At 44.0% G+C, this 929,212-nt stretch overlaps 232 protein-coding genes and 3 non-coding genes across 235 annotated transcripts; 122 read left to right on the top strand and 113 right to left on the bottom strand.

The window, feature by feature from the left end:
• Positions 1-98,500: 98,500 nt before the first annotated feature.
• GGS25DRAFT_490433 (uncharacterized protein) lies at positions 98,501-100,190 on the bottom strand. The gene has a single exon (XM_049260990.1). It carries the CDS (start codon positions 99,712-99,714, stop codon positions 98,545-98,547), a length of 1,170 nt encoding a protein of 389 aa, XP_049116610.1. The 5' UTR covers positions 99,715-100,190; the 3' UTR covers positions 98,501-98,544.
• Positions 100,191-100,293: 103 nt separating this feature from the next.
• Positions 100,294-101,393, bottom strand: GGS25DRAFT_490432 (uncharacterized protein). The gene is made up of 3 exons (XM_049260989.1): positions 100,950-101,393; positions 100,800-100,875; positions 100,294-100,735 (listed from the first exon to the last, which is right to left on the bottom strand). The coding sequence occupies exons 1-3, from the start codon at positions 100,993-100,995 to the stop codon at positions 100,579-100,581; spliced, it is 279 nt and encodes a 92-aa protein (XP_049116609.1). The 5' UTR covers positions 100,996-101,393; the 3' UTR covers positions 100,294-100,578.
• A 1,040-nt stretch (positions 101,394-102,433) lies between these two features.
• GGS25DRAFT_521630 (uncharacterized protein) lies at positions 102,434-104,695 on the top strand (the record flags this gene model as incomplete). Its single annotated transcript, XM_049264087.1, has 4 exons — positions 102,434-102,589; positions 102,683-102,740; positions 102,976-103,682; positions 103,760-104,695. 4 exons carry the CDS (start codon positions 102,434-102,436, stop codon positions 104,693-104,695), a joined length of 1,857 nt encoding a protein of 618 aa, XP_049116608.1.
• A 1,053-nt stretch (positions 104,696-105,748) lies between these two features.
• GGS25DRAFT_277969 (exoribonuclease 1) lies at positions 105,749-111,166 on the bottom strand. The gene is made up of 4 exons (XM_049257440.1): positions 110,650-111,166; positions 110,497-110,590; positions 108,855-110,442; positions 105,749-108,795 (listed from the first exon to the last, which is right to left on the bottom strand). The coding sequence occupies exons 1-4, from the start codon at positions 110,652-110,654 to the stop codon at positions 106,229-106,231; spliced, it is 4,254 nt and encodes a 1,417-aa protein (XP_049116607.1). The 5' UTR covers positions 110,655-111,166; the 3' UTR covers positions 105,749-106,228.
• A 268-nt stretch (positions 111,167-111,434) lies between these two features.
• GGS25DRAFT_490408 (WD40 repeat-like protein) lies at positions 111,435-113,760 on the top strand. The gene is made up of 6 exons (XM_049260988.1): positions 111,435-111,643; positions 111,701-111,757; positions 111,838-111,889; positions 111,953-112,471; positions 112,546-113,031; positions 113,082-113,760. Exons 1-6 carry the CDS (start codon positions 111,610-111,612, stop codon positions 113,254-113,256), a joined length of 1,323 nt encoding a protein of 440 aa, XP_049116606.1. The 5' UTR covers positions 111,435-111,609; the 3' UTR covers positions 113,257-113,760.
• A 334-nt stretch (positions 113,761-114,094) lies between these two features.
• GGS25DRAFT_490405 (phospholipid-translocating P-type ATPase) lies at positions 114,095-118,606 on the top strand. The gene is made up of 3 exons (XM_049260987.1): positions 114,095-117,944; positions 117,997-118,406; positions 118,472-118,606. Exons 1-3 carry the CDS (start codon positions 114,516-114,518, stop codon positions 118,587-118,589), a joined length of 3,957 nt encoding a protein of 1,318 aa, XP_049116605.1. The 5' UTR covers positions 114,095-114,515; the 3' UTR covers positions 118,590-118,606.
• Positions 118,607-119,702: 1,096 nt separating this feature from the next.
• On the top strand, positions 119,703-123,147 carry GGS25DRAFT_490401 (glycogen synthase). Its single transcript, XM_049260986.1, has 6 exons — positions 119,703-120,118; positions 120,320-120,486; positions 120,540-120,637; positions 120,694-120,969; positions 121,036-122,591; positions 122,646-123,147. Exons 2-6 carry the CDS (start codon positions 120,402-120,404, stop codon positions 122,758-122,760), a joined length of 2,130 nt encoding a protein of 709 aa, XP_049116604.1. The 5' UTR covers positions 119,703-120,118; positions 120,320-120,401; the 3' UTR covers positions 122,761-123,147.
• A 231-nt stretch (positions 123,148-123,378) lies between these two features.
• Positions 123,379-125,884, top strand: GGS25DRAFT_490399 (uncharacterized protein). Its single transcript, XM_049260985.1, has 2 exons — positions 123,379-125,232; positions 125,323-125,884. The coding sequence occupies exons 1-2, from the start codon at positions 123,615-123,617 to the stop codon at positions 125,649-125,651; spliced, it is 1,947 nt and encodes a 648-aa protein (XP_049116603.1). The 5' UTR covers positions 123,379-123,614; the 3' UTR covers positions 125,652-125,884.
• Positions 125,885-127,323, bottom strand: GGS25DRAFT_490397 (cobW-domain-containing protein). The gene has a single exon (XM_049260984.1). The coding sequence runs from the start codon at positions 127,113-127,115 to the stop codon at positions 125,997-125,999; it is 1,119 nt and encodes a 372-aa protein (XP_049116602.1). The 5' UTR covers positions 127,116-127,323; the 3' UTR covers positions 125,885-125,996.
• On the bottom strand, positions 127,324-130,457 carry GGS25DRAFT_490389 (Metallo-dependent phosphatase-like protein). Its single transcript, XM_049260983.1, has 9 exons — positions 130,159-130,457; positions 130,039-130,065; positions 129,768-129,906; positions 129,398-129,706; positions 129,061-129,267; positions 128,939-129,001; positions 128,569-128,876; positions 127,914-128,488; positions 127,324-127,845 (listed from the first exon to the last, which is right to left on the bottom strand). Exons 1-9 carry the CDS (start codon positions 130,315-130,317, stop codon positions 127,686-127,688), a joined length of 1,947 nt encoding a protein of 648 aa, XP_049116601.1. The 5' UTR covers positions 130,318-130,457; the 3' UTR covers positions 127,324-127,685.
• A 563-nt stretch (positions 130,458-131,020) lies between these two features.
• On the bottom strand, positions 131,021-132,528 carry GGS25DRAFT_277463 (uncharacterized protein). The gene has a single exon (XM_049257439.1). It carries the CDS (start codon positions 132,370-132,372, stop codon positions 131,338-131,340), a length of 1,035 nt encoding a protein of 344 aa, XP_049116600.1. The 5' UTR covers positions 132,373-132,528; the 3' UTR covers positions 131,021-131,337.
• Positions 132,529-133,767: 1,239 nt separating this feature from the next.
• On the top strand, positions 133,768-134,255 carry GGS25DRAFT_521621 (DUF1754-domain-containing protein; the record flags this gene model as incomplete). Its single annotated transcript, XM_049264086.1, has 2 exons — positions 133,768-134,043; positions 134,121-134,255. The coding sequence occupies 2 exons, from the start codon at positions 133,768-133,770 to the stop codon at positions 134,253-134,255; spliced, it is 411 nt and encodes a 136-aa protein (XP_049116599.1).
• A 635-nt stretch (positions 134,256-134,890) lies between these two features.
• GGS25DRAFT_490382 (uncharacterized protein) lies at positions 134,891-136,783 on the bottom strand. Its single transcript, XM_049260982.1, has 2 exons — positions 135,414-136,783; positions 134,891-135,180 (listed from the first exon to the last, which is right to left on the bottom strand). The coding sequence occupies exons 1-2, from the start codon at positions 136,084-136,086 to the stop codon at positions 134,975-134,977; spliced, it is 879 nt and encodes a 292-aa protein (XP_049116598.1). The 5' UTR covers positions 136,087-136,783; the 3' UTR covers positions 134,891-134,974.
• A 1,420-nt stretch (positions 136,784-138,203) lies between these two features.
• GGS25DRAFT_490373 (uncharacterized protein) lies at positions 138,204-141,606 on the top strand. Its single transcript, XM_049260981.1, has 2 exons — positions 138,204-139,142; positions 139,200-141,606. The coding sequence occupies exons 1-2, from the start codon at positions 138,608-138,610 to the stop codon at positions 141,374-141,376; spliced, it is 2,712 nt and encodes a 903-aa protein (XP_049116597.1). The 5' UTR covers positions 138,204-138,607; the 3' UTR covers positions 141,377-141,606.
• Positions 141,607-144,443, bottom strand: GGS25DRAFT_490368 (uncharacterized protein). The gene is made up of 2 exons (XM_049260980.1): positions 144,209-144,443; positions 141,607-144,124 (listed from the first exon to the last, which is right to left on the bottom strand). The coding sequence occupies exons 1-2, from the start codon at positions 144,221-144,223 to the stop codon at positions 141,800-141,802; spliced, it is 2,340 nt and encodes a 779-aa protein (XP_049116596.1). The 5' UTR covers positions 144,224-144,443; the 3' UTR covers positions 141,607-141,799.
• Positions 144,444-145,637: 1,194 nt separating this feature from the next.
• GGS25DRAFT_277254 (fungal-specific transcription factor domain-containing protein) lies at positions 145,638-148,383 on the top strand. Its single transcript, XM_049257438.1, has 6 exons — positions 145,638-145,788; positions 145,859-145,921; positions 146,056-146,304; positions 146,422-146,892; positions 146,955-147,663; positions 147,732-148,383. The coding sequence occupies exons 1-6, from the start codon at positions 145,741-145,743 to the stop codon at positions 148,223-148,225; spliced, it is 2,034 nt and encodes a 677-aa protein (XP_049116595.1). The 5' UTR covers positions 145,638-145,740; the 3' UTR covers positions 148,226-148,383.
• Positions 148,384-148,857: 474 nt separating this feature from the next.
• Positions 148,858-149,536, top strand: GGS25DRAFT_277210 (uncharacterized protein). The gene has a single exon (XM_049257436.1). The coding sequence runs from the start codon at positions 148,978-148,980 to the stop codon at positions 149,371-149,373; it is 396 nt and encodes a 131-aa protein (XP_049116594.1). The 5' UTR covers positions 148,858-148,977; the 3' UTR covers positions 149,374-149,536.
• Positions 149,537-150,011: 475 nt separating this feature from the next.
• Positions 150,012-151,065, bottom strand: GGS25DRAFT_277217 (uncharacterized protein). Its single transcript, XM_049257437.1, has 2 exons — positions 150,893-151,065; positions 150,012-150,830 (listed from the first exon to the last, which is right to left on the bottom strand). Exon 2 carries the CDS (start codon positions 150,637-150,639, stop codon positions 150,169-150,171), a length of 471 nt encoding a protein of 156 aa, XP_049116593.1. The 5' UTR covers positions 150,640-150,830; positions 150,893-151,065; the 3' UTR covers positions 150,012-150,168.
• A 2,457-nt stretch (positions 151,066-153,522) lies between these two features.
• On the top strand, positions 153,523-155,028 carry GGS25DRAFT_490362 (uncharacterized protein). The gene is made up of 2 exons (XM_049260979.1): positions 153,523-154,416; positions 154,485-155,028. The coding sequence occupies exons 1-2, from the start codon at positions 154,267-154,269 to the stop codon at positions 154,782-154,784; spliced, it is 450 nt and encodes a 149-aa protein (XP_049116592.1). The 5' UTR covers positions 153,523-154,266; the 3' UTR covers positions 154,785-155,028.
• A 3,049-nt stretch (positions 155,029-158,077) lies between these two features.
• Positions 158,078-158,875, top strand: GGS25DRAFT_490358 (Apc13p-domain-containing protein). The gene is made up of 2 exons (XM_049260978.1): positions 158,078-158,347; positions 158,427-158,875. The coding sequence occupies exons 1-2, from the start codon at positions 158,345-158,347 to the stop codon at positions 158,757-158,759; spliced, it is 336 nt and encodes a 111-aa protein (XP_049116591.1). The 5' UTR covers positions 158,078-158,344; the 3' UTR covers positions 158,760-158,875.
• Positions 158,876-159,155: 280 nt separating this feature from the next.
• Positions 159,156-160,071, bottom strand: GGS25DRAFT_490352 (putative SPP30 protein). The gene is made up of 2 exons (XM_049260977.1): positions 159,728-160,071; positions 159,156-159,650 (listed from the first exon to the last, which is right to left on the bottom strand). The coding sequence occupies exons 1-2, from the start codon at positions 159,928-159,930 to the stop codon at positions 159,200-159,202; spliced, it is 654 nt and encodes a 217-aa protein (XP_049116590.1). The 5' UTR covers positions 159,931-160,071; the 3' UTR covers positions 159,156-159,199.
• A 350-nt stretch (positions 160,072-160,421) lies between these two features.
• GGS25DRAFT_490351 (CRAL/TRIO domain-containing protein) lies at positions 160,422-161,897 on the bottom strand. The gene is made up of 2 exons (XM_049260976.1): positions 161,068-161,897; positions 160,422-161,011 (listed from the first exon to the last, which is right to left on the bottom strand). Exons 1-2 carry the CDS (start codon positions 161,759-161,761, stop codon positions 160,680-160,682), a joined length of 1,026 nt encoding a protein of 341 aa, XP_049116589.1. The 5' UTR covers positions 161,762-161,897; the 3' UTR covers positions 160,422-160,679.
• Positions 161,898-162,182: 285 nt separating this feature from the next.
• On the top strand, positions 162,183-164,702 carry GGS25DRAFT_277101 (DNA polymerase alpha, subunit B). Its single transcript, XM_049257434.1, has 4 exons — positions 162,183-162,746; positions 162,814-162,996; positions 163,048-164,374; positions 164,445-164,702. The coding sequence occupies exons 1-4, from the start codon at positions 162,418-162,420 to the stop codon at positions 164,619-164,621; spliced, it is 2,016 nt and encodes a 671-aa protein (XP_049116588.1). The 5' UTR covers positions 162,183-162,417; the 3' UTR covers positions 164,622-164,702.
• Positions 164,609-166,412, bottom strand: GGS25DRAFT_277106 (splicing factor, Prp19-binding domain-containing protein). The gene has a single exon (XM_049257435.1). The coding sequence runs from the start codon at positions 166,217-166,219 to the stop codon at positions 164,783-164,785; it is 1,437 nt and encodes a 478-aa protein (XP_049116587.1). The 5' UTR covers positions 166,220-166,412; the 3' UTR covers positions 164,609-164,782.
• A 181-nt stretch (positions 166,413-166,593) lies between these two features.
• Positions 166,594-167,522, bottom strand: GGS25DRAFT_490347 (Alb1-domain-containing protein). The gene is made up of 2 exons (XM_049260975.1): positions 167,364-167,522; positions 166,594-167,291 (listed from the first exon to the last, which is right to left on the bottom strand). Exons 1-2 carry the CDS (start codon positions 167,395-167,397, stop codon positions 166,741-166,743), a joined length of 585 nt encoding a protein of 194 aa, XP_049116586.1. The 5' UTR covers positions 167,398-167,522; the 3' UTR covers positions 166,594-166,740.
• Positions 167,523-167,760: 238 nt separating this feature from the next.
• GGS25DRAFT_277081 (cysteine proteinase) lies at positions 167,761-170,833 on the top strand. Its single transcript, XM_049257433.1, has one exon. It carries the CDS (start codon positions 168,238-168,240, stop codon positions 170,368-170,370), a length of 2,133 nt encoding a protein of 710 aa, XP_049116585.1. The 5' UTR covers positions 167,761-168,237; the 3' UTR covers positions 170,371-170,833.
• On the bottom strand, positions 170,674-172,096 carry GGS25DRAFT_277079 (alpha/beta-hydrolase). Its single transcript, XM_049257432.1, has one exon. It carries the CDS (start codon positions 171,768-171,770, stop codon positions 170,976-170,978), a length of 795 nt encoding a protein of 264 aa, XP_049116584.1. The 5' UTR covers positions 171,771-172,096; the 3' UTR covers positions 170,674-170,975.
• A 58-nt stretch (positions 172,097-172,154) lies between these two features.
• Positions 172,155-174,467, top strand: GGS25DRAFT_490341 (histidine acid phosphatase). The gene is made up of 4 exons (XM_049260974.1): positions 172,155-172,800; positions 172,860-172,993; positions 173,047-173,195; positions 173,256-174,467. Exons 1-4 carry the CDS (start codon positions 172,641-172,643, stop codon positions 174,295-174,297), a joined length of 1,485 nt encoding a protein of 494 aa, XP_049116583.1. The 5' UTR covers positions 172,155-172,640; the 3' UTR covers positions 174,298-174,467.
• Positions 174,468-174,722: 255 nt separating this feature from the next.
• Positions 174,723-178,735, top strand: GGS25DRAFT_490338 (Sec8 exocyst complex component-specific domain-containing protein). The gene is made up of 2 exons (XM_049260973.1): positions 174,723-177,640; positions 177,702-178,735. The coding sequence occupies exons 1-2, from the start codon at positions 175,092-175,094 to the stop codon at positions 178,363-178,365; spliced, it is 3,213 nt and encodes a 1,070-aa protein (XP_049116582.1). The 5' UTR covers positions 174,723-175,091; the 3' UTR covers positions 178,366-178,735.
• Positions 178,736-183,814: 5,079 nt separating this feature from the next.
• Positions 183,815-185,682, top strand: GGS25DRAFT_490335 (cell wall assembly and cell proliferation coordinating protein). The gene is made up of 2 exons (XM_049260972.1): positions 183,815-183,954; positions 184,008-185,682. The coding sequence occupies exons 1-2, from the start codon at positions 183,936-183,938 to the stop codon at positions 185,522-185,524; spliced, it is 1,536 nt and encodes a 511-aa protein (XP_049116581.1). The 5' UTR covers positions 183,815-183,935; the 3' UTR covers positions 185,525-185,682.
• Positions 185,683-187,080: 1,398 nt separating this feature from the next.
• On the top strand, positions 187,081-188,387 carry GGS25DRAFT_490317 (vacuolar protein sorting-associated protein). Its single transcript, XM_049260971.1, has 2 exons — positions 187,081-187,359; positions 187,498-188,387. The coding sequence occupies exons 1-2, from the start codon at positions 187,267-187,269 to the stop codon at positions 187,918-187,920; spliced, it is 516 nt and encodes a 171-aa protein (XP_049116580.1). The 5' UTR covers positions 187,081-187,266; the 3' UTR covers positions 187,921-188,387.
• A 70-nt stretch (positions 188,388-188,457) lies between these two features.
• GGS25DRAFT_490311 (TOM7 family-domain-containing protein) lies at positions 188,458-189,607 on the bottom strand. Its single transcript, XM_049260970.1, has 4 exons — positions 189,109-189,607; positions 189,005-189,033; positions 188,903-188,939; positions 188,458-188,835 (listed from the first exon to the last, which is right to left on the bottom strand). The coding sequence occupies exons 1-4, from the start codon at positions 189,525-189,527 to the stop codon at positions 188,814-188,816; spliced, it is 507 nt and encodes a 168-aa protein (XP_049116579.1). The 5' UTR covers positions 189,528-189,607; the 3' UTR covers positions 188,458-188,813.
• Positions 189,608-189,781: 174 nt separating this feature from the next.
• On the top strand, positions 189,782-190,883 carry GGS25DRAFT_521601 (uncharacterized protein; the record flags this gene model as incomplete). Its single annotated transcript, XM_049264085.1, has 2 exons — positions 189,782-189,801; positions 189,869-190,883. The coding sequence occupies 2 exons, from the start codon at positions 189,782-189,784 to the stop codon at positions 190,881-190,883; spliced, it is 1,035 nt and encodes a 344-aa protein (XP_049116578.1).
• A 13,337-nt stretch (positions 190,884-204,220) lies between these two features.
• Positions 204,221-206,590, top strand: GGS25DRAFT_276707 (uncharacterized protein). Its single transcript, XM_049257431.1, has 4 exons — positions 204,221-205,135; positions 205,200-205,253; positions 205,616-206,208; positions 206,352-206,590. The coding sequence occupies exons 1-3, from the start codon at positions 204,407-204,409 to the stop codon at positions 206,123-206,125; spliced, it is 1,293 nt and encodes a 430-aa protein (XP_049116577.1). The 5' UTR covers positions 204,221-204,406; the 3' UTR covers positions 206,126-206,208; positions 206,352-206,590.
• Positions 206,591-209,549: 2,959 nt separating this feature from the next.
• GGS25DRAFT_276546 (ubiquitin related modifier 1) lies at positions 209,550-210,725 on the bottom strand. The gene is made up of 3 exons (XM_049257430.1): positions 210,371-210,725; positions 210,053-210,217; positions 209,550-209,832 (listed from the first exon to the last, which is right to left on the bottom strand). The coding sequence occupies exons 1-3, from the start codon at positions 210,463-210,465 to the stop codon at positions 209,715-209,717; spliced, it is 378 nt and encodes a 125-aa protein (XP_049116576.1). The 5' UTR covers positions 210,466-210,725; the 3' UTR covers positions 209,550-209,714.
• A 161-nt stretch (positions 210,726-210,886) lies between these two features.
• On the top strand, positions 210,887-212,512 carry GGS25DRAFT_276508 (mitochondrial carrier). Its single transcript, XM_049257428.1, has 2 exons — positions 210,887-211,162; positions 211,237-212,512. The coding sequence occupies exons 1-2, from the start codon at positions 211,042-211,044 to the stop codon at positions 212,121-212,123; spliced, it is 1,008 nt and encodes a 335-aa protein (XP_049116575.1). The 5' UTR covers positions 210,887-211,041; the 3' UTR covers positions 212,124-212,512.
• GGS25DRAFT_276517 (MIF4G like-domain-containing protein) lies at positions 212,289-215,373 on the bottom strand. The gene is made up of 4 exons (XM_049257429.1): positions 214,957-215,373; positions 214,392-214,861; positions 213,237-214,317; positions 212,289-213,184 (listed from the first exon to the last, which is right to left on the bottom strand). The coding sequence occupies exons 1-4, from the start codon at positions 215,018-215,020 to the stop codon at positions 212,454-212,456; spliced, it is 2,346 nt and encodes a 781-aa protein (XP_049116574.1). The 5' UTR covers positions 215,021-215,373; the 3' UTR covers positions 212,289-212,453.
• A 1,205-nt stretch (positions 215,374-216,578) lies between these two features.
• Positions 216,579-218,074, bottom strand: GGS25DRAFT_521596 (kinase-like domain-containing protein; the record flags this gene model as incomplete). Its single annotated transcript, XM_049264084.1, has 6 exons — positions 216,579-216,712; positions 216,778-217,176; positions 217,233-217,581; positions 217,643-217,726; positions 217,788-217,960; positions 218,026-218,074. 6 exons carry the CDS (start codon positions 218,072-218,074, stop codon positions 216,579-216,581), a joined length of 1,188 nt encoding a protein of 395 aa, XP_049116573.1.
• Positions 218,075-221,851: 3,777 nt separating this feature from the next.
• Positions 221,852-222,444, top strand: GGS25DRAFT_275848 (uncharacterized protein). Its single transcript, XM_049257425.1, has one exon. The coding sequence runs from the start codon at positions 222,016-222,018 to the stop codon at positions 222,328-222,330; it is 315 nt and encodes a 104-aa protein (XP_049116572.1). The 5' UTR covers positions 221,852-222,015; the 3' UTR covers positions 222,331-222,444.
• Positions 222,445-223,040, top strand: GGS25DRAFT_275855 (uncharacterized protein). The gene is made up of 3 exons (XM_049257426.1): positions 222,445-222,563; positions 222,617-222,763; positions 222,818-223,040. Exons 1-3 carry the CDS (start codon positions 222,558-222,560, stop codon positions 222,947-222,949), a joined length of 285 nt encoding a protein of 94 aa, XP_049116571.1. The 5' UTR covers positions 222,445-222,557; the 3' UTR covers positions 222,950-223,040.
• Positions 223,041-232,897: 9,857 nt separating this feature from the next.
• GGS25DRAFT_275494 (RNA polymerase II Elongator subunit) lies at positions 232,898-236,030 on the top strand. Its single transcript, XM_049257424.1, has 3 exons — positions 232,898-233,269; positions 233,385-235,657; positions 235,776-236,030. The coding sequence occupies exons 1-3, from the start codon at positions 233,135-233,137 to the stop codon at positions 235,897-235,899; spliced, it is 2,532 nt and encodes an 843-aa protein (XP_049116570.1). The 5' UTR covers positions 232,898-233,134; the 3' UTR covers positions 235,900-236,030.
• Positions 236,031-236,222: 192 nt separating this feature from the next.
• On the bottom strand, positions 236,223-237,134 carry GGS25DRAFT_275454 (uncharacterized protein). Its single transcript, XM_049257423.1, has 2 exons — positions 236,815-237,134; positions 236,223-236,559 (listed from the first exon to the last, which is right to left on the bottom strand). The coding sequence occupies exons 1-2, from the start codon at positions 236,948-236,950 to the stop codon at positions 236,321-236,323; spliced, it is 375 nt and encodes a 124-aa protein (XP_049116569.1). The 5' UTR covers positions 236,951-237,134; the 3' UTR covers positions 236,223-236,320.
• Positions 237,135-237,782: 648 nt separating this feature from the next.
• Positions 237,783-239,351, top strand: GGS25DRAFT_275426 (RF-1 domain-containing protein). The gene is made up of 2 exons (XM_049257422.1): positions 237,783-238,388; positions 238,559-239,351. Exons 1-2 carry the CDS (start codon positions 238,185-238,187, stop codon positions 238,991-238,993), a joined length of 639 nt encoding a protein of 212 aa, XP_049116568.1. The 5' UTR covers positions 237,783-238,184; the 3' UTR covers positions 238,994-239,351.
• Positions 239,138-241,908, bottom strand: GGS25DRAFT_490237 (actin). The gene is made up of 6 exons (XM_049260969.1): positions 241,171-241,908; positions 241,047-241,077; positions 240,822-240,877; positions 240,701-240,731; positions 239,862-240,633; positions 239,138-239,798 (listed from the first exon to the last, which is right to left on the bottom strand). Exons 1-6 carry the CDS (start codon positions 241,175-241,177, stop codon positions 239,568-239,570), a joined length of 1,128 nt encoding a protein of 375 aa, XP_049116567.1. The 5' UTR covers positions 241,178-241,908; the 3' UTR covers positions 239,138-239,567.
• A 1,428-nt stretch (positions 241,909-243,336) lies between these two features.
• Positions 243,337-244,722, top strand: GGS25DRAFT_490232 (Fes1-domain-containing protein). Its single transcript, XM_049260968.1, has one exon. It carries the CDS (start codon positions 243,741-243,743, stop codon positions 244,509-244,511), a length of 771 nt encoding a protein of 256 aa, XP_049116566.1. The 5' UTR covers positions 243,337-243,740; the 3' UTR covers positions 244,512-244,722.
• Positions 244,723-246,340, bottom strand: GGS25DRAFT_490228 (54S ribosomal protein L7). The gene is made up of 4 exons (XM_049260967.1): positions 245,911-246,340; positions 245,217-245,812; positions 245,063-245,151; positions 244,723-244,995 (listed from the first exon to the last, which is right to left on the bottom strand). The coding sequence occupies exons 1-4, from the start codon at positions 246,168-246,170 to the stop codon at positions 244,870-244,872; spliced, it is 1,071 nt and encodes a 356-aa protein (XP_049116565.1). The 5' UTR covers positions 246,171-246,340; the 3' UTR covers positions 244,723-244,869.
• A 2,750-nt stretch (positions 246,341-249,090) lies between these two features.
• GGS25DRAFT_514263 (cysteine proteinase) lies at positions 249,091-251,819 on the top strand (the record flags this gene model as incomplete). Its single annotated transcript, XM_049262974.1, has 5 exons — positions 249,091-249,180; positions 249,281-249,382; positions 249,452-249,826; positions 249,881-250,589; positions 250,645-251,819. The coding sequence occupies 5 exons, from the start codon at positions 249,091-249,093 to the stop codon at positions 251,817-251,819; spliced, it is 2,451 nt and encodes an 816-aa protein (XP_049116564.1).
• A 1,772-nt stretch (positions 251,820-253,591) lies between these two features.
• GGS25DRAFT_275127 (bifunctional 6-phosphofructo-2-kinase/fructose-2,6-bisphosphate 2-phosphatase) lies at positions 253,592-255,732 on the bottom strand. The gene is made up of 5 exons (XM_049257421.1): positions 255,273-255,732; positions 255,183-255,218; positions 254,866-255,133; positions 254,722-254,802; positions 253,592-254,665 (listed from the first exon to the last, which is right to left on the bottom strand). The coding sequence occupies exons 1-5, from the start codon at positions 255,341-255,343 to the stop codon at positions 253,634-253,636; spliced, it is 1,488 nt and encodes a 495-aa protein (XP_049116563.1). The 5' UTR covers positions 255,344-255,732; the 3' UTR covers positions 253,592-253,633.
• Positions 255,733-256,711: 979 nt separating this feature from the next.
• GGS25DRAFT_275039 (eukaryotic porin-domain-containing protein) lies at positions 256,712-258,493 on the top strand. Its single transcript, XM_049257418.1, has 3 exons — positions 256,712-257,553; positions 257,639-258,277; positions 258,339-258,493. Exons 1-3 carry the CDS (start codon positions 257,227-257,229, stop codon positions 258,444-258,446), a joined length of 1,074 nt encoding a protein of 357 aa, XP_049116562.1. The 5' UTR covers positions 256,712-257,226; the 3' UTR covers positions 258,447-258,493.
• Positions 258,494-259,700: 1,207 nt separating this feature from the next.
• On the top strand, positions 259,701-260,492 carry GGS25DRAFT_275112 (uncharacterized protein). Its single transcript, XM_049257420.1, has 3 exons — positions 259,701-259,888; positions 259,958-260,215; positions 260,269-260,492. The coding sequence occupies exons 2-3, from the start codon at positions 259,971-259,973 to the stop codon at positions 260,399-260,401; spliced, it is 378 nt and encodes a 125-aa protein (XP_049116561.1). The 5' UTR covers positions 259,701-259,888; positions 259,958-259,970; the 3' UTR covers positions 260,402-260,492.
• On the top strand, positions 260,478-261,146 carry GGS25DRAFT_275070 (uncharacterized protein). The gene is made up of 3 exons (XM_049257419.1): positions 260,478-260,800; positions 260,866-260,972; positions 261,059-261,146. Exons 1-3 carry the CDS (start codon positions 260,583-260,585, stop codon positions 261,079-261,081), a joined length of 348 nt encoding a protein of 115 aa, XP_049116560.1. The 5' UTR covers positions 260,478-260,582; the 3' UTR covers positions 261,082-261,146.
• Positions 261,147-262,772: 1,626 nt separating this feature from the next.
• GGS25DRAFT_490201 (signal peptidase subunit-domain-containing protein) lies at positions 262,773-264,150 on the top strand. The gene is made up of 3 exons (XM_049260966.1): positions 262,773-263,105; positions 263,185-263,805; positions 263,864-264,150. Exons 1-2 carry the CDS (start codon positions 262,963-262,965, stop codon positions 263,732-263,734), a joined length of 693 nt encoding a protein of 230 aa, XP_049116559.1. The 5' UTR covers positions 262,773-262,962; the 3' UTR covers positions 263,735-263,805; positions 263,864-264,150.
• GGS25DRAFT_490197 (cysteine proteinase) lies at positions 264,146-268,728 on the bottom strand. Its single transcript, XM_049260965.1, has 5 exons — positions 268,273-268,728; positions 268,063-268,213; positions 266,801-268,002; positions 265,830-266,749; positions 264,146-265,775 (listed from the first exon to the last, which is right to left on the bottom strand). Exons 2-5 carry the CDS (start codon positions 268,075-268,077, stop codon positions 264,484-264,486), a joined length of 3,429 nt encoding a protein of 1,142 aa, XP_049116558.1. The 5' UTR covers positions 268,078-268,213; positions 268,273-268,728; the 3' UTR covers positions 264,146-264,483.
• Positions 268,729-269,371: 643 nt separating this feature from the next.
• On the bottom strand, positions 269,372-272,485 carry GGS25DRAFT_274876 (heme peroxidase). Its single transcript, XM_049257416.1, has 4 exons — positions 271,130-272,485; positions 270,883-271,071; positions 270,206-270,818; positions 269,372-270,142 (listed from the first exon to the last, which is right to left on the bottom strand). The coding sequence occupies exons 1-4, from the start codon at positions 272,270-272,272 to the stop codon at positions 269,628-269,630; spliced, it is 2,460 nt and encodes an 819-aa protein (XP_049116557.1). The 5' UTR covers positions 272,273-272,485; the 3' UTR covers positions 269,372-269,627.
• A 112-nt stretch (positions 272,486-272,597) lies between these two features.
• On the bottom strand, positions 272,598-273,714 carry GGS25DRAFT_274911 (uncharacterized protein). Its single transcript, XM_049257417.1, has 4 exons — positions 273,622-273,714; positions 273,218-273,482; positions 272,774-273,155; positions 272,598-272,668 (listed from the first exon to the last, which is right to left on the bottom strand). Exons 2-3 carry the CDS (start codon positions 273,327-273,329, stop codon positions 272,788-272,790), a joined length of 480 nt encoding a protein of 159 aa, XP_049116556.1. The 5' UTR covers positions 273,330-273,482; positions 273,622-273,714; the 3' UTR covers positions 272,598-272,668; positions 272,774-272,787.
• Positions 273,715-273,982: 268 nt separating this feature from the next.
• Positions 273,983-277,043, bottom strand: GGS25DRAFT_490170 (S-adenosyl-L-methionine-dependent methyltransferase). Its single transcript, XM_049260964.1, has 12 exons — positions 276,910-277,043; positions 276,332-276,802; positions 276,183-276,223; positions 275,969-276,106; positions 275,845-275,911; positions 275,763-275,790; positions 275,679-275,691; positions 275,209-275,539; positions 274,953-275,057; positions 274,779-274,863; positions 274,250-274,649; positions 273,983-274,106 (listed from the first exon to the last, which is right to left on the bottom strand). Exons 2-11 carry the CDS (start codon positions 276,464-276,466, stop codon positions 274,495-274,497), a joined length of 1,098 nt encoding a protein of 365 aa, XP_049116555.1. The 5' UTR covers positions 276,467-276,802; positions 276,910-277,043; the 3' UTR covers positions 273,983-274,106; positions 274,250-274,494.
• Positions 277,044-277,308: 265 nt separating this feature from the next.
• GGS25DRAFT_t63 lies at positions 277,309-277,401 on the top strand. Its single transcript has one exon. It is a non-coding gene; the product is annotated as a tRNA-Glu (tRNA).
• GGS25DRAFT_490156 (60S ribosomal protein L4-A) lies at positions 277,325-279,811 on the top strand. Its single transcript, XM_049260963.1, has 4 exons — positions 277,325-277,870; positions 277,936-278,156; positions 278,299-278,449; positions 278,510-279,811. The coding sequence occupies exons 2-4, from the start codon at positions 277,952-277,954 to the stop codon at positions 279,267-279,269; spliced, it is 1,116 nt and encodes a 371-aa protein (XP_049116554.1). The 5' UTR covers positions 277,325-277,870; positions 277,936-277,951; the 3' UTR covers positions 279,270-279,811.
• A 165-nt stretch (positions 279,812-279,976) lies between these two features.
• GGS25DRAFT_490151 (aromatic amino acid aminotransferase) lies at positions 279,977-282,760 on the bottom strand. The gene is made up of 3 exons (XM_049260962.1): positions 282,240-282,760; positions 281,504-282,116; positions 279,977-281,376 (listed from the first exon to the last, which is right to left on the bottom strand). The coding sequence occupies exons 1-3, from the start codon at positions 282,394-282,396 to the stop codon at positions 280,287-280,289; spliced, it is 1,860 nt and encodes a 619-aa protein (XP_049116553.1). The 5' UTR covers positions 282,397-282,760; the 3' UTR covers positions 279,977-280,286.
• A 645-nt stretch (positions 282,761-283,405) lies between these two features.
• GGS25DRAFT_274566 (MTHFR-domain-containing protein) lies at positions 283,406-285,703 on the top strand. Its single transcript, XM_049257415.1, has one exon. It carries the CDS (start codon positions 283,492-283,494, stop codon positions 285,517-285,519), a length of 2,028 nt encoding a protein of 675 aa, XP_049116552.1. The 5' UTR covers positions 283,406-283,491; the 3' UTR covers positions 285,520-285,703.
• Positions 285,704-286,355: 652 nt separating this feature from the next.
• On the bottom strand, positions 286,356-288,792 carry GGS25DRAFT_274501 (uncharacterized protein). The gene is made up of 5 exons (XM_049257414.1): positions 288,780-288,792; positions 288,304-288,349; positions 287,938-288,077; positions 287,403-287,543; positions 286,356-287,288 (listed from the first exon to the last, which is right to left on the bottom strand). The coding sequence occupies exons 3-5, from the start codon at positions 288,041-288,043 to the stop codon at positions 286,492-286,494; spliced, it is 1,044 nt and encodes a 347-aa protein (XP_049116551.1). The 5' UTR covers positions 288,044-288,077; positions 288,304-288,349; positions 288,780-288,792; the 3' UTR covers positions 286,356-286,491.
• A 775-nt stretch (positions 288,793-289,567) lies between these two features.
• GGS25DRAFT_490142 (uncharacterized protein) lies at positions 289,568-290,310 on the top strand (the record flags this gene model as incomplete). The annotated part of the gene is made up of 1 exon (XM_049260961.1): positions 289,568-290,310. A coding segment is annotated over one exon (213 nt), but the record flags the coding sequence as incomplete, so codon positions are not given.
• Positions 290,311-290,373: 63 nt separating this feature from the next.
• On the bottom strand, positions 290,374-292,268 carry GGS25DRAFT_490139 (uncharacterized protein). The gene is made up of 3 exons (XM_049260960.1): positions 291,706-292,268; positions 291,393-291,611; positions 290,374-291,319 (listed from the first exon to the last, which is right to left on the bottom strand). Exons 1-3 carry the CDS (start codon positions 291,867-291,869, stop codon positions 290,836-290,838), a joined length of 867 nt encoding a protein of 288 aa, XP_049116549.1. The 5' UTR covers positions 291,870-292,268; the 3' UTR covers positions 290,374-290,835.
• Positions 292,269-292,985: 717 nt separating this feature from the next.
• GGS25DRAFT_514258 (phosphoribosylformylglycinamidin) lies at positions 292,986-297,873 on the top strand (the record flags this gene model as incomplete). Its single annotated transcript, XM_049262973.1, has 8 exons — positions 292,986-293,662; positions 293,825-294,075; positions 294,146-294,184; positions 294,322-294,884; positions 294,994-295,129; positions 295,198-295,272; positions 295,326-296,004; positions 296,208-297,873. 8 exons carry the CDS (start codon positions 292,986-292,988, stop codon positions 297,871-297,873), a joined length of 4,086 nt encoding a protein of 1,361 aa, XP_049116548.1.
• A 12,656-nt stretch (positions 297,874-310,529) lies between these two features.
• GGS25DRAFT_274276 (uncharacterized protein) lies at positions 310,530-312,770 on the top strand. The gene is made up of 2 exons (XM_049257413.1): positions 310,530-312,268; positions 312,338-312,770. Exons 1-2 carry the CDS (start codon positions 311,166-311,168, stop codon positions 312,720-312,722), a joined length of 1,488 nt encoding a protein of 495 aa, XP_049116547.1. The 5' UTR covers positions 310,530-311,165; the 3' UTR covers positions 312,723-312,770.
• Positions 312,771-319,024: 6,254 nt separating this feature from the next.
• Positions 319,025-322,523, bottom strand: GGS25DRAFT_274157 (cohesin loading factor-domain-containing protein). The gene is made up of 5 exons (XM_049257412.1): positions 321,168-322,523; positions 320,988-321,106; positions 320,369-320,929; positions 320,218-320,315; positions 319,025-320,167 (listed from the first exon to the last, which is right to left on the bottom strand). Exons 1-5 carry the CDS (start codon positions 322,335-322,337, stop codon positions 319,320-319,322), a joined length of 2,796 nt encoding a protein of 931 aa, XP_049116546.1. The 5' UTR covers positions 322,338-322,523; the 3' UTR covers positions 319,025-319,319.
• A 550-nt stretch (positions 322,524-323,073) lies between these two features.
• On the top strand, positions 323,074-325,094 carry GGS25DRAFT_521571 (AB-hydrolase YheT; the record flags this gene model as incomplete). Its single annotated transcript, XM_049264083.1, has 5 exons — positions 323,074-323,640; positions 324,145-324,228; positions 324,311-324,446; positions 324,519-324,877; positions 324,945-325,094. 5 exons carry the CDS (start codon positions 323,074-323,076, stop codon positions 325,092-325,094), a joined length of 1,296 nt encoding a protein of 431 aa, XP_049116545.1.
• GGS25DRAFT_490056 (RAI1-domain-containing protein) lies at positions 324,861-327,157 on the bottom strand. Its single transcript, XM_049260959.1, has 9 exons — positions 326,872-327,157; positions 326,539-326,781; positions 326,451-326,482; positions 326,363-326,390; positions 326,299-326,306; positions 326,125-326,240; positions 325,892-326,062; positions 325,531-325,830; positions 324,861-325,474 (listed from the first exon to the last, which is right to left on the bottom strand). Exons 1-9 carry the CDS (start codon positions 326,941-326,943, stop codon positions 325,302-325,304), a joined length of 1,143 nt encoding a protein of 380 aa, XP_049116544.1. The 5' UTR covers positions 326,944-327,157; the 3' UTR covers positions 324,861-325,301.
• A 102-nt stretch (positions 327,158-327,259) lies between these two features.
• On the top strand, positions 327,260-328,123 carry GGS25DRAFT_273961 (uncharacterized protein). The gene is made up of 3 exons (XM_049257410.1): positions 327,260-327,770; positions 327,871-327,945; positions 327,993-328,123. The coding sequence occupies exons 1-3, from the start codon at positions 327,464-327,466 to the stop codon at positions 328,094-328,096; spliced, it is 486 nt and encodes a 161-aa protein (XP_049116543.1). The 5' UTR covers positions 327,260-327,463; the 3' UTR covers positions 328,097-328,123.
• GGS25DRAFT_273965 (DUF410-domain-containing protein) lies at positions 327,979-329,498 on the bottom strand. The gene is made up of 2 exons (XM_049257411.1): positions 328,930-329,498; positions 327,979-328,863 (listed from the first exon to the last, which is right to left on the bottom strand). The coding sequence occupies exons 1-2, from the start codon at positions 329,274-329,276 to the stop codon at positions 328,197-328,199; spliced, it is 1,014 nt and encodes a 337-aa protein (XP_049116542.1). The 5' UTR covers positions 329,277-329,498; the 3' UTR covers positions 327,979-328,196.
• A 256-nt stretch (positions 329,499-329,754) lies between these two features.
• On the bottom strand, positions 329,755-329,839 carry GGS25DRAFT_t59. The gene has a single exon. It is a non-coding gene; the product is annotated as a tRNA-Gly (tRNA).
• A 95-nt stretch (positions 329,840-329,934) lies between these two features.
• GGS25DRAFT_273923 (uncharacterized protein) lies at positions 329,935-331,184 on the top strand. Its single transcript, XM_049257409.1, has 3 exons — positions 329,935-330,197; positions 330,275-330,790; positions 330,960-331,184. Exon 2 carries the CDS (start codon positions 330,312-330,314, stop codon positions 330,699-330,701), a length of 390 nt encoding a protein of 129 aa, XP_049116541.1. The 5' UTR covers positions 329,935-330,197; positions 330,275-330,311; the 3' UTR covers positions 330,702-330,790; positions 330,960-331,184.
• An 823-nt stretch (positions 331,185-332,007) lies between these two features.
• GGS25DRAFT_273875 (alpha/beta-hydrolase) lies at positions 332,008-334,588 on the top strand. The gene is made up of 3 exons (XM_049257408.1): positions 332,008-332,319; positions 332,412-332,542; positions 332,653-334,588. The coding sequence occupies exons 1-3, from the start codon at positions 332,221-332,223 to the stop codon at positions 334,088-334,090; spliced, it is 1,668 nt and encodes a 555-aa protein (XP_049116540.1). The 5' UTR covers positions 332,008-332,220; the 3' UTR covers positions 334,091-334,588.
• Positions 334,589-334,641: 53 nt separating this feature from the next.
• Positions 334,642-338,404, top strand: GGS25DRAFT_490045 (high-temperature-induced dauer-formation protein-domain-containing protein). Its single transcript, XM_049260958.1, has 5 exons — positions 334,642-335,210; positions 335,333-336,037; positions 336,100-336,696; positions 336,751-336,994; positions 337,049-338,404. Exons 1-5 carry the CDS (start codon positions 335,115-335,117, stop codon positions 338,038-338,040), a joined length of 2,634 nt encoding a protein of 877 aa, XP_049116539.1. The 5' UTR covers positions 334,642-335,114; the 3' UTR covers positions 338,041-338,404.
• Positions 338,405-338,754: 350 nt separating this feature from the next.
• Positions 338,755-339,226, bottom strand: GGS25DRAFT_273872 (uncharacterized protein). Its single transcript, XM_049257407.1, has one exon. The coding sequence runs from the start codon at positions 339,170-339,172 to the stop codon at positions 338,801-338,803; it is 372 nt and encodes a 123-aa protein (XP_049116538.1). The 5' UTR covers positions 339,173-339,226; the 3' UTR covers positions 338,755-338,800.
• A 179-nt stretch (positions 339,227-339,405) lies between these two features.
• On the bottom strand, positions 339,406-343,276 carry GGS25DRAFT_521564 (Las1-domain-containing protein; the record flags this gene model as incomplete). The annotated part of the gene is made up of 10 exons (XM_049264082.1): positions 339,406-339,430; positions 339,512-339,594; positions 339,855-339,989; positions 340,081-340,172; positions 340,279-340,492; positions 340,572-340,605; positions 340,686-340,757; positions 340,882-340,969; positions 341,842-342,479; positions 342,912-343,276. The coding sequence occupies 10 exons, from the start codon at positions 343,274-343,276 to the stop codon at positions 339,406-339,408; spliced, it is 1,746 nt and encodes a 581-aa protein (XP_049116537.1).
• Positions 343,277-344,949: 1,673 nt separating this feature from the next.
• On the bottom strand, positions 344,950-345,282 carry GGS25DRAFT_490026 (uncharacterized protein). The gene has a single exon (XM_049260957.1). It carries the CDS (start codon positions 345,225-345,227, stop codon positions 344,979-344,981), a length of 249 nt encoding a protein of 82 aa, XP_049116536.1. The 5' UTR covers positions 345,228-345,282; the 3' UTR covers positions 344,950-344,978.
• A 627-nt stretch (positions 345,283-345,909) lies between these two features.
• GGS25DRAFT_490025 (uncharacterized protein) lies at positions 345,910-348,134 on the bottom strand. The gene has a single exon (XM_049260956.1). The coding sequence runs from the start codon at positions 347,526-347,528 to the stop codon at positions 346,386-346,388; it is 1,143 nt and encodes a 380-aa protein (XP_049116535.1). The 5' UTR covers positions 347,529-348,134; the 3' UTR covers positions 345,910-346,385.
• A 12,126-nt stretch (positions 348,135-360,260) lies between these two features.
• GGS25DRAFT_273547 (Ribokinase-like protein) lies at positions 360,261-362,626 on the bottom strand. The gene is made up of 7 exons (XM_049257406.1): positions 362,449-362,626; positions 362,185-362,387; positions 361,629-362,049; positions 361,302-361,460; positions 361,083-361,144; positions 360,888-361,007; positions 360,261-360,665 (listed from the first exon to the last, which is right to left on the bottom strand). Exons 2-7 carry the CDS (start codon positions 362,244-362,246, stop codon positions 360,479-360,481), a joined length of 1,011 nt encoding a protein of 336 aa, XP_049116534.1. The 5' UTR covers positions 362,247-362,387; positions 362,449-362,626; the 3' UTR covers positions 360,261-360,478.
• Positions 362,627-364,755: 2,129 nt separating this feature from the next.
• Positions 364,756-366,893, top strand: GGS25DRAFT_531536 (uncharacterized protein). Its single transcript, XM_049265507.1, has one exon. The coding sequence runs from the start codon at positions 365,129-365,131 to the stop codon at positions 366,488-366,490; it is 1,362 nt and encodes a 453-aa protein (XP_049116533.1). The 5' UTR covers positions 364,756-365,128; the 3' UTR covers positions 366,491-366,893.
• An 892-nt stretch (positions 366,894-367,785) lies between these two features.
• Positions 367,786-370,361, bottom strand: GGS25DRAFT_490000 (cation efflux family-domain-containing protein). Its single transcript, XM_049260955.1, has one exon. The coding sequence runs from the start codon at positions 369,876-369,878 to the stop codon at positions 368,319-368,321; it is 1,560 nt and encodes a 519-aa protein (XP_049116532.1). The 5' UTR covers positions 369,879-370,361; the 3' UTR covers positions 367,786-368,318.
• A 322-nt stretch (positions 370,362-370,683) lies between these two features.
• On the top strand, positions 370,684-372,183 carry GGS25DRAFT_273480 (uncharacterized protein). Its single transcript, XM_049257405.1, has one exon. The coding sequence runs from the start codon at positions 370,934-370,936 to the stop codon at positions 371,975-371,977; it is 1,044 nt and encodes a 347-aa protein (XP_049116531.1). The 5' UTR covers positions 370,684-370,933; the 3' UTR covers positions 371,978-372,183.
• A 1,153-nt stretch (positions 372,184-373,336) lies between these two features.
• Positions 373,337-374,648, top strand: GGS25DRAFT_489997 (uncharacterized protein). Its single transcript, XM_049260954.1, has one exon. The coding sequence runs from the start codon at positions 374,213-374,215 to the stop codon at positions 374,444-374,446; it is 234 nt and encodes a 77-aa protein (XP_049116530.1). The 5' UTR covers positions 373,337-374,212; the 3' UTR covers positions 374,447-374,648.
• A 1,554-nt stretch (positions 374,649-376,202) lies between these two features.
• Positions 376,203-377,094, top strand: GGS25DRAFT_489994 (uncharacterized protein). The gene has a single exon (XM_049260953.1). It carries the CDS (start codon positions 376,650-376,652, stop codon positions 376,878-376,880), a length of 231 nt encoding a protein of 76 aa, XP_049116529.1. The 5' UTR covers positions 376,203-376,649; the 3' UTR covers positions 376,881-377,094.
• Positions 377,095-378,865: 1,771 nt separating this feature from the next.
• Positions 378,866-381,543, top strand: GGS25DRAFT_273436 (MYND finger protein). Its single transcript, XM_049257404.1, has one exon. The coding sequence runs from the start codon at positions 379,362-379,364 to the stop codon at positions 381,246-381,248; it is 1,887 nt and encodes a 628-aa protein (XP_049116528.1). The 5' UTR covers positions 378,866-379,361; the 3' UTR covers positions 381,249-381,543.
• A 2,470-nt stretch (positions 381,544-384,013) lies between these two features.
• On the top strand, positions 384,014-385,405 carry GGS25DRAFT_489991 (translation initiation factor eIF4e). The gene is made up of 2 exons (XM_049260952.1): positions 384,014-384,326; positions 384,394-385,405. The coding sequence occupies exons 1-2, from the start codon at positions 384,151-384,153 to the stop codon at positions 384,998-385,000; spliced, it is 783 nt and encodes a 260-aa protein (XP_049116527.1). The 5' UTR covers positions 384,014-384,150; the 3' UTR covers positions 385,001-385,405.
• An 855-nt stretch (positions 385,406-386,260) lies between these two features.
• On the bottom strand, positions 386,261-386,984 carry GGS25DRAFT_521555 (calmodulin; the record flags this gene model as incomplete). The annotated part of the gene is made up of 2 exons (XM_049264081.1): positions 386,261-386,672; positions 386,788-386,984. 2 exons carry the CDS (start codon positions 386,982-386,984, stop codon positions 386,261-386,263), a joined length of 609 nt encoding a protein of 202 aa, XP_049116526.1.
• Positions 386,985-387,594: 610 nt separating this feature from the next.
• On the bottom strand, positions 387,595-389,523 carry GGS25DRAFT_273384 (uncharacterized protein). The gene is made up of 2 exons (XM_049257403.1): positions 389,147-389,523; positions 387,595-389,054 (listed from the first exon to the last, which is right to left on the bottom strand). Exons 1-2 carry the CDS (start codon positions 389,267-389,269, stop codon positions 387,774-387,776), a joined length of 1,404 nt encoding a protein of 467 aa, XP_049116525.1. The 5' UTR covers positions 389,270-389,523; the 3' UTR covers positions 387,595-387,773.
• Positions 389,524-391,093: 1,570 nt separating this feature from the next.
• GGS25DRAFT_514254 (stretch-activated Ca2+-permeable channel component-domain-containing protein) lies at positions 391,094-393,094 on the top strand (the record flags this gene model as incomplete). The annotated part of the gene is made up of 2 exons (XM_049262972.1): positions 391,094-392,327; positions 392,391-393,094. The coding sequence occupies 2 exons, from the start codon at positions 391,094-391,096 to the stop codon at positions 393,092-393,094; spliced, it is 1,938 nt and encodes a 645-aa protein (XP_049116524.1).
• A 472-nt stretch (positions 393,095-393,566) lies between these two features.
• GGS25DRAFT_273348 (uncharacterized protein) lies at positions 393,567-394,654 on the bottom strand. The gene is made up of 3 exons (XM_049257402.1): positions 394,179-394,654; positions 393,936-394,062; positions 393,567-393,854 (listed from the first exon to the last, which is right to left on the bottom strand). Exons 1-3 carry the CDS (start codon positions 394,386-394,388, stop codon positions 393,796-393,798), a joined length of 396 nt encoding a protein of 131 aa, XP_049116523.1. The 5' UTR covers positions 394,389-394,654; the 3' UTR covers positions 393,567-393,795.
• GGS25DRAFT_521551 (uncharacterized protein) lies at positions 394,430-395,677 on the top strand (the record flags this gene model as incomplete). The annotated part of the gene is made up of 3 exons (XM_049264080.1): positions 394,430-394,435; positions 395,371-395,506; positions 395,610-395,677. The coding sequence occupies 3 exons, from the start codon at positions 394,430-394,432 to the stop codon at positions 395,675-395,677; spliced, it is 210 nt and encodes a 69-aa protein (XP_049116522.1).
• A 539-nt stretch (positions 395,678-396,216) lies between these two features.
• On the bottom strand, positions 396,217-397,471 carry GGS25DRAFT_273318 (small acidic protein family-domain-containing protein). Its single transcript, XM_049257401.1, has 2 exons — positions 397,231-397,471; positions 396,217-397,166 (listed from the first exon to the last, which is right to left on the bottom strand). The coding sequence occupies exon 2, from the start codon at positions 397,123-397,125 to the stop codon at positions 396,322-396,324; it is 804 nt and encodes a 267-aa protein (XP_049116521.1). The 5' UTR covers positions 397,126-397,166; positions 397,231-397,471; the 3' UTR covers positions 396,217-396,321.
• Positions 397,472-398,502: 1,031 nt separating this feature from the next.
• GGS25DRAFT_521549 (exocyst complex component Sec10-like protein) lies at positions 398,503-401,278 on the top strand (the record flags this gene model as incomplete). Its single annotated transcript, XM_049264079.1, has 2 exons — positions 398,503-398,611; positions 398,673-401,278. The coding sequence occupies 2 exons, from the start codon at positions 398,503-398,505 to the stop codon at positions 401,276-401,278; spliced, it is 2,715 nt and encodes a 904-aa protein (XP_049116520.1).
• A 4,189-nt stretch (positions 401,279-405,467) lies between these two features.
• GGS25DRAFT_273146 (uncharacterized protein) lies at positions 405,468-406,600 on the top strand. Its single transcript, XM_049257400.1, has 2 exons — positions 405,468-405,788; positions 405,863-406,600. Exons 1-2 carry the CDS (start codon positions 405,629-405,631, stop codon positions 406,348-406,350), a joined length of 648 nt encoding a protein of 215 aa, XP_049116519.1. The 5' UTR covers positions 405,468-405,628; the 3' UTR covers positions 406,351-406,600.
• A 2,779-nt stretch (positions 406,601-409,379) lies between these two features.
• Positions 409,380-414,489, bottom strand: GGS25DRAFT_489967 (SNF2 family N-terminal domain-containing protein). Its single transcript, XM_049260951.1, has 3 exons — positions 414,140-414,489; positions 410,815-414,039; positions 409,380-410,762 (listed from the first exon to the last, which is right to left on the bottom strand). The coding sequence occupies exons 1-3, from the start codon at positions 414,216-414,218 to the stop codon at positions 409,657-409,659; spliced, it is 4,410 nt and encodes a 1,469-aa protein (XP_049116518.1). The 5' UTR covers positions 414,219-414,489; the 3' UTR covers positions 409,380-409,656.
• Positions 414,490-414,596: 107 nt separating this feature from the next.
• On the top strand, positions 414,597-415,805 carry GGS25DRAFT_489965 (IGR protein motif-domain-containing protein). Its single transcript, XM_049260950.1, has 2 exons — positions 414,597-414,858; positions 414,967-415,805. The coding sequence occupies exons 1-2, from the start codon at positions 414,844-414,846 to the stop codon at positions 415,687-415,689; spliced, it is 738 nt and encodes a 245-aa protein (XP_049116517.1). The 5' UTR covers positions 414,597-414,843; the 3' UTR covers positions 415,690-415,805.
• Positions 415,806-415,812: 7 nt separating this feature from the next.
• GGS25DRAFT_531532 (Pkinase-domain-containing protein) lies at positions 415,813-417,765 on the bottom strand. Its single transcript, XM_049265506.1, has 2 exons — positions 417,027-417,765; positions 415,813-416,955 (listed from the first exon to the last, which is right to left on the bottom strand). Exons 1-2 carry the CDS (start codon positions 417,232-417,234, stop codon positions 415,937-415,939), a joined length of 1,227 nt encoding a protein of 408 aa, XP_049116516.1. The 5' UTR covers positions 417,235-417,765; the 3' UTR covers positions 415,813-415,936.
• Positions 417,766-419,049: 1,284 nt separating this feature from the next.
• GGS25DRAFT_489961 (Frag1/DRAM/Sfk1 family-domain-containing protein) lies at positions 419,050-420,919 on the top strand. The gene is made up of 3 exons (XM_049260949.1): positions 419,050-419,455; positions 419,552-419,999; positions 420,070-420,919. The coding sequence occupies exons 1-3, from the start codon at positions 419,435-419,437 to the stop codon at positions 420,474-420,476; spliced, it is 876 nt and encodes a 291-aa protein (XP_049116515.1). The 5' UTR covers positions 419,050-419,434; the 3' UTR covers positions 420,477-420,919.
• A 70-nt stretch (positions 420,920-420,989) lies between these two features.
• GGS25DRAFT_489958 (uncharacterized protein) lies at positions 420,990-424,905 on the bottom strand. Its single transcript, XM_049260948.1, has 3 exons — positions 424,148-424,905; positions 422,363-423,838; positions 420,990-422,307 (listed from the first exon to the last, which is right to left on the bottom strand). Exons 1-3 carry the CDS (start codon positions 424,227-424,229, stop codon positions 421,598-421,600), a joined length of 2,268 nt encoding a protein of 755 aa, XP_049116514.1. The 5' UTR covers positions 424,230-424,905; the 3' UTR covers positions 420,990-421,597.
• A 237-nt stretch (positions 424,906-425,142) lies between these two features.
• GGS25DRAFT_272876 (uncharacterized protein) lies at positions 425,143-427,328 on the bottom strand. Its single transcript, XM_049257399.1, has 3 exons — positions 426,843-427,328; positions 425,758-426,787; positions 425,143-425,691 (listed from the first exon to the last, which is right to left on the bottom strand). Exons 1-3 carry the CDS (start codon positions 427,224-427,226, stop codon positions 425,315-425,317), a joined length of 1,791 nt encoding a protein of 596 aa, XP_049116513.1. The 5' UTR covers positions 427,227-427,328; the 3' UTR covers positions 425,143-425,314.
• A 1,216-nt stretch (positions 427,329-428,544) lies between these two features.
• On the top strand, positions 428,545-432,367 carry GGS25DRAFT_521541 (heme peroxidase; the record flags this gene model as incomplete). The annotated part of the gene is made up of 6 exons (XM_049264078.1): positions 428,545-428,750; positions 428,805-430,534; positions 430,600-431,498; positions 431,616-431,834; positions 431,902-432,178; positions 432,240-432,367. 6 exons carry the CDS (start codon positions 428,545-428,547, stop codon positions 432,365-432,367), a joined length of 3,459 nt encoding a protein of 1,152 aa, XP_049116512.1.
• Positions 432,368-434,156: 1,789 nt separating this feature from the next.
• Positions 434,157-436,189, top strand: GGS25DRAFT_489932 (tyrosine/serine protein phosphatase). The gene is made up of 6 exons (XM_049260947.1): positions 434,157-434,771; positions 434,830-434,870; positions 434,957-435,032; positions 435,107-435,262; positions 435,356-435,491; positions 435,668-436,189. Exons 1-6 carry the CDS (start codon positions 434,698-434,700, stop codon positions 436,025-436,027), a joined length of 843 nt encoding a protein of 280 aa, XP_049116511.1. The 5' UTR covers positions 434,157-434,697; the 3' UTR covers positions 436,028-436,189.
• Positions 436,176-437,672, bottom strand: GGS25DRAFT_489927 (methyltransferase). The gene is made up of 2 exons (XM_049260946.1): positions 437,170-437,672; positions 436,176-436,978 (listed from the first exon to the last, which is right to left on the bottom strand). Exons 1-2 carry the CDS (start codon positions 437,474-437,476, stop codon positions 436,191-436,193), a joined length of 1,095 nt encoding a protein of 364 aa, XP_049116510.1. The 5' UTR covers positions 437,477-437,672; the 3' UTR covers positions 436,176-436,190.
• Positions 437,673-437,756: 84 nt separating this feature from the next.
• On the top strand, positions 437,757-438,846 carry GGS25DRAFT_489923 (uncharacterized protein). The gene has a single exon (XM_049260945.1). The coding sequence runs from the start codon at positions 438,009-438,011 to the stop codon at positions 438,690-438,692; it is 684 nt and encodes a 227-aa protein (XP_049116509.1). The 5' UTR covers positions 437,757-438,008; the 3' UTR covers positions 438,693-438,846.
• Positions 438,847-439,883: 1,037 nt separating this feature from the next.
• Positions 439,884-442,332, bottom strand: GGS25DRAFT_521537 (uncharacterized protein; the record flags this gene model as incomplete). Its single annotated transcript, XM_049264077.1, has 3 exons — positions 439,884-440,456; positions 440,514-442,263; positions 442,328-442,332. The coding sequence occupies 3 exons, from the start codon at positions 442,330-442,332 to the stop codon at positions 439,884-439,886; spliced, it is 2,328 nt and encodes a 775-aa protein (XP_049116508.1).
• A 3,826-nt stretch (positions 442,333-446,158) lies between these two features.
• On the bottom strand, positions 446,159-447,586 carry GGS25DRAFT_272366 (tetratricopeptide). The gene is made up of 4 exons (XM_049257398.1): positions 447,130-447,586; positions 446,868-447,074; positions 446,666-446,809; positions 446,159-446,608 (listed from the first exon to the last, which is right to left on the bottom strand). Exons 1-4 carry the CDS (start codon positions 447,505-447,507, stop codon positions 446,369-446,371), a joined length of 969 nt encoding a protein of 322 aa, XP_049116507.1. The 5' UTR covers positions 447,508-447,586; the 3' UTR covers positions 446,159-446,368.
• A 507-nt stretch (positions 447,587-448,093) lies between these two features.
• Positions 448,094-452,363, top strand: GGS25DRAFT_489906 (Adaptor protein complex AP-3 delta subunit). Its single transcript, XM_049260944.1, has 6 exons — positions 448,094-448,476; positions 448,539-448,657; positions 448,721-448,917; positions 448,976-449,359; positions 449,416-449,644; positions 449,703-452,363. Coding segments are annotated over exons 1-6 (3,108 nt in total). The 5' UTR covers positions 448,094-448,474; the 3' UTR covers positions 451,880-452,363.
• Positions 452,364-452,447: 84 nt separating this feature from the next.
• Positions 452,448-455,976, bottom strand: GGS25DRAFT_272264 (uncharacterized protein). Its single transcript, XM_049257397.1, has 4 exons — positions 455,761-455,976; positions 455,500-455,681; positions 453,995-455,429; positions 452,448-453,935 (listed from the first exon to the last, which is right to left on the bottom strand). The coding sequence occupies exons 1-4, from the start codon at positions 455,804-455,806 to the stop codon at positions 453,016-453,018; spliced, it is 2,583 nt and encodes an 860-aa protein (XP_049116505.1). The 5' UTR covers positions 455,807-455,976; the 3' UTR covers positions 452,448-453,015.
• A 1,060-nt stretch (positions 455,977-457,036) lies between these two features.
• GGS25DRAFT_489902 (putative dipeptidase) lies at positions 457,037-459,501 on the top strand. The gene is given in 5 exon segments (XM_049260943.1): positions 457,037-457,483; positions 457,495-457,976; positions 458,046-458,258; positions 458,334-458,873; positions 458,932-459,501. 4 exon segments carry the CDS (start codon positions 457,733-457,735, stop codon positions 459,327-459,329), a joined length of 1,395 nt encoding a protein of 464 aa, XP_049116504.1. The 5' UTR covers positions 457,037-457,483; positions 457,495-457,732; the 3' UTR covers positions 459,330-459,501.
• On the bottom strand, positions 459,502-460,650 carry GGS25DRAFT_489899 (ribosomal protein S13). The gene is made up of 5 exons (XM_049260942.1): positions 460,557-460,650; positions 460,461-460,507; positions 460,283-460,398; positions 460,190-460,234; positions 459,502-460,087 (listed from the first exon to the last, which is right to left on the bottom strand). Exons 3-5 carry the CDS (start codon positions 460,283-460,285, stop codon positions 459,761-459,763), a joined length of 375 nt encoding a protein of 124 aa, XP_049116503.1. The 5' UTR covers positions 460,286-460,398; positions 460,461-460,507; positions 460,557-460,650; the 3' UTR covers positions 459,502-459,760.
• Positions 460,651-460,889: 239 nt separating this feature from the next.
• GGS25DRAFT_489894 (peptidyl-prolyl cis-trans isomerase B) lies at positions 460,890-462,150 on the top strand. The gene is made up of 4 exons (XM_049260941.1): positions 460,890-461,245; positions 461,317-461,443; positions 461,534-461,685; positions 461,761-462,150. Exons 1-4 carry the CDS (start codon positions 460,918-460,920, stop codon positions 461,976-461,978), a joined length of 825 nt encoding a protein of 274 aa, XP_049116502.1. The 5' UTR covers positions 460,890-460,917; the 3' UTR covers positions 461,979-462,150.
• GGS25DRAFT_489891 (trm112p-like protein) lies at positions 462,127-462,982 on the top strand. Its single transcript, XM_049260940.1, has 2 exons — positions 462,127-462,540; positions 462,765-462,982. The coding sequence occupies exons 1-2, from the start codon at positions 462,355-462,357 to the stop codon at positions 462,960-462,962; spliced, it is 384 nt and encodes a 127-aa protein (XP_049116501.1). The 5' UTR covers positions 462,127-462,354; the 3' UTR covers positions 462,963-462,982.
• A 321-nt stretch (positions 462,983-463,303) lies between these two features.
• On the bottom strand, positions 463,304-464,793 carry GGS25DRAFT_489890 (BIG1-domain-containing protein). The gene is made up of 4 exons (XM_049260939.1): positions 464,407-464,793; positions 463,975-464,330; positions 463,700-463,918; positions 463,304-463,639 (listed from the first exon to the last, which is right to left on the bottom strand). The coding sequence occupies exons 1-4, from the start codon at positions 464,502-464,504 to the stop codon at positions 463,500-463,502; spliced, it is 813 nt and encodes a 270-aa protein (XP_049116500.1). The 5' UTR covers positions 464,505-464,793; the 3' UTR covers positions 463,304-463,499.
• Positions 464,794-464,805: 12 nt separating this feature from the next.
• On the top strand, positions 464,806-466,025 carry GGS25DRAFT_271984 (nucleolar protein 12-domain-containing protein). Its single transcript, XM_049257395.1, has 2 exons — positions 464,806-465,195; positions 465,279-466,025. The coding sequence occupies exons 1-2, from the start codon at positions 464,983-464,985 to the stop codon at positions 465,729-465,731; spliced, it is 666 nt and encodes a 221-aa protein (XP_049116499.1). The 5' UTR covers positions 464,806-464,982; the 3' UTR covers positions 465,732-466,025.
• GGS25DRAFT_272014 (tropomyosin-1) lies at positions 465,901-466,861 on the bottom strand. The gene is made up of 3 exons (XM_049257396.1): positions 466,318-466,861; positions 466,039-466,214; positions 465,901-465,991 (listed from the first exon to the last, which is right to left on the bottom strand). Exons 1-2 carry the CDS (start codon positions 466,617-466,619, stop codon positions 466,052-466,054), a joined length of 465 nt encoding a protein of 154 aa, XP_049116498.1. The 5' UTR covers positions 466,620-466,861; the 3' UTR covers positions 465,901-465,991; positions 466,039-466,051.
• An 850-nt stretch (positions 466,862-467,711) lies between these two features.
• On the top strand, positions 467,712-469,820 carry GGS25DRAFT_489884 (uncharacterized protein). Its single transcript, XM_049260938.1, has 2 exons — positions 467,712-468,296; positions 468,396-469,820. Exons 1-2 carry the CDS (start codon positions 468,017-468,019, stop codon positions 469,487-469,489), a joined length of 1,374 nt encoding a protein of 457 aa, XP_049116497.1. The 5' UTR covers positions 467,712-468,016; the 3' UTR covers positions 469,490-469,820.
• Positions 469,821-471,330: 1,510 nt separating this feature from the next.
• Positions 471,331-475,561, top strand: GGS25DRAFT_271772 (histone H3-K4 methyltransferase Set1). The gene is made up of 3 exons (XM_049257394.1): positions 471,331-472,085; positions 472,190-475,226; positions 475,278-475,561. The coding sequence occupies exons 1-3, from the start codon at positions 471,465-471,467 to the stop codon at positions 475,379-475,381; spliced, it is 3,762 nt and encodes a 1,253-aa protein (XP_049116496.1). The 5' UTR covers positions 471,331-471,464; the 3' UTR covers positions 475,382-475,561.
• A 562-nt stretch (positions 475,562-476,123) lies between these two features.
• Positions 476,124-477,259, bottom strand: GGS25DRAFT_271765 (Fcf1-domain-containing protein). The gene is made up of 3 exons (XM_049257393.1): positions 477,041-477,259; positions 476,504-476,952; positions 476,124-476,382 (listed from the first exon to the last, which is right to left on the bottom strand). The coding sequence occupies exons 1-3, from the start codon at positions 477,074-477,076 to the stop codon at positions 476,247-476,249; spliced, it is 621 nt and encodes a 206-aa protein (XP_049116495.1). The 5' UTR covers positions 477,077-477,259; the 3' UTR covers positions 476,124-476,246.
• Positions 477,260-478,928: 1,669 nt separating this feature from the next.
• On the top strand, positions 478,929-480,014 carry GGS25DRAFT_521523 (uncharacterized protein; the record flags this gene model as incomplete). Its single annotated transcript, XM_049264076.1, has 1 exon — positions 478,929-480,014. The coding sequence occupies one exon, from the start codon at positions 478,929-478,931 to the stop codon at positions 480,012-480,014; it is 1,086 nt and encodes a 361-aa protein (XP_049116494.1).
• A 2,384-nt stretch (positions 480,015-482,398) lies between these two features.
• On the bottom strand, positions 482,399-487,890 carry GGS25DRAFT_489869 (P-loop containing nucleoside triphosphate hydrolase protein). Its single transcript, XM_049260937.1, has 3 exons — positions 486,872-487,890; positions 485,090-486,813; positions 482,399-485,033 (listed from the first exon to the last, which is right to left on the bottom strand). Exons 1-3 carry the CDS (start codon positions 487,253-487,255, stop codon positions 482,657-482,659), a joined length of 4,485 nt encoding a protein of 1,494 aa, XP_049116493.1. The 5' UTR covers positions 487,256-487,890; the 3' UTR covers positions 482,399-482,656.
• A 1,773-nt stretch (positions 487,891-489,663) lies between these two features.
• GGS25DRAFT_521521 (uncharacterized protein) lies at positions 489,664-491,762 on the bottom strand (the record flags this gene model as incomplete). The annotated part of the gene is made up of 2 exons (XM_049264075.1): positions 489,664-491,213; positions 491,276-491,762. 2 exons carry the CDS (start codon positions 491,760-491,762, stop codon positions 489,664-489,666), a joined length of 2,037 nt encoding a protein of 678 aa, XP_049116492.1.
• A 1,781-nt stretch (positions 491,763-493,543) lies between these two features.
• On the bottom strand, positions 493,544-496,078 carry GGS25DRAFT_271608 (DEAD-domain-containing protein). Its single transcript, XM_049257392.1, has 2 exons — positions 495,690-496,078; positions 493,544-495,537 (listed from the first exon to the last, which is right to left on the bottom strand). The coding sequence occupies exons 1-2, from the start codon at positions 495,878-495,880 to the stop codon at positions 493,614-493,616; spliced, it is 2,115 nt and encodes a 704-aa protein (XP_049116491.1). The 5' UTR covers positions 495,881-496,078; the 3' UTR covers positions 493,544-493,613.
• Positions 496,079-498,280: 2,202 nt separating this feature from the next.
• Positions 498,281-499,769, bottom strand: GGS25DRAFT_489859 (nucleophile aminohydrolase). The gene is made up of 3 exons (XM_049260936.1): positions 499,552-499,769; positions 499,318-499,475; positions 498,281-499,255 (listed from the first exon to the last, which is right to left on the bottom strand). Coding segments are annotated over exons 1-3 (612 nt in total). The 5' UTR covers positions 499,554-499,769; the 3' UTR covers positions 498,281-498,803.
• A 144-nt stretch (positions 499,770-499,913) lies between these two features.
• On the top strand, positions 499,914-501,931 carry GGS25DRAFT_489858 (WD40 repeat-like protein). Its single transcript, XM_049260935.1, has one exon. It carries the CDS (start codon positions 500,061-500,063, stop codon positions 501,858-501,860), a length of 1,800 nt encoding a protein of 599 aa, XP_049116489.1. The 5' UTR covers positions 499,914-500,060; the 3' UTR covers positions 501,861-501,931.
• A 977-nt stretch (positions 501,932-502,908) lies between these two features.
• Positions 502,909-507,845, bottom strand: GGS25DRAFT_531521 (uncharacterized protein; the record flags this gene model as incomplete). The annotated part of the gene is made up of 16 exons (XM_049265505.1): positions 502,909-503,192; positions 503,257-503,405; positions 503,463-503,613; positions 503,671-503,716; positions 503,770-503,893; positions 503,955-504,187; positions 504,281-504,415; positions 504,475-504,557; positions 504,659-504,991; positions 505,046-505,199; positions 505,250-506,316; positions 506,371-506,437; positions 506,495-506,629; positions 506,678-507,028; positions 507,090-507,662; positions 507,726-507,845. 16 exons carry the CDS (start codon positions 507,843-507,845, stop codon positions 502,909-502,911), a joined length of 4,005 nt encoding a protein of 1,334 aa, XP_049116488.1.
• A 1,814-nt stretch (positions 507,846-509,659) lies between these two features.
• On the top strand, positions 509,660-511,712 carry GGS25DRAFT_271426 (nucleosome assembly protein). Its single transcript, XM_049257391.1, has 5 exons — positions 509,660-509,903; positions 509,988-510,067; positions 510,143-510,871; positions 510,924-511,240; positions 511,307-511,712. The coding sequence occupies exons 1-5, from the start codon at positions 509,860-509,862 to the stop codon at positions 511,355-511,357; spliced, it is 1,221 nt and encodes a 406-aa protein (XP_049116487.1). The 5' UTR covers positions 509,660-509,859; the 3' UTR covers positions 511,358-511,712.
• Positions 511,713-513,043: 1,331 nt separating this feature from the next.
• On the top strand, positions 513,044-515,164 carry GGS25DRAFT_271357 (uncharacterized protein). The gene is made up of 8 exons (XM_049257390.1): positions 513,044-513,433; positions 513,551-513,858; positions 513,934-514,413; positions 514,476-514,585; positions 514,635-514,677; positions 514,731-514,789; positions 514,846-514,927; positions 514,984-515,164. Exons 1-8 carry the CDS (start codon positions 513,138-513,140, stop codon positions 515,010-515,012), a joined length of 1,407 nt encoding a protein of 468 aa, XP_049116486.1. The 5' UTR covers positions 513,044-513,137; the 3' UTR covers positions 515,013-515,164.
• A 2,125-nt stretch (positions 515,165-517,289) lies between these two features.
• Positions 517,290-523,527, top strand: GGS25DRAFT_489849 (putative myosin MYO2). The gene is made up of 7 exons (XM_049260934.1): positions 517,290-518,002; positions 518,089-518,221; positions 518,290-518,479; positions 518,545-522,379; positions 522,449-522,522; positions 522,590-522,804; positions 522,869-523,527. The coding sequence occupies exons 1-7, from the start codon at positions 517,868-517,870 to the stop codon at positions 523,009-523,011; spliced, it is 4,725 nt and encodes a 1,574-aa protein (XP_049116485.1). The 5' UTR covers positions 517,290-517,867; the 3' UTR covers positions 523,012-523,527.
• Positions 523,528-523,920: 393 nt separating this feature from the next.
• On the top strand, positions 523,921-525,607 carry GGS25DRAFT_489846 (P-loop containing nucleoside triphosphate hydrolase protein). The gene is made up of 3 exons (XM_049260933.1): positions 523,921-524,597; positions 524,823-524,971; positions 525,140-525,607. The coding sequence occupies exons 1-3, from the start codon at positions 524,415-524,417 to the stop codon at positions 525,360-525,362; spliced, it is 555 nt and encodes a 184-aa protein (XP_049116484.1). The 5' UTR covers positions 523,921-524,414; the 3' UTR covers positions 525,363-525,607.
• On the top strand, positions 525,608-527,471 carry GGS25DRAFT_489844 (inosine triphosphatase). Its single transcript, XM_049260932.1, has 5 exons — positions 525,608-526,080; positions 526,330-526,474; positions 526,674-526,710; positions 526,852-526,885; positions 527,030-527,471. The coding sequence occupies exons 1-5, from the start codon at positions 525,833-525,835 to the stop codon at positions 527,130-527,132; spliced, it is 567 nt and encodes a 188-aa protein (XP_049116483.1). The 5' UTR covers positions 525,608-525,832; the 3' UTR covers positions 527,133-527,471.
• A 373-nt stretch (positions 527,472-527,844) lies between these two features.
• GGS25DRAFT_521511 (DUF1671-domain-containing protein) lies at positions 527,845-530,058 on the bottom strand (the record flags this gene model as incomplete). The annotated part of the gene is made up of 8 exons (XM_049264074.1): positions 527,845-528,050; positions 528,158-528,324; positions 528,429-528,460; positions 528,640-528,851; positions 528,968-529,072; positions 529,167-529,257; positions 529,414-529,863; positions 529,990-530,058. 8 exons carry the CDS (start codon positions 530,056-530,058, stop codon positions 527,845-527,847), a joined length of 1,332 nt encoding a protein of 443 aa, XP_049116482.1.
• Positions 530,059-532,002: 1,944 nt separating this feature from the next.
• On the bottom strand, positions 532,003-534,484 carry GGS25DRAFT_489838 (seryl-tRNA synthetase). The gene is made up of 5 exons (XM_049260931.1): positions 533,973-534,484; positions 533,837-533,907; positions 532,734-533,774; positions 532,266-532,677; positions 532,003-532,213 (listed from the first exon to the last, which is right to left on the bottom strand). Exons 1-4 carry the CDS (start codon positions 534,103-534,105, stop codon positions 532,480-532,482), a joined length of 1,443 nt encoding a protein of 480 aa, XP_049116481.1. The 5' UTR covers positions 534,106-534,484; the 3' UTR covers positions 532,003-532,213; positions 532,266-532,479.
• A 247-nt stretch (positions 534,485-534,731) lies between these two features.
• GGS25DRAFT_271099 (rheb small monomeric GTPase RhbA) lies at positions 534,732-536,430 on the bottom strand. Its single transcript, XM_049257389.1, has 5 exons — positions 536,355-536,430; positions 535,902-535,994; positions 535,621-535,760; positions 535,418-535,546; positions 534,732-535,306 (listed from the first exon to the last, which is right to left on the bottom strand). The coding sequence occupies exons 2-5, from the start codon at positions 535,954-535,956 to the stop codon at positions 535,067-535,069; spliced, it is 564 nt and encodes a 187-aa protein (XP_049116480.1). The 5' UTR covers positions 535,957-535,994; positions 536,355-536,430; the 3' UTR covers positions 534,732-535,066.
• Positions 536,431-537,750: 1,320 nt separating this feature from the next.
• GGS25DRAFT_271067 (uncharacterized protein) lies at positions 537,751-540,880 on the bottom strand. Its single transcript, XM_049257388.1, has 2 exons — positions 538,214-540,880; positions 537,751-538,159 (listed from the first exon to the last, which is right to left on the bottom strand). Exons 1-2 carry the CDS (start codon positions 540,569-540,571, stop codon positions 537,881-537,883), a joined length of 2,637 nt encoding a protein of 878 aa, XP_049116479.1. The 5' UTR covers positions 540,572-540,880; the 3' UTR covers positions 537,751-537,880.
• Positions 540,881-542,176: 1,296 nt separating this feature from the next.
• Positions 542,177-543,178, top strand: GGS25DRAFT_521507 (uracil phosphoribosyltransferase; the record flags this gene model as incomplete). Its single annotated transcript, XM_049264073.1, has 5 exons — positions 542,177-542,340; positions 542,416-542,774; positions 542,840-542,994; positions 543,060-543,076; positions 543,127-543,178. 5 exons carry the CDS (start codon positions 542,177-542,179, stop codon positions 543,176-543,178), a joined length of 747 nt encoding a protein of 248 aa, XP_049116478.1.
• Positions 543,179-543,284: 106 nt separating this feature from the next.
• Positions 543,285-544,351, bottom strand: GGS25DRAFT_270970 (Elf1-domain-containing protein). The gene is made up of 5 exons (XM_049257386.1): positions 544,256-544,351; positions 544,130-544,174; positions 543,889-544,027; positions 543,783-543,830; positions 543,285-543,696 (listed from the first exon to the last, which is right to left on the bottom strand). Exons 1-5 carry the CDS (start codon positions 544,256-544,258, stop codon positions 543,527-543,529), a joined length of 405 nt encoding a protein of 134 aa, XP_049116477.1. The 5' UTR covers positions 544,259-544,351; the 3' UTR covers positions 543,285-543,526.
• A 1,060-nt stretch (positions 544,352-545,411) lies between these two features.
• Positions 545,412-548,770, top strand: GGS25DRAFT_489802 (putative GTP cyclohydrolase II). Its single transcript, XM_049260930.1, has 17 exons — positions 545,412-546,246; positions 546,304-546,422; positions 546,540-546,609; positions 546,671-546,810; positions 546,874-546,917; positions 546,967-547,004; positions 547,053-547,122; positions 547,170-547,209; positions 547,274-547,329; positions 547,385-547,427; positions 547,487-547,569; positions 547,627-547,786; positions 547,905-548,067; positions 548,130-548,159; positions 548,214-548,299; positions 548,366-548,435; positions 548,491-548,770. The coding sequence occupies exons 1-17, from the start codon at positions 545,927-545,929 to the stop codon at positions 548,501-548,503; spliced, it is 1,545 nt and encodes a 514-aa protein (XP_049116476.1). The 5' UTR covers positions 545,412-545,926; the 3' UTR covers positions 548,504-548,770.
• Positions 548,771-549,459: 689 nt separating this feature from the next.
• GGS25DRAFT_270581 (uncharacterized protein) lies at positions 549,460-550,924 on the top strand. The gene is made up of 4 exons (XM_049257385.1): positions 549,460-549,571; positions 549,629-550,150; positions 550,209-550,523; positions 550,632-550,924. The coding sequence occupies exons 2-4, from the start codon at positions 549,856-549,858 to the stop codon at positions 550,718-550,720; spliced, it is 699 nt and encodes a 232-aa protein (XP_049116475.1). The 5' UTR covers positions 549,460-549,571; positions 549,629-549,855; the 3' UTR covers positions 550,721-550,924.
• Positions 550,925-552,107: 1,183 nt separating this feature from the next.
• Positions 552,108-553,930, top strand: GGS25DRAFT_489796 (40S ribosomal protein S3aE). Its single transcript, XM_049260929.1, has 5 exons — positions 552,108-552,233; positions 552,404-552,488; positions 552,563-552,588; positions 552,661-553,162; positions 553,248-553,930. Exons 1-5 carry the CDS (start codon positions 552,220-552,222, stop codon positions 553,389-553,391), a joined length of 771 nt encoding a protein of 256 aa, XP_049116474.1. The 5' UTR covers positions 552,108-552,219; the 3' UTR covers positions 553,392-553,930.
• A 566-nt stretch (positions 553,931-554,496) lies between these two features.
• Positions 554,497-556,219, top strand: GGS25DRAFT_270328 (ras-domain-containing protein). The gene is made up of 6 exons (XM_049257383.1): positions 554,497-554,836; positions 554,996-555,007; positions 555,193-555,251; positions 555,311-555,364; positions 555,430-555,591; positions 555,816-556,219. Exons 1-6 carry the CDS (start codon positions 554,764-554,766, stop codon positions 556,083-556,085), a joined length of 630 nt encoding a protein of 209 aa, XP_049116473.1. The 5' UTR covers positions 554,497-554,763; the 3' UTR covers positions 556,086-556,219.
• A 76-nt stretch (positions 556,220-556,295) lies between these two features.
• Positions 556,296-558,065, bottom strand: GGS25DRAFT_270373 (alpha/beta-hydrolase). The gene is made up of 6 exons (XM_049257384.1): positions 558,030-558,065; positions 557,499-557,761; positions 557,352-557,391; positions 557,158-557,282; positions 556,590-557,092; positions 556,296-556,479 (listed from the first exon to the last, which is right to left on the bottom strand). The coding sequence occupies exons 2-6, from the start codon at positions 557,723-557,725 to the stop codon at positions 556,427-556,429; spliced, it is 948 nt and encodes a 315-aa protein (XP_049116472.1). The 5' UTR covers positions 557,726-557,761; positions 558,030-558,065; the 3' UTR covers positions 556,296-556,426.
• A 682-nt stretch (positions 558,066-558,747) lies between these two features.
• On the bottom strand, positions 558,748-570,258 carry GGS25DRAFT_489775 (uncharacterized protein; the record flags this gene model as incomplete). The annotated part of the gene is made up of 2 exons (XM_049260928.1): positions 558,748-570,138; positions 570,196-570,258. The coding sequence occupies 2 exons, from the start codon at positions 570,256-570,258 to the stop codon at positions 558,748-558,750; spliced, it is 11,454 nt and encodes a 3,817-aa protein (XP_049116471.1).
• Positions 570,259-571,658: 1,400 nt separating this feature from the next.
• GGS25DRAFT_270305 (AIG2-like family-domain-containing protein) lies at positions 571,659-572,805 on the top strand. Its single transcript, XM_049257382.1, has 4 exons — positions 571,659-571,790; positions 571,848-572,021; positions 572,168-572,550; positions 572,618-572,805. Coding segments are annotated over exons 2-4 (510 nt in total). The 5' UTR covers positions 571,659-571,790; positions 571,848-571,896; the 3' UTR covers positions 572,620-572,805.
• A 4,014-nt stretch (positions 572,806-576,819) lies between these two features.
• GGS25DRAFT_270263 (uncharacterized protein) lies at positions 576,820-579,123 on the top strand. Its single transcript, XM_049257381.1, has 2 exons — positions 576,820-576,898; positions 577,121-579,123. Exon 2 carries the CDS (start codon positions 577,242-577,244, stop codon positions 578,484-578,486), a length of 1,245 nt encoding a protein of 414 aa, XP_049116469.1. The 5' UTR covers positions 576,820-576,898; positions 577,121-577,241; the 3' UTR covers positions 578,487-579,123.
• Positions 579,124-579,359: 236 nt separating this feature from the next.
• GGS25DRAFT_270259 (nuclear protein DGCR14) lies at positions 579,360-580,935 on the top strand. Its single transcript, XM_049257380.1, has one exon. It carries the CDS (start codon positions 579,424-579,426, stop codon positions 580,777-580,779), a length of 1,356 nt encoding a protein of 451 aa, XP_049116468.1. The 5' UTR covers positions 579,360-579,423; the 3' UTR covers positions 580,780-580,935.
• A 319-nt stretch (positions 580,936-581,254) lies between these two features.
• Positions 581,255-583,284, top strand: GGS25DRAFT_489766 (uncharacterized protein). The gene has a single exon (XM_049260927.1). The coding sequence runs from the start codon at positions 581,417-581,419 to the stop codon at positions 583,007-583,009; it is 1,593 nt and encodes a 530-aa protein (XP_049116467.1). The 5' UTR covers positions 581,255-581,416; the 3' UTR covers positions 583,010-583,284.
• A 174-nt stretch (positions 583,285-583,458) lies between these two features.
• GGS25DRAFT_489760 (S-adenosyl-L-methionine-dependent methyltransferase) lies at positions 583,459-585,382 on the top strand. Its single transcript, XM_049260926.1, has 6 exons — positions 583,459-583,730; positions 584,007-584,370; positions 584,496-584,700; positions 584,802-584,961; positions 585,034-585,128; positions 585,181-585,382. Exons 1-6 carry the CDS (start codon positions 583,721-583,723, stop codon positions 585,376-585,378), a joined length of 1,032 nt encoding a protein of 343 aa, XP_049116466.1. The 5' UTR covers positions 583,459-583,720; the 3' UTR covers positions 585,379-585,382.
• GGS25DRAFT_489755 (uncharacterized protein) lies at positions 585,383-586,132 on the bottom strand. Its single transcript, XM_049260925.1, has 3 exons — positions 585,901-586,132; positions 585,784-585,808; positions 585,383-585,709 (listed from the first exon to the last, which is right to left on the bottom strand). The coding sequence occupies exons 1-3, from the start codon at positions 585,988-585,990 to the stop codon at positions 585,669-585,671; spliced, it is 156 nt and encodes a 51-aa protein (XP_049116465.1). The 5' UTR covers positions 585,991-586,132; the 3' UTR covers positions 585,383-585,668.
• Positions 586,133-586,340: 208 nt separating this feature from the next.
• GGS25DRAFT_489753 (Pkinase-domain-containing protein) lies at positions 586,341-589,046 on the top strand. The gene is made up of 4 exons (XM_049260924.1): positions 586,341-586,851; positions 586,930-587,114; positions 587,165-587,561; positions 587,618-589,046. Exons 1-4 carry the CDS (start codon positions 586,712-586,714, stop codon positions 588,582-588,584), a joined length of 1,689 nt encoding a protein of 562 aa, XP_049116464.1. The 5' UTR covers positions 586,341-586,711; the 3' UTR covers positions 588,585-589,046.
• Positions 589,047-589,914: 868 nt separating this feature from the next.
• Positions 589,915-591,455, bottom strand: GGS25DRAFT_489751 (uncharacterized protein). Its single transcript, XM_049260923.1, has 3 exons — positions 590,680-591,455; positions 590,512-590,526; positions 589,915-590,430 (listed from the first exon to the last, which is right to left on the bottom strand). The coding sequence occupies exons 1-3, from the start codon at positions 590,914-590,916 to the stop codon at positions 590,041-590,043; spliced, it is 642 nt and encodes a 213-aa protein (XP_049116463.1). The 5' UTR covers positions 590,917-591,455; the 3' UTR covers positions 589,915-590,040.
• A 1,021-nt stretch (positions 591,456-592,476) lies between these two features.
• GGS25DRAFT_489747 (carbohydrate-binding module family 48 protein) lies at positions 592,477-594,928 on the top strand. Its single transcript, XM_049260922.1, has 3 exons — positions 592,477-593,701; positions 593,844-594,417; positions 594,473-594,928. The coding sequence occupies exons 1-3, from the start codon at positions 592,947-592,949 to the stop codon at positions 594,512-594,514; spliced, it is 1,371 nt and encodes a 456-aa protein (XP_049116462.1). The 5' UTR covers positions 592,477-592,946; the 3' UTR covers positions 594,515-594,928.
• On the bottom strand, positions 594,929-596,539 carry GGS25DRAFT_489744 (O-sialoglycoprotein endopeptidase). Its single transcript, XM_049260921.1, has one exon. The coding sequence runs from the start codon at positions 596,041-596,043 to the stop codon at positions 594,961-594,963; it is 1,083 nt and encodes a 360-aa protein (XP_049116461.1). The 5' UTR covers positions 596,044-596,539; the 3' UTR covers positions 594,929-594,960.
• Positions 596,540-598,749: 2,210 nt separating this feature from the next.
• On the bottom strand, positions 598,750-600,856 carry GGS25DRAFT_269944 (enhancer of polycomb-like-domain-containing protein). Its single transcript, XM_049257378.1, has 2 exons — positions 600,570-600,856; positions 598,750-600,360 (listed from the first exon to the last, which is right to left on the bottom strand). Exons 1-2 carry the CDS (start codon positions 600,714-600,716, stop codon positions 598,780-598,782), a joined length of 1,728 nt encoding a protein of 575 aa, XP_049116460.1. The 5' UTR covers positions 600,717-600,856; the 3' UTR covers positions 598,750-598,779.
• A 1,213-nt stretch (positions 600,857-602,069) lies between these two features.
• GGS25DRAFT_489738 (calcineurin subunit B) lies at positions 602,070-603,584 on the top strand. Its single transcript, XM_049260920.1, has 5 exons — positions 602,070-602,503; positions 602,570-602,622; positions 602,711-602,784; positions 602,892-603,226; positions 603,318-603,584. Exons 1-5 carry the CDS (start codon positions 602,452-602,454, stop codon positions 603,326-603,328), a joined length of 525 nt encoding a protein of 174 aa, XP_049116459.1. The 5' UTR covers positions 602,070-602,451; the 3' UTR covers positions 603,329-603,584.
• A 6,445-nt stretch (positions 603,585-610,029) lies between these two features.
• Positions 610,030-611,863, bottom strand: GGS25DRAFT_269689 (uncharacterized protein). The gene is made up of 3 exons (XM_049257377.1): positions 610,882-611,863; positions 610,568-610,825; positions 610,030-610,504 (listed from the first exon to the last, which is right to left on the bottom strand). Exons 1-3 carry the CDS (start codon positions 611,675-611,677, stop codon positions 610,392-610,394), a joined length of 1,167 nt encoding a protein of 388 aa, XP_049116458.1. The 5' UTR covers positions 611,678-611,863; the 3' UTR covers positions 610,030-610,391.
• A 7,321-nt stretch (positions 611,864-619,184) lies between these two features.
• On the bottom strand, positions 619,185-620,909 carry GGS25DRAFT_489700 (37S ribosomal protein S9). Its single transcript, XM_049260919.1, has 3 exons — positions 620,698-620,909; positions 619,590-620,638; positions 619,185-619,525 (listed from the first exon to the last, which is right to left on the bottom strand). The coding sequence occupies exons 2-3, from the start codon at positions 620,449-620,451 to the stop codon at positions 619,434-619,436; spliced, it is 954 nt and encodes a 317-aa protein (XP_049116457.1). The 5' UTR covers positions 620,452-620,638; positions 620,698-620,909; the 3' UTR covers positions 619,185-619,433.
• Positions 620,910-620,968: 59 nt separating this feature from the next.
• GGS25DRAFT_514223 (eEF1-gamma domain-containing protein) lies at positions 620,969-622,568 on the top strand (the record flags this gene model as incomplete). The annotated part of the gene is made up of 4 exons (XM_049262971.1): positions 620,969-621,001; positions 621,082-621,268; positions 621,499-621,547; positions 621,605-622,568. The coding sequence occupies 4 exons, from the start codon at positions 620,969-620,971 to the stop codon at positions 622,566-622,568; spliced, it is 1,233 nt and encodes a 410-aa protein (XP_049116456.1).
• A 4,702-nt stretch (positions 622,569-627,270) lies between these two features.
• On the bottom strand, positions 627,271-631,360 carry GGS25DRAFT_489696 (putative mportin-alpha export receptor). The gene is made up of 7 exons (XM_049260918.1): positions 631,023-631,360; positions 630,684-630,826; positions 630,272-630,610; positions 628,900-630,212; positions 628,760-628,842; positions 628,398-628,701; positions 627,271-628,343 (listed from the first exon to the last, which is right to left on the bottom strand). The coding sequence occupies exons 1-7, from the start codon at positions 631,090-631,092 to the stop codon at positions 627,719-627,721; spliced, it is 2,877 nt and encodes a 958-aa protein (XP_049116455.1). The 5' UTR covers positions 631,093-631,360; the 3' UTR covers positions 627,271-627,718.
• Positions 631,361-632,357: 997 nt separating this feature from the next.
• Positions 632,358-638,225, top strand: GGS25DRAFT_489692 (uncharacterized protein). Its single transcript, XM_049260917.1, has one exon. It carries the CDS (start codon positions 632,566-632,568, stop codon positions 637,489-637,491), a length of 4,926 nt encoding a protein of 1,641 aa, XP_049116454.1. The 5' UTR covers positions 632,358-632,565; the 3' UTR covers positions 637,492-638,225.
• Positions 638,226-643,705: 5,480 nt separating this feature from the next.
• Positions 643,706-646,219, bottom strand: GGS25DRAFT_269269 (uncharacterized protein). Its single transcript, XM_049257376.1, has 6 exons — positions 646,216-646,219; positions 645,770-645,999; positions 645,506-645,647; positions 644,049-645,366; positions 643,843-643,986; positions 643,706-643,781 (listed from the first exon to the last, which is right to left on the bottom strand). The coding sequence occupies exons 3-6, from the start codon at positions 645,587-645,589 to the stop codon at positions 643,729-643,731; spliced, it is 1,599 nt and encodes a 532-aa protein (XP_049116453.1). The 5' UTR covers positions 645,590-645,647; positions 645,770-645,999; positions 646,216-646,219; the 3' UTR covers positions 643,706-643,728.
• A 3,370-nt stretch (positions 646,220-649,589) lies between these two features.
• Positions 649,590-652,465, top strand: GGS25DRAFT_269106 (Mis6-domain-containing protein). Its single transcript, XM_049257373.1, has 8 exons — positions 649,590-649,965; positions 650,037-650,412; positions 650,460-650,531; positions 650,599-650,722; positions 650,780-650,950; positions 651,005-651,265; positions 651,320-651,437; positions 651,486-652,465. Exons 1-8 carry the CDS (start codon positions 649,887-649,889, stop codon positions 652,412-652,414), a joined length of 2,130 nt encoding a protein of 709 aa, XP_049116452.1. The 5' UTR covers positions 649,590-649,886; the 3' UTR covers positions 652,415-652,465.
• Positions 652,466-652,614: 149 nt separating this feature from the next.
• On the bottom strand, positions 652,615-653,923 carry GGS25DRAFT_269172 (P-loop containing nucleoside triphosphate hydrolase protein). The gene is made up of 2 exons (XM_049257375.1): positions 652,849-653,923; positions 652,615-652,826 (listed from the first exon to the last, which is right to left on the bottom strand). The coding sequence occupies exon 1, from the start codon at positions 653,783-653,785 to the stop codon at positions 652,931-652,933; it is 855 nt and encodes a 284-aa protein (XP_049116451.1). The 5' UTR covers positions 653,786-653,923; the 3' UTR covers positions 652,615-652,826; positions 652,849-652,930.
• A 620-nt stretch (positions 653,924-654,543) lies between these two features.
• GGS25DRAFT_269110 (uncharacterized protein) lies at positions 654,544-655,841 on the top strand. Its single transcript, XM_049257374.1, has 2 exons — positions 654,544-654,687; positions 654,841-655,841. Exon 2 carries the CDS (start codon positions 654,888-654,890, stop codon positions 655,776-655,778), a length of 891 nt encoding a protein of 296 aa, XP_049116450.1. The 5' UTR covers positions 654,544-654,687; positions 654,841-654,887; the 3' UTR covers positions 655,779-655,841.
• Positions 655,842-656,283: 442 nt separating this feature from the next.
• Positions 656,284-657,521, top strand: GGS25DRAFT_489655 (uncharacterized protein; the record flags this gene model as incomplete). Its single annotated transcript, XM_049260916.1, has 1 exon — positions 656,284-657,521. A coding segment is annotated over exon 1 (659 nt), but the record flags the coding sequence as incomplete, so codon positions are not given.
• A 5,696-nt stretch (positions 657,522-663,217) lies between these two features.
• GGS25DRAFT_489651 (uncharacterized protein) lies at positions 663,218-664,779 on the top strand. The gene has a single exon (XM_049260915.1). The coding sequence runs from the start codon at positions 663,919-663,921 to the stop codon at positions 664,243-664,245; it is 327 nt and encodes a 108-aa protein (XP_049116448.1). The 5' UTR covers positions 663,218-663,918; the 3' UTR covers positions 664,246-664,779.
• A 2,381-nt stretch (positions 664,780-667,160) lies between these two features.
• GGS25DRAFT_531511 (DUF572-domain-containing protein) lies at positions 667,161-668,785 on the bottom strand (the record flags this gene model as incomplete). The annotated part of the gene is made up of 6 exons (XM_049265504.1): positions 667,161-667,937; positions 668,041-668,111; positions 668,356-668,378; positions 668,438-668,526; positions 668,589-668,692; positions 668,764-668,785. The coding sequence occupies 6 exons, from the start codon at positions 668,783-668,785 to the stop codon at positions 667,272-667,274; spliced, it is 975 nt and encodes a 324-aa protein (XP_049116447.1). The 3' UTR covers positions 667,161-667,271.
• Positions 668,786-669,219: 434 nt separating this feature from the next.
• Positions 669,220-672,773, bottom strand: GGS25DRAFT_489646 (Spc98 family-domain-containing protein). The gene is made up of 2 exons (XM_049260914.1): positions 672,500-672,773; positions 669,220-672,421 (listed from the first exon to the last, which is right to left on the bottom strand). Exons 1-2 carry the CDS (start codon positions 672,569-672,571, stop codon positions 669,830-669,832), a joined length of 2,664 nt encoding a protein of 887 aa, XP_049116446.1. The 5' UTR covers positions 672,572-672,773; the 3' UTR covers positions 669,220-669,829.
• Positions 672,774-673,253: 480 nt separating this feature from the next.
• GGS25DRAFT_268981 (glycosyltransferase family 15 protein) lies at positions 673,254-674,899 on the top strand. The gene is made up of 4 exons (XM_049257371.1): positions 673,254-673,511; positions 673,571-673,831; positions 673,887-674,505; positions 674,566-674,899. The coding sequence occupies exons 1-4, from the start codon at positions 673,355-673,357 to the stop codon at positions 674,720-674,722; spliced, it is 1,194 nt and encodes a 397-aa protein (XP_049116445.1). The 5' UTR covers positions 673,254-673,354; the 3' UTR covers positions 674,723-674,899.
• A 68-nt stretch (positions 674,900-674,967) lies between these two features.
• Positions 674,968-676,684, bottom strand: GGS25DRAFT_489642 (WD40 repeat-like protein). The gene is made up of 2 exons (XM_049260913.1): positions 676,238-676,684; positions 674,968-676,151 (listed from the first exon to the last, which is right to left on the bottom strand). Exons 1-2 carry the CDS (start codon positions 676,281-676,283, stop codon positions 675,073-675,075), a joined length of 1,125 nt encoding a protein of 374 aa, XP_049116444.1. The 5' UTR covers positions 676,284-676,684; the 3' UTR covers positions 674,968-675,072.
• A 147-nt stretch (positions 676,685-676,831) lies between these two features.
• GGS25DRAFT_268916 (Pet127-domain-containing protein) lies at positions 676,832-682,115 on the top strand. The gene is made up of 2 exons (XM_049257370.1): positions 676,832-681,256; positions 681,339-682,115. Exons 1-2 carry the CDS (start codon positions 676,970-676,972, stop codon positions 681,366-681,368), a joined length of 4,317 nt encoding a protein of 1,438 aa, XP_049116443.1. The 5' UTR covers positions 676,832-676,969; the 3' UTR covers positions 681,369-682,115.
• Positions 682,116-682,254: 139 nt separating this feature from the next.
• On the bottom strand, positions 682,255-687,845 carry GGS25DRAFT_489637 (serine/threonine-protein kinase gcn2). The gene is made up of 5 exons (XM_049260912.1): positions 685,256-687,845; positions 684,848-685,186; positions 683,768-684,764; positions 683,300-683,709; positions 682,255-683,239 (listed from the first exon to the last, which is right to left on the bottom strand). Exons 1-5 carry the CDS (start codon positions 687,563-687,565, stop codon positions 682,514-682,516), a joined length of 4,782 nt encoding a protein of 1,593 aa, XP_049116442.1. The 5' UTR covers positions 687,566-687,845; the 3' UTR covers positions 682,255-682,513.
• A 262-nt stretch (positions 687,846-688,107) lies between these two features.
• GGS25DRAFT_489636 (spindle pole body formation-associated protein-domain-containing protein) lies at positions 688,108-690,970 on the top strand. Its single transcript, XM_049260911.1, has 2 exons — positions 688,108-688,391; positions 688,452-690,970. Exons 1-2 carry the CDS (start codon positions 688,322-688,324, stop codon positions 690,587-690,589), a joined length of 2,208 nt encoding a protein of 735 aa, XP_049116441.1. The 5' UTR covers positions 688,108-688,321; the 3' UTR covers positions 690,590-690,970.
• Positions 690,853-692,182, top strand: GGS25DRAFT_268905 (uncharacterized protein). Its single transcript, XM_049257369.1, has 2 exons — positions 690,853-691,103; positions 691,212-692,182. Exon 2 carries the CDS (start codon positions 691,224-691,226, stop codon positions 692,169-692,171), a length of 948 nt encoding a protein of 315 aa, XP_049116440.1. The 5' UTR covers positions 690,853-691,103; positions 691,212-691,223; the 3' UTR covers positions 692,172-692,182.
• Positions 692,183-692,222: 40 nt separating this feature from the next.
• GGS25DRAFT_489632 (uncharacterized protein) lies at positions 692,223-693,862 on the bottom strand. Its single transcript, XM_049260910.1, has one exon. The coding sequence runs from the start codon at positions 693,663-693,665 to the stop codon at positions 692,496-692,498; it is 1,170 nt and encodes a 389-aa protein (XP_049116439.1). The 5' UTR covers positions 693,666-693,862; the 3' UTR covers positions 692,223-692,495.
• Positions 693,863-693,973: 111 nt separating this feature from the next.
• GGS25DRAFT_489629 (acyl-CoA dehydrogenase NM domain-like protein) lies at positions 693,974-696,212 on the top strand. Its single transcript, XM_049260909.1, has 4 exons — positions 693,974-694,208; positions 694,284-694,360; positions 694,451-694,877; positions 694,938-696,212. The coding sequence occupies exons 1-4, from the start codon at positions 694,185-694,187 to the stop codon at positions 695,760-695,762; spliced, it is 1,353 nt and encodes a 450-aa protein (XP_049116438.1). The 5' UTR covers positions 693,974-694,184; the 3' UTR covers positions 695,763-696,212.
• A 666-nt stretch (positions 696,213-696,878) lies between these two features.
• On the bottom strand, positions 696,879-698,096 carry GGS25DRAFT_531509 (uncharacterized protein; the record flags this gene model as incomplete). The annotated part of the gene is made up of 2 exons (XM_049265503.1): positions 697,902-698,096; positions 696,879-697,850 (listed from the first exon to the last, which is right to left on the bottom strand). Exons 1-2 carry the CDS (start codon positions 697,968-697,970, stop codon positions 696,879-696,881), a joined length of 1,041 nt encoding a protein of 346 aa, XP_049116437.1. The 5' UTR covers positions 697,971-698,096.
• A 1,697-nt stretch (positions 698,097-699,793) lies between these two features.
• Positions 699,794-703,130, bottom strand: GGS25DRAFT_521467 (uncharacterized protein; the record flags this gene model as incomplete). Its single annotated transcript, XM_049264072.1, has 5 exons — positions 699,794-699,914; positions 700,085-700,251; positions 701,821-701,879; positions 702,158-702,610; positions 702,962-703,130. The coding sequence occupies 5 exons, from the start codon at positions 703,128-703,130 to the stop codon at positions 699,794-699,796; spliced, it is 969 nt and encodes a 322-aa protein (XP_049116436.1).
• Positions 703,131-704,238: 1,108 nt separating this feature from the next.
• Positions 704,239-705,572, top strand: GGS25DRAFT_268824 (uncharacterized protein). Its single transcript, XM_049257368.1, has 2 exons — positions 704,239-705,056; positions 705,148-705,572. Exons 1-2 carry the CDS (start codon positions 704,614-704,616, stop codon positions 705,305-705,307), a joined length of 603 nt encoding a protein of 200 aa, XP_049116435.1. The 5' UTR covers positions 704,239-704,613; the 3' UTR covers positions 705,308-705,572.
• A 265-nt stretch (positions 705,573-705,837) lies between these two features.
• GGS25DRAFT_521465 (P-loop containing nucleoside triphosphate hydrolase protein) lies at positions 705,838-707,255 on the bottom strand (the record flags this gene model as incomplete). The annotated part of the gene is made up of 6 exons (XM_049264071.1): positions 705,838-706,423; positions 706,487-706,918; positions 706,984-707,008; positions 707,064-707,078; positions 707,140-707,168; positions 707,227-707,255. 6 exons carry the CDS (start codon positions 707,253-707,255, stop codon positions 705,838-705,840), a joined length of 1,116 nt encoding a protein of 371 aa, XP_049116434.1.
• Positions 707,256-708,236: 981 nt separating this feature from the next.
• Positions 708,237-709,692, top strand: GGS25DRAFT_268742 (uncharacterized protein). Its single transcript, XM_049257367.1, has 3 exons — positions 708,237-708,768; positions 708,836-709,504; positions 709,565-709,692. The coding sequence occupies exon 2, from the start codon at positions 708,863-708,865 to the stop codon at positions 709,496-709,498; it is 636 nt and encodes a 211-aa protein (XP_049116433.1). The 5' UTR covers positions 708,237-708,768; positions 708,836-708,862; the 3' UTR covers positions 709,499-709,504; positions 709,565-709,692.
• Positions 709,693-710,054: 362 nt separating this feature from the next.
• Positions 710,055-713,046, bottom strand: GGS25DRAFT_268609 (mitochondrial carrier). The gene is made up of 3 exons (XM_049257366.1): positions 712,550-713,046; positions 711,296-712,486; positions 710,055-711,230 (listed from the first exon to the last, which is right to left on the bottom strand). Exons 1-3 carry the CDS (start codon positions 712,736-712,738, stop codon positions 710,499-710,501), a joined length of 2,112 nt encoding a protein of 703 aa, XP_049116432.1. The 5' UTR covers positions 712,739-713,046; the 3' UTR covers positions 710,055-710,498.
• Positions 713,047-714,123: 1,077 nt separating this feature from the next.
• On the bottom strand, positions 714,124-716,529 carry GGS25DRAFT_489608 (uncharacterized protein). Its single transcript, XM_049260908.1, has 3 exons — positions 716,136-716,529; positions 715,816-716,052; positions 714,124-715,729 (listed from the first exon to the last, which is right to left on the bottom strand). Coding segments are annotated over exons 1-3 (1,188 nt in total). The 5' UTR covers positions 716,137-716,529; the 3' UTR covers positions 714,124-714,779.
• Positions 716,530-719,090: 2,561 nt separating this feature from the next.
• Positions 719,091-721,108, top strand: GGS25DRAFT_531500 (uncharacterized protein; the record flags this gene model as incomplete). Its single annotated transcript, XM_049265502.1, has 7 exons — positions 719,091-719,281; positions 719,383-719,548; positions 719,642-720,077; positions 720,144-720,238; positions 720,317-720,430; positions 720,519-720,749; positions 720,866-721,108. The coding sequence occupies 7 exons, from the start codon at positions 719,091-719,093 to the stop codon at positions 721,106-721,108; spliced, it is 1,476 nt and encodes a 491-aa protein (XP_049116430.1).
• Positions 721,109-721,582: 474 nt separating this feature from the next.
• Positions 721,583-722,739, bottom strand: GGS25DRAFT_531496 (uncharacterized protein; the record flags this gene model as incomplete). The annotated part of the gene is made up of 2 exons (XM_049265501.1): positions 722,564-722,739; positions 721,583-722,388 (listed from the first exon to the last, which is right to left on the bottom strand). Exons 1-2 carry the CDS (start codon positions 722,580-722,582, stop codon positions 721,583-721,585), a joined length of 825 nt encoding a protein of 274 aa, XP_049116429.1. The 5' UTR covers positions 722,583-722,739.
• Positions 722,740-723,064: 325 nt separating this feature from the next.
• On the bottom strand, positions 723,065-724,987 carry GGS25DRAFT_521459 (N-terminal nucleophile aminohydrolase; the record flags this gene model as incomplete). Its single annotated transcript, XM_049264070.1, has 5 exons — positions 723,065-723,144; positions 723,310-723,882; positions 723,944-724,688; positions 724,797-724,892; positions 724,973-724,987. 5 exons carry the CDS (start codon positions 724,985-724,987, stop codon positions 723,065-723,067), a joined length of 1,509 nt encoding a protein of 502 aa, XP_049116428.1.
• Positions 724,988-726,298: 1,311 nt separating this feature from the next.
• On the bottom strand, positions 726,299-728,254 carry GGS25DRAFT_489580 (PQ loop repeat-domain-containing protein). The gene is made up of 3 exons (XM_049260907.1): positions 727,979-728,254; positions 727,759-727,921; positions 726,299-727,670 (listed from the first exon to the last, which is right to left on the bottom strand). Exons 2-3 carry the CDS (start codon positions 727,904-727,906, stop codon positions 726,985-726,987), a joined length of 834 nt encoding a protein of 277 aa, XP_049116427.1. The 5' UTR covers positions 727,907-727,921; positions 727,979-728,254; the 3' UTR covers positions 726,299-726,984.
• A 4,673-nt stretch (positions 728,255-732,927) lies between these two features.
• On the top strand, positions 732,928-737,343 carry GGS25DRAFT_531494 (uncharacterized protein; the record flags this gene model as incomplete). The annotated part of the gene is made up of 8 exons (XM_049265500.1): positions 732,928-733,063; positions 733,116-733,172; positions 733,254-733,643; positions 733,708-733,922; positions 734,006-734,301; positions 735,901-736,128; positions 736,233-736,349; positions 736,678-737,343. The coding sequence occupies 8 exons, from the start codon at positions 732,928-732,930 to the stop codon at positions 736,958-736,960; spliced, it is 1,722 nt and encodes a 573-aa protein (XP_049116426.1). The 3' UTR covers positions 736,961-737,343.
• A 240-nt stretch (positions 737,344-737,583) lies between these two features.
• On the bottom strand, positions 737,584-739,483 carry GGS25DRAFT_521455 (MFS general substrate transporter; the record flags this gene model as incomplete). The annotated part of the gene is made up of 4 exons (XM_049264069.1): positions 737,584-738,108; positions 738,152-738,263; positions 738,325-738,414; positions 738,516-739,483. The coding sequence occupies 4 exons, from the start codon at positions 739,481-739,483 to the stop codon at positions 737,584-737,586; spliced, it is 1,695 nt and encodes a 564-aa protein (XP_049116425.1).
• A 1,239-nt stretch (positions 739,484-740,722) lies between these two features.
• Positions 740,723-742,734, top strand: GGS25DRAFT_268417 (uncharacterized protein). Its single transcript, XM_049257365.1, has 3 exons — positions 740,723-741,435; positions 741,514-741,734; positions 741,814-742,734. Exons 1-3 carry the CDS (start codon positions 741,265-741,267, stop codon positions 742,298-742,300), a joined length of 879 nt encoding a protein of 292 aa, XP_049116424.1. The 5' UTR covers positions 740,723-741,264; the 3' UTR covers positions 742,301-742,734.
• GGS25DRAFT_531492 (ribosome biogenesis protein Nop16) lies at positions 742,735-744,086 on the bottom strand (the record flags this gene model as incomplete). The annotated part of the gene is made up of 2 exons (XM_049265499.1): positions 742,735-743,838; positions 743,962-744,086. 2 exons carry the CDS (start codon positions 744,084-744,086, stop codon positions 743,277-743,279), a joined length of 687 nt encoding a protein of 228 aa, XP_049116423.1. The 3' UTR covers positions 742,735-743,276.
• Positions 744,087-750,943: 6,857 nt separating this feature from the next.
• Positions 750,944-751,554, top strand: GGS25DRAFT_268354 (uncharacterized protein). Its single transcript, XM_049257364.1, has one exon. It carries the CDS (start codon positions 751,013-751,015, stop codon positions 751,325-751,327), a length of 315 nt encoding a protein of 104 aa, XP_049116422.1. The 5' UTR covers positions 750,944-751,012; the 3' UTR covers positions 751,328-751,554.
• Positions 751,555-751,780: 226 nt separating this feature from the next.
• Positions 751,781-754,389, bottom strand: GGS25DRAFT_514209 (fungal-specific transcription factor domain-containing protein; the record flags this gene model as incomplete). The annotated part of the gene is made up of 2 exons (XM_049262970.1): positions 751,781-753,417; positions 753,474-754,389. The coding sequence occupies 2 exons, from the start codon at positions 754,387-754,389 to the stop codon at positions 751,781-751,783; spliced, it is 2,553 nt and encodes an 850-aa protein (XP_049116421.1).
• Positions 754,390-773,238: 18,849 nt separating this feature from the next.
• Positions 773,239-773,818, bottom strand: GGS25DRAFT_521450 (glutathione peroxidase; the record flags this gene model as incomplete). The annotated part of the gene is made up of 2 exons (XM_049264068.1): positions 773,239-773,702; positions 773,776-773,818. 2 exons carry the CDS (start codon positions 773,816-773,818, stop codon positions 773,239-773,241), a joined length of 507 nt encoding a protein of 168 aa, XP_049116420.1.
• An 836-nt stretch (positions 773,819-774,654) lies between these two features.
• On the top strand, positions 774,655-776,525 carry GGS25DRAFT_489501 (FAD dependent oxidoreductase). Its single transcript, XM_049260906.1, has 3 exons — positions 774,655-774,746; positions 774,794-774,860; positions 775,084-776,525. Exons 2-3 carry the CDS (start codon positions 774,818-774,820, stop codon positions 776,421-776,423), a joined length of 1,383 nt encoding a protein of 460 aa, XP_049116419.1. The 5' UTR covers positions 774,655-774,746; positions 774,794-774,817; the 3' UTR covers positions 776,424-776,525.
• A 1,901-nt stretch (positions 776,526-778,426) lies between these two features.
• GGS25DRAFT_268135 (aldolase) lies at positions 778,427-780,297 on the bottom strand. Its single transcript, XM_049257362.1, has one exon. It carries the CDS (start codon positions 779,576-779,578, stop codon positions 778,592-778,594), a length of 987 nt encoding a protein of 328 aa, XP_049116418.1. The 5' UTR covers positions 779,579-780,297; the 3' UTR covers positions 778,427-778,591.
• Positions 780,298-782,400: 2,103 nt separating this feature from the next.
• Positions 782,401-784,134, top strand: GGS25DRAFT_268000 (NAD(P)-binding protein). Its single transcript, XM_049257361.1, has 3 exons — positions 782,401-782,595; positions 782,671-782,833; positions 782,905-784,134. Exons 1-3 carry the CDS (start codon positions 782,563-782,565, stop codon positions 783,966-783,968), a joined length of 1,260 nt encoding a protein of 419 aa, XP_049116417.1. The 5' UTR covers positions 782,401-782,562; the 3' UTR covers positions 783,969-784,134.
• Positions 784,135-784,243: 109 nt separating this feature from the next.
• Positions 784,244-788,489, bottom strand: GGS25DRAFT_521446 (P-loop containing nucleoside triphosphate hydrolase protein; the record flags this gene model as incomplete). Its single annotated transcript, XM_049264067.1, has 5 exons — positions 784,244-784,379; positions 784,483-784,905; positions 784,985-785,561; positions 785,627-786,759; positions 788,191-788,489. The coding sequence occupies 5 exons, from the start codon at positions 788,487-788,489 to the stop codon at positions 784,244-784,246; spliced, it is 2,568 nt and encodes an 855-aa protein (XP_049116416.1).
• Positions 788,490-789,254: 765 nt separating this feature from the next.
• GGS25DRAFT_267992 (dynamin family protein) lies at positions 789,255-792,832 on the bottom strand. The gene is made up of 3 exons (XM_049257360.1): positions 792,213-792,832; positions 790,123-792,156; positions 789,255-790,070 (listed from the first exon to the last, which is right to left on the bottom strand). Exons 1-3 carry the CDS (start codon positions 792,511-792,513, stop codon positions 789,631-789,633), a joined length of 2,775 nt encoding a protein of 924 aa, XP_049116415.1. The 5' UTR covers positions 792,514-792,832; the 3' UTR covers positions 789,255-789,630.
• Positions 792,833-794,827: 1,995 nt separating this feature from the next.
• Positions 794,828-795,310, top strand: GGS25DRAFT_521444 (uncharacterized protein; the record flags this gene model as incomplete). The annotated part of the gene is made up of 3 exons (XM_049264066.1): positions 794,828-794,976; positions 795,047-795,110; positions 795,233-795,310. The coding sequence occupies 3 exons, from the start codon at positions 794,828-794,830 to the stop codon at positions 795,308-795,310; spliced, it is 291 nt and encodes a 96-aa protein (XP_049116414.1).
• An 810-nt stretch (positions 795,311-796,120) lies between these two features.
• GGS25DRAFT_489474 (uncharacterized protein) lies at positions 796,121-796,719 on the bottom strand. The gene is made up of 2 exons (XM_049260905.1): positions 796,455-796,719; positions 796,121-796,257 (listed from the first exon to the last, which is right to left on the bottom strand). Exon 1 carries the CDS (start codon positions 796,682-796,684, stop codon positions 796,466-796,468), a length of 219 nt encoding a protein of 72 aa, XP_049116413.1. The 5' UTR covers positions 796,685-796,719; the 3' UTR covers positions 796,121-796,257; positions 796,455-796,465.
• On the top strand, positions 796,720-798,189 carry GGS25DRAFT_489472 (uncharacterized protein). The gene has a single exon (XM_049260904.1). It carries the CDS (start codon positions 796,824-796,826, stop codon positions 797,724-797,726), a length of 903 nt encoding a protein of 300 aa, XP_049116412.1. The 5' UTR covers positions 796,720-796,823; the 3' UTR covers positions 797,727-798,189.
• Positions 798,190-798,427: 238 nt separating this feature from the next.
• Positions 798,428-800,175, top strand: GGS25DRAFT_267950 (initiator tRNA phosphoribosyl transferase). Its single transcript, XM_049257359.1, has one exon. It carries the CDS (start codon positions 798,567-798,569, stop codon positions 799,986-799,988), a length of 1,422 nt encoding a protein of 473 aa, XP_049116411.1. The 5' UTR covers positions 798,428-798,566; the 3' UTR covers positions 799,989-800,175.
• A 3,000-nt stretch (positions 800,176-803,175) lies between these two features.
• Positions 803,176-805,999, bottom strand: GGS25DRAFT_267940 (uncharacterized protein). The gene is made up of 2 exons (XM_049257358.1): positions 805,171-805,999; positions 803,176-805,114 (listed from the first exon to the last, which is right to left on the bottom strand). Exons 1-2 carry the CDS (start codon positions 805,606-805,608, stop codon positions 803,375-803,377), a joined length of 2,178 nt encoding a protein of 725 aa, XP_049116410.1. The 5' UTR covers positions 805,609-805,999; the 3' UTR covers positions 803,176-803,374.
• A 1,343-nt stretch (positions 806,000-807,342) lies between these two features.
• On the bottom strand, positions 807,343-809,260 carry GGS25DRAFT_267880 (Rox3-domain-containing protein). Its single transcript, XM_049257357.1, has 4 exons — positions 808,877-809,260; positions 808,537-808,741; positions 807,763-808,406; positions 807,343-807,711 (listed from the first exon to the last, which is right to left on the bottom strand). Exons 1-4 carry the CDS (start codon positions 808,997-808,999, stop codon positions 807,640-807,642), a joined length of 1,044 nt encoding a protein of 347 aa, XP_049116409.1. The 5' UTR covers positions 809,000-809,260; the 3' UTR covers positions 807,343-807,639.
• A 2,754-nt stretch (positions 809,261-812,014) lies between these two features.
• GGS25DRAFT_514205 (ubiquitin-conjugating enzyme/RWD-like protein) lies at positions 812,015-812,875 on the top strand (the record flags this gene model as incomplete). Its single annotated transcript, XM_049262969.1, has 3 exons — positions 812,015-812,104; positions 812,166-812,249; positions 812,315-812,875. The coding sequence occupies 3 exons, from the start codon at positions 812,015-812,017 to the stop codon at positions 812,873-812,875; spliced, it is 735 nt and encodes a 244-aa protein (XP_049116408.1).
• Positions 812,876-814,217: 1,342 nt separating this feature from the next.
• Positions 814,218-818,485, top strand: GGS25DRAFT_489457 (uncharacterized protein). The gene is made up of 8 exons (XM_049260903.1): positions 814,218-814,862; positions 814,965-815,027; positions 815,084-815,147; positions 815,201-815,302; positions 815,389-816,801; positions 816,863-817,167; positions 817,220-817,339; positions 817,392-818,485. The coding sequence occupies exons 1-8, from the start codon at positions 814,770-814,772 to the stop codon at positions 817,998-818,000; spliced, it is 2,769 nt and encodes a 922-aa protein (XP_049116407.1). The 5' UTR covers positions 814,218-814,769; the 3' UTR covers positions 818,001-818,485.
• A 14,002-nt stretch (positions 818,486-832,487) lies between these two features.
• On the top strand, positions 832,488-833,858 carry GGS25DRAFT_521436 (DnaJ-domain-containing protein; the record flags this gene model as incomplete). The annotated part of the gene is made up of 3 exons (XM_049264065.1): positions 832,488-832,567; positions 832,724-833,489; positions 833,562-833,858. The coding sequence occupies 3 exons, from the start codon at positions 832,488-832,490 to the stop codon at positions 833,856-833,858; spliced, it is 1,143 nt and encodes a 380-aa protein (XP_049116406.1).
• A 1,577-nt stretch (positions 833,859-835,435) lies between these two features.
• Positions 835,436-836,563, top strand: GGS25DRAFT_521435 (uncharacterized protein; the record flags this gene model as incomplete). Its single annotated transcript, XM_049264064.1, has 1 exon — positions 835,436-836,563. The coding sequence occupies one exon, from the start codon at positions 835,436-835,438 to the stop codon at positions 836,561-836,563; it is 1,128 nt and encodes a 375-aa protein (XP_049116405.1).
• Positions 836,564-837,431: 868 nt separating this feature from the next.
• GGS25DRAFT_489448 (Emopamil-binding protein) lies at positions 837,432-839,012 on the bottom strand. The gene is made up of 2 exons (XM_049260902.1): positions 838,174-839,012; positions 837,432-838,095 (listed from the first exon to the last, which is right to left on the bottom strand). Exons 1-2 carry the CDS (start codon positions 838,566-838,568, stop codon positions 837,732-837,734), a joined length of 759 nt encoding a protein of 252 aa, XP_049116404.1. The 5' UTR covers positions 838,569-839,012; the 3' UTR covers positions 837,432-837,731.
• Positions 839,013-839,478: 466 nt separating this feature from the next.
• On the top strand, positions 839,479-840,442 carry GGS25DRAFT_521433 (proline-specific peptidase; the record flags this gene model as incomplete). Its single annotated transcript, XM_049264063.1, has 2 exons — positions 839,479-840,140; positions 840,190-840,442. The coding sequence occupies 2 exons, from the start codon at positions 839,479-839,481 to the stop codon at positions 840,440-840,442; spliced, it is 915 nt and encodes a 304-aa protein (XP_049116403.1).
• Positions 840,443-840,601: 159 nt separating this feature from the next.
• On the bottom strand, positions 840,602-841,362 carry GGS25DRAFT_521432 (uncharacterized protein; the record flags this gene model as incomplete). The annotated part of the gene is made up of 2 exons (XM_049264062.1): positions 840,602-841,079; positions 841,133-841,362. The coding sequence occupies 2 exons, from the start codon at positions 841,360-841,362 to the stop codon at positions 840,602-840,604; spliced, it is 708 nt and encodes a 235-aa protein (XP_049116402.1).
• A 754-nt stretch (positions 841,363-842,116) lies between these two features.
• On the top strand, positions 842,117-842,710 carry GGS25DRAFT_489445 (uncharacterized protein). Its single transcript, XM_049260901.1, has one exon. The coding sequence runs from the start codon at positions 842,206-842,208 to the stop codon at positions 842,458-842,460; it is 255 nt and encodes an 84-aa protein (XP_049116401.1). The 5' UTR covers positions 842,117-842,205; the 3' UTR covers positions 842,461-842,710.
• Positions 842,711-842,888: 178 nt separating this feature from the next.
• On the bottom strand, positions 842,889-843,896 carry GGS25DRAFT_489442 (glucose-repressible gene protein). The gene is made up of 2 exons (XM_049260900.1): positions 843,291-843,896; positions 842,889-843,227 (listed from the first exon to the last, which is right to left on the bottom strand). Exons 1-2 carry the CDS (start codon positions 843,410-843,412, stop codon positions 843,134-843,136), a joined length of 216 nt encoding a protein of 71 aa, XP_049116400.1. The 5' UTR covers positions 843,413-843,896; the 3' UTR covers positions 842,889-843,133.
• Positions 843,897-847,520: 3,624 nt separating this feature from the next.
• GGS25DRAFT_267397 (uncharacterized protein) lies at positions 847,521-848,746 on the bottom strand. Its single transcript, XM_049257355.1, has 3 exons — positions 848,478-848,746; positions 847,944-848,395; positions 847,521-847,880 (listed from the first exon to the last, which is right to left on the bottom strand). The coding sequence occupies exons 1-3, from the start codon at positions 848,553-848,555 to the stop codon at positions 847,583-847,585; spliced, it is 828 nt and encodes a 275-aa protein (XP_049116399.1). The 5' UTR covers positions 848,556-848,746; the 3' UTR covers positions 847,521-847,582.
• A 330-nt stretch (positions 848,747-849,076) lies between these two features.
• GGS25DRAFT_514202 (Arylsulphatase) lies at positions 849,077-851,376 on the bottom strand (the record flags this gene model as incomplete). Its single annotated transcript, XM_049262968.1, has 6 exons — positions 849,077-849,463; positions 849,566-849,675; positions 849,778-850,624; positions 850,754-850,911; positions 851,022-851,261; positions 851,325-851,376. 6 exons carry the CDS (start codon positions 851,374-851,376, stop codon positions 849,077-849,079), a joined length of 1,794 nt encoding a protein of 597 aa, XP_049116398.1.
• A 407-nt stretch (positions 851,377-851,783) lies between these two features.
• Positions 851,784-855,739, bottom strand: GGS25DRAFT_489433 (Med5-domain-containing protein). The gene is made up of 6 exons (XM_049260899.1): positions 854,766-855,739; positions 854,431-854,687; positions 854,313-854,375; positions 853,751-854,263; positions 853,159-853,696; positions 851,784-853,108 (listed from the first exon to the last, which is right to left on the bottom strand). The coding sequence occupies exons 1-6, from the start codon at positions 855,466-855,468 to the stop codon at positions 852,036-852,038; spliced, it is 3,147 nt and encodes a 1,048-aa protein (XP_049116397.1). The 5' UTR covers positions 855,469-855,739; the 3' UTR covers positions 851,784-852,035.
• Positions 855,740-856,415: 676 nt separating this feature from the next.
• Positions 856,416-857,560, bottom strand: GGS25DRAFT_267295 (uncharacterized protein). Its single transcript, XM_049257354.1, has one exon. The coding sequence runs from the start codon at positions 857,416-857,418 to the stop codon at positions 856,660-856,662; it is 759 nt and encodes a 252-aa protein (XP_049116396.1). The 5' UTR covers positions 857,419-857,560; the 3' UTR covers positions 856,416-856,659.
• A 10,077-nt stretch (positions 857,561-867,637) lies between these two features.
• GGS25DRAFT_t58 lies at positions 867,638-867,725 on the bottom strand. The gene has a single exon. It is a non-coding gene; the product is annotated as a tRNA-Arg (tRNA).
• Positions 867,726-868,267: 542 nt separating this feature from the next.
• GGS25DRAFT_266757 (uncharacterized protein) lies at positions 868,268-871,126 on the top strand. Its single transcript, XM_049257352.1, has 6 exons — positions 868,268-869,191; positions 869,244-869,329; positions 869,386-869,979; positions 870,031-870,305; positions 870,401-870,823; positions 870,892-871,126. Exons 1-6 carry the CDS (start codon positions 868,913-868,915, stop codon positions 870,957-870,959), a joined length of 1,725 nt encoding a protein of 574 aa, XP_049116395.1. The 5' UTR covers positions 868,268-868,912; the 3' UTR covers positions 870,960-871,126.
• A 2,157-nt stretch (positions 871,127-873,283) lies between these two features.
• GGS25DRAFT_521424 (uncharacterized protein) lies at positions 873,284-873,614 on the top strand (the record flags this gene model as incomplete). Its single annotated transcript, XM_049264061.1, has 2 exons — positions 873,284-873,471; positions 873,590-873,614. 2 exons carry the CDS (start codon positions 873,284-873,286, stop codon positions 873,612-873,614), a joined length of 213 nt encoding a protein of 70 aa, XP_049116394.1.
• A 4,901-nt stretch (positions 873,615-878,515) lies between these two features.
• Positions 878,516-880,182, top strand: GGS25DRAFT_489407 (uncharacterized protein). Its single transcript, XM_049260898.1, has one exon. The coding sequence runs from the start codon at positions 878,547-878,549 to the stop codon at positions 879,573-879,575; it is 1,029 nt and encodes a 342-aa protein (XP_049116393.1). The 5' UTR covers positions 878,516-878,546; the 3' UTR covers positions 879,576-880,182.
• A 532-nt stretch (positions 880,183-880,714) lies between these two features.
• On the top strand, positions 880,715-882,377 carry GGS25DRAFT_521422 (FMN-dependent dehydrogenase-domain-containing protein; the record flags this gene model as incomplete). The annotated part of the gene is made up of 2 exons (XM_049264060.1): positions 880,715-882,113; positions 882,211-882,377. 2 exons carry the CDS (start codon positions 880,715-880,717, stop codon positions 882,375-882,377), a joined length of 1,566 nt encoding a protein of 521 aa, XP_049116392.1.
• A 637-nt stretch (positions 882,378-883,014) lies between these two features.
• Positions 883,015-885,106, top strand: GGS25DRAFT_531446 (uncharacterized protein; the record flags this gene model as incomplete). Its single annotated transcript, XM_049265498.1, has 2 exons — positions 883,015-883,532; positions 883,722-885,106. The coding sequence occupies 2 exons, from the start codon at positions 883,015-883,017 to the stop codon at positions 884,719-884,721; spliced, it is 1,518 nt and encodes a 505-aa protein (XP_049116391.1). The 3' UTR covers positions 884,722-885,106.
• Positions 885,107-885,711: 605 nt separating this feature from the next.
• Positions 885,712-887,517, top strand: GGS25DRAFT_489399 (Ebp2-domain-containing protein). The gene is made up of 2 exons (XM_049260897.1): positions 885,712-886,813; positions 886,905-887,517. The coding sequence occupies exons 1-2, from the start codon at positions 885,802-885,804 to the stop codon at positions 887,333-887,335; spliced, it is 1,443 nt and encodes a 480-aa protein (XP_049116390.1). The 5' UTR covers positions 885,712-885,801; the 3' UTR covers positions 887,336-887,517.
• A 523-nt stretch (positions 887,518-888,040) lies between these two features.
• GGS25DRAFT_489398 (AdoMet-dependent rRNA methyltransferase spb-1) lies at positions 888,041-890,944 on the bottom strand. Its single transcript, XM_049260896.1, has 3 exons — positions 890,628-890,944; positions 888,766-890,545; positions 888,041-888,709 (listed from the first exon to the last, which is right to left on the bottom strand). The coding sequence occupies exons 1-3, from the start codon at positions 890,793-890,795 to the stop codon at positions 888,159-888,161; spliced, it is 2,499 nt and encodes an 832-aa protein (XP_049116389.1). The 5' UTR covers positions 890,796-890,944; the 3' UTR covers positions 888,041-888,158.
• A 615-nt stretch (positions 890,945-891,559) lies between these two features.
• On the top strand, positions 891,560-894,871 carry GGS25DRAFT_489397 (WD40 repeat-like protein). The gene has a single exon (XM_049260895.1). The coding sequence runs from the start codon at positions 892,037-892,039 to the stop codon at positions 894,224-894,226; it is 2,190 nt and encodes a 729-aa protein (XP_049116388.1). The 5' UTR covers positions 891,560-892,036; the 3' UTR covers positions 894,227-894,871.
• A 7,699-nt stretch (positions 894,872-902,570) lies between these two features.
• Positions 902,571-904,675, top strand: GGS25DRAFT_266448 (14-3-3 protein). Its single transcript, XM_049257351.1, has 2 exons — positions 902,571-902,986; positions 903,231-904,675. The coding sequence occupies exon 2, from the start codon at positions 903,253-903,255 to the stop codon at positions 904,267-904,269; it is 1,017 nt and encodes a 338-aa protein (XP_049116387.1). The 5' UTR covers positions 902,571-902,986; positions 903,231-903,252; the 3' UTR covers positions 904,270-904,675.
• A 1,269-nt stretch (positions 904,676-905,944) lies between these two features.
• Positions 905,945-907,631, bottom strand: GGS25DRAFT_266423 (heme oxygenase-like protein). The gene has a single exon (XM_049257350.1). The coding sequence runs from the start codon at positions 907,195-907,197 to the stop codon at positions 906,073-906,075; it is 1,125 nt and encodes a 374-aa protein (XP_049116386.1). The 5' UTR covers positions 907,198-907,631; the 3' UTR covers positions 905,945-906,072.
• Positions 907,632-909,200: 1,569 nt separating this feature from the next.
• Positions 909,201-911,860, bottom strand: GGS25DRAFT_489374 (uncharacterized protein). The gene is made up of 4 exons (XM_049260894.1): positions 911,217-911,860; positions 910,345-911,121; positions 910,227-910,268; positions 909,201-910,162 (listed from the first exon to the last, which is right to left on the bottom strand). Exons 1-4 carry the CDS (start codon positions 911,457-911,459, stop codon positions 909,884-909,886), a joined length of 1,341 nt encoding a protein of 446 aa, XP_049116385.1. The 5' UTR covers positions 911,460-911,860; the 3' UTR covers positions 909,201-909,883.
• Positions 911,861-912,242: 382 nt separating this feature from the next.
• Positions 912,243-914,069, bottom strand: GGS25DRAFT_489371 (small GTPase superfamily). The gene is made up of 7 exons (XM_049260893.1): positions 913,765-914,069; positions 913,616-913,669; positions 913,431-913,526; positions 913,193-913,372; positions 913,092-913,136; positions 912,937-913,039; positions 912,243-912,866 (listed from the first exon to the last, which is right to left on the bottom strand). Exons 1-7 carry the CDS (start codon positions 913,795-913,797, stop codon positions 912,757-912,759), a joined length of 621 nt encoding a protein of 206 aa, XP_049116384.1. The 5' UTR covers positions 913,798-914,069; the 3' UTR covers positions 912,243-912,756.
• Positions 914,070-914,645: 576 nt separating this feature from the next.
• GGS25DRAFT_266307 (uncharacterized protein) lies at positions 914,646-915,619 on the top strand. Its single transcript, XM_049257348.1, has one exon. It carries the CDS (start codon positions 914,949-914,951, stop codon positions 915,570-915,572), a length of 624 nt encoding a protein of 207 aa, XP_049116383.1. The 5' UTR covers positions 914,646-914,948; the 3' UTR covers positions 915,573-915,619.
• Positions 915,620-915,996: 377 nt separating this feature from the next.
• GGS25DRAFT_266309 (uncharacterized protein) lies at positions 915,997-917,652 on the top strand. The gene is made up of 2 exons (XM_049257349.1): positions 915,997-916,109; positions 916,163-917,652. The coding sequence occupies exon 2, from the start codon at positions 916,221-916,223 to the stop codon at positions 917,502-917,504; it is 1,284 nt and encodes a 427-aa protein (XP_049116382.1). The 5' UTR covers positions 915,997-916,109; positions 916,163-916,220; the 3' UTR covers positions 917,505-917,652.
• A 472-nt stretch (positions 917,653-918,124) lies between these two features.
• On the bottom strand, positions 918,125-920,991 carry GGS25DRAFT_489365 (guanosine-diphosphatase). The gene is made up of 3 exons (XM_049260892.1): positions 920,207-920,991; positions 918,795-920,145; positions 918,125-918,724 (listed from the first exon to the last, which is right to left on the bottom strand). Exons 1-3 carry the CDS (start codon positions 920,436-920,438, stop codon positions 918,667-918,669), a joined length of 1,641 nt encoding a protein of 546 aa, XP_049116381.1. The 5' UTR covers positions 920,439-920,991; the 3' UTR covers positions 918,125-918,666.
• A 556-nt stretch (positions 920,992-921,547) lies between these two features.
• Positions 921,548-927,271, top strand: GGS25DRAFT_514197 (uncharacterized protein; the record flags this gene model as incomplete). The annotated part of the gene is made up of 5 exons (XM_049262967.1): positions 921,548-921,820; positions 921,870-923,300; positions 924,329-924,836; positions 925,111-926,740; positions 927,238-927,271. 5 exons carry the CDS (start codon positions 921,548-921,550, stop codon positions 927,269-927,271), a joined length of 3,876 nt encoding a protein of 1,291 aa, XP_049116380.1.
• A 133-nt stretch (positions 927,272-927,404) lies between these two features.
• On the bottom strand, positions 927,405-928,304 carry GGS25DRAFT_521408 (putative pla2g4b; the record flags this gene model as incomplete). Its single annotated transcript, XM_049264059.1, has 1 exon — positions 927,405-928,304. The coding sequence occupies one exon, from the start codon at positions 928,302-928,304 to the stop codon at positions 927,405-927,407; it is 900 nt and encodes a 299-aa protein (XP_049116379.1).
• Between the last annotated feature and the right edge of the window lie 908 nt (positions 928,305-929,212).

Below are 929,212 nucleotides of genomic sequence, written 5' to 3'. Positions count from 1 at the left end.
TTTTTAAAAAATTTGGATTATATTATCGTTAATATAATTATATAAATGCCTTAAAAAGATATATTTAAATATTATTACAATATTATTTATTATATTTAAATAAAAAATAATTTTAACGATATTTACATTAACAAATACGTTAATTATTTTATTATATATCCTTATAAAAATATAGTTTCAAATAAAATTAAAACTATTTAAAAATAATAATTTAATATATAACATGGAAATTTATATAAATATTTTAAACGGGATAACCATTTTTACAACGCTTAATATTTTCTTATATATAAAATTTTATTTATAAGATATTATAATAAATATTATAATATTAGCATAAAAAGCAAAAGTTATAATAAATCTAAAATAATTTATATTAACTTTATAAAGATATAAAAAGGATATTCTTAAAAAAAGGTTTAATTTTAATAAATTAAAATTAACTTATATATTAATAATAAAAATCTCTTATTTATTTTTACTATTATATAAATTATTAATTATAAAATTAAAAATGGCTTTTTTTATTATTTTAATTATATTATTAATTCTTTTAATATTAATTAATAATATTATAATAATTTATATATTAAATATATAAATGATAAATTAATCTTTAAATATTATTATACTTAAATAATTAATATTAATATATATTATCGTTTCTTTAAAATCTTTAAAAGTTATAAAAAACTATATATATATATATAATATCAACTTATTACTAACACTTAAATACCCTTCTAATAACTAAACTATAATTATATCAAAAAAATTATCTACCATAAATATATCTTTATTATTAATATAAATTTAAGAATTAATAGCTTATAAAATTAGACAGTTCTTACAAACATAATTAATAATATATATAAAAAAGTTAATAACGTTTTAAAATATTTTAAAACAAATATCACATATGTAAAAAACTATATCTTCAATAAAAAAATCACTTTTATAACTTAAATAAACGTTAATAATCTCTTTAATTTCGTTATTAAATTCTATATATACCTCTTTACAACCTTTTTCTTATTTTTTTCCAAATATAATATATCTAACTTCTTATAACTTATATTTAATTACCTCTATATTTAAATTGTTAACTTTAATTTAAACCTTATCCTAAATCTTAATATATCCACTAATATATCTAATAAGACAAACCTAACGTTAAAAATATTAAATCTATAATCTTTAATTATGGTAAAAACCATATCCAAAATAAGAATTAAATCCTTAATCATAACCGTAAAAGCCTTTTCAAATATTAACTAGTTAGTTATTATAACCTTAAAATCTAGCCAAATAGTTAAGACCTAAAAAATAACTTAAACGATAATAATCACCTTGTAAAACAAAATTATTACAATAATTTCAACTAATATAACCTTATATAACATAACCATATTTATAACTAACACATCCGCATTAATTATCTAAAAAGCAACATCTTATGTTTTAATTAACGTCCTCCTCGCTAAAAGTAATGTTAATAATAATTAATTTTTAACTAATTTTAATAATAGAAATTATAAAGATAATAAAGAAATTAAAAGTTTAACGGTATAATTTAACTAATATAACCTTATTTTAATAAAAATATTATTTTTCTTAAATATATTATAAATAATTATTTAAAATAACCTTATCCTTCAACTTATCAATAAATTTATAGAAATTAACTATTAAAAAATTATATATCTAAGTAGTTTATTAGTTAATAGTAATAAACCCGCAACTCTTAACATATTTTATAAACTTTATAACTTAAGACATTATATCCACATTTTAAATAAACTTTATTTCATTATATATCATTATTTACATTCTCTTAAAAATATTAATAAAATTAAGCCTATAAACCTAGATAATCTTAATTAAAGCAAACTTAAAACTATTACGGCAAAAAGCCTACTTATCTAACATAAAATAAACCTAAAACCAAATAAATATATCACCCTAAAATAATTAAATAAAATTAATAAAAATAATACCAACCTTAATCAAATAAAAAAAATAATTACGGCACATATTATAGAATAAACTAACGTTACATTAATACACATTAAATCCAATAATCACATAATCCCTAACACCAACAAATATAAAAACATTAAGGTGGAAATATCTTATATATTATAACTTCTAGTTATAAAAATTTTTATTTCTTTTAAAAATAACGTTTATAACAATATTAATACTCTTTAAGATTTCTTAAATAATACTATCTTAAAAAATGATTTTAATTACGATAATTAATTTTATAACACACCTTTACTAATTTTTATCCATTATAAATTTAAAAAATTTCCACATATTAACATAAATAATGTCCGCTCTTAATAAAGAAAAATAAAATAACCTTTTAAGCAATAATAAAAATAATAAACATAAGGATTAATAAGATAATAAAAGAGGTTTTATAAATAAAAATAACGTTATTAAAAAAGCTATTAATTATGGTTATAATTATAGTATAAAAAGGGTTATTAATGGTGATAATGATTAAGATGATATTAAAGGGGCTATTAAAGGTGATTATGGCAGTTATATTATTGGTAATGCTGGTAATAATAACTATAATAATAATATTACTAATAATGTTATTAATGGTAATAATAATAATAATAGTAATAAACAAGATAAAAATAATAAATAAGTGTATAATAATAAAGGCAAGAATAATAATTATAATTTGGGGGAGTTTAAAGGTAATAATTTAGTATCTTATAAAATTCCATAAATAATTATCGCAAAGCTAAATATAAGTGGCCTTAAAAGCTTATCAAAAAATCTAACAAAAAAAAAAAAATTAAATTAAAAAATTAAAAAAGTAATAAATTTAATAAACTTCACCACAAATAGCTTAACTTCTTAAAAAAATAAACGTACCTCTCATCCTCCCTCTTAAAATTAAAATTTATATCAAAAAAATTAAAAATGTTAATATTCATCTTAACAAAAGCATCATTTAAATCTAATAAATTACTAAAAAAATCTTACAAATCATAATTATTAAAAAAAAAAAGTATAATTACCCAATTATCTCCCAAATTATACTAAAAAATATATTAAAACAATTATAACTCGATAAATTAAAAAATTACCCCTAACTATAATGCAAGGATTTTAATATTAAAAAATGATACGCCTTCTAAAATCTACAACACAATTTTTAAAATTTGCAAAATTCCTACCGTTACCAAAAATATAAACTTTATAAATTTATATCTAAAACACTTAAATCTAAGAAATAAAAAGATTTCCCAAAAAGGTTTTTACCATATTAACATTAAAAATCTTAAACAATTAAATCGGATAATATTAAAAACCAACCTATTAGCGTAAATAATTACCTATTTAACCTTAAACTAATCAACACACCATTCATTAAAAAATGGTAACACCTTTATACTCTAACTCCAAATAATACGACATTAAAAAAATAGAAACGCTTAAAACTCCTATTTAATATAAAACGGCAAATTAATAACTTTAAAAAATATTTAATTCATAATATTAAAATCCAACCAACACACTTATAATAAATCCCCATTCTCAATAATAAAAGTTATTACTTAACAAAAATTTTAATAATCCAAGATCGTTATAAAATAAAATAATAATAATAAAATAAATAATAATAATAATAAACCAAAAGACCCCTTTTTAACATATAACTAATAAAACAAAATCTTAATAAGAGAAAAATAAATAAACAAAAAAAATAATAAAATAAAAAAAAATTACAAACTCTTTAAAAAATTTATTAACCCTTTTACAACAACTAAAATCACCAATAAAATAAAAACAAATTTAAAAAAAATAAAACAAAACTACTAAATATTAATCTTAATATAAATATCGTAAAATCAAATTAAAAAAATTTATATTAGAAAAATTAATTAAGATCCAAAAATCTTAATTATCTACTTATATATTTAGCTACTTCTAATAGAAAAAACATTTAAAAACATATAACAAATAACCTTATTAACCTTATATATTAAACATTAATATTTATTATTATACTTATATTTTTTAATATTATTTAATATTATATTTTTTAATATTAAATAATAATAATATTAATTATAATTTAATTTATTATATTTATTATATCTTAATTAAAAATGATTAGTTTAAGGCTAATAAAAATTTATAACCTTTAAAAAAAAGGTTTTAATATTTTTATTTAAATATAAAATTAAATTTTATTACTTTGCAAATCTTATAACCTTTTAACGATATTTTTTCTAAAAAAAAGTATTATTTATTTATATCTTGTTATAATAAAAATTAATTATTATTTTATATAAATTGTTGGAATGGTTGTGATCACATGACCTGATACGTGGTCTGTGCGCCAGCACAGACATTATATATACATTACATTAATTAGCTATTCCTTTCACCTTTTTACATAACATAACAATAATAATAATAACCATTTTATAGATTAATGAGAAAAAAAAAATATAATAACTAGTATTAAATTTAGATTTAGTTTTAATTTAATTGACATTAATTAGTGATTACGGAGTTAATTATAAATAATTAAGCTTAACTAAAAAAGATAAAAACCCGTAACTTAAGACTTAATTAAAAATTCTTAAATTAAATTCTTAAATTGAAATTCCTAAATTAAAACTCCTAAATTAAAACTCCTAAATTAAAATTCCTGGAAATTTATGGAAATTTGCAACCATTATAAATACGGATATTTTATATTAACTTGAAAATTTTAAGGCGCCGTATTATGTCCGCGTTTATAAATTTACGTTTATTACGTACGAAGAAACTTGAGAAAGTCTTTTATAATAAACGATTTAATTAACGATCTTTTTATTAAATTATAAAATAACGTTTATAATAAACGATCCGATTAACGATCCCTTTTTTTTAGGTTACGAGACGACGTTTATAACGATTTAATTAACGATTCCTTTACTGGGCTACGAGACGACGTTTATAACGATTCGATTAATAATCCCTTCTTTTTAAGCTACGAGACGACGTTTATAATAAACGATCCAATTAATAATCCTTTTTTTTAAGTTATAAGAAAACGTTTGTTTAACAACTTAAAGATTCCTATTACGATAATAGCTATTAATATTAAAAGCTTCCTTTAAATAAAAGCTAATAATAATTAATAATCCCTTAAGACGCCGCATTAAGTCCGCGTCCACATACTTTAAAACTGCTAAAGGCCTTTTTACAATAAAGGTGAATAATATTAAGAATTAAGGCATTACTACTATAAGCTTCTTTTAAATAAAAACTAATAATAATTAATAATCCCTCGAAGCCTTATTACCCACCCGTTTAAAGCAAATAATTAAAAAATCAATATACTTTAAAACTGTTAAAGATTCCTTTATAATAGAAATAAATGGCATTAAACCATTAAAAGAAAAGTCCGCCACACCATTTATATTTTAAGGCTTTTAATTAAATCACTAAATATATTATTAATTCAACCGATAATTAAGAGCTGGCCCGATATATCAGCTAGTTTAGCCGATAAGCAAATTAAAAACTTACCAGAAAAATCAAAAAAAAAAAAAAATTTTTTACTTATAACCTTAATCATTAAACCTTATTTCACAACCCTTCCATTTACTAAACCTTAACCGGTAAACCTTAAAACCTACCGGCTTATATATAAGAAAAGAAAGGTTTTTAGATAAGTTAAGCCGCTTGTTTGCTAACTAACTTATATACGAAAAAAAGAAGTTCTTAGTTTAATTAAGACTTAAGCTACCGATTAACTAGCCGATTTATAAGAAAGAGAATTGGTTAAATAAGCTAAAATTACCATACTTAAGCTTATTAACTAGCTGATAAAAGAATTAGCCGAGCTTATTAGTTTGTATATGAAAGAGTTTGTTATAAAAATGGATGACTTAGTTTTAAAGGATTATAAGAAGAGAAAGAAAGCTGCCGGATGGATTAATTGTTTGATTTATTTACTTATAGCTTAGCTTGAGCCAGCTTGAGCCAGCTATTAGCTGACTAAGCTATCGGCCTGCGTATAAAACAAGTTGTTTGCTAAAGCCATTGGATTATAATTATGTTATGGGAGGATTTAAAGGATTTGGGAATAGCAGAGAAAAGCTGCTGGTTTGAGATTAATTAATTGATTGATTTGAAGGTGGATTTGTACCATACGCAATTAAAGGAGAAAAGAGAAAAATTGCTAGTGTTAGAATGGTTGTGATTATATAACTTGATACGTGGTTTGTGTGCTAGCATAAACATTATATGTATATTATATTAGCTAGCTACTCCTTCTATTTTCTTATATAATATAACAATAATAATAATAACCATTTTGCAGATTGATGAGAGAGAGAGAGATATAATAACCAGTATTAGATTTGGACCTGGTTTTAATTTAACCGATAAAATTAATATTTAATTTATAAATTATTTTTATTTAAATATATATTTTATTATTATAAACTTTTATAATTAAATATTCCTTTATAATAATTTATCTTTTTTATAATAAATAATTATAATTTTTTTAATATTTATAATAATAATAATAAGTGTTGTTATTTGTATTCTTATTTTTTATTATTAGGGTTTTATTTATATTTTTATATATCTAGTTATGTCTTTATATGGCTTTTAAAGGCGGTGAAGTATAAAATTGGTAAAATTATTTTAAGTTTTTATATATGTAATAATAATTTTTTTTATATTTTATTTTTAGATATTTTTTTTAATTTATTTAATATATTATATATATATTTTTATTATAATGGATATTATCGATTTTATGATGGATATTAACGATTTTTTTTTATTATGGTATTTAATGTTTTACTTTTATTAAATCTATTTTTAATTTATCGGTTAATGGTAGGGCTTTATAAATTATTTTAAGAATTAAAAGTTAACTTATAAATGTTTGCGAAAGTAGTTAGTTTTATTATAATTAAGAAACGGACGGCTAATTATTGTGATGGAAAGTTTATTATTATAATTTTTATATGTTTTAAAGATGCGATCTGGCTTTTTAAAAGTAATAATATTTGTAAATTTATTATTAGAAAGGTTGGATGTGTGTGGGAAGGTTAAGTTTTTTTTTAAAAGATTAATAATTAGTTATAAGAATTTAAGATGTGTGATGGTTATAATTTTTATATTAATTACGAGGGTATTAAAGATTTATTAGCTTTAGCTAATTTATGTGGTTTAATCTTTAATATAAAGGTGTTAATGTAACGTATGTTTTTAAATTTAAGAATATGTTTATGCGATATTATTATTACATTTTTAAAATAGTTCTTAGATGTAAGTTTTATAAATAAAGATATTTATAATTATTATTAATAATTCCGTTTTTAAATGTTAGATAGTTATATTTTAATATAAGTATTAATTTGTTTATTTAAGTAAAATAATATTTTTTATTTTATTTATATGAATTTAAATAACGAGAATTAAGTTATTAATTATTTTTAGTTTAAGTTTTAAGGTATTAAGATGTGGCGAAAGTATTTTAGTGTTTTTTTTTTAATGTTATATATAAGACGAATAAATATAAAATGTTTTTATTTATAAGTATAATAGTCGTTTTAATTAAAATAGTTGCGAATATTATGTACGGTTATATGAATAACGAAATTATAAAAGGGTTTTAATAAATTATAGCTGATATTAAGCGAGTTTAAGTATAGTTTAAGATCTTTTTATTATATGTGATTATTATTAATTATAATAACGTTAAAAGAGGGGTTTTTTAGTTTTATATGTTTATTATTAAGTTGTAATTATATGTTTTTTATATTAATAAGAATATTGTTTTAAACGTTAAAAAGTAATGGAAAAAAACTCTAAAGGAATTGATTAAGCTTTTAATTAATAACGAATTTATTAATGTCTTTATTTTTATAAAGGACGTAGAAAAAAACGACGACGTTTAATAGTTTAATGCCTCGATAAGAATTTTTTAAACGATTTTTAATTATTTATTTAATAAGATATCAAATATTTGTATTAATTTATTTAAGTTATAAAAGCATATGATATTTGTGCGAATTAAGGATAAATTTAAAGTTATATGAGAGTTTTTATAAAAAAAGTTTAATAATTAATAAGGTATTTTTATGTATATTAAGAAAAAGTATATAATAGTTAAATATAAATGGGTTATTTGTTATATATTTATTAATAAAAATTATGGTTAAAAAATTATATCTTTTATTGAAATTATTTATTAAGATTTAAAAAGTTATTTTATATATAGCTGTGGTGATTTATTAAAAGTATAAGTAATAATTTAAAAATTAATGATTAAGTAATAACGTAAATTTAACATTATAGAAAATATGTAAATGAAATGTTTTTATCGGGAATATTTTAGGGTTAAATGGTTAAAAGAATTGTTTTATAAGGTTTTTTATTATTGCGTTAATTTTTTTATAAATGAGTATTAGAAAGTGTTAAGTGTATTAGTTAAGAATTTATTTATAAGGTTATGTATGGATTAAATAACGACGTAATATAATATTTTATATGTTTATAATATTATGTCTAAATTAATGGTTTATAAAGTTATTAAGTAAAAAGATATCGATAAGTATTAATGGTTAAATTGTGACTTAATAAATAAGTATTTTTATTTTTATATATAAGATTTTAATGTTATTATAAATATAAGGGGTAAGCCTTGTAATTATGGTTTATTTAATGAAGATTTATTTACGATAATATAATAATTATAAAGTATATAGGTATTTTAGGTTATACGGGGGATATGAGATAAAGAATTAAACCGTTTTAACGATTATATTATTTATAATATATGTTAATAGTTTTTATAGTGGGAGTATGGCGAGAGTTTTTAGTAATTTAATTTAATAAATGTGGTTTTAATTGTGGTTTTAGCTGTGGTTCTAGCCGTGGTTTTAATAGTGGTTTTAATATTTATTTAAGTAATGTTAATGTAATGTTAATAAGGTTGTTTCTTTGGCTTAAAAAATAAGTTAAAGTTTATGGTTTTAATTAAACAAGTGTTTAATAAGGAAAGCGGAGATAATTATCCGAAACGTCGCACGATAAACGGTTTATAAAATATAATAAAAAAGGAGGAGGAGTAAAAAACGTTATTATAATTAATTGTGAATAGTTTTATATAAAATAATTATGTTATATTTATGTATTATTTATTTTTTGTGAAATAATTAATTTTTAATTAGGTGTATTTTTTATGGTGTGGAGTTGTTAGTTTTTATCGTCTTTAAAAGTTGTGTAAGGATATAATTGGATGTATAAAAATATAAATAAGGTTTTAATAGTAAAAAATAGGAGTATAAATAGTAATATTTATAATAATTAATAATTTTTTTAATATTATTTATATAATTATTATAAATTATAATTATAAATATTAAATTATATAAGCTTATAATGATTTAAAATAAATATATATTATTTTTAAAACGTATGAAAATTAATTTAATATAAATAATATAAGCCGTTACTTATTTAATAAAAAAAGTAGTGTTAATCTTAGTATAGGTATCATAAGATTAAATCAAAGAAGCTTATATTAGAAAGGTTAACTAAGATCTAAAGATCTTAATTATCTATTTATATATTTAGCTATTTTAATGGAAAGAGCGTTTAAAGGCATATAATAAGTGGTCCTGTCATTACCCTTGCGCCTTTTTTTTTTTTATATGTCTGTAACTAAGGATCATTATAATCCAACCAAAATTATTGATCTAAGCATTTATCTAATTTGTTTGGCCTTTTTTAACTTCTTCTGCCCTTTTTTAACAACATAAACCATTTTTTAATCGGCTTATTAACCGTTTAGAAAGACTATAATAAAGATATTAATATTGTATGTAAAAATCGATTTGTCGATTAAATTTAATTCTTTAACTAGTTTTAGCTTGTTAAAAATAAATTAGTAACTTTTATCGAACTTTTCGATAAATTATATGGCGTTTTATATTAGAAATGGTTTTAAATATTATTTGTTGAATTTTAAACCGTAACCTTTTTAAAATATTAAATATTTTAATATAAAATGCTTTTTAGCGTGGTTGACTTGATATTTTTTAAATCTTTCGATTTTATATGAAATTAAATCGTCGTTGTTTCTATTGATAAAAACCTAGCCTGGTTTTAACCGACGTTTCGATTAAAAGTCTGTATTGGTAAATATAAGAGTAAGGTAAGCGATTAAAACGATACGATAAATCCGCTAATGCTATGGAAAATTTAGTTTGTAGGTTAAGTCTTTAATCTTTTTTACGATTGTAAAAAAACCTATACGTTATTTAAATTATTTCTATTCTGATTTTTCAAATAAATAATAACCTTTATAAAATTTAAAAAAAATCTTCTTCCTAACGTTAAATTATTGGAAATTTCGTTTGATATTATAATAGATTTTAGCGTTAGCTGTGGCATAATTAATAACGATTTAAATTTTTTATTAATATACGTCTTTTTAAATTTTGAAATTTATTGCGTTGGTATTTATCTTTAAAATAAATAATAAAATATAAAGCTTAAAACCTAATACGACTTTGTTTAGTAATCTTTTAAATATTAAGTAATAAAAATTATTAAAATTATGCTAAAAAATATTTAACATTTTATTTTAGGGAATGTTAGGAAAAATAATATATTAAAATCTTATTATAATCTCAATGTCATGGTGGATACGATCCTTGGAGCCTGAGGCTCCAAGATCGCACCTGCCTCTTGAGCCTCAGGCACCATTTGAGGTATCCACCATGGAAAACTATATAAAGGCAGGAACATCCTGACGGATGTTTCCTTCTTCTCTCTCTTCAACTTTCTTATAGTCAAATAAAATAACTTTTAGATGAAGAATATCAAATCCTTTATCCCAATTGTTATTTGACGTCACACTTAATATCCTAATTATATTTTTTACTTACGCCGTTTATTTGGGTATAATAACTTATTATTATAACGGTTTTAGTGTCGTTATAACGTTAAAATGTTTGTTATATTTTATTGGTAAATTTCTAATCTTAGTTTATAATTATTTTTACCGGAAGGCCTTAATTTGTTGCGATAAGTATTTTATGGAACATTTTAGTTTAAATTTTAGCGATATATGTCGAATATTTAGGAATTAGTAAAGTTCTTTTATTAAATTTATTAATAATTGTTATAAGGGAATTATAATAATTGTAATTTGATATATGTTATATAGTCTTTTTGGCGTTAACTTTAAATAAGTTAATTATAAAGTTTATATAAATTATATAATAAAGGATATTAAACTCTACGATCAATTTTAGTTTTTTTAAAGTCTTTTAATGGTTTATTTAATTAAATTAGCAATATAAATAATAGGTAAAATATTAGCATAATTTCTTTATTAAATATTGGACGTTAAAGCTATTTAAATCGTATGTTATACGACATAATCCAAAATAATACTTTTTATCATAAACCGTTTTAAAAAATGCCTATATTCAACTTTTAGGAATGTATAACTTTTAATAGCTGTTTTGCCTCTTTGTCTAAAAAAAGCCATCGTCTTTAAATATATATATAAAATTCTAGGCCAAACGTTACGCCTGTTTGTAGGCCCTTAGCTTGGCGATAATCTTAATAAGATAAGGGTTGTTAACATATTTAGCCATTATAACTTATTTTTTAACGTTATCCATTTAAACATATGTTTCTACCATATAGCTAAAATCTAACAGCAAAAATAAGAAATATTTATCACAATTATTATCCTCTACGTCAAAATTATAACCATATTATTTAACGTTATTAAATATTAAATAAGAAAATATAAAAAATTCCAAATTAAAAATAAGGAATATATAATATTAAAAAATGTAACTAAAATCGTCGATAATATTGTCTAAAACGTTTTCCATTTCCTTAATAACCTCCTTTTCGTCGTTAAGGTTAAATAATATTAGCAAATAAAATAAAACATCTAACACCAAATTTAACTAACCAAAAATATACCAGATATCTAAAAAAAATTAAAATAAATATATTAAAGCTAATATAAGCTATATATTTAATTTAATTAAATTAATAAAACGTAAAAAACTTTAATTCATTACGCCATAAATAAACTTATGGTCTATTAAAACTATTATAAAATATTCGCACGATTAAACTTACACCCAAAAATACCAGCAAATCCACACCAAATAAAACATTTTTAATTTTATGGCTTAATAATTAATCTCTACCCTAATAAATATCTTATTTAAAAACTAAATTAGATATATGCTATTTATGTTAAGTATATTACCATTCCATCCGTCCTCACAATAAAAAACCATAACGTTATAGTCCCATTCTAAAAAAGCATTTATTTTAAAAAATATAATTACGCCATAATTCCAATACACCAGATAAATCAGATCCATAAATTAAGCTTAAAAAAAAGCAAAAACTTTTCTTTTTACTACCATAAATTTAAATATAACATTTTTCGCCCATCATTTTCTAACTGTTAACATCTTCAAAACGCCCTTAACATTATTTCAATAATCAGTAATCAATTTCATCTTCCGCTTTTATAACAATTCGACCTTTTAATTATACCAAACAATATAACGCCTTAAAAACCCAATCATTCCAATATACGTTTCTAAATCATAAAAATTTATAAATTAAACGATTTTTCGTAAAACATCTATCCAGCCTTACGTCAGGTTTATGTTAATACTATCAATTATAAACCTAAATAATTAAATAGTTAAATATCCAATAAAAAACTTCGCCGCAATTAATTATAAGTTTAAATCCTAAAAACAAGTAAATAACTTATCTAAATATTCTAAATAAGCATCCACAAAAATAAAACCAACCGTAACATTATTTATATATACACAAACAAAGTTTTAAAACGTTTATAATTTCCAGTCTATAAATTTTTATACGAAAGATATATTATTGTAGAAACCTATAAAAGTAATTTTTGATATTTTTAACCCTTTTAATGATATAATTACTATTTAGTCCCGATATAAGGACTAAACTTAAAGTTGGTGAAAAAATTTCGATTCGTCAATAATAATAATATATTTCTTACCGCATATCTTATTTATTATCTTATCTTAGGAAGGTAATAAGTAGGAATCTGGTATTATGATTTTATTCAAAACCCTAAGATCCATTATCACACAATTTTTATATTATCCATTAATATTTTTTTATAAAACAAAAATAAAATAACTAAACGATATAAAATCCTTTATCTAATTGATTTTTTTGTCTTAATATATATTGTTAAAAACCTTATCGATTATTTTTCTATCTTCGATATTAAATAAATAAACTTTTATAATTAAACCGATTTGGTTTTGCCAGTTTTCGATAAAAGGAACTTTTATTATTTTATCCTTTTATATATTAATATAACCAGGTTAATCCCAAATATTATAACGTTTAATTAACTTTTTAACTTTTTTAATAAACCTAATATCTAGATCTCTTTCATATATAAAAGCCTTTTATCTAATTTTAACAAATAATAAATCAGGCTATTAGGCTTTAAAAGAAAGGGTTGTAAAAAGCTCCTTAACTTTAAATATAGCTTAAACGTTTTAAGGAGTGGTTTATTAAGCAGTAAAAACATATATTAATTTATTAAAAATAGTTATATTAATGTTAAACCATGAACCGATATAATAAACGTTATATTTATCTTTTTTAACTAATGCTATAACTATTTAAATAAAGGAGGCTTTTTCTTAAAAAATCTAAATTATGCTATCATTAATATAATCGTATAAATATCCTAAAAAAATATATTTAAATATTGTTACAATATTATTTATTATATTTAAATAAGGAATAACTTTAATAATACTTATATTAATAAATACGTTAATTATTCCGTTATATATCTTTATAAAAATATAATCCTAAATAAAGCTAAAACTATTTAAAAATAATAATTTAGCATATAATATGGAGATTTATATAAATGTTTTAAGCGGGATAACTATTTTCACGGCATTTAATACCTTTTTATGTATGGGGTTTTATTTATAAAATATTATAATAAGCATCATAATATTAGCGTAAGAGGCGAAGATTATAATAAGTCTAAAATAATCTATATTAACTTTATAAAAATATAAAAAAAATATTCTCAAAAAAAAATTTAGTTTTAGCAGATTAGGATTAATTTATATGTTAATAATAAAAATCTTTTATTTACTTTTGCCATTGTATAAATCATTAATTATGAAATTAAAAATAACTTTTTTTATTATTTTAATTATGCTGCTAATTTTTTTAACATTAATTAATAATACTATAATAATTTATACGTTAAGCATATAAGTAGTAAACTAATTTTTAAATATTATTATGTTTAAATAATCGATATTAGCATATATTATTATTTCCTTAAAATCCTTAAAAGTTATAAAAAATTATATATATATATACGATACCAACTTATTACTAATATTTAAATACCCTTCCAATAACTAGGTTATAATTATATTAAAAAAGTTATTTATTATAAATATATCTTTATTATTAATATAAGTTTAGGGATTAACGGTTTAAGGAATTGGACAATTTCTATAGATATAATCGATGGCGTGTATAAAGAAGTTAATAACGTTTTAAAATGTTTTAAAATAGGTATTATACGTATAGGAAGTTATATTTTTAGTAGGAAGGTTATTTTTATAACTTAAATAAACGTTAACAATCTCCTTAATTTCGTTATTAAATTTTATATATATTTTTTTGTAATTTTTTTTTATTTTTCTTTAAGCATAACATAACCGGCTTTTTATAACTTATATTCAATTATCTTTGCATCTAAATCGTTAATTTTAATTTAAACCTTATCCTAAATCTTGGTGTATCCGTTAATATATTTAGCAAAACAAACTTAACGTCAAAAACATTAAATCTATAATCTCTAACTATAATAAAAACCCTGTTTAAAATAAGAATTAAATCCTTAATTATAATTATAAAAACCTCCTTAAATATTAACTAATCGGTTACCGCAGCTTTAAAATCCAACCAAATAATTAAAACTTAAAAAATAACTTAAACGATAATAATTACCTTACAAAACAAAACCGCTACAATAGCCTTAACTAATATAACCTTATATAATATAACTATATTTGTAACCAACACGTTTGCGTTAATTATTTAAAAAGTATGGTTTTATGTTTTAATTAATATCCTCCTTATTAAAAATAGCGTTAATAGTGATTAACTTTTAGTTAATTTCGATAACAGGAATTATAAAGATAATAAATAAGTTAAAAACTTAACGATATAATTTAGCTGATATAACCTTATTTTAATAGGAACGTTATTTTTCTTAGATATATTGTAAATAATTATTTAAAATAATTTTGTCTTTTGGTTTATTAATAAATTCATAAAAATCAACTACTAAAAAATTATATATTTAAGCGGTTTATTAATTGGTAGTAATAAATTTGTAGTTTTTAGCATATTTTATAAGCTTTATAACCTAAGAAATTATGTTTGTGTTTTAGATAAGTTTTATCTTATTATATATTATTACTTATATTTTTTTAAAAACGTCGATAAAATTAAACCTATAGGTTTAAGTGATTTTAATTAAGGTAAATTTAAGATTATTGCGGCAAAAAACCTATTTGTTAGATGTAAAATAAATTTAAAACTAAATAAATATATCATTCCGAAATAATTAAATAAAATTAATAAAGATAATACTAGCTTTAACCAAATAAAAAAAATAATTACGATATATATTACAAAACAAACTAACGTTATATTAATATATATTAAATCCGATAATTACATAATCTTTAATATTAGTAAATACAAAAACGTTAAAATAAAAATACTTTATATATTATAACTTCCAGCTGTAAAAATTTTCGCTTCTCTTAAAAATAACGTTTGCAACGATATTAATATTCTTTAAGATCTCTTAAATAATATTATCCTAAAAAATAACTTTAATTGTAGTAACTAGTTTTATAATATATCTTTATTAATCTCCATCTATTATAAATTTAAAAAGTTTCTATATATTAATGTAAATAATATTTATTCTTAATAAAGAAAAATAAAATAACCTTTTAAACGATAATAAAGGTAGTAAATATAAAGGTTAATAAGATAATAAAAGAGATTCTATAAGTAAAAATAATATTATTAAAAAGGCTATTAATTGTGGTTATAATTATAATATAAAAGAAGTTATTAATAATAATGATAATTAAGATAATATTAAAAGAATTATTAAAAATAATTATAGTAGTAATATTATTAACAATATTAATAATAATGAGTTTTGTTATCCGCACCCCCCTTTTTTAATAAAAAGGCCTTATTCGCACCCCGGTACATGGGAAAAAAGCAAAAGAATGCCGGTCGTCCAAGCGCTCCAACTAACTTCAAACACATTACCTTGAATAACTTCCAATCCAGGAATGGGATTGAAATGTATCCAACTCCATTAGAACCGTCTTAATTAAACGATCCAAACGATATATGTTTTAAATTGATACAGCCGGTAGCTGCAAAGTTATTCAAAAAAAAGTAAAATAGACGATTTGCCGCTAGCCTAGCGCTAGGCAAAACGCATCACATGATGCACAAACCACTTCAATTTATACCATTTTCAAGGTAAAATGTAATCTTTAAACTCGAATAACTTTGCAACCAGCGATCGCATTGATTTGAAACATATATCGTTTGGATTATCTAATTAAGCTGATTCGAACAACATAAGATACACTTCAATCCGAATCTTAGATTGGAAGTTGTACTGGATCTTTTAATAGAAGCTAACTTTAAAGCTCGGACCTTTTACGCTGCAATCTCAATGTACCAAGGTGCAAATAAGGCCCTTTTATCAAAAAAAGGGGGTGCGGATAACAAAACTCATAATAATAATTAAGATAATATAAAAGGGATTATTAATAATGGCTATGGTAATAATATCGCTAATAATATTATTAGTAATAATAATTAAGGTAATATAAAAGGAGCTATTAATAATAGCTATGATAATAATATTATTGGCAATGCTATTAGTAATAATAATAATAACGATGGTAATAAACGGGATAAAAATAATAAATAAATATACGATAATAAAGGCAGAAATAATAATTATGGTTTAAGGGAGTTTAGAGGTAATAACCTAATATTTTATAAGATTCCGTAGATAATTATTGCAAAACTAAACGTAAAGGGCCCCAAAAACTTATCAAAAGGTTTGATAAAAAAAAAAAAAGATAAAATTAAATTATCAATAAAAGATTAAAAAAATAATAAATTTAATAAACTCCGCCACAAATAACTCAGCTCCTTAAAAAAATAAACATACCTCTTATCTTTTCTTTTAAGATTAAGGTTTATATCGGAAAAATTAAAAATATTAATATTCGTTTTAATAAAGGTATTATTTAGATTTAATAAATCACCAAAAAGATCTTATAAGTTATGGCTGTTAAAAAAAAAAAATATAATTACCCAATTATCTCCCAAATTATGCTAAAAGATACGTTAAAATAATCGCAACTTAATAAACCAAAAAATTACCCCTAGTTATGGTATAAGAATCTTAATATTAAAAAACGGCATACCTTCCAAAATCTACGGCGTAATTTTTAAAATCTATAAAATTCCTACCGTTACCAAAAATATAAACCTTATAAATTTATATTTAAAACGCTTAAATCTAAGAAATAAAAAGATTTCCCAAAAAAATTCTTATTGTATTAATATCAAAAGTCCTAAACAGGATTAGGTAACGCCAAAAACCAATTTATTAACGCAAATAATCGCCTATTTAACCTTAAACTAATTAATACATTATTCATCAAGGAATGATAAAACATCTATACTTTAATTTTAAATAATATAACATTAAAAAAATAAAAACGCTTAAAACTCCTATTTTATATAAAATAATAAATTAATAGTCTTAAGGAATATACGATTTATAATTTTTAGATCCAACCGGTATACCCATAATAAATCCCCATTTTCAATAATAAAAGCCGCTATCTAACAGAAATTTTAATAATCCAAGATTATTATAAAAAAAAATAATATAAAAAAAAATAATAATAATAAAATAAATAATAATAATAGTAATAATAGCGGTAATAATAACAATAAACCAAAAGACCCCTCTTTGGCATATAGCCAGCAAAGCAAAATCTTAATAAATAAAAAATAAGTAAACAGGAAAAATAACAGGAAAGGTTACAAACCCTCCAAAAAATTCAAAAACCCCTTTACAGCAATTAAAATCGCCGGTAAAATAAAAATAAATTTAAAAAAAATAGAGTAAAGCTATTAAATATTAATCTTAATACAAATATCGTAAAATTAGATTAAAAAAGCTTATATTAAAAAGATTAACTAAAATCCAAAGATCTCAACTGTTTATTTATATATCTAACTACTTTAATAGAAGGAGTGTTTAAGGGCATATAACAGGTGACCTTGTCAAATATATTAATTATTCTTAACTTTATTAACACTTTATTTTTTTAAAGTTTTATTATTTACATCTTATAAAATTGCTATTAAAAGCTTATTTACACCTTAATATATTTAAAACTAATGTTTAAATGTTATTAGTCCTAATAAGACTTAAAAGTTAGAAATAAATTAAAGATTAAAAGAAAATTATTTAATTATAGAATAGAGAAATAAAATATATATATGTTGTGGTATAAGGTTTGTAATGGTTATGGTTATTGTTTTTTTATATTAAAAAGATAAGATAAAAGTTATAGTTAATAAGGTAAAAAAGCTTATAATAATAAAATATATTTATAAAAAGAAGTTATAATTATGATATAATAAGAAGTTATAAAAATATTATAGGTAGTTTAATAATATTTTTTTTTTGGAAAAAAGGGTTATTATTTTTAATAACTTTATAACTTTTTTTAAGATTTATTTGATAAGATGATTTTAATATTAGTTTATGGTATATGGTTTATTAATTTCTAGTTTAAGTTTTTTATTGGTTTTAGCGTTAGTGGCGATGTATTAATGTTGTTATGTTTAAGGATGGATTTGAGTTACAGCTTATTTAGTGAAAAAGGATGGCTTTTATTATAATTATTTATTAGAGTAAATGCGTTTTATATTAATAGTTTTTATAAATATCATTAATTATATACTTATAAATATTTTTTCTATCAAATAAGGTATTTAAGTTTAAGTATTCTTTTAATTTTATTAATTCTTTTATTTATTAATATCTTTATTTCGTAAGATATTTATTTTTTATTATCTTTTTTTATTAAAATTTTTTTAAGTTGAGGTTAATGTTTTTTATAAGGGTTGGTTTTTTGTGATATTTGGTATAAATGTGTTATTAATATAACGTTATATATTTTTTAATGAGAGGGTATGTTAAGTTAATATGTTAAAGGGTTAATTTCTTTTAAAATAATTAAAGATTTTATTTTTTAAATAGATTATTTATATAATAATTTATTAAGAAGATTATAACTTTTATATAAACGTAGGTATATTGTTTTCTTAATTTTAAAGTTAATTAAGTGGTGTTTTATATTATATTTAATTTTTGCCTTAATTATAACAAAGTTAATTATTTTTTTTATTTTTTTTTGGTAAGTTTATTATAGGATATCAATGTTAACATTATTTGATAAGATTTTTAAAGTTAAGAATAGGGTTTTATAAGAGTGGGACCAGGTAGAGTTAGTATGTTGATAAGAGTGTATTTAGTTTAAAGCTTAAGGAATAAAAGAGAAGTTATTCCTATTTGCTAACGCCTAGCAATCTCATATCCTACAAAGGAAGATCACGTAACATCTGAGACATTAGGGCTCGTGAGGCCCACGAGGCCCAGAGGGCCTTATGAGGTCTTAAGGCCTTACAAGTTTTAGGTTAAAATTTATATATAATTTTGTTAAAAAAACGGCTTAATATGGAATGTTTAAAATTGTTTATGTTGTATTATAAAAGAATAAGAATTAGATTTTATTTTTTGGTTATTTTATTAAAAAAGTAAATAATAATTTTAATTTTTTGGTTATAATGTTTATCTAATTTATTTGTTTAAACGTAATAGGTAGTTAAGAATGTTAATAATGATTTAATATAATTAAATAATGTTTATTATATTTTTAATAAAAATTTTAGGTTTTTATTAGATATAATCTTAAATAATATATCTTAATTATAAAGCAAGAAAGTTTTTAATATTAATATAATTTATTTAGCGGTTATATATATAGTATTCTTAAGTATAAAAATGGTTTTTTTGTTGAATTTATAAATAATTATTAACAAAAAATTAAAATATAAATGTTTAAATATTGCTTAAGGAGAGTTTTTCGATAAGATTTTAAATAATCTAATAATAAAATCTTATGCGATAATATAAAAAAATTACGGAATAAAGTTAATAAGTATTAATTTATCGTATGGTTTTAATTTATTGGTTTTATTTTTTTAATATTATAGATATTATTATATATATATTTACACTTTCCTTATTAAATTTTATATCGAGATTTTATTAAGGTTGTGTAGCATTTTTTTAAGGCTAAAATGATGTTTGTTATTATATATTATCTTAAGTAGCTTTTATATATAAGAAGAAGGTATTATTAATTGTTTAATTTTAATAAGGGTAATATAATATAAAAGTTTGTTTTTTAATTTATGTTTATATTATTTTCCGATTTTTTTTGGGGTTTTATTTTATATGTTTTTATTAAAGATTTGTTTAAGTTATTTTAGGTGTTTATTATTATTATATTTATTAATAATTTATTGTTTATATTAAGGGTAAATAGTAATTTTTAAGGAATATAAATTATAGCTATAATTATTTATAATATTGTTAAGGGTGGATTTATATTCTTATTTCGCTTCGGTTATATCTTTTTATGAATTTTATATCAATAACCTAAACAATACATCCAGCACTAGATTTAATTGTCCAGGGATATGTTGAATATTTAAATAAAATTAGGAAAGATAAATAAAGGCTATTATAAGTTTAATATTTATTTTATTAATGTTTGAAGTTTTAAACGTGTCGACATAAGCGATATTAGTCGTTAATCCATAATTAATAAATATAATAACTAATTACTCATATAATTATAATTAAATTTAATTTTATTTATACGTTTATATCAAACATATTATTTCTAATTTTGTTATATAATATTAATATTTGGTTTTAATTAATATTTTAGATAAAAATAGGATTAGTAATATTTTTAAAATAAATATCTTTAATCCATCCTATAATCCGTTCATATGGAATATTATAATATTAAATTCTCTTTCTTTTAAAATATTTATCTTCATAAATATTTTACAAGAATAATCTTAATAAATAAGGTTAACAAAATTAATAAAATTTTTCTAAATTATTTTAAAAGATAAAAATTCTTTTTTTATTAAAATAAATATTGTTTTAAATATATATGTTTTTTTGGTAACGTTTTTTTTAAAAATCGCATTATTTTTTTTAGCTAATATCAATATTTCAATCTTTCGTTTTTAAAATGATAGAATTTTTTGTTAATATTATGGTATATGTTTTCTAAGAAAATCGATAAGTTTTATATATATTTTAAAATAACCCAATATACTAAACATTTTAATTTTCTTAATTATCTTGACTCTTTCGTCTAAAATTGAGATTCCGTTCCCATTTATAGTAAAACCTAAAAATTTAATTAAAAGATACCTTAAAAAACATTTCTTAGGATTAATTACCAACCTAATCTTCTAATATATTACAAATAATTAGCGGAAATAATCGATATAATCCTTTTTAGTTTTACTAAAAACATAAATATTATTAATAAATGTTTAATAAAAAGCTTTTATATATTATAACTTATGGTTTATAAAGCGTTATGTAAAAGCGGAAAAGTTCTAGAAATTTATAAAGGTTATATTAGATATTTTAAATTCTTTTAATAAAATTATAATTATTTTATCTTTATATTTATTAACAACAAATAATTAATAAAAAAAGGTAAAAGTATTGATAATACTAAAATATTTATTATTATTCATCTTCTATAAAATATCTTTTACTCGCGGCAACAAATAATTATCAAATAATATATATTTATTTAAATATTGGAAATCCACAACTACCCACCCTTTTTTCTTCCCATCTACCATTTTCCACACAACAAAATAAAGGCATTTAAACAAAATAAATCTTTTTACCCATTCCAATTTACTTTTTTCATACATAATATTAAAAATAATATCTAAAAATTTCCGGTCCTTAACTTCTAAAAGATAAAGATAACTAACCTTAAATTTTTATTATTAATTATCCACCATTTTAATCGTTATTTTCTCATCGTCTAAAAAATAAATAATGTTTATATCGTTTTAAATATAGAATTTGTTAACTATATCGGCTAAATATTAATTAAACGATCTACTTATAATGTAATAATATATTTTAACTTTTAATTTTAATTTAAATATTCCATCTATTTTAATTATATTAAATAATAATATCTTAAAAAATGTTTTTTTAGAAGGAATGGTGTCCCAAATATGCTATAAAACGGTCTCGTCTATCTTTAATATCTACTCCAAATCCTAATTAATCTAAAATTTAACAATAAAATCATCCCAATCAAACTTGGAAATAAAATAAGCAATACTTTATATTATATTAACCTGGTCCTATATAATAATAAAATATCTATTATTATTAACTTTAATGATAATATTTATCCTTTTATTTTTATAAAAAGTAATTAATTTAATAATATTATTATAATATATAACGGCTTTAATACCTGCCAATCCATATAAAAAGTTTAAAATTTTTAAAACTATACCCGTCATATTAAAGTTCTATTTTTTAAATAAGTTAATATAATTTATTAATATATATTATACCGCTTACGATAACACCTAGATTATAAATATAACGATAACCCTCCGCAACATTAACTTTAATACGCAATATTATATTAATATTAATAAATTCTTACATAAAACAAAGATAACTACTCACCTTAAATAATTTACCACCACGCCATACATAACACAAAAATTATTACCAAATAATAAATTTAATTTAAGGTTATGGTTGTGGATTTATGTTTTAATTCTAACTTATATTAACATTTTAATATCGCCTTTAAAATAAATGTTAAATTAAATACAGTTATAAAACCTTAACTTCCCAATTATGTTTCTAACAATTATAAACTTATCAATCTTAAATATATAAAGGTTTACTATAAATTGTCTAAACTAATTAACATCTACCATATAATAAAACGCGTTAATATCTAAATAAATGGTAAATTTGTTTTTAGTTTTGTTAATAATTAACAAGGTTAAATACATATTCTTTTTAAATCCCTCAAAATATATCTTCACCAAAATGGCTAGAATTATTTTCTAATATAATATTTTATTAATGATATACACAACATATACACTACCAACCAAATTTTTTAATTCTTAAACTAATTTAATAATTTATAAAGATTAAAAGCCTTTCGATATATAATTAGAAATGATAGTTTTATTTTTGGTATCTTTTATGATTAGCGATATATAATATACATATATATAAATATATTTTTCTTAATTAATAATCTAAAATAAAACAAACGTCGCGTTAATGATAATTCCTTAATAAAAAGATAAAAGGAATTTAAATTGTTGCATATATCGATTATAACAACATTTTGCACCAAATAATATTGGGTTTATACAACTATTAATAAAGATATGTTTAACGCATGCCGCGTGCGATAAGAATTACGCGTAACATTTACGGCATATTATATATAATAGATTATTATTATAAAAACTAAAAAAATAGTAGGAATTGGATTTAATTTTTTTGTCGGTAATTTTATAATTGTTTATTAAAAAAAATTTATTATTAAAGAGTTTGCGTTTTTTTTGTTTACGGTTTAAAATATTATATTATATTTTTATCTAATTTGTTAAAAAAATATTTTTAGTGTGTTGATTTGGTTTAATTTATTATTATTATTTAAAGCGGTGATGATTTCTATAATTAGATTTTTTTTTGTAATTGTTAGGACGGTATTCCCGTCCCTCATGATTTATGCGATACCCTTAACGTCGGCAGCTGTAACCACCAAAACGGTCATTATAAAAATAATTCCGTAACTCCTATTGTTAATTAACCCATCATTTACCCTTATCATTTTTATAATTATCTTAATTATGGTAATTGTTTTAATTGGTTTAAAAGGGGTAATTATTGTTATAATTACTCCAAAAAAGATAATAATTATCGCAATTAATGTAATAAAGGTGGTAGTTATCGTTTTAATGGCTATTTTTATATCGTTAGGTTTAATAGATATTTGCAGAAATTTTTAAGGCTTTTTTTATTAAAGAAAAATTAATAAATTAAAACTTATCAAAAGTAGTTAATAGGTTTTTTAACATTTTATTGCTAAGTGATTAAGGTGCATCTACATTATCGATAAAAGAAAAAATTAATAAAAAAGTTTGTTAAATATGGCGGCACTTTTTTAAATAAACGATCCAATTATATAAAGATATTTTAATCTTAAAGGTAATAATAGTTAATTTAAAATTAACGTTAAAGCGGTTATATATAATCGTTATATGTTATATTATATTATCCATACCTAAGATATAATAATAACCAATAATCTTTACAGCCTAAATTTATAATTATATGTTTTTTAGATATTTATCTTTAGTAAAATAGGCTTAATTAAGTTTTATTATCATTATTATTTTATTTAATTTAAATTTTATAAATAATTTTTATAGGGTATATTTATAATCTGCATATATAAGGTTCTAATTAACTAGGGATAAAATCAAATAATACCATCCTTATGCTCTACCTCAAAACAACTTATACAAATGTTTTATCACCTTATCCATATGAGTATTATTTGATATAATATTGTTTATTACATCGATAAATAAGTTAACATTCCTCCAATAGGTATCTTTGCTAATGGTAATATAATCTTTTAATTTAAATTTCTTAGATAAATCTAAATAAAAGTAACTAATATTTGTTACTTTCTATCCGTCTAGTTTAGTTTTTTTTTTGGCAATTTTTTTTTTTATTTTTAAGTTGTTTTTAAATTTGTTAATAAGTTAATTTATGGGTTTATTTGTTACGCTTCCGATGGTTAGTGTTATTGTTGTTATTATTTTATTAATGCAAATCCTTAATTTCTCATTTATATTATAAACATTATTTTAACCTAAGGGAAATAAATCTTGCAATAAAATGTATATAGGAGGAAGTGGGTTATGTGGAAGGAGTGGGTTTAACCTAAATCCAAAAAATGTTAGATTATATATGGTTAGAATTTCTATATTAGAAGAATTTAACGGATTAAGGCTAAAAAAACTCCAATTGTTCAAAAAATCACAGATTAATTTAAATAAGAGGTTTGATTTTTGTTAAAATAAAAAAGCTACTTCTTCCAATTACATAAAGAAAAAGGAAAAAAGATGGAAAATTAATACCAATTTATTCTAATTTTAATAATGAAAAAATTAAGATCCTACAATTTAAAATCTAAATAAAATTAAATTTATATTACTATTTAAAAAAGTTAAAATATAAGATAATACGCTTAAAATAAGTAATTTGATTGGTTAAAAGTTACAGGCAAATAATTTAAATAATTTGATTTTTTTTGGTTAATATGGAAGTAAATTTTATAAAGAGTATCTTTTGAATTTTATACTTAATAAACAAAAGAAGTTAGTAAAGAATGGTTAAAAAAGGGTTTGGAAATTTAAAAAAGTTATAAAAAAACTAACTATAATAACTACTAAAACGCCAACAATGTAAATATAAGGATAAGATTTGGAATGTTTTTACAGGTTATAACTGGTTATAATTAATATCAAAACAAGAGAATTATAAGCGGAAAAAGTAATAATATAATATCGTTCAAGCAAATAATCTAAAATAGTTGAAGTAAGAATAAAAAAAAAAAAGGGTTTAATATGGTTATAAAAGTTAAAAAAATTAAAGGTTTAAAGATATTTCTGTTAATATATTTTACTACGTTTTTAAAAACTTGCTTAAAAGCATACGTATCGACTACCCAAAAAAGGTTATATGTTATATTTATGGGTTTAAATAAATTTTTGGTTAGTTTACTTCCGGTTATATCCGGTATTATTATGTGTTAAAAAAAATAATTTAAAGTTTCTGCATATATTTATATGTAAGATAATTAAAAAAAATTTAGATTTTTTACAACAATTAGATAAAGAAAATTTTAAGCAAACAACATTACCTAAATATAATTATTATCTTAGCTAAAGATAAATACCACTTATATGATATTAATTAAGAATATAAAATAATATTATGATAATATTTTAAAAAAGAAAAAAAGAAAAATTAAATTAATAAAATATAGTTAATAAATAATAATAAATTAATAAAATACAGTCAATAAATAATAATATATTAAGAAAAAAAAGATAAAATTAAATTAATAAAATATAATTAATGAATAATAATATACTTAAAAAGTAGATATATAGTTAATAAGTAAAGTATAAAAAGTAAATAATAATATGGTTAATGGGTAAAGATGGGATTAATGAATAAAAATATAATAATTATTAATTAACCCTTTAATAACTAAAAGGTTTAATGATTTTCTAGGTATACTATTATTACCCATTAAATGAATCGATATAATATTAAGGTCTTTCAATTGTAGCATAAAGATGTTACTAAATAATAAAACTTAAAAATCAAAAACAAACTAAAAATTAAAAAAAAACTATTTAATTATAAAATAAAAAAATAAAATATATACACGCTATGGTATAAGGTTTGCAATGGTTATAGTTATTGCCTCCTTATACCAAAAAAATAAGATAAAAGTTATAATTAATAAAATAAAAAAGCTTATAATAATAAAACATATTTATAAAAAAAAGCCATAATCATGATATAATAAAAAGCCATAGAGGTATTATAGGTAGTTTAACAAGTCTAAACTTTCCACTTAACTTTAATTAAAAGATTTAACATAACTTCTAATTTAAGACTTTAATTAAAATGCATCTTATATTATTTAAATTAGTTTAATTAAATGGTTTAAATGATATATATTTTAAATTAATGCGATTAATGGTTACAAAGTTATTTAAATTTAAAAATTAAAAACTATTTTAAAAATAGCATAGCTTAAAATGGTCCGTGTATCACGTAATGCCAATTAACGCTACGTTAATAATAAAGCGTTTATTTTTTTTTTTAAAATAACTTCCTAATAACTTATCGCATTAATCTAAAATATATATCGTTTAAATTATTTAATTAAAACGGATTTAATAAATTTGAATATATTATGTTATGGTTTTTAAATGGAAAGTTATTTAAGGTTATATGTGGGAATTGTGGGGAACAGTCACGTGACCCACATGGCCCGTGCCTATCTTTATAGCTTACTTCAATTAAGAAAGGATCTTCGATCTTTTCCATCCTATTTAACAACTTTAACTACATTTATGATTCTGACCTTTTATTTACAACCCACCGTGATCACGGAACCACCTTATCTATTCCAACATTATATATTTAAGGTTAATTAAAAAGCTTAAATTAACGGCTTTTAAACGTTAATCTCTTATATATTAAGATGCGAATAAGCTTTAATAATAATTTTATAAGGTGCGAATAATAAAATTCTTTTTTTATATTAATATTTATTTTATATTAATATTTATTTTATATTTAATTTATATAAACTTTTTATTATTTTTAAATTATCGGATAAAAATAAATATAAGTTAAGTATATATATATTTTACATATAATTACATTTTATTATTAAATAATAAAAATTATATTATAATTAGTTATATTAAAAGCTATATAATATTCCTTATAAATTCCTTTTTACGCATTTTATTTAATTTATATTTAATAATTTTATTATATAAATATTAAAAATAAAAAATTCCCCTTTTAACATATATATATGTTAAAATTTCTCCGGCCTTCCTTCAAAAAAAAATATCCAAAAGTGATTCGAAGGCTTGTCCCGGAGCTTGCGGAGGGCCACGGGCCGATAAATCACTTTTGGATATTTTTTTTTTTAGGAACCGTTGCGTTAACTGTAGAAATTTTACTTGTCTAATTAAAAGATTATTTTAAAAAGTTAAAAAGGGGTTAAAAGTTGGGAATAGGTAATGGAAGGAAGGCGTAACTATCCGGAGGATAAGGTTTAACAAATTATGGCAGTAGCTATAAAAATGCCTATATGGCAGTAGCCATAAATAACCACGGGAGTTACTATCTACGTCCTGGCCAAGAGATATGTGGCTGGGATATTTAATTCTTGGTTTTTTTAACCGATGAGATCTTTTAATTTTTGGTTATCTTAGCCGATGAAACCCTTTAGCATAATTATTTAACATGGCTATCTTGGAACTATTATTCCCTTTATCCCCTTATATCTTTATCTTTATATATCAATAAAGCCGTAATAAAGCTTTAACGCATAGGCTATCGGCAGAGTTTTAGGGTAATTTAGCATTATTTTAATTACTTAAAGCTTAAGCATATATATCCTGTTAGGAAAACTATTTGAAGTTATTTTAATTATTAAAGTAGCATAGGTTAGCTTAAAGATTAGGATCAGGGATTAATATATATATGTGTATATATTAGATTTAAATAATGTAAACGTTATCTTTTCTATTAAAAGGGGGGTGATATTAAGACATGGTTTGGTGGGTGTTAGATTAGCGCCGGATATGCTAAAACAGATTGATATATTTATAAGAGTTGGTTGGATTAAAAAGTATAAGGTTAGTTAATAAATAAAGATATAATTAATGAATAAAAATAGGATATAAATAGGGATATAGTTAATAGATAAAGATAAGACGGTTATTAATTAATTTTTTAATAATTAAAAGCGTTAATAATTAAAAGCGTTAAAAGAAACGTATGGTTATAGTTAATAAAGTTTGGGATAGTTGGCATAAAGGGATGTAGCTAATAAAAAGCGTTTGTTTTAAAGGAATGCAATTAATAAAAAGTTTTTAAAAAGAACGTATGGTTATTAGGCAGTTGGCGTTAAAAACGATCTAATTAATCCTGATTTTCTTGCACGGGTTTTTAGGAATTATAGGGGTATTTAATGACGTAATTAATTTAATAATTTCCTATAGTAATTTCCTATAATAATTTCTTATAGTAATTTTCTAAAAAAGTTCTAGCATAAAAATATCCTTTGGATGGATAACGTTAATAAGGCCACCTATCACATGCCCTTAAACGCTCTTTTTATTGGAAATAATTAAATATATAAATAAACAATTAAGATCTTTAAATTTCAATTAACCTTTTTAATATAAGCTTCTTTAATTTGATTTTACGATATTTATATTAAGATTAACATTTGATAATTTTACTTTACTTCTTTTAAATTTATTTTTACTTTGCTAACGATTTTAATCGTTGTAAAGGGGTTAACGAATTCTTTAAAAGGTTTATAATCCTTTTTTATTTTATTATTTTTCCTGCTTATTTATCTTTTTCTTATCGAGATTTTATCCTGCCGGTTATATGCCGAAGAGGGGTTTTTTAATTTACTGTTATTATTACTTATTTTATTATTATTATTTTCTCTTATAATAACCCTGGATTATTAAAACCTTTATTAAACCGCAGCTTTTATCATTAAAAATAAAAACTTATTATAAATACGCCGGCTAAACTTAAAAATTATAAATCGCATACTCCTTAAAGCTATTAACTTACTACCTTATATTAAATAAAAGTTTTAAACGCCCCTACCCTTCTAACGCCATACTACTTAAAACCAAAATATAAACACGTCATTATTCCTTAATAAATAACGTATTAACTAATTTAAGGCTAAATAGGTAATTACTTATATTAATAGGCTAGCTTTTAACATTATCTAATTTAACTGCTTAAAACCTTTAACGCTAACATAATAAAAACCCCTTTAAGAAATTCCCCCGCCCCTTAAACCTAAACATTTTAAACATAAATTTATAAGGCCCATATCTTTGGTAACGGTAGGAACCCTATAAGCTTCGAAAGCCACGCTGCAAATTTCGAAAAACGCGCTGCTCCCTAACATTAAGATCCCTGCATTATAACCAAAGGCAATTTTTTGATTTATCGAATTATAATTGTTTTAATGTATCTTTTAACATAATTTAAAAAACAACTAGACAATTATACTTTCCCCCTTTAATAATTATAACTCATAAAACCCTTTTAATGATTTATTAAACTTAAATAATGCCTTTGTTAAAACAAACACTAACACTTTTAACTTTATTAACATAAACCTTAATCTTAAAAAAAAAACGAGAAGCACGTCCACTTTTTTAAAAAACTAAGCCATTTATAACAAAGCCCACTAAACCCATTACTTTTTTAATCTCTTAATTTAACCTTATTTTTTCTTTTTTTTATCAAACTTTTTAACAAACTTTTAAGGCTATTTACGTTTAACATAACTACTCGTAAAATCTTATAAAACATTAGGTTATTACTTTTAAACTTTTTTAAACTATAATTATCATTCCCGCCCTTATTATCGCATACTTATTTATCATTTTTATCTCGTTTATTACCACCGTTACTACTATCGCTATTAATAATATTATTAGCAATATTATTACCTTAATTATTATTAACAGCTCCTTTTACACTACCTTAATTATTATCATTAATAGCGCTACTAATAATATTATTGTCGCAACTATTATTAATAACCCTTTTTATATTATTTTAATTATTATTATTAACACTGCTAATAATACTATTACCGTAATCACCTTTAACAGCCCCTTTTATATCACAATTATAACCATAATTAATAACCCCCTTAATAACATCACCTTTACCCATAGAACTTTTCTTATTATTTTAGCAGCTTTTATATTTATTATTCTTATTATTGCCTAAAAGGCCACCTTATTTTTTTCCGTTAAAAGCAAATATTATTTACGTTAACGCGCAAAAACTTTCTAAATTTATAATAAATAGAAATTAATAAAAGCATGTTACGGAATTAATTACCGTAGTTAAAGTTATCTTTTAGGATAATACCATCTAAAAAATCTTAAGGAGTATTAGCATCGCCGCAAATATTATTTTTAAGAGAAATAAAAATCTCCACGACTAAAAGTTATAATATATGAGATATTTCCATCTTAACGTTTCCGTATTTACTAATATTAGAAATTATGTAACTATTAAATTTAATATGCATTAATATAACGTTAGTTTATTTTACGATGCATATCGTAACTACTTTTTTTATTTAGTTAAGGCTGGTATTATCCTTATTAATTTTACCTAATTATTCTAAGATAACGTATTTATTTAATTTTAAATTTATTTTATGCTAAACGAGTAAGCCTTTTACCGTAATAATTTCGAGTTTATTTTAACTAAGATTATCCGGGCCTATAGGTTTAATCTTATCGACGCCTTTAAAAAAATGTAAGTAATGATGTATAATAAAATAAAACTTGTTTAAAACGCGGATATAATGTTTTAAGTTATAGAACTCATAAAATACGTTAAAAATTATAGGTTTACTACCGCTAACTAATAGGCCACTTAAATATATAATTTTTTAATAGTTAACCTCCGTAAATTTGTTAATAAACCAAAAAACAAGGTTATTTTAAATAACTATTTATAACATATTTAAAAAAAATAGCATTCTTATTAAGATAAGGTTATATCGGTTAAATTATATTGTTAAATTCCTAACTTCCTTATTATCCTTATAACTTCCGTAACTAAAACCGGCTAAAAATTAATTATTATTAACATTGCCTTTAGCAAAAAAAACGTTAATTAAAACGTAAAACCTCGCTTTTTAAATAATTAACGCGAACGCATCAATTATAAATATAACTACGTTATATAAGGTTATACCAGCTAAAATTACCATAATAATTTTGTCCCGTAAAATAACTATTATTATTTAAATTACTTTTTAAGTCTCAACTATTTAACCAGATTTTAAAACTGTAATAACCGACCGGTTAACATTTGAGGAAACCCTCGCAATCGTAATTAAAAATTCGATTCTCGCTTTAAACATGGTTTTCGCCGTGGTTAAAGACTATAAACTTAACGTTTTCAACGTTAGGTTTGCCTTGCTAAATATGCTAACGGATATGCTAAAATTTAAAATAAAATTTAAGTCGAAATTAACGACTTAGATGTGGAGGCAGTTAAATATAAATTATAAAAAGCCAGATATGTTATACTCGAAGAAAAGTAGGAAAAAGGTTACGAGGAGGTATATATAAAATTTAACAACGAAATTAAAAAAACTGTTAACGCCTACCTAAACTACAAAAATAACCTTCTTATTAAAGACGTAACCTCTCATATATATAATATTTATTCTAAAACATTTTAAAACATTACTAGCTTTTTTATATATATTATCGGTTATATCTATAAAAACCATTTAATTTTATAAGCTATTAATTTTTAAACCCATATTAATAATAAAAATATATTTATAATAGATAACTTTTTTAACATAATTATAACCTAATTGTTAAAACGATATTTAAACGTTAATAATAAATTAGTATTATATACGTATATGTAATTTTCTATAACCCTTAAAAATTCCAAAGAAACGACAGTGTATACCGATACCGGTTACTTAAACGTGATAATGTTTAAAGATTAACTTATTATTTATGCGCTTAATGTATAAATTATCACAATATTACTAATTAACGTTAAGGGAATCGATAACATAATCGAAATAATAAAAAAAGCCATTTTTAATTTTATAGTTAATGATTTATATAATAGCAAAAATAAATAAAAGATTTTTACTATTAACGTATAAGTTAACTTTAATCTGTTAAAACCAAACCTCCTTTTAAAAATATCTTTTTTATATCTTTATAAAGTTAATATAAATTATTTTAAACCTATTATAACCTTTATTTTTTATGTTAATATTATAATGTCTATTATAATATCTTACAAGTAGAATCTTATATGTAGAAAGGTATTAAGCGTTGCGAAGATGGTTATTCTATTTAAGACGTTTGTATAAATTTCTATGTTATATATCGAATTATTATTTTTAGATAACTTTAATTTTATCTAAGATTATGCTTTTATAAGGATATATAATAGAATAATTAACGCATTTATTAATGTAAACACCGCTAAAATTATCTTTTATCTAAATATAATAGATAATATTATAACGATATTTAAACGTACTTTTTTAAGGCATTTATACGATTATATTAACGATAATATAATTTAAACTTTTTAGGAAAAAACCTCCTTTATTTAAATAGTTATAGCATTAGTTAAAAAAGACAAATATAACGCCTACCATGTCGATTTATAATTTAACGCCGATATAATTATTTCCGATGAATTAATATACGCTTTTACTACCTAGTAAATTATTTTTTAAAACGTTTAAGCTATGTTTAAAGCTAGGGAGGTCTTTACTACCCTTTTTTTTAAAGCTTAACGGCTCGATTTACTATTTATCAAGATTAAATAAAAAGTTTTCGTATACGAAAAAAACCTAGATACCAGGTTTATTAAAAAAGCTAAAAAACTTATTAAACGCTACAATATCTGGGACCAGCCCGGCTGTGTTAATATATAAAAAAATAAAATAATAAAAATTCCTTTTGTTAAAAGTTAATAAAACTAAATCAATCTAACCATAAAAGTCTATTTATTTAATATCGAGGATAGAAAAATGGTTAATAAGGTTTTTAACGATATATACTAGGACAAAAAGATTAACTAAATAAAAAATCTTATACTATTTAATTATCCTATTTTTATCTTATGGAAGAACATTAATAAATAATATAAAAACTATATAATAATGGATCTTAAAGTTTTAAATAAAATTATAATGCCAGATTCCTATCCATTATCTTTTTAAAACGAGATAATAAATAAGATATGCGGCAAAAAATATATTATTATTATTAACGGATTAAAATTCTTTTATTAACTTTAGGTTTAACCTTTGTATTAAGATTAAATAATGATCATATTATTAAAAAAATTAGAAATATTAAAGGTCGCTTTTATAGGTTTTCATAATAATATATTTTTTATGTAAAGGTTTATAAACTGGAAATTACAAGCGTTTTAAAACTTTATTTATATATATATAAACAATATCACAATTAATTTTATATTTGCAAACGCCTATTTAAAATATCTAAATAAATTATTTATCCGTTTTTAAGATTTGAATTTATAATTAACTATAGCAAAATCTTTTATTAAATACCTAACCATTTAATTATTTAAATTTATAGTTAATAATATTAGTATAAACTTAATATAAAGCTAGATAAACGTTTTATAAAAAATTGCCTAACCTATAAACCTTTATAATTTAGAAATATATATTGAAATAACCAGATTCTTAAAGCATTATATTATTTGATATAATTAAAAAGTTAAACCGTTATAGAAACAGAAGACAAAACTAATCGCCAATTATTAAAATAATATTAAAAACGTTTTAAAAATGTCGATAATTAAAAAACGATAAGCAAAAAACGTTATATTTAAACCTATAATAATAAAAAGAAAAACCTTTCGTTTTTTTTAAGCCTAACTTACAAATCTAATTTATTTGGTATATTAGAATTATAGCGTAACTACATTTTTCAAAATAAATATCTTCTTAAAATAAAACTATAACGTTATGGTTTTTTATTATAAGAATAGATAAAACGATAATATATTTAACGTAAATAATATATATTTAATTTAATTCTTAAATAAAATATTTATTAAAATAAAGACCAATTATTAAACTATAAAACTAAAAATATCTTACCTAATATAAATTTATTAATATTTTGAAATATAAGTTTAATCGTATAAATATCTCGTAATAATTTTAATAAATTATAAGTTTACCTATGGCGTAATGAATTAAAATCCTTTATGCTTTATTAACTTAATTAAATTAAATATATAACTTATATTAACTTTAATATATTTATTTTAATTTTTTTTAAATATTTAATATATCCCTAATCGGCTAAATTTAATGTCGGATATCTTATCCCATTTATTAATATTACCTAGCTTTAACGACAAAAAGAAGGCTGCCAAAGAAATAAAGAATGTTTTAAACAATATTATCGACAATTTTAATTATATTTTTTAATACTATATATCCTTTATCCTTAATCTAAAATTTTTTATATTTTCTCGTTTAATATTTAACAATATTAGATAATATAATTATAACTTTAACGTAAAAGATAATAATTATGACAAATATTTTTTATTTTTGCCGCCAAATTTTGGTTATACGGTAGAAATATACGTTTAAATAAATAACGTTAAAAAGCAAACCATAATAGCCAAATATATTAACGACTTTTATTTTATTAAGATTATTATCGAATTAAAGATTTGAAAACAAACGTAACGTTTAACCCAGAATTTTACATATATATTTAGGGATAACAGCTTCTTTTAAATAGAAGGATAAAATAGCCGTTAAAAACTATACATTTTTGAAAGCTAAGTATAAGCATTTTTCGAAACGGTTTATAATAAAAAACACCATTTTAAACCATATTATATAGCATATAACTTAAATAGCTTTAACATTTAACACTTGGCAAAAAAATTACATTAATATTTTACCTATTATCTATATTATTAACTTAATTAAACAAACCGTTAAAAAGCCTTAAAAAAATTAAAACTAATCGTAAAACCTAACATCTTTTACTATATAATTTATATAAATTTTATAGTTGGTTTATTTAAAATTAACGCCAAAAAAACCATATAACATATATTAGGCTATAATTATTACGATTCCCTTATAACAATTATTAATAAGTTTAATAAGAAAATTTTATTAATTTCCAAACATTCGATATATACCGCTAAAAATTAAGCTAAAATACTTTATAAAATATTTATCGCAGTAAATTAAGGCTTTTTAGCAAAAATAATTATAAATAAAAACCGGAAATTTACTAGTAAAATATGGCAAATGCTTTAACGTCGTAGCAGCATTAAAACCGTTATAATAATAAATTATTATATCTAAATAAATAACGTAAATAAAAAACATAATTAAAACGTTAAGATTATAATAAGGTTTTAATATATTGCTTTTTTTAATATTTTTTAAAATAAGATGTTAAATACGTTTTAATATAACCTTAATAACTTTTATTATTCGATATTTAAGAAATTACCAAACGAAATCGTATTAAACTTTAAACCCTATATCTTATTATTTATTTTAAAAATGAATACCGACGTAATAAACTTTAAAGTTTAAAAGGATATATATTAATAAAAAATTTAAGCCGTTATTAACTACGCCGCAATTAATATTAAAATCTACTATAATATTAAACAAAACTTCCGATAATTTAACGTCGAAAAGAAGGTTTTTCTTAGGTTTTATAAGGGCTATTATTTGCCTAAGAAATTAAAACGGAAATAATCTAAACAATACGTAAATCTTTTTATAGTTGTAAAAAAGATTAAAAATTTAGCTTATAAGTTAAATTTTCCATAACATTAATAAATTTATCGCGTCGTTTTAATTACCTATTTTACTCTTATACCTACCGATATAAACCTTTAATTAAAACGTCGGCTAAAACCAAACCAGATTTTCGTTAATAAAGATAATAACAACTTAATTTTGTATAAAATTAAAAAACTCAAAAAACATTAAATTAATCGCGCTAAAAAACGCCTCATATTAAAATATCTAATATCTTAAAAAAACTACGATTCGAAATTTAACAAATAATATCTAAAACTACTCCTAATATAAAACGTCGTATAATTTGTCGAAAAGTTCGATAAAAGTTACCAACTTATCCTTAACAAATTAAAACTGGCTAAAAAATCAGACCTAACTAACAAACCAACCCTTATATATAACATTAATACCTTTATCGTAATTTTTTTAAACAGTTAATAAGCTAACTAAAAAATAATCCACGTTATTAAAAAAAGACAGAAAAAGCTAAAAAAAAGCCAAATAAATTAGATAAATGCTTAGATCGATAGTTTTAATCGGATCGTAATAATTCTTAATTGCAAATATACACAAAAAAAAAAAAAAAAAAAAAAACCGCGAAAATAATAATAAGACCACTTATCACATACCCTTAAACGCTTTTTCTATTAAAAGTAACTAAATATATAAATAAACAATTAAGATCTTTAAATCTTAACTAACCTTTTTAATATAAACTTCTTTAATCTAATCTTATAATACTTATACCAAGATTAACAAACATAAAAATAAATAAACTAAATATTATTATGTAAATAATAAAAAACGTAACTATTTTTCGTAATTTACTTTAAGGTAATTATATTTTAAACCTTATTAAAAATTTGTAAAAACGTTAAAAAAAAAGAAAAATAAAATAAGGCTATATTATTTTTATAAAGTTTTACTATCCGCATCTTATAAAATTATTATCGAGGTTTATCTGTATTTTAATATATTTATGTAAGTTTTTTTATATTAATATCACATTAGTGTATATTAGTATGTATTAGTCTAAAAAGGTGGTAAGATTAGCATGCCTTATTTTTATTATATACCTAATTAATTAATTTATTTATAAAGTTTTATTTGATATATTGCGATAGTTGCCATAACAGTAATTAATATCTATTCATTTAATTTATTTTTCTTATCTTTTTATATAATTCTTTGTAATTTATTTATTATATAAAATTTTATATTATTATTTCCTTTTTTTTATTTGTGTGTTTGTTTAGTTGGAATGGTAGGTTTTAGCTTATTTTTCAAGTTAAGGAAACGTTTTTGTTAATGGCTTTAAATTAATTATAATGTTATTGCTATAATTGTAAAGGGTGGTGTTAAGATAGCAACATTTATAAAATTAAATTGTTAAAGATTATTATTATGTTTTTATTACAAAAGTTAGCGTTATATACTACTATTTATAAAATAATTATCTTAAATCTGATTTAATTATTTAGGCTATAACTTTTATATAATTTGTAACGCTTACATATTTTATAGTAATTATATTAATGTAGGAGTGTTTTTATTAAATAAGCTATGATTTTAAGGTTTGCCACATATATTAATGATTAAATAAAAATTTAAAATATGTAAATAAGGATATTTTTTTGTTAAATCTTATTTTAATTATTAATATTGGTTAATATTTGTTTTTTTAAGGGTTCTTTAGGCTATTAGTTTAAGGATTATATCGTGAGTATATAAAATGTTATATTACTTTTTTATATTATCGGTATAAGATTTTAGATTTTTTTATTTAATTAAGGAATTAAATGTTTTCTGGTGTTATGTAATAAAAAGGTTAATATAATAATAAAAAACTTAACGGGGTAATTTTTTAAGTTATTTGATTTTTATATATTTTTGACGAAGGCGTTTTATTTATATATTTTATATCGTGTTAAGTTTGTGTTATTGTTTTGCAATTATTTCTTTAATAGTTAACCATACTTTTAAAAAGTTATTATAGTTGTGAATAAGGTAAGTTTTTAAGTCTTAATGGGTTATTTTAATAGGAGATGTAGTTTTTTAGTTGTAATTTATATTAATAGATATATAATAGGTTGTTTATTTACGTTTAATTTTTATATATTCTTTGTTAATATATATAAAAATCTTTTTTTAATTATGAAATTTATTTTATAAATGTTTCTACGTAGTTTTAAATTAATCTTCAATTTAAATGAATATTATATATTTTTATAAATTAAATAAATCTATGTAAGAATAAGGAATATCGGTTAGTAATTGATTAAAAACCTTTTAAAGGGTTTTTATAAGGATATTTAATTGCTAAATATTGTTTTTGTTATCGTTCAATACATTATTTAAATCGGTTAATTCAAGCGGAGACTTCTAGTGTTTTTTAATGTTTAAAATGATATTTTGATTAATATAAAAAACGTATAATTACAATTTAACAAAAGGCATATGGATTTGAAATGTATTTTGTTTAGTGTTATTGTAATTAGTGATAATTATTTTTAATAAAAAAATTTTAAGTTATATATAAATCTATTTAATATTGGCGATAATTTAGTTAAATTTTTTGAAATGTTCGTTATTTATAAAGCTATATATAATATTTATAACTATTTTAATTAAGGTAATTATTATATTTATGAAAAGGGGTATTTTAAATTTATTTGTTTTATATATGATATTAAAAGAAAGTATTAAAGGATATTTTTGCTATATGTTGATGTAAGATAATTTAAACCATAAGTAATTAATTATATAATTTATTTTAATGGTATTTTTATATATAAAATATGTAATTTTTTTTTGCTTTAATTAACGGATTAATGTTTATATAAAAATGTAATTATTTAATTGTTGCGAGTATAATTATTAACGGTAATTATAGATGTTTTTATTTGTAAATTGTATGTTAGGGAATTGTTTTAAAAGGGTAGTAGCGATATCGCATGAACATATTTTAAAGGAGGATAAGTTTTTTATGACTTTTTTTATTTTGGTAATTAAGTTATAAAAGTAAATAAAGGTAGATAAGTTTTTAATAAGGTTGTGGTTAGTGTGTTAATTGTGGTTTTAAGGCATTTTAAATAATCAAAACTAATTATTTAATTTTAAAGAAATAGTATTAGTTTTCCATATATAGTTAACTTTATAAATAATCGATTTATAGATATTATTGTTTTTTAAGAATTAGATTATATTCTTAAAATATATTAATTTAATAAAAATAAATTTTTTATTATAATAATGTTTTAAGCGTTTTTTAATAATAGTAAATTTGGCTAATTTAATAAAAGTAAAGAGATTAGCTGTAAACTTTTTATAAAATTTATATAGAGGTTTAGAAATAAGCTGGTAATCTAGGGGTAGGTTTGATAAAAGTGGGGGGTTAAAGGTATTTATTATGTTAAGTGTTAAAATGATATATGAAAAAAAAAATTAAGTAAGTGAAAATTAATTATAATTTATTAAAGTAATTTATGATAGGGATAATTTTATTGGTTTTAAACTTATTATTTTTTAATATTAATGTAAATTAATATAGATTAATATAAGTTAATATAGGCTAATATGGACTAATATGCATTAATAGATAAAAAAACTTACACAGATGTATTAGGGTGCGGATAAGCCTCGATAGCAATTTTATGGGGTGCGGATAATAAGATTCTTTTTATAATAAAGATAAAATAGTAAATATTAATAAAAAATCAGATTAATATGAAAATAATTTTAAAAAATCTAACGATAAAAAGTTTAGGAGGTGTTAAAAATAGGAACGCCTTAATAAATTATTTATTTTATTTTTATTATTTTAATTTATTAATAATAATAATAATAATAATAATTTTAATAAGGAAAGGTTAATAAATTTAAAATAAAAATTATTGCTATTAATAAATAATTTTAAAATAAAAGCAATAATATCTATAAAGATTTAAAATAAATAAGGTATTAATAAATTGTTAATTTATAAATATATAAATTTTTATCCTTTAAATAATTATATCTTTTTTCCGTTACTTATTCCTAACTTTTAACCATTTTTTAACTTTTTAAAATAATCTTTTAATTAAATGAGCAAAATTTCTCCGGCTAATGCAACGATTCCTAAAAAAAGAATATCTAAAAATGATTTGAAAACTTGTTTTAGAATTTATAAAAGGCCATAAATTGATAAATCATTTTTAGATATTTGTTTTTAAAGAAAAGCCGGAGAAATTTTAACGTATTTTTTATATAAAGGTTTATAAATTAAAAATTATAAATATTTTAAAACTTCGTTTATATATATATAAATAATGTCATAATTAATTTTATTTTTATGAACGTTTATTTAAAATATTTAAATAAGTTATTTACTTATTTCTAAGATTTAAATTTATAATTAATTACGGTAAAATCTTTTATTAAAGTTTATAATTAACGGCGTTAATATAAGCTTAATATAAGGTTAAATAAACGTTTTATAAAAGATTACTTAACTTATAAACCTTTATAATTTGAAAATATATATTAAAATAATTAAGTTTTTAAGGCGTTATATTACCTGGTATAATTAAAAAGCCGAACCGTTATAAAAGTAAAAAATAAAATTAATTACTAATTATTAAAATAATATTAAAGGCGTTTTAAAGATGTTAATAATTAAAAAACGATGAGCGAAAAACGTTATATTTAAATTTACGATAATAAAAAAAAAGTTTTTTACTTTTTTAAGTTTAATTTATAAATTTAATTTATTTAATACATTAAAATTATAGTGTAATTATATTTTTTAAGATAAATGCTTTTTTAAAATAAGGTTATAAGGTAATAATTTTTTATTATAAGGATAAATGAAATTATAAAAATGAGACCAAGTAAAGTTAATATATTAATAAGAATGTATTTAATTTAAAGCTTAAGAAGTGAAAAAGAAGTTATTCTTATTTATTAATGCTTAATAATCTTATATTTTATAAACGAAAATCACGTAACATTTAAAACATTAAAACTCGTGAGGCTTATAAGGCTTAAAGGGCCTTATAAGGTCTTAAAGCCTTATAAAAATGGTAATATATTTAATATGGATAATATATGCTTAATATAATTCTTAAGTAAGATATTTATTAAGGTAAAAATTAATTATTAACTTATAAAATTAAAAGTATTTTATTTAATATGGATTTATTAGTATTTTTAAGTGTAAATTTAATCGTGTAAACATTTAATAATAATTTTAATAAATTATAAATTTATTTATAATGTGGTAAATTAAAGTTTTCTATATTTTATTAACTTAGTTAAATTAAATATACGGCTTATATTAACGTTAATATATTTATTTTCATTTTCTTTAAATATTTAATATCTTTTTAATTAGTTAAATTTAATTTTAAACGTTTTATTTTATTTATTAATATTATTTAATCCTAATGATAAAAAGGAGGTTATTAAAGAGATAAAAAATGTTTTAAACGATATTATTAATAAAGAGTTTTATTATATGTATTATTTATTTTTATTATCGAGCCCTTAAGTGCATTATTATTAGGTATTATATATCTTATAAATCCTTTAAAACTTTAAATTTGAAATTATTTTAAGCTTTTCAACCTTTTATTTTAAATAACTTTTTAAAATATATAATTATAAGTGTGTAATCGGATTTAATTAAAAAAGAATTTAATTATTAATTAATTAATATAAGTTTTAAATTAAGGCGATATATAGTTACGAAGTTATTTAAATAAATAAAATGATAAATTGTTGGAATAAATAAAATGGTTCTATAATTACGATAAGTTGTAAATAAAAGGTTAGAATTATAAATGTAGTTAAAGTTATTAAGTAAAATAGAAAGAATCAAAGATCTTTTCTTAATTGAAGTAAGTTATAAAAATAGGTACAGGCTATGTGGGTTACGTGACTGTTTTTTACAATTCTTATATTAGCTATCTTTTCTTTTCTTATGTTTATTGCTTCCGTTTATTATTTTATTCCTATTTTTATCTTAATGTATTAACCTTTTTTAACCTATCTTTGTAATCGTAGTGTAAGGCAGTTAATATTAACAAATGTTTTTAATGTTTTATTAGCTTTTGTTTTAATTATAACATTAATTAGGTTATTTTTTCTTTAGATCTATTAGATCTTTATAATTTCCTAGCGTTTATATAATTAGCGTAGTGATATGATATTAATTATTAACTTTTTTTTTTAGTAATATTTAGTTTGATTAAATATTTATATAAGGAGAAAAAGTTAATATAAATTATGACTGGAATCGTTAATGAGATGTCTCGTTAGTTTAAGATTATTATAAGGATTTTGCTAAAGGCAATTCTTATATTAACATTATGGATTATTGCATATATCTTATTGGTAAGGACATTTTTCATAACTTTTCGACATTTTATCAAGCTTTAATATATAAGGTTACCTTTTATTTTAAAGAATTTGTCGTTTATCGCATTGTCGTTATTTGTTAATTCGTTTTTAAAAGCAATTATATAATTTATTTACAAGTTTAAGTTTTTATTATTTACGAAGGATTTATTTATAAATAAGAATAATTTAATATTTAGGAAATTAAGGGGAATGTATCGAAGTTTTTTATTTAGGTTTTTAAATTGTTATTAAAGTTTATTATTTAGTCAAGCAATTTCATCTTTCTTAGGCTTTTTATATTATACTACTTTAAACATATTATAAATTATTTTTAGTTAGCATATAATGGCGATATAAACGCCACAAGCTTTTTATTAGATATATTATTAGGCAATATCATTAATAGATTTTTTAATAAAGATAATTTTCTTTCCTTACTCTTTCTAACGCAAATATAATAATTCGTTTATATTTTTAAATAAAATATAATTATTAAAGATTAAAGGTTTTTTATCGATAAAATAAGTTTTAAATTTGGCTAAAAATTTAGCTTTTTTTAATTTTTTATTTTTAAAGCAGTCAAATTATTTATTAAAGATATTAAAAATGTTATTAATTTATATATCGATTAAACCAAAACATTTATTTAATTTTATAACAAATAAATAAAAGTTATAAGTTAAGGTTTTTATATCAAATCGTTTTTAATAATATTTAAAATAAATAACTTATCAATATGTTCCGGTTTTAGCAATTTCATAAATCAATTTGAGAATTACTATAATAATATCCTCTGGGTATTTCAAAATAAGTTTAGTAGGTAGTTATGTTAAAAACTTACAATTAAAGGACGTGTTAAATTATATATATATTTACATAATATTACGCAACTAAATAATTATATCTTTTTGTAGTAGTGTAGGGGTAAGAACTGTAATAACTTATTAATTTACTTATTAAATCGTTGGTGATTGGGTTAGTATTACTCGTTTTCCCATATTATTATATCCTTAAATAATAAGTTTCGATTTTTTATATGGGTTGTCTATTACTTTGCTTTTGATTTCTTAGACGATTTGTGAATTAAATATTTGGATATTGTCGTGTTTAGTATGGTTATATTTTTTAAATAAAAATATACTTTATTTAATTAAGCTTTTAATTTTTTAGGTATTAAAGGCTTTAAATGGTTGTTCTAACGTGGTAATTTTACTTTTGTTATAAAGTTATATCGATAATTATTTATCAATGATTTTTTTTTAGGTTATATTGGCGACATTTTCCTTTGGTTTGTTTTTGTTATTGCGGGGACGTCCTTATTTTTTTTTAAATATGCGTAGCTTTGGATCTTGTTTTAGTATTTGCTTTAAAACGTATTTATTTAGATCGTTTTTATCTTTTAGTTCATTTTTAGATTTGGATTTAACCGGGATATGTATAGTTTTATCGTAATGATAGGGCTTTATGATAGTTATTTTAAATTTAACAAGTTTGTTGTTAATTTGGACGGTACATGTTTTACCATTTCATATTATTAATTTATAGGGTCTTTTTTAGCTTTTATTTTTCTGAAACATTTAAACTTCCGATTATAGAGGGAGGTTAAGGGTGCTTAACGTATTTAAGCCGTTTTACATACTAAATATCTTGTTTATTTGTTGTTATGTTTTTAATTTTTAGATTTTTATTATGGCTTTTTTAATAGCAGTAGTTTATTAATATAGTGATGGTATGGGTGATAAGCTTTTAATTAATTGTAGATATACCTTAAAGACGAATAATGTTAGAATTAGACTATTAAATTTTGCTATATTGTTAACAGTTTTTATAACTATTTATAAAATATAAGATAGTTTTATATAATATTTTTTTATATTTTTAAAAATAATTTTGTAAGCACATCTTAACGGTTTATAATATCGTTCTAATTTGCCGATAAAGTTATGTGTTTTTATAAGAACTTCCTTCATTAAAATGGCGAGGGTTTTTGCGTTTATTTTAAACTTATTTGCTATGAAGTTTATACTTATATTAAATATTAAATTGTTAAGCGGTTTTAAATAAATATCGATTTAAATCATTTTTAAAGTGTCTTAAGCTTGTTTTACGGATATGTTTTTTAAGAATTTAACAGCTTAAAATGAAGTTATTTTATTGATAATATAAAGTATTAGTTGGTTACCGATATATATAACATTAATATATATTATATGGTTGAAATCGATGTTATTTTTAACAGTAAATTTGAATCTTTTTAATGTATTATTATGCAGTTAATATTAGTGATAATATTTAATGATTTTTTTAATAATTTTAGGGTTAATATTATTATATTTGGCTTTTATAAAGATATTATAAAAGCATTTAATTACTAGATAATCAAATCGTTAGTATATTTAGCGTAGTTCCTTTTTTGTTAAGTAATAATAGGCGATAAAACGTTTTTGTTTTATTAAGAATTATAGATGGCCTTATTTGCAGATAATAAGGTAATTTTTATTTTTATAGGTAAGTATATTTTTTATATTGTTAAGGTATATCTTTAATTGGTTTATATCTTTTAAGTAAAGTAAGAAGGGGGTGTTTATGGGTATAATTTGGAATGGGATTGTTTTAAATGGTGTTAGGACTTATGTTATACCCAGGTTTTATTATTTTAGGTTATTTTTAAAGCGAATTATATGTTAACTAATAGTGGTGGTGTTGAGTTAGATATTTGGATGGGTTTGTTATAAAGTTTTTAATTAGGGTTTATTGTTTGATAATATCTTAGTTGTTTTTATATTAAGGAGTATACCTTAAAAGGCGTTAATATATTAGTTTTTTAAGTAAAATGTAATTAATATTTTAAAAGTTTTGTAAAGGGTTGTGATTATTGCTTTTTCTAGATTATTATTGTTAAATAAATTAATTCTAGTGAAAGTATATATTGTTATTTAATTTGTAAGGATATTAGTAATATTTTTATTATTAATAATATTATATTAGGTTAAGTATTATGTTAAAAAGGTCGGTTTTTATTTATTATTATTATAAATATTATTTTGGTTTTTATGGGTTATATATCATAAGTTAAAGTTAGCTTGGTCTTGCTTTTTATTATTGCTTATGGTAATATTAATTCCCTTATAGTTTAAGAGGAAGGTAGTAAAATCTTTATTTATATTTTTTTTTCTGATTTTTTAAATGTAGCAATGTCATTTATTTTTTTTGGTTTTACGTTTATTTATTAGATGTTTTATTAATTAATAATTAAATTTATTATAAATAAAGTATTTTTTGTTTTTTTTATTTTATTAGTTATTATAGCGGCGTTTAAATTAGGTATTTTTAGGACGGTAGTTTTTTTAAGGTTTATTATTATTCTTATATGTTTAATCGGTTTAATATTAATCGTTAAGTGTGTGGTATTATGAGTTATAAGTATTATAACAGTAGGTAATTCTAATTATACTACAAAAATTAAAGCAAATATTTTTAAATGTAGCGGATGGTTTTAAAATAATAATGTTAAAAGTTAGGTGACTTTAAACGGTATTAATTATGTTATCTTTTAGGTTGACATTTTTTATATAATCGATTAATAATCCTTTTTAAAGACGTTGGATATATTTAATTAATATATTAAGGTAAGTAGGTAAATTTTTATTAGGATTTTTTTTTATTATAGTATAAATCGTGGTTGTTTTTTATTTGTATATGTATATTTGTTAATTTTTAGTAGTATAGAAGAAATCTTTAGTTTTGGCGATTATTTATTTCCAAATAAGTTTTTTTTAGGTAATTTGGTTATAATAATATTATAAAACGCAATTTTTTAATATAGTTAAGTAAGTGGTAGCGTAACCTAAAAATAAGACTCCGACTTTATTACATATATCCTTAAAGATTTTTATCTTTTCGTTAAGGATATTATATTTATTATTATCAAATTTAATTTTATCGTTATTATACATCTTAACAAGGTTGGTAATTGCTTACAAGTTTTATGGCTTATATAACAATTATGGTTTATATAATAATCTTTATTTAAAAGAGATTATTGATTAGTTATTACCTTAATTCCCTTAATTATTCTATCTTTGGTTGTTTTAATTATCTTGGATTTAATTAATTATTCTTGACCGGAAATTTAGGTTTATGTTTGGAGGGTTAGGGGGTTGTAAATTGCGTTATAAAATCGAAGGACTTATAATTGGTTTTTATTAAAAAGCAATTATATTATTAAATGAAGGGTAATCATCGTTGTAACCGAAGAATCGGTTAAACATAGTAAATCTCTAGCCTCAGCCTAGACCTAAACCTGGTCCCGGACCTGGAGCTAGAGCTGGATTTTATCTAGCTTAGTTACTTAAGGTAAACAAATTATCTAATCTATTCAAGCCAGCCTATTTATTTATATTAGGGGTTAAAATAATAACAATCACTTTAATTTTTAAAATGTCTTAGTTTAATCCTATAAGTTATTATTTATAGATTTCCAAAATTTCATTTTAATTATCTTTTTCAAAAAATCGTTTTAAATTAGTATTATTTATATTCTTCACATCTTATTACAATTTCTTTTAATAATTAAGGTTTTTTATAAAGATAAATGTTATAAAATATTTCGTACTTATATTCGCAACCTCATTTTTTAATAGTGTAAAAAATTTTTTTACATTAATAACCCTCTTAAATTTTTTAGTAAAAACGCAACCGAAAATTTATATATTATGTTTAAAGAAATGGTTAATTATTTTTAATTTTAATGTTTAATTTAATTTCTTGAAATATTTTACTTTTTAACTGTTAAAGTTAATTTGATATTTCTTTTAAAAATCTTTATTATAAAAGTTATCATTATATATTAGGAATATCTTCACATAATATATATTTAATGCTAAGGTATCCAATTTGTTGATATTTTTTAAATCCATTTTTTTACTATTATATTTATCCTTAATATACGTATCCCATATCGGGCAGCCATATTTTCGTTCGAGATCCTACTTTAAAGTTGGGGTAATAATTTGTTCCTTTCCTTTTTTAAAAAAGCCCGTCATCTTAGCAATTACTTATGCAAATGTAAAATAATGAACGTATAAAGTTTATTATAATAAGTGGATATCAAATATAATAATAATAAAAAGTTAAGTATAAATGTTATAAAAGAATAGATAAACGTTAATATAATTTGGTTTATATTTATAAGTTTAAATTTTTAAGAAAAATTTTATAAGTAGTAAGAAAAAAAATATGACCTAAGATAATGGGTCCAAGTATAAAAAGTGCAGTTATAAGTTAACAAAAATTTTTTTAATAATGTAGTCGTGTATTAACGCAAGGTAACACGGGGCTAGGATCCATAAAATGGATAGCATACAAATATTATTTAATTATTAATATATAACATAATTATCTTAAAAATTTATTCCCAATTATATTTTCTAAACAAATCGGTTTAAATAAATATCAACTTGGGTAGGTTTTTAGTTTAAATAGAGGAATTAGCCAAATTTTATCGAAGTAAACGTCATCTTATAACCCAATAAAAGGATTATTAATTAGATTATTTATGTAAAGGATTTTTTTGTGATGTTCTCGGATATTATTAGTATAGATATATGTGGTGTTTTAAATATTTACCAATAAATTTTAGTCTAATCTTTTTATGCGTAATGGATGCAAACTTATGGACGTAGATATAATGTAACGTTTTAAAGTTTTCAAATTAATATAAAATTCTTGTATTTATAATGGTTATAAATTTTAAGAAGTTTTAGTTTAGAAATTTTAAATGAAATTTTTTATCCAGGAATTTCCAATTAAATCTAAAGTTACAAATCTCCATCTTTTCTTATCCTAATATTATCGACAATATTATTTGATATAAATCTCCTTATTATTTATAATTAACTTATTTTATTAACCATTAATTAGTGTTAAAATAAATAAGATAATTTTATAATTATAATAAATTATAAATAAAAGATTAAAATTATAAATATAATTAAAATTATTAAATAAGATGGAAAAGATTAAAAATCCTTTCTTAATTAAAATAAGTTATAAAAATAGGTATAAGCTATGTGAGTCATATGACTGTTCCCCACAATTCCCACATAAATTAAGGTTATATAATTATCTTTAAAAGTATATTAAAAGTTTTTAAGTTATGTTAAAAGCTTTTAAATTATTTAAAGTTAAACTTTATTTAATAGTTTTAATTTTAAATAACTCCTTAAAATATATAATTATTAACGTGTAATTAGTTTTAATTAAAAAAGAATTTAATTATTAATTAATTAATATTAACTATAATTTAAGGCGATTTATGGTTAAAAAGTTATTTATTTAAAGGATATTTTTATGTTAAAACTTTTTTAGAAAATTATTATAGGAAATTATTATAGGAAATTATTATAGGAAATTATTATAAGAAATTATTATGGGAAATTATTATGGGAAATTATTAAATTAATTACGTTATTAAATACTTTTATAATTCCTAAAAACTTGTATAAAAAAATTAAAATTAGTTAAATTATTTTTAATATTAGTTGCTTAATAATTATGCGTTTTTTTAAAAAGTTTTTCATTAGTTATATTCCTTTAAAGCAAATGTTTTTTATTGGTTATATTCTTTTATATTAGTTATCTTAAATTTTATTAATTATAATTATACGTTTCTTTTAATATTTTTAATTATTAATGCTTTTAATTATTAAAAAATTAATTAATAATTATCTTATCTTTATTTATTACTTATATCGTTATTTATTTATAAACCTTATTTTTATTCATTAATTAATTATAAATTTTATCTTTATTTATTAATTATATCCTTATTTATTTATTTTTATTTATTAATTATATCTTTATTTATTAACTATATTTAATATTTATTAAACGTAACGTTTTTCCTTAGTTAAAAAATACGTAATTAAGACTTTTAATTTTCGGTTTTTTTAATTAATAAAATCTTTTAATTTTTAGTTATTTTAACCGATAAGACCTTTTAATATAATTATTTAATATAATTATTTTAAAACTATTATATTTTTATCCTTATATATTAATAAAGTTATAAAAGCTTTAACGCATAAGTCATTAATAAAGCCTTAAAATAACTTAACACCACCTTAATAATTAAAACCATATATATCTCATTAAAAGAATTATTTAAAGTTACTTTAATTATTAAAGTAATATAAGTTTACTTAAAGATTTATATTAAGGATTAACATATATATATGTATATAAATTATTAAACTTAAATAACCACGGGAGTGGTTATTTATAATTATTATTATATAAGTATTTTTATAATTATTATTATTATAACTTATTAAACCTTATCCTTTAAATGGTTACGCTTTTTTTTTATTACTTATTTTTAATTTTTAACTTTTTTTAATTTTTTAAAATAATTTTTTAATTAAACGAGTAAAATTTCTTTAATTAACGTAACGATTCTTAAAAAAAAAATATTTAAAAGTAATTTAAAGGCTTATTTTAAGAGTCTTGCTATCCGCACCCCATAAAATTGCTATCGGAGGCTTATTCGCACCCCAGTACATCTGGAACTAGCGTTCAAACGCCGTTGGTCCAAGCTCTCCACCTAGCTTCAATCAAAAGATCCAACACAACTTCCAATCTAAGACTTTGATTGAAGTGCATCCTGTATCATTCGAATCAGCTTAATTAGACGGTCCAAATGATATATGTTTCAAATTGATGCGATCGGTGGTTGCGAAGTTATTTGAATTCAAAGATCAAAAAGCACCTTGAAAATGGTACAGGTTGAAGTGGTCCGTGCATCGCGTAGTGCCGGCTAGCGCTACACTAGCGGCAAAGCGTCTATTTCACTCTTTTCTGAATAACTTTACAATTACTCGTCGCGTCAATTTGAAACATATATCGTTTGGAAGCTCTAATTGAGACGGTTCTAATGGTGCTAGATGCACTTCAATCCGACTCTTCAGTTGGAAGTTATTGGAAGTTGTGCTATATTTTTTGATTGAAGCTAGCTGGAAAGCTCGGACCAACGGCCCTTAAACGCTAATTTCTTATGTACTGGGGTGCGGATAAGCTCCGATAGCAATTTTATGGGGTGCAGATAGCAAAACTCTATTTTAAAGCTTATAAAAAGTTATAAGCCGATAAATCACTTTTAAATTTTTTTTTTAAAAAAAGTGTAAAAGTGGAACTAGGTAAAGTTAATATGCTAATAAAAGTGTATTTAATTTAAAGCTTAAAAAGTGAAAAAAAAGTTATTCCCATTTATTAACGCTTAATAATTTTATATTTTATAAAAGGGGATTATATAACATTTATAACATTAAGGCTTATAAGGCTCACGAGGCTTAAAGGGCTTTATAAGGTTTTAAGGCCTTATAAAAAAGTTAAAGAAATTTTATTAACATTTATTTTAAAAATAATTATATAACACTTTTTAACGTAATTTTAAGCAATTTTAAAGCTTTTTAATAACTTTAAAAGCCTTTAATATAATATTAAAAAATTTTAATATAACTTTAATTATAATTATATACTTTTTAAGTTATTACTTATTTATTTAAATAATTTTATAACCATATATTACTTTAATTTAAAACTAATATTAATTAATTAAAAATTAAATACACTTTTAATTAAATTTAATTACACGTTTTTAACTTTTTATTTTAAAAAATTATTTAAATTAAATTAATATAAATAATTAAAAAGCGTTAAAAACGTTAAATTAAGCTTAGATTTAAAAATTTAAGGCATATATTAATACTTAATAATAATGCACTTAAAGCCTTAATAGTAAAAATAAATAATACATATAATAAAGAGTTTTACTATTCGCACCCTATAAAATTGCTATCGGAGCTTATCCGCACCCCAGTACATAAGAAATTAGCGTTTAAGGGTCGTTGATCCGAGCTTTCCAGCTAGCTTCAATCAAAAGATCCAACACAACTTCCAATCCAGGACTCGGATTGAAGTGCATCCAGGACCGTTAAAACCGTCTCAATTAGAGCTTCCAAAAGATATATGTTTCAGGTTGATGCGACCGGTGGCTGCAAAGTTATTCAGAAAAGAATGAAATAGACGCTTTGCCGCTAGCCCAGCACTAGCCTGACGCTAGCCAAGGGGCATCACGTGGTGCATGGACCACTTCAATTTAAACCTTTTTCAAGGTAGACTGCAATCTTTCAAGTTGAATCACTTTGCAGCCACCGGTCGCATGAACTTGAAACATATATCATTTGGACCGCCTAATTGAGCTGATTTGAATGATACTAGATGCACTTCAATCCAGTTCTTGGATTGGACGTTGTGTTGGATCTTTTGATTGAAGCTAGCTGGAAAGCTTGGACCAACGGTGTTTGAACGCTAAGCATATTGTCATGTACTGGGGTGCGGATAAGCTCCGATAGCAATTTTATGGGGTGCGAATAACAAAACTCATAATAAAACTCATAATTTTAATTATATTTTTTAATATTATATACCCTTTATTTTTAATTTGAAATTTTTTATATTTCTTTACTTAATATTTAATAACGTTAAATAATATAATTATAATTTTAACGTAAAAAATAATAATTATAATAATTATTTCTTATTTTTATCGTTTAATTTTAATTATATAACGAAAATATATACGTATATAAACGATGTTAAAAAATAAATTATTATAATTAAATATGTTAAAAATCTTTATTTTACTAAGATTATTAATAAGTTAAAAGTTTAAAAATAAGTTTAATATTTAATTTATAATTTTTAATACGTATTTAAAAACGACGGCTTTTTTTAAATAAAAGTTTTATTATATGCATTACTTATTTTTGCTATCGAGCCCTTAAATACATTATTATTAAATATTATATATCTTATAAGTTCATTAAATCTTAAAAGCTAAGGCTTATTTAAATTATCTATTTTATCCTTTTAAATAACTTTTCAATTACATATCGCATTATAATATAACTAGGTTTAATTAAAAAAACGTTTAATTATTAATTAATTAATATAAGTCTTAAATTAAGGTAATATATAATCGCAAAGTTATTTAAATAAATAAGTGGCGGAACGAGACGCACGTGATCACCCTTAAAGCCACATTATAAGCCCTTAACGCCTTTAAAACCCTTAAACTTAAACCTTATTTAACAATTTCAACCTTAAATAACTCCTTGAAATAAATAACTATAAACGTATAACCAGTTTTAATTAAAAAAGAATTTAATTAGTAATTAATTAATACCGGTCACACCTTAAGGCGATACATGGTTAAAAAGTTATATTAATATTTATCTTAAAAATAGTTATATATCACTTCTTAACGTAACCCTAAACGGCTTTAAGACCCTTAAGCGACTTAAAAAGTCCTTAACCTGGCCTTAAAAGCTCTTAATATAACTCTAAGGAAGATCACGTGCCTCTTAAGCTGCCACCTATTTACTTAAATAACTTTACGACCACATATCGCCTTAATTTAAGATTTAAATTAATTAATCGATAATTAAACACCCTTTCGATTAAATCTGGTTACATTATAATGTAATATATGGTTGAAAAATTGTTTAAATTATTTGGATTAAATTAAGGTGGGGCCGCTAAAGGCGCTAAATTAAGCCCGGATTTTAAAATTTAAGGCATATATTAATACTTAAAAATAATGCACCTAAGGCCTTAATAGTAAAAATAAGTAATGCACATAGCAAAACTCTATTTTAAATTTTAATATATCCGTTAATATATTTAACAAGATAAACTTAACGTTAAAAACGTTAAGTTTATAATTTTTAATTATAATAAAAACCTCGTTTAAAATAAAAATTAAATCTTTAATTACAACCGTGAAAACCTTTTTAAATATTAATTAATTAATCATTATAACCTCGAGATTTAATTAAATAATTAAAACTTAAAAAAAAACTTAAACGATAATAATTACCTCGTAAAATAAAATTGTTACGATAACCTTAACTAATATAGCCTTATATAATATAACTATATTTATAATTAACACGTTTATGCTAATTATTTAAAAAGCATAATCTCACGTTTTAATTAACGTTTTTCTTATTAAAAATAATGTTAATAATAATTAATTTCTAACCGGTTTTAATAATAAAAATTATAAAAATAATAAATAAATTAAAAGCTTAACGATATAGTTTAACCGATATAATTTTATCTTAATAAAAACGTTATTTTTTTTTAAATATATTATAAATAATTATTTAAAATAACCTTATCCTTCGACTTATTAATAAATTTATAAAAATTAATTATTAAAAAATTATATATTTAAGCGGCTTATTAATTAATAGTAATAAGCTTATAATTTGTGGGAATTGTGGGGAACAGTCACGTGACCCACATCGTCTGTGCCCATCTTTGTAGCTTACTTTGATTAAGAAAGGATTTTCGATCTTTTCCATCTTATTAAACAACTTTAATTATATTTATAATTCTAACCTTTTATTTGCAACCCACTGTGATCACGGAACCACCTTATTTATTCCAACATAATTTTTAATATATTTTATAAACTTTATAACTTAAGATATTATATTTATATTTTAAACAAATTTTATTTTATTATATATTATTATTTATATTTTTTTGAAAACGTTAATAAAATTAAGCTTATAAGCTTAAGTGATCTTAATTAAGGCAAATTTAAGATTATTATAATAAAAAACTTATTTATTTGATATAAAATAAACTTAAAATTAAATAAATGTGTTATTTTAAAATAATTAAGTAAAATTAATAAAGATAATATTAGCTTTAATTAAGTAAAAGAAATGGTTATAATACGTATCGTAAAATAAATTGATATTATATTAATGTATATTAGATCTAATAATTACGCAATTTTTAATATCGGCGGATACGAAAATATTAAAGTAAAAATACCTTACATATTATAACTTCTAGCCGTAAAGATTTTTACCTCTTTTAAAAATAGCATTTATAACAATGTTAATATTTTTTAAGGTCTTTTAAATAATATTATCTTAGAAAATAACTTTAATTATAACAGTTAATTCCGTAATATGTTTTTATTAGTTTTCGTTTATTATAGATTTAAAAAGTTTCCGTATATTAACGTAAATAATATTTATTCTTAACGAAAAGAAATAAAATAGTCTTTTAAGCGATAATAAAAATAGTAAATATAAGGGTTGTTAAAATAATAAGGAAGATTTTATAAGTAAAGGTAATGTTATTAAAGGGGTTATTAATTATAATTATAATTATAATATAAACAAAGTTATTAATGGTAATAATAATTAAAATAATATTAAAAAAGCTATTAAAAATAATTGCGGTAATAATATTATTAATAATGTTAATAATGGTAATTAAGGTGGTATAAAAGGGGTTATTAATGATGGTTATAATAATAATATTGCTAATAATGTTATTAATAACGATAATAGTAGCGGTAATAATAAATGGGGTAAAAATAATAAATAAGTATGCGATAATAAGAGCGGGAATAATAATTATAATTTAAAAAAGCTTGAAAGCAATAACCTGGTATTTTATAAGATTTCGTAAATAATTATTATAAAGTTAAATATAAAAAGCTTTAAAATTTTATTAAAGGATTTAATGGAAAAAGGAAAAGATAAAATTAAATTATCGATAAAAAATTAAGAAAGTGATAAGTTTAATAAGCTTTACCACAAATAGCTCGACTCCTTAAAAAAATAAACGTATCTTTTATCTTTTCTTTTAAGATTAAAGTTTATGTTAGAAAAATTAAAAATATTAATATTTGTTTTAACAAAAACATTATTTAGGTTTAATAAGTTATTAAAAAGATTTTATAAGTTACGGTTGTTAAAAAGAAAAAATATAGTTACTTAGTTATTTCTTAAATTATGTTAAAAAATATGTTAAAATAATCGTAATTTGATAAATTAGAAAATTACCCCTGGTTATAATATAAAAATCTTAATATTAAAAAGCGACGCGTTTTTTAAAATCTACGGCGTAACTTTTAAAATCTATAAAGTTTATGGGGTTTTTATCGTTATTAAGGATATAAACCTTATAAATTTATATGTAAAACGCTTAGATTTAAAAAGTAAGAAGGTTTCTTAAAAGGATTCTTACCGTATTAATATTAAAAATCTTAAATAATTAGATTAAACGACGTTAAAAACTAATTTATTAACGTAAATAATCGCCTATTTAACCTTAAACTAGTTAACGCGCCATTTGTTAAAAAATGATAACATGTTTATGTTTTAACTTTAAATAATACGGCGTTAAGAAAATGAAAACGTTTAAAACTCTTGTTTAATATAAAATAATAAATTAATAACTTTAAAAAATATGCGATTTATAATATTTAAGTTTAATCGGCGTATTTATAATAAGTCTTTATTCTTAGTAATAAAAGCCGTTACTTAATAAAAATTTTAATAATCTAAGGTCGTTATAAAAAAAGATAATAATAATAAAATAAATAATAATAATAATATAAATAAATAATAATAATAATAAACCAAAAAACCCTTTTTTGGCATAAAGCTAATAAAGCGAAATCTTAGTAAGTAAAAAATGGGTAAACGGGAATAACGGAAAAGGTTACGAGCCCTCCGAAAAATTCGAAAACCCCTTTACAACGACTAAAATTACCGGTAAAATAAAAACAAATTTAAAAGAAATAAAGTAAAACTATTAAATGTTAGTTTTAATATAAATATCGTAAAATTAAATCAAAAAAACTTATATTAAAAAAATTAGTTAAAATCTAAAAACCTTAACTATCTACTTATATATTTAATTACTTCCAATAGAAAAAGCGTTTAAGGGCATATAACAAATAGCCCTATTAAGCAGGAATATTTTAATAAATGTTTTTTTTCTTTTTTAATTTTTTTATAATTAAATAAAATAATTTTTAAATGAAGATTATTAAATCTTTTATTTTAATTATTATTTAATATTATAATAAAAAAGTTAAAAAAAGTATACCTAAAAAAGTTATACTTTTTAAAAAAGATATTATTATATAATTATAATAAGAAACTTAAAACAATTATATCGCAATTAAATAACTTATTAAAATAGTTTAAAACTAATTTTATAATTTAAAAAGTAAACATATTAATATCCGTTATTAAAAGTTAAATAAAATGTTTTATTATAAAATAAAATATTTAAATTAAAAAAATCGTTATATTAATTTATGGTTTTATTAATCTTGGTATAGGTATCATAAGATCAGATCAAAGAAGTTTATATTAGAAAAGTTAGCTAAGGTTTAAAGACCTCAGCTATCTACTTATATATCTAACTACTTCCAATAGAAAAAGCGTTCGAGGGTATGTGACAAATGGCCCTGTCACTACCCCTACGCCTTTTTTTTTTTTTTTTTTTTTTTTTTTTTTTTTTATGTATACCTGCAACCAAGAATTATCACGATCTAACCAAAACTGTCGATCCGGGTATTCATCCAATCTGCTTAGCCTTTCCCCAACCAAAACTGTCGATCCAGGTATTCATCTAATTTGCTTAGCCTTTTTTAACCTCCCCTGCCTTTTTTTAATAATATAAACTACCTTTTAATTAACTTATTAGCTGTTTAAAAAAATCATAATAGGGGTATTGGTATCGTACATAAAGATTAATTTATCGATTAAATCTAATTCCTTAACTAATTTTAATTTATTAAAAATAAATCGATAATTTTTATTAAACTTTTCGATAAGTTATACGACGTTTTATATTAAAAATAATCTTAGATATTATTTATTAAATTCTAAATTGTAGTTTTTTTAAAATATTAGATATTTTAATATAAAACACCTTTTAATATGGTTAATTTAACGTTTTTTAAATTTTTTAATCTTATATAAAACTAAATTATTATTGTTTCTGTTAATAAAAATTTAGCTTAGCTTTAATTAGCATTTTAATTAAAGGTTTGTATCGATAAATATAAAAATAAAATAAACGATTAAAACGACGTAATAAATTTATTAATGTTATAAAAAATTTAATTTATAAGTTAAATTTTTAATTTTTTTTATAATTATAAAAGGATTTGTACGTTATTTAAATTATTTTTGCTTTAATTTCCTAAATAAATAATAGCTTTTATAAAGTTTAAAAAAAATCTTTTTTTTAATATTAAATTATTAAAAATTCTATTTAATATCGTAATAAATTTTAACGTTAATTGCAATATAATTAATAATAATTTAAACTTTTTATTAATATATATCCCTTCAAATCTTAAAATTTATTATGCCAATATTTATTTTTAAAATAAATAATAAAATATAAGGCTTAAAACTTAATATAATTTTATTTAGTAATTTTTTAAATATTAAATAGTAAAAATTATTAAAATTATATTAAAAAACGTTTAATATTTTATTCTAAAAAATATTAAAAAAAACGATATATTAAAATTTTATTATAATTTTAATATTTTAGTTATGCCTTTTATTTATACTATTTGTTTAAGCATAATAACTTATTATTATAACAATCTTAATATTGTTATAACGTTAAAATGTTTGCCATATTTTATTAGTAAATTTTTAATCTTTATCTATAATTATTTTTATTAAAAAATCTTAATTTATTATTATAAATATTTTATAAAACATTTTTGCTTAATCCCTAGCAATATATGTTAAATATCTGGAAATTAATAAAATCTTCTTATTAAATTTATTAATAATTATTATAAAAAAATTATAATAATTATAACCTAATATATATTATATAATCTCCTTAATATTAACCTTAAATAAACCGATTATAAAATCTATACAAATTATATAATAAAAGATATTAAACTTTATAATTAGTTTTAATTCCTTTAAAACCTTTTAATAATTTATTTAATTAAATTAGTAATATAAATAATAAGTAAAATATTAGTATAATTTCTTTGCTAAATGTTAGACGTTAAAACTATTTAAATTATATGCCATATAATATAATTTAAAATGGTATTTTCTGTTATAAATTGTTTTAAAAAATGCTTATACTTAACCTTTAAAAATGTATAGCTTTTGGTAACTGTCCCACCCCTCCGTCTAAAAAAGGCCGTTATCTTTAAATATGTATATAAAATTTTAAACCAAATGTTACGCCTACTTTTAAATTTTTAACTCGGTAATAATCTTAATAAAATAAAAATTGTTAACATATTCAACCGTTATAACTTATTTTTTAATGTTGTTTATTTAAATATATATTTCTATTATATAGCTAAAATTTAACAGCAAAAATAAGAAATATTTATTGTAATTATTATCCTTTACGTTAAAGTTATAACTATATTATCTGGCGTTATTAGGTATTAAATAAGAAAATATAAAAAATTCCAGATTAAAGATAAAAAATATATAATGTTAAAAAATATAACCAAAATTGTCGATAATATCGTTTAAAACGTTTTTTATCTTTTTAATAACTTTTTTTTTGTTATTGAAGCTAGGTAATATTAATAAATAAAATAAGGCGTTTAGCATTAAATTTAGCTGATTAGGGATATATTAAATATTTAAAAAAAATTAAAATAAATATATTAAAATTAATATAAACTGCGTATTTAATTTAGTTAAGTTGATAAAGTGTAAAAAACTTTAATTTATTATGTTACGGATAGATTTATAATTTATTAAAATTATTATAAGATATTCGCACGATTAAACTTATATCTAAAAATGTCGGCAAATCTATACTAAATAAAACATTTCTAATTTTATAGCTTAATAATTAGTTTCTACCTTAATAAATGTTTTATTTAGGAATTAAATCAAATATATATTATTTACGTTGAATATATTATCGTTTTATTTATTTTTATAATAAAAAACCATAATGTTGTAACTTTATTTTAAAAAGGTATTTATTTTAAAAAATATAATTACGTTATAATTTTAATATATTAAATAAATTAAATCTGTAAATTAGGTTTGGAAAAGGTAAAAAGTTTTTAATTTTATTACTATAGATTTAAATATAACGTTTTTTATTTATCGTTTTTTAATTATCGATATTTTTAAAATATTTTTAATATTATTTTAGTAATTAACAATTAATTTTGTCTTTTGCTTTTATAATAGTTTAGCCTTTTAATTATACCAAATAATATAACGCCTTAAAAACCCGGTTATTTTGATATACGTTTTTAAATTGTAAAGATTTATAGGTTAGGTAATTTTTTGTAAGGCATTTATTTAGTCTTGTGTTAGGCTTATATTAATGCTATTAATTATAAACTTAAATAATTAAATAGTTAAATATTTAATAAAAGACTTTGCCGTAATTAATTATAAATTTAAATCCTAAAAATAAATAAATAACTTATTTAAATATTTTAAATAAATATTTACAAAAATAGAATCAACCGTAATATTATTTATATATGTATAGACAAAATCTTAGAACGTTTGTAATTTCTAGTCTATAAATTTTTATGTAAAAGATATATTATTATAAAAATTTATAAAGGTAATTTTTAATATTTTTAATTTTTTTAATAATATGATTATTATTTGATCTTAATATAAAAATTAAACCTAAAATTAGTAAAAAAATTTCGATTTATTAATAATAATAATATATTTTTTACCGCATATCCTATTTATTATCTTATTTTAAAAAAATAACAAATAAAAATCTGGTATAACGACCTTATTTAAAACCTTAAAATCCACCACCACACAACCTTTATATTATTTATTAATATTCTTCCATAAAATGAAGATAAGATAATTAAAAAATATAAGATTTTTTATTTAATTGATTTTTTTATCTTAATGTATATTATTAAAAACTTTATTAATTATTTTTTTATTTTTAATATTAAATAAATAAATTTTTATGGTTAAACCAATCTGATTTTATCAATTTTTGATAAAAGGGATTTTTATTATTTTGTTTTTTTATATGTTAACGTAATTAAATTAATCCTAAATATTATAACGTTTAATAAATTTTTTAATTTTTTTAATAAATTTAATATTTAAATCTTTTTTATATATAAAAACCTTTTATTTAATTTTAACAAATAATAAATTAAGCCGTTAGGCTTTAAAAGAAAAGATAATAAAAACTTTTTTAATTTTAAGCATAGTTTAAACGTCTTAAAAAATGGTTTATTAAGTAGTAAAAATATACGTTAATTTGTTGAAAATAGTTATATTAATATTAAATTATAAATTAATATAATAGGCATTATATTTGTTTTTTTTAATTAATGTTATAACTATTTAAGTAAAAAAGGCTTTTTCTTAAAAAGTTTAGATTACGTTATTATTAATATAATCGTATAAATATCTTAAAAAGATACATCTAAGTATCGTTATAATATTATTTATTATATTTAAATAAAAGATACTTTTAATAATATTTATATTAATAAATACGTTAATTGTTTTATTATATATATTTATAAAAATATAATCTTAAATAAAGCTAAAATTATTTAAAAATAATAATTTAACATATAACATAAAAATTTATACAAATGTTTTAAGCAGAATAATTATTTTTATAATGTTTAATATCTTTTTATATATAAGGTTTTATTTATAAAATATTATAATAAACATTATAATATTAACATAAAAAATAAAAATTATAATAAATCTGAAATAATCTATATTAATTTTGTAAAAATATAAAAAAGATATTTTTAAAAGAAGATTTAATCTTAATAAATTAAAGTTAATCCATACGTCGATAATAAAAATCTCTTGCTTATTTTTACTATCGCATAAACTATTAATTATAAAATTAAAAATAACTTTTTTTATTATTTCGATTATGTTATTAATTCTTTTAACATTAATTAATAATATTATAATAATTTATACGCTAAGTATATAAATAATAAACTAATTTTTAAACATTATTATGCTTAAACAATTAATATTAACACATACCGTCATTTTTTTAAAATCTTTAAAGGTTATAAAAAACTATATATATATATATAATATTAACTTATTATTAACATTTAAATATTTTTTAATAATTAGGTTATAATTATATCAAAAAAATTATTTATTATAAATATATTTTTATTATTAATATAAATCTAAAAATTAACAGCTTATAAAATTAGATAATTCTTGTAAATATAATTAATAATATACACAAAAAAACTAATAACGTTTTAAAATATTTTAAAATAAATATTATATACGTAAAAAACTATATTTTTAATAAAAAAATCACTTTTATAACTTAAATAAGCGTTAATAATTTCCTTAATTTTGTTATTAAGTTTTATATATATTTTTTTGTAACTTTTTTTTTATTTTTTTTCAAATATAATATATCTAGCCTTTTATAGTTTATATTTAACTGTTTTTGTATTTAAATCGTTAATTTTAATTTAGATCTTATCTTAAATCTTGGCATATCTGTTAGTATATTTGGCAAAACAAACTTAACGTTAAAAACGTTAAATCTATAGTTTTTAACCATAGTAAAAATCACGTTTAAAATAAAAATTAAATCTTTAATTGCAACCGTAAAAACCTTTTTAAATATTAATTAATTAATTATTATAATTTTAAAATTTAGCTAAATAATTAAAACTTAAAAAATAACTTAAACAATAATAATTATCTTGTAAAGTAAAACCACCACGATAACCTTAATTGGTATAACCTCATATAGCGTAACTACATCTATAATTGGCATGTTTATGTTAATTGTTTAAAAAATAAAATCTTACGTTTTAATTAATGTTTTTTTCGTTAAAAACGGCGTTAATAATAATTAATTTTTAATCGGTTTTAATGGCGGGAGTTATAAAAATAGTAAAAAAGTTAAAAATTTAGCGATATAATTTAGCCGATATAATCTTATTTTAATAGGAATATTATTTTTCTTAAATATATTGTAAATAGTTATTTAAAATAACTTTATTTTTTAATTTATTAATAAATTTGCAAAGGTTAATTATTAAAAAATTATATATTTAAACGGCTTGTTGGTTAATAGTAATAAGTTTGTAACTTTTGGTATATTTTATAAGTTTTATAGCTTAAAACATTATGTTTGCGTTTTAGATAAATTTCGTCTCATCATATATTATTATTTAAATTTTTTTAAAAATGTCGATAAGATTAAGCCTATAAGCCTAAATAATCCTAGTTAAGACAAACTTAAAACTATTGCGGTAAAAGGTTTGTTTATTTAGCATAAGGTAAATTTAAAATTAAATAAATACGTTATTTTAAAGTAATTAGATAAAATTAATAAAGATAATGTCAGCTTTAATTAAATAAAAAAAATAGTTACGACATATATTATAGAATAAGTTAATGTTATGCTAATATATATTAGATTTAATAATTACGTAATTTCTAACGTTAGCAGATATAAAAATATTAAAATAGAAATATTTTATGTATTATAATTTTTAGCCGTAAAAATTTTTGCTTTTTTTAGAAATGGCATTTGCGGTAATATTAATATTTTTTAAAATCTTTTAAATAATATTATCTTGGAAAATAACTTTAATTATAATAGTTAGTTTTGTAATATGTTTTTGTTGGTTTTTATTTATTATAAATTTAAAAAGTTTTTATATATTAATATAAATAATATTTGCTTTTAATAAAAAAAAATGAAATAGTCTTTTAAGCAATAATAAAAATGATAAACGTAAAGGCTAATAAAATAATAAAAGAAATTTTATAAGTAGAGATAATATTATTAAAAAAGCTATTAATTATGGTTATAATTATGGTATAAAAAGGGTTATTAATGGTGATTGTAATTGGGATAATATTGAAAAGGTTATTAAAAATAACTATAACAATAATATTATTAGCAATACTAGTAATAATAATTAGGGTGGTGTAAAAAAGGCTATTAATAATAGCTATAGTAATAATATTATTAGTAACGCTATTAGTAATAATAATTAAGATAATATAAAAAAGGTTATTAATCATGGCTACGGCAGTAATATTATTGGTAACGTTATTAATAATAATAGTAACAATAGTGGTAAATGGGGTAAAGGTAGTGGATGGGTGTGTGATAATAAGGGTAGGAATGATAATTATGGTTTGGGAAAGTTTGAAAGTAATAACTCTATATCTTATAGGATTTTGTAAGTAGTTATTGTAGAATTAAATATAAATAGCCTTAAAAATTTATTAAAGGGTTTAATAGAAAAAGGAGAAGATAAAATTAAATTAAAAGATTAAAAAAATGATAGGTTTAGTAAGCTTTGCCATAGATAACTTAGCTCCTTAGAAAAGTAGATATACCTCTTATCCCTCCTCTCAAAATTAGGGTTTATATCGGAAAAGTTAAAAATATTAAAGGCATTATTTGGGTTTAATAAATTATTAAGAAGGTTTTATAAATTATAACTGTTAAAAGGAGAAAGTATAATTGCCTAATTGTTTCTTAAATTATATTAGAAGATATATTAAAACAATTATAACTTAATAAACTAAGAAATTACCCCTAGTTATAATATAGGAATCTTAATATTAGAAAACGATACGCCTTCTAAAATTTATAATATACTTTCCAAAATCTGCAACATAACTTTTAAAATTTGTAAGGTTCCTGTTATTACCAAAAATATAAACCCCATAAATTTATATTTAAAACATTTAGATTTAAGGGATAAAAAGGTTTTTTAAAAGAATTCTTACCATACTAACATTAAAAATCTTAAATAATTAAATTAAACAACGCTAAAAACTAATTTATTAACATAAATAATTGCCTATTTAACCTTAAACTAATCAACACATTATTTATTAAGGAATAATAACGCTTTTATACTTTAACTCCAGATAATATAGCATTAGGAAGGTAGGAACGCCTAAAACTCCTATTTAATATAAAAAAATAAATTAATAATTTTAAAAAATATTTAATTCATAATATTGGAATCTAACTAACACACCCATAATAAATCCCTATTCTTAATAATAAAAATCGCTATTTAACAAAAATTCTAATAATCTAGGGTCGTTATAGGAAAAGATAATAATAATAAAATAAGTAATAATATTAAAATAGGTAATAATAATAGTAAATTAGGAGACCTTTTTTTAACATATAACTAGTAAAATAAAATCTTAATAAAAGAAAAATAGATAAATAGGAAAATAATAAAATAAAAAAAGATTATAAATTTTTTAAAAAATTTGTTAACCCCTTTATAACAACTAAAATTGTTGGTAGGATAAAAACGAATTTAAAAGAAATAAAGCAAAACTATTAAATGTTAGTCTTAATATAAATATTGTAAAATTAAATTAAAGAAACTTATATTAAAAAAATTAACTAAGGTTTAAAGATCTTAATTATTTACTTATATATTTAATTACTTCTAATAAAAGGAGCGTTTAAGGGTATATGATAAATAACCTTATTAGGTTTCTCTTTTTTAATTATTATATACCTTATAAATAAAAACTTATTTATATAAAACATAATTAAATTAGATAAATATCTTAAAAAATGGCTTACTTATATTTATTTTTTTAACAAATTTAAGAAATTTAAATAAGATAAATATTTAAACATCTTAGCTCTTATTAAATAAGAATATACCATTTAAAACATTTAAAGATAAATTAATTAATTAATGTAAGGCCTTAAGACCTTATAAGGCCTTTTAAGCCTTATAAGCTTTATAAGTTTTAATGTCTTAAATATTATATAATTTCTTTTTATAAGATATAAAATTATTAAACATTAGCAAATAAGAATAACTTTTTTTTCACTCCTTAAGCTTTAGATTAAATATATTCTTATTAATATATTAACTTTACTTGGTCTTATTTTTATAATTAGCTTTAAACGTTTATATAAAATAAACCCTTATTATATTAATTATTTTATTAACCTTAACTTTATAATTTATATAACTTAACATTTAAAAAAAACTTAAATTTATAAAAGATATTATAAAACTTAATTATATAATATTTTAAAAATTATTGTTTAAATATTTATTAAAGTTTTTTTAAAAACTAAAAACACAAATATTATTATTAATGGGATTTTTTTAATTAAATGATAATTTGTTTAAAATTATTAAAAATACCTTTAAAAACATTAAAAAACTCCATAAATAAATCTAATACTTTAGCACATAAAAACTCACAATTAATAATAATATCAATAAAATAAACTTAATTTATAAATAAATAAAAAAGATTACACATGCATTATAAGGTTAAATAACCAACTTAAATGTTATAATGGATATAATCCTTAAAGCTTAAAGCTTTAAAATTACACTTACCTTTTAAGCTTTAAGCATTATTTAAAGTATTTACCATAGAAAACTATATAAAAACAGGAATATCTTAATAGATATTTCTTTCTTCTCTTTTTTCAACTTTTTTATAATTAAATAAAATAATTTTTAAATAAAAAACATTAAATCCTTTATCTTAATTATTATTTAACGTCACATTAGAAAAGAAAATCGAGGTTTTTTAAGTTAAAATTAATTAAATAGTTAAGATAAATAATTAAAAACTTTAAAAATGAGATAATTAGATTAATTTACTTTTTAAATATATTGTAAAAATACTTAATACCTTAAATATTTATTAATTTATTAAATTTAAACTATTATAATTAATAAAAATTAAAAACTTATTTATATTTATAAATAATAAAGCGAGTATTAAAAAGTTTAAAATTAAATTCACTTAATAATATATATTATTAAAAAATAAATTAATAAATAACATTAATTATTTTATTAATGAAAAAAGTCATGTTATATATATCCTTAATTAAATAAAAGGATTTGTTATAAAAGCCATTATACTTTTTATATATAATAAAATAAATAATCTTTTATTATATATAACTTAAAATAAAATAATAATTTACCTTAAATTAGCTTTTAAAAATTATAATACTTATTTTAAAACTTATGTTAAATTTTAAAACTTATGTATAACGATAAATTAAAAATTTATTATTTTTAAATTAATATTAAGTCTTGTTATCCGCACCTTATAAAATTGCTATCGAAGCTTATCCGCACCTTAATACATTTGAAAACATAACGTAAAAGGTTTAAGCTTTAATAGTTTAATTATTATAAAACCACATATTCCCTTATTAGCTTAAATAATTGCTATAATATATCTTATATTAATTAAACCGTTTTAATTAAAGCTTTTAAACGATATATATTTTAAATTAATCCGATAAATAGTTATAAAATTATTTAAGTTAAAAGATTATAATTTACCTTAAAGATAGTATAAATTAAAGTGGTTTATGCATCACGTAATGCCCTTCGCCTAACGCTAGATTAACGGTAAAACATTTTTTTTTTTTTTAAATAACTTTGCAACCACCGGTCGTATTAACTTAAAACATATATCGTTTAAAAAACCTTAATTAAGATAATTTTAATAGTCTTAAATGCACTTTAATTTAAATCTTAAATTAAAAGTTATAATAAATCTTTTAATAAAAACTAGTTAAAAAGCTTAAATTAACGGCCTTTAAACGTTAATTTCTTATATATTAAGGTGTAAATAAGCTTTAATAGCAATTTTATAAGGTGTAAATAATAAAACTCTTAATATTTATTTAAATAATAAAATCTATATAAATCTTATAATTTAAATATAAGTGTTATAATGGATACGATCCTTAAATCGTATCTATTATAACAATAAGGAATAATTTAATAAAAAGCTGCCTTTATATTTAAATATAAAAATAATAAATAAACTTTATAATAAAAATATTAACTTTAAAAACTTTTATATCGCGTTATAACGTTATAACCACATTTATTATATTAATTAAATAATATAATAATAAGTTAAATTAATTAAAAATCGATTAAAAGAAAAATTAAAATTAAAGGTAATATTACCTTAAAATAAACTTAGTTAAAAGCTAAAACTTTTATAATTAAAGGTACCGCTTAAAATATATCGTAATTAATTATAACCCTTATAATTAAATCTTAATAAATAATATTTATAATAAGCGTTAAAAACTCTTAAATAATTAAAACTATTATAATAAGTTAAAAAATTTATATAAAACCTTATAATATAAATAATTATAAAAAACTCTTAAATATAAGATTTTATTTTATATATTATAAATTTAAATATTAAAGATTAAAATGTTTATATAAAAATGAAACTTAACATTTATATAAAGTTTAAATTAATATAATAATAATATAAATAGTAAAAAATTAATTCTAAAAAAAGTAAACTTTTATTTAAAAAATAAGTATAATTAAATTAAAAAATAATATTATAAAAAAATTAAAAAAAATTAAAAAATATAAACCACTTATTAAAAGGATTACTTATATTTATAAATGTGGGAATTGTGGGGAACAGTCACGTGACCCACATGGTCCGTGCCTATCTTTGTAGCTTACTTTAATTGGGAAAGGATTTTCGATCTTTTTCATTTTACTTAATAACTTTAATTACATTTATGATTTTAACCTTTTATTTGCAACCCACCGTGATCACGGAACCACCTTATCTGTTCCAACAATAAAAATTATATTTATAAAAATTATAATAATTTATAATAAAAAATCATTAATAATTTAAGCATTAATTAATATAAAAGTATTAATTAATGTGATAATAAATAAGGTAATTATTAAAAAATTAATAAAATATTTAAATGTAAAATTAAAAAAAAAAGTGTTAAAAAGTTTAATAAGTTTTAATAATAAGATTTCCTAAAAGATTAATTTAATAATAAAAATAAATTTATGTGTATAAAAAAAGGTAATTTTTAATATAAAAATAGTTATAATAAATATAAAATATAATATAATATTAAGACGTATATTTATGGAAAATTATTATTTATTTATAAATTATAAATAAGATTATTTATTTTTTTTATTAAAATAAGTTCTTAACTTGTTTTTAATAAGGGATATTTTTATAAATTAAGCTGGAAATTTTTTAACAAATTTATTTTATAACGAAAATGTGAAACGACGTAATAAACTTTTTAAAAAAAAGGATAAATAAAAAAGAAATAATTATATAAGTTAAGTTTATAAAATAATAAATTAATAAATAAGTGTATTTTTTTAAAAATAAGTATTAAATAAGGTTTTTATATAATAAAGGATTAAAGAGTTTAAATAAATATATTTAAAGGAAATATTTATTTATATTATAATTTTTAAAATATTATTATAATTTCTACGATAATTCCATAAATTAAAAAAATGGTATTATTAAGGAGCAACACTAAATCCGCAGTAGGAGTACTTAGCTTTTTATCCGCAGTATGGCGCTAGTAACGCAGCTCCGGCGGCTCTAGTACACACCAAGCTATCAATCAATTGCGACCCATCCAAACCATCTTCAAATCTTTAATTAAAGACGTCAATTTGAAGCTCTCGATTCAAGGAGCAAGTTGATCCCGGTTGCATACCTGTACGGCCCGGATTGCCCAAGTTATTCAAGATTGGAATTGCGACCGGTACCGTGCATGGACCACCTCCCTTACCACCTTGATTCAGGATACCATACAATAAGGCCTGATGAGATCAATCAAAGACTAATCAATAACTCGATCAATTGAATTTTCTGAGATCTGAAACATATATCAATCAATCCGTCTTGTCAAGGCGACAAAGATAAATGTCTTTGGGGATCTTGGAAAATTGTTTGGATAGGCTGGAGTAGGTTTGACGTGGCGTTAAATTGGCTGTGGCAATGGTACTTGTGCGCGCACCTAAATTTGTATGGGAGACCAGGTAGTACTGCGGACGAAATGCATGTACTCCTACTGCGGATTTAATGTTTCTCTTATTAAGGAGAATCCTATATAAATTAACGATTAAAAGAAAATTAACGTTTTTATAAAAGGAAACGGATTTAATTTTGCCTTATTATTTAATAAAGGAAAAGTTATAAATGAATAAATATTAGTTTTATAACGTATAAAGACTTTATATATTTTAAAAAAATAAAGTTAAATAATATAAATATAAATTATTTAACATAATTTATATTAACGTTATTAAATTTTTTCAAGCATTAAAAAAATTAGGCATATAAAAGCTTATTATTATCAATTTTTTATATTAAATAAATAAATAAAAGATTAATATATTAATAAATTATTCCTTAGAAATAAGAAAAAATTATATTAAAAAATTTAAAAGTTAATTTTAAAATAATATTATAAATATTTAAATATATTTAATAAAATAATATTAAATAAGTTTTTTAAATATAAATTTAAAATTAATTATAACATTAAATTAAAAAATAAGTTAAAAATCTTAAAATATAACTTTTTATATAAAATGTTATTAAAAAAATAAAAACTTATTAAAAATATATTTTTAAACATTTAAAAAAAGGATTTATTAAACCATTATTAACATTATAAACAATATTAATTTTTTTTTAAAAAAAGTAAGTAAAAAACTATAATTTTACATAAATTATAAAAAGTTTAATGTTATTATTTAAAAAAATAAATACTTATTACCATTAATAAAAAATATTAACACGTTTTATATAAATTAAAATCTTTATTAAAATTAACATTTAATAAAGTTTTTATAAAGTTAAATTAATCCTTAGTATGGAAAATTTAATTACGTTTTAAATATAATATAAGGCTTATAAATATTAAAAGTAACATTAAATTTATAATAAAAATACTTAGCTTTTTATTTATAATATAACGCTAATAACGCAGTTTTAACAGCTTTAATATATATTAAATTATTAATTAATTACAACTTATTTAAACCATTTTTAAATCTTTAATTAAAGGTATTAATTTAAAGAGCTTAATTTAAAGAATAAATTAATCTTAGTTATATAATCGCAGTTATTTTATTATAAGAATTATCCATGGTTAACGTTACGATTAATACCGCGTATAAACCACCTCTTTTACCACTTTAATTAAAAATAAAATATAATAAGGCCCGAAGAGATTAATTAAAAATCAATTAATATCTTAATTAATTAAATTATTTAAGATTTAAAACATATATTAATTAATTCGTCTCGTCGAGGTAATAAAGATAAATGTCTTTAAGGATTTTTGAAAAATTGTTTAAATAAGCTAAGGTAGGTTGGAAATGCCGTTGAATTAAGTGTGGCAAAGGTATTTATGCGCGCACCTAATTTATGTATAAGATTAAGTAATACTACAAACAAAATACATGTACTCTTATTACGGATTTAATGTTATTTAATATTAAATAATTTTGTTTAAATTAATAAATAAGTCTTACTATTTACACCCCATAAAATTGCTATTAGGGCTTATCTACACCCTAGTATATTTACGTAAGTTTTTTTATCTATTAATACACACTAATCTATATTAGTCTATATTAATTTATATTAGTTTATATTAGTTTATATTAATGTTAAAAGGTGGTAAGTTTAAAACTAGTAGAATTATCTTTATTATAAATTATTTTAATAGATTATAATTAATTTTTATTTATTTAATTTTTTTTTTATATATTATTTTAACGCTTAATATAATGGATATTTCCGGCCTTTCATTTTTATTAAATCTATTCCTGGATTACCAGCTTATTTCTAAATTTTTATATAAGTCTTATAAGGAATTTACAATTAATCTTTTTGTTTTTATTAAATTAACTGGATTTATTATCGTTAAAAAATGCTTAAAACATTATTATAATAAGAAATTTATTTTTATTAGATTAATATATTTTAAGGGTATAATTTGGTTTTTAAAAGGTAATAATATCTATAAATTAATTATTTATAAGGTTAATTATATATAGAAAGCTAATATTATTTTTTTAAAGTTAAATAATTAGTTTTAGCTATTTAAAATGCTTTAAGACTATGACTAATATATTAACCATAACTTTATTAAGAACTTATCTATTTCTACTTATTTTTATAGCTTAATTACTAAAATAAAAAAAATCATAAAAAGTTTATCTTTTTTTAAAGTATGTTTACGTAATATTGCTACTACCTTTCTAAAGTAGTTCCTTAATGTATAATTTATAGATAAAGATATTTATAATTATTGTTAATAATTATATTTATAATAGTTAAATGGTTATATTTTTATATAAATATTAGTTTATTAATTGAAGTAAGAAGAAATTATATATTTTATATATAAAAATGTTATTAAAATAAATTATATAATTGGTTACTTATGGTTTAAATTATCTTACATCGATATATGGTGAAAGTATCTTTTAATATTTTTTTTTAATATTATGTATAAGATAAATAAGTTTAAGATATTTTTTTTATAGGTATAATAGTTACCTTAATTAAAATAGTTACAAATATTATATATAACTTTATAAATAATAAACGTTTTGAAGGGTTTAATTGAATTATTGCCGATATTAAATAAATCTATATATAACTTAAAATTCCCTTATTAAAAGTGATTATTATTAATTATAATAACGCTAAACGAGGTGTATTTTAAGTTTATATATCTTTTGTTAAATTGTAGTTATGCGTTTTTTATATTAATTAAAATATTGTTTTAAATGTTAAAAAGCATTGGAAGTTTCCGCCCGAATTAACCAACTTAAATGATGTATTAAACGATAATAAAAATAATATTTAGTAATTAAATATTTTTATAAAAGCTTTTTAAAAGGTTTCTAATTAATTATTAATTAATATTTCTTATTTTTATATAAGTTTATTTAATTTATAGAAATATATAATATTTATTTAAATTAAGGATTAATTTAAGGTTATATGAAAACGTTTATAAAATAAATTTTATAATTAAGAAAAGATTTTTATATATATTAATAGGGAGTATATAAAGGTTAAATGTAAGTAGGCGATTTGTTATATATTTGTTAATATAAATTATAGTTAAAAGATTATATTTTTTATTAAAATAATTTATTAAAATTTAAAAATTTATCTTATTTATAGCTATGGTAATTTTTTAAAAATATAGTTAATTATTAAAGAAATGATTATGAAATAATAATGTAAGTTTAATACGGTATAAAGTATATAAATAAAGCGTTTTTGTTAAGAATATATAAGAATTAAATGGCTTGGAGAATTATTTTATTAGGTTTTTTATTATTATGTTAATTTTTTTATTATATAACATTGGAAAGCATTTGGTTTTTTAGTTAAATAAAAGAATTTAAAACCTTATATTAATAATATAAAGAAGTAATATGGTATTTTATATATTTACGATATAGTTTTTAAGCTAATGGCCTAAGAAATCTTTAAAAAAATAAATATTAATTAATATTAATAGCTAAAATAGGATTTAGTAAAAAAATATCTTTATCTATATATTTTAAATTTTTTTTTAATTATTAATATACGTGGTAAATTTTAAAATCATAGCTTATTTAGTAAAGATATTTTTGTATTAATATAATTATTGTGGAGTATGTAGGTGTCATAAATTATATAAGAGTTATAACTTAAATAATTAGGTTAGGCTTAAGATAATTACTTTATGAATAGTAATATATAACGTTAATTTTTGTAATAGGAGTATGGTAATAATCTTTAATAACTTGATTTTATGGATGTTATTATCTTAATATTATCTTTTATAATTATAGTAATAATATTATAATTAATTTAAGGCTGTTAACGAGAATGTTTTTTTGGCTTAAAGAATAAGTTAAAACCTATTATTCTAACTAAATAAATATGCGAATAAGAAAAAGGAAATAACAATGTAAGATCTCATATAATAAATGGATTATAAAAGATTATATAAAAAGACGAGAAGGATAAATTAAATAAATAGATATTAATTATTATTATAGCAATTATCGTAGTATATTAAATAAGGTTTTGTAAATAAATTAATTAATTAGGTATATAATGAAAGTGGGGCGTGTTAGTTTTATTGCTTTTCCAGATTAATATATATTAATATATATTAATGTAACATTAATATAAAAAAACTTACGCAAATATATTAGGGTGTAAATAAGTCTTAATAGTAATTTTATGGGGTGTGAATAGCAAGACTTTAATAAATAAATTATTTATTTTTTAAAAATTTATTAACTATATTTTTTGTAAATATTTAAATAAATTTTATACCGTATATATTAATAATATTTTAATTTATTTAAAAAATTAAAAAAATATAAAAAATATATAAATAAAGTTTTAAATAAATTATAAAAAGCTAGCTTATAAGTTAACTTTATTAAATATAAATTTTATATAATTAAAATGAAATTTCTTAATTATATAATTAAGTTGGAAAAAGTTAACATAAATTTTAATAAGGTAAAAATTATTTAAAATTAAAAAATATTAATTTAAAATAAAAAGGTTATAATAAAAAAAGTACACTTATTTTTAAGATTTTATAATTTTTATAAGAAATATATTAAAAAATATAATTAAATTATAAAACCCTTTTCCAAATTTATATATATACATATAAACTTAACTTAAATCTCTTAATATTAATAAATATTTAATAAGTTTAAATAAAAGTTAATTAAAGCATTAATTTTTAAATATTTTAATTATAACTTAAAAATAATAATAAAAATTAATATCTTAAATAATATAATAATTAAAACATTATCTTAAAAAATATTATTTAAAAATCTTTAATATTTAGTTATTTTTTACTTTAAAAACTTATATAAGGTAAAATTAAATTATAAAATTTATAATAAGGAGATATTAATTATAATAAAAGGATTATTATATTAATAATTAAAATTAATTAATTTATAAAATAAATATCTTTTTATTACTATTATAAATTATAAAGCGTTAAAATATTTTAATATTATCATAAGACGAAACTTATATTTTCGAATATTTTTAGATATCGCTTTATACGATATCTTTATAAAGTAAAAAAAAATATTATGCTTTTTATATGTTCTTTTTTTTTTTTTTATGTTTTAATAAATATTATATATAAATTATAACAGTTTAAAATATTTATTAAATTTTTAAATATTATTATTTCTAATTTTATCTTAAAAATTATTACTAGTTTATCCTAATAATATTATTTAAACCTTACGGTATCTAGTATATAAGTTATAAATATATTTTAAATAATGTAAAATAATTTTAAAAATTAATATCGATTTATCTTAATATTAATATAAGTGTTGCTATTCGTACTCCTATTTTTTGCTATTAAGGCTTTATTTGCATTCTTATATATTTTTTAAAACTTTAAATCCAAGCCTAATTTAATGCCTTTAGCGTCTTTAGCTGCTTATATCAATTAAATCTAAATAATTCTTTAAAATATATAACTATAAATATATAATTAAATTTAATTAAAAAGAAACTTAATTATTGATTAATTGATATAAATCTCGAATTAAAGCAATACATAATTGTAAAGTTATTTAAAAAAATAAGTGGCAAGCTAGGCAACACATGACTAACCTTAAAACTATATTAAAAGCTTTTAATACCACGTTAAAAGCCCTTAAAGCCGTTTAAAAGCCCTAAAGCCGCTTGGGCTATGCTAAGAAGTAATATGTGACTATTCTCGAGACAAATACCAATATAACTCTTTAACCATGTATCGCCTTAAGCTACAACTGATATTAATCAATCAATAATTAAATTCTCTTTCAAACAAATTTAATTACACGTTTATAGCTTTATATTTTAAAAAGTTATTCAAAATTAAAATTGTTAAATAAAGTTTAGGTTTAAGGGTTTTAAAAGCGCTAAAGGCCCTTAATATAGCTTTAGGAATTATCACATGTTTTTTAAGCTTCCATTTACTTTTTTAAATAATTTTGCAATTAAGTATTGCCTTAATTTAAGACTTATATTAATTAATTTAAAATTAAATGCGCTTTTGATTAAAGTTGGTTGCATTATAATACGACATATAGTTAAAAAGTTATTTGGATTGTTTAAATTAAATTAATGGGGGCAGTTAGGGACGTTAAAGGCGTTAAATAAGGTCTGGATTTAAGGTTTTAAGGTTTTAAGGGATATATAAAAATATAAATAAAGCCCTGATAACAAAAAATAGGAGTATGAATAATAACATTTATTAATATAAACTATAACGACATTTTATAAAAATTAAAGAAATAATCTTAAAACTTTAAAGTTAATAAATTTAATTATAAATATAATATTTCGATAAAACTTAATAACCACACGTACCAGCTACGATATATTAAGATATTTAAATAAAAAACCTTTATAATAAAAAAAATAACTTTTTTAAAAACCTTATAAGCTTATTATTTAACCCTTATCCCACCACACCATAATTTAACGACTTTATTTTAATTAGTTTTTTTTTAAAAATATTTACGTTTTAATTAAAACCCTTTAAAAACTTTAAACTATTAATTTTTACAAACTATACGCAACGCTTTAACCATATAATAAAGCTTAAGCTTTTTTTATAATAATTATATAATATATAGCCTAATATATCGTTATTAAATAAGAAAAGATTTAAACATATTAAAAAAAGTCTTTTACCACTAAAAATCGGATACTTAATTTATAAAAAAAAACTATAATAAACATAATAAGTATATTATTTATTAATTATATTAAATATTAGTTATCTTTATTAATTTTAATATTAAAGAATCCCTAACCTTAAAATCTTTATTAAAAACGAATAATTATTGGTAAAAAAAGAGGCGGTATACCTATAATAACGGTTTGCTATTCGTATAAAAATTATTATAAATAACCGTTTTTACCTAACACCATACAACCATATCCTATATATTTATTTTTAATTAAGCAATAACGCATTTTATAAGATTAAAATACGAATAAATAAGATAGTTTTTAACTTTTTTAATACGATAAAATGGCTTAAGGATTAATAAAATTACGTCTTAATCCTTAACACCTTAGATATTACATATTTAAGATAAAATTTAAATGCGAAAATTTAAAAATCTTTAAAAAATTATTATTAAAAAAACCATATCTTTTTTAAATTTATTTCAAAATTTATTAAACTTATTAATAAGAGTGTTGCTATTCGTATTCCTATTTTTTGCTATCGGGGCTTTATCTGTACTTTTATACATCCTTTAAAACCTTAAAACCTTAAATCTAAACCTTATTTAGCGCCTTTAACGTCCTTAGCTACCTTCATTAATTTAATCTAAACAATCCAGATAATTTTTCAACCATATGTCGCATTATAATGTAACTAACTTTAATCGAAAGCATATTTAATTTTGAATTAATTGATATAAGTCTTAAATTAAAGCGATATTTGGTTGTAAAGTTATTTAAAAAAGTAAGTAAGAGTCTGGAAGACATGTAACAATTCCTAAAGCCACATTAAAAGCCCTTAACGCCTTTAAAGCCCTTAAATCCAAATCTTATTTAATAGTTTTAATTTTAAATAACTTTTTAAAATATAAAGCTATAAATGTGTAATTAAATTTATTTAAAAGAAAATTCAATTATTAATTGATTAATATCAGCTGCAGCTTAAGGCAATACATGATTAAAAAGTTATATTGGTATTTATCTCGAGAACAATCACATATCACTCCTTAGCGTAACCTAAGCGGCTCTAGGGTTTTTAAACGGTTCTAAAGGCCCTTAACGTGGTACCAAAAGCTCTTAATATGGTTTTAAAGTTAATTACGTGCCGCCCAGCTTGCCACCTATTTTTTTAAATAACTTTACAACCACGTATCGCCTTAATTCAAGACTTATATTAATTAATCAATAATTAAATTTCCTTTCAATTAAATTTAATTATACGTTTATGGCTATATGTTTTAAAGAGTTATTTAGATTTGATTAATGTAAGTAACTAAAGGCGTTAGAAGCATTAAATTAAGCCTGGATTTAAAGTTTTAAAAGATATATAAAAGTGCGAATAAGGCTTTAATAGCAAAAAATAAGAGTACAAATAACAACACTCATTAATAAATATAACCTGCTTAATATTTAAAAAGTAAAATCTTTAAAAACACAAATAAATAAACCCATATAAAAAGTTTTAATTTTAATAGTTAATTAATTAAACCTTATTACATTTGTTAAATAAATTAAACTTTACCACGACATCGTAGAAAATATTATAAAACAAACATTTAAAAATAAATAAAACGCCTTTTTTACACCCACTAATTTATAAATAATTATCCTAATTTTACTTAAGGAAAAAAACTTTATAATTCTTAATAAAATTAACGTTTTAATAAAATAACAACCCTTAATTAACGCCAAGAAATTAACACGACAAAAAGCTAGGTTTTATTTATACTATAAAGAAAAAAGGCATATAATTAAAAATTATTCCATTATATTATTAAAAAACTATTTACGCTATATTAAAACTAACGATAAGGAAGGGTTAAAAAAGGATATAAAAGATAAAAATAATTTAAATACACTAAATTCCAAATAAAAGAAAAAATAGCTTTTAATATAAAACATAATTAAAGGCGTATAAATATTAATCCATAAATAAACAACCTATTTTTACATTTTATAAATTTTAATATAACCTTTACTTTTTCTATTACTACTTTTAATAAAGGTTATAAAACTAAAACTTAAATTTTAATAAACTTAAAATGTTTTTTTAAAAGATTTATAAATTAATTCTTTACGTAATGATATAAATTTATTATTACACCATTATTTAAACCTTATATACTATAATTAACTAATAACATTATCGTTAAAACTATTTAATATATATACAAATTTATCATTTCTTTAATAAAATTTAAAAAAACATTTAAATTATACCCTTAACCGCTAAACGGCCTTAACATCATTTTAAAACTACTATAATTATAATAAAATAATTTAACTATTAATTAAATTATTAGCACTATGAAAATAAGGCATTACACCGCTTGTAAAACGCCAGCCCTACGTTTAAAATCAGCAATAATAAATCATAAATTAACAGAAAAAAAAGACCACGTTAGCCAAATTAAACCACCAATAAAATCCTAATATACCAAAACGATAATAACCAAAAAACCCCCCGTTAAAAAAAACATCCATAATTTTTTAACAGCTAACTTTTTAATATTATGTAAAAAAGTTAATACATACATTAAAAAAATATTCTTAGCAAATTTCCTTCATAAAACCAACTAATTTAAGAACGTAAAAACATTAACCATTATTAACAAATAATCTTTAAACCAAATCATCCTTAACACACCAAACGAAATACTCTAAAAAATATTCACTAACTAACAACATCTTAATGGCACGCCATTTTTACTATAGCTAAAGAATTTCCAAAAATAAATAATAAAAACCCCTTGGCTCTAAAAAATATCGAAAAAAGATATCTAAAAATACTTAAACAAAAAGCTGCTGCCAACAATAAACAAGATTTTAAAGGTATTACTTAAAGAATATTACAATTTAATATAAACGTTTAAACCTAAAGAAACCAAAACCCTACCCCCCCACTAACGTTATAACCATAAAATAAACCTTATACCAAAACAAACCTTACTATATTATAAGCCTAAACTTATATCCCTAAAAAAATTATTAGCAGTATATAAATTTATAAATAAAAACTTAACTAAAAAGTTTATTCGCGTTAGCCAATCCTCCGCCGCAGCGCTAATCCTCTTAATTAAAAAACCAGACGGTAATATTTACTTATATATAAACTACCACAGCTTTAATAACGTTATCGTTAAAAACCGATATCTTATCCCACTTATTAAAAAGATTATCGACGCATTATAGAAAGTTAAGATATTTATTAAATTCGATATTATAATAATATTTAATTACTTATAGATCGCCTTTAAAAATAAATGAAAAATAACCTTTATTATTTAATTTAGCTTTTACAAATATTTAATAATTAATTTTAGTTTAATTAACATATTTAATATATTTTAACACTATATTAATAAGGTGTTATTTGATATTTTTAATAAATATATTATAATATATTTAAATGATATCCTAATATATAATAATTTATATATAAAATATTATTAACACATATATGATATATTAAGCCGACTTATTAAAGCAGGATTTACACTTAATATCCATAAATATAAGTTTTATACAATAAAAACGAAATATTTAAGGCTAATTATTTCGACGGAAAGAATTTAAATAAACTTTAAGAAAGTTATAATTATCTTAAAATAGGAACCTTTTAATATAATAAGAAATTTATAACGTTTTATTAGTTTTGCAAATTATTATTATCGATTTATTAAAGGTTTCTTCGATATTACACACCTTTTTACGTTTTTTATAAGAAAAGATAAATAGATAAGATAATTATTTAATAATATATTAAGGGCATTCCAATAATTTAAAAACGTTTTCATAAACGCATTAATCTTAAGATATTACAACCTTAACCTTAAAATAACGGTAAAAATTAATACATTAAATTAAACATTTAAAAACGTTTTATATTAAGATAATATATAAGGATTCTAGCGTTTAATTGTTTTTTTTTTATTTAAACATAGCCTTGTAAAATGTAATTATAAAATTTACGATAAGGAATTTTTAATTATTATTAAAGTTTTTAAGGAATGGTAACCAGAATTTTAAGGATGCAAAAATATTATTAAGGTAATTATTAATTATAAAAATTTTTAACATTTTATTATTATTAAATTATTAAATTAAAGGTAAGTACGATGGTTTAAATTCTTTAGTAACTTCCGTTTTTAAATTATATATTAGCTTAAAATTAAGGCTATAATCCTTAACACATTATCTTAATATTTTAACGATATTTTTAAAAATATAAAGGATATTTTAAACAAAAGGATAACATATCGTAATTACACCTTACTTTTTTTTTATCAATAAATTATTATAAACAGCCCATTAGTATTTTAAGCCTTAAATACGATAAAACTTATCGACAATTTTATCGACTAAGTTTATGCGATATTAAAGGAAGTATAGGTAATGATTAAGGTAATAAAAGATTTAAAGGTATAACGATTTTTAACATCGTTATAAAAGTTATGGAAATTTAATATAAGTAATTATACGACGTTATAAAAATAAATTTACATTAAAGAAAAATTCTTTATTCCTTTAAACGATAATTTTTATTTATAAATCTTATAACGAATATATGTTTTAGTATTAACGGGATACTTAGGAAAAATTAAAACGTATAACTTATTTTAAAGAATTTATTTTTAGCTTAAAATGTTTTAAGACGTTGTTATATTTATATGCGGTTATTATTTATGCCGACGTGTTAAAAATAGTAAGAAATTATTAACAAGCTTTTTAAAAATTTTATTTATTCTTTATAAATTATAAATCGATATATTAGTGGATTATATCGGATTTTTATTAAAATATAAACAAAATAAGATTATATATAAATATATTTTAGTAGTTATTAATTACCTTATGAAAATGCGATATTTTATGTTAATTAAGGATATAAGCGTTAAGATATTTATATATATTTTTGTTATAAACGTTTATTATTTATATAATACCCTTAAAAATATTATATTTAATAAAGGAACTTAGTTTATATTTATTTTTTAAAGAGTTTTATGTGATAGGTTAAGCGTTATATTAGTTTATTTATTTGTGTACCACTTAAAAATTAACGGATAAACTAAAATAATAAACGTAGCACTGGAATAATATTTACGGGTATATTGCGTTTTTTATTAAAATAATTAGGTTAATTAGTTACCTTTAACTAAATTTATAAGTAATAATTAAATATTAGAAATAATTAAGATAACTTCTTTTTTTATAAATTATGGATTTTATTTAAAAATAGGTATAGAATTAATCTTTTATATTATTATTTTTTACATATAACGGTAATAAAAAAAATTCCTATAAGTTAATGAGATAATAAATCGTATAAACTATATCATAAATAGAGTACAAGCGTTTATAATGGAAATATAAAAACGTTATATTTATTATATAAATATATATTATTAAAAAGCTAAAAAATTTAAAATTAATAATTTTATATAAGTAAATATTAAATATATTAAAACAAATAAACCCATAGATAAATTTAATGATAAGTAAATAAGGTTATTTAAGGTTATAAAGGTATATTATAAAACTATTATAATATAATTGCTATTTAAAATAAATTTAATATTTTTAATTTTTTATACCAGCCGTTTAGTTAAGGAGAATTTAAGTTATATAAATTAGGAATAAATAAACAAAAAATATAATAAACGGGTTATTAAAATAGTTTTAATAAATAAAAATAAGGACGATAATAAAAAAAACAAAAAGGAATGGTATTTTGAAAAGATTTTTAATTTTAAAAATATAATTTAAGGCTTATATTATAAAATAAAATGATTATATTTATATCGATTTATTTAAGAATTAGCAGATAATTTAAAAAGATACGATAGTAATATAATTACATTTTACATAGAATATCCATAAAAACTAAACCTTTTCGAATGGTAGAAATTTTTTAACTTATAATAATAACTACCTTAAAAAAATTTACTATCTTAGGAAGATTAGCTATTTACTTATACACTTAATAGCCTTAAATTACTTTAACTCATCCGTTAAAAAATATTTTATTTCTTTTTTAAAGGCTACTTTTATTATAACCTAATGGGAATACCCCGCATCGTTAAATAATAATCAACATTTAACAGTGGCTTTAAACTAAACTTAACCGACTTTATCTTATAAAACGATTAAACATATTATTACTAACATAAAAAACCTAAAAAAACTTATCGTAAGGAAAAAAAACCACAAATAATAAGCTAATAAATATACCCGCTAATAATACATTCACTTATAAATAATATTTTTATCTAAGCATATAACAGCTTCGCTTATCATATTAAAAATATTATAATAAATTTATTTAACTATTATAAAGTTATTAAAAAGATAATGAATATAACTAATAAAATCCTAATAAAACTTAAAAAAATAAACGTAATCTTTTTTTTTTATCGTTAAAGTTAATTAAACTAGAACAGGAAGCGAAAAAACAAATAATAATATCAAATAATTTATTTAAAATAACGATATTACCCTCCATCCTTACATATAACTATAAGAAAATCAACATTATTAAGTTATAAATTACTAACGCTTTAACGATAAAACTTATACCAAAACATTCCTTTTACTTATTAAAGCAATACTTGTAAAAAGCCTTTAAAACGTCGCTAAAAAGATAATTAAACTTAAATATAATATTAAAGTTAACACTATACGTCTTAGTTATATAACGAAAGCATAATATATAAAAAAGTCTTAAAAAACATTTAAAAATTATTTAAAAACACTTATAATAATAATAAATATATACATTAATATTTTAATAATAAAAAAGGGAAGTTTACTTAAAACTTATAAAAAACAAAACAAAACTATATATATTAACCAACCAACAAAGGTCCGAAAACTTAATAATACACGCAGCTATATTATTTTTCTCGACATATTAGAAAAAAACAAAAAAATAATAACAACACCCCGCACTATTACTACTTATAAAGCCATTTACAATCGTATAATAATAACTAGCCACAACAATTAACCGACTCACAAATTATCACTTTTATACTTATTTTTATAGCCATTTCAAATTAATAAAAAAAGATTTATCTCCTACGCTAATCATTATTTTCCTTATTTACTTACCTTTTTTTCCTTTTTTATTTTCTTTTATTTCCTTTTATTTCCTTTAATACCTTTTTACCTCTTATTATATAATTATATTTTTTTTTCTACAATTTTAAAATAATTACAAATAACTACTATTTAAAAACGGGATATTATTACGAAATAAAACCCATATCTTTAAACACCCTTAAATATCGCCCCATATAATATCCTTATAAAAAAAAAAAATATTATACCTTTTATATGTTTCTTCTTTTTTCTTTTATGCTTTAACAAATGTTATATATAAATTATAATAAATATAAAATATGTTTTAAATTTTTAATAAATAAAATAAATTAAATTAATATTTTAATATAATTTTATAATTATTTATTAATTAAGAGAAAAAAATATTATCTTAAATATTTTCTTATAATTTATAAAAGGTATTTATATGTAAAAAGAAAAACGTGATAAATAATATATTATAACATTATTTTACTTAATTATAATATTATTTAATATTAATAACAACCTTATTTTAATTTTTATGTTAAAAAAAGTGGATCATTTAAAGAAATTTAAAGTAACGTTTTTAAATAAACTTTTATAAGTAAATAAAACTAATTTAAAACTAGTTAATTATTAAGTTAAAAAGCAATTTATAAAAGAGTTTAATTAAGAAATAAAGGGAAAATTAATGTTATATTAAAAATAATTAATGGTTTTTAAATAAAATTTCTTTTAAATATAAATTATTAAAAAAATATACGTTTAATTTAAATTTATTTACTTAAAGAAAAAAGAATTAAAAAAATTATTATTTAGTTAATATTAGTAGTTAAAAATATATATATATATAAAATTTCTCCGGCCTTTTTTTAAAAAAAAATATTTAAAAGTGATTTATCGGTTTGTGGCCTTTTGCAAGCTCCGGGACAGGCTTTTAAATCATTTTTGGATATTTTTTTTTTCAGGAACCGCTGCGTTGGCTAAAGAAATTTTGCTTGTCCAATTAAAAGACTATTTTAGAAAGTTAAAAAGGGGTTAAAAGTTGGGAATGGGTGATGGGAAGGAAGGTGTGACTATTTGGAGGATAAGGTTTAGTAAGCTGTGGCAGCAGCAGCCATGGAGATGCCCATATGGCAGTAGCCATGGATAGCTACGGGAGTGGCTATCCACGTCTATGGCCACATCCATCCCTGATCCTAATCTCTAAGCTGACCCGTGCTGCTTCAATAATTGAAGTAACTCCAGACAGTCCTCCTAACGGGATATATGTGGTGTCGGGTTGCTTAAGGCTTTGCCGATGGCTTATGCGTTGAGGCTCTTACAGCTTTGTTGATATATAGGGATATGGTTAATGAGTAAGGATGGGGTTATAATTGGGTAATTAATAAGTATATGGGTAATGGATAAGAATAAGACGGTTGTTAATTAACTTTTTAATAACTAAAAAGTTTAAGGATTTTTTAGGTGAGTATATTATTTACTTCTTAGATGAATTAAGATAATATAAGGGTTAAAGGTCTTTTAATCGTAATAAAAGATAAGATTTAAAAGGTTAATTAATTAATTAATATATAGAAAAAAAAAAGAGAGCTAAACTTCCAACGTTTTAAACTAACTATATATATATCGATAAGGTTTAATAAGCTATGATAATAGCAATAAAAATATGCTTATACGGCAGTAATAATAGAAATATGCCCATACGACAATAATAATAGAAATATGCTTATACGATAACAGTTATAAATAGCCATAAAAATAACTATCCACTTATTTACATCCATAGCTATATCTTAACAAAAAGTGTTAAAAAAAACGCAGCTATGGTTGATAAAGTTTAGGACAGCTAGCATAAAAAGATGCAACTAATAAAAAACGTTTACTTTAAAAGAATATAACTAATAAAAAGCTTTTAAAAAAAACGCACGGCTATTAGGCAATTAGCGCTAAAAACGATCTAACCAATCCTAATTTTCCTACACAGGTTTTTAGGAATTACAAAGGTATTTAATAACGTAATTAATTTAATAATTTCCCATAGTAATTTTCTAAAAAAGTTCTAACATAAAAATATCCTTCAGATAAATAAAAATATCCTTCAAATGGATAAAACTTTTTTAATAACTTATTAAACTTAAATAATATTTTTGTTAAAATAAACATTAATATTTTTAATTTTTCTGATATAAATCTTAATTTTAAAAAAAAGGATAAAAGGTATATTCATTTTTCTAAGAAGTTAAGTTATTTATAACGAAACTTATTAAATTTATTATTTTTTTAATCTTTTAATTTAATTTTATCTTCTCTTTTTTCTATTAAATCTTTTAATAAACTTTTAAGGCTATTTATGTTTAACTTTGTAATAATTACTTATAAAATCTTATAAGACATTAAGTTATTATCTTTAAATTTTCTTAAACTATAATTATTATTTCCGCCCTTATTATTACATATTTATCCACCATTTTTATCTCATTTATTATTATTATTATTATTATTATTATTAATAATATTACTAATAATATTACTATTATAGTTATTATTAATAACTTCTTTTATATTACTTTAATTATTATTATTAATAATGTTATTAATAATATTATTATTATAGCTATTATTAATAACCCCCTTTACACCACCTTAATTACCATTATTAATATTATTAATAATATTATTATTGCAATTATTTTTAATAACCCCTTTAATATTATTTTAATTATTATTATTATTAATAGCTTTTTTTATATTATAATTATAACCACGATTAATAGCTTTTTTAATAATACCACCTTTACTTATAAAACCTTTTTTATTATTTTAATAGCTTTTATATTTATTATTTTTATTATTACTTAAAGGGTTACCTTATTTTTCTCCATTAAAAGCGGATATTATTCACATTAACGTGTGGAAATTTTCTAAATTTATAATAAACGGAGATTAATAAAGGTGTGTTATAAAGTTAATTATTATAATTAAAGTTATTTTTTAAGATAATATTATTTAGGAAATTTTAAGGAATATTAGCATTATTATAAACGTTATTTTTAAAAAAGGTAAAAATTTTTACGGTTAAAAGCTATAATATGTGGGGTATTTCCATTTTAACGCCCTTATATCCGCCGGCGTTAAAGATTATGTAACTATTAAATTTAATATATATTAATATAACATTAATTTATTTTATAATATATGTTATAATTATTTTTTTTACCTAGTTAAAGCTGGTATTATCTTTATTAATTTTACTTAATTACTTCAAAATAACGCATTTATTTAGTTTTAAGCTTACCTTATATTAAACGAGTAAGCTTTTTATTATAATAGTTTTAAGTTTATTTTAATTAAGATTATTTAGGCTTATAAGTTTAATTTTATTAATATTCTTAAAAAGATATAAGCAATGGTATATAATAAAATAAAGTTTATTTAAAACGTGGATATAATATCTTAAGTTATAAAGCTTATAAAATACATTAAAAATTATAAACTTATTACCGCTAATTAATAAACCACTTAAATATATAATTTTTTAATAATTAATTTTTATAAATTTATTAATAAATTAAAGGATAAGATTATCTTAAATAATTATTTATAACATATTTAAGAAAAGTAGCGTTTTTATTAAGATAAGGTTATATTAGCTGGATTATATTGTTAAGTTTTTAACTTATTTATTATTTTTGTAACCTTTACCATTAAAACCGGTTAAAAATTAATTATTATTAACGTTGTTTTCAACGAAGAAAACGTTAATTAAAACGTAAAATCTTATTTTTTAAATAATTAATATAAATATATTAATTATAAACATAGTTACGCCGTATAAGGATATATTAGCTAAGGATATAACGGCTATAACGGTTTTATCTTATAAGGTGATTATTATTATTTAAGTTACTTTTTAGGTTTTAATTATTTGGTTAAATCTTAAGGTTGCGGCAATTAATTGGTTAACATTTAAGGAAGCCTTTATAGTTACGGTTAAAAATTTAATTTTTATTTTAAATAAGGTTTTTATTATAATTGAAAATTATAGACTTAACGTTTTTAACGTTAGATTTACTTCGCTAAATATGTTAATAAATATGTTAAAATTTAAGATAAAGTTTAAATTAAAATTAACGATTTAAATGCGAAAATAGTTAAATATAAATTATAAAAAGTTAGATATATTATGTTTAAGGAAAAATAAGAAAAAAGTTATAAAAAAATATATATAAAATTTAATAACGAAATTAAAAAGATTATTAACGCTTACTTAAGTTATAAAAGTAATCTTTTTATTAAAAATATAACCTTTTATGCATATAATACTTATTTTAAAACATTTTAAAATATTATTAGTTTTTTTATACACATTATTAATTATATTTATAAAAATTATCTAATTTTATAAATTATTAATCCTTAAACTTATACTAATAATAAAGATATATTTATAGCAAATAACTTTTTTAATATAATTATAACTTAGTTATTAAAAAAATATTTAAATGTTAATAATAAATTAATATTATATATATATATATAATTCCTTATAACCCTTAAAGATTTTAAGGAAATAATAATATATATAAATATTTAAAAATTAATTTACTACTTATACGTTTAACGTATAAATTATTATAGTATTATTAATTAACATTAAAAGAATTAATGGCATAATTAAAATAATAAAAAAGGTTATTTTTAATTTTATAATTAATGGTTTATGCGATAGTAAAAGTAAATAAAAGATTTTTACCGTTAATATATAAGTTAATTTTAATTTATTAAAATTAAACCTCCTTTTAAAAATATCTTTTTTATATTTATATAAAACTAATATAAATTATTTTAAACTTATTATAACTTTTGTTTTTTATACTAATATTATAATGTTTATTATAATATCTTATAAGTAAAATCTTATATATAAAAAGGTATTAAATGTTATAAAAATAATTATCCTACTTAAAACGCTTATATAAATCTTTATATTATATATTAAATTATTATTTTTAGATAGCTTTAACTTTATCTAAGATTATATCTTTATAAAAATATATAACGGAATAATTAACGTATTTATTAATGTAAGTATTGTTAAAATTATCCCTTACTTAAATATAACGAATAATATTATAACAATACTTAAATATATCTTTTTAGGACATTTATATAATTATATTAACGATAATATAATCTAAATTTTTTAAGAGAAAACTTTTTTTGTTTAAATAGTTATAACATTAATTAAGAAAAACAAATATAACACCTATTATATTGGTTTATAATTTAACATCGATATAACCATTTTTAATAAATTAGCGTATACTTTTACTACTTAATAAACCACTTTTTAAGATATTTAAGTTATGTTTAAAGTTAGGAAAATCTTTATAACCCTTTTTTAAAAAGTTTAACAACTTAATTTACCATTTGTTAAAATTAAATAAAGGATTTTTATATGTAAAAGGGATTTAAATATTAGGTTTATTAAAAAGGCTAAAAAATTAACTAAACGTTATAATATTTAAAACCAACTTAACTACATTAATATATAAAAGGATAAAATAATAAAAATTCCTTTTATTAAAAGCTAGTAAAATTAAATTAGTCTAATTATAAAGGTTTATTTATTTAATATTAAAGATAAAAAAATAGTTAATAAAATCTTTAATAATATAGAGTTTTGTTATCCGCACCCCCCTTTTTTGATAAAAGGGCTTTATTCGCACCCCGGTACATGGAAAAAAAGTGAAAGAATGCCGGTCGTCCGAGCGCTCCAACTAGCTTCAAACACACAACCCTGAATAACTTCCAATCCAGGAGTCGGATTGAAGTGCATCTAGCACCATTAGAACCGTCTCAATTAGACGGTCTAAATGATATATGTTTCAGATTGATGCGACCGGTAGCTGTAAAGTTATTAAGAAAAGAATGAAATAGACGCTTTGCCGCTAGCCTGGCGCTAGGCGAAGGGCATCACGTGATGCACGGACCACTTCAATTTGTACCATTTTCAAGGTGGAATGTAATCTTCAAACTCGAATAACTTTTCAGCCAGAGGTCGCATTGATTTGAAACATATATCATTTGGACCGTCTAATTGAGACGGTTCTAATGGTGCTGGATGCATTTCAATCCGATTCTTGGATTGGAAGTTTTTTTGGATCTTTTGATGGAAGCTAGCCTTGAAGCTCGGACGTTTTGCGCTGCGATCTCAATGTACCGGGGTGCGAATAAGGCTTGTTTATCAAAAAGGGGGGGTGCGGATAACAAAACTCATAATATATATTAGGACGGAAAGGTTAATTAAATAAAAGATCTTATATCGTTTAATTATTTTATCTTTATTTTATAAAAAAATATTAACGAATAATATAAAAATTATATAATGGTGGATTTTAAGGTTTTAAATAAAGTTATAATATTAAATTCTTATTTATTATTTTCTTAAAATGAAATAATAAATAAGATATACGGTAAGAAATATATTATTATTATTGACGGATTAAAATTTTTTTATTAGCTTTAAGTTTAACCTTTATATTAAAATTAAATAATAATTATATTATTAAAAGGGTTAAAGGTGTTAAAGGTTGCTTTTATGGGTTTTTATAATAATATATCTTTTACGTAAAGGTTTATAAACTAGAAATTATAAGCGTTTTAAGACTTTATTTATATATATATAAATAATATTATAGTTGGTTTTATTTTTATAAATGTTTATTTGAAATATTTAAATAAGTTATTCATCTGTTTTTAGGATTTAAATTTATAATTAATTATGGCAAAATCTTTTATTAAATATTTAACCATTTAGCTATTTAAGTTTATAATTAATAATATTAGCATAAACTTAACGCAAAGCTAAATAAACGCTTTATTAAAAATTGCTTAACTTATAAACCTTTATAATTTAAAAACATATATCGGAATAATTAGATTCTTAAAATGCTATATTACCTAATATAATTAAAAGGTTGAATTGTTATAAAAGTGGAAAATAGAATTGATTATTAATTATTAAAATAATGCTAAAAATATCCTAAAAACACCGATAATTAGAAAATAATAGGTGAAAAATATTACATTTAAACCTATAATAATAAAAAGGGAAGCCTTTTACCTCTTTTAAGCCTAACTTATGGATTTGATTTATTTGGTATATTAGAATTATAATATAATTACATTTTTTTAGATAAATGCCTTTTTGGAATAAAGCTATAGCATTATAATTTTTTACTATAAGGACGGATGAAATAATAATACATTTAACGTGGATAGCATACATCCAATCCAATTCCTAAATAAGATATTTATTAAGGTGGAGATTAATTATTAAACCATAAAATTAAAAATGTTTTATTTAATATAAACTTGTTAGCATTTTTAGATATAAGTTTAATCATGTAAATATCTTATAATGGTTTTAATAAATTATAAGTCCACTTATAACATGGTAAATTAAAATTCTTTACGCTTTATTAACTTAATTAAATTAAATATGCGGCTTATAATAAAATTAGCTAAACGCTATAATATTTGAGATCAGTTTAACTGCATTAATATATAAAAAAATAAGATAATAAAAATTCCCCTTATTAAAAACTAATAAAACCAGATTAGTTTAGCTATAAAGGTTTATTTATTTGGTATTAAGGATAAAAAAATGGTTAATAAGGTTTTTAATAATATATATTAAAACGGAAAAATCGATTAAATAAAAAATCTTATACCGTTTAGTTATCTTATTTTTATCTTATGAAAGAATATTAACAAATAATATAAAAACTATATAATAATAGATTTTAAGGTTTTAAATAAAGTTATAATATTAGATTCTTATTTATTATTTTCTTAAAACGAAATAATAAATAAGATATATAATAAGAAATATATTATTATTATCGATAAATTAAATTTTTTTTATTAATTCCAAGTTTAGCCTTTACATTAAAACCAAATAATAATTATATTATTAAAAAAGTTGGAGATATTAAAAATCGCTTTTATAAATTTTTGTAATAATATATCTTTTACGTAAAGGTTTATAAACTAGAAATTATAAGCGTTTTAAGATTTTATTTATGCATATATAAATAATATTACGGTTAATTTTATTTTTATAAACGCTTATTTAAAATATTTAAATAAGTTATTTATTTATTTTTAAAACTTAAATTTATAATTAATTATAGCAAAATCTTTTATTAAATATTTGATTATTTAGTTATTTAAGTTTATAATTAATGGCATTAATATAAGCTTAACGTAAAACTAAATAAATATTTTATAAAAAATTGCTTAATTTATAAATTTTTATGATTTAAAAATATATATTAAAATAACTAAGTTTTTAAAACGTTATATTACCTAATATAATTAAAAGATTAAATTATTATAAAAATAAAAGATAAAATTAATTATTAATTATTAAAATAGTGTTAAAAATGTTTTAAAGATATTAATAACTAAAAAACGATGGGTAAAGAACGTTATATTTAAATTTATAATAATAAAAAGAGAAGTTTTTTATTTTTTTTAGGTTTAACTTATAAATTTAATTTATTTAATGTATTAAAATTATAGTGTAATTATATTTTTTAAAATAAATGCCTTTTTAAAACAAGGTTATAACGTTATGGTTTTTTATTATAAAAATAAATAAAATAATAATATATTTAATATAAATAACATATATTTAATCTAATTCTTAAATAAGATATTTATTAAGGCGGAGATTAATTATTAAGTTATAAAATTAAAAATGTTTTACTTAGTATAAACTTACTAATATTTTTAGGTATAAGTTTAATTATATAAACACCTCATAATAATTTTAATAAACTATAAGTCCACCTATAATATAATAAATTAAAATTTTTTACGCTTTATTAACTTAGTTAAATTAAATATGCAATTTATGCTAACCTTAATATACTTATTTTAATTTTTTTTAAATATTTGGTATATCTTTAATTAATTAAATTTAATGCCGGACGCTTTATCTTATTTACTAACACTACCTAATCTTAACAATAAAAAAGAGGTTATTAAGGAAATGGAAAATGTTTTAAACGATATTATTAACGATTTTAGTTATATTTCTTAACATTATATACCTTTTATCCTTAATTTGGAATTTTTTATATTTTCCCGCTTAATATTTAGCGACGTTAGATAATATAATTATAATTTTAACGTAAAGGATAATAATTGCAATAAATATTTCTTACCTTTGCCGTTAAATTTTAATTACACGGCAGAAATATACGTTTAAATAAATAATATTAAAAAGCAAGTTATAATAATTAAATATGTTAATAACCTTTATCTCGCTAAGATTATCGCTAAGTTAAAAGCTTGAAAATAAGCGTAACGTTTAACCTGGAATTTTATATATATACTTAAAAACGATAGTTTTTTCTAAATAAAGGGATAAAACGGTTGTTAAAAGTTATATATTCTTAAAGGCCAAATATAAGCATTTTTTAAGGCGGTTTATAATAAAAAGTACCATTTTAAACCACATTATATAATATATAACTTAAACGGCTTTAACGTTTAATATTTAATAAAAAAATTATGTTAATATTTTACTTATTATCCACATTATTAATTTAATTAAATAAATCGTTAAAAGGCTTTAAAGGAATTAAAACTAATTATAAAGTTTAACATTTTTTATTATATAATTTATATAAACTTTATAATTAACTTATTTAAAATTAATATTAAAAAAATTATATAACATATATTAAGTTATAACTATTATAATTCCTTTATAACAATTACTAATAAATTTAATAAGAAAAAACTTTGTTAATTTTTAGATATTTAATATATATTATTAAAAATTAGGTTAAAATGTTTTATAAGATATTTATCGCGGTAAATTAAAACCTTTTAATAAAAATAATTATAAATAAAAACCGAAAGTTTATCGATAAAATATGGCAAATATTTTAGCGTTATAACAATATTAAAACTGTTATAATAATGGGTTATTATATTTAAACGAACGGTATAAATAAAAAATATAATTAAAATGTTAAGATTATAATAAAATTTTAATGCGTTATTTTTCTTAACATTTCTTAAGATAAAATGTTAAACGCCTTTTAATATAACTTTAATAACTTTTATTATTTAAGAATTTTGTTATTTGCACCCCCTTTTTTTGATAAAAGGGCCTTATTCGCACCCCGGTATATTAAGATCGCAGCGCAAAAGGTCCAAGCTTTAAAGCTAGCTTCTATCAAAAGATCCAATACAACTTCCAATCCAAGATTTGGATTGAAATGCATCCTATGTCGTTCGAATCAGCTTAATTAAACAATCCAAACGATATATATTTTAGATTAATACGACCGTTGGCTACAAAGTTATTCGAGTTTGAAGATTATATTCCACCTTAAAAATGGTATAAATTGAAATGGTCCATACATCATATGATGCGCTTCGCCTAGCGCCAGGCTAGCGGCAAATCGTTTATTTCACTATTTTCTAAATAACTTTGCAGCCACCGGTTATATCAATTTAAAACATATATCGTTTAGATCGTCTAATTAAGACGGTTCTAATGGAATTAGATACACTTTAATCCGATTCTTAGATTAGAAATTATTCAAGATAATATGTTTAAAACTAGTTGAAGCACTTAGACGACTGGCATTCTTTTGCTTTTTTCCCATATACCGGGGTGCAAATAAGGCCCTTTTATCAAAAAAAGGAGGTACGGATAACAAAACTCTTATTTAATATTTAAGAAATTATTAAACAAAGTTATATTAAGCTTTAAGCCTTATACCTTATTATTTATCTTAAAAATGGATATTAATATAATAAACTTTAAAATTTAAAGGAACATATATTAATAAAAAGTTTAAACTGTTATTAATTACGCCGTAACTAATATTAAAATCTGCTATAATATTAAATAAAACCTTTAATAATTTAACGTTAAAAAAGAGATTTTCCTTAAACTTTATAAAAACTACCATTTATTTAAAAAACTAAAACAGAAATAATTTAAATAACGTGTGGATTTTTTTATAATTATAAAAAAGGTTAAAGATTTAACTTATAAATTAAATATTTTATAACATTAATAAATTTATCGTATCGTTTTATTTACTTATTTTATTTTTACACTTATTAATACGAACCTTTAATTAAAGCGTTAATTAAAATTAAGTTAAGTTTTTATTAATAAAGATAATAATAACTTAGTTTTATATAAAATTAAGAGATTTAAAAAACGTTAAATTAATTACGTTAAAAAACGTCTTATGTTAAAATATTTAATGTTTTAAAAGGGTTATTAGTGGTTGTATAATAAGGGTACGTATTAACGTGGTACGTATATGGCTGGAGGAGGTACTTATGTAATTTAAATTATATAAGGAGTTAAATCCCTTTTTTACTTTTAAATTTAAACCTCCTTTTTTAAACATTAATATTACATCAGTTTTACCTTTATTGTTTTTGCTTTATTTGTTATTTGTTTTATTATACGTATATACTTATTAATAGTTACGATTTAAAATTTAATAAGTGATATTTAAAACCATTTTTAATGTAAAATGCCGTATAACTTATTAAGGAGTTTAATAAAAGTTATTAATTTATTTTTAATAAATTAAAGTTAGTTAAAAAATTAAACTTAACCGATAAACTAACCTTTACACATAACATTAATACCCTTATTATAATCTTTTTAAATAGTTAATAAGTTAATTAAAAAATGGTTTATATCGTTAAAAAAAAGCGGAAAAGGCTAAAAAAGGTTAAATAGATCGGATAAATGCTTAAATTAACAGTTTTAGTTAAATTATAATAATTCTTAATTACGGGTATACATAAAAAAAAAAAAGGTGCAAGGGTAGTAATAAGGTTATTTATCACATACCTTTAAACGCTTTTTTTATTAAAAGTAATTAAATATATAAGTAAATAATTAAGATTTTTAAATCTTAATTAACCTTTCTAATATAAGCTTTTTTAATTTAATCTCACGATACCCGTATTAAAATTAACAACATATAAAAAAAATATATATATAAAAGTAATAATAAAATTATTTATTATATATTTTTAAACGTTTTTTTATTAAAATTAATTAAATATATAATTAAATTATTAAAATTTTTAAATCTTAATTAAGTTTTTTAATATAAGCTTTTTTAATTTACTTTTATAATATTTAATTAAAATTAATATAAATATTATTAAAAACATTAATAATTAATATTATATTATTACGTTAATTATATAAACGTTAAAAAATTATAAAAGTTTAATAAATTTAAAAAAAAATAACTTAATTAATATTATAATTAAAATAAAAACTAATAAAACATTAAAAACATTTATTAATATTAATTATTTTATATTATAATTATAAAAAAATTAAATAAAATTAATATATTAAGATAAAAATAAAAATAAAATAATAAATAAAAGTAATAATATTAAAATAAATAAGGTGGTTTCGTGATTATAAGTAAGTGTAAATAAAAAGTTAAAATTATAAATGTAATTAAAGTTATTAAATAAAATAAAAAAGATTAAAGATTTTTTCTTAATTAAAATAAGTTACAAAGATAAGCACGGACCATGTGGGTCACGTGACTATTTCCTATAATTCCCATAAATAAATATAAAAAGAAATAATTAATATAAAAATTATAAAAAATAATTACATAATTTATATAATTTATACTTATTTTTATAACTTATTTTAATTAAAAAAAAATCTTTAATTTTCTTATTTTATTTAATAACTTTAATTATATTTATAATTTTAACTTTTTATTTATATTTACTTATAATTATTATAATATTAAATAATAATTAAGATAAAAATTTTAATGTTTTTTATTTAAAAGTTATTTTATTTAATTATAAAAAAGTTAAAAAAAGAAAAAAAGAAATATTTATTAAAATATTCTTACTTTTATATAATTTTTTATAATAAATACTTTAAATAATGCTTAAAGCTTAAAAAATAAATGCGATTTTAAAGTTTTAAGCTTTAAAGATTATATTTATTATAATAATTATAAGTTTTATTATATGTATTATTTATTTTTATTATTAAGGTTTTAAGTGCATTATTATTAAGTATTAATACATGTTTTTAATCTTTAAATCCAGGTTTAATTTAATGTTTTTAACGTTTTTTAATTGTTTATATTAATTTAATTTAAATAACTTTTTAAAATAAAAAGTTAAAAACGTGTAACCGGATTTAATTAAAAGTATATTTAATTTTTAATTAATTAATACCGGTTTTAAATTAAAGCGATATATAATTATAAAGTTATTTAAGTAAAAAAGTAATAACTTAAAAAGTATATAATTATAATTAAGGTTATATTAAAACTTTTTAATGTTATATTAAAAGCTTTTAAAGTTATTAAAAAGCTTTAAAATTACTTAAAGTTATATTAAAAAATGTTATATAATTATTTTTAAAATAAATATTAATATAATTTTTTAATTATAAATCGCCTTAAATTATAACTAGTATTAATTAATTAATAATTAAATTTTTTTAATTAAAATTAATTATATATTAATAGTTATATATTTTAAGGAATTATTTAAAATTAAAATTATTAAATAAAGTTTAATTTTAAGTGATTTAAAGGTTTTTAACGTGGTTTAAAAGTTTTTAATATACTTTTAAAAATAATTATATAACCTTAATTTATTATTTTATTTAAATAATTTTATAATTATATATTGCTTTAATTTAAAACTTATATTAATTAATTAATAATTAAATTCTTTTTTAATTAAATCCGGTTACACGTTTATAATTATATATTTTAAAAAAATATTTAAAATAAAAAGTTAAAAAGTTTAAAATAATTTTAAATTTAAAGTTTTAAAAAACTTATAAAATATATAATACTTAATAATAATATATTTAAAGGTTTAATAATAAAAATAAGTAATATATATAATAAAATTTATAATTATAAAAAGTTTTATTATTTGCATTTTATAAAATTATTATCAAAGTTTATTTATATTTTAATATATTTAAAAATATAATATAAAAAGTTTAAGCTTTAATAATTTAATTATTATAAAATTATATATTTTTATATTAATTAAATCGTTTTAATTAAAGTTTTTAAATAATATATACTTTAAATTAATTTAACCGGTAATTATAAAGTTATTTAAGTTAAAAAATTATAATTTATTTTAAAAATGGTATAAATTAAAGTAATTTATGCATTATGTGATGCTTTTCGCTTAACGTTATATTAGCGATAAGGCGTTTATTTCACTTTTTTTTTTAAATAATTTTATAATTATTAATCGTATTAATTTAAAATATATATTATTTAAATCGTTTAATTAAAGCGGTTTTAATAATATTAAATATATTATAATTTAATAATTAAATTAAAAGTTATATTAAATCTTTTAATTAAAGTTAATTAAAAAGTTTAAATTAACGGTTTTTAAACGTTAATTTTTTATATATTAAAGTGCGGATAAATTTTAATAATAATTTTATAAGGTGTAAATAATAAAACTTATTATAAAATTATTTTATTTATTTTAACACCTTATATAAATATTTTAAATAATATTTAAAACTTAAAAAATAAATGCGATTTTAAAACTTTTATAAAACTTTAAAACTTTATAAGGCTTTTTAAGCCTTATAAACTTTATAAATTTTAATGTTTTAAATGTTATATAATCCCCTTTTATAAGATATAAAATTATTAAACGTTAATAAATAAAAATAGCTTTTTTTTTTACTTTTAAGCTTTAAATTAAATATATTTTTATTAATATATTAACTTTACTTAATTTTACTTTTATAATTTTAAGCTTTAAAAATTATATTTATTATAATATATATTAAAATGTAAATAAAGCTTATTTATTAAAAAAAAGAGGTGTAAATAATAAAACTTTTATTATAAAGTCATTATATGTAAATAATTATGTGATGTTTGTGGATGCGAAGGTGCACTCATTAAAGTTACTTTTCGCTCTTTGGTTGTATTAATATCATCCTGCATTTGACCGCGACAAGTGTTAATCATAGTTGTTACGAAAAGGGATGAGGTAGGTATGATTTGTCGTCCCTGGCCGTCTTGTTTGCTGTTGGCATGAGCTCCTGTGCTGGCAAGACTTGCATCATCGTCCTTAGCAATACTATCTTCACGTCCCCGTAGTTCGTCTACAATTTCAGCAGCTGATTTCTTTTTATCCCGGTCTTCGTCCGAGGAACGACTAGAACTCATTATTGTCTCCAGTGTGCCATAAGCAGCGCTCCTCTTCCGGGCTGTATTTCTCCGCGTTCTTTGCATAGAGCCCATGTGCTCTTCATCGCTTGATATTACCTGGAGGGTGGGCCCCAAGGAAACATCTTTCTTCGACAACGAGGAAGATGCTGGCCTGAAAGAACTTGCTCCCGAACACTGAGGCGCTATATGAACTTCGTATTGGTTGCTAAGAGAATACCTTGAGCCCGCGCATATCTCTGCTATCCGATCTAAATCTGTGCCAACATCCTGCTGTATCCCTCTCATAATGCTTTGGAAGGTGAATGATTCAAGAGGCGGGAACTTGGCATCGGTGGCCACATCGCGGGCCTTTTCGTTTCTTAAGTGGTGCTTCATACCTATTGTCATGACTTCTCGAGCAGGACGGCGAGAGGATGGGTTCGGGGTTGGAGAGACAGAGAGGGAGCCCCTGGTTGTTGGTGATGGATGTGCGCCTGAATATGTGCGGACTATGACTGGTTGGGAATAGGCTTTTGCCGTCGTGTTGGCACTCTGAGAGCCAGTCGTTCTGGCGCACCGATAATTGGAAGAGGGTTGAGAACGATTCAGCTCTCGTAAGGCAGTAGTGCGATGCGCAGCTGTAGAATCGTCGAGGGGGATTGGTCTTCCCTCAGCGGTACTGGATATCAAAGATGTGGATGATGTAGTTATCTTTGGGCAGAAAGGGGGAGAGGCAAAAGGCAAAGAATGTCGGCGGGAGTTGGAAGTTCTGGTAGTTCTACTAGCATTACCGTTTCGCGGAGGAGGGGAGTGATTGAGAGGCTCAGAAGATGGAAAAGCTAGAGTAGAGTTTGCCATGTCCTTGAAGGGGGGAGGGTGGTAGTCTAGTATATGTATATAGGAAAAACGCGCGCAGCGAGAGGCTTGGAGGACAAAAGCAATCTAGTCGTAGCCCTGATGGCTGGGCTGCTGCTAAGTGATGGGATGCCCAATACGGTAGCTTCACACTTTTGGGAGGTCAATGGATAGGATTCGTTGGGTTGGTTGGCTTAGCGGTGGGTATAGGTATAATGATTCGAGGGCGAGGGCACAAAGATGGAACGTATGCTTCAGACCGAGATGAGCTTGTTTAATGCCAAATGATTTTTCGGGGGGTTTATTATTATTATTTTTCCTTTTTGGATGAGAATCGGCTGTGATTTGGTTGCGAAGCTGTGAGGGAGGAGAAGGTGGAAAGGCGACCAGGGAAAGAGAGCTGCAATGAAGTCGTGGTGTTGTTTAAGTGGATAAAATTACCTGGGGCACCCCCACAGTTTACTTCAAGGTTTGTCGTTGGAGATAACAACTCCCGGGACGTTATGTACATACACTATCATTAATGATTGATACTATGTATATAATAGAAGGTTATGCTTGTACAAATAACTATTAGGTACATGTGTATATACTATGGTATGTACTACGTACTGTGTACCTACTCTACTGGCAGTACATACATATATCATGATATAATATCATTGGTGTAAAGCCATCTTCTGAAGGCAACATAATATCTTTATTAGTTTACTATGGGCAATGTCACTTCCTTTTTGTAACTGCGCATAGGCAAGATGCATGGCATGGTGATTTCTAAGCTTCTTAATGATTGTAGCATCCCACCACATCTCGTTAACTTAGCACGCGTCTTTTGCTCTCCGTACGCTGCTCAATGGGTGGGTTGAACTACTGTATAGTGTTGTGTCCGCGGCCTCCCGCCTGAACACGGTCGCTATACACTCCCGGGGCTCGACGGGCAGCGTAGCGGCCCTCCCTAGCCTGCTCTCGACGGTCATAGTAGACATATTCGATGTAGAAGGCGTGTATGTGACCTGGAATGTAGCTACCCAAATGTTAGTTAGACTGATTACCATTTATGCAGTGCCCTTCTAGGTCTCGTTACCTACCCTAAGACGGTGAGGCAGATGTTTATAAGTAGATCCGCGCCACAACCGGCAACTGCCCAGACGCCAATAGGAGGAACTATGTAGTGGGTGAGTTAATCAATATCGTTATGTTCTCAATGCTGTCAGCCCACCGAAGCTTGACTTGCTTACACAGGATGGTAATGAGGACGATGAATACAGCAGAAACGGCGCTCATTTTGGACACTCTCAAGGACTCTAGACTATACTACGCACAGAGTAGGTAGCTGCGTACAGTTATAGGTAATAACTTGAAGCAGTAAAGTCGTGTGGATCAATATGTAAGTATAAAGATAGTTAATTTTCGAATGTGATACGTAGGCAGACAAATGATGTTCAAGTTGTTACATACATAGTTAAGAGGAAAAAAATGATAATCGAAAGTATCAGGCGATATGTGTAGATATGTAATGTACTTATTATGTATGTATATAATAGGTATTAACTCCAACTTTTTGCTTTGTTGTTTCTTTCTAACTCCTCTCTTTGATGCGGGACTACTTATAGTGATCGCGGGACGGGCGGCCTTGATGACGTAGAAATGCACTTATTAGCTAAAACTAACCTTTACAAATGTATAATACACTTAACGAGGGTTGATAGCTTTATGCTAGAAAATGTTTTAATATTTAAAAGAAAATCAAAATAATATATTTATAAAGAAATATGTTTAAATAAATCGGAGTTAAATTTTTAAAGTTTTAATTTAAAAAAATAAAAAAAATAGTTTTAAGAAAAAAAAGATAAAAAGGGGTTATGCAAATATACATAATATTAAAAGGAAACGGTAAAAGGTAAAATGAAGAAGAAAAAAAAAACACAATCGTAACGAGATTAATCAACCATGCATATTACCCAAAACCAACAGCTTTTAACTGCTAAACACCCTATGCAATAGTAGTGTACTTCTGGGGTTGTTCATTCTTCTTCGTGACTCGTCTCGTTCTCTCTCTGAAGTTGTCTCTAGTCTTTAAACTCCCTCTCACCTACTTCTTCCATTCTCCCACGCACACACAGACATTCTCTCTTCTCTCTCTCATCCCACTCCACAACATCATTTCCCCCTATCCTCTTTTCTCTCTTCTATTTTTTTCTCTTTCCCTTTTCACTCTCCACGCTCTCCATCTTCTCCCCAATTTGTCTTTTCTTCATATCGGCTTTTGCGGTATTGCGAGGAGCTGTTAGGTTCGATCGACTTTGCAACTAAAATTGTTTTGAGTGATAGATACACCACCGACCGTTCTTCGCTGTTGGGGTCCCTCGCATTTGTGGCATTGTTATTTCTTTCTTATTAATCATCCTCAAGTCCGCACCCCCCCCCAAAAAAAAAGAAAAAAAGAAAAAAGGGGACCAACTAGAGCTCCAGTCGCTCGTTGTAGCTTCAGTTCGACCAACTATTCCTAGAACATCTTTTCTAGTCGATGCCAAAATTTTACGACTCGATTCCTTGACAACTTTTCGACCGTCCCGATTTTAGAACCCGCTCCATTGTCTTAATTTTCGAGCAACGCCAACACCGCCTCGAGTCCCGATCATAATATCTGTATCATACATTCAATAAATACATCAAGATTGCATAGCACCACCGTTCACTTCGGAATCCAAGTCTGCCCAATATGTCGAACCAGCAGACTCCACCTCCCCATATCGATCGTTATGTGGTCATCCATGTTGCAACCACCTGCGACGAGCACGGCGTCTATGTGACGAAGGACTCTGCTGAGGTGATTGAGCTTGGCTGGATCTTATTAGACGCCAAGTCACTTGAAGAGGTATGGATACGGGTAGTGGAGAGTCGAGAAAAATGTGTTGCTGTTGCAATATAGAAGTCCTGCTTGCTGACCGAGTCTTCTATTTGACGCTAGATTCATCGTGAAAGTGTGCTTGTGAAGCCTATCAACACCCCTATTACTCCCCTATGCAGTAAGTCGCAAATTACAGCCAGCACTGCATCTGCAGCTGCAGCAACATACCTTCGCCTACACATGCACCTACATCTGCATCTACATTTGCATTTGTACTTTATAACTACACCGGCACTCTCTCCTTTCTTGTTCCCCCTCCACCCCCCCCAAATCGACGTAACCCTTTTCCGCCTTGGATCTCTAGTTGCTGTGACATGGCAGGCTAATACATCTACCTCCTTTTGTGTCTACAGCTAGCTTGACGACCCTAACGTGGGAGCATGTCCGAAATGCGGGAACTTTTCGAGATGCTGTCAACCGCTTCGATGCCTTTGCATCTGAGCACCTAACCTCTCAGAACCTCGACTTCGTCTTTGTTACCCTTGATGCATGGGATCTGCGTGTTCAGCTTCCTCGCGAGGCTCGCGATAAGGCCGTCGTACTGCCCCCTTACCTCCAACACTCGAGGACTTTTGATCTGCGTACCGAGTACCAGCGCTGGCAACAGCATCATCCCGAATCTCTTCCCTTTGGCCCCTCAATGCTCTCCAACATATGCGCAGCTCTTGAAGTTGAGCCAGTGCAATCTAGCGCGCCTATCAAACACAATCTACCCTTCCACCTACAGGCTCTCGCTCCAGCTTCCCCTAGACGCGCCATGGAAGAAGCCGTTACTCTCGCCAGAGTCTTACGCGGTCTGATTAGGAAATCTCAGCCACCACAAGACCATCCTGACGTATTAACACGCCCCATGGATGCTCGTGCTGACGTTCGTGCCTTTTTGTCGGAGCGAAGTAAGGTCCTGCACATGTCTGGACTGCCCCACGATACAACACAGTCTGAACTTGAGAGTTGGTTTACTCAATTCGGTGGCCGCCCTATTGCTTTTTGGACCCTGCGCACCCCGGAACAGCATAAACCCACCGGTACTGGCTTTGCTGTATTTTCGTCTCATGAAGAGGTATGCTGGATTGCTCTCCTTATTAGCTCCATTTTGTCTACTCCCTTATCACTGCTTGTGCATTAACCATGATTCAGGCCGCCGAAAGCCTCTGCATGAACGGCCGTGCTCTGAATGAGAAGGCAATTGAAGTATCACCATCTTCTAGTCGAGTGCTTGATCGCGCAGCCGAGATCCTTACGCCGTTCCCTCCAAGCAAAAACCGACCCCGTCCCGGCGATTGGACATGTCCTTCCTGTGGCTTCTCCAACTTTCAAAGACGAACGGCCTGCTTTCGCTGCTCATTTCCTGCTGTCAGTGCTGGAGGACAAGGTGACATGGGTTATGGTTATGGCTACGGTCCGCCGGCCATGATGGGCCCCCCACCTCACCATGGTGGCCATCACGGAAACGTGGGCCATCACGGAGGCGGCCGCATGGGTGGTAGCGGCGTTGTTCCCTTCAGGGCCGGTGATTGGAAGTGTGGCAATGAAGTCTGTGGCTATCATAACTTCGCCAAGAACGTCTGCTGTCTTCGATGTGGCGCCAGTCGTGCAGGTGCTGCGGTAGTTGCTGACTCGGGCTATCCTTCTCCCATGGATAGTGGCTCTAGTTACGGTATGGGCTCTGGTTCTATGACCGGAACACCAGGCCCTGGGCCCTTTGCGTCTGCTGCTGGTCCCTTTGGAGCGTCTGGTGGCTATGGACATCATTTTGGAGGCCCACCGAGCACTTACGCCTTGCCCTCCGGTATTGGTGGGGGTGCGGCACCGTATCCATCTCTTAACACTCACTTTGGTCCTGCGCCTGGCTCCCATTCGGCTGGACCCTTTGATAGCCGTGCTGCCGAGGCAGCTTTCCAGTCTGCGAGCAACGGCCCAGCCTCCGCTGGTCCTTCTAACAATTTCTACTCGTCCCAGACAGAAAATGACCCGTTTGCGTTCCTCTCTTCCGGCATTGGTAGTTTATCTGTCAGTGGCGGAGACGCTCGCCAAAATGGTGCCGGCGCCCCCCCTAGCAAGTCGCCAGCCTAAACATCACACATTGCCCCTGTCCGCGGTATTCGTACTGGATTTTCAGTGTCCAATTTGATTGTAACCGATTTCAAACGTATTTGGAGCGTTAACGGTGGATGGTGATCCTTCGGCAGATATCAACCTTGGCGGTACTTCTCTGGACGTAAATGGCACTTTCAAAGGGTGGGCTCACTTTTGAAGATCGGTATAAGGGGGAGTCGAGGATACCTAAGGATTAAAGCAGGGTGTTGCGGGGAACGTTGTTATTTTATCTTATTTTATTTTTCTATCGTTGAGCAAAAAGAGAAAAAGTTACTGGAATGTTGGAGGGGAGCTGGGAAAGACAAAAGATCGGCCCAATTTCTAGAACGGATATCTAGGGCCTGGTTTGGCTGGTAGTGGTGGTGGGCTACTTTACTGTGTGAACCTTTCTCGACCTTGTTGCCCGATATACATTGAACGTTCTGGCCTCGATGGACGGACGAACTTGTACAAATGGAGGGATATCTGTAGTAGGGTGGAAACTGAATGGCGGTGCATAGCGCAGGGAGTGTAAATGGTAATACCTGGCCTCGTTTCTCACATGCCCCATACTTATTCCTCAGGGTTTATTGTATCTTTCCGTCTTTGCTCTTGCCACGCCGTTGCAAAATCTAGTTTTGTTGTCTCGTCCTGTTTTGTCTGTCTCGCCTCATAGTTCAGCTGCTTCTTTTCTTTTTCTTGTATCTTTGTTCATTCGTCTTTTATTGTTTCATTGTTAAAGAGAGGCCATCTATTTGACGGCAAGGCAAGGGGTGGCTGGCTGGATGAATGGTTGGCTGGTTGGCTGGTTGGCTGGTTGGTCGGTCCATCGTGGTTAAGAGAATGCATTGGGGAAGATTCTGATGTGGATGAGACATTTTGACACTTTCATCTGACACTTTTCAACAATACCTCTCTTTGTGGAGATGTATTGAGCGGAAATCGTAACCTAGTGTGTTCGTTCTAGCTCCTCTGACTGCTTGACATATACTTATACCGTACCTGCTTGTTGACATTTGGCCTCGAATTTGGAGAGGCTGTTATTAAAAGATTGACTTCGAAATCCGCAGGCCCCTAAAGTTGAGTTTGATTTAATAGGATATAATATGTACACTACTTATAGGTATGTGTAACTCCTATTTTCTGGCATCAACATTCTAACGTTTTGCCACCCACTTCCCTCACTCACGTGTGGTTGAACATGGCTTCATTTGCTATAGCTCTCCTATTTACTTCGCAAAACGATCAATTTTATGTGTGCCTTGCTTAAAAGGTCCGAGTGATCGGTTGCATGTAGATACCTATTTCCTATGTAAACATCCAGCTAGTCTTTAACATGAGCAATGGCCGCCACAACTTGTCCACAACCGAGGGCATTAATATGCTCAAGACCTAAACCTATTATAATGTGGCTATCTTCACACCGTTACATGTGTTGCCTACTTTCTAGATCCGTAACACGTCACCTGAAAGGCAATCTAGACGAGACTTAGTAGAGCTGTCTTAAAATGAACACATCCCTCTTCTAATCTAATTCCCAGTTGGTGTGCCGCGAACACCTCGTCCACGTACTCCTCCACGACCCCGTGAACGCCCCCGACCTCCACCACCACGAGCATTCAACCCAGCTGGTGGTGGCATAGCGTTATAAGACTGGTGATGAATGGGCCCTGTGGGTTCTGGCCCTCTTGAGCCATAAAAATCGTTGCCCGGAGATATTGAGGCGCCTCTGCCGCCCCGGTTTCCACGTCCATTCCAATGTGGACCACCACGGCCGCGGTAAGATTGACCACCAATTTGTTGTGTTGCTCCCGGATTGGATGTTTGCGGTTGATTGGGCATCGGGCGGTAAACCAAGCTACTGGGTTGTAAATGGGGAATATCATTGGATGTGTGTGAATTATGAGCACCTCGTCCCTGGGCTGATTGTCGGTTTGCGCCATTCGCTACGCCTCGCCAAGAACCCCTAAGAGGACCTGGCGTTGGGGCATCTCGTAGTTTGCCACCTCGGCCGCCCGGTGCACCGTAGCCAAGGGAAGATAAAGGTGCTTCCGTTGAGCTGGGTTGCTTTTCTTTACTCTTCTTTGAGCTCGTTATGACTTGCCTGTTTGACACGTTGAGAACCGAATTTGCCGAAACGGTCTGTCCTCGAAAGGGCTCGCACCTGCCAGCCAATGTTGTACCGTTCATGAATGCGTTGTCGCATAGTACGTCAAGCATATGGTGGTTGCCAACCGTGCTTATGCCGACAACAGTTCCTCTCGAAGCGATGGGCACCTTCCCAGAGGCTTGTACGTACACGACTCTATCACCTAAGGCGAACCGCTGGTTACTGAGCCGTTGCTCGGCATCCCTAGGGTTGAGCAATGCGGACCGAGGAACCCCTTTCAGTCTTTTTGGTTCAGTCTGCTCGGCCGATTCTCTTAGTGAGTCTACCGTTCTTTGAAGTTCCATGACTACGTTAGAGTCTAGCTGCTCTGCGTCAAGGGGAACTCGCTCGAATTTGCTTGTTTCCACGGTCTTGAGCCACGCACCGATCTCCTTGGTTCTGGTGCTGGCAGCTTGTGTATCCGGCCAAAGGTCTGTCTCGTGAAACTCGTTTCCCGAAGGGTTCCGCATGATTGCAGCGAAGAAATCTGGGAATCGGGTCATATACTCTACTAGCAATCGAACCGCGGCAGGACTGAATTCCCATCCGGAATTCGATTTTCTTGAATAACCCAATACTTTCTGTTTCCGTGCCTCAAACTTGAGATTTAATCCCAAGTTGACCTTCATGCTGCCCCCAATTGTGTGAACAAAGAAAGAAGAAGTAATTTTGCTTAGGACAAGCGGGTGAAGTCCCAACTCTTTCGCGATCACGTAAGATGGTTGGTAACCACTTTGCTGCTCAGCAATCCGAATGATTGACCGAGCGAAGTCTGGCTCTCTTGCCACAGGTACCGATAAAATGATTTCCGCTCGGTTATCATTGTGACTGCAAATCTCAAGAGGGCGTCCGTACCCATAATCTCCGAGAAAGAAAACATGGGACCCAACAGGGAACTCCTCTTCAAACGGCAACGCATCTCTTTCAATAAATCGTTCATCTTCGCTGACAACCCTGTCAACAATTACCTGCGCAGCGTAATCTATTTCCATGCCTGGGATCAGGCCATATTCTTTCACAGTAGCACCTTCGTCCGTTTTTGTGAGCCCCTTTAACATCTCCACGTGGACCAAAGATTCAACGGGGCCAATGATGATGCCAAGGCGCTTGCTGTAGAAATTTTCTATACGAGATGCCTTCTTGCTCCATTCTCCTATGTCTTTGCCAGAATGATGAGTCGGAATGACTTGGCCAGAGCCATCTGAAGCGAGAGAGTAGTCGAATAACTCGTCTGACACCCGTACGATTCTCGCCTCTTGTAAGAACGGATACCCAACATGGCATCTTTGCCCTATTTTGGCCTTGGCCAACCCTACTTTGCTTCGGAGTTCAACGTCGGCTAGAGTGACAACCATACTCTCGTTGCGACTCACTTGCTGGAAGACATTGACCTCATGAAAGCCAAGATTGGCATTGTAAGGCAACGTAGCGAGACTGGGAAATCCTGCGAGGGCGTCTACGCCGAGTTTCGCGTTATCAAGTAAACCAACATACAATTCGAGTCCCTCGGTTGTAGGTAAGTCGAATATGTTCTCAACGCAACGGCAATGAGGAATATCTGGAAAGATTCCGACCATGGATGATGGGTAGATGAAGTCAAGATTCGGATCGTATGTAAATTTCAAGGAAACTCCGAAGTCATTTCGGGCCTTTTCCTCTGGCGTAAGAAGCTCGTTCTTAGGTGCCATTGCGGACAGCAAACGCTTCTCGTCTATGAACGGGATCTTGACCACGGCTTCCCATTCCATCTTTTTACCATTCATGTCGAGTTTGAAGTCACGAGGGTAGAAGTCAATAATTGGCGATTTCGCCTCTGTCATGAGCTCATGGTACACTGCTGGAACGATTTTCTTGCTTCGGTCTGGGAGAACGCCCATGAGTTGCTCAAACGGTCGGAAGGGTTGACCGAGCTTGAAATCTAAGTTGGCATTCATTCCTTTCATAATGTCTACACGGACCTTGTTAGCTGATTCGGTTGCTTCGGTGTTATGTACCAGAATGAATTACCAGATGTCATGGGCGAGTAGTGGTAGCTGTAAAACCACGGCCAAGAAGCCACCCCCTTGTAGTAGTAGTATAGCACCCATTGCAGCCCTTGGACATAGTTCTCGCAAAGTTTTGTCAGTTCTCTCTCTTTGGTCTCCGCGGTCCACTCAAACTTGCTTGTATAGTACTTGTCTTTCCACTCATCAAATTTCTCTTGATACCTGGCTTGAACGGAGGCCTGAGCTTCTTCGGCGGAGAGATCAACGACGTGGGCATTGTCGTAGCGCTTCATGACGCGAAATAAGGCCATATGTCCTTCCTCCTCCTCCTCCTCATTATCATCACCACCCGGTTTTAGGGGCATTGCTAGCAACAGATTACGCTGCCCGTCGTCGTCTTCGACAGTACGCCAGTCAATGTGGAGGCTGTCAGCAGTATCCTGCACAAATTTTCGATCGGCAGCGATGAGCTCATGGCCGAGGTTAAGAGGAGTAGATGATCGATTATTGAGAAACTTCCGAATCTTCTTCCATAACTCTCTCTGGGTACTTGTCATGACAAGCTTCCCTTTGTGTTTGGTAGATTCCTCGCCGTTAGACCCTGACAGCTGCTTGCTCTTGAGCCATTTCAAGTCGGCGTGCTCGTGCTCGAAATACCGGTATTCTTCCTTGGATAGCTCTTTCAATAATAACCCTAAACGAGAGAGGTTGATTACTCCTCCTTCGTTGATATAACCATCACACTGGGGAAGCACCTGCTTATAAATGCGAAACATGGTTGCCAAAGCGCCTTCGTTGATGTGAAGGTTTGGCAAATTAGGAAGAAAGTCGTTGCCGACGAAGAATGCCATGAGAATGAAATCATCAATGATTCTCTCCATGTTGAAAGGCACTTTGATGGTACCTTCCTTTTTCAACTCCTGGAATTCCAATTCGAGGTATTCCCTAACTATACAGAGGTGCATTAGATAGAAGTTCTGATGCTCCAACTCCTTGGATTTAGTCTTCGAAGCGCGACCGAAAGTGACTTCTTCGCGGAGGAGACAAAAATGGGGATCGTGACTTAACAACCCCAGCATGATAAGATCGGCATCTAAGCCATACAGACAATGCCGAACATTGGGGTGGTAGTCGGGTTGAGCCTTCGCATTTCTAATGTACTCCATGATTTTATGTTCACCCTCACCCGGGACTTCGTGACCTGACAAGACAATGTCGCAGACCTGCCAATCGGAATCCTCGGATATCTTTTTGTTGATGAAGTACTTGAGCTGTTGGGTCAACTTTGCCATGAACCCGGTGCCTGGCGTGATGCAGTTGCTGTCGAAGGGATCCTCTTTCGGCAATTCCTGACCTTCTCGAATGGCCTTGTCGCGGGCTAATTCAGCATCCAGCGCCGTCCGGAAACGACGAGCCCTCTGCTGGTTCATTTTTGCCCTGGGCGCGACACCGTCAATTGCCATAAAGAACAGCTTCTTTGGCTTTATTTTACCAAACAAGTGCTCGATATAGTTGAAGATACGTATAAACATCTCATCTTCGCTAAGACGAAACGATGTATCATGTGAGTCTTTGTGGGTACAGTTATGTATAATACCATTCATATCCAACTAATATAGGTTAGCAAATGATGAATGACGGTTGCAGTTGACAGGGCTACACACGTAAAGATTGTCGAATTCGGGGATTCGATTCTCTGCAATGAGCTGTGATATTGCAGGATATCGCTCTGAGAGCCATCTGAAGAACTTGGGGACGCTGAGCCAGAGTTAGCAGATTCAGTGAGATATTATACCCATAAATGAGCTTAGACGTACCCCATGATAAATCGGTTCGGCGCCTTAGAGGATGTGATGAAATGTAGGACGAAGAGTCGCTTAAATAGTAAGACGGAATTCGAGGGATGAATTAGGTGAAACTATAGAAAGGGCCTTGTACTACGAAATCGAGGTATGGCAAGTGGCTAGTCTGATCAAGCTTGAAATCTTTTGGTGAAGTTGGTGAAAGAAACCACAAAGTATCGGTTGTGATTAGATCAATGATTGTGTGTATGTAGGCCTAGGTAGATAGGTAGAAAGGTATGTATGTGTGTATGCATATATGTCAAAAGAAAACACAAAACACTATATGGAACGAACAATATGATGCAAACCTTCCAAAGCACCACTGAGATGATACATTTAGGGCAAAAATAGACAGTTGCTCTCAAGCTGGAATCGGGGTTACGAGGTTGAATTCGGGATGGAGATAATAGTGTAAGGTAGAAAGTGATAAGTGGGTAGAGCGTACCAGGCTACTAGGTTATAAGGCTACCAAGGCTACCTACAACTTTTTGAACATTCAACGGTGATTGAATTTTAGCTTAGGTAGTTACCTATAACCTACATAACTATGCCCCCGGCACCAGCATCTACATAATACCCTTTATGTACATACGATGTACTACTCTAGGTTAGGCTCATACCTAGTATGTAGGTAATGAGTACATGTACCCACCTACACATCACATTGAAGGTACATCGTAATACTAACTAGATACTATGTAGACTGTACGGTCTGTACCTAGTAGTACCTTATGTACATAACTACTAGGTACTAGGTACCTACATAAGTATGTAGAATAATAATTAATAGTTGTTGAATTAATTGGGCTGGTGCTTTACGCGTATCGCGTTCTTTCGCACTAATTTCTTCCAAGCTCATCTTTTCCCTACTGCACTACAAACACACTCATTTCGATTTTCTTCATTCCATCCTGCGCGAAACGCCAATCCGAGATGGCTCCCGCGCCTGTTGCTGATGATGTTGACGGTTAGTTTTTCCAGGTAGCTTTCCCTTTTCGCATTGCATACTAATACACAATGTAAGTGGACATGGCGTTGCAGGAGGTTGACGAAGATGAGGAACAAAGACTCATTAATGAAGGTAACTCGCATAGTACTATTGATTCTCTAGCTGATATGCGTTCCCTTTCCTCTAACTTTTTTTCCTTCTTCCTTTGCTAGAATACAAAACATGGAAGAAGAACTCGCCCTTCCTTTACGATATGATCCTGAGGTGAGACTACCTACGAAGGCACGATCGATGATCTAGGCATACTCTGTACTAATGAAAAAGCAGTACTGCCTTGACATGGCCTACTCTAACTGTTCAGTGGTTTCCCGATGTCAAGGAACCCGAAGGAAGAAATTGTCGCATTCACCGAGTTCTTATCGGAACACATACTTCCGAGGGAAATCCGAATCACGTTCAAATCGCCGAGGTCGAAATCCCTAAATCGGCTCGCCCCAATGCCAATGACTTTGATGACGAGCATGGTGAGATAGGTGGCTATGGAAAGTCCTCAGCTGCCGCTTCGCCAGCGGCTATGAGGTGGAACATTGTCCAGAAGATTGACCACCCCAGTGAGGTCAACAAGGCCCGCTACTGCCCACAGAACCCGGATCTTATCGCAACATTGGCTGTCGACGGTCGTATTCTCATCTTCGACCGAACCAAACACAGCTTTGAGCCAAATGGCAAAGTTAATCCTCAAATTACTCTGGAGGGGCACAGGCAAGAAGGATTTGGTCTTAACTGGAGCCCACATTCCGAGGGCTCTTTGGCATCGGGGAGCGAAGATCAGACAGTTTGCCTTTGGTACGTTACTCGTCTATTATCTGGTCTCGATCTTGAGACTTAAGACATAACTAATATATATTGCCACCGCGAAGGGATCTCAAGTCATTACAGAGTGGTAGCCACATCCTTAGTCCCGCACGCCGCTTTACTCACCATACCAACATCGTCAATGATGTGCAGTATCATCCTATCTCCAAGAACTTCATCGGCAGTGTATCTGACGATCTAACCCTACAAATAATGGACCTCAGACAGCCATCCAACACACAATCCTCTTTAGTCGCCAAAGATGGGCACAGCGATGCTATTAATTCCCTTGCCTTTAACCCGTCCACTGAAGTCCTCGTGGCAACTGCTTCTGCCGACAAGACCATAGGCATTTGGGATCTACGTAATGTTAAAGAGAAGGTTCACACGCTAGAAGGCCACCAAGACGCTGTCACCTCGCTATCTTGGCACCCGCATGAGGCTGGTGTTCTTGGTAGCGCCAGCTACGATCGCCGCATTATCTTTTGGGATCTGAGCAGGGTTGGCGAGGAGCAGCAGCCTGATGAGCAGGAAGATGGACCTCCAGAATTGTGGGTTTTCTCTTTGACTTCCCAGAAACCTATGTGCTAATTCCTTGTAGATTGTTCATGCATGGTGGCCACACGAACCACCTCGCGGATTTCAGCTGGAATTTGAACGATCCTTGGCTTGTAGCGAGCGCAGCCGAAGACAACATGCTTCAGATCTGGAAAGTGGCTGACTCGATCGTTGGCAAAGATGAGGCAGATCTCCCATTAGATGAGCTTGGAAGATAAGATAGTGGACGAAGCTAAGGAGTAGGGATTTAAAGTTAAGCCTTGTTGATACGGAGAACAGGGGAAGGGAAAGGACGCAAATGTGGCCTTGCGTGCTTTTAGCACCAACAAGCTAAGCGTACACTGCCGACCTACTCTCAAAACTAACTGACTGGTTGGTGGCTGGTGGAAGACTGGTTGGTCACCGGTTAGAGGTAGTATGTCTAATGAATAACACCTAGGTTACTATCCACGGATGTACTATGTAGTAGATAGCCCTAGAGTCATCCTCAAGCCCCTTGTTATTACATCTGGTTGTCGGAATAGCTGAAGACATCACCAAGAGGTTTTGCATACGTATCCGATAATATAATTATCAGATGATGCAAGCACTCCTTCTAACAGAACTGGGCACCTGACCTGTCTGACCATTTAAATCTGGCCTAGGGCATATTTTAGGGTTATTCAACTGAGTCTTTTTCACGCATATCCATTTACTTGACCTTTATTCCTTCTTCTTTTTCCCTTTTTTTTAAAAAAAAAAAAAACATCTCGTACACCTTATTAAGTTATTCAAGTTATGATGAGGTACATTTTGTGTGCAAGTACTATACCTACTATGTACGGCGTAGTTCTATCGAACTTCTATGTAAGTATTGTCGTATAATGTAACTATTGGGTACCTACTATTATTTTTGTAGCCTGAACGCTGCACATGCATGTGTATACTTGCATATGTATGTACAATGTACATACCTATGTAGACACATATGTATTATGTAATGCATGGATGTGGATACATCATTGATTTAAGCCTTGAGGTTATGTACCCGGTACCCTTCAAATTCCTGACCGGTGGATCCGCTCTACATGACATGTACGGAAGTCGAATGTAACTAACTACTTGCTACTATTTCAATGTTAATATACGTATGTATGTAATGTAGCTCTTCATTTCCATTCAACGTTTTACTCTTTTGCCTCATGTTAAACCGAATAACTTATCAAATAACTTCCAAGTCGTTCATCCACATCTCGATTAGATCTATCATACATACCGGTCCCATCGAATCTCAAAAGTTACGCGCGTCCCAACTTGGGCTCGAAACAAGCTTAAACACGTAGCTACGCAGCTACGCAGCCACGTCTCACGACCAACTCTGATTTATCCAAATTTTGAGCTTTCACTGTCTACACTAGTTAGGTACCAGCAACATCTTGAACCACCTTCGCCTTTCTTAAGTAGCTCCTTATCTCGGGAGCATGAATCCAATACGGGAATGCCGCCATTAACTCCGTACCGCCCGACTAAGCATCCAGATTCTCCTTCTCCCCCAAACGACTCAGATTCAGATGTCGACCTCGACCTCGACCTTCACGAGCTAGATCCTACCACCTCATCTCACAACTACACATCGCCATCACTAAGCCACAATATAGGTCCCGAGCAACGAGCTCCCCGTATTGCCCTACGGAATATTCGCATGGGCGGCTTGAGGCGGCCGAGTAATCGAGGTCGCAGCTATGGCGAGCTTGGCCGGAGTAGAGATGGGAATGGCGATGTTGTAGGCTTACTTGACGATGATGTGCCTAGTCAACGATACTCTGACGGAAGTGGCCGCCACGACAGCGATGATGCACCTCTTTTGGATGGATATACTTCTCGCCCCCCGAAGCGGTCTTTCGCCAACGATAGGCTTCATAATCTAACTCACCTCGGATCATCCTTGAGATTGCCTAGCTTCATGTCGAGTGCTTCTATTAACGGGCGGGATGGTATGGGGAATGCTGATAACAAGGAAGACGATTCTTCGGCCTCAAGAATCATAGCCGTTGGCTCAACTCAATCTAGTCGTTACCCCCCGAACCTAGTCTCGAATGCGAAATACACAGCCTTTACTTTCCTCCCTATAACCTTATACAATGAGTTCTCGTTTTTCTTCAACATGTACTTCTTGCTCGTTGCTTTATCACAGGCTATCCCAGCTCTGAGGATAGGTTATTTGTCGACTTACATTGCCCCACTTGCCTTTGTTCTTATGATCACTATGGGGAAGGAAGCATATGATGATATTGAACGACGTCGAAGGGATAATGAGGCGAATTCTGAGGAGTACACCGTACTGCAGTTTGGGGAACTAGGACGACCGAACTCCACGTTACGCCCTCCCAAGAACCTCAAACCAACCTCCTTACGGAAAATACAGCGCCAACCATTAGCTCAGATGGACCGACTGTCAGATATTCAGGAGGAAGAGGAACAAGTAGAATGCCAAGGGAGGGGGTACCCGTCGTCTGTTGCACAACCTATGAGCAAGAAATCCCGAGATCTTAAAGTTGGTGATGTTCTAAAACTTAGTAAAGGTCAACGCGTACCTGCGGATGTTGTCATCTTAAAATGTTCGGCACCAGAAAGCACACACGCCCCAAATCAGCCATCTAGCAGCATGGAGCCAGAGACATTATTAGTTCACCCCTTGGACAACGATGCAGATCAGACATCTTGGAAGGGGAAGAGTCCCGAATTGCCTGGCTCGAGCGTTCCTGAAGGAATGTTCACCGGGGAGACATTTATTAGAACGGATCAGCTTGATGGTGAGACCGACTGGAAACTTCGACTAGCGTCTGCTTTGACCCAATCTCTTCCCGAGGAAGAGCTTGTTCGTATCAAAGTCACGGGCGGAAAGCCGGATAAAGCGGTAAACGAGTTCGTCGGCAAGGTTGAGCTGATGGCGACGAAAGAAGATGTCCTCAATAGCCACTCCGACGAAAGTAGTATTGATGAAAGAAGCCAGTCTGCCCCTTTGTCAATCGATAATACTGCATGGGCAAACACCATCATCGCATCGCAAGGTACCACTGTGGCTGTTATCGTTTATACTGGACCGCAAACCCGGTCTGCCCTTTCTACTTCGTTGTCACGGTCTAAGACGGGTTTGCTAGAATATGAGATCAATTCTCTAACCAAAATACTTTGTGCGCTTACCTTAGCATTATCTGTCATTTTGGTCGCCTTGGAGGGATTTAGTAATACTGAAGGTGATATATGGTATGTGAAGATCATGCGATTCCTCGTATTGTTCTCTACCATTGTGCCCATTAGTCTTCGAGTCAACCTTGACCTTGGAAAAAGTGTCTATTCAAGATTCATTCAACGAGACCCAGGCATTCCAGGTGCAGTGGTACGAACCAGCACGATCCCTGAGGACCTTGGACGCATTGAATACTTGTTAAGCGATAAGACAGGCACCTTGACTCAAAATGAGATGGAAATGAAGAAAATTCATGTAGGCACCGTCTCTTACGCCAACGAGGCGATGGATGAGGTGGCAGCATATGTTAGACACGGCTTCGTTGGAACGTTGAGTGACAACGCACTCGTCACGCCTTCTTCTTCATATAACACAACAGCCGGAGTCACAGCGACTAGAACACGGCGCGAAATTGGTTCAAGAGTTCGCGATGTGGTCTTGGCTTTGGCTCTTTGTCACAATGTGACGCCTACCACAGAGGAAGAAAATGGCCAGACGCTTACCTCATATCAGGCATCTTCTCCAGATGAGATAGCTATCGTACAATGGACTGAGTCGGTCGGTCTTCGTCTTGCGTATCGAGATCGGAAGAAGATGATTCTCGAGTCGACGGAAACGGGGAAATTTGTAGTACAGGTTCAGATTTTGGACATATTCCCTTTCACTTCCGACGGTAAACGTATGGGCATAATTGTTCGGTTCTACGAACAACCACAACCCTCCGGATCAGACAACGCAGAAATCTGGTTCTATCAGAAGGGTGCTGACACGGTGATGGGGTCCATCGTGGCTGCGAATGATTGGCTGGATGAAGAAACAGGAAACATGGCCCGAGAGGGCCTGAGAACTCTTGTTGTTGGCCGTAAGAGGCTGTCCTCCGAACAGTATGAAAACTTCGCGACCAATTACCAAGAGGCATCTATAGCCATTAACGGTCGTGATGTGGGAATGCAACGCGTCGTCGCCGAGTTCCTCGAGCACGACCTCGAACTCCTTGGGGTCACCGGTGTGGAGGATAAGTTACAGAGAGATGTAAAACCATCTTTAGAGCTACTACGGAACGCTGGCATTAAGATCTGGATGTTGACCGGTGACAAGGTCGAGACAGCCAGATGCGTTGCCGTTAGTTCAAAACTGGTTGCCCGAGGTCAATACATATATACAGTCGCGAGGCTCAAGCACAAGGATAATGCTCAAGACCATCTCGACTTTCTCCGAAGCAAAACCGACTCCTGCTTGCTGATTGATGGCGAAAGCTTAACACTTTACCTAACGCATTTCGGAGTCGAGTTTATATCTGTGGCTGTACGATTACCCACGGTGGTAGCTTGCAGATGCTCACCTACGCAGAAGGCTGACATTGCGAAGCTGATCAAGGAATTCACGAACAAGCGGGTTTGTTGCATCGGCGATGGTGGTAATGATGTCTCCATGATTCAGGCCGCGGATGTAGGTGTTGGCATCGTTGGCAAGGAAGGCCGGCAAGCCAGTCTCGCAGCGGATTTTTCCATAGAGCAATTCTGTCATCTTACCAAGTTGCTGGTGTGGCACGGCCGGAATAGCTATAAGCGAAGCGCCAAACTCGCCCAGTTCGTGATCCACCGTGGACTTATTATCGCCGTTTGTCAGACCATGTATAGCATTGCCATCAAATTCGAACCCGAAGGTTTGTATAAGGTATGTTAGTTTCATTATCCCAACTTGAAGGAGCGCCGCCTGATGTTAGTAGGATTGGCTTCTTGTCGGCTATGCCACCGTTTACACAGCAGCGCCTGTACTCTCCCTCGTTCTCGACAAAGACGTCGATGAAAATCTAGCGAATCTCTACCCCGAGCTATACAAGGAACTGACGTCTGGTCGGTCCCTGTCTTATCGCACTTTCTTCGTCTGGGTTCTTGTATCAATATACCAAGGTGGTATGATTCAAGGTCTGTCCCAGATTCTCACCGAAGTAGACGGACCGAGGATGGTAGCCGTTAGTTACACGGTGCTCGTTCTGAATGAGCTTTTGATGGTTGCCATCGAAATCACAACCTGGCATCCAGTGATGATTATGTGTATCGTCGGGACTTTCTTATTCTACGTGGGATCAATGCCGTTTCTGGGCGGATACTTTGATCTTGACTTCCTTCTTAGCTGGTAAGCAAATTTTGATCAGAGGGTATGGTTATTGTTTTTAGTTGATGTATTAACCTTTGTGGCAGGGGTTTCCTCTGGCGCGTGCTCGCCATCGGTTCGATCTCGTTGGTCCCGCCTTATGCTGGAAAGTTGATCAGGAGAACGATGAAACCGCCATCATATCGGAAAATTCAAGGCATATGATTGGCATGTTTAAGTACAAAAAAAAAAGGGGGGGGGGGGGGGGGCGATGTACATTGGCTAGGCGTATTCTTTTCCTTCCTTTCATTTCCCTTCCATGAGATGAGACGCATACCTCCCTACATATCTAACCTAGCAGATTGTAGCTAGGTCAGTATGTATATACTACATATGTATGTATATACTATGTATACCTTACATATGTAGGTCTGTACATAATTCGTCTATATGTGCGTACATAAGTGTATCCCCTAAGCTACAGTGTGGTGATTCTTTAAAAATTTAATGATCTACATGTAGCACTTGAACATGGAACCCCGCGCTCCATAAACTAGGTAGTCATCTTACATCATCCCCCACCCTGGCCTCGTCTAACCCCTCCTCTAACCCATGGAGCATATCTATTCATATCCCCATAGTTAACTATAGCCATTTCGTCATGATGACTAAGCTTTACTGATCTGTCTCCGACAGGGCTATTATACGGATCGTGTAAATATGCAGATAACAACATAGGATATCTAATACTACATATGTAGTAGATTAGGTATTAAGCGTTTGATGAGAGAAAGCAAATACCTACCTACTAGAGTCTAACTAGGTAGCTATATCTGGGTAATTAGGTAGATATGCCTAGGTACCTACGCTAGTAGGTAAGGTTGGGTGTCTATCGAACTTTATCTACAGACTGCCAGTACATACATACTATGTAGTAGTATGCCACTACATCCATGGATACATACATGCAGTAGCACTTTCCAGCCCAAGGCAATATATGTACCTAGTACACTGTCAGGTTGCATCTACATATCTACATACTAGGTACTATGTAGTACATAGTACGCACAGTACCCTAGGTATGGTACTACTACCGTTTACGTATATGTACACACTAGGTAGTATGTACTACCTGTTATTGCGTCATATATAGGGCCTTATAGGCTCTACATATGTAGTACCTATGTACTCTTTTCCATACATATGTAGCTTCGATCCATCCGCAGTTACCCAACTAGCCATTCCGATTGCGGTGCGACATGCAGATTGGAAGTGGGGATTGCTATTCTCTTAGGCTGTCTGGGGAACTTTGAAGCTTCCCTTTAGGTACCTACTTATGAATACTAGATGCTTGTGGGATTGTGGGATTAGAGGAGTCTAGCCTGAGGTCTTTAGAGCTAGCTAGGTACTGCCTAGTAAATAAAATTCCTTGTCGTCCCTTGTCACCCAGTTTGCCAGGCTGCCCAGTGCAAAACCCAACGAGCAATGGGCTCCAGCTTCCATTGAGATCCCAAGTCTCGTCCCAGCCCATCTCCACATCTCCACATCTACTACGGAAGTTGAGTATGCTAGGTACCTACTAACATTGAACCTTACATACCTACCTACCTGCATAGTACAATTTTTTTTTTTCAATTTCTTTTTCTTCTCCCCCCTCACTCTCTCCCAGTCTCCGTTTCTATCGTCTTCTTCCATCGAATCACCTCAGTTGTTAGGATTCCATCGACGCGGCTCTATTGTCTGGGCTTGAAAAGGTGAGGCCCATCTCTATCCATCCCATCCAATCCAAAGCACAAGGAGAGTCCAACCATATCCCTCACGAAGGCAAAACAAGGCAGGACAAGACAAAACAAAAAGCTGGTACCTCTTCGCAAACTTGGGCTCTCGGGGGATTTGATCATCTCACACACTTCTTTATTTTAGACTAACTCTGACCCTTTGGGTCTATGGTATAGTAACTTGCCACTTATTACTCACACGCTCTTGTTGATCTGGCCCTTCCTACGTCGCTAAACCCTTTCGCTGTCTACCATCGAGATGGCTAGCGAAAGCATTGATAGAGCTCCTCGGGAAGTAAAAAATCATATACTATTTGAAATCGCAACCGAGGTGGCCCATCGCGGTATGTCTTACATCCCTCCGGGGCTGGTTATCTCGAACTAATGGCCTCTCTAGTCGGTGGTATCTATTCAGTTATCAAATCCAAGGCACCCGTGACCACTGCCGAATATGGCGAACGATATATGCTTATTGGCCCTCTCAACCACCAGTCCGTATGTTGTATTGTCATGGAAGCTGTATCCTCTGTTCGTCTCGTTAACTAGAGTAGGCCGCAGTCGAGGTTGAAGAACTAGAGCCATCTACCCCAGAACTTGCCAAGAGTATAGAGGCCATGAAAAATCGGGGTATTGGCATACTCTATGGACGATGGCTTATTGAGGGCGCCCCTCGAGTATTGTTGATCGACACCAAGACTGCTTACAAGTACTTAGACGAATGGAAGGCCGATTTGTGGAACGTAGCCAGTATCCCGGCCCCCCCCGGCGACGAGGAGACAAACGAGGCTATCGTATTTGGATACTTGGTTGCTTGGTTCCTCGGAGAGGTATGTCCGAACTCCTGTGGAGTTTGTTTTAGGCTATAGCAACTGACTTGACTTGTCTTTTCATAGTTTGTTTCACACGAAAAGACAAAGGCTGTCATTGCTCATTTCCACGAGTGGCTTGCCGGCGTTGCTCTCCCGCTCACTAGGAAGCGTCGCCTGGATGTGACCACTGTCTTTACCACGCACGCAACTCTTTTGGGCCGCTACCTCTGTGCTGGTTCCGTTGATTTTTACAACAATCTACAATGGTTCGATGTCGATGCGGAAGCAGGGAAGCGTGGCATTTATCACCGGTATTGCATAGAGCGCGCTGCCGCTCACTCATGTGACGTTTTCACCACCGTTTCGCATATTACCGCCTATGAGAGTGAGCATTTGTTGAAACGCAAGCCCGATGGCGTGCTACCAAATGGACTCAATGTTACCAAATTCTCTGCGATGCATGAGTTCCAGAATTTGCACCAGCAGTCGAAGGAGAAGATTCATGACTTTGTTCGGGGTCACTTCTACGGGCACTACGATTTCGTGCCTGAGGATACTCTCTACTTCTTTACTGCCGGGCGGTACGAGTTTCGTAATAAGGGTGTGGACATGTTTATCGAGTCTCTTGCTCGACTCAACCATAGACTAAAAGCTGTCGGAAGCAAGACCACTGTAGTGGCATTTGTCATCATGCCAGCGCAAACCACCTCATTAACGGTGGAGGCCTTGAAAGGCCAGGCTGTCATCAAGTCCCTCCGCGATACTGTTGATGTCATCGAACGAGGCATTGGTCGCCGCATTTTCGAGCGCTCCTTGAAGTGGCACGATGGGGATCCGATGCCTGATCAAAAGGAGCTGATCACCAGCGCCGACAGGGTGGTTCTGCGTCGCCGTCTCTTTGCCATGAAAAGACACGGATTGCCTCCTATTGTCACACACAATATGATGAATGACCAAGATGATCCCATTCTGAACCAGATACGGCGGGTGCACCTTTTTAACCATCCTACGGATCGCGTCAAGGTTATTTTCCATCCGGAATTCCTAAACTCGTCGAACCCTATTCTCCCCTTGGACTATGATGACTTTGTGCGTGGCACAAATCTAGGCGTTTTCGCCTCATACTACGAACCATGGGGTTATACCCCTGCCGAATGTACAGTTATGGGTGTCCCGAGTATCACTACTAATCTATCAGGATTCGGCTGCTATATGGAAGAGCTAATCGAGAACTCTGCTGACTACGGTATCTACATTGTGGACCGGCGTAATAAAGGCGTCGATGACTCGGTCAATCAGCTCACGTCTCACATGTTTGACTTCTGCCAAAAGAGCCGACGCCAGCGAATAAACCAGCGAAACCGAACCGAGAGACTTAGCGATCTTTTGGACTGGAAGAGAATGGGTATGGAATACGTCAAGGCTCGACAATTGGCTCTACGACGAGCGTATCCGGGCTCATTCTCGGGTGACGAGGAAGATGATTTTATCCCAGGAGTCGAGCAGAAGATTTCGCGACCGTTCTCTGTTCCGGGGTCCCCTCGCGACCGCGCAGGCATGATGACCCCTGGAGATTTTGCAAGCCTACAAGAGGGGAGGGAGGGCTTGAGCACGGAAGACTATGTGGCATGGAAGCTGCCGTGAGTAACTTGACAACACGCAATTAGCAATAACGGCTAACATTAAGAACACAGTGAGGAGGAAGATCCTGATGAGTATCCGTTCCCGTTGACATTGCGAACAAAAAAGACGAACTTCTCAGGGCCGGCGTCTCCTCTTGATGGGGTCCAAATGAATGGCGGCCAGTAGGCAGAGGCACGATGTGATGACGGATAGGTTGACGTGACGGGTGAGCTGGTGGTTATGCATATACATATATCCCCGTTGGTTGGAGGTGGATTTGGTATTGGAATACGCAGCCAATAGGGAATTTGCTTTATGTTGATTGCATAGCAACGCATTGACAGGCAGTTTGTGGCAGTTTGTACCATATTCTTATATCCTTTTTTTCTAGGTATGTAAGTTGAGTTGAGAAAAAAGGAAAAGAAAAAGAGGGAGCAATGAAGCATTGAAGCATTTTACTACATACTACTATGTAGATACATAGTACATACATGATTGTAGTAAGTACATTGATTACCTAGGGCCACGGTATGTGTGTAGTCAAACGTTGATGTAATAATTCCAGGTTACTTACCAGGTTACATAATATTTTTGAATGCATACTATTACTCAGTACTGCCATACCTACATATGGTATGTACCTACTAGGTAGTATGTAGACTCATTGTGGAGTACCTAGTATTATGTAGGTACTACCTAATAGTACGTACAATACATCCAATAATGTATCCCTGAATGTATTTTTAGAACATTGAATTTCCCCGCCCTTTATTAGCCGCCCATTTGTTTTTATTTCATTACTAAAAAAGTAATTTGAACAAAGCCGAAAGCCTCGCGAAACATATTCATTATTGTAATCCGAACGCTCATCTTCTTCTTTCCCCATCCTCCTTTTCCTAATTCACTTATATCTTACATGAACCCTTGCAGCTCGGGGTATTCATACCCCAGCATGCGATATATAGGATATACATAGTAGACGAGTACTGACTAATCCTACTACCTGCTAGGTAGGATTTAGCTAAAGCCCGCCTGTCATCATGAAGTTTGCTGCCATGAAGTTCTTCAGGCGCAGCAAGAAGACATCCCAGTCCAAGTTTCCCAAGAAGTCTACCCAGGATGATTCGGAGCGAGACAAGTACCGTCTCTATAATCCGCACCAGAGCGATCACCATCAGTACGCGACCGACAGGAGCAGCATATTCGCGCCCTGGCTAGAGCTTCCGCCTCTCATACTAGAAAGGGTGTTCTCCTTTATATGTCCCCACTGCTGCGATGAATCCTACGAGACATGCGAGCAGAGCGCTCTGGAGGATGCTTGCATGCTCTGCGATCTACGTGACCTCTCCCATGCCGGTCAGGTCTGTAAGGTCTGGAGGAAGATGGCCGTCAAGTTGATGTACCATAGTATCCGCATTGATTCTGTGCACTACTGCGAGCGCGAGATAGATCTCTCCGAGATGCGAAAACGAAGGAGTCGCTTCGATCGCAATGGCCTTCCTGAAGACACGGCCAGTGCTCGCCTACAGCTCCTATGCCGGTCATTGCGCGAAGATCCTACGCGTCTCGGTACCCTCGTTCAATACTTCAAGACTCCCTACATGCTACGAGAATCTAATACCTCAGCCCTCGCGAGGACCATTGCCGTCTTGCCTAACCTCCGCTACGTCGACTTGCCTGAGGGCTTGTTTAGCGACGATCCGGCCTATCATACACTCAAACTCGAGGTACAAGCCCGCTGTCCCAACCTAAAGAAGATGACATACGTCGGCGGCAGCGAGCGCAGCTTGGAGGCCATAGGCAGGGGTAATATATGGCCTAACCTCGAAGTATTGGAGCTAACGAGAATCCACATGGATCCGACCGCGTTACGACACGTGTTAGCGATGCTTCCACGCCTACGAGCTCTGAAATTATCGGACTGCAGAATCATGGACGATGACGTGTTCAAGTACAACGACATGCTGCCAGCGTTCCCAGCTCTAGAAGAAGTAATACTAATAAATACCCCGAGAGTTACCTCGGACGGTCTGGTGGCATATTTGTCTAGAGAAGAGACGCAAGGACAACTCAAAGTCCTGTCTCTATCCAACACCGGCGTCCTGCCCTCCACTCTATACGATGTGTTGGCGCATGCGCCAAAACTTACCACTCTGTCCATCAGCGAGCAGGTAGACACGGCGTTTCCTTCCCACTCCGTACATATACCACCCTTGACAAATTGGTCTCTTCAGACTCTACGGTTCGAGATTACGGCCTCGCCCGCTACCTCTCCTTATGCGAGCATCACGGGGGGGTATTATAACTACTTGGCTTCTTCTCTCTTTGCCGGCGGTCTACCGTGTCTATCCGCCGTGTATGTTCGCGATCAGAACTTCCCGGACATGCTCCTCGGACTCCCACCACCTATGCCTGGCTTTGCGGGAGGCCAGCAACGACCTAGCAGCTCCAGTAGTGTTGGCATGTTTAATCTAGGAGGCAGCAATCTACCACCCTCCGGTGCCAGTGGCTTCGCCAATGCCCACCCTCGTTTCAGCTCTAATAACCCTTTCGCTGCGGCATTCAACCCGTCGGGCGGGCTAGGCGGGTTGTCCCTCAATCAGACGCTCGAGGTTTTTACGAAGGGGGAGGATGACCTTGACTGGGGTATCATTAGGAGTAAGCATAACCGATTTAATTGTTCTCGCGCAGCCCTGAACGTCCAGTATTCACACGAGACGTGTGATGTGCTAACCATCGTTTCCACAGTGGACCCCTTCGACGCCTACGGCGGCGCGGGCAACGGGAGGGGAAGCAGAGGTCACCGCGGCAGTGTGTCCGGTGGCCGCCCTCTGAGCAGCTACGGCCTCGCGGACATTGGTTCCGGGTGGCAGGCAGGTAGCGGAGGAGCTAGAAAGAGTGTCATAATGCAAGGGGCCAGTGGTGGTGGCTTTTTAGCTGTCCCGGGCGGGAACGACACGAGCGGACATGGCCGTAGCAGAAGTACCGTTAGCAAGAGCGATGCCAAGGAGGATCTATGGCCCCGGCCTAACAGTAGCTACGGAGCTAAGAAGGGAGATCGAGATTTATGGCGTTGAAGAGTCAAGGTGGCCCATACTGTACGCACACCGGACCTATATTTTATATGGCGAGATGGTGGTGGTGAATGACGACGACGATGATAATGAAGATACACAAGACTTTTAGAGGAGAGGAAGTGTGTATGTTTCCAAGTAAGTTAGTCACGGGGACATAACGATGCCTACCTATAGATAGCTGTCGTAGTTCGGAAGGGGGTGTTGTTTATTTACTGGGGTTAGTAATACGAATTGTTTGTTTGCTGTGTACGAGTTGTGCTTGGGTAGGTATCTATCTACTAAGTACCTAGAAGCATTACTAGGTAGGGTGTCTCCCAAAAAAGGGAAGACAGGCGATTGGACTCTTCAAGTAACCTTGGTGACAACTAGCTCGCCTTTCTCCGTGCCTTCTAACTCGAAAAAGCCGCCCATTTCCAACTTCCTTTTCCACTTGGCGCTCTCGTACCTTGCTAGGATAATGGTCATACGAAGCACGTTTTGGTAACTCGAATCATGCTCAGTCGCCTTGGTGTCGAGGCTGGTGAAAATCCATCTACCAAATGCCCAGTTCAGGATGTATCGGCCTGGGTGGTCGGTCGGCGCTGCGGGAGGTACGGCGGCGTCTTCTTGTCGGATGTCGGAACTCCGTACCATCGACGACGCTGTCAAGACCGATTTAATCCGATATACCTCGTCCTTGGGTGCTGATGTTAAAAGGGCCATCAGCTTTGTCGTATTAACGGCAGCGCTCGGTCCTCCGGTGAGGGTGACGGAGAGGACCTCTACTTCAGTTTGGTGACCATGACCGTGACCGGGGTCGTGGCCATGGTTGTGGTTATTCGCGGGCAATGGGTCTTCGGTCAAAGCTGCTGCCAAGCCACCGTCGATGCCAAAGATGACATGGACAGGTACCCGTCCTCTGTCGCTCTTGACCCAGGCTATGTCAGTCTCGAGATCGCCGACGCGATCGAGACAGTCGTCGAACCTACGCTCTTCGCAATTCTCCCACTTGTTGAATACGATTAGGTCGGTATAGCGGGCCTGTATGCGAGCAGTATAGCTCGTGTCCTCGTAGCCGCGCCAATTCTCGACATCGATGACACTAACGACACCGTCGAGGGTGTAGTGGCCGGTCTCGCGGGCCAGTCGGTTCACCTCGATGGCCAAGGTGGCCGGGAAAGCAGAGCCAGAGGTTTCGATCACGATGCGGTCGGGGCTGATGTTGGAGCGCAACTCGGCAAGAGCAGTACTCAGCTGGCCGACTAGATTGCAGCATATACAACCATTGAGGAGCTCCTGGACGCCAGAGACGGCGCTCGAGGAGGCAAGCTGCGAGTCGATGGCCACATCTCCAAACTCATTCTTGAGCAGGGCAAGACGATAAGAGGGATTAGCAGCCCGGAGTTGAGGGAGGAGACTAAGCAGGAGAGTCGTCTTTCCCGAGCCCAAGAAGCCGGTTATGATGGTTATAGGTATCGGGGCCATGCTTGTTCGTATATCATGTGTGTATGGGTGTGTTTGTAAAGTGTATATCTAATCTAGTTGGTATAATTATGAATGATAACTAAGACGAAAGAAATAAAACAAAATGTGTATACTTGCATGCTTATGGAGGCATTTTATAAATGTAAATGCCTCTACTATATCTAGGTATTGGTAGGAAAATGCATTGGAGAAAAGATGTATGTGCCATGTGGTGGTGATTGATCCATTCAATGACATACCTAATAAGTACTACTACAGTACCTATACTACCTAATAGCTGCGAACCTTGTGTACATATGTAGGCACCTAGTAGTTTCAAGTTTACATACCTAACCTAGTAATGTACTGCCTACTACCTAGAGGCTACCTACATGTACTACTACCTAGTAACCTAGGCTACTACTAGTACTACAGTCTACAGTACTACCAGGCTACTAGTAGGTACATAGACTAGGTACTATGTAAAATAATCTTCTTCAAGTCACAACATCAACGATTGAATATTACATACATTCAATGTTACATACACATAATCCAAATCTCTACAAATACCCGCTACGGCCTGTGCAACTACCCGGATGTGCAGTTCGATAACCCAGTCTGAAATATCTCGGAATCTCTGATATATATCGGCAAATAATCTCGAGTTGTGAAGTTGGCATCAATGTAATAAGACACATCGCTAGAGCTGTAGTTGGGCCCAAGAATAGCCAGGAGGTCATTTTCAATGCTACCGACCACGCCAAATTAGAAATGTTGCTACAATTCCTACTTACGTAGGCACGGTAAGTAACTCACAAGTCAACAAATACAACGTCGACCACGTCTGGCTGATTGCCCTGTTCGAACCCAGCTTGACCCTGAAAGAAATCAGGAATATCATAATGCGAGAGCCCAGAATGTGCAGTGTCGTCGCCGTCGGTACCAAAGTCGTCCTTGGTAGTATAGCCGGGGACTAGGTCGGCCACCTGCCGTCTGATAATGCCAGAGGTATCCTCGTTCTCTCCACGTCTGACTTCAGAGAAGTGTACAAGCGGTGGATCAACACAAATATCACGCTCGACAGGTATAGTCCCCACACTGCGCTTCTGGCTGGCACCCGCGTCGTTGAGCAGTGTTAGCAAACTGCTGGCCGTGTCAAAAGGTACACCCGAGATATACAGAAAAATATCCCGAAATGGCGAGACGATAAACTGATCGTCGTACGTAAAAGGTCCCTTATACATGTCAAATCGGACGCTTCCTGTATTGGCGATAATGTAGCGCGGGATATCCCTACGGGAATCGTTCACGACAGCCACAGATAACGCGTCTGATAGTAGAGGGAAGATGCTCCCGCTGCTGTTGAATGGCGCGCAGCTTAGACAATAATCCTACGTCGGTATGATCAAATTAGCCAATATCCACTAAGTAGATGAGCGCAAATCGCTCTTTGCTTTCCCTGGTTGCTGACCTGCGGGACACATCCGTATACTTCGCCGAGATTAAGCTGCTCCCTATACTGCGTGATCAGGGCCGTTGTGTTTAGACCATCATGGTAGTCAAAGCTGCGATCGCTTCTGGTGGCGGCATGGAACTCAAAAGTCCGCCGATTCCAGTCGAGATAGCGCCGAGAATACACCCACGGGAAAGTTGAGTTTGGCGTCGCTTTACGAGTCGGGTTAGGAACGCCAGCCGGGCCAGGAATAGCACCAGTAAACCCGCTGCTTTGGCTATCGAACCCAGACATAGATAGCCAACCCAAAGTTTCACAGTAACGACCTGTCACTATGTCAGAGCCTAGGCGCATCGGGCAGTCGCCCTAGACTTTACCCTTGACTTACCTGACTCTAGCGACGTACTGCTAGAATCGAATACTGCAAAGTCTCGAATATGTGAGTGGCCACCTAAGGTATCTTGTCAGTATAAATCTGATGGTTCCTTGGCTGGCAAGACGGATACGAACCCAGAAATTGAATAGGAGAATCTGGATGAACGGCACGAATCGCGTCAAACACAAGTGAAAAAGTGCTCTGAGTGTCACTTGGGCGTGCCGGGTTATGACCAATGACGATGAAAATATCTACGGGCTCTGTGGAATGAAGAACATCTAGGAACCATTGTTGGGTAACCATAGTCTTCGTTGGTATGACTTTGGTAACGTTTGTGTTGCCTAGAAAAAGGTTAATGCCCTCCCTGTAGCCTGTAAAGTGTTCTCCCCTCATCTACTCTACACCTGTCTATCTACTAGCAGACAGGCAGGCGGGCGGGCAGGCGGGCAGGCGGGCAGGCGGGCAGCTCACCAGTAAAGTCAAACAACACGCCAAAAGCCATGATCCGAAGGCCATGGGGGGTTATAAAGTATCGGTGTGTCTTGCCAATATATTGCCATTCTCCCGTGTCTCGGTCAAGTATCTGAACATTTGAAGTTAGATATTTGTCACCCCAGTAGGTTGAGATTTCGTTCAAAGCTTGATAAGCAACATCGGCAAGGTACAATTCGTGATTCCCAATAGCTAGTATATCATACTCCACCCTGTCGAAGACTTTGATTGAGACCTCGCCATCCGGGGTGGTAGCATCGCTCAGGCCGGCCCCGTCGTGCAGGTCGCCTAAAGGGAGACTTCGTGAGTTTGACGCACTCTAAAGGGATATAACATCAGGTTGACGAACCAGTATCTACCAGGAGAAGATCCACATCCATTTTACTAGCCTGACGCTTGAAATGAGCCGAGAAACTGACGAAGTCGCCCCAGTCAGCCCCATAGCTGCCTTCCTTTAGATGGCCTTCCAACCATCCGTGAGTATCGGTCTTAGCATCCCATGATGGTTAGCAAGCTGGGCTACTCGATTCCCTATACCTGTGGTACCTAATGGACATTAGGCAGTAGAGACTGTAGAGTAGGTATTAGGTATACGGGTAACTATGCTGAATCTCACCCACGGTGTGCAAGAAGTTCAATTGGCCCCACTGCAGCAACATCAAGTCAGTATATTTGTTATCTTTGGCAACGACAACGGCTATGACTATGACTATGGCTACTGAGTAGGGAGGTATACTGACTTCCAAGCTTCTAGTAGGTCCGTAGGTAGCATTAGCCGCACCTGGTTGCATGCGCTTCACGTGTCGAACATGTTCAATTTGGTTTGTTGGGCCATAGCAACTAGAGCAGGCAAATGCACTGCGAACCAGGAACAGAGAGGCCGAGATTAGGAATTTCATCTTCTTGTGAGTTTTTCTAAAAAGCCAATATAAGACCAAATTTTGACGACGATAGATTATGACTCCCTTTCTTTTTCTTCAACAAGAAAGCATCCTTGAATAAGCTTAAGAGGTGTTTTTTCTTTTTTTCTTTTTTTTTTGGGGGGGGGGGGGGGAGGGTTGGGTTTTTAAATGGGAGTAGGATGGCCGATACATATATGTAAGTACAACCTATATGTATTGATGTATGTAGGCATAAACAAGAGCATCTGACGTGATGGGCGTTGTAGAAGAAGCACCTGTGTGATTACACGTATATCCTGCTGATACGGTATACGGCCTCTTATCAGGTACCTACCGACTACATAGTACAATACATCAATATTAATGTAGTAGCAGTAGGTACTACATTCAAGTTACAGCTGGGAAGTAGGAACAGGGGTGCATAGTAAGTCGCTCACCAAAAGCAGAAGGTGCATACATGCATACCAGTGACATACCTAAGGTCCATCATTGATATATGTATGTACATATGTACTACAAAATAACATATGTACTACAAAATACAACGCAAGTATAATACCCAGTACATATGTAATACTGTTGATACATATGTCTGGTTAGGCAGAGATGGTATCAAGAATACAATCTAGTCGTATTAAGTGACAGAGGAACTACTGAAAATCTATATAACATCATGTCATATACATAGGTAAAGGCAAAGGCTCAATATCGACACATGATAATCTCACATCTACGATACTCAAAGAACGAGGCAGATATAATCATGTAGAGTAGGATTATCATAAATCAATTAAAACACCGCGTATACAACCTAAATCCACATGTGTACTCCAAACTTCCCGCCATTTAGAACTATATAACCAAAGATTCGTAGAGAAAGAAAACGCACAAGCCACCATGAAAAAGAAACCATATCCAGGAAGTATGAGGCATCGTCCCCAAGAAAAAAAAAAGTTCAGGTTCCACTCAAAAAGAAATGCCCGGGTCGATTTACTAACCCCCCCCCCCCCCCCATGTTTACAGAAGGAAGAAGTGTCCAGCGACGAAAGCCAGGCCTGAGAAAACGGCAAAGGCATTCTTGAGTGACGGCGCCCCAGCTGTGACAATCTGCGACGGAGTGCTGGTTGTGCCGGTGGTGCCGGTGGTGCCGTTAGAGCTAGGCCTAGCACATGCTGAGCCGGAGCATCCTGGACCACTGCTGGGCACGACACTGGGAATTGGGCGAAGCCCGGCGCTTGAGCCAGGGCAAGAACCCGAACCAGAGCATGGGCTGGGCTGCGAAGACGGAGTACTGGTTGGGTAGTTGCTGTTCACCATAGTGGCTGTGGGTGTACTGTAGTGGATGACTTCGGTTTCCTTGGTCTTGGTCTTGGTCTCCTTTTCCATAGTCTTGCTTTCCATTTCCGTGGCCTTGGTCTGTGATTCTTTGGGCTTGCTCTCAACTTCCTTAGTCTTACCCTCCGCATCTTTAGGCTTGCCCTCCATCTCCTTGGTTTTGGTTTCCATTTCGATGCTCTTGCTCTTGGTCATTGGAGGGTTAGTCGGGTATGCAGTGATCGTAGCAGTGACACCGTTGCCGGTGATGTGCACCGTAGGCTTTGGCTCCCCAGAAGCAGTGGGCTGAGCGCCGGGGCAAGTGATTTCAATCTCCGTAGGCTTGCAAGCAGGGCAAGACACAGTGGTGACGACAAATCCCGGGGGCTTGTCGTGAGTCTTGTACTCTTCCTTCTTACCAGTAACTGTCTCAGTAATCGTGTAAGTGGCCATCCATGAGCTAGTCTCACAAGCAGCCGGGAGCACTGTCTCATATATAGTAGTATACAGTGTCTCCGTGACCGCCGACATAGCCGTTGGCTTCACCGGGTCTGAGTGGTGATAGGTGGGGTGGGTCACTGGAGCCGAAGTGTGGTATAACGGGGTTGTCATGTGATGCGACGGGGTCAACGTGTGGTAGGTCGACGTGTGGTGAGCCGATGAGATGGATGTGTGAAAGGACGAAGCTGTGTGGTACGAGGGGAAAAGTGCCGACGATGATACGTTATAGTAAGGCATTTTGATGGCTTGCTTTCGTGATTCTTTCTCTAATGAATGTAATGGCTATATCGATCTATGATCGGTATAAGTGTACGGGCTGTGTTGTACTGTAAACGAGTGACTGCGCGGGATGGATCAAATGAATGTGGTAGCTGAAGGTAGCTAGAAACGAGTGACTATGGCTGTAAAGAGTGTGGGCTGAAAGAATGACTGATGATGCTTCTACACAAGAACTGAAAATACCCAAGAGTCCATGGCATTTTTATAATCGAGACCGAGAATAACCATCATGGTTGTGATCGCGTCAAGAGTTACTGTTTCTCTGATAGACTAGAAATCACAAACAGCACAAGATGATCTACACATCCAAAGAATGGCCTGTAATTGCGAATCATTCCTCATGGACAATGAGGCTCGACTGAGGAGATGCTGAGCTGAGTAGCGAGATGGGAATGAGTCTCGACGCGCTCCCATTTTATTTGAGACACGCAACTGAAACCTGCCATATTGATCTGCATCGACGATTTTAAACGCGAAGCAGTCCACTGGTGTTCTGCAACATAACATAGCATTCGTCTTTGAGTCTTGACACTACTTCGTACATAATGCTTAGCAGAACCACCTACACATAGTTGCTCATAAATATATAAACAACAAACAAATGCATTTTAATGAGACAATAGAGGTTCGGTGACCTCGTGGCTTACGCATTTCAACATTTCATGAATTCATAGGTATGTACCCTCGTTTTTCGACATCTCCCGCACATGGTCCAAAGACGTCCGGGAGACTTCCTAATAAGGAATTTAATCTCCAGAGTGATTCTCAGATGAGAATGGCAACACGTCACTGTGATAATATCGAGATGATATCGAGATGACGGTCGTGGCTACTCTGTGAATACTTTTTGATCTGAGGAGAAAAGAAGAAGAAAGGAAGAAAATTTGTGTTGCGCATGTCGTTTATTTATTCATTTTGGGAGCTTGCTCTAGTGGGGCTACTGCCTACCCTACCAACATTAAGGTTAGTTAATTAGCGTGAAGTTTTTTTTTTAGTACACCTCTTTTCTTACTATGACATATTAATAATTACATAACTACCTAACTTAGGTAAGTAGCACTATGTATGTAACTTATGTAACGCTGTTACTGTTATGCAGATACTAGGTTATCATTATTATAGACCATATATGCCCATAACTATACATATGTAACTATCATAGGGATGCAGTGTAGGTATGTGGGACCAACCTTATCACCAACCTTATCAGCTTAGTGTGTGCGTGTGCGTGTGCGCGCCGTACTAGTCTGCTAGTGTCACTTGAACCTTTAAATCTCCCAACTTCTTCTCTTCATTGTCAAATCACTCGTAGTCACTACATGCCTTCATGAGCATGCGCGTGCACGACACAGTATGCCAACAGACGAGTACGCGTCCGTGGCCGGAGGTGGTGCTCTCAAACTGAAGGGCGGAAAGGTGCAGAAGAATAAGAAGGATAAGAAAAAGAAAAAGAAGAGCAAGGAATTAACTATTGAACGCTCCCTCTCTACCGAAGACAACACCGCTATCAAGGAAGTCGAGCAAACACAACGAGATGATAGCAAGAATAAGACCGACCACAGTGTCGAGGGTCTAGTCGAGCACAAGACTGAGGCTGAGAGGCGTCACGAAGAAGCGAATAGAAAGAAGGTACATTGCCGTTTCTGCTCATACTCCAAAGCTCAACAAACGCACCGAACTTCCGCTAATTTCGGGTTGCTACTCAGATGATGAAAATGCTCGAGGATCCCAGGTTGGCCTCGGAATTTCGTAAAACCCACAAGGAGAGAGTTGAAGGCCTCAACACCTATTTATCCAAGCTGAGCGAGCACCACGACATGCCTAAGATTGGCCCCGGATAGTTCACGTACACACTTGGCCACCATCGTCATCATTCGATACATGCTACAAGGCACTGGGCATATTCATTGGCCATGACCGCTCCATCATCGACTCGCACTCAAGTATCAGTATACCCATACATCATAAAATTAAGTAGTCGACGATGCTTCTGTATGTGTACTATTATTTGCTATGAAACAAGTACATGTTATCCATGTGCACTCCTTTTTATGATTTCCTAGATTATTAAGACGATCCCAAAACCAAATTGCAAGATAATCTCGTAAGATCCGTATCTAAGTAGCTGTAAAGCTTTGCCAATTATGAGCCAAGCCTTTCTCTATCCCGAATTCCCATACGTGTCCAAAGGAATGTAAATGTCGCTAAAAAGAATACCGTGTATGCAATCCCGACCCCGACTTATCAAGTACGTTTACTTTGCCGGATGCTACAAACGCCCAATCCCTGACGGTGATGACATTAAAAAAATATCATTTATAGAAGTCTCTTATACAAAGAGTGCTCCGCCAACAACGGCGCCGATGACTACCTTCATCACCGGTTTCCTGGCAATAGGCATGGCCAAGCCAGACTGAAGGCTTCCTGATGATTCGGCTGTTGAGCTCGCTTCTTCGGGCGCCCCGGGAGTGACCACCTCAACTGACGTGATCGTAGTCTATTCCACTTGTGTCAGTAAGTTCATTCTATTATATGGTTTGCTGCCTTTCGTGATCAATGCTTAAGCGAATTCGGTCTCAAAGGCCCGAGTATCCAACGTTGTTGGGATGACGCGGAACTGGGGCGGAAGGCATCTGAAGGGAGGGAAAAGGAAATTAGTTTTGCGACATACCTGAGCGCCCCCGGGAAGCGTCGATGTGAATGTAGAGGTTCTAGGTGGCCTTGTAGTAGTAGGGCCAGAAGTAGTTGTGGTTGACAAAGTTGAAGCTTTTAACTAGTCAGTATAATGCATCTCAGGGTAGTGTACCTAATCATGCCAACAGTGAGGCAAACACACTTCGGTGAACTAAGGGCAAGGGCAATTCAATAATTTGACGGTAGTAGTGCCCTCGGGAAGGAGAATGATATGTAGCAAAGGCGGAGGAACAGAACACGATGGCGATGATGCAGTTAAGAGATAGAAGAACATGGATGCTAAGAGGAAGAACTGGTGGACTTACCAGGTGTGCTAATGACTTCGCTGGATTCCGAAGTTGATGTCATTGTATCCGAGCTGGACTGTTGTGTCGTGCTAGTGGTGGTAGCCGTGGAAGTCTCTGCCTGCGTAGTCGTCGTCTCTGTGGACGAAGTTGAGGCAGGGGGTGTCGTTTCCTCCGTTGTGCTAGTTTCACTTGTAGTACTCGAAATAGTCAAGCCACCAGAGTCTGTAGTAGTAGAAGAAACTATCGTAGACGCAGTGGTCTCGTTGCCAGACTGCCTTTTCGCCATCTGAACGATGGAAGTTGCCAACTCTGGATCATTCGCGTGGACAGCCTCCATGGCTGCGTGATCCGAGTCGTAAACGCCATGTTGATAAGTAGAGGGAAAGTACGTGTGTAAGAAGGAGTGTAGAGCCTGGGGAGAAGCCGAACTTAGCAGCCGAGAGAAAGTCGAGTCATCACGGTGTACGACATGATCATCCTCACTTTCAGCCGCGTCTTCGCCAATAGGCTCTTGCTTGAGGAAGGCATTTGCTAAGCCGGCGGTGACGAGCAGCCCGAACAGCAGAGTGATGAAAAAGCGTCGAGTGGAAGGCATTCTTTTTGGCACACGATGTTGAGGAGGGAGGGCTTGGGTAGATGTAAGAGCCGCCTTTTCATCCAGAAGATGGTCTTGGGAATAAGTCGGTAGCATGTTGAAGGGGAAAAGAATGAATGTTTTTGGCTGACACTGGCGTTTATGAGGCGAGCCCAATGGGTCAAGTTGAGGAGCGAGAGAGCTAACGCAAGCTACTGCAGAAGATGCTTAGGAGTGGGCGGCAAGATTTACGAATGATGGCTCCAGTACCGTACTTCGTACATCTGTAGGTAGATAGATCCGCAACGAGTTTTTACTGCACGATCACTGGGAGGGGAGTCCGTGTTGTAGTAGCACGAACGAAACGAAAGTTGGACTGGGCCGGGGAAGTGGGCTAATAACTAAGGTTGACGAGATTCCGACAAGCAATCTAGAAAGAACCAAAGACCGAAAGACGAGACAGTATGCAAAGTTCAGGTTCAGGATATCGAGGTACATACATGCATACATACATTGTACGTACGTACATACAACATACTACAATGTATGTAGTGTATACAACAATGAATGTGGCATACCACGCACAGTTTGAACCTGGATAGCTTAGATAGCTGGTAGCCTGGCTTCGTTCGTACCAATTTGTCGGATGTTGTGGAAACTTGGAATGATACTGCAAAAGAAGAAAAAAAAAATGGATTTATTTCTCTTATTTTAGTATTTTAATGGAGATAACTAGTTAGATAACTAGTGACAACATAAGATGTCGTGGCTGATGGGCTTGTGGGCTTAGTTTTGATGGAGCCCCCAATGATGCTCCATCGCTCTTACTCCAGATGTTCTACACTAAATCTACAGTACATATGTATGTGATGGGGCACATCAGATGTACATGTGTACTTAACTAATTATACCTAACTATATGTATGCAGTACGTAAATTCGTACATAGATAAATAACTATTTCAAGACCAGTCTCCTCCGACACTGCGTCGTCAAAGGATTGATAAATGTACACAAAAGCTGTCGTGTCCACTCATCTGTCCCGTATATAAGTCGTATCACCATTGATGGAGCATTCAATGTTTGGCATTTGCTACATACATGTACATATGTACATATAATCCGTACTGCGGTCATAATGACGTCTCCTCTTATTGCCTCTTGTTGCCTCTTGTTGGGAATACGAGGTGTCCGCAGTTTCATCAGCTCCACTCCTATGTATGTATGCCAATACTGTAGTGTAAGTACTTATGTAGATATGCCACAGTGCCACTGCCTAGTGAGAACTATGTACGTAGGTGTTAGGTAGGTACTAGGTAGGTTATTCAGCTTTGACTGGGCTAATTGGGTCGGCCACAGCCTCCTTTGAAACCAGGGGGATCCAAGCAGCTTTGAAATAATACTGTGTAACTAGATCTAGTTGAGGGCCGAGGCACTATCTCATGTATTGTCTACATAATGTACGTGTATCGCGGTGTATGTATCTACATGTAGGCAGACAGGTAGTCGTTTCACACAAGACTTTTGTAGGTAAGCATATGGATTATCTTTCATGTTAGTCACCGAAGCCGCGTATCATCACAAAGAACATCACAAGGAACATTTGAAGCTGATATTTCGTTTCATACTATGGTACATAACTATTTCGTCTTAGAGGTTGGCTTGCTATAAATATAATAAGGTTGTACATATGCATACCAGACATGCCTATGTATGTAGATACCTTTAAACAAAGCGTGTAGTTGTCACAAGCTTTCTTGACAGTTTGTTCCAGATGTCCCTTTGCTCTCGAGACACTAGCACGATGTCACTGTGGCTATAGGGCTGAATGCTCGGCATCGCATTACATAGTAGGTATGTACCAACTTAGCAATAATTAATAGCAATAGTTTTAAGGTTTGACTTTTCTTCCTGAGAGCATTTGCATATCGATGTCAACGGTATCTATTAACATTAAAGTCAGTTTAAATATGTACGTATATGTAAATCTAATATACATAGTTAATATACATATACCGTTGACATTAGCATTATCTACAGTTATAAACCTTACATACCTAGTAAAGTTTCATACTACTACAGGCACATATGTATACCTAATACCTTGCTTACAGCACCAAGCCCAAAACCTAAAAATAAAATGAAAAAAGACATGAAAATCAACATTGATAAGATCATAAGAGAGACTACCCCTGCCAGCGGAATTCTTCCGTGCTACATGTTACTCTGTCACATTATACATACGATACTTGTGCATATTACACATTGCATACTGCACATTACGCATTAACTTACACATTACGCATTACACATTACCTAGTACACATTACACATGTAACCGTACCTTAACATCAAAAAAGCTCAATTACATTCAAGTCTAACGTATTTACACATACGCACAGTACTGGACCTATTGTAGACCCCCACGATTGCCCGCCGCCGACGCCGCCGCAACCACCACCACCCATATCATCATTTCTGTCCGTCATCCGAAAAAAAAAAAGATTACAATTGACCCGCCGAATATGACGGAAGGAGACCGAGCAGGGATTGCATGAATTTCCTCGAGGTCCAGTTCGCGCTCGTTCGCGCCCCCTCAAGGTCTACGGGCGCCTTTTCTTTTCGGCCACCGGCTGTTGATGATGCCTGAGTACCTTGAATCCTCTGATCACACTGCTTTGAGATTGCTCTCACGATCCCCACATCCCTATCATCACCAAAACTCCGAGTTACTCGATCCATCCGATCACGTCGCCTATACTTCAGTCCAACATCCCCAACATTCCCAAGACACATCCTTGGCGCCCTTTAGATCCTCCAGAGAAATTTCCCCGACTGACGATAGCGGTACTGAGGCCGACGACGAACACTTCCTCAAAGGCTTACCAGCTCCTAGAAGGTTGCGCAAAGGATTGCGAGGACGCAATGAAGTACTCTCCGGCACTTCCACCCCAATACCTTCCCCATCCCTCCTCGAGGAGGAAGGTCGACGGCCATCTGGTAGCTTAAGGAGGGAAGCTTATTTAGGTAGAAAGCTACAGAGTCCCGCAGACAGATTGCGGAGAAGGAAGGAGCTTATTCGTCGGGTTGCCGAGCTGGCTATTATTGGCTTCCTCGGCGGCGTGCTTTATTCAAATAGCTCTGTTCGGCCAATTATTTGGAGGTGGAATCGAGGTGCGTATTTGTGACCGAACCGTTTGGTCAAGAGTGCTAACCAGCATGTAATAATAGAGCTCTATGTCTGGATAGGAATTGTGGTATCCCTAGCATTCCTTTATCCTCTACGGCTTATAATCTGGGCATACCGGCATCGAACACCTCTGAGAAAGATACCGATATCTCTACCTCCATCATTCGATCCAGCACCGCTCTTATATCCCCCATCTATTAGTATATGCGCTTCGCTACTCCTCGCCGTCGATAATGAAGGGGTAGTACTACCTAACATAATACTTGCCATTTGTTCTCTACCGCCAAGTTTAATTCCTACCACTTCTGGCAGTGATCAAGGTTGCGACGTGTTGCATTGGCTTCTTTCGTGTATGCCTTTACTTCTCAGAGGAGATTATTGGAAACACACCATAGCTCAAACTACTACAAGAGCAACCACCAGCTACCTTTTAGAGTCGATTCCACTCGAAACCGCGATTTTATTATACCCCTTACATCAGAACCTTTACGGAGTGCTACACACCCTAACCACGACTAGTCTCCTCCAAGCTGAACTGCAAATCTTATCCATTGCGCTCATCAACCTCCTGCTCCTCTCCTCTTCACCACAGACTATAATTCTCAAGTCGCTACTATGGGTCGGGGGTTTGGATATCCTTGTTTCATGCAGTCAGGCTATCAAGTGGGGGATTGCTTTGGCTCGCGTCCCTAAATGGCGCTTTAAGAGATCAAATGGTCCATCCAAGCCTGCTTCCGCCTTCTTTTATAATATGATGCCGTGGAGGAGAGTAAGACACGATCTGTTCCATGCGTCAGTGGATAGCTCGTCCTGTAGTTCGTGCGAAGCCTTCGATGATCCTGAAGATAGCGACATCATGGGATCTGCCCCTAGCGGCCCCCCTCGCGCGAAGACTATGTTAGATGAGAACGATTCTTTCCAGGCCGAGGGAAACCCAACCGGTACTATTCATGTAGGATATAAGGCTCCATCCAACTTGGCGGACACGAAGCTTGGATCAATAACCCTCCGTCGACACACGTTACCTAGCATAGATAATGCACCGCGCAAGTCTCACACGCACACTCCATCTGGCCGTAGGAAGCGAACTGCCTCTCAATCCGTCCGGGCCTTTTTCTCACTCACCCAGGAACAGGCTCTAATTCGAAAATGGGGTTACGCAATATATGTATATACATGCATATTCGGGGCCGTTTTCATCCCCCTCCCTTTCATTGGTGTGAAAAAGGTTGTAGGGGATGAAGCATTTGGTGGTTATGAACCGGTCGGGTGGGCTCTGGGTTATCTATTCGGAGATCTACCGCGGTTCAGGTGGGAGGTGGTTAGCCGCAACCTCGAACGGTGGATATGCCTCCCTCCCAGGCTACAGGATGCCGTTGATCAATTCCCCCCTGGTTCGATGGGCAAGGTCGATCATTTTCGTCAGTTACGTCTTGGCCAAGCGAACACCCGTCTTATCCTAAGTGGGTATTTTGTGACTGTCATCGCGATTGGGCTGATGGTTGTCTTTCGATTGTCGCCTATTTACGAGGTAGACACGAGACGAAAAGTCTTCCACTTTATGATGGTCGCCATGTTTTTACCGGCAACCTACGTAGATCCTACCTTCGCGGCTTTAGCACTCTCTATCGTCCTCGCCCTTTTCCTCCTTTTAGACCTCCTCCGAGCCAGTCAACTTCCGCCATTATCGAAACCACTAGCTTCTTTCCTCGCCCCTTATGTAGACGGGAGGGACCTTCGCGGCCCAGTTGTCATCTCACATATCTTCCTTCTCATCGGATGCGCTATTCCCTTATGGCTCTCGCTAGGTTCCCTGCCGCGCACTGGGTCAGGCTACCTCGAAGGCTGGGAAGTTCCCACGAGAGAAGTAAGCATGGTATCTGGTGTCGTGTGTGTGGGACTAGGTGATGCGGCCGCTTCTCTCATCGGAAGACGTTACGGCCAGAGAAAGTGGCTGTGGGGCGGCGGTAAGAGTCTCGAGGGTAGCGTGGCTTTTGCCTTTGCCGTTTTCCTCGGTCTCGCCATAGCCCGCTTATGGCTGCAGATAGGTGGATGGTCTGCAACGAACGGTAACTCTGATACTTGGGGGCTGGCAGTTCAGAAAATGGGAATATGTGCATCGACGGCTAGCCTTACGGAGGCCGTACTGACTGGAGGTAATGACAACGTCATCGTGCCTGTGGTCCTTTGGGCTTGTGTAAAAAGTCTCGGTATATAGAATCACGGCTGTAGGGGGTAATGAAAAATAAGGGTACTCCTGATAAAAGTACTAGGTAGGGCGTCTGGTGAGCGTCTCGGGATTTTAACGAGGCTTGGGTGGGACAGCCGGTGGCTCGGTATATATGCCTTGGATGGATATACCAGTTATGTAGGTACCTCGGCACATTCTTTTAGCCACCTGGACTTGGCCATGATGTGTGGGCTTGGTCATTATATAGATACCTAACAAGGTATGTAACCTTAGATTCAACTTCGAAAATGATATGTATAGGTACATATTACAACGTTTTTTTTCTTCTTTGTTCATCTTTAGGGCTGGTTTACCTACTACTAGGTAATTTGCCATGCCCCATGTACGTATGTACCTACCTACCCTACCTCATATGCCAGGCTTATAGTACATAAAGGCAGTCGTTAATATCTATGCCGACGAGATTTGGTGTTTCACCCATTTTTCAAGGCCACCGCGGGCAATAATCTCTTGTACGTTAGGCGGCAGCTCGCCGACCTTTTGGCTCCATGTTTGGCCATCTTCGCCTTCGGTGATCACGACCTTGCTCCTCCTAACATCCCAGAGTAGTTTCCAGCCGGTACGCCGGGTTAGCATCTTCCCCTCCTCACCTGCAGCTTTGAATGTCTCGCGTAGCCTTTGTACCAGTTTGGGGACTTCAACGCCCATCAATGCATTATTGATGCTGTTGCGACTGAAGATATTTCCGAAGCTTCCTGCAATCACGAGTGGGATTTTCTTGGCGAGAATGGCCGTGGCGGCTTGTTCTCGCGAGCTACCACATCCGAAGTTAAAGCCCGAGACAAGGATATCGCCTGGCTTAGCAATTTCTTGGAAGCTCTTGTCGTAGTTCTCCATGCAGACCTCGGCCATCTTCTCGACGGAAACGTTGTCTTGATAGGTATACTTTCCTGGGTATATGCCATCCGTATTTATGTTATCAGCGTCGCAAAACACAATCTCGCCCTCCACCTTCTCGGGAAAGCCGGGAAGAATGTCTGTAAGTACCTCCTCACCTTCAGGCGAGTCCGAAATTTCACTGCCGTTCACGTTTTGTTCCGCTCCAGATATTATACTGTCCGCCTGTGCGATAAGCTTCTCGAGTGCGTCTTCGATACTCATCGCTTTATCTTGCTCCATGTTGCCATTGCCCTCACCGATGATGACTTTCTCGACGCCTTCAGGTTTCTGGTACCAACCTGGTCCAGCGATTTTGCCCTGTAGGGCGCTAGCTGCGACAACTTCAGGGCTGGCCAGGTAAGCCTTGGCTTCGGTAGAGCCCATGCGTCCCTTGAAGTTACGGTTGCTCGCACTAATTCCCACCTCACCCGGCTCTAGTAAACCTGTGCCGAGACCGATACAAGGCCCACATCCTGATGGTAGAGGCTGTGCGCCAGCATCTAGGAGGACTTGCCAGTCACCGTTTTCCTCAGCGAATTTTTGCTCCGTGAGAGATGCAGCAGCAATGTAAAAGTCCACACCAGGGGCCACCTTGGGTTCATTGCCATTGAGGGCAGCCTCTTTGAAGACACTGGCTGCAGAGGCCAGATCAGAGGCTCTTGAGTTGGTGCACGAGACCAAATAGGCCTTGTTGAGTTTGATATTCCTTGCCTCCAAGTCGCGAAGAGGAGTGGCCACCTTGACGGAATTAGGCCCCGAAACAAAGGGCGACAGAGTCGACAGGTTCAAATACAACGACTTGGCGTACGTGGCACCGGGATCAGCCATCAGTTGGTTTTGGATAAGGTCATCGATCCTCGTGTGAGCGAATTGGTTTAGAGCAACGCCGTCACCGGTAATGGCTGATGTGGTAGCCTTGGCACGAAGCCACGTTTTTAAAACAGAGTCGATAGGGAAAAGACCAGTCAGAGCACCCCACTCGGTAGTCATATTAGCGATAGTAAGTCTGTGATCTACAGGAATACTCGACATAGTCTCTTCTGATCCAGTAAATTCGATTGCATGATTCAAAACGTCATCGCTGTTGAAAAGTCCACATAGGGCAACGATGACATCCTTTCCAGTCACGCCCGGGGGAAGAAGGCCGGTAAAGGTGACCTTTGCGATGGGAGGAATCTGCCACCACGTCTTTCCGGTAGCCCATATACTAGCAGCGTCCGTCCGGACTATGGGAGTACCCAAACATCCTACGCCCCCGTACATATTACTATGACTATCCGAGGCGACAGTCACGGTGCCAGGCCAGGCATAGCCCTCCTCCACCATAATCTGGTGACCAATTCCCCTTCCAGCAGGGTAGAAATCGATGCCATGCTGCTTAGCAAAGTTCTCAATCTGCTGGTACTTCTTCAGGTTGGTCTCGGTCTTGTTCTGTACGTCATGGTCTAGGGTCATGACAATTTGCTTGTTGTTATGAACCTTGGAGGCGCCAATGGACATGAATTTCAGGGCAACAGGCCAGGAATTGTCGTGCGTCATGCAGTGATGGGGGGAGAGGGTCACATAGTCGCCTGCCTTCACTTTCTTACCTGGCGCAAGACCAACCGAGTATCCCTGGACGATTTTCTCAGTCAAGGTCTGTGGCGTGGTAGAGGTTGCTTTGAAGGAAGGAAGTATGGTTGAGGAAGATTGGTCTTCCAATTGGGAGTGAAATGCGCTATGTCGTCGATAGGAGGCAGTAAACGAGCGTGCCAATAGTGACTGACATATTATAGGACGGGAGACAGCATGACGACAACGAGAAGCGAAGGCAGCTCTCGTCACTGTTGATGTTGCCTGCTGACAATAATTTTCATATAAGTTACTATTTAATTTAAAGAATTGGACTGGATACAGATTGTTCGAGGCAGCTTGACGTACCATGTGACGGCGCATTTTGTTTAGAGGACAACCAACTATGACATCCGGGTCATGGTATCTTGAGCTTACTAAGGTATATAAGGTGTATAAGATGTATGTATATTTATTGCGACGCGACGGTGTATAAAAAAAGGGAAAGGAAAAACGAAAAAGAAAAAGAAAAAGAAAAGAGAGCTTCAAATATTGTTAGCTAGACATTGAATATTATCTGTAGTTTTTGTTTCGGTCTTTTTTTTTCTTTTTTCTCTTTTCTTTTTTTTCTCTTTTTTTCTTAGTCGTTCTTTCTTTAAAAATTCTACCAATTTAATCATTAACTAACTACGTAACTACATGGTATCTTCTTTTTCACATAATTAAGTCGAAGCTGATTGGCTGGGATGGTTAACGAAATGTGAAAAAGAAAAGCTTGAAAAAACAAGTAGCATTGCTTACATAATCTATATTAATAAATGCCGTTGGCCGTTGGCCGTCAGTTGACGTGACTAGTACAACTGTTGTACATGTTGTTCCACACACGTAGCATGGCCGGATCAAACTATTCCGCGAATGTAATGTATACTATATGTATGCGTATATGTAATGATGCGTCAGACTAAAATGCTGCCAACCTAAGGTACCTTATACAAAGTAGGCATGGTAAGAGTCAATCGCTACAAGGTCCAGGAAGCCGGCAGGCCATTTTAACGCATTTGCTTAGAAAATCAATTGATATTGACAGAATCGATAAGAATCTTTCAGATGCCTACCTATACATAATACATAGCATAGTGCATATCCCATATCCCTGGATGTACGTACATACTAATTACCCTAGATAATGTATTCAATGTTCAATGTTCAATCATTTCAATGTTAGTAAAACTTAGTAACTACATATCAACATTAAACATTTGAAGTTCTCACCTTTTTACACACTGACTGCAATCAAAAGCATCAGGTATTTGGCATTTGGCAGGCATTTGGCATTTGGCATTTGGCATTTGGCACTCGGTGAGTAAATCATTTTGAATATCTATCTATCTACATCCTACATAGTACCTACTTTACTTATCTACTTACCTACGTCCCTATTTACCTACCTACTACACTGCTACTATCAAGTCCAAACCCCTCCGACACGAGTCTTACCCTAGCGTTTCGCTCGTTATGGCACGTGCTTAGACCAGCCCAGCTTGATCCAGTTTGATCCAGTTTGATCCAGTTGATCCAGTTGGTCCTGTTTGACGAGAAGATATTGACATTTCTAGGTTCACAAAAAAAAAAAAAAAGGGCATTCATATAGATATACATCCCATACATCACACACATCATACACATCATATACATCGCACCTCTCTTTCATTCTTTCGTAAGAGAATCCCCTAAATCTACTTGTCTAGTTATCCCCGAACCCCGAAAGATTCAGTGAGGGGAGTCTAGTATTCTTCATATCCAGCTCAGAATATCGGCTACGGGCTACGGGATACGGGATACGGGATACGGGATACGGGATACGGAATTCCAAAAAAGAAAGTAACAGCCAGTTGGCACCAATGATGTCGTCCAGCTCATCGGGAAAGCCACCCAGGGTGCTCGCTTGTGTGAGTAATTTATATTGCCAACTATATATTTTTGCAAAGCTCTCAGTTCTCATTTTTATCTGTTATATAGGTATTATGTCAGAATAGAAAGATCAAATGTGATCGCAAAACACCTTGTTCCAATTGTCTCAAGGTGAGTCTTGTGTGAGAGTCTCTTCTATGTTCACCCCCCCTTTCCCTCTCCCTTCCCTTCTCTTCTTTTATCATCTTTTCTCTTTTCATTTCTTCTCATAATATCCAAAATATCCCCTAACGTACTACGCGTAGGCCAACGTCACATGCACACCAAGCACGCCCGCGCCCGCTCGTAAGAGGAGAAGGCCCAATCAAGACTTACAACAAAGGCTTGCGCGGTGCGAGGAACTATTATCAGAGTATGCTACGGCGAAACCACCCGCTTCGTCTTCGGAGTCCCCAAGCCAAGAGGAGCCTTGGAGGACCCCCGGGAAGTTGATACTTGACGATGGCAATATCAAATTTTTGGATAGTTACTTATGGGTCACTATTCACGGTGAGGTGAGTTTCTGACCTCCTATCACATCTCCTCATTCCCACATGGTTATCTACCTATTCGTCGTTACGCCCATATACTTGACGACCTAGATTTTAACTCTACTCCCTCACCCTCACTAGCTCGCAGCGATGCGCGAAATCATCGAGGATGAAGAGATGATAGATGACCCTTGCACTCCTGCCGATTCTCAAGTTTCCGATCTGAACGCAGGCTTGGTACTAACTGACACCTCCACTACCAACTTGGAAGAACTACATCCCCAGCCAGCCCATGTCTTTCGCTTGTGGCAGATATTCCTCGAAAGAGTCAACCCCTTAACCAAAGTAATACACGTGCCCTCAGTTCAGCCCATGCTCGTTGAAGCAGCGTCAAGCAGAGCAAACATACCCAGAAACATCGAGGCTCTTTTATTTTCTATCTACTTGTTGGCTGCAGTAGCCTTGACCGAGGAGGAGTGCATAGAGCGATTTGGATACACCAAGGATGAGGCATATGGTCGCTTTTCCAAAGGTTGTCGCTCGGCTTTGATGCGCATCGGCATTCTAAAAAACTATGACCTAGTTGTCCTACAGGCCATGGTGCTATTCTTGGTACGCACGGGGGTTTTTACCTTAGCTACCTAGATACTTGTAAACTAACGGGATCCTCTCAGTTCTCTCTCCCTGGCCGATATGACCGGCATGCCGCGTGGATCCTGAATGGCGTGACCGTGAGAGTTGCGCAGAAGATGGGGCTTCATAGGGATGGTGATTATCTTGGGCTTCCGCCTTTCGAGACTGAAATGCGGCGACGCATCTGGTGGCGGATTATTCTGCTGGATGCCATGTATGCCTTGATGTCTGGCCTCGGCCATTCTCTGCTTCCACGCTCCTGGGACACCAAACCGCCACTAAATATCAGCGATTCTGACCTTTATCCTACCATGACAACCATCCAGCCCAAAGACAGCCCGACGGATATGATATTTTGTCTGATATGCTGCGAAATTGCGAAAGTATTGGTTGATACGCCCGAACTTCACAACGTTATCTTGCAGAACGAGGTGGGCTCCGAAACTCCGGAAAGAGAGAAGATTGAAAAGGCGTCTAGGCGTATCGAAGCGATGGACAAAGACGCCTCGGAGCTTCTAAGCAAGTACTGCGATGTCTCGATGGGCCCGATACATGTACTAGCGACTGAGACCAAGCATTTAATGATTGAGAAGCTACGCCAACTCATTTGTCCTATGAGGAGTCAACCGGAATGGGGGACGGAGATCCTGACGCCCCAAGATAATTTATTTAAAATATCACTCACGTCCGGAGAACAGAACTTGAGGATGTACCAGATACCTCAGACCCATGGTCAATTTTCATGGTTCAGTAAGTCTTTTTCTGGATGACCCAACTGCTTCATCTACCAATCGTCAGTTGCTAACATGGCAATATAGTGATGTCTCATTTTCAAATAGAAATATTTTTGTATATGGTTGGGCAGCTAAGCTGGCGCACATCAGGGCAGCTAGTAGAAAGAGCATGGGCCTCCGTTGAAATCATATACGGATTCCATACAGAACTCTACGACCTATCGGTGAAGGCACATGTAGCGGCCGCCTTGTGTACGATCCGCGCTTGGAAGGCTAGAGAAAAGATGCTACGAGAAACCACGAACTCGCCTCCCGAAACGCCAGGTTATATACGTAGGCTCCAAAGCCTCCTTCCACTAGACGAGAGTAAGAGCACACGCGTTGATGAGTCGCCTGGCTTGAATAGCCACAACGTTGGTCTACCAGGAAATACTCAGCCCCCCGTGGATGTGACGTGGGATCAGATGCTTGGAATAGGAGTCATCGACTGGGGCGATATGTTTGCGGTACCCAGTGGCGGACAGACACAGGGGGGTCATGGAGGCTTTGGGACGGCGTTTGGGGGTGACTGGATGTAGACTGGATATAGAGAGTAACTATTCCCTAGACGTGGAATTGCCGGGTTAGGAATCGCTACTCATCGTATTGGATGTTTGACGCCTACTGCTGTTCGAGCTTGGCTGTAATCGACATGGTTTTTATTGGCCTCGCTGGATCCCCAATCATTCGGAATAGACCGGGGATGATACCATACCATTACTGATGCATACGATACTTATAGACTTGGGTACTTATTTAGGTAGTGTATATACATATTACATATTATGTTCTGTGCCACTACGAGCATAAAAGGATAGCCGCCACTGACATGCGACTATACAGAGGGCTGCCTATCAGAACACAATCTTCCAAAGGCTTCCAAGCCGCACTGTACCTAAACAAAGACTAGGCAGCAGGCCTAAATGGAAGAGTACTACAACATGATTCAAGCTTAGGAACAAAGGCCCTATAGCTTCCTTAGACCGTGAGCCCGACAGAACAAGGCTTTTGTGCACCTCGAAGCTATTTAACGCCACCTCTCCCCAAGTCATAGCTATGCCTCTAGGTTGAACTTTTTCGACTCAAAGCAGAAGTGAACTTTTCGACGCCAAATTTACCAGAGAAACAGGCATCATCCCGCCCCCGCCCCCTTTCCCTACCTATTCCTCTCTCCCTAGCCTTATTGACAATAGATAGCAGTTTTCGTTATTGCTTCGGTTTTTAATTTCCTCGTAAGGGCACCCACCTTGTTTTCATACCGTTAACTTCAAAAGAAGACTAGGCTTGTGATATGGCTATAGAAAATCCCCAGCTCTACAACAATAGCAACTGGACATTCATGTATGTTGTGCTTAGCCTGATTCCAGTTGCTTTCGTGGCAGTTTCTCTGATTTCCATCAGGCGCGATAGAATGGCCAGGCGCCAGAGTGACATCGAGACGGCAGATCGTGGCCCGGTATTTGAGCGGGCATGGTTCCCATGGAGAGAAGCTATTGCAGCCTCTGAGGGGTCTGAAGGGCTGGGAGGCACCATAATGACGAGTTCCAGCACGGACAGAAAACGAACGGATTCTTTCACACAATTTGACACGGCTAAGCCGAAAACCAATATGCATACTGGTATAAAACGTAAGCCATTGGGCAACGAGGGAGGATACCTTTCAGACTTAGAAGAAGTGCCCCTTTAAAAAATGACGAGTTCATTCAACACGAACATGCTATGCTATCCGCTCCATATTTGGTAATTTTACTTGTTTTTTTTGGTAATAGAACTTGACAGATGGACATTGTTAATGGTGCTTGGCCTATGATATTTGTCTACTAGGTATATCACCTAGCAACTTTAATTTAAGTCAAACGACATGATATATTTATTCCCTTGGATTAAGAGAATAAGATGAAGACCCTGAATTTTGCGTAATGATGGTCGTTACATAGCCGACCATTCGTGTTGATCATTTTTATACGCGCCGCGAAGCACCTAGTATCGATCCCATGTCAAAGGCCCCTCTCTCTATACCGGCTTAAACGCCGTGCTCCTGAGCTCCAATAGCGATGTTTCACAAGAATAAGAAACCCCAGTGTCGTAATATGCGTTTTTTTTTCGTAGTTCATATGTACTCCTAACGCCCTTCCATATTATAGTCTTGATATGGTTCCGTTTTCCCATGACCTGTTATGAACCGCGAATTTATACATGAGTCGGGGTCCAGATGGGTATCGACCAGTTATTAACCCTAGCAATTGTGAAGCAAGGTAAGTGACGTTGTGGACGTCGGCGGTTTGCAAGGTTCCGGCTTCTTCACGTAGAACATCCCTCGAAGAGCGGCTGTAGCTAGCAGAGTAAACTCTGCTGTACCTCACGCAAGAATAGCCTCGTCTATTGGATTATTGGAATATCGTTTTTGGCACTGCGACAATCCAATTTATCCACGAGTGCGCAAGACCATGGTCTCGCCCTTTATAGTAACGGTACAGGTAAATTAGTGATCCTTGGGCTGCCAAATGCCTGCACCGAGCGGTTTGCTGATACCAAATCCCACGCCAACGGCAACGCCCACAATTAAAAATACAATGAGGATTTTGGCGATGATTCTATTTCGATGACTAAGGTGGGCCAGGCATTGGCAAGATCTGTTGTTCATCTTGGCAGCCCGTGCCTTTTGTCGCCAATGATCCTGGCCGGGCCAGACTTGACAATCCGATTTTAGTTTGGGATTGGAGGTGGTGGTTTTGTTGAGGTACTCGGAAGATTTTACGGGCATCATTGCCTCGACATCAGTATCAAATCCATTGGGGGCGGAGGCAGAATTAGGTGTTGATAGGCTTGAGTTTCGACGAAGTTCCATGCCCAACTCGGGGCTTTTGTTGTGGTCGGGTGCCAGCAGTTGCTGGGTACAGATGGCCAACGGATTGGGCTTGGAGGATTTCTCATCCACGGTGATGGAAGCCATTTTATGGAGGTGTGAATGGGAGACGGTCTGTGAGAGCAAAGTCGAAGTCGAGGTCGCTACTATATAAGCGTCGCGGTTTCAGGATCGGGCTTGTTGAGGAAGCCAGACACAAGGAGGGGTTGTTGAAAGTGAAATGATTTGGCGGTATTCCTATTCAGTCATTCCGGAAGTAGAGGCGGATGACTACTAAGCTGAAGGGTCAATACAAGAGTAAAACGATGCAAACATCGCAAATGGCAAGAGCTGAACTCACCAGAAAAACAGGAATGGGAGTGGGAGAGGTCACAACTCGGCCAAGTAGGCCTATGAGGGACTAGCTTCGAATTGGCGTGATGGATATGGTTATTTCTGTGCTCTTGCGACTTGCTTAAACCTTAGGTATTAGGTTCTTCCCGACTAATTGTTGGGGATGTTGTATATGACCAAGGACGCTCGTTCTTTCAATACATTGATGAATACCTAGGTATGTATGTTCGGGTGGTGGTATCAAAGTTTGAGATGAATTGATTGGGTTTGGGTAAGAATTCCGGTATTGGTGTGGGATGTGTTGTGTGCTCGTTTTGTTGTGTGTGTTCGTGTTCGTGTGTTTGTGTGTTTGTGTAAATGAATGATCTATCTACATGTATGTAATATGTAGGAACGAGCGAAAGGGTACGTATGTATGTATTATGTGTACTAGGTAGTATCAATGATCTCTTTGAGATGAACTACAACAACCAACTACGTACGACCCAAAAGAAAGGATTGAAAAATGAATGGACGTCGTCTTGTTGAGGGGGGTCGTACGTGATCATGCAAGGAACAAGCGACCTTGAAGTTTAAAAGAATGGCAAAATTGAATGAGGGAAAGGTCGAATGAATATGGTCTGGGCCTTACAGATAGAGCATTGAAGTCACGGTCTGGGGATGGTGCGTTTTTGGTGGCTGCATGGCCTGAGAGTTCTGGTTCAATCAAAAAGGGGGAACAGGGGGTTACCTGGCCAAATTAGGCATGTACCAGGGACCTAGTTAGTAGATGCAGTAGTGTTTCTACCGCTTACACCCGTGCTAAAAGCTGGAGATGTGGGTCTAAGCGCTCAGGGAATAGCGTTTGGACGTGACCTTTTTTCTTTTCTTGTCTTTTCACTCTCCCTTTTCCTTTCCGTCTTTTTAATATGTAGAGTGCAACCCACAACTAAGTTTCCAGGTCAGTTCATCAATGATCTAATTGATCACATGTTTTTTTTTTCTTTCACCAATCCATGTGGGAATCACATACTATTTATATACCTAGTAGGTGCATAATACATGATACATAATACATAGTACATATATGATATATCCAGTCATACTACGACGTATGTATAGGTGTCCACTATTATATACTTGAATAGAAATGATAAGTAGTTAACTAACCTACATGGATAAGGATAAATTCATTATTTCCTGTATGTAGCTGGTATGGATAGTCACCGGCCTAAATCCTTCAGTTGGTATTAGCGTTGCTCCCTTTCTTAAGCTTGGCCCTGCACTAACACAACACTACAACTAAGTGCATACATACTACTAACCTAGTATACTATCATAGTACTATGTATGTATATATGTGGCACTCACCCTAGTCTAGACCAATCTATCTATATACTGTAACATACATATGTAGGTACGTATTTACTAGGTGCGGACGAGAACATTGAATGTTAAATGCTACCTAGTACTATCATCTATGAAGATACTAGGTAGCGATGAGGACATATACCAAGGCACCTAAGGTATGCAGTGTTATGCGCTTGAAGTTGGTACAAACTTACTACAAAGTGCAGCTCATATTGTACTACACACCTTTAGATCAACATTGAATGCTACGACTTCAAAATTATTCTTACCAAATCACAAGATACACAGATTCAACGTTCTAGGTGGAAAATAGTATGTGTATACATATCAATTGATGCTTTGCGCTTCCTGCTCTGATCAGGTATACTATGTAGATCATGCAAATTGCAATACACTGCCTACATAGTAACATAGTAAACTACCTAGTAGTAATACAGATAATACGATTGAATTAGGATAAGTGATCTCGCATGAAGGATCCTCTTCCTAGTCCCAGATCTTTTAGCTTAACCTACACGTGTAGCACGTTGTACTAAGACACCATTATCGCACCATAACGGATAATTCCGACTCAGTTCAAAAATACAAATATAGAGCCGGTTCTTCCTATTCTTTTTCTCAGATAAGAAATCAATGTCCTATGTTTTAAGGGTTCGTAGGTAGGTAGTAGGTATAAGATACCCTTGAGTAGCAATGAGAGTTGCATGTGGTTGAACAATATTAAAAGTACATACCTACTACTATCAAGGGTATGTACTACATATGTACCTATGTAGATACCTACATAATGCCAAATCACGTCAACGTTTGATGTTTGTCAAATGCTAGGGTTCAAGTACATAGTTACGCGAAGAGATAATGATCGCTTTCAAGTTCAAACTCTGATTTTGATGTACCTAACGCTTTCAAGTTATCTACTCGAGGGGCTAATAGTTAGGTACATACGTAGTACATAGATGTACGACGTATCATTGATGGATATCAGAGATTTATCGTATTGTACCAAACTTCGAGCTACAGTGGTTCCAAGGTTTGAGCATAATCCTACATGCATATGTATGTATGTATGTACATACCTAGGTACATATGTACCCTAGGTAGGTTATGAACTTATCAGTTGATATGTAACTACATTGATGTGATACATACTAAATTACTAATGCACCTCAAGGCTAATTACATACGTACTAGTAATATTATGTAAGTACATAACTATATGTGATAGGCTTTCTAATGGCGATCCCTACATGGTACGTGCCTACCTAGGGTACTTATCTGTGGCTTAAGATCGTGTTGACGACATCTGTTTAAACAACATGGAAAATCACCAATATTCAACCTACCCTAGGTATTACGTACCAACTTAACCTACATATATACTTGCCACTTCCAAATTTGAAATTTTCATTTTCTACATCTAGGTGTTGTTATGGTGCTACGGTGACTTCAAATGAAATAGGTTCCACCTACACCCAAGTATAGACTACACATGTGTGCCCAAGAGATAAATCTAAGGTACCAAATCGAGCCATGAGTAGATAATTCTTGGTAGAGATTGGGGAAAAAACAAAAAAAGCTGCAGACAACCGTTGGTCTTCCGATAGGGTTTGGTTGTTTGCTACTAGGTACTTGGTGTCCTACTATCTAACTAATACTTGATATACATAGCATCTCACGTCCAACTCTTAATACATACATATGTATTGATGCGGGAGATACACTTGTACATGTACATAGTAGCAACATCAATGATCGAACATTGAAGTTCTTCACGTTGGGACATGTACAACCAGGCAGGACGTTCTTGCCTCCTTTCGCAACTCCCATCTAGCACCCACATTTCTTCAAATCAAGAATCTATCTACTTCTTATTTCATTATTCCTGCCACATTCACCACCTCAAGTTCTTCATTCATGCTTTCAATGTGATAAATACTAGAGCAACAGCATACATTCATTATTCAGTCGATACTGTGACTCGAGGAATATAACCACAAGGCTTTCTTTCCTACTTAAGACCAAGTTATCGTCATGAAGTGCAGCACTACCGTCCTTGTGTCGGCCTTTGGCTTCTGTCTGGGCAAGGGTGTAATGGCCAATGCTATCACGGTTGATCCTGACGTCGCATCTCCCATGCCACCACCTATTCTTGGGAAACGAGACGCCTTCACTTGTTATGGTGTAAGTAATGATAGTTCACCCAACCCACCTTATGGTATATGACCGTACACGCCCTAACTCTGACTTAGGTCACAAACACCTCCGTCGCGGACTGTCAGACAGCCATTGACTCCATACAGGCTGAGAGTCAGCAAGGAATCAAGCTCTACTCCAACATTTGTGCCGTGTGGGAAAAGGGAACTTGCAAGATTCGATTTTGTGCCCAACCCTACGTCACCAAGCCCGTGAACCGAACTGGAGCGTGGCTGGCCACTTATATAACCACCCCATTGCTAGATAGCTGCATCAGCCAGGGGAAGATGGGAGTCTTGGGTGACCACCCTAACATTAACAGTCATGCGGGTACCTACCGATTATGGGTATCTTAATGGTGGGTTTATGCGATGCGATGAGGAAACAGCCGAAACTGGTCTGGCAAGAGAGATGTAACCTGGGCGACATTCTACTAGCCTTGAAAGGCTCAAACAGGTTGGAGTTATATGTAAAACCATAGGGCACTGCTATTAGGAAGTGATCAATATGTACTTGTAGTCACTAAATACGCCAACTTAGTTAGTGCCTTCACTTCACCTAAGACTTGTGAATGATTAGATATAGGTCGTAGTGTTTTACAAAGTTGAGATATATATTTGTCTCGTCTGGATTCAGGAGAACGACAAACCACGCTGGTGAACACCGGACTAACCCCCTACAAGTATATATCTAGCATTGCATATGGATATTCTATAATGCAAATGCATTGTAACCTTTAGGTAAGTGATATGTTGCGTTTCTGTGACTATGTATGATATATAGTGTGGCATTTTCTTTCATTTGATATTTACCACGACTAACTAGGGCCTTGTAATGCAATCATATGCCCTCAATCGTCTTTGCGTCACTGACGGAACTGCCATCTACCATCTTATCAACGTCAACATCAAGTTACTTCGAAAATCAAGAGGAATTCCCAAGGTACATAGTACTGGGTACCTACCTAGTACTGAATCTTCTGGGTGGCTCCTTCCTTACATAGGCCATACACATAGGCCATACACATACTTATACGTACCTACTTATTCGCACTCGCACCTGCATATATAAATCGTAGCTGCCAGTTATTATTAATTTTCTACTTGTTTCCTCTTTCAAACTTTCCTCTGTCTCACGCGAACAATGTTAGTACCTAGTACCACATGGCAGTTACTACATACATAGGTAGTACATACCTCAGGTATTTCCCAGGAGCAATCTTAGAAAGCAAACACCGACATTGCAGGTCCAAGATCTGCCCTCAGGCATCACAATCCACAAAGACGAAACCATCTTACCTCACTTGCCCTGCGGACATTTTCTTTTCCTACTTTTTGAGACTGATATCGACATCGACATCGACACTGACACTGACACTGACACCAATACCAATACCACCGTGAACTTTACATGTCAACCCATCATGTTTTTCTCACAAATGGTCACATTGGCTGTCATCGCCACCGGCCTCCTGAATTCTGGGGCTACTGCAGCTACCATTCCCATGGAGCAAAGAAAGGATGTAAAGGCCTCCTCTGTCTCACCCGATATCATGCCAAATATTATGCTTGCCCACCTTAGTACTGAGTTGACCGAGCCAACCGTGGTGCACGCTAATAAGCGTCGAGATGCAGTCCACCGCTGTCATGAATCCACGCCCGAGTTTGTAAGTAATTTATTCATCTTTCACAGCATGGCTCTTTTATTAATACATCAGCAATTAAGGGCCCTGCCCCCTCGACAGAGGACTGCAGCAACGCAATCAAACAGCTCCAGGCTGTCCAAGGCGACATCACCGTCAAGCTAGTCGAGGGCTGCTACAGGGTTGTATCGGGCAACTGCACCGGCTCCGTCTGTCCGCAACGCGTTGGTTCATCTACCATCTCCCCTTCTATCGCTGCTCAGCACATGACCGAGACTATCATGACTGAGTGCATCGCCAATGGCTTGCGAGGATGGTATATGGACCGAGACTACGGCGTCGGTATCTATCTAACTTGAGCGCCGAGGGTCTTGTCGTATCTGGTATATCTGTTTCAGGGAACGTATATCAAAACAGGGCCTTGAATAGGGGGTTCATAGCTCGCTGATGGGATCAATGGATGCTATTGAAAAAGAAAGGAGAAACCATACCTATGTGACAGAATGACAAACCTCTCTCTATGCCACGAAGTTAAATCCAATTGCTACGATATAAACTATAACTCATGTCTTTATATTGACTTTTCGAATTTGGGCCCGGTAGTTGCCTACCCTAGGTAGGTAGGTAGGTATATGGGCCTTTATAAGGGGCTAGTTCATGAGTTGGATGCCGAACGTGGACATAGTAAAGTAACTCGGCCGTTTTGGGAAACCTGTGCTCCAAACCCATGTTCCACCAAAGACGTTAGAAACCAAATTCTTGAACAAGATAAGTTGTTCTGAAACCTGTCCTATGCGTCTCACTCCTAGTGAACGATGCCCATAATATCCGACCAGGTGACACTGCTGCCCACGAGCTCGCTAAGAGGAATGACATGTGCCATATCGTCAGTAGCACATCATGCGACTTGCCACTAACATTGAAGTTTGTCGTATGGATGGATGGACTAAATGATGTAAATGTCCAAATTAGGCTATATAGTGCTTAGTACTATGTGAAGGCTTCGAAGGCGTCAATTCAGTTCCAAGATATAATATATTAGGTATATATCCACATGGATATACATGATTACTTGATGGGGCAAGGGAATCCCATTGTAAAGAGGTTGAGTACCTATAAGAGGTAGGTTAGGTACCATGTAGGCTAGGAGCATGTGGTTAGGTTAAGGGGTTGCGGCTCTTGCAAGACACTATCTACATAAGTTATATTTACCTAACATATATATTTATGTAATAGGTAACTATTTAATAGTAAGCTCTGAGTCTTCTGATAGTTCTACACTGGATACGTACATACATACATTACGCCCCTGTAACTACATGGATCTACCCCACCAAGTGCAGCACTGAGGTAGGTACATAGTAGTAACTAACCTAACCTACTAGGGTAGGTACATTAGTATGTAGGTATGTAAGGCCCCGATCGGAATCCTTCTTAAACTGCCTCTTACTTAAATATCCCTACTATAAAGTGGGTTTTTGGTTATAAAAGTTATCAGCCATAACATAAAAACAACACCTTACTTAAAACAGCTAGGAAGTTATTTGTATAAATTCTGTAAGATCTTTGTAACGATTTTAAGAGTCTTTTGGCAGGTATCTTTTAAATTGGGTTAAAAACTAAACTATAACAGGTAAAGCGTCTTCATTTTTCTCAAAAATAAGGCCTTTTTTAAGAGGCGGTTGAAAGGTAGGGTCTTATGTTAAACTCGACCTTATAAAGTGGGTCAAATATGCCTTTTATTTTTAAGAATAAACACTTTTTTAAATATATAAAATCTATTTAAATAGGTAAAATTCTTGAAAAAAGAATCATTTATTATTTAATTTAATAGCGTTTTAATGAATATTTGTATATGAAGGTGGCTATGAAATTGAATTTTATTTGAATTATTTGGATTATTTGAATTTGAATATTGCGGTCGGTAACTTTAGAGGTTGAATTTTGATTCCAAAGGTTTAATTTTGAAAGAGAATTGCAAGGGATGAAAAGATATATTCTGGACCTATATATTCTTTATGCATTCGAATGTACCTCTCCACTTTCTAAGAGGCAGTTTAAGAAAGATTCCGATCGGGGCCTAAGTCAACAAACATTGAATACATCAATAACTATATATAGAACGTATTACAATACACAATTCACATCAATGTACACATACCTATGCACCTACATAAAAACAAATCATTGAGTAAACACCAAAATTGAAGCCGACACTGCCAACGAATTAATAAAAAAAAAAGGGTTGATCACTCCAATCACTGAATAGCAACAATGGTAAAGCCCTCCCCCCTAAGCTTGGCTTCTTCTTTCAATTCCTACCTAGACTCGTGGCACATCACTTACTCTGCCTTAGAACAAGGACGGCTGCTATACGTACGTGCATATGCAACAGCCTCGCGACGCCGACATGTTCGAGGACTTCTTCAAGGACAAGCTGCCCGACGACGAGATCTACGTACCGCCCTACAACCAACCCATCAACCCTGAGGATGAGGACGATGTGGTGCCCGATCAGCACGCCGCCTTTGGCATCCAGAAGGCTACCCAGCGCAGCAAAGAGCCCGTCTGGAAGGATTTAGGTCTGGCCGAACTCATGGGCAAAGGACCGTCCGTCACTGGCATCGGAGGCGCGAGTGGAGGTCCAAGTCGAACGCATGGCAAAGGATACAAAGGTCTGCCAAGATAATAAAAACCCCCCTCCAAAAAACAACCAACCTGAGGGATTGGATATCAATGATATGATATATATATATATATATATATATATATATATATATAGAGAGAGAGAGAGAGAGAGAGAGAGAGAGAGAGAGAGAGAGAGAACTTCGTTTACAATGGACTGGCGTTTAGGCTGGTAGGCGAATATGGTCATCAACATTGGCGAGCCGGCGTAATGGCAGTACTTTACGAGACCACCTATTATTGACTTAGGCTATCTTGACAATGCGCTCTTCTCTTCCATTCCATGATATCGTTGTATCCCTATGAATTTAAACCTACCTGAACACCAACAACCCATCAACCAACCCGAACGCCATGCAATACCGTAACGGTCAAGCCCACTAGTTCCATCCATGGAGCAATATATATGTAGGTATATATATATATATATATATATTGATGTTTTCATCCCTTCCCTAGGTAACTTTCTCGCTCCATAACCTCGGGCGCAAACTTGACCAAGAAGACGGTTCGACCAGGCCACATCTCACCCTCTTCTTGCTTCCCCACGCTATGCGCTGTGACTCTGGCTGGAAAGGCCGAGCCGTCGCAGACACCCTCGATGATGCCGGCCACGTAGGCAGCGCAATTTAGCTGGCTCATGTCTCGGGGCACGCTGATGTATCGGTTGACGAGGGGCTCGTTGTCGATGATCATATACTCGTCAGGTTTGCTGGGGTCCGAGGATTTTTCTAGCCCGTCCGCCACCCGGGCAAATAGGTGCTGCCAGACGTTGATCTTGATGAAGTGAAGGAGCGTGATGATGTTTAGGGAGCGCGTTTGCGAGCGCGGTGCTTCGCGGTACAGTAATAAATCGAGGAGCTTCAGACCGATCGGATGACCCTGTACATTGAGCCTGGGGTTAGGAAGAGAATGATCGCATTAGCATTTCCGAGCTGTTGGCAAAAAAGGAGCCGAGCCTCCCTCACTCACCGCTTCTCCAAATCCTGAATGCTCTCAATCTTTTTGGATGCGTATCCCACCATCTCAGAAAACAAGTAGGCGAAACTGGCGCCGCTGAGCTCTGATGCCTTGGAGCGGTTTAGCGGTCGGTGGTAGATGGTCTTTCCGCTTGTCGGGAGGCGTAATCCTGGGTGGTCTTTGCCACTACTCTTTGTGGATTGTAGATTTGACATGATTTTCTTTCTACTAGGACAAATATGTTTCCGTTATGTCGAGACATGCGATACGAGTTCCAAAACTAGGTAACTAAACCCCCTCGTTCTGAATCTGAGCTGTGTAGTGGGTGTAGTGGGTGTAGTGGGTGTAGTGGGCGTTGTAGTGGTTTCACTGCTTTGTGTGTTCTGGAATACTACTCCATACAGTACTACTAGGTAGTTAGGCAGGTACTACTAGTACCCACCTACGTAGTCAGCTAGCGTAAGTGCATAACTATTATGTAGTGTGTACCTATCCGAACTACATAGTAGTTATCTGCAAGTACATACATAACATTGAATTAACTATGGGGACCACGAATAAAAGTTAAAAACATTGAAGTATTGACTCCAAGTGCATACATATGTATTACATACTACATAGTTACATACTACCTAGTACTAGGTACTACACTACTACCCGTCACTTCTTTAGAATCAGATAGGGGCTGATAAATCAATACTATCAATGATGTACCACTTTTAGTGAATATTTATCTATTATATCTAGCTAGGTATACATCTGGCTGCCTGCTCAGCCATCTACCACTTGTAAAAAGTGGTAGTTATCATCATGCTATTGCTAATGCGTGTAGTTAATATGGATAGTTTTCTATCAATGAAGGGGTGCCTCCTCTATACGGTTCGATTCTTCGGCCGCTCAACCCGTCTAGGAATGGTCAAATCTTTGCTAGAGCCTTACCTCTTTTCCAAGTTGCGACATTGGCCTAGGCGGTTACTTCAGTCGAAGATCCAAACGATGACGATATCCCTTGGGTATCGTAACCCTTGAGATAGTCCTCCTTTTCGCCGATCTGCTTCCCTCCAGCTTCCCATCTCCGCACTTGCTCGGCACGTCTCTCAGCACAAAGGCTTTGCAATGCGGGCCAATAAGTGTCGTGATCATATTCGAACTGCAACTCGCCACCTGTAAATTCTTTCCATAACTGCTCCTTCGGTACGTACTGTGCCATGTCTTCGTTGAACTTTAGCTTTTCCCTGGTCAACGGATCGATAAAGGGTGTGATAAGCTTGAAGAAGCCCCAAACGACCCATGGAACTGCAATCTCGTGTAAGCTAGTTCTACCACGATGAGCCATTCTATTTGGAACCTACCGTTGATGATCATCGCCCGACCCAACCTCTCAGGGTAGTGGGTCTGGAGAATGTGCAAGACCTCGCGACCTTGGCCGATGCCAGGTGCTGTATTTGTGCGGTTCTTGCCCTGCTTGAAGTTAATAAGAAGGCTGAGGGTTTCTTGCTGAGCTGGCATGACTTCGATAACCCGTTCGAGCATAAAAACCAGGTGCTGAACCTGGCGAGGAGAGACGTCTGTATTCTGGCGTCCTGGGTTAAGGTATTGGCAGGGACGGCATTGCTTATCGTAGCCCAGGATGATTTGTTTCCCAGTCGCGTTTTCGGGGCCAATGTTTTCTGCAGTTAACTCCTCGACCCCGTACTCCCTCCGCCAAGCTAGAGTTTCTAGCAGTCGCTTTTCTGAATCCTTCTCGTGCCATTTGGTAGCCCTCAAGTATCTCAAGAGACATTCTCTGGTGAGCCACATCTTCTCGCTGTCGGTCAAAGGACCGCTCTTCCCGTCAGCACATTGGACTTCAGTCCAGGCGTTTACACGCTTCAAGAGCCAGTCATGTTTGCTTTGCTGGTCAGCGGTAAGGGCCGGCTTTGCCGGGACGGAACTGCTGGCGGTGGGAGCTAGAAGCGGTGTCTTGAGCACGCCATATTCATTTTTCTCCTCTAGGATAGAAGGGTCCGCACTCCCAGACGCTGTAGCCGTCTTCGAAGTGGCCATTTTTAAGTCGTATTGAATAATTTATGATTTACACAAAGCAAAAAAAAAAAAAAAAAAAAAGGGAGCAAGATTAACAAGAGCATACAAGAAAAGGATGGAGTTTAGAGAGAAAAGAGAGCTAGCTTAAATGTTGCGGTGACTGCTTTTAGTGATGAATGAATGCTTAAGATTGGCAGGCGGCAGTGCTTGCTGTATTATCCATGAATGTTAGGTGGATAAACCAATAATTTCAATTTGGTCTTCTTATTGGCTAATGGATGTCTGTGATTTATGTTAAAATAAATCTAGCCTATTACAATTGATGGCAGTTACAGGCAACTGCCAACTGCAAATGCGGGCACTGTATGTATGTATGTATGTATGTATGTATGTATGTACATAGTACTAACTAGTTAGGTACGAAACCACTTAACACGAACATTCTTAGAACGCGTCTAACTTACACATGTCACACCCTAGGTACATACAAGTACATAGGACGAAAAGCGCGTCTGAAAGTCTTCGCATACTCCCATTGAGGATAAAAACCAAGCCTGCTTTTTTGTTTCTACCCACAGCTGTCGAGTAAGAAGCAATACATATTAATTCTTGAGAAGAATAAGAAGAAAAGAAACAAAAGAAACAAAAGAAACAAAAAAACTGCAGGATCATACATCATGGCGGACGCAAATTTAGAAGAGTTAAATGCGCAGTTCGGCATGCCAAATAAGGAACTGGAGCCTGACATTATCTCCGAGTTGCAGTCTATCATGAGGATACATTCACTACCCGTCCAAGACTTGTACTTTAAGTGGGAATCCTACTGTATCAAAATGGATATGGATGGGAATAATTTGTCCCTGCAAAGCTTAAGAGCCTTTAAGCAAGATATCCAAGATGCCTTGGAACGAAGTAATCGAACACACCATTCTCATATCAAGACAGAGAAGCGCTCAGGTGCAACCCCCCGTGCTGCCGTCAAAAGTGGTACCGATGTATATGACATGTAAGTACTGTATTCGATGGCACTTCTATCATTGACACTACCTTGACACGAAACTGATCATCCCTAGGTTAGAAGGAATGGTTCCTGGCACACCTGCTACAGGAAAGTTGAACAAGAGCGCTTCCAAGAGACGAAGCCAACCAGAGACTCCCTCCTTAGCGCGAGTGAAGGGCAGTGCTCTTGGTAGCTCGCCTGACCAAAAGAGCCCCAAGCAAAAGGAGGATCGACTGGACTCTATGAATGCTGTCTCGTAAGTTGTAGTGAATACCTGCTGTTGGAAAAGTGCTAAGGAGTTATATAGAGCGACTTCTTTTAACGATCGTCAAAATCCAGGAGAAGTGACAGAAGTTTTGAATGATCATCTCAAGGCTTCTGAGCCTCCTATTGCGCCATATGGTGAGGCGCGAATCAAATTGAGTGCGGCTTCCGATTTGAAGAAATTAGGCTACAAAACGCTTGCTATGAAATCTTCAGAAGCTTCCGAAATTCTAGATGACCGGATAGATGATTTCCTAGGCTTTGTGAGAGACCATCATAACATAGACGAGAGCGAGTTCGGTAGTGCCGCTAGTCAGAGCACCACCAACATTATCGCCGTTGGCCGCATTGCGTCTGATTCTTTGCAAGGAAAACTGAATGACGCATCTCTTGTACTGGAGACTTCGAGGCGGACCGGAGGTGGTCGAAGGGTTTTGTTAAATTTACGGAAGCTCAACGGTCGCTACCAGTTTTTTCCCGGCCAGATTGTTGCGCTCAGGGGTATCAACTCATCTGGCAGCGAATTCGTCGTGGAGGAGGTGTTGGAAATCCCCTTGCTACCTAATGCTGCATCTGCGCCGTCGGCGATTGAGTCGCACCGGGAAAGACTTCGGGGCGGACCAGATGCAATGGACTCGGATGATGAGCCGGCCCCATTAAATATGATGATTGCCTCGGGCCCCTATTCAGCAGATGACAACCTCGATTTTGAGCCTCTCCACGCTCTTTGTAACCAAGCGGCAGATACGTACGCCGATGCCCTCATTTTAATAGGACCTTTTATCGACGTCGATCACCCCTTGATTGCTACCGGCGACTTTGATCTCCCCGAAGATGCCGATGTCAACCCAGACACAGCAAACATGTCTACCGCTTTCAAGTATATGATCTCCCCGATCTTAAACCGGCTTGTGGCACTGAATCCATCTATCACCATCCTCTTGGTTCCATCCGTGCGAGACATAATTGAGAAACACGTATCCTGGCCCCAAGACATCATCGCCCGGAAAGATCTGGGACTACATAAGAATGCGCGTATCATCGGTAACCCGATGATGCTGTTTATGAACGAGTCTATGTTTGGAATTTCATCTCAGGATGTTTTATGGGATTTGCGTCACCAGGAGCTAATTGGTCCCCGACCCACCAACCTAGACTTGTTCTCGAGACTTTCCAAATATCTAATCGAACAGCGACATTACTTTCCTATTTTTCCTCCAGCAGATCGGCAGAAGCTACCTCAAGTCGGCGCGGCAGATGGACTGCCTACAGGAGCTATGCTTGACCTGAGTTACCTCAAGCTCGGCGAGATGTTGAATGTGAGGCCCGACGTCATCATCACACCTAGTGCTTTGCCTCCTTTTGCAAAGGTAAGAATGAAATCCTCCGAGATATGTACTTTTTCAAGAGTACTTTCATTAGCATACTAAGTCGTACTAGGTTGTCGAAAGCGTCTTGGTTATTAACCCTGGCTACCTCTCGAAAAGGAGAGGCGCAGGCACATATGCTCGAATGACATTGTTTCCACCCAAAGTGACCGAGGAAGGGCTAGCTAGTGGAGGCATGGTTATCCATGAGGTGTTTAAGAGGGCTAGGGTAGAGATCACCAAGATATAGCTTAAGATGGGACTCAGCTTTACAGGATGTGGACGTACTTTGGGCTAAAATTTAAGACATCAACCAAAAAGGTGCCTTTCCTCTGTCAAAATTAACACTGGCATATCTATTTCCAGAGACTAGCATAAATGTACATGAAGTTGCCTAACGACTGAGATCCTTCATCTGGTATCTATCCTTCGTCTCTTGTCGCTTTCGTAATGGTCTACATCTTGTGATGAGTCTCTTTTCCTCCGGCTATTATTGCTATCTCGATCATGTCTCTTCGGGGACCTGGACCTGGACCTAGACCTATCTCGGTGACGTCTATGGTCATCACTTGGACGGTAGCTGTTTCGATTCTGGTCCCGGTTGCGGTATCTGTCTCTATCCGAACTTTTAGGACCTTCCGGCGCACCAGGAACGGATTTCCTCTCCCCAAGGGGCACCGCATTAGCCCCTCCGGGCCCTGATGCCTCTCTGGCGCGATCGGACTTGAACCTGTCGTCTACATTATATCGATCAAACTCCTTGCCCGGCCTCATATCGCGTATATCTCCCCATCGGCCCGTGTCCTCGGACTTGAGGTCTCTGTATTTGCTGGCACCCTTCTTTCCTAACTTGGTCATGTCGCGCATCTGTAGTGCCTTTGGAAGCAATTCCCGGTTTTTCACGTCGTCTGCGAATCTCGCGCCCATGATATCTCGGTTGGCTAAGCCTTCGGCCTCGGCCTCATCCCGGTAGAACGCGCCCTTGTGGAAGTACTTTTGCATGTATGACATCTTCCCTTTGGCGTCTTTCTCCTCCTTCTGCATGGCTAGGAAGGTTTCATCCTCCGCTTTTCGTTCCTCTTCTGTCAGATTTCTTCGCCGCTCGACTTCCGCTCTCTCCTTCTCGCGTACTTCGATAGCCTCGCGCTCCCGCTTGATGCGCTTCAGCTCACGCAACTTCCATGCTGCAAACTCAGCTTCGGGGTCGACATCATCCTCGGTGTCAACGTCGTCTTCGTCCTCCACGTTGTCATCCCAGTGTTTTTTCTTGGTTGCGCGCGCCGCAGCTGCTTTGCGCATTTGTTCCTCGACCATCTCATCCATGGCCTGCTTCTTTCTCATTTCCTCTTCGGCTAGCTTGGCGGCTTCGTCGTGCTCTTCGGTAGGCTCCTTGTTCCCGTTCCCGTTCCGTTGGCTCCTCGGTACAAATTTGGGTTTCAACATGAGTCGCCGTGGGGCTTCTTCTTCGCTGCTCTCTTCTTCCTCTTCCCCTTCATCTTCTCCGCTTTCCTCTTCGCTGTCCTCTTCTCCCTCGCTTTCTTCGGTAACAAACCCTTCCTCTGCTGCTAGGCGGGCTGCTTTTGCGGCCGCCACGCGTTGACTTTCTGCTTCATTCTCTTGCTTTCGGCGTCCATTGAGGTCTACTTTTCCAAGGTTGCTGATGATTTTGCCGGCACTAGGTACTTTTGGGGGCGGCGCAATCTTCCGTTGGGTTTGTTGCTGCTCGGCCTCGCCGCTGCCAGGTTCTGAATCGGAATCGGAATCTGAGTCTGAGGCCGCGCCTGTTGCTTTGCCGGCACGATAACGCGACGGACGCGTCGGGTTTGCTGTCATGCGTTTTGACTGCATTGTGGCTTAGGGTCGAAAAGATAAATCAAGTTAGGAAAATGTAAAAGTTGAAATGGAAGATGAGAATGTTTTCAAGAAAGAAAGTTTAGGTCGTTTAACTCAATAATTACATATTACCTTACATAGAGGCTTACATAGGTACATCCAATAACTACCTACCATACATGGTCATGTAATATGTAGTACCAAAAACATTTCAAGGTTTACAGGGGTGTACCAAGCTATCAGGGGGTATTTATTTCAAGTGGGTCATATCACACTACGACGTAGTTACATACCTAGGTTAATAGTTAAGTGTTATCGATAATCGATTACCATAGCCTCCCATAGCACTAGTACGTCGTAGACCAAGTCCGCCCTTTTTTAGTGGAGACGGCGCATTTGTCGCATTCGTCGCATTTGTGAAGTACTGTATGTAACTTAAAGTCTGGACATTAGAGAAGCTATCACAGTCTTAAGCCTTTACGCCAACAACGCCTAAAATAGGTATTTATGGAATTTCTTTCAAATTTCCCAGAAAATCATAAAATCCCGTCATATGCATCCATAGCTTCATTAGCAGGAGCCCCATCTATTGTTGCTGCTGCTGCTGCTGCTGCTGCCGCCACTGCTACACTATTGAAAGCTTTGGCTTTGGCTTTCTCAACATGTGCGTCGTCCATCTCTTCATCAAACTCGGAAACCTCTTCTTCTTGGTCTGAGTTGTCCTCGTCAGCCGCTGCGCTTTGGGGTATCTTCTTTGGCATAGGTATTTGGTTGTTGATATCATCCCAAGCCTTTCTGCGCGATTCAATTGTGCGGGCTTGTCCTTTACTTTTAGCCGTCTTCTTTTCTGTTCTCTCCGCAATGGCAGCAGCTCGGTCTTGGTCTTTCTCTTGTCTCCTCCGTGCTTTGGTACTTAGGTTCCTTCCTTTCTTTGTCTTCTTCGAAACGCCTGCTCCCTGATGTATGGAGAGTACGGAAGGGCGATGGTCGATCGATTCCACAGGAGGTTGAGCATTCTTCAGCGACTTGTCAGTATTGATGCTTGGGGACGTCGCACGCCTCGCAGCCCGAGAATGAAGAGACGGGCCTGTACGTAATAACGAATTGTTAGCTACCTAATAGATGATTTGATAGAACGAATTGAGTGTATATGTCGTACCCTTCTTCTTTTTTGCGATTACCCCTTTACCCATGGTTGCTATAGGTTCTGTAAATTTTTGGTTGTGTTAAATGTCTTTCTTCACTATTGTAGGAATTGTAACTTTGTAACTTGAATAATTTCTTAAAATTCCTCCCCGCAGGGTTGGGCGATAACGACATGCACTAAAACTGATAAGGCATGCCAAGAACGGACCTGCGTGGCAGCTTTGGCCAACAAAGTTAACTTATAAGAATTGCAGGAGATAGGGCTCCGCCATTGCCCTTCTCTAGTAAGTACAGATGTACACTAAAAGTATCACAAGTAGTAATCACAAGGCATATTTTGCGCTCAATCTTAACTTTTGAAACTTCCACTGTACTTACTTGGCCCCTTACCTTCTCGCTAAAAATAAACTATTGCATCCGCTCGCCCCAGGTGATGAGGCGCCTACCTTTGAAGTTTAGAGTACAGCAACTTTAATGACCTTTAAGGTTTCTTACATTGATTGATCGATCACTTTTTGATTTTTTTTATTCTTTATTTTTTGACTTCCGTCCAACATTCATCTACAAAGAAAACACATACCTTAGGTGTCATCGCAACAGATACAACTCTAGTAATCCGTAGGCACAACCTTACTACTACTTACGTATCGCGTCGCAATACGTGGAATTTATCAACTAGACTATCAGAGAAGAGAGTCATGTCGAAACCTTCTCTCTGCCATGGCTACGTTCGTCCACGATAAACTCGCATAACACACCTTACCTTGATGTTTCTGGTTTTCTTCAGTCGCTCACATACGCACTAGCATATATAAGTATATATAATATATACCTAATACATATGCGCTAGCAACATCCAACATCCAACATCCAATACAAATAACAGGATGCCCTCTCATCACGTAGAGCGACAAGTCGACCGCCTCGGCAGCTACTATTCTTCACACGCCCAAGCTCACGCTCAAAATACACTTTCAGAGCGATTGCAACAGCCTAGCGTGCTTATGTCCTTAGCTTTACTTCTATTCACTCTATTGTACCAGTCTTTACATTCTTCACCCTTCTCTCGCATACGACATCCCGGCGAGCTTCTCTGGAGTCTTATAGTAACCATCACTCCCGGGACTTTGCTCTATGCCCTCGACGACTGGATCCACCCACCGACCTTTCCGATCCCAGGGCCTGTGTTAGCGACACGATCCTGCTCTCGCGCTGCGAAATCCCAACTCCTCCGACGAATACTTGGAATGGATGGGTCAGCTGGTATCATGACAACTGTTGCGGATGCAAGTAGAAGAAGCCTTTCTACTTTGTCCAGCAATACCTTTGTCAAACCCAAGATCGATCGGCCACCCGGCTTAGGCAATTATGACAATTCATGCTTCCAGAATAGCATCCTCCAGGGACTCTCGTCACTGAAGCCATTCCCTGATTACCTGGCAAGGGTTTTGGAGCAAGATAAACTTAGGAGTGATGGCGAACCTGGCTCGGCTAGCACGTTACGGGACCTCATATCGAAATTGACGGACCCCAATTATAATGGAAAGACATTATGGACGCCCAAAAAGTTGAAGTCTTTAGACACATGGCAGCAGCAAGATGCGCAGGAGTACTACTCCAAGATACTCGATGAGGTTGAAAAAGAAATTACAAGTGCAACTGATCTTCAACATTGTTCATCCGGATTCGAACAAATTAACGCCAGAGACGAAACTGAGGATAGTCAGCATAGCGATGACAGCGGGTACCAGTCGTTGCCAGTGCTTGCCAAAGCCGGATCAGACGCCAGGGCTCTGAGAAATCCCTTGGAGGGTCTCATCGCACAACGAGTCGCATGTGTTCAATGTGGCTATTCCGATGGGCTCTCCATGATCCCCTTCAACTGTCTCACCCTCCATCTTGGACTCGACCAAACAGAGCATGATCTTTACGAGAGATTAGATTCATACACCGATTTAGAGACCATTCAAGGAGTTGAGTGCGCCAAGTGCACCTTATTAAAACTCCAGGGTCTGCTCAAAATCATCGTAGCTCGTGGCAAAGAGTTTGGCACAAATCCAACCAGCCCAGGAGGGCCTGTCTCTCGACTAGAGGCTACCGAACTCGCTCTTGAAGAAGATGATTTTGACGAGAAGACTCTGCAAGATAGATGCCAAGTCTCAAAGAAAATCAGTTCAACCAAGACCAAGCAGTTAGTCATTGCACGACCGCCTCAAAGCCTTGCCATTCATATGAACCGGTCAGTGTTCGACGAGAACACCGGCGCCATGTTCAAGAATTTCGCAGATGTTCGATTTCCAAAAACCCTTGACATTGGCCCATGGTGTCTAGGAAGCGCCGGCTCGCTTAGTTCTCTTAATAATAACAATAATAATCATACTGCTGCCGAGGACGAAGAGCAGTGGATCACGGACCCGAAATCGTCTATGGTATCTGGAGATCTAAAACCTTCCAAGATTAGCGGTCCAATTTACGAGTTACGCGCGGTCATAACCCATCAAGGCCGGCACGAAAATGGCCATTACATCTGCTACCGGAAGCATCCCTGCCGACCGTCCAAGCCTGACGATAACCTCATGGAGAAAGCGGAAGCAGAATTAGTTGATAATGGAGACGGTGGTGATGCCCAGGATACAAATAATACGCCAGTCGACGTGGATGATGATGATGATGATGCTGATGATGATGGAGAATCCGAGTCGGCCACAGGCATGAAATGGTGGAGGTTGAGTGACGAAACCGTATGGGACGTGTCCGAAGAATCGGTCTTAGCACAAGGCGGAGTGTTCATGCTTTTCTACGACCTGGTTGATCCCAATCAGATTCTCGTCTCCTCACTTCAACACGAAACGAAAATAAAAGACGGTATCACGGCATCTTCCCCTGAGCATGTTGTTATCGAGAAGACATCCACCGAAGACCCACAGGAAATCAAGTTCACCGGGTCAATTCTCATACCATTTCTAGCCGATGGTGAACGAGTGGATCCTAGTATTCCACTTGACCGACCTAATAGTTGATGACCACGATTGGGGCTAAAGACTTGTGTTCAACTAAGCTAGCTTCCTGTAGCAGCTAGGTCTTAGTTGGCGCAGAGCGTGTATTATGGTGGTTTGCTTTCTGCGCATAGCCATGGCGTTTTGGTGGAATGGACTATGGATGGATAGCCCTGGATTTATTATTTCATTTTCAGAGCCAGCTCAGCTAGCCTTAGCAGCGAGTGTGATTGTGCCAACTATATCTCCTCCTGTGTTCGTCGGATAGTGATGGTCTTGGGATGAATAATATCGGATGCAGCACGACCAAGTACCTGGTAGGTACCTATTGGCCTAGGCTAAATAAGTATGCCATAGAGCATAGATTGGTATCCGGTTTGCTCCGGAATGGGCAACATTGAGAATATAAATATATCTTAGAGACACATGTACATACTACGTGGTTGGACTACGCAGGAGTACTTGAGCATCAAAAGAGATGATAGTATAGATGGTCATCGAAAGGTTAAAGCCTACCTAGGTAGCCTCTAAGTATTGTGTTATAACTTTGTAAATGAGGGTATAATATAGCCCACGGAGCAGAGACTTAACATTCTTCTAGCAGTAAGCGATCGGTGCAACGGTTTGCTCTACCACCCGCGTAATCTTTCCGCAAAGAATTGCATGATTGGTAGCATCTCATCCCTATTCTTAGGCATGCTGTCATCGCTCTTCTTCCATTTGACTTCTCGCACGTCGACAAACTCTTTCTTTATACTATCCATTGCGTCCTCATCAAGCAACTCGGTGGACCTGCCATGACATACTAAGACTGGGGTTCGAGACTTCTCCCTAGCACCCAGCGTGGGTATCATGCTCACAGGCAAGGGGCCACCAATCGATATGGCCCCCTTGAACGCCGTTCCCGTAGCCACATCTCTCTCAGTGACATCGACAACCTTCTCACCTACGCAAATCCTTGACGACAAGCCGAGAGCCAGAGAGCCTCCCTGACCGAAGCCAAAGAGCAAGATGTCATTTGTCTCCCACTCGCATTTCTCTACGAGTGTCTCACGGATGAGTTTTCCTAGTACTAACTGTTCGGCCTTGGAGAAACCAGGATCGGGGTCCAAGTCCCCGGTCGACGGCGATAGAGTCAAGTCATCCCCCCAGTGAAAGTGGCTGGTTGGGCGAGAGAGATCAGAATCCGGAAGGCCGAGTAAGGTCGGTGGGAGTGGGGAGACACCGCGGACGGATATGGACAAGACACCAGGCAGGTTCAAGTTCTTAGCAAATGTAGCGAAAGATACATCTGAATCTCCGAGGCCGTGAAAGAGGATAAGAATGGCGGTTGTGGTTTCTGGGACTTCGGGAAATACCAGTGATATATGCAATGAGGCTGATAAATGGTTGAAGTCCTCCGGTTTAGGTATTCTGGTAGGCATCGTTTTGTTTCTCCTTTTTTTTTTTTTCCTCTCCTTTCTCCTTTCTCCCCCCCTTTTCCCTCCTTCTATTTTTCCTTTCCTTTGCTGAACTTGATGTACTTAATTCTGTCTGATTATCAAGGCCGTGTCTGGCCGATACAACAACGGGGATGGTTGACGTTGACTTCCGGGGCCGGGCTTTAGTTGGAGATGGGGAATTAATGAATGCACATGTGGTTTAGTCTTTTTGAGGATTAACTAATGTCAGGTACAATACGACCTTTAAGTTTTTTAGTACTAGGTATTTATCCATATGTCACATGCATCTAAGCCAGGTAAGTGGTAAGTGGTAACTGGTATGTAAGTAAAGAATCAAGATTCTATGAATTTACTTGATCTTTTCCAAATTATGTAACAACCCACTGCAACTGCAGTATTAACAGCCTTAGGAGGTACATAATGACTCCGAGGCTACTACTACGTGATATGGGCTTCTTGTCCGAATTGGCAGGTCAATCTCCGATGGGCTTCGTAGTTATCCTCTGGGAAGCTAGAACCTAAGTTACCTAACAGCCTGCGCAAACCAGAACGCCATCACTTGACACGTGCTGCCATGCCAACATCGACACCCTGTACCCCCCCCCTAGTGTCTTTGACTTAGTTAGTACGCACATGTTCAACAGCTTTGGCTTGGATTATAAGCCTACATCGATGTAAGTATGGGATGCATACATATATATCTATTAAGGTAGATATATAAATACAGACCACCATGTCCAGTTCCTAGTCCTAGTGTCTAGTCGAACAGAGCGCTCTTCTCTTCTCATATTGTCTGCCTACTTGCAAGTTCAATGATGATAATTCTGCTTGTCCACTTAACAACATAACACGATGTATTTCTCGTGGGCTATTGCTATATCCCTGGAAGTTGTAATAATCTCCGCTGCAGCTACTCCTTATCTCGCTCCACCACAAGACATACTCTTCCCTTCTAGCAAGACTGCGACAAATCCCCTTCAGTGGCTAGGTGCTAATGGCCCCTGGTACGCCGGTAAGCGGAAATATTGAAAATACTGGATGCCAAGTTGAGCTCATCATTTACCTATCTAGGCCCGGACGTCTTTAAGATCTCATCTGAGGTTCCTGAAAATTGTCATGTTGATCGAGCTGCGTACGTTTTGAGACATGGCTCGAGGTATCCGGACCAGGGAGCTTACAACGGCTGGGTATCCATGTACGAACGGGTTAGTGCTTGAAATGCCGATATAGAAACCTAATGCCAGCTAAATGCTCGTAGTTTCAATCTGCCAACTACACACCAAGTGGGAGTCTGTCCTTCTTACGTACCTGGCAACCTGTTCTTACGAATCCCGAGTTGCAAATCGCTTTCGAGAACCCTACTGGTGCGAAGGAGTCCTTTGATTTAGGATACACGCTACGAACAAGGTTGCTCTTCTCTTGTGTTGTGTTGGCTCAGTCTAAAAGGATGTCAACTAATTGCTGCAGATACCCTGACCTGTATCGTGAGGGAGATGGCTTCATGGTATGGGCTAATAACTATACTCGAGTACTTCAGACTGCGTCCATGTTTGTTCATGGCTTTTTAGGCGCTACTGCGTCCAAGAAAGGGAGCGTCATCTCGGTAACATCTCGAGGTTTCCCTGCCAGCGTTGGGGATTCACTTGCCCCTTCGGACATGTGTCCTAATTTCAAAGACTTGGAGGGAGGAGACTATAAGACATCATGGGATAACATATGGATCCCACCCGTCCAAAAACGGTTGCAGTACCTGATCGAGGGTAATTTGACTCTTACAACTAGCGATGTGAACCAGATTCCATATCTATGTGGCTTCGAGAGTCACATCACCGGCCGCCTTTCACCGTGGTGTAGCGTGTTCACCGACGAGGAATTGAAGCAGTACGAGTACTCGAACGATCTTCGATATTACTATGGGATTGGGCCAGGCACGGATCTTCCCAAAAAGATGATGACCCCGTTCTTAAACGAGCTCGTTGACATACTGCAAAACGGAACTGTCAATGGTACTAAGGCTGACGGATCACTGTTCGAATTGCCAAAACTCATCATGTCGTTCTTGAATGATGGTCAGTTGACAGAACTTGTCACCGCAAGTGGAGTTTTCGACGGACAGCCACCGTTATCCCCTAAAAAGAAGGACGACAATAGACTCTGGGTAGGCTCGAGATACGTGTCGATGAGGGGCACTGTCGCATTCGAGCGTCTCAACTGCCTTGGAGAGGGTCATCCGAGCTCTTCCAGGCTGGAAAAAGTTGTGACCAATACCACATACGTCCGCATCCTCTTGAACGATGCGGTTTATCCGATCCAATCCTGCAAAAATGGGCCAGGATCGTCCTGTAAGCTGAGCGACTATGCGAGGTATATCAAAGCCAAGTATGCTTCGGAAGGAAACTGGATTACCAACTGCAATGTTACGATTACCGACGACACGCCAACGACTGTGAAGGGTGCAAGCTTCTTTACGGATCTTGGTAAGTCCTGGGTTAAGCAGCTGGGGGTTTGAGGTGTAGCATATAGGAATATAACAAAAAGTAATAAACTTGGTTCTGAATAGGGAACATACTATGTACATATGTTATCCCCATGATATTATTATCAATACCTACCTATGTAGGTCCTAGGATAGGATATGTGTAGAATTCAATGTTGAAGTTCAAGGTTTCCAGGTTGCAAGGCCCCCATTACATACCTAGGTATTTTTGGCCTTCAATGGTACTTAACTAGGTACCTATAACTAGTAGTGAAGCTTTACATATGTCATACCTAGTAGCGTGGTACAGGGTACCTCTAGGTACCTGTTAGTGGGGTTCATTATACACTACTAGGTACCTAGTAGTAACCTTAACAAGCATTGGTTAACTACCTACTACTAGTAGTACATAGTTACCTAGGTTAGGTAGTTAGGTAGTAGTAACTAACTATTACCTCCAATTGCCAACTTCAACAAATCCACTTCCATTCACTTCCACTTCTATGTACATCCCATTCATCTCGGCCAGGACCCCGCGATCCATGTGATACGACACGAAACGATACGATATACGATACCATCTTGATTTACTATAATACACCGCGAACCGTATTTACCCCTGACACCTAACTATAGGTGTACTTCCATCCTTCACGAGGAGACATACCTGTATGAGGAAAACAGGAGGAATCCCTCGATCGAACCAAAGAACCTGCCCATATAGCTACGTCCCCACCAAATAAATGAAATAGGTGCAGAACTCGACATCATACTAGGTAGCTTCTACGTGCCGGCCAAGCTACCACGCCGAATGCATCACTGCCACCATGTCCAACCGATATGGCGGATCATTCCGCAATGGCAATGGCAATGGCTCTGCTGCTAGACCAGATGCCGATTACGATCCTTTTGGCGATGGCTACGGAAGTGATCGCTTTGCCGCTCCTGCTCGCCAACCGAATCCTCGAAGGACACCACTCGATTCTTCCCGAGGTGCCGGAAGTACTTCTCTAGCATCTAGAGCCCAACGTGTGGATGAGACAAACGCCGAGCGACAGATTAGCCAAGTCCTTGAACTCATCAAGGCCGAATGGCCTGCCATGGTCCAGAACGACTGCATACCCGTATCACTCGCTCTTCAGTTATTAGATAACAGCTCCGTCGGTCGAGCACACGAATATCGAGATTTCAAGAAAACACATCAATACTTGCAGGATTCACTCAAAAATATTGTACACGAGCATCATCAGGGTTTCAATAGTTCCATTGGTACCTTCCACAAGATCCAAGGGAGCATACAGTCCTCCCAGAAACGGGTTCGCCATTTGAAGGATTCCCTGACCGCCTCACGAACGAACCTCTGCATAACAGACCCCGAACTGAAAAAATTATATCGGACATCGCAGATGTATGACGATGTACTGCAGACGCTGAACGAGCTGGAAGATCTGCGAACAGTGCCAGATCAACTCGAGGCTCGCATATCGGAGAAGCGATTTTTGACTGCCGTTGAGGTCCTGCAAAATGCATTGCGAAAACTGCGAAGACCGGAACTAGATGGTATTGGGGCCCTGAGCGACCTGAGAAGCTATCTTGCCAACCAAGAGACCGCGTTGATGGATATCTTGATTGAAGAACTCCACGAGCACCTATACTTGAAGTCGCCATACTGCCAGGAGCGATGGCAGAATCTGGCCAAGAATCAGGGTGCTTATAACGAAAACTACAACTCAGGCGTGTTAACCCCCTTCCACCTGGTCCTGGATACGATGGACCTCGAACAACCAGTTACTGAAGACCCGGCAAAAAATCCCGAATCAGATACGTTCTACTATGTCAGCCTTGTTGTTGAGTCCCTCAATAAACTTGGACGGCTGGAAAGTGTGGTTGATACCTTGAAGCAACGGCTCCCGGTTGAGCTGTTCTCTATCGTGAATGAGACAATTAATGAAGTTGACCAGAGACATCCCAGCTCATTAAGAGGTGGCTCGGGCAACACGCAAGGCTTACAAATGTATGGCAGCAGAGAAACCCAAATGCGTGCAGATGTCATCTACGATCTTTTATGGACGTTGTTTGGCAAATTCGAAGCGATTGCTGAAGGACATCGAGTCTTTCACGAGGCAATCAAGGCGCTTATACGACGAGAGGGTGCTGGTAACAACAGCACCCTTCTTGGGAGCTTTAGGGAGCTGTGGAACCTTTACCAAAATGAAATACGTGCCCTTCTTCACAATTATGTCACGACAGACGCAGACCTCTATCAATTCCAGACGTCCGTGAGACAAGGAGGAATGCTTAACGGTGGCATGGATACATCCAGGGAGCATCTCTTCAAGTTCTCTGAAGCAGACCCCAAGTCTGTCGAGATGACAACCGAGTACGAAGCGCTTGACAGCATCATACGAGCTGCAGTGCCCGGCCTCACGTCTGCCTCTCGAAAAACAACGAATTTGGACAAAAGAGCAGCCGGTAGAGAGGCGAGGAAGAGCGCATACGCGGGAGCTTATGACCGCAGGAACGTACCCGGCTCCTATAAGTCGCTTGTGGAACCAAGCGTATTCAACATGAGTCTTCTACTACCCCCAACTCTGGTTTTCTTACAACGCCTGAAAGCAATTGTTCCCCCTGGCTCGGACTTGGCTGCGAGCACTCTGACATCGTTCTTGGATAATTTCCTGGTCAATGTTTTCCAGCCGCAGTTAGATGAAACCCTGAGTAAGCTGAGCGACTCTGTATTTGGAGAAACAGATTCGTTCCAACAAGATCCGGACTGGGCTTTGGTAGCCCGTCGTCCTATTTTTAAGGGGACGGCCGCCTTCTTTGCAGTTATTACCGCTTTCTGCCGCATGCTCGGGACAATTCCACATGATCAGGCGCTAAGTTCTCTGATTATTTCTCAGATGGTCAGGTACTACGATCGATGTTTTATATGGTTTAAGTCCCTGGTTGCTAAAGCTCAAGAGCCGTCTACGGCACCGCAGTCGTTGCGGTATTCCGCTGAGCTTGCCATTGGAGAAGGAGATCTTCAGGAGACGGTCAAAAGACTCTGGGCCTCGGACGAACTTGAAGATGATCTTATAGAGAAGGAAGTCGTATTGCTTATTAAGCATGCCAATGAACGGTCTCTTGAGCCAAACGATGTTATCCAAGACCGCGACGTTATTTCCTCCTTGTGTCTACTGTATACGAGTATGAAATGGCTATCGGTGAGGATTGTTAGTTTGCGACACATCACTCATTTCGACACCGATTCTTCTCGGCCTACGTTACCAAGGAACCAAAACCGCCGCTGGACTCTATTGAATGACCCTAGTAAGGCAAATAACGAGCAGCAAGGTCCTGTGTACCTGCCCATGACACAGGAAACTGTTCAGTAAGTATCTCTACTTCCACCTTGGCTAAATTATGATGGTCACCTAACCAGGCTGCCTTAGATCCTTTGACAACATAGTATCGGCTTTCGAGGAATTTGCTGGGACGGTGCTCCTAACGTTACATATGGAAATACGGTGCCGCATCCTCCAATCTCTGGGTGTGGCGCTTTCCCCGAAAACGGCGCCGTATGTCCTAGGCGAACAAGAGATAAAGGAGCCGGACCCGCAAATTCTTTCGCTGAATGCCGAGCTCATTGCCTACGATGAGACTGTCGTACGTTTCCTCCGCGACAGCGAAACGGCATTCGTGCGGACGGGCCTAGGCCTCCTCGTCAAGTCGTACCTGGTGACCAATGCATCTGCTACACAGCCCATGAATATGCGCGGATGTGAGCGCATGCAACTCAACATTCTTGTGTTGCAGCAAAACCTCAAAAATATCGAGGCAGGGGTAGACCTCGCGCGGGCAGCGAACTACTTCAGCCTATTCCAGGAAGGGCCAGATCGAATTGTCGAAAAGGCCAAGCGCGACAAGGAGCGCGAGACGTCAGGCGGCGCCACCTTACCGGAGTCGGAACGGTTTACCTACGACGAACTTAGAGCTCTCATTGAGCTATGTTTCAGCGAACAGCTGGCGGATCCCGAGCGGGGGGTTGCTTCAGCTGCTAAGAGACAAATGGGCGAGAAAATGCTGGCGTTGAGCGAATCCATGTGGCAGAGTTGAGGGGGTTCTATGTACATGAGCATTACGTACGATGGTAACTAGTCACTATCTCGTGTGATCTAGCCTACGTGTATAATTACGGTGGGTGGCGGACATGCCGGAACGAAGGCCTCCCACTTGTACGGAAAGTGTTTTGCCTCCACGGCCCCGATATTATAAGATTTTTAGGTACGGAATACTAGACAGCGACATATTTGATTGATAATTGCTATCATGCTGCTTTGTTTTTGTAGTTGACAAGTATATATATACATATATATATGTCCCTAAGCATGTTTGTGCAATATAACTATACCTAGGTATAAATGATTCCTTGGACAGGCTGACTGGTCCTTATGAGTGCCACTTGTCTGCTAAGCATGAGCCAACCCAGCCAAATTCAATGTTATGTTATGCTGAAAAAAGACGTGTACAAATTAACTAAAGTGGCTTTTTCGTTAACGTCACCAAGGCGTGCCTGGTACTTGCTGTGACATTGAGTGAGAGCGGTGAAGGCATAGGCGAGATAAGGGGCAGGAAAACGTCGGTGTATCGTTGACCTACCTACCTCCGTGCCTAGATGGGGAAATAGGGGCGAACCTAGACTTAAAAGGCTGTTCCTTGCCTGCTCGTCCCTCTCAGGTGCCTACATAGTACCTAGTACTATTATCTCGGTAGTCTTAACGGATTGAACGATCAAGCCCTGTGGCTACACTTGACGCATAAATTACCTTTACAATTGATAAAATCTTAGTAGGTATGCAGGTATACCTACATACATTACATACATTACATACATTATGACGATGGCTGTATCCGAGGGACAGGAAGGTTCAGAAAGGTCCCATGACTCTGGTTACATATCTACATATCCTCTGAAAGAAGATCTCGCATGGCGACTATAATACGATACGAAGAGATTGGGTATGGCGGCGGTATAATATCCAATTACGAATACATACAGATACATATCCTGTGAATCTCATGCACAAAATACCTACATATCTAGGTTAGTGTGCACACCTACCTAGGGGACAATACATAGTTATTATGTAGCGTATCACTTGGGCGGCTACTAGGTATTATGTATTATTCTCCTATACCGAAAGGTGCAGCTGGCCGGGAGCTCACCGTCGGTTGACTGGCTGCGGATAGCTTTAGATCGGCGGTGGGCGAAAGACAAAACCTTGGCACATCCTCTCGATGTGGCGGTGCGCGGAGTTATGCTACTGGCTAGTAACTATGTAGCATACCTACATATTCCTAAACTTCTACTGCAGGGTGGTGGGATGGGTGGCATTTGAGGAGGCGATTGTAGTATCAAGTGTTTGTCGGTAGAGCTTAATGTGCCAAAGCTCAGATGAGTGACATCCCAGGTTTTTGGCCGAAGACTTCGCTTCCTTTCTTAACTTTGGCGTAATACTTCCAAGGTTAACATTGAAAGTCCTTTACATGTGTAGTAGGAAGATGCGTCTTATATCAATAACTACCTAGGTACCCTAGGTACCCTAGGTAGTAAGATTTACGATGCATCCAACCGGCGCGTAAGGGGTTACTAAATTTACATTTCTCTTTTCTTTTCCCTTTCTTCCAGTTCTTTCTTCGTCTATTTTTCCTTGGTCCTCGGGGCAGGTTGCATGCCGATGTCCGAATCTTCAAGGGCTGGTGCCACTTTGCCATGAAAACTAAGCTACATACATTCAAGTTGTGTGTTATGTGCATGAGCGCTTCATAGGTAAATCACAAGGACGTCGGCAATGGTCAACACACTACACACGACACACACACGACACACGCACACATACATTTCTTCCATGTGGCGTTCCAAAGCGACGTCTGACGCGAAACAGTGACATGTAATTGGTCAGAACCGCAGGCGAGAGAAATGAGTTCCCTGGAAGACCCAATAGGAAGAGGATTGAAGGCGCAACGTTGCTACTAAATTGGAATGGTCCAATGCACGATGACAGCAGGCAATTGAATCCAGCTTGCTACGATGTTGACATAATACATACATAGTCATGAATATGGGAATATGGGAATATGGGAATATGTACCATTGAACAATGAAGTTATTGATAGGTAGGTACTAAGATTGAATCCCTTAGAGGCAGATACGTAGGGTAGTTATTAGGCAGTTATATGTAAGAGATAATATGCATAAGTACATAAAGTTCAAGTTACAAGATGAGAAATTAGCATTAGTTAATTAGAGGTTGATGCAGTTGATGCAGTTGATGCAGTTGATGCAGTTGATGCAGCTAATGCAGCTAATGCGACTAATATAGCTACTAACAGCAACACTATGATGTTCAATGACGTGGGTAACTGCTTACATAGTAGAATAGAACCGATATTACCTACCTAAAATGTATCTCGAATATCATTTATGCTTTGCTTGATACATAGTATTACATACTACCTAGGGTAGGCACATGTTCCCTATGTTGGTGAAACTCATGCAGAACAACAACGAAATGAGAAACCCCATACATAATAGAGGCCATCCATAATTAATTATTCTAGAACTACACAGAAGGCCCAAGCTGCTGACTTGACTAACACACTATCCTAGGTTAGATACATAGTGGGTAGTTATTAATATGTAGTAGCATTGGAAAGTTTCAGTATAGCAACATTGAAGAGCCTCAACTCCTATTTCTTTATTCTCCTTATTATTTAACTAGTTACATAGCACTCACCCAGGTAACCAGGTTATGTGTGTACTATGTAGGTGTACTGTAAATAGTTGCCTAACCTAGGCCCTACATACCTAACCTAGTACGTATGTTACCACGATATATGCGCAATACTATGTATGTCACAATGTGCAATACTATGTAAGTATTATCAAGGTAGTACCACTTATTCTCATCTACCGACGCGTTAATGTACCGGCATAATTAATAATAATAAATAATAGTAATAACAAAACGAACGTTAAAAGTCAAGCTGGAGCAGGATAATGGAACCAAATTGACCTAAAGCAGACTTAGATAAGGAAGTTAATTAAACACAAACTATCAGACGACGGACGGTAGGTACGCAGGTAAAATTCAGGATTGTGAGATTAATCCAAATCTGGTTAGAAGGGGTAACAAAGTCGGTACTGCTCAGTACGTCTAAAAACACTACAACTATTTTCTAAAAACACTACACTTTCCTATTTGAGTCTAGTAATTACATGCGACACTCCACCACCTAATTTCATAACGTTTTTATCCAACTACATAATTTAAGAGTTTTGCTATGTGCACTACCATTAAGTATTGTACATCCCATAAGTCCACTAAACCTTAAAAGCCAGGGCCCGTCCAACCCATCCATCCCATCCATCCAAATAACTCTTCAGCCATATGTCGCATCACGATGCAACCAGATTCAATTGAAAGAGAATCCGGTTGCCAATTGATTGATATAGGTCTCAGATTGAAGCGATGCGTGGTCGCAAAGTTATTCAAGTAAATAGGTGGCGGAACGGGAGGCACGTGATCACCCTTAGAGCCACACTATGGGCCCTTAGCGCCCTTGGAGCCCTTAGACCCAAACCTTATTGAATAGTTTCAACCCTGAATAACTTTCCAACCACATGTCGCACCAGGATGCACCCGGGTTCAATTGAATGGTAATTCAATTGCCAATTGATTGGTACAGGTCTCGAACTGAGGCAATATGTGGTTGAAAAGTTATTGTGGTAAATGTATCGTGTAAATGTATCGTGGGAGGTCACGTGATACTACTTAGCGTAACCCCAGGGGCTTTAGGCGGCTCTAAGGGCCTTAGCGTGGCTCTAACAGCTCTTAGTGTGGCTCTAAAGGTAGTCACGTGACGCCCGGACTGCCACCTTTTTGCTTGAATAGCTCAGCGACCACCCATCGCCTCAATTTGAGACCTACATCAATCAATCGGTAATTAAATGCGCTTTCAATTGATTCCGGTTGCATCGTGCTGCGATATATGGTTGAAAGGTTATATGGATTGAATTGATGTGGGCAGCTGGGGCCGTTAGAGGCGCTAGATTAGGCCCGGATTTGAAGATTTAGGGCATGTACCGTACCTGATGGTAGTGCATATAGCAAAACTCTTAAATTATATAGTTGGATAAAAACGTTATGAAATTAGGTGGTGGAGTGTCGCATGTAATTACTAGACTCAAATAGGAAAGTGTAGTGTTTTTAGAAAATAGTTGTAGTGTTTTTAGACGTACTGGGTACTGCTTCATACTGCCTCATACTGCTTCATACTGTGCACATGTGCTACAATTAGCCTACAATTAGGAGTCGAGAGGGATTCAAGGGGGAAGGAATTAGGGGAATTAGGGGGAGTGGTGGCTTATAGCACAAGTACAATACACACTACCCTAGGTAGCTATACACACAGTATCTACTAGGTAGGTGGTACTCCAGCGCTAGTAGGATTTACCTTCCCAGCTAAGTATCCTAGCGTTTAAACCGTTTGCCCGTTCCCCCTTTAGACGGGGCCGTCACTTACTTGACAATCCCCTTTGAATTTCAACATTGGACGAGGCCCCCTTCCCAGTTCCAACCTCCATCCCCGGCTCCATGTCCAGCTCCGTCGCAAAGTATTGAAGGGGAAGAAACAAAAAAACAAAGTCATCTTCTAGTCTCTTGTGACATCTACAAATACAATAATATTCTTTTTTTTTCATTCGCTTTTTATCTATTTATCTTCAAGATCTACATCGCTACCACGATACCTTAACTCTCTCGTAGCGATATTTCCAGAATCGCGAAAACCGCAAAAACCCACCCCAAGCAAACACGCCAAATTTACACTCGTTCTACAAAGTCCCCGTTACTAATCCACCTCCTGAATCGAACACACACCTGTCATTCAGGAACGGGAAGATTTTACAGGTCATCCAAGACACGATCGAATAATCGAACAATCACGTCAAATTTCGCGTCACTGCCAAAATCGAGCCAACGCCACTCCTGCCAATTTTTTCAATTTCCAGTTTTCTAAGGAAGAGGAAAAAAAAAACTGGAAATGAAATGACAAAGACATTGACGTCTCGACAAAAAAAGCCCAGTACCCGCTCGTTCTCCACATAGTCCCTAGTCCCATCTCGTCCCGTGAACCTCCTTTTTGCGATAAGGGGAAAACGACAGGAAAAAAAGGGAAAGAACTTATTATTCCTCCACCATACTCGCCAACATAAACAAGCGCTCCTTCAATTACAAAAAAAACTTCCGCATTATTAAGGGAACTGTTCTACCTTCACATCCAGCCCTACGCAACCACCCCTCCCGTGGGAGACGCGTCTTGGGCCCATCGTCGATCTTTCTTCTTTTTTCCTTTCTTACCTGCAGCCACAGAACGCCAAACCGGCTGTTGTACTGTATAATTAAACATTCAACGCCTCTGCCTAATATTTTCTTGCCTGGAACACCTCGCTCTTTGAGCACGTCGTAGGGGACGTCCAACCAGAATTGAAAAATAAACATAGCAGAAATAGTCTGCCCATCATGTAAGTCCTCCTCTAGCAAAACATTGGCGCTACATCATAGGGTTGCTAACATGCTGAATCTGTAAGGTTCGGGGGTACTTTTCGCTCATTCTGGCATACTATGACCAGTTATGATCGCCGTAAGTACCAAAGGTTAATTGTTGGCCGTTTAAATTGCTGACCTTTCCGCTAGACTCCTCGTACGATTCCCCTCATCGAACAGGTGGCCACGTACCTTTAAATAGACGAAACACCCTCACATCCGTCGCCACGGCCTCGGAATCTCGAGCAGATATCTCATCGCCTTATATCGATGAACTCGGTCGGTTATCTGCCGGCGTGGACGGTACTACTTATACTGGCGCCGGCATATCACCCATGTCCCCCGGTTCCAACGGCCCATACTCCCCCGGGTTACGATCCTTAAGCGCTCAACATCAAGGCTCCAGAGATGATGGATTCGAAACCGTCAGTAGTCCCGGAGAGATTCCGATGCAGTCGTTTGCGGATGGTGCCCCACCCGCGCCTCCCGTCGAGCATTCTTGGAGGCGCATCGATCGTTGGGCTGAAGAGAACTATCCAGAGTTGTATGATCAGTTATGCGAAGGATGCACAAACAATGATTTGAACGAATTAGAACACCAATTAGATTGTACACTGCCTCCGGATGTTAGAGACTCCCTGGCAATCCATGATGGACAGGAACGTGGTGGTAACCCTACCGGTATCATTTTCAGCTGTATGCTCCTAGATTGTGAGGAGATGGTTCAGGAGTGGGACCAGTGGCGGAAAGTGAATCAGCAGTATCTACTGGAAACGAGCACCCCGAAACCTGCTGTGCCTTCCAAGGCATTTGGCGGCAGCAGCCAGGCATCATCCTCCAAGTCTGCTCCTGGTTCTCCCAGTTCCCAGAAAGAATCGTGGAGACATGAACTTCAGGCTCGCCAGGATTCTGTGCCCCAAGGGGCTGTTCAGCGAGCCTATGCTCACCCAGCCTGGATTCCTCTTGTACGAGACTGGGGTGGCAACAACTTGGCGGTGGATCTTGCTCCCGGACCCGCCGGTACATGGGGTCAGATCATCCTGTTCGGTCGGGATTACGATACCAAATACGTTGTCGCAAGGTCTTGGGGAGCCTTCCTCGCTATCGTCGCTGATGATTTAAACAGCGGTAAATGGTTTGTGGACGAGGACACCAATGATCTGAAGCTACGCGAGTTTAAGACGACCCGCGTTGAGCCGCCCTACTTCGATATTTTGAGGTGGAGGATGGACCAGAAACATGGGCGCAGCGCAAAAGTGATCGCAAAGCGAAGGTCGGCAGTTATCGGCAGTACCACTTCTCCTGGAGGATCACCTTATACTAGCCCTGCTGACGGGGAGCCTCGCGGCCGCACGTTGCAACGGCTGAGCAGCCCTTCACCCCTGGGAAGCCCTAACCGACCCGGCTTTGGGAAGCCCAGCCCTCTCGCACGAGTCACTGAGGAAGCATCTCTCGCCGCAGAGTCCAAGCTCGGCGTTGACTTAATCAAGTCACCAAAGCTTGTGGAAGTTGAAACCCCTCGACCAAGCAATGAGGTGGTAACCACTCCCAAACTTCCGCCGGCTACGGAGGAGAAAGAGAAGGAGCCAGCACCAGCAAAGGCGACAACAGAAAATGGTATCAGCCAGCAAGAGCTGGAAGAAGGAATGAAGACCATTGAAATCTGATATGAAGGTTCAACGACCGGCGACGACAGGCATTGTACGACGACTACTTAATAGACAGCAAGAGGATGGCGGTCAAGGATCAGGCCTATTGCGAATCGACATTACAACTACTCAGCAAAGTTGTCTTGTTCCTTGCTTTCCTGGGGGCACAGTCGCTTCATTTCTGATTTTCACAAGGCCTCTTCGCCGTGGCTGTTTCTTTCGTCGATGAACCAGGGTTTAAAACGCTGGCTCTTCGTAGAGTTCGTACACTACCACCAACCTCGACATGTAGAGGATTCAAGTGCAGTCGATGATTGCTACTAATGTTGTTACTAATAAACTCCACGTACTTCTATTCACAATTCCCTTGACGATGGGTAGCCTGGGGGATTTTCGTCAGGGGCGATAGCCGATGGGCATGTTTGTTTCTATCCGCTGGTGGACACGATACGACGGTCGGGTCGGGCACATTTGTATAGTTGATTAGGAATGCCTGCGATGAATATGGTTGCAACTGCGAGCATTCACAGGGGGGAGAAGTCTAAAGTTGTACCAGGGATTCATGTCGCCGAAAAACATCATAATCGGCGTTTAGGAGGACTTAAGTTTTCGAGTCTCGCAGGCGTTGGTGGTAGCACATCGATCGCACTCGGTCGAGTTTCGAAACCCAATAGCATGACGATACATTACAAAGGACTGGCCTATCAGAAATAGTCAATGAAGGTTATAGATATTGGGGCCGTGCAGTTTTCAATAAAAAGAAATATGATTGAGAATCTCTAGATTTCCGAGTTTTATGTGAGCTGAGCTTAAGGTACGTGTGATATATATTATATATAGATTGCTCTGTAATTATACCTACTAGGTATGTACTATTATGCAGCTGCTGGCTCGGGTATGTACCTATGTACGGATAGTACCTAGTAGTTTTGGTGACGATAGAACGAAGAGGCCATTTAGCATTGGGCATTGCCAAATCATAATCAGGGGGTTAGCCACGTGATGCGCTTACCTTTTCATACATACTGTAGGACCAGTGTACGAAGGTTGTGGCCAAAAGTTTAGACCAAGATATACCTCAGCCCCACAGTTCCTCCACTTTTCTACCACTATAAGAAATATCATCGCCAACATACTTACCTACTTATAAAGCCTTATAAATTTATTTAATAAATATTAAATATTCTATTACGTTATTTAATTAGTGTATTTAATAATAGAAATTTTTGTAATTTCTTTCTTTATTAAATTAATGTAAATATTTATATAATAATCTAAGGTTGTTTAGGACTAAAGGCTTTAAGTTTATAGCACATTATAGCGCTTAAGTATGCTATAAGGTGCTATACTTTTAAGGGTTGTAGGGGATTTGACGTTAAATGTATACCTATTATTGATAGAGGCCCAAAAAAGAGTAGCGCACTGTGGGGCGGAGGTATATCTTGGTCTAAACTTTTGGCCACAACCTTCGTAGGTAACTTAGTATTGAAGTAACGTGCATATGTAACTATCCAGTAATGCCAAGCCTTTATCGGTCGTCATCAGCCTCACCCAGAAATCTCCCAAGCTTTCCAGCTTTCTAACTTTCCCAGCAACTTCGTCATTCGAGTTTCGATCCTTCAGCCATCGCACGCAAAAGCAGCTAGCCTTCTGATTGCAATTTTTGCCGACCTCGAATCTCCTATATCTGCGCCGAACAATTCATCCATCTACTTAGCAAATTTCTCCGAGTCTCCTGTCCGTCCCGCCCGCTCGAAGCGATGGAGGACGACCGTCTCTGGAAGTTCGGCAAGCCTGCTTGGCTCAACAGCGCCTGGGCGCGCAGTGCCGGTGTCTACTCCGCGGGTGCTTTGGTATGTCGCCGTCGTCCTTGACGTACTTACCTACCTAGCAATCTCGCTACCTGACTAGCTAGCTAGCTATTGACAGTCCCTTAATCTGCGTGTGGTGTCAGATCAGACTATAGCTAACCTTTTTGGGGCACAACTTAGTTCTCGCTCGCATTCTACATCCTCATGGACGCGGCCGTCTGGTCCGCGTCGCCGCTAAACGGGTCCGACGTGCACGTCACCTTCGTCGACTGGCTGCCGCTCATCTTCAGCTCGCTGGGCATGCTCATCATCAACTCGGTCGAGAAGGCGCGGCTGTCGGCCGACTCTTTTAGCTACAGCGGGTCCGGCGTCGCGTGGAAGGCCCGCGTCGTCCTGTTCCTCGGTTTCGCGGCGCTGGCTGGCGGAATGGCCGGCGGCGTCACTGTGTTCGTGCTCAAGTTCGTCGTCCCCGAGGTCGACTGGCCGATGATGGGCATGGGTGTCGAGAACGTCGTTGCGAATGGCCTGGTTATGCTGAGCTCGGTCGTCTTGTGGGTCAGCCAGAACATGGAGGACGAGTACAGCTACAACTTGTCTTTGTAAGCGAGGAGACATTACATAGGGTTAGTCGCGAGTGAAGGAAAGATCCTACTGGGCAGCGAGTTGCAATACGGTCGAGATTACGCGCGCCAAGGCCCAAAGGCTCCGGACTTTACGGGAACAGCCATAATATTAGGGATTTTTGTTAGACTAAGGGAGAAGATTGATACATTTGTACAGTACGGCAGATACATCATTATGGTGTCTATGGAGTGTAAAGCTAGGCTGGGCTGGGCTGGGCTAGGCGTAGCAGATTCGAATGCTTGCTTTATCGTCCTTGATTGATTGATTGATTGATTGCGAAGTTTTTGATAACTGAAAACAACGTTCCCGCATGTCTTCGTAATTCAACAGTGGAATTTCACGGGTGCTTGAAACACAATGTTGCCGATCTGTGATGTCGCTCGCTCATGAGAGAACCGACGTCCTTTTGTACATGAACTGTATCTAGCAGTGAAGGATCTATAACCATATTGTTTCTATTTCGTCCATACCTTACGCACTTTTCAATATGGAGCTGATACCTCGAATGTCTACTGTGAGTAACGAATGATGAGTGAGATTAACAGTCAAGTAATCTTAATTCTTAGATCAGGGCCAACTTGTGTCACAACTCCATATGCCAAACCCAGAGTTTGTATTCCGAGTGGTATTTGTGTATGCTTATTCATTATAATTTACACGGCCGGCTCACCGGCGGCACAATTCAAATGCTCATCATGAAATGTCATGTCGATTGAGTGCCCTTCTTCCCTCGATCCTCATAATGCTTCTGGGGCGTGTGTGCGTGGGGTTTTCCCCTCTGCTTTCTTTTTCCAGTTTCCAGTCCCCCATCTCCATGGCTTACTGAAGCAATCGTACACGAATTGTTGTAGCTGCTAGTTCGGCGGGATGAACTAAGAGAGGGGAGAGAGTAATCTGTAGGAACGTTAGAGATCTAGCGGGGGACATGGATTTGGATTCATCAGTATAGGAAGTGTCATACCGGATAATGGAAGGTCGCGGGTCGCTACGAGTGTAGCCTGTTGTGGTGTGTAATTAGTTAGAGATTGCTTCATAAGCGATGAAAGTGTTCATTGAGGCATACCGAGGTAGAGTATTAGAGGTAGATAGCCACTGTAGGATGATTAGTTTGTGAATCTCTCTGCACTGACTTGTAGTAAAGCAAAGAGAAGGGTAGGTGGTTCATACTAGTGCATCGCAACTCTTCCAATCTCAATGATCTTTCCAATGCGCTCTTTGGACTCTTCCGATAGGGCGAACATGTTGGGCAATGCGATGCGCCGAGAGGCTAAGCAAGTCTTTGAATAGAATTGGTATGGTTCGACAAGGTCGCAGAGTTTTTGTTGGTTTTTGTGGAGGAGATTTTGCCGTAGTCGTGCTTGGATATGGCGCAAGGCAAGAACCAATATCAGATTTAAATCGAGTTTTTGAAGTTGAAGATGTGAATGGAGAGAGAGGCAGGAGCTTCGATATGTATGTTCTTTCAAAAATTTAGACCGATAAGAATTTGATAAGTGACTTAAACGGACGTACCACCCATGCAGAGTCATTGCAGACATCAATAATTTAACGCTACAGGTGGAGTTTAGTAGGCTTCGGGAAAACATCGGTATCCAATCAAAAGGTTGGAATAAGGAACATTTGAACTTGAAGGCTCAATGTTCCATTCGTACTATGTCACTAGTACCTATGTCACTAGTACCTAGTAAATACATACTGCAATAATATCTAACTATCGCGACGTCGCGACTTTCCTTTCTTTCCTTCTAGAAAAAAGTCACAAAGTTCTCAGCCTCACAACCTCGACGACGTAAAACAGAGCAACAATCACAATCATTGACAGAGTAATAAACCATCCAAGATGTCAGGGGCAAAGCATTGGTATGTATTATACCTACAACAACAAAGCAAAGACAGGTACTTACAGTATATTTTTCTAAAATAACAGGGAGCAAGATAAAGAAGCTACCATCTATGTGGGTAACATCGACGAGCGCGCTACCGACGCTCTGATATGGGAGCTGATGGTTCAAGCTGGCCCTGTAGTCAACGTTCATTTACCCAAAGACCGCGTCACTCAGTCCCATCAGGGTTTCGGCTTCGTCGAGTTCAATGGCGAGGTCGACGCTGATTATGCCGCCAAGATTATGAACGGCATTCGATTATACGGCAAGGCCCTCCGAGTCAACAAGGCCTCGGCAGACAAGCAGAAACCCCTAGAGATTGGTGCAGAGCTCTTCATAGGCAACCTCGACCCCATGGTAGACGAAAAGGTCCTATACGATACCTTTGGCAGGTTCGGAACTCTCATCGCACCACCCAAGGTTGCGCGCGACGACAACGGACTCAGCAAAGGATATGGTTTCGTTAGCTATAGCAGCTTCGAGGCTAGCGATGATGCTATCAATAATATGAATGGCCAGTTCCTCATGAACAAGGATATCAGTGTCCAGTATGCCTACAAGAAGGACGGCAAAGGTGAACGACATGGAGACGAAGCCGAACGAATGCTCGCAGCACAAGCAAAGAAGCATAATGTCACAATCGAAAGTCAACCCATGCCGCCGGCATTACTTCAGAACTCTACACCCGCTCCCGCCGCCCCAGCAGCTGTTGCGCCACCGGCAATGGCTACAGGTGGATTCGACCCTTCCATGGCTGCCGGCATTCCTCCTACCAGACCACCTGTTGGCTTTGCTCCCCCATCGGTTGCGCATCGCGGTCCTCCACCTCCCTTTGCGGTCAATGGCACACCACCACCTCCTGGTGCGGGCAGACCCAACGTGTTGCCCCCGGCGCCATCAGGTCTGCCAGCTCGCCCTCCCCCTTCACAAGCCGGCTATGGAAGTCCTGCAGACTTTCACCCAGGTAGTTTCCGGATGCCACCTCCAGGTTTTGGTCCTCCTCCTGGCAATGTACCACCACCGCCGCCACCTGGGTTCACTCCTGGTTATGGTCGCTGAAGTTCAAGACGGACGCTTTTCTCTGGCTTTCTAGGACGTAGACTAGCCAAGTGCTACGACAGTAGCTTCCTCGATGGCATAGCCCTCTATCGAGAAAACGGGACCGGCTATTGCACAATAGCTTGAATAGCATTGCTGCAGAATGGGTAGGATTGGGAAACTACTTAAAACAGTATGATATTATACCCCTTAATTCCACGCATGATTAGGGAGCATAACTACGTTCTCCAACAAATGGTCTTTTTGATAAGTAGTGAGTGCTGGAGGAAATCTACAAAGAGGAATATGGATTCTAATAAGGCGACTTACATAGAAGATACCCGAGCCGGTTACCTCGACGGGAGAATGATATCGAGTTTGGGCGCAAGATTCTTCAGCTGTAGGCCAAGTTGTCTAAGTGTGATAGGTTCATGGCGTTTCGAGGATGTGACGTAAAGGGGGCAGGCACATTACTGCTTATTACATATCAAATCAAAGTTGCTGGACTGGCGTGGACGATCACTTGGAGTAGTGACTAGAATAATGAATTCGAGGTATAATGATAATTGTATTTGCTTCGGTTTGTCGTTAGTTCATTATCTATTTAGGTACCTAAATATCTGCCTAGGTACGTAGTCTTATGTGTTCCTACAGAAGCCCCTAATGCATCTGCCCTCTCCTTGCTACTTCCATGGCTACCCAGCTTGATGAATTTTAGTAAGGCTTCTTTCTAATACTACTTCTATAGGGTAGACAGATCACTGTCTATAAGCTACCAGGTACCAGATACCCGTGCCACCTAGGTAGTACATACTTGATGGCTCGAGGCTTAGAGTACAGAGTCCAAGGGCCCGCCACGTAGCATGATGGCCACGAGGCTGCATTGCCCGAAAGCTCGAGATCCAAAGAAAGGAGAAGAAAAAGAAAAAGAAAAAAAGAAGAATATTGTATAGTAGCAAACACCATGACAACGTGTTCGTCGCCTCATTCTACTACACATGATCCACAGATAGACAGACGATCAGTGACAGTCTAGGGCCAAGGGCCGGAAGCGTGCTCTACGGCCGTACGGATATCGGCCTGCGAAGACATCAGAGAAGTGCGAAGGGGGATGCTTGCTTTTCTTAGCTCAGGCCAATGGGGCATTGGTAAATAGCTGCCGTGGGGAGCCTAGGAAGATAACATGGCATATGCAACTACTGCTGTGGGCTACTGTAGACATGTGTTAGTTGGTCTTCTTCTTTACCCCTGGCCCATGAAATATAGATTCAAGGTCGTAAGAGTAATCGTATTTACGTAGAGGCCTTACTTTACCACGTGCTTGTATCGTAAGTTGGTAACTTCGTAGATCGATTAAAGTAAGAGTAACCATTAGAGGTGGTGGGGTTCAAGTGGTAACTGATGTGGTCACCTTCAACTAGTCTAGTCTCTCCTGGTCATCGTGCTGGGTGTGATGAAGTAACGGGGGTTTTTGAAAGAGAAGTTCTTCACAATGCTACCTACTAGGTATGATACGACTTGCCCGTTTATGACGTCGACTTTTGAACTTCTTATTTGTGTAAGAAGGGAGAGAGTGCTTGCTGTTGGTAAAACATATCACGGGTATCGTCTACGTCTCCAGTGTCATTGTCACTGGCTTACTTTGTGTTCTATGGGCATTGCTGTCGACCATGGGGGGGTGGGTAGATAGGGGACTTCGAAGACCTTCATGGTAGGCCTCCCAGGGGTTGACGGTGAGTTAGGAATGAAGGGTCTTAATGCTGTCTTGCATGGACCCTTAGTCGAGATCGAGAACAGCGGGGGCACTTTAGTTCTAGATGAGTCGATTACGTCCCTCATAGACATCAGTGAGGCCCTACTTCTTTGCCTTGTCTCAGTACCGACCCAGGCTTTTCCCAGCAAGTCTCGCTGGTGAATACCCACCTCCTCAACTAGAGACCCGTAGTCTCACGCGGGAGTCAGCCGGAGAGGTGGAGTGGCTACGATTAGGGTCTAAGATGATTGATTAGGTATCTATGATATGATATGGCTTAGGTGTAGCTAGGAGTCAAGAAAGGATCATCTTTCGAAAACTGGTCTAGGACTCATCTAGTGCTCGGCTCGACGGTGGCTCCTTGGGACTATCGAACGACTATTCCTCGAAGCCAAAAAGATAGACGTGGACAGCTGTCCACAGTTGGGCTAAACATGCGCCAGGGTTTCACTCCCCACGATTTCGCAAGCGTACTCTATTCCTGGAGCTTTTCATATGCCTTCTCACTCGACTGAACGTGGCCACCTCCCTTTTGCACCTTTCTTCTATGGGCGTGTGACCTATCTTGGACACATACTACTGGGTAGGTAGGGTTATGTAAGAAGAAAACTTCGTATTAACTCTTGGACTCTTCGTTTTTATTCCTTCGGGGTCGAACGAACGAGCGAGAATTCGACAGCCCGTCCTTGGCTTCTAGGATAGGGGCCACAATCATTCACTCTCATCATATTGGCTTTCAATTTACTATATCTAATACGTACCGCTTCTCAGCCATGAGGCGTGAACGGTGTGCCAAGAACCCGGTAGCAAAATACCCATCCAACGAACAGATGCTGGCAATGACCACCGTAGATACCGGTAAACAACACACGGAGTTAAGAAGCACGACGCGATCGCCAATACGGGTTTTCGAATCAACAGCGGATCGTCCAGGAAGCCAAAGATTGCGTATATACAGGATTTTAATATACGTACATCGGGCCAATTAACTTGTTGCGGTATGGTTTGATTTCTTTCACTCACGACCAGCTGAGGTTGGGTGACACAGCATTACGTGCTGGCCACATTTCAGAGAAAGGGGAGGGAGGGGGGGGGGGATATATTTTCAACCATTCACAGCGGACAGGGCGAAGATCGAAAAAAGGAGAAGAGGGAAATCAGGGAGCAGAAAATGTTATGTCATGGCGAAAATGACAAGTGAGCGATCCGAGGAACTCACATGCAAAGCCGCCATCTGTCAAGATCCTGCACTGCAAGATCAGGTTACTCCACATGAGCCTTGCTCGACTGAGAGTACTAGGCCAGGTCAGTAAGTGAATAAATGGACATGTACGTAAGTGAATATGGATGTATATATGTATGTAGGTGTGTAGGTTTGTAGGTGTGTGTGTGGATGTGTGGGTTAGGAACGAAATACTGGAACCCTTGACGGAATCGAACGAGACACTACACTGTGTTGCATGTTGTGAAGCCTACATACCTAGTATATAGTATATGTAGGTCATGCTTAATATGTACCTACCTACCTAACTATTACACATGTACTTTCCCGCCTGCCAGATTTGCATATGATACTATATTAACGCGTATGATGAGGCAGGCCTTAATGGCGAATTTGTCGTATAGGTACTGTATCTGCGGCGTAGTGCCGCATCCGACGAAAACTAACGCTGACGAGCACGAGAATGAGAATGGAGACGATAAAAAAGCGACGAGGCAACTCGCAACTCGCCCCTCCCCCACCCCTTGTGGCGTCACGGAACAGAACGTTGTCTGCAGGTGATACCGGGGAACTATCGTGGTGCTTCCGTTAATGCCGAGTCTGCGAATCTGCGAATCTGCGAGGTTGCGAAGGTTGCGAGGGCTGTATGTAGGTACATTGACTAGGTAGGTATCGTGTGTGATAAGGGAAGGTAGGCACTTGTGTTGTACCATGTGTATATGCTTACCTAGGCATGTATGTATTTATTCATGTATGTGTGTATGATATGTCATCGTCGAAGCCTAGCTAGCCTATTCATTATTCTGTGTAGCTCAGGGGTATATGGCATCGGGCTGAAGATTGCCACTAAAATCCGCCGAGAGGGGAAGACATTACAGGCAAGTACTTCGCGAAGAGGTTGGGGGTTCAATGTTCGTTATAACATCAATACATACCTACATACCTACATACCCTGGGTAGGTATACATGTACCTACATACCTACATACTTGCTTACATGGTAGCTACCTACTTGGGTATACTACATACACCTAATGCCTACATACCTGGATTGCCTCCAGGGCTACTATGCACTTAGCTAATAGCCGTGGCTCGGCAGTGTGTAAGGAGAGCCGAAAACTGGACCCTTCCAACCTGTCACAACCTGCGGGTGCTACGTAGTACGGTAGGAAGCATCGTCGGCTCCATGAACAGGTGTCTCGGGTCTTTTACGCCGTGGTTTAGACATCTGCTCTGCTGTCTCGTCTCGGGCATTATCTTAAACTTCCAAAGGGGCCATTTTTGATGCATCGCAATGCACGATTACAAAATCTTCTTGCATCGCCGACCAGACAACTCCAGCGAGGATCTGTAGGTCGCTTGTCGTAGACGTAGCTGTTACGAGTGATTACCTATCTAGGGAGGCATGTAGGCCTGGATGGTCTTGGCTGGTGACATTCGCCTATGGCAACTCGCCATCTCACGTCCGGAACTGTTTTGATTTGCTTTACTTTCAACATCTACGGCCAAAACCTTCCTGACCGACCTGCCTACCGACCTGCCTACCGACCTACCGACCGACCTACCGACCTACCGACCTACCTACCGGCGTACCTACACACGCATGGATTTCTTCAACGACGGTCGCTTTTGCTCGGCTCAACTCATAAGAAGAAACCCTGGTCTTTTCCAGCTGCCCCTGGAAACGGACGTCGCGATTGCTGCCCGATGAGGCACAACGAGAGTTAGCAAAGCTATGCTATGTTTTGTAAATTTGAAGAATATCCAAGGACTCGCATAATCATCCAAGGTTAGGTTAGCTTGCCTGCAACACCGTTTCGTATTAAAGACCTCCATGTTGAATTGCACGGCAGAGGCTCGAAGGATCACGTCCATGGTCGCCGCTTTGCTACTGCCTAGGTAGGACCTAGCAGTATGTGCACCTACTACATTTTGTATTGTGACAAAATTCGTGTGATAGGATGGTGAAATCCTTTGTAATTGCTACATAAGGTACCTGGGGATGCATACTCCATTGCTGATATGCCACACCTGTTGTCACGTACAGTACAATACCCCAGAAAAGGAAATGACAAGTGACGCACGCTTGTTCGGAAGAGGTAGCGTGTCCCGTATGATCGTGGTTCTCGTCTCTTTCACAGAGATCGGTCACAGAACCTAGAGAGTTCACTATCATGCGTAGAGGGGATGGTGGCATTGGGCAGGGCCCGTATAAAAGCGTGTCGACAGGGTTCAGCCTGTGGTTGGCGCCTAAGATGATATCTGATAGATCTCCGGAAACTCCTTCGGCCGGACCTATTTCGTGAAATTGGAAATATCAAACGGCCAATATTTTAGATAATTAAATTATCAAGGCGTATTTTATCATCTTCCAAGTTGGTAGAGTGTTGAGAGCATTCATCTATATTCTCCACCTATGTAGAACGGCATCACCTTGTTTCCGGGGGGTTTCTTGACTAGACCGGCGGAACCGGCGAGCCCGGCGGGTAATAAGGACAGTGTTTAGAAGTTTTTTTTTTGTTTCTTCCCCCTTCCATCTCCCAAAAGAGTATGGATAGATAGGAAAGGGATGATGGCTAGGTTTAGTATGGTATAGTACGGTAGTACTTAGTTCCATGATGAAGGCGCAGATCCTTGATAGACCGCCATGTATATTCCGGGGTATTAATTATAGACGTTAATAGGATACTAACATAATAGCGGCGCCAGCAATTTGGTTGACAGTTTGACAGCACCCAAGTAGAATCCTTGGATTTATGATATATCATCGAGTACAAGCATGTGAACACATGTAATGTACAGATGTGATGCACAGACGTGATGTACATATAGCATAGATGGATGTCATATAGGGTACTCACCTACCAACCTACATAACCTAGGTATGTATGTGAGTAAACTTGAAGTGGTGAAGTGGAGATTATTCAATGGTCTTTCTAGAATCCTTTTTGTGTTCCCGAATATTGAGTACGAGGCTTTTTTTTTCCTGCTCGTCGTCCCAACATCTTGGCGTCTCAGTGTTGTCATCCTGCCGATTTCAGCCAGTCATTACAAGCAGGATACTCGCATCATGTGATTTGATATGTGTGAAGATGTTTACATGCCCATGTACATGTATCTGTTGGATTGGTTTGACATGGATAAATGATATAAAATACACAAGATGATAACAAGATGAGAAATGGTTTAAAGGGTTCAAGTGTTGAAATAAAATGTTTGAATGTTTGAAGTAAATGACAAAGAGCAAGTTGATTAGTCACTCGTCGTTAGGTTTAAGTTGAGTAATGGTCTAAAATAGGACTAGCCGTAGGTACCTACATATCAGATAAATGTGGGTGGACCTGTATATTAAAAGGATAAGATCTAAGGATCAGACCTTGCTACTGAAATGTTCTTAAATACATGACCACAGTGCTTCGCACTTTCCTCTCTGGCGTACCTGCCACCATCTACTGGGGGGGGACAATAGTGCCTGTCCCAGGCACCTCCAGGCTTCGTTTCAACAGCGCCAACAAGCTCTGATATAGACGTTCCCGAACCACACAGCCATTCAATGAGTATCAGAGATAGGTGACGCTGTATTGGAACAGCGACAAGGTGCCAGAAGTGTGGTCTTTTAGAGTAAGGGGTTAATCGGATAAATAAGGTGTAGTGCATCCCATATGGGAGGTAACAAAATGAGCCATAATGGCTAGTAAACTGTGGGCTTTTTGAATTGAATAAACGGTTTTTGGACTTTTTGATTTGAATAAACTGACTGTGGACTTTTTGATTAAACGACTTTTGAATAAACGGCTTTTGGAACAAACGACTTTTGAATAAACGTTGACTTTCAGAACAGTTTCAATCAACAATAACGTTTCAATCAATAAAAGGATCAAAACAACTTTGAAAACAATAAAGGTCCCAATTATCAAAAAAAAACCAAAAACCAAAAATGAGGCTATCACCACAGCTCTTCCGGTGGGGGGTCACCAGATAAATGTGGGTGGACCTGTATATTAAAAGGATAAGATCTAAGGATCAGACCTTGCTACTGAAATGTTCTTAAATACATGACCACAGTGCTTCGCACTTTCCTCTCTGGCGTACCTGCCACCATCTATATCATTACCTAGTATGCTCATTGCTAGTGAGTACTAGGTACCTAGTACTCAGTAACTGTGAGTTAGACTCAGTTAGTACCTGGCGTAGTACGGTACTTACCTTCTTAGGTACATACTGAGTGGGTATGTAGTCCTGCTAATTCATCCGTGGATAAACTTCAAAGACTTACCAACGGCAAGGTAAGGTTTCTTTGCGCGCACGGACTGGAAATGTTTTAGCGGCTTCATACACGCATGGATACTAGATTAAGTACCCAGGTAACCTAGGTATTTGGGTATTTCCGAGGCTATTCATTCTACATATGTATCCTTGTCATTGTAAAATACGCGGAACTTTTAACCATTTCTTTCCTTTCTCATTTCTTAAAAGATAAAAATAAATATAAGATATTACACCCATTTCATTTTGACATTATCGTCTTCTACGCCTCCATCGTTATCAATCTAGAAGAAAAAAAAAGGCTATTATTGTATCAGTAATCATTTCATCTTTCAGGGGTTGGACAATGTTCAGTTCATACCATTTTAGGACTGTGGCTTTCGATTATTGCCCGTCATAGCAAAGAAAAATAGTATTATTGGATAGGTCATACACACATACAATTAAAGACCCGGGGATCTGGGAGCACTAGGGAGGACGCGCAATATTTTCCGCTCCTCGAGCTAATCTGGTACCGGCACCTTCAACGGCCCAGTACCACCAGTCACCTACTTACTACCTAGGTACTACTTATTTGTATAGGTAGGTATATACCAGGTATGGATGAATCAAATGCTACCTACCTAATGCTCACATGATAGCACTAGAAGACGTAGGTTTGTGTTTTATGTTCCTACATATATGCGAATACTGACCACCCTGATAAGATTTAGTCCTATCACGGCATGGGACTGAAAACCATGACGTAAGTAAATGGTGAAAAGGTTACAGCCTAATCCAATACGTAAGAAGCCTATGTACATACGAAAAAAAAAACCCCCAAATACACCATAAGCAATTAGGCATGTATTTAGTGACGCTGCGTACCTATGTAAGTAGGATGTACATGCGTAAAGCGCCACACGGAGAACGGTGAAGGTAAAGGTGAAAAGTCATCAAGTTGATAGCGGTCTAACATGAGCTAGAGTACACACACGCATTCTCCCATCCCTTGATTGATCCTATCCGATGGCTAGTCGCTTGCCATTTATCTCCTACACCAGAGTAAAAAGTTCCCACGAGTATCCTCAGAAGATGGAGCTTTCGGGACATTATAAGCCGCCGGACAAAAGTGTCAATCCCGCGGACCGTCCCCTAGCCCTTACCTATCTAGTCCAATCTAGTCCAATCTAGTCCTAGATAGTACTAGATAGTACTAGATAGGTCCTGATAGGGTACTGCTATGTAGATACTAGATACGACGTAGGTAGTCATCATCATCATGCTTGTATACTAGGTAGGTATCCAGATTCCAGAATATGTAATCATTCGAGATTTCAGGGTCTATCCAATCCCAGTCCCCTGATCAGATTGAAGAAAGCCAATCAACCGACCTGGACCGGGGGATCTTCCCTCAACCATCCAGCTGGGAACCAAGCCTAAACAAGGGTAGCCTTGTGTACCAGGATATTGCCCTAGCGGCTCACCTACCTAGCAGCATAATAGTGTAGTACTATGGTAGGTATTCCCGAATTTTCCTTCGATGGGTGAAATGTGGAACGTTCCCGCAACCTAACCAGATTTCTGACCTATTTGGCCTGCTTACCGCTCAGGGCTACCACCTCATCGATTCGAGATGTATCACAACAGACTAGTTAGCTTTATTCTCCTCAGCCTGTTCTTTTGCAACCTGCTATGTAAACATAGAAGACGAATACGCTACCTACCTAGTAAGCTGTGGGGTGAAGGGTATAAAACCGTACCGTTCGGCGCCTAAGAAAATAAAATATGATATATCACTTTTCTCCCTTTACTCAAACTGACACTGGGTGAGAACCGCCCCCCCCCCCCCCCCTCCTCCCTGCTAGGTTATGCCCATGACTTGAAACGTTAGGAATACATACAATTCGTCAGGCAAAGGAGTCCGATTGGGTGATATCGAATGGTCAAGCCATTGGGATCTTCGGGCGTTGCCCTACTTCCTGTTCCAAAAGCTGGGATTTCTGCACCAGCCCCGACAGATTCGGTTCTTCGTGCCTCCAGGTCTAGATCGTGGCTTGATCGAATCTGTCAACAATAGGCTGAGAAATTTTGCGCAAATGTGCACATCACTCAACGAAACGTAATCCGGGGTACCTACCTACCTACCTACCTACCTACCAATAGGTAGCCTGGCAAGCCTGGATACCAGGTAGATAGGTAGATAGGTAGGTAGATAGAGGTAGAAAACAGGGGGACTCTTCATGATCCCCAGGCCAGAGGCACACGTGGCTTGCAGTGACCCAGCTCCGCGGAATGAACAGTATCTGAGCTGAATATTAGATTAAAAACCCATAATACCAGTTCTCCGGTCACTGGGTTCATCAGTGAACATGACATATATGGGGCTCGCAATTAATGAATGACGAAGCTGACAAGACCAGAGGTGACCTTGGTACGTTATGGGCTATTTCGAAGACTGGCTGTGAAATTGATTGATTCTTGGCGTTTATTGTGAGACATTCTCTACCAACTCCCGGTCCCCGGGACAGTTGGTTTGAGAATCCCGGCAATCTGATCACATCGTACACCCAGGCGATTATCAAGGTAGAATTGTTCGGCTTCGATCGTCCTTCCAATCTCGTAACTAGACCCCCTTCTCAATAATGGGAGAAGAGGAGGGGGGGTATCGTCAAACCTTTCCCTCCGACACGCTGAAAGGGTCCGGGAGCTCACCTACCCCTGTGTCCTTACACTTACCCATCTACCTATTTACCAGGTACCTCGGGGTATTAGATAAGTTGCTGGTGAAGTTCTGACGATTAGCCAAGCCAGAATAAACCCAGAAGAGAGAATGGTAATGGCGATTTATTTTATTTGGAGACTGTCTGGTTCATCGGCAGCTTTAGTCCTGCTGAATGAATCATCGCACAGCCAATGAAGTTGTATCTTACATCTCTGGGGAAAAGGGCCTCAATGGCCTCCCCCTGGCCACTTTTAAGACAACACATATTTTCTAATGCCAAGCCATTACCTGGTAGTTGACGAGGTTCGGTACCTAGAACTACTTACAGTGGTACGGCTTAACTTGACGGTTTTTGTGCTGCCTACCCTACCTAGGTACTTACCCATGTACATACAAGCCTTCAATGTTCATGGTCGTCTACATGTATATACATAAACTGCATGTAATTGTTGCGAAAGTTACCTAAAATATGTAGAATCCTTGAATGCTTTCCTAGTCGTAAACATGGGAAGACTACTAAATAGGAAAAAGCCACCGAACTGTGAGGCATGCACTGCCTAGGAAAAAAACCAGAATGCATGGCCTTGACGACTTGAAAAAAAAAGAAAATAGAAAATAAATACATATGTATAAGCCAGGATGTAATTTTGGACATACGATGCCTAGTATGGCCGTTAAGGAATTTTTGACAAACGTTACCTCGGATCTTATCAGCACGATCCGGTGGCGTGAGTACACCCACGAAATCGTATGTGCTAGAGAGAGCTAGGTAGTAGTAGGTATAACCATGACTATACCTATTATAACACCAAACGTTATGTGAAGTCTTCCGTCAACGTTCTGATTTGACAAGTTTCCCACGAGATCTGCAACCCCTGTCGAGTTGGAGTACATCGATCTCCCAAGGAGGGTAGATCCTACTTGCACAGTACAAGCAATGGCTGTCAACTGGGAGCTTCTATTGGCATTTGTATCCTTGCTCTGCTATAGTTCAGCTGGATGGAGATTACCACGTCGGTCTCCCTGCCGCCACCATTGCCTCTTAGTTCGACTCGGTTCCTGGTGGCCTACATATATGTATACCCACCTGGCACGTCATGAACTAATGTAAAAATACGTATTAGGTATATATTACCTGCTGGTACACATGATATGTACAATATGTATGATATATACACTACGTACAGTAGGCCAAGGGCCAAGGGCTCAGGGCTGAGGCCCAGTGCCAAAGCAATGTGACCTGGGACGGCTACTCCCGCCTTAGAAACCTTCTAATGTTCGACGGCCAGATGCCGGCCAAACAATACATACATACATATGCCATACATACATAGGTAAGTAGGTAGGTAGTCAAAGATATGTACGTACCAACCATATGTGGGCAAGAGCCATGCCTAATACCTTGGCAGCATTCCTGATCGTTATCTCCTGTCGTACGTACTACATGTATGTAGTGAGCTGTGTTGGGTACTGGGTAAGTAGGTAGTGAGTGTCCTCGATAATAGTTGGTCAACCGCTTTGCTTATGATGATTATATGAACCAGTAAGTGAGTGAGGCTTATACATAGTAGGTAGGTAGATGAAGTAGGTAGACGAAGTCAGGCACAGATGACAAATAAAAGAAGAGGCTCTTGTTCAGATGGCTTGCGTGGATCTAATTCTGTCATATTTACAATATCAGATGGTGGCACTCTAGACAAGGGTTATCCACCGCGCTGGAACCGATCGTATTAGAACTATACACGGGAAAAGATGGTAATTTCTGTGTACGAATAAGTACTATACACCAAGTAGACATCAAGTAATCAAGTAGACACAGTAAGGGTGTATACTCTTAACGGGATTGCCCCGGCGGCCAGGAAAATTCCAGCTGCAGGGGGCAGTCCCGATCTCCGCTCCTTGGCCTTACAATTTCCATCTCTCTTCGCGGAATTCCATTGCTCTTTTCGATCCCGCCTTTCCACGCTATACATCCTAACCTCTCTACCTACATGTACGTAGTCTACTTATACATACATATAGCCTTAGTGCTGTGGTGTAATACTGCTAGTAGTAGACTAACCACCTAGTAGGAGTAGTACATGTATGTATGTGTGTGTAATATGTAGTACATACATCTCTAGTTACCCTTACAGTATCGTCCGGGCCCCCCTCCCTCTACACCAACCCCCTGGCCTTCACCAGCCCATGGATGCCACACTGGCTGGAGAACAACCAAACGAAACATTCTCTGGCTCTCTGTGCTGGCCGCGGAGTCTTGAGGCTTCAGATATGGTTAATTGCATGACCGACGTGTCATTCAGAAACATACACCCAATCTCTAGTGGTTTGAAGTGGATGCCGCGGCCGCCCCGATAGTAGAAGGCGTGCCTATTACCGGGGATATCCAGACTACTTGTATGTACCTGGTACCTATATAAGTATGTATACTTCGTACCTACCTAGAAGAAGTGCCTAATACCTAGTAGTATTCGTCATGCTACATGTAAGTTGTAAACGTATGTCCCCTGCGTTAAACGGGCAAGCGTCCTGCGGGTAAACTGGCTCGTACTACGTGATTTGGCCGGCACTAAAGGTGTACCTACTGTATGTATGTATCTGCTGCAAATCCCAGGGCCCAGGGCTGCTACTACATGTAGACTACCTAGACGCTACCTAGTACTAGGTATGGTACCTTATGTGCATTGTGGATGTCTTGTTGAGTGACCACTTATGTATTGTACAGAACTTCAGTGATCTGCCACTTTCCTCTGTGGCTATCTAGAAGGCAGGGCTCCCCCCTCCCCCCCCCCCCCTCTCCTCTCCCCTTTCTATACCCTCCTCCGCTTTACTAGTAGGTACTAGGTCGTTAGTCCGGGCATGTTTCTAAGTCTAGAAAGAGGGTCTTTCCAGGGGTTGGGTTTTGATATGAGGCAAATGATGATGTACTCGACCAGCCCGGTCCTGATACTGTCAAGGTTACCACTTACACACAGGTATACACACAGGTACTCGATATTCAGCTTCTAGTGTGAAAGAGACTAAACTCTTCTGCGTATATTCTTGGCGCCGCAAGATCTCCGAGTGGGTGTGCCCAACCCGTTGGCTCCCCAGATCGTACCCTAGCGCACATCACTAAACTCGCTTCCCCGAGGTATATACTTGAAGAGTGCCCCGAGTCTGAACTTCCTGATCTCGAGACTCGAGTACAAAATCCTACGACACACCCATTAGAGTCTAATGATTAGACTCTGTGATCATTATAGGTATCTAAGAAAGACCATCATTCGTATTTTCCTGTTTATTGGGCTGGCTATTTGTCTTATGTCTCACCACACGCTCGAGTTATAACCACAACAAACGCCTACCACTCCTTCGGGACCATTCTATTTAGTGTTTGCTGTAGTCGAGTCCACTTGACACCCTTGGAACTTCGACACACAGAAAACTAATCCTAATCTTAACTTATAACTTTCGTGGACCCCCCATAGTTTGTTTGACTGGTTTTGCCATAAGCAAAACTGGTCTCTTCAAACCGTCAAACTGGCTCTACCTACTCAAGCACCAAACCCCCAGAACTGGGGACGATGGGTTCCCCAGCAGTCTAACGCGGAGTATGCGATGGTAGACACCTCTGGCATTATGCAGTTTAACTCAAACCCATCAACCACGGCACCCATCCAACGACATGCCATGGCTAATCATTTCATGCCGGTACCAATGGGTAATGCGTATGCCATGACAACTCCCGTGACCAGTCCGCAAGCACCACAGTATTCAGCCAACAATCACTTCATATATGGACCCTATACACCTCAATCGCCTCCCATGTCCTTCAAGCAATACCAGGAGGAGTGCTCACCACCACGCTCGATGACTTCCGACACCGAAGGAGCACACGTTGAATTCCAAAGGGAGCTGGGCCAGGAAAATTCCATAGAGCAGGACGAGCCACCACGTATAAAGTACGAGCCCCTGGCGACTACCGAGCGATCACCCACCCCGCCCGTTACTTCCAAGACCATCACCCGGAACGTATCAGAAAACGCGGCCAATGAGATAATTTTCAACACCGAAGTCGATTCCCTGATGAGAGCGATCCAATTAAGAGATGGAGGAGCTGCTGACTTTGAAGTGGCCGCATACCCTTCTCCTCCACAGGTAGACGAAGAAAAGTTCGACTTGCGTAAGAAGTCGCGTAGCCCAGAAGAACCCAAACCTGCCAGCGGCCGCCGGAGAAAGGAGCGGCAGAAACGGTACATTTGTGACATCCAGGGGTGTGGGAAGCGATGTGCTCAGAAAACCCAACTGGAAACCCACAAGCGTGCACACACTGGAGAGAGGCCTTTTGTAGGGTTCCTTGCTTCGAAATTTTCAACAAGAGTTTTCTGACTAACCTACCCCTTTCTCTTAGATATGTACGGAGCCTGGGTGTGGTCAGGGATTCACTCAGAGAGGTAACCTAAAGGTAAGACTCCGCGCGGATAATACTATGCTATACTACATCAGTATACTGCTCAATCGTATACATGTATAAGCCCTAACCGAGAGAATAGACTCACATACGAAGTCACACTGGAGAAAAACCCTACCAATGTCCCATCTGTAAAAAGTCGTTTGGCCAACGAGGGAACGTGAAACCACACATGTTGACCCATTACAAAAACAAGCCATTCAAGTGCATTCTTGATGGCTGTCCGAAGACCTTTGGCACGAGGGGTAACTTAAAGGTTGGTAATTAGACTATATATCCCCTCCCCTCCCCCCTTTTTTCCAATCTTTTTATTTTTTAAAGGAGCAATTTTTAAACATATTAACACTCCTATGTAGCACCACCACAACATTTTCCACAAGGATACAATCCTGAATCTTACAACGAGATTCAGAAATCTGGCGCCCGGTGAAAGGCTTGTTCCCAAGGAGGAGAAACTGATGAAACACTTCGCGGAGCTCTACAAGAACAGCAACAAAGGTATCAAAGGGAGAGGCAAGCTTCGCAGGGGAATCTCCAAACCACAACAAAACCTAGACATCTCGAACATGGCGCATCACTACGCCGTCCAGCTGACACCGCCCATGCAACCTCAACTGTACCAATACCGCCATCCCATACAGCACGGTCTTCCATGTCCCGACAGTTTCGCTGACTCAGGTATGCCCCGAAATGTTCCGCTGGGAAATATGATGGTTCCTCGAGATCATCAAGTGGCATACGGAGTATACGAGATGGATCAAGCGAGCGTGACATCTGGTGATACTACCAATGCTTCCAACAGCCCAGGCGCTGTCTACGAGGGTGACCACGGTCGTCAGTATATTCCTCAGCACCACATGTATTAAAAAGCCTTGCCTTCCTTCGGCCTAGACATGGAAAGAGAGTAATAATACCGCGTTAATCCAACAATTTGAATATCAACTTTTATGACCATAACGACCCATCCAGCCACCAACCTCCCCCACATACCTACCTACCCAACCTACACATAAACCAAAAAGTTCCCGGGCGGTGTTCTTTTGCATTCGAGATACCACACGCACACACACACAAATGTTAATTCAGGGGAAGGGCCATCTGATTCATTCTTCTCTCGAGAGAAATAAAAGTCGAATTGCATACATTACATCTATCTACAATGGGCAGCCAACAGTACCGGCACATTTTTGAAGAACGCACACACACAAGATTTACCAAAAGAGAAAAAGCCAAAAAAAAAAAGACAGTCAGGACACACAAAAATAGTTCGCATACAAGTTCATCATCAAACTTTTTGTAATAAATCCCAAAGTTTATAAACCAATGATTCTTTCCACGAAGGGCGTCGTCTGATGCCAAGACAAGCAGAAGAAGAAGAAGAAGAAGACGATGAAAATTAAAAGAGAAATAAAAAAAGGGGACACGGAGAAGACAAGCTTTCGCTCGGCCGAGTCGTTGATATTGCCTGTTACGGTTTGGCAGATCCCCCTCCTTCTCCCCTTTTTTTTACTTTAATTCCTTCTTCTTTCTGTATGGCGGCTTGTTTCCTCGAACCCCCCCCCCCCCGTCTGGCCTCCCTCGCATCGACAAAAGCCGGCTTTTGTTTGGGATATATTTTTTATTTATTTATTTCTTATACCTACTTATATGATTGTTCTAATGGATTAGCGGGTTTCGGTTTTCTTCCCTCTCCCTTTTTTCATTTTTCCCCCTCTATTCCCTTAGACTCTACACGGTCCGGTTCAAATGTTTCAAAACCTCAGCTGTACCTTTTTTATTTTATCTATTTTTATTTATTTATTGATTCCTTCTTTTTTTTTTCTGTTCGGTTTATTTTGGTTTCATTGGGAGGAGGGTTACACTTGATCTCGGCTCGGCTATCTCCCATCTACCTCTACCGCACTATTCTCGTCATGGCACGCCCAGGCACTAGGATTGGACGGAGTAGATAGAGATTTGGGCTAGGTAAACAAGGGACTAGGTCAGGTAGGTAGGTACCTAGGTCTTAGGAAGGTAGGGGGAGGGAGAAGTACACTAGGTATGGGGGTTTTTTGGGTGGAGAGGGGAGGGGAGGGACGGCACGGGAACGGGATGCATGATCTGGTGGACAGCACAACATCGGCGGTGGGCGGCTTTTCACACACTTTGCTTTACTACCAATCAGGCATGAGATATCCTGGCGGCGCGAACAACACAAAAATACCCAAGGACCCGGGTTGGGTAAATCATATATTTTTGCATACATCACTTAACTGCCATGGGGGAGGAGATACCAGATTATTGCATCTAAAAGGTTACTAGACCTTTCTGCTGGACGGTGCATACCAAAGCGGGAGTTGTGGGCTCATGTTTTTTTTTTTTTTTATCTATTTGTCTATTTATTTTTTTGGATCTTTATCAAGTCAAGTTGCAATCAAGCCATCAAGCCAAGCCAAGTCAAGTCAAGTTAATTATATTGAGACAATAAACTGCCAGATTACTACCTACGTATTGTGAAATTGGAAAGCCAGGATCAATAGTATGATGTTCAGAAAATACCTAGGTACCTAAGCCTCAGCACCTCCTATGTATGTATGTAACATATAATCAAGTACGTAGTATCTAATTACTGAAAAACGTCTATTGATATTGGTGGAAGGGGGGGGGGGGGGGGGGGGGTTTAGCAGCGGTATGCCTGAAAACATCGCAATATAGAATCCCGTATCGTGCTTTGATGGCGGCACGGGATGTGTCAAAGTAATTGGCGTTTGTCGTCAGCAGCTATCCGCGTCTGATAGAGTCGGACTCTTAATATGTAGCGTATGTATGTACCAATCTCTTATAGATAGAATGGCGGTGGCTTTTCAATCTTCACGAACGGATGTATCTCCCGACGCCTGGTCAGCTAGGTAGACTGCAAGCCAACCTGCACGATATGCCAAATGTGATGCCTCATTTCTCTCGCCACGAGGCTCGTCTACCATGTGCTTGCATGTGTGTAGGTTAGTTAGTACATGTGTGTAAGTAGGTATGTATGTGTAGGTAGGTAGGTATGTATACAACATATGTATCTCCGTTCACGACCATTCCTAGGCTGCAGCGTTCTGATGACGATTCATGACGCGATATCTTCGACGACATAGACAAATGCCTCACCACTAGTCTGGAGTATAGGAACTATTCCTACTGGTCGACTACATAAGTATCCCACCCCCTTCGCGGCCAAGATATTGTATGTTCTGTATGGCACGTAAGTCACGTCAGTCACGTACAACTGGTACCAATGGATATACCTATTTCCTATCGAGGCACACATACGTAATTAATGTGAACAGCTGTGAAAACATCGGCTCTTCTTTTAGTCATCTATGTACATATATATGTATGCTTGTTTTCTGTGAAATACATAGTTCCCTATCGATTTCTGATGACCCCTTGCCCGTTTGTTGCTGCAAATCTGCAAATAGCTCATTTGGGATGTCCTGCTGCAGGTGGGCGAATAAAACGGTTGATTTTGGCTGGTCACCTGGTTCGACGCCTGGAAAGCCCTATGTATGGGCCAGTATGGCCCTCACCGCCAACCAGGTTCTTCCATACATAGATACGGTAGATATCTACACTACATGTAGGCTCGCTACCAGGTACCTATCTAGGTATTAACATAAGCTCGTGCTCGACCGAGGGTTTTCAAGGTTACATACATACTTACAATGTATGTACCATACCTACATGACATACCCTTTGTATACAGCCATGGATATACACTGTCACAAATATACAAGAAAATACTACGCAATGGTAAGGACATCCATGGACGAGCCTAGGCCCCTGGACCGTGAGTTTTTGTGAGTTTCGATATTGACGGGGATATGGCCTATATGTCCCGAAACAATGGGCGATCATCGTAAGCAGCTTCCAATGGACACTTTTGAGAGGCTTCTCAGAAAAATGACAGATCTGGCTTATCACATCTAAGCCACGGCACCGGGTTATTCACCAGGACACCGATCGTAGAGGCATTGCAGGAAGCTTGACAGGTCAACCGAGCTAGCCGCATACTGTATTGTCTGTATTGTACTCGTTCTGCCATTTCACAAAAACGGGGCATGACCTGGTTGGAGGCGATTGGCAAATGTTTCACATGCATAGTGGAGGGGTAAGGGCTGAGGAAGTGGTTGAGAAGCTAGTCGTGGGTGTTGAATCCCTTTGGAAGTTCAACCGGTCTGGTTGAGCTAACCTAGCCATGTAAGCTGTACTGTAGCCAGTCTGTACATAGTAGGTTAACCTAGATCATTCTACCCAAACATTCAAACATATGTACCAAGTCCGCTGTCGTTTGTGTCTCTGGGAATGATGCAGCTATGACGATAGTCACGGCCTTGTCAAGGCATTGTTTGAATAGCGGTGTACCTCGAGTACTTCGAGTACCTAGAGCACCAGGCGTAGAATAGATACCTAGGTAGTTGGAGTACGGCTTTATCCGCCATGTAGCGTAGAGACGAATAGGATATTGTCCCCTGCTTGGATTTCATACGCCTCTTCGCCCTCTAGTTCCCAGTCTGCATCGTTTATCAGAACTAGAATGCCAGGCCGCCTGGACCACACGCACACACACACACCATTAGCCCAGCTTACTATATGCCATATGCATCTTCATGTGCATCTTCGTATGCGTATTCTCATGCACCTTGATGGGAGGGGCTTGCATGATACGCGAGTTTCCCCGGACAATGCAAAAGGGACAGCGTCAAGAGGTTGATATCATCGGAAAGAATAGGACAACGAAAGGGGGGGGGGGTGAAGGAGTAACTTACAGATGATCTTCGAGGACGAACAGCTCCTTTCTAGCATCTTTCATGGTTCGTTCGCATAAATGATGGATCAGATCAGCGATAGTTGCCGGCTGACCCTCCTCGTTTGTAGCCGGGATAGATAAGGCAAGGCGACGCTGGTCTGAAAATAGCATCTCAAGGCCACCTCTAGAACACGGTCAGGAATCAGGAAGACGGCTAGGTACGTGAATATGGACCTCCATGTAGATTCGTGGCCCAACAGATGTATGTATGTAGGTAATGATAATGAAGCGTTGGGGTTACCAGGTAAGGTAGGTATTGGGCTGTGTATGTACTTACGTGAACTCTACCACGATGGAGAGCTTGGGCACTTCAGCTTCGACTTTAGACGAAGTCATTGCTGGCGTTTGGCTCGTTTCTGTCGTGATGGACATTGCTACAGATGGCTTTTCTGCGTGTGTACCTTGGCAAATCTGTGCATGGACATACAAACTTCTCAATTGGGATGACCTTGCCCTTGTCCTTGTCCTTGTTCAACAATAAGAACAGTACATATATCAATAGATAATAGATAATAGGTAATAGGTAATAATAACTTGATGACTGGATTATATGTAGAGATAGCTGAAAATACGTATAGCATGTTAACTAATACTATGCATATATATAAGATTTAGACTCTAGAGGCTTATTATCATGCTTATGACGGTAATATACTTGTATAAGCACTTATTCATTTAAAGTACTGTACTAGGTTAGTAAGGTAGTTCCCAAGGTCGGTTATTCTCGGGCCGAGCCGAGCTCTACTCTGAGGCAATGAGGTCAGTGATGGAAATAGCGATATTAAAAAATTAAAAAATTAAAAAAATAGATAAGAAAATGATTAAGTAAGCTCTGTACTCACGACTCAACTAAGACCTCTGTCCAGTGTCTACCGAATTAAATAAATTAAACAATAAGTCTCATAATGTAATCAACTCCTTTTTTTTTTTTACCCCAAACCCATCTCTATGACACAGAATCATGCGGGCCTTTCTCCCGCCTCCGTCGAGACCATCGCCGGTCTCTCCGCCGGATCCATAGCCACCCTCGTCGTCCACCCCCTTGACATTGTTAAGACGCGGATGCAAAGTACATACCCCCCCCCCCTTTTATCCAACCCTAACGCCCGTGCATAAAACTAACATACATACACTCCCCCCCAGTCCACCAGCGCACCACCACAGGCTCCCAACATGCCCCAACCACCACCTCCCTAATCCGCGCGCTAGCGCAGACGCCAAACCCGTGGGCCTCGCTCTACCGGGGCCTGACGCCGAACCTGCTGGGCAATGCCTCGAGCTGGGCGTCCTTCTTCTTCTTCAAAGCGCGCGCCGAGCGGTTCATCGCGGGGCTCAAGTCTCCTGCCCCTTCTTCATCTTCACCACCACAACTAACCCCACGTGACTACTTCGCCGCCTCCGCCGCCGCCGGCCTCGTCACCCAGGTCCTGACGAACCCGATCTGGGTGATGAAGACGCGGATGCTGTCGTCGGACCGCTCCGCCGCCGGCGCGTACCCGAGCATGTGGGCCGGCGCCGCGCGCCTGCTGCGGGACGAAGGGTGGCGCGGGTTCTACCGGGGGCTGGGCATCAGCCTTTTGGGGGTCGCCCACGGCGCCGTGCAGTTCGCCGTGTACGATCCCGTCAAGAGGCTTTACTTGGCTAAGCGCAACCAAAAACAACAACAACAACAACAACAGCAAATATCTCTTCCCGGGCGCCAAGAAGACCATCATGTGCAGGCACAGCAAACAACGAGGATGAGCAACGAGGCGACCGTCGTCATCTCCAGCATCGCCAAGCTGGTCGCCGGCGCCGTCACCTACCCTTACCAGGTGATCCGCAGCCGCCTGCAGAACTACGACGCCGACGCTCGGTTTGGGAGGGGCATCCAGGGGGTGGTGAGGAAGACGTGGAGGGAAGAGGGGTGGCATGGATTTTATCGTGGCATCGTACCCGGAGTCGTCAGGGTCTTGCCTGCGACGTGGGTTACGTTCCTGGTATACGAAAACATGAAATATCACTTGCCTCAGTGGTCGTCGACGAGCTAGCAAAACACCTTGCTGTTATAATTGGGATTATCTTTTCTTCGCATTTGTACACTAGGAGTTATACCCCCGAAATACCCATCTTCGCCAGGATAGATGCTTGGAAGTGGATGGCCATAAAACGATAACGATGACTGGCTTTATCCCAGGGCACACAATTACTACTGCTCTTGTTCATGCCAGAATCAATTAATCTATCTCGTACACTCCTAAACGTAGGGCGGAAATGCTTTCCTTTGCATTGAGCATATGCTATGACGCCCTTGTCCCAGATCAATCTGGGCTAACACCGGGTTTAGGTTGAATATATTGCAGAACCCCTACACTTGTTTCTCACTGAGAGACCAGTTTCTCCTGCAAAAACGCCTCCTCAATGGCTGATCGTCGCCGGAACACTCGGAGCCATCTTTCGCCCCAACGCTTCACGAGGTCCTCCCCGTCATCAGACACCACAGGATCCATCATCTGGTCCTTGGTTCCTTGAGCCCAGCTGATCAAGGCATCCTCCATGTTCTTGAAAAGCTCACGCATACCGGCCACTTCTTCATCGGTGGCTTCGGTGACACCACCGCTAACCACTTGCCTCAGGCGACTGGTCACCTTTACCACGGTACTGAATACTAGCTCGAAGACCCAGGCTTTGCTAAGGGCTTGACCAGATGGTCCTGCACGGTCACTTATTAGGGCCCAATCGATGACTGCACCGGGTGTGATGATCGAGTAGTTGAGCAACTTCTCGATGATGGTGATGGCGACGCCTGGGTGTGCAGACCAGTAGGCCATGACTGCGGTAATAATCTGTGCCCTCGCAGCCTCGGATGCCGCTCCAGCATCGAGAAGCCTGTCCTTCGTACGCTCGATACAAGCGAGAACATGTGATAGCGATTTGGACCCTACCCAGCAAACTGCAGTCATAAAGACATCCGTACTGGAAACGAGAGGATCAATGGATTGATCTAAGGCCGCGGAATGTATACGATCAACAATGGGCTGAATCTCCTCATCTGGAGCCTTGCGCTTGAGAAGAGCGGCAATTTCCTTGCCTTCCGTGGCAAATGGCGTATCTGGATATCTGTTTAGTATGCTTACTAGACCAATTTTGATGGTTCAACTTACGATCATCGTTGTACTTGAATTTTGGCATATCTTGCTCCTTCTCAGGACCAATAAGTGCCTGATAAGGCTCGGGAAGTGTTCCCTTGATACGTTGGGCAAAGCTATGACGTATCTCCTTATCCAAAGCACCTAGGATGAAAGCCTTGCGTGGGTGCATATCAGGGAGGTCGACATCCTCTACCCACTCAATCCACTTCCACATGAAGCCGAAGTTGCTGAGATGATGAGTGAACCAGTCTAAGAAACGGTAACAGAGCTCCATATCCAGACGGTGGATGTTTTGGTAAGAATATCTGATAGCCCGACCCAGACTAGGAGCGACGGCTCCAGGTGCAATCTTGCATGCCTCTGTAAGGACCGAGTGGTAGTAAACTAGCTTGTGCTCTGGCGTTGGAAGCGCAAATAACTGCGAAAAGACTGCGTCGACCGCGACATCCTCTGGCTTCCAAGTTGACCTGTCCTCTTCAACATCCCGAAGTCGGTCGAATGGCGTGGCACGTTTAATAAATGTGCCAGGAGCAAAATAACAGTCGACATCTATCAGGAAGCGCGCCGTGGCACCACGGTTAAAGTCTAGGACGTTGATGGTGTCGAGGAGCGCGTCCCGAATCAAACATGAGGCGATATTGCTAACAGGAGGAACTGATTCGATTTCCTGATTGACGTAGACCGAGAAGTAGATCTCGGGGAATAGGGGGCGAGGACCAGCGACAACCTTCTCTGGAATGGAAATGCTCGGCAAGGCATGCTTTTGTGCGTTGTCCAGTTTGTCTTGCTGTTCAGCTTCCTCGGGAGGCATCTGCCACGGTCTTGGCAGACAAGATAAACCCCAACCGTTCGCTGCCTCGTTTTGGAGCTGTTTTTGGAGGAGACCAATTACACTCATATTCGCGGTCGGACTCTCGGTGCCTTCCTCGGCATGGTAGGGATCGATGAGGACTTGTAAAGCATGCGGCTCGGAAGCAATAACGTCAGTTTTGTCCATGAGCTCAGCCGCCTTCTGCTGCCACCGGGCAGGCGCGGTCGACATTATATATGGTATCGTGAGAAGAATGATCTTGACGAGTTCGGTACCAATTGTCTGCAAGCATGTGTCAGCATAGGCAATTAGTCAAATGTACTGGCTCTGCCATAGCAATGTAGCGATATACTTACGTCATCGGAGCTGGCAGTCTGGAGGTCAACGGCTCGACTGAAAAGCTCTTCAAGTAGTGGGAATAAGCCGTCGCCCTCCAAGCAGCTCTGTAGGCATGCTAGGAACTTGAGATATAACTTCACGTCTCGCCATTCACCCACTCTCACCTTCTCCCCGGTCGAATTGACGACGGCACCAAGGAGTTCATCTACAATCTCAGGCTTTAGAGTGTTGATGACAAGTACTACAGCCGCAACGAACGGAGTCTTGAGCGGTTGCTCAACGAGCATCTGTGGGATCAATTCTAGGAAGTTGGTACGAAGCTCTTGATCCTCATAGTTATCGGCAACGACGTGGGCAATAGATTGAACCTCCTCATGCCAGCGTCGCACAGGTGATTCGGCAAGACCTAGAAGCTTTTTGCGTATACGCACGGGAAGCGGCGCATCAAAGCGTCGTCGCTGCGGTCGGCGGTCATGGTCATCGTCGTCTAAGAAACGCATTAGAAAAATATTAGGCGGCATGCGATGATGCCAATCCAAATTGCCGTAGGGTAAGGGTATATGTAAAGAACCGGGCTCCTACCTCTGTAACGCCGCTTGCGATTGTGGTGGCCGCCACCTGATCGTCCTCTGTCGTAGTCTGTCATTTCGTATGTTGATATTCAATCAATCTCATGAAAATGTGTATTCTATAAAAAAAGGAATCGGGGGGTTTGGATGATAATTGAAGATCGTTGACAGTAGGTAACGCTTGCTATGGTGAACCTGGAGGATTGCTGGACGAGTTTAATATTCCAAGGTTTGAAGTTGTACGTTGTGCTGCAACTAACAGAGCTTGGTCGTGACGGGAACACGCAACGCGCAAAAGTTCGAAGCACGGACCTTTCAAACTTCGAGCTTCTATCTTATCGTCCTAACCTACCTTCTAAGTAAATATATGCATATACACATACAACCATTACTCAAGGCTTGCATATGTCATATGACATATGTACCTTAGGTTACTACTACATGTACATAGTACGTATTTGACCTTTTACTCAAACCAATCAGTTCATCAAGAAAGAGCCTTGGGCTGACCCCATGGACAATAATCCCACCCCCATGACGTTACTACTTCAAGTTGGTATTGTATGTGCCACCATTGCCTTCCAGTAGCATCAACTTGGTGTGCCTACACGTACACAGTACACACTATGTAGCACTAGGTAAGTACATACCTATGTTAATGGTTTTACATAGAGATATAACATCATTGATAGGGCGTCACCATCAACAACTAAATTTCTTATACTTGAAGAAAATAATAAAAATCACGGGAAGCATCATCTTATTGGGCCCAAGTAGTTTGTCTTCGTCACTGTGTGCTGCAGTCGCGGCTGTCCTCTCTTCCTTGATGTCTGAGCAGAAAATCCGGTCCTCCCTTTTAGTTAGCCACCTTCCCGTTTCTTGACGCACGTAACGGTCCGCCTCTCGATGGAAGAAAGGAAAAAGAAATCTTTTAGATCATGCCGAGTTTCCATAAACTTTGTCCATTCCCCATGCCATTGCTGCTTGGTCCGCGAAGGCTTGCCGATGTTCACACCATGTTCCATCTCGTCGCCCAACTACAAAGCCAACTAGCACCCCACCGCATACACTGCTCAGAATAACATATACGCCATTGTGCCCCTTTAACATGTGTAGGGAATATCTCCGAAGGCCACGCCAGGGGGGATCCAGCCTCCTTGTGGTCGCCCACCACAAGGCTAAAGCGACTTATCGAACAGATAAACAAAAGCAAATGCCGTCTCAGTCATGCATAGGAGAAGTCTAAGAACGCCCGCTGCGCACGCCATATTCCAGTCAGTGCCACTAACTATTTGAAGCACTTATCCCCTGCCATCGAGATTTCAAAACCGAGCGGTGCGTGCTCAAAGGCCTCAGCAAACACCGTGGAACCTTCCACAGCACACCAAATTTTCCGGGGGACCCAGCCTCTCAAACTTTGCAATGGATTTTCCTTGGATCTCATCATGCATTGGGCCAAAAGAGCACACCGACGTCGTCGGGGAATCGCGATTTTCGGTTCCGCAGTTCTACTGAACGTCGATCCGATAGGTTTAAGCCATTTATAGGCTTAGCCAGTAAGTGAATGCTGAAGCGATTTCCCAAGAGATGATGCATACATACGTGAAACGAGAGCATAAGGGGAAAGTCCGATGTTCAGTCTAATTTCGCCATCATGTCTTGCTTCGCCATGGGGGTGAAATTATCTATATCGAGACCGCGCGATGCTAAGATCGGTTTCATGTGGGGAGGAACAAGCTTTTGGTTCAGCGGCGGCGCAATGGATAATTCTATCCGTGGAAAATAGACTATCAGTAACGACACAATAGAGGAACAAAGGGGTACTGTCACTCACCGTGCCTTGAGAAGTCAAATAGACTCGGCAAATCCTTTAATTGGCCACTCGAGTGCCGCGAATCCGGGAGCTTCGTGTTGGGATTCCGCAGCTCATCGAAGAACGGATGCACCATTGCGTCAATAGCCCCAAGACGTTCTGTCGGCGTGTATTCTAGCAACCTCGCTATCAAGTCTAGAGCGTTTGCGTCCGCCTTACGGAACACCTTACTGAACGGATGAGGCTTGATTTGCGGGAATTTGTGCTCCATGTAGTTCGGATTCATAGTACGAATCTGCTCGCGCGTTGGAGTTCCCAGTACCTTAATAATCTCTACCAATTGATCGATGCCAGATTCTCCTGGGAAAAGAGGCTGACCCAGCATTAATTCGGCCATCACACATCCAGTCGACCAGACATCTGGGAACCATGTAAGCTACTATCATTCGAACAAATATCAACGTAACACAACTTACCAATTTTGGTGGTGTAGTTGGTAGCACCAAAAATGAGTTCGGGTGCTCGGTAATATCTAGAGCAAATGTACGAAACGTTGGGTTCGTTCTCAACTAAAATCTTTGCACTTCCGAAGTCGCATAGCTTGAGCACACCCGTGTTTGGGTCCAGCAGTAAATTCTGCGGTTTGATGTCACGGTGGCAGATTCCTTGAGAATGAATGTAGGCCAATGCTCGGAAGAGCTGATAGATATAAAGTTTCACCTCAAGGATAGGCATAGTCGACTTCATCTTGTTGAAGAAGCGCGAAGCTCGATAGACAGTTTCGGGTACAAATTCTTGCACCAGATTTAGGTAGACTTCGTCCTTCTATTTGTTTGTTCAATTAGCGGTCCCAGCAGGTATATGTTAGACCGATTTGTCAACTCACTCGCTCGCCGTTGGAATAATAAAAGGCCTTCAACTGTACGATGTTGGGGTGTCTAACAATACGCATGATCTGAAGTTCACGGTTCTAAACACACAGTTATTAATGAACTTGGTACGCATCTTGCAATTGCGACAGGAGTACCAACCTTGAACCTCTTGTCTTGCAAGACACGCTTGATGGCTGCATCTTCGCCTGATGGAGAGAGCTTCGTCTGGAACACAACACCAAAGGAGCCATTGCCAACAATTTTGCACTGCGTATATTGAAGGTCTCTTGTTTCACCGGTAACTCCATCTTGTACCTTCTCACGGATGACCTCTATTTCCTGTTTTAGCACCGGCTCACCAGGAGCTTGAAGGAAAATGGAACATGGGATAGCTTACCTCCCATCCGGAGGGTATTGAAAGCCGCTGTTGGGCGGTTTTGCGCCATGTTGGAGGGCTTGGAGTATCGGTCGCAAAACAGTACGATGCAGAACGCCTCTTGAGCGTTAGCAAGAAAAGGCGGCAGGTATCAGACGCGCGGATCGAAACGCCGTGTTGGGCGACAAGATCAATAGGCAATTGGGTCGGAGCTATGTCTCGGTCGCAATTGACAGGTAACGAGATGGTGGGTCAATCTCTTAGATTGGCAGAGGAAGAGGAGGCGACACTGAAGTGAAGTGCCGGTCGGACCAGAACAAGTGTGGGCCGGGCTCGAAGAGGTGTTTGCTGAATTGGGAGAAGAAAAGAAGAATGTTTGGCTACCGACGTTGATAAGATGTCTTAATTTCCTAAGATGCAAGCGATTTAGGATCTATGTAAATTCACGAATACACGAGAACGGAAGGGGTCTTGGTTTTGGTCTGGTATCGCGAGAGGGCGGAGGTTATGTAGGTAGGGATTCTAGCGGGGTTGCAGGTGGTCGAATGACGGAACGTGACTTGAAAGAAACTTTTAGGTGTCCACTGCCATTCAAAAAGTAGGTCGAGCTACCTTTACAGGTAATACCTACTTTTAAATAAGGATAGGGCTAGACGAACGACTAGACAGGCTTGTGGTAGGTAAGGGAAAGGGGTTCAGACAGATGAAAATTTAAGATGTTTGTGCGTATGTGGGAAGATTGCTTGAGATAAAAGTATGAAAGTATGAAAATATGTATTTTGGGTAGGTGGACATGTATTGATCTGGGACGGTAAGAACGTGGCGGGGGGGGACTATGCAATAATAGATGGGTAGGTTGGACTTTAGGTAGGCATAGTTTTAGGTAGACAAGACTCCAAGTAGGCTGGTAAAATAGTAGGTACTATACCTACTACTTACTATACAGTCTATGCCTAGTACTGGGAATATTGGGAGTACTGAGAAGTACTGAGAGTACTGGGGACGTTATGTAGGAAGTGGACTCACCTTGTGGGATGATGGCACGGAAGGAACTCAAACTATCTTTCAGGTACGATTTTTGACGGCTTGCTGTGGCACTGCAATTAGCTAGACTGCGAGAAAGATCAAGAATAGAAATATACATGGGTGACGGCATCATCGAAATCGAAATGGCTGCAAGACGAGACCAGTTCCTAATCAAGGTAATGAAAGGCAGTTAGAAACATCCAGGGATAGAAATTTACATACTAAACGTGAGTGGCGATGAGTCGCGCAGGTAGGCGTTGGGGAAATGGGAAGAAATATGGTAGGTTAGAGGGTATGAGATATGTAAAGATGGTAAGAGGGTAAGAGGTTTGGTACTAGGTAGATAGAATGTAGGTTGGTAGGGCAGGTGGGAAGGTGGGAGATGGATGTGTTTGAATGGCCCAGCAAGAGTAAAGAGGAGGGGTCGCAGCTGGAGGGAAGGAAGGTACCAAAGTACCAAGCCACGGGTACGTCCAATGATGTATCTTTAAAAAAAAGACGGCCGCAGTCGGTTGTGGATTACAGACAGCCTGAGGTATATGTATGTACAATACCTTGGGAAAGTACATACATATGTATTACATATGTATGGTAGTATGGTACAGTGCTATATGTACCTAAGGCACAACCTTCAATGTTATAAGCACGGACTTGAAGATGCAATAATCATTGTAGTATTTCCATGTAGCTTCCATACCTACCTACATATTGCGAAGTAGGCGATGCGTGTGAAAAAAATAAATAAATAAATGAAAGGATAGAAGGGGAAAAGAATAGAGAATAATGAAAATGAAAATAAAATACAAAGGTTGCCAAAAGGGCCAAAAGGGCCAAAAGGGCCAAAAGGTTGTCACCAAGATTTGGGTCTCGCTCGAGATGACGGCTCAAAATACATACATGCCTACCTACATAACCCGACGAATGAAGAATCCCCAATCACCAGTCAGGCTCCCAGCAATACATACATAGTACTATATCTATGCAGAATTATAAACGTTAGTACAGGCCAGGTCCTAAGGTCGTGTGTAGGTACCCTACGATTATCAGTACGATAGCCTATGATTTGAAGACAGCATTGAATGTGGATGTCAGTGCTAACATTAAACTTGGTTCAAACTAAGACTACTTCCTGACCTCTCATCCCATCTACTATACGTTGAATGTTTTGTACCTTACAGGCCTGCGTACATACACATACGTGCCTTAGGTATTAAGGCTATTGAGATCCAAGATGGACCGGAACACATACCTAAAAGCAAGGGTACTAGGTAGTAAGTAGGGTACATACCTCAAGATACCAACTTGATCTTGATCTCCCAACTTCTACGTTCCTACTATGTCTATCGTATTCATGATGGCTTCACAAAACGTTGACATTTTCATATTCCAAGTTGTGATCGTGGAGTAATTTCTTATTATTTTTATTTTGGTTGAGGCCTCGACGAGTCTCTTGTTGAGTCACCTGTACACACACCTACCTATTCTTACCTTACAAGGGTACATTATGTATGCGCTGGGCTGCTGTTTTATGCAGACCACGGATTCTTTCGCAATGGCCTCTTGCGACGGAAGGGACATTGACTCGTCGAGGATATGCCTGCAGATAAGTCTCTCGAACGACCCTACATATAGAAACAATCAAAGCATTGGTCGATTTCTTTCGAGGGAAACTGGGTGCATTGTCTGTTTTCCATTTTCCATTTTCCATTTTCCATCCTTTATCTTTGATACTCTGTCTTGGATTCGAGATTACAATTGTCCAATCTTTCCTCCCACTCGCTAGGCATTGAGGCTCGACATGTACATATAACAATATCTGGCAAATAATAGCAGAGTGAGTACCTGCAAAATTCAAAAATTCAGAAATTAATAATGTTTATAATGTTTAACCCTTGGCAGACGTACACCAGTGTGCACGTACCTTAGTATGCAGAGGTGGCCAGGGATTAGAAAATTGGGGCGTGCTCATGTGGTCTGTTCAGATTCAAGACGGACGAACAGCTAGGGCGCTAAAGACTCGGCAACCGAAGTTTAAGTACTATGTAGCGTCAAGTAGGTAGAGTAGGTAGAGTACGTCGAGTACGTAGACACTGCATTCAAGTGGCAGAGAACATTGAATGATTGAACAAATGAGAACAGTGAACCTTGTAGTAGATGTCGAAATCTGCAGGGTCGGAGACTGGGCCCTTGGCTATCAACTTACTCGACCAGCCAGCTACGTCTTATTAGATATTTGACGGGCTTTAGATACATACATACTATGTACTTACATACATACATCCATACATACATACGATAGCATGGCCGTCAAGAGGAACCGGCGATCTGGATACCATGGAATCTAGCGGCACTTTCATCACATGATTTTCTTTTCTAGGCATTTTATTCAACGTTTCCTCTTTTCCCACAGATGGCTGTCCCAGGACTACATATGGAATACCAACATGAACACTAGTACGGAGCAGCACATACATATATGCTATGTATGCTATGTATGCTATGTATGTACCTAACAAAGGTTCTGTTGGCCTACTAGGCACTGCATATATGTGTATGTATGTACTAGGGATGTGATGTATGCGTGCTAAGTAGGTAGGTATCCATATAGGCATTGAGAAGGAGTGAGGTACTTCTCTCAAAATAGGCCAATACATCATAGTGTCGGGAAACTATAGGAGAACTATAGGAGATACACAAACCCTTGTCCATTAAAACAACCGCCGGCGTAGCACATGGGCGATTCATCTGTGTAACTCAGACGCGGGCCTACATACATATGTCTGAGCAACGAAGCGCATGCTCATCGTGACGAGAAAAGGCTTCCGAGTTAGCCTCTTAAGTAAGAGTTCGGAAATATCTACATGTATCTCATCAATCCATCAATGTTATCCATGGCAGGACAGGAAGACTAAGCAGGCGTCCGCAAACCAAATCCAGCTCTTGCATGTTTCTTCCGGGCATACGATCATCGATGGATGGAGATGAATGGATGACAATAGATGTACCTACGTTAGCACTTATAGTACTCTTCATACAATGGATGTTAACAACTTAACATATCCATGGATGATGGATGTATTAACCTTGAATGTAACCCCCTTGCCATTCATGGATACCATGGATACCATGGATACAATGGATGGATTGCAAAAGAGATCCCCCGCCTCGCAACCCCTCGTCCTTTTTTTTCTTTTCTGGATCTCCCACAAATTCCTTGGTTTCCCAGCTTTTTGTATACCCAATTGCCCCGCACTTGGACTATGTAGGTCGGGGTGCTCCCACACAGAACCCCTACCTTAACATTGAATACTACATTAGTACCCTTACCTCCCTGGGAAGATTTGGAAAAGAGAGAGAAAAAATGGGAATAACTAAGACTTAAGGACGATAAACGAACACGATCTCCACCAACTTTGCTGTCCCGATGGATATTGGAGAGAGTGCACGAGCGAATTGATCTTTATCTTATCAACGGTGAAATACATATATGTATACATACCTACCTACCCTAGGTATGATATGTACATATGTATGTACGTAGGTCATTACTTATTACATCCGCGAATATGTAATAACCAGGCCTTAGACGAACAGGCAAATCCCTGCTCACAGCCCGATACATCATGAGACTTTCTTGCTCCGAGACAACGTCAGAATCCAGGCGCTCTTTCTGCTTTTCTTAGTGCCGGCGAATAGATCCGTCTGCTCCACTTGCATCCATCTTTTTCAATATGTACGTACTACGTACTACCTAGTTAGTAGGTAACCTTTAAGCTTACCTACCTAGTACCTAGTAGTAATACCTACCTTAGGTACATACGCTCGGTACCTATGGTCCTATATAGTATATGTAACCTATCAGGTAGTACTTACCCTATGCAGCTATCTAGTATTAGCACTACTTCCAAGCTTCTTTTGAAGTTTTGTTTCTTTCAATCTGCTTTTTAACTTCAGAATGTTCTTGCTTCTAAATGCATACATCCATATCTACTCTTCCTTCTATTTCTGTTTTTGTTACTATGTCTGTGTCTGCTTCTACTTCTCTGTTTCTACTTTTGCTTCTGCTTTCGCTTAACTATCAGTACCTATAAGATTCGATCATGGTAGTTTGTAATTGGTCAGTCACTTATCGAATGCTCTCCATTTCTTTTCTTAATATGTGTACAATACCTATGCATACTGGAACCGGCATCTTCAACATTCAAAGTTGTAGCCCGTTTTGTCTGTCTAGTCTTGTCCTTCTGAACTATTGCCAACCAAGGTTGGACATTTGGACCCTGCGATGCCACCACCAAGCTAGCGAACATCGCCAGGAACAAGACCAACCAACCGGTCGAACAGGTCTGTCTGCAACGCACATGTCGCACTTAGCAGCAGTACATCCTAGTGGGGATACACACTACATACTCATAGTACTATCTATGTATGTGCATTCAACTGCATTGTGTGTAGGTTAGTAGGTATGTAGTGTGTATGTAATGCGTACTGTACGAAGTACATGCTGGGTATGCATGTATGTAGGCATGTATGTATGCAAGAAGACACACGACAACACGCGAATTTCGAATTAGGCCAAAGTGGACTCCTACTCTGGATACCCCTTACAAGAAGAGGTCATGAGACCTTCAATCTGCACTAACCACAAACTTTGAAGAGAGAAATTGCGCGCGGAATATTGGCCCGTCACCTGGTCCTACTATGGTACATCAATTGACAATTGACAATTGGCGTCATAGGTGCCCCCTATTCTAACCTTAGGCCCGTTTTAGTCCAAGTTCGTCCTAGACTCCCCCGTCCAGCACTTAAGCCAGCCCAGCCAAGCCAGCAAGCAGCACTTTTCACGGTCTGGTATTTACCAGGTAAGCCGTCCTTTTAGTGACCTTGCACTTATCCCTACCCCGTTTACACCCCGTACCCAGCTGCAAGTCACCCAAGTTGCTCTTCGCTTTTGGTCCGTCACAGGATGATTATGTGTATGTACTGTAGGTACATACATAACCTTTGCTGCTAACATTGAATGAGGAACATCTCTTGCCTCTTCGCCACGGCCCTTCTTGAATGGTTGTCGATGCCATTGACGATGGATTCAAGATGCACTGCTAAGCCTAAGCAAATTCAGGCATTTGCGTGCCTAACGCTCGTCTGGTATCAAAATCTTGAGGCGAATTGGGCCGTGATAGCTGCATGAGTTATTAACCCGAGGACCAGAACCCCGTTTACTCGACCACATCGTCATCATGATGAGCCGGGCTCGAAAGTTAAGTTTCTATACGGTATAGCTTAGTGCATTGTCACCGAGTATTCTACTTACCTACCTATCTACACCTTACATACAATCACATACCTATAGCACCTTCAGTTTCCCCTCCTTAGGTGCCTATACTTTATGCATCATGACTTGTGCCACAGCTATAGGAAGCAGATGCTAAATAGATTCCGCCTAAAATAAACTCGATGAGCCCCCCCAAGACCCATGTCCTCGTCCGCAGCAAGACAGGGCATAGGGCATAGGGCATAGGTAATGTATAGTACCTTGGTAGGTAACTTGTCAGCGGCTTCTACGCCACTACTGCTAGCTTGTTACGTTCCTTTTATGACTGATCACAGACGTCTGGCTGAGATCCAATAGGGTTGAAGGGTCTCGAGCCTCCGTCATTTTAAAAAAGCCGGCGTACGCAAAAAATGACACACCACGTGAACAAGACAACATCGTAAAACAGTAGCGCCAAGGCCGAACCCAAACTCGTCGTCTCTAGGTATGTATTTGTATGCACGGTATGTACATAGGTAGTCAGGGTTTTGCCAGTATGAACACATTGCCTCTGTGGCACTATGTGGTCCGGGTGGCTCCCCTTTGCCGCCGCATCGGGGCTTATTCAGAAAGAAGATCATGCAATCTTTGGTCTTGGGATCTACTACTCAAAGCGATCTAGGCAGCATGTGATCGATTTAAGGGGAAAAGCACGGCTCAACTGGAGCATTCCGAGGAACGGTACCGGAGTCCACGTCGTGTCTCGTGTCTCGTGACACAAAAGACATAGTAATCCCACCGACATAATTCGGAGCATATGACGGTCTCAGAAAGAGGAGCGTCGTCAATCAAACTTTCCCGCCATTTCGACTCTGTCAAGCAATGACGCTCTCAACCATCTCGTTATCAGAACCACCATATTCCAAACTACATATAAACGACATCCCTTTTTGACTTTCGACGGGTGTAATGAAGAAGTTGGCGAGGAAAATATACGATCCTAATTAATGTGATGCACTATCAGCCACAGGGTCCAGCTTTACCTACAATTCTGAGCAACCCATCAGGCGCCCTTTATAACCAGACACGATTACGCATATCAGTGCTTCTTGGGAGGCTAACGTAAAGGAGCGCTTAACTATCTACCCCGGTCTGTGAGGCGACTGATAGGCCTGCCTTCCCGAAGATAACAAAAATTATCCAAGCAATATTGTCTTTGTCTTGTCCACGCAGCTCGAGAAAACAGTTGCTAATGATTGTTCTCATTATAATACGGTCAAGGGATCTGTTGAAGACGTCCTGCAACACTTCATCAAGTGACTTCCCTTTTACTGCAAGATGCGGCGGTTGTCTCTAGCTTTCAGTCATACCAAGCTAGAACCCAAGCCTACCTACCTACCTACATAGTTAAATATTTCGGGTATGACACATCGGCAAATCAGGCTGGTACGACGAAATTTCTGAGCGGCTGTCCACATACTGCGGTATAACGCCCATACATTCGGGAACTGCGCAAACATGCTGGGCTGATTTTTTTTTGTCGGTCTCTTTTAATCCCGATTCGAGTCAAGCAATGTTGTCCGAGCTCCTGAGTCCTCGATAACGACACCATGTGGATGTGCCCTTGAAATTTGACCAAGATGAACACGGGTAGCACCGACCTGTCTCGACCAGACGGATACACCTAGGTAACCCAATTGCTTGGGCCGCAACCACGGTAAAGATGGCGCATCGGGAGAGCTATTCGGACAAGCAAGGTGTATACGGTATATTCCATCACCGATACTACCGCCACGACACTGCTAGCATTGGCAAATAGGGGCTTTCGTTCATAGGGCTACGTGCGCATGCAACATCGTTCCGCACGTTCTCTCCCCCTATCTAGACGGGACCCCAGGTGATCCGTGCTTGAAGAAAAATCGAATTTGCAGGTTCATATAACACGCGATAATTACTATCACATGCCCTTTACAATCCATCAATCACAGAGATGTATGAATTCGTTGTCCCTGCATCTTATCTCTCACGACGCCTGGGCTCTTGGTACACCGCAACTTCCAATTCGTCCCGTTGAGCTTATGCATCAATCGACTCTCCTAGACATGGCGCATGTCTTGTTTACTAGTCGAGGAGAGTCTTAGATATATGCCGACACCCATATAGCCATGGGTTCATTCTTTCACGGGCGTCTAGTCTTGCATACAAACTTCCAACGGAGCATCGATCTATAGATGCGCGCCCTGTCACGTCATGACCGGTCTTATGATTAAAGACGAGCTAAGACGCCTACGGTATGTTATATGTCTGTCTATTCATACCGTGATATCGAATATAGCCCTCCTATTTGGAACACAACTTTTCACGCTTTCGGGTTCTACGTTTCCGACATCAGATAATACACCTGGGCGCAGAGCAGAATTAAATGCATCTTTGACTTAAAGACTGCGTATGCCATAGCTATTCTTATACTTCAAGTATGTGCCATCGTGCTATAAACGGGAGATGGAGCAATTAGATCCCTTGTCGAAACCCCCCGTTGGAACGAAATCAGGGATCGGTCTTGCATGGGGAATGCCCTGGGATGGGCCGTCAAGGAGCAGCCTTACCCTTGGGGTCTTAAGTCGCCTACCTTTAGTCTTATATTTTCGGAAAAGGAATGAGACCAACGGCACACATTTTAGGACGATCGACGACAGCGACGCGACAGCTTCTATAAAATCGAAGCAAAACCAAAGTCGAAAAAAACAGAAAAAGAATTGGTAAGGTGAGTCCTGGTCTGCATTATGTCAGTCAATCATAGCTATGTACTATGGTGACTCAAACTCGAGATGGCTCGGATCCTGTGTGCCAGTCGTTTATGTGTGACTCAGATAAGACAGAAACACGCCTACTATTTCCAAGTGGAGGCGTCTGCTATATGTATGATCGAAAGCTCACGCCAAGCATATCAATCCATCATGAAGGCTTGGCATCCAGCAAAATGTCACTATTCTCAACTTCTCGTACCGGATCCTCCTCATGTTCGTTCTCATACATGGTAGAGCTAATACAGCTCATGTCAAGAATGGCTTTTTTTATTTCCTTTTTTTCTCCCTTTTTCAATGCGAGTCGAGAAAGCAGGACATTGAAAGCATCACCTAAGGTTAATCCGGTGAGGCTTCGCGATGAACTAGCTTTTCGATGCTAACACCATCAGCTCAGCTGACTCCAATTACATATCTACCTACATATCTAAGTACACATTCTAACCTGGCGGGAGCTCTGGACAGCTCACTGCGTCGCTGAGTCAATGGAAACATCCGGTGTCGATGTAAAGAGAGCCATATAAAGAGAGGTTGCAAAAAGCCAAGCCTTCATCTATCCCAGCAGCCCAGTAAAGCTATTCTTGGGAGGTCGTTGATATCCGGCTTAATGCCGCGCAACCCATTAAAAGCGACTCGAGTGTTAAGAGAGCCAATCATTGGTCATGGGGAGTTGGTGACTGCCAACCCGAAAGGCCTCTTGATCATCTGGACCAGCTGAGAAGCCTGGATCAGCCGCAAGATGGGTCGTCGAGGGTATCATATCCTACACGTCGTTGCTTTGGTGCTTGCTCGTTGCTCCCTACTCCCTGGTTCCGCATTCCCGTTTTGGGAATATGCCAATTTCATCCCGCCTTAACTATCTACGCATAGAGTCCAAAATCATTAAGGTACCTAATAATCATAATAATGTCCGAGGCGGGGTAGCTTAACGGTTGACAGCAAAGGACTGGCTAGTTAGAGAAGGGCAGAGCGAGGGGGCTGCATTGACGGCTTCTATCACAAATGACGATGGTACCACCTGTTCGGAGAATGCAGGAATCACCGTCATCTGACGGAAAAAGGAGGATATAATTGATGAAAAGACGGGGTTCCTCATAACGCTGCATGCAAGCTTCGATGAAGTCATCTCCTTCACCTTTCGATACGGCAAGATAGACAACGGATCTACCTGCTTCCATGCCTTATCTGATGTTCTCGCCCGCGCCACAGCATGGGTACGTCGGCACTGCGAGACCCAAGGAGCAGATTTATACATGCCCTTGCCGAAGAGAGGTCTAGGGGGGGTTGCTGCTGACTTGCAGGCGCGCGGGCTGCAAAGCTCCTATCATAAGACCTAGCTCTAGGTTTGTGAGCTTTGGTTCTTAAGACAAGATCTGTCGTCACCCCAGTACGACAGAAATGCCGATCATAACTACGTAGAAAGCTTGTATAGAATCAATGGGCAATCCTTCTGCCTATGTCGTGCGAAGCAGAAGCTGTAGGCACTAGAGAGCCAGGGCATGGTTTCCGGATCGAGCGACGTGCATTCTCCAATGCGGTTGTAGGGGCTGCAAGCAGGTTGGTGAACCCGACAAGCCGACTTCTAAATAATATCGACGAGGCAGACTTGTCGCTCAAATTACCAGGATATAGACCATCTTCCCGCCTAGCATTTGGTTCCTGACAAAAGGGCTGGCAGAAGATATGTCAGCGCTAGGGAGGGCGGAACGTCCCTCTTTGCTGCAACTATAGCCGGTCGAGACCTAATACACCTAATACTTACACCTTATACAGTACATGTTGCTCACGAACTGCACGCACGCCTTTACCGACCAAGTAGCTAGACGTAGCTGCAGATGGGTCAGCTTTGACACGACTCTTAGCAACGTCATTCCCCAATATGAGAATGTGTTATCCACAGCAACTTCGCCAGTGCTATTACGGCACGTGTGATTTTCCTGGCGGTTGATCCTGCTCGTTCCGGCGTCCTACATGCAGTTTGAGGACACAACAGGTGGACCGTCCAGTTCCACAACATCTTACCACAGTATACGATCATGGTATGCAGATGAACCAGTGATGCATAATTATTTTCCCCCTTTTCCCTTTACTACTATTATTCCCATCATTAACTGTGAGCGCTAAAAGGAAGGAGATAAAAGTGTCAATGTTTCACTCGATGAGATAGGCATCCTGCTCAAAAAAAAAAGAACATCTGATCTCATACGGTTTGATTGGCTGCCTCGGAGCGGGTTTTCATGAGCATGAGTCTGAACAGGATTCTGGTAGGTAGGTGCAAAAAACTCCAGATTGAAAACGAAGCCCCGTGACGCCTTATCCGACCGCCTTACAATGTGGTCGTATCATACCGGTCCGATATGAACCATTAAGTGCGGCTTCATAATCAAGCTGGCCAGTTGTTTTACAGCCGCTGGTTCCGGCCGAGATTCGTCCTTCGGAAGATCCAGCACGGTTCTTATGGATAAGAGTTACGCGGCTCCAGGGACCCAAGGTCTATGCCACACCAGCGTAGCATGTATTGTCCTTTGGGGTTGGAACTCCACTATAATGTGTGCGGTATGTCGTTGCGATGTGACTTCGGTTCACTTACCGACGTATTACTACGGGAATTGCCTATATTTGTCATACTGACTCGAAAGAAGGTATGGTCACCGGTAACGCTACTTACTACCTACTAAGGACGAATTTAGATCATCGAAGAGATATCTAACCTACAGCGTAGCAATGACATTTAACATCGCTCGCAGGCCGCCTTGAGATGTACTATACAAAGGAAGTATCGGGCGCGTAGTTTCTAAGAGAACGGAAAACAGAAAACAGAAAACACGACCCGGAAGAAGAGAAGCTCTGCGATAGAAGCCTACGTAACTGCGGATGCAAAGAGATCACAGAGGGGTCTACCAGTCGTGTGAGGCTCTTTGACTGAATTAGACCCATCAGGATGGAACACCTCAGTTGATCGGTTGGCACCACGTAGACGGTAGCACAGAGCTACACGAAGCTAAGCCCAACAAAAGCCTCCCAGGACCAATAGCTGGCATGGAAAACACCCTAGAAGAAATACTACAAGGTTATCAAACATTTTCCCGAGGGAGTCCGGCGCAAAGCAGCATTGAAGAGATATACAAGCCACTACCTGGGACCATCGAATAGTGACGAGGCCACGCTGAATTTTTCACCAGAAGGACCCCTTAACCGGGAGACGCAACCATAATATAGTCACATTTCCACAGAAGAAGGCCCTGAAGCCTGCCACTGGCAGATCTTTTGGTCGCGACCAGTTAATGAACCACATGCACGTCTCACTAAGCGAGAGGTCTAAGGATCAGATCATCTCCAATCTCCCTGGTAAGACGAGTCGTACAGGACCAATCTTCTACTCTAGGTAGGACATTACCTGTATGTACAGTAGATGTGCACGCACACACACTCTTACTATGTACATAGACACAGACACACACATCAAGGTTCTGACAATCTCTGACCATCTCACGTAATATTTAAGAGCGTGCATGAGTGCGTATGTGCGTTGTATTTAGTAGCTGCAGCCACAGAAGTACCTATGTAGGTAAGTAGTGGAAAAGGATTGTTCCTAAGCCAAACTCCTGCTGACAAAAACCGATGCTACAGAAATTACAGCACTACCTACGCTTTGCAAAATATGATGTAAAGTCAATAAGCTAAGTAGCTATATACTTATCTAAGAATACTACTACTAATAATAAATCTCGTGACAGAAGAAAAAGAACCAAGCTTACCTCCTATTGCCCATCCCCCTATCCACACATCGTCCTCGATGTAAGGATCATCTCCCAAACTTCACGATGTCCACCCACCCCTTTTTCTTTCTCTCTCTCTTTTTCTATACCTGTCGTTCGTCTTGTGTCGTCACGCTGGTAGTCGTCGACACGGACCGAACGGCATTGCGTGGCGGCCCTCAGGAAGCTTTTCAAGCCCGCAAGAGGGGGTGAAAAACGCCTCATTGTAGCCCCTCCTCCCCCTCCGGATCCCCCTTCTACTTCCCCCCCTTTACCCCAAACCTGGTGGCGTTTTAAGGCATCGGAATTCTAAAATGCCCATAGGTAGAAGGGGATAGGGTGGTATGGGATGAAATGGGATAGGGAAGCGAAGAGGGTAAGGATGTAAAGAAGGAAATAGCGTCTTTCTAGAAAAAGAGAAAGGAGAGAAAAAGAAAGAAGATGGAAAATGCGTATTGAGAATTCGAAGCTGCGTACGTAGCCGAGATGATGCGGTAGCGGGTAGACAGGTGATTGGTTGCATGTTAGCATAGCTACCTACCTACCTACCTAACCCAAGGCACATGCCTAACCTACCTGGTACCTAACTGACCTACAGTACAGTACATGCCTAACCTAGCACCTACTGCTGCTACTGCGGCTGCCCACTACTTACCTACCTAGTTAGCCAAGACAAGAGAGAAAATGGGAAAGGGGGGGGGGGGGGGGGGGGGGGCGAGAGATACATGTAGAGATAAAGCGAGAGAGCAGGGGAAGGGTGGAAGACGAGTGAGCGAGTGTGAGTACTAGGATGAATGGATCGTTCGTTTTGTTTCGCTTCGTTCGTTCGTTCGTTCGTTCGTACGTTCGTCCGTCTTTCGGTGGAAGCAAAATAAAAAACCTCATCATCCATTATCTTTCGGGTGGATCCTCCATCATTTGGTCGGCGCCCAAAGAAAAGAATGTACCTAAGTCTGATGATCAGGTGCCCGAGCTAGCTGTGGTGTGCACGTGGGTTGTTGTGGTGGCCGGTCGGGCACGCATCCATCATGCTTCCTCTTATTTTCTTTTCTCGCTCAACTCAACTTCTTGCTTGGCGGCAATGAAGGGAAGGGTGGAAGAAAAGGCGTTTGTCAGGTTTTTAGTTCTGGTGGTTAAGGGCGGCTATTTTGGAATATTGAAAATAGGATATGGTTTATGGGTAAGGGGGGAAAAGGAGGAAGAAAATGAACAGGGGTCTTTTTGTTCGTCATCCCAGCATGGATGATGGATGGATGGATGGATGGTTCCTCTCTTCTCGCTCGCTCGCTATATACTACTACTATATACTAGGTTTATCTAACATGTATCTAGGTTTCTATGTGTTTAAGGTATTACATACAGCTGTTGGTTTCTTTTTATACATGCCCAGCCATTTGATTCGTCCATCTGTCCCCCCCTTCCCCTTCCCCTTTCCTCTTACAGCATCTTCGTCGCCCTGTAGGAAGAAGAAGAAGAAGGAGAAGGAGACGAAAGGAGAAGACTACCTAAGGTGACAACATGCTTGTTGCTTGTGTCTAACATTGGATCTACGTTATTATTATTATTAATCGAAACGACCATCTAGATGTCCCATTACCTAAATCTCCGGTATTAATCCCCGAAATCTAAAATTTCCCCAATTTACAAACAACCACTATCACATATTATCCCATGAAACCAAGGGGAATGGATGTATTATAAAAAGGGGGTTTGCTACAAGGTTATTTCCCATTATGTGTTGCCAAAATGGAAACATAGGAAACAGTTTTCCTAACAGATATTTCTCTTGTCCTCAATCTTTTCAACCCAACATATGATATTTTCTTATTTTATACCTACTGACTAGATGAAGGTTTATATACCATCATTGGTGAGTGGCAAGCTTCAAGTGCTCACAGACATATATATAACTGTATGTGAGAAAGGAAGTACATATGTACCTATTATGTGTACATCAATAGTACTACTCTGTGCTATGTATGTGCTAGGTTACACAGGTAACTCGTGCTAGTATGGGGGATTTCGTTGGCTGGTAACACCTGATAAAAGGGTATTTGGCAGCTGTCGAAGACTTCTCTTACTAGTTACCATCCAATCACGAGCCTCTCTTTACCAAAAAGATCCCCCAAAAAGAAGAAAAAAAGAAGAAGAAAAAAAAGAAAAAAAAGAAAAAAAAGAGGTACATGGTTTGCTAAATACCCAAGATAATTAGAATTAGGTACTTAGTACTTACTTACTTACCTATAACATCTTCATCCAACAAAGACAAACATCCTACATCAGACTTGGATATGGATAATAATCATCGGGTTGGTATAGAATACCTCTCCGCCGGTGCTAATAGACATACTGCTGTCGCAGATTGGAGCAAAGATGGCATCGTAGCTTTCGGTGCCGACTCGAATATCGCTCTCTGGCGACCACATGTAGGTGTGACCTATTTCCTATTTCCTATTTCCTATTTTATTCTATTCTATTCTTGAATTCCAATTTAAATTTAAATTTATCTAACCAGTCATTTATTCTTTCTTCCCTTTCTAGTCCTCTCGGCCTAGGGGTGTAACCAGTTTTATCCCAGGACACAAGGATGTCGTCAAGGCCGTCAGCTTTCTTCCCAAGCTGGACGGGGAGTTCAAGACGTACCTGCTCACCGGCGCAGACGACCAGTGTCTCAAGGTCTGGGATCTGTTAGATGATGGTGGCGATGGTGATGACAGCAGTGTTGCCGAGTGCATCCAGACTGTGCACGAACACACGGCTGCCATCAACTGCATAGCCACTCTTCACCAGAGAAGACCACAGCAAGGCTCAACCCCTAGAGTATTTGCTACCGGAGCAGCAGACGCTACTGTAAAAGTATGGGAATTTAACGACGGCCAAGTCCGTTTGTTGCAAACGATAAAGACCACACCAAAATTCTTCCCCCTCTCGATAGCTCTGAGTACCCTCGGCGAGGATGACGACAGCAACGGGGCCTTGGTTCTAGCCGTAGCAGGAACAAAGGACATCGTCCAAGTCTTCCTCGCCAGGTCCCGCACCAACCCCGAGTTCCAACTCCAGGCGACCCTATCGGGCCACGAAGGCTGGATCCGGTCTCTGGATTTCGCATGGGAGAACAGCAACGACCACGGGAGCGACCTGATCCTGGCATCCGCGAGTCAGGACAAATACGTCCGCCTCTGGCGCTTCCACCAGGGCCAAGAACTGCCAGCCGCTAGTGCCAACGGGGGCGATGCGTCCCTGGGCGCCTTCATGCCGGGACGGTCCCCCTCGAACAAGGCCCATCGGCTGCACACCGCGAGCCAGGACTTTTCCATCACCTTCGAGGCACTCCTGCTCGGGCACGATGACTGGATCTACAGCGCCAAGTGGTACTCGGATCCCGCAACCGGAAAGCCGCAGCTCCTTTCAACGTCCGCGGACAACACGCTAGCGATATGGGAAGCCGACCCGTCCTCGGGCATCTGGGTCACCACGGTCCGGCTCGGCGAGATCAGCCGGGAGAAGGGCGCGACGACCGCGACGGGCAGCACGGGCGGGTTCTGGACGGGCCTCTGGTCTCCGGACGGAAGCTCGGTGGTGTGTCTGGGCCGCACCGGCAGCTGGCGGCTGTGGGACCACCACCAGGCGCAGGACCAGTGGCTCCCGCGCATCGGCATCAGCGGGCACACGCGGCCGGTGACGGGGATCGCGTGGTCGAAGAGCGGCGAGTACCTACTCTCGACGAGCGCGGACCAGACGACGCGGCTGCACGCGCGCTGGAGCGGACGTGGCCAGCGGACGTGGCACGAGATGGCGCGGCCGCAGATCCACGGGTACGACCTCAACTGTATCGACTCGCTCGGGGACTCGAGCTTCGTCTCCGGCGCCGACGAGAAGCTGATGCGCGTGTTCGACGAGCCGAAAGCGGTCGCGCGGCTGCTGAGCACGCTGTGCGGCATCGGCATCGGCGGCGGGCGGGACATCGAGGCGCTGCCGGACGCGGCCAACATGCCGGTGCTGGGGCTCTCGAACAAGGCGATCGATGCTGTCGACGATGATCACGAGGTGGTCCAGCCCGCCAATCCCGAGACAGACCGAGATGCGCTGGACCCAGGGTCGACGGTCCGCAAGTCCGCGCTCGAGATCGACCACCCGCCCCTCGAGGACAGCCTCTCGCGGCACACGCTCTGGCCCGAGGTCGAGAAGCTCTACGGGCACGGGTACGAGATCTCGTGCCTGGCCGTCAGCCACGACGGGACCCTCGTGGCTAGCGCATGCAAGGCGAGCTCGATCAACCACGCCGTGATCCGGCTGTTCGAGACGGAGAAATGGACCGAGGTGAAGCCGCCGCTGACGGCGCACTCGCTGACCACGACGCGCCTGCGCTTCTCCCCCGACGACAGGTACCTGCTCAGCGTCGGGCGCGACCGGCAGTGGGCGGTCTTCGAGCGGGACGGCGTCGCCGGGCAGAGCTACAAGCTGCTGCAGTCGAACCCCAAGGGCCACTCGCGGATGATCCTCGACGCGACCTGGGCGCCGCTAACCGACGATGCCATCGTCTTCGCGACCGCTGGCCGGGACAAGCAAGTCAAGATATGGCGGCGACCAGCACCATCAGCCGAATCTACGGACCCAGTCAGCATCTCTTGCATAACCACGATACCGGAGACACATCCCGTCACGGCCATCGACTTCCTGCCCCAAGAAGACAAGAACGAGAATGGTGGTGGCACACTGCTACTAGCGGTGGGCACCGAGGTGGGCAAGATCTCGATCTATTCGATCGACAAGACCTCCCTCGGTATATCTTCTACGCTTAACCTAGGACCAGAGTAAGCCTTCCTCCCTCCCCCCTCCCCCCTTCCCCTTACCCCCTACACCTCCGACTGGACGTAACGCCAATGAAAGAAGACATACAGCACTAACGTTTTCTCTTCTCTACCTTTCTAGGCTATGCCTCGCGAAAAGCGTCGTGCAACTCTCGTGGCGGCCACAGCACGCCGCTAAGGAATTAGCTATAGCCGGGGAGGATAGTTCTCTTAGGGTATATTCATTCATAGATGGAAATCCGTGAAGCCTTGTTATGTTTCCAGCTTATCAATCCCGTGGGTCACGCCAAAAACAAAAAAGGGGAAAGGGGGGGCTTATTCGTAGGCATCATGTGCGTTCATTGATGCTAATCTATCGATCGATCCAAACGCCAAACCCATATCGTACCTCTTCTTCTCTCCCCTATAAACAATATACTAACGCCAGATATCACCCACCACCACCAATCACCCCTACCAACTTCCTTTGATTAAGGCCATACCGAGTATATGCCCATTGATTAACATTACATCATTTTTACGTTTTTACGTTTTATACCATCCGCCCGATAAGTACGCACGTACGCACACACACACACATCCACGCCCACGCCCACGTAAGAAAAGAAAAGGTATCTTTTCAAGACGTGAATTTAAAAGAGAACCCCCCCAAATCCAAGTCACACATCACAACTCGCGGCTCATCCTCTCGGCAGTCTCGGTAGCGGCGGCAGCCAAAGTGGTAGTGGCGGACGACGTAGCCAAAGACAATGCGTCCTTGTTGCCGGCAACGACGTTCGAGGCAACGCTGCTGTCGCCGCCGTTGACGTAGAACCAGGCGCGGTTGATGATGAAGAGGACGTGCTGCGGGAGGTAGAGGATGGTGGCGATGAGGAGCAGGCCGCAGAGGAGGAACACGACGGACCCTGTGGAAATAATCATTAGCACATGTGCGCAAGAATTAGAAAAAAAGGAAAAGAAAAGAATAGGCCAATGATTGGATCTCGGCTTCTGCGCCGAGTATCGGCATCAGCAAACCGTGTCGACAGTTCCAAGCCCCCTTTTCCCGTAGCTTCTGTCTCGTAAATTGATAGAACCCTCCACAAACAATGCAAAGAGATAAAATCTCTTGTCACAAAATAACACGAAAAACAATAATAGGAATTGGGCCTGGGGCTTACAGAATAGAAACTTCTCGGTGGGCGTAAACATGTACACGCCGAAGGTGACCTCGATCTGGTACTGCTTCAGACGGAGCCAGCGGCCGAATCGCTGGAGCGAGGAGAGGTTCTCGGGTTGTTTTGTCCGGTACTCCATTGTGTATTGTATATATGATCTTTCTTCTTTTCTTTTTTTTCGTTTCTTTTTCTACCCGTCAATTTTTGTCCCAGTTCAATTCTTGACTAGGTAATAGGTAGTGTAGTGGTATGTATATGTTGGTGGTAGGCCGTATCGGTAGCGTGTTGTTCGAGAAGAAAGGGCGAGAAAGGTGGAAGGAACTAAAAACTCGGGCTAGCTTCTCTCTATTAATTAGTTAGTACCTAGTATTCGTAGTTCCCTCTTTTAAATCGTTGTGTTATCTTTCGATTTTATTTTTGTCGTGTTTCGAAAAGGTTCAACAAATTCAAGTTTAATAAAATAATTGGGGGCGGGCAAAATGTTGCAATTGAATGGGAAGGCTCACTCTTTCTTTCTATATTGCTCTCTCTCTCTTTTTTTCTTTGCTTTTCTCCTGAAAATAAAAAAAAATAGACGAAATCTAAATACCGAAGACAGTGGGAAGGAAGGAAGAGTTTAGTTAACTAGTTAATTCAATGCCAATGCCAATGCCGACTCTACATAGTACATGCACCTCCCCCAACTGAGCAAGACTCAAGGGGGGGCAGGCATTGTTGTAAATTCTAGTTCGACACCATTGGATTGGAGGAACAGGACCCCTGCTGCTTTTTTTCACACATCACCAATTAGATTTGGCAATTGTGGAGTTTTAGGGGTCCCCCTTTTCATTGCTGCATATGCACATACCTGCCATTGTAGTAACTACTGTAACTAATAGGAAGTATATCACTTTAGGCGATGCTTAGGTAAGGATTCCAGTATTAACCAAAAAAAAAAAAAAAAAAAAAAAAAAAAAAAAAAAAAGAAAAAAAGAAAAAGAAAGTCCGTCAGTGACGTCGCGCAATTCTGGTAGATAATGTAGATAGTATTGGTGGACTAGCTGTGCTAAAGCTACTCGTACCGTACCTCGTAACGCATACGAATCTCAACGGCTCAAGGTAGATACGCGCATTCTGTAATACATACAAACACGCATACCTACTACTTACCTACCTACATAGCTTCTTCGACTACCCGGGAAAGCCGTGCTTCGGACCAGTATACGAGAATATCAACCCTCCCCCTCCCCTCCCCAAAATCACAAGCAATGGCTTAACTAAAGAAACCCATCGGACAACAATATCCCTGCCCGGGTCGCCAAGCTAGCACAAATACTACCCTACAGCGGAACGGCCGGACGAAGCAACGACGACACCGACAACGACAACGAACCATGTTACCGCTGCTGCTGCGGCCCCTCCGCCTACCTTTCTCAGGTAGCACTCGAGCCCTCGTCCTTCCGCGGAGGCCCCTCAGCTTCTCCGCCACCCACCCCTTGCTCAAGCACGTAAACTACCCGCCGCGCCCCAAGCCGCCCCCGGACGAGGAGATCGACGAGTCCTTCCTGAAGGGTAGCGGGCCCGGCGGGCAAAAGATCGTACGTCCCGTCCCGTCCTCACCTGTCCCTTCCCTTCCCTTCCCTTCTTTTTCCCTTAGAACATATTAACATATTTCTATCACACCATATCACACTCCGCTCTTTCACACATAAAAAACAAAAACAGACAAGAAACATGGGTTAACTCTCAACCTGCCCTCAAACAACAGAACAAAACCAACTCAGCCGTCCAACTCAAGCACCTCCCCTCCGGCATCGTCGTCAAGTGCCAGGCCACCCGCTCCCGCACCCAGAACCGCGTCATCGCCCGCCAGCTGCTCGCCGACAAGCTCGACCAGCTCACCCGCGGCGACGACTGCCGCGCCGCCGTCGTCGGCCAGTTCAAGCGCAAGAAGAAGGCCTCCTCCGCCAAGAAGAGCAGGCGGAAGTACCGCAAGCTGGAGGAGGAGAAGGAGGGGCGGATGACAGCGGCGGAGCCGGGAGAGGATGGAGAGGAAGAGGACGTAGCCGAATACGAAGAAGATGGAGAGGAGGACGGGGCGGAGGACGGCCAAGATGCTGATTTGGGGGGGAACTCCGCCGACCTAGAGACGGCAGATAATCGTAAACTACCCGAAGAGGTTAAAAAGGTACCGGTAATCTAATCGATCTAAGAGACGACGATGCCGTAATTACTATCTACGAAACTACTCCATCTACATCATATTATATTCGAAATTGAGGCGTAGATACTACGATTTGCGGCCAAATTTCATGGCCAAGGGCTCACTAAAGTGCTGCCAAGGCAGATTTAAAAAGTCCTCGAAGAATTAGCTTTTTACTGGATCAATACGTAGCAGCCTTCTATAGGCCTATAATTCACATAGTTCACACCAGACGCATTAATATAAGGAAGAAACAAAGTAGTATATGGTCGACCTCGGCTGGAATTGTCTACTCCATCCCGCACAAGAATGGCCTCCTAAAAGTAAAGCACTTCGTCTTCTCTTCTCTCCCCGAGTAATACAGCCCCAATTTCTTGACCATCATCGGAATCTTTTGTAGATACGAGTCTCGACTGGAATACATTCGCAATGTTAAGAACTCTGTACGAGTCTTACGCTGCTTGGAAGCGTCGCGGGCTCGTGAGAAGTTATTGGGCACGCAGTGGTTCGGGAGCTGATCAGTGGGTTAGCCACCTTACATAACCATAACCGAGGGCGTTTATGGTAAAGTACCTTAGAAGCACTTGCGGTGCACGATTGAGGGACCACTCTCATCGTACTCCTGCTTGGAGATCCACATTTGCTGGAAGGTAGACAGAGAAGCCAAGATGGAACCACCGATCCAGACGGAGTATTTTCGCTCAGGAGGAGCAATGATCTTGACCTTCATGGATGACGGGGCCAAGGCAGTGATCTCCTTCTGCATACGGTCAGATAGACCAGGGTACATGGTAGTACCACCAGACTGTGAAAATTACGTTAGTACATTATCTCCATGTTAAAACCGCAGAATTAAACGTATACGTACCATGACGATGTTGCCGTAGAGATCCTTTCGGACATCGACATCACACTTCATGATGGAGTTGAAGGTGGTAACGTGGATACCATTGCTTTCGAGACCTAGGACGGAAGGCTGGAACAGAGCCTCGGGGGCACGGAATCGCTCATTACCGATAGTAATGACTTGTCCGTCAGGAAGCTCGTAGGACTTCTCCAAGCTGGAGCTCTGGGCGGCGGTCTGGATCTCTTGCTCGAAGTCAAGGGCGACGTAGCACAGCTTCTCCTTGATGTCTCGGACGATTTCTCGTTCGGCAGTGGTGGAGAAGGTGTAACCGCGCTCAGCCAAGATCTTCATGAGGTAGTCGGTCAAATCACGACCAGCCATATCCACACGAGCAATGGCGTGGGGAAGGGAGAAACCCTCGTAGATGGGGACAACGTGGGTAACACCGTCACCGGAATCGAGCACGATACCGGTGGTACGACCAGAGGCATACAGGGACAGGACAGCCTGGATGTTGACGTAGAAAGCGGGGGCGTTGAAGGTTTCGAAGACAATCTGGGTCATCTTCTCACGGTTGGACTTGGGGTTGATGGGAGCCTCAGTAAGCAGGACGGGGTGCTCCTCGGGGGCCACACGCAACTCGTTGTAGAAGGTGTGATGCCAGATCTTCTCCATATCGTCCCAGTTGGTAACGACACCGTGCTCGATGGGGTATCGCAGGGTTAGGATACCACGCTTCGACTGTGCCTCATCACCAACGTAGGAGTCCTTCTGACCCATACCAATCATGATACTAATGCCAAGTTAGACATCATGCGCGCGAGCATGCACATTTGTGGTGTGCTGAGATAGTAACTTACCCATGATGACGGGGTCGACCGACAATTGACGCTATTTTCATATGTTAGACAGTAGTTCCAAGTGGAGACCATCACCATGAGGCTCAAGCGGGGGCGGTAGTTGGGCGAGGATAAAACTTACGGAAAACAGCTCGGGGAGCATCATCACCGGCGAAACCGGCTTTGCACATACCCGAACTAGAGTCGAGTCAGCTTCAGATGTTCCAGTAACATATATAACATCACATTAAGATCAATCAGGCATGAAGATAGTCCATGGTGCAAGGTCTTAGGCCCCAGAACCTCTCTCCCCCTTTATGATAATTATGTGCGCGTTAGGATGCGGTGAGGCGAGGCTTCATCTTACCCATTGTCGATAACGAGGGCAGCAACTTCCTCTGTGATAAAGATACAGGTTAGCCATTGTGGTTTGATGAATGCGTCTGATGAACTGCATCAGGTTGAAAAAGGAGAATATTTGGTTGACGTACCCTCCATTTTGATGGATTATGTTAGGTTAGATTTGGAATGGATTAGGAAAAAAGAAGAGAATCAGAATGTTGCTTGTGAAAGGCCCAACGCGATTCCCTGACCTCGAGAACTAAGACGATGGTGTTGTTGGTGATCGAAGTCTGCTGGTAAACAGAGGACGACAGAGAAGGGGATGGTTATTTGACAAGTGGAAGTTGGATTTAAGGTCGAGAAGTCGGACAGTTAATTACTTCTGGGGCGAAAGAGTGTGGGAGAAAAGGGAGGAACGAAGTTGGTTTGATGCACCGATCCCACAGTCGATGGGAAGAACTTGTGGGCCGAACAAAAAAAGAGGCGGGGCATAGCCAAGTAGAAAATACGTATCTGTCGTATCAGCGGTGGCACAAGACAGCAAGTACCAAGGTACATCGGTACCTTTTAATCATTTAATGTTCTTTCTTACAACTAATGTTACTAGGGGGTCTAGGGGGTCTAGGGGGGGGAGAATAGCGGGCAGGAATGGCCTACGCACATAAACACGCACCTACTCACTTCATTTTAGGGGGCCAGTTACAACCAAGTACAACATTTGAACCCCTTCACCGCCGATAAAGTAGGAAACCCAGGTATAAGACGAATTGGCTCCTCTAGTCGGGCTAACTTATTTCAGGCAGTCGAATTTCAATAAATCATTCTTTTTGACGACCTTACTCTAATTGCTTGCTAATTCAACAATCTAACAATGTGACAAGGATTACATATCGGTAATTTTATAAGCTCATTATACATAATAGCACAATCTCTAATACCTAACCTACATACCTATGTATACATGTCTCATAATAGGCTCATAGGCTCATACCAGTCACATACATAACTGACTGGCCTTTTGCCAAGACTTGCCAAAGGTTGCTACCTAAATACCGTACGTAACCCACCTCATAAGCATAAGCACCTTGAAAAGAGACCAACTCACAGTAAATCCTGAAACGTGACGAGGACCCTGAAGCCTGAAGATGAAATGCATGTGAGGATGCATGAATCAATCAATCTACATCCAACTTGTGCAATACACATACCCAAAATACCATAATACTATGCCCTGTGGCTTAGCCGAACGATTACGTAGGAAAGCTTTCAACCTTTCAGTCTCGTCTGACTTTCGAAATTCACTAAAATGCCTATCTTCATTGGAGGAAAACTCCACGCCAAGTAAGGCATCGCCTATCCGGGTCAGACATGTCAGTCTCATGGGGCGAGTGGGTTGCGTATGCAGGGGCAAAGGAAACTTGTGTTGTGCTACTCTCTTGTTTCCCGCCTCGACTCTCTCTTGCCATACTATTAATAAATAAAGAGATCTCCCCAGTCACTTATTAAAGTCTTTGTCTTCATTTGCAGTCTGATGCATCTCGAGAGTCACAATTTGATTGTCACTTTACCAGTCTACCAGTCTTCTTCCACCTCCCTATTCTACATCGTCGATGCCTTATTCTTGTGAATACTAATATTAATCAATGATAGGTCTTAATAACTAAGGCGGTGAGCCACGTATGATTTATTACGTTCGACCATAATGATAATCCGATGAATATTCACCAAGTAGAATAAATATGTAGAATTGTATGATTATAGTCCAAGGCTCTGATAATTATTAGGTCATGATTATGGCAAAATTGGATTTCATATCGTGAATAGGACAATTTCAAAATATTGGGATTTTACATAGCATTATGTATAATCTCGAGCTTCCGAGGCTTACGGCGTATGTACTAGGTAGCATGGGCGGTCAGGAGAAGAAGAAAAAAAAGAACGTTAGAAGGCGGGGTGAGGGGCAATCGCGGCAGAGCGGGGCAGCTTCTGGAAGATTTTATGGCTGGCAATTAAAGAAATATTTTCCAATTATTAGATTTCTCATTTTTTTGATACACTATCATTTTTAACAGAATGATATGCGCAGTTGGTTCCAAGGTTACAAGCAGATGAATATGATAATTATCCCATGAAATACATAGTATATGTAGAAATATTTCATTTCTTGTTTCTTGTTTCTTGGTTGATTTAATGAGGCTACTTGGGTACATGCCTATCGTCAAATGTATCTCTTTATCAGCCCCACCTTTAAGCTTATCAGCCCCTGTCCCATGTGAAGCTTCGCGAATCTTGGAGATCTCTGCAGAAGATTCGAACGCTGTGTAAGGCTTAGGTTAACACTTAGCCAAAACTTTTTTATATTTCAAACATTTCAATTAAAGAGACGACTACCTGATTAAAGTAGTTGAAATTGTCATTTGAATTGAATGAAAACAAATACAATCAATATCTTCTGACTTGCTTCTATTCTATTAAAGACAGACTTGAGCAATTAATTATATACCTACATTTGACAACCCAAGATTCCATTTTATCTGGAAAAGAGAAATCAAAATCTAATCTCTTTAGGACCCTGTCTTGCATAAAACGACGTAATCAACCAAACCCCCAACATTTACAGTACTTTTCACTTCGCTTATTCAGTGAAAGCACCAACAACTACCAAACAAACCACAGAAAAGAAAAGCAAAAGCAAAATCAAATCAAATCAAATCAAAAAATGGCAATGGACCCAAGGTTAAACGACCTCCTAAGATGGGGCATCGAGAACACGGTCCCCTCTGACCCCTCCGCGGCCCCCTCCTCCACCGGCGACGCCGCCGGCGCGCCGCGCACGACCCTCAACGCCGAGGCCCTCGCAGCCATCATGGGCGCCCCCTCCGACGCCGACATGATGAAGGCCTCCATCGAGAACATCACCTCCACCGACCCCGACATCACCCTCGAGTCCAAGCTGATCGCCTTCGACAACCTCGAGCAGCTCGTCGAGTCCCTCGACAACGCCAACCTGCTCTCCAAGCTGGGGCTCTGGACCCCCTTGCTCGAGCTCCTTGCCCACGAGCACGACCAGCTGCGCCTCATGGCCGCCTGGTGCGTCGGCACCGCCGTTCAGAACAACGCCCCCAGCCAGGAGCGCCTCGTCGCCCTCGGCGGCGTCGAGAAGCTCGTCACCATGGCCCTCGGCGAGCGCCTACCCGTACCCGTGGAGAAGCGCGGCACTGTTAACGACGAAGCCACGACTGAGGAGAAGAAGGAAGAAGCCGCCGTCGAGACACCGGCCGCCCCCACAGCCGGCGAGACGAAGGATGTGCGCCGCAAGGCCGTGTATGCCCTCAGCTCCGCCGTGCGGAACTACCAACCAGCGTTGGACGTCGCCGCCAAGGAGCTGCGGAACCGGGGCGAGGAAGTCCAGGAGGGGATCGATGCGTCGGACATGGAGGCAGTGAACGAGTTGATCGACGGCCTCAAGCAGAGAGCGTTGAATGCGTAATTTTCATTACGTATACGGTCATGGGGATAACGAGGATATAGCAATCATGGCATTAATCGGCGTTGGTTGGGGGACATATCACACATATCTGGGTCAATAAAAAAAAGGGAGGGGGGAAAGGGGGTTCTAGGCAATCACGATATAAACTCGGAAAGTCAAGGGTTCTAAGTGAAGAAGAAAAAAACACAGCATTGCATCGTCCAAATGTGCCTCTTACGTGTGACCTGTCGCGCATTTGTACAACTAACTGTATTCGCTACAGTCTATGGTTGGTATCATCCCTTATTTGACATGTGATACATTTTTTTAATATGTACAAGACCGGAGGAAGGATAGAAGGGCATCCGCCTGTCAGTTCCTAATCTACCAGCTTGCCATAGAATGGGATCCCCAAACTCATGCAAAGTAGTCTGGCGTGTCTGTCAGACTTTGCGGTGGTTTCGAGGGTGAACCGGCAGCCCGTGATCATCTTGGCTGGGTATAGCTAGAATGCATGTGTGAGTAAAATGGACAGACAGATGGCTGCCTAACTGGCTTACGACACAACTTACCGAGTAATTGGCTTCAACTTCTGGGAAGTACATCATGGTCTGGGGGTCTAAACCCCAGCTTATGTTGCCGGTACTGTCACCGGTGGTGCCTAAAGATTTGTTAAATTCCGTAGGCTATTGAGAATGGTGGTGGAGGTGGTGGGAGGTTGCAGACCTTCGATACCGGCCCAGTCCTTGATCTTGGGGAAAACAAGGTGAATGATCTTGTCTACCAATTCGTAGGCCTGATCCCCATAAACCGAACACTTGGCACCTGATCTGTCGCCCTTGACAATACCCCACTGGGAAACGCTCGTCTTCGTCGTCGTAATGGTGGGACGGACGCCTGTGATGGTCTGCAACACTGACCTTGCAATGATGAGGTGGTCCGGGTTCTTCTTGGCCTTTGGCGTGTACATGGCTAGATGCACTGCCCGGATCTCGGGGATGTTTCGCCAATCGATGGGTTTCTCGAGCGGGAAGAGGACATCGTGGCCTCGTGGCCCACGCTTAGGCCGGTTTATCATGTAGGGGGATGAGTCGTCCCATTCTCGCAGCCGTATCCGCTCGGGCTTGTCCGGCGTTCCTGGTGGGGTATGTTGGTACATGAGGGTCATGATATCCGAGGCCGTCGTCGAGTGAAAAGTCTGCTTTAGCCGTGGAAGATTGAAAGGTCCCGGGGAGAAGTCTCGGGCGACTGGATCCGAAGAAGGCAGTCGTTGAACTGGATGTCGGGGACCTCGATCATACTTGGGAGGATGGAACCGATATCTAGATACTAAGCACTCAGTAACCCGTTTTCTTCATCTCCAAGCCTCCAAGCCCCCAAGCCCCACGCCGTCGCATTGCATTGCATTGTCCATGCTTACCGCTCGTGTGGAAGTTCGAAGTTTCTCCGGCTAGCCCTCCGTCGCGGGTCTGTAATTTTGACATCCTGCCTTGTCACAATTGGCGACGTTAGACCGGAGTCTTGTTCGATATCAGGAATATCGGGTATGGAGGAGGCCGACGCAGGAGGACTGGCGTCGGTGGATGCACATCTTCGGAGGCTTGATGGGCAAGGCTTCCAGTGCGATGCGGCGCTCAAAAGATGACGCCCGCCCCGAGGCATTTCTCGTAAAGCCGCCATGGTGTACTTGGGTGTGTCGACACCAAATTTTATGTTCAATGGCTACTCGGCGCATTCAATAGGTGCGCGGAGCTTTGAAGCTTAGATGGTGGGGACTTGGAAATTTCACAATTGGAAATGTTTCTCGGCCAAACAAATATCCGGGACCTAACTAATACCGTTGACGTAGGTATGTACCTAGGTATAGTTATGTATATTCAATATTCGATATTCGGGTTGTTAAACCTCTAACCTAGTTATTATGTACATATCCACAGCTACAACATAACTACATAGTTAAATCTAGTTTTCTTCCTAGCAATCGCTAACATACATATGTAGTTATTGCCAAGCCAACTTTCCGGTGTGCTACGATGAGCGTCCCTTTTTGATCTCCTTTCCCCAAATACACCACCCTACACACGTCAGATGTATGTATGCAGATATCGTCATCGCACACATCATATAAAGTGTTCCCGAGTGAGTGGATTTGGGACACTAAGGTGAATTACCTAGCTGCCTAGGTAGGTAACTGTACCAGCTGCAGGGTGGTATGTCGATCAGCTGACGAACTCTCCACCAAGCAGCAACGAGCGCCTCCTTTTGGCAATCCATTTTCATCACGATGAATTTGACGTATTAGTACCGCTTGCCATAACACGAGACCATTTAAAATGGAAGTCGTTCCGAAACTAAGAGTGTACTGTACATATATACATGTTATGTTACGTAGCATACGACCACATCATGGGACTTGAAAGCTGACAATGGTAAGGCTGAATAGAATAACGGTTATTTTACCATCCGGTACAAGCAGGCATCAATAACTTACCAATGTGGTCATGTACGGTATAGAGCTGAGCTAAAGGCTGAGACATTCGATATATGAAGCTGCATACATATGTAGTAGACAGTTCACTACATATAGGTTAGGTAATAGACTGATACTTATCCTTGTCACGATCATCTTCAATGTTCGCAACCTACAGGTAGTACAGCTCTCAAGTATATATTAGATGGGTAACATACAACACAACTTGAAGCATCATTCCGAAAACTTGTATTATATATACTACAAGTGTCGGTTAAATGCTGAAGGATTCAATGTTACCACTCGGAACTTGGAACTTGGAACTTTCAGTATGCTACTATGGTCAACGGTATATGTATATGTATGTATCGTTGATGTAAGTACGTACTATGCAAGTAGCAGACTATAAAACCAAAATCTGAGATCTTATTCGATCGCCCGCATGTGGGTGATCTGTAGGGGAAAACCCAAGCGATGGCTCGCACCGCTCGAACCGCTCGAGTCCTACCAATGGGACGAGAGAACAACGCTTCTTAACCTCTACCTAAGGAAAGTTAAGTAAACTCTTAGTTTCGTCCGTCCCGGGCAATCCCACGCTATTTTGGCAATGATTTTGCAGGGAGGAGAGCAGGATACCTTCCCATATCTTCCACATCATTACGATTTTACTTGAGAGGCACACATTAAAGTTACGCACGCAAGGTGCAGTGATGTCTACTACCAACCTAGTACCCTACTAGTCTCAGACTCTCAAGCTGTAGATATGTGTAGCCTATAATGTAGGTTAGGTGGTTACTACCTAGAGTCCCAGACAGCCAAGCAGTTTTGCAGTCAATGCCAGTCATCCATGATATTACAAGGAAGGAACACCTATAGTTCTTCATGTTTTACCAACAGTAGCGGCATATAGTTACATGTATATAGTTACATGTATCTTTTATTTTGATTTTATCCAGTTGCTGACCATGATTTTTATCGGCTTGCAACGGACAACATTGAACTCTCTCCTGACTTTTATTTAGTGCCACCTGCTAACCTAACCTGCTAGCTTGCTTTTTTACCTACATGGATAATACTACTAGTAGTAGATATATGTAATATGTAGCTAGTAATATGTAGGTACTAGGTATCAAAGCTAGGTATTGTACAACTTACCTGGCACCTAGCAGCTACTAACTAACTAACTTACAAGCCAAGGCTACCTACAATTCGAGAAGCATCTTCCACCGAATGTTTGACCCAAGCTCGTGCTTTGAAAAAAAAAATCCTCTATTTTGCATCACGCGAATGCAATTGATTAATAAGATAAAACTTGAAGAAAAAGAAAAAGATCATCGATAACAAAAACGACATAATCCCCGTCTTTGATCCGCTTAACATTGCCAAGTTCTCGTTTCTGGACCCTTGACGCAAAACGCTTCCGTCTCCCGGTCCATACTTCGTACATACCTACAGGCTACAGGTCCTACACATACCCGTGGACACATACACATACCTAAATACAGCACCAGCGCAGCGCAAAGCTGTATGTGCTGCTCTACCGCTTTACCGTGCTGTCTTCTTGGCTGCTGCTACTGTTAGCACAAGTCTGTTACATGCTGCTTGCTGTTGATGCATGCTGCCGCTATTCTTTCAACCTATTTCTTCTCTTGATTTGATTTGATTTTTTTTTTTAAAAACCCCATGAACTAGACTTTTGAAAAAGACAACTCAAGTCATGATTTAATTAATTCAAACCATGCAAGATTCCATTCCATGTCATCACCTTCTCCAACCTTAGCACCTAGTTGTTGCGATCCGTTCTCTTTAAACTGACACTCCTCGACACTCGTCAGCTCTCGTCAGTCCGTCACTTCGCAAGGAGACAACATAAAGTATCAACCACAATTTCTAAACGTAAAAAAAGAGAAGAGGACAAAACAGAAGACTGAACAGAAATCATTTTCCCTCACCTGCGTTGCACAATTTTTCTCTTCTTTTTTTTTATTTTATTCTACAAATATCAAACATGAATGAAGGGTTGCTGCGTCGCTGCACATTATAATACATTAACGGCTGTCGCCATTAATCCTCCCCCAAAAGAGAAATATGCCCCTCGGCGATTTTCTACGAGAAGAACAGAACCCCACCATGAAGACCACCAGCCTTCCTAGGAAATTTCTTAGTCGCCGCGAGAAGAATGGCCACCGTCGTGGTAGATCTTCTGACCCTGCTCATAAGGTAAGGTGACATTCGACCTACCTACCTACTTACCACTTAGCTATTCACCTACCTACCTATATACTTCTTGGTCTGCTAACCACTACACTTCTTTTTCCAGCACCGTCCACTATCATCCGAAGCTTTCTTTTCCCTGTTTAAGTCGGAATCCACCAAACAATCTTCGAGCCCCGACACCGAACGAGAAAAAGAAGTAGCTAAGGTGCGTCAATACGCCGTTAGCTTAGCATTTATTTGTCTTTAAATTGGCCTGACCCTTGACTCCGAACAGATCGACGACATACGACGTCGACTTGCCGACTTGGAATTCCCCATCCTCAGTGATGACCAGATTCGATATGCGCTCAACTCCAAATACGCCTCCGGCGATGTCGACAAAGGTATCGAGCTGCTGTCACTACAGCAGAAATCCCTCTCTGGCAAGATTATCAGCTATAACCCAGCTGTTCATATGCTTGGGGCCGAAAATCGAGGAAATGTAACCTGCTATCTCGACGCCCTTCTTTTCGCCATGTTCGCCAAGCTGGAATCTTTCGAGTGTATGCTCAAGAATGATTCTATGGAAGAACCACAGAGGAAATTGGCTGCTCTGCTTCGACTCTGGGTGAACATGCTGAGAAGCGGGAAGTTGATCGAAACCGACATGGTAGGGAATTTCTTCAAGCCTATAAGACAATTAGCAGTTACTGATCTTGGACAGACCCAACATATCCAGGACGCCTTAGCGGCGTGCGGTTGGCGAGACGCACAGTTTTTGGAACAGCAGGACACATCTGAAGCCTTTGCCTTTATTACAGAAACACTTCAGCTTCCTCTACTTACCCTACAAGTCGACCTATTCCACCAAGGCAAAAATGACGATGCAGACCATAAAGTCGTGTACGAAAGACTCTTGAATCTCGCCGTACCACCGGACAACGACGGCAAAGGGATTAGACTAGAGGACTGTCTCGAAGAATACTTCAACTCACAAGTCGATGTCTTAAGGGATAGTCTCGAGGAGAAAAAAACCGCGGAAAGATTAAGCAGGACTCCGAAATACCAACCCCCTCATAGTCCGAGCGCATCCAAAACTACCATTCGAGTGGTCACTGAAGATGATCATCAAGAAAGCACGACGCTCGAAAATGAGAGTAGCCCACATTTAGAACGAAGGTGGACAGTAGCCCTAAATTCACAGGTGCCCAACCTTCCATCGGAATCCGATGCAGAGTCTTCAGGATCTCCTCCAGTCACACGACCGCGTCGGAGCCGGACGGAAAGTATAATACAACGAGTGGTGCTTGATGAGCAAGGCACGCCCACGCCATTCGAATCCGACACGGCAAGCTTATTTCAGAGGGCAAAGAAGACGGCTTCGGTTGTCAAGGCCGTGACAATACCGGCGTGGCAGTTCTTTAAATTGATACGTAAGATGTCGTATTACTATCGTCCAATGATGACGAAGCTAACTTAAGTTCCCAGCTTGGCATTCGCCGGCCAATAAAGAGCCAGAAAGTGACCTCGAAGTCGCACGGCATTTCAACCAACGGCCGGTAGTCGGCATCTGCTTGAAACGGTACATGATGGATGAAAAGGGTGACATGAAACGGCAGAATACATACATCGACATTCCCGATAGCTTGAGGTTGCCTCATTTCATAGTCGACGAGAGACATGTGGAAGAATCCGGGTTTGCTGCCGACTATAAGCTTGTGCTTCAATCGGTTGTCTGTCACCGGGGAGATTCGTTGCATTCGGGGCACTATGTCTCGTTCTGTCGTGTTGCCCCAAAGCTTCTCACTGACAATCGCAGACATGACAGCGATCCACCTCCGGACTATGAAGAGGCACAATGGGTCAAATTTGACGATCTTGCGACCGAAAACCGGGTCACGCTTGTTGACGACATTAAGCAATCACTTAAAGAGGAGATGCCCTACTTGCTATTCTATCAAATAGTTCCTATAGTAGAAGTAGCGACCAGCTCAACCGAGGGCACGGACGCAGAGCCTCCATCGTATGATGACGCAGCACTTAACCTGACCAATTCAGAGACCTCAGCAGCACAGAGTCAGGATAGACTCTCAGTTTCCCGCCAACCTAGCAGTTACTTTGATCACGCAAGTGCGCACCCGTCGGCCAATGGCAGTGTGCGTTTCTCAGGTGACCTCGAGAGGCCAATACGCCGTAGCTTCGCAGACGACGACGGGTTTCTCAGTGTGTCTCGTCGAGGCAGCATATTCAACGACTCGAACATGCCAAGCCCCGCGGCAGGTTCGGATAGGACCTCGCCAGCTGTGACTCCCGGAGAAGAAACGGCGGCACAGAGAATTAGTCGGGCAGCCGCAAAGTTTAGAAGCAGTAACAAGAGCAGGCCACAAAGTCAAGCAGGGGAAAGTCGCAAGAGCCTAACCGTATCCAGATTTGGGGGTTTCATGATGAAATCGAGCAGGGAACCTTTACGAGACTCGAGTTCGACGGAGGCCGAGGATGACTTCGAATTTGTGGAGAACGTCAACAAAGACCCTTCCAAGGAAAATGAGTCGGATGCGACCCCTACACAGAAACGAGGGAAATCGAAATCAAGGTTGGAAAAGGGGAAGGTAAAAGACGGCAAGAAAATGGGCTTGCCGGACAGGGAATGCATTGGTAAGTAAACCTAGGTGCTGCTTTTGTCTATTTTCCTTGCTCTAAAACACGAGCCAACACTGCATGGTCCGAATACGTGGGACGTATTCGGAAGCGTAAGCTTAAGCTCACGGGGACGGTTGTCAGGGCACCAGGTCGCACGTCTCAAAACAGTCACATGTGCTAACTTAAGGTGTTACAGTGCAGTAATGCTACTATTTCACGTGGTCGGGTTGGTCTGATTGATTTAAGAAACTAGATACCCTTCAGGCGTTTGCGATACAAAAGATTTGCCGCAAGGAAGTTAAAAACAAGGAGCCGGGCTGGTTTAAGGTATACCTAGGGAACGAAAATGAACTTTACGTCCGGAGTATATTTGCATTTGCATGAAATGACTAGAGGATAGGTATCGTCATATCGCACTGGACAGCATTCAAACGGCGGACTCTTTTTGAGATTCGGATGTATCTCAAGGAGAGAATATTCACCCTGTTTGCGTAATGAGAACACTGGCTGGCGGCGGCAGTGAATATAATAATAATAATACTTGACCCCTTAACTCTCCCATAAGTGATTTCTTTGCCAATCTCGAGACATCGGCCTGCTGTCATGCTAATCATTATTGCGATGGCTGCGACGAAAACTAGTAGTAAATATCTTCGGCGTTCTTGGTAAAATAGAGCCGTTAAATCTAAAACCAGGGATTTAAGCAGCGGGAGTCAGGAGTTGATGACTTATACTTAGAGCAGAAGTATATGATATATTATTAAAAGGTAGAGGGGTGAGTTAAGAGGATAAAGCCTGTCTGTCTGTCTGTCTGTCTGTCTGTCTGTCCTGTCTATATTTGTGAGAGACGGAATGTGGGGGAGAGGGGGGGGCGGAGAGGAATCCGGAAAAGGGGGGACATTGAATGTCATTAGTTAGGTTAGGGCGGAGAGGGGCGGGGCGGGCGAATGAACGGGCGGAGAAGGGGGGTTACTCTGCTTATGTACTTCCCAGATGGAAGGGGTGGAAAGATGGGGGGGGGGGGGGGGGGGGGGATGTTATTGCATATATGTTGGGGCGTGATGCTTGAGTCTTGAGGGTGTGGGATAGGTATTAGGTAGGTACCTAGCTAATTAGTAAGGAAAGTAAGCAAGTAAAACAATTGAATGTCATGTCGCTTCTTAGAAATAGGGAGAGGTTAGCTACCTAGTAGCTATGTAGTTGCCTACTTAAGGGGAAAAGTTTACGAACCTCAGTAGTACCGGTAAGTACATATTATTATTTTTTTGTCGTGGACCCCATTGACATCAAGTTAACAAATACCTAAGGTTTGGTTAGTTTAAGTTGTGCTGGCCAGAGTACAGTACCATGATTTGGATGAATCAGTTTCGTAAGCAAGTAACTAACATGACGACCTAGCATTGTGTTGGCCATTAAGTCCCAAGCACATATATATACATATATACACATAGCTTCGCCAGGGCTTGCTTGGGGTTCATATACATAAGCACTGGTAGGTAGTAAAGAAGCTATTTCATGACCTGGCGGTGCCCGGAAACTATAGTAAGCATATTATCGTCGCTTGACAGATATGTAGGTTAGGCACCTTGTCAGGTACGATGTTTGTCAAGGATGAACATCTATTTCGATACATCTTCTATGCAAAACCTCGCGCCTGTCTACTTTCACATTCGCAAGCCGAGTTATTACGGCAAGGGTTGAAACTCGTATTCAGTAATGCGTCAATAATCAACGCAACTATCCCGACTGTCTAAAGAATTGCCGTGTTGCGCAACTGAATCAGCTAATTTATGCTCTTGCTAATAAAGCGGGCCATGCTTCATATACGTGGCACGACCTAATCTTCATCCGTGATCTTGTCTCTTACGGCTTCGGCTGCTGTATTGACCACTTTCTCAGGCGGCTTTTCAATAACAATAGGAGGTACAGTAGGGGGTGAGAGGCCCCCGCCCGGCAGGGGCGCTGGGGTTTCGGCACCACTATCCGGCACGGGAATCCGTATATCCTCGGGCGAACCAGGAACTGTTCTGGGATCCAGGCCTGGAATATGAATGCGCTTGGCCTCGTTTTGATATGCGCCCGGAATGACCTCGATAATCTCGTTGCGCGGGAACTTCAGAATAGGAATGTCCATAGTGCTACAATGCATCAGATAAGCGTAGAGAACGCGCAAGACGCTCTCATGGGCGATGATTAGTAAATCATTCTGCTCGCGTTCAAGCTCTAAGATGACTGGTTCTAGTCGTACAGCCAGATCGTGGTAGGACTCGGCGCGTGGATAGCGATGGTGATAAGGATCGAGTTCATGCTTCTCGACTTCCTCCGGGTAGAGACGACGAATGGCACGCTCACTAAGCCTTTCACACACGCCCGGGTTAATTTGAGCCATCTGGCTGCGCTGGCGAACCTTGTATCCAAGTTCCTTGAATACGTCGGCCGTTTGCAAGGTGCGCATTCGCGTTGAAGACCACACCGCGAGCGGGCGTAAAGGCACATCGGCCCCACCATCAGCAATACGAGAAGCCCGTTCTTGCTCACGATGCTTGATGACCGTCTCCGTCATCACTCTAGCATATTTAAGCCCTTCCTCAGACAGGGGCGCGTCAGCTTTGTAACTTTCCTCTTCCATTGCAGTGCCAGGTCGGACGAAGAATGTCGCTCGAGACTTGACATGTGTATTTGTCAAGTAGAAAACAATTCGGTGCGAAAGATAGTTAAAAGATACGTTGTTATAAAAAAACTTTTGGCCGGCGTTAATCATTTTGATATAGTTGAGCTCTTTTTCGTCCATAGTCTCAAACGTCGGTATTTTGGTCTCCATGCGCTCCAAATAGAGCTTTGCGGCCTCGTCAGGGTCCATGTTGGCGAACTACAAGCTATTAGCCACATACTAAGTAGGTATACAGGAAACGCTCAACAACATACATCGGGGGAACCAATCTTGACATTACGGGCGTTTTCTCGGAGGAGATTATCATCGTCAACGTAAGATTCTAGGAATAAAGTCTGAGGTGATATTAATATGACTTCGTAGCTCTGTTGCTTTTCTTTACCCAGTTGAAGTCTTACCTGAACATCATGCTTGGCGAACTCCTTAGCCAGTGAGCGACGACCGCTTGCGGTGGGATTTACGGCGTCGTATATAGCCACTTGGCCATTTTCATGGTTCAACCAACCGTAGATATCCTCACGACATTTCTTCAGGATCTTCTGGCGTAGAACGATAGAAGATGGGGAGGCATTCGGATAGAAGTAGTCCTCAGGCACGTGACCACCTTGACCAACAGTAGCTCGGCGATAGTCTCCAAGATGGAAGATCCGTGTCTTGACTCCTAGCCTAGTAGAAAGGTAAGACAATGTTGACAATCCAGGTGCCATTAACATACCATTGAAGATACCGTGCTAATGAAACAGCTATATGGCTAGAAGAAGGTTAGCGAGTACTTGACACAGAATAAAACCTGATAGGAGCTTACGTCTTGCCTCGAGCAGGAAGTCCCACCATAACAATGGCAATGCGGCCGGAATGGAAAAGCCTCCCAGACATAGTGCTATATAGTTGGGCTGGAGCCCTATCGCTATCTTCCGGGACATCGTGAATACCATCGATAAAAGTGCTGCTTTTGCGCCGGTACCTTGGTGCATTCGCAGCAATATCTGCAGTACTAATACAATTAGTTATAAGCCTATATTGGCGACATAAGCCACCAGAGTGGGCAAGTGAACAATAGGGATAGGGATATGGCTTGGGATATGCGAATGCAGAGGTGGTAAGGATTAAATTTAGACTTATCAGAATAAGGCATTTAAGGAACTATAGGAAGTGAAGAGAATATACTCTTATTCCCATAGACAAGATATAGTGATGAGCAAACCCTCATGAAGTTCCAAGCTCTGGCAAGAACTCCCGACACATTTGTGACCACGGCATTATACTTACAGTAATGTATCCATCGTGACGACGAATGAGGTTCTGCAGTTTCCTCTCTTAATTTGCCAGAACCCGGAGCTGTTCGGAACTGTAGTCTTAACTGAACTTGTTCAGGTGGGACGTGATCCAGGGCAGGTATATGTAGACACTTGAGGTAACTAGGTATTGATGTTTTGAACAGTAGGGGAGTCTCTTATAGTAGTCTTGGTTTAAATGCAAATACTGCAAAATCGACACCCTGTCACTCTTGAATCATGAACAGATTTAAGAGATGATCGCCGTGAGAGTAGAAAGTATGACGAAACTCGGCGTGTCCAAAGTCTGGCAGCCACAGAAACGATTTACGGGAGGGGTCAGGAGGTGACGGGTTGCCTTTTGCATGAGCTCAGGTATGGAGGCGCTGACAGGAGGGTCAACTTAGACGCCCGTGAACGCTTAAAGCGGTTAGATACAATTGCGCAACAGGACGTGCTGCTTTTGCAAAGCTAGAATATTTTCTTGGTTGTGAGTTTTGTTATCGCAGCAGGTCGTTATAGAACATGAACATGAAGATATTCTTTATGAAAGGCGAGCTGAGTTACCTAGGTTAGGAGGATTAGTAAGTAGTAACTATAGGGCAAGGCAAATAGTAAATTGTATAGGTAGTAGTTATCTACTATACCCTTAGGTAGGTAGGTATGTAAGGTTAGAAGAATTGATATTAGAAAGAAGAAGGCGAATGCTCCATGTACATGTGATCCTCTCTTTTGACTTTCTTGGTATTGAACTCAAGTTGAGCAAATAATGTTGTAGGCAAGTACTATTGAAGGGACTATGTACGTACCTAGTACTTATAAGTTATCACTACCAAGGTATGTATGTAGTAGGTATGAACCATGTAAGGATGAAAGTTCCAAGCTCGATTTTAAAAGGTCAGGGATCATTTATGACGAACGTCAGAAAGATACGTACATGCATCCAGCTATCTGCACTTGATCAGGGTTCAACAAAGTTACCTAACTGACTTTTAAGGGAGTTGCTACCTATATGTAGTACCTACCATTACCTAGTACCTAGTAGTACCTACTGTATTGTACCTAGAGATGGATACAATCGGTAAGAATGGTTGATCCGTCCGGCGCACAAAACTGCCAGGTGACAGATAAGTTAGGTGGGGACCTTTCTAAGGTTAGACCGGGATGTTGATCTCACTCCCGCAAAGAGCCCCATGATTGATTTTTTTTTTCGACACCTCTGCAAGCTAAATAATTAAAAAAAAAAACCGAAACACCGTCTCTCTAATTGTCGGGACCTCATACACTTGGAATCTAACCCAGATAATAATACTCTTCACAAGATCAAATCGGCTGGGGTAAATACTTACGAAAAAGAGTAAAATACCGAGCTTTCTCTTTTATTCAAGTCGCCATATTTCGCCAAGTTTCCTTTTCTCTTAATTTTTATTTTCTATTGTCGTCATTCCTTATCAACGACGTCAGCCCTCTCGACTGTCTTCCGACATGGAATACAACCTCTCATCCCAGCCTTTGGGCTCGTCGCCTTTAGGTTTCCTCACAGCCAATCCCATAGCCAATGCCATCGGTGATGCCTATAAGTCATTTTCAGAGCGACGAGCAAAGCTCGGCTTACCGAATCCCGGCACTGTCGAGACAATTGCGAAGGAGGTCCAACGAGATGTTTCCCTTGCCAACTACATGCACACTGGCATAAGAGCAGACCTTACAAAAGCTGTCAGCTTGTCACCACTGTTCCAAGTTTCCCATCAATTCGCAATGGGCGAGCACCAGAATCCTTATGCCTTTGCTGGCCTCTTTGGCACTAACAAGGTTCGTAAAACAATATCCCTCTTCTCAGCCATTGCCAATCCCCCTTTTCCCCTCGGTTTTGCTAATCTGTTATGGGCGTTACTAGGTCTTCCTTCAAGGCAACATGGATAACAACGGCCTCCTCTCAACGCGATTCAACTATCGATGGTCTCCTGCCCTTGTCTCGAAGACGCAGTTTCAGATAGGATCGCAAGATATGGCGTCAATTGAGCATGAATATGTCGGTAGCGACTTTACTTCCTCGGTCAAGATGCTTAACCCTTCGTATCTTGAGGGTGGTTTAACTGGCATCTTTATCCTGAGCCATCTTCAATCTCTCACCAGCAAGCTATCCTTGGGTCTTGAAGCGGTCTGGCAACGAGCCGCACTGAACCAACCACCCGAGTCTGCGGTATCTTACTGCGCAAAGTATAAGTCCGACGATTGGATCGCGACCGCGCAGCTACACGCCCAAGGTGCCTTAAATGCGACATACTGGCGAAGATTATCCGACAAGGTTCAGGCTGGCGTCGACATGACTCTTCAAGCAGCTCCTACTCCCGGCGGACTAATGGGAGGCGGCTTTCAAAAAGAAGGTGTCACGTCTGTCGGCGTGAAATACGACTTTCGCATGTCTACATTCCGAGCGCAAGTCGATTCCAAGGGCAAGTTGGCTTGCTACCTAGAGAAGCGCGTGGCACCCCCTGTCATGATGACTTTCTGCGCCGATGTCGATCACTTCACTGTAAGTTTCCCTTCTGGTTCAAAAAGCATATAGGACCGTTTCTGACTATTTTATTTCTTAGCAATCTGCCAAGGTTGGTCTAGGAATTAGCATCGAGGCTGGTGGTGAAGAGTTGCAGGAGCAGCAAGAGGTTCTTGGCGCTCAAGCATCTCCCAACATCCCCTTCTAAGCATCGACTTTGGTCACATTTGGATGACTCTCCTGAATAGAACCTCCCCTCTCCCAACACGACATATTTGATACACGACCTCAGCACTCGCCATCAGAACTGACCATACACCCATTGGACTGGCTTGCCGAAGAACCCGCGCAGCGTCGGCCTTTTTCTCATTGTCTTACCCAGCCCATTCCGTACGTCTGCATGTGGCGTAGGCGTTTTCGGAGGGTTAGGTTCTGCATAACAAAATCCATGTATAGATTTTCTTTTCGCACCGAACGCGGGTTGGCAAGTCCCAGTATGAAGCTCGGATGAAGCTGAGCTATCCATTTTACGAAGCACAAAGCAGAAAAGGATGGATCCATGTACAATAAGGACAGGATGGCCGCTAGGAAGGCATTATTAGGGAGGCACAGGGGCTGCGTAGTGATGCTTCACGTATGATGGGTTGGTTGGTAGTCGTAACCGGCACGACAGTTGATGATGCTCTGAGATACCGAAGAGACGCCTGTATTTCTAGTGGGGGTACTGTATATAGTAACCCATCCCATGCATGTATAAGACCGCAATCCCTCGAAAGTCGCAAGTCGCCCCTAGATATACAGCTAGTAGAGGGGACCTGTAGAAGTTGAGCCTCAGAAGCAAGTTAACATGCAATGTCTAGGGGGCCATCGTCTTTCACTTACAGGCAAGTATTCAATCTGTTAGAGATAAAACTCAGCAAAGGAGCAAGTAAAATTAGGATTCTGCAACGCTACAATCATCTGCTAATCAAGTCGTTCAGCCATCAGATTTCGACATTCCCAGGTCTTACCAACCCTATCGAACACGACAGATCCCAAAGAAAATACGCCCCTTTTGGGTATCGGAAACGAAGTTACGGTATGACAGCATTCAGCTGTATATTTCTAAAGAAAACCACGGGGCTAAAGAGTGTCACTTCAGGTCCTGCATTTTCAGGTCCTGGATGCTACATAGGTATGTACCTACATACTCATAGCCTCAGTTCGATAATAACTCGCCCCGGGGCTTTGCTCTTCATCGGTTGTCTGCCTATCATGTAATCACTCATATATAGCCTACCTAAGACCAAAACTCCGACACCTGCAGTTTCCTAGATCGCCTACGCCAATACTTCATCGGAACGGACCTTCTTTGGAGCCCGTCTTGCAGCCGCTTGATCGCGTGCTCTGAATATTGGCCTCAGCGCTAGATTAAGGGGGCTACAATACGATTACCTATTACCTAGGTAGGTGCTGGCTAAAACATGGTTGGCTGCCTACCTTAGGTGGTATATGCAGCTCTCGTGTAGCTGAATTTGTGATACTTCCCTTGCCCCCTTTGACAATCCCTTCAACTATCTCGACAATCCTGATACATCCTACCTTGTACCATTTCGGTGCTATCTTGCCATGTCACTTCTTTGATTATATTGCAGGAACATCCACCGGAGGGTTAGTTGGTCCATCTACAACCATAGCCATAACCATACCTAATGCTCTGCTAATCACGAGTCAAAACAGCCTAATAGCCATAATGCTGGGTCGTTTCAGGATGACTGTCGATGATTGTATCCACGAATACGAAACTCTCTCTGGTGCCGTGTTTGGTCATTCTCGTTGGATTCATGACATGAACACTGTGGGCGTTTATAAGCGTTGCAAATACAGCACCCAGAAGTTCCATGATGTGATCACCGAAGTTATCATGCGCCGAGTAGAAAGGGGTCAATACGATCGCCAAAATGCTCGATTTAACACAGAAAGTGGACTTTGCAGAGTGTCAGTACTAACCTGTATATTTTTTTACGCTGACTAGAGCTGACGGCCGATAGCTTGGTGATCGCAAACAAGAAAGAAGCAGAGGGCATAGTAACAGATGTTCGGTTTTTTCGTTCATACGAAATATACCCACATCCAGCATCTTTTCACATGACATTCATCCTTTCGGACAAACTTCAGAGATGAACACGGCGAAAGGCCAGGGGACATTTGTGTGTGGCATGTCGCACGAGCGACTACAGCTGCCCCATTATATTTCGAGCCCCTGAAGCTCACACCCGATGACAATACAAGGCGCCTGGGTACTGACCTACAGTCTATCGGAAGGGCCAGGCAGTCTAGTACTAAAAGACAGCTTCGTATCAACATGAGTATTGGAACTTTTGTGAGTATCGGGACAGCTCGGCCCAAGCCACAGCCAACTGGGTCTCGGTTCTCCCAAGTTATTAGAGGTGGTATAAATCGTCTCGGGGATCCAGGGCGTCATCGCCGCAGTTGTGCAACACCAGCTAGCCAGACAGTTATCCTTCATGCCTACCTACTTGATACATATTACCTCAGCCGAGGCATAATTACCAATCCATCGTAGTGCCCCCCCTCCCCATAAATAGCCACCAAACCCGATATCTGATACCAACCTTATTTTCAAGTACTAGATGTCAAACACCCCCCACCAATGGCGAGGGCACGACGCACCCTTCGAACGAGGATAGGCTCGTGGTTGCGGCGATGTTTTATCTGGGCAGTCTTGCCGTGGGTGGGTTCTGCTTTGTCGTACGTACTTACTTGCCGGGGTATAGTTCTCGTGATAAATAATAGTTGCTGACTATTTTTGTTGCTTAGTGGTGCTCTTTCTGGGCGTATAGGTCTGTGGATTTGGATGAGCCATGACCGGGCTGCTTAGAGTGGTAGAGGGTGTGAGGTTGAGCCTCTTTTATTGGAGCTGTTTCTTCACAGCCCTACCGTCTAATATGAATTATAGATACTCTCCTAGGTTAAGCTAGTGAGGGTAGATACGTCAACACGGCAAGCCTCACAGAACAGGTAGATACCAGGATCAAAGTGCGTTTCCAATTTTGTAATCTATGCTCAATAGTCAAAACAACGAAATACGGTCACATACCTGTTTAAGCTATGGTTGGTTTACTCGCGCTCCGTGCTTGAGGTCGCCTGTATAGTTGAATGATCGCCCCGTAGCCCTGGTATAGCCGGTGGGCAAGTATTTATCCTCGATGATCATCGCCTTAACGCTGTCTTCTGCCTCCAACATTTCCTTGGCCATGTAAGATACACCTTGATGACTTGAACACCTGGGGATTGTAATAGTCAATGGTTATTCATCTCAACGATACTTTTGAATAGGCATGAAGATTATAAGGAGGATTCACATCTAACACATTGTATATTTTGGTTTCTTATCAAAACGCTAGACTAGAGTATTTCCCTCCTAGATATAGTATAGGGCGGGAGAAATCTATAGACTAGGATCATATACCAAGGTAGAATCAACTACGTAAAGCCAATTCTGGTGTCATTTATCCGAGAGGGATCGTCGCTGCACGATCAATTATCCCTATTCCAAGACTTCAGTTTCACTTGGTAGTCTTAGTATGGGGAGATTTATACGTGGTATGCTTATCGTCGACTATAAATCATTGCATTACATAGGTATCAATAATAATGGGTTTCATTGTATCCGTATGGTACCATGTAGCACAACCATAAGAGGCAGCGCCATCGCCCTGCATGCTTTACCACGTAGTTAACGCCTGACTTTCTATATCCAAGCTATCCTTCATGGACGTCACGAGTTGATTCTAACTATCTTAGAATCTTTCCTGTATTTTCGGGGGATTTCGCCATTGCTGATCAACACAACCCTGGTAGTATTTTGTACCCATCTCGACTGTCATCAGGCCAGCTATAGTGACTAGCATCACGAAATGGCATACAACATCATACTGGTGACCCTTCTCCTCGTTTCGCTTTCGGTCGCCAGAGTTATCAGGCTCCCCGATGGCAGACTTCAGCTTGCCCCGCTGGATGCTCATGCTTCAGAATGGGTAAGCATGGTGATTTAGTGATTTTAAATATACCACTACTAACGATCAGCTTTTAGGGACCAGATCTCGCCAGTGCGTACCGTCGCGAGGAACCCCAGCCCAAGCCAGGAGGATCTCAGTGACAAGTGATGTCAGCTATGTAGAGAGGACACGTGAATGGCAGATTGTAGAGATGTGATAATCATATCCGACTACTTTAGAATATTTTGGCATTCAGATGAATATGGATATCTCACATAAACCAATTTTCTATGCACCTTGCAGAGATTCACGAAAAGAATTGTTCAGTAAAGTAAGAGGTGAAGTAAAAATAAGGTGTTGAAATAGGGGGACAAGCTAAAAAAGGGGTGCCAAGAAGTGAGATAAAGCTATTGTTTATCTTATCATTAGTTATCGACAATGAACTGATAAGGAATTGTATTATCGATAAGGAATTGTTACAACCTGTGAACAAAGGTACCTGGTACGTGGCCTGTCCATCTCTCTTACTTACATATAATTGAACCTCACAACTTCGATGTCTCTGGGCACAACGACGATTTCTCTCAGTCCCAGTCCCAGGTTGCCAATGCGAAACTTAGCGACTATATAATAGCCACGAATGCGATTGCTCACCACCTGAAAAAAAAAAAACCACCTCCATCACCCTACCCAGGGAACCAACCCTTCCCATCCTAGCCCAGCATGTACAACTCCCTCACCCGAATACAAAACGTCTTCGGCTTCTTCACCACCGTCGCCTTTGCCGTCGCCGCCCTCATCGCCGCCTCCGACTTCGCCAGCCCCCGAAACCCCAGCGGCTCCATAATACCCACCAATGTCCAAGTGTAAGCTCTTCACCTACCTTCCTACCTACCTACCTACCTGCCTACTCTTTCTTGTATACTAACCCAACCCCCCAAACAGCGTAAAAGGCCGGCCGCACTACTACAGCACCAAGAAAGAAGAATACGCCATCATCAAGTTCTCGCTCGACGCCGACCTCTCGTCCCTCTTCACCTGGAACACCAAGCAGGTCTTCGTCTACGTGACCGCCGACTGGCCCTCCCCCGCCTCCACCGCGAACCAGACCAACTCGGCCGTGATCTGGGACGCCATCATCACGTCCCCCAGCGCCGACCACCTCGCGAACATCGGGCCCGTCGCCCTGCGCAAGCTGCGCCGCAGCGCCGCCGGAAAGCCCGTCGACCCCTCCCGCGGCCTCCTCTCTCTCAAGAACCAGAAGCCCAAGTACCAGATCACCCACCCCACCGGCCGCATCGCCGACACCGAGGGGGTCGCCCTGCGCCTGCACTACAACGTCCAGCCGTGGGTGGGCCCGCTGGTGTGGAACCAGGCGGTCGATCTGGGCCCGTGGAAGAAGCTGGAGGGCGGCGAGAGCGAGGTCTTTGCGCTGCCCGCCTTGAAGGGGGCGAAGGGGGCGAGTGAGGGGAAGGCGAAGAGGAAGGCGAGTTAGTCAGACCCCAAGATAAAAAAATAAAAAAAAAGGGAGAGAGAAATAATTAGGAAATAGTTGGTTCTCTGTAGGTAGGCACCTACCTATCTATCTACGGGCTAGTTGATTAATTTTTTAACGAATGATGAGTTGAGTCATTTACGTCTTGATAATGCATCCATGATACATACATGCCTGCATACTGTAAAATGTGACTCCTGGTGGCCATTGCCAGGACTGATCTCTACCAAGAAGGTACCCAGGTCGGCAGGCATACAGAGAGAGGTAGGTTAGTCAAGTATAAAACCATAGTTACATTTCACACAAAAAAAACGACTTTCATACACGGTATCTATCACCCGATTCAAGAGTCTGGTTTGTTTTAATACCAGAGCACATAGTAGTATACCCACGCAAGTCAAGAGTAAAAAATGAAACCACATTATGTTTTTGGTATTAGCCGTCCTACATACTTAGGTAGGCACCTACTTAAACAGAACCTATGTAATGCCCTTGGCTACCTAGTATCCGATTCTAGGAAGCAAAGCAAACAGACTCCTTTGCCCGTCCATCGCCTCAATAGGGTATAAGGGCGATGGGAAATGCACCGCCAAACTCAACCATGTACGCCAGTTTTCATGCATATGTACAAAACCTCTCCCGTTGTTGACACCTCCCTCCTTCCCACCCTTCACGCCCCTGGGTAAACTCCAAGCAATCACTCCGTTTTCTTTCTCTCAGATCATACAGTTACCAAAAACCTCTGATGCTCAATCTGAGATGTCGACAATATCAGTCGGGGTAGGCTCATCACGTAGTTTGGCCGAGGCCATTCGGTCGCCAGGTTGTCGTCCTGCAAAATAATGACTTGTTGTCTGCGTCTTCTCTTGGTGGCAGGATTGAGTATCCTGCTTATCCTGCTTGTGAGGTTGCGCAATGTCTTCAGGTATCTCTACAGATGATACCATAGGCTTAGGATCGCCACGACCAAAAGTGCACTCCTGCGTCAATCCCTGAGAGGCCTCTGAATCGTCGACCACCATAGGCCTTGAAGGTGAAGACCCACGACTAGAATCGTAGAGCGGCGAAACAAACCTCACAGCTTCGCTTCTCTTGGCGCCATCCACACTGGCCATCATCGAACCCGTTCCCGTCGACTTCTCGACAGCCGGGGACTGAGGGAAAGAACCAGGAATAGGGCATGCCGCTTCCGAGTTGGAAGAGGAGGGCCTAACTCCTGAGTTGAAAAGCTTGCGCGCGGCCTCTCCGGCCTCTCCCTCCGGGGGGTTGGAGACATGCTGCTTAACGACCTTCTCCTTGGTTAGCGCCGCATGATCGGCGAGATTTTGTTCAGTTATATCATTTTTTGCCACCAACGGGAGCTTGAGGGTCATTCGATTGATGTCCTTCTCTTTAGCCAATGACGCCTCCTGCTGAGATGGTTGCTCATCCGTCACCGATGCTTTCCTCTTCTTCGACATTCGCAATTTGCGTTTCTCTTCTCTTTTCTCTTCTTTGTGCGCATTTTCTCGATCTTGCTGTTCTTTTTGGAGCGTAAAAATCAAGTCCCTAATGCTGTTTCGGAGTCCCGATGGCTCCAGATTCCAAGCAATCTCATCATCATGCCGAAGGAGACTACGAACAAACTTGTCGGGATCTTTAAGAAACTCCTGAATGTATCCTAGCAAATAGAGACCACAGTCGCAGTAGTTCGTTTGCTGCGGTATACCCTTGGCCGTCATACCCAAAGCTCCAGGGGTCGGGATCTCAATACCCTTCTTGTCCTTCAGCTCTGCAATCAAGTACTGCTTAAGACAACTGCAGGCCGGAGAATGAGAAATCCCTAGTGAGTCGAGCGTGATGATCTTGGTTTGGTCTGGGCTCAGCTTTCGAGGGCCCGAACTAAGTCTCTTTCCTATTTTTTTCGGGAGCATATTGTCATTGGCCGGTAGAGCCTCTGGTTCGTCCTCTTTGAGATCACTCTTGACAAGGTTTGCCTCCGTGTCTTGGTCGTGGCTCCTCATGCGCAAATCAGTCTTCTGCTCTCCTGGATTGGTTGCTGCTGCTGTCTGCTTAGCTTTTTTATCCAGATAGTCAGGGCTACTAATTGACATACGGCTTAACTGGTTTACCATATCGATTTGTATTGTAGGGACCACGGTCTCTGAACTTGCGGAGTCGTCCAATTTCTGATCGTCTGAAGAGGTACTAGACTCTCCTCCGTTGCCGTCCTCCTCGATGGTGACTGATTCTCTGGGCTTGGCCTCGGCTTTCTCGATCTTGTCCGGGCATGGGACAAGTTTTGGTGCGTTATATATGATTGCAACATACCAGTGAGAGTACTCGTTGATCGGGACAATGATGTAATCCTTGGAGAAGAGATCTACTTTGGAGGTCCATGCCTTCACACTATTGTAGTTGATGCCGTGATGCGTTCGTCCAGACTTCAGTTTCTCATAGAAGAAAGTATTTTGAAAATAAATCCTCTGAGCAAGATCTGGCCTGTTTGCCTCTAACGAATGTTGAAGGTAGCGTAGATAGAAGATGATCAGGTTGTCATTCAGATATTCGCCCTCGTTTAGCCGAACAATATCTTCCTTGTCAACAGTAGCTCGACTCTTGCCCTGGGAGGGGAAAATGAGGGAATTGCGCCATTTCGTCTCCCAGCCTTTATTTTGGGTCGTCCATCCGGGTGTAGGAGGTTCCTTTTCCAAAGGTGGGTTTTCCTGGGGCGCCAACTTGGAACGAGTCGCTCGAAGTTGTCGTTGAGCTTCATCATGTTGCTGGCGATCACCGGATTGCACTTTTATTGCTGGGTTTCGCTGAGACGTAGAGCCATACCGATTCATCATATCCTTTGTCTTTCCTTGACGAGACGGAACATGTGGTCGGTTAGCGGATTCTCCTTGTTTCGTACGAGTTGCCGCATTGTGCTCTATGAGCTTCATATCGTCTCCAAGCAAGTCATCATCTCTAACGACTCTGCTCTTAGTAGCTTTAGCCATCATATTCTCGAGCTCCTTTTCAAGCCTATCCCTATACATTGCATTAATGGCTGTTCATAGACAGGGAGGAGTATAGACGTACTGTTTGTCAATAGATAGTGGCGTTTCTCGGACGCCTTCTTTATGCATTACTACCCATTGCTTGAAGTGCTCAAGATCCTCAGGGGATAAAAACTCGATGAGTAGCTTTGGGCTAGCACTGATCGTACCATCTGTAGAACGACTAATTGAGACTATGCAGCAATTGGGCTTCATGGAAACCCTAATGTCCTGAACCTTCATCAAGTTGATCGTAATATATGAATATTGTTTCATAGAAGTGCCCTTTGAATCCGTTGGATGGAGTATGTGGCTCACTCTTCCCAACTTTAGGGAGCATTGTTCCACACCCCCTGTCTCGTACTTGAAATCGCCCGACACAGCTCGTCGTATACAAAGCCTTGGCCCAATAACGTTTGTGGCGTGGTCCACCTCTTTCAATGTTGAAGTGTCATGAAGCGAGTTTGAGAACTTAGTTCGCTGGATATTGCCTCTGTTGGATATGCTTGGAGAAGGGGGATGGACCTTCTTGTTGGGCACCTTGGTCTTACTGTATGCCTCCGACGACAGTTCATCTGGGCTGGATAATACACCCCGCGGCTGGCCTTCCTTCGATCCCTGCTTGTCAATGATGCTGTCTACCTCTAAGGCGGCGAGGGTTTGCTGGTTATGTCCTAGAGCCATCATTTTGCCCTGTTTAAAGCGCCCCGCCAAATCCGTAATAGGCTGCTGGACCTCTTTCTTCTGCTGTCTCGCGACAACTCTCTCTGTGCCTGGTCCTTGGACTACCTCCACCTCGCCATCACTATCATCATTATCAGGATCAGGGAGAGTAATCCAATTTTGATTCTCCCCTTTGGATTGCCTTGCGCGTGAGTCATGCCGTGGTCTCTTATTAGGTAGTTTCACGGAGCCCTGCGATTTACGATATTCTGCGAGACATGGTTGGGAGGATTGATGTCTTTTGGCCTGAGACGATCGTGACATATGGGTTTGTTGGGAATCGCTAATGCTATCGAAAGAGCGTTTACGAGGTATCGGGTGATGAGCAGAAGGATTAGTTGGTGAGGCGAGGGCAAATTGAGCAGTCGTGTGTGTACTCGGCTCCTGGACCTTTTGGCGTTTCGAAGGCGGTGGGCTCGAGTTTGGGCGTGCAGTCATGATTCGTGTAAGGCGTGAGGGAGTTTGGTTGCTGCCATTGAGCTTGTTGATGGGCATGAATCCAGTAAGACTCTTCAGTTTGTCCTTTTGACACAAGAGTTAGAAATAGGAAGCCCAAAGTAAATATGCATCGCTAGAACCTACGTAGTTACTGCTCATATTGTCGCAAGTGCCTTCTCCAAGGCCTGGGCCGACTTTATTCAACTTAAGGCAACGAGGTGTAAAGTTGGCCAAACCTCTCTGGCGATTTCGGAGAGGATGTTAGGTGAAGTTGGATCTTCCAAAGACGATGTCGCTTTGGTTCGAGAGCCAGGTTAATAAGTGCACGAATAGAAGTAGCTTGATATCGCTTACTTGTCGACATGCTTGGCCTTGCGCTCTTGTCTTGGTAGCATGTAGAGATGCTGATAGGGCTAGCCAGTGCGAATGCGCATTCGCTTTGTGACGTATAGGTAGGTGAAAGGAGGATGCAGGTGTTTCCCACAGAGAGGCAAATCAGGGAAACGGTGATGTAGAACAAAGTAAAATAAGGAACCACAGTCTGTAGCAACTTAAGTTCGCGACTGTATTGCCCGTTAGTACGGCCTAGTAAGAGCAAATATATCTAGTATATGCACTGTCGGCGAAGAAAATAAATTCTGCATGTAAAAAAATGTACCTAATGAGTTGAAATCTACCAGGCCGGAGGTTACCTAATAGCTTGGCTGGCAACCGTTGGTTTGGTAGGCTGGTTGGTACATAATAGGTTATTACTAGGTATTATTATTATTATGTAGTTGGTATTTCGGCTTGGGGAAACATGAACATTGATGAAGAAAGAAAAGAACGAAAAAAAGATTGAGTGGCGGGGCTAAATTGTCAGGGCTGCTAGCCTATTTAGTAGGTATTTGCGTGAACCGGGTTAAGGTAACCTTGGAAACGCTTGCAGGTAGTTACATACATACATATGTAAATGTACCTTGACTAATGTAAGTATTCAATGTTTTTAATGGGTACTGTATCTGTGTACTATCTGCAGGAAATGCGGCTGCTAGCGGCTGCAAACCAATCCAGCCAGTCACCTGGCCTCGTACCTACAAGCTTTAGTTGCGACTTTATTAGTCCCGATTTACGCGGTTAACGCGTTACCAAATGCCTTGGGATTTCACTATTATCACTAGGTATTAACTCATTAACCCAAATGGTTTTATGTGACAAGGGGTTTTCATATAGTTACACACGATGTACATATGTATCCCGACTGCTTGTTACTTGGGGTATGTACATTCAATGTTAACTATTTCATCATTGATGTATGTATTTATGTTATTTACACAAATGCAACTCAATCACACATATCGACTTAAATACTTACCTAGGGTATTCATTGGAACCTAGAGATTGATAGGAATGTTTCCAGGGTGATCACTGCGTTTGATTTGAGTATCAAATCTTATGAACCAACCCTATCACTGTCACAACTAACTTCCTTTAAAACCTCTTGCATTTCAACTAAACTTCCAGTATATCAATACACTTAGGCGCTGTACTACTAGTAGTATACAACATACATTCAATGTTCTGCCATATATCCATACATCCGTTCCTCGTCTAATCATCGTAAATCGTACTTTTATATCCGGATATAGATCATAGGCACACCACAATTATCCCTTCATAAATACCAAGGTTACCATAAGCGTCATCTCACTCCCCAACGTTTAGCATTACTACACATCCGGGCTCGCCGTCGCTGTCGCCGTAGCAAGCAGCGCCGAAGAAGCCGTCGCTAACTGGTATAGCTCCAGTCTGTTTCCAGCCCCGCAATACTCATACCGATTACCGGCACAGACCATGGTCTGGCAGTCGGTCTCAGGGGCAGGAGTGCTGAGGCTATCCAAGGTATCGCCACAGTAGCACTCGCGGCCGTACTCTGCCCCCCAGTACGTAAACCCGGCGCAGTTGGAAGCACACATCTCCAGTGTCATAGAGTCGTTAGCGTAGGATGCCCCTGTTAAAGCCCGGCCGCCCGAAACTTCGTTGTAGCAGCCGACCCGGACATAGGGCGAGACTGTCGGTTTGGGGGCCAGTGTGGCAGTTGGCATTGGTTGGCTGGCTGTAGTGCTGTACAATTCGATTCTATTGCTATCTCCGCAGTATTCCGTGGTATCCCCGCCGCACACCATTGTGCAGTCAGTCGAGGGCGCATTTTCGCTTGTTGGGTCAAGCGAGTCACCACAGTAGCCTAAAAGAAGTGTCAGTCGCTTCGATAACTACCTAATCATAACGGCTCGTGCGCGAAACTTACATTCCCGGCCATACTCTGTGCCCCAGTAGATATAGCCGGTACAATTACTCATACAACTTTCTAGGGTCATACTATCGTAAGCAAACGAAGCACCATTCAGAGCTCGTGCTCCCCCTGTTGTGGATTCCTTTTGGCATCCTACAAGCTCGTATCCCCCCAAGTCCTGTCTGTGATGTAATGTCTCTGTTGGTGCTGTAGAAGAAGTGCTTGTGCTAGTTGACGAGACAGTAACCGACACAGTCGATGACGAGGTAGTGTCAATGGACAAAGTAGCCGACGACGCAGAAGATGTCGACGCTCCTCCTGTGTTACATAGGGACGAGGGCGGGTTTTGGAAAGGTTGGCACGCTGCTCCCAAGTCACTTGCCGCATTAAAGTCGTCCCTAAGAGCTGATGATTCACTTCCACTAATAAGGTCAATTTTAGATGTATATGCAAGATCACCAAGGTTAGTGTAGTTCGCCGTATAAAAGGTATGCGAGCCCACACAAGTCCCTTCAGTCATAGTCACTGTCGCATTTCTCAATGTTGGTACAGGACGATTTGGATTTCCAGTCGGGGTCTTATACGAGATAAACATGTTAACGGGAAGGGTTTTGCGGTCATTGCGGACCTGTTGATATCTTAGTATTCAGATGAACAAGCTGTTTACAGTTGGAATCGCTAGGATGACCTACGGCTGCGGTTACTGTGAGAGTTCCAGCAAGGAGACAGCTTTGAGGGCTTTGAATTAGTATCGCGTCTTGCATAGGATACGAGTTGCCGTTGTTGTCAAAAGTCTGGCTTGTTCCGCTTGCCATGTTAAGGGTTACGGTGAAGGATGAAATGCCGGTAGAGGTTGAGATAGCAGCATCGATGGGAAACCACTAACGAGTGTCAGATTACTCTAGCGAGCCAACATCACACATTATTCTATATACTTACAACAAACTGGTCGTCAAACCCCTCAGTTGCACCTAAAAGAGTTGCTGTATATTCACAGCTCGTCCTATCACAGTCATCACCTCCATTCCGGTCCTTGTAATTGAGTGTGAGACTAGAGACAGAGTCAGTTCCCATATCTGTAGTTCGCACACGTATCAGTCCAGTCAACTGCATCGTAGTGGCCCCAGGATTAAGTGCCAACTGCATGTTAACTGGCTTCACAGAGTACGGTTGAATAGGATCTGAGAGAACCACGCCGGTTGGCACGGTATCAATCATTTTTCGGAGAAGGGTTGTGCATATGCTATTGAAATCCGCAGCACCTGCCATCGCACTAATAGTCACGTTCCCATCGTAGTTGAATACTTTGAAGTCCGAGTTCCTGGTTGCCCTAATCGATGGACCAACCACCAAAGGGTTTGTCGTGTTTCCAGCGAGGTACTCGGTAACGACATTGTTATCGAAGACTGCGACAGTTGAATCCAAGGCAACCTCGCCATTTGATGCAGACCCGACAGGAACGATTTCCGGGAATTCGTTGTCGTGTACGCCGCCGATCGAATGGCCACAGGCGGTGACTTGAATCATCTCCTCTCTATCAAACCCCATGCGTATGAATTGCTGCTCAAAAGTGAAGGCAGTGTTCTGTGGCAGCGGTACACCTATGGGACCAGCTGTCAGAGCATCAACTCTCCCACCGGAGACGGGCACTATAGGTCCACCACAAGACCTAACGGAATAGTATACGCCTAGAGCGATGAGATCCGCTACACTTGATCGACTAGTATAATAGTCGGCCATGAACCTGAGGGTTGTGTTAAACCCTGGGCCAAGATTGTCCGAGCTAGTTAGCTCATACTGTAAAGAGCCATCAAGCCCACCGGCTCGTACGTTATTCAGATTCGTAGTCGTGGCCATGTCATGGAAAGCTGCTCGCAGCCACTCCGCGGCATTCTGTCGACCAGGGCCCGATGCTTCGTTAGAACATGGAATGACAGTCCCACCGAAATTCCTACTCCTATAACCTTTGACCTGGTACATGATCTCTTCGAGTTCATCATTCTGAGACGGCCATGTTGGATCAGCCCTCGCAGAAAAAATCAACGATAAAATAGCCCCCCAACATAGAGAGATCCAGTGCATCGCTGTAGGTGATATTAGTCAAACCAAATACAAATATTAATAAGCAAGATATCTACCGCTAAAATATTAGACAAAAACACGCTCTAAACCTATAGAATGAACATAGGGGGGCAACGACGTAGATAAAGAGAGTAAGCACAATATTTGACTCGGAGAAGGACTCTGCCACCGGAGGATAGACTCAAGATTCAACAGGAGCAGAATATAGGGGATATCCAACGACCTACATAGCGATTCACGTACTGATATGCTTCCATTACTACCTCGTCTCGGGCAATGCTTTGACAATATCTGGGAGATAAGGGCGCGAGCCGCCCAAGTGTGGCAGCTGCAGACCCCCTGCAAAAAATTATAATACGAGACCTCGTAGCGATGCAATGCTACGCAGGGTGGCACCTAAAAGCGGATTGGTCAGTGGCCAACCTCTCGTGGGAGCTTCCAGCCGCACGGGTATAAAGATAACTAAAGAGGCCATCATAGCTAACGAGCATATGTACTTGCCTGGCGTGGTTCGTCTACCTCCATAGGCCACATTGGCCTTTGGAATTATATAGTTGAAGACTTTTGGTCATCATGTCTATGGAAAGAATCGAGTGTAGACATATGTAACTGGACTCTAGCGAACATGCAGAGTACAAGGTATGGATAAACAGGTCAGGAACGAAGTAGAGAGTGCTGATTGTTAGGACAGGCAGTCTAGAAAACATTAGGTATGTAAAGAATACCTCAGTTGCACCCAATGGGTTAACTATTGCAGTAGAGTTAGCAAGTGACTTTACTTTTGATAACTTACGCACAGGTAGGTCATTGACCAGCTCGTCGCCGAGCAATGCCTTTTCGTTGGCCCATCTTTGCGAACCACTTTCGGGATTGGCACTTCGTACTTAATACATATTGTCAACTACATGTACCCTGAAAGATGGCCTCTGGGACGGCTGGCTTAACCGACTTTGAGGTGGGGGGGCGCTTTCAGCCTCATGCAATCCACGCCGATACCACCTACATATACATAGTAGAACACAGAGAAAATCCCAACCCTAAGAAGGTATGAGCTCATTCAGACACACCCGATGTCGTATAGAATGACCTATAATGCTACATAGGTGGAATGTTCAATGTTGGTTTTCAGGTTGTCGGATAATTTAGATGAGATGAAATTCTTTCTCGAGCTTGGCAACTCGACGGTGTTAGAACTTGGCATAACAGTTCCCTTGAGGAGATGATCTGATGAGCATGAAGTGTAACCTGAGAGAAGTTTGCAAAAGTCCAACAGTCCAAAGCGTTTTCACGTTGAACAAGACAAGTGGTTAGTTAGCTGCGGCCACTAATAACGGGAGCTAAATGCTTACCAAATTAGCTTCCTTCTTAAGCGTGGTCCAAGAACCTAAGAGATCTGTATGGGGGATGTTTGTTTGTTAGCATGGAGCAAACTGCGCTACTACATCATTTGCATCATAATTGGATGTGTATAAGAGAGAAACCTCGAAATCTGTCACTGCGCCGCGAGTGCTAAATGAAAATTGAACCCCGGCACGTGCCACGAGCGAGGGGCATTGCCAGGGATCAGACCAGGATCAGGGATAACTCGGAAAGCTCCAAGCCCAACCCTTGCAGAGGACCCTGAAAAGGTCACGGGCCTAGAACTTTTTGACCACTGCAGGAGCTGCAACTCTTTGCGATTTCAACTTCACAACTTCCTCTCCCGTCCTAGTTTCTACCACACTCATTTGTAGGCGAGTGACCTCAATATCGATGTGGCGCTGTCAAAAGCCCAACATCGTTACGAAGGAGGCGTTTTTTATACGCGATAGGGAATACAGCTGAATTCTGATTGGTATGATTAGCTTTTCGATCAGCTCCGAGGTGGTCAGCCTCACTGAGCAGTTTTGTTGCAACCTGATGGGTTACCTTGGTGATCGGGAACATCTCGAAATCGTCCTATAATTACCTTAAGGCTTACCTATGGTTGTGTAACAGATGATTGCTTATTTTGGAGGCCAAAAGTCTCAATGTTCATATCTCCATGTATTTACAGGCCTTTCCCGGCCTAATGTTATTGGTTTATACGTAGGTAGATAAGTTTTAGACCTGGGGGACTCAGGTATAACTACGTCTTGAACTTAACGAAAGGTAATATTTTAGGGTTTGGAATAGAATAGCAATCAGAAGTTGAAATCGTCCATATAGTTCTCTCAACATCACCCCGTAGATTCAATCCCAACCTACGCACTCTCAGGCTTTCGACCATATACGAATCGAAGTGTCATGTATCCGTGGATAGCCTTTGACTTGAACTCCTTACGCAGATGCGCTAGGGTCTCGTGATATCCTGGAGTATCTTCTCCGTGCACCACATTCCACGGGAGCAGGGTGTAGCCTGTGTGATTGCCATGTTAATTGACTCTTTTACGTCCGGTCCTCAATACACGATTCTCAAAACAGATAAACGGCTCAGGAAGACAGTGGTGGCATATAGATAGGAACGGAGGGAGGCTGTGAGACTTACCTGAAAGATCGTTGAGTAGAGCAAGTAGTGTGTACTCGCCAACTTCCGCTAGCTTGGGATCCCGAGCCCATCCGCCGATAGGTACCTATAGTTAGATCAGCATACAGATATAACATGCCATTACAGAACCTAGCTCGAACTGAACGTGACCAAGAATGAAATATGTTTACTCACCTTGTAATTCACTTCTTCGATATCCACGAATCCAGCCTCTTCGAATCCCTTGTTCTGGGACCTGTCTTCCAGGACCTGGAAACTGACCCCCAGCTTCTTGGTCATCTATCTCATGTTCGAATTAGTTACTTCTTGTTTCATATGGTGCCCTCATGCTAGAGTGAGTGGGGAAAAGGATGGCAATAGGAAGGTATATTAGGGGTTAAATATGCAACTAGAAAGAAAATCATGTGGATTGAGAAAGAAATGGACATACCCCTCTCCAAAGAGGATTCCAAAACTTGATAATGGTGCTATCCTCCTTGAGGGTTCCATCGTCTGAGTTCAGAAAAACATCCATCTCGGCAGATTGGACCCAACCTCCAGGCTTGCAGCAACGATAAGCGTTGGCCAAGAGCTCGTTCCAGTCGGAGATGGCACCAAACAGGTAACGCATGTGAATGAAATCGAAGCTGTTGGGCGCCCATGTCCACTGCTTGGTGCAATCATCGATCTCAAACTTCACGTTCGGCGGAACCCACAGCGGCTGGGTTGGGGACAGGTCTGTTCCCGTGATTTCAGCGTTTGGGTATCGGTCACCCATGTCGCTATATTCAAGTAAGTACTATGGCTTATGATGGGTGTAATGGGATTCAATGATATCAAATGTATATTCATGAGAGCAGAAAAGGTGGGGCGAAAAGGGGTTGGGGGCTTCAAAATCAGGAGGTGAGAAGAGTCAATTACATGGCCCAAATTCCTATCATTTGCCCCGAGTCAGCATTTCATCTGTCCAAGATGATAGTCAGGTCTTTGCGAATGATCGCTTACCAGTTCCAGTTCCGACGTCTAACACTTTCTATGCCACATCAGCATTTAGCAGTCTAATACCCAAGATCGGTGTAAAAGTCACCTCGATGTCTTCCTTGATAGGTGCAAGAAAGAGTTTGTCATCTAGAAGAATAGATAGATAATGATGTCTATATCAGCAAATTAGAACTAGTAAGTTTTGAGCCAAGGATGAACGCCATCCTTACGTGATGTCCTGAGACTGCATCTGCTGCTCGTCGTTTGGCGTAAAGTACTTGGATTCGTGCTTCTCGCTGTGGTACGTCCGGCCTTTGATGGTGCGATACTCCATAATGCTTGAGGTGAGGGAGTTCGTACTGCTGGCACTGTGACAATTGTAATGTTATTAAGCTGTCCTATCCATTGCCATTTATGTAGGTATATAGAAAAACGAGTACTGACTTATCATTTCCTAATGCTGAATCAGCATCCTCGTCGAATTCCTACAATATAGAAACGGCGTCCGTCAGTAACTGAGACTAGATTGTCTTCCACATTCTCCTATGTTCACCACTTCCGGACTTAGCCAGTTCAGCTAACAGTATACATACCTCCTCTTCTTCAAGCTCGGGGTTTGCCTCCAGTAGATCATGTGACGCTTCTGCTGGCGGCGTCTCTGTCTCTGTCTGTGCTGTTTCTAGCTGCGGAGTGGCAGCAGGGCTTGGAGCGGACGGTTGGTCTGCCATCTCTAATCAAAGTTGTCGGTGAACTAGCTAAAGCTTGAGATATCAAGTTCCAAGAGTATACATCAAGAAATCCAACCAGAACAATCAAGACCTATATATCGTAAACCAAGAGCAAAGATGTTGGTTCTGAATGCTGTAACTGCATATGAAAATCACGTGGTTGGAGATAGCAGGCCTGGTATTTTTCCCAGTTAGGGATTATCGCCGCCCCCCTCTTTCCATGAGTTCTCTAAAGTTCCCTATTTATTTGATGGTTATATAGTAACATATACCACACGATGACCTAACTTGACTAGGGACCTACCTATCTTTATGCATATTCAATGCACGGATTTGCTAGTCTCACTTAGCTTTTCTAGATTGAGGCATATACAATCCTACATATGTACCCTTAGGAGTCGAGTACGGACTAGGTAGGTACTTGATAGGTGTGTAGCACGTACATATCTAGGTACGGTAGAAAGGAACGTCGTTCGTGGTTCTCGTTATGTAGCATCCAAATATATGAAGTTGTGGTGTTATGTGAGGTTTGACTGTATGCACAGTACATATGTACTACATAAGAGAAGAAGAAGATTGAAAAGGATGCAGAGAATCCACCACATTGATATATCAAAAAGTCTTCCATAAATAGGTACATACCACAGTGTGTCGCACTTTCCAATCTGACGTACATAACTACCTGCCACTAGTTATCTGGCAAGCCGTGAACTAAACATTGAATTCTGACCAACGGTGTGGATCTATGGTGTGACCAATCGCCATCTTCACAAGTGGAAATAGTTAGATATAGGGCAAACTAAGCACCAACGTTGATATCTTATCCGCTCCTGGATTATGAATCCGAATTGGTGTAGTGGCTAACATTTGACGCTCTCATGACATTAAAACCGTTACGATCCGTCAAGCCCGGGGTTCGATTCCCCGATTCGGAGGTTTCTTTTTGGGCTTCAATTGTCTTGATTTTTTTTTCCGAACCTTTTGTTCATTCAAATAATACATGTATTAAATAAATTATGCCTTCTCCTTGTTCAACTTCATTCTCATTCATGTATTGGAAAATGCTAATGAAACATTGAAGAAGTTTATTTTTTTAATATGCATGTGTAGGGTAACTAGATTATCATATGAGGCGTAAATGCATAATGCATTCTTTTAGAAGGGATTCTTTGAAAAAGTGGGATGAATAGAAGTGGGTCATCGGTTTTCTCAAAATTCGCTTAGCCCTCAACTCCACACTCCAACCCACAAGAAAAATAATTTGGTGGGAGGAACTTCTGAACTTTGCGAAATTTCGACAACCAAAACCTCCAATTCCTTTCTTGAGACCATCAACCACCAACGTCAAAGGTAAGTCAGCGCAAGTCGCATCTACTATATCATTTCTTATTTTTTTTATTAATTGTATGATTCCTACCATTATTCTTCTATGCTGTCAATCAATTAATATTAACTCTTTTCTCTCTTAGAATTCCGACATTCACGATGGCCTCGAGACCGACCGTCACCATCATCGGCAAAGATGGTACTCCCTCGGGAGCTACCCACACCATGCCTACCGTCTTCGCCTCCCCGATTCGACCTGATATCGTTCAGCAAGTCCACACCGGAATGGCCAAGAACAAGCGACAGCCCTATGCCGTGAGCGAGAAGGCAGGTCACCAAACCTCTGCCGAATCCTGGGGAACTGGTTAGTAGTTATTCAATATCTTCCTTTTGACCTCAGACTGTTCGATTGGGTAGCCTCGATCGACCTATTTCATATTTATTATGATTTACCACTAGTTTTATCTATAAAAACTTATTACAATTGCTGACAAATTTGTTTCAAGGTCGCGCTGTCGCCCGTATCCCCCGTGTTTCCGGTGGTGGTACCCACCGTGCTGGTCAGGCTGCCTTCGGTAACATGTGCCGTTCCGGTCGTATGTTCGCACCTACCAAGATCTGGCGCAAGTGGCACATCAAGATCAACCAAGGCCAGAAGTGAGTAGAACATCCGTGAAAACATTGGACCCCAATATGCTAGACTAACATCCCAAAAAGGCGATTCGCTACTGCCTCTGCTCTTGCTGCTTCCGCAGTTCCCCCTCTATTGCTCGCCCGTGGCCACCAGGTTTCTGCCGTTCCCGAGGTTCCCCTAGTTATCGACTCCGCGGTTTTCGAGGGAGGTGCTGCCGCCAAGACTGCCGACGCCCTTAAGATCCTGAAGGCTGTTGGTGCCGATGCCGATATCGAGAAGGCTAAGAAGTCCAAGAAGCTACGCGCTGGAAAGGGTAAGATGAGAGGCCGCCGTCACCGCCAGCGACGTGGTCCCCTAGTCATCTACGACCCCGAGGTTGACGGCAAGGAGATTGTCACCGGAACCCGCAACCTACCGGGCGTTGAGACTTGCTCCGTCTTCGCCCTGAACCTTCTCCAGCTTGCCCCCGGTGGTCATCTCGGCCGATTCATCGTCTGGACCTCGGCTGCATTCAAGGCTCTTGACTCCATCTATGGCACTACCACCACGCCCTCTGAGCTCAAGAAGGACTTCCTACTACCTTCCAACTTGGTCTCCCAGGCTGACTTGGGCCGTCTCATCAACAGCTCTGAAATCCAGAGTGTGCTCGAGGCTCCCAAGGGCGGTCCCCTAACCAAGCGTGCTTCCGTCCAGAAGAACCCTCTGCGCAACAAGCAGGTTATGCTCCGATTCAACCCTTACCACGCCACGTTCGTGAAGAACAAGGTTGGTCAGCAGAAGGCGAGCGAAGGCAAGCCCCCCAAGGCCCCTCAGGGTTTCTTGGAGGTCCTCCGCGAGAACTAAAAGACTAGCTTGGTGAGCAGCATAGTCTAGGGTTAGGGAATTGGTGCATCGTTTGCTATAGTCACGGCGTAATGGTTCATAGGGTCTCATGAATCAATGGACATTCTCATTCTGATCACCATAGTTGGCCCCCTCTGTGCGCTGTCAGTCTCCCCAAAAGGGAGTCGGCCGGTTAAATTGTCAAAAGCAACTATTATGAATTTCCGTGCTGTCAATGTATCCATACACTGCTTTCCGTGCAAGGAGCTTGTTCTCCTTATAGCCAAAAGGTAGACCCTAAGAAATGATTGTAATTGGTAACATGAAACTCCTCATGAAGTGCCATATGGGCCTGCAGTAAATCAAATTCCCTTTCTAACGATAAGATCATAATTATTTCTAGATATTATCCCATGTGGATGACTTACCTAAGAGCCGAGATATACACACCTACCCATCCAATGGCCTGCTCCTAATTATTTTGGCCTATCAAAGGATAATGATATTATATTTGAAACCTTTTGGTGTTGCAGTTGCAGCAGATGTTTTTCTGGCGCTGCGGGTGATGGATGATATTGGTTGGAATGTGTTGTTAATAATTACGCCACTTACTGTACTTCCCTCCGTCGTCTTTCGCTCCTGCTCCACTCTCACCTTACCTACTACTACTACTACTAAATATCTGGATCATATCATATGCATCTTGAGTAGGTAGGTAGGTAGGTAACTTGGCAAGATGTAAAAGATTTCTCATATATAAATAAATCTACCTCTAGGTAACTCGCTGGTATATCTAGTTTTGGAAAAAAAAAAGACAAGCCTGAAGATGAGCTTTAGCTGATGTCAGCTGATACCAAATAACTATTCCAAAAGTCTCAGGTAGGTACTGACTCTCCGAGACTCACTCATGTAGCCTTACTAGCCAACTGGCAAGAAGGGATGGGGTACCTTAGGTAAGTAAGTATAAAAACCCACCGAGCGTCCAAGTCCATCCACCCCTTACCAACTACTTATATCCGTGCACCCACCGCCTAACACCTAACACCCCATCCAACTTCCCAAATTCGTGAGCCCAGTCACCTGCTCCACCTCCGCATTCAAACTACTTGTCTCGTCCAGAATAGCCTCGAGCTCCTTGACATTCTTGATGCGCCAGAACTTCTGCACGCCCTGGGTGAACCGGAGAGAGCAGGAGTCGATGTTCTCCTCGGACTCAGCAGCGAAGCACATCCGGTAATAGGCCCAGCCCCGCTCGGTGCGGATCTTCGGTGTGGCACCGAACATGAGACCTGGGCTCACAAGCACTAGGTATGGCTTCTGGGTGAGAAAGATCATGAGCGCTGTAGACATGGCCGTCCCGTCGATGATGTTCCCCTTGGACCCGGGAGCCTTCCACAGCGGGTGCGTCTCGAAGCGCATGCGCACCCAAAGGAACATGCCACCTCGCGGCCACTGAAAGTCGTACAGCTTTGTCTTAGTGATGACGCCCCAATCCCAGTCCGACTCGCGCATCGGTGTCGACTGCTTCAACTGATACGCATTCTCTTCGAGGATCTTGCACATGCGGTTCATACGTCTCTCGTACTGGCCACGCAATCCCTCTAGCCACCGCACCCAGCCACCCATCTCCCAGCCGTTGAAGGTAGGCTGATCCTTCCGGGATTTAGCGGCGAACGCTGCGGATGCCTGAGGTTGCGGCCCTATGATCGTCTCGGCGATGATAACCTGGACAAACCCGGATGGATTTTGGGTACCCGATTCGCTGACCCGGAGTATACGCTCACAAATTTCAGGCGTGCTAGTGATCCATCCCAATCGGCACCCGGGAGCAACGGTTTTCGAGAAGGTGTCTAGCCTCACAACTCGACCGTCTACGTCTACATTGAGGAATGATGGTGCGAGAGAATCTATAAATGGATAACCTGACTTCTTTTCGAGGGTGTTGGCCTCCTTTGGCTCGGGAATAGGTAGGTTCCGGGCCTTCGCCTCCTCGACTGCTGCAGATGGAAACTGAAGATACCAATACGGGTCATCCTCGATGATGATAACATCATATTTGCTGCAGACCGAGTACAGATCTCTCCTCCTCTCTAGGGACAAGACACCGCTAGTTGGGTTATGCCCCATTCTTAAAGGATTTGTTAGCGAATTACACATCTTTTTCTACTAGTGCCCTGGATATGCTTGAACTGTAGAGCATGCCAACTCGCATACGGACCCCATGGTTGGAGAAGGAAGGGATATCAAGAACTCACGTGACGGTGTACAGTAAATGGGGTCGTTTCCCCTTACTATAATCCCAGTTCCCCAGCACATCCTCTAGACTACCAGGACCATAGGGCGCCATTCCCTCCTCATCCATCTCGATGGCCACTACTTGGATTCCTCGAGGCAAGACCTGGGTGAGCACGTTGGCATACATGAATATGTCCGTTACCAGGCCCGGTCGCTCGCGTATATCGTTTTTGCCTTCCACCCAAATATTGCTGAAAACCTCTAAAGATTTGGACATGCCATCCGTCGAGCCAACGGTGAAGACTACCTCGGGTCCTCCTCTATACGGCACGTTTGGATGCAAAAGGTCGCGTGAGAATTGTCGGATAAAGGATGTTAGCGGCAGATAACCGTTTGCCTGACCGTACTGAAGGGCAGTGGTGAGATCGATCTTCTTCACCAAATCCGAAGTAGGCGCATCATGAGGCACGACAACGTGAGATGCCGTAGTTGGATTCGAGATTGATGTTTCGGCCATTTGCGAAGCCAGCGCGCCGTTGGGGTCAGGGTAATTTGGCGAAGGGGTCCATCGTTCGGGCTTTGCGGTCTGCGCCTCGAGGGTATCGAAGGGGAAGAGACGGTCATTGGGAAGGCCTAAGACATGATTATATATCAGCGTTCATAATTCATATCGCGACGATCGATATACATTTATACATCGGTACATGGAATCAGATGGCAGAAAGGTAAAGTAAGTAATTGAGAAGGATTTCGTACCACCGGCAAGTTGACCAATGTTGGGGATCATGAAGTATTTATAGAATTCCTTCATTCTGCTAGGCTGTCTAGCCTTCGTCACATCGGAGAAGTGATGGGACATATCCTTAGGTAGCGGGCTCGCCATATCGGCGATATTATCTTGAGATGTCTCCATGACGAATTGAATCGGATCGACCACTCGTCCTACACAGAAAGTGACCTACCCTAGGTACCTAAGGAAGGAAGTATGTAGGGGTTATAGTTGTATGAAGATATTAGGAGGGTATCACACACAATGGGTTGCATGTGTTTTTGGAAGACTATTATGTAGATGGGTAGGTATACCTAGTAGTTTATAGTCAAGCTAGGACAGCCTATGTAGACTACAACTGCAGGCCTGGTACGTGTTCAATGTTTCTCCCTCTTAGGCAGGCAGACAGGTACACAAGACAGGCAGATACGTTTCTTCGCCTGTCGGTACCTTCTTATTACTACTGGGCACGCCCTATAAGCAACATTACAACCCTTGGGTACTTACATGGTAAAGTTTACAAGTACGAGAGGATGACAAATTCGATAAGAAATGCAGATAGACTTAGCAGTTTTAGGAACAATTCCGGAAGACGCAACCCAGGGGTCTCCTTGCCTTATCAGACCCAAGTCATGCCGACTCCGCCGTTTATTTGACAAGGATGTGGATTATTCATCCTATGCTACCTACCTACCTACATGTACTGTACTACCCAGATACCTAGAGTAACCTAGTACATGTGTATGTACCATCATTAAGGCAAATGCGGGGTTAATATGCAAGGTACCCCACAACCGATGTCAGACTTTCACTATCAAGAATTTACATGAATATTTATTTCTCAAGAGTCAAGTTCGGTTCTTATCCCTTTTTTTTTTGGCTGCACGGTTGTATCTACGCGAGGCGGTACCTTGCGTCCCCAGCGCATACAATACTTCTATCTACCTCGGTACTTCATAATCTGAGGACAGGGCTTGAATTGATTCAATTGCGATTTTACGATCCATCCATACAGTCCATCCATCGCCCACTTTCTTGTCGATACTGCTGCTTTATCAATATCTAACATTTTTGCGCCGATCTGGTCTCCGCTCTAGGCCAATCCCCTGTACATAGATCAGTATCGATCTGATCTCGCAGACGAAACATTCAAACAGGTGGAGAACGACCTGGAATAATCAAAACGAAAGAAAACCGGAGTCAATCGCGAATAAATCTCTACAAGAGAGCCTAGCAAAGATGGAAAAGATTACAGACAAGATAGCCGCTCTGCCGGTCGATTCAAACTATTTCTCGCTCGAATTCTTCCCTCCCAAAACCCCAATGGGATTTTCGAATCTACGCGACCGTCTTGATCGAATGGCAAGAGCCTTGCGACCATTATTCGTGAATGTGACGTATGGTGCCGGAGGCTCTACTGCCACCAAGTCACTCGAACTAGCCGAGATATGTCAGAGGGAACTAAATCTGACAACATGTCTTCACTTGACCTGCACGAACATGAGCCGGAAGCTGATCGATAGAACGTTGGAGGATGCGAAGGCATTGGGTATCAGGAATATCCTTGCGCTCAGAGGCGACCCCCCGAGAGCTGCTGAATACCAAGACCCCAATGAAGATCCTGAGGATGCCATAGATGAGAACTTCATATGGGCCATTGATTTGGTCCGATATATAAAGAAAACCCACGGCGACTACTTCTGTATTGGCGTTGCGGCATATCCCGAGGGTCATGCCGACGAGAGCCATCCTTCAGGACAGAGCTTGGAGCATGATCTTCCATACCTTGTTGAAAAGGCGCTTGCGGGAGCTGATTTCCTCATGACCCAATTGTTCTTCGACACAGACGCATACGACAGGTTTATACGGACCTTGAGGGAACACTCCAGCGGTGCCTTCAAAACGATTCCCATTATTCCTGGTCTGATGCCCATCCAGAGCTATCAAATGATCAAACGGACGACAAAGCTTAGCCATGCTAGGATACCCGATTCGATAATGTCTCGATTAGATGCAGTGAAGATGGACGACGAAAAGGTCAAGAACGTCGGTGTAGATATCCTGTGTGAGATTGTCGAAAGGGTCAAAGAGATCGCGAGTCGGACGCCAGGCCCCAGGGGTTTCCACTTTTATACCCTAAATCTGGAAAAGGCCGTATCTTTCATTGTCGAAAAGACAGAGCTCATACTGCCAAGCACTCTTATAGAGGAAGAAACCGTCATCGAAGACATCACAGCCAAGATCCCGGCGCTCAAGGTCAATGGTTCAGATCACGATCACACGTCCCACATCAGAGACAAGTCGCAAAGTCGAAGACAGTCCAATGTTAGTTCGGAGCACCGCAACCGGGTCATTGTATCCGATCGACCAGTATCGCATCCAGAATACGAGACCACGTCCGCAGAGGCAACCAGACCGACAGAGCCGATTAACAGCCGATCTAATACATTGGCCATATCGGAAGGGGAAGGTGTACTTGGCCGAGAAGCCACGTGGGACGACTTTCCCAACGGTAGATGGGGTGACGCTAGATCGCCGGCGTACGGTGAGATCGATGGGTACGGGCCTAGTTTGCACGTATCCCACGCTCAAGCCGTCAGCCTCTGGGGCTACCCCACGAAACGGGAGGATATTAACGACCTCATCGTACGACATCTGAAAGGGGAACTTAGCGCCATCCCCTGGAGCGAAGAGGAATTCAGAGAGGAGACCGGGACCATCACTAACCATTTGATACGGCTCAACTCGAAGGGTTGGTGGACGGTCGCATCGCAACCCGCGGTAAATGGTCTACGCTCGTCAGACCCCGTCTTCGGCTGGGGCCCGCAGCACGGGTTCGTATTCCAGAAGGCATTTGTCGAGTTTTTCATCCCGTCCGCGGAGTGGAAGGTGCTCCTCGAGAAACTCCAGAGCTCCGAGGTCCAGGACACGGTGTGCTTCTACGCAACTAACGCGGCCGGTGATTATACATCCTCAGACCAGACTGGCGACACAGCAGGCGAGGGCCAAGAGCCGAGCACGAACGCGGTCACGTGGGGCGTGTTCCCCGGCAAGGAGATCATCACCCCCACCATCATAGAAGAAGTCAGCTTCCGGGCCTGGAGCGAGGAGGCCTTCGGCATCTTTGGCGAGTGGGCACAGGTCTACGGAAAAGGGTCCGAAAGCGAAAAGTTGCTGGAGAATGCTAAGGCCGACTCGTGGTTGGTCAATATCATACACCATGATTACGTTGAGAAAGACGCCTTGTGGGATCTGCTGTTGAGCTAGGCTAGGTATATAGATAGATAGATATCTAGGTACTTGAGTAGGTCGATAGACTGGCCCAGGTGAATAAAAAGGATTGCTTAGATTAAACTGGACTGGACTGGATTGGATTGGCGTGTAAAAAGGAATGAGTGATGAAGGATGGTATTGATGTAGTTTAGTAGCTTTCTAGACTCTCCTCGTAATTATCTATCTACCTACTCCATCCATAGATAGATCATGTTCTATTCCTTCCCCCTCCCCCCCTAAATAGAGAATAAAAACCAAGAGATTTCCTCAATATCAGATCGTGAGATAGGGATATGTCCGTGGGCCCGGGGAATTTAAAAGGCAAGGCCACATATACCTAACCTAGCTAACCTAGTACCTGATGAATCGGGTAGAGGGAGGCAAGATACTAGCGATGAGCTATGAGGAAGGGTGTCCCGCCCACGTGTACCCATATACCCTCGGTAGTTCAGCTCGTCCTCCCATCTCTTCGTTCGTTCGTTCGCCTGAAATCTGTCCAAGATACTGTACGTCGTGGTATATAACCGTATTATATTGGGGAGGGGAGGGGAATAAGTAGGCAAATAAATGAAGCGAGGAACCTCAGAAACCTCCGTTTTTTTTCCTTCGGCGCTGTTGTTGTACATGATGTGTGCCGTGAGGTAGTGCATACTCCCTTCCCCCCCCTTTTTTTTTGGCCCTTTTTCTTTTTCCATCTCGCTTTCTTCGCCAGCTTATTCGCGCGTCCGGCAACGCAGGAGAGGAAAATGCAACGGCAAAAAAAGCCAATACCAATACCGGAACACCTCAAAGTTTCGTGGGCCTAAACCGCCGAGACCAACTTCTGAGTAGCACAGGGCATCCTCTCTCTCTCCATCTCCTATCATATCCCACCAAATCATCTACCATCTTGCCAGCCATGAACCCCAGCACAGCTAACCCACGATGTTGCCAGAGGTCTCGTGATCATGTAGTAGGGCGATACGATCAACACTCATCATCCGCAAGTCTATCCTCATGCTCGTAATACTCGCCGTCGCCGCCAAAGCTGCGCGAACCACGGCCACCAGCACTCGGCAGCTCGCCCTCGTCATGCCCGGTGCCGGGCTCGGGTTTCACTAGCCCTGGTTCCGGCTCGTCGAGGACGACGTATGCGGAGTTGCGGCTGCTGCCATTGCGAACCGTGCCGTTAGAAGAGGGCTGGTTGCCGTTGCCATTGCCATTGCCAGTGCTCTTGCTGCGGAAGAGGGAGCGGGCGACATTGTTGTTGTTGTCGCCCTCGGATTTGACAACGGTGTCCTTCCTACCGCGCTTAGTGGCGGTAGCCTTAGCGGCGGGGGCAGCTTTGGGTCGCTTGGGAGTAGGAGTCCAAGCGAGAAGATCGCTGCCGTCGTCGTCGTCATTGCCTTCCGCGACATCGTCATCATCATCGATGGTCTCGGGTTCGTTATTGCTGGTGGGTTGGCGGTCCTTCGCGGAGTAGTCCGTGTCTCCACCGTCGAGCTCGCTATCCTCGGACGAGATATGGAGCGGCACATTAGGGCGCTTGCGCTTGTTGCCGGCGCCGGCGGTGGGTGTCTTCTTGCTGGCCTTGCTGGTGCGGGAGCCGGGAGTGGCGCTGCCGTTAGCACGCGAGGAAGGCGTGTTGCAAGCGCTTGGCTTGCACGCCGCGGGATCTCCATCTTCGTCAACCGCCTTTTGCTGGGCGCGGCTTAGCGCTTTGATCTCGCGGAACTGCCACTCGATGCCGCTGGCAGTGGACTCCCCATAGAGCTTCTGGATAGCTGTGAGAAATAGTCAGCGAACCTCGATTCTAGTTGATGAATGCTAGTGTTAGGAAATCGTGTTGGTATTGGTGATATAGGCGATGTGGGAAGGTAGGGAGGTGTAGAGTATACCTGCTTTGTCGACGGGAAGCTCTCCCGGGTCCTTTCCCTGTTCTAGCCAAATGTGCTGCAGCCTGGAGAGCTGCTTGATAGGACGCAAGCGGTGGTCCACGGCAGGTGCGGTAGTGCCCCCTCCGATGAGTCTCGCGAGCTCTATGGCCACATCAGCCTTTGGAAGCTCATACGAAGTAGTTCATATGAAAAGGCGATGCGACACAGAGCTCATAATGATGACCAGTAGCAGGCAAAAGAAAAAATAAGGCTGATGAACTAATAGGGTTGAACAAGGAAATAAAAAGGGAGGGTGAGGAAAAGGTAGGGATGTGGTGAAGTTGCTTTGCAGTGATACAATAGCTATATGGATATGGTGATGTAGTGACTCGTTCTTTCATATAGAGTAGATGTAGCATCCAGCGGGTAACTTCGCCGTCATCTGCTAATAATCTGCAAAGAAGGGGTAGCCCATCCATGGCGAGATCATAAAAGAACTTGGGTGAAAAGGAGGCTCTTATGTAAATAGGGGCAAAAGAAAAAGGCGACTACATACCGGTGAAGTCAAGCTTAACCTTGCCTTGGAGGCTCCCCACCACGGCGGCGAGTAGACGAGTGCTGGACTCGTAGGTCTTAAAGTTGGCCTTGCTATGAGGCGGCATCTTGAATGACCTCCTAGGCAGGATTTGATGAAGCCTGTGGGACGGTTAGAGATGGTAATAAAAGCAAAAATAGCCAGGCGGAAGTGGGAGTGGGCGTGAGGAGAGAGAGAGAGAATGAGCAAGATTATATTCATGTTTGAGGAATGGGCGGAAGTAAAGTAAAGAATAAGTTGTGGATTGGGCAACGCCGAAGTATGTAGAGCATGAGAAACAGGAAGCTTCCGATATGGTAGCAGCTGTGGAGGAACAAAATAACTTACTATGGCTTCGCAGTTAATAGGATGAATTAAATTAAGAATCCTAAGACTGATGAGTTTATTAGCTTAAATCAATTGCTTTCGGCAAGTCTTGATGTTGTTGGAATAAGTATTATATAGGTACTAACCTAGGTATTAATGGGAGATGGTGTGGTGTTGAACACACTCACTTACAAGTGTTGTTGCGTTGCCCAGCTCACTAGCCGTGCGGTTGTCTGAGGAACGTCGTTGGGGATTAGATAAATTCAAACGACATTGTAAGAGCTGGCCTTGTTGGGAGCTTTTTGGAAAGAAGTCAAAATGAAAATATTAGGTAGTTGATATAGATAAGGAAGTGTAGATGCTCATTCATATCTCAAGATTGAATGTATACCTATATTCAACCTCGAGAATATTCTTGGTAGGGAACAGATGGAAATAGTAAATAGTAAATAGTAAATATCATGATAAGCCAATCATATTGTGTGAAATTGACTTACATCAATAACTTGACTTGCAACAACTAAAGAGTCTTGAAAAGACTTAATAGGTGTATAGACCTTGAAGATGTTCCTCAAGCCTAGTGGTAACTGATATGAAGACTACCTAGGGTAGGCAGTCCCGTCGTTTGTGGTAGGGATGAGTATAATTGGGTGAGAGTATAGAAAGTGAATGTTTAGACCAGAGAAAGAGGGCTTGGTGCTGTGAATTTGTTGCGTGCGTGGAAGTTGATGGTAATGGACACTCCTTCAACTTATATAGACATCTGCACATGTGTGATACAGCAGAAGAAGGGAGTGGCATACTAAGCCAGGAAGAGAGAATTGACGTTGAGGATGTTTCTACTAGTAGTAAACATTCAAGGTCAAGGTATTAGCTATGCAGTTAAACCGTACCTACATAGTAGCAATCTGGGTTTTAAGCATATATTTCCCTCGGTGCACAAGCGTGTATATCTGTTAAAAGTGACATGCTGCATCATTGTCTTATCAGTCACCATAGACGCAATACACCACCTGATCATGTAGTATTACTAAAAAAATGAATGAACAAGTTACTCTATCTTCCTGTGAACTCTTACCATCAGAGCTATCACTTGGTGTGGCTGATCATCAACTGGGGTCTCTTAAGGCTGCATGTAACTCTTTAGCACTAATTCACGATAACCCACATGCACCCCTTGCAGTAGCTTGCAGACCTCGAACTTGAAGACTCGGAGCCTGCCTACCAAGGCTAGGTAACACACAGATGGTGGCAGGTACGCCAGAGAGGAAAGTGCGAAGCATTGTGGTTATGTATTTAAGAACATTTTAGTAGCAAGGTCTGATCCTTAGATCTTATCTTTTTAATATACAGGTCCATCTACATTTATCTGGTGACCTCCTACCGGAAGAGCTGTGGTGATAGCCTCATTTTTGGTTTTTGGTTTTTTTTTGATAATTGGGACCTTTATTGTTTTCAAAGTTGTTTTGATCCTTTTATTGATTGAAACGTTATTGTTGATTGAAAGCTCTGTTTTGAAAGTTAACGTTTATTCAAAAAGTCGTTTGTTCTAAAAGCCGTTTATTCAAAAGTTGTTTAATTAAAAAGTCTACAGTCAGTTTATTTAAATCAAAAAGTCCAAAAACCGTTTATTCAATTCAAAAAGCCCACAGTTTACTAGCCATTATGGCTCATTTTGTTATTTCCCATATGGGATGTACTATACCTTATTTATCCGATTAACCTCTTACTTTAAAAGACCATACTTCTGGCACTTTGTCGCTGTTCTAATATAGCGTTACCTATTTCTGATACTTATTGAATGGCTGTGTGGTTTGGGAACGTTTATATTAGAGCTTGTTGGCGCTGTTGAAACGAAGCCTGGAGGTGTTTGGGATAGGCACTATTGTCCCTTCCTAGTAGATGGTGGCAGGTACGCCAGAGAGGAAAGTGCGAAGTATTGTGGTTATGTATTTAAGAATATTTTAGTAGCAAGGTTTGATCCTTAGATCTTATCCTTTTAATATATAGGTCCACCCACATTTATCTCACACCTATTATGTAGATACTAAATAGGTAATACGTAGGTGAGCTAATGTGACGTATCAGCCACATGTGTGCCGTAACATGGGTAGACTTGCAGTTATCAGTTATATGTAGAAGGACTGTCGTCTTTTTTCTTTTTCTATTCCCTCATCTCTCCTCTCTGTCAACGATAACTTAGGACTCTCATGCAACTTGAATGGGGCCGACTTTGATCTCATCATAAGACTGTGATAATGCTGTCACTATTTGTAAATATGATAGCCTCTCTCTGACCGAGCTCACCATCATGGTTTAGCGATCAAAAGCAAGCATCCGTGAACAGTTCTAGGCCCGCTGAAGACATTCAGACTTTGCTTTTGCTTTCACAACTACTGAGCTCTACATGTAGATCTGGACTGGACTCTGCCAGGTATGTATGTATGTACATCCACACATGGCTTATCATAGTCACAGTCACATTCACATTCAAGGAAAGGCTGTATTAGAATAGTGGCAGGGTGGGTTGCTAACTTGAAAGTCATCATCTACTCAAATTGTCTTTTCCCCCAACGCCGGAGTCCTTCTCCCAGTTGGTGATGGTGTAAGTCGTCCGCTGGTGTGTGATCCAGCACGATGTGGCTTGGTGCCTACATAAGGCCACGCCTGCTGTGCTTTTATCATTGGCTGTTTGTCGCCATACATTACGTACTGGACGCCTAGCATGAAGTCGCAAATAGCCTGGAAGATACCACAGACTTTGAAAGCCCACGGAATCGCAGTAGTAGAGGTAAAGAACCAAAACATCTTCATGGAATCTCCGATTAACCAACTCACCAACACAGAAAACCGAAACCCTTTGCAAGATCGCGAGCGCGCATTAGCGAGGAGCTGCGGGAGGGGCAATGTCGCTTCGATGGACAAGCCAATATATCCTATCAAATCCGAATATCCTGAATAAATTGAATCAAATGGGGCAAGGAGCAGTTCAAGGACGGTCAAGCTGATAAATAGTGCTATCAGGAATTGCCAATAACTAAGATGTATAATTAGTTATGAGAGCAACAAAAAGGGCGTCAATCATGGTGTATAGTAGAGGGAGAACCAACGGTTTTGGTGACCGCCACTGCCAAAAGTTATATGGCCGTTGAAATCCTGCAAGCCCATCTTGTGCGCCTGCAAAAGGAAGCGCAGCCTCTCCTCCTTTAGATGATGGTGGTGGTCGGTGATCGAGTGCAATCTTTAGAAGAATAAGTTGGATAAAAATGTTGCAGAATGACTGAATCAACAACGCTATATCGAATTTCGCGCCTGGGTAGTAGAAAATTCTAATGGGAAATCATATGTTAGTATGTCCAGTCTTCATTTATGTATATATACCTATACATCTATAAAGATACCATCCAAGAAGACGGGACAAACCTAAATATGGACGCAACAAGCATGATCAGAGGGATGTCCAGCGAGAAGCCGGCGCTCGACCTTGCTCTGTGCATAGATATTGCTTGATCGGAATAGGACAAGATCGGGGATAGAATGAGGAACATTGGGGCGGCATAACCGGCCAATACTGTGAGGAAATGCATATTGGGTGATATGTCTAGTAATATGCTGAATATAAATATCGTCAGGTAGAGAACGGCGTGTTCAACATGGATCGATTGCCCAAGTTAAGTTTATATGAAGAGATTCACAGATGGTTAACGCATTCATGGCCTCATGGTATGGCAGCGCAAAATCGAATTGGTATCTAATAAAGACGGAAATTCAAATTATTTCTTCAAAATGAAGCTATATGTCTGTAAATAGATGTGTAGGTATCTAAAGTTCGCGATGGTTCGGATGCTCTGGAAACTTTGGAAAGATTCGCGCGATGTGGGAACTTTTTTCTTTTTTTCGTTTTCGTTTTCAATTCAAACAGTTGGTCATAACTTGCCTAGTAGAATTAAGCACTAATTAACTAATTAACAAGCTCAACACTTGAATACCTAAGGGGCTAGGTTAGCCTAATTTGCCAATCTTAATGCACAACGTTCCCGTCGCAAATTCTAAGTTCCGTCACCGGCACGGTTGAATTGACTTCCGTGGGTGCTTATCATCTTATCTCATGTTTAATATGTTTAATCTTATGTATCCAAAATCGGGTTTAATTTTCATCAATGATTGGAGATTCAAATGTCCAATAACAATGTCCAATAGTTAACTATTCTCATTAATTATTCATTCCAGAGCATTGACTTAGGGTACCTAGTATGCATGCCAAGAAAACTCTATCCTCACCTTTACATAAAAAATGTTTCCTGACGTAAATGTGACAGGGTTTAACTACATGAATATCAGCATTTCTATCCTCTGATAGGCATTATATTCGCTTATCTAAAGCCTACTCTAAATTGGTAGTTATAAGTGGTCTGTGCCTTGCATGTATGTACTAGGTATGTAGATGTAGTTATTGTAGAATGAAAATTCAACCAGTCATGACTCGTTATGTACATGATTTTTGAGATGTACCCAAGTACAATACCCCTCCAAAAAGACCACATGCATGTTCAAATGTTTTCAACCCCACATTGCCATTAACTAAGCATTAAACATTTTCTTTCGAATAAGGTTGATCTCAAAGTGCACGACGAACTCTTTCAGGTTCTGTCGGAACCTCAAACCACGCGTCTTTTCAGACCATTTGGTTCACACCAAAAGCAATGGATTACATCGTTCTTACCGGAGAGTCCTGCTTCACGGTCTCTGAGGCCAAGAAGTTAAAGGACCGTATTAACCAGAGCTCTACTAAAGTTACCAACATCATAGGTTCTTGGATTTATTACGCGCATATCAAGGGGAACAAGACTGCGGTCCAGCCAAAACTTGAAGAGTTGCTCCCTTTACCTGATCGTTCAGGTCCTCCACCTTTAACGCACATCGGCTATACTCGTACGTATTATGTTGTGCCGAGGAACATCTCGCCATGGAGCTCCAAGGCGACCAAGGTCTGTGAAGTGTGCGGCCTCAAGGACCAAGTTCATCGAATAGAACGAGCCCGGTCCATCACTGTAGAATTCGAACAACCTTTCAACAGTGATGAAATCCCGTTCCGGGACATGCTTTCTGATCGCATGACGGAGATTATATCTCTAGATCAGCCAGACCTTGACTCCATGTTCATTGAACGCCAACCTCTAGCACTCGAGGTTGTCGATATCTTTTCCGGAGAACAGAGCCCTCTCGACATGCTCAAGACTTATAATCTTAAGCATGGACTAGCCCTAGATCAATCCGAGATGGAGTACCTAGTTCAAGAATTCACTCAGCTCGGACGACCGCCGAACGATATTGAACTTTTCATGTTTGCCCAAGTGAATTCGGAGCATTGTCGCCATAAGTAAGTTTGTATATAGATAATAGCCTCAAACACTTCGCTTGGTAAACAAAAGATTATCATCTGATTTAAATACTTGCCATCAGATCTTATAAAGCTTTTTAAAACGCAGCATTTCACCAAATATATATAAAGACTTCTGAATAAACTAATTATGTGTAATAGGCAATTCAATGCAAGATGGACCATAGATGGCATAACTAAGGATTTGAGTCTTTTCGACATGATCCGAAACACACACAGGACGACACCCGATTACACCGTCTCGGCTTATAGCGACAATGCTGCAGTAATGCAAGGTGAGGTGGGAAGTTATTGGGCCCCCGAGTATACGACCGGATCTTGGAAGCTTAATAAGGAGGTCGTCCATGTATTAGCTAAAGTTGAGACCCATAACCACCCTACTGCTATCTCTCGTAAGTCATCCCTCTTCCTCTCTACCTTCTGTATTCGGTGGTTTCGTACACTGACCTGTGTTATACATAGCCTTTCCGGGTGCTGCTACTGGATCAGGTGGCGAAATCCGTAAGTTAACCCTTAGCGAATACAATTACCACAGCCAGTCTTGAGATATTATCTACGACGGTGCGTCGTTAGAAGTTGATCTTATAGCGCCTTAATAGGGTAAGTAAATGTAGTGCCCAACTAACTTTAATTTCTAGGCGATGAAGCTGCTGTTGGAAGAGGGTCAGTTACAAAAGCAGGTCTCTCAGGATTTTGGGTCTCCGACCTTCTCATTCCGGACCACCGGGGCTGGGAGATTGATATTGGCCGCCCAGCGCATTATGCAAGCAGCCTGGATATTATGCTTGAAGCACCCATTGGCTCAGCTCGTTTCAACAATGAGTTTGGTCGTCCTGCTCTGGCCGGATGTTTCCGTACACTCTTGACAAATGGCACAAGCAAAAGCGATTCGAATTCCTCGGAAGAAACTGAATGGCGAGGCTATCACAAGCCAATCATGATCGCGGGTGGACTTGGTACGGTCAGACCAGGCCATGCACTCAAGAACAAGAGTGATGTACATGAAGGGGCTCATGTCATCGTACTTGGCGGCCCTGCTATGCTTATCGGACTCGGTGGTGGTGCTGCATCTAGCAACGCTTCAGGGGAGGGAACTGCCGATCTTGATTTCAACAGTGTGCAGAGGGGAAATCCCGAGATGCAACGCCGAGCCCAAATGGTTATCAACGCATGCGTTAGTCTAGGGGACGCGAGCCCTATCGTATGTCTGCCCTCGCAACCCCTATAGCATCTGGACATGGTGTATTAAGTTACGCCATGGCCTTCCTGCTCAGTGTTGGACCGGTCTTGATGCTAACTATATATCCTAGGCAATGATACATGACGTGGGAGCTGGTGGACTATCTAATGCCCTTCCAGAACTGGTCAAGGATGCCGGGTTTGGAGGCAAATTTGAACTCCGCCAAGTCGAAAGTGCAGATGGGAGCATGAGTCCTCTTCAAATATGTAAGCGTTAACCCTCGGCCTATTGTCAACTAACATTTTAAAGACGTTGCTGATTACTGTGGTTGCAGGGTGTAATGAAGCACAGGAACGCTACGTGTTGTTGGTCAATAGTGAAGGAATGAACCGGTTTGTTAGCATATGCAGTAAGTCTAATATACCACCAGGGCTCGTTGTGTAGGGCTAACTAAAGGGCAAGGACGTGAACGCTGCGGCTTCTCAGATGTCGGCACTGTAGTGTCCGAAGATGAAGGTGGCATACCGAAGCTTATCCTAACTGACAGAGACACAAAGGAGAAGGTATCATCACGACCGATTGATCTCCCCATGTCAACTCTGTTTCCCCCAGGCCGTCGACTACAGCGTATAGTCAGCTCTCACAAACCAAACCTACCAGTGTTTGAAGCAGTCCCTAGCCTTAAAGCCGCATTTGGAGACAAGCTATCTGATGCTGAGCTACTGAGAAACGCTGTACAGAAAGTTTTCTGGATGCCAGCCGTAGGGTCAAAGTCATTTCTCATAACCATTGGAGACCGAAGTGTCGGTGGTCTTACCGCGAGAGACCAGATGGTAGGGCCTTGGCAGACGCCTGTAGCAGATGTCGCAGTTACAGCTACGTCATTTAACATAGGAACGAAAACGAGACATGGTGAGGCTATGGCGATGGGCGAGAAGCCAACAATTGCCTTAATATCATCTGCCGCATCTGCTCGCATGGCAGTTGCAGAAAGCTTGTTGAACATCGGCGCCGCCGATATCATGGGCGATCTACGAAGGGTCAAGCTATCCGCTAACTGGATGGCAGCCGTGAATCATCCAGGAGAAGGAGCTGCTCTTTATGATGCCGTTGAGGCGATTGGACTTGACATGTGTCCTCGGTACGTACTACGATTTACCCCAATAGCCTTTCGCCCCTCTCTCAATTTCTCTATTCTCTTCCCTCTCCGTGGAAAATATTTTTCTTTTATACCCTACCTCTCCTATATTCCAGTAGATTACCCTCCCTTGCAAAAGGGAAAAGATGGAAGGGGAGATGAGGCCTAGTCAATGAGTGCTCCAGTGAATGCTAACAGATAGGCAGACTCGGCATCAGTATACCAGTGGGCAAAGATTCGACCTCTATGAAGGCAACTTGGAAAGATCGCGAGAGCGAGAAGACCAAGAGCGTGACTGCGCCAGTATCAGTCGTTATCTCAGCATTTACCATCGTTGATGATATCAGGAAGACTTGGACCCCGCAACTTCGGCAAGTTGAAGACGTAGGAGACTCAGTTCTTATGTTTGTCGACTTAGCCAAAGGCAAGAAAGCGATGGGAGGATCTGCTCTTGCCCAATCATTCGGCTACGTCGGCAATGAGGCACCAGACGTACGAGATGTGGACCTCATTGCAGATTATTTTGATGCCCTATCTCAGCTACATCAAAGTGGCATTGTCCTTGCCTATCACGATAGGTCCGATGGAGGGCTCCTTACCACTGTGGCCGAGATGATGTTCGCTGGAAGATGCGGAGTTGATCTGATGATGGACGGAATCTCTAACTCTGGTTCAATTGTCGACATGGTTGATGCATTGTTTAACGAAGAGTTAGGCGCCGTGTTCCAAGTGCGAGCATCGGATGAGACGAACTTCAAGAGATGCTTCGCAACCTGTGGACCGCCCCCAGGCTTGATCAAGAAATTTGGCAGTGTCCAGCCTAGGTCGAAGCAAACCTTGACAATCCGGTACGGCATAACACCCTTTGTCAGTCTCGATAGAAGAGAGATTCAACAATGGTGGGCCAAGACTTCGTTTGAGATGCAGAAACTTAGGGATAACCCTTCCTGCGCTGAGTCTGAGTATGCCAGTATTCTGGACCGAAATGATCCGGGCCTCTCTTACAAACTTACCTTCCAACCCTCTGATCCGATCCTACCTATTACAGCGTCTATCGCTGGTTTCTTCGGCAAGACCCCGCGAGTGGCCATTCTACGGGAACAAGGCGTCAATGGATACGCTGAAATGGCATTTGCATTCAAAGCAGCAGGATTTGATCCTGTCGATGTGATGATGACGGATATTATTTCCGGGCGCTCGTTGTCAGACTTTGTGGGATTGGCTGCTTGTGGTGGCTTCTCCTACGGTGATGTGCTAGGAGCCGGACAGGGCTGGGCCAAATCCATTCTCATGCACGAAAATGCTCGGAAGGAATTTGAAAGCTTCTTCAAGAGGCAGGATACATTTGCACTTGGTGTCTGCAATGGTTGCCAGATGCTCTCTCGCATCAGGGAGCTCATACCTGGCACAGAACACTGGCCAATTTTCGTAGAGAACACAAGTCAACAGTTTGAGGCACGGTTTAGCATGGTCAAAATTGAGGACAACCGAGCGAAGCCTTCAGTCTTCCTTCACGGCATGGATGGATCGTCCTTACCAATTGTGGTCTCCCACGGTGAAGGAAGGGCGTCATTCTCTTCGCCCAACTCAATTCGCGCGCTTGACGCGGCGGGTATGATTCCCATCCGATATGTTGACAACTACCTGGATGTAACGGAAACGTATCCAGTCAACCCGAACGGTAGTCCTGAGGGTATTGCTGGCGTAAGCAGCGAGGACGGTCGTGTGCTAGCTATGATGCCTCATCCCGAGCGTACAGCGCTAGCAGATACGGCATCATACGCACCACCTGCTCTTCTCGAGCAGTGGGGTGAATTTGGCCCCTGGATCAGGATGTTCAGAAGCGCTCGAAGATGGGTTGGATATGTTTAATTATTCCCCTTCCATCGAACGTAAGCTACCTAAGTAGACACAAACTTGATCTCACAAGGTCTTCTGTATACATCACAATACTAAAATGGGGCTTGATACTAGGGCAATGTATCTATCTACATATCTATAGTGAACACCGTAGCCATACTCGTAGATAAGGTAATGAGGCGTCCCGGAGGCTTGCTTTTATTGGTACTTGGGTGTTGTCTAGTTGCAGTTCTCACAACGGGAGAGCTTACAGAGAGAATACACGTGGCGGATGCAAACCAAGGAGACCATCGATGCACGTGGAAAGGCAATTAATAGCATAGCTACCTAGGTAGGTATCTACTTATCGAACAAGTATCGAACAAGTCTCTCTCAGCAGCAGCGGATTAGCTACACACCTCCTACCTAGGTACTTACCTATACATAGGTAGACTACGGCCAAAGAAGGGAGTGCTTGTAGAGGACAGTCTAATCGTGATCCCGGGACATTATAGGACATTATGCAATCCTTCGATGCAGAAGAAGCTTCCTCCTTGTCACCGAATGTCGCAGGTTGAAATCCATCCACGATCCCTCTGTGGCGCTTGTCACGGAATTGTATTATTAGGGGATCGCCTACGTTTCCAAGAACCCCCCCGCCCCTAAGAATAGCATGGAGGCTCCTCCGGACTCTCTTGCCCGGATCATGACGACGAAGACTAACCTTAGTAGAAAGAGGAGACAGACTCATAGACGATGAAGCTAGCTAGCGAGATGAATCATAAGTAATCTTTTTTTTTTCGTCTAGGAGTCACGACGGCGGCACTCGCGCCTACGAGAGCAAGTGCGAATGAGGGAGGGAGGGAGGGACGGAGACTTGCTTGTTTGCTTGCTGGTCTGACGATACCTTACCTAGGCGGTTGGACATGGCTCGAGTGATCCTATCCCCACGCGAGCGCAGGCCGCCGAAGGAAGGTAAGTGCTCAAATGCCGCACAGGATCTCCGGGCATTGCCTCACTTGCGAGATTGGGCCCATGTCAGTCACGAGGGAGAGTGAGACGGACACGGTACAGCAGGTAATGATCCATGGATATGTCTGCCTATCTGCCTAGGTTTAACTAGGTACTATGGGTGTAGGCATTGTACTGTATGTAGCCTTAGGTATGTAATAGGTAAGATAAGTCATAGCAACAGCAGCTATTTAGGCCCTTTCCCACTTTATTCAGTACACTCACTCATTCATCGTTGCCCGCTCGGTATCGCATTCTTTAGCCTTGCACACGACCCAGTTCAAACCCTGTGGCAAGTACGTAACTACCAACCCACCTGTGCTTAAACCCTGGGTAGGGGGTCTAGGTATGTATGACCCGGGCATAGTTTAAAAAATATATATATATATATATATGCCAGTAGACATGGGGAGGAGGCTGAGAATACTACAACGCAAGAACAGCGGTTTATGTCAAGGCTAATATAGGTAATAGTTCCAGTCCGGAAACGTTAAGGTTACGGCGTATCATTTAGGGGGGCAGGTAGGTAGGTTCTGCCGTAGGGCGTTACGCGTACTATGGATGTGTGTCATGTACATTAGCAGTAGCAACGGAGGCGCTTCCTCGGCAATGTGACGATGTGTCTGTACGTTTGGGTGTGTGTGTGTCTCCTCCGTCTCTCCCACTCTCTCTAACTATTAGCAGGTAGGTTAGGTGGTTTTCTTTCTTCCAGGTTTGCGGCACATAACATTTTGCCAAGTCCCTCTGCTTTGACCTTGCAGCCGGGTATCTCGTCTCGTTTCTCCGGATGGCACGACCACAGGCGTCTTCGATTCGGTTCAGATTTCAATTTTTTATTTTAATAGTTAGTTATTTATTTATGTTTTGGGGGGGTCCAGTGAACGATTCTGGTAACTACCTAATCTAAAAGCTGGGCTTCGCGAAGCCTTCTAAGGTATTTCCCCTTGTATCTAACTACGCTACATACATACAGTAGCATATGTATGCACAATCCCTCAAGCCAATGCCCAGGTACGTGCGTATGTATTGTACGGTAAGGCACGGTACCGCCAAAGAGAGGAAGAGAGGCATTACTATGTAGTTAGAGGCACACCCAAGCCTGTAGGGCTTCGCATACACATAATAGCAATGTAAATAGATGGCACTTCGGCTGGGGTACTATTGTATGAAGGTCAGTCCAGCCTAGACCTCCCAGACTTGTCATTTTCTTAATACCGACCTACCGAACCTGGAAATGATTTCGCGCCCTTGTTAATGTTAATCGTTTGACATACATGGCATTTTAACCAGATCGTCTATCTGGTAGGTACGGGTGTTTATTTTTATTCTTAGGTCCCCCCTTTTTCCCTTTATTCTTTTTTACCCTCTTGCTTAATTCTTCTTCGGTGTAGCGCCGGGCCTATGGGCGACTCGGTAGTAATAAACCCGTGCCGATTCATTAATGAGGAACAACACAATTAAAGAAATATGAAAAAAAGACTCTCACGATAGTTGCCTTATGCCTAGACCGACAACTGGAGTAGTCCCGGGTCAATCAAACCGGGGAGGGTAAGGAAGGGGGTGAACTAGCATAAAGGTAGGTTGTCTGACCTTCCTAGCAGGTACAATAGAAGTGTTGATCTGTAGTACTATGGTTATGTTGGATGGTTATGTGGACTGCTCAATGACGCCACGGTTGTAACGCGGGACGAGGCGACGTACTGCAAATTACAGCGAAGCTGAAAGCGCCCGCATGCGACGGCCGACGAATTACGTCTCATCTGTGGCCCCTTAAATGGGGTTTATTGCCTATGGGAGAGAAGAGAACCGTTGACGAGATCGTCACACGTGCTGATCGTCCGAACCCAGGCCTTATTACGAGTGTATTATGCCGGGCGCTGGGTTGTCTCAGGTAATTAACTTGTCGTTGCATGGTTTTTTTTGGACTTTGACTCCCGAACCCCGGCAGTACTTCCTGTACATACGCGTATTGTATTCTCTCCCCGGAGGTTCCAAGTATGGGAAGCGTCTTTTTTTTGTTAACCCACACATTCCTTATTTAGTCGCACCGTACGAATCCGTACCAATGCATAGAGGTACTTACTTACTTATATACCTACCTACACTACATATGGCCGACCGCCGGTATTTAAAAGTGAATGCCGAGCTTATGGATTAGCAACATGTAAGAAAACTTGACCTGTCTCCTTTTTTTATTACTCTTCCTGTCCGTCATGCGATGTCCTTTTAGAATCGTGGGGCGCCCCTTGAACCACATCCCATCCCATCCCCCCCAACGTCTCGTCTCGGCTGCGCTGGTTCTGGACCTGGCTGCAAGATGAAATTAACATCGGTATTGCTCCTGCAGCCTTTCAGAAGCTGAAAAGCGTTCCGTTCGGAACACAAGGTCTGCAAATTTATTAAGAGCTATGCACCAGAACGTCATGAGAACATAAATTCATCGTCGTTCAAAGTTGCTGGTTACCATCCCACGGCAGCCGAGTGCCGTATCTATTTAACGTGGGACGGATAACTATTGACGTGTATCACCTTTTTTTTTATTTTATCTTAGTGTCTCGTGTGCGGCATCTTCAAGCTTAATTTGACCGACCCAAACATATATACACCCTCCACTTGTGGCTTATGGTGTATGCAGATTTTCTCTCTAAGATAACAGGCTATTATGTTCGCTGAAAACTGCCGGTTTGAGGAGCAGCAAAGCGAGTGGTTTTGAACGGAGAGAGAGCAGAAGCACGTAATTGGCGGTTTTTGTTTGGTTGTATTCTAATAGAGCTAGGTCGAAGCAGAAGAGAGGGCTTCTCATCACTTGTCTTTATTTTTTGCAATTCTCATGTGAGGCCGAGGCATGCCCACTTACTTACATATATTAGGTACAAGTACAAGGACCGGCACTTCTCAAAGTGGACGCAACCCCCCCTATTTTTAAATTTAGAGCATCCAGGTTGTATCTGGCGTTCTAGTACTTGTGTACTTGGGGGTTCAGTAATCAATATTGATTAAGAAACCCCCCCTTCCTCTCTCCCCCCACCGAATAGCTGTAGCACTTAATTATTTTTATTTTTATTATTTTGCAAATTGAAAAAAAAAAGGCCTGGACTAGAACTGTTCGGTTGGGTTGTTTTTCTCTTTCTCGCCTCGGGTTATGCAAGCCCGGCACGGGAGTCCATTTCGTTCATAAAAGGTTCAAGGCAAAAAAAAAAAGAAAAAAAAGACAAAGATGCACAACATCCTGGCTTATAAAAAGATACATTACCCTTAAAAACCAAACCAAACCTAACCTACCTGACTTTAGGTCCTTCAATTAGTGCTAGGTAGATCAATGGGGCCGGGCCGAAGATGCAGAAAGATGCAGATAACGGGCTCTTGCGCCGCACTATTGCAACATCTTCCCGATCTTGCCCACTAACGGAAAAAAAAAATAAGGGGGTTTCTTTTACTACCTACCTACTCAATGTACTCATTCTCTGTTGTAGGAAATAAAAAAGAGAAAATATTTGGAAAAAAAAAGGCAAGTCTCTGATTTCGGTTATCGTGAGAAAAGAAAGGCCAAGACGGGTTAGAGTGAAGTTTTATGTAAGTTTCGAACGCAACACATGATCCGATGCGGCTGCGCGACACGCCAGATACGGCGAGCTGAAGCTTAGAAGAAAAAAAAAGGGGGGGAGGGTAGTACTGACTGTATGTATGGTCGTGTGAATGGCTTTTTTTTCGTACTTGCTGACATGGCGGGAAGCGGAGGTTGATCTAGAATGTCGTAAGAAACCCGAAGAAGCCCACCGGCGATGATGTTATTAAAACTCTTAATACCCTTTCCTAATTCCTATATTATGATGTTGTTATGATGTTCTGGCTATCCATTCCACCGGAGGACTAGATATGTACATGTCAAATGGGAAAATAACCTTGTAATATACCTACAATGACCTTGGATACATAACCTATAGAAGACCCTTGGAACTTTTTAGTTCGCACACACATACGTAAAGAATTAATAAATGTCCCGTATGTCGTATGTCGTATGTGGGAATGTAATGCATGTGTCTACCCGTTTGGGCGATTGGGGAAAGACAAGAGCCGTTGGCAAGTTGAATGATAATACCCGTCTTATTACATAGTAGGTTACAACACATCAATATACTCCTAAGACTAAAAATAGACCCAACCACCGCTTGACCCCGCGGGCGCCCGTCTCTTGACTTGTCATGCCCAGGCGGCATCCTTACCAGTTACATATATGTAAATGTACTATATGTAAGTTTGTATGTACATATTATTGCACATATTGTACATATTGCTATGTTATACCTGCAACGCGGAAATGGCCGCCCTGTAATATCGCGGAATGCGTCTCTGTTTGGATGAATGCGACCCGAAGCCAATACGATGCGTCGTAGAACGCCACAGAACGTGACCTGCATGAGAAGGATTTCTTAAGAAAGAAGGGGGAGGGAAATAACGTATGAGCACGGCACAGCGCAAAAAAGATGTTTCAACTGCCTTATACCTTGAATATTGCTGTATGTAACTTGTTGGTCACGTACCTGGTCCATACCAATTGTCGGTAATTAGTATACCTAGTAGGGGTTATGAGAGAGGTTACTAGGATACGATCAAGTGTAAGTGCTGGTGGACGGGAAGCAAGACAAGCAAAAAGCAAAAAAGCGAGCAAGCAAACCAAAGCAACGACTGCCGAGGTCGATCAACCTCTGTGCGTAATGCGGAATGCGTAAGTTGTTAATGCTCTGGATGTTATACGACAAAAGTCCGAAGGAGTGGTGCGTACGTACATGAGAGTACGATGTTAGCACTATGAGTAGTAACTTAGTACGGAGTATAATGTTACCTACTAGGTAGTTGTTTGTTTTGGGGCCTTGTTGATCCGGTTTATTGGGAAAGCTATTGGCAACGCATCGGGGTTGACACCTCGAACAGGAAAGTGAGAGACCGGAGATCCTTGTCGGTTCGGGTTGCACTTCCCGGGGCTGCTCCGGTCCGTTCAACAAGGGGGCCCTTACCCTTTTCTTCTTCTTCTTTAATACCGAAATGTCAGAAATGCAACAAAAAGAACAAAAAGAATTATTAACTAAGTGAAAATAAATTGTTCCATGGTTTCTAGAAGCCGGAGAAGTTAAAAAAAGTTATTCCATTGGTCTAAGCTTTAGCGATTACCGATCTCACCCACTCTTATCGGATTATAGGTTCGGCGCTAATCCCATATGGTTCATATGCCACTCGCTTATACTTAGCACACATTCAAGAATTTCAAGGATATACGTATGTATCGTATGTATTTCACGCGGAAAAGGAATTGTTCCTCGTATTTTTTTGGTCGCAAACTTGGGAAAAGGAAGAAAAGTTCCAAGTAGGTTAGCATCCTTAGGAGCAGGTTTGTTTCTGAGATTGGGGGTTACCTGAGAAGTATGTAGAATACAACTTGAATTCAGTATGGCATAACTAATATTAACTATGCCGGAAAGAAGATTGAATGACGGATACCAAGATGTAGGTACTTCTGTGGTATTCTCATTGGAACCAACATTGAAGCTGCAATGCTGCATACATATGTAGTAACACAATCATCTCATATATCGTCACCTAGGTAGTAGGTAGATACTAGATACACCGTCGGTAGGTATGTACTTAGCAGCCTTAGCTTCAATAGCTTGACTGATACATGGAAAAACTTCAATTGTCCAGTTCCGACGGTACATAGGAATGGATGGGTGCTGGGAACTTTTAATAAAGAACATTGAACATCAAACCCTCAACCTCGCGTAAATCTACGAAAATGCATATGTACATCGTACGTATGTACCTATAATAGAAGGTACATGTGTGTTCACTGTGTGTTATGTATAAGGCAATGTACTACGTAATACCGAACCCAGTATCGCTAGTATCGGATACTTTTCCGGTACTCGATAGAGTCGATACACGGGGCAACAGGGTACCGCTCGGCAAAGCATCTGCAGCCGCGAAAGGAGCTGAGTTGAGTGCGACCCAGCCACATGGCCCTGTCCGACAGCCGATCCTCACCTCACTGCAGTGGACAATAGCATACATTGTATTATACATACACTAATTACATGTAGTTTTATATCAACTTGGGATGTTTTATAAGCCCTAGAAACTACCCTAGGTATGCCAACTATTACTATGTAGGTAACTATGTAGGTACCTATGCAACTTTGAACCTTAAAGCTTCCTTCGTCCTTGCGCTTAGGCTAGGCACCAGCAATTGTACTCCCGCTAGTTTAACTTAGTGTCTGTGCAACGGCAACAAGATCCCATGCCGGGGTACGAAGGCAAGCACGGATCAGTTAGTACTTACAACTTGCAAGATCAGTTACAATCTTAATAGCTACAATCTAGGGGTCTACTAGTAGTAAAGTCTCTAAAGTTTAGTTAGTAGATGTAACTAGTAAGGAAAGAGAATAGTTAGACGAGAAAAAGAGAAAGTTGAATCTACATAGTAACATAGTTAACCTACCTAGTACTATCTAACTAAAGACCAAAAAAAGGCAAAGAAATAATTAACTATTAGTTGCGCAAGAGCCGACAACAAAAAGAAAATACATAGTAACCATCATCAAATGTCTTGGAAATCATCCTTTAACTTCCTTCAGCGCAAACACGTGCCATCATCTTTTTTTCTTTTCTTTTTTCAGCCCAACCTTATCCTTCGTCATAATATGACATGCGTTAAGAACTAACCCACTACAGTATCTGTCCTGGTGAAGGATCGCCTGTCATGCTTCGCCATCATCTACCGAAATGAGCTAGCTACTTGCTTATGGATTATTAATTCATGAACCCTCCTTGAGCCATGTGGGTTTGGTGCACTTGTGGGTTTGTAGCCTCCGCGGGTTCGTGGGTTCATGGATTCGGTACTATTTTCACCGGACCCGGGGTAGTAGTGCTCGCAGTATTATCTGTGCAGCCTGTGCTTACTTTCGGAAGGTCAAAGCTTGAGCCGCCTTCGCCTGCAGTATGCCTCCTTGACTACCAGGAATACTCTCTCCATGGGGAACATGGGAAAGCGAGCACATATTACTACAGTGCATATCACCCTCTATGTGAGACTGAAACACAAGATCGCAAATACCGGCCACAAACCTTGCTCGAGAACTGTCTTCCTTGACAGGTTCACCGGCAGGAACCTTGTTCTACCTGAAAGTTGACAGAAAACGATGGCTCTCACATCCCGGGATGTCGATCATGGTGTGTATACATCAGACGGGCCAAGGCCAGTAAACTCGGCACTGCGGGATCACTGAGCCACACAAGTATCATTTCGCTAATCTATGCGTGCTCCTTTTTATATGGGATGGCGGAGAGAGTGAACAAAAAAGGCAAAAAAGGAGCTATGCGGGATGTTGAGACGTGGCTTGCTCTTTAAGACCAGGTATGTAGATCACCTAAGGTGGCGTCCAAATCCTAGGGGAATCCTAGGCCGGTTTGACTACTTTGCAATTACTAGCACGATTTCAACACTCAGCTTTACGGGCGTATGGTCACGCTATCATGTATCCTGTGGCTTGTTCGGTCTCTCAAATCGCTATACTAGCTTTGTAAAACTAATGTCATCGTCAGTGGTGGAGCTAACCAGATGAGTGTTGAAGCCACGAGAAAGTAGTGTGGACATGAACATCATCGGCCTTGCTAGTCGGACGGATAAACTCGGGAGTAAATACACCATCGGAATCATGCTTCAGTCTCAAAGCTGAAGGAAATTCAGGCCCGCCCATATCAGTGCCCATATCAGTGAGTCCAGCTCGTGCTCCATTCAAGCTCCGCTGAGAATGGTTAAGTTAACTGGGAATACGAAAGGGTACGTTGACACTTCCATGGAGATTCCACTCAGCTCCGCCGCAAGATTATAAGATTAAACAATAGCGGTCTCGAACCATAAATGGAAGCTGGTTGATGAGGCTCCTAAACGCTTTGCACGAAGCACTGCAGCCAATATGCCGTATGCCGTTTACCGTATGCTGTATCAGGAGCGCCACAGCGCTGTGTTCGATTGCCACAAACCACAAACTCGATTCTTGACGAGTTGATGGGTAGACACCCTTGCATGATAATTTAAGTCTGCAAGTCAGCTGCCGGTGATAGATAACAATTGCCGGTTGTAGTTGGGCAGACTCCCGTTCCACGATACCTAAGCCAAGCCTATGCCATCCTCTCATCATTGGAGGGGCCCATGAGCTCTCCACAAGTTGTCGGCTTTTGTTTTCTTGCCTAGCTCGTAAGGCCCCGGGCTTTTCGGCCGGATTCGCTGCCGGCATGTTCGACGATCTTACGAATACAACCGAAGCTAGTTATTTCATCTCATCTCGTAGAGATCTAGTACGAGTGAATGTCTGCCAGCCATCTCCAAGGCCTAATGCACAGCGCCGCGGCAATCCGACAGGTAAGGCAAAGCAAGGCCAGGTAAGGCATAGGAAAAGGAAGAGAAAAAAAAAAGGTCATCCCTCCTTTCTGCACCGATTATTACCTGCGTGGCGGGGGCGAGACTGAACGCCCAGCTTCCTTTCCGTTTCTAGCTCCATCAGCCCATACCCTGAGAGGAGAATATTAGCGAATTGCGGATTCGGGGTCCAAAGGGATGAAGTGGGATTTTTGGGATAATTTGCCCAGAGCTCTGGTCCGTCAAGTAATAATCAGCCACTAACGCCAATGAAGCTAGGTAGGCAGGTAGTCGACGAACAGAGGACATGGGCGGCTCATCCCTCTCGGCCGACAAACATCCAGGCATACCCAGCAAGCCCGGCATGGTTTACTATCTTGGTATGTACCACAGTACTGCTAGTCTACTACCTTGTAAGTAGGTACGGTATGTACATATTATTAGCGTTATTAGACATGGATTTCTAATACTAGGTAATAATGAAATACATATTCGTCGTGTCCGCCATTCCTCCCCCCTCCCCAAGAGCTCAAGCGGAAATCCGCGACGGGGACTAGCCAAGTGGAAACCAGTGGAGAAATCAACATTAGCAATGTATGAAAAGCGACGTATGAGTTTCCCGAGCTGGCCTAGCAGCCCGGGCTATCCCAAGTCTTCTCGGTTGTCGATCGTACCATATTGTAGTAGTCTATATGAGGTTTTCGCCTTGAATAGATTCATACCAAGTTCACTAACAGTAGTCTCCGAGATTCTCGAACCCGAAGTCCTTGGCCTACCTTGACAGTTTTTAAAATCAAGGGGAGGTCGAGAACCCGGCCTTTAACTAACCTCAACATTAGGCTTATTCGAGCTTTAGTGCGCGGCTATAGTGTAGTCGTCCCGTCTGCAAAAGGTCCATGCAGTTACGCGACTCGCTAAGTAGTACAAAAGCTGCTAGTTGCTAGCGACAACGGTTTTTTGGCCCTTTCGCCGCGATACCAGGCCAGGCAGGCAGGTAGGCAGAAGTCTTTGTTAGTGCACCCAGAGGGCTGGAATCGCACTAAAGCGCTACAGGGCTACATGCTACGTGCCACAATGCCGGCGCATAAGCTCCTCGATCCATGGATAGATGGCAGCGTTATGTATGTGTGCGTGTGCATGTAGTGTATGTGTACTATGCCGTATGCCTGTCTGTCTGTCCGTCTGTTACCAATTAGCCGTTATTTTCGTACATGTAGCAGTAATTATACGATGCACTATCTTAAGCAGTTGGACCAACTTTGAGAAATTGTTCCTTGCTACTTGGAGTATCAGCCGTAAGTAGATACATGGTCTGGAACCTGCTTTCCTAAGCGTTTAATACTCCAGACTTACTATACGCGATCTTGGCCGGCTCTCTTCACATACGGCATAGTCCCAAGGTGTACTAATGTAATAACCGATCAGCGCCTAATAGCCAAGTACCGAGCGAAGCCCAGTCTTTACTAGTTATTAGTCAAGGCTTAGGTATACTGATATATCGATTACATATACCACGTAGTATGTAGTACATACTACATAGTTAGTGTAGGTATGTATGTGAAAGAGATAGACAGACTGGAGTTGTTGTTGTTGCAACTTACCAGTGACCTTACATACATGGATACATAGTACTTCGTACACACATAACTAACTACCTACATGTACATGTAGTACCACTAGGTATGTAGGTAGCACGCCTGTTTCCTGGTTGGAGCTAGCCCCCTTTAATTGTTTCTGAGAGTTACATGGTTACTTCAAGTTACGTATCAAGTGAATCCATGGGTAGGTATAGTACCACGGTACGGTAGCCCCTCGCCTAAGCTTCCTAATTACCCCATATACATATAGCACGTTTCACAGGCATGCAACTCTAATGATAGGTTGACAAACGCGCTTTGGGTATGTATTGTACTCTTGCATGTAAATGTCTATGGACGAGTACATACAGTTTGTAGTACATAACTCTAAATTGAACATCGAATGCTACAATGTACATAATTATGTATAACTTCGTTCATGTACACCACGATCCGAGTACTTACAAAGTCTTACATACATGTAGTACATGATACTTACCACCTACGCGGGTTGTTTTTACGGGGATGGCACCTGAGATGTCTTAGTCGAGTACATGAGGTACATCTACATTTGTCGATCAGCTCCGTTGACTAAAAAAGTACCGGTTCCACATGAAATCGACATCATTCTCAATTCATTCCCACATCCCACAAACAAACAAGAGACCCCCCCCCCCCCCCCCATGTTTTATTCCAAGATGCATTACCAAGACTTGCCGTTTTATTACCATATCTTTTATTCCTATTTCCCAATCCCATCGTCACTCTCGCGTGGAATTTACGGGGGTTTGCCTTATGATCTATGATCTCCACGCATCCCTCCTTAGCTTATCGGCGTAACCCCGTAAGAACCTTGGTCCCCGAGTCTACCCTTCACTCTCGTCTCCCTTCCCTTTACTGGCTACCCTTTAGTAGGGCCTTTACCATACATGGTACATGCCATACAAGTACCGTGCCTACTAAGTTCTTGTTCTTCCCCATGTCCAGATGTCGTTCCTTGTCAAATATGTACGAAGTACTTCGTACATGCTGCGTACCTGGGTAGGTAGTGTGTATCCTAACCGAGCCGCCGTACTTGACAGGTACTTCTCCGTATAGTATCCTATAGTATCCTATAGTGTACGATACTATCTATACTATGTTATACTAACTATACGATATCATCGAGGCCTACATAAGACTACTATAGGTACATACATACTACTGAATTAGTAGCTGAGCTACAGACGTATGCCATGCCATACCATGCCACGCTCGGCGGTTTTCGCGCACTAGACAAGGCTTGTAAGCGGGTGACTAGGTAATCTAAGGTAGATGTTTCCCGCAAACTGGGACCATCACCATGCCGTCGGAGCCGACACTCAAGAAGGTAATGCAGCAGCCAGCAGGAGTGGAAAGCGCCTGCCTTGGATTGTGACCAGGGGTAACAAGTAACCGGCCGTGTCTACCTACATAGTACTAACTTGCCGTAGTCCATACATACTTCTTACATCTACTACCTACATACCTACGGTCCATGAGAGTCTAGGTTAGTCACTTCAAGGTAACTTGTATTCCTACACCTACAATCTCATCTCTCTTCCCTTGACCAGGTATATTGACCCCGGAATTCAGCAACAAGCCCACTTGCATGATCGGCTTTGCTACTGGAAGATACCAAATATATACAATATAGCATCTCATCCTCCCATTCCATTTCCCTTGGTGTCTTTTCTCCCTTTCTCCTCGGATCATATTTCCTCGACGACAACGCTAGATTACTTACTGTATCGGTACATGCAACTCACGTGTGACCTTGAGACGCCGCTTAACTTACGAGGGCTCACTTACCTATTGTATATTGGCTCAACCTGACTTGACCATCACACGAGAGTCGGGATCCTATCGATCACTTTCGCCTCCGTCAGCTTTTAGATCTGACACTGTTCGCCGCCTTTTGCTACATATATACTGCCTTCCAGCAGTTTTCAGCAGTTTTTTTTCGCCGACTTATACTAAACATACCACGGATACAGTCTGTATTGGATAACAGCAGAAACATATTGGCCAATTACCCGGAAGTCTGGCCACCCTTAGCGACTCGGCTCCAAGACTTACAGCTCGGAGGGTGTGTTCGACTGCGACTACGAGTGTGTGTGTGTGTGTACTGCTTAGCTGCGCCGCCGAAGGTCCTTTACCCGGCAGATACCCAAAACACAGCTAACTAAGCGTCTCTTCTACGCCGTGTCCTTGTGGATCACATAAAGTTGACCTGAAATACTTCCAACCAACTGTCTAGCCCTAGTTTGATATGTTATAAGGGGAAAACAACTTCGCATTCGCTCTCAATGGGGGTACCACTTAAACTAGAATTTCAACGTCCGTTAGCTATCCCTGGTACGCCCCCCGGCCTAATGAGCCCCAGATCTTCAACCCTCAAACGCAGGATATCCGAAGAAGCGGCATACGCCTCTTCTATCCTCCCCATATCCCCTCCCATGTCTAGCTATGATCCGAGCACCAGGGCCGAGATGTATGGATTAAGGGATCCGGAAGATGACCAAAGCCGAAGGGATTACTCTAACAATGCACCCCGGCAGCAGCAGCTACCATCGCTGAGTAGCTTGTTTGGACCTCCTCATCACTCCCGCTCCGGACTCTCTCCTATCCTGGATCGGCCCAGCCCTGTTAATGGTACGCATTCTCCCTTGGATCGACCTCACTCGAGAAGCTCCTCCTACTTCCCAAACGCCTCTTCGCCACCGAACCAACCACGTAGTATCTATGAGCCAAGAACGGAAGTTGAAAGGCCAACACTACCGTCCGTGGCTTCTCAGTTCCCCGGCCCGCTCAGATCACCAACCCACGAGATCGAGCCCTCGCAACATTCAGCACGAAGCGAGCATGCTTCGGCTTCAAGATGGCCTGCTTTTGGTCAAGCGGATCCAAGGCGGGAGTACGTGTTCGAGTCGAGGCCACCAACTCCCCCCTTCAGGCCAGTTACTGCTGACCGCATGCCGCTTCCTCCCTTGAACCAACGACTGGGCTTCGAGCAAAGCCCAGTATTTAACAGGAAAGCTCGACTACATCTAGAGCCGCCAAACCGGTCACCAACTTTAGCCAGCACCATTGCGCCAGAAGGGACACCTGTGAAAGACGGACTAGGGCCCAAAATATGGACAGGGACGCATTTCCTGCCTCGTTTTGTGAAGCAGGCCGAAGTGCCTGGAGAGGGTTCGTGCTACTTTTATGATGATGGGACTCACTGCAAAACTGTTATTGATGGAGAGCCGGTAAATGCTCACTGGGGTGTGACAAAAGCTGGGAAGCCAAGGAAGCGTCTTGCGATAGCTTGTCTCACTTGTCGAGAGAAGAAGATTAAGTGCGACCCTGACTACCCCAGATGTGTCCAATGCGAGAAATTTGGACGAGTCTGCAAATTCAAGAATGCGTGAGTCTTGAAACCCCTACCGCTCTTACAAGGGGTAATCGGTTCCACTAGAATACTAACATTTAATAGCCCTCGTGGTGGCCACAACACTTCACCAGTGTCTTCACCTGCGGAGCATGAGATACCCAGGCAACTATCACAGCAAAATGGAATGGACTATGGGAGACAGAGGAGTAACTCTAGCACATCGGTTTCGCCACGAACCAAACATCGCCTGGAGTCTCCTGAATTATTACTTCCAGCCATATCGGCCAAGAGAATGAGATATTCGTACGAGGATTATCCACGGCACGCACCACCACCGCCGAGCAATCACCCTCCTCCGATGATTCCTATTCCAGAAATTAGGAGGGCAGCGAGTAGTGGCATGCCGGCCTGGCAACAACACCACGAATTGCCTCGAGACATCCTTTGCCGGCCATGGCAACCTGACTCGTACGTCTCTATTTTTTAAGCAATCACAACCACGATCATCCACTCGCATTATGGCCACGGCGTCAATTCGCTTGAATCCCGCCTTTCTCACATACCCTTAAATGATCAAGTCTTACTAGTCCTCATACTCATATCTAAACCTACAGAAGACCCCATGCTCGCGTATAGAACTTTGCAGTTGGATCACATTATTGCTGAGCTGAAGAAGCTCGCCAATGGATATCGTATTCAACTTGAAAATTAGAGCCGAGATGGTTCTATTTTCCCAGAATCGAAGCGCACCGTCAAGCATGGAATGCATGGTCATATTTACTGGGTGGAAGTCAATCACGAAGAGAAGAAAACCGGTGGGGCCCAGCGTCGAAAGCAACGGCGGTGAAAGACGAAGCATTCGATTGCCGGGGAGGATATTGATTACATGCTCGCCGATTTAACCGACGAGGTCCCTCGTTCAACGTCATATACTCTATACGGCCCTATAACAGGGATATGGATGACGGATACGGGGATCTACAAGTAAACGGAGACGAGCAAGGAAAAGAAGTATCAAGGGTCAAGCATACCTAGGGATGAGCATAAACATCCTGTGGAGCAAGTCCCTGAGATCACAGTCAGCATACGAGGAATATCAAGCAGGCTGGGAGTTGGGACTTGCATCTTGCATGAACAAACCCTTTGGGAAAGGCTACTAGGCCTGTTGCCAAGTACAGTTGGCTAAAGTTGCGGAGGCTTCGATTTTTTTTATACATTTTCTTGGTGAAAATCACACCCTAACGAAGTCCTTCGAGGTATAACGACGCTAAACAACGCTACACGACGATCCCAACACAACCATCTAGATTTCCATCTAAGTGTTTATTTTTAATCACGACGCATTCTACTTTTTGCATCTTCAACAGGCAGGCGTTTCTGGTTTCAATCTTACCTGCTTTTTTTTGTTGGTTTTGAAGCGGTCTGGAAGCATTTATGAGGGCAGACACGGGGATGGTTTATCATATATCCATTACTTGTTTTTTGCATTGGGTGGCTTTTTTACCATGCATTTCTATTTCTATTTTTTTTTTTATCATGCTTCCGCCTTGCAAGCGGTTTGCTGATTCCAGTTTCATGTATATTGTTTTACAAGAATACCCTGTACCATACCAATCTTCACCACGGGATTGTTTTGTATTTTAAGCATAGCATACGAGAGAGAGAGATGAGTGGAAACACTAGTAGAATAGTGAGATAGTGAAAGTGAGAAGGAGGCAAAATGGGGAAAACAAACAAACGAATGAAAGAGAGAATATCTACTTTAGCATGCAAACTACCGACAGGCAGCAGCCACTTACTGTCGTCCCGAGATCATGAGCCAACGTGCTAAGTTTAGGTACCTGTAAATAAAAAGGGTCCTTCTGCATCACCATCCCCATCCCCCAACCTGCTTGCCTTAGGGGGGATCTTTCCGTGCCGTTCTAACTAGCAATAGCAAATGCCTACTTGTACATACATAGGTAGGTAGGCCAAGTTATGTCTCTTCTCGCTTGACGGCCAAGGAAGGGGATGCACGTTGGTCAAGGTCGCATGATCCCAATTGCTGTCTCAAAGGGGAAGCAAGTCCTTCTCGTGCGACGGTTGGATAGATGAGGCATAGGCAGGCAGGCTATGTAGGAGGTTTATTTCTTTCCTGTGATTACTTTACCGTCAGATCATAACACGATTTAGATCCATGCCATGCAGACTTAGAGCTATGATAGTTCTCACGCTTGCTCCAATGTAGTGTTCTCTTTCTCTTATTTTCCGTGGGCCTCATTCATCACTCTCGGTAGGTTAGGCCATATATCGGCCGAAGGAAGAGAATCTCTATTACTTACCCCCTTTTCTGACAGGAACTTCGTGGTAATACGCGCCCAGTCAGTTACTTTTTCTTGCTTTTTTTCTTTGATCCTTTTTTTCTTTTCTTGTTCATCCGTTCGTGATATCAATAATTCTACGGACCAGACCCCTAAAACGGAACTCTGACCCGGCTGCTCCTCGGCACACTCGCCCCCATCCATTCCCCTCCTCCTCCTCGTAGGTAGGTAAGTAGGCAGCCTACCTACGAGACCCGTGCTTGGGCCACAGCATACACCAAATCGGGAGTTATACATACATAGCTTAACGGTAGGTAGGTAGGTAGGTAGGTAGCCAAGCAAGTAATGTAGGTAGTGTAGATAGGGTACATTAGATTCATCGGAGTTACGAAAGTTCTTCATTTCGCGCGCGAGCGCCGGCGACTAGGTAAGAATGCGTGTTACGGCCGGCTTGGGAAAAGCGCCAGAAATCAAGGAACGAAGCAGTACCTGATAGGTGAGTAAGTTGGCGCAGGCTAGGACCAGGTGCCCCAACTTAGCTTAGGGGGATGTTTTTTCTCCCACGTTCGTCATCCCCATGTAAGACCGGGACTTGTTATTGTTGTGTAGAATAATGTATGTATGTACGTATACGCACATACTATTATGTAGGCTGACCTTGCAGCTGAGAAGGGGTAGGTAGGGGAGGGCAGGAGAAATAAAAAACCACGTTGCACGAATGCTTGCTTGCCGCTGCCTGTCAGCTATTATACATACAACAATGTCTCGAAGCCACGCATGGTGGCGTAACACACCTACGGCAGATGGAGGAGGGAAAGGTTGTTTGTTGTTACTGTTGTTCCTTCTATGTAGTTAGGTATATACCTGACCTACCTACATATTACCTACAGCTACATACCTACTAACTACTGTATGTAACATACATGGTAAGATGGGTTCGCATAACTAACTATAACCCAACAAAAATAAAGAGATAAATAAAAACAACGACGCAAACGCGATGCAACAACACAACAAGCTCCGCGAATCTCACCCCACCCCCCTTTTTTTCTTTTTTTTTTTTTCTTTCAGGCCTCGCATTGTTTAGCCTTGCTTACCGGAGTGTTTACACACGACATACTTACATACATGCTACGCCCCATGACAGCGTGCAGAGAGCGGCAGCTTGAGACACGAGATCTCAGGTATATCTACCAACCTACCTAACCTACCAACTTAAAACATATAATCGGTATTACATACCTACCTACTTACCCACCGACTAGTAATTCAATTACCTAAGGTTAGTCACTGTCGAAAGATGACGCCAAATGTAGCCGGGCGGTAAACGAAACCGAGATGCAAAAAAAAAAGAGAGACCCCCCCCCCATATCGACCGACTGGTGACAGCAAAGCAGCGAGTAATCGTATAGTTACTATTATGTAGGTACCTACCTTAGGCATATAACCTGCCATAGTACCACCACCTTGGAAGGGATAATAGGGGAGGGGTCTTAACTCCGTCAGATGGGGCACTCTAGACCGTGCTAGATCTTGGTTTCTCCTCCCCTCCCCAATCGAAAAGGGGGTTGAAAGGGGGGTGGTGGTGGGGGGGGGGGGAGGTACCTAACCTAGATAAATTTCTCTCGTGCGAGACACAAGGCCGACCTGCCATTACCCACGACGCTGCGGGCTTACGTATTGGTGGAATCGGTAGGTGGGTGATGTAAGGTGAAATGTACATGTATGTATGTAGGGTATACCCATCTGTATTGCAACGCCGCCAGGGACGGTGGTATCTCGCCGAAAAAGCAGGCATTACCTGCTTTGGGTAGTATCGTGGATGGTTCCATAGTCCTTCCATCCACCACCACCACCACACCCGCCCGTCAGTAAACAACCACTACCATACCCTTCTTGGCTGTCGCCCCCACCAAAGCACTACCTACAGTACCGTCCTTTTGCCCCAGACCAGCAAAACGACCCAATAATACTTCCCATAATGAAAATTGTATTGAATGCAAAAATAGGTCACAAAGTTAGTAAGGGATTACATAGGTAATTAGACATGTAGGTACGATGTGTAAGTAGATCCGAAGGTACCTACCTACCTACCTAACCTCCCAGCTCGAGGCAAATGAGCAAAAAGAAAAAACAGCACACCCAAGTTACCCAGGTAAAAGCCCTACCTACCTCAACCACATATAGTACATACATAACATAAAATAGAAAAATAGGGTTGCACCGCGGGGACCCAGGGGACTGGTTGTTTAAACATCTCGACCTCCACCCCCCCCCCCCCCTTTTCCTTTTCCTTTCCCCAAATTTCTTCTTCTGTAGGCCTGAACTGCCACCACCACCAAACCCCAAAAAAGGCGGGATTTCGAGCCGGCGGAGCGGGCTGGCGCGCGCGTGTGGGGATGGAGAGAGAGAGAGAGAGAGAAAGCTGCGAATGCCTAACCGGGGAATCCGCTACGATACGACTCTTTGTTTTTGTTTATTTTCTCGCTGCGAATACTTGCTATACATAGTTACCGTAGTAGTACTCCATATCGCAGAACGTGGAGGTGAACTAAAGTATGTATTGTACAATACGTAGGTAGATAGGTAGGTACTAAGATAGGTAACACAGGTGAGGTAAGAAAGAGACATATAGGTACATTGTAGTATCGAAGCCCGTCATCCGCTACCCAGCTCTTCTTTACCGGATGATGAGCCAGCGTACCCGACCTCTCCACGGCTCAACCGAGAGCTCAACGTAACCTCAACAACTAAAGAAAAAAAAAACCTATACCAACAGACCCTTCACTCGACTCAGCTGAACTCATCAACAGCCTAGCGTTTTCCGTCTTCGTTACCTAGTAACCTATACCTATGACAAAGATCGGGATTTGACGAAAGCCTATTACTCTAACCTAGGCAATTACCTAGCTACCCGATACCTCAAAACCGCAAAAAGCCAGCCCCGATCCGCTCACAAACCGAACAAAAGCAAAAACCACCTAACCTACCTAACCTACCTGTACAAAACCCAAAAGGGCAAAGAAAAGGAAGCAGAAAACAAAAGGGGAGGCGGAAGTGTGGAAATGGTGGCTTAGAAGAAGGGCTTGCCTACCGCCCTGCTACACGTGTCTCGTGGCAGTTAGTTAGTTAGTTACTTCTAGAATTTTTCTCCTCGGGATTACTCTACATACCTATCTTACCTACATATGCTAGTGTAAGTATACATGCTTTTTTCTTCAAATATTCTTTTTTTTTTCGGCTGACATTCCGAGAACTTCGTTCTTCGTCGGCTTGTCTTTACTGTCGTCTTACACGCCAGAAAAAGAAAAAAAAGAGCCTAGACCCTGGATCCTAGAACCCCGTGTAACGTGAAGAAAAGACGATGGACGGCAGGCAGGAGAGCCGGTTCGTCGGTTCGTACATGTATCTATCTACTTGCTCATTCATATATCCAAGATTCCCAGTACATTAAGCAGGTCGGTATATACCTAGGTAGGCAAGGTAGGTAGACATGTAATGTAATGTAATGTAGTTCTCGGCAGGCAATATAAAACCCCCCAAAAAACAACAACAAAAAACCCAGGAAAACAGAGGCTAGACGTGTCTGTTCTAACCCACACCTACAAACCCAACCCCAACCCAACCCCCTCCGTCGGGGCTTTGGTTTGCTTGCTTACTTATTTACCTACATTACCGAACCTTCGCAGAGACAAAAAAAAATCCCCCGACCTATTCAGGAAGGCGGATGAACAAAAGGGGGGAGAGAGAATGAGTGGTTCGGTCGAAGCCGGTTTTCCCGTGAACACATGAACCTACCTACCTACCTATATTAGATAATGTTTGCTTAGAATACCTTATAGGCAGGCAAATAATGGACAGACAGACAGACAGACAGACAGACAAGAGGCCAGAAGGCGGAGCTGACGGGATGCTTTACCTATCCACCTGAGCCACCTGAAGGTCCTGAGCCACCTACCTAACCTAGTACAGTGTCTACCTAGTAGTACCTATCGTATAGGAAAAGCATACATCCATCCATCCATACAATACTCCTCGTGCGACCCGACTAGCTCCAACCCAACAACGACGACGACGACAACAACAAATCAAACAAATACGAGGGGTCCTCGGCATGCGCCGGCGAGTAAGCCAGCCAGCCAGCCAGCTACCTACGTAAACTCGCATGTTCTGTACTGTCATGTGCAAGTGCATATGTATCGTGTGACATACATCATGTACCTACCTACATGTAGGCTAAGCAAGTAGGTACCTGATGTAGATTGCCGGAGAACTTCGACTATCGATCCGTCGGAATAGGCTTTGCCTACCTACCTACCTAGGCAGGTGGGCAGGTAGGTAAGTAGGTAAGGGAGGAGCCAGCGGCTCTTTCCCATGCTGAGTAACGTTAACCTGGTCATACCCATCTCTGGTTCACCTCACATCATCACATCAGCACATCAACTATAGTAGGCATGTATCTCGTCGGCGCTAGATCCTGTGGATGCCGTGCGGTCTCGAGGTCAGGCCAGGTTAGGTTGGATTGGGTTAAGAACGAGAACAAGAACAAGAAGATAGGCAACCAAATAACGGCCCACGGCCTGTCAAGCGATGAGAGGGTATATTGTTAGCCTTTCTATACTGGCCAACAGGAATGACAATCGCTTCCCGTGTGTGACCTGCGCCCAGCTAGTTACCCTCCCGTAGAACCCGTAGAAATCCTACAATGCTGAAAGCCATTGGTGATGTACATAACGCCCTGTCTTCACTAGACCCGGATTCACTGCCTTCGTCGTCACGTCAAATCAACCAGGACTCCCGTTTCTCATCATTTCAAAGGCCCGACGAGAATACTCCGTAGCATCAGCCCATGCCTTCTGTGCCTCAAGACCCTGCCCCTGAACGTCGTAGCTCTGTGCAAGCATACCATCCGCCACGCTCATCCACAACGTGTTCCCACTCTTCTTCGCCTGGTTCGAGGCCGCTTTTGCGCTCTTGAGTGCCTGGTCACCTACGATGCTCTGGAAGAGCTTGGCCCGCATGAGGTTGAGTGCGATAGATAACGTTAGCACATTGCCTAGGAGTTGCGCGTTGGTGAGTGCCGTCGAGATGTGCATCTTGACCGCCGTCATAGGAATTGACGGATTAGTTTGTATTGCCGCCAGCACCAGGTTGTACGCTGTGCGGATCTCCATGTTAGTGTGATCTGTGCATAGCGGGCGGAGTTGCTCCAGGAGTTCTAGTGTCAGTCGGTCATCTCGATAATCCGGATGCTGCATGATCCATATTCGATTAAACGTCGCCAGTAACGACACCTCAAGCTCCGTTGCTTTGTGATTCCCACTTTTATCGCTGTTAGGATCCAGACTGAAGATCTCATTACGGAAGATCGAGCTGGCAGTTTTCAAGTCCCCAGTCCCTTGGTGGTATACTCCAGCAAGATATCTCGAGTATAGCACGACGATACCCTCGAGCGGGGGTCGAACCATACGCTCTAATTGCACAACACATTTCTTAACCTCAGACCATCTAGTATGCGTTGCAAAATGCAGCCCCTGAAGGATATAGAGATAGCACATCCACCCTCTGTGCCTATCCGCTCTCGAAATAGCATCTGGTAGAGAGTTTGGTACTCCTCGAAGTTTGATACCGGCTATGAGCAATGTTAGAACGTGTAATATACGATTGGGTTGAATTATTCACATTTTGATAACTGGCCTAGAGCCTCTTCCCAAAGTTTGAATATTCTCGTATCGTAGCGGGGAGTCTGGTGCATGAGCGCCAGGCCACTATAAGTGTATCTAGAGTGGCTGTCAGTACGAAACCCAAAACATGAGTAAATGGTGTCCCTTACGTTACAGTGTATGCCTCGATCTTGCTCCAAAACGACATGGCCAAATAGTCATGAGGGTCGTCGTCAGCCCCAGGTCTCAAAACGGCTGCCGTATCTTGGCTGATCACCATCGTGTTGCTCTTTCGGATTGGAAGCAGGAGTTCTGTGTCCACAGAATGCCATGACTTTTCAGCCATCGAAGAATCCATGCGGTCTTGGATATTTTTCAGTTTCTGCATGACTTCCAGTGTGGATTTCTGTTGTAAGCTGCAAGCGAGGTCAAGCATGAGTGCTAGAGCATCAAGTTGCGGAATCCGATTTGAGTCCTCAAGCTGATACTGGAACGTTTGCGCAATGCAAGCTTGTATACGAACTATAGCGTCATCCTTCAGATTCTTCAGTAGACTGAGGCCCTCTAGTAAACAAGCGACGACGAATATGGCACGTTCACCCCTTTGGTTTGCTAGATTGCCGATAGCCTTTAGATTCTCTAGGGCGTGTGTCTCTGCTGGATTACTAGACTGCAGATATATAGAAGTCTTCAGGAATCGAAAGGCGTACACCCAATGATGGTGTTTCATTCTAGAGCTCACGTTAGGAATAGAACGCGCTGTAGGGGTTGACTGAACTAAGTACGTACGCTTCAGCATCCCGTATCCGGCCATCTACTGCGATCATGGCCGCCTTGACTTTCTGTTGCGAAAATAGTAGTTTTATTTGAAGAAAGTGCATCATATACTTCAGGTCGGTAAATCGATTCTAGACTAGGAGTCAGCGTGTGGCCGAACGCACAGAGGGATATTGGGCATGGTAATAGTACTCTTTCACAAAGCGTGATGCCCTTGGTAAGAGCAGTTTCAGCCTCCATGACATTGTTCGTTTCTTCACATAGTATACTGGCATATCGAAATCGCACTCTGGCTTCCAACCGCGGAGCTAATTTGGTATTGTCTAACACCACTTGTAGGCAACGTAGTCCCGTCGCAATAAGTTTATGGTACTCGTGCAAGTTCTGGGGACAGGCATTATCCGACATATACGTAGACTCTTTTCGCGCCTTTGTAAAATACTCCTCGGCAAGACAAATCAGAAGGGAATTGGTATCCGCATGGTGCGGTACAAGTCCCGGTGTCGGAGCGGGCGATCTAACCGAACTTACACTCGGGCTTCTAGCAACACTATGGGTTGACAATCGAGGACTGGCAGATACGCGACTCGCATGATCCATTCGAGCCCCTGTGGCACTAGCATGTCTATTGTTCGGATTCGGGTTCGGCATGAACTGAGGTGCAAATTGGGGGGACTGGGCGGCGATGGGTGAATTAGTATGCTGTGGTATTGGCTGCGGGTGTTGCTGGTGCGGTTGTTGCTGGTGCGGTTGTTGCTGGTGCGGTTGTTGCTGGTGTGGGTGTTGAGGATGATGTTGGTGTTGATATGGATGTTGCGACTGCGGTGGTTGTTGAGAGATGACCTGGGGTGTCATATGCGACGGAGGGGTTTGGTACGAAGGCGACGGGGAGGACATGGCCATAGGTGGTGGCATTTGCTGCCATCCTGCCTGTTGCGCATACTGATGTTGCTGAGGCGACTGGAGAGGAGGCTGTTGCATGGGATGAACCATTTGTCGAGGCGCATTTGTTCCGTTCTGGGGTGAAGGTTGAATGGAAGGCCGCTGATCCATGGAGGGGTCGTAAGATTGGAATTGGTAGTTTATTTGTTGGTTCGGAACATTATGAGCATGTTGCATAGGATGCGGGTGTTGATGCTGATGCTGATGCTGTATTGGTTGCTGTTGAGGAGGAGGATAGGTGACAGATATGAAATTGTTTTGATGGTAAGCAGGTTGAGGTTGCTGAGGCTGTTGAAACTGCGGGTTGCCCCAGGCATCGTAACTATTGTTCACGTTCACGGCGTTCACAGCTTGGGGATACTGACTCTGACCATTGGACCCCGAGCCATGGCCATGTGGCGTCGAGCCGCGATATGTCATAATTTCATTGCACTGCGAATTCGCCTTTCCCAACCATCCCCTTATAGCCTTATAGATCAAGGACAGTAACCTGAGGTCGATTACTCTTTTTTGTATGTAGAAGGTGACGTCTGTTGCAGAGTTTAGGTTTAATGTTCAGTGTTGGTTGGAGACAGAAATCAGCTGAAGCGCGCGCCGCGACGTTGGTTGGTCCGTGAGTCCTTTCTCTTTCTCTCTTTCTTTTAAGATAAAGATAAAGTCACGTGAGTTGATTTGTCAAACACTTGCTGTTACTGTAAGTGCGACGGAACTACTTGTAACTTGAGGCTTAAAAGGTTAATCTACAAAGAACCACGGTTTTCATTTTATTACCTAGATACATAATATGTAACTACTGGGTGCATAAAAAACACCTTTTCAAATCAATTGATCTATCTAACTCGGTACGGGCCGAGGTAAGTGGGGATCCTGTTACAAGCGGCGAATTCCCCTGAATAGCATTGAACAGCTTGCAACTTTTATCGTAATAACGGGGCATCGTCGCTCATTTTTGTGATACCAACTTTATCGCCTCTCTTATATCCAGCGCCTTTTTCATTTTTATAGATATCTTTTCTCAAGTCAAGTGCATCAAATCTAAATATCTAGAGATATAGTCACTTTCGTTTTCATCTAAAGTCCTAAGACAATATAAAAATTAGAACTCATACCTACACAAAAACTAATTCTCATAATACACCGTTCACCAACGGCAAAGATGGAGTGGCTCGGACGAGCCATCATAGACTTCACAACCACGCCCAAGTCTCTCAATATAAAGAAGAAGGATGGTAAAGCGACAGACCTGCTCGAAATATGCAAGTCCGCCGTGCCGCCGTGCCAGCTGAACCCGCTGCTCTTCAACGGACACGCGCAGACCATGTGGACGGCCGCCAAGGCCCACGGCCCGCCGGTGCACTACAAGCGCAAGATCTTCGAGGCGGACCACGCCGAGTTCAACGGCAGCTATGCCGTGGACTTCGCCGTGACGGACCCTGCTGATGTGGAGAGGGAAGAGGAGGCAGACCCGTCCCTGCCGCCGCGGACGGTGAACTTCACCGAGGCGGAACTCGCGAAGATGGGCTCGGATGACTCTCGGCCTATGCTGGTTATTCTGCACGGCTTGTCGGGTGGCTCGCACGAAGTGTACCTCCGCTTTGCCATCGCTCCGCTCATCGAGAGCGGGAAGTGGGAGGCGTGTGTGGTCATCTCCAGGGGCTGCGCGCACAGCAAGATCACCACGGGGTTGCTCTACAACGCGCGTGCTACATGGGATGTTAGACAAGTAAGTCATCCAATGAATGATTTTATATAGTTATCCCCACTTCACCTTAGGCGGTGCTATGTACCAAGTGAAGAAATTAGACACCCTGATGCCTCAGGTTGCAAACGTGGCTCCCGCAAACCTCAACCTAGCCATAGCACCACCCTAGTGGTTGGGCGGCCTCCACAGCGAAGTTAAACTTATAGGTCCCCGGAAACCAATACCTTTCACTTCCTAGGTGAGAACCTAGATACCTGAGTTTTCAACCTATGTTGGCTCAGTGGTAAGGTGCGAAAACCACCAGGGCTCCCCGAAAAGTGCGGGTTCAGAACGAAAACCACTGTGGGACGCCCGAGGGTGCGGGTTCAATCCTACCACAAATCTTTTGCTTTTTTTCTTTTTTTTTCTTTTTTTTCTTTTTACCTACCTACACTTATAAAGTGAAGCCATTCATACTTAATGTCACCTATTCATTTGATTTTCCATTATTACATATCCTCTCCTACTAACTAACATCCGATATAGACCATCAAATGGCTTAAAAAGACATATCCCAACCGTCCATTGTTCGGCTTAGGCTTCTCACTAGGGGCTTGTATTCTCACAAACGTAAGCAACCCGCCAAAGCATCCACGTGGATCACCAACTCCCCTTTTTACGAAGATACTATATACTAAAATCCACGAATCAGTATCTCGGCGAGGAAGGTTCCGCCACTCCGCTCAAAGCCGCAGTCGTGGTCGCGAACCCATGGGCGCTTCACATCTCCTCCAAGATGCTGCAAAGTTCATTCATCGGCCATCACGTCTACCAGCGAGTTCTCGGCAGTAAGCCTCTCCCCTTCCCCTTTCCCCTTCCCCTTCACCTCCCCTAAACCAACTCTAACCCCCCCACCTCAGCATCCATGCGCGCCCTCGCCACGCGGCACAAAGCCGAGCTCGAACAGCACACCAACATCGACACCGCGCACCTCCTAAGCCGCAAATACCTGTACGAGTTCGACCGCGCGTACCAGTGCCCCACCTGGGGGTACCCGACCGAGGAAGCCTACTACCGGGACGCGTCGAGCTCCGACTCGCTGCTGGCGGTGCGGGTGCCGCTGCTGGCGCTGAACGCGGTCGACGACCCCATCGCGTCATGGCTCAGCCTGCCGTACGCCGAGGCCGCGACGAACCCGTACACGGTGCTGTGCACGACGTCGCTGGGCGGGCATCTGGGTTGGTTTGAGATTGGGGGGGGGCGGTGGCATGGGAAGCCTGTGAGTTGATTATTCCCTAGGTGTGAGTGAGCTGAGACCTTTTGCTAACACTGTTATGTTTTGGCAGGTATGTAACTTCCTCAACCACATGGCCTTCGAGGTCGATCTCGACAGCATCCACAACGAGGTCAACGGGAAGCGAACTTCCGGAAACCCCGAGAACGGGACGAATTTCGATCCCCTGCGACGAAAGATGCACGTGAACCTCAACCAATAAGATGGTTAGGTATGTCCCTAGGTATTCAGTACATGTGCTATATATACATGTATGTATAATGATAAGTAGACTTTATAGATATACAGAGATCGTAATCGGGTATCTAGATATAGAAAGGAGCCGGCGTTTCTAGCAAGAGGGCGGGCAAACGGCAAATCTCAAGTTCAATCAATGAAGCTATTCAAAAGGGGCGAATGAGCCTGTGCCTCAGGAGCTCCCATCGCCACTATTCAAACTCAATTTTATGCGCCAGTTGATAAACTCATCCGTGAGTATGTTTCCGTGACCGACTTCCTCCACTTTGAACACCTCAATGGTCCCTGAATGTGGTTTTCTCCTTATCCTCCAGACACCTTCATCGTTAATGGTACTTCTCAGCCCTAATTACAGATCAGCAAACTTGAAATCGGCAAGCACGTGGCACTTTGGTTCTTACATTCCAAGAAGGCACCAGAAAAGTTGATACACATGTTCGCATCCCAACTTCGAACACCCCGTTTGGCAGCCGTTTCGGGGATCTTGGCAGTCTGAATCTCTTCAAGCTTCGTGAGGATACCTTGCTGAGACCGAAAGCCAACGATGATCTTCGGCACACCGAGTAAAAAGGATTGGATCCAGAACTTCATGAGCTTGCGCTCGAAGTTCTGCATGCCCCTGTCGTCGCGGATCTCGGCACTGGTCTTGAGTTCAATCCAGTTGATCGGTGCTCCCTTTTGTGCCGGCTTAGAGTCCCAGACTAAATGATGTCAGCGTGAGCTCATAGTAGGTTCAGGGTTCAGGCATCGCGGTAAGCTTACTTGCGTCAACCTCACCCCCTAGACATAATGTCGTTTTGCCAATTCCGGTGCGGACCACTGAGCAGTACTGAGCTTTGTTGCTCACTATTTGCTTGTCCCTATTCTCGATGAAGTCTCTGGTGACCTCTGCCCAGGGGCGTGGCAAACAGCACAGCGTCTCGAATTTATAACCTATAATGAAATAAGCTTCGATGGCCAATGTGGGTGTGATTCATTGGATTTATCGTCTTTACCCCAATACGTCATAACCTCTGGCGGGAATTGGCCTCGTCGTCTTGTTTGTTTTGTTTGTTGACGCTCTTGTTCCTGTTTTGCCGCCAGTCCGTAGGCAAAATTTTCTTCGATGAAGCTTCCATCATAGTTAGATTAGTACGTTGAAAACTAATCGAGGATTCTCTGAAGCATACATGCAATCCTTAACCACACATATCAGCTAAAGCGGTAACGGAAAGGAGCATATGCGTGGCTCACTTGGTAAAGAGTAGCATTCATTTCGAAGCTAAGTTAATGTTGTGTTAGATTTTCACGGAGATATAATATGGGTAATTCTTTCACACACCCATCTCGATCCTCGAACGGAGCCGACATGATCTATGCATATTAGATTGAGATATGATCTTATAATCTATAGGGGCTTTTTTTAGTACCTTGGTCATCATGCCGCGCCAAGTGACGACCTGGGCATCAATCTTTTTACCCTCTTCCTGTTCATGGGCCATAATTGTCTTGAGAAGACTATCGATGTGCTCATCCTTCGAGTTATCATGCTTGTCGAATTGGTCAAACCCGTTAGATAGATCTACTCCGGTCTCAGGAGGATAGTACCATTGCATTGACCGATCGTCTAGATGAAACTCGTGTTTGTCGTCGTACGAGAAGAAAGCTATTTCCTACGAAGCATAAAGGTTAGACGTTAAGGTTGGTTAAGCCATAACAACAAAATAAGTAGATATCTAGGTTAGGTAGGTATATATAGGTACCTTGGGCCTCTTCACAGGCTCACTTTCACCGTTAAAACGGCCAATAGGCTGGATGTTGAAGGCGCCTGCCATACTGAGAAGAAAGCTATTTTGTGTTGTTCAACAAGTACTAGAAGAGCTCTGGGCGTCGATGATAAAGAAGGACCAAACGGTTGCGACCTTCATGTGAGTCGTAAGGGCCCAATGGTAAGACGTTTAATTGATATTGGAAAGGTAGAGTTCTATTGGTGAAGGTCTGGTAGAAGCGCTAAAAGACCTACCTACAGTCAGGTACATAACTTCAAAGTTAGCACCCATGTTATTTATACAGGGTTACCCCACAGCGGGCAAGAGCCGCTTTTCAACGGAACCTAATCCCGGTCGCTAGCTACAAATCTCCAAAGAACATCAACAATTAAATTTCAATCCATTAATACCACATGCATTAATGTGTTTACCTTTGTACTTTGTACATCAGGAATATCACCTGAAGTTGACACCAATATTATTATATGCCATTCAATATTCCATTTTCCTTTGCTTACTTGACACACTACAAGTAATAGCATAAGCCCCCTTTACCTCACCTCACCTTACCTTACCTTGCAATAACATGCCATCCATGGCCGACCGACCACCGCCGCACGTTCGCCCGGGCCCCAGCAAAACGACGCGCAACAACACGACGGGAGTGCGGCGCAACCTCTTCCAGAGCCAGCTCACGAAGCGACCGACCCCAACCTCCTCCTCCAACAACTCCGCCGAGACCCTGCGCCTTGCCGAAGTGGAAGTGCTGTCCGATACGTCTGAGATTGTGATCCGCGACAAGAATGGCGAGTTCGACATTGGCGATCCTCCGACCCCCACGCTAGACGACTCGGAAGAGGGCGTCGGGCTAGATGATGCGCAAGAGAGCGAACGTATGCATTCATGAAAATTTACTTGATTGAGGAGGGCCCCGGATGGGGGTGTCTCATAGTTGAAACGGAGTGTTTGTCTAATGATTTTTTTTCTAAACAGGCGAAAGGCAGAGACTAGCGGAAATAGTCAAGCACCACCAAATAAATCACAACCGGACCACTGCGCAGCCCGAAGGTAGGATTTAACCATGTCATATTACGAGTTATACTAACTTGAGGAAGAAGAGGTTATTGAAGCTCTCCGAGCCAGCATGAGAGCTAAGGTGGCAGCATTAGCCGAAGACAATTGGATGTACGAGCCCGAAGAACAGCAACGATCACAATGAGATTTGTTACGAACAGTCGTAGTCATAATTAATGTCGTCCGGAAAGGCCAATGCTATCTGCTACAAGGCCTAGCTAGAATCACGATATGACATGAACTCTTCAGTCCAACCCCTCCGCAGCCGGCATCGGTGAAGGCGCCTTTACAGCCGGCCTCCTTGCCCCTCCACTCGCCGAGCCACCACCGCCGCCGCCACCACCAAGGAAGCCACTCATCATGTCCATCAGAGGGTTGCTTTGTCGGGGTTTTTGGATGCCGAAATACATCTCGGCGATCATTTCCAAAGACTCGTGCCACGCGTCGACTTCTCCAATAAGTGCAGAGTATTTGTTGTGCAGCTGCTTGTACAAATCCGGACTGGCTCTTTGAACAGCGAGTAAAAGGAGGCCCAGGAAGTTGAGGAGGGGTATGCTGGGGTAAATTCGTATGTCGGCGCTGTTGCTGCTGACGTCTTGAATACCGAGCTGACTTTGCTTGTCCTGGTTTAAAGCGCTCGTAAATAGTCGATAACATGTGTTGGCGGCTCGGACGTTGCCAGTGAGAAGGTATGGCAGGATGCCTCGAGCAGCGTACAAGGCAGCCGTGTGTGCGTCATCCTCTTTGAACCACTCATACTCTAAGCGAGCCAGAACCTCAGCCGAGTCCTTGGTACCCAAAAGCAAGTGTCGTTCCGCATCGTATGGCTCGTGTTCTTCAGCGTACAGCGAGCCGGCAACATGGTGGAGCTCGGGATCGCCAGCGGGATATTCGCCGAACTTGGAGGACCATCTACATAGATAGTAATTAGTGGATAGTTTCAAACCAACTTAGCGATTGACGTAACGCGTAACATACGCTATCATCTCTCCAATGTACTTCTTGCGAGTAGGTTCCTCGCCGTCGAACAGGCGCAAACATGTTAACAGTTTGCCCTTGGTAGAAGAATCGGGCTTCAGCTCTGCCTGCTTATAAGTGTCGACCAGTAGCACACAAAGATCTCCGCCGCTGCCGCCTTGGCCTGCCTTTAGGAGGGATTGAGCGACATTGTAGAGGATGTCGATAGCGGCACTCCAGTTGGAGGCTTTGGTGTACCGCGCCGCTACGACGCGGGTTTGCTGTTGGGCTTCGTAGAACTGCCCCTCATTGATGCGTTGTTGCAACCGAGCGATGATTTTCTCGATCTTGTCGCCTTTGGTGCTCATCTTTAGATTATAACCTGAAATACAAGACTTATGTACAAACCGTTGTGAATACTAATATGCAGATAGGTCAACAATGCAAGCAGTGGGTGGGATTCATGTTATGTCAGGTAGCAGAGCAGGGCAGGTTAGGTATTGTACAGTAGCTTGAAAGTACAAAAATAGGTGGACATCAGAAATGACGAGTAAATTGATAGTTAAGTGGTCCAAGCTCTCAGATTAACCCCACGATTCGATTCCTCATCGTGGCTAAAGCATTTAAGCCACTCAATTAGAGACTCATCGAGCACTAAGACTTTGGAACATCTCTATAAGTGGTTTGCATAACTATCTACCTACGTAGTTTGCTATAGGGCAAACAGTGCTGAGAAAAAATAACCAAATACGTGTCTTTCAAGATATCTATTCAAATAATATAAAAAGGAAGAAGATTCTTGAGGAAAAAGGTCAAAAAGTGAATTTGGAGTGGTCTCCAATCGGTTGCACTAACCGTGAATCGAACACGGGGCCAAAGTAAGCAGTATTCCGCATGGGAAACTTTGAGGTTACCACTACCCCATTAGTGCCTTGTTAACAAAAGACGTTGACTTTTTGTTTTATATACCTCAGTCGAATTCCCTCAAACTTCCAAGCTACCTCTGAAGGCACCCAGCCATTGTAACTTGTAACATGGATTAGCCAACAACCTGGTCACAGCCATTGAGATGCACTGTCATTTATCAATTCATACATGTATCACTGTCTGGACACTACATACCTGGCTGCAGTTACATTTACCTAAGAGTGATTTTTCTTATATTGACCCAGGTAAAGTATTTGCATATACGCCGTATCTGTATCATGGTGCTCCAACATTTCGTTCCTGCGACTGGTGACTCACCTGACATCCAACTCCTTTCCGGCCTCATTTTTGCATATAAAATGGTAGGTATCACTTTTCTTTCTGGTCTTAGTAATTCACTGACATAATTTAAATGTATTAAATATTTCTTTCGTTCAAGTAAATAAATACGTTGATTGTTTGACTCTATTCTCCAAATGCCAGCTATGCGCCTAGCAATGGCAGTTCGCAGCGGTGCTGGTGCTGCAAATCGCGGACAACTCATTTTCCCTTGCAGACCAACCGGCACTCCGCATCCGCCCAAACCATCGTCCCATATCACCAACCTGAAATTCTCAACTTCTCGTTTCGGCCTCGCGGCGACGAATCCATCTACAAACAAGAAATCTCCCAAATCTCCCAACCAGCCCGAGGACCCCCCACCCTTGAGCTTCAGTTTTGATGGATTGGGCATGAGCCGGAACACCAAGCTTGCCGTGATTACGATCCTAAGCATATTCGGCACCATAGAGTCCTTCTTTTGGGCTAAGTGGATATGGCGTTGGTTTGCGGGACCCTCCAAAGACGAACCGGAAAATTCATCATGAAAAAGGAAAAAAAAAGAGTGTCATTGCCCTGCTTATTCTTCTCATTTCCAAAAATCTGGGTTACGGTTGACCTGAAATACGTCGCCTAGGTATGCAAATAGACCAAAGCAGCGCTATCTCCGCTCCAAGGGCAATCCATGGGATGAATAATGTTGTATTTAAATATAGATACCGGCGTTGTCGGGAGAGGGAATTCGCCACTTACATACCTAGGCCTATACATACCTCCCCAATTGAAATTAGCTTACACTCGCAAAGCACCTCATTTCAAGTTTCTTGGGCCTCAAATCCAGGCGTTGGCGTCGATAACTTGGTCACAAAGACCGCGCGTAAGGCGAGACGCCCTCGGAATTTGAAAGGCCAAACTGCAGGAATCAAAATAGTGCCAAACAACTTTTCCTACATCAATTGGCCTTGTTCGTGGTTGGGACTCAAGACAACTTTATTACCCAAGCTATGCACCTGACAAGTGAAAGGGCGTACAATACCTATCCAAGGAGATCTAGGCAAAATCTACGGACATGTGAGTGAGATTCGAGGCGAGTCCATCTTTAAAGAAAGAGAAAAGCCATTAATTAGTTAATACATGTCTCTCGAGAAACGGCTGTTTCTTAAAAGTTCCATATCAGCCGCTGCCTGCTGTCACACTCAGCTGGTTGCAATCCCACCTAACACCAACTATCTGGGGCCTCACTGCACCCTTTTTTTAAAGGATCTTTGAAACTGACTAGGGGGTAAACTTGAACATACTAGCGTTTGGCTGTAGGCGAGGCCAGTTATACCAAGTTTTCTTTTGTTTTTTTTAATTCCCCTGGTCCCTTGAAGCCTGTATAATAGTAATAGTATAGTTAGGCTTACCTGTCAAGTTATGTATAACTACTTTTCATCTCGTATAATCAACCGAACACTTCGCTGATACCTAAACGGAAAAAATACATGTTCACCATTTCCAAGGCAAGTAGTTACGTAGCATTTCACTCTTGTCCCTCTTCTACAGGCGATCATCTCCGGCTCCTCCAAAAGGTGTGTACGGCATAACTAATAGTAATGTAATGTAATGTACACGCGTGCACCGCCACTTGTTCCCCGACGGTCTCGACCTTTCTTCGAACCACCCTTGGCGCAATTCTCGATTCGGGGTCGACTTCTATCTCGATTGGCTGGTTCCTGGCATCATCCCTGTCGCCTCTGCCCTGTTTTCGGGAGTGCTACGAAAGAAAAGGGTTTTAGCCACATGAGGGTCAAGCCACCCCAGGTCCCTTAAAACGGGGGAATATAATTAAAAACAAGTTCCTCTCCCGGGGGGTTTTTAGGGTGGGCGGGAGAGAGAGAGAGAAAGAGAAGAAAGAAGAAAGAAGCATGAACGATGACATGAAAAAGTAATTTTGTTTATTTTTATTTTTTTGTTAATATACAGGGTTGTGACTTTGTTCATGCGTTCTCCGTTACTTGTCGTTTCCTTCTCTCGTTACCTCAGACCGATGCTGTGTTGCTTCCCGAGGTGATACCCGCGTGCTGGATGATCACTTGTGCTTGCGAAAAGATAGAGATGGCTGCTGAGGTTGAAGAGGTTGTTCCCGCTGGCGGTGCTCATGAGATCAAGCCATATAAAATACATGTGAGCTACTTGTCGATCCCTTGGACCCTTACTTGGCTTAGCTAGGAAGTACGTATACCTATGTGACTAACACAACGATCCTCTTATGTTAGGTCTCTTCGAAATATCTAGATCTTACCAAACAGAAGCTTGAGGTTACTAGATTGCCTCATGAGCTCTCAGAACCAAAGTCTAAAGATTGGTGGGAGCCAAAGTCTCGGGTAGAGGTACTCATTGACTATTGGTAAGTTATTTGGGATTTGTATTGCCCCAGGCTTTACTTCGTTTATACTTTCTCGGTCCACCATCGTGATATTTTACCGTAGATATGATCAGAGGCTAAACCTTGAACAGGCTTGAACAGCATTCGTGGCGGACACAAGAGACTTTTCTAAACGCTGAGCTACCTCAGTTCCGCACCGGATTCACCGTACCTTCTTCGGAGGCAACAGTTAGAATTCACTTTATCCACGCTCGCTCATCTCATGCCAATGCGGTACCCCTTCTTTTGATACCACCTTTTCCTTTCTCCAATCTTTCTTTTGGGAATCTCATCAAATTATTTACCGAGCCTGAGGATGCAGCAAATAACCAGCCGTTTCATCTAATAATACCGTCCCTGCCGGGACTGGGATTTAGCGATGCGCTTCCGAATAATACCCCGGTGATCTCATCTACTGCGGATATTCTGAACTCGTTAATGAGTCGCCTCGAGTATCCTCATTATCTAGTAACGAATGCAAGTTCAGGAGCTGCTTCACCTGCAGAAATCGACTTTAAGCTGGTTCATTATCTGGTATCCTGCTATCCGAACCATTGCCTAGGCGCCCACTTGATTTCACCCCCGATATCGAGTCCGGAGCTTCGGGAAGCGCCAATAGAGTGGGCAATATGGTCACTTGCTAATTTGTTCCATGTCCCTATGCTAGGCTATCGATCCGAGGATTTTTCAGCACTGGAACGAAATGGCTATGTTCATACCTCGAGTAGGGAGCCAACTGCGACCCCAATTGGGTTAAATCAACTAGGCTTTCGGGAGCCCAACACCCTAGCTTATGCATTATGCGACTCCCCGACGGGCTTGCTGGTTCTTATTCTGAAAATTCTCAGTCTCCTTAGCCCCAAAAAGCAGTTTTCGTCGGCGGAGGTGATCCAATTTTCCCAGCTTGCTTGGCTCCCTGGTCCGGAATCGGCTATGAGATTTTGGGCAAATTGTGTGCGACATCCAGAGACCGCACCGAGAAGGTCTAGCTTTAGACCGAGGGTCGGACTTACGGTATTTCTCGGTGATGAGCCGAGTGCGGATGAAAATGCAGGGGCGGAAGCGGAGGCGGAGGCAGGCCATCTAATACAAGAAGATGTAAAAGACGGTTATGCATGTCCTAGATGGGCCAAGGCCAAGTACAGAGTGGTCTACGTCAACCGTGCTCCGGGAACTTCGGGACTTTTAGCGTGGGAACGGCCTGAGCTCATCGCTGCGGGTATAAGAGCCGTTGCAACGTCCATCTTAAAATGGGACTCCCGACTACGACCGAAGCCGAAAGCTCAGGTGACCGTGGTGCCCCTCGAGCAAGTGATAATCCAAAGCGATATAAGTAGAACAATCCAACCGCTGTCACCACCAACAAAGCCAGATCCGACACTACTCACACTGCCCACTATAGACGAGCGAGGTCATCCCCACCGCGAAATTAGTGACGAGACGGCAGTGGCGAGTGATGAAAATGTTGGTGGGAAAGCATCCCCCCAGACACCCAGTCCGGTGCATCTTTCTCCGCTCAGTGATGAGTGAGCGCATCTATGGTGAGAGGCAAGTGATGACATGGCTGTGGAGCTGTCAGACAACGAGGGGATGTACACTCACCAATCAGCGATCTGATGGCGATTCTGAATTCAAAGCTATAGGTTATGTCCACGACATGATACAACCTGGCAGTGGCTGCAAAGCCTACTGGATCAAGAAGGAGGGAGAGCGATTGATGACTTAGTATATACCTACCTAGGTACTTACTTCCTTGGCGATTTTCTTAAATGTTTTATGATACCTCGTCAATGAGAATGAGAGATGATAGAAAGGGTTCGAGTTAGGTTATATTGGTTGAAAGGGACTTCGGATAGATGTGTATAAGTGCATATAGTAGCATTGTGATTTATCAATTGATACGAAAATAAAGGGGGCGATCCTCAGTGCTGTATGTAATAAAAGGGAACATTTTTATGTATTATGTACAAGTTGTACCTAGTACAAAAATGAACAAGGTTATCTCGATAAGAAAGACGATAAGCGACAAGCAAAGCAACATTAAGCAACAACGCCTTATCTGAATTAATGAACCTGTTTGAAGTTAACAGCGAATGATACTTTGCTGAACCTTGAAGTAGCAAGGCGAAGATCTAGAACTTCAATGTTGCCTACACACTAATTGTTTACTTACTCACATACTAAGGTACCTACTAGGTAGTAGTACCTTCCCACAGTAGTACTACAAGCATATCCATCACTGAAACATCAAACTCAGTGCTGGGTAACACAACTCAAGTTACAACACTGAACACTGAACTCTACTAGGTTAGGTACTGGGTATCCATCACTGCATCGGCATTTACTACATAGGTACATCCAATACATACCTTCAGGAACCCGGAACTTACAACTTACAACTTACAACTTACATATGTACCTACATACAACTTACAAGCACACGTACACGTATACACGCATACACGCATACAGTATTCTCACACACGACCATCATTTTCTCAATTCCCCGGTCCATCACGCTCGTTCAATGTAGATATGTTATGACTTCATCGTCATGGGTGCCAGCGACTCCAAGCTAGTCTTCAAGAAGGGCATCTTTAGGTTGTCAGAGGAGCGACACATACCTGCCGATGACCCCTATTGGACATCTGTTAGTACTACCCATATCATCTTTTCCTTGGTCTATTCCTTGTTCCCGTTGATCTAGTACGACTACTACTAGTAGTAGGTTATGTATATGCAAATCTAATCATAATATGGATCATTATATAGTTTTGGGAACTACCCGAGTCCACAGAAGACATATTCAGCCTCTTTGCGCCTGCCGATATCCGTCGAACACGCGACAGAGCCATTGAGAACCTAGAAACCCTCGTCCTCGCCGTAACTTCTCGCTTATTTATATTGCGACATCATCCCTCATTCCCCGATCCCGAGTTCGCACCAGAGCGCGATGCCCTGAACTGCATTCGCATCCTCACCCGCGTCCTCCCCTACCTATATGAAGTAGATCACTTGCAGGGATGGGAGAGCAAGTTCTTTTGGGGCACCAGGAGAAAGCGCACGAGGCGCTCTACCATCGCAAATGAAATACTTTTCGATGAAGGTCAAGAGGATGTAAAACCACCCACCGACGAATTTGAAGATGCAAAGCCCTTGGCCGAGGAGCTCATCGACACTCTCGTTGACTTATTATTCTTCTCCGACTTGACCGTCCCGAAGCAGCCTCATGGGAAACCCAAGGTTACTTATGCCATCTGGCAGAGCGGCGTGGGCTGTAATACTGCCGTGCCTACGACGAAGGAGTATGAAAACAACCGCTGCGAGATACTGCGCCTACTCCTGACTCTGGCCAGTCAGAGCATGTACACGTCCCCCAACATACTACCGACGAAAGGCACCCGGGCTTTAACATATCTATGCACTTGCCCGGATAAACAGGTGGTTTTATCGGTGCTGTGCTCTTTGCTGAACACCGTAAGTTCATACCAGCTACCACGAGATCTAAACTTCTATAATGCAGTCGCTAATACTAGCAGACCCTCAAATACAACCCGGCCAGCTGGCGTGTCCCCTACAATACATTAATGTTTAAGGATCCCAAGGAGATTCTCATTACCTATACGCTACAGTTTTTACTCATAGTCCTCCTTTACCCTATACCCGAGCCTGCTACGGGCTCTGCCCCGAAGAACTTCTACCGCCATTTCCTGGGAAGGTTACATCGTCCCCAAGATTTCCAATTCATTGTCGATGGTATGACACGAATACTCTACCAGCCTATTCAAGCCAATATCTCGTATATCCCTGGAACCCAAGCTACGGCTAGATTCTCCCCCGAGATCATCATGCTGTTCTGGGAGGTCACTCAGTGCAACAAACGGTTTAGATCTTTCATGATTGACACGCAACGAGCGCACGATTTTCTCATTCTCGTCCTTTTCTATGCTACCGAATACAAAGCAGATGCCTCGAAGCAAGGCGTGGTGCGGATGTGTGCCTTCTTGCTACAGACGTTGAGCGTGGAGAAGAACTTTGGCATCAATCTTAATAAACACTTTGAAGGACAGGATACCTTACCACCCGTGATTCGGATACCAGGATTCAAAGGCACCTACGCTGATTTCTTGGTCCAGGTAAGTTGATCTGCACAAACCCATTTATAAGACAATTGGCTAACTATGATCAAGTCTATTTACAACCTCATCACCAGAAGCCAGGGGAAGCTTTCTGCCATCTATCCGGCCTTACTGGCTGTGATCAACAATATATCTGCCTACTTGGAGGGCATTAACGGCACTACAGGTTCAAAGCTACTACAGCTGTATAATTCCATGTCGTCTCCTTCCTTCCTTCTCGCCAATGACACCAACCACGATCTTCTAAGTTCCCTCTTAGAATCCATAAACGCCATCATTGAACATCAATACAAGAGTAAGTCGTGATCTATCTAACCTCCAACATTGGTCTATACTAACAGTAAACTAGAAAATGCTCACTTTATCTACTTGATATTGAAGAACAGAAAAAAGTTTGAAGCTCTACGCACTTTTACGCTGGAAAGTGGCCAGGAGGAAATTGAACGACGGAATCGTCGGAGAAAGGAATCGGGACAACCCATAGACCCGTTCGACATAGGATCCAGGCGAAGTTCTGTGGAAAGTTTACGTAGCCCTACTACGACGCAACCCAGGACACCCACCCTGAGCAACGTACCAGAGGAGGACACTACATTCGCGATTGGCGATGCTGAGGATGAGAGTGACGAGGATGAGGATGACCGGCCCACACCTGCGCAGTCGACACCCAGCGAGAACCCTTCTCAGGCATCTTCGGTCGCTGACGTAGAAGATGCGGTGCCGACGCAACTGAGAGGCATGTCTGAGAAAGCTAGAGGCAAAATGCCTGCTGGGGTTCCTACCTTTTCTAGGCAAAATAGTACTACGAGCCTGGGTAGTTATTCGGCAGGTGGACAGTCAGTCCCCGGTGCATTCGAGCCCTCGGCGCATTGGATCGAGAGCTGGCTTCCGGAACTTCCCCTCCACACGATTCTGACAGTTATACAGCAACTGACAGCTTTGATCACTCGCCAGGGGCTGACCGCTGATGTGCCATCATCAGCGACACTGCAGGCCATCCAAGAGGCGGACTTGGTAGGTGTAGAGCCATCTCCCGTCAGAGTCCATTCCTTCGAATGGTCGCCCCTCGCGCTAGGGTGGTACGAGTCGTTGGTCTGGAGCTTTGTGTTCACGGGCGAAATGCAAGTCGCCAAGGGCACCGTCGGGGTATGGAACGGGACGGCGATCAAGTTATTCAAAGTTCAAGAAACGGCGGCTCAAGGCCCCACACTTACGTCTCCCCGAGGCGCGGTGGACGCCGTCGGTAGCAATATCGTATCGAGAATCGGATCCATCAACCTACGAGGAAATGCGCCTCCATCACCGGCCTCGCCTGGACTGCCGCCGCAGCGTAATACTTAGTAGCAATGCGGGGTTTGATCGATCGGGACGATTAGGAACCTTAGGCTAGGTAGTCAGATAAATCAATGTAATGTGCGAACGTGCGTCCTACAGAGAAGTAAAGGCTTCATCGTGTTTCCTAGGCAATGTTGGGGGTGTAGGTAACTCGTCTGGCAAGGGGTGGGAAGGCATGGGAAGGCAAAGGAAATTCGATGCATAGTTAGCCTGTCTAGTACGTATATAGTACTAAGCGATTTTATTGAACATCATGAAGCTACATATATATGGCGGGATTACCTTTTAATGAAGGGGAACGATGTTTGGTACGGGATTGGCATTCTTCATAGAAGTTGATAGAACAACTGCCAGCAGCTGCGCGGATAGATCCACTTTCCACCCTAGCACGTGCCTTAAAAATTGCCTAAAATTTTATTTTCATCTTTCACTCTCTTTACTTAATTCACCTTTCTTACTGCAACGCAGAAAGAACCATTCCCATCAGGATTAATTAAGATAGGCAACCTGCCATCCATCCTTACGCCAACTACTCAAGCTGTATCGTGCACGTTGTTCAAACTCGCGTACATACATGTATGCCATATTCATATTGTATGGTATATATGGACAGCCGCATTAGGGTTCCCACGCAGAAAGACGCCTTTGATGGTGATGGTGGGATGTGGTTGGTAGGTAGGTAGGTAAAGCTGATGTAGGTATGTCGCTTGCAGAAGAGAAGAGAAGAGCAGAGCAGAGCAGAGCAGAGCAGTATCCTATCCGGATCTCACGAACCTTGCCCCTTCCTCCCTCCCTCCCCTTGCCTTGCCTTGCCTTGCCTTGCCTTTCTCCATTCCATCCATACATCTACCACACCCGCACCCGCACCCGCACCCGCACCCGCTTCTACAAATGCTAGAGCTTGCCGCTCAGACATATATATATATATATATATATATATATATACAACAGCGCGCAAGTGTGGACAATGAAGCAATATTGAAAGAAACCCAGCAGCCTCGTTTTGTGCTCTTGCCATCTTGGTGGTGAGGGTCGCGGCGTTGCTTCCGCAAGTAACCTGTTTTGTGCTGCCGCCCCGTGTTCGAGATGGGGTGGGGGCTTGGTGCTTGGTGGAGATATTTGATTTGATTCGGTGCATGTCTGTCTAAGGTTAGGTGGCTATGTAGGGAGATGGGAGGACGGGAAGGGAGGGTGGGTTTAAGGGGGATGTCGGCAAGGTCATGTCATGTCATGTCACGGATGCTATATCGAACAACAGATATTTAGACTAGCATTCGTTTGAAAATGAAATTGTATCATTTTTTCATACGTCTAATACTACCTACATATCTATAGGTATAGACCTACATCTGACTGACTCCTTTTTTGCCTCTACATTTTGCTACCAGGTGGTGGTCTGATGATGATGATTAGCATCGGGAGTGGTCCAGGCTGGCAGTGACTACCTACCTACTCACTCACTCACTCACTCACTCACTTGAAGTTGTTCTTCATGGTTCGCAGCTGAGCCATCACCTCCACGGGTTCCGTCTTGCCAGTAGCCTTTTGGATCTCGGGGTCCTTGAGAGAAAAAAAGAAAAAAAAAGCGTTAGTTTGCCATACTACACATTACATACATATATACTTCTTCTAGGTTAGGGGTAGCCAAGACAACTTACCTCTACTCGCATGAACACGTTGTGCAACTTTTTATCGTACGAAAAAAAAAACCGTTAGCTCTCTCATCCCTTTTTTGTTTTGTTTTTTTCGTGAAATGGTTTTAACACATCATCATCATCTCATGTTGTAGGTAGGTAGGCAGGGAAGGTTGGTCAGGTTACCTTCTCGTCTCCAATGGTGAACTTCCCCTGCGTCTCCCTGTTGTTCTCCGCGAAGGCCTGCAGCTTCTTGACGGCTTCGCTCTGCAGGACCGAGACGCCGAACTTGACGTTGGCTTTGGTGTATTCGTGGCCGGGCTGTGTGTGTGTGTGTGCATGTGTGAGAATTTAGTCGAGACGGAATAAGTTGCAGGGTTGGCGTTGGAGGTAGTGAAGTGGGTGTACTTACGTAGACCTTGGTATCGTCCGGGAGGGAGGCCAGCGTCTTGTTCAGCGCCGTGTGCATCTCCTCCGCCGAGCCCTCGAAGAACCTTCCACAGCCTTGACCCCAAACATTAGTCGAACTCTTACTCTTACTCTTTCTTTCTCTCTCATCCCCAATATATCCCCTCAACCGGGAGTAAGGGGGGAATGAATAGGTACTTACCGCCATGGAACAGCGTATCCCCCGTAAACACAGCCTTGTCCTCGCCGTCCTGCACGAACCAGCAGATGCTGTCCTGCGTGTGGCACGGCGTGTAGAGGCCCTTGACGGCGAGGCCGCCGACGCGGAACCCCTCGCCGTTCGCGGGCGTCTGCGTCGCGCTCTGGCAGTCCTTGCCCCCGATGATGGGGAGGGTTGGCGTGCCTAGGTCGGTGCGCTATTTCGGGGAAAACTTAAAGTTGGTACCAAAAAAAAAAAAGGGGGGGGGGGGGGGGTGGGTAAGTAAGTAAACTCACGAGCTGATCATTACCACCCGCATGGTCCCAATGGCTGCAAGCAGTAACATCAGCATATCATGCTTATCATTTCTACGTACCCGTCACACCGAGTAAAAAGAGCATCGTGCTTACTGGTGCGTATTCACGATAGCCGTGAGGTTGATCTTGCCATCTTTAATAGCCTGCTTCAGGACAGGCGTGACCCTATACGTGGGTGCAATTGACAATGGTCAGTCACTGAGCCAAGAGTCGTGTAGGTGGGTAGAGAGATACACGTGATAAAAAGATAGGTAGATAGATAGATAGATAGATAGATAGACAAACTCACTCCTCGGGATGCGCGGGGTCAATGATGACGGCGTCTTTCGTCTTGTCGTCGACGAGCAGGTAGGCGTAGTTGTCGCTTGTGCCCGTCCCTATAAATCAATTCAGTAGATCAGTATACGCTCTCAGCTTAGCCAAATACCAGGCAGGCAGGGTATACACCCCCTTTTATATTTCAGGACAGATAGCATGAGAGTAAACCTACACATGGGAATTGATTGGATATGCATTGCGCGAGAGAAGGCGGGCTAGATATGTAGGTAAATAATGGAGTTTAGCGAGGAACCTTGATGAGGTATATCTATCTTCTCTACACTATCTCTCCTCTTTCTCACTGTTCCTGTGTCTTATTTCAAAACTTACAGCCGTTGTAAAAGCACCGATTCTGTTTCGAGTAGTAGCTACTACCAATGGCCTTGCTCGTGTGACAAAGCTCGTGCGATACATAAATAATATAAGCAGGTGGGTGCTATATTGTCAAAGAACGTGAGTAAAACCAGACCAGTCAAAGGAGTTGGAATATTAATCAGCCAAATGGGATTCGTGATATTGTATGTATGTAACGATCTCCAACGATTGTCGCTGGTGTCGCTGGTGTCGCTTACAAACCTTACAAACCTTGAAAACGCCGTAGAATATTCCATGACGTCGGTTTGCTTGCCTAAACGGCCCGGCAGAAGTACCGAATGTCTGAGGTGCCAGCTGCCAGTATAGGTCTAAGTATAGGTCTAGGTTACCTAGGTACCTAGGTAGGTATGGCCTCATATCTGCGCAGCCTATCACGTTGCTTGAATTTGTCATATGGAAGATATACCTTTAACCTTGACAATTCAACTTTATATACGGCCAAAGGTGTATTTGAGTATATTGGTATTATAAGTAGGTACCATAGGATGACGCTACATAGCACATAGCTGGGTAACATGCAACTATATAACTCCAATCGGCTTGGGTTTCCACGGACCTTCATACCTGGACCACCCCTTTACTTGACTCGGCTGCTCTCGACTTGGCTTCTCCGTGACTTCACGCGAGGGGCCGGTGACATCCATAGCGTCGAGCTCAGCATCCAACACCCTCACATCAGCTCTAGCAGCGTCTAGACTCTTCAGTGCGGGTGCGGCGGCATCTGTGTCACTTCCCATGACTAACGAGGCCGATAAATTACCATCCAGTATCGCCTCAGATAACCGCAGGGATCCGGATATGAGTTTAAGGTCCTCGGATGAATCTCCGATTTCTGCTAGATTTTGCAGCAGCGTGGCCTCATCCCACTGCTTCAGCTGCTTGTACAACCCCTTGGCCTCTGCGGTCGACTCTTCGCCTAGATACCGCAGCAATAGAGCTTGGCAGGGGTTTGGTGCATCGCTATTAGCGCCGGGGATGTCCTCGCCTGGGAGGTTCTTCCAGTAGAAATCCCATATCCACGCGAGCGCCTTCTTAGCCGCGGTCCTGAGCTTGGACAGCGAGGGCAGCTGTTCGTGCGTGGCCTGGTGCCGCAGCTCCACAAATGTCGCTGGCAAACCGATAGTTTTGGCTATCGAGTACATGCTCACCTTACGCTGTTTGTCCTGCTGGCTATCCAGAAGCCCGGTCACAAAACTATAATTATAGATTTCACTTGTTAGCTGAATAGTCCCAATCCTTCGGTAATATGGTATAAGCTTGGGAGCCAATGGCTTGGACCCTTTTTGCATTGTCCGGGGCCGTTGGCTCTAAGCGCTGGCCTCATTAGTCGCCAATGGAATGGTGCGAGCTAATAGGTAATCCATTTCGCCATAATGCCACGTGAGGCTAGCACCAGCCTAGGCCAACCATGCCAGAATCTCCGGTCTCTCCGAACAGCTACATATGTAGGTACGCGAGAGAGAGAGGCATCCAATGTCATCCATAGTAAGTGAATCTCCACCAACGAGGCTGAAATGGGATCAAGGATTATGGTGGGGTCCATAACGAGATGAGTAGCGAGAATAGGGATAGTCTGCCGGGGCTGCGGGAAAGCGAATGAGTAGCGCTGATAATAGATGTACATACCGACTAAAGGCAGCCGAGTAAGCTGCCCTAATAGCATACGAAGAAGAGTTGGCCCTAGTCCTCGTCTCATGGATGTCGCTGAGGATAGCGGCCATCAGGAGAGCTGTTGACTCGATCAAGTGGGGACAGCCGCCGCGCTGCATCCACATCGAGACACGCGACACGGCATGTTGCTTTGCGGCCTCCTCTTTGACTTTTATCTCATCGTCGTCCTCGTCCTCATCCTCGTCATCTTGGTTGTCCTGGAGATCGACTAAGCTGCCTGATGTGGCTGTGGCGGTGGTTGACGGCGAAGGGTAAAATTGCCGACGAACTTTTAATAACTCCCTACGATCTCTCCAAGGTGTATGAATATACTGAACCATAACTGAGGGCAGCGGGGTGATAGTTCAGAATGACTCAAATAGTTTACTGTATGATGAGATGTTGAAAATATTGGCGGTGAGATGATACGATTGGCGTTCGTGATAATTTGATTGGTGGTGCTAAATCGGAGTCAGGATGAAATAAAAATCCAGGTTTTTGTTGTTCAATTGAAGATATTAGATCCCACTTAGTTGGCCTCATTAGTTTAGCAACTTTAGCAACTTCAGCTACCTAGGGGTACCTAACGTTATACACTAACACCACTAACTTGACTACTATTGTGCTAGCCACGGATACTAAAGTGAAGCCTCCCTTAGTGTTACATAGTAGATAATCATATTGGCACGATTACTCACCAACTATGTATGTATGTACTTATTTGAAATGATTCTTGTAAGTTTAGCAGTAATATTTACCTGACACGTCGTAACTATTCATAACATCACGGACATGAATTTGGGTGCAAAGAAATTGAGAGTCAATAATCCTCAAGAATCCCGAAGGTAATTAAGAATGTCTTCAAGGGTTGTAATTGGATGGCTTTAGGTACATGGTAGATACTTAGTGGTAAATAATCTTTCGATATCGTGAAGTTTAATCTTTGGGAAGTGATATGTGTTATAACCGGAGGGGTAACGTACTACTAAGTAGTATGCGGGGTTCCATGTTCTCTTCATCTCATGTTATCGATAACCGCTGATAGCCCACCATGTATACGAGTGCTATAAGCCTCTAACCTACTACTATTTGGTATGCACCTACGCCGATAGCTCGCTTCAACATTACATACTACTAGTAGTATGAAGCTAAAGTCTTCAGCTCTTTGAACATGAGGTACATGATTATACGTATGGCTAAAGAGACATCTGGAGCTGCACACCGGTCACGGAACCATGGAGGAAAGGGAACGTGAGGGAAACTTGTTTTGCTTAATATATAACGCAAGCACTATATATGAATAGGTAGGTAGTCGTGATTTCGGTGCATGGGATAGAAGAGTCTCGGCTTTACTACGTATGCCTACTAGGTATGTAGGCATGTAGGCATGTAGGCATGTAGGCATGTAGGCATGCACATTACATTACACTAGGTTAACGGCTTTGCCAAGATGGTATGTAGGACCTAGGTAAGGTAGGGTCCTTGTGTAAAAATAAGTTAGGCCGCCTCTTTTGCAAATGTGCGCCTTGACACATGATCTGCAAATAAATGAAAACGAACTATCAAAGGGCAAAGAAGAGCAAAGGCCGAAACGAAATAGCCTGCTTGTGACTTATCTAGGTTAGGTTCCTACATGTAAGGCATTTGGCACCAGTGGTGTAGTGTGTACAGCTCGGGGAACTAGGAAGGGGAGCGGAGGGAAGGGAAGGGAGCGATGGAGAATGGGAGAAGAGATTTATTTATTGGGAGGGCTTTGATGCACCCGGATTGTCCGTGATGTCGTATTAAGCACATGATGAATATGTAACAAAAAGAAGGAGAAGATTGTCCATATTGACTATGGCTATGTAGGTCCATAGTAGTTAGTTAATGTGGACTTTTGTGTAGTTAATATGGGAAATCCCGTCTAACTTTTTTGCACCAGACGGTTTCGTCTTACCTACAAGGAGTTAGCACTTCGTTTAATTTTTGAGGCCCCTAACATTAGTTAGCTTGCTATATTCAACGTTGCTAGCAAAAGCTGGAATTTTGGATTTTATTAGGTTAGTTAAGCTGGTTAGGGAAGCCTTTAATAATAATAATAATAAAGTGTGTGTGGCCCAGCACACGCTGCTCTGCTGCTGCGGTCTTGGGACCCATCGTTGCCAATGATTCTAGCCCATCCATCCACTCGCATATTACCCAAGTACCTACTTTGGCCAACGAAAGATTCCACAACTTCCCAAACGTGCATGGAAGCAACAACGACCTTTTTATTCTTTTTCCTTTTGGGCTTAGGTTAGAAGCGGACATGTGACGCAACCATGGGCTGCATGGCAGCCAGATCCACTGCTCCGTTATAGCCCCACATGGATCTTCTAAGTTGGGGATCTCTGCGTGTTGGAGTGGGGAAGAGCCCACAATGGGACGTCTCGGGCCAAGGGCGTGGGTACGCGCTAGACAGGGGTTAGACGGTAGGTAAGGATGTGTGTACACTAGTGTAGGTAGGTACTAGGTACATATGTAATGTACCTAGTAGGTATGTACATATGTACATAGGCATGTACCTACACACTGCATTCTGCATGTGTGTGCATGGATGTCAGTGGGGTTTTTTTTATATTTTTCCCTTTTTCTTTTCTTTCTTTCTCTTCTCCCACTCCCACCTCACTCAATAAATACTCCTTGACGCAGAGCCCCAAATAGAACGTTGGAGATCCCTGTTTAGCCTGCCCGGTCTGAGCTTTGCCCCCTGCATATCGAACCAAACGTAAATTGGGCTAGCCTATCAGAAAACTGCCCTACTGCTTTTGCTTTAAAGATTGATCGTTTAAAGGTACTTGGGTACATACAATTCAATTCAATTCAATTCAATATCGCGGATGACCCCTCGATAGGGTTGATTTACTATAACTAGTACTATGTAGTACGTACATACATACATAGTAGATACATATGATAGTAGTTATACCTGACAACGCTAGTAATATATGGATTTTTATAGTAAGAAGAGACAAGAGTCAAAGCCCCCTTCTTCACGTATGTACAGTATCTATGTATCGTATATATGTAATGCAGACAGGCATCGGGTCTATAGCGTATCCCTAGAGTTTTGAACAAGTCAAGGTGAGATAAAAATTTAAACCAAAAAAAATAACACGACACATCACGATCGGCACACGTATTCACAGCTTAGGCTTGCAGTTTCGGAACGAATTTTTTTGGCTCGGAAGAAGTTATTTTCTTGATTTTTTTTAGAGTGGATCGAGGCTCCGCGCTTCTGTAGCACGACAAGCCTTTCGTCCTGATTTATCAAGTTCTTTTTTACTTATGGTTTGGTTTGCATGTCTAATGCAATTCCTTTCTCTCAGGTTAACAGGTAGTCTTCATGGGCTTTCCAAATATCCTTCCCCGTTCACTCTCGGATAACCGTAATAAACAGTTATCCTTGGAAAAATATCACCGGGCTTCTCATATCCAGTTTTCCTGGGCCGTGGTTGACTCCGTTGTCCCTTTCTTCTCCTTCTTGGTTTCCTCTTCTGCTTCCTCCTCATCCTCCTCTTCGGCGTCTTCCTCTGCCTCGCCGTCCTCGTCATCCGAAACCGGTGGTTCCCAAGCCTCCTCTAGTTTCCATCCTTGCCCCTTTGCTCGGTAGGTCGAAGTCAATAATTGTGACGTAGTGGTTCGGTAGTTGTCCAGTCCAGGATCTGTGTCTGTCTTGGTCGGTGGATCGTATAAACCCATGCCAACTAAAATCTCCCCCTCCTCTTCCTCCTCCTCCGGCTCTTCCAGTGGTTGATAGGGTATAGACTCCTCAGGTTGTACTGCTAGCTGCGGTTGTTGAGCAGCTTGGAATTCATCCGGAGTTGGTGGCGCTGTGCAAACATTGTACCCTTGCGTAGCATAACTATCCCAGTTGTAAGATTCCTGGCTGAACGATGGGAATGGCTCCGTTTCGGGGCTCTCATTAGCCATATAGTTAGGCATAAACTGGGGGGTGGAGTTCCACGTTTCCTGTGATATGTATGCTGGTGTGGCTTGCTGTTGACAGGCGGTATATGGTAGGCAAAGTGGCGACATAGAGGTCATGGGTGAGGTTTGTCCTGAATATGCCATGGGGGTGGGTGGTAAATTCTGGTATCCAGCGTAGATATCTGTTTGGTGGTATGGCATTGGTGCGGGCATGACATATTGTGAAAAGTCCGGCTGTGGCATAGGAATATGCATGTGTGGCTGCTCGATCTGTGAAGACGGATGCCAGCTGACTGGGCGGTTACTCCTCTTGATAGGGTCCTCTGGCGTGGAATAAGCTGCACACTCTTGCATTTGTTGCATGACAGCTTGGTCTAAAGCTTGCTGGCGCCGCCGAGCAATGGTGTTATCGTTCATCATAGTCCTTCGGCGTGCCATCATGGCCTGTGGGCTGTTACTAGCACTGCTTGGCTTTACAATGCGCATAGCTCCTGGTGTTCGTTGCCCAGTAGAACCCCGAGATATCCTCCGCATCGAGTCAGACATGGCGAACTGGCGTGATAGTTCATCGAAGGTTGGCTCTGATGGGAAGTTTTGGACCGGCAGATAAGACATATCTGCCCCTAAGAGTGAGGGCATCATGGTGAAAAGGTTGTGGTGGTGGATAGTTAGCAGTGTGAGGTAGGTTGTGAGAAGGTCACGAAGAGTTGAGAGGCTATGTGACAAGAGAGCTCATGGAGGTGGGAGGATGGCCAGATAAAATATGCGGCTGCTTCAAAGATGTACTTTAAGGCTACTCATCAGTGACTAAGAATGTGGACTGGTGAGAAGGCAAAGGGTTCATTTAAAAAAAGGATAAATCAAACTAAAAACGTGGGGAGAGTTGCTATGTGAGATGGCATACGGATGATTATATTGGGGCGGTAGGGCCGAGAAACAATAGCTACTTAGAGACATGGTCTGGTTTGGCATGTGTATGCATGTAAGTAAGTGCGTGTGTCTGCGCGTGTCTGCTTCACTTGTATGACGGTTCCCGCCTAGTTGTTTTATTTTTTTCTTCCTGCGTCATATGGTTCCGGCAGGGATCTGGTCGGTCTAAAAAGGGATCCTTCATTGTGGTGATAACCGGGGACGGGCGGATGGTGATGAGAACGTTGGCGTAGTGGACTAGGCTAGGTTGCAGCCTTTGACTTTCCTATTCCTTGCCCATGTACGTCCGTACTAGGTACTATCATACTACTATGTATGGTATATTCCATGTGGGCGGGCGGTCAAAGGAACGGGGTTTTTGACCATGAACATGAACGACGTCCAAAAAGGACAAAGGCCACTAGAGGGCCTGAAGCAGTAATCCTTGGCCCCCATCGCCTTGCCCCTTCCGTACCGTTGCTCTGCGGCGTAAACAAAAGGCGGGTTGAGTGTGGTAAGGGTTGTGGGGTGTGTGGTGTGAGAAGAAGGGGGGGTGTGTAGGTTTGTAGAACGTGAGCAGAATTTGACGGAAGGGTGCGTAGGGATGGGGAAAGGATGTGTGCTTATCCTAGCGTCGGCAAGGAGAGCTTTGCTTGACAACGGCTATTGATAGGCTCATTACATAGCATCTCAGGGGAGGGGTGTAGGCGTCAGAGGCGAAAAGGAGGCGTTGCCAGTTCATTAATCGGGTTTGCAGCAAGGCGACTGACCCTACCCAGGATGCAAATGACTGCAACGCATGTACATACCTACATACATTAGCACATACATTAGGTACTTACCTAGTTAATGTATTGTATTGTATTGTATTGTATTGTACATACATATAATATGCCTACATGCCTAGTTATAACAAGAACAAGTTAACCGTTCCGGTAAGATCCAGCAGATGCTTCTTCGAATCCGAGGCGGTTCCATCGGTAAGGTAACCCTGGACAGCATTGATATGACTGGCTCGATTATTGATACTAGACACACATACTGTGCCCTATTAAACAGACCCTTACTGAGGGATATGGTGCCGATAAGTTGGATACTATCCAGACCCGAGGGGTCTTTGGATAATTAACCACATCCGTAGCCGCTTTGTTACCACCATTGTAGGTATGTACAATACAGCTACTACAGTAGTATACATTAGTACCTACATTATATGTAGGCATGGACCGCGTAGTAGCCCAGGCTCTCCAGGCCTTAATAATGGGCTACCGCGCCAAGAGAAGGACACGCTTTCCCAAAGATGGAATAGGGGATAAAAGGGGTAAGATTTGGCGGAATGTGTGGGGAGTACGTGGAGGCGAATATGTACACGTTTGCGCCGTTAGCACCATTCTTAACTACTACACACTACATAGTTAATGTCTACATTACATACTACGGTGAATCTCACTCAAAGAAGTTAGATCTTCCTTTTTTTTTTTCTTTAGAGAATGTCAAATGTCATGGCTTCCTCTTCCTTCTTTCATAACGACTAATTATTAACCATGAGATCGTGTTAACCTAGATAGTTGCACTTTGCTTCGCCTAATCTTCATGTACTTCGCCCACGATCATATCATAGGTAATCTTGTATAGCACCAGGATCTGTGGGTTTAATGTACCACGTAACTATCGTACATACCACCACTGTCATGTAACTTGATGTAAGTGCTTAGACTTATTATTATAGTACTAATATAGTAATATGATGTTTCTGAAAGGAGGCTTCAAGATGCAGACAAGGGCTCTTTTTGTTTTGCATCACTTGTCACTGTTGTCAGCATGTTGAACATGAACATTGAATTTCAGATGTCCCACCATACATAGTAGATACATTGGTACATCAGTACCTGGTCCTATGTAGTATTCACTTGGCCGAGATCGTACCTGTGATAGTCGGGTTTTAAAGCCATCTGAAATGAACTATCTTCGGAACGATGATTGGATCTGAGTCAAAGCAGTTTCTTTTATGGGTTGGGTTGGGTAGGGTTCTATTTACATTTTGGAAGTGTGGGATAATCAGATTGACAGTACATACCATGTAACTGTGTATTGTACACTAATAGTACGTACTCATTTCAATACCTGAATACTTTGTAGTGTGTATGGATTATCAGATGTGAGACCCCACCGTTGCGCAGTAGGCTGCTTTTCCGGAAAGCTGCGCGTGCTCCTTGCCTTAAGTTCTTCAATGTCTGGCCCCTCTAAACAACCCAGGATGGATCTAATGGATCCAATGGATTCATTGGATTTGATGTTTAACTGTCGAGGCTTCACAGTCCCCCTAGAACAGCTAAAAACAGCTAGAACAGCTAGAACAGCTACCTGCAGGGATTAGACGGATCAATCCCTGCATAGGAACATTGAGCATCATTGAACCTAAATTCGTACCTAATAACATTGACTACCTAGTACCCTACATACATACCCTACATACCCTACGACGCCTACGTACCCTGGAATCCTGGATATTGTAGTTTGTACCTACATACTATGCCGTAGTACATAGGCTCCATGTTTGTTCCACCTTATCTTGAAACTACCATAGTAACTCTACGAGCCGTCTACTTCTTACACGTACAATATCCGGTATATCATGCAGCTAGGCGCTAAGACGATACTTTGCTCTACTTAGGTCTCGGAAATCCACCTCCTTATTTTTCGGCTTTACTGCGTAATTGCCCTGCACACTAGTCTTGCCAATGTATCCTTTTCACAACCGCTTGGACATCTCGCGTCGATTCGGGCTAGCTCCATCGACATGGCACGTATTCTTTAGTATTTCTCTAGTATCCTCAAGTATTGCATCTTATGACTGTCAATCTCATTGAAGCACTTGAGCTTCCAACATCCAATATCGAAACTGCAATACGTATGGCTGTGACAATATTGAAGTATCAATGTACATAGCATAGCATACCTACATGTAGTTACTATGTAGAGCTTGCGTTGCGTTGCGTTATTAGTGGCACCTAAAACTACTAGGTATTGTACAATACAAGTACCTACCTAGCCCAGCCCTTCCGGCCTTCAGCACCCAACCTAGCAGCTGCTTAATTAATACCTAGCAACGCTTATACATGCGCTATACGCTATGCGCTAAACTTGAGCGACAATCCCCAATCCTCAATCCCCAATCCCCAAACAACCAACTTTTTACAGCTTTCCAGTTTACCCAACTTACACGATGCATCGGTTACATCAACAAGTTTCATGGATCACAGCCGTTTATCCATCCCATTCCTACATACCATTGTAAGAAGCTAATAATGGATGGACATTTGTCAATCCTCAAACAACACACCGCAGACACATAATCCGCTCACTCCGCACGCACCTTTCTATGGGTTACCTTTATGGGCTACAAGAAAAAAAAACACTAAAGTAGCAAATGCAAATCACAAAAAGGGCCTCAGACAAGATTAGGCATTCCGCTTGCCTTGGTCTTGGTCAATAGACCGCTCACTAGGAGGCAGTTATTTGCGGGCATACAAACTCGTAACCTGACCACAACAGCAACAGCCGTGGCTGGTTGCATCTTTGCGTCTTTGCATCTTTGCATCTCTACATCTCTACATCTTCGCAACTTCGCAACTTCGCCTCTCCATTTGGTCTTGGTTTCGGTCTCAACTTACTTACCTACCTACATATTATCTCACCTAACATACATACATACAAAGTCAAGTATGTGTGTGTATGGTGGTAATATCCATGGTACAGTACGACAATAAAGTACTATAGTACGACTGGACGTACGAAGTGCGAAGTACTTATGTATCCAGCTCAGCCACCGATCAACGTAATTCATGGTCCTTATTAGCCTCTTGTCCGAAAGGCCTAAGGTTACTATACTACTATACTACTTATACACTAATTACTATCATTGATGTATGTATGTCGCTGTGCAAGGTAGGGCGCAGAATGAAACCCTCCATGCTTGGTGCCGTTAGTTCAAAGGCCCCAGACAGGTGGAAAAGATCCTGGTCTCAGCAGAAGGAGAAGCTAGTTTTGTTCTAGTTGTCCAAGTTGTCCATGACTCCATGTCCACCTGGGCAATCTCTTTCTCTCTTTTTATTCAACGGAGCTTCTGCCGGGCTTGTTATGAGTTATGAGTTACAACACAGCAAAATGTCTCGACCAACCAAATCCATTTTCCGGGATCCAACATGAACCTACCTAGCATTGCTGATGTTTGTTCTACCTAGTTCTACATACGCCAGTAGTACCTAAAACTCCCCAAACTCACAGGCTCTGATCGACCAATACTCATCCCTTCCCGGGATCGTTGAAGCACCCATCCAATACAATACTTGAACGTCGCACAAGCGTGCGTGATAAGCGGCTTGTCGAGCAGAATTTCCTTCCCTACACTACTATGGTACATGCCTACATACCTACATACCTAGTACCGTAGCCTTGCAATATATGTATGTGTAGTAGATGTCTGGGCTCTTGACGCTGGACGGGTCGGGCAGTGGGCTACAAATCTGATACTCTTATGATAGGTACTAAGTATACAAGTACACACATTGATACTCACACACATAGTTTGTAGTACATATATGTAGTTCATCTCGCATACGCCTCGGTCAGCGACGCTATTCCCATTGAAAGAAGACTCCGTCCAATGTGGTGGGCATGGATGACACCGAATAAGACTGATGCAAGCACACTGCGAGTCAGAGATCGGGATTACCATTTCTTCAAGTTCCACATCAATAACCTAAGCGTTCCAAAGCCCCCTCCCATTAACAAGTTCGACCAGTTACATAGGTATCCGTTTCGGCTAGCCACCCATAGCATTTACCTGCAGGCGACTTGTCTTATAGTGGGATCGAAAAGGTTTTGCATCCCGGGTTGCAAGTCACATTTCACTAGGACAGCCCACAAGGTCAAAAGAGCCTCGGTGAAACGAGACCCATACATACCTACCTAGTAGGTAGCAGGTAGCTATGTAGGACCATTGTAGGTAGGTAGGTATGTATGTGTGTATGTATGGCCTTATGCATGTCGGACCGGGCAGCTAAAACCAAAAAAAGATATTAATTTGTATGCGTGCCCAGGTGGTGTACGATTACTGTCCCTAACCTGGAGGAATACACTGCCAATACTACCTCCTGCTCCAGGGCAAACTCGGTACAACTCTGACATTCCTTTAAGCCAAGGGAACATTGAATATGAGGACGGCGATCCCTCAAGGCACTGGACTTACAGTACATGCCTACAGGCTACATAGCCTTGAACTGATGCCCGTCTTAGTGAGCACCGAGAAAGTGGGATGGACTCTACATAACATTGTACAAATTCCCATGTTCAAGTTGTATCTTCACAGGGGTACTCCGCAAAAGTCGGTGCGACCAGCTTAGCTTTTGCCAGGTGATGATCATAGCATTGCCGTTCGGCGTTCAGGTCGTCAGGGTCTTTAATAGCTAAAAGGACTCCACTCCATTCAAGCGTCGTCACGTTCAATGTTGCCAACCGAAGTCCAACCAACTACCTACCTAGACTGGCTAAGGTAAGCTCGGAGACGATCTGTGCGCTTGACCTTTGTTGCTGCCACTGCTGCCACTACTACTGTCGAAGCCTCGAACCACCATTCCTTCGTGCCGGTCTACCACATACATGGTAATAAAACAACTCATTACTCGTCAGCTTTGTGGGCTTGGACCAGGGACGGCGCTAATCCATTTTCCTTTTAAATTTTCTTGTTGAATAACTAATTATGTGGCGTCGCAGTCCAGCAGCCTAGAGGCGTTCAATGTTGGTCACGACTCAAGTTCGAGTTATTATGTATCTATGCAGCAAGTATGTACCTACGTACACGTCACATACTTCGTACATGTGGTGGTGAATGGTGATATGTACTACATAGGTAAGCAGGCATACATATGTACATCGTATGTACATAGTTATGTACTAGTTATATATAATTTTTCATTTTCAAGACCCTACTCCACCATCGTCATCGTCACGATGTAATAAGACGGTCGATGCCAATGCATTCAAATGTTCCTGCTACCCGTCCCACCACATACATACATACCTACATAGGTAGCAGGCAATCACTGATCCGCGTGCCACCCTTACAGTATTATGTAGGTACTGTAGGTCAGATGATTATTCCATTTTGCTGTTGTCTACTACAAAGTGTGTAGTAGCAGCGAAGTGCCAACCTACACTACATATACTAGGTAGGTACCTTAGTTAAGGGAACATCATGTCCAAATGGAGACATTGTCGGCGGTAGTATTGGAAAGGCAAAGCAATAATTATGTGATGATGGCATTTGGAAAAGGGAGGAAGGGATTCCGGATTCTCGTACAAACGACGACAAGGAATTCTCTGGAAGATTTCCATTTTCTTATTACATTACAGTAAACCCGATCCAAGTCCTGTCATGGCCTGCCAGGCTGGACCCTGCTTGAACTTGGATCTCATAAGGTTATCAATAAATCCCTGCTGTGACCCGTGTCTTGTCTCCCCCCATTCCCCCCTTCTCCCCTGTGGGGGGTTCGAGCAACGGGCTACCCAGAAGATCGTCCGTAGTATTAGTGTATGTATGTAGTTATGTACATAACTATTTACATATCTACCCAGAATCCCAGATGTATTCATTGTATTGTACCTATGTATGTTATGTACATACATTGCATTGTGCATACTATTGTTGAACCTAGCAAGCGGCCAGCCTAGGTACTAGGTATGTATTAGCAAATGACAGAAACAACATGTAACTACGATACATACTATGCTAAATAGTAAAGAGGGTTGCATCCCTACGAGGGAAAGGCCAGCATCCAACCCTAAAGGAATCCCAGGTAAACCCATGCACAGAACTAAAACGACCTCGGGTCCAGCCATGTCCCGTTGTGACGAGGTTTTGAAGGTCCGATCCTATTTCCTAGGCGCCGAACATTTTTGAGGTTTCCTGCGGCCTGCCTGCTTTCCCTCAACTTCCTTTCCTGTCCCCAATTTCAAAGGCCCGCCGCCAGGAATAAATCGCAGCTCCCGTTTCCAAATAAAAGGAAGAAAAACAGAAACCTTGTAACTAAGCTGTAAAAGGGTTGGTTAATTGGCCGCATGAACAAGAGCCTTGGGATCCTTGATCAACCCCCGGGCAATGCTATCCGGTGAGTTTAGTAAAAAAGAAAGAAAATAATTAATGTCTCCAGCTTTTAACTAACTATGTTGGTCTCTGCGTCTGTCCTGTTGTCTCGTGTCAATGCTTGCGCTTCCGAGATGGATGGATGGGCAAAACTAACTAAACTCATGCCTACCTACCTAATTGTGGGCAATCCGGACGGCTTTCCTGTGGCGCATATCACTTATTTTTTTTCAATGTTCTCAATTTTCTGACCCCACCGCCTCGTTTATGCAGAATCCAGATACCTCTAACCTAGGTACAAAAGCCCCGAGGGTGTTTTTTGGCTCTACTAACTAACTAATTCCCACCGAAGCGTAACTAATTACGTAGGACCACACTTGCTATATCGTGGATCTGACTACATAATTAGTACCGCACCGTACCGTACCGTACCTTCGTACATAGCAGGCGGCTAGGCTAGGTTGGGTATGTTCCAGAGTTGGCCCATATCATGCTGTCAGCATCGCAACTTCATGTTGCTACTACACTACTACCTACACATCTACATATGTATGTGTGTATGTATGTATGTAAGGCAATTCAAGGGTTTCATGGTTCGTTTTAGCGTGTGTAGCATTAGAAAAGGGCCATGCAAATGACCAAATCTCAACACATTGTCGTCACGGCTAGCTGGCTGGCTGGATGGATGATACTACATAACATGTAAATTGATGGATACGAAACGCCTAGGCTCTATTCGCAGGCTAATATCGCCAACGAGCAACATACGACGACACGAATCAATATTTTCTTGATATCTACTTATCTACTTATCTACTTACTCACCTTTTTCACGGAGCAAAAGCCCACGTACCCCATCCTGGCGCAGTGGGTTTTTGCCATGGCCAGTATTCAAGCCGAGTCAAGCCGAATATATATATATTTTTTCCTCCTGTGATGAACTGGCATGGACTATTGAATTTCTCCATGAGAGTCACGAAAGACTCACAGCATTAGACGGGGGATCAAGTAATGAAGTATAGATCACCAGCCAGGGTCTGAAGATTTCTCGCTGCTAGCCATGATCCATCTATCCTCCTAGCTCTTGACCATTCGTCAGGGAGTGCTGCGGAAACACTCCGTGATAATCATTGTCAGACTCACTGGCGAATATTCCCTGCCGTCTCTAGACCCTGAGAAAGGAATCTCTATTACATACATAGTAGCAGAGAGAAGCCCCGGCAGATGGACGAGGCAATAGGATAAGAGGCAAGGGTGCTCCTAGAGAGGAGAAGAGCCTAGTACAGGATCCAGTCAACTCTTCTATTTCAAGAATTGCCTTGAGACGATTCTTCGTTGTTGTTGATCTACAGTACATACATATGTAATACTAATAGTATACATACATGAGTATACAAAAGTTACATAGAACTAATACCTAGTATACATGCATGGAAGAAAAGACCAAAGTCACGTGTATAATAGTACAAGCAAGAAACACAGGGATTAAATAATGGATTCTTGATATCCACTTATATCTAGCTATATGTGGCTCATGCGGCGGTGTGAACCTTAAACACATCAATCATGGCAGTACTATAACGGTTAAGCCGATCGCCTAAATCTCGGGCTCCTAACTAGTGTATTTCCCTTATGTAAAAACCCCCTTTAATTCAATCAAGGTCCAGGACAGGGTAAAAACGGCGGGCATGTCTTGCAAAAAAATAACTAATATAAAAAAAATATAGTTATGGTATCTCAGGGGTTCGCATTCCCTTTACCAACCAAATAACTAGCCCTGGAGTATTTTATTAACTATTTCAATGCTGCAATTAATCACATATCAAATATAGCAGTTGTTCCAGTCCCAGTTCCAGTTCTAGTTTCCCAAGGGGTAGCACCCAAATAGTCGGAAGGGATCGGGCTCAAAGTCCGATCAGCAATAAACCAAGGTCAACTTACTATGGTAGTAGTAGTAGCACATTGAGTACTAAGTTAATATTTAAAGGGAAGCCGGACTTGCTTCCCAGGCTGGCCCAGGCATGGCAGTCAAACAGCCAAACGGAAGCTCCCTGGCGCAACGCTGTCAGCATTGGCGATGTAGGGGGGATTATGTAGCTTTAGCTTAGCCCTTTCATCCAAAACCAATATCGAGGCCTGCGTGGGTGAAAGGAATCTTATGTATGTATGTACCTACATAATCCTTTCTTATCGTATCTCCGAACACATCATCATCATCATCATCATCATCATCTTGGCCTTGCCGCACCGATCACGAAATAGATAGGCAGGCAGGGTCTCGAACAGGCAAGCCTATTACAATATCGTCCATGGTACACGTTTACTCGAGCAAATGGATACCTACCACGATATTGTCGCAGCCCGTAGCAGGTACAGTAACTATGTAGTGTAGTAGGAGCACTAGGCAGGCCAACTATCAACTGTCAAAATGACGATGCCATGTAATAATGATCATGATAATAATATGTACATACATTATCTAGCTACGTATATTGGTCTATTGAGATCTCGAAGGTGTCTTCTCTACCTACCTGACCGAGATGCTTTAGGCTTTTCTATCTAGACATAGCATAACTAACATTACATTACCTGTTCGCTTCGTATTTCCCAGTTGATAGACGAACTAATCGTCACATCAGCGACACATCCATCGTCCAAGGGCGCAGGCTGACTTTGCCCATCCCGACGGAGGCATATGGCCCTACCGTACCCTACCGTACCCTACCTAACCAGCTAACCTACGTTTGACCTACATTTGGTACATCGATTACACGTAATTTAGCGAATGGCTCGTAAACCGGGCGCTGGACACCCGTAGGGTAGCGAAAAAAAAGTTGCGTAAACAGGGTGGTTGCGTCATGACTGCCTATGTATATAAACGGTCCGCAAATTTGATGAGAAAAGCCTAGCCACATAACATAACATACATATGTATGATAACTATCTCCAGGGCTATATATAATCATCCTCCGGAGCAATCGACTACCATACATTACACTGCGCTAAAGAGTACCTTGCTTAGGTTCAAGTTGCCTGTAACCTGCTACTACCTAGTATGTGCATACATACACTCACACACACAGACACATCTTGGTTACATATCAGGGTATGGTATTGTACATCGATAAAAAGCTGCTGGAGGGGTAAGCCCTCAATCCCACTCGTCGGAAATCTTAATATGGGGGAGGGGGGATGTCACTTTGGGACGAGGTAGATTTTCGAACTAAAGGGGGTTCTTCGGTATGTACATACGAACCACGGTTAGGCTTGCAAGGTACATAACTAGTAACATTTGATAATATGTAATTCTGGAATTCTGGAATAGTTACATACTACATATATACATACATATCACCTGGGCAATTGATGTATGCAACTCCAGGCCAAGCCCTGGCAGGCGGACTGGGCTATGGTATGTAGCCTGTGCACCTATTTTTGATTTAAGGGGAGGCGGTTTTAACCTACATAGTATTACATGCCTACCTACCTAGCTAGTTACTTTAACCTAGGTACGTAGTAGGCAGGTAGAAGCAGAAGCATTGAAGGGAACAGCCAGCATTGAAATAGCTTACATAGTATGTAACTATATATCGTGGGCTTAGTGGCCCGTGTGCCGAGTACGAATACTTCAACAAGGTGCGGCTGGTGTCAGCTTCGCAAGCGACCAATCCTACGTTGAAGCCAGGTTTAGGTGGTTTTCTCGATAGTTACAACTAACTAACTTATCCTACGATCACAATGGCCGGCCTCCTCCCCCATTAGTGTAGTGAACGATTTACTTAGCTTACGGAGTACAGGAAAGCGGCTCCGGTTTCCACAAGAGAGAGCGCGCACGTACTTCAACGCACGCACAGATGCACGCATGAATGCCGGAAGTGGGATGGGATGCAATGCGACAGATAACTAACGGATATGATAATAATACATACCTAGCCTGAGGTTAGTTTAGTAGGGTAATATGTACGAATTGTAATCGATGATAAAATACGTAGGGTATATAACTGGTTGGTCCATCAATATAGATACCTTCGTAAAGTGCCGTATGGACAGTCAAGGTGGCAAACAGGATGGATCATGGAGGAGGAGGGAGGAGGAGGATTGATGCATGAATAAACATAAACCGAATAAAAGGAAATCCATACACTACACACCTAGGTTACATACATATGTACCTAAGAGAATGTAAAACAGCCTTAAACCTTGTAACTATTGCTGTTTACGGTATCCGTACCTACTTTACGGACTATTACCCGTCCCAGCCAGTCAGCTATTAACATTTTCATTTTCAACATCCTACTAGGTACTAGTAGTAACTAACATCCATAAATCTAAACCTTGGAACCCATTAAACCCCCCCATGTGCCCCTACTTAAAGCAAGGTACAATACAGTAGGTAACCACCACTAAAAGTAACGTACCTAATCTACCAATCCAAAGCAAACCATCTTTTACTACGTACAAATCTTACACACCATTTTTGATTATCATTGTCAACTTTGGTGGATTGTGATCCACAGTTTCACCGCTTATTATACCCTAGACTTTTCCTTCTACTGCTACCTACTAACTACATACCTATTACCTACCTACATAGTATTATGATAGTAGTACTAGTCAGTAGTTACACTATTAACTAGTTAACTATACTATGTAGGTAACAACTAACTATCACTTTTCCAACTAAAAAAACACAAAGAAAATCCTGTTAGCATTTAATTCGAGGACCCCTTTGCAGAACGATCGTCTCCAGTCTCGGCCGGTCTTTTCATTCACCTGCCTACATACATACATAATACATACATACATGCTCGCCTACCTAACGAACGAGAAACCAGAAACATCGGCTTTTGCTCTTTGTTACATACGTACCGCTTCTACCAATCCAAGGGATGGGGACCCCGGGATTTAATGCTCATTACGAGTCATCGATCCATGCAAGCCTTTCTCGATGGGATTGTCTGTATGTGTGTTAGGTCGTGGTGTGGTGTGTGGTGTGTGTGGTGTAGTGTATTAGCCATTATCCATTATTGTTTTTCCCCCTTCATTGCTTGCTTGCCCTTTTTGCGAACTGCCACAATTATGAATGTTTCAGTTGAGACTTAGTTTCCTGCAGCCTCTAACACCTACTTGCGTCCCTGCCGACAACCAGCCCTGCCTGCCTGCCTGCTGCTTGCCTGTCTACCTACCTTACCCATCTTAAGAGAAGATAGGCGCCCCGAAGTTAATGAAAAAAATGAATCCTCGTGTTCCAGGGCCGCGTACGTATCTACTAGGCAAGTATGTACGCAAATCCTAGACTTTGGGCTTAAGCTTAGGCTTGGGCTTGGGCTTGGGCTTAGGCATGGACTTGGATATGCTTGGGCTTACTTAGGAAGGGAACGAGATAAGAGAAGAGATGGAAGAGTTTCAAAAAATTAATTTGAAGAAAAAAAATAAGAACAAGAAAATAGGTCACCATGTCCCCGTCACACGACCACGGCTCGCTCGCTCGCTAGCTAGTCACATCTCATAACATGCCTACCTAGCCGATCGTCCAGTTTCACTGAGACGCCACTCCAAGGTGCTTCATCACGTCGGCCCCAACGCCGTCGAATCCGTCCCGTTGCACTTTGCACGTAGCAAGCTGCACAGCAAACTGGACTTTCTTCTCGGTGTCCCAGTCTTGCTGGTGGCACAGCAGCCCGAACAGCATCCCGGCAATGAAGGTGTCACCTGCTCCTACGGTGCTAACGCAGGGATATCATCGTTAGTCTGTGATCTTCTTAAGTTCTCTTTCCCCTTTCTCTCCTGTCTTCTTTCTTTTAATCTGCGAATGAATGCTTCTCTTCTACTGAAGTCGGCAAACTCTCCCCCCCCCCCCCCCCCCTCCCCCCTTGCCCCCCTTTTCCCACTCTGGGGTTGCCCTTCTCTTTGCAGGAACATCCATCGGCCGGGGCGGTCTGACATACTCCACCACGGAAATGTTTGGTTGTCCAGACAAGGCTGCTACCGGGCAAGACACGGCCCTCTGGCTGGGAAGGGATAGATACGACGCACCATCCGAACCCCACGTACACAAGAGGAGGGACCTGCAACCATATTATTATCTCAGCGCATCGCTTGGTGCTGCACCATTTTTAGTGACCAGGCCCAATGCAACTCACGCTTTCCGGGCCACGCCCGATTGGGCATTCAGGCATTGCTGAGCACTCTCGTACCGCTTATTCTATAGGAACGAAAGAAAAAAAAGACCGGGTTTGTCAACGCCATCCTCATCATAGTTGTACTCTTTTTTTGCGGCTATTCTACCGCCGTCCTTCTCGCATAAAGAGGAGAATTAAATGAATTAAAAAAGTAAAACAAGAAAAAAGGGGGTGACTCACTTCAGCCCAACTCCGCGAATAAAAGATCACGTCCGCTTCACCCGCCAAATCTTCTAAGCCCTCTCGGCCCGGTTTTTCGATCTCGACGCTTACTCTTGTATGGGGGAACGACTGCCTCAAATACCGAATGCATTGCAACGTCGTCTCAGGAATCCGTCCCTGTGCATATGTCTTGGGGTGAGTCTAGATCAATACATTCATACAAGCAAATACGTTCATACAGCATACAGCATACATCATACATCATACATAGGTAGCGCGCCTCCCCTACATAAAAATCACGATGGCCATCCTCCCGCTGCGGGGTGTATGTGGTGGTTGGCGTACCTCAAAGTGGAACCAGGCATCGTCGCCGGTCTCGTTGGCGACAGCGATGAACTCGTCGATCGTCATCTCAGGTAGGTCGTTGTAGTTGACGAGGGTGCGACTCCCGGTAGCCTTGCTACGTATGATGTAGCTGCTCGCCGGCTCCGTGTGATCTGTACGGTACACGCACCTCGTAAAATCCACCAGGCTCTCTGGCCCAAACGAGCCGACTATGGTTGCCGTCGCAGGCGCTTCGGCATTGGGCAGACACGACACCAGGTACGGATGGACTTCGCGATGGCGGGCGGGTCGTTGTTGTTCCCCTTCCTCCTCCCTCAGCAGCTGCTGAAGCACCTCGAGGGTGTTGGGGCAATTGCCGCCGCGCCGGACTTGTAGGCTGGTGGCACGTAATTTCGCGTCCTCGCCCGGGTAGTAAGGCACACTACATTGTGCAAGAAGCGACGATGGATCTGAGTCAGGCCATTGTGCTTATTTACGTACATTTGTAGGTACTGTATATCATGCAACCAGGGGGGGGGGGACGGAATGGATAGGGGTCCTCAAAAAAAAAACTCACTCGAGGATGGTATCGAGATAGCATGCCCCAACACAGACGAGTTTCTGCTGGTGCAGCTTCATTATTGCTGTGTTGATACGATGTGATGGGGTGTGGGTGGTGATGTTGTGCCACGTTGTATAATTAAATATATGGATGTGATGTGATGATGAATGAGATTGATGCAAATCATCGATAGTTAGCCGTTTTCTTAGGTAGGCTAACTGGCTGTGTGTTATCACTGTTATGTAGTTATGTGTTTGATAGCCAACAAATGGAGCTTACATAGGTATGTACTTTCTGCCCTGCGTGGAATATCAATGTATGCCGTCACCAAGTGCTCAGAAGCTTTCGATTTAATCGACGTTATGTAACTAACCTAGCTACATGCATACATACATAGTTATATGTATCTATCGTTTGCTGGTTTCCCTCGGTGAAGCTATATGTACATAACTATTAGTTATGTAGAGATCTCATTACAGCAATCCTCCCCCACGCCCACCCCCTTTATCCTTTTTTCCTTTTTTCCTTTTTAAAGCACTCAAGGACCATAAATTAATAGCTCGGGGTATCATTTGACCGCCACATAACTTTGTCTTGTGCAACTAGACTTAAAATAATACATACATAGGTATGTGTGTGATGGAGGGAAGGGGAGGGAAGGATCCAGGACATTCAGAACTCAGCCAGTGCCACCAATGTGAACCCTCCTGTCGCCCGTCCATAGCTCTGCTTATGTATGTATATTGGCACACATGCAATTTGCCTTCTTCCATCACTCGAATCGGTGGTTATTCGAGTTGTTACCTGGTGCGCGCATACACAGGTAGGGTACCTGCCTACACTACACATGTAGGTAGGGTAAGGTAGGTAGGGAAGGTATCTACATACGTACGTGGCTACAGTTTTTCATATCGGACATTCTGTGTAGGTAGGTATTTTGCATATTACTTCGGTACAGGTACCCGTGTGTGCCGTCTTTTCCTTTCCGGTGGGCTACCTCCCTCATACATAGACCTACGTACATACGTACAAAACCTATCCTGTCGCACGTTACAGACGCCATCGCATCACATCATATCATACCTAGGTAGACAGTCAGAAAGACAAGAAAGACAGACGAACGAAGGAACGAACTAGCAACGGTGTAACAAAAAAGCGAAACCTGGACGCTGTAACGTCGTCGATATAATAGTACCTACTTATGCTCAGCACCGCTCGTGGCTCGTCTAGATACCTACCTTACCAAGCGTATCACCCCCCCTTTTTTCCAAAATCTTTTTTCCAAAAGGGTCTCTCCAGGTGAAACAAACAGACAAAATCTCACCACTGGGGCGGAAAACCCTTGGGGTTGAAAGACATTTGAGCGATCATTTGTTCGCTCGTTCGGGATCTACAGATGGATGGGCGAGTTGGTGAGTGAGAGCACAGGAAGATACCTAGACAGAACACCGACCGAGACGACGAGGCTAGCCTCGAGATGGGCATGGTCGCCGAGGCATACTGCCCCCGTGAGTAAACAGCCACGATGACGCGACGCTCGACCGACGCGGTATTATTTTAATTACTCTTTGGTCCCCTCCCGAGCCTTCCTGGCGCAGTTCGATGCGGTCTGGACTAACCACAGTAGTGGTGGCGGTTTCGAAGAAGGCTATGGTATGTTATCTGAAGCGGGAAACTCGCTTCAACGAGTGGTTTGGCAGAACTCCGTGTTTGTCGATCTGATCTGATCTGTTTTATTCCGTTCGTGCTGACGTTTAAACGAGATTTGTCTATAGTGCTGCGCACGCAGTGTCTTTGCCGTCCAGTCTGGATTTTCCTCGCTCCTTATTTCGACTAAGCGGTTCGGGACTTTTATCGCATAGTATGTAGGTAACCTGAGTAACCTACAGCTGAGCTACCTCTGGTTCTGGACACATATGGGCTATGAGCACGACCGATAGCGAGGACTGCCTGAGCAGTGTCTGGTTCACTGAAAGATGTGGTTCGTTCGCATTGACTCAACGATCAGTAGTCCTGGCCCCTTTCTTTCGGTATTCGGAAACCCCCTATCACTACTACGATGGCGTACCTTCGCGAAGCAATCTACAGGTACTCTACGACTATGCATTCTTGGACCCCATATCGTAATGGCATACCTTTGCCTTTCTCCCAAGATAGGATATCTCTTTCCGAGCCCCGAAAGAAGAATGAAAGAATATGATGCTGGCTGTTAATAGCGGTGGCCGAGATACTCACCGCGTATTATTATCATGCTTGCCTTATAATAGGTTTGCGCTCCACCCCCTTTTCCCATGGTCAGAAATACAAGCCATCCGGGCCTGATGAATCTACATAGCTGATGGAGACCCGAGCGCGTGTTAAAGGGGAGAAGTTGCCATGTCTTTGGTTATCTACATACTGTTAGGTACCTTAGATAGGTAGGTTAACAGTAAAGTCACATTGAGTTGTTAATCAGTTGCGCAGTGAATATGTAGGAAGATAATTAGGTGGGAATAACAGAAACCAAAGGAAATGGTATGTGCCTGTTATTACACACCTGCTTAAGTAATGGTAGGAAGCATCAATCTACGCTTCTACCCACTTCATACATCAACTTCCTCTATATAAATATGCCAGGTAGGCAGGTAGAGAAGTAGGTTCAAAGCGATGAGAAGGCAAGACTCCAAACTCCAAGAGATACACCTGCCATCTAGGTATATGCACATGAACCTTTAAGCCATTAGGTGGCTCCTACTACTACTAGTACCTAGATAATAGTAAATATCAAAGCCATCCAACTCGACCACATACACACCAGACATGACAACTCCTCAGATTTATAACTACATAATACAAATTATACTACTTCTTCACCGTCGCCGAGATCATCCAACTCCCACTATCGTTAACCCCAATCCATCGATTTTCACTTACTTCCGCATATACCTTCCACATACTCAGAGCCAGAACATCATAAAAAATGTCGCGAATATCGCCCATGCCGCAAGAAGAAGACCTAGCAGCGGAACCAAAGAACGACCTGTGTAACAGGATCCCCCTGGTAATCCGAAACGGGACGGCATGTACCCTGAATCCTACCCGGCCGCCATGTCCGGTCCAGGGGGGGCCAGAAGACGAGTGCCCCCTCTGCCTGGGCCCGGTCGCCGACCCCTCCCAGCTCACCACCCTCCCCTGCGACCACGCCTTCCACGACGACTGCATCCGCACGTGGACGCAGGTCTACGACTGGGAAGACTACGACGTCGACTGCGCGCACTGCCCCGTGTGCTACCTCGACCTGACGTACCGGTGCGGGGACATGATATCCGCGGACCTCCTCCGCCCCGGCGTCAAGATCCTGCCCCAGGAGCTCGAGCTCACGTGCCCGAGCTACCACGCCCTCGACCGCGACGACGACGACGACGACGACCAGCACTTTCTCAAGTTCTCCGAGCGGCCGTGCTCCCCGCGAAACGTAGCCGACCTATGGTTCGTGCAGCACGCGCACTACACCGACCAGCTGGACGCCCTGAACCACCGCCAGCGCCACATCTGCCAGGACTTCTACCCGGACATCTGGCTGCCACCCCCGCCGCCCCCAACGCGTCCCGCACCACGGCTGCACTACCCATGCCCCCCGTCCTGGTACACGCAAGCGCCCCCCGCCCAACCACCCTCCAACCAAGCGCCGCTCCTCCCCGCAGTCTGGCGGCCCCTGCGCATAGACGACCAACCCCCCACGCCCCCCCCCTCCTCCGCGTCCTCCCCCCCCTCCTCCACCTACCCGCACGACACGACCTGCTGCGAAGCCAGCCTCAACCCCGCCGACCACAAGCACCAGCGCAAGCGACGACCCTCCCCCTTCGCCTTCCGCCTCGCGAACGCGTGCCTGCGGCCCCCCGGCGCCGGCTCCCTCTCTCTCCCGGGCGCCGCGCGCATCGCGCCGCACACGGCCGAGGGGTGGCGGTACAGCGCGGTGCGGCTGGCGCTGGCGCTGGACCGGGGGGACGCGCGCTTCGCGTGGGCCGCGCTCGCCGACCTCGAGGGCATGGGCTTCCGCTTCCTCGTGTTCTGGCCCGCCGCGCAGCCGAGCCTGGCCCCCCTCGACGCCGCGCGCGCGCGCCTGCGCGGCCTGCTGAGGGAGCTGCTGGCGCGTCTGGGGAGGTATAGGCGCGAGCACGAGGGGTGGGTTGAGCTGAATGGGGTGGCGCAGATGCACTGCGAGGGGGAGAGGGAGGCGCTGGAGAAGGCGTTTGCGGTGTTTTGGAGCTTGTACAGGTGGACGAGGGAGCAGACGGGGTTGTTGTTGAAGGAGTTTACGTACGCGAGGGGGGTGTGGTGATGTAGGTGTAGGTGTAGGTGTAGGTGTAGGTGTAGGTATGGGTATGGGCAAGGGGGTTCGGAGTTGGGGATGAATGAGGTTGATATAGATATAAGAAAACAGAGGAAAGTAGGGTCATAGATGTCGTGTCGGAAGCAAGCGAGTCGTATATCTTACCTGTTGGGTACATCCTGTTTCTCGATGGAGGTCTGTCTGCCTTGGTCAGGTAGGTAGTCATACTTACATAGGTATTCTTCTTACGATAGACACCGAGCGGATATGACTTTTTTTTGGATTCTTTGTTTGGGTTTAGATACTTGATATGGGTCGAGTTGGTTAGAAGATAGGCAAAGCGGGAATGCAGAACTCGACTTTCAATGCGAGTGGTACTTTCGAACTTCTTGTCCTGGAAAGGAGTCCCCAACCCCCCCTTTCTCCCTGTGTGTGTATAAATGACTACTCATTTCCACTCATATGTTCACGAGTGAATATGGATTTATGAAGGTAGATGCAGTATATTTGATACGTGAGGATTGATGACTCTGCTGGTTGGTGGGGATATAATATGCCGTTGGGTAGAGAAAAAGGGGGGTGAAGAGTGAATGAGTAAATACCTAACCTAGGTAAGTAGAGATGGATAGATACTACGTATGCAGACTTATAGGGGTGATTTTATATACACACAATACTTTACCTGCTTTACCTGGGTAGATAGGCATGCATGTATAAGAATAATTCCATCTCCCCCTTTATTACTGCCAGGTACCTTATATTTAGGAGCAAGGAGGTAGCAATCGGAGAGGTACGGATAGACTCAATGCTCGTCTTCACTCGTTGGGCAGATCTTGTGGAGCTAGTCTTTATATATAATACCAGCCTACTTACCTACCTAGTGCCTACATGTGTTGCCGAACATACATATTGTCGCCAATACTTCCATCCCATCAGAGAGCATCTACCTAGGTACCTAGTATATTTCCAGTGTCCAAGTTTAAACTTCATCGTATATCAACATACAGCAAAATGTAGGTAAAAATAGTTAAATAACCAATACTATCCCATAATATCAAGTTGACTGACGTTGAGTGTTTAACTTACCTAGGTAGGTAGGTAATAGATAATGAAGTAAGGAGGTATAGTGCCTAGGCATTCTAATAATAGCTACGAGGACTCTGGACCTATACACTAGATAGACCGGCTTGTTGGTTGTCGAGACAAGGGATAGGCACTCCATACGTGGAAGAATAACGTTCGTTGTTGACGACATCCGACTGCTAGGTACTTTGCTTATACTATTTGCAAATATCTAAAAATATCTTATACAAAGACTACTCGATATTCAACCTTACATGCCTCCTACGCACCCTCGTCTACCTAGTGTCACGGCACGCGCAAACCCCAAGACCTAGACAATATTGACTCTTATGTATGTATGGATATCCTCATTTACTCATCTATTTACCCATCTCCATCCCCATCTTAATTTTCCTTTCCCCGTTCAAAACAGTAGGCTGATTGGTAGCTAGGTAGGGAGGTATTGATATGTACAAAAAACTAAGCCTCGCTCTTCAAAATATATACAACCAAGATCCGACTTCAAGCATACTCGTTTTATTTTCTAGCCTCTCTTCTCGTCTTACTTTATTTTCTTATCTCGTGTCACGCCGTCTGACCTATGTACCAAAGACTACGCCTGGCTTCGACTCCGACCCCGACCCCTAACACCAAAACCGACACCCATATCGCAAGTGCTCCTGTAATGTACATATCATGACAACGGCTGGAGCGGTAGGTGGATCGGACGGATATATGTATACGTAAAGAAAAGAGACCCTCCAAAAAAAGACAATTAAAACCGGGCAGTCGTACCCATCTGTAGACTAACCTCCCAGCGCAAACTCCCTCCTTTCCCGTACCCTTCTCCAAGACGATTCTGTATTAGACTCGATATGCGAGCGCGAAGCCGGCTCGTCGCCGCATCATCACAGCTCTTTGCCACTGATAGCTTGAGGTTTGCCATGCAGAGTCCGTAGTGCACCTGCCAGAACCGCGCCTCTTCGACCTTCTCAACGCTAGGTTCGGCCTCTATTTCGCGTACCACATCGGCCACACCGAGGTCCTTATTCCTGTTGGGGGAGCTCGAGCTCGAATGTCCGCTGTAGCTCATCAGGAGCATCAGACCCTGGGCGATGGCAAGTCGAACGCCGAGCCCGAACATGGCAACAGCCATTAGCCCACATATGGCGCTATCGAGGAACATGTGGATCGGGATGGAGAATAAAGGAAGTAGGACCATAAGAGACGACGTGGATAATGTCAAGAAATGGAAGGGGTTCGATAGGACACTAGGTAGGCTAGATAGATAGCTCACACGCATGACCTTGCTGATCCTGGCGTGATTCCTCAAGCCATACGCACTAACAAGCGTTGCGACGATAGCAGCCAGACTCACCATATCCAGGCTACCCCCCGAGACTCTAGGTTCTCCTCCCTCGTGAGGGTCTGGGTGATGTGCCGTGTGGCCACCTTGCCCCTCCAGGACGTGCTTCAGATTATGGCTGACTAGATCAAAGCCACCAAAAATAAGAAAGACGCTCAGAGCAAAGCCGGCGAGAACTTCAGCGCGCTCTAGACCGAAAGGATGCCGGATGCTGCTGCGTTTCCACACCTCGAAGTTGCCCAAAACATCGACACCGACGCATATAAGTGCCGAACCGACGTCGAAGAAGATAAGGTGAGAGAGGGCAGTCATGGCAAGAGAACCATGAGCTGAGAGGAAGACAGAGAAGGCGACAAAGAGATGGCATATACACCAACACAAACGGCGGTGCTGATCTTTGGACATGGAATGCCATGCTTCCCTTACGGTAGGTATGGGTAGATCGCGCGGAAGGGCAAGCGGGGGTCTGGGCGGCGGCTCTTGGAAGATCTGATGCTGAGCGCTAATGCTCGAATGCTTGTATTTGTGGCCACGACGCTGGCCAACATTGGGTTTGACGGGTGAGGTAGATATTATCTGAGTTTGGAAGTTGAAAGGGTTCGGAGCAGCGGTGGAATTGGAATTTGGTATATCAATGGCCAATGAGTTCTCGGTTTGGAAGCCATTGAATATAGCAGAGCTTGAGGTCATATTGGGACTCAAGTGGATGTTGCTGGAGAAAGTGGGAGCGACAGGCGATAAGCGATTGGGATCGTAAAAGGTGTCTTGTGTGGGCGTAAGTAGTGGACTGTTAACCTCGTAGACAAAGTGATTTGGTTGATCTTGGCTATTATCGTCACCGCCCTCGAAGCCGTAATCGTGATCGAAATCGTGATCGTCTGGGGTGTGGATGATGGGGGTGACAGATATGGGAGGTGGAGGAAAGGTCCTGGTACCGGTACTGGGAGCCATTCCCATTACCGTTTCCATTCCCACGCGCAATACGATATTCCGCGCCTTTCCCAATTTAGAACGGTTTATTAGTCTTGTATTGTATGTACTTCGTATAGTTACCGTCTTACTATGCTCAAGGCTTTGTTACCTTTTAGTTGAGATAAGGTCCTTTCTTTTTTTTACTATTTGTTCAATGATAGCATGTCATCAAATATTCGAATCGGCTCTTTTTCTTGACAGGTTGTCTTAGAGCCAAACTTTTTTTTTTTTTTTGCTTCGGTGCATGCAGGAATAACAGATTTAACAGATTTGGAATGCGGAGGATCAGATGGATGGATTCAAGGTTCGTAGGTACTTGGGACTTATTAACAGGCTGAGTCTGGCTGACAGCACTGAGGCAGAATTGACTTTACGAACATTGAATTGATTCGATTACACTTTTTGGTTCCTGACCAAGTACTTGTACTTTTTATCTACCAAGGTCTATGCGATGCCAACCAGTAATTACTTATATCAAACCCATAGACTTTATAATATTGAAGTCCCTCTACATAGTGCACGTGCCACACTGTCTATGATACTTCTCTTGTTGGCGTGTTTTAGAGTTGTGCCAACCACAGCTTGAATCTTGAGCCCTGGAAAGTGCCCATGGGGGTGTTACAATACTGGAGCCGGGCCATGACCAAATGCGCCAAAAAGACCCGCCAGGTACCCTAGGTATGTTAGCTGGTACCTAGTAGTAGCTGGTAGTAGCTGGAGCCTCGAGGTATGTGCATTGTGCATATGGATAATGTTAAATGTACGCGTGTAACTATGTAGATTAATAGTTACGATGGTAGTACAACTTTAAATATGCGAAACTACGTGACTTTATTAAACTTTGACGCCGACGTCAATCGCTTCAATTACAAGACCGAAACCTATAATCTTACACCTCTTCTTTAGAAAACCTTTATGAACACATGTACATTATCATGATAAATTCTAATTTCTCAATTTCGATGTATTCTCAAGGTCGATGAGGTCATTATGGAAAACGTCATTCTCCCCCAGCTCGAAGGACACAGAAGCACAAACCACGATATATCACGATGGAGACCAAATTACCATCCCAGAAGCATTCGCAATCGCAATCGTATACACACGACAACAATGTACCGTCGCCGACAGAGATAACCACGGGAGGGCGCAAGAGGAGCGGATCTGGAGGTAGCATCCTTTCCAAGTTCCCCTTCTTGCGCACCTCGGAAAGCAAATCGAGCCTCAACGAATTGCGACATAGCGATGCCAACCAAGAACCTTCTAATAAACCGCCTCGCTCCCTCGCCGTCATATCCCAACAGCAACAACAAAAGACGCGCAGGCGTAAGGGCTCGCTCCGGAAAATTGCCCTGCTGGGCCGCGGCGCCGCGCGAGAGAGGCGGGAGATGAAGTCTCTATCCATCGACACCATAAACACCGCACCACCAGATGCCGAGCCAGAAGATATTACTCATCAATCAATGCCAATAGACGGTGGCCTCGGCTTAGGAATATCAGACCTAACGCCGCGCCCGTCTATGGATGGCTATGCGCCGAGAGACAGCGTTCCCATACCTTACCTACCACCGCCGGACAGCGATTCGCAGGTGACGAGTCCCTCGATATCGTACACTTCTACCACTGACGAGGAAGATGTCATCTCGATACCCCTCCGCGTTCCTTCTCCACCCCGCCCGGAGCTTTCTTCTGGCTCCGAATCCTACTATGTAAAAGGCACCTCTCCCTACCGACGCCGCTCAGTAAAGCACACCAAATCCCCGCTGTCCCTTTCCGGTCTGACGGCAAGCCCATTACCAGCAGCGCACGAGGACCACGACTACAGCGAGACGGAGTGGTGGGGGTGGGTAGTGCTTGTCGTGACATGGACCGTGTTCGTCATCGGCATGGGGTCCTGCCTCAATGTCTGGAGCTGGGCCTGGGACGTCGGGACGACACCGTACGCGCCTCCGGAGCTCGAGGACGACCCCACGCTGCCGATCGTAGGGTACTATCCCGCGCTAATTATATTAACGTGTATCATGGCTTGGGTCTGGGTGGTGGTGGCGTGGATCGGGATGAAGTACTTTAGGCACGCGAAGATTAGCGGTGATTGAAGTCTGTCTGACAGTCTGGGACTATAGGTACCTACATAGGGTAAGGGAGGCAGGCAGGCAGGTAGGGAGGTTAGATGTCTATACCCGGCGGTGTATCATATGTGGACTTGATAATGAGTGTAATGTAATCGAGAGACTATACGCTGGGTACAATGACTGTGTTTATATAGGTATATATATATACTTAAGAAGCTTGCTATGTAACAGTGACAGTTGAAAGTGAACTTCACCCATCCCTTATTTTCCATCATACTTACCTATACACCTAGGTACCTATTCTACCTGAGATAGGTAAGTGCCTAGGTGTATGTATATTCACTGGTTTAAACTCAGGCATCCGTCTTGAATGTACGCTGTACGCCTAGATACAGAGACCAACGGACCTTGAGGGTGCTTATACGAAGATGAACATGAACAGTGCCTACCTACCTTTAAACAGGTGCGTAACTACCTAGGTACCTAGGTTCCTATGGGAGAGGTCACCCACGAACCTTATCCTCCAGTCCAGACTACCTACCTACCTACCTACCTAGGCCTTCCAAGGGCCACCTCCCAATATACCTCCGACCACAGCTCATAGAGCGCCCCGGAAACACTCATGGGATCAAGGAGATGGGAAGATTATCATGGGATATCCACTAGAAAAAAGCCTTTTGTTGTTGCAGACCTTGCGGTAGCGCTGGGCGGGTTCTTGCTTATCTACAGTACTTCTCAACGATGGTTAAGGTATATAGATAGGCACTGTAGGTATGGTGTTTAGTGATTTTGATCAAGGAGACGAACTAGATCACCACCTACTACAGTAAGTGTTATGGTCTACAAGTAACTATGCCACGGAGCTTAAAGCTATTCCAAGGAGACGACTAAGATAGCTACCCACCCACCCTAAAGGCATTTTGGCTACCTATTCCAAATGTGATAACACACCATATATATATTATAGTATGACATAGATATCCAGTTATTACCAGGTAACCCAGGAACCTTCATGCCGAGCTTCTTAGTTCCAATGGAATCTTCGATCTGACAACCCAGTACCTAGTGGCTAGAGGTGTCAAGGGGTAGCTAGGTAATGCCAGGGTTTATCGATTTCCTTTAGAACACATCTTGGAGTAAACCCAGCCTAGGATAGGTTTCCAACCTAGTGCATAGCTAACTAGGTAGCTATGTAGGATTGTATGCATAAGATACCTATCTGCCAACCCGGGGCATGAATTTGCCGTGACGGAACGCCGATGCAGCGGTAGTACTCTAATATTATATTTCCTCGTGTCAGCGCCGCTGTTGTCGTGGAGTAGGAAAGGGGGGAGTGGCCGAAGAGGTTGCTGTCACTGGTGGTGGATAAAGGGGCAAGAGAGGCAAAGCAGAGAGTTGTATATATTCATCAAGGTTCTGGTTGCATAGGCATTTCTGTATACATTTCTCGCTACTTTGTCTAAAACAGGCATAGGGCTATTATAGGTAGGTAGCTCAATAATACTTGCCCAGGAACTTGGAAGCTATTATCAACTACCCTTGATAACCAAAACCAACACATATGTATCTCGGCTTTATTGGATAAGGCCACTTGAACGGTGTAGATCTCAGCCTCGACAGGGTCATTCCTAAACAGACCAGTAATCTAGTTGCATCTACGCGTTAATGCGTGAAGGGGGGACAGCAAGGTTTGCACCTATACTTTTATGTACCAAAAGCAAGAAATCTGTATGAAGTTCGTTGGCTGCTAGAACGCGTTGTAAGAAAGCTGGGGTAGGTGTAGCATCTGCTTCTCCTTAGCTTTGATGCGATTGTATTCTATGGCTATCTCGGCCTGTGGTAATAAGGAGAGATTCAAGTCGGAGTTTTGGGCGGAGAGGCATAAAATTTGGCTGAGCCTTGTTACAATTCCCACGAGGAATAGTAATCCCATCGAGACAAGCGGTGTTTCATCCCACTCACGTCAACCTAGCCTTGTCCTAGATCACATCAGCAAACAGCGGTTGGGAAAATCATGAGGCTGAATTTTTAAAATAAACCAATAACTACTATTAACTAGCCCCGTATTTTGAAGTAATGGTGTGGCTTGTGCTCGCTTCCCGAGCCTTGCGTTGCACGCACATGGTCGATCGGTTCATTGATCGTATTTTTGTAAATCTTCCATGGCTGGTTCGCTTGGTTTCGGGTCTGGTTTCGGTGGCTGACACGAGGCTCTCTCTACGATGCGACGTCAGATCTGGGATCATTAGGTAAAAGTTTATGGTTGCGAATGTCTTGGCTTCTTGTCTTTCTTTATTCCCCCTTTGGTCCTTTGGGGGCCCTTTTCTTTTTGTGTGTGTGTATTTTGCGGTCTGGCTTGAGCCAACCCTGCTTTTTCACTGCTATGACCATTCCCGAAATCCCGTCAGCTTGTCAGATCCAAGGGGTCCGAACGCCGCTAGACACATGATGAGGTTCGCGCCCAGGTGCCATGCATACAGATTTGTTGGATAGACATCTTAAACATACGACCGACGTCAGTGGAGACAATGTGGGAACATTGAATCTGTTGTCTTGGAATGGCTGGTAAAAAGGTGCCCAGTGTGGTTATAATTATGTAGCTAGGTACTGTAGGTATTGCAGGTATTGCGTGTGTGCATCTGTATTTAAAAGTGCGGCTGACCAAGATTGGGAAGATTGGGAAGATTGGGAGAGACGAATTAGTTTTAGTTTAACTTTATAAGCGCTTCGCTGGAGTAGAATGCACTGGTCGGAACCAATCATTTCTAAAATTCTACTAGGTAACTACCTAGATACCAAGTAAGCATGTACCTAGGTAGCAAGCACATAGTGCCATGTGCTTACCAGCCTACCAGCCTACCAGGTAATAATAACCTTGGAAGTTTACAAGTGCGCCTCTTCCCGCCTTACTTACGTCAAAGTTTAAACTCCTCCCCCTAAGCTTTTCGGTAGAGTCGGTACCTCTATTTCGCCCGTAGCGGCGCCTGGCTGTTTAACGGATTTAACTCGCCAACATTGAAATGGGCGTCAAATGAGCCACTGAGAGAGTGCACCAATCGCCAAACTCAATTGATTCCAAAGATAGCTACATACCTAGGTACACAAGTAGATGTATTATTACAATCTACAAGAGCAATGAAAGCAAATCTCAGAATCAGACTCAGATTCTCAGCAGCAGCATCTTATGTATGTACCGCAAAGTTACCAGGACTATGCATGTATACAAACTTATTTTACTCTGCGAGCCCCGATCTAAAGCCGACTTGGAATCGTTTGAAACACCGATGGAGAAAGGCAAACATTCTAGTGAAGCTCTATTGGCCCTAATGCCTTAATGCAAGACCTATGCAAGACTGATGAGGTTGCGATTCTTAATTCAAAGTTTCGGCAATTTTTATTACAGTAAAAGTGAAATTGGAGATGCCGCCTCGCCAGCTCCCGCCGTCTCCTACATGCATACTAAAATACATCAGGTTGAATAAATTACTTTATCCACAACTTACAAGGCCATCTCCGGCATGCAGGTACCGAATTCTATATGATTCCCCCCCTTGAAATATACATATGTATATTATGTAAGGGAGTCCTGAATCATGTGAATCATGGAGAAGGTTAACTAACCTTAGGCTACTAGGCAGAATGGCGAAGTTCGAGATCCAGTTCCTCCCAAGTAGATCAAAGAAAATTTGTGATTCTCCACGTCTTCGAAACGGAAGCTCCGATTCTTTGGGTCAATTGCTGGAATCAAATCAACCATTCAGTCCCAGCCAAGGACCAATTCGTGACGCGATTCAACGCGCATACAGTAGTGTGTGCATTGCAATGCAACCCTATGCGCTCTAGATTTTCTCTTCTTTTCGCCTTCCCGACCTCCACCGCTCAAGTGTACTGATTTAGTCTCCGACCCTTTGACCACTGGATTCACTCCTAAGTGAGAAATCTGACAGGTAAATTTATCTGCAACTGAGATGCGACTTGATATCTGAGAGGCAAAAACCGTTTGAACATTTAGATCTCACTGGCCATGACCACATCTCCGTTACCCTGATTGGAAGCGTACTTGAAAATCATGCCATGCAGACCATAGACAAAACGGTAAGAAAAGGGAAGATCCTTGGTTTGATGAGCCAGGCGCGGGGGGGGAAGCCAAGCCCTACTTTGAAGCTCACACACCTCGGCCCAACAGTGATCGGAACGCCGTCTACGGAGGATGTGATTATATTATGAAGTAAAGTCTTTCAAGATCAATATCACGGAAGACTAAATATTAATATATCAAACTACGGTATACTATATACTATAACTAATTCGAAGATCGCCGGTGGAAAAGAACCGACGGACCCGCCAGTACGGGCACGGATTCATAACAGAACACACAGACAGAGCAACTTAACGTGTATTCCTACCCAATATTGACTAGGGTGTCCACGATGTGAACCCAACGGAAGGATTGCCAACCTCCAGCTCCCTGCCTCCTTTCTCGGCCGTGTCTTGTCTTCCGGTCTAGTTCGTCAAGGGGTCCCCCGAAGCGGGGATAAGTTATCGGAGAGCGATAGGCCCAAGCTCCTTACGTCTCCTATTCACCAGTTCACCATATGCACCTTACCTACCTAGGGCTGCCAGGTAGGGAGCTAGATAGTGCATACATATAGTATATCTTGCAGGACGAGAGAGATCTTTCAATCCTAGATGGTGCATGTCGTTCAGATGTTTATTAATCGCAACTAAGCTTGTATGTCTCCGGATGAGCTACGAAGTACATAGCTTATTGCTACTCCCAGGGGCGAGTTGTGCACAACGTGACCATAGACGCTGGTGTAAGCTCTCAGAAACCATCGATATTCGAGTGCGAGACTCATGCCACGACAGCATGATTAGGGACAGACCACTTATCACGATATTCGATGCTCTAGTAAGAACGTTATAATAGATGTCTCGAAGGCCATTTGCCAAAGTAAAAAAAAAGCAAGAACTGACATGAGCTTTCTAAGCGGCGCTATTTTGATGGCGGTTTCCGACGACAATTACTAGAACTAGACATTCATCTGTGTTATTAAGTACATACCTATAGTTATATTAACAGTTAGGTATTATTTACCCTACGTAGCAACAGATCCACTGCCACGCGATCAATATTTAAGCAAATATCATACTTCAACGATCTCTGAATAGTCACAAAGAAAAGTGATAGAGTTTATACTATTAGTTCTCCCGTCTATCATTTCGTCTTCCGCTGTTCCATAACGTGGCCACCTAAAAATAACATGAAAATAAGAAGTTAGTCAAAGCAACATTAGTAGAGCTAACTACATATCACACGTGTGATGTGTAATATACCCTAGGGCCTAGGCAGGTAGGCAGGACCTGTAGGCAGGTAGACAGGTAGGCAAAGTCCCTACCATAATTTAATACAAAGGGTAGAGTTTACTAGTACTCCCGCTTTAGTGGATCTGGTTGCCTGAATTGAAATTCAATTTTGCATTTATGTACCTCACTTTAGTTACAGGGACCTGCACACGATACACATGTAGTAATAGGCTGAGAGGTAACTATCGTACACCGTAAAAAGTACAACAATATAATTCATACATGCAACCGTAAGGAAGTATCTAAGCAGTATTCAAAACAAAGGATTCTGAACTTCAATAGAAATTGGTACAGGTAACAGGACAATACTTGAAGTGAATCAGAAATCAGGTTAGTAACCAATCAAAAAATGTAGCTTGTTAATAACTATGGATTGGAATTTTTCGAAAGGTGTATGGCATTATGTCATTTGTCGGATCTGCCGCATTGTTCTTCGAGTCTGGGCCCAGCTCGTTGGTAAAGAAGAACATTGAACCAAAAAAAGAAAAGAAAAACTTGTTACATACATGCTCTCAATGTAGGTAGGCATCGCTAATACATATGTATATTCTGCTAAAGATTTGAATGTGTGAACATTGAATCTGATTATAGTAGGAACACATGCACATCAATGCAAGTCAAACAATAGGTACCTACTAAGCGCTATAATTAACTGCCTAGGTACAATACAATACATATCCAATGCTGTAATAATCCCCAGTTGCCCAGTCCATGTCAGTGGGCGATAGTGGACAACGGTGGGCAACAGTGGGCCAGGACAGGCTACCCTAACAAATCCTAATAGCGATTCGTAAGAGTACTGGAGTCTTAGCGTGCCCGCACAGTCGTGAGATCCCCTAGTTCAAAAAAAAAAAAAAGTTGACCATAGCTTGGCCCTAATTAACCCTGGCAGGCGCAAAGTAGCAGAGTGGCAGAAGTGAGAGAATCAGAGTGGGTGAACCCCTAACCCTCGGGTGGCCTATTCGCCTCTTTTCGTAACACACCTTGTACCCGGGACGGAACCACTTTCCTTTCTTCCCATCAACCCATCTAACTACCCATCTACCCATCTTACATAGTAAGGTCTGGTATTGCTGGTATTGTACAACACCTACCTATTGCTAATTGCTACCTACTACTCTGATTTTCTCCCACACCCCCCTAGTCGAGAATAAGTCATCTTTTTTCCCTCCGATACACCAACCATCTCACCACCCCCGAAACGACTCGAATACCTTCTCTTTCCTATCAGTGCAACGATTCCCTTCCCTTCTTCCATCATATTCTGCTTCTTCTTCTTCTAATCTATCAATCTGGATGGAGACGCCCTTCAATCCATAGAGTCCGTCGCGCTGGAGATTCGGGCCTCCATTTTACTTAGATTATTCCCATTCATCCTTCGAGGGAATCGATATACCCATTAAAGGGAAGCGGTCTGAGGCATTTGGGCAAATTCGCCAGCCGAGTCACGATCGAATGTTCGGATTCACACTCATATACAATTAATCCTATTCTCCCCCATCATTCCCTTCAAACCGCGACAACCTCTACCAAGATTTTCGACCGGTATACTATTTCAATAGTTGAACAATAGTTGAAGAGGCAGAAAATAACCATCCCATCCCACAAACTTCCAAAAGCTCTATCATTGTCAATTTAGTTGGCAAACTGCGCCGAGAATAGACCTGGGTTTCCTTACTTATTACACATTTTTCTTTTCAAGGACATCAGTTTCCGTTGCTGCAACTATAAAAAAACCGAGCACCCGCATCCTTGCATTGAGTTTCTGAATTAACTTCAACGCGTTTATTTTCAATTCATTGAACGAGTTTATCGGGTTATCTACATTTCGTCGACAGAGACCAGAGAATACATTACATTACATTAGGACGAAACAAGTCGCTCTAGTCCGCCCAACTATAGGTATCTCCTATAGCCGGTTCCGTATCATCCAAGTACTCCAACCCACACTCCTCGATTCTACCATCGACATCGACATCGACATCGACTTTCGACTTTCGGCATCGACATTGATCCCTTCTTGGCTTTTATACCAGCCAAGATGAGGGAAGTCAACTTTAGCATCCCTAATGTCAATAAGGCATCGGTGGGCATCACCACTGCCTTATATGATCGCCGGGCACTCGACTGTACATCAACTCTTCCTTTAATCAACTCTCTTAATCACCTCGCCTACCTCACCACCTCGTCAGCCCGCATTCGCGATATTTTGACGGTCGATGGCGGCATCGAGAGACTGGTCTGCATTTTGAAACAGGGACGAAGTAAGGATATGATGGACATGTGGAAATGGAATCTTGCTTTCCAATGTGTGGTGAACATAGGAGTTCGCGGGACCGAAAACGTGAGGACTCGAGTCGTCGAAGCTGATATGGTTCCTGTCATCGCAACCATCCTCGACAATTACATCAAAGTTATCGATAAATGCCGCGAAAAGGCAGAGGAGGCGAAGCTGAAACAAATTGCTGACCACCACCATCGTCATCGGAGTCACAGTCATAGAGATCCTCCATTCAAGTCATCATTTACCAATCGACCTAGTCGTATAGACCTAGAGCAGCGGGCTTTCCGCCGCCAGGCTCCGCCGCCCTCCATTGATGTCTCGGCTGCTTCCTTCGCAAGCACATCGGCAGCGGCTGAGCAAAGTAATACCGAACCTGTACCGGCTATCCCACCGTTCGCCGTTTCGTCACCACCTGATCGCCAAGCTTTCCCCAGTCATCGTCACCACCATCACCACCACCATCATCATCATCATCACCACAGGCATGAGAATCGTCAGAACATCGTCTCTCCATCGCGGCAGATCCAGCCCTTGGCGAGTGCGGTTCCTACCATGGAGGCAGTGGACGGCTTCATCCGCCCCGTTCGAGACATCGACCGACTCCCGTCCATGGTTCCGGTCTTCCATCCCGGCCTTCCGTCGCAACCCACATCGCCTACTACGCCTTTACCTCCGCCACAGCTACGCTCACCAACACTTCGGCCTACCTCGGTCTTGGCACCAAATAGTCGACCTAGACGGCGTCCTTCCATACGTCACCAGAACTCGACTACGGATACGGATGATTTGAACGCAACTGATAGCGTTCAATCTGATGAGTCCCAGGACGCTGAAATGTCTGGCACCACTGAGATTCCACCTACGGTTAACTTTCAGGATATCGCCATGGAGGAAGGTGACAGCACTCTAGCTGGCTCAGCGCTCGACCTGACAACACCGACTGTCTCCGAGATTCCCGATGCGGGGACATTCAATATAACACATCGAACCCCAATGGATGGCAGTCTGCCAAATAACGCTCCAGCCCCAGGACCAACTTTAGGCCTTTCTCCCAATCGCCCCATCGTGCCTACGCCTCAGCCATCTCTACCAAACCACGCCAGTGTTCCTCGCTACCTTCTGGACAGGCCACTGCCCCCCAACCCACAAATGTTGGCGGCAATGCCTAGAGAAGAGGACGTTCTGATGTCTCTTCAATTGCTGGCATATGTGTCCAAATACTGCAATCTCAGGTCATACTTCCAGAAGAGCCACGTGGTGCCACGGCTTCAGATAGGCAAGGAGCTGCAACTGCTTGACGGAGACCATGTGACACTGGAATCTTTAGGTCCGCAAGAGTATGAGGAAGAGTACCTTTTACCCAACGATTTCAACATTTTCCCTCTGGTTGAGAAGTTTACGGTGCGATATCACAGCAACGATATGCAATACTGGGCTGGGGTTGTGATGCGCAATCTCTGCCGCAAGGATGATACGCGGGGTGGCATTCGGCAATGCGCATACTACCAGTGTGGTAAATGGGAGGAGTTCACGCGACAATTCGCTAAGTGCCGCCGGTGCCGCCGAACGAAGTACTGCAGCAAAGAGTGTCAGAAAAGTGCGTGGGCATTCCATCGTCATTGGTGTGTCGCTGCTTCACAATGACCACGGTTATTGTCCGATATTCTCCCCCTCCGTCCTGTCTCCGTCATCTCATTTGGCCCGGCGTTTTCAGCATAATGTCTACTTGATCAACTTCATTCATGAGTTGCATTGCATGGCGAAAGCAAGCATAGCACGAACATGGCGTCCGCGCTTTGATACCATTGGTTTTACTCAGCATTACGGTTCTCCTTTGTTACTATCACCGCCCTCGATCGGATTCTTACGAAACGCGGTTCCCTTTTCTTTTCTTTTCTTTTTTTTACAATTCGCTCTCGAACGCCTCATCCCATATTTGGTCAACTGGGTGCGGTGAAACATCATGAAAACCGTTGGCGGTTCTCATGAGCACCTGTATAGTATTGGCCTGCATTGTGGTGGTTGTTCGCGGTGTCGAGGGTGCTGAATATCGACTTTGGCAAACCACACTCCCCTTTCTCCCTAGTAACCTACCTACCTATCCATGTCATCGAGTGAGTTGCTTCGGCAGTTTTCGAAAACTCGTACTTTCCATTTCTTTAGTCTGGGGAGTTCCGGAACTGGTTCATTGGGATGTGGGAGTGTAGCATTTAGGACACTAATTGGTATCCGTCATGGTCGTTCTCGGTTTCTTTGGGGTTCCTCTTTGGTTCCATCGATTCTATAAAGGGACCACTCGGTGGCCTGCGAGGGTGGGGGGAGGGAAAGAAGATAGTGGTGGACCATCATCTCGGCGAATCCGCCATAAGGTGCTCGACTACCTACTCGGTCCAGGTGATGAAAAAGGTCTCTTGTTGAGGTCACTCAAATGGAGCCGACCCCGAGAACAAACATGGCCTAGTGAAGATGACGAATAGTTACTGCAATGGCGGACTGATAGTCTGTCAAAAACAACCCAAACTCTACGCTTTGTATCTTTACCATAACTAAGAAGATCAACGAAACCAATTCAAAAAAATTCGAATAGCATGTAATATGAATGTGATATGTACCTAGTATGTTATATGTCTACCTAGGCATCTAAAACAACCAGGTTCCAAGTCTAAGATCTAACCTTAAGCCAACTACCGAATTCCCTTTATCGTAATGTATGTACAAGTAGATTTTCATTTCCGGTCCCCTCGTATTTAAGTGACCGAGGAAAGGAGGTGGAAATGGCCTGGGCTCATGGTATTGCCCTTTGCTATTAACATATACACCTCTACCAGGATGGTAAAGGTCAGTTTACCATTTTACATAAGATACTTAAACGGCGGGTAGGTTTGCGGCCTGTGTAAGATAGTGCATCTCGACATACTAGGGATTTGCTTCGGATACAGTCTGTAAGTGGGGAGTAGGTGGACTCTCTGCCTTCTCGATGTGAAGTTTACTTATGATCTTGTCCATAAGTAGGTACTTTCTTTGCTGAGTTTCTGAGCTTGGCTAAGTACTGACACTTTTGATACTTAGCCTCTGCATATATATATATAAATGCGTCTCTTGCTGACACGTTCGTGCCTCCCAGCACATGTAACGCCTTGCCTTGGATTAGTGAGGTTGCTGGAGCACCTGACGATGACTCCGGAGACCTTGAAGACCTCCGCATGTTGCTAGGTGAACACAATGTTCTTAAGGGGGTCCCCCCCAGGCCTGCCCACGAATATGGCAACTACGAAGTTCACTATTTATACCTAGGTAACATAGCTATATTGTTAGCTGCTTAGGTACATATGTACCTAACCTTGAACCTTACATAATGTAGCCGAGATGATGGGCGCTGTTGGTATATGCCACATTTTTCTACTCATACTAAGAGGCATCTGAAAAGTTGTACATATTGTACATAGGTATAGTCTAGTTGGGACGAGACGCATCGTATCCAGATGAACAAACAGCATTTCTACAACTTATAAAAAGCAGTATCGGATGACGTTGGGTTAGGACTGAAATGCTTGACGTTTCCAACTTAGACAAGTTGAGGCTGAGCCCCACTATAGAAACAGGAGAGAGTTAAGGTTGGGATTTTAGCACCTTTTAGCACCCGTTAGCGCTATAATTCAGCTGAATTAATTAACCGGGGGTACCTCGCCACCTACAGGTACCTGTTCAGCATTGACACGGAACCATTGGCCTTTTATCTTTGTGACAGCGGAAATGAATTATCGTGGAACTTGTCCACTTAGAATACTAGGTACCTATGTCGTATGTACATGCCCAAGAGGTACATGTATCTGGTAGGTGCTAACGAGGTCAGATAATAACAAGTATAGTATAGATGGATGGATGGATGGATGGATGGATGGATGGATGGATGGGTTAAGAAATATGTTGATACAGCGATTCTTGAAACTAAGCCGTGCCTGTTTCAGAGCCTCGCGTCAGCAACCTCCTGAACTTGAATTACTATCATAGCTAAGCCTCTTTGAAAGGGGTATTTATTAATTGTGTTGGTCTTGAGGAGAATAAGTAGTATGCTTCTTTGTCTTCTCTTGCGTTTCCTCAATATTATTTGTACATACATGTAGGACTACCTCATACCAGTACATATACCAGTACATACATTGAATACCACCTGGGTACATAGTATTTAAGGTCTCCAGCTGCATAAACTTACCCCAACCGTGCTGTAAGTTGACTAATGCAATTACCCCTTCGCCCCCCCTTTTTTTTACTTTTTCCCCTGTGAGAACGTGGGTTACACAGCTATCCAACATATCGTTGAATGCCAGGAACGCTGCAATGGTGTCTTGATTTCTTGGCAACCACGTTGAATTGAACCCCACCATTAAACCATTTCCAACCCCTCCTGCATCTATCTATCTATCTATCTATCTATCTATTTACCTATTTACTTATTACATATTACATCTTACTTGAGATATATACAATTTAGAAACTTACAAGCAGTTAACACGTCAAGACCAGGCAAATCGAATCTTATTTAAATATGGCTGCGCGACCGACCTTGTTCACCAGGGGGCTCTCCTCCCTTTCACAGACCACCGATCCCAACTCGCCAAATGTCAGCTCGCCCGCTGAACAACGTGACGATGCGAAACGCAACCTATTCAAGACCATGCGGCCCTTGCCCACTCAGCACTACTGGAACGTGTACTTTGACAGGTAAATTACCCAGCTACCTGTCTTCTAATTCGCGCTTCTCCTATTAACCTTTAACCTTTCACCATAGACAAGCCAAGGAGCCAAAGAAAGAGGACGATGACAGCTACCAAGTATCACTGGAGCAGCTAGGCACGCAAATCGAATCGGTCCAGGACTTTTGGCGATATAACAATAACACTCCCGTCGACCAAATCAAGATGCGCGAGTCTATTTATCTGTTCAAGAGTGGTTTCAAGCCCATCTGGGAGGACCGCCGTAACGTGTTGGGCGGAAGCTGGACGTTCCGAGTGCCTAAGAGCGCGGGCCCAGACTTCTGGACACGCGTACAGCTCATGGCCATCGGCGAGAAGCTACAGGATGTGCTCGAAGAAGGCGACACCATCTGCGGTGTCGGCCTCTCCGTCCGTTTCAACTCCCACCTCATCTCCGTCTGGCACCGCGATGCCTCCAAGTCCAAGTCCATCGATGCCATTCTCGAGGCCGTTCTCGAAGACCTCCCTGCCGAGCTCCGCCCCAAGCCCGACAACTACTTCTACAAGAAGCACTCCGACCACCCTGGCTTCAACCCGCCCCCGGAGCTCAAAGCCGTCATCGACTCCCGCAAGCGCGCCGAGGAAGCCATTGCTGCGGCAAACAAACAAAATGAGAATGCCAAGCCTGCACCGGCCGAGTAAGACAACCTAGGTTACTCGGCAAACACCACTATATTGGGAAAGCTCAGACTAGTTGGCATCTGATCGAATCCTGACCCAACATTTTCTCTGGCCATCTACTTCCCTACCGATCTACTTACCTTGAAATCGGACCCTATTCATGGCAAACATCTAGTGATGCATCATCGGATGAAAGTTTCGATGGATCTTGCTTTTAGCTTTCCGTATCGGCTGAATTTCGTCTCATTCCCCTTTACAAGGTTCGGTCGAATATAGAAACTAAACCAAACTCAACCGTACGAGGTGGGGAAGACTGCATTTTTCTGGCGTTTGCAAATGGATCATCAATATATTTACTACGCTCCTAGAGGACAATACATTTATTATATATGAGCAATGAACTTTTTGGAGATTGAAACTATGATGAGCCATTGACTATCAGGTGCTTGCCTACCTCGCAACGTGACTTTTTACGTAGGCATTGTCTATCGACGTAAATTTCGGAATGGTAATGTATCCAAGTATAAGACTATCTATAAATAACTAGGTGATCTGCATTTGCTATAAGTGTGTCTAGCTGAGTAGACACAAATGGAGGGTATGGATTTAAGGGGAAAGGTATATCGCTCTTAACTAAACGTCCACAACGCATTGGCGCTGGCATAAGTATGCAAGCATACATACCTAAATAGGTGCCCCCCAAAACCTCAACCCTTTGGCGATCCTAGAACCCGTAATCTCTATGATACCTAACTATTAAGTCCTGAGTCTCTAGGATGCTAGCTTCGGTATTAGACATTGTTCGTAAGAGAGGTATGCTCGTTGACCCAAAACGCTATAAGAGGTGATAGCGAGGGGGCGTGAGCGGAGGTGATGCTGACCTCTCGGGCCGCAAAGATCTGTAGGACATGTTGTATACTAAGGTTACCCATCGTGTCAGTCTGTCTGTAAGGCTTGTTAGACGGGAAATTCCTAGGGAGGGTACGAGGACGGGTATACTTACCTAGGATAGCCAGTACCTAGTATTGATATCACGTGGGTTGTTCAACTTGTGTGTCTGATATCCAACCTTTCCTCTCCTTCTTTCTGTTTTTTTCCTGATCTCCCTCCTGGAGCCAGCTCCCTGGAATCCCATATAAGGAGACACATTCCACATCAACCCACATCCGCCGAAACCTCAGCTCCCTACTTCAGCGAGGAAATTATTTGTAAGGCAGGTAGGCATGCATATACGCATATTCGTACAATAATCCAACCAGTTCCGCTTCCCTTCCTTTCCCATCACTTCCAAGCCCCCGCCCTCCGCATAACCTCCTCGAACTCCGCCCTACCGACCCCCTTCCCGACCCCAGCGCCACCATTCGCCTCGAGAATCATGTCCTTGAGCAGCTGCTCGTCAACATCCTGCTTGAGCGTCATGGCGACGCGTTTCAGATGCGCCAGCGTCAGCGTTGCACCACCACCACCACCACCACCACCACTCCCTCCACCAATACCGCCACCACCGCCCGTGAACAACCGAAACGCCTCGTCGACTTCGTCGGGCGCGGGCCCGCCGGTGTCCGGGCGCGCGTGCAGCTTCAGGGCGCAGATGGCGACGAAGGGCTCGTAGGACGCGTACCCCTCCTCGTCGGGGTCGAGGATCTCGAGGAATTCCTGGAGCTCGCGTTTGCTTGGGGGGAGGCCGAGGGCGCTGTTTGTCATCGAGTTAGCTGGTACGTATATAGGTAGGTAGGTAAAGGAAAAGCAAGTGAGTTCGGGAAGGAGGGGAGGGGATGGGAAGAAAGAGGAAGGAAGGAAAGACGCACACCATAGCCCTCCTCACATCCCTGGTCGGTATGACGCCCTCCTTCTCGCCCTCCATGGGCTCCGCGAACAGCGCGAACGACTCCTTGATCTCGCGCTCCTCGCGCGCCGAGATGTTGTGCTCCTTCGCCAGCTTCGACTGCCGCTCCTTCGGCGCCGTGGCGTCGGCGGCGGCTTTGCGTTTGGGTGCCTGCGTCATGTTAGCTATAGTGCCATAGCCGCCACCATTTCTCTTTTCATTTCCCGGCTGTTTCTAAAAAAATAAAAAATAAAAAAATAAAAAATAAAAAAATAAAAAAAATAAGAACCGATTGTATAAACTGACCATTTTCAAACGTTGTGCTGTCGAGAGAATGGCGATAATTGGGTGATTGGTTGGTTATGCGACAAGGAAGTGGTTTGCTCAAGGTTTGCTTAATACTAGGTAGGGAGCTATGTAAGCTCGAGGTCTTACGTACAACAGTTAACACAGGCCCAATAATATTTAAACTTTAGAGTTGCCCGCCTGTCGGTGGGGCTTAAAGCCGCTTTTTCAGTGCTGTTAGGTACGGCCCGTTCTGTCTCAAAGAACCTTAAAATCACCAATTTCTATATCAACCTACAACAGTATGTAACCTACAACCGTGAATAGTGTGCCCACGAGTATCACCAAGTATAAGACTAGATATCTACTGGGTAGATAGGTGTCCAACGTAGTATAAAAGAATTCCCTTATACCTAGGTGCGTTATATACATTGACCCTCTTAGAAGCAGTATGAGCAACCGTCTCCGGAGAGGTAGTCTCGTAATTACAAATAATGAACACCATAATAATAGAGAGAAAAAAAAAACACAATTGGAATCGTGTTCGAATCCAATGGCATGAGAGAATATATATATTGTGATATAATAGCTTTTTTTTATGTTCATGTATCGTTATGTGCTGGGGTAGGGAAGGGGTGTTTCTTTTTTTCAGACTGATTATCAACCACACAGTCGTATTAGGTATTACCTGCCGGCTTCTGGCTGTTTGAACTTCGAAAAGAGGCCATCAAGCTTGTAACTCCATTCTATAGGCAAAGCCTTATAGACTCCCCTGATTTGCCATTCTCCAGCTTTGCCGATTAGCCATATATGCTCGTAATCAATCCACAACGACATGAAATGCGCCAATACCACCATAGCTCTCGGTCTCCTCTCTTCTATGAATCGAGTAAACTCCCTCGGCATCACAATCGAGAACGCGGCCAATCTTCTAGCCACAGTAGCGTCCGTCTCGCCCATGTCTATCGATCTCTGCACATTACATATGTATGAAAGTGCTTTGTCGTACACCGACCTGGCTTCTTCGTCGTGCAATTCGTAGTCGTCTTGTGCTGCCATCGACATCGGGCTACCAGGATATTCCAGTAGCCAGTCCAACGAGCTATGGTCACAGCTGAGAAACTCTTGTGGGTTCCGAATGTTTGAGTTGCTCATAACGTTTAGATAAGAAGTCGGCTTGTTCTCGTTGCTTAGCAGCCCGCTCGCCGTCGCTATCACTTCACCGGCACCGCGACCCATATGTAACCACTGCACAGGCGCCTCCCACGGGTCCACCGATAGTGTCTGGACTAAAGCTATAGAATGGGCCAATATTCGGAGGCTAGTGAAACAGATATAGTCCGCGTTATGTATGATCCCCTGGGTTAACTCTTCAAGGTCGCGCCGTTGTCCTTTCATGCACATGACCTGATAGGTTTGTTGCAATTTCATGAGATCATCCCGCTCTCGCTTGTCCGTGGTCCGCGCCCAAAGATGTAGGGCTGAATTAGCTAACGTTATGTAGAGAAGACTACACCGATTGTGTTCGTGGGCCATACGCATGGCTAGATCTGGAATATCGTACTCCCATATGCGCGCGAGCTCCGGGTTGTTCTGACCAGGGAATGGCTGTGCCATGGTTTGGTAATTGTGTAGCAAGCGAAGTTCCCATATTCGACGCCACGGCCCTTCAGGTATATCGATCTCGGGATCTGCCCCATCATCTATAGGAGTGGGATGAGATGAACCAGGAGAGGGATAGAATTCTAAGCCGTGCGGTGAAGACCCTGACACTACTGGCTTGCTCTCGTTACCGGGCGAACCTCCTGTATTGATCGGACTTGTCGAAAACATTGATGGCCCGCCATCATTTCGAGTAGCCGAGGAGGCTCTTGCGACGCCAGTCGACAATTGGGTCGCAACCGGGTACACGCATTCGACGGCATGCCTCGAACATGAGCCGCAGCTAGGGCGAACTTCGTCACACTGGAGCGGGGTGTTAGAGCTTGAGGTTCTACGAAGGAGAATGATTGCGAATAGCCGAATTGGTCAGGCTGCTGCTAAGTAGATATATATACCTTTACTCGTCTCTGCTTACATCGCATACAACCGGTGCGAGACTTTTTGTGATACAAGCGCGGTCCCCGTGGTCGGTGTTCTTGCGAACCGGCGTCATTCATGCCTAGAGGAAAGGGTGACATGTGTGTGAAGACCGACGTCCGATGAGGACGGCTTACAAATCGTGCGACACAATGGCCGTACTATGGGATGTATCGCAAACAGGTACCTCGATCGATAAATGATAAGTGTGCACCCGGTTTTGGTTCCGCGTCTTTGATTACCCGCGGTGCTGGGTCTGACCTTACTTCGACTGGTGGTTCCCAACTGAAGGTTCCGACTGGGGGATGGATAAACCTGGAACTCCATTTTGGATTGAGTGGCTCGAGGAACCAGTGAGCCAGTGAGCCAGTGCGGCACAAGTAATGCTTGTCCATAAACAGCTATAGGTACTTCAAGCGCTTGGGGCTACATGTACCGTAGCATTGGCCTACCCTTTTTCTTTACCTTCATTATGTTCCATCTGGCTAGACTTCTAGACCCGGATTTTACTAAGCAACCTACGGTAGGTAAGCTTTACACGACAAGAAAAATCTGCAAGACAGAAAAGGATCGAGGGTCAAGCCGGTCTTTTATATCGATCTATTAAAACTCATGAGATTCGAGCTAGGACCGGAGCCCGACCAGAGCCAAGTTCTGGGGCATAGATTCGTTGATCTATGAGGTTTTTGGGTACAACCGCACTTATGTTCGACTTAGGTGCGAAAGCGAAAGCGAAACCAGATGGAATGTTATCTGAGTAAGCGAGTTTTGGGAAGGGTTGGTAGGCAAAATGGGTAGGTAGTGTATCATTGATCATGGAGGAGTGGAGGACATCGGAGTGGACTGTGGATTGTTTGAGTGCAAATGTCACTATGTGGGCTAACAACCCGATTTATTTTGTTAGTGCACAGCGTACCTACTAACGTTAATGTAATGTAATGTAAGGTAAGGTGCCTGAGACCTGAACTTGTTCCTGCATCATGTAGCCCTGAAGGTTATTGTTCTTAGTTAACCCATCTATCCTAGTAGGTATGTAGCTTGATAGGTGCAGTACATGTATGCACCTAGCTTTCAATGCTTTTTTCTTATATGGATGATTATTGATGACAAAAAAAGAACTATATACATCATTGATGTGATGTATGTAATACGATTAATGGTGTAGTAACTAGGTTAACCTACATAGTTATGTATGTTTGATAATATGTACGATAAGAAGGTTGGCGGCTGCAACCTGCGGCCTTGCTGCAGATACATAAAGTGTAAGTGGCTTCAAAAGTGGTGGTTTCTGATCTACTAAGATGTACATCAAGGCTACTTATGGACATGTCTAGGGTAGTACTGTTAAGTGTGGCTTATGTCCCAATTTCAATATATTGAATGTATATGTAAGTACTGCATAGTAATAGGTCCACGGCAGATTGCAGTTGTAGTCCCCACTCTGCTATCGTAATCCCGTTTCAGCATGTCAAGCTGCCAGTTGTTACTTTTACGACGTTCAGCTGTAAGCCATGTGTAGGTGCATATATCCACCGCCCAGTGGCCCAATGGTTTCTTCATCAATCAATTGTGAAACTCTCCTTCGACGACTTGACGTCGCTTTCCCAATTCCCAATTCCCAATTCCCAATTTTTGATAGGCGAATAGTACTACTATTAATTGTGCAATTGCTATAACGCCTACTACAGTACCTAGTACTACTAGAATACCATTGAATAAAATTTCGAAGTTCCTTCTGACGCAATTTACCTCATTCCCGTCTAATACGACCGACAAATACAATATTACCTTCCCGTGCCGGTGCTTAGCATAATCCTTTCCAGCTAACCTCAAAGTGTCATCCCACGAGTTTGCTTCGACAAAACCTGCCGATTTTAGGTCACGATCTTTTTTTGTGAGATGCCCCGCGGGGCTATGTTCTTAGTATGCAGCTGAGTCCATTACAGTCGCGGCTGGCTGCGTCCGTGATAGCCTCATGTCTGTTACTCGTTATATATCTATTTTTATTCTCCCCGCCATTCGCTCTCGCCGCCGAGCTCGCTGGCATATCTGTCGATAACGACGCGCGCGATTGGACTTACGATGATGCACAGGATGCTGCCGAACCTCTCGAAGTATCCGACCCCAGACGTCCAACTTACGAACCAGGATTCGCACTATTCGACCGAAGCATAATAGGAAGGCAAGCAGGTGTTGCGAGTCCCCTAGCCGACAACGAGCTTACAACCAGTAATCTTGCCCCTGGCATTACGAACATATATGTTTTCTCTGAGTCGTCAGTGACTAGTAGGGCGGCACAAAATCTGAACGAGCCATTGGAGCTTCGCAGGGGGTTAAATGAGTCAGGAGAGTCGGCTGCCGATATACCCAATGAAGCCATTGATCCCGATTCGGAACTTGTGCGTAGACAGTCATCGAAAACGTTGTGGATATCTGCAAATACTTGCCAGCAGCCATGGCCCCTTTCAACAGATCAACCCACGGTAGAGCCTCCGCAACTCGTTCTCTATGTGTCGACGTCCGCCGACAATACCTCCCCTGGACCGTTGCAGAGCAACGATACACAGCGGGTTATCCCCTTTAATGATGGCGCGGTTATGTTTAACATATCCCTAGACGGGGATGTTTACATGTCAATTACAGCTCCAACGGTTTCTGCCCAATTATTCGACATTACGAGAGAGTACAACTTCAATTTAGTCGCTTCTACCGAACAATATTACTATTCCTATGACAATCAAACAAAAGCAGATCTTGTGTGGACCGATAGCGATGCGGGGGCGGCTCTATTGCAGACAAACAACCTTACGAGTTCTCCGGACCAACAGATCACTACGATGCCGTATGTATTGTTCGCTCATAATCAAAACGATTCGGCCATCAGTGGAATGCGCAACTCTTACTGCGGACTGAGCTTGCACGCTCAAATTAGGAATCTGGACGACGGGAGCAGTGGCGCAGTGACCATGGGGTTAAAGCAAGGGGGGGATCGCAACCTAACCCGACAGCAGTTTTATGTTAGCGGCCTCAACGCCAGTTCTAAGTACGTTGGAATTCTTGCGCGTCCACCGGGAAAGGCGGTTCAAAAGCGACAGGATGATTCCTCTAGTGTGGGGGGTGGAGTTGTTTTTCAGCCGGTTCCGTTCGAAACTAAACCCAGTAAGCAAAACGCCAGTTCTTTACCATGATGGATGGAATCACTAACTTGGACGTACTACGTAGATGGCGCTTGTACGGTTATCTTCAATCTAACACTATGCGACCAAACGCAATACGCCGTACCTGGAAACCAAGATCTTTTCCCTAACGTTGCGGCGCTCGCTGCTTTCTACGAGAATTATACGCAGACCATGTGGGACAACTTTGATAAAGTCCTGCAGCAGGTTCCTTGCAATACCTCATCGACGGCTCAGTACTCTCTAGCTAGAAATTGCGATGATTGTAAAATCGCGTATAAGAATTGGCTCTGCTCGGTGGCCATCCCACGCTGCGAAGACTTTTCGACGCCTCCTCGCGAGGGAGTTTATCTACACGAGCGCAACATCGCGGCCCCGTTTCCGAACGGGTCGATGGTGGACCCGGAATTGTTGAAATTGAGGGGAGACGATAAGGCTTTTAGCTCGTCCCGGAACCCCGCCATTGACGAAACCGTTCAGCCGGGTCCGTACAAGGAGCTGTTGCCCTGCGACAACGTATGCTACGAACTGGTACGGAGCTGCCCAGCCTCCATGGGCTTCGCCTGTCCACGCGATAAAAGCATGTACGGCTACACTACGAGCTACGGCAGGCAGAATATCGATGGCTCTCTATCATGCAATTATCCCGGAGCTGCGCATTTCCCAGGCGCCGCCAGTACGCTCTCCATCTCGCGGTACGGCCTCGCCGGTGCATTAGGTATACTTCTGATAAGCACGATTCTGCTATAAGAGCTAGGTCTCCTTCCTGTGGTTTGGAAACTATTCTTTTTTTTTTTTTTTTGCTTCCCATTTTCTTTTGAATGAGGGCGCCGGCGGTTTAATACTGCGGTTTTACGAAGCAAGCATTTTGCATCGTTTTAATGATAAATCGGGTTCACGAATAGCAAGCAAATACGCAAGCGAGGCACCGAAATGGATGATGAGCATTGCAAAGGCGTTCTATGGGTTAGATATATATCGCATTTTCCTTTTACTTCTCCTTTTCTTTTTTTTATTTATTAAACTAAGTCAAGGCGATAAACCACAAACCCCCTTGAGTCGTTTGGCATAGGGGTTAGATACCTATATGTATACCTAGGTACATATATAGAAATCAACTAGGAACGCAGACCTAGGTATTCTTGTTTTTGCAGGTTGTTCTGTTCATCTTTTGGACGGTTAGATCATTGCGTGGCGAAGCTGTTGGGTAGTGTTGTAGGCATACCTGATATTATGATGCTTACCATATAGGGGCATATACCCACCACTAGGTATTAAGTACTAGGTGCCCGGGTGGGTAGTATGCAATCCTGGATATTAACGCGCCTATGTACTTTGCGCGAAGGGCACTTCCATAGAAATCGCGGATGTACTAGCTATCAGGCATAGTTTCTTCTCTGGGGCGTTATGCTCGTCTTGTTCTATTGACGAGGACTGAAGCTAAGCTGTGGCTACTTCTGTCGCGCTTGCTCGAGTTGCTCGATCCTGGCTTCGAGGTCGGCAATGGTGGCTGTTGGGTTTGGTTTGTTAGCTACATGGCCCTGTATACGCGCATAGAGAGAAGGGGGATAAGTGGGTAGTAGGCATGTACCTCGCATCTCGCTCTTGATCTCGTTGTACTCCAGTTTCACCCATAAGTAATACGCTACCTGGTATGTGAAGACGGCCACGAGCAGTACTTTGGCGATGGGTCGGCCGAAGGTCTTGTAGAATTGTCCCTGTAAAAAGTGTGAGTTCAGTGCCTTCTTTTCCTTTTTTTTTTGGGTAAGCCCCCCTCCCCATCCTTGGGCGCGGAAGCGGGGTGGGGGGGTCTATGAAGGGTGGGGTGACTGACATTTATGGATTTCTCTTCTGGAGAGGGGGGCGCCGGTGGTGTTTTTACTTGCTGTGATGACACTGAAGAGGAAAATAGGCGCGCGGGTGATTTTTGCATCTGAAGTTGGAGTTGGAGCTGGGCTGTGAGAGGATGTTGGGAGGTGGTAGATCGGCGCGCGGTGATGGTTCGGAGGGGCGCCAGGTGTCTGGCTGTTCGGGAGGAGAACATTGTAGTGGGCTGGGTTGGGTTGAGTTAGGGTTGGTCTGTGAATGTCGGTATTGGAGTTGAAGGGGAGGTATCAGCTAATTGCTAGTTCGAGGAGTCTTAAAGACGTTTATAGATCTAACGATCAACGTGAAGAGAAGAACGTTGTGCTAATTGTGTATGTATGTATGTAACTACCTCGAAGCCTTATCTCGAAGTCTATCTCGAAAAGTGGCTTGGTTGGGTTTCTTTCAAGTGGCTTGATCATAGCCCTGACTGGAGCTGCCTAGGTAGGTACATAGATCCCTGACCCCTGTCTTCTCGCGCAAGAATGTCCCAAGACTCCCAACATTGAAAGTTAATTCAGGCCAATTAACTTATTAAGAAGTAATAACGCTAACTAATTCAGGTAAGTTAACCACCATTTTCGTATCCGAACGGACGTAGATCAAGGAAACCCTGAACTCGGGCTACCTAGTACCTAGTACCTAGCATTCCATTATCGATAGGGGAGTACGTTATTATTGCTGTTGCAGACACATGTCCATTCGGGGAAATGTGAATTACATCTCCAACTCTCCAAAAAAAGAATTGGAACAATCTGTTCTCTGGTTTGCGACTGGAATATCTGTCGTTATTCTTTGTCTTTTTCTCTTTTTTGATGCGGCAGCCTGTTTATTAATATATAAAAGAAAGGCTTGCACCCTTCATTGAGCACCGGGAATCCAAAGGCGCGACTCCGGTCTCATCAGCAACCTACCTACCTACACATACCCCCTTATATTAATTTAATACTGCTAGGTATTAGCTTGCAATCAAGTTCAGTTCCAGATCCTGAACCCCATCGCGCATTATAAGCTTTCCGCTTTTCCTCACAAGCGCAACCTCCTTCCTCCAAGCTACATAAACACTCACTCACGTACATACAATCTACACACAATGGTATGCTTCTCCCAGCTTCTCATGCAATAGATTCAAGTGCTGATACTAAACCTTTCCTCCACAGGCCCAGACTCTCGAGCAGCGACGGCGGAACGCCAAGTTCACCAAGGAGCAGGATGCGCGCCGGGGCAAGTCGGAGAACGACATCAAGAAGCGCCACAAGGAGCAGACCAAGTCGCCCATCTCCCTCTTCTGGCTGGGTAAGCTGATTTTCCTTTTCCGTTGCCCACTCTACCTACTCCTTGCATCCATCCCCAGTCTCGTACCTGCCAATTTGTCTCTAACTTGGATTCTGCGTCCTAGGCATCCTCGCTTTCATCGTCTTCGGCGGTCTCGTGTTCGAAATCATCTCGCGCGTCTTCTTCCGGTAAACGAACACCCCGCCACGAGGCATAGCATCCCAAAAGTTAGTGCTGCGGTTGAGGAGCCCCAATGCGAAGTGCTCTCATTACCTTACCCAAGAGTTCAAGTCTATCCAAGAACAACGAGAGAGGAGAAAATACGGCGATGTGGACAATTCACTAGGATTATAGTCACGGTCGAGATACGGGCACCGGCTGGAAGGTTCAATTGGAGTGGGGGACAGCTAATGAAGGGCAGTTAAAATGTGTATATGTGTGTAGCTGTCCAGAGGAGCCATGATACCTGAGCACCGACTCTATGAGAACAGTTCATATTTCTGGGGGACAGACCTTGCCCTCCTTTCTCCAACCATCGTATGTTTTTCTTTGGGCCAAGTCATGCATCATTGGCCCCTGTCCGGACGTGAAATTCACACAATAGGTATCCTAAGAAGACCAGTCTGAATCCACCATCTAATCACATGAAGTCAAGTTCCATTCAACTAATCTCGTATAAAGAATACAATTGATTTCTTGACTGATACACGGAGAGGAAATACATTAGCATAGTGATCATCCTGCCAATAAGAGCAAGCAAATATCAGATGGTATAATTAATCCCCTGCCCTTTTAAAAACGCCATTTTTCATTTTTGAGAATACACACATAAGTCATCATGCCCCAAGGCCTCTCCTCTGACCAATACCTCCGTGCTTTATCTTCATCCCCATGTCGAATTGGCGTTCCAAGTCCTGCTGAACTTTAACGATGTTGGTGCTTGATGTCGTAGAGCCACTTGTAGCCGCCACTGCATTAGACTTCTTAGCTCCGAGGAGCCTCAGAAACTTCTCCTTTCTCTTCTCATCGCCCTCTAGAGCTTGGACGTTCCATGGCCCGCCGCCATTGGTATTCGTGCCGTCTCCATTTGCGTTAGAGGGTACCTGCTCCTCAGCTTCGGTCTTCTCCTTTCTCTTTTTCTTCTTCTCTTTCTTCTCCTTCGGTGCTTCGACCTGGTTTACTTCCTCTAGCTTCCTTTTCTTCTTATCCTTGGGTGCCTCAGAATCGGCATCCGTTATGCTATTCGCGGCTGCATGCGAGTCCTCCTCTTCACTGCGCTTGCGCTTCTCAGACTTCTTATTTTTCTTGTGCTTCTTTTCCTTCTTGACCTCAGCATCTGAACTTTCAAGGTCTTCCACCTTCACCTCAATCTTCTTGTGCTTCTTTGCCTTCTTGACCTCAGCATCTGAACTTTCAAGGTCTTCCACCTCCATTTCAATCTTCTTGTGTTTCTTTGCCTTCTTCGGCGGCTCAGGGGCCGAGTCGCTGGAGCTGGAGCTAGTGGAACTGGAACTGGAGGTGTCACTATCACTATCGCTGGAGCTGGTGTCACTATCTGCAGGTTTAGTCGAAGTAGGTGCAGCGGCAGGAGTAGTGTCGTCAAGAGCGATATAGTTATCGTTCTTAGGGTCCGCTGCCATCTGCGCAACCTCAAGAGACAGCTTGTTCTTCTCGGCTTCCTCTTTCTAAAACACAATCAGTTAACTAGATAGCCTCTGACAGTGGAGGATAGCCTGATAACTTACCTGTTTCAGCTCGTCCAGGTAGTCGGCACGAGCTCTAGCCTTTTGCGCCTCAACCATCATCTTGATAGCCTGGGCCTCTAACTTATCAGCACGCTGGCGCAAGCGTCTATGTCTCTTCTCCTGCTTGTGAGGACGGTTGGCTATCTTCTTTAGTTTGTCGGCTGCTTTGCGTTCGTCATTCCATTTGGCGGCACGACCGACATTGGCCTTTCGTGCTTGCTTGGCCTCGGATTTGGCATGGCGCTTTGCCTTACGGGCTTCGGCTCGTGCAAGTCGTTGTTCTTGCTGTTTCTTAAGCTTAGCCTCTGTGGAAGGTTAGCACTTGGAATCAAGATTAACTATAAGCTGAAGTAAGATCAGGATATCCATACCTTTGGCCTCAGCTTCGCGACGAAGCTTGACTGGGTCAAGCTTCTGCCAAGGACCCGAATCAACCTCCATCTTTGAGGGAAGTTATCAAAAGGCAATAAGCAATTAAGTATTAGGTGAAGACAGAGATAGTTTTAAGAGAAAGATTTAATTAAGGGTGTTATATGTTTTAACAAAAGCACCTTCACGATCAATGTAGGGTGACTACCTAGAAATTCACGATGCTAGATTTGCTGGTGAAGAATAATTATTATGGGGTAGTTATCCGGCGATTAACTTTTGGACCCCAATTAGAAAAAAAAAAAAAAAAGTTAACTACCTATCCAACGAATTCTGCCGCGGGGAGAATAAACGGGTACCTAAGTTAGGTACAAGTGTACCTACAGACGGCGGGCGGTGTGGATTTTATGGGGATATATGGGGATAGACCGACCTGATTTGACAGCTGTCAGCATGGGTAGGCAGCACTACGCACCTAATATACAAAGTAACTTGGCAACCCTTGGGGAAGTTGCATGATTTTAATGTTTGGAATTCAGATGGAAAGCGGGATCATTGATGACTTAAGAATTGTTTCTACCAAATTGAGAATTAACAATTTCAACAATTTTAAAGATCCTCTCTGACTGTCTGACGCCGCAAAAAGTACAAGTACTTTGCAATCCTGATGGCAGCCAAAGTGATTTCACCTTTATGTTCTTTTTGATTTGTATTCTTCTATGCCTTCTTATTCATCTTTCATCTTAATATTCATTTAGGTACATATATGTAGTGGTTTGATACCCAGTACATATGTAGCGGTCTACCCAAAGTACCTACCTTTGTCTACTTCTATATCTGTACCACATTGCGAATTCCCCGAGTACATATCATACCTCAGAATAGAATCGACACCTCGTAAACATGTCTACTTTCAAGCGTGCGTCGCAGCATGGTGCGCCGTCTAGGGCCAGTATTCTCGGCACGTTACGAGCCACTTCAATGGTTGAGACGAAAACCTTTTTACCAGCCGGTATGAATCAGCCTTCCTGGCCAGGAGAATAGATATGATTATTAACATCAACCAACTACAGAGATTCTGGTTTCTATCTTGGATTACTTACCAATTTCCGATCAGCTCCGTTTTGCGAGAACGTCATGGCGAATGCGTGAAATGGTTTATGACGATACGAGATGGGTAGCAAGACTGAAGAGCATCGGCTGCTGGAACGAGTTGGAGGCCAGGAAAAGGTTCGATGAAGCTATGAAACGCAAAAGGGATGCTGCAGGCCACACCAATGCCAACGGCGGCCCAAATCCAAATGCTGTAACTCAGCCCAGCACCACTTTATTCGATGCTGCCTTGGAGGAGGAACGGAAACAAGCCCTGGAATCATCCAAACTTGACGGCTTCGAGACCCTGACTTTGAACCCACCCCAGGCTAAATCACCTTACGAGGATCCAGCTGTACTACTCGACGTTCTCAAGAACGTCAAAAGTGTGCGTGGTCATGCTAGGGAAGAGTACGGAAAAGTATACGGGGCCTTAGCACCATTCTATTTTGACCTGGTGCAAGCCAAAACTCATACCGAGCCCATCGTGTTTAAAGTCTTTCGAGATCCAGAGAGGCAGGCACAAATGCTGTCTAATCTCCAGGTCTTTAGCAAAAGTGACTGGGCCTCTGATTACCTGCAGCGAGAGGCTAAACTCATCAACATGATCACCATCTTTGAAAGCGCCGTCCTCAGAGAGTTTGAGCAAGGATACGAATTTTGGGATGTGGATGGAAGAATGCAGAGGTACGCACACGTCCTACATACTCTGAACGGTGGCAATGCGGCCATGGAACTCTTTATCCAGAAGCACCCACTATTGAGCGACCGTGGAGTTTTGGGCAACCCCATGGACTGTATCAACCGAGGCTCCGATGAGAACGTTACGCTTGAGCCCTCGCGCGCGTTTTTCGATTTACTTGTCAAAAAAGTAAATGAACAGAGCGAATTGATCAGCCGTATATTCCCGCAACCGGCGACTGTCTTTTGGTTTTTCGTTGACAAAGTTCGAGAGGAAATCATCATGGAATATGTCACCCCCTTGTTGGATGAATGCCACGAGCGGCACATGCCTTCCTACCTAAAGGCCGTGTCTGGCCTATTCGAGCAGTGCATGCAATTTGTTCGGTCGATAGTCCCGCCGAAGGGCTCGGAAAACAGCTTGGAAGAGCATGCAAAAGAAATAGCTTTAAAAGTCTTCGAGCCACACCTAGATCTGTACTTGCAAGAGGAGCTCGACAGCTTTACAAAGTACGCTGAACACGAAGTTGACGATTGGGAACAGAAGCTTTCGGAACAGGATGCTACCGCTGAATCCCTTTACATGGGGAACTTCAACCGACAAGCTGACAAGAATGATTTCCTAAGTTCCTTTAAGAAGGTAGTAATGATGCCAGTTACGGTTTTACCCAGTGCGTTTGGAAGTACTCGGCCCATGTCAACACCATCTGCTATTAGCTCAACCCATCGAGCTTCGATCGCCAGCATACCTAGCAGCTCGTCTCGGCCTCAGACGCCAGGACTTGGGAGTGCTTCGGACCGGTCTCGAACCCCGCTGCCTCCAGAAGTTTTTAACGATGAACTTAAGGCGAAGGCTGCACTTATGGCCAACCGGCTAGAGGGGATTAGAAGTCTTTTCAGTATTGAGGTCGCGCTTAGCTTAGTGCGCGCTGCCAAAGAGAGCCTTGGGAGGGCAGCGAAGTTCATTACACTAGGTGGCCAGGCCGGCGAAGAGGCTCGAGAGCAATGTGAAGCCATGTTCGTGACGTTGCTGAAAATACTTGGACAGACCCATGTCAAGAATGGGTTTGCAAAAGCCGTGGATCACCTTTCTCGATACAATCCTCGGGAGATCAGTGACCATAGCCAAACTGGAGTTGCGCCGCTGGTTATGTTCATCGAACTGGTCAACGTAGGTGACATCATCTCGCAAATGATCGACGTATTCTACGAACAACAACTCGCGGCACCAAAAATTGCCGACCGTAACGATTTTCTTGATCCTTCAGGTCTAGCCAAGAAGAAATTCGAGCAGATGCTGGATGAGAGCGTGGCAGCGGGTCTTAACAAAGGTATCGATGTGCTCATGGATGAAGTCGAATTCCTTTGCGCTACCACACAGCTTCCTACCGACTTCAACCCCCTGCCGCCTTCGGAAGAGACTGGAATCACTAATGATCCTGATATTGGTCCAACGACAACAGCGATTCGAATCACAGAGCTTGTGGCTTCCCATACGAAGATGTTAGTCGGAAGCACGGAGAAGACTATGCTAGACGTGTTTAACAGCGAAGTCGGTCTCCGCTTATTCACAGCTGTATGCAAGCATATCAAACGACAACGTATCAGCACCGAGGGCGCAATTAAACTCATTGCAGATATGACCATGTATTTTGATTATATCCGGACACTTAAGAACCAAGATCTGCTGGCATATTTCAAGGCGTTGCGGGAATTAAGTCAGATTTACCTCATTGATCCTCGGCATGCTAAGGAGATGGCAACGATTATTGCGGACGGCGATCGATTCGGAGGCATATTCCGCGCCGAAGAAGTGTATGAGTTTGCCGAAAGAAGGGCTGACTGGTATCAGGTTAAGAAGGATGTCGAACGGGCAATGTACGGGCTAGAATGTCGGATCATGTAAAGGTCTACTTACCTAAGTAGGCAGGATAGCGTTTCGTTGTTGAAATGCACACCTCCCACTTCCCGTACTATAATACGATCGGGTCAGTCCGGTCCCATAGCCTTGCCCCTACTGGCCGTTAATTCTAAGAATCAGAAGTCCAAAATTTGACGCTAAGATGATGTGACCAGGGGCGAACTTGTCAATAAGATTGAAAACTCAAGTCACGTCAGCAATGAGCGATTTATTCTACAGGACCTCCTATAGAACCTCCTAAAGCAGCAATAGCTCCGAGCTCACAGCCATCTCTTCTACTATGTAGTCAAGTATGAGAGTCACAGACTCACAGCAAGCACCGACTAACAACTCGTTCCCATAGAAATATCCCGACGGTTCAAAGCGAACGATATCATTGGGACACGAAACTGCCCCTGGGTGTTACTATCTTGCAATAAGAGATGGCGGGGGATCGATAGTCTAAGCCTCAAAAATGACGAACAATGTCCTAGCGGTATGACTTATTTCGTCATAGTCATCGTCACTGGTCAGCAGCTTATACAATACTTGGACACCGAGATATATCAAGATGAGACAGCATTTTCAACCAGAGCCCTACGAGCTCACCATATCAACAAGGACTTGCCGCTATAATGCGGTGTAGTTTCTGTTAACGAGTAAAGAGTCACGATCGGAAGTGTACCTAATCGCGAATCGAAGAGCGTTGAATAACGAAGCAGGGAGTGTCCTCCAATCCAATGAACGTTTCAGACTTCACCATTGTATGACAAGGGCGCCCTTGTCGCTGTTTTCTCGTATACCAATTATCGTCCCTAAACATGCACTGCATCCTATTACAAGTTTACAACTACGGATACTCAGGAACTTCACTTGTACTGTGTAATGTACAGTACTGTAGTGCACGCCTACCTTGCCAGTTGACTCACGACGGAAGCAATCAGCAAAGCAAAGAATATCGTAGGCAGAAGTATACATACACCATTATGCCAGATCCCGTCTAGCACGTCCAACACGTCGAATGCATATGTAGGTGGTTGGCTTCCTGACGGGGACTCGGTGTTCCTTATTTCGCTTGTTTATGTAATGGGTCGAGTAACTGTTGGCCATGTCATATTGCAGAATAACTCGGGAATTCTGCAAGCAGACGACCGGGGCAGATCCAATCGGCTGGGTCGTAAGGTTGGCACGTAAAGCTTCTCGAAGCTTACGGGATTCGTTACGATAAACGTTGGATGATACCTACATACAGTACATCCGTATTGAATCGAGGATCAGACGTTTATGTACGGACTGTAGGCTGCTGACAAAGGAAAGATTTAGCGAGTTCACCGCCAGATAACGTAACAGTACGGGCTATATAGGTGCTCATAATGCAATGCAACGCCCTAGCTGATTCACGAATGCATACTTGAGCATGGGAGACGAAAGTTGCATACATACAGTATACTATCTACCTACTATACCTCTCTTAGGTAGGTATATAGGTAGGTAGGTATGTATGTATGTATGTATGTATGTATGTATGTAATTCCTGGGGTATCGGTACCTAATGGGGATGGATGTCTGGGTTCAAAATTGAAAGCCTTATTTTCATCGGATAATCAACCTGGCAAGGCGGAATTGCCGTCTTCGTAGAGCCACAAGTTGGCGGCATCGATCATAGTCGTCCCCCTTTTATTTGGAGTCTCTTTGGATATACCTAGGTACTATTCTACCATGCACTACTATGTAGTACAATACCTACATGCATAACTTACATAACCTAGTACGTTTATAAGACTGAAATACTAACTACATATGTAGAAGGATGAGACTGCCCACAAAGGTTAAGGTTAGGGCTGGAACGTTTTTAAGGTTCAGCCTTCAATCTCGCAGGAATGCAGTGTGACCCATACTTTCCCTACTACTAGTAGTAGTATGTAACCTCTTAGTAGCCATCCGAGGCTCGTGGCAATTCCTTCCTACTACTACTACTACTACTACTAGTATATCTTCCTACCCTACATCCTACTAGGTAGGGTATGCATTGTACATTGGCCATTTAACCATATTTATCTTACTGCATGCATATCTTAGTAATTACCTAACCTACATACACTAGTTCCATGAATAATCTATCAAGGCATACCGGAAACGCCCCTGTCGTGTATGTAAGTAGGATTCACCCCCCACTCACCTTAAAGTTGAGACGGGGAACGGGGAACGGGGAGCCCAAACGCGAATACACCAGTACCTATCTACTTGCCTAACCTTAGGTATGTACCTAAACCTTTTCAAACATTGAAATGGCTCTCTTTTTTGCTGTTTTCTGATCAAAAGATATGGCTATGGTCTTGTTTCCTTCGGTTATGTCTTTTATCTTGTCTTCATTTATCGCGAATGAATCATCTTAGCAAAGAGAGAGATCATCCATCAGCTTGTCTCAAAAGATTTCAGCCGCACGAGAGCTGATCTCCATAACGTCGATCCGGTAAGCCTCCTCATTTTCTAGTGCCTACCTAATTATGGCACTCATTCCATCTACAGGCACCTTACTCCCTACCCATCTACCGGGGGCTTGTTCTAGGCATTACGGCATTCACATGTAAGTAAGTATACTAGTAGGTGTGTATGTAGGTACATACATACCTACATAGTACCTATCCATGTGTCTACCGGCCGGGCCACCCCGAGACATGGCTTGAAGTAAAGTAAGATAAGCTAGCCTAATGGACTTTATAGTTACGTCGGAAAGATACTCATCTGTGTATGGAACGGTAGTCATGAGATCTTGGGGACTCAACTCATATTGCCGACAACAGGAAGCATCCAGAAGGAATATGAAGAAGAACGGAAACTTGACTATGTGTGGGGTGCCGTGATGGGCATCCCACGATTAACATGGGTCTTGGTGATATAGAACAGCGGTTCTTTCGATCCGCTAAGGCTGTCTCCAGTTTGAGCCGTTTCCTATTCGCCGAATTGCCCCTTACGTTGGTCCCCAAGGTATCGACCCCATGCTCTGAAGCTGATAACTGAAGATGCAATTCTTCACCCCGGCAGCTGCCCGGGAATCCTCATATATTCCTGCTTACACCTTCCAAGCTTCCTCACTACATCCTTCCTTCACGAACGGATAGGGCCGTGGCTGATCCTGTTTCGTCGATGATTGGCACAATTCACGTACTCGTCCAAGTGGATCCAAAGATGATTTATCAAAACCACTTGCCGTAGACTAATCCACACAACTTGCCCCTTGCCCCTTGCCCATGTGTCGATGTGTCGATGTGTTGATTAATGCCAAGGGAATCTAGCCCATGACTCGTCGTTTCTTATACGGGGGTCGTATATCGGCTTACCATATTTTCCCACGAGTATGGGGATAACTCTGAGAGTGGTCTTGCCCTGCCGATCATCTATACTCCAATCTCAACGGCTTCCGTCTGAAATAGGTTAGGATGTCAGCCATGCCTTGTAGTCTCGAGAAAGTGGCTCTCAGGGGTTGCTAGATCTAAATAGAAGACTCACCAACTGCTTGTTTCACAGAAAGCTTCAACTCTCCAGATTACTTGCAGAATACTCCATTGGGTTAGCAATATTATCATCGAGCCTCTCTCATTATTCCCCTTGCCGTAACATCGGTTATACGGGCAGGAGAGCCCTGTCTGACCATAGCTGCAAGCCAGTGCATCAACGTCATGTCACAATCGTGGCTTGAATCCAGATTACACTATTGTTACCTCCCTATAACTCACACACAACTCTAAAGTTACAACGCTTCTTATCGTGTCAAGTGTATATCACTTTGTCTCGGCGCTCACATGAATATAGAAAGACACCATACCTAAGCCTTGACCGTGACAATTCGATTCCAGCTTCGCCAAAGGTACCGAACTCGTCTTAGCAAACTTCCCATGTATGTAGATAGGACTATCATAAGATGGACCTATGTTATCAGCCCTATAGCTAGCACCCAAGTTACTTTCCGGACACGGACACGGCCCCCAAGCTCCACTCACATGCGTATAATAAATACTGCGAACGCTGCTCATTTAGGGTGCTTCTAGTCCTAACTGAATTCCCTCTACATATTGTTAGAAGAGATTTTACAAACTATATCCGGCTTGTGAGACTCGTGCTTTATTATCATCGTCTCTTTCGAATAAGAGCCTGCTTTGATATTCAAGGGGCCAGTCCTGGGCATAGATATCAACCTGTATCAAGCACAGGCAGCTCATTTCGAAATAGGAAATCCCGGTAATAAGATAAATAAGCTTATTTATCGACCCTTTCCGGACTTTCGGAGTACCAGGGGAGGAGTATTTCCTCGAAAACGAAGCTCCGAGCTCAAGCGTTCTGCCGAACTGAACTAAGATGTCTTCGAAATCATCTACGAAACAAGGATCTCATTCCACGAAACACTCCAAGTCACATTCCAAGTCGAGCTCAAAACACCTGACGGACGACTGGACGGACATTGCAGAGCCAGAGGAGAGGAGGCGGATCCAGAATCGGCTGGCACAGCGCAAGTTCAGTAGGCAACACCACACACTTATAATAGACTAGCCTCCTATGCGAGAAACTAGCTGCTAACGTCTCTTTGAACAGGGGAGAAAGCCAAAGAACAAAAAGAGAAAGCGGAGCGGGAGTCACGGAACCAAGAGAACGCCGGCAGCAGCTACCGGCTCCCCTCGTCGGACGAGATCGCCACTGATGACGGCGTAGATCTGTCCGGGTTGCCGTGGGGGAGCCTAAGCATGCGGCACGTACTGGCGCGGGGCTACGAGACCGAGAGCCGGCGCAGCGGCGGGAGCGGCGGTGATCACACGACGCAGGACGGGACGACGGCGCAGCATCATCACCATCGTCAGTACTACGCGGCTTCGTCGGCGACGTCGAGTCCCTACCAGCCACACCATCAGACGACGCCGGCGACCACCTACGGCGGCAGCAGCACCACGAACAGCAGCGGGGGCGACGACTTCTCATACCAGGATGCGGCGTCGTATTACTATGACTATGAGTACGACTATGATTACGACTATGATTACGACTACGATCAGAATAACAGCCACGGCTCTTCGTCTCATCACTAGGTAGATATGGGGTAGCAGCCAAAGGGGATAAGGGAATAGGCTAAGAAAAAAGGGGGGTGGGGGGAAGAGAAAAGCTGCAAGGACGGCATCTAAACCCACCCTCTATCTTCTCTTTTTCTTCTTCTTCTTCTATACATACGCCTAGCCTCTCAGCTCTAAGAGCTAAGAACCCACCATCGGGCCAGGGGTCCGAGAATAGCGCTCCAAGGGGAAGAAAAGGAAATAAAATAGGAGAAAACTAGTTGTTGGTCGGGGTACGAAAGGCAAATGATTGATGATGATGAAGGTTACTTCGGTGCCTATCTGGGTGGCTAACGAGGATCTTGACGGACGGGCGGACGGGCAGATAGGCGGGCATTTTTTTTTCTTCTCTTCTTCTTTTTTGCATTAAAATTTCCTTTCTATCAAAGGGGCGTTTTCATCCTTCAAGGCCTTTTGCAACCAATTAGTATGTATTTATCATGATTTAGCTCATTTCCTTCCCCTTCTCCCTCCTCTACATGCATACCTACCTACCTTCACATTTGCTATTACTAGAATACCCAACATCCAAACATCCAGCATATCATACCAGGTATCTGCCTATCTTGATTATGTATCATTATATCGTCATTGCCAGTCAGTCAGTCTCGTCGGATAGAAATGGATATTATCTACCTACTACTATATATTTCATCGATGTTGCTGCTGTGTATTGCGGATACTACCAGGTAGGTGCGCACTAGGTAGAGACTCAGGTAGACAACCCGACCAAACGCCAGGCTGTCTAACCTAGTACGAATGGGATGAAGGAATCCTAGTAGATAGGGAGGCTAGGGAGGCGAAACAAGGCAAGTGTCAATATGTACGATACACACCCAGTGGCTATTAAAAGAACAGAGGCTACCTAGGCACAGATTCACGGTGTTTACTATGCAGTATGGATATAGTGCCGCGCATACACATACACAACATACACAACATACGCCATAAACTCACACGCTCTCTATCCTCTGAGTAAATAGACGGCCCACTGTACCCCCCCTACGAGCCTCCTTCCCAGGTAGGCACAACAGTAAAACAATATAACTAACAGGATCCTGTACCATCATGCATCATATACACGTGGTATACATGCACATTTTCAATATAATATACCTACCTACCTACCCACATGCATGTAGGTAGCACACACACCTATCTACCTAAGTTAACACCTCGTACATACCTACCTACCTAGCTAACCCAAAAGTGGCCCCACGCTCGGTCAAAAGGGCTGGGGGGGGAACACACACTCACAGAAAGAAAGATAGATAGAAAAAAGGGGGAGGTTGAGGTTGCAGACAATACCGAATTAATATAAGTGGCGTCTGGCGTCCGGCGCGGCGTGTGGAAGAACTAGGGGTTAGGGATAGGGGTAGGCATGCAACGCAACGTAACACAACGTACGTCAGGTCGATGTGTTGTCTGGGAAGGAAGAAGCTATTTATATACTTACATACATACATGCAAGACACAGAAAATATGTAAACGTGGAAAGGTGGGAAAAGTGTAGGTAGGTAGGTTGTCCGGATGAAGACGCGGAGGCTCGCTCAGCTTCCCCCCCCCCCTCCCCTCCCCCCATATACCCCCTAATACCCCCTCCTCCAACCACTCCATCTAACAAGTAAGTGTGTAGGTGTATGTGCAATATCGAAAGCCAAAATCTACCACCCAACAACCAAGAAAGACGCGAGAAAGGAGCCCCGAAAGAAGAACAAGAAGATCGCCACGCCACACATAATTTATACAAGCTAGAGTACATAGTTACCTCCCTAACCTTAGTAATGATGATGGTGAAGGGCTAGGCTACATAGGCTAGGCTATCCAGACGCAAGGCTAATGCGTATGCAATGCTACCTATGTAGGCTACGTGCGATCCGAATAGGCAGGCTTCTAGAAGGAGATCTTTTGTTTTCTAGAAGAGAAAAAGCAAAAGAGGAAAAATTGAAGGAATAAGGGATGCGGAAAAGGGGGGGTTAGATACCTCGCTACCACCTAACCTAGGTAGGTGTGTAAGTATGTAAGTACTGTATGTAGTGAATGGCTGGCTGGATAGATAGGTATACTAGGTATGTACACAGACGGCTCAGCTGAGACATTTCCATTTTACCTAATTTTGGGCGTTGCCGTCATCAAGCTCAACGCTGTGCTGCAATCTTCTACACATGTACCTACATACACGGCAGCGCAGTGCCGTACCTACCAAGTACGTAGAAAACGGGCGACGATCGATGATGAAAAAACATTGAAGCTGTGTCTCGGAGTTTTCTCCATCTGCCCCCCCCCCCCCCCCCCCCCCCCCCTTTCAGCCATGTGTCTATCTATACATAACTAGTGCCTTACTATTTATTTACATAGTACTACCTACCAGGCTACCACTGTCATCCATGTAAACTGCCCAACTTAGAAACAAGGCCTGAGACTTTGGCTGCGGCGTAGAACATTCTATTCTTCTATATGTGCTGCCGCTAAAAATTAAAAAAAAAAAAAAGGGGGGCGGGTAACGGGAGGATCTTACTTTATTGAAAAGCAAAAAGAGAAAACAGAAAAAAAAAAAGAGAAAAAGAAAAAGGTAAGAAAACTCCCAGGTGCAGATTACATAGGTAGATCGGTAACACAGCACTAACCTAGGGTAAACGGGTATCTTGGCAACGTGTATGTGCCGAGGCAGACAGGATATGCCTAGGTTAGGTTCATATTTCAAGAAAAAAGGGGGGACTAGATAGGTACAGTTTTTATATACTACTAGGTAGGTATCTAGTATAGTTACCTATAGTATACCTTATTTTTGCTGCAAGGCGTATTTATCAGCCTACCCAACCTAGTAGTCAGCCCACCTGAACACACATACAAGCGACGTCCTCGGATGCCCCTATTTATGGACACACTAACGGGTCGGCGCAACACCATCATTAGGTATCATACTATGCATATACTTACCTAGCCACAAACAAGGGGGCGTACGCGTGCGATAAACACAAGCAATCATGAATTCCATAGCACAGAATGGCTCGACTACTACAAGTCCAAGGTTAGGTACCTGAACTGACAAAACTATTGTGGTATCATGTAGTTATCACCCTACAAACACAATAACGCCATCCTCTTCTTCTTCCCATCATGAATATCTCAGACGCCGCGTTTTTCCGACCTTCATATACATACAAGGCCTACTATACAATGTAACATGGGCACGAAGCCTCTAAAGCTTCTAGCCCGTATGTACACCTATTAAGAAACCGCCGGTGGCTACCTAGTCTGTATGCCCGTAGCCGTATTAGGACCCTATGTAGGTACTAAGTCATTACGCACTTGAACTGTCACCTGCTTGTGTTGAGTCTTGTCCTGTCCTCTCGCTTCTGTAGCGTCGTCTGCGAGAAAGCTGACCACAGAGGGATTGTTTTTCGAGACGTGACCGAATAGACACTGCCAAAGGTCGTTGTTGTCGACAACCTCCCCCAGAGACTGGTCCCTGTTCATGAGCTTAGACAGGGAAGCCTGTTGAAGTTCGAGCGAGTTTGCTACTTCAAGATTCATATCCGAGACCTCGGCTAAAGATTCCTCTTCATCCCCTGTCATGTTCCTTCCCAAATGCTCTAGGCGACGTTGGACTGACAGGTCGTAGATAGACTCCTCCACCGTGCCTTCAATTAGATAGAGCCACACTGTGGTCTCATGTTCTTGACCAATTCGGTCTACACGGGCAATGGCCTGTAGCTCCAGAGCGGTGTTCAGAAGTGGCTCGCACAAGAAAACGTGGTTGGCGTTGACCAGATTCAGACCACTAGCATGCGCTCTGGCATCCATCAAGAAGCACTCGATAGCAGGGTCTTCCTTGAACCTCGTAGTGCCATTATTCTTCTTAAAAGATGTGTATCCGATCAGGTACTGGTCAAAGGCCTGGGCCAGAATGTCGAGAAACCCACCGAATTGCGAGAAGATGATCGATTTGGCTCCTGGATCTTCGATACGTAGCCACATTAGATGCTTCGTAATGGTATCAATCTTTGTAGCAAACGAAGGCCCGTTTAGATCGATATTCTTGATCACCTCTAGCTTTTTGCTACTAAACTCCGAATAGATGCCAGACTTTCTAGATCTTGAAAATGGTACGACATCACCTGCCGCATGTGATTCAGGCTGTGATTGTTCCTGCAAGATGGGCTCTGGGTGGAGCTTCAGCTCCTGTCTTTTCAGTGTGATATTATGGAGCATCGATCTCCCGAGTTTCTTCTTGCAGACGGGACAGCTATGATGTGCCTCGAACCATTTTAGGATACAATCATTGCAAAATTGGTGGCCGCAGACTGTGAGAACCCCATCTGTGAACGGATCTTGACAAATGACACATATCTCTTCTGAGTTCTGGCCCCCCTTTTTGACATGGAGAACTATGAAAGTTAGCCTAAGTCTAGCAAGTATGGGTATGAGTATGAGACTCACGATAGCGATGCTTTGGTCGCGCCGAAGCAACTTTCTCTTGTTTAGCTTCTATGTTCCTCAGTAGAATTTGTGCCTTCTCTTCAAGATCTGGGATTTGCGATACGTCAAGCGGAGTAACCATATCAGAAACTACCTGCAGCTGTTTGTAGTATTCGACACGAGTGTTCATGGCTGTAACAAAGCTGTCCAACTCTCGCTCCAAGGCTATAGCCGCCTTACTCTGCAAAGCACTCTGCTCCTGTGCTGACTTCTGGTACTTTTCGACAATTCCTACTTCGATTGCGGCTCGGTTAGTTCCATGAGCCTTATGGCGGAGCCTCGTGGCCAACTCTCGCAAGTCCGTAACAATGCTTCGAAACGAGGCCGCGTGGCGTGACGGTTTGACTTGATCGCGTCGTCCAAGTAACTCGAGAGCCTTTTTGGGAGCATGACCTTCGCCGTTCAACGCCTGTTTCTGTGCATTTCCAGTGTCGTATCTGACTCTCTCGTTTTCTAAGCCGGTGATCGCATCCTGTCGGTCTGCGATGACGGCCCTCAGAGCGAGTGTGTACACCATCAAGTGGTCCTGAATCTGCGTTGAGTCTTCGTACTCTTCACCAGTGATTTCGTCTTTATCCTCTTCGTCTACGAGAGGTTTCATCAGAAACTGAACGATGATTTCCCGCCATTCGGTAACCAACTCTGCTTGCGCGTTAAGTGCATCACTGAGTAGCTCAAAACTATGTAGGGCTCGCTCGTTCTCTAACCCGTCAAGGAGAGGAACCTTGACTTCAGACAACTTCACGAATGAATGCGCGGCTGCATTGTCCCGAATCTTAGTCATGGAAGATAAGGCCTTAGTACGTGCCTCGTGCAGGATTTCCTTTCGGATATTCTTCGCGGTCTCGTATCCGGTCACTTCTTTCTCCTCGAGGTCTTGCAAATCTTTTGTTTGAGGGTTGGCCGTCTGTAAATTACTCTTCATCTGGTAGTAACCGCTAGCAATAAAGAAATGTGCTCTGTGGTGTATATAGAGCAGAGACCTGAGCTTGCGGCGACACTCATTAACTTTCTCCATTGCCTTTTCTTGATCAGTGTCGTCGCCATTCGGGGAATCATGGCCCTTCATCTGCTTCAAAGGATCATGGGAACCGTCATTAATAGCCTTCTCAAGCTCATCTTCTAGTTGTTTTCTGCATTCATCTTCAAAGACCTCAACCTCATCAACAACTTGTTTCCAAATATGTAGAGCATCCGTTGTTCTTCCCATGTGCATGAAAACTTGACCTCTTTCTATCTTCAGAGTCAAGTAATTCCTCTGTTCATTTCTTATTTCCGAGTCCGACTTCTCAATCATGACATCGAGTACCTCTTCAAGTGTTCGTGGGCCTTTCCTCTGTTCTGTACCACCACCACCGAATTTAGCAGGCCCAAGGGACGCGTGTAGGACTATTTGTCTGAGATGTGCGAGAGTGCGTTTCATCTGATCTATTATCACGGGATCTTCAGGGTCCCAATCTTCGTTTATTGGCGTTCCTACCTCATCGAGGCCGAGGCCCTGAACCAGTTGTTTCACATGAGTGCGGTAATGCTCTTCCTCTATCACCGAAAAGGGTGTAGTAATGACGTAGCGCTTCTGAGAGGGAAGCTTCAGCTCATCGCGGACAGCGCGCTTTGTGTGTCGAAGGGAAATACGGTTGAATAGAGTCTTAAACAAGTCTCCGTATGAAGTTATCAACGCGTTCCATATGGTCATAGAGGAGACAAAAGGTTCGTAGTGAAGGAAGGATAACAAGCCCCACAAGTCTTTGATATCCTCTTTAACCGGTGTGCCTGTAATGCCCCAGGCATTGATACGGGGGATCAGCCTTGCAACTTTCGCAGCACTGCTTACACCACTTTCAATCTGTTGAGCTTCATCGATACAAACTCTCCACCAAGAGATCTGGATTAGTGGCGACTTGGGTCGCTGGGGTTTCCTTCCATGTCGCATTGAACGATCGGGCGGGTCTTCTGTATAATGAATCTCAGCCTGGAGAACAGAATAAGTAGTGATCACGACATCTTGTCCGGCCAGCTCAGATATCAGTTCTTCTGCATCACCAACGAAGCCTTTCATGCCGTCGTACATCTTCACACTTAGTTGAGGTGCATGTTTGCTAAATTCAGAAATCCATTGGGTCTTCAGTGTGGCGGGCGTGATGATCAAGGTAGCACCACTGAAACGCAAATCTCGAGGAAGTTTGATGGCTGATGCTTGCGCACCTTCACGTTTATGCATACAAATGAGCGAGATGGTTTCGACAGTTTTTCCTAATCCCATTTCCTCTGCTAAAATGCCGCCTTTGACGGCAGTCTCACTCTCGTGAAAGGGTGTGAGATCTCTGACCACGATTTGATAGAGACTACTGACATAGATGGGTAGTCCATTGACATCCCTTGCTGCGCTGAAAGAGAATGGTAGGTCAGTAGCTAGCGGCGGCGACAATGGCTCAAGGACAGGCCCCCCATTCGGACTAGCATCACTCCACTTGACTCCTTCCCTGCTGAGAAGCCACTGTAGGGCCCTGTGTTGAAAAGGATATAGACTCGAGGCGAGTCCGGGAATTGTAATGGACGAGACATTAGCATAGTCCTTTTCGGGAGTAAACGCCGCATCATAAAAAGCCTGAGGCAATAGTCTTTCCTCGGTGGTGTTCCGTGTCTGAATCTGACCCTCAAAGAAGGTATCTAGAACAGGTTGGCTCAGAGCACGCTGGGAGGCATTACGAAGGGTGTAAGCTGATGCGTTCCAATTCAACTCGAAGGTGATTTTCAAAGAGTCTTGGCATTGTTGCCTGTCCAAGTCGATTGACATCCTTACCCAAAGCGCGCCCTCATCATCTTGCTTGTCTCGACTTCTGCTCAGCACTTCGAGGATCGTTAATAGCTTTTTGGCAAGCTTTGATGGAGCTACCTCAAATCTCGAGTTAAAACTGCCATTTGGAGATCGAGGATTTGAAGAAACATCGAGGATGCGATGCTGCTCATCGTAGTACAACTTCATGTGATTATTAACATTCTTACGCGAAATCGGCTCATTGAACACCACCATGGCCTGGATTGGTTGGCTGAGAGTTAGCGATTCCCTAGCAATGGGAATAGTGTCGACATGGCCAACACGAGCGCGCTTCCTAGGGCGCTCATCAGGCGAATCGGTGGATGGGATTGCATGTAAGAAGGCTAGAAACTCTTTAGGAAAAGGATCTAGGTAAAACATTAGTAAATCAGTATGTAAGTAAGGAATATACAATTATGTAATCCTATAATAGTGTGCTTGAATCCACAAAGATTCTCATAGACAAACCTGTTGATTCCACGGGCCGGGCTTTGACGGGACAGTTGGCCGACAGCTTGAGCGCCGGTGCCGAACGCGGGGGGCCCATGGTAAAGAGTAGATCGCCGGCAGTCAACGGAGATTAAGATGAAAGCTTCGAATTGATTAAGGAGATCTGGTTAAGGTGAATGTTACTAAATTACCAGGTAGCATGAAGATGAACATTACAAAAGAGAGACAAATCTGATGTTCAAAGGCGAAAAAAGTAAAAAGCGAGCACTGGCTAGTAATGGTTAAGTTATAAAGCTATAAGTCAACAACCTGCCCCAGTGGTAAGAAGAGAACATGAATGAAAAGAAAGCGGTTGAAGCTTTTGGGTTGCTAAGCGCAGAGTGGAACCTGAAAGGTGCGTTTAATTGATTTGATCCCTGCCATTCCCAAAGTCTAACTCGCACGCGCCACAGTTTCCACTAGCCACCGCAGTTGAAGGTACATACATACCTAACCTAGTACAGTACTAGGTACTAGGTATCAGGGCTCCATTGAATTTTTTGGTGCGGCTCAAGCTAGACGGATCTGATCTAAAGATTCATTCATTTGTTCCCCTTCCTTAATCAGGAGGACATGTTTACTACACGCCTAATATATTAAAAAAACAAAAAGGACAGTCCTAGACGAATTCAGGAAGGGATTGAGTGGTTGATTAATCAATTGGCTGGCGAACGACCCTCAAAATGGTGCGCGTAAAGGTATGTCTATCCATATACAACGCCCCAAGACTAGGATTTAAATATTGCTGGATGGATCAATGAATGAATTGAATGTCCCCATTGCTAAACGAACTCATAATCCCACAGCCTCTTCTCAGACCGCAGCAACTGCGCACCGCTCTAGCGCCTATGACCTGCCGCTCCGCATTCCTCCAGCCGTCCACACAACCGATCCGAGCAGCCTCCTCCGCAGCAGCCACCCCACCAGCGCCCGCATCCTCCCGGATCCCCGAGATACCGCGGCCCACACCCTTCATCCCCGATGTCCAGACCTTCCTCACCGTCATCGGCCGCGGCCTAAGCCAGCACGTCTCCAAGTTCCCCACGTGGGAGGCGCTGTTCTCCCTCTCGTCCGAGCAGCTGCGCGAGCTCGGCATCGAGCCGCCCCGGACACGGCGCTACCTCATACAATGGCGTCAGCGGTTCCGGCGGGGTCAGTTCGGTATCGGCGGCGACTTGCAGCACGTCGTGGACGGGAAGGCGGACCTCAAGGTCCTGGAGTCGTATAGGGACGTCGCCAAGCCGCACAAGTACGTGGTGAACGTGCCGCAGGGAAAGCGCCTCAAGGAGTGCGGCCTCGAGGAGATATCCAGGGTGAACGGGTACAAGGTCCAGGGCGCCAAGACAATAGTAGGCCCTTATGCGCTTCCGCTACAAGGAGGCGAGGGCGTCCGAGTCTCCATTACCGAGGGCATGTGGGAGGACCGCCGCGGCCACAAGATCGACGGTGGTGAGAGAAGGCAGACCGAGATTCGCTACAAGAAGCGTGTCGCCGAGCGCCGGGAGATGCGGGAACGGGGCGAGCTGTAGAAGAAGAAGCTGCCCAGGCAAGCCTTACTGTAACTCTACTTGTCCATATACCAGAAGCGCAGAGTTCTGCACATATCCTACATCAACTTAAAAAAAATTTAAAGTAAAATCCCTGTTACGAATTCTTCCTGCGGTGCCTAGATTCGTAAAGTAAACGTTGACCTATTATGCCTTGGTTGATATATAGACAAACTCCCAAACGCCAGACTGATATGCATCGTAATCTTTCTCATAGGATGAAAATATCCTAATTGCCTCCTCCAAAGTCTAACTTGCGGGCAACCTTAGAACCCTTGCCTTCGTCTTCTACCATCCCAGGCCTTCTCTTCAAGTCCGCACCGACCTTCTCCTGTCCACCAGACTTCTTGGGTAGGTCTTGCTTACGGGTAGGCTTGGGATCTTCTTGCCACCACTTATGGTTCAGCATCTCCCGAGCCGTGACTCGCTTCTTAGGGTCGAGTATCAACGTCTTCATCAAGAGCTCAACACCGTGAGTACCAACCGTACCAAACATAGACAAGAAGTAATCCCTTCCTCGCACTGGGTGGACTTCCTTCTCCGCGGTGTACTCGGGCAGCTTGGTAACCCCGGGCCAGTTCTCCTCCGTCGGCGTACCGATACCCTGACAAATAAGGCTGATTTGGTGCATCTCTGTGTTCCCTGCAAGAAACGGCATCCTTATTACCAGCTCTGCAAAGACCAAGCCGACAGACCAAATATCCACGGCGCCGGAGTAATGCTTGGCACCGAACAGTAACTCTGGGGGTCGGTACCAGCGCGTGATGACATTGGAAGTCATGGGCTTGTACGGATCCGAGAAACTCCTGGCTAAACCGAAATCTGCTAGTTTAACCTCTCCGTCGGCTGCAATGAGCAAATTGTTGGGTTTTATATCGCGATGCAGCACAAAGTTCTCGTGGCAGAACCATACCGCCCTGGTGAGCATACCCATCCAAGCCTTAATATCAGCCGCACCATATTTGACACCCTTTTCATCACGAATAAGCATTTCCAGGTCACCTAGGGGCAGATACTCTAGGACGAGGTTGAGATTCTGGTCTTTAGAGGAGAATATCGAGTGCAAGGTTATTATGTTGGGATGGGAGAGCTCCTGTAGGTGTCTGATTTCGCGAACGGCGTCAGGTGCCATTCCCTCTGTGTACTCCTTCTGTATCTTGATCTTCTTGATGGCAACCGGCTTCGATGGGTCGTCCCGAAGAAAACCGAGGTATACGTTGGCATAGGTACCCTCGCCGAGCTTCTTGCCTTGGAAGAGTCTTGTATTAGCATGTTCCTGTATAGCAGATGTCATCTTTAACATTATATCAAGAACCAACCTTTCACATATTTGCGCTTCTCCTCCTCGTTGAGCTGCTCGGCAACATCTAAAGAGGCGGGCTGAGCTCCAGACGGCGCGGTAGGCGCAACTAAAGGGGTGCCGTTTGACGATGTTTGTGCTGAATTTGCATTCTTGAGCGGTGACGATACAGATCTAGGGTTCGGTAAAGCATCTGTCGGATGCACGATCAGAGGAGACACCGCCATTGTGAATCACTTTGTCTGCCTTGGCCTCTACATTTACAGACAACTATGTAGTAGATGATTTGCTGAGTACCTAGTTGTAGAAGGCTGAGTAGGCTTTAGGAGGAGGCGACGAGGCTACGAGCATGAGATAGGGAATTGTTTGGGCTGATTGGTTGGAGGTTGAAGCTGCAGGTGGGTGGCAGGTTAAGGTACGGACGGCATCCTTTAGCTCCTTGAAATTCGAATCGCTCCCGAGTCCGTCTTAGCTTATGTACTGCAACGTCAATGCGCGCTTAAAAAGAACGGTTCTTTTGCTAAAAGACCGTTCTCTGTATAGTAAGCCTTCTATGGCAAAGAACATTTGAACGTTTGATTTTAAAGAACCGTTGTTGAAAAGCCAACGCTTGTTATGTAGTAAGGTAATAAGAGCTCTGATTGATTGGCTTAAAAGCTCTAAAGTGGGCCACATGTTAAATAGAAAGACCGTCAATTCTTTAAAACTCCCATTTGACGCTGCGGCAGGTACGTACTCAATACTGAGGTACCTAGTAGGTAGGTACCTAATGCTTCCAAAGTTCAATGTTGTTTCCGCTTTTGAGTCGATCAATGTGGTCCTGGCGCGCGTTTTTGCCAGGTTTAAGGTTTAAGGTTAATCGACGTTAGATGATCCTCCCGGTACGTACCGGCGGCGTTGAAATTAATTCCAAGTTCATCTCTCCGGAGTTTTCCATTGACGTCATGTATTTATTCTACAAATCAAGTCGCAAACGGCAATAAGAAGAATAAAAATAAGGACAACAAAAACATAACATTGCCAAGTCGGATACATAATAATATTATGTATAATATGCAAAGCACAGCCAGCCCTAAGCCATGCGTGTCCCTATGCCAATGACGAATCTATCAGATTCTATCGATGGATAGTACATAAGTTCAAAGGGGATAATATGGGCCGTCCCTGAATATGGGCCGTGGGGCCAAGTTGGCCAATAAAATTTAAGAAGGCCACATAAATTCTATGTATTTTTTGATATTTTCCATTTTATCTTTTAGCCAATGAAAGGTCTTATTCTTATCGGCTTACTAAGATGACTTTTATCGGATAATTTCAATTGGATGATTACTTTAAGAGTACAAAAACATTAGATGCATATGGCTCTAATGGCCCGTACGCGGTACCGCTACCAGTTTAAGTATCAAATAACTTCGGCAATAATAATGTTGAAGTCGTGCAACCTGGCAAATTCAAAATCTCTAATTAAGGGCTATTGATCTGTATTTTTGAATAGAGATTTGATCTTGAATTGAATTAATCGCACCAGGTTGAAGATTGGTGTGTACTAAAGGCTCCGGACTAGCGGCGCTTAGCGCACCAAGATTAGGTACGTAATTATGCAATATTATGAAACCTGTATAAATCTTGAGTGTCACGTGATGCGAGCATTTTATTACATAATAATTCTTGTAATTTTGAACTTATTTAATTGGCTGACTTATACAGTCTAGCACAGTATTAATATTACTGTTTCACACATGGCCCTTCAAAGAGTCTGCCAAAGCTCGGACCTTAAGGACGTTTTGATCCAAATTGAGAATTAGAACTGAGCTAAACCTAGGTTGTGCTAGCTCCTTGATTTCATTGGTTCACTGCGAAGCTATCCCAACCAATCACATTAACTAAAAAAGCTCGTTTCGCTTCCCAGAATGTACCGCTTCTTACTTAAAGTAGTAAGAGCCTTACTTAAAGCAGTAAGGGCCAGCCCCACGGCCCATATTCAGGGACGGCCCATATTATCCCCTTTGAACTTACAAACAGCCATCTTTAAATCCGATCGACCCATCCGATCACTCCGTGGATACGCGGAAATCTACACTATTATTATTATACCTTGTAGGATACGTACAGCCCAAAGTCCAGATGTCCCAGCCCAAAAAGAATCTTCTGTAAAATGAAATCATACGGTCGATCCCTTCAACTTAGTGAGACAATGCCTCATTGTCGTCATCATATTCCATAACGTGACTTTTCCTAAGATACCAACCTACCTAATACATAATTCTTCTTTACGCGCAAGCATCCTTACTAGCGTTATACTTGTCACCACTCGTGAAGATTCCTCTCTTATTTAATAAATTCCACTCGTTCAAACTTTCTCTTGTTTATTTCAGTACCCTTCAGAATAGAGTTTTAGTATAGACATACATATAACATCTACCTACGATGTGGCGTTTATCATACTGGGTAAGTCAAAGAGCCTTTAACTGTTTACTTATTTACCTACCTTCATTATCCTATTAATACTTTTTGCGCATTGTATGACTAACCTTATGGGTGAAGGTGTTTCCCATCATATCCGGCCTCATGTGGCTGGCGACGCTCTTGGGACTATTATTACACTGGATCATCGACACGCACAAAATAAAGTACTCGTCCATGCAGGGCGACCAAACAATCGCGTATATTTCAGATGTTGGCGCTGCCGAGCTCAAGCCCCTGTTTATCACAGGCTGCATCATCACCACTATATTCCTTGACCTATCCTTTGGGTCCGATCGATTATTACGGCACCGGGGCCGCTTAGTACCCAACACGTCCACTGGCGAGAAGGTCCTAAGCGCACTGACGATCGTTTTCGCTGTCATTGGCACCATTGGCTTGACATTCCTCTCTGGCTTCGATACCGCCCGGTACCCGAGACTACACGATGTTTTCCTATTATTCTTCATCGCCGGGTACTTAATATCGGCCATCTTCATATGCTGGGAGTACCAGCGTCTAGGCCATAGTAAGTATACTCCATGAGTTTTCTTGTTTCAACTACCTTCATAAAGCAATTGCTAACGTCCGACCCCCAGAAAACCGCCAACACCGCGTCCTCCGCATATCCTTCTGGATAAAGCTGATCTTCGTCATTGTCGAGCTGCTCCTCGCCATCGGCTTCGTCGTCACCAACTTCATGGGCTACTACAACTCCGCCGCCATCCTCGAGTGGATCATCGCCTTCATCTTCTCCTTCTACGTCTTCTCCTTCGTCGTCGACCTCTACCCCGCCATCGCCACCCGCAACAACCGCTCCTCCAACTCCGCCCACCAGATGGAGGAGACTTACTACGCTACCCACCCCAGCGTTCTCCCTCCCCATCAGCAGCCGCAAAATCCCCAAGATACGCGCGATAGCGAGCAGACTTTGACGGATGGCAGCCACCACCATTCTGGGCACCACGGGCAACAGAAGGTCAGAACAGATCAGAGAGATTTCTAGTTTTAAGCGGGAGGGAGGGTGACTTTTTCTTTTACGGGCTAAAATTGCATAGCCTTGTGTATAAAAGATTTTACGAGAAACGTAATACTAAACCATAAACAACGGTTTTTGGAATAATTCCACCGGTCACGGACGGCAGGGTAACGATGCTCTTTACTTTTACTGGCACGCTTTAATTTGCGATACCTATATGTACGCAAGCAGGCATACATACTATGAGAGACAAAAGAAACATGGAGGTTTCTTGCGGCGCCACGGCGTTTTCTTTTTGGGGGGGCTACGCGAGTTAAGTCAAGTTGGGGGGGATCGATAGATTCTGTCGGCTAGGTACGATGGTATACCTCACTGGTGTAAATTTATCACTTGTACAGTATCTATTATATTGGTACATACATAGATATATAATGATTATTCGGGAATGATTCCTGCAATTTACTCAGACATAACACACTGTCTATAGTACAAATATATGAGTGCCAAAAAGTTTCAATTCTATATCAATGCCGTATATAATTCAGACAGGTAAGTTCTTGAATTTGCGTAGAGTTGAATCTAAAATGCCTTGCTACTCAATTGAGGGCATGAATCCCTAAACTCTGCGTGCATAGATGGAGGCATATAACTATTGAAAGGACAAACTATTTTCAATGTTTTCATAAAAAGAGGTGGAGAGGGTACATAATTGCATTTGTTACATCCCATCCGTTACATTTAGTCATCACTCCCCCCTTTTTATGACACTGAATCACCAGTACCCACCACGCGCAACTACATACGACGTAAAACCCAACAACCCGAACTCTCGAACAAACAGCACAAAGCAACCAAACGGTAGGATATTCGTAAGTGGAAAAGTAGAGCAACCAAACCCATTGAAAAGCATCAAGCTAAAACAGTAAAAGAAAAGGAGCAAAATCTCAACAAAAACATCAATGTCAATATCGGTTCCTTGCGGCCGTACACTCTTCATCACATAAACCACCCACCCTTCCATCCGATGACCCTTAACGCCATAAGAAAGACAGGTGCCTATATAATCGTGTATCCGAATGTGATATGCTCGTCGTAGCATACACGAGAAACCACCTAGCCAAGATCCTTAACTAGGTGCGTAACTTCCATCACACCATTTCCCTAAACCTAGAATCCCGACTTGGTGTTAAGCTCACCGACGCCATAAGTTGTCTTGGTGGTGTAACAGCGGTGTCATGTGAGTCTCTTGCGTCGGTGTATGGGTACTCGTCATCGCTTAGAGTACTCAAGGAGGGCGCTGTGTTTACGCCTGCCTCCCTGTAAGTTGGTTCGAACCCGGAGGGTAGCGACCCCTGCTGTTCCCTGCCAGCTAACGCGACAGAACGTACACTGGCGCTGCGATTGTCTGCGCCCGCTGGGCTATCTACGCCTGTTAAGGCTGCGCCGCCAATGAAGCCTCTTCCACTCATCTTCTCCTTGCCCTTCTCTTCGTCTGCAGGCTTGCCAACTCTAGAAAACCGGTTCTTGAACCAGGTCTTGACCCCAGTTCGGGAGGACTCTCCGTCAGGTGAACTGGGCTGTCTGTGTCCCAGAGCATCGCCGACATCCTCGGTAGTAACACGTTCAAAGGCCGGCGCAGGCACGCTTACGGGTTGGCCGGCGTCATTTAGGACAACCATCTCCCTTGCCGACTCAAGTCCCTCCTGGTTGTCCTTGGAATGTTCTGTTGTGGATTTTCGCTTATCAGCCTTGGCAAGTCGCTTCTGTTCTGCCTTATTTGCACGGTCTTCTTCCCTTCGAAGCTTGGCCTCGTGCTTCTCCTCCGCCTTCTTCTCCTTTTGCTCTTGCTTGTCTTGCTCTGTCAAGATGTTAATAAGAGATACCCAGACAGCACATTGTGGAGGATAACTGACCCTTAAGCTTTTTGCTGATATCCTGGATTTCCTTCAGCCGGGCCTTTTCAATTTCCTCGGCCTCCTTCCTTTTCTCCATCTCTAAACGTAATTCCGTTTGTCTTGCGTGCTCTTCTTCGATCTTCCCGTTAATTTCATCTAGAACAGGTTTGACTCTGGCAGCTGCGATCGCGTCGATCTCTTCCTGGTCCATGAGTTTCCCAGCGCCAAGATCGACTCTTCCATGTCTTGTATCTACTCGTTGGTCGCTTCTGATTTGGGCTGCAGCGTGTGCCTTCGTCTCCCACTGGGTCATAGTAGATGGAGGGACCATACCAGTTTCAGCAGATATTTTCTCGTCGATTTCTCTCAATCTTTCATGCACATTCCTCTGTGCTGCAGCAAGTAATGTCTCCTGGTCATGCTGTCGTTTCTTATCGTCCATCTCACTTAATTTATTTGAGAATAATGACATCTGCTGCCTAATCTTCTGAGATCGCCTGCGGTCTTCTATGACATCCCCGTCGCTCGAGGCCCTCTTCCTGAGTTTACCTCTGATCGAGAAACGTCGATTGGGTTGTTTGGCTCCGTAATACTCCTGGTACTCCCGATTCTTAAAATGCTCTTCATGCATCCTGGCTAGGCGGGCTTGGGCTTGCTTGTAAGCTGCATCTTGCAGAGTAGTAAGCTGCGCAGGCTGTCCATCATCGCTAACACTACTTATGGCATCAAGCTGATCATGAGACAGGGTGGCGCTGTCGTGGGCCTTCTTCGCATCGATCATTTTTTGCTGTTGGGTATACATCTTTTTGGCCATAGCTAAAGCTGATGCATGGAGAACGTCTGCTCTCTTCTGCTCCTCAACTTCAGATTTGACTGGTGGCCGTGACGTATACATTTGCCTGTTCATGTTCGTGAAGGGAACGGAACCGAACCTCTCACTTGTTTCACTAACCGTGGGTGATCGCACAGGCTTATGCGCCCGGGTCGCGGCACTGAGAGCGTTGGCGGCCGCGTTAGCTTCATCTGGATATGATTCCTTTGGGATGGGTGATGATTCAGCCCTCCGGCGGTTAGCCATAGCACCCTTGGCAGCGAGTAGCGATTTCTGGCGTTCCAAGGAGTGTGCGTGGGTATCATGAGGTACGCTACGATCAATCCTAAAGGCTATATTTGCAGCTGAATGGCCGGGCTCCGAAGTGGTAGGCTTCTCGGTCTTCGGGGCACTCATGGCAGACTTGGACGCGAGTAAGGCGGCTTTCGCGCCATATTCGCTAGGCACGGGTTCCCAGACCGGACTTGATTTGTAGTCTTTGGCCATCATGGCGGCTGCTGAAGCCGGAGCGGACTTGTCCGGCCTCCACAGTTTCGGCGAGGTATTGCTAGTCCAGCCTAAAGCTGCAGCAGCACTTGCTGCCGATCCCTTTTCTGAGAGGCCAATAGACGGAAAGCTCGGAAGATCTTGAGGTTTGGCGTAAATGAGTCTTCCCGAGTGAACTGAAACTAGAAGGTAAGCTTTTAGGTAATGCCAGGTGGTTATTGTATAGGAAGTATTGATAGTAGACTTGAAGGAGAAAAATGGTATGAAACGCAAGATATCAAAAGTAAAATAAAATAAAAGTAAATAAAATAAAATAAAATAAAATAAACTGTAAAACATCAATAACAATAGCGTTTACTACAACACAACTCGTACCAGAATACTGGGTATAATAATTATAAGGATTTGAAAGTATAGGTATAGGCTTAGGTATAGGTATAGGTATTATGCAGGACTTGCCGCTATTCCGCAACAAAAGAGCTTACCTGCCAATTTAGTGTCGTCATCGGGTAGCTGTCGTCCCAAACCCCCCTGCGTCTGCAGTCCTGTCTTATTGGTTGTCGCCATTGGTTTGTGGCTTAGAACGGCGAACACCGAGCTGCCGTCTGTATGTAGCTGCGACTGTAGCTATCGATCGGGTCGGTAGTGTATGTAAATGGATTGAACGATCCTTGTTCTTAACAAATGATCGACATATACCAAATGCAACCTGAAGTCGAGATATGGGGAAAAGGTGAAGAAGCCGTGGATTGAGGTGAGTTTCTCGGTGAAAAACGAAACACACGGAAGAGATGGAGATAACTACGTCGTAATGTTATTCTCTTTCGAAAGGATGAAATCGAATGATGTAGTTATGATGGATGGAGATGTAATTGAAAGTATATTATTCACATACGCACACAACACACATGTGCATATATGTACATAGAGGTCAATGTACACTTCAATGTCGACGTTGAAGATTGATGTCAACGTCCGTCGCCTACATGTACTTCGTCAATGATGTATGTATGTACAATGATAGGTGATATATGTAGGTACCTGAGGTAACAAAGGGTGTAAGTTAATGTAGGTATAGTTGAGGGTCATTGAGCTTCCAGGTTGACGTAAGATGGATAAATAACTGAAAGGAATAGTACGGCGTAAGATAAGATGGGCATAATCGTAGGATTCATATTGTTATTACTAACTTAGTTGATTCCTCACTGTTTATTGTTGATCCTAATGACAGAGAAGGTACCTTCTCTTTCTCTCACCTTTGTTTCCGTCCTCGTCGCTAGTGAATTTAGTGATACAGGTATTGGCTCTTACGTCATTGTTCTGCTATGTACGACATGCATTCGTACCATGTACCAGACGGTCCAGACTACCTAGTACCTACTACCTACACTTTGACCTGCAAATTACATGTAACTACACGTACAACATTGAGCTTGAAGTAACATTGAATTTAATCACCGTTATATTATGTATCGATAAAGTCTCCCACACAACATTGAACTTTTGCTATTACTGCTACTAGTAACTGCTACAGCTACACACCGAAAATCAACCGGTTCATATCTTTCCACACCCATCCGTAGCTCATCCCATCACATCCATACTTACCTATTAGCTACCTACGTTACATTTCACACAAAAAAAACTTCATCTCACTTTTGTGAGTTGGATCCATTTTCGGCTTCTTGCACTGCTTCAGGGCTGCTCGATGTCGGAGCAGGGTTGCTAGCAGCCTGATTCGCAAACCTATAAGTTTTGTGATCTGGATTCATCTCTCCTCCGTCGATCTCAAATACAGGCTCAAAATTGCCAAGACGATCTTGATGCTTTAGGCACGGTGGTAGCCTATCGCCATGATTGTTCCTTGGCTGGTAGGTAGCATTGTTGCTCAAACGCCAGACCAGCGATTCGTGTAGGACAGCGTCTTGTGGGATATCACGCGTGGAACCCGCGTTGAGTGGGAAGCGGATATTCTCCCACTCGTTGCGTTTGTGATTAAGCTCCCAACGTGTGATGATCGGAAGCCATTCTACTCGAGTTAGCATTGATGAAAGTCAATCATAGGTTTGTAAAGATGTGTAAGATGTATGCTTACCCATAAATTTCCAGAGCAGTACGGTGAAAAATCCTGTTCCGTGGCCAAAAAGGAGCGAGTCGTGCATATATCCCTTCAATGCCTGCTCCTTTTTTTTGTTAAAGCGCTTCTTGAATCCTTTCACACTATCACTCCACTTGACTGCCGCCGACGTGTCTATTTGGCCTACAAGTTCGACTTCACGAATCATCCAGGCTAAGGGAATATCGCTCATCTGGAAGGGATCAGACTTAATGTCCGCGCTAGGATCCTTGGATTTTCGCGTCGTCCAGAAATTCTTGATACGCTCCCAGATGGTCATTTTTTGGCCATTATCAAGAGGGTGTTCTGCTGAGGCTGGCCAACCACCACCAACGTCGCCGTGGCAGCCCGGGAACCAGACCTCTTTAATATCCTCGTGGCCATGGCTTGTGTCCCGGATGTCCTGTGCGAGGAGTGCGGCCTTGAATTTGACACGGCGCTCATCGACTGCGACGGCGTGTCGGACGTAATGTGCAGTGCCTTTTACTGGCACTGGCATAGGCGCCTTGCTCTCCAAGATTGCGACCGAGTTCACGCAGTCCCAGATGCCGAGGAAATACACCTTAATGTTAACCTCTTCAGTCTTCCCGCATGGCAGCTCTATTCTCTCCTTCCGGCAAAAGGTATTGCTGAAAGCGGTAACCTCATCCCGTGCTCGCTTGTACTTATGGCCGTGGTGTTCGTCGTGATCATCATGGTCATCATGATGCTCTTCATCTTGATTGTTGAGCACCGGCTCCGCCTCACCTATGTCTGTGCCTGTACTGGCCTTGGCAATCTTATTCTTCTTCTTTTCCTTCTTATCTTTCTTATCCTTCTTGCCATGCTTGGGGTGCGCAAGATTGAAATTATCAGTCTCTCCGGCTAAATAGCGCTGGTAGAGGCGGTATGCGAAGGATACCATTTCCTCATTCCCCTTGCAGAGCAGTCCTACGGTATTGACCATGCGTGCTAGGAACTTCGCCGTGAATGCGCCACGACTAAATCCAAACATGTAGATCTTGTCCCCCTGAGCATCATAGGTAAGCAATAATTGCCATCCGGTCTTGGAAAGGATTGCTTACACGGTCATAGTATCGCATCAAAAATCGATATCCAGCCATGACGTGAGCGTCGAACGTCGTGCCAATTCCCTGGTCGATGGTCTGAGAAATAGAACTCTTTAACTGACCAAACAAGGTCTTATTGACAGATTTCTCATCGATATCATAGGTACCGATGCCGGCTAGTTTCTTCGTAAGCAACAAAAATATGAGAAGAGCAAAGAAAAACTCACTCTGATAATAATGATACTGTTGAGGGTCTTGACGATCCAGCTTGTTCAAGATCTTGACCACGTTGGTATCAGAATTTGACCCGGTGTACGCATTGCCGGTGCCATCGAAGCACAGTACGAGCTTCTTAGGTTCTCGAGGTTGGCTGGAGCCCTCATTAGCATGAGTAGCCATGCTGCTTCCTCGCTCTCGAACGGACGGCGTATTGCCAGCAAGACTGGATGGTAACTATGCGCTTCGAGAGAGTTGGAGGATATTTAGATATTACAAGTCAAGGAGCAAGTCCGGCCAGACCGAGGAGATATCTTTCACGACATTCCAAGGGCTCACAAGCTTCATTTATCATTTGTTTCACACGCGGTCACCTACCCCCCATCCCTACATACACATGTTCCTTTTCACTGAAATCTTATCAACGCCGTTGCACGCGCTCAATAAAATGAGGTGAGCTGACTCTATTTGATCAGCTACTTTGATCCTCGTTCCGTCTATTGCTTTTTGCTGCCAACGCCAAGGTATCAATGGCGCCCCGATCGACATTTGTGTTCAGATAGGTGTACACCGACTTATAGTACCGATAAAGACACGGCGAGGTACAGAGGCGGTACCCGGGCTGTGTCGCCTGTGTTTCTACTTTTTCTGTCAATCTCAGGTTTCAAGGTCGCCACTCATCGTGTGACTTCGTCTCCATCTTCTACTAGTCTTCTAGCTAGTGTAGAACAAGCTGCGGTGGCTTGCATTTCATCGGACATGACAAGCTCGGCAGTCTTGCCAGCTATTACGAAAAAAGCCACTCTATATGCATCCGATTACATACGACGTGCATGCTTATGTGTATTATAGGATGTGATGCAACGTATGACACATACGGGGATCTCAGACCATGGATATATTCTAGTTTCTGGGGTAGGTATCATCCACCAATAATGAAGAACGTTATGACCTCGTCACAACTGTTTAGATGACCGGGAGCGGCCCGCTTACATCAAAACAATAAATTTTGAGTCCGCTCTTGGCGGCTGATATCTACAACCTCATCCGGTGTGGCGCGCCTATTGCTTGAACCCCGACTCCAAAGTGGATGTTACTGAGCCTATCATGACTGCTCAATTGGTTATCGACGAAGAATTGGACTTTGTTACGCAGCATCTCAGCTCCTCTTTCTCCTCGGTGGCTTTTCCTTCGTAACGGCTGAACCATATAGACTGGGCCGGAATGCTTCAACGCACGGCTCAGGCTCGCATTGCGGATATTGACTATGTGCTTCACGTCATGGACCTGGGAACAGGAATGAGGGGGATGAGGGGGTGCGTGGTTTTTCGGTAGAATGGGTTGACAAAGATGAGTGTATGCCGTAGGTAGGTGGTTAGCTGTATATCTCATATATATGAGGTGTAGGAAGGTAGTGCCGGTCAGTGGCGCGTCTATATTCCCATGTCTCTATGCTCTGTCTCATTTTCAGCAAAGAGAAGTTCGTATTCTGGAATTAACTATGCCCTCCGAAGAGAAGTTTCAGGCCGGCGAGGCTTACGGAGATGTGGAAAAAGACTCTGCCAATTTCTTTTCTGATCCTGCCAAGATCGCGCAAGATCTCTTGAAAGACTGTGCTGGTCTTGCGAACCAGACAACTCTTCCCGAGCTCGTGGGCCTCATCAAGGAACTACTACAAAAGGGGCAACCTCTTGACGATAAGAAGGGGTAAGGTGGATCTTATAGAACTCAACGAACGACATATCTAACTGCCTGTCATAGTAACACTGAGCTCTTGATTGGGATCCTTACCTCCCTTCCTTCTACGTCAAAGGCTAGAGTTCAGCTTACCAACAAGCTCATTGATACGCTTTGGGATAACCTTCAACATCCACCCTTGTGCTATGTTGGAGGTGACGTGAGGTACGAGGTGGTTGACTCTTCGGAGTCAACTGGACCACATAATGTGGCACCCAAGCCCTACGACGCGATCGAGTTCAAGGCCCCGGACAGCGACATTACCCTGCGTGAGCATATACCACAAGCCCCAGATGGTCTTCATCACTATCGAACACCGGATGGGAGTTATAACAACCCCATCCAGCCTAACTTGGGGAGGGCTGGGGCCCCTTACGCGAAGACGGTGAGGACAACAAAGCGCTTGGCGGGCGTCAAGCCTGATGCAGGTTTACTTTTTGACCTTTTGATGGCCCGCGATGACAAACACTTCAAAGAGAGCCCAGCAGGTATCTCATCCATGTTCTACTATCACGCGGCCATCATCATCCACGACATCTTCCGTACAAACCGTACGGACATGAATAAGTCAGATACTTCGTCATATCTCGACCTGGCCCCCCTTTACGGCTCTTCTCTCAAGGATCAGCTGGAGGTCCGTACCATGAAGGAGGGCAAGCTAAAGCCTGATACCTTCCATGAGAAGCGATTGCTTGGCCAGCCTGCAGGGGTTAATGTCATGCTTGTTATGTACAACCGTTTCCATAACTATGTAGCAGACATCTTGCTGCAGATCAACGAGAATGGGCGCTTTACGCTAGACTGTGGGCTAAATCCTACTCCAGAGGAAAAGGCTCGTGCCGTTGCTAAGCAGGATCACGACCTCTTCAATACGGCTCGCTTGATCACTGGTGGGCTATACATCAATATCAGCTTGCATGACTACCTACGAGCCATCACCAACACACATCACTCCAAGAGTAACTGGACACTGGACCCTCGTGTCCAAATCGACAAGCAATTCGATGGTGAGGGTGCGCCGCGGGGAGTTGGGAATCAAGTAAGTGTAGAGTTTAATCTACTATACCGATTCCACTCGTGTATTAGCCGCAAGGACGAACGTTGGATGAACGAATTCTTCCATAAGCTCTTTCCAAAGCACGCGGTGGAAGACTTGGAGAATGTGAGCTTGAATGAGCTGGGTCAAGCCTTAGTGGAATTTGAAAAGAAGATCCCTCAGGACCCTAGTCTTCGCACATTTGACGGCATAGAGCGCCAAGGGGACGGAACGTTCAAGGATGAGGACCTCGTACGGATCCTCAAGGAGGCTATGGAGGATCCCGCTGGTGTCTTTGGCGCACGTACAATACCAAAGGCCCTCAAAGTTGTCGAGACCCTAGGAATATTGCAGGGTCGCAAATGGCAGGTCGCTTCGCTGAACGAGTTCCGCGAGTTCTTCGGACTCAAGAGATACGACAAATTTAGCGAAATCAACTCGGATCCGGAGATCGCCAACATCCTCGAGAAGCTATACACAGATCCTGACATGGTCGAACTCTACCCGGGTCTCATGATCGAAGATGCCAAACCTGTCCGCAACACGGGCTGTGGAATCCAGCCGACGTACTCGGTGGGCCGTGCTGTGCTATCTGACGCCGTCACTCTCGTCCGCTCCGATAGGTTCAACACTCTCGACTATACCGTCTCGAACTTGACCAGCTGGGGCTACAACGAAGTGCAACAGGACTATAAGAACCTAGGAGGGTCGATGTTGTGTAAGTGGCTTCTTACCTAGTTTCTATAGGTACTCAGTAAAGTACAATGACTGATGTTATTGCAGATAAACTCATTCAGCGAGGTCTTCCTGGTTGGTTCCCTTATAACTCAGTAGCTGTCATGCAGCCCTTTTACACGAAGAAGGCCAATACGGCAATTGCCAAAGAACTGGGTACTATTGACCAGTACACCTTGGACGATCCACAACCGCCTAGGCAGTCCGTTATTCTATTTTCAAGTGCATCCATCAAGGAAGTCCTTAGTCACCACACGGAGTTTGTCGTGCCCTGGCTTCCGGCCATGAATGCCTTGTTCCCCGGAAAGAAGGACCTTGGCTGGTACATGCTGGCGGGCGACGCACCCCGGAACGAGGCCGACCGTGCCAACATGCTCAAGGCAATGAACAAGGTGCCCAACATGCACAAGGCAGTACACGAGTTCGTCGAACGCGTGGGCTCGAAGCTGATCCAGAAAGAGTCGTTTATGTTCAAGGAGGGTCTCAACCAGATCGACCTTATTCGCGACGTTGCTATCCCACTCAACGCACAGCTTCTCGCTGATCTCTTCTACTTCGATATGAAGACTGACGAAAACCCCAATGGTACCCTCAGCCATACCGATCTTTACCGATCTCTCCTGGATATCCGTATTTGGGGAGTCAACAACAACGACCCAGCCCAGGCATGGACTCGTCGCCGCCGCGCGCAGGAGGGTGCCAAAGTCATGATTGACTCTACTCGGAAGCTCGTTGATGAGGTCTCCATTAGTCGTGGATTCGGCCTCGGCGTCGCTTCCACCTTATCTAACCTTGTCACCCGGAAGGGTAGCCTCAAGGATGGTTCTCTACGTTCTTGCGGCTATAAACTCGTCGAGCAGCTTCTGGCGCAGGGCGGTAAGCCCGAGACAGTCGTTGATATGCTGTGGCTCACGGCCTTTGGTGCCATTGGTGTGCCTGTAACATCGGTCAGTATCTACATACCTAACTCTCTAATACGTGTCTAGAAGTGTACACTCCTTTTTTTGAAAGGGTTTTGTAATTATGTGTACGTGGTGCTAATTTCTTTATTTCTATTCTTTTAGTTCTACGAAATTCTGGAGTTCTTCCTCCGTCCCGAGAACGCGTCCATCTGGGCAGAGATCCAGTCCATGGCGCAGAAGGGTGACGATGATGGAATCCACGCCTACGTCATTGAGGCCCAGCGCCTCACAACCACGCAGCGCAACGTGCGTGTTGCGACGAAGCCGGCCGAATTTGAGGGCAAGAAGATTCAGCCCGGTAACCTTGTGGTCATGATGCTCGTAAGCTTTCTCCCATTCCTCATCATTTTACACACAAAGGCCGCTAATCCCATTTACCATTCAAAAGGGCGAGGCCGGACGCAACGGGTCTGATGTCCCCAACGCGGACAAGTTCGACCCGAAGCGCAAGCAGGACTACATCACGGCCCACAGCTACGGACAGCACGAGTGTCTAGGCACGGAAGTAGCACGCGCCTTCATCAGCGGGCTCGTCAAGCTCGCGGCCGATCTAAAGGGTCTGCGCCCAGCACCTGGCCAAATGGGCCAGGTCAAGACGATTCACGTCGGCGCCGAGAAGGCCTATCTGAACGACAGCTGGTCATATCTCTGCTTCGACGCTAGTAGTACGTATCCCACCTGCACACCCTCTTTTCTCTAGTGACATAATAGCTAACTCCTCGATAGCCTGGAAACTCCACTTCGACGGCCATGGAAAGGGTGGTTACAAGAGTGACAAGGAGCCTAAAGCGGCGCTGGAGATGCAGGAGTACTACCACATGATCCAGAAGGCTAAGGACAAGGTGCTGCAGTAAAGGGGTATTACAGGCTTACTCACCAAGTAGATAGGTATCTAGGTAGCTATGTAGCAGTGCTGGAAGATAGTACTATCATGACCCAGGCTTGGAACATAAGAATGGAGGTCTACCAAATAAAGTGCGTTAAGTTACCGACCGATTCTATCTGTGTGCATATGTTTTCGCGTTGCTAAGGAGGGTGATACACGCTTGTATATTGAAATAGTTACGCAACATTTGATTACCTACATATATGATTATACCACCACATTCTGCTCCTCCCAGCTACACAACTTACTTGCTTACCTTGCCTACCTGCCTACCTGCCTACCTACATAGAGCATATTTATCAGCTCATCCGCATTTTCCTCCTATTAACCGTATGTGCTCACGATATCCTGTATATTGCCTTGCAACGGCTACGAGCCACGGATGAGCTCCTACGTACGAAAACCCCATCCCCACCATCTCCACCATCCTCATCACCATTAAGTTGACATAGGTCCGGCATACTCCTCTCACCTCTACCTATCTACATTACCGCCACAGACGGACCCCCAATGCGTAGTGACATTAATTACAGCCACCAAAAGCCCATCCGGGTGCCGGTATAACGTACATACGTAGGTAGGTATGTAATATCTTATGTGGCGATTCCACACCCCGATCCCCGATTCCCGACCCCTCTTCAGGCCCGGCCTTCCCATGCGTGGAACTGGGGCCGACTACCTATGTAGCTAGCTAGCTACTGAAACATACATGCATAGATACACAAACTTGCATACACACATATATGTCGTGTAATGCGCAGCTAATATAAACAACAATTGCCTACATATCTTCCCCTCCTTTCTGTGCTTGCTTCATCCCTCACCTCCCCTCCCCCCCTTTCCCCACATCCAAAAGAAAACAAGAAAAGAAAAAGGCATTGATATTGGGTGTGAAACAATATAACCCAGCATTTAGCTCTGTCTAGCCTCAAGCCTGCTTCTGCGGCGGGCACCAATGAGTGGGATACATGGATATATGGGGTGGGTAGTTACGGTGAATCCCATCGTCGAGCATCGAGATAGGGGGGTCGGCCGCTGACATCAGATTTGTGTTTGGAGGGTATTATCACTGCTGTGTGTGGGTAGGTTGATACGTGGGCAGATATGTAGGTAGGTATTGAGGTAAGGGAGTTCCTCGATCTGTGGATACTTACTCGGTGGGTAGGCCAGTAGGTATTTAGATACTAACCTAGGTACCTAGGTAGGCAAATCCATGCGTGTCTAGCTACCTATTATAACCTAGGTATGTAGGGTACTGCATATACCTATCTACTTACCCACCCAGATACGCAAGCGCGACTGCCACCCACGGGAAACCCCGTAGGTCGACGGGCCGGGATTGAGACCTACCTCAGGAGGTACACGGAAGTCAAGTGCCTTGAGACAGCGCTTTGGGGGCTTGTACTACATGAGTAAGTATACGCATGGCTTGCAGACTTCCACGGCCGATACCTGGTATGGCGCTTGGGGGAGGGCTGTTATGTGTGCTAACCGCTAGTTGCCATAGCTAGTTTGATGCTTCCTTCCCTCGTCATCTTTCCATGTTTCTTCTTGAGGGAAGTAGAGACTCGGTGTCTCGTCTCAGCCAGCCCGTCATCTGAACACGGGAGGAACCGCGGCCGGGGCGGCGGGGATAAATTTCTGCATGAGAGAGATAGAGTGTGTAGGCATGTGTGAGAATGGGAATGGGGGCACTAATATTGATAGATAGGGTTGTCTTCCCTCGAAAACTAAGGGGCATGTAGATAGAGCGTCGATGTATAGCATCTTAGAATGATATTGGCGATTTTACTAGGTAATACCTACCGATGATACGATGTCCTTCAGTATACACCTACGATATGGCTATTGTCCTTATTCATGATGCGACAGCCTTCAAGTAGACGTCTAAGTTAAGAGATCCCTACTAGGTACGCAACGACGTTTCGCCATCACGACAACGTTGACTTTGTAGAAGACAGTTGAATGCGAAATGCTTGACAATGCATTTTCATCTATGACCATGACTGCTAAATTTTGATCGTTGAGAAGTCTTTTTGGAAACGGGTTTAATAGTGATACGTCAGAATGGTGAGGTGGGTTGAATACTCAAATAGGGAAGTAAACAGAAACTAAAACCTTGGAAGAGACCCGTCCGTAACGCGGGACTAAGAGGCACAGCAAGTCCAAGTCCTTTGCTTTGCTGATCATGATCATGATTCTTATTTTTCAATCACAACTTTTTGAATATCATACCTAAAATATCTAACCTACATACATACCGGTAACACACAACACCCAACTATCGCTAGGTAAAACATGTCAGTCACATTCGACAACATCCTCAACTTCCGAGACGTCGGAAAGACGGTGAACGACTATCTTGGCCAAAAGTAAGCCACCCAGACAGCCATATTTCAAACAACCCTTCTAAAAAAAATTTGGGAATAGGTTACTTCAGGAAGGCGTGTTATATCGTTCTGCGCGTCCAGGTGAGACACCATTCGCCTTAGATTGGAAAACTATACCATCTCGCAAAGCCCACGCGCTAACCTCACCCCCCCATCACCCAAAACAGACGATGCCTCCGCGGCAGACCGGCAGAAGCTGAGAGATGAGCTGGGCATCAAGACAGTGCTGGATCTGCGGACCAAGTAGGCACTCACTCTCATACGACAACGCCTCGTTGTCATATTCGCAGCACTAACAAGCCCATCCCCGCCAACAGAACAGAGCACCTGCACCAAGCGCAGAAGCGAGGCCTCACCGCCAATGCCGCCGACTCGCCCGTCCAGATCCCCGACTTGCGGTACCGCGAGGTGATCGTGACGGGGCGGCGCTTCGAGCGGCGCCTGCTGCGCCAGCTGTCCTGGTGGAACTACATGTGAGTTTTTCTCATCTCGTCCCATCCCGGTACACGCCTAGATACCTATCTAGATACCTACGCGAGCTGACAAGGTGCTTTTACTACATACAGCAAACTCCTCGTCCTATTCTTCCTCGGCTACCGCATCCAAGCCACCAGCCTGATGGGCCGCGCCGTCATGCAGCCGATGGGATTACTCGGCATGGCCTTGGTCGCTATAGATGAATCCGGCGCCGAAGTCGCCGAGGTACGTTTCCCTTTTTGCTTCTCTCCCCCTTCCCCGTCCCCCCTTCCCCGTCCCCCTTATCCCCTTTCTCCTCTACCTCCCCTCTCCCCTTAACACCCCTCTCAAACACGCCATACCTATACCCCCACCGCACCATACCCCACCCCCATTCTAACCTCCCCTCCCCATCCATCTAGGCCCTCCGCACCACCCTCCCCCCCTCCTACCCCCCCGCGACCCTCGTGCACTGCACGCACGGCAAAGACCGGACCGGCATAATCATCGCCCTGATCCTCCTGGCCCTCGGCGTGCCCACGAGCGCCATCGCGTACGACTACCAGCTCTCGCAGGCCGGGCTGGACGCCGAGCGGCCGCTGCGCGTGCGCGAGTATCGCGAGATCGGGCTGCCCGACCACTGGGCCGACACCGTGCCGGGTTTTGCGGCGAAGCTGGAGAAGCACCTTGACGATAGGTATGGTGGTATTGTGGGGTACCTGGATAGCATAGGGTTTGGGGCTGATGAGCGGCAGAGGTTGGTAGAGACCTTGGGTGCGTAGGGGCGTAGGGAGTCTTCGTTGGGACATGTCAAGTACGGCATACCTACTAACTGGCTACTTATTGTATTACTTTTATCATATCATACATAGCAAGCCTACCAGGTAGATTAGAATACGTCACAGCATCACATTCTAGCAGAGATTCAAGCATGGCAAAGATCATCTATTTCTTTCTAAAGCGGCCCTGTAACCAGCAACGATACATTTTAAGCCGTTTTGCCCTATTGACGAGCATTCTTCTATCCACTCCCAGCTCCTCAACCTCAAAGAGCGACTCTTTCGCCAACTTTGACTCTATTGACTCTTTAGTTTCATCAGCTTCTGTCCCATCTTGGGGAACCGCAGTTACACCGGTCCATATCTCAGCGAGTTCATCCTTCTCGAAGAAGTACACTCGTGTGCCGTCACCCCTAATGTAGAAGTTCTCTTCCAGATACCGACCTTTCTTGAACCGAACCTGTGCTAGATCACCTCTGCCATAGTCGCGGAAGCAAACCTCACCACCTGGCTTGAGTACTCGATATATATTTCGGACAGCCTGCTCCCACTGCCTCGGAGACAGGGCCGAGAATATGAAGACCATGAGAACGACATCTACGCTGCTCTCTTCCAGTCCCGGAGGGAGCTCGTCGCTAGCGGCATCCCACACATCGGCTTGCATGAAGTCCTGGTTATAGGCTTCATGGCTACGCATCACTTCAACAGCCTTCTTGGAGAAGTCACAAGCATGCACTTTCAGCTTGGGGTTCTTGTTGCTGGCTAGGATGGGGAACGCAGTGTTACCGGCACCAGCGCCGACTTCCAGGATGGTGACTGGGCCAGCATCTTCAGCGGTAACCTTGTCAAGTATGGGGAATTCTTGTTGTAACCACTTGCGATTTTTGAAGAAATTGGCGGTGTTATTCTTATAGAAAAGATTCCACCACTTCGCTGGGTCCGAGTTAAACCTATCTTTGTGTTTGTTAGCAACCATGTTCAAGATAGCGAGTAACAATATTGAAGTTGATAAAATGAAGGTATGTCAGATGGGAGCGAAAGAAATTGATGTAATTGGTCATCATAGAACTCAGATGAACTATGCATTGTTGGGTATCATCACAAAACCGAATAAAGTAACAGAAAGAGAACAGGGAGATACTCACGTTTATCAAAGTCGGAGACTGGCGACTCTCGCTGCATGGCAAACTGCTGCTCTGCGTACTCCTTGTACGTGTCGTCAGTCTCCACATGATCCCAAGCGTTGAACTCGAAGACATCGTCATTTTCTTGAAGGTACCGAGATCCAAACTGAAAGGGATCGGTTCTCTTCAAGTTGTTCTGCGGATCATGGCTTCGGTGGGGAGGCAGCGCAGTTGTTGAGACTTCCTCTTGCACTGTCAACGCCGCAGCTTTCGTCAACAACTCTTCGTCCGGCGATGGCACCGCAACAACAGGTGCAGCGTCAGCCATTATGAGATAGGACAAGACGATGCTTGTCAGTTAATGCCTTCACCAGGCCAAGCTTTCGTCACCGACAATAGTTGTATCCAAGCATTCTAGGAACGGAGTGAAAAATCCTAGAGCTTTGAGAAGTTGGGAAGAAATAAGAAAAGAGAAGGAGAGGAGCGCAAGGAAAAAAAAAAGAGTATTTAGTAGGAAAAAAAAAGTTACCCAAGTGGGGCAATGGGAAATCCATTATCGATAATCGGAGCTTATGGCTGATCTTTGCTTTTAAGCTTCACTAGCACTTGTCGCATATTATTTCGGCGCCGACTTCAGAGAACCTTATCGTCGTTTACCTATTGTTGTTTGAATACACCTTCTCTTATATTGTTTGGGCATATAAAAAGTTATAGACTACTATTTGTAGAATGGACTTTTTATAGGCATTGTTGTAAAACCCTTCACATTCTTTCCGAATACCTCCACTAGGTAGTTACCCTCTCTTATAACTATCGCAACCCACCTCGACCAGCAATACAACCACACAACCCACAATCCAATGGCAACACCACGCACCCTCCCACGAACCGCGCGCCGCCTCTTCCTCTCTTCGCCCAAACCCTGTCCCCGCCGCAGCTTCATAAGCCTCCCCTCCTCCGAACCACAGCTCCTGTCCGCCGCGCGACGACTCCCCTACAACCACGAGCGTCTGTACGAGCTAATCGCCGACATCGACTCATACTCGAGCTTCCTGCCATACTGCCAAGTGTCGCGCGTGACGCAGTGGTCCGATTCTCTGTCCCCTCCCACCAACACCCCCACTCCAACCACAGCCAACGCACCCCGCCGCTGGCCCACCCTCGCAGACCTGACGGCCGGCTGGGGCGGCTTCGAGGAGACGTACACCAGCCGCGTAACCTGCCGCCCGGACCTCGGGATCGTCGAAGCCGTGAGCGGGACCGGCGTATCCGAGATCTCCTCCTCACCACACAACAGCAGCCCAAACAACGGGGTATTCCAAAGCCTCATAACCCGATGGACTGTGACACCCACACCTCCACAGAAGCAAAAGGAGTGGAGCGACGTCCGGCTAACCATCAAATACTCGTTTGCGAACCCGCTGTACGCGGCCGTCAGCGCCGCCGTGGCCGACAAGGTCGCGTCCGTCATGGTCGAGGCCTTTGTCGCGCAGGCCCGGCGGAAGCTGGGGACGGGGCCGGAGGAGGCGCAGGCGTTGCCGTGACGAGGGAGGGCCCGTTCGGCCTACCTGCCTGCCTGCCTAGGTATGTAGTAGGTAGGTAGGTAGGAATGTAACCTCATAGCTTGATACGAGATACGATCGGAATCAGAGACGGAAGAAAAAGGTCGGGATATGTACGATACGTAGCTGCCTAGGTAGGTAGTGCTTTAATACCTGCCTAGACCGTAGAAAATGACGATGACGGCGACGACGATGACGACGCCATGCCGAGAACCAATTTCGCTAACAGGCGCGGACTTAGGTCCTGCGCTTAGGCCTCTCTTTATACTACCTACCCGCCCATATAACCAAGATCTATATAATGCTCAGATCATCATGTATGTACACACAAGAAGACCAAGATAAATCTCACCATCAATTTAACAACCAAAAATGGGGAAGAGAAGAGCAAGAAATATATATATATATATATGTAAAATCATCAAATTTAAATCCAACATCTAACTCCTATTTAATTCAAATATCTGACAGATCAAACCCATTGTATTGCTCCTCATGCTCCCCCCTTCTCCCCTAAACAAGCCTTCCTCTTCCGGCGCCGCGATATGAAAAAAGTCAAACTAAATTTCACATCACACCTGAATGCTTGGTCTCATGTCTGTCGTCTTGGAATTAAATTAAAAAACAAAAAGGAAAAGGAAGAAGAGATCTTCAATGTACTCGTTTGTCTCTCCCTTTTCGTACATATTCGTCGTGGATGCTTTGGGGACCATAGATCAACTCTTGAAAGTAAATATAGATCAGAAGAAAATGAGAGAAGATGCCAAAAATATGCGGTAGCAGGTGCAAATTATACAGGTCAGTCTACCGTAAGTGTATCAGAATAAGATCGTAGTGGAAAAGTGTTGTCTCGTGGTAATAGTTACCCATTATCCAACTTGCAGTAAGGTGCTTGAAAGAGGAAAATCTGCGAAAATAATGCCGCTTCAGAAAAAATGGCGTCGTCTCGAGGTAGGGTATAATGCAGAATCAGGTATGGAAGACCATCGCAAACGCCTCGGAACTGAACATTGAAGATGGTACTGAAAACAGGACTGGTGCTCCGGTAGGAAAGGCACTGAATAGGTGCTAGATAGCATCGACTATGGTAACCCGCCCAAAGTGCCTTGGACGTAGTTTACGAAGAATAATGGATTATCGTCTCGTTCTACCACTAGGGGTTTACTTGTAAGCTCACGTAACGAAGAATAGGATGGATTCGAGTACTGACCCTCCCTTTTTATTAGAAGTCTTCCCGCTTCCTCCTATCCAGCCGAGGACACCGGTTTGGACCTTCTGCTTTGGCTTCTTAGGTTTGTTAGCCTGCATGACTTGCACGCCGTGCGGGATAGGCGGTCCCCCAGCTCCGCGTTCATGGCCATCCGGAGGTCGCCCACCGCCGCCCATGCCACCCATGCCACCCATACCGCCCATGCCGCCCATGTTCATACCCACAAAACCAGTGTGTTGTGGAGGAACAGGGGGTTGACCAGGACGTTGGAGTGGAATCCTGATATTCACAGGCGGCCGGCCACCCATCTGAGCTGGCCCTGCTTGGCCGCGTCCCATCATTGGATTTAAAGGTGGCCGTTGCTCCATCGGCCACATATGCATCGTGACCGCCCAGTCGGGCTCGATGACCTTCTCCCACACTTGAGGAAGAATAATTTCACCGTTTGGTCCGATAAGATCATAGTGGCCGGCTTGCACATGCGGCCCGATGACGTCGACATGCAAGAACGCTTGCTTGATGAGCTCTTCCATGCCCTAAGTTGAACGTAGTTAGTATGCAAATCTGGAGCAAAGGCCTGTAATCTCACGTACCTGCCAGGTTTGACATAGATGGAAAGGGAAGCTGAACTTTCTCCCAACGGCGTCCTTGAAGCGAATGGGCGCCTTGTCTTTGCCCATGTCTTTCTTATTCGCCTCCTCGGCCTTTGCCTTTGCCTCCTCGAGAGCCTTCTTCTTGAAAGCCTCCTCCTCTTTCTTTTTAGCGTCTTCGGCGGCCTTAGCTGCCTCTGCCGCTGCCTTTTCCTCCTCGAGCTTCTTACGGGCTTCAAGCTCGGCTTTGATCTTGGCCTCTTCTTCTAACCTCTTCTGTCTTGCTGCTTCAGCAGCAGCCGCTGCCGCTGCCGCTGCCTTAGCTGCCTCTTCGGCTTCGACCTTCTTGCGAGCTTCCATTTCGGCTTTGGCTTTAGCTTCCTCCTCAAACCTCTTCTGTCTTGCCGCCTCTTCAGCAGCCTTGGCCGCAGCCGCAGCCCTGGCCGCTTCTTCAGCTTCGACCTTTTTGCGGGCTTCTAACTCGGCTCTGGCCTTCGCATCCTCCTCAAACCTCTTCCTTTGCTCTGCTTCTTCTGCGGCCCGCTTGGCAGCAGCCGCCTGAGCCGCCTGTTCGGCCCTAATTGCAGCTTCTAACTTAGCTTTAGCGGCAGCCTCGGCGAGAGCAGCAGCTTCCGCCTCTCTTTTCTTTCTCTCTTCTTCGGCTTTTCTTTCAGCTTCTAACTTATCTCGTGCAGATCGCTCAGCCCGGGCAATTGCCTCTGCTTCTCTGCGGGCACGCTCTGCTTCGGCTTTTCTCTCAGCTTCGATAGTTTCTCGCGCTGTTCTCTCGGCTTCCTTCCTCGCTTCTTCGATTTCCTTTTTAGCTCTCTCTAAGGCCGCTTTCCTTTCCTCGGCCCGCAGCTCCTCTTCTCTCTTAATTTCCTCCATCTTTCTCTGGAATGCTGCCTCCGCCTCCTTTCGAATCTGAGCCTCGAGCTCCTTCTGTTTGGCTTCCTCTTCCTTCCTTTTTTGTTCGGCTTCAATCTCAGCCAGTTTCTTTTTCATGGCCTCCTTCTCCGGGTCTTCTTTTGGAGGCTCTGGGGGAGCGGGCGTTCGAGGGGGGGCGATGTCAGTTGGCGGGGGCGGAGGAGGCGACCACTGGTATTGTTGCATGGCGTGCGGTACAGGAGGATACGGTGCACCCCCATAATAGTTCTGACCGCCTCCACCAAACGGCATCATCTCATTACCTGGCGGCCACCTGTGTTCGTTATTGAAATAATTACCGCCGCCATTCCCATTCATCGGAGTGGGGGAGAATGGGTTTTGGTAGTGGGGCTGAGGCCCGTACGGCACTACCTGGCCATTGCCACCGCCATACGGAGGGGCGTAGCCACCGACATGGCTCTGGGGGTAACCGCCGCGGCCACCACCATAATACTGACTCCCACCGCCGGGCGGTGGGTAAGCGGCACCGCGGCCGTAGTAGTCGTACTCTGAATCCAGGCTGTTAGTGTTCGGCGCCGGCCGAGGGTCGTAATGAGAGGGTGCTCTTTGTGCGATAGTTCTGTGCTGCCGGGATGGAGGGCGCGCAGGTCGAGTTTCGTGGTGACGCCTTGCAGGGCTGGTCGAAGCAGAATCTTCTGGGTCAATTTCGTCCTCCTCGTATTCGTCGTCGTCGTCGCTCTCGTAAGAGTTCTCGGACCAATCTTCTTGGTGTTCGTATGACCCTCCGCTGGGTCCCTCTGTCTCCGAATAGCTAGGCTCGTCCGAGATGGGGCCGCTGTGGCGTATACGGATACGGGTAGACTGCCTGTGACTTGAATGGGAAGGTCAATTGGCGAAAGATTGAAGTCAAGGGGACAGTCGTGTCTTACGACATTGGTGATGATTTGCTTCTCAGGTACCCTCTGCCCACGACGATCTACCTAAGAAAGTCGGAGCAAGGGATATTAGCAATGAGTCGGTACGTGTGCTACGTGTCCAACTCTACCGTACGTGGGTGGATTAATTTGCAGATGAATTCCTTGAAGGAATTGTCGTTCAGGATAATGCGTAGAGTCCGGAGTTCGGATAACAGGAGCAATGGCGCAAACAAAACAACTTGTCTCTGACAACGTTGTTAGTAAATTTAAGCTGATCTAGGTCTGTATGAAGCAAATAGTGATCGCAAGAATGTAGCGAAATAGCCGGATGGATGGTGGATGGTGGGTGTTGAGTGTGTATGTTTCTGTCCGATGGTACAGAACAATGCAAAAAGATGGAATGAGGAATTTGTGTGGGCTTTTGTAGAGGAGATTCCCGTGAAACAATTGAGTGGCGTTCAGCTAGAAATTATCTAGGTTCATCCTGGTCCTTCCAATGAGACTGGATCAGTTGGGCGCAAAGCGGACATCGAATTGGGTTCTGTCCACTGACAAAAAGTTGTGTGTGGGAATTTGCAAGGAGCGGCACGAATTGGGAAGCGGGGTGAATTAATAAAATATTGGGACTCGGCTTCAGAGAGATACATCCATGATACTAGGTAGTATGTATGTACATGTCTGGATCCAAGGCAGCTGCCAGCAACCTACCTAGGTACCCCAGGTAGAAGGGAGGTATGCAATAAAGCAGTTTCAGGCAATATTAGGTAGGTACTACCTAGGTCTAATGAGGCAAGGTGTGTATGGTGTGTGTGAGAGAGCATTGAAAGGGTAAGGACGAGACAAGACTTACCCTGTTTAAGTCACAGTATGCCGGGTAGCGGTGGCCGGTGTTCAAGGTACTGATTTGTATATGTATGGTACTAAACCAGTACCTAGCAAATCCTGGTATGAATGGATTGATCCTTCCGAGTTGAGAGACCTGGCTGCCTAGGCAGGTAGATATTGTACCTAGGTAGATACTTGGTAGGTACTGTGTATGTACCTTCGATGTTGAAAATGTTCAATACTATGTAGGTACTAGGTACCTAGGTATGTATTGATTCTTCAATGTTATTCCCAACTTGACCGAGATAGGACGGTCTGGTCTGGTCTGGTCGGTCTGGTCTGATCTGATCTGATCTGATCTCGCTAGCGAAGGTAGTAAGTATTTGTTTACTTCAAGGTTGTTTATCTCTTCCTCTTTAAGATATGAATGAATAGGGTATGTAAATAGGTAAATAGGTGAATAGGTATCTACCGTTTCTGGCCTCGGAGGGCTAAAACGAGAAACCGCGGTGAGCCCTTCTTATTTCGAGGGAGGATATCAATATGTATGATCGACCACTTTTTTTTCCCCCAATGGTTGTGTGATAAGGAAGAAACAGAAAATTTTAGGGAACAGGGAGGCTGTCAGGACTTATAACAGTGGCACTTAACTAATAAGCCCACGATTCCATCGTCAGCGAGGGGCCAGCCAGCGTGCAGTGACTAAAGGTGGACGAGTGACACAGCCCAGATACTAGATATATACCTAGGTAGGTACTAGGTGCAGTAGACAGGCTGGCAAGCCAACTGACTGACTGACTGACTGACTGAGGGGGCCAAAGTAGGTAATAGATAGCATACTACTTAGCCTACACGCAACTTTGTACCCGTACTACGGAGCACATATACATAGTAGACATCAACGCTCTAGAACCTTCACCCCAGCTGTATGGTAGATCCATCCTCGCAAAAGTAATAGCGCAATACAACACTAGCTGACGTTTGGAAGTGATTGTTGTTTGGGGGGAACAGGTGACTCGGGATAGATGCAACTTGTAGAAAATATCAGAGGACAACGTACATGGGCCAACGTACATGGGCCAAGGCTTCGATGATATGAAGACGAGTTGTGATGTACATATATCAATTACTACCTGGTAGCAAACAAAGTAAAGCACTAGGTAGGCTCTCTTTTATTCTTGTCCCCTGGATGAGTTTGGTACAAGTAGCTTGTATGGTATTGAGTGATAGTAAAAAGTAGATACTTGGTAGGTAAATAAGTAAACAAAAAGAAACGTAGGCAGTAAATAGAAGAATCGGCGATGGTATCTTAAACTTGTTAATCGTCTCCGGGAAGTTTGGGTCTTGGTAGCATTCAAGTATGTTCCGATGCTTATTCTGTTTTAAGGCCGCGTACTGTGTACAAACAACTCAGAAACGAGGGGGCTAATAGGAGAGCGAGAAAAGGCCGGCAGAAAGCTGGCTGAAGAGAGTAGAGAGAGAGGTAGGTAGGAGAGATAGAAATACACGCAGAATTTGGTCCACACCGCTGCGCAGCGCTGCGCCTGCGCATGGCTAGGGCAGATGCAAGAACTCACAGGCTACCAATGGTTTCCATCCTGGATTTACACCGAACACGACAGCATTATCTTGACTGGTGCCCTTCATCTTGCAAGCTCTTTAACCTTCACTCTTCGCTTTTCGCTCTTCTCTCTCTTCTCATTCATCCGGGGTCCCTATTCTCACTAATCCTCTTTGTCTCTCTTTTACCCCTAATTCCCGATAGCTTTTTTAAATCGCCCACTCATGATCTGCGGTATGGGGCCGTCTTAAATCGGAGTGACGGAGTACTGTGGTAATATTTTTGCGCCGGGTAATGGGGCGATTCCCGGTATGACCCCTCGTAATTTTGGCCTTGGTAACCCAGTGTTTTTTTTTGTCATTTTCGTTCATATTGATAGTAGTAGGTAGCGCAAGTCCGACATGAGCCACAGCTTGCTAATCTTTTTTCCCTTTTCTCGGGATCATATTGCGAAAGATCTGTCATCAAGAGTTGTGAATAGTTCTGAATGGTTCCAGGTTCCAGGTTCTGTTCCACGTAGATCAACGGGTATTGCTGTTAGATGGACATGACATGATGAGATTTATTCATTCCTCTCATTGTCTCGACTTGAAACAAATTCAAAGTCTCAAGTTAAGAATCAAGGGACAGCGGCTATCCTATCTACTAATAACGTCTCTCTCTTACCCCGTCGTTCTTCATTAGATTTAGTACAAACTGTAGAAGCCAAAATACGTGGTCTCATAGATAGCCTGTAGATAGATACATAATTGGGTAGCACATGGGGTCTACGCCTTGTTGCTTGTAGCGACGACTTTCGTTATGATGGGCGTGTGTATGCTATCGGGCTCACGACACCCTCATCGAGATGCCGAGAAGAAGCCAATCCCAAATGAGAAAAGCATTAGGAATGCCACCCCTACTCGACCCCTACACGACCGATATGGAAAAAAGAGGAAGGATGTAGAGACTTGTCTGCGGCTAGACCCGTCCCAGTTGTCTCTAGCAGTGGAGCCCCCGACGAGATTTTGGCTCTGCCTACCACCTAGACGCTGCCCGACGAAGTAAGTCAACTGTGCTTTGCTGCCCAAATCTCATAATACGGTACCTATTACCTAGTTACCTACCAACTACATATGTATGTATGGCGTCGCGATGCGTCGAAATCTTGAATACGTGCCGAGTAGTATGTGCCATGTACCTAAAGCATTAAAAGGTGAGCCATATGCTGCATTCGTACTCATTTCGATGGCAATGCCGCCTGTATGATTCATGATAACTACCTAGGTAGGTACATATAGGGTTGCGCGACTGGAGCCACGTGCTACTCATACTGTAGGAACAAGCCATCCAGTAAGGGGGTTGGCCAAACTAGATACTAATAGTAGAATACCTACTTGCATATACCAGACACGTCTGTCTGCCTAAGGATCCACCGCTTCTAGATATGAACTCCATGAAATCCACCTAGGCCACCAATTGGAGCTTTTACGCCCCTGCACATGCTCAAATGTTCAAATGCAGGTCCTCTGTCTTTGATAGTCGTACAATGCAAAGATTTCCAAGGTTACATTTTGTTCGTAAGCAAATCGGTCATGCGAATAACTGAGCTGGAGCGTGCAACATGTCGGAGCTACCCGAGAATTTGCTGCGCGGCTCTTCAGACATCACAACTTCTTCCAAGATACTCATCTAATAACCGTATCCGTGCTTTTCTCGAGGAGTTCTCGCGCGGCTTGGATTTCGGCCTTATCGTAACCTTGCCAGCCTCTTTCTCCTGCTGAACTGCGTCGCACGATTTCTGTGAGCTTCTCGGTAGCCACTTCATCAAGTTTGCTAACCGTAGCTGAGTCGGGCACAGAGAAACCATCAGAATTTGCCTGGCTTGGTGTCACTTTCCGAGCATTGCCTAGAAGTTGCCTTGTAGTCTTGTTACTCGAGTTAGCCTTCTTCTCACTTGACAGCTAAGGCTTGGTGATACTCACTAGTTTAAGACCGTAATACCCTCGTAGATATCCATCACAAAGCTCAATACTTCGACTAAATCGTTTTAAGGCTTCGGCTAGTTGACCTGCATTATCTGACGACGTGGCCGAAACAAATAAGACCTCGCCTAGTCGAGCATGCACCTGTGACGTTACAAGATGAGTAAAAGGGAGACACTTTCAGGAAGATAAGAAGACCAACATTCCAGGCATTCGGCTGAAGGACGAGAACCTCCTCGAGCGCAAATATGGTTTGGGGGTACAGGCCTTGGGAATAATATAGGTCAGCAAGCTCGGCCCAGGATTCTGCATCCGTAGGCGAGATATCGAGAAGCGATACCAGAGCACTGACGGACTCGGAAATGCGGCCAATAGAGCGTAAAAGAGCTACCCGACGTTTCAATACAGGCTAGGGAGGCTAGGTTAATATAATTGCTATAGAAGATGATAATAGAGGGGCTCACAATGTTGGTGGGATTGTCCTGCAAGATCTGCTCATACTCTTTCAAGATGGCATCAAGAGTGGCGGCATCATTGGCACTGGCCTCCTTAAGAAGGCCCATTAAGGCTATGATGCGTTCATTGTCGTTACCAAATCTATTCACAAGCCTCGCTAGACATGAATGGGCGGACTCGTCGTCTCGTGTCCGAAGGCAGGACAGCAGGAGATTCTCGTATATGGTCCATAGCTCGGGCGTTTCGGGAGCAGAGAGAAGAGATTGAAAGACAGAAGATGATATAGCACCTGTAGAATTTGCAAGAATACCAGGGGCCTTCTGTGATTGCTGCAAGGCTACAGCTGGAGGTAATTGACTAGAAGGATGGAGAAGGGAGGAAGACATGGCGACGACGTCAAATTAATCCCTGTTTAGATTGAATCGAGGCTTTGCCAGATTTATATATTTGCAGTAACACTTATGTAATAGTTACGGGAGTGTGCATGAACTGGATAAGGTAAGTAGCAGGATTTCTACCTAGGTATAAGTATGTAAAGGTATGGTTATTGGATGTAAGTTAGGTATGTAGTAGTGGTAGTGGCAGTGGTAGTGGTAGTAGTCAATAATGTTGAATATAGTAAAGGTTGGTGATTGATTATAGTATAGCCGATTGCGTGGCATTCAATTGATCAATGTTGGCAACTGCGCATGTGCATGGGTCCATCATTGAAGTACTATGTAGTTATACATATGTACGGATACCTGCATACCTGCATACATCAATGATAGAACCTACTAACCTACACTACTAGGTACATACCTAGTACATATGTATGACAATTCAAGGTTTCAAGCCTTACCGCACTTTAAGTTACGCTAACCGTAGAACATTCATAGGTTCAATGTTATATTCTGCCATTACTCACCGCTATAAGTTTTAAAGCATTTGAGTACCCTGGCCTAGGGTAGTTTATTCCTTATGATAGTAACTGGTTAGCACATGAGCAACTGAGTATACTGGTGCATGCAGCTGTAATAGGTCCGCTGACTGATTGACGTGAATGCTCCCAAAACTGATCGTGGGGCATCCATTATGTATGCTTGCTCTTGTTGATATACTTACATAATTCTTGGGTTCTCGTAGCTCAACCTTGGCGCCGATATAATTCATATGACCTTCTAAGAATAAACGACAAACCTACACGACCCTTACAGCGCTTCTTCCTTGTCCAAATGCTACCACATGGTCAAGATGGTTACTTGTTCTAGGCCAACTTGGAATCTGCAGCACCTCGTCTACCTCGTCTACATCTTCTAAACCACCTATTTCCACCGCGCGGCCAGCACCGGCAAAGGTGCGATTCGGGCAATCATGTATGTTATCATAGCTACTCTAGTTAGATATGATTCGCAGCTTGTTGACAGTCTGTCCCCAGGTTCGAGAAGTCGCTATACGACCTCATCCGGGGTCTTAGAAATCACAAAGGAAACGAGAAGGAGTATCTACAAAATTGCCTGAAAGAATGTCGTGCAGAAGTGCGAAGCCAGGACCTAGGTTAGTCAAATTCCGACTCACCTGTACTCCGACTATAGTTGACCTTTGGCCTTCATGTTATAGATCTCAAGGCGACTGCCCTATTAAAATTGATATATCTCGAGATGTTTGGTCACGACATGTCCTGGGCCTCCTTCAACGTCCTTGAGGTTATGGCTTCTCCCAAGTACCACCAGAAGCGCGTGGGATATCTTGGTGCTATCCAGAGCTTCCGTCCCGAAACTGAAGTCCTCATGCTCGCAACGAATCTCCTCAAGAAGGTGTGTTGGTTGCTCTGTGTATGGGAAACCTTCAGAATGTTACTAAACTTGCCTTTAGGATTTAACTGCGGCATCAACGACTACCATCGCCCTTCCGATCGTCACCCTCCCCCATGTCATCACACCCTCCCTCGCGCTCTCTGTTCTACCCGATCTCCTCCCGCGACTGAACCACACTCACCCCACTGTTCGCAAGAAGACCATTGTCACGCTATACAGACTCGCATTAGTCTATCCTGAAACCCTACGTGCCGCCTGGCCTAGAATCAAGGAGAGGCTCATGGACAGGGCCGAAGACCCCAGCGTAACGGCTGCCATCATCAACGTCATATGCGAACTGGGATGGCGCAGGCCCCACGACTTCCTTCCCCTAGCACCGAGGTTGTTTGAATTGCTAGTTGACAGTGGTAACAACTGGATGGCAATAAAACTAATTAAGCTGGTGAGCGGCCTAGGATCCCTATTATATTGCTCTTGTTGACTCTGTGGACTGCCTAGTTTGCTACTTTGACACCTCTCGAGCCAAGGCTCGTTCGGAAACTCCTGCCACCTTTGACCGAGATTATCCAGACGACTCCTGCCATGTCTTTATTATATGAGTGCATCAGTGGCATTATTCAAGGTGGCATTCTTGGGAGCGGTGAAGATGCGGATGGGCGAGAAGAGATCGCTTCCCTTTGCGTCAACAAGCTCCGGGGAATGATCATGGTAGACGGCGATCCAAACTGTTAGGTTACCCCTGACTCAGATGTACCATCTCAGTTCACTAACGTTGAACGATTTAGTAAAATACGTGGCGCTCCTTGCTTTTAACAAGATCGTTGTCACCCACCCGTGGCTAGTTGCTCAGCAGGAAGACGTTATCCTGGAGTGCATAGATAGCGCTGACATTTCTATCCGTATAAAAGCGCTAGATCTTGTACAGGGCATGGTCAGCAGTGACAATCTAGTCTCTATTGTCAGTCGTCTCATGAGGCAACTCAAGCTGTCCTCCGTGGCAGACCGCAGAACTGCAAACCTTTCGGGTTCGACCATCGGTGATTCAGACGAAGACGAACTAGACAGGACCGTCGATTCCGGCCCAAAATCAACGAATCAATCCCCACCTCTTCCGGACGACTACAAGGTTGATGTGATCAACAGGATACTGAATATGTGCTCACAAAATAACTATAGTTTCTTAACAGACTTCGAATGGTATATCGATATATTGACTCAACTTATCCGGACCGCACCATTACCTCGGCCTATCAGCGACATGGAATCCCTTTCCCCATCAGGAAAATCAAATGATAGGGATATATCTGAGAAAATAGGGGGCGAGCTACGGAATATCACCGTCAAGGTCCAGGCTCTTCGTTCTACATGCGTTCGGGCTGCTGAAGCAATATTAGCTCAACTCACCAGCGAGGCACCGATTGGTCAGAGCATCGTCTCGGGGGCATTAAAACCAGTGGCCTGGATCATCGGTGAATTTTGTTCGGAGCTGTCTACCCCAGACGATATCCTTGGAGCTTTCCTACAGCTAACGCCCAAAACTTCGTCCCCAGAATCTCTCGCGGCCTGTCTGCAAGCAGCCATGAAAGTGTTCTCACACGTTGCAGGAGACGAACTAGCTCCTTGGACACCCGAGCGTAAATCGAAGATATCACTACTTATGGCTCGTATCATTCATTCTTTCGAGGCTTTGGCATTGCATCCGAATTTGGAAGTTCAGGAAAGAGCAGTGGAATTTACAGAGCTCCTGAAACTTACCGCAGAGGCGGCTAGTAGTCAAGCGGCTTCGACAGAAACCGTTCATCAGGATCCTCCCTTACTTCTTACACAAGCAATACCGTCTCTTTTTGCCGGGTGGGAATTAAATTCAGTCGCCGTAGCGGCTCAAAGGAACGTACCGCTTCCAGAGGGGTTGGATCTTGATGAGCCTATCAATCCGAACCTAAACTCGCTGCTCGCGTCCGCTGATTCCATAACGATACCAGTCGACGAAAAGGATGAGTTTGAGAGCTACTACTATCAGCAACCACAAGCTACTAGTATAGCATCCACGCCAGCTATCAGCAGACTAGCAGATAGTCGTGAAGAAGTAGCGAGCTCTTACCAGCAACCTACCGAAGAAACCTATTTAGATGCGGATATCCTAGCGAAGCGGAAAGCAGAACGATTAGAAAGAAATCGTGATGACCCATTCTATATCCAGGAAAGTGGCTCTCTCCAAAGATCGTCGACCCCAATTCATAATATTCTCCAAAATTCAAACGGACCTGATCTAGACGTCGACTCTATTCCCATTATGGAACTTGACCTCGACAAACTTAGTGCTGGCGTTGACCACTCCCGACCGCAAGCACCATCGAAGCCTGCGCGCCGCACGCCGCGACAAAAGATTGTGGTGGCCGCGGACGAAAACTTGGGCAGCAGCGGTGGAAGCACGCCTCGGAATTATGATTCTGAAAACGGTTCCGATGCATTAGGCAAGGCGCGCGCGGGCAACATAAACGCCAAGAAGCTCAAGCAATCGTTACTAAGCGTAGACTCGACTAGCATCGGTGCGCTCAGTCTCGATGACGATCCTAGCAGCCGCCCCTTCGACCTCGAAGCCCAGAAGCGCGAGGAGGCTGAGATGGCACAGGCTATGAAGGAAGTCGAGCGATTGCGCCTCGAGATGCAGCGTGCGAACGAGAGGATACAAGTCGCACAAGGGGTTGATGCGGCGGGGACAGTGGTGAAGAAGAAGAAAGCCAAGAAGCCGAAAGTCGCCGCGGTTGAAGGCGACGAGAATGGGAATGGCGAAGGAGTAGCTGTAGGAGTTAAAGTTAAGAAGAAGAAGAAGAAGAAAGCAGTGCCTATAGATGGCGGAGATGGCGGCGCAGGACTGGGGGAGGCTGCCGGCGAGGTGAAGACGAAGAAGATAAAGAAGAAGACGAAACCGGCTGATATACAGGACGCAGAAGCTGGTTAAGCGATTCTAAGGTGAAGGTGCGAAGGTTCGCTGTCGTCTATAGGTGACTTACCTCCTACCTACATACCTACCTAGGTACATATCTACCCAAATAGCGAAACATCCATAAAGACAAGATATCATGATGGAATGAAATCGTGATCTAAAATATTGATATGTACCTAGTAGGTAGGTATGGTACCAACATAATATAACCTACCCTCACGGAAAAACTCTTACCACACGAGAAGGGCTGCATATATATACCTACACATGCCTACCTGCCTACCTACCTCCTAATACCTAGCGATTCACGCCCCATTTCTCAAGAAGACATAGCAAAACGTGCAAACGTAATACGTAAACTACCTATTTACGTAGTAATAGTTAAAAGGAGCAGTGCAACATTAAAAAGGAAGAAGAAAGAAAGAAAGAAAAAAAAAGCCCCAGAAATACGTAATAAGTGTAGAGAATTTTTTGGTTTTCCTTTGCCTTTTTCCTTGCCGTGCCTTGCCGTCACCACCACCGAAGCCGAGAAAAAGGGGGGGTTAAGGAAGTAAGGGAGGGGGAAAAAAATATAACAAACACACTTCCTCTCCGTCCAGAACGGTACAATAGAAAGGGCAAAGAAAAAGAGGTAACAGTGATTCTGCTCTTTCACGAGGTCTTCTCCGAAATATATCAATCGCCTTCGTATAGTATGTAAAGGTGGGAAAGGGGGTGCGTATTAACTAGGTATCTACACTGCATAGTGTAGTACCAAACCACGATCTTATACATCAATATAGTAGCCGGGCCCTTTTCCTTTTCTGATATTTATAGCATTAGGTAAATAGGTAAGATTCTGTAAAAGAGACAGAAAGATACATTACGCAACGCCATCATCTGGTACTCGTATTGGTATTGGTATAGAGAAAGCCACCGCCTTCCAACCCCAAGCCTTAATCCATAACATTTCAAGTTTGTCCATAATGTGTAGCGAGAGCCTGCCGTCGCTGGGCCTTTTTTAGAAAAAGAATAGGAAAAGAACGCCGTATACATGCGTATGATAAAGTATTAGGTCATTTGATCCGTCTCTTTCTCGTATGGCTCAATTTAGCGCATCCCACATCACATCCAAGTTCGTAAGTACCTTAGCCGTACCCATCCATGCATTACTAGTAGTCCATGGGTGTATCAACAAGTGTTACACCACGGTCCTCCGTTGGAGTTCCACTGTCTCGGTCTCGGGTTATCTTGCTCACGGGTGTGGAAGGTGTACTTCCGGTGCCCGTGGTCGAGTTCGTCCCCACACGCCTTCCGCCTACAAACCGAGCACCGCTTCGGCTTAAACTATCTCTCTTCGAGATCATGGATTCACTGATGATCTTGGGTGAATCTTCATGAGGGGCTCCATTTGGTTCGGATGGGGGTGTGTGCGTCCCATCGGGAACCTCAAGACTCGACCTCTTGACCGTGCCTAGACTGCCGAGACTGCTTCGCTGCCTGTCATTATTGGCCGTAGGACTGGCTATGGGGAACCGAGTCTCAGGTCCACCGGTGCTTCTATCGCGTCTATGACGAAATCCGGGCGCAGGACTTGTGGCGCGACCGCGCGGTCCTACTTTCTCTAGCAAGGCTCGTTGCCTTTCTTCCATGTGAGCTCTCCTATTGCTCTCGTCTGTGCTGATGGCTCGGGGTCGGCTATTGTTATTGGTGCTGGTGACGGAGCCCGAATGGGTAAGAGTTGACATGCGTTTCAACTCGCTGAAGATAGCGTCCTTGTGCGCGAATAGGTCACGGATTAGGCGGTAGGCGTGCTTCTCCTCCATGGTCAATGAGGTTTCGGTTCGAGGCCGCAAGATGCAAGGAGCCAGAGAAGTAGCAAGTTCGTTTACATATTTCTCGTCCGCTGAGGTCAGGTCTATCAGTCTTGTAAAGTGGTTCATGCAGGCGTCAAGCGTGGCGATATTGGTGAGCCGTAACTGCGAAAGGGTCTGCTGCAGAACGGGGATGCGCGCCAAGTCAGTGGTATCCGTTGTCGGGGTTGCATATATGGTTCTAATGATCTCATATACGTGAGAAGATACCAGAGAGTCTGAAAGTATCAGTTAGTATTTATCGTAGCCTCGGCAGACTTGGGGAGGGGGGACATACCAGGGAGTTCCAAAAGATACAGCTTGAGTAAATGCGCAACGGTAGGGACATCAAACTCCGAAAATACCTCAGGGGAGAAAGATTTGCCATCATTGATCTTTGCTCGCAACTTATGAACCTGAGGGAGCGGAGCTTCAATAAGCCATACTCCCCGTCTCGCTTCATCGCCTTCTAGATCCGGATAGTGGTTATCGAGATACGTCAAGATCGTCGTGATGATGATAGGAACACGTTTCTTATCTGCTCGGGCTCTAGCTTCAAGATCTACACCAAAGGTCTGTTCATCGACTTTGTTGTAATAGTTCTCGTATGTGATGACCTTGGGAGAAAAGCGGCCTGTCCTATAATTCTCTAGGAGGTATCTCAAATCACCCAGAGGTTGAACGGTCTCCTGATAGAGAATCATGCGGTCTACAGCAGACTGTAGGCTTGGGATGACGTTTCCAATGGTACCCGAGAAATCGAGGATGACAGTCTTGATGGCCTTTAATCGGTCTAGCTCGCAACGTTCGAGAAAATTCAGATGCTGGAGAATCGCTTCTTCTAACTCGCAACGCATTTCGTCAAGCTTTCGGACCCCATCCTTATACTTCTCGTCGGCCTCCCTTGCTTCGCGACGCAGACGTTCGGGTGCAGTTTCGTTCGGGTGCTGGTTGTTGAGAACATTCCAGCCAGATAAATACCCACCGACGGCACCAACGACAGGAGATTCGCTGCCATCTTGAGAAGTAGGCATAGAGAACGTCCTGGAAACCGCTTTCTTCTCCGGTACCCCTGAAAGTTGGAATGCCTTTGGTCGCCATTGGTAAAAGAGCTTCGAGCTGTTGGCGAAGTTGTTCCCCACGTTTCCGACCAAGCGGAGGAATCCGCTTGACACTAGATCTTGGCCAATTCGTTCGGAATAGCTAACGCTAGTCGATCCCATGTGTCGTTGAAGATACTCGACGATATCAGAGCCAGAAGATGTGTTGAGATACGTACCAAGAATGGGCACTTTTGTTTCTCCCATCTTGATGGTCTCCAGCATGTGAGCTAGGATCTTCTTGATCTGCTCAGTCTGGTATGTCTCGTCACCAATTTCGTATATTACGTCTTCCTCTTCCTCCTCCTTGATGGATACCTTGATCTCGGGTATGTTTTGGTTCTGCTTAGGACTTGTCTCCGGGTCTTGAAAAGCCAGCTTGTTCTCCTCCTCGAGGTCCTCGACTAGGCGACATTTGTTGAAGTAGTTGCTTCGTAGCTTTTTGACTGCCTCAGACTGGCGATCATGAGTTTTAATACGGCTCTGCAGGTCCTCCTGTGAATCTTGAATGCGAGATTCGTGAGCATCACACCATCGCGCAAACGGATTTACAACCAGGTCTCTGATGCTCTGTGCGATCTTCTTGTGGGTTTTTGAGGCATCCACCATCTCGCTTCGGACACCATCGTAAGCCTAAGAAAGGTGAATAAAGGTTAGCTAGGCCACTCTGTAAAGAAAAAGGTAATAGGAATGCGTTTCATACCTTTCGCACACTTGCGCCATCATCACGCGAGAAACCACCATTGATTTTGTCGGCTGCAGGCGCGATTTCTCCAAGTTTCCCGCCATAGATATCCTCGGCTTCAGCTCGCATCCGAGCGATCGTCAAGACCTGTCGGTTTTCCTCTACGCCTTGCTGGAGCTTGGTGAACAGAACGCCCAGGCCTTTTCGGAAGATGTTAGGTTAGTCTCTAGTACAAACATGAAAAGAATAAGTCGGGCAGCGACTGGATGTCGCACTCACCTGCGGCATAGTCTGTTGACCAAAAAGAATCTGCGAACCCCGGCATGTTGATGACGCAGCTAGTTAGGGAAACCGGTAGATGTTAGGGCCGGGTCGGGGATCTGATGGAAAGTTAAATCCAGGGGCCTTTTTGCGTATTGTTCGAGTTGAGAGCGGAAGCTGTAAGGCGCAAACGCAAGGCCGGATTGTAAATGCGATGCGGAGCCAATGGCAGAAAAAAAGGAGCTGGCTGAAAAAAGAATCGAAGGCGAAGGCGCTCGGGGACGTATAAGGAGATGGAAATCGGCGGTGGGTATCACAAACGGGTAAACCGTGTCACTATTACAGAATGAGAGAAATGGAGGGGGGGAATGAAGAATGAGAATGAGAATGAGAATGAATAAAGGTCAACTGTTTTTGATTAGATGTAGTGTAATCGTTGCCGAGTGCCGTGCTACAAAGCGAACAATTTGAAGAAGAGAAGAGACTAAATGCGAAATGTATAAGGTATACAGAAAGAATGAATGATAAGACCGAATGTCTCCATATGTTTCTGTCTTGCTCTTCTTTTCTACGAAATTCCTACACCAATAAAGCAAGTTAAAAGGAAGCTTGGACAGCGAAGGAGGAAAAAAAAATATACCTGAAGCTGAAAACTTCAATGATCATTGGTCAAGGATTGGACCTGCAAACCCCAGGGGTGTTTCTTTTTTGGTTATTGCTGCTGCCGCCTTTTTGTTTCTACTGCAACTAATGTACATGTAACTACATGTAACTGCGTTGTAGCCCTGGAGTATGTACTTGAATAATGTTGTAGGCTGAGTTACAGGTACATTACTACAGGCACATTACCCGCTGGGCTCAATGTACGCTTGGGCTTTTGGGTTTGGGTTGGTATGTAACTAAATCCATACATCCAACTTGAATCCACAGTTGTATATACATATATGGGGGGGTAATGCCTGGTACCATGACATACTCCCTACGTACATGAGTACGCATGTATGCAGTGTATAATGTACGTAAAACAGGTACGCGCATACCGAGTATTTCGTAAAAGCCTATAACAAATCGGGGACTAACAAGGGTCACTGGTATCGGACAAACATTGAACATGTACATTAGTTAGTTACAACTACGCAGTACATACATAGTTAACTACTAGGTATGTAGTAGTTATGTTTTAAGTACTACTATGCAAGTACCTCAGCACTATGTAGGCATTACATGGGCCCAGCCCACGCCATAGGAATGAGCAAGAGAGAGCCCTGTATAGACTCGTTTCACCTGAACCTTTTGGGCATCGGCCCTGTCGAGCCTTACAGGAGGCACGTCAGCAGCAGCCAAGGTTCCAAGGTTCAGCATGGTTCAGGGTTATGAGAGAGGCCTCTCCATTATCGATATAATTAACAACTTCGTACTCTCTAATTAGCTATACTTTGTTACATGCCAAACATACCAGACCACCAACTTGGCCGGTCACGTAGATCGATCACTATATATGAATTTAGAAACACCCAGCGTCACGGTATATAAATCCCTAAATCCTATCTACCTAGGTAGGTAGAAACGAAGGAAACAAAACATCCATCCATCCATCCATCCATCCATCCATCCATTCATTCATCCAGTTTTAAGCCCCGTACCAAGTTGACGGGTTTTAGCCTGTGGGCTGACCTGGCAGGCTGACACTATTAATGATCATAGCTTTGCTACATAACCGGGGAAGATAAGTCGAAGATAAGTCGAAGATAAGTCGAAGATGAGATATGTATTGTACATACAATTATACATACATATGTACATGCATAGACAATGTAGTATTCACGGCATGCTACATTAGGGGCAGCTTTGTAAGCCACCGATAGCATGTGTTCACCTCGAACGTCACGGATGATTGACTTGAATGTCTCAAATATTACAAAACCCTCCTTTCTATTGATCACGTACACATCAACTGAGCTAAGACAAATGATAATAATTCCATCACTTGATGTTGTCAACCTACAAGATGCATGAGAAGGTAGAGCCGAGAGTCGGGACCACCACACCCACTCGTCCTCGCCTCTCATTTGCGAAGACCGCAATTGTTGTTCTATCGTCACTGTTAATCTTGGGTACACTACTACATCCAACCTCGCGATGCCATCACCCATTCTCAAAGGCGTACTCTCATTTCCATCCATTGTCCGTTGAGGAAAGAGTCCATAAAATACTCTCGAAAACTCCTTTAATAGGTAGATCTATATGAATCTCAAGCACCTTTTGATTTCCAAATGTAAACAAAACAACTAATGATCGACAAGACGGACACAATGACTTTGCTATCTTCATCCGGGCTCTCTACAATAACCACATCTATAACGAGAACTTTACCGACCCGTTCGAAAATGGCGGGCTGAAAATGCACGTCGACCTGCCCAGGTTGAGGGCAGGAAAGAATGGAGGTGCTTTTTGGAGCGTCTTTACTCCTTGCCCTGAGAATGGCACGGATTACTCAGACGAGAACTATGCTCCTAGTTAGTCATCAACGCCAAAGTTACTATCTGAGTACCTGGTAGTCACGTTTGTGATCACGTCTAACAAAGTACCAGGCGTCCAACTCACTCTACAGCAAATTGATCTCATGACCCGGCTGCAGAATGCCTACGCCAAGGACTTCTCTGGGATCCCGGTAGACAGCGAGGCGGCCCTAGCAGCCTTCAAGCAGGGCAAGCTGATATCCCCACTGGGCATTGAAGGGCTCCATCAAATCGGCAACTCCGTGGCCAACCTAAGAAACTACTATGCCCTGGGCGTCCGCTACGCCACGCTGACCCACAACTGCGGAAACCTGTTCGCCGACGCGGCGCTCTGGGAGAACCCCTTCCGCAAGGCTCCCCCGGTATGGAACGGCGTCTCCCCCAAGGGCAGGCAGCTTATCAACGAGATGAACCGCATTGGCATGCTGGTGGATCTCTCCCACGTCAGCGCAGACACCATGAGGGACGTACTGGGTGGGAGTGAGGAATGGGCCGGTAGCAAGGCTCCGGTTATGTTTAGCCACAGCTCTGCCTACGCCATATGCCCGCACCCTCGAAACGTGCCCGATGATGTGCTCCAGCTCGTGAAGAACAAGAACTCTATCGTAATGGGTAGGTACCTGCCTATGTCCTGGAAGCTTCCCCCCTGAATATGGCTGACCGTTGGCAGTGAACTTCTCCCCCGACTTCATCAGCTGCGTGGACAAGGGCGCCGAGAACGGCGTCCCCGAGTTCTTCCCCGAGAACAACACCCTCGCCCAAGTAGTCAGCCACATCACCTACATCGGGGACCTCATCGGGTACGACCACGTCGGCCTCGGGAGCGACTTCGACGGCATCCCGTCGACCCCCGCGGGCCTCGACGACGTGTCCAAGTACCCCGACCTCGTCGCCGAGCTCCTGCGCCGAGGCGTCTCGGACGAAGATGCTGCCAAGGTCGCCGGCGGCAATATCTTGCGCGTCTGGGGAGACGTGGAAAAGGTGGCTGCGAAGCTGCAGGGCCAGGGGGGGCCGGTGCTGGAGGATGACCTTGCAACCCTGTTTGCGGAGGATTTTGCCGACATGTGAGTATAGTTATCCTTTTGAGATCTAGCCTCGAGGTCAAAAATCAACCTGGGGGGTTGTGTGGCTTTACGTTCGTATCTAGGCTAAGTAGGCACCGAAATAATTACCTAAACGGTAGAATAAAGCATTGTCGTTATTCACGTACACATATGTAATACAGTCATCATTTAATTGGTAGTCGATTTCATGAGAATGTAGTGTTTATACACTCGAATATGCGAGGGAATAATGTCCCAAGTCTGATATGCAAGCAAGAGGCCCCTCTCCTTCTTGCCGCCTTTACAGTAGGTACCTAGGTAGGTAGCTTGGAGTATATTATAGACCTCTATTCTAGGGGCTTTCTCTGTAGCTGCCTCCATGATTGTAGTAGCCTGGATCTCGAGATCAAGAATAGTTCCACCACTATGCGATTCATTTTAAAGGGCGGCACGGCCTTAAATCTTAGACTGAGTTCCTCCTCTCTCCAGACAGTTGAACTTCCTAGCCGTGATGATCTGGTTCCTCGTCCGCTGTCCGCGCACCGGCAGACCCATAGCATGTCTTCGTCCTCGGTACGAGCCCATGTCTCGCAGCCGCTTGATGTTGTCCTGCACTATGCGCCGCGCGTCGTTTTCTATCGTCATCGTGGACAGCTCGGTGGTCAGGGCCGTGATTACTTTGGGGGCGACGGACTCGCAGCGGGCTTGCGGGTGGATCGTGTACTTGGCCATGATGCGGGAGGATAGCTGAGGTCCGAGGCCGTAGAATGTCTCTAGGGCTTTCTGTATACGGGTTGACTGCTGTTAGAGAGAGAGAGAGAGAGAGAGAGAGAGAGAAATAATGTGTGGGTGTCAATGCGCTGGGTAGCTCGACTAGAAAATTACCTTGACGAACTTCCTCCCGTGGAAGTTGACACCCATGATGAGCACCTAGATTCCAGTTAGCAGCTATAACAGTAACAGCTGGAGCTAACTTACCATCTTGGGCGATTTGGACACTCAGTCTTTGTAAGATGCGGTGGTGGTATATGTATTGTGCCCTCTCTTGAAGGTTTGTGGTTTTGCGGTTTGCGGCAACGATAAAAAGAGTTGATCTGTATAACGCATGTGTGTAATTGGTTAATGATTTATCCATCCATGGATGCTACGTACGTACATAATACAGCTTAGAAAGTCAACACTTTTGTCCGATAAGCTGATAGTCTTGTAAGCGTTAGTTATCTGCACTAGATATAGTAGATAGGCACTGTACCTTAGGTAGTGTAGTTGAAGTGGAACCCCGCATTCACCCGCCGTAGGCTATTGATCAATTTGACCAAACAGCGGATTTAGTGGTTCAGGGGTGCTAAACTCTTGCGACACGCTCTAAACATGGAACCTTGGAAACGTTGCTGCTGCAATTGGCAATTGACAATTGGAGCTTGTGTGTCCTTTTCCTATTTCCACTTTCTTCCTTTTTATCTCTTTTCAACACACCCCCCTTTGAACAACTATTAAGCAGGGACCAATTCCTGTAGGTAAAAAAAAAAAAACTCTCCATTATCATATTCTCCCAATCTTCCACTTATCATTCTAACTTGGATAGTTCTGAATAGTACATCCCTATCCTCATCATGTTCAACCTTCGACGAGTGCTCGCCGGCATCCTGCTGCTGGTGGGCGTAGTCGTCATCTGCTTCTCGCAGACGACTGAGGCTGCCAAGGGCCCCAAAATCACCCACAAGGTCTACTTCGACATCACGCACGGCGATGAGCCCCTCGGTCGCATTGTCATGGGTCTCTACGGCAAGACCGTCCCTAAGACTGCTGAGAACTTCCGAGCTTTGGCTACTGGCGAGAAAGGCTTTGGTTATGAAGGTTCAACCTTCCACCGAGTCATCCAGCAGTTCATGATCCAGGGAGGTGACTTCACCAAGGGCGATGGCACTGGTGGCAAGTCGAGTAAGTGTTTCTCAACGCCTTCAACTGTAATTGGCTATGACAGTACTAATCTTTAATCTTCATCTGAATAGTCTACGGCGACAAGTTCCCTGACGAGAACTTCAAGCTAAAGCACTTCAAGAAGGGCATGCTGTCCATGGCCAATGCCGGCAAGGATACCAACGGCTCTCAATTCTTCATCACTGTCGCTATTACCTCGTAAGACTCCCCAAATCCCTTTCTCTCTCTTCAGCTAGCAATACAGTTGTAGGGAAGATATAATTTGCATTGGTGCTAACAGCAAAACAGGTGGCTCGATGGACGCCACGTAGTATTTGGCGAGGTTCTTGAGGGCATGGACGTTGTCACATTGATTGAGAACGTCAAGACCAAGCCTGGTGACAAGCCTGAGAAGGTGGTCAAGATTGTCAAGAGCGGAGAGCTTCCGGTGCCGCCTGAAGGTATCCACAACGAGCTATAAACATAAAGCCTCATCGTCCGTTTTCATACTGATACGTCTACCGCACCTCTTTCAGGTTCCAACGACCACAACGGAGACTCAGAATGGTCTGCAGGATCTATCGACGAAGAGAAGAACCCATTTGTGGATACTGCCGCCTCTTCAGCTGGGTGGTCTGTCCTCCAAAAGGCTCTCCTTTTCAGTGTTATCCTAGCCGCTATCGGATTCTACATCCGCCTGTCAAAGCGTAGAGGCGACATGGACGACGTAGCGTACCACAAGACGATGGCTTAGAATTCCGATGTTTATAGTTTCAGATTGAATGGAATACAAGATGTGTTTGACCACCTACTAGCATAAATCAGTTAATTGGCCTCAAGTAAATGTGTTGGGTTTATTGTTGCCGTTAAAATCATCACGTGTGACTTGTATAATAAGAAGAGAAAAAAACGTGTTAAAACTCGAACTTTTTTTTTTCGCGCCAGTAAAAGTATAAAATTCTAGCATTTTACCTATTTAGCACCTAACCCAGCAAAGCAAGCAGCTTGGGCACCTTCGCGCAAAAAAAAAAAAAAAAGAAAGTGTTATACCCCTGAATTAGCAGATATTTGTTAGCCAAATAAAAAACGGAAAGGAGACACAGAAAAAGAAACAGAAAAGAAAAGAGAATATGAAGGTCCTAAGCCTAAATTTCCTGACCTGCGCCGTCAAGGCATGCAAGAGCAGCTCGGACTCGTACCCGCTGCACCCCAAGGACGCCGAGCTGGTGCAGGACGACGTCGAGGTCAACGCCCAGCTCTTGATCAACCTGCTGCCGCGCATTGACTGGACTGCGCTGTCGACGACTGCTAGCGAGGTATGTGTTTTTTTTTTTTTTTTTTTTTTTGCTTTCATTGTCCTCGTTGGTGTTGAGGTTTTGTTCGGTGGTGGTTTCTTGCCCACAAACCAAACCAAACCAAACCAATCTAACCACCACCCTACTTCTACCTACCTAACTATTTCACATCGTTGTCCATTATGCATTACCATTACCATTACCATTACCATCCCGACTAACCACCTCCCCCTTTCCCCCACTAGCTCGGCTTCCCAGCCCTACCCCCGCAGCCGCCGTCGGCAGAGGACCTGCAGGCGGACGCGAAGACGCTGCAGGACCTGCACCACCTGCTGGTGCAGACGCAGATCATGGAGGGCAAGCTCGTGTGCGCCAGCTGCGGCCACGAGTACGCCGTGCGCGAGGGGATTGCGAATTTCCTGCTGCCTAGTCATTTGGTGTGAATGGATTTCGAGGGAAGGGGAGGGGAGGGGAAAGGGTTAGGACGGTCGTGGGTTCGTTTCGTTTTTATGCGGGTGAGAGCAGAAGAAGGGGGGAAAGCTTGTGAGATATCCCTAGGTTAGACGGGTAGACTAAAAGAGGATATATGGAAAGGGAGCAAACAAGAAAGAAAGAAAGAAAGGGCGTTTAGGTGTTTAAACCCTTTTGCGCTTGAGGCAAGCTGATATACTTTGATATCTGATATCCTACCTACTTTATCTACAGGTATCACGATGGCGATGCCACTATAACGCGAAGAAAAAAAACACTTCGCGGGAAAGAGAAAAAAGCCGTTCAATTCTAGTTGCATACTATATCTACAGTCTCCTCCCGTTTGATGACAAGCTGTCGTATGTTTGGAAGCCTTAGTCGACTTCTATGCTACCCATTATCCGGACTCCCGTGAACCCAAAATCGTACATTGCTACTGACTACTTGGATCATACCACCTAATTATCACACCCAGTTGGATTGCTTTGGCATGTATGCATGTATGCCCTTTACTGCTGCTTCTTTTGCGCGGCCGGGCCCATCTCCTTGTCAAACGCGCCGTACGGGACTTCGAGACTAGCAACTGCGGCGATACCGCCGTACAGAATGGTCATCAGGACTATTAACGTGATCAAAGCCATAAAGATGCCTATTTGCTTGTTAGCACGGGATGGCAGTTACTAGCGGGACTTGGAAACTGAAAACTGACCTGGGGTAAAGTATTGGTATTTCTGGAAGAGGGGAAGGTTGGTGGTATTGTCTGCTCTCGGTTGGACGGGGTTGAGCTGTCTCTTCAATTCCTGACGCGTAGTCTCCTCGAACTCGGGCGTATAGGTCTTGAGTGTCTCCTTCTTGGGGCCGCCGGCATAGATGACAGTGTAAGAACCCTGCCTTTTATATTGCTCCAGAATGATGCTAAGCTCCTCGTCTGTATCATGTTCAGCTTTACAGTCCCTAGTAAAGGTAATAGTAAATAATATATACCATTTTGTTTCAGCGTCTTAGCGCCATCATCAGTTGACGGGAGAGGAGCAAAGGTGAGCTCTTCGATGAAGGGCTGTCTCTTATTCGCACAGACTTTCCGGATGTATGCCGATATTTCCTTGGTGTCCATCTCTCCAACGACCTCGACAGTACTCCATCGCGTATAAGCCAGTTGTACTGCGTGAACAAGGTTGATCATCTTGTCCAAGTTTTTCCAGGACAGGTCGGCATTGTTGAGATTCGGTTGGTTGATAATGAGGTATCGCTCGGTTGGGCAATTAGCCAGTATCTGCTCGACATCATTATGAACTTGGGTGCTTGACTGTATTTCTTTGTGATTCCCAGGGAAGTAAAGGCTGGTTAACAGCTGTGGTTAGCAATGGCCCATAGGAGACGCGCAAGTGAGGCGAGTATTGAAGTTCAATTGCATACTTAGCTGTCGAGAACAGGATGAAAGGGGAAGTATCAGAGAATGCTTGCGCCGATGTGAAGCAAGCTGCTAACACCGCAGCAGTGTGGAAGAGACGCATATTGTTGATTGAAGTTGAGCCTTTATGTGGAAATTGGTTACGTTGGTGAATTGATGTAATAATAATGAGGTACGTAGAATAAGATGGAGCTTAGAAGGCTGAAGCTTCTAAATGAAGTTGACGTTTGAGCAACAGGGAAGCGCTCCAGGGCTTAACTATCCAAAACGGCTTATTCCGGCCTAGCTACATACAATACATAGATACTGGGTGGCAGTGGGTGCGGCAGCCTCGGGGGCGAATATGGGCGATAAGTACCTGAACGGGTCACTAAATTCACTGGCTCAAGGATGGGGCGGGGCAGGTTAGTTGCAGAGTTAGCGCTGTAAATTATAGCCTTGAAAGTTTCCAGTGGCTAACTCAATTATCAACTTTCTAAATTTTAGCAGTTTATGTACTAACATTTCAAATATTAACATATTAACGGAATTTGCTACTTATCCATCCTTATCCAAACTTCAACAAATAGCAAAAAGTCATAATGTTCGCGCGACCACGAGTCAAGAAAGGCGCACTGCTTCCGCCACCCAAGAAGAGAAAAGTTCAGCATCTGATCGAGGAAATCAAGTTCGACAACGATGCCCGCGATGATTACTTGACCGGATTTCATAAGCGCAAACTACAGAGAGTCAAGAATGCCCAAGATCAGGCGGCCAAAAGAGCAAGAGAAGAAAAGATTGAGATGAGAAAACAGGTATGTACTATGTTCACATATACAGTAGCATGCTTCCTACGATATTGGAATTTGGGTCTCATTAACACATGTTCTACTTATAGCTACGTGAAGATCGCAAGCGGGAAGTCGAAGAGCACGTTCAAAATGTCAATGCACTTCTAAAGCAGGCAGAACAAGCCGGTTACGTGGGCGGAGATGCAACATCGGAAGATGACATGGGCGAATGGGGAGGATTTCAAGACACTCCTGAACTAGAGCCGGTAGATCACGAGGAAGAATACATCGACGAAGAACGATACACTACGGTGACGGTGGAGTCGGTAAATGTGTCTAAGGATGGACTGTCAAGTTCCAGACCAGAGGAAGAAGACTCGGGCGAGGAGGGACAAGAAACGGCGACAAAGGGGGATCCTAATGCCTCCCCAGGGAGCAAGGAGAAACCCAAGCCGCCACAGAAAAGGAAACACAAGTTCAGATACGAGACCAAGGCGGAAAGGCAACTGAGCCAGAGGAAACAGAAAGCCTCCAAGATTAGAAGGAAACCACGTGATTGATTAACGCATTCTCTACCCGTCTCGCAAAGGTTTGCTGTTGCAAATACCACATATAAGTCCACCATAGAATAAACGTGCCTCTACCACTCGAGTCCTCCCCCTACTATTACCCATACCACGGCCAATTTCGTATCCTCGAGATGGACGGAAGGTTCCGGTCGGTCGATCGGTTGGTTAGTTGATGGATGGATCGATCTAAATAAGCCCCCTTCGTGTAAGTTGACATGGTGCCGGTGTTGGTATGAACGAAATCCCTAAGTCTTCCCCTAAGCAAAACATTCGCATCGCGGCACCGGGTTCGACGAACGGTAATACCGAGTTTAGATGTTGGCCATCTCATTTTGGAGGTCCTCGAATTCCTTCTGGAGGCCCTGGTATTTCTTCGACATCTCCTCGTACTTGGTCTCCCACTGGTCCCGCTCGGCCTCCAACGCCTGTACCTTGCGCTCGAAGTGACCGGCTTTCACGTCAGTTTGGCGAAGCCTATATAGTTGAACATGGTTAGCTATCTGGCCTTCTTCGTCTTTTCTTTTATTATCTCCGTAAAAAGAATGTAGTCGGTGGTAGTGTTTAGGTTGTGACTTACTTTTCATTTGTCTCACGGAGTGTCTTGTCGGCTTCCTCTGCTTCTTCCTCAAGCAGTTGGAGTCTTCGTTGAAGGGTTTCGTTGTGCGTACCATGTTGCAAGCCCTCATCGGCAGCCTTCTTCAGATCCTTGATCGTAGTGTCCATCTTCTCGTTCTCGCCTTCCAGGAGGCCATTCTTGTGGGAGAGGGAGGTGATCTCTTGCTCCTTAGCCAGGTTTTCCTGTTCAAGAGCCTTGAGCTTAGCCTGCAACTCTTCAACTTTGGCAGATGACTCGTCAGCCTCCAGGCGGAGCTGGTTCATTTTCTAGAGCGTGCATCAAAGTTAATATCGTAAAATCCATGATTAAGACTGATATAAACAAAGAGGTAGATAGGAATGATATTCTCAAGCTCCTCAAGCATGGCGGTATTAAGACTCAAGAGTTGGGCCCTTGAGTGCTCTTAAGATCGCGCATGTTCAGAGTGGCTGATAGTGGGGTAAAAGGGGGAAAGCTGTGAGATATGATAATATGTCGGTAGGTAATGTATGTACGTATATTATCGACTTACCTCTCTGATGCGGTCCGCCATCTTGAACTGTTTCTTCTGGAAAGTGAGTCAAGGTAAATTAGAATAACAAGAAGGTTGATCGAGAAACCTGTTGAAGTTGGTGATGTGTAGGTAGTGGTAGCAGTGGTGGCAGTGGTAGTTGATTTAGGTAGGTAGGCAGCAAATTGTAGACTTTTGCGAGTTTTGAGGAAGAATAAAGAAAAAGGGACTTTATTGAATGGAGTGATCGACTAACTTCAAATGTTGCCAGTGCCAGTAGATGGACAAGCGTGGAAAGCGTGGAATTTCATAATTAGGTATGTATGGTTGATGCGTGGGTTGGTACCGGATGGTACCAGTTAGTAACCAGATTGCCCCGCCTTCCCTCATTACCTGCCCTGGAAAGGTTGACCGATAGGGGAATAGAGGGAATAGAGGGATCCGTCTCATGATTTGTTTTGGGCACACAGCACACAGTGCGATCGTTTTTTGTACTAGGTGGGGGAATTATGGAAACCACTATGCGTAATGGGACTTTACGGTAAATTATGGTAATTATGGTAATTATGGTAATTATGGTAATTATTATGGGGGGCATCTTTTAGGTAAATGGTGAGGCGACAACTGTTTGTAATTGCATCTATGAAATATCTATGCACTGTACGTGATATGTAACACAAACGAGGGGCTAACTTTTTAGTACCTACCCTAGGTAACTTTGTACTAGTTGCTACTAGGTAATGTTGAAGTCGGTATCCACCCACACATGCCGTGCATTACAATAAGTCGCCGTTGCTGTGTCAACTGATTTACCAACCCTAAAACAGTTAGTTACAAACATTCCAACAAACATAAACCATTCTCTCGAGAACTTGGAATTAAGGCAAACCTTTGGTCCTAATTCATTCATCAATACTTCTTCCTGCTTACCGCTGATTTCTACCCACTATACATACGAATTTAATTCATTGTTGGAAATACACTAAACCTCTACGTTGACAGGGACACTCCCTTTTCAACGCCCTAGGCATACACATAGGCCGAATTGCGACACTGAATTAAATTCCCCAGAACTTGGAACTACGTGGTAACTTACAACTTGTCAATAATCTTCCCGGGACCACATACTTTGTTTCTCTACCTATAAACAAGAATAGAGTCTTAAGTACAATGTTGGCCGCTCGAGATCAAGAGAACCTTTCGTTCAACCGACAAAATGGCGCTGCTCTCAAGCAACAACAGGGCCAAACCAAGCGCCATCTTCAGCCCAACACTCCGGGAGCAAGATTCGCCAATACACCAATCAAAGTTCCTTTGAATGATGAGAATGGTGCCCACGCAGCCGGGGGTGCCAAGAGCATCCTCGGTGGCAGATCAAGGGGCAATGAGAATACTCTCACGTCTAAAGGAAAGAAGGGATCTAGCAAGGTTAATTTTGCTACACCTTCCGGTGTGTAACCTACCAAGAGTCCACCAATGATCTGGTTGGCTTCATAGATGCGACCAGTATTATGTGTTTGACCGAACTGAGACTAATATGTGTCCGCAGAAACACGAAGCCGAGCACCCCTTGGTAATAAGACGACGAACGCAAAAGCCAGGAGTGGGCAAGCAGTGAGCGTTAAGAGTGCTGTTCATGAACTTGAGAAGTCTCAGGTAAAGGCGTCAGCAACGAACAAACAGAAGCAGAAGCATGCGCAGCCTGAGCTACAAAAACTGGAAGTTCATGCTGAGGAGATAGACCCAGAAAATGAAGAGGAGATCGAGTACTGTCCACCAAAGCCGAAGGACCTTCCGTACGATTCTGATGTCTTCCCCGAAGGCGTTCTCAAGTTTGATGCTTTGAAACCTGAGAACCTGTTCAAGGGCTATTATGACTATTACTACAACCCTGTCGATGAAAATGGGGTTTCTCTAGCCGACAAACAGCTCAAGGAGAAGAACAAGAAGGCCATGGAGGAGTGCGACAGACGAATCATGGAGGACATTGACAGCTTTGAATGGTGCATTGAAGATGAATTGGATCCTGTCAAGAAGAAGGTCCCCGCTCTGGCCCCTATAGATGCCAATGCGAAGAGACCATTCATCAGAGCTCCTTCCACCCTTCGATCCAAGAAGGCTGCCGATGCTCTGTCTATGGATGAGACAACAATGTCACTGCAGCGAAAGGCAGCTCGATCTGCGGAAGTTAATAGAGCTCCTACCAAGAAGGCTACGTCCATCCCCTTGCCTAGTCTTAGGCGACAGCCCAGTGCACAGGCGCACGTTGGGCCCAACAAAACGGCCAGTGAAATTGAGGCCAACTCGAGAACCACGATTGGGTATAATAGGGGCCGATCTACCGCCTCACTACTTACCCAAGGAACCACAAAACCTAAGAGGCCGGCGTCGAAAACAGGGTTTACTCGTTCTGACACGACATTGTCAACAGACTCTGACAAGACCATTACTCCCGCCCAATTCGCCAACGACCAGGCTTCTGCTGCTGCTGCCGAAGATCTAGAATGGAAAGAGAGGGTTCCGTTCCTTTCAATTTTCAATCCCGAAAATGAAGATGACGAAGATGAATACGATCTCCTAGCAGGTGGAGTGTCTAAAGGTGTGGATGAAGACGAGGAGTTCGAGTTTAAGCTCATGGATTAAGAATCTCATATTAATTAATGGCAACCGGCGTTCATGGTTAAGTCGGTTGATATGAGTGGGAACTCAGGTTGGCGTATACATATTTGATTTGACTAGATTCGGAAGAAACGCTTCGGATAGGATCAAAAGCCTGTATTCATAGTTCACGAAGGTTGTCACGCTACTACGACTGCATCTTATCCAACGTATGATAAGACGAGCATTTGTAGGGAGGTTGGACAGCCATATGAATCTTCCCTAATAGTCTAAACCAGCCTACAAAGTAGGCCAATATTTATTAGGTACGCTTGCTAAGTATCGTGGTATCGTAGAGATACATCAATGACAAAATGATACATACCTACACGTTTATAAATAACATTAAAATATGTAACATGTTGGCCCCTAAACAAAATTTTCTTAACTTTCCAGTTTTCTGTTTGCCCCTTGAGAGGCCTAACAAGTAGTTGGGCCACACGTCGAGTTTTTGGTCATGTAGACTCTTTCTCGCTGACGTGGAGGGCTGACTACTGCTAGAAACAAAACAAAACAAAACAAAAAGATTATGGCCAAATCTTACGTGCAGACTCAGGTTGGGAGTCTGCTTTGTACCTGATGCAACGTCCTGCTTGTACTCGTGAGATTTACTAGGCCGGTTTCGTCTATATGTATGGGTTATGACAGACAATGAATAGATATATCATTGCCAAGGTTGGGATATGTGACTTCGAAGCAGCATCGCCGAGGACAGTTTGCATAATAGCGAATACATGTAACAGATTGAATGCGCTCCTCTATGTGTTATGTGTTGTGTGAAGGTTTGCCCTCTCTAAGCCCCTGAACACAAACAGAATCTTACTTACATACATAGTGGTATCACAGCCAGTATACTACCTACTAGTAGCAATACATACTTAAAATAGACATCATGTATGTGTGTACTTTGAATGTAACATGTGTAGATTTTCAGGTAGATACAGCACTACATACCTGACTAAGAAAAAAAGAAAACGGCAAATAAAAAAAATTAAAAAGGAAAGAGAAAAAAGGAGTTGAATCGAGTTCTAGATTTATCGTGTAAACCCGATTCTATTCGCTGCTACTTCCTTATTGCTGATACATTTAGGTGGGAAACAACGAATAGTATAAAAGCGGTGACGTTGTACTGCATAAGAAAAGGTACAGGCAAATTTGGCTTGTGAAACATGCGACACTAGTACATGTAGGTATTAGTAGGTACCGAGCACGGGTCCTTATGTACTTTATGCGTAGAGTTGTAGTGAAGCAGTACCCAAGCACAGTTCCATGATACCCTGAATATGTACCTGTGAAAGCCACATAGCGCGCCTAAACTCTCTCAGACTCCAAAAAATACATACATAGCATTCTTAATAACATTAAACATCATTGATGCATGTATTTGTACTGTCTTGATATGTACCTTCCTAGCTACAGTGACTTAGTGTGGCGCATATTGTGGCTAACTCCCCGGACTTGGTCCCATCCATCCCTGAAATCAGAATCTGGCTTTGCTCATCGACCGTCAATTCAACTTTTCGACATCAGCCTTCCCATTTCTGCATTTCCCGCCCACTTTGCTCAGCCATAGCAAAGAAGTGTATTCGTCGGCGCAAATTCAACGGACTTTCACTTTGTATCTATTTGCGACCATATTGTATCAGTTTTTATTTCTCCTGTGTTGCTTTTCGCCCTTACATCTGCACCTAAAGAAGAGAAGAGAAGAGAAGCAGAAGTTCACTTACCTACTTAGTACTTTGGCCCTTTTTTTAGAAGTCCCACACGTCAGAATCTCCGATCCTGTCGCGTGGACGCAGGAGTTTCGCGTATCCTCCTAACACCACACATTACGAAACTACCCTACCCATCAATCGCCTACACTTTTTTTTTGCTGAATGAATGGTGTTTTCGATTCATATCGATCCGGGATATGATGGTCGGTGGATAGTCGAAGCCGCAGACTTCGACTCTCCTAATTATGGCTCCTAGCGCTGGCTATAAGGAGTTCTTCCCTAATGCTCCTCGCGCCGCTAGAGACAAGGCTAATGAACGGGAACGCGAGAAATCTTCGAGAGCATCAGAAGCTGCCGACAGTGATTCCAAGACAGCAACCCCTGCTCATCGCGATGGCGCGAAATACGATTCGTTGTTATCTGATGCCGCACATCCCCCGATAGATGATACCGAGTCTTTGCAAGGAGATATCTTGAATGGAGTCGGTTCCGCCAGTTCTCACGCGAGTACTGCCTCATCTGTCTTTACCACCTTCAATTCCTCCGCGGCTTTGAACCCTTCATCTCGCGCTTCCAACAGTAACCTTACACCCCTTACAACAATGGGCTCGCCCACATATCCTTCACATATACAATCCGCAAAACAGCGCACCTCCGCCTTTCACAACGTCACCACAAAATCTGAAAGCACGACCTCAACCACAGTCACGGGACCGCTCTCTAATTCCAATATTTCTGGGCGCCCCCCAGCTCGAGACCCTAGCAAGCCAAGGGGAACCAAGTTAATACACGATCCTTCAACCGACAAGACCTTGTCTTCGAACGAAAGGAAATCCCTGAAACCCAAGTATAAAAATATTGGTTTGGTACGTATAACAATATACAATATACAATATACAATACAATAGATGTGGACTATGGGGGGGCGTCATCTGATTTGTATGAGACTTTTGGCTAATTTGTTGAATAGGATGATGACGCCCCCCCCAAGGATCCCCGACTATCTAAAGGGAGTTGGTTGGATTATATAAATGTCGACTTCCATTTACCCAAGGCAAGGCTGCGCCAGACACCATATAACCTTAAGCCATATCAGTACGATGCAGCTACCTCGATCGGCCCGGGCCCGCCAACCCAGATTGTTGTCAGCAGATTCAACCCTCTAATCAGCTTCTCTAAGGTCACAAATATTTTTGGCTCATTTGGCGATGTGGCCGAGAGTAGTAACAAGATGCATCCCGAGACAGGGATTTATCTTGGCTTTGCGACCTTTCGATACCGAGACCAGAAGCAGCCACGACGCTCTCCCGTCTCTGCTGTTGATGCAGCGAAGAGAGCTGTTAGGGCTATGAATGGGAAAAGGATAGAGGCCAACCCAATTAAAGTGGAATTTGACCGAGATGGCAAGAAAAGTAGGCTTATGCTTGAGAACATTTTGAAAAAAGACCACGAAGAAATTGCGCGCATCATCAGTACACCATCGGTACCAACAGGCCCAAGAGTAAAGCCTCCAGATGTCGCAGGCCGGGCACCCCCTACCGCCCCGAGAGGCCCTGCTGCTGAGCGACAACAACGACCGGGAGCTGGGCCCGTTGCTCAGCTAGCAGCAGAACCGAACTGGGTGCTTCCGACGAAACCCAAGACTCACCCCATACCACCCGATACACAGCTCGTATCTTCTACTTTAAAAGGCGAGCCTTATGTTTTTGTTCCCGACACGAGCGTACCATATATGGCAACGACAGTACCCCACATGAAGAAGCGCCTTAAGTCTTTCCAATTCGACGACATACGAGCCGATCGGACAGGATATTACATTATCTTTCCCAATAACTCCTTTGGACGCGATGAGGCCTATAGGTGCTTTAGGTCGGCTGATGGTAGTGCTTTCTTCACCTACACCATGGCTATGCAGCTTCATGGTGTCACTATATCTGGGTCATCTCAATCTGTCAGTCAGTTGCAACGAAGCGAGCCTGAAAAGCGGTCGTTTACGGATGCGCGTTATAGAGACGAGCACCAATATCGGCCACGCGATGAGCGACGTCGGGATGAGGAGGCGGTACTAGAAGAAGAGAAGAAGCAAAGAGCTAAGAACTTTGACCCAGTCTTTGAGGCTATTGAGGTAGTCCGGCGCGAGATGAAAGAACATCTAATTCGGCACATAAGAACGAAAGTTGCTGTGCCAGCATTGTTCACATTTCTTGACCCGGCCAATCATGTAGCTAAACGACGCAAATTGAACCTCCCAGACCCATCAGGACCATCACGACCTTTAATCAGTAGCGAAGAGCGGGAGGTTACGCCGATTAGCACGCCCAATTCACGAGCTGATCCGATTGAACGTCGCACCGCCCGTCTAAATGTCACTACACTACCTCGGATCAGGAAAGCCAAGGGCCAGGGTGCTGCACAGCGAAATTATGGATTTACAGATCCATTTGCGCGTAAACGATCGTCCACTGTCCACACTGCATTCCGTTCTCTTCATCATCGACTGCAACCTCCAGATAGTGACGACGAAGTTTCAGGAGATGAGACTGAGAATCGCGATTCGATCCTTCGCGATGTTGAGGAGCCTGACTCCCGCCCTCGCAGCCGCATGAGCACAGAGGACGATGCCTTTGAGGATAACTTTGGTGATGAGGACTCAATGACGGATGCTAGTTTCCTAGTAAACGATGGTGCTATCAAGACAAAGAAGCGTAAGCTCGATTTGCAAGTAGAAGCTGCGATCAAACGACAGAAGAAGTCGGACGAGGAGCTTTTTGGTGTTACTATCGATACGCTGGAGCACGAGTTCCCGATTGTTGATGTCGCTGTGGGTGACGGTGAAATCGAGCCTCCTGAAACTACAAAACTTTCCACGCCTCTTGAAAAGACCCCCAAGGGCCGAAAGAAGGCAGCCGCTGCAAAGCCTAAGAAGAAGACTAAGAAGCAACTCTTTGAAGAACGCGAGGCTATGAAGAAAAAGCAGCAGGAAGCATATGTTGAAGAGGCCTTAGGACAACCAACAAAAGAAGAAACGCAAGAGCCTGAGGAACCCACGCAGAAACCTGCTCCTAAGGTTGTAGAAGAGGTGGTCTGTGAGGTGTTGCCGCGGGATGAGCGCTTTTCCGATGCAGTCGTTCGCGCAATGGTTCTACCTGAATCATTTGACTTGTCACTGCGGTCACTCCCAGAACTTACCCTTCAACCAAACGATCAACCTGATGCTAGCAAGCTTCGCAAAAAGGTCAAATCAAGCGATATTGGTGAACCCCGACTCTGGGTATGGAAGCACAATCGCGTGCGAGAACTCAATTCTGAACCTGGTTCAGCACCCATGGAGCCACTAATCATCGAAGGGTATTACGTACCCAATTCCACAGGTTGTGCCCGTACCGAAGGCGTCAAGAAGATCCTCAACTCGGAAAAATCCAAATACCTTCCTCATCATCTCAAGGTGCAGAGGGCCAGAGAAGAGCGAGAGCTTCGTGCCGAAAAGAAAGATGGCAAAGACACTGCAGCTGCAGCAGCCGAGGCAGCGAAGCTCGCAGCTGAGAAGTTGCTCGCCAAGGGTAACTCGAGAGCAAACCGTGTCAACAATCGCCGTTTCGTAGCCGACCTAAACGACCAAAAGAAGACCCTGGGCCAAGACTCGGATGTTCTGCGATTCAACCAGCTTAAGAAGCGGAAGAAGCCTGTGAAATTCGCCCGCTCCGCAATCCACAACTGGGGTCTCTACGCGATGGAGAACATCAACAAAGACGACATGATTATTGAATACGTCGGCGAGGAGGTTCGCCAGTCTATTTCTGAAATTCGGGAGAACCGGTATCTCAAGAGTGGCATCGGCAGTAGCTACCTGTTCCGTATCGATGATAGTACGGTTATCGATGCGACGAAGAAAGGTGGCATTGCTCGCTTCATCAATCATAGCTGTATGCCAAACTGTACGGCAAAAATTATCAAGGTGGAAGGCAGTAAGAGAATTGTCATTTATGCTTTACGAGATATTGCTCAGAGTAAGTCAACGTCTCTTGGAATTTTGATGGTAATACTAACACCCACGACAGACGAAGAGTTAACATACGACTACAAATTCGAGCGAGAAATCGGAAGCTTGGATCGTATTCCTTGCTTGTGCGGAACAGCAGCTTGTAAGGGCTTCCTCAACTAGTCCTACCGACTTACTTCGCTTTCGCTTTCGCTTTGCTCACGATTCGGAGTTCCATCTCTGTTGCTTGTTCGTCCGGAGTGGGTGGTTTACTACATCGCGATCATCTTCATTTTTTACCAACGGCGCACCTTTGGTCCAGTCTCGATTATATATGCATGCCGAGGGGACCACTCGGCCAGGAACCAAAAAAATGGCTGTACAGTACCTATGTCACTGTTTGATCCTCCCTCGCGGGGACTTGTGAACTACGGCGTTTTGTTGTATGATCCTTGATCTTTTAGAGGCCAATATGGCAAGGGTTTCAAAAAGGACTTCATTGTTTAAGAGGTGGCTACGTGGGATCGTAGCACCGAGGAAAAATGGACCGAGATCAAATGGCTGGCTACTGCTACCTATACTACTTACATGATGCTGTGGCTATCCCATTTTTTCTTTCTTTTGGTCGAGGCTGTTGGGTAGAGGAGAGAGGAAACCCTTCAACAAGAGGAGGCTGTCGACGAAGTGTATATAGGAGCATCCTCCACCCCCAGGTGGTCTCAACCCCCCTACCCCCAGTGTGGCAAGGCATAGCTCGCTGGGGGGTAATAATTGTGATTGCCCATTTCCACATGAACCAATAATGGAGTCATTATGACTGACAAGAAAATAAGAAGTTTTCATGAGGATTGATATGTATATGTTTTTGGTTTTTCTTTAGCCCTCCATAACTCCGTCTTACAACATCGAATGGTATGATGCTGTGAAGCCTATAATCCCCAAAATACTTTTTGCACCCCCTAAAACGCCTAGAATGCTACCAATGATACATCTTATCTACTCAAGTTCGATCATACCTATCTATCTAACCTAGCTAGGTAGATGGCGACTATTGCGGAGCGCCGGGTAACCTCTCGATCACATATTTTCCTCGGGCGACGTTCATGATGGGGACACCGGGGATCTTTCGTATTCTTCGGCAGAGGTCCTTGTCGTTGGTGGCGACGATGTATATGCGGTGTTTCCTATATTTGGTAGCGATAGTATTAGCTTTCTCACTCATTCTATGTGCATTACGGATGGGTGTATGGATGTATTTGATGTGGCAGGAGGAATAAAAGAGAAGAGGAAGGAAAAGAATCTTACATGACACGATCGACAATGCAGTCATCGGCATATACACCCTTATGGTCGCACTGGAGGCGCTCCCAGCGCTCGTCGCGGGCGATGCGGAGGGCGATGCGGTACTTGGGCCCCAGCTTCTCGAGCTCGGCCATGACGCAGCTGGAGATGATGGGGTGGCACTTGGCGAAGAGGCAGTCCATCATGGACTCGAGGAGCGGCAGCTTGCGCTGGACGGTGTGCGAGAGGAAGTTGGTGTCGACGAGGACGCTGTAGGGCGGCACGAGCGCCTCGTTGTGCTGGAAGAAGAGCGACGAGGGGAGCTGCGGCACCTCGCGGCGCACGATGTCGCCGTTGCCGGCTGCGGTGGCGGCCGCCGCCGCCGCGGTCTTGGAGGTCTGCGGGTTCGACTCGTCGCCTTTGGTCTTGTTCTCCTTGAGGCGCGCGTCGCGGCGGGAGATTATTCGCTTTACCTATAGAGAGGGCAGGCATCAAGAGGTTAGCTATGCGATGCGCTTCTTCATGTGGCTTATCGATAAGAGATTTGGTTCATTGACGGACCTGGGCGAATTTGCGTGTCTTCTTTGCTACGCCCATGGCTTTAGATCGGTGGTTGTGTCTCGGGAACTCGTTGAAATTAGGTCGGTTAATTCTTTAAATTTGGGAAGGAATGGTTGCTTCAACTCGAAAGATACCGTAGAAGGCGTGGCTGTAGATGGCTGGCGGGTCTGAATTGGAAGGAATTCAAGGTTGAATAATCTGCCACTTTGGAAAATCTTGACCGCCCTGGAAGATGGAATATCTGATTAGCCGCGCGAGGGCGCGGCGCACGCAAGCACGTACTACGTAGGGGTCTAGCTCGTTCTTAGCCCTTGTCTCGTTTTAGCGTGTTGAAACTTGGTCATTGCGCAATACCCTACCCTATGATAGGCTACAAGTATGTACACACATGTGCCCCAGCCAACCCACGCTATGTACATGTAAGTACCTCTATATCAAGCAAGTACCTACATACATACACAATGACGATTTACACTCAGACATTGATGTTATCTAATAAACCAGATTCAGTTCTTATTCTTACATCTATACTCAGAAGTTATTTAGTCAGGTCAAAAGGCTGATCATGATATGCATAGCGCGCCTGTAAGAATCTTCTCCACAGCGTGGAACTAGATTGCTGATTTACCTATCCTCCAATCTTCAGCAACATTTAAAGATATGTCCATATATTTGAGAGAAAAAAGAAAAAAAGGGCAAGTGAGACAAAACGAATGCGGTGTAATGGATTTGTACCTATCACAGCCCGTCCCAGGTATGCTAGGCTTGGTAATAACTGCTGAATTAGTCCAAGTGGCTGTATGCTGTGCGCTGTGCTACCAGGTCACACAACGTTGCCTGCAAGCCTACATATGTAGTACACATTACATACTAAATTTGCCGACGCTGTACCTACATACATGGCATACGTAGATATATAAGTATCAGTACATTGGACCCTGAGAAAGTTGGAGGACATTAATGAACTTAAATAGATGGTGGACATAGATCGCGCGGAGCTTGTACCTCACGTTACTGAACTTGGCGCTATTTTACTCTCAGACTATACCTAGTTTGACCGGGAAAGTACTAGTACGAGTAGTACGAGCCTACGAGGTAGGAAAGTCATCTACGCGAGCCTTCCTCGTCTCGTCTTGAACCAATTTGCTTTTTTACTGCTTATTTTAGCCTTTTGCTCCTTTTCTCGTTTGGTGTTCTATTTTCCCTATTTTCCCCCCCCTCTCTCCGTCCTCCGTCTCACCACGAACCTATTCACCAAATAAATCCATCAGCAAACAAAGAGGTTTTGTCTGGTGGGAGAGAGAGAGAGACAGAGAGACAACCTTAGAGGCGCATAGGTTTGGGTAAATCCAAGGTCAACAATATAGTTACTATCACTATCACTACCACTACGGCCGCTACCACCATTACCATCACCACTAACCACTAACCACTACCAAAACCAACTACTATCACTTACTACTATTATTACTACCACCATGCTACAAGTGGTATACTTTATTGCTATATCTATCTAATCCAACATTATTTTCGTCCGTCGTTAGTGACAAATATTGACTCTCACGACTCTCTTTTATAATCTCTATTCAATATCCTTATATCCTATTCCCTCCTTAGTCAGTCTTCTTTCGTAATTGACTTAAGGCCGAATACGAAGTTGGCAAACTCCGCCACGGCATCCTCAGTTACCTAACCTAACTTAATTGCCCATACACCTGGCTACCTACTTGTCCCATCCGACTTGAAAATCCCAAAACTTGTTTAGTTTTATCATTTTTATCCAGAACATTTTGCGATTGCGCTTGCGCGTCCCGAGTGACGTCGCGTTTTTTCATTCATCTAATTATTCCCCTCTCACTTACACCTACCGATCGCGAACTCGCCCATCATGCGCACTCAACCAATCCTCTTCACCGTGGTCGCTATCCTTGCTTCTCAAGTCATCGCTCAAGATGATACCACAACCGCCAATACCGGTGATGCGACTAGTACCGCACAGGACGTAACGACGACAGCCCAGACCACCGCCGATACCCCTACTACTACTACCGAGCAAACATCGGAGCAAACAACGGATCCAACTTCTACGGCTGCCTCCGAGACTACTACCGAGGCCTCTACCACATCGGACACCTCCCGGACAACTGGTACTTCTTCTGATATCACCAGCTCCACTACGCGTTCATCCGCATCTACATCCTCGTCTGATGACGATGTTCCGCTTCCGACCCTTCCTGGCCAGTATAGTTACCCTTCCCCTACCGTACCCCCCACCAGCAATGCTCCCTTTATGCAACCATCGAGTGTGCCAGAGGGTACTGTTTTCATTGCCGTGGGTGCCATCCTCGGAGCCTTCGGAGCGGCGGTCTTAATATGGCGGGCTGTTGTCGCCTGTCTCCTACATCGCTCCGTTAAGAAGGCTGCGATGGCTCAACAGCTTGCTAATGACAAAGCCACCTTCCCGCCGCCGCCTGCTCCCTTCTACAAATATACCGATCAAGCGTCCTCGGCCTCACTTGGTAACGCTATGGCAGGTCGTGGGGTACGGAGAACAACGCGAGGACCGATTCCTTCGTCCACTCCGAGCCAGTCTAATCTGTTCTTTTCCCCCACGGCTGCCACCCCATCTGGAAGCGTGAACAATCGTGAATCTCGATTTTTGCCCTCTGGTTTCTATGCTGCCGGTCAAGGTTCTCCGCAATCGGGCCACGGTCACTCTATCAGCTTGACCAACTTACGGCCGGATTCGCGTGGCGTTGGACGACCTCTTGGACATACACCTCCCGAGTCTCCTAGCCTAGCGCCCCGTGCAGATATGGTGCGGCAAAATATGAGTGCCAGCTCATTGAATCTGAACCGGCCGCCAAGTGGACGAGCACCAAGTGCTTTCCTAGAGGACTTGTTGGATGATCCTCAGAACCAGTTTCCGCCGCCAACTCACCCCAGCACCTGGAACCAGTCTCAACGACATTAGATGATTACAGTAGGCTAGCCAGGGGTGAGGAGGGTTCCTTTCTTCGGAGTCCGGAAAACGGAAGGCTATGGTGTTTGGCATTTTCAACTTCTTCTTCCTTACCATTTTTTATTTCATGGAAAGCATGAGCCGAAAGCATGATTTAGAACGAATCGAGACGAGGCAAATCACGGATGTGTAGTGGATGAGAGAAGAGGTAAAAGAGGGTTTGATGACCCTTTACTTTATGTGGTGAGATGCTCGTTCGGTTGTGCCTGTCGAGCAAACTGCTTGTGTAAAAACAATATGCGTGTACTAGGCATTAGAGAGTTTAGGAGTTTTTAAGGGGCAAAGGGCATAGCTGGGTGCGTCGAAACCCGCGGTCTGATTTGATATTTTTGGACTTTGAATGAAAGAAGACACACCGCTAGGTACTACTAAAGGTTATGACCTATATATCCCGAGTCCTTACTACGTCACGAGAGAGAGAGAGAGAGAGAGAGCAGAGAGAGAGAGGAAAAAGACGAAAAGGTAGCACAGCACTTGCAAACTACATTATTTAACTACATTTAACTAACCTACATATATACCACTATCTACTTTTTGCGTTATCTAATATTTACATATTTACCCCGGATCTACGTTAACAACATGGGTTTTGTTTATTATGTGGAGGTTTTTAGTTTTTGGTGGCGTTTTGTGTTTGTAAAGCTAGTAAATACGCACATACAGATATACCCCGTGGAGATGGAACTGGAGATGACCTGGAGATAGCCGCGATGTGGCTGGCTGTTGAGATCTAGGGGTGTGTGCGAATACGTGCGAATAGGAATGAAGGGATTTTTCTTTTTTTGCTTTTTGCTTTTTGCTTTTGCATAAAAGGTCAGGTACCTTATGTGTTGGGTACCGTGCATAAAAGATGCAGGTACGTGATGTGTGGGTGCATATATTATTATACACGTCCCCGGATTGGATAGATCTATGTAATACTACTACACGTGTAGTAGTAGAGGGGATGAGGTAAGATAAGATATGATGGTCGAATAGGAGATTTATTGGAATCAGATGTTAGATATTAACTAGTTAGATGTAAAGGTGTGTATAAGATGGAGGATAGGCACCTACATAAGGAGATGGATGGATAGGAGGTGAGAAGTGAGGCTGTTGATCTAATTAGTTATCCTCATTGCGTTTTTCAGCTTACCCAACTTCCAAGGCTACTTAATTACCTAATCTCTTACTTGTATTATACTGGCACACACACCCAAGTCTCAATAGTATCTGTATCCGAGTATGCCGCGTATAACTAAGTAAGATAGCACGTCTTGGAAAGTCTTGGGGGGCCAATAATCACACACACACACACACACACACACACACACACATGATGTAAAAACAATACCTACCTACATATGTACTTAGCTGCCTAGTTACCTAGGTAGCCTCCTATTCTTACCGTTGACCTTGGTATTTAGGTAGACTATTGGTTACACGTATAACATAGGTAGGTAGGTAGGTAGGTGGATTACACAACGTTCGATGGCTGGATCTCTCTACACGTGTATAACTTAACTATAGTTATGTACTACCTAACCCTAGGTAATACAACACAGGTAAAACCGTTGCCATTGCCAGCCTGCTTCGAGATCTTGTTTCCCCCTTTTCTCGTTTCTTCTTCTTTCCTCTATTTCCTTTTCGTTTTCGTTGTACGCTTTCTTCGGCCTCGTTCCCCGTGTTTCCTGTAGAAGTAAGTGGTACATAGCTATTCAGCTATCCGTAGGTATCAAGGTTCTAGGTAGTACTGTCCAAGCCATCCGTTCTTTCATTCATATAGTTATAGGTAGGTAGGCACACGTACGCCGGCCTACCAACTGGCTTGGTGTCTAACCTACCTACCTACCTACCTACCTACCTACCTACTGCTTATTTACATACCGATGACCATCATAACCCATAGCCTACCTATATATCTACATCAAACGAACATGGCGTCAGCCAGTCCACCGATTCTATCCCATCCTATCCTATCCCATCCCATCCCATCCTATCCTGTCCACCTAATCCACGTACGCATCAAGCCATAGGTATACAGCAAAATACCTGCCCAAGTTACCGATCTAGCACTTTTCTTGCCGTCTGTTGTGAGATGTAGTTATTATTGCAACGACACCATTACCAAGTAAGAAGCACCAAGAACCATATATCGAATCGATGCCTATGGTTGTCCCTATTAACGCTTGTCTACCTAGGCACCTACACTGTTACCTACCTACATTTGCTATGCACCATATCGTCCATGTAAGAAGCAACAGGCAATGGATAATACCTATATACTAGGTAAATAATAAACAATAAATAAGTAAGTAAGCTGGTAAGATATATGTATGTAGGTATGTATGTATGTCAGTAGGTGTGCACCCTCCATATCACCATACCCCCATATGCCCACGTATCTCATCTCATCTCACCTCATGTTCTATGTATCCCGTATCTCACATCCCACATCTATCCAATACCTATGTCCGTAAAATCCGCAACACCGTCCGTCTTTACCTACAATACCCAGGTACCTACCTACCTGTGCTATTCAAAACACATTTCCCCCATCCTTCTCCAACACATCATATCCAAGATCTTGACTAATCCAAACATCATCTACCTACCTATACCTCATCATCCTTCTCCCTCCTACTCCCCTCAGCCCCCAAGTCCCCCTTTTCCCCATCCCTACCCTCTTCCTCATTCTTCTCATCCTCATCATCAACACCATTCAACCCCGCAACCGCCCCCTCAATATCCTCCCTCCTAATCCCACTCCTCTCACACATCCCCCTAAATATGCCACCCCCCTCTCTCGCCCACAACTCCATCGGGCTGCCCAGCTCAGCAATACGCCCCGCATCCATGACGCAGATGCGGTCGTAGCCGACGATGGTGCGCAGGCGGTGGGCGATGCACAGCAGCGTCTTGCCGCGGAAGCCGGTGGCCATGGTCTTCTGGATCTTGTCGTCGGTCTCCATGTCGACGGAGGAGGTGGCCTCGTCGCAGACGATGATCTGGGACCCGCGCACGAGGGCGCGCGCGAGCGCCATGAGCTGCCGCTGGCCGAGGGAGAAGTTGAGCCCGTCTTCCTCGACGACGCTGTCGAGGTGGATGCGCGACGGGTCCTTGTCATCGATGGCGGCGTCGGCGGGCACGAGGTCGGCTTTGCGGAGGGCCGACCAGAGGTCTAGGTCCGTGTGCTCGTTGAAGGGGTCCAGGTTGCCTCGGACGGTGCCGCGGAAGAGTGTTGGGTCTTGGGGGATGATGGCGAGGCGTGAGCGCAGGTCGTGGAGACCGACGGTGGAGATGTCCACCCCGTCGATGACGATGCGGCCTCCTGAGATCTCCACGAGGCGGAACAGGGTGGACATGATAGAGCTCTTGCCCGCTCCCGTACGGCCCACGATACCTATTCGCTCGCCGCCGCGAACATGCATAGTCAAGCCCTGGAGTACCAGGGGCAAGTTGGCACGATATTGCATCTTGACATCCGTAAACTCAATCTCGCCCTTTTCGGGCCACGTGGGACGGACCTCGATGGTGTGCTCTGGAGCCTCCTCCTCGAGCTTAGTGCCGTAGTACTGGAGACGTTCCACCGCATTCATGCCGTTCTCCACCTCGGCTAGCTGCCTGACTGTGAACTGCAGCATCTGTACGATGGAGAGGATATACGAAAGCACGAGGCCGCCGATCGATGGTGAAACGCTGAATCGGGACGTCACGACCAATATTCCCGTGGTAAACACGAGCGCATTTCCAATGGTGTCAAGTCGGACCGACAGCCATCGTTGATTGGAAAAGGTCAAGTAATACGCTGCGTTCATCTCGTTGATGGCGTGTTGAAGGTCGTCGATGAATCGTTGTTGCAGCCCGTATGCACGAATCGATGCCACACCGCTGAGACCTTCGCCAAACTTGGCGAATACCACGGATCGGAGAACAGATTCGTAACGCTTGACTTCTCGGGCAGAAGCCCGATAGTACGATGCGGCTAGGATGAAGAGTACTGCCAGCGGAACCAGCGCGATAGCGAAGTAGTAGAAGAAGGCAATGATCAACGCGAACACGGAGATGATCATGCACAACGTAAGGAAGTACATCCTCAAGGCGTCGGTCAAATTGTTATCCATCACATCCACATCCCTTGAGAATCGATTCGTGATACGACCTAGCGGTGTCGTGTCGAAGAAGGACATGGGCGCTCTGAGAGTTTTGGTCACTGCCTGTCTCAGAAGCGTCTTGCTCGCAGTTGTACCAAACATGGTTAGCAGTATCGAGTAGAGGAACATCAGGAGGGCCTGCAGCGTTCCCAGTGCGGCATACACGCCAATGTACACGCCCATAGTGAGGCCGAAATGGTCCGATGTCCAGTAAGAAAGCCACAAGCTCGTCATGATGTTGGCACCCTGGGAGAGCAACAAAACGGAAACAGTGATAACGGCGTTGAAAATACTTCCCGAGGCTCGAATATAGGCGGTATAGACAGACCAAGGTACACTAGCCACTGCTCGCTCCTCTGCTTGCATCAACCCTTGGCTCTTCTTCTTCTTCTTTTTATCCTTAGCGCCATCCGCTGTTTTCTCCTCGACAGCGGCTGGATCGTCCTCCTTCTTCTCTTCCACCGCCGTTGTCTCCATCAGATGCCTAAAGCTGGCATAGTTCGCCATGAGGTTGTCAAACGTGTCGACCGCTTGAATCTTACCACCATCCATCCAGATGATCCGGTCGCAGCGGTTGAGCACCCACAATTGGTGTGTGGCAAGAATACGACATTTGTCCTTTAGGAGTCCTAGAATGGCATTATCCATGATATGCCGGCCAACGTGAGCGTCGACTGCACTGAGCGGGTCGTCCATGAGCACGATATCGGCATCGAAGTATATGGCTCGAGCAATATTGAGACGCTGCTTCTGTCCACCTGAGATGGTGATACCTCGTTCACCTATTTCAGTAGCATCCCCGTTCGGAAGCATGTCTAAATCTTGCTGTAGGGCGCATCTGGGCAGGGTTAGTACTTATCACCCTATTCCAAATAGAAGGGAGTATTTGCTTACGCTTCTACAACTTCCTTGTACCACTCACGATCCATCTCCTTGCCAAACAGAATATTATTACGAACACTTGTGTTCTGAATCCAGGCGTATTGTGGGCAAAAAGCGCGAGAAGCACCCAGCACAACCTCTCCTGACGTCTTCCGCATGTCTCCAGCCAGGGCAGCAAGCAAGGAACTCTTCCCACTCCCGACAGTTCCAATCACAGCAACCAGCTCATTTCTGCCGATTTCAATATCCAGGTCCTGGAGTTTGAAGGGCTCCCGTTCCTCCACAAGCGTGCTCGCTGTGTCTTCGCCACCATTATTGTTATTATTTGTATTAGAAGTCCGATTCGCACCCTTTGTCATGTCTCCATCTTTGCCCTTCTTTTTCCCGCTGGGACTTGCGTCCTTCTCGGAGTCTTGTGTTGGCGTTCTCTCCCACGTGAAAGCCGCGCCGTGCATCTCGACAGCATTATTTCCCTCAGGTCTAGAGACGACGTCTTCTTTCTGCTCCTCGGATAGCATATACTCTTGTATGCGCTTCAGTGATGACCAGGCGTCGACCGTCTGTCCTATCACGAGAGGAAGCAGGTTTAGAGGCATTCTCAAGCTGTTGAAGAGCGCAAGGGAAGAAAAGACTTGTGCAGCCGGAAGGCCGTGATTAGTGAGGGAGTACGTTATGAAGGACAACATAGAGGCATAGATGGGAAGCGACATGCTGACAGCATTGATGGCGTTTCGAATCGACAGAAGAACCTGAATGGCATGAATCTCCCGGTCTCTGATATCCTTGAGACGTTCCAAGAAAGCCCTCTCCCATCCAAAGAATTTAACAAAACGAACAGATTGGAGAATCTCCTGCATCAAGCTCACACGTTGATCCGTTATCTTGTTGATGGCAGCACGGCGCCTGAAGAGGAGTCGAATGGCTCGAGTCAACGCCGGAACACCTATGACGAGAAGTGCGAATCCTGCAAGGGCACTGTACGTCAAGTTGATGAGAAGAACAACGAGAGTGATGATGCAAGAAATCGGTGCTGTCCAGTTCATGTGAAAGAAGGCACTAGCTTGATCTATACGGTAAGTATCGACACTCATCAAGGTCACGATCTTTCCATTGCTCCAGCCGGTCCCGTCACCTGACACACCGGCCTTAGCTCCCTCTGGGCCTCCTTTTTTGGACTTATCAGACTTGTCTGCCTTTTCTGCGTTCACCTTTCCTTTATCTTCCACGTCATCTTTGGCGGAGACACCGGTGATCTCCTGTACACCACCAGCCCTTGCTCGGCCGGAGAGAACCATGGATTTCTCAAAGATTATGCTGATAAGGACAGCCCGTACTTGTCCTCCAACCATCATACCGCGGTAAATGAAGTGGTTGACTCCCAAGCTCTGCAGAACCTGCATAGCAGTGACGCCAATGACGAGACCAATCCCTCCACCGATTTGCGGTGGGGGCGTTCCGTTCTGGGACGCGTCCCAGGCTTCTTGCGCGAAAGTGATGAGATATCGCAAAGTAAAGGGGGACATGACTTGGAGGATGGATGCGATCAGTTGACAGAATCCGCCGATCCAGAACTCCCAGCAGAACGATTCGTGAATTGCCCAAAGGAGCGGGTACTTATCACCATTTTTCATTCGTCTCTCAAATGACTCCTTTACTTTGGCAGTCATCTTCTCGGCAGTCCTATCGGGATTTACCTTCCAGATATCATCCTGCTCTAGGGGCCGCTTATAACCAACCTGGATATATGTTAATACGGCAAGATGGAAATATACATGTGCTGGAGGTGATATTTACATTCATTAAGGGGGCCATCCACTGGAAAGTCAATTTGCTAAAGAAACCAGCAGTGTACTCCCTCGAGACTTGCCGCTCTTTAGGAACGGGCGGTATCGACCCCCATCTTAGTGGATTGGGGGTTTTGTACCATGGCTTAGGTACGGGCAAGGTCGCCCTTGAGGTAGTGCGGGTGGCGGCGCTTGTGTCGGTAGCATAGCTCTGAGTATGCTTCAGCTCTTCGCGGCCGACTCGCTCTCTTTCAGGGTCATCGTCTTTCTGAATCTCCTTTTCTGAGTCGCCATTTCCTGAGATGGGACTTGCTGGCTCAGAATTGGAAGTGGTGTTGACTTCTGTGAGCGGATCTGCCGGCTTGTTTTCTTTGTCTTCGGGTTCTAGGGCCATAGTATGGCCAAAAGTTAAAGCTCAATTAGGAAATCGAGTGGCAGGTAAAGCGAGGGCGACGGTATGTACTGTAGGTACTTGAGGACCTTGGGTACTTAGGTAGGTAGGGGTAAGTATATTCAGTGTTCAGTGTATGTAAGTCTCAAAGTCTCACTCATTAACTTCAAGTTTATCCAAGTTATTACACAAACTCTGAAACTGAAACTTGAGTCTCAGGTAGTTTACTATGTATGATATGCCGGAGAAAAGTGAGGAGAGGTGCGCGCAGGGAGGCGAGGGATATGTATGGCGATTATAAGTCGGCAAACGGCAAACGGCAAACGGAGTTATAAGAGACGGGATACTAGGTATGTATGTATGTAGGACCTATGTAGGTAGGTAGGTATGTACATTGAACAATGGCGGCTTAAGTGTTCGGCATTTACATAATCAATTTGAACCAGAGTCACCGGCGAATATAGAAAACAACGGATGAAAGAGCAAATTACAATGGGCTTCGGTCAGTAGGTATGGTAAGTATGTATTGTACAATCCTAGGTAGCGCATCCAAAGCAAAAGTGAGTAGGCATGAGTCTTGTAACCTAGTATGCACGAAATATGCACGAAATAGGCAATAATAGGAAGGGTCTCTGGACTTTTACGACGGTATCAGGCCTGGGAAAAAGGACAGTCAGGGGGCAGTTAAGAAGTACCGATGGGGCCGCACTGATCGTATACCATACTAGATTAGGTGTTAGCGTTTTAAGCTTGCCCCATAGGTACTTAGGAAGACTAAAAGTAAATAAACGATTAAAAGTACTATCATTAATAAGATAAGTGCTGTTAATAGGCCCACCCATTAGCGCGTTATTTAGGGCTGTCCTTTTTCCCACCCCTAAGACCATAGTACAACCTTTTAAGTATGATGCTTCCATTCATCGGCCCCACCATCCGGACCTAACTCCACTTATGAACAGAATTATACTATGTAGTTATATTAATGCTAAGAATGCTAAGAATGCTAAGCATACTAAGCATACTAAGCATACTAAGATATCTACACAATGTAGTAGTTGTGAATACCGAAGACCAAAACAACATTGCACCGTTTCGCTTCTGCCTATCGAGATTGTCAAAATGTCGGTAAGGACATCTTCAGGAGAGGGAAGAAACAAGGGAAGAAACAAGAGAAGAAGCGAGTTGTAAGCTGAAGTGCTTATTTCCTATTTCCGTATACCTAGTAGGCATACGTAACATGCCTAGAGTTGATTTTTTTTTTCTTTCCCAATCCCGTCCGTACTCGGATTTCCGAGCTCGCACTCGGCACAACTATTCGTTTCGAGACCCTTGAGCATTTGATTGGTGGATAAGCCTCAATCGAAATTATCTATCTAGATAGGGTATTATACATTAGGTATCTCATGCAGAAAATCTCTATACAATGTAGTTATACATTACTTTCATTCATGGATATGGCACATACTGTACATAACTACATGTACTTGGTTCAGTTCAAAGTTGTAAGTACATACAAGTGTACATGTGTAGTCACTTGACACTTGATACTTAAAGTTACAGCACGAGTAATACACTCATCAATGTTACTAACTTAAATAATCTACCTAGTAGGTACCCACTCTTTGCGGGCTGACAATGGAGATTCATTTTCATTTTAGTCTGGGGAAAGAGAAGAAAAAACCAGGTTAAGCTTTTAACCGTCCCGCCACTTCGGACGCTTTAAAAATCATTATATTAACCTACTAGGTAGTGTACTACATATCTATTATCCCGACGCCGGTCCCGAAACGTTGGACATCACTCCGAGAGAGAAGAGTTGATTTGTAATACTTGCAACTCCCACTTCACTTTGCTTTCCTTCTTCCTTTTCTAGTTACCTTACACTTGCTATACGATTGGGACATTAATGCTATGTATACCGCTGTTGCGAGATATACAGAGAATGACAACAGAGCCAGCTGCTTAGCTTACCGTGAGCCGTGCTGCCATGCAGCCGCCACCCCTTAATGCTCGTCATCAGCACTTGAGGTCTTCAATATTCCCAACATGTCTTACTATTGATGTACTTACTTAGGTACTTAGGTATTAACCAACTTAAATAAATCTCATTATCAATCAACCTTACAGTAGAAGCCTTCTTAGAACTACATTTCGTCAATTGACATTACGTCCCCAAATATTAGCCTAGCTACGCACTAGGTACTAGGTAGTCAACCTTTTCTTGCTCTTTTGCAATGCCATAGCCATAGAACCGTCGCCTTCCGTCCGTGATCTCTTCCTAGGAGTACAAAGTGTTCACTGTGCTGGGTGAACTAAACCTGCTGAGCTGAAGCCTGCTAGCGAATGAAAGTAAAAAAGGTCGTAAATGCGTCACGTACAAGGTGACAATCAATGACCAGAAGCAAATCGGCTCAGGATGTATCTGTGCCATCCGAACCATCGAGTCCCAACAGAGCCTTGCCAATAACATCAATGTCTTCGTAGTCGTCTCTGCCTTCGCCCTCGCCATCCTCACCGTCCTCACCGTCCTCACCGTCTTCACCATCCTCACCATCCTCGCCACCACTACCAATGCCCAGAAGCTCTTTCTCCATGGGATCTAGGTCATCCACATCGTCCATCGTGACATCGCCGTTAGCGTTGCCGTTCGATTTTTTCTTCGAGCTAATTTTTCCTGGGCTGCCGTTTCTGCCATGGTCGGCGTGTACGTCCGGCGACGCGTAGCGCGATCCTTGGGTGCGCCTCTTGCCCGTGGCTATGACCCCCAAGTCTAGTCGTCCGTCCCAACGTCGAAGTCGTCGATCAGCTCTCCGAAGTGAGGCCGCGTACGAAGCAAATTCCTCGCCGAAATCGTCTTCTTCTTGGTCGAGCTGGCAAAGACCACCAAAGCCTCGGTCTATAAATGGTCCCTTTTGGTCTCTGTGCGATCCCAACCATGTCTCTTCGTCACTGTCCATAAATGGGTCCTTCATAGCTTGTAGGCGACGTCCTGCTCGCATGATTGCACCTTCCTGTCGGCGTATCTTTCGCGCATGATGATGCTGTCTACGCAGTCCGCGTCCGAGAATGTGTTCTACTCGTTGGTTACGGTTGCGTTCGACGGCGAGTTGATGCGCAGTGGGAGGACGTGGCTTGCGCGGGACGATACCTTCAATAACGTGCGATCCTGGCCCTGCGGGAGACGAACCTTCAAAGACCAAATTCTTTAACGGTGCACCACCCCGTCGTCCAGTGCTATTGAGTCCGATGCGAGACAAAGCTCTCGGTGGCGGAGTAGATCGTGTGCTATCTAAATCTGACTCATGTTTTGATGGGCGTATTCGAGGGAGGATCGCAGCTGTTGGGCCTTCATCGGCTAGAACTCTTCCTTTGGAAGCTCTTTTGTCGCGGGGGTCGTTTATAGCTTGATCAGCGGCGATGATCCTGGCCCTAAAACTTTGTCGCTCGCGTCCAAAGTCAATCTCCTCTGGCGCGTCTATATTCTCACGGTCTTCCTCTTCTGTTGTCATCTCCTCCATCTGGGGGACTCCCTGGTTTGCGACTTCCGTGCCGTAGTCAACACCGGCACCAAAAGGATTCTCTTCACAACCCTCTTCCGTAAAATCAGACTCGAGGTAAAACCACATTAACCACAAAAAGGCTCTCGCACGGGACTTGCTAGTGTAATTAGTCTTCATGATGAGATCGTGAAATTCGCCACCAGGGGGGAAATGCAACTCTGCAATGTAAGACGCTTGCTGGCATATGAGGAAGATGAGGTTAACTGGGTTCGAACGTGGGGGGTCCTTGCCCTTAAACTCGCCTAGCTCGTGCGGTTCTGGTCGGTCTTCGGCGGCACCCTTGAGAATTGATTTTAACCTCGGCGCATCCTGTAGCTGCTTGTAGGCAGATGTATCCTGGTGAGCTTGTAGGGACGGGATAGCATGATATGTTCGGAGCTGAGCTCGCATCTCGGGGAAAACTGGATTGGAACCATGGTTAGCATCGATATATCGTGAAGGCTATGGGCAAGATGGAACATACAGTTCAACGTCGTATTCATCCGACCCACGTTAACGAGCAAGCACACCATGGCCATATGCTTTGCACCTTCACGATCACTAAGCAACTTATCCCGCAAAACCTTACTTGTCTTGCTGCTTCGAGCCATGGTATCAACGTAGAGGTCTGCGAATGTCTGCTTATCCTTGCCATCGCCTATAGGCTCGTAGCTGTTCGTGAATACTTTATTGTCGTCGTCGAAAACGGCCTTGAGGAAATCGTATTGGATGTCTCGTCGCCATAGCGGTTCTCCATCTTCTTTTTTCAAGTGTCTGATTTTTCCCACGGTGGGAAATGATGATGATGCGGCGCCGCCAGTTGACTTGCTCTTGGGACGCTTACTACCATGTCCAGATTCGGATCTGATGATACTGATGTCAGCGTTGTCCCCTGGCGTGCTATCCCTTGGGCCAATGCTGGAAGCGCGCGACCAGCGTCTTTGGTCAGGCGTGCTCTCCTTCGACGCCATTTCTACAAGTACGCATGTGCTCGTTTGGCCACTCGTTGATGATGCCGCGCGTTTGTCGTTGATAAATTGGTACAAATGGAGATGAATGGAGAGACTAGAAAGATGAGGTTAATAGGTGCCGGTGGACTGATTGATGAATTTAAACCAGATGACTTCTGCGACGATAGCTTCTCTGGCGTGAATTATAAAATGAAGGGAAAGAAAAGAACGTTTAACTAATGGCTGCTAAGGATGCAAGTGGGAAACTTATACAGATCGCACCGCTATTGAATAGATACTATGTAGATGGGGGAAGAGCACTGTGCGGGCTGCAAATTTAACAAATTGGAAGTTGCGAGCCTCGTCACAAAGAAAAGGAAACCGTGCTGGAATCAATCTGCTCACGTTTGTCTACTAAATTACCTAAGTTTAGTCGCGTCACCTTTTAGAAGCACAGAACTCCCTGTAGCCACGACAAGTTCAAATTTTGTTGGCTCTAGCCACAACCCAACGCCACCGCCCCGTGGGTACATTCAATACTGTGCAATAAATATTTAGTACGTACTACGTAGTACTATCGTACGTACATATTCATCCAACTGACACCCGAAAATCTTTAACTGACGATAACATTGATGACTTTTCATACATACATAGGCAAGCAGGTAATACCTATCCGACAACCTCTTCAAGTTGTAACTTCAATGTTGGGGATTCAAGGGGTGTGCACATTTACATATCTACTTAATACTAACAACGTACCCATTTTTTTGGTTTACGGATAAAAGATCTATATCATGCAGACATAACTGTTTCAGGCCTACGGTATGTATCACTCATCACACAACACATTGGAAGAATTCAACTAAAGGAGCAACTAATTTTTTTATTTGGGAAGTTCTCAGTCCGTCGTAGATGGATTCTCTAGTCCACCACAGCGCGAAGAACCTCAAAAGGGCCTGAAAGCGTCTCAGCCAATGTTCGCGAAAGCACTGCCATTGGTGGCAGATGGGGATCGATCTAAAAGCAATTCCCTATGCCCTTATTCGTCTTGAGCAGATCCCAGACCTACCCTCCAATACTGTTGTTTGGAGAGGTCTGGAGCCTATGCCTGCTCGCCCGAGACGCCGATTTTGTTTTCTCGATCCACCGAAGATTACCATTCTAATCATTGCCCTCTATGTGGGTTCCCTCACCATGGCGAGTCTTGAATAAGAGCTCTGCCAACCAGAGAACCGAGAAATCCACTTTTGTCTATGAATATGCCATCAACGCAAATCCACGGCCATGCGAAAAACGCATTACCCCATTCTATGGGAAAACGAGAAAAAAATCTCGGCCGGCTTCCAAATGGCAAATACTAGGTACATCGAAGCGGAGATCGTCATCGTCGTTAAGCGTGCCGCCGCAGACCCTAAGTGCAGCACTTCTCTAAGTGATGAATCATCTCCGGAATTTTCTTGGTCAAGGTACGTGTTTGACCTCCAAACGTCTCATGCGGCTGCTCGCATGCGCCCCCCTCGCAGTCTTCTATGGGTATCAAGTTGTGAGGGGTGCAGCCGATAATAAAGACAAATGCCGTCTATCGTATGCCAGAGCTCTATCTTTCTGTAGAACTCGAATCTGCCGATCCAGGTTGGAGGCTGGAAGTCGGGTGTGCCGTAGAAAGGAGTATGTCGGCGGGAAAGTGTCGAAAAATGCCAGTAAAAAACGAGTAAAAGACCTTGCGTAACTCGATGAGAATTGTGAAAAGCAGAAAATGAGACCGTGAAATCTATGAACCGCATCGCAAAAGTGCCCGTCCCCCTATCCTCATTTGCGGCTTGTGGAAGGGAGGAAATCATTTAGGCATGTCAGATGTTGTTAATGAGATTACCACCAGGAGGCTTGACCACCTGGACCTCCAGGGTTACCGTAGCTACCCCCACCGTAGCCTGGACCACCGCCTCCGAAACCTCCACCATAGCCCGGGTTGGGAGGAGGAGGGCCATTGAAGCCGCCGCCACCGCCGCCGCCTCCGTAACCGCCGGACTGCTGAGGTCCACCGAAGCCGCCACCGAAGCCAGGGCCGCCGCCGCCGCCACCGCCAGCACCAGCGTACTTTCGGAAATCGCGGTTCGCGCCTTGACCGCGTCCACGGCCACCGCCAGATCGTCCACCACGGCCACCACCACCGAAAGAGCTCTCTCGAGCAATCGTCTCAAGGAAAGCTGGTACTTCCTGGTTAGCTTCCTTCAAAAGCTCAATGAGATCTCGCACAACACCACGGTTGCCTCGGTTGAAAAATGCGGTCGAGTGGCCCGTGTTACCCGCACGGCCAGTACGACCAATTCGGTGAACGTAGTCGTCAATATCAGTGGGAAGATCGTAGTTGACAACGTGAGTAACGTTGGGAATATCTAAACCACGGGCAGCTACAGCAGTAGCGACCAGAATGGGGCATCGCGCATTTCGGAACATCTCCAAGGCACGTTCACGTTCGCGCTGCGTACGGTCGCCATGGATTGAAGTTGCGGGGAAATTCTGGTTGATCAAGAAATCAGATAAAGAATCTGCCATGCGCTTCGTCTCAACGAAAATCAAGGTGAGACCGGCACCATGAGTGTGCAAGATGTCTAAGAGAACAGAACGCTTGTCGTTATCTTCGACGTACTCGACCTTCTGAGTGATATTCTCAGAGGTTGATCCAACACGGCCAACCGAAAGGAAGACATAATCCTTGAGGAAATCACGAGCGAGCATCTGAATGTCGCGAGGGAAAGTGGCTGAGAACATGAGAGTTTGACGAAGCTGCACACCAGGCATATCTTCGCCTTCAACAATACGTCGGATTTGAGGCTCGAAACCCATGTCCAACATACGGTCAGCCTCGTCTAGGACAAGGTACTTGATGTTCTGGAGGGAAATGCGACCTCGCTCTATGAGATCGACAAGACGTCCCGGAGTAGCCACGAGAAGATCACAGCCACGCTCGATCTGGCGTAGTTGAGATCCAATGTCGGCACCACCGTACACCACACAAGGGCGAACCCAGGATCGGTAGGCAAACTTGCGGGACTCGTCGTAAATTTGAGAGACCAACTCACGAGTTGGAGCAAGGATGAGAGAAGTGGGGTATGCCTTACGCTGACGGCCATAACCACCGCCAGGAGCGCCGACGGGGACAGCCGATGGACCAGTAAGGAAGGCCTGAGAAAGGATAGGGAAAAGGAAACCACCAGTCTTTCCGGAACCAGTCTGAGCACAAGCCATGAGATCTCGTCCGCCCATGACAATGGGGATAGAGTATTTTTGAACAGGGGTGGGGACTTTGTAATGAGCCAGCTCAATGTTGCGGATCAAGTGATCGTCTAGAGGCGGGTTGCTGAAAGTAAGAACGGGCTCGGGAACATCGTGGCCAGAGGCTTCGACCGGAATATCATCGTACTTCTCGAAGTTGATACCAGTATGTTGTTTGGATGGATCGTCAGGTGTGCCGAACAACTCACGCTCCACGCGAGCGTTAGCAGGACCTGGAACATGCTTTCCATCCCGCCACTGTCCATCGCCGGAACCACGAGCGTAGCCGCCGCCACCACCACCACCACCACCGCCGCCGCCACCGCCACCTCCGGCAGCATTCGGGTTGCCGTAAGCATTACGATCGAACTGTCTGTTGTTGTTCCAACCACCACCGCCGCCGCCGGGACCTTGGCGCTGTTGCTGAGGAGGGGGGAAATCAGGGCCAGGACCGGGAGCAGGACCAGGAGGGGGACCCCATCCTCCAGGGGCGGGACGAGCGTCGAAGTTGTTGTTACTAGAGGACGTCATGTTAGTGATTGCTCACACAATGCCCAGGACATGCTAGGAAGGCATTCTTTCAATTCGGTAAACAATATAAAACAAAATTCATAGGAAATATCAGGAAATAAGATGCAAACGAGATTGTGAATTGAGGATTGCACTTACCCAGCCCAAGCGCTACTGTTGAGGCCATTCATGGAAGGCGGAGGACCACCTACGGCCATGGGAGGGGGGGGACCGTTGCTTCCACCACCACCGACCTTGCCTCTCATATGAGGCGGAATGTAGGATCGAGGTTGAGAAGCCTGCTGCTGGTCACCCAGGCTTAAGCCGCCCATGTTTAATTGATCGGCCATGTTTATGTTAAATTGAGATGAAAGTAGATCAGGTTGAATTTGTAATGTGAAGATAGAAGTATGTGTTTCTGGGAAGAAATTTTCTCGTACGGAACCCTGCCGAAAAATTCTCTTTCGAAAAGAACGAACGAGTTCAGTTGAAGAGAAATTAAAAATATGGTTGGGTAGATTGTAGAGAAGAAGTCCAGAAATGAATGTCTGGAGATAAGGTCGATGTAAAAGGAATCAACGACCGAAATGATTGATTCTATTAGGTAGTTGCTAGAAAACGAAACAGATGCACCTTCTCTCTCTCTCGGAATTATCAAGAGACGTAAGTTGCAAAGGCTCGTTTGCTGATTGATGCTGCGTACTTCTGTAAAATGATTACAGAACACACGTCTAGTAAAGAAAAAGATGCCTTTAAGATCCCTTGAGAAAAGAAATCAAAACCAAATCTTTTTCAAAGGAAAGAGAAGAACCCCGAACGAAAATGCAGAATATGCCTTTTTTTTCAGGGGAGGGGAGGGATGTGGTTATGTGTTTGAGGGTTGGTATGGCAAAGGGATTGTGGGGGAGAAGAAGAACGGATCAGATGAAAAAAATTCAGGAAGTTTTGAAGTTGTGTCGAAAATCGAGAACGCGTTAGCGTTGGGTCCGTGACTAAGGGACTTACCTAGACTTAACTGGGTAAGTATGCTGTAACTGCAGTAACAACAGGGCAGCAACTACCAATTAAAGATGATATTAGGGGGGGATTGGGGGGAGGGGGGGGGCGATTGTCGATATCGATATTACCTTATCGAAGATTAACCCTTGAAAATCTTGGAAAATATTTCCATTCTTAGGAAATTCTATGCAATTATGCAGTTATGCAGCTATAGTGTAGACTCTCAAGGTATGGACACCCATTTCATTTGTTGTAATACATGCAGGGATGATAATTTTTCAGCTACATCACATCATTATTACTAACCTAGGTAGGTATGTATGTATTTATCATTCGCCCCTGCCTCAGTTATTAATGTTTGGGCAAACTGCGACTTTTTCTCTCAAAAGCCACCTGGGCGCTAAACTTGGAAGTTACGAGTGGTGGTAGGTGTAGAATTCCAGAATCCAAACTAAAATACTAAAGCGCTATGTACCTGGGCGCTCCGATGTCTGTACATAGCTAGTACATACCAGTTACATACATCATTGATATTACATAGTAGTATTTGTACTGCAACCCTTTTAACTCCAGGTTTGATGGAAAAGTTCCCTGACTACAACCTAGATTGCCCAAGCTTGCGCCATTAAAGATTTATCTTCTCTAATGCTGATACAAAATGCGGAACACTCAAATCATCTCGGATCTTCTAGAAACCATACAATGCATGTACATATGTATGTATATACCTACACTGGTCCTACAGCATATATTATGTATGTACCTAGTCATTGAATTTGCATTTATCCGAATCTTGTTCGGTCTTGTCCGGTGGGGGAGCACGCTTTTTTTTTTTTGTCTTTTGACACTAGATACTTCCATTTATCAAGCTACCCAAGGGGCTTAACACATAGTGGTTCAGTAGTAAAATAATTCCTGCTTCCTAGACAATCCAACAGTGAATGATGTACGACTTTAATCCATCGCCACCGATGTCCCGGGTTTATAGTTGCCATATTACATATACATATACAAATGTATGTATGTATGTTAATTGAGTCCTGGGCAGCAGCTCCCCCCCCCCCCCCCCCCCTTTTCCCACTTATTTTCTCTTCATTCCTTCCTTTAAAGATGCTGCCATGCATACGTAATTAATCATAATGTCCCTAACGATCTCGTATTCCTAGCCAGGTGCATACATGTAAGAAGTTCAACGTTCTCAGGAGTTAGCGAAATCTACTAGGTTACATATACGTACATAATACATTATGTATGGATAGTATCATTGATGTATGTAAATAGTTCTAGGTGGGTCGATTGATGAAAGGCTTTCAGAATTAATAAAGTTCAACACTAATGATAGGGCTTGGAAGCTTGATGGGCGTTCATGCTGTTGGTCAGTAAGGGGCCAGGCGGATGTCACTCTACTGCAACGAGGCTGCGGTGTTCCAATAGGAAGCCTGCCTGCATGGTGAATAGGTGTGGTATCCTGCAGCAGTCTCACCGCCCAAAAGACAGTACACCGCCTAACGAGTTGCTCAGTTTGCAAGTAGAATAATAGCACTTGACATGCCTATCTAAGGCTTCTGAGAGGGGGATAGCGGGAGTATACTGGGCAATATGAATTCCTTCGAATATAAATAACAACATTGAACATCAATGATCGAATTACATATCTACCTAGTTACTTACTACTAGGTAACTACCTACCTAAAGGCTAATAGTTGAGTACTCGTCCACGATCGTATTCCCAAACATTCAACACTCGAATCTTTGAATTACATTATAGGTAGGTACCATGGATAAATACGGGACCACGTAAGTAGCATGTCCAACAAATATTTCGTGCGTAATCTCGTCATTACTAGCTATGCGGATGAAGTGTCCGTCTAAAGACATCATTTAATTACTCGAGGCTCCACGGGCTAATAAAAGAAACAATACTTGCTACCTAACCCAACGATGATTTAGGGAAAGTACAATTACTTGTCATGACGTTGTGTATTCTATATACCCCCTAGCCCTTCACGATGCGTTGTAGCTGTAGCACTTGTCCCTAGCAGGTAAGATATGGTCATAGCGGTTCAGGTCTCTGCCTGGTTGACCACACAAAATAATCCGTAGATGAAAATGCCTAGGTACGTAGTATGCAGTTGCAATTAAGACAGACTTCAAAGGCCAGCTTGCGACTTCAACACTAGGCCATGATATGGTGATTGTCACCTATTGCCCAGGGCCCTAATGTTACACGTGTGGCCACTACTCCGAGTACCTAGCCTTAGCATTGACCCTGCCTTATGCGCCCTTGACAATCTTATCATTATTGAACTCCATCTCCCGAATGCCATCCTTTGTAACCACCTTGACTATCACGCCCTTGAAATCAATAGGTAAACGTCGCTTCAGCTCGTCCGTGCACATCTCGAGCACCTTGAGGCCTTGAACAAGCGTCATGTCTGGATGGTGGTGCTTATCTAGGATGGAGAGGCAGTAGTATTGTGCGTAGCCGTGGGCGGCATAGGGGACAGCAGCTAGGGCTGCTAGGTAGTCCAGCCAGAACAAGCTCGGCTTGTGAGTGATGGGATCGACGCCTCCTAAAAGCAGATTGACATTGTACGGCTTCCTCGACCGTAAGCTCGACGCAAGCTCACCGCGGACGTAGTGCGCCAAAGCCGTGGGAGATAGGTCGCTTTCATTTCGCATGGAATAAAGCTGGGCGTTTGCTTGGATGTACTCAGAGAATTGGACTACTGATGATTAGCTTTCCATTTTCCAATATAATACCCCGCTGCTCAGGAACTCAGCGCACTTGTATCTCCAGCTTCGCCAGAGAATGCAACCAGTGTATGCTTGTTCAGCGATCTCGTCTTGTCATCGGTAGCCTTGAGAATGGTAGGACCTCGCATCGCAGCCTTAGAAGCTGCGATTATCGTGAAGTCCTTGCCGGTGATTCCTAGTAGTATCTCCCTAATCCCACCAGTATTAGCTTTCTTAATCGAAGAGGTATGTACCTAGTATGATGTCAGTAAAGTAGTAAACGTACATGTTGATTTATTTGTAGTAGCAGTAATGAAGGTTGTAGAGTAGTAGGTATTATCTTTGGTGGGTTAAAGGAACCTGTCGTTCCTAAAACTGTAGGTTAGGACCGTTAGGTAAGTAAGTAAGTAAGTAGCCTTATGCTTGACACGCAAGGAAGCTACAGCCTAGCAGTTGCTAGCCTATCAGCATACATAGAGCTCCAAAACTGATTTAACGATCAATCACCGCGGCGGATCGGAACGATTGAACGGACATCGGAAAGCACAGCCACAGTTTCTCAGCCGCGCCCCACGCTGACAAGGGAAAGCTCAATCACCTAGACCAAGGTGGGTCCTGTCAACGTCCCGCAGAACTTATCGCAGAACTTTTTTTTTTTTAGTTTAATTCTTCTCAGTAGCCAAGAAACGAACTTTTCTTCTTCTTTTGGTGTTTAGAGTATGGAAATATTTTGAAGACAACATAAGATTTAATACACAATTGCATTGATCACTTGGGACCCTATCCCTTATCATTATGTCTTCTTTTTTCACAGTTCCAGGTGCTCAGAAAAAACGAAAACGTGCACCCGTTACTGACGCGCCGAAAAAACGAGTTGCGATTTCCAAGTCCTCAAAATCTTCCAAAACACCGTCAAAGCCTACACCAGCACCCAAAAAACGAGTTGAACGAGTTGAGCGAGATGAATCCATATCAGGCAGCGATTCTGAAAGTGACGGGGTTGCCGATGAGCCCGAAGAAGTCGAATCGACCTCCGAATCGGAAAACGAAGGAGAGACAGCAGCAGAGAAGAGGTTGAGGCTAGCCGAGAGATATCTTGACAACGTTCGACAAGAGGTAGATGAGGCAGGCTTCGATGCTGAAGACATTGACCGCGATATAATAGCCTCGCGTTTACAGGAGGATGTTGCTGAAGCAAAGGGAAAAGTATACCGAACAATTGCTTCAGAGCTCGCCATTGACCAAGCATCTCATACACTTTTCCGATCCAATACACACGCAACGACCTCGGTCGCCATATGCGCACCGTATGTTTACATCGTTACAAAAGACCAGTGCTTGGTCAAGTGGAAATTACAGGAATTGCCCTCCAACCAATACCCGCAAACTACGAAGAAGAAGCCGAAGAAGCCCCCAGCACCTCCGCGTCGACAGCCAATTAAGGTTGCAATGGTAAAGGGGAATCGCAAAAGGGCAAATGATAAAAACTACCAAGGACATATAGCCGATATACTGTGCGTAGCTGCCTCACAGGACGGCAAGTTTGTTGTCACTGGCGGGGCAGACAAACGCCTAGTTGTCTACGATGCCAAATCATTAAAGCCCCTACGCGTCTTCACACATCACCGCGATGCTGTAACGGGTCTAGCTTTCCGACGAGGCTCAAATCAACTCTATTCAGCCTCCAAAGACCGTACCGTAAAGGTATGGAGCTTAGACGAGCTGGCATACATCGAGACTCTCTTCGGTCATCAAGACCAAGTAGTGGACATCGACGCGCTTGCACATGAACGATGTGTGAGTGTGGGCTCTCGAGATCGTACGGCCCGATTATGGAAAGTTGTCGAAGAGACCCAGCTCGTATTTCGTGGCGGATCGATCGACAAGAAGCAAAAGCCAAATATCGATCCGCGATCACTGGCCCACGAGGGCAGTATGGATCGTGTGGCTATGATTGACGAAGAGCTTTTCGTCACGGGAAGCGATAACGGCTCGATAGCTCTATGGAGCATACAAAAGAAGAAGCCACTCTTCATCTTACCACAAGCTCACGGACTCGAGAACCCGTTGCTACCCACGGAGGCGTCAGCCGAGGTGAACCCTGATCCCAAGATTGTGCCACCCCCGCAACCAAGGTGGATCACTGCTTTACGCACATTACCATACTCTGACCTCATCCTGAGCGGCAGTTGGGATGGCTACGTTAGGGCCTGGAAGTTAAGTAGCGATAAAAGGAAGATCGAGCCTGCAGGGATCTTGGGCAATCCATCCTCCAGCGTTGAGACTACATCAAATGGTGCATCTATTGCTGCTGCTGCTGATGATGATGATGATGCCGGTGACGAGACGAAAGCCAACGGCGCAAACGGGACGAAACCAGAGCCTTGGTTGGTCAAGGGTGTAGTGAACGACATTGCCCTGTTCGAGCGGGGAGACCGCGGGAAAGACGGGCTTTGTGTCGTAGCCGGCGTGGGTAAGAACCACCGGCTGGGTGGGTGGATCAATTTTAAGAAGGGGAAGAACGGCGCCGTTGTATTCGAGGTGCCGAGGGCGAAGAATAGTCTCGAAAATGGGGCCGTGGATGCAAAGGCATAGAAGCAGAATAGTATACAAAAGTTAAAGAGGGAGAGAGGAGAGGAGGCGAGGGAGGGAGGGAGCATGGGAGCATAGGAGCATAGGATATGTGGCTTCAAATCCCACTCTGGAATTGATACCCATTCTTGACACTTCAGCTAAAATGTGCATTGGACTTGCGTGATGATCTCGTTGTGATACGCAAATGGACTGTTTTTGGCCTGTATATGCCACCTTACTTGGTGAGTCCTTCGTAGAGAGTAGAGGTGGGTACCTGCCTATGGGTATAGGTATTTGCCTCTTTCCTATAATTACATGATGGAAACTTTTAGGTCGGGTTATTCCTGCCTGACTTACTCCTTCGTCTGATATAACGTCGTACTTGATTCCAAGTAGGCCTTTCAAGGTAGGTAGTAGTGGCACCTAGTGGTAGCGGTAGCAGACTGTGGCTAAGTGTGAGCTTGACTGACTCCTACAAGAAAGGCCAAACACTACAGTTACCTCTCTGAACCAAGTTGTTCTTGTCAGGGGTTTTGAAATAATAGGTGGTTATACTCGGACGAAACCCATGGCCATCCCTTACGGTGATGAAACGTTTCAGTGGAACCTGTACAGATTCTAGATGTCTTTCATGCATTCATCCATCCTATTTCCACTGCCACTATTTACCTAGTATTACAACTGCTGCCGCCGCCCTTACAGCAAGCACACTTTTACCAAGGCACAGCCCAATCCTTTCAAGAAACCAGTTCTTAATTTAGAGGTAAGTACGTTAGTAGGTATATAATTCTACAACAACCAATTTACTATATACCACAGGTGTTTATGTTATAATCTTATCCCATGACGACATACTTCGACAAGAAGAGTCTGTATATACAAATTAGGATACACACTATATATCGAGCACCACAAGAAGAAAGGTCGTTATTTCATCCAACCAAGACTAGCAGTTCCTCTCCTACCTCTCTATGTATATACCTCGGTAGGTGCTCGGCAATGATCTATGACTCGAAAGCTATAGTCCAAAGTATCATCAGTCCAATAACAAGACGGGAATTCTTCCACGTCAACCTTCCATACGCTCCAGAATGACTTTATATTCCTTGCGCGTCTTGGACTTCTTCGTGCAAGCCACCTTGACCTTGTCGAATGCCCGAACCAGTCTCTGGAAGAGGTAGACCTCGCCGATCCAAGAGATTATTAGGTATGTAACACCGAGCACCACGAGGGTTATCTTAAAAGATGGGCTGATATCGGTCAGCTGCATCAGCTTCTTGATTCCATGTGATGGTGCGAAGACCATATATATGACGACGGCAAGCGCCGCGAGGATAGTGGTCATGAATGGCCCTACGCAAACAGTTAGCAAAACAGGGGTTACAACTGTATTTGAGAAAGATGAGTGGCAACTTACAGTTCTGGGTCATTGGCTGGCGGAATGGTTTCCCAGCACTTAGAACAACCCCTATGAATATGTACTCAAAACACGACATAAGGAACAAGGCTGTGTTCTGCGAATTCTTGATGTTGGACTTGTCTGGGTTCACATGAGGCGGTATGTACCTATATTTCTTATGTCAGTACACTCGATTAAGTTGAATTTACCGACGTCCGACTTACCAGCTTTGCTCTCGTACGATATTCCACGCAGCAGCCTGAATGAGTATACAAATAATCATATGTCCTAACAAGGGTGTAAGGACCTTCCTTGACACCAATTTCGCAGTTGGTCGTTTTTTGCTCAGAATTGGGTAAGGCCCAGACCAGCCCACTGTTATATGAATTAGCACCCTAAACTCAGACAGACTACAACATACGGATTGCTTACTGAATATGGCAATTGGCAGTATGATGAGCACGTCGATAAATAAGAACTGAAAATTATCTGTTAGCTAAAACTTAGAGGAGTGGCAGTGGTGATTCCTACCTGAAAGTCGCCTAGATTCGAAGCCGAGGCGTAGAGAAAGCTAACAGAGGTGAACTGAATAGCAGAGTAAATGCTCATGAACTTGAAGCAGCTGAAGCTCGTTACTAGAGCAGCCCGCCCTTCTCTAAATTTCAAGTTAGCGCCGTCGATATATGCAATAGTTGGACTACTAGCTGAAAACATACCGAATCACATCAGGTACACATCGAATATCGAATACTCTAGATGTGAAAGGGGCGGCAACAGATGCCTCCGCTTCGGAAAGTGAGATCCCAACGTCCGCGGCCTTTAAAGCACCGCAGTCATTTGCTCCATCCCCGCAGAATCCACAGCAGTAGCCTATGCTTTGAAGTTTCTCTACCAGTTCATGTTTCTCGTCTGGAGACATGCGTGCAAAGACTCTGCCCCGGACCAGCATCTGATAGTCTGTTAGCTTCTTTACGTAGGAGAGCGGAACCACCAAGCATTGTGCATGTGAGGATAGTAATAATAAACATCAAGAGTCACTCACCCTCTGCATAACCTCATTCGGAGCAAAATCCACTATCCATCGGAAAACATCCCCGCTTACTGCAAGGGAATAGTTCTTTAGATTCATTATATCGTACGGCAATGAAGCATCCCTGTCTACAGGGGCTGGGAGCGGCTATAACACATTTACTTAGTCAAGTTACTCGATGGAAAAAAAAATGATACGAGGCTTACAAGTAAAGTCCGATAGTTTAGTTGAAAAGCCGGGTCGTCTATGCTTTCCCACTGTAAACGGGCATTGGGGTCGCGGAAGTTTCCTATAATTGATTACTGGGTTAGTGGCCGATATAGACTGTCTGTCGGTTTGTTCTCGAGAGCCAACTCGTATCAAATTTTATCAAGGTGGTAAGAAACTGACCTTCTGCAAAATGGGGCACAAAACAATGAGCATCTTTGTCGACGAGACCGCAGTTTCTCGCTACACTGATGGCTGTCAATATATTGTCACCTGTGACCATAATTGAGCCAATGTTTGACTCTGTGAGCTCTTTCAGTACTGAAGCAGTCGTTGGCTTCAACTTGTTTTCGAAGATGATGAAACCGACAAAGTCGAGGTCTTTTTCGACTTCTTCACGCTTGATCTTCTGGGACTTTACCCATGAAAGCTTCCTCATGTATTTTGTGGCACACGCGATGACTCGGTATCCTTTGTGAGTATAGTAGGATAAGAGTTCGTCATAATCAGCCGGAACTATGGGGGATTAGAATGGGCCAAAATAGGGGCATTATTCAAGGGAACACTTACAACTTTCAGGTCGACATATATCCCGCATACATTCTGGTGCACCCTTGACGTATATGCTTCCACTTTGCTGGCCAAATGCCCGCACGATCACGCTAGCTCTTCGTAGTTGTGAGACGAACTCAAAGGATCTCAATATCCCAAGTTCAATAGGGACCTGTAGCCATGTCAGAAAAATTTAAAAACTACTCCAGAAATCAGACTTACGTTTTGCCCCTGGTAAGAAAACCCGTACTCATCTATGTCATACAGAGTTGTTACAGGTGGCCGGGCAATTGAAGGGGATAGACCACCTTGCTCTTCATCATCCTGATCAGTATTGCCTTGGCTACCCTCTTCGAATTTCCAGCCAGTAAACTCAAACATCTTGAGATCTAGTGGATCTCCAACTAGTTCGCCGTCGACGGAGCGAAGTGAATGGCATGTAGCCATGGTGAATAGACAAGCGCGATATATATCATATTTGTCCCCAGGACCGGCATTCAAACTTGAGTACGGGACTAAATTTGACGCCTTGGTAACAATATCATCAAATCGGTTCGTCGATCGAGACACTAGTCGCATGCCTAAAACATCCAAGCCGTCCTCCGTCAGAGTGCCTGTCTTATCGAAACACATAACATCTAGTTTACCGCCGACATTAACTCTCTGCGGGCTGATGCAAAATATCTGCTTCTTTTTAAGACGGCTCAGAGCGAAGTTCGTTCCTATAGTAAGTGTAGCCGGAAGAGCGGGTGGAACGACGATGGTGATTAGATCCAAAGCCCTCACAATTATCAAGTGCCATGCCAACCCCAAGCGGAGGAAATTGACGAAAGACACAACGAATCCAAGTAGTGCGACACATCCCATGACAGAGATGTAACGGAAAGAGTCGCGATAGAATTTAAACCCAGACGGTTTGGGGAAAAGCATGGAGCGAACGAGTGAGCCCTTGGTCGTGTTAAACCCGGTTCTCACAACCATAGCAAGCGCAACTGCTTCATCATCTCTATTGTCCTGTGGTCGTCTTGCCCTGATGATCCTGGTGCCACAGAAGAGAAAGTGGCGTGCAACATCAGGAGAAACCGCAGCAGCACTCAGATTCATGACTTGGAGGGTCTCATCGGTAGCGGGGATTTTTGAAACCGGCACGGATTCGCCTGTAAGCATGCTCTCGTTGACGATACAATCTCCGCTGAGAAGTAAACTGTCACTCGGGAACTGTGTGAGGCTAGGGTCGCTGACTTCATATACATCACCCGGAACCAGATCGCTCGATGGAACATGGGCCCCTTCGAAATAGTTAGAAACGTATAATTAGCCAAAAAAGGGATCTTCTAACTTACAAAAGCCGTTTCGAAGGACTCGAACATCGCATTCAAATCGAGAGATATCGCGAAGACGCCGCATTGTCTGCCCTATGTTAACTATGAAATGTTCAGGTAGTTGCGGAATAGGATTGTTACGTACAGCTCGTGTTTCTACTAGTGTTGCTATTATGCTGCCTGCTGACATGACGAAGATACAGATGGCATAGTAGTAATATTCGTCCAAGGACCAAAGGATCAAGCTCGCTATTTGAAAGACATAGAATGGGTGGAAAACCTAGAGCCCGTCAGTTGTGTGATCATAGAAGTGCCTGCTACAACTTACCTCATCTATGAGCAGTTGGGGAATGGACTTTTGCTCAATGTCAATGATGTTCGCTCCGAAAACGCGCTCTCTGTGGTCCTTCTCATCACCATCAATACCGGCACGCAGGGCTCGAACGCGGGTCCACGAAGGATCCTTCCACCCATTACTGATGACAAATCTACCCTTAAACGGGTGATAAAAGAAGCGCACGTATCGGTAATTGATGGTTCGGAGCTCAGGTACTAATGGATCGGCGTCGTCCTCCAGTATCTGGGCAAATATCTTTTCTGGTGTTCCAAATACAGCGGATAGAGGATGGTTGTAGGCCTGTGTCTTCACGTCCAGAATGGCCATCTCACCCCATTGATTCTAAAGGATGTTTAGTATGGTAAATTAAATATTGCACGAATTTCTGAACATGAAAACTGACCTCGAGTACTACCCATTGACAATCATGAAGCGGACACGACTCGCCGATCAACTTGACTTGCCATCTTGGAAGCCATCTCAGGAGCAGATATGCGAGTCCTAACGTCGCAACGGAAATGAAAACATACACAACGTAGCCAAGTTTACTTGTACGAAACCCAGCTATGACAATAGTGAGATCCTCGTTGGCCATGTGTAGTTTCTGGCTGGTTCTGCCATGACCTCGACTGCTGACATCTGTTACGCCGCTGTCTGTTCGGAGGAGCCTGGTATGGATCGAGTTTCGCGATATAGTCGAGGATCTTCTACGCATCACATAATCTTCGTATGTTTCCCCGTTCTCAAGTTCCTGCTCCGAGCTACCTTCTTCCCCCTCTTCCTCATCAAAGTCGAACGGCGTTTCGTCTATATCAAATGATACAGCTCCATCCTCGCCGAACAACATCCTGGTATCCGGCTCGTTCTCGTCTTCGTTATAATATGCAAAGCTTGCCGTTGAATCTGCACGTTGGCGACGGTGGGAAAATGTGGAAATACTCGTAGGTAGGCTTTCTGCCATGGGGCCGGAGTACAACTAAAGCAACAGAAATCAGGAAAACAAAGCCTTAATGTAACATGGTATGATAAGTAAATATACCTGATCTTGTGCCATCTCGACATCCTCGAACACGCTCGAACTACTCTGGTTAGAGTTCAGTCCATACATTGGTACGGGACGGGTGCGCCTAGGCTGCGCGTCTCCATGGTGATCCTCCATAGTGAACCTTGGTGGAAGTATCTTAGCTACCGATACGGACTTTCGAAATATGTATTTAAATTTCACTAATTTTTATCATTTATCGGTGGCGTCGGTTGGGAGGCATATGGTAAGCACTGTTACCGATTTATCGGCACGCGAGCAAAAGTAAGATTCTAACAAGTAGGGACATGCTGAATCACTTATGGAAGTGCTGAAGCGCAATGCATCTCTCATGTAGGAAGGGAATACAAGTTTCGGTTATCCTTAATCAGGTGGTGATATTTTTCCGATTGAGTTATTCGCATTCGTGGGATCGAGTCGTCGAGGGTTACATAGGATGATACCGCAAAGGTTGTTTCCGAGTTGGTCCCGAGGCAGCTCATCTTCAAGATTGTATATAAACATCTTTATTAAAGCCATTGACGATAAGAGATAACGATAACGATAATAATTATTTACCTAGGTATGTATGTATGTACTACGCCGTACACTGTACGCAGGTACGATAACAATTTTAAGGTTTTCGATAAGGATAAGCAGAGTCCCTGACTCTGGCCATTGAACCATGTCTCTGTAAAGTTGTATCGTATTACCCAAAACGGCAAGGCGAATTACCAAGTCTAAAGTTGCACAAAAGGTACATTCCACCACAGCAGCTACATAATACATAGTGCATGTATTACTTGTATAGCTGCATGCAGCATACTACATACCTACACCACACTACGTAAGTTGACGTGGCTACCTGCCTACGGCGTATCGTAGATGATGCCCAGTGTGTGCAATGCATAATTTCATTTAGCATTCATGGAGAAAACCTTTAACGTTCAATACCTTGAGGGTGGTGCGAGGCATGTACATGTATATGTAGCCATGAAATCCTTTGAGGCTACTAGTAATAGTTAACTAGCAGTAGTATTAGCAGTCGTATGAAAGTATGCAATAATGTATATAGTTACATAACTACAGTAACCCACACCGCTTTCTACCAGATTTAGCTTAAGCACTATAATATGTAGGCATGTACACTTATCCACAGTGTTGTGTACCCTTTACAGAAGATGAATGGACAGCATTGCAAATATGATACCCTACCTTGCCATATGAGGACATACAATATAGCATTATGGGCATTCATCAGGTTTCTTGTCTGGATAGTATCCAATAATAATAGTACTATGTAGCACCTTAGGTTAAAAGTGATAATAGATGGAGATGGTTGAAGCATGGCAGCATGGTTTACTGCTATGTACTATCTAGTATCTAGGGTAAGCACTGGTACTAGGTACCTACTAACTAGTAGTAACTTTGAACTTTGAACTGTGATTGCTGTGTTGTACTACCTATTCTAAAAACATCCAATACATCTAACCTAGTGGGTTCACTGGGTTGGTAGTGCACATTCTATAGGTACCTAGTAGTAGTAGGTAGTAGGCACTGTATTTGTAAGTGTTTTTAGGAAAGAAAAAAAAAATTCAAAAATTTAGAAGAAAAAAAATTAAATTTTATTTGAGGGAAGGCGGCGGCGGCACCCAACAACTTCTCTTCGTCTTTTTTTTTTCCTACTACCTTTGGAGGGGACACTGACAGGGTTGCGCCTTTCCCCCACTTCGCCTCTCCCACCAGACTAGTTCAGTCTTGCTGCCCTCTCTCATCAAATTCCCCATCACCATAGACCAACTACTTACTTTCACCACTACAACTTCTTCACTTTTCTCCCTTTCAGTTGGACTTTAAATCCCCAGTTCAACTCTTTTTTTCGTCGCACCAATTAATTTTATCGCTGCCTTCTTGCACCTGTCATCGTTTAACCCTGACGTGCCAACCCGTTTGAGTTGCTGCTCTGTGACTTCAGTGCCTTCAGTGCCTACTAGGTAAACTCCACACATCACCCTCCGCTTAATCTATTCCTACCTTTCTCCTCCTTGCCTCTTTTTCTTTTCCAGTGGACTTAAAAGTCCCCTATCAGATATCGACGCGCCTGCTTCCGAATCAATCATAAGCAATACCATCCGCGACGGAAATATTAGCAATGGCGGAACCGATTAAGAATCGACGTGCAGAGGTTCCTGCTCCGTAAGTATATGATATTTTCTAACATATCGCTTATCTTTCCTTCTTCGAACGGCATTAAGTTCTAATTTTTTCTTTCTTAATTAGTACTCCGCAGAACACACCTGCTAGCAATGCCCCGATCTCATCTCATGCTCAACAACCGGGCGTTGCCAGCATCAAGGAGGGTAAGTTCATCTGTGAAATCAATACCAATGATTGTTTCCGAGAGCCTGCTATTCCTAACACTCTTTGCGCTATAGAGGATCTCGACCGCGCTGCTGCCGCGTCTATTTTCGCTCAGAACCCCAAGCTGGTTCAGATGATTCAAGGTCGACTTGGATCTCTAGTCGGTCGCTCTTCCGGCTACATAGAGTCACTTCCTACTGTTGTCCGCCGTCGTGTTGCGGGCTTGAAGGGCATCCAGAAAGATCATTCGAAGCTCGAGGCTGAATTCCAGGAAGAAGTGCTCCAGCTAGAGAAGAAGTATTTCGCCAAGTTCACACCCCTCTACGAGCAGCGCGCTGCGATCGTCAACGGCAAAGAGGAGCCCAGCGAGGATCAGGTCAAGGCTGGTGAGGATGAGGATGAAGAGGGCGAAGACAAGGCTGAGAAGGAAGCCAAGGACGAGAAGGATGAGAAGGACGACGAGACTGCCGCACTTGTCAAGGGTATCCCCGAGTTTTGGTTGTCCGCCATGAAGAACCAGATCTCTCTAGCCGAGATGATCACCGACCGCGATGAGGCTGCTCTTCGCTATCTAACTGACATCCGAATGGAGTACCTCGACAAGCCTGGATTCCGTCTAATCTTCGAGTTCGCCGAGAACGACTTCTTCACTAACAAGACTATTACCAAGACGTACTTCTACCAGAACGAGAGTGGTTACGGTGGCGACTTCATCTACGACCACGCCGAGGGTGACAAGATCGACTGGAAGGAGAATCAAGATCTTACCGTTCGCGTTGAGAGCAAGAAACAGAGAAACAAGAGTAAGTGACGGAAAACACGACCCCACAAATACCCCCTACTAACACTAGGTAGACACCAAGCAGACTCGTATCGTTAAGAAGACGGTCCCAACGGAGTCCTTTTTCAACTTCTTCTCGCCCCCGAAAGCGCCTACCGATGATGATGATGATGCTGCTTCTGACATCGAGGAGCGTCTTGAGCTGGATTACCAGCTCGGCGAGGACATTAAGGAGAAGCTGATTCCTCGAGCTATCGACTGGTTCACCGGCGAGGCCTTGGCCTTTGAAGAGATAGATGATCTTGAGGACCAGGACTTTGATGAGGATGATGACGACGAGGATGATCTGAGCGAAGATCGTGATGATGAGGAGGAGGAATCTGATGATGATGTTTGTCAACCATTTCCCCCCCCCCCCCCCCCTGCCACCAAGATGTTTTGCTAACTCCTAATTCAGGACGATGGTGCGAAGCCAAATCAGGACGCACAAGAGTGCAAGCAAAGTTAAATGTTGTCCTCGTTTGATCACGCATTCCACTTAATTTTACACATCATGGATCTTGCTCGGAAGGGGGAGTATTGAGAAAAGGATGCCTCATCTCTCCCAGCCGCTTTCATCGTTCTATTAACCAAGGCAAATTTAATGCTGCAAATTTGTCGACGCTCTACAGAGGTCTTGCACCAAATGGTCTGAAATCAGGTGAAAAATAGACTGGCCATTCCTATTAGGTTCTAGGCTGCTTTCGGAATCTTGTTCTGTATTGATTGGTAGTTCTCTTCGTCGTTTTTTCCCAGCATGCGGCTGGTCTGGAGTAGTTCGGTCGGCCGGAGGGTAGCAGCATATTACGACGAGAGACGCTGGAAATAGGGACCAAGGGGCAGACTTTATGCCAGCACTGGGAAGGGAAAACTCGATGGGTCGTCAGTAATGCATTCGGACAGATAATCACACGAAGTTGATAAACGTTTGGTACTTGCGTATACGTGTACTGTTATGTTTCCGTGAACACAGATTGTAATTCATTAGGAATCTGAATACTTCTACATTCTACGTTCTACAACAAGCACGTTGAAGTATCTATCTGGCTATCCACCAACCTACCCCAGGTGGAAGACTTGGTTCGTCTTGAGGTAATATCAGCATACCTACCTATATCTAACTTGATAGGCTTGATAGGTTTCCATGATATTACAAGCTGATGTCCCATCTAGTTTGGCTAATCCCGTGACTCAAGGCTAGTTGCAAATGACATCCGATGACGGGATCTGACCATGAAGACAGAATGTGATAATCTCATTTTTCCTCGGACTGATTTTGCATACTATGTAGTATGTATTGTACATAACCTAGTAGTTGCATGGTATGTAAGGAAAAGCTGGGTCGGTCATCCCTGAAGACCAGTAAGAAAAAGAAGAACCTTGAAAGCTATAGTACCTAGCTTAGACTGCTTAGTACCATGGTAGTTCAGTGTTGTCGCTTACGACCTGGGCAACATGTTAGTCTGACATGTTAGCGAAAACGCCATCACAGGCTAAAGTCGAAGTACATAATGGGAAACTTGATGACTGTGAGTCTAACTCTACATACATAGTGCCTTATACATATACGTTATATAGGTATATATGTGCTTAACGTTAAAACGGATCATAACGGCATTGACGTATTCAAGTTTCTATTTCTATAAATATGGGATAATTAAGATAGCAACATGAATAAGAATTTCACTACTACATATAAAAACTAAGGTACTTTCTAGGTAGGCTACTATTATCAATGATGTACATGTAGATAGTAGGCCGGTACTGAGGACCGGATGAGTTAAGAGTTTGAAAGCACCACAATTGCATGTGGTTTGCAGCTGGCATGCTAGGCACCCAGGTAGGTGCATAGGTGTTGTACATAGTAGGTATTAGGTATGTAACTAAAAGGGTGATATAATGCGGCGGAAAAATGATTGATCTATCCAAGCATTTTCAGGACATCGGACCCCTGAGACCCCTAAAAAATCCCATGTGCCAACTGTAAAGGCCCGGTACATGAACAAAAATTTTCGGAAGTTCTGAGTCAACTTTCGATGTTGTATCCCGCTTTCTAGCCATTGCTTCTAGCTATATGTAGGTGATCAATTCCTTCAAGGTTTTATTTTAAGAGTAAACTTTTCACAATATACATAGTATACTTATACTTATATATTTAAGTCTAAAATCTCATAGTCTTACAAAAAAAAAAGTCTCTAGACAATCAATCAATCAGTCAGTCAGTCAGCCACTGGGCAGTTCGTAAAACCATGGCACAAACAAAGAACATATTGAAGACGTCCGAGGCCGATCTATCGCATCGCCTGGAGGTGTCGACTTCACCAACAGCTACTACGTTCCATTCCCCGCTGTCGAGCTTTGGCGGGGCACCTTTTGGTCAAAGAGGACAACCGAAACAGCTTAAGCCGTTTAATACCCAGGATATTAAGATCCTTCTGCTCGAGAATGTCAACCAGAGCGGAATAGACATTCTAAATGCTCAGGGTTACCAAGTCGAATCCCATAAGAGTTCACTGCCCGAAGATCAGCTGATTGAGAAGATTCGGTGAGTCTCATCACCCATCACTTACAACTAAATAGCTACCTAGCAGCTACCTTGTTATGTAGTAGTGAGAGTATATAACTTGTTAGTAAGACCAAATTTCTGACGTAACTTTGGTAGTGACGTCCATGTCATTGGCATTCGATCAAAAACCAGGTTAACTGACAAGGTCCTCCGTGAAGCCAAGAACTTATTAGTTATTGGGTGCTTTTGCATCGGTACCAACCAGGTTGACTTGGAATATGCCGCTCATCATGGCATCGCCGTCTTCAACTCACCCTTTGCCAATTCCCGTAGCGTTGCTGAGCTTGTCATTGCCGAAATCATCTCTTTGGCCCGCCAATTGGGTGATAGATCCAATGAGATGCACCGAGGCACCTGGAACAAAGTGAGCAACAAGTGCTGGGAAATTCGTGGCAAAACCCTTGGTATGTGCCACAACACCTAGCCGTTTAGACCTGCCACTACACTTAATGGTGCTAACATCATTGGCCACATTGAAGGAATCGTCGGGTATGGGCATATTGGCTCGCAGTTGTCCGTTCTTGCGGAAGCCATGGGTATGTCGGTCATATACTACGACGTCGTAAGCTTGATGGCGCTGGGTACCGCTCGACAGGTGCCAAAGCTCGAGGAGCTCCTCCAAAACGCCGACTTCATCACGTTACATGTCCCGGAGCTACCCGAGACCAAAAACATGATCTCTGCCGCACAGCTTGAGCTGATGAAGGACGGCTCGTATCTCATCAATGCCAGCCGCGGGACCGTAGTCGACATACCTGCCCTCATCAACGCCATGCGTTCTGGTAAGATTGCCGGTGCCGCATTGGACGTCTATCCAGGCGAGCCGCGTGCAAACGGCGACTACTTCACCAACAGCCTAAACGGCTGGGAAGAGGAACTTCGCAGTGTGAACAACATCATTCTTACGCCACATATTGGTGGCAGCACTGAAGAGGCTCAGAGAGCCATTGGTGTCGAAGGTGAGGAAATTAGCAGGCGATTCGTGTAACTCCTTGAGCTAACGTAAGCGTGCCCTATGTAGTTGGCGAGGCCTTGGTCCGCTACATCAACCAGGGAATCACTTTGGGCAGCGTCAACATGCCCGAAGTTAATCTACGCTCATTAACTCTGGAGGAGCCTGACCATGCACGGGTAAGACACCAGCCGTATAGACGACCATGGCAATAGCTAATCATCACAGGTTATCTACATCCATAACAACATACCGGGCGTTCTTCGCAAGGGTTAGTACCATGACGACACATTATATCACAGGAAGAAACTTACACTTAAGCAGTCAACGAGATCCTCGGCGGGCACAACGTCGATAAACAGATCAGCGATAGCAGAGGCGACGTATGTTAACCCACCTTCTGTTAATACTGTTATTCCCAAACTAACAAAGCCCTTAGCTTGCATATCTCATGGCAGATGTCAGTGATGTCCAGACAAGTGATCTCAAAGAGATCCACGATTCACTTGAGGGTTTGGACTGTGAGTATTTGCCTAGCCATACCGCTTGAAAATAGTAGTTATTGACAAGCACGCAGCTCGCATCATGACCCGGGTCCTCTACTAATACCAGCTTGAAATGAGGAATTAAGATGGTATGAAATGAGTGAAGAAGACGAGAAAGACGAGAAGAAACATATTGCATGATAGGTATATAAAATTCAACCTAGGGCGGGACGGACACCTTGGAAAATTGCATGCGAGCATGGTTAGAAAAAGGAGGCATGGAAGGTTCAACATCATAAACAGCCCAAGGCGTACAGTACTTCGTAGTGGGTAAACGTGAAATTAACTATAGTACCTACCTACTATCATCTACTAGTACTAGTAACTATGTAGGACTTACTATGTAGGTAGCTACTGGGTACTATATGTATCATATGTCTTCTAACTCAACACTCCACGAGCAACAACAACAACACTCCACCAATGCTGCAACTCATAGCTGCCTTTGGTCTTTTTTTTTTCTTTTTTTTTTCTTGGGATATGCGTACAGTTGTATTTTGTCGGTGAAGAAGCAAGAATAAGCTAAGAGAAGTAGAGGACATTGGGATTTCCCGACAAATCCGAGCTTAACGAGTAATAAGTAAAGAAGTAACTAAGAATGGGAAAGGGTCTTTTTCGAATTTACGGAGATGAAACAAACATTAGTCGTTATGAGTGGGCAGGGTAATGGATCGCTTGTTCCCCGAAGCACCGGCCTATTAAGCACGGTCAAGGAGAGGGGACGAGAAAGAGGAGAGAGGGGCAAGGGATGGGATAGGATGGGGAGGGGGAGAAAGCGGTCTCGCTGGATTTAAAAAAAAAAAAGAAGAAAAAAAGAAAGTCATCGATTGGAAGAAGGAAGTTATTAATGCACAACAAGCTGTGCGCAGCAGTCATATAGTTGTTGGAGAGACCAAGAACCCGGAGATCAAGTCTGGTCATTAGTTAACTAGTTTATGTAGAATAAAAAAAAGTCGGGTTTCTATGTGGCAGGTTTGGGCTGCTTTCCCCTGCAGATATTCGGATATGTATTTGACACCAGACTATGGTTACATAACTAATGTAAGTATTTGCTGTAGAATCCAAAATTTGATTCGATGATAATTCCTTTTTTTCTTTTTCGTCTTTATAATCTTTGTACGATGGTCACAAGCCGAATTTGTTGACTACCAACCAAACCAATCCCATTGACTTAAAGTCGGACTTTTACGGTTTCTTGAAATTATATTAAGACAAGCATAATATAGGGCAGGCAAGTAAGTAATATGTAGGTGTAGTTTTTCATGAAGACTACGGGAGAAACCTACACTCAGGTCCTACAGTAGGTAAACTCGCCTATTATTAGACGGTCAGGGATCCGTCTAATTCAATGGCTCGGTGCTCGGAGTTGGTGTGTGCATGGCCACACCATAATGGCATACATAGTATGTACATACATAGGATGGAGGTTGGGGGAAGAAAGCAGGTATACTTCAATATCAAAGTTACGTGTATTAAATAATCACCTAACTAACTACACTATATGTACCTTTGATATTGTCTTCAATGTTGTCCTGTCTTGTCTTGCGCTTTGTGCTTTTCTACTCATACGCACTGATGGTATGTATATTCCCCTGATTCCTTCGGAAACACCGTCTCAAAAGCGTCAGAAGAAATAAGGAAGTATGTCATCATAAAATCCAAGTGACTCTACGTATGTAGGTATAATAATGAATAGTCACATATGTATATCCCATATATTTTGTACTTTGAAATACATCCCGATATATGCAGGTACTGTACATCGAATACATGCCTTCATTTCTCTGCTTCAATTAATTGAATTTATCTGCCACAATAGCAGATTAAATAAAATAATGAAGCTTGCAAATTCGATGCTTTGCCAATACATCACTGGGTTCATAGGTTTCTAGGTAACACCGTGATGTATGTACATGTATGTATGTGCACGCCCGTTTCTGCAGGAAAAAAGGAGAAGTCGAACTGTGATAACTACGGATACAGGTACAATGTACACATCCTTAAAATGCAGAGCACACCGCCTAAGAAAGTAGCCAGTACATCTACTCAGATTGGTTTCGAAACAGAACAGGCAAGAACATTAAAACAACTGAACTTGAAATGGTGAAGGGGATTTAAAGATGGCTGGCCGCTGGCGGGGGACCCTTTTGAACCAACCCCTGTTAGTTGAACTGACGCTATACTGTGATGGGTATAGCGCTCCCCCTTTATCCCCTACCTCCTCTAAAATTCAACGACTTTTGGAGGGTTGGCAGGGCGGGCTGTCAGTGTGTGACAGGATTAAGTAAAAATGCCTAACCTACACTACTGTACAGCATTAATTCAATTGATCGTAGTACCTAATAATACGTACATAACCTAGTGCATAGTACCTATTGGTAGGTAGTAACGGGTACACAACACCCACACCCACACCACACCAGCAGCACAGTGACCACACACCTACCTTATTGCATTACATTATTGTACATACAACGGTGCAAGCTTGCAAAAGGTGCAATATCACAACGCGGTCGACACAAAAAATTGTCCAGCCCTTTTTTTTCAACTTCCTCCCCCTTCTCTATTATTCCTTCGGGTTGTCAGCAACAGCGACATTCCATACCCGTCGTCGTCGTTGTCGTCGTCGTCGTTGAGGCTTGCCCATTCTAGGCTGCCTCAGGTTCTCTCTGGTTTCCCTCTATTCGTTCCATACAACTTTCTAGCGGCTGTGGGCTCTTCTTCGTCCAGTACATAACCTCTCCTCTCGCTTGTCGTTTGTGTGTCCGCTCGTCGTCCAAACTCCACAAATCAACACGAATGCCTCTTGCTCTCGCCCTTCCCTGATAAAAAGTGTCCTAAAATCCTCCCGTCTTCCGCGACGCGGCCGAACCTACTTTCTATTCTATACTCGATCCGACTTCTCAACAGCCTCCCATGTCGCATACCTACGATGTCGGTACGAGAGCTTGGCAGCCAGATGTCACCGAGGGCTGGGTGGCATCCGAGGTTATCAAGAAAACCATCGATGGCGACAAGGTGCACTTGGTCTTCAAGCTCGAAAATGAAGAGGTACGCCCAATCCAAAGCTGATATTATCACTATCGTTGTCGTCTTTGAGTCTTTGAACCTAGCTGACCGCCACATCTACAATCCAGACCAAAACAGTAACCCTCTCGGCGGAGGCCCTGGGAAATTCTAGCGACCCGTCGTTGCCTCCGTTGATGAACCCCTCCATGCTAGAAGCTAGTGATGATTTAACAAATTTGTCTCACTTAAACGAACCTGCCGGTACGCATCATATCGCCAACGGCTACTAGTCGGATCACAGTTTTAGTTATTGACTCCCTTGTGTGCAGTGCTCCAGGCTATCAAGCTACGATATGCGCAGAAAGAGATCTATACGTACAGTGGTATAGTGCTGATTGCTACAAATCCTTTTGCTAGAGTCGACTCTCTCTATGTCCCGGATATGATTCAGATTTACGCTGGCAAGCAGAGGGAGACGCAAGCGCCCCATCTGTTTGCCATCGCTGAAGAAGCTTTTATGTGAATACTCCCCAATCTTCGTATGCAAGTCCACATCCACAGTAAGCTAATGTCATGGCTTCTAGGAAAATGGTAAAAGACAACAAGAATCAAACTGTTGTAGTGTCGGGAGAGTCTGGTGCTGGAAAGACTGTCAGTGCTAAGTATATCATGCGATACTTTGCCACAAGAGAATCCCCAGACAACCCAAGCGGTCGTAAGAAGGGATCCGACGCGATGAGTGAGACGGAGGAGCAGATTTTGGCAACTAATCCCATCATGGAAGCTTTTGGCAACGCCAAAACGACAAGAAACGACAACTCGTCCAGATTCGGAAAGTATATCGAGATTATGTTTGACAATAAGACAAACATTATTGGAGCTAGGATCCGTACGTATCTTCTCGAGCGGTCGAGGTTGGTCTTTCAACCCCTGAAGGAGAGGAATTACCACATTTTCTACCAGCTCTTGGCCGGAGCATCAGATAAGGAAAGGAAAGAGCTTGATCTGTTACCGGTCGAGCAATTCGACTACCTCAACCAAGGAAACTCTCCTACGATCGATGGAATGGACGACAAGGCTGAATTGGCAGCTACTAAGAGCTCGCTCAAGACGATCGGCGTAGACGAGACTCAGCAGTCCGGCATCTTCAACCTCCTTGCCGGTTTACTGCACCTAGGTAATGTAAAGATCGGTGCCTCCAGGAATGACAGTGTGCTGGCTCCTACCGAGCCCTCCTTAGAGAAGGCATGCTCCATTCTCGGAATTGACGCTACCAACTTTGCCAAATGGATCGTAAAGAAGCAGCTTGTTACCCGTGGTGAAAAGATCGTGTCCAACTTGACGCAGCAGCAAGCCCTAGTCGTGCGAGACTCCGTTGCTAAATTTATATACTCGAGTTTGTTTGATTGGCTTGTAGAGGTCATCAATAGGAGTCTTGCTACCGACGAGGTTTTGAGCCGTGTCAGCTCCTTCATCGGTGTTCTCGATATCTACGGATTCGAGCACTTCGCTAAGAACTCTTTCGAGCAGTTCTGTATTAACTATGCCAATGAAAAGTTACAGCAGCAGTTCAACTCCCACGTGTTCAGACTCGAACAGGAAGAATACGTCCGAGAACAAATTGACTGGAAGTTCATCGAGTTTTCTGACAACCAACCGTGTATTGATTTGATCGAGGGCAAACTAGGTATTCTATCTCTCCTGGACGAGGAGTCCAGGTTACCCATGGGTGCGGATGAGCAGTTCGTTACCAAGCTTCATCACAACTTTACTCCCAACAAGAACAAGTTCTACAAAAAACCCCGGTTTGGCAAGTCAGCTTTCACCGTCTGCCATTATGCCGTCGACGTCACCTACGAGTCAGAGGGCTTTATTGAGAAGAATAGGGACACTGTGCCGGATGAGCACATGGAAATTCTCCGTGCTACGACGAACAAATTCTTGAGCCGAGTGCTCGCTGCTGCATCCGCTGTCCGCGAGAAGGATGTCGCCGCTTCTGGCTCTGCTGTGGCTAAGCCCACCCCCGGGCGGAAGATAGGAGTTGCTGTTAACCGCAAGCCGACTCTCGGTGGTATCTTCCGCTCGTCGCTCATCGAGCTCATGAACACAATTGGCCAAACCAATGTTCATTATATTCGTTGCATAAAACCTAACGAGGCTAAAGCGGCATGGGCTTTCGAAGGTCCCATGGTTCTCAGTCAGCTGAGGGCTTGTGGTGTTCTCGAGACCATCCGCATTAGTTGTGCTGGTTACCCAGGTCGCTGGACATACGAAGAATTTGCTCTTCGATACTATCTTCTCATACCCTCCACTCGATGGCAGACAGAGATTAGGCAGCTAGTCAAGGAAATTCTTGGCCAGGCTCTGGGCTCAGGAACAGGCACTGGAACCGACAGCTACCAGCTTGGTATCAGCAAGGTCTTTTTCCGCGCTGGTATGCTTGCCCATCTCGAGAATCTTCGACAAAGTCGCATGAGTGAAGCCGCTATCATGATCCAAAAAAACCTCAAAGCGAAGTACTACCGCCGAAAGTACCTCGAAGCACGAGATGCCATCATTGTTTTCCAGTCGCTCAGCAGAGCATACGCAACTCGAGCAAAGGCAAACGAACTGCGCACCGTCAAGGCGGCGACCACAATCCAAAGGGTGTGGAAAGGGCAAAAGCAGCGCAAAGTGTTCCTCCGGATCAGAAGTAGCGTCATACTTGTGCAGGCAGCTGCCAAAGGTTACCTGCGAAGGAAGGAGATCATGGAAACCCGTGTGGGTAACGCCGTGATCCTCATTCAGCGAGTGTGGCGTTCAAGGAGACAGGTTAAAGCATGGAGAAGTTACCGAAAGAAGGTTATTTTGGTCCAGAGCATGTGGCGCGGAAGACAGGCTCGGACGGAGTACAAGGGGATGCGCGAGGAAGCTCGCGATCTAAAGCAGATTTCCTACAGGCTTGAAAACAAGGTTGTCGAACTTACACAGTCGTTGGGTACTATGAAGACCCGCAACAAGGATCTTCAAAGCCAGGTGGAGAACTACGAAAACCAGATCAAGTCGTGGAAGAGCCGTCACAATGCTCTCGAGACACGGACAAAGGAACTCCAAGCCGAGGCCAACCAAGCTGGTATCGCCGTGGCCAAGCTACAAGCTATGGAGGAGGAGATGAAGAAGTTGCAAAACAACTTCGACGAGTCAACTTCAAGTGTCAAGAGGATGGCGGAGGAGGAACGAGAATTAAAGGAGTCTCTGCGTACCGCGAACGAAGATTTAGAACGCATCAAGCAAGAGAGCACGCTTCACGAAAACGAAAAGATCAACTTGCGGGAACAACTCTCCCAGATGGCCGAGGAGCTCGAGCTGGCGAAACGATCAGCGTCAATGAATGGAGAGCTTACCAACGGCAACGGCATTTCTGCTGTTCCCAATGGTCTCATCAACCTGGTGTCATCCAAGAAGCCGAAGCGTCGGAGTGCGGGTGCCGAACTCAGCGGAATGGACCGCTTCAGTGCCGCCTACAACCCCCGTCCAACCTCTATGGCTGTCACGAGCGGGGCTCACCGGCCTGGTGTGGGCTATATCGCAGCTGCCGACACTATCGAGATGGAATTGGAGAACCTCCTTGCCGACGAGGATGGCTTGAACGAGGAAGTTACTTTGGGCTTGATCAAGAACCTCAAGATTCCGTCACCCAACACCAACCCACCACCTTCGGACAAGGAAGTTCTGTTCCCTTCCTATCTTATCAATCTCGTCACATCCGAAATGTGGAACAATGGCTTCGTCAAGGAGTCGGAGAGATTCTTGGCCAATGTTATGCAGTCGATCCAGCAAGAAGTCATGCATTACGATGGGGACGACGCCGTCAACCCTGGAGCCTTTTGGCTTTCTAACGTACATGAGATGCTTTCGTTCGTCTTCCTTGCTGAGGATTGGTACGAGGCCCAAAAGACGGACAACTACGAGTACGACCGGCTTCTGGAGATCGTCAAGCACGATCTGGAGAGTTTGGAGTTCAACATTTATCACACTTGGATGAAGATCCTTAAGAAGAAGCTGCAGAAGATGATCATTCCCGCCATCATCGAATCTCAATCGTTGCCAGGCTTTGTCACGAATGAAAGTAATAGATTCCTCGGCAAGCTGTTGGCCACTAACTCGCAGCCTGCATATAGCATGGACAACCTGCTGAGCCTGCTAAACAACGTCTTCCGAGCGATGAAGGCCTATTATCTTGAGGACAGCATTATCACGCAAACTGTCACCGAGCTACTCAGGTTGGTGGGCGTCACTGCCTTCAACGATTTGCTCATGAGGAGGAATTTCCTGTCGTGGAAGCGAGGTCTCCAAATTAACTACAATATCACTCGAATTGAGGAGTGGTGCAAGAGCCACGATATGCCCGAGGGTACTCTACAACTCGAGCATCTTATGGTAAGTTTTTTGAAAGTCCAGCGTGGCCACTGTCATTTCAAGCAATCTGGTGACTGACATTTGTTTTAGCAAGCAACGAAGCTTTTGCAACTCAAGAAGGCTACCCTTAATGATATTGAGATTATCCAAGACATCTGCTGGATGTAAGTGCAGTGCCGTGTAACACGAACCTTTATAGCGATGTCAAATGGCTAATATCTATATTTGCAGGCTTTCCCCCAACCAGATCCAGAAGCTTCTAAACCAATACCTGGTGGCAGATTATGAACAGCCTATCAACGGTGAAATCATGAAGGCGGTAGCATCCAGGGTGACGGAGAAGAGCGATGTTCTTCTGCTGGCAGCTGTAGATATGGACGACAGCGGGCCGTATGAAATCGCAGAGCCCCGAGCGATTACCGCTCTAGAAACATATACGCCGTCGTGTAAGTTGGATCCTTGGACTGTCGTCACAAAGACAAAACATGGCTAACCTGTTGTTTCTCATAGGGCTGCAAACCCCTCGACTGAAGAGGTTGGCGGAGATAGTATCTGCTCAGGCCATCGCTCAACAGGAGAAGATGGAGGCAGACGAGTACGATAACGATAATGAACTAGCAGAGATCGAGGAAGGGGATGGGGATAGTGCGTAGAGCCGCAATATCCACCACTTGCGACCTCTGCAAATAGTACGCCTTCCGTTGACGACGTCGACGGGCCCATGAGACTCACAGATGGGTAGCTAGGCTTTTAATGCGAACAAGTCTTTTACGTTATGCGCAGTATATGATTTTGAGCAGAAGCTCATTTGGTTCGGGAAGGGGAAGACGATGTCACCCAGTTTCATGGATATCTAGGCACGATTGATTGACTTGATTGATTGAACTAGACGGGTCACGCGAACAAACACCACGCACTACACCATGCATGGGCTAATGGGGCGTTTAAGTGATCGCGTCTCTGTTGATTGCTATCTTCGTCGCTGTCGCTCTTATTGTGGCCGGTTGCTACTACTTCTTTTTTTTTTTAGACATTTGAGGTTCCCTTGTTGCGTGTGTGGGCCAAGGGAGGGAAAGGAGAGGGAGGAGGAGGAGGAGGAGGAGGATGGGGGGAGTGTATTAAAAGATGGACAAATACTGTAGCATCTAGCTTAGGTGTATGGGGCTACTTCTGCTTCTGCTTCTGCTTCTACTTTTGCTTCTATTGCTATTGTCATCGTTTCTGTATCCGATGCGATGCGATCTGATGCGAGGAGGGTGAGAGAAGAGGAGCGAAGGGGAAAGGAGGAGGAGGTAGGGGAGGTAGGGGGTAGCAAGATAACCTTGAAAGGAAGACTCCATTCTATCATATTAGTTTTGGGGAGGTAGTAGGTAGCGCTTCTACTCCGATATCTGAATAACGAGATGATTTTTTACGTGTTACATCACTTATTCTTTTCTCTGTTAAGAAACATTCCATCGTGATTTTGGGGGGTTTTAATAGGGGGAAGGAGGCAAGAGTAACGGAAAGTTTGCTCGTAGCACGTGACTTGATTACATAGTTAGTAGTAGAAGAAAAAACCTTGCTAACCAGAATTAAAGGTTTTTACTTAGAGGGGGAAGGATGTTAGGGAATGCAACTAACTAACAACTAATCCCAACGTTGGTAGTCAGAACCAAAAAGATTCTACAACCCAAAATTATCAAGGATTCTTTGAAGAAAAGGATTTATTATTGATTTACCCCCTCCTTTTGTTAAAAAAAAAAAAGAGAAAGGGAAAGGAAAAGGAAAAGGAAAGGGAAGATATATTGTTCATCATCTGAGGGTGGTGGCATTGTTTTTCCGTTCTGCGGGTTCTTGGTGCGTGAAGATTCGTGTCGGAGGTACAAACCCCTAAGTCTATCTACACTTTTTTTTTTTTTAAAAAAAGAAGGGAAGATATAGAAAAAAAACTACATTATATCATATCATTCCACCACAGCACAAACAAGCGGGTTGAAATATTAATCCCCCCTTCCCCTTATACACACACCCTCACCCCCAAAAAGGAAAAGGGAAAAGCCAGAAGGAAGAAAAGATGCGCGCGAACCCGAACATCATCATCACGGGCACGCCCGGGGTGGGCAAGACGACGCACGCGGAGGCCCTCGCGGAGCGGACGGGGCTGAAGCACGTGTCCGTCAACCAGGTGGTTAAAGATAAGGGGTGTCACGAGGGCTGGGACGACGAGTTCTTGAGCTGGATAGTGGATGAGGATAAGGTATGTTTTTTTTTCGGCCTCTTTCTTTTTCTTTTTCTTCTTCTTCTTCTATTGATCTTCTGGTTTTCTCTTGATATTATTTCTATAATTAAGAGGGAAATGTGGTGTGTCTACGTACCTAGTATGAGAGAGAGGGAGGGGCAGGGAGATTAAGGAGTAAGGGGCTTGAGGGGGGGGCAAATAGTACTGAGAATGAAAGAGAAGCTAACGTTATGGGGGTGCTAGTTACTAGATGCGCTTGAGGAAGAGAACATCAAGGCGGGCGGCTTCATCATAGACTGGCATGGTTGCGAGATCTTCCCGGAGAGCTGGATCGACCTGGTGGTTGTGCTGCGGGTTGACTCTAGCACGCTGTATGACCGGTTAACTGCAAGGTACTTTTTTTCTTCCTTTTTTCTCTTTTCTCTTCTTTTTTCCTTACCCTCCCCCTGTCTCCTTTCTGTTCTTCATATTTAGGTCCATTTATCTGCCTACCCAAGTATCTATCACTTATATGATCAAACACTACGGATAATACAGTACTAATGATACACACAAAATAGAAAATACCCCGAGGCGAAGCTGCAGGAGAACCTAGACTCGGAGATCATGGAGGTGCTGCTCCAGGAAGCGCGGGACTCGTACGAGGAGCGGATCGTGGTGGAGCTCGAGAGCAACACGACGGAGGAGATGGAGAGCAACGTCGATCGCATCGAGGCGTGGTTCAAGCAGTGGAAGGAGGACCATCCTGTTGTGGGTGGTGATGGTGAGGGTGGGGGGCATTAGTATGTTTGTTGTATTTTATAGAAGATATGGATGGTTTGCGTGAGATACGTAGTGAATGCGATGAGAATGATACCCATGGCTTGTGTGTTTGATTGTGTTTTCGTTTTATGCTGCCTAGTGTGTATGATGATATGATACTAGGTATAGATAGATATATGCTGCAGGTAATCGATAATGGTGATATCCAAACCTTTAGTAGCTCGTAGTATTGCTAATGTCGCTGTACCAATGAAAAGGCTCGGCACTACCTACTGCAGGTTCCCGCTAGGGTGCTTTTCTTCACCGGGTGCGTCATACCGGCCAGTTTTTTATACACACCTTATATATTACTCCCTCCCAATATACCTCTCTTACAAATACCTACAAATACCAAATCTGTCTCCCCTTAACCCCCCCCCAATAAAAGAAGCTCCTAGTAAAAAAAAAAAAAGAGACATATAAAAAAAATAGACATAAAAGCAACCAAAAAAATGTCCCGCCCAACCCTGCACTTCATAACCGGCAACGCCAACAAGCTCTCCGAGGTGCGGGCGATCCTCGAGCCCGCGGGGATCGCCGTGACGAACAAGGCCCTGGACCTGCCCGAGGTGCAGGGCACGCTCGAGGACGTGACGCGCGAGAAGTGCCGGGCCGCCGCCTCCGCGGTCGCTGGCCCGGTGCTCGTCGAGGACACGTGCTTGTGCTTTGACGCGCTGGCCGGGCTGCCGGGGCCGTATATGTGGGTTTTAATCCTCTCCCCCCCCCCCCCCCCCCCTTTTTTTTTTTCCTTTTCTTCTATGGTTCTTTTTTCTCTTCTTCTCTCCTGCTTTTATTCGGGGGAGGGGCGGAGGGTGAGATAGAGAAGGAAGGGAGAAGCTACGTTAGGCAGATTATGGGGTGTGCTTTTGAGAGAGAGAGAGAGAGAGAGAGATGATTGATTGATTGATGACAAGAAGGTACTAATTCAATAAAAAAACCACACAAACAGAAAATGGTTCATGCAGTCCATCGGCCACACGGGCCTCAACAACCTCCTCGCCGCCTACGACGACAAGTCGGCGCAGGCCGTCGCCACGTTCGGGTTCTCCCAGGGTCCCGGACAAGAAGTCCTGCTGTTCCAGGGGCGCACGCATGTGAGTCTACCCCTCTTTATTTCTTCTACGTTACGTTTTTTTTTTTTTTTTTTATATATTCTTGTTAGTGGTGGTTGCAAGGAAGACAGACCATGGGTTGGGAAAGAGAGAGAGAGGGGGTGGGGGGGGGGGGGGGGGGGGGGGGCGGGGGAGATGGATGGATGATGACATATATAACTAACTAATCGAACCGCAACAGGGCAAGATTGTGCCTCCGCGAGGCCCGACTACTTTCGGTGAGTCTTATAATAAATAAGCTTACCCCTACTCCAACACCTCTCCTATCCTTCTTCCTCTTTTCAATCCTCATTCCTCACAAACACGAGTTCCCCCTTCAAACCACCATAATGCCGCGCCAACTAACTAACCACCGAAAGGCTGGGATCCTATATTTGAGTATGATGGACAAACGTGAGTAGTACCTTATTCCTTTTCTCTCCCCCCCCCCCCCCCCCTTCTCTTCTCTTCTCTTCTAACCCACCACCCTCCCTTTCCTCCCACCACCCGCTTCTTTCTATAACCTATGATCACGCTAACCCCCCCCAACCCAAACAGCTACGCGGAGATGGACAAGGCCGAAAAGAACAAAATCTCGCATCGGGGCAAGGCTCTCGAGAAGCTACGCGCGTGGATCGAGGGGGGCGGGATGAAGGAATAAATAAATACCTACTTTATAGGTATGTGGGCAGGCAGTTAAACAGGAAGGAAAGGTAGTAAGCAGCGAGTAGCCTTACCTAGGTCGAGCATGAAGAAAGGGGAGAGATCCCGGATATGAAAGTACCTACTTACCTAGTACCTCATCTAGCTGTCAAATGGGTTGAGATATGTGCTTAGACACAGACAAGCAACAGTAAAAGGAATCTAGAAATAAATAAAATAAAATAAAATAAAATAAAAAGGTATCTCGTAAATAGGTACTGTATCTAACGTTACACGCCTACTTATTACAACAACTCCAACCCCAAGGCAAACGATCAAATCTATGCAACGAAAACGTTTCGATATCAAGTCGATTTAATCTTAACTCCATAATACGTTGTACTCCTTGCGTCCATTCATCCATTTCTTCTTGTGAAAGAAATAGGTGAAAAAGGGGGAAATGCCCATGGCACCTAGATGAATAATGGCAACACTAATAGACATCTTGCCTTATTGTGGGAAGAACTCTCCACGAACCGTACTCATCTATCCGAAGAACGGAGAGGGTAGGTATACAAGGGGAGAAAGTGAGAAGAAAACGTGGGAGTATAGGAGGTTTATCTCAGGCTAGATTGGTACCGAATGTGTTAGCTTCAATAGCTACAAAAGAAGGAAGAGAGGAGCGTCTGAAACAGAAAACAAATATCATCATGAGCATGGAAGAAAACATACTAAAGAATCTCGAATTCCTTGTATCTGTACAAATACTTCGGGCCGCGACGGTAGACCTTTAATACGTGGTCAGGGTAGCCATGGTCAACGTGGGCTTGGCCGACGTAGCGGGTGACGCTCGTCGGGTCAGTGTACGTCGGATCAAAGACGAGCAGATTCCGCTTGCCGTTGCGGGATTCGATGCCGACGATGGTCATGGAGTGGCCTGTGCATAGAATCATGCGATTAGTAGCTTTCTTTTGTGTGGTCCGAGGATCAGGAGTACATGATACGTGCAAAGAAAAGGAAGAGAATAGAAAAGCAAATAAATACCTTGATGTTGAAAATACAATGGCGGCCGCATTGTATTTCGGACTTTGTTAGTCCGTTGGTCGACGTCTACTCCATCTGCGAAGTATTTCTCAACGGCGTCGTATAGCCTGTGCTCTGAAGCATTTGGCTGGTCTTCTGGACGATTCTTAAACCCTTGAATCTCGCATCTGCTAAGGTATTAGAATCGATTGACGATAGGGAAATGTTTATAAATCATAATTATTTCAGGCGTAGAAAAAGGGGTATATAGGCATGTAGGTAAGAAACTTACGGTATCTTTAAGCAAGTAAAAATCGTACAGGCCTAAATATTTTAGTAGCCAGTTAGTAACACCGTCGTATCAAGTTAAAAAGGAGTTTATGACGCAAGACAAAAGTTCCACCCCTCCCCACCCCTTTTCCAATACTCGAACAGTAAACTTCTATCTTAAAACGGAAACAGGAACGACATTTGAAACTGAAAACTGGAAAAAAAAAACTGACCTCTGGTGTCCCGATATATTTTCTCGTGCCCCTTACGCCACCAGTCTCAATACGACCCTTAGGATTTATCCCCTGGTCCCAAGCCTCCTCGATGAGATCCTGAATGCGGAAAATACTAGGGATCTTGTTCTCGAAGGCTACGCTGCCCGTCGCCCCTGACCCTACGATATATGATATCACCATCTGTATGTTACGATATCCACAGAAGCTACCTACGGAGTTGAGTGACATTAGTTGGTGTTGGTGAGCCGGGATGATTTGACCCAGGGCAGATGGCTTGAAATAGATATGGGAGTGTATGTGCTAGGACAGATGAATGAGAACGTACCTTCTCTCCGTAACTTGGAGATATGCTGGACGGCCGGGTGGCATAAATAGGCGTAGTGCGTGCGCGGGTTCTGCTGTAGGATCTTTGAAAGAACAGGTATTATGCCTAAAACGAGCCATAAGTTACAAATACAATGGCTAGCAAGAAAAGCACGTTATAGAGCTCCCTAGCAAAATCGCAGGAGCTTGCGAAAACTTACCTTCTGAGCTTTTAAAGGTACGCCTCGTCAGCAAGTCCGTGAGCCAAGCCGGCATCTTCTCCTCGCGGTGGTATCTGCCGAGATCACCCTTCTGAAATAAATGTTAGTACTATTTCTTGTTCCTTCACCTTTGATTTTATTGCCCATCTTTCCTATCTTCCAACTCCGCGCCATCTAGCAGAAGAAAACTGTCCAGGATGTCCAAATATCCCAGGGAAAGAAAAAAAGAGGACTGAAAAAAACATACCCCAAGCCTCTTAACGTTACTAAGATCTACCTTATTAACCTGCGTCCTAATCGGTGGTGGCGTTGGCGCCGCCGGCAGGTCGTTCACACCCGTCCGGCGATGTGTCCGGGAGGCCGCCATAACCGGGTAGTCGCTCTCGGAGGCGGGGCCGTTAAATTGAATAGAAGCGGGAGCGGCAGCGAGAGTTGAAGTCCCGGAGTGCCCTGGGGTGCCGTGCAGCTCGATATGTTCCTCGATTTTGAGTAGCTGCACCCATTCGCCGCACCCGTCCACAGGACAGGCGATCCACTCGACCAAGGTGCCGTTGTTCCTGCCCTCTTCCTCTTCCACATCAGTATCAGCGTGATTCATGCCGCCTTCCCCATCCAAATCCAGAGGACCCTCCTTTCCCCCCTCCTCATCTGCGACGACGAAGGGAGACTGGCCTTCGCAGTGCTGCGTTTCTAAATGCTATGGTTGGGAGTATATAAGCAAGCGTGTATGCGGATAAGCTAAGAAGGATGAACAACGGAGGGAGGTAAGATAGGGGGGAGGTGATGAGACAGGGACAGGGATATATAGGGCGCAGGAACTTACAAGCAGCATGGCGTACTCGTTATCCTCCTTCTTATAACAAAACGGACAAGCAATCGCCAAGCCAGACATAGTGACTTATGCAAGTAACTGACTAAGTGAATGCTCTGCCAAGTACTTGTATGGGGTTTTGCGATTTACGCTTTTCCTCCTTCCTTATTTTAAATAGATAGGTTAGTTTCTAGCTTCAACGTTCTTTTTTCGATATTTGTTGTTAGAAAAAAACAAGAAAAAAAGGTTGTTCAGAGGAATAGTAATAATAATAAAAGGAAATAGAGGAAGAACAAGAAGAAGAGGCGGGCTTCCCGCCTTTCCTTCCTTCCTCTTTGTCCACGGATGAGGGAATGGATGAATGAATGGACGGAATAATAAAAGGCTGAGATAGATACTACGTATAGTAGATAGATGGAGAGAGAAGCGCGTGTGTGTACCTTAGCAGGATATGTATGTAGGTGGTGTTGCGTGTAGTACGTGCGTCAGCCGGGCGTTGGGAAGTTGGGGATGTGATTGGACCTTTTCGTTTCATGTAATAACCTCGAGGTTATTAGGTTAGCAAGTGGTAGGTGACCGACAACAAACTCCTTTATTGATCCAGTACCCGTATTCCATGGTTGACGAGGGTTAGTTAGGTTAAAATGGGTAGATGGGCGCGAACGTTGCAAAAAAAAAAAACCCACGGGCCAAAAGGTAAGGCGTGCCTGGCCTGGTTTAACGGATACGAGTACAACTTGCAAGTCGTTTATGACCGGGTTCGGATTTGCTAACTAACATATGGCCATGTGCGGCTGATGCATCAATCAATCTTCATCGGAACCGGACCCTTACATAGAATAAAAAGGGCTCGGAATGTGAAGGCTTAAGAAAGATGAGATAGAGGTGGTAGTACAGACAGTACAATGTAGCACACCATGTATTTCAACGGTTTGTAGATTTGGTTGTATGTACATATGTAGGTACATATATAGTACATATCAGCCCTATATAAAAAACATATGGAAGTCCAAGCAAAGACGGATTAGAACATTCGATGTACATGAATTCAATTTGATATACACCAGTGACATTGTGACATCAATCACATTTAAAGACGGCATGTACTTGCCTGTTAAGTGCTTACCTACTAGTAATACCTACTAGGCTACCCTAAGTAGTATGTAGCGCCTAACCTAAGTAGCAAACAGTTGCTACAAGCAGCACTGACAAGGAGTCCGGCTAACAACCCGATTAACTTCCACTAACCTAAAAGATCAACCTCCCTGCGATTGGTCAAATATTTCCCAGCCGAAAACATCAAAGCTGGGGATGGATACTACGTACTACATACTATGGAGATGGTGGCAGGTACGCCAAAGAGGAAAGTGCGAAACACTATGGTTATATATTTAAGAACATTTTAATAGCAAGGTCTAATCCTTAGATCTTATCCTTTTAATATACAGGTCCACCTACATTTATCTGGTAACCCCCCACCGGAAGAGCTGTGGTAATAGCCTCATTTTTAGTTTTTGGTTTTTTTTAATAATTAGGACCTTTATTATTTTCAAAGTTATTTTAATCCTTTTATTAATTAAAACGTTATTATTAATTAAAAGCTTTATTTTAAAAGTCAACGTTTATTTAAAAAGTCGTTTATTTTAAAAGCCGTTTATTCAAAAGTCGTTTAATTAAAAAGTTTATAGTTAGTTTATTTAAATTAAAAAGTCCAAAAATTATTTATTTAATTTAAAAAGCCCACAGTTTATTAGCCATTATAGCTTATTTTGTTATTTTCCATATGGGATACACTACATTTTATCTATCCGATTAATTCTTTACTCTAAAAAACCACACTTTTAACATCTTATTGCTATTTCAATATAACGTTACCTATCTTTAATACTTATTAAATGGCTATATAATTTGGGAACGTTTATATTAGAACTTATTAGCGCTGTTAAAACGAAGCCTAGAAATGCCTGGGATAAGCATTATTATCCCCCCCCAGTAAATAGTGGCAGATACGCCAAAGAGGAAAATGCGAAGCATTATGGTTATATATTTAAGAATATTTCAGTAACAAGGTCTGATCTTTAGATCTTATCCTTTTAATATACAGGTCCACCCATATTTATCTTACGGATACATAATGCAGCATTCCAAAACCGCCCAAGCGCGAAAGCCTCACAATTAAAGTTTCTCGACTTCTCAAGTTCTCATATGTAGCTTCAAGATACATACTTAGTAATTGGTTCGTCTTTATTTTTGTCTTTTTTTAACTACTAGGTTCCTAACGTCGTGAGCTACTACCCTCCCGACATTGCCAAAGAAGAATAAGAATGCGGATACCATCTCTACCTAACCCCATGACAACACGTTCATCGAGTATCATTGTGTAGAAAGCAATCAAGTATATTCCTGGCATCATCCTCATGTCCCTAGCCTCTTATATGGGCAAAGTATGTGATTCTTTAATTGATATCTGACTTGCCCTATAATCTAACCTAGGTTAGTCAGTTATACAGCCAAATCTTTTAACTTCTCCCCAGCTTCCGCCACAGCAGCTCCTGCGGCAGCTGCCTTTTGCTTAACTCCCTTGTCTCCCTTGCCCTTGGCCTTCGCCGAAGTTGTATCCTTGGGTAGTTCCTTGGTGAAAGGGATGAAGTCGGGGGCGCCTGGAATATACTTCCGCAACGGTTCGGGAACTCGGAGACCCTAAGACGATGAGACAATGAGTATTGTTATTAGCCAAGGATCGGGGTGGCACTTACATCTTCAGTTTGGTAGTTCTCAAGGACACAGCACAACGCTCTCTCCGTGGCACACAGCGTTGAGTTCAGGCAATGAACGTATTTCTTTCTGGCATCCGTCTGTGTCTTCTGTCCGAACCGAATCTCGAGGGCGCGGGACTGGTAGTCTGTGCAGTTGGAACACGACACAAGCTCTTTGTACTCTCCTTGGAATGGGAACCACGCCTCCAGGTCAAACTTCTTAGCCGCTGCATTGTTTAAGGCCCCCGAGACGATGGCGACTACCTGATACGGGAGACCGAGTGATTTGTAGAACCCTTCGGAAGTGGTGAACATCTCCTCAAACATCTCCCAAGACTTCTCGGGATCCGTGAGCACGAACTGCTCCACCTTCTCGAACTGGTGGACACGGAAGATACCCCAAGCATCACGACCATGAGAACCAGCCTCTCTCCGGTAGCACGTGCTGAATCCGGCATATTTGATAGGCAGGTCCTTGGCAACAATCCACTCGTCGGCGTGGAAAGCAGAGATGGGCTGTTCGGAAGTGGCGATAAGGTACTTGTCGTTCTGCGCGTCGCCGTCAACCACCTTGTAAAGTTCCTCGTCAAACTGTTCTAGTTGGGCAGTCTTGGCCATGTAGTCCTTGAGCATGAACTGGGGTGTTTGTAACGGGGTGAAGCCCTTGCTGGAGAGGTATTCTAAACCGTAGTTGATGAGAGCCTGGTTGAGGAAGACGCCCCATTGTCGTAGGAAGTAACCTCTGTGACCAACGACCTTGACTCCACGATCAGGATCGTAGCCATCTAGTCGCAAGAGAACCTCGTGATGTGAAAGCACTTCCTTCTTCTCTACCTTGACACCTTCTGGGGCCCACGTTCGCAGGATTGCATTATTGTCTTCGTTATCGCTGATGGGGACTGAGTCGTGAACGATGTTACCAATAGTATTGATTTTAGCCTTGAGCGCAATGTCTTTCTGAACTGCTGAGTCGAGAAGAGCCTTCTTCTCCTTTTCGAGGTCGGCTTTTTGTTGGAGTAACTCGTCGGCGTTCTCCTTAGCCTATAGAAGATCCAGTGGTTAGAGAATAGGAGAGAGGATCGAGTGACTCAGAAAGATCTTACCTTTTTCTTAGCACCGATCTGCTTGTTCACGTCGTTTATCTTAGTGTTCATCTGAGTCGCGGCGTATTGGGCTACGATTGTAGGAGGGTATTAGTCTGATTTATTTTATCGCGAAAAAAAAGGAGAGGCAACTGACTGCGGCGGTGGTCCTCCCACATCTCAATGACCTCGTCGACGACCTCGACCTTGGCATATCTGCGGCGTTGAGACTCGCGGATCTTTTCAGGGTTGCCACCCCTCTCGGTGATGAAATCTTGAACGTCGAGCATGGTGATAGATATAAGGGGTCGCCTTTACAAAGTTTGATATGTGTATGAGTTCTGTCAAAGAGAAAAGTATCTAATTGCTGTGTTTCTCAGTAGACACCTCGTAATTTGACTGTTCAAGTTGCGCAGACTAAATTTTGGTGGGGTGGTTTTTAGAATGTACGTACTTTCTCCTTGGAGGGGCTGAGCCTCTGAGGGGCAGAGTGACAGAAATAAGACATCTGGAACTTGCAAGTTGCGACCGGATCGTTTAGGTGGGGCGATTGATGACTACTAACTTGAAGACTCAAGTTGAAGTACCAGGTACCTAGTACCGGCGTATCTATGTACCTAAGTACATACATATGTATCGATCGACGCCTTCCATGCACATGAGTGCTCAATGTCCAGTCTGACTTGCCCCTATTCTCATGCTATCAGATTCTTACCTACCAATATATTACGTATCGACAAACCCTGGAGCTGTCTCATTGGTTTACATGATCAAGATAAGTATCTGAAATATCGTCCATCTAGTATGTATGTTGTAACTTGATAAGAAACTTCAAGCAATTACTATACCACTTGTTTTCCTTCGTCCTATTTGAGGCGACGGATTATGTATTCTGTATCACAATTGCACACACAAGGTTGACTTGATAGCTTGCAAACAGATCCAATTGACTCCATAACCAGATTTAAATCTTAGCTAGTATATACATTCCGCATCAATCATCCCCTCTTCTACCCGATAAGAGCGTAATTCATGTGGTCAAATCGACCTCGACAAGAAAAGAGCCACCTGAATAAAAGCAGTAGTCCCTTGAATTCCCCTTCACTCTACTATCCAGCAGTAGTGATACCCCGATGATCCTTATTCTAGTCTTCCAAACGTACCATGCTGTAGTTTGTCTACTTTTCCAACGTGATCATAGTGTTGATAGTGTGAAGACGCCACAGGCCGATCGAACCGTCCTTTACAGCTTCACATAACAAGACACTTGCCACCATCCGTCGCTTCGTTCGGGTTCTGCGACTTCTCTACCTGGGCAATTAGAAGTTCAAAGGCCTTGCCTACATTCTCGTTGTACCGCGCGCTCGCCTCTGTCCAGCCACAGTTGAACTTCTCCGACAGCTTCTTGCCATCCTCTTGGCTGACCTGCCTCTGCTCGGGGCGCAAGTCACTCTTGTTGCCCACAATCACGATAGGGACCCAGTCCGTGCCCTAACACCGCCAACTTGTCAGTTGCCATATAATCGAGAGAGTTGTATAAGTTTTTTTTATGGGAGATAATTTGAGAATGAAATAGAAAGAGGGAGAGATGGAGAAACGAACAAGATGGTTAAGAATCTTCTCTCGGATAACTTGCACCATCTCAAACGACGGCAGCGAGGATACCGAATACACTAGCATATAGCCATGAATGCCAATAAAGTGCTTTGAGTTTAAGATGCTATACTCATCCTATACGAGGTGGTGCGTATCATGTGTTAGCGCCGTGACGAAGCTTGAATGGACCGTGAGCAATTAAGTTTTACCTGGCCGGCTGTGTCGACAATCTCAGTAGCATAGTCTTGACCTTTGAAGCGGATGACCTTGCTAAAAGTATTTTCTATCGTAGGATAATAACTCTCAACGAAATGGCCATCAACGAACTGGACGGCAAGGGAAGATTTGCCTGCGATCGTCAAGGGTTAACATGTGACATGAGGTATATCATATGCAATGCAGGATCCATGGACGCTTGCAGGGAAGATATAGATCAAGGTATGACGATATAGATGGAAGACACCATGGAACCCTGGATAGCTAGACGTACCTACGGATCGGCTGCCGACAATGGCAACCTTCCGCTGTTTGGACGGCGACGGCATTTGTGGTGGCGTTGACAAGGGGGGGTAGGAATCGTGTGCTGCAAGTATCAAATTATTGTTACTAGGTAGTTATGTTAGGCACCTTATATATACCAAGTACGATGGGAATGCTGCATGACGCGTCGGACGTGGGGGAAACCGTGTGTTCATATACCTCCTACTAGGTAGGTAGGCACTGCATAAGTAGGTAATGTAGGTAGTTGAGAAAGGTATGTATGCAATTGATATGGTTCTGTACGGTATGTATATGTATGTAGGTATGTAGGTATGTATGTAGTAGTAGACTGTGGTAGGTAGGTAGGTATGTGATAGGTAGAAGTTGTGTAAGGGTATGTCCAACTTGGACGTGGATGGGACGTGGACGTCTGGTCCTTAACCTGAGCGTGGGATGTGCACACCTCTTTTAAAACCTTTCAATTCAAGTGTCTTCTTATCTTGACATTTGTCTTGATGTATTATAAAAGTGTTATGTGTGTTGTGAGTTGTTATGACGTGCAGATGTTACCCAATATTCACCACATTTAATGACTGTAAGGAAAACAAAACGCCTGGGTTGTTATGTGTTATGAGGTCAGAGAGATCAAATACCTAGGCGATATATAATGTCATGTAGAAGTATAGATAGAAATATAATGATGGGAGAAGAGAGAACGGAGGGGTTCTCTTGTTTGTAAGTATTATAATTGCAGGTATGTACAGATATGTATGTGTATGTAGATAGCTGGTTTGTATTGTACTCGCTTCCGTTCCTTTTCCTTTCTTCTCTCTTTCTCTTTTTTTTTTAATTGACCGGGAAAAGCTCATACCATGTAAAACTTAAGTAAGCTTAAGCTTGATATGGAGCATTGGCGGGGTACGGCTATATACATTCCAGGTTGAATAGCCCTGGAGAAGTCAATTGTAACCAGCAATCTTGGAACATTAGCGGGCTATTCATAGGCACCCAGGGGACACCCAGGGGCACCGCATTTATGCTTACATCAATATTGATACTAACGTATCTGGGTATCAGATATCTACGAGTCTACGACGTACTATTAGGTAGTAGGTAGTAGGTACCTACCCTACCCACTATCCGCTACCCCCTACGCTGGATCTTTAACGGTTAACCAAGGTAAGGCAAGCTAAGGTTAGGGATGCAGCTACGCAAGAACGGCTAGCTGAGGACCTACATGTAACTTGTGTTCCTATTAATACCTTTGACATCACAAGCTAAAAGAAACCTTGGAAGCCAATAAGCCTGCCAAGAATACTTTGCAAAACCATCATCATGGATTTTATGGGTGAACGCCGCCGCGGGGCATTTACATCTGTACTCCGGCAAAATACACATGATCAACTACATACATATGTACCAGTGATACCACATGCATGTATGTAACTCGGGGACCACATAGCACCATGTACTATCTAGGTCAAGTACATACCTACATACCTACATACCTACTATGTAGGCACTCATTCCTACATACGGCTTCCAAATCCAAACTCAAAACGACTGTATATTGTAGGTCAAGTAACTCAAGTGCAAAGTGCAACATCAAACTCAGCCATTCAACTCAATTCTATGTCCTGGGTATAATGCTGGCCCCCTCCCCCCACGATACCAGTCCGCCTTCCAACCTATCCAACATATCCATCTTTTGTACGATTCCACTTGTTTGATTTGATGGCAATGCCGACTTCGCTTGATGATTTGTCGTCAGGGAATTGCCAACAAATACGTCGATGTGGTGTTCAATTTCCTATCTCCAAGGCTTCATCTGCTTGTCGAAATAGAACATATCCCCCTTTTCTATCGTGTCTCGTGTCACGTTGATACCCCCCAACTTCCAATACGATCAATTATAAGAATATTTCTTAACGAGTAAGTCATATGATGAATAAACTTGATCTACCATTGTAGGCTGTTTTTGTGATGTATTCACTCATTCTTTGCTTGGAGTTGGTACACCAACTCCTGAAGCCGATCCGTGTAACTACTTTGGCTTTCCGAACCATCCTCGGTCTGCTCAACGGTTTGTTCCACCTTCTTGTGGTGAGCAATGAACTCGCGAATCGAATCTAATAAAGGGGCGATGTTCTTCGTCGAGAGGTTCGACCGCAGCTTTTGTCGCACTGCAGGGTGTAGAGCTAGATATCCCAACAGTACTGACAAGTATCCAAATGCAACGTTTAGATGACTAGTCTCCATTGAATCGGCCTATGCTCTTGTTAGTGGGGATAATGTTAAAAATCTGACCTATACCGGACGTACCTCTGCTGTTCTCCGATAGTTTTCCGAGAATAATCGGACTAACTCGTCGACTGGTCGTTTGTCATCATGGTGACAATCATTGACTACCTTCCTCACGAGAGTGTTGTGTTCACAGAAATTGATCATGATGCCCAATCGCAAGACTAGGCTATCCAGAATCCCATCAACCCACGTATCCTGAGAAACAGATGCCCAGACCTGGGAGAAGTTGCTGGAAATCGAACCAGCCAGCGCCGGGATCAGCCCTTTCGATACGAATATGTCTGGTGCTTCCAAACTGTTGTTGACTAAATTGATCGTAAGTTTCAAGACGGAGTCCTCAAGGATCTTACTCCCATTCTCATTACTCGCATCTGATGCGACATTCCGTGAGGAAGCCCCGAATATATCAGCCACAATTGGGAGATATCGGGCGGCCCAATCGGCACTTGCACGCTGGGACTCTGCAACGCTCACGGCATAGAAGTCGAGTACTGATAGGGTTTGAGCAAGATCTATGGCATCTGTGGCTTCAGGATAATTCCAATGCTCTGTACTTTCGGCTGCTTCTGAGAGTATTGTAAATAGAGCTTCTGCTACAGTTGGCGAGAAAATAGTAGGATCCTTGGCCGCGTTGGTGTCTTGGGTGACTAGTAAATGTAGGCATTTGAGGACAAGACTCCTCGGAGAGATACGCGACGGGGGAGCCTCGCCCCAAATCGGTAGTTCGCGCAACGTAGTCTGAATGGCGAGAATGGATGACTGCGCTCTCTTCGATAGGTTGCTCTTCCGGTCTCGGGCAATTACTTTGATATCTCGAGATGCGCCGAGAAAAAGAGCAAACATGCCTGCTGGATTCCCGAGTCTGACGAGCTGCTGGATGTGTGACGAGGGCCATTTTGCAAGTATCGTTACAAGGATAGACAGGATGAGATATCCTGATATCATGTCCGTCTCTTTTCCAACATCTTTTAGTAACGCCGCCTCAACGCCATAGTCGCGGCATTGCCTCATAAAAGTCTTGTCCTTAATTTTTTCAGCTACCTGTAGCAATGCAGCCCTTCGAGACGACGATGGTTTATTATTTGGAGAGCCGATCTGGTCGGCTAAATCTTGCATCGTGTCAGCTACACGAGAATTCGCTCCAGCTTGCCTTAATTCATGGATGTCTTTGAGTTTCGAATTAGGCGAGTTTAGCATTGCAGGATCTTCGTCGTCGATTGCTCCCTGAGCGCTGGCTGTCTCTTTCGGGGCTCGAAGTTCCAAACGCCTTCCTTTTAACGGGAACGATATTTCCTCCGGGAAAGTAAGGGCCTCCAGTATATCCCCTTCCTCCTCCAAAACCTTTCTCCCTTGGCCATACGTGTATTTGAGCGCACTACTCGAGCGCGCAAAAGTTCTGGTGCCCGTGACTTGCGTCACTCCCGCCTTGTGGTCAGGGGTCTGGGGTAAGGGTTGTGAGTCCATCATTGAAATATCACTTGGCTCATGACTCAAAACCGGTAGACTTAAAGTTTGCTGACTTTCGGCGTCTTCGTCGGCTGATTCTATCGCATCGTCCTTCGTTTGTTCTACCAGTGCGTCGATCAAGCGCCTTTTACGTCTTTTCGAAACGCTTGAAGGAACCGAATGCGAATGAAGCATTGGCCGGACCTCTTCATCCTCTTTATTTGAGGAGACACCTGGGACCTTCGGCTTTGCACTTGCTTCGCGGGCGAATCGCAAGGGGATTTGATGCTTTATCTTCTTTTGCTTCGCTTCGCCCGCGGTGTTTGTACGTAATGTTGACGATGTTGAACCTTTCATAGTAATAGTTGACGGCTTTGAGGTTCGTGATAGAGTAGGCGTTTGAGGGGGGCTCGATAGGCTAGGCTCAGATGTGCCCATATCCATAGATTCTGCAGAGTTGGAGCGTTTGCGTTGTCGCGCATTTGGAAGAACGGTTTGGTGGGCATTAGCAGGTACAGATGGACGCGACTGTTGTGGAATACGACCGGGAAGGGCCTTGTTCACTCGGTTCGTCTGAGCGGGTTCTTGCACTCGTCCCTTAGACGTGTACACTTGGGATATCTTGCGTTTTCGATCTGAGCTCTGCACTTCATTCGGCTGCTTATTCGACTTAGGCTTCGGCTTTGCATCTGTTGTCTCATCAAGACTTCGAGAAGGCGGCGAGTAAGGATCGCGCGTTGGTGATGAGATTAGCAGCGGTCGGCGGCGCGTTACCGTGGCTTTATGCTTCGACGTAGAGTCATCGTCTTCCGGGATAGGCGGGAAGGCGGTGGGCGTAAAAGTTGTCTTGGGTTGCCGTTTACGAGGAGCCTTTCCATAAGTCGTCAAGGTTTTCTTGCGCGGAACACTGAAGTCTTGCTTGGTAGACATGATGCCTAGTGCGTGATCGGATACTGTTACAACAACCGAAGTGGTACCATTAGAGGGTTGGTCAATGGTGCATAACGGGTAGAAAGTGGTTGCGGGTTTGCGGGTTTGCGCAGTGTGAAGAAGAACTTTGAAGGGGTGAGGTGGAGTTGGTGTGTGAATAAAGTGTAAGGTTTATAGTTCAAAGGCTACGAGACGCGCCTACTTGTAGCCTTGCAACAACAAGGTCACAGTGGATAAAAAGCAAGGTATTAAAACTTGGGTGACTGGGAGGTGCCAGGTTTTGGAGGAAACATGAATGTGCAAATAAACCCCAGTTCCAAATTCAAGTTCAAGAAATGGGTAGGGAGAAGGGAGGGCAGGAAGGAATGAATGGGTATGGTCAATTAACCAAAAGTGAATAATGAATAGGAGAAAATAAAAGATGATTGATGCGAATGGTACTGAATGATACCGTGATGTTGCTAAAGGTTGGAGAATGATTCGATGTTTCTGATATTTCTCCAATTCATTTAACCAGTCGATTTGTCAATATTGCCGCGTTGCTCTTGCCTTGTTAGCTACTTGTTAGCTACTTGTTAGCTAATGACGGAAGCATCCAGTGTCATCCACCCATTGAATTCAGCTGCCGTATATTTTCCCTTTGTTGACTGGTCCAACTTTGGCGTCGGTGGTGTCCGTGGTGTCGGTGGTTGTCCGTGTCTGCCTTCCCAGTTCTAAGCTGAAGCCTGGGTGGCACTGGGTGCAATTGAGATACGAAGGTTCAATGTTGCAGGTGGAGGGGTTCATTAGCGTGCCAAGACATGGGCCATGGCAGCCACGGTAGCGATAGACCCAGATCAATCCCTACTGTGTAATAGAAATATGCCCTATTGGGCAGCTGATTACTGTGTACGTTAGTATTTTATATAAAGTTGGGGTTTATCTGGAAGTTTATCAACACAACCCCTCGTTCATTATCTAAGAAGTACTATTATGTACATAGTAAGAACAGTTAAAGAACTACTAAGAAGAAACAAGTTTGTACTTATCCATACCTAGTTGCAAGCTAACTCCACAAGCCTCGATTAAAGCGTAAGATTATCACTGTATTAGAATAGACCAAGAAATAACCTATCATATAACATTGACTATTTTCACACTGAGGGTTCCCTCGTCTCTATTTAGAACCATTTTGGACTCCATTGGGATTCGGTGTTGTCAGTCCTCTAGTCCCTCTCTTACCTTATATTCTCTGCTCAAATTGTGACGCCTTCATCATTTTTCCTTGCTTCTTTTCAGACCTTCTCAACTTCGACTATCTTCTCAAACTTGCCAAGATATACTTACTTACTTTTACCTATCTATCTACTTACCCGCCTACATAATCTACCAGATCATACCTATGTAAGTTGCGCTGTCGAATCATCCACCTAAGGATATTCCTATAATTACCTACTTAGCACAGTCTTAGCTACGCCATATGACCTTCCTTAAGTGAACCTGCTTCTTTAGGCATCGCTGGAAAATATATACTATTCACATAGCGTGCCGCCAATTATAAACCCCATTTATTCTACATTCGCTCTATCCAAACGCTAATACTAGGTATCTTTGAAAATAGATAGGATGGCTACGACGTCTGGAACTCTTCCCCAAGTCGGTCCCACGCAATGCGTAGGACCTGACTACCGGGAGCCCAGTCAAAAGCCTGTTGCCACGGTTTCGACAGAGGTCGAGCATGATAATGTCATTACATTACCACAGACACCACAGCTTATTGCGCTGCTCACGTGAGTGATTGCCCTATTTGGCGACTTGGGCATATTAATTATGCTCAAATCACTCATACATTATTCATGGAACAGGAAGATCCGCGATAGGAAAACGGAGCGGGCCGACTTCATTTTCTACTCGAACCGAATCATTCGTCTCCTTGTCGAGGAAGGGCTTAACCATCTGCCCGTGGTTGAACACACCGTGACTACTCCCGTCGGCCGCACTTATGCGGGGCTGATGTTCCAGGGGAAGATATGCGGTGTTTCTATCATGCGAGCTGGCGAGGCCATGGAACAAGGTCTTCGAGACTGCTGTAGGTCAGTAAGGATCGGTAAGATCTTGATCCAACGGGACGAAGAAACGTCAATGCCGAAGCTTTTCTATGATAAACTGCCCGAGGATATCTCCGATAGATGGGTTCTTCTACTCGACCCCATGTTTGCAACAGGTCAGATAGCCACGTATGTCGTATTCTTGACCACACGGGGACTGACTTGAGATTGGCTATATTAGGTGGATCCGCCATCATGGCCGTAGACGTCTTGAAATCGCGTGGGGTTCCAGAAGAAAGAATACTTTTCCTAAACCTGATCGCCAGCCCACAAGGGGTTCAAAACTTTGCAACCAAGTTCCCTAAGCTTCGGGTTGTCACTGCATTTATTGACCAGGTGAGAAGTCCTTCGTATGGCCCAGAAACTTACCATTACAAATACTAATCTGGGACGCTATACAGGGCCTCGACGAAAAGAAGTATGTTGATGAAATCTTTCGAGTCACTCATGCATTGCTGACCTTTCTAGTTATATCATTCCGGGCCTAGGCGACTTCGGAGATCGATTTTACACCATGTAGAGCATACTACTCACAATTACAGGCGCGTGTAGGAAATAATAATGGATATCAAGAGGGTAGAACCTTGCATTTATTACTCCCTATAGCCCAGTCATCGCCTCTCTGTTGCGAGGAGTAGGACGAATGAGCCTTTTTAAAAGTAATCTGAGCATGCAGTTCTAACTGCAAATGACTATGGTATAGCCACAGGATGGCATGCGAGCGTGAGTGTGACCCATAACCATTGACAACAATGACTACCTAAGTAATCTTAGGTACTTTTCCATGAATCATGTACTCGAACATTGCGTCGTGTGCCAAATGGTTGCCACTGTAATTATTGATTAGTCTATGGAAAAATCCTCCAGCCTAGTACTCGTCGTCGTCCGCCACGATTCCATCTCCTTCGTACCTGCGATCGTCCTCATCGTCGTCGTCATGTCGGTTTGCTGCTGATGGCCTCGGCCCTAGGCGAGATGATGGGCCTGGTGCAGTTCCACTACCACCATCCTGTTCATCCTTTTCCTTGGCTACGGCATCTGTTTTCAATCGTTAGTAGGTTTTCGTGTTACGTAGGATTCCTCGCAGAATAGCAGAGTGTTTCTAGAAGCCGGGAGTAGTATACCTGCTGCGTCAACCCATTCGGCGTAGACATCGACCGCGGCGGAAAGATCTGGTGTACGTGTTAGCAGCTGGGTAGGTAGGGTCGATCGTGTAATAGTGCTTCTTACAGTTAACGCCACACTGAAATTTTTGTCCGCAGACCTTGCATTCCAATGTTCCGACTCCGAGCTTTTTGTTCAAGTTGACAGTGACAGACTGCTCGTGGTTGCAGAAGAGGCAAGTGAAGACTGTGGGAAGGGGATCATTCTATAATAATATGAGTCGGTAAGTGTTCAATCTGGAGGCACGTTGTTTGTGTCGCTGTCTGTCTTTCAAACCGTCGTCTGAGTTAAGGTAATGGGGAAATACCTTCTTCTTGCCCTGAGGCTTTCGCGAACTCTTCTTGCGCTTGCCCTGTAGTGATGGGATCTGTCAGCAAAAGTTTTGACCATAGCCGCTTTGTGCAAGGAGTTGCCTGCTGCTGCTAGTACTTACCATGTTGATCAGGAAGAGGATTCAATCGGGGAATTCCTTTGATAGATGAGCCGTGGTAGAACCAGGTCGGGCGCGAAAAGGTGTGGATATGAGATCGAAGAACTAAAAGTTATTTGATCGCGGTCAGTTTAACTATTTCCCATCTCAAATTTGGGGGAATGACGTCGGCTGGTCGCGTAAAGGAAATCACCGTGCGCGCGTTTAAGTTCATACGCACATTCAAGTTGTACTGTGTAGCTAATAGCTATATATACGTACCTAAGTACCCTAGGTAGTTACCTATGTAGTACCTAGTAGTTATATAGTACTATGTAGGTAGTGTAGGTCTCTACCGAATTTGACGTAACTAAATGGGAGTTCTAAGGTTACCTATGCTGTCAGCTCCCAATGGTGCAGATATTTATGACTATTATAATCGCTCTTACCTCTTGTTTATGCGCAAATAAAAATTCAGCTTCAATAGTAGCAAACAAACCCTTTGTGAGTTGCCAATTGCACGTGTGTTGGTGTTTCTGAAAAGCTTGTCCAGTTGAGTGTAGTACGCCGTACTTGGGTAGAGATGATGCATGTGTTCGATTGGATGGTCAAAACGTGCACTGATAAACTACAGATATCGGAGCACCTTATCGCTTAGTGTGGAGTTTAGCAGCAAATGGGGCTTGGCTGCTTGTGTGGAATACATATGCAGTTATGTGGGTTAATAGCAGTTAGATCACGTTCGTACCCTCTATAAGCATATTTTATAGAGGGGTGAATCCATAATGCTCCATTCTTGACGAGATACTCACGACTGATATAGATGCAATCATGTATTCTTTGATCTTTTAGTTCATTAATTAGGTGTTATCCTGACAATCTTTATTATAACATCATAACATCAACATTGAATGATAGCATGTACGTGATACAACAATAAAATGCAGGTACGAGCTACATCCAGTGGAGACTGGTAAGTGGTCTACACCTAGTCCGGTGGATTACATAGTACATACATGTAGGAAAGTCAATAAAGTCAGGTGTCAGGTGCCAACTTTGGGTATCTACTAATACATAGTACTAGTTATTGAATAGGTATGTAGATAGGTACCTTATCTATTGAGCTTTGGGTACTTACAGGCATATGCCATGTATAATGCCATGTGAGTAGGCACTGGCACTTAGTTACATAACTCCTACATATACGTGTGTTGTGTATGTCTGTACTTCTCCGGCGCCATTCCAATTCGTCGAGTAGGAGTCAGGTCCACGATATTCTATTAAATTGTACATTCATGTAGGGCAGGTCCGAGTACTCGGTACTTGGGACATTTAATCCAAAGTTAGGCGCCTCTTCTTCTTCCTCTTCCTCGTGCCGTTGGAATTCACCGACCACCCATTTGCATGTTGATTATTTCAGAACAACCTGACTTACCGCAACTCACCCAATTCTTTTGAGTCTCATCCTGAGTTAATCATATTGTTATCGTTGTCCTTAAAATAAGAAGCATCAATAAATTTACAATATTCTTATCTCGAAGTCGTTATACCTATTTCTACATAGAACCTCATCTCTCTTCATCTTTCCTCCTCTTTCTCTCTCTCTCTCTCTTCCTCTTTCACCCTCTCTCATACACCTTCTCTCACCCTCGACCCCTCTACTTCCTGAAATTTGTTTCTCGTCCAGCTGTGATAATGGCAAGTTCAGGTTCAGGCACAGATGGTGCAGTAGGCATGGCCGATGTTCTTCAGGCCTTGAAAACTATACAAGAGAGCCAGAGTAGATTAGCAACTGAAGTTGAATCCGTTTCCCATCGACTTGATGCTATCACCCCATCCGTTCAAGTGCCAAGTTCTGGTCTCACTAAGGAAGCCCTTTCAGCTCTTGCTGTGGTTCCGTCCTCTCCGGTCCAAACGGCTCTGACCGGCAACGACCCCGACCCCGACAGCACTTCTGTGTCCGGGGAGGTAGTCCAAGCACAGAAAGCAGGCTTCACATCTCGCATCATTCTCACGTAAGCTTTGCAACTTAGTAAAACGCCATAAGTAATACCGAATTAACTATCGGTTAGTACGTATCCTAAACAGATCGGTATCAACCCGATTTCACTCAATTGGGGTGCTTCGGACGCTATCAGCCGTGGTCCCGTGGTTGTTTCTCGATCATCGTCCACGATCCGAAGACGAAATGGTGAGTCTACCCGTCCCCTCACGCTTTATTTAGTCACTAACATCGGGTTCAGCTATCGGAGGTAAGTTGTGCTTCTCTGCCAGTATTTTAGGCAACCCCTTTAACTCTATGATATAGCACATGGCGGCTCCTATTCCATTTACTTCGCTCTTGCTGTCGCTAGCAAGCAGCTTAATGTCAACCACAGGTATGAAAAGGCCAGGCAATACTGATCTTGAGTTTGACGTTGATCGTAATGTGGGATATAGACCGGATTTCACCAATACGGAGCCAGCAGCCAATATTGGCCCATTTCCCCAATGGGGCGACAAGAAGAAGATTGTTGCTATGGACCCATGGGGTCATTTAGCGCCATGGCTCTTTTCTGATACTGTAGAAAAGGAGAACGGTATGGAATAACGCTCGGCGATGCATGAATTCCTATATATCACATACTGACGGGCCACGACAGTTGACATCCGCCCGACTATTGCTATTACCAAGGCTCATATGAAGGTAAAGGGTCTGGACTATTCATGTTATCGCCATTACTAATTCGCAATAGCTTCCCGAGCTCGAGGAGAGTGTTCGAAGTGGTAGACTGTGTGTACCTCTACCATTCTATTTATTCATAAGCTAATATGAATATAGCGTCCCTGATGGGAAGGTCTGCTTGAATAGCGCAGGTGAACTTGCTGTGACCAAGTTCGCAGTTGAGCCAGTAAGAAATGCGATTTATGAAGTTTAAAGTGGTGCTGACTATAATAGGTTTGGTATCTTCCTGGCGTAGCTGAAAGATTTGGCATAGGTATGTATAGCATACTGAAAGACCGAGGCCAACTTACGATAAAGGGAATTGCTGACTCTAGTAGACGAGGCCGTTCTAAGGCGCTCGCTTTTCGAGCACACTGGTGGTAGTTATCCAGAAGTAAGCAGCCATTAACATACTGACAAGAATTAACGCATTTCTAACTGTCATATAGCTCATCACACGTGGTGACATCAAGGTTTTCTTACCTCCAATCGGTACCTATACCCCTAATGCAAGGGAGCCCTTACCGTCTTCAATGCTGACATCCTTTTAGGCGGGCTGACTGTCTATTGCTTCGGGGACCCAGCAAAGATGTCTGATGCAAACTCCAAGCTAGCCTTGCGTGTACACGATGAGGTAATTTCTCTACACTGATCATTGGCCGGGAGAATTCTGCTTACAGGAGACCTGCAGTGCAACGGTAGTGATGTGTTCGGATCCGATATCTGTACTTGCAGACCATATCTTATCTTCGGCATTGAGGAAGCTGTCAAAGAAGCACAGAATGGTGGCAGCGGTGTCGTCATTTACTTCAGAAAGGAAGGACGAGCCCTAGGCGAAGTTACCAAGGTACGTACTTGCATTACCACCCGGTCCCCGAATTCTGACGATTTATGTGCTAACGTTTGACAGTATCGTGAGTTTGTATGATTGTCCAACTTGAGAAACAAACCCCTAACCATATTTGATAGTTGTATACAACGCGAGAAAACGAGGAGAGGATCGCGCCTCGGACTATTTCAAGCGAACCGAAAATGTAGCTGGCGTGAAGGATATGCGCTTCCAAGCCCTTATGCCAGATATCCTGCACTGGCTCGGCATAAAGAAGATTGACAGGATGCTAAGTATGAGCAAGTGAGTCACACTTCTAGAACGCGTGGAAACAACGTATTAGATGCTAAGACAGCACCATGCAGCATGAAGCACGATGCTATCGTTGGTCAGGGGTAAGTCGATTTCCCGTACAGCGCATCAAAGCCGCTATGTCTAACTAAAAACAGTATCCCTATCCACGAGCGGGTCGAACTCCCCGAGGATTTAATCCCCGCAGATTCGCGGGTCGAGATAGACGCCAAGATTACAGCTGGTAGGCTTACATGGCTAAGAGCACACCCCCCCTCCAACTTTTGGTTACATGACTAATGGGTCGTAGGATACTTCACAACCGGCCACAGGATGACTTCTGATGAACTGAAAGCCGTGCAGGGTCGGATGTGGGAAGAGTAAGTACCACCTCACCAAAAAAAGACTGCACATCCGCATTAACGACAATGACAGCATCGACCACTGATAGAATATGGAACATGGACTGGAACTTTAACTGAACTGAACTGGGAGCTCAGCTGGGGGAACTGGGCCTTTCCCGATGACTGATGTAGGAGTCAACTGAAACTGCGTACGTGTATGCGCACAGCTAGGTAGAAAAACTTGATCTTGGCCTAAAATCCCCGCTTCTGCCATTGCCACGAGTGAGACTAATGTATGTATGTATGTATGTATGTATGGTATGTATGTACATGTATGTTATGTACACTATGCATTGCAAGAGGCGCGTCTGGTCTGTACCCTCTCTTGTGCCCTGTGACTGCGGTCCCCCATCTGTGATATCTTGCAGCGTGTGACAACGGCCCAATTGCAGCATGTCCAAGCGGCGGCCATTGCAGCACAACTACGTAGTTGTACGTTTGAACGTTGAGTCAAAGGCCAGATCAACCAAAAAAAAAATGATCCATTAGACAATCTCGCAGCTTTTCTTTTTTTAATTGAGACAAGTTCGTCCACATCAGCCTTAGAAGGCAGACAGGCAGGCAGGCAGGCAGGCAGGATGAGGTGCATTTGGACAGGGTGAGGAAAGGCCCGCCGTTTGCTTGCCCTAACTAGTGCAGTTAGTGGGTTGATGAGATGCATGGATTGGAAAGATTGGTTAGGTAAGTAATGTACCTAGTAATTAGTATATCATGGCAAGTTATAGTATAGCATTACACATACAGGGGAGTATCATACATAGGAATGGGGGTGGGAGGGGAGGGGAATATCTCGGAATAGGGCCTCGAACCCGTTTGCTGACCTCCTTTTTTTTTTTCCTTGGAGCTTGGGAAGCTTGGGAGCTGACGGGTCGCCCCTTGCTAGCCACTTGAAGCTTGCCGTGTTTAGGGAAAACTGGGGAAAGCTCTTTGTTTTTTTCTTTGCTACGTTGTAGAACGGGATGTATGTGGTGGATGTGTGTAGTACTACAGTAGCCTGTAGCCTGTATGCTGGCTGGCTGGCTGACAGTGGTAGAACTACATACTAGAGATACTACTGTAGGTAGACTCTGAGATGGCAAAGAATGGATACCGGTACTGGGGGGTGTTCAAAGGTAAGCAATGCAAGGATGGGTTGCAGGTATGTTTACTTAGACTAATAGTATGGATAGTATGGTAGTTTAAGAAGATACTACTATAGTATAAACCCCTGGAGCTTCACGAGTGGTTCAGTTCTCTCCACTCCACCTCTCTAACTGGTGCAGAACGGCCCAACACCGCTGCAGGCGACCTGCGCCCAAACCACCCAAGCAAACGGAGACCACACAGCTTCCACCACATGCGAAATGTCCCCATTCGTGAGTGACATGTGGCATCGCCCACAACCGACCGTCTGGGGATGTCGTTCCACAACAGCCGGTACCTAGTAAAGCGCTGGTACTCACTGGTACTAGCGGCCTTTTTTTTGCCTTACTCCATGCTGGTCTTAAACGTCTTGAGATATCCATACATCAACGATGGAGGGGGAGCCCCCTTTGCATTCTCCAGCCTGTTTTTATATTATCAAACTCATTCCTCAAATCGCAACTCTTCTATTCTAGGTTGCATCAAGAAAGCAAGCATTGCTATCAAAACAATCTTAAACATCGCATACAAATCATATTACCTACCTACCTACCTACCTACTTACCTAGGTACCTACAACTATAAATCCAAACTCCGATATACTGGCGCTGAAAGTGAAGATAAAAGGAAAAAATTCAACAAAAATGGCTGCTGCTAGATATTCACCCGATAACCTGTCGCGGAGGGAGGCATCTCCAAGACCCAAGAACGCTGAAAGGCGGCGGCCCCGCTTGCTCCGGGCCTGTGCCACGGAACCTTCCATCACCACATCCAACGCCTGCAAGGGCGTCCTGACGGCCCCTAACACAAGCCGGAGGGCGACCGACTTGCTCAGCCGCGTCGCCATTTCCAATGCCAGCTCTTCACCGCCGTCGGCGCGCAACTATGGCATAGACTCGGCTGAAGGTCGCGACTCCCACTTATCACAATCCGAAACTTCACGTGCGTTAATACCTACCCGCCCACCACATCCTCCCCTCCTCTCTAAAGGGGGAGGTGAGGGGATTGGCTCCTAATATTGAAAGCCTTTAATGCTAACTTGATGAACAGGCTCAGCTTGCTACTTCAGCTTCCCCAGCTTCGATGCATGGGAAGTGGGCGAGCATCCCGATGAGGAGAAGACCGAGAGGGCGCCGTAATCCCGCGACCTTTGGAAATATAAAGAAAAAAAAGATAGAAAAAAAAAAACAAAAAGAGATAGAGAGGGAGGCAGAGAGATGCCTCGTGTGCCAGAAGGAGAAAGGAGAGGAAGAAACTGGAACGATGGGCGTTGAGCTAGTTGAGAGCTGCGAGAGGCACGGAATTCGCCGAGATCCCCCGAGAAATTCTTTTCCTTATTCACGCAATCGAAAAGTCGTCTCACCCCTTCGATGAATGACACGATGAGGCGAAAGCGAAGGCGAACGATAAAGCATTTTTGACAACCGAGTCAACAAGGCGCTGCGGAGTTTTGCGGTTTTTTCCTCCTTTTTTTCTTCTTCGTCTGAAAAATTATCACCACTATTGGCTTGGCTGTACCGATTTTTTTTCCTTTGTTCCATCATATTATGTATATGTTCATCAGGGGGTTGATCTTACATACATACAACGCCTGGGTTATAACTCGGGACAGACAATTGGGGCGCTTGGGCGGATCTCTATTGTTTAATGTTGTTGTTGTTATTATTGTTGATGATGATGATGACGTTGATTCTTGTTATTTCATGATGTGGTTATACCTATTGGTTTTTGTTATGATAGGACACACCTACACACAACACACACTCTGTACAGACATATTTTTTAATGGGCTGTAAAGGAAAGACTATTGCGCGCAAAGCACACGAAGGGAATGGCAATGGCAATTGGAAACAGGAATGGGAATGGGAATGGGAATGAATACCTCCCCCCTTGGGTTTGTAAGGAATCAAACAAAGGAACGAACAGATACAACTGTTGTATGTAATAAGAGATAGCAAAAGCCGACGAGTTGGCAAAACCTCGCGGATTGGGATATTTTTGATAAAATTACTATTAAACTTGAACTCGGTATTTTGTATGTGGAGGAGTTTAAAGGTGCAATATGTGGATTGGCTTTGCTTAAGTTGGAACGATTTTGAAGCTGCATGCGATGAAAAGAACTTGAATAAAGCAAAAAAGAGACAGGGCCAATTACTAGGTATCGATATTGAACAATCGACAAAAGTCAATTCAGTGGCAAGGTGTGAGTGAAAGGTGTAAGGTGTAAGGTGTAAGGTGTAAGTGAGGTTTTACTCTACGCGTTTATATTCATAACCCGTTTCTTCAATAATTGGTAGTTAGAGTAATGCATTTGAGTATTATGCATTTCAGCGCACATATTTCTAGGGCAGTCAAATTACATAATCGGGAACAGCCTTTAGTGTGGTACACTGGTACTACTAGTACAGTACTAGGTAGTTAGTAACTAGTGTACCATCGCTAACAGCACCTATGATTCGACACGTGACTGCCCCACAGGTCAAAGTTGATTTTCGCGCACAAACGAGAAATTTTGGGCGCACTAGATTTCAATGTTCAAGATCCATCCTACACGCAACACCAACAAGCCTTTTTTTTTCTAATTCAACACATCTTCAACATCGTCCTTAATTGCGAGCTACATTGACACCTCGCAAACATGGCGGTAGGAAAGTGAGTAAATCCTGTTGTCTCATTCATCTATAATGCGACAATCTTGAATTTCCCAATTCTCAATCATCTACCCGCGATCTGGGCGTCGTTATACTTTGTGCCCCTCCGCCACCAATACCAACACCAAGGCAAAATAAGAAAGATATATACTAACCTTCTACCCTCTATAGGAACAAGAGATTGTCGAAGGGTAAGAAGGGACTCAAGAAGAAGGCCCAAGATCCTTTCGCACGAAAGGACTGGTACTCCATTAAGGTAAGTCGAGTCCATTTGATCTTCCCTTCCGTACGCACATAAATTTTCTCGAGACTGACAATTTCCCTGTCTAGGCCCCCGCTCCCTTCAACATCCGAGAGTACGAATTATCCCTCCATATCCATTCCCTGGCCTTTAGGACTTTTCGTAATTTCTAACATTCGATATGTAGTGTTGGAAAGACCTTGGTCAACCGAACCACTGGTCTCAAGAACGCAAACGATGCCCTCAAGGGCCGAATCTTCGAGGTTTCGCTAGCCGATCTACAGAAGGATGAGGACCACGCATTCCGAAAGGTCAAGCTACGTGTCGATGAGGTGCAAGGCAAGAACTGTTTGACCAACTTCCACGGTCTGGACTTCACCTCCGACAAGCTGCGATCTCTTGTCCGAAAATGGCAAACCCTGATCGAGGCCAACGTCACCGTCAAGACCACTGACGAATACCTACTCCGACTCTTCGCCATTGCCTTCACCAAGCGCCGGCCTAACCAGATCAAGAAGACCACCTACGCCGCATCATCCCAGATCCGTGCCATCCGCAAGAAGATGGTCGAGATCATCCAGCGAGAGGCTGCTACCTGCACCCTGCAGCAACTGACCTCCAAGCTGATCCCTGAGGTCATTGGCCGTGAGATCGAGAAGGCCACCCAGGGCATCTACCCCCTCCAGAACGTACGTACCTGTCGACACCTTTATTTGTCGTCTTGTCTTGCTTTATTTCGGGATTTTGTATTAATGTGGGATTTCGTCTTTCTAGGTTCACATCCGCAAGGTCAAGCTCCTAAAGTCGCCCAAGTTCGACCTCGGTGCTCTGATGAACCTGCACGGAGAGTCCACGACGAACGAGGATGGACAGAAGGTTGAGCGGGAGTTCAAGGAACGAGTCCTTGAGGAGGTCTAATTATGATGAACTCTGGTCATGGTACGGCGTGGGTTTTTGCAACGGCAATAGGTCTCACTTCTGATTGCATTCGGCGCGGCACGGCAGCCGCGGTTACAGCAGGCCCCTCAGGACAGAAAAAAATGAGAAAGGTTAGCTGAAAAGTTATGGGCGTTTCTCCGTTACCTACGTGATATACCGATATGTTGATTCGTTGTCTTGCTATTCTCAGGCAGTAGTTCATCTGTCTCAAGTTTTTCGATGCATCAACGTGCAGCTCTTCCCTTTTTTTTTCTACTTTGATACCCTTGCCAAAGATGACTTGCCACGTGCATAGATATTGGGTCATCAAGCATCTCAATCCATAATCTTTAATCCATAGGTGGCTCCCACTTCCACTTCCACCCCTCCCTCCTTGATGAGATGCAGTCCACAAGTTCGTAGGTTATAAGTAATTAAGAGTTACAGCAAATATTATAGGACCACATGGACCGTGGTGTAGAAGATGCCGGGGTTTCATATGAAGCATATTTCGGGATTTTATAGCTTAAGGACGAAACTCGAACCAATAGTTTATTATACGTCACAGACCACTACGTGCAGAACACTACAGCAAGGTGACATGGGTAATAGGCAAGTAACATGACAAGCGGTCATGTTAAAGTCATTCATACACACCTAACCTACATATACATATGCACCGCACTGCAGATAACAACATCTACAAACCTAGCTTCGAACCTTGGATACCTACTTTTCTCTATCCTGTCTCTATTAACAATTAAAAAGGGACATTTACGAAATAATATAACGAAAAAAATCTTGGAAGAAAACATCGCCACCTTATTAAGAAAATAAAAAAAAGGCCAGGCTCGATTGATCGCATGACCAATTAATTCGATAATTGCAGCGTGACTATTGATAGGTGCCTCGGTACTTTGCTCTAAACGTTATCTATCTATTAACCTAAGGAACACCAAGACGAAGAAAGAAGAAGCTTCAGGAAACAAGTTTGGATAATTGATACTTACCTACTTGACCTGCCCACTTTCGAAACATCTCTCCCACCTTAAGATTGAAGGATAGAAGGAGAGCGAGCAATAGAAAGCAAGCAGCCTCGGTTTCGATACACTACTTACTTAGGTACCTAGAGATACATATATTTAACGCCTTGCGTCGCCTTTTGCATACCTACGCACCTACCTACATACAACGTTAGCCGACGGACGGACCTAAAGATAAAGAAAGCCACACTTGCCTACTACGCACCAAGAGCGGATTTTATGACTTGAGACAATATACCTACGAGAAAGAAAAAATAGGGACTTGAAGGAGGAGGAAAGGGGGAAAAAAAGGAAAGAGAAAGAAAGGGAAACCAAAAAAAAAAAAAACCATGGTTTCCGAAGATGAGCTGCCAGTGCTCAAGGTCCTGATCATCGGCCCCTCCGGCGCCGGAAAGTCTGCACGTATGTATATGTATTGATATCTAGATCCCTACCCTGCCTGCTTATTCTTATGCCGGAACGGGTTCCGGTCGCAAAATTTCCGCTCTGCACTTACCCGCGCAATATATGATACGGAACGAGATTTAGGCTAACGGCGTGGATTGCTTATCCCGTATGTAGTGCTGTTGAGATGTATGTATGAACCCCCCCAACTACCTATTTACTTCCAGGGCTACCTACCTACTCAGCCTCTAGCTGCCTATCCAGTATTCTATACTGCGCGTTTATCACTACGTCGGATGTATATTGTTAGCTGGGTAGCTAGGCGGTAGGTACTGACCGTACTTCGACGTTCTACTAACACGGTCGTTATACAGATTGCGATGACCAGTTTGACCCGGAGTCGACGACGGCGACGATAGGGATCGATTTCAAGGTGAGATTGATTTCTCTAGAGGTCGTGTCTGTCCCGGACTAATACTGACCTCCCTCTAGATGAAGAAGCTCGCCGTACGGGGCAAAGCGTACCGCTTAAATCTATTCGACACTGTAAGCATAGCCAGCCCCCCAATTACTTACCTACTCTTCCTCGCTCACCCCTATTCTTAAAACAGGCCGGCCAGGAGAGATTCCGCACCTTATCAACTAGTTACTACCGCGGCGCCCACGGCGTCATCATCGTCTACGACATCTGCAGTCGGAAGAGCTTCCTCAGCATGGAGAGGTGGATCGAGGAGGCGAGGTCGAATGCGTCGCCGGATGCTGTGATTTACCTGGTATGTTTTTTTTTTTTTACCCGCTTACTACCTTCGTCCCCTTTTCTCTTGTTCTTCTTTTCGTACATCATTGCTCTTTATGTATTCTCATCTTCGGTTTCTTTCTACTATCCATCCAATGTAGTCTATGTGCACTTCGTCTATAAATTTACTGGGGTATCCATCTATCCATCTATGTATCCCACCAAAAATCGCTAACCACAAACCTACCACCCAAAAAATAGGTCGGAAGCAAACTAGACAAGATAGCCACCAACGGCCGCGCCGTCTCCTTCGAGGAAGGCAAAGCCTTCGCCGAGTCCCAGGGCGCCGGGTTCTGCGAGGTCAGCTCCAAGACGCGGGAGAACGTCCGCAAGCCCTTCGTCGAGGTCGTCCACCATATCGTCCAGAAGCCTGAGCTCCTCGCCGCCGCCACGCCCGCCGCTTCTTCTGCCGGCGCCGGCTTGAATCTGGGGGGTGTCGGGCCGAGATACGCTGGGGATTGCATGTGCTGAAAGGGCAGCGGGATATGATTGATAGGCTGGGATAGGATACGACAGGACAGGACAGGATAGAATGGGATTGGATGGGCATTGCATGTGGTGGCTTTTCGGATTTCTATTATATTTCGGTTTGCGCATGCGCGCGTGCGTATGCGTACTTATGTGTTCGCTCATCGAGTGGTAAGATGAGCAGAACAAGGGTATTGGGGTATTGGGTCTATAGACGCCGAGGTCGACACACGGCAAGCAGGCGTCGATGTATATATTTTCTCTTCCCTCGTTAGAAGATGATATCCCCTCCGTACCTACGAAATAATGACACAACGGCTTTTACGTTGAGAAGTCGCAGGGCTTTATTCTTGCTTAGGTGATTTTGACTCCTGCTCTCTGAGGAACGTTTTGACGGCTGCGTGGGTGGATGGTCTTGTGAGTTTTCTACTAATCTGGGAAGGGAAGGGAAGGAAAGGGAAGGGCAAGGAAATGGGGGAAAGGGGGAAAGGAGGGACTTAAACTTACCCTCCATAAATGGCTGCGGCTTCTCCGAGATGACCCAGTGTCCGCAGTCGATATCGACCAGCTGCATATTCGGGAAGAACCGACGAGTCAGGGGCAAGACCTTATCCGAGACGTAGTGGCTCCTGGTGCCGCGGATGAACAAAGCCGGCTTGTCGAAGTGGGTCGCCTCCGGGTCGTGGAAGGGGAACTTGCCGAGGCGGACGAGGGCCTTGCGCAGGGTGAGGACGGGGAACTGGAAGCGGTAAGGGCCGTCGGGGGAGGGGACGCGGGTCAGGTTCGCGAGGAGGAAGTGCCGCACAAGGGGGTCGGAGACGTAGGTGGAGAAGACGCGGTCGACGTCCTTGCGGCTCGTGTAGTGCCCCGTGTCGATCGCGGTCATCCCTTGCATGTACGTCCAGAAGTCGTGGTTCAGCGGGCTCTCGACGGGGGCGTTGTCGACGGCGATGAGGTAGGCGAGGAGGGCGGGGTGCGTGAGGGCGAGGGTCATGGCTACTTTGGCGCCCCTGGGGTTGTGTGAGCTTCTTCTTTACTTTGCCTCGCTGGAAGGGAGGAGGGAGGCGCAACTCACATGGAATGGCCGATGAGCGTCGGGTTTTGTAGCTGCAAATTCTCGATGAAACCCACGACGTCGTCGGACATGGCGGGGTAGGTATGGTGGCGCGCGTGGGGACTTTCGCCGTGGTTACGTAGGTCCTGTAGCGGGGAGGGTTGAGTTTTAGAAAAGGAGCAGAGGAGGACGGGTGGGCAGAAGATGAGACTTACTACCGCATAGACATGGCGCTTCAGATCTCGAGCTAAGGCTCTTTATTGACACAACACACAACCCTCTAGTCAGCTAAACATGCACATGTTGCTTGTCGTCTCCTCCATCTATCTTGGGCTTCCGAAGAGACTCGAGAGCTGACTCACTGAGACACGGCCCTGAAATTCCTCTTGAACCCGAAGAGGCCGTGCATAAATACTATGGGCGAATCTCGCGCGTCGCGGCCCTCTTCTGGGGGGGTAAAATGGTCATATTTTAACGGGACCTGAGACTGAACGGTTAAGTGGCTGCGCGTGTAGGGCCGCGATATTATTATGCCTCGAGAAGGGAGAGCGAATGGAGAGCGCGGCGAGACGATGCGCCGGGTCGCCATTGTCGACGGTAGGTTCGGGGGTTTCGTGGTGAATGTCTGTGCCTGGGTATGTATCAGTCGCTCTTTATTGTATTAGGCTTCGCTAAGAATCAATTGGCTCTGTTAGGGTGTGTTGTGATTGAACGTCGTTATTCTCGTCTTGTTTTCGGGAAATTTTAGAAGTTAGAAGTGATGGGTACTTAGGTACAAAAATAAATTCAATTCAATGTCGATATCGGAGCTTCCGGTTCGTTCTTCCCGCTTTAAATACAACCTTTAATGCCGAAACGGCAGCCCCTGGTCCCGGCTCTTATTAAATACCTACCTTCCGTATAAAACTAAAAGTCTATAAAAGGAAAATGGATCAGGTACAGCGGCGCGCGTGTGTGGGAAGCAGCACTATACGAGGAGAGGAGGGGAGAAAGGGGGTTATCACTTGGATGTCGATAGTATTCGGGGTTAAGGGTCCCACGACAACGACACCGATAACTTCATTTGCCAAAGACCAGGCAGTAGATAGATATCTAGATACGCTCTATCCTATTTCATGGCCTACTCTACCTCCATCTCGTCTTTGAGCCGCAACGGATAGACCAATAATTCCACGTCGCCGTATAAAAAGGAGACTGGCCACAAATCAGGTTTTGCCCATATATTTATCACCAACGCACACACCATTATCATCATCATTATGATAGCACAAATGACAGCACATAATCAATGTTTTAGAAATATTAAATGAAAGCTCATAGCAAGTAACTAAATACATGTGACTATCATGAGGACCGAAAGCCTTTTGCCTGGCCTCAACCGTATAATCTACTTAGGTAGCCACCTAGGTTAGTGAGCTTCTCTCAGGCCTGTCAAAGGTATTCACATATCTAAGACCCATCTTGCTCCGTCCTAAACGCCATGCTGCAATGCTTTACTTTCGTTTGCCTCACATCCCATAAAGACACCTGACCACCAAATTACTAGGTATCGAAGGAGTGATCCGACGAGTCGAATTCACATAAAACAAGCAAAGAAAATGTTTTAAGAGTTTAGAGGTAGGGCATCCAAAGGGCATCGCACTGTGCAAGGTTCATGGGGTTGACAGCGCGAGCGATCAGGTCGATAACAGTTTGGTTCGCAGGCAGGGTACCCTCGGGACGACGAGCTAGACTGACGGCACGCTTGACTATCATATCGCAATTGGTCTGGACCGTATCGCGGAGTTGGTTCTCGTTGAGATGAATAGTACGATGGCTGCTGGTAAACCAGAAGATCACTTCATCTCTCACGAATAAGGTCAATGCGTGCTCCAGCTCGAATTCGGGTTCAGTTAGGCAACGTGCGATGGCCATGATCGAGCAGCTGAATATGCCTTCCGTTGCTAGAGGTCCCATGAGGGTCTGGAGATTGGGGGTGAGACGGAAAGGAACAGGCTCCGGGTTGTGGAAGAAAGGCTTGCCAGGTGCCATGAATGACATAAGCTCAGAACCCCATATTTTGCCTGAACCACGGGCGATGTTGATCTTGTGGGGATACCTTCCGGTCATGTATAGTATATATGTCATGAACGTGAGTGCTGAGAGTTGGTAGGAGAATCTGCGTCGGAATAACCAGAACTCGGAGAACTCGGGGAAGATGCTCTGGAAGTAGTCGAGGACGATAGTGTGAGGCACCCACTTCTCTTGTATGGCCGTGAATACTTCTAGGCGGGCCGTCGCCGTCTGCTCAGGGGGCTTCTGCAGGGAGTTGTCAGGGCCTGCTAACTTGGAATTAAGACCAATAGTACTTACAGTCGCCTTAGGGTCGATGAGATTTCTCAGCTTATCCATGGTGAACATGACAGGATCATCTTTAAGCATTGAGTTACGCCGACAATGATCTTCATAGATTCCCTGCAGTGTGATATAGGATGTGTCCTCCTGTACAATTCTTATATGAGGAGCAAGAGGGACCATCAATGGCACTGTGAACTGCAGGTCACGACGCCTGCTTTCCTTCTTTTTGGCAAGTGTCTCGTTCAGATGTCGGAACAGTTGCAAAATCCTCTCTTCTCGTCGACAGTGTCGCGCTGCTGGGTGCTGAACAGCAAATGAGTGAACACTACCATCGTGACCACGGATCTTCAACCGCCGATAGGAGCCACCAATGCCTCGAACAAGATCTACGTTAGGTAGGAAGCGATCGATCCGAATAAAATCTTGGTTCTTGTCCTTATGCTGCAAATACTGACCAGGCACCTCGACGTCATCGAACTTTTGATAACGAAACTCGCTGAGGTGACGTGAGTACGATTCCAAGTAAGCTTTTGGATTTCTGCGGTCAAGCTTCTCCTCGAACTTATCACGCCACTTTCTAAGTTTGTGGATGTACTCGTACATCGTTGGCTTCACTTGGACGAAGTCGGCCTCGAATGATTTTTTGATGTGTGCAGGGAGAATGGTCTCGGCGAAACGAGTGATGTTGGTCTCGGTAGCGACCGGAAGCTTCACATCTCTTGCGTAAGAAGCGGGCATCCGGCTCACATATGCCAAACCGTCGTTTAGGAGTGCGACTATGAGACGATATGCATCCTCATCAGGAGGGCACTTGAAATACTTCTGGATTTGGTCCACCATCGTCTCCATGGAGAGTGCAAGTAGAGGGAAAGCCGTCTTGAGAACAGACATAATCTCTTCCGTCAGCTCCCACGGGGGTCTTTTCTGGGCAGGTACCGAAGCAGCGCCGTTGGGTTGTTGGTCGCCATTTGGCCCAGGCGTGGCATTGGCCTCAGATGAATCTATCTTGACCTCGCCATTTGCGGTCGCCGGTCTGGAAGATGACTCTTGTTTCGCCTGAGTATTTTCCTGTTTGGTAAGTGATGGTGAGCCGCTCGGTGGCTTGCCGGCGGATGGTCCCGATACCCTCTGCCGTGCCTTCTCCTTGGCTTCCTGGTTTTTCTTGATAGCAAGCATGTCTTCTCGGTTTGTCCTTAATTGGAAATACAAGGACTGCGGGTATGCCTTGGCTATCTTGAGAAGGATCGCATGGACCTTGGGGGCCTCTTTATGGGCCATGCCGGTCAGAAGTTGTGGTATGAAAGTTATCCAATACCACACAGGGGTTTCTCCCTTGTAATCATCGAAACCGGCAGCAATGCTTCCATTCGAGTCGTCCAAACTTAAAAGCCAGAGAATGCGTGCAATCAGTTTCCGGGCCTTGCCGCTCTTGTAGCTACCAATGGCTTGTAGATACGAAGTTAAGGCTTGCCTGGCTGAATTCATATCCGTAGGATCCTCCTTAAACTTGCGATCGTTGAAGTAACCCCATTCTGCCCAGGCTTTGGCTTTGCCGATGTCGTAGTACAATGCTGTGCCATAAGCTGCGTCCGCCTCGTCCTTTTTACTCTGCTTCTCAAGGAACATTCCCTTCAGGGTGAAAAACTCGGCTTTTTGCTGGTTATTGAAATAGTTGAGGTTGGTGTTATTAATAACATCCAACCCACTGGAAAGCTCCAAGGGATTCTCATAATGACAACGTGCCTGCTCCCTGAGCTTGAGGAACGCTTCTTGAATCTCTATATTGGGGAGTGTATAGATACGACTGAGCTGATTAATGCACACATCAGGGAGGTTGTGTTTGCGGGCCACGTGCGCAAATCTGTTGATAATCCACGCGGTTTCATGGTACCCACGATACGCGAATGAGGCACCGTTTGCTCCTTGGCCCTGTTGAGGAAGAAGCTGGAGATAGGTATTGTTGATTAGCCCGAAGATGTGCTGTCTCCAAGTAACCAAATCCTGCCAATCGGTTATGTCGTCCCATATGTTGGGTAGTCTGTCCCTCCAAGACCCAAGGAGCAGCTTCAGCTCACCCGACTTCACGTCCAGGTTCCCCTGGTTCGTGTTGGCCAAACTCTGGCAAATTACACTGGCGTCGTGCAGTTCAACGAGCTGTTGGAAGTTATGGAGTAGAGGAATATGAGCCGCAGTGAGACGTTTTGGAAGCTGGTGCCACTTTCTTATGGATAGCTGTATAGCTTCATCGCAGACACGGCCAAAGTCTTGAACAGTCTCTTGTTTATTATGGAATTTCAGCAACGACATGAAACTCTGGAAGAAAGCCCGACGAGCCGTGGGAGCGTCCATGACTCCCTTAATGAGCATGTCCAAACTCTCGCGCTGCTCTTGGGTTTGCCACATGTCGATACTTCGCCAAGCACATTCCAGTAGAAGATCTTGGAGGTTCTCGTGCTTTGCAAAGTCCTGCAAGATTTCCCACTGCTGAAGTTTCTGCGCACAAAGGACCCAATGATCTTCCCAGAGCATGTATTCACCCTGGGAGAATGGGATAACGCCCGTCCGAGCTTTGATTTGAGCCGCCTCGTACATTTTCTGTGCCTGGTCCCACATCCCATTCTGTTCGTAGGATAGGGCAGCATTGGTCTCAACAAACTGGCATCGCCGACGCCAGGTGCCGTAGAAAAGATCATCTTCCTTCAGGCTCGAGTACAGTTCAACCAACGCATCAAGATTACTCTCTCGCACCTTAGGCGAGTCGACATCTGGCTTGATCGCCGCATTCTCGAGTTGTACCAATGCAGTATACCAAGCATCGTACGTTTTTGCACCGAATTTGAGGATATGAGGGGGAATCTTGCATTCGGGCCAGGCCTTGGCGGCACCCGTAATCAAGGTTTGCACCACGTTAGGTCTCTTGTCGATCTGACGAGAGTGGAAGTCTTTCGAAAGGAGTACAACCAAACCCTTCTCCAACTCTGTCTTTTCGTCTCTCGCGGTGGCAGACCAAAACATGGGGAATAGAGTTACCCAAAGGTCGTGGGATAGATTGGGGTCAATGTGTTGAAGCTGAGTTAGTGGCTCTGCGATGTCTCGAACCTTTACGTCCCCCAATTCTGCGACAAAACGTCGATGGTTCGCCATAAATATTTCATATTTGTCATCAATCATTGTAGCGGGCTCTCTGGTGTCCTTGGCGTAGGTTCCGAAAACGACAGATGCTGGAAGCGTGCGGAAATCCTGGTGGTGTAGCTGAATGCTAGAGTTCATCTCTACAGCTCCTAGGAGAAGCTGGATGGCTTGAGACAACCAAAAGGAGTCGGCAAGTGTATCCCAGTTCTGCGAACAGATGACATAGGACAGACGAGCCGTAGCTGTCTTAGACAAACTCTTGTCAAATATAGTCAAAAACCGGTTGCGCATCTCGACGTCTTGTGCTCGAGTTCCTATCAAAAAAGCATGCTCCATACGCACAGTGAGTTCGGTTCGCGTGATCTTTGGATCTTCGTAGATGCGGATGACCAATTCGAGAAATTTCGTCAACATTGTTGGGTCACTTCGATGTTCGAACGAGAGCATTTTGTGCAATACGGCCGTCTTCTCTTTGAGCGTTGGCCATGTTCCTTCAGATCGGAACACCCAGCCCTCTACCATATCAAGGATCTTCTCACAGAGAGGTATGTGCTGTGATTTCTCTACTAGAGTGGCCAACACACTTAAGAAGGGTCGGCGATGGTCGCCAAGTATTTCCATCCGCATGGCGGTCACCTGGATAGCTTTGATCATCAGATCCGTCTGAATATTGAGGTCGTACGGTGACAATTCTCCGGACTGAGCATTCGGATCTTGGGCTCGTATGGCACCTGGGCCCATCGCCTGCTGATGTGTAGCCGCGCTAGTATAATGCTGGACATGCTCTCTGGCAAGTTTAGTTTGTAAGGCCTTCATCAAGGAAACAATGTGTTGCTCGATAATCGATGGTTTGCGTTGGCCTAGAGACCATAATATGTTAACCCCTGACACGTAGTTGGCATTTGCCAAGGACTCCGTGGCGATGGTAGACAGGAAAGTGATGATTTCCGAGATAGGGGCTTCTGGTTCGCCTTCACCATCGGCATCTTCCATTGGCACATCTTCTGGCACGGCGTCAAGAATCCTCTGAATAGTTGACCTAACATCACGCCCATCGTCGTATTTTTTGTCTGCTAGGTGGAGGCAATCTTGTAGTTCTGGATTTTCTGACTTGAGGCATTTCTCGACAACCTTCTGGATAGATGCCATGTTCTTCAGAATCCATTCATCAGACTTGAAATTGAGAATGATCCGTACCACTTGTAAGGTATTGACGATGTTAGTAACGAACTTCTCGTCATAATTATCCTTGTCTGCCGGGTCGGTGCCTAGAATCTTAGTAGTCCTCTCACTAGCCAGCACAACCTCAGTAATACTCGGGAACAGATCAACTTCGAGATCACCCCAGTATTGTGGCTGTAGGAGGTTGTATAAAAGTGCCATTGCTTTCTTGCATAGTTCTGTTGACACAGATGGAACGACCGAAGCGGATGATAATGCAGCATCTCTTGGCTTCGCTGAGGGCAGTGGGAACCTCTCGTTAAGTTGTGCGATAAATTCGATCAGATACTTAACCATCTTGTGTCGGAAACTGGAAGGAATTTGGAACTCATTTCTGTCGATTGGAGCGGCCTGTCGAGCGACTGGAGGCGAAGAATGAATAAGTTCCCCATCTAGTCTTCGCTTCTTGGAGATTGGAGACTCGGACAACGTCCTCTTTGAGTCGCTGATTTTACCATCAACTCTCCTTTCTTCCCACTGCCAAATGAGCCACATCATATTTAAAGCGAGTCTTTTACTTTCGGTCGAAGATGAAACGAAGGGAGAAACCTTTCGCAGAGATGTGATAATCAGGAGTGCAAATTTATCCCTGGATTCATAGAATAGATCGGGATGCCTAACAAGGAAGTGAAAAATGCTGGTCATCTGCTGAACGTTCTGCCCTTCTTCAGCCAAGATACGACGCGGTGCCATAGCCCAGACGGCATTACGTTCTCCAGCGTTACGGTCGCCCGGCATGGCCGTACAACGCTGAGGTAATACCGGGGCCATTAGTTCAAGGGCTTGAGTAACCAGGGCGCGCCCTTCATTCTGATTCGTCCTGAGAAGTGAGTAGTACACCTGGGTGACAATCTTCGGAGGCGTCTCGTAATGCGCAATGAAGTATCCTATCACAACATAGGCGGCATGCTTGTTGATCACATCATCTAATCTGATGTAGGTCCAGCCAAACTTAATGATGTCTTTCCTCGCATCTTGTAGGATGGAATGGTGATACTTGACTAACATCGCCGAAAGTTGGAGGACTTCCATTCTTGTGTGATCAATACCTGGCTGTGCCAAGTCATCTTGAGGGTCACCGGGATTAACTTTCCATATCTTGACATTGATGGATTCGATGACGGCCCGATCTACTAATCTCTGTGCTCTCGGCTGATTCCAGTGTCGCATAACGTCCATCGCAACAATTGGATTAACGACATTATGTAGCAGGAAACACTTGGTCTTCTGAGTTGAGCTCCTTCCTGCGTATATGTCCAGGCAGCGAAGGACCACCGATTTCCAGTACTCAAGAGATTCACAGGATATAACATACTTGTAGAGGAAATCAAACAAGGATGGCGTGGCGCGCAACTCTTCTGCTGTAACAGAATCCACGAGACTGAAAAGAGCATCCAAATCCCTAGGATTTAGAGACAGGGCTTTGGTAAAGATGCCCATAAGTTGTTCTGCTGCTTGGTCGGCTGGGAGCCGTAGAGCTGGGGGGAGACTGTTTTTTCGTAGATGGCGTTCCAAATCTTTGCCCGTCTGTCTTAGCCACGAGATCGTGTCCTTGCGCTCCAGCCAATTCTGAGTGTTGGCGTGTTGGCTCAAGGAGTTCAAGATGTTAATAGTGTTCACAACCGCCACGAACCTGGTCTCTTTTCCGGCATTGACAACTTGGGTGCAAATGGAGATCAACCCATCGATATTAGCAGCAGCGTGCTCCCTCAAAGGCTTGCTTTCCGGATCTTGAAGAACCTGGGCTAAGAATCGGCCGTATTTCAAGTCCTCCAGTTTACTCAGCAGAAAGTTCCAAACTTCCGCAGGGTATCGATTCAGGTATTTAAATAAGGGGGGTCGGAAAGGGCTGTGGTGCGTGCGGCGCAGCTTGTCCTCAAGCTCCAAGCAAGTATCGATCAACCGCTCTTTGAACTGCTCGGCGGCAGGTGGTAGCAAGTGAAAAATGTTGAAAACGGCTGCAACGACCTTCATTTGACTGTGCTGCTCGAAGAAGGTGAACGATATTTGTTGAAGAAGGTTCGGGTCTGCAAGAACCTTGATGTGATCCAACAGCCTAGCGCCGATTTCTACTTTGAAGTAGGTAGTAAGGAGACGCAGAAGCCTTGCAAGGTTATCTAGGCCGTGAGTGCTTAGTCGTTTAGGGTCCTGTAGATTGGCTAAAACAGGTCTGAGTCCTTGCTGTAGCAGGTCCTTCGGAAGCTTATTGGTTTGAGAAAGGACCGCCTTTAGAGAGTCATTGGCCGCCTCGATAGTCGGTTTGGATTCCGAGTATAGGCACTTGAAGAAGACTGATACAATCTTGGTGCGAGTTGGATTGGCCTGTCCTTTTTGGAAATCATCAAATCCCATCGCCCTGCTTAATATTTTGATGCAAGAAACCCGAAGGTTCACGATCGATTCATGCGTGCGGAATTCGGCATGTTTACCAGCCAAAGACTCGTCAGTAGCATCAGCTAAAGCTAGGGACTCCATAAGTAGACGGTTGAGATGATCATCAAAAGAGACGAAATCTGGTTTTAAGCTCATGTAATAAGCAATCGCGTCGATGTATCCGATCTGTGTCGAAAACGGTAATGCCCGGAGGGGTTTGGCATAAATGGGCTGTAATAGCCGATCTTTGTGAGGTTGTAGAAGCTCCCAGATCTCTACTCCAGCAGCATGAGCTATGATTTCAAGCGACCGCCTAGCTGTACCCCGAACGTGTTTGTTCATGTGAGACAGCTCATCGTTGAATAGAACACAAATTTGGGTTAGGCGCGAGGGCTTGGGATGAGGTTGGCCTGGCTGTGCAGGGGTAGGTAAAGCATCTTCTTTCTTCACGTTTGTTGTGATTCTCCTGAGGAGGGACTCAAGTGTTGTCTGGGCTGAGTTCCTAGTCTTCTCCGGTAAGTCCTGCGGCATATCCTTAATCACATACATCAAGGCTCGAATGAAGTCCATTTGCTTAGCTGCGACCCAAGCATCCCCAAGATCGACTTCAACAAGAAGGTATCTGATGCCGAGGCTACCACCCGTCTTCGTATACCACTCTTCCTCGTTACAAGCATGACAAAACGTCCTGCTCAGATGGTTGAAAAATCCCAGTCGGCCAACATGGGCCTCAGATCCAAAAATGGTTACAGTAGAATCGTAGACAGCGCGGATCGCCCGGAACGCAGCATCTCGCACGTCGGGTAGATCCGAGGCGAGTGACTCGACGATAGCATCCGCAAGAACCCGCGTATCAATGTAAAGGGGCCCTTCTCCTGCTCGCGCATCGAAAAGGCTCAACTCCTTTTTAACGTCCACAAGGCCTCGCCCGATCTCAATGATAGTGAAATGTCGACACAAATTCATGAGAAAAACATCAGCTTCTTCGCGGAACTCGGGCAGTGACTCGGCATACATGATAGCCTTGATTAGCCGCTTCATGATGTCGTCTTGTTCGTCCTTCTTGGCAACAGATCGCTCTCGGTCCGATGTGTTGAATACCGCAAAGTCAGCCGCTGGTTTCCGAGCGAGAAGATCCTGTGCCTGGAGACGAACCAAGCGAGGAAGGTCTTCAGGCAGATGATCGACCCCAACACGTAGTTTCAGCTGAGATTTGATTAGCTGCAGCGCCTGCTTTTTATAGTATCCGTCAAACTGTCGTCCTGCGTTGGCCTTTGAAGGCTTCGGGATCTCAGTCAATTTACGAATAGCAAAATCTACCCCGAGTTCGGCTGGAAATGCACGATCCCTCTTTGACCCTATAAGTCGCATATCGAAGCTAGAGGGGTCATCGGCATACTTCTGATAGTTAACAGGGAGCGCTTCCGTCATGAACTTTCGGTTCCTGCCACCAAGTTTACCGAGGATACGCATTGTGGTGTGGGCGTGGAAATGACTGTATGGGTGCGGTTTAAGGTGTTCGAAGAGCGCGTTCATTAGATCTTCTATGACTGGTGCCATTATAGGGTCCAAGTAGTCTGCAGTGAGGTTATCTACACAGAGCTCGAGGGTCCTAAGTCCCTGACCTACAAGATCCGTACCGGCCCTGAGTGCGACTACCAAGGGACGCATCAAGAAGCTTAAATGGGGCAACAAGTTACTTAAGCGTGCCGGTACCGTGAGACACAACTCAACATAGAGATCCCGTTCTGTCGGTTTCCGCGCTGCCATCAGAAGATTGTTGAGAACGTCAAGAAGCATTTCTAGGAGAGGCAATATCTGCTTATAGAGGTGTTCAAACTTCCCGCCGCCAATGCTTCTGAATAACGAACGAAGGAGTAGAAAATAATTCATAGGCTCCTCGGCCTTGGTTGATAGATCGATCGACTTGGTGACAATATCCACAACATGTGGAAGAAGAACCTGTTCGTTTTGATTCGCGAACAGGGTCACTGCCATGAACGCAAGCTTGAATAGCCGTAAGAGGATAGACGATCGTTTCACGTCAGCTGAACCAACGTCGTCAATCCGCTCCATCAAAAATTTTAGGAGCATGCCACAAAAGCTCGGTGACGTGGCTTCGCTCGCTAGGAAGAACTGAGGAATATGTAAGAGAGCGGTATGTTCGAAAATCATTTCGTAGAGGCGAGGAATCTCCTGCTGGAACACTTCGTGGAAGGTGGCTGGGTCAATACAATGGAATACGGTCGCAAAGGTTTCCAGGAGGTCTTTCTCCTCCTTGCTACTTGAAACCATATAGAAATTAGCCATATATTCAACTGGGGAGGCGTATTGTGATTCGGCGAGCGGCTTTTCGATCTCGTAGTATCGGAAAACGTAAGCCCCTTCTCGGAAGAGCTTAACAATAACCTTGACCTCCTCGGCAGAAAACCCGTACGACACATCCTGCCAATGTGCTGGCGCATTCTTGGGGTCGATCTGTATTGAGGCATTACATGTTCTTAGCTGATAGAACGTGTTTTTGAGGCCATTCATCAGGTTCTTGAACAAGAACTTGTTATCCGCAACTGGGTCAGTGCCACGGTCTCGAGGGTTAGATGTCTTTATCGGCATGGCTGTGAAGATATCGGTTTCGTCCCACATCGGATGATGTTCCTTGTCTGCAAGATATGTATCAGGGACCTGGTCGGCAGCTTGCTGCGCATAGAGCTTAGAAAGCTTTACGGCATTGGGGTACTGTCTATTCATTGCCGCAAACTTATCGCCAATGGCATTGAGAATCATGAGCAAGTAATGTCGAGCGTCAGCTTTATTTTGCATTTTTGATATGCATTCTGCCATGTTCAATAATAGCTTCGCGCTCATCGTCTGAAAGCTGGTGCCCGGGAAATTGTCTTGCAAGTTCTTCGTATAAACCTCAACCGTCTTTCGGATTTGCTCTGGGGAGAGCGACTCCCGAACGTGGTGTATCAAGTCGGCCAGCATACTATATGCCAGTGGCCTAAGAGTGTCGTAAACCGTCAAGCCATCTCCAATCAACGTCTTCTCTTCTAAGAGCTCATCAATCTTCGGAAGGAAAATCCTCCGGAAGTTGAAATTTATGATATGACGTATCGCAACTAGCAGCTCCTTACGAGCTGCGGACTTCTCTCTTGGGCAGTCCCTGAGTAGCCGAACCACAATCTCAGGCAGCGTCGGTAGGAAATCGGCAAGCTGGCTAGAATATTGGCGAAGTAGGTATGCCAAAAAGCTCATCGTTTTCACTTGAGCTGTGATGAATTCCCCGAAAGCCGCACGATTCTTGATGTTCGGGCTAACTCCTGCAAATACGACCCCTTTAGATTTCGCCTCGCTGTGGGCCTGTTCCTGTGCCTTGGCCTGGAGGCACAGTACAGCCTTAATCAAGGGAACGAATGCCTTTACATTCTGCTGAATGATATTTCGATATGTCTGAAAAACGGAAACGACAATGATTGGGCATTCGGATAGAACCTTGAAGGACTGCATCCCTTTTAACAAAGGCCGGCTCTGCTGTTGAAGATCCTGACCCAAGTCTGTAACTGATGCGACTGGTGATCCTGGGCGCGGCGACTGGAAGTTTGTCTGCGTGCTACCAGGCGTAGATGGTGGCCCCGATGCGTTGAACGGAATGGTTGGGCTATCGAGTTGCTCTCTCACAACTTTCTCCATCTGCTCGAAAAGTTCCTGGATCAAGTCCAAGAATGGTTGAACTTTCACATGCAGCACCTTAGGCTGATGCCTCATGACATCTGATATGATCTTCACACATAGTGTAGCATTATCTTCGTTATCATTTCGAACCAGGGTCATTAGGATGTCAACTATCTCTTCGGCGTAGGGTTCAAAGGGTTCCGGTGACGTTTGAGGTTGAGAAGTAGGTAATCGGTGCAGAATCTCGAGGACGCAGTTCCTGAGTTTCTAAAACCGTAGTGTTTAGCTATAGTTACCACACACATCAAGATTTAAGTAACATACCTGCTCCGGTGATGTGCTGTGGAGAAGACATGGTCCTCTGAGGATGATAACGAATATTGGCATCAACCTCTTGAGGAAATTGGCATAGTGAGGGCCATTTGTATAATGGTCGAGGCTATCTCGCAGCGAGGTAGCGGCCTCAAGTTTAGACTTGGGCTCTACAAAAGTAAAGGTTAGTTATAACCGCAAAAAGTCGGAGAGTAGAGTAGGATAAGTCACGGAATAGCATATGGGCCACGTACCAGTTTCTTGAGTTGTCAGCCTCTTGACGATATCCTCAAGCGCTGGCCCCGACATGACTGCGACCCCCGCCTGCGCGCAGTATTTAACCCGACTTTACCATGTAGTATTCATGTGTGTGTTTATGGGATTCGGACGCAATTATCGTATTAACATCAGCGTGAGATGACTGGCGACGTGGTAGTGCACAAAAGTGTTGTAGACTTTGTTTAAATAGAATATTCCACTCCGAATCAATGGTATGGTAAAGGTAGGGATCAATCCCAATTGACTACGTAAAAGAGAATGGTGATGTGGTGGACGAAGGCGTGTAACACTACCTCCAGAAAACGACGGTATAGATCGATGCGACGGAACCGGGTAGTTTCTAAGATATATGTGGTTTGAGATGACAGAGGCGCAAAATATATCTACGCCTTATCGAGTGTGCCTGTATCAAAGAAGAAGTGAAGAAATAGAGGGTATCATGAAGTTATCAAAAGAATTGTACAGGCTGAAGTTTTGTCGCGATGCTGAGGTAGAGGTAAAGAGGTAGGTAGGTGGAATTGATTTGGAGAAGCTCAAAAAGTTGAGATTCGCGACCAGGGACCGAGAATGAATTTGGAGGTGGGCGCGACGCTTGACGCATCGTACATTTACAAAGCTAGGCTTTATTGATTTTCCGAAAGCCTAACTTAGTAACTTACATAGTACACAGTAGAATGTACATAATTAGCTAACATGGTAAGACCTTGATAGGCTTACCAGGATTACGAACCAATCATATTACTAGCTCCCGTATAATCTTTATCGATACCTGACCTTGAACTACATACGGCGTAGTACCCGTGGCTCTGGACCCGTAATAATTCTAGAAGCCTGGGGTAAGTCCATAGGACCATAGGGTACATAGTTATCTTTATCAGTCCTGATATCGGAGATAAACTGCAATCACTACGTAGGAGGTATTATGTATGTCATATTTGATGGACTCCATAACACTGAACCATTCCTACTAAATTATAGTTATATCAACCTTGAAATACAGTGCCTTTTCCAATAACGAACAATATTACAGACATTCGGTTATGATTACACCAGGGCAAGAAAAGTCCTAGTACGATAAATCCAGTACACTTTTTCGAGTGATACCAAGGTTATCAATATCTTGTCTTCACTATAACTCTCCTCTCTATATATATAGTAGATACCCCTCGTATACGTCCTCAACTCGGCAATTTCGATTCTCGCACAAATCTCTAAGCTATCAGTTTAACACGGAGCATCTAACGTTAAAAAAAATCCCCGAATTGTATCCGTTACGTGCAGTCCAAAGGAAGCCATGTCAGAACGCACTTATGCAGCATTCTTTTATGGTGAGTTCATATATTCCCACCCTTTCTATCTCATGTGTTGTTGTTAATCGTTCCCAGGCACGCTAGTGAGATACTCTTCAAGAGATGGCTCGGGGAGACTGTGCTGATGATTACCAAGATGGCCCCCGAGGTGTTCTTCACTGTCTGCTATAGGTCCTCGACAATAAACGTGGCCTTACTGAAGAGTCTTCACGAGTTCAAGCCTGCCATATTACATAAATATTGCCGTCGGTAGGTCGATCTTATAGAATGCTATTACCTCAGAGTCAATATGCCTTAGTCAATCTACCTCTTTCCATGTACCCGAAATTATTTGGTCTTTTCTTTCAAGCTTGGAGCACACACTCTATTAAAAGAGTCTAACATAAGCTTGATAGTCGGGTGAAAAATGTGGATTACCCAGGCATTACACCGGATGAGGACCACGAGGTCAGGGGAATGTATGTGACGGGACTGTCAGACGCAAACATGTATCACCTTGACTTCTTCGAAGGGAGCGAGTACGAACGACGGACAGTCAAGGCTCGCTTACTTTCTAATGTTGGTGACGATAAGGGGCATGGTAATGTTGAGGGCGAAGAGGTCGAATGCGAAGTGTACGTTTTCAAGGATACGAGCCAGCTAGAGAATCGCGAATGGGACTTTCAAGAATTTCGAACACAGAAGATGAAGAACTGGACGCGGGAAGATTACGGTTTTGAGGATACCGACCATCTCGCCCCAAATGGTGTTGAGGGTGAGGAGAAGGCCGCAGCTGTCTGTGAGTTTCTGATATTAGAGCTCTACCAAGCTCATGCTCTTATCCATGCTTTTCTAACCCGGAACAGGATAACGAAGGATAACCACGATATGGGCCAAGGTCTACACCAACCTGCCATTATAGCAGCGTATACTTGCATTTCTATCTCATCGGTATAGGCTAGTGAGTTGATTAGGTAGGTATGCAACGTTACAAGTCGCCCTCCTTTTAACACCTTTAATTTATACGTAACTTGATGCTTCGAAGCCCTTGGTATAATGAAGCTGTATTTGGACTTCGCTTCTGAAGGAGCCTACCACATCACTGTTCTGAGATGTAAAGAGTAGGTACCTGTAGGAAGAAAATCCAAGGCGGACTCACCTCACAGTCTTATGGTCTCGGCCAGTTCCATAAGTCTGCAGACACATAGGGAGATGACGTTGAAGTTTCATGTTTCTCCTCGTAGATCACTGCATAACACTACAGCGTGGGGTGCATCAGCTATAATAGATAGAAAAGGGCCCCCAAAAAGACTTGAGGATGTTGGTTTCGCGGTAGGCTGTCATACTACCTTCGAGCAGAGTTGCTATCAGTGTTGAAACGTGGGCTGACCCAGGTGAAGCCTCAATAGTTCTATCTCAATGGCTGAATCGTGTGCTTCATAAACCTGCAACTACACAGGAGGCTCAAATAATTCGTCAGCTGCGAGGTCAGACTCCTATTCTCCCACTTATCGGCCATTAGGTCAGCTTCAATTTACGTGCAACTGTAGGTAGGTGCATATGAAACCAAGTCTACTCATAACGATCGATCCCCTCAACGTAGCCAACTAAGAAAGGCGACGAGCGGCACATAAGACACATCTTGAAATCGTATGTGTGCCACGTTGATTATAACAAGCTTGTCTGTGGCTACAGGTTAGAACTTGTAGCGCAAAAGAATGTCAATGACATGCTACATACTATGAATTCTATACCAAACCCTCCTGGTCTAAGCTTAACAAGATCTATTTTCAGTTCTTTTTGACAACAAGTTCGGGTTGTTTCATCGATCGAGTCCCATAATTATCCGAGAAACATTCGTAAGCGGGAGGCGTATGGAGGCTGACATACATACATGTGAGCACTTGCATTAACATAATATGCGCGTTGCCAAGGCAGAACGATGGCGGGGTTCTCTTCTTCTTTGGGACCACAAAGCTTTTAGCAATGCTAAAAAAAAATCCCCGAATAGACATCTAGAGGAAGCTTAACTTTTCCATGTTTATGCGTTATCTTGGTCGTACGTTGGAGTCGGCTAGGAGAAAAAACCCACGTGAAGACTTGACCTTGGCGCCTTGCGAAGAATGGTGTGATAGGTCTATCCACCAGGAATCCCTTGGAAACATTTCAATTTAAACCCTGGTCTAGCCAATGGCGTACGTAGGTCCTGGTTTGTTTGCATGAATATTGAAGGCTTCATAATATACCTGACTTACTGTAGGTATGCATTTTTCTACAGCCACCTACATAAACACCGAGGTGACGTCGTCAGCAAGTTTGCGTATGCCCAAATTGCAGTGTCTAAAGTTGGCATTGAGCCATGCGGGTGTATGTATCTACACTCTGCAGGGAGACGATTCGTGAGATGTTGGCTGGCTGTAGTGTCCGATGAAGAGAACTGGAATCGAGATAGTGTCTTTGGTAGAGTACAATCTATGTATCTAGAATATGGATGTATTGTGCATAGATCCCGCTCAGCCTTCCCGAGCCATTCGGGAGCTTCCCACTCGCGATAAACCAAATCGTATTGTTTGATGCCTAGCTTTGGTGTACATAGTAATACGAGATGGCGACAGTTGCATTTGTTGTAGTGGCTAGGATTGAATCAATAGGGTTAGACTTGAAGGCAAACAATACGGATCATCCCATGTGCTATGTATGTACTATGTACTACAACTACCTAGTAGTCTACTAGTAGTACTATGTACCTAAAGACAGTGACATCATTTGAATGACATTTGAATGATGTCTTGGTCACCTATTAATTCATACTTGCCCTCTTCTTATTTTCTTTTTGTGATTGTAGTCTAATCAACCTTAATTGTGTCTTAAATCGAAATCGAGGATCATCAAATAAGTTAGTCATCTGGAAGCAGACGAACGAACTTCCATGGCTTTTCATGTCAAGAAAAAATCTGTATTAAAAAAATTATTGGAGATGCTGCATCGCAAGGTCGGACTGAAGAAACCCCTGAAACCGGTACTGTTTCAGCATTTTACCAAGCTGGTGGGGGTGGTTGCCTCTCACTAAAATGCAAGTTAGCCCCCTGCCATTCGTTTAGGTACTGGTACCCTAGGTAGATGCTAGGTATTAAATACTAACCTAGCATACCTAGTAGTGACTAATTTCAGGGGTATTGGGGGCTATGGTTGGCTATCGCAAGTTTAAGGACTTTTTTAGAGTTCTTACTAACCCCTGTCTTTGGGCTGTGAATGGCTACAAGCATAGTAGGATACTAGATCTCTTGGCGCGCCCAAGACCCGGACTGGCTGAACTTCGACCTTCTACACGCTGCAGGGCCTGACATTCTTTGCATGCGCAGGAAAAAAAAAATCTCCTCAAGTCCCCTATTCCCCTGAATAAGCCTATACGTAAGTGGAAAGTCACCCGTCTCGCCGTCTTTTACCTTGTCACTGGACATTGGACATTGGACGACCTCCTGACGATCTCGTGTTGGCTATCGTTTTGTTTGCCCTTGCCTTATTTATCATTTGTGTGTATGTGTTAAATGGAAAGGAGGTAGATATTATGTAGATAGGAATGTAAATGTGTATGTGCTCGTTTCGCCTTGTCTATGTCATGGGTATTTTCAAATTCAAAGGTACATGTAGTTACTAACCTTGGGTTATGATAATAATATCAAAGAATGGTAGAAGGAGACCCGAGCATTAGGTAAATTAAATAGGTGGCTACATATGGTTGTCCAAATCAGGCAAATAAATCCAGTGAATATGTCATTTGATTGGCTCCAATGATTTGGGGGGCCTCTGACCAGGTCTAAAAAGGCCCAAAAGTATTTCTTGGGAATTGGAATTTTGAAACTGCACGATGTACATGTAATGGTGTACATACGTATGTACTCATTGTGCTGAAGAGGTCCTGCGTCGTAACCTTACCCAATCTCCTACAGCAATGGTACTGCAATGGTACAGTACTACAGCTTATATAATTACCTACAAAGATATTCTGCACATCATCTTTCTGCAACAAGCCATCAACCTGCGAGCGCATACAGGAAGAGGCCTACAGGTCCAGGGCTGACCAATGCGGGGATGGAAAAGAGAATACCACCCTAAAGTCGTTTGGAATCTTTGGATCCATGAATGTGCACATCTAAGTCAACCTAAAGTCAACCTAAGCGACAAAGATTCAGCCTAACAGGTCGGGAAAGAAAAGGGAATAAAAAACAAGTGACAAGGAAAAGAGAAAAGACTGCTAATACGCAGTATGTTCGTCTACTACTAACTATGCAGTACATACTAGGTAGCATACAATTGTCTACCCACTTGGGGCAATGTTCAGTCTAGTGTAGAGCCGAGACGAAACAAGTCAAAAGGGAAGTCTAGTTGTAGCTCAGCGGCCTCAGCCTATCGTTACGTCCGAACACTCTCCTTCTTTGCATCCCCTGTTCTCCAACCGTCTCCACCCCTTTTTTGCCCCTACCCTGCCTTGCCTTGCCCTGCTTGCCTAACTGGGTCTATGGTCAACATGGTGCTTCGAAACCTACGATAGTCATCACGATGGATAATCTCTACTGGCTACGTTCCATCCGGTATGCCAGGGCAGAAGTGTGGGGTCTTCGATCTGCTTTGAACTCTGCCCTCCGAGTGGATCAAGTGCTTGCGTAGTAAGTAATAAGTTCGTGAATGGGAGGTCAGCTATGTTCTACCTCATTCCTTCTTCATCCAATCACTCTTCACTCTTTTCCTGTTCCTGCATCTTGCAACCAAGGCTAGTGACTTTCGTTTATTCACTCTTTTTTCGCCATCATCATCCATCTAAACTTGCCGCCTTACATTCTTTCGCCCATTCCTCTTGGAATATATAACTCTCAACAAGTCCACCCCAGTCTGTCGTTTCGTTTCTTCACTCTTTAAGCCAGCGGCAACAGTCTTGACGGCATTCCTACCAACATAACCTCCTTCCTTTTTACCAACACAGTAGGCTAGACCTCACTTTTCACCACTTGTTTCTTCAAACTCCCCATTGCCAGGAGCACTACCAATCCTTTGAGTTGAACTCACGAAGAAACATCTCGATCGATCTCACTCCTTGATTCTTACCAAATTCCGCTCTGTTCACCTTGTTGGAACAAAGCCAGAACCAGGTTAGTATTTCATTGTCCCTCGCCTCTCCCCTTGTCGAGACATTGTACAATCGCCTTGTTCCGATCTCTTGGCTGGTTCCTTTCCTAAGGGGCCACTCTGTTCGACAACAAGGAGCCTGTTCGAGATCTCTCTATGACAATTTCTTTGTATAATGTCGACCAAAGGGGATCGAGGCCATTCGGGCATATATATGAGCAAGGCTAACTGAGACCCGTTTCAAGGTTTCTCACTTAGACTCAGCAGTCTCACATCAAATCGATCTTTCAGTTCATTTCACTCATATCCAGGAGATTTTATCGGCAGGAACCAAAAAAATCGTCTTAGATTAACTTTACCGTCAAAATGTTTTACGCAAAGACTGCCATTACTGCCGGGCTCATTGCCACGGTCAACGCTCACATGAAGATGAACAGCCCTGCGCCCTTTGATCCCGCATCACTTAACAACAGCCCTCTTGACGCCAGCGGCAGCGACTTCCCTTGCAAGTTCGGCAATGGTTACTCGGCCACGGGTGGTACCGTTAACTCCTACGCGCTTGGATCCCAGCAGACCCTTTCGTTCATCGGCCAGGCCACGCACGGAGGTGGTTCTTGCCAAGTCTCGATCACCTACGACACCGCGCCGACCAAGGACAGTGTTTGGAAGGTGATCCACTCGATCGAAGGTGGCTGCCCCGCGAAGGGCACGAGTGGTAACTTGGGCGAGAGCGCCGATGCTGAGGACCCATACACCTACCCTTACACCATCCCCAGCGACATTCCGGCGGGCAAGGCGACCATTGCTTGGACGTGGTTCAACAAAGTGGGCAACCGCGAAATGTACATGAACTGCGGACAACTCGAACTCACCGGAACCGGAGGTACTCAGGACAACTTCGACAAGCTACCAGATATGCTCGTGATGAACATTGCTGGTAAGCCCACGACCCTGGAGAGCTACGACTACAAATTCGAGAACCCCGGCTCCTCCGTTGAGGACAACACCAGCGGTAGCCAAGTTGCCACCTGTGGTACCAGTGGCTGCACAGCAGGAGATACTGCCCCTGTTGTTAGTATTGGAGCAGGCTTGAACGTGGGATCAGGATCAGGATCTTCAGCTTCGGCGGGATCGGGAGCGGCATCGTCTTCTGCCGCAGCCCCGGCGGCTGGTACTTCTACCAGCTTTGATGGTGGTGTCTTCCTCACTCAGCCCCTGTCCGGATCGCCTGCGACCTCGACGGCACAGGCTGCCCCTACCACTGCTACCCAGGCTACTCCTACCACCGAAGCTGCTGCTACCACTCCTACCACCCTAGCTACAGCTACTTCCGCAACCCAAGCTGCCCCTGCACAGACCTCCGCAGCCAGCAACGCTGGTTCCGGTACCGGTTCAAGCACTGGCTCCGGAGCCGCCATGTCGGGTGCTTGCACCGCTGAAGGCACCTTCAACTGCATGGGATCCAGCTACCAACAGTGCGCCTCTGGCCAGTGGTCCGTAACGATGCCTCTCGCCGCCGGAACCTCGTGCAGCGGGGGCCAGAGCATGTCGCTCAGCATCGCCGCCTTGGCCGGAAAGGTGAAGCGATCAGGCCGTGCATTCCGCGGTTAAAGAACCCCTCCCTTCCCACCCACAATCTTTTTTTCTCTACATATATCCAACTGCACACATTTCATGGCCGCTTTCTTTTACACACGGGTAAAAAGAGAGAGAAGGAAGATGAAAACAAAAAGGGATGTGTCATGATAACGATGTGTTGAATATTTAGCATGGCAAACTTTAAGGGATATATCCACGGGGTTCTTTTTCTGTCTGTTCCTTCTCCCTATGGCCCGGCGCGCATTTGACCGGAGAGGGGGGTTTTCTTACTTTTTATACATCTTTGTACCATTACCAATTCTTCTGTACATATCTTCATTTGATTTTCGAGAGATACCTTAGGTAAATACAAGGCTACCTATTCATGACCTATACTATATCGAGCCAGGAGGTAAATAGCCTATTATGGTGATTGGGGTGGTAAATACGTGGTGTAAAGGTCACAGTAAGAGGATTGGTTCATCAACCGGTCGTAGAATGGTTTTATAGATAAATGGATTCAGTAGGTACTCTAGAAATACAGTATATAGTGACAAAATGGCAGGTCTATCATTCACTATCAAGTAAAGTTTTATCGTGATTTGTGTCGTTCATATATGTATGTTAGGTAGTTCTCACATGATGATGGCAATAGGGGAATAAGGTGAATATGGGGAATAAGGAGAATGAGGAGAATAAGGGGGAATGAGGGGAATGGGAGGGTTGACATAGAAAGTATAAGTGGACCTCCACCACCTGTCGAGCAGCTGCCCAAAAATCGAGTTTTTACAGTACTAAGTGCCTGCATGAGCCTAATAGTTATACACTGTAATACTGTGATCTTATCGATAACGACACGCATCTAATCTCGTCATCTTCCAACTCTCTCTACTACTAATTAGTACTACTAGTAGCACTCTCTCTTTCTCTCCTAACTTCATATCAATAAATAATCCCCATCCAAACAATCATGGAACAACGAATAGCCATGGATCACAAAACAAGCGTATCTACAGCGCTTGTACGCAAGAGAACTGACATGGAGTTAATGCCTCCACCACCACCCCCGAAGCGAATTAAACGACCGAAGAAAGTCATCGACGAAGACAGCTACACAGATGCATTATCCCAGATCATTGCCCGCGATTTCTTCCCCGGCCTACTGGAAAGCGAAACCCAGCAGGAATACTTGGATGCAGTCGAGTCCAAAGATGCGGCATGGATCTCAAGCGCAGGCCGACGTCTCCATCAGGTTATGACCCCAGGAAATCGAAGATCGAGGAGGGGAACATCACTAGCACCAGGCGCGCAAACTCCAAAGGGTTTTGTTGGAGACACACCCGCATCTGTATCTTCCGAATCAACTACTACTACGATATCGAAAGAGAAGGATGAGGTCGATACAAATATGAGCCTGGGCGCCTTCCAATCGAAATATACGAGCGAGGACAACGAAAGTTTCTATAAACTCCTGGACAAGCAGAACATAAAGAAAGCCGAGAAGTATGCGTGGTTGTGGACTGGGAATAAGCTACCGTCCAAGATGCAGTTGAAGCAAAGGCAGATCGAAGCAAAACTAGAGGAAACGCGAAGCCTAACGGATGACGGATTCTCAAAAGACCGTTTGGCTATCAAAGATCGAGAAGAAAAACCCGCACAACCCGACACGTGGAAGTCGTTACCCAATAATTCGTTGATGTTCATTCCCGAGAGCGTGGAAGATGCGATGGAAACTAGAATACAAAGAGCGGAGGCTGAATCTCGGGCTGCCCCGAAGGCTGTGAACTACGCAAATACTAGATTACCAGGACCAAAGATCAGTGATGAAGAATCAGTACCGTCTTCACCTTCACTATCTGCTGTACGGGATGCTATTGCTGGTAAAAGAGGAACGAGCGATTTGAACTCGACTACGGCAGGAGGAAGCGAAACACCCAGAGTCAATGGATATGCCTTTGTCGACGACGAGGAACCGGAATACGCAGCGCCACCAACACCAAGAATCGATCTTGGTCCTGGCGATTCCACCCCCAACCCATTCATCATCAAGGAGCAGAGCAAGAGAGAGGCTCTCCACCACCGCATGGTTGATAAGATCTCGCAGTCGAAAAGGACATCCCAAAAGATGGGGCTGACAGGGAAAGTTGATAAAACACCTGTTCCGAAGTTCCCAAGCAGCCCTCGTGTTGCAGGTGGTTTGACACCGGCAGCTCAGCGACTCTGGAGCAAGATTGGAGGAAGTGGTGGAAATACACCTCGAACTCCATTCGGTGAAAGCACAGCGGCAAAAGGGAGAAGCTCTAAGTTGAAGCAAATGCTGAAATGATACCAGGATATATATATATATATGAGAAAGAGAGAGGCTACGATAGGATAATGATACCCCCCAATAGAGAATGCATGGATAGATTTCATACATACAAGTCATATATAAGAATGATATCAGATTACTGAGATTACTTTTGTTTCTTTTCCGTTTCACTTGTAGTCTGTGAATAAAGAATAAAACGTGACGTTGTGATAAAGAAGTCGTTCAGTACATATATAGCATTTGCACCTCTTTACAGAGCTGCGGACCTACATAGTACCTACTAGGTAGTAGACAAGCAATACTAGGTACTAGGTACCATCCCAAGTCCATAGTTACGGCGTACAGAGTTATGTACCTAGAGGATCAGATTGATAACTTAAACGCGAATGGTGATTGGTTGTCGGATTGGTTTTGGTCCAGACTGGTGCATGGGTATTATAGGTACGTACCCACGTAGTTAGCGGTTCCAAGTAAATTTAAGCTTCGACAGCTTTGAAAGCGCGACTTCAAAAAGTTCCAAGGTTGCAATTCACTTTTTACATATCGCCATCTTTCCACTCGACTATATTCATCAGCCACCGGAAGCTCGATATACCACCACTATTTCTCGCCAGCACCCAAAAGTTACAACTAGATCTGAGTATACCACATCATGTCAAAAAGGCACGCCTCTGAAGCGTTAGAGGATTTATATGGCGTTGGTTCGCCTGCATCCAAAAGGTCGCGATTAGACGATGGTCCAGAACACGATGGAAGCACCGCCTCTATCTCTGACGGAAGAATGGACGAAGAGGAAGATGATGGATTCGAAGACGATAATACAAAAGCCCCGATACGGCAAGCCGCCCCTACAGCAGGTTACGACGACCTCTACCTGGACACAATAGATCGCAACGTGCTCGACTTCGACTTTGAAAAGCTATGCTCTATTAGCTTATCCAATATAAATGTCTACGCCTGTCTGGTCTGTGGGAAATACTTTCAGGGACGAGGACCCAAGTCGCATGCATACTTTCATTCGCTAGAAGTCGGACACCATGTCTTCATCAACATGGAGACGCAAAAGGTCTACGTGCTACCGGAGGGCTACGAAGTGAAGAGCAAATCCCTGGACGATATAAAATACGTATCCGATCCGAGATACACGAAACAAGAAGTGATGGAGTTGGATCGCAAACCCCGAACAGCGTGGACACTCGGTGGGAAGGAATACACTCCTGGCTTTGTGGGAATGAATAACATTAAGGAGAACGACTACCTTAATGTGGTAGTCCAGGCGTTATCTCATGTCGCGCCACTCCGAAACTACTTCTTACTAGAAGAACTCTCGTCACGACCCGAACTCGTTAAGCGATGCGCCATCTTATTCCGCAAGATTTGGAACCCGCGAGCCTTCAAAAACCACGTGTCCCCACACGAATTGCTACAGGAAATCTCCTTAAAATCCAATAAGAAATTCACCTTGACCGTACAATCCGACCCCGTCGAGTTTTTATCATGGTTTCTCAACAATTTGCATTTAGGACTAGGTGGAAGCAAAACCAAGCCGGGTAGCAGCATCGTACAGAGGATATTTCAGGGGAAGCTAAAAGTCGAGTCGCAAGCCATCACAGCCAAGGCAGATGCCAACGACCGGTTACGATTTGAGGAGGCCGCAGAAGTCAAGACGAATATCAGTCGCTTTTTGCTCCTAACTCTAGACCTTCCAGCAGCGCCTCTCTTTCAGGATGAGCTGGAGCGCAACATCATTCCCCAAGTGCCACTGACGACCATCTTATCCAAGTACGACGGCGTCAAGGCGCAGGAGCATCTCGCGCAGAGGAAACGATACCGGCTGATGCACCCCTTGCCGCCGTTCCTCACCTTCCACATCAAACGCTTCTCTACGAACAAGTTCGTATCGGAGCGCAACCCTACGATTGTAACGTTTGACGCGCGCGTCGGCCTCGACGTATCGCCGTATGTGGAGCCGAGCCCGGCGGACCATGCACCAGGCGAGCCGATCTGGTACGATCTGGTGGCGAATGTGACTCACGAAGCGGTGCGAGCGAAAGAGGACGTGGCGGATTCGGGAGAGGAGCGCAAAACGTGGAAGGTCCAGCTCAAGGATAAGGGGAGAGACGAGTGGGTTGTCTGTCAGGATCTCTTTGTGGAGCAGACGCAGAAGGAATTGCTGTATCTGGGAGAGTCGTATTTGCAGATCTGGGAGAGGAGGCGAGATGGTAAAGGGAAACGGAAAACGTGATAGATGAAGAATTGGCTTGAGATTGAGCAGTGAGATACTTACCTACCTACTGGTGTAGGATAATTATACCATCCATCGCATTGAAACTTTTTTACATTCAGGGGATCTCTCTTCTACCGTGTTTGAACATTGATCTGAAATTCCTTCAACTACCAGCATATATCTCCGTACCTACATAACCATACATACAGTACATACATACATATCGTTACCCAAAATGTACCTAGGCAAGTATCTTATGCATTTTTATCGTTTCTGTTCCTCTAACAGTCTCCACTTTTCGCTTTACACAGGGGCTAAGAGCTGCGTGCGGCGTGCTACGTAGGTAAGGTAGGAAGGTACTAGGTTAGGAAGTTATCGTGCATTAGGTATATGCATGTCGATTTAGACGGTGAGTGAGACATCCCTCCTCTCCATATATACCTGTTACCTACCTGTCTGCGTGCCTACCTGCCTACCTTAGTCCATCATCTATCTATCTATCTATCTATCTATCTATCTATCTGCGTACTTGCTTAGCTGTATTGTACGTACGTGTTAAACCTAGAATTGGGACGACGTCTGATATTTTCTACCCATTACCCGTCCATTTATTGCTTTATTGCTTTATTTTCGATCTCTTTTCTCTGAAAGTATAAGTGCAATTAGGTTGGCATATATACCTAGATCTACATATATCAGAAGTTAGAAATTACCTATCACTCGTTCACTATGAATTTCGGTAAGCCTCCCTCTCCCTCTCCCTCCCTCTTTCTTCGCTCTCCTTGTCGTTTTTCTATGTATCCCTCATTGTCGTCTCTCCACGTATCTACCTACAAATATAGCCCCATAAAAAAGTTACGAGTCACACATCAAGGCTCCTTATTTCCTTCTCCCCCTCCAAAAAGAAAGAAAGAAATAAACCAAGAGAGAAGAAAAGAGGCACAAAGAAGAGAGAAAAAAAAATCCATGCAAACCAAAATCACAACCACCCTACTAACGACAAGCACCGTAACAGACTGGCTCCTCGACGGCGGGTACGTCCCGAACGCCGTGATCCGCGTCGGGATCCGGCGGCAGCTGGCGGCGCGGCTCGCCGAGATCGGGACCTCGGCCGCGCAGGCCGCCGCCTGCGAGCGCAAGATGCGCTACATTGACTCTTTGCGCGCTAAGCCTATTGCTGTCGACACGGCGGCCGCAAACTCCCAGCACTACGAGGTCGCCGCCGGCGTCCTCCGCGGCATGCTCGGCCCCCGCATGAAGTACTCGTCCGCGCTGTATCCGAAGGGCGGGGAGACGCTGGCGCAGGCGGAGGTCGCGATGTTGGCGCTTTATGTCGAGAGGGCGCATATTAGGGATGGGATGAGTATTTTGGATTTGGGGTGAGTAGACTAAACCATTGGAGGAGAGGAGAGCCTCGCCTCCTAGTTTCTTATTATCCCCCCCTTTCCCCCCTCTCCTTATAAAAAAAAGAACGGGTTTATTGATCCAACCATCATGATACTAGATGCGGCTGGGGCTCCGGCGCCCTGTACCTGGCCGAGATGTTCCCCAAGTCCAAGGTGACGGCCTTCTCGAACTCCAAGTCGCAGAAGGAGTTCATCGACGCCCGGGCCAAAGAAAAGGGCCTGTCGAACGTGAGCGTTATCACGGGAAACGTGGTAGAGTACGAGTTCAAGAAGCAGGCTTATGATCGGGTTATTTCGATAGAGGTATGCTTATCCTGCTTACTTACGATATGCCCGTGGAAAATTCTCGAATTGCTTTGGGTTGCCATGTCGTGAGGAGATTATAGTTGCTAACTTTTAAATAGCTCTTCGAGCACATGAAGAACTACGAGCAGCTCATGGCCAAGATAGCAAGGTCTTTGAAACCGGGAGGCAAGCTGTTTGTTCAGATCTTTGCTCACAAGTCGACGCCGTATGATTTTGAGGACGGGTGGATGACTACGCACTTTTTTACTGGTGGGACGAGTACGTATAACTCCGGGAGTATCTATCTGTCTGCCTTGTGGATGGGCTTACTAACGTGCGGCTTTGAAATAGTGCCATCAGCAGATCTGCTCTTATACTTTCAAAAGGATCTATACATCAAAAAGCAGTGGTGGGTCAATGGCAATCACTACTCAAAAACATGCGAGGTGAGTCAATTTGAAGATTATGTCCTGGCTGTATATGCTAACCTAAGCGAAGCATTGGCTCTCCAACATGACGTCAAATAAGAAGCAAATATGGCCGTATCTGGTAGAAACATATGGCGAGGAAAACGCAAGCATGTGGTACAACCGATGGCAGATCTTCTACTTGGCATGTTCGGAACTGTTCGCATATGAAGGTGGAGACACATGGGGAGTGTCACATTATCTGTTCGAGAAGGCGAAGACGAAATAGACTGGATTGTTTTCTCTTTTAGATATAGAATGTAGGTAGGACTAGGCAATACACCACTGGCACGGATTGGGCACTTCGATGACCTTGCTCTTCTTATTCCGACTCCTTTGTAGACTATATTGTTAAAGGGATATTTGGAAACCATCGCAGTTGCAAACTCCTTCCGTCGTAGTAATCCAGCGGCTAATTCGGTATTCCACATCGCAAAGTTCCATGCCCATTTCTCTTCTTTCTTTTTTAGTGTTTGTAGTATTTTTTCGTTTCTCGTCTTTCGTTGCGTATATTCTCGTCTAGTGATCCCACGGGTGCTTCCAGCCCATCAACACGGCGCCTAAAAGAGTACGTGTAAGCTTCATCAAAGTCCATAGTTGGGTCCGGGTTTTGGGGGAGGAGGGGTTTAAATACCATCTTTGCGTGCGCGGTACATCAACTATTGGAATTGTTAGTATTTGGTATTGAGCTTGTAGGTACGTTGGTAAGGAGGGGAGAGAGAGAGAAGTAGACAAAAGAAAGAAGGCTTACGAAGAACCACATGCTCGCACCCAGACCAGTAGCGGCGAATCGGTAGATCAGGGGAGCGTTGGGCGCCCTGATCGGGGCGCGGGAATGCATTATTTCTGCGGTGTTTTGCTTCTGTCCGGCTGGTGGTTGAGTTGGGATCGAATGAGTCAATCGGTATGGATTTGGATGGGTAGGTTGGCAGGTAGGTGAATTGATTGAAGATTGGGGAATTGAGGGCCGGAGGTATTTCGCTTACATACTGTAGTATGTACATAGTACAAAGGCTGTTGAAACCTTCATCAATGTTGATAGTCTGATTGGAAGCTGCTAACTGTCTGTGGCGTTACTGGCGTTACTGGCGTAAGACGTCAATTTCAATCTTGGCACAGGCTGGTGAACTTAAATGTCTCCATTTAATTTTACATGGGTCTTAAGTCGGTACTTTAGTACATGAGCGCGAACAAACAACCTGGAACTCATCACGTACCGCATTTACTTTATTTCTCTACATATTAATTACATACCACTTACCTATACCAACTCAACCATTACTACCATATCCCTATCACTCTTCTCATCAACAGTTCAACACCCCAAAGCACTCGGAAACCATTTAATCTACCTCACCATGCGACCACAATTTTAATCTTTCAACTATTCTTCCCTTCGCAACCTAGCTAGTTGCTAGTTTGCGATGTCGACGAGTTCTTGACCTGATCAACTCGTCCCAACGGCCTTTTCTTTATCAACCAATACTTTTCACCAACGCCACCGTTGCCTCGTCACATCGAAACCCTCCAGATTTTATAGTCTACGACAATAATTCTCCGGGATGGCGCAAAGTAGCAGCCAAGGTGCTCTCTCACCGCGATCTTTTGCGATCCAGCACCAGCGACCCAAAGACAGCTTCGTCGGATGCTCCAGGATTACCGACTATGAACTCCTAGGTAAATTAGGCGAGGGAACTTTTGGGTAAGCCTCCGATGCACTCTTTGACTTCCATCTATTGCCTGAGTATTTGACAGCAATGCTTACCTTCTTTCTCCTTAGTGAGGTTCACAAAGCGAGATCGCATAAAACCGGAAACCTGGTCGCTCTGAAGAAGATTATTATGCACAACGAAAAGGATGGCTTTCCTATCACTGCCCTTAGAGAGGTTAAGCTTCTCAAGTTGTTGTCGCACCGAAACGTTTTGCGCTTGGAGGATATGGCTGTTGAACATCACAGCAAGATGAGTATGTTGTCTCTGGCTTCATGCGACGACTCTCCGTACTAACCTTACTAGCCGACAAGCGAAAACGGCCCATCATGTATATGGTGACACCCTACATGGATCACGACTTGTCCGGTCTTCTCGACAACCCTTCCGTCCAATTCACCATACCCCAAATCAAATGCTACCTACACCAGCTTCTTGAAGGTCTTCGCTATCTACACGACAACAAGATTCTCCACCGAGATATGAAAGCAGCCAACCTTCTGATCAACAACAAAGGCATACTCCAGATTGCTGATTTTGGTTTGGCGAGACATTACGAAGGTCCTGTCCCCGAAAATGGGAAAGGTGGTGGTGAAGGACGGAGAGAGTATACCAGCCTAGTTGTCACCAGATGGTATCGACCTCCCGAGCTCCTATTACATCTCAAAAAATACACCACGGCTATTGACATGTGGGGTGTTGGGTAAGAACATATTACTCTATATGCTGATAAATAACCTACTAATGCCCTTTTTCTAGGTGTGTATTCGGTGAGATGCTAGTTGGCAAGCCCATCTTGGCGGGTGAGAGTGATGGGCATCAGCTCGATATCATATTTGATTTGGTCGGGTCTCCAACCGAACAAAACATGCCAGGGTGGAAACAATTGCCTGGTGCGGAGGGCCTTAATCCACGACCAAGACCTCCAGCGTTGTCACAACGATTCCGTGAGCATGGCTTAAGTGCAATCTCTTTGCTCAAGGAGCTTCTAATGCTTGATTGGCGTGCCCGCATCAATGCGATAGATGCACTGGAACACCCTTACTTCAAGACATCACCTTTCCCGGCAAAGCCAGAGGACCTTCCCACCTTTGAGGACAGTCACGAATTGGATCGTAGGAAGTTCCATGATCGGAAAGCTGCACTTCCTCCAGCTCCTAAAGGTGGTACCGTTGGTGTTGGCGCTTTCGAAGGTCCTAATGCATCTTTCGGCAGCGGTGATGGCTATGGCGGCAACAGGATGAATGGCAGATATCAGAAACATCACGGCGGTCCATATCGGGGTGGTGGTGACGAGGGTCGTAGACCGGCCTGGGCCCGAGATCAGCCTCACATGGACCACCGACTACCACCACGCCCACCTCCTCCTGAATATCCAGGGAATGGATGGGACAATCCGGCCGAACACCACGATTCCTACAGGGACCGGCCACAAAGGAACCGTGGAGGAAATCGACCGGATGTAGACACTTATATCCCCAGCTACCGTGCTGGCGGACGAGAAGAACGGCCCCCTAGAGAGGACCGACCACCCAGAGAAGATCGTCCTCCTAGAGAAGATCGCCCCCCTAGAGATGACCGGCGAAGACGGGATGATCGTGATGATAGGCGCCATGATTGGGATCGTCGTGATAGGGAATACGAGGATCGCACTAGAGTGAGCCAGACACGAAGCCGCAGCCGCACGCCTACTAGAGATAGGGACCGAGACGTGTATCGCCGATAGGGACGCCATCACGCTCGGGGAAAATTGAAACGAGGGTAGCCACCTCTTCCTTCGCACTGTAACCCCGTTCACGAATGCCCCACAACCAAACAAAACCCTCATAAGTTCGGGTTTATATGCAGGCGCCTGGTCTATATGGATGGAGGGTTTTTTACTTTACGGATAATGGTAATGCAGCAGAGGCCCTGTATGGTAGAGAGGGGCCAACGCGACACAGCCTCGGCGTTTCTGCTTTGGTGGGTTTGGGGCTCAGGTGAGCCGCTACTGCTGTGCCTTGTATTATAGTATTTAGGTGCGAATGCATATGTGCCCATCTGTCCATGGCATAGGGTCTTAGCTGTGGGTTGTGAGATGTGGGTTTGTGCTTTATCTACCAGGTACCTGGTTTTAATGGCAGTAACAACAAGGACAATGGCAACAACAACAACAACAACAACAACAACAACAACAACAACAACAACAGTAGCTACGTTAATATAAGCACTATGTGATAATGTGGACTTGGCTTGTTTATACTGTAGCAGTGTAGTGCTGTTAACCATGGACTTAAAATTGCCGTAGTAGTCACTACCTACGTACCTACTTACTACGTACCTACGTACCTACTTACTACGTACCTACGTACCTACCTGTCATAGCTGTCTCTAGGTACATACATATAACAGAATTCCTCAGGGGTTCTTTGAATGAATGGAAAAGTCACGTCGTGGGGATGCCTGCTTGTGCTTTGCCGAGGGCACTTTCAACGTACCTACACCTGTAGGTACCTGGCCACCTACTAACTATGTATATATATACTTATGTATGTAGGTCGGATACCTAGGTTTTCAGGGGTTCGGTTCGTTCATTCTGTCGTTACTGCTAGATGGAGAAGGGTCAAGTGTGGGTAAGTTTGTCTACCTACCTACCTACCAACCTACTTATCTACTAGGTTAGATTAACAGGTAGGTATATGCTTATGATGCTAGCTAACCTAGGGGATTGGGTTAAGTTAGGTAAGTTAAGTTAGGTATTGAGTACACCGGTCACCTACCTAGTAGATACCTATTCGTAGGTATACCTCCATATGATAGATTGATATGCGAATTAGAGAACTACATAAGTCTTAGACGAAGTATGGAAGGTTGGTAGCCTTGTATGAGACTAGGTTAGGCTGTCAGCAGGTTTTGTACTGTACTACCGCTGTATTCTACTAGTATTGGGATATCTCACAGATCGTTCAAGTAAGCATCTAGGTTAGGTAGCTATAGCAACAATCAGAGCTTACAAGTCTAGCTAGGCCGTGACATTATGAATCTATAGTAGCACACCAAGGGTAGCGTTATTATCATGCTAATAATTGATCGTAATGTTTTAACGACTACCTATTTTATATGACCTAGATATCTGAACGCTTAATGATATGTCTTCTACTACCTAGAGCAACCACAAGCCAAGGACTGTTGGCGTCATCATCTTAGGACAAATCACTACTGCTCTCCTCGTGGATCGTCTGGGAAAGCAACCCCCTTCGTCGCCTCTTAGGCTTCTCGGGCGACCTCGACACTTTCCACTTCCTCTCGAAGGCCTCAAACACATCGTCCTTGATCTCCTGCCTCGGCTTCCCGCGCCGCGAGGGCCCGCTCGAAGCAGATTGTCTGCCAGAGCTATCCTCCGACTGGGTCTTGAATCCCGGGCGGTCGAGGTCTTGCTCCTCGGCACTCGACGACGGCAGCTTAGACCTGTACCGAACCAGCTTCCGTTGTTCCTCTGATGATGTATCGACGCCTAGCGTGACAAAGATGAAGTTGGACGTTTCATGCAACATCAAGCCAGCGCAGATGCCTATAATAGCAGCGCAGGCGAGCTGTACTCGGTGTTAGCGTTCATGCGAGAAAGGGCCGTTTTTACGCTTTAGTGGGAATGCCATCTCCATGGGTGTTCTTACGTAGATATAAAGGTACTGTAGTCTAGTTAGTAACGGTATATATGTAATTCAGTGTCCTATCTAAGTGGGGTTTACAGGGAATCGGTGCGGGAGTGTCAAAGAATTATTAGTGTATAAGTGTCAGTATTAATAAGGGGGGCTGCTAGGTAGACAGGCAGGTAGGTATACCTTAAATTTAGCAACTAAACTCGCAGTAGCTAAGGCGAGTTTTGAAAGAGCCTGGAGCATATACCAGAAAGGCGACAAAAGGAAGGCGACCAGGGCAATTATGGAATAGACAAGGTAGTAGGCGGGATAGTGGAGAGGTATCGTGACATAGTAGGATAGCTTCAGTATCAGCTTTAGCGTGGGATAGAGGTATGACGTGCCAAAGGTCTGCAAGGGCTTCAGCCAATCCATTTTCATGTAAAAGCCTCATGGCCTGTAAGCTACATGTAGGTTAGGTACCTAGGTAGATGCCTTATAGCAAGGCGCGTTTAGGTATGTAAGCTGACTGTTCGGGGTGGGTAGATAGATCTCTTTCTCTGTTCCCTTCCAACTGCTTAACATTGACGGATCCTGGGATTTTCGACCGGTGAAAAAAGGCTTGTTTAGTTTGTATGTAATTGTAAGTTATGTTGGTTACCTAGGATATGTTGGATACCTAGGTAAGTAGGATTGTCTTGGCTTTGACCAAGATATTATTACCGATGGGTGAGGTATGACGAAGGTGACGATTCTTGTCTAAGTTGTCTTGGCATCATCTCCAGGTGATCATGACAAAGAAAGGCAACACGAATACGTATGTACTACTAGTAGTACAAGGTAAGGTACCTTCTGTTTTATGCATCTCCAGGTGTCATTGGTATGTGTGTGTTGAGTCTTGAGGTTTACTGTTAACATCAAAGGTCAGTTACATACATACCTAAGAATGTTACATACGCCGTACACATTTTTGAATATGGAGAGATTCAAATGTTACGCTGCTTCTAGACCGCTGGCTGGGATTTAAACTACCAGTAAACTACCAGGGATTTGAAGCTAGGGTGAATGGAAGGTGAATTGGTTAGTCCGATCCGGTGGGGTAAGCTGGGGGGGTTATGCGCATGTGTTGATGTGATGGATCACGGATCACGGATCACGGATCTTGGCTACTTATGAATGTACCTACATGTACATGCCTACATGCGTACCGGGTAGCCATGGAACTTCTGCATACCGTAGAGGTACATCAAAAAGTATGTAGCTTAAAAGACCCAAGACTTGGAGACTTTAAGGCTGTTATGGTTGTTATGTAACTGAAAATCCACGTGTAGCCAAGGCTACTAGGTCTGGCTTCAGGTACTGAAATTGTATCTGGGTATAATTGATATCACTGGACAATTTACATATGTATGTAGTTCAAATGTTAGCTAGAACTCTCGAACCACTGCTCACCGCTGACATACATAGTACTGCCATTGTACTGGATGGCTTTCAGCTTACATGTATTGTACCTATACATACCTAGGCATTGACGCTTCTATATGTAAGAACTAATGTGTGTATACATGTAGACTCACTACTCACCGGCTCTGAGTTACATATGTATGACTAATAGTTTTTGAATTTCTTTCCCATTTGTTATTGATACTCTGGGTACATACATATACATGTAATATTAACGAACAATGATGAAACTTTTGAATGCATGTGAATGAAAAGGAAGAAAAAGGTTCAAGTACTAGTAGTTACTGTAGTACCTGTGCTAGTAAAAGATACTTTGAACTTTGGACCCTTGTTGTGGTATTATTCGGTTGATATGGCCCGTGCTAAAATCTTCTAAACCGGGGGAGGCGAGTTAGACAAGTCTGACAGGGGAACATAGAGAGATGATAAATGATTGGTTGAAATCGTTATCAAAGAATAAAATAGTGGGTACATTAATTGGGGACCTGAACCTCGTCCTTCCTCGTTTAGATCCATGATCTTTTTTTCCCCAGTTACCCAATCGCTCCCCATCCTTCCGACTACTTGTCTCATCGCCGGACTACGCCAAAAATAGGTCTCATGACCACTTTTGCTTGACATGATCCACGTCTACTACCTCTCATCTACCAAGTCTACCACGCCTACCACGCCTACCAACTTGTACCAAGCCTACCACGCCCATTATACAGAGCTACAGAGCCTTGATTCACTTTAATCAAATTCGCTCCGTCACACCGCCTGATACTTACTGGCGCTTTCTTGCCCTTTTCCAGCGCACCCGCCCACGGAGCCACGACGCACGACGCACCACGACGCACCACATCCCGCCCGTCAGCTTCCGACTTCCCCGCGATTTACCATAATTTCTTTTTCTTATTTTTCTGCCCAAGAGGAAAAAAAAAACAAGCAAAAGGTAAAAGAAAAAAAAAAGGCTTTAGGACTAAAGGGGGGGATTCTCTTTCCTCCCTGTCCCCCCACGTTGAATCATGGGAAATAATCCATCTTCTGCCTCGAAGCCGGCCACACCCACCAGTGCTTCGGTCCATGATTCTCCCCGGGCTTCCAAGAGGGAACCCAAGAACCCGGTATCTATACAGAACCAACATATCAGGTCCCCAGCTTCTCCCGAAGCCTCAGCCGTTCAGGCAACCGGCACCTCTATTTTGAATAAGAATCACTCGAGGCCGCTTTCCATCCTTAACTCATCCTCCCCCTCGACTAGCTCTAATCAATCTGCTGCACCAATTAGGGTGGCTGAATCGAAGCAGAAACCTGTCGAGATCAAAGATGAGCATTCTAAGCCTGTAGCTGTTCCTTTCTCCTATACCCACACGGAACAGGATCCCTGCTTTACACACGGTTCTCAGTACGCGGAGAGCTTGACATCAGGCCCTGCCTCTAGTAGTATGCAAGATATGTCCTATCATAATATCAATCGCCCCCCGCGGCTACCGCTGCCAATTGAAGAAGAAATTCACACACCCGGATCACCCATAGTCGCCCCAGCCGATACTGACGATAAGGACATTGATGACGTCGGTACCCTAGATGACTCGGCTAGCATACCGCGTCGTTCGTCAGGGCTAAGCAATGCCACAGACGAAGACGACACTGAAGAGCTTCGTGTTGATAAGACGAGACCGGTTATCCCAACCCGTATCGAGTGGTCACGGGGTGGACAGAAGATTTATGTCACGGGAACACCGTTTCAATGGAGCCGGAAACAGCGATTACTCCCATCGTGAGTCTTTCCCCTCTTGCAGATCTGGACATGAGTCGCAAAAGTTTGTGTTATTTGATATCGTAACTCTTGGCGTTTCTAAGTAAATTTGGTTAGAATGGTAAGAATTGTACTTGTTCATCGCTGACATTTTCTGCTATAGTAAGGACAAGGAGGGTGTCTTGGAGACAATAATACCCGTTTTCCCTGGAACCCATCACATCAAGTTCTTGGTCGATGGAAGTATGCAGACATCACCAGACTTGCCCACGACCGTCGATTTTGGCAACAATCTGGTGAACTACATCGAAGTAAGTGGCGACGATGCTAGTTCGCGGAACGTACCCCTGGATACTGGTGTGCCCAAGTCGAATGAGGCCGCCTTATCTCTGCCTTCTAGGCAGCCTTCACACGATGATTCAGCGAGGGTTCCTCAACAGAAGGTTATAGATCCTGTTGAAAATTTCACCGCAAAGATCCCTCAATATCTAGATGATTTCGATCAACCCGAAGACACGCCAGGTTACAGGCTTTCTGCACTGGCCCTGGAACGCCTTCCGGCCCCACCCAGTCTCCCTGGCTTCTTAAGCAAGCCAATCTTGAATAATATCACTTTAATCAAGGACGACAACAGCGTCCTCAACATGCCGAATCATACCATGCTTAATCACTTGGCCACTTGTAGTATTAAAAACAATGTTCTTGCTGTGTCAGCTACCACCCGATACCAGAACAAAGTAGGTTTATCCAGCTCTATTACTCATTTTGAAAATTTGGCTAATCATGACGAAGTACGTAACCACGATCATCTACAAGGCCACGAAGAACCAGTAACCTTAAGGCGTTTGCGTTTTCAACTCGCCAGACTTTGTTAGGATTGCACAAGAAAATGCTATATTTCAAACTGTCAAGAATGATCTCATTGAAAACAAGGGAGCTTTCGCTTCGAACGACCTTTTGCCTTGCCTAGGACGACCACGGAGTTCTTAACTGCCTAGGGATATCACTAATTTTAAGTCATGTACTTTACGATAGCCCGGGAACATAACGATCTTGGTCACGGGTTATTTATGCGAAATGACGTGCGTTTCGAGCACAAATATCACGAAAGCAACATGACGCTACGCCGCCATGAAGCTCTAGATCTAAACGTACATGATCATGAAGATCATAAAAACGAGATTAGAGGGATATTGCATCCATTATTAGATGATACTCATAATTAATACAAGATTTTGATTCAAGTATGTCGATAGGGGTTTACAGCCGGGGGTGATCATTTAATCTCTCCATTTAACATAAACTTCATCTGTTCTAAATCTCTGCGTACATGTGCTTTCCTCTAATGGGGTACGGAATCCAGTCCGGTACGCCAACAGACCCGCATGGGCAATCATGATGCCATTGTCTATGCAGAAGCGCTCGTCCGTCGCGTACACGCTCCCGCCCCTCTCCTTGGCCATCTGCCCCATCATCTCTTGGAGGCGCTCATTGCATCCCACGCCGCCTACTATAAGCACCTGGTTGCTGCCCACGTGCGCCATCGCGCGCTCCGTGATCTCCACCAGCATGGCGAAGACGGTCTCCTGCAGACTGAAGCACAAGTCCTCGGGGGTGATCCGGTCTTCCTCACTAACCTCCTCGCCCCGCGCGACTTTAGCATCCTGCTCCCGCATCTGCGCGGCCAGCAGGTCGGCGGCGCTGAGGATGCCGCTGAAGCTGCAGTCCATGCCTTTCACGGCGTAGGGGAGGTCGAGGAGGCGGCCCCGGCGACGGGCGAGCAGCTCGATGTTGTAGCCGGGCGCGGGGTCGTTGCTGATGTCGAGGGTGCGGGCGAAGCGGTCGAGGCAGTTGCCGACGGCGATGTCGAGGGTCTCGCCGAAGATCCGGTACCGCCGCTCGGCGTACGCGATCACCTGCGTGTTGCCCCCGCTCACGTACAGCACGACTGGGTTCTGCGCGCCCGTGATCTCGCGCCCCATCTCGATGTGCCCCACGCAGTGGTTCACCCCGACGAGGGGGAGACCGCCCCAGAGGAGGGAGAGCGTGCGCGCGGCGACGGCGACGGATTGTAAAGGTGCGCCCATGCCGGGGCCTTTGGTGTAGCAGACGCAGGAGAGTTGGGCGGAGGGGTCGGTTATGCCGGCTTCGGAGAGGGCGCGGCGCGCGATTTGGGCGAAGAAGGAGCGGTGGTGGCGCGCGGTGTCCTTTGGGAGGAAGCCGGTTCCTGGCGGGGAGACGAAGGTGTGCCGGATGTTGGAGAGGACGGAGGATTGGCCGGTGATGGGGTCGTGCGAGATTATGCCGATGCCGAGTTTGTTGGCGCTGCCTTCGCAGCCGAGGGCGATGAGGGGTTTGGGCATTTTAGGGCTGGTTGGATGGCTGGCTGGCTGTATAGCAACTGCCTACTATCTTGGGTATCTAGTAAGTTACTTTGAGTCTTTGACACCTTCACGTTTTGGAAGTGTGAGGTTTTTCAACGTATGAGTTGGATAATTGGATGTTGGTGGTATGATAATCGTTGGCTCTCGTTGTTTTGATATAAAACACAAATCTCCACTCGGCTACAGTTCGTTCGATATGAAAAAAAGAGGGTTCGTAAGTTCGTGGTTCGTGGTTCGTAGATACCCAATACTTTGTGAGGTTTATACCGACAGATGGGATAAGATGTAGTGGGGTTTTGTTATATGTATGCAGTATGTATAGTATGTACTACCCTGGTATGTAAGAGTACATGTATGAATACCTAGTATGTACGTTACCTAATCTAACCCTCACTAATGTACGAAAGTTAAAAACACTGCAGACTGCAGACTGCATACTTTTATTTTATTTTAAACATACATCACTGGATTTCTGTAAGTCTGGAGAGTAAAAAAGAGTGGCCCCTCCAATGACGACTGATGCGACTTGATGACCCTTATCGATAGACTGGGTGGCTTAATTGGATAAAGTGTATCCACGTGTGGGGGCTTTTCTCGGCGCCTTAAGGCTTAGGTACCATAATACTGCTGATACTGCTGTCGAGTTACGCTTGGGAGTGGGGCGCCACACTTATTCCACCCTCTCTTTTGACGGGTAATAATAACCTTCAGTCCTAACAAGCACCAAGGCCAAGGAGAAATAATTCCCAAGTTCGCTGTTACTGTCTCCGCCAACCTTCCTGTCATCTTTTTCCACACCTGATCCAATTTTGTAACTTCTTTTTATTTTTATTTTTACATTCTTCTTTTCTTCTAATTCTTTTTCTTCTTCTATAATTTTATCATGTTCTGTATTACTATGAAGAATCATCCTTCTTACCTACCATTATGTAGGTACCTAAACGCTTAGTTGATATTAGCCAAGAACTCCTTGGCTAAGAGCTACCCAAGTTCGTCATTGTTGTCGGTAATCCGAGACATGCCCGCTTTCTGACTTGTCGCTAACTTTGATCTTCTTGCAGACATACATCTCCTATCAGTCCTATCTTTCTCGCCGTCCTGACTTCCCATCTCCTTCCGCAACAAGTTATGACAATGGCTGTGTCCCCCCCTGCCCTGTGGGGTCAACGAATTCACGCAGCAATTTCTGTCTGCATTGTCTGTCGGCAGTCATGAATTGTTCCGGGAATCCCCTCGCTCCTCGACAAACCTATATTGCAAACTACCGGCGGGTAGGCATGAACATCTACATCAAAATATATATACATATGTATGCTATATGGCCTCGTAGATTCTACTTATCTGTCGTCGTTTCCTACATACCCAAGCAACATGATCTCCCATCTAAGCCGATCGCTTCCGAGTTATCGCGGGTACCAACAACGTATGCTCTACAAGACTTCCTACGATAATACAACTCGATATGTCTCGCCTCTTACATATAGCCGGTCTCTCTCGGTCCCCTTCAATTTTGAAAGCGACCCTGAATCGCACACTACACCGTCAAATGAAACCATATTCGCACGGTGTATTTCTCCGGCTATTAAACCTTAAGTTTTTTGCACAACCCGCCAAAAAGACTTATTCTAACTTTAGCATTGAGGCTTACAATATTATTACATTGTAGGCAATTCTCATATAAAGAATTTAAAGACACCACAATTTTAACAAGCTTGTGTGACTTTTCGAACTCCTGTCGTTGTCACCGAAGTCCCGAAAAAACTACGGTTATAGGATGATCAGCGCTGAAAGTCAGACAATGCCCCTTTCCACGAAAATAAGCCTTCGATGACGAGGCATGGGCCGCGAAAGCCCAACCATTTCCTGTCTGAGGAAGGAAATGTTTTAGGTCATACGCTTGGGAAAGGCATATGCCTTCGGAGATATCGAGGGAATCTGGGAGCTTCCCCTTAATTCCTCATGGACACAAACAATCGCGAAAGCAGCAACATCACCAACCGACATTCTGCGGCATCGATAACGGGATACCGCTACCCATGACAAAGACTTTCATGGAATCAGCCAATACACACTTTTCACACAACACAAATCAAATTTCACACATATGACGAAAACGTGGGGGGAACAAATATATGAATATTAGCTCCCCATGCATCTTTCCTCATCTGGAGCATCATGAACGCCATTACTGGACGCCTTCCAACTCCGCCGGCTATGCATATGGCCCCGAAAGCTATACTATAATCTCAGAGCAAAACAGCCGCCAACGCCACCTCCTAATCTGACCTTTTCGTGGAGCCCATATGTGCGAGCGATTTTATGTACATGTTGGTGCGATGCGAATACAAGGCAGTTGATTGAGCGGGATTAATAAGTCGCTGGATGAATATGTCGCTGAATCTATGGTCTCATTGGTGAAAAAAAAAAGTGCGACCCAATGAAGCCGTCCTCGGGTTCCTGGTCGCACAGAGCGGGTTTCCGGTATCTGCAAAGCTCGCTTGCACTCATCCGCAGGGCGAGGATAAGACTCAGAATACCCATTCTCTGGGCTCTCGGCTCGGCACACAACGTACTGAGGCTACCCACTCCGAATCCCATGTCCTTTCAGCATTGGTTCATTTTAAAAGCTATGGGTCGTATCGATGATCATCCATAACTCTAGGCTACTTTGTGTAAAATCTGTTGTGGATTATTCCAAAGTTGGCCCATGGCTTATCAAGCTGGTGATGACTGGGCTGGCTGGGCTGGCTGCGGTTGTGGTTGCTGCGCCTGGGGTTGGACTGGAGCTGCTTGAGGCTGCGGTAGAGCTTGCCGAGTTGCGCCATTGGTCTGAGCAACAATGGGATCCCCGCCTTGTCTTCTAAACAAGAATTGGGACGGCGGGATCGTTGATCGGAACTTCATTTGACGAGCACTATTGGGATCAACTTGATATACCGGCTGTTCATCCTCGTCGTCACTATCTTGGTCATACTTCCAACGGTCACTCTGCGCATAATCTATTTCGCGAGGGTCCGTCGGCCCATTCACCTTGGGTGGTCGACGATCGATGAATAAACGGTTTAACCTGCCTACGCGACGGCGGAACGAAGACATCCCTCGTTCATCCTCAGTGCTAGGGCTAAAGCCAGGGAAGTCGGGTTGTACAAGAGAGTCGTGCACATCGGCCAGAGACGTCAAAGGCGCCACCTCTCCCTCCATCGAATCTGATGCAGACGCAGGTGGCGTCATTAAGTATCTGGTTTGTGCAGGCCGGAAACTAGGCTTCGTCTCTTGCACTGGGGGAAGCGGATCAGCCGTCATATCGACATAATTCTGGTTCCACCTTCTGTGATTCTGGACCTTCTGCTCCACATCGCTACGCAACTCGTTCTCTTTTTCAGCGAGCTTGTCAGACAGGACAGCGAGGTCAGCTGGCTCCACACTTTTCCCTCCGTCAGGGCGGACGACAAGACGAAGTTGAGTATGAGGTACAGGACGAGGCGGTGCCTCTGTTCTGGGTCGTTTCTGTGGCCTGGAGTTGTATAAGTCATCATCCTCACCCCTGATGCCGAGCCGAGTCTTAGTCTCCTTCAGACGGGCTCGATGCTCGAAGACCATACGGTCGCTGCCTAGCAACTCCTTCTTGAACAATTCTCGTTGGCACGAGAAGACGACAAGCTGACGAGCCTCTTCTAGTTCTCTACGAAGTTTCTTCAGCTTGTCGCTCACCTGGGCATCACGTGCTCTCGTCTTCCTCGTTTGTCGTACTTCTCGTCTTCGGAAACAGACATATGGGTCCATATCATCATGCTCCTGGTGAGTTTCGAACTTTAGTGAGGACTGTAGAGGTTTGTTGGTGCTCCCTTGTCGTCGAGTCTTCCAATACTCATAAACATTTTTTGCGTGAGATTGAATGAGTTTTGCTGAGATGATATGATTCAAGGCCTGAGCCATAACCTCGTATGGCACTACCGTGTTGTCAATCGAGGCATAGGGAGTTTGCTCTCCCGCCGTGTCCTCAAAGACTTCCATTATCTGCTCGAAGTCATCCTCGGAGAGTTGAGTATTCCCCGTCCACTTGGCATTGTATGACTTGAGATACTCCTCATCCTCTGTTGTCATATCATATAGAACACTGAGCGTCTCCTCGACAGTTTCAGAGAACTTGATATAATTCCGAGGCTCTACGTAGAGCTTGGGATATAATTCATTATAACATTGCTCACTCTTCTCAGGCGGCGGGACGGGAATTTCATTGTCCGTACTCGCGCCAGCTCCCTTGAGGCCCTTAAGGGCATTCTGCAGATGGTATTCCTATTGACGGGTGCGTTAGTGTCCTGTAAGTGATAAGTAGGGACAAATAGTGATGCATAACGGTGCGTAGTGGTTTGCAGTGGTGCATGATAGTCAATGTCGAGTCGATATCAAATTGATATCAAAGTGAGCATGACCAAGACTAGTGATGTCACGTGCCAAGTCACGTGATTGGGACATTCAAGGTAACAAATTGATTGATAACGTACATTTTCTTCGGCTTGCTCAACGCCAGTAGCAATTTGAGATTCAGTTGTGAGAGATTCATATTCGCTGGGGTCGATTTGATCTTCGCGGAGTACGGGCAGAGGCGTCTTTGTGTTAAGCTTCTTGTATCGCACTTTCCGGGTCGACATGGCGGTCGGCGGTGTGGGAGGATGATAGGGAAAAAGTCGCGAAGTGGTCGGAAAAATCCCGAAAAAATTCGGGGACCCAAAAGTTTAGGTCATGCGACGATGAAAATTGAAATTATTTATGATTAAAATTGGCGTTTTGGTGGTTGTTTTGATGGGTAAAGAGTCGTCGTCGGATGAGGTGACGTTGAATTGTTTGGGGCGCAAATTTTTGCTTGGTTCGCCGCAGCAGGCAGCCCGAGCAGTAACAACAAAGCAAAAGTTGAGCAGTGGTTTTTTTTGGTTAGGTAGGGTAGTTAGTAGGGTATTGTGCAAATTGTGCAGACCAGAGCCTTGCAAGGGGGGGTGGAATTTTGGTGGGGGGTAACTGAAGGGAATAGTTAGGGAAGGGGGGAACAAGGAGTACAGTAGTTAGAGGAGGAACCAGCGCGATAGGTTGGATAAGGAGATATCAATGATCGAATGTGCAAAAAGGGCGCCCCACCCCAAAAAAACCACACTTACGCTTTCCCTTCCCCAGCTCGTTAGCTGCTGGGTTAGAGGGAACGTGGGCCGCTGATTGGTTGCAGGTGGGTAGCATGTAATTTTGGGCAACAACGACTTTCTTTGGGGGAGGGGGGAAAAGGGGGTTCGGGCGCTGATTATGCCCGCTAGAATACGAAGCGTTAGGTACTTGCTCAAGTATGTACTGGGTACCTAACTTCTTGAATACAGGAGGTGCGTCTTGCACATTCAATGTTCACTTTCTCAAGTCGCAGTGTACATAACATTAGATACATAGCCCCTAATTACTCCTCAGATTATATACGCGAAATAATTTGAATAAACACAACATATGTATGTACGCCTCTTTCATCATTATTAGCGAAACAAAAAAAAAAACATAAAAATAGAACAGTGAAGTTCCTAAGGAGAAGGAGGCGAGGATGACTTTGCCAGGTACACAACTATTGTTTATCTAAGGAATTAAAGAAAACTTTTGGTGATGATACAGTAGTATTGTTGCATGTTCATTCAACAATTCCGACGATGTACATCTGTAAATTAGGTGGACTACTTGTTTGGAATAACTACCTAGGTAGTTACATAATTGAGCACAATCTAATTTTATGAAATTGCATAGTTATTTTGGCTTTTATGAGCTCATTTGAATTTCCCAGTGCACAATATCAGTGACATAACTTAACTGCATGCATCATTGATACATAATAGTATGTAGCTTCAATGATGCCAGGGTATGCAGTTCAGCCACATCTCGTATGGCACAGATTATCTATGATAAGATAAGAGATAAGGTACTAGTACAGGCATAGGTACTACTAGGTTAGGTACTTAGTGACGGTGACCCGGCTTTATGGACCGTGCAGTTCGCGTTTTGAAGCTGACAGGCTGTGACAGCAAATAAAAGGCAATTGAAATCTGAATCGTCTTGCCGCCTTGTCAACCTTGACCCCACCAACCCACATTCTCACCCAACTCGGAACCCTCCCATCAGCCTCATCTTCATCCTTCGCGAACATCACACCCACCTCTCTCTCAACCCCCATCCATAACCTCGGCGAATTATTATATCATATTGTCGCAAGCACGATAATTATACACGATCGAATAATACCCGCTGTTTTATAAATAGAAAGAAGAAGCAAAGAATAACAAAGAGCTTCGACTTGGATCACTACCTCTTCACCGTCTTGTACCCTTAGCTTAAATCCACCTCCGTTCAGGAGCTTCCAGCAAGATGGGCAATACAACGAGCGCCGTGCTCGACAACATCGTGCAAGGGTCCAACTGTATGTTTCACGCCCCTGTTGCGATTGCGACGGAGTAGATTTCTAATTGCGCTTTCTTTCTTGTAGTCGACCGAGAGGAGGTGGACAGACTCAGAAAGAGGTTCATGAAGCTTGACAAGGTACACCCCTAACCCCTATATTATATCATTTCACCTTTCATCCTTTACACCCGATGCTAACAACTCGCTTCTTCTTTCCTTGTTATAGGACAACTCCGGTACGATCGAACGAGATGAGTTTTTAAGCTTACCACAAATATCATCCAACCCACTCGCCACGAGGTACAGCCTTCCCTCTCCTTAAATCTTGTCCAGACTACTATTAAAACCCGTCGACTTCTACTTGGAGAGGAGAATAACCGAATGAACTAACCTCCCCGCGCAAATAGAATGATAGCAATCTTCGACGAGGACGGTGGCGGCGATGTCGACTTCCAGGAATTCGTGTCGGGGCTGAGCGCGTTCAGTAGCAAGGGCAATAAGGAGCAGAAGCTACGGTTTGCCTTCAAGGTCTACGACATCGACCGAGATGGGTACATCAGCAATGGCGAGTTGTTTATCGTATTGAAGATGATGGTTGGCAGTAACTTGAAGGACCAGCAACTGCAGCAGATCGTCGACAAGACCATCATGGAGGCCGACCTGGACAAGGATGGCAAGATCAGCTTCGAGGAGTTCACCAAGATGGTTGAGACTACCGACGTTAGCATGAGCATGACTTTAGGTAAGTCGCTATTCTTTGTTGTCGCCCGAATTGTTTATTATTATTGTTGTTATTTTTGGAGCTTGATGTGCTGACAGACCTTCCCCTGTAGATCAATTCTAGATACCAAAGCTATACCCACTGCGTGGCCCTACGGTAGTAATAATGAATCATGAAAATTAGGAACGTATATATGGATCATTAAATGGCTCTTTTCGCATCACGTGAACTGTGATGTGGGAGTGTTATTGAAGTCCCATGAGCGAGCTTATAATAGTAAAGAAGACGCATTAAAGATCATGTAATTCCCATGTATAACTCCAAACTATAGGTACAGAAGTTCCAAGTTTCCACGGATTATCATCCTACTCTCTTCGCCACTACATACTTGTCTAAGTATATATATGAGCCCTGGCCTACTCAACGAAAACAATAGTCGGAACCTACCGACGTAAACTTGTACTAAACTCAAGACGATTCCAACCTCCTGACCAAGTCTAAGTATCGAGGGCATATATCACATTGCCAAGGCCGGGATATGTATGGCCGTGGAAGATAGTCGATGCCATGATTGGCAACTCCGGTAAGTACCTAGATGGAGCATTCTATTCTATGGAACTATGTTGTTGCTGTTGCTTGGGGGGTAACATGTGTTGATCTGATATATCACGCCCCCTTCTCTCTTTCCATCTCTCTCGTTTGGGGGGGGGGGGGGGGGGGGGGGGTTAGAGATATCCGCCTAACAGCTATATTACTCTGCGTCTTCTAGGTTCAGCCTCGCTACAAGATAGGCATACAGATAGATAGATTGTCAGAAAGGGTGAAATGACAACGCGTTATGGGCCGAGTAGTAAGGGTCTAGGTCTGTGGTGATACCTTCAACACAATCTTATTCCCAACAACTAACCTAACTACTTTACAACAATAAGTCATGGGAGACATCTCATAGGCTTGATTTGGCATAACTAGCTAGGTATCAGCTATTAAGAAATTGTACAGTGAAGCGATACTCATTCCATACTTGCCCCTTCTACCTCTATTCACATCTTTCCATATAACTCCCTCTGACTTCATTTTCTTTCCACCAAGTCCAATACTTAATCTCCTTCCCCTCTTGCCAAAATTTTCAAGACTATAGAAAATTGTTAATTAAAACATCCTTTTGGGCCTTATGTGTTTATCTCGGGTACACCTTTGAAGTGCTCCCTCCTCTCAATTTTCTTATCCCCCTTAATTTCTCACTTTCCATAGTCTATCATCTCCCCGATTCTTAATCTCAACAACCTTGCCGTTTTTATCGATGTCAATATCGATTTTAGTAAACCGCCAGACGACCTGAGTTTCGGCTTTATATCCGAGTCGCGTGAAGACCCCCTTGTGAAAATCAGCAATACATCCATTTGCAGCTTTAGGAGCTAAAGGACGGGCTACCTTAGAAGAAGCTCAATACGAGTAACGACTTAAGTTATACTTTGAGTCTTGTGGCTTTGGCGTTGGTCGGAAGTGAGCTGATAATTACTAGGTACCTACTTCAAAGAACCCTAACCCTTCCGACGGTAAGAAATGAAAACTTATGGGAGGCTCCCTTTAATCTAGCTACGTAATTCTACCACTAGATTTAGCTTAGGTATATTGCTAGGCTCCAAAGGCTCCTTACAGCTGTCGAAGGGCTTGAGACCGTTCTAAAAACTGCCAGCTGTCACGAGGGCGGAACCTAGAAGACGCAAAATGATATCGTTCTTGGGCGGGGATCTTTAACATTTTCCCCGGAAACTATGGACACTAGGTACACATACATGTAAATAAGCCATTGATAGACTCTTAACACTAGCCGCCAATTTTCCGTAGAAGGAGATGTTAAGGCCAGGTAAGCTGGTGCTGTAGGCTGTTAATTTTGTGGGTCAGGAATTATTCTGCCATTAGCATAGCTCATTGAAAGGGAAAGCAGACTAAGGAGGAACAGGCTGAGGAGGAGGGGGGGGGGGGGTTAGATGATTAGAAGGGAAAATATTGCAAGAGGGAAGTAGATTAAAAGGGGGCGGCAGTGAGGTTGGTGATAACCTTCAGCCACACATGCTTTGAGATGGGTTCGTTTACACTTAATGTATCCAAGCGGCTTCCATACCTAACTTATAGACGGGATATATCTTCTGCCCCTATTCGCACAAATAACCTGGATACTAATTCATCCTCATACAGCTCACGTTCTTGAATTTTCTTGTTTACTACCTAGTAGTATTTACATAGACACCGACGCAGTAGCTATGCAAATTTTGAATCAACTTCGCAGCTTCTGCAAATAGATCGGTGATAGTGCTCACTAGCTACTTATCCTTATAACGTTACCTTGGTAGAAGTTTGTATTACGGATCTGGACAAGAGAGCCTTGAATTCCTAAGTGCCTTCCCGGGAGTAGAATGTTGTAACGATATGAGACCACTACTCGCAATGTCTTCAATACAACTATAATAGATAAACGTCCCCGTATCTATGTCGACGATCAAATACCTGGAAAAGGGGGCAGCATCACTCGGATACCCGGAACTGGTGATATGAGCCGAGGTTATGTTGTATGATGGCCATAACCTAACCTAGGCTATTCCATAGCTTTTGAGAATAGCTCAACGTACAAGACCATAGCTATATATTTGCCCTTTCTATGATATAGGATAATCGAGCAAGCGTACCCCCAGGTGGATGTTCTATGGTAAGCACCGTCTACTAGCTATGACCATCCAACCTGGGCAACTAGATTCAATGTGTAGGTAGGTACAGCTCTCAGACTTTACCCTCATCCAACGGATTTTCCCGGCAGGGCAAGGCCTTGCTAGGTATTTACACCAACCGGATCACGGGCCTAGAGGTAATCCCTCCCTCCCTACCTATTTAGTACCTGCTCACTTTACTGGGTACATGTATGATATATCAGCTGGAAGAGATCCCTTCTCCCACCCGTCCCACCCTTTGCGGAGAAACAACTGCACACCTATCAACCTACCTACCTAACCTAAAAAGAAATAAAGAAATAAAATAAATCAAGGTCTCTCCTCCGGAACCGAAGTTCTTGTCTCGCGTCGGACTGCAGAAAACGACCCGGCCTTAATTACCCATAAACATACATGAATGCGAGATTCTGCACCCACGCACACACACACACACACACACACACACACACACCCAGTGACCTAAAAGGAAAAGACTACCGAAACAAGACACGGGAAAAGGTTACCGGTGGCCCGTGTATCTGGTGTCCCACCCACTTAGTACTGAGTACATATAAGGAGGTATTGGTGACTCAGTTTTATCTGATGTTTCTTTTCTCCAGCTCCTACATAGTTATGTGTAGACCACGGGACCTGAGGTGACGTGCTCAGATGACTCAAACCGCTGCAACTACTAGGTACCTACATACCTACATGCAAGTAATAACTTAACAAAGTAGATATGTAGGTAGGTAAGAAAGGGAGGTGAAACAGCTGATCTTCCTGCAGGTGCTGGAGAGCGGGAGCGTCCCGTTAGATGGCGCTAGACTATGTGACTAACTACAATTGTGACATGCATTCGTATATTTATATAACACAATATATACATAATAGACTACCTCTAATCTGGGCCAGTTAACGAGCGAACGAACCCGCATCTGTTATTAGACATATGATTGATCATGTATGCGAGATGAGATGAGATGAGAGCCTGCATTGCATACGATGTTGCGTAACATCCTAAACCTGAACCTGACGTTATCATGCTACGATGGCGGGAACCTCGGAGAAAGGGAAGGGGGGGATTGGGGGAGGTGAGATGTATGTAGCTATAGATAGATAGATAGATACATACATACATACATGTAGGCATATGGGTAGGTTGTTTCATGGCTAGTACCATGTAGCAGGCCAAGGAAAACGCCTCATCGAATTCCGTGGTATCCATGTTCCGGGTTACCTACCTCCAACACCGAGAGAGGTTCCGGCCGCAAGGGTACCTCTCCAGTAAGTAGAGGCTACTTGTATGTAGGCACATACCTAGATAGTAAAGACGTCTTCTCGGCCTTGGGCTAACGCCTCGAATCTGCGTCGAGGTAGCCATGAGCAGATTTCTGCATGAACGGCACGGAACCGTGCCGTGGTGCATTAACTGGTGGCTTCTTCAAAAATGCCGTAAATGTAGCAGCAGCAGCAGCAGCAGCACTAGGTAATAACGCTCCTGCTTTTAGATCGTGCAGATTATGTAGGTACCTACATAGATTCAGCAGCTAAGGTTCAAGCCGCTAGATAGTATCATATGTAGGTACCAAGCCCAATGCTTGCTCGCCGTTACGGCTCACGCTTCCGGCGAGAGAAGGGGGGAAAGGGGATCGACGCGGGAAGCTGCATGACTGGGATGTGTTTTCTTTTCTAATGAAGGGTCGTTTCGACATGGGAGATAGATAGATGGCTTATTTACCACTGTACATAAAGTGTAGTATATGTAGTACGTAGGTGTATGTATTCAGGTACTTTTTGTAAGTATATAGAATGTAGTATGTAGTAAGTAGGATCGAGTCATTACGAGTTCAAGTTCAGTTCAGCTCTTCGCGAACATGTTTTGCTGGATGCGACGTCACAGTTTCTCAGCCTCCTTTTTTCTTTCTCTCTTCCCTCTATAATCCAATAGTTCGGAACAGGGTGACACTTGATTGTGTAGCAACCCAGCCCTACATGGGATGGTGTTTGACCTTCACTTTTTCTTTCCTTCCATCTTTTTTCTACCTAGAAAGGACTTGGATTTGTGTTCTTAGCGCCCCTCGGCGATGTCGGGCCCAACTACCTGGGTACGGTTTGCGATGAGATACAGGTTCATGTCGGTTGATGAGACACGAACTGGGATCGTGAAGAGTCGTACAAATATATCATATGGATGTAAGCCCCCCTTCTTTCTAGCCTCTCTTCAAGGCTCTAGTGAACCATCACCCTCCCTTTTACCCACACACCCCTCCCCCCTCTTGGCCCTCTCTTCAATCGATGTCTTCAGATTGAGCAATAAACAAGCACCTTGTTTGCTGAAATTGTTTCAGAGGAGTTTAAGCAAGTTCAGCGGCAAACAACACTAAGGGTGGAAAAGGAAGGGACCCGTTCGTGACCTATGTGCCGGTGTTACGTGATTAAGAAGGGGGTGGCACAAGAGATTGATAAAAAAAAAGAAGAGTCCAAAAATATATACACTTGTTGACTAACTATTGCAAAAGAATAAAAGATAAAATAAATAAAATGCCTAGTTAATACGCGAATGTTCTTTTAATCATGCTCTAACCATTCGTCCATCATATCTCATACCCCCTGTTCGCTTAAAAACGAAAAGGCGCAACGCAGATCCTTTTCCCTGTCTGAAGTAGAAAAGGGTGCGAGTCTATCAAACAGTAAAAAAAGGATGACAGGTTACAAAGTTGAAGCTTTCGCAATTACAACGTCCCTTGTTTTTTTTTCCTTTTCTCCCAAACTAACACCCTTTTCCCCATGTTTGCTTTGCTTTGTGCCCGTGATACCCCTGGATCAGTTCAAGTTTCGTTTCCATGATGGGGTGGTTGCATTGATTGGAGAGCGCCAATTATAGGCACGGTGCATCTATCAAACCAAGCTGACGAACAGGGGGGGAGGGATTGTGTGTGTGTGTGTGTGTGTGTGGAAAAGAAAGATGGAAAACTGCCTATCCTTCCAAGGCGTCGGGTCCGATCATATCTATCTATGCTATACCTAGGACCTAACAGGCCTGGGTTGTAGGCATGTATGAATGTAGGATCATTGTAGGTAGGTACCTATCCATGAGTGCCTACATGGTACCAGAATAAAAACACACAAGGAAGATCGCAGCTAGGTAGATGATCTTCCGTCACCTGTCTGGGCTTTGTCAGAAACACAAATCCAGTTGATTCGGAAAACTTCCGAAAGATCGACTTGCATCAGTGCCCTTTTTTTCCTATTCTTTTTGCGACCGGCCAATCAATATCGACTCCTGGCCGCAAATGGTAATTCTTAGAGGGGTGTGGGAAGGGGTGGATTATCTAACCTTTACTCGGATTGGACCTTTCTTTTTTCTTCCTTTTCTTCCTTTTCTTCTTCTTTTCCAATTATTTCCATCTTTTGGTTCCCCAGTTAACTCGTGTCTTTCTAGGAAAAAAGAGGTCCGTATGTAACGAAACCGCCTAGTAGGGTGGTATCGAAGCTGGAGTGAATTGTCCGTTCTATACTATGAAAGTACTAGGTAGTTAGTGGTAGGAACAAAATAAAAAAGAGGCTTAAGAGGGATCGTCATGTGGGGGTGGGGGTATAATAGAATTGCCAACATATACTACATTCATTACCCAGATACCTATAGTTAGTAGGTATAAAGTAGTATACAATGTTGTTGAGGTAATCGTACATACATATATGCACATGGATTTCTCCACGCAACTCCAGCTCCAGTATCCATCCATCCACCTAGGCATTATCGTGACTGGATTTGTACTAGGCAGATACCTACCACATACGTAGCAGGTACCGCTGGTATGCACCAAATTATGTACAGTGAGTAATGTGTATCAACGAAACTAATTGCACAAGCTCGTGGGAGCAGTGAATACCTTTCTTCTCTATAACCTTCCTTTTTGCCTATTCCTTCCTTCCCGCCGACCGCCAAGGGTATCTGCAAATATCATCGTACAGCCATACATCTCCTCTCCCGAGAAACCATGTCCTTACCCTTTCCCGTCATATTCGTGTCTTGATATGCCATCCATCCGTCATTGTCATGTGTACCACTCGCCCTAGTCGTGCCATCCCGCCCCCTTCCAGCCCTGTCGAATTCCAGACTTTAGCTGGAGCTTGACTGGATAGATACGGCCAAACTGCAACGGAAAAGTGATCCCATAACCACGCAAATTGGCTGCCTCAAGTAAACACAGCCCAAATATACACCTCCGAATGCTGCCTCGTGAACCTCCTAACTCCAGGACCCCCTTGTTGTTTACCATCCATATTAAATCGAACCGTGGCCTGATGATCTTCTCGCAATATCCACGAAGGGCTGTGGAGATCACAACCATAAAGTTATAGGTGAATAATCATCATCTGTTGAAAGCCGTGAGAGGATCCCACGTCTCAAATCACAATACATCGACACTGAATGGTATGACGCATTCTGTTTGGTAAACGGCCTTGCTTGTTAGCCCTTAGCGGGAAGTACGATGACCGCGATGGCCTGCCCCGGGGGGATTCGCCGCAGAGGAAGCGGCAGGCTCAGCCTCGTCCTCGTTCTCGTAGAGATCTAGACACGCCTCGATAACTAGCATATAAAGTCAGCAAGAGGCGGGGCGTGGTATAGAACTGTTATATGGGACAACCGTACTGGCAATGATAGGTTCTTCCCAGACACCATATTCATAGTCAACCAGACCGTGTCGGTCGATTCCATCGCAAAGTCTGACTATTTCTTTTCCCATTTTTCTCAGACCGTCCTCGCTGATCAAGGTTTGGCCTCGCTGTAAGGGCACGCCTGATTCCATCATATCCTTTTGCTTTTGAAATAGGGAGAGCCACGCGTGGTTGAAGTCTTGCCACATTCTGATGCGGTCCCTGTAGAGATTCTCATCGTCCGCTGAGAGGCCTTCAACAGTTAAACGTCACGAAAGTTACCGGATAATGAGAGGAAAGACGACTTACCCAGTTCCACGACTTTCGATAATAACCACTCGGAAATGTTTAGAAGCGAGTCGCTTGCGGCTTGCAACACACCATTTCGAATATTGGAAAATACCTCCCTCAAGGCTGTCTGGTATTGTTCATAGGCTTCGCCCATCTCCGTAGTTTGCGCGTAGTCTTGTTCCTCCATAGCCTGTTGCTCCGGCGTGCTTGTTTGTGCCATGCTGCTCATGGGCGCCAACCCTCCCGAGTAATTCTGGAGCATTGTACGCTGTTGAATAGCTGGGCTCTGTTGATATACTGTCGACGCACTCGAGGAGCCCGCGTGTGACTGTAGAGTAGATGCTGCAGCCGCGTTTGTCGGTTCGCTCGGGAAATAGGGGGTGGCTACATCCGTTTGCATCATCTGCAGCGCTGCAGGTTGCCGAGACGGGAATTGCTGACTCGTATCGTAGACGGCACTTTGCGCGCTCGCTTGCGGCACGTTGTACATCATGGGTGTATTATTATACGTACTAAAGGCCTGTGTCTGCCGAGTATCCTGCCCGTATTCAGACTGGTATGGCATTGTATTTTGCTGCATGGCAGTGGAGAAAGCTGCGGCCGGCTCCTGATAATATCCACTGTAAGCAGCCGTACCCCCTATACCTCGAGCTGCTGTTGGTGATGTGTTGATGGGCGTGGGCCGGAACCTATCGGACCCGCTTGCGCCGTACGACCTTCCCTGTGCATTGGGATCGTGAACTGGGTATCTGGATGTGGAAGGGTTGTTGACGGGCGGTTCGTTCGGCCTCCTCCGCCGTCCGTGATCATCCATGCCACGGGTTTACGAGTTGAAAAAAAAAGGCTGAAAGAAAGACGAGTTCTACCCGATGCGCCCCCGGCAACGGAGCTGGCGTCGAAGTAAAGGGGGGGCCACCTTGTGTCGTTTAGGCCGTGCCACAAACCGGCCCGTCAAGATCGTCTGAGCACTTCACCGCGTGCAAGTGGAACGTGTAATAGTGGTCGCGAAATAAACACTATAAAATAGAAGTCGACCTAGAAGAGTTGGCTCCGGTACTTGTTGGATAATGCGAGGTCGGATGAAATTCTGGTTTAGAAGTTCTTTAACACAAGACAGAGCGCGTCCGGCAAGGATGGGAAGAAAGGATGCCCTGGGATAAGACGCTTTCTTTTGTTTTTTTTTTCGGATGAAAATCCTGGCGGGAGGAGGAACTAGTGGGTTGGCGGTATATATGGTATCAGGTAGGCGTTTTCTTGAAGACGCGTCTCGGTGCGATGCGTTATGTGGTTGGGTGAAATCCAAAGCTTGCTTGAGAATGCCGCCAGCGTATGAGATGCCGAAGGTTTAAATAACTGAAAAGTCTTTTCTGGGTGCAAACACCGCCAACCACATGCCAGGTGGCCCCCAAGTCAGTCCCTCAGTATATGAGGTGTAGGGATGACGATGCCTCTGGGGAGCCCCAGAAGTTTGACTTCGTCCTTAGATACCTACTACTATAATAGTATGTAGGATTATGGGATGGGTTTGTCCACAAAAATCCCGAGTAGGTTAGACGGCGTATTTTGACTTGTCAACGGTTCTCACTACATGTACTGGGGAAATCCCAGCACTTCTTGCGACTAACTGCTAAATCAACAGGTAATGACCTTGCCAACCCCAATTGAATAGCAAGCCGCACTAGGTACAGAGACCCAATGCTTCGAATTTCTGAAAATATTGCGTCTAGACGTGATTAATCGTCCTAGTTAGCCTGCCCCTTTCAAGCGGCGATCACACAATATTTGAGTAGGTAATCTATTAGGACAAGAGTAAGAAAAAGAGTTGAGTCTGACCTGGGATTTGATTTGATTTGATTTGATTTGATTTGGTAGAAGGGTGAAGAGAGAAGAGGCCGTGAGTTGTTTTCAAGTATATAAATGAAATGTATGTAATAGTAGAAACGCCTAATGAAAAGGGACTTCGATGTATGTACCTAAGGTAACGTCGTGTGTGTGAGTGGAAGTGGGAATAGAGTTGTTGACATCGGAGGATTTTAAGCAACCCGGGGATTTCTTCTTTTTCTTTTTCTTTTTCTTTTTTCCTCCTCTTCCTTTTTTTCTTCTTTTGCTTCTTTCCTTTTCTTCCTTTCTTGTTCTTTTCTTCTTCTTCTTAACTACCTAAGTAGTGGACAACAAGATTTTAGAACAGAAAAGAATAAATACCTTTCTCATGACATCTGGATATATTATTCGGTGAGATGTCGAGAAGTTATGTACCTAACCTAGGCTGCTAGGTAGGCTTGCCTGGTAGGCTTGTCTGGTGTGTATTAAGGTCGGCAAGCAGGTGGGAGTGGAGCCTCAATTAGACTCTAGAGCGAGATAAGTAGAATGAATGGAAGGTTTCGATCCCTTATTTGCATGCACCCCATCAGAGCTGTGGGTAATGCAAATACAAATACAAATACAATACATGAAAAACACACGAGACTAAGCGACGGGCTGCCAATGAAAATGGAACAGAAAGGAGCACTTGAGCTTTAAAGAAATCCCCAAAACACATTAACGACACCAACGCCTTAACATGCGCCGTGCGGAAAGTAGCTGGGGCTTGCTAGACAGGGCAGACAGGGCAGGCGCAGGGCTTGTTTTGCGACAGGGTGAACAAGATCTGCGCAATGCGCACAGGTAATAGGGAGCGGGTCTCAATGGAATAACCCTACTGATACCCCTCGGGTGTGTTCCTACGAGACATTGGGACGATGATTGATCTAATCTGTTCAGACTGAAAAAGTGTGTATGTACTATGATGGTCTCTAGTCTCCAGATGAATGGATACCAGATGGATACTTTAGTGAGAGGGTGAAGAAAATGTAGAGCTCGGAGAATAGACTAGGTAGTAGGTAGGTAGTAAACCAAGTAGATAGACTTATTGGGTGGTACGGGATAAGTATATTGGGTAGGTACAGTATATTGGGTATATTGGTCAGGGGCATATAAGACAAACCTTTCCAGCCTCAAGAAACATTGAAGGCCTTACCTACTTCAAGTCCTCACCTGACCTACCTACTTACCTAGTTAACCTAGTACGTACAATACATACATATGTAGGCAGTAAATAGGCAGTAAGTAGGTAGCTGACCTTAGAGTATTTTAACTCAAAGGGTGTCACTGGTCACAACGCATGTTCCTGGTGCAGATCGGCCTATCAGAAAATGACCGTCAGATCTTTTGTCCTTAGTCGCTTGTACTATTGTGATTGTGCTGCATCTCGTGTCGTTGAGCTTGGGGACTAACAAGACATTAATTAGCCTGGGTTACTTACTATCATGGGGGCGATAGATCATAAGACAAGCCATAAGCTACTACGTATGAGTCTTCCGAGAGGGAGTCGTAACAAGTGGCTCATGTTGAAGAAGAAGCGAAGAGAGAAGAAGAAAATACGAAATAAAAAACTTGATATCACTTAGGTTCCAACGTTGCCTCAACCGAAAAAAAAAGGATGTGGGTAAAAGACATGGGTAACACACGGCGACGTTTTGCTTTTTTTTTTATTTTTTTTTGTATTTCATGTGCTGAACTCTAGTCGCGTGGCTGATGCTGATTGAGAGATAATTTGTATTCTGCATCGATCGGTCATCTTTGGAGAAAGTCATGAAAATTCAAGGCTGCCTGTGAATAAGTAATCATGCTTAGTTGTGTGTCCGACTCCTACATGTTAGGCCTACTACATGTAGGTGTAGGTGTCTACATAATCTCAACAGTTCAAAAATAATAAGTGAACGGTACCTACATACATTGCCGAGTGACTTGAGTCCCTTCACTTTGGAAATGACGATGGAGCGGGGATAAGGAGCTTAACCTTTAGTAAAAACTCAAAATCAAATGTTCTACATGGGATCCATGGATGTAGAATGAAAAGCCAGAGGTACACGCAGACCGACTTCCTATTAGGTAAGTGGGAGGCAGGTAGTGACCGTAGATTTCGAGATTTGACACATCACATACATAGGTAAGGCACCTTATGTAATACTATGTATGGCGTTGGGATCAATCATTCAAGGTTGTATGACAATGTATGTAGATACTGAGGTACCCGTACCAAACTTGCAAAATGGTAACATTAAAGTTTACAGACAGCACGATCCATAATCGTTCGGCCCCCAATCATGAGGAAGACACGGTATAGTCCTAAACCCTGATGATATCGACCTGGGTTTTACCTACATACATTAGGAAGGCATTGGATGTACCTCTCTTCAATGTTCTTTCTTTCTTGAACCTTGAATCTTACATGCTATGTAGTACATATGTACCTGCCTGCAATCTTTCAAATAGTACAAATACAATACATTATACAAGACATTTCATGTAGTTTAGAGCTGAAGTTGATTATGATATTAAACCTCTATTTTACCTCTTTGAGACAAAAGTCACTTGAGGCTAAAAATTGCTTTATCTTGCAAGTTTACCTATGTACCCTAATACATTCGTTTTCATTGATGAACTATTTCTGAGCTCTTGCTTATTTGTAGGCACAGCAATTTTGATATTGGTTCATTACATTATTAGTATCCTCTACGCGCTTATTTGACGATCTAACTTAGTGGCTACTTAGCTGGAGTACTGCCGAGCAGGTCAATTGCTGTCAGTGACAGTCAGTCATCTTAAGCTCATAAAGGAAGCTGATTCGATACGGGGAAAGAAAGCCGGCAGACGTTTGTCGGATCTTACACCGAAACAGACCAAGAAGCCGAAACGAAGAATTTTCTGGGTTGTGCCATGATAGCAAAGATTATTGGTCAATTGGAATAGAAGAAGGGCGAGACTACACAGTTAGCTCGAGCAGGTTCTCCATTGAAGAATACATACAAACCTGGGTAGGCAAGCAATGTAGACTTCTTCATCTTACCTCCTTATGATACAGTATGGTATGGCATCGTTGCAGTCCAGCAAACCAATTGATGCCCAATCATTTGCTAGGTTTGACGGTTTGGCAATTGTCCTCATGGCACGATCTGAGCGTCTCAGCAGGTTTAGGTATCGAACAATTGGTATTTGGCATTTGTCATTTGCCAATTCAAGGCCCAGACAAAATTGATTCCATCTGTCGAGTCTAGGTACATCGTTCTGGAGTACATGTATTCCTCCTTACTGAGGATGAGATACTGCCGTTCGGGGTACCCGTTAGGCCGCAAGTAGGTTTCTAATCAGAAATGGCGGGTGTTTGGTCGTCTAAATAAGATCCTTGAACCATGCTGGAGACAAGGCGTTGCTAGGGTCTATCGCAAGGCGTTGAGATGTCGTCAAAGAAATGACCAGGGTCTGTCTGGCATTGTCCCGGAGCCAGCCGGGGTGTTGCATCAACCAGCCCACACCCACTCTCGAACAATTCCCAGATCTATTTTCTACACTCAATACCGACCAAACACGGTACTTGAATGGCACCCTATTTACACCTTGGTTACATATGGTGCCATCAGGACCAACACATCAAAATCTCGACAGCCGCTTGCAGACGACCACTGTTGTGGGGGGTGTTCAGCATAGTAGGTATGCAGCGTATGCTCACATGCTTGGCAATCTCAGTTTTAATCCCTTTAGCAAGGGCTGATCGTTCGTTCTAGTATATTTGCCTACAGTACAGTATTGTACAATACCATACAATACAGTGCAGTACACCTGCATGTATGTATCTGCATATTCGTACATACTTCCAAGGTCATGTTCAAGATATCAACATTCAATACCGGGACCTATGTTTGGTCCGGCGTATCACTATAATGAATAATAGGCACGGGATATTTACCAGTCAATGAAAATCCCCCGCACGTAATAATTTGACGCAGATGATGGACTTACCTAGACAAAGGTACGTAAATAATCCCTGCTTGTATAATACTCTGCCTGCCTACCTAGTAGTACCTAGTACCTACCTACCTATTGGTCCTACTCAGTACTGTCTACCTACTGTCTTTCGAGTCTAGGTTGCAGGTTGGCGTTCTTCGTTACTTGAAATCACCCCATTTTTACGGGCTATCATGACTAGTGCAGGTCCCCGAGATTCGAGAAGTGCTCTGGTAGAAATTGGACCTCTCACAAGACCCACACAAGCTTGGTTTCCCTGGTTCTACCTCCCTAGCTGTTGAGTCGGTTGAATCGTCATACTTGTTACTGGCCACGGTCTCTTGACTACATACGTACTACATAGTATATGTATGTACGTCTCAACGTTCTTAAAGAAGTGCTGACTTTTAACATTGAAGCAGCAACATTGGAAGCGTTGTCTAGGTAATGTATGTAGCTCCACGGGGCAGCTCCAGTGTACCTATGCAACGACTCTGGATCCGATGAACCTATGTACACATGGCATGCACATACCAGGTTAGTTACATGTGCATATGTACCTTCAACTCCCCCATCCCCTTTAAACTCCGGCAACACACGTGAAGCTTTTTATTCTGAGATGTTATCTATACTAGCTGGGTTGGCATCATATTACTATAAGTCTATAACATACTATCTATTATTATATATATAGTATAGTATGTTATAGTATGTTATGCTATGCTAGTTTTCCCCAGCCTGACCTTCATGTTTTTGTGACTTCCTCCGGCGTAGTATCAACAGATTGGGCAAGGTACCTCTGATACATAGGTAACATTGAACTTCAATGCTGACTTGGCTAGGTTGATTCGGGCTTGCGGTAACTATCTTCGTACCGGATGCAATAAAGTGTCCAAAGCCTAAATTACGCGAAACTATTAACGCGTACCTGTAAAAAAGAATCCGAAAAGGAAGGATCCGCGCGTTACCAACTAGGTTAGGTAGTTATTGGCTGTTGTCTGCTTGGTCAATCTCAGCCTCATCTGTGCGCATCTGGGAAGGAGAATGAGGCTTGCACCCATTCCACCAAATCCTCTGGAAGCATAACATCAATTCTCGTATTTATGTGGTTCCAAGTTCGGGAGCCAGAATTTAGGTAGGTCGTGATATGATTCAGAACTCACATTGGGTCGAATTTCAATTTACTTAGCTCACAACGATTGCTAGTCAGTTCGCTTGTCTGGTTACATACTTCCGAGTCAGTCAATGATTGACGAATGCCCCTAAAGGATCGCATCAATATTCTTTTTTTATCAATCAATGTCTTGGGCATCTGCGCTCCACGCCTCCATAGTGGGTAGGTAGGTCGGTAAGTACTCTATTCTGATTGGAAAACCGAACCTCGTCGTTGACGGAAGCACAAATAAAAGCACAAATAAAGGCATCAAGAAACATACCTGGACATCAAATATAATATTAACGTCTTTCTTATACATGTCTCCGCCAATTCAGTTAGCGAATAACTAACTAATACATAACTAATACATACACTCTCTAAACTGTAGGTGGGCTGGTCAGCTGGGGCTACTTCTACGCGCCATACGGATACATGCCGTATCTACAAATGCCATCTTAAATAGCCATGTAGTTATTACTTCTTCTAGAAATATTCTACGGCTACCGTTGTTTCGAAGCTAGTTTAAATTCGGCATATGACTTCATTTATTTGCTTTTTTCCCACGAAGCGTCATCTACCTGGTGTGGTAGTTAGCCACACCAGGTAACTAGGTCCATACATCCATCCATGGATAATATGTATGTCCGTGCTCATCTGTCTGACTTGTCTTAATCGTGTGCTTTCTAGTGCTTCCCCCTATTCAACCAAGATATGAACCTAGGTATCTATCTACCTAGTACCAACAATACATATTACTGGGAAAGTCTTCACCTCAATTCATGCCCGAGTTGTTTCAAGGCTAAGTTGTTTCCATTTATTATTAACCTTACCTGCCTGGTATGTCTTGTCGTATTGATTGAATGAAACTGGCCTTGGTAGTGTGGGTTCGGGTTGCATAAACACGGCATTTGCGGCGGTCTGTACTGCTTTTGTATCATGCGACTTGACTGACCGACCTGAGTCTTGTGTATATTATAGCCGCGTGTCACACACATGATACAAAGACAATCCGGGTACCCGGTTCATAGATCCGAGCCCGACCTAATCTGTATTAATTTATTCTAATTGGTTGGCAAGCCAGATCTTAGGAGAGCTCGTACTTGGCAGGGCTCTGCATGCTGATTTGTGGCCAGGGCCCCCAATCAAATATACACACCTAGGTAGGCAGGTATAGGTGGACAAAGAACCGGTGGCAAAGAATTTCAAGGCCCTGCATTGGGCAGCTGAACTGAGGTGTGTCACACGGAAAATGTCCCATCGCTCTCTAAGATTACTCACATTTTGGAGACAACCCAACTTAACAAGCCGCCATGGCTGGTTGGCTGGCTGGCTGGCTGGCTGTCTAACTGGAAAGCATCTTGAGCAGGATCGATATCGGCGTCACCATGAACATCATCTTGAGTGCATTCCGGATTATGAAGTGGGTACATAATGATACATGACCTTTATACATACGGCCCGTTGCGCGAACAGTGCGGTAGACCGAGCCAGACCAGAACCCCTGCAAATAAGGCTGACGATGTTCGCCTCTCCGAAGAACGTGGAGCAACGAATCACCAGTCCCCTTGGAAACTTCGACGTCGAGGCTGTTCTATCTCTTGACCCATGCGGGCATTTTCCTTGCTTTGACGTGGCCGGGCTTCTTCCTTTCAACCTTTCGAGCATCGCGAGTGAGGCAACCAGCTTTAAAACCAAACCAGATTAGCAAAATACCGAATAAGCATTAGTAGACGCTGCTTTAACTTACCCTTTCTCAGGGGTGTCTTCAAGGCCGGCTCATGGACAGCCAATGCCTTGGCAATAGCCATGGCAAGAGCTTCGGCTTGTCCAGTAGTCCCCCCACCCTCCACCAGGGCCCAGACGTTGTATTTGTCCATTCGCTCCATTGTTTTCAGCCCCCAGAGCGCACTTTCTCGGTCGTGGACTCTTCCAAATGCGTCATTGATGGTCTTTCCGTTGATGAGAACCTCCCCTGTCCCTTCCACAAGCCAGGCCCGAGCCGTAGAGGATTTCCGCCTGCCTACACCATGCGACCTGCCAAACCGATCGACCGGGATGGGTTTCGGGGTGTTGAGGTAGATGTTGATATCCCGCTTGAATGGCCGAATACCTTCCTTGACCTCATCTGGCATGATGTCAGGGTGAATCTGGTTTAACCTCTTGACCAGCCCGATACAGGCTGCGTAGTCTCTCGCCTTGACGGCCTCACCGATCGCCAATCGATACTGCTCCTTCGTCTTCCACGCCACACGCTCCGCCAGATTTGGTGGGATTGTGGGGAGTCGTCCGTATTTCCGCGTAAGGTCCTGGACTAAAACGAAGCTGTCGTTGAATTCTATATGCCGCGAGAAATAGGACGGCGAAGCGGGCATAGGACGCAGGTAAGGGAACTTGACAGTAGCCTCTTCGGGAGTTGTCTCCATGGAGTTTTCCTCCGCGGCCTGCTCTAGTCGACGGAAGTCATCTCGACGAACGGTGGTTGCGAATGTGCGGCGTGTGTTGGGTTTCGTCGAGGCGGTTAAGGATGATGATGCGGAGGACCGCGATGGTCGGGTCGCGGTAGCCCGGAGATCTCTAAGACAGCGGAAGCTATTTCTTAGAGTGGACATTTTTATCTATCGTATCTTCGTCATGACCTTGTGTCCGAATACCGTTAATCAATTCGCCGTACCAATTGGGTTGATCGAGCTCGGTGGTTTGGTGATAGGCGAAATATATAGGCGAAATAGAGGTACTTTTTGGATTTTTTGGCGCGGAGGCACTTTTTGAAACTTTCGCCGACATCAATTAGCTAAGGTCTCTTTCCCATCAATGAGCTTCGAATTTTGATTTAATTGATTTTAATTGGCCGGTAGATTATATATTCCGTTCGCCGAGCTTCAAAAAGAGGTGGATCTTTCAAGTTCGATCAGGTGCGGTGCAGCATGCCCAGTGGGGAGGGGTCAATAATGCCTAAGGTTGAAAATTCAATTAAGCCATAGTACTAGCGTGAACTGCCCCGCCTCCTCTTTAGTGAGGTAGGAAAAAAAAAAAAGACAAAAGAAAATTTTGGTGAGTCAATCTTAAAGCACTCCTCTTCTCTTCCTTCCATCTCCAAACCGATCAACACCAGATTCTTAAGCAACCATGGCGTCTTTCGGAAAGATCTATACTAAGGAGGTGAGCATCGCAACTTCATCCTTAATTGTCTCTTTTTACTTTTTCTGATAAAAAAAAACTAACCTGGAATCTTCGCGTAGCTCAACCCCCGCACCACCGCGATCCTCGCGGTTGCGAAGGCCAATGGGTTGAACTTGGAAGTTGTCGAAGTCGACACCACCAACCCAACTCCCGAGTTCCTCAAGGTGAACCCTCTCAGCAAGGTTCCCGTCTTCGTCGGCAACGATGGATACGTCCTTACTGAGTGCATGGCCATCGCCATTTACAGTACGTTTTATTCCCCTTCTACACCTGATAAATAATCGCCATCAATCCCTCCCCCCGCACCGATAGTGGGCGTCTTCATGATGACCTAGACATTTCTAACAGTTATCCCTATCTGAAATATTTCTGTTGATATTGGTTCTACTTTCTGATTAATTCACCTACTTATCATCCTCATTATACCATCTCCATGATGAAATGACGCGAGAATCTGGCTAACATCCCATTCTCAGTTACATCCCAAAACGAGAAGACTACCCTACTCGGCAAGACCAAGCAAGAGTAAGATATTATCCAAAATAAACTATGAAACCCAAAACATGCACTAACACTTTATAGCTACGCCTCTATCTTGAAGTGGATGTCTTTGTTCAACACTGAGGTTCTCCCCAAGCTCGGTGCCTGGTACCGCCCTCTCCTCGGATGGGACCCCTACAACAAGAAGGGTGTCGAGGATGCTGCCAAGGGTGCCGCTAAGGTCATCTCTGTCATCGAAGAGCACCTTCTCCACAGCACTTACCTCGTTGGCGAGCGTATCACCCTCGCTGATCTGTTCGCCGCAAGCATCATCTCTCGCGGCTTCCAATTCTTCTTCGACAAGAAGTGGCGCTCTGAGCACCCTAACGTCGCACGATGGTACGAGACTGTCTACAACCAGCCCATCTACACCGAGGTTGCCAAGCCTTTCGAGCTCCTCGACACTCCTAAGTTGACCAACGTCGCGCCCAAGAAGCCCGAGCAGGCCAAGGCCCCCAAGGCCCCCAAGGCTGCTGCTCCTAAGCCCGCTGCTGAGCAAGAGGATGCACCGGCTCCTAAGCCCAAGCACCCTTGTGATCTCCTACCGCCAACGGAGTTCTACCTAGACGACTGGAAGCGTTACTACTCGAACCACGATGAGGCTGACTCTATGAAGTGGTTCTGGGAGAACGTTCCTTTCAAGGACTTCAGCATCTGGAAGGTCAAGTACAAGTACAACGACGAGTTGACTTTGACTTTCATGTCCAACAACTTGATTGGTGGATTCAACACCCGTCTCGAGGGCTCTCGCAAGTACCTCTTCGGCTGTGCCTCTGTGTACGGCGAGAACAACGACTCGATCATCGAGGGTGCCTTTGTCATCCGTGGTGACGAGTACCTTCCCGTCTTTGACGTCGCTCCCGACTACGAGAGCTACGAGTTCACTAAGCTGGACCCCACCAACGCCGATGACAAGGCTTATGTCGAGTCCATGTGGACATGGGACAAGCCTGTTGTCGACAACGGCAAGGAGTACAAGCACGCTTCCGGCAAGGTCTTCAAATAAGCTAGTGCGCCTTAAGTTTCATACCAGGATGGTTACGAGCTAACGAGATCATGCAAAACGAAAGTTGGGTGAAAGGGAAATGGGGCAAAGGAAGGAAACTGAGCATTGCAGCTAAATAGGTTGCAAATTTAGGTAGCAGAAAGACTCATTGGTAGAGCCTCAATCATGCAAACCAACGGCTTTTACCGTATTCCCTTTAACGAATTATGGCTTCATGTAGATGACTTATAAGGGTGAATGAACTGCACTAGACTCCTATTTTTAGTAGCTTAACAAAGGGATTCTGGTAGGTTGACTTATCTAATGCCCACAAGGACAAGTCTTTCCAGTTCAGGTCAAAGGAAGGGCGGAGGCAAATGTACCTTGGTAGGGAACTCGTAGAACACTATAAAATGTCAGGGCCGCTGCTTCAATACCTTGAAATCGTTCTGATATATACAAATCAACAGAAAAGAAACACCTACACATATAATACTCAAACAACAATTACCGAAAACTTTTTTTTATCTTACGATACACCATTCCTAGGACCTAGGCTACTATTTTAAACATCGCAATCATGAAGGGCAGAATTCAGCAACAGACACGCCGTAACGATATCGGTCTCTCTTTCGACAAGCCTGGCAGCGACCCTTGCCTTTGCACGGTTATGTGAGCTAGCATACAGACAGATAGACGGATAATGGTGGCATATATATAAGGTTCATATATCTATATTTGATACTGATATGAGGGATCTTGTTCCACCATCGATGGGCTGAGCGGGAGGAAGATAGAGGGGGCGGAGTAGACAGGAGGGGGGAGAAAGGGGGGATGATGAATGATGAATGAGCAATGACGGATGACGGATGAGGGTTGTACTGATTTAATGTACCTATAGACTTGTTTATGTTATATATTGGATTGTAATTGTGTCTGTGTTCGATGGCGTTCCTTTTCTGATGTTACCTGTATACCTCCTATACTTTGCCTGCAAACGCCTACTCTCGTTTTATAGCCCTCCCCTCACATTACACGCCTAGGTTACCTAGGTAGGTTAGACATCTATCTTCTTTATCACTGCCTATGCCTTAGTAGCAGCAGCCACCATAATCAGCATAAACAGGTGCAGCAGACCACCACCCCTTCATCTCCACCGCCACCTTCCTCATATGCTTTATCTGAGCCGCCCCCCTTTCTCCTGTTTTCATTCCCTATAGGCTACTAGTCGGGGGTGTATATTGAATGTGGATAGGTGCCTACTATCATCGGTTTCTTGTTCTTTACCTAGGTAAGTAGGCTCTCACTATAGTATCACTGTATCAGGCATCTATCACGACGTTTTGCCTTAACAGTCCTTTCTAAGTTTCAAACGCGAGCGGGCGCCGTGGCTTTGGTAGTGTGAATCGGAGCTTGTTTCGTATGCACCCTAATTAACTAAAAGCCACATGGCATTTTTTTAGCACACACATAACCGAGGACCGGGTAGTAGATATCGGCATTTGGGCAATCATTCAATGGGGATGGGATGGGATGGGAGGGCTAAGCTAATTCTGCATATAAGAATCTGAAACGACGCTGCTAGTTCTAGTCCAGCGGACATCCTTCTCCTTTCTCCCCCCCCCCCTTTTTCCTTTTATAGCTGGATACTTATTATTATGTATGTAGAAGTGTCAATTGCCTATCACAAGCTTCGCTCTATATACGACAGTAGGTGTCAACGGCGTTTCTGATTGGCTGGCACTGGGAAATCGGGCTAAATCGAGCAATTGGCGGAAACCGAGGTATGTATGCAGTGGTTACTACATATGGTACATACCTTGGTAGATAATGTATATCATGGCATAGATTTATTACAAGCTAAGCTAATTATATTTACAACACTTGTACGTATGTAGGTACTTGTACCCTTTTCCCTTAGCTTCAGAAGGTTAGGGCCAGATACACACATAGCTAATTAATCCCTGAGCAGCTGTAATCTGCCTACACTAAGAAGCACGAGGCTGGGTGTTTGGGTCTTGGTACTTGGGTTAGATTTTAAATAACTTGGCAAGTTTAACGAATAGTTAGTTGGGTAGGCAGCGAGTTAGTTAGTTGTTGATTGACTCGTATGCAAATCTCGGACATGGTGGAGCTAACGGGCTTAGGTGGCTAGTCATCCGATATTAGATGTTCATTTACCTAAGCAGTTAGTAGCTTTAGGTGGTGATGATGATGCTGGGGGTTGGGGGGGGATAGGTGGTGTATACATCTTGGCAATTACTTAGATAGGTAGGTATAGGTATAAGGGTCTACATAGGTACGGGCTGAAAAGTGTACTATTGCTGCTGATCACCACGCTTGGCTCTAAATCATCACCACAAAGTCCTTCTTTGCTTACCAATCCAGTCTTCTGCTTTGATATCGACACGGTAACGCGGTGCAAGTCACTTAGTTACTCATCATATGTAGGTTACATCTCTGTTGATGAAAATGAACGCGGTCATGAGTTTGAGATTGCTCAGGTCTAAGCTGCATGTTGTAGGCTAGAGAGAGATAATAGCTAAATACATTCAACTGGGCTTTCTCTTCTCGAAGAAGCCTGCCGTAACGAATCTCCTAGTGCTTTTCAAAGCGATGCCAACCCACACACCCTTTGCAGAGCAGATATCTTGCTCGGCCGCTCCTTAAGCTCCTCTATCGTTCCACCGGGACCAGCCCCTTACGCGGAGTTGTGGTGTCTTCGGACTACCAATACCTAGAGAGCACCACCACCACCCATAGTCAGGTGGCTTGGATGGCATGTACATATCTGGTGGTCACGACAACGCAGAGCAGAACAGACCAGCCAAACTATGGCTTTGCTGGGGTTTCTGCAAGGCTTGTGGCAAAGGATGTAGCAGTACCACCCAAGCATTGCGACGGGAAGGTCGAGTTTTCCAGTTCACCATCCCACTAACACCTCGATCGTTAACACGGCGGGAAAAATCTTCACGCTGGGTAGGTTTACCTGCCTATTAGATGCGTCAGCATCTCGGTCAAGTTTGAGCCCAAACTGTTTGTGATTCCTCGGGAAATCTTCTGGGCGGTGATATTAGGCTGGTAGTGATTATTGGGCGACGTAAGATGGGTATATGAGGGACCTGCATTTACACGGCAACACACACACGTTTATTCCTCGCGGAACAATCACAGAAACCGTGAGCAGCGCCGCCGGGCCGCGAGCCGCGAGCCGCAGCGTTGGTTCGGCTTGGATGTTCAGGGCCTTTTAGCGTCATTCTCATCTATGGTAGAATAGATGAGGCTTTCTTATTGTTACTTTTCGGATTTGATCTTTTTTTCCCCAGGACAGAGACCGGGTTAAGTACCTTGTTTCCCTGGCGATGAACAGGGAAAGTGGGGAAAACGGTAGAATTCGCTCAGAGTTTCATAATTTTGGATAGGGATACGTTTGGGTGTTGTATCTGAAGATAAATGGAGAAATGAGGGAGGAGAGGAGCTGGAATAGGAGCCAGCATCTGATGGGTGTTCTTATTTTATGTATAACTTTCTGGTATTTAAGATACTAGGTAATAGTGGCTATAGAAGAAATTGAAACAGATGGGTATTTGGATATTTAGTCCTCACCGACACTGTAGAAGAGTAAAGGCTAGTATCGAAGAGTGTCTGTACCTAGACTAGATCTATCTAGGTTATATGTTCACATAGTCCTATTTATTCTAACAGATACTGTCAAACTTTTCACTTCTCAATAAGCTCAATTTTCTGGATGGAAATCTGGAGCACATGATGGTAGAACTGAGAGTATTGCGCCCAAAGTGATTCTAGAATACTGATAAACCAGAGGCTTCTATATACAGCTATAAGAGCCCCTGAAAGGTTCGGGAACAGCAAAGGAAACAACCAGGTTAGGGTGGGAGAAATAATAGGCAAAGTAATTCAAACAAACCTAGGCACTCAGTAGTTTTATGGCATCCAATGATATGTAACCCCTGAGAATATCAGGAAAGAAACAGGAGTCCAAATTTATATCATAAGAAACTCCATCGCTAAAAGACTCACTCTAGATTACCCATGCACCCAACAAATAATCCCCCCTAAAAGAAGAGAAAACCATCTTAGTGAGTCATATCCCCTAAAGTGAAATCAATCTTTCCAGGTTAGGCCCCTATATAGGAGTTAGGTGTATAGACATACAGGAAACGTGGTAATCACTTCATGCTCCTTACTATCTTGAACCTGTATATCTTAACTACTGCCGTCCTGCAGAGTACCTGTCGCCTAAACCTGTTTGAGGTTCATGAGGCGTATGGAAGGCTAGAAGGAGAATGCATACTTGTAATAGAAATGGAGAAACAGAGTACATCTCCTCTGGAATGGAAAGTTACCATGATCGACTGAGATCCACCCCGAGTCGGGGTCCCCGACTCACGTGAAGATCAACTAGACGATACAGTACGGACCGATTCTACGAATTGGAAATTAACAGATGAATATGAAGAGAAAGTGACTTTGATGTATCTGTGAAGCTTCTGGCTATGCCTGTATTGAATGGCCTTTATAACTTATGCCCAAGTAACTTGGTTAAGTTGATTGGCAACATGGTTCTAATGTAGTTAACCTAGAATAATCATTTACTAGATACCTTGAGGTACTACTATCAGAAATCTACCCTCACCGAATGATAAACGCCAAAAACTTGTATATTGAGTATGTTGGTAAATATTCCGGTAAGGTTAGCTTCGTGAATTCTTAGTGTATAATACAGTGCACGTAAATCCAAGTGGATTAAGCGAACTACAACTTAAAACATCTTATTCGAATCTGTGCTTAGGTAGGTAGGTAGGTAGGTAAGTGTATCAACAATTCGCCCGCACCTCACCCCCTAAACGATGAGAACGGCATTGATATCCATTCTCTAAGGCAGAGAAGTACCTTATGGAGCGATATGACTTACTAGTTAATGCGAATCTATCATCTATCTTCTAGCTGTGGTTGTCTGATTCACACACTTCAACCATGTCAGTCGTCGAGAAAACCCGACAGGCAATATGCAAGATTTGTAAGAATACAATCTTCAACACTTTTTGCCCAAAAGGCCTGGAGACGCTCGTTTCTCACTTGGCCATCCATCAATTGAATTACTTATCCGTGAACTTTTAGTCTACCTAATCCCGAGGACCACCTACTTTTCAACTGACGTAAATTGCCATGGCCTGTCTCCCTTCATCTGTGAGCCTGTCCATGTAAGTGGCGACTGCTCCGTTATGTCGAGCGTTGGCCTCTGTTAGGTATTGCCGTACCCAAAGCTTCACATCCTGAATCTGGGGGTATTCGTCACGAATGGTTTTCTTGCATGTGTTGAGTGGGGTGAATCCAAGGCCGAAGCCGATGTCGTCAACATCCGCCTCGTTGACAACATCATCGCCCATACCACCCGCTACCTTGGGTGGATTCATGAGCATCTTCAGCATTGCTTCACACGTAAAACGCCATCCCTTCTGGTAACGCTGGGCGAAAGCAGCGCTGTCTCCCATTGACTTGGCGAATGATACAACAGCTAGCTTGCGATCTACTGGACGGACGAGCTGTTCCGAAACCGGCAGGACAAGGGTTAGGTAAATCTGAACGAACAGATTATTTTGGACTAAGTCCACTTGGCTGACGAAGAAATCAGCTCCCAGACCAGCCTCCACCCTGGCTGACACGAGGTGATAGAACCGTGTGAATCGCAGTTTGAACGAGTCTGGCGGGTTATTTTGGAGCTTTGTGAAGAGAAGGGCGAGTATTTGCTTGAAGTAAGGCTCAAGAGCGTTCCTGTTGAATGAGTCAGTCATAACCTCCATCAGTTACAATTTCATTAGAACATACCTATCAATCGATACAACAATTGTTTCTAGCAAGTCAAATGCGTTCTGTTCCGTCCTCTTGATGCTAAGCAGGGTCTGGAAAATACCTAGAACTGGTTGGAGTTGATTTTCCGCCACTATAGATTGAGAGGCTCTAGGTATTATAGCAGCTAGTAGTCTTGTGAGAGCTGGAACATTGCCTCTTGTCTCCCAAAGCGTGGGCATCATCAAGGGGGCCACCAGTGCTTGATAGCGAGTAGGAAGTGCCTCATATGGGTTGAGTTCTAGAAGTTTCGCGATAAGTTGGAACACATATGGTATGAACTCTAGAAAAGTACGTGTTAGCCTCTAAGTTATAGCTACTCGTTGGGAGATCACACTAACCGTTCACTTCTTCAGTGATTATTTGGTTGAAAGGCTCCCATAGGAGGGTTTCAAGCGTCGATGAGCCGTTGGGTGAACCGCAGCTATAGTTTTACTTAGTTAAATTTTCACATAAAAAAGGACTCGGGAAGAGAACATACCTCACAACAGCACCTAGGGCCTCAAAGTGGTAATAGTAGAAGCGTGGGTTGCTGGGGTTGACTTTGATGATGCTCGTGATTTTAAGTAAATGGCCAAGAACCATGTCAGCGTAGCTGAGAATGCCCGTGCCCATTACGATAAGTACTCGCATGATGCAGCGCATAAGGAACTCATTTTCTTGCATCTTTGCTGGGGATCCCTCCTTCTCAACCAACTTGAAAAGGTGATCGAGGAGATCTTTGGCAAAGGGTTCAATATCGGATTTGCCAAAGAAACGAACACCGGATTCATCGACCAAGGATAACAGTCTCTCCACGCAAATGGCTGCATACGTGTAAACAACATAGTCCGACGAGCCCATGTTCTGAATCAGGGGCTTGAATGCAGCTTGCCATTGGTCCTTTGATAGTTGACTTCGGAATGTATACAGATATTTGATAGCGTCGACTTTGGAGATGGGCTCGATGCCCGTATCCTGAATCAGGTCATTTGCAACATGTTGTTCGAAGAATTCGACCACGTTGACTAGCGGGTTAACGGTCTTGACACCATGGGCCGCCGTCACAACACCTTTGGCTGCAATAGAAAGGAACAACGAGATTGCTGTATCCTTGTCTTTCCAGCTTGTCTTTCCTTGCTCCAAGTAGTGGCTGATATATCTTCCCGCAACGGTAGTGACCAACTGCTCGAACTTACCTTGGAGTTCCCTTAGAAAATCAGTCGCCGCTCTTCGTCGAGAATCAGTATCTGATCCCTCGAGATCACGCCGGATGAATTCAATAGGCTCGTCTTCAAACAATTCGATATCGGACTCTCTTAGTGCCACATTAGGTAGCACAACCTTCTCTACTACTTGACCCAAGACGCCCTCCTCGTTGAACACCTTTGCGTGATTCGGATTAGCAGCGATTGCCGTCAGAAAATGCAGCGCCTTGCTGACAAGATTGTCGTACTTGGTTTCAGGGCCGATTGCAGAGAGCAGATTCCACGCGCTCGTAACAAATACGTTAGTGTAACGGCCAAAATCATCGTCAAACTTGTTGACGTAGAGCTGTAGGACTTCACAGATGTCGGCCTTGACTATCTCAATGACTCCGGCTTCCGAGTCGTCGTCGGTTGCTAACAGCGGGTTCTCGTAGGTTAAGTACTTGTGAAGGAGTGTTGAGATGTGTTCGAGGTTCGACTCGAATTGTGGTGGCATGTCCTGACAAGATAGATCGTGGAAGACCTTGATCAGTAAGCTCATCGTATCAAAGTAGCCCTTTAAGGCGACCTTGTCATTGGCATGCACATCAATCTGCTGGTCCGTAGCCTGCTCGGTATTAGTCTGAAAACTATTGAAAATGAATTATTATTAGGGAATCAACGTACACTCAAAAGGTTGAGGAAGGGCCCGGCGAAGATGTTGAGTACGTGGTTGATCTCAGTATAGAGTCCATCTGAACGGTATAAGGGTCGCCATCTCACGAAGATGGAATGGGCAACCTCCAAAACACCGTTGTTGACCTTGAAATTATCAGGCGAAAAGCGCGATACGAGGTCGGGTACAAGGGTGTCCCATCGTTCCCAGAAATCAGAGTCGGCGATTATGCTGATAGCCTCTCCTAGCTGTGTCTGGATGGTAGAAGGGCACCCAATCATAAGCCCAATAAGCTCTTGCTTGATCGTTTGAATTTCGTCGATGGGAAGCTTGTATTTTCCGTCCTCGTCCTATAAGATACCAGTATTAACGTTGCACTTCTAAGATAACAAGTATGGGAGACGTTGGAGGGCGGTAACGTACTACATAGTTGTGTCGGATAAAGTTCTTGAAGCACAGCGCGCCAGAGAGACGGGTCTTTGGCTCGAGACTTTCAGTCGCAACTATCTTCAATAACTGTAACGAGTATTGTGGCTTTTTTTCTTCAGCCTTAAGCGCAGCCTCGGCTGTATTAGTTCAGTTAGTCTGGATTTCAATAAAAGCATAGGCTTCCTAAGTTATCTATGCTCCTTAACCTTTCTAGACTTCGTAGTCATCATGCCCGCCATAGTGGTGGCAGAAGATGCGAATATTGACAAACCATGTGTATGTACGTATTACAACAATGTGGGGTAGTGAGTAGTAGTAGCTCTCTTAACATACCTTTTTTGTGCTTGACCGGATCAAGGGTCGCATCCAACAGCTGGGCAATCTGGCTTAGATCTGAAGCCATGATGGCTGGCTGGATGGTGTGGTGGTTTACGAGTAGAGCGTTGTAGGTGTCAAGGTTCGACGCGATGCGTTGTAGTGTTTTTTTTCTTAGTTAAAATGTCGTTGAGGTTCTTAGTTGTGTTCTTAAGTTGTAGGTGTTTTTTTTTAGTTGTGTTAGTTGTAGCAGAGGCTCAATGTTGCCTAGAAAGTGCTGGGTTCCCCTCTGTGGAACTACGTATTTACATAGTATTAGTGCTACCGTACCTGTGTGTCTTCGCGCTAGCCGAGTGGCATGAATTTTCTTTAAAAAAAAATTGAGGCTGCCCGCGGCGGCAACGGCAAGATTCAAAAGAAGACTACCTACGGTGGTCTGTGCGTTAAAGCTTGAGCTACCTAACCTAGTGTAGTAGCCGTGCTAGTACTAGGTATTGCTAGATATTGCTAGGTATTGCTAGGTATTGCACCTGCATAAGGAGGGGAATAGCGGGGCTGATACCAATGCGCTTCTATCAGATACCAGATAGCTAAGACCTGGGCAGATACCGTCATAAGGCAGCAAGGTGAGATAATTAGTACACCTGTAACTTGCATAGTCTGAGCGCCAACTAATTAGGCATAAGCTCAACAGCTAACACTAAATATACACTAAACATAAAAGCAGGGATAATGATAGGCGAAAACGGAGAAAGAGATGGTGCGGAAGCTGCAAGAGTACCAAAAAGGTCATTGTGGAGAAATCTTTTTGTGTGAACACCATCCATTTCTAGTCCATTTCTAGTCCCCGAAAGTCCCTAACAACCTTGGAAGTCTCCAATCTTCTTTACCCAAAGCTTGCGACCAAAAAAAGAAAAAAAAAGATCAATTTATCTCCATATGTCCTGAATACCTCACCGAAACAATTAAAAAAGATAAAAACAAAAAAAAAAAATAACAAAAAGGGCTTGTTGCTTTGTGTCTCCCAAATGTCATACCACGTTCCACGATCCAAAGAAAAACTAAATCGAGCTCACAGCAATCCTTCGTGTCCACCACCGTCTATACCACCTTCGTCATCGTCTCTTGTACGGTACATGGTAGTGGTTGCAGAATAGAGAGGGTGTGAGGAACTAAGTCTGTATTACTCTAACCTAGGTCTAAGAACACAGAGAGTGTGTCACGCGTCTACATACCTCGGCCGCCAGCCATACAGCCATACAGCCAGCCAACCTTCACTACAACTTTTGTCTTGGCCATTTGTATCACTCTATTCCTTTGATTCCCACCCTTATGCAAGACCCCATTTGCTAGTAAGTACACATCTTTTGATTGCTCTGCTTACAATTTTACCACACCTGTAGTATGTCATCTTCCCTTATCGCTATTATTTTTTCACGATTTCACGATTTCTTGCTTTTGGAATCTCGTATTGCATTTATCTCAGCAGAATCCCATAATATAAAGACTATGGATAAGACATATTCTGCAAGCTAGCAGATATGACTCGGCAGCAGCTAATATGCTTCGTCGCATAGTTATCCTGGGCCGGAAGGCCGGTGAAGAACGGCAGACGGAAGCTATGTCGCCATCACCAGGAGATGATGCCCCGTCGCCCCAGGATTCTAAGAACATTGGCGGCCTGGCGAGCGTCTTTAAGGGCCTCGCCGGTGCCGCCAAGTTAACCAAATCCCCTCCCGCTCCCGCTCAACCGTCCGGTGCCCCTATCAATGCGCAAATTGCCGAACGTCTAAACGCTACACCGACCATCCTCCGCGGTTTACCACCACAGCATACCGAATCTTTCGACTTACTTAAGAATGGGTCTATGAACGAACGAGTTGCCGCGGCTAGTACGTTGCGTATTGCTGTTGCAGACTATCCTCTCAATCCCGTCTTGGACATCTGGTACGCAGCCAAAGACTTGGTAGACCCTACCAATTCCAGGATTACTCGACATGCCGGCTGGGAGCTCCTAAGAGAATGCGTGAAACATGCTTCTTCCACAGACCTCGAACGCAACGAGTACTTCCAAACTATATCCGCCGATGCCAACCCGGACGATTTCCACTTGCAACTAGCCGCTCTAGTTGATTTAACGAACCACGGCCGCAATCTGTCTGGATTTGATTACGATGTTTTCCCGCTTTTATCAAAGTGGCTTGTGGAAGCTTTTGAGGCAGTGCGATCGGCAAGAGGTGCTGCGAAAAAGCAAGGTTCGCGGCTGAAGGGAAAGGCGTTGGCTACTGGTGAAGACAGAAACTTCTCTGATCTGTTCGGCTTCACAAATGACGTGATCAAGTTTAATTTTAACGTTGCCGATGACGAAGCTGCCGAAGTTCTAATCGAGAGACTGTTGCAAATTTGCATGAACACCAGCGTGGAGGACGACCTACAGGCTTGCATTGGCGTTATGGATGCTATTGTGACCTTTGGGGCAATCCCTGCGGACAAGTTAAAGAGCTGTGTTCATGTTCTATGCTCTATACACTGTCTCGTTCCCAGTCTCCAGAGAGACGCATGGCATACAATTGGCATTTTATGCCGATCCCATAACGGACATACTACTGTAAGGCTACTTCTTGATGTTCTGACAAGCCTTCCAGCGAATGCAGACAAGAAAAAGGAGATCGTTCGAGAAGTAAGGGGCGCTCTATCAGTTCTTAACAAACTTGTGTCGAAGAGCTCCGAAAAGGGGTACCCCGCAGTTCCTTATGCTCTTTTGGTCGATGGCTTGTCTACCGTAGTCAAGGCTACATCTGCTTGGAAAATACATCTCGATATATTACGATTGACGAATTCCCTATTCTGCGATATCCAAGGAAATATTAATAACATGTTGATTGATGAAGACTGGACACCAATATTTGACGTTGCGGCTGTTTGTTCCGAGGCTGTTATCACGACCCTCTCAAAAGCTGAGATTTCTATCCAATCACTCCTAGACCCAGAAGAGACGGACTCCGCCGAGGGGATGCTTGCCCGAGAGTTGACAAGGCTAATACGTCGACTCGAAAGCATACTACTAGATGAACCCATCAATACCGCCCAGAAACCGGAGAGTATCCTTCTAGATACATCTGACATTAGTACTCAGAAGCCGGAAAGTTTGCTTCCGGAGCAACCTAATACGCTTATTCAAAGACAGGATTGCATTATCTTTTTTACTAAGATCCATCACGCTCTTCCTGACTCAGCAGCCATGCTAGTTCTTGAGCACTTCAAGAAATTCCGGTGTTGTTCCCCGTCGGATGTTTTGTGGGAAGCAAACTTGAGCCTAGTTTTGGATGCGTTCCTAGCAGACAGAAAACGGTCGACCGATGTTCGCATACGTGCTCTGCAAGCTTTCACGGAGGTTTATGACATGATCGAGCTTATTAACGATCAGTTCGAGCCCAATTTCATACCAGACTTGGTTGAGCGACTGTTAGCGAATGTAGTAGGTGAGACAGATATCGGGTTGTTGCAAGAGGTTGTATCGTTTGCTGCCACCGTTGCTAGCACGGCGAGTTTCGTTCTTTTTTGCTACATTGTCGATACGCTCAGGGGTATCATAGGGAATGGCCGGTTACGTTCACCTAATTCTTCGCATTCTCGTGCTTCGGAGCCACCTCCGGCTTTTCAACGCCCTAAACCGAATTTCAGCCAAACTCCGACCAACGTGGTTGTAAGAGGATATGTACAAATGTTTCTGCGTGTTCTAAACTACGACGCCGAGAAATCACTACGGTTATTTTACATTCTCGTATCAATAGCCGAGTCGCCTAATAGCGAGACAGACGCCCGAGTTACCGCGATGCAGTTGCTCTTTCGATTAAGAGCCGATTGGGCCAATCGTATTTTCGTCACTGCGCATACCGAAACGGGTAATCTGGCTGCCTCTCTATACCGAACCGAAGAATCAGTAGCGCGCAAGATGGCGGAAGAGGCGTCGTATCCTGGGAGAGTTTCGAGAAGTGAGACTACTGGATCCGCCCGCTCATCGCGCGGCGTCTCTCTTGGACAAGGTCAGGTGCTAGACCGAAGTCATTCGCTAAGGGTAGCAAGCGGCGGTAGGCACAACGCAAGCGCGAGTCAACTACTGTGGGTGGCTTCTGATGCGGACGCCTTACCTGAGGCTCCATCTCAAGCTGCAAGCACTGTGCTCTACTGTGGCGCCTCCGATGATAGCATCGAAGAAGATGGTATGGTGCAAGCTACAGTCCTACAGACCGGAATCTGGCTTGAGACAATTTTGAACCTACTACGGCAAGGCTGTGACTGGGAGGTCTACAGCTTCATTCTGGTCCACTTACCTTCACAACTGAGCAACCACGCCATTTTCAGAAATGCTGTGCCACAAATCCAAGACTTGAGACGAACAATTTGCGATCAAATAAAAATGAATAACATCCAGGAACCTCCCAGCACACACGGATTGCGCAAAGCAGATGTTGCGATCTGCCTATTCCATATTCTAACCATGATCCTCAGCTATCATCAATACTTTCAAAAGGCAGAGGAGGACGAGATTGTTCGGACGTTTGTGCATGGTATAGCAACGTGGGAGCGGAGTGCAAAGTGTTGCATACATGCACTTACGATCTGCTGTCACGAACTCCCCTCCTCTACAAGCAAAGCTCTAGTTACAATACTGCAAAGGATGGCGCAAATCATCACCCAGCCAAACGTAGCTATGCATATTCTAGAGTTTCTAGCTTGCTTAAGCAGACTACCTTCCTTGTACGCCAACTTCCGAGAGGACGAGTATCGAATTGTTTTCGGGATTTCTTTCCGATATTTACAATACGTCCGTGGAAGAAAACAAACGTATAGGATTAGTACCATTAGCGATTCTTCAGCGGCAGCAGCAGGCGAGATCCAGTTCAACGCAAACGCATTGGATGATCTACCTCAATATGTTTACACACTGGCGTACCACGTCATCGTATTCTGGTTTCTGGCTCTGAAGCTTCCTGATCGTGCGAATCAAGTTGGCTGGATTGCGAAGAACATGTTTACAGATGTTGATGGATCTCAAGTCTCAGACGAGCAGGCACATCTTACGATGGACTTCATGCAGAGAGTCACGTACGCTGATGTGGATGAATCTGCGGCAGATCCATTATTCACTGCTGATAGATTCGGGGAAATACTTACCAAGAGATGGTTGATTGGGAATAGCATCGTGACAGTTGAGCAAGCGGTTACGACAGGCTGGGCTCAAATAACGAAGAGACAGCCGTCTGGGACTTCTTCCTACACAATCCGTGAGCTCTTTCGACCACCTGCAGCCCACCAGCGGCCCGCGAGTGAGAACGCAAGGGATGGACATGCTGCACCTCCAAATAGTGTTCTACCAAATCATTTGCTGGTGCAGCTACTATCCTCAATGCCCCAAGGCAGCGATCTTTCACGGCCCATCCCCTTACCTGACGATGATGCTGTTGACAGGGCTATCAGAATGTTCGATCACAATTCGACGGTGGACGGCCACAAGGTGGGCGTGATATACATTGGAGAGAACCAGACGAAGGAATCTGAAATTCTAGCCAATGTCACTGGGAGCGGGGACTACGTGGAATTTCTAAATGGCCTCGGCACGTTGACCAAGCTCAATGGTGCCACATTCAACACCCAAGGTTTAGACCGGCAATATGACAGTGATGGACAGTACACATTCTGTTGGAGGGACCGGGTGACGGAACTCGTGTTCCACGTCACTACGCAAATGCCAACGAACTTGGACCATGACCCGCTGTGTACTTTGAAGAAGCGCCACATTGGAAACGATTTTGTCAATGTCATTTTTAATGATTCCGGCTTGCCTTTCAGATTTGACACCTTCCCATCCGAGTTCAATTTCGTCAACATTGTGATTACTCCGGAATCACGTGCTTCGTTCGTTGCTACTAGGCAGAGAACGCCGAAAGACGTGGAAGGATCGTTCTATAAAGTACGGCTCATGAGTAAACCTGGCTTCCCCGAGATTTCCCCCGCTTCCGAAACCAAGATTGTGAGTCTGAAAGCCTTGCCCGACTTCATCCGGCTTCTGGCACTTAATGCATCAGTGTTTTCGTTGGTGTGGGCTCATCGGGAGGGTGGTGAGCATGTGTCAGCTTGGCGCAATCGATTTAGGGAAATCAAGAGGCTTCGTGAAAAGTACGGCCCAAAGGTGACGCCCCATGGGCCGACGCCTTCGCCACCAGGAACTTCTCTAGGTCATAATGCCCCTATTTTGACTAGTAGCGCTGCACAGTTGGAGGCAGCCAGGTCGGGTAACACGGTTCGGGATAGCTTCAGCAGCCTCAGGCGATCTTCTGTTGCCACTTTCTTCACCGCTTCGAGCGAACAGAATTCTCACCGCTCATCAATGCTATCTACTGCGACGACAGATACCGAAGTCATGACGGCTAACGGATTAGATGCGCTAGTAGAAAGCCTCGACTTCTCTAAATGGTCGGCGTAAAAGGTGTTGCATTACATTACCTACCTAGGAAAACCAATTTTTGGGTCTTTCTGGTTTCCTTTCTCATCTTTTTTCCTTGGGAGGTCATGCATATACGATTGTTTACGAAAAAAAAGTTACGGTTTAGGAGGCTTCTTGATGAGAACCAAAAAAAGCATGGCGTCTGGGCTGGTTGGGAGGATACCACTGAAAGTTGTTTGTTTAAAAGATTTTGGCCCCCTTTACCTCCTTTACAATCACTCGCCCTTCACTTCTGAATGAACATATTACTGTCAATATCCGAACTGTATCTAGATGGTTTGGTTTACGGAGGGCAAGAAAAGAAATACTTCCTCATCCACAAACACCAACAGAAAAAATAACTTATCCTGTAAGTGGTAGTGGTGGTGATGGTAAGTGGTGAGATGTATCTCTAGGTACGCATAAAAAAAGGAAGGGGGGAAGGGGTGGTAGAAGGAGGTTTTCAAAAAATGGATTCCTACTTACCTAAGGTTAGGTACTTGTCTTACGGCGCCGCTCGTGTTACTTACTATAAAGAGATCCCCCGGCACGCTGCCGCTAAATATATATATATATATTCTTTTTTTGTTGGATATCATTTTTCTTTTTTGGCACCCCGCCCCTTAAAAGGCCATGTCGTCTTGTATGTGTGTACCTACCTAGGGTAGATAGGTAGGTAGGTATTCTGTCTCCCCTCTTAATAAAGAGAAAATATATTAAATTTTATGTTTCAACGTGCTACCTCCCTCCCCCGTATATACAATTTGGGGAAATAAACAATAAGTACGTGTTGAGGGGGGTGGTCATATATACCTAAGGTAGTATGTTACACAAAATGGAACTAACTAACTGACTTGCCCCCTCCCCCCCCTTTTTTGGGTTTCTTTTTCTCTTCTCGCCCTTCTGACACCTTTTTCTTTTTCCAACTAGGTAGGTATTCCCTTTTTTTACCTTCTCTCCGAGAACTATTATTTCCCTGGATAAAATAAAATAAAATATAAAATCTTGAAAATCGGGATTTGGGATTGGGGAGGAGGTGCACGTAGGGTAGTAGGTAGTAGGGTACGAGGGAATGGGGAGGAGGTGCACGTAGGGTAGTAGGTAGTAGGGTACGAGGGAATGGGGTAGAGGGGGTAAAAGGGGGGGAGGGGAGGGGAGGGGAGGATGGATGGAAGGTTACACAGCATATAGGTAGGTAGGTAGCTATGTGAGGTAGCACGGAGATTCATGGAGTTATGGATGCGCGGACGTTCTGCAGAAATACAATAGCATTGAGTATTGGGGGGGGGGGGGGGCGAGGAGAGCGGCGGGGGTCATTGGTTATTGGTAAGTAGGTAAGCAGGTAGGTATAGTTACTAGCAGAGCTCTATGACAGCTTTAACGCCTATCGCCTACCTAGGTTAGGCACATAAGGCTTAGGTGAGAGACATCAGGTGAACGGTAAGAGAGAGCCGCGGAGACAAGCAAGCTAAGTGGGGAAAGGTGTAGCGGTGGGCAAAGTATCTCTACCTCCCTCATATAAGTACATGTAGGTAGGTAGGGTAAGTATGTATGTATGTAGGCAAAATCAACGAGAATCGTCTACGCTACGCTACGTTATGCACCATATCTACACTACACACCTACGGTACTAGAAAGCCTCAAGTGTAAATAGGTACTAGGTAGGTAGGTAGTTGCCTATTGTTATCTACCTACCTACATCGTAAAGTACGATAGACCTGGGTAGGTATGTAGATTCTATGTAGGAAGGAGAGGCTGTTGTACAAGTACCATGTGTGTCTGTGTGCTTGTGTTAGGGGGTTTATTCCCGAGTCTGGTCTCACCAGGACACGTGTTACGGCGAGGAGAATAGTAGATTGAACGAGTGTAAGTTGGGTACACATATACCTGAGTCATGTAGGTGAGTGAGTGAGCAGGCAGCTATGTAGCGTACATAGCTGAACAAGAATTGAGCTTGTGCGACCGATGAACCCTTGGTAATCAGGATCGCACCAGGGGTGTGTGTGTGTGCAAGGAAGGGAATAGGGAAGGGGGTATTCATGAAGCTCACCGTACAAGGGTATATATGTCAACCTACCTAACCTAACCTACACCATATGTAGGCAATGATGGCGGGAGACATACGTATATCTGATGAGTCCGGGTATGTATAGATGATGAGATATGAGATGAGATGTGAGATGAGATGAAGGAAAAGGAGAGAGATGTGAGTAGTAAAGTAAGAGTAAGCGCAAAGCGGTCTAACCCGCGCCCTGCCCTCCTTGTTTCCCGTTCCCGTTCCCGCCTGCCATAGGGGGATCGATCGCAGATAAATGCATTCGTTTCGATAGATGAGGTAGTATTCCTCCTCTCGCATCCACGTGCCGGCTGAGTCATGGGTGCACGCCCTTCGTATGTACATACATATCTAGGTAGGTAGGTAAATATTTGATGACATACAGGTAGGTACTAGGTCGGTAGGTACCTTGCCTTCCTTCATGCAATAGGGGTGTGTTCTTCAACGGGGTATGTCGAAAAGAGCCACCGAGGGAACAAGACGTATTGTCTCGAGCTGGTAAGAGCGGGAGATCGACCACCAGTTAGGTAGGTAACGTAGCTGGAGATACACTTGTACGAATAGGAGGCCTCTAGCTAGGCAGGTCCTACCAGAACAGGGGCGGTGGGAAGAAGAATGTTGCTGAAGAAATCCATAAAGTCAGTATATGCTGTTGGAACCTGGCGTAACCGAAGCAGGAATGTGAGTCGCAATGAACAAGTTGATACCTATACTGTATACATAGTAGTAGTTGTTGATTGAGGGTGGTTGCACAATGAAGCGGAATATGAGGGGTGTACAATACGATACACGCATACATACCCAGGTAGATACCTAGGTTAGATAGTAATGCAATACGTGTAGCTATGCATACCAACCTGGGTATCTACCTAGGTAGATACGTATGGATGGATATAAACATGTAGGTACTTACCTACGCAGCCTATATACGACGATGAAGAAAAGAAAACGACAAGGGGTCAACAAATTACAGAAAAAAAACCGGTGTGAGGTATGGTGGATGAACCATGAAGCGGCGGCAAGCGGCAAATCGGTCACATGGTTTCGTTACGTCGTGTTTCCTGACGCACGAGTGGCCTGATGCAAGTAGATACAGCCTCTGGTTAACGTACATTGCATCCATTTGAAATGATATATCGCGGAGCATTCGAGGCCTTGGTATGATGAGCCCAGGTTAAGCCGTCACCGTTTCTACCGAAGTCGTCCACGGCTTAGGGTTAGGTAACCCACCACAACAAGTCTTTCGTCAGAAAGCTCCTTCTGCCTAGGTGCCTACCTAGTAGGTTGATAGATAGTAGGTAGGGGTTGGCGATATGCTGTAGGTACCTGTATGTACAGCTTACTATGCGTTCCTCGGCCCGTGACCAAGCGAAAAGGCTACTTGGGGGCCGTTGTCATACCAGACTCTGCATGAAGATGAGTCTTTGCGTATGACAACTGTAGCAGCTGTAATGGTTAGGTGAGGTCCAGCAGAAAAACTTCATGCATGTTGGCTTGTATCACCAATGAGAACATCGACCCGGAAAGCCGCTGCAGAAAAGCATAGCCCTAGTAATAGGGGGGCAGATTTTATGGGTGCTAGGTAGGTATGCATGTTTATACGTACCAAGTCGTGTATATAACCGGGCGAATGTGTACCTAGGTAGAAGGCACTCGCCCAGTTAACTTCTAGGTAAGCCAGGTAGGTACCTATGTAGGTTGCATGACTCCGAAGACCTGTCGCTTAACTTTTGGTTTAATATTCCTAACGAACATAAAAAATCATTCAAGATAAAAAGGTAGGTAGGTATCTTCCCCGGAAGCCCTAGGCTAGGAGCTTGCAGCTCTTTGTGTCTAGGTCAGATTTAATACTCTCACCCCTTAGCCATTTTGCTATAAGGATATACCCACGATATGAGTCTGGATGGATATGTATATATCTATCTAGGTAAGTATGTTTCAACAAACAGTGGGTGGTCTCGGAACTAAATAAGATGTATATAGTAGAGGCATTATTTACTTTGGCCACAAGCCTCAGCAAACCTAGTACTACTTGGTTGGCAGGTAGGGACTTGGGTGCTTACTAGAGCAATATCTGCAATCTGCAATCTGCAATGGGCGTAACGCTGGGCAAGTATTTAGGTACCTAGAGACTCTGAACTCCGGATGTCTGTCACTAACCGCAGCATTGAAGATTCATAACCCAGCAAGGCACTGAGCAGTTACTGCTTGTGGCTAGTTCGCACTTCGGCATTGGACTCTGGAGTGTAAGACACGCATGCCTCGCGTGGCGGCTCGGCTGTAAGGAGGTCGGTGTGGCTGGAAATGGAATGGATCGGAGCTAGCTCTGTCGTATATGCTGACGACTTTCTGTCCGATTGCCCGAAAATACGGAAGCGCCACGTTACGCCCTATATCACTACACGGTATGATGAATAATATACACATATATGTAGGCACATACCTAGGTCTTAGGTATATAATAGGTAGGTAGGTACGTGCTCCACCTCCGCGCGTTTGAGAGGGTTCAAGATTGCCCATGTGCGCTTATGGTTTGGCATCATGTGATCATCTCTTGCAGAGATAAATTGATGCTCAAAAGGTCTTCATACGCAGGTAAGACGATTGCATGTAATCCATATCATCCATCGAATGCATTGCAACTCCTGGCGGCGTTTGTGCGACCATTTGCGATCTTGCAATTGGCGCGGGAACAAGGTCGCGGCAAAAGTGTACGCCCTTCTAGGTAGTAAGTGGTACTCTTCATCTAGTGCATGCAGTACGCGGTCAGCATTTGTGATACCTCACTATGGTATATTGATCTCCATGGAGGAGGGTTGTGCAACCTGTGTACCAAGACTGCAGAGTGAGTTGGCCACGTTCCAGGTAACACAACTGTTACAGGCAATCGAATTTGATATGGCGGTAATGTGCTAACTTACCCAGGTAGGGTTCCAGTCCTGATACAGTCGTTGACCTGCAGTGCCTCTTGGATCTTGCGCTGGATATCTACTTAGGTAGGTAGGTACCTAGTAGGCATGAATATTCAGTTGACTGCTTTAAATAGGGGAAGGGGTTGAAGGGACATTCGGTAAAAATAGGTAGTGATTCGTACGAGAATACACCGGCCACAGACGAAATCCACTTTATTGAATGCCGCAGGAAATATGTATCCGAAAGGCTGCTCGACGCGGTAGGAACCGTTCCCTTAGAAGTCATGTTCTCAAGTTCATTTTGCTAGCCCTTAGCCCCCTCATCTTGGCTCTCCCTAATATTGCATTTCTACGAAGTTGGTGATTTACGTTTAGGTGCTCATGATTGTAAGTTTGAGGTCGTCGTAGGACTATTTCTTTGGCCGAGTTGGGCAGCGATCGCAAAGGTTTCAGCCCCCACAGATCCCCGCCCATATAGACATATCGTACCTCCGGAGGAACCCTATAAGATGCCATTTAGAACGAGGGCGGATTATTGTGACACGCGCTTAAGCCGCCTTGGGGCCGATTTTCTTTGCAGTGGTCGGTGACTGGAGGCCACAATACAGGCCTATCCTGTCATTAAGTTGTTGGCGATAGCTACTAGGTGCCCGATTACACTGCACGGCGATGAAGTCTCCGAGTAGTTGAAAAGTGAATAAATTCGCGATTGTTTTTGGATTCTCTAGTCCTCGATTTCAAGAATCCCAAGTAGAAAGCCATGGGCTTGGACGTAATTTGATAACAACGAAATTTAACCCAGGGTTGGACCTCCCAACCATTCGTCTTTGGGGGCATACGAGCCGTTACCCAATATCGCTTAAGTTAATAAGGGGTATGGCAAAGGAGTACCCTTCGTCAGAGCCCAAACCTCAAGACTTCCTGTTTCGTCTTGAAGATAGCTTATGGCTTATGTAGGTTAGGTTGGTTCAATTTCTAGTCGGAAAGTACCACATCCCCATCTCGGAAATGGTTCGACAGGCGGCGCGATATGTGTTCGACGTCTGGCACAAGTCTCCAATATACCTATGGCCCAATGCAAATCTTGCGCAGTTTATCTTAGTCACCCCAAGGTTCATCTGCTCCGAAACCAGATTCCATTTGACCGTAATGGAGAATATCGTACATTTGGATTCGGGCAAGTGCTACTTGTTTCAGCGTTCTCGGAAAGAGAACCTCGGTAGGTTTTCGCTGCAGCGTTACTATCTGCCATTTAGGAAGATCTCCTGCTTATTTCTTTATCGGTTGCCATAAATCTTTATATATCGCCCACTTTTGGAATCCTGCGAGAGTGATATGGCATTAGGAGGTAGGATCAATCGTTGCTTGGACATTGGAGCTTACCCATGGACTGGAATCCCTCATAGCCGCCTTTAACGGCATCGAGAAACACTCGCTTCATTCCTTGTTCTCTAAGTATCGTGACGCAAGCATCAAGTAATCGTATCATAACCGTATCCTTACTGATTGTTATAGCGGGATTACTGTCTAGAATTCGGGTTAGTTTCATAATGATCCAACCAGTTTCGACGGCTTGAGCCGTTACCAACCTGCAATGCAGATGCACGTTACACCCCCCACGTCTGAACCAATCGTTCGCGCCCAAGGCAGATCTTTTGCTAAACTGCCAGTTTCGTTGGGTGTGTATATTAAGGCTGAGGCAATGATTTCTGACCGCTCCAATCCGAGAACGATATCACTAATGCAACCGTCGTGTGCACGTGTCATGTACTGATCATACCACCCAGTATAGTCCTTGCGAGCCGATTCTCTTTCAACAAAGTCTGCGATTGAGTCAAAATCGTGGAATGTGCCTTGCCGGAAAGTGAGCCCTGCCGAGGCCGCGGACAGCCCGCCGCTTGGCCAATCATCAATTTTCAAGATCCAATCACAGATATCTTGGCCGTGGCCTGGAGCCCGACCGTCCATTTGCCAACCCCTCCTCTGGAACCAACTCTCGGACGCAGATGCGGCAGGTATCCCGCTTAGAAGGCGGGGAAACGTAGAGCCCAGCTGAATCCGATCTACACCGCGTATCCTTTTGAGTTGTCTGAGAGCGTGGTCGTATAAACTAAACCCTACCCCCCGACGCCTATACGCTGGTTTGACGATGATTATGGCAAGTGATCCGATTAGTTTCTCCCCTTCTCTGTCCACAAATGTTGTATAAGTCGCACAAAATCCAACAACCTCGCGGTTCTCGGGAAGCTCTACAACGAAATGCATAGAATAACCATCTCGTTGTAATAGAGATTGCAAAGTAGTCTTTTCCAAGCGAAACTGGTCCGGTAGGCATTGATTCCATAGCTCCTGCACGGGAGCCACGTTTAGACCATCCCAATGATCTACTGCCCAGAATTTGGGCTCAATCATTAATGATTGCACGTCTAAGCCGGTGGTAGTGGCGGTGGTGGCGGTTGTGGTTTCACCAAACAACACAGCTGCCGCGACCAGCAAATCAGACGGTCGGTATCCTTCTAGCTGCACAATCGTAGGGAAGTTCGCTTCCATAAGGCCAAGGTCATGCACGTTCTGGCACGCCACGATTATTTGTGGCCGTTGATCACCCACCATCCGTGCCATCAGGCCAATCTCAACTTGTGAAGATTGCCCGCGGCTTGGTAGCCCAGATATCACGAAGACGACAACCTTGGCCCGTTTTATGAAACCAACATGAGTACTTGTCATTCCACATCGGGATGTATACGGAACATGGCGAATCCAGGGGTGCCGTGCGGCCAAGGCTCGGCCAAATGGCTCAAAAGGATCATTGCCATCGCCAACATCCTGTTGGATGGGCGGGACTACCGGTGTGAGGAGAACCACAATATCTCCATCGCTCAGTATCTTAGAAAGGGGAATGCAAGCCTAAATTTCCATTTTCAGTCAGTTTCACTCTTAGAATAAGAAGACAGGTGAGGCGACATGATGCCCAAAACTTCCCCAAAGGAAAAATATACCCCCTAGACTAAGTTAGAAGCTATAATAAGCTACTGTAATTACTAACCTGTTGGTCCCTAATGAGGGTCACCTGAGATCGACGTGAGCCTCCTCGGTGTCCGGATGTAGTGGCAAGATGACCAGGAAGCATTTCTTAGAGCTACGAAATGCCAATCGTGCACTTCATCCCCCTTGGAAATTGGGTAGTCCTAGTTTATATATATATACATTAGCATAAGTCATAAGCATTTAGTATCTCGGAAAGAGACATTCGCCCATAATTGTCAGCAGCGTTTGACCCACAACTACGTACTGGGTAGTAGGTACTCACCAGTCTCACCGAGTGATGAATGCTTATGTCATAAGCATCATCAAGCAAGCACGAGGCTTTTATATGATATATTCTGAGAGAGAGAGAGAGAGAGAGAGAGGTTAAGAGACTTGTGGCGGGATGGAACGTTCCACACTAAGTCCGATGAAGAGAAGGATGTGGCGCTGCTATGTTGTGCCGTTTGAGTTGCCGTTTGAATAAGTTGATAGTTACTAGGTAGGCCCTCTTAGCTGTGAATTTCAACTGTCAGATAATAGACTGGGATAGTGGTTAAACGGTAGCTAGCTCAACGGTTGTATAGGTTATGGGAATAACGTAGTTACTGGTGGTAGGGCTGGGACATAACAGTGAGATTGACGCGATACAAGTATGCAATAAGCACTACCTCCGCCACGCAGTAGCAGAGTTCCATTCTTTCCCGCAGGTAGGTGTGATCTCTAACGTACCTCACATTTATACAGGCGCCACCATAGAGGTTATAAATTACTCAGTCGGAACTATATGAGGTCAAAATTAAGGTCCGCCTATCCGGTTATTTAATATTAGAGAGCGACCGGCGGTGAACTCTCGACTTGTATCACTATCCACTTCTAGATCCAGGATAGTAGGGGGGAAGCTGACGATTGTTCCTGGTGATGGATTGGCCGTCGTCGTATCCTTTTCAAAGCTCACTTAGTGAAGAGTATAAAGTATAGAGGGTTAGGCAAAAACTACGAACAGGCCTATATACTTTAGTAGGTAGTAGGAAATAGGCAGGAGTAATAAGGGAGGAAATGGTGTAAAGTGAGTAGGGACTTACCGGCTCGGACAGTGATTAGCTTTATTTAACGATGATTAATAATAATACCTGGGTTAAAGGAGAGAGCAAGAAAAATTCCGCTGGTAATGGTAACGCAAAGCTTGCAGCAGGCACTATGCCTAGTCGAATAGCCAGCCCCATGAATAACACAACATATGCTGCTTGAATATTTTCACACAAGGTGGGTAAGAGTCCAATCGTAAACCCTGGGGCTTGCGTCGCACGCGCATAGGTAGGTACTGTATATGTTGGGTGTGGTGTCCCTAATCTTGCAATCTCCGGCGACTCAGTAATATTCAAGTAATGGGCGATGTTCAGATAACTGCAGTCGTAAAAAAGGGCCATGGCCATGTTGTGTGGGGGGTAGCATTGGGAGCATTGGGTAATATGATTCCATGTATGGTTTAGCCACGGCCATGTAAATTGTAGTGTTTTATCTGCAGGGCCTCCACGGGGTACCACTTGGAAATATGTATGCGTCTCTGTATGTGTGTTGTTGATTTTGCGACACCATGACGGCCTTGCTTGAGGTGGTACAAAGCGGACAAATATTGGTAAGATTTAAGACTTCGACGATGCCCGCGATAGGTATTTCAATGGTGGATCACCCCACGCCCATGTTCACGCCCATGATTACATTTATCTGCAGGTTGATGAAGGCATGACCTCTCATTAGCATGAATCATCGACTTATTGAATTGTTGAACCACTGACTTGTTAGAAAATGTAAGGCGGTTTTGTCTGTCGCAGCTGTAAGTTGGTGGCACATGCAATGTAACAGAATGGATGTTTATGGGCATTGTTAGATGTTCGTAGAGGAAGGGTTCAGTGTTTGGAATAGCTGCGGACGTGCCTCGCAGGGAGAATACATAGTAGGTATACATTCCTACTCGCCCCTACTCGCCCCTGCTTCCTTGTATAAACTGCCATGTGCAATACGCACATGCAGGTATCGTGCCTGCCAATTATGTACGTCTTCAACTGAGTTCGATCATTGTTGATTACATACATGTATGTAATTCAATGTTAGGTACTACTATGTACCTGGGTAGGTATGTATGTATGTATTGTACATACAATACAACTCCGCCCACTACATGCAGAGCCCTGGAGTAAATATAATGTATTCCGTCAAGTTTAAGTTCTACCTAACCTTAGAAGGCTAGCACTATTTATATAGTAGCAACTTCCCCTCACTGCGCAACATCACAACTTGGAACAAACCCTAAATACCATCAGTGGATGATCAGCCAGGTACCGGTTCTAGTACCTCCAGATGTCCACATAAACAGATACATCACTGATATATCCATGTCAACTGGTATTGATTGACGTCTTAATGGGCAGATCCTCAACCTTTAACATTCCCAGTCTGTCTCGACATTGACCGTCATGTTGTCCCTGACTCCCTGTATGTACCTAGGGTAGACTCTACTAGGTATAGTACTATGCATTGCACTCACTACTATGTACTACGTAGTAATGAGCTTTGCTATATACATACTACGTATATCGTGATGATAGCAGTGCTATCCTAAATATCAATCGATATCTAAAAGAACAATACATGCCATGGTAGTTACACATGCATACGATGTCGCATCTATCGGCACGTATGTGCTGAGCTGCCGTCTCAGGGTATAGATGTCCGCCTGACGAGCGTTGATTCGCCTAATTATGTCTGCCGCGGATTCTAAGAAACATCTGGAATACATATGAATGACAGCGATCTGCAGACCAGGCACTCAAACTATGGCATCCCGACTTGTAGCCGCGCGAAGAAATCACTTATTTCCTGATTAGCCCCAACTTATTTGCATTCGTTACGTCCTCAAATAGGCATTCATCGTGCTTATATTGCGTACCAATTGTGAGTTACGTTCGGTTACCAAGTACTATGAATCATCTTCGGTCCCGACTCCCGATAATATCGTGGTTTGGCGTGTTACGTTACCTATACTACATACGTTACCAAATATGATCGGAAAGACTTTAGTAGTCGAGTTAACCTCAGCTATCGTGCTACGTACTAGATATGCATCACATAGCTGCCTAAGCTACCCTAGGTAGTCTGCAGGAGTTTTACTGTTGCCCTTCTCTACTTTATGTAGTTGCCTATCGAGGGTTCTCGAACCGATAGAGTCACAGCCCTGGAGACACGTAACCGAAACCCCCAAATCTTCAATACATGTATTCCAGTGCCGTTCTCGCGTTCCATTTCAGAGCATGAAATATCAACATGTAAAGTGAAAAGTCTGATTTGACCGAGAATTATGCCTTCGTTGGACTTTGTCTATACGACTGACTAGTTTAGGTATTTACTATAAGTACTAGGTAAGCAATATTAGCTGATTCGCTCACACGCTGACGTCGTTCCTTGAGGCTCGTTCCAAAAGCAAGTGTTGCTGCAGTTGGTGCCTTAAAAGAACCCGGAATTGTCCCTATTCGCTGTACCTGGAGACCCACAAGAACTAACTGGCGCATTCCTAGTAGGTGTAATGAAGTCTCTAGGTTAGCCAACTTGGTATACTCGAGTGGTGTTGGTAGTACCAACACCACTCACCACTCGGTAGTGCACACTGCACAGGAGAGGTATCGAAAAGAGGATATGTTTAATGTTGCCATTATGTTGGTAACACCACTTACTAATGTGAAACATATGAAGCCGGTGTATAAGCTAATAACTTAATTGCCTGTTGATTGCTTCTACATAAGCGGGAGCTATGCCAATGGCCGATGTTCGGACAGTTTCTTCACCAACCTAGGTACAACTGTAGTTGGGTAGAGAGTTCGCAGCCTCACTGCCTCTTATCAGCACCTAATCAAGACGTATGGATTTGATCCAAGGTATAGACAAACAACTTCGAAGATTTCCGACCTAGACGTATAGTAATTCCATCAGGAAGAGTGACGATGAAGGAGAAAAGCAGGTACGTGACGCGTTTGAAGGTTGACGCTATGACCAAGTGCATACAGCAGCCCTGGAGCCTACATAAGGCTTATTAGGTACTAGGCTTATTAGGTAGTTACATAGGGCTGCTAGGTACCACGTAGCCCCATATTTCAGCCGTTATCCAATCATTCAATTATTTGGCTTCATCTTAGGCGCGTCTGAGCTTTTTTAAACAACGCGCCATTGGAGTATAACATTGAAGAGCTACATGAGGTTGCTACATACATACCTAGACGTACCTAATACTAGGTAAGACGTTAACAGATCTCACACGAATTCGTATTTACCAACACATCACCTGGTACCTAGTGGGTACAAGTGTATAGTCCGAATGATTAATTGGCTTCGAACGTAACTATCTTGTAATGTCGGATAATCCCGAAGATGACGATGGATCTCAGGCCGCGAGAGAGCTTCAGGAAGCCATCTCAGATATAGTACAAGGTGAGTTCACATTTTCCAACTCGTTATAATAAAAGTCTAATAGCTATTTTCTTACTAATATTAACTTATAGCATCCAAATTGACGGCGAAGCAACGTGGAAGTAATATAAAGCCAACTGTGGAAAAGTTTGGTTCATTGTCGTATAACCAAGGGCTTCTACCAGCTGATTTAGGCCAACTCATAGACTTGGTCACTACTCCAAGCTTCCTAGACCAAGCAAGTCTAGGGAATATCGTCAGAAATCTTTACCCAGCGACATCCGTGAGCGATGACCTGGTCGTTAAAGTGATTGGCTGTCTTGGACATGGAAAGCTGAAGCCATCCCTCTCCATACAAGGGGCGCTTTTGAAATGGCTCGTTGTGATCTACCATATCATAGATAGCCAGAAAATTCTAGCACGCTCCTACTCAGTGTTATTCAATCTTCTTGACACTGCTGCAATCAGGTTTGTCAGCCTACACGCGTTTCGATGCGCCTCGCTAAGGATAATAGGAAACAGTTATGTCACTTACTAGCTCTCATTACACGACGTCGACATGTGCGACCTCACCGAATTCAAAGCCTGTGAGATGATTTTTTTCCGATGCCAGAAATGCTTAACTATGAATGATAAATGCTGACTATCCACCAGTTTATCCTTGTCCAGACAGACAGGAAATGATCCATCTGTGACTGGGTTGCTTCGGGTTTTCAAAGACTATTATCCCGAGATCATCGTCGGAGAAGCTACTCGTGTCAAGGCGTCTGCTTTCAAGGTATCTTTCTATTTCAAGCTCTTCTAACATCTATGGCAAATTACTCATAATTCGTAGCACCCAGATCCACAATGGCGCGAAAGGCTGGATGAAATCCAACTTGCTCATGCAGTCCGAAGTGCAAGTAGGACAGAACGGCCACTCGATGCATTCAGAGTAGCTCGAAGTAGAGTGAATGGAAAGAAGTCTACTCTGATCCCAGAAGTTCATACATCAAATGCTACTGAGGTATGTCTTACCCATATCTATTGACGAAGTGATAACAAGCTGACCAATCATTAGAACTCCATCACGCTAGAAGAAATTGAAAATGTAGACGGCTTTGTGAAAAACCTGGAAAGGATCGAGCTGCCAAACCAACTCATAGCGGTTCTAGGAGATCCATTACTTCAGAAACTTCTCCTCCTAAAGCCCCAATCCGACGCCCACCAGAGAGCCAGCAATTGGCTAGCTTCATATGGAGAAGACCTCATGAGCGGAGAGTCTGGCTCAGATGCTGCCGATTGTCTGGAAATGCTCCAGGCTTATGTCTCAAGTACTAGGGTATGTGAAGATTTGGCTGCAGAATGAGTTCAATGCTAATCAACCCCTGATCAGAATTTCCCGCCAATACTTTTGACTTTCTTCGCCGAATATCTCCAGATATGGGACGGCCACGAGGGTCGAGACTTGGTATTCACGATACTGTCGTATATACCATTGCTCAGCTTCCCAGGTCAGAGATCAACCCACTATACGGCTATACAAGACTAACATGGCCTAGATCTTTTTACTAGCATCTTTCAGCCCCTTGAAGCTAGGATTCTGGATAACACGACAGCCTCTCAATTGCAATTACTTGATTTCTATACGGTTTTACTCCAGCGTTGGACTATACTCCTAGCATCCCTTGAGCAGAAGTCAGTTCACACTTCAGCTATCATAGCTGATTTAGTGACTCGTGTCAACAATCTCTGTCTTACTCTCATTCAGACATTGCCGAGTACTTTGACGCACTCGAAAATTCTGGACTTTTACGATCAGACCGCACACCTCGCATCAAATCCAAAGTTATTAGCCCATACTCGGATAATGATACCCCCTTCTCCATTGGTATACATACTACACTTTAACCTATCTCCAACGATCTTATCCCGACTATGTGCCATATTGTCAAAATACAAGGGGGGGTTTCAAAAAGCCATGGCAACCTCTCGCTCTGAATATACTCCGGAGTACATTAACGAGTTCAACGGTTTCCTTATGGACGTTTGTAACTGTATCTGGCGATCACGTGCCTTCAATAACAACGATGTCAATTCCCACGGCTGTTTGGCACCTAGATCACTCGTCGAAGACCTCACATCTTACGTCGATAGCCTCACCATGGGAGGGTCCCTTTCCACGCTCTTTTCCCTTTCCTATTCACCGGTTTTAGGCCTATCGGCAATCTCGCATTTCCGCAAACTTGAAGATGAAGAGCTGGAAAGCTATCCAGGGGAGATTGCCACCAGACATGCTGGTCCGGTGACGCGTGCCAGTCTCCACGCACTGGCCAACAACGGTGGTCTAAGAGTGGGCTGGGATGATTTCCGTCTGGGCGTGCTAAGTCATCTGGAAAAGAAGGGGATGGCTGGTGTTGGGGAGCTGATGTACAACACGATGACGAATGTAATGAAGAGGAGATCCATGGCAGGTTCTAAAGAAAAGTGAGGCTTAACACTTCCGATCCGCTGAGGCCTATTCAATATATTAATTAATATAACTCGACATAGTCACTAGGTAGCTATGTTTCCGGTAATTCATTGCCTCGTTCACCCCTTATGAATAAGGCGCTCAAAACGCCAAATACAATATGATTTTTTTTTTCTATTTGAGCTGTCCAAGTTTAACGCCCTAGTTGTGATTCTAGGTAGATCCTGTTGAAAGGGTATCGACATACCATCATCTTCTAGCCTAGTCGCAAGCATCTTCTTTCTATGCTGATTTTCTCGATCCAATACGCCCAAATTGTATCATGAATGCTCGTTGAGTCCCCTTCACCACCCCCCTCGCCGCAGTGTTAAATATGCACTATGCAATGCAAGTTAAGTGCATCCTTTCTCTGACCACACATGCCCGCAAGCTCCGCAGCCCTACCTACCTACCTACCCAGCCATAACGATGGAAATTCTCGTAAATCCTAGCATATTGAAATCTCCTAACCCACTTTCCGATGTAAGCCATTCTCTATTTCCTCGACTCGCTGCTCTCCAACCCATACCCACCAAGCCCCCCCTGCGAGTACGTCAGCCCCTCCGTCCCCATCTCCTTCTGATTCCTCGGCCCCCTATTCTTCAAATCCGCCCTCAGCCACTCGAGCACCAGCTCCCCCAAGCGACTATTCCCCGTGCTCTCCGCCCGCCTACTCCCATCACCCAAGAACTGCTCCGTCGGCCCCCACTCCCGCACGCTGCCGAGGTGCATGTGCACGAGGTGGGTCGGCCAGCCCGCGAGGTTGTCGAGGATGTGCGTCGCGTAGACGATCGTGCACTCTCTTATGTCGGTCTCGCGCTTCAGCCAGGCGAGGAACTCGGCGCGCGACAAGACGTCGAGGTCGACCGTGATCTCGTCGAGCAGCAGCACGGTCCAGGGCCGCACGAGCCCCATGGCCAGCTGCACGCGCCGCCGCTCGCCGTCGCTGACCGCGTGCATCCGCCACGCGACGTCGATGTCCAGCACGCCGATCAGCTCGTCGCGCCGCTCCGGGTACGCGTCCCCGCCCACCGAGCGCAGGAGCTCGCGCACGCCGATGTCGGTGCGCACGATCGGGTTCAGCACCCATTCCAGGCCCAGGTACGTCACGCCCTCGAGCCCGTCCTTGAAGGGGTCGACGCCCGACACGCTGATCGTCCCGCCCGGGGCCAGGCGCTTGCCGGCGAGGAGGCGGAGGAGCGTGGTTTTGCCGGCGCCGTTGGCGCCGATGAGGAGGGTGCGGCTGCGGGGGGGCACGGCGAGGGAGACGTTGCGGATCCCGGTGCGGTAGTCGGGGAAGGTGTAGGTTAGGTCTTTGACGGTGATATTCGGGGGTGGGGTGGATGCCATGGCTTTTTTTTTGTCTTTTTTTTTTCTTTTTTTCTTAGGGGAAGTTTGGCTAAGGGGGAGTGAGGGGTGAGGAGTGGCACTAATGCGTGGATGAAGATGTATATGTCTATAGGGGTAGTAGTATATATTTCAAGCTTCAAAAATTGGATTTGAGAGGTTAATAGGAAATATAACGTTAAAGTTGACGATGATGCGATAATAACCTGGAAGCTTTAAAACACCGTGTGCGATGGTGCCGTGTAGGCACAGTGCTTTCCGCCGGAATACGTAGGAATATGGTGTGCCGTTCCACAGACAACGCACCCCTTTTTCCAGCTTAGAAATCAGGGGAAATGGACATATATACCTAACTCAGTATTAGGTACGTGATATAAATTACAGAATAAACGTTCAGGTTATAAGAGAGTTATTTCTTCTCACGGTGCCTAGTAGAAAGTTCCTGCTGTAACCCAGCACTAAATGATGAATAAACCGTCCTTGGCGTATTAATGTTTCTAGATTTTCAAAAATACGCAATTGGCTTCTTAAGTGAATATAGTGTGAAAATATACCCAAGTGTTTGAACATATCAAGTTCCTTGCTCACTCCATTGAACCCCTGAATTGCGTAGCTCGTAAATCGTCATTTGGCTTTCCTCGACAACAACAATACTTTGACGGCACATAGAAAGTTTTTAGTGGCATTGGCCTTTCCCTCGAGCAGTTCAGTATTAGAAAACAAGCGTAAACTAACTCCGAAAGGGGGTCGTAGCATGTCGACTCATACTGTTATAACGGCAGAGCTCTAGCTCTCATATTCCCCACTTAGAAACGAGAGACTCGGGATAGAATCGGGATCTTGCTCCACTCAAGCCTACTCCAAAGCACGCAATGCGTAGCCAGGTTCAAATTTGTTCCTACTATGTATGATACTACTTCGGCAAGTACCGATTGCCACTCCGCCCTATCTATGACATTCAAATGGAAGATGTAAATACTCACCTATAAACCCCTGAGAACTCAGACTAAGCAGCTTTTAGGACCTGGGTAAATTAACTAGAATACCACTGAAACTAGTAGACCCTTTTTGCTTATGAACTGACTATCTATCAAAACCACCAAACATGACAACTGCCATATTCAAATACATCGACACATCCGCACTCGCCAAGGACGAAAAGCCCTGGGTGAAGGTCGATGCCGACGTCGCCTCGTTCAAGCTAGCGGAGCACAAGCGCTCGGTGCGGGACCTCCGGGGCCGGGAAACCGAGTTCACCACGGACAACTCCGGGTTCGCCGTGTACACGGAGCCCACCCGTGAAACCACCTTCAGAGACGACGCCGCCATCCGCAGTGCGTACTACCAGGAAATCAAGGACCTGCTGAAGAAGCGGATACCCGGCATCAAGAAGGTGCACATCTTCGACCACACGATCCGCCGGCGGGACCCAGAAGCCGCACGGACGCCCATCCAGCAGGTGCACGTCGACCAGACCCCCGGCGCGGCCGAGGCCCGTGTGCGGCGGCACCTCCCCGCGGACGAGGCCGAGGAGCTGCTGCAGGGCCGGTTCCAGATCATCAACGTGTGGCGGCCCATCGAGAACCCCGCCAGCGACTTCCCGCTCGCGGTGATCGACTGGCGCACCACCAAGCCAGACGACTTCGTGCCGGTGAATCTGCTGTATCCCAAGCGTGAGGGGGCGGACAATGACGACAGGGGTAAGGAGGTGCGGCCCGACGAGTCCAAGCTGTACTCGACGGAGGGCTACGAGGTGAAGGGGGGCACGATGTCCGTGGCGCCGAGCGAGGCCCACAAGTTCTACTACCAGAAGGACATGACGCCTGACGAGGTCATTCTGTTGAAGTGCTATGACTCCTGGGGAGAGGGGCAGCCAAATGGGAAGAAGGGGATTGCGGTGAGGACGCCGCACACGGCTTTCATTGATCCTCAGACCCCTGAGGGAGCCCCGGGGCGGCAAAGCATAGAGGTTCGGTGTTTGGTGTTTTATGAGTAGTGTAGCTGGGTCTCGATGCTAGGACTTGATAGTAGTAGCGATAATTGTCACTGTGGTCTTGCACATATTCGAAGCAACCCGCTAGGTATCAATACCTTGGCTGACAGCGTGGCATTGATACGATGACTACGGCCATGATAATCCGCCTTCGGTAACAATCAAAGCTACGTTACTTGACTCGTCAGAATAATTCCAGCTACGTAAAAGCGGTGGTGCGCACGCCAAGCTCTTAGAATCATAATCATATCTGATACCATCTCGAACGTGGAACCGGCGCCAATCCATATCCAAGGCTTTGGACTGTACTCATTCCATCTGTTCGATCCTCGGAATCACACTTCATCCATCCTCTGGCCTGACTGTAATAGATGTCTGATTCATTCCTTACATTCATGGTCGTGCCTGTCTGGCGCATTTTATATGAGCGAAGATGCACGTACCTCACTTTGGCTGCTCGGAATTTACATATAAAGCGCCTTCCATTAGGCCCTCACCTGCTTCGCTGTGAACTATTACCATCTAATCTACAAATATTACCAAACTTATATTAATACAACCTTCTACATTTATCATCAGCATAAAGCTACAGTATAATAAGCAAAATCCACAAGAAAGAAGCGAGAATGTCGAACACCAAGGACGATAAAGACCCCATAGGCACCGTGGTGTACATGGGGCACCCGGGACACACGGGGTACACGCGGTGCACAGACTATACCAGTAGCGCCCCAAACCACACAGCTTCAACGAGCGCCGCGGAGCCCACATGTACACCCAGTTTGTTAGACCAGGTGAGCACCACAACCTACACGAGCGCTTCGAGCGATCCCACAAGACTGGACACGCCAAGCCATACATTGGACTTTCCAAGCTACATGGCGTCCACGAACACTCCCGGTTTAGCGAGCACTCCCAGCTATCTAGGCTCAGCGAGCACCGCAACCCTTGCCGCGGACAGGGCCCCGGGCCTCGCGGAACCACTTACAACAACAGAAGTTCCGCGGATTTCCTCCTCTTCTTATTCTCCGACCAACACGGACATGTCGCACATATTGATCACACCAAAGCCCCCGAGCGCCACCAAATCCAAAAAGGAGAAAGAAGAAGAAGAAGAAGAGAGAAAAAAATGCTGCCCGTACTGCGTTGTCTACAGACCCCCGACCGGGCCGCTGTTTGGCGTCTGCCCCGTGTGCTACCACTGGGCGTTCGGGGACGGCGATCCGTATGTGCTCCAGAGTGAGTGTTTGGACAAGTTTCCTGATTTCGCTAAGGAGCTTGATAAATAGTGCTGGTTTCGTGGCTCAGGTGTGCTGCCTAGTAAACGTGGAGAGTAGGCTTCTTAGGTTGTATGAAATAAGAGAGGGGAGAAGAAAAAGAGGGGAGTGTAGAATGGAGGGGCGTAAGGCTAAGGTAACATCAATCAGCCCCTTGCCAACTTCCTGGAGGTTGTTTTGGTTTAGGGGGGGAAATGACTTTGGTTGTATATGAACTGGATAATAATAATTTGGAATGCTATATGCGTTTGGTTTTACTCCAGGATAGTCGAAATAGAGCTTGGTAACTAGGTACCTAAGGTAATAAGTTTGACTTGTCCGTACAAGGTGAACGAGCCCTTGGTTCGTTAGGAATCAGCACTGATTACTTTCACTCGTGTTTCCTACGCTCCACTTCATCCTCTGACAGATATGCACCCTTAAAACTCCCACCATAGAAGGGTTGTAGGTGGGCACACATAAAACTCATGCCAGCAGTTTTCATTACATCCCCCATCTAGATAAGAGTCGTCTACCATTATGGCCGAACGATGGCGTGGAAAGTAGGCCGTAACGGGTTTGCAACCCGAGACGCTTTTTTATGCCATCTTCAATGCTCTCCAGGATCTGGTGTCATACCATGTCATTGTCATAGTGGGTAGTTCCAGGTCATTTTGTAAAGTAATTTTTTATTTTGGAGAGTAGAATTTAATGACAGGAGAAGTCTGATTACCTATGAATGGCTTCAGTTTTTATGTGTACCAGGTAGATGGGTGGGGAAAAAAAGCAAAAAAAAAAAAAAAAAAAAAAAGAAAACATCCAAAAGATTTGTGATAGGATTGAACCCGCACCCTCGGACGTCCCACAGTGGTTTTCGTTCGGAACCCGCACTTTTCGGGGAGCCCTGGTGGTTTTCGCACCTTACCACTGAGCCAACCTAGGTTGAAAACCCAGGCACCCAGGTTCTCACCCAGGAAGTGGTAGTTGTTGGTTTCCGGGGACCTATAAGTTTAACTTCGGGAGATAAGGCAGCAAGGTGGGTGACTAGCTTGAACCTGGAAAGGAATAATAGTATGGCCGGAGGCGGAGGTTGATACGTTTGCAACCTTAGATATAAGGCATCCTCTCCACCCAGCTACCGCCAGGACAGTATGTGGAAGTATTGTCAAGCTCCTATACCTACAGCTGCCCCACTCATTTATCTCGTCTTTCAAATAGAACGGAACATACCCGAATCTAGAGTAATTCTTTGGAAGTGCCTAGCCTGGAGGAAAGGTAACCTCCAAAAGAGAGGTGTAGTGCTTGAGCAGCTCACAAAAGACCTTGGCGAATGCCATGTTGTACTGCTTCTCCATTCTCATCCCGAGTCCAATATCTGTAATCACTTCCGTGATCTATCCAACCCATGTATGCCAGCTACATACTAGGCACATGGCCTTGAAGATTATATTTGCCTTCACCATTACGATGAGTCAGCACCCCCCTTTTCGAGTTTGTGAAGCTCCAGCAGTACAGCAAAGACAGTGCTTCTCACCCACCGTCGTCTCCCTGTGTGTCTGGCGGCTTGATAAAATGACCATCATGTCTTGAAGGATTGCGGGTATGGTGGTACTCATTCAGGAGGCCGTTCGGCGTTTGCCGAAGGTTCGTTCTATAAGGTTATCCATGTTAGAAGAATAGTTGGTGCGATGAAAGGGGTTCGTATGTATAATAGAAGAGGTGGATTGTTCGGTGTTTGTGTTCGTGGAATCGGTATTCGCTTATATATTAGGTACATCAAACAGTAGCAACGCAGGTTTCCCTATGTATGTTAGTATTACAACTAAGTGTGCTTTGTCAACTTCCGCACATACAGTGTTGGGTATTGCGAATCAGAGCGATCTTAATTCATGGTTTGGTAAACGCTCGGCTCAATGTGATATCTCACACTAGCTTACAAGTATACCTCAACTGCCACTGCTAAGGTGAGATGGAGTTGCAAGACCACGGGTATTACACGAAAAAGCCTTGATATAGCAACCAATACAAGAGATCTGAGATGATCAATCAAGGTGATACACAAAAAGCCGATATATGTCAAGGACAACTCACATAACCCCCTGATCTTTAGATAGGTACGCTATGTACCTGGTATATGAACGCTAGCAACAAAATAGCCTTGGCTTCTGCAAAGATTCACTCAAGCTATCATATCAATACTGCCAAGGTGCCCCCCTGCTTTTCATCGGGCTCGAGATCGGGCTCAAGGTGAAAGTCAAGCATTAAGGGCTTGTGGGAGAGAGGCTGTCTTGGTCAAGAATGATGGAAATTGACAAGCTGGTATCTACATAAATAGTTAAATGTATCAACAAGAAGATTTGAGAGAATTCGAAGTAAGGGAAGCTTTCCTCCATAACCCCCTATACACCAACAATATTATGAAGAAAGCTTAAACACATAGAAAGCCTCACTAATACCCATCATGGTTATAAGTTTTAGCGGTTTGAATGTTTGCTATTCCTCCTAATACCTGCCCTATAAACAAATGGAGCATATTATCATCACAAAGGGTCTTTCAATGAACGAGATCGCGATACCCTCTACCTTGAAAAAGCAGGGGCCTCAGCTCCGATACAAGGGTTTAAAGGGGGCATGGCTTGCCGTGACGCCATGATCTCTCGGGTAGCTACCCCGTACAACGATAGCTGTAACCCTTGTTACATGACGAACGGAATATTGGTAGTTAACCCGCATAAAGCTTTACCAGAAATGTATTTTTAAACGGGGCTTGCCTACCAGCCTCAGGGTCCCTACCCATCTACCTACCTACCAAGCAGCTAAAGTCTATTTATCGATGATGATGATGACAACCTCGTACGCTAATGCCGGAAGGGACTGGGGCTCCCTTATCCGTACACCACCAATGATGAATTTTCATCATAAAATCGGAACGATGGGGGATTAGAGAAGGTAAACCTACCTATCATTGGCCCAACAACCCCTAAAATGGTCAAGATCTCGACGATGGGCCGGTACCGAGTTGACCTAACTAGCTGCTAAGCATGGGTGTTGGAACGGCACCGCCATTTAGAGGTTATCTCGATGTAGGTTATCGAGTTCGTCAACAATAGCCTCAATTTTATTGATGTAGGTAGCACCTGTGAGTTTAGTCTGATCACACACAAGCATTGCTGCAAGATCTGGGTCAGTGTTTCTTGCAATCTAGTCAAATGCAGATCATAGCCATATCAGCTACCTACTTTGATACAACTACCTGGGCGTATCTGTGAGCGGGATTTACATAATGTGTCACACAATTTCATTGGGAATGAAATTTGGTTCGCGGTATACGCCCGAAAGCTGTGCAAACATTTTGGCTTTCTGCTTCGAGAAGTGATTTGCAGTTGCTGGAGAGCACTTGGAAATCCAAGATGTGGTGTATGGGTATGAATGTTGCTAGAAAAGTCCCGAGGCGTCATGTTAAGATTCACGACGGCTTTAGAGGCTGATAACTTACTACAGTGTACCAGGCGTATTCGTTTTCAGCACTCTTGTGTGATGATATCCCCCGTCTCCCACCTACGTAGGTGCTAATATGTATTGGGAATACTATGTGACTCTGGGTCCACTGATAATGACAGACATGTAAGCATCAACGGAAATCACCTCTATTTGAGGGTTTACTGTGTGACGTAGGTACTGTTTCCACATTGTGCTATAACTTCTAGACGGAGAATCGTGATCGCAAGCTGATAAACGTCTCTGTTTTGTATCGTAGAAAGGATTCAACTTTGACTAAAGCAGCGGCACTAGGAAAGGACGGAGCTATCAGTGCAGCAATGTCGATGATCCATTTCGCCATTGGCATCGACGACGGACTTAGCACACCGATAGGACCAGCAAAACGGTAAGGGTTGGAGAGACGTGATACGGTCTGATGTCAGGTTCATATGTCATACGGCTCAGAGGTGAAACCGATCAGATAATTGATGGTATCGGATGAAAGAAAGACTAACGGGGTAGTACATATTAATGACTACCTAACCTAGGTAAGTTTGCACATCCTAGAAGAGCCATCGACGTTATTATTCGCCTCGATCTTCGTCATCACGTGGGATCATTGGAGATGGGTGAGGTCAGCTCGCACAACGAAGGGCTGGCTTTCTGCGTAGAGTTTGCTTGGTGGCAACGGCTTGAATCGAGGCGTGTTAGATACTAAATAGCCAAGGAGTCAAAAAGGATGGGCACTAAAGCGATGGGTGGGCGGATGCAGCCTTTTTTGCGCCTCACCCCTTGATCGAGTTGGTGTCCGTCTAGTAGAGCAGTCTAGTAGGATTTGTGGAGATCTTCAATATGATACACAGAGCCTCTTTTTAACACATCGGACAGGGTACGATAGGATAGATCGATTTATTAGATATGATTGATACAAATGATGGATGTGCTCAAAATTAAGAAAAAGGAGAACAGAGTCTCGTGAGCCGGAGTAGGCGAGATGGTAAGTCCAAGTTGGTGAGTTCAAGTTGTGGAATTGGTAGTTGTGTTAAGTTTAAAGCTGACATCATCACCATCACACTTGCCGTACCTACGCAGGAACAGGGGATGGACAAGGGGGTACGAGAGCACGGACCAGCTCTGACCTCACAATCGGAACACCTGAACAATTTTGACAGAGCCCATGACACGCAACTGCCATCTGATACATGTATCTAAGCCTTGGAAATTAATAACTTGGTAATTGTAAACTTTGAATTTGCATAGAAACATACCCTAGGTAGAAGAGGCATTTCGTGCGGAAGGCATGTGCTACATATCACAAGCATCTAGATCATTGATGACTGCCTGATTAATTCGTATCATCAAGATTAACACAAGATTAACATCGTCACCGCCGTGTTTGCCCAACTTGAGTCTACCTTACCAGTTTACCTATGCAAGTAATGTACAACAAACACAACACAATCCAGATGTGGCTTTCCGAAGATCGGTTGCTTGTTGTAACTTGTAACCATGCATGGCCAATATCAGGCGCGGTAACGTAGATCTACCGGTGTTCCTTGGACCCCTATCTTACTTGAGGCTAATAATAATTTCTATCTAGGGGGTTGCTTGCTTATTGTCTGTTCCCGACTGACGTGCATCCCGCTTGATTCGGATCCAATTCCAGCATTACAATGCATGTTGGAGACTCGGAGTACATAGCCAAGTACTGTGTGTACATGTATGTATCTCAAGATTCGATGTTGGTAATCGTGGTGCACGGCTGCACGGCTGCACGGTAGATATCACGCACTAGTCGGCTTGTTGACCGAACCCTCATTTCCACCGCCTCGTCTGCGGCGCATCTACGATGGATACTTGGACCAATGTGGATTCGAGAAACTGCAAGAAAATGCCCGATTCGGCTTCAACAATGGCAATTAACAAAAATGCCATGATAGTGCTGTACGTAAAGGTATTCAGTGTTCTCTTGTCCTTCGGCTAGCGTCGATCCACGCTAGAAGTCTTAGAGCCACATATCGATCTAACAATAAAATATGTAGCCAACTACACATGATAGTTGATAGTAATTCTCTATCATGTAGGTACATTATATGTACATGCAAATAAGGATCCTTTCTGAATACTAGGTACGTAGTTAGTAGTTAGTCTAAAATTGTCCGAAGTGGGAGATCTTCAAAGTTGAGACAACCTTTTTAATTCCTACAGAAGCTCTGTGCTAGAAACCAAGGGTTCAAAGGATTTACAAGGATTTTGAGGATTACAAGGATTACCATGGTTACACAGCATTTCGAGACCCTTCCATTCGATGGTATCCTGCTCTTGATATGTGACGGACCAAACAAAGATGGTTGTGGCTTCATCTGTAGTCTTGTACTTTTTTTAATTTTTCTTTACACATGTGTCTCCTATATGTAGGTAATATGCAAGTGAAAAAAAAGAAAGGAATACGAAGCAGCGCAATAGCATACCGTTGAATTGTTCCAACTTCATTCAATGTTTTGTTTTCTGTGTGAGAGGTAATTAGATACATAGACTACATAGACCTCATTTCAATTTACGGCAACGCAACCCCTGCACGTGCTTATTACCTAGCAGCGGCGCCTTGGCTTTTTCTACATTGCACTGCATCTAATGTTACTTACCTGCTTGATTGCCTGATTTATCTGATTACTAAGTGCTAAAATTCGAATCCAGTAGCTTTGTGACGTCACCCCCATCGTCATTGGTTTCTGCAAAGGATTCCTTAGTGTTGACTTTAACTTTCTTTTTGCTTGTTTATACAATTAATTCAGCTGTCAACCATCATCATCCCTCCGAGGGGTAAGATGGGTAAGATTCTTTCGATCAGAATTTTGAATTCTGTCAGCCTGTGAAACCATTATCAGCCGGGGGAGGCCACACTTTGACTCCAGAGTGTCCGCCGTGCCTCCACTCCTCCACTCCTCCACTCTGTCTCGGTACGGAAGACAGAGTGTGGCCAATAGAATGACATACGTGATGACTTCAAAGACCTTGAGATGATCGCCAGGGTCTTTCCCAATCGTCCCTGTGGAGTCTTCTTTTCATTGGAGGTGATTGGATTCCCTTCTAGCTGGCCCCAACCCTCCGCTTTGTTCTTATGTCCTCACCCGCTAGCGGTGACCGAATGCAGAATGACAATGCCAATTCGACACAGTACCCCTTTCCACCTTTCCAAATTCTGATGGTGTGGTAGTATAGGCAATCTACTACATCCAACTACGTCGTAGCCAATCTCTAGTGAGCCTAACGAGGATGATGCATCATCAGCCTTGTTCGTGGCGAAAGTTCAATGGCCCTAGCTCAGTCATTGGCCTGTCGACTCTCACTTACGCCATAGCCTGCAGGCTTGGTTTCCCATCCCGGCACTAAAACGGCCTTCTCACATGTCGATCAACGCACATCTCACTTCTCTCACGTTGGTATCCCTAGTCCGTTTGTATGCAATAGGTGCCAGGGAAATGCCAGGAAGTTGCTTCGAGTTGAACCACCTACAGTTGTACTCTGCCCGTACATTATGTACATACCGACCTACATACATGTATATCCTGCCTATGTATTGTACATACTACGCTACATACTACGCTACATACTACAGTACCTACATACATGGTAATACCTGTATTATACTAACTAGACCCTCTAGGCCTTGGTCTATCAGAAGCCACCCCCAGCAACCCTTTCTTCCATGTCTGAGTCTAATAGTCCTCTGAAGTCAGAACCCGCTTCTAGTTCGAGTCTCCTCTTTCTCAACTTGCTTCCCATATAAATCCTTTCAGGCCTCACACTTTCTTCTTGCCATTATCCCAATTCTTCACAACCATCGTGAGATTCTAAACTATTCTACAACCTGACATCGATCCATTACTCTATTACTTCGCTCTCCGACTTGAATTTATCATCCACTCAACCCAATTCGACCCTAGCACCTCTTCTCGTGTTGAAAATATAGTATTATCAAAAACTACCCCTCGCCATGTCATCGAGCAGTTATACTATCTCCATGCCATCTTCTCTCCCCCCGCCAGTAGACCTGGCAAGCTATGCTCGGTCGATGCATCAACATACCAAGCGACAAATGGAGGCAGCAAATATGCCCACAAGTCGACGATCCGGCCGAACACGCGCTCACGTATCACATATGACCAACGGTACTTCTCGATCTCCCTCATCGAGTAGTTCTAACGAAATTCAATATCATGACTGATTGAGATCTTCGCAACTTTTTTTTTTATCTACTATTTCACAACATTTATTATAATGTTACGGTTCCATCGGCCAATAGCCGACCAAAAAAACATCGATAGCTCGATGTTTAAAAATCTTCAGCTAGATATTTGATACGGGAGACGACGACATCAAAAATTCCCATGTGGAAAGCGATCATTCCAGTACACGACATGGCCTCTAAATTTATGCAACGAGAAGGAACCATGATACCCAGTCTTCCAATTTTTATTTATTTTTAGCGAACGAGGAAACACATTCAAAGGCGTATAAATGGGCAACATTTGATTGGAAGGGGGATCAATGTATTTTTTGCAAGGTCTCCGGCCTCAGGCGTTCAAGCAATAAGTAACATGTTACTATATCATCCAGCGGGAAACAAGAAAGGAACCTTTGGTATTCAAGGCAACATTTAGCGGATTAGCATACGATTTATTATGGTTATTTGTTAGTCGAGAAAGTTGTACGAGTCAAATGAACATTTTAACGATGATCTTCCCCTGCTGTCTGCGGGATGATATCTTATCACTTACCAACCACATCACATCCCACTTTTTTCCCTCATGTCTATTGCTTCGTGACTTAGTCCATATCGCATATCGCAATACCCGTCTACTTACACTAACCCTAGGAATAATGGGTTTTCCTCTTATGCATTCTCGTACGATCGTAATCTTCATATGTAGGTATGTACGTGCTTTACAACTACTAATGTGCTGGGGAAAGGATTTTTTTTTTTTTAGTTTTTTGGTCTTGTCAGGTTTTAATATTTGACCCCGTAACTAGGAATCCACTGATCAGCATCAACCGATCATGTGCCCCCCCGTTGTTTCGGTTCGTTCGGTAAGTTCAAAGGGGATAATATGGGCCGTCCCTGAATATGGGCCGTGGGGCTAAGTCGGCCAATAAAATTTAAGGAGGCCACATAAATTCTATGTATTTTTTGATATTTTCCATTTTATCTTTTAGCCAATGAAAGGCCTTATTCTTATCGGCTTATTAAAATGATTCTTATCGGATAATTTTATTTGGATAATTACTTTAAGAATAGGCGTATGGCTCTATGGGCCCGTACGCGGTACCGCTACCAGTTCAAATATCAAATAACTTCTGCAATAATAATCCTATAGTCGTGCAACCTAGCAAATTTAAAAGCTCTATTTAAGGGCTATTGATCTCTATCTTTAAATAGAGATTTGACTTTGAATTGAATTAATCGCATTAGGTTGAAAATTAGTGTGTACTAAAGGCTCCGGACTAGCGGCGCTTAGCGCACCAAGATTAGGTACGCAATTATGCAATATTATGAAATCTGTATAAATATTGAGTGTCACGTGATATGAGCATTTTATTACATAGTAATTATTGTAATTTTAAGCTTATTTCATTGGCTGATTTATACGGTTTGGCACAGTATTAATATTACTGTTTTACACATGGCCCTTTAAAGAGTCTGCCAAAGCTCGGACCTTAAGGACGTTTTGATCCAAATTGAGAATTAGAACTGAGCTAAACCTAAGTTATGCTAGCTCTTTGATTTCATTGGTTGATTGCGAAGCTATGTTTAAAATAGTATAAAGCATTTTAACCAATTATATCAATTAAAAAAGCTCGTTTCGCTTCCCAGAATGTACCGCTTCTTACTTAAAGTAGTAAGAGTCTTACCTAAAGCAGTAAGGGCCAGCCCCACGGCCCATATTCAGGGACGGCCCATATTATCCCCTTTGAACTTAGTTACTTGTGTTTTTGTTTCATGATTTGCCTACTCTCGCAGCAGTGGGTGTGCCCCGATTGATCCGAATTGGAACGGGACGGAAACGGAAACGGAAGGAATTGGGTAGACGACGAAGATGAAGACGATGATGATGATGATGATGGAGGTGAAGGTGAAGGTGATATGGGTAGAAAGTATAGGTATTTGTAAGATACAGTAGGTAACTTGTTGGCGTGCGCTGCTGATCCAATTGACTAGATGTTGTGGGATGTGGTGTTTACCGAGGTAGATTAGGTTAGGTTAGGTTAGGCTAGGCTAGGTAGGCGGGAAGGTAGGCAGATAGATAGCTTGGTACCTAGCTTGGTATTGCTCCGGCATACTTGGCAATCTTGAAGGGTCGCCGTAGTAGAACCGGTTGGCATGTGGAGGTTTGGGTGAATATGATATAGCAGTCAGTGTATTGCTATATGTGTATTGAGTATCTCCTATTGATATGATGTGCCTACTGTGAAGGTAGGCATGCACGGGTCTAGGTATATAACCAAGTGAACTAGGAAGCCATGGCCATTGCTTCATGTTCAAATATCATCCGATTCACTTTTCCCGGCAAGCAGCCATTATGAAATTCATATTGAAGTAGATCTCAGGCTTGGTACGCTTATGTAGGAGGTAGGTATCTATAAATTTCATTCGCCGGCTTCATGGTATGCACCTCAGGCTACTTGAAGGCACAAGAACCACCCAACAGTCATGACTGATGACTTGCCAATACCAATATCGATTAAGCTAGGTACCTAGCTACACAAGCGGCGCCTTCTTCTTAATACCCAGGAGCGCCGAATGATCCTTCTTCTTCTTGACCACGCGCTTGAAGGACGGGGGCGGCATGTCCGTAGATGCCGTCGAACTTGGTATCGACGCTGCTGCTTCTGGCCGTGGTAGTGGTTTCATGGTGCCAATCTCTGTAGACGCTAACGGACCCGGCGCTGCTGCTGAACTCGAACTCGGAGTCGACGTTGATATGGGCGTATATGTGGCTGTGGATGTAGATGCAGATGTGGAAGCAAACCCCGTATTATCATAATCATACCCATCCTCCAGCACCACGACCTCCTCCGTCATGCGATCGACTTGCCTCGCGAACTCGAATGCCCTCCTCGCGGCCTCCGCGTCCTCCCTCTCGAGGCGCTCGGCCTCGTTGTCGACGGGGATTGGGACGGAGGCCTCGACGCCGTCCTGGTTGGCGCGCTCGAGGCGCGCGTTGCGCGTGCGGATCTCGTCGAGGGCGTCGGCGACCGCCATCTCCCGCTTTGCGTCGACGGTTTTGGTCTCCAGCTCTACCATCGCGTTGCGCTGCTCCTCTTCGGCCCCTTCGCGCTCGAGCCGGTCGAGGCGCTGCTCGTCGGTCTCGTCGACGCCGACGCGCCAGGGTTCTGTGCTGCGCTTTGCGCCGCTTTCGCAGGCCTGTAGGTAAAAGGGGGCGTTAGGAATGTGATCATGTGAAGGGGTGGTAGCGGTGGTGGTGATGGAAAAAAAGGGGGAGGGGGAAGTGAGTGTGGGAGCTTACATAATCTTGGTTTTTAGGGTCTGTTTTAAACGTGATCTGTCCGCTACATCGTGTGCACCGAATGTAGAATCCTGGCGGGTGTTAGTAAGTACGGTATATCCTATGTTCTGGTAGTAAGAAAAAAGTCGTTATAACATACTGCGAATGGATTAGCTTCCGTAGAGTAAGACATAGGTTAGAGGGGGGATCATCTGTACCTGAAAATTTGAATGCCTAGGTACTTTTCATCCGCTGGAGTTTCTTTTCGTGCGTTGAACTAATCATCCCTATCAGTTGAGCTTCTTTGGAAATAACACTTTTGTCTATGGCTCATACCTTCCTGCCTTTGTATATATACTCTGCATGAACGATTAGCTTCATATGTTCTAGGACAGGGCTGGGATACACAATAACTAACCTCCGCAAGAAGTACACTTCATCGAGCTGCTGATTATTAGACTCTATATCATCCTCGAGAGCTTTCCATTCTTCAGGGGAAATGACGTACTGCGAATCTGTTAGTTGAACTGACTATATACAATGATTATTTGCGGAATACTTCTACATACCAATGGTGCTGCTAGACGGACAGTCTGGACCTTTGGTCCGGTATTCTTGGGAGCTCTAACCCTCTTGATCTGGCTCGGATCAAAGTCCGGGGGATAGTATTTGGCTGGGTGAGGTTAGTATAGGACATTGCAAGTTTGATAGGGCGGTAGCTGGGTGGCACCGGAGATAGCATACTGAGAACTTTGCGTTCAGACATCTTGGCTTATGTGCTTGCGAGAATGAAGTCTGTTAAGTAGAAGAAGAAAAGTATTTGTTGAGTTATTCGTTTCTTGTTTAGGACGACTGTGATGTAGTGAGGTTTCCACGACGACGACGCGCTGAAGATGACAATAATCGTGAAGTGATAAGGCGATAAGATCCCACGGAGGTGGAACCTGCAGTGCTAACTTACAGTAGCCTAACTAACCTCAAGCTAGGTGCATGTGCACAGACTTAACTCTAAAGTGGAGATGGGAATGTGGCTTTAGTCACGTGGCCACTTCAAATTCAGCCTCAATCCAATTACTCAGCTGCGAGGCGAATGCGGCTGAAGCTGTGCAGTGCATCGCCGGATGATCGAAAAGTCGATCATCGGATCGATTTAGGTTACGTACATTTTGTTAGCTTCCATTTCTCCAGGCAATGATGCATGCCAAGAACCTTAAAAGCTATCGCTGCCGGCGGCTGGGAGGGATTCATGATTCCCTCTTTTGGGTAAGTAGTACATAGTCCTATTGGAGCCTAGACTTTTTTTACTTTACCGGAATTGGTTCACTGTAGAATGCAGTATGTTCTGAGGAGCGTTTGGGCTGGCTGCTCTCGTCATACTGGGTCATCATTTTGGTGCGGATCTAAGAAAACGCCTAGTCATCGACGACGATGTATGCATCAATATTTGTATGGCTCAAATGAAGTACCGTATCCTGGGAAGTGCGGGAAGTGCGCGGATAGGTCACATATATCTGTGATTAGACGCAACTAAAATAAACCATGTAACATCTTTGAAGTGTGCTAAGGCTAGATGGTTGGGGGTCTATGCGATTTCGATTTAGGGGGACGTCATCAGAACTCCTTTTTGGGCGGTCTGAATGGAGCCTTTCTACACAAGTCCGTGAAGCAGCCTAAGATATCCACTCGCTTCAATATTGCAGCTGTATTGGTGAAGGTAGAAGTCTGACTGATGGTCATAGATTACCTACTCAATAATTTTTATAATGTTCTATGTAGGTTACGTAGGTCTATGAGGCTCATACCTAGGCACCTACCTACGTTCCTGAATCCCAACCTCGAGCATCTCTGCTAGCAAGTCCCACTTCCCTGCAGCAGCGTCGCCACTCGCCCTCGCAACGCCTCTAAGCCCACTAGAGATGAATTTCAAGTGTCTGTCAAAGTCGGCACGTATCTCGCCAAGGATCTCGGCGAAGCTCTTCTCCCTATCTTGCATCATTGTGCTTTTGTCTTGGTCGAAGAGGAACGTCTGATCTTCCTCCTCACCCGCCTCTATGTACCTCTGGTTATCAGCTCCTTTGGACGGAGAATTTACTGATAATCGTGACAATTCTTGTGTCTCTTCTTGCTCTCTCTCGGACTCTAGCTGGCGGGCGTCCTGTAGCCTGATAGCGAGATCGAACATGTCCAAAATGCATTCCCGAATAGGGTCAAGCTTACTCCCTAGGCACATCTCATTGATCATGAGTCTTGCAAAGGTACTATGTGATGTGATCATGGCGGTAACGTCTTTTGCTTGTTCGAGACTTAAGGCAAGCTGGGTCGTAAGTGGTGTAAGGACTAAAGTACTAAGATACGTATGGAGTATATTGCAGAACCAGAGAAATTTAGATCTAAGACCATAGTAAGTTGCTTGATCTGGTGACGCATTCGCTGTACCCGCCACGTTGTCAGATGCGAGGCGATATTTGTGCAGGACGTAGCTAGCTCGCCGGAGCTGTAGTAGGAAAGTGAAGGCTGCCTGGTACAGTGCGAGACTTTCGTCCGATAAAACGATCCGAATCGGCCAGGACAGACGATATACTATCCTAAGTGACGGTAGACCTTGACGGACAGATCTTCGGATATCATTAATATCATCATTCACACCTTCCGATGAAACACTGACGGCAATCCGATGTGAATTGGCGACGCTACTAAATGCTTCATGTGCTAGTGCCGTCAGATTAAAGCGATCGTGCCAGTTCGCGTTGAGAATATCAATATTATTGAAAATCGCAGATGCGAACATATCAGAGCATGACCCATCAGACATGAGATATACACGTTGGAGTGCAGCCAAAACCGATCGGAGACCGCAAGACTCGAAGAGGGTTCGTTGCAGAGTTGCAGAAGCGGCATGATGCTTGGTTTCCATCCACCTTTCGAAAACATTGCCAAAAACTTCAGAGAAGGGGGCAAAAACACCAAAGGTGGATGCAAAGTCTCCTTTTATTTCCATGGACGCTTCTGGCAGCTGAGATCCAATCGCGTTGTATTTTCCAAGGTGCTTAAGAACGACGACGCTCTTACCAGTAGTAAGAATCTTAGGTGCTGCTAGTTGTAGAAACCTTGGTACATACAGCGTGCCGTCAGAAGTTCTTCGTAGTGTAAACTGATCGGTCCAGACCTGGCTCATGGGAACTTCACTTGACGAACTGGTGATGAAGAATGTCTTATCTCCATCAATTAGTTCTCCAGACATCATCCAAACCCGAATGGATCGAAGATAGACCTGGAAACATTCGAAGAACAACGTGGCAATGAACTCATACACCACATCCCTTCCTTCCAACTGTGCAGCTTCAGCAGTGTCAAAGAGAAGCTCGAGGTAATGAAAGGGGCGAGGATATTTTGACACTTGAAGTTGTTGAATTATGTCCGAAAGGCAAGCTAGGGGCTCCAGGTGTGGTCTCACCTCGCCTAGAACTTCGGTTAAACTCACAACGACATCTTTTTCAATAGCGACGTATTGCGATTGTAATTTAGATACTTCGCTATCAAATAATCGGAGACGGTTTTCGACTGCTTCGCGAAAGACCTGTAATAATGGGATGTGCTGGACCTGCTTTGCGAATTGGCGCAAAACGGATAACTGTCGACCGGCTTCGCTGAAGGACCCCAACAATGCCCTGTACACTTCCCAGGAGGCATGCTTCAGTTGATAGTGTAATGATGGAACTCCCTGCGTATCGAAAAGGGTGTTTTCTAAACCGTTGAGCATAAAAAGCACCTCCCGTACCACGTGAAACTCCGACACGGCAATTTTGGAAGGTCTCCCTGTTATGTCCTTTGGAGCCGCGGCGTGCCTCCAGACTTGGGCTTCTCGAACTTTATCCAGGTAGTCCTTATCTTGAGAATCAACTATAAAGCTTGTGAGAGACTTCTGATATCGTGCCTCAACCGACGATGCGGAGGTAAGCTCCGCTTCAGATTTATCAGATATGCTCTCGGCATATCCATCATCAGAACTACCACCTTCAAAGCTGACATTTTTCCACAGGTCACGATCTTGGTCCCAGCCTTCTTCCTTGGCAATATCGTCCCATTTGAGAGGTGGTCCAGAACTCTCGTCTGGTTTTTTGAGCAACTCGAGATCGCTGAGTTTGGACTTTTTGATAGGCTGATCTTCAAGCTGTAACAGCAGATGGAGAACTTCGGGTGTCCATTTGTTAGATACTTGGGTTAGAGCATCCAAACGCTCCCTTAGTGCATCAGCCAAGCCATCTCGATTGACAACACGAAAATGCTCTTCAAAGCCATTGAGTTTCGCTTCAACATCGAACTGATTTGTGCGAAGAAAGTTATGATAACGAAGACTCCTCAAGCTAGACTCCTTGAGAACATTGAAACGACCGGCATCCGACTATTGCTATGTGTAAGTGGATTTGACCCGGGGGCTGGTTTGTTTAGGATGATGTGGCTGACTCCTACGTCTACCTACCTGACTTGTAGTTGCAGTAATAACCTCAACTAACTCTTCTGTCAGTGAACTTAACGTTGAAGCGAGCGACATGACTAATGATATGCTCGGTGGGTAGTCTTGTGACTTGTTGGAAGTTCTGAATTTAGAACTTGAGGATCAGATATTTGATATGAGGAAGATCAGAATCGGAATTCAATAGAGGATAGTTATCAGAATATCAGAATATCAGAATATCAGGCTTAATAATCTTATGCAGTTATGCAGCAATTAATTCGGTTTATCAGCCATCAACGTTATCTGGGAGGTTATTAAATTCAAGCTGATACGCGTTGACGCGTCCTCCAATTAATACGGGGGTAATAGAGTTGATCAGTAACCCACAGTGTGGATAGTATGTTTCTCCACCAATTTAACTGCAATTACGTGATTATAGCACTGTGATATCTCTTATCCGCCTGCTTGGCTACCCCGTAGTTTAACAGTTTTGTACCTGGTACGACGCTGGAAGATTTTCCGACGACTACCCGTCCCAAGCCATGACCCAAATTAAAACTGGAATAACTGGGATAGTTAACTGGAACCTGGAACTTCGACATTCTGATGGTTGCCAGATAGTTCCAAGCGCCGTCACTACGGGCCACAACACCCAACAACCACTTTCCATTGTACATCTATGATAACCTGATTTTATCATCTTTTAACTACTAGATACTTAGGTATACCACAAACGACGGACCTCGACGACGACTACTGCGGCCACAATTACTAAACCAACCCTTGTTGTTCGAACATTGCCTCCCTGAATTGGAACTGAAATTTTAGTACTTTTAAACGTCGATCAAGTTCATGAGAGGAGGACGATAATTATCCACCATGGCCATCGCAAGGCCAGTCCGCGCCTTAGCGCTAGCTATCTTTATAGTCTGCTGTTTCTTTCTATACACAATATGGCGCCCGGAATCCCCTGAACGGACTATCAAGACCTCCGCCGACTTCCATGGCACCGTCGATAGAGACCCTCAATTAGATTGTAAGTACTTCTCTCCGGATGTCTGTGCTTGCGCCGAGATCCAACTAACTGTTGATTAGTCGTAGGGGAACCCGAGGGCAAGCTTGTGCGCGCAACCGAAGGATACGCTCCAGGCGTCGCTGGTACCGCACGAATCAATGCGACGATTTTGGCATTGGTGCGAAACGAAGAGTTGGATGGCATGCTACAATCCATGCAAGACTTGGAAAGAACTTGGAATTCGAAATTCAACTACCCCTGGACATTCTTTAACGACGTTCCCTTCACCGAAGAATTCAAAAGAAGGACTAGGGCGGCAACTAAGGCAGAAACTCGATATGGTGAGTAGGATATGAGCCTGCTACTTCAGCCCACCTTGCTAACCGAACACTACAGAGGTTATTCCGAATGAGCACTGGGATGTTCCATCCTGGATTAACAATGACTTGTATAAGGAATCTGTCAAGATACTCGAGGAGAACGATATCCAGTACGCGGATAAGATTTCATACCACAAGATGTGCCGATGGAACAGTGGCCTATTCTACAAGCATCCTGCCCTGAAAGATGTGCAATACTATTGGCGTGTCGAACCCAACGTTCACTTCTTTTGCGACGTCGACTACGACGTGTTCCGTTACATGAACGACAACAACAAAACTTACGGTTTCACTGTAACTCTCTACGATGCACCAAAATCTATCCCAACTCTCTGGCCGGAAACAAATAAGTTCCTTACTCAGCATCCGGAGTATTTGCACGAAAACAGAGCTGAGGGATTCTTGACCGACGGCACTCGTCGACCTGTCCACTGGGACCAAGCCAATGGTTACACAACGTGCCATTTCTGGAGCAATTTCGAAGTGGCAGACTTGAACTTCTGGCGCAGCCAAGCATACGAGGACTACTTCAACCATCTTGACCGAGCAGGTGGATTCTTCTATGAAAGATGGGGCGACGCACCCGTTCACAGTATCGCTTTAGGTCTCTTCGAGGATAAGAACAAAATTCATTGGTTGGTCAACCCCTTTCCGTTTTCATGACTGAACCCTCCTAACTATATATTTTTGCCTAGGTTCCGCGATATTGGATACCAACACATTCCATTTTTCAATTGTCCCAACTCACCAAAATGTAGAGGCTGTGTCACTGGTCGTTTGACCGACGGTGAAGCGTGGTTGAACAAGGAAGATTGTCGACCTCTTTGGTTTAAGCATGGCCACATGAACTGAACATAATTTGGAAGGGAAGGTTTAAGTTGGATGAAATACAATGGCTGCATGATATCGTCTGATGCTGTATTAATGTCTGGGAAGCCCCTCCCCTTAATGGATAAGGCTAGCATGGCGGCATGCGGTGTTTTTGGCGTAGAATGGGATGTCACTTGATAGAGGCGGATTGGTTTCTCAAGTTGGCACGGTAGAGATAGCCAAATATTGTGTACAGATTCAATTTTACGGATCGTCTGTTAAATAAGTCCTACGACCAGTTGTCGCCGTGTGTTTGTTTCGTGATCTTAATATGACCCCTTTTATGGCAAGTATTAAGTTTGGGGGGCCTCGTACATACAATAGATGCTGTTCTAATGGTATCCAAAAACGGTTACAATCCCGGACGTGCCACTGACGCAATATTGGTCCCCAAATCCATTGTCTCTCCACGCAAAGCAGCTGAGGACATTACTGCGTTCCTTCGGCTTGCCATCCTTTCCCACGAACTTCTTCGGCTCGTGGCCGGCAGGTCCCCAAGGGACCGCCACCTTCGCCTTCACCTCCCCAGTAAGCACATCGAAAGCCCATATCCTCCCCTCCCCGTTTCGGCCCGGCGGCGCACCCGTCATCTCGTCGCCCACAAGCACGTACTGCTCCTTCCCTCCTAAGATACTCTGCACGCGCAGGTCCTCGTTCCGCCACCCCGGATCCGAGTACGTCTTCAGACACCCCCCGCTCTCGCGATCCATCAGCCGCAATTTACTGTCCAACCCCCCAACCAGCAGAGCCTTGCCATCGCGCGTCATGCACAGGCTCGTCACGCTCGGGCCAATAACATCCGTCACGCACCGCCCCATCCTCACATCGTAGGCGCGCACGCGCCCATCCACGCTCGCGGCCACGATCTCGGCGCCCCGCACAACCACCGCCGTCACCGCGTCCCGCGCCTCACACAGCACCTGCACGGGCTTCGGCGCCTGGCTCCGCGCGTCCCAGACACGCACGCTCGCGTCTAGGCTGCCGCTGATTAGTAGGTTGTCCTCGTTGTTGTTGCTGTTGTCGCTGTCGCCGCCGAACGCGACGCAGTTGATCCGCGCCGTGTGCCCCTGGGCGGTCCCGCCGAACCGCCGCAGCGTCTGCGCCGACGCGACGTCCCACAGGAAGACGGAGCGGTCGCCGCCCGAGGAGGCGAACCGCGCGTTCGAGGAGGAGACGCTGAGCGAGAGGACCTCGTACCCGTGTGCTGAGTAGGTCTGGATTAGGCGGCCTTCGGGGAGGGGTTGGGGGATGGTGGTGCTGGTGGTGGTGGGGGGCTTCTTGGACAGGTGGGATGATGAGGGGTGGATGGGGGTGCTGGGCTGCGGGTTGTACAGCCGGATGGAACGGTCGGCGGACCCGGCGAGGATGTAGGTCCCTGGTGAGGCCGAGTAGGCGAGTGCGTGGACGGGGCCTGGAGTGGGAAGGTTTGGTTAGCGGGTTTGTGGGTTTGGGAAAAGGGGGGTGGGGGTTATGAGAAGGTTAGGGGGAGAAGCTTACCGTTAGAGCCTAGGAGATGGGCGATTGGCTTGTCTGGAAAAGCCATTCTATTTTTATTTTATTTTTATTTAAAGTATCACGTCGGTTTCCATGTCATGAGGATTCTCAAAAAAAAACGACTTATACGTGAGATGACGATAATATGTATCCGTATGCCAACTCAAAACATTTCAAGCCTTATGTTAGAGTTATTAGGATTTAGAATTTAGAATTTATCTTAATTCTAAGAGTATTATTAACGTACCCTCTAAACTCTTTGGGCTTTGTATGACCAATGACCTTTTTTGAAAAAGATTCAATGATTTTATAGTTCCCAAGGTTTGACTGTCTTCAACATTTGCATGTTTGAATCTCATTGGTATATATGTAGGTACACATGTAGGTATGCACTTAGAAGATATCTCGTGACAATTATCTAACTAATCCATAAAATCTTTGGGCGCTAACAAGAATAGGTGGGAATAGGTGGGAATAGGTGGGAATAGGTGGGGAGAGATGCTACAGACTGGCTACTAGTTACTAGAGTCTAGTAGTACAGTGCTCGGTGTAACTGATAGATATGCTCTTATCGATAGTGGCATTTTGTACGCTACGATTTGAAAGATCCAGAATAATTTTTTTTTTTGAACCTTCAAAGAATTAAAAAATTGCAATCCTTACTTTTCTTCTCAATTCTAGCAAGCACCTCAAAAAGCCTAGAAGATTAGAAAACTCCAACGCATAGCGTTTGCAATGCTTCAATTGGGTAGTCGAAACGCACGCCGTATTGGAGCTTCATACATATGCGCATCATGTTTTGCCGCTTCTCATGCGACAAGATCGCGGGCGCTTCGTCCCACACTGCTTTCTAGCCATCATGGCCTTCCTCTCTCCACCACATCCCGTCGACTTGCGCCCACCACCGAAACCCCACCCCCTGCGCCAGACACTGCCCCCATCCCCGAACCTCCATCCTCCGTACCGGTCAAAGCCGATACAGGTGATAGCAATGAGTCTCCTCCAGAGGAAACCCCCAAGAAGAAGAAGGGCAAGAAGAAGAGTGCGAGGAAGGCTTCTGAAAAGCAGGATGCCCCTCTAACCAAGAAGGTCACTCCCAAACTCGTCGAAGATGACCGTCAGTTGCAAGTTCTGCAAGGCGCGCTCCAGGCCTTGAAGAATGTTCTGAAAGCACAGAATATCAGCGTGGACCAGATCAGCAAGCTTGCCAGCCAGACTGAGCCCGAACTTCCCGTAATCAAGCAAGAGCCCAAGGCGAAGGGCAAGACTAGGGCTCGTCGGAGAGAAGAGGCGATCCGCAAGGCAGAGGCCAAAGCGTCTCAAAATCCTGTCGAAGATGAGGCCTCGGAGAAAGGTGCAAGCCTAGAAAGCCCAGCGTCATCAGCATCTCCAGCATCACCAGAATCGCTAGGCGTTGATGGTGTAGCGAAAGTGGACGCTATGTCAGAAGCAGAACCTACGCCAACCCCAGGAGACCAGGCTGAACAGATTGAAAAAGAAAAGGCTGACAAGAAAAGAATGGCGGAAAAACGGCTAAGGGAAAAGGCAGAAAAATTAGGTGTCTGGGTTCCTACAGGCAAGAGGAAGAATAAAAGTACAGATGAACCCTCTAGTCGTCAATCAATCCCTCGAGATTCGGCATGGCCCACGAGTCGGTATGCTAGCAAAAGCTCCATAGCGATGACTAAATCCAGTATGAAAACCATTGGCCAGCCATTCAGTGGTGAATCAGCACCACCTGAAGTAGTGCGACCATCGCCAGTATGGTCACCACAGAAATCATCGCCGAGACCACTACTGAGGGCAGTGAAAGCATCATCAAGGGTACCAACATCGAAAACACCATCGAAAACATCATCGAAAACATCATCAAAGACATCAAAGACGCCGAAAAAGGAATCCACCAAGACCCAGAATAAACCCCCCCTGGCTATTAATAAGCTCCACGCCAAAGACCTTCACATATTCCCCATCAAGACTGTCCATCCTGAGGTTCCGTCCTTGTCGTACGGACTTGAAAGGGTTCTGTTCAACCCTGGTGTTTATGCGCTCCAGGATCCTCGGTCACGGGTTTACAATTTTGACCCATATCTCTCCGAGATCATGCCCATTCAGGAGTTTGATTTCAACGCCTTAAAGCAATATGTAACATCTTCCAAAGATAACAACTTAATTCGCATTGCAAAGGAACATGGGAAACGATATACAGGCTCAACCTCCAGTATGACGTCCATGTTGTCTCACTTCCATTATCTCCTATCATCATGGAGGGCCATCAACACAGAAATGTTGTCACGGACTATTGTCCCTGATTCTGTCCAGTTCACCAGAATCATGAGAGGCCCAGCTGCAATTTTTCTGCACTGGAAGGACGGCACCTATGCCATCGATGCCGACAAGGAATATGACACAGCAAACATTTTGAGTATGCTTGGAAAGTCCATGGAGAAACTTCTTACCCTCACCAAGGAGGAGTATGAAAGATACCGACATGTCAATTCAGACCAAATCACCGAGGAAGAACGAAATGCCGAGGAGGCCTTTCACTACACCGGCTTTCGCGACTTTATGATGCGCTCCCAATTAGATGCATACGACAGGAGGATACCTGGTTCAGGCATGTTCGACTTGAAGACGCGCGCAGTTATATCTATCCGTATGGATGCAAAGGGGTTCCAAAAGGGTCTTGGCTACGAGATCCGCCAGCGATTTGGCGAGTGGGAGTCTTTTGAACGAGAGTACTATGACATGATCCGCTCTGCTTTCTTGAAGTACTCCTTACAAGTTCGCATGGGCCGCATGGACGGTATATTTGTCGCATTTCACAACACCCAGCGCATTTTCGGCTTTCAGTATATTCCTCTAAGTGAGATGGATCTTGCCTTGCACGGAACATCCAATACGCTCCTTGGTAACAGAGAGTACAAGCTCAGTCTTGGGTTGCTCAATGACATCCTGAACCGAGCCACCAAAAGGTTCCCAGAGCAATCCCTGCGCTTGCATTTCGAGACCAGAACATCGGTTTCTGCGCCATTCATGTACATATTTGCCAAACCTGTGTCACAAAGCGATATTGACGAGGTTCAAAATGCTGGCAAAGCCTCTATTGAAGCATTTGAAAGGGACATGCTTGGCATGGTGAAAGACGAAGCCGAAGCCGATTCCGAACCGGCCTCGGAGTCAGCCGCTGAAAATGATGATGCGGTCGAAGAGGAAGATGAACATGAAGAGACTTCCCTAGCTCAAGAATTGTCGAGCCTAGCTGCCTGGAAGGACGTACGTCAAATGGTTGAGGATGCGGTGGACGACGACGAAGTAGGCGTTGGCACTGTGCGGGAAGCTATCGAAGATGCATTAGAGCAGAGCGGGCTCCTTCACGCGAAATCATCTACCGAAGCGCGGGGCTATGTTGATGCCTTGCTCAGTGCTATCACAAGTAGCGAGTCTTCTAAACCTGCTGCGACGTCATCGTCAGAAACACACGCAACAGAAGCCGCAGTCGTTGATGAGGATGCTCTACTCCTAACTGGAGAAGAACCGGTTTCCTCGAGCGGCGACGAAGATTCCGCAGTATCTACCTCAGATTCTTCAGAGAGCCAGGCAGCAAAGACCGAGGATATAGAGACAGATATTGAAAGTGCACCCAGTGAAGTGTCCGAAATTGAATCAGAAAAAGCTGTAGAAGACAACAGCGACAAGAAGCAGAAAATCGAAGTCGTTGTCGAAACAGCAGGTGAAACTACTAGCACACATGTATCAGTCACATCCGAAAACGACCACAGTGAAGTCGAAGCTGAGCCGGATGTTCAAGTTTCTGTCGATCAATCGCAGGAGCAGGAGCAAACTGAAATAAGTACTTCCAAGACAGCTGAAGAGACGACAGAAGAGAAGGAGGACGAGGAGGAGGACGAGGAGGAAGATGACGATGAAGGAGATGTGGAGGATGAACTAGAGGCTGGGGAGGCGAAGAGAGACCCAAGTGCTGCTTCAACTATGTCACCTTTGAAGAATCTCATCCTACAGATGGCTCAGAGAATCGACGAGAGAGCTGTTTCGGAGGTAGCTGATAGCTCCAAGGACGATTCGTCTAAGCTTAAAGAGTTTGAGCGAATTCTTGGTGAGCTTATGGCCCGTTCCAAAGACGAGCAAGCTCAAAGCCAGCCGGATGAAACTGTCTCGACGTCAGACAAACCTCTAGGCGAAGATATTCAAAGCCAGATAGACTCATTAGAGCCAGACGTGAAAGACGCAATTGGTATCGTGGATACCTCTCCTGAACCGTCTTCGGAAAATGCCTCAGAAGAGGCCAAAGGGAAGCCAAAATCAACTGACCAAGTCGATGAGGGTGATCCGAATCTATTTGGCATGGTCCTGACAATCAAGAACAAGGTCAACGGACAGTACGTAGCACGCCCATCTGAGCAGACCCGACATGACAACTGGGTTGTGGAGTACAACATCGAGGAGATCTCCGGCAAGCGGGCACAGACCATTTACTCGCAGTGCCAGTCGCGCCGGCAAAAGATCTTTGAGGACACGGGTGACCGCGATACGGAGTGGTACAAAATGTTCCGCGGCCAACTCGACACACTTACCAAAGCAGGCCGTAAGTTCAGGGCCAAAGAGAATGCGAAAGCGAAGAGACGACCCATCCATGTTGTTGGAGAAGAGTCAGTGGCCTATGAAGATGTCTTCGGGAAACGTGATGCGGATGAAGAGGGTGCGATTGACGATATGGAAGAGCTAGAGGACGATTACTACGAAGGAGAGGATGGTCCTGGACGAGATATGACAGAAGCAGAGCTCATAAAAGCAGATCGAGAAATGAAAGCGCGACAAGAAGTTGCGAAAGACGGAAAAGGTGTGAAGGATGAAGGGAAAGCCGTCGAAGAGAGTCAAGCCTTGAATGAGATGATACCTGGGATGATATTCGAGGAGGATGACTGCTTCAGATATGAACATACGAAGGAGGGAGAAAGTGAGAATAAAGGGGAAGAAGTGGTGGTTCCGGAGGGAGAAGTGGTGGTTCCGGGGGGAGAAGTGGTGGTTCCGGAGGGAGAAGTAGTGGTTCCGGAGGGAGAAGTAGTGGTTCCGGAGGGAGAAGTGGTGGTTCCGGAGGGAGAAGAGGGGGTAAAGGAAGGGGAAGAGGCACCAAAGTTAACGGAGCATAAGGACGAAGATGCCAAGTTAGACGAGGCCCATGTTCAGTCCGAGGAGGAAGACGACGGCTCGGAAAAGGAAAAGAAGGAATAGGTCACGAAGGGATAAGGGGTAAGGGGCAAAGGGCAAAGGGTCAGGGGAAGGGAAACGCTAAACCTTGTGGACGTTCTACGATGCAACACATCGGATCGACATCCAGTACTAAGCGAGGACTAGACCTTGGTGTTATCTGAGTGACTCGCTCACTCGCTCACTGCCTTGTGGCCCGCTAAGCCCCCCCATTATTGTACAAAAGCAAATCACAAAAATCGCAGCACATTGTTGTAACACATGGGAAAATGGGGAAAATTAACGGATCAATCTTTATCAATCAACCAACCAAATCAATCAATGGAACCGATTTAGATTCATTAACAGCTCAGCAAAAAAGAAAAGACGATGAAAAGCAACAGCAACAGCAAGCAAGAAAGACAAGGAAAAAAAACCCGGTTGTGTGTAAGAAGGAAAAATTTGCTTCTTGTACTTATCGTTGTTGTATGTATGTATTGTACGAAGTCATTGATGTAGTAGACCTTATGATATCTCACTCTCCTATTACTTACTTCAAGGTCTTCAAGGTTGTTTTCTCGGGTTGCGGGCTCGTTACAAGGCTTAGGTAGGTAGGTAGGTAGGCACTATCCAGTATCACCGGATAGGAGTAGGGTAGGGTAGGGTAGGGTAGGGTAGAGGAGGGTAAGGTCGCTTTTGCGCCGCAAGGTACGCCTACCTAGGTAAGTAGAATAAAAGAAATCTCCACTTCGCGAAGACGAAATCGTAATGGTTCACGTATCACGTATCACGTATGTACCTATGTACTATATACAGCGAAGGAAGAAGGAGTGGAAAGGTATCAATCATTGAGGGTATCGATCTATCTACGCCTATGTGCCGCCAGAAAACCTGTCTTCATCCACATGCTCCATGCATAGGTACACACATAGTATTTCCCTCGGCAAGGGTGCCTACCTACCTATATAAGGTATACACCTGAAACGTACATGCGTACCTATCCTCAGCTTACATGCCTACCTAACCTGGTAGGCTAGCCACTTACGAAAAGAAGCTTCTCCTTCATCAGCATCATGCGCCGAGATCGTAGTAAATGCACTTCGTCGTGCGAAAGTTATACACGAACGCATGACGACTAGCGTCCTTAGTCTCCCAGTCGTTGCGCCAGGCCAGGAGCATGTCGTGGATCTCGCGAAGGTAGCGGCGCTCGTTCTTGTCGACGGACTGCTCTATGCGGCGCCAGGACTCGGGCTCGGAGAGCGCGGTGGCCTGGATGAGGTCGAGGACGGCGTCCGAGGTCTCGACGGCGGCGATGGGGCCGTCCTGGAACGTCTGCAGGAGGGCCGCGGCGTTGGCCTGCGCTTGCTCGATGACGTCGAGGCGGTTGAACTTCTTGGAGCGGGTGCCGGCGACGAGGACGCGCACGGCTTGGTCTGGGTTCGCGGGTAGGCCGCCGTTGTTGTGGGCGACGGGTGTGGCGTTGCTCGCGGCTTCGGATTGCTTGGCCGAGCTGCGCTCGCGCTGCGCGATGCGTAGCCAAGGAAGGAGTTGAGAGGTGGACATTTCTACGTCTGGGACGTCCTTGCGATCCATGGTTTTGACCTTGAGTACGTTTTCTTGCTTGACGACGACGATCCACGAGTATGTCTCATCGCGATTCCTGGAAGAAAGCTCTTCTGGAGATCGGGAGTCTCTAGCTAACTCAGCACTGACATCATGTGCCCATAGCATAGAGACGACTTCAATTCCGGCTGTGCGAAGAGTATGTGCGTCGAAACTGGCTACAAGAACATCACACTTTGAATTATTAGACTTGGTTGCGAAAGCTGGGTATGAGGAATATGGAGTTTGGCTTACTCGTTTGGTGTTGAAAATACCCAATGTATCTTCCTCGGCTTTCTTCAGGAACGACTTTCCCCCAGCTTTTGGTAGTCGCGCCAGCTTCTCCCACGCCAAACTAAAGCCAACTGCGTGAGGGCCTTCCCCTATTTTTGGGCGGTGTGCCTTGATTAAGCTATCATACCGACCGCCGGCCGCAAAGACGTCTTTGGACTTTCTATCGTATAGGCACTGGAATAGCATCCCACCGGAGAAGAAGTTCTCCTTGACGCTACTTAGAGGGTTGATGTAAATCTTAGCCCGGACACCGAGACGTTTCGTATACTCGACTATGTCTTTTAAATGGGCCAGAGTTGATTGTAGCTTTTCATACGTTCGGTTTCCCTCGAAGATGGCTTTGAGTTTGGCGAAAGCTTTGGCTGGGGTATCTGGAATCTAGTTAGTTCTCTGCTTCAAGTCTACAACGAACATGGAAATTCCCCCTACCTCGAAAATCAAATCGTCGAAGATCCTCAATACTTGTGGCCGATATCCCGATTAAGGGTGATCTAAGTTCAGCACGAATCTTCTGAAAAGTATAGGAGTGTATGTTAAGCTTGCTAAGCGATTCAGCAGCCAATTGCCTTGCGCTCAAATCGACGTTGCAAAAGTCGAATATAAGCTGTAGTAGATCAGAATGGCCTAAATGAAAGCACATCGGTGATGTCGAGGGGAATGTTTCTACAATCTCATCTAACACTTTGAGGACCTCAGCTTCCTTCAAAGCTAGATCTAAGGTATCTGCAGAAACAATGTCAAAGTCAACTTCACCAATCATATGTGGCTGTCCGCCGTTTTGTCTGTCACGATAAACGGTACCGAACGTAAATGATCTTCGAATCGTCGAAGAGTGAGTCTGTTTTGCCAGCGCCCTAGCATTTCCAAGCATTAGGTCGAAGGGTAGCTGGACTACAGTACCGTTCTGATCCAATAGCTGGACGATGTTTTGGCTCGGAGAGTAATGAGAAGAGCGTGGATAAAGTGAGCTTCGCGGTGATTCGATTGCGCCGTGACGGCGGAAGACCGATACCAACTCTTCTTTGACTTTAGTTTGGTATAGGAGCTCTGTGATGGTAGGGTTGGGCATTGCCATGTCCCAAGCGTAATCCTTCGTTGGTTCTAGCGGCGCGGCGAATAAAGCGGAAACTACCTTTGGGTAATACGGCGAGGCGGAGCTTGTAAGACTTGCAAGTGCTCGTCGTGTTGTCTCCGTTTCCATTTGAATCGGTAACTTTCCACTTCGCAACAACTCAATACTGCTTGGGCGTTGTTTTACATCGTGCGTAACCAAAGACAACACGATGTCTGGTTTTAACTTGTCACCGGGCTGGAAATCGTCGGGGAGGACAGAAGAGTTTCCCAGCTTTCCCAGTTTGTCTGCTCTTTCCATCCCTAAGATAGGGTGGTAGCACATCTCGAAGAATATGATTCCGAGTGAATACATCTTGAATCAGGTTAAAATGGGGCCATACAGAAGATATTTCCGAAAAAGAAAATGAAGGAAATGAAAATAGCCAGGTAACTTACATCGACTTTCGAGGTGTACGAACCCCCGCCAGCCCTTCGGACTTCAGGGGCAACATAATAGGATGTTCCAATACTTCTTGTTAAATCGCCCGTATCCAAATTGCCATTGACGGATTTGTCAACGGCGAAGTAACCAGTAGTTGCTAAGCCAAAGTCACCAATCTTGACATTGTTGACCCCATCAGGACCGAGGCCGATGAAGACATTTTCTGGTTTGAGGTCGCGATGTACGATGTTCAAACCATGGATATGAACTAGGCCCTCTAAGATTTGTCGGAATAGGCGCCATATTTCCTCAGATTCTTTGTAGAGCTGCCTTTGAATGAGATCCCGTAATGTCTTATCCAAGAATTAGCAGTGTATCTAGTAAATAACAATTCCGAATCGCAACAAAGCATGATAACTTACCCTCTTTTCGCAATACTCCATGGAAATATACATTACAGTCTTGGAAAGTCTTTGGGTACTCTTCATTCTCATAGGTGAAGGTATAGGATCCTTGATAACAGAGTTAACGTCCGATTCTTCCTCGTCGTCATCATCGTCCTCCTCCTCCTCAGTTTCGTCGTCTGAATCTGAGTCATCATATCCAAATTCTATATTGTGGTGACTCGAAGATATGAAATCCAACCCTCCAGTACTAGTAGCGAATTGGATATCAATACCCTGAGAAGCTACGCTCTGGGACTCATCGGTAGGATCTTCGGTTGATGTATCCCCTTCCGAGTCTGACATGTCGGTTATTTCCTCTAGCCAGGTATTATAGTATCGCACGACTGCGGGGTGACTTAGCTGAGAAAGCACCCTAACTTCTTTCAAGACCTCACTGAGACTAGTTTGAGAGCGTTGGGTGATTTTCTTGATAGCGTATATTTGACCATCAAGCTTCTTTCGGGCCTTGACAACTTCGCCAAAACCACCCTTACCTAGACGTGCCTCTTCGACAAAGTCTTCCCGGTATCTAGATGAAGTCGGTGCGCGAATAGAGGAGTCCTGCCTAGGACGCATGGGAAAATTGGGGGCTAAAGAACTGAGAGACTGGGGAGATAAGAGTGTAGAAGAAGTATCGTCGATAACTATGGGCGCATCAGTGGCTAGAAACTCACTGGAGCTCAACTCGAATGCCCGAGGGCGCTTTTTAGGGTCAAGCTTGAAAAATCTTGTTATTAGTTCTTGCAACGGTCTGGATAGAGAGATGGAATCCACGAGAGCAGCCGGAGACTGATATCGCCGGAAAACGTCTAGGCCAAAAATCATTCGTAGGAAAACAACCCCAAGATCCCAAACATCAGTCTTTTGGGTAAACTGGGGTCGTGATGATCCAGCAATCTCTGGAGGTAGCCAGTATGCTGACCTTGCAGAATTTGCCGACGAGATTTTCTGAGACCTGCGACAGAGGCTATGCATTTCTCTTTCGTACGCCACATCCGAAAGCTTCGGGATGATATCGCCGGTTGACTCTCTGAAGAGGAGTACATTACCAGGATGGATATCTTGGTGGGTAACTCCGTGGCTATGCAAATATCCCAGAGCATCGAGGAGGTCTGCCGTCCACGAACGCACCTTTCCAACGTCTAGTTGTCCGGCAAGATCTAGCAGCTCCTCTAATGACCCCTTTTCTGCTAACGGTGTTAAAAGCCGTGCAGTCCAGGCCATTGAAGAAGAATCCGATTCTTCATGATCGCGATCAATGCGGAAGTTTAAGAGCTCAAGGACGTTGCGATGAGATAGCTTCTTGACAGATTCCAGTTGTCCTTCGAGGGCTTGTAATTGCTTCTTGAACTGAACAGACTCTTTGGAAGTCGATCGTAGCTCGAACTCTTTAAGAGCTAGGCTTGGCCCACCTCGTTCACCCGAAATATCCGGCCAGACGCGATACGTGGTTGCCACCTGACCCTTTCGAAATTCATTTTTGCCTGTGACAGCGTTGAACAAAAATGCGATGCCATTTGAATCAACGACCTCGCAGTCTTGGTCAAATTCGATATTGCCTGCCTCCAATACATGAGATTCTTGGTTATGGCTGTTTGCCGTGGCCAGAGCCTTGTTTCTCTTCTTGGATTCTTTGACTTTCGTTCGTTGTCGATCAACTTCTTTCTGTATCATATCTTGCATCACTCGTTCCTCTTCTTTCATTGCATCCTGCTTCTTCCGCTCCTCTTCCTCTTGCTGCTCTTGGGCCAGCCTAGCTAACTCGGCTTCATGCGCTGCTCGCTCGTCCTCTAACGAGGGTAGCTCTAGTCCCTGGGCCTTCGCCTGCGCGGCGTCTTCCAGAATATCTTGAATTCCTTGAGCTAGCTCGTGTATCATCGGTTCTGACTGCTCCTCCGCAACTAGAGCTTTGGGTTTTGTCTCGATGAATTTCTGTAACTTAAACAGAGTGGACTCCTTGAGGCTCCCTTCATCTTTTAGACTAAGCAAAGGCGCAGACTTTGGATATGTTGCCGTGAATACAACACTTAGTGTAATAGCTACATCTTCGTCGGAAAAGGCCTTTACACGAATGTCAAAGGAGGGTTCCGACTTCTTCCAGGCAGCATTGGCAGCTTTATGTTCAAGATAATCATCACCATAAATTGCCTGGAGAACCATAATCTCGTCATTTTGGACGTCGGTATATTGAGTCTTGGGACCTGTAACTGGGCTCTCGGGCTTTAGCCCGGGATAGCTTGAGTCATCAGTCTTGGTGTTGAGCTGCTTCGGTCGTTTCCAAGCCATTTTGGAATATCAGTGTATTGTTCGGTGGTCAGAAATGAACAACGAACAAAGACCCACACAGCCGGAGCTGTATGTAGTCTACTGAGCTGGGGACATCTTGCAGCAAACAATTCTTTATCTAATGGTCGTATTGGTAACGAAAATCGAGGCTGAAGATGAGGAGGATGAGAGTGACCAGGTGACAAGGTCCTATGTATGTATTAATCGAGATCCAACAGTAACTACACTTCCTAGTACTAGGTACAGATAGGTGCTAGGTCAGCTGAAACTACCCCACTCCAGTGCTGATGTGGGGAGTTTAGGGGGAGTTTAGGGAATACATGTGTAGGGACAATGTGTAGTACAAGGTACAATACATAGTATCTCAGTTTGTGCATAACTACATGTAACTTACTTCAATGTTTAATTATGCTTTTATTAGTTGTGGGTACCACATGTAAGTGGAAAGCTTATTCGCTAGCCCCACCTATGGTCAGCCGCTAAAAGCTTTCAATTGCTGGCGGCAGAAAAGGTAACTGTTGTTTTCGATTCCTTGAACGTGCAAAGTAAACATTGAACATACATACTTCATACACCAACTACCTACATAGTACACATTCAATCATTCATCGTGTAATTACAATTCACGTCCAACCCTTTTCATTTCACCTTTACCTACATGTGCTTTTCACCTTTCGCCCACACACATGCACGGCGACATTGTGCCATTGTGACCTTGCGACATATATAAAGTAATTCCTTATCACGTCGAGCACGATGCTCGGGTGGGCTCTAAAGAAGGGCTTTCAAGGTGCCACTGGTAATAACCACGTGTCTGGTGCTGGCGGTGAGATCCATATAGTTGTTGTAGATATTATTCGCGCGACAGGTACTAATATTGACTTAGAAGAGGATACTACCCAATTCGATGCTCCAGATACCCCTGCGCCTGTTTTTGCAGCGCGCGCTATCAAGCATGCTATATTTGGTGCGCCTAAAGTGACAGACGCTGCTGCTGATCCGAAACGCGCCGAGCTTTCAAAGAAGAAGACCGATAACAAAATCCCCACCAACATGACTTCGCCAACTAAGCAGTCCCCGAGTAAACAACCGACCAGTATTCTATTGACTCCAGGGACCGGAACTACACGCCGAAAACGCGTCTCATTCAATCACGACGTCAAAGCTAGTAATCACATGGAATCTAGCCCCTTGGGTTCTGCCCGACAGCGAAGAACCTCACTTCGACAAGCACTGGAGAATTCTCGCTCATCAAGATCCAAAAAACCTATGGAAACCCTCAAGGAGGAAGATACCCCAAAGTCAACAACCACTGTTACTGCAACCAATACCACTACTAATGCCAACGAATGGGAAGACGAATGGGAGGACGATCAATTTAATCACGACATGACCATGGATCTCAATGATCCTCACTCGGAGTCCGGCAAATACTGGAAAGCGGAATTTAATAGATACCGCGAGGAAGCGATGGCCGACATTGAACGCATGGTGAAGTTCAAAGCTTTGGCCAAGTCTTATGCCCAGAAGAAGGATTCCGAGGCCCTCAGTCTCGCTCAGCAATTGAAGGAAGAACAGACACGAGTGGCCAAGATGGAAGAGAAGCTCGCAGCTATGACTGCGCAGATTGGAGACAAGAAACGACGTGGAAGTGATAGCGAGGATGCTACTTTGATGAAGGATCTGGCCAAACAGACCAGCCTTGCCGCCCAGTACCGAGACCAGGTAAAGGAACTTGCTGCGCTTCTCAAAGACCAATCAAAGTCGAGCCAATCTGATCGCCGACGAATCGACACATCACCAAGGACAGAGCAGACCCTTCTAGAAACTAACCGAGAGCTTCGACGAGCGCGATCTGAATTGAAACAGGTGGACAAGCTTCACTCAGAAATCAGAAAGCTCAAATCCGAACTCAGTGCAGCAGAAGATCGGGCCGAACAGGCAATCGAGGAGCGCACTAGCAAAGGGGCATCCAATTTGGTCCAAATAAAGAAGTTGGAGGAGTACTTGCGCAGGGCCAAGGAGGAATCGCGCGAAAAGGATCAGGAAATTCGCTCACTCAAGAAGGACTACAATACTCTAAAGCGTGACGCCAAATCCCGAACTTCGGAGGCGATGCAGGTGCTGCAAGAGAAAAACGACAAGATTGCCGAACTTGAAAAGAATATAAAGGCACTCCAAGCAGAGACATCTTCGACTCAAGCTACTCGGGATCTGAAATCGAATATCGAGACACTCGGCAAACCGTCTAAATATGAAGGAAAATATGAAGGAGACAAACGCGAACGCCGCTCTCATCATCGACGCTCTACCTCTGCCGAGGATAACAAGCTCAATATCAACCCTAAGCCTATGATTCTGGACATTGATGAGCCACTGGCGGATGCGATCCGCAGACCGGACACCTTCTTACCTTCCGACTGGTCCGATAGTTATAAGGATATTAAGAACCAGCTGAGAGGGGAGATGAAGGAGGTCTTCGAAGCTAATAAGCGAGAAAGGGACTCTATTATGGAAGACATTGATTTATCTCCCCCTCGACCTCTCCGAACTCGCGATACTGATAGAATTATGTCTACCATCCGCGCAAACAAGCTCAACCAGCCAATTGCTACTTCATCTCGTCACCTTACCGCAAAGGAGATATTGGAAGAGAAACTTGCAGAGGCGCGTGGAGCAGCTCGACGTGAAGCCAAAGAAGCTGAGAAAGCTGAGAAAGCTGAGATGCACGATGCTTTAGAAGAGAGGTCAGCGCTGACGCCTCGTCTTCGCACTCGATCTTACCACACTCGTCCGCGATCGTCAGGCGACGATGCGCCTCAGTACGATCTTGCACAAGACAAATTCGCACGTCTTGGTGGATCCGACCCGGAACGATCCACCTCGAGCCCCATGAACAATTCTCGATGTACGTTGCCCGCTGACCGGCGTGCTGCGGCGTTAGCTCGTCTACAACAGAAGAAACTAGAGCGACAGAAATATAGCGGTAACCGTTCTCGAGACAAGGAGAATGTCAAGCCTTGAATAAGGACTTTATAATAAGGGATGGGTTTTGTTACGAGGCTGGAGGCACCGTTTTATATTAGGTGTCTACAAATGAAGGCAATGGCGAATGGTGAATGGCGAACGATTGGCGTGATATGGAATTAGCATTGCATTGGAAAGGAGTCCTTTACTATTGATTTCCCCTTTTCTAATTGCGAATATTGGCCTTTTTTTCACCCTGGTATGGGAAATGAAGGGTTGAGGTTTGGAATCACGAGTCTACTAAGGTTAGGTACCTACATACTATGTAGTGTTGGTTAGGGCCCTTAGGGGGGGAGTTGTGGCGTGTGAAGTGGAGATCAATCGGGATGCTACTTTTTTAAGTAGTCGAGATGATAACCACATTGATTAAACCTCGGATTTGTTCAAGGTTGTTCTTGTTTGTAAGAAGATTCATAAGATTCATACTTCCTTCTTGCGACTTTTAAGAGTTACCATGAAGTTGAAGATCAATTGATTGTATACATTCTTATCAATTACGTATTACTTCCTTGTAATCTTCTTATATTTCCTATCCTCTCCTCTTATCTCATCTCATGACATCTCATAATATCTCATCTACCCCCTTCGTAAAGTACCAGGATAAGTGACAATCATTGAGTTTAGCAATGACATGACGATGGATTCAAATCCACCCATAGACGAAACCTCACAACCAGCCCTCGAATCTGAAATCGCAGACCTAGAACTCCGCCTCCAGCAAGCCAAAGAACGACTCGCAAAATCCTCAAATCATCCCAAAGCAAACCATCATGCCTCCTCTTCCATCCCCCCATCCCCCCCACCCTCACCCTTCTTCGCCTCCTCCACACAATCCGCCCACCACTACCTCCTCCTCCTCTCCGACTCAGCACTACCCCTCGGCTCTTTCGCCTGCAGCTCGGGGCTGGAGTCGTATCTAGCGCACACATCCCCTTCCTCCTCCTCCTCAAGAAGGCACCCAAGCAACAACAACCCCTTCTCCTCCTTCCTCCCCCTCTCCATCTCCTCCTACGCCGGCACCAACCTGCCCCACGCCCTCGCCGCGCACCGCGACCCCTCCCCATCCTCCATCGCCCGTATCGACGACGCCCTCGACGCCGCGACCATCTGCACCGTCGGGCGCCGCGCCTCCGTGGCCCAGGGCCGCGCGCTGCTGGCCATCTGGGAGAAGAGCCTCGGCGGCCCTTCCTCGCGGGCGCTCGCGCCGTTTGCCGAGGCGCTGCGCCGCGCGGGAACAGCTGAAGCAGGGGACCTCCTCCTCCCGCCCCCCGCGTCCGCCCACCTCGCCCCCCTCTTCGGCGCCGTCGCCGCCCTCTGCGGCCTCACGCTGCGCCAGGCCGCCTACGTCTTCATGCTGTCCCACGTCAAGGCGCTGGTCTCCGCCGCCGTGCGCGCCGGCTTGTTCGGCCCGTACCATGCGCAGCGGGTTCTGGCGGGGGAGCTGGTGCAGGCGTTGCTGGTGGATGCGGTGGAGAGGGAGTGGGAGACGGGGGTTGAGGAGGCGGGGCAGAGGGTCCCGAGTGTGGATTTGTGGGTGGGCAGGCATGAGGTGCTGTATTCGAGGATTTTTAATAGTTAGGGGGATGAGAGGGAAGGGAGGGAGGGAGGGAGGGAGGGAGGGATGGGTTCGGTGTTTTTGTCGACTTGGAAGGGGGGAAGGAAAGGTTATGGTTATGATTACGAGTTGCTATTCATGGCAGCGAGTCAACAATGAGGGCTAGGTTAGGGGTTTCGATAGGGTCAATTTTGGTTGCTCTGGGCAGTGGTATCTCTAGTTTGTTTGAAAAAAAAGGGGGGTTATAGTATATGTACAAATTTGCGTGCTTCTTCTGAACGATCATTTGCTTATGTATTTGTTCATGAAGCTGCCCCCTTAACCCCCTTCCCTTCCCTATATCAACTCTTATTCATCATCGTCTTCACTATCACTACCGTACGCCACCAAAGGTCCTGACGACGCAGCTGCCTTTGTTTTCGGGCCAGCTGATACCTGCGCGTTTTTCAACGCTGCTAATGTGCTGCTCGAGAAGATTCCCCCTTCCTGCTGCTGCTCTGCGGGTTCAATCATCGCCGCTAGAGCTGATGACGACGCGCCTGCTTCACCGTTCTCAATCATTAATCTCTGCTCTTGCTCCAACTCGTATCCCTGTCGTCCAACTGGATTGACCGCTTGCACTCCCCGTGCAAAGTAGATGTCGTCTGGCGCCTCGTATCCCTCGAGTCCGAAACTGCTCTCGATCTTCCTCCGTTTCCTCGCCTCCGGGTCTCGTCCCTCGATCTCGGCCACGAATTCCTCGGGCAGTGCTCGTCGGATAGCCTCGGCGGCCTGCTCCTCGATTCTTCTCGCTTCTCGGGCCTGGGCCATGGGGTTGGGGTCGGCGGTGGCCCAGCGGACGTTGAGGATCTCTTCGTGGTCGAGGGACTGGTGGGCCATGGCCTCCTTGGCGAACTGGGCGTTGGCCTCGTTGGTGTAGGTGATGAAAGCGACGCCGCGGGTGTTGAGGACGCGGATACGCTCGACCTGGCCCCACTCGGCGAAGTGGCGTGCGACAATCTCCTCGATGTCGTCGGTGACGTGGATGCGGCCGACGTAGATGGTCCGGTTCTGGCGCATGAAACTGCCAACGCCACCCATGTCGTCGCGGTAATCCGAGTGCTTGTCGCGCCCAAAGCAGTCTACATTTGGATTGAACAGGTCGTGTATTCCCGGTAATCGATGTAGGTATTCGCAATCTTGGCCCTTGGGGCAGATGCCGCGCGCGAAAAATAGACAGAAGTATGATCCAGTGACCTTGTCGGCGCGGGTGTATCCACTATCCTTAGCTATATTACACCGACCCTTCGCGTGAGTCTTGGATAGGTATTTATCTTCACGGTCACCGCCTGACCATTTGTTATACCATATGTTGAAGATAGTACCGGTCTGAGGAGGTGGTTCGGATGTGATGAAGGAGGGATCGACTTGTGGTCGAGCAGGACGTTTCTTTCGTATTATCTTTTTTAATTTTTTCGGTGCTGGTGCTACTACAACCTCTGTAGCCTGAGCTTGATCGAGTTCTCTTTCTTCGGACATGATGGGCCTGCTTGGTGTGTGGTGTTTTTAATTGTCGAGGATTTGAAGTAAGGCTGGAAGAGAGATGGTTGTGAATGCGAGGCTACAAATTTCCAAGATTTAAACTATGAATTGTTTGTTATGTTTCTTCTCTTTCTTCTTTTTGAGAAATAACTAGTTACGTGGATAACGGCATGCAGTATATATCGATAAGAAGCTATCAGTGTATATGCAATAAGAGCGACGCTAATAAGTTACCCCAGATCTTTCCGTCCTTTTTTAGTTTTCGGCCCAGCTAGGTACATAATACCCCTGGTTATAGCTCCAACCCCCCGCTGAATGGAGTAACATGCCTCGGTTCGGTCTCATACAAGCGAGACCGACGTATATTAACATGCCATATCTTTTGTGTCGTCGCGTACCAAAGCTGTTACTCTAATTATTAAATCATGATTTAGACCATTCTCTCATTTCCATCACTTCCAACTCTAACCAGTCTAACGCTAAATAAAACTAACCTACACAACTACATAACCCATCATGTCCTCCAAGATTCCAGATATCGTAAGCAAGAATTGACTCTCAACTTCCATACTCAATATTCAATACAATGAATCAATCATCTTACAAAACCCCTAGGTAAAACAACGTGTAAGCGAAAAGGCAAAGAAGACATTAGATATAGTCGCCAAGTTTGTTGAGGAAGAATGCATCCCGTAAGCCATTTGACCTAACCTAGGTATATGGATATATATGTACCTACAATCTAAGCAACTAACACCTAACAACTAATGCCACCAAATCAGAGCAGATCCCGTTTTTGAAGCTCAGATTGGAGAAGGTCCCTCACGATGGGAGAACCACCCTTCCGTGATCGATGACCTGAAGGTCAAAGCAAAAAAGCTAGGACTTTGGAACATGTTCTTCCCAGCTGGACACTATAAAGAATCACCAGGCTACACGAACTTGGAATATGGTTTGATGGCCGAATGGCTCGGCAAGTCGAGGACGGCATCCGAAGCTACTAACTGCGCGGCACCGGATACGGGGAACATGGAAGTGCTGGCCAAGTATGGCAACGACGAACAAAAGGCCGAATGGCTGAAGCCGTTAATGGAAGGCCAGATAAGATCAGCTTTCCTCATGACCGAGCCGGACGTAGCCTCTTCCGATGCGACGAACATTCAACTGAGCATAAAAAAGGAAGGAAACGAATACGTGCTCAATGGTTCTGTATATCACCCCTTTTATACTTGTCTAGCTCTTCTCTTACATCACACTAACAATACTTAGAAATGGTGGTCAAGCGGCGCCGGCGACCCGCGCTGTAAGATATACATCGTAATGGGTAAGACAGACGCTAGCAACAAAGACCCCTACAAGCAACAATCCGTGGTCCTGGTTCCGGCAGGTACAAAGGGGGTTACCATCCACCGCATGCTCAATGTGTACGGCTACGACGATGCCCCGCACGGCCACGGCCACATCTCCTTTAAGAACGTCCGGGTTCCCGTGCGCAACCTCGTCTTAGGCGAGGGCCGCGGCTTCGAAATCATTCAGGGCCGTCTAGGCCCCGGCCGCATCCACCATGCCATGCGGAGTATCGGCGCTGCTGAGCGCGCCCTCGAGTGGATGCTGATGCGGATCAACGACCCGAGCAAGACACCCTTCGGCAAGCAGCTGCGCGAGCACGGCGTCATCCTCGAGTGGGTCGCCAAGTCGCGCCTTGAGATCGATGCCGCCCGCCTCATCGTTCTCAACGCCGCCGTCAAGATGGACGACCTCGGCCCCAAGGCCACTCTACGCGAGATCGCCCAGGCCAAAGTCCTAGTCCCCACAATGGCCCTCACCGTCATCGACCGCGCAGTCCAGGCCTTTGGCGGTGCTGGTGTCAGCCAGGACACCCCGCTCGCCAACATGTGGGCCCAGATCCGCACTCTAAGGTTGGCCGACGGCCCCGACGAGGTCCACCTGCAGCAGATGGGACGCAACGAGAACAAGCGGAACAAGGAGGTCGTCCAAAAGATCCAGTGGCAGAAGGATCGCACGGAGGAGTTGCTCAAGCAGTACGGCGTTGCGCGGCTGCAGCCTGGGACTAATATCAAGCCCAAGTTATAGGGGAAATGTATCGTAAAGGGTATGCTGGCCTGGTGTGTTATTTCATTTTGAAGAGGATCTTGTAATGGCAAGTTGGCTACCTATCTATATACTAGCTCAAGTGAGAACTCTGTCATCTCATGGCTACTTATCATGTACGAGATTTGTATATCTGACATTGGGATGGCTTTGTAGCCACGCTTGATTACCTAGGTATACGTACTGTACTTGTCCTATACTGCGAATGTATGAACTACATACCTATGTACTTTATTAGCACATGGGATTGAGACATTCAAACCGAATCTATAAAAGCATTGATAATTTTCGAGTCGTTACTACAGCTACCTATGTAAGATCTATCTCTCGATAAGTGCATGAGCCACTATCTACCTAGGTTAGATTATAAAAAGACTGCGGGCTTCGTATCATTCGATAACATAATGCTAGTCGTGTGATACTGGTAGATAGGTAGGTATATACATATCTAGGTCGAATCGTGTCAGACTTTCCCTGATTCATAATTCTGAATAACAGGCTATCACATCTTCTTGGTTGGTTCTAAGTATGCACCTAGGTACGTAACAAGCTTGCCCCCTTTTCCCCTTCGTACATAGTAAGTCTGTGCTCGTTATAAGCCTAATGTCAGCCTTATAGGGGTCAGCTATGAACTCTCTTTCCCTAGGTATCTATATAAGCATGCCGAATACGATATGGTACCTATACATAATTTGAATACATCTACAACTCTATAGGTTTCTAATTACCATTAATTCCACCAGGGAGGTGAGCACCCACCCAGCGAAAAAGGAGGACCACGGTATAATATATTTGATAGGTAGGTAGGTATACGACTACATAGAAGTACTATATCAACATATCTAGTCACACTTAGGTGGGTATGTAGGTAGGGCGCCTAGATTGGAGGCACGACGGCAGGATGAATAGCACCTATATTTTTAACGCAGATATTCCAACATAACACGCCAACGTCCAAAAAGCTATCTGAAGTAATAGGGGAACTTGCCCTTCTCAAGCGAAACCAAAAAAGATAAAGAAGTACTACTTAATAAAAATAAAAAAAGAGCAACCTCAACAAGCGCGTCAATCCCGCCATCCACCCCCTTTTCCCCTCCCTCACCAATCCAACCCCCCCTTCCCCGTCCCACAACCTCCTCCCCCCTCCTTCTCATCCAGCACCTCCTTCGACCACTCATAAACACCCCCTCTCTTCTCAAACGCCTCGCGGTCCCAGCGGACCTCACCCATCGCCTCCTCGACCCCCACATCCAGGATCGAGCGCGACTGCCTGACGCCCCCGCTCCTCCCGCCCCCCTTATCCAGGAAACACAGGTACTCGTCCAGCAGCAGGTAGCTCGCCGCCATGACGGAGTTCGGCTCGGGGATGCAGCAGGGCAGGTGCCTGTGCTTCTCGCAGAAGCTCTCGTACTGCTCGTCGGTGATCAGCAGCTTCTTGGCGTCCCTCTTCCGCCTGTCGGACCTCGCGTCCGTCTCGCCGGCGTCGTTCTCGCCCTCGACGTACAGCACCTGGAAGACCTTCCAGCGGAAGGGGTCGAGCCGCGCGACGGTGTCGGCCATGTCCTCGCGCCAGTTGTGCGCGCAGACGACGGTGTTGAGCTTGAACTTGATCCCCAGCTCGCGGCACCACCCGCGGATGCGGAACAGCTGCGCGACGTTCTCGCCCGTCCCGCGGCCTATCGCGACGTTGGTGCGCTCGTCGAAGCTGTCGCAGCTCACCCCCAGCACGTCGACCCAGCGCCCGTGCTGCTCCATCCACCGCCGCGTCACCTTCGTCCCGTTCGTGATGATGCTCACGCTTTCCAGCCCGAGGTCCTGCTTGCAGAAGCGGCACAGCATGGCCAGCTTCTCGGGGTACAGGAAGGGCTCGCCGCCGGCGAAGTTGATCTTGCGCATGCCGGCCGCGCGCAGCAGCCGCAGCCCGCGCTGCATGTCGGCCTCGGAGGCCACGTACGACGTCTTCTCCGTGTGGAAGCAGAAGCCGCACTCTTTGTTGCACTTGCGGCTGAAGAAGAAGTTGACGGAGACGGGCTTGTTGGGGTTGTCATCGTCCGAGCTGCTGCGACGGCGCTTTTGTTGTAAAAAGTGGTAGTAGTAGTAGTAGTAGTACGCTGTGATGACAATGGCTCCGATACAGGCTGTTGCCGCTAACGGTAGCGAACCGCTCGAAGAGAGAAGATCTAGTAGCATAGTGTACCTACTACCAGTATGCTACCTATGCCTTTACTTTTCTTCTGTTATCATATCGGGACAGGTCTCGACAGAAACGGTATTGGGCTTGAGGGTTTCCCTCACGTTGTCGACTAGTACGTTCCCTGTGTAGGTAGGTACCCAGGGAACTCTCCAGTGATCGACTCTTATTATAGCTTGTTGTCTGTTTTCTCTCTCCTTTTCTTTTGAACCTTTCTGCTAGCAAGAGTTAGCCCCAAGGATAAAATGTTTTTGAAAGTATCTGAAGGTTTCTCTTACATGGAATGTAACAAGCTAGTAGGATAATGTGCTGCGATCAACGAAGGTGACCCCCCGAGGGTTGTGACGTGGTCTCTACCCTACATAGTTACATGTATAACATCCCCTCACTGCCTACATATAGTGCATGTGTTTGCATGTGCATACATATGTGTGTGCTCATTCCTATCACTGGGTATCCTTGACCTCCTCTCCTTATCTTACCATAAAACAATTCCATGCAGCTCCCCGAATATGTCAACTTTCACATCCCTTTAATTCTCATCGGTTTAGACCTGAATTACTATATGTACTACTAGGTATTACCTAGTAAGACGTGGGGCCTACTTCCATTCGCTCACACTCCCTCCCACTCCTTTCTGCCCCCTCCCATTTCCTGCCACTTCCCGATGGCCACCTCAACAGACACACAATATATATACGGGGACTCTGATAGATTGATGTCTGTTTTCACTGCTTTGTCTATTCGGATTTCGGGTTCGAGACGATTTTCGCTACCCCTCTTCGCGAGTCAATATACTATGGACTACCCCTTAATCTACCCAAAGCCCATCCATCTTTGGCACCCGCTTTCGCACTGATAGTTTGCCGAGTCACAAGACATCCTTTTACGTCCAATATACGAGTATTGAATTAAACAATATAAATATAATTAGATTTCATTCTTGTATAGTGTACCCTTGATGGTGACATTGTCACCTTTCCCGCGTGACTATTCTCTAGGCCGCCGATCAGGTATATTTCCAGCTTGCCTTTGTCATGCATAGCGTTGAATGTAGTGTCTAACAATTTGGGGTCCCCGACACCGAGAGGATAAGGATGTCCGGCTTTGAATTTTTGCTGCCAATCGTCTACCATGTCGATTGTCATTTTCTTGTTGTCGGGTAGGTGAATGACACCTGTGTCGTTCCAAACTTGGAATTTGTCGGCTGTGTCGGCTAGGTGTCGGCCAAATGGTTCGGTTCTGGCACAGCAGTGTACTCCGGCTTTCGATTCCTTCTTTCTAGCGTTGGCTTCTGCAGCTTTTTAATAGCGGCGATGCGGTCCTTGGTTATGCTTACGCCGTATCCGTCTACCTACCGAGAATCCCAAGAGGGTGATAGAAGGGTATCCAAGAAATGATCTTTCGGCGGAGATACATCTGGTAGCACCTCAGGACTGTTTGGGCTTGATTGAGATCTCGGAACCACAAAACGCCCAGCTTCCCGTCGCGTAAGTGCATATCAGGCCATTCAAGACAAGAAAGAGGAGGGAAAACAAGATGAAAGAAATAAAATAAAATAAAACTTCCTGCCTTGCTCTAGCATAGTTTTGCTTGCGTACCAGAGGCTAATGACGAGGTGTCCATCGTCCACATATGCATGGAAAAGGTGTGGTCCGTTGAATTTTGACGGTAATTCCATTCCGCCTAGGCTATGAACTCTGTATGTGTTGCCAACATGACAACTCACGATAGCCCAAGGACAATCATAGGGCTCAGGGTTGCCCTAGCACTGCTTGGGAAATCTTCGTTGACGTTCGAATAGTTGGATGTTAGTCGCGGCTCAGCCCACGGATCCAGGCATGGGCCGTCCTTGTCCTTTGTCGTAAGGACGAGCTGCGTCAACTAGTCTGCCAGGATCTCGTTCGTCTGCTTCGTCAACTCGTATATCCTCAGCGTCCAGACTGAGCTGGATGAGGTGGCTTAGCCAGTACTTCCGCGGGACAGTCCCCGACTGTCACGACCCCCTCCTTCGCGCGCAGGACCTTTTACAGTCGTTAAAAGTTCGGAGACTTGGCTTACGAGTTGAGTTTTCCACGACATTGGCGAGTCCATCGTGGTCTCCATAGCTCACCCCATACCCGCACCAGTCGGTACCGGCCCCTGGTTGAGGCGGCGACCAAAGCCGGGACAGATATTCGTCAACGGGGTTGAGGGTTTCTCGCCGTTGCCATCAGGGCTTGAACTACGGTTACGCTTGGAAGCTGTGATGTATATGGATAAGTCAGACTCTGATTCGGACTATTCGGAGTCGTCTACCAATATATACTCTTCTCCCTGCAAAATCTTTCCTGTTTCTTCACGGCCCTTATCGGACCATCCGAATAATCTCGTCAAAGGTCGACATATTTCAGAACAATTCTTAATCCATCTCCGAACAGGACCAAGTGCCCCCAAAAACTGTCTAACCTCAGTTTGATCCTTCGGCATAGGCCAGTTCATAAGTTTTTGAGATCGGCTCGGCTTCACAGCCAATCGACCATGAATCTTATGAACCATTCCTAGAGCACGAAGCCCATCACAACCAATAAAACATTTCTTAAAATACAGTTTAAGCTTCGATCAGAGTATCCTTGGCAAGAAGTGTTCTTCGATCCACATCAATTGTTCCTCAACAGCATGTGTACCGAATATATCATCGAGTCAATGTTCTTCAGCGGATGCCGTCCGGTCGGTCTAGTCGGGTATTCGCATGTGATACGAATTGCGTTCCCTGGGACATTCAAGTCGGTTGCAATTGAGGAAACCCAGGGGCTTCAAATGCAAGTTTCTGACGTGTATCGGGATGGACCAAAACGGACCAGTAGCCATGTTTTAAATCAAATTTGGACAGAGCATCAATCCTTGAATCAGATAAATGTGTGTGCAAATCTGCCAATAAAGGCAAGTCAGATCCTCTTCAAATTTACCGTAGTTAATCGTCTTTCTGGGCTCAAGCCAAGGATCTTGTATCTCAGCGTCCTTGTGGGTCGTGGAATAAGGGTTTTGGCTTCAGAAGTTAGGCTAAGCTTAATGGCGAGCGTGGATGAGTTTCTTTTTGCTGTCTATGAATATGATGGTCTTCTCAATATCCATTGCCTCTTGATCCCTCTTCTATAGGTAGTGCGGGGACTGAACGAGGTCCGGTATGCCAGTTTCCTTACGAAGATAACGAGCAACTTTATACCGGAGTAAGTCAGGACTGACTCTGACTGACTCACTGACGTTGCTGGGCGGTGTCTTATCTATGTGTCCGTCTTTTGTCATACCAGGGATTCGACTTGAGGCTCACAGATCCGTTTCGGACATACTTCGTGCTGTAGGGACCAATATGAGGTGATTTACATTCCATGCCATCAGAGCTTCGAACCTTGTACGTATTTATCAAAACCAAGGGAATGCATCCTGGGATAATTTCCATGTTGTCCTAACCGGGTCCTGAGATACTGGCTGAACATACTGATTCACTTGTCGAGCACCCATTGAAACAATTGGTTCTGCCTGGGCTTCCGAAACAGCCTGCTGTACAGATTGCCACGGCTATGTAGATATACAGCAGTAGCTACGCTACAGCAGTGGATAGCCACTCCCGTGGCTATCCGTATCCTGACATCACCCCCCTTTGGGAAGGAAAAGATAACGTCCACATTATTCATTCCTTTCACCTTTCAAGACCTAGTATCACAGGTGTGTTGATCCGTAAGGACGACCCGTGATGCCTCAATTGAAGCTACCCCAGACAGTCCTCCTATGAGGGATACATGTGCCCTTAGGCCCCAAGTTTATCGGTCGGGCGGGGTGGTGTGGATGTTGCTTTGGGGCTCTGCTTACAGCTGCTGCTTTGAGGCTCTGCAGATGGCCTGTGCTGCTGCGGCTCTGCTGCGACTCTGCTATGGGATAAGGATATAAGAGAATAAAGTGTATTAGCTGGGCTTCAGGACAGCCATGTTGAATGGCTGTGCACTGAATAATCTTGTCGGCAGAGGGGACCAAGAATCGAATGATTAATAATAATAGTCCCAGCTACACACGTCTCTTGGCCAGGAAGAGCGTAGGGCGTTCTGGGTGGATATGAGAGGTCGGATTGAATATATTAAGGGATGGTGGATAGAGTGGCGGACCGGACGCGGGGCATAAATTGTTAGTTACCTATCTGCTAGCAACTTACGAATGGTCTCGAACTGGGTTCGTTCGGACTCTTCCTTTGCCGCTTGAGCTCTGTCATCCAAAACTCGTTGGCTATCTTGAACAGCCTCCCAATATTTCCACAAGGACTCAGCAGACCTAGCATGGTTTGTCAAACTTTCCTGTCTCAGGTCGTATTCTTTCAATCCATCCACAAACCGACTCACAGCGGTCTTTAGTGTGGTAGATTCTTGATAACTGATGGCAGCCCAAGGGCCATCGTAAGATGGTTCGTGCTTCTCTTGGCATTGTTGAACTCTGAGAGCCCAGCCGCCAGGGGCGTAGGCTCTCAGCGATCCTTTCTTTTGTTGTAGAATGGCTCTGATCTTGTCTCTTGATGCTTTTGTGCAGCTACGCTGGTTCCTCGCAAACGGTGTGTTATGGTTTTTCGCCAGGTGCTCCTTGAATTCTCTCTCTTCATTTGCCTTTAACCCGTCTTGTTTATGCGGAGATATTACCTTGCCGTCGTTGGCAATATGTATACCTAGGTACCTAACCTACCATAGTACTAGGTAGGTATGCTCGCAAAAATGAATATCCTTTGCTTGTGGGCGAGATGCTTCGGAGATAAGAAGACTGACATGGACCGGAATTGATGCGGAGCAAATCCCTTATCTACCTAGTTTTGTAGCTGATGTCCGCACAACTTGGTTATCGTCTTTGCCGTCTATTCAGGTAAGGAGTAAGATGCAGAAATTCTTGGAGCTCCTTCGGGATTTTGGGCGATTCTCCGGTCTAGCCCATCGGGCGAATCTTTCTCTATGTTTAGTGGAAGGTCTAATCTGACCTTGGGATAACTCGAATCCAAGCGCTGCAACGTTCTCTGAGAATAAAATAGTCTTTTCAGGGTTGAGACCAGAGGGTATAAATGCTAATCTGGGAAAGTAATAGTAATGCAAAAAGTTAAACAAATCCGGAAACGTTTTTCCGGACGCATTATGGTCGTCGATGAACATATCGAATGATATGTTCATCTCTAATCACATCCCAGAAACGGCCTGAGAATGAGTGACCTGCTTCCCGAGTTTCTCGTGCTATTCTGGCCCAATATCCATGTTTAAGATCAAATTTCGTGTATAATCACACGGGGATCATATCGATAATTGTGAGTATCTGGTATATATATTTAAATATGTGTGTGTATGTGTGCTATGATGGTGGTGTAGGCTTTCTTGAATGGAGACGCTGCAATATTATGCCGTGGGTGGAAAAAGGCATTGTCAGTATGAAGTGCCCAGGGTGGGCTAAGAAGCAAGCAAGTTATCGAGATGGAAACTTGATCTGGAGACTTTCACATATTCCCGCAAACTCACTCAGGGCAGGAAGGCTTGAGTACGTATGTAGGTAGGTTTTGTTTCATGTGAATCATACTTGCTCTCTACATACATATGTACCTGAGTTCACATATTTGTATGTGTACCTGCTGTACATGCATGAGAATCGGAATCTTCGATATCAATTGATTCGACAGGATGTTTCACTTCATTCTGTACCACCTAAGAGTCGGTTGCTGTTGACAATAATATCAATACACAACATGATACCCCTTTAGAATTAAATGAATGTTTTCTTAACACGAACCTGTTATTGTTCATCCTAAGGCTAGGATTGCATGAACACCGGATGTTTTTCCCTGATTATAAAGTTAAAGGATTACGTGAGTGAGTCAACATTGAGTCATAAACATGATCCTGGCCTATAGGCTAAGGTGTTAAGAATGCGTCGTCTCCTAACAGACGGAGACCAGACTTGTTGAGTTGATGATACATAGGTATGTACTTGGTACAGTTGTATCGTTCAAGTTGCAATTTCTGTAGTTAGCAGAAACATTGAAGTTTAAACATTGTGGAGAATCTACTAGTTAGCTCTGGTCTCGTACATATTGTATCTAGGTACTTACATCGTGTGGATAACATTGAACGGATACGCAATTGGCTGCAAGAACACTGGAAGTGAACAGGGGGGCAGATCGGCGTGGTAACAATTGCCGTTAATGGATAACATGTTCAGGGGTCCCCCACGTCCGTCTCCTGGTCAACGGTTTTTATGTACGAATTCCATATTTTCTTTTCCAGAAGCTCCACAACTTCGATCCATATCTTGAGTAGAAAGACTCCACCTCACACAGCCTTTGCGCATCTTTTTTTTTCTCTCACATGCGCAACACTTTTTTATTGATCATAAAAACTTTTTGCATTTTACCTTTCCACAGTTCATTCTCACACAATTGCAATCGCTACTGTTTAGAATTTGCTTCTACACACTTTGCATCTTTCGACATAACAAACCCCTTACTCCATCAACCCTCAATCTTAGCTCGACCACTCTGCCCTCCTCGCAATCTTCTTCGGTCGCATCCACATTCACATACAGACCTCACGTCGCAACCTCGCGACCTACCCCACGTATTCTATCCAAAGATCAAGCACTCTCTACAACATGGGTTCCGCTCTCTCCGAGAAGGACGTTAACGCCCCCGTCCAGGTCCAGGACACCACTGTTAAGGACACCACATCCAAGACCACCTCCGCCATGAGCCTGGAGTTCCATCGCCAGAAGCTACAGTCCAAAATGGAAGAAGAGAAGTACGGCGCCACTGCCATCACCACCACCACCACTGCTGTTGTTACCAAACCTGCCATTGCGGTTACCAAGCCCACATCCGCCACCAGATCTAACACCTCCACACTGACTGGCGCCTGTGTTGCTCCTACCACCACCATCCCTCCTTGCGCTCGCGCTCCTCAGCACCCCAACAAATATCTCGTTGCTAACATGGACTCCGCCCCGGGTAGAGATCACAAATACGTCTCTCCCTCCGACAACATCATGAGCCCCTGCAGCGCGAAACTCAGTGCTCTCAAGAGCCGCGCCGCCAGCCGGTAAGTTTTTTTCTGTCTCACCCACATTCTTCACCCCCTTCCTTCCTTCCTTCATAACTCAGCTAACTCATCCATTCCTCCCACCCTCCAGCGCGAAGCCCAAATCCCTCTTCGCCCAAACGTCCGCTAAGAAGTTCGAGGGCGAGAACATCTTCGGCACCAAGAAGACCCTCCCGTCCCCATCCCCATCCCCATCCCCTACTCCCAGCGACGGCAAAAACAACAACCCCCACCAGCAGTCCGGCAACTAACCCGATTCCACCCCACTTACTGCCTTGTTTCCACACCCGGGTTCTATACAGGAAGGCGTTTTTATGATTGCTACTATAATGCCCTTTTGCTTCTTTTGCTGTTGTCCCATTTCAAAACGGGAAAGGGGACCGCGCAATGGCGTTGGTGGTGTGTCTTTGCGGGGTAGGTACTATAATGGAGGGGATGGGGGGAGGAGGGAAATGGTTGGCTGGCTGGTTGGCCCGCCTTAATCAGGATTCGAGCTCCTACGATGGGTTATACTACGTGTAGTAGATAGGCATCATCGATGATTCATGAGGTTACACATATGTTTTTTTTTATTGTTCTGTTTTTGGATGTTTTGTGAAGTGTTGTGAGAGCGTGATAGAATGGTGAGAAAGGGAGCGCACATGTTGGAGGAGGTACCTAACATTGTTATAAGCTGTGTACACTGGGTTAGGCAGTTAATAGCGTAGTCAAGTTTACGACAAGGTTACTCTGACATTGGGATAACTTCCTTTGTGTCCCTAGTTCTTCTTGATTGATTGTGCTATGCTTTGTACCCACTAACTATGTAGACCACATCCTCGTCCGCCACTAAGTGTCCGAGCCCGACCCGTTGCGGGACATGTCTAGCACTGGCGCCCCATACCAGCGCATACTTGTACGTATCCTTGAGCGTGCGGTGGATGCGATCGCAGACGTCCTCGATGGTGGCGTTGCTGCGGACGATGAGGGCCTCGCCGAACTCGGGGTCGACGCCTTTCCGCTTCGTGTAGATGCGGATGAGCTGGAGCTCCTTCCAGCAGCGCTCGACGACGTCTTGGATGCCGAGGTCGAGCTCGCAGCTCATGACGACGGTCTGGGGCTCGCGCGCGAGCTTGTCGAGGAAGTCGAGCGAGACGCTGTCGATCTTGTTGTACACGTATAGGCACTTGATGTACTTGCGGTGGTCCTTCATGATCACGTCGATCAGGTCGTCCACCGTCGCCTCGTCGTCGCGCACCAGGACCTCGCAGTTCAGCATCTTGTAGTCGCGGAGAATGTTGAACACCATCTTCTCGTCTATGTTCTTCGGCGTGGACTGGAATGTGATCTTCACGCCACCGGCCTTTTTGACCTTGAGATATATGTTTCTGATCCGGTGTCAGTATCTAGAGTGGGGCGAATAGGGGGTAAATATGCAACTCCTGTCTTACGGTGGCTCTCTGTTCAACCGAATACCAACAGCTTCCAACTCGGCTTCTAGCAAAGCTCTCTGCTCTGCTCTCTTCGTCGCATCCAGCACCATGAGAATGAGATCGCTCGTCTTCGCAGCCGAGATAACTTGTCGCCCTCTACCTTTGCCTTCGGAAGCGCCCTCAATAATACCGGGCAGATCGAGGAGCTGGATTTCCGCGCCGCCGTATTCGAGCACTCCAGGAATGGCGGTTAGGGTCGTGAAGGCGTACGAGGCAACCTCGGACTTCGTTCTTGTCACTTTGGACAGAAAAGTGGATTTTCCGACGGACGGGAAGCCGACAAGCGCTATTCGCGCATCGCCACTTTTGCTCACATCGAAACCAGCGCCGCCACCTCCACCTGCTCCGGGACCAGGTTCAAGAAGTTGCGCTCGTAGACGTGCGAGCTTTCTAAATGGGTAAGTGTTTAGTTAGACTTTAGACCAAGAGTATTATTTGGTATGAATGAGCCGTACCCCTTCAAAAGACCAAGATGATATTCTGGAAATTCACATTAGCATCATTCTATCTGTGAGTGTAACAAGAATAGTCTCACCTGTCGCCTTGTTCTCTGTGCACCGATTAATAAGTCAGTACGTCCATCATCCAGCAAGCCCGCACTGAGCGCTTACTCTGCGTCCTTTTCATCTCATCCTCAATCCTAGTTACAGTCAGTATCGAAGTATGGTCATATTGTAGAGGTATATAAGCAAGCTTACTCCTTGATCTTCTCCGTTATGTTCACCATCTTGACGACTTCAAAGTGTGGAATCCGGGGCTATTGATCGTCGGTCTCTGAACTAACTCACAAAGCCGTACGTAAACCGGCGATAAATAATCTCAGATCTCACAGTTTAAAATCGGGACAATGGTGAGTATATTGAATCAGGACGTTCATTAATCAAGAACCAAGTGCTGTAAGAAACCAAGTTCGCTGTAGAAATAAAAGATAGTAAGTAAGTATGTGAGATGTATTAAATTTAATCATGTCGTCGGTTATTGTTGCTCAAGTCTTACTTCACCCCACCAATAGCGGCAGAATTTCAATGTGGGGTTTATCCAAGCACTATTTCTTCACCACCTTCCTTATCACTTTATCTTATGTCCGATTAGCACTTTTCACCTTCACCTTCAACCTTCACCATCCCTACAATTAATATATATCTGTGTAGCCGAAAAACAAAAGGGGCTTTGGATATTTTTCACTTTCACTTGCGTTGAAATTTTATAAATTCACAGGTTCCTCTATTCTCTTAAAAGCAAGTACGTATACGAAAGCTTCGTGACTGCTATTGGATTGGATGCGTAGGTTTGACTAATAGGGGTAAGATTGTGATCCCCCCTGACTGTTCAGCCCCAGTAGATTGTGGAATCCGTAGACCCAACATTGAAGATATGAAGATATGAAGATATAAAAACAGACTCTCAAAATAACACTGGAGTTATCAACATCTACGGTCATAGCAGTCATTGATATGTTATCAGTTTGTGTGATCACTGCTTCTTGAAATCACGAAGAGCGGCGTCATCAAACCCTTCAAATGCATAAGGATAGATACAGCGACACCGTTTGCAAGAACAGGGGAAAGCCACATACAAATTTATATTTTCTATAAGTATGTGTCTCAACTTTCTTTCCTGTACCTAGTATCATTCACCATTTAAATCTTATACGTGCTGGTATTTACTATGTACCAAGTAGTTACCCAGGTACGTACCTAGATCAGCCTGGTACGTATGTAATCTTCCAAGTTGAGCCAGTCTATTTTGGGTCTCTTACGATGGCCTCAAGTGGAAAGATTCTCTGAGATATGATGATATAGTAGACACTTGCAATTAAATATAAATAAATGAATCTATTCACAGATTTCTAGCTACTGATGCAGTTGCTAGAGAGCATTTCTCATCAACAATAAGACCAAAAGGATCACCTCCGTTTGTAACCTCAATTCCGTTTGTCGTCGTTCCATCAGGCACATATTCGACGACCAGAAAATCACAGTGCATGAGAAATATGAGAATTACCAGTTAGCCTCCTGTCTGTAGCTGTTCGCACGATTTATTCTCTATCACCCAGGTGGTCGTTGCAGAGCGAACTGGTTGCCTAGGTAGCTTACCTACGCGAGTGTCAATTGATATTTTGATGTGGTGGCTGAAATGTTTTTTTCCTGAATAAAAAATCTTCTCTCCCGCAAAACAGAACCGCCCATTCAACCAAGCAACTAACTCAAATAAGAGCTCGCAAACATTCAATACACACGGTATGGATACCTAAGGCTAAAATCCTCATCACAGTGGCATTTGGGAACAATATTAATATATAAACAGGGAGCAATCCAGCATTCAGACTTCACAATGCCACCAAACAACATCATCAAACAGCTTCCTCCTCACCTATCGTTCACCACTCATCACATACTGAGAATACACACTCTACTACACACCAAGCACACCAAACACCTAAAACACGCAACATACCAAATACACAAAACCTTCCACACACACCTTTCCAAGAACAGCAAACCCAGAATGTTCTTCAAAGCAGGCCGAGCCATCCTCCGATGGTGGCACGGCGTTCTGAACCTCGAACGGCACTCTCCCCCTTCCTGGTACCGCGACCGTTTTCGCGAGGAGCTCCAAGAGTGCCGCGAGGCAAAAACGCCACTCGAGAAGCTCAGCGAGACATCTGATGTCTTCTTCGCCATAAGCCGGGCCAAGCACGACGGCTTCCCAGTGGGCGTCCTGCCGCCGTTCCGCCTGGCCCACTGCCCCGTGTACGCCTACATGTTCGCGAAGTACACCTCGCGGTGGGCGTTTTACCGTGCCGTAGCCATGCTATGCGGCGCGCCCCGGAGCCACAACATCCGGGAGGTCGTGAACCCTACCAAGGACAGGAAGCTGGACGAGGTCGCCCGGCGCCACCAGATCGACCCTGAGAGGTTCGTTCGCGTGGCCGGCCGGGTCCGCCGAGTCTGGCCTCTGTTCCCGTGATCGAAGGTATGCTTCTAATCCACTGCCCACCCAATTGGAAATTCATTTACTCATCTGTATTCCCAGAAGATGTTACAATCAACGGGTTTTGGTTGGCTTGGGCTGGCACGGGGACTGCATGGAAGTCAGGGACAGGCGGAAGGAGTTCGGGTTGCATAGATACCTAGATACCCTCTTGATGGAATTACTTCAATCTCTCACACAATTTCTTTTCTACACAACTCTGAGTGGTGACCTTTTTACATGTTTCGTGATCATAAATTCGGTATGACGCGACACTGGCCCAGAATATAGAGGCGGATCATACCTACCCATGACTGTTGCCGGCAATTCAAGTGTTGCCGACCCTCCCCGTGCCGGGAGACTGTATTCCAATGGACTTACTACGCTCCTAGGTAAGTGGAGGTCAGGCTTGATCTGGTGATAGTTAACAGGAGTCGTGTGTTACGTAACGGTAGGCACGTCGCCTTCATCAGATCGCACGAGATACATAATGTACATAGGGAAATTGGGAAGATCGGGGCAAATACCCCTCCTCCTATTCTTAAGGACATAGCCTAGACAGTCGGGAAATCCTGCTGAAAACAAAAGACTCGTATAATTGACGGTCTATCGGGGTATGGACGATCTCTGAAACCTGTGGGTTCTACCTATCGTTGTTTTACACTGTTCCCCTTTTGCTACAGATGAATATCTCTGGAGATAATCATCTGTACATTGTACCTTTACTTATCTTCCTCGTCCGTCTGATGATCTTAGCTACCTAGTTTACACAAGATGCCAAATCTGGCTTTATGATTGTTGATTGATTGACTCTTTTTCTCCTTCCTATCTCAGCGATCCTTCTGTTACAAAACATAACACCTCAAGAACGCAAAGCAAAAAAAAAGATTTCTTTCCCATGCCGTGGGCTCGCGTAAACGCCATTCATATGCAAGTGTCTCTCACAAATATAGAGACGCCAAATGATGAGAATCGTAGAGCATAAACTCTACTATACTCAAGATTGTGCACCACCACCACCAAGGAATTTCGGTACCGCCTTCCAAGCTTGTTGGTTCGGAAGTTTGATACGCCCGAAGTCTTCATCAAGATCGAGTATTACTTTCAACGCATTGCGGCTTCGGGCATGCGGCGAAGCGACGTCCTTCTCCCTGATTGTTTCCAGTACTTCTGCAACGCCAGTATGTACTTTCTCGGGTTTGGATTTACCAGGGAATGGTAATACACTCTGGAGAACTTCATATGCCGCTAGTGTGAAACCAAATTGAGGCGAAGATCGAAGGATACGAGCCGGGCCGCCCTTGAAAAAGGCCTGGAATCCCTCTTCCTTGAGAATCGTCTTTGCCGCATGTCGCAGACCGGTGTAGCTTGTGTCACCCTTACGTGCTTCAACCTGCAAGCGTGTCTTGATCACATCACATGGCGTAGTAAGATATGCTGCGGGCATACCAGCGATGGCACCGGCTGTGAGCAATTGGACGATTCCGAGCTTCTTCGTCGGGGATTCTCCAAAGAGATCCTTCTTTAGATGGCTATAGGTCGGGAAGTAAATTGCGGAAAACGGTACGTCTCGAAGTAGGCAAGCAGAGGCACCCTTGTAAAGTCCTGCTAGGCCTAAGTTCTTAACAATCCACATAGCAGAGCGCTTTTGGGCGCCTTCCGTAGCTTTCGCAACTTCTCCCTGGACCTGTAGTCGAATCTTGACAATCTCAAGAGGGTTGGTGAAAACCTACAAGTATGAAGTTAGTAAGAAGTGATGAATGACTTTTAGTGGAAATAGGTTCATAAACTTACGACCTGACAAGCACCAGCCGAACCACCAGCTAAGATCTCATGTCTTAACTGGATTTGGTTTGACTGCTTGTCCGTGAAAAAGCCGCGAACAAGATCGTTCACGGTCAGTTTGATGGCCTTCTCAGGGGCAACACCAACAAGTTGGGGCAAAACACCAGAGTACAAGCCACGGAAACCCTCGTTGGCGATGACCTTTCTGAAACAATCAACAGAGTTCTTATAGAGTCTCTGGCCCGGGTCAGCACCTCGCTGATTCTGCATCCGTGTCTTCACCAAGTCGATAGGATACACCATGAAGGCACCAAAGGCACCAGCTCCACTTCCGAGTAAAAAGTTAAATGCCGATTCCGCAACTTGTAGCAGCACAGTTTGCGTCTTCGACTTGGCCTTATGAAGGGCTTCAAGCTGCTGAGATTCCGAGAGGTTACGATATCGCCAGGAAGGGTCCACAACCTTGGCAAAATCCGTCAGGCTCAAGCGGCCGGTGGGCTCATCCAAGCTGGCAAAGTGGAACAAAATATCTGCCTCCATTGGTGTGAACAGAGAGAATCTAGTGACTTTGGCTGCTTCATTCAAGAACTCTGCTCTCGTGATCTTTCCGTCGGCACTCTTCTTGCATGCTTGTCGGATGATGAGCTCAACCAAATCCATCTCCGTGACCATATTCTGGAAAGCTCGGACATTGGCGTATGAAATCTTACTAGCGTTGGATATATTGCAGAGAGACGTAAGATTTTCTAGAAGGTGGTCTGAGAGCTTGTGCTTTGCCGTTTCTCGAATGATCCTAGCGAAGTCGTCGGGCTCAATGTATCCATCTTTGTCCTTGTCAAAGCGCTGAAAAGCTTGTCGAATTCTTTCACCCTGTAGACCACGGAGCATCTGCGAGAACTCAGGGTATGAGAGGGTGTGACGTTTAGATTTGTCTCCAATGTAGAGTTTTGCCCATTCACAGTCCCAATCAAAAGGGATATTCTCGGGTCCTTTGTTGTTTTCATACATGCGCCTAAAGTCCTCATATTTGACATCTCCTGTGCGGCTTACGTCGAATAGACGGAATGCGATCTCGTATTCGGCGTCGGGTTTCATCAAGATGTTCTCAAAGGCGGCCCAATCGCCAATTGTCACCTTGCCAGTACCTCGACGATCGGCTACGCTGAAAAGAAGGCTATACTGATCGCGGCTAATCTTATGCTATTCAAAGAATCACATTAGCGAACAATTGATTTGCTATTGGAAATATTCATAATAGCTCACATAATCTTCATTTGGCGGCGCAATAGCCTCAATGAACTCATCCGGGCCCATGTACAGCTCACCACTCTCCTCATCCTTCTTCGCATTGTTCAAGAACGAAGCACGATGTGTTGCGGAAAGGCTGGCGGATTCCTCAGAGCCGAGAAGGCTCTCCTTGACTGCCTCCTTCACAGAAGTAGGATTCGACATTTTTGAGGTGGTCGTTTTGCGACTGTGGAACGGAGGTTGTATCGGCGGACAGTGAGGGATAGACTAGTCGTTCGTTAAGGGAAGTGTAAGGTGAGTGCGGTTAATGGACTAGCGCCACGAATCGGTCAAATTTGAATAAATTATTCACGATCGTCGGCTGTGGAGTGCCGATGTAGGGAGTGAATGGTGCGTTAACTCGGGGAAGTTCGGGTTCTTGTTGAAGAAGACGCTAACTAGAGAAGAAAATTAAAGGGCGAAAGGAATGCTAAACGAACAAGTTTAACATGGGCGGAAAAGAAGAAAAGAAAGGGAAAAAAATAAGCCGTTCGTCTATTGACAAATATTAGTGAGAAGATGAAGGTAAAGGTAAAGGTAAATAAGGGTTCTGTCGAGAAAATAAGGTACGATAAAAGAATAAAGTTGAAAGTTGAGATTGTTTAAATTCCGCAGAGTGATTTAAATTTTTTTTTTCTTTCTCAATGGCGCCCTGAAATTTGTAGTGTAGTAACAATGACTCGCATGCTTCCCAATCCCAATCCCCAATGCCTGCAGCAGGTACGATTCGGTGGTTCTAAACGAAATTCGGCTTACTGCTGTTGGTAAGAACTCACCGTAACATAGTTCATCCGATCAAAAATATACCCTTTCGTCCATTTGATGTCTCTTATCGCTCAAGCGTACTAACGATACTAGTGCTAGTGTATAGCACTAACCCCTGATAAGGCTTCCTTTCGCACGTGGTGGATCGCTACTCCCGGGAAGATCCTTTAGAACGGACGAAATCCCTGCCATAATTAAGTTCAGTTCCCGAAGATCGTCATAACTTTGAATATTCCCCGGATTCTGTTGTCATTTATGATTTGCCTAGTATCAAAGTCAGTCGAAAATAAACATTCGCCTAACAGCAAATGTACCTGAACCTAAACTTCCAAGTTTCGCATACAATTTCAATATTGTACATTTGTCGCGACGGCGCCATGGTTAATGGAGCTTTGGCTCTCGTAAAGCTCGACACCTATTCGATTACCATTAACAATTATATGAAATAACAACCTCGTACAACGCCCATGACTAATATCGTCGGATGTGTTGAATTTCGTAAGTTTAGTGAAGGAAATATTAATGGGATTATAGATATGCTGTTCTCGAACCAAGCCTTGATATGGCCTGCGTGTATCGCTCCTTGTATTCAAAGAGGTTGCCATAACTATTTGCATGGTACAACATATTTCTCTTGCTAAAAGAACAGAAGCCAGAAGAAATTCATCAAGAGTGCTCTCTTGGACTGATCGCAGTGCCAGGCTAACATCTCAATTAATTGGCAACCCCTTAAGAGATATGTTCTTGAAAGAAGAAAGATGGTAAGACTGTTTCCATGTTCCGGGCCGATTTATATATGTGTCGAGCTTCTTGGCGGGTGATTCCGAACTCCTCGGCAAAATACAACAACGTCGCCCTGGCTCTAATACATATGCATGTCCCTCCTATATGATGTGCATATGATCGCGGCAGACCAGGAAGAGATCCCGGCGCGGAATTTCACCTTTTCATCACAAACAAGCCGGTATATACCGATAAATTTTCTGATCAATGGGTAAATGATTGAACTGCGTGTTGTGAAGACCTACCTAGGTAGGCTGGGACTACATCACCCAAGACAATCAATCTGAGGGGTATTTGACGTTGGATGGTACGATTTCATAACCATCCAAGAAAGAGCCTATCAATTTGCTAAGCACACCTCCATCTTATATGCCGTCGAAAGGCATGCCTACCTACCCACCCCCTTTTATCACCATTTAAGGGGCATGGAGACGTGGTAAGAATATAAACTTGGAATGATATAACTCATGCCTAGTTCTGTTTACAGCTTCTGTTTCGGACATACACAACTCCGGATGCCTAACATTCTTATCATACCTACCAAAACACGTTATTTATGATGAATCTATTGGAGTTGGTCATGGAAACTAACTGACATAGATACCTATCAGTGTGTAGAATATGCCTCAACACATGATACTCATACTATGTATACTATTCAAGCTAGGCCATACTCAGCAATCAGCTTCTCGGCGCACGTCAACCCCGTAAGGTACGCCACAGCCTGCAAATGACCACTCGCCAGCACCGGAACCACACTCATATCCGCCACCCTTAGTCCCTCGAACCCAAAAACCCGGAACCTGTTATCCACCACCACATCCTCAGCCTCCGTCTTCCCCATCTTGGCCGTGCCCGTCATATGCCAGCTGGACACCACATTGTTCCGCCAATACTCGAGGTAGTCCTCATCCGTGTCGCCCGCGGGCCCCGCTACCGTCGCCAGCGTGTCCCGCGCATACCCCTCCGGGTCCCTCACCACGCGGTCCGCGTCCCGCAGCGCCTCGATCGCGACGCGCCGATCAAACGGCGTGCCGAGGAACTTGGGGTCGAACCGCAGCGGCACAGCCGGGTCCGCCGACTGCAGCGTCACGACCCCGCGCGCCTGCGCGTTGTACAGGAACACCAGGATGCACATGTAGCTCATGCTCGGCACGGGGAACCCCGGCACGATGTAGTGGATCGGCAGGTGCGTCATGATCTCGTAGTGCGGCACTGTCGGGTGGTTCAGGTACTCCTGCTCTGACACGGGCAGGGCTTGGAATTCCGCCGAGGCGACGAGGGAGGGCAGCTTGAACCACCCGGTCGGCATCGCGCACGCGAACTTGGTCCAGGGGCCTGTGCCGTCCTTTTTCCATTGCTCGAATGCGCTGGCCATGGCGGAGGGGTCTTGGTAGAATGCCGCGCGCTCGACTGATCCTTCTGGCCGCGCGTGTATGAGGGGAAGCAAAAGGTGATCGCGCAGGCCTTGGCCAATCGCTGGGGTGTCCTGGACCACGGGGATACGGTGTTGGTCTAGTTGCGCCTTGGGCCCAATGCCAGAGTGCATGAGGATCTTGGGTGTATCGAGGGAGCCTGCGGAGAGGATCACTTCTTTGGATGCTAGGTCTGTTATCTTCAGGTCAGCCCTGTTCAATATGTTCCATGGAAGAAAGCAGACAACGACGACAATGGTGGATGGATACTTGGCTTACATTTCTTGCCGTTGGATTCAACGCCAACCGCCTTCTTGCCTTCCAGCACAACCCGCTGTACCGGAGACCCAGTGAGAACAGTCAGATTATTAGGCGCGGACGCCAGCAGGTCCTTAGCCGTCGACCGGAGCCCCCTGTTCGACGAATTCACAGCAAGGCCTATGCCGATCGGGTTTCCGGAATTGTGGTCCGGGTTCAACGGGAACCCCGCCTTCTCAAAATACTCCAACGTAGTCACTATATCTGTCTCAGCCTCCTTTGGGTATCCTACCTTCAGCGGCCCATCGGAGCCGTGGTCCTTGGGCTTGGGCGCAACGTACTTAGCACCGACACCCGGCGGGGGTGTGGGATCCAGCGACTCCAGGCTCTTGTACCGCCGCTGCATGTTTTTCCAGTCGAAAGCCTCGTCCCCGGTGACGCGCGCCCACTCGTCGTAGTCGCCGCTCGCGCCGACGGTGAAGATGCTGAAGTTGATCGAGGTCGAGCCGCCGATCCCCAGGCCGCGGGAGTAGTCAATCTCCCGCCCCCTGCAGTCCTCTTGCGGCGCCGTCTTGTACCCCCAGTTCATGTCCTCCCGCTTGAAGGTGAACCACCGCTGCCCGTCGACGCGCGCATCGCGGTCCTCGTTCGCGCTGCCGGCTTCGATCAGCAGCACGCGCGGCTTCTTGGGTGATTTGGCGAGAGTGCTCGCGAGTGCGATGCCAGCTGGCCCGCCTGTGATTACGTTGTGGCTTTTTTTTAGTGAATGAATACTAGCGTATAAGAGATCGTGTGGTGTAACTCACTGCCGACTATTATGAAGTCATATGTCGCAGCCATGACTTTCGAGGTTCTCAAAAGCTATAAATTATATTGGGTTAAAGATATAACTATCTCGGACTCCTGGAAGGTAGGGGGTTGTATATACCTATGCATGACCCAGCGTATCTTCAGAATCAAGATTTCTAAGCGAGGGTAGGGATTATAAAGAGCTGCTCGTTCGTCCGAGGGTCGGGCAACGCCCCTTTCTGCAAGATACCTGATACCATCCCACATGTCTGGCCGTCTTACCAACGCCTTGACAGGGGAGAGAGGAGAGGGATCATGCGAGATAACTACCTATAACAGGATATTGCTACTAGCTATAATGGGAGGAGCAGTAAGCCAAGATACATGTGAGGACGGCCTCGTCGACGGATCGCCGTAATCTGGCCGACTCACGCTAAGATGCCTGAGCTGTAGATCTATAGATTATCAATGCACGCTACGGCAACTCGTCCAATGGGAGTGGAGCGGTGAGATTTAGGGCTGTCGGCAATCTGCGTAAGGCTTCTATCTATCTTGTATAACGATCAAGATCGTGTTATACGTATATCATGGAAGTTGCTAAAACTCATGGCTATACCTGATCGGCGATGTTTAAGATGATCTGATCTGAGAGAAAACCAGTTTACTTTGCCACCTACGTATGTTACCCAATCTGTAGATAAAGTTAATCAGGGCAACTTTTATGCGACTACAGACCGCCGCTTCTCACGTAGCATTCGAGGTGCGAACCAGAAACTAGGGGCACAGAAAATAAGCTTACCCTGCATACTGCATACCGTTGGATCTATCGGCAGCACTGGCTAGACGTGGGGCATCACACAAAATCTGTGGCAATTCCTCCGGTATCTAGGGTCGCATCGAGAGCCTCTCAGCCACTCACCTCGTCGACGGACTCGTAGGCTATAGCCCTATTGGGAAAATGGTCCTCCCAGATTGCATAGGTGTGTGATAACAGGTATGACCAGTGATAAAGTTATAACTGGAATGGGATGAGCTGCTGAATTCTACAGACTAATATGTAGGTGGCTACCTAGCTAGAATAAAGACGGCTTTATGCATACGTAGCCCCTATAGTGTAGTCTCCGGAGTCCGGGGAGATCTTAGAGATCCTCGGAGTAACTATATGATGCTATATTATGCACCTACCTACTACCTAACTAGGTGGGGGTACCAACTTGGGTATATGATTAACACCCAGAGGTGCCTCAAATTCTTGGGATTATCTTGGCTAGATGTTGGCTTACATATTATGCAACTTGCAATGCATGTATAAGGTTGGAATTCTCCTTTCACGATGATATATAACTAAGTTCCTATCTAGGTGCATAGGAGGGCAAGTAATTTGACCTAACCTGCAACTCTTTCCTAAAACCTATGAGACATACTCAGCTAATACGTTTCCAGTCCTTCTTTTCAATACTGAAGCTTTTTATCTAGTACTTACTTATGTACCTACCTACCTACCTACCTACCTACCTACCTACCTACCTACCTAAGCGCTCATTGTCAGATTATATCGCTGCATCAAAAGGTGAATGACTGATCTCTCGTTATTTCTCCTTAGTTCATATTAGTATATCTGACACCTACCTACCTTCCTATGCAGCTATGTAAGCAGAGTGGACTATAATACTACGTTTTTGTTGCAGCTACTGCTGCAACCAAGAAGAAGAGGAAAGGAAGAAAGCTTGCTTGATTCCTAACTACAGTGGTGGAGTGCCAACATATGGCTATATGGGCCATATGGCTCTAGTGGAGCCTATGGTGCCTGAGGCACCTGCAACAGTTTTAGATCTCACCAAGACGCGACACTGGCCCCAGACATTCTATCAGGAAATTCTGGCCGATTTATGCTCGCGCTCGCCATCTGGACCCGCCCCTATCCCGTATACTGTTATACATAGCGCCTTGCTTGTGCAGCTCGTGTAAGCAAACAAGGCCGTGACTATGAGATACACAGCAAACACACTGCTATAGATCGTGGGACTTGGCATTTTGAGTCATGTAGGCAAACCTTTGACGGCGTAAATGTTGTCATATATTTTTCATTAAATCTATTTACAGATATATTGGGACCGCCGTGCTTTGAAGGAATCTGGGTTGGATGGTATAGACCGTATAGTGAGGTGGATATCCTCATAATATGCAGCACAATCTCCTGGATACTTCATTCAGGTATACTGTCTCCTTCACGGGCCCTGGAGGACTTTAAAGTGGATGGCCATAGTTGAGATCTTACCAAGTGTCTATTCTATGATTCAAAGAATGAGGCAGCTACCTGGGTGATATATGCCTGGCTGTATACTTAGGTGATATAGTAACGACATCTTCATCGATAGTACACCTCTTTGAAGAAATCCCCTTCTGTCCGAAGCTTCCCCAGCAGTGATGTGGATCTCCCTCCCGACTGTCTGGTAACGCTCGTAGATTATCTAGCATATAAACGGGGTCCTCTTACCGAAGCAGGCATGAGGGCAGCTGGAATATACACCCGTAGCAAAGCCAAGCTCCTAGCTGTAGCTTGCTTGAGCCTCCAGGGATACTGGATCTCTGAGAAGCGTGAAGATTATACAGAACATGACGACATAATGCCCTCGCTGGCCGTTGAAAAGGGCGCCATGGCCTTCCTAGTTTCTTGGAAGGTCTGCTGTCATACCATGTTGCTGATGCTCCCCGTATCCTGGATTCTTTATCAAGTCAGATGTTCTGTTTCCTTTTGAACTCTGAGTAGATATTGTGCACCTGATACTACCCGAGTAGAGTCGCACGCGGTACTATTCTCGGAGGTTTCAAGATGGCGGGAGAGGAAGATTTCACGCTCCTCGGAATCGCATTCGTTATTATCGGGCTGCGGATGTACGTTCGATTTACACAGGTTAGGATGGCCAACTGGCAGCTTGACGACTATCTCATGCCCCTGATAGGTGTAAGTCCACTACCTACCTACCTACCTACCTACTCAACGGCCTTTCGCAAAGGCCACTAGATGACTAACGTCGCGTGATCTTGAGCAACATAGATAATATTCGGGCTTGCCACAATAACAACATGGGTCGTAGTAGTCAAGCTACAAGGGCTGACAAACAGCCACATGAGTAACGAACTACGTCAAACGCTTCAACACTCCACGACGGAATACACGTACCGGGAAGCTGGCTCCAAGACGCAGGTCTTTCTTTGGTCCGTATATGTCTTTATTCTCTGGGCGTTGAAGGTCTGCGTTACGGCGTTCTACTCGCGACTCACGTACGTACACAAGTTACCCCTTTTCCCTACCTCCGTAAGTTCAACAACTGATGAAAAGCGCACCGCCAGCGCACGCTTGCCGGAACTACGGCTACGAGTCAACTTTGCCTACATAATGCTGGGCACTACGTACGTTGCAGTAGCGTTAACAATCCTCCTGAGCTGTCGGCCGATATCGAAGTTTTGGCAAATCAACCCCAACCCTGGGAGTACGTTTCCTACCCCTTTTCGTCAAACTTCTTCTGACACGTTCCTGCTATTAACAACGCGACCAGATACCTGTCAACCAGCCGTATCCAAAGCATACGCCTACGTGGTCATCGTACCGAACGTTCTCACAGATTTATACCTCCTGTCTATTCCACTACCTGTAAGCTTTGTGTCCACCAACGCCTCCCAACAGGGGCACCTACCATCAATAAGCTACGCTGACAAACTTCCATGCCAGTTACTCTGGAAGGTAAACATCAACTGGAAGCGAAAAGCGATCCTGCTCTCTCTATTCAGCGGCGCCGTCTTCTCCATGATCACCGGCATAGTCCGCGCCTACATCATCTTACACGTAACTCACACCCCCAACCCCCTTACCCAGTCCCTACCTACTTATCACACGTCAACTCTTTACTTACTCCCTCTCCCCCCAAAAACAGGCCGGTCCCAACGTCGTCATCGCAGGCAGCATCTGGGCCTGCCGCGAGACCTTCGTCGCCGTCATCGTAGCGAACCTCCCGCTTCTGCACCCGCTGTTCCGGCGGTGGGCGCAGAAGCTCGGGCTGAGCAACAGCAGCAGCAGCAGCAGCAGGTCGCTTAACGACAGCCGTAAGCATGGCAGCCAGCCGCTGACGACGTTTAAGCCTGGCCGTCGGCGGTGGAATCCGTTGGTGAGTCTTTGCTTTCTTCCTCCAAGCCCCCCCCCCCTATCATCGTTTCGTTTCTTTCTTTCTTTCTTTATTCTTTTAGGTACCATCCCTCAAACCTAGACGCTCACCGGTAACAGAACCGTACCCCGTCCCACCCCGCAACCCCACTCCCCGCCTACGGCATCCTCGTCGACGAAGAGATCCACATCACGACGGAGCCCGCGGCGCCGCCCGCGGTGCTGAGGGCCGAAAGAGCGGGCGGTGGCTTGGTGGGGCGTGCGGGTGGCCGCGAGTGCGAGTGGGATGTTGTCAACGGGCCGTCGGCTGTGCTGGCAAGGACGGTGATGATTGGGACGGTTGCGAGGATGCATTTGCATTGAGGAGGTAGGTAGGTACTGGTGTGTTTTGGGGGAAGGGGAGAGGGGGGGGAGGGGGGGTGAAAAAAGGAGTTGTATTTCGAAAAATAGATGATTGTAGATTAGGTACCTATGGATGTAATCCAGTTTGATACATACGTACCTACCTATGGTTGGCACAGGTACATTACACCTAACCCCCTTTTCACGTGTAGCCTTTACCAACGAGACGCAGCTCCGTGGCGGGCCAACTGTTCGATTTCTGTGCTCGCCCGACAAACACGTTCTGATATTCAGAGTACCCGAGGGTTGTAGGTATGCATACAGCATTAAAAGTCCATGTCATTCCTTATACATAGGTAGGTAGGTAGGTACCCGATACCACGAAACACCAAACCCAGCCAGACATTCAGATGCAGCTCTCCCCTATATAAATCATCATAATCACCTCCCCCCAACCAACCCCCTATTCCAATCCCCAACTCCAACTCCAAACCCCTACTCCTCCTCCTCCTCCTCCTCCTCCTCCTCCACATTATGCACCAACACCCCACTACTCTCCCCCCCGCCCTCCCCAAGCGGCAGCCCCATCTCGCGCCGCAGCCGCACGCGCCCCAGCGCCGCCATGTACGCCGCGTTGTACGCGGGGGCCGAGTGCTGCGCGAAGTCGTCGCCGAAGTGGCGGCGCATGTGGTCGTGGCATAGGGGGTAGATGTTTTCGTCTAGGATTGGTTGGTCGGCGGCGATGGTGGGGCGGTGGTGGTGGTGGTGGTGGTGGGGGTGAGGATGGTGCGGGTGGTGATGATAGGGTATATGTTGATTGTGAGGAGGAGCATCGTGGATGACGATGCTGATTTCGCCGGGATCATGATGCGAGTGATGGCTATGGTGGTGGTGGCCTCGACTCGTCCGCTCCTCGCTCCTCCTCCTTCGTCTGCGCCCGTGACCATCTCGATGGGAATGTCCACGGCCCGGCTCGTCGATAATTCCTAGCCCGACATCGCCGTGATCGTGGCCGTGTCCATGACCACCGTTTCGATTTCGGTTGCCCTCAATCTCCCCCGTCGTACTAAGCAGTCTTCCGACCCTGCCGTTCCGGAAACTGTGCACCTGGTCCTGCACGAGGTCGTACGCGATGCCCATCTCGCGGTCGATGAGGTAGCCCGGGTCGAAGGGGTGGGTGCCGTAGCCGGTGCCGTGGACGCCGTGGCAGGCGCGGCGGTGCCCGCACTTGCACATCACGTAGCGGTTTTCGGAGTCCGTTGAGGAGTCCATTTTGGTGATGAATACGTAGGTGTTGGATACTAGGTAGTTAAGGTAGTTTTTCTGAAATCTTTTGGGTTGATGTTGATATGAGTAGCTAAGTACTTAGAAAGATTGGTCGAAAGAGAAATTGGTAGGTTATTGCTGTGTAGGTTGGTTGAACAGGCAGAGGAAGAGCATGCGGCGGAAGTAAAAAAGGCAGATATATATACCTACAAATCGAAAGCCCTTCCATCCTAGTCAGGAAGTTGGTCCTTCGTCGTAGTCATTATTCGTGATGGTGCTTTGATCATATATACAATCCCGCCTTATACTTACTACAGTAGCTATTTTCGAGAACGTTACACGTAGGTACTTGGCGAACCCCCCTTTATCACCAGCACGCAAGAATTGGAAGCGTTGACGTGAAGCATAGCTCATGAATGGGTTCCTGCGGTGATGCGGTCTTCTTGTAGTATCTAAGCAATAACTAACCGATCTTCATCCGATGTATGAGACCCTTTTAGTTGCCTGGAACTGTTTGCAGATGGGAAAAGCTGAGTGTAGGACTTGATTCCCGAATGGCATATTCTGACGGTATTTTATACCTGCCAGTGCTTACAACATGACCTGGCAAGATACACAATCTAAACAACAAAGCGACCACCATTACAACAGCACAAATTTCATTATCGAGTACCTAATCTATGAAATCGGTAGCCCATCCACCCCTCGATGCTATGCCACGCACATGCAGAAACCACCTAAGGTATCAAACACCTCAGCCCAAAACGCCTTGCTCTTGCCTTGCCACCCCACTAAAAAGTCATTCTGTCGTCAGTTTGCAGAAACAACCCCCAACCAAGTCTTACGTTAAATGACTCCCTGTATCTTCTGACGCATATCAAGGAATCATCAAGATTGCTAAGAGTGCGTGGACGGAAATGTGTAACCAAGGACCTCTCTTTACTACAGAGACATACCAAGGACACGTGCCGCTTTTTCCGATGTGGTGTAATCCGGGGCTCTCGCGCTAGCGCCTTGCACGGGGCTGTCCGGGGCAGGTAACTCAGTGTCTACCTGGTGGTCGGCAGGATGAGGCGCCTCTCCAATGTTGAGTGAACGTCGTTTCTTTTTGATATTGCCTTGAGAGGGATGTTTGGGGGCCGTCTGGGGACGAAGTGGGGGTTCGGGGTCACTTGGAGGAGCGCGAATATCCGATGGAGTTGAAGTTGTCTCCGAGTAAGAAAGGGATGATGTCTTGTTGCGTATAGTCAAAGATTGACCCTCGGGTGTGCGACTCCGACCGATTCCGGAAGGGATTAGAGGGGCAAGGATACGCCTGTGACTATCAACATCAAAGTTCGGAGTGGGTAGAGGGCTGGCCACACGTGGAGCAGCTTTTTCGTTGGTCGTAAGACCCTTGGTCTGCGCAAAAGCTGAAGAACGCTTGTGATAGGGGTCGCGGTCCGAGTAGGCATCAATGATAGGATTCACCATAACCGTCTGGCCGTGAATCGTCAAAATCGAGTTGGTCGGAACGTTAACCCAGTTTTCTAGTGTTTCATTAGCACAAGCTATATCGATATTATGGTATAAAGTAGAAAGGTGAAGTACCTCTTTCGAAGGTTAGGGGCTCGCTAGCCACGAGGACGATGTCGGCACCTTTGTCGCGACGTTGCATCTGGTAATCCCGGTCGTTGCTAACAGGTAATTTGGTCTCCCATTGGGTACCGGATGAGTAGTACAGGCTTGCTGCTTCATCAGTCTTACTGCTCACATATCTCGTGCAGATAATGCTATGGCCGTCCGTCACCGCAAAGTTCAACAAACTTCTTGTGTCCACTTGCTCGCTTTGGATGATGTTCTCGGGTATAGCCATGGTAAGCTCGTTGATAATTTGAATCGTCTGTAGGAGGGCTTTGCGTAGGACGGCTGGTCCGAATCCATTCCTGGGTTCCAAACTTGGGTTGACTCCGAGGCGTTCTAGACGATCAAGAAACAGAGCGAACGCCCACTCGCTGTCGGTTCCACCGTGAACGGAGAGGTACCACTTGTCATGTAATCGTTCGCCAAGCTTTCTCTTGATGTGTCTCCAACCTCCTAAACCTCCATTGTGCATCCACATCAAGCTTCCATGGCAGAATGGGTGGCAGTTGTCCTCACTAAGAGAGCCTTCGGTGGTGGCACGAACGTGGGCAAATACAAGTCGCGATGCGGTCTTGGAGGCGATACGATGGAGGTTGGTGCAATTCCATGCGGGAATGGTCGAGGTGAAGAGGCAGGGTGCGGCTCCTAGCTTGGGGTCTGTATAGAAGCCGATACCGAAGCCGTCGGCATTATTTTGACCACGTCGTGTATCCTACAAGGCAGCCAGTGGGTTAGCAACGGTATATTTTGGCTGGTAGTTGCGTAGTCGGTGTTTGGTATTTGGTGTTTGGTGTTTGATTTGGGCAAGGGGTAGCCTCACTAATCGTAGTCTTGAGTCAAAAGATTGCTTTAAAATGGAATGAGTTGGGTCGAGAATTAGTTTTGAGAGTAGGATCTCGTCGCTGCCGCGATAGACCTATAGTCAATTATTAGATTAGTAAAATGTTTAAGCGATGTGACACACGAAAGTCAATTTGTGAGGTTCAAGCTACATACTAGAAACCGGCACATATTATTATTTTTCTCTCTCCTTTACACATGGAGCATGTGAGGGAGTAGTTGGTAGTAATTGTTGGTATAAAAAGTTGAAGTTGAGTTCAGAATTTGGTTGCAGCAATCATTTAAATGAAAGAATAGGCAGGCAGATATAACTAGAAGCAAACAGAAAAGATTTGTTGAGACTTTGAGTGAGTGAATTGTTGATTTGAGAAGTATTTTCTTATTTTTATTTTTTTCGGTGTTCCAGTCATCAAGAACGTGGCGTGAATAAATTGGGAGATTGCAACATTTTGGGATGGAAGTGACTGCATACATGTAGTTACTATGTAGTTACTATGTAGTTACTTGTACAATACTTCAACCCTACAATTTGGGCAGTTTAGCATAATGATAGGTACTACCTAAAATCCTTAAAATTACCAAGGTTTTTTTAGATACATTCCTAGATAATCCCAGATAATCCCAGATAATCCCTCTTTTAGTGCACTCCTTACCCACTATTACGTCGGTAGCTATCTGTTCGGTATGGCATCCGCGAGGGGAGAAGAAGTTAGAACTGGGGATGTAGCAAGGGTACTTCAGCTGTGGGTGTCCGGGGTACAGGATTGGGCCTGGCTAGAATATGGATCTTCAATGTTCTCCCACCGTTATACTATGCAGTACCGCAGTAATTAAGTTCAACGTGCTCAGCTTAGCCTACATATGTAGATATTGATATAAACCTTACTACTACGTAGTATGATACGCCTGAGATACATTTGACCAATGATATTGAAGTTTGGAGATGATATAAGTAGGCATTTCCTTGGTTGGTCATTAATATTCCAATATTGAAGCTGGAAGCCAAGTTCAATGCCATCTACTATGCCGTACATCTGTAAATTGATCTAATAACCTCCCAAGTACTTATTTAGGCATCCATGCATCTCCCTTATGCTCTACCCGCGACGTCTCTCTTCAATTCATCAACTGTTATTATCATTTTCGTCTACGTAGGTCCCACGGTTCTAATGGGAAATCATTGAGTTTCCACCCAAGAAACTTCCTACACAAGGCACTCCTTCTTACAAAAGATGTGTGTGGTGCATGTGTGTCATTATGTCGTGTGCCGTGTTCCGGGTGCCTTGTTATGTTTGTTTGCCCTGGTCCGGCCCATCTTCTCGGCACCTTCTGCATCTTGCCTTGGCTACCATTATAGTACAAACGGCATAGGACCGGACTCCGGCAGCAACCGCTATCAGATGAAGACTTGGGTCAATCGCTGGTGAGACCTACATAATACTACTTATACCCACCTGGTATAAAGCTAGGACAAACAAAATTGAGGTGACTCTGGCACATGCTGAGCTCGTCTCCAAGCTGTCGGGTTCGTACCCCGTGAATAATGATTAGTTCTTATATTCCGGGTAGTTACCTACGTACCAAATTAGGTCAGTGTGTAGGTGCCGGTGAGAAACAAGTTGCCTAAAATAATTCCTCCAGAAACCATGCTCTCACAGAAGGGGGAACTTCAAACTAAGCTTCTAAGCTGATACCAAACACGGCACTGGGTACCTGAATAGTGTGGCAGGGCTTGCTGATCACGTTTCACGCTCCTTCGAGAAAGCTTCCATCTATAAATACATATGCCGAACTGCCAAGAACGTGCTGCATTTTAATCCGTTTGAAGTTGACTAATATCAGGGGAATTTTTAGAAGCCCCCGGTCACCCAAGCAGCAGGCTGGTTGGAATCGGAATATTTCAATTGCTGCTAAGGTAGATTTTGCGAACGATCTAAAATTAAGGACGGTTATCCATTTATATCGATATAACTGGAACAAATCCAGTCGCGAGGGTATTGGATAAGGTTTGAACCCTTTCAAGTTGCCCGGTATTATCGGCATGCAGTGGCTCAATGTTTGTGCATGCGATCGGGTGGTCACGTGCTACAACTGTGAAGCTATTTCTACCTATATATCCAACGTGAAGTACTTGTGTACTATATCGAGAATTGCCATTCCCCATACGCCTAATCTAGTCTCTGCCGCTCCTCGCCCCTTTCAAGCAGTGAATCGCGCTCGCCATCCTTCGGCGACCCATCGTCTCGGTAAAGCACGTAGTGCTGAGTCATGAAGAACAGGTCATACAGCATACTCACGTTGCCCAGCGCGAACTTGACGGGGTTGCCCGTTACGCCGCTCCAGTCGCCCTGGAGCCAGGAATCGATGATCAGCTGAGCGATACTCAGCAGGCCGCCGAGGAAGTCCAGCAGGATCTGCCCTATGCTCCATCCCTTGGTGCTGCGGTTGCGGAAGTTGTACGCGAGCTGCGGCGCGTACTTGACGAGCGTGATCAGTAGCTTGACGTAGGAGATCGTGTAGACGACGTCAAGCCATGCCCACGTCGTCTTCGGGTCTGCGTCCGCTGGCCCGGATGCGACGACTGCGATGATGATGGCGACGGCGACGAAGGACCCGCTTACGACGCCGAGGATGAAGCGCGATGGTCGCGTTCCGGGGGCCCGGTCGAAGCCCCAGAGCGAGGGCAGGAAGTACTGTGTGGTTAGGACGACGCTGACGATAAAAGCGTGCGCGGCGAAGACAATGTCGTTGATTGCGACGGTCGGCGTGTGGCCATGGTTGCGAAGAGCATATTGGTGGCGGATTACTGGCGATGAGTAGAATACCTGATTGTAGATAAGGTATGCGAGAAAGCCTTGAATATGTTAGAAATACCATGCTTAGTATAGATGGAGGGGGTAGGGTGTGATGTGTGATGGATGCGATGCGGCGCAACGACGTACCAAAAGTGTTAATGAAGGGGTAATCGACAGTAGTACCCGAGGTTGATTTTCTTCGAATGTTGAGGAGAGGCTGAGAGTAGAAAGACAGCGACCAAGATAACGTATAGATCCATCCGAATGTAGCCGAGAGGAATTCGAGGAAGCCCATGTTTGCCGAAGCCGGCTAAAGAGTGGTTTTCAGCTTGATGTAACAGCACGAGAGAAGCAGTTTGGTATTTACAGTACACCGAGATAACCTAGTAGATTAGTACTAGGTAGTAGGTATGACCTTGGAGTCTTGGACTAATGAAGATCGCTCTATTGAAATGACGTGTGTGCTTTAACTTGATAACTGGAACGTTGAATATTTAAATTCCAATGTTGAAGCAAGATATCCTCTAACTATTGGAGATCGTACACCTTTACAATGCATATCTATCTGCTATGTACTGTAGTGTATTATTTAGGTAGGTAGATGTAGCAGCATTGAATGATGAGTAGTCATGTATTTTCGACGATAAAAATTAAAAAGAAATCAAAGCTCACGCCCTGCACTTTAGTCATTAAATTACCAAATTACGCCATCGTTAGTTCCTCCAAGTTGCTAACCTGTAATCCCCCGTATCACCGTTATAGCAGTACTCCGCTTACATACATGAACCTGTGGTCACATGATACTATACACTCAGGGGTTGGCTTTTCTCCTTTTTTTTTTCTTCTCAACACTTAATACATTATTTTATGATACCTTTGAAGAGATCAAGTAAGTAACTAACTCTACTTACATAGCTTGCGCTGGCCCTTTCTGCTATTTAATCGGGTAACCCGGATCGGAGCCAATGCGGGCTAGGTAATGGACACCTCTGTCAGGATGGTGTCCCAATCCGTGTAGAATATTGTACTCTTGCAACTTTCAAGCAGTTCACCGAGGGAAGGATACATGAATAGAAGGTATGTGGTGTGTGCAAGATAGTACTTCCAGTATCTTAAAATGGTATACCAACCTTTACTATCCTGTAGTAAGGACTCCTTACTAAGGAGTCTGGTAACCGAATTACCGGAGAGTTGTCAGGGGTAACAGCGCGGCTTCTTTCTCTGACTTCCAGGCACCGCAGTGTCATTGGTCTATCTACATATGTTACAGATGTCGGCATATCTAGGTAGCTACCAACAGTGTGCGGAAATAGTGGCCTGGCATTCCAGTATGAAAGGTACCCCTCAAGTATTGGGGGATGGAGGGGAACTTAAGAATACATCGTTTTCATCCCCGTATGTATCAGTTGGCCATAGTCCTTGGGTAGGTTACTATTTAATGCCTATGTTCTTCTGTCATAGAATACTTATGTATTTACATACTTGGGTATGCTTATCCTCACAATTCCTGTCTGTCTGATGCATGGCTGATGATTAGACGGAGAGGCTTCTTTGACAAGAACATTCACTCTGATCCATCCAATTACTGCGGAGCTGATTCATCTGATTCGTCTTGTAGATGCCCTGAACCTTGCCGGCCCACTGAGCCGCCCCCCTTGCGGCTTGCAGTTTCTGCATTGGGTTTACCGGTGGCCTTTTTGCCTACTTCTGTATCGATGCGATCCGTTTTCAGTTCGTTCGGCTTAGTCCCAGGTTTTTTCTTTTCGGCTTGCCTCGGCGTCGGGGCATCTTGATCGCGAGCTTCTATGCCAGTATCTGTATTAGATTTTTGAGGGTAGTTTCGTGTTGGCTCTACCGTTGTTCGGTTCGTTTTCCTCTTAACCTACCGAATAAATGCGATATAGCCGTCTTCGTTTTGTCCCAGATGGACTTCTCCTTTTCATGCTTTTTCGCCGTTACATCACGCTGCCCTCTGGATTCTGTGTTGGTTTTGCTGCTTTCCTCTCTGCCAACGTTTGAGTCGGATTGATCTGACGTAGCCGTTTGCGGTCGGTTCGTCCGTGTCTCTTTAGTTTCAAACGCTTGCGGCGTGAAAATATGGGGTGGCTTATATGACTTATCATCATCATGTCTACCCCCAAGTTAACGACCATAAACCCTCATTCCAGAGACAGCTCACCGAACCTTTTGTTGGAAGATGAAGTGTTATCCATGGGTACTGTTGTAAAGTGCGTATAGCTGTTGCAAGTGATGACTAGATGACTGTGTTGATCAAGAGAAGTGTTGTGGATCTTGAGATGGTAAAGAAACAGGTTCGTGATTTGTGCGTACACATGACGGACAGCGCTTGGATGGTTTTATATCAGAGTAAGGTGCCTGAACAAAGAACTGGATGAGTCTTGGGGATTTACTATTTTCCTGTGGATGAGTATCTAGCAAGCTTGCTAATTGTTCGATGACGACCACGGGCCCGAACAAAGAAGTATGAAATCACTACTTCCTACTAAATATGTGACAAAGGGATGAAGTTGGCTAGGGTGACCACGCTGGTCTATTACACTAATGAGTAGTGCTTTTCTGCTTGTAGAGTCATTGGCCATCTCTCAATTGCCAGCAAATACGAGAATTTTCGCAAACTGCGCGGCAGCAAATAGGAACGGGCTCAGATGACTTTTCACCTCACCTACTAGGATGTATGGGAGGGTACAAACTTGAAGAGAAGCCCCCCTTGCTTCAAAGGACTTGTGTACCAATTCTGCATGGCAAATACAATATACCTACGTAGGTAAGAAGATGTACACAAAGAGTTACTCGTTTTGTATGTGTAGGTACAGTACATTCAGGCCTAGACTCAAATCAAAGCAACCGCGAGATAACTTGACCATGATTGACAGCCCCTGACTGGTTAAGCTTGCTGAACTGAGCGCCTAGGGACTGATATAAGGTATGGTGCGTGTAGCAGGGGAAATATGCATATAATCTACCTAAGCAGGCATGCTCATATAGCTCATATAGCTCATAAAGCTCTAGCTAAGCTAATAAGTACACTGCTAAGCTCATATACCATATCTTTTGGCAGAACCGTAGGGCTGCCACACCGCATCTCTTGTAACTAGATCCCCGGCAAGCCTTAGCCTTAATCTCCATAAAATCTCGATTGAACCTCGTTGTGGGTCGTATTGCGGAGACTTGGTTGAAGGCCTAGCTGGCAATCTTTCCATACTCTTGGGCCAACTCCCCACACTACACCGAACTAGCGTTGGTACCTACTGAGCCCACATCCATATATAACCCTAACCCTTGGAAGTATTTTGTTCCATAAATAGGACCATGGAAATTGAACGTGATTATCAAGGATCTACCTGGGACCTACACGCGGGAGCTAGATAGAACAAAGACGACTTACATGTGTACCTGGATTTACAGTCTCCGGGGAGATGTTATAGATCTCCGCGCAACAAAGATGTTGCTCTACGTCTTCTAGATTCAGCCTCGTGATAGTAGTCATGAGTATAACCTGAGAAAACTTCAGGTTCAGCGACAGCGAGGTTGACGATATTTATCCGCCTATCTCTAAATGAACCTGCAAGACGAAATTGAATTCAGTTTCTATGAACCAGCTCTGCATTTATCGCAATCAAATTATCTACCCAACCAAGGTAAAATAATAGTAGATTATGTGGCTTGCCGATTTAAGAGGCCTCCTTCACATAGTAGGAACATATATGTTGCCGGCGAGTATTGAATTTGCCGCTTCGTCTCCTTGCGGCCGGAAACGATCTTAACACAGGATGGCTGGTTATATAAGAGTTGGAAGTATGGATATATTTTTTTTCGCAAACTGAACCTGTCGTGGTAGCTAGCCACCGACCTAGAAGTACGTGACGTTAATACTTGTATCTGAAGTGTACCTGGTCCTTAACCAAAACGAAATCGGCTCTTACCATATTTTGTTGGATGCCATCCCCATCAAAGCTCGTCCATTGAACAATGCAACAGGTTCTCGCTATTCTATAGATAATTTCGACGAAAAAACGAGAGTTTGCCGTCTTAATCTAGTCAGTATTGATGTTTGGTATCGTTGGATGGTCTTGATATGAAGTTGAACGTCGCTTACTACGCAAAATGCGGCTGAGATGATGTGCATGTCGGCCATTAGAGATAAGGTATGTATCATGTCTCTAACTACATCTGCACGGGAGGCGAATGCTTGGTATGTACCCAATCATTGGATCGACAGCACATTCTGCATGTATGCGTTCTCGGATGAAACGCGACTCTCGCCTAGTCACCATACTACCTCTTGGTCATTCGTCGATTCATCGAGACCCCCTTTCCCTCTTATAATAGAACAAAATTCACAACCAGGGAGTGTATGATCACGCTCAGGTGCCAACGTTCAATGGATGGAAGTCAACAGAGTTATATTATTCTATAATTACCACGTGGGGGCCCGGAATGAAGGTATAGGGGCCGGATGCGACACCTATTTCTAGTAAACGACATCAGTTTGTCTCAGACATGTATCTCCCACCGCGTTGATCCGGACTAATTATAAACAAAAGTAAAGGTATCAGGATGCTGTGTAAATTATAGCTAGAAGACGCTTTCTTCGTTGAATAATTGATAAATCTCTCCGTTGCCTCCTACTCCTACCAGGTAGGCACTCGATCCTGTGTGGCCGCAAAGGACTCCGAGCTTTGACTGCCATGAGGTATTGAACTCTCATCGAGAGCTCTCACCGTCTATTGTGTATCTCTCTGTTTCACCCGTCTTGGGGTTACCCATTACGCGAATAGTTCGTCCGAGTCGACACCGTCCTCATGTTCGATCGTGAATAGCTGGAGATATAAATGTTTGCTATGGGAGCCTGCGGGCTTCCGTGAACTATATATCCTACAAAAGTTCATTGGAACTGTAAGCCGGAGACTTCGACAAGTCGGTGGGACAATTATGTATGTACCCGTAACACTTATCTTCAAGTAAATCTCCCCAAGCACTCCGAGACGGCCGCCACCATGATACAGCATGGACACTCGGCGTATCATAGACGCTCACCGCAAGCCATCTGCAAATAGTGTGGTAGCTGGTATTAGAGCAACACGAAGCCCATAGGCTCGGTTGAATGGCCCTCTCTCTTGGCCTGAAACCCACAGGGCGTTGTTCCTGTGTGATGATCCTCCTTTTCGAGTAACGACGAGGCTGGGCTATCTTCATTTACCATGCCTATTCTCCAGCTATTTAAGTCTGCGACAGAACCTACTCGATGGACACACTTCTCAGGCTGGATATTTCGAATGGTTTCAACGTCGCACGATGGATGCCGCCTCCGAACTCGAAGCAGGTCGCCATGGGATGCTTCCAGAAACTGTAAATGAAAATGAAAGCGACGAGGGCCACAGAAACGCCCCCCACAACTCTCCCCCCTCCGAGCAGACACATCCAGAAAGCAGTTGGTGATTTGCTGCCTAGTAAAACAGAGCCATGGATACTAACTTCGCTAGAAAGCTCCAATAGTCAAGGAAATATCAACACCAAATTCGTCTCATCTGAAGAACTTTGTACGAACGAACCCCATCTTATTCCGAGATTAATATTATACCCACCCTAGCACCCCCTAAAATTGACTTCTTCGTCCGTAGCCCACAACCTGCCACCGGGCTGGGCTGGAATTGCAGCCCTACAAAGCCTGTCGGACAATCTAAGCTGCCACCGTCGATTCAACACCCTCTGGCACCGAGTCCTCATCGACGAGCAGATCAAGATAACCAAACTGGAAGAAGAACTAGCCCGGCTCGACGAAGACGACCACACGAAGACGAGCCCATGGATGCGGAGGGAGACGCTCGATACATTTCGGTGCTCACATCCGCATTGTTGCAAACACGCCCCGTACGCTGCTAAAGGCCAGCTAAACGAAAAGAAGTACGACTCGTCGTCAACACTACGATCGGAGCCGATCTGCGAGATGGGGAAAGAGGATCTCAAGGCTCACCTCATACAAGAAATTGGCCCAAGACTGAAGCGCTACTGTAAGGGGATTGCTAGTCATCCCGACTCACTCTTCTATGTTAGGTATGGAACTAACCCCTATAGCGGAGTATCTGCTTGCACACCATCAGGTGGAAAGACTACCACACATGGAGCGCATCGATTACAACAACTACTACCGCACCCTGAGGGAGAAGCAACTCATGCCCGAAACCGACGACGGCAGGTATCTTTACTACCGGGACGACTACCTGAGGACGAAAGCGAGCGGGGTGGATGAGAGTTTCGCGTTTATCTTGCACGGCTACTCGATTGTCTCTGTAAGCCCCTTTCCCACTTCCCCCCTATTCCTCATACACCTTGTCTAGCTAGCTTTCTCACATAAACACTTACTTACCCCCAGCGCATCTTCCGCTGGCTCTTCACCGACAACTCCTACGCCGACAGCAACCGCGACATCACCAAGTTCCTCTACGTCAGCGGGATACAGAAGCTGCATCGGGGGCTACTGGCCATAACCTGCGGCGTCATCCTGCTCGTGCCCATCGGCATCCTGCTGCTGATGCCCCTTTCCAAACCGGCGTCGCTCGCTGTCGTCATTTGCTTCGGCGCCGCGTTTGTGCTCGTCATGGTGTTGTTGGATAAGCAGCTCGATACTATGTTAGTTGGGTTCTCGGCCTATGCCGCTGTGCTGGTTACGTATGAAGTTCCCTCCTTTTCTTTTGTTGTTGGCTTGAACGGGGGCTGGTTTGTGTGTGCTTGGGGAGGAGATGGATGGATAGGCATCTAAAGAGGGATCTTTGCTAATGTGCTGTTGTTGGTGTTGTAGGTTCTTGTCGAATGTCACGGATGGCAGCTCTACCACTTGTCGTTGTACACCTTGAATGAATAGTGGTTTGCTTGACTTTTTGGGGAGGATTTCTGCCTATCTACCCTTATTCATGGGTAGCATGATGATGATGAAGCAGTAAATTTACCTATTTCTACGCTTCGTGATTGTGCTTCGTTCATTCGTAGGCTGGTTAGTTGGATGATATATTTAACGCCGTGATAAGGAGGAATGACTGCCCTCGCAACCTCCCTTGGGGTGTGGTATGCGGCATATAGAGTTAACCTACTATGGTACTATATATATGGATTCCTACCCTTGTGAGAGGGACAGGATCATGATCCCACTCGGACGAGATGACGGTAACAGTTAGAGTATCATTATGTATGCCGTTTAAGGTATGATATGTAGGAATCTGGTGTGGTAGGATTGCACCGGGGTGGCTTTTGTACACAGTGCATAGGTACCTTGGCTACTCATCTGGAGTCATGCTAGGTGTACTACTGGTGTATATTAGTGTTCAGATCATCTTTTGAGATATGCTATTTCGACAGTATGGGGTCACGTGACACCCCTTTCCCCGACACACATAGCTGGCTATGTATCCCCGCGTCTATACACCCACACAACCTAATCAAATCAGCCCCAAATAAATTGGGAGTAGGCTAGTTCGTTTCGCATCAATTAGGGTAGCCAGAATACCAATTTTAAGCTTCCCAGATGGCCTGGCGGCTGAGATATTGTTGAATAAGCGTTGCGCGTGTATGTATCCCCCTTTTGGTTGGCTCCCGCAAAGCTCAGTAGCCACCCCTCAATGTAGATATCCCCACCATAACTGGCCTGATCCGTAAGCAAAAATATTCATCAAATACCCCGTCCCTGGAACTATACTCTATAGAAGTTTCAGGATCACAGCCTTGATAGTTGTTGAGATATCAATCTTCAAAGGTGTAGGTCAAAAGGGCTTTGCTGTATTGATGGAGGTGAATTGAAGCGTTCTGAAGCTAGTAGAAGTGAGGTTCAAGCTCGAGAATAGCCTCACTCAGCAGCTCTGCCTTGCTACCTGCCAGAAACAATCTACACCTAGCAGAACCTTTTCTCTGGTTTTCTAAAAACGATGGTGAGATTAAATCTTTGCCTACCTACCCAAATTACCTGAGAATAGGGGTAAGGCTTATTTTGGAGCAGTCCAGTATTCCAGGCCTATGTACTAACCTTTTTTGATACTTAGAGCGTATGATATCAACGGTAGTATCATATGGCACCTGTACACGATAGGAGGTGGTGGTATCAAACAAAGTGCCTCTCTCAATGTGCCCTGGAGGTGTAAGATACATGCGATCGTGCCTGTCCGAGTCAGGCGTCAAGAGATGATGTGAAGGACAAGGGACTGTTGAGAGCACCTTGGTCCATCCATATGAGATCATGCTGTGCTAGTCCAACATGACTTAAAAACGACTAGGAAAAAGGCCTTGGTGTATCGAGGACAAACTTGATCAGATGAACTTCGAAGAGGAAGAGAATGGCGGCACGTCACAGATATGCCTGCCCTTTGATCGCGAGCAGTTCTTGACCCGCTGCATGAGCGGGACCGCGCATACGCTCCCAGCACAGTCCCCCGAACCGGACGGAGGTGGACTCGACCGCGCGACGCAGATGGAGAATCTCATTCTGACGGGGCAAATCATCGAGAGGGAGTACTGTAAGTGGTTATGAAGAAGCCAAACCAAACCAGTGGAGAGGGGAGGAGCAAGCACACCCACAACGGACAGCGAGAAACTAACGCGATGACATTCCCTAGCCACCTGACTGCACTCTCACTACGAGAAGAAGAAGTTCGCCCGCGACTCGCGGCGCGCGCACGAGGCGCACTTCGGCATACTGCGCGGCGGGGAGTACGGTCTCGACGACGAGGTGTGTGCCTTCATGCGTTACATCGACGACTTTGTCCGCAGCCAGCAAGACTACGTGTTCAAACGCTTTGAGCACCTGATCTACACGAACCGGCGCTGCGTCTCTGTAAGTGTTACCTACCAATCCGCCATTTTTTTTACATTAACCCCCCTACCAAAAAGGGGGGGGGGTTTCTCCCCCCTTTTTACCTCATATCCTCTTTACCCCTAACCCTCCCCTCTTTTCCTTTTTCCCTTCCCCCCCTCTTCAAGCAAAAGAACACCCCAAACTAAACCCCCCCTCTCCCACTTCTCCCCCTCCCCCTCCCCATCCTCCCCATCCACAACCCACAGCACCCGCGGCTTCTCCCTCCTCCACAAAACCACCTTATCCCTCTTCGCCCCGCTCCTCCTCGCAATCCCCACCTCCATCCCCTTCCTCGCCGACGACGGCCTCTCGCTCGCCGAGTACCTGATCGTCGCCGTGTGCTCTCGACCCTTGTCTTCGGGGGGCGCCATGACCGCCTGCGAGCCGCCGACCATCCACCTACTGCTCGGCGTCCCGGCCTTCTTCGCCGTGCGGGCATCTTTCTTGTCGAATTTGCGGGATTTTAGGGTTCGTTTAGGTGGAGGGTAAGGATTAAGTAAGGCAAAGTGCCTAAGAACTGATAACCCCTATTCCTACTTGGAGCACCTAAGTAGGTAGGTACCGAGGCAGGCAGGTTATGTGGAGGAAAGCCAGCCAAAGAAGTTCTGGCTTGAATAACGCACCTGCGGGGTGACAAAACGTGAGTACCATCGTATCTCTCTTGATGAGCCCAACATCAACCTCAACATTAACAACGATATAGGCATTAGCCCCGTCTAAGTACGTACACGATAAGTCTAGCCCCTCAACACTGCCTAGGTAGGTAATTACCTATGCTAGTACCTATATACTAGGTACGCTTCTACCTAGCACCCTTCACTAAACCCTCATAGTTGCCCACCACCCCTATCCCCTATCCGACTCAGACTTCGTCGGTGGGGATAGGAATAGACAGCTACCGTTCTGTCAGCACATCAAAGACGCTTCACACTTTAGACTTTCCATTCAGAACATGCTTTTATTCAATCTATTTAACCTCGCATTAGCTGGCCTGATGCCATTTCTTAAGATATAATTCCTTTTTAAACCTAATCGTTTAATCTTTTGCTCATGCGTAACAACGTAACCGTTAATTTATCCAAGTCAATATCCGCTTGTATACAAACAAGCCTCTACTCCGCCTCATTACGAGATAAGGTCGAGTGCAGCTTATGCTGCTTCATGAAGGAGACGCTGACAAGCGCAAAGAGGGTTAGACCGAGCGCGGTAAACCATACACTCCTGAAGGCTTCCATAAACGATGCGATGACGCCATCGTACCAGCCATCGGGGAGATGCTTAAGTTCATCCAGATCATCCCTGATTCGGCTGATCTCCTCCGCCGCTCCCGGGAAATCCCCGAAACGATCCCATAACTGGAGCTTGAGCACGTTCTGATAGATGGTGGAGGCGACGGTAACGCCCACTGTGGCACCAACGGATCGAAATGCGTAGGTGGCAGATGTGATCGTGGCTTGGTCAGAATGGTCAACTGCTGCTAGACAGGCGAGAAGCGTAATGGTAAGCATGGCACCGTGGCCGGAACCCAGGAGGAAGAACGCGATCATCAGGGGCCACTGCGGGGAATTCTCGTCAAGTGTCGTAAGGATGATAGCGGCAGCAGGCAGGAGTGCCACCGCAAAGATACCCAGAGCCAACTAAAATACGGTTAGAAACGATGCGCAGAGTAAAGTAACTTACCACCTCCGTTGAAGGGTAGAATAGATCAATGCCCTGAAGCGCTTTGATAGAAGTCTTTGAAAAGGGGGGTATATAATGGCATTCGAGCTGGAAAACATCAAATAGGCACTTACTGCATCATTGTTAGTACCGACAAACACAGAATGAAAGGGGAATCAGAGTAGAATACGCACCATAACGTCCAGTTTTCTTCATAATTAGCCCACTTCCAACTGAGCAAATGCATATTCCAATAGGTGCGAACAAGACCACTACTCCTGATTCTGTAGCAGATTTTCCAAGGGATTGCATGTAAAGGGGGGCGTAGAAAAGAGGCATATTAAACGCCATGGAACATAGTAAATTCGTCATACAAGATGTGAACACAGTTCGATGTAGGAGCAGCCGAACAGGAATAACAGGCTGCTTGGCGCGTGTTTCCCAGATAATGAAAACGATCAACGCCACGACAGACAGCGGCAACGTCGTGAGAGGTAGGGGATGTAGCCATGGAACCAGATTACCCCCAGCATTCAAACCAAGTAGCAACAAGATGAGGAACACGAGGAGAGAGAAGGCACCGGTGAAGTCGATGCGAGCTAGGTACGACTTCTCAGATATCTTGGGAGGTACTCGAACAAGATAGGCAACTAGACAGGCCGAAACCAAAACGGGAGGGACCTGGCACAAGAACGCTAAACGCCACCCTCCAGCCGAATGATCGTTGAGCAGACCTCCGAAGACACCACCCAGCATTGCTCCGCTTCCGAATAAGATATTGCCGACACCTTGAATAACCCCGCGATTCCGTAGCGGGACCAAGTCAGTACATAGGAATGTACTTATCGACATAAGACCGCCACCTCCGATTCCAGCGATGACTCGGCCGAGGATCATGACATTCGCATCCTGGGCAAGGCCGCAGATGAGATTGCCTGCCGCAAAGAATATATTGCTGAAAACAAGGCCAGGTCCTCTTCCGAAGATATCCGTCAGACGTCCAGAAAGAGGCTGACATGCGGCATTGGATATGAGATAAGCAGCCGCGAGCCATGATAACAGACCTAGTGAGTGGAACTCGCTGGAGATAGGGGCCGATAGCGTGGCAATAATAGTCGTATCAATGGCGCCGAGAAACACACCAACCCAGCAAGTACAGAGGATGAGCCATAATTTGAAGCCTGCTATCTCCTCGACGATGATGACCTGCTCGGTGTCGCCATTGACGGATGGAGACAACTCCTGCGAGGCACCATTCTTGTTCCGATCTTGTAGCAGCGGTGTCCTCTCATCAATTTCATTTTCGTCCATTGGTATGGGTGGAATGATCTGAATACTCTCAGACCCCTCCATGTCAGCAATTTGTTGTTATTCCACGTTGAACCTCCACGTCCAAATATGTATATGAGATACCCTAGGTAGATATATATTCTTTTGGACTCTCAACTGAGCGACGAAAGTGACTTGGTAGGTTAGAATCCCTCGAGATGATAAGTTGTGATGTATTCTCGTAGTCTCGATAAGTTCCAAGTAAGATTAATAAAAGAAAGTCATTAAAAATACATATGACCAGAAGATCCATAGATGGCGAGATCTGAACCGGGGTTATCAACTAGACTGTTAAATAATTGATCACCTAATAGCACAATCGGGGTTTAGCATACGAAGCTGAGGGAGGTAATCAAAACAACGTCCCCGATTATCGGCACTTGACATGTATGCATATATGCGCCTTTCCTTCAATGTTCTGATCCTACTGATGGAAATATTTGGACAGTTTTAGAGTTGAAGAGTTGAAAATTATAGGTATCGTTTCTTGAAGATGGCCCTGGAAACATTTACTATCATTTTGTTTAATTTCATATTTACCAAGGCAAGCTTGTCAATTTGCAAACTCTAAAGAAATGGAGATCGTTGATACCTAGATCAGTCTGTGTGTCAACGGCACAACTTGGAACTGGAGATAATCGATAAGGCTGGGTTGAGATGCATAACGTAGTACATGCATACCACTACTTTGATGCATGTATGCACTATGTAGTACTAGGTCGTACTTGTAAGCCTACATGTAAGTGAAGATGCATTGTATTCGAGAAAGGTGAGACAATTACAGTCAGTTAAATAAGTGCAGATTCGGATGACCATTTAACTACTGTATTGGATTAGATTTCTTCAATAGCTTGTCGCAACAATAAAAGGACGATGATTTGCTGGTCTCGGCTTCGCGCGCGGTTATGGCGGGAAATATGGACATCAGCAGTTATCAATGGGTGACGTAGACCGGCTTTTAGTGGGCTCATGGTCTCCTCTATTCAGGTGGCTTAGCATCGAATCTTCAGCTGGCACTGATATGAACATTCCATGCTAGTGGCTGTGTTCTGTGACAAACAGGTGACAGGATGCGCCTAACACACATGACATAAGCCAAAAGCCCCGACTAAGTGTGGCTGAGCTGAGAATAAAATGGATACCGTCTCCATTTACATTACGCACGGCGTGCAATCGCTAGGGTATAGTGTACTAGTTACGTACATATTCATCGGCTCAAAGCATTCGTATCGGCGGAGGGACAATCTAGTAGAAAACCGATATTGTAGTTAGGCATAAAAATTAAAAAAACAATAAACATCAATACCATAACGATCCGACTTTTGACGCTGATACCTTTCTTGTTTTGAACTTTTACTCTTGTAAATTTGCATCTTGGTATTATTGTTATTATTATCAAACATCAGAAACAAGCCCAGGTCTCTTTGAAACTATTTAGTACATACAATCCTAGTATCTACAATTATATACCTTATATTATAAGTTATATACCTAGTAACCTAACCTTGACCATTCAAGTCACTCTATCGTTTCAACATCATCGTCAGCCGCAAAGCCGCAACGCCGCCACGCCGCCCCTAAAATACAACCTAATCTGCTTGGCTGTTTCCCACAAGCTCCCGCATCTACTTCAAGGTATTTACCTTTTTTCTTCCAGACGTTTTTTTACCAAAACCTATCATAGTCTTACCCTACATCCTACCGTTCGAACTTATTCAACATCAACATCAGCCTTATATTTCTCTAGCACGACTTGGGCCACACATTAACCTCCGCACCGTTTAGAACTAAGGTAGCCATTGAAGATGGCCCTGTTCGAGAAGTTAGATATCAACCCAGATAAGGTGCCAAACACTAAACTCGCCCTCCACATCCTCCAAATCATCCTGGCACTGGTAGTATTCATCCTCGAGATCATTCTATTCCGAGCCCAAGATTCCCTAATAAACGGTAACAATGGTTGGCCATTCGGACTGGTACGTTGAGATATCCCTACATCTGTCAGCATGGAACATGCGAAAACTTGCAGCAGCTTACAGGACTTCCCATGATAGTGTTTCTTATCCATCCCGGCCTGGATCTACCTAGCCATGGCCCCGCGATTCGAACGGACCCGGAAGATTGCCCAACCGCACGCCATGGTTGTTACCGACACCATCTTCACTATCTTCTGGCTATCCGGTTTCGCCAGCCAAGCCGCCTACAACACCGCCAACTCGTGTGGACAAGGTTGCGCCGTCAGCAAGGCCATTGTCGGCATTGCATTCTTTGAAACGTAAGCAACGGAGCGATTAGCCCTTCGAAATCTTAACAGGCATCCTAAAAATACCCTAAGCTAACCATTTTTATATCAGCCTCATTTGGGTTGCGACAACAGCCGTCAGCGTGTACACGCTGCGCTACTACCAACGCACCGACGGGCTACCGGGATACGAGAACCTCGGGCAGAGCCAGAACATCGACCCGGACAAGGCTGCCTTCTCGATGGCGCCGCACGACGAGGAAGCCTACGCCCCGGTGCAGATGGACGACCACCATGACGACCACACCGACACGCACGACCAGCCCTACGACCCGGCCGACACCTTCACCGGCCGCTTCGACAACGACACCGCCTACCGACCGCACAGCGTTTCCCCAGCCCCGCTCGAGAACCCCTTCGACCAGGCCTACCGCACCCACAGCACCTCGCCTTCCCACACCGACCTCTACGGCGGCGCCTCGGCCTACGGCTCCCACTCCTCGCGGCCTCAGATCTACGCGCCGCCCGCCGCGGAGGACTACGACGACGATAGGCCCGTGCAATTCCCGAGCGCGAACTACGACCGCACGTTGCATTAAGCTGAAGCTAGGTCCGATGGTGTGTGGGCGGGTGATTTGCTCGCCGTTTGGCTGCTGACGAGATTAATGGTTTATCGATTCATTCTACGAGGATACGATAGTAGCAGTCCGGTGGCAACCATATCGTGGGTGGTCGAGTGAGTGAGTGGTCGAGTAAAGAGGCCGAGGAAGAGAAAGCAAGGAGGGAAATGGGCAGTATGTTGAAACCGAGGACGAGAGAGAAAAAATGAGAGAAGGAGAGAGAAAGAGAAAGAGAAGTCGCTTGGAACGGAAAGAAATCAAGTTGGGCGGATTTAGTATTTTAAAAAGATTCACGAAACGGTGATCGGTGTTCCGGACGGATATTTACATATATTGCTCATTACGGCAGCACTAAGGGGTACCCAGGAGACAGACAGTGTTTCTACGAATTGTTATACTTGTGCTTGCTTGCTCTTGCTTTGTTGGTTCGATAGGGCCCAAAGTTACGATACGACTTTTATTGCAAATACATATATAGCCAGCCTTGGGAGGAGGATTAGGATATGATAGGATGCCTTAGGTAGCTTGGCAGCAACGAATGGTTTTTTTAATGATGTGACGTTCGTTCGTTTTGGTGTGGTCTCGTTTTTTCGTTCTTCTTTCTCCTTTTGGGGGGGGGGTTGGGAGTTGGGGGTTGGAAGGTTGAAGGTCTGTTGTTTATACGGAGGTAATGCGTATGATAAGGTGATGCGTATGATATGAGTCCCTATACACTACTTATTCACATTCCAAGGATCAATGGATCGATCGATCGAATTTGTAAAGCACTTTTTGTTGCATGCCGAGTGCTGCTGGCCTATAGTATGTATGGCCTGCTAACTCATATATGATCCAATAACGCCTTGCAATGCGGTCGTCTGATATACCTAGGTTAGGTAGGTATATGAAAAGAAAATGCAACACCAGACAGACAGGAGCTCACATAACCCCCTTACCCCTTTTTATCTCTTTTCTTTTAAGCCGAAGAAGTCCCCTTCCACTTCCTTATCCGCCGCGAGATATCCGCCTCGGTCTGCTGCATGGGGTTGAGCTTGAGATCCCTTGCCATCGCCCGCGTGTCCTCGCCATGCTTATCCACGAGCCTCTGCAGCCACTCGATCTCCCGCTTCGTCAGGGTGCGCGGCTTCTTGACGACGGGCCGGTTGGCCTGGACTTCCAGCTGCGGGACGATGCCGCTTCCTTCTCCTTCCTCGATGCCGCCCCACTCCTCACCGGCTTCCATCTCCTCGTCCTCGTCGGAATCCAGCTCGTTGAGCGGATCATTCAGCGGGTTCTCCCGCTTCTTCTGCCCATCGAGTACGCGCACGATCTTCCCGTCGGCGTCGCGCTCGACGCGCACCTCGCTCACGATGGCGCCGGTGAACTTGCGGATCGCGAAGGGGTCGACGGGCTTCGTCGGCCGCCCTTGCTTCTCGCCGCGCGACGCGGCGTTGGGCTCCACGCCGCCGGTGGGGGCTTTCAGCCGGGAGACGAGGCCGAGGCGCTTGTAGTTCTGCGTTGTGGTTTCTTTTTTGTTCCTGTGGTACGAGGATCAGATGTCTGTCTAGCCTGGGAATTGCCATGCGCTATGCCATGTTGTGACATGGCCAGTGGGGATGGAATAGGCAAGGACTGGGTGGTTGGCTTGCTTGCTTGCTTACCAGTGCTTTGCGACAATGTCGTTCCCCAGTGGGTTGAGCAGCCGCTTCGATTGCATGGTCGATGAGGGCTGGCGGATGGAGGGGCGGGATGAGCGCCGCTTGCGCTTCTGGAGATCTCGACCCATAATGTTTGATGTTTGGTTTGGTTTTGTTTAGTTCTTCTTTCTGGGTTACTACTACTTCACAATACGAAGTATGAGTTTTCTGTAGTATAAGTTCGTGATCGTGGAACTCGAAATTTGTTTGGTGGTATTGTATTTTTCCGTCGTAACTTCAGCTGGTAAAGTTTCAAAGTTCGTACATGGTCCCTGGTCCCTCCAAAACTTTTTTTTAGATACGACTTGGTGATAAGAGATAGGCCCACATATTCCTTATCAGTTGTCATGGTTCTTATCTGCACGTGCCCATATTTTGAGTGTTACATTTACCTTGTCTGAGTGTTACGGCCAAGCAAAAGTTTCATCAGGAAACAACTTTTCAATGTTCTAACATTGATGAGCATTACCTACCTACGATTACTATTGGTGTCGACTATAGGTGCCTACCTATCCATACCACCCATACCGTCCATGCCATACTGCATGCCATACCACTCATGTCTATTGTGCCACAATCCGTCGATATCTCGTCACTGTGCACCCTTGGGTTCAAGAGATGGCGAGCCTCCAAGGTAGCCTAGACGAAGTCGTTATACGAGAAACTGTCGCGGTTCTGCCATATCGAGACATATATACCGTTCTTGGTATTCTGGACTCCATACGCCACTTTACCAAGCCTCGGTGTAGGACTTTTGGAATGGCTTACATGCTGCACAACTTTGCGATTGATTTCAAAGCACTGATCCACGAGCTTCATAACCTGGAATTGCTTCCTCCTAGGGGAGGACGTCCTGATATGCAAATGGAAGCTCTCCGTCCTTAGTTCAAAGAGAACAATGCAACTATAGAGGCTAAGTAGCATTTTGGAGACTGGATCTCTCCCTTAAGGGCCATGTCTTCGGTACCAACCTAGATCGCAACGAAGGCAGTGCCTTTCTGTTGGTTCCTAGACCTTGCTCAAACAAGAATTTACTCGAGCAGTCGATATCCCTTATTCAGAGGAGAAAGGTGAGCCGGCAGACACCTACTTAGGCAGTAGGAGCATCCAGCCCAATATACCCTACCTACTTCACATACCGTCTGGTGTGATCATAGCGAAATGTGAGATCCCTCATCCTATTGATAGTAAAGATAGGGAGGCTTGGCGGCACTTTGCGGCAAAGTACCCATCTCTCACCAAGGCGAAAAAGGGCCAACATGGCACGCCTGCTGAGATGATTGACGCATCGACTCACTTGAAAGTCTCTGATCCTGTAGGGGATCTCGGCATCTCTTCTTGTTCTTTCCACATGCCCTTTCAAGAACTATGCCTGAGCTACCACAAACAGTGGTTCCCCTATTTCCGCCAGAGTGCTTGCTAGCCTCTTTCGACATGTTAAGCAGATGGCTATGAGGACTGCGAGAAGAGTCGACGCAGGGGACTTGCGAACGCAACCGCAGTGTAATGTCCTCACTTCCATCCCCAGGTTGTTGGCAACCAGAAAGATGCGAGGCTATCATTCCCTAAAAAGGGGGCCACCACGCGCAGATTATACCCTTAATTAATTTCACTTGGCCACGATCGAAAAGTAATCGAAAAATGGACTGCATTCTTCTGAAGGAGGAGTTTCTCATATCGTCATTAAAATGAAGTCATTCTTGTAATTTCTTTGCATCTCAGCAAACGCCGATGTCAGACTATTCCTTCAACTTTAGTACAGCTACGCTACGCTTCCATACGGGCTAGGATCTATGTCCCTACATCTGAATTTGCTGAGATAAGCTACAACCTAGCTATTAAAGCAGCCCCCAAACAGGGCTGTGTTCTTACAAATACATTATAACTCAATTTGTCTTGTTGTGGACGATTCCCGGGTCCCAACATCTACCTACAACATACTTCATACCGTACTAGATGAAGGAAGTCCTGATTAAGTACCTACCTGGGTACCTAGGTATTTATCATGACATCTTTATGAATTTTACCCACTCTCACAACCCATACGCCGTTCTCTATTTACTAGGATCTTTCACTATGTCTAGTTCGTATGCGTCCTACCTAGGTACCTATATAGTATCGTTTCAACGATGAGTCGAACGGGGCAGTGCATTTCCCGTCCAGTGAGAAGAAGACGATGTTGCATATTCCTTATGAACAGGACTGTAACTAAATCCCTGAGTCCCGAGTTGATTCCAAAGAATGTACACCATACAGATGGAGGCGCACCTCGCCTAATTATCTACGTTACATGGCTTCCTACGTACCGATACGAAACCCCCAAACATAGTTCCTGGCTGCCTGTCAATCTCACCAAGTGACCTCAAAGCACCCAAGTACATAGTAGTGTCAGGTAGTTTTATGCTCCACCCCAACCCACTCGATCGATCGCCGACTATTATCGCCCAGTAGGCTCTCGCGATCCGAGAAGAATGCTGGGGCCCGAACAGGGCCAATCGGCAGCCATGAGAGCTTCTGGAACCCGCCGATGCGGCCAAGCCCGCAACATTGATGCAGTAGCCGGGGGGGTTGCAAACCGCATTCAACGTCGCATAACACGGGCGCTGTCTACTAGTTATAGATGGGGAATGAACCCCGAGCCGCTTTCTTCCCCCCTTAACTTTCAAGTCTCGAATCACGGAGCCACGTTCCAGAAATGGACCCCTGACTAGCAGATCCGGCGAGCTACTAGAAGTCGCAAAGAAGAAGCTAAAATTCCTTTTCCTTCGGCGGGACACAACCCATTCATCTGTGTACATTTTGCGTGCTACTACCACTACTACCGCTGCCACCACTTCTACCTACGTGGGATGTCGTCTTGCTCGCATCATCGTCAAGGCCCACGACGCTTGCCGATGGGTTCCATTAGTTTGGGGGGGCCGGTCCTCTCTTGCTGATGTTGTGCTGGCGGAAGATCTCGGATCCCGGAGTCGGTCTCTGCCAATGACTTGGTTCGTCGGATTATGAATTGGTTGCTTAATTGATCGATCTAATGGACACTCACTAGAGGCCTAGTCTAGTACCGCTAGCAATCCCCCCCTGAGATAGGAGAGGGAACTAAGAACTAGGACAGGGCTCACTATTCATCCCAAACACCCATACGATCTACCTACTATGGAAATCATCTAGATTCATTAATCCTCCCCCTATGTGCATTCGGAAGTTCTCTCCCTTGCAGTTTCGCGCCGTCGACTTATTAGCACCGGGAGCTGAGCACACCTGCCAACCATGAGCTTCTATTTGCCGGGAAGGGCTGTTTGTGGTGTCGATCAGACGATGACCTGTTAACAGGCTCTGTTTTATAAGTCCGCCAAACTCAAGAAATTACTGGGCGAACCAAAAGATAAATGCAAGTTTGCTGGCGGGAGCTGGGCACCTACCGTGGCTACCTAGTATTTTGCTATCTAGAGGTAGATCCCCCTTTGCTCTACGGTCTACCCTTTGGTACGGTTAGTACATTTATCTAAGTACCTACCGAGCAAAGGTGACTAGCCAAGGTGAGAGATTTCAGTTCTGAACGTACCGTGCTGTATCATACCCTAACCGTACAACTAAAGTTACCTACCTACCTTCCTACCTACCTGTGCAGCGACGATCATTCTAGACGGTGGGGCGCGGGTGATTTTGGTTAGTGACGGGTAAGGCAAGGAGTAGTGGGACGGGCGATGAGTGGTTGAACCAGTTTTTCTCTCCCTTCTTCTTTTTCTTCCATCTACCTAGCCAATGCCGGAATGGCTTGGGGAAAAAAAGGGGGCGTCGTCACCAGCAGCAACCAAAATGAACAAGCAAGCAAATCAAACATCACACCAGAGAAAACCCTATGCCGATGGTCAGGTACCTAGGTGTGTGGATCTATCAGTATGTGCAGCGTTTGTTGTGTTGGTACGTATGCCATATACCTACATCATAGACTGCAACTTCTTGGCTCGAGGCCTTCCTATCTATCTAAGGATATCTATCGCTGACAACTGCCTAGCTAGCTATAGCTGGAAACCTGGATGAGGATACCTACCTGCCTCGACAGGTAGTCAAAAAGCCAAGCCGTAGTATCGAAGGGTAGGTACCTGTCTCGGTACTCACTTTGGTCTCTGACCCTTTTTTCTTCTTTTCGCCTCTTTTCTACCTCGCTTAGACGTCTAGCTCGTTTTCGCCTCTAGAATCATGAATATCTACTAGGTATGTAGCTCCACTTCCTTCTCTCTCTTTCTCCTGCCCCCCTGCCCTGTTATCGTATCACGTACATTACGATCTTGTAGATCTGGCCATACTCCATTCTCCTGCGAAGCTTCTCGCTACGGGTTTAGCGTCGATACGTTTGCCCGTACCTACCTACCTAGTACTAGCCAGGTGGCTAGATAGATACCTACTTAAGGTGAGACGAAAACAGACAGGGCTGGGGAACTGGCGATGGCGTCGTTTTTTCTCGTCGCTTGCTTGCTTGCTTGCTCTCCTCCCTCATTAGGAAATGTGTGGGGAGTGGGGGGTTCGTCGGAATGCGGCGACAAGACGCAAACCTACCTAACCTACCTACCCGACTACCTACCTATGTACCTACCTTGCTACTTGCTACCCAAGTAGGTCGGTATCTACTTAGGTATGTATATGTAGTAAGGGTTTACGATATTTCTATACGAAAGGGTATTTTTCTGCCCTGGGGGTGGGGACTTGGCTACTTCTGTTGCAGATCTCCGTATCTACCTAGATCTACCATACCGGGTTTGGGGAAATTTGGAAATTGTAGGTAGGTACAATACATATTTAGCTTAGGTAGCTGGTAAGTACCCGGCTTAGGTGCCTATATCTCGTGTTGGGCGTTTCAGATCAATGTAGGTACACAGATATGTAGTATCTTCTCGGGTTTTATCTACTTACATAGTACCTACTAACATATAGTGATTGTTCAATTTTGGTTATTTTTTTAAAAAACATATCCATCCTAGTACGAGGTTCCTGGCTAGCATGCCGTACAGATGTCGATTGAGGTCCGTTCTATCCTGACAACATTACCTGCGGTGATCAGTACAAGGTAGGTACAATACCTCGGCAGACTAAACCCATTCTTCATTGCCCTGTCTGCCAAGAGTGTATACCATACCCAATCCATCGATATATTCCTAGCCTCCCTAAAGTCCCTGAATAACTACATCATCGGACCCTACCGGCATTCGTGATATACATGCCCAGAACATATATCATCATAATGCCTAGGACCTAGGGACCTGGCATGGTCATGGCGCCCATAGATCTACCTAACCTTTGGCCCGTCCGTGCCTGGCAACTAGGGTTTATCGTAAAAAAAAAAAAGATAAAAATAAAAATATTAACACGATTCAATAAGGACTCCTTTTCCACTACCACCTATACCTGAGCCCTGGAAGTAATATTCTTCACGACATTGAATGTCTTGCATGTGACCTGAGCTAGCAACCTTGGAAACTTATGTACATTAACTAGCTGTTTACTATCTATTAATAAGCTATTAATATGCACGTGTGTAATTGTGGCTGGCTGGGTACATCATACAGTTAGTTACATACCAGTTGACTTCATTCAGACTGTCAGTGCGTGCTCAACTGACTACAGCTCCAGAGCTAAGTAACCCCCCCCCCCCCTCCCCCCAAAGAATTACATACCCCCTCCAATTACAAAATCATCATCTGCAGCTTTAATAAGTTACAACTACCAAACAAACCTACATATTAGAAAAAAGAAAAGAAAGAAAGAAAAAAGCGGTAAGGTAAGTAGATAAGTAGATGATAAAGAAACAGAAGAAAAAAAAAGTAAGGGGTAGGTACTTTAGTTCAGCTTTAGGTTAAGTTAAGCTACATATGTATGCTAAGTTTAGCTCGTTTGGCATATAACATATACATACATAGCCCTGTATAGTATCAATAGCATCATCATCATCATTTGATGGCTAGTTACATATTAGACTAAGCCAGGGCTGCCAGGTACAATACCTACAATGTATTGTATTGTATTGTACCTAGGTAGGCGGGTGAGAACCTACCTAGGTATAGGTAACGAACGGTTCCTTCCCGCATTACCCCCCTACATACATACTTGCTTGTGACAGTGGTGGTGGCCCTGGTGGGTGGGTGGTGGGTGTATAACAAAGTACTAGGAATAAATACTATAACCTCCACCGCATACATCGCATAGTTAATTATTACATACCTAGGTACAGTAGTTAGGTTAGTTAATTAACTAGTTAGCACGCGAAGATGAACGTAGTTATCGCGTGCTGAGCCCACCACACACCCACCCAGCCCACTTCAATCCACTCTTTTTTGCGCGCGCGCGCGCACATGTTTCTCTTTTGCATTGAGCATTGCAAGACCTACATACCTACCTAACCTAGTACCTAACTGATATGCAGCAGCACATACATTCAACGTGGGTAAGTAGGTATGTGTGTAGTCCTAGAACTTCAACATGTAACTACAAGCCTACCTACCTACCTACCTACCCACATACATACATACATACATACATACCCACTAGTTATAACAAACCCAGTAGTTACCTAAAAAGCATGAGGCGCATCAACTCAATGGCGTGACGTCTTTACCCCCTCCCCTCCCCCTACATTCTCATCCCGGGAGATCTACCTTACGTGCGTTCCGTGCTCTGTGCTGCTGACATCTCATCTCATCTCGTCTTGTGCTTTGCTTGCTTGCTTGCCTGTCGACTTGCTCACATGCGCTTGCTCCCCGGTGGTGGTGTGTGTTGTGTGTGGTTTCGGGAGAGAGAAAATGGACATGCGATACGTGGGGGGGTGGGCTTGTACGTATGTACAATACCTTGTGTGGTATAGGTGGGTATGTACAGTATGTATGTAGGCATGTACAAGTCCACACCACCCACTACATCTCCAAGGCTTAAAAAAAACATACAATCACTAAATCACGAGACCAATTTAACGAACTACGTAGGTCTACTGTATGCTCATGTGCGCGGGTATGTGTGTGTAGTCATGTTTTGGGGTAAATCTTGTCTCTTTTCTCTCTTGTCATCAGCTCTTTCTCTGTCTGTCTCTGTTCTCTGTCTCGCTTCATCACCGTCTGTGCCTATGTATGTATGTATGTCTCTCCATTTCCATCCCCATGCCTATCTCTCTCTCTCTGCTCTTCATATGCAGCGTAAACGTCATATGCCTACTAGATACACAATAAACCCAGAACAAAACAATAACAGCCCACCTACCCTTCTCTACCCCCGCGGACCATCATCGCCGATGAGAAGGAGCGGGAAAAAGCCCAACATCCATCGACCTTCCCCTTTTTCTTAAGGGTTTCCATCTAGTAGTAAAAAAGCCCTTCCCGACATACATTTCCCGTTCGCAAATAGGTATAGGTTTAGACCATCCATCCCAGTGTTGAATAATAATAAAACAATAAAAACAATAAAACTTTAAAAATCCCTATATCCTAGATATCATTCATACCGCCGTAACAAAACAATTCCGTGATATCCAAAAATGCAGTGCAGTGATAATAATACAGTTCGTAGCCAGTAAAAACATGGTGATGAGAAGGGGAATTGGGGTGTGCGAGAAAATGAAAATGAAAATAACAGAATAAACGGTAGAAAAGAGATAAATGCCATAAAAAAAGGTGGTATAACCCTCAATGATATCATTCCCATGTGATCCCAGATTCCGTAGCATGTAAAGCCTGCCTCCCTTTTTTCTTTTGTTGTTGAAAGCAATAAGATGGCCACGGCGCCTGTATTGGCGCTCCTATTAAAACATGATCCATTCGACGTCGACACCGGGTCCCCCGATACATTTCGTCCAGTTGAAACAGCCACGCCTCATTCCAAGCTTGTTGCCAGGAGTTCTTGGGGGCTCGTAGTATTCGCCAGCCCATAGCCGCTCTAAAACTTCGATGGCTGCAAGGTTGTTCATATAGCCGCTGCGAGACATGATTTCACGGCACTTGTTGCGAACAATGTTTTGCTGTAGCTCGTTGACGCATTCGCTACCAGATACGAAGAGCGGCCATAGTAGGAATTTCTCGGCGTTACTGCCACTCTCGAGTGAGGTTGCGTAGTAGATAACTTGACTGACTAGGTTACGGAAATTGTTATGAGTAGAAGGCACGTTAGGCGCTGCTAGACGTTCGGTGTAGAGTAGGGCCGCATATCGGAAAGCTTCCGAGAGCGAGTGTAGGTCACGGACTTGGCTTTGCGTTGCCGAGTTAGGCAGGGATGCAGCCACCCGTTGAGCGTCAAACTCCCAGTTCTGGAGCGCTGTGCGTGCTTCCTTCCACTCACACCAAAAGCTTGAACGGTTTTCATCGTACTGCGGCGAAGAGCAAAGTCCAGTAGCTAATATCTCCTCCTCGTCAAGCTGCGACGAAAAGCCGTTGCCATCGTAACGGTGGTGGTTTATGCTGAAGAAGTCACCAAGAGATGGAACTGGTTGCTTGAATGAGTGTCCAAGAGGCGAGCCCACGGGAGAAGCTACTGATGGTGTTCTAATGCGCCCGGTAGGTGTTGCTTGGTTATTCCGTACTGAACGATGCTGAGATAGGAGGTTTAGGCGGCCAAGCTTGCTTATGGTCTTGAACAGCTCTCTATCACATCCAACCAAGTTCTCAGCTCCTGGAGGCAACAAGTTGGCGTCTGAGGGTAGACCATAGAAGGGATGATTGAGCTGGGCTTCGCGATCATTGATACTAGCCGATATCGAATCGAAATAGGTGAAAACAGCTTCCATCCACGCGGACTCAGTTGACCCTCTATAAGGGGCAGCACCTCGCATACTTAGTATCTTCTTGACTCCTGCAAACTGCGTGTGGAACTTTGCGACTCCAGATTCGACCATACGGTAATGGCAAAGGAGCAGTATAGTAGCTAGAACCGAGTCGTGGCACGATTTCGCGGGATCGTTCAATTGTTGGTTCAGGAGGTGAACAGCCAAGTTGCGGTGTTGGTGTTCTTCTGACAAAGAATGGTGATCGGATTGGGTGTCACCTAGTCGTGGAGAGCTGTGGATATCTAGGTCCCTGGCATGTTGACCAAGACTTAGCCTCCTTTTCATCCTCAGATTGCATGCCGCCAGAGCGCAAATAGCATGTTGTAAGCTGCGGCTACCTGATGCTAGCCGTAGAATATGGTCTCGGAATGGATTATTCGGTCCATCTACAAGCACCATGGACGGGCACATGATATTTTCATAGTAATCCATGAAAAACGGCATCTTAGCAATGAGATCATGGCTGACCTGTATCGACTGGCTCTCAAAGGAAAGCGTCGAGGTAGCCGAAGTGGGCTCCATAGCATGGAGAGTTACATCATCCTCCCGTGATAATGAGGCCCAGTGGGAACCGGTCGTGGAATGCGGGCTGGTGCCGTAAGACTCCATCTCAGGGGCGTCTGTAAGGAGTTGTCAGTGATCCGAGGCGTAGGATTTCGGAACGCGTGATCCTTACTCAGAGCATCGCTATCCGCCACCAGTCTGTGAGACATGTGTGGCTCGAAAGAGTCGGGGTGTGAGCTAAGGCTCGAACTTGGCTCGGAGGGGGTATAGACAAGACTAGGGCAGGACGTTGGGGCCCGTTGATCGATCATAATCGCCGCGGCGGAGCTCTGAGACACGGGTGAGTTCTGGGTAGCGTAGTTCTCATACACGAGAGTTGGGCTGTGGACGAAGGGAATTTCTTCCCTGGGATAAGAATGTCCCGGGGGCGATAGGTTATAGTCGACTTCGCTCAAAGATTCCACGGATGATCCTAAAGAGTCTCCCATTATTGGAAAATGGTTCATAGAGGTGCTGAGCTTGTGATATCTAGACTGGTCATGGACACCCATGCTACCAGCATATGCTGGTAGGGCTCCCCATACTCTCTGCGACGCCGATGTGGCCGTTTCACTAGGCGAATACCTTGAATATTCCGCATAGCCCCCGTACTGCGATGTAGGCACAGAATGGCCATGGTCTCCGTTGATGTCGACATCGTCTCGGTGCACTCTACGTGCAGCTTCGTCTGAGTCGTTCCACTGGGTCGAAGTTGTTGTGGCAGCAGTATTCGCTCGTGACCGGCCTGTCACTTTCTTTCCAATGGGTGCGACTGGTGGTGCCTTTGCGATAGGCAACGAAAGTCCTCGAAGTTTCCCTCTACTTGCCACACCCACTCCCCAAGTCAGCTGAGTCTTATACCCGGAACATTCATTCCCAATCTCGAGACATTGTGAGCAGTAAGGTCTTCGTCTGTCACATTTGGTGTTCCTCTTGATGCATGTGAAGCAGTCATCGGCAGCTCCCCCGGCGGGGGCCCGTCTCCTCCGCTTGCGGGCAGCCTGGGCGTCCTTCGACGAATTGGACTGTGAAGGAAGTGAGACTGTCATGTTAGGATATATGCACTTATAAACGAAAGTGTGATGTAGTGTAGCGTGCTTCTATCAACCTGGAAGGGACACACAGGGAAGCTCGGCGCAGCAGCGGTGTCGACTTGGGTCTCGAAGCAATATAGAAACTCTTGTCTTTGAGCAAAGAGGAAGGTTGACTGGTATGGGTAAATAGGTGTTAATATGGAAAAGATGGATGGCCCAAGCAAGAAGTTTATTGACAATGCATGAGAAGAGGTAGACGGGGTTGACGGGGGGTGGAGTGAAGGGACCTGATATAATTATGGCAAGTCGAGATGCGGTCTCTATATGAACAACCATACATACCTAGGTAGGTTACAAGCATACATATGTACAAGCATACAAGCGTACAAGCATGCAACTTGCAAGCATATGTACTTGACACCAGACTACCGTCTAGTCCATCGAAGAGCAGGGCATGTTTTCAAGTCGTACTCTCCACCCACTCCCCAGGGCAGTACGGGAGAGGTACACAGATACCCTCCTCCATGGTCAACCCTAGTCAAGTAGGGGAGGCGATTAATCTGCAAGTACAGTAGCAGTCTACACAGACAGACCAAACATCAGAGTAGAGCAGGGGTGGGAAGGCTACTTTTTGGGGGGGGAGGGGGGAGGGGGGTGGGTAATGGACGAGGCATCAAAAGGTTGTAGGATTGGAAGAGAGACGACAGGGAAATCTAAGGTTGATGGTTGATGGCCTGGTATGTAGATACACTGATACAGTAGTGGGTAGGTTGAGATGGGGTGTGCAAGATCGAGGGGAACGAATGGGCAGCTTGGGCAAAAGGGTGTGGATCTCTCTTTCCACTTACACGATCAGCGGGATGTGCCAGCGGTATGCTACTATGGTACCTTCATGATACATACATATGTACCTAGTAGCAGGTCGTGGGGCGTTAGAGAAGGAGGAGGGACGGGGACATGGACAGGGGCTAGGGTCACCCTGGTCAGGCCTTAGTATGCAAGGACGGGGATGAATGAGAATCATAGCAGGCATTACAAGCATTGCAGGCATTACACAGGCCCTACAGGCATTATAGGCCTTGTAGGTACCAAGTATTGATGTACTGAAGTACACTGGCCCTGGAGTTTGTTCAATTCTTAAAAAGCTACCATGTACTTCTCTGGTACCTACCTACAAGTACCAGACCTACTGTAGGAACAAGGGTGAACACCGAACGGCGAGTCCTTACCAGGCCTAGCCGCCTTCTCGAGTCTGGGGGAGGAGATCCGCTGGCACTTTCGTATTAAGCTCTCTGCTGTTACATTCGCGACAGTGGACTAGGTAGGTTAAGAGGTAGGTACTATGTATGTAGGGTAGATGTCTGAGTATCGTATCGTACGAAAGACCTTAGGAGGGTCAACTGGTGTTCATATGGCCACCTACCTAGGTGCATATCTATGCACCTACGTAGATTTTACGTTGAAGTGGCGGGTCAGGTTCGTCAGTAATGGCCTTCTACTCGCCATCATGCAAGAGATCTAGACTTCGGCAAGGCGAGAATAGATGAAAAAAGCAGCTATATTTTACATATGGTAGTCGTCGCTTGCATTACTAGAATCGAATAGGGAGCCGAAGAGGTTGAACCTTGGTCCAGCTCGTGGACAGATACCTGCCTCGTAGATAGGCTACTACTTGGTTGATAGGTAGGCAGGCCGGGAGGCAGGCAAGTAACGGGTGGGATGCTGGGAATGCTGACTGGGAACAGAAAGCCAGTAAGGCTCGACTAGGTAGTGTACAAGAGGGCAGTAAAACTCCATCGTTCGATTTTGTTGCTTGGCTAGCGGATAAGATTATTCCCCTCGCTTCTTCAAACAAATAAATTCATGAATCCTAAGCCTTCTTGTTAGCCCTTTCTGTTGGTATTGGGATGTTAGGATCTGGTTAGAAGGGGGTCTCGCGCCACTTTCAACCGACAAAGCTACCACAGAAATTAATACAGGTAAACTCGGTCAGTTCCAACACACTGGTTTAACATATGTATGTACAAGCCTCAATGGGGGAGGGGGTAGGTACGTTACAGAGGCTGGATCAACAGGCTTTTGATGTAGTGGTAGGTAGGCGGTGATGCCGCGGATGTGTGCTAACATTAGAAATTATCGTCAAGCTACCGCGGAAGGATTTCATACCGACGGCGAACTTTGAACCTCAACCCCCTCATTTCATTTTCATCTTGTTCGGCCGTGACGACGGGGCCAAACGGTGCTCAATGCTCATCCCGCTCAAGTCCGCACGTCTAACAAGCTTTCTGCAAGTAACATGTATACCTACCTAGGATAGGTAGGTAAGTAGGCATTAATGTAGGTAAGTAGGTCAATATGTAGAATCTATGTAGATGGATATGGATGGATATACCGCATCTACAGTAATGCACCTATGACAAGCTGGAGTCGCCGGGTTTCAATTACGTAGTTTAGACGCATCCCGCGCCCATTTTTCTTTCTTTCTTCTTTTTTTCCCCTTGATTTTCTTTTTCTTTTTCTCGTCAATGGGTTTACTGTACTTCCAAGTCTAAGGATGTCAACTATTATGGGCATTATGGATACGAGTCGGCCATCCCTGAAAACAAAAATCGTTACCGAGGGGTTTGAGGCGGGGTGGGGGGGTTCAGAGGGGTGCGAAATCACTATAAGGCCGTTGACATGTGCTATATTCAATTATCTTAGCGTCCCTAGTGGGAATTCTGGCCTGCATGTTGACCCCACGAACTGCTGTAAGCCACAGCACATGCACCACCTGTGGAGGTATTGTACAATACCTCCCTCCCAAAAACTCCCCCCTTCATCCTCTTATGTAAACTGTCTCTCATGAGGGTGGAAATATCCAAGTTTTATTTATGTATGTATTGATGTAGGTATCATAATATAAAATCACTTATTATATAACCACTCAAAATAAAAATTGCTCAAGCCGAAACCAACATCAAAGCCTGACAGCACACCTCATTACCTCCCTTCCGACTACCTACCTACACACAGTACTACTACTAGGTAGGTAGCCATCATCTCGATGGCTACGGAAATGCCCTCAATATGCCAAAAACCATGGCCAACAAGCTTTATAAGTCTTGGCATACTCGTGGTTGCTTACTGTATGTAACCCATGGGAATGAGTGAGGCAATGTGACAACTCCAAATCCTCAGTAATTTGACCTGTCTATGCGACGTCTTGTCTCAGATGACATTGTTTAGAGCTTTCTTACCAAGCATTTTTGTTACCTAACCCTCGACTATTCTATTGACATTTGCCGACGTCTATTTCTGGATCATATGCGTATGAAAGTTACGTACCTACTTAGGTTTTTTTCTTCCCCTTTATCCAGGGCTTAGTGTGTCGGCGTAATACAGAAACATATGCAACTTGTCGCGAGTGACGATGTTATGTTACGCATATTAGAGGAGTGTGTCTACATGACAGTTGATATATGGCACGTCACGACGAATTGAATAATGTAGGTAGTTGTGGGGTTTGCTTCATCGTTGGACGATATTGACTTCGAAGAGCCTAACCTACCCTACTACTACCACTACTACTACTACCACCACCACTACTACTACTACGACTACTAGTAGGTAGGCATTCCATTACTGCGCCAGCTGATCTCTTTGCGCATTAACAATTTCTTTAGTTAAAACCTTCGCTAGTTTTAGAGTGGGGTTTCCTATCGAATGCTCATTGCTCACTATACCGGCTTTTCTCTTCCGTGAGACATGTTGATTCCTTGATGTTCCCGCAAAGAGTGTCTGGTAATTTAATTAACTCTGGCTTTTCAGCTGACCTCTAAAGTGGCTGCATCAGTTGCGTGTGAGCCACGGCTCTACTATAAAGATGTCTCTTAATTTACAAGTTAACCCCTAGGAGGACTCGGATTGGTTGTAGGGAATAGTTAGCTCGTTAAAGTCAGACTAAGAATAAGGCTGCGGCGCTACTGCACTGTATTCCTAGTACCTAGTAAGTTGGTAGACCCCGTCTCGGACAATTGTCATGTGTAAGTGTATTATAATAATCCGAGGTGTGTAGTTCATTTTCACATACACCCAGATGAGTGGCTGAAGATTAATTACCCTACCCGCTATGTGTAACTCGTGGTACATGATGACGAGAGACAAACCAAGCCTTCCAAATACTAGATTCAACTTTCAAGACCACAGTTTGTGATTATTTGGATTACCTATACCTATACTCTGTATGGGTCTTTCTGCTTCTCGTTCTCGTTCTCGTACTGGTTCACATTCGTCATAGTGGATAATGATTATGAGATGTATATTTTTTCTATCTTGATCTGAATAGCCTTTCATTTTTATTTTTATTCTTTTTGAATTCGTATTGATTCCAATGTCGTGCATGAAGTACTACCATAGTTATACGGTCGTTGTTCTGATTTTAGTTAACCTTGTATTACTAATGCTGAAGAGAGAGAGGCTGTTACCAGGTACAATACTACTAGTAGTACCTATATGTAGAAAGACGGTAACTGGGCCGTCCGTCTGATGTTGTCACGGGATAAGGCCAAGAATGTATCGTCTTTTAAAAGTTGGTTATTCTTTCCTCATATGCTGCCGGCGGGTATGGGTATGGATCATTGAATGCTACAGTAGTAGTAGAGGTGGAATTTGACCCTCTAAGCGATCTATAGATTGACATTATGCACATATGTCAACACTTACACGGTCCTGACATTTGATCATTGGTATATGTAGACACCTGAACCTCGGATTAGATAATTGCTGCATACAATGCCATACATCAATGATACATGTAGTACATGTACTGTACCTATTAGTGGCGGTACATAAGGTACTGGATGTATTGTACTTTTTGTAATACATAGTACCAGACGTCGTAGTGGATCTCGACGGAGTAGAACGGCCTAAGATGATGCCGAGACTAATAAAAACGACGTAGTTTTCTGTTTCTTCTCCCTTACAACCATCTTTGATTCTATCAAGCTTCTATCGTTATCTTGAACCCCCGCCATCTTCTTCTTTGCAGCTCCCTTTTTTGGACTGTACCGACATTGATTCTGTTGAGACCAGTGATAACTCTACATATGTAGTCTCAAGCTAAGCTAGGTACCTTAACTACCTACCTACCTAACACTACCTGCTACATGGTGAACAGACATACAAACGTCACTGACTCAAGGTGGACTTCTGAGTAAGTGATATGCAACACACGATCGCGCCCGTACGTTAACAAATCATGATCGTCATCGCTACGCCGTTTCGCGACCCGTTCGAAGAATTGGAAGGTATCGGGCCTAAATGCCGCTTTTCAGTCTTAGCGGCCGCCGAAGATTGGGGATTCAGGGCAGCGAGGGATACCCCGCCAATAAGAAGAGGTAGGCAGCGGAAGATCCTCAAACATCCTTGGAGTGCATCACCGTATCCAACCTATCCATATGTTATCCATGGATATACGGGGCTAAACTTGTTTGCTCGTAGAGTCCTAGAAGCATCTAACCTAGCTACCTAGGCTGCTAGAGCCTAGTAGGCTTTAGCTACTAGCTACATATTTATCTTCTAGGGCCCGTAGGAGGAAAGAAGAAACGATAGTATCGTAAACCCGATTCTGTTTCTTTTGACAACTTCTGTCCTTTGCGATACGAAAAGTCGAACTACATTGTATTATATCATCACGAGCTTACTGTGGATATGTTTGCGCCCAGTCTACCCATCTAACCCATCTCCCTGGCATGTCGAATACACTAACGACAGAGACTCTGCATCTTCGCCCCACGGATAATGCTGGCACTACACAGGCTTGGCATGAGACATTGAATAGCTCTTATCAGTTAATTCACTTATTTTAGTTACACATGGAAATTTTTTAGATTCTTCGGGACTCTGGTTCAAGGAGGATTTCTTGCCGAGATACTCTAGCGAAGAGTTGTCTACCTATGCACCTTCTAGGTATGTATGCAGGTGTCTGGAGATAATTATTGAGCTCAGGTTTCACTATTACTTGAGGAATAACTTGAGGGCAATGGAGAATGCAGCATTATAAATTGTTGTATATGATATTTTCACTTAATTTCATACATGTCTTCATTCTTTAATTGTTCCACCGCGAAAGGTATTCCCCTTTGAGAAACGAGTGCTCCTTGTATGGTAGTTCCCGCCATGGCAGCGCAGAGTAACCCTTACGACGGCTTCTATACCTGCTACTAGGTAAGTAGGTACCTACCTAAGATATAATCGCTAACCAAAACTAGGCCTGCGTAGATGTAGGCATGTATCTAGCTCTCTTCTGTCCAGTGTCCATGCCTTATCAAGAAAGTTCGTCAACCCTTCCGTGCATCTCCTCTCGGCACTGAACATACTACGGTACAATAGATGTGGTGCTAAATGCCAAGATAAAACGGTGCATAATTGGCACCAGAGTCTGCCGAATAGTTGACAATTCACAAAGATCAGTCTTGGCGGTTGGTTCGCTCCATGCAGGTCAACGCAACGCCCAAGCATCACTTAATAGCTTGTCTGTGTCTTTTATAGTGACTGCAACCAGTAGAGTAGACTGCAGTGTTACTTCAGTATACTACAGTCCAATCATCCCCTCAACGTTCTCGAAGCCTTCCAGTTCTGGCTCTCTTCGCCGTCAAGTCGACCATTTAGCAATACCTTCAGCTTCTTAGTTTTCCCTCGCTTCCTTTCCCGCACTGCTCCCCTTGAGAGTCCATCGATTCCGAATGACAAGCCACAGAGACTAACCGTTCGGGTCTCTACCGCTTTCCGACTGACATGACCTCACCCTCTCTGAACACTGCCACTTCTTTAATAATTCTGGTTGATGTATCAGCGCCAACCTATTGGTACCGTTGTAGGTAAGTCTTGAACGATTCTTCAGGTGTTGTGGTTTCTACAACCCACATTGCGCATTACGCATTAGACATACATATCAACTCAGCATCGAGTAATATGTGCCACAAGTGCAACAGCGGCAGTTCCAAGTTTCGGTGCTATATGGATAAGTTATTATGATTATTCGAGATGAATTAGAGTCGGAGGGGGACTGCCTACATCTCTACATGTCTACATCTCTAGGTATCCATTGACGTACAGCTCATACAGTACGGTACATAGTTGCCATGAAGTTCCAAGTCGGCACTGGCCTTATCTTTCCTAAGCTGATCTAGGGAATACCTTCATCACTGGCGATTGTTATCCAGGCATGGGGATGCAACTCGGTTAGAGAAAAAACCTGGCTGAAGATGATAGTTGGTGTAACTGCCCTAATAAAGTTACAGACTAAAAACTAACTAAACATTTAAAGCTAGCGCTAGAAGGACCGAAGAAGCCTGCACAGAAAGACGCTAGGCATAATATGGTTTAGTTACCTGGGATAAGCTGGTGTTGAAAGAGGCATTTGAGGCATTGAACAATGTACCTACCTAAGTACAATATGATAATTCAAAGTTGGTACGTGCATACATGTAACTGATAAGTATCTTCAATGTTGCTTCTGTCTTGAATACCTGTTCAACTGCCTGTAATGCATCAATTACATATCATTCATGTATGTACCTACATAGTAGGTAGGTACTGTAAGTCATGAGGTAGTGTCACCTGGCATCAAGCCTCTCCCGTCATTTAAATCAGTTTGTTAGAAGCTAAAGTATTCATTTCCGGCACGGCGTCTGTTAGCAAAATAGCTTCTTTTAACGAGCCGAATAAAGCAGCCAACCACAATGGCATAAAGAGTCTAAAGACAACCTTCAAATTCCAAACTTGGCTGCTTCAGTTCACCGACTGCTACCACAAGGTTCTACAGAGCTACCCTAGCTGCCTACATAGTACATGTACATAACCATGGATAGGTGATGTACTATGTATTTAGCTACATACATCTAAAAGTACGTACCCAGCGTACCTATGTAGGTCCTCTTCCCCCACAATCCACCTAAGGTTAGGCAGTTAACCGAATTTTGAACTGCTGTAGGGGGACCATCAACCTGATTGGTGCGCCCATATCCCCTACAAATAAAAAACCCCCGTCTCATTCTTCTTATTTCTTGCACTTCGGCTCGTTCAATCGCCGAAAATGTCACGTCACTTACAGCTATTTTATAAGTACACGCTTATAGTGCTGTGGATGTAGGAACTTCAAATCTTCAATCGAGGACGCTAGTCCAATCATCGCCGACTTCAAGACCTTGCTATGCCCGAAGAAGATCAAGAGTCGAAACAATTAAGATTATGAGGCTCACTTTCAGTATCAAGCCAGAGTCTCCAAAATAGAATCACTGGACGACAATGAATCATCAATACTGGGCATGAATAGGGGCAAAAAACCTGTTCACCAAGCAATGCCTGCATGTAAACTATAGAGATCACTTCTATCGACCGGCCTATAAACGCCTGATCTAGTCTCCAACGCCCCCATCACCATGTGATTCAGCCCGAGTCTACCAATGTATGTTCCAAGAGGCCGGGACAAGATCATTAGTCGAATGGCGGGCTTTAGCCCGCTAGCCGGTAGGTTTTAACTAACCTAGGAATCTACCTGTCTACCATGGATCTACTACATATGTAGTGTTATGTATGTAGGTAAGTAGGCACCTGGATAGCCTTGCTTGTGATATCCATGACATATAATGTGGAGGAAGCGGTAGATATGCTGATAGAAGACAAGAAAAAAAATAGACTATGCCTCATCCCCTATCCCCCTTATCCCCTGAATTCTCACTCTGACCACTTAGGGCCCTCTCACACCGATGTCCCGGACTGCAGTCGGAAATTTGAAGGGGTCCGCCGCTGCTGGCCTACATCCAACACACAACTCAAACCCTCGCCAGACTTCATGTGTGCTATGCAGGTATGTACAACCTCAATACATCTTATGACATCCATCTGATCTCGTGAACATGGTTACGCACTAGGGTTGCTTGACTTCAAAATCCATCCTCTAACATAACCGTATTTCATTCTCGTCTTTACCGACAGACACGTTATCTATCAACTTAGCGAGAGACCTTTATGTCATTTTTCATGCTGTGGCACAAGATGAACGGAGCTATTGTTCAGCGCTCACCTTTTAGTCAAGAACCTACATACCGCTCTTGTGTAGAGTGATGCTCATCGAGAGACGAAGTCCGCGCACAGGCTGTTTCCTCGGCAGTAATCTCTCTCTATGGCTCCTAAAAAATCGCTAACCATCCTTTCGCCTTGGAGTATCCTCTTTGATTGGTGGGAACTAGTCATAGTCAACACGTAACGTTGTATCTTGCCCAGCACCCAATCAGCTTTCCCTTCTTCACCCCCTACAACACAACCCAAGGGCAGCCCAATCTACGGACAGGCAGTGAGCGTGGAGGTGCATTCATCGCTTGTCAAATTCCGAATTCCGTATTTGCATGGGATTTTTGAATACTACTACACGATTTATTATGTCATTCCTTGACAAGAGACGATACTTAGCTTTCGCAAAACAAACAGCACACAAAAACTGACCAGCGCATCATTCAGGAAGAAGGATTTCAGACTCTTCAGCGTATTTAATGGAGCTGAGGTTAAAGATGTCACGATAAGGACCCATCGACAGTAAAAAGGGCATTAAAACGCGTGCTCCATCCCATCTTAGCAGCAGCACCAGACCAGTTCCAGGTGCGGCTCGATTTCGCCTCCCTGTCATGACTCTATTCATAGAAACAGCCGTGGACCCTAGACAACGTAGCAGACGTTACTCGATTCTCAATCCTAGACAAATCTGTGCACCGTCGACAAAATGTCACCGAGCGCACGAACTATCACTTGCAATAGTTCAATAATATACACAAAATATACGATATGCGCTATACGGTATACATACTAACTTAAGGCGCATAGGGAACTTTTGCGTCTTTATTATTACCATTTATGCTTCTTTTATTTTCCCACGTCATGAATCGTCCAGCAAATGGTGAGTTACACAATGCCGGGCCTACATGGATCGTCACCTAATAAGTCCGACTGGCTCGTTGTCATCCCACCACACATACATGGCGTCGCATCGAATCGATCGAAGTGGACCAATGCTACAAATGCGTCCCTGATCCTACGACTATGTTAGCTAGTTACCTGGATACCTTGGCATCTGCCTCGGTAGCTGTCATTTTATACACTAGGTATGGCTTCAATGAGCTCTGTTTGTAAGGAAGCCTTCCTCCTTTCCACTTTTCTCCCCGTAATGGTTTAGGGTGTCGAGATTTGGCCTGCGCAAGTCACGGCTAGTAGCAATAAGCATATTCTCTTACCTTGTTGCTTTTTCATCTTCATCTTCATCCTTCATCCTGTGTCGCGTGTCTTTGCCCCTGTGGGATGGGGTTGGACAAGCCTCGGGCAATTCCCGCACGTAACCAAAGCAAAGGTGGTTTAAGACAGGAAATGTCGATCGCCTAGGTTAGGTGGACTTGAAAGTAACTTTCGAGCGAGTCGCGCCCTGAGGCGAACGCGGGGGGTAGCGCTGTCAAAAGCTGCAAGTGTTGATCCCGAACCCAGGGCGAACCAGGGGGAGCTGTGCTGCTGCGCGCTACATAGAAACAAACACGCATAGTACATGAGGAGTAACTATGTGTGGTGCGCCAGTGTACACATACGGCATATGGAGTAAAATTGTCCAGGCCCCAGGTTACCTAGACCACTTTATTTTTATCCCACCTTGAGAGAGATTCTGCCGATACCATCATCCATCACATCGCAGAAGACCCCATGCGGGTCTCTCTCCACTTGAGAGAGCCTGTGACAAGGTCATCACAACTCACAATTAGTATTCTCCGGTGCTCCCCCTTTTCGAAGCAAGGAGGAGGGTTATCGGCATCATGAGTGGTGGGCAATTGCGCGATCTGCCTTTATTGCGGGGTGGGTTTTTTGTTTTTTTTTTTCGACGCTCCCGTTTCGTTCTTCGGCTTCGCCTTTTTTTTTTTTTTTTTTTTTTTTTTTTTTGATAAACACTCGTTTATTTATTTTCATCTCGGAAGAGCGCGCAATGGCTGAACAATGTTTCTTCACTTTGTGAAATCATCCGAGTTGTCTTTTTGTCCTACACACACTATGCGCTGTGACCAAGACTGATGAAGAAATGGAGAAATAGAGAGAAATGAAAATGAGGAGGGGGAGTTTAGATCACCAAGAAAAAAAGGAAAAAAAGGAAAAAAAGCGTGATGAATTAGATCTGTATGTCCGCTCCCTAATGACATGCAGGAACGGCTTATGATGAGCAGGCGGAGAGGACCGAAGCGCAATGCGCCGAAGCCTTTAACTCACCCCCCCTTCTATCTCTCTTTAGCGTATATGACTGTGTTTCCGTGGGCTAAGATGTTTTATTAAACGCACCTACTACCTAGGTAGGTAGTCTACAGACGCCTGCCGAGGCCCTAAAAAGGGGGGTCAAGGGGGGGGGGAGAAGGGGAAGAGCTGAAGAAGTAAAGAGAGTTACATTGAACAATGAAAGAGACCTGCCTAGGTTAGAGGTTAGAGATAGAGAGAGACAGAGACATCATACTACAGAGCCCTACAACCTAACTCTATTTTGGACCATGCCATTGTTTTCAGCGCTCAGCCTCACTGGACCTGCAACGAACCCCAGCTCGTACTTAGGGTCCGGCGATCCTTACCACTATTAAGCACCGAGCGGGCCTTTCCATTCCGCACAAGGGAGGAACTTATACGACACTTGCTCACACAAGCAGCACACACACACTTTCTATCTATCTGTCTGTATGTCTGTCTATCTCTGGAATCTCCGTGTAGCAACTTTTAGGATCATGCTTACGGGCTTGTCCGTTTGCTGTCTTTTTTTATTTACCAAGTAGTAGGAAATAATCCCAAGGGGGGAAGGTTGAGAAGGTTCATCTCGGTATTCTAGCAGCCTGTTCCCAGCACGAAGAAGGGTATCGCCGACGCCGACGCCGTCGCCGTCGCCGTGGAACATAAAAAACGCGGAGATGAGGTGATGGATGAGGAATGACTTGACTTGACTTGACTCTCCCTAGGTAGGTATCTATCTCGGTGCCTGCCTAACCTCACCGTTACTTCCAAATTTCTTCATCAAACCACACCCCCGGCGAACTCCACGAGTTTGGGATATTGGCTGCTTATTGTTTCCCCCATCCCCCTTTCTTTCTTCCTTCCTTCCCCCCTTGATTCGGTCCGGGTTATGAGATTCCCGAGGTATGACAGACAAGCTCTCGTCGATAGCTTTGATAACAAACGAGCGGGTAGGTAGGTACCTAAACTATGGAGATTTGATGATGATGATTATGCGGGGAGAGGAAGCAAGGCATGGTAGGCATCTTTAACGTGCATCTATGCATGCATTGTATTGCATGGATGAGAGCGGGAGAGCCGCCCCAAGGAGGAGCAGCAATAATTTACCTATTTCGTTTCAAGGACAAGCTTAGTTGTGTCGGCATCACATGCCATCCATCTCGCGCGGCTATCGAGTCAACATCTAGTCCGGGGGAGAGGTGGAGGGGGGGGGGGGGGGGGGGGGGGTGTATGTTGTTGATGAAGAAGATGAGGGTCGTTAGGGCTGTCACAATAGCCGTGCTCACAACTGACACTCTCACCACGGCTCCAGATGACGACCAGAGAAGCACACAATCTGGTAGCCTAAGTTCTGACGAACTCCAATCATCGTGTCAAGCCAGGGTCCTTCGTCGGCGACTTTTCTCTAATCACCCAATCTAGGGTACCTGCATAATAAGGGTGTGCTTACACTACCTACCTACATACACACAGACATACATACATCGTCACTTACCTAGCCCAGGCTTGCGGCGGCAGGTAGATAGGTAGGTACTTACTACCATACATGACACACACATGCCGTAGTGAGTATTACTACTAACCTTACACATATGGATATACTTACTACTACTACCACCAAGACTAATGGATCTGTTATAGGATTCAAACTAGAGGCAGGGCCGCTACCTCACTTTCGGTAGGATTAGCAAGCACTGCCAGATGGGGACGGACCATGTGCTCCTACGCGCCTCTCGAGAATAAATTTTGACTTAGCCTTACCTACATAGGTTCGAGGGTAGGTAGGTAGGTAAGTAAGTATCGAGGTATTGTACCCAGGTTAGGTGGAAGGAAGAGAGCTTGGTCCACGTCCGGTACCTACCTACACTTTTGCCACACCCCCCCCTCTCCCCTATCCTCCCCAAGTACCTATTTGCCCTCTCCCCACCGCTCCTGCCCGCCTGCCATACACACATCCATGCTGCCGATCTACACTGAAGCCCCCCGGGCGATGAGGTTATCTACATGTATACCTATGCCATTGGCCCAAAGCCGACATCTTTCTCCTATTTCGACACCGTCGACTGGGGGTATCATCCATCCCGGGGGGCTAGGTAGGGGTTGGAGGGGAATTTTGGGCCGCCGCTGGCTGCTTGCTTTGAAGTTCGAACCACATGGGAAGAGATTGTTAAGTTGTTATGCCTAGGTTCATCTAGAGGTAGGTATTGCCCAGGTGGTTAGAGACTGGATCGCCGCTTGGGTGAGTGGCTAGTTGGCTGTTGAAGCTCCTGTGCCTACCCTGACAACGATCTCGAACTCTTGAGATCGCCCGGCCCCCCCTCCCTTCGCCTCCCCTCCACTATATCTACAAGGAAGGGGAGGGGAGGGGAGGGACCAGCATCTACATACCCTATCTAACCGTCGCCCCCGGTCATGTATAGGAGAAGTACCTACCTACCTACTTCATGAATCCACCTCGTCGAGCTCGTCGACCTTTCCATGTATGTAGGGAGGTACCTCGGTAGGTAAGTTGGTATATCCAAAGTAGCTGCCAGCTCGGACAAGGCATTCTTAGCTAGATTAAGCTATCTAGGTATCCAAGGTAGCGTTCATCGATCCACCGTCCATCCAGATAGATCAGACAGCAGCCGGTAGTCTTGTGTCATATGTGTGTACCTATGCCTGCATGTATGTATGTATGTATGTAGGTAGGTAGTATTTCTGGACGTATAGTCCGCAACCGGGCCAACTATAAAGCCGACTCTGTTCGTTTCGAGACCGGGTGCCTCTTTTTCCGGCCTGAGTGAAGTTGGGAATATGCACCGACGACCGAGTAAACTACGTGCCTAGGTCCTAGGTACTCACTTGTGAGGAAACATATGCGTTGGTGTAGAGTAGAGAGGTAGAGAGGTACCTACCTAGGTAGGTAGGCATCTATGCACTATCTCAACTCTAAACTCGCCATGTCGTGAGATCTTCACGGTAGACACGTTACTTCGTGGTGAGGAGAACGGCCGATGGACGGATCGATCGAATGGACGGATGGGTTGGTTCCTAGGCATCTATCTAGGTATACCTTATGTGTGTGATGATGCTACTACACTCATCTTAACTATCGGAAGTAACAATGATTACACTATTTGACTAACGCACTTACTACCTAACCAACCCTAACCTTCGCAACAACAAGTATGGTACGGTATAGGGGATAGGGGATGGAAGGAACGACGCTTTGTCTCCTTCGCAGCCTACACTAGCACTAGTAGAGTCGTCTCACCATCATCTACGTTGCTGTCATGATAATACTAGGTAGGTATGTTACCTAACCTTAGTGCGTGGGGCATCACCACTCTCAACCTCCTATCCCTCATCCTCGACCCCTATTATCGCAAGACATGACGTCGAAGTCACGATAGATACCTGGCCACGATGTCTATCTCCACTCACCCAAAAGAATCAGAAAAGCCAAGTGCCGAACCTAAACTGTGCCACTCGCGAACTGCCTCCCTAGGTATGTAACCTACGGTAGCTGTACGACAGGTAGGCATACCTAAACTTACCTACTATGTGGTAAGTAGGTAGTCGAAATAGCATCGTACCATGACAAATAATCGTCGGGCAATCAGGGAGGCAAAGTCCCTATGGTTTAACATTCTAGTTAATAGACCCCTCCGCGCGCGTAATTCGGAATTCGCCCTACGAGCAAACCCAATAATTTCCATCCTTCCTCCCATCCTTCCTCTAACCCTTCCTACTTGCTAGGTATACTATGCCAAACATGTTGACCGCCGCATACCCACCTTAGTAACCTTAGGTACCTACCTAGATTTAACTTCAAATGCCTGTTGAACAGATCGTACGGAGATAGACAAAGTGGTTGCATTAAGGCCATGGACACCTACCTACCTACCCTAGGCACTTACTTTGATGGTGGACATAGGCAAGTTACCCGTTTCCCATCTCCTCGCGCGCAAGAGCTCACCAATGACATGGCAGACAGACAGGGGCGCGCCACCCCCCCCCCCTTCCCCCGATCCTTCGCGCTTCCTCCGCCCACATCCTCTTAATGATCCTTTTCAGGGTGTTTTTTTTTTTTTTACGGGCCCCTTCGACCCAGAAGAAAGACTGGGGATAACTACATGTGTAGAAAGGAAAATAAAGTAATTATGATATAACTAGGTAGTAGAAGAAAGCGTATAAGTGGCCAATGACAGCCCGCGGCGCAGGCCCGGGGGAAGAACGCGGAATCGGGTATGTATTGTACAATACCTACGGTATTGCCACGAGGGATAACGTGCCGGACTGCGGATAGTTACTTGGATATTATCTAAGTATGTAGTTAGGGTAAACATCCCGCGCTTTCTCGATTACTTGCTTGCTTGCTTCCTTAGCTAATCTGGCCTCAAACCGAGCCCGGATGGATGCTCGGTGAACGCCGTCGCGTTGTATGATCGCCTATCTAAGTACCTAGTGCCTAGTAATTGTTAATATTTTTTATTTTTTTACACTTGCGGCTGGAGCCGGTATATGCGATAAGATTGAAGGTTGATATACGCGGAGAGAGGATGGAAGAGGAAAAAGAAGACGGAGCCCTTCCGACGTATGTGTGTTGTGCTGTGGCGCGCCGTTTCCGCGTCGTCACTCCTCCGCTCCCCGTCGTGGGATGGGGATATTGCTATTGAAAAGTTCCTGTCGAAACTAATCACTAATCGCCAGGTCTTTCTTTCTCGGGCCACGATCAGGCGAAACAAGCGAAAGAATCGCAACCAAACGGATGTTCGTGACGGTTGTTTCCTGTGGTTGTATCTTGTATACCTACCTACCCAGTACCTATCGTTCTATTTTTATCTGCAAACCCCAAGTTGTTTCGCTTCATATTACTACATAGGTAAAATGCAGTAGGTATGCATTCTACTCTTTTCATTTCATCTCATTTCACATCCCCAGTCTCGCTGCTACCCCATAGGTTTGCTGGGTTAGGGCTCTTTTTTTCTTCTCTTGGACTGTGCTGAGCTGAGCTCAGCGCCGGTCTGGGCATTTTCCAAAATAGGGAGCGTTTGATGGAATTGATTGAGGCTCATGCGGTGTTTCAGAAGGCGCATGTCGCCCGCCAAGTTGCAGCGCGGGTCTCGCCTGTCTTGTCGCAAAGCCGCGGGCAGGGCTCGTCGTATTGCGAGGCCAACGAGGGGCCGGCATTTGTGCCGCAGAGTTAGCTAGGTATCGTGCCAGTGGCAGGTTCGGATGAAGGATCGAAGGGCTGAAGGAAGTTAATTGTTGTATTTGAAGGAAGAGAAACAGCCCTAGGTATACATACATGATGGGATCGTTGACGTAGGTAGGGTATGTAGGTATGTACCTGGTGAGTTTCATATAGCTAAGAAACATATCTGACCACCTAGTAGATCAGGTACAGGTATCTATTTCTGTAGCTGTAACACATGAAGTACCTCTTGAATAGATTCTATGTTGAAACATCGGAATTCGGCCAATCTTGTCCAGGTTAGGGGTTCTCTTATGAACCGGCATTTGAATCATGGGCCCTTCTCTTGCCAGGATCTCAGATCTAATTAATTTGATATCGTATAGATCGTATTTCAGCCTATAGCTTATAGGTCTAGAGAGTGTAGTAACTAGGTACTGGCTTACTAAAAAGGGGGACGGTAAGATATATCCGGTTTACAACTATAGGAATACTACACTTGTATATATACTAGTACCGGCGTAGGGAGTCCAGATTAGAGGCAATATAGAAGGATTAACAGTATGTACATTACAACACAGTGGCATGCCTCAGCTTTCGGATTGAATGCCCGTTTATTCGACCAGGTCCGCCGACCACCTCCGATAAAACCGAAGGTAACAGACGACGGTGTGCTTCATTACTTTTGCTAAACCTCAAGGTGCTATTATCTAAGCACGCTTGTGATAGTTCTCACAAGATGGAGCGTAGAAGACGTAGATCGAACACCATTGTTGCGCGGGGAGCTCTGACATCTCCCCGGAGACTATGGAGACTACAGTCATCTTTGTCCTAGCTAACTCCCAAGTTGACCCTTGTACATAGAAACAGTGAAAGGACGACATAGTGTTTACATATGCCCAAAGAAATAGATATAAATAGACATTCTGCACTTCACCCAACCACGAAGATGGAGGTGCTTGCAATGAAACATCTAGTCTCAAATTAGACGAACATATCTTCGCCCCTTTCTTGAACTTCCCTCCAGTGAATGCCATTACTAGGACCTATGTAGCATGTTTTGTTACCGGCTTGATCACACAAGTTCCGCAGACATGTCCAAAGACATGTATTCTGCCAGAGGGGTCGTACGTATCGTTGCCCGCTGACCTTCACCCCTATCACCATAATCTAGACAACAACTCACCTAATCCTAATTGTTATTTGTGATGTTAGGAAACTGAATAGGTAGTAATGAAGGAAACAATCGCTATTCCACAAGAAGACAAGTAGAGTACCATGACACAAAATATTCAAAAGGAAAAGGGGTTGGCTACTTGCGCCAAGTTTGCCTGGGCAGGTACCTATCTACTGTCAATATATGTATATTTTCGAGTTGAGTCTGTTGTCTTCTTATGGCGTCGGATGATTTGGAAACCTCGGAAGAGTAGATTGGTTGATGATTAGCATAGGGGTGTCGTGTTCGACATCATCCAGCGTCATAGAGACTCGTCCATACATGTCCAGGTATCCTTGGTAGGTAACGCTACTCTGGGAATGAGCTCAGATACCTCAGGCCTACAAGACTCGTCACGGACTGACGGGATGAGCCAGCTGTGACCGAGTGACCACCGCAGGAAATGTGCGCTGGACATGATCTTAGAATAGGTAGTTATAGCATCGTGTATGCCTTCAAAGGTTTGGTATGTAGGATACACTGAAATAAACTTAGCCTTCTCCCATTTTACGAGATGACAGGAGTCTATACGTACCTAGTATAGTACTAGAGTAGCTCTACACCTCTACACGCCGCATACCACTATGGGAGTTGTAAGGCTAGGGGGTCCTTCCTACTTGCCACAGCGCGAAAAATACCAGCGAACCAGCCAGCGAACCAGCCAGCCAGCTAACCAATCAAGCTACTCACTCTGGGAATCCAAATAGTCTCGTGCTTTCGTCAGTATGCTAGATGATACGGCAACTGCCTGCCAGAATTCGATATCGGTGTCAATTCGTCCCTGCATGATACTCATCTACGAGCATCGTTAATTCATGGCGTATATGAAGTCTGTGAGAACAGTGAACTTCATGCCGTGTTGAACTTTCAATGGGAATGGCCTCATGAGGGGCTGCCTCAGTGGTACGCTCCAGGTTGGTACCTATGGGACGGTGTACTGATATACTGAAGAGGTGTCTGCATAACACGAAAGTCATCTGCCTCACGAAACCCCAAAGAAACGTCGCATCTAAGAATAAAATAGGGGTTTATTTAAGTTTTCTCTCTTGGATATCTCATGTCGGATCAAATCGTAACTACCCCACGGGCACTCCATCGACCTGTACTAGCAAAGGGCTAGCACCGTCAAGAATCATATTCGCCTCCCAAACTCATCACACGTTTTCTCCTTGCTTCTACAAGGTTAAGCTTACGCCCTCTCGATCTCCTCCAAGATAGCCTTCTCCAGGCTCTCCGGCTTCGTAGTGCTAGCCCAGCGCTCCTTGACCTTGCCATCCTTTCCGATGAGGAACTTCTCAAAGTTCCACTTGACGCGCTTCATGCCGAGGAGGCCAGGCTTCTCTGCCTTCATCCACTCGAACAGGGGGTCGGCGTTGTCGCCGTTGACGTCGGTCTTGCCCATGATGGGGAAGGTGACGCCGTAGTTGAGCTGGCAGAAGCTCTGGATGTCGTCGTCGGTGCCGGGCTCCTGACCGCCGAACTGGTTGCAGGGGAAGCCGAGGATGACGAAGTCGTCCGGGTGCTTCGCCGTCACGTCCTTGTACAGCTTCTCTAGGCCGGCGTACTGGGGCGTGAAGCCGCATTTGGAGGCGGTGTTGACGGCTAGGACGACTTTGCCCTTGTAGTCAGCCATGGACTTTTCAACGCCCTTTTCTAGATATGTGTGTTAGTCATGGGCTGAATTGAGGTAGCTAACTCTGAGATAGGAATAAATGGAGATACATACTGTCTTTGGGCTTGAAGTCGTAAAAGGTAGTAGCAGATGCCATCTTGTTATTATTGCTGGTACAGTGAATGTATCTTGTTTGAGTTGCGCAAGTATTATTTGTTGATGAAGTTGCAATCGCAAAGGTGGTGATGTTACTATTGATGGCGGGGTATCTTTTTGGTGGGCTGAGGTTGGATGAAGTCACTTTGCAGGTATGATGATTAAATATGGAAGACGAAGGATGCCAGCTCCGTAACAGGACTTGTCTCATGAATGCAACTATGAATATGTATATAAATATAAAATGAAATTAGGATAGATTCTTCTTTTCCATTCCTTTCTTCAATGTTAATTCATGGAATGTTGAAGTGAGTTAGTCAGCTTTTTTAGTTGATGAAAACCTGCACTAGAGGCCAAGTTTGAGATACCTCGGCAAGTTCCCGATCCGAGTTTCTACAGTTTCGATGCGGGCCAGTGCGGACAGGCGGGTCTGTGACTTGGTGGGGTCTTTTATGTAGTTATTCACCAATGACTTCAATGTTGCTAACTTATGTAATGACATGGGTCAGATACAAGTAACTAGGTTACTAATGTCCGATTACGACAAGTTGTACGAACTATCCGTATCCTTAGGTACATGTAGGTAGTTATTGCCTGATTAATTGAGATATCGTGCTATCCCTAACGCATAACAGCTACGCTATAATCTTGTTAGAACATTAATAAAATGACATACTCTCAACCTACCCCTCCTTCCATCATTCGATGTCCAGTTTCCAGATAACTAAAGTCAAAAGCATAATCCCTGTTAGAGATACTTACATAATAGTACCTGTATTATCGCAAACGGATAGATCCGTAGTTATGTAGCTTGAGTTTGCGTAACCAACAACTCCAACAACAACAAATTTGACTCTTATTAGCATGTGAACATTGAAAATAATTGCAATCATCAACCCTTCATGTAAATAATTCAACACTAAACAAAGGTACTTACCCTTCAAATCATCTTAGCCTCTAATTGACAACCCCTGAGTTCGGTCATGTCAAATACATTATTATGGACAGCCGTATACCCCAACCACGACATATCGTGATCATAGGTGAGTATGTTCTCCCCTCACTTACCCTCCCCCAATTTATATAGACCTTCCATCCCCGGTCCATGTACCTGGCTGGATCCTCACACACACGCACCCACTCAGAAAAGACACAAACAAGCCTCTAAGCCTACCTAAATCGGGCTAGGATGTAGCTTGGAGAGCACCCTCCCGCATTACCACATATGGCGCCCTAGTGAGTATGACAGAGCCACTAACTTCCCAGGGGGTGGTGTCATCGGCACTACAACAGCATACTATCTCACCCGACATCCCTCCTACATCCCCGCCATCCACCACATCACCCTCCTTGAGGCCACCTCCATAGCCGCCGCCGCATCAGGCAAAGCCGGCGGTCTCCTCGGCCTATGGGCCTACCCGGCCTGTCTAGTCCCGCTATCCTACCGCCTCCATGCCGAACTCGCGGCCGAACACAACGGCGCCGCAAACTGGGGATACCGGCGGCTGGGGTGTGGGCAGATCGCCGCGACGGTGAAAAAGCCAAGCTATGGTTCTTCCACTACCGCCACTAAGCCGCGTAGGAAACGGAGCAGCAGCAGTCTCGGTCCCGGCCTCGGCCTCCCCACGCCGCAAGACGATGATGGACAGCAAGATGAGCAGGACGAGCAGCAAACGGAATGGCAGAAGCTGCCCAAGCAGGACGCGAAAGCGAGCGCCCTGCTCCACGAGTCCGTGCTGCCCGCAGACCTCGACTGGATTGACGGCAGCCTTGTGAGCGAGTACGCCGAGATGGGACTCCCGGGTTACACCGAGACAGCACAAGTGCATCCCTACCAGTTCACGACATCGATCGCGTCGCTCGCGCGCGCAGGCGGCACCGAGATCCGCCTCAACGCCAAAGTGACCGCCATCGGCCTCAACAAGACCGACACCGCCGTCTCCAGCGTCGCGTACCTCGACCGCTCCACAGGCGAAACGCAGACGCTCGAAGGCGTGACGGACGTCGTCCTCGCCGCGGGGCCATGGACAGGGCGCCTGTGGCCACGCACCAAGATCGCGGGCCTGCGCGCCCACAGCGTCGTCTTCGCCGCGCACGTCAGCCCCTACGCGATCTTCACCGACATCGCCCTCCCCCCCGACTGGGTCCCCGCGCACCGAGCCCTGCGCGGCGAGAGAAGGCGCAAGCACCGCGGAAACGTGGACCCGGAGATCTACGCGCGCCCCGGCGGCGAGGTCTACGCGTGCGGGGAGCCGGACTCGCTCGCCCCGCTGCCCGAGACCGCCGACGCGGTGGAGGTCGACGACGCGCAGTGCGACGACCTCGTCGCGTACATCGGGACCGTCAGCCCTGTTCTCGGCGCCGCGGCTGTCGCTGCCAAGCAGGCGTGCTACCTGCCGCGGCACGTGCGCTTCGGCAAGGAGGAGAGCCCGCCGCTCGTCGGGCCCGTTTCCAAGGTCAAGAGGCTGTGGGTCGCGGCGGGGCACACGTGCTGGGGGATTCAGAATGCACCGGCGACGGGGAAGCTGATGAGTGAGTTTATCTTTGAGGGCGAGGCGAGGAGCGCGGATGTGGGGGAGTTGGATCCGAGGAGGTTTAAGGTGTGAGGTGTGAGGTGTGAGGTGTGAGTGGCGTTTGCTAAGGAGTGGTGGGCTGAAGTGAAAGGGGAGGAGGGAGGGAGTGTTGTTGGGGGGGTGGGAATGTGGGGAGGGAGGGAGGGGAGGGGTGTGGCTTCAAAGACCTTGGGGGAAATTGTCAAGATATGGATACGGAGAAAGGGGAAATGAGAAAGGGAAAAGAGGTGGGAAAGTCTAAACTCGAAACACACGGAGACGCGGGATATGACGATAGAAGGCGTGGGATGGCGGGATATCATTCATGTAAGGGGCTAAGGGAGGCCTCGTGCGTGTGTGTGTGTGGGGGGGGGGGAGAATGTATATTTGTCCGCGTGTATGTATGTACTGTACTATGTGCCCATATGCCGAGCTAGTCTATGCGTGTAGGGACTACACTAGCAAGAAGCTACTAATAGAGATGGGGAGGGAGTACCTGGTATCGGTACATCCCGCACGCGATGATCTCCCTAGCTACGTAAGGGGGGCGGAGGGGAGGGAGGCTGAACGGGTACTAGGCCTTGCGTGTGGGGTATGGGGTCTATAGTACGTACTTGCCTAGGGAGATATACTAGGTACCTACCTAGTAAACGTATGCGCGCGTATGTATATGTGCGCATGTGAAGCACACCTGAGCATAGGTATCTTAGAATGAACAAAGGGGAAGGCTAAGGGGGTTAAGATATCACGGCCCAACCCAACAGAATCAACTAACATAAACCGCAAAGAAATAAAATAAAAATAATTGCTTTATATCTCGAATATGCGTGATTCCTTTTCTTTCCCTTTCCTTTTTTTTCTTTTTTTTTTTGGTTCGCTTCTCGCTAGTAGTAGCCGATATGGAAAAGATCAGAGCTATCTACTATACTACCTACCACTACTGCTACGATGTACCACTACTACGAGGTACAGAATTAACCTCCACCAGCCGCCACCGCCGCTGGAAATTTCGGGTTGGTTCAAGGTTCACGTGGATCTACATACGTACCTAGGTAGATAGTAAGCAAGCATGTGTATGCATGGTTCGACCTCAAGGGACGGGCCGAGGGGACTCGGTAGTAGCTCTTACTTGCCTAGGTGTCAACGCGGAGGGCATAGGATCCTCGTGGTATGTATGCAGGTATGTATATCAGATCAGCATTCCCAGTTACTTCTAAAGCAAGGAAATATCCCGAAGACCCTAGGTTAGACACATGACTGATCTCCAGCGCTCCTAACGAGACGTCTAGACGAAAGAAAGGATGGAAGCTACCTGCCTAACCAACCTACCGTATCTACCAACTGATCTACCAACTGGCCTGCCTCCGAACCAATCCATCCGCCCAATCCCAAAGCACGAATTATAAAGTAATACCCTCAAAAGCACACCCCAAGAAAAGAAAAGAAAAGAAACGGAAATAAGGGAGAAAAAGGCGAGGTTACGTGGCCAGGGTCCAAGGTAATTAATATAAACGACGCGCCACGCATGCTACGCATACTACCCAGACTGCGGATCCTACCCCTTTTCTGCCGTTTGTGTAGATCAGCTGGCCCGTCTACGTAGCTATCTGGCCACCTACCTAGCAATAGAAGGTTTACAGAAGGTCGTGTGGAAGATATGTTTCTTTCGTTTTATTTCACTGATAATGACAATATATTGTTATGCTAATGAAAATAATAGAAAACGTGTTTAGCTGTAGAACCGTACAAGATGGTGCTTGGCTAGATCGGAATATGGTGGCAGCGCCCGTCAACTTCTTTATCCCCTCCTCTGAAGACAGTTCTTCATATAAAAACCCCTTAAGCACCTATAAGAGGAACCGAAAAATGGTGAATATCAACGAATGGTCCTGAGAATTTACTCAATATCTGACAAAGAATCAGAGAAAAGTGTAATGTCGTCGAAGGTTTCGTGAAACGTAGTGTGCGTGCTGTGTGACCTGTGACCAATCTAACCGTTACGTCAAGGGGCCTGGGCCGATCATCAGGAATGGGGAAGCAAGCTGCGGCGTGCTTCTTGACCCTCCAAAGAGCCTCATCCGTCACCCCGGATTTGAACCCCGCATTTTTCTAAGAATACCTAAGGTAGGGCATCAACAGCCACGCGGCTAATATCGACGGCATATAGCCAAGTCCCCGTAGGTTGGATATACCATGTTCCCGGTAACCCGTTTTCCTTATCGTTACAGTGACTTTTCAATCTCCATCACTTCCCGTATTCCTTCGGCGATAGATTCCACCTTGGCCTGCTCAAGGCGCTTGAGCGGTCGCCGAGGGTAACCGCCATAGCCGAAGTAGCTCTGAATGGCCTGTTTGGTGCCCGCAATGGCCGCCTTGGTTAATAGCCAATCGGCTCGGGAGAGCTTTTTCTGCAGTGCGATGGCTTCCTCCGTCTTTCCCTCGGCGTACAGGTTCCATACCTTAACGCAAACCTTAGCCATAACGTTTGCGCCTCCTGCAATGATTCCGCTACCACCCGATACCAATGTTTGAACAGTAAAGTCGCATATGCCGCCAAAAGCCATATATCCACTGCCCTCCGAAGCTGGGGTCTTCGCGTTGGTAGCTAGCGCAACACGGGTAAGCTTACCAGTGCTACCGCACGTGAATTTGGTTCCAACGATGTTAGGATGCTCGGCAAGCTTGATAATAAGGTCCGAGTCCATGTCGATACCGGCGACCGCACCGGGGTAGTTGTATAGAACGATTGGTAACGGACTTCCATCTGCTACAGCGGTATAATAACCAACTATGGCCTCTTCGTCCATTTGGGCACGGAAGTAGCTTGGAGGCAATAACAATACGTAATCCCCACCAACTACCTCACACTGCTTGCAGAGTTCAATGGTTCCTTTTACGCTTCCCTCTGTAGCTCCAACAATGATGGGCGTGGTAGTAAACCCAGCGGCATCCAGAGCTTCTCTGGTAGCACGTGTCACTGCCACCTTCTCGTCACGAGTACAGTGAATGGCTTCCCCATTGGATCCCATGGTGACTAAGCCGGCAAGTCCAGCTTTAGCTAGACGCTCCGCATGCTTCTTTATGGTGGCAATATCAAGTTCCTCGGTTTCGGGATCGAAGAAGGTCATGGTAGGAGCATAGATGCCGCACGGCAATGGCCGCCTTGTGGTTGTTTGGCCATTGAGCTCATTTCTGATCGGGACAGTCATGCTTTCTGATTAAGTGACGATGGGATAAATGGAGCCAGATGAAGATATCGCCGTTTGGCTCGCGGGTTGATATATACCGAAGTATACGTATAAGGGAGAGACAGATGATATTAAAAGATAAGATAAATACGAAAAAGGGGTGCTGAGCAAAGAGGAAACCACAACAAGAAACTAGGATCCATAGCTATACTTATAGATTCCGAGGTATACTACTTAGGAGGCGACCAGAAACTCTTCTTTCCATGACCTAATGACATTGTCCAGTGAAGTGGCATTAACGGCCTTGTGGGGTGTGGGTCAGCAGTGTATAGGAGCAGGCCTTACTAGTTCCTAGTGTTTTTATTCGCAGTGACATTGCTCCGAGGGACGCGACACTGGCAACCTCCTAGACCCGAAACATCCCAGAAAAAAAGGAGCTAATGGAACGAACTAGCACGGGAGTGCAAGGGGTTCACGCTCTCTCGGGTCGATATGACTAGAGGCCGTGGTGAATAAGCCGAATTCTTAATCAGCCCTAGGACAGATGGGCCAGTTGCGATTTAGCATTATATCAAATCAATATATCATAAATAGACCAGAAAAGTCACGCAGACACCTAATAGTCCTAAATTTCATAGAACCGGGCATGAAAACCGTCGGGCTGTTGAGAAAAGCATACCTAGGTTAGGTACCCAACTTGCCTCGGCCACATGGCTGATGGACTGCAAGAGAGCCTAATCAGCAACACTGGCTCAAGAATGGCTGAATGCTTCTGTGAAGGGGTAATGCACTCTATTCGGCAGCTGATCATGCAAAGCGTAACTTGAGATACAACAAGACTCTCGTTACGCCAGACTACTCAGTCGTGGTGGTATTTGCAATAGCTACATCCATGATTGGTCAGTTCTCAACAGCGCTTCCCGACATGGCTAGGAAACTGGGCTGATGGAAATCAGGAGGATCTGCAATAAGGTAGATCAGAACTCGGCTGAAGTTAGTGGTGGTGATCGATAGGGGGAAGATTGTCGTCGCCGGGGTTGGCGAGCTAGGCGAAGCACCAGAATAAGCCGAGGAAGCCGTGTATTGCGCGCTGAAAATTCATGGTGTTGGTGCGTTGTCGAGGTGACCGGGGGAGGTGTCGAGAAGCTGACGGAGTTTGTGAAGACGTCATTTGCATTGATCAAGCTTGTCTTGTGACCCTCCCAAGGAATCCACCGGATGGAAGCTATGAGTTTTTGGAGACAACAACGAGTGGAAGACGGGTCTGAAGCGTGCCATCCAGTTGACTGACCCGAGATATTGGAGGGTGGCCTCTTAGCGGGGCGAGGATGAAAATAACCTGGCAATGAAGAAAGGGGTTGAATGAGAGTGCTACTATGTTTTGCCGCATAGTCGAGCATGACGATGTCGTCCCTGGAGCCAGGATACCTACATTAGGTAGTATATATGGATTTGCATATGTTCCTGAGCTACAGTTAGGGCACTTCATATATGAAGCAAAAGGACTATAATCGAGTATCCACGCATAAACTAGGTACCTACCAGGTTCAAACGAGTGCCAGGAAAATAAGCAAGCGAGGAGTTGCCGTTTAGTAGCTCTAATGTCAGTATAGCCCTCGGTCCGAGGGGGTCAAGGCATGCATGGCGTACATCTATAATAGTGGTATGAGGTGGATGATACCTTGACTTGGTGAGTACCTACATAGCAGTAGGCAGGTAGGTAGCAAGTGATACCTCAATGCTGCACCCGACACGAATTGATTGCTGTTACCAGGTACAAAACTGCAGATTCCTAGTTGAGCAGCCACTTACGTGTAAGCCATGCATTTCCTGCATTCCATGCATTCCATGCGGTCCATGCAGTCCATGGAGTTCGTGTACTTATATAGTCTTTTGACTGCAGGCCAGGCCGGATAGGGCATAGACCCCACGGAGGAACCATACTAGAAGTTTTTCCTCCAGTAAAGTGATAGCAAAAGACTCCCATATAACCAGAGCTAATTCCAGAAGAATGACGCCCCCATCTCATTAAGTCTTGGTGGGGAATTCGGGCAATATTCCACGTTCGTTGACCTGTCCAGTGGTGTCCAGTGGTGTGCAATGCAACTCCGACTACCCCTGATCCGGGTTATCTCAAATTGTTGTTTGATGAGCTGGAGTACCTACGTATGTAGGTATCAGATAGGTATTTTCACGTTTTTAAAATCTGGCATGGGATGTATTTAGCCGGATGTCATTGCGGCAATCGTATTTTGAATTTCGACCTTCCTAATCCAACGATTTTCTGACTTTGTGTATTGTGAGTGAGTGTGGTGTGAACGGTTGGAGAAGAGAAAGAATTTGTTTAGAATAAGAATTTTGATTAAGAAAGTTAATCCACCGATGCCGGCTACCTTACCTAGTAGCAAGGGTCCACCAAACGCGGGGCAAGCCAACGCCTTTAGGGCTGTTTGAAAGGTTCAAGTTGGGGGCGGGGTTCTTTCGATGCCAAGAAAGGTGGGGGTGGGCTAATTTGGATCCATAAAGAGTGCATGTGGTACCTAGGCATCTAAGACCAAAGCTTAAAGTTCAAATGTTAATACAAATTTATACAAATTTAAAGAAAACTTTAACAGTGAATTCAACGCATGTGTATAGGTTGGATCCTAGTAGTTTAGCAAGGTGGCAAGCATGTCCATGATATATACTTTTATATACTTTTTGGCAGTTTCATAGTACAAATGGCTCGGTCTAAAGCTATCATCTAGTACCTGGAGCAATGGGGGGTTTCCCCAACTGCCCCTCAATTCTTCCGCCCTCCTTAAGATCAATAGTCAAGCCAGGTTCAAATGCTTTTAAGCTTCAACACGACTCACGTAACTCAAGTCTATAAGCCGAAGTGGAAGTCACATCGTCTTCTTATATCTTAATATTCCGTGATTTTCAAAACCATTCTGTGCCCTCCAAGAAATTTCATACATAGAACTGTCTCATCTCATTCACTTGATCAGGCGCAAAGTATCAAGATGGCTTCTCCCCCACCACTAAATGTGTTGATGGTATGTTCCTCCTAACAATTAATATGAATACAGCATGTATGATATACGAGCTGATCAAGGCTGACATTGACATAGGTTGGCACGGGCGAGTATACCACCGGGTTTGTGGGAGGCGGCGCGTCCGGGTCAGACAAGAAAGTGGGCGTCGTAGGGCTCAGTCTCTTTGATCTTCGAAGAAGAGGGAAGGTGGCTAAGTTGAGCATGGTGGGCACAAATGGAACCAAATTCCCAGCCATCAGTGAGCATTTCCTAACCTCAGGCTAAGCCTGAGTTGTAAGCAAAGTGAACCAGCATTAATAAGGCGAGTAGGACAACATCTCGAGACCAACATATCCAAGGCTTATAATGGCATGGACTGCTCTTTCGACTCGTATCCAGTTAATGATGCCAAAGACCCCGACGCTTATAAGGCAGCCATTGATGCTCTAAAGCCAGGCGATGCCATCACCATCTTTACCCCTGATACAACTCACTACCCCATAGCCCTTTACGCTATTGAGCGCGGTATACACACAATGATCACGAAGCCCGCAGTAAAAACACTAGAGCACCACCAAGCACTCATAGAAGCTGCAAAGAAGCACAATGTCTACGTCTACATTGAGCACCATAAGCGATTTGACCCCGCCTACGCAGATGCCAGGTTCAAGGCGCAGAAGCTCGGCGACTTCAACTACTTTTATAGTTACATGTCCCAGCCAAAGTCGCAGCTCGAGACCTTTAAGGCATGGGCCGGCGTAGACTCAGACATATCATATTATCTAAACAGCCACCACGTAGATATTTGCGATTCAATGGTTTCCCAATTAGGCTTCATCCCAGTAAAAGTCTCCGCTTCGGCAGCGAAAGGCATTGCGACTGATCTTGGATGCCACGAGGCAACCGAGGATACTATTACAGTCATGGTCACGTGGCAGAAGCAGGGCGACCCGAGCAAGGTAGCTACCGGTGTGTATACGGCGTCGTGGACAGCTCCGCAGAAGGCCGGCGTACACTCAAACCAGTACTTCCACTACATGGCCGCAGGTGGCGAAGTCCGCATCAACCAAGCGAAGCGCGGATACGACGTCGCCGACGACACTGCCGGACAACTCGTGTGGTACAATCCGTTCTACATGAAGTATGCACCAGATGAGGAAGGCAACTTTGGTGGCCAAAACGGCTATGGCTACATATCGTTCGAGAAGTTCGTGGATGGGTGCCGCGCCGTCAACGCTGGGACACTCAAGCCTGCCGATTTAGACGCGAGAGCACTTCCAACGCTGAGCAATACGATCGCGACGACGGCTATTCTAGAGGCGGGCCGGAGAAGTATAGACGAGGCCAGGGAGATTAGGATCGAAATCGAGAATGGGGTTTGGAAGCTAGTGTAAATTGCTAACTATGACGAATATATATCATTCTTGAGAGCGGCAACATCCATATTTGATGGTATTGCATATCAGCCACCCCCCGGCTGACCTTGGATTTCATATCCCCACCTAGGTAGTTCCTGTTGTTGGACACTACTACCTGTACATACCTACCTACCTACATTCCTCACCGTAACATCCCAACCGTTAGCTTCAAATTCGAGCAATTTCCTTCTTCAAACAACGCCTCCCCATCCCCCAATGGTGAATCTCCTCTTCACCTTGGTCTCCTCATGTCATCCGCCCGCGCTCTTTTTATCGATCAAGCTGGCTAGGTTAGCGGCAGGCGCGAATGCCTTGTCTCCGAAGGTCTGCTTCGCGGAATCGACTAGGAACTTGGCGTTCTTGTAGTCCTTTTGTTCGTATAGGTACCTATTTGCCATGTCAATACCTAGGTAAGAATGAAAGCAAAAACAAAGATCATAATAACTGGCCAGACCGGATACAAGAGAGGGGGGGTAGGGGGGTTACTAACCAACTATACCGCAACTGCATCTCGGCAAACCTCTGCACATCCCCCGGCGTAAACCCATACTTGTCCGTCACCGCGAAGATGTGCATGATGTGCTTCATGCACTTCTCCGCCGTCTTCCACGAGTTCTTCTGCAGCCCGCCACTGCTGTTGCTGCCAGTCGCGGCGGCGGCGGCGGCGATGGCGGCCGCCGTCGTAGGGGTAGTGGTGCCCTTTCCACTGGTACCATTAGCACCGCCCCAGGTGTGCGGGACACCCCACGAGAGCAGCTGGATCACGAGGTCCAGGTACTTTTGCCGGTCCGGCACGCTGAGCTTCTGGATTGTGGCGGCCTGGATCAGCTGGTGTAGAGATAGGACGACGGGCGCCTCGGTGCTCTTGCTAATGAGGGCGGAATTCAGGAGAGGCGCTTCGGCATCGTTGAGTCTGTGTTGGTTAGCACTCGCACTGATTTCTTTCCTTTCCTTCCTTTCGGAACAAAAGGGGGCTGGGGGAAACTTCTTACGCCATGGTATCCCTCAAGAACCCAAACTCCGCATCATTCCCCACCTCTCCCTGCGACCCCTCCAGAAAAATATCCTCATCAATCGCCTCGGGGTCCAAGAACGCCAGCAAGTTCAGCAGCTTCCCCGCATTCTCCCCCTCGAGCTTCTCAAACGACGCGTCCCACACGTCGCTCAGCGTGTGCGCGTACCCGTCCTGCACCGTCTTGGCCCCGTCGATCTGCGCGCGGTGCCGCTCGTACAGCGCCGCGAAGTCGCCCAGTGGCAGCCGGCGCTGTGCGATGAAGCCGCCCGCCTGGCTTAAAGCGAGGGGCAGGCCGCCGAAGAGCTGCGTTATTTTGACCGCGTGCTCTATGTCGGCTTCGGAGGGGTTGTTGTTGAGGCCGAGTTGGGCGAGCAGCATGGCGGAGCCTTCGGTCTCGTCGAAGGGCGAGATCTGGAGGTACTGCGTCGCGGGGCTGTTGGCGATGTCGAAGTCCCGCGTGGTTAGCAGGGTGGAGGTGGAAGGGCTCTCCGGCCAGGCGGCCTTGAGGGCGGCGAGGTCGCTGACGTTGTCGAAGATCAGGAGGCAGGAGACGGCTGGGGGGGTTCGTTAGTTATTAGGTAGTTCATGAGGAATGGATACGTGAGGTGGAGAGGCTTACTTGTGTTTTTCAGCCAGTTCTTGACTTTCAGAATCGCCGCTGCCCCGTCATACTCCTCATCCTGAGACTTGTAGAGGCGCAGCTCTTGAACGACATCGCGGAAACTGCTTTCAATCGTGGCCGTGCTATCGGCTGCAATCCAGATGACCACGCCGAATTTGCTGATGCTTTGGTGGGCATATTCCAGCGCCACCTGTGTCTTGCCGACGCCGCCCATGCCGAACAATGCTACCGTCTTGTTTGCAGACGACTCCGTGTCCGGATCAAGCTTGCTGCTGAGCGTAGCCAGCAGCTCCGAGCGGCCCGAGAACTTGCTGTTTTGCGGGAGCGGGATGTGGTGGTACTTCGTCGGCTGGGGCTCAACCTCTGGCTTGGCAACGGCGGCGGCGACGGTGGTGGTGATGGTGGTGTTGGTGGTGTTGATGGTGGTGGCGAGGTGGTCCATCTTCTCGACGATCTCCTCGAACTTGCCCTCGTACTTGTTGTCGTCTGACTTCCGCCGAGCAATCTCCGCCTCGTTGTCAACGGTGGTCGAAAACCGCCGGGTGCGTAGCAGTGTTCTGGAGAATTCGCCCTGGAACTTGTCCCACATGTTGCGTCGCAGCAGGGCGTGCGGGTTGTCCCGGAAGAAGTGGATGGCCTTGGCCAGGAAGCAGATGACCTCGGTGTACACGTCGATTAGGGCGAGTTCGAGCCGCGAGCCAATGGGCAGAGTGTCCTCGTATGCTCGGAACAGCGGCAGAGTCAGGCTCAGCTCCTCGATCATGTCCAGCACATCGCGAAGAGTGTCCGGCGTGGGGGAAGCGGATATTATGACCATGTGAATGCTTCCCCAGACTGCCGCCATCAGCGAGGCTTTGAGTGCGGCATCTTTGCCGGATGCGAGGGCAATGGTCTCGGAGAAGCCGTCTATGAACTTGAACCTCCGGCCAAGTCTGCCCAGAAACGGGAGCGCTTGCCTGTCTCGCGTGATCCGGAGCCGTGATGTGGTGTTCTGTATGGTGTTTATGTGGGCTATTAAGTCCTCGAGGGAATCAACATTTTGTATATCTTGGTAGTCTCTGCTACAGTCTAGTTCCTCTTTATAAATCTCCAAGGCTTGATTCCATTGTGGAGTTGTGGTTTTACTTGATCTTTTTTTGCTTGGGTGTTAGTTAATTCGGAATTGGTAGGTAGTTCATGATTTGTTATAAGTAGGTAGATATGTAGGTAAGGTAGGTAAGGTAAGGGGTGCATTGAACTCACTTCTCCATTGTCTGTCTAAAGGTTCTCAACGAACCATTACCAAACTTCTGATAGGTAACTACCTTTAGAAAAAAAGATTTCAACTTGCCTTTGGAGGTTCCTGTAATAATAATCTGGGTCATATACGTATAATTATATTATACAAAGTAGTATCCTTCCAGTCAACCTCCAGTGTTCATCTTTTTTGAGCACAAACGCGCAGCAGAGCGGTGAGGGGCTCATATGGATCCAAGCTTACCTACCTGGTAGGTACTTGCAGGTGTGCTAACGTCCTTTCAGCGCATGATATACCCATGCCGCCCAACCGCACTGGTTGCTGGGGGTCCCGGATCACCGCAAAGCGTTTGTGAGCTGCAATCCTATATTCGATAACACATCGTGGGCAAGACGAGGCCACTCCATCTGATAGGGTTGGCATGTTACAAGATGGACGGCTAGCAAGGGGGAGGTCGCATGTGTTTTGAATTGATTCGTGGCTGGCACGTTGGAGCAGGCGACAGGCGAGGCCTAGCTCGGGGGCGTTTCCACGTTTGAGGACCCCTGGCTCGCCCATCTGAGCGTGCTAGGCGGCTGAATCAGGTCGGCATGTGACTTAATTAATCAAGCAGTTTGAGAAGATCGAAGCGGTTTCGAACCACCATGATAGATACATCAGTCTATGTGTGGCCCGCACGTTCATACCAGCCTCGAATTATAATACATACCTTCAACTGTGGGCTCATCCCTCCTTCAGCGTGACATTCCCACCGTCCATAAATGCATTAGCCTTGCACGTTCAGCAGTGGTGGCGGTTTTGCTTTCTCGAGGGGAAACCGTCTGCTTGCTGTTCTCCACCTGCGGCACTCTCTTCGTCCATCCACGTCACGTCGGAGAGTTCTTCGTAATTATTATTTCTCGACACCCCTGGAGACGTCGGCAGTGGAACGATCCATGGTGGAGCCGTAACAACATCCCGCCAAGGACCCTTCTTTTTTTTTTTTCCATGACTCAATATATTTTTTGGGGGTTTTTTTCATCGCTTAACCTGGACTCGAAGCTTCTTCGCCTGACGGATCGCCATACAACCTTTGCCCTAGTTATCTGAGAAGACGTCTAAGCATTGCAGAAATGCGCCTATGAACGCATTAGCATATTTCCATGTTCTCGGCGTGATGGACTTGATGCCCGAACTATGAGGCTACCCCGATTTCTGCGAAGATGCATTAGGTGGCAGGAGTTGTGCGTTAGGAATATGCCGAGCTTATCATGCTATCAACGTTGAAGTTCGAGCGTGCTCGGAGATCGTCAACTCCATGTTATTGGTGTAGGCTATACTTTACTCCTCAATGATAACATCGCATTTTTTCGGGAATTCGCCCATCAGTCCCAAATGCTCGCGATCATTGGCACGAGTATCCGACTCGTTCGTGAAGCCAAGCAGCGCCAATAGCTCTGGGTCGTCCGTGAGATAAGCGCCCACTATCTCAGCCCTACATTCGTCAATGGTCGTAGCCAAAAAAAATTCCAAGTTGGCCCGTTCACGTCCGGCCTGGCTCTTGGTGGGCATCCCATCCAGAGCGCTTAGAGGCGGGTTGGTACATGCCGAGGCAGTTCTGAGCCCGCGGACATGGCATGGCATGGCTGAAGCTTAGAAAACTGCGAATAGCTAATTATGCCCTTCGCCAGACTTGCGCATCCTAGTGGTTTCGGGGAATATAGAATGGAATGAGCACTGAGATACTTTGAAACGACGGTAATCTCCTTCTCAGTCGCATAGTGCGAGCTCTGGGCTAGCGCACTAGGGTTATCCAAGAGTAAAGGGCGGGATGGCTCTTATGAGGTCCCGTATCTATGAATAGAGACGGGACAGCTTGGACGACTGAGATGCGAGCTTCTCTAACGTTTTAGGTTAGGAGTTGCCCGCGGTTCGAACTTCTGGTCTCCTGAGCCCTTTGAAATATCAGTATGATACTGACCATTTTTTTCGGGCGCTCTGCTTGCCTAGGTATATAATAGTTTCCATCATTAGACAGAAAGGTGGCTGCGTAGGTATTGTAGAAAAGCTTGGAGTTCTTCCCATGAATAGACAAGTAGTTGTTGTACCTGGGGACTGTTGGCTCAGGAGGAGAAAGGCGAGTGGTATTGAGGAGGTAATTTATGTAGGTAGGTAGGTGCTCAATGAAGTGCCCAATCTGCTGGTACCCGCGGATTGCCTGCATGATTATTCATAACATCTGGAAAGTGAACACGAATGTTTGCTTCATAATTATGTGTATGTGTACCTATGCAGTTCCTAGATACCTAGAGATATAATTATGTATTCTATGTGTTGGTAATATGAATCTTACGCATATCATACTATGAATCTCCATGTAGCTTAGGTACTACCTGGGCACATAGTAACCTTGAAGTCGAGAGTAATTTACGTATAACGAACATATTGTTACGTGGAAATGGGGGAGCTTAAATCTAGATACCTCCAGGCATGAAAACACATATACACAAGCCTGGCATCGATGGGACGGCTATCAAGGGGAAACTTAGGCATGATGTCTAAAAACACCCGATGACCGCCGAAGCAAGCATTTCTAACGTCGACTCTTTAATTCTTATTCTTATTCTTTATCATGATCATTCGTGAGAAGTGAGTACCTAACCAGGGGAAGGGGAATGGAGAGGCAAAATCGTTTAGTAGGTAGGCAGGTAGGTAGGTAGAACTAAAAAAAAAGACACCACCACCACCACCACCACAGCCAAAACCAAAACCAAAACCCCCTAACCTAGAAGAGACCCCATCGTCCCCTTTCTTTCTCGCTACTTTTTTTTGTACCCGCCCTCGGCCGTTCCCTTTCTAAACCTTCAAGCTGTCGGAGACTTTCCATCTTCTCCAGGACCAGTTCAAGGAGCTCCTTACGCCTGATAACTTCCAGGTGCTTCTTGATCTTCGGATCCTCCTTGGCGAACTTTTCTACCTGGTCGTCGGACAAGTGGCGTCCAAGTCTCAAATCAAGTTCGCGTGGGAAGTTGTAGTAGAACTCTGAGAGTAACTCCACGTTTAGGAAAAGAACGGCTGTTGAAGCCAATTTCGAAGCTACTGCGTCCAAGAAGACTTCCGGGCAATGGTACTTGTTCTGCATGTTAGTGCATTGTTTTGACTTCACTGCAAGCATTCGCATCTTGATGATATCAGCACGGTCGCGAAGGAACACGGCATCTCGTCCTGTGGATATGTCAGTGGAGAGTCCCTAGGTGCTAAAAGTTGGAAAACAAACCTCTGGTAAGCAGCTCAGCGCTAAATCCTCCCGCACCGCTACTGCTGTCGCCTTCGACCAGCACATCACCTTTCCTGGCCTTATCGATAAAGTTCATAACTTCCTTAAGCTTTCTCCGTCCGCCAACTGTGCCTTCAAGGTCCTTCATAGCACCTTCACAGGCTGTCAGTTCCTTCTTAAGAACACCCTGGACGTGGTCTCGACCCGCAGTCCACTCGCGCTCTTCCATGTCAATATCGAACTTGAAGGGCTTAATGCAGTTTTCTACTTGATCGCTAGTGCTGTAGAACCTGTCATTTAGAATGCTCGAAGCGGCCTCGGTGATCGCTTGGCGCGCAAAAGGATGATTCACAAACGTTGAATGGCCGATTAATGCGTCAATGTGAGATTGGATTGAGTTGGCCACTACATTAGTAGCGAGTCTGCCAACACCAAGTTTCGTGAGCGCGGAAGTGGAAGCATCAAGTTGCCTTCGCCAGTAGAGAGAGTCTGGGTCCGCTTTGGGAAGGTCTGCAAGGCTATTAGGCTCGGCGATGGGAACACCTAGATCGTGAATAGGTTTGTTCCAATACCTCGCTGCTAATAAGTCTAGCACCCGCTGATCTAGCTCATTCTTCAAAAGCTCATTCATTTGAGGTCGACCAAACTCTTCAGTGAATCGCTTAAAAGAATGCTTGAAAGCGTCTAGGCTCTCGGCCAAATACGACTCGGCGGACAACGGTCGATCATTGTATTGGACCTTGAATTCATAAGTAGCCTCCTCAAGCTCTTGTCGAATTGCATCGCTAGTAGACTGTAAGCTACTCGACATGGTTTGTTCGAGGACGTGCATAAGCTTCTTGCGTAGTGTTGCAGTCCCGACTTGAACTTCAGAACCAGCACCAAACTCCATAGGGTGTGCGGAGAAAAAGGTGTGTTCGTTTCGGGTAATAACAGACATGATGTTTGCATTACCCTTCTTGAATAAGCCAGTCGTTACCGGTGCACGGGGAATGACGCCAACGTAGCCTAGACGGAGAGGGTATTGCTTATCAGTTAAGATCGACGCACCCCGAGTAGGATCGACCAAATCCATCTTAGTCACAACTCCTATTGTCCTTTCTCCTCTGGGGTCAACTCTTCGACTAGCTCGCAGCGCCGTCGAGTTAGCCAAGTCAACATCGGCAGCCGAAATGGCCAAGATGACATTCGGTGGTTGTATGTATTTGTCACAAAGTTCAGATATCCTTTGCTTCAACTCCAAGGGTTGGTTCTGTCCTACCACTTGGATGTATCCAGGAAGATCAATAAGCGAGAGGTCAGGAACATGGGGCGATGAGATGGAGAGACGAATGGGGTCATCCGACACACACTGGCTGGCAGGAACAGCTTGGTTGAGCTCGGTCAAAGTTCGTTGGATGGAGGAAAAGTCTGAGATCTTGCCCAAGCCTAGATCCGGGAATTCACCGTATTCAACATCTGATTCGGGTGTGTTTATTAGGGTAAGCTCAATAGGTCTTCGAGTAACCATGTTCAACCCTTTGGGTAAGAACTCGTGCCCCACAAGAGCTTCTAGAACAGAGCTCTTTCCGGAGGACTGAGACCCAATGACAACGATAGACGGCAAACTAAGGGTACTCGACTGCCCGACTCTTGCTAATATGTTTCGAATCTCGATCATCTTTTTAGTCAGCACCATCATCTGGTCATCCTTGGCCATCTCGTCGGGGTTCCGGGGATCGTCCTCAGAAGACTGGTCGTAGCCGTAGGCGACGGCGGTGGCACCGGCAGCAGCAGCGGCGCCTACTCTACTCTGCTTTGGGGGCTCATCTCCCGATCCCTTGCCGCCACTTCCAGTGCCTATCTCTTCTTGTAACCTTAAGATCTTTTGCATCCATTCAGGTAGTTGAACCTGTTCGACTTGCTCTTTTGTATTTTCCCACCCTTGCTTCGTCTGGCCAACAATATCTCTGGCACCAACCCATATGCCGCTCGCGGTGCTTGTGACGGAGTCGGTTGCGGTATTAATCACATCCCAGGCGTAATTTCCTGCCTCTAAAAACTGCGTCAGAAAATCAGTGTACGGGTAAGGTGTTGTTGAGCCAACGCACGTGTAGCTTGGTACTGAACCCATGCAAGACCGGCGATCATGGCGCCTCCTGCCATAGCAGGAACCCTCACAAACTTTACAACCAACCTCGGCAAGAAACGGGCAAAGGAAGCGTTGCGTGCGATAACGGCATTATGGAATGAGTTCATGGGGAACCACATGCGCCGTCGTGTAGTACGGATGGAAGCATCGGCGCGAAGGATACCACCTGAGGGCAGTTGGTGATATTGACGCATAGCTCTCACCATGGCCGGGCGCGTCGCCGGGAGGCGCCCGACCGCTGCTATCAACCGTCCGCTCATGCCGGTGTTAAGAGGCGGAGGCGATTAGAAACCGGATAGTAGAAAACCATAAAGGTCAATGGTCAAAACTTTGGTTTTGGCTTTGGGTTTTGTGATTTCTTTTCGTTTGGCTTACGGGAGAGAAAAGGGGGTTTATAGAGCGGGGTGTTTGTTGGGAAGATGGTATATTCGTGGTTCGACGGTTTAAAAAAAAAGGATAAGAAAAGAATGGAGTGATCGAGAAAGTTACGTGGGCTGGTGGCGTCGGAAGCTATGAAGTTTAAAGCTTTAATAACTTAAATTCTTCCAAGTTATTCATTTCGACCTTGCAGCCCTGGGCACATTCTAATCACTAGTTATCGCTTTACTTTATGTCGCACTACATAATATAGCCCCACTTCCTCTTATGTGGCAGCTTGTGCGACCAGGCATTTCCAGATGTGGCTTATGCATGCATACCCAGGCTGATATGCATGCTATGGCTGTGCACATTGTGGCTACTAGGTACGTACCGCTGACCTAGCACATATTAGGTATGACTTTCACATAATAGTTGGTCAACGTCAAGTAAACATGCTCTTATTTCTAAGCTGATCATATTCAGGTATTCTTGAGGCTATTCGGACACTGTTCCTACATCTACCTCTGAGTCACTGTTATAATACCATGCTGCAAACGATCAACTACTTCTTCAAGTCTACTTATTCAATGCCTAGGTACCTAGCATATGCCTTCTCACGTGAAGAAGTTTCTAGTATATTCCAATCCTCAATTATGTAGTCTCGAACATAACACGTAGGCGATGGCGAGGGTGGCAATGGCAAAGTTGGTGATAGCTTCAGGGGCATATGTGGGGCCTAGCTGTCTTGGCTTAATAATCCGTTGAGAGAGCCCCTTTGAATCCTTTATTCAGTTTTAAAAACCATAGGTTCATCAGCTACGCGTAACAAGCAAAACACCCATGATCTCAATACCCCATTTGCCTTTCTATATCTGTGTCTTCTAGCCGTCTCGAAAGATGTTCCAGGATCGGGATGTGTGCTACGTAGGGAGGCGAATATCCCGACCATGAACTCGCCCCCCCTAAAGAAAAACGCACGCCCAGGACGCTGTTAAGGTATGTACATCATCGAAGGTACTGATCTGATCTTCGTCGAAAGAACGAGAAGAATGTGTAGATAATGGAAGACGCGCCAAGCCTTATTGTTAAGCTGGGGCGTGATGAATTCTATACTTTTGAAAAGAGCTAGGAAGGGAAGAAAAGAAGGCCGGAGTGTTGTGTTCGTGTAGTCACTGGAAGTTTGGCAGAGATAGTAGGAAACGAAATCAAAGTCATCTTCACCATTTGTGTTGAATGATTCATTTGTGTTGGTGTACCTAGGTTACTATGTAGATGAACAAATTTGGGAAGTTTAGGCTTATCAGGTAAGTTGAAAAGTGATTGTAAATAACGATGGAAAGAGTAGCGTTTGGCACTTGGTGTGCACAACTACTGATATTTGTGTGTTGTTATTGTATATATAAATACCAAGGCATCTATCGTAATACTATCCCAATGGATACCTAGAATATAGAGTCATGGAAAATGATCTAGAGAGGCATTTGAAGTAGGTAGGCATATTTCTGGCTTTCCGTTTCGATGTATATATAACAAAAATTCCACCAAGAAACTATCATCTCCATGTCGTCCCAGACTCCCACATCAACACGCCGGCGATACGAGAGACTGTCTACCAACCCCAACCCCAACCCCTGACTACACCCGCCATATCATCTAGTATCAGGTCAAGATCCACGTGAGCGCAACGGCACTCAAAACCACAACCTTCTTCGAGAAAACTGAAATATAGCACCGACGACGATGAAGAGACTAAAGGGGCGCGGCGGGAAGAACCGCTTACTACTACAATGGGATGGATTCTCCCGCCCGGCCGGGGGGTAGGTCCAACCCCGAGCACAACAGGTCTCGAGAGAAAGCGTAATGCGACGTAAGACGATCCAGCAGCCATGGACGCAGAGCTTCCATCGTGCCAAGATGGAGATGAGGTCCTGGCCTATACGAGGGCCAAACTCGAATACACGCGAACGACAGCATCCTAGGAAATGGGGTGGCTCGCCGGCGGGCGCGAAGTTTAGACCCGTGAAACCCCAACAGGTCTGCCTCAGATATCGCTCCCACAAACGGGGATTTTTCGCGGGCAAGTACTCTATGTTCATGCCACAGCCCTACCTACACTTGCCGTATTGGGCCTTTTTTCTTTTCTTTTTTTCTTTTTTTCACCTTGACCTTTGTCTAGAAGGCAGGACGGCGAGGGGAATAAACACCCCACAACAAATGGCCAGCACACACACGGCCATGATACTTGCCGCTTTCTCAGCAGATGACGCACAGCATACAGGAGTTGACAAAGAACTCCAAGCCTTTACGATGCTGTTGCTCATGCTTGAAAGTGAGGACGCCTACATGGAAACGGTCACAATCGAGTCGATCGTCAAATGAACCTCAGCCCAGGATTGGGCGCCGCCCATGATATTAACCGCTTCGACCGACCAGCCAAGGCTACGGCAAAATCAGCACCAAGAAGCGACGACACATCGCACGCCTTAGATCCATGTGGGTCGGTATAAGGGGCAGCTATTTTGGATGGCGGAAGCGGACGCAGAAACCTGCATTCCCTCCCCGGCTTCTTGCCTTTTCACGTATCAATTCCATTTAGATATTTGACTAGGTACTTACAAGGCCGCGTGCTACCACGACGAAATTGGGTTCTACGATACAGCGAAGCCTGAAAAATTGTTTAACGGTGGCGACAACTAGAGAGGAGGCAGAATTTCTGCTCAGGAAATGGATAAGGATATGGGAATATCGGCATATCCCCATGTACCAGCGTGCAGGCAGTTATTGACTTTGCTGCGAAGTATTACAGCAAAGGCGAGATACCGACTGAGAAGTTCACGCAGTTGACGTCAAACATATTGCCGCATGTCACCGACGGGAGCCCGATGCTATCATTCGTGGGCGGTATAGTGTAAGCAAAAGTAGGGGTGAAGGTAGAGAGAAGTACATACCTAACCTACATACCTCGTAGATATTAATTCGTGACCAATAATTCAATGTCTACCTCAGTATAGAATCCCCCAGCCAACATAGTGATAGGATTTGAGTTTATAGGGTAGATGGGTGATGCTTCTTAGGGGGTTCCAAGGTTCAGGAAGGGTCTGTCAGCGTACTTTAGTGCTTACTACTAGGTACCTACTAGTAGTAGGTAACAGTTAACTACCTACCTATACCTGGTACCTAACTTAAGAACTAGGTAAGTAGATAGAGGCCTACATACTACCTCTAGGTAGGCACTAAGCTGCCCGCATCTTGCACATATTGGGCATTACATGACCAAAACTTGGTGAACAACAGTGTGCATGATTGCAGAGACAAAGGGTTGAAAATGATCGTTTTTGTGTATTTGTCGTTTTCTTTATTCACGGTTTCATGACAAAGGCCACATGAGATAATGAGTACTGGTGTATGTGAATAAAGGATGTAAGAGCTAATCAACAGAACTGTTTTAGAGGCAGCAAAAAAGAGAAATAAGCGCAGTGGCGCCAAAAGCTACGACTTTGAAGTCAAAAAGCAACAGCTACCTACCTAGTACCTATCTTCGGTAACCACCTGGATACCTATGTAGCTTAAGCTTTAAAGAACAGTAAACACAGCAGGTGCTTGATAAAACGATTAAAAAATAAGTTAAACAGATAAATTAGAAGATAAGTAAATAAAACAGAAAATAGGACGAAATTTAAAGATCCATCACACCCATCACACCCATCACACACAAAAAACACAGGTCCCGCTTTCGGAACATTTTGCTGATCCTCACGAATCACCATCCACCATCCACCATCCACCATCCACCATCCACCATTTTTAACGGGATTATCCACTAATTAGTTCAAGTATTTACGGGTAACACAGCTAACCCTTGCTTAAAAACATGGAACCCTTGCGAAAGCAGCTGGGCGAGACACAAGGCTTCCTCACGGATAAAATCAAGCAAGTCCGACAGCTACGCGTCGAGCAAAGGGCGGCCATGGAAGATTGGAAGCGGGAGAAGCTGGGCTTCAAGGCCAAGCTGCAGCAGATGGAGGCAGAGATTAAACGCCTCGGACAAGTAAATAATGAAGCTGCTGGCATTGCAGTAGGAGGAATAGATGGCAGAGCAAAGCCACAACAGCAACAACAGCAACAACAGCAACAGCAGCAACAGCAGCAACAGCAGTCAGGCACCACCACCCAAGAATCATGGAATGGAGCAGCAGGAAGCCTGACGACAATGCTGAAGAAGGGACCAGACGAAGAAACCTTCATAATTACACGGTCGCGAATGCAGGACATTGAGGCCAAGTACAGAAACGTCACGAGCGAGCTGGCGGAGCGTACCAAGCTCTGCGAGTCGCTGCGGCAAACCTGCCGCCTCAACGGCGTTCCCGAGACCGCCATCCCTCCCCAACTCCCTCCTCACAGTCCCACCGACGAGGAGGTGGTCACGGTCTGGTCCGCGCTGCGAGAGCAGATCCGGGCCCTCACGCTGAACCGGTTCAACAACGTAATCCCCGTGAAGAACGTGCCGGAGAAGAACAGACGAGAATTCGAGTACCTCTCGACCCACTGGCGGTCCTACATGACCAACGGCCAGCTGACGTCGTACATCTTCCGCGCGCTGATCTGGCGGTACCTGGACACGTGCCTGTTCGGCAAGTACTGCCGCGTGTGGGGCAAGGAGCCGGGCGACGCCGCCGCGAAGCTAGCCGGCCTATTCTCGTCGTCACCCAAGGTCGCCGACGTCGAGTTCCAGGAGTGGCGCATGCAGACGGCGGCGCTGTTCCAGAAGGCCTGCGTGCCCGACCTCGCCGTCAAGAACGAGGTCGCCGGCAAGATCCTCGAGGCGACCACCAACTTCGCCAGCGGCGTCGACACGGAGGGCCTCAGCAAGGCGATCGCGAGCATCGTCGACACGGCCGCGGGGCTCAGCGCTATCTTCGCTAGCACGCAGTTCGGTGTCCTGATGTCGGATAAGCCCGGCAGTGACCTCACGCGCGGGTTCCCGCACCAGGTCGCGACGATGGAGATCAAGGGGAAGCTGGGATCGACGGGGGTGGACATGATAATATCGCCGTGTCTACTGAAGAAGGAAGCTGACTACACGATCCTGGTGAAGGCGGAGGTTATTTGCTAAAGGATGCATAGATGGATGGGTGGATGGACGAAAGTGTTCATGCTCGAACAGTTACATGAGACGATCAGGCAGACGGCTGATATCGACAAGGGCGTCTCTTTAGGAGTATGCGGCTTGTTTAATGGTATCCGGAAAGTTGCCGTCGCGCCGCGATTGATGGTGGATGAATGGATTCTAGGTGAATTTACGGAAGAAGAAGAGGAGGAGGATGAGGAAACGGGTTCTGCGATGAAGCGATGAAGCGAATGAAGATTTAGAAAGATGCGATCGATACCTGCGTCCATGCCTGCCTACTAGGCACTTAATTACCCTGATTTAGGTACCTACCTACCTAATAACAGCGATTTCCGCGAGTTCGTGTACTTCACGATGGGAAATAATTTGCCTCACTTAGCATCTTTAGCTACAGCTACCTTTAGGTACCTACCCTAGGTACATAATGATACCCATCCGTTTACTACAACATCTAAAACCAGTTCAACTCATAGATACTGTGTAAATACTGGGCGTATAAAGAGTAGGTAAATAACCTCGATGAATTGCGTTTAAGTACCTAATCTTTAATTATTTTCGACTAGATTTGATATGGCTTTTACTATGTTCATACCTAGTTGAGAGTAAAAAGGCTACTTCAGAGTATAAATGTTAAGTTCACAGGTGCTAGCAGCTGTCTCAGTTAAATAGCAAATAGGTAATTGTCCCAATTTTCTCTCCTTGTCATCCATCAGCTCTACTCTCACTCACTCCTCCACATTCACTACCTACCATATATCTTTTATATCACCACATCTCATCACCAAACTTCACTCCTTCACCTCCCACCTAACTAACTCACATATAATGGCCACAGCCACATCCTCGCTCATCTTCTCGCCCCAAGCCAACCACAACTTCTCCCGCATCCTCGGCGACCTCAAGCGCTCCAACCTCTCCATCACCAACCGCCTGCGCTCCATCCAGGAAGACGCAGCCTTCGTGTCCGAGGTCGCCGCCGCCTTTTCCCGGCCGCTGATCGCAAACGAGCGGTGCGGGAGCTGGTACATCGCCCCTGAGAAAAAGGCCGGGTCCGCCTATTTCAAAAGTACCGATGGTCACACGGGGCAGTGGCAATTCAGCACGCGGCGGCTAAACTTGCAGTTACTGGCAGTGATTGGCCAGCATGACGGGTGCATTATTGTTGACTCGACGAGGAGGGGGAAGCGGATGCCGGATGCGCTCAGCAAGACGGTGCCGATCTGGTGCTGCGTCCTGAACCACGTGCTCTTCCCCGACTCCCCGTCATTCCACGAGCTCTACACGCCTCCCAACACCATCTCGAAGTCGGAGCACGCGCAAATGGAGGCCCGCATCCCCGAGCACGCGGCCGCGTTCCAGGCGCTCAGTGTCGATGTCTCGTCCTTGCGCCAACAGCTGAAGAAGCCTCTGCGACCCGTGTGGATCACCCAGGAGTCGCAGCTCGCCCCTACAGACGAGGTGTTCGAAGACTTCCACCCCGTCGTCTGCTGCACGAGCTCTAGGCGAGTCCTCGGCGGGGAGATGAGCGAGGGCGGCTACATCCAGGGCGCCGGCGACGACACCGAGAACTGGGCTCTCGGGCTGACGCCGCCGGTCTTCTGGCGGAACGCGGAAGCACTTTTATCCACGCCTGAGCCGGATCTGCCCGACCTGGTGCGCGCCTTAGTCGCGGATCAGGGGGCGGCTATAGATACCGCGGCTCCTAGGCAGATCTCGCCGTATATGTGTGTTAGCTGCTTACCATTTACTCACCTTGAGTCGCCCCCATCCACATGCACGATCGCCATCCACTCCAAAGTCATAGACCCCAACGCCTGGGTAAAAAGCCCATCGCTCATGGAAGTAGGCGTCGGCAAGCACAAGCTCGCGAGCCGCAACCTGCGCCTCGCGCTCCCCCAAATCAGCGACTTCGTGCGGCGGTTTCTCCTCGAACGCACCCCGGAACCCCAGCATGCAGAAGAACAAGACTCCGACGCAAATACCCCTTCACCTTTGTCAGCAGAACCAAAACGCATCCTAATCGCCTGCGAAACCGGCAAAGACCTCTCCATCGGCGTCGCGCTCGCGCTGCAATGCCAGTTCTTCGACGGCGAGGGTAACTACTACAACGACGCTCGAGCCGCCGCGTCGGTAGGCCATACGAAGAGCGAGATCAGAGTCAGGCTCAGCCGGATCATGACGAGTTTCCCCGAGGCGAATCCGAGCAGGGCGACGCTGCAGAGCGTCAACAGCTTTCTCATGGGCTAGAGGCCTTGCTGTTGCTGCGAGTCGCTGAGCGTGCCGGGTAGGTAGGTATGTAGGTGTCATCATAGGCTCCTGGGAGGTTTGGCGGCTCCATACCTACCTGCCTTCGGGCTTTTATTGAGCGCTCTGGGCGGCTTGAATCTATCTACCTGCCTGCCTGCCTGCCTATAATAAAGGATCTACGGATGAGCTACCTTAGGTACGCATTGCTTGCTGATCATCTAGCTGGAGAATGTCTGGGTTGGAATTTTCTTGGCGCCTAGATTTGAGGGTATACACCGCACATAGGTACCTAAGGCAGCTATTCATCTATCCACTTCTGCTGCCAGATCAGCTAAGAGGCTGCGAACACGTGGCGGAACGCTAGGTACCTACCTATGCGAGATTTCTGGCATGTTGGGTTGACATGTGATCTCTTCGCATGGCGTTCGTGGGCGGCATGTCTATACCTACGCTTGTCTCGAAAGTGAGAGTTTCTATCTATCGGTATTGAGTTCTGCTCACTGACAGACTTATTTCCTACCCGGGTTACCTTAGCTTCCCGCGGTTCCTTCAAATCGACACGCTGTGCGACCTTGAGAGAAATAGGGGACATGACTGTCTACTCGGGGTGCATATCAAACGTAACTGAAGGGTTTACTTTTGTACCTATGTCACCAGCAAAGTGCCATTTCAGCATTTGCATATGAACAACTAACTACTTATTATACCTGCGCCTGTTTCGGTTCGCGCTTAGACTTGCTTTGCTGCTGCCGAATCGCTTCTGTATATCTGTCTAGTAACTATCAAGAGTCTTACGTACGTACGGTCAGGCTATCTCACACCAGATAACGAAGATTTCTGTGGTTTTGTTTGGCGTTTTATGTTACAGGCTACTACTGTCCTAGGTTAGCTCGTTGGTATCGAGGCTCGGGGGATATATTAAGTGATCATAGTAAAAGGGAATGAGTCTAGTTATCATTGAGAATATATCGCCAAATAATACACATCTGGACAGGTATACACTACCTATCTCTAACCTGGAGTAACATATTACAGAAATCTCATTGCCATCATCGTGAACTAACCCTCCCCGAAATGTCTTGGAGTATCTAACTACCATTTCCCATGCTGCCGAATATTTTATATCACCGTAATCTTCGCCCCACGTCTTCAAAATCTCATCAACCTAGGATCTATATACCGGGTTAGATAAACTCTCAGCCCACGAGCCAATAATAAGCAACATCACGCTTCTAACTTTAGCATCACCTACCTACCTACCTACCTACCTACCCCCTTGTCTCAATACGGACGGGCTATAGGCCAGACACCTCGGCACCGACATAAACTCAACCACTAGGATCTCCCCGCAACGGCCCGGCCCCGACGGTCATCGTGACTGTCAATCCATGCCTATCTCTTTATTCCCACCTACCACATAAACTTACTGCAATATTTCCTTTTTTTTTTTTTAAAAAAAAGGGGGGGGGGGGGGGGGGGAACCACGAAGATGCAGGACTTTTTCTGTCTCAGAAAAGAAGAATAAGAATAATAATAATACAAGGAGGACAGGGAATTAGGGGAATTATTAAAAAGATCGGACATCGTCATTTGACTTGGGTTGTCTGCTATTATTCGAGAAAAGCGTCTTGATCCGGTTTGGGTAGCATACCTACCGGTTCGGTTTCTCAGCTTTCTCAATCTTGTCGACTTGAATTTTTTGGAAAAGCCCATGTTACCAAGTCGTGTCGTCGAGTCATGTATGTACCTAGGTTAGGTAGGTAGGTAGGTTAGCTAGCTAGCCTGTTCAGATGATCAGGTATCTTTCTCCGTGTGTGTGCCTACCCTCGAACCCGACCATCGCAATTCCTTCGACGTCGCTGTAAGCTGCAAGCAAAATAAGTACCAAAGTAAGCAAGCAACCAAAGGAATGAATGTGAAGCCTGTGTTCATGTTCAATCCCAAAATCTGTGAAATGTACCTAGGTATATCCGCATCGAGATTAGGCGAGGCGTTTTCGCATGTAGGTACGGCCGCGTAATCTCTGTCTGGGTGTGTAGAAATGCATCCGCTCATTTCGTGGCGTCTGACCTAGGTAGGTAGGCAGGTAGGCACCTATGTGATATCTGCGGGACAAGCCAACGAGCCATACTTTATTCACCTTCTTCCATATCCATGCCTGTCTCTGTATTCGTTCGTTCGTGATATTCGGGCCGTGCCAACCATGGTTTTGAACATCGGTATGCATGTATCATGCATGTATAACTAGGTACTACATACGCGATGAGCTCCCTGATTTCTATCTCTCCAGATGTCCTTCAAGAATATGTAGGTATAATATATGTGCCCTCGATAAAATTAGACATACATGCTACTCGCCTCCCTTCGGTTCATCCATGAGGTATAATACCTACTCACACACCTACATAACCTCGTCGATGGGGTTCCCTCTCTCCTGTCTCTTTTCCCCTTCTTCTCTCCCCTCCCCCTTATCTCAAACCCTCATCGTCTTCACCAACACAAATGCCGCCCTCATCGCAAGCCACAGCTCTAATCGCCGTCGTAACCCCTTTCATAGCCCTCGCAATCCACGCCCCCCTTCTTCCTCTCAACCTCCTCCTCACCATCCTCTTTCCCATCCCCCAAATACGCGCCCTCCGTCTTCCCCCTTCGCTTCGCAACGCCTCGCTCTCCCGTGCGTGTTCACGGTGGGCGGGTTCGTGGTAAGCGGTGCCTCGGTAGCCCGGCTCGTGACGGTCGATAGGTTGACGCCTACTACCGACCTTTCTGACGGCGGAGCTGGTGAGGGGGAGAGGGGGAGGGAGTAGGGGTTATGCTGGCGCTGTGGTCGGGGGTCGAGCGTAACCTCGCTATAGGTAGTGTGTGCGTGCTTGCCTGTTTTAAGGGGGATGATGGCTATTGGGACTACTGCTACGGCTACGACCACCATGAATGGGAGTTGGCGAGGGACGAGGCGTTCGAGGACGGTGATACAGCAGCCGCGGCGTAGAACACGTGATGATGAGAACAGTACACACCGTCACCGTTTGTGGCATGCTACTGACTACGGCCGGGACGATAGCAAGGACGGGGGTAGCGAGGACGTGGAGATAGGGGATGCAGACACACTCGAGGTTTCAACTGGGCGAAGACAAGCGGAATAATATCAGCCCGCCGACGCCAACATATGTAACGAATATAAAGATTGGTAAAGATGCCATGTTCTTTATCGATTTAGATTAATGGACAATAAACATACAAATCTCTATGACACTTGATCAATTCTCTTGCTGCTCGTCAATTATTAGGTATTTCTCATTATCGTCTCATTGGGTATCTTGATCTTATGTAATGCATGCTGCTGCGCTCCTTAGCAGTACGTATCCCCTATTAACACTATTAGCATATCAATCCACCTCTGGTCCCATATCCAGAATAGCCCTTTTCGTCATATCGTCCTGGACCCATTTCAGGACGGTATCCCCAACGTCGCCAACAAGTTTTTCATAGTGCTCGCCTTTGAAAAATAGGCCTGTATGGGCACCAACTTGGTCGGTATCCTTGATAAATATTTGCACCCACTTCGGGTCGACTCCGCCATCTACTTTGTGTATATTGCAAAATTTGCGCTCCTTTGGTGGCTTCGAGGTTTTACCCTTATTTCGACTATCCCCAGGGGGTTTTGGAGTAGGTGATATCGCATTTGCATCACAGCCTGGTTGTGATGCTTGCGGGCTCAAAACTGCGTCTGTTGGCGTTACTTCCTCTAAACCCGAGTTTGTTTGCGCAGCAGCAGCAGCAGCAGCAGCGAGAGCCTCTTCCTTCTTACGCCGTTTCTTTTCTTCCTTCTCTTGCTTCTCCGTCTCTTGTGCCAGCTTCTTTTTCCTCTTGTCGAAAGTCTTTTGTCTTTCTCTAATGGCCCTCTCGCGGTCTTTTACGAGCTTAGCGTATTCTTTCTGAATTCGCTTCCCTTCCCTTTCAGCTTGTTTCCGTGCGTTCTTATCAGCGTACTGTTCCAGATCCGGTAGCTCTGGTTTCGTGGGAAGTTCTGGGATAGCAGGAAGATCAAGACCTAGTGATACAACGGCGCGAGTGATATCCGCCGTTGCTGCATCATTCTCTGAGGATCTGTGAGGCGAGGCACCTTCATGGCCTTCCTGGAGATCTGGAAGTGTACTAATTCCGTTGTCAGGAGGGCCGGTAGCTGGTTGACTATTTTCTGAGATACTGTGCTCGACATTGTCTGATGACTCGTCCACTACACTAGATCCAGGTGCTGGTTCAGCCTCTTCGGAGATTGGCTCAGGGTCCAGTAGTGCCAGACCAGAGTTCTTACTTTGCGTAGTAAAAGCACCCTGGGATAGAGTATCCTCTTCAGCAACAGCACTCATAAGACTCAAGGGGCTTGGAGGGCCGCTGTGGCTTTGAATTGAGATTCGTGGTGTTGTAGAACCCGAACATGTCTCCCTTGGCAATCTAGAGGATTCCGAACCGTGATTAGAGTTCCGGCGCTGAGATTGCTTGGGCTGCTTAGGCTGCTTGGGATAACCGTGGCAAATAGTGTAATACTGAACGAAGCGTACTTGCGGGGGTATGTGAGGGAATCCGTGATTCTTTAAATCGTCCATATCCTCTAGGCCACGAATGTTATTATAACGTGTTTTGAGACCTTTGCCATCCACTAGGCACCCCCCGTATTCCAAATATGACATGATATGGTTGCTGGCAGCATCAATCAAGCCTTCGGCGTTGTGTTTGTCAACGAAATGGACAATATTTCTCCACCAGCCCCTATCCTGAACACGGGCGTCGTTGGGAAATGCCGGGTTAAAATTAGGGTCAAACGTCATACCATAGGGAACAATTGACCCTGGCGACCCTGGGGTAGACAATGAAAACTGAGAAGCAGCGGATGGGCCCGAATATAACGAGGTGCTTTCCGAGGGTACATTGTACAAAGAGTGGATTGTCTCGTCATCTGGTATCGGCTCCTCTGGCGGGTCTGCTACATCAGGCTTGGGCCGGAATAAACTGGCAATACCAGCAGTAATAACACTAGCATGTAGCCCGAGGAAGGGCGCATCCAAGTTGACTGTGCCCAGGATGCGGTGAAGAAAGTAGCTACCACTATGCTGGTTTCTTGATGGCTAATGGGGGAATTGTATTAGCTACAGGTACAGTAGAAGCGAGACGGACAACTTACCATCAAGGCGATCTCTGCAGCCAACAAGCCTCCCATGGAGTGACCGACAAGCACCACATCGGTGTTGGGAGACTCATGTGGTGCCAGCCACTTACTGAAGTTGTCGCGAGCTACATCAAGGGCCTTGTAGGTCTTATATCTTGGATAGATCTTTGAGTGAATGACATGAGTCTCGGCGAGGGCTATCTTGAGATAGCGGTGGACATGAGCTGGGAAGGACTGAAAAGAGGCATCGCTACCCATAAAACCATGTATGTAAATGATAAGAAGCTTGCGCCGGCCATCCTTTTCATTTCCAAACGAAGAAGGTACTAAGGATTGGGTAGAAGAGGATCGTGGATCATGTAGGGTAGCGAATGTGAGGGGTGACAAGCTTGATTGACTACCAAAACTTGGCTGACGGCTATGTACTGACACATGATCCAAGGTTTGGTTCATGGTGGTGATTCTGATGATGGGATGAGCCAATCCGAGGCCGAGTCAATATCCAAGTTATTTATTTGTTGGTTTTATTCGCACCAGGCCAGGGGGCTCAGCAGTTCAGTGACGTAAGTCTATCTTGACTGTTGACACTTATGTCCTGATGGGTCTCGTAGCATATTGGGGCGCAGAAAGACAGAAGTAAGATCTAGTTATGAGTGGGAACAAACAGATTCATGGTACAAATGCAATGCAGATAGGTCTTATGTATTTGACAGGTTTTAAGCGAAGGTTGCACTGACGGTATAGGTTAGGGAGAAGAGGAAATGCGAAAGGTGAAATGCGAAATGCGGAATATAAAAGTGTGGAATGCGAAGTTCAAAGTTAACTACCTAGTATTGAGTTTATTACATAGGACCGTACCTGGGGGTTAGCTGGGGTACCTAGGGTAGGTGTAGGTAGCTTCACGCTGTGCTACCTATATGAACACCAATCAGCAGCTACTATTGGCTGTGTCCTAGGTTAGTAGGTTAGGTCCCTACTAGCAGGTTAGGTCCCTACTAGCATAACATTGAAATAGCCCAAGCCCACCCACTTTCCAGTCACACCTCAAGTGCTTTGAACATTGAATCTTGAAAGTTGCTGGGGTTCCACTACCTACATCCATCGATGTGTATTATCGTGCATCAAGGTTAAGGTTCAGCCCTGTGGCATCAATACATTCAGTGCTCAATGTTCAATTTACTCTTCTTAGGTCTTACACATAAAAGACCACGGTTAGACTTCCATAGGCAATAGATTAAGCGCCCTTATCATATGTAACTTGAAGTTAATGTATTGCTTTTACCTAGGACCTAGCCTCTTGAAAATCACACCCCCTAACATTGAGGCAACCGACATGGAGGCTATGACACTAGGGTACACAGGTAGACACATAGATAAATATCTGACTCCCATCCTACCAAGCACTGAACTGACGAACCCAAGACACCACCGCACCCATAGACTACACTCAGATGGTGTCTCAGTGGTGACCTATCTCAAGTGTCACCTAAACACAAGTAGTAACTCCACTGTCATTATACTTTTTCCAGGTATCTAGGTACGTAGTACTTAGGCTGGTCTCCTAATATCTTGAATTGGCTCATCACGCCTAGGTCGTGAGGTAATACTGATTTAGTTGCCTACCAGGTAAGCACTCAGGTAAAAGAAATGAAGCTTCACACTTTGGTGCTAAGCCAACTTTATTCAACTACCATCATCGTAGAGGACAGTCTAATCTAGGACCTGTTGTAGACTAGACGCATCGGTATACCCTCGGTATCGGACTGCCCCCCCTGAAGGGGAGCGCGGGATCTATATAACTAGAATCTCGTCTTGCATGAACCCTCATACCCATTTCAAGTCGTAAACTACCTGGCTGGCTCCCAAATAATTGTCTCTTCTGAAGAGGCATGGAATGAAGTTCAGCCTGAATTCACTGGTAGCGGAATGCCTGAATACACTCGGTACGACGAGCGAGTTGTTTGTAATGTCAAGCCTTCTGAATCCATATGACGGCGTGTACTGAGATCATACTCGAAAAATACCTGCTACCCAACTGAATAGCAGGACCAAAGACCCTCATTTTTTTAATCGAAGTTGCATTAGGAAATCAAGCACCCAAAGTTTCCCTCGAAAAGCCACAAGCCATTGCTTGTGTCCTTGAGACGACTCTTGCCATCCCCATAGCTCAATGAGTAGGTAGTAATTTATTGAGCCGTTTGTGCTTTTCTGTCCCACTGCCGAGGGTATGATATTTTAGAGCCCAACCGTTGCCCATCACAGATAACCATCGAAAAGTACTTGGGTGCCCGACCACTGCTGCTTGTTGCTTTATATCTTAAAGTCATCCTAACGCCTCGCGCCATGCTGAAATCATGGGAAAATGCAAATAATTGTAACGTATTGCGTAGGAGGTTGACCTAGACGACATCCATCGTAGAAGCCTATTCATTCCTACAACCACGTCAAATTGCCACACCTTGTTTTTTATTGGGTATCTCAAGGTCACGCCTTTATTCTGCCACCATAACCTCGGCCGCCAGCACTACCAGAGGTAGACATCGCACTGAGATTCTGCTATGATGGGTCAGCGAAGAGGCCTGTAGGAGAATGAATATCTTTATGTACCTGTTTTCTCCTCTTCGTACTTGGCCGGCCATCTCCAGATGCTGTTGAGTATCCGCCTGTATCGTCGTCCGCATATCCCTCGCCGTATCCGTCAAAGTTGTTGTCCTGGTAGCCTCGCTTCTTGCCAGGCCGAGAACTGCGGTCAACTTGTGGTGTTAACGGCTTGCCCGGCTTGGGTGTAACACCCGGAGCCGAGGCAGCTGGAGTGCTTGGAGCGGTCTGTCTCGCAACTGGATCCAACCCCGTCTTCTTTGGGAGGTTTCCAGGGGCCAAGTCCCCAAGGACTGCGCTATCCCATACGGCTTTCGGAATCGGGCCTTTGGCCATCGTGGTTGCTCGTGATAGATGCGCTAGATGGGTCTGCGAAAACCCTCTAGTAATATCCTTCCCGCTAACTTCCCTGCTATACCAAACGTCATCAGGAATCTCAGCTAGCGCTTTAAGACCGTCAGGCGCATCAGGTTCTTTCTTCACAGCATCAAAGTGACCACTCAGTCCCAAAGTCTTAATTTGGCCTTTGTATGTCTTACGAAGTGCATTCTTTTCGCCATTCGGCTTTGTTCGAGCAACTTCTGAAGCGATGCCGGTTAGACCGAACAACTCAAAAAGGTCATCGGACAAAGCGGGCCAGGCGCGGGAATAGTCTAGAGGAGAAATAGTGTCAACCAAGTATAATCAAATCCCATCAAGTACCACTTCAAAGGATTACCGTCGATCTAAGGATGGCAGAATGGTTGGGCGCGTAGCTTGTATGAGACTTAAAGGGAGCCTTACGAGTACTGCAGAGAAGATACTTCTCACCAACATCAGCGTGTAGGGCTTCAATACCGACTCTGCGATTCTCGATATGTGGTTTTTTCTGTTCATGGTCTTCGGTGTCATCAAAAGGATACTTTCGCTTATGCATATATACGTCTGCCATTGTATTTTCGTGGGACGCATCGGTTGGTTGGGATGAGCCATTCACACTATGTGCCGGCTAAGATGATGTAGGGTTAGCAACGAATGTATATCACAATAAACAATTTTGTTTTCATGGTGTTTATTTTTTTCCATTCCATTTTCAATAATCAGGTGTGATGACTTTTTCCTATGATAGATTCTAAGAACTTACGGTAGGTAATGTGGTAGTTATTGAAGTCATAGAGCTGTTCATGCTCGATACTTGGTCGGCGGTATTTGGAGAGAACTGGGAAGGGCTTTGAGGAGTTTGGGGATTGAAGGACATGGTCGCCATCGAGAAAAGTCGACGAGAAGGTGACGAGGATGTGATGCGCAGAGTGATCCAGGTTTGAAGAAGTTGGTAAAATCCCTGAGTGGATTGCGAGCGGCAAATTTTGACGTAAGGTCACTGGCTGACAGATCCGACGGAAGGTAACGAGCGAAAGTTGATGACGAGGCCTCGGATTGATAGACGGCAACAGGATTGATTTTCGACGATGCGCTGGATAGACGAGAGTCGAATAAGGGCGTTGACGTTTGGTGGGATGATGGGAAATGATCGCTCTCACTGTGGCAAGTCGCGCCAAACCGCCGACCGGCTGTTGTGGTCGAAGGTTCCCGAGTCCACCAACATTCACCGACTTAACCCCTTCTACAGCGTCGCTTCTCGAATAAAAAATACCTAGATAGTTATAAATTGAGCGACGGAAACGGCCTTCGAAATTTTCGTGATGCCTCGTCGTTGTGGTCGTCGCGGAATTGCGGAAAAGGAACGAGGGTTGACGGATGTGGTAGTTGGGTGAAAGGACGCAAAAAGGATGAAGTTGCAAAATGGAATGGTGACGGGCAAAACGGGTAGACGGGGGGAGGGAAGATTGGAAAGTGGTGCCTTGGCTTGCGACTGGGCAACTCGCCTAAGTAAGTTAGTACTAAATGTAGTGTTAGCACGTTACTTCAATGTTAGCAGCTTAGTTCTTCTCAAAAGGCCCCGCTCTTTCTATATCTACTCCCCTCTTGCGCTAACTCTAAAAAGACACCCTGCCGACTCTGGCAGCGTCTTGACTGCTTTGGCCGCTTTTGTGCCGGGGTTTGTGCTGCTTATGTACAGTACAATACGTACCTAAGCATACTACCTACTAGGTACCTAGTAGTAGACAAGTACGCTGTAGAAGACTTTACTAGAAGTTGACCTACCGTTGACATTATGTACATTACCGCGCCACGAACTCTTAAAACCACATGTTCATTAACACGTTACACAATGGAATCGTTTATTAGGTAGCTACAGTATTGTTTGTGGAAGGCTTCATTGTGTTTTCTGCCTATTAGTAGCCTATTAGAGATGTGCTTTAGGTATAATATCATGTTGGTGTTTGGCCAAATACATAGTTACTATGATATGTAGATAGATAGTTCAATATCTTGCCTTCAATCTATAATTTCATTGGGATTGCTCCCTTTTCAATGTCTCATATTGAATCTCAACTTTGTAATTTTGCTCGTCTTTAAAAAAGACGTTTAGTAACATCTGCAGATATATACATAGTAACCCAAGTTTGCAGTGTTCTGTGACTTGGCTGCCATGATGAAATTATGTACGTTTTTTTCCTTACCACATATGTATCCTCTTGACTGGAGGTGAGCTTGAGGGTGTCTATTTAAGTAATGACACGCATAGAAACGACAATCAACCCTCTTTAAATCCCTGCTCCAAGGAAGCATGTCAGCCTCACGATTTAGAGCCACACTTGAATACCAAGTATTCTGATGTGATGTTTCGGTGATATTGAATAGAGCAACATATGATCCCTTAATATCTATTTTATATCGCAGTAGCCTACAAGTACATACCTAGGTAGGCAGATAGGCAGATGGGTCTCAACAAGTGCATGTACCGGAGATAGGGGACTCCGAATGATAAAAGTTGAAGTGCATGATGGATTGATTCGACATAAGCTTAAATTGATATCGAAGCCAGGCCTAAGCTTACCTAGGTGATCCCCTCTTTCTGGAGGTGGCGGCTTTTCCACCTCGGTAGAATGGGCTTTGAAAATCTTCGGCGTCCCCATCGTTTATCCCAACAACCAGTATGTTTGCATCTGCATCCACAGTATTCCATATTATAGTAAGAGCTGTGTAAAAAAAGATTAAAAATCTTCTGTTAGTCACATATGTCATATCATAGACATGTATTAATGGATCTATGTTCAGTCAATCAGTTACATATAGTATCAATTTGGTAGTTATATTCAAAGCCAATTACTAATTATACTATGTATGTACAGATGTTGTACTAAGTAGATGCCTACTACATATGTAGGTAACTTGGAAGTATATCTGAGATTTCTGATTCACTTCAAATGCCATAGGAATGAAGCATATTGCTAAATTTCACTGTCGCTAAAAGATTTAAAATACCATGCATAGCAAGCCTACATATGTATTGTACATAAAAAAAAACACGGTACATAATGTAGGTACTACGCCGTAACTCTCACTTGGATCATTCATTATTTCAATTGGTGTTGCATAACCACAGTATACGGCCCCACTTGTTCCCTTTTCTATCATAAACTAATAGTTACCAACAGACTGTGCCAGCAGCCATTCAACCATTGCCATTCGCACCTGCCCACCAAGGTGCAATACAAAGTCATCCAGGTATTACCTCATTGGTGGGGACCATTGAACCATTTGGGTACATCCAGGATCATCTAGGGGACGAGTCAGGCGCTGAAACTGTGTGTGTACTTAATAACTACAGTAACCTTACATAATAGTTAATCCATAACTTTTCAAGAAACATCATTGATTGATTCATAACTGCCATTTAACACAATCCATCTTCATTGTTTGGTTCTTTCTACCTAACCACATCAGGCTGGGCAATTTACAGGCATCCTGATTCCTGACACTGGACACTGGACACTGGACAGGCATTCTCAAAAGAGTACATACTTGAACATTCCCTTTGGCACCTTTGGCACCTTTGGCACCAGACGAGTTGACCGTTTCAGCCTTCAAGTATTATTTGGTACTTTGTCTGCCGATCGGAGTCCAACGCATAAAACAACCATTTTCTTCCCTTATTCAATTTCCCAACCTTGAAGTCTCTCTTTTAAATCCTTCGTTTCTCATTGATTGGGAGTCATTGGTTCGGTGGCGGTTTAATCTAAACACTTTTCCGACTTCGAGTTCGAGGACACACGAGTGACACCATCTTGTCGCACTGAGTACCCGCCATCGTACCCGCCATCGTACCCAGAACGCAATTTACAAATTTCCAACAAACCCAAATCTACACTTTACGATGTCTATGTCGAGACTGGGAGGTGGTGCTAAGCACCGTCTCATGTCGGAGATGCAGGAACTCTCCAAGGAGAAATGGGTGAACATCGACGTAAGTCTTATGCTATCTATATTCAGCTATCTCACCAAGTCCTAAACTGACTCACTTGAAGTTGGTCAACGGTAACATCCTTCGCTGGCGGCTCGGACTCATTGTCCTCAATAACGACAGTGCCTTCAATGGAGGCTACTTTAAGGTGAGTGCCGATGGAAACTACTGACCCTAGCTTTAGACCGCCACTTACAAGATTCCGTACAACAGGCTGAGATGACTTTCACCGACGAATATCCCTACCAACCCCCGACTTTCCGATTCCTAATTCCTATCCATCACCCGAATATATATCCTGATGGCAGACTATGCATCTCTATTCTCCATACTCCAGGTGAGGATCTTACCTCGGGAGAGCAGGCCAGTGAGCGCTGGTCGCCTTTGCAAGGTGTGGAATCGGTCCTCCGATCCGTCCTCCTGCTCTTAGATGACCCGGAGATTAACTCTCCCGCAAATGTGGATGCCGGTGTGATGTATCGGGACCATCGGGCCCTTTACAACGAAAAGGCCAAAGAAATCGTGGAAAAGTCCAAGAACGACATTCCAGCTGACTTTGTCATGCCAACCACTCTTGAGCCCCCGGCCCCGCCAAAATCTGCGGACGATGACGCTGCATTCTGGGCTGAAAGCGACGAGGAGCTCGACTTTGGAGGCAGTGATACTGGTGACGACGAAGAGGTGGAATTTGATGAAGATGGTGAGGATGAAGATGGCGAGGACGAAGATGAGGACGGAGAAGATGAAGGCGCAAGCGACGAAAACAGCAACTAGACGCGCTTTCGTGGATACCTACCTAGGTGCCTAGGTAGATACCTAAGTAGGTAGATAGGGACCTAATACTTGACGCACGCCAGTCGACAACAGGAAGGGCTGTTGGCTTCGGCGAAGCATTTCCTTTATTTTCCATTTGCATAGCGGGGGTAAGGCGTTTCCGCGGATTTCTTGCACCTCAGCAATAACTACATACTGTTCAGCTCAATTTTTTTCGTGGTTTTGGATTACACAGGGCCTGCTTCCGTTTTGTGTTACCCCATTGTTTTTCTATAGAGAAACTGTTTTTTTTCTTCTGAGGTGTCTGGCGCCAGAAGGTGGTCCTAGCTATTACATTATCATCGAGTCGTTCGTGGCAGATCTATTTGAGACCTGCTTTCCACGGCGTGTGTTCATAGATGGATGGGAAAGCAGTCGGAATTAAACCTCGAGCGCATATAACAATGTCATTTTGTCTGCTGAATTGGCAAGTAACGTGACTGAAGTCTGATATTCCTGAGTGGCTGATTTGCATGTTGTGTGGTGAGATATGCCATTGGTGAATGATGATATATATATATACGTAGGTAACTAACTCTTTTCCAGTTATATAATATAAGAAAGACTTTGTATAACCCTCTATTATTTACTTACATATGCCGCGCTACAAAGATCTAAGGGCGATTAGGTTGGCCCCTGATCCTGTTGGCCGGTACTAGGTATAGAAGAATGAGTGCAGAAGAGTAGGTACGTACATGTATATATAGTACCTAGGTTAGTATATTCATGCTATTACGATAAAGCGATGAAATATGGTAACTGTTATTAAGCCTACCTATTCTTGTTCCTAAGAATGCTGTCCGGCTCGAGCATTCTGGGTTCTCAGATGGTTGCCTCCTTATGTCGAGCATTACTATCAATTCAAATTACGTGAGCGTTGAGTATTATTGGCATGGGGTGAAAGGATATAAGGGGCATGATCAACGAAATGAGGGTTTAGAATGGAGGAGGCCTTTTATTACATAGGGTTCGAGACAGGTCCATCACATTAATCTTGGCGTGATTTGGTAGTTAATGAAGTTACTAATATAAATTATTTGATCTTTTATCTAGATACATATGTAACTTTCATATAAATAAGATACTTGAATAGAGACAATAACTATTGAGCATTGAATAGTTTAACATGTGCAACCCCTCTACATAGAAATGTCCCCACCAACATTGAGAGCCTTAAGTGGGGGGTTATTGGATCTACGGATGTGGGGTAGGAGATTCGCTGGTAACATCATTAGTTCTACCTTATGTACACGCCATTAGGTTATGTACCTAATGATAGATGCAACAATGAGTAGTTACAGTCATATGTACTAGGTACTACCCTAGGTACATCATTGTATGCACTTGGCAGACAACATTGAACCTGGGAAACAGACAAGGTTGGCCCAAAGTTGGAACATTTGAAGTAGGAAAGCGGCATCCCACCTTATTAGCTAAGCCTTAAAGCTTCCAGTCCCAGTGAAAAAAAAGGGCTTCCCGCTCAAAAATCACAAGCAACGTCGACGATTCTGCGTTACCTAACTTTTAGGACTGTTTGTTGTATGAAATATACACCTACCTACCTACGTAGGTAGGTATCCTTCTTGTTTTTATTTTCATCCGCTGTTGTCTTCCTTTGCTGCCTGAGGCACCTCAAACATAGAGATTGGTTCCTGCAACATCGCTTTACGGTACCCTTACATACATCCAGTAGCTCTTCTATTGTTGCCTTCCAGCTTGTCTTTTACGCCACTTCCTACATCACGATTTTACGAAAACAAAAAACGAACCGCCTCAAGCTTCGAGCTTCCATGCTTCACCGATAAATATTCAAAAATCTTTACATCACAGGGGTTCGTGTACGTACGTCTTCAAGATGGCGACCTCAAATAACCCTACAGAAGATGCCATAACTATGTTTTGTGACATCACTGGGCTATCTTGGGACGAAGCTATCACGCGGTTGAAGGTACTTGATGCGATATACTTGAATGCGATCAACACATTACCCATTTACGAGTTCTGTTGATGCTATATCCAATGCTAATATAAGTGACTGGTGTTCATGTAGGCGAATAACAACGACCTCCAACGAGCCATCGAGGAGCACCTCGAAGATCCCACCAGCCAGAAGGTATCTAATTACCCTACCTCTTACTCATCGTTATTTGCTTGTTAATTCCACCAAAGTATAAATGGGACGAGTCGCAGTTTAGCACGGATCGCCATGGCGAGTCCAATGATCCAGGGATATGTATGTATGATTAGTTTCTGGTATGGCCTTGCTTTGCTAAAGTCTGTTGGTAGCTTTCAATATTCAAGGCCCCGACGAGCTTCCGCCTCATAACTACTCGAACAATGCTGCACCAACGAGACCACCGTCACGAGCCAATAACCCTTCACCTTTTGGTAAGAAGATAAAATTAGACTACAGACCAGGCCGCAGGTATTACTCCTGTGTTCACTTGGTATTGGAGCTGATAGATACCCTATAGGTGCACCAGCCAATGCTGCAGAAGAGGATGCCAACCTGGAGCGAGCGTTAGCCGAATCTGCCGCCCAGTCTGGAATTCAACTCCAAGAGTCTGGTATTGTCGATAACGAAACGAACCTTACATACTTTGGTCCAGCAAATCGGCCCGACTACGAGACGGAACAATGGGCTATGATCCCTACTAAAGCAACCGCTGATCCTGTAAAGGCTGAGCCGAATCCATCCGCTAGAAAACGTGATGATGAAGCTCCTTCGTTTCTCCGACAGACCAGAGACCACCGAGTCGGCTATTTGTTGTCCATTCTCCACAAGATACCGCTCGTTAGAAACGTCCTTGTCCAATGCGGACAGCCAGCGAAAAACTATGGGCACAATACGGAATGGTGGAAGGGTCAACCGATTCTAAAACATGAGCACCTGGCTGCAATGGCGAGAGGAGAGACAATTTGGGGCGATGACGCACATCCCGAGTTTACAGAGGAGCTTCATCGTCTGATGGCATTCCTCGACCAAACAGAACGAAGTTACGGAACTGCCGATGGACTTATCGATACTAAGGCAATCGACCCGAGCTTTGGAACCTGGCTCCCTGATGTTGAAGAACGACTTTTCGAGGCACTAAAGGACGAAGTTAAGAACAATCCAGCCTGCGATATTGGCCCCCTAACAAGCGTTGGCACGATATTGCCGTGCGCATCGCCACAGGGTGAATCGCCTCAGCCAGAAGGTGATGACGACAACTTTCTGGATGATGAGCGGGACTCGCCGTTTGTGTTTCTAGATGTGCAACTAGACTATGAACAATACGGCTGGGTAAACACCTTTTACGACGCTATCGACCATTTGCTCTGGACACATGCGTTAACACTTGATCACACTTTCCCAGAAGATGCTAGCTATGCTGTTTTGACTAAAGCTGCAGAGGTCTTGACGGTTCGGCTGAGCGGTACCGGCTTAGTAAAGCCCTGTGAGATACCGGCCGTGTTTTACGCGGATCGCTACTTGAGGGAACGAAAAGAGTTGGCTTTGAAGTTGCAGACTCATATGCGTCATATCAAGAAACAATTGCGGTTGTATGACTTACTCAGGGCGGACCGAATACGATGCCATGGCCAACGCTGTCATATTGTAAATGGACTTGCGAATGGCCCACATGACCTCTTTTCTTGCCTGAAGGGAATGATCCGGTATGCCGAAGAATTAATAAGACGCCAAACCAGGACTGCACAGTGGCGCCATTATTATGAGGGAATAGAAAAGGACATCGAACTTAGTCTCGACGATCTTCTTGACATTCACACTTGGAGCGGCCCCTACACATTCCTTCCCCAAGAGGAGGAGGCGATAAAAACATGGCAAGCCATCGTAGGTGATTGCCACGACAAACTCAATGAATTGGAGAAAGACTTGGCCGGTAAGCTATTGCATAAAATCCCTTGTTTCGATAAATTCCGTTCATTCTAATAGTATGGTAGAGTTTGACGATGCTAAGGAGACATACTACCATTCTATGAAGGTTATTACCAAACGTTTAACATGCCAGGAACACGAAGTTGATGACGATGAATTCGTGTTTCGTTCAACTCCTGCGTACCATCCAGAGTATTGGAACCCTACTCATAAATACTCCCTGAGAGGTGTTGCGCTCACAAATGAATTGGCGTATGTTTGTGTCCGGCGAGGCGCCAATTCGACGGACACTGAAGGAGTGTCCGAGCCCGAAGATCAATGGTGGAAAATTGGGTTCACCTCCGGTGGTGCTTCTCCGGCCAAACCCGAGGTTTGTATACGCGAAGAACCGTAGCTTACCTTCCGACTAACAGGTATTACAGAAAGCAATTCTAGAAGACGTGCTCCATGCGGCTGGGACTGAGTCTAAGTTCCCCATCCTCGTCTATGCTTCTGAGGCTGCTATGGAGACCAACCCTCTACCATTATCAGATGCTTTGCGGGTAAGCCACTTATTCATTCCGATTATATCTGTACTGACACCTTGGTACGTAGATGTTTGTGCGAGCCGACAATCGATCGTTTCAGCAGGAGCTGGCGAAAGAACAGACCGAAGGCCCAAATCAGGCCCAAAATCAAGATCAGCCATCCCAGATCAACTTAACTGCGCCATCAGGTCTAACGGGTGAAAATCTCGCTCATATCCCAGGCTCTGAGTATTGCAATCGAAGACATGGCAATTCGTCAGTGGCAACTCATGCCAGCTCCCGTGACGGCTTAAGCGATGTTAATCTGGCTTTCAATGAGCACGATGAATTTCACAGCTATCAGCCATCAAGTGGATCTGCCAGTGAATACGTTCATAGCGACATCCTTTCTAATAATAATGATGACTCCGCTATTGGCGTAGGACTATGGAGCACGAAGCAACAGGAACCAGGATTGGAAAATTCTTCTTGGGAAAAGAAGCCCGACGTTGATCATGGCAGCATGGAAGAGACGCAGACTTTGGACGTCGGCACACCCTCATCTAAACCGCCCGAGATGCAGGAACTCGCTACTGGTTCTACACCATTTCTGATTCGTCCCAGCAATATTGCCTCTCAGAGTAGTATTGGTGACATGATGGATGTAGACTTGGATGCAGAACATCACGAAGGATAATCAAACCGATAAATGAATGGACGCATTCCCAGATGAGTACAGTCTGAATCCTACCTAGGTTATGAATTATTGAGTTATGAGATAGTAAGGTGTGCATGGCTAAGGATAAGGATATTCCACGGAAGGCATTGGTCGAGCAGGCTGGTTGGGGTTTCGATTACAGAGAAGGGTATGGTGTATATGATACGCATTACCTTAAATGCGTAACTTGCTTTTTTTTGAGGTTGCGAGGTTGAGGTTTATGGCCTTTGCCTCTAGCCTCTACGAATCATATGTCCTTCCAGAGGCCGTGTATAATAAGTAGTAGCATCGATGGACTTTTCATGATACCCCCAAGGTCAGAAAATAAAACCAATACGAAACCAACACGAATGAAAGATGAGTCTGCCTACTAGGGTAGATAAATAACCTATATACCAAGTACTATCTATATGTATGCAAGCAATAGTTCGTTGTGTTACGGATCCTACAAGTTGGAAAAGGGGTTGAAGACCTATATGTACTATGTATTGTACCTTAAGAAGAATATTTATACATATCTTGGCAGATTAAAAGAACGCCAACATCAATGATTGTATCAACTTGTATTCAAACCATGTGCCTGATAAGTTTAAGCATCTATACCAGATTCCGATATATTGCTCGATCAATGTAGATTAAATGTATTGACTGGAAGCATGTTTACCTAGTATTCTCACTTCGAAACGGAGTGTCGCGCCCCACAAGTTGGCTGCAAAACAATATAAACTTTACGAAAAAAAATTTAAAATACCCGGCAAATTGCAAGCAATTTAAATTAGTAAAACTTTACTAATTTGATATCTGGAAAATCGTCGCTCCGCAACAATTTTGATTTTAAGTACTATTCATTTATTAAAAATTTTTTTTTTTTTTTTTAAATACTAAACATTTAATCATGCCTCCGGCGGCTCCTGCGGAGTGCTGCTCGCTCCGCTCGAAAAGAAGAAAAACAGGTTTAAATCACCCAATGGTTTAACCCAATTAAAAGCCAGGCATTGGCCAGTTTGGGTGGGCACTTTCTTTCACGTAAGGCAATAGTTACATAACAATCACGTGACGGTAAGTTCCTTTCACATCAGACACCGATTACATAATACTCACGCGAGTGACGACGGGATCCTTTGGCATGGATTACGTGGTACTCACGTGACGGTCGGAATACCGGCGTAATGGACGGACCGGACTCACACGTGAAAAGAGTAAATTATACATACCTCCAGGCCACATGATATTGTTGAGAATACCAAGTGGCCCCATCTACTAAGCCTAGATCAACCCATGCGCCGGGACTTACTGGTATTAGGGCTGGAATCGGCTCGGCCGGATGGGGAGAAATTGTCGGATTGGGGGGATTTATCGGAGTATGGGAGGGAGGTTCGGAGGAAAGCCGGTTGTCGGAGGCCGGCTGTATTTGGGAACCGCTTGCGGCGATGGGACTGCCCCAGGGGGGATTTACGGCTGATGGTACATGTTAGCGTCAGGGATAAACCCTCCAGGAAGCTCCGAAAGCTCTCCTGGAGCAGGTCACGGCAGCGGCGGCGGCAGCGCAGCATTCCGGGGCCGGCCGACCCGCCTCGGAATGGGTGTATCAGCCATTAATTGAATAGATCAACTGGGTTGGGGCTGTGTGGCTCTTGAAAAGCTCTTGAAAAGCTCTTGAAAAGCTCTTGAAAGCCCTTGAAACCTGAAAAGTGGTTGAAAGGAGGAAGAAAAGGATTACAACAGCTTGGGGGTTGAGAGCCCTTATATAGACCGGTCTAGAGCACGCTCCATCAGTACGTACCCCAACCATCCAAGGCAAACAGTCAGGCAAACTAAGCGCTAGTAAGCCTATTGAAATTGAAGCCATCCTGTTGGCTCAAATCTGGACCTATTGAGCCGCTAGTAAAAAGTGAAACGTTTGGAGCCAACTTTTCAAGCTGTTGATTGATTGATTGGGTGCATCGCTTTTCAGCCCCCAAATCCAGCAAACCACCTTCCACACCACCTTCAACACCACCATGTAAATCAATTATTTCAAATATTTCTTGAAGTATTTGATTTAGGTAGTGGTGTTGAAGATGATTAATAAGATGGATTAAATGGATCAAATGGATCAAATGGATCAAATGGATTAAATGGATTGAATGGAAAAAAGTTGAAAAGAAGAAGTTGGAATGGAAGAATTAGAAAAGATGGATTGGATTAGTCAGCTTTGATTATTAAGAATGGAACTGAATGGATGGAATTGAATGGAAAGTGGCTGATTTAAGGCTGTGGAGGCTGAGCTTATCTTATCAATGGAATTAAATAGAAAGTGGCTGAATTGAGGCTGTGGAGGCTCAGCTCCTTATCTTATCAGTTTCTGCGGGAAACAAAGTCCGAGCTTGAAATTTTCACTTATAGGCACGGCTCCATTACACGATTTTATTAAGTAAAACTTTACATTTAACTCGTCCCTCCTTAGTAAAGTTTTACTAATAACACGTATTTTTTTTATAATATAATCTATGATATCTTAATTAATTTAATTCGCAAAAATGTCAAATTAATCTTATATTAAATATCTTTATTATGTGTAATATAATTATATTTTTTTATAGAAAATATAATCGATAAAAGCACTTTAACGTTAAAAAAACGATTTAAATCGACACTTAAATTAATACTTTATAACACGCGTTTTTTCGCATTATAATCCACGATATCTTAACTAATTAATTTCGCAAAATTATAAATATACCTTAAAAAAAAATATAATTATTATGTAAATATTTTAATATAAAATAAACTTATTTAAACATTTTATTAAACGTTATTTTATTATTATTTAACGTTAAAACTTAAAAATTATAATAATAACCGAAAATTAATTAAATTAATAATTAATTAACCGGTTTAATTATAATGTTTAAACCATTTAACGATATAAGAAAAAAATAAAAGTTATTAATAATTTATTAAATTTTAAATAATTTAATTTACGATATAACGCTTTTTAATTATTATTATAAGCGTTAAAAATATATTTATATATTATATTAATTTATTATATTTTAATAACTTAATTAATTAGATATTTAATAAAAATTAATTAAAGAGTTAACGTATTATTTCGATTTATATCTTAATAAAATATAATAATTCCTTATTAAAACTTACGATATATATATTATTAAATTTATAATTTATAAATATTTAAAATAAATAAATTATACTTATAAAATAATATAAATTAACGCTATTTAAAAAAATAAAAGGTAATAAGCCTTTTATTTATATTAAATTAATGGTGGTTATATGATAAGGGTACGTACTAATGTAGTACATATATAGCTAAAGGAGGTACTTATATAACTTAAATTATATAAAGGGTTAAATCTCCTTTTTACTTTTAAATTTAAACTTTTTTCTTTAAATATTAATATTATACTAATTTTACTTTATTATTTTTACTTTATTTGTTATTTAATTTATTATATATACGTATTTATTAATATTAATTAATATTATTAAACTATTAATAACATAAATTAATAAAGTTAGAAAAGTTATTATTGTGACAATTTAAAAGATTTTATTATAATAATATAAGCGATATTAATAATTATTTTTCTAACGTTTATATTTTATTTATAATAAAATATAATTTTGCCTTATTTAACCGTTTTAGATTTTTATCGTTATATAATAATACCGATTTATATTTTTCTTTTTTTTTAAATTTGCCTACATTAATTATTATTACAATGGTTATTTTAAAAAGATCGGTATTATTTTCGGTGCCTTAGTTATAATTTAAAGGTTATAATATCGATATTAATTTTATTATTTAAAAAGATATGAACGAGTTATATAAGTTATTAAATTTTATTCTTAACAAAATAATATTATTAAAGTAATAATTTACTTTAAAGGTTATTAAGTAAAACGAAATATTATTATTTGCTACTTAGGAGTAGAAGAATATTTAGGTATTATTAGCTTTTACTAATTTCGAAATAACCGATAAAAATGCCAACTACGTTTGCATAACAGAAGAAATATTTAAAAAATATAAAAGATATTTCGACATATTCTATTTAAATGATTTTAGTGGAATGTTAAGGGTGTTACGAACGGCGTTACGAAATGTATTTATGTAATGAGGGATTTATATGGGTAAAAGTAACGATAATTACGTGGAAAGGTTGGTTAATTTAGTAAATATATAAAGGTTATTATATTAACATTCCTAAAATCTAATATAAGCTTAGATAAAATAGCTTAATACGTTAATTTAAAAGGTATTTATGTATTAAACGAAATTAAGTCCGGTTATTTTTAAAGTATAGCAGTTAAGGTAATCGTTGGTACAAACATTATAAACGTCTTAAAATCCTGCTTAATTTATTATTTTTATTGCATTTTTCTTTATTTTAAGAAAACGACCGTTTTTAAACTTGCTACTTTTTTTATTTTAATTTCCTCGTGATTTTAACAACTTCTTTTTAAGGTTTTATTTATTTTTTTCCTTTTTTAGCTAATTATAGAATCTAGTTTTATAATTATTAAATCTTATTTAACGAATAGGTGATGGTTTATTTCCTTTTATTTAAGCATTTATTAGGGCTGGATTTTTTAATTTATTTTAACCATTTCCGTAATTTTAAAGATTAGTATTATTTTTAATATCTTTTTTATAGCCGTTAAATCTTAAAAATCTTTTATTTAAGTTTTTATATAATAACATTTTATAGCAAAAATTTGGTTAAAGTGATTAAGAAAGGTAGTTATAAGGTAGTTAAGTGGCTTTAGGAAATGGTATAAGACTTTTTAAACCGTTATTAAAAAATCCGTTTATATTTTTAACATTATTTTTAAAATTTATACTAAGAGGAGTAAATTATTTTGGTAGAAACTTAAGTTTTTCCTTTTAAACGATACTATTATTTTTATCGATATTTAATTAATAATGGCAAGTATAAATGCTTATCGATAATTAAAAAAACATTATTTATTATAATATTTCTTTTATACGAATTTTTAATAAAATATATTTACCAATTATTATTAGCCATTTTAAAAAAACCTAAAATAATAAAAATAATTATACAGGTAAGTTATATGATATTTTCGAAAATAAGTTTCGATTTTTCCTTAATATTTATTATATGGTAAAAATATAATAAACGTAATTTTATGTTATATTTTTTATAATTTTTATAAAAAGGGTAACCTTATATTTTTTTTATAATATCTTATATTATTAGATTTTTACGGATATGTATTTAATTATAAAACAACATTTTAATATTAAATAAAATAAGATCTAGTATTATTATAATTAAATTATAACAACGTTTTTTAATGTTAAAAATAACAAAAAAAATGTAGGGAAAAATAACTTAAAAATGTTATAAGTTTTTTTCGATAAGCTTTTTTTATATTAACAAACGTTTAACCCTAAATTTAAAAAAAAATAATAATTTATTATATTTATTTATCGCGTCTACCATATTATATTTTAACTATAATATATTTTATTTGAATTATTATTAAAATTTAAAGATTTAATTAGTAAATTTTAAGCGTTAATTAAAACTTATAAAATTTTTAAGATAGTTAAATTAAACAATTATAAGTGTATTAATAATAACGATGATAAAAAAAAAAACGTTTAATTTTATATAAATCGTAAATATTATAAAATAAATAAGGGTGGTAAATATAATGTTAAAAAATCTTCTAAATCATAAAAACGTAAATGTTAAGTTTATAAGAAGAAAAGTTATTAATTTATTAAATATTTTAAGTATAAACGAAAAAAGGTTAAAAAGGAATAAAAGAGTAAACGTAACTTATTAATTAAGAATTACGTAACATTTTTAGCAGATTATAAAAGATTTAATAATTTTAGTTTAAAAGCGGAATAAAAAAACGAAGCGGTAATATTAGAAGTAAATTATAATAATAATAACAACTTTTTTTTAATTATTGCTTATTTATTCAATTAAATTTTTTAATATTACATAATTGCCTGTCTTTTTTTAAACGTAGCAATAACCGATAATATTTTCTTTTTAAACCGATATATAAAAGATGTTTTTTAAGGTATTATATTTAATATAAATGCCGTTTAAGTATTTACGGTCGGAAAAAGATAATGTTTAATTTTTATTAAGGAACATTTCGATAAACGAGTTACGATAAATAAATCCTACGTAAAAAAAGCTTAAATTCGTTTTAAAAACAAATAATTAATAAAATCTTTCGAGATAATTATTATCGACATTTTCTTTAACTATATTAATTTCTATGTTATAAATATCGACATTTCATTTCTTTTATCGCTAAAAAATATAAATCAATTAGAAATATATTTTAATAATGTTATTAATTAATTAGTTTATAAAGACGATATTATTATTAACGTTATCTATAAATGAGGATATTTATGATTTTATTTTAAAAATATTATATTTTTTACAAAAACAAAATTACGACGTTTATATATTCGTTTTAGTTATTTATTAGTTAATAAATTATATAATTTATTAAATAAGGCTAATTATAACGTCAAGATTAATAATATTAAAAAAATTAATAAATTTTATTATTATTACCAAATTAAAAACAATATTTTTTAAAAATTTAAGTTTAATTTAAAAGATTTTAATATAGACTTTAATTATAAAATAATCGTCGATATTATATATTTAAATAAATAATTTATTTTTTATATCATTAATATAATTATAGGTTTTTAAGTAGTACGTTTTATAAAAAATCTTTTCGCTAAAGAAATTTAAAAAATGTTAAGATAATATTAAATCGATATATATTTTAATTTATCAGATATTATTATATATAATATCGGTACGAATTTTAATAACGTTAAATTTAAAAATAAAACTTATATCGTAAAAATTATCTATTATTAAGTTTTCGTGGAAGTATATTAATTAATTAGTAAGGTTGAGGAATATTATAGTTTTATAAAAAGAGCTTATGAAATTATAAGCAAAAAATTTTAAAGATTAAGGTTAAAGATATTTCGACTTTAAATAGCGGTTAAAATAATAAACGATATAACTAATTTTAACAATTTTATTTTTACCTTTTTAATTTTTAACGCATATTTAAAAATTAATATAAATTTATCATTAATTTTAACGTAGATTTAAAAAGTTTAAACCGTTTAAAAAGCAATAATAAAAATTAAGAAATTAAAGGCACAATAATTAATTAAAGATATTTTAAATATAAGAAATAACTTTAACATTTAAAAAATACTTTTTATGTTATTTCTTATAAGTAATAATATATTCGTTTATAAGGAAAAAAATGGATAAAAAGGACTATATAAGGTTATTACCGTTATAAATAAGGACGTTATAATCGTTTTTAACGTTTTAAATAATACGTTAATATTTAAAAATATTTATATTAAATTTTATATTTAACCAAAAAAGTTTTTAATATTATTAAAAAAGTTTAAAATATAATTACCAAAGTTAATTTTTAATCTTAACGATTATATTATTGTCCTTAAAGAAGATTTTATGATTGCTAATAACCTTTTTTACGTTACAAGCCTATATCTTTTAGTAAAGGAAAAAGATAACTTTATTTTAATATTTAAATTACGAGTAAATGGTAAGATTATTATCTTAAGTAAATTATATAAGGCTTTAAATATAAAAGAATTAAACACTTTATTTATAAAAGATATTTTTTAATCTAAAATATATAACCTAATAACCTATTAAAGCGTAATTATTTTTAAATTACAAATGGTTTAAAAAATTAAAAATAAAAATATCTTTACTTTTTATAAGAAATTACGATTAATAGTTTAAAATTACGATAACTTCGATAAGGAATTTATTATAACGTATATCCTTACAATTTAAAAAATTAATTAACAAATAATATTTACCTTAATATTTATATTATATTATCGAGGAATAAAGGTTATAATAAGAGATATTACGATAACTTATATTTAATCAGTTACGTTAATAAAATAAATGATTTTGATATGTTTACCGGTTAAATTTAAAGAAAAATATCTTAAAAAAACGTTACTACAAATTATAAAATCATTATATAGTTTTATTAAATTAGGAATTTATTAATTTGAAATTTATTTACGACATTATTAATAATAGTTACATATGAAATTATTAGCGTTTAATTTATGTTTGCTAATAATATAATTAAACCTTTTTAAACTTACCAGTTTTTAAACAAACGACATTTTTAACGTCGATATAAATAAATTTCTTACCATTAAAGATAAGGCATTTATAAAGGTAAGTATTAAGATACAATCTTAAAAAATCTTAAATAAGGGAATAGAAGATTTTAACGGTTTAAAAATTATAGTTTACAAAAAAGGTTACGATGTTTTTACCATACAAAAAGGATAAGTTAAGAAGCTTAACTTTTTAAATCTTAAGGCCTTAGATATAATTAAAAGATTTATTAAATAAAAAGCTTAGGAAGCGTATATTTTATTAATTTACCAACCCAAAACAGCCTTTAATTATTTAATAACGGCCTAATATTTATAATTAAGGCTTAAAAAAGTAAAAGCGTTAAATGTTAAAATTAAATAATAATTAAATAATAAAGATTAAAGGCTTAATTATATTAACCTTAAGCCTTAAAATCTACGTTTATATATTTTTATTAACAAATTATTTGCGAATAATTAAGACTTCAACTTATAAATTAATTATATTATTATTTTAAGAATTAAATAAATTATTAATTAAAATAATAAAATACAAATTATCGGAAACATTATTTATTAATTATTTATTAAATATAAACGAATTATACGTAATGTATTAATTAATGAAATCTATAAGATAGTTTAAAGCTTTAACGTTAGCTATATTATTTATTATATTTTTAATATTATTTTGGAACAGCTATCGTTCCTTAAAATTCCTTTTATGCTTTATATTAACTTTTTTTCGTTATATTAATATTTGGTTTAAATAGGAAGTATAAATAAGAAACAATTAATAATCGATTTAATAACTTTTCGATAATTTTATAAGAATTAAGAGATAAATAATATCTATTAAATTTAAAGCAATTATAATCTAGCCGATGTTATAATTAAGGTATTTCTAAACAAGGTTATAAGGATGTTAATAAAGGTTAATTAAATTAATCTACGACTAAAAAGATGGGTTAAGCATAAGGTAAACATAACATTTGTAATTAATTAATCGTGAAAAGAAAATAAAATAAGTAATGGTTATATGATAAAGGTACGTATTAATGCGGTACGTACATAACTAGAAGAGGTATTTATATAATTTAAATTATATAAAAGGTTAAATCTTTTTTTTACTTTTAAATTTAAACCTCCCTTTTTAAATATTAATATTACACCAGTTTTATCTTATTATTCTTGCTTTATTTGTTATTTAATTTATTATATGTATATATTTATTAATAATTAATAAATTTACTTTTAATATATTTATATTTGTGGATAAGTTTAAAGTTAATAAACGTGTTATTTATTACTAATACGATTAAGCTTTAAAAAGATAATTTTTTATTATTTTTAAACTTTTAAAAAAAAGGGTAAGGTTTAACCTTTTACCGGTTATAATTATAAATGAGATAATTAATAACTTCGTTTATTAAAGCTTAATAAACTTAATCGAATTTATAAAATAATTAAAAAATCGTATTTTATTATAAATATTTCCTTTTTTAAATCCCCGGTTTATTTTAATAATAAATAACGTAATTTTTTATTACTTATAAAAGATTTATAACTTAATTAAAAGTTTCGAAGTAAAGTTATAATATTTGCCGTTATATTCACTTAATTTTAACCTTATTAAAGCATGATTTAAACTATTAAAAAAGTTAATACGTCGTTAAAACTGGTGGAAAATAAAGGACTTTTTTATTAAAAATAACTTTATTAATTTTCTTAATAATTATATAAACAAGGTTAATTAATAAAAAAATTAAATTAAGGGATTCTTTAAACGGTTAAAAATAAGATATAATTTATTAATATAATAAATAAAATAAATTTATATAATATATAAAATAAAAAAAACACCCCCTTTTTTTTAAATATTTATAACGTTTTTATATATATGTATTATTAAAATCTTTTAACGATTTATATAATAATAATAATAGCGGTAATAATTAATAGAAATTAAAAATATTTAAAACAATTATACGTAAATTAATAAATTATATATTATTATTAAAAAGTAAATAAATATATTAAAAGCTTAAAAGTGTTATAATGTGTTATATAAACGATTAAAGTTAATAGTTTTACGTAATAAAAACGACGTTAACGTTAATACGGATTTTATACGTAATGCTTTTTAAGTTTTAAATGGTTTTATATTTAATATATTAACTAACATTTTTTTAATTTTTAAGAATTATTTAATAAAAAAGTGTAGTTATTTATATATAATATATGATATTTTTTTATTTATAAATTATTAATTATTAAGGTGATAAATAATAATAACTTAAATATTTTTTGCGAGAAAAGTTTTATATAATTTCCTAATATTTTATAAATCGTTAATCGTGTAGTTAAAACCTTTTATAAGGTTTTTAAATAACGTTTTATTATTAATTAATTTTAAAATCGATAAAAAAAAGCTCTTAATCGGTAAAATTATTAAAGAAATGTATTATAATAATAATATCTTTAAAGGTAAAAATGGTAATAAATTTATTAATTCCGAGTTTTAATAGTTAAATAAGATAGTTTTAATTATATTAAATTAAAAATAAGGTATTATTTTAATAAACTTTTTTAATAAGTTTTTTTTTATATGGTTATAAGTGTGAATAATAATATTTTCGATGTTATTAAAATTAATATTAATGTTTATATATTTATACTTTCTTTTAAAAGTTTAAAAACTTAATTAAGTAAAAAAATCACCTTTTTATTATTATTTATTAATAATGTTAAACCTAGTTTTTTTAATTGTTTTTAACTGCTTTTTTTTTATAAAGTTTATTATTAACCATTAAAGAGGGTTATAATAGGTGTTTTTGCCGTAATAAATATTTTTAAATTATTTATAAATTTAATTAAAGAGTAACGTATAATAAAAAATATTATTTTTAATTTAATAATATTATAGTGATTATTTAATATAATTTTTATATTTTTTTCCTTTTTAATAAATAATTATTTATTAAAGTATTTTATATATATTCCAATGCTTATTATAAGCTTTTTATATATTAAAAGTAAGTATAAATGGATGTTTAATTTTATTTTATGTGGTAGGAGTAACGGTTATTTTATAAAAAGTTATTTTAATAATAATAATAAAAGTACGATTAAATATATTACGTTTATAACTTAATTATATTTAAGGTGTTATTATTATTTAAGGTATATATATACTTTTCTTTATAAAAGTAAATCGATTTAAAGATAATACCCCTTAATATGTAAATATTATTATCGAAATTAAAAGTGTTTTTTATTTAATTTTAAGTTTAAAAAAATAGGTTAACGTTATATAAAAAGGAAGCCTTATTAAATTAAAAGCCTTTTAAATAATATTTTCATTTATATCGTCGTATAAATAATATTAAATAAATACGTAAATATTTTAATATATAAAACTAATATAAATTTATAATTTTTTACTTATTAAAACTTTTATATAAAAAAATAATTATTTATAATTTTATTTTAATTATTTAAATATAAAGCTAATAACTTTATATTTAATATTATTATATAAATTAATATTGTAAAATTTTCGTTAATATAAATTAATTTATATAAATAAATTAAATATATTATCGACTTAAATTACACGTTATTTAATAAATAATAAATATATTTTATTAAACTTTTTAATAAGCTTAATTTAACTTATAAAAGAGAAGGTTTTAAAGGTTAACTTTATTTATATAAAAATACGTTTAAAATTCTTTTTAACTTTTTTAATTTTTAGCTTTTTTTTTTCTTTTTTATAAGTAATAATATTAATAAATATATTATTATCTCCCGTTTTATCGCTTATTTCGTTAATAACTTTAATGTTTTTAACCTTTTTTATTAAAATATTTTTTTTTTAATTACTTTAATAATTATAAGCTTTCTCGTAATAAACTTTTTAATAATAACCTTTTTAATAATAAGCTTTTTAACGGCAAACTTTTTAATAATAAACTTCCTAACGGCAAGCTTTTTAATAATTATAATATATTATTTTATTATTACTTTTATATAAGTATTAATGTTTTAAGTATTTTTACTTTATATTTTAAAGGCTGTTTATTTAAAAAACATTATTTAAAGCGATATAATAAAATTCTTATTAAAAGATTTATCGATATATATCCTTTTTAAAGAAAAACGTAGTTTACTTAATAGTTAAGCTTTTAATATAAAAGGTTAGTTATTTTTTTAAAATATCGATTTAAATGCCGATTTAAACGTTAATTTAAACCGCTTTTTTAACATTAAAGTGCTTTTATCGGCCGGATTTTCCATAAAAAAAATACGGTTATATTACGTATAATAAGATATTTAATATAAAATTAATTTAACAATTTTACAAATTAAATTAATTAAAATATCGTGGATTATATTATAAAAAAAACGCGTGTTATAAAGTATCGATTTAAGTGCCGATTTAAACCGTTTTTTTAACGTTAAAATACTTTTATCGGCCGTATTTTCCATAAAAAAAATATAATTATATTACGCATAATAAGATATTTAATATAAAATTAATTTAACATTTTTATAAATTAAATTAATTAAGATATCGCAGATTATATTGTAAAAAAAACGCATGTTGCAAATTTTTTTTCGTAAAGTTTATGTTATTTTACAGCCAACTTATGGGGCGTAACACTCCGTTTCGAAGTGAGAATAGTATAGGTACTAGGTACAGTGCATGCGTATCCACATTTACACGGGTACAATTTAGAAGTACTATAATTTCTGGAATGTTCCAGCAACTTTAATAATTGAAAGTTCAAACTCAACATTGAAAAGTTCATCACTGTATGCACATACCCTACATACGGTAATCATTGATGTATGTATGTACCATTGCGCATACAGATGTATCCTGTACTTCCAATAGGTACTGTAGTCCCGAGGTGAGACAGCATTACATTGTTGCTCAGCCGGCAATGGAGACTGACGAAAACACATCACGAGATGGATAGCCCATGGTAGTATTTCACTTCTCATACCTTGAAATTATTCATTATTAGATCAGTTATGGCATGTCACCTGTAGTTTAGGATATGCGCAATATGTACACGCAGAAACCAACGATTCGTTTCGTGCGGGCGGCCATCCATCCAATCGCCCCAACACCCGCTTTGCAAAGTCCCTTAATCCGTATCGTGACCCCCCCGCGCTTAACCCCACATCCTTGGATTGGATTAGGGGAGGAGGATGTATGTATAGTAGTAGAGGAAGCAATAAAGGATAGGCATGTTGCTGTGGTCGCTGTCGTATTTCCAACACATAGGTAATCAGTCAGCCACCAACTGGCGAGAAGTCTGGTCATTGTTAGGTCCTAGGTACGCCAATCAGGTTTTTTGATCAATCAATTCCAGTATTGATAAGTGGCAGTGCCAGAGAATGACCTCCAATGATCAGGTTGTTTCTCACTGGTTCTAGGATACTCGAGCTTTGTGTATATGTAGTTGTGTTTAGTTGTGTCTAGTTGTATCTAGGAGGTACTACTGTAGATAGCTTGTCACCTGATCTGACGTAACCTTATTTCGATCAAAGGACATCCACATGCAGCGCTTTTTTATTAGTCCTTTCAAGGATTCATTCCTAGGGCATCTACCACTGACTACCAGGTCATAAGTTACAATTAACGTTAAGGAATATGGAAGGGGCCGCAGGGTGAGCAGCGCAACTGCTAGTATGTACATCATTGAGCTATGTACCACGGGGACCCCGGTAAGTACATGGTACGTAGGTTACTTTGGCAGTTACATGTTGGGTTACCTTGAGCTTATCGTTTCCACTTAACTATCCACTGTCCACTGTCCTCCACTGTCCACCACTGTCCTCCACTGTCCACCACTGTCCTCCACTGTCCACCAAACTAAAAACGTCACTTCAAACCCACCTCTCCCTCATTTACTCGTCGCCAATTCCCGAATCTTCTACCAACATACCCACCAACAAAGAGAAAAGCGGCGGTTCAGTACGTGACGCCCAAAAGCTTCTCATTGCGTTTGCACACAATTCCTAAGTAAATAACCAAACGACAAAAGGAACTTCCATTGTTATTCTTTCTTTTTTTTCCTTTATCAAACCCAAAACCTTAGCATTCAATCCATCAACAAAAAAAAAATTCAAGATCAAGAATACCATCGATCGACCCATCAACACCAACAATTCCCGTCGAATGTTAAATCCCACATACTAGCAATCTTCACTACAAACGCAACATCACACATACTCATTCGATACCATTCAAAATGGTGAAAGAGACAAAACTTTACGAACAGCTCGGCGTCAAGCCAGATGCTACTCAAGATGAAATCAAGAAGGGTTATCGGTAGGTCTACCCCACTTCATACCTTGCATCTATATTCCACACATTCACTTGCATTGCCCTCTTTTCTTTTCTTTTTTTTTAAATTGCTTTACCTTTCCCGTTACTTATATCCTGTTCTCCAACTCTTACAATATAGCATACTAACAACTGAAAAAGGAAGGCAGCACTAAAATGGCACCCCGACAAGAACAAGGACAACCCCTCCGCCTCCGAAAAGTTCAAAGAGTGCTCCCAAGCCTACGAGATCCTCTCCGACCCCGAAAAGCGAAAGACATATGATCAATATGGGCTCGAGTTCCTCCTCCGCGGTGGCTCCGCGCCATCTCCTGATAATCCATTTGCTTCTGGAGCTCAAGGTGGAATGCCTGGTGGATTCCAAGGCTTCGATTTCGGTGGTGGCATGCCAGGAGGTGGTGGTGGAGGTACTCGGACCTTCCACTTCAGCACCGGTGGCAATGGTGGGGGTAACCCCTTTGCTTTCAGCAACCCGGAAAGCATATTCGCCGAGTTCATGCGCGGTAGCAGTGGCTTAGGACGAGAAGACGAAGACCCCGATATCAATGCGTTCTTTGCGAGGGGTGGTGGTGGCATGCCTCGAGGTTCAGGTGGTCGAACCCGCACGCGCAACAACTTTGCAAGCAGTGGAGACCCGTTCTCTAGTGGAGCAAGAGAGGCCACACCCGATGTTACAACCGTCGAACGGGCCCTACCTCTTAGTTTAGAGGAAATATACACCGGCACCACAAAGAAGATGAAGATAAAGCGAAAGACCTTTGACGAAACGGGCAAGAGAACCACTACTGATCAGGTCCTTGAAGTTCCTATTAAGCCCGGTTTGAAGAAGGGCAGCAAGATCAAGTTCAAGGGTGTTGGTGACCAAGAAGAGGGCGGCAAACAAGATCTACACTTCATCGTCGAAGAGGTAAGCTACCTATCATCCCAATCTGAGAAGATTTGATTGATCATACGAATACTAACATAATGGTTCCAATAGAAAACACACCCGCTCTTCACCCGCGACGGCGATGACCTGTATCACACCATCAACCTGGACCTGAAGGAGGCCCTGACTGGCTGGAGACGCACAGTGCCAACAATTGACGAGAAAAAGCAACTCAACATAGAAAAGAGCGGACCTACAGGCCCAGGCACGTCAGATACTTATCCTGGACTGGGCATGCCGATCTCGAAGAAGCCAGGCGAGCGGGGCAACTTCATTATCAAGTATAACGTGAAATTCCCGACGAGTTTAACGCCGCAACAGAAGGCCCAGCTGAAAGAAATTCTATAACGGGCGACGTTTGAGGCTCATAGGTAATAGCATCCTGTGAGGAAACTTTTTTAATTACGGCGTTGAGGGATGCGGCAAGCAGGGAAAAATTCACGATGTTCACGACCACGAGGCATATGATATCTTAGTATGGAAACTGTCAATCGCAGTCCCCGACCCCCATACCAACAACCAATTAACCGACCAACCGATCAAAAGCTTGCATTCGACATAGGCATTAAGTGGCCTTCAGAATGGAAGTGAGAAACTGAGTGCTGAATACCTTTCGATCATAAGGGGGCAACAAGTAAATAGCTTCATCCTCTTCGATGTTAATGTCGACATCGATGTCTTTTCTACCCATCTGTTTTCTATTACTACTACAGTAAGGTTAGGTGGTGCGATGGGAAATATCACCGCTAGGTACTGGTGGGATGGGGTTAGTAATTAATTGATTACATATTATACCAGTAAACGATTAGTATAAAGTAAAGTGAAGTGAAATATGCCAATCTCATGACCTTTGTAGAAGTAAACCGTAAATGACGATAGCAGTTTGTACCTAGCAGGTATAAAACTCGCTCCAGACCAGAAGAGAAAGGGGCCCCTTAGACAGAGTGCCTACTAGGTAGGTAGGTAGGTACCTAATACTGCTGTTAGTGGAGATTATCCGTGTGTTCGAATATGATAAGTATCGTACAATATATCTCTTGCCTAGGTACCTATCACAAGTGCTTGTCATGAATATGACAAGTCTACCAAAGCTGCAGAATGCAGGGAAATTATGAGCAATTTCTTTGTAAGGGATGTGATCTTTTGTACGAATGGCTGCGGCCATGGTACTGGCTACGCGGGTGGGAGTTTACAGTGCTGCCCCTATTTACCTACCTCCCTACTGAACTTGTTCTTTTACTCTGCCAGTCGATAAGACGGTTGTTCTTAGGGATGGGATTCTCAGATTTAGGTACCTCCATATATAGGTACCGTTGCCCAACTCCCAAGCTGACCTTGGTTGTTGAAGTTAGAAGGTAGGTCTTGGGTAGGTGGATAGGTGGCTGGGTTATATATAGGTAGTATACAATTTTGGACGGATGACCTTGGAGTTGGTCGTGTGGTAAGGAAGGTATGTGTTCATGATTTATGTATAAACTTGAATCCTTCCGATATAGCGAAGGGGGTATGAGGGATAGTGGCAATGGTTTACAGAAATATTATAAGAACCACGAAATATCGTGCTGGCATTGGGATAGGGGGGAGGGGGGTGCCGAGAATAACGATAAAAACAATGCTCGGTTATGGAACAAATCAGTCGGACACGGTACACAGGTATATAGCTGCTATCGTATGGAAACAGCTGAAAATATCATCTGCATAGCCGAACAAAATGAGTGGCCTCAGATACGCGGTATGTTTAGCGATGTATATAGGAATAGAAACCCCGGGGTATTGTCTGTATTTTTTTATTTCCCATCATCAAACGAATCACAACTCGTCAGCTTTTGACAGCTTTGAACAACAGTTTCTTCATCTCTAAAGATAAAAGGAAAAAAGTACCTAGGCAAGAAAGCCATCAGAAACACACAACTAACACCTCAAAAATGAGTGGCCGCAACAACCAAGGGTCGAACAATCATCGCTATGAAGGGCCAGCGATGCCACCGCGCCGCAACGGCCACCGCCAAAACCGGCGCCACGGCGACCGGGACGACAACACGGCCGGTGACCGGCATCGGAACGGCCGACACAACCGAAACCGCAACCGCAACCGCAACCGGGACCGGGACCGCAACAACAACAACAACCCAAACCCGAACCCAGGCCCAAACCCAGGCCCAAACTCAAACCCAGGTCCAAATCCAAGCCCAAACCCAAACCCAGGCCCAAACCCAGGCCCAAACTCAAACCCAGGTCCAAATCCAAGCCCAAACCCAAATCCAGGCCCAAACCCAAACCCAGGCCCAAATCCAGGCCCAAACCCAAACCCAGGCCCAAATCCAAGCCCAAACCCAAACCCAGGCCCAAACCCAGGCCCAAACCAGCTGTGGGGTGCAGCGGCGGCGGGGCTGCCACCGCCACTGATGGTGCTGTTCCAAACGGGCCAGGGCTGCGGAGCGCAGATCCACTGGGACCCCCTTCCATCTGGCGGGACCCCGAACGCCCCTAACCCGTTCGTCAACCCCGGCGACACCAACAACGCCAACCCCCCCAACCCGTTCGCCAACCCCGGCGACAACAACAACGCGAACCCCCCTAACCCGTTCGGCGCCAACCCCAATCCCAACCCACAGCCAACCCCCCAGCAGCCAAACCCCCAGCCCAACCACGACCACGACCACCCCATGCTCGACATCGACACGGTCCAGCACCTCGAGCAGCAGGTCGCCTCCCTCCACGGCAACGCCCTCAACGCGCGCCACCAGCTGCGCGCGCTGTTCACCGCCGCCGCCGCGTGGGGCCCCAACTCCGAGCACGTCGTCAATATGATGATTGACAGGGTGCGCGAGAACGCGCCGGGGACCGAGCTCGGGTGGATGTTGGCGAGGGAGGGGTACGCTGGGAACGGGGGGGATGGGAACGGGGGTGGGCAAAATGGGAATGGGAACGGGGGGAATGGGAACGGGAACGGGGGCAACGGGGGGAACGTGGGGAATGGGAACGGGGGGAACGGGAGCGGGAGCGGGGGGAACGGGAGTACAGGTGGTTTCTCGTCGTCGACCACATTGTAAAAAGCGACAGGCGAACGACGGCAACCAACCAACCAGCCAACCAACCAGGTAGGTAGGTAGGTAGGTACCCTGGGTTTCATTGCGGTGGCGAGGTTTTGAAGATGTGGCTATTGAAGGCATGGATGGTGCAAAGGTTAGGTATATAAAACGTGCTGCAAAATGGGTCTAGTTAGGGTTTCCTAGGTGAGGGCATTTCGGTGAATGTTTACCAGCTTTGTTTCAGGCATACGTACAATATTGATAATAAAAGAAAATTAAAAAAAAAACAATAGATATTGTTTTTGAACCGTGAACGATAGGTTGGTTCATCGTTGTTTTTGTTAGCTTCTATATATATAAGTGACCATGGTGGTGAGCGTGATGTGTTAGCAACAATACCAGCGAGGTAATGTATGTAGGTTATCATGATTAGGAGAAGTTTTATAAAAAGGAAAGAGGGGAGAAAGAGGATGTTGGCGGAAGCTTTAAGGGGCATATATAGGTATTCGAAAGTTGGACGCATAGATAGGTGGGTTTTGAAGGGGTTGGACAGAGGTAACTAAGCTGAGATGGTATCATGAGGGTACAATGAAGTTCAGCAAGACAGTAAGCTACATACGTAGGTTAGGTATGTTGAGGGGTTTTAAGTCATTTCTTCGAAAAAGGGGGAAATGGAGAAAGGAGAAAAAGGGGGGAGGTTCAGGATCGTCTCGGGACATGGTATAAAGACTTCGTTATACACTTGTAGTTGTTTTTGAGACACTGGCCTAGATAGGTACCTGGTATATAGATATATTCCATCATAGTAGTATATACCAACATGCCGAAATATTAAATATTAATGAAGATGAAAATCAGGTGAGACTCAGGTCACATGAAATCCTTTCAGTCATTATCGAAACCAAATCTATATTTCATAAACACGTCTCTAAATACTACGTAGAAGGTAAGATGGGTATCATATTTGTAACGTGTAGATAAACACACATCTACATACCGATACACGTAACGCACCGCAACCGGAGGATCAATCAATCAATATTGCCTCGATCTTGTCTTCATCATCAACATCAAACTACCTATCCATTGCATTGCCCATAGCTCGTTTGCTCATGCGTAAGCCCTTAGTGAACAGCGTCACCGGGTTGACCAAATCCAAGCCCAGCCGTCTATGCGGCACCACTGGGATTCACCGGGTCTTCCGGCTGCTGCTCCCCGTCGTCTTGACGGCGGCGGCCAAGCGCGTCCGCACGGCCAGCGCGTCGTTGATGTCGAGCACGGCGACGTAGACGGCGTAGGCGGGGATGACGACCCAGAGCATGTTGAAGAAGACGAGGTAGACCCACTTGTACATGAAGTTGCTCGCGTTGAGGTGGTAGTTCATGGTCAGCCACTCCGGGCAGAAGGTGATGAAGCCGCCGTAGAGCTCCATGGTTGCGACGACGATCATCAGGATGTTGGTGCGCGGGTCCTTCTTCGCGAGCCCGTAGCAGATGTAGCAGGCGAGAGGGCCGGCGACGAAGACGGTGAGGAGCTCGAGGCTGATGACGGACTAGGGAAGGGCGCGTTAGTGATGGGATGTACTTGAGTAATATTGCATAGTAAAAGAATGGAGAGGTAGGTAGCTTACCAGGTCAGCCCCGGCCCATCGCCTGTCAGCCTTCGCATACACCATCCATAGCTGCGCGAACGGATTGTTACCACCAGCCTGGGGGCCGTAAGCGCGATTGTTGTAACCCAAAAAGTTATGCGCGGTGGGCGCAAGGGCCAGCGGATTGGACACGTTGGAGAGCGGCATGTAAGAGAAGAAGCAGTGGTAGAGGAAGCTGCCCTCGAGAATGAAGTGGATCAGGGCATCGAAGGCGTGCCATATGAAGAGGAAGCGATGGCTGTTGGACGTCTTTTGGTCGAGAGCCTGGAGGGATAGGAGGTAGGCGGCCCCGAGGATGGCGAGCGTGGACGCGAGTGAGACGAGTGTGGTCTGGTCGAATAGATCGGGGGGTTGTGAGCCCTTGAAGGAAGACATTTTGGAAGTTTGAGTCAAATCAATTGATAAAGAGGATAAGCAAAATGATCGGTCGCGTGCGTTCAAGACAGGCTGTGTTGTGTGTACAGTGCACGCATGTGTGTGTTGAGAAAGTGTTAAGTGTTAATTAATAAGTCTGGTTAAGTCTGGGCCAGTTGGAGAATTGAAGATGAGTGGAGAAGGTGAAGGTGGAAACGGAAATTATGCGTAACTAAGTAACCCTGGTCACCCTGGTAACCCCTTAAGCATGATAGAACGATAAGAGTGCATGATATTAATGTAGTTATGTGATGCCTAAATATATAATAATTGTTCTCGGCGCTAATAGTAATTATAGGGGTTTACATAAATAAATGGGACGACCGTCAAGTATGAATAGCTTCATTTTATAAGTGGTGGTGTTCAATTCCAAAAAGAATTGTAGAAAAAAAAAAAAAAGAAAAAGGTTTGTGGTAGGATTGAACCCGCACCCTCGGGCGTCCCACAGTGGTTTTCGTTCTGAACCCGCACTTTCTGGGGAGCCCTGGTGGTTTTCGCACCTTACCACTGAGCCAACCTAGGTTGAAAACTCAGGTACCCGAGTTCTCACCCAGGGAGTGAGAGATGTTGCTTTCCGGGGACCTATAAGTTTAACTTCGGTCGAGAGGTACCTTGGGGAGGGTACTCGGTACAGGAGAAATGGTATCGCCGGTGAGGGTTGTGATATTGCTGCCTTACATATAAGGCTTCAGATCTAGGTACCTAGGTACTTATGTCTCCACTCAGTACCTAGTACTAGGTACAATACAGACGACAACATAGCCAGGCTGCAGGCAGCAGGCTTACATAAATATCCAAGTAGGCACCTGGCTGGTTTATTCCCGGCCGTACCGCAACACTCTCTTCTCCTCTTTTGCCACAAACCCGAAAAATGACGGAGGGCACCGTACAGTTTGCTATTCCAGGTCTCCCCGAGCCGTGCCAAACCTGGTACAAAGTCGTCGGCGACCTCGCGTCGTCGCCCGAACCTCCCCTAATCGTGCTACATGGCGGTCCAGGGGCATGCCACGAGTACCTGTTACCGCTAACCGACCTCGCACCCTCCAAGCCCCTGGTATTCTACGATCAAATCGGGAACGGGCGCTCGACGCACCTCCCCGAGAAAAACGGCGACGAAGCTTTTTGGTCTACAGACTTGTTCAAGAACGAGCTTGACAACCTCCTCTCCCACCTAGGTCTTAGGAATCGGCCCGTCGATGTATACGGACACTCATGGGGCGGCATGCTCGCGGCCGAGTGGGCAGCGGCGCCGCCGAGCCCGGTGTCTCTCCGACGTCTAGTGCTTTCGAATAGTCTGGCAAGCATGGAGGTATGGCGAATTGGGATCAAAGCGTTGCGAGACAAGCTCTCGGAAGATATCCAGGAAGTGCTCGATCGCTCGGAAGAGAAGCAGGACTTTGCAAGCCCGGAGTACGAAGCTGCGGTGGAAGTTTTCTACAAGCGACACCTTAGCCTTGCGAGACCGTGGCCTATGCCGGAGGTTCAGGCTGCGCTGGACTGGTTTGCCAAAGATGCGACAACTTACGGCACCATGTGAGTAATAGTTCCGAGATGCACAATCCCCTATTAACGCGGACAATAGGTACGGTCCAAGCGAGCTCTACATCTCTGGCTCGCTTCGCGACTGGACTTGCATACCGTCACTGCACAGAATCAAAGTGCCTACTCTTTTGATCAACGGCGCCCAGGATGAGGCTCAGGATGTAGCGATGCAGCCGTTTTTCGATCACATTCCGAAGGCGAAGTGGATTACGCTAGATAATGCGGCGCACATGTCCCATGTAGATCAACGGGAGAGGTATATGGAACATCTCAAGACATTCTTAACAGCCTAGGTACGTAAGAAAGTTCGAGATGAATTTGATCCAGTAAATTATCTTCCTTCCTTCCACTTGCTCTTTTTATCTAGGAACTGAGGAGAAATTTGAGATAAGTAGTAAGATCTTGATCAATGTATACAATATCTACAAAATCAAAAGGAAAGAAATACCTAACTATAATACCTGAAATGCAAATATATTCTCTATATCACCCCTTTCCACCATTCCCCCCAACTCAAACGTCCCAAACACCCCCTGGCACGGCGGGCCCTTACACACCGTGACCTGGCGCTTCGTCACATTATACAGCACACACGCGACCGTCGCCGACGAGCTGCGGAACGGGTACCCCGGCAAATGCCTTATCACCGCATCGACCGGCGCGTCGTCCGGGTGGTCGCACAGCGCCTCGGTGTAGCTCAGGTGGTCGCTCAGCGCCTGCACCACACCCTCAACGCTTATCTCCCTCCCGGCAGCAGGAGAGCGCACCCGCTGCTGCAGCCGCGAGCGCCGGAACCAGCTGCTGCCCCCCGGGTACCGGTCGACATGAGCGAGTTCGCAGTCACGGCGGTGCCGAACGAGTTCATGCCTGACCGCCCTAGCTGCCCGGCTTCCGCCACGAGGAACATGGAGGGCTTGCGTTAGGACGGGTCTAGGTGTACTTATAGGTAGACGATGGCGTCGGTGAGCCAGAGGCGCGCGGACATGTCCCAGTTTTGCGGGTTGAACACGTTGCCGCTTGCGGTGGTTTGGCTTAGGAAGAAGGCGCTTGTGCATTCGTTTGCCACGTCTTCGTCGTGGTGAATGCCGTTGGTACCGTTAGTGCCATTATTGGGCTCATCTTCGGGCTCATCGATTCTGGCAAGATCGTACCGTGCGTTGAGCAGCACAATGTCCTCTAGCGTAACTCCCGCGCCATCGGCAATGCCACGCATTTCCTCTAGGCCACTAGGGTAATAACTGGTGTATGGCAGGGATGTACACCTCCTTGATGATGTGCTCCATCAAAGCCCTATTTGCATATTACAACTGCATTTCTTTTCTATTTTGAGTAGGAAAGGGGCTTCAAGACTTACGCGGAGGCTAGTTTTCCTGGTCTTGTGTAGTATTTGATATTGGCCCGGACTTTGGGTCCTGCTTGTTCGCCGTAAGACACGCCGCGCTCGTAAGGTAGTCCTTTAACAACGACATGTTGGTACGTAGGTGAGGGCAGGTTCTAGTGGATGAGCATGACGACTAGGTAGGTACTCAGGTGATTATATCAGTTGAGATAGTGGACAGTATATTTGATTTGCGAAGATAAATGGAATGATAAGAACAATTATTAGTGCCGAACCACCAGCTATATCTACTGTCCATGACGCTCCTATACTCGCCATGGCTGATCCGTTTAAGCCGAGCAACCTCTCACACGATTCCTACGACACGAGGACTCAACTGTGAAAATTGCCTAATTCGGCCATGTTGGCGATGTCAGGGGCTAGACAATGGAAAATCATCATGCGATGAGACTTGATAAGGAGTGTTTGTCCTCGCCACCCCGGCCGATGCTGGTATTCTACAACCGGTTCGTTTGACGAGCAACGATAAGCACATTCAGGATCCTTACTCTATGTTCGTGATATACATATGCTTTTAAGGCATAAGTCCGTAGATGTCTTCCTGTTAAATCGGGATCTTCTAACCAACAGACAGACAGACAGACAGACAACAAATTCCCCGCCTCGTTTCCGTTGCCCTAATCGTCTTGAAAAGTCCTAAAGGCCTCACAATTAATTATGGTTGAATCCGAAAAGACCCAAAAGGAATCGGCGAATGCGCCTGCACGTGAGGATATCGCGAGAGCGCCGCACGACCCCGATGTCGAGGAGGCGTATACGGCTGATATCAAAGGCGCGATCCAGAACACCAACCACGACGATGCAGCCGACTTGTTTGCCAGCAGCGAGGATGTGTTTCAGTATACCAAAGCGGAAGCCTCCAAAGTGCGCTGGAAGCTCGACTTGATTCTTCTCCCGATGGTTCGTATCTAGATGGCCTTCACGTTCCTTGGTATGTTGCTATAAGCGGATGATAACAGGGTTGAATGATAGATGTTCGTTAATTACCTGCTTTCGTTCATGGACAAAGTTTCGCTTTCAGAAGCATCTATCTTTAGCATTCGGGAAGATACGTGAGTAACACACAAACAAATTGCACCATGAAATGACAACGATATTAGTTCAAATTTTGAGGGTGCTGATGGGGAGGGTGATGGAGGGAGGAGGGTGGGGTGGAGGGAGATGATGGGGGAATTGGGGGCTAATTGACCATAATGGCAAACGGTTGTTGTACTTTAAAAGTGGAAAGGACGTTTGATGTATTTGTAAAAAAATATCAGCAGTACATGAAGCTAAGTCAAGAGATATACATTAAGGCACATTCTAACGAGTATTAGATTCACTTCAGAAGACATATTAAGTGGACGATGAATTGCAGCTTTGAATTCTGAACTATCTTAGGGGTATTGTAAGCTTGCCTCGAGCCATGATCTCTAGTAGATCATCAAGCCCGTCACCATTTGCCATCACATTTAACAAAGGAAAAGGCCCGAATCTCTGTTTCCTAGACGCCCAAGTGTAATCATGTTTCCCCCCAAATCATGCCATTCGTACAATCATGTTGTTGGAGTTTTGTTTGATAGTTGTTGTTGAAGAGACGAAGCATTTAGTGCTTGAAAGCCTCCTTGTTGACATCGGCGGAAGTGTTGTTCTTAGTCTCGTCGACCTTGTCACCAACGGCGTCCTTGGCAGCGGATGCGCTGAAGAGAATGTTAGTAAGAAGGCATGAAAAGATAATAAAAGTGGTTGTGAATGAAGCTTACCGAGTGCCAATGCTGGCGTTGTTGTCCTTGGCGACCTCCTTGTTGGCCTCCTTGGAAGCAGTGTTGGTAGCTCCCTTGACGGTGTCGGAGACGTAGTTAGCGGCGTTCTGAATCTTGTCCATGATGAAGGTAGTTTGGTTGGTAATTTGTATGTTTGAAAAAGTTGATATTGTAGTAGTATTGATCTGTTAATATGATTGTTGATGAAGGAGAAAAAAGGGTTGAATTTAGGAGGAAGATGAATAGTCTTATATAGAAGGTTGAGGGGAATATTTGTCACCAGGTTGAGCCTCTAACCTTCCTTACCTTGGCTCTCGTTCCTTCCCCTTGCCCAAGTTGCTTACCCATAAATCTGTGAATACAACACCGAGTGCATCATGCGGACTACGAGAAGACGTCATCATCCATTAACCTTTGTTCCACAGAAAGTGTTTGGCGGTTATTCCCTCCTGCCATACAGAAAGTTACATAGGTACTAGGCTGCGTGTATTTTCTGATACTCTGACATCACCACTCACCTATTATAGACGGGATACAGAACTTCGGGCCCGTCTGATCAAGCATTGAACCTACTTTGATCAAGTACCCAAGTATCTAAAGCCCGAGGGGCTACCTTGAGTACCAATTATATGGGACATGTGAATTGCCATCTAAAATTACCACAAATACTACCGTATTCATCTGACTCGACAATTTCGTTGGTTAGGGTGCCTAGCATTTCATCATGATCAACATCTAGGGTCCTCAATATTCCGGTACGATACTACATAATAGGTTCGATATGTTTGTACCATAGATTCGCTACATAGTACCATAGATTTCCATCGTGGGGGATGTACGGCATAGTAGTAATGTACGAAAGAAGGATACAGTACGGTACTGTCGGTACAAGGGGGGTAACTGACTTGACATGCATATGCCCTTGTCGGTTTCCCTTTTTGGGAACTTCTAGCCAATCAAATGCTATTTTGCTTGGAGCTTCTGCTCCAGGAAAGTCCCAGGAGCTGCAGGGGAAATATGACATCAAGCTCTATCATTGGTTCATCTATGCTAAGCTACATGCGCAATGACAACATGACTTTCGGAGCAATATTTTGTGGAGAGCTCCCGTTCTAGAACCGCAAGCACGAAGCACTTTGCAGTTGGCACTTACCAATGTACATAGATTTGGAGAACAAGGTTGCGTCAAAATCACGGACCAATGCAGATTTCACAGATTTCATCATTATGATCTCGATTCGCCTTTCCCATGTCGCCCCCCGCTGATCATGCCTCATACTTAGGATGAAGCTACATCATACTTAGTATGGCTTAGAGGGGCCAATGAGGCTAAAGAGGCTAAAGAGGCTGTGCGGAAAGCCTCATGCATGTGCGGTGCGGGTTCACATCCAGGCTTGATGCCTCAGTTTCTTTGACGTTCAAGCCACAGTTGTCCTTCTGACTGGTTTTTCGTCTTCAACATTTGAACTTCTCATCCCAATAGCCGCCGTACCTACAAAGGCCGGAGACGATGGTCCGCTGAACCAGAGGGGTTTGTGTGAGTAATTTTTACCAGAGACCTACCGGTTAAGCCTTATTCCGAGACTCCTAGATGCTCTTGACTCCAGTATGCCCGAAGTAGGCCTTTCTCTTTCGCCGATTTCCTACTCCCTGACTCTATCAATAAGGCCCCCCTTTGCCAGCGGAGTTCATCATCAATGACGTCAACATTATCTTACTCGCAGGTCAATCTTTGAGCTTACTTGTCTGAACCCTTCAACTCCGCGTCTCCTTGCATAATGCAGAGAATTCAAAACTGATACACGCCCAACGCCCGTCTCGGTGTGAGGCATTTGCCTCGGTTTAGTCGCCTGACGCCTCGTCTGAGATTAGACTTGCTAGGTACATGAGACGAAATTGTAACAGCCAGCCAGCACATGATCCCGTTGCTAGGCGGGAGTACCCGACCCGTCTAGACCCCGGGCTGAAGATTCTTCAAAATAACAACCTTGAACTGTATAAGCTCGATAAGACGTTATGTAGTTCGGTTTCTCACTAAACGATGCATACATTTCCGCAAGGAGCAAGCTCGGAGAGCGATAAACTGCTAATAGACGCCGTTGGCTGCTAGGCATATCAGGTAGCCTTGAAGCTCATGTTTCATTCGGAGAACTCGGGCTTATATGACTCCTCGTATGACTGGACATGTTTCTATGACGATTGTGGAGAGGCAGATATGCCTCGGCCACTTCGTCCAACAACGGATGTCTAATTGTGTAGAAGCCGCGGAAGTAAGGTTCCATACACTTCTTCTGCCACGTATGTTGTTTTCACTCTGTTCTTAGGATATGAGTTTGCTGCTCTCGATATTATCGTCGCCTCAACCGCTCACTCTATTATTCACTCATATGTTTCCTGTTACTACCACTGGAACTCTCCGTACACAGGTTTAACTATCATCGGTTTCAAACGACACTAATCCAATCCCGCCAGAGACACAACATTACGGATCATCTTATCCTATTCTTCTTGTGCAAATACCTACGTCTTGTTTTTTCTGGTATCCGACAATGTCACTGAACATAATTCCTAATCCGGGAAGCGTAATAGACAGCGAATGATCCACAGAGTATACAGCATGCTTTATTCAGACTTTGAACCCTCGTATCACGAAGCTTTGGTATACGTTGCGCAACGGCTTAGAGCCGCGATGCGAATCCAGCCACATGACAATCAGCAATTTGTCTCTCGAGGACTTTCGATTTGTACCTTAAAACCCCGATGAACATACAGAGTCACGGAACCTTTCTTAAGTTCCTGGCCTACCCTGTCTCATACTGAACATTTAACATTCACCACAGTGACCAACTTTTCCTATACCAACCAGTTACGCTCAACATCCCCGATGTCAATTACACATACTCAGAATCCGAGTTTCCCACAATCTCGCTTAACAGATTCCGACTTAGCCTATGATGTATCTTGACAGTCATAGTCCGATCTTGCCTTACGCTGTTCCTCCTTGTCGAACCATGAGATTCAGTTAAAAGTGCATGGAAGAAGGCACTGAAACAGTGACCTTGAACTGTGAGATGTTCCTGCTACCAGATAAACACTGCGCATCTATCCTATGATATCAGTGTGATCACAGCCTCGGACCCGATCCAGACGGTTTCATGCCAACATGATAACGTAGCAGATGCCAACCTTGGAAACCACGACGTCCTTGCTAAGTAAGTAGCACCATCTAACCCAGAATCAAGCATATCGGACAAAATTCTTGTGTCAACTCAAGCACATATCCGGCTACGAGCATGCATACTAGGTATACAAGAAACAAAAACACCCCCACGCACTCCCACAAAAACAAGAATCACTGGTGTCCGAAATACCTAGGCTTTATGCAACTAGCAACGACGAAGTATACCATGCAGTAGTCATCCATGGTCTCAGGTAGACATGCATGTATGAATGAATACATATGTACCTACATACCTAGGTTAGATTAGGCACTTATAAGTACATAGGCTAGACTTTCACTGTGAAGGAACCCAAGCTGCCTACATGTATTACGAGACTCAACAGTAAGCGACCGAGCTACCGTCTAAGCCTCCCTACGCATGTACGAGCATAGTTACTAGGTAGAAGATATACAAACCAAACCTTCATGTTGTTGGGTAACTAGGTATACTAGGTTAGACACACGCCTTTGGTAGCCGCTCATGATGGGTTCACTTTCACTTTTACTTTAACATTCAATTTCACTCTCAAGAATTCATGATATAAACCTGGATGTTAGTCAATATTGCAATGTGCAACATTAAAGGGTTTAATAGGTACATGCATGCATTCATTCATTCACTCATATCGACATGAATACTCCACACAATGCCTATTCCATGATTGATTCAATGTTCGCATTGATACCCTCTCCTTATGTATTACATCAGTGCATTAACAGCCGGGTTCATATTCAACATGACAAACAACATTGAACATGAGGTGGCATGGTGCATACATATGTAGCAGGCCACCACAGACATACATATTTACATGTAACAGTGAAACCTACAGATGCCGCATTTGCGGCTGCGTTTGTATTTGCATTTGCATTTAATTCTTTTCTTTTCTCGTCCTGTCATGGGAATGTTCCCACCAAATTAATACACGTTTTGTCCAATCCTTTATAATATAAAGACGGGTTTGTTGCATTACCACTCCTTTCTCTGTCCTGCTCTTTCGCCCCCGGAACCATATCATGCCTTGCTTGCTTAGCCGCGATGAGCATCCATGTCCCTCACAAGACGTCTTTTCTACTCGGCGTTCTTGTTCTTGGACTTGCTGCTGGCGCCACTCTTGACGCGTCGGGCGGTCGGGCGGTTCAAGTGGTCGGACGGGATCCAGCTCTCGTCGTAGCCCTTGTTGTCGGTACCGGTGCCGGAGCCCTCGCCACCGGAGAGAGGCTCCTTCTCGGCGGGGACGGTGCGGACCTTCTTGGTGACAGTAGGCTTGGCACGCTTGGTCTGGGGGAAGAGAGCCTCGATGTAGGTCTTGTACACGAAGTAGCAGGTACCAGCGAAAGCGCCCAACAGGAAGATGTACAGGAAGATGCTGTGAAATATAATGTGAGTTTTTCTTTCCAGGTGAATAAGGCAAGGAAAAGAAGGTGCTTACATCTGAGGATCAAAGATGCTGGTAGGTGCCTCAACGATGCTAACGGTATGATCATAGACACCGACCTGGAAGATCTGGTTGGCAGAGTTGCTCACAACAGCCATGAGCTGCAGGCGGACATCCTGAGGCTGCATGTCGAGGATGAAGGAGTACGGAAGGGACTGCTTCTCGCCGGCGGGAATGGACGCCTGGTAGGAGACGGAAGTCAGGTTGCGAACCACGGCGCTCGATGGGTCGGCATTGGGACCGTTATCCTTGGGATTCAAGAGCTGGCCACCAACGAAGGCCACCAAGATAGGCTCATCCTCATTGTTGGTAATGTCGATGACAGCTTTGGTGGGTCGGCCATTGACTAGCTTGACACCAAAGATATCCTCGGCTTCGGGGAAGGTGGCGACAAGGTGGGCATTCAGCTCGATGTCCGTAGGACTACCAGCATCATCGGCGACAGGCTGAAGAAGTCGGGACATGAGTTAGCAACCAATTCCTTTTAACATTACAAAGCCGATTGCTACACGGGTAGAATAAACCTACGGAATCACCCTCAGCGGCGAAGACGGAGACAAGGCGAAGAGCCAAAGCGGCAAGGACAGAGTATCGGAGGGCCACCATGCTGGGCAACAGAGACGAGGACGGCAAGAACAAGAAAGTGAAGGGATGTTGGAGGGAAAGCTTGAGAGAGCAGAAGAAGAAAAAGGGTTCAATTGGGAGGAGGAAAAAGAAACAACAAGAACAAAAAAAGAAGTTTAACAAGAAGGAGGGAAGCTTCAAGTTCGGGATTAATTAAAGTTGGGAAGCTTTTGCCTTAGTAAATGTGTTCCTTCCGAAGGGAAAATGATGGGTTGTGTGCAATCTGGTCAAATCAATTCTCAATTGGAAGAATGGGTCCCTGGATTTCGACAACCGGCCAATGACGTGTGATTCGCGTCAAAAAAGAATATCCACTTCGCACTGGTCCACTCCACTGTAACTTATCGTCTTGTGTCTGTCTTGTTCAACAGTTCAGCGCACTAAACTTTAAATGTGGGAGCTGAGTGAGCTGTGCGCAAGTGGTGGCTAGTGGAACATGGGGTGTGGCGGTTGTGGCTTGGTAGTCGGAAATATGGAAAATAAATACACTGCCAGTTCTAACCTCACACCCAATCCTCCCACCTCCCACCCCCTTCTCTCAAATACTCATACCCCCTCCCATCCTCCTCCCACGTCGGGCCCTCCGCATCCTTCAAGAACCCATCAGCGCAAAACGCATACTCCACCCTCACCCTCCCACTACCACCATCTGCTTCGTAAAACCCATCAAACCGCTCATCCAACGCATCCGCAAGCGTCTTCACGTCGCCAGCCGGGTGCAGCTGCGCCCAGGGGCGGCGACACGGCTCGCCCTTGCAGGTTTTGAGGACGAGGAGGAGCGCGTCGAGGCGCGAAGCTACTTTGTCGACGGGGTGGCCTGCGGCGAGGAGGGAGGTGCTGGTGAGGGGGGAGGGGGGCGAGAGGAGGTTGTGGAGTTGGCCGGGGTCGACCTGTTCATTTATTAGTATTGAGGTGGTAATGATATGAAAAAGTAACTATTTGGAGAGAGAGGGAGGGAGGGAGGGAGAGAGGGAAAGGATATAGGTACGCACGTTCATATCATACAACTCGTGCTCGTTGTTGCACCAGACCGAGTAGTACAAGTTATACCCCGGCCCTGAGACGCGGAGGGCTTTGTACGTGTTATTGCCACGGGGGTTTCCTGGTTAAGTACCATGTTAGCCGTGACTCCTGAAAAAAGAACCATTTCACCAAGCAGATAAACAGCGACGGAGGTGAGTGAGAGGTAGTTCAAAGCACATACTCTCATAAATCCCCTCCCCAAACGCAAGCCCCCAATACTCGATCCCCGCATGCTCCCTCCTCTCCCCCTTCCCTTCCTCCCTCTCAACCCTCTCCCTCGTAACCGGTATCGCCGCGCCATCAAAGTCCCCTCTCGCCTCGATACCAAGCCACTCGAAGAACGTCGGCGCCAGATCCGCATGCACCGTGACCAAGCCGTCGACCGTCCGATTCTTCTCCACCCCGGGCCCCCTCACAATCAGCGGGACGTTGACGTCCTCCTCGTACCCGCAGCTCTTCCCCGGCTGCAGCCGGTGCTGCCCGATGTGGAACCCGTTGTCGCTGCTGTAGACCACGTACGTATCCTCCAGGATCCCATGGTCCGCCAACCGCTGGACGAGCCCCGCGACGAGCTCGTCGACGGCCTGCAGGGCGCGCAGGCGCTGTCTGTAGAAGTGGTCGTTATACGCGACGTTGGTCGCGTTCTGCTGCGGGAGGGCGTGGATCCAGTTCGCGCCCGACGCCTGCTCCGGGTTGAAGTTCCCCGTCCGCGGCACCGTCTCCCCCTTAAACAAGCCCCTGTGCCGCTCCGCGGGGACTGGCTCCGTAAACAGGATCGCGCCGAAGTCGTGGCCGCCCGCGTTCTTCTTCCCCTTTTTGCCCGTCATCACGACGTTGGCGTGCGGTGCGATTGGTGCCGCGACGAGGAAGAACGGCTTCGCGGCTGCGACGGCCTCGTCGAGGAGGCCGTAGGCTTTCTCTGCCAGCACGTCGGTGCTGTACTGGCCCTCGTAGCTGCGCGGGGACTCGCCGTTGCGCTGGAACGTGCTGTTGAGATAATCGTAGGTGTGTGGGTCCAGGAGGAAGTCCTGGGCTGGGTTTAGCTCATGGCCTTATATACCTACTTGAAGTCCAAGATGGGGAGAGCATCGAGAATAATGAGATCCAAGATAAAGTGACGAGTAAAGGGGTCGTTGGCAGTTGGGGGTTTCACATACCGAGCCCGTAAAGCCGCCCGGCGCCGGCGAGTTGTAGTTCTCGACCGTGTGCGCGTTGAACAGCTTGCCGGTATACCACGTGCTGTACCCGGCCTCCTGGAGCCACACGGGGAAGTAGTTGTCGTTGAGGCCCTCTGCGACGAACTTGGGGTATCCGCCTATGATTGGAAGTAAGAATACAGGACACGATTGGGTAAATAATGAAACCGTAGATAAGGGGGGTTAGTTCCAAGCACCGCACAAATCCCCCACCCCCTCAAAAACATACCATAAGGCGGAATAACATCCGTAACATTCGTATTATGCGCGAACCTCCCCGTCCACAGCGTCACGCGACTCGGGCAGCACACCGCCGTCGTAGCGTAATGCCGACTAAACGACGTCCCCTCGTTCCTCAGATGCTTCTTCACCAGCGGCATGTAGTCCAGCGACGCCAGGTGCACGTCCTGGTCATCGGTGAGGATGAACACGACGTTGGGCTGGCGCCGGTGCGGGCCCGAGACTGGTGCTGCTGAGCCGAGCGGGACCTGCTGGCCCGGGTGCGCCGCTACGAGGCCGGGGCCGATACTACCTGCCACCGCGCTCGCCTGTAGCAGGGCGGCTATAATCTCCGCGCTGCGCATTATTTCTGCGTGGGAGATTGATGTTGGCCAGTAATAAGATAGGTACTGTACCTATTCAATGGCCGCGATGCAAAGACCAAGAAGTGGAATTTAGGGGAAGGGTGTTCATAATTTAATCAATAACGAAGATCCGTGTATGTGGAGATGGCATTTTTATGTAAAGCGTTGTGGTTCGGACCGGTACGGTATAATGTATTAACCTTAGTTAGATCTCCCCCATAATAACTACCAAAAAACACAAATGGCACCTACAATTTGAGTAAGGTGAGCGGTGACGCCTCAATGGCCAAATACAGGGGTTATATTGCGTGCTCAAGCCCCTAGGTTAGTAGGTACCTAGTTAACATCATCCACGCCTACACTCAGTACACTGGGCCTGGAGCGTAGGTACATAAGATCTACGGAGACACGACAAAAACATCTAAAGTTGTAGTATAAGATTCAGGTAGGCAATAACATCTGCTATCTTCCGTTGGAGACATCACTTCAATGCCCCTCGAACGCAAGCGCACGAACCTCATCCAAAAGGAAATTTATAAATCCATGCAACCTGATTTCCTCTTGTGCATAAAACGCCTCGCTTGCCTACAAATAATCCGCAAATAAAATCAAGTCGATAACTATACGGATAATGCTTTCGCTTATAAGCGTGACTTCAACTAAGACATGTCCCAGCTATCTAGGAGATCAGCGCCACTTCCACCCGCGCCAAGGCCGCTGAATATATCATCACTGGCTCCGAAGTCAAGTCCGCCGTGGTGACTTGAGTCGCCCGGACCGCCGAGATGGCCCATATCATTACCACCACCTCCAAGGTCTAAGCCCATGCTTGCATCCTCAGCGCCTAGACCCTCGCTTTGAGCGGCGGCAGCTAACGCGTCTCCGAGTGCCGCTGCGCCTAAATTAGCGAGCTCGCCTTGTAGCATCGTCTCGGGCGGAGGCATAAGCATTTGTGCTTCAACCTTCCGGTAAAGGCGAACGACAATTTCGGCCATGGTCGGGTCCAACTTCTGCAATGCCTTGCAGTCTTCTGCTTCTGACTTGAGCGCCGCCCGGAGTGAGATCCGCAATTGTGGAGGTACTACGGGATGATTTGACGAGTCTATGAGAAGTGAAAGTTCAGGTGGTGCTGGCATGTTGGTTACGTCTGGAGCGCACACGAGGGCAGTAGCCACATCATGGGCGATACTTCCATTACCGGCTTCAGACTGTAGCTTCACCTCTTCCAAGATTATGTTTAATAGGCGTCTTGCGCCGAGCATCTTCAAAGCAGCTAAGATTTGCCGGTGCGTGTACGATGTAGGCATTACGTTCAAGCCTGGGTGCACACTCCACGCCACAAAGCCCTGTACCGTATGCCGAATGGATGCAGCAAACCCCCCATTAGCGGTAGTAGCCCATGCCTCTAGTTCGTTGCTAGCAGCACTAGCTGTTCTTCGTGAGAGTCGAATATTATCTCTCATTGCCTTGAGCAGAGGTTCTACAGTTTGGCACTTCGGGTCGAAGCGTTGATACGATCTCAAAGAGTACTCTAGTGGCGTCGCAATGATGTTCACCACAGAGGACAGCATCGTTTGCGCTTCACTGGAACCCTGTTTGGTCAGTAGGATCAACTCCAAAATCCTGATGATTGCTTTGTGTTCCGGCCCGTGGTTCAGTTCCGTCCACAGCTGATTAGACATGTGTATAGCTGCTGGCACAAGGGATGGGAGTAGGAATGTGTTGGCCAAATCTGATTTGATGTTAGCATCCCTATTAAGCGACTATTGCATGTTAACTTACATTCAACACCTGTTTTGAGGCTTTCTTCGTCGAGGTGACCTGTGCTAAACGCAAGAACAATGTTGTGGAATAGCGTGGGTACAAGTAGATAGAAGTCCTGTGGAGGACACGAAGACAACAATTCATCTGCCAATCCGCCGGATTCGGTATCAAAAAGACCATGTATCCAACCGTCAAGATGTCCTTTCTCTTGGTCTGTTAGTTCGTCAAACGGCTTGTTAGGCTGGCCAACACCCAGCAACTTGGCCACAAACGAGTCTGGTGACCGAATACCTAGATCCGTGGCAGAAAGATTGTAGCGGTAGGCAAACGCCAGCACCAGAAGAAGTACTGACCCAAACTCCTCATAGACAGGTTGGTATTCTCCTTGATCTTCCTCGTATCGCCAATTATCGAGTAGCTCACATAGAGGATGCAGCATGGTTATCGGTCTATCGAAGAGAAGCATCACATCTAGTGATAGTGGCTTCTTAGCCAGCTGACTGCAAAGAAGCTTCAGGGTCATCGTCTCCTTATTGTGACAAAGACGACCGATAACCTAACGAAATTCTTAACTTTCAGCCATTTTATGTGTTATGGGTTAGAAACTTACCTCCGCTAAAGCCTGGCATACCGCCCCAACGTTACCATCCATATTGTCCAATTCTCCAATCAATCGTTGGATCCTTTCAGGATCACTGGTACATTCCCTGACAAGCTTCTCTTTAGCGTACCGACCGTCCTGGGGTAAATTCTGATAGGTAATTTCCCCAAGTAATCCCTCGATGCTCGACTCCGGAATTAATTCATGTAGACAGCAAGCAAAACAAAAATCCTGCCGGACACTATCCGTAAAAGTGTTATTGTTATTTGTGTCATCAAACATGGCAGATAGGGTTGGAAAAGCGTTAGTATCAACCTGACTAAGTGCCTCAGTGATACAAAACTGGGCTGATAAAGGGGGATACATTGATGTTGCCAACGTTGCAAGAAGCAGCGGCAGCTTGTTGATCAGATATGACCGGAGGAGGTGTGTTGCCTGCTGGCCTTCGTTACGAAACACTGCATTCGCAAGGACGTCGAAGGAAGCCAATATCAGGTCAATAGTTGTCGATTGGATATCCCCCTTTCTGAGTTAGCATCCAGTCCTCAGAGTTATACTAGTCTCAACATACCTGATATCTGTTGTGAAGATAACTGAACAGGGCCGCATCATCTATCAGCGGCCGCCCGACAAGCTAGGCACGGTTAGTGGGCATTTTTCATGATAGAATAATAGCTTGATGGTCTTACAGCAGCATTTAAATATATATATAAGCCAGCTCGGGAGTTGATAATTGGCAACTCGTTTACGACAAAATTATCAAGGGCCATAGTTGATTCTATGTCATCCATTACAGGATTGGCGACATTTCTTTTCTTATCTGCCGGCTCAAATGAAGCGAGCGTCTCCGTACGAAATAGCTCCAACCTGCTAGCAATCTGCGATGCACTCTGGAGAATCGAGGGCACGAAGTGAGCCAGCCCTTCGGACAACGCTCTTCGCGCATCTACTTTTAGTTAGCTACGGTTGGTACTAATTTAGGTAGGTGCAAGATATTAAAAGCTTGTTACGCGAAAGGACGTACCTTTTGCTAATGGGCGGCCGAGAGCACTCAGGACAGCTTGATTCTCGCATATTCCCAAGAGGAGCATTACGAACGCAGCTCTCGCCGCCTCCATCTCGTCCCTAGATTGTGGGCTTTGTAGTTGACCCATGACATCTTGCGCAAATGCAGTTGACGCTGAAGTGAACAAGGCCATCCATTTGGCCATCAACTTGCATATCTCCAGGGCATCGCCAGGGTTCTGAATTCCAGTCCCTATTGCAACCGCTTTCGTAATGCGATAGAATATAACCTCTTCAGCGGCATAAGAGCTTCCCCATCTCAGTGACACGTCATCCTCCAAACTTTGCCGGGGTATGTTGACGACCTTTTCGGCTTGCGCGTGGGAAGTCGAGTATTTATACAAGGCCTTAAGTACAGAAGGGGTATCAATGAGCTTTCGTTGCGAAAGTACTTGAATGTAGCGCGGAATACGAGGATCGAGGGTTTCGTGGTTCGAAGGCTGCGGCCTCAGACAAAGGTCGGCAATGACCGCTGGGGGCAATGGATATTTCGAGTACAGCAGAGAGACATACGTGTCGAATGCTTCTGGAGCGAGCCGGGAGGAAATGCATCGACTTAAGAATTTAGCCCATTCTTCTTTGGATTCGAAATGGTCGTATGTAGGCGCATCTCCGAGTTCGAGGCCGCCGTCGATCATTATCATATCTACATCCATCTCCATCTCCACGTAATGTGGTTAGATTGGTTTCTAAACGACAGTCTCAGGCTTTGCATAGAATAATATGATATTGGCCGGCCTGTTCTAGAAATTCCTACCGCATGTTATATAAAGGTTGAGGATTGAGAATTGAACGTTGAAAGTTGATGGTTGTAAAAAAAAAAACACCAAGATTAACAAGGCTGAAATCTTTTAGACACTAAGTTACTACATGTAGGTACTGGCTTGAATAGCTGGAGAGCCTACAGTGTCAATAGGTAGATCTGTACCTAAGTAGGTGCGGTGTTGGCAATTGTAAATTGACGTCGGTAGTTACCTAGGTACCTAAGTAGGTACGCTTTTTAGCGACCTTTAGTGCTACTACCCTAGTAACTCTACCGACAGCTAAGCGAACCCCAACCTGTCGCTAATCCAGCCTACACTTGCTGCCAAGCCTAGGGGCTCAATCCAAGATAGGGCTAGGACCGTACCATTCTCAGGTTAGCTTCAAGAGCTTAGGCCATGTGATCTTCACCATATGTACGTTGTATGATCATTGATGCTCCAAAGTTTGGAGGTACAACATTGAATAGGTACCTAGGTATCCACAATATCCATAATGTATATAGGTGATCCCCCTATTTTCTTACCGCGACAGGCGATCTTCCCAGTTATTCGAGTTCAATATCCTCACAGAATTCAAAATAGGCTCTATACAAATACGTAATGTACTACACGGATTTCTAGATACGACATAGTAAGACTTTAACCCCTTGGGATTATTACTAGGTAGGTACCTTCCGTCATTTTGCCATCCTTGAAAATCCGCCGGCACCTTTCGGTTCGCCTATTCCAAACCCATCCCATCCCATCCCATCCCATCCCATCCCATATCCAATACCATCCTGTCCATCCCTTCGATACCTAATTATGAACCGCATTACAACACACCTCGACTAACCCATTGTCTCCCAACCCTTCGAATAAGTACTGTGAATTCAAGATATCTAGTTGAACCCCTTTGGTGAGGTGAAGTGAGGCGAGCTCAAAATCGTTAAGCCTGGCCACTTTCATGATGAACCGCATCTTGCCGGTTTAAGGAGAGAGAAAAAAGATCCGTTCTAGTACCCAGGCCTCGTACGCCCCAAATATGCATCCCCTTTCCCTAAGGCATGTAATGCAGTAAATTTGCAATGACGATGCCGCATGTATCGTTTATAGGCTTTCGCTCTTTATGAGGACTGCCATGTCTCTATCGACATCTGGTGAGCGTGGACCGACCATCCAGTCCTGCATTGCCAACCACTCACTCCAATTTGCTTCTGCGTTGACAATCTCCTCCTCTGTGACATTCTGCAGTGGTCGTAAGAAAGGGATGCTCTGGTCATCCATCATATCGTATTGGGACTTGACCTTGAGCCAGCCAGCACTCTTGGCTGCAAAAAGAAAGTTTCTTCGCTCGACTTCGTGAAGATGGCCTATGCCTGCAACCCAGTCATCTCCGAAAAATCCATGAAGCACGCCCGGAAGGTCCAAACCAGTTGCTACCAAGCGTCGAATGTACGGGGTCAGCGAAATGGACACAGGTGGATGGCTGGACATTGGAAGCTTCCCCGCTGCAATTGACGGAGAAGATGGTACAGCTGAAGGTGATCCAGGCGGCTTTGACGAGATGACTGGATTTCCAGGCGATTGGAACGGCAGTCGAATATTCACAAATGCGGCAACGGCCTGCACTGGCCCGCTATGCTGCGCGTGATCTAAGAAGTACCGCACACACGACTGAAATTGCGGGTACCACTCGAGGATGTCGAATTGGGATTCCTGAAATGGAAGAAAAGGCCCTGATGGATTTATCTCCGACGCCATCCCCCGTGCGCCAGACGATGAAGGCTGTGGAGGTGAGCGGGACTGAGACGGTTGGAAGGGCATTGGAAATCCAGGAGGTCCACCTCCTTGGGGACGAAATGCCATGCCGTCGAAGTTAAGCTAGCGAGTGTGTTGAATATATAGCCAGAGATTGTGACGGCCGCCTATTATTGCTGACGGCAAACCTCCTCAAAGTGTCTAATAACACTTGACTGGACCCTGAAGACGTCTAGATATACGGTAGCCAGTTTGTGAAAGCGACCGACAAGAAGGTGGGATATAGTATCAAGTAATAAGAAGGAGTGCGTACCAGTTAAGCATCGCAGATGCTCCACATCGAATTGACCCGTGGCACGCCAAGTGAGAAAGAGAGTTAGACTAAGGATGGGATGTTGAAACCGGCTTGGGAATGGCGGGTCAATGAAGGTTTTAATACCTCTCAGAAAGGTTGTAGCTTGTCTCTCTGCCCTTCTTCACCATTATCTTCTTCTGGACCAGTCCACTTCAAGTTAAGGGAGAAGGGGAAGTCTATAAGCAAGTCACTAATACTAGAAACCCAAGAGAAATAGTAACAAAAGGGGGGGGGGATGGCAATATTGAAAACAATAAAATAATTACTCCTTATGTGACTAGGTCACAAAGGTCACAGTAACCAGGCCTCGGCAGCTGAACCACGAGAACTACTTAGTATACTAGGTACCTAGGGGGGCCGCCACCTTGCGGCATGTAGTTTCGGTTCAACAGGATCTAGATGTAATCATTGTGGGGGGGCGATCACACTTGTGAGGCTTGGTACAGGGTTCTGCCAGTTACGAAGATGGATAGACGGATGAAATGAGAAATAGCCCGATAATAAAGTTACTATACCTACCTAGGGTAGAAAGACTGTGAAAAATGTAGCAATCAGCAGGTTCACTGCTTACAACTAGATTCCGATTCCGCTAGCATATTCACGAATATCAATTGAGGTATAGATATTTCCGATATGTGAATTTTTCGGTGGTTTTTCTTTTCCTTTCTTTTCTTTTTTTTTTTTTTTTTTTTTTTCCTCTCTGTATCTTTCCTTTCGACGGGAGCTGACCCAAAGCAGTATAGGGCGGCTCTGAAGTGATGACGCAAGAAATTGAGCTGTCGTCTTACGAATTCCGGGATTAGATTTAGAATGGAGGGTGAAGAGTTTAGGCGAAATTCAAATATGAAAACCAAACTACCTTGTAGTCTCGACTAGACGATCACTGGCTATCCAAAGTAGAGAAATGCAAGCTGGCGAAGAGGGCAACGATGCTGGCGATCTTTGGATACTTCAGCGTCAGATTGAAGAAACACGATGGCATCTAAGCATCAACGAGACACACAAACAGTAAGGTATGGGATGACGATGACGATGCTTATCGTGTTTATTGAAAAGATGAGGCTGCAAAAACAATCCATGCGGATGTTTGTGCATGGCATGGGCGGAAGACAGACCGTGACTTGCCTGGCGAGGCGTTCACTAAAGCTAAAGGGACTTAAAACGAACTAAAAGGGGGATCAAAACCCAAGAAGAGCATAGAGTTGAAAGTCAGGGTCTCTGCCGCATATGTAAATGTAGGTAATAAGTGATGTCCCTGTCGACTGTGTCGTCTGTTGTGCAGAGAAGGAAGAGATCGGAGCGACGAGCTAAAGCAAGCAGAAATCATTGGACAGGAGGCTTAGAATTCATACATACCTAGTAATTGGAAGTACTGGAAGTAAGGTTTGCGGCGACGGGGGACGGGGGTTGGTATGTTGCGAACGCCACCCTGGCAGCTGCCTGGTTGATCGGTACTATGTATTGTACAAATCGGGTCTAGGAAGTGTGTGGACAGTAAATCCACTATAGGTTTTATTACGTTAAATCTAAATAACTTTACCAGCTTTCAACTTTAAAATATGAAATTAATATATAAATATTCCTTGAAATTTTCTGAATTTAATGGTGTAAGTTTTATAAGTAGAACTTGCGTATTTGTAAGTATTTATTTAATTTAAAGACTTTTTTATTTTTTAATAAAATTAATTACGAAGATAATTCTTTTAATTTAACATGAAACTTAAAACAAAAAGTAGTTTTAATATCCTTAAAGTTTAAAGAGAAATATGTTAAAATTTCATAATTTTATCTATTTTATTAAGATTTAAAAGTTAATTTTTAAATATATATATAAATGAAATATTAAAACTTCACTTTCTTTATTTTATGATATTTCATTTTTTCTTATTTTTATATAGGCTTAGTAGAGCTTTAATATAATAAAAGTGAAAATAAAAAAAATTAAACGTACGTTTTCGTAAAGTTATAAATATTTTTCTTATAATTTCAACTTTTATATTATGTTTTCAAGCGTTGAAATAAAATATAAAATAAATCGATAAAATTTATTTGTTAAATCTCCTTATATATTTCGAAGCTAAATTAAATTAATCCATTTTTAATTTAATTCAAGAATTAAAACATAAGAAATAATAAAACGTTATAAATGATAAGCGTTTTAAAACTTTAAGTTTTTTAATAAAAATAACAAATACTAATATATCCTTTTCAACTTAAAGTATATGATTTTTTTACATTTTTTATTAAAAACTACGTAACTTAATTTAAGTAAAACCTTTGACTGCATTAAAATAAGTAAGGTTTTCGTAAAGTTATAAGTTTTATAAGTTATGTTGATGTTTTAGGTCCACTATTTTAGGTGTCCACACACTTCCTAGACCCCATTTGTACCATGTAACATATAAAGTAAGTAGGTACAGTACATGTGTTAAAGCACCCTTGCAGACTGCAATTACATGTATAAGGGGTGGGGGCGAAGAGAGCTTAAGGCCCTGTAACCGAGTAACAGGGACTTGAGCACTCGATATAAAACTCAAGTACAGTACAACGCCTATTATTAACCCCTGCCATTACGTGGAGTACCTGCACTTACACCTCACTGCTTGAGGTGCGGGTGCACTGCAGAGACAAAAAATGCAGCTGGGCAGCTTCCAACATTGACAAATCGAGCTTAAGGCCCTTAAGCATTATGCGCAGGTCCGTCCGGCCAAACTTGAAGTGACTTACCAATTTTCATCTAGTAGGTACATACTACCTAGTATGTAGTACCTACTATTAACTTGAGCATTTAGGGAACATTGAAGTTTCTAGCTTTCAATTGGAACTTTTGAAGGCCTCCGGCTAAGAGAAAAAAAAAATCATCGGTAATTAGGTACTTACTTCATTGAATCTAGTTAGGTCGGAAACAACATTCAAGAATCCGTATAACCCTGTATTGTACAATTGATTCATATTCACATGTTCAAGTCTAACATGATAGTACCTACATGATAGATAGTAGCACTACTATATGTACATCGTAGGTGCTCTGTAGGAAGGTACCTCCCAGTTCATACATACATACATACATACATACATACATACATACATACATACATGTATGTAGTATCTGCCGTGGTAAAGTATAATCAATCTTGAAACTTGAAGTACCTACTACCTAGTGTAGGGAAGGTACCAAGAAAAGCTTCCCTTCCAGAGTCCTGATGGACATACATGTACCCAGTAATTACTTACCTACATAGTACCTACCTAGGTATGTAACTCCTATTCTTACAATACATATGTACGTGTAAGTAAGACGCGTCTTACCTGGTCTCTGATCTGGCAGTCCTCTTTGCCTCCCGAGAATCTGTACCTCCCGTCAACGACCCCCCTTTTCCCTTCCTATCTGATCTGAGACAGGGCCGTTACCTCGATGTGTATGCATCCTACATCTACAAATATGTAATCCTTGGATTAACATCGACTGGCCTCTACTTGGATCCCGGCCACCGACCTACATACCAACCTACCAACCCGCCTCGTTCTCAAATGGAGTTAGGCGTACGCTAAATAACTGACTACCCTACCTCGGCAGGTATCTTCATCGCCTCTCGGAGGTTCCCGAGTTGATATCTTGAATTATATGAACTCAAATGAAAGGTTCGGCCAGAACGGCTGCAGGTTAAATCACGGGGATCATTGCCAAAGCCAAGCTGTCGGTAGTAAGCCATTTAGCGAACCACCTTAGCCTCAACTCCTTGGTCTAGATTCTGCAGTCGGTTCGGGTGTCCGATCGGCTGCGGAGCGGCATCAATTGGTCCCATAAAACTGACAGGCAGGGGGTTATTCGCCGCGCAATGCCCGTATTTTTATTTCTTTATCTACATCCAATACATACCTACCTGAGTTCCAAAATAGGTATTCAGTGCTATGTAGATGGGTACTAGGTACTTTTGTCTATCTACCTTACTATCTTCGTGGAAAGTCGCAGACCAATCATCAAGCAATGGGGCAAGATCATTCTATTTCTTCATCTCGGCCAAGATGGTTACCAATACGATGTGCTCTGGTAGGTCGGGAACGCCGGCAATGTCAAATCGGGGCCGACATAGCCAATGTATATATCCCTCCAATTTCCGTTTTCAAGCGCCACGCTGCGTCAAGAGAAAGCACAACACTCTTCTCTTCCCCCCTATCCCTCAAATTGTCAGCCACGGGCAATTTACTCAGATGACATCGACCAAGGGTTACATGCTTTTTAAATCAACACCTAGACCCTAAGACAATACTCGACAAAGCCGAAGATCGGTTTGTTGGATACATGTATGACGAATTCCAGTTATCCAAGTGCGTGATAAATGCTCGGCTCCTCTTCCACGACTATGGGATTGGTATCAAGTTGTGTACCCACATAATCTCTGTTAGGGCCACAGAGCCCCGAGCACAGCATCCTTATCGTTCCGGGATGTCGCAGCACCAAATCCCAGGCCGATGGGGCATCGGTGGTACAACCGGTATGTTGTACGTAGATGAGAATGATGGAGATAGATCCCGAGTAGTAAGTCCTCTAATCCGATCCCCATTTATCATATCCAGTCGAGAAGCTTAACCATGAAATAGCCTCAACTAGGGATTTGCTGTATGCATCTACTTTGCATGTGAGAGCTGTCGAGCTTACAATCCATGGATGTCAAACTTCCTAGTCCTGCAATGATAATCAACTACTATTTCGGTACATGTCGAGCTCATCTTATCCACTTGCGAACGCCACAGCCGAGCTGTCTAGGTTGAAAAGCAACTTGTATGCATGGGGGCGGCACAAAAAAACGATTCGACCAGATAAACCGCAGCACTTGAGGCTCGGGGCCTGAGATTGAGCTGAAAACGAGGCCAACCTGCCGCCGTGACTTTGCAAGCAACAAATGGCAATCATCCCTTCAATCTCTATTTACAACCCTGCATAACCCTCCACAGCATGTACCAGTACCCCGGATGATCGGTTATCATTTCCATGTAGAAATTGGGAAAGGCCAACACCAAGAGGGCCATATTCTATATTCAGACTATGTCATTTTTAGGTTGCGTCACTCTGATTGGTTCCACGACAATCATTATTTACCTAGTACATGGTCCATATATTCGCGATCCTCCTCTCATATTTAGGACTTGGCGTATTAGTTGCTTATTATTTTGGTTTGGTCCAGTTACCTCTACTTCGGGTTTTCGAACAGCCTCCAATATCGATTCGTATATTCTATAATATCCAGAGGGATCGCGGAACTGGGCGCGGTATAAACTGACAGGGGTAGCTTCGTACCTGACAATCCGAATACATCACGTTGGTAGCACAACAGATCGCCAGCGACAAAAACCGTTCACAGTATTGCACTGCGCATCTAAGACATAGAGGAACATATCGTGTAATCGCGGTTCGAAATCAATTATTCTGAGACCTAGCTATTATTTTGCAGAGCTTCTCACGGCTTTCCGCATGAACGAACGTGAACGTGAACAAACAAGACAACCGATTACGACTACAATAGCCCCTGAAGACAATACTTATCTTAAGGGGGCTGTGAAATCCGTTTAGGTCTGTCCGTCATTGGGGAACCATGGTGGATTACATGAATGTTTCCTGATTTACGCTAACGGGTTAGTCAAGCTTAGGTACTGGTCACAGTGACGAACAAATGCCGTCACGTTTACAGTAACTAGATGTATCTAGTATCTACCTTGCAATCATGTCCGTCTGTACATGTAATAAAAGCGTACCCGGTATGCTACTAGGTACTAGGTATGTTAGGGTACCAAGCTGCTAATCTAGGGTATTTGAAGCCTCGTGTTTCTGCGGGAGCTCCCATGCAGGGGACCCTTTTCCGGCATTCTCGCCATCATTCTCATTGGAACGATCTAGAGGGAGGTGGTTTGGGTAAGATATCGAGGCGTAGAGGATATCTAGTACCACGCCTCACTTTTCTCTGGTTAATGTTTCGGTGGGTTTTTTTTTCAATGATTGTCGACTCATGTCATGCGGCCCGAGTCCTTGGGTCCCCCATTCCCTCTGCGTCCCAGAAGTCTGGTTGTGATAGCACGACGTGATGCAGCTGCCTTTTGCCGTTGATCTAGTACGATCAGCTACCTTCCTGGGCATTAGATGTGCCCGATTATCCCTATGAAGAAAAAGCATTCAGTACCAGTTGGTTTGGTATTACGAAGCCATCTCCACGATATCCATCAGTATTGTTCCTACATACCAGATAAAAAAAAGTCCCGGCACCAACTTTGGTTGGCTATAAAGATTACCACATTTGACTCCAAAGGCGATAATTGGGTAAACAGTGTCGCCGGTTTTCTCTAAAGCCGGACTTGCATATGCCAATCAAACATGCATTCCCTCTTTACGGAATACTTTCCAGGCTATACCGATATATTTATTGCCCACGGAAAGGGACCGCAGAAGACATCCAATCCAATATCCATGAATCATCCCGGTGGGTACCAACTGGAGGCTCCTAGGGCACCGTAAGTTGACAAGATCAGCCAGCTGAAAGAGTTTCGAGCCCATGAAAGGGTGTATCAAATCAAAGCTCCGACTTCAGCTCTGCTTCTCAGTGGTACTGAACCAATGGTACATGAAGTATAGGTATCCATTGATGTTTCCTATCCCATCCAATTCACCAATCAGGGACCGTTGAATAGTGTTACCAGCAGGGGATGAAAATGGGAGCTCAATGGTCGACCAGGCAATTCCAGTCAATTTTTCTCTTCCCTACACCCTTCTTTACAGTACATACCGTCTACGTCGTGCGGCATACTGCATTCCTCCAACGGGACTAGAAGCCCGTATTCGCGATCAATGCAACATCGTCTTCTTCTACTCCTAGCACTCAGATTCTTCTGGGTGAGCGGCGCTCCGGCGGCAAGTGCGGTTCCCGCGATCTGGGTCTACTATCTATTCCCCCGATGATCGCGCACGGGGGTCAAGCAAACACGTCCGGGGTTATCGCCCATACAGGCGCGTCCAAGTTTTTGCCAGCCCTGCCATCATGCAACTCTTCGCTGTCGTCAGCCGCCACAACACGGGGGTCAAGCTTCTTTCTTTCCTCAAAAGGGGGGTGGATGAGGGTTATTTACCTTAATAAGGCTGTATTTAACTCCGACAGCGGGCACAAACAACCTTGGATTACCGGAGAACGGTTCAATGCGTGCACACACACGCGCGCGCACGCACATTGCACTTATTATAAGTAATTACCAAGGTACTACTAGCAGTAGGTAGGTAGGAAGTTACATCATTCCGTCGCATGGGGCATATCATGGTAATATCCCGCACTCCCGCCTTGCATATGATACCTACCTACCTACCTTATACATATACCGGTACTAGTGTTGGTATGTCGGTAGGTATGTATTGTACATATCTTACCATACCATTGATAGGTACGTACGTGCAAGTAGCCGTTCGACCCAGTAACGGGTAGCCCACGAGGTTACGATGTCGCAACCCGTCCTCCCTGCCTGACTGCCTAGCTATGTAGCTAGCTAGCTATCCTTGCTACATACACACTGCATACAGCAACCATCATTACCTCCTGCGAAGGGCCTGCTCCTTTCCAGACTTTGGAGAATGGCCCATTGGAGATATGTGGCGTCCGCATATGTCGTGACACCCAAACCCCTAGTTCCCCGGTGCGGCCTACCCTTGATTTGTTTCTTTTCATTTGGAGAAAAGAGGTTTTTTTTTTTGGTCTTGATTTTCTTTTTTTACTCTTTCCATGTCCGTAAAGTGATGTGATGCGCTGCGCTCTGATGCAGACCCGTCGGTCTGCGCAAGCTTTTGCCTTTTTTCCGCCTTTTTTTTGGTCCTGGATCGCCGGTTTTTACCTCCCCCCAGGACCTGGAAACGGTGATTGATCGTCTCCCTGTCTGTCCCTCTCTGCTGGGGTTTGTTTTTTTTGGGATGGCCTTTTGAAAACAATTGACGTTTTTGAAGAAAAAAAAAACAAACTGCGTCACAGATGGGTAGGGTTTCATTATTATTTCCGGAAACGAGTTTCATTGGGTACGCCAGCAGGGAAAGAAGAGGATGATGGAAAGATATCGAAAGTTTGAATAATCTGCAATGCGGGTAGATATTTTCGAATGCGTCTTGCATACATAGGTATGTACACTCTCGCTCACATCCATGCCTAAAAAAATATCCTATGTATGTAGGTAGGTAGGTATGTATCACCAACCTGCCAGCCTGCCGGCCTACCCAACTTTTTCACGGGTAAGGTACCTAGGTAGGTAGGTTAGTGAGGCTCGTTGAGCTCACCTTACACGACACTACATGAGACACACAACCTTTTTTGCCGCAGTGGATCGATCATGACAGATGCCAATGTGCGATGCTGCGCCAAAATGCAAAAATGCTGTCGGCATATAGTCGATTCTGTCTCGATGTTATGCATCATCCACATATCCATTTCATTTCCCTACCTACTCACATATTCATTCATGGCTGGGTACTAGGCATGTAGGTATGTATGTATTGTACCTCCGCAGCAAACCTCCTCCTCCACATGTCGGCATTTCGGGGAGCCGCCTCACTCAAGCTCGTAACCACCAACCCCAGGCAACGGACGGACTAGGAGCGGATAGGTGCTGCGCTGCGGATTTTGTTCCCACATCCAATTCGCGAAAGTGAGGATCCCCCCATCATGGCCATGATCATGTCGCGCGCGCGCGCGCAAGTCCCCACGCCGACGGGGGAGGGATTAATAAGCACTAAAGGCAAGGCAAACTGCAAATATCTTCGCTCTTTCGGTCCGTTGATCTCCTGGCGAAATACCGGTTTTCTTGGTTATTGGGCCTGCTTATTGTAGGTACCACACGACCGTCTCGGTACGCTTGAAATTACGATCACCCGAACTCCATATCCACCGCACACGACGCTTTTACGCGTATAGATATTAGATACCGATGCTTCGTTGTCAAGGCGGCAATGGAAAGTATGGCTGGCTGGGTAGGGTAGGTTGTTGGCACGAAGCCATCACAATCTCGCACGTTTCTTGTCGTTGAGGGGGAGCCCGTTCTATTCGTTGGACCGCGAAGATTGGTTGATTGGGCGGGCAGATGGATGGAGGGATGGATCTAGGTACCGTTCCCACGCCGGCCCTATTAATAAGGGATCTATCGATCTTGGTTAGGGTACAATCCATAGTTACAATATCGTGGGTTGGCCAGATGGGTTGGATCTATAAGGTACTAGCTTCGTCGCTAGCGCCTGGGAGGGTGCTTGATTAGCTTGGCCTCTTGGTTTGCTTGGTTGCTTGGTTGCTTATCGTGGTGGGTGTCCACATGGGTACTAGGTCGGTTTGGATAAGGATAGGATGACGACGGCTCTTGTTGTGTATAGGTTGAGATAGGGGCTACACGGCGGTATTGTTGGATAGGAGTGTTGAATGGATGGATGGAATTTCATGTGATAGGTATCTACCTACCTAAGTAGGTATGTTAGTAGATTGTCGGCTTTATCAAGCAAGTCTCCAGGTTTGATCTTGAAGATGCCAGGGGAGATTTGGCAAGCAAGAGTGTATAAGTCTGTTCACCTAAGTAGTATAGGCAGGACAATAATTATAGACAACAGACCTCCCATTACCAGACCAATTAACAGTTGACAGACTGCCATGCACAATTCTTAGTCATACGCAACAGCTGAGCAGACATCATGTCTACTCATTCGACATCTACGTAGACTTGTGGGGAGCTGCTGTGGTGATATCAATATGCAAGATAATCTGACTACTTACTAGGTACTTGATATCATTTGAATGTCGTGGAACAAGGAGGTTTACTATATGCAGGTACATACCTACATATACATATGTCAATATTAAAGGGGCTGGCTGTGGAAATGGTCGAACCAACAAGCAAAGAGTCAAAGACGGCATGAAGGCAAAAAGAAGAAGTAAACGTGAAAATAAAAGCATATTAAAAAAATTAAACAACCGCACCTGGGACTCGAACCCAGAATCTTCGGCTTATTGATCTCAGCAATAGAAGGCCGACGAGTTAACCATTTCTCTAGTGCGGCCATTTTTCTTTTCTTTTCTTTGTGCCTACTTCGCTTGGGGGGGAGCTGGTTGCAAGAGATGGGATAATTGGCAAATATAAAGGGAACACACACAGGGACACAGGGCTACAATGAGGTAGTGGCCTTTGTTTGTCAGGGACTGACTGCACCGCACCTGCGGCCAATCGAATGACATGACACTCTTGTCAGATATAAACTTCAATTGTCGGCAGGTACGATATGTCTATGGAAGGCGCGGCTTTGCTTTCTTGCTTCAAGGCTCAATGTTCCCTTCAATCGATGGGAGGACGTTATGTCCCTGATTGAGATAGGTACTTATAAGTTATTGTAATTGCTAGAAGGCTCCATGGCCCACCACTCCTTCCTCATTGATATGTCCGGGTACATGTGGATGTATTGAAGGAACAGTTAACGTGCTACAACTTTGAAGTTTGAATCAAATTAGAGTTGACTATGATGGGTTTCTGTAACTGGCAGGGACAGCTGGTGCATACTTAGGGTACATAAAGGACATCTGGAGTGCATTCGTGTTGAAGTCCCTTAATCTCCTCAGTAGGTACATAGTATATACATGTATGTACCTACTAGGTAGGTTAGGGATGCACCTCCGATGTCCTTTCCTAGATCGATTTATTTACTCAGTACTGACCAGCCTCAAGTGCTTGTTATTCCTACATAACCTTGGAACTCTTCCCTCTTAAATGCCAATTCTATTCAATATCCTATTATATTGTCATTGAGTGCATAGTCCTTGAAAACACATGGAAGTCGCCAAGTAAATCTTCAACTAAAGCTGCATATGTACGTAGGTATCTAATTAACATATCACGATAATTGGCTCTTGACATATCAGGACATCTGTTGATAGGCTCTTTTGGGAATTTCTATTGGCGTTTACTAGACATATACCTAACATTAAACCTACTAGGTCAGGTAGGTATGTAGGTAGGTACCTGGTAATTACACGACATGACAATTACTAATGCAAGGTGCTACTGGACTGGCGCAAATGCGCAGTTGAATCTCGTCGTTTATTGATCTGCGCATTTGCGAACTTGGGAGGGACTCGAAAGACCTAAATAGCCTTGTTTGGATTGACCCAAACTTCTCTCCAAGTTTGCTCATATGAAAACTTTCCTTAGTAATCCGAAAGGGTCATATTGCACATCCAAGTATATCAGTATACTATGATATCAAGCTCGCGCCCCGCTACAATGTCGGTACGGCGACAGACTTCCATTTCGAATTACAGCTACAGTAGAGTGCCACCGGGCTCTCAAGTCCTCCACGAGAAATGCTTGACGAAGTCGCATAAAAGATTTTTATCCATCGAAGTTTATTTAAGAGAGGATGACGGGAATACTTTTGCCCTCTTGGCAAGAAAGGAGGCGGACCACATATTCAAGATACAAAACATAATCAACGATGTTACCAACTGTTTAGATGGAATTTCTCTCAAACGCAAGGTAATCATTAAACTCCCTTTTCCCGGATAACGTTCCCTGCTAATCGATATAGTCTTTTGGCTATCCTAGCGTCTCATTGATACATGAGCTTCCATGTCCCAGCCTTATAGAAAGCTCCACGATTTCCGGGTCTTCATTGTGAGCTTTCTATTACACTCACTATCTAGGACACTCATGCTGACCCCCAGCTCAAGAGTCTCTCAAGATACACCAATGCCGAATCACAAGCTCAATGACCCTGATTCGGTTGATCTTGATGCATCAACAGATACATCATCTGAGGACGAGGAAGAGGAAGAGGAAGAGGAATACGATGATCCTTTGGAAAGCTTGCACTATACAATCAGACAAGTCTTCTCATACGACACTCAATTAGCAGATAATATTATCAATTACTTACATAGGCTCCCACCGGACCGCCGGGGTTGGTTTTATAGATATGGTAAAACTCGACACTCGGGTTCCAATGGATCTCAAATCCCGAATCAGTCAAGTGGATATGGTGAAAATCCAGTCCCACGAAAGCGAAAACGCGGTAGTAGTGAGCAACGGCTCGGCTCGGCTCAGAAAAGAGTCCCTGGAAATAAGGACGATGTTACCAATAACGGTCAGGACGAAGGTGTTCTTGTAGTTCATCGACCTTCAACACCACCCGTCTGCAAGAGATTTGCCTGTGGATACAACATATATGATAAGGATATGTACAGTCCGAGGAACACCAGAGGAAGGACTGCAACACAATACAAATCTTGTGCTGGCCCTGGATTTGAAAGTCTCAATCACTATAAGTCTGTTGTACAAATCAGTCCATACTTTTACATATGCTAATCTAATAAAAGACGCCACTTAGAACGTGTTCACCTTCGCCATCAATGTCCCCGATGTGGACAAACTTTCGACAAGCCAGGACAACTCCAGGCCCATTTAGCGCAAGACCCAAGGTGCGACCAATTGCCATTCGAGAAAGTGGGTAGCATGTCCCTGTCATCATGGGACGATGTGCAAGTAGCCTTGAAGAAACACCGCGGAAATCAGGTTGAGATGTCAGATGCAGACCGATGGTTCCTTGCTTGGGATGCTCTATTTCCAGGAGTAACAAGACCTACAACGCCCTGTGAGTTATGACCATTTCTTGACTGAGCTATTGAACACAACATTCACGTTCGGCACCTCTCCCGATGCAGTTATACTGACTCTAAACATGAACAGACTATGAGGAACAGCATGCGCATACCCAAGCTTATCCAGCGGTGTTTTCTCGGATCGAGGAAATATTTGGTGGGCTTCTGAATCACCAACCACGACTTGCTCCTCTACAAGATGAACTGATGGGGATTTTGAGGGATGCTATCAACGCGGCAACCCAAAGCACGCCACTGTTAGAGACAGAGACCAATGGTCCTAATACTGCTTTCCAGTCTGATCAAGAAATGAGGTTGATCGATACACAAAGCTATCCTCTCGACCAAGAGAGGGCATTCCACTTTCAAGCCCATCCCTTATTAACAAATAATATCCTAGATCCAGTGGCTTCGACGGATAAGCCTCGCTCTGAAGAAACTAGGATAAGGGACAATATGGAGCCTGCAGACCAACTCGGATTTAGTGGTCTTTTCGGGGCTGGTTTTGTTGGTTAGTTTCTTTCTATATCCTCACAGCGTTGTTCATCTTCCTAGTTATAAGCCTAACAACTTTGCCAGACCTGAACCTTGAACATAGCGGATTAGGTCTTTTCGGGAACGAAGACAACGGCAACGGTGGCTGGTGACTTGTTGATACCCAAGAGCAGAAACATGTGTATTAATCATTCTCCGGCTTGCAATCAAGTGACATGGATAGGTTGTACAGTGAAGTAGGTATGTATGTGTTGATCTATTCTTGTGCATTGGATACATTGATGTATAATGCTCATCTATCGAGTCAAGTACTCACTAGGTAAGCAAGCAACTGAGTTCATGTTCTCACAAGCATAACTACTGTCGTATTGCTACACCACTCGTCCTCACATCTGTGGTTTAGGTATATGAGTTGCTAGAGACGATCGACACTACACGTATCCATGAATGCAAAAGACCCGAGCAGCTAGATTAGGATTTGGCCTATGGATGTGTTTCGGGGTAATTGGGCAGCACGGCCACATGGAGTTGTAAGAAACGTTGCCAGCACAGTACTAGAGAGGGTTATCATATACCTAGCTGGGCAGGCTATGCATCTGCTAGGGCTGTTAGTCTGGCAGTCTCGGAGAATTTGTTTGAGATTCGAGATTAGGGCTGAAGAACGGTGGAGTCGGAATACGGGAGGTTGGATGGAAGTAACCTTGGGTGAGGTTCTATTCTATGTTGCAATAAGGGGCACATCAAACATACTAATCTATAGGTATTATCACTGTAGTAGGTGATGATAAAATACATGCAACTTATGGCAGCATTGATTCTCTTATTCAACACGGTCTTTTGGTGGTTCGATGAAGCATCTCTTACTAACTGCATACGTTCTCCCAGCTCAAGCGCTGTGCTGTGCCGCATGCGGCGTGGACCCCGCCCGCGCCGATGCCGATCTTTTGATAACTACTCCGTACCGCGACAAGGGCGATCTTTCGTGAAGCTTTCTTTCTTTCTTTCTTGCCACTGGTCGCTAAGAAGCCAATCGACCGATACGATCAGTGCCGTGTGCTTATTATGACGTCCCGTCAGATTGGTGATGTGCCGGTTGTATTTGGACAGGTAGGTGGTGGTCTTGGCGGTGACTAAGCTTATGTTAGTTAAGGTTGGGTCGATTCGACGACCCCCTTTATGTGGATTTAGATGGGTTGGAGTCCGGAAGTAGATACTGCCACGAGGCGGGACCTGGATGATGTAGAATAGGGTCGTTGTTCCGCGGGGATATCTGATAGCGCCGTGGAGACTATGGAGGCTACCTAGTAAATATACCTACTTGTAGCCCCCCTGGTAAAGTCAGTCTACACTCCTCTGCCTCTACTAGCCCCTGGGCAAACCTTGACAACCACCCCCTGAAGAAGTTACGTACATCTAGAAGATATTATAGTGTAATTGATGTAATTGATGTAATTGAATTCATTTGAAGTAGAGATCTGACTATTTCCTCGGAAAGTCGAGGCGATTCATATAACTTGAAGTATCATTTCGTGATAACTTTTGGTGTTTTGGTGATAACATAGGTACTAAATTGTCTTTGACGTACTGGTGAAGGTACTATGAACCTTATCATCAGCTACATATGACAAAGTGTGTTCAACAGCGAGGATCTTTCCAAGTAAATGTGTGGAACCAGGGACTTATAGCTTAGGAACCAATGTTAGGGACTATGGGCCCAGTACATACTGGGTACAGAAGACCTCAGGCCTCTACAAGGTTGGTAACCTAGTGGGTGAATCTCATGATAGTTTAGTTCCTTAACTACATAGACCCCACTCTTTCAGCCTTACCTATCATCGATGTTTACTGACAGTTCTCGTATACCTAAGCATGAACAGTAGCCGTGTACTGTATCTGGAGTAGCTCGTGTCCGCATTTAACACACGTTATTACCTGCACACCAACTCCACGATCGCTTCAGAAGTGGGCCCCGTGGAATCTTAGTGAGTTGAATCGATTCCACTCAGTACACACCAAGTGGAAATACGTGGAATTGATCTCAGCCCTAGCAGTGACTGAAGACTATGAGATGTTGTCATGTGTAGGGGCTATTTAGTCATATAGGCTCTCGATACGACGAAGCGTACCTAGTAAGCAAGAGCAATCCGCATGCCACACGTCACATACCGCAGGCCAACATCTCGTTCAACAGTCCACTCACCGCGGCTATCACGCTGGTTTTGATGGGATATTGATGATTTTATGCTACGGGCTGAGCTATCCGCACCACAGTGACACAGCCTCTCCTGAAGCCGTCGATGGAGACAGAAAAGTGTATATAAGAAGACGGCCTCGTCCTCCCAGTTCAGATCTAAAACATCAACAAGCCATTCCACATCATCATCATCACTCAACAGTCTCTCCTGAGTAACCTCGTCCTCCCTCTTAACAAACAACAAACCACCTACCTAACCTATCCACCAACAAAACCATCAAGATGCGCTTCCAAGCCACCTTCGCCCTCCTCTCCCTCATCACTGCCGCCGCCATGGCCACCCCCCTCGACAACAAGCCCGCCGGCCACGTCGAGGTGTTCCCCCGCACGGCCTGCAAGCCCCCGAACCCGTGCTCCCACCTCGTGGACTGCAACTGCCCCGGAAACAATGCTGGGATATGCGTCAATGGGTAGGTTTGGTTTTTTTTTTTGAGCAAACCCCTTAACCCCCCCCCCCCCCCCCCCCCCCTTCTACTCTCTCCCTTTAAGATGTTGATTGAGCTGACAAATGTTACCTACGCACCACAGCGACTGCACGTGCCTGGACTGCTAGGCAATTTACAAGCATACCTAGAATATATATACATCGGACATCGCGCTCTGTTGGGGGCTGGTGAGCCGAAGCTTGAGAGCTGGCTTATCTAGTACGGGGGGGATTTGGGTAAACCATGAGAAGAGAGGATAGGGGGGCTTGCAAAAGGGAATTTTTTTTTATTACTATCATGGCTGTTGTCTCACGGTATATGAGAGACCACACTCCTTTATTTAGATTTGGTCGACGATCTGAATACCTATAGGTACACTTATATATACCTAGCACTCTTATTTGTGAAGTGTCTGCTGCAGTGGTGTGTGTGATACTTTGAGAAGCTGTAAAGTTTGCATGAAATTCGATATAACCAAAATAGACATCTAGATTTCTTATGTGAAGGGTGAATGACCTTCAGTATATATTGCTAGTGAATATCTCGTTGATGAATGGAAAGAAAAAAAAAATGTAGGTTGTTGGGATCACGTGATAGCCCTTGCCGCACACTAACACATTTGGATGCAGACATACCTATCCTACAGGTTTACCAGAGATTTTGCTGAGGTACTACTAGGTACCTAGGCAGTGCCAAATGCAATATATCGAGTGTTTCTGCTCTTCAATATTTATCTATCATAGCTTGGGTCACATAAATACAAGAGGCCTACCTATGGCATTTCGGATATCGCAAGAAATAGGAGAAAATTAACAACATCGGAAAAAAAAAAGGAGAAAAGGTTAGATGGTACCTACGTTGATAAGAATCCACAGGTCACAGCTAGGGGGCTAAATCTAGTGAATCCGGCTGTGACTATGGAGTTGTGACAAGAGGTCGCCCCTTATGGAGATGCTAAACTGAGTATAACTAGGTACACTGTAAGAGCGGTCCTAGACACGGAGGATCGAAGTAAGCAAGGAAGACTAGGTGCCTAGGTAATCTAGTAACTAACCTTGTCTGGGTGTTAAACCATGCAGGTACGGTTCTGGAAACCCTCCCCTTGGTGAATACTCCCTTTTTGAAGAAGATCATGCCTGACATCTCGCAATAATCAGGTGAATGATGGTACACCACGGCGCGGAAGCGGTGATATAGAGGAGCTACGATAGCAAGCTTTTGTACTCGAGGCGGCCGTCAAGCATATGAGAATGGGTGGTGGAAATGGATGTTGCAGGCGAGTAGTTAGGTGGGTGGATCACGTAACTGCCTACTAACACCGTGCTGTTCGGGGTGGAAGTTATGACAAGTCAGGCGTTAAGGCATACCTAGCATACTTTGAACCGGTTACCTTTATGGAATAGGACGTGGGAACTGGCCCATGTCATCTGTATTGACAAATCTTGCGGTAAACACAGCAATCGCGGCTTAAACTGGCGATGGCGACGGACTGAACGAGCCGGGGGAAATGGTAACGGTGTACATAGGTACTATTGATATCTGCAAACTCCTATTCTTACTGGATGGGCCAGACATGTCTACCTACCTACCTACATATCTATCTACCCTCACACGTCATCCTAACGTGCAATTGCTCTCACGAGGCTTTGGAAGATCTAGCCGATGAGGCTCCCGCGGATAAGAGGGGCTTCATACCCAGATGAACTGTAGTAGGCATACACTAGAATTTGAAATATGATGAGCGAATGAAGCACCGCCGCTGAGGCTTGGCTGTAACCCATACCTAGCATAATCCCTTTAGGTTACCGAGCTGTAAGCCGCTTGGGTGGCATTGACGTTGGCATTTGGAGTTTAAAACTACCAAGGTAGGGCTGGCGTCAGATATGACGTGGGTAGGTACTGAAGCTGCAGGCAGGCGGTATGGCACCTGTGTACGGTATTAGGGAGATGGAGAGAGAGATGATGGTAAAATACTACTAGTATATAGGGAGATTGACAGATATAATAATATGTGAATATGCCTACGAAAGCACGTGGTGCACGTGACTATATCTACATTCTATTATGCATGTCTTACCTCGGTGTAGAACACGTTGTAGATGGTTTAGCTCCCCATGAACTGGGACTCTCGGCCCATGCTGTAAGATTCGCCGAGACGATAAATGCATGATCTCCTTAGTAATGGAGAAGCATGCGCCGTGAACTTGAAACCCCTGTTGCGCTATATAGCCATTAGACGACGCAATTGCTATAATCTTTCAGTGGTGTCAGGCAGTGTAATTACGGATTGATATATAGGTAAGTACCTAGGCACATTATCTTTACCTAGGTGCCCACGTGAAGATGTGCAAGATTCACCGGGAGTGGAATGTCTATGATAGATCATATTGGCGGGTGTGTAAGGCTTGGCCGGTAAGGGTTTCAGTGTGAGTCAGGTAGAAAATTGCTAGGTTAGGATGAGATCCTGCACGTGGTTCGGGGTTTGCAATCTTTGAACATTCTTTGATCTCTGATAAAGAGAGGGAGGGGAAAGAGAAGAAAGAGTGCGAGGTCGACTTTGTCGAGAAACTGGTGGAAATTAAGACGGAGAGTTATTGTAACGTTGGCTGATGATATACCAGGGTCATTGGTGTCACTTTGGGATATTCCTCTTTGTTGAGATTGCCCTCATGCTACTATCCTTTATTTGAGTCGAAGAATTGAAAATTAAATGAAGTCGAAATATTGAATCTTTCACAGTACAGTACTGTCAGTACTCTTACAACGAACATGTTTGCTGGATTTCTATTTTTAGGTTGCGCTCATCACTAGATCAATTCAATAACTCCACTACATTAGCTGATCCTGTAGTGGCCCGTAGGTACTTACTTAACCTAGTACATCACCTGGGGAACTTTATATCGCTGCCTGGGCCCTGGAGTCTGGACTCTGGACTGCTACATTAACTTAGTGATCATCAACTTTTAGGACAGCTATGTTATTAGTGCTACTGCTACAAGTCAAAAAGCATGATACAGCTGAAGCTAGAACGCCCACTAACAGATGTAACAAGGGTAAACAGTTGAGAATGGATAGCTGCCTATTATATCATCTCCACCATGGCACCATCAACATTAACCCCCTTTCACTGACCTGTAAGCAAACTGCTCTACCTACAACTGGAATGCAACTACCCATCAGCATGGCCAGCTGGCAAAGCCAACTAATGTCCTGACATCTCGCAATAAGTTGCACTTCGGTCCCGAAAGCACGGACCGTAATAAGTTCTCAAGTTGATTAGGTGAGACCAGTTTACTCCAAGGGTGGCCAAACATGGTATGGACTGTATGGTCACTATGGCCACTATGGCCACTCTAAGGTTATTCTGAGAAATGATTGTCGGCAGATCTTGCACTACAATCCTTCGCCTTTGCGGGGTTCGACAAGATATCTCTTTCTGGAAGATATATTGCAACCTGCACTGATATGGCAAGTACATGTATCATCATGTATGTAATGTTGCACTCTGTTGCACCACCAAGTATGTACCTCTCCAAGCAGCATACACACACACTGATACATCACCTACACTCCAATGCATATATTACCTGCATGCCAGCTAGTGGTAGAATACATAAGGTGGCCAGAGTTTTCCCAGTCCGATCTAGCCGCATAATGAAGTCTTCGGCTGAATGGCATGTCTTGGGGTTCTGTGCCGCAGATATTAGGTACGTTGTGCAGATCTACCCATCCCACAATATCCTTTTTCGATCAGCTAGGGACCCTGTAGGCTTGTGCGGATAAGAATAGGGCATGATGTATCCTGTTGCCAAACGGAAGGAGGAGAAGCGAGAATCGGAACATTCTCATCAAGTCTTTGTCTTAGATTGACGTATCTTTCACACACCTTCTGCGGCAGACCGCAGTACATTACATTACATTACAGATAGTTAGGTGTATTCAATGTTATTGCGAGATGCGTCCTTTTTAGAACAAGGCTCCGTCCCGTCTTCAACCAGCAAAGCAAACATTGAACCTTCGGCGATACTACCCCTGACCGATTGGTGCATTTGGATGAAAGAACGGAAGTCAACATACACATACCTAGGTAAGTACCTACATATGCTAACAAAGGTAGGTTATCCCTATGTAGAATACTTTTGTGATAATGGCTTGCTTACTTGCTTCTTATAATATGAGAGCTGCGCCCCAATATGATGTAGCACGAATCATCCCGAGGGTCTCACCTAAGTAATCCTAGGGTCTCATCATCCCATATAGAGGCATATAGAGGTGGGTACCTCGTCTCAGCTGAAGCCTCACTGGGCAGTTCGATAACCGGTTCCGGCACCTAAGACGCCGCACCTTGCAGGTTAAGAAGCGGCTCGTCCGCAACAACCCATATACATTAGCCCCCCCCCCCCCCCCCTTCCCCCCTAAGGATTTAAATCTGACCTCTTTTTTTTTTTTCTTTGCCCCATTCCTACCGGTCAATTGCACCAACATGGCATCCGTCCTCAGGCTGGCCACCTTGAGTTATGCGGTCGCTTGTGTTGATGCGAGCCTATTACACTGGCCTGGTCGCCATGCAGGAGGAGGAACAGGAAATTGGGGTCCGGCTAAAGAGACAAACGGTCTCGCGGAAATAGACCCTGCGGGATGGACGCCGAAGCCAACTGCGCCGCCGGCGGTGGCCTACCCGTTCGACCTCGACCTTCGGAGGAGGCAGCAAAGTACCGTCTCTAATGCTACGTGCGGATTTCCAATTGGTGATCTCAGTGGTAGGTGAATAGATTCATAAAATCACCAACCTATCTATCTGCCGACCTATCTGGCTTTTTATTATTTTATGATTTCATTATTTTATTATTTTAATCAGGATAAACCCTCTTAACTCTTAATAGCGCCGGCGATAAGTTGTAATGATGGGGAATATTGCTTCGCTGATTCGGATGCTGGTGCCGCCGGGTGTTGCGACCAGGCAATTCGTCGTGATTGCAGAATACCAACCACATGCATTGAATCAAGGCGATCGCAAATAGCAATTGAAACCGGTCAAGGGACTCTCACGTGGTAAGTTTATGAATTATCTACATTTATTTATTGTTTACCTACGTATATCCCCCTCGATCTCTTCTGCTAAGACCAAGCAAAGTGGCGACGACCCATCACGCCCGCACTGTGTGACCTATCTGTACGATGTCGACTTCTTTGAGAATTTGAATGGCTATAGTTTTCTAGCATGTGGCGAGGACGCCGGATCCAGCACCATCGCAACGAGCCCGCTCCCCGGCTGGACACCGACGAGCGATCCAACGACCGCCGATCAATCAACATCCGGAGTATCCCTATCAACCAGCGGCCCCGTCACTGTAACAATATTCCCAAGCGAGAGCCCAACACCACCTACCAGGCCAGACGCACCAGCAAGAAGCACCAGCTCAGGGCAAAATAGGGCCGGCGCCATAGCTGGCGGCGTGATCGGCGGGCTCGCCGGACTGGCACTGATCGGCGCCGCCATATTCTTCCTCCTCCGCCACCGCAGGCGGAAAACCCAAGAAGGCAAAGAATACGCCGGCTCGCCGCCGTACACGAGCCGCGACTTCCCCGCCGCCAGCGTGTACCCGGGCGGCATCCCCGAGCCGTACTACAACTCGGACTTCTACGGGGAGCTGCCCCCGCAGATGATCGACACATCCACGCAGCACATCGCGAGCTACCCGCCGCCGACGAGCCTCGACCCGATCGTCATACCGCGCGACAGCCGCGACACGCAGCATAGCCAGAACACCCACACCCACACTCATGCTCATACGCATAACACGCAATCGCAGCAGCCGAGGATGTCCTCGCACGCACGGCCGTCGACGTACGTCCCCCCGCTGCAGCAGCAGAGACAGCCCACTGCTGCGGACGACATCGTGTCGCCGATCACGCCGGGCGACCCGCTCAACCCGGCCGACGACCCCGCGAGCTACACGTGGATCTCGAACCCGACGCCGCCGCCGCCGCAGCAGCAGCAGCACCACCAGTCGGCGTCCGAGTACTCCGAGTTCAGCCCGCCGCCGCCGGCGCACTTTCAGACGTATAGGCCGTATTCGGGGACGTGAACGGGGAACGGCGATTTTGCGGCGGAATATAAAGAACGATAGAAATAAAGGAAAGAAAGATGGAGGAAAGACAGTTGAGGAGGAGATGCTTGCAGAGCGAGGGCGGGTCACCTCTCTAAATGGATTGGATTGGATGTACTTACCTATGAAGTCTTGGTCGGAGCTGCGTGTATATACTGGGATAGCGGGCGGCGTCTATTTCTTCCTACTTCCATCTTCCTCCGGAATCTCGGGATCATTGGCGTTTCGGCGGCGCGGAACGCATGTGCTATGATACCTATTACTATCTATTTCCATTGGGAATATTAGTTTTTTTTTATCAAAGGCTTGCTATGTACCAGTCGAAGGCAGAATGGCGAGGTTTTGATTCGGAATTTTTCTGAAATACTTCAAACAGCGTCAGATGTATAGGGCAAGGGCAGAGCAGTGCAGGGGAGGAAAGCGAAAGATATCTACGCCAGGTAGCTACATGTAGGTGTAAGAGGTGGATAGGTGAGTTAGGTGCCCTACCTAGGTCAACTCGCCGATCATTTTTAGCTTGAATACCTAGTCGCGGTAGTATCCATAGAAGACTAATGCAATAGCAAGACGGTATTAAGCCAGTAACCTACCCACGGTTGTCCAATCATAGGTTTATGTTTACTAAGATTCACATGCAACATAACTATCTGCTAGATAGGTGAAACGAGGTACCAGATGAAATCGTAACAGTAGAACAAAGAGGATTATAACAAAGGGGAACGGGAATAACCCCCGGGTCAAACCAATCCGGGAAGGCAGGTGGGGAAACCGGCAGTGGCTAATGTGGTTTTCTCCACGTCCTCGGCCCCTTTTCCGCCGACTCGGGATTGGAGATAGGTATCTGGGTATCGACATAGATAGAGGCTCGGAAGGGAAGTAGCTACCTTCAGGGCTACCAATCTAGGTTCTTTGATGATGTTAATTGTGGGAAATTTGTCTTTAAGATCCCACTTGTCAGTCAAAGTAGAAAAGGATTATGCTTCATCATTGTCGATTTTAAAACCCCGTGAGAAAAAACAAGAGAAACTAGATTACAAAGCATACCCGGATACCCCTGACAACAACTCATTATATTCTCCTCCCCATCACCACCACCTTAGGCCAGGCAACCCCCCAAAATGGGTGCAGAACACCCCAAACCCAGCCCAGAGCTACGCCTCATAACCGTATCCGAGCTATCCCAGCACAACTCCCTCACCGACCTCTGGCTCGTCGTCGCCGGCACCGTCTACGACCTGAGCACCTTCGCGCCCTCCCACCCCGGCGGCGCCGCCACCCTCCTGCAGCACGCCGGGCGCGACGCAACAGCCGCGTACACAGATGTGCACTCCCTCTCTCTCATCCAAGCCTCGCTACCGCTTTCCTCCCGTGTCGGCGCGCTGGACCAGGCTTCCGTGCCGGAGGGATGGCCTCACCCCCTTAACCCCTCCTCCCCCCCCTCTTCCGCATTAGTGCAGCAAAAGCAGACGCAAAACCCACCCCTAGACTCCCTCCTCAGCGCCCACGACTTCGCCGCCGCCGCCCTCCTCTCCTTCTCCCCCAAAGCCTACGCCTTCGTCTCCTCCGCCGCCACCGACTGCCACACCGCCTCGCGCAACGCATCCGCGTACGCGCGCATCACCCTGCGCCCGCGCGTGCTGCGCCGCGACGTGCGCGTCGTCTCCACGCAGACAAGTATCCTGGGGTGTAGAGTGGGCGTGCCGTTCTTCGCGGCGCCGACGTCGATGGGGAAGGTCGTGCATGCGGAGGGGGAGAGGGGGATTGTGAGGGGGTGCAAGGCGAGGGGGGTGGGGGTGTGCGTGTCGACGAGTGCGTCGTATGGGGTCGGGGAGGTGGTTGCCGCGCTGGAGGAGGAGGAGGAAGAGGATAAGGGGGGAATTGGAAAGGGGAAGGAGAAGATACCCCTGTTCTTCCAGCTGTACGTGGACAAAGACCGCGCGAAGTCCGAAAAGCTGCTCCAGGTCGTCAGGGCGCACGGCATCAAGGGCATCTTCCTTACGGTCGACGCGCCCGTCATCGGGAAAAGAGAGGCGGACGAGCGGGTCCAGTCGGACGTCAGCAACTTCACGGCGCCGATGTCCGGGGCGCAGGCGAAGAGCGATAAGAAGGGCGGCGCGCTGGGCCGGCTGATGGGGGGCTACATCGACGCGTCGCTGACGTGGGCCGACGTCGCGTGGCTGCGCGCGCAGGTCCCCGGCTTACCGGTCGCGATCAAGGGGATCCAGACGGCGATGGACGCGGTCCGGGCGCTGGAGGCCGGCGCCGACGCGATCTACGTCTCCAACCATGGCGGCCGCAGCCTGGACACGGCGCCCGCGACGATCCTGGTGCTGCTGGAGCTGCAGAAGTGCTGTCCGCGCGTCTTCGAGAGGATGGAGGTGTATGTTGATGGGGGGGTGACGAGGGGCACGGATGTTTTCAAGGCGCTGTGTCTTGGTGCGAGGGCGGTGGGGGTCGGGAGGGGGTTTTTGTACGCGCTGGGGTATGGGAGGGAGGGGGTTGAGAGGTTTGTTGATAGTAAGTTTGACCTTCGTGACTAATACCCCCTATCTGATTTACTTCACTTTGAGTTATACAGATGAGCATGGCTAATGGATCGCCTTCTTTGTCATAGTTCTTACCGATGAGTTGGTTACTACAATGCAGATGTGCGGTATAACGAGTCTGGACCAAGTTCACCCCGGGCTTCTGAATACGGGAGCTGTCGACCACTTGATACCTGATTCCGAAGAGCATCCGTACGCGAAGTGGAGACCTGAGCTGAGGAGTAGTAAATTATAGGTGTCTAGTTGGTGCTTGTAAAATGGATGCCCGTATCTTATAGATTCTGTACAAGTACCCATTACATTTGATGATGCCTTATGCCCATACATGAAGGTGTGTAAATGTGGGTTTTCAAAGTACCCCTGAGTACCTGATCCTCGTAGCCTGTACTGGCGCCCCCTTTCCCACCCAATTTTGCCTTGAGATACCTACAACGCCATCCTGTCGACAAGAAGGTACTTGGGTCGACATTACAATAGAATCAATGCCAGCTTTTATTTTGGTTACCATGTAGTCGAATAATAGTATTGAAAGGTACACACTTCGATGTACCTAGGTGCCTGAACTTTGAGCTCCACCAGGAACATCTCCTACCCTCATGTTGTCTCCCATCGACCTACTTGTGCTCCTTAGGTATCTACCTAGGTATAGCCCTTCCCTTCGCGGTTCCCGTCTGTGGATCTATGTTTATTTAATTTTCTTTCTTTTCCGTAAGCCCGCCGAAGTTTTGGTTGCGTTCAACCACTATCACATTGCTTATTCTCTACGTCAATAACCACCAATTATTCCACCACTTCTTTCATCTAACACAGCTCCTATTCGCTTTCTATCGTGAAAATTTGAACTTTCTTGAACAAGCTATCACTGAACAACCATGTCTGCCCCTTTGGGTACCATTCGAGAGGCGTTCCTACAGCCTGAACGCTCCATCAATGTGACGAAGCTACCGTTTGCCCAGCAGGAACTGCAAAGTATTCTCAATGCCTACGCCCAATATACTCGCAAGGGCCCCTTCACCATCCAGGATCTTCGAGAGGTGATTTATAGCTCGGTAGTCACCCAAGAGCAGATTCCTGTCAGCCGAGCTCTGTCCCACACCCTGTGGCCCTACAATCGAGCCCCGGTCTTCATCATCGAGGACGACGACATTGCCAAGGATATGGAATATATTCGACTCCTTACTGGTCCTCTCCGCCCAGGCGAGTACATTGCTTGTGGGGTCCAGGCAATTAGTCCTCAGAATGATCCAAGCCTTCCTCTCATGATTCCCACCACTGTCATTTCTCGAAGAATAGCTCAACTTCGATTTGCCATCAGCCGCAGAGACTACAAAATGGACTGGATTAATGAAGAAGATGGCTACCTTTGCCTCATGAAGGCCATGAATGCTCCGTAAGTTTGCTTCTCGTCATTTTTCATCTCCCTTTTGCTCCTTGCCGTCATCGCAAACCATTATTATCGTCTTTTGATTGAGATAAAATGCCTACACCTCTACCTCAATTATCGCGCGATAGATAAATCTCCCCAGCCGATTGATTTTATCCAGTTATCCCTGGCTAACCTGCAAAAAACAAATATCAGTTGGAAAGCCATTTCCATCGCACTTGGACGCAGCATCGGCGAGCTGAAGGTCCGCTTCGAATACCTCAAGTACCAGGGCGAGAACGGTGGTCTAACCCCCAATATCCTGGCGAAGCAGTACGACGAGGACCTGAAGCGCGAGAAGAAGTTCAAGAAACGCCAGGTTACCCAGGCAATCAAAAAGGCCAAGCTGGAGGCCATCATGGAGGAATGGTACCCCGGCGCCGTCCACGCTGCGGAGAACGTCCGCAAGCTCAAGGCCAAAAAGGCTATCGAGAAAGCTATCGCAAAAGCCGCGCCCAAGGAGAGCCAGCAGTCTAGCTCTAGCTCCACCGCCAAAGAGCCAAAGGGTAAAGGCATCGCGACAGAGAACGACAACCGCGCTTCCGGCTCCAAAGCCGCGAAGAGAGCCAAGAAGGCGAAGAAGCTGAAGAAGCTCTACACGACGGCCTTCTCGTCTAGCTCGGAGTCCAGCTCAAGCTCTAGCTCTAGCTCTGCCTCGTCTTCGTACGTCCAGCCCGCTCATCATCAGAGGCCCCTCGAGTTCCTCGACGTTCTCAACGCGATTTACACCGACCAGAAGAAGCTCAAGCCCGACCAGTTCTGGAGCGAGCGCGACTGCAAGATGCTCGCCATCGCGGAGGCGCGATTGCGCGCCGACAAGTGGCTCTACCTCCAGACGGAGTTCGCTAGTCTCTCTGGACGCTGGGTTGATTGGCGGGTCTTGAAGGCCAAGTTTGAGGAGGATGACGAGGACGAGGACGAAGACAGCTACGATGAAGATGAAGATGATGACTACGAGGACGAAGATGAAGAGGAAGAGGAAGAGGAAGAGGAAGAGGAAGAAGAGGAAGAAGATGAAGATGAAGACGAGGAGGATGAAGATGATGAGGAAGACGACGAAGAAGATGATGAGGAAGAGGAAGAGGAAAACGCAAATGAAGACGATGACGAAGCCAAGGAATATGACGACGACGAAGACGATATGCTTTTCGCCTAAGGAATAAGTTGATGGAAAACTACATTGTGATATCACGATATCGCGAGGCTGGTTTGGGCTGTGGTTGTAGCATGGCAGAAGTCATGATACCTCCTCCCATAACGAATAACGAAGAAGATGAATGACGAAGGATCGGATAGGCTTGCGCAAAGAATGCGCTGCATCACGGACTCAACGATGAAGTGTTTACACCGCGCCAGAGTAGGCGCTCATCGGATGTTTCCCTGTTTTTCTTTTTCCCAAATCTCATACGAGATACCCCTACACCCACGTAATTGTAACCCCCAACTTGTTTTCTCTTTTACCCCTTCTCTTTTTATGGCACACCCGCAGGCTATGACCCATAGGGAGGATAAAGAAGTTCAGAGCTGTTTCGCCCGGAAAGAAGAACGCAGTTGACCGATTCTAGTGGATGGATACGCGGATTACACTGGTCTCGAGTTATATTGCCTAGGGACTATACTGTTCCTACCGTGGGTGATGAGTGCTGAAAGGAAAGTCTATGGTTATTACGATTAGGTAGTGCTATGGTCAGCACACGTTGTTTCTAGACAACTTGGGTCAACATATGAACTATGAGTACTATCGAATCCAACGTTTAAGTCATCAATGGATATTTCCTGGTGCTTAGTAACTATTTCCCATAGGCTTTTTAGGTGACTTGGTAAGAGATCTTTGATCTTTTCGTGCCTTTGAGGTTTAGCTTTAGATAAGAATTGGGAAGTGAGGTCAATTCAACACAAGATAATGGCGTGGGTTAATATCACGTTCTACATTACAAGAGTAGAAGTGGAAAAACGAATGAGTAAGAAGCGAGAAAGGATACGATGATCTGTTGGTACCGTGTCACGTGCCACATTAGCGCAGTTGAAGGTTCCGGGCCAAGATACCTACTGTAGTACCTACGACCCACACCGCCTTCATTAGCCACGACTAATAGACCCACATAGATACCGATCCACTGGCAGAAAAAAAAGTTCTGAAGGGTCGCAACATTTCAATCGCTAGAAAAAAAAAGTTCACGTTCATCTTAAGCCAGCCAACCAATAAACCAGTATATTTTGACTTTCAACCACAACAATGGTCAAAAGTAAGCTCAAGCTCGCCCTTGCGGCAGAAAAGGGAGTCGATTTCAAGAAGTTGAAAGAAAAGAAGAAGTATAAGGAAAGAGTAAAGAAGAGTCAAGGAAAGCAAGGAAAGTCTAGTGGGGCACCCAAGCATAATAACGTCGAAGACGATGAAGATGAGGAGGATGATGATTGGGAAGGCGTCAATGAAGATGAAGAAGAAGATGCTGCTGGTGTCTCACTAATAGACAACGAGGCTGAAGAAGACGAGGACGAAGACGAGGACGAAGACGAGGACGAAGAACTTCCAATCGACTACGAAGGAGTGGATGAAAGCGACGACTCAGATTCCTCGATAGAACTCGAGAAAAAGATTGAGCGCCCAAAAAAAAACATCCTCAAAGCCAAGAATGCGCCTGCCACTAAACCTAACAAAAAACAAAAGGCGAACGTCGAGAGTGACGAAGAAGAAGAGGACGATGAGGATGAGGAAGACGAGGAGGACATACCCATGTCCGACCTAGAAGACTTGGAAGATGAAGACAAGGAAGATCTAGTCCCGCATTCCCGCCTCACCATCAACAACACTACAGCCCTTCTCGCCTCGCTAAGCCGCATAGCCATACCCACCGACAAATCAGTGCCGTTCTTGACGCACCAAACCATTGTCAGCGTGGAGCCTACGGCCGACAGCATCGAGGACATCCAGGACGACCTCAAGCGAGAACTCGCCTTCTACGCACAGAGTCTCGACGCCGCGAAGCGCGCGCGCGCCCTTCTCAAGGCCGAAGGCGTGCCGTTCTCCCGGCCCACCGACTACTTCGCCGAGATGCTCAAGGACGACGGACACATGGAGAAGGTGAAGGCGAAGCTCGTCGAGGAGGCCAGCAGCAAGAAGGCCTCCAGCGAGGCCCGCAAGCAGCGCGACCTCAAGAAATTCGGAAAGCAGGTCCAGGTCGCCAAGCTCCAGGAGCGTCAGAAGAGCAAGCGCGATACTCTCGATAAGATCAAGACCCTCAAGAGAAGTAAGTTTTTTTTCCCTTTTACCACTTACCTCCCTACCTCCCTAATCACCCTATCTATATATGTACATACATCCATACTAACAACCCCCAGAACGCCAAGAAACCGGCGGTGGCGACGTAGGCGCCAACGAAGCCGACCTCTTCGACGTCGGCATCGACAGCGAGCTGAACAAGCACGCTACCCAGCGTGCCTTCGCGCGCGGCAAGGACGGTGAGCGCACCGGCGCCCCCTCCGCCAACGCCAAGCGCCAGAAGAAGGACGACCGCTACGGCTTCGGCGGCAAGAAGCGCCACATCAAGTCCGGCGACGCCGAGAGCTCCGGCGATCTCAGCTCCTTCAACGCGAGGCGCATGAAGGCTGGTATTGGCGGTCGGGGCGGCGGCCGGGGCGGTGCTGGTGGTCGTGGCGGTGCTGGGCGCGGTGGGGCTGGTAGAGGCGGTACTCGTGGTGGCTTTGGTGGTGGAGGGAGAGGTGGCGCAAAGCCTAGGTTGGGCAAGAGTCGGAGACAGGCTGGGAACTAACTTATGTGGTAATGGGTCGGTAATACAGCTCTAGGTTGTTGGCTTTATACTCTATAGGATGTATACCTAGGTGCTTGTAGGAAAGACAGAAAAGGAAAAGGGAGAGGAAGTATGAACATGAGATACCAATCAATACATAACCCTCATATTCTATTTACCTACCACCTGATGTACGAAGTAGGAGTATGTCTACTAATGGGTAGGTCACCGAGACTTCCTCATGTATGTGTGAGCCGATACATATTCTTGTTCTCGCGTATTAAAAGCATGATGGCAAGGGCAGATACCTTACCTACCTACTTACCAGGTAGAGTCCTATCCAGTAGACATATACTCAGGTATCAGGATGACCAAATCCACAAATACTACCCAGTAAATTTTCCAACCGACCCCACATGATGCTTTCTATCGCCGACAGAGTTGGTTATATGCTAGAAGGCGTCACTTCCCTAAAACGAAAAGCGCTAACTTTACACTATGTGCGACACAATATCACGGGAGGTTTTCATCGGTCACTAGCTTCGAAACCCGGTACTGAGCTTTTCTGCCATTTTTCTTGTTTAAACCCCCCCTGAGAAATTGTTGTTGTAGTTTGTACGTACGAGCCTAGGTACCTAGTAGGTACTCATACTTCGTGGGGTAGGAGATCACATAATGCCTATACCATAAGCAATTCACCATAAAGAACAGTAGGTATTTGATGGGTAGCCAAAACAGCTTTGCATAGATATACTAATATGGATAAGAAGGTACGTAATACATAGGAGGGTATCAATCCATCCATCATCCATCATCCATATCTCCCTACACAATAAAAACCCATCTACTTCCTCTTAGCAACTCTCTTCTGCGCCCTGAGCTCCTTCTTCATCCTGGGATCGACAATCTTATACCTGCCCTTAACACCCTTCGGACGTCCCTTAATACCCTTATTCAAGCCCCTAGCCACGACCAGCTTAGCAGGCTGTCTGGGCTTTGCCTTGGACGCCTTGGAGATGAGCTTGCTGATGCTGGACGCCTTCTCCTTCTCGGTCATGCCCTCTTCGTTGGCGAGGAGGTCTGACTTCTTCTTGAGCTTCTCGAGGCGCTGGGCGGCCTTAAACTTCTTGCGGGCCTTGGCCTCGCGCACCTTCTTGATGGGCCGCGCGTTGAGGGCGCGCGTTTTTTCGATGATGGCGGCGGCGGCGGCTTTAGTGATGGGCTTTTGTGGCTTGTCGTGCTTGCCCTCGTCGTCGAGGAACCAGTCGGGGAGGCCGTCGCGGTCCCGGAACGCGTGCTTGTTGAAGCCGTCGTCTACAACGTCGTAGTTGGTCCTTTGGCCTGTGGCTAGCTGATGCGCGAGAGTCATGGCTTCGGCGGTGATGATGTCGATGTCTATTACACTTTATTAGCATATAATGAACCTTTTGAGTGCTATGTATGGTTCTTACCAAGTCTTCCATCAGGTAGGCGCTTGTCTTTATCTTCCCAGTCGTCGTCTTGGTCTTGTTTCACGACCTCGAAGCCGTTTCGAGTGTCGTCATCAGATCCAAACGACATCTCGTCCTCAGCTGCATTGGCCTTTTCCCTCTTAGCCTTTGTGGTCACCCTTGCGGGTATGGCGTCGTCAACGTCCTCCATTACCACATCCGCGTCGGGTTGAGGCTCATCGACAATTCCCGTGATATCCTTGAATATGTCCTGACTAAAGAAATTTGCGGCTCTTTTGGAAAGGCCGCCAGGTGCTGTTGGCCCAGTATCCAAATCAGTGATTAGGGGTTTAGAGGAAACTGATTCATCGTCGGAGTCATCGCTACTATCACTATCCGCTTCTAGTTCTTCCTCATCACTAGACTGCTGCTCATCGGCTGATAAGCCTTCCCATTCGCCATCTTCGTGCTCTTGCCTGGCTTTCTTCGCCCGGAACTTCGCGTCCGATATTGATTTTCGTTCCCGATACTGTTCGTACAAGCCATCAAGCTCACGGTCGAGACGGTCTTCCTCATCATCTGACTCGCCGTCCGTTTCACCTGACGATCCGATACCACTGTCTTGATCCTTTTTGACCTTTTTCTCGTTGAAAACAGCCATCTTTCCCTTAGCAATCTTATTGGCAGCACCATGCTTGTCAATCGGCTTAAGAGCAAACATAGAGTCGTAGCCAGCAGGGCCGGCTTGCTCCATACCGATATCCATGGGAGCTACCATTTGCAATTGCATCCGTATGATCTCCTTTTGCTTTTTTTCGTTGTCTTTTCGTCGCTCACGCTTCTTCTTAGAACTGTCTTTGTCTTTCAGTGCTTGCAGTTCTTCCTGGATTTTGAGTTCCTCGTCCATAGATTCGACTTCTGCAACTTCTCCGACTTCCTCGGCCTCGGCAGCTTTGGTAGTCTTCTTGGTAGGCAGTCCGAAGGCCTCACGCGCATGCAATCTCCATTTCAATAGAAGCTTGAATTCCCTGCGACCCAGTACCTTTAAGTCGGCGCAGCATATCCTAATCTCTTCATTTGTCTCCGGCATCTTGTCTAGCGCCGCAAGTGCCACATCCCCATTGCGCGGCTGCTCAAAGGAGAGTTTGTTATAGCCGCCAAGGATTGCTATAGGGTCAGCAGTCTCGACAAATTGGCTTGCGGGCAGCTCTTTAAACTGCATGTATTCATCCTCCTCATAACCTCCTCTCTTTCGCTTTTTCTGCTCCGGCTTGTAGACTTTCGCTTCATTATTTGGGGCCTGTTCTGCGAGTTCGGCAAACACAGATCGCGGGTCAAGGAACTTGGGATCAAGATGTTTAGGGGCCTTATAACCACGGCATACAACGAAGATTTCGGCAGAGACGTTTCGCGACGAAGGGGGCTTTGTCGACTCAACCTTGGTGAATAACTGGTTGAAAACCCAGAGGAGCTTGTTGTACTCTTTCGAACGAAACACCTTAGTAACAAATGTGCCACCCTCCACCAAGAATTCCGTTGCTAGTTTCATAGATTGGAGCGCCAATTCAGCTTGGTTGAAAGAGTCCTGAACCCAAGCTGTACCAACGTTGGGAGCACCATCGTGAAGCACGGTATCGGCCTTCCAGGTCTTAAGGTGCTGCCTAATTGTCGCACGACACTTATCGGTAGTGATATCGCTCTGGAAGGTGATGACCTTGGGAATAGGTTTGATCGGGGAAAGATCGACTCCGACAATAAGACTGTTGGCCGGCATGGCCTCTGCGGCGACTTGACACCATGACTATCGAGTAAGGTTAGTCGGAAACTCTTGTTATGTCGCTTGCAAATACCTAGAGGCATATATATATGTAGCTTTTACTTACTCCAGGAGCGGCGCAAAGATCGAGAAGGACCTTGCTTTTCTCGAGGAAGCCGAACTTCTTATTTAGCTGGATCAACTTGAAGGCGGCACGAGCTCGGTAGCCTTTCTCTTTGGCCAATTTATACCATTTATCCAAACGGCCTTTGCCATGTTTCTTCTGGATCGCCATGACGTTCCCAAACGATTACCTCGTCTGAATTAAACACAGCACAGAAAAGATTGATAATGTTATCATGAGTGTGTCCCACATTCAAAATGGCAGGGACTTGAGTTCTCTGCGACAAGAAATTTTTAAAAGAATTATTTCTTCGATAAGCCAGATAAGGTTATAAATGGGTCAGGAACTGCCCACTAGCCCACAAGCCTGGCAGCTTTTTTTTAGCCTGGACCTGGTACCTATGTACCTACACTAGCTGAGCCCCAGTTTTACATAATTACGTAATCAATTGATCCTCTGCAGAACTAGTACTAGGTACCTACATAATATGTACCTTATGTAGGTACAACAACTAATGGAGGAATTCACAAATTATTGATGGAAGGTATTAATTTGGATTCTTTACTACATAGTCACCACATGGAAACAACCTGGATGGGATTAATATGGGTGACATTGGGTGTACCTTCCTAGGTAGAGTCAATGTTTGCCATCAGTGTCCTTTACGGTTTACCTAAGGTACTTCATAGTATGCATTAACTTGAAGCACTGTGATTGACACGACCAAGGAATAATGGCCATTATTGATTGGCTAATTTTACAATGGCTATTACGGGATGCGGTAATAGCTTAAGACGGCAGCTGCCAAACAATGGCCACAACCCCCAGTCACTTAGAAAAATGCACAGTATTACACAGTGTAAACTTAAAACTGTCACGTCTCCACCTTAGCTTGCAATGGTAATTGGAGTTACTCCAGTGCCATTAGCCCATTTGGGATTCTCTAAGTGATTTTTTCACGTGTATCGCGTCTTTTCGTGGGCGTGTCTTTCCTTTTCTGTGGTCCACTTAACCACATTTAACCACACTTAATTACAATCCACCTTCTCTTCCATCTTCAACAACGACTGACAACCATTCCCGTCTTTCCCCGCGAGTACATATAATCTTAGTACTTCAATTGCTAAGAAAAAACCCCCCATCTAAGAAAATCTAAGCACTCTTCCAGTCCCCATTATTCTCTATTCTTTTTTTTTTACCTGTATCATACTAGATGCCCAGCGTTGATACTCTCTCGAACACCAAGTTCTGAGGGTTCAGGAGCTACATTGATACCTACGGTGGTATCTACAAGAAGATATACCCCACATCGAAAAGGTCAAAAGGGAGATATCTTCATACACCAATACCATCGTCATCGTATATCATAGGAATCGGCACTATTACGATAGACCGTAACAATACCCGAAGCTATGGAGAACACAATGTCGGATTCGCAATTCTCCTCCTCCCCACCCAGGGCCGCTCATGGCAAGGAGAGAAGGAACCCCTCTATCACTCCCAGAAAGTTTAAACGCTTCTTCACTCCCCGATCCCGCGTACCCTCTCGAGTAAGCTCGGCAAGGAAAGCTCTTCAGGATCTCGGAGCTCCGGATCTAAACCGGAAACACAATCCATATCAAACCCCGGCACCTTCCAGTCCTCTAGGTCACTTGAGTTCGTTCATAGAGGAGACAGTGGAGGAAGAGGACGAGGACGATTTCAATGATCAATTGGATGCTCAATTACCGAAGCGACGAAAATTACACCACACACCCGATTCTTCTCCATGTCGCCCAAACTTAACCACCAATCCGAGTCGTTTTAGCCTCCCATCATCTCCCTCTACCCGATCACGACTCCTCAGCCCAATGAGGTCGCTCTATTCAAGTCAAACTAATCTAGAATCAGAGTCGGATGAAAGTGAGGACGAAACGTTGCCTTCGTCAGCCGAGATCAAACGTCTGGCTCCTTTAGCCAGCCGAGGCTTCGTCGGGCAATTCGCTCAGAGAGAGCTAGGCGGAATGTCTCGAGCAGGCCTGTCATCGTTGAAGCTTCCAACTGCAGATTGGAGAATGGAGGCTGCGGACTTCCGCACAACTTCCGACGACATTCACGAATGCAACAGTCACGACAGTCCCGGCAGCCGTTGTATTCCATTCTGCGTGACCTCCTGTCATAAGGAGAGCCTCGTCGCGGTCGGAGACGAAGAAGGCCGGGTCCGTCTACTCGACACCTCTCGCAATGAACCAGATCTATTCCGTAAAATCCACATTAGTTTCCAGGCTCATACGAACGCAATTATCGACCTAGATTTCTCCGCCGATGATCTTCGTCTGGCAACCGCATCCGGTGACCAGACCGGTCGTGTTATAGATATCATGACACAGGCTCCCATCGCAAATTTGCAACACCATACGGCCTCACTGAAGCAAGTCCGTTTCCAGCCTGGTGCGGCAAACAGTAACGTTCTTGCGACGTCTTCTCGTGATGGCAGTGTTCAAATTTGGGATCTCCGCTGTACCGGCAGGCCCGTACAAAACATCCCAACTCCTGAAGACCGTCAAGTCAATCTAGCATTCCGACGGCCACAGCTCAAGGAAGGCAAAGCTGTGAACAGCCTATATCACGCCCATGCGCGCACTTCGCGTCAAGTGCAACAAGCACATGGCACAGGCCACAGTGATACGCCATCTCGTCGTGAGCTACCCAGTCGTGCCGGCGATGTGTCTGTCACTTGTCTGCAGTTCCTACCCGAAGGAAAGGAGCACCTGCTTCTCACTGCCTGCGAAGCAGATGCATGCATCAATCTGTGGGATATTCGCTCAATTCACACGTCACGCCAGAAGGTCGCTTCTGCGTTATCAACAACGGCGCCACCCCCATCCCACCAGCACTGGAGACCTTTTGGTATTTCGTCTCTAGCCTTGAGCACTGATGGCGCTCGTTTGTACTCGACGTGCAAGGACAACACGGTATATGCGTATTCGATGTCACACCTAATTCTAGGTAACGCAACCGAACTTTCCGCCCGCAATGGTTACCCTCGCCGACGTAACGCAGCGACTCATCAGGGTCTTGGCCCACTATATGGATTCAGACACCCTTCGTTCCATGCGACCAGCTTCTACGTCAAATGCGATGTACGACAGGCGCGCGACGGTCGAAGCGAAATCCTAGCTGTCGGAAGTAGTGATTCTTGCGCCGTGCTATTTCCTACCGCGGAGCGCTACTTCCGCGACGATCTCAATGGGGGAATGGGTAACCTATCCCTGGATAATTCCACCATTGCGATATCTAGACCGGACTCGTCTTCGAATGCTATATCTGGCCGATCCAGCGGTGGGCTCAGCCTTTCGAACAGACCTAAAGACGATATCCCTATCGTACGCTTGGGAGCCCCCCTGGTCCGTGCCCACGAGAGCGAGGTCGGCGCCCTGTCCTGGACGAACGAGGGCAAGCTTGTCACAGTCGGCGATGATTACATGGTCCGCCTATGGAGCGAGGATCGAGAGGAGGCTAAGGGCCTCCGCACCGGTGGCGAGTTTGGAGGTAAACGCTGGGGTTGCGGATGGGCTGAGGTCGGAGACGATTGGGACGAGGATGTCGAAGAGGAGGATTAGACGCTCCCGGAAGGCTTAGGGGTTGTGACTTGAGCAACGACGATTGATACGTGAGAAGATACCCTCGTATTGCATGGAATCGCATAGTAAGGCGTCAGGCGTTCGGACGAAAAGCAAAGCATTGAGCATTGAGCAAGCATGGAAACGCTGAGTGAGCAACGCGATTGCGACTCACATGAGCATCGAGCATTGAGCATAGGTATCCATGAGCTATATTTGGTGCTCTGGAGTTTTTTACCCGCTTTTCGATTTGCTGCTGCTGCTGCTGTTTTTTTTACTGCTGTTATTGTTGCCATCTACTTTATACCCCCCTTTTTAAGTAGTGGAATGAATGAAATAAGTTAAATAAGATATTCGCGTTTTAACGTGCTTTAATGGCTCCATCTGCGAAGGTGGTGAATGAGTGAAGTGTCTAGGTGCCTACCCAAGTATCTCAGGGGCCTGTGTGAGTATTAGTATCCGTATCGGTAAAGAGTGGTGATGTCTACATGTATGTAGTCTTGATGCGGAGCTACGTAGGTGCTATGTAGGTGCACAGGTCTGTAGGAGGTAAAGGTAAAGGCAGGTCAGACGCTGTAGTGTACTGCGTTGATAGGTAGGTCTCTGGCTTCCTATTTACCTACCTAGTCAAACCCTTTGCTCTCGTGTCTCTGGTATGTGTAGGCAGGTAGGCAGGTAGGTAGGTGTCTAAGGCTACTCCATCGAGCTACAGGCGATGTGTGTCTTGGTCTTGCAAACGAGTGACCAAGATGAGATGGGCTACTATAGGTATGGCTGTATACTTGGTGTTGGGGGGCCTAGTGCTAAGGTATATGGTCGTGCTGGAGGCATAAAGGTACTGGAGGTAGGTATGCATGCATGCATGAGTGTGTGGCCCCTGTGTTCCAGCCGGTAGGTACGTATAAGAGGATTTTGATACTGTTCAAGCATCTGTCGATGATCAATCATATGGGGGATGGTGCTATATAGAGAAGGCTTCGGTAGAAGCAGGGCGACGTAGGGCTTGGTGGTTTCTACCTATCAGGTAGGTACTATCCACCACGTATTATTTACTGGACTTGGTTGGTTGTTACAGACCTAGGTAGGTGCCTATGTAGGTATCTTGGCGTTTGGGGATTGGTTTATACAGCTGTGGATAGGTGGTTCCTGAAAGGTCTCTCTGGGTTTGTGCATAGGTTTATAGGGGCCTGGAATTGATGGAGCGTACGGCACATACTCTTCAGTTCTTCTACACACCTAGTGGCGGTGATATTCGATGTATCTGAGAGTGTACGCTTTCTAGATGAAGAAAAGCTACCTAACCTAGGTATATGCACTTACTTATTATCTACCTACTATGCAATCTAGTAAACTAACATATGTAGCGATCTTGAAGAAGACAGACGAATTGCAATCGAGGTGGGTCGATGGGGTTTCGGTGAGTCTTGGATTTCTTATTCGATCTGATATAGTTCTTTTCTTATTATTGGTTTGCTACGTAGGTAGCTACCTATCTAGGGGGATGTAGGGGGGCATGGAACTATGGAGGTATGGAGGTAGCTAGGTAGGTAGGGCTGCATATGTGTACGTGGTGGTTATGAGCTAACTACTGGGAAGACGGGTTATCTATCACGATATTGCAGCTGTCGAATCAAGACGGTGCTTCAGCGTTTTTCTTCCCTTCGCTGTATATAGGTTGGTAGGTGTGTGCTAGATGTCTTACCAACAGATTGTCCTTGGTAAATATCTAGTTACCTCTCCTAGATATACACATGTGGATATGGGCAAATCTGTAGGCAGGCTCTGAGCGACATCGTACCTACCTATATCAAACTACCAACCCTTCGTACATCACCGATACACAGGCATGCATGCATTCATTCATCAAAGAGTTGGCTGGGGGCTTCGACGGGGAAGCACAGTTGTGGGTTCTCATCCTGCCTTCTCCTCCTCCTCATCTGTCTCTGGCATTGTTTGTTCCCTTCTGGAAAGAGATCATCGCTTTCTGCAGCAGCGCAGAACAACACAGGTTCCAGAACCGGATACCGGCTTGCTGAAGTAGTGTATGTACTAGTAGTATGCATGTATGTATGTAACTACAGGTAATGCATGTATTCGTCAGGAACTTTCTCCTGCAGTCTGGGGGGTTTTTGTCTCTTTTCGGACTAACTAACTAGAAACACGCGCGGAGAGAGAGGGCCCAAGGAAGAATTGTTCGAAGGGAAGAAGAAAAGAGAAAATACCACGCGCTGCGTTTTTCCCCCTTCAATGTTTCTTTCCGGTACGTAGGCTGGGATTTTTTTTTTCATTCAGTCTTATTCACGTCTTTCCCTTTTCCTTCACCGCCAATTTAATACTGTCCCGTTTGTCGCGCGTGTCGACAGTCACGGTGGAGCTACTACACTTTACAGCCTACCGTAGTCAGAAATCTGTGACGGCGGCCGCAGATTCCGTAACCTGCCAAATAGATTGATGGGGGGAAAAGAGGAGGAGGTGGGAGGTGGGCTGATGAGTTTGAGTGGATGGATACCGTAGGTAAGGTATCAGGTCGCATATTCTACGACCTCACAATGCCAGAGTGGAGGCGGCCGTTTGTTATGTACTAGCAACTGCCTAGGTAGGCGAATAGGCGATGAGTATAGCATTCTCAGCTCATCATTGTCTCGTACACTAGTTGTCGTTGTTGTCGTTCTACGTGTACTATGTAATAGCGCTTCGTGGGTGAGGTCATCCCAATGAGTTGTTTTACGCTAATAAATTCTTTCGTTCTCGAAAAGATAGAGGATCGTCTACCCTAGAGAGGGTCAGGCTCGTCATTATTAATAGCAAAGATTAGTTATTAGGTAGGTAGGGTAGCCTACAGCCCCTGCTTGGACATAGAAAATCGGGTGGCTGGGGTCTTGGGGATCGGAGAGGGGGGTGGGATCTGGCGTCTCCCCGCTGGTTATTGGTCAATGGCATCGCTCAGCTAGGTCCCCCTGTCAGCAATCCGCGACAGCAGCAAACCGTGGTTGTGTGCGATGCGATGCGATGCGATGCGCGTATCCTCTGCGAATGTTGCTTCGCGCGGTGGGTCAAGATATATACCTACAAAATGGAACCAATTGGAACAAGAATAATATGTAGCTGCCTAGGTACCTAGGTATGAGCTGTAAGGAAGAGAGAAGACGACTTGATTTCGATGAGGCCACTACAGCTCACATACAATGTAATTGCAGGTAACTAGGTAGTAAGCACATTTGCGCCCTCGTCTTTGAATGCGTCTTTGAATGTTCGTCTTCGGTGAATATACCACATGGATCACCATTCCAGGTGTTTTCCCGGCCGTAGCACAATGGTTGCTAGCCGCGGGTCAACAGAGACGAAACTGGGCCGTTTCTCCGTAGGTGGTCGGTCTCAGGCTATGCCGGTACCTTAAAGCCCCACGAGTTAGACTACATGAGAATGTCTCGATGTCTTAGACAGTATATCGTGGCATTAGCACATAAGACTTTAACCACCCTGTAGTGACGGAACGTCTACTAGTATCGGGACGTGTGTTGTGATCTTCAATGTTGCTCTTAATGTTATGTGAACATTGACGATTCAATAGAGACCCAAGGGGTTAATACGTAGCTGGGTAGTGGTTCCCTACCTTTCAGTACTTCACCCAAAGCACGAAGACAATGATAGTTATATACGAATGAGCACTCGGAAGTTGGAACTTGTGTTAGTACCCAGGTTAGTAACTGTTTAGTATTAGGGAAGCTAGAGTTCGGAGGTTGGTGACAAGATTTGAAAAGTTTTGGGAAGAACTTGGGAAGGCTGGACAATGAATGCTAATAAAGACCTCGGAAGTGACAATGAACACCCCTGATCATCACAGGTAGGTAGTAACTAGGGTTTCGGATTGCACAAGTGCAAAAGTGCACTAAACAGTTCTAAACAGTTCTAAACCTGTACTTTTCAAATTGGTGTAGCACTTTTTGGGCTGAAGGCATTTTGGACCTATATATTTAATATTCTGGACCTATATATTTAAGATTTGGGACCTATATTTAAGGTTTGAATTCAACTAATTCCTTAAACATCTTAGTTAAATATATTAAATTCAAGTTTTTACTCTTCTTCAACCGTAATATTATCCCAGGTTTAAGCCTTTTCTCGTTTAAAAACCTTATAATTTATATACATAAATACATTCTTATCCACCTTATCTAGGTTAAGCTTACCTTTAATTTCGCTATAAATGTAATTTATAATTAAAAAAAAGCGTTTAAAAGGTATTAAATTAATTATTATCGTAAATAATTTTAAGGTTATTTTTCTTAACTCTATACTTAAAGTAATAACATAATTTTATAACTTTAAAAATATTTCTATTTATTTAAAAAATAAAGTCTTAGATGTAAAAAAACCGTTTTAATTTTTATAATAATAAAAGTTATATACCACTTAACGCTTATATCTTTAAAAAATATATCGTAATAACCATAAAACAATTCATAATATTATAGCGGTAATAAACTTAAAATTAAAAATCAAAAAATTAAAAGGCTTAAATGATTTAATTAATATCTTTAATTTAATCTACTTACTATACACGCCACAATTCATTTAATTATTCCTAATTAATATATCCATATTTTTCAATTATTTAAGACAAAAATAACCACTTTTTATATATACCTTACCATTAATTAATAACGTGCCTAACATAAAATACATTAACTTTAAATATATAAATAACTTTAATAATAAATTAAAAAATATCCATTAATATATCGACTTTTTTTTAAAAGGTATCGTTATTAATAAACTTATAAAATTAAATAAGTTTAATATTTTTCCCTTATGCGTTTACCTTATAAACGTTTACTTAAATATTAAAATAAATAATAAAATAAATAAAAGTATTTTTTAATTTTTTTACTAACTTTAAATAACGATATTATAATCCTTATTACGTGATAACTAATAATAATAAAGCTTTTTATTTCCCGTTATATATAAATTATTAATTAATTTAAAAACGGGTAAATTATAACTTTAATTTAGCAAAAAAAGTAATAATGGATATGGCTAAAACTATTATGGTTTTATGGAATTTTTATTTAAAATATAATTAATTAAAAGTTTCTTAAAAATATAACATTATAAGTTAATTAAACCTCTTTAATAATATCCTTTATAAAAAGCTAAAAATTATAAAAATTATAAAAAATAATTTAATAATAAGAAATCTTTAAATCTTTTTTAAATAATATATAAATAACACATATTATTAAGCAGGTATTTGTATAAAAACTAATAATTTTATCTAGGCTTTATTTAATTAGGTTTTCAAGTATTAATATTAAAATTTTTAAATAACCCTTAACATAAAGCCTTTTATCACTAATATTAATAATTTTCTAATAATAATAAATCCGGTGGGAAAGTTAAATAGATATATTTAATAATTAATTTTTTCCATTATCGTTAGCAATATTAAAAATTATAACAATTAATTTAATTATTTTAACAATTTAACGTACTTAGGAAAAATAATTTTTATAAACCTAATCAAATAAACAACCTTTAAGATTATCCTTTTTTAATAATAAATAACTAACATTTAAAAATTAAAAAACTTTTATTATTTTTTTATATTAATAACAAATATATAAACGCCTAATAATAAAAACAACTTTTACAAATTATAAATTAATAACTTTCTTTTAACCACTTATTAATTAAAAGTAAGCAACATTTGTTTTTAAAGTTTTAATAGTAGGTAAATTTTAAATAATATTTATTTATACTAAATTCCATCGTTAAAATACCTTACACTTCTTTAGGTACCGTTTTTACATACCACCATAAGCAATAATAACCTTATTACAATATTTACAAATACACTTATTATCCAGCCCAATAATAAACTAAATACAAAACTCGCTATTATATTCTTTAAGCATTTTAAATTAAAGCTTAAAATTTAATATTAAATAAATTATAATAATGATAACGGTAGTAATAATATTTTAAGAAAAGTGGGAAAAAGTGTAAAATATAAAATACTATTTTAAACAACACTTTACACTATTCCGCACTTTTCTGAAAAGTGCTACACTTTAGAAACCCTAGTAGTAACTAGGTATAATACACTACTACACCTGAGTACCCATCAACCTAGGTTGTGATAGGACCCTGGACCCTGCAAACCATGTCTATAAATTCTCACTTTTCTGTCTATAGACTCTATACATGTTTGCGCGCCGCGGCTGGACCCGTCGAAAAGTCCCAAAGGAGAAATTATCAGACTAATCAGACTCGAACTTTTTAAAATTAATCTTTTTCTTTTGTACCAGAAAAAGTGAATAGTACAAGTCCATAGTACTTACTATTCACTCACTCGAAGACAAGAGTCACAAGACAATTGACGATCTCGACTATCTAGCAACTAAAGCAAAGTAAAGCAAAGTAAAGCAGTTACTACGAATACCTAGTTAATACAATAGCAAATACAATTTAGTTACTCCCCAGACTTTGAAATCTCCGGCTCGGACCCGAATCCTGTATTGTCATGGTACCTAACAACCTTGGAAGTTGTTGGACCCTACATATTATGTAGGTACCTAAACTAAACCTGAAGGCTCATCCATCATAATCCATGACCCCAGGGCCCAGGTATCCTGTTGACCTCATCTCCAGGGTCTCTTTATCTGAAATAGTATGTAACTGTATGTTAGGTACCTAGTCTAACCTTTACTAGGTAGACTTTATTACATAGCCTGTCCCCGGGATTTGGACAACTCATCTTGCATCAAAGTTGCTGCACGATAAACGGCCTCCCATTCGCTCTGCCCACCTACACCACGTTCTCTCAGAGATCGGAACCTAAAGTATCTGCAGTTAGTACAGCTATTGTACAGGTGCTACATCATTGATACATGCCTACATATCATACATGTAGAACAGTAGAACTGGTATCGTGGAGTTGAGATATATCTATGTATTGTACATGATATATGGACCTCTTTAGCACTTGTTCAACTTTTTGGCACAATATCTTTCTTACCCATCCGATTCCTACATAACTCCATAGTGCCATATTCCCCCCCTGCTCTTAGCCTCGTCGCGTATCCCCAGTTCAAGTCGCATCCTCCCAAAGAAAAGGAAAAAAAAGTCGAGCGCTTCTCGAGACAGACGACGAACGCGGGTGCGCGTTTCTGCAGCCGTACGGAGGCAATACCGTAGAGACCTGGTCTGCTCCGTTCATGCACATAACGTCGTCCTGCAGCTGCTGCTTTCTCCTGAAATCTTATTTTTATTTTCTTATTCTCTTCCACGCGGATCTCGCCCAGACATCTTGTTCCAACCTACCTAGCCTATGCATACACATACACATACACTTACACATACATGCATAAGCGCGATCACACAAAACATTATTTACATCTACCGCGTGCTGCCCCCTTCTTTACCTGCCTAAATAACAGCTCGAGAAGCTCGTAGCCTCATAGCCTCAAAGCCTCATGCCCTATCCGCCATCCCTCACCACCCACTCGACTTAAAACTGAGGAACTCACCTACCAACGCTAATGTCGACTTCTGGAGCCGCTTAAACGTCGCGGGGGCCAAGATTTTTTCGACGACCTCCCAAAGTCGACGTGTAGAAGGGGAAGAACAACTCCACATATTAGTCGAAATACCGAAAGCCTGGAAACCTGCCAATCGAGGACGTCCGTGTTGACCTCACACCGCCACTGGCTCCTTGAAGTCGAAAAGGTGGCCAGTCTCTCTCTTATACCCCCCATCCTGGCGGAGATCCTATATATACCTATATATATGTATACATATACATACATAATCTATATTTACATACAAACGAATCAGGTTCGCGGAAATACAGGGAAAAAAAGTTGCGCGCGCTACTGACGTCGAAATGCTTTACAATCGAACGAGTCTCAGCACACCTACCACCATCATCGCCGCCGCCGCCTTATTTCAGCCTCCATCTACTCATCACATCTCTTCCTTGGCTAATCTTTCGCCAAGTTAATTTGCACATTCAACCCTCTCTGTGTCTCGCGATTGGGTCTATCTTATATTGTATTACTTTCGCTGTATCATATTCATATTGGTGAGTAAGCCTCCATCCAATGGTGACCGTTCTGGACCTTTTTGTCGATGTGAGACGGAATCGATGGTCTTCACTTGCTAATATCGCAACCCTAGTCTATTGTAATATATTCGAATGTTTAATTTTGGTTGGTATTGTACTTTTGGGATCTCATCTAGCATTGTGTGGGAATTTTCATCTTGGCTCTATCCAATAGAGGCTGCCTGCTTGGGTTAACAAAAGATTAACGTGGATTTTTGGGACGACTCTTTTACACGCTTGCTCGATCGCGTCCTCGATTCTTCCAGCGACGACTACAGCTCATGCTGACGCAGGAGTCAAGTCAGTTCGCCAGTCACTCGTTATTCAGATATTCGCGAGTTGGAGCTTGGTCCAGGGTTTTCATCCCGAATCAGTGATTATAGCCCGGCTAAGGCCAGTGACGCTGTCTAACTCGACTATCGTTGGCCTGACTCGATCTCAACGACGTCACCCTTAATACAGCTTAATATCGGTGGCTGTGGTTTAAGCCCCTGTCGTTATTCTCACCTACGTTACGCGAACTCGACGGGGTCCACATTGTACGAGAACAGTTGGATTCGCCATTGTAAAAAATTTCGGGCAAAAGATTCTAGCAGAAAAGGTACATAAGGTCATTAGGAAGCTCGAGTTGGGGGAACTGCTGGTATTCTAAGGTATGTCTGGTGTCCCTCTGGATGTTGCTTTTAAATCTGCGGGTTCCTTGAGGTCCCATCACTACGCTGCCTTCTCGTAAAGTAAACATCTATTCTGACGAAATCGCCACATTACTGTCCGCGCCAACGCTGTTGTAGCCCTTCCTTTCAACCCAACCCCCCCCCCCCCCCCCCCCCCCCCCTTAACATCCATTAAATCTTATCACTTCGATATACTTAAGGCGCATTTCTCACCTTATATCAGACTCCCTGTTCAGACCCTTTCAATGGCTTCCTCCGAGGTTGACCAGAAGTTCCTTGGGCGCCTCGCGAAAGCCGTCGAGCCCAATAATGCGCTTCTCGCATCTATGCTATTTAAGATCCTAGGCCTGTCCATCAACGTAGCCGGTCAGCTCGTCAAGGCTAAAAAGCAGCGCCGTCTCGATACCACGCGCTTCACCCAGTCCCTCGAGCTGTACTTCCACATCCTATGGCTCTCCCGCGAAGGCCTCGTCATGCTCGAGCAGTACGTTCTCCCCATGGTTGGCGATCACGGCGAGCTCAAGGTTCTCGCGTACAAGCTACGCGCTTCCTTCTATCACATCTTTGTGTTGTTCCATAACGATCCCCCGGTTTCGCCTATGGGCATCGCCATTGCGCCTCAGGGAACGACGATGCCAGATTTCGCGAGGATGATGACGCCGCAGCGCTCTGACAAGGGCAAGGGCGTAGATAGGGCCGAGCCAGCTTTTGCGCACCCTGAGGAAGGCAGGTCGTCAGTGCAGCCTACGCATCCGGTGGAACAGGGGATCCCCGTTGGACCGCCTCCAGGTTTCGAGTCGCACTCACAAGCCCAGATGTATCCGATACCACCACCCGAGGCAGCGGCCGCATTCTTACTGCCGTCCGTGGACTACCTACCGACGGCGCACCAGTACTTCCGGGAGGCGTGCGCGCTGGCGGACAGCCTGCTATGGGGCTCGCACTCACTGCGGTTGTCAGTGAAGACAGAGTACGCGGCGTTTTTATACGAGTGCGTTCACGACCGGGAGGCGAGCCGGAAGCTAGCAAAGGACACGATCGCTGAGGTGTACGAGTCAAGCGAGGGCATGGACGACGATATGTTCAACGACGCGTGTGAGCTAGTCACAGTGCTAGGGAAGATGATGAAGCGCGGGTTAGGTAGCGGCGGACGCCCGAGTCCGAGTGCGACGGCTAACACGGGAACGGTGTCCCAAGGAGGCGGCAGCACGGCGACGATCGTGCCCCCTATTCCGCCGGTGGGCATGGAGAATCCGATATGAGGGGATTTAATAGCGCACTCGATTGATCGATTTATTGATTGATCTAGCACGATACGTTAAGTGTAAATTTGGTTCCGGAGTTACGAATTATACACAGGGGCGGTAGTATGAAGCAAACGAGCAAACGAGCAAGCGGCGGAAATCTAATACTACGCGCGACGATGTTCAGGGCACCATTGGTCGCGGAATTCGGAAGATCTGCGGCACCTTGGACAGGAAAATACGAGATACTTGGATGCCAGTCCTGTTCGGCGGAGTGATACAACTTTTCCTATTCATATATTACTCGAGGATACGGATCTAGTGCTACTACTTACGGTCAGCTTTGACTAGATCGCGTCCAACGATCACAGACGCGGCCCAATATGATCTAGGTGTCTAAAAATACAAATAATAATACGTTACAGGAAGGGGGTACTGCTTGCTGATACACGACTCGTTGTTTCGTCACACTTGGTCCCGAATCTCTACTACCTCCAAACATACATACCTACTCGGGTACTTGAATACCCACAGAATCTATACAGCCTCTTCCAAATCCTACTCCCACGAGGCCTGCAAAGGACCATAATACCACCTACCTCCCTTTCTCTTCCCACCTTGTTTATTACCCAATTATTCTTTTTTTCTTATTCTCAAAAAAGCGTTTAATGATACCCAGTTTCATGTTGCTGGACGGAAAGACAGACGGAACGAAGGACGAACGGAAGGATGAACAGACGGACATATACACAACACTACCTACGAACTACACACAATAACACATCCATGGATATCCCGAGAGAAACAACGAAGATAATCGGCTAGCCGCTATGAGCCGCTGCCGTCTTCGATATACCTACCCATCTAACTATCTAAATAAACATCACCACCTCAAATATCCGCAGCAGAAAAGTCCTGGAACAAAGCGGAAGGGGAATAATAAAAGGGGATACGGTTTGTTCCCTGTCATGAATATTAGCAACTACTAGAGAAAGTAGAAAGTAGAAAAGAGCAGAGTAAAGAGAATAGAGATAAATTTTTACCTACCTGACCAGACACAATGACGTGAGATTATGCTACTACTTGGATGTTTACTACGTACAAGCCGTGACTTGTCTGCCTGCCCATCTGTGTCTACTCTAGCTAGCTTGCATAGTTACATATTCACCGTCTCCCCTATTCTGTTCACTCTTCACTCTTTTCATCCCCCCTTCTGAAAGCTAGGGTGATGTGGTAAATTTAGTAAACTTAGGTTCTTACTAGGTAGTTTTCATAGCATCTATACATTTCCACGACTATACCACAACGTCACTAAGGTGCTAATCAAGATAAATAAATAAGTAGATAGGTAAAGCAACGATATCTATATTCTAGGATGCAAAACCGAGGTATCCAGCTACCCGTCTATCTATCCATCTATCCAATTTTCCATCTATGTATATTCCTTCTTTCCTCGCAGTCCCAGTCTTACGCTATGCGTCTTCCATCCAATCTATCCAACAATTCAACCCAACCAAAACAACATCTAGGTAAGGGGTTCTTTTCAAATCCCCAAACAGCCAGTCACTTTCAAGAATAGTGAAATCTATAAATTCATCGAAACCGCACAGCCTGCCTCCCCTCCCTCCCTTCCCCATCCCCCTTCCCATTCCCAGCCCGACTCGTCCTCCCACTCCCACCCCCACTCCCACTCCCCCTCGCAACCCTCCTCCCCACCGTCCTAGCAATCCTCTTCCTCTTCTCCCGCTCAACCACCACGCTGTCACGACTGCGCAGCAGGTGCCGTCTCGCCGCATCTACATCCGCCGCACCCAGAAGCTCCTACTCCGTGCCGCAGATCTCGTCGAGCTCGCCGACGACGCGGACGAGGAAGTCGAAGATCGTCCGGGACTCGGCGAGGATTTCTGCGTGTTCGGCGGGGGTTAGGACATTGGCAGTGTTGGGGTTGTTGGGGTTATTGGGGTTATTGGGATTAGGGTCTCCCGCAGTCGCCCGCGCAAGCCTCGCCTTAAACAGCTCCTTGGCGTCCTCGCCGTCCCGCGGGGTGTCGAAGCGGAAGAAGGAGAGCGGTTCTTCGCTCTGCTTCCCACCGTCCTCCATCTCTCCCTTTCCCTCCTCCGTTTTTACCCCCTCGCTCTCTTCGTCATCCTCATCCTCATCCTCCCCCCACAACGGCGTCCAAAACCCCCCGCCCCCCCGCTCTTCTCCCACCTTGGCATCAGCCCTCTCCAGACTCCCTCTGATGAACTTGCCCCCCGCGAAAAGCGCCATGTACAGCACCCACGCGTACGCGACCAGCACGTGCGGCCGCGCGGCGACCGCGTTCGCGATGTGCGTCAGGAACTCCGTGAGGACTGGCTGGTCTCCTCCACCAGAGCGGGCGCCTTTGCTGCTGCTGCTGCTGCTACCACCACTGCTGCCGGTTGTGTTGGCGGCGGTGGCGGCGGCGGTGCTGGTGATCTCGTCCAGCTGCCGCGACACGCGGTCGGCGGGCCAGCCGGTCAGGGCGGCTAGGTCGCGGCGCAGGGGGGCGGAGCGCTGGAGAGAGGGGATGTGGATGGAGGTTAGGAGGGCGTGGATGCGGGGGGGCAGGTTGGGGTTGGAGTCGGGTTTCCCCTTAGGAGTAAGGCCAGAGCTACCGTTTGAGGTAGAGGTAGAGGTAGAGTCTGGGGTGTTAGAGGGGGTAGAGGTAGTAGGGCCCGCATCAAGCAGATCGCTCCACAGCGACTCAAAGGTAAGGTATATGGGGGCGATGTGCAGGAGTCCCTGGAAGTAGTTATGGCAGCTGTTGGCTTTGGGGGGAAGCGCGAGACGCAGACGGTTGGTGACGAGCTTGTTGAGTTTGGTGTGTAAAGGGCGGATGGCGAGGTTGATGGCTGGGCCGATGGATAGGGGTTCAGGGGCGGCGTCGGTTTTGACGTCGGTGGCGGTGGTCTTGGAAGGCATGGTGGTGGATTATCGTTGAATCGATTGTTGAAGGGGTATTTTCGTGCTTAGGATACCAAATTCAGGATACCAAGTAGGCATATAAGTATGTAGGAGGTGTGCAGGTATTTAAGTATAGGTAAGAGATGAGGACTTAGGATTCTCTAGGTGAAGAAAGAGACTAGGAAAGATGAAACAATGAAACAATCGAGGACTATTTGTATTAAATAGTAGACGAACTGATCAAAGAGAGAACAGCAGATACGTAAGGCTGAGACGAGACCAGACCAGACCAGACACGGTGAGGCGTGGGCAGGTGACTACCTCCCCTACCCAGCTCAAGCGAAGTAACAGACAGACAGGTCTTTCCTCAAGATACCTACCTATTTTTCTTCACATCAAGCCACCTTTCCACCTGTCCTTCCCTCCTTCCTCACAGCCCAACTCAACTCCTAGACAGACCGTTATGTTTGTCTTTGTCTGCAGCGCCGATATCCTAGACGGGCAAGAACAGTGCCGTACCTTACTTTAGGTGAAGACCGGCCGGACCTTAATCTGAAATCAAATCCCACAAACGGGAAGCGACCACGTGCGATGCGCAAGTAGCCGCAGTTCTTGTCCCCCTTCGAATCCTATCCTTCCTTCGCGCTTTCCGATAGTATAGTGTAGAGTGAGTTTATAGAACGAACGAAGAAAAGCTGATCAATCCTTCCCGGAGATAGATAGACAAGACGTGCGGCTCTGCCGAAGTGCGTGAGCGTGGGGGGAAGAGGAAGAAGAAAAAAATGATGAACTTCCTCCCTAGTACCCAGGTATGTAGGTATATAATATGTATTGGCCGTAAGGGGCAAGCGACTTGTTTTGCTTGTAAGACACGAAGCAGCACAACTCAACTCCCACACATACAACACAGAGAGAGACCCAAACACGTACGTCGGAAAACGAGACAAGAAACAGTGCAACGTCGCCGGCGACGAACATGAAAAAGTGCAAGAAGCAAAAGTCCAAATTCAGCCAAAAATGAAAACAAAAAGGAAGAAATCAAGCCTCTAAAGAAAAGAAAAGATGTTACCGTTTTAAAACACGGGCCAGGGGTAGGAGTGAGTGATGATTGTATACATACATATGTAGATGGCACAGCACAACAACACAGCGTACATAGCGATACACAGCGGGTGAGTGACAATACACACCCACACCCACACACATACACACACATATACACACACACACACTACATTAGGTAGTACACTAGGTTAGCATGGTACGCCACGATACCCGCCCGCGCCTTGTGATCTTGGAAACTAGAACACCTACCTACGTAAATAGCACCCGATCTGGCCCCATACCGCCTTGCCCTGAATACCTAACCTAGTCAACACGATTTTTTTCTTTTTCTTTACAGAGATCGATTCATCAACGTACGTCATCCCACGTCCCAAGTTAGGCATGCTATGACCTAACCGCAAGGAACTAACTAGCCTTGGAAGGGGGGGGGGGGGACGGGGTGGAGAGCTAAATAGTCTCCGAAACGGGCTTGGAAAAATATCTGCTGCTAGTTTAGCTTCGATGATGTAGTAGTTATGTTCCTAGATATATGTAGAAACCAATGACTGTGCCTAGGACCTAGGTAAGTAGGCAAGGAACCTCGGTACCTGCTTAGCTTAGGGGTAGGTATTACATAACTTGACGTTGAGTTGTAAAGAACATTGAAGATTATTCATGATTCCATGGTTACATATCCGTCGTTGCATCGATACATATGTAGGTACTGGTACTATTATAGATCTAGGTACGGTACTATGTAGCACTTTGGTATGTATGTACTATGTAACCTACTAAGATGTATTGCGTGTGAAGCAACATTGAAATACTACCTACAACTGACTCGACCGTTAGCTACCACCACCAAAACTTCTCAGATCCCGTCAAGAACTATGCATGTTTACTAGGCAAAAGCGATATCTTAGTTTGCAGGCCGTACATATGCAAGTCTCACCCAGCCGTCTGGGCAAGTCATTTACGGACGAATGAAAAGGAGAGGAAAAAGAAAAAGAGCGACCAAAGAAAACGCCAAACAACGCCCCTGACTTCGGCCGAAGCCAAAGTCTAGGTAGGTAGTTTGATAATACAAAATTTCATTGATAGGTCCTTCGTATAAATTAACCATACTCTGAAGCATGGCTTGCCTACCGCATACAATATAGGTAGCCATGCCATGAAATGAAATGTCACCAACGCCTCGGCACCATACATGAACATGATCAAGTCTGTACTACCACCATGTAACGCATATCTAAATGCTTGAATACCTATTTACTACCCAGACAAGTTAGTTACTTAACTGCCCAGGTGAGTACCTATATGTAATAAGTCCTGATAGTAAAACAGCTTTACTGAATATACCTACTTCAAAGGGTATTCTTGTCTATCGAATATCAAACCCCTAATCTACCTGCTATGTGGGCACCTAGGTAAGTATGTATGTAAGTACGTAACGTGATGCTCAGTGGCCCATTTACCAATTCGAGCCTCTATGAATGCAACAATTATTCCTGAACCGTGAACGCCGTCGCCTCAGTCTTTAACCCTTTGCCCAAGTAAGTAACCTATCCATTGGCTGCCGCTTCAAAAAAATAACACACGTATATACCCTAAACCAGGTATGTATTGAACATGAACATGAACATGAAGGACTTCAAATGTTTCATGGCTCAGCCACTCGATCTAATACCCCCCTTTCCGGGGTCGCCTTAACTTTCTCGTCCTCGTCACGACTTTCGTGATTAATGAAGATGAAAGAGAGCAAAACAATGGCAGCGCCGATCCAGTACACAAAGCTTGAGTACTGCTCGTACTGGATCATCTCGCCAATCAAAGATAGCGGAATGGTCAAGGACAGCCCGACGGTCACGACCAGGGGGGTCATGAGAAGCATAGCGTAAGCAAACGACATATCGGATATGAACGAAGATATAGAGTTGAGCTGTGTATCAGTGGTTAGCCGTTGATTCGGTGTGCGTCGGGTGAACAACTTTAGAATAGCTTACAATGATGATGGACCAGATATTGCCACTCGGAGGTAACTCAAACTATTCTGCATTAGCAATTCCGCATACACCACCGCAGCAAACAAGCCCATGAAAAGGCATTTATGTATGCACTTACCGTTTCGATCCCTGTAAAGTGCAGGATGAAGAAGAGCGGCCATAGTAAAACCAAGTTGCAAACTCCCAGGAGGCCGAAAAACAGGGGCATGTTAACGCGGTCCTCGTTGCCCATGCGCACCTTCAATATAACGACGTACAGCCCATAAACTACGGCGCTGAAGAGGGCCATGGCATCGCCAATGGCGATCTGCTGTTGGCTCTTATGCGGGAAATTCCCGCGATTGTCGTCGTTATCCTTGGTTGACAAGTCCACGGTGGAGATGAGCACGACGCCGGCGAGCGAGGCGAGGACGCCCACCAGCTTTCGGATGGAGAATGGCTCGATGCGCATGATGGCACATGCAATGAGGGTCCACACGCTGCTCGTCGATGTTAGGATCGTCACGCTACCCACACTCGTATATTCGAGACACGCCGATGCGAAATAATTTCCCAGAAACCAGATAAGGCAAAATTCAAGACTGTACCTGGCCGTTTCCACAAACGACAGCTTGTCTGAGGGTGTTGCCGGATCGATGATCTCGAAGCTTCCATCATCGTCCGCAAGTAAGTGCTCTCCTGCCGTGATGTCTTCCTCCTCTTCCTGTGTCTTTAACCTCTCAACCCCACGGTACCGTATTCTCCACTCCTGCATCGCCATATTTTTCACGCGTGTGATGCCGCCATTCTGTATTACGTATTTTATGGATATCGGGATCAGGGACAGCGCAAAAATGGACCCATTAATGTAAACTAGGAAGAAAGGTTTATCGTAGGTTTGGTCGGAAAAGATGGACTGCCATAATCGGAATTAATTTTCTGCTCTTTTACTATCCCTTGAACATATTTGCAAGTTTGTACGTCTAGCGACCTAAGATGGAATATACTCACGCTGGCGAGGAAATTCGATACTGTCCAGAGAAACACGGTAACTAGTAAAAGAATGATGCCCATAGTCCTTCTTGCCATTTTCCACGACCCAGGCTTCGGCCTTAAACTCGGTATGGTTCCCCAGGAACTGGACGAGCCGGGCAGATCATCGGATGGCGCGGGTGGTTCGGAAAGCCTTCGTCTGGGAGCGTCATATTGTGCATTTATCTCGGCCGGTATAGCTATGGGATCCTGTAATACCATGTTGGCGGATGGGAGGTTGGCGCAGAAGTAAATTCGCAAGTATTCCGAAGTCTAGAATCGAAAAGCGAAAACGGATCGCGTGGGAATGGAACCATGTATTGTCTATTCAGGTTTAACGAGAGAGTCGAATTTAATAGTTCTAAAAGATAGGCCTAGAAGCCAGAAAGAACACAAAAACGACAAATAGAGTGAAGGGAATGAATATTGATTCTAAAAGCGAGGGTTAGAGAGAGTGAGGTTAAAGATAGTGAAACATGTTAAAACTACAGTACATGTGGAAAAGGATTCACGATTGAGAACGTCAAATGAATTGGTTACAATGCATGTGGTTAGCAATCACTACATCTTGTAGGTACCTACAGTAGGCACCTACCCTAGGTATCTACTGCACTGCCTGCACTGCATAACAGGGTAAGTAAACTTATTGTTCCCGCGCCGCCGGCGTTTTGAAAAAATGCCGAGACTTTTTATACCCCTGGCCCTCTACGTAGTGTTTCACTATAAAGAACTTGGAATGGATGACATACAGTGCTCCTCGTAATCATACCAAAGTACGCTTTGGGGTCATAGCCTGTAGTATGCACTAATCCTAATAACTTCATTTAAACTACATCAGAGCCTCATAAAATATTCTATGGTACAATCATATAATCCACACTATAATATAAAATTGAAGATTTAGAAATGCCTACTTAGTTATTCAAATCCACCACGAAATTCATTTAGTCAGGCATCATACTCCGTAGTGACATCTTCAATGTTCAAGTCAGGGGCAGTATTTACTAAGACAGTCACGGGAATCGACAGATATCGTCACATGCCCATACTTGGACTTATAAACATTATCACAAGCTCAACATGCAATCATATCATGAGAATTTGGTGACATGATAACTAAAAAAAAAAAGAGGAACACTTCTGAATGCTGACTGGGAAAATATCAAAATTGATGCATCAATAAAGTCCTGGGTCAAATATACCATGACGGGACGCCCAAGACTCGACTGTACAATCCCATACCCACGGGACAAACCAAAATGCGATGCATATACTGCTCTATACACACTTATTACGTCCGTGGTTCTATTTTCCACTTGCTCCGAGTCCGTAACTCGTCCCTGGAGCTTTCTCCCCCTAAACCTGATGTCTCGCATACAAAGAGGCAAATGATGGTTGAGAAGGCGCAAATGAACTGCATATAAATGGACCAATGCTAGTCAATAGGATGAGTCGTGAAAAGGCCGGGACAACACACGATAGGACGATATGCTAGGGACATTTAAGGCCCATAAAATGCTTAGCATGCACATCCGTCGCGGTCGTTCTCGATGTGAATGTTGATAGGGTCCTGGAAATCTCCACTGAACTCCTCCGACTCTTCCTGAGCTAGCGCATTCCGTGCGATGACTATGATATGAGGTTAGTCGAGCTTAACATGGGTAGTGGGGGGCTCTTTTTTCGGTGGTGGAGATAGTACCTTCAAATGCTTGCTCAACGTTGACAGCCTCTTTGGCACTGGTCTCGAAGTAGGGAATATCGCCTTTGGAGTGGCAGAAAGTTGCTGCTCGCTTACTCGAAATCTGCATAGTGTAAGCTGGTGATATCGCTGATTAGAAGATCAGATCTGCTTACGACTCGCTTGCTCTCCTCAACATCAATCTTGTTTCCCAGTACGACCTAAACAATATTGTAAGTCAAATGTCTTCGAATAGCAAATGTGATGGTCTCCTTACGAAAGGGAAATTCTCGGGGTCCCGCGGCGAAGCTTGGATTAAGAACTCATCTCTCCAGCTATCTAGCGCATCGAAGCTCTTGGAGTTGTTGACATCGAAGACTAGTACGCAACAATCGGCACCTCGGTAGAATGCGACGCCTAAAGACTGAAAGCGCTCTTGGCCGGCTGTGTCCCAAAGCTACTATGGATTAGTTCCTATTGAAGGGTGGTGTTGATTATCTGTCTCGGCTTCGTACCTGCATCGTGACTTGTCGGTCATCAACCAAGACCTCTCGGTTTAGGAAATCGGCTCCGATGGTCGCCTTGTAGCTGGCACTAAACTTCTTGTTGACCTATAGAAAAAATAGGATCAGCCTCGTGTTATCTTGGACTCGGGTACAGGAATCGCAAGAGGATTGCCGTATCGATGGCCGTAACATACATATTGATTCATCAAGCTCGTCTTGCCGACACCGCTATCACCAAGTATGATAACCTGGAATTTAATGCGTTAGTGTGTAATAGAATCAAAATAAAAGATGAATGGAGAATCATATCAGTTGTTATTGTGTAGGGGATATATATCGGTACCTTCAATAGAACCTTCTTCCCTTTAGAAGCCATGATGAAGGTCGACCTCGGCGGCTCTTAGTGGAGTTGAGAAAGTGGTTGATGGTTGAACAAGAAAAATTGAAGGTATGGGTCGTATTAAAAGAGGTGAGTTTTTTAACTTCTTTTTATCAACAAGAAGTTAGCTTGTGAACGCGATGTAGTGAATCGGTAGTATTGATTGTGTTGTTGTTATTGTTGTTGTAGTTGTTAAAGTTGTACTTGTTTGAGGTCTAGGCCAAGGTAATCAATCACCTGCATTGATGGATGATGGAGGATGGATAAGGTAATGCTGCTCGGACCTACGCCGATACTTACCTGATGCAGCAACTGATAAGGCGCTGTACCTATGGAATCTAAGGTTGTACCTGGCTTATAGTGAGCACGAGATCAAATCAGTGGCTAGAACATTCAAGACAGCCACAATCACCCCCCCAATCCCCCCCAATTCCCCCCAATCGATCCCTGGATGGTTTTAAGGTTTTAAGTTTTGAGGGTGCTGTAGCCAGTAAGCCTGTAGTTAGGCGTCCAGAGCGTCCTACACAGCATCCTGGCGTCTAGATAGTGGAACGAGCCCAATAAGTCACTGTAACCATGTAGGTACCTAAACTGCTAAAGTTGTGACCGGCATGCTTCACAGGTTCTTCTGATTCAACCACGTTTTCGTTGTCTTCGTTGACTGCATGTAACGCATAGATATGAATGCGCATGGCGAATGAGATGGAAATCAATGTTTAAATATATATAGTACTTTGTATAAAATACTGGTACATATTATATATACCAAACATCCATGGATCCTAGCCATGATTCGCCTACTCAATGTACATGTAGATACCTAGGTAGGATGGCGTGAAAAGGTGAAGTGTTGAACTTATATGTACCTACCTAGGCATCGTGCTACGAAATATTGACCCGACCCTATTTTCTTATGGTACTGACTTAGGTAAAGAGCCTCTATCCATAGTATATTTGTCATGATGTCATACTTCATCATGCCAATATGGCAACACATGCCATCACAGTTATGCTGGTGACGCCTTTGAGCTTTCTACACCACATTAAATTGACTACAAAAGCTTGCCAGTTTATACTTGTCTACGCAAAATAAAGTTCCTACACTATTAATTATTCAACAGTAACAAATCATTGGCTTCACGTTCACGATGGTCGCTATCCGTATTAGTCACACCTTAAACGCCTTGCGGGCCGCTCGCGTCCGCGGTCCACAAGCTTATCGCGGCATAACCACTACTTCCCGTGCCAACGCACAGGGTTACGGTGATGGCGAGGGAGACCCCAAAGGAGGAGATCCTCAGGCCCAGCCAGCATCAAGCAACGCGCAACAGTCAGCCGAGCACCCTGGCCCAGCCCCACCCGACGTGGGAAAGGGAACTGGGGGAGGACCAACCAAGGCCGGGCTCTCGAAGAGCATGAACAAGGCAGCGGACAAAGAATCCGGCATCAAGTCTGCCGAGTCAGCCAGCGCGCAGTCCGGCGGCTCGCGATCCAAGGAGGCGACGGAGACGGGGAGCAGTCCCACTGGCGGGAGCATCGCGAACGCGGCAAGCCAGAAAGGAGGTGAGGCGCTCAAAGGTCCTCAGGGCAAGGGCACACCCAGCCCCAAGCTCCACGGCCAGGGCATGCCCAGCGGGAATGTCAAATCGGGCTTGAGTGACGAGCAGAAACAGGAAGTCGAAAGGCATAACGCCGACTTCGAGAAGCGACACGACCGCGCAGCGCCTGCAGCGGATGACAAGGTCGATCCAAAATTCTGGAAGGGATCGTGAGTAATGCGTTGTTGCAATGCTGCGTTGCTGCTTTGTCACTTGGTGTTTTAAAATGCCGTATTACTGTACTTTTGCTCGTTGTAGTTTTTCAACATTATCCAATATCATAGACTGACTTATCGCCGACATAGCGGTCGTGTGAACGATGGGCCGAGTGTTGTGGATTGGAATGCATAGTCATATGTAGTTGTAAATATGCAACTATTTTAAAAAGGGGGAATGGGTGCAGTATAAGGAATAGCATCAACAGCATGAAGAATGTACGATTTGCAGTGTTATTTCCGGGTTATCCGTGATATTTATGTATGATTGGGATAAAAATAGGGTGAAATGGATCAATAAGAGTGATTTTAGCTCTAAAGTTACATAAATACACATGATGCGATAGGCCGGGCCGAGAGTGCCTAGACGGGCGGCCCCAGCTAAATGTATTCCCCGAGATTGGGGGGGCTCGGACGCTTTACAATTGATGGATAGCATCAATCATTAAACCTAAACCTTTAAACTTCCAACTCAACATAATAATACTAACCTACTGTATTCCCATCCCCTCGAATAACAATCATTTCTAATTAATAATCAACTTCTAGGAACAAATCCCAAATGTGACTTCCATGGATAGCGAGACATTGATATCACAGTCATTCGATGGCGGATGAGGACCTCTTGCGTAGGATCCACGGCTTGGGGGATTTGGATTTAGCAGCATTATTATGTTTAACCAGCCGCGAGCATTGCATCGTCACCACCGACGCCCCCGAGCTCGATGGTTTAGTCGAAGAAGTAAGGCTTGTAGCCTCGCAGACCTTTAACCTTCCCTCCGTTATCGTAAACTGTACCCGCTACACTACCCTCGATGACCTTGCCGCCGCCATCCTGCTCCCACCGCCTACACCAAAAGCCCATCAGTCCTTTTCACCGGGCCCTAAACCGAATCCCCGCGATCCAACCGCGTCTCCCCTTCGACGCCCCGGCACCGAGTCGTCTTCCTACTTCCGCCCAGGACATCACAGTCGTAACAGCAGCCATGGCACCACCAGCGCGATGACGGTTCCACCGCAGATCGCCAATGTGATCGTAGCCAAGAACCTCAACCTCGCCCCCAAAGATGTCCAGATCCAGTGCTTAGAACTGCTACGCACCCGGCGTATCCTCACGCGGACCAGTGTGCAGACAGCCCCTAAGCAGTTCCTGTTTGTCGCCGTCCTCGAGACCAACGGTGCCGCGCGGCTCGTCTCGCACCTGAACGATTTCTTCTACATCTCGCACTGGCACGACCCCGAGGACGGCTTCGCCCACCAAGAGGACGGAGAATACGACACCGGGTACAGCGACAGCACCGGGCAGGACTCACCCAGTCTCAACAGCGAATCGAGCGTCGTCCGCCGCAGCATCACCGACTCCACCGCCGCCGCATTCACCAGCACCCCGCGAGGCCCTCGAACCCGGGGCCCCGACAACCTGCGCCTCAACACCAACGTCCGCGACAGCATCTCAGGCGTCAGCTTCCGCTCGACCTCGTCGATCTTCCCCTCGCTCAGCGAGTCGGACATCGCGACGCTCGCGCAGCTGGCCCTCTCCGTGCACCAGGACATCGAGGTGCTGCGGTACCAGATGAACATCGTGACCTTTTTGCGCATGCACCGCGCCGTCGCGCCCGGCGGCAGCTGCGCCTCCCCCCACGCCACCAAGCACTTCGGCCACCTCGCCAAGTGCCTCGCCGCCCTCCACGGCCTCGACTACGTCACCCCCTCCCTCGTCGCCCTCGCCGCCAAGAAGATATACCCCCACCGCATCCGCATCGTCGACCCCGCGCGCGAGCGCAGCATGCAGTGGGGCAGCGATCTGTCGGCTGTTGAGGCGCTGCTTGAGGGTGTTGCGCCCGAGGACGTGGTCGAGGATGTGCTGGCGGAGGTGGGGGCGCCTTTGTAGAGAGACTTACCTAACCTAGGTATATGGGTATCCAGTACCTATCTCCCCCTCCTCTACCTCACATACGCACTTTCATATCATATCGGAATCCAAAACGGAAAAAAAAGGGGCATAGCATGGCATAGCATAGCATAGCACGGCGTAACATCAAATAGGTAGACAAGGAAGGTTTTCAATAGGGGGATCGGGTGTCATACATACATACATAGATCAGGGGAGTTATATAATTAAATTACCTAGGTATAGACGGGATTAGCTTCGGGGGTTTTTTATCTACATAACTAGATGGGGAGGAATTAACTAAATACTATTACTGAATCACTGAGTTGGCAAATTTGAGATTCTGGGAATGACCTGATATCTAGGTAATCTGCATAGGTGCTTGCTACTACTTGGGTAGTTAGCCTGAGAGGTAGGTAAGCATACATATAACTACATGTACCTACTAAAATGCCCGTGTGTATTGGGTGTGTAGGTACCCCCCTAGGGTAGCTATGCATGGAGATAACTACTTGATACGATATTAGGTACCTAGGACTGGTTAATCGGTCACGTACTCGCTTTCACATACGCATGGCTTCATATGTTAGGCATTTCACGACGTTGGATGTTCAACATTACTTGGTATGAGTCTTTTTCTTTTCGGTGCATTGCATTACGTACGACCTATGTATCTCTAATAAAGGTTAGGTAGGCTAGGTAGACCACCTGCCTACCCATCCTATCTTATATAACGGCCTTGATTGTTATTCGCCTCTTACCCCCCTCTCATCTTCTCAGGACGGAGGGAGGAAGGGAGGCGGCCATTTTCATTTCATGGTGTTTCCCACTCCACCATTTTACATACGACCCTGTTTTGGTCGTCATGATCCGAATAACGCCGGCCTTTTTTCATTTGGGACAAACAACCGGTCCCCCTACCACCACCATCACCATCACCCGCCAAGTTTGTTGTTATTGTTGGTTATAATTGTTCCGTGTGCTTCCCCTTTCATTCCATTAAGTTGGTAGGTGGTTTTTTCTATGCGGCATGTGGATTATTTGATGTGGAGGAGAATTAGTGTGGACCTGGCTATACCATATGCATATCCTTCCCCTTTCCCGCCGGGGACCAAAGGTAACACTTTAGTGTTTAGCATATGTTGATGGGTTATTATGCAGATTAATAAGACTGCGTGAGTTTGCAGGACCAGCCAGAGTTCTTGGCTAATAGGGGTAGACTGTGGTTACGTATCACATTAGTAATCCGCGTAGATCAATTGGTATAAGGAGAAAAGGAGATTGGCTTACCTAGCTCCTAGACACCAGCCCAGCTCATTCCCCTTAATCTTCTTGGCGATCCTGACCTCGCGATCAATCGGCATCTCATATCCACTATGTAGCAAGCCCATCATGAAATTGAGATCGAGGCAGTACTCCCCGCGCTTGCGTAGCTCATCGAGGGCCTTGGGAACCTTGCTGAAGATGCCCCAGGTCTCCTCACCGCCACAAACTGAGTTCGTGAGGTCGTGGAGCTCGCGTAGCGTGAATGAGTCTGGCATTCCCAGGGGCTTGGTTCGGTCGAAGAAGTACGAGAAGATGTACACATCCTCAGTCGCAAAAGTCCTGGCCAGAGATGGCTGGTGCACACCATTGAATGAACATGGTGCCAGTGTGCAGTCTGCATCCTTGTACAAAATGCGCTCGGCAAGTGCGCGACACTGCGCTGGCGCCGGGGTGGCCGGGCCGGACATGTTTAGCTTGATTTCGCCGCTGCCGAGAGGGCTGTCTTCATCCAGCTGCACCTTGATCATATCACTTTGGCCTGCGTTGATGCAAGGGTGGTTCAGGATTGGCTTCTTCAAAAAGGCCGTGTCCTTCTCCTCCTGGTAGATGTCGTTCAACACACTCAGGTGGATCGCGTTGCGGGCAGCCATTAAACCATAGCCCAGGTGAGAGTGCTGATACAATTCAAACTTGCGCCCACCGAATGAGAGATTGTATTTGTGGTCGCCCTCAGCTAGCTTTTCTGGCATGCCACCCGAGGAAAGTCCCTTAAACGTAGGCTCGAAGACAATCTGCGTAGAGCCACCACCGAGATCAAAAACAGCGGCGGTGGGGCTCTGCTCAGGGAACCCAATTTTGCCAAGGAGGTAGTTGGTTGTGATCCAAGCATACACACCCTCATCGGCACCGTCCATGATCGCAACACCATTCTCCTCCTTCGAAACGACGGGGAACGGGTAATCCTTTTCGAGGTGCTCACGAACGGTGTCCAAAATCTTCTTACTAGCTTCGATTCCGATCATTCGTAGACCAGCAGTTGCCTTGACAGCGATAGGGGAGCAACCCTTCAACTTGTCGGGGATGCTAGACATAGCGACGGCCATAAGATCGTCCAAGGTCTTCGCGGCAGCAATAGGGTCGTCCTTATACTTGCTAAGACCACCAACGCTCTTCTCGGTCATCTTGAAATCTTCCTTCTCGAGCTCTGGGGTCGGGCCGCAGTTGTTGAACTTATAGACGTGGATTCGAGATCCAGTGCTGCCAGCGTCGATCATGCTAACATATTGTACAATTGGTTTATCCTTAGAAAACGATTTTGTACATCGGTCAGTTCCGTACGATGAGTCCGAGGGGACTTGGCCTCCGGTATGCGATACTATGAATATTAGTTGGGAAAGCCATCGCAAGGGAATCGCAGTATGATATCTGTCACGTACCACCGTTATAAACTTCGACGCCTTTAGGCGAAAAGTAGTAGAACAGGAACACCAGGAAAACAACGATGGCCGTGGTCTTGACCCATCGCGTCTTCTGGGCCTGGTTCATGGTGGCGGTTTGTAATTTCTCCACGATGCCGGGTTCTCGGTGGCCCGAGTCGTAACGCGCTGGTTTTTCGTGAGGGTCGTGGTGGACTTGCTTAGTAGGCAAAGAGACTGATGTTCTCCTCATAACCTTGACATGCAAAGCATTCCCCAGTATTTTCTGGGGTAATTGAAGAAAAGGCGAAGTGAATAAATAAAGGGAAAGGAATGGAATAAGGGAAAAAGAAGAATGAAAATGGTTTGTGGAAAAGGCAGAACGAGTGAAACGTCGAAACGGCGAAAAGTTGAATGAACAAGTTACAAGATGAAATAAAAGTCTAAAACTAGACAAATGCGAGGATCAATGCCGTATAGGGGCAGTTATTTGATAGGGTAATGTGGAAAAAAGGGGGGGGCGACACGAGATACAAGTGTAAGACTGTAAGTAGTAGGTACAAAATAGGAAGTACCCTAGGTAGACACTGCAAGTATGTAACTAGATGCAACTTGTTCAAATCAAGATTGAAAAAGAAATGCCAATCTTGTAAAAAAAGAAAGAAAAAAAAACGGTTGTTCGAAGATTTTCCTCCAATTCCACCGCTTCCAATTAAGTTCCTTATCCGTTAACTAACCCCTAGACTTGGGAATTTTTAGTGAACAATTTAGCAGTAACGTTGAATATAATAGGTGGGTTTGCGACTCGAAATTCTGAAATTCTAGGCATTCTTGGAACTATGGGCCATTTTAGTCACCTACCTAGGTTAGTACGCCGTACTTAAGTTAGTTCCCCGGCTCTTATGCCTTACCTAATAATATCCATCCCTGATCCTTGGGTTATCAAGATCATGGATCTCTCCAGGCTCAATGCACTGCACAACATTGCACCGCCACATGAATTAAACTTTGGAGTGAAACTGGAACCTTCTTCAAGTTCAAATTCACCAGCCACGTCAGTGTTCACTGCCTGTGACAGTACCCAAGTATCTTCTATTGAACAACTGAAGGCAGGTGCACTTGAGACTTCAATGTTGCCTCAAACTTGAAGTGTGACGTATATGTCGTTGCCTTTCATAATTATTCCTTTTTTTCCTTTTCAAATCATATTTATTCACATACATACCTAACCTAGGGTATATAGTAACTATTCACTTCATTTTCAACATTGAATCACATTACTACCGCGATATATAAGACTTTAAGTTCATACTGATATCCCGCCACTTGTTAGAATAGTTCACCCAATCAAACCCCGTCATGATGGATGTCCACCTTCTTACCTACGACTTATCTGGAGGGTTGGCGAAGCAGATGTCTGCTGGACTGCTGGGATTTCAACTTGATGCCATTTATCACACTTCGATAGAATTAGATGGCATGGAGTACGTCTATGACGGCGGTATCCGTACGATCCGTCCAGGCACTTCTCATTTAGGCCAACCTCTTGAAAGAATCCATCTTGGGAAAACCGAACTACCAATGGAGGTTATAGTTGAATATCTTGATTCATTACGAGAAATATATACTCCTCAGGTATTTTAATATGGCCCAGGAGAAAGTTGATGACATACTGACCTCGTAGGCATATGATCTTTTCCGGCACAACTGCAACAACTTCAGCAATGACTTTTCCATGTTCCTAATTGGCAAAGGAATCCCAGAGCACATCACAAATATGCCCCAAACCGTTCTCGATTCACCACTGGGTATGATGTTGCAGCCTAGGCTGGCGCAGATGGTTGAGGAAAGAAAGGCTCAGCAAGGCGGGTTACTTGGCATCCAGGACAATGTCCCAACTCAGCCCAGCAAAGCTACTACCTCTTCTCGAAATTCAACAGTCATGAATGTCACCAATATTCAAGTCTTGGACAAAATTCTGCAAAACACCAAGATTAATGGATCGTGCGCCATCATCTTCTTCACAATGGCATCCTGCGGCCCGTGCAAAGTACTCTATCCTCTGTATGACAACTTGGCCAAGGATTATGGAGAACACGTCACGTTCGTCAAGGTTGATATAAGACAAGCCTATGATATTTCTACAAGGTATTCCATTACGGCGACACCTACTTTCATGACTTTTCAATACGGTGAAGAACTAGATCGATGGATGGGCGGAGATAAGTTTACGCTTGAAAGAAATGTTGAATTTCTTTCTCGACTCGCCAAGCCGTCTCATCCACACATGCAACTCTCTCTTCCTCACTTAGAAGCCGTCAAGTCAAATCCTGTGCTCTACCAAAAGGTCCCCCCTCTTCCTAAATTATTGTCTAAGCTGGGACCCAAAGCAGATGAACCCCCAATCCAAGAGATGAAGCATTTCATTGAAACTAGAACTTCCCAGGGTCCTTCTCAAGCTACGTTACCAGACCTGCAATCATTCTCGGGCTTCTTGCGTTCTTCTGCCCAAGAGCTGCCGAAGGAGATTTTGTTTACAGTGGTAGACCTCTTCCGATGTGCACTCATGGACCCACGAATCAGCGGTTGGTTCGCAGAGGAGGAGCATCATGCGACAGTTGTTGCCTTACTAAATGCTGTGAATAAGGATTCTGGGTGTCCTTACCCTCTTCGACTCACAACGTTACAGATGGCTTGTAATCTGTTCTCGAGCCACCTTTACTCGGACCAGGTTATCAACAATGCGACCTTACGAAACTCTATTACTGATCTCCTGTCATCTAGCTTCCTCGACGACAATCACAATAATATTCGGGTTGCAGCATCATCACTTCTCTTTAACGTTGCCTCTGCAAATTACAAGAAGAGGGAGGAGGGAGCAGGTGATGTTCTCACGGCGGCATGTGAAGTAGAGCTAGCAGCATCAGTTTTAGAAGCTATCCGGCAAGAAGAGTCATCTAGTGAGGCGCTACATGGCATGCTGCTAGGATTGGGATATCTAGCATATCGCATGCCGATGGAAGGGGATATGGTAGATCTGCTGAAGGTTATGGATGCCCAAGGAACCGTACTGGACAAGAAGAAGAAATTCCCCGATGAACCCCTGGTAGAGGAGGTGGGGACTGAGCTGCTGGGGAAAGGACTTCAGAAGGCATGAGCTTTCATGGTATAAACGGATCTATGCCGCACGATTTAGAGCTCTCAAGGTTTATGCATATACCTATGCTGTAACATGCATTGGTTGGTAGACGATGGCAGGATGATACTTAGACAGAATAGGGCACGCGCAATGTATTTCTCGGCGTCATCGAGGGCAATCGCTTTGATAATCAGCATCAACGTTAAACAGGCGCCTGTAACGGGTTCTCTCTTGCCATATAGTCATCTCATGGTGAGGTTTTGGAAGAAGGTCGCAACCTCTACTGCAGTTTTCGTACCTGATAACCTTCCAACTGGGATTTCGTCGTTAGAGAATCTGGACAGTATGCGACACAGCTTTATACTAAGGCGGCCACCGTGATAATATTTTTAAGATTCTAAGGTTACATAGTACTACTGCGATGTTCTATCCTGAGGCAGGACGTCCATCTATTCCAGACATTTGTTTTCAATTCGATATTTACATAATAATACATAGTTAACCGTTGGAAATTTCCGATAGCCCCTCCCTCGTTCAATCAATTTACAATTTACGCTTCTCACGTCACACACCGCGGGGCAATCAATCAATCAATCAATCACAGCCGTTTGGGACAGAACCTTGGGCGCCTGGAACTCGCGCTCGTGCTTTTTAACTAACAAGTTAACTACATGTAGGTAGTTATTGAAATTGGAGGTAGTTGTGTAGCATTAGCATTGACCACTGACCAGTGGCAGCTTCCTCTTATCCCACCAATCCCACACAACCAACCCCATCGAAGAATTGCGCCCCCAACCTGTGTGCCAAAACCAATCACAGCCCGTGGAACGTTAGTTTAGCCCCGCTGCCCCGGCAACCCACACCCCATACCTGGTAAGTAAATAACAATAACCAACTTAACTAGTTAGAAAAAAAACCGGGGCCGCGAGAGAGAGAGACAGAGAGAGAGAGAGATCCACCTGCCTGCCTGCGCATACAGAAGGGTAACTAAAAAGAGAGGCCAGGCCATGCCCGTCTACGGCATTCCATACCCATATTACGAGCTGCGCACGAGCGACATTCTCGACGACTTCCGCAAGACACTACTACTCGAATTCCTGCTGCTGCCACTACCAACACTATCACTACCACCATCACCATCACCATTTCTACTAACAGCACTACCAGCAACAGCAGCAACATATCCACTTGCACCAAGCAAGCTATTATTACGCATACCAGCGTTACGAACATCATTCCTGCGGGACAGTACCACTACCACCACTACCAATTACAACAGGAATTCAAATCCAACATTACCTCCGACGACTGGAATGCGTCCCCGACAACACCACAACAATAACAACAACATGAGCATGGGTATGGGGATGCATATGAGGATGCGGGAGGTGCGCTCCTCGGCCTCGACGCCGTCGCTGAGGTCTCGCGACGGAGTACTGCCGCCGCACATGAGGATGGACGCCGGAGGCAACGTGAGAGTCGTCGTGCGCGTGAGGGCGTTTTTGCCTAGAGGTATGTTGCCCTTTTTTTTTTTTCTTTACTATGCATTGGTGCTTTTTCTATTCTATGTGGGCGATCATCTGATTTTTAATGGGGATTTTGGGAGTTGAGAGGGGGGAGGGGAGCGTCTTGCCAGCTACTACGATGTGGGCTCATGGGACGGGGAAAAACAAAAGAAAAAAAAGATGGGAATAGGGTGATGGCCATGCCTACAAAATGGCATACTTGATTGACTTATCGCTGGATTGATTCATCGAGGGACTGCGTAAACTAACTACAATCGCAGAAATCGAAAGAGGCGCAGAGTGTCTGATCAGCATGGACCCTCACACGCAACAGACCACACTGCACGTGCCCAACGACGCCGACCCCGCGAACACGCGCGCCAAGTCGCGCAAGGTGATGGAGGACAAGTCCTTCACGTTCGACAACTCCTTCTGGAGCCACGACATGGAGGATGAGGACTACGCGCACCAGGAGGACGTGTACAACTGCCTGGGCGAGGACTTCCTCGACCACAACTTCGAGGGCTACCACACGTGCATCTTCGCCTACGGCCAGACGGGTTCGGGAAAATCGTACACGATGATGGGGACCCCCGACGAGCCGGGCCTGATCCCGCGCACGTGCGAGGACCTGTTCCAGCGCATCGAGGCCGCGCAGAACGAGACGCCCAACATCTCGTACCACGTGCGCGCGTCTTACTTCGAGGTCTACAACGAGCATGTCCGCGACCTGCTCGTCCCCGTCGTCCCCAACCAGGGCCCCTACTACCTCAAGATCCGCGAGTCCCCCACCGAGGGCCCCTACGTGAAGGATCTGACCGAGGTGCCTGTCCGCAACCTGGGCGAGATCCTTAGGTACATGAAGGCTGGCGACTCGAGCCGCACGACGGCGAGCACCAAGATGAACGACACGAGTAGTCGCAGCCACGCGGTTTTCACCATCATGCTGAAGCAGATCCACCATGACATGGATACGGACGAGACGACGGAGCGTAGCTCGCGGATCCGGCTCGTGGATTTGGCGGGTAGCGAGCGCGCCAAGTCGACGGAAGCGACGGGGGCGCGCTTGCGCGAGGGTAGCAACATCAACAAGTCGCTCACGACACTGGGCCGCGTGATAGCAGCACTAGCGGACCCCAAGCAGAGCAGCCGAAATGGTGGAAAGCGGACCCGAGACATCGTGCCGTACCGTGACTCGATCCTGACATGGCTGCTCAAGGACTCCCTAGGAGGCAACAGCAAGACGGCGATGATCGCGTGCATCGCACCGTCGGACTACGAGGAAACGCTGTCGACGCTGCGGTACGCGGACCAGGCGAAGCGAATTCGCACGCGCGCCGTCGTCAACCAGGACCACATCAGCACGGCGGAGCGCGACGCGCAGATCGCGGCCATGGCCGAGGAGATCCGCCTGCTGCAGCTGTCGGTGTCGGACTCGCAGCGCCGTGAGCGCACTGCGAAAGAGAGCGAGGAGAGGCTGGAGGAGTACCAGAACCGTGTGGGATCCATGCAGAGAATGATGGAGGAGCGCAGCCTCGTGGCTGAAGGCAAGATCCGCAGTCTGCAGACGGAGAACGAGGCGCTCAGGCTGCACCTTAAGCTTGCTCTCGATAGTCTTAAGAACCCGATTCCGGAGGTCGTCGTTAGGGAGGATAAAGACGTGAAGGAGAATATGGGTATGGGTGTGGGTGTGGGTGCGCCGATGAAGGAGGGGGTGCAGAGTAGACGCGATAGTCTAGTTGACGAGGCATATTACGGTGGTGAGGACGACGGATACGAGTCGGAGCCGTTCGAGGAGGAGAACGGCGGTGCTGGTGACGATGTGGGGGATTACATGCACGATCTGCTCGAGGACCTGGCGCTGTTTAGGAGGAAGATTGGGGATGATAAGGGTCGGTTCTTGAGTGATGGGTCTAGGGTCCCGAATTCATTGGGGGTTCGACTTGGTGTTTGATGCATGGAAGAAGGACAAACGTAACAACTCTGGAGGAAGTGAAGTGGGTTTGATGCGTCGCTATAGTTGATGAGTGGAAGAGAGAAGTAGTGACAGGTTATGTGTATTGGCTTGCAAGGTGTTTGGGTGTATCGGGTTAAGCTCACAGAGAGGGTGGTATTGGTTAAGAAGAGGATTTTGTTATGTATTGACACCCAAACCCTTGTCCATAGGTAGGTACTAGGTAGGTATAGGTAGGTTAGGAGTTAGCAATGAATGCTTTTGCACTCTCAAATTCAGCAGGCTCTATGACAGTCTGTCTATCTGTTCTATTTTCTAGGAAAATGATACGCTTTCTTGGGCGTGAGAAGAATTGGAATCATCGTTCAGGTACTCATAGTTGCTTGGTTACCAAGGGTCCGGACGAAGGTGGCTAGGGGATATAGTGACCCGCTAAACTCCATATCGTACCTAGAACAGATGGTCGTGAGATTGGGGGCGAGGACTGAGTTGGGATTAGTTAAGGAGGCTTACCAGTAATTTACCGCAATACAAATTCCTTCGTCGGAACAGGACTGTGAAACTTTATGGTACCTAGTAGAGAGGATTTTTGTAAGTATGCAGGTGGGCACTTGTCACTACCTAGCGGTGGGTAAGTTGGCATGGCACTGACCACATAGCGGGTAGGTAGAACATGTCTCCTGGCTCAAGCGTCACTCTAAGGGGCCTGGCCAGATGCGAATATTTGGTAGCTCGCTCAGCCGGGTGATCGGGATCCCAGATGGCAAAGGGGATGTGGTCCCCATCCTCCTTTTGTAGGCGGAGAGCATTATCATCTCCCTCTCGAGAGTAGGAGGCGGGCACCAGCTCCCGCTCGTTGACGCACGGCTGACAGAGGGCTGGTAAGAGGACAAAGTGCTTACGCCCCGCTACCTGGACGTAAATGTTCTCGTAATTGTCACGGTGCATCGCTGTCACCGATCTGGAGCTGCCGATCCACAAATTGATGGCGTCCGGGCTTTTCTGGAGCGCGATGCGCGCAAACGGGATCGACGGCGGGACCTGCGAGTAAAGGAAAGAATATTCGTGCCGCAGATTGTCGTTTTGCGTTTGTGCATATCTGACTTCTCCACTACCACCACCACCACCACCAACGCCACTCTCGGGTGAAGAAATTTCAGCTTTCTCCTGCGCTATAATGTAATCGAGAAATTCCTCGAAAGGCTGGTCTTCCTCGTGAGGTTTGGCGAAGACTAATTCATCCTCACCTTCTACAGAGGTAGGGGCATCGGCATTTCCAAATGGCGTAACAGCGACATTCACTCGGTGTCCAGCCAGGGCCTCGCGCAAGTATGCGGCGTTCCAGCGCTTGGTAGCCGACCAGTCAGCAGCACCGGCCCGCACTACAAAGGGAGTGTTGCGCGCCACATACCGCATGAACTCGAGAGGACTCGGCTCTTCATCTAACTGCTCTACGGTGCTGGGGTTTAGCTCGTTAAAGCTCGTGATCAACTCCGCGATAGGATCGGCTGGATTATCCATGTTGGTCCGGGTCCAATGGGTTGAGTCCCGAGGATTCCTAGTGCAGGAGGAATGCAGGGCTTTCAGTGGAAGGCGGTGACGATCAGATATACCTACCTGGTATGTATCAAAGATGGCTCGGATGGGTCATGTGGTCTTCAGATGAAAAGAGGTGCCTAGGTTAGACTGGTAAGTTGGTAGTATTGTGTAGGTCATCAGCCATGAGACCCTGTCAGCTTTGAAGGTTTTAGGTATCCGAGATCTGGGGTCAGGTCTTAGAACCTAAGAAGATTTCAGCCTTACAGATATTTTATCCATCTTTTTAAATCGATCTAGGTTAGTGTATCTACCTGGATAGCCATAGTGTAGTAGTGATATAGCTTGATGGTTCTTAATTTAGCCCCTGAAAGATTGTTGGTTTGCAGATTTGGGAGATTTGGGAGATCTAATCATTAAACCCTTGCCTAATCTGCCCACGACGCACCAATAATCACCTACCAATGGAGGACATCATGAGGAAAAATGAGCTGATTCTCGCTTGATGAACCCCGCCGTTAGTCATTATGATGGAGTTTTCTTATTGTTAGGTAGCAATGTAACGGGCTTGGGTGGTCAGCTACCCCTAACGAACGGCCCGATGAAAAGTGACAGAAGTTGTATATATAAGTTGTCGGTTCCGTAGATGTCGAGCAAGCCTTGGAGGTATCGAGTGTTAAGATTCTGTGCATACTACACACCTATATCTTACAATCAGTGCTTACCATATCCTAGGTGCTACCTAACCTAGTACCTGACTTGGCATACTTTGTTGTCTAACCTAGGTAACTCAGGTTACAGCTTGGATTACCTACCTCAACTTTCACCGGACCTTCTACTTACGAAAGGGGGTGCATTTGGTCCTGGTTTTCGGTACCAGAGTACCTACCGAT

This window comes from Hypoxylon fragiforme, assembly GCF_022984875.1.
Source record: "Hypoxylon fragiforme strain CBS 206.31 chromosome Unknown GGS25scaffold_5, whole genome shotgun sequence".
Lineage (NCBI taxonomy): Eukaryota > Fungi > Ascomycota > Sordariomycetes > Xylariales > Hypoxylaceae > Hypoxylon > Hypoxylon fragiforme.
Note: the sequence above shows the minus strand (reverse complement) of the source record. Positions and strands in the feature narration are given on the sequence as shown.

Coding starts and splice junctions, on each gene's coding strand:
- GGS25DRAFT_490433 (XM_049260990.1), bottom strand. CDS start 99,714: ATGGCAAACTCTACTCTAGCTTTTCCATCTTCTGAGCCTCTCAATCAC.
- GGS25DRAFT_490432 (XM_049260989.1), bottom strand. CDS start 100,995: ATGAGCGCCGTTTCTGCTGTATTCATCGTCCTCATTACCATCCTGT. Junction 100,876..100,949: donor CGTCCTCATTACCATCCTGT/GTAAGCAAGTCA, acceptor CCCACTACATAG/TTCCTCCTATTGGCGTCTGG. Junction 100,736..100,799: donor ATCTGCCTCACCGTCTTAGG/GTAGGTAACGAG, acceptor ACATTTGGGTAG/CTACATTCCAGGTCACATAC.
- GGS25DRAFT_277969 (XM_049257440.1), bottom strand. Junction 110,443..110,496: donor CCGAATTCGACAATCTTTAC/GTGTGTAGCCCT, acceptor AACCTATATTAG/TTGGATATGAATGGTATTAT. Junction 108,796..108,854: donor CTACTCGCCCATGACATCTG/GTAATTCATTCT, acceptor AGGTCCGTGTAG/ACATTATGAAAGGAATGAAT.
- GGS25DRAFT_490408 (XM_049260988.1), top strand. CDS start 111,610: ATGGCTCCCGCGCCTGTTGCTGATGATGTTGACG. Junction 112,472..112,545: donor GATCAGACAGTTTGCCTTTG/GTACGTTACTCG, acceptor GCCACCGCGAAG/GGATCTCAAGTCATTACAGA. Junction 113,032..113,081: donor GAAGATGGACCTCCAGAATT/GTGGGTTTTCTC, acceptor AATTCCTTGTAG/ATTGTTCATGCATGGTGGCC.
- GGS25DRAFT_490405 (XM_049260987.1), top strand. CDS start 114,516: ATGCCGCCATTAACTCCGTACCGCCCGACTAAGCATCCAGATTCTCCT. Junction 117,945..117,996: donor AACCCGAAGGTTTGTATAAG/GTATGTTAGTTT, acceptor TGATGTTAGTAG/GATTGGCTTCTTGTCGGCTA. Junction 118,407..118,471: donor CTTGACTTCCTTCTTAGCTG/GTAAGCAAATTT, acceptor CCTTTGTGGCAG/GGGTTTCCTCTGGCGCGTGC.
- GGS25DRAFT_490401 (XM_049260986.1), top strand. CDS start 120,402: ATGGCTAGCGAAAGCATTGATAGAGCTCCTCGGGAAGTAAAAAATCAT. Junction 120,970..121,035: donor TTGCTTGGTTCCTCGGAGAG/GTATGTCCGAAC, acceptor GTCTTTTCATAG/TTTGTTTCACACGAAAAGAC. Junction 122,592..122,645: donor TATGTGGCATGGAAGCTGCC/GTGAGTAACTTG, acceptor TTAAGAACACAG/TGAGGAGGAAGATCCTGATG.
- GGS25DRAFT_490399 (XM_049260985.1), top strand. CDS start 123,615: ATGAAGTTTGCTGCCATGAAGTTCTTCAGGCGCAGCAAGAAGACATCC. Junction 125,233..125,322: donor TGACTGGGGTATCATTAGGA/GTAAGCATAACC, acceptor TCGTTTCCACAG/TGGACCCCTTCGACGCCTAC.
- GGS25DRAFT_490397 (XM_049260984.1), bottom strand. CDS start 127,115: ATGGCCCCGATACCTATAACCATCATAACCGGCTTCTTGGGCTCGGGA.
- GGS25DRAFT_490389 (XM_049260983.1), bottom strand. CDS start 130,317: ATGAAATTCCTAATCTCGGCCTCTCTGTTCCTGGTTCGCAGTGCATTT. Junction 129,707..129,767: donor TCTTCTCCTGGTAGATACTG/GTTCGTCAACCT, acceptor GTCTCCCTTTAG/GCGACCTGCACGACGGGGCC. Junction 129,002..129,060: donor TTCTCCTATTCAATTTCTGG/GTTCGTATCCGT, acceptor AAGATACCTTAG/GTGGCCACTCACATATTCGA.
- GGS25DRAFT_277463 (XM_049257439.1), bottom strand. CDS start 132,372: ATGCCTTACTATAACGTATCATCGTCGGCACTTTTCCCCTCGTACCAC.
- GGS25DRAFT_490382 (XM_049260982.1), bottom strand. CDS start 136,086: ATGCTACCGACTTATTCCCAAGACCATCTTCTGGATGAAAAGGCGGCT. Junction 135,181..135,413: donor CGAAGTCATTAGCACACCTG/GTAAGTCCACCA, acceptor ACTAGTTAAAAG/CTTCAACTTTGTCAACCACA.
- GGS25DRAFT_490373 (XM_049260981.1), top strand. CDS start 138,608: ATGATGCCTGAGTACCTTGAATCCTCTGATCACACTGCTTTGAGATTG. Junction 139,143..139,199: donor TATTTGGAGGTGGAATCGAG/GTGCGTATTTGT, acceptor ATGTAATAATAG/AGCTCTATGTCTGGATAGGA.
- GGS25DRAFT_277254 (XM_049257438.1), top strand. CDS start 145,741: ATGATGTCGTCCAGCTCATCGGGAAAGCCACCCAGGGTGCTCGCTTGT. Junction 146,305..146,421: donor GGGTCACTATTCACGGTGAG/GTGAGTTTCTGA, acceptor CACCCTCACTAG/CTCGCAGCGATGCGCGAAAT. Junction 147,664..147,731: donor TGGTCAATTTTCATGGTTCA/GTAAGTCTTTTT, acceptor ATGGCAATATAG/TGATGTCTCATTTTCAAATA.
- GGS25DRAFT_277210 (XM_049257436.1), top strand. CDS start 148,978: ATGGCTATAGAAAATCCCCAGCTCTACAACAATAGCAACTGGACATTC.
- GGS25DRAFT_277217 (XM_049257437.1), bottom strand. CDS start 150,639: ATGGCTTCCATCACCGTGGATGAGAAATCCTCCAAGCCCAATCCGTTG.
- GGS25DRAFT_490362 (XM_049260979.1), top strand. CDS start 154,267: ATGAAGTGCAGCACTACCGTCCTTGTGTCGGCCTTTGGCTTCTGTCTG. Junction 154,417..154,484: donor ACGCCTTCACTTGTTATGGT/GTAAGTAATGAT, acceptor ACTCTGACTTAG/GTCACAAACACCTCCGTCGC.
- GGS25DRAFT_490352 (XM_049260977.1), bottom strand. CDS start 159,930: ATGTCAAATCTACAATCCACAAAGAGTAGTGGCAAAGACCACCCAGGA. Junction 159,651..159,727: donor ATTCAGGATTTGGAGAAGCG/GTGAGTGAGGGA, acceptor TCCTAACCCCAG/GCTCAATGTACAGGGTCATC.
- GGS25DRAFT_490351 (XM_049260976.1), bottom strand. CDS start 161,761: ATGGCCACTTCGAAGACGGCTACAGCGTCTGGGAGTGCGGACCCTTCT. Junction 161,012..161,067: donor TCGGGCGATGATCATCAACG/GTAGGTTCCAAA, acceptor ACGAGATTGCAG/TTCCATGGGTCGTTTGGGGC.
- GGS25DRAFT_277101 (XM_049257434.1), top strand. CDS start 162,418: ATGGCGGACGCAAATTTAGAAGAGTTAAATGCGCAGTTCGGCATGCCA. Junction 162,747..162,813: donor GGTACCGATGTATATGACAT/GTAAGTACTGTA, acceptor GATCATCCCTAG/GTTAGAAGGAATGGTTCCTG. Junction 162,997..163,047: donor GACTCTATGAATGCTGTCTC/GTAAGTTGTAGT, acceptor GGAGTTATATAG/AGCGACTTCTTTTAACGATC.
- GGS25DRAFT_277106 (XM_049257435.1), bottom strand. CDS start 166,219: ATGCAGTCAAAACGCATGACAGCAAACCCGACGCGTCCGTCGCGTTAT.
- GGS25DRAFT_490347 (XM_049260975.1), bottom strand. CDS start 167,397: ATGGGTAAAGGGGTAATCGCAAAAAAGAAGAAGG. Junction 167,292..167,363: donor AATCGCAAAAAAGAAGAAGG/GTACGACATATA, acceptor TATTACGTACAG/GCCCGTCTCTTCATTCTCGG.
- GGS25DRAFT_277081 (XM_049257433.1), top strand. CDS start 168,238: ATGCCCTCTCATCACGTAGAGCGACAAGTCGACCGCCTCGGCAGCTAC.
- GGS25DRAFT_277079 (XM_049257432.1), bottom strand. CDS start 171,770: ATGCCTACCAGAATACCTAAACCGGAGGACTTCAACCATTTATCAGCC.
- GGS25DRAFT_490341 (XM_049260974.1), top strand. CDS start 172,641: ATGTATTTCTCGTGGGCTATTGCTATATCCCTGGAAGTTGTAATAATC. Junction 172,801..172,859: donor TAATGGCCCCTGGTACGCCG/GTAAGCGGAAAT, acceptor TTACCTATCTAG/GCCCGGACGTCTTTAAGATC. Junction 172,994..173,046: donor GGGTATCCATGTACGAACGG/GTTAGTGCTTGA, acceptor AAATGCTCGTAG/TTTCAATCTGCCAACTACAC.
- GGS25DRAFT_490338 (XM_049260973.1), top strand. CDS start 175,092: ATGTCCAACCGATATGGCGGATCATTCCGCAATGGCAATGGCAATGGC. Junction 177,641..177,701: donor ATGACACAGGAAACTGTTCA/GTAAGTATCTCT, acceptor AGGCTGCCTTAG/ATCCTTTGACAACATAGTAT.
- GGS25DRAFT_490317 (XM_049260971.1), top strand. CDS start 187,267: ATGGAGGACGACCGTCTCTGGAAGTTCGGCAAGCCTGCTTGGCTCAAC. Junction 187,360..187,497: donor TCTACTCCGCGGGTGCTTTG/GTATGTCGCCGT, acceptor GGCACAACTTAG/TTCTCGCTCGCATTCTACAT.
- GGS25DRAFT_490311 (XM_049260970.1), bottom strand. CDS start 189,527: ATGTTTTCCCGAAGCCTACTAAACTCCACCTGTAGCGTTAAATTATTG. Junction 188,940..189,004: donor ACCTCTAATACTCTACCTCG/GTATGCCTCAAT, acceptor ACACCACAACAG/GCTACACTCGTAGCGACCCG. Junction 188,836..188,902: donor CCGCGACCTTCCATTATCCG/GTATGACACTTC, acceptor ACGTTCCTACAG/ATTACTCTCTCCCCTCTCTT.
- GGS25DRAFT_276707 (XM_049257431.1), top strand. CDS start 204,407: ATGGTAGACACCTCTGGCATTATGCAGTTTAACTCAAACCCATCAACC. Junction 205,136..205,199: donor ACACTGGAGAGAGGCCTTTT/GTAGGGTTCCTT, acceptor CCTTTCTCTTAG/ATATGTACGGAGCCTGGGTG. Junction 205,254..205,615: donor CTCAGAGAGGTAACCTAAAG/GTAAGACTCCGC, acceptor ACTCCTATGTAG/CACCACCACAACATTTTCCA.
- GGS25DRAFT_276546 (XM_049257430.1), bottom strand. CDS start 210,465: ATGTCCATCACGACAGAAACGAGCCAAACGCCAGCAATGACTTCGTCT. Junction 210,218..210,370: donor TCCATCGTGGTAGAGTTCAC/GTAAGTACATAC, acceptor ACCGTGTTCTAG/AGGTGGCCTTGAGATGCTAT. Junction 209,833..210,052: donor TTCGTCCTCGAAGATCATCT/GTAAGTTACTCC, acceptor CGTGTGGTCCAG/GCGGCCTGGCATTCTAGTTC.
- GGS25DRAFT_276508 (XM_049257428.1), top strand. CDS start 211,042: ATGACACAGAATCATGCGGGCCTTTCTCCCGCCTCCGTCGAGACCATC. Junction 211,163..211,236: donor TGTTAAGACGCGGATGCAAA/GTACATACCCCC, acceptor ACTCCCCCCCAG/TCCACCAGCGCACCACCACA.
- GGS25DRAFT_276517 (XM_049257429.1), bottom strand. CDS start 215,020: ATGACAGACTACGACAGAGGACGATCAGGTGGCGGCCACCACAATCGC. Junction 214,318..214,391: donor AGACTGCCAGCTCCGATGAC/GTAAGTATATCG, acceptor ACATGCTTGCAG/ACAATTGGTACCGAACTCGT. Junction 213,185..213,236: donor ATTCAAGTACAACGATGATC/GTAAGTTGAACC, acceptor ACAGATATCCAG/ATACGCCATTTGCCACGGAA.
- GGS25DRAFT_275848 (XM_049257425.1), top strand. CDS start 222,016: ATGGATGACAATAGATGTACCTACGTTAGCACTTATAGTACTCTTCAT.
- GGS25DRAFT_275855 (XM_049257426.1), top strand. Junction 222,764..222,817: donor GCATCCATCTTTTTCAATAT/GTACGTACTACG, acceptor TTACCTACCTAG/TACCTAGTAGTAATACCTAC.
- GGS25DRAFT_275494 (XM_049257424.1), top strand. CDS start 233,135: ATGGATAATAATCATCGGGTTGGTATAGAATACCTCTCCGCCGGTGCT. Junction 233,270..233,384: donor TCGCTCTCTGGCGACCACAT/GTAGGTGTGACC, acceptor TTCCCTTTCTAG/TCCTCTCGGCCTAGGGGTGT. Junction 235,658..235,775: donor ACGCTTAACCTAGGACCAGA/GTAAGCCTTCCT, acceptor CTACCTTTCTAG/GCTATGCCTCGCGAAAAGCG.
- GGS25DRAFT_275454 (XM_049257423.1), bottom strand. CDS start 236,950: ATGGAGTACCGGACAAAACAACCCGAGAACCTCTCCTCGCTCCAGCGA. Junction 236,560..236,814: donor CACCGAGAAGTTTCTATTCT/GTAAGCCCCAGG, acceptor TTATTTCCACAG/GGTCCGTCGTGTTCCTCCTC.
- GGS25DRAFT_275426 (XM_049257422.1), top strand. CDS start 238,185: ATGTTACCGCTGCTGCTGCGGCCCCTCCGCCTACCTTTCTCAGGTAGC. Junction 238,389..238,558: donor GGCCCGGCGGGCAAAAGATC/GTACGTCCCGTC, acceptor CTCAAACAACAG/AACAAAACCAACTCAGCCGT.
- GGS25DRAFT_490237 (XM_049260969.1), bottom strand. Junction 240,634..240,700: donor GGTCGACCCCGTCATCATGG/GTAAGTTACTAT, acceptor ACTTGGCATTAG/TATCATGATTGGTATGGGTC. Junction 239,799..239,861: donor TCTACGGCAACATCGTCATG/GTACGTATACGT, acceptor TAATTTTCACAG/TCTGGTGGTACTACCATGTA.
- GGS25DRAFT_490232 (XM_049260968.1), top strand. CDS start 243,741: ATGGCAATGGACCCAAGGTTAAACGACCTCCTAAGATGGGGCATCGAG.
- GGS25DRAFT_490228 (XM_049260967.1), bottom strand. CDS start 246,170: ATGGCGGCTTTACGAGAAATGCCTCGGGGCGGGCGTCATCTTTTGAGC. Junction 245,813..245,910: donor TTCGAACTTCCACACGAGCG/GTAAGCATGGAC, acceptor CTTAGTATCTAG/ATATCGGTTCCATCCTCCCA. Junction 245,152..245,216: donor GGACTGGGCCGGTATCGAAG/GTCTGCAACCTC, acceptor ACAAATCTTTAG/GCACCACCGGTGACAGTACC.
- GGS25DRAFT_275127 (XM_049257421.1), bottom strand. CDS start 255,343: ATGTCTGGGAGGCTTTTCCATTCCGGCCGCATTGCCATTGTTATGGTG. Junction 255,134..255,182: donor TTAGCACGGTATCTTCAATG/GTATGTTAATGG, acceptor CCTTTCTACTAG/GCTAGGAGTCAAGACACGGA. Junction 254,666..254,721: donor TCAAGATTGGTTCCCCCGAT/GTATGTTGTTGA, acceptor AATAGCTTGTAG/TTCGCCAACATGGACCCTGA.
- GGS25DRAFT_275039 (XM_049257418.1), top strand. CDS start 257,227: ATGGAATACAACCTCTCATCCCAGCCTTTGGGCTCGTCGCCTTTAGGT. Junction 257,554..257,638: donor GCCTCTTTGGCACTAACAAG/GTTCGTAAAACA, acceptor GGGCGTTACTAG/GTCTTCCTTCAAGGCAACAT. Junction 258,278..258,338: donor CCGATGTCGATCACTTCACT/GTAAGTTTCCCT, acceptor TTTATTTCTTAG/CAATCTGCCAAGGTTGGTCT.
- GGS25DRAFT_275112 (XM_049257420.1), top strand. CDS start 259,971: ATGCTGGGTCGTTTCAGGATGACTGTCGATGATTGTATCCACGAATAC. Junction 260,216..260,268: donor GAAAGTGGACTTTGCAGAGT/GTCAGTACTAAC, acceptor GACGGCCGATAG/CTTGGTGATCGCAAACAAGA.
- GGS25DRAFT_275070 (XM_049257419.1), top strand. CDS start 260,583: ATGAGTATTGGAACTTTTGTGAGTATCGGGACAGCTCGGCCCAAGCCA. Junction 260,801..260,865: donor GGCATAATTACCAATCCATC/GTAGTGCCCCCC, acceptor CTTATTTTCAAG/TACTAGATGTCAAACACCCC. Junction 260,973..261,058: donor TCTGGGCAGTCTTGCCGTGG/GTGGGTTCTGCT, acceptor TTTGTTGCTTAG/TGGTGCTCTTTCTGGGCGTA.
- GGS25DRAFT_490201 (XM_049260966.1), top strand. CDS start 262,963: ATGTACAACTCCCTCACCCGAATACAAAACGTCTTCGGCTTCTTCACC. Junction 263,106..263,184: donor ATACCCACCAATGTCCAAGT/GTAAGCTCTTCA, acceptor CCCCCCAAACAG/CGTAAAAGGCCGGCCGCACT.
- GGS25DRAFT_490197 (XM_049260965.1), bottom strand. Junction 266,750..266,800: donor CCACTATCTATTGACAAACA/GTACGTCTATAC, acceptor TGCAATGTATAG/GGATAGGCTTGAAAAGGAGC. Junction 265,776..265,829: donor TATGGTAAACCAGTTAAGCC/GTATGTCAATTA, acceptor AGCAGACAGCAG/CAGCAACCAATCCAGGAGAG.
- GGS25DRAFT_274876 (XM_049257416.1), bottom strand. CDS start 272,272: ATGCACTGGATCTCTCTATGTTGGGGGGCTATTTTATCGTTGATTTTT. Junction 270,819..270,882: donor CTCTCACAGTAACCGCAGCC/GTAGGTCATCCT, acceptor AGATATCAACAG/GTCCGCAATGACCGCAAAAC. Junction 270,143..270,205: donor CACAGAGTATGGCCGGGAAT/GTAAGTTTCGCG, acceptor CACTTCTTTTAG/GCTACTGTGGTGACTCGCTT.
- GGS25DRAFT_274911 (XM_049257417.1), bottom strand. CDS start 273,329: ATGAGCTCATACCTTCTTAGGGTTGGGATTTTCTCTGTGTTCTACTAT. Junction 273,156..273,217: donor GCCCCCCCACCTCAAAGTCG/GTTAAGCCAGCC, acceptor ATATGTATTAAG/TACGAAGTGCCAATCCCGAA.
- GGS25DRAFT_490170 (XM_049260964.1), bottom strand. CDS start 276,466: ATGGCAGACCAACCGTCCGCTCCAAGCCCTGCTGCCACTCCGCAGCTA. Junction 276,224..276,331: donor CCGAGCTTGAAGAAGAGGAG/GTATGTATACTG, acceptor TCTATATTGTAG/GAATTCGACGAGGATGCTGA. Junction 275,912..275,968: donor ATGCAGTCTCAGGACATCAC/GTAAGGATGGCG, acceptor TTGCTGATATAG/ACATCATTATCTATCTATTC.
- GGS25DRAFT_490156 (XM_049260963.1), top strand. CDS start 277,952: ATGGCCTCGAGACCGACCGTCACCATCATCGGCAAAGATGGTACTCCC. Junction 278,157..278,298: donor TGCCGAATCCTGGGGAACTG/GTTAGTAGTTAT, acceptor ATTTGTTTCAAG/GTCGCGCTGTCGCCCGTATC. Junction 278,450..278,509: donor AAGATCAACCAAGGCCAGAA/GTGAGTAGAACA, acceptor CATCCCAAAAAG/GCGATTCGCTACTGCCTCTG.
- GGS25DRAFT_490151 (XM_049260962.1), bottom strand. CDS start 282,396: ATGGAGACATCTCAAGATAATATCGCCGATATGGCGAGCCCGCTACCT. Junction 282,117..282,239: donor CATTGGTCAACTTGCCGGTG/GTACGAAATCCT, acceptor ATCATGTCTTAG/GCCTTCCCAATGACCGTCTC. Junction 281,377..281,503: donor CATTTACTGTACACCGTCAC/GTGAGTTCTTGA, acceptor AAATCCTTTAAG/AATGGGGCATAACCCAACTA.
- GGS25DRAFT_274566 (XM_049257415.1), top strand. CDS start 283,492: ATGGAAAAGATTACAGACAAGATAGCCGCTCTGCCGGTCGATTCAAAC.
- GGS25DRAFT_274501 (XM_049257414.1), bottom strand. CDS start 288,043: ATGCCGCCTCATAGCAAGGCCAACTTTAAGACCTACGAGTCCAGCACT. Junction 287,544..287,937: donor GGTTAAGCTTGACTTCACCG/GTATGTAGTCGC, acceptor ATGTGGCCATAG/AGCTCGCGAGACTCATCGGA. Junction 287,289..287,402: donor GCTTCCCGTCGACAAAGCAG/GTATACTCTACA, acceptor TATTTCTCACAG/CTATCCAGAAGCTCTATGGG.
- GGS25DRAFT_490139 (XM_049260960.1), bottom strand. CDS start 291,869: ATGCATTTCCTCACAGTATTGGCCGGTTATGCCGCCCCAATGTTCCTC. Junction 291,612..291,705: donor CTTGTTGCGTCCATATTTAG/GTTTGTCCCGTC, acceptor ATTTCCCATTAG/AATTTTCTACTACCCAGGCG. Junction 291,320..291,392: donor CAGTGGCGGTCACCAAAACC/GTTGGTTCTCCC, acceptor TATACATCTTAG/TTATTGGCAATTCCTGATAG.
- GGS25DRAFT_274276 (XM_049257413.1), top strand. CDS start 311,166: ATGGGGGTACCACTTAAACTAGAATTTCAACGTCCGTTAGCTATCCCT. Junction 312,269..312,337: donor GTCTGCAAATTCAAGAATGC/GTGAGTCTTGAA, acceptor AACATTTAATAG/CCCTCGTGGTGGCCACAACA.
- GGS25DRAFT_274157 (XM_049257412.1), bottom strand. CDS start 322,337: ATGACATATCGCGGCTCGACGCCACATGGCCATGGCTCGGGGTCCAAT. Junction 320,316..320,368: donor ATCGAGGCATACACTGTAAC/GTAAGGGACACC, acceptor CAGCCACTCTAG/ATACACTTATAGTGGCCTGG. Junction 320,168..320,217: donor TCTAGGCCAGTTATCAAAAT/GTGAATAATTCA, acceptor CATTGCTCATAG/CCGGTATCAAACTTCGAGGA.
- GGS25DRAFT_490056 (XM_049260959.1), bottom strand. CDS start 326,943: ATGGCAGGCGCCTTCAACATCCAGCCTATTGGCCGTTTTAACGGTGAA. Junction 326,483..326,538: donor GGCGCGGCATGATGACCAAG/GTACTAAAAAAA, acceptor TAATATGCATAG/ATCATGTCGGCTCCGTTCGA. Junction 326,391..326,450: donor CCGTTCGAGGATCGAGATGG/GTGTGTGAAAGA, acceptor ACATTAACTTAG/CTTCGAAATGAATGCTACTC.
- GGS25DRAFT_273961 (XM_049257410.1), top strand. CDS start 327,464: ATGCCATCCATGGCCGACCGACCACCGCCGCACGTTCGCCCGGGCCCC. Junction 327,771..327,870: donor TGATGCGCAAGAGAGCGAAC/GTATGCATTCAT, acceptor TTTTCTAAACAG/GCGAAAGGCAGAGACTAGCG. Junction 327,946..327,992: donor GACCACTGCGCAGCCCGAAG/GTAGGATTTAAC, acceptor AACTTGAGGAAG/AAGAGGTTATTGAAGCTCTC.
- GGS25DRAFT_273965 (XM_049257411.1), bottom strand. CDS start 329,276: ATGAGCACCAAAGGCGACAAGATCGAGAAAATCATCGCTCGGTTGCAA. Junction 328,864..328,929: donor TACATTGGAGAGATGATAGC/GTATGTTACGCG, acceptor CTATCTATGTAG/ATGGTCCTCCAAGTTCGGCG.
- GGS25DRAFT_273923 (XM_049257409.1), top strand. CDS start 330,312: ATGCCAGCTATGCGCCTAGCAATGGCAGTTCGCAGCGGTGCTGGTGCT.
- GGS25DRAFT_273875 (XM_049257408.1), top strand. CDS start 332,221: ATGATCACTTGTGCTTGCGAAAAGATAGAGATGGCTGCTGAGGTTGAA. Junction 332,320..332,411: donor TCAAGCCATATAAAATACAT/GTGAGCTACTTG, acceptor CTCTTATGTTAG/GTCTCTTCGAAATATCTAGA. Junction 332,543..332,652: donor GAGGTACTCATTGACTATTG/GTAAGTTATTTG, acceptor AACCTTGAACAG/GCTTGAACAGCATTCGTGGC.
- GGS25DRAFT_490045 (XM_049260958.1), top strand. CDS start 335,115: ATGGGTGCCAGCGACTCCAAGCTAGTCTTCAAGAAGGGCATCTTTAGG. Junction 336,038..336,099: donor TGTGCTCTTTGCTGAACACC/GTAAGTTCATAC, acceptor TAATACTAGCAG/ACCCTCAAATACAACCCGGC. Junction 336,995..337,048: donor CATTGAACATCAATACAAGA/GTAAGTCGTGAT, acceptor ACAGTAAACTAG/AAAATGCTCACTTTATCTAC.
- GGS25DRAFT_273872 (XM_049257407.1), bottom strand. CDS start 339,172: ATGCACCGAATCAAATCAAATATCTCCACCAAGCACCAAGCCCCCACC.
- GGS25DRAFT_490026 (XM_049260957.1), bottom strand. CDS start 345,227: ATGTCCGCTTCTAACCTAAGCCCAAAAGGAAAAAGAATAAAAAGGTCG.
- GGS25DRAFT_490025 (XM_049260956.1), bottom strand. CDS start 347,528: ATGATGCCCTCACTCTTAGGGGCAGATATGTCTTATCTGCCGGTCCAA.
- GGS25DRAFT_273547 (XM_049257406.1), bottom strand. CDS start 362,246: ATGAAGCTGCACCAGCAGAAACTCGTCTGTGTTGGGGCATGCTATCTC. Junction 362,050..362,184: donor TATCTCGATACCATCCTCGA/GTGAGTTTTTTT, acceptor TGCACAATGTAG/TGTGCCTTACTACCCGGGCG. Junction 361,145..361,301: donor ATTCGCGGAGTTGGGCTGAA/GTGAGTCACCCC, acceptor TCGTTCCTATAG/AATAAGCGGTACGAGAGTGC.
- GGS25DRAFT_531536 (XM_049265507.1), top strand. CDS start 365,129: ATGTCGCGAATATCGCCCATGCCGCAAGAAGAAGACCTAGCAGCGGAA.
- GGS25DRAFT_490000 (XM_049260955.1), bottom strand. CDS start 369,878: ATGGAAACGGTAATGGGAATGGCTCCCAGTACCGGTACCAGGACCTTT.
- GGS25DRAFT_273480 (XM_049257405.1), top strand. CDS start 370,934: ATGGAGACCAAATTACCATCCCAGAAGCATTCGCAATCGCAATCGTAT.
- GGS25DRAFT_489997 (XM_049260954.1), top strand. CDS start 374,213: ATGGTTGCGAATGTCTTGGCTTCTTGTCTTTCTTTATTCCCCCTTTGG.
- GGS25DRAFT_489994 (XM_049260953.1), top strand. CDS start 376,650: ATGTCGTTCAGATGTTTATTAATCGCAACTAAGCTTGTATGTCTCCGG.
- GGS25DRAFT_273436 (XM_049257404.1), top strand. CDS start 379,362: ATGAGGGAAGTCAACTTTAGCATCCCTAATGTCAATAAGGCATCGGTG.
- GGS25DRAFT_489991 (XM_049260952.1), top strand. CDS start 384,151: ATGGCTGCGCGACCGACCTTGTTCACCAGGGGGCTCTCCTCCCTTTCA. Junction 384,327..384,393: donor TGGAACGTGTACTTTGACAG/GTAAATTACCCA, acceptor CTTTCACCATAG/ACAAGCCAAGGAGCCAAAGA.
- GGS25DRAFT_273384 (XM_049257403.1), bottom strand. CDS start 389,269: ATGTCACCCTTTCCTCTAGGCATGAATGACGCCGGTTCGCAAGAACAC. Junction 389,055..389,146: donor GTAAGCAGAGACGAGTAAAG/GTATATATATCT, acceptor ACCCCGCTCCAG/TGTGACGAAGTTCGCCCTAG.
- GGS25DRAFT_273348 (XM_049257402.1), bottom strand. CDS start 394,388: ATGTTCTCCTCCCGAACAGCCAGACACCTGGCGCCCCTCCGAACCATC. Junction 394,063..394,178: donor CAGAAGAGAAATCCATAAAT/GTCAGTCACCCC, acceptor CACTTTTTACAG/GGACAATTCTACAAGACCTT. Junction 393,855..393,935: donor GATCAAGAGCGAGATGCGAG/GTACATGCCTAC, acceptor CAAACCCAACAG/CCACCATTGCCGACCTCGAA.
- GGS25DRAFT_273318 (XM_049257401.1), bottom strand. CDS start 397,125: ATGGCAGCGGACCCTAAGAACGATAACTATATCGCTCTTGACGACACT.
- GGS25DRAFT_273146 (XM_049257400.1), top strand. CDS start 405,629: ATGTCTTCGAAATCATCTACGAAACAAGGATCTCATTCCACGAAACAC. Junction 405,789..405,862: donor GCTGGCACAGCGCAAGTTCA/GTAGGCAACACC, acceptor CTCTTTGAACAG/GGGAGAAAGCCAAAGAACAA.
- GGS25DRAFT_489967 (XM_049260951.1), bottom strand. CDS start 414,218: ATGGGCCCCCCGCGTTCGGCACCGGCGCTCAAGCTGTCGGCCAACTGT. Junction 414,040..414,139: donor CCGGCCCGTGGAATCAACAG/GTTTGTCTATGA, acceptor TGTTTTACCTAG/ATCCTTTTCCTAAAGAGTTT. Junction 410,763..410,814: donor GCGACCAAAGCATCGCTATC/GTGAGTCTCATA, acceptor TAACTTTCATAG/TTCTCCATGTCAAAAAGGGG.
- GGS25DRAFT_531532 (XM_049265506.1), bottom strand. CDS start 417,234: ATGGCGGTGTCTCCTCTGATCGTGCATCCGACAGATGCTTTACCGAAC. Junction 416,956..417,026: donor GAAGCGCAAATATGTGAAAG/GTTGGTTCTTGA, acceptor GACTCTTCCAAG/GCAAGAAGCTCGGCGAGGGT.
- GGS25DRAFT_489961 (XM_049260949.1), top strand. CDS start 419,435: ATGTGGCGTTTATCATACTGG. Junction 419,456..419,551: donor TGTGGCGTTTATCATACTGG/GTAAGTCAAAGA, acceptor TTATGGGTGAAG/GTGTTTCCCATCATATCCGG. Junction 420,000..420,069: donor GTACCAGCGTCTAGGCCATA/GTAAGTATACTC, acceptor TCCGACCCCCAG/AAAACCGCCAACACCGCGTC.
- GGS25DRAFT_489958 (XM_049260948.1), bottom strand. CDS start 424,229: ATGGCGACAACCAATAAGACAGGACTGCAGACGCAGGGGGGTTTGGGA. Junction 423,839..424,147: donor TGACGACACTAAATTGGCAG/GTAAGCTCTTTT, acceptor TTCTAGTTTCAG/TTCACTCGGGAAGACTCATT. Junction 422,308..422,362: donor TATCAGCAAAAAGCTTAAGG/GTCAGTTATCCT, acceptor ACATCTTGACAG/AGCAAGACAAGCAAGAGCAA.
- GGS25DRAFT_272876 (XM_049257399.1), bottom strand. CDS start 427,226: ATGGCTACTCATGCTAATGAGGGCTCCAGCCAACCTCGAGAACCTAAG. Junction 426,788..426,842: donor TGATGCGATACTATGACCGT/GTAAGCAATCCT, acceptor TATGATGCTCAG/GGGGACAAGATCTACATGTT. Junction 425,692..425,757: donor ACTGCTCTGGAAATTTATGG/GTAAGCATACAT, acceptor TAACTCGAGTAG/AATGGCTTCCGATCATCACA.
- GGS25DRAFT_489932 (XM_049260947.1), top strand. CDS start 434,698: ATGTCAGTCACATTCGACAACATCCTCAACTTCCGAGACGTCGGAAAG. Junction 435,033..435,106: donor GTGCTGGATCTGCGGACCAA/GTAGGCACTCAC, acceptor CCCCGCCAACAG/AACAGAGCACCTGCACCAAG. Junction 435,492..435,667: donor CCGGCGCCGAAGTCGCCGAG/GTACGTTTCCCT, acceptor CCATCCATCTAG/GCCCTCCGCACCACCCTCCC.
- GGS25DRAFT_489927 (XM_049260946.1), bottom strand. CDS start 437,476: ATGGCTGACGCTGCACCTGTTGTTGCGGTGCCATCGCCGGACGAAGAG. Junction 436,979..437,169: donor AGTCTCCGACTTTGATAAAC/GTGAGTATCTCC, acceptor ACAAACACAAAG/ATAGGTTTAACTCGGACCCA.
- GGS25DRAFT_489923 (XM_049260945.1), top strand. CDS start 438,009: ATGGCAACACCACGCACCCTCCCACGAACCGCGCGCCGCCTCTTCCTC.
- GGS25DRAFT_272366 (XM_049257398.1), bottom strand. CDS start 447,507: ATGTCTTCCTCCCTTCTCCATCCTTCTAGTCAATTACCTCCAGCTGTA. Junction 447,075..447,129: donor AGGACAATCCCACCAACATT/GTGAGCCCCTCT, acceptor TAGCCTCCCTAG/CCTGTATTGAAACGTCGGGT. Junction 446,609..446,665: donor GGTATTACGGTCTTAAACTA/GTGAGTATCACC, acceptor TCGAGTAACAAG/ACTACAAGGCAACTTCTAGG.
- GGS25DRAFT_489906 (XM_049260944.1), top strand. Junction 448,918..448,975: donor CAACGAATCTCCTCAAGAAG/GTGTGTTGGTTG, acceptor ACTTGCCTTTAG/GATTTAACTGCGGCATCAAC. Junction 449,645..449,702: donor GGTAGACGGCGATCCAAACT/GTTAGGTTACCC, acceptor TGAACGATTTAG/TAAAATACGTGGCGCTCCTT.
- GGS25DRAFT_272264 (XM_049257397.1), bottom strand. CDS start 455,806: ATGCCGGGGTTCGCAGATTCTTTTTGGTCAACAGACTATGCCGCAG. Junction 455,682..455,760: donor GTCAACAGACTATGCCGCAG/GTGAGTGCGACA, acceptor TCTTCCGAAAAG/GCCTGGGCGTTCTGTTCACC. Junction 453,936..453,994: donor GTATCTTTTGGAACTCCCTG/GTATGTCCCCCC, acceptor TGATACTTTCAG/ACTCTCTGGTATCTTCTCAC.
- GGS25DRAFT_489902 (XM_049260943.1), top strand. CDS start 457,733: ATGTTGTCAACCTACAAGATGCATGAGAAGGTAGAGCCGAGAGTCGGG. Junction 457,977..458,045: donor CTCGAAAACTCCTTTAATAG/GTAGATCTATAT, acceptor ATGATCGACAAG/ACGGACACAATGACTTTGCT. Junction 458,259..458,333: donor AGACGAGAACTATGCTCCTA/GTTAGTCATCAA, acceptor ACAAAGTACCAG/GCGTCCAACTCACTCTACAG.
- GGS25DRAFT_489899 (XM_049260942.1), bottom strand. Junction 460,088..460,189: donor ACGGGAGGAAGTTCGTCAAG/GTAATTTTCTAG, acceptor ACCCGTATACAG/AAAGCCCTAGAGACATTCTA.
- GGS25DRAFT_489894 (XM_049260941.1), top strand. CDS start 460,918: ATGTTCAACCTTCGACGAGTGCTCGCCGGCATCCTGCTGCTGGTGGGC. Junction 461,444..461,533: donor ATCACTGTCGCTATTACCTC/GTAAGACTCCCC, acceptor ACAGCAAAACAG/GTGGCTCGATGGACGCCACG. Junction 461,686..461,760: donor GCTTCCGGTGCCGCCTGAAG/GTATCCACAACG, acceptor CACCTCTTTCAG/GTTCCAACGACCACAACGGA.
- GGS25DRAFT_489891 (XM_049260940.1), top strand. CDS start 462,355: ATGAAGGTCCTAAGCCTAAATTTCCTGACCTGCGCCGTCAAGGCATGC. Junction 462,541..462,764: donor TGTCGACGACTGCTAGCGAG/GTATGTGTTTTT, acceptor TTCCCCCACTAG/CTCGGCTTCCCAGCCCTACC.
- GGS25DRAFT_489890 (XM_049260939.1), bottom strand. CDS start 464,504: ATGCGTCTCTTCCACACTGCTGCGGTGTTAGCAGCTTGCTTCACATCG. Junction 463,919..463,974: donor TAAGACGCTGAAACAAAATG/GTATATATTATT, acceptor AACATGATACAG/ACGAGGAGCTTAGCATCATT. Junction 463,640..463,699: donor ATACCAATACTTTACCCCAG/GTCAGTTTTCAG, acceptor ACAAGCAAATAG/GCATCTTTATGGCTTTGATC.
- GGS25DRAFT_271984 (XM_049257395.1), top strand. CDS start 464,983: ATGTTCGCGCGACCACGAGTCAAGAAAGGCGCACTGCTTCCGCCACCC. Junction 465,196..465,278: donor AGATTGAGATGAGAAAACAG/GTATGTACTATG, acceptor TTCTACTTATAG/CTACGTGAAGATCGCAAGCG.
- GGS25DRAFT_272014 (XM_049257396.1), bottom strand. CDS start 466,619: ATGAACCAGCTCCGCCTGGAGGCTGACGAGTCATCTGCCAAAGTTGAA. Junction 466,215..466,317: donor CTCCGTGAGACAAATGAAAA/GTAAGTCACAAC, acceptor TCAACTATATAG/GCTTCGCCAAACTGACGTGA.
- GGS25DRAFT_489884 (XM_049260938.1), top strand. CDS start 468,017: ATGTTGGCCGCTCGAGATCAAGAGAACCTTTCGTTCAACCGACAAAAT. Junction 468,297..468,395: donor TAATTTTGCTACACCTTCCG/GTGTGTAACCTA, acceptor ATGTGTCCGCAG/AAACACGAAGCCGAGCACCC.
- GGS25DRAFT_271772 (XM_049257394.1), top strand. CDS start 471,465: ATGGCTCCTAGCGCTGGCTATAAGGAGTTCTTCCCTAATGCTCCTCGC. Junction 472,086..472,189: donor AGTATAAAAATATTGGTTTG/GTACGTATAACA, acceptor TTTGTTGAATAG/GATGATGACGCCCCCCCCAA. Junction 475,227..475,277: donor TTTACGAGATATTGCTCAGA/GTAAGTCAACGT, acceptor CACCCACGACAG/ACGAAGAGTTAACATACGAC.
- GGS25DRAFT_271765 (XM_049257393.1), bottom strand. CDS start 477,076: ATGGGCGTAGCAAAGAAGACACGCAAATTCGCCCAG. Junction 476,953..477,040: donor AGACACGCAAATTCGCCCAG/GTCCGTCAATGA, acceptor CCCTCTCTATAG/GTAAAGCGAATAATCTCCCG. Junction 476,383..476,503: donor TGCATTGTCGATCGTGTCAT/GTAAGATTCTTT, acceptor TACCAAATATAG/GAAACACCGCATATACATCG.
- GGS25DRAFT_489869 (XM_049260937.1), bottom strand. CDS start 487,255: ATGGCCCTAGAACCCGAAGACAAAGAAAACAAGCCGGCAGATCCGCTC. Junction 486,814..486,871: donor GGATGGCCCCCTTAATGAAT/GTAAATATCACC, acceptor ACATATATCCAG/GTTGGTTATAAGCGGCCCCT. Junction 485,034..485,089: donor TACAAGGAAGTTGTAGAAGC/GTAAGCAAATAC, acceptor AACCCTGCCCAG/ATGCGCCCTACAGCAAGATT.
- GGS25DRAFT_271608 (XM_049257392.1), bottom strand. CDS start 495,880: ATGGCCGATCAATTAAACATGGGCGGCTTAAGCCTGGGTGACCAGCAG. Junction 495,538..495,689: donor AACAGTAGCGCTTGGGCTGG/GTAAGTGCAATC, acceptor GACGTCCTCTAG/TAACAACAACTTCGACGCTC.
- GGS25DRAFT_489859 (XM_049260936.1), bottom strand. Junction 499,256..499,317: donor TGGCGAAGCTGGAGATACAA/GTGCGCTGAGTT, acceptor AATCATCAGTAG/TCCAATTCTCTGAGTACATC.
- GGS25DRAFT_489858 (XM_049260935.1), top strand. CDS start 500,061: ATGTCTTCTTTTTTCACAGTTCCAGGTGCTCAGAAAAAACGAAAACGT.
- GGS25DRAFT_271426 (XM_049257391.1), top strand. CDS start 509,860: ATGGCGGAACCGATTAAGAATCGACGTGCAGAGGTTCCTGCTCC. Junction 509,904..509,987: donor CGTGCAGAGGTTCCTGCTCC/GTAAGTATATGA, acceptor TTTCTTAATTAG/TACTCCGCAGAACACACCTG. Junction 511,241..511,306: donor AGGAGGAATCTGATGATGAT/GTTTGTCAACCA, acceptor CTCCTAATTCAG/GACGATGGTGCGAAGCCAAA.
- GGS25DRAFT_271357 (XM_049257390.1), top strand. CDS start 513,138: ATGGCACAAACAAAGAACATATTGAAGACGTCCGAGGCCGATCTATCG. Junction 514,586..514,634: donor AGGAGCCTGACCATGCACGG/GTAAGACACCAG, acceptor TAATCATCACAG/GTTATCTACATCCATAACAA. Junction 514,678..514,730: donor ACCGGGCGTTCTTCGCAAGG/GTTAGTACCATG, acceptor ACACTTAAGCAG/TCAACGAGATCCTCGGCGGG.
- GGS25DRAFT_489849 (XM_049260934.1), top strand. CDS start 517,868: ATGTCGCATACCTACGATGTCGGTACGAGAGCTTGGCAGCCAGATGTC. Junction 518,222..518,289: donor TCACTTAAACGAACCTGCCG/GTACGCATCATA, acceptor CCTTGTGTGCAG/TGCTCCAGGCTATCAAGCTA. Junction 522,805..522,868: donor AGAAACATATACGCCGTCGT/GTAAGTTGGATC, acceptor TGTTTCTCATAG/GGCTGCAAACCCCTCGACTG.
- GGS25DRAFT_489846 (XM_049260933.1), top strand. CDS start 524,415: ATGCGCGCGAACCCGAACATCATCATCACGGGCACGCCCGGGGTGGGC. Junction 524,598..524,822: donor GGATAGTGGATGAGGATAAG/GTATGTTTTTTT, acceptor TGGGGGTGCTAG/TTACTAGATGCGCTTGAGGA. Junction 524,972..525,139: donor TATGACCGGTTAACTGCAAG/GTACTTTTTTTC, acceptor CACACAAAATAG/AAAATACCCCGAGGCGAAGC.
- GGS25DRAFT_489844 (XM_049260932.1), top strand. CDS start 525,833: ATGTCCCGCCCAACCCTGCACTTCATAACCGGCAACGCCAACAAGCTC. Junction 526,081..526,329: donor GGGCTGCCGGGGCCGTATAT/GTGGGTTTTAAT, acceptor CCACACAAACAG/AAAATGGTTCATGCAGTCCA. Junction 526,475..526,673: donor TGTTCCAGGGGCGCACGCAT/GTGAGTCTACCC, acceptor GAACCGCAACAG/GGCAAGATTGTGCCTCCGCG.
- GGS25DRAFT_489838 (XM_049260931.1), bottom strand. CDS start 534,105: ATGCTCGACGTTCAAGATTTCATCACCGAGAGGGGTGGCAACCCTGAA. Junction 533,908..533,972: donor GTGGGAGGACCACCGCCGCA/GTCAGTTGCCTC, acceptor CTACAATCGTAG/CCCAATACGCCGCGACTCAG. Junction 532,678..532,733: donor AGAACTACCAAACTGAAGAT/GTAAGTGCCACC, acceptor TCATCGTCTTAG/GGTCTCCGAGTTCCCGAACC.
- GGS25DRAFT_271099 (XM_049257389.1), bottom strand. CDS start 535,956: ATGCCGTCGCCGTCCAAACAGCGGAAGGTTGCCATTGTCGGCAGCCGA. Junction 535,547..535,620: donor TTGTCGACACAGCCGGCCAG/GTAAAACTTAAT, acceptor CACCTCGTATAG/GATGAGTATAGCATCTTAAA. Junction 535,307..535,417: donor AGAAGATTCTTAACCATCTT/GTTCGTTTCTCC, acceptor TGGCGGTGTTAG/GGCACGGACTGGGTCCCTAT.
- GGS25DRAFT_271067 (XM_049257388.1), bottom strand. CDS start 540,571: ATGTCTACCAAGCAAGACTTCAGTGTTCCGCGCAAGAAAACCTTGACG. Junction 538,160..538,213: donor ACTATCGGAGAACAGCAGAG/GTACGTCCGGTA, acceptor ACAAGAGCATAG/GCCGATTCAATGGAGACTAG.
- GGS25DRAFT_270970 (XM_049257386.1), bottom strand. Junction 544,028..544,129: donor AGCCTCAGGGCAAGAAGAAG/GTATTTCCCCAT, acceptor ATATTATTATAG/AATGATCCCCTTCCCACAGT. Junction 543,831..543,888: donor ATTTCAGTGTGGCGTTAACT/GTAAGAAGCACT, acceptor CACGTACACCAG/ATCTTTCCGCCGCGGTCGAT.
- GGS25DRAFT_489802 (XM_049260930.1), top strand. CDS start 545,927: ATGGCAAGTTCAGGTTCAGGCACAGATGGTGCAGTAGGCATGGCCGAT. Junction 547,570..547,626: donor CCTTGCGTGTACACGATGAG/GTAATTTCTCTA, acceptor GGAGACCTGCAG/TGCAACGGTAGTGATGTGTT. Junction 548,300..548,365: donor AGACGCCAAGATTACAGCTG/GTAGGCTTACAT, acceptor AATGGGTCGTAG/GATACTTCACAACCGGCCAC.
- GGS25DRAFT_270581 (XM_049257385.1), top strand. CDS start 549,856: ATGTCGTTCCACAACAGCCGGTACCTAGTAAAGCGCTGGTACTCACTG. Junction 550,151..550,208: donor CTACCTACCTACTTACCTAG/GTACCTACAACT, acceptor TGAAGATAAAAG/GAAAAAATTCAACAAAAATG. Junction 550,524..550,631: donor ATCACAATCCGAAACTTCAC/GTGCGTTAATAC, acceptor CTTGATGAACAG/GCTCAGCTTGCTACTTCAGC.
- GGS25DRAFT_489796 (XM_049260929.1), top strand. Junction 552,489..552,562: donor AGGACTGGTACTCCATTAAG/GTAAGTCGAGTC, acceptor TTCCCTGTCTAG/GCCCCCGCTCCCTTCAACAT. Junction 552,589..552,660: donor GCTCCCTTCAACATCCGAGA/GTACGAATTATC, acceptor TTCGATATGTAG/TGTTGGAAAGACCTTGGTCA.
- GGS25DRAFT_270328 (XM_049257383.1), top strand. CDS start 554,764: ATGGTTTCCGAAGATGAGCTGCCAGTGCTCAAGGTCCTGATCATCGGC. Junction 555,252..555,310: donor CGATAGGGATCGATTTCAAG/GTGAGATTGATT, acceptor ACCTCCCTCTAG/ATGAAGAAGCTCGCCGTACG. Junction 555,592..555,815: donor CGGATGCTGTGATTTACCTG/GTATGTTTTTTT, acceptor CCCAAAAAATAG/GTCGGAAGCAAACTAGACAA.
- GGS25DRAFT_270373 (XM_049257384.1), bottom strand. CDS start 557,725: ATGGCGACCCGGCGCATCGTCTCGCCGCGCTCTCCATTCGCTCTCCCT. Junction 557,392..557,498: donor AATTTCAGGGCCGTGTCTCA/GTGAGTCAGCTC, acceptor GTGTCAATAAAG/AGCCTTAGCTCGAGATCTGA. Junction 557,093..557,157: donor ACGCTCATCGGCCATTCCAT/GTGAGTTGCGCC, acceptor ACACAACCCCAG/GGGCGCCAAAGTAGCCATGA.
- GGS25DRAFT_270305 (XM_049257382.1), top strand. CDS start 571,897: ATGATTACCAAGATGGCCCCCGAGGTGTTCTTCACTGTCTGCTATAGG. Junction 572,022..572,167: donor TTACATAAATATTGCCGTCG/GTAGGTCGATCT, acceptor TAAGCTTGATAG/TCGGGTGAAAAATGTGGATT.
- GGS25DRAFT_270263 (XM_049257381.1), top strand. CDS start 577,242: ATGTTTTACGCAAAGACTGCCATTACTGCCGGGCTCATTGCCACGGTC.
- GGS25DRAFT_270259 (XM_049257380.1), top strand. CDS start 579,424: ATGGAACAACGAATAGCCATGGATCACAAAACAAGCGTATCTACAGCG.
- GGS25DRAFT_489766 (XM_049260927.1), top strand. CDS start 581,417: ATGTCAAAAAGGCACGCCTCTGAAGCGTTAGAGGATTTATATGGCGTT.
- GGS25DRAFT_489760 (XM_049260926.1), top strand. Junction 584,371..584,495: donor ATGAGTATTTTGGATTTGGG/GTGAGTAGACTA, acceptor TCATGATACTAG/ATGCGGCTGGGGCTCCGGCG. Junction 584,701..584,801: donor ATCGGGTTATTTCGATAGAG/GTATGCTTATCC, acceptor ACTTTTAAATAG/CTCTTCGAGCACATGAAGAA.
- GGS25DRAFT_489755 (XM_049260925.1), bottom strand. CDS start 585,990: ATGCATTCCCGCGCCCCGATCAGGGCGCCCAACGCTCCCCTGATCTAC. Junction 585,809..585,900: donor GTGCGAGCATGTGGTTCTTC/GTAAGCCTTCTT, acceptor CAATTCCAATAG/TTGATGTACCGCGCACGCAA. Junction 585,710..585,783: donor GTACCGCGCACGCAAAGATG/GTATTTAAACCC, acceptor GTACTCTTTTAG/GCGCCGTGTTGATGGGCTGG.
- GGS25DRAFT_489753 (XM_049260924.1), top strand. CDS start 586,712: ATGGCGCAAAGTAGCAGCCAAGGTGCTCTCTCACCGCGATCTTTTGCG. Junction 586,852..586,929: donor TTAGGCGAGGGAACTTTTGG/GTAAGCCTCCGA, acceptor CTTTCTCCTTAG/TGAGGTTCACAAAGCGAGAT. Junction 587,562..587,617: donor ATTGACATGTGGGGTGTTGG/GTAAGAACATAT, acceptor CCCTTTTTCTAG/GTGTGTATTCGGTGAGATGC.
- GGS25DRAFT_489751 (XM_049260923.1), bottom strand. CDS start 590,916: ATGAAAATGGATTGGCTGAAGCCCTTGCAGACCTTTGGCACGTCATAC.
- GGS25DRAFT_489747 (XM_049260922.1), top strand. CDS start 592,947: ATGGGAAATAATCCATCTTCTGCCTCGAAGCCGGCCACACCCACCAGT. Junction 593,702..593,843: donor AAACAGCGATTACTCCCATC/GTGAGTCTTTCC, acceptor TTTCTGCTATAG/TAAGGACAAGGAGGGTGTCT. Junction 594,418..594,472: donor CCACCCGATACCAGAACAAA/GTAGGTTTATCC, acceptor ATCATGACGAAG/TACGTAACCACGATCATCTA.
- GGS25DRAFT_489744 (XM_049260921.1), bottom strand. CDS start 596,043: ATGCCCAAACCCCTCATCGCCCTCGGCTGCGAAGGCAGCGCCAACAAA.
- GGS25DRAFT_269944 (XM_049257378.1), bottom strand. CDS start 600,716: ATGTCGACCCGGAAAGTGCGATACAAGAAGCTTAACACAAAGACGCCT. Junction 600,361..600,569: donor TTGAGCAAGCCGAAGAAAAT/GTACGTTATCAA, acceptor ACCCGTCAATAG/GAATACCATCTGCAGAATGC.
- GGS25DRAFT_489738 (XM_049260920.1), top strand. CDS start 602,452: ATGGGCAATACAACGAGCGCCGTGCTCGACAACATCGTGCAAGGGTCC. Junction 602,623..602,710: donor GGTTCATGAAGCTTGACAAG/GTACACCCCTAA, acceptor TCCTTGTTATAG/GACAACTCCGGTACGATCGA. Junction 602,785..602,891: donor TCCAACCCACTCGCCACGAG/GTACAGCCTTCC, acceptor CCGCGCAAATAG/AATGATAGCAATCTTCGACG.
- GGS25DRAFT_269689 (XM_049257377.1), bottom strand. CDS start 611,677: ATGGATGATCACGGACGGCGGAGGAGGCCGAACGAACCGCCCGTCAAC. Junction 610,826..610,881: donor ATCGAAAGTCGTGGAACTGG/GTAAGTCGTCTT, acceptor TAACTGTTGAAG/GCCTCTCAGCGGACGATGAG. Junction 610,505..610,567: donor GGAAGAACCTATCATTGCCA/GTACGGTTGTCC, acceptor TTTATATGCTAG/TTATCGAGGCGTGTCTAGAT.
- GGS25DRAFT_489700 (XM_049260919.1), bottom strand. CDS start 620,451: ATGTCCACTCTAAGAAATAGCTTCCGCTGTCTTAGAGATCTCCGGGCT. Junction 619,526..619,589: donor GAAGACACCCCTGAGAAAGG/GTAAGTTAAAGC, acceptor TTGGTTTTAAAG/CTGGTTGCCTCACTCGCGAT.
- GGS25DRAFT_489696 (XM_049260918.1), bottom strand. CDS start 631,092: ATGGCTTCAGATCTAAGCCAGATTGCCCAGCTGTTGGATGCGACCCTT. Junction 630,213..630,271: donor CCTTCCTCAACCTTTTGAGT/GTACGTTGATTC, acceptor AATACCGAGCAG/GCTACGGACCAGCAGATTGA. Junction 628,702..628,759: donor AATCACTGAAGAAGTGAACG/GTTAGTGTGATC, acceptor GTACTTTTCTAG/AGTTCATACCATATGTGTTC.
- GGS25DRAFT_489692 (XM_049260917.1), top strand. CDS start 632,566: ATGCTTCGTCGCATAGTTATCCTGGGCCGGAAGGCCGGTGAAGAACGG.
- GGS25DRAFT_269269 (XM_049257376.1), bottom strand. CDS start 645,589: ATGCTTCCTGGTCATCTTGCCACTACATCCGGACACCGAGGAGGCTCA. Junction 643,987..644,048: donor AACGTGCATCTGCATTGCAG/GTTGGTAACGGC, acceptor CCCGAATTCTAG/ACAGTAATCCCGCTATAACA. Junction 643,782..643,842: donor TGAGGGATTCCAGTCCATGG/GTAAGCTCCAAT, acceptor TCACTCTCGCAG/GATTCCAAAAGTGGGCGATA.
- GGS25DRAFT_269106 (XM_049257373.1), top strand. CDS start 649,887: ATGTCGGATAATCCCGAAGATGACGATGGATCTCAGGCCGCGAGAGAG. Junction 650,951..651,004: donor ATACATCAAATGCTACTGAG/GTATGTCTTACC, acceptor ACCAATCATTAG/AACTCCATCACGCTAGAAGA. Junction 651,438..651,485: donor ACCATTGCTCAGCTTCCCAG/GTCAGAGATCAA, acceptor AACATGGCCTAG/ATCTTTTTACTAGCATCTTT.
- GGS25DRAFT_269172 (XM_049257375.1), bottom strand. CDS start 653,785: ATGGCATCCACCCCACCCCCGAATATCACCGTCAAAGACCTAACCTAC.
- GGS25DRAFT_269110 (XM_049257374.1), top strand. CDS start 654,888: ATGACAACTGCCATATTCAAATACATCGACACATCCGCACTCGCCAAG.
- GGS25DRAFT_489651 (XM_049260915.1), top strand. CDS start 663,919: ATGTCGATCAACGCACATCTCACTTCTCTCACGTTGGTATCCCTAGTC.
- GGS25DRAFT_489646 (XM_049260914.1), bottom strand. CDS start 672,571: ATGTCGCTCGCTTCAACGTTAAGTTCACTGACAGAAGAGTTAGTTGAG. Junction 672,422..672,499: donor TTACTGCAACTACAAGTCAG/GTAGGTAGACGT, acceptor ACATAGCAATAG/TCGGATGCCGGTCGTTTCAA.
- GGS25DRAFT_268981 (XM_049257371.1), top strand. CDS start 673,355: ATGGCCATCGCAAGGCCAGTCCGCGCCTTAGCGCTAGCTATCTTTATA. Junction 673,512..673,570: donor TAGAGACCCTCAATTAGATT/GTAAGTACTTCT, acceptor ACTGTTGATTAG/TCGTAGGGGAACCCGAGGGC. Junction 673,832..673,886: donor TAAGGCAGAAACTCGATATG/GTGAGTAGGATA, acceptor CGAACACTACAG/AGGTTATTCCGAATGAGCAC.
- GGS25DRAFT_489642 (XM_049260913.1), bottom strand. CDS start 676,283: ATGGCTTTTCCAGACAAGCCAATCGCCCATCTCCTAGGCTCTAACG. Junction 676,152..676,237: donor CCATCTCCTAGGCTCTAACG/GTAAGCTTCTCC, acceptor TTCCCACTCCAG/GCCCCGTCCACGCACTCGCC.
- GGS25DRAFT_268916 (XM_049257370.1), top strand. CDS start 676,970: ATGCTTCAATTGGGTAGTCGAAACGCACGCCGTATTGGAGCTTCATAC. Junction 681,257..681,338: donor TGGTTCCGGAGGGAGAAGTG/GTGGTTCCGGGG, acceptor CGGAGGGAGAAG/TGGTGGTTCCGGAGGGAGAA.
- GGS25DRAFT_489637 (XM_049260912.1), bottom strand. CDS start 687,565: ATGGCTTGGAAACGACCGAAGCAGCTCAACACCAAGACTGATGACTCA. Junction 685,187..685,255: donor TGGAGTATTGCGAAAAGAGG/GTAAGTTATCAT, acceptor TTCTTGGATAAG/ACATTACGGGATCTCATTCA. Junction 683,240..683,299: donor GTATTTTCAACACCAAACGA/GTAAGCCAAACT, acceptor AATAATTCAAAG/TGTGATGTTCTTGTAGCCAG.
- GGS25DRAFT_489636 (XM_049260911.1), top strand. CDS start 688,322: ATGCTCGGGTGGGCTCTAAAGAAGGGCTTTCAAGGTGCCACTGGTAAT. Junction 688,392..688,451: donor CCACGTGTCTGGTGCTGGCG/GTGAGATCCATA, acceptor ATATTGACTTAG/AAGAGGATACTACCCAATTC.
- GGS25DRAFT_268905 (XM_049257369.1), top strand. CDS start 691,224: ATGACGATGGATTCAAATCCACCCATAGACGAAACCTCACAACCAGCC.
- GGS25DRAFT_489632 (XM_049260910.1), bottom strand. CDS start 693,665: ATGTCCGAAGAAAGAGAACTCGATCAAGCTCAGGCTACAGAGGTTGTA.
- GGS25DRAFT_489629 (XM_049260909.1), top strand. CDS start 694,185: ATGTCCTCCAAGATTCCAGATATC. Junction 694,209..694,283: donor CCTCCAAGATTCCAGATATC/GTAAGCAAGAAT, acceptor CAAAACCCCTAG/GTAAAACAACGTGTAAGCGA. Junction 694,878..694,937: donor AATACGTGCTCAATGGTTCT/GTATATCACCCC, acceptor AACAATACTTAG/AAATGGTGGTCAAGCGGCGC.
- GGS25DRAFT_268824 (XM_049257368.1), top strand. CDS start 704,614: ATGGGTTCCGCTCTCTCCGAGAAGGACGTTAACGCCCCCGTCCAGGTC. Junction 705,057..705,147: donor AAGAGCCGCGCCGCCAGCCG/GTAAGTTTTTTT, acceptor CCCACCCTCCAG/CGCGAAGCCCAAATCCCTCT.
- GGS25DRAFT_268742 (XM_049257367.1), top strand. CDS start 708,863: ATGCCACCAAACAACATCATCAAACAGCTTCCTCCTCACCTATCGTTC.
- GGS25DRAFT_268609 (XM_049257366.1), bottom strand. CDS start 712,738: ATGTCGAATCCTACTTCTGTGAAGGAGGCAGTCAAGGAGAGCCTTCTC. Junction 712,487..712,549: donor CGCCGCCAAATGAAGATTAT/GTGAGCTATTAT, acceptor TTCTTTGAATAG/CATAAGATTAGCCGCGATCA. Junction 711,231..711,295: donor CGGCTGGTGCTTGTCAGGTC/GTAAGTTTATGA, acceptor TCATACTTGTAG/GTTTTCACCAACCCTCTTGA.
- GGS25DRAFT_489608 (XM_049260908.1), bottom strand. Junction 715,730..715,815: donor TGAATCCAACGGCAAGAAAT/GTAAGCCAAGTA, acceptor TGAAGATAACAG/ACCTAGCATCCAAAGAAGTG.
- GGS25DRAFT_489580 (XM_049260907.1), bottom strand. CDS start 727,906: ATGGGCTTCCTCGAATTCCTCTCGGCTACATTCGGATGGATCTATACG. Junction 727,671..727,758: donor CCCCTTCATTAACACTTTTG/GTACGTCGTTGC, acceptor AACATATTCAAG/GCTTTCTCGCATACCTTATC.
- GGS25DRAFT_268417 (XM_049257365.1), top strand. CDS start 741,265: ATGGCCCTGTTCGAGAAGTTAGATATCAACCCAGATAAGGTGCCAAAC. Junction 741,436..741,513: donor ATGGTTGGCCATTCGGACTG/GTACGTTGAGAT, acceptor TTCCCATGATAG/TGTTTCTTATCCATCCCGGC. Junction 741,735..741,813: donor GGCATTGCATTCTTTGAAAC/GTAAGCAACGGA, acceptor TTTTTATATCAG/CCTCATTTGGGTTGCGACAA.
- GGS25DRAFT_268354 (XM_049257364.1), top strand. CDS start 751,013: ATGTTTTGGGGTAAATCTTGTCTCTTTTCTCTCTTGTCATCAGCTCTT.
- GGS25DRAFT_489501 (XM_049260906.1), top strand. CDS start 774,818: ATGGACAGCCGTATACCCCAACCACGACATATCGTGATCATAG. Junction 774,861..775,083: donor ACGACATATCGTGATCATAG/GTGAGTATGTTC, acceptor CTAACTTCCCAG/GGGGTGGTGTCATCGGCACT.
- GGS25DRAFT_268135 (XM_049257362.1), bottom strand. CDS start 779,578: ATGACTGTCCCGATCAGAAATGAGCTCAATGGCCAAACAACCACAAGG.
- GGS25DRAFT_268000 (XM_049257361.1), top strand. CDS start 782,563: ATGGCTTCTCCCCCACCACTAAATGTGTTGATG. Junction 782,596..782,670: donor CACCACTAAATGTGTTGATG/GTATGTTCCTCC, acceptor ACATTGACATAG/GTTGGCACGGGCGAGTATAC. Junction 782,834..782,904: donor AACCAAATTCCCAGCCATCA/GTGAGCATTTCC, acceptor TAAGGCGAGTAG/GACAACATCTCGAGACCAAC.
- GGS25DRAFT_267992 (XM_049257360.1), bottom strand. CDS start 792,513: ATGAGCGGACGGTTGATAGCAGCGGTCGGGCGCCTCCCGGCGACGCGC. Junction 792,157..792,212: donor GGTTCAGTACCAAGCTACAC/GTGCGTTGGCTC, acceptor CGCAGTTTTTAG/AGGCAGGAAATTACGCCTGG. Junction 790,071..790,122: donor CGCTGAGCTGCTTACCAGAG/GTTTGTTTTCCA, acceptor ACATATCCACAG/GACGAGATGCCGTGTTCCTT.
- GGS25DRAFT_489474 (XM_049260905.1), bottom strand. CDS start 796,684: ATGCCAGCAGCTTCATTATTTACTTGTCCGAGGCGTTTAATCTCTGCC.
- GGS25DRAFT_489472 (XM_049260904.1), top strand. CDS start 796,824: ATGCTGAAGAAGGGACCAGACGAAGAAACCTTCATAATTACACGGTCG.
- GGS25DRAFT_267950 (XM_049257359.1), top strand. CDS start 798,567: ATGGCCACAGCCACATCCTCGCTCATCTTCTCGCCCCAAGCCAACCAC.
- GGS25DRAFT_267940 (XM_049257358.1), bottom strand. CDS start 805,608: ATGAACCAAACCTTGGATCATGTGTCAGTACATAGCCGTCAGCCAAGT. Junction 805,115..805,170: donor CTGCAGAGATCGCCTTGATG/GTAAGTTGTCCG, acceptor TTCCCCCATTAG/CCATCAAGAAACCAGCATAG.
- GGS25DRAFT_267880 (XM_049257357.1), bottom strand. CDS start 808,999: ATGGCGACCATGTCCTTCAATCCCCAAACTCCTCAAAGCCCTTCCCAG. Junction 808,742..808,876: donor TAACTACCACATTACCTACC/GTAAGTTCTTAG, acceptor ACATCATCTTAG/CCGGCACATAGTGTGAATGG. Junction 807,712..807,762: donor GTACGAAGAGGAGAAAACAG/GTACATAAAGAT, acceptor GACCCATCATAG/CAGAATCTCAGTGCGATGTC.
- GGS25DRAFT_489457 (XM_049260903.1), top strand. CDS start 814,770: ATGGCGACCTCAAATAACCCTACAGAAGATGCCATAACTATGTTTTGT. Junction 817,168..817,219: donor CTTCTCCGGCCAAACCCGAG/GTTTGTATACGC, acceptor CAGGTATTACAG/AAAGCAATTCTAGAAGACGT. Junction 817,340..817,391: donor CATTATCAGATGCTTTGCGG/GTAAGCCACTTA, acceptor CTTGGTACGTAG/ATGTTTGTGCGAGCCGACAA.
- GGS25DRAFT_489448 (XM_049260902.1), bottom strand. CDS start 838,568: ATGTCTTCCTTCAAGGGCTCACAACCCCCCGATCTATTCGACCAGACC. Junction 838,096..838,173: donor CGATGGGCCGGGGCTGACCT/GGTAAGCTACCT, acceptor CGCCCTTCCCTA/GTCCGTCATCAGCCTCGAGC.
- GGS25DRAFT_489445 (XM_049260901.1), top strand. CDS start 842,206: ATGGTTGAATCCGAAAAGACCCAAAAGGAATCGGCGAATGCGCCTGCA.
- GGS25DRAFT_489442 (XM_049260900.1), bottom strand. CDS start 843,412: ATGGACAAGATTCAGAACGCCGCTAACTACGTCTCCGACACCGTCAAG. Junction 843,228..843,290: donor AACGCCAGCATTGGCACTCG/GTAAGCTTCATT, acceptor CATTCTCTTCAG/CGCATCCGCTGCCAAGGACG.
- GGS25DRAFT_267397 (XM_049257355.1), bottom strand. CDS start 848,555: ATGGTGGCCCTCCGATACTCTGTCCTTGCCGCTTTGGCTCTTCGCCTT. Junction 848,396..848,477: donor TCGCCGCTGAGGGTGATTCC/GTAGGTTTATTC, acceptor CGACTTCTTCAG/CCTGTCGCCGATGATGCTGG. Junction 847,881..847,943: donor AGCATCTTTGATCCTCAGAT/GTAAGCACCTTC, acceptor TATATTTCACAG/CATCTTCCTGTACATCTTCC.
- GGS25DRAFT_489433 (XM_049260899.1), bottom strand. CDS start 855,468: ATGGAGATGGATGTAGATATGATAATGATCGACGGCGGCCTCGAACTC. Junction 854,688..854,765: donor CGGCCGCCCATTAGCAAAAG/GTACGTCCTTTC, acceptor AACTAAAAGTAG/ATGCGCGAAGAGCGTTGTCC. Junction 853,109..853,158: donor CCTCAAAACAGGTGTTGAAT/GTAAGTTAACAT, acceptor ACATCAAATCAG/ATTTGGCCAACACATTCCTA.
- GGS25DRAFT_267295 (XM_049257354.1), bottom strand. CDS start 857,418: ATGGCATTTCGTCCCCAAGGAGGTGGACCTCCTGGATTTCCAATGCCC.
- GGS25DRAFT_266757 (XM_049257352.1), top strand. CDS start 868,913: ATGATATCAAGCTCGCGCCCCGCTACAATGTCGGTACGGCGACAGACT. Junction 869,192..869,243: donor GAATTTCTCTCAAACGCAAG/GTAATCATTAAA, acceptor TAATCGATATAG/TCTTTTGGCTATCCTAGCGT. Junction 870,824..870,891: donor TTTCGGGGCTGGTTTTGTTG/GTTAGTTTCTTT, acceptor CAACTTTGCCAG/ACCTGAACCTTGAACATAGC.
- GGS25DRAFT_489407 (XM_049260898.1), top strand. CDS start 878,547: ATGAATTATCTACATTTATTTATTGTTTACCTACGTATATCCCCCTCG.
- GGS25DRAFT_489399 (XM_049260897.1), top strand. CDS start 885,802: ATGGTCAAAAGTAAGCTCAAGCTCGCCCTTGCGGCAGAAAAGGGAGTC. Junction 886,814..886,904: donor GATCAAGACCCTCAAGAGAA/GTAAGTTTTTTT, acceptor AACAACCCCCAG/AACGCCAAGAAACCGGCGGT.
- GGS25DRAFT_489398 (XM_049260896.1), bottom strand. CDS start 890,795: ATGGCGATCCAGAAGAAACATGGCAAAGGCCGTTTGGATAAATGGTAT. Junction 890,546..890,627: donor ATCTTTGCGCCGCTCCTGGA/GTAAGTAAAAGC, acceptor CTTACTCGATAG/TCATGGTGTCAAGTCGCCGC. Junction 888,710..888,765: donor CCTACCTGATGGAAGACTTG/GTAAGAACCATA, acceptor AAAGTGTAATAG/ACATCGACATCATCACCGCC.
- GGS25DRAFT_489397 (XM_049260895.1), top strand. CDS start 892,037: ATGGAGAACACAATGTCGGATTCGCAATTCTCCTCCTCCCCACCCAGG.
- GGS25DRAFT_266448 (XM_049257351.1), top strand. CDS start 903,253: ATGGCTTCCTCCGAGGTTGACCAGAAGTTCCTTGGGCGCCTCGCGAAA.
- GGS25DRAFT_266423 (XM_049257350.1), bottom strand. CDS start 907,197: ATGCCTTCCAAGACCACCGCCACCGACGTCAAAACCGACGCCGCCCCT.
- GGS25DRAFT_489374 (XM_049260894.1), bottom strand. CDS start 911,459: ATGGTATTACAGGATCCCATAGCTATACCGGCCGAGATAAATGCACAA. Junction 911,122..911,216: donor TATCGAATTTCCTCGCCAGC/GTGAGTATATTC, acceptor CGATTATGGCAG/TCCATCTTTTCCGACCAAAC. Junction 910,269..910,344: donor ACTTTACAGGGATCGAAACG/GTAAGTGCATAC, acceptor AATGCAGAATAG/TTTGAGTTACCTCCGAGTGG.
- GGS25DRAFT_489371 (XM_049260893.1), bottom strand. CDS start 913,797: ATGGCTTCTAAAGGGAAGAAGGTTCTATTGAAG. Junction 913,670..913,764: donor GGAAGAAGGTTCTATTGAAG/GTACCGATATAT, acceptor ATTAAATTCCAG/GTTATCATACTTGGTGATAG. Junction 913,137..913,192: donor ACCCCGAGAATTTCCCTTTC/GTAAGGAGACCA, acceptor AATATTGTTTAG/GTCGTACTGGGAAACAAGAT.
- GGS25DRAFT_266307 (XM_049257348.1), top strand. CDS start 914,949: ATGGTCGCTATCCGTATTAGTCACACCTTAAACGCCTTGCGGGCCGCT.
- GGS25DRAFT_266309 (XM_049257349.1), top strand. CDS start 916,221: ATGGCGGATGAGGACCTCTTGCGTAGGATCCACGGCTTGGGGGATTTG.
- GGS25DRAFT_489365 (XM_049260892.1), bottom strand. CDS start 920,438: ATGAGGAGAACATCAGTCTCTTTGCCTACTAAGCAAGTCCACCACGAC. Junction 920,146..920,206: donor CGTCGAAGTTTATAACGGTG/GTACGTGACAGA, acceptor TAATATTCATAG/TATCGCATACCGGAGGCCAA. Junction 918,725..918,794: donor GGCTGGTGTCTAGGAGCTAG/GTAAGCCAATCT, acceptor ACGTAACCACAG/TCTACCCCTATTAGCCAAGA.